General features: G+C 47.8%; 3 protein-coding genes across 13 annotated transcripts; 1 reads left to right on the top strand and 2 right to left on the bottom strand.

The window, feature by feature from the left end:
• Positions 1–137,036: 137,036 nt before the first annotated feature.
• On the bottom strand, positions 137,037–214,904 carry rnf4 (ring finger protein 4). 3 transcript variants are annotated; one of them, XM_072515687.1, is made up of 9 exons: positions 214,739–214,904; positions 191,168–191,456; positions 189,090–189,223; positions 184,443–184,542; positions 166,082–166,158; positions 164,025–164,037; positions 161,953–162,142; positions 151,769–151,835; positions 137,037–138,257 (listed from the first exon to the last, which is right to left on the bottom strand). In XM_072515687.1, exons 4-9 carry the CDS (start codon positions 184,522–184,524, stop codon positions 138,108–138,110), a joined length of 579 nt encoding a protein of 192 aa, XP_072371788.1. In that variant the 5' UTR covers positions 184,525–184,542; positions 189,090–189,223; positions 191,168–191,456; positions 214,739–214,904; the 3' UTR covers positions 137,037–138,107. The 3 variants fall into 3 exon arrangements, with proteins under 3 accessions (XP_072371788.1, XP_072371786.1, XP_072371787.1); XM_072515685.1 differs by lacking the exon at positions 189,090–189,223; XM_072515686.1 differs by lacking the exons at positions 189,090–189,223; positions 214,739–214,904 and adding an exon at positions 196,355–196,555.
• A 28,722-nt stretch (positions 214,905–243,626) lies between these two features.
• Positions 243,627–610,597, bottom strand: cfap99 (cilia and flagella associated protein 99). Of its 2 annotated transcripts, XM_072515683.1 has the most exons (16): positions 610,543–610,597; positions 567,694–567,821; positions 524,732–524,876; positions 512,934–513,028; positions 512,726–512,838; positions 510,770–510,947; positions 447,178–447,258; positions 407,852–407,920; positions 399,091–399,174; positions 361,893–361,981; positions 335,355–335,559; positions 329,242–329,383; positions 289,265–289,416; positions 263,388–263,599; positions 262,223–262,400; positions 243,627–243,900 (listed from the first exon to the last, which is right to left on the bottom strand). In XM_072515683.1, the coding sequence occupies exons 2-16, from the start codon at positions 567,802–567,804 to the stop codon at positions 243,790–243,792; spliced, it is 1,965 nt and encodes a 654-aa protein (XP_072371784.1). In that variant the 5' UTR covers positions 567,805–567,821; positions 610,543–610,597; the 3' UTR covers positions 243,627–243,789. The 2 variants fall into 2 exon arrangements, with proteins under 2 accessions (XP_072371784.1, XP_072371785.1); XM_072515684.1 differs by lacking the exons at positions 524,732–524,876; positions 610,543–610,597 and having other exon boundaries at positions 567,694–567,816.
• A 479-nt stretch (positions 610,598–611,076) lies between these two features.
• On the top strand, positions 611,077–877,886 carry zfyve28 (zinc finger, FYVE domain containing 28). 8 transcript variants are annotated; one of them, XR_011948985.1, is made up of 15 exons: positions 611,077–611,390; positions 685,792–685,932; positions 701,794–701,931; positions 706,601–706,803; positions 715,646–715,735; positions 742,806–742,895; positions 749,222–749,323; positions 753,105–754,514; positions 793,851–793,955; positions 820,466–820,629; positions 842,021–842,137; positions 843,664–843,768; positions 863,056–863,159; positions 868,732–869,015; positions 876,955–877,886. XR_011948985.1 is itself a non-coding variant. In XM_072515675.1 (14 exons), the coding sequence occupies exons 1-14, from the start codon at positions 611,355–611,357 to the stop codon at positions 868,861–868,863; spliced, it is 2,937 nt and encodes a 978-aa protein (XP_072371776.1). In that variant the 5' UTR covers positions 611,077–611,354; the 3' UTR covers positions 868,864–877,886. The 8 variants fall into 8 exon arrangements, 7 of the variants coding, with proteins under 7 accessions (XP_072371776.1, XP_072371777.1, XP_072371778.1 ...); XM_072515675.1 differs by having other exon boundaries at positions 868,732–877,886; XM_072515676.1 differs by lacking the exon at positions 749,222–749,323 and having other exon boundaries at positions 868,732–877,886.
• The last annotated feature ends 24,078 nt before the right edge of the window (positions 877,887–901,964 follow it).

Below are 901,964 nucleotides of genomic sequence, written 5' to 3'. Positions count from 1 at the left end.
TGTCAGAGAGTGGGTGGAGCTGGGCTGTCTGTCAGCTTGTTACTTTCGTTTTAGGCTGTTTGCTGCAGGGTGTGTTTTAGTTTCGTTTTCAGAGCTGCATAGCTGCAGTCACGGCCAGAAGGAGTATTAGTCTCTCTCTCTGTAATCTAAAAACTGTAAATCAATCCTTTGGTGATTTAAAACTAATAACTGCTCTCAGTAGTGACTTTAACCTGATGTGCTTCTGTTAAAAGTTATTTTTTATGGATGTCTTATGGATGTTAAAAGGACAGCTTAAGGAATGCTTAGTGTTGTATTCTTTGGGGTTTGTATTTGAATTAATGGTTGCTAAGATGTTCACTGTATGTTTTAAAAAGGTTAACTTGAGTTCATAGAATAAACATTGTTTTGCTTTAAAAAATACTTTTCCATTTCTGCTGTACCACACCTGTAGAGTGGGCCGTGTGCTCCCCATAGCACAATCTAGTAAAAGTTGTGGATCAGGTAAACTCCATGATACACTTTGGGGTTCTCTAAACCCTGGCCCATAACAATATTCATCAAATTCGGCAACACCAGACCCCCCCCACCCAGCATCCGCCCCGCTCCAAAACAGCCGACCGCACCCACGTGGCCTTTCCCACCCACACAAACCCCGAGATCAACCCATTAACATCCCTGAAAAACGACTCAGGGACAAAGATAGGGAGATTCTGAAACACGAACAGAAACCTAGGCAGCACCGTCATTTTCACTGTCTGCATCGGCCCAGCCGGCGACACTGGCAAAATCATCCCACCTCTTAAAATCCGCCTTCATCCCCTCCACCAATTGGGCCAAGTTCAATCTATGCAGCTGGGCCCAGCTCCACCCCACCTGAATACCCAAGTATCTGAAGCACGTCCCCACCACCCTTAACTGCAGCTGCCCAAAACTCCTTTTCTGCCTTCTGACATTGATTGGGAACACACGTCACTCATTCTCATGTGAGTTTATATCCTGTAAACCAGCTATATTATATCATTATTATTATTATTAAATTCCCCAAAAATCCCCAGAATCCCCCCAATGCAGCCCAACGGGTCCGAAATATATAATTACAAGGTCATAAGCGTCGAGTGAAACCCTATGCTTTAAACCCCCTCCCCAGCTTAATCCCTCTCCAATCCATCAACAGCCTCAGTGCCAATGGCACTATCGCCAAGGTGAAAAGCAACAGGAAGAGTGGGCACCCCTGTCTTGTCCCACGGTGTAACCCAAAGTACCCCGAGCACACTCGGTCCATCCGTACACTCGCCTAAGGCAGTAACCGTACCCAATCCACAAACCCCTGTTCGAACCTGAACGGCCCCAGCACCTCAAACAAATCATGGATCATAGAATTTACAGTGCAGAAGGAGGCCATTCGGCCCATCAAATCTGTACCAGCCCTTACAAAGAGCACCCTACTCAAGCCCACGTATCTACCCTATCCCCATAACCCCCACTTAACCTTTTTGGACACTAAGGGCAATTTAGCATGGCCAATCCACCTAACTGTGGGAGGAAACCGGAGCACCCGGAGGAAACCCACGCAGACACGGGGAGAACGTGCAGGCTCCGCACAGACAGTGACCCAGCCGGGAATCGAACCTAGGACCCTGGAGCTGTGAAGCCACAGTGGTAACCACTATGCTACCGTGCTGCCCACGAAATACTCCCACTCCGCCCGAACAAAAGCCTTCTCCGCATCCATCGTCACCATTACCTCTACCTCCTGCACCTCCAAGGGTATCATAATCACATTAAGTAACCTCCGCACTTTCGCCGACAACTGCCTTCCTTATGCGCCCAAATCAATATAAACTCCCTTCTGAAGCCTTAAGTACCTCCCACAACGTGGCGGCTGTTAACTGCCCCATATTATTCATCTCCCCATAGCCCCGAATGGCAGCCCACACCCACTCACACACACTCTCATCCGCCAACAGCCCCACATCTAGCCTCCCCTGGACGATCGGCAAATCCACCCAATTCAGCGTGTGGTCAGGAACCACGATCGTTGAATACCCTGAGTCGGCCCGCCCTCGCCAACGCCTTGTCCATCACAAACAAATCAACCTGGGAATACACCCGGTGCACATGGGAGAAGCATGAAAACTCCTTCACCTTTGGTTTCCTAAACCTCCACGAGTTCCCCCCGGCCATGCGCTCCATGAACCCCTCAGGTTCCGAGCCACTTCCGGCCCCCCCGGTGACATCGGGCTCGGGTCCAGTATTAAAATCTCTCCCCCCTCTCCCCCATAATCAGCTGGTGCGTTTACCAGGACCACCGGCCACCCCTCCAGCCTCCCGCTGACCACCACATACTACCCCCCCCCCCCGGATTGGCCACAATACTCCCCATCTCAAACGTCACCCTCTTATTTATTTATTATTTTTCTAAAATAATTTTTATTAAGGTTTTCATAAAATATCAATAACAAAATGAAAAAGGAACCCAACAGGGTTAAGTACAAAACACAGTCCAGAAAAGCAACCCTCCCTACCTAACACACCTAACACACCTGTCCTTACCCCCAAAAAACCGGCTCATCCTTGTCCCGGTCATGTGTGCCTGTGCAGCACCTTAAACTGCATGAGGCTGAGCCTCGCGCACGATGAGGAAGAGTTCACCCTCCCTAGGGCATCTGCCTACGTCCCTTCCTCAATCTCCTCTCCCAACTCCTCCTCCCACTTACCTTTCAACTCCACCACCGAGGCCTCCTCCTGCATCACCTGGTAAGTTTCCGAGATCTTTCCCACTCCCACCCACCCCCCCGAGAGCACCCTAAACGTCACCCTCTTATTGATCAACTCCATCACTCCCCTCATGTTGATAACCAGCCCTGAGTGGTTATCTCGTCTGATTCCCCCAACTTCAGGTGTGTCTCCTGTAAAAACATCATAAGACATAGGAGCAGAATTAGGCCACTCGGCCCATCGAGTCTGCTCCGCCATTCAATCATAGCTGATATTTATCTCATCCCCAATCTCCTGCCTTCTCCCCATAACCCCTGATCCCCATATTGCTCAAGAACCTATCTATCTCTGTCTTAAACACACTGAGTGATTTGGCCTCCCCAGCCTTCTGCAGCAAAGAGTTCCACAGATTCACCACCCTCTGGCTGAAGAAATTCCTCCTCATCTCTGTTTTAAAGGATCGTCCCTTTAGTCTGAGATGGTGTGCTATATCCAGGCCTCACAGTATCCTGTAAGTTTCAATAAGATCCCCCCTCATCCTTCTAAACTCCAACGAGTACAGACCCAGAGTCCTCAACCGTTCCTCAAACGACAAGCTCTTCATTCCAGGGATCATTCTTGTGAACCTCCTCTGGACCCTTTTCAAGGTCAACACGTCCTTCCTTAGCTACGGGGCCCAAAACTGCTCACAATATTCCAAATGGGGTCTGCCCAGAGCCTTATATAGCCTCAGAGGTTCTAGCCCTCTCGACATGAATGCTAACATTGCATTTGCCTTCCTAACTGCCGATTGAACCTGCACGTTAACCTGAAGAGAATCGTGAACAAGGATTCCGAAGTCCCGTTGTCCTTCTGATTTCTTAAGCATCTCCCCATTTAGAAAATAGTCTATGCCTCCATTTCTCCTTCCAAAGTGCATAACCTCACATTTTTCCACATTGTATTCCAACTGCCACTTCTTTGCCCACTCTCCCAGCCTGTCCAAGTCCTTCTGCAGCCCGTCTTCATGTCCCCTTCAGACTCCTCAAATGCGTGAACACACGTGACCGTTTAACCGGCCCATTCAACCCACGCATGTTCCACGAGACCAGCCTGGTCGGCAGGCTCCCCGCCCCCACCCCTGCCGATCAGCCATACCCCTTCTTCGGCCTGCCCCCGCCCACATCACACGTCCTTCCAGGCCCGCCCTCGGGTGCCCACCACCATCTCTCCCTTCCCACCTGCACCACACCAGCCACACCCATGTCAGCAAACCTTCCCCCGCTTCCCCCCTTCCATCCCCAAACAAACAACCAACCCTATCAGCCCCCCCCCCCAACCCCAGGCCCCCACTTCACCTCCGTTAACGAGCCCACCCAGCTGGCATGGTGGCCTCCGTCCAAGGCCTCTAACCTCCCCATTCCCCTCCAGTCCACTCCTCCCCCCTCCCAACCACCAACAAACAAAGAAGAGCAAAAGGTACACTGACCATCACCCTTCCCCATTCAAAACCCACCCCGAACTACCCACCCCAAACATTCTACCATAAACACAAAGCTCCTCTCCAAAGTTCAGTGTGCTCATACTCCTCGCAGTCCATGTTCCCTCGTAAAGTCCACCCCCTCCTCTGGCGAGTCAAAATAAAACTCCTCCTTCTGATGAGTCACGTACAAGCGAGCAGGGTACAACACCCCAATCTTTACCCCCTTCTTGACGAGGGCAGCCTTTATCCGGTTGGACCCGACTCTCCTCTTCGCCAACTCCGCACTCAGGTCTCGGTAGACCCGTAGCTCATTCCCTTCCCAGGTGCACCTCCTGGTCTGCCTCGCCCATTTTAAAATCTTTTCTTTGTCTAAGAAATGGTCCATTACCTCCCTCGGCAGCTCCGCCATCTGCGGCCTCCTCCTCAGCACCCTGTGCGCCCAATCCACCTCGAGAGCCCATCAAAGGCCTCCTCCCCCATCAACTGCTCCAACATCCTCGCCACCTACTTGGTGGCCTCGCTCCCTCAATGCCCTCGGCTCTGTCCTCAGGCTCTGTCCCCTGGAGCGATTCCCCAGGTCCTCCAATTTCTCTCTCAGCCTCTTCTGGCTGTCCAAGATCAACCCCAACTCCGTCTCCAATGAGACCATCCACTCCTCGTGCTCCCCCACCGCCTCCTCCACTTTCTGCATCGGCCAGATCCTGAGCCTCCAATCTCTGCCCCACTCTCTCCATCACAGCTCTGAGCAGCTCCACCACCTTGACCAGGGTGTGGCTCAGCTGAGTAGGCCATAGCGTCAACACCAAACCAGTATAATCCTCGTCAGGTAAAACAGTTCACCACATTGGATCGCGAACATCTCTCTTTTCCCCATGTTCCATTTATACCCCGAAAAATTGCCAAATTCCCCCAAGATTCGCATTACTTCCCCCATCCCTTCCAACGGGTCTGAAATATACAAGAGCAGGTCATCTGCGTAGAGCGAGACCCGGTGCTCCACCCCCCTCGAACCAGCCCTTTCCAGTTCCTAGAGGCTCTTAAAGCCATGGCCAATGGCTCTATGGCCAGAGCAAACACTAACGGGGAGAGGGGGCACCCTTGCCTCATCCCTCGGTGTAGTTTGAAGTACCCCGACCTCAGCCGGTTCGTAGGGACAATCACTACTGGTGCCTGATAGAGTAACTGCACCCAGTTAATAAAGCCCTCACCAAACCCAAACCTTCCCAGCGCCTCCCACAGGTAATTCCACTCCCCCCGATCAAAATTCCACTCCACCCGATTGATACACGATCAATGACTACTAAAGCGAGGTTGTAGTCCAACTGAAGGCTTTAATAAGCTAGATGTTTCCCCCAGCAGCTCTGGTACAGAAAGAAGGCTGCTGGGGCGGCACGGGCACTTATACCCCGCCTTGCAGGGCGGAGCTACCATAAAGCTTGACCAATAGGAAACATACAATATCTACCAATGGTGTTCTAGCATTACCAGGTACCGTAATACCTCTACACAGACTACCACACCGACCAAAACCTCATCAATTTCTTATTCGTACTCCTTGTAGTCAGCATATTAATACTGAGAATAGAAAGACAATAATCGTAGGATTTTGTGTTAACTTTGCTTTAAAGCTAATGTCATTTCTTACTGAGGATGGTTCAGTCTTGCGAAGAAATCAAAGACGCTGTTGAAAGTGCAACGTCCTTTCATGTTGAGTCCAGCAGAAGAGCTGGTGTGCAATCCCAAAACACTTGCATCCAGGTGATGCGGACAGACTGGAGGATGCCGATGGAAGTGGATGGTCAAGGCTGGCAAAGCTACTGCATCAGGCAGGTCCACAATCATTTCTGGTTCTTACTGAAGATGGTTCAGTCTTGCGAAGACACCGAAGAGCGCTGTTGAAAGTGCAACGTCCATTCGTGTTGAGTCCAGCAGAAGAATTTGTATGTAATCCCAAAACACTTGAAGAGGACACAGACCTTCCATCAGAGCCAGCGACCAGAGAAGCATCCGCAGCAGTGAATACGGAAGAAGCAGGGACGCCCACAACAAATGAACATGGTCGCCGATTCAGCCATCGCTCAGGAGATCAACCAGATTACGTTGAAAACCTGACTGACTGAACTTTTAATAAACTGTGTACAGTACATGTTTAAAGTTATCATGCATATCATGTTGGATAAAGCAAAGTAACATTTGTAAATGTCAATACTTCCAAAGGAAGGGGGACGTGGTGATATGCATATGCACATCAATATATATATTGTTTATCAATGTACATAGTTATCGATATGACCCCCAACCAGCAGGTGGCGATAGAGATAAAAGCAAATTACTGCAGATGCTGGAATCTGAAACAAAAGAGAAACTGCTGGAAAATCTCAGCAGGTCTGGCAGCATCTGTAGGGAGAGAAAAGAGCTAACGTTTTGAGTCCAATGACTCTTTGTCAAAGGTGGCGATAGAGATCTACCATGCGACTTGAGACACCCGCCAGTTGATAGTAAGTTGTACAAGGCAGCACGGTAGCACAGTGGTTAGCACAGTTGCTTCACAGCTCCAGGATCTCAGGTTCGATTCCCGGCTTGGGTCACTGTCTGTGTGGAGTTTGCACGTTCTCCCCGTGTCTGCGTGGGTTTTTTCCGGGTACTCCGGTTTCCTCCCATAGTCCAAAGATGTGCAGGTTAAGTGGATTGGCCATGCTAAATTGCCCCTTAGTGTCCCAAAAGGTTAGGTGGGTTACTGGGTTACGGGGATAGGGTGGAGGCGTGGGCTTTAGTGGGGTGCTCTTTCCAAGGGCCGGTGCAGACTCAATGGGCCGAATGGCCTCCTTCTGCACTGTAAATTCTATGATCTATGAAGGAGATAGTCACACTTGGAGTAGCTCGTGGAGAATTCACTGAATTCATTTAGTAGCCATCGTCTGTATTGCAGTTCATTAGTTATCTTTCCACGTGTTTGTTAATAAATCATTTTTCAAGTCAAAGAACTAGATGTTCTGTGTACATCATTACCACTGCCATAGCACAGAACACAACATGGTACCAGAAGTGCAGAGCAATTACAGATAACAACGGGGAAGACGGGTCGAAGTAAGCTGAAGAAAGAAACAAGAAGATTCTTCTGCAGACCAGTTGAATTACAGCCATCTGGAATTCAACACATGGAAAGACAGTGAAGTTAGAATGGAAGGTTTGAAGGCATCCCACCCACTTCAAGTCTCGGGTAATGAAAATTGGTGTATTTTCAAGCTGCAATTTAGACTCTATGTTGCAGCCCTCGGCCTGCAGGCACAGCCTGAAGAGAGGCGTATTGCATTGCTGCTCACAGTAACAGGTCCTCAAGCAATAGAAATATACAATACCTTCGCCTTCCTCAGCGAAGACGAAAGCAAGAGATTCAATGAAGTAATACAGTACTTTGATCGGCATTGCTCTCCGAAGAAAAATAAAACGTTTGAACATTATGCATTTTGTACACATACCCAATAATTCTTTTGTAACCAACTTGTGATTGAAGGCGGAGTCATGCAATTTCAGTACTTTAAACTCGTCGCTGATCCACGAGCAGATACTGTTCAGCGTTTCGAATGACAAAGTACAAAGAACAAAGAACAAAGAAAAGTACAGCACAGGAACAGACCCTTCGGCCCTCCAAGCCTGCGCCGACCATGCTTCCCATCTAAACTAAAATCTTCTACACTTCTGGGGTCCGTATCCCTCTATTCCCATCCTATTCATGTATTTGTCAAGACGCCCCTTAAATGTCACTATCGTACCTGCTTCCACCACTTCCTTCGACAGCAAGTTCCAGGCACCCACTACCCTCTGTGTAAAAAATTTGCCTTGTACATCTCCTCTAAACCTTGCCCCTCGCACCTTAAACCTATGCCCCCTAGAAATTGACCCCTCTACCCTGGGAAAAAGTCTCTGACTATCCACTTTGTCTATGCCCCTCATAATTTTGTAGACCTCTATCAGGTCACCCCTCAACCTCCTTCATTCCAGTGAGAACAAACCAAATTTATTCAACCTCTCCTCATAGCTAATGCCCTCTGTAGCCACGTAAAATGGCTGATTCCTGATTAGAATGGTCAAACCCCGATTTAAAATGGCGAACGGAAGAGGCTGATGGGAAAATCAGCCAACAGGACTCAAACGGACAGCTGCAGGTAAAACAGTGTATTTGCCTCTGGGGAAGTCAGTCCAGACCGATACCTGCAGCCATCAACATCACAACAACCCAGCCATCTGCATAGTAAGCAGCCATCCCCGGGAACAATTGCTACAAATTAGCAATTGAAAGCCGACCCAGACCTTTCGGCGCCAGCAGGGGCTGAGACAAAGAAAGGTAAACGACCACCCCCCGATCAAGGAATCGCTCCAGTATTGGAGCATATCGGACCAAGTGATTGGGACCAAGTCCAATCACTTGGAACCAGGTACAAGGTCCGCCTCGAGAGGCGGGAAGCCCCTGGGTACTATAAGAATAGGGGCCAAGTTCAACTCGACCCTTCTCTTCCTGCTCGCAACCTTCAAGACCCTTCTACAAGAAACTGTAAGTGTTACTCCAGCGATCGCTGCCAGATAGGCGCTCCTTACTATCGACTTGTACCAGCTTTTGAATCCCGCAGGCTCAGAACCAATTCGAAAGACCATTCGTTTCCCTGACCTGGTGGGCCATTTCCAAAGATAAGTATTGGCCTTTAGTGGTAGGTAGTAGTCTAGAAGTAGGATTATTGTATAAGTATTAATTGCTGTATATAATAAATGAGCGTTGATTTAACTCTTACTAAGCGGTGTGTTGCATTACTTGGACTTGAACCACGTGGCGGTATCAGAAATATACCTGGCGACTCATGAGCAAAGGTGACAGAATAAGAATAAGTAAACTAAGGCTAAAACGAGCAACATTTTGGCGACATCCCGACAGGACCCGATCTAGAAGTGGAAAACCACTCCGGGAGAACCCAAGAAATTTGAATTAGAATCCAATTGGAAACAAAAACCACAAGTGTTCAAGCAGTTCTGATTAATAGTCATAATTCGTAAGTGTGTGTATGCATGCGTAACTAACAGGGCTATAAGGTAAAACTGATAGATTTTTGTTGCGTCAAAACTGTTGGAAGTCTGTATTTTCGGAAATTATCGCAAGCCGTACCCGCATCTACGACACCGCCTTAGCCCCCTGTTCCAAATTTAAACGAAGCAAACGGATAGGAAAGGTGGCCATGCAGACAATGCAGCGCCTCATGAACCCTGAGGAATTTGCGGTCGCAGCGACCAGCAGCAGTAGAGTGGGACAGTGTCCCATTTGGGAAGAGGAAATCCGGAAATATCTCAAGGGCAAAGGATGGCCCATGTGGAATGATTTCTGCGATAATGACGAATCAGGTCCCGGAGGTATAGGGCATACTTGGTGGGAGAACATGAGTGAGATACATAAAAAGAGCTTAGCGAAAGCTCGCAAGCCGATGGCAATCGTGTCTTGTTTGGCACAATTGCGAGGCACAGAGGAGGTCGTCAAGACACTCCGCAAAGAGGTAGAGGGCATACATCGGATGAGCAAAGTCGATGTATGCGAGGTTGAGAAAGAGAATTTAGAGTTAAGAAGAAAATTAGCAGCAAAGGATGAAGAGGTGGCTGACGCCAAACGGGGTCACCAGTCTTGTCTGGCGTATTTAAGCAGTTTCCAATCCCAGTACGAAAAGGCCTATCAGGACACGCAGCGTGCAGTCCTGGTAAGGAAAGAAACAGAAAAGCAGGTGGCGACGCTACAGAAACAATGTAGTGATCTCAAGGCAGCCTTGGGAGCGCTCCACGCTGCCACCACGGAACAAAGACAGAGCACAATAGATCATGCAAAGTGCCGGAAGCAGATTGCAGACCTGCAATCACTGCTTTCTGTCCAGAAAGGATTTCAGGAAACCTTTGGGGAAAAATTAGACCAGGAAGACCGCCCTGATTGGGAAGAGTTACAAGAAACAGCGCAGAGATATGTTCAGGCAACATGTGCGCAGGGAAAGCCCCAAAGGAGAAAAGCACCCCAACCCCCCACACAGCAGGTAGTTCAGGCTCCAATGAACCCTGTAACCACCCACCGCACAGCCACATCGGACGAGGCGGAATTTCTATATTCCACCCCCCTAACAGTGACCCAATTACGGGACGCGTGTGCAAATATCACACCGTTCCTCCCCGCCGCAGACCCCCACCATTTCTTTGCCACCGTCAAACATCAGGCGAACATGTACGGCCTGGATGAGAGAGAGCATGTAAAGCTCATGGTTCTAAGTTTAGATTCAATGGTAGCAGCAGCCCTTCCCGACCCACAGAATGTAGGAGGAGGCACCCTTGCAGAAATGCATACCGCGATCCTGGATGCGATCGGATATAACCGGGGTGACCCCGTAGATGGCCTCAATAAGTGTAGGCAGAAGAAGTCTGAGCACCCCACAGCGTTTGCAGGACGCCTGTGGATTCACTTTGCAGCAGTCTTCGGAGACGTAGACCGAGCCCATTTGTCCCCAGACAATATGGCCAAATGGACCCGCACCATTATCTCCCATGCCACAGATGCAGGACAGAATGCCTGTAATAGTTATGATCCCTCAGAGGACGCCCATAATGAGAAGTGGGTAGTTAAAAGATTGTCCCGCGTTTGGGAGCAATCTGTTCAGAGCAAACCCACCGTTAAAAACACCGAGGAAAAGCAGGCCGCCACAGACATGCAGGCAGTAAAAGCAATACATCATAACCCCGCCTGGGTAAATGAGGGAAAGAACAGCCCCCCACCCAAATCACAAGAATGTTACAACTGCGGACAGTTGGGACATTTCGCGAAAGAGTGCAATGCCCCTAAAAAGCCACAGAGAGCCCAACAGACAGGCACTCTGATTAAGAAAAAGGCAGAACCTATCCATAGCGTTAGCGCCCGTTCGGATCAGACGGACTTGACCGGAACGGACTGACGGTGTTCGGGCTCCCCCAGTTGGGTCTGCGACACCCTTTGGGATAGGTCAGGACGACCCGTAGTCGCAGCGAAAATTCGGGGACAGCCGATCGAATTTCTTTGGGACACAGGAGGGTCCCGCACCACCATAAATTCCTCCACCCTTTTTCAGGACAAGTGGCCCACTACAACCACTATCACCCTCAGCGGCTTTACAGGCCACTCACAGCAGGGACACATCACAGCCCCTGTACCCACTCAAATAGGAAACATCACCACAAAACACCCACACAGCAGAACACATTCTGGGAATCGACTTTATGAATTCCCACCACCTATCCTTCGATCCAGTCAACCAGTGTTTCTGGAAGATGACGAAATCTGCTAGAGCCCCCGCAACGCTCAACGTAGGGGACTACATGAACAAAATTAGCGCAGTAGGCGAATTTTGGTTCAACCCGACCACGCTTAGCACGGACAGACAGGTTAGGGCAGTCCTGCAAAAGAACAGGGCAGCATTCGCGACCCACAAGCACGACTGTAGATGGATGACTGGCTCCGTACAAGTAACAGGACCTGACCCTAGACCCCAGAAACAGTACGGATTCCCCCTAAAAGCAGGGGGAGAAATCCTAAAAGTTACCGAGAGCTTATTAGAGCAGGGCGTACTAAGATCAGTAGCCTCTACTAATAATGCCCCGATTTGGCCAGTAAGAAAGCCCAACGGATCAGGGCCCCTGACCATCGATTACCGGGAGCTCAACAAAGTTACCCCCGCAGCAGCCCCCACTATAGCAACAAGTCCCGAGACCATGCTCAAACAGGGACTCAATTCCTGCTACTTCACGGTTTTGGACATCAGTAATGGATTCTGGTCCATTCCATTGGCAAAGGCGTGCCAGTACAAATTTGCCTTCACCTTTAAAGCGCAGCAGTACACGTGGACATGCCTGACACAAGGATTCCACAACTCCCCCTCCATTTTCCACCGACAGCTGGCAAATGGACTAGCGAAATTTTCTCGCCCCGAATGTCTGATACAGTGTGTAGATGATCTACTACTGCAGACAGACACTAAGGAAAAGCACATTGAGCTTCTGTCCGAACTCCTGGAATTGTTACATTCAATTGGTTGTAAAGTCAACCCCAAAAAGGCCCAGATTTTGGAAGAAAAAGTGATCTATTTGGGAACAATTATCACGCATGGTAAACGCGAGATCGAGCATAAAAGAATTGACTCGATCGCTAAATTGCCCCTTCCCCAGAACGTTTCAGCCCTCCGGTCGTTTTTGGGACTGGTTGGCTACTGTCGAAACCACATTGACGGTTTTGCCAGCAAGGCAGCGCCCCTCTCAGACCTCCTAAAGAAAGGAGCCCCCTGGGAATGGCTTCCGCAGCATACGGATGCTGTGGACTCGTTAAAACAGGCACTCCTAGCCGCCCCCGCACTACAAGTTGCCGACCCGCTTTCCCCTTACGCAATAGAGGTAGCGACCACAGACCGCACCCTTTCAGCCGTGCTCCTCCAGGAATGGCACGACCATAAGAACATAAGAATTAGGAGCAGGAGTGGGCCATCTGGCCTCTCGAGCCTGCTCCGCCATTCAATGAGATCATGGCTGATCGTTTGTGGACTCAGCTCCACTTTCCGGCCCGAACACCATAACCCTTAATCTCTTTATTCTTCAAAAAACTATCTATCTTTATCTTAAAAACATTTAATGAAGGAGCCTCTACTGCTTCACTGGGCAAGGAATTCCATAGATTCACAACCCTTTGGGTGAAGAAGTTCCTCCTAAACTCAGTCCTAAATCTACTTCCCCTTATTTTGAGGCTATGCCCCCTAGTTCTGCTTTCACCCGCCAGTGGAAACAACCTGCCCGCATCTATCCTATCTATTCCCTTCATAATCTTATATGTTTCTATAAGATCCCCCCTCATCCTTCTAAATTCCAACGAGTACCGTCCCAGTCTACTCAACCTCTCCTCGTAATCCAACCCCTTCAGCTCTGGGATTAACCTAATGAATCTCCTCTGCACACCCTCCAGCGCCAGTACGTCCTTTCTCGGGTAAGGAGACCAAAACTGAACACAATACTCCAGGTGTGGCCTCACTAACACCTTATACAATTGCAGTATAACCTCCCGAGTCTTAAACTCCATCCCTCTAGCAATGAAAGACAAAATTCCATTTGCCTTCTTAATCACCTGTTGCACCTGTAAACCAACTTTTTGCGACTCATGCACTAGCACACCCAGGTCTCGCTGCACAGCAGCATGTTTTAATATTTTATCATTTAAATAATAATCCCTTTTGCTGTAGTTCCTACCAAAATGGATAATCTCACATTTGTCAACATTGTATTCCATCTGCCAGACCCCAGCCCATTCACTTAGCCTATCCAAATCCCTCTGCAGACTTCCAGTATCCTCTGCACTTTTTGCTTTACCACTTATCTTAGTGTCGTCTGCAAACTTGGACACATTGCCCTTGGTCCCCAACTCCAAATCATCTACGTAAATTGTGAACAGTTGTGGGCCCAACACTGATCCCTGAGGGACACCACTAGCTACTGATTGCCAACCAGAGAAACACCCATTAATCCCCACTCTTTGCTTTCTATTAATTAACCAATCCTCTATCCATGCTACTACTTTCCCCTTAATGCCATGCATCTTTATCTTATGCAGTAACCTTTTGTGTGGCACCTTGTCAAAGGCTTTCTGGAAATCCAGATATACCACATCCATTGGCTCCCCGTTATCTACCGCACTGTTAATGTCCTCACAAAATTCCACTAAATTAGTTAGGCACGACCTGCCCTTTATGAACCCATGCTGCGTCTGCCCAATGGGACAATTTCCACCCAGATGCCTCGCTATTTCTTCCTTGATGATAGATTCCAGCATCTTCCCTACTACCGAAGTTAAGCTCACTGGCCTATAATTACCCGCTTTCTGCCTACCTCCTTTTTTAAACAGTGGTGTCACGTTTGCTAATTTCCAATCCGCCGGGACCACCCCAGAGTCTAGTGAATTTTGGTAAATTATCACTGGCATTTGCAATTTCCCTAGCCATCTCTTTTAGTACTCTGGGATGCATTCCATCAGGTCCAGGAGACTTGTCTACCTTTAGCCCCATTAGCTTGCCCATCACTACCTCCTTGGTGATAACAAACCTCTCAAGGTCCTCACCTGTCATAGCCTCATTTCCATCAGTCACTGGCATGTTATTTGTGTCTTCCACTGTGAAGACCGACCCAAAAAACCTGTTCAGTTCCTCAGCCGTTTCCTCATCTTCCATTATTAAATCTCCCTTCTCATCCTCTAAAGGACCAATATTTACCTTAGCCACTCTTTTTTGTTTTATATATTTGTAGAAACATTTACTATCTGTTTTTATATTCTGAGCAAGTTTACTCTCATAATCTATCTTACTCTTCTTTATAGCTTTTTTAGAAGCTTTCTGTTGCCCCCTAAAGATTTCCCAGTCCTCTAGTCTCCCACTAATCTTTGCTACTCTGTCAGGGAGAGAACCTGAGAACATCTAAGACACTCAGAAGGTAAGAAGGTAAGTAAGTGATTTTTACTCATTTTTACTTTTATACCTTTTTCAAATTGTGTGTGTCGGGGGAAACTGAAGTGACATCACAGAAAAGCTGTGACCTGAGTGGCTGGTTGGGAATCTGCACTAAATTTAAAAAAGTTAAGCATTGTCCTTCCGAATAGTTTGATACCCTCGGATATTTAACTCCCAGTCGTGACCATCCTTTAACCATGTTTCAGTAATGGCCACTAAATCATAGTCATTCACGATGATTTGCGCCATCAACTCATTTACCTTATTCCGAATACTACGAGCATTCAGGTAAAGTACACTTATGTTGGCTTTTTACCTCTGTTCTGAATCTTAACACCTCGATCAGTAACTTCTCCTAAGTTCTATTTCCTCTTAACCTTTCTCCTAATTTTCTTTGTCGTTGAACCCATATCTTCATGTAACAACCTGCCGTGTCGCTTACCATTAATGTTTTCACTTACCGTTTTATTTCTTTTAGTATTCCTGGTCCTATTCACTGAGCTCCCCTCAGTCACTGTACCTTGTACTGTCGCCCTTTTTGATTTTTGACTATGGCTTCTCTGCCTTACACTTTTCCCGTTACTGCCTTTTGTTTCTGTCCCTGTTTCACTACCTTCCAACTTCCTGCATCGGTTCCCATCCCCCTGCCACATTAGTTTAAACTCTCCCCAACAGCTCTAGCAACCCCCCCCCCCCCCCCCAGGACATCGGTTCCAGTCCTGCCCAGGTGCAGACCGTCCGGTTTATACTGGTCGCAGCTCCCCCAGAACCGGTTCCAATGTCCCAGGAATTTGAATCCCTCCCTCTTGCACCATCTCTCGAGCCATGCATTCATCCTATCTATCCTGACATTCCTACTCTGACTAGCTCGTGGCACTGGTAGCAATCCTGAGATTACTATTTTTAAGGTCCTACTTTTTAGTTTAACTCCTAACTCCCTAAATTCAGCTTGTAGGACCTCGTCCCGTTTTTTACCTATATCGTTGGTGCCTATGTGCACCATGACAGCTGGCTGTTCACCCTCCCCCCCCCAGAATGTCTTGCAACCGCTCTGAGACATCCTTGACCCTTGCACCAGGGAGGCAACATACCATCCTGGAGTCTCGATTGCGTCCGCAGAACCGCCTGTCTATTCCCCTTACAATTGAGTCCCCTATCACTATAGCCCTGCCATTCTTCTTCCTGCCCAGCTGCGCAGCAGAGCCAGCCACGGTGCCATGAACCTGGCTGCTGCTGCCTTCCCCTGGTGAGCCATCTCCCTCAACAGTATCCAAAGCGGTATATCTGTTTTGCAGGGAGATGACCGCAGAGGACACCTGCACTGCCTTCCTACTCTTGCTCTGTCTTTTGGTCACCCATTTTCTATCTCCCTCAGTACCTTTCACCTGCGGTGTGACCAACTCGCTAAACGTGCTATCAACGACGTCCTCAGCATCGCGGATGCTCCAAAGTGAGTCCATCCGCAGCTCCAGAGCCGTCAAGCGGTCTAACAGGAGCTGCAACTGGACACACCTCTTGCACATGAAGGAGCCAGGGACAGTGACGTGTCCCTGAGCTCCCACATCACACACGAGGAGCATGACACGGGTCTGAGATCTCCTGCCATGTCTTAAACCTTCGGTTAACTTCAACAATTACAATTTACCCCCCCAAAATTAAATAAATAAATAAACAACGAAGAAAAAAATATATCAATATACCAATGAAAAGAAAAAGAAAACAGAAACACTACTTACCAGTCACTGACCTCGAGCCTTCCTCTTGATCTTCACAGCAGTTGTTTTTTTTGGTTAGAGGAGGGGGTAGGGATGGAAACACTGAAGAAGTGTTTCGTGTTTAAGTGTCACTTGACAACAGCTCCTCCACAAACTCCCTTCAATTTAGGATAACCACGACGGAGGTATGCAAATTTCCCTTGCAACACCAATCAGCAGCTCCACTCTACTGCCCTCTGCTGGATGCTTATCTTCACTCGAACAGCTAGGGTCTCTAACTCAGGTACACCTTCAATTTAGGGTGACCACGACGGAGGTATGCAAATTTCCCTTGCAACACCAATCAGCAGCTCCGCTCTACTGCCCTCTGCTGGATCAGTTAAGACCCGTAGCTTACGCCTCCCGACTTTTAGATGCTGTGGAGCAGGGATTTTCAGCCTGTGAGAGGCACCTGCTCGCAGTTTACTGGGCAGTCCAGTACTTTTCCTACATTACCAGACTGAACCCCATCACCCTTCTGACCGAACACACCCCCACCCAACCTTTACTGGACGGACGAATCAAGGACGGTACCGTCAGCCAAATACGCTAGATGGACCCTTCTCTTGCAGGGACGGGACATCATTTTTTTCATTTCATTTCATCACAGTAAAATGGACAAAGACACACACCTACTTAGCAGACAATTTGCAGTACCCCTGAACCCCCCATGAATGTGAGATCATCTCTCCACACCATAACACAGGCCCCTTTATAGCAAAAACACCCCCCCGAAAGATAGGAAATTCATCTCAGAGCCCCCCGCACACGGACACGTGTGAACCCATTGAGATTTATGTGGATGGATCTTCCACAGTCTTAGATGGGCAACGCATAACAGGCTGCGGGATCTATGTTGAGGACGCGCAGGGACGCGCCCTCGAGGAAATAGCATTAAAACTACACGGACACTTAGGCGCGCAGGCAGCAGAGCTTGCGGCCATCGCATACACAGTTGATCACCCAGATTCCTTCCTCAGCCCAGCAGACATATACTCGGACAGTCTCTATGTCTGTAACAGCCTTACAGAATTTCTGCCCCTGTGGGAAGCAAGAGGATTTGTTTCCGCAGATGGGAAACCCCTCCCCTCAGCCCCATTACTCCGCCATATTTTAGAAAAAGCCCAGAACAGGACTTTTGGGATCATAAAAGTCCGCAGCCACCATCGTTCCTCCCCCCCTGGAAATGTAAAAGCCGACGCACTGGCTAAAGCAGGTTCAGGACTTGGGTATTTTTGGAAACCCCCCGAAAGCGCACCAGTGAGTGCGCCAGTGAGTGCAGTTCAGGTCACACAGACTAGAATAGAGGATCTAGTAGAGGCCCAGAAGCAGGACAGCAATCTCGCAGAGATTGTGAAAGGAAAGTTTCTAGCCTCCTACGAGAGGTTCAGAAATACACTGACCACACATGACGGTGTGATGTTAAAGGACACCCTTTATGTAGTTCCTGAACAGGACAGGAACCAATTGATTTGTTTGTTCCATGATGGTCATGGACACCAGGGAATCGATCCCACTACAGCCCACCTCAAACAGCTTTGTTGGTGGCCAAATCTCAAGGAAGATGTAAGCCATTACATTGAGAATTGCCTTCTCTGTGCGCAGAACAACCCCGACAGATATGCCAAAAAGGCCCAACTCAGCCACACCCGACCCGTTAACGGCCCCTGGACTAACCTCCAGATTAATTTTATAGGTCCATTGCCCACTTGCAGGAATGGCTATAAATATGTACTGGTGGTCATAGACACTTTTACAAAATGGGTGGAAGTATTTCCAGCCCGCACCAACACCGCGAAAACCACAGCCAAGATCCTAACCCACCACATCTTTACAAGATGGGGACTCCCCCGCAGCATTGAATCGGACCAAGGTTCTCACTTTACGGGACGGGTCATGCAGAACGTCCTCACGATATTTGGCATCACCCAAAAATTCCACATAGCATACCACCCACAGTCGAGTGGTATCGTGGCGCGCATGAATCGGACCCTAAAAACCACCCTCAGAAAAATGGTCCAGCAGAACAACACCACTTGGGACTCAGTCCTCCCTTTTGCGCTGATGTTTTTGCGTAACACTGTTTCCACCTCCACAGGTTACACCCCACACACTCTCATGACCGGACGCCCCATGAAAGGGACAGAATACTTGTTAGGTTGAGACCTGACCAGCCCCGAAGTAACGGCCCTCACCCACGAGAAAGCCGTGGAGCAATTAGTTGGTAATGAAAAAACGGCTCAGTTAGCAGCCGCAGTAAAACTGGGCACCAAAAAGAAACAGAGCAAGGCTTGTTCCAATAAGGCAGTGCATGCAACGGAGTATGATATCGGACAACAAGTGATGCTGTCCGTATATAATCCCAGCACATTCCTGTCACCAAAATACTCGGGTCCGTATTCCATTGCGGATAAAGTAAGCCCGTCCGTTTACAAAATAAAGTACCCCAATGGTAAGACTGCGTGGTTTCATATAAACCAGTTAAAGGCTTATGGAACACAGTCGAACCACACACACCACGTCATGCTTGACGCAGCAGACCACACCACGCCCACAGCCAACGTAACCCGCCCAACACCCACCGCGTCCAGCCCAGCCACGGACTCGACCTCGACTCCACCCCCAAAATATACACTCCGCCCCGGAACGCCCACAGACTGCAGCAGCAGAGACAGCGACTGTGACTCGGACGATAGCCACAGCACGCCTCCCTACTATCCCCATGCAACCGGACCCACACCCAGCGACTCCGACTCCGATCCAAGTGATCCCTTCATGATCACTTTTCTAAATAAATCCCACCACCGACCACCGAACCACACGGACGACCCCGACTTTGTCCCCACACAACTCGTCACAAATTATTGGCACCGCGACAACTCCTACAGACTCGTCTGCAACGACGAGAGCAACCCCAACTCACACCAAGCAGCCCTTTCAGCCCTGATCCACTCAAGAGTTTGGCACCCGGGTGAAGAGGACGACCTCGTGACTGACTCCCAAACCGCCAACCCCTTTGCGACCCTGTTCGCAACCGAGAACTGAGGTGTCCACATGATGTTTAAAGGAAACGCTTGGGAGAAGTGTTGTCCTTCCTGATGGAACCTGCAGGATGGTTTATGTTGTTCGTACGCTTGTTTCGTGTTGTTCGTCCGATAGGAGAATTTTTTTTCCAGCCGCTTGTTCAGCGGTACCAACTTAACTACAGATACCTGGTCAACAGACCACACGCTTGTTCAGCGGAACTAGCTTTTCAGCTGATACTTGTTCGGGTATCAGACGCCCGATTGTAACTGCTCTTCTGATTCAAGGATAGAACCACTACGGCAGCCCCACCACGATGACTACATTTTTGCCCGTTCTTGTCGGTTGCTCAGGCAGTGGAGAAACGGCGTGAGACCCGCCCTGCCTGGGGACCCCCCCGCTGGTCAATCACGCTCGGGTAGGGGAGATAGGGTATTGGTAGCCGTCCTACCCGTCGCGGCCCATACGCCCCTCATTTGACATTTTTCATTTCAAAAAGTTTTTAGTTTGTTTAGGGAATCTTTAGGTTGCCCGCCATCTGCTATTTACGTCCTGGAACATTTGGATGGTAAATAAGCACTGGTCCATCATTGGGAAGTGTGCCGTGTCCAAACTTTTGTTTTTTGAAAAAAAAATGAGGGAGTCACACATAGTGACCAATTATAAGGTTAATATTGGCACCAAAGGACAGACACACTAGCATACCGGATATTAAACAAAGATAGTTACAGATACTATGCTTGTTTTTACAGAACTCCAGAAGATCCAGGATCAGAGAAAAAAAGAGCTCAAAGAAAGAAAAGGAAAGAGGACAGCCATGAGGGCTTCCTTCATCGTGATCAACATTTTTTTATTGGACATTTGGTTGCACGGGAACGCGAACCCCAGCCGTTAATGTTTCACTGCCCCGCAGTACTCAGAGCCCAGTCACCAGCGACACTGCATCTTCCTGGTGTGCCAGGTTCATAACCTGGTACTCCCTGTCCTACGTGATCGGAGCTCTGTTAGCGTTGGCGATACTCTGCTGTGTAGTGCAGACTCTGCACCTACGTAAATGGAGAAGGAGAGTGTACCGCGCTCAAACCCCGGTATATAGGATCAGATCCCCTATATTCGGTTACGACCAGACCCCCGACCCCCGCGATCTATAATAAAATAATAAACTGCATTCACTTGCGTTTATTGTTGTAAATAAAGAGATGTACAAAACTTTTCATGAACAAAAAATAATGTATGATCCTGAGCTTGACTGCCAAGCCAGGAAAGATTATATGAAATGTTGTGATTTATTTTTTTGTTGTATGATTAGGGAAGATAGAATAATGGAATGTTTAGCGAGGGTACTGCAATAAGGATGAATTAGAGGTTCCAAGTTTGTTATTTTGTAATGCATGTCCCTGTCTGACATAGCGCCCTTAGAATTGTTAGGTAAAATTTTTGTGCATAGCTAGGGTCAGAGCAGAGGCCATGGAGGAGGTGTCCCCCCCCCCCCCGGTCAGGGAATGGAAAGTAACAAAGTGATGTGATGCTTCACGCTTCACGTTAGGATCACAAGGAGGGTATGTAGCCACGTAAAATGGCTGATTCCCGATTAGAATGCTCAAACCCCGATTTTAAATGGTGAACAGAAGAGGCTGATGGGAAAATCAGCCAACAGAACTCAAACGGGACAGCTGCAGGTAAAACAGTGTATTCGCCTCTGGGGAAGTCAGTCCAGACCGATACCTGCAGCCATCAACATCACAACAACCCAGCCATCTGCAATTTAATCAGCCAGCCCCGGGAACAATTGCTACAAATTAGCAATTGAAAGCCGACCCAGACCTTTCGGCGCCAGCAGGGGCTAATACAAAGAAAGGTAAATGACCACCCCCCGATCAAGGAATCGCTCCAGTATTGGAGCATATCGAACCAAGTGATTGGGACCAAGTCCAATCACTTGGAGCCAGGTATAAGGTCCGCCCCGAGAGGCGGGAAGCCCCTGGGTACTATAAGAATAGGGGCCAAGTTCAACTCGACCTTTCTCTTCCTGCTCGCAACCTTCGAGACCCTTCTACAGGAAACTGTAAGTGTTACTCCAGCGATCGCTACCAGATAGGCGCTCCTGACTATCGACTTGTACCAGCTTTTGAATCCCACAGGCACTGAGCCAATTCGAAAGACCATTCATTTCCCTGACCTGGTGGGCCAGTTCCAAAGATAAGTATTGGCCTTTAGTGGTAGGTAGTAGTCTAGAAGTAGGATTATTGGATAAGTATTAATTGCTGTATATAATAAATGAGCGTTGATTTAACTCTTACTGAGCGGTGTGTTGCATTATTAATCATTACTTGGACTTGAACCACATGGCGGTATCAGAAAGATACTTGGCGACTCATGAGCAAAGGTGACAGAATAAGAATAAGTAAACTAAGGCTAAAACGAGCAACACCTCCATACCAGGAAACATCCTGGTAAATCTCTTCTGCACCCTCTCTAAAGCCTCCACATCCTTCTGGTAGTGTGGCGAACAGAATTGAACACTATACTCCAAGTGTGGTCCAACTAAGGTTCTATACAGCTGCAACATGACTTGCCAATTTTTACACTCAATGCCCGGGCCAATGAACGCAAGCATGCCGTATGCCTTCTTGACTACCTTCTCCACCTGTGTTGCCCCTTTCAGTGACCTGTGGACCTGTACACCAAGATCTCTCTGACTGTCAATACTCTTGATGATTCTACCATTCACTGTATATTCCCCACCTGTATTAGACCTTCCGAAATGCATTACCTCACATTTGTCTGGATTAAACTCCATCTGCCATCTCTCCGCCCAAGTCTCCAAACAATCTAAATCCTGCTGTATCCTCTGACAGTCCTCATCGCTATCCGCAATTCCACCAACCTTTGTGTCATCCGCAAACTTACTAATCAAGTGATACGTGAGAGGCTATTGAGAGAAGAAGACCTGAAATTAGAAAATACCATCAAGATTTGCAGTGCAAGCGATTAGTACCCAACAGATTAGTACTCTCAACCTGCAACATCTTGGCGCCAATCGGGACGAGGAATCCAACGCCATAAGCACTGTGACATAGTCAAAAATAACCGTTGTTGCAATGCGGGCAGCCATTTTGATCAGCCGGCCAGATCCCCCATTGTGCGGCAGTCGACATTTGCTGCAAAGATGTCCCACACTTGGAATGGCCTGTTACAAGTGTGGCAGAATGAATCACTTTGCTAGGTGATGTCTCACGTCCAACAATTGACCAAACAAGGCCAATTAGTGTGGATAATAAGATATACATCGCCGTCCTGGCTGCTGTGGACATGATTTCGACGGAGGTGACGGATAGTCCGACCAACCAAATTTTTCCTCACCATTGGCAGCATCATTTTTTTATAATCTTTATTGTCTCAAGTAGGCTTACATTAACACTACAAAAGCCCCTAGTCGCCACACTCCGGCGGCTGTTCAGGTACACTGAGGGAGAATTCAGAATGTCCAAATTATCTAACAGCACAGCTTTTGGGACTCGTGGGAGGAAACCGGAGCACCCGGAGGAAACCCACGCAGACACGGGGAAAACGTGTAGACTCCGCACAGACAGTGACCCAAGCCGGGAATCGAACCTGTGAGTGGCGCTATGAAGCAACAGTGCTAACCACTGTGCTACAGTGCTGCCCATAAGTGATGCGGATGCAAAGACCATAGAAGATAGATAGACGATGGTTAATGACATGCTAATCAAATACAAGCTCGACACGGGAGCAAGGGCCAATCTCATCACTTTGTTAGCGTTGAAATGACTAAAAATCAAACCGAAAATGGTTCAAAGATCAGTACTATTGAAGGACTATAATAGCCATCAGATCACAACGTTAGGAGCGTTTGATCTCACAGTAACTGTCAAGGACAGAATGTGTATGATTTCCATATTGGAGACAGAGCGCAAATCGCTCATAGGAGTGGAAGCGTGTCAGGAGCTTGGGCTCGTTAAGCGGGTTTACAGTGCAGAAAACATGGTACCCCACTAACATGCATCCGTGGAATCCATCATAAAGGACTTTCCGGAGATACCTCAAGACTTTGCCACTCTGCCTTTTAAGTACCACATCCAATTGAAGGAGAATGCGAAGTTGTACACACGCCTAGACGTGCACCTACTCTACTGAGGGACAAACTGAAGGCCGCGTTCGACAGAATGACGGCTCTAGGAGTCATCAGACACATAGAGGAACCTACCGACTGGGTTAACTCTTTGGTGTGCGTTAAAAAGCGGAATAACGACCTGCAAATATGCATGGACCCCAAAGACCTGAACCTTAACATCTAGAGAGACCACTACCCAATTCTGAAGAGGGAGGAAATAGCGTGCGAGATGGCTGGAGCGACATCTTTCAGCAAGTTGGAGCGTCACAAGGCTTCTGGCAGCTCAAGCTGGACAAAGCAAGCACCAGGCTGTGAAAGCTCAGCACACCCTTTGGGCCCGACTGATTCCTGAGAATGTCATTCAGAATAATTTCGGCGTCTGAAATTTTCCATCGTGCCATGGAGCACATAGTCAAAGGGTTAGCAGGCGTCTGCGTTTATGCCGATGATATAATAATCTGAGGGTCCACGTGCGACGAGCATGACAGGAGGCTTCTCAGAGGTCCTACAACAGATATTAAAAAATGGCCTGAAGCCTAATAAAGCAAAATGTCAAATCGGGATTGATAATATTACCTTCTTGAGGGACATGCTCTCAGCACAAGGCGTGCAGCCGGATAATGAGAAGATAAAGGCCATTTTGACGATGCCACGTCCCACAGATTAAAAAAAGGCATCCTACAGATACTAGCGGTGATCAACTTTGTTGGCAAGTTTATTCCCAACCTGGCCTCTAAAACCTCTCAACTCCGAGATTCGATCAAAAAGGATGCAGTGCTCCAATGGTCTCCCAGACATGAGCAGGAGTAGCAAGCATTGCGTATCTCGCTGATGACAGCGCCAGCCCTCGCGTTTTTTGGTGCAGTGAAAAAGACTAAATTTTGACCGATGCGTCTGAAGGATGGCCTGGGAGCGGTATTGCTGCAGCGGGGTGCAGACGACAGCTGGCTGCCTATGGCATACGCATCCAGAGCGATGTCCTAGACGGAGCGCAGGTATACGCAACAGGAAAAAGAATGCCTTGGGTTAGTCACGGGAGTGGATAAGTTTCATGATTATGTGAATGGTCTTCCAACGTTTCTTGAGGAGACTGACCACAGGCCACGCGTAGCACAGTGGTTAGCACTGTTACTTCACAGCGCCAGTGTCCCAGGTTCAATTCCCGGCTTGGGTCACTGTCCGAGCGTAATCTGCACATTCTCCCCCTGTCTGCGTGGATTTCCTCCATGTACTCCAATTTCCTCCGACAGTCCAAAGATGTGTGGGTTAGGTGGATTGGCCATGCTAAATTTCCCTTAGTATTCAAAAAAAAGGTTAAGTGAGGTTACTGGTTAACGGGGATAGGGTGGAGACGTGGGCTTGAGTACGGTGCTCTTTCCAGGGGCTGGTGCAGGCTGAAAGACGTGCTTGTTAGGTGAATTGGACATTCTGAATTCTCTCTCTGTGTACCCGAACAGGCGTCGGAGTGTGGTGACTTGGCGATTTCACAATAACTTCATGGCAGTGTTAATGTAAGCCTACTTGTGACAATAATAAAGATTATTACTGAATGATTATTATTATTGCGCAGCAGAATTTGTGCGAATTGTCCCTGAGAATCCAGCACATGATGATGAAGCTCCAGCGTTACGATTTTGACCTAATCTACACACGAGGCAAGCACCTTACTGCCGCTGGCACGCTCTCTCTCTCTCGCTCTCGAGCCATGGGCATTAAAGGGGTACACCAATGAGGATGTGCAACGACATGTCAATCTCGTCACTGCGTCTCTTCCAATCTCCGATGAGAAGTCGCGCCTAATGAAGGAAGAAACAGCCAAGGGCATAGTCCTACAAAAGGTAAACAAGTGTCTCCGATAGGGATGGCCTCAGGGTTCCTGTTCGGGTTACTACCAGGTGCGGGCAGAATTGACTGTGACACGTGTCAGAAATTTTACTGTATGCAGAGCAAAGAGCAGATGCACATGGGTGAAATCATCACACGTGGCAGATGGTAGGCATGGATCTTTTTCACTTCAATGGGAAAGACTACCTTTTGGTTATTGACTACTTCTCGAATTACCCGGAGGTAGGACTCGACAGCTTGGTGAGTCATCCAACATACTAAAGAGATTTTTGCCCGACATGGCATCCCGAGTACTGTTATGTCCGACAATGGTCCCTGTTTCAAAAATTCTGAGTGGACTGAATTTGCCCGTCACTATGATTTTACGCACTTCACCTCAAGTCCTCTATATCCCCAATCAAATGGGAAGGCAGAAAAGAGCGTGTGCATTGTTAAACGGCTGCTAATAAAAGCATTGAAAGTCAGGAAGTCATCTATCTGGCACTTCTGAGCTACCATTCGGCATCACTCATCAATGGGCTGTCGCCAGCTCAACTGCTAATGAATAGACAGCTGCAAACGACCCTGCCGTCCATTGCAACTCACTCTGTGGATCGAGGACTGGAGCGGAAACTGCTCCTTCAAAGGAGCAGGCAGAAAGAGTTCTACGAGGAAACTCCTGCCACTGCAACCAGGTGATGCGGCAGACTGGAGGATGCCAACGAAAATGGATGGTCAAGGCGGGCAAAGGTACGGCAACAGGCAGGTCCACATTCATTTCTGGTTCTTACTGAAGATGGTTCAGTCTTGCGAAGAAACCGACGAGCACTGTTGAAAGTGCAACGTCCATTCGTGTTGAGTCCAGCAGAAGAATTCGTATGTAATCCCAAAACAATTGAAGAGGAAACAGACCTCCCATCAGAGCCAATGACCAGAGAATTTTCGGGCAGCACGGTAGCATTGTGGATAGCACAATTGCTTCACAGCTCCAGGGTCCCAGGTTCGATTCCCGACTTGGGTCACTGTCTGTGCGGAGTCTGCACGTTCTCCCCGTGTGTGCGTGGGTTTCCTCCAGGTGCTCCGGTTTCCTCCCACAGTCCAAAGATGTGCAGGTTAGGTGTATTGGCCATGATAAATTGCCCTTAGTATCCAAAATTGCCATTAGGGGTGGGGTTACTGGGTTATGGGGATAGGGTGGAGGTGTTGACCTTGGGTAGGGTGCTCTTTCCAAGAGCCGGTGCAGACTCGGTGGGCCGAATGGCCTCCTTCTGCATTGTAAATACTATAATTTAAAAAAAAGCATCCGCAGCAGTGAATACGGAAGAAGCAGGAACACCCAAAACAAATGAAGTTGGAACCCAATCACCGATTCAGCCATCGCTCAGGAGATCAACCAGATTACGTTGTAAACCTGACTGACTGAACATGTAATAAACTGTGTACAGTACATGTTTAAATTATCATGCATATCATGTTGTGTACAGCAAAGTAACATTTATAAATGTCAATACTTCCAAAGGAAGGGGGATGTGGTGATATGCATATACACATCAATGTATATAGTTGTTTATCAATGGATGTTTGGATTTTGTTTATTGTCACATGTACCAAGGTACAGGGAAAAGTATTTTTCTGCGAGCAGCTCAAACAGATCATTTAGTACATGAAAATAAAATAAAATAAAAAGAAAACACATAAAAGGGCAACACAAGGTCCACAATATAAATACATAGACACCGGCATCGGATGAAGCATACAGGAGTGTAGTATTAATCAGGTCAGTCCATAAGAGGGTCGTTTAGGAGTCTAGTGACAGTGGGGAAGAAACTGTTTTTGAATCTGTTTGTGTGTGTTCTCAGACTTCTGTATCTCCTGCCCGATGGAAGAAGTTGGAAGAGTGAGTAAGCCGGGTGGGAGGGATCTTTGATTATGCTGCCCGCTTTCCCCAGGCAGCGGGAGGTGTAGATGGAGTCAATGGATGGGAGGCAGGTTTGAGTGATGGACTGGGCGGTGTTCACGTCTCTCTGAAGTTTCTTGTGGTCTTGGGCCGAGCAGTTGCCATACCAGGCTGTGATGCAGTCAGATCGGATGCTTTCTATGGTGCATCTGTAAAAGTCAGTGCGGGCATGATGAATTTCCTTAGTTTCCTGAGGAAGTATAGACGCTGTTGTGCTTTCTTGGTCGTAGCGTCTTGATGGTAGCGTTGACGTGGGTGGACCAGGACAGATTTCTGGTGATGTGCACCCCCAGGAATTTGAAGCTGTTAACCATCTCCACCTCGGCTCCATTGATGCAGAATATATACAGTTATTGGTAAGATCTCACCGGCAGGTGGTAGTAGAGATATATCATATGACTTGAGACAGCTGCCAATTGGTAGTACTTCGTACAAGAGGATAGTCACACTTAGAGTTGCTCCAGGAGAATTCATTTAGCAGTCTTCATCTGTATTCTAGTTTGTTATTTATCTTTCCACGTGTTTGTTAATAAATCAGCTTTCTAGTTAAAGAACTAGATGTTCTATATACATCATTACCACGGTCCCCCATAACACAGAACACAACAGGATAAATATTGTATTGTTTATTGCGATGCACTACATTGATAAAACATGTCATTGAAGCAAATGGTTGCCTAAAAGATTCAATTTAATAATACACAATGTAATGTCGACTATTAATGTAGAATATTAAATCAACCATCATGTCCTCATCAATTTCTTATTCGTACTCCTTGTGGTCAGCATATTAATACTGAGAATAGAAAGATGATAATTGTTGGATTTTGCGTTAATTTCGCTTTAAAGCTAACATCACTAATCACCTGCAAATGTACATTTATGCGGAGGAAAGATTAGAAATTTTGGGATGAATTTGACCTGCACGTTTAAAAGCTGGGCAGCCTTTCCCTGTGATCATTACATCCCAAAAGGTTCAGCAGACAGGATTGAGTTGTGCTATAATGAAGAACAGTAGGTGGCAGGAAATGAAGGAAATCTCCAGGAGATCCTTAAATAAAGGCAACCAAAAAAGATCCTTTGTTCCACCCAGGAAACAAAATCATTTGAACCTTTATTTTTCCAAACATTCACTTTGCTTCTGCTAATGGATCACATTTTGCACCAGTAATTTGCCAGATATGCAATGAATGAAATAGAGCGAAGAGTATCTTTTTTTTTGCCAGCTGATTCTGTAAAAAAATATTTACGGGTAAGATTCTGGTCAAACATTTCTCTCTCCTCCCCACAGACTTTTCTGTATCTTCCTGACCCCCGCCCGTTCTAGGCAGCAGCAAGGACTGAGGCAGTAACTGCATTAGTAGCCATTTCTTTCTATTTGAGTGACAAGGAGAATTCAATCTTCAGAGAGGATCGATGAAGCATGTTAGTACATAAAACAAGGTTTAATGCAAAATCCTATTGACTTGCACATGATAAAGATGAGGATGATACACACCAGTAATTGAAATGAACGTTTGAAGTAACAGAAATTTCTGCTACATAGAAACTGAGAAACATAGAAGCAGGAGGAGGCCATTCGGCCCTTTGAGCCTGCTCTGTCATTCATTATGACACAGGCTGACCATCAAGTTCAACACCCTGATCCTGCCTTCCCCCATACCCCTTGATCCCTTTAGCCTCAAGAGCTATATCTAATTCCTTTTTGAAATTACATTATTTAATGAAGTGGCCCTAGAAAAGCCTCAACTACTTTCTGTGGTAGTGAATTCCACAGATTCACCACTCTTTGGGTGAAGAAATTTCTCCTCACCTCAGTCCTAAAAGGTTTACTCCTTATCCTCAAACTATGATCCCTGGTCTGGACTCCCCCACCATCGGGAACATTCTTTCTCCATCTACCCTGTCTAATCCTGTTAGGGTTTTATACGTTTCTGGGCGGCACGGTGGCACAGTGGTTAGCGCGGCTGCCTCACGGTGCTGAGGACCCGGGTCCGATCCCGGCCCAGGGTCACTGTCTGTGTGGAGTTTGAACATTCTCCCCGTGTCTGCGTGGGTCTCACCCCCACAATTTCCCTATACAATTGCAGTAAAACATCCCTATTCCTATCCTCAAGTCCTCTCGCTATGAAGGCCAACGTACCATTTGCCTTCTTTACTGCCTGCTGTACCTGCGTGCTTACTTTCAGCGACTGATGCACGAGGACACTATGGTCTCGCTGAGTATCCGCCTCTCTCAATTTACATCCATTCAAATAATAATCTGCCTTCCTATTTTTGTTACCGAAGTGAATAAGCTCACATTTATCTACATTATACTGTATCTGCCATACATATGCTCACTCACTCAGCCTGTCCAAATCCCACTGAAGCATCTCTGCATCCTCCTCACAGCTCACCCTCCCACCCAACTTTGTATCATCTGCAAATTTGGAGATAATACGTTTGGTTACCTCGTTCAAATCATTAATATATAATCTGAACAGTTGAGGTCCTAGCACAGATCCCTGCAGTACCCACTAGTCACTGCCTGCCAATCAGAAAAAGACCCATTTATTCCAACTTTTTGCTTCCTGTCTGCTAACCAGCTTTCTATCCATCTCAAGACACAGCCCACAATCCCATGCGCTTTAACTTTACACAGTAATCTGCTATGTTGAAAGCCTTCTGAAAATCTAAATAAACCACATCTACCGGTTCTCCCGGCAATTCAATCCCATTAATTTCCCCAAAACTATTTATTTACTAATATTTACTAATACTAATTTCCTTTAGCTCCTCACTAAAACTTGTGCGTCTCAAAACTTCCGATACATTATTCATGTCTTCCTTTGTGAACAATGATGTGGTTCACCTGAGGAAGGAGGAGTGCTCCGAAAGCTAGTGATTCGAAACAAACCTGTTGTGATATTGTAAGACTTCTTACTGTTCCTTTGTGAAGACAGAAGCAAAGTATGAATTTAGTTTTGTTCCCGGTTACAAATTCACCTGTTTCTGACTGTAAGGGGGCCTACATTAGTTTTTAATCAATCTTTTCCTCTTAACATTCCGATAGAAGCTTTTTCAGGCAGTTTTTTTGTTCCCTGCTAGTTTACTTTCAATTTGTATTTTCCCCTTCTTAATCAGTCCCTTGGTCTGCCTCGGCTGAATTTTAAACTGTTCCCAATCCTCAGGTCTATTGCTTTTTCTTGCTATTTTTTATACCTCTTCTTTGAATCTAATACTATCTCTAATTCCCTTTGTAAGCCATAGTTTGGTCACAGTTCCCATTCTACTCTTGCGCCAAATAGGAATAAGCAACTTTTGGAGTTCACCCATTCATTCCTTGAATGCCTGCCATTGCCTGTCCGCTGTCCTTCCTTTCAGTAATGTTTCCCAGTCCATCATAGCCAACTCGTGTCTCATACCTTCATAGTTACCTTTATTGAGGTTCAGGACCCTGGTCTCAGAATCAACTAGCTCACTATCCACCTTTATAAAGAATTCTATCATATTATGGTCACTCATCCCCAAAGGTTCTCTCACAACTAGATTGCCAACTAATGCTTTCTCATTGCACAATACCCAGTCCAAGTTTGTCTGTTCCCTTGTTGGTTCCTCAACATATTGGTCCAGAAAAACATCCCGTATACACCTAGAAATTCCTCCTCTATTTCCTGTCTGCTGCTATTCCCAACATTACCACGGCTGTTTGGTAGTCTGGTTTTTTGAAAATTCTCATTCTTCAGCAATGTTTTCAGCCACCTTTATTGGCACCACCATCAATCAGATTGACCAGGCCTTGCCAAGGCTCTGAGAGTTTATAACTGAAGTGAGCTGAAGGGCAACACAGTAGCATAGTGGTTAGCACAATTGCTTCACAGCTCCAGGGTCCCAGGTTCGATTCCGGCTTGGGTCACTGTCTGTGCGGAGTCTGCACGTTCTCCCCGTGTGTGCGTGGGTTTCCTCCGGGTGCTCCGGTTTCCTCCCACAGTCCAAAGCTGTGCAGGTTAGGTGGATTGGCCATGGTAAATTGCCCTTAGAGTTCAGAAAAGTTGGGTAGGGTTACTGGGTTGCGGGGATAGGGTGGAGGTGTGGGCTTGGGTAGGGTGCTCTTTCCAAGGGCCGGTGCAGACCAGATGGGCTGAATGGCCTCCTTCTGCACTGTAAATTCTTTGATTCTATGAATAGACCAGAGGATTGGAGACAGTTTAAAATTCAGCAAAGGTGGAACAAAGGATTGATTAATAAAGAGAAAATACAATATGAAAGTAAGCTAGCGGGGAACATAAAAACTGACTGTAAAAGTTTCCAAAGGTATGTAAAGAGAAAAAGATTGATAAAAACTAAGTTAGGGCTCTTACAGTCAGAAACAGGGGGAATTCATAACAAGGAACAAAGAAATGGCTGAGGAACTAAATTTGTAATTTGCTTCTGTATTCACAAAGGAAGATATGAATAAGGTACCGGAGGTTTTGAGAAACACAAGTTTTAGTGTGGAGCTGAAGAAAATTAGTATTAGTGAAGAAATAGTTTGGGGGAAATTAATGTGATTGAAGGCGGATAAATTTCCAGGGCCCGATAATCTTCATCCCAGAGTATTTAAGGAAGTGGCCCTAGAAATAGTAGATCCATTGGGGGTCATTTTCCAAAATTCATTGGATTCTGGAATGATTCCTACACATTGGCGGGGAGCTAATATAATATAGTATTCAAATAGGGAGGTGGAGAGAAAACAGGGAACTATAGACCTGTGAGCCTAACGTCGGTAATAGGGAAATTGCTAGAGTCCATTGTCAAGGATTTCATAGCATAGCATTTGGAAAGCAGTGGTATAATCAGACAAAGTCAGCATGGATTTATGAAAGGAAAATCATGCTTGACACACCTACTAGAATTCTTTGAAGGTGTCACTAGTAGAGTTGGCCAGGGAGAACCGGTGGATGTGGTTTATTAAGACTTTCAGAAGGCTTTCGACAAGGTCTCACATAGCAGATTAATGTGTGAAGTTAAAGCGTCTTGAGATGGATAGAAAGCTGGTTAGCAGACAGGGAGCAAAACATTGGAATAAATGGGTCTTTTCTTGATTGACAGGCAGTGACGAGTGGGGTACCGCAGGGATCTGTGCTAGGACCCCAACTGTTCACATTATATATTAATGATTTGGACGAGGGAACTAAATGTATTATCTCCAAATTTGCAGATGATACAAAGGTGGAGGTTGTTGTGTTCTTTGTTTTTGGTCCTTCAGACTAGTGAAGGTTGCAGTGCTAACAAAGAACAGCAAGCTGTGTTTAATAAACAAAACTAATTTATTACAGTACACTGAATTAGATTCGAACATATTACTAAGGAATTAGTTTAGTAAAGATTACACTACACATCTACACTATTAACTATTGGACTAGTTCAACTATCTCACAACTACTCTGACTTGCTCTCTTCCACTCTCTCCAGCTATACAAAGAACAAAGAAAAGTACAGCACAGGAACAGGCCCTTAGACCCTCCAAGCCTGGGCCGACCATGCTGGCGTCTAAACTAAAATCTTCTACACTTCCGGGGTCCGTATCCCTCTATTCCCATCCTATTCATGTATTTGTCAAGCTGCCCCTTAAATGTCACTATCGTCCCTGCTTCCATCACCTCCTCTGGCAACGAGTTCCAGGCATCCACTACCGTCTGTGTAAAAAACTTGCCTCGTAACTCTCCTCTAAACCTTGCGCCTCTCACCTTAAACCTATGCCCCCTAGTAATTGACCCCTCTACCCTGGGAAAAAGTCTCTGACTATCCACTCTGTTTCTGCGCCTCATAATTTTGTGTACCTCTATCAGGTTGCCCCTCAACCTCCTTCGTTCCAATGAGAACAAACTGAGCTTATTCAACCTCTCCTCATAGCTAATGCCCTCCATACCAGGCAACATTCTGGTTAATCTCTTCTGCACCCTCTCTAAAGCCTCCACATCCTTCTGGTAGTATGGCAACCAGAACTGAACACTATACTCCAAGTGTGGCCTAACTAAGGTTCTATACAGCTGCAACATGACTTGCCAATTTTTAGACTCAATGCCCCGGCCAATGAAGGCAAGCATGCCGTATGCCTTCTTGACTACCTTCTCCACCTGTGTTGCCCCTTTCTGTGACCTGTGGACCTGTACTCCTAGATCTCTCTGACTGTCAATACGCTTGAAGGTTCTACCATTCACTGTATATTCCCGACCTGCATTAGACTTTCCAAAATGCGTCACCTCACATTTGTCTGGATTAAACTCCATCTGCCATCTCTCCGCCCAAGTCTCCACATGATCTAAATCCTGCTGTATCCCCTGATAGTCCTCATCGCTATCTTCAATTGCACCAACCATTGTGTCGTCCGGAAACGTACTAATCAGACCAGTTACATGTTCCTCCAAATCATTTATATCTCCATCTATCTCCCAGAAGTCAAGAAGGCATGTGATATTTATATGGTTGCTCTATAGCACCATCTAGTGACTAGAGTAGTAACATTACATTAACCCTTGATGTGTTCTACAATATCCACATATTGTGACAGAGGTGACTCACCATTGGCTGCCAGTGGGATATTCTGGTCCCGCCAATGTTAATGGCCATTTGCGTTGCTCCCAGCTGTGCCGCTGAGGGGCCTGCCTCCAGCGAGACCCGAACATTCTGCCGGCAAGTAGGGTTGGAAAATCCCACACTCCTCTAATTAACGGGTAAGAGTGTGCTGACCCACTGTGCGAGGAGACCGCACCCACCTACCCCCAGATCTGGGCCGTTTGCCATCTTTATTTAATTCTGCAGAAGAATATTTTAATTTCCTTTATTTCATCTTAAACATGCAAAGGGACAGGAAGTAGTGCTCTCTATGCCCCACAGCAGTTCTTCATCCTGATATACTGCATTTATCCTGACCTTCATTTATACGCACTATTCCCAACGCTCCAAAGCACCTTATAGCCAATGAGGTACTTTTACCAGGTAATCACTGTAATAAAGCAGGAAATGTGACAGTGCGTGTGCAGAAAACTGCCCTGAACTGCAATGACCAGATAATTTTCTTTCTGTGTTGTTGGTAAGGGATTAATATTAATCAGGACACCACCCTGCTATTCTCCAAAAGTACAGCACTCCTTCAGAGTGTCGGCCTGGATTAGGTGCTCAAGCCTCTGGACATTGGCTTGAACTTGGACCTTGTAACTGAGAGATTGGGCTCGATCTAACAGATTGGGAACAGAGACCCTGAGGGCCTCTGATCCCCTGGGAGACCCCCATGAGTGCCATTCCGTCTAGTCCCCGTTTCTGGAGGCCCGCCCTGAACAGTGCTCGGCTGCGATCTCCGAGGCGAAGGGGTTATCTCCCTGGGCCTCGGCAGATTGTGAGAATGCCCGTTAGTGTGAGACGAGCTGTCTCGTTCTAATTTGCAGATTTGCAAAATAGTGATCCCACCCACGATGGGCAGGATTCAGATCTCAGGAGGAATGGCGAGCCGGTTAGATCCTGGAAGAGAGATTTCCCAGTATCTACTGGCCGTGCCGTGCTGCCTTTTCCCGGTATCTTTTTTTCGGGTGCAATGCAGCTGGTAGCTCGCACCCGAGAGTATTATTCACTGAGAGCCAGCTGATATTTACCCGACGTAGTTAATAGCTAGGTCACATGGTCTGACTGAGTGGCAGGAACGTTTGCAATGGAGACAGTGAAGTTGTAAGCGGGAGGTGACAGAGAGACAACTTACCAGGTGACAGGTTTTGTCTTAGAATCATAGAAATGTTACAGCACAGAAGGAGGTCATTTGGTCCATCTTGTCCATGCTAGCCCGAGGACATCCAGGTGCTCTTTCTTTTTTTAAAATAATATTTCATTGAGGTATTTGAAAAAGTTTTATAACAGTGACATAAACAATGACATCAACATGGTAAAATAAACATTTCCCCCCTCAGCCCAATCTTCACGCACCTCAACCATACAGCAACAATCCGCACCCCCCTTGGAATACTGCATCTGCTGATGCCACCTCCGGGTGAACCCTAACATTGACCCCCTCAAGGCAAACTTTATTTTCTCGAGACTGAGAAACCCAGCCATGTCACTAACCCAGGTCCCTACACTCGGGGGCTTCGAGTCTCTCCACATTAACAAGATCCGTCTCCGGGCTACCAGGGAGGCAAAGGCCAGGACGTCGGCCTCTTTCGCCCCCTGAACTCCCGGCTCTTCCGACACTCCAAAGATCGCTACCTCCGGACTCGGCACTCGGCACCACCCGTGTTTTTAGCACCGTGGACATTGCCTTAGCAAAACACTGCCAAAATCCTCCAAGCTTCGGGCATGCCCAAAACATGTGGACATGATTTGCTGGGCTTCCCGCACACCTCGCACACATGTCCTCTACCCCGAAAAACCGGCTCATCCTAGCCTGGCACATGATGAGGATGTATTAACTCTGCTTAGGGCATCCGCCCACAGGCCCGCCTCTAACTCCTCCAGGTGCTCTTTCTAATCCCACCTTCCAGCACCAGGTCCATAGCACTGTAGTTTACAACACTTATGATGCAGGTCCAGCTACTTAAAAAAAAAGGTTAAGGGTCCCTGCCTCCACCACCATCTCGGACAGTGAATTCCAGACTCCCATTGCCCTCTGCGTAAAACAATTCTTCCCCTTGTCCTCTCTACACCTTTTGCCACTTATCTTGAATCTGTGTCCCCTGGTTCTAGAATTCTCCACCAAGGGAAACAATTTGACCCTATCCACTCTATCTTTACCCTCATAACTTAGTACACCTCAATCAAGTCATCCCTCAGCCTTCTTTGTTCTAAGGAAAATAACCCCAACCTATCCAATCTCTCCTCGTATCTATTCTTTTCCAGCCCTGGCAAGTGAGATTGGAGGAATGATGGGCAGTGATGAAGAGATATAGGGGAGAGATGGGTAAATGTTGGGGGGGGGGGGAGTTGGAGGAATGATGGGCAGTGATGAAGAGATATAGGGGAGAGATGGGTAAATGATGGGGAGAGGTGGATGAATGGGGGAGCGATAAAGGGACAGTTAGGAAAGATGGGGGGAGAGATGGGTGAATGACGGTGGAGAGCTGGAGAGAGATGGAAGAGTGATTCTTGTCAACCTCCTCTGCACTGTCTCCAGAGCAATTACGTCCTTCATGTAATGTAGTGACCAGAACTGCACACAATACTCCAGTTGTGGCCTCTTATATCCTGTGTATATCTCGGAAAGCATTACAAGAAGCTTACAACTTCACTGTCTCCTTTGCAAACAAAGGTACTTAATCATCTTTCAACTCCTAAATGGTCTAGGCTTGTAGAAAGAGCTATGATGCTGGACTATATTGGTTTGGAAATGCACAAAGGCCAACTCTACCATTGCCCATTGATTATGAGACTGCTGCTGCCTGCTTATTGCAGGACTACAATGGATCAATATTTACAGGAGCTAAATACTGATCAACTTCTGTGAGACCTCTTCTCTGCTTTTGTTCTGCTTCACCTCTCACCTTCTCTCCCCCATCTCGCTCATTAACACACCCATTTCACCCCCAACCACTCCTCCATCCCTCTCCCGTCTCTCCCATCTCCTCTCTCTATCAATCCTTCATCTCTCATCATCTTTTATTCAAAATTCACCACCTCTCCCCCTTCAATCGTCCATCTGTCCCCATCAATCCTCCCCACCTCTCCTCCATCATTCACCCATCTTTTCCCATCTCTCCCCATCACTCCCCATTTTAGGTTATGGGATTACGGGGATAGGGCAGGCTGGATGGGTGAGTGGACATGTGTAGAGTGCTTTTCCGAAGGTTTGGTACAGACTTGATGGGCTGAGTGGCCTGCTTCTGCACTGTAGGCATTCTATGATCTCTTCCAGCTCTCACCATATCACCATAACTCTTCCATCTCTCTCCAGCTCTCCACCGTCATTCACCCATCTCTCCCCCCTCTCTCCTAACTGTCCCTATATCGCTCCCCCATTCATCCACCTCTCCCCATCATTTACCCATCTCTCCCCTATATCTCTTCATCACTGCCCATCACTCCTCCAACTCTCCCCCATCAGTCACCCATCTCTCCCCATCTCACTCCCCATCTCGCTCCCCATAACTCCCCATCTCGCCCATCTCTCCCCATCTCACTCCCCAACTCACTCCCCACCTCACTCCCCATCTCGCTCCCCATCTCGCTCCCCATAACTCCCCATCTCGCCCATCTCTCCCCATCTCACTCCCCATCTCGCTACCCATAACTCCCCATCTCGCTACCCATAACTCCCCATCTCACTCCCCAACTCACTCCCCATCTCACTCCCCATCTCACACATCTCTCCCCATCATTCACCCATCTCCCCCCATCACTCCCCATCTCTCCCCATCTCTCTCCCATTTCTCCCCATCATTCACCCATCTCCTCCTATCACTCCCCATCTCTCCCCATCTCTCTCCCATTTCTCCCCATCATTCACACATCTCCCCTATCTCTCCCCATCTCTCCCCATCTCACTCCCCATCTCACTCCCCAAATTGCTCCCCATCTCGCCCATTTCTCCCCATCATTCACTCATCTCCTCCTTTCTGTCCATCACTCATCTCTCATAGTCCATCACTCATCTATCTCTCCTCATCTCTCTCCCCATCTCTCCCCATCACTCCTACATCTTTCTTAACTGTCCCTATATCGCTCCCTCATTCATCCACCTCTCTCCATCAGTTACCCATCTTTCTCCATCTCTCCTCTGTCTCTCTTCATTTCTCCTCCATCTCTCGCCCATCTCTCCTCCGTCTCGCCTGCATCACTCCTCCTTCAATCCATCGCCACCCCCTGACTACTCATCCACCCCCCCCCATTTTTACGTCATGTTTTCAACCCCACATCCCTTCCACTTGTCCCTATCTGCTGTTGACGCCCTAATTTGTGCCTGTCTCATCTCAGTATTTGTCTTGTCCAATTCCCTTCTGGCATCTCTGGCTGCACAAACAACAACATTATTGGCAGGAATGCTCTCAGCATTTTCCTGTAGCTTGTGGAAGATCACCAGATGTGCAAATAAATGCATGAGGAAACGGGGGGGGGGGGCTCATTGAGAGACTGAAGAGATTGGGCCAGCCTCCTTACATCCCCTGCCCCACCTCAATGGAAAATAAACTTGGGGGTGTGGAGGAGTGTAAAACAGGTGGTCAATTCATTCCTAACAGCTTACAGCTGGCGAGATTCAAATAGAATGAGCCCCTGAGTTCCGGCCAATCTCCCACTGGTGTTTCCGATGACTGATTAGCAATCCCCAGCAAATCATTTTCCAAAGCTTTTCTGCAGTTTCAAAGCTGAACAGATGTTAATATTTTCTTGTACATTTGAAACTGGAGGGGGTGAGGAGGAGAAGGGGCGGGGGGCTGGAGGGAGGTGAGTGGGGCAATGGGTGCGGGTGATGGTGACATTTTTGGAAATGAAGGAACATTTTAATTGAGCTTGTGAAACAAAACTGGCGTAAAAACACAGCTGCCTGGACTGGAGGGCATGTCTTATGAAGAAAGGTTGAGGGAGCTAGGGCTTTTCTCACTGGAGCGAAGAAGGCAGAGAGGTGACTTGATAGAGGTGTACATGGTGATGAGAGGCATGGATAGAGTGGATAGCCAGAGACTTTTCCCCAGGGCGGAAATGGCTGTCACGAGAGGACATAATTTTGAGGTGATTGGAGGAAGGTACAGGGGAGATGTCAGAGGTCGGTTCTTTACACAGACAGTGGTGGGTGTGTGGAATGCACTGCCAGCAGAGGTGGTGGAGTCAGAGTCATTAGGGACATTTAAGCGACTCGTAGACAGGCACATGGACAGCAGTAAATTGGAGGGGTGTAGGTTAGGTTGATCTTAGATTAGGATAAATGGTCGGCACAACATCGTGGGCTGAAGGGCCTGTGCCATGCTGTACTGTTCTCTGTTCTGTGTTCTATAAAAGTTGTCCTAAACTGCAAACTGAAAGAAAGAACTGTTCACTCTGGGTGGAAAATGATTGGAGGCTTCAGCTTGCTGAAGTTAGCCTTTAATAAGTAGTACATCGATGAAATGTTGCATCAAAGAGCTGTTACTGGCATAGCATGGTGGAAGACTTTTACATGAAACTAATTTGTTGAGAAATACTTTGAAAAGAATAGCTTTTGTTGTATTAGTGGGCGAGGGAGATCCATCAAATTCAGGACGAAGGATGACTTAGCTGATATAACTCATTAGATGTCCATTATCCTTGGGCACACATACTGAAAATAACTTGTAAAAATGAACATTGAATTGGCCAATTTTTTAAAGATTCATTCTTTGGGATGTGAGCATCGCTAGCTGGGCCAGCATTTGTTGCCCAGCCTCATTGCCCTGGAACTGAGTAACTTGCTAAACCATTTCAGTGGGGGCAGTTAAGAGTCAGCCGCATGGGTGTGTGGGTCTGGAGTCACATGTAGGCCAGACCGGGTAAGGACGGCAGATTTCCTTCCCTGAAGGACATTAGTGAACCAGATGGGTTTTTGCAACAATCGGCAATGGTTTCATGGTCAGCGTTAGATTTTTAATTCCAGATTTTTGTTGAATTCAAATTTCACCATCTGCCATGGTGGGATTCGAACTTTGGACCCCGGAGCATTATCTTGGGTCTCTCGATTGCTGCTGGTCCAGTGACAATACCACCACGCCACCTGTTCCCCCAACAATTTAACGGCTGCGTCGCACCTGTCGAGGATCCGTGCGAGCCGGGTAGATCGCGGGAGGCCCAAATTGGGATCCGTGTCAGGCGGTTTGCGATCTGACCAGCCCCCTCCCATTGGTGAGTTCTGGGTCCCACCTGGACGTGGCGGGAAACCAATAATCACCAATTAAGGCCAATCTCCACCTCATTAATGAGGCGGACGCCCTATCTAACGGCCTCCTGGGATCTAACTGGCTCCACAGCAAGAGGTCACGCCAGCGCTGATTAGTACTGGTCGACACAAATGTGGCAATGTGGAGCCAAGCAGAAAGATACCTGGGGGGAGGGGTCTCCCAATCCATTGGAGGCCCCTGGGTGGGCAGGAACAGGGCAGAGTGGCACCCTGGCTCCCCCGTCACCCGTGCACCTTGGCATTGCCAGGCTGACCTTTGGCACTGCCACACTGGCATTGCGTGGCTGGCAGGAGCCAGGGTAATACTGCCATGGGTCAGGCCCTGAGGGGGGGGGTCATGCCCATGAAAGGCGGGATGGGGGGTTGTAGAGGGTTGGGGGGGGGGGTGAAGGTAGGTATGAATGGGCCTCCAGAGGTTTTTTGGGGGGTGAAAGGTGGGGGTCCTGAAAGGAGGTTTGGGAAGGCCTGACGAAATGGGGGGCCCTCAGCGGCACCATAGCGGAGTGTCCTCACTTGGGGAATGTGGGATAGTGTTCATATCTGCGGGGGGCGACATTGCCCCTGTGTGGGGGTGTGGGGGATCCTCAGCTCCCATAGAGATCTGGACACCCTTTCAAAATGGCGGCCCGAACTCTGAGCTGGTCTGGCCAGTGAGTTCAGCTCGCCAGTGTGAACCCAGAGAGAAACTCCCCAGGGCCAAAAGAATGACCAAGTGTGGATAGCTGATGGGGAACTCACCGACGGAGCTGGGAGACACTCCCAGCCAAACCCACCTGAGATGACACTTAAATCGTGCCCACTGAGTCTTTGCAACAAGAGCGCCCAGCACAATCTCTTTAAGATGGAAAAAAATCCGTCAAAATATAGGACCCAGAAGGAGGCCATTCGCTCCATTGTGTCTCTGCTGATGAACTAACGTTTCTTTTTTTTTAATAAACATTTTATTGAGGAATTGTTTTTGGCATTGTAACAGCAGAAATATAAACAATGTACATGAAAATATAAACATAGTGCAAATACCGCCTCCCTCCCCCACAGGTCCCACCATTCCTTTTTTTTTAGGTCCCACCATTACTTAACCCCCTACTCTACGGTAACCCCCCCCCCCCCCCTGACGGTTAATTCCCCGCGAAGAAGTCGATGAATGGTTGCCACCTCCAGGCGAACCCTAACGATGACCCTCTCAAGGCGAACCTAATTTTCTCCAGGCAGAGAAAACTAGCCATGTCCAACAGCCAGGTCTCCGACTTCGGGGGCTTTGAGTCCCTCCATGCTAGTAATATCCGTCTCCGGGCTACCAGGGAAGCAAAGGCCAGAACGTCTGCCTCTTTCTCCTCCTGGATTCCCGGATCCTGCCACACCCCGAAAATCGCCACCTCTGGACTCACTGCCACCCTCGTTTTTAACACCTTGGACATGACGACAGCAAACCCCTGCCAATCCCCTCAGCTTTGGACATGCCCAGAACATGTGGACATGGTTCGCTGGTCCTGCCGCGCATTTTGCGCACCTATCCTCCACCCCAAAGAATCTGCTCATCCGGGCCACTGTCATGTGAGCCCGGTGCACGACCTTGAATTGAATCAGGCTGAGCCTGGCACACGTCGCGGTCGCGTTGACTCGACTCAATGCGTCCGCCCAAAGGCCCAACTCTATCTCTCCCCCCAGCTCCTCCTCCCACTTTTGCTTCAGCTCCTCGGTCTGCGTCTCCTCTGACCCCATAAGCTCCTTATAAATGTCAGAAACGCTCCCCTCACCTATCCATCCTCTAGCAACCACCCTATCCTGAATCCCCCTCAGCGGCAGGAGTGGGAAGGTTGGTACCTGTCCACGCAGAAAGTCCCGCACCTGCAGATATCAAAATTTGTTTCTCCCCACCAATGCAAACTTCTCCTCCAGCGCGCGCATACCCAGAAAGCTCCCCTCTATTAACAAGTCCCCCATCCTCTCAATCCCCACTCTCCGCCAAATTCAGAACCCCCCGTCCATCCTCCCCGGGGCAAACCGGTGATTAGCGCAGATTGGGGACCAGACCGATGCTCCCACTGCTCCCACATGTCTCCTCCACTGCCCCCAGACTCTCAAGGCCGCCACCACCACGGGGCTGGTGGAGTACCTCGCCGGCGGGAACGGCAGAGGCACAGTTACCAGCGCGCCCAGACTTGTGCCCCTGCAAGAAGCCGCCCCCATACGCACCCATGCCGACTCCCCCCTCCCCACCAGCCACGAACTGACCTTTCTGAGCGTAGTTTATCTATCAATCTTTCAATTGGCAGTTTCAGATATTTTTGAAATAAATCACTTCTAATTTCAGCATTTCCTCGAGAGGCTAGTCACTTAATCAACTGTAGAGAACTTGGACAGCTGTTCAACACAGTCACAGCGGGCAGCCTTATTCACTTGTGTGCGTGGGCCCTTTAAACCTTTTTTGCACAGCCACATGTGTGTGTAACTTAAAGGAGCAATCTTTGTAGGGGTGCCCCCTGTCCCCCTTGTTGTTTGCACTGGCACTAAGGGAGTCCAGGAAATGGAGGGGACTGGTCCGTGGGGGAGAGGAACATCGGGTGTCGCTGTATGCGGACGACCTGTTGCTGTATGTGGCAGACCCAGTGGAGGGGATGACGGAGGTCATGCGGATCCTAAAGGAGTTTGGGGACTTCTCGGGGTATAAATTGAATGTAGGGAAAAGTGAGCTCTTTGTGGTCCATCCAGGGGACCAGAGAAGGGGGATAGACGACCTGCCGTTGAAGAGGGCGGAAAGGAGCTTTCGGTACTTAGGGATCCAGGTGGCTGGGAGTTGGGGGGCCCTGCACAAACTCAATTTGACGCGGTTGGTGGAGCAGATGGAGGAGGATTTTAAAAGATGGGATGTGCTGCCACTCGCTAGCAGACAGTCGGTTAAAATGGTGGTCCTCTCGAGGTTTCTATTTGTGTTCCAGTGCCTTCCCATTATGATTCCCAAGGCCTTTTTCAAACTGGTAAGCAGGAGCATCATGGGTTTCGTGTGGGCAAATAAGATCCCAAGAGTAAAGAGGGTGTTTCTGGAGCGGGGTAGGGACAGGGAGGGCTGGCTCTGCCGAATTTGTGCAGATACTATTGGGCAGCCAATGTGGTGATGATCCGTAAGTGGGTAATGGAGGGAGAGGGGGCGGCGTGGAAGAGGTTGGAGATGGCGTCCTGCGTGGGCACGAGCCTGAGGGCGCTGGTGACGGCACCGCTGCCGCTCTCGCCGACAAGGTACACCACGAATCCGGTGGTGGCGGCAACGCTGAAGGTCTGGGGGAAGTGGAGGCGACACAGGGGCGAGGTGGGAGCCTCGGTTGGGTCCCCGAATCGGGAGAATCATCGGTTCGTCCCAGGAAGGATGGATGGGGGATTTCGGAGTTGGCATCGGGCAGGGATGAGGAAAATAGGGGACCTGTTCATAGATGGGACGTTTGCGAGCCTCGGGGCGCTGGAGGAGAAGTTTGGGTTACCCCCGGGAAATGCTTTCAGGTATATGCAAGTGAGGGCGTTTGTGAGGCGGCAGGTGAGGGAATTCCCGCTGCTCCTGGCACAGGGGACTCAGGACAGGGTGATTTCGGGTGTATGGGTTGGAGAGGTCTGGGTCTCGGCGATCTACCAGGAGCTGAAAGAAGAGGAGGAGGCCGCGGTGGAGGAGTTAAAGGGCAAGTGGGAGGAGGAGCTTGGGGAGGAGATAGATGAGGGTCTGTGGGCTGATGCCCTGAGTAGGGTTAATTCTTCCTCCTATTGCGCCAGGCTCAGCCTAATACAATTCAAGGTTGTTCACAGAGCGCATATGACAGGGGCGAGGTTGAGTAGGTTCTTTGGGGTGGAGGACAGGTGTGGGAGGTGCTCAGGGAGTCCGGCAAATCACGTCCACATGTTCTGGTCGTGCCCGGCACTGGAGGGGTTTTGGAGGGGTTTCGCGAGGACTATGTCCGAGGTGGTGAAAGTCCAGGTCGAGCCGAGTTGGGGGTTGGCATTATTTGGGGTAACGGACGAGCCGGGAGTGCAGGAGGCGAAAGAGGCCGGTATCCTGGCCTTTGCGTCCCTGGTAACCCGGCGGAGGATTCTGCTACAGTGGAAGGACGCGAAGCCCCTCAGTGTGGAAGCCTGGATAAATGACATGGCAGAGTTCATTAAGCTGGAGAGGATAAAGTTTGCCTTACGGGGTTGATTCACTCAACAAAATAGTAAACTGGTTACCTTCACTACTGTTACCCAGAATAAAAGAGACTTTAACCACGCTTTCAATAACCACAAACATATTTGTTTATTATAAATGTCAAATAGAAAGCCAAAGCTTATTAACGTATAGTATGAAATATGAAAGTATACTAATCACACACACACACTGTCATGTGTTCGAGTCCTTCCTTTTGATTTACCTTTGTTCCCATGTCATTTATTATTTTTGGTCTGGAGACGCATATTCGGAATGCACCGTTAAGCAGTGGATTGAAGCTGAGGCAGCCTGGTGGTCAGGACAGTGTGTTCCAGGATTTGTTTTCTGGAGAGGAGAATGCAGGCTCATCGGTGCTAAGGGAATCTTAAGAACCAGCTTTGGAGGAAGCTGGTTCAATTCGCTGGCTGGCAAACTGTAGGTTGGTCAGGGGCAGTGTTCTGACTAACAACAGTCAGCAATTGGTTCCTGTAAGATGCTCCTGAGGTAAATACATAGATACATAGATACATACATAGGAGATAGGAGCAGGAGGAGGCCTTTTGGCCCTTCGAGCCTGCTCCGCCATTCATCACGATCATGGCTGATCATCCAACTCAATAGCCTAATCCTGCTTTCTCCCCATAGCCTTTGATTCCATTCTCCCCAAGTGCTATATCCAGCCGTCTCTTGAATATATTCAAAGTTTTAGCATCAACTATTTCCTGTGGTAATGAATTCCACAGGCTCACCACTCTTTGTGTGAAGAAATGTCTCCTTATCTCTGTCCGAAATGGTCTACCCTGAATCCTCAGGCTGTGACCCCTGGTTCTAGACACACCCGTCATTGGTAACATCTTCCCTGTATCTACCCTGTCCAGTCCTGTTAGAATTTTATAAGTCTCTATGAGATCCCCCCTCATTCTTCTGAACTCCAGCGAGAACAATCCCAACCTAGTCAATCTCTCCTCATATGACAGTCCCGCCATCCCTGGAATCAGTCTGGTAAACCTTCGCTGCACTCCTTCGATAGCAAGAACATCCTTCCTTAGAGAAGGAGACCAAAACTGCACACAATACTCCAAGTGTGGCCTCACCAAGGCCCTGTACATTTGCAGCAACACATCCCTGCTTCTATACTCGAAACCTCTCGCAATGAAGGCCAACATACCATTAGCCTTCTTTACCGCCTGCTGCACCTGCATGCTTACCTTCAGCGACTGGTGCACAAGGACACCCAGGTCCCGCTGCACACTCCCCGCTCCCCACTCCCCGCTCCCAATTTACAACCATTCGGCTAGTTTCATTTCATTTCATAATCTGCCTTCCTGTTTTTGCTTCCAAAATGAATAACCTCACACTTATCCAAATTATACTGCATCTGCCATTGGTTTGCCCACTTGCCCAATCTGTACAGATCTTGCTGTAGGATCCCTGCATCCTCGTCACAATTCACCCTCCCACCTAATTTGGTATCATCTGCAAACTTTGAGATGTTACATTTTGTTCTCTCCTCCAAATCGTTAATATATATTGTGAATAGCTGGGGTCCCAGCACCGATCCCTGTGGTACCCCACTGGTTACTGCCTGCCAATTTGAAAAGGACCCATTAATCCCTACTCTTTGTTTCCTCTCTGCCAACCAGTTTTCTATCCACCTCAATACATTTCCCCCAATCCCATGCGCTTTAATTTTGCACAATAATCTCTTATGCGGGACTTTGTCAAACGCCTTCTGAAAGTCCAAATATACCACATCGACTGGCTCCCCCTTGTCGACTGTACTGGTTATCTCTTCAAAGAATTCCAACAGATTTGGCAAGCATGGTTTTCCCTTCATAAATCCATGCTGACTCTGACTGATCCTGCCACTGCTTTCTAAATGTTCCGCTATAAAGTCCTTGATAATAGATTCAAGCATTTTCCCCACTACCGATGTTAGGCTTACTGGCCTTTATTCCCTGCTTTCTCTCTACCTCCCTTTTTGAATATTGGAGTGACATTAGCTACCCTCCAATCTGCAGGGACAGTTCCAGAGCCTATAGAATCCCGGGAGATGACCACCAATGCATCCACTATTTCCAGAGCCACCTCCTTAAGCACTCTGGGATGCAGATTCTCAGGCCCTGGGGATTTATCCGCCTTCAATCTCATCAATTTTCCCAGCACCATTTCTCTACTAATGTTGATCTCCCTCAGTTCTTCCCTCTCACTAAACCTTTCATTCTCCAACATTTCTGGGATCTGATTTGTGTCCTCATTTGTGAAGACAGAACCAAAGTATGTATTCAATTGCTCAGCCATTTCTTTGTCCCTTATTATGCATTCCCCTGTTTCTGTCTGCAGGGGGCCTACATTTGTCTTTACCAATCTCTTTCTCTTCACATATCTGTAGAAACTCTTAGTATCAGTCTTTATGTTCCCAGCAAGCTTCCTTTCGTACTATACTTTTCCCTTCTTAATCAATCCCTTCGTCCTTCTTTGCTGAATTCTAAACTGCTCCCAATCCTCAGACCTTTTATTTTTCTTGGCCAATCTGTATGCTTCTTCCTTGGATCAGATACTATTTCTAATTTCCATTGTGAGCCATGGATTGGCCCTCTTACCCCCTTTTCTTTTGTGCTAGACAGGAATGAACAGTTGCTGTAGTTCCCCCATGCGTTCTGTGAATGTTTGCCATTGTCTATCCACTGTCATCCCTTTAAGTAACTCTCGCCAATCTATCAAGGCAACTCACGCCTCATATCCTCATAGTTCCCTTTATTAAGATTCAGCACCCTAGTCTCCGAATCAACTCCTTCACTCTCCATCTTGATAAAAGATTCTATCATGTTATGGTCGCTCATCCCCAAGGGGTCTCGTGCAGCCAGATTGGCAATGATTCCCTTCTCATTACACAGTACCCAGTCTAAGATGGCCTGCTCTCCAGTTGGTTCCTCCACATATTGGTCAAGAAAACCATCCCGTATACACTCTAGGAATTCCTCCTCTACGGCATTGTGGCTAATTTGATTTGCCCAATCTCTGTGAAGATTAAAATCACCCACGATCACCGATATTCTCTTATTACATGCATCTCTAATTTCTTGTTTAATGCCATTCCCAACCTCACCACTGCAGTTTGGGGGACTATATATGACACCCACTAATGTTTTTTGTCCCTTGGTATTTCTCAACTCCACCCATACAGATTCCACATTGTCAGAGCTAACATCCTTTCTCACTGTTGTGTTAATTTCCTCTTTACCCAGCAGTGCCCCGCCACCTCCTTTTCTTTTATGCCTGTCCTTCATAAATACTCAGAACCCTGGGACATTCACTTCCCATCCCTGTTCACCCTGCAGCCATGTCTCCGTAATCCCAATTATATCATACCCATTTATATCTATCTGCACGATTAGTTCATCCACTTTATTGCAAACGCTCCGTGCATTAAGGCACAGAGCCTTTAAGTTTGTCTTTTTCACAATGCTTGTCTTGCTCCCAATATTTTTCTCTGCTGCCCTGTTTGAATTTTGTCCTTGGATTCTCCACCTGTCACTTTTCTTATTCACCGTTCTACCTTTTGCTTTTGTCCTTGCTCCCTCTTTCTCTGACTCCTTGCGTAGGTTCCCATCCCCCGGCATATTAGTTTAAACCTTCCCCAACCGCTCTAGCAAATAGCCCCCCTAGGACATCAGTTCCAGTCCTGCCCAGGTGTAACCCATCCAGTTTGTACAGGTCCCACCTCCCCAGAACCGGTTCCAATGCCCCAGGAATCTGAAACCCTCCCCCTGACACCATCTCTTCAGCCACGTATTCATCCTATATATCCTGTCATTTCTACTCTGACTAGCACGTGGCACCGGTAGTAATCCTGAGATCACTACCTTCGAGGTCCGACTTCTTAACTTCCTTCCTAGCTCCCTGTATTCTGCTTTTAGGACCTTGTGGTATTATAGGTATTACAGTACCTGATAGGCTAAAGCACCATTGGTGGAAACTGTATGCTTTCTATTCGTTAGAATGTATGATAGCTCCGCCCTGCTAGGTGGGGTATAAGAACCCGTGCAGCCCCAGCATCCTTCATTCTGTACCTGAGCTGCTGGGGGAAACATCTAGCTTATTAAAGCCTTCAGTTGGACTACAACCTCGCTTTAGTGGTCATTGATCGTGCATCAATTTAATAAGCTAGTTTTTTTAAGAAGAAAGGATGGAGCTCCGAATCAAGCCGGAGTGTCTGCAACTTAGCCCCCACGCGGCGAACGCAGCGGTAATCTTTAAGCACTGGCTGGCGTGCTTTAAAAGGTATCTCGGGACGGCCGAAAATGCGGCCACGGAGATTTACACCCTCATCGAGGAAGCGGAAGACTTCGATGTAGCAATAGAGCTGCTAAATAAAAGGACATTATATTTGCACAGTAAACCAGGTCTATGCCCGGCACCTGCTTGCAACAAGGCGACAAACCCCTGGGGAATCGCTGAGGAATTCTACCGTGCACTCCTGGTGTTGGGAAGAAGCTGCGGCTGCCCACAGGTTTCGGCGAGCGAACACATGGAACTCTTAGTCCGGGACGCTTTCGTGGCAGGTATGCTATCTTCACAAATCCGTCAGCGTCTGTTAGAAAAGGACACTCTGGGTCTCAGGGAGGCACGGGCCCTTGCAGGCTCCCTGGACGTGGCCTCCAGGAACGCCCGCGCTTACGTTCCCGACCACGTGGCAGCCCCCTGGGCAGCGTGGAACCCCTCCGTGTCCGACCCCGAGACTTCCCCCATTCCTCCACAGGCCTGCGCTGCAAGGCAGCCTGGCAACCCCGAGGGGCCCCGCTGCTACTTTTGCGGGCAGGCCACGCACACCCGCCAGAGCTGCCCGGCCCGCGCATCCACCTGCAAGGGATGCGGCAAAAAGGGCCATTTTGTGGGGGTATGCCAGGCCGGTGTGGTTGCCGCGGGCTCCGGCGGCGAATGCGGACCGCAACCACAAACTTCTCCACGGGCCCCGTGTGGCCAGTGGTCGCCGCCATCTTCATATTCCAGGGCCACGTGCAGACCCCGGGCGCCGCCATCTTGTTCCGCGACGCCATGTTGGAGGGATGGGCGCTGCCATTTTATGCACCCCCAGCCATGTGCAACCAATGGGAGCCGCCATCTTGGATGAACCCCCAGGACCCCAGCTCGGCTGACCACGCACTGCCCAAAGAGAACTCTCAACTGCTGCGATTAGCCTCGGTGACTCTGGATCAGTCTTGGCCTCGTACACTCTCAAATGCTACGACGACCGTATTCATCAACGGGCACGAGACGTCCTGCCTAATCAAAAAATGTCCCTGTCTTCCACTTCACACTCAGTGGAGATAAAGGGGTTTTGTGTAACAAACCTCACAGTCCAGGGAAGGGAGTTCAAAAATTTCCGTCTCTATGTCCTTCCCTACCTCTGCGTGACTACACTCCTGTGTTTAGACTTCCAGTGTAACCTTCAAAGTCTGACCTTCCAATTCGGCGACCTTATACCCCCCGTTACTGTCTGCGGCCTCGCGACCCTTAAGGTCGACCCGCCTTCCCTGTTTGCGAACCTCACCCCGGATTGCAAACACGTCGCCACCAGGAGCAGACGGTACAGTGCCCAGGACCGGATCTTTATTAGGTCAGAGGTCCAAAGGCAACATTCCCGTATCTCGATAATGTCACCATCTGCGGCCATGACCAGCAGGACCACGACACCAACCTCCGAAAATTTCTCCAGACCGCTGAAATCCTTAACCTTACATACAACAAGATTAAATGCGTTTTTAGCACCAACCGCCTAGCCATCCTCGGCTACGTAGTGCGAAATGGAGGTATAGGCCCCGACCCTGAATGCATGTGCCCCCTTATGGAGTTCCCCCTCCCTCACTGCTCCAAGGCCCTGAATCATTGACTAGGGTTTTTCTCTTACTATGCCCAGTGGGTCCCCAACTACCCGGACAAGGCCCGTCCCCTGATCCAATCCACAGCTTTTCCCCTGTCGATAGCGGCCCGCCAGGCCTTCAGCCGCATCAAAGCAGACATTGCAAAGGCCACGATGCGCGCCATCGACGAGTCCCTCCCCTTCCAGGTCAAGAGTGATGCCTCCGACGTAGCTCTGGCAGCCACCCTCAACCAAGCGGGCAGACCCGTGGCCTTCTTCTCCCGTACCCTCCATGCTTCCGAAATCCGCCACTCCTCAGTCGAAAAGGAGGCCCAGTCCATAGTAGAAGCTGTGCGACATTGGAGGCATTACCTGGCTGGCAGGAGATTCACTCTCCTCATGGACCAACGGTCGGTTGCTTTCATGTTTGATAATGCACAGCGGGACAAGATAAAAAACAACAAGATCGAACTCTCCACCTACAACTGCGAGATCTTGTATCGTCGCGGGAAGCTAAACGAGCCTCCTGACGCCCTGTCCCGCGGCACATGTGCCAACGCACAAGTGGACCGCCTCCGAGCCCTCCACGAGGACCTCTGCCACCCGGGGGTCACTCGCCTTTTCTATTTCGTCAAGACCCGCAACCTGCCCTACTCCATCGAGGAGGTCAGGACAGCCACCAGGGATTGCCAAATCTGCGCAGAGTGCAAACCGCACTTCTACTGACCAGAGAAAGCGCACCTGATACAGGCTTCCCGTCCCTTTGAACGCCTCAGTATGGACTTCAAAGGGCCCCTCCCCTCCACCGACTGCAACGCGTACTTCCTGAAAGTGATTGACGAGTACTCCCGGCTCCCATTCGCCATCCCCTGCCCCGACATGACCGCAACCACCGTCATCAAGGCCCTCCATAGCATCTTTGCACTGTTCGGGTTCCCCGCTTACATACACAGTGATAGGGGATCCTCCTTTATGAGCAACGAACTGCGTCAATTCCTGCTCAGCAAGGGCATCGCCTCGAGCAGGACGACCAGTTACAACCCCCAGGGAAACGGACAGGCAGAACAGAGAACATAGAACATTACAGCGCAGTACAGGCCCTTCGGCCCTCGATGTTGCGCCGACCTGTGAAACCACTCTAAAGCCCATATGCACTATTCCCTTACCGTCCATATGTCTTTCTAATGACCATTTGAATGCCCTTAGTGTTGGCGAGTCCACTACTGTTGCAGGCAGGGCATTCCACGCCCTTACTACTCTCTGAGTAAAGAACCTACATCAGACATTTGTCTTATATCTATCTCCCCTCAATTTAAAGCTATGTACCCTCGCGCTAGACATCACCATCCGAGGAAAAAGGCTCTCACTGTCCACCCTATCCAATCCTCTGATCATCTTGTATGCCTCAATTAAGTCACCTCTTAACCTTCTTCTCTCTAACGAAAACAGTCTCAAGTGCCTCAGCCTTTCCTCATAAGAACTTCCCTCCATACCAGGCAACATTCTGGTAAATCTCCTCTGCACCCTTTCCAATGATTCCACATCCTTCCTATAATGCGGCGACCAGAATTGCACGCAATACTCCAAATGCGGCCGCACCAGAGTTTTGTACAGCTGCAACATGACCTCATGGCTCCGAAACTCAATCCCTCTACCAATAAAAGCTAACATGCCGTACGCCTTCTTAACAACCCTCTCAACCTGGGTGGCAACTTTCAGGGATCTATGTTCATGGACACCGAGATCTCTCTGCTCATCCACACTGCCAAGAATCTTACCATTAGCCCAGTACTCTGTCTTCCTGTTATTCCTTCCAAAATGAATCACCTCACACTTTTCTGCATTAAACCTCCATTTGCCACCTCTCAGCCCAGCGCTGCAGCTTATCTATGTCCCTCTGTAACTTGTGACATCCTTCCGCACTGTCCACAACTCCACCGACTTTAGTGTCATCTGCAAATGTACTCACCCATCCTTCTACGCCCTCCTCCAGGTCATTTATAAAAATGACAAACAGCAGTGACCCCAAAACAGATCCTTGTGGTACACCACTAGTAACTGGACTCCAGTCTGAACATTTCCCATCAACCACCACCCTTTGTCTTCTTCCAGCTAGCCAATTTCTGATCCAAACTGCTAAATCACCCTGAATCCTATGCCTCCGTATTTTCTGCAGTAGCCTACCGTGGGGAACATTATCAAACGCTTTACTGAAATCCATATACACCACATCAACTGTTTTACCCTCATCCACCTGTTTGGTCACCTTCTCAAAGAACTCAATAAGGTTTGTGAGGCACGACCTACCCTTCACAAAACCGTGTTGACTATCTCTAATAAAATTATTCCTTTCCAGATGATTATACACCCTATCTCTTATAAACCTTTCCAAGATTTTGCCCACAACAGAAGTAAGGCTCACTGGTCTATAGTTACCGGGGTTGTCTCTACTCCCCTTCTTGAACAAGGGGACAACATTTGCTATCCTCCAGTCTTCTGGCACTATTCCTGTTGACAAAGATGACTTAAAGATCAAAGCCAAAGGCTCAGCAATCTCCTCCCTAGCTTCCCAGAGAATCCTCGGATAAATCCCATCCGGCCCAAGGGACTTATCTATTTTCACATTTTCCAGAATTGCTAACACCTCCTCCTTATGAACTTCAAGCCCTTCTAGTCTCGGAGCCTGAATCTCAGTATTCTCCTCGACAACATTGTCTTTTTCCTCTGTGAATGCTGATGTAAAATATTCATTTAGCACCTCTCCTATCTCCTCGGACTCTAAGCACAACTTCCCACTACTATCCTTGACTGGCCCTACACTTACCCTAGTCATTCGTTTATTCCTGACACATCTATAGAAAGCTTCAGGGTTTTCCTTGATCCTACCTGCCAAAGACTTCTCATGCCCCCTCCTGGCTCTTCATAGCTCTCTCTTTAGGTCCTTCCTAGATAACTTGTAACTCTCGAGCGCCCTAACCAAATCTTCATGCCTCATCTTTACATAAGCCTCCTTCTTCATCTTGACAAGTGTTTCGACTGCCTTAGTAAACCACGGTTCCCTTGCTCGACCACTTCCTCCCGGCCTGACAGGTACATCCTTATCAAGGACACGCAGTAGCTGTTCCTTGAACAAGCTCCACATTTCCATTGTGCCCATCCCCTGCAGTTTTCCTCTCTATCCGATGCATCCTAAGTCTTGCCTCATCGCATCATAATTGCCTTTACCCCAGATATAACTCTTGCCCTGCGGTATATATCTATCCCTTTCCATCACTAAAGTAAATGTAATCGAATTGTGGTCACTATCACCAAAGTGCTCACCTACCTCCAAATCTAACACCTCTCCTAGAGAGGAAGAACGGAACGGTCTGGAAGACCGTCCTACTGGCCCTACGGTCCAGGAACCTCCCAGTCTCCCGCTGGCAAGAAGTCTTCCCAGATCCTCCATCCGGTCACTGCTTTGCACGACCACCAATCAGACACCCCACGAACGTCTCCTTGTCTTCCCTAGGAAGTCCTCCTCTGGGACCTCGCTCCCGACCTGGCTGGCAGCAGCCGGACCCATCCTGCTCCGAAAACACGTGCGGGCGCACAAGTTGGACCCGTTGGTCGAGTGGGTCCATCTGCTAAGCCCCAGTACGCCTACATGGCATACCCCGACGGCCGACAAGATACGGTCTCCCTACGGGACCTGGCGCCCGCCGGATCCCCACGCACATCCCAGCCACCAGTCCCACCCTCCTCTCCACCGCAGCACCTTACAGGAGGATTGGTCCTTCTCCGGCCCCATCTAGGCCTCCCCATCCACCAACGCCCCCCGCAGGGGCTCCCTTCCCAGGTCAACCGTTTTCCCCAACAGCTAGGGGTAACGAAGTTGCCATGGCGATCGAAGCCACGCTCCCGGAGTCACAGACGCCCGAGCCTCCACTGGAGTCACCACCGAAGCTCCGACGATCACAGAGGACAACCAGGGCCCCCGATCGACTGATTGCTTCATTTTAATTGTAAACTGTAAATAGAAACCATCAAATGTACATAGCTATCAGAATTGTGGATAGTTACTAAACACTGTACAGAGGTATTCCGGTACCTCCTTAACTAATTCTACCACGTTGCCATGTTTTGTCGTTTCAGGCCACCACCACCGCCGGACTCTTTTTTAACAGGGGGTGAATGTGGTATAATAGGTATTACGGTACCTGATAGGCTAAAGCACCATTGGTGGAAACTGTATGCTTTCTATTGGTTAGAATGTATGATAGCTCCGCCCTGCTAGGCGAGATATAAGAACCGGTGCCGCCCCAGAAGCCTTCATTCTGTACCTGAGCTGCTGAGGGAAACATCTAGCTTATTAAAGCCTTCAGTTGGACTACAACCTCGCTTTAGTGGTCATTGATCGTGCATCAGACCTCATCCCTTTTTTTACCTCTGTCATTCGTACTGATGTGTACCATGACCACTGTCTGTTCACCCTCACCCTCCAGAATATCCTGTACCCGCTCCGAGACATCCTTGACCCTAGCACCAGGGAGGCAACATACCACCCTGTAGTCTTGATTGCGGCCACAGGGACGCCTGTCTGTTCCCCTTACAATTGAATCCCCCATAACAATTGCACTGTCACACTTATTACTCCTCCCCTCTGCAGCAGAACCAACCATGGTGCCATGGGTTTGGCTGTTGCTGTTTTCCCCTGAGAGGCCATTCCCTTCAACAATATCCAAAGCGGTATATCTGTTCTGCAGGGGAATGGCCACTGGAGATTCCTGCACTGCCTGCCTGGCTCTCTTGCTCTGTCTGGTGGTCACCCATTCCCTTCCTGCCTGCAGAGTCTGAGCCTGTGGTGTGACCACCTCTCTGGACGTGCTCTCCACGATGCTCTCCGACTCACGGATGCTCCACAGTGTCCCCAGCCGCCGATCCAGGACTGCTTTATTGTTCTAAAACCAGTGAGTGCCTGGCACACCTTCACTATATAGTTGAAATTATCTTGAATCTGCAAAGAAAGTAGACAGCCTTGCCAGAGAAAACCCTCTCAAGCTTAGATGGAAGAAGCATTAAAGCGAAAGCTTGAACTCCTGAAAGACTTTAATTGAAAACTGAAAAGCAGCTCGGAAATCCTTTATCGTCTTTACTTTATCATCATTTTTTCTACCCTGTTCACCATCCTTTCCCTCTATGATGTCTGTGTGTGTGTCAAGTGGGGTGAATTGGAGCCCATCTCTTTGATAAGGGGTATTAGGTAATCAGTTACATTTTTGTCAGCTTAATTATATTGCGGTTAAATAATAAAAGGTGACTTGTGTGTTAAATTTACAAACCTGGTGACTACAGTTTATTTGGGCTGAGCTAAGGTTCTCAGGTATTTAAAAAATAACATCTAATTTCACCTGCGGTGCGACTCCAGGTTATGTGGGGCTGGAATTGACCCCGCATTAGCCCAGGAGGTCATGACCCATGGATTTGCCCAGTACCAGCAGAAACACAAAGTTAACCATACATGACAGGATGCAATCTGCCCAGCAACAGGTTGAAATCTGCCTGGCAACAGCAATAGCCAGTATTCAAAAGGCCTAATAAGATGGGTCTTTCCCAGTAATGAGATTAGCAGGCATTTAGCTAGCAGCAGGTGTGAATTGCATATCAGTAGAACAGCTTACCTAGAAGATTGGGAGACCGATGAGGCATACACGTGCTAATGCCTAGAGTCAAGGAATTTGAGAAGGACTGACAGCCAAGTACAGAGAATGCAAAGGGGAGACATGGTACAATTGTCAGCACCCTCAGAAGCAGTCAGGGCAGTTTACATCGAGCAGCCTGGAAGACAAATTTACATTTAACAGCCTCTAAGTCTTAGAGCCAAGGCAGTGTAGAAACCTTCATAAAGAAGTTAAAATATCTTTGTTGGACCAGGAATGTTTCCCAATCTTGATTATCATCCCTGTATTGGGTGGTAACTATAAGCTGGTTTTGACTTAAATTTATTTAATTTGGATGTTGTTTGGGGAAAGGGGAAGGCTTAAGGAGTTCAGGAATTATAGATGTATTTTGGAACATGGGGTACATAAACTGTGTGTCTTAGTGTAGTATAGCCTGTCTTAGTGTAGTATAGCCTGTCTTAGTGTAGTATAGCCTGTCTTAGTGTAGTATAGCCTGTCTTAGTGTAGTATAGCCTCTCTCAGTGTCGTATAGTCTGTCTTAGTGTAGTATAGTCTGTCTTAGTGTAGTATAGCCTGTCTTAGTGTAGTATAGCCTTTCTTAGTGTAGTATAGTCTGTCTTAGTGTAGTATAGCCTGTCTTAGTGTAGAATAGCCTTTCTTAGTGTAGTATAGTCTGTCCTAGTGTAGTATAGCCTTTCTTAGTGTAGTATAGTCTGTCTTAGTGTAGTATAGCCTGTCTTAGTGCAGAATAGCCTTTCTTAGTGTAGTATAGTCTGTCTTAGTGTAGTATAGCCTGTCTTAGTGTAGTATAGTCTGTCTTAGTGTAGTATAGTCTGTCTTAGTGTAGTATAGCCTCTCTCAGTGTAGTATAGTCTGTCTTAGTGTAGTATAGTCTGTCTTAGTGTAGTATAGCCTTTCTTAGTGTAGTATAGTCTGTCTTAGTGTAGTATAGTCTGTCTTAGTGTAGTATAGCCTTTCTTAGTGTAGTATAGTCTGTCTTAGTGTAGTATAGCCTGTCTTAGTGTAGAATAGCCTTTCTTAGTGTAGTATAGTCTGTCTTAGTGTAGTATAGCCTGTCTTAGTGTAGTATAGCCTGTCTTAGTGTAGTATAGTCTGTCTTAGTGTAGTATAGCCTTTCTTAGTGTAGTATAGTCTGTCTTAGTGTAGTATAGCCTGTCATAGTGTAGAATAGCCTTTCTTAGTGTAGTATAGTCTGTCTTAGTGTAGTATAGTCTGTCTTAGTGTAGTATAGCCTTTCTTAGTGTAGTATAGTCTGTCTTAGTGTAGTATAGTCTGTCTTAGTGTAGTATAGCCTTTCTTAGTGTAGTATAGTCTGTCTTAGTGTAGTATAGCCTGTCTTAGTGTAGAATAGCCTTTCTTAGTGTAGTATAGTCTGTCCTAGTGTAGTATAGCCTTTCTTAGTGTAGTATAGTCTGTCTTAGTGTAGTATAGCCTGTCTTAGTGCAGAATAGCCTTTCTTAATGTAGTATAGTCTGTCTTAGTGTAGTATAGCCTGTCTTAGTGTAGTATAGTCTGTCTTAGTGTAGTATAGTCTGTCTTAGTGTAGTATAGCCTCTCTCAGTGTAGTATAGTCTGTCTTAGTGTAGTATAGTCTGTCTTAGTGTAGTATAGCCTTTCTTAGTGTAGTATAGTCTGTCTTAGTGTAGTATAGTCTGTCTTAGTGTAGTATAGCCTTTCTTAGTGTAGTATAGTCTGTCTTAGTGTAGTATAGTCTGTCTTAGTGTAGTATAGCCTGTCTTAGTGTAGAATAGCCTTTCTTAGTGTAGTATAGTCTGTCTTAGTGTAGTATAGCCTGTCTTAGTGTAGAATAGCCTTTCTTAGTGTAGTATAGTCTGTCCTAGTGTAGTATAGCCTTTCTTAGTGTAGTATAGTCTGTCTTAGTGTAGTATAGCCTGTCTTAGTGTAGTATAGCCTTTCTTAGTGTAGTATAGTCTGTCTTAGTGTAGTATAGCCTGTCTTAGTGTAGAATAGCCTTTCTTAGTGTAGTATAGTCTGTCTTAGTGTAGTATAGCCTGTCTTAGTGTAGAATAGCCTTTCTTAGTGTAGTATAGTCTGTCCTAGTGTAGTATAGCCTTTCTTAGTGTAGTATAGTCTGTCTTAGTGTAGTATAGCCTGTCTTAGTGTAGTATAGCCTTTCTTAGTGTAGTATAGTCTGTCTTAGTGTAGTATAGCCTGTCTTAGTGTAGAATAGCCTTTCTTAGTGTAGTATAGTCTGTCTTAGTGTAGTATAGCCTGTCTTAGTGTAGAATAGCCTTTCTTAGTGTAGTATAGTCTGTCCTAGTGTAGTATAGCCTTTCTTAGTGTAGTATAGTCTGTCTTAGTGTAGTATAGCCTGTCTTAGTGCAGAATAGCCTTTCTTAGTGTAGTATAGTCTGTCTTAGTGTAGTATAGCCTGTCTTAGTGTAGTATAGTCTGTCTTAGTGTAGTATAGTCTGTCTTAGTGTAGTATAGCCTCTCTCAGTGTAGTATAGTCTGTCTTAGTGTAGTATAGTCTGTCTTAGTGTAGTATAGCCTTTCTTAGTGTAGTATAGTCTGTCTTAGTGTAGTATAGTCTGTCTTAGTGTAGTATAGCCTTTCTTAGTGTAGTATAGTCTGTCTTAGTGTAGTATAGCCTGTCTTAGTGTAGAATAGCCTTTCTTAGTGTAGTATAGTCTGTCTTAGTGTAGTATAGCCTGTCTTAGTGTAGTATAGCCTGTCTTAGTGTAGTATAGTCTGTCTTAGTGTAGTATAGCCTTTCTTAGTGTAGTATAGTCTGTCTTAGTGTAGTATAGCCTGTCATAGTGTAGAATAGCCTTTCTTAGTGTAGTATAGTCTGTCTTAGTGTAGTATAGTCTGTCTTAGTGTAGTATAGCCTTTCTTAGTGTAGTATAGTCTGTCTTAGTGTAGTATAGTCTGTCTTAGTGTAGTATAGCCTTTCTTAGTGTAGTATAGTCTGTCTTAGTGTAGTATAGCCTGTCTTAGTGTAGAATAGCCTTTCTTAGTGTAGTATAGTCTGTCCTAGTGTAGTATAGCCTTTCTTAGTGTAGTATAGTCTGTCTTAGTGTAGTATAGCCTGTCTTAGTGCAGAATAGCCTTTCTTAATGTAGTATAGTCTGTCTTAGTGTAGTATAGCCTGTCTTAGTGTAGTATAGTCTGTCTTAGTGTAGTATAGTCTGTCTTAGTGTAGTATAGCCTCTCTCAGTGTAGTATAGTCTGTCTTAGTGTAGTATAGTCTGTCTTAGTGTAGTATAGCCTTTCTTAGTGTAGTATAGTCTGTCTTAGTGTAGTATAGCCTCTCTCAGTGTAGTATAGCCTTTCTTAGTGTAGTATAGTCTGTCTTAGTGTAGTATAGCCTGTCTTAGTGTAGAATAGCCTTTCTTAGTGTAGTATAGTCTGTCTTAGTGTAGTATAGTCTGTCTTAGTGTAGTATAGCCTTTCTTAGTGTAGTATAGCCTGTCTTAGTGTAGTATAGTCTGTCTTAGTGTAGTATAGCCTTTCTTAGTGTAGTATAGTCTGTCTTAGTGTAGTATAGTCTGTCTTAGTGTAGTATAGCCTTTCTTAGTGTAGTATAGTCTGTCTTAGTGTAGTATAGCCTTTCTTAGTGTAGTATAGCCTGTCTTAGTGAGTATAGTCTGTCTTAGTGTAGTATAGTCTGTCTTAGTGTAGTATAGCCTGTCTTAGTGTAGAATAGCCTTTCTTAGTGTAGTATAGTCTGTCTTAGTGTAGTATGTCTGTCTTAGTGTAGTATAGTCTGCCTTAGTGTAGTATAGCCTTTCTCAGTGTAGTATAGTCTGTCTTAGTGTAGTATAGTCTGTCTTAGTGTAGTATAGCCTTTCTTAGTGTAGTATAGTCTGTCTTAGTGTAGTATAGTCTGTCTTAGTGTAGTATAGCCTGTCTTAGTGTAGTATAGCCTGTCTTAGTGTAGATTAGTGTAGTATAGTCTGTCCTAGTGTAGTATAGCCTTTCTTAGTGTAGTATAGTCTGTCATAGTGTAATATAGCCTTTCTTAGTGTAGTATAGTCTGTCTTAGTGTAGTATAGTCTGTCTTAGTGTAGAATAGCCTTTCTTAGTGTAGTATAGTCTGTCTTAGCGTAGTATAGTCTGTCTTAGTGTAGTATAGCCTTTCTTAGTGTAGTATAGTCTGTCTTAGTGTAGTATAGTCTGTCTTAGTGTAGTATAGCCAGTCTTAGTGTAGTATAGCCTGTCTTAGTGTAGAATAGCCTTTCTTAGTGTAGTATAGTCTGTCCTAGTGTAGTATAGCCTTTCTTAGTGTAGTATAGTCTGTCTTAGTGTAATATAGCCTTTCTTAGTGTAGTATAGTCTGTCTTAGTGTAGTATAGTCTGTCTTAGTGTAGTATAGCCTTTCTTAGTGTAGTATAGTCTGTCTTAGTGTAGTATAGCCTGTCTTAGTGTAGTATAGTCTGTCTTAGTGTAATATAGCCTTTCTTAGAGTAGTATAGTCTGTCTTAGTGTAGTATAGCCTGTCTTAGTGTAGTATAGTCTGTCTTAGTGTAGTATAGTCTGTCTTAGTGTAGTATAGCCTTTCTTAGTGTAGTATAGTCTGTCTTAGTGTAGTATAGTCTGTCTTAGTGTAGTATAGCCTGTCTTAGTGTAGAATAGCCTTTCGTAGTGTAGTATAGTCTGTCTTAGTGTAGTATAGCCTGTCTTAGTGTAGAATAGCCTTTCTTAGTGTAGTATAGTCTGTCTTAGTGTAATATAGCCTTTCTTAGTGTAGTATAGTCTGTCTTAGTGTACTATAGCCTGTCTTAGTGTAGAATAGCCTTTCTTAGTGTAGTATAGTCTGTCTTAGTGTAGTATAGTCTGTCTTAGTGTAGTATAGCCTTTCTTAGTGTAGTATAGTCTGTCTTAGTGTAGTATAGTCTGTCTTAGTGTAGTATAGCCTGTCTTAGTGTAGTATAGCCTGTCTTAGTGTAGAATAGCCTTTCTTAGTGTAGTATAGTCTGTCCTAGTGTAGTATAGCCTTTCTTAGTGTAGTACAGTCTGTCTTAGTGTAGTATAGCCTGTCTTAGTGTAGAATAGCCTTTCTTAGTGTAGTATAGTCTGTCCTAGTGTAGTATAGCCTTTCTTAGTGTAGTATAGTGTGTCTTAGTGTAGTATAGCCGGTCTTAGTGTAGAATAGCCTGTCTTAGTGTAGAATAGTCTGTCTTAGTGTAGTATAGCCTGTCTTAGTGTAGTATAGTCTGTCTTAGTGTAGAATAGCCTGTCTTAGTGTAGAATAGCCTGTCTTAGTGTAGTATAGTCTGTCTTAGTGTAGTATAGCCTCTCTCAGTGTAGTATAGTCTGTCTTAGTGTAGTATAGTCTGTCTTAGTGTAGTATAGCCTGTCTTAGTGTAGAATAGCCTTTCTTAGTGTAGTATAGTCTGTCTTAGTGTAGTATAGCCTGTCTTAGTGTAGTATAGTCTGTCTTAGTGTAAAATAGCCTGTCTTAGTGTAGAATAGCCTGTCTTAGTGTAGTATAGCCTGTCTTAGTGTAGAATAGCCTTTCTTAGTGTAGTATAGTCTGTCTTAGTGTAGTATAGCCTGTCTTAGTGTAGTATAGTCTGTCTTAGTGTAGAATAGCCTGTCTTAGTGCAGAATAGCCTTTCTTAGTGTAGTATAGCCTTTCTTAGTGTAGTATAGTCTGTCTTAGTGTAGTATAGCCTGTCTTAGTGCAGAATAGCCTTTCTTAGTGTAGTATAGCCTTTCATAGTGTAGTATAGTCTGTCTTAGTGTAGTATAGTCTGTCTTAGTGTAGTATAGCCTTTCTTAGTGTAGTATAGTCTGTCTTAGTGTAGTATAGCCTGTCTTAGTGTAGTATAGTCTGTCTTAGTGTAATATAGCCTTTCTTAGAGTAGTATAGTCTGTCTTAGTGTAGTATAGCCTGTCTTAGTGTAGTATAGTCTGTCTTAGTGTAGTATAGTCTGTCTTAGTGTAGTATAGCCTTTCTTAGTGTAGTATTGTCTGTCTTAGTGTAGTATAGTCTGTCTTAGTGTAGTATAGCCTGTCTTAGTGTAGAATAGCCTTTCGTAGTGTAGTATAGTCTGTCTTAGTGTAGTATAGCCTGTCTTAGTGTAGAATAGCCTTTCTTAGTGTAGTATAGTCTGTCTTAGTGTAATATAGCCTTTCTTAGTGTAGTATAGTCTGTCTTAGTGTACTATAGCCTGTCTTAGTGTAGAATAGCCTTTCTTAGTGTAGTATAGTCTGTCTTAGTGTAGTATAGTCTGTCTTAGTGTAGTATAGCCTTTCTTAGTGTAGTATAGTCTGTCTTAGTGTAGTATAGTCTGTCTTAGTGTAGTATAGCCTGTCTTAGTGTAGTATAGCCTGTCTTAGTGTAGAATAGCCTTTCTTAGTGTAGTATAGTCTGTCCTAGTGTAGTATAGCCTTTCTTAGTGTAGTACAGTCTGTCTTAGTGTAGTATAGCCTGTCTTAGTGTAGAATAGCCTTTCTTAGTGTAGTATAGTCTGTCCTAGTGTAGTATAGCCTTTCTTAGTGTAGTATAGTGTGTCTTAGTGTAGTATAGCCGGTCTTAGTGTAGAATAGCCTGTCTTAGTGTAGAATAGTCTGTCTTAGTGTAGTATAGCCTGTCTTAGTGTAGTATAGTCTGTCTTAGTGTAGAATAGCCTGTCTTAGTGTAGAATAGCCTGTCTTAGTGTAGTATAGTCTGTCTTAGTGTAGTATAGCCTCTCTCAGTGTAGTATAGTCTGTCTTAGTGTAGTATAGTCTGTCTTAGTGTAGTATAGCCTGTCTTAGTGTAGAATAGCCTTTCTTAGTGTAGTATAGTCTGTCTTAGTGTAGTATAGCCTGTCTTAGTGTAGTATAGTCTGTCTTAGTGTAAAATAGCCTGTCTTAGTGTAGAATAGCCTGTCTTAGTGTAGTATAGCCTGTCTTAGTGTAGAATAGCCTTTCTTAGTGTAGTATAGTCTGTCTTAGTGTAGTATAGCCTGTCTTAGTGTAGTATAGTCTGTCTTAGTGTAGAATAGCCTGTCTTAGTGCAGAATAGCCTTTCTTAGTGTAGTATAGCCTTTCTTAGTGTAGTATAGTCTGTCTTAGTGTAGTATAGCCTGTCTTAGTGTAGAATAGCCTTATCATGTGTATTTGTCTTTTATTTAATAAATAGTCTTTAATAATTGTTGCATGATGACTGGGCTACTTATTTTCACTGGGGTTTTACTTGACACAAAGATTGGCCGGGTGGTTAACAGTGAGGCTGAGAGTCTTGGGTTACAGGAAGATACAGACGGGCTGGTCAAACGGGCAGATAAGTGGCAGATGGAATTTAACCCTGAAAAGTGTGAGGTGATACACTTTGGAAGGAGCAATTTGACAAGGAAGTATTCAATGAACGGCCCGACACTGGGATGTTCTGAAGAACAAAGGGACCTTGACGTGTTTGTCCATAGATCTCTGAAGGTGGAAGGGCAGGTTAATAGGTTGGTGAAATATCAATCGAGGCATAGATTACAAAAGCAGGTACGTTGTGTTGGAGTTTGATAGAACATTGGTGAGGCCACAGCTGGACTACTGTGTGAAATTCTGGTCGCAACAGGAAGGATGTGATTGCACTGGACGGGGTGCAGATGCGATTCTCCAGGATGTTGCCGGAATGGAACATTTAAGTTCTGAAGAGAGTTTCTTTTTTATTCATTAATGTGGTGTGTGCATCGCAGGCTGGGCCAGCATTTATTGCCCATCCCTAATCGCCCTTGAAGGGCAGTTAAGGCTCAACCACATTGCTGTGGGTCTGGAGTCACATATAGGCCAGGCCAGGTGAGGACGGCAGGTTTCCTTCCCCAAAGGGCATGTGTGAACCAGATGGGCTTTTACGACAATCGACAACGGTTTCATGGTCATCATTAGACTTTTAATTCCAGATTTTTATTGAATTCAAATTTCACCATCTGCAGTGGCGGGATTTGAACCCGGGGCCCCAGAGTATTCTCTCAAATACTATCAGTGCAGACTCGATAGGCCGAAGGGCCTCTTCTGCACTGCATTTGTCTGTGATTCTGTGACTCTGAAAACTATACACCCCACGAACCAGTGTTCCAAGTTGGGATACCCTCACAGATAACATCAGTGTGACGCACATAGAGACACACACACATTCAGACGCACACAGACACAAAGACACACAGCCACACACATACAGACACACACAGACACAAAGACACAGATGCACACATACAGACACACACATACACAGACACACACAGAAACACACACACAGACACACACACACACACACAGGCACACACATACAGACACACGCATACAGACACATACAGACATACACACACAGACACATACAGACACACACAGACACACACAGACACACACAGACACAGACACACGCATACAGACACACACAGACACACGCACACACAGACACACACAGACAGACACACACAGACACACACACACAGACACACACAGACACACACACAGATACACACATTCAGACACGCACAGACACACAGATGCAGACATACAGCACACACATAGACACACACACAGACACACTTACAGACACACACATTCAGACACACACAGGCACACAGATGCACCCATACAGGCACAGACATACAGACACACATAGACACACACACACAGACACACACATACAGACACACACATACAGACACATACAGACACGCACAGACACACACATACAGACACACAGGCACACACATTCAGACACGCACAGACACACAGATGCAGACATACAGCACACACATAGACACACACACAGACACACACAGACACACACATTCAGACACACACAGGCACACAGATGCACACATACAGGCACACACATACAGACACACATAGACACACACACACAGACACACACATACAGACATACACACACATACACACACAGACACACACACAGACACACACATTCAGACACACATAGACACACACACACAGACACACACATACAGACACACACAGACACACACATACAGACACACACAGACACACACACAGGCACGCACAGACACACTGATGCACACATACACACACACATACACAGAGACACACACAGACACACATAGACACACACACACAGACACACACATACAGACACACACATACAGACACACATAGACACACACACACAGACACACACATACAGACACATACAGACACACACAGACACACACATACAGACACACACAGACACACACACAGGCACGCACAGACACACTGATGCACACATACACACACACATACACAGAGACACACACAGACACACATAGACACACACACACAGACACACACATACAGACACACACATACAGACACATACAGCCACACACAGACACACACATACAGACACACACATTCAGACACGCACAGACACACAGATGCACACATACGCACACACATACACAGAGACACACACAGACACACATAGACACACACACACAGACATACACATACAGACATACACACACAGACACATACAGACACACACAGACACACACACAGACACACACATTCAGACACACAGATGCACACATACAGGCACACACATACAGACACACATAGACACACACATACAGACACCCACACAGACACACACACAGACACCCACCCACACACACAGGCACACATATACAGATACACACATACAGACACACACATATACAGACAGAAACACACAGACACACACACACATACAGACACACACATACAGACATACACATACAGACACACATATACAGACACACACAGACACACACACATACACAGATACACACACACACACACATACAGACACACACATATACAGACACACAAAGACACACACATACACAGACACATACACACACATACACATACGCACAAAGATGATTGATGCAGGTACGGCAGTGGATGTTGTCTATATGGACTTCAGTAAGGCTTTTGACAAGGTCCCTCATGGCAGACTGGTACAAAAGGTGAAGTCACACGGGATCAGAGGTGAGCTGGCAAGATAGATACAGAACAGGCTAGGTCATAGAAGGCAGAGAGTAGCAATGGAAGGGTGCTTTTCTGATTGGAGGGCTGTGACTTAGTGGTGTTCTGCAGGGATCAGTGCTGGGACCTTTGCTGTTCGTAGTATATATAAATGATTTGGAGGAAATTGTAACTGGTCTGATTAGTATGTTTGCAGACGACACAAAGGTTGGTGGAATTGCGGATAGCGATGAGGACTGTCAGAGGATACAGCAGGATTTAGATCGTTTGGAGACATGGGCAAAGAGATGACAGATGGAGTTTAATCCGGACAAATGAGAAGTAATGCATTTTGGAAGGTCTAATATAGGTAGGGAATATATAGTGAATGGTAGAATCCTCAAGAGTATTGACAGTCAGAGAGATCTAGGTGTACAGGTCCACAGGTCACTGAAAATGGCAACACAGGTATAGAAGGTAGTCAAGAAGGCATACGGCATGCTTGCCTTCATTGGCCGGGGCATTGTATATAAGAATTGGCAAGCCATGTTGCAGCTGTATAGAACCTTAGTTAGGCCACACTTGGAGTATAGTTCTGGTTCAATTCTGGTCGCCACACTACCAGAAGGATGTGGAGGCTTTAGAAAGGGTGCAGACAAGATTTACCAGGATGTTGCCTGGTATGGAGGGCATTAGCTATGAGGAGCGGTTGAATAAACTCGGTTTGTTCTCACTGGAACGACGGAGATTGAGGGGCGACCTGGCAGAGGTCTACAAAATTATGAGGGGCATAGACAGAGTGGATAGTCAGAGGCTTTTCCCCAGGGTAGAGGGGTCAATTACTAGGGGGCATAGGTTTAAGGTGAGAGGGGCAAGGTTTAGAGTAGATGTACGAGGCAAGTTTTTACACAGAGGATAGTGGGTGCCTGGAACTCGCCACCGGAGGAGGTGGTGGAAGCAGGGACGAGAGTGACATTTAAGGGCCATCTTGACAAATACATGAATAGGATGGGAATAGAGGGATACGGACCCAGGAAGTGTAGAAGATTTTAGTTTAGACGGGCAACATGGTCGGCACGGGCATGGAGGGCCGAAGGGCCTGTTCCTGTGCTGTACTTTTCTTTGTTCTTTGCACACATACACACACATACACACACGCAGGCACACACCAGACACTGACACAGAAACACACATACAGGCACACACAGACAGACACATACACATAGACACAGACACATACATCGCCACACACATACAGACTCACAAAGACACACACATACACACACACACACAGACAGACAGACACACAGACGCACACATATACAGACACACACAGCCACATACGCATACAGACACATACAGACACACAGACACACACACATACAGACACACATATACACACACATACACAGGCACACACAGACACAGACACACACATACAGCCACAAACACACAGACACACAAACACATACAGACACACAGGCACACACAGACACACATATACACACACACACAGACACGCACACACATATATACACACACACACAGACACACACAGACAGACACACACAGACACGTGCCAAAATAAAATGATTTATGCTAAAGATTAAAAGTCGATGGTTCAAAGGGAAAATAAAAGATTGTGGAGTTTCTGAAATGGTGAGTAGGCTATACAGTAGTTCTCTCAGAGCTGACCTGTAAAACTCTCGATGACTCTTTCACTGGTTTTGTGGTGGGCTCTAGGGCCACCTGCAGGTTGTCTATTCCAGCTTGTAGAGCAACTTAGGAGCAACTTATATTTCACTTCTGGCTCTGGGCTGGAAGGTGGCTGCTGTCTTCTATTCACAAACAATTGGTCCTCCCTCTCAAAGCAAAACCAAAAGCAACTTTTAAACACAGGTTCCCAGCATGCTTTCTTTGCAAAAAGTCCACCAGGGTCAAGAGTTTTCCAACTTTTTTAAAAACTGCAACAAATAATCAAACAGATGAAACTAGCACAGCCTGCGGAATTCCGCCGACTTCAGGGAGTGACACTTGTCCCGATCTTTGTCATCGTAGTTGTTCTTGTTGGGTGGGGCGGGGGGGGGGGGGGGGGGGGCTTCATACACATCCCTCACTAGCCATCATTTTAGGGGTGAGTTATTCGTAGAGGTCTACAGCCAGAAAAGGCCATTTGGCCCAAGCATCTGTGCTGGTCAAAAACAACCACCTAACTATTCTAATCCCATTTCCCAGCACTTGATCCATAGCCTTGTCTGCCCTGGGATCACAAGTGCAGATCTAAATACTTCTTAACTGTTATGAGGGTCTCTGCCTCCACCCCCCTTTCAGGCAGCAAACTCCCAACACCCTCTGGGTGAAAGGGTTTCCCCTCACATCTCCTCTAACCCTCCTGCCCCTTACCTTAAATCTGTGCCCCCTGGTCAGTGATCCCTCCACCAAGGGGAAACACTTCTTCCTGTCTACTCTATCTATGCCCCTCATAATTTTATATTTTATAATTTTTGGTGGAAGCAGAAATTATTGATGACTTCAACTTGGATGAGGACTTCAAGGGGGATGGGAATAGAGTTGGGGAATGGGGCTGACTGGATTGTTCCAGGGACAGCACGGACTCAATGGGCCGAATAACCACGTTCTGTGACGTAAGTGGCTCCTCGAATCAGTTAATTGGTAAAAAAAAACTGAGGCGGGCTGGGGAGAGGAGGAGAATGTTTTCTGCACAGTGAGTTGTCATGATTTGGAATGTATGGCCTGGAAAAGGTGGTGGTGCTGTGGCGTGGGGGGAGCGATGGAAGCAGATTAAAAAAGTTAACCACAAAAAGGGATTGGATAAATAGTAAAATAGTCGAAAAAGAAGAGCTGGAGAGTGGGACTAATTGGACAGCTCATTCAAAGGGCTAGCAGAAGCGTAATGGGACGAACAGCCTCCTCTGTGCTGTAACATTCAATGATCCCAGGCCAGCAAACTGCCGAGGCCCTATTGTGTTCCTGTCACACCATCCTGGCTGAGATCAGCGAACACTGCACTCGCTGGAGATTGAACCCTTGGGGCTTTTACAGTGAATTGCAGGAGTGTGGGCCGAGGCCTATTGTTGATCCAGGGCTGTGAGAGCCACGCTCGCCAACAAACACCAGAAAAAATAACAAAGACTTATCTGATTCCCAGGTGCTGGCATCTTCTAGCTCCCTGAGTTCACAAGTTCACCCACAGCTAACACCCAAAACCAAAACTGAAAGTAAAAATCCAAAAACAACAACTTGTGTTTATTTAGTATCTTTAAGGTAATTAAAGATCCCAAGGCGCTGCACAGCGGCATCATCAAACAACATTTAACATCGAGGCAGGTACGGAGAAATAAGGGCAGGGAATAGTGTAGCACCGTCAATATGACGCGAAGCAGGTTGAGGTAATGTCAATTGAAGGCTTTATTAAGCAGAACTTTATCCCCAGCAGCGTGGTTACAGAATGCAGCTGCTGAGGGAAATGGAGGGGAAAGCTGGGTTCTTATACCGGCATTTCTGGGTGGAGTCCAGTAGGTGGCAGATCCTATCAGGACCTGGCATCCCTCCACCAATAGCCTGTCGACACGTGGTGTACCGTATTACCCCTAATACATACCACCACATTCACCCCTTGTTGAAAAAAAAACCCGGCGGGATGGTGGTTCGCATGGTGGTAGGGGTTTACAGAGTCAGTACTGTGCTGTAACTTTGAACAAAACACAAAATTATCACTTCAACTGGGCCAACGGGCCAAACAGGGTCGGCATGATTCCATAACTATAACAAGACACAATAACTGAAAACATTGAGAGTTAAAGTGATTCGATGAGCCGGATGGGCGCCCTGGCGTCCTTTCCGATCGTCTCGGGCGTGATGGTGATGGCGCTGGCTCGAGTCCCGTCAACTCTGGGAGCGTAGCGCTGTCCCCTGTGTCCTTACTCCTGGGCGGGTCTGGGAGGAGAACCGAACCCCCCGGGAAGGGGGTGGCTGCGGGATGAACCGGTGGGAGTGAGGAGGTGGTGATTGGCGTTGGGGGGGTGTGGGTAGCTCCGGCGGGCGCCAGATCTCACAGGGAGACCGTGTCCTGTCGGCCATCGGGGTACTCCACATAGGTGTATTGCGGGTTGGCGTGAAGGAGATGCACCCGTTCCACCAACGGATCTGACTTGTGCGCCCGCACATGTTTCCGGAGCAGAATGGGTCCCGGAGCTGCTAGCCAGGTCAGAAGTGGCGTTCCAGAGGAGGACTTCCTAGGAAAGAGGAGGAGGCGTCGTGAGGCATTTGATTCGTGGTGGTGCACAGCAGGGACCGGATAGAGTGAAGGGCATCCGGGAGGACTTCCTGCCAGCGGGAAATTGGGAGACTCCTAGACCGGAGGGCCAGCAGGACGGCCTTCCAGACCGTTCCATTCTCCCTTTCTACCTGCCCGTTCCCCCGGGGGTTGTAACTGGTCGTCCTGCTTGGCTAGTGCAGCGCCTTGGGATCTTTAATTACCTTAAAGATACTAGCAGGCTATACCCCTGCTGAGCAGGAAATGACGCAGTTCGTCACTCATAAAGGAGGACCTGCATCTTTTGTTCGTCTGTCGGTGTGCCGGGGGCCGTTCGGAGGTAGCCCTCAAAGCATGCCAGCCAGTGCTTGAAAATAGATGTTGAGTTAGCTGCTTGGGGTGCGATGCGCAGGCACTCCGGGGTGATTCGGAGCTCCATGTTCCCACGTCGTTTTCTTCAATTTAAATTCTGCTTAATAAATTGTAGCACCGTCAATATGATGCGAGGCAGGTTGAGGTAATGCCAATTGAAGGCTATATTAAGCAGACTTTTATCCCCAGCAGCGTGGTTACAGAATGCAGCTGCTGAGGGAAATGGAGGGAAAAGCTGGGTTCTCATACCGGCATTTCTGGGTGGAGTCCAGTAGGTGGCAGATCCTATCAGGACCTGGCATCCCTCCACCAATAGCCTGTCGACACGTGGTGTACCGTATTACCCCTAATACATACCACCACAAATAGGTAGATTTTAAGAAGCATCTTAAAGGAGAGAAGTGGAGGTTAAGGAAGCTTAGGGAGAGAATTCAGAGCTTAGGGCTTAAGGCTGCCAATGGCGGAGCAAAGGAAGCCAAGATGATGGACATAGGAACAGGAGTGGTCCATTTAGCCTTTTGACCTGCTCCGCCATTCACTAAGGGCACAGCTGTTTTTTTTATCTCAATCCCCACCTTCCTGCACTCTCCTCATGTCTATAAATTTAATAGTGTCTGTCTTGAATCTCTTCAACGGATGAGAAGCCAGAACGCTCTGTGGGAGGGAATTCCAAAGATTCGGAACCCACTGAGTGAGGAATTTGCAGAGTTGGTCTGTAGCAGGCTCGCTGTTTGAGAGGAATTTTGTTTGCAGACGACACAAAGGTTGGTGGAATTGCGGATAGCGATGAGGACTGTCGGAGGATACAGCAGGATTTAGATTGTTTGGAGACTTGGGCGGAGAGATGGCAGATGGAGTTTAATCCGGACACATGTGAGGTGATGCATTTTGGAAGGTCTGATGCAGGTAGGGAATATACAGTGAATGGTAGAACCCTCAAGAGTATTGAAAGTCAAAGAGATCTAGGAGTACAGGTCCACAGGTCACTGAAAGGGGCAACACAGGTGGAGAAGGTAGTCAAGAAGGCATACGGCATGCTTGCCTTCATTGGCCGGGGCATTGAGTATAAGGATTGGCAAGTCATGTTGCAGCTGTATAGAACCTTAGTTAGGCCACACTTGGAGTATAGTGTTCAATTCTGGTCGCCACACTACCAGAAGGATGTGGAGACTTTAGAGAGGGTGCAGAAGAGATTTACCAGGATGTTGCCTGGTATGGAGGGCATTAGCTATGAGGAGCGGTTGAATAAACTCGGTTTGTTCTCACCGGACGACGGAGGTTGAGGGGCGACCTGATAGAGGTCTACAAAATTATGAGGGGCATAGACAGAGTGGATAGTCAGAGGCTTTTCCCCAGGGTAGAGGGGTCAATTACTATGGGGCATAGGTTTAAGGTGCGAGGGGCAAGGTTTAGAGTAAATGTACGAGGCAAGTTTTTTACACAGAGGGTAGTGGGTGCCTTGAAATCGCTGCCGGAGGAGGTGGTGGAAGCAGGGACGATAGTGACATTTAAGGGGCATCTTGACAAATACATGAATAGGATGGGAATAGAGGGATACGGACCCAGGAAGTGTAGAAGATTGTAGTTTAGTCGGGCAGCATGGTCGGCACGGGCTTGGAGGGCCGAAGGGCCTGTTCCTGTGCTGTACTTTTCTTTGTTCTTTGTTGAATAATTTAAAGGCTGTGGACAGGTGGAGGTAAAAAATAAACGACGCTGGAATGTTCACTGCATCATAGCTTTCCTTATGTCATAACCGGAAGTGTGGGCCACTCACATTCTCTGTTTGCGATTATCCCAAACCGAAACTAGGCACGCCTGTCACGGGGAAAGCAGAGTCACTCCCGCTGGTGCGGGGTGCGATGTGGACTTGTCATTCAATGGCACTTGGAATGTTTTTTGGGGCCAATTCGCCTTTTCCAATAATTGCTGCCAGGGTGCCAAGCAGAGTTCTTCATGGGAGGTGGGGGTTCAGAGGGGCTTGTGCTGGGCTGGAGAGGCTCAGGTTGGGGGTCTCCCTTGGGATGGGCCTCCTTTAGCTGGCCCCACCCCATCTACAGCCTTTAAACCCATTCACCAGTCACTGAGTAGGTAAAAGGTAACGGTTTCTCATCATTAAGTGAAAGCTTTCCCATCTGTACCCACAGACCCTTTAGAAAATCTGTCAATGTGCCAAGTTTAAAGGTCTGGCTCTTTGTTCTAAAGTGCTTCCTAGAAAGTGAAGGGACAGCCCCCACAGCTGTACTTTCCAGGAAGCACATGGGAACAAAGAGACAGGCCTTTAAACTTGGCAAACTGCCAGACTTTTTAAAGGGCCTGCGGGTACACTTTGATGGGAACACTTTCACTTAATGATGGGAACACCTTACCTTTTACGTACTCAGTGACTGTTTAAAGGCTACAGATGGGGAGCGAAGCCAAAGGAGGCCCATCCCAGGGAAGACCCACTTCCTAAGCCCCTCCAGCCCAGCCCTGACCCCCACCTCACATGAAGGACCCACCTTGGCACCCTGGCAGCTATTTTTGGGACAGTACTCACCACATTACCACCTTTCGGACTACAAGTCACTAGGTTCATGCTCCTCAACTCGTACGCAAATTCCCGCCAGCGGGACTCTCGGCCGGGTGCAGGGGGTGGGGGACGGGGGACGGGGCGGGTGCAGAGCATCCCACCTGGCTCTAATGAGCTATTTGCCTGGTCCCGCTAAAAAAAAAGAAGAAAAAATTAGGGTTAGGGTTAAAAGGGACTGGTTTAGCACAGTGGGCTAAATAGCTGACTTGCAATGCAGAACAATGCCAGCAGCGCGGGTTCAATTCCCATATCAGCCTCCCTGAACAGGCGCCGGAATGTGGCGACTAGGGGCTTTTCACAGTAATCGGGAGCAGCACGGTAGCACAAATGGATAGCACTGTGGCTTCACAGCGCCAGGGTCCCAGGTTCGATTCCCCGCTTCGGTCACTGTCTGTGCGGAGTCTGCACGTTCTCCCCGTGACTGCGTGGGTTTCCTCCCACATTCCAAAGATGTGCAGGTTAGGTGGATTGGCCACGATAAATTGCCCTTAGTAACCAAAAAGGTTAGGAGGGGTTATTGGGTCACGGGGATAGGGTGGAAGTGAGGACTTAAGTGGGTCGGTGCAGACTCAATGGGCCGAATGGCCTCCTTCTGCACTGTATGTTCTATGTTCTATGTTCCCCTGGTTTTAAACTGATGGTCTCCTGTTCACCAAGTTTTCTCCAAAACCTCAGCCTTGATAAATGCCCCATCTCCCCATATTCATCGGCTCAGAAATAATTGAACTCATCGTAGTCCCTTCCAAAGCTGGGAGGTGGCACAAGTGGATAGCACTGTGGCTTCACAGCTCCAGGGTCCCAGGTTCGATTCCCCGCTGGGTCACTGTCTGTGTGGAGTCTGCACGTTCTCCCCGTGTCTGCGTGGGTTCCCTCCGGGTGCTCCGGTTTCCTCCCACAGTCCAAAGATGCGCAGGTTAGGTGGATTGGCCATGCTAAATTGCCCTTAGTGTCCAAAAAAGGTTACATGAGGTTACGGGGATAGGGTGGAGATGTGGGGTTTGGTAGGGTTCTCTTTCCAAGGGCCGGTGCAGACTCGATGGGCTGAATGGCCTCCTTCTGCACTATAAATTCTATGATTCTATGAAATTTCTCCCTCAATTATCAGTTAGGGATTTATTAGTTCTCCCAGTCCAGCTTTTATCCATTTTCCCATTATTTTGTCTGAATTATATATTAGTGTTCTTATACATTTTGTCCATAAATTTTAAGAGTTTACCCAAATCTTCCTCAGTCTCCAAATGGTGAGCTGTTAGTCCCATAAATACTTTGCACCTGATTTTGCTTCTGGTGGGAAGTGCAAGTGCCAAGGCCATGCTTCAATTTGTTTGGTAAAGATATAACCAGTGTCCATAAATCTACTTCATTCTTCCATTGGTCAGAAGGTTCAGCTTCATAGAACAATGGTGGTAAATCAGATCAGATTCAGTAATTCCAAATACAACCCTCTGTCTGAAATCAAATCTTCATAGAATCATAGAATTTACTGTGCATAAGGAGGCCATTCGGCCCATCGAGTCTGCACCGGCCCTTAGAAAGAGCACCCTGCCTAAGCCCACACCTCCACCCTATCCTCGTAACCCAGTAACCCCACCTAACCTTTTTGGACACCTAGGGAAATTTGGCACGGCCAATCCACCTAACCTGCACATCTTTGGACTGTGGGAGGAAACTGGAGCACCCGGAGGAAACCCACGCACACACGGGGAGAAAATGCAGACTCTGCACAGACAGTCATCCAAGCCGGGAATCGAACCCAGGACCCTGGAGCTGTGAAGCAACTGTGCTAACCACTGTGCTACCATGCTGCCCGATCTTCGCCTTTAACTGCTACCAATGATAATAAAATCCAAGCTGGTTAGTGAAATCAAAACCAAGGCACAGAGCTTTACTTTACTGAGAGAGCTCATCGACTTTGTACGGTCTCATTGCTGTCAAATGACGAGGGAACGTTTACAGAAAATAATCCGGATAAAAATTAGTTGCCACTTGGAAACGTATGAGTTGGTAAATGAAAGCCACACAGATTGTGTTTGACAACATTCGTTGAGTTCTTTGATGAAATAACAAACAGGTTGGCGAGGCTGGTGCGGGTGGTGTTGTGCAGATGGACTTTCTAAAGGTGTTTGACAAATACCATATGATAGAATTGTTGGAAAAAATTAAACCCGACGGGATGAAAGGGATACCAGTTGCCCAGATAGAGCTGGAGAAGGGACAGGAAACCAAGAGACGTGGTGAAAATGGAGAGCAGCACATAGGCATGTCCTCCAGAGGTGAGTATTACAGTGACTACTTATTTTCATATCCCGTACCGGCTGTGGTTATTCCTGAAGGACCCCCCTTCTCAACCTTGCCCCTCTCCCGAGGTGTGGGTGACCCTCAGGTTAAACCACCACCAGTCAGTTCTTCCCCCTCAAACAGCCTATGGCCATCTGGGACTATGGCGACTTTACCTTACCTATTTTCAGCTCAATGATGACACGGACTTTGGCATACTGGAGATAACATCAAAGTTTGCAGATGGAATGAAAATTGGCAATGTGGTAAATAGTGCGGAGGGTTGTAACATACTTAAAGGAATACATAGATTCCTAGGTGAGATGGACATGACCAATGAAATTTAACACAGGGAATTGTGAACTGATACATTTTGGTAAGAGGGATCAGAAGAGGCAATATCAGCAATATGGTATAATATTACAGGCCCTGGGGGTGTACGTGACAAATCTATCTGAAGGTGGCTTCATAAAGAGAAGTGGGAGAGATCCCTGGTTTGTCATGTGATGTAAAGAGTGTTGGAGCCTCTGTCATGTGAGAGTACCTTTACGAAATGGGTGCTTATAAATGGGTGTGTATATAAATATCTATCGTGAGAGTACCTTTAAGAAATGGGTGTTTACTACTGCAGTGATGTCAGAGAGTGGGTGGAGCTGGGCTGTCTGTCAGCTTTTTACTTTCGTTTTTGAGCAGGCTGCAGGGTTTGTTTTAGTTTTGTTTTCAGTGTTGGTGCTGAAGCCAGACTAAGCAGGTGTACTGCTGTTCTCTCTGCCATCAAAAGGCTATCTCTTGATCATTTTGTGAATTCAGAATTATAAATGTTTTCAGTAGTGACTTTAACCTGATGTGCTTCTGATAAAGGTTTTGTTTTTAAGCCGTATGGATGTTAAAAAGGAAAGCTTAAAGCATTACTTAGTGTTGTATTCTTTGGGGGTTGTATTTGAATTGATGGTTGCTAAGATGTTCACTGTATGTTTTAGAAAGGTTAACTTGAGTTCATAGAATAAACATTGTTTTGCTTTAAAAAATACTTTTCCATTTCTGCTGTACCACACCTGTAGAGTGGGCCGTGTGCTCCCCATACCACAATCTATCAAAAGTTGTGGGTCAGGTGAACTCCATGATACACTTTGGGATTCTCTAAACCCTGGCCCATAACACCTCTACCATCACTATCCATCGCTACGGACTACAAGATGCAAGTTAAAAAGGGAATGTTGCCACAGTAACTCAGATTCCCTGAGTAAACTGTAACACACCAACACCATCAAGACCTTGGGAAGGGGGGACGGCGGGATTTACAGGAACAGCACCAGGTATGAAAGACTTCAATTACATTGAGAGACTGCGCTTGTTTTCCTTTGAGCGGAGGTGGTTAAGAAGGGATTTCACCTAAGTGTCCAATATCACAAAGGTTGTAAGTAAGGAGGAGAAAGTGTTCCCATGGCTGGGGGGTCAGTAACAAAATGACACAGATTTAAGATAAGTGCAAAAAATGACAGAGGAGAGAGATGGAGCATTATTTTTACCCAGCGAGTTGTTGGGACCTGGAATCCGCTGTCTGAAAAGGAGGTGGAAGCAAATTCAATTACAACTTTTAAAGAGGATTGGATAAATACTTAGAACATAGAATTTATTTACAATGCAGAAGAAGGCCATTCGGCCCATCGAGTCTGCTCCAGCCCTTGGAAACAGCACCCCGCTTAAGCCCCACACCTCCACCCTATCCCCGTAACCCAACCTAACCTTTTTTGGACACTAAGGGCAATTTAGGCATGGCCAATCCACCTAACCTGCACATCTTTGGACTGTGGGAGGAAACCGGAGCACCCGGAGGAAACCCACGCAGACACGGGGAGAACGTGCAGACTCCGCACAGACAGTGACCCGAGCCGGGAATCGAACCCGGGACCTTGGCGCTGTGAAGCAACCGTGCTAACCACTGTGCTACCGTGCTGCCCAGTGGGGGAAATGTTGCTCTGGGGAAAGAGTCAGGGATTGGGACAAATTGGATAGATCGTACAAGAGACCAGCAAAGACACAATAGACCAGATAGCCTCCTGCTGTTCTGTTTGGTGTTATGATTCGAAGCAAGAAAATAATACTTCAATACAGCCGGCACTCAGTCTCCAGTAAGTTAGTGATATTGACATTTGGCAGATAATTACAGGGTGGTTTTGCCGTCCTTTCAATTAAAGTTCTAATCGTTTCCCACTCTATGAATCAAGCCTTGTGTCAAAGGTTTAAGAGGATTAAGGGTCCCTCTGGTTACCCGACTATATTCAGATTTGTTCTTTTTAAGGGTGAGGAAGCTGGACCAATGAAAACTGAGCCAAATTTGGGATTTGGTTCCACCCAATTTCTTCAAAAATTGGTGAGTTTTTGTGTTCATCGGGCTGAGGAATGTCAATGGGACCACATCCTCATTCCAAGCCGCAAGCGGTCCCAGGGTGTGAGACACAGGTAACGCCTGTTGTTTGCCAGCCCTGCCCCCATGGGTAACACTCTCGCCTCTGAGTTAGCAGGTTTTGGGCCCCTGACCCACTCCAGGCTGGCACTCTGCTGCCGTACTGACAACGTGCTGCTCTGTTGGAGGCGCTGTGTTTCAGATGAGACACGACAGTGAGGTCCTATCTTCCCTTACAGGTGGAGATCAAAGGCCCCATGGCCACTGTTTCATGGGGAGTGCTTCCTGGTGTCCAGGCCAAGTCAGCCAGGTCACTAAAAAGCAGATTACCTGGTTGTTATCACATTTTCCTTGCCCAAATTTGTTGCCAGTACAGGGCAGAGAATGGGTGACATTTTACTGGCAGCAACAAAGTCCCGATGAGGACTCTGCGATTGGCATGGCCATGTGGGCGGCGGCGGGGGAGCACGGTAATGTCAGGGCTGTCCAATCAACAGCCGGCAGGGTGGGAACCAATCGGTCAGCTGGGAGGTGCAGGCGAGAAGGGAGACTCATTCAGATGAGGCAGGTGAATTGGATTTTGTTTATTAAGACCATAAGACATAGGAGCGGAAGTAAGGCCATTCGGCCCATCGAGTCCACTCCACCATTCATTCATGGCTGATTTCAACTCCATTTACCCGCTCTCTCTCCATAGCCCTTAATTCCTCGAGAAATCAAGAATTTATCAACTTCTGTCTTAAAGACACTCAACGCCCCGGCCTCCACCGCCCTCTGTGGCAATGAATTCCACAGACCCACCACTCTCTGGCTGAAGAAATTTCTCCTCATCTCTGTTCTAAAGTGACTCCCTTTTATTCTAAGGCTGTGCCCCCGGGTCCTAGTCTCCCCTGCTAATGGAAACAACTTCCCTACATCCACCCTATCTAAGCCATTCATTATCTTGTAAGTTTCTATTAGATCTCCCCTCAACCTCCTAAACTCCAATGAATATAATCCCAGGATCCTCAGACGTTCATTGCATGTTAGGCCTACCATTCCTGGGATCATCCGTGTGAATCTCCGCTGGACCCGCTCCAGTGCCAGTATGTCCTTCCTGAGGTGTGGGGGCCAAAATTGCTCACAGTATTCTAAATGGGGCCTAACTAGTGCTTTATAAAGCTTCAGAAGTACATCCCTGCTTTTATATTCCAAGCCTCTTGAGATAAATGACAACATTGCATTTGCTTTCTTAATTACGGATTCAACCTGCAAGTTTACCTTTAGAGCATCCTGGACTAGGACTCCCAAGTCCCTTTGCACTTCAGCATTATGAATTTTGTTTAGAAAATAGTCCATGCCTCTATTCTTTTTTCCAAAGTGCAAGACCTCGCACTTGCCCACGTTAAATTTCATCAGCCATTTCTTGGACCACTCTCCTAAACTGTCTAAATCTTTTTGCAGCCTCCCCACCTCCTCAATACTACCTGCCCCTCCACCTATCTTTGTATCATCGGCAAACTTAGCCAGAATGCCCCCAGTCCCGTCATCTAGATCGTTAATATAAGACCATAAGACATAGGAGCGGAAGTAAGGCCATTCGGCCCATCAAGTGTACTCCACCATTCAATCATGGCTGATTTCAACTCCATTTACCCGCTCTCTCTCCATAGCCCTTAATTCCTCGAGAAATCAAGAATTTATCAACTTCTGTCTTAAAGACACTCAGCGTCCTGGCCTCCACCACGCTCTGTGGCAATGAATTCCACAGACCCACCACTCTCTGGCTGAAGAAATTTCTCCTCATCTCTGTTCTAAAGTGACTCCCTTTTATTCTAAGGCTGTGCCCCCAGGTCCTAGTCTCCCCTGCTGATGGAAACAACTTCCCTACATCCACCCTATCTAAGCCATTCATTATCTTGTAAGTTTCTATTAGATCTCCCCTCAACCTCCTAAACTCCAATGAATATAATCCCAGGATCCTCAGACGTTCATCGTATGTTAGGCCTACCATTCCTGGGATCATCCGTGTGAATCTCCGCTGGACCCGCTCCAGTGCCAGTATGTCCTTCCTGAGGTGTGGGGCCCAAAATTGCTCACAGTATTCTAAATGGGGCCTAACTAATGCTTTATAAAGCTTCAGAAGTACATCCTTGCTTTTATATTCCAAAATATATAAAGAGAACAGCTGTGGTCCCAACACTGAACCCTGCGGGACACCACTCGTCACCGGTTGCCATTCCGAAAAAGAATCTTTTATCCCAACTCTCTGCCTTCTGCCTGACAGCCAACTGTCGATCCATGTTAGTACCTTGCCTCGAATACCATGGGCCCTTATTTTACTCAGCAGTCTCCCGTGAGGCACCTTATCAAAGGCCTTTTGGAAGTCAAGATAGATAACATCCATTGGCTCTCCTTGGTCTAACCTATTTGTTATCTCTTCAAAGAACTCTAACAGGTTTGTCAGGCACGACCTCCCCTTACTAAATACATGCTGACTTGTCCTAATCTGACCCTGCACTTCCAAGAATTTAGAAATCTCATCCTTAACGATGGATTCTAGAATCTTGCCAACAACCGAGGTTAGGCTAATTGGCCTATAATTTTCCATCTTTTTTCTTGTTCCCTTCTTGAACAGGGGGGTTACAACAGCGATTTTCCAATCCTCTGGGACTTTCCCTGACTCCAGTGACTTTTGAAAGATCATAACTAACGCCTCCACTATTTCTTCAGCTATCTCCTTTAGAACTCTAGAATGTAGCCCATCTGGGCCAGGAGATTTATCAATTTTTAGACTTCTTAGTTTCTCTAGCACTTTCTCCTTTGTGATGGCTACCATATTCAACTTTGCCCCCTGACTCTCCTGAATTGTTGGGATATTACTCATGTCTTCTACTGTGAAGACTGACGCAAAGTACTTATTTAGTTCCTCAGCTATTTCCTTGTCTCCCATCACTAGATTACCAGCGTCATTTTGGAGCGGCCCAATGTCTACTTTTGCCTCCCGTTTGTATTTAATGTATTTAAAGAAACTTTTACTATCATTCCTAATGTTACTGCCTAGCCTACCTTCATATTTGATCCTCTCTTTCCTTATTTCTCTCTTTGTTATCCTCTGTTTGTTTTTGTAGCCTTCCCAATCTTCTGACTTCCCACTACTCTTTGCCACATTATAGGCTTTCTCTTTTGCTTTGATGCATTCCCTGACTTCCTTTGTCAGCCATGGCTGCCTAATCCCCCCACTGATAACCTTTCTTTTCTTTGGGATGAACCTCTGTACTGTGTCCTCAATTACTCCCAGAAACTCCTGCCATTGCTGTTCTACTGTCTTTCCCACTAGGCTCTGCTCCCAGTCGATTTTCGTCAGTTCCTCCCTCATGCCCCTGTAGTTACCTTTATTTAACTGTAACACCTTTACATCTGATTCTACCTTCTTTCTTTCAAATTGCAGACTGAATTCTACCATATTATGATCACTGCCTCCTATTGTAACGTGTACCGAGGTACAGTGATAAGTATTTTTCTGTGAGCAACTCAACAGATCATTTAGTACATGAAAAGAAAAGGAAATAACAGAAAATACATAATAACAACACAAGGTCCACAATGTAACTAGATAACACCAGCATCGGGTGAAGCATACAGGGGTGTAGTGTTAATCAGGTCAGTCCATAAGAGGGTCATTTAGGAGTCTGGTAACAGCGGGGAAGAAGCTGTTTTTGAGTCTGTTCGTGCGTGTCCTCAGACTTTCGTATCTCCTGCCCAATGGAAGAAGTTGGAAGAGTGAGTAAGCTGGGTGGGACGGGGCTTTGATTATACTGCCCGCTTTCCCCAGGCAGCGGGAGGTGTAGATGGAGTCAATGGATGGGAGGCAGGTTTGTGTGAAGGACTGGACTGTGTTCACGACTCTCTGAAGTTTCTTGCAGTCTTGGGCCGAGCAGTTGCCATACCAAGCTGTGATGCAGCCCGATAGGATGCTTTCCATGGTGCATCTGTAAAGGTTGGTAAGAGTCAATGTGGACATGCAGAATTTACTTAGCTTCCTGAGGAAGTATAGGCGCTGTTGTGCTTTCTTGGTGGTAGCGTCGACGTGGGTGGACCAAGACAGATTTTTGGAGATGTGTACACCTGGGAATTTGAAACTCCTAACCATCTCCACCTTGGCCCCGTTGATGCTGACACAGGGGTGTGTACAGTACATAAGAACATAAGAACTAGGAGCAGGAGTAGGCCATCTGGCCCCTCGAGCCTGCTCCGCCATTCAATGAGATCACGGCTGATCTTTTGTGGACTCAGCTCCACTTTCCGGCCCGAACACCATAACCCTTAATCTCTTTATTCTTCAAAAAACTATCTATCTTTATCTTAAAAACATTTAATGAAGGAGCCTCAACTGCTTCATTGGGCAAGGAATTCCATAGATTCACAATCCTTTGGATGAAGAATTTCCTCCCAAGCTCAGTCCTAAATCTATTTCCCTTTATTTTGAGGCTATGCCCCCTATGTTTCACCCGCCAGTGGAAACAACCTGCCCGCATCTATCCTATCTATGCCCTTCATAATTGTATATGTTTCTATAAGATCCCCCCCGCATCCTTCTAAATTCCAACAAGTACAGTCCCAGTCTACTCAACCTCTCCTCATAATCGAACTCCCTCAACTCTGGGATTAACCTCGTGAATCTCCTCTGCACACCCTCCAGCGCCAGTACGTCCTTCCTCAGGTAAGGAGACCAAAACTGAACACAATACTCCAGGTGTGACCTCACTAACACCTTACACAATTGCAGCATAACCTCCCTAGTCTTAAACTCCATCCCTCTAGCAATGAAGGACAAAACTCCATTTGCCTTCTTAATCACCTGTTGCACCTGTAAACCAACTTTTTGCGACTCATGAACTAGCACACCCAGGTCTCTCTGCACAGCAGCATGTTTTAATATTTTATCATTTAAATAATAATCCCTTTTGCTGTAATTCCTACCAAAATGGATAACCTCACATTTGTCAACATTGTATTCCATCTGCCAGACCCTAGCCCATTCACTTAACCTATCCAAATCCTTCTGCAGACTTCCGGTATACTCTGCACTTTTTGCTTTACCACTCATCTTAGTGTCGTCTGCAAACTTGGACACATTGCCCTTGGTCCCCAACTCCAAATCATCTGTGTAAATTATGAACAATTGTGGTCCCAACACTGATCCCTGAGGGACACCACTAGCTCCTGATTGCCCACCAGAGAAACACCATTAATCTCCACTCTTTGCTTTCTATTAATTAACCAATCCTCTATCCATGCTACTACTTTACCCTTAATGCCATGCATCTTTATCTTATGCAGCAACCTTTTGTGTGGCACCTTGTCAAAAGCTTTCTGGAAATCCAGATACACCATATCCATTGGCTCCCCGTTATCTACCGCCCTGGTAATGTCCTCAAAAAATTCCAATAAATTAGTTAGGCACGACCTGCCCTTTATGAACCCATGTTGCATCTGTCTAATGGTACAATTTCCATCCAGATGCCTCGCTATTTCCTCCTTGATGATAGATTCCAGCATCTTCCCTACTACCGAAGTTAAGCTCACTGGCCTATAATTACCCGCTTTCTGCCTACCTCCTTTTTTAGACAGTGGTGTCACGTTTGCTCATTTCCAATCCGCCGGAACCACCCCAGAGTCTAGTGAATTTTGGTAAATTATCACTAGTGCATTTGCAATTTCCCTAGCCATCTCTTTTAGCACTCTGGGATGCATTCCATCAGGGCCAGGAGACTTGTCTACCTTTAGCCCCATTAGCTTGCCCATTACTACCTCCTTGGTGATAACAAACCTCTCAAGGTCCTCAGCTGTCATAGCCTCATTTCCATCAGTCACTGGCATGTTATTTGTGTCTTCCACTGTGAACACCAACCCAAAAAACCTGTTCAGTTCCTCAGCCATTTCCTCATCTCTCATTATTAAATCTCCCTTCTCATCCTCTAAAGGACCAATATTTACCTTAACCACTCTTTTTTGTTTTATATATTTGTAGAAACTTTTACTATCTGTTTTTATATTCTGAGCAAGTTTACTCTCATAATCTATCTTACTCTTCTTTATAGCTTTTTTAGTAGCTTTCTGTTGCCTCCTAAAGATTTCCCAGTCCTCTAGTCTCCCACTAATCTTTGCTACTTTGAATGCTTTTTCCTTCAATTTGATACTCTCCCTTATTTCCTTAGATATCCATGGTCGATTTTCCCTCTTTCTACCATCCTTCCTTTTTGTTGGTATAAACCTTTGCTGAGCACTGTGAAAAATCGCTTGGAAGGATGTTCCTCAACTGTTTCACGATAAAATCTTTGCTCCCAGTCTACCTTAGCTAGCTCTTCTCTCATCCCATTGTAATCCCCTTTGTTTAAGCACAAAACACTAGTGTTTGATTTTACCTTCTCACCCTTCATCTGTATTTTAAATTCGACCATATTGTGATCGCTCCTTCCAAGAGGATCCCTAACTATGAGATCATTAATCAATCCTGTCTCATGACAGAGGACCAGATCTAGGACCGCTTGTTCCCTCGTAGGTTCCATTACATACTGTTTTTGGAAATTAGCGCGGATACATTCTATAAACTCCTCCTCAAGGCTGCCTTGACTGACCTGGTTAAACCAATCGACATGTAGATTAAAATCCCCCATGATAACTGCTGTACCATTTCTACATGGATCCGCTATTTCTTTGTTTATTGCCTGCCCCACCATAATGTTACTATTTGGTGGCCTATAGACTACTCCTATCAGTGACTTTGTCACCTTACTATTCCTGATTTCCACCCAAATCGATTCATTCAGGTAAAGTACACTTATGTTGGCTTTTATACCTCTGTTTTGAATCTTAACACCTTGATTAGTTTTCCATTTATGTTTTTACTTCCCGTTTTATTTCTTTTAGTATTCCTGGTCCTATTCACTGAGCCCCCCTCAGTCACTGTACCTTGTACTGTCGTCCTTTTTGATTTTTGACTATGGCCTCTCTGCCTTACACTTTCCCCCTTACTGCCTTTTGTTTCTGTCCCTGTTTTACTACCTTCTGACTTCCTGAATCGGTTTCCATCCCCCTGCCACATTAGTTTAAACAGTCCCCAACTTCTCTAGCAAATAGCCCCCCCCTAGGACCACTTCCAGTCCTGCCCAAGTATAACCCATCCAGTTTGGACAGGTCCCACCTCCCCCAGAACCGGTCCCAATGCCCCAGGAATCTGAAACCCTCCCCCTGACACCATCCCTTCAGCCACGTATTCATCCTAAACATCCTGTCATTTCTACTCCGACTAGCACGTGGCACCGGTAGTAATCCTGAGATCACTACCTTCCAGGTCCGATTTCTTAACTTCCTTCCTAGCTCCCAGTATTCTGCTTTTAGGACCTCATCCCTTTTTTGACCTTTGTCGTTTGTACCGATGTGTACCATGACCAGTACTTTGCTTCCTGAAGTCAATAACCAGCTCTTTAGTTTTGCTGGCATTGAGGGATAGATTGTTGTCGCTGCACCACTCCACTAGGTTATAGAATTTATTTCATAGATAGAATTTCATAGAATTTACAGTGCAAAAGGAGGTCATTCGGCCCATTGAGTCTGCACTGGCTCTTGGAACGAGCACCCCACCCAAGCCCACACCTCCACCCTACCCCATAACCCAGTAACCCCACCTAATACTGAGGGCAGTTTGGGGCACTAAGGTTCTCTATTCTGACTTGTCGTTATTCGAGATCCGGCCCACTATGGTCGTATCGTCAGCAAACTTGTAGATGGAGTTGGAACCAAATTTTGCCACGCAGCCGTGTATGTACAGGGGTTATAGTTGGGCGCTAAGTACGCAGCCTTGCAGGGCCCCGGTATTGAGGACTATCGTGGAGGCGGTGGTGTTGTTTATTCTTACTGATTGTGGTCTGTGGGTCATCTTTAACAGATGCCCAAAAGAACCTCTAAACGGGACAGCCCTGGAGAAAACCGCAAGGGGGTTCTCGCAAAGGCAGAGATTGTGACTGAATAGAAGGCAGAACAAAGTTGGCATCAAGATTCATGGAGATGCCTCCCTTAAGGTCCCCCCCCCCCCCCCCCCCCCCCCAGCTCACAATGCTGGAGAAACATCAAGGACACCAATCCTTGCACCAGTGGAGGAAGAGGCCTGGGAGCTGGGAGGTCTGGGACCAAGGCAGGCGATCGCTGATGGTGAGATGCTTGTGGAGCCCCGAGAGAGAGTGGGTGGACGATTGCAAGAGGCCCCCTGACAAGCACAAAGTATTGTGCTCGTGTTTATTTATTTGTTCACAGGTGGCGGGCATCACTGGCTAGACCCAACATTTGTTGCCCATCCCTAATTTCCCCTAGAGAAGGTGGCGGTGAGCTGCCCTCTTGAACCGCTGCAGTCCCTGTGGAGTAATTACAACCACAGTGCTGTTATGAAATGAAATGAAAATCGCTTATTGTCACAAGTAGGCTTCAAATGAAGTTACTGTGAAAAGCCCCTAGTCGCCACATTCCAGCGCCTGTTAGGGGAGGCTGGTGCGGGAATTGAACCGTGCTGCTTTGGTCTGCTTTAAAAGCCAGCGATTTAGCCCTGTGCTAAACCAGCCCCTGTTAGGAAAGGAGTGTGGTAGTCTGTGTAGAGGTATTACGGTACCTGGTAATGCTGGAACACCATTGGTAGATATTGTATGTTTCCTATTGGTCAAGCTGTATGGTAGCTCCGCCCTGCAAGGCGGGGTATAAGAGCCCGTGCCGCTCCAGCAGCCTTCTTTCTGTACCTGAGCTGCTGGGGGAAACATCTAGCTTATTAAAGCCTTCAGTTGGACTACAACCTCGCTTTAGTGGTCATTGATCGTGCATCAATTTAATAAGCTAGATTTAAAGAATGGAGCTCCGAATCAAGCCGGAGTGTCTGCAGCTCAGCCCCCACGCGGCGAACTCAGCGGCAACCTTCAAGCACTGGCTGGCGTGTTTTATAGGATAATTCGGAACGGCCGAAAACACACCCACAGGAGAACAGAAATTGCAAGTCCTGCACTCGAGGGTGTGCCCGGAAATTTACACCCTCATCGAGGACGCGGACGACTTCAATGCAGCAATGGAGCTGCTGAAAGGATATTATATTCGCCCGGTGAACCAGGTCTACGCACGACATCTGCTCGCAACGAGACGACAAATCCCTGGGGAATCGCTGGAAGAACTTTACCGTGCGCTCCTGGTGTTGGGGAGAGACTGCAGCTGCCCGCAGGTTTCGGCGCGCGACCACACAGAACTTTTGATCCGGGACGCTTTCGTGGCAGGTATGCTGTCATCCCAAATCCGCCAGGGATTGCTGGAAAAAGACACGCTAGGCCTCAAGGAGGCATGGGCCCTTGCAGGCTCCCTGGATGTGGTCTCACGAAACGCCCGCGCTTATGTTTCCGCCTGCACGGCAACCCCCTCGGCAGCGTGAAACCCCTCCGCAGCCGACCCCGAGACATCCCCCATCCCCCACAAGCTTGTGCTGCAAGGTGGCCTGGCAACCCCGGGGGGCCCCGCAGCTACTTTTGCGGGCCGGCCAAGCACCCCCGGCAGCGCTGCCCGGCCCGCGCATCCACCTGCAAGGGATGCAGTAAAAAGGGCCACTTCGTGGTAGTATGCCAGGCCCGTACGATCGCCGCGGTCTCCGGTGGCGAATGTGGACCGCCACCACAACCCTCTCCACGATCCCCGTGCGGCCAGCGGGCGCCGCCATCTTCCTCTTCCAGGGCCATGTGCGGCCCCCGGGCGCCGCCATCTTGAGCCGCAGACGCCACGTGCGATGGATGGGCGCCGCCAATTTTGTGCACCCCCAGTCATGTGCGACCAATGGGAGCTGCCATCTTGGATGGACTCCCAGGACCCCAGCTCGGCTGACCGCACACCCACGAAGAGAACACTCAACTGCTGAGATTAGCCTCGGTGACCCTGGACCAGTCCCGGCCTCGAACACTCTCAACTGCTACAACAACAGTACGGGCATGAGATGTCCTGCTTAATCGACTCTGGGGGCACGGAGAGCTTCATACACCCCGACACAGTCAGGCGCTGTTCTCTCCTCGTCCATCCCGTTAATCAAAAAATCTCCCTGGCCTCCGGTTCCCACTCAGTAGAGATAAAGGGGTTTTTGTGCAGCAAACCTCACAGTCCAGGGAAGGGAGTTTAAAGATTACCGGCTCTATGTCCTTCCCCACCTCTGCGCGGCCACACTCCTAGGGTTAGACTTCCAGTGCAATCTCCAAAGTCTAACTTTCAAATTCGGCGGCCCTATACCCCCCCTCACTGTCTGCAGCCCCGTGACCCACAAGGTCGATCTGCCTTCCCTGTTTGCGAACCTCACCCCGGATTGCAAACCCGTTGCCAGGAGCAGACGGTACACTGCCCAGGATCGGATCTTTATTAGGTCAGAGGTCCCAAGGCTACCGAGGGAAGGAGTCATTGAAGCTAGCAACAGTCCCTGGAGAGCTCAAGTAGTGGTGGTAAAGACCGGGGAGAAACATAGGATGGTCATTGCCTACAGTCAGGCCATCAACAGGTTTACGCAGCTGGACGCGTACCCTCTCCCCCGCATATCCGACCTGGTAAACAGGATCGCGCATTACAAGGTCTTCCCCACGGTGGATCTTAAGTCCGCCTACCACCAGCTCCCCATCCGCACTAGTGACCGCAAGTACACTGCCTTTGAGGCAGATGGGCGGCTCTACCACTCCTTAAGGGTTCCCTTCGGTGTCACTAACGGGGTCTCGGTCTTCCAGCGCGAGATGGACCGAATGGTTGACCGGTACGGTTTACGGGCAACGTTCCCGTATCTCGATAATGTTACCATCTGCGGCCACGACCAGCAGGACCACGACACCAACCTCCGAAAATTCCTCCAGACCGCAAAGATCCTTAACCTTACGTATAACAAGGATAAATGTGTGTTTAGCACCGACCGCCTAGTCATCCTCGGCTATGTAGTGCGAAATGGAGTTATAGGCCCCGACCCTGAACTCATGCGCCCCCTTATGGAGTTCCCCCTGCCTCACTGCTCCAAGGCCCTGAAGCGCTGCCTAGGGTTTTTCTCTTACTATGCCCAGTGGGTCCCCAACTATGCGGACAAGGCCCGTCCCCTGATCCAATCCACAATTTTTCCCCTGTCGATAGAGGCCCGCCAGGCCTTCAGCCGCATCAAAGCAGACATTGCAAAGGCCACGATGCACGCCATCCACGAGTCCTCCCCTTCCAGGTCGAGAGCGACGCGTCCGACGTAGCTCTGGCGGCCACCCTCAACCAAGCGGGCAGACCCATGGCCTTCTTCTCCCGTACCCTCCATGCTTCCGAAATCCGCCACTCCTCAGTCGAAAAGGAGGCCCAGTCCATAGTAGAAGCTGTGCGACATTGGAGGCATTACCTGGCCGGCAGGAGATTCACTCTCCTCACTGACCAACGGTCGGTTGCTTTCATGTTCGATAATGCACAGCGGGGCAAGATTAAAACTATAAGATCTTGCGGTGGAGGATCAAACTCTCCACCTATAACCACGAACTCTTGTATCGTCCAGGGAAGCTAAACAAGCCTCCTGATGCCCTGTCCCGCGGCACATGTGCCAACGCACAAGTGGACCGCCTCCGAGCCCTCCACGAGGCCCTCTGCCACCCGGGGGTCACTCGTTTTTTTCCTTTTCGTCAAGACCCGCAACTTGCCCTACTCCATCGAGGAGGTCAGGACAGCCACCAGGAATTGCCAAATCTGCGCGGAGTGCGCGGAGGCTTACATTAACACTGCAATGGGTTGTAGTTGTAGGAGGTCAGTCACCCAGCCCCAAGATATCACTGCAGGTGTTCCTCAGGGTAGAGACTGAGGCCGGACCATCTTCCGTCACTTCATCAATGATCTTCCTCCATCATAAGGTCAGAAATAGAGATGTTTCCTGAAGATGATCACAGTGTCCAGTACCATTCCCAACTCCTCCGATACAGAAGCAGTACCTGCCAGTCTGCAGCACGACCAGGACAATATTCAGGCTTAATAATAACAATCTTTATTGTCACAAGTAGGCTGACATTAACACTGCAATGAAGTTTCTGTGAAAATCCCTTAGTCGCCACACTCCGGCGCCTGTTCGGGTACACAGGGAGAATTCAGAATGTCCAAATTGCCTAACAGCACGTCTTTCAGAATTTGTGGGAGGAAACCGGAGCACCCGGAGGAAACCCACGCAGACACGGGGAGAACGTGCCGACTCCGCACAGACAGTGACCCAAGCCGGGAATCGAACCTGGGACCCTGGAGCTGTCAAGCAACAGTGCTAACCACTGTGCTACTATGTCGCCTCGAAGGCAGTTGCCTATGCATCTAGGTCCATGACCAACTCTGAGTGTCGATACGCTCAAATTGAGACTAGTTAATGGCTTGGAAAAGTTTAATAGCTATGTGTATAGCCTTTTGTGGTAGAAACAGACCATTGGTGGTCATCGTCAAAAAACAATCTAAGTGAGATGTCACCACACATCCAGCGAATGAAGAAGCTCCAGCAGTATGATTTTGATCAAATTTACACTCCAGGCAAGCACATTGTAATTACAGATGCTCTATCAAGAGCTACAGCCATGCTGGAAGACAGTCATATGGAAAATGATGTGCAAGTGCATATCAATCTGATAACAGCGATACTGCCGGTGTCTGATGAAAAATCAAAACTAATAGTGGCAGAAACCAAAAAGGATGAAGTTCTGCAGATGGTAATCAAGAATCTCAAGGGATGGCCAAAAGGTTCAAAGATCCACAGCATCAGAGCAGAACTAAGTGTAGCCAATGGGTTCCTACTAAGGCAACAAAGAATAATAATGGCACCGTCTCTGCGAGCCGAAAATGTACAAAACATTCATGAGGGCTGCCAAGATTTGGGAAGTGCTCAATATTTTCCAGAGCCTCCCCTTCAATAAAAGCAAAGCCGAGTAGAATCTCCAGCAGCTGCGCACCCTTCCCCGATGAATTCAATGCATTCGAGCAGGAAACCATCAAATCGCTGTCAACTGCCCCAGCAGCTCTCGCACACCCATACCCACCGCCACAGCTTCTGAAGTCAGATCGGCCTTCTTGAAAGTGAACCCTCGGAAGGCGACAGGTCCGGACAGGATCCCTGGTCGTGCACTCAGAGCCTGCACGGACCAGCTGGCAGATGTGTTCGCGGACATCTTCGACCTCTCCCTACTTCGTTCCGAGGTCCCCACCTGCTAGAGAGGCATAAATATCCTGGCCGCGAGGTTTGCTAGTGTCACACGGGAGGGTTTAAACTAGTATGGCAGGGGGGTGGGCACGGGAGCAATAGGTGAGAAGGTGCGAGCATTGAGGGATAACTAGGGAATAGGGCCAGTAGGGCTCTGAGGCAGAGCAGACAGGGAGAAGTTGCTGAACACAGCGGGTCTGGTGGCCTGAAGTGCATATGTTTTAATGCAAGAAGTATTATGGGTAAGGCAGATGAACTTAGAGCTTGGATTAGTACTTGGAACTATGATGTTGTTGCCATTACAGAGACCTGGTTGAAGGAAGGACAGGATTGGCAGCTAAACGTTCCAGGATTTAGATGTTTCAGGCGGGATAGAGGGGGATGTAAAAGGGGTGGCGGAGTTGCGCTACTGGTTAGGGAGAATATCACAGCTGTACTATGGGAGGACACCTCAGAGGGCAGTGAGGCTATATGGGTAGATATCAGGAATAAGAAGGGTGCAGTCACAATGTTGGGGGTTTACTACAGGCCTCCCAACAGCCAGCGGGAGATAGAGGAGCAGATAGGTAGACAGATTTTGGAAAAGAGTAAAAACAACAGGATTGTGGTGATGGGAGACTTCAACTTCCCCAATATGGACTGGGACTCACTTAGTGCCAGGGGCTTAGATGGGGCAGAGTTTGTAAGGAGCATCCAGGAGGGCTTCTTAAAACAATATGTAGACAGTCCAACTAGGGAAGGGGCTGTACTGGACCTGGTATTGGGGAATGAGCCCGGCCAGGTGGTAGACGTTTCAGTAGGGGAGCATTTCAGGAACAGTGACCACAATTCAGTAAGTATTAAAGAGCTGGTGGACAAGGATAAGAGTGGTCCTAGGGTGAATGTGCTAAATTTGGGGAAGGCTAATTATAACAATATTAGGCGGGAACTGAAGAACCTAGATTGGGGGCGGATGTTTGAGGGTAAATCAACATCTGACATGTGGGAGGCTTTCAAGTGTCAGTTGAAAGGAATTCAGGACCAGCATGTTCCTGTGAGGAAGAAGAATAAATACAGCAATTTTCAGGAACCTTAGATAACGAGTGTTATTGTAGGCCTCGTCAAAAAGAAAAAGGAGGCATTTGTCAGGGCTAAAAGGCTGGGAACAGACGAAGCCTGCGTGGAATATAAGGAAAGTAGGAAGGAACTTAAGCAAGGAGTCAGGAGGGCTAGAAGGGGTCACGAAAAGTCATTGGCAAATAGGGTTAAGGAAAATCCCGAGGCTTTTTACACGTACATAAAAAGCAAGAGGGTAGCCAGGGAAGGGGTTGGCCCACTGAAGGATAGGCAAGGGAATCTATGTGTGGAGCCAGAGGAAATGGGCGAGGTACTAAATGAATACTTTGCATCAGTATTCACCAAAGAGAAGGAATTGGTGGATGTTGAGTCTGGAGAAGGGTGTGTAGATAGCCTGGGTCACATTGAGATCCAAAAAGACGAGGTGTTAGGCGTCTTGAAAAATATTAAGGTAGATAAGTCCCCAGGGCCTGATGGGATCTACCCCAGAATACTGAAGGAGGCTACAGAGGAAATTGCTGAGGCCTTGACAGAAATCTTTGGATCCTCACTGTCTTCAGGTGATGTCCCGGAGGACTGGAGAATAGCCAATGTTGTTCCTTTGTTTAAGACGGGTAGCAAAGATAATCCAGGGAACTACAGGCCGGTGAGCCTTAGGTCAGTGGTAGGGAAATTACTAGAGAGAATTCTTCGAGACAGAATCTACTCCCATTTGGAAGCAAGTGGACGTATTAGTGAGAGGCAGCATGGTTTTGTGAAGAGGAGGTCATGTTGCAAAAAGTTGGTGTGCAGGTGCAACAGGTGATTAAGAAGGCTAATCGAGTTTTGTCTTTCATTGCTAGAGGGATGGAGTTCAAGACTACTGAGGTTATGCTGCAATTGTATAGGGTGTTGGTGAGGCCGCATCTGGAGTATTGTGTTCAGTTTTGGTCTCCTTACCTGAGAAAGGATATATTGGCACTGGAGGGAGTGCAGAGGAGATTCACTAGGTTGATCCTAGAGTTGAGGGGATTAGATTATGACGAGAGGTTGAGTAGACTGGGACTGTACTCATTGGAGTATAGAAGGATGCGGGGGGATCTTATTGAGACATATAAAATTATGAAGGGAATAGATAGGATAGATGCGGGCAGGTTGTTTCCACTGGTCGGGGAAAGCAGAACTAGGGGGCATAGCCTCAAAATAAGGGGAGGTAAATTTAGGACGGAGTGTAGGAGGAACTTCTTCACCCAAAGGGTTGTGAATCTCTGGAATTCTCTGCCCAGTGAAGCAGTTGAGGCTCCTTCTTTAAACGTTTTTAAGAAAATTATAGATGCCTTTCTAAAGAATAAAGGGATTCGGGAATATGGTGTACGGGCCGTAGAGTGGAGCTGAGTCCACAAAGATCAGCCATGATCTCATTAAATGGTGGAGCAGGCTCGAGGGGCCAGATGGCCTACTCCTGTTCCTAGTTCTTATGTCTCACTAATTTGACAGAGTTTTTCGTAGTGGTCACAAAGATGATTGATGCAGGTAGGACAGTGGATGTTGTCTATATGGACTTCAGTAATGCCTTTGACAAGGTCCTTCATGGCAGACTGGTACAAAAGGTGCAGTCACACGGGAACAGGGGTGAGCTGGCAAGGTGGATACAGAACTGGCTAGGTCATCGAAGGCAGAGAGTAGCAATGGAAGGATGCTTTTCTAATTGGAGGGCTGTGACTAGTGGTGTTCCGCAGGGATCAGTGTTGGGACCTTTGCTGTTTGTAGTATATATAAATGATTTGGAGGAAAATGTAACTGGTCTGATTAGTAAGTTTGCAGACGACACAAAGGTTGGTGGAATTGCGGATAGCGATGAGGACTGTCAGAGGATACAGCAGGATTTAGATTGTTTGGAGACTTGGGCGGAGAGATGGCAGATGGAGTTTAATCCGGACAAATGTGAGGTAATGCATTTTGGAAGGTCTAATGCAGGTAGGGAATATACAGTGAATGGTAGAACCCTCAAGAGTATTGAAAGTCAGAGAGATCTAGGTGTACAGGTCCACAGGTCACTGAAAGGGGCAACACTGGTGGAGAAGGTAGTCAAGAAGGCATACGGCATGCTTGCCTTCATTGGCCGGGGCATTGTGTATAAAAATTGGCAAGTCATGTTGCAGCTGTATAGAACCTTGGTTAGACCACACTTGGAGTATTGTGTTCAATTCTGGTCGCCACACTGCCAGAAGGATGTGGTGGCTTTAGAGATTTACCAGGATGTTGCCTGGTATGGAGGGCATTAGCTATGAGGAGCGGTTGAATAAACTCGGTTTGTTCTCACTGGAACGACGGAGGTTGAGGGGCGACCTGGTAGAGGTCTACAAAATTATGAGGGGCATAGACAGAGTGGATAGTCAGAGGCTTTTCCCCAGGGTAGAGGGGTCAATTACTAGGGGGCATAGGTTTAAGGTGCGAGGGGTAAGGTTTAGAGTAGATGTCCGAGGCAAGTTTTTTACACAGAGAGTAGTGGGTGCCTGGAACTCGCTGCCGGAGGAGGTGGTGGAAGCAGGGACGATAGTGATGTTTAAGGGGCATCTTGACAAATATATGAATAGGATGGGAATAGAGGGATACGGACCCAGGAAGTGTAGAAGATTGTAGTTTAGTCGGACAGCATGGTCGGCACGGGCTTGGAGGGCCGAAGGGCCTGTTCCTGTGCTGTACTTTTCTTTGTTCTTTGTTCTTTGCTTCAAGAAGACCACCATCATACTGGTGCCAAAGAAGAACCAGGTAATGTGCCTCAATGACTACCGTCCGGTGACCTTAACATCAATCATTATGAAGTGCTTTGAGAGGTTGGTTATGAGGCACATCAATTCCATTTTCCCAGAATGCCTTGATCCACTGCAATTCGCATACTGCCACAACCGGTCCACAGCACACGCCATCTCCCTGGCCCTACTCTCAGCCCTGGAGCATCTCGACAACAAGGACTCCTACGTCAGACTCCTGTTCATTGACTTCAGCTCCGCCTTCAACACCATAATCCCAGCCAAGCTCATATCAAAGCTCCAAAATCCAGGACTTGGCTCCTCCCTCTGCAACTGGATCCTTGACTTTCTGACCCATAGACCACAATCAGTAAGGATAAACAACAACACCTTCTCCATGATAGTTCTCAATACTGGGGCCCTGCAAGGCTGCGTACTTAGACCCCTACTATACTCCCTATACATTTGGCTCCAACGCCATCGAAGATAATCTACAAGTTTGCTGATGACACGACCGTAGTGGGTTGGATCTCAAACAACAATATGTCAGAGTATAGGAGTGAAGTAGAGAACCTAGCGGACTGGTGCAACGACACAAATCTCTCCCTCAATGTCAGCAAAACAAAGGACTGCAGGAAGCAAAATGTCGTACACACCCCTGTCTGCGTCAACGGGGCCGAGGTGGAGATGGTTAGCAGTTTCAAATTCCTAGGGGTGCACATCTCCAAAAATCTGTCCTGGTCCACCCACATCGACACTACGACCAAGAAAGCACAACAGCACCTATACCTCCTCAGGAAACTAAGGAAATTCGGCATGTCCGCACTGACTCTGACCAACTTTTACAGATGCACCATAGAAAGCATCCTATCGGGCTGCATCACAGCCTGGTATGGCAACTGCTCGGCCCAGGACCGCAAGAAACTTCAGAGAGTCGTGAACACCGCCCAGTCCATTACACGAACCTGCCTCCCATCCATTGACTCCATCTACACCTCCCGCTGCCTGGGGAAAGTGGGCAGCATAATCAAAGATCCCTCCCACCTGGCTTACTCACTCTTCCAACTTCTTCCATTGGGCAGGAGATACAGAAGTCTGAGAACACGCACGGCCAGACTCAAAAACAGCTTCTTCCCCACTGTCACCAGACTCCTGAACGACCCTCTTATGGACTGATGTGATCTCTTCTCACATCTTCTCTACTGTGTAGTACTACACTCCTGTATGCTTCACCTGATGCCTGTGGCTATTTTTTACATTGTGTATTCATGCATGTCCCATGTTTTTTTCATGTATGGAATGATCTGTCTGGACTGTACGCAGAACAATACTTTTCACTGTACCTCGGTACACGTGACAATAAAACAAATCCAATCCAATCGAGCTCCTTTGGAGATGTTCCCCCAGCAGACTTTGCTGACATTCTTTCACCCTGATTCTCTTTTCAAAGAACAACCACAATGCAGCACAGTAGCATTGTGGATAGCACAATTGCTTCACAGCTCCAGGGTCCCAGGTTCGATTCCGGCTTGGGTCACTGTCTGTGCGGAGTCTGCACATCCTCCCTGTGTGTGCGTGGGTTTCCTCCGGGTGCTCCGGTTTCCTCCCACAGTCCAAAGATGTGCAGGTTAGGTGGACTGGCCATGATAAATTGCCCTTGGTGTCCAAAATTGCCCTTAGTGTTGGGTGGGGTTACTGGGTTATGGGGATAGGGTGGAGGTGTTGACCTTGGGTAAGGTGCTCTTTCCAAGAGCCGGTGCAGACTCGATGGGCCGAATGGCCTCCTTCTGCACTGTAAATTCTATGATAATCTATGACAATCATTTAGCGTCAAATTACACTGAGTCATTTCAAAGTACTTTAAATTACTTTTGGGGGCTACAGTGACCATCTTTATGTCATGAAACTAATGGGCCCTCATTCTGTATTAATGTGGCACTTTCAAAGTGAAACCATTTCTTGAAAATCTGCACGTATGCTTATGTTTGTGTGGGGATCCTGTGTCGCAGTGACAAATCCAACAAATTGCACCATATCCAATTGGGCACCATTGAAGTTTCTCTCCCGAAACATTTCTTAAAAAGTCTGCCCCCTGTTTTTGTGAAGGTAGTTAATGTGATGCCGCTGGAGGACTTGAACCTCACTTAGTTTACAAATATCCGCCGGAGTTTTCTGGCCCTCCGCACTGGTGGCATCTTCTGGTCCCACTGAGGGCAAACCCGCCCCCCCCCCCGCTGTGCGTTTACCAGCGGCAAGGGCGGCATAGAATGGAAAACCCCATTGACCCCAGTCTCGCTGGCAGCCAATGACGAGGCTAGCTCTGCCACCCTGAAACATGCCGTGGGCACGTGGAAAATCCCGGCCCCATTGTCTTCCTATTGGACCTATATTTAATACTAACAAAAAAATGGAAGGGAATAAGTAACGTTATGGTCGATAGTTTTAGGAGTGTTTTTGAAAATGGAGCTGCAGCTGTGAACTGGAGGTTTGGAAAGTTATCGCCATCATCACGGTAGCACAGTGGTTAGCACAGTTGCTTCACAGCGCCAGGGTCCCAGGTTCGATTCCCGGCTTGGGTCACTGTCTGTGCGGAGTCTGCACGTTCTCCCCGCGTCTGCGTGGGTTTCCTCCGGGTGCTCCGGTTTCCTCCCACAAGTCCCGAAAGACGTGCAGATTAGGTGGCGTGGCCGTGATAAATTCCCTTTTCGCGTCCAAAAAAGGTTAGGTGGGGTTATGGGGATAGGGTGGAGGTATGGGCTTAAGTGGACCGGTGCAGACTCGATGGGCCAAAGGGCCTACTTCTGTACTGTAGATTCTATGATTCTATGATCATGTGGTCATTGGCTGTCCCTCGATTCGAGGATGGCCTCTATTCAGGGTTACGAGTTTCGGCCATGGGTTTTCATGTGATCTTTGGGTATTTGGGGTCCCAGGAGGTAGTCAGATCCGGAGAGCAAGATTTCACTCCTTTTCTTCCCCTCTCCGCCCCTCTGCCTCATCATTAAGACATTTAGACTCAAAGTGTGGTGTCGCTCGATGGACAAGTTGTCGTCATGTTAAACGATTGGTAACACGCTCCCCCCAGTCAGTAATGTCAATGCTGCCGTACTTCACGGAGAGCTTCATAGCGTCTTTGAAACATTTTCTTTGTTCACTCCTGAAACGCTGGCCATTTAAATCCAGAGGATGTGGAGGAGACATTGCTGATGGAATTTCTCTGACACTCTCATCTGCCACTGATGCACAGTCCAGGTCTGCTGGTGGCCAACTGCTTTGTACATCATGAAGCAATTGCAGGATTGTAATGGAGTTCTTTGGCCAGCCAAATATCTGGAGCTTAATCCACAGAGGCTCACGATTTACTGAGTTAAATGCTTTCGTCAGGTCGATCAATGCAAAGAGGTCCTGGTGTTGCGCATGGCATTTTTCTTCGATTTGTCTGGCAACAAACACCATGTCAAGGCTTCCTCTGGAACCTCGAAAGCCGCACTGCGTCTTTGGGATGATTTCCTCAGGCACAGGAAGTAGGCGATTCAGGAGAATGTGTGTCTGGATTTTCTGTGCTGTGAACAAGTGGGAGCTCCACAGGAGTCTGTTCAGGTTTATAGAAATTCCATCGAATCCCTACAGTGCAGAAAAAGGCCATTCGGCCCATCGAGCCTGCACCGACACTGAAAGAGCACCCTGCCTAGGTCCACTCCCCCGCCCTATCGCCACAACCCCACCTAACCTGCACATCTTTGACTGTGGGAGGAAATTGGAGCACCCGGAGGAAACCCACGCAGACACGGGGAGAAAGCAGGGCCGGTTTAGCACAGGGCTAAAGAGCTGGCTTTTAAAGCAGACCCAGGCAGGCCAGTAGCACAGTTCAATTCCCGTACCAGCCCCCCCGAACAGGTGCCGGAATGTGGCGACTAGGGGCTTTTCACAGTAACTTCATTTGAAGCCTACTTGTGACAATAAGTGATTTTCATTTCATTTCATTTTATTTCATTCAAGTGCAAACTCCCAAGGTCGGAATTGAACCCGGGTCCCTGGCGCTGGGAGGCAGCAGTGGCACTGTGCAGCCGCCCTCTGTTAGACAGACCATGGACATATATCTAGGTTGATATTTCAGGACTGAGGGTCAGCTGTAATGCTGGAGTTGCCACTTGCTGTAAAATCTGTGAAACTGAGGCCCTGTCTGCTTTGTCAGGAGAATTTAAAACATCACATGGCATTAATTCAAAGAAGAGGAGTTATCCTCCATGTCTTGGCCAATATTTATTCCTCAATCAACACCTAAAGATAGATTATTTAGCAATTATCTCATGTCTAGGAGCTTGTCTGCAGAAATTGACTGCAGTGTTTCCTACTGCTTACACTTCGAAACCAACTTCATTAGTCGAAAAAGCATATTCGAGCTTCCCAAGGTTTTGTGGAAGGTGCTGCATAAATGCAAGTCCTATTTTTTTCCATTCTACTGGTGGAGGAGATCGCTCCAATTCTGGCACACATCGGGAATGATTGGGGTGGGGGGGGGAGCGAATTATAAAGTCTTCTTTCCAAGGGTTAGCAAACAGCGTTTCTTTGTGAGAGGGAAAGGATATTGTCCATGCAATGTACTGCAATTGCTCCATCTGCTGTTGAAGCTTTTATCCCGTTAGTTACACTCAGCAGCAATGTTTCTATACTTCATGGCACAAACCTTCCAATCTCAGGATCATCGGAGTGAAGATGTGTGTCGGGAAACTGCGGAAGTCCAGGACATACAGACCGACCTGAGAACTGCCTGGGACGCTTTCACTTCTTTTTTAAAAAAATAATTTTTATTTAAGTTTTCACAAAATATCAACAACAAAATGTAAAAGGAACCCAATAGAATTAAATACAAAACAAAATAAAACAACCCCCCTGCCCTCCTCCCCCCTATACATAAATAATAAATTAACACCCCGAATTAACACATAGCAAATATATACACCCCCTCAGATCCCCCAGTGTAGACAAACAAAAATAAAATAGACCCCCCCCCCAACCCGGGTTGCTGCTGCTGCTGACCATTGTCTACCGTTCTGCCACGAAGTCCAAGAACGGTTGCCACCGCCTGAAAAACCCTTGCACCGATCCCCTTAAGGCAAATTTCACCCTCCCCATTTTAATAAACCCCGCCATATCGCAGATCCAGGATTCCACGCTGGGGACCTCGCATCCTTCAACTGAAGAAGAATCCTTCGCCGGGCTACCAGGGACGCAAAGGCCAGAATTCTGGCCTCTTTCGCCTCCTGCACTCCCGGCTCCCCTGCAACCCCAAACCCCTGCTCGGTTTGACCCTGGATCCTACCACCCTCAACACCGTCCTCGCTACGCCCTTCCAAAATTCCTCCAGCGCTGGGCATGCCCAGAACATATGGGTGTGGTTTGCCGGGCTCCCTGAGCACCAACACACCTGTCCTCACCCCCAAAAAACCTGCTCATCCTTGTCCCGGTCATGTGTGCCCTATGCAGCACCTTAAACTGTATGAGGCTGAGCCTCGCGCACGATGAGGAAGAGTTCACCCTCCCTAGGGCATCTGCCCACGTCCCCTCCTCGATCTCCTCCCCCAACTCCTCCTCACACTTACCTTTCAGCACCTCCACCGAGGCCTCCTCCTCCTCCTGCATCACCTGGTAAGTTGCCGAGATCTTCCCCTCTCCAACCACCCCCCCCGAGAGCACCCTGTCCTGTACCATGCGTGGCAGCAGCAGCGGGAATTCCACCCCTTGCCGCCTGGCAAACGCCCTTACCTGTAGATACCCAAAGGTGTTCCCCGGGGGGAGCCCATACTTCTCCTTCAGCTCACCCAGGCTCGCGAACTTCCCGTCCACAAGCAGGTCCCCCAACCTTCTTATCCTTGCCCTGTGCCAGCCCGAAAACCCTCCATCTATTCTCCCTGGGACAAAACGGTGGTTCCCCCGTACTGGGGTCCACACCGAGGCCCCCCCTGTGCCGCCTCCACTGCCCCCAGATTTTGAGGGTAGCCACCACCACCGGGCTCGTGGTATACCTCATTGGAGGGAGCGGCAGCGGCGCCGTTGCCAGCGCCTCCAGACTCGTACCCTCACAAGACGCCGTCTCCAGCCTCTTCCATGCAGCCCCCTCCCCCTCCACCACCCACTTGCGCACCATCGCCACATTGGCGGCCCAGTAGTACCCACAGAGGTTGGGCAGTGCCAGCACCACCCCCCCCCCCCCCCCATCCCTACTCCGCTCCATGAACACCCTTCTCACCTTCGGAGTCCCTCGCGCCCACAAAAACCCTGTTGTGCTCCTGTTGACCCGCCTAAAGAAGGCCTTCGGGATAAGAATGGGGAGGCACTGGAACAGGAACAAAAACCTTGGGAGCACCGTCATTCTGATTGACTGCACCCTACCCGCCAGGGACAGTGGCAACGCGTCCCACTTCTTAAACTCCTCCTCCATTTGCTCCACCAGCCTCGTGAAATTAAGTCTATGCAGGGCCCCCCAGCTCCTGGTCACCTGGACCCCCAAATACCTGGAGCTCCTCTCCGCCCTTTTTAGTGGGAGCTCGCCAATCCCCCTCTCCTGGTACCCTGGGTGAACCACGAATAACTCGCTGTTCCCCATGCTGAGCTTGTACCCTGAGAAATCCCCGAACTCCCTGAGGATCCTCATTACATCCGGCATTCCCCCCCACCGGGTACGCCACATATAGCAGCAAGTCCTCCGCATAGAGCGACACCCTATGCTCCTCCCAACCCCGCACCAGCCCCCTCCAGTTCCTCGACTCCCTCAGTGCCATAGCCAGGGGTTCAATCGCCAGTGCGAAGAGCAGGGGGACAGGGGACACCCCTGCCTCGTCCCTCGATGCAACCAAAAGTACTCAGACCTCCTCTTGTTCATGGCCACACTCGCCATCGGGACCTCGTACAACAGCCTAACACACCTGATGAACCCCTCCCCAAACCCGAACCTCTTCAGCACCTCCCACAGGTACCCCCACTCTACCCTATCGAAGGCCTTCTCAGCGTCCATCACCGCCACTATCTCCGCCTCCCTCGCCGGCATCATAACGTTCAGGAGCCTCCGCACATTCGCGTTCAGCAGCCTCCCCTTCGCGAACCCCGTCTGGTCTTCATGGATCACCTGCGGCACCCAGTCCTCAATTCTCATGGCTAAGACCTTCACCAGCACCTTGGCATCTACGTTTAACAACAAAATTGGCCTGTAAGACCAACACTGCAGGGGATCCTTGTCCCGCTTCAGGATCAAGGAGATCAGTGCCCGGGACATTGTCGGGGACAAAGCCCCCCCCCCCCTTTGCCTCATTGATGGTAACCAGCAACGGGCACAACAGGTCCAAACATTTATTGTAGAATTTGCCCGGGAAACCGTCCGGCCCCGGTGCCTTCCCCGCTTGCATGCTCCCTATCCCTTTGGCCAGCTCCTCCAGCCCAATCGAGGCCCCTAATCCCGCCACCAGTCCCTCCTCCACCTTCGGGAACCTCAATTGGTCCATCCCTCGCTTCTCCAGTAGGGGCTCGGACCGATACAGTTCCTCATAAAAGTCCCTGAAGACCCCATTGAACAAAGAACAAAGAAAAGTACAGCACAGGAACAGGCCCTGTGGCCCTCCAAGCCTGTGCCGACCATGCTGCCCGGCTAAACTACAATCTTCTACACTTCCTGGGTCCGTATCCCTCTATTCCCATCCTATTCATGTATTTGTCAAGATGCCCCTTAAATGGCACTATCGTCCCTGCTTCCACCACCTCCTCCGGCAGCGAGTTCCAGGCACCCACTACCCTCTGTGTAAAAATACTTGCCTCGTACATCTACTCTAAACCTTGCCCCTCGCACCTTAAACCTATGCCCCCAAGTAATTGACCCCTCTACCCTGGGGAAATGCCTCTGACTATCCACTCTGTCTATGCCCCTCATAATTTTGTAGACCTCTATCTGGTAAATCTCTTCTGCACCCTCTCTAATGCCTCCACATCCTTCTGGTAGTGTGGCGACCAGAATTGAACACAATACTCCAAGTGTGGCCTAACTAAGGTTCTATACAGTTGCAACATGACTTGCCAAAGTTTATACACAATGCCCCGGCCAATGAAGGCAAGCATGCTGTATGCCTTCTTGACTACCTTCTCCACCTGTGTTGCCCCTTTCAGTGACCTGTGGACCTGTACACCTAGATCTCTCTGACTTTCAATACTCTTGAGGGTTCTACCATTCACTGTATATTCCCTACCTGCATTAGACCTTCCAAAATGCATTACCTCAGATTGTCCAGATTAAACTCCATCTGCCATCTCTCCGCCCAAGTCTCCAAACAATGTAAATCCTGCTGTATCCTCTGACAGTCCTCATCGCTATCCGCAATTTCACCAACCTTTGTATTGTCTGCAAACTTGTTAATCAGACCAGTTACATTTTCCTCCAAATCATTTATATATACTACAAACAGCAAAGGTCCCAGCACTGATCCCTGTGGAACACCACTGGTCACAGCCCTCCAATTAGAAAAGCAACCTTCCATTGCTACTCTCTGCCTTCTATGACCTAGCCAGTTCTGTATCCACCTTGCCAGCTCACCCCTGATCCTGTGTGATTTCACCTTTTGTACTAGTCTACCATGAGGGACCTTGTCAAAGGCCTTACTGAAGTCCATACAGACAACATCCACTGCCCTACCTGCATCAATCATCTTAGTGACCTCCTCGAAAAACTCTATCAAGTTAGAGAGACACGACCTCCCCTTCACAAATCCATGCTGCCTCTCACTAATACGTCCATTTGCTTCCAAATAGGAGTAGATCCTGTCTCGAAGAATTTTCTCCAGTAATTTCCCTACCACTGACCTAAGGCTCACCGGCCTGTAGTTCCCTGGATTATCCTTGCTACCCTTCTTAAACAGAGGAACAACATTGGCTATTCTCCAGTCCTCCAGGACATCACCTGAAGACAGCGAGGATCCAAAGATTTCTGTCAAGGCCTCAGCAATTTCCTCTCTAGCCTCCTTCAGTATTCTGGGGGAGATCCCATCAGGCCCTCGGGACTTATCTACCTTAATATTTTTCAAGACGCCGAACACCTCGTCTTTTTGGATCTCAATGTGACCCAGGCTATCTACACACCCTTCTCCAGGCTCAACATCTACCAATTTCTTCTCTTTGGTGAATACTGATGCAAAGTATTCATTTAGTACCTCGCCCATTTCCTCTGGCTCCACACATAGATTCCCTTGCCTATCCTTCAGTGGGCCAACCCTTTCCCTGGCTACCCTCTTGCTTTTTATGTACGTGTAAAAAGCCTTGGGATTTTCCTTAACCCTATTTGCCAATGACTTTTCGTGACCCCTTCTAGCCCTCCTGACTCCTTGCTTAAGTTCCTTCCTACTTTCCTTATATTCCACACAGACTTTGTCTGTTCCCAGCCTTTTAGCCCTGACATATGCCTCCTTTTTCTTTTTGACGAGGCCTACAATATCTCTCATTATCCAAGGTTCCCGAAAATTGCTGTATTTATTCTTCTTCCTCACAGGAACATGCCGGTTCTGAATTCCTTTCAACTGGTACTTGAAAGCCTCCCACATGTCAGATGTTGATTTACCCTCAAACATCCGCCCCAATCTAGGTTCTTCAGTCCCCGACTAATATTGTTATAATTCGCCTTCCCCCAATTTAGCACATTCACCCTAGGACCACTCTTATCCTTGTCCACCAGCATGTTAAAACTTACTGAATTGTGGTCACTGTTCCTGAAATGCTCCCCTACTGAAACCTCTACCACCTGGCCGGGCTCATTCCCCAATACCAGGTCCAGTACCGCCCCTTCCCTAGTTGGACTGTCCACATATTGTTTTAAGAAGCCCTCCTGGATGCTCCTTACAAACTCCGCCCCGTCTAAGCCCCTGGCACTAAGTGAGTCCCAGTCAATATTGGGGAAGTTGAAGTCTCCCATCACCACAACCCTGTTGTTTTTACTCTTTTCCAAAATCTGTCTACCTATCTGCTCCTCTATCTCCCGCTGGCTGTTGGGAGGCCTGTAGTAAACCCCCAACATTGTGACTGCACCCTTCTTATTCCTGATCTCTACCCATATAGCCTCACTGCCCTCTGAGGTGTCCTCCCGTAGTACAGCTGTGATATTCTCCCTAACCAGTAGCGCAACTCCGCCATCCCTTTTACATCCCCCTCTATCCCGCCTGAAACATCTAAATCCTGGAACGTTTAGCTGCCAATCCTGCCCTTCCCTCAACCAGGTCTCTGTAATGGCAACAACATCATAGTTCCAAGTACTAATCCAAGCTCTAAGTTCATCTGCCTTACCCGTAATACTTCTTGCATTAAAACATATGCACTTCAGACCACCAGACCCACTGTATTCAGCAACGTCTCCCTGTCTGCTCTGCCTCAGAGCCATTCTGTCCCTATTCCCTAGATCTCACTCAATGCTCTCACCTTCTGACCTATTGCTCCCATGTCCACCCCCCTGTCATACTAGTTTAAACCCTCCCGTGTGACACTAGCAAACCTCGCGGCCAGGATATTTATGCCTCTCCAGTTTAGATGCAACCCGTCCTTCTTATATAGGTCACACCTGACCTGGAAGAGGTCCCAGTGGTCCAGATAATGGAAACCCTCCCTCCTACACCAGCTGTTTAGCCACGTGTTTAGCTGCTCTATCTTCCTATTTCTAGCCTCACTGGCACGTGGCACAGGGAGTAACCCCGAGATTACAACCCTAGAGGTCCTGTCTTTTAACTTTCTGCCTAGCTCCCTGAACTCCTGCTGCAGGACCTCATGCCCCTTCCTGCCTATGTCGTTAGTACCAATATGTACAACGACCTCTGCCTGTTTGCCCTCCCCCTTCAGGATGCCCTCTACCCGTTCGGAGACATCCTGGACCCTGGCACCAGAGAGGCAACATACCATCCTGGAGTCTCTTTCACATCCACAGAAGCGCCTATCTGTGCCCCTGACTATAGAGTCCCCTGTGAATATTGCTCTTCTGCGCTTTGACACTCCCTTCTGAACATCAGAGCCAGCCGTGGTGCCACTGCTCTGGCTGCTGCTGTTTTCCCCTGATAGGCTATCCCCCCCGACAGTATCCAAAGGGGTATACCTGTTCGAGAGGGGGACAACCACAGGGGATTCCTGCACTGACTGCCTGCCCTTTCTGGTGGTCACCCATTTCTCTGCCAGCACCTTGGGTGTGACCACATTTATATAACTGCTATCTATGACGCTTTCCGCCACCTGCGTGCTCCTAAGTGCATCCAATTGCTGCTCCAACCGAACCATGCGGTCTGTGAGGAGCTCCAGTTGGGTTCACTTTCTGCAGATGAAGCCATCCGGGACGCTGAAAGCCTCCTGGACCTGCCACATCTCACAGTCAGAGCACTGCACCGCTCTAACTGACATTGCGTCAATTAATTAAAATTAAAATTAAAATTTGTCTTTTTTAAAAAAAATATTTTAATAAAAATTTCAAAGTTACTGTCAACTATCTGTTTCCTAGCACTAGATTTCTAATAGAAATGCGATAGCTAGCTATAATACTCTCCGATCTCTGGCTTAGATATCCCTCTAAATTATAATTAAGTTATTAAAGTACTGGTGGACAAGGATAAGAGTGGTCCGAGGATGAATGTGCTAAATTGGGGGAAGGCTAATTATAACAATATTAGGCGGGAACTGAAGAACATAGATTGGGGGCGGATGTTTGAGGGCAAATCAACATCTGACATGTGGGAGGTTTTCAAGTGGCAGTTGAAAGGAATACAGGACCGGCATGTTCCTGTGAGGAAGAAAGATAAATACTGCAATTTTCGGGAACCTTGGATGACGAGTGATATTGTAGGCCTTGTCAAAAAGAAAAAGGAGGCATTTGTCAGGGCTAAAAGGCTGGGAACAGGCGAAGCCTGCGTGGAATATAAGGAAAGTAGGAAGGAACTTAAGCAAGGAGTCAGGAGGGCTAGAAGGGGTCACGAAAAGTCATTGGCAAATAGGGTTAAGGAAAATCCCAAGGCTTTTTACACGTACATAAAAAGCAAGAGGGTAGCCAGGGAAGGGGTTGGCCCACTGAAGGATAGGCAAGGGAATCTATGTGTGGAGCCAGAGGAAATGGGCGAGGTACTAAATGAATACTTTGCATCAGTATTCACCAAAGAGAAGGAATTGGTAGATGTTGAGTCTGGAGAAGGGGGTGTAGATAGCCTGGGTCACATTGTGATCCAAAAAGACGAGGTGTTGGGTGTCTTAAAAAATATTAAGGTAGATAAGTCCCCAGGGCCTGATGGGATCTACCCCAGAAAACTGAAGGAGGCTGGAGAGGAAATTGCTGAGGCCTTGACAGAAATCTTTGGATCCTCGCTGTCTTCAGGGGATGTCCCGGAGGACTGGAGAATAGCCAATGTTGTTCCTCTGTTTACGAAGGGTAGCAAGGATAATCCTGGGAACTACAGGCCGGTGAGCCTTACTTCAGTGGTAGGGAAATTACTGGAGAGAATTCTTCGAGACAGGATCTACTCCCATTTGGAAGCAAATGGACGTATTAGTGAGAGGCAGCACGGTTTTGTGAAGGGGAGGTCGTGTCTCACTAACTTGATAGAGTTTTTCGAGGAGGTCACTAAGATGATTGATGCAGGTAGGGCAGTAGATGTTGTCTATATGGACTTCAGTAAGGCCTTTGACAAGGTCCCTCATGGTAGACTAGTACAAAAGGTGAAGTCACACGGGATCAGGGGTGAGCTGGCAAGGTGGATACAGAACTGGCTAGGCCATAGAAGGCAGAGAGTAGCAATGGAGGGATGCTTTTCTAATTGGAGGGCTGTGACCAGTGGTGTTCCACAGGGATCAGTGCTGGGACCTTTGCTCTTTGTAGTGTATATAAATGATTTGGAGGAAAATGTAACTGGTCTGATTCGTAAGTTTGCAGACGACACAAAGGTTGGTGGAATTGCGGATAGCGATGAGGACTGTCGGAGGATACAGCAGGATTTAGATTGTCTGGAGACTTGGGCGGAGAGATGGCAGATGGAGTTTAATCTGGACAATCTGAGGTAATGCATTTTGGAAGGTCTAATGCAGGTAGGGAATATACCTGCATTAGGAATATACCTGCATTAGAACAAACTCAGTTTGTTCTCACTGGAACAAAGGAGGTTGAGGGGAGACCTGATAGAGGTATACAAAATTATGAGGGGCATAGACAGAGTGGATAGTCAGAGGCTTTTCCCCAGGGTAGAGGGGTCAATTACTAGGGGGCATAGGTTTAAGGTGAGAGGGGCAAGGTTTAGAATAGATGTACGAGGCAAGTTTTTTTACGCAGAGGGTAGTGGGTGCCTGGAACTCGCTACCGGAGGAGGTAGTGGAAGCAGGGACGATAGGGACATTTAAAGGGCATCTTGACAAATATATGAATAGGATGGGAATAGAAGGATACGGACCCAGGAAGTGTAGAAGATTGTAGTTTAGTCGGGCAGCATGATCGGCATGGGCTTGGAGGGCCGAAGGGCCTGTTCCTGTGCTGTAATTTCTTTGTTATTTGTTCTTTTGTCAGACCTCGCGGATCGCCACCCCCTGGGCCGTCTGGGTCTCCAGCAGCTTATCGATAGAAGCCTTCATCGGCTCCAGCAGGTCCGCTTTGAGCTCCCAGAAGCAGCGCTGGATAACCTCCTGCTGCTCCTGCACCCACTGCATCCACGCTGCCTCGTCCCCGCCCGCCGCCATCTTGGTCATCTTCCCTCGCACTTTCTTTGGGTTCACCACCACTTTTTTTAGTCGTCCCGCTCCTGCTCCAAGTCATACACTGTCGGGGGAATGTTGCAGTCTTCTTCCCACACCGGGAAATGTCGAAAAAATTACGTTGGGGGCCCTGAAAAGAGACCAAATGTCCATTCCAAGCAGGAGCTGCCGACTTAGCTCTGCATAGCCGCAACCGGAAGTCGGACGCTTTCACTTCTGATGAGCAACGTCTGTGTTTTCTGGGAGCTCCCTCAAATGTCGCTGACTCCATGCGGACTGTTCAGCGGTGCTGACCTGGGTGGTTACCCAGGAAATGGCTATGCCTCCATCACCTCGAAGGACAAGGGCAGCAGACACATGGGAACACAATCTTCCCCTCCAAGTCACACACCAACCTTACATGGAAATATATCGGCCGTTCTTTCACTGTTGCTGGATAGGAATCCTGGAACTCCTTCCCTAACAGCACTGTGGGTGTACCTACACCACATGGGCTGCAGCGGTTCAAGAAGGCAGCTCACCACCACCTTTCCCAGGCCAATTAGGGATGGACAATAAGTGCTGGCTGAGCCAGTCAAGCCCGCATCCCAAGAAAGAATATTTAAAAATGGTTTTTAAAAAAGTATTTTTATTCAGGTTTTGCAAAATTTTTCATAATAAAACAGTAACAATAATAACAAAACAAACTAGAGTGAACATTAGCATGTGCAAAAAGAGAATATACAATAACAATTAAATAGACATTACCCCACGCGACTCAGTCTTCCCACACCATCCCGATGAGGCACTCACTACGGATTTTAATTTTAATTTTCCCCGAGAAAGTCGACGAACGGCTGCCACCTCCGAGAGAACCCTCTTCTTTAGGCAGACTTTATTTTCTCGAGGCTGCGAAACCCAGATTTAAAAAAAAAAATTGTTAATCAGATTAAAACCTAGTCTAACAATTGGGTAAATACACAGTGGCCGGCCAATCACCCCACTCCCGACCATCGGACTACCGTTGGACCTCGACTGCCCCCCCCACCCCTCCAGGGCCTTCTGACTACCCCCGGCCGCCCCGACCACTACTGCCCCCAGAACTGACCTATCCCCTCACCACAAGCCAATTAACCCTATTATGTATTGTGGTGAACCACTGTATTAGGAGATGTAAGGTAGGACCTGCACTACAGGTTCGCCGGTAGCCCCTGCCGGCTGGCTCCGCCCACGGAGAACGGTATAAATATGCATGACCTCCAGTGCCCTGCCATTTCACCAGCTGCAGCAGGAGGCCACGCACCTGACTGTAATAAAGCCACAGTTGTACCCAACTTTAGTCTTTGTGCAATTAATCGTGCATCAATTTATTACAGTCAGATGTGTGGCCTCCTGCTGCAGCTGGCGAAATGGGAGGGGTACGATTGAATGTTACGGGATGTGACCGTCATGGAGAGTGCCAGGGTTTTCGGCTCCGCCAGTTCGAGCGTGGCCCCTTCCAGTAATCGTTCTTGGATGCGGTCCGACGCAATCCCTGTCACGAAAGCATCGCGCATGAGGAGGTTCGCGTGTTCGGCGGCCGTGACGGCCTGACAGTCACAGTCCCGGACGAGTGGAATTAGGGCCCGCCAGAAGTCTTCGATGGACTCACCAGGTAGTTGCGAGCGGGTGGCGAGTACATGCCTGGCGAAGAGCGTGTTTGCCTTCTGCGCATAGTGTTCCTTAAGGAGTTCCATTGCTTTCGTGTAATTCGTGGCGTCTTGGATCAACGGGAACACGCTGGAGCTCAGTCTGGAGTACAGGACATTTATCTTCTGAGCCTCCATTGGTGCGGGGTCCGCAGCGTTGATGTAGGCCTCAAAACATGCTAGCCAGTGAGTAAAGTCTTTTCTGGCGTTGGGCGAGTGCAGATCCAGCTGCAGGCGATCGGGCTTAATTCGGATATCCATTCCGTGGAAAATGTGACTGTAATCATTAGTCTTTGTGCAATTGATCGTGCATCATGTATTGTGATTGAAGAATAAAAAGACTGGATTTTGCTGCAGCACATGAGTTGAACATGGGGTTCATCAGGTCATTAACTGTACAAAGGCTCAGTGTAGACTGCCCAGAAAGAAAAAACAGTCTGAACCAGTACTCTTATTTCCCCCCTTCTGGGTGGCCTAAGCCCGCGAAGTAGCCAATGATATGACTGCCTCATGACTCAACTCTTAAAGGGACCTTGCAACAGCACAACAATATCAACCCACATATATAACATCCCCCCCACCCCCCACCACCACCCCCCACACCCGCCTTTACTTCTAAGGTCCAACACAATAAATAACTAGAGTATTTTTACCAAGTCATTTACAAGTGTGTACAAGGCCAGGCATTCAATTATTCTAAATGGTCACTTGGTCAATAGGAAAGACGATCTGGTCGGTGTTTAATCCGTACTGGTTGCCTGCACCAAGCCCTTCAAGCCTGCCCCGCCATTCAATCCGATTATGGCTGCTCTATGCCGACCTCAACTCCTTTCTGTGCCATTTCCCCATAGCCCTCTATCCCTCAATCTATCAATTATTTATCCACCTCCACTTTAAATACTTCTAATGATCCGGCCTCCATCACCCTGGGGCAGAGAGTTCCAGAGATTCACCACCCTCTGTGAGAATACATTTCTACGCACCTCAGTTTTAAATAACCAGCCCTTTATCTTTAGTTTTGCTGGCATTGAGGGAGAGATTGTTGTCGCTACACCACTCCACTAGGTTCTCTATCTCCCTCCTGTATTCTGACTCGTCGTTATTCGAGATCCGGCCCACGATGGTCGTATCGTCAGCAAACTTGTAGATGGAGTTGGAACCAACACGCAGTCGTGTGTGTGTACAGGGAGTAGAGTAGGGGGCTAAGTACGCAGCCTTGCGGGGCCCCGGTGTTGAGGACTATTGTGGAGGAGGTATTGTCTATTCTTACTGATTGTGGTCTGTTGGTCAGAAAGTCAAGGATCCAGTTGCAGAGTGGGGAGCCAAGTCCTAGGTTTTGGAGCTTTGATATGAGCTTGGCTGGGATTATGGAGTTGAAGGTGGAGCTGTAGTCAATAAATAGGAGTCTGATGTAGGAGTCTGAGTTGTCGAGATGCTCCAGGGATGAGTGTAGGGCCAGGGAGATGGCGTCTGCTGTGGACCGGTTGCGACGGTATGCGAATTGCAATGGATCAAGGCATTCTGGGAATATGGAGGTGATGCGCTTCATGACCACTTCATTATGATTGAAGTCAGAGCCACCGGACGGTAGTCATTGAGGCACGTTGCCTGGTTCTTCTTTGGCACTGCTATGATGGTGGTCTCCTTGAAGCAAGTGGGGGACATCGGAGCGGAATAGGGACAGGTTAAAGATGTCCGTGAACACATCTGCCAGCTGGTCCGCGCAGGCTCTGAGTGCACGACCAGGGATCCCGTCCGGACCCGTTGCCTTCCGAGGGTTCACTTTCAGGAAGGCCGATCTGACTTTGGAGGCTGTGACGGTGGGCATGGGTGTGCTGTGGGCTGCTAGAGCACTCGACAGTGAATTGTTGGTTTCCTGCTCGAACCGAGCATAGAATGCAATTAATTCATCGGGGAGGGGTGCACTGCTGCTGGAGGTACTGCTCGGCTTCGCTTTGTAGCCTGGTTGCGTTCCCACTATCCTGATACTTTAACACTATTTCCAGTACCTTCCCCATCATGGGACCATTTCTGGGATGTAGTTGGACTGCTGCTGCAGTCACTGGAACGTGTTTTATCTGCACACAATAGAAGATATTTTCACTACTGGGTGTTATCTGACCAGCAGGCAAAGGCAAACATGACAATACATCAGCATTAATAATAATAATGTTTATTAGTATCACAAGTCGGCTTTCGTTAACACTGCAATGAAGTTACTGTGAAAATCCCCTAGGCGTCACATTCCGGCGCCTGTTCGGGTACACTGAGGAAGAATTCAGAATGTCCAATTCACCAGACAGCACGTCTTTCGGGATGAAGCCGGAGCACCCGGAGGAAACCCACGCAGACACGGGGAGAACGTGCAGACTCATAGAACATAGAACATAGAAAAATACAGCACAGAACAGGCCCTTCGGCCCACGATGTTGTGCCGAACCTTTGTCCTAGATTAATCATAGATTATCATTGAATTTACAGTGCAGAAGGAGGCCATTTGGCCCATTGAGTCTGCACCAGCTCCCGGAAAGAGCACCCTACCCAAGGTCAACACCTGCACCCTATTCCCACAACCCAGCAACCCCACCCAACACTAAGGGCAATTTTGGACACTAAGGGCAATTTATCATGGCCAATCGACCCAACCTGCACATCCCTGGACCGTGGGAGGAAACCGGAGCACCCGGAGGAAACCCACGCACACTCTGGGAGGACGTGCAGACTCTGCACAGACAGTGACCCAAGCCAGAACCGAACCCGGGACCCTGGAGCTGTGAAGCAATTGTGCTATCCACAATGCTACCGTGCTGCCCTTAAGAACAAATTAATCTACACTATATCATTCTACCGTAATCCATGTACCTATCCAATAGCCGCTTGAAGGTCCCTAATGTTTCCGACTCAACTACTTCCACAGGCAGTGCATTCCATGCCCCCACTACTCTCTGGGTAAAGAACCTACCTCTGACATCCCCCCTATATCTTCCACCATTCACCTTAATTCACCCACGCACGCACGGGGAGGACGTGCAGACCCCTCACAGACAGCCCCAAGCAGGAATCGAACCTGGGACCCCAGTGCTGTGAAGCAACAGTGTTAACCACTATGCTATGTGCTGCCCATTACCATGGCTCTCTGACTGATGGTATTTGATCTCATAGGAATGTGAAGATGAATTTTGTTTTAAGTTTGTTTATTGGACCTGTGGTATGTCGGTACACCCACTGTGCTGTTAGGGAGGGAGATCCAGGATTTTACCCCAGCGACAGTGAAGGAATGGTGATATATTTCCAAGTCAGGATGGTGAGTGACTTGGAGGGGAACCTCCAGGTGGTGGGTTCCCAGGTATCTGCTGCCCTTGCCCTTCTAGATGGTAGTGGTCGTGGGTTTGGAAGGTGCTGCCTAAGGAGCCTTGGTGAGTTCCTGCAGCGCATCTGGTAGATGGTGCACACAGCTACTACTGTGTCGGTGGTGGAGGGAGTGAATGTTTGTGGAAGGGGGATCTTTCAAAGACCATTGTTGGAGTCTACTTGCTGCTAATAAAGGAATATCCTCATGTGGCCCAAAAATTGCTGTTAAGGGCCTGTAATCTGTCAACAACGTGAATGGACGACCATATCGGTATTAGTGAAGTTTTCTCACACCAAAAATAATACTCAGCATCTCCTTCTCCAACTGAGCTTGATTCAGCGTTTGTTAAAGTATGTGACACAAAAGCTAATGGTCCTTCTTCCCCTCATGGTAGTATATGTGACACCACCGCTCCATCACAGTATGGCGAGGCATACATAAGTGTTCTTGTTCATTGGTACCAGTAATTAGTACATCATCAAGGTAACACTGTACCCCCTGTAACCCACTTAGGATCTGGTCCGTGGAATGTTGAAATAAATCTAACATTATTTGTAAAGGTACTCTCTCATAACGGAAAAGGTTTTTATGTGTGAGCAGGTGATGAGATTCAGCTGCAACATTTATTTGTAGGTGAGCTTGCGTTAGGTCGATCTTGCTGAACTTCTGCCCTTCTACGAGTCTGACAAACAAATCCTCAATCAATGGTAGAGGGTATTGGTCTGCACCTAGAACCGGATTGATGGTTGTTTAAAATATCCACAGATGTGAATTGTGCCATCTTGCTTCATTATAGGTGCAATAGATGTTGCCCAGTCACTGATAGTGACAGACTCTAAGACTCCTGTATTCACAAGTCTCATTAGTTCATATTCTACCTTTGGACGTGTAGCGTAGGGTACTGCTCTAGCCTCGAGACACTTTGGCTGGCTATGTTGCTTGATCATTAATAACATGTGTACTCCTTTCCAGGACCCCAGTGTGTCCTCGAATACACTGCTGTATTTTTCACAGATGATCCGTAAATCCGTCTTCAAATCAACTAAGCTGTTTACAACACTCCAGTTTAATCGGATCGTTCCCAGCCAAGAGCGCAAAAGAGAGCTGGAAAATGTCCTCGGACAACCTGGAGTGGCAGCTCCGCAGTTTTCCATTTTGTCTATTTTGACTGTGATGCATCTTCTTAGAGGCACTTCCTCAGTGCAGTTGGTCAGGATGACATCTGCTGGCTTCAATGGTAGGTGATGCATTTTCTGTTCATAGATGGTCTCAGGCAGCCCTGCATCGACCTCCATTTTTACAGGTTGCCCATTCAGTTTTGGAACTAACCACAACTGATGTGATTCACCTTGCAGATAGTACATTCAATTTCAGTTCCTCATCAGAACCATGTGCTGTGGGGGGCACGTTGGCCCAGTGGTTAGTACTGCCGACTCATGGCGCCGAGGACTCGAGTTCGATCCTGGCCCCGGGCCCTGGCCATGTGGAGTTTGCACATTCTCCCTGTGTGTGCGTGGGTCTTACCCCTACAACCCAAAGATGTGCAGGTAGATGGATTGGCCACGCTAAATTGCCCCTTAATTGGAAAGAAAAAGAATTGGGAACTTTAAATTTCTAAAAAAAAAGAACCATGTGCTGTATATTCATGGTTGTTATTCATATTTGCTCCCGCATTGTGCGTTTTCTTATTTGAATTTGTTTTGTTTCTTATTTTAGAAGTGTTCTGTGTTTTTCCTTATCAGAGAGACTGCTTTACTCCAGCAAGCTCTTGTTGTGTGGCCAGTTCTACCATAATTTTTACATCCTTATGCTAGCCTTACTCCAGCAATCAGCCTGTGAATAGCCCATTTTCGCATGGTCCTTTTCTAGGCGGTAGCCGGTTTATGGATTCTTGTGCCTGCTCCAAGCTGAGAAGCTTCTTTAGCAGCAAGCTTCATTAAAATGGCAATATCTAATGCTGTTTTCAAACTTCGATTTTGTTCCGGTGACAATCTTCCCAGAATGGCCTAATTTCTCCACCCACAAACCAAGCGATCGCTAATAGAACATAGAAAAATACAGCACAGAACAGGCCCTTCGGCCCACTATGTTGTGCCGAACCTTTGTCCTAGATTAATCATAGATTATCATTGAATTTACAGTGCAGAAGGAGGCCATTTGGCCCATTGAGTCTGCACCAGCTCCCGGAAAGAGCACCCTACCCAAGGTCAACACCTGCACCCTATTCCCACAACCCAGCAACCCCACCCAACACTAAGGGCAATTTTGGACACTAAGGGCAATTTATCATGGCCAATCGACCCAACCTGCACATCCCTGGACCGTGGGAGGAAACCGGAGCACCCGGAGGAAACCCACGCACACTCTGGGAGGACGTGCAGACTCTGCACAGACAGTGACCCAAGCCAGAACCGAACCCGGGACCCTGGAGCTGTGAAGCAATTGTGCTATCCACAATGCTACCGTGCTGCCCTTAAGAACAAATTAATCTACACTATATCATTCTACCGTAATCCATGTACCTATCCAATAGCCGCTTGAAGGTCCCTAATGTTTCCGACTCAACTACTTCCACAGGCAGTGCATTCCATGCCCCCACTACTCTCTGGGTAAAGAACCTACCTCTGACATCCCCCCTATATCTTCCACCATTCACCTTAATTCACCCACGCACGCACGGGGAGGACGTGCAGACCCCTCACAGACAGCCCCAAGCAGGAATCGAACCTGGGACCCCAGTGCTGTGAAGCAACAGTGTTAACCACTATGCTATGTGCTGCCCATTACCATGGCTCTCTGACTGATGGTATTTGATCTCATAGGAATGTGAAGATGAATTTTGTTTTAAGTTTGTTTATTGGACCTGTGGTATGTCGGTACACCCACTGTGCTGTTAGGGAGGGAGATCCAGGATTTTACCCCAGCGACAGTGAAGGAATGGTGATATATTTCCAAGTCAGGATGGTGAGTGACTTGGAGGGGAACCTCCAGGTGGTGGGTTCCCAGGTATCTGCTGCCCTTGCCCTTCTAGATGGTAGTGGTCGTGGGTTTGGAAGGTGCTGCCTAAGGAGCCTTGGTGAGTTCCTGCAGCGCATCTGGTAGATGGTGCACACAGCTACTACTGTGTCGGTGGTGGAGGGAGTGAATGTTTGTGGAAGGGGGATCTTTCAAAGACCATTGTTGGAGTCTACTTGCTGCTAATAAAGGAATATCCTCATGTGGCCCAAAAATTGCTGTTAAGGGCCTGTAATCTGTCAACAACGTGAATGGACGACCATATCGGTATTAGTGAAGTTTTCTCACACCAAAAATAATACTCAGCATCTCCTTCTCCAACTGAGCTTGATTCAGCGTTTGTTAAAGTATGTGACACAAAAGCTAATGGTCCTTCTTCCCCTCATGGTAGTATATGTGACACCACCGCTCCATCACAGTATGGCGAGGCATACATAAGTGTTCTTGTTCATTGGTACCAGTAATTAGTACATCATCAAGGTAACACTGTACCCCCTGTAACCCACTTAGGATCTGGTCCGTGGAATGTTGAAATAAATCTAACATTATTTGTAAAGGTACTCTCTCATAACGGAAAAGGTTTTTATGTGTGAGCAGGTGATGAGATTCAGCTGCAACATTTATTTGTAGGTGAGCTTGCGTTAGGTCGATCTTGCTGAACTTCTGCCCTTCTACGAGTCTGACAAACAAATCCTCAATCAATGGTAGAGGGTATTGGTCTGCACCTAGAACCGGATTGATGGTTGTTTAAAATATCCACAGATGTGAATTGTGCCATCTTGCTTCATTATAGGTGCAATAGATGTTGCCCAGTCACTGATAGTGACAGACTCTAAGACTCCTGTATTCACAAGTCTCATTAGTTCATATTCTACCTTTGGACGTGTAGCGTAGGGTACTGCTCTAGCCTCGAGACACTTTGGCTGGCTATGTTGCTTGATCATTAATAACATGTGTACTCCTTTCCAGGACCCCAGTGTGTCCTCGAATACACTGCTGTATTTTTCACAGATGATCCGTAAATCCGTCTTCAAATCAACTAAGCTGTTTACAACACTCCAGTTTAATCGGATCGTTCCCAGCCAAGAGCGCAAAAGAGAGCTGGAAAATGTCCTCGGACAACCTGGAGTGGCAGCTCCGCAGTTTTCCATTTTGTCTATTTTGACTGTGATGCATCTTCTTAGAGGCACTTCCTCAGTGCAGTTGGTCAGGATGACATCTGCTGGCTTCAATGGTAGGTGATGCATTTTCTGTTCATAGATGGTCTCAGGCAGCCCTGCATCGACCTCCATTTTTACAGGTTGCCCATTCAGTTTTGGAACTAACCACAACTGATGTGATTCACCTTGCAGATAGTACATTCAATTTCAGTTCCTCATCAGAACCATGTGCTGTGGGGGGCACGTTGGCCCAGTGGTTAGTACTGCCGACTCATGGCGCCGAGGACTCGAGTTCGATCCTGGCCCCGGGCCCTGGCCATGTGGAGTTTGCACATTCTCCCTGTGTGTGCGTGGGTCTTACCCCTACAACCCAAAGATGTGCAGGTAGATGGATTGGCCACGCTAAATTGCCCCTTAATTGGAAAGAAAAAGAATTGGGAACTTTAAATTTCTAAAAAAAAAGAACCATGTGCTGTATATTCATGGTTGTTATTCATATTTGCTCCCGCATTGTGCGTTTTCTTATTTGAATTTGTTTTGTTTCTTATTTTAGAAGTGTTCTGTGTTTTTCCTTATCAGAGAGACTGCTTTACTCCAGCAAGCTCTTGTTGTGTGGCCAGTTCTACCATAATTTTTACATCCTTATGCTAGCCTTACTCCAGCAATCAGCCTGTGAATAGCCCATTTTCGCATGGTCCTTTTCTAGGCGGTAGCCGGTTTATGGATTCTTGTGCCTGCTCCAAGCTGAGAAGCTTCTTTAGCAGCAAGCTTCATTAAAATGGCAATATCTAATGCTGTTTTCAAACTTCGATTTTGTTCCGGTGACAATCTTCCCAGAATGGCCTAATTTCTCCACCCACAAACCAAGCGATCGCTAATAGAACATAGAAAAATACAGCACAGAACAGGCCCTTCGGCCCACTATGTTGTGCCGAACCTTTGTCCTAGATTAATCATAGATTATCATTGAATTTACAGTGCAGAAGGAGGCCATTTGGCCCATTGAGTCTGCACCAGCTCCCGGAAAGAGCACCCTACCCAAGGTCGACACCTCCACCCAACACTAAGGGCAATTTTGGACACCAAGGGCAATTTATCATGGCCAATCCACCTAACCGGCACATCTTTGGACTGTGGGAGGAAACCGGAGCACCCGGAGGAAACCCACACACACACGGGGAGGATGTGCAGACTCCGCACAGACAGTGACCCAAGCCGGAATCGAACCTGGGACCCTGGAGCTGTGAAGCAATTGTGCTATCCACAATGTTACCGTGCTGCCCTTAAGAACAAATTAATCTACACTATATCATTCTACCGTAATCCATGTACCTATCCAATAGCTGCTTGAAGGTCCCTAATGTTTCCGACTCAACTACTTCCACAGGCAGTGCATTCCATGCCCCCACTACTCTCTGGGTAAAGAATCTACCTCTGACATCCCCCCTATATCTTCCACCATTCACCTTAAATTTATGTCCCCTTGTAATGGTTTGTCCCACCCGGGGAAAAAGTCTCTGACTGTCTACTCTATCTATTCCCCTGATCATCTTAGAAACCTCTATCAAGTTGCCCCTCATCCTTCTCCGTTCTAATGAGAAAAGGCCTAGCACCTCAACCTTTCCTCGTAAGGCTTACTCCCCATTCCGGGCAACATCCTGGTATCATCGAGTCACTAAATTTGCAAAACTCTGCGAGGCGCTTGAGGGTCGTAACAAACTGAACAATGCTTTACCCTTCTCGCTGTTTCCTTTGGTGCAATCGAACCCCTCCACGATAATTAATGGTTTTCTAATAGTTTAACCAATTCTTGATAAGTTTTGTCACCGGGTTTCTTGCAGTGGACAAAACCTCTGAGCAAATTAAAAGTTTTGCTTCCAATTGTACAAAGAAAAACAGGGACCTGAATATCTTCTGAAATTTTATTGGTCAATATATAATAGTGGAATCGCTCTGCATGTGATTCCAGTTTTCTGAGTCTTCCTCAAATGGACTCATGTTGCCAAATTCTCCCACCATTTTCCAGCGATATCGAAATGCTCTTGCAACTTCCTTTGTATAAAGGGACATGGATCGGGTGGATCAGAAGGTACTTTTCCCCAGGGTAGAGTGGCCAATAACCCAGGGCACGGATTTAAGGTAAGGGGCAGGAGGTTTAGAGGGGATGTGAGGGAAAACCTTTTCACCCAGAGGCTGGTGGGAGCCTGGAACTCGCTGCCTGAAAGGGTGGTGGAGGCGGAACCCTCACAACATTTAAGAAGTATTTAGATAAGACCATAAGACATAGGAGGAGAATTAGGCCACTCGGCTCATCGAGTCTGCTCCGCCATTCAATCATGGCTGATATGTTTCTCATCCCCATTCTCCTGCCTTCTCCCCATAACCCCTGATCCCCTTATTAATCAAGAACCTATCTATCTCTGTCTTAAAGACACTCAGTGACTTGGCCTCCACAGCCTTCTGCGGCAAAGAGTTCCACAGATTCATCACTCTCTGCCTGAAGAAATTCCTTCTCATCTCAGTTTTAAAGGATCGTCCTTTCAGTCTGAGGCTGTGGCCTCAGGTTCTAGTTTTTCCTACCAGAGGAAACATCCTCTCCACGTCCACTCTATCCAGGCCTCTCAGTGTCCTGATGAGCACTTGAAATGCCTAGACATATAAGGCTAATGGGCCAAGTGCCGGAAAATGGGATTAGAGTGGATAGGTGCTTGATGGCTGGCGTGGACGCGATAGGCCAAAAAGCCTCTTTCCATGCTGTACAACTCTATGACTCTAAATGGCCTATTTTAAATATTATCGAACATGAAATACTCCTTCACTCCTCCCTTAACAATTAGACAGAGGTTTTTGGATTAACAAGGATAACAAAGTACATCTTAATCTACAATGGTCTCATTAACACAGTCTCCCCTTTTAAACACACAAAAAGACTGTGGTCAAAAACACTCTCCACTCAGAGCCCAAGTAAATGTTTGAGGATGTCTCCTCAGAGTTCCACCAGATGTTTGTCACATGAGAGTTTCCAAAACTCCACTCCCAAAAACATGTTTTAAAATCTTCTCTCATAGTTTTGCTTTCCCTTAGTAGTTTGCATTGTGAAATCCAGACCAGGTTTTCCAAATAACACTTTTAAACAAAGCTTCCGCTCCACTTTTAACAGCGACTCCAGTCCAGGATCTTAAACCTTTAGGATGTCTTTGTCTTGACTGCTGTGCAAGTTGTTCACAGTTGCTTTAACTCTCGATTCCCAGATTGTATTAAAATGGAGTCTGACATTTGATTTACCTTTGACGGCTGCTGTCCTACTTTAAATCTGGTTATTACAATTGTCTCTTTCAGTCAGAACACTTGGTTTACTCTTTCTTGAATTCATCTGAACAATATATTGGTCTCTGTTCACTTAACTCCAGTCATCTTAAACATTCCTTCAGTCCCAAATCTATGGTTATCTGGACTGTAACTTGTACATTAGGCAGCCTGCCTCTTTGCAGCTCCCAGCCTGTCCAGTCTTTCTTCTGGTACAGTCTGCAACGTCCTGTCTCAAACTGCTCTGGCTTCCAGTTAAAACAAAGAAAGGAAAGCCCTTCCTTCTTGAAACTGACCCCCTGTGGCTAAGCAACAACTTACTTCTATTTATTATTCACTGTAATCCTCTCTAAGCACAGTAGAGACACGGTTGGAACTGAACCAACCCCCACAATAAACCAAGCCCACATAAATCTATACCTAATTTCTAATGTTTACCAATACAAATATAAGTCCCTTAAAACTATTTCACTTTACTAACACATTCTCCTACCACCTATCTCACCAAATTGCCACCTCTTCCATCTGTCACCTCACCCTGCTGCCACCCCATCCACATACCACCTCATTAACCTCCCACCCAGCAGCACAATGGCACAGTGGTTAGCACTGCTGCATCACGGCATCGAGGTCCCAGGTTCGATCCCAGCTCTGGGTCGCTGTCCGTGTGGAGTGTGCACACTGTCCCCGTGTCTGCGTAGGTTTCGCCCCCACATCCCAAAGATGTGCAGGTTAGGTGGAGTGGCCACGCTAAATTGCCCCTTAATTGGAGAAAATGAATTGGGTACTCTAAACTTTTTTTTAAAACCACCACCCAACTTGCTTGCCGCCTCATCCACCTACCTTCCATCTACGATTGGAGGAGCAGATTCAATGGGCTGAATGGTCTAATTCTGTTCCTATGTCTTCTGGGCACCCAAACTAGCTCTCAACTCACCCACCTACACATTCACGGATTCACCAACATTGGTTTTATTAACATTCAAACTGGGTCTTAAAACTTACATTTCGGCAGCTATTGCAATGAAAATGGGTGCGTTTCCGGTCCTGCTCCAATTCTGCTCTGACGGAGTTGCTGAAGGATGCTTCGCTGTGCATTTCTGGGAAAGCTGGGCTGGGATGATCCTGTTGGAAGTGTGCAACAGCATCGAGTCGGGGAACTTTTGATCGCAGTGGCAATTTCTGAAAAACATTTATTCCTGAACGGGATGTGGGTGTGACTGGCAAGGTCAGCATTTGTTGCCCATCCCTAATTGTCCTTGAACTTAATGGTTTGCTGGGGCATTTCAGAGGGAAGTTAAGAGTCAACCACATTGCTGTGGGTCTGGAGTCACATGTAGGCCAGACCGGGTAAGGACAGCAGATTTCCTTCCCGAAAGGACATCAGTGAACCAGATGGGTTTTTATAAGTGACAATGTCGTCAGACAATGTCGACAAGTGACATGGTCACCATAACTGAGACTAGCTTTTAAAAATATATATTTTTATTAGGCTCTTTTTAATTTTTTTGCAAACAACGCAACATATTTTCAATGCAAAACAGGCACAGTGTAGAACAAGAATTATTGCAAATATAAGAACAAAAAGAAAATTTCCCAATAACACAAACAAAACAAAGAAAAAGCGAATAATTAAACTCTGCCCCTAACAGCCCGAACAACTCACGGTGTCTAGATTTTGAACAAGGAGATGAACAGTTGCCATCTCAGAATCTTTCAGCAGACACCATGGTAAATTTAATTTTGTCCAAATGCTCAAGTCCCTTACCAGCCAGGGGCACTAGGTGGAGCGGGAGACCTCCAGTCGAGCAGTATGCACCTCTGGGCTATCAGTGAGGCAAAGACGATAACGTCCACCTTTACCCCAAGGTGAATTGTCGGAGAGTCCGAAACCCCAAATATGGCCACCAGGGGGCATGGCTGTAAATCTAACCAGAGAATATTATGATGTGGAGATGCCGGCATTGGACTGGGGTGAGCGCAGTAAGAAGTCTTACAACACCAGGTTTAAGTCCTTTAACCTGGTGTCGTAACACTTCTTACAGAGAATATTAGACAGTGTTGAAGAAGCAAGCCCAGGAGCTGGAGAGTCTGGGGCAGGAACAGAAACACATGCGTGTGATCTGCGGGGCAAGCGAACAGCGATCACATCTGTTCTCAACAATCGGGGAAAACCTGCTCATCCTTGCCTTGGTCACGTAAGCCTATGTAGCACTTAGGCTCAACCCAACACATGAGGACATGGAGTTGACACTGTATAGGGCCTCTCTCCAAACCTTGCTTGTGAGTGTAGGGCCCAGTTCGCTCTCCCGTTTCACCCTCACCCTGTCCAGTGGGCAGAGGTCAGATGAGAAAATGTGGTCACATAGGCCAAAGAAACCGGCCCTAGGAGCTGGATTAGCTCAGTGGGCTAGACAGTTGGTTTGTAATGCAGAACAAGGCCAGCAGCGCGGGTTCAATTCCCGTACCAACTTACCCGAACAGGCCCCGGAATGTGGCAACTAGGGGCTTTTCACAGTAACTTCATACTTGTGACAATAAATGATGATGATGATTATTATTGAGCTAGATCCCCCTGCCTGGCTGTGGAAGGTGGAGTCAGAGGAAAGGAAGGGAAAGATGAACGGGTGAAATTGCAAAATTGAAAGTAGCAAGAAAGACTAAATTGCAACTTGGGGTTTGATCGTGGCCCCGAGTCACTGCCTGTGTGGAGTTTGCACATTCTCCCCATGTCTGCCTGGGTCTCACCCCCACAACCTAAAGATGTGCAGGGTAGGTGGATTGGCCACGCTAAAATGCCCCTTAATTGGCAAAAAAAAGACTTGGATACTCTAAATTAAAGAAAAATGTTTAAAAGGAGTGGTTGAACACATCTAACAGCAAAGGTGTAAGTTGTTCTGAGAATTTCTTATAAAACCTGATCGGAAAGCCATCCGGGCCAGAGGCCTGACCAGTCTGCATAAGGAATCTCGTCGGGGCGTAAGTTCAACTCAACTCTCGACCGGTTCGACAGATGGGATGGGCAGGCTGTCCAGGAAATCAGGCACGGTTGGCCGGAGGATCAAAATTTTACAGGTCACAGGTCATAATAGCCACATTGACCTGGAGAGGGGCGGAAACAAGGTTGTGCAGGGTTGAGTATCTGGGGGAGTCTCACGGGAGGCTGATTGGTGTTTAAGTTGGTGTGCTAAAGCACAACTGGCCTCTCCCCATATTCATAGAAAGTACCCCTGGAGTGCTGTAGCTGATGTACGGCCTTATTGGTGGTCAGTAGCTGAAACTGGGTCTCCAACTTTTTTTTTTGGAAAATCTTTTTATTGGTTCTTCTCTTGTTTGTGAACAGTTGTGTGTATACATTACATTTTTCTTGCCAGCGCTAATTTACTTTACTATACAGGGATATTTGTTTTGTCCTTCATTTAACTAACAATGTACAGTTTGTTGCCCTCTGGATCAGTCTATAATTCCCCCCCTTTCCCTTCCGCCTCCTCCCCGCTCCTCCGGGTTGCGCAGTTCTTTGGTTCCTCATCTATCTTGTTTTCTTTTTATTCTTAGCTTACTCCTCGTTGCTGGCCTCAAACAGGTTTTGGAACAGGCCGATAAACTGCTCCCAAGTATCCAGGAAGCCTTCCTCCGAGCCAGTCTGTAGCTGTGGGTGGTGCTGCCTATCGCCAGCCGAGCAGGATTCTCTGGCGATTAGGGAAGCGAAAGCAAGGGCCCCTTCCCCATGTGTAACTCTGGCTGCTCCGATACCCCGAAGATTGCCACTATCGGGCATGGCTTCACCCTTACCCCCACAACCCTGGGCATTGCCTCAGAGAAGGCTGTCCAGAACCCAGCAAGCCTCGTCCTTTTGCTAATTAATATTGCTACCCCCTCTAGCCCTCGTCCCATAGCATGAATGGTACGTCTGTCCCACCCAGCCCTTCCTTCCCCGCAGTCGGTCCTTCTCCCTCAGCTGCGTCCCTTGTCGGTAGATTATGTCTGTTTTTAGACTTGTTAAGTGGCAAAGACTCTGGATCTTTTCACTGGGCCGTTGAGCTCCCTTACATTCCAGGTAACTATCCTGCTGGGGGGTTTCTGACCCCCGCCGGTCGTGCAGGATCACCCATACTTACCTGGTGGATGCGCCCCTGCCCTTTGGGTTTCCCTTTGTTAGGGGTCCATCCAAAATGGCCAGGGTCATTGCTCTCACCATGGGGTCGGGTCCCAGCGCTCTGGGGTTTCCCTTTATCCAGGGAGCACCCAACATGGCCGCCAGCTATGTGTACACCTCGTGGGTGCGCCCTTGCCCTCCGGGGTCTCCTTTTGCACTGATGCCCTCTTGGGTCCTAGCCCTGCTCCATGCCCACCGAGACCTATGTCTGCGCTGCTTCTCTATCTCACCCTTCTCTTTGCTTCTCTTTTGTTCTGCGCTCTCCCCCCGACTCCTCTCCCTCAACCCCCCCCCCCCCCCCCTCCCAATGTTCTTCCCTCCCCACTCGTGCCAGCCGTTCCCTCTCCCCTGAGAGGCGTGCCATGGCCCTTTTCCTTTCTGCCCTCCCGGGCTGGCCCCCCTCCCAGTATTCGCCCAGCTCTGGCCTCGTCTAACCTTCCTCCTGCTGGCTCTTGTCCCGCCCTCCTGTCTGCTTTTCTTGCCCTCATTTCCTTGCTCCACTCCCCCCCCCCACCCCCCCATCACATTGAGAGAGGAGACGAGCCCGGAAAGGAGGCAGCACAGTCCCACGCAAAACATAAAACACATGTGCACAGTTCATGATCTTATTGTCCTTGTTTGCGGTCTGTCCTCTGCTCTTTGTTCTGATTTTCCTTTTCTTCTCCATCCCCATGGCTTGCATTGAGGTTGCTGCTGCTCCTCCCCCAGTTTGTTCGCTCTAACAAGCTCCTCAGCCGCCGCTGGGGTATTAAAATACAGCCATTTCCCCTGAAACATTGCCCAGAGTTTGGCCGGGAATAACATCCCAAATTTCACCTTGCTTTCATAGAGTGCTGATTTTGCCTTGTTGAATTTGGCTCTTCTTTCCACCAGGACCGCCCCAACGTCCTGGTACACCCTTATGTTCTCCCCTTCCCACGTGCTCGATCTCGTTTGCCGGGCCCACTTTAGGATTTTCTTCCGGACTTGGAACCGGTGCAGCCTTGCCATAATTGCTCTGGGCTGCTCCCCGGCTTTGGGCTTGGGTCGGAGCGACCCGTGTGCCCTGTCTATTTCTGGGGGGGGGTGGTTGGAAATACCTCCCTTCCCACTGGTTTGCCCAGCATTTTGGCGATGTAGCCCGTTCGGTCTCTGCCCTTTCTGGTAGACCCACTATTCTAATGTTCTGCCATCTGGACCGATTTTCCTGGTCCTCCACTTTCCCTCTTAGGCTCCCCGGGACGTTACCAACTTTTTCACCCTGGCTTCCAGGGCTATCACCCTTTCGCTCTGGTCAGAGACAGACTTCTCCAACTCCAGAATTGTTTTCTCCTTCGCCTCCACTTTCCTTCCCAGGCCTTCGATGGTCTGCTGCATTTTGTGCGTTGTCTCCCCCAGCGCCTCCATCATCATTGCGTGGAGTTCCGACCAGAGCGCCTCTTTTATGGTGCTCTCCTCTATCACGTGTGGCAGTCACCACTGTTGTATTATATTGTATATACGAGGGTATTACAGTAAGGCCCCTCAACTCAGGTACGGGGGTAGATCGATGCCTGCTGGCTCCGCCCAGTAGGCGGAATATAAATGTGTGTGCTTTCCGAGCTGCAGCCATTTTGGCAGCAGCTGTAGGAGGCCACACATCTCTGTATAATAAAGTCTCGATTACTCTCTACTCTCGTCTCGTCGTAATTGATAGTGCATCAATTTATTGCACAGAGATTTTACAAAGGTGGATCTCCGCATCAAGCCGGATCGCCTGCAGCTGCATCCTCAAGACAATGCCAAAAAGGACTTTGCACATTGGCTAGCTTGCTTTGAAGCCTACATCGGATCTGCGACAGACCCAATCCCAGAAGCACAGAAGCTCCAGATTCTGTACCGCGGCTGAGCTCCGATGTCTTTCCCCTCATCCAGGACGCACCTACCTACGCAGAGGCCATGGCGCTACTGAAGGAGAACTACGCTCAGCAGACCAACAGGATCTATGCCAGGCACCTCCTGTCCACGTGGCACCAACTTCCCGGTGAGTCTGTGGAAGTTTTCTGGCGTGCCCTGCTCGCCCTGGTGAGAGACTGTGATTGCCAGGCCGTTTCGGCCGCTGAACATTCTAACCTGCTAATGAGAGACGCGTTCATTACGGGCATAGGGTCGGCCTACATCCGCCAGCGCCTCTTAGAAGGGGCTACGCTTGACCTCGCGGCGACCAAGAAACTAGCGCTCTCGCTCACAGTCGCCACACGCAACGTACAGGCGTATGCCCCCGACCGCACAGCACACCCCTCCTGGGCATCGTGGACCCCATCACTGACCGCCCCCAGCCAATCCCACGCCTGCGCCGCACGGCAGCCAACCAACCCTGGGGGACCCAAGTGCTCTTCTGCAGACAGACAAAACACCCCTGGCAGCGCTATCCGGCGCAGAGTGCGCTCTGCCAGGCCTGCGGCAAGAAAGGGCATTTCGCTGCAGTGTGCCAGGCCCGTCAATCGCCGCTATTGTCCCTGCAGCTCCCGCGTGCGGCCAGTGGGCGCCGACATCTTCCTCGCCTCACAACACGTGTGGCCCGTGGGCGCCGCCATCTTGCTTGCCTCACAACCAATGGGCGGAGCCATCTTGCTTGCCCCAGGACACGTGCGGCCCGAGGGCGCCGCCACCTTGCCTGCCTCAGGACACGAGCGGCCCGTGGTTGCCGCCACCTTGCCTGCCTCAGGACACGAGCGGCCCGTGGTTGCCGCCATCTTCCCCGCCTCAGGAGCTCTGCCCGTCGGGCACCTCATCGGGCCGCTCATCGCCTGCAACTACCGCCGACCAGCCGCGTCTCGCCTCCTTCACGATCGACCAGTCCCGACCGCACAACCTCGCGACCGCATCGACAAAGGTGAAGGTTGACGGGCATGAGATATCCTGCCTTCCGGACTCCGGAAGCACGGAGTGCTTCATCCACCCCGATACGGTAAGGCGCGCTCCCTCGCGGTACACCCCATTAACCAAAGAATCTCCCTGGCCTTTGGATCCCATTCCGTGGCGATCCGGGGGTACTGCATCGCCACCCTCACCATCCAGGGCATAGAGTTCAGCGGCTTCCGGCTCTACGTCCTCCCCAACCTCTGCGCTGCCTTGCTACTCAGCCTGGACTTCCAGTGCAACCTCCAGAGCATAACCCTGAAATTTGGCGGGCCCCTACCACCCCTTACTGTATGCGGCCTCATGACCCTTAAGGTCGACCCGCCTTCTCTGTTTGCAAACCTCACCCCGGATTGCAAACCCATCGCCACCCTCTCCTACGCATATCTGATATGGTCAATCAGATTGCACAGTACCGGGTCTTCTCGACAGTGGACCTGAAATCTGCCTACCACCAGCTCCCCATCCGTAAGGCGGACTGCCCATACGCCGCGTTTGAAGCGGACAGCCGCCTTTACCATTTCCTTAGGGTTCCATTCGGCGTCACTAACAGGGTCTCAGTCTTCCAACGGGAGATGGACCGAATGGTTGACCGGTACGGACTGCGGGCCACTTTCCCGTTCCTGGATAACATCACCATCTGCGGCCATGACCAGCAGGACCACAACGCTAACCTTTTCAAATTTTTCCACGCCGCCAAACTCCTCAACCTAACCTACAACAAGGAGAAGTGTGTGTTCAACACAAACCTTTTAGCCATCCTCGGCTGTGGCTCAGAACGGAGTTCTAGGGCCCGACCGCATGCCCCCCCTCATGGATCTTCCCCTTCCCCACTGCCCCAAGGCCCTTACACGATGCCCGGGGTTCTTTTCGTACTACGCCCAGTGGGTCCCTAACTATGCGGACAAGGCCCGCCCACTCCATCGGCTTCTCACTGACGGCCGAGGCTCACCAGGCCTTCAGCCGTATCAAGGCCGACATCGCCAAGGCCGCGATGCACGCGGTCAACGAGACGCTCCCCTTCCCAGTCGAGAGCGATGCATCAGCCGTCGCTCTGGCCGCCACCCTCAACCAGGCAGGCAGGGCCGTGGCATTCTTTTCCCGCACCCTCCATGCCTCCAAAATTTGGCACTCATCTGTCAAAAAGGAGGCCCAAGCTATTGTTGAAGCTGTGCGGCACTGGAGGCATTACCTGGCCGGCAGGAGATTCACTCTCCTCACCGATCAACGGTTGGTTGCCTTCATGTTTAACACACAGCGGGGTAAGATCAAAAATGGTAAGATCTTGCGGTGGAGGACCGAGCTCTCCACCTTTAATTACGAGAGTTTGTATCGCCCCGGTAAGCTCAACAAGCCCTCCGATGCCCAGTCCCGAGGTGCGTGTGCCAGTGCACAAGTGGACCGACTCCAGACCCTGCACGACGATTTCTGTCAGCCAGGGGTCACCCGCTTTTATCACTTCATAAAGGCCCGCAATCTGCCCTACTCCATCGAGGAAGTCAGGGCTGTCACCAGAGACTGCCAGGTCTGCGCGGAGTGTAAACCGCACTTCTACCGGCCAGGCCGTGTGTGCCTGGTGAAGGCCTCCCGCCCCTTTGAACGCCTCAGCGTGGACTTCAAAGGGCCCCTCCCTTCCACCGACCGCAACACGTATTTTCTCAATGTGGTCGACGAATATTCCAAATTCCCCTTCGCCATCCCATGCCCCGATATGACATCTGTCATCAAAGTCCTCAACACCATCTTCGCTCTGTTCGGTTTCCCTGCCTACGTCCACAGTGACAGGGGATCCTCATTTATGAGCGATGAGCTGCGCCAGTACCTGTTCAACAGGGGCATTGCCTCGAGCAGGACGACCAGCTACAACCCCCGGGGAAATGGGCAGGTGGAGCGGGTGAATGGGACGGTCTGGAAGGCCGTCCAGCTGGCTCTTCGGTCCAGAAATCTCCCGGCCTCCCGCTGGCAGGAGGTCCTCTCCAACGCACTTCACTCCATTCTGTTGCTCCTGTGCACGGCGACTAACGAAACCCCCCATGAACGTCTCTTTGCCTTCCCCAGGAAGCCCATCTCCGGGGTTTCGCTCCCAACGTGGCTGGCAGCTCCAGGACCCGTTCTCCTCTGCAAGCACGTGCGGCTCCACAAGGTGGACCCGTTGGTTGAGGGTACAGCTACTCCACGCAAACCCGCAGTACGCCTACGTAGCGTACCCCGACGGCCGCCAAGACACAGTCTCCCTCAGGGACCCCGCCCCCCCCTTTGCCCGGGTGTCACCCTCCCTTTGCCCGGGTGTCACCCTCCCTTCCCCCAGCGCACCCCACCACAGCCCCCGCTCCAGAACAATCCGTCCTCCCCTTGGTCCCACCCGGGGATGAAGAGGATGTCGACATGCTCCCGGAGTCACTGACGACCGAGCCGACGCCTGACTCGCCACCAGCACTGCGGCGCTCTCAACGACGGATCAAGGCGCCCGACCATCTAAATTTGTAACCTTCTCCGAAATTTTAATGACAGCCTGTATGTAAATAGTTTTCCACCACCCCCGCTGGTCTCATTTTTAACAGGGGGTGAATGTGGTAGTCACCACTGTTGTATTATATTGTATATACTGCACTGCATACGAGGGTATTACAGTAAGGCCCCTGTACTACAGGGGGTAGATCCCTGCCTGCTGGTTCCACCCAGTAGGCAGAGTATAAATATGTGTGCTCTCCGAACTGCAGCCATTTCGGCAGCAGCTGTAGGAGGCCACACATCTCTGTGTAATAAAGCCTCGATTACTCTCTATTCTCGTCTCGTCGTAATTGATAGTGCATCATCACGTTTCTCCACTCTTCCCCCGTGCGGGCGGGGGAAGAGAGAGATGCTGGTCGCTGTGTCCAACTCCCCCTCCGCTGGTTGGTCCGCCATCCTTTCCCCTTCCAGGCTCGCCCGAACCTCCGTCTGGGCTCGTGGGGTTGCCTGCCTGCGCGTCTGCCGCTTGTGCACTTTTTCCTCGCTGCTGCTACTCCTTGCGTCTCGCCATCCCTTCACTTTGGTGCTTTTCTTTCCTCCAGGCATCGGTCTCTCTCTCTCGCCACGTTCCTTACCCGACGGTTACTCTCTCTGCTGTTCCTTACCCTGCAGTTACTCCCACTTCCCCCACTCTGTTCCTTACCCTGCAGTTACTCTCACTTCCCCCACTCTTCGTTCTCATGTTCTTCCTCGCTCAGGTTTCAGATTTTTCTTTTCTTTTCTTTTTCTGGCCTGTTTAGTTATGTTTTTTGGTTTGTTCCCGTCACTTCCTTTTCTTTCCCCTGCTCTCTCTCTCTCTCTCTCAGACACACACCCCGGGTCAGGAGGGTTGAGGGAGAGAGGCTTCTGAGCAGGCCGGGAGTCCTCCTTTGTTTCGCCGCCGCTCGTCTGGTGGTCGCCACCAGAAGAGGGGCAGGGGGGTCTCCAACCTCTGTCGGCTTGTATATAATTCCGGTGTGGGAGCAAGTGCTACCGTTAAAATGGAGTTCACTAGCCTCGGTTCTGATTTCTTCACCTTTAGCACATGTGCGCTATAGGAAATAGGTTCGGTCCCCCCCCCCCCCCCGAAAGACAGCCTTAATATTCTCCGAAGGATGGCCTTAAGAGCCCCCCCCCCCCCCCGAAAGACAGCCTTAAGATTCGCCGAAGGATGGCCTTAAGAGCCTCCCACAACGCAGAAGGGGAGATGGACATATTTAATTCAATGTAGTCACCAACAGAGGTGGATAGGTGCTCGCAAAGCAGTATCCAACCCCCCAGGGTGGATGTTGGGTGCTGCCGGACTCCAACAACAGATGAACGAAGTGTGGGGCGTGCTCAGAGATCAATTGCTGAATACTCAGCCACCACCACCAATGGGAGGAGAGCACTATCCAGAATGAAAGAAATTAATGCGAGAGTATACCTGGTGACCACGAGAGAAAAAGGAGAAATGCCGATCATTCGGATGCTAAAATCGACAGGGGTCTACTCCTCCCACCTGAGCCATGAAGAAAGACAAAGCTCTGGCCACCCCCGATGGGACAAAAGATTTGGATTTTGATCAATCCAATTTCGGGACCAAAACACAGTTCAGGTCGCCTCCCAAAATAAAATAATGTGTGTCGAGGTTGGGGAGGGAAGATAACAAAGACTTGATGAAATTTGTATCATCCCAATGAGGGGCATAGATGTTGACCAGAACTACTGGGGTGTAGTGGTGATGGTAAAGCCATTGATACATTGTGCAGTAACTCATAAGGTTCCTTAGACAGAACCTTCCAAACCCCGACCACTACCGTCTAGAAAGACAAGAGCAGCAGATACCTGGGAACCCCACCAGCTGGAGGTTCCCCTCCAAGTCACTCACCACCCTGACTTGGAAATATATCAGCCGTTCCTTCACTGTCACTGGGACAACATCCTGGAACTCCCTCCCCAACAGCACTGTGGGTGTACCTACACCTCAGGGACTGCAACGGATCAAAAGGCAGCTCAGCACGACCTTCTGAAAGGCAACTAGGGATGGGCAATAAATTCTGGCCTAACCAGCGACACCCACATCCCATAAATAAATGAAAGAGAAAGAGAAATCGGACAGAGATGATGTTTCCTTGGTGGGATCGGAGGGCACAACCTCAGACTGAAGGGACAATCCTTTAAAAAGATGAGGTGGAATTGCTCTGATAAAGGAGATTGAGTGGCGACTTGAGCGAGGTGCACAAGATTGAGTTTGAAAATGTATTCTTTCATAAAAGGTGGTCATCATTGGCAAGGTGCAAATCCCTAAACTGTCCTTGAACTAAGTGGCTCACTCAGTCTTTTCAAAGGGCAATTGGGAGTTAACCACATGACTGTGGATCTGGAGTCATGTGTAGTCCAGACCAGGTAAGGATGGAAGACTTCCCTCCCTGAAGGACATTTGTGAACCAGGTGGGTTTTTACCACAATTGATGACAGTTTTATGGTCACCGTTACTAAGGCAAGCTATTGAATTTTAATTCCGCCAGCTGCTTCAGTAGGATTTGGACCCATGGTCCTAGAGTATTATTCTTATGCGAGAAATAATAAAGAGCTGGCATGAATTTGATGGGCTTAATGTTCACCTAATGTGCTGTAATGGCACTGTGACTCATGGCTCCAGCACGGAGTACAGTCCTGGTCACCGTATTACAGCAAGTGATGGTACTAGAGTGGGCACAGAAGAGATACATTAGGATGTTGCCAGGAATGGAGAATTTTGGCTCGGAGGAAAGTTTGGAAAGTTGGGATTCGTTCCGTTGGAAGAGCGGAGGGAAGATTTAATTGAAGATTCTGAAATTGGAAGGGCCCATTCTCTTTAGTACAGGGGTCGTCAATAACTGGTGAAATAGGATGAAAGAAATTAATAGAAGGATTCAAGGGGACTTGAGGAGAGACTATTACATCTAGTGGCAGGTTACCGCATCCTGAGAGTGTTGAGGCAGAAAACTTCATATTTTAGAAAGTAATTGGATACAAGAACATAAGAACAAGAACTAGGAGCAGGAGTAGGCCCCTCGAGCCTGCTCCGCCATTCAATGAGATCATGGCTGATCTTTTGTGGACTCAGCTCCACTTTCCGGCCCGAACACCATAACCCTTAATCCCTTTATTCTTCAAAAAACTATCTTTATCTTAAAAACATTTAATGAAGGAGCCTCAACTGCTTCACTGGGCAGGGAATTCCATAGATTCACAACCCTTTGGGTGAAGAAGTTCTCCTAAACTCAGTCCTAAATCTACTTCCCCTTATTTTGAGGCTATGCCCCCTAGTTCTGCTTTCACCCGCCAGTGGAAACAACCTGCCCGCATCTATCATATCTATTCCCTTCATAATTTTATATGTTTCTATAAGATCTCCCCGCATCCTTCTAAATTCCAACGAGTACAGTCCCAGTCTACTCAACCTCTCCTCGTAATCCAACCCCCTCAACTCTGGGATTAACCTAGTGAATCGCCTCTGCACACCCTCCAGCGCCAGTACGTCCTTTCTCAGGTAAGGAGACCAAAACTGAACCCAATACTCCAGGTGTGGCCTCACTCACACCGTATACAATTGCAGCATAACCTCCCTAGTCTTAAAACTCCATCCCTCGAGCAATGAAGGTCAAAACTCCATTTGCCTTCTTAATCACCTGTTGCACCTGTAAACCAACTTTTTGTGACTCATGAACTAGCACACCCAGGTCTCTCTGCACAGCAGCATGTCTTAATATTTTATCATTTAAATAATAATCCTTTTTGCTGTTATTCCTACCAAAATAGATAACCTCACATTTGTCAACATTGTATTCCATCTGCCAGACCCTAGCCCATTCACTTCGCCTTTCCAAATCCCTCTGCAGAATTCCAGTATCCTCTGCACTTTTTACTTGATATGCTTTCAACTGCGGAGTGATGGAAAGTGGGGTTAGACTGGACAGCTCCTTTTCAACCACCTTTAAACACACTGCATCAACTGGCCTTGTTCCGAGTGGACGGTTTCTACGTTTTCAAAAATCAAGAATGGTGTTGATAGATTAAAAAAGTAGAATCCATTTCCAGTGGAAGAAGCGGTAACCAGAGACCAGATATAAAACGTGATTGGCAAAAGAACCAGCTGACATGAGAAACCATTTTTAAAGTGAGTTGTTGTGTTCTGGAATACACTGTATGAAAGGGCGAGGGAAACAGATTCAGTAGTTAGATGCAAAAGAGAATTGAATTGATGATTGAAGGAATACATTATAGGACAATGAGGGGGGAGAAAAAAAAGAAAAAAAAAAAAGAGTAGGGAGCTGATATTAATTGGACAAATGAGTGCAGCAGGCGCATGGGAACACCACCACCTGCAAATTCGCTGCCAAGTTGGAAGTTTGTTGTCACACAGAACATCAGACTGAGGAGAAGTAGGCCATTTGGCAGCTCAAGCCTGCTGACATTCACGAAGATCATGGTTGACATGTTTGTGCTTTGAATTCCACATTCCCAACTACCCCCCCCCCCCCCCTGATTCCGTTGCCTAACCGGAACCAATCTGCCTCTGCCTGAAAAATCTTCAATGACGCACCTCGCCTCCAGCACCTTCTGAGGCAGAGTTCCAAAGAGGCACAACCCTCAGAAAAAAATTATCCTAATCTCGGTCCTGAAAGGGTGACCCTTAACTTCAGAACCGTGCCCCCAAGTTGTGGACTCGGCCACAAGAGGATTACAAACCGTCATTGGATCAGAATCCAGGAACTTCCTTCCAGATGTACGTGTGCTATATGAACTGCAACAGTTCAAGGAGGTGGTTTACCACCACCTTCGAAAGGGCAACTAGAGATGGGCATAAAACTCTGGCCTTGCCCATGACAGCAACATCCATAAATAAATATTGAAAGATACCTCTACCAAAGAGCATCGTAGAGGGCCTTCCTGCAATGTTGCTGGGTTTGGCCCTCTTCTAATCTTGCCTTATTTTTGCTGGGATAAAGTTCCACACGTGGGAGAGCAAATACGTTACCATTCTTCACACATTGGCTTGCCTGTGAATAGTCAGTCTGTTCAACAGCACCAGATACTGCTCCTGTCCTCACCCAATGCCAAACATGTATTTCCACGAGGGGGGGAGGGGTCACCAAATGGAAATTAGAAGCAGAAATAGAGGGTCAGTCAGTGCTCCCTTGCGACAGCCAGGAAGCTGGAAGGCTTTGCAAATCCCCCTATCACTGAAATCGCCTCCCTCAGGAGAGCCTTGGTCCTGTTCTGTATGTTCTGGTTATTGACTAAATAGAGTTTTGAGGGAGGCGAGAGAATCGTGTAGAAGTTAAGCTGGCATGAAGGAACAGAAAGATTAATGCAAAGTTAAGCACCAGCCGATTCTCAGTGGGTAGCTCTGTCACCTGTGTCAGTAGGGACTGTACTCCCTATACACACATGACTGTGTGGCAAGAGTTAACTCCAACTCAATCTATAAGTCTGCGGATAATACAACTGTGTGGGCCGTATCTCAAAGAATGACGAACCAGACTACAGGAGGGAGATAAATCACTTGGTTGTATGGTGCACCGAAAACAACTTCTCTCTAAATGTTGGAAAGACCAAGGAACTGATCATCGACTTCAGTCTGCATCAATGGCTCCGAAGTGGAGATGGTCGATAGCTTTAAGTTCCTCGGGGTCACCATCACCAACAGTCTGTCCTGGCCCACTCACGTTGATGCAAGAGTCAAGAAAGCCCAAGAGCGTCTCTACTTCCTACCAAAGCTAAAGAAATTTGGCATGTCTGCATCGACTCGCACAAACTTCTACAGATGTGCGATAGAGAGCATCCTATCTGGCTGCATCACAACCTGGTATGGCAACTGCTCGGCCCAAGAGCTCGCCCAGATGTCCTGTCCAATTTTTAATCCTCAACCAAAATCCAAATAAATAACATGATCTGGCTATGAAATGGCTGGCAGAGTTCATTTTCTGTCAATGGTAACCCCCAGGATGTTGATAGTGGGGGATTTAGCGATGATAAAGCCAGTGAGTGTCAATTACATTCTATGTTGCAGGAAGAAGGTGGCTGGGCTGATGTGGTCCATACCTCTCACCGCACAAACTCTAGTGCTCACAGAAATTCAGCAAGAAATTAACGTTATAGCCAACTTCTTGCCTGTAATTAAATGAAAGCAAAGGCTCAGAGCACATGCACAAGATACCATTAGAAGAGGTAGTTAAACACTGCTTAGGCACTAAGTGGAAGGGAGGAAGAAATTAAGCTGAAAAGACGACAAAATGGGAAGGAATCATTCAGGGACTAATATTTTATTAATTTTTTTAGCCCCCGACTTTTCCCCCAGAAACTTTGCCCATCTTTAGGGGAATAAAAACAGCATCAGAACTGACACGAGGTTGTGGACACAGGACATTATGGTTAGTTTACTGTTCAACATCGATAAAACATCACTCTGCACAAAGTTTCATAGGCAACGAAAACAAACATTCCACCAATTACTCAAAATACTTTCACTGTAGCATTTTTAAAAACAGATTTCATCTTTATTTTTTTTTGGAAAGATATCGGAATTTCAACACATGAAATTTGATTGGTTTCCACAGCTTCAGTTGCCAGGTACCTGTCATCGCCAAGTCAAGGAGTGGCCTGATGTACAGAGTATCATTCTGGGAACTTTTGGTCAAAGATACTGGTGGCTCAGACCTCAGTTATAATAAAAGATTAAAGGAAAAAAAAACAGCAAGATATTCCCAAAATACAGGGAAGCCTAAAATCATGCATAGAGTATTCCTTGCTCTCTTTAATATCAACTTCTGAATGCCAGTCTTCAGCACATGTAAGGCTTTGAAAGATTTCCTGAGCAGGAGTAATCAAAAGCTTGTGTTCCTCGTTTAACTTCTAATTACATTAATGGTACCCCCCCCCCCCCCCCCCCCCGCGGCCCAACCCCTCCATTTATACACCGCACACGGTCATGGCATTTTCCACAGACCACGATGCGCACACAGTTGAAAGAAAAAAGGCACCACTTGCCGTACACAAGGGACACGAGCCAGAATCAGACCAAACCTGCAGCCCTTAATACTGATCTGTACATTAGCAGGGTCCATGAGCGAAAATAGTTTGCAAGTCAACACAATGGAAGGTCACCTGTACACAGCAGGGTTACAAATCTTGTGCAGCGATTACCTTTCGGTGAACCGGGGATGGGGGCAGGGAAGACAGAAAAGCAGAGAGGGAAGACAAAGAAAGAGAAACACATACAAAACACACATCTGAGTTGAGTTGGTGATTGGAATATGCTGGTGCTTTGTTTTATTTCTCACCTTCCCTCTCTCCTCTCCTCCACCCCCCCCCCCCCCCCCCCCCCCCAAATAACATTCTAAATTCTTCACAGGATCAAATTCTTCACAGGATCACGTGGCGACGGATGTTCAGTCGACAATGCGTGCTTCCTGCATCCTGCAAACTCATTTCCGTCTCCGACAAGGGGTTGCCCGTTTCGGAATAGAAAGCTGAAGAACAGGAGAGGATTTCAAGGTGGCCGACGCTATGTCAGTTACATAAAGTTCAGGACGACGACCTCACAGTCAAATATAAATCGGATGGTACTGGCGAAAGTTCAATTTCTTTCTGCAGGTCGGACACGTGCGTGAATGTTTGAGACTGTCCCGGATACACTGGCTGCAGAAGACGTGACCACATTTAGTCGAGACGATAAGTCTCCCACTTTGGACAATCTAGACAGGATCAAAAACAATATATATATATTTTTTTACACACAAGTATGAAGAGCAGGAGCAGGCCATTTGGCCACTCAAGCAAGATCGTGGCAGGTCTGAGTTGTGGCCAAACCTCCACTCTGCTTTCTGCAACTCACCCTCACCCAGAACCCTCAACTTCTGCCTCATCAATCAAAATTCTGTCGAATCAGCCTTGAATATATTCAGCGACCCAGCTTCCACTGCTCTCTGGAGAAGGGACTTCCAGACTAAAAACCTTCCCGAGAAGTATCGGTCTCAAATGAGACCCCAATTGTTTGGAAAGTGTGCCCCCTAGTTCTAGATTTCCCCACAAGGAGAAACAACCTCTCCGCATCTAACCCTGTCAAACGCCCTCAGACCCTGACATGTTTCAATATGACCACCTCTCAAATCTTCAAAACACCAATAAGAGCCCAACCTGCTCAACCGTTCCTCATAAAACATCCCTTTCATCCCAATCTAGTGAAGCTTCCCTGAACTGCTTCCAATGCAAACATGTCTCTTGGAGTAAGAGACCGAAAATGTACACAGTATTCTCGGCATGGTCTCACCCTATACATGACGTGGAGATGCCGGCGTTGGACTGGGGTGAGCACAATACGAAGTCTTACAACACCAGGTTAAAGTCCAACAGGTTTGTTTCGATGTCACGAGCTTTCGGAGCGCTGCTCCTTCCTCAGGTGAATGAAGAGGTATGTTCCAGAAACACATATATAGACAAATTCAAAGATGCCAAACAATGCTTGGAATGCGACCATTAGCAGGTGATTAAATCTTTTCAGATCCAGAGATGGGGTAACCCCAGGTTAAAGAGGTGTGAATTGCATCAAGCCAGGACAGTTGGTAGGATTTCGCAGGCCAGATGGTGGGGGATGAATGTAATGTGACATGAATCCCAGGTCCTGGTTGAGGCCGCACTCATGTGTGCGGAACTTGGCTATAAGTTTCTGCTCGGCGATTCTGCATTGTCGCGCTTCCTGAAGGCCGCCTTGGAGAACGCTTACCCGGAGATCAGAGGCTGAATGCCCTTGACTGCTGAAGTGTTCTCCGACTGGAAGGGAACACTCCTGCCTGGTGATTGTTGCGCGATGTCCGTTCATTCGTTGTCGCAGCGTCTGCATGGTCTCGCCAATGTACCACGCTTCGGGACATCCTTTCCTGCAGCCTATGAGGTAGACAATGTTGGCCGAGTCGCACGAGTACGTACCGCGTACCTGGTGGGTGGTGTTCTCACGTGTAATAGTGGTATCCATGTCGATGGTCTGGCACGTCTTGCAGAGATTGCCATGGCAGGGTTGTGTGGTGTCGTGGTCACTGTTCTGAAGACTGGGTAGTTTGCTGCAAACAATGGTTTGTTTGAGGTTGCGCGGTTGTTTGAAGGCAAGTAGTGGGGGTGTGGGGAAGACCTTAGCAAGATGTTCATCGTCATCAATGACGTGTTGAAGGCTGTGAAGAAGATGTCGTAGTTTCTCCGCTCCGGGGAAGTACTGGACGACAAAAGGTATTCTGTTGTTTGTGTCTCATGTTTGTCTTCTGAGGAGGTCGGTGCGGTTTTTCGCTGTGGCGCGTTGGAACTGTCGATCGATGAGTCGAGTGCCATATCCCGTTCGTACGAGGGCATCTTTCAACATCTGTAGATGTCTGTTACGCTCCTCCTCGTCTGAGCAGATCCTGTGTATACGGAGCGCTTGTCCATAGGGGATGGCTTCTTTAATGTGTTTAGGGTGGAAGCTGGAGAAGTGGAGCATCATGAGGTTATCCGTGGGTTTGCGGTAAAGCGAAGTGCTGAGGTGACCGTCCTTGATGGAGACGAGTGTGTCCAAGAATGCAACTGATTTTGGAGAGTAGTCCATGGTGAGTCTGATGGTTGGATGGAACTTATTAATGTCATCGTGTAGTCGTTTGTGATTCTTCGCCGTGGGTCCAAAGGAAAAAATTTCATCGATGTATCTGGTGTATAACGTCGGTTGAAGGTCCTGTGCGGTGAGTAGGTCCTGTTCAAACTTGTGCATGAAGATGTTGGTATATTGGGGTGCGTATTTGGTCCCCATGGCTGTTCCGTGCGTCTGGATGAAGAACTTGTTGTCGAAGGTGAAGACGTTGTGATCCAGAATGAAGTGGATGAGTTGCAGAATTGCGTCTGGAGATTGGCAGTTGTCGGTGTTGAGTACTGAGGCTGTTGCAGCAATGCCGTCGTCATGGGGGATGCTGGTGTAGAGTGCCGAGACGTCCATTGTGACGAGGAATGTTCCTGGTTCAACTGGTCCATGGGTGCTGAGTTTCTGTAGGAAGTCCGTCGTGTCGCGACAGAAGCTGGGCGTACCTTGTACGATGGGTTTCAAGATGCCCTCGATGTAGCCAGAGAGGTTCTCACACAAGGTCCCATTGCCTGAAACGATAAGGCCAACACACCAGGCCGCCCTATGTATTTTTGGGAGGCAGTAGAGATCTCCAATGCGGGGAGTACGTGGGATGAGAGCACGTAGGGTGCTCTGAAGATCTGGATCCAAGGTCTTGATCAGTCTGTTAAGTTGGCGGATGTGTTCCTTGGTCGGATCTGCGGGTAACTGTCTGTAGTGTTCTTGGTTGTTCAGTTGTCATGAATGGAGATCTCTGGAGATCTCTACTGCCTCCCAAAAATACATAAGGCCAACACACCAGGCCGCCCTATCGTTTCAGGCAATGGGACCCTGTGTGAGAACCTCTCTGGCTACATCGAGGGCATCTTGAAACCCATCGTACAAGGTACGCCCAGCTTCTGTCGCGACACGACGGACTTCCTACAGAAACTCAGCACCCATGGACCAGTTGAACCAGGAACATTCCTCGTCACAATGGACGTCTCGGCACTCTACACCAGCATCCCCCATGACGACGGCAATGCTGCAACAGTCTCAGTACTCAACACCGACAACTGCCAATCTCCAGACGCAATTCTGCAACTCATCCGCTTCATTCTGGATCACAACGTCTTCACCTTCGACAACAAGTTCTTCATCCAGACGCACGGAACAGCCATGGGGACCAAATTCGCACCCCAATACGCCAACATCTTCATGAACAAGTTTGAACAGGACCGACTCACTGCACAGGACCATCAACCGACGTTATACACCAGATACATCGATGACATTTTTTTCCTTTGGACCCACGGCGAAGAATCACTGAAACGACTACACGATGATATTAATAAGTTCCGTCCAACCATCAGACTCACCATGGACTACTCTCCAAAATCAATTGCATTCTTGGACACACTCGTCTCCATCAAGGACGGTCACCTCAGCACTTCGCTTTACCGCAAACCCACGGATAACCTCATGATGCTCCACTTCTCCAGCTTCCACCCTAAACCCATTAAAGAAGCCATCCCCTATGGACAAGCGCTCCGTATACACAGGATCTGCTCAGACGAGGAGGAGCGTAACAGACATCTACAGACATTGAAAGATGCCCTCGTACGAACGGGATATGGCACTCGACTCATCGATCGACAGTTCCAACGCGCCACAGCGAAAAACCGCACCGACCTCCTCAGAAGACAAACATGGGACACAACTGACAGAATACCCTTCGTCGTCCAGTACTTCTCCGGAGCGGAGAAACTACGACATCTTCTTCACAGCCTTCAACACGTCATTGATGACGATGAACATCTTGCCAAGGTCATCCCCACACCCCCACTACTTGCCTTCAAACAACCGCGCAACCTCAAACAAACCATTGTTTGCAGCAAACTACCCAGTCTTCAGAACAGTGACCACGACACCACACAACCCTGCCATGGCAATCTCTGCAAGACGTGCCAGATCATCGACATGGATACCACTATTACACGTGAGAACACCACCCACCAGGTACGCGGTACGTACTCGTGCGACTCGGCCAACGTTGTCTACCTCATACGCTTCAGGAAAGGATGTCCCGAAGCGTGGTACATTGGCGAGACCATGCAGACGCTGCGACAACGAATGAACGGACATCGCGCAACAATCACCAGGCAGGAATGTTCCCTTCCAGTCGGAGAACACTTCAGCAGTCAAGGGCATTCAGCCGCTGATCTCCGGGTAAGCGTTCTCCAAGGCGGCCTTCAGGACCCGCAACGACGCAGAATCGCCGAGCAGAAACTTATAGCCAGGTTCCGCACACATTAGTGCGGCCTCAACCGGGACCTGGGATTCATGTCACATTACATTCATCCCCCACCAACTGTCCTGCGAAATCCTACCAACTGTCCTGGCTTGATGCAATTCACAGCTCTTTAACCTGGGGTTACCCCATCTCTGGATCGGAAAAGATTTAATCACCTGCTAATGGTCGCATTCCAAGCATTGTTTGGCATCTTTGAATTTGTCTACGTGTGTGTTTCTGGAACATACCTCTTCATTCACCTGAGGAAGGAGCAGCGCTCCGAAAGCTAGTGTTTGAAACAAACCTGTTGGACTTTAACCTGGTGTTGTAAGACTTCGTACTGTGCTCACCCTATACAGTTGTAGCAAGACTTCCCTAACATCAACATTCTATCTGTCTTCCTAATTACTTACTGTACGTGCATGTCAACTTGGTGATTCATGGACAAGGGCACCTGAATTCTTCTGTACTTCAGTATTCTGCAGTCTCTCAATTTAAATAATATAATGCTTTTTCTATTCTTCCTGCTGAAGTGCCAAATTCTTTGGCCCACTCGCTTGACCTAACATATCCACACAGGCAAATCAGTCATTTGGCACTCTCCAGGAATGGGTGGTGTCGGTTAATTGTAGGAAGGTCCTGCGTCATCATCCAATGAGTGCTTCAGAATGACCATGTGGATCTTCAGGCCTCGAGGGGTGGGAGTGCACAAAATGAGTGAGCGCCGCTGGGGTGGTGGAGCCCAAGATCAGAGTGAGGGGAAGCCACCAATAACGATTACAGCGAGTTTGACAGGTCCAACAGACTCGACCTCAGAATTCCAGATGAGAGAATTCCGGTTGGTAGGGTGATGGTAGTGGAAATTTTGCTGTATATCTTTGTGGAGACTTTGTATCCACCTCAACTTGCTTTCCTACCTCTATTGCCAGCAAATTTGGCTAAAAATAAAACTAACTCTTCAAGGTAATTAACATAGATCATAGAAAAATACAGCACAGAGCAGGCCCTTCGGCCCACGATGTTGTGCCAAACCTTTGTCCTAGGTTAATCAATCAGAGATTATCATAGAATTTACAATGCAGGAGACCATTCAGCCCGTCGAGTCTGCACCGGCTCTTGGAAAGAGCACCCTACCCAAGGTCAACACCTCCACCCTATCCCAGCAACCCTACCCAACACTAAGGGAATTTTGGACACGAAGGGCAATTTATCATGGCCAATCCACCTAACCCGCACATCTTTGGACTGTGGGAGGAAACCGGAGCACCCGGAGGAAACCCACGCACACAAGGGGAGGATGTGCAGACTCCGCACAGACAGTGACCCAAGCCGTAATCAAACCTGGGACCCTGGAGCTGAGAAGCAATTGTGCTATCCACAATGCTACCGTGCTGTCCTTAAGAACAATTAAATCTACACTATAGCATTCTACCGTAATCCATGTACATATCCAATAGCTGCTTGAAGGTCCCTAATGTTTCCGACTCAACTACTCCCACAGGCAGTGCATTCCATGCCCCCACTACTCTCTGGGTAAAGAACCTACCTCTGATATCCCTCCTATATCTTCCACCATTCACCTTAAATTTATGTCCCCTTGTAATGGTTTGTTCCACCCGGGGAAAATGTCTCTGACTGTCTACTCTATCTATTCCCCTGATCATCTTATAAACCTCTATCAAGTCGCCCCGCATCCTTCTTTGTTCTAATGAGAAAAGGCCTAGCACCCTCAACCTTTCCTCGTAAGATCTACTCTCTATTCCAGGCAACATCCTGGTAAATCTCCTTTGCACCTTTTCCAAAGCTTCCACATCCTTCCTAAGACGTGCCAGATCATCGACATGGATACCACTATTACACATGAGAACACCACCCACCAGGTACGCGGTACATACTCGTGCGACTCGGCCAACGTTGTCTACCTCATACGCTGCAGGAAAGGATGTCCCGAAGCGTGGTACATTGGCGAGACCATGCAGACGCTGCGACAACGAATGAACGGACATCGCGCAACAATCACCAGGCAGGAATGTTCCCTTCCAGTCGGGCAACACTTCAGCAGTCAAGGGCATTCAGCCTCTGATCTCCGGGTAAGCGTTCTCCAAGGCGGCCTCCAGGACCCGCGACGACGCAGAATCGCCGAGCAGAAACTTATAGCCAAGTTCCGCACACATGAGTGCGGCCTCAACCGGGACCTGGGATTCATGTCACATTACATTCATCCCCCACCATCTGGCCTGCGAAATCCTACCAACTGTCCTGGCTTGAGACAATTCACACCTCTTTAACCTGGGGTTACCCCACCTCTGGATCTGTAAAGATTTAATCACCTGCTAATGCTCACATTCCTAGCATTGTTTGGCATCTTTGAATTTGTCTATGTGTGTGTTTCTGGAACAGACCTCTTCATTCACCTGAGGAAGGAGCAGCGCTCCGAAAGCTAGTGACATCGAAACAAACCTGTTGGACTTTAACCTGGTGTTGTAAGACTTCGTACTATCCTTCCTAAAATGAGGCGACCAGAACTGCACACAGTACTCCAAATGTGGCCGTACCAAGGCTTTGTACAGCTGCATCATCACTTCACGGCTCTTAAATTCAATCCCTCGGTTAATGAACGCTAGCACACCATAGGCCTTCTTCACAGCTCTATCCATTTGAGTGGCAACTTTCAAAGATGTATGAACATAGACCCAAAGATCTCTCTGCTCCTCCACATTGCCAAGAACCCTACCGTTAACCCTGTATTCCGCATTCATATTTGTCCTTCCAAAATGGACAACCTCACACTTTTCAGGGTTAAACTCCATCTGCTACTTCTCAGCCCAGCTCTGCATCCTATCTATGTTTCTTTGCAGCCGACAACAGCCCTCCTCACTATCCACAACTCCACCAATCTTTGTATCGTCTGCAAATTTACTGACCCACCCTTCAACTCCCTCATCCAAGTCATTAATGAAAATCTCAAACAGCAGAGGACCCGAACTGATCCCTGCGGTACGCCACTGGTAACTGGGCTCCAGGCTGAATATTTGCCATCCACCACCACTCTCTGACTTCTATCGGTTAGCCAGTTCGTTATCTAACTGGCCAAATGTCCCACTATCCCATGCCTCCTTATGTTCTGCATAAGCCTACCATGGGGAACCTTATCAAATGTCTTACTAAAATCCATGTACACTACATCCACTGCTTTACCATCATCCACATGCTTGGTCACCTCCTCAAAGAATTCAATTGGTCACCTCCTCAAAGAATTCAATAAGACTTGTAAGGCAAGACTTACCCCTCACAAATCCGTGCTGACTATCCCTAAACAAGCAGTGTCTTTCCAGATGCTCAGAAATCCTATCCCTCAGTACCTTTCCATTACTTTGCCTACCACCAAGGTAAGACTGACTGGCCTGTAATTCCCAGGGTTCTCCCTATTCCCTTTTTTGAACAGGGGCACAACATTCGCCACTCTCCAATCCCCTGGTACCACCCCTGTTGACAGTGAGGATGAAAAGATCATTGCCAACGGCTCTGCAATTTCATCTCTTGCTTCCCATAGAATCCTTGGATATATCCCGTCAGGCCCGGAGGTCTTGTCTATGCTCAAGTTTTTCAAAATGCCCAACACATCTTCCTTCCTAACAAGTATTTCCTCGAGCTTACCAGTCTGTTTCACACTGTCCTCTCCAACAATATGGCCCCTCTCATTTGTGAATACTGAAGAAAAGTACTCGTTCAAGACCTCTCCTATCTCTTCAGACTCAATACACAATCTCCCGCTACTGTCCTTGATCAGACCTACCCTCGCTCTAGTCATTCTCATATTTCTCACATATGTGTAAAAGGCCTTGGGGTTTTCCTTGATCCTACCCGCCAGATTGTTCATGTCCTCTCTTAGCTCTCCCAATCCCTTTCTTTAGTTCCCTCCTGGCTATCTTGTATCCCTCCAGCGCCCTGTCTGAACCTTGTTTCCTCAGCCTTACATAAGTCTCCTTTTTCACAAATCTGTTCCTCCACATCTCTGCGACTGTTGGGGGGCCTATAGAAAACTCCCAAAAAGGTGACTGCTCCTTTCCTATTTCTGACTTCAACCCATACTCCCTCAGTAGGCAGATACTCCTCGAACTGCCTTTCTGCAGCTGTTATACGATCACTAATTAACAATGCCACCCCCCCCCACCTCTTTTACCACCCTCCCTAATCTTATTGAAACATCTATAACCAGGGACCTCCAACAACCATTTCTGCCCCTCTTCTATCCAGGTTTCCGTGATGGCCACCACATCGTAGTCCCAAGTACCGATCCATGCCTTAAGTTCACCCACCTTATACTTCTTGCGTTGGGAGTATGCACACTTCACCCCTTCCCTGTGCCTGCAAGTTCTCTCCTTTGTCAGTGTTCCCTTCCCCACTGCCTCATTACACGCTTTGGCGTCCTGAATATCGGCTACCTTAGTTACTGGACTACAAATCAGGTTCCCATTCCCCTGCCAAATTAGTTTAAACCCTCCCGAAGAGTACTAGAAAACCTCCCTCCCAGGATATTGGTGCCCCTCTGGTTCAGATGCAACCCGTCCTGCTTGTACAGGTCCCACCTTCCCCAGAATGCGCTCCAATTATCCAAATACCTGAAGCCCACCCTCCTACACCATTCCTGCAGCCACGTGTTCAACTGCACTCTCTCCCTATTCCTAGCCTCGCTATCACGTGGCACCGGCAACAAACCAGAGATGACAACTCTGTCTGTCCTGGCTTTCAACTTCCAGCCTAACTCCCTAAACTTGTTTATTACCTCCACACCCCTTTTCCTACCTACGTCGTTGGTACCAATGTGCACCATGACTTCTGGCTACTCCCCCTCCCCCTTAAGGATCCTGAAGACACGATCCGAGACATCCCCTGGCCCTGGCACCCAGGAGGCAACATACCTTCCGGGAGTCTCGCTCGCGACCACAGAATCTCCTATCTATTCCCCTAACCATTGAATCTCCTATTACTTTTCTATTCTCCCCCTTCCCATCTGAGCCCCAGAGTCAGACTCAGTGCCAGAAACCTGGCCGCTAGGGCCTTCCCCCGGTAGGTCATCCCCCCAACAGCATCCAAAACGGTATACTTGTTTTGAAGGGGAACGGCCACGAGGGATCCCTGCACTGTCTGCCTGTTTGTTTTCTTTCCCCTGGCTGTAACCCAGCTACTCTTGTCCTGTACCTTGGGTGTGGTTACCTCCCTGTAACTCTTCTCTTTAAACCCCTCTGCCTCCCGGGTGATCTGAAGGTCATCCAGCTCCAGTTCCCTAACACGGTCTCTGAGGAGCTGGAGTTTGGTGCACTTCCCGCAGGTAACCGGTGGTATCCCTCACCACCCACATCCTACAGGAGGAGCATGCAACTGGCCTAACCTCCATCCCCTCTTACCTTACAGAATATAGCTGCCCTGTGGACCAACTGGACCTCCGCCCTCCGACTCTGCTCCCAGTCAGCTGCACTCTGTAAACTCCTGGCTCCCTTCTCGCTCTTTGTGGAAATGTAGGAAACGAAACGAGCACCTTACTCGCTCCTCACCTAACTCCCTCAGTCACCAAACTCTCACAATAGCACTCAAATGCACCAAATTCAGCACTCAGTGCAAAACTAGTTGAGTCCCCAGTACTGATCCCTGTGACATTCCACTCATTATAGTTGGCCAAACTGAAAATCGCCCATTTATCCCAACTCTTCCTTCCTGTTAATTAGCCAATGCTGCATTTAGGCTAATATATTATCCCCAATACCATGAGTTCTTGCCTTGCAGTAACCTTTTATGTGGCAGCTTATCAAATGCCTTTTGGAAATCCAATACATTACATATACTGGCTTCCCTTTACTTGTTCTGCTTGTTACCACCTCAGAGTTCCAATAAGTTTGTCAGGCGTGATTTCCCCTTCATTAGACCATGCTGACTCTGTTTGATTATATGCTCTGTTATTACACCCTTTATAATGGACTCCATTATTTTCACAATGACAAATGTCAAGCTAGTTACCTGTTTTTTGTCTCCTTCCCTTTTTGAGCAAGGGTGTTACATTTGCAGTTTTCTAATCTGTTGGGGCTTTTCCAGAATTTAAAGATTTTTGGAAGATTACTACCAGTGCATGATCGATCTCAACCCATCAGGTTGAGGGGACCTATTGGCCTTCAGCCGCATTAATAATAAACCTTATTGGTGTCACAAGTAGGCTTACTGCAATGAAGTTACTGTGAAAAGCCCCACGTCACCTCATTCCGGCGCCTGCTCGGGTACACAGAGGGAGAATTCAGAATGCCCAACAAGTACAAATACATCTTTCGGGACTTGTGGGAGGAAACCCATGCAGACACAGGGAGAATGTGCAGACTCCGCACAGTCACCCAAGCCGGGAATCGAACCAGGGTCCCTGACGCTGTGAAGCAACAGTGCTAACCACTGTGCTACCGTGCAGTTTTCCTAGTACTTTTTTTGTGAGTGATAGTTATATTTATTTCCTTCCCCACTTTTGCCCTTTGGTTATTTAGTATTTTTGGAATGCTATTAGTATCATCTACCACGAGGACTGATGCAAAGTATCTATTTAATACCATTGCCGTTTCCTGGTTCCCCATTATTATTTCCCCAGTATCATTCTCTACAGGGCCTATGTTCACTTTGACTTTTCTCTTCCTTTTTATATATTTAAAGAAGCACTTGCTGCTCATTTTCATAAAACTTGCTAGTTTACCCTCAGTTTATCTTCTCCCTCTTTATTTTTTTGGTCAGCTTTTGTTGGTTTTGAAAACTTTCCCAATCCTCTGGTTTACCACTAATCTTTGCCACATTATGTGCTTTTTCTTTCAGTTTAATACTATCGCTCACTTCCTTGGTTAACCATGGTTGACTTAAGTAAGGTCCCTCATGGCAGACTGGTACAAAAGGTGAAGTCACATGGAATCAGAGGTGAGCTGTCAAGATGGATACAGAATTGGCTCGGTCATAGAAGGCAGAGAGTAGCAATGGAGGGATGCTTTTCTGATTGGAGGGCTATGACCAGTGGTGTTCCGCAGGGATCTGTGCTGGGACCTTTGCTGTTCGTAGTATATATAAATGATTTGGAGGAAAATGTAACTGGTCTGATTAGTAAGTTTGCGGACGACACAAAGGATGGTGGAATTGTCAGAGGATACAGCAGGATTTAGATTGTTTGGAGACTTGGGCGGAGAGATGGCAGATGGAGTTTAATCCGGACAAATGTGAGGTAATGCATTTTGGAAGGTCTAATGCAGGTAGGGAATATACAGTGAATGGTAGAACCCGCAACAGTATTGACAGCCAGAGAGATCTAGGTGTACAGGTCCACAGGTCACTGAAAGTGGCAACACAGGTGGAGAAGGTGGTCAAGAAGGCTTACAGCAATCTTGCCTTCATTGGCCGGGGCATTGAGTACAAGAATTGGCAAGTCATGTTGCAGCTGTATAGAACCTTAATTAGGCCACACTTGGGGGTATAGTGTTCAATTCTGGTCGCCACACTACCAGAAGGATGTGGAGGCTTTAGAGAGGGTGCAGAAGAGGTTTATCAGGATCTTGCCTGGTATGGAGGGTATTAGCTATGAGGAGAGGTTCAATAAACTCGGTTTGTTCTCACTGGAACGTTGGAGGTTGAGGGGCGACCTGATAGAGGTCTACAAAATTATGAGGGGCATAGACAGAGTGGATGGTCAGAGGCTTTTCCCCAGGGTAGAGGGGTCAATTACTAGGGGGCATAGGTTTAAGGTGCGAGGGGTTTAGAGATATACGGGGCAAGCTTTTTTTACACAGAGGGTACTGGGTGCCTGGAACCCACTGCCGGAGGAGGTGGTGGAAGCACGGATGATAGTGACGTTTAAGGGGTGCCTTGACAAATACATGAACAGGATGGGAATAGAGGGATACAGACCCCGGAAATGTAGAAGATTTTAGTTTAGACGGGCAGCATAGTCGGCGCAGGCTTGGAGGGCCGAAGGGCCTGTTCCTGTGCTGTACTTTCCTTGTTCTTTGTTCTATGATTTATTCCCTTCCTAGAATCCTTCTTACTCAGTGGGATATTTCTTTGTGTGAGTCATGAACTATTTTCAGAAAGATTTGCCATTGCTGGCCAACCGTCTTCCCTGCTAAAATCCTTTCCCAGTCCACTCCAGTCAACTCTGCCCTCATTGCTTTGTAATTATCTTTATTCAAGTTCAGGGCAGTTGATCCTGATCCAAGTTCTCATTCTCAAACTGAAGGCTGAATTCTACTGCATATGGTCACGAATTCCTTTGGGGATATTTTACTCTGAGATGGTTTATTAAACCTACCTCAATACACATCACCAGATCCAAAATATCAAGATTCCCGGTTGGATCCACAACGTATTGTTGTAGGTAACTGTTCCGAATACAATTGGAATGCTTCCTCATGGCTACGTCTGCCATTTTGATTTTCCCAATCCACTTAAAGGTTAAAGTCACCCATGATTAATGTACATACCCTCATCATTTCAGGGCAGCATGGTAGCATTGTGGATAGCACAATTGCTTCACAGCTCCAGGGTCCCAGGTTCGATTCCCCGCTGGGTCACTGTCTGTGCTGAGTCTGCACGTCCTCCCAGTGTGTGCGTGAGTTTCCTCCGGGTGCTCCGGTTTCCTCCCACAGTCCAAAGATGTGCAGGTTAGGTGGATTGGCTGTGATAAATTGCCCTTCATGTCCAAAATTGCCCTTAGTGTTGGGTAGGGTTGCTGGGATAGGGTGGAGGTGTTGACCTTGGGTAGGGTGCTCTTTCCAAGAGCCGGTGCAGACTCGATGGGCCGGGTGGCCTCCTTCTGCACTGTAAATTCTATGATTGCCTCATTTATTCTCGGTCCTAGAGTATAGCTACTGTTAGGGGCTAAAAGACTACTCCCACCATTGTCTTCTTCCCCATGTTATTTCTTACCTCCACCCACAGGTAATCTACATCTTAAGATCAAAGATAATTTCTTGCTGTCGTAGTTATTGCATCTCGTACTAACAAACCTACTCACTGCCCTTTCCTTCCTCCCATTACGAAAAGCCACATACACCTGAATACTCAAGTTCCACCTCTGATCTCCTTGTAACGCCTACAAGATCATACCCGTTAACCTCAATTTGTGCTGTTAATTCATTTATTTTGTGCTGAATACTACGTGTATTTAAGTAAAGAGCCACTAATTTTGCAGTTTTACTATAATTTCCCCCCTTTGATCCTATTTGCTGCTTTGTTTTTGGGTTGTTACGCTTTGTCCCTTCCCGTCATACTCTGGATATTATCATCTAAATAGCTGCCTTGCCAGGAAGGCGGAACAATTTCATTTCTCCACAGATGTCTCTTACCTCTGTATAACCATCCATGCAAATGGGGCAGCTAATTGTTCCTGAGGAAGTCCTGCGGCAAGCAGATCTACCAAAAATAGAAACACATTCAGGCAGGTTATTCAACTATGTGCAGTTACTGCCGAACATCCCCACTTCTGACCTTATGATGGAGCGAAGGTCACTGATGAGGCAGCAGAAGAGATTAGGCTTTGGACACTACCCCAAGGCACTCCCTGCAGTGATGTCCTCGGTCTGAGATGATTGACAACAACCATTTTCCTTTGTGCTCGGTATGACTCCAACCAGCGGAAATCTTTCCCATTGGTTCTTGTTGATGCCAGTTTTGACAGGGCTCCTGGATGCCACATGTGGTCTAATGATGCCTTGATGTCAAGGGCAGTTGCTCTCACCTTGAGCTCAGCTCTTTTGTCCATGACACCTTGCATGACTAGATTGATGATTGGGAATAGACTGATCAAATAGTAATTGGCTGGGTTGGATTTGACCCGCATTTTGCGTCTAGGCCATACCTGGGCACTTGGCCTTGTCAGGTAGATGCCAGTATTTTAGCTGTACTGGACCAATTCAGCTAAGGACACTGCTCGTTCTGGAGCACAAGTCTTCAGCACGGTTGCTGAAATGTTGTCAGGATAATAGGCTTATCAGTACCCAGCAGCTTCAGACATTTCTTATATCACGTGAAGAGAATCGCCTGAAGACAGAACACCATTTAAAAGGAAGCACGGAGGATGACAAGGGTGCAAAATATACTCTTTGTGGGGGATTTCAATGTCCATCACCAAGAGAAGCTGGTGGCTCCACTCCTGACCAAGCTGGTCAAGTCCGAAAGGACATGGCCAGTAGATTGGATATGTGGCAAGCTGTGAGGGAAACAAAAAGGGGAAAACCACACTAAACCTCATCCTGCATGCCACAGATGCATCACCCATGAAAGTATCGGTGGGAGTGACCACTGCACAGTCCTTGGGGAGGCAAAGTCCCATCTTCATATTAACGATACCCCCCATCATGTTCTGTGGCACTCCCAACGTGCTAAATGGGATAGAATTTGAACAGATCTAGCAACTCAAGATTGGGCATCCATGTGGCGCTGTGGGCCACCACCAGCAACAGAATTGTACTCAAGAGACAACCTGTAACCTCACGGCCTGGCATATCCCCCAGCCTGGCACATCAGTACAAATGAGATAAGGCATAGGTATTTGCTACAATTTTCAGCCAGAAGTGCCGAGTGGATGATCCACGTCAGCCTCCTCCAGAGGTCTTCAGCATCATGGATGTCAGTCTGCAACCAAGTTGATTTATTTGAGATATCAAATAGGAACAGCTGAAGACTCTGGATACTGAAAAAGCTGTGGGCCCTGACAATATTCTGGGAATAGTACTGAAGACATGTTCTCCAGAGCTTACCGCGACCCTTATCAAGCTGCTCCAGTACAGCTACAGCACTGGCATCTAGCCGGCAATGTGGGAAAATTGCCTAGCTACGTCCCATACACAAAGCAGGACAAATGCAACCCAGCCATTTACTGTCTACTCTCGGGCAGCAGTAAAGTGATGGAAGGGGCCATCATCAAGTGCCACTTGCTCAGCAATAACCTGCTTACTGATGCTCAATTTGGGTTCTGCCAGAGACACCTCCTGACCTCATTACAGCCTAGGTTCAAACATGAACAAAAGGGATGAACTCAAGAGAGGAGAGGTGACATGTTAAATTAAATATTGAATTATCAATATTAAAGCAGCGTTGGTCTGGAGTGGGTCAAAGACCCCTAGTAAAACTGGAGTCAATGTGAATCTAGGGGAGGGGGGAGATAATAGAGAACCCACCACTGGTTGGAATTATACCACAATCATCTTCCTTGGATGTGGTTATTGGAAGTCAGTCATCTCAACTCCAAGAATTCATTGCAGGAGTTCCTCAGGGGAACGTCCTACGCTCAATCATCTTTTGTTGCTTCATCAATGACCTTTTCCCCATCGTAAGATCATGAGTGGCGATGTTCACTGATGATTGCACAATGTCCAGCACCATTCGTGACTGCTCAGATACTGAAGCTGTCAGTGTCTAAATGCAGCTAGACCTGGGCAAGATCCAGATGTGGGCTGACAGGTAGCAAGTGACATAATAATAATCTTTATTAGTGTCACAAGTAGGCTTACATTAACAGAGCGATGAAGTTACTATGAAAATCCCTCGAGTCTTTACACTCCGGCACCTGTTCGGGTACACGGAGGGAGATTTCAGAACGTCCAATTCACCTAACAAGCACGTCTTTCCAAGAGCCGGTGCAGACTCAAAGGGCCGAATGGCCTCCTTCTGCACTGTAAATTCAATGATAACCTATGATTAATCTAGGACAAAGGTTCGGCACAACATCGTGGGCCGAAGGGCCTGTTCTATGCTGTATTTTCTATGTTCTATGTTCTATGTCTTTTGGGACTTGTGGGAGGAAACCGGAGGACCTGGAGGAAACCCACACAGACACAGGGAGAATGTGCAGACTCGGCACAGACTGTGACCCAAGCTGGGAATCAAACACGGGACCCTGACGTTGTGAAGCCGCTGTGCTAACCACTGTGCTGCCATGCCACACAAGTGCCAGGAAATAATTATTTCCAAAAATAATCTACAATCCATTCAGAAAGTGACATAGAACATAGAAAAATACAGCACAGAACAGGCCCTTCGTCCCACGATGTTTTGCCGAACCTTTGTCCTAGATTAATCTAGGGGCCATGCAAAGCTGCTGATTGGTGAGTAAGTCCCAGTGAGTATTTTCATTCTATTGAAGTAATTCATTGCCTAATACTAAAGGTAGAGACTAAATAAGAGGAATATAGAAGAGTACTGTACAATTATAATAGAAGTGTTTGGTAAGAAACAAGGTTCCTAGCTGAAGTAAAAAAGGCCCCTAGCTAATGCAATTAAAAAAAAGGGAGTAACTAGTTTAATCGAGGGATGTCATGGAGACCTCAGACCCGTGATATGCTATCCCTGCACAATATGGGAAATGAGCGACTCTGATGACTGTGTGCACAAGGTGTGTACAAATGCAGCTTCTAGCTAACCCGATTTCAGCAATGCTGAGTAAGTCATGGACAGTGTGTTTTAGCGAGGTGGACACACTGCAGGTGAGGATTGTACAGGCAGAAAGAGAATGGGTGACCATCAGGAACAGTAAAAGACTCAAGAAGGTAGTGCAGGAGTCCCTTGTGGTCATTCCCTCTCAAACAGATATGCCGCTCTGGATACTGTTTGGGGTGGAGCATTTATTGCCCATCCCTAGTTGCCCTGCAGAAAGTGGTCTTCTTGAACTGCTGCAGTCCCGGAGGTGTAGGTACACCCACAGTGGTTAGGGAGAGAGTTCAGGATTTTGACCCAGCGACAGTGAAGTCAGGCGGTGAATGACCTGGAGGGGAACCTCCAGGTGGTGGAGTCCCCAGGTATCTGCCGCTCTTGTCCTTCTGGATGGTAGTGGACATTGGTTTGTAAGATGCTGTCTAAGGAACATTGGCGAGTTTCTGCAGTGCATCTTGTAGATGGTGCACACAGCTGTCACTGTCTGTCGATGGTGGAGGGTTTGAATGTTTGTGGAAGGGGGCGCAATCAAGTGGGCTGCTTTGTCTGTATGGTATCGAGCTTCTTCAGTGTTGTTGGAGCTGCACTCATTCAGGCAAGTGGAAAATATTCCGTTACATTCCTGACTCATGCCTTGTAGATGGTGGTTGGGGGGGGGGGGGGAGAAGAGAGAGAGAGAGAGAGAGAGAGAGAGAGAGAGAGAGAGAGAGAGAGAGAGAGAGAGAGAGAGAGAGAGAGAGAGAGTGAGAGAGAGAGAGAGAAAGAGGAGGTCAGGAGGGGAATTACTCGCTGTAGGATTCCTAGCATTTGACCTGCTCTAGTGGCCACAGTATTAATATGGCAAGTTCAGTTCAGTTTCAAACAAAGAACAAAGAAATGTACAGCACAGGAACAGGCCCTTTGGCCCTCCAAGCCCGTGCCGACCATGCTGCCCGACGAAACTACAATCTTCTACACTTCCTGTGTCCGTATCCCTCTATTCCCATCCTATTCATGTATTTGTCAAGATGCCCCTTAAATGTCACTATCGTCCCTGCTTCCACCACCTCCATCGGTAGCGAGTTTAAGGCATCCACTACCGTCTGCGTAAAAAACTTGCCTCGTACATCTACTCTAAACCTTGCCCCTCTCACCTTAAACCTATGCCCCCTAGTAATTGACCCCTCTACCCCGGGGAAAAGCCTCTGACTATCCACTCTGTCTATGCCCCTCATAATTTTGTATACCTCTATCAGGTCGCCCCTCAACCTCCTTCGTTCCAGTGAGAACAAACCCAAGTTCATTCAACCGCTCCTCATAGCTAATGCCCTCCATACCAGGCAACATTCTGGTAAATCTCTTCTGCACCCTTTCTAATACTCCACATCCTTCTGGTAGTGTGGCGACCAGAATTGAACACTATACTCCAAGTGTGGCCTAATTAAGGTTCTATACAGCTGCAACATGACTTGCCAATTCTTCTACTCAATGCCCCGGCCAATGAAGGCAAGCATGCCGTATGCCTTCTTGACTACCTTCTCCACCTGTGTTGCCCCTTTCAGTGACCTGTGGATTTGTACTCCTAGATCTCTTTGACTTTCAATACTCGAGGGTTCTACCATTCACTGTATATTCCCTACCTGCATTAGACCTTCCAAAATGCATTACCTCACATTTGTCCGGATTAAACTCCATCTGCCATCTCTCCGCCCAAGTCTCCAAACAATCTAAATCCTGCTGTATCCTCTGACAGTCCTCATCGCTATCCGCAATTCCACCAACCTTTGTGTCGTCTGCAAACTTACTAATCAGATTAGTTACATTTTACTTCAAATCATTTATATATACTACAAAGAGCAAAGGTCCCAGCACTGATCCCTGTGGAACACCACTGGTCATAGCCCTCCAATTAGAAAAGCATCCTTCCATTGCTACTCTCTGCCTTCTATGACCTAGCCAGTTCTGTATCCACCTTGCCAGCTCACCCCTGATCCCGTGTGACTTCACCTTTTGTACTAGTCTACCATGAGGGAACTTGTCAAAGGCCTTACTGAAGTCCATATAGACAACATCCACTGCCCTACCTGCATCAATCATCTTAGTGACCTCCTCAAAAAACTCTATCAAGTTAGTGAGACACGACCTCCCCTTCACAAAACCATGCTGCCTCTCACTAATACGTCCATTTGCTTCCAAATGGGAGTAGATCCTGTCTCGAAGAATTCTCTCCAGTAATTTCCCTACCACTGAAGTAAGGCTCACCGGCCTGTAGTTCCCTGGATTATCCTTGCTACCCTTCTTAAACAGAGGAACAACATTGGCTATTCTCCAGTCCTCCGGGACATCACCTGAAGACAGTGAGGATCCAAAGATTTCTGTCAAGGCCTCAGCAATTTCCTCTCTAGCCTCCTTCAGAATTCTGGGGTAGATCCCATCAGGCTCTTGGGACTTATCTACCTTAATATTTTTCAAGACGCCGAACACCTCGTCTTTTTGGATCTCAATGTGACTCAGGCTATCTACACACCCTTCTCCAGACTCAACATCCACCAATTCCTTCTCTTTGGTGAATACTGATGCAAAGTATTCACTTAGTACCTCACCCATTTCTTCTGGCTCCACACGTAGATTCCCTTGCCTATCCTTCAGTGGGCCAACCCTTCCCCTGGCTACCCTCTTGCTTTTTATGTACGTGTAAAAAGGCTTGGGATTTTCCTTAACCCTATTTGCCAATGACTTTTCGTGACCCCTTCTAGCCCTTCTGACTCCTTGCTTAATTTCCTTCCTACTTTCCTTCTATTCCACGCAGGCTTCGTCTGTTCCCAGCCTTTTAGCCCTGACAAATGCCTCCTTTTTCTTTTTGACGAGGCCTACAATATCTCTCGTTATCCAAGGTTCCCGAAAATTGCCATATTTATCCTTCTTCCTCAAAGGAACATGCCGGTCCTGAATTCCTTTCAACTGACACTTGAAAGCCTCCCACATGTCAGATGTTGATTTGCCCTCAAACATCCGCCCCCAATCTATGTTCTTCAGTTCCCGCCTAATATCGTTATAATTCGCCTTCCCCCAATTTAGCACATTCATCCTAGGACCACTCTTATCCTTGTCCACCAGTACTTTTACTGAATTGTGGTCACTGTTACCGAAATGCTTCCCTACTGAAACATCTACCACCTGGCCGGGCTCATTCCCCAATACCAGGTCCAGTACCACCCCTTCCCTAGTTGGACTGTCTACATATTGTTTTAAGAAGCCCTCCTGGATGCTCCTTACAAACTCCGCCCTGTCTAAGCCCCTGGCACTAAGTGAGTCCCAGTCAATATTGGGGAAGTTGAAGTCTCCCATCACCACAACCCTGTTGTTTTTACTCTTTTCCAAAATCGGTCTACCTATCTGCTCCTCTATCTCCCGCTGGCTGTTGGGAGGCCTGTAGTAAACCCCCAACATTGTGACTGCACCCTTCTTATTCCTGATCTCTACCCATATAGCCTCACTGCCCTCTGAGGTGTCCTCCCGCAGTACAGCTGTGATATTCTCCCGAACCAGTAGCGCAACTCCGCCTCCCCTTTTACATCCCCCTCTATCCCGCCTGAAACATCTAAATCCTGGAACGTTTAGCTGCCAATCCTGCCCTTCCCTCAACCAGGTCTCTGTAATGGCAACATCATCGTTCCAAGTACTAATCCAAGCTCCACGTTCATCTGCCTTACCCGTTATACTTCTTGCATTAAAACATATGCACTTCAGGCCACCAGACCCGCTGCGTTCAACAACTTCTCCCTGTCTGCTCTGCCTCAGATCCCCACTGTCCCTATTCCCCCCTCAATGCTCTCACCTTCTGACCTATTGCTCCCGTGCCCACCCCCCTGCTGATCAATAGTAACCCTAGGAATTTGATTGTGGGGGATTCAGCAATGGTAATGCCAATGAATGTCAAAGTGTGATGGTTAGATTCTCTCTTGTAGGAGATGGTCATTGCCTAGTAATGGAATAAATGTAAATTGCCACTTCTCAGCCCAAACCTAGGTCTTGCTGCATTTGGACATGGACTGCTTGATTATCTGTGGACTTGTGAATGGTGCTGAACATTGTGCAGTCATCGGCAAATATCCCCATTTCTGATGGGAGGTCATTGACAAAGCAGCTGAAGATAGATGGGCCTATGACACTACCGAGGAACTCCTGCAGTGATGTCCTGGGGCTGAGATAAGTGACCTCCAACCACTAGAATCATCTTTCTTTGTGCCAGGTAGGACTCCAACCAGTGGAGAGTTTTCCCCCCCGATTCCCATTGACTCCAGTTTAGCTCGGGCTCCTTGATGCCATATTCAGTCAAATGCTGCCTTGATGTCAAGGGCAGTCACTCTCACCTCTGGCATTCAGCTCTTTTGCCCATGTTTGAACCAAGGCTGTAATGAGGTCAGGAACTGAGTGGCCCTGGTGGAACCCAAACTGAGTGTCTGTGAGTAGGTTATTGCTGAGTAAGTGCTGCTTGATAGCATGGTTGATGACTCCTTCCATCACTTGCTGACGATGGAGAGTAAGCTGATAGGGTGTAATTTGCTGGGTTGGATTTGTCCTGTTTCGAGTGTACAGGTCACACCTGGGCAATTTCCCACATTGCCAGGTAGATGCCAGTGCTGTAGCTGTACTGGACCAGCTTGGCTTGTGTTCTGGAGCACAAGTATTCACTACTATTACCAGAATATTGTCAGGGCCCATAGTTTTTGCAGTATCCAGTGCCTTCAGCCGATTCTCAATGTCATGTGGAGTAAATCTATCGGCTGAAGACTGACATCCGTGATGCTGGGGACCTCCAGAGGAGACCGAGATGGATCATCCACTCGGCATTTTGTTGCGAATGCTTCAGCCTCGTCTTTTGCACAGATATGCTGGGTTCCTCCATCATTGAGGATGGGGATATTTGAGGAGCCTGCTCCTCCAATGAGTTGTTTAATTGTCCATCACCATTCATGACAGGATTTGGCAGACTGCAGAGCCTAGATCTGATGCGTTCATCTTGATGGACAGAAAGCTGGTTAGCAGACAGGGAGTAAAAAGTTGGAATAAATGTGTCATTTTACGAGTGGCAGGCAGTGACTAGTGGGGTACCGTAGGAATCTGTGCTAGGACCCCAACTGTTCACATTATATATTAACAATTTGGATGATTGAACTAAATGTAGCGTTTCCAAATTTGCAGATGGCACAAAGTTGGGTGGGAGGGTGAACTGCGAGGAGGATGCAGAGATGCTTCAGTGGGATTTGGACAGGCTGACTGAGTGGGCATATCCAGTATAACATGGATCAATGTGTGGTCATCCACTTTGGTAGCAAAAATAGGAAGACAGGTGATTATTTGAATGGGTGTAAGTTGAGAGAGGTGGATACACAGCGAGACCTGTGTCCTCGTGCATCAGCCGCTGATGGTAAGCAAGCAGGTATAGCAGGCAATAATGGTATATTGGCCTTCATTGCGAGAGGATTTGAGTATAGGAATAGGGATGTTTTACTACAATTGTATAGGACAGTGATGAGACCACACCTGAAGTAGTGTGTGCAGTTTTGGTGTCCTTATCTGAGGAAGGATGTTCTTGCGATGGAAGGAGTGTAGCGAAGGTTTACCAGGCGGATTCCTGGGATGGCGGGACTATCATATGACGAGAGACTAAGTCGGTTAGGATTATATTAGATTTATATTTGTCACGTGTATCAAGGTACAGTGAAAAGTATTGTTCTGGCAGATCGCTCCATAGATGAAAACATAGAACATATGATAAATACACAATATAAATACATAAACATAAGCATTGGGTGAAGCATACGGACTGTAGTGCTAGATAGTAGAGAAGGTGCGTAGAGATGGGCGGCACGGTAGCACAGTGGTGAGCACTGTTGCTTCACAGCGCCAGGGTCCCAGGTTCAACTCCCAGCTTGGGTCACTGTCTGTGCGGAATCTGCACGTTCTCCCCGTGTCTGCGTGGGTTTCCTCCGGGTGCTCCGGTTTCCTCCCATAAGTCCGGAAAGACGTGCTGTTAGATAATTTGGACATTCTGAATTCTCCCTCTGTGTACCCGAACTAGCGGCAGAGTGTGGCGACGAGGGGATTATCACAGTAACTTCATTGCAGTGTTAATGCTACTTGTGATACTAATAAAGATTATTATTATTAACATCCCCACTTCGGACATTATGTTGGGAGGGAAAGTCATTACTGACGCAGTTTTCTTCAGAAGTTTTTTTTTTAAGGGGCAATTTAGCATGACCAATCCACCTAGCCTGCACATCTTTGGGTTGCGGGGGTGATACCCAAGCAGACACGGGGAGAATGTGCAAACTCCACATGAACAGCGAACTAGGGCTGGGATCAAACCCGGGTCCTCAGCGCCGTGAGGCAGCAGTGCTAACCACTGTGCCACCTACGAAGCAGTTGAAGATAGTTATATTATCTCAGTTAAAATCTTTTATCTTTGCATGATGTCATGGCTTAAAATGCTGGCCTACCAATAGGTCAGTGGGCTGTTCCCATGATCTCCCAAAGAAAATTCAAGCCGGCTGTGCTTTCAGTGAAACTGCCAGTCGGCATTCACTGGTCCACCATGTGACATGACAAGGTGCCTCCTTTTCACATGTGCCAGAGGGTTGGAATCTAGTTGCTTATCTTTACTCATGCAGATGGGAAATAATCAACGGTAAAAAAAAATAGTGTGCCTCAGGACGTACCTAGGATAAAGACACAATGGGCAGACTGATTTGGTGCCAGCTGCAGCTCAGGAGCATGTGGGTTCAAGTCCCACTACAACTGCACAATCCAGGCTGGCACTTCAATGCGGCAGAGGAAGCACTATACTGTCAGGATGTGTTGGCTTTTGGAGGAGATGTTAAATTGAAGCCCCGTCTGTCCTCTCTGGTGGAAATGCAAGATCCCACGGCAAATTCTCCTAGTGTCCTGATCAATATTTGTCCCTCAACCATTTATCACCAAAAAAACCCAGATGATCGAGTCATTTTCACATTGTTGTTTGTGTGGGTTTGCGCAAATTGGTCACAACGCTCTCCACATTACACTGGCTGTAAAGCACTTTTGGATGTCCTGGGGTTGTACAATTTCTTTTTACCTTAAGCCCTTGTTACACAAGGCAGGATGAAGATGATTTCCCTGAGGTACAGCTGCTGCACTTGTTGCAGACAGGCTGCTGCTCCCATCTGCTCTGGCATCTTCTTCATCACTGCAGAGAATACAGCTGTCTGACTGCGTTCGGCCTGGTTGATCATCAGAACTTGTCTGACTATTTGAAGAGGAGAGATCTGCAAAAATTACAAGCAGAATGTTCTGCTGTTACTTGATCAATTATGTTAAAAATATATTTATATACATTTTCCAAAAAGCTCTCACTCGTTACTTTACTGGTTTTGGGAGTAAAGTGAGACAAGTATGTAATCTAGTTGGCGAAGAACAGAAACATACACACACTCCCTTATCCTCTATCTCTGATTTGCAACATCTTTGATAGGAATCTTTGCACCCTAGCACAAAGCAAGGATTCTACTGACAAAAGCCATTTACCCCAATATCTTTTGAACACAGAGCAAGCTTATTCAAATGAATGACAAGTGTAGAGCAAAAAAAAATCAACTGACAGTGAACAAAAGAGCAACCAATTTATCCATTGTCAATTTTCACAGGAAATAAAGAGTACACAGCGAGGGGTGGGGCGGGGGGCTCCCAAGTTTTCAAAAGGAACTGATTTTAATCTCTATTAACCGTTTGCTTTTGAGAAGAGGGGATAAGAGAGGCAGTCAAATTATTCTCTAAACAATGGGCTGCATAATGCTTAACCCACTGGATTTTGGAAAAGGATTGGTCTGTTAATGACAGTGTCTTCCCCACTTAATGTGGATTATTGATCTTTGAACAAATAGAGGTTCAGGAACAGCCACAACATCCATAACAGACTAATTACAATGATGAGACTAGATTAAAACAGCCACTTCACTTACGCTGTGCCCTCAATCACTTTATTCAAACATCTCAAAACCACTTCACATAACTCATTACTTTTGGTCTGCAGTGATAATTGCACGAGTGTGAAATCATGGGAGCCAACATGGAAACCTATGGTATCTAGATTTGCTGGCGGCCCACAGGTTGGTAGGAAAGTAAGTTGTGAAGACGACAAAAGTCTACAAAGGAACGAGCAAAGTGCTGGCAGGTGAAATATGTGGGAAAGTGAATTTGTCCACGTTGGCAGGAAGAATGGAAAAACAGTACCTTATTAAAATGGAGAGAGATTGCAAAACATGACAGTACAGAAGGGATTTGTGCACCCTGGTACATTAATCATAAATAGTTAGCATTCAGGTACAGCAAGTGATTGATTAGGAAGGTAATAATGGTTGGCATTTATTTCAGGGAAATGGAATATAAAATTAGGGAAGGGGTGCTACAGCTGTACAGGTCCTTAGTGAGAGTGTATCTGGAATACTGTGTACGGTTTTGGTCTCCTTATTTGAAAAAGGATATAATTACCCAAGAAGCTGTTCAGAGAAGGTTCACGTCACTGACTCCTGGGATGAGGGGTTATCTTATTAGGAAAGGCGGAGAAAGTTGGACCTATACCCACTGTAGTTCGAAAAATAAATTGGCATTAATGAAACGCGCAAGATCCTAATGGGACTTGTGAGGATGTTTCCCCTGTGGTGGTGGTGGGGGGTGCAAGGTATCGGACACAGTTTAAAAGGTAGCGGCCTCCCATTTAAGACCGCGATGAGCAGAAACTTTGTCTCTTGGAGCGCTTCTGGTCCATGAAATCCTCCTCTCCAGAGAGCAGTGGAAGCGGGATCATTGAATGTACTCAAGGCCGCTAGTTTTTTTGATAGTCATGGGTTGTGGGGGATTAGACAGGAAAGTATAGTTGAGCCACAATCAGATTAGCCATGATCTTATTGTTCTATTATGTTCAATAGCCTCCGCTTATTGAATGGCAGAGCAGGCTCGAGGGGCCAAATTGCCTACTCATAAATCTTATGTTCTGTGAAACAAGCATCTAAATAGTTTGTCTGCTGCCACTAATACTTGGAAACTAGTTGTTGATTCCCTTTCTATCCCTAAACAAAAACCGTTCGCGCTTTTTTCAGAATACACGATTGAATTTTAAAAAAAAGAAATGTCTTAATTTGCTCAACTCACCTTCATCCACGATCTGGACAGTGCACAAGGTTAGTTGCAACAAAAAAAAAAAAAAAAAGAGAAGTAGATTAGACAAGGCAAGATGCAGCAAATGTAAATTTGATCATGGTGCTCGTAGGTTTGTTCCACAATCCACTGCCTGCATTTCTCTGCACTGCAAAACTTGTTGATTAACAAGGAAGAGAAAACAATGCCAAACTAGTGAACTCATTCACAGATTCAGGATAGCCAACATTCAATTTGCATTGCTGAACATAGTGGCAATGATGTGCTGTACTTTCCTCCCACCCCTTTTTGGGGTCTGTGAACCAGGAAGAACAAAGTCCATTTCGGTGGCACGCAACTGAACAAAAGGCGAAATCAACCCACAGGACTGGAATGTTTATGCAACTGAGAACGGGCAGTTGTGTTTTCAGTTCTTCAAACTGACTGATCATCAATAACTAATGATGTATCGGAGAAACAAAGTAGAGAAGCTTAAAGAACAATGACTTATAACATTAAGGGCCTTGAGTACTTTGCACTGTAAGTCTCCCTAATGCAAGAATTAGGAGACTAATTTCAACCAGTTGAATGATAGCTTTTATTCATTTGCGATGTGGGGGTCACTGGCAAGGCAAGCATTCTTTTGCCCACCTCTTGGAGTGACTTGCTCGGCCCACCGAGGGCAATGAAGAATCAGCCATGTGCAACAAGTCACACATAGGCCAGACCAGATATTGACAGCAATTTTCAATCTTAAGAAGGACAATGAACCAGTTGGGTTTTCACGACACTCTGTACAACTTCTTGGTCGATTTTACTGACAGCAGCTCTGTAGGAAAAAAACCTCAATTCACACACTCAAACTGAAAATGGGACTTGTATTCATGTTTTATGGGTTAGTAGTGCAAGCCTCTAGATCACTGTCCAGCAACATAACTACTGCACCACTTAAAAGTACTGGGTTTGGGCAGCATGGTGGCACAGTGGGTTAGCCCTGCAGGCTCACGGCGCTGAGGTCCCAGGTTCGATCCCGGCTCTGGGTCACTGTCCGTGTGGAGTTTACAAATTCTCCCCGTGTTTGCGTGGGTTTCGCCCCCACAACCCAAAGATGTGCAGTTTAGGTGGGTTGGCCACGCTAAATTGCCACTTATTTGGAAAAAATGAATTGGGTACACGGAATTTAAAACAAAGTACTGGGTTTGCACTGCCCATGAGAGGAGGTCCGGAAGTCGTGGCGCTAGAATCAACACCATGTTAATCTCTTAATAAATTCAAGCTGAACAGGAAGTGAATGGTCGAAGTCTTAAGGCTGCTTCATGAATTACACACTTGTGACAGACAAGCTTACAACAAGTCAACTGTAATTTGCAAAAGCATGGTTGGCAGACACTTGGAAACCTCTGCAACAGGAACCTTATTGTGACAACACCAGACAAAACATGAAACTTGCATCCATGAAGGCAGTCTTCTTGCAGCCAAACAAAATCTACTCAGTGGCAAAGCACAAATCAATATTGCTTACAACTGGAGCAAGTGGGGCAATAATTGGAGAAGGGTTAATAGTTGCAATTGAGTTCCCATTTTAATTAGGGCTACTGATCCTTGAATGAAAATAGAAAACGTTCAAATTACCTGCCAATATTTGCACTGGAAATGCCCACGTAAAGCTGTTACATTGAAATTACTGAGAGATGGGTCTAATAACTCTGAATTTCTTCTTTACTGAATGAGCATACTTTACTGTTGTGCACCCACCCAACCAGAGATATTGGACAGTGGCACTTAAAAGGTAGACAAATGACATTGAAGACTGCAACAAAAGGCAGAAAAAACACACAATGATGTTCTCAACTATGAAAACTGGGAAGAAACAAGCGTGTTTTTAAAAATTGAGGTGTGTGTGAAAGGTTTTTTGGTGGCAGAGACAGGACTCGAAGAAGTGTCAGTCTCCAACACATGCCATTCCTGTGCTGCAAGCTTCTCTTTCCATCTTTGCCCGTATTGCCAGATACAACTGATAGCCAATGGCTGCAAATGTGACAAGTGAATAAGTGGAGCTCATCGCCACTTACCTCAACAGAATCATTATTGGTGAGGTCGACAACCACAGGTTCAGAGGATTCGCAGGTCAGGTCAACTACCTCTGCACCTGAGGGCACCAAACAAAGAATGTGCTGAGAATTAGACCGTCTGATTTGGATTTAATACAAAAAACACAAAAACATGCGGAAATTTACAACAATTTTACAGCACAGAAATATTATACACGAGGCCATACCTACACAAAGGTAAGCTTTTGTATTTCCCCTGTGAAAAAAAAATTGATTTGCAAACAGGTGGAGTTCGTCCATTTAAACAAATCTTTGTTCTAAAACGAAGCGTGGCATGCATACGAGTTAATCCGGCAGTCTTATTTTCATTATGCTCAATGTGAAGGTTGCCAGTTCGAAGAAACATAAACTTTCCATTTTCACGTCATTATTTCTACATTAGTATAACCAATCAGACTTGCAGTAAAGCTTACGACAATCGTTGCTCAGCGGCCGAGCTCGCGCTTTAGACAGGAGGCCGCAGGTTCAAGTTCCAATCCAAAGCCATGAGTGCGTAACCCAAGCTAACAGTACCATGTAGTACAGAGGGAATGCTACATTGTTGGAGATGCTATCCTTTAGAGGAAATACTAATTTCAAAGCCATGCCTGCACCCTTGAATAGATGTGAAAGATCCCATGTTATTACTGGAATACACTGTCCTGGCAAATATTTATCTCTCAAGCAACATCACTAAATTAGTCGGTGACAATTTTGCCTTCAAAAAGATATAAGTTATCCTAAAGCACATTCTGCAATTAAGTTTTCTGTTGGAGGTGAAATTTCCCCTAATCTTTCCCTTCAATCTTGTGATTGCTTCAAAGTAATAACTCCTTGTCACAACCACCGCCATCAGGAGGAAGTGTCTTTGTCTACTCATCACATGAAAACCCTTTAGAATTGTAAAAGCTTTTTTTTTATATAAATGTGTTTATTCAAATATTCCAACAAAATTTTTAACAAAACCCCCCGCCCATAACAAAAAGAAAGAAACGCAATCACAACAGTCAAAAATTATACAAAACTTTTACATTGGGTTTCCCCGTATACAGTAACCCCCCCATATGACATTCAAAGATACCCGTAGGGAAGCCCCCCCCCCCCCCCACCTCGGCTCGACCTGGACGTTCACCACCTTGGACATAGTCCTCGCGAAACCCCTCCAATGCCGGGTACGACCAGAACATGAGGCCGCCTCCTCTTCTTTCAGCTCCTGGTAGATCGCCAAAACCCTGCCTTCTCCAACCCATACACCCAAAATCACCCCGTCCTGAATCCCCTGTGCCGGGAGCAGCGGGAATTCCCTCACCTACCGCCTCACAAACGCCCTCACTTGCATATACCTGAAAGCATTTCCCAGGGGTAACCCAAACTTCTCCATGCCCCCAGGCTCGCAAACGTCCTATCTATAAACAGGTCCCCCATTCTTCTAATCCCTGCCCGATGCCAGCTCCGAAATCCCCCATCCATCCTTCCCGGGACAAACCGATGGTTCTCCCGAATTGGGGACCAAACCAAAAGATCCGCATGACCTGCGCCATCCCCTCCACTGGATCTACCACATACAGCAACAGGTCGTACGCATACAGCGACACCCGATGTTACTCTCCCCCTCGGACCAGTCCCCTCCATTTCCTGGACTCCCTTAGTGCCATGGCCAGAGGCTCAATCGCCAATGCAAACAGCAAGGGGGACAGGGGGCACCCCTGCCCCGTCCCGCGGTACAGCCGAAAGTACTCCGACCTCCGCCGATTCGTAACCACACTCGCCACCAGGGCTCTATATAGCAATCTGACCCAGCCAATGAACCCCTCCCCGAACCCAAACCTCCGCAACACTTCCCAAAGATACTCCCACTCCACCCGGTCGAAGGCCTTCTCCGCGTCCACAGCTGCCAATACCTCCGGTTCTCCCTCCACTGAGGGCATCATAATCACATTGAGGAGCCTCCGCACATTAGTGTTTAGCTGCCTGTCCTTTACAAATCCCGTCTGGTCCTCATGAATCACCCCCGGGACACAGTCCTCAATTCTAATTGTAAAATCTTTGCTTAGATCTCCTCTTGGGGTTTCTTTGTGCCATCCAAAATAGATAATTTTCTTCTAATCCCAAAGTGTAATTCCCCACCCCCACCTTTTTCTTACCTCCCATTTTCTAGACCCTGTGGAATTTGGGTCAAATTACTTGCATTCTAACAGTGAGAACTGTCATCCAATGGCAGAGATTAACATTGGGAATTTAGTTATGCCAGAGCAGATATTTGGCCCATCAGCCAGGACAAACTTCAACAGTGAATCCTTCAGTCAGTCACTAAATCTTTACACATTTGTTGGGTGATGCTGCAATTGAAGGTGTAACAGGAAAAACTGGCTGGGCTTCTTTTCTCCAAAAAACAAAGTAGTTACTAAAAAAGCAGTGTTATCTCTGGTCACCCGCCAAGGATCCATTGGCCTTGTAAGGAACTTGCTAAAATCCTTGTCGGTTTTGTGTTTCTCGTTTAACGCCTGTCCTGGTGACTGGTTTTAAAATCACAGACTTCTGGTTTGTGGGCTGATGCGGCAGATCCCCTCTGATTCAGTATGCTCTGTGGCATAGCCCGTGAGGTTATGTTGATGGACTTGGCAAGCAGCCAATCAGCTCGTTTGAAATCTGGGCCTTGGACAAATTCTCGTTTGGGATTAGTGGCGCTTTTCAGAAACTTCTGGAACAGGGGAAGCATGCCCCATTTTGTCAGTTCTGTGAAAGATCCAAGGCTGAAACAGCTTTAAGGAACTCTCTTTCTGCTCTCCCTCTGCCAGGTGAGTCAAGAGGCTCCCTGCCAGACCTGTGGAAGGCAGTCCTGTTTAAAAGGCTGCAAGCAATAACCAGACCCGTGAAGGGAACTACTGGTTTGAAAGGCTGCTAACAGATTCCCAATTATTTTTTTCCAATTAAGGGACAATTTGGTGTGGCCAATCCACCTACCCTACACATCTTTTGGGTTGTGGGGGTGAGACTCACACAGACAAGGGGAAAATGTGCAAACTCCACACGGACCGTGATTCGGGGCCAGGACCGATCCCAGGTTCTTAGCCGCACGAGTGCTAATCACTGTGCCACCGTGCCGCCCCAGTCTGTAACAGTTTAGTCCTCTGTCTGAATGGTGGGGCAAAGCCCAGCCTGAGAACTCTCTTCACAATACAGCCAGAATCTCTGCACATATATCAGACAAGTAGTTGAAAGACAGAGTGGATGTAAACTTTACTGTAAACTCGCAGCAGAAAACTCAGGGAAACTGAGAGTCCTTCAGGTGACTTATGATAGAATTGCACAGACCTGAATCTCCTGTGTGAAGGTGATTCACCAGAGGAAGACCTAAAGTCTGGGAGTTCTAATAGATGGTAGTCAACTCACCGACTGTTTGCAACATCTCACATTCTGAAGAGATCACTGCCTACGGAGCCCTCAAATTTCTGATATCCTTTTAATCCTTCCCCTACCCCCTAATCGTATATTTATCTTGTGTGTCTTGGTTGGAGAGGTTTTGAGAATAGGTACATTTTTAGACCACTGTTCTATTATATGTTAATCTTTTACTCTTCTTATAAATATAATTTGTTAATGTTTTACTTTTAAATCTGGTGCCTGTAACTCATTGGTGCAGTCAAGGGTTAAAGATCTCAGGAAAATAAACAATTAGTTAATTCACTTATGTTGGGACTCCGGGGTCTGTGGGGCTGGAACTGACTGCTACTTGCCCAGTGTCATAAAAGCCTCCTTCTGTTTCTCTACGACATGCTGCTCCTTGGTGACAATAGCACAATACCAGTTCCCACATGTACCCTGAATCTCTCTCTTCTTGGGCAGTCACTTGGGACGAAGTGTGACTTTCTTCCAGTCCAGGGTTGTGGGTCCCCAGTTGACTAAAGAGTCCAAAGCTGGATCCGCACATGTTGCAGACGGGGTTTGATGAGGTGGGTGGGTGGGCTGTTTGGATTTTGGTCCACTCCTCCAGCTTGGCCCTGTAGCCAGTTAAAATGGCTAAGACCATAAGACAGAGGAGCGGAAGTAAGGCCATTCGGCCCATCGAGTCCACTCCACCATTCAATCATGGCTGATTTCAACTCCATTTACCCGCTCTCTCTCCATAGCCCTTAATTCCTCGAGAAACCAAGAATTTATCAACTTCTGTCTTAAAGACACTCAACGTCCGGCCTCCCCGGCCCTCTGTGGCAATGAATTCCACAGACCCACCACTCTCTGGCTGAAGAAATTTTTCCGCATCTCTGTTCTAAAGTGACTCCCTTTTATTCTAAGGCTGTGCCCCCGGGTCCTAGTCTCCCCTGCTAATGGAAACAACTTCCCTACATCCACCCTATCTAAGCCATTCATTATCTTGTAAGTTTCTATTAAATCTCCCCTCAACCTCCTAAACTCCAATGAATATAATCCCAGGATCCTCAGACGTTCATCGTATGTTAGGCCTACCATTCCTGGGATCATCCGTGTGAATCTCCGCTGGACCCGCTCCAGTGCCAGTATGTCCTTCCTGAGGTGTGGGGCCCAAAATTGCTCACAGTATTCTAAATGGGGCCTGACTAATGCTTTATAAAGCTTCTGAAGTACATCCCTGCTTTTATATTCCAAGCATCTTGAGATGAATGACAACATTGCATTTACTTTCTTAATTACAGACTCAACCTGCAAGTTTACCTTTAGAGAATCCTGGACTAGGACTCCCAAGTCCCTTTGCACTTCAGCATTATGAATTTTGTCACCGTTTAGAAAATAGTCCATGCCTCTATTCTTTTTTCCAAAGTGCAAGACCTCGCACTTGCCCACGTTGAATTTCATCAGCCATTTCTTGGACCACTCTCCTAAACTGTCTAAATCTTTCTGCAGCCTCCCCACCTCCTCCATACTACCTGCCCCTCCACCTATCTTTGTCCCCTCCACCTATCTTTGTCCCCTCCACCTATCTTTGTCCCCTCCACCTATCTTTGTCCCCTCCACCTATCTTTGTATCATTGGCAAACTTAGCCAGAATGCCCCCAGTCCCGTCATCTAGATCGTTAATATATAAAGAGAACAGCTGTGGCCCCAACACTGAACCCTGCGGGACACCACTCGTCACCGGTTGCCATTCCAAAAAAGAACCTTTTATCCCAACTCTCTGCCTTCTGCCTGACAGCCAATCGTCAATCCATGTTAGTACCTTGCCTCGAATACCATGGGCCCTTATTTTACTCAGCAGTCTCCCGTGAGGCACCTTATCAAAGGCCTTTTGGAAGTCAAGATAGATAACATCCATTGGCTCTCCTTGGTCTAACCTATTTGTTATCTCTTCAAAGAACTCTAACAGGTTTGTCAGGCACGACCTCCCCTTACTAAATCCATGCTGACTTGTCCTAATCTGACCCTGCACTTCCAAGAATTTAGAAATCTCATCCTTAACAATGGATTCTAGAATCTTGCCAACAACCGAGGTTAGGCTAATTGGCCTATAATTTTCCATCTTTTTCCTTGTTCCCTTCTTGGACAGGGGGGTTACAACAGCGATTTTCCAATCCTCTGGGACTTTCCCTGACTCCAGTGACTTTTGAAAGATCATAACTAACGCCTCCACTATTTCTTCAGCTATCTCCTTTAGAACTCTAGGATGTAGTCCATCTGGGCCCGGAGATTTATCAATTTTTAGACCTCTTAGTTTCTCTAGCACTTTCTCCTTTGTGATGGCTACCATATTCAACTCTGCCCCCTGACTCTCCGGAATTGTTGGGATATTACTCATGTCTTCTACTGTGAAGACTGACGCAAAGTACTTATTTAGTTCCTCAGCTATTTCCTTGTCTCCCATCACAAAATTACCAGCGTCATTTTGGAGCAGCCCAATGTCAACTTTTGCCTCCTGTTTGTTTTTAATGTATTTAAAGAAACTTTTACTATCATCCCTAATGTTACTGCCTAGCCTACCTTCATATTTGATCCTCTCTTTCCTTATTTCTCTCTTTGTTATCCTCTGTTTGTTTTTGTAGCCTTCCCAATCTTCTGACTTCCCACTACTCTTTGCCACATTATAGGCTTTCTCTTTTGCTTTGATGCATTCCCTAACTTCCTTTGTCAGCCATGGCTGCCTAATTCCCCCTCTGATAACCTTTCCTTTCTTTGGTATGAACCTCTGCACTGTGTCCTCAATTACTCCCAGAAACTCCTGCCATTGCTGTTCTACTGTCTTTCCCAGTAGGCTCTGCTCCCAGCCGATTTTCGTCAGTTCCTCCCTCATGCCCCTGTAGTTACCTTTATTTAACTGTAACACCTTTACATCTGATTCTACCTTCTTTCTTTCAAATTGGAGGTTGAATTCGACCATATTATGATCACTGCCTCCTAAGTGCTCCCTTACTTTAAGATCTTTAATCAAGTCTGGCTCATTACATAACACTAAGTCCAGAATGGCCTGTTCCCTCGTGGGCTCCATCACAAGCTGTTCCAAAAAGCCCTCCTGTAAACATTCAATGAATTCCCTTTCCTTGGGTCCACTGGCAGCATTATTTATCCAGTCCACCTGCATATTGAAGTCCCCCATGATCACTGTGACCTTGCCTTTCTGACATGCACTTTCTATTTCGTGGTGCATTTTGTGCCCCCGGTCCTGACCACTGTTAGGCTAACTCCCGATTTAGAATGGCTAATCCCGATTTAGAATGGCTAACCCAGATTTAAAATGGCGAACGGAAAAATCAGCCAACAGGACTAAAACAAGCAGATGCAGGTAAAACTATGTATTCACCTCTAGGAAGGCCAGACAAGATCGATACCTGCAGCCATCAGCACAACAAAACACCAGCCATCTGAATACTAATGAGCAATCCCCAGGAACAATGTGCAACAATTTAGACAGACAAAGCCAACCCAGACTTTTCGGCGCCAACAGGAGCCTACACAAAGGGAGGTGAACGATCACCCCAAGACCGCCCATCGATCAAGGAATCGCTGCAGCATTGGAGAATATCGAACCAAGTGATTGGGACAAAGTCCAATCACTTGTAACCAGGTACAGGGCTGGCCCCGAAAGGCGGGAAGCCCCTGGGGACTACAAGAATAGAGTCCAAGTTCAAATCGACCCTTCTGCACCCTTCTCCTCTCTGCCACCCTTCTGCTGACCTTCTGCAACAGCCGCTCAAATCCTAAGTCTCACTTCAACTCTCGCCACGAGATAGGCGCTCCTAGCTATCGATCTGTATCAGCTTCGAATCCCGCAGGCTCAGAACCCAAACGAACGGCCATTCGTTTCCCTGACCTGGTGGGCCATTTTCAAGTTAAGTATTGGCCTGTTAGTTGTAGGAAGTAGCTTAGAAGTAGAATTTACGCATGAGTATTGATTACTGTATATAATAAATGTGCGTTGATTTAACTCTTACTAAGCGGTGTGTTGGATTATTGATCATTACTCGGACTTGAACCACGTGGCGGTATCAGAAAGATACCTGGCGACTCAAGAGCAATTAAACCAAGGCTAAATTTAGCAGCAACAGCCCCCACCTGGGCCTGCTGGAGACATTCAAAATGGTTAGCACCTTCGCAGATGCTTCTTCTCCAATTTGGGTAGTCTCAAGAGATTCCCACAAATTGGTGGGGATATTACATTTTTTTCAGGGAGGCTTTCAATACATCCCCAAACCATTCTCTTTGCCCTCCTGCAAGTGCTTACCAAGAAAAAGCTCAGAACGGACAGTTTGGTTTGGGGGTCTTGTGCCAGGCAGGCGGAGGATGTGGCCCGTCCAACGTGGCTGATTAACAACAGCCAGTGCCACGATGGGGCTGCCGGCCTGAGAGTAGACACTGATATTAGAGTGCCTATCCTGCCATTGAACTTGCAGAATTCTACAGCGTCATCACTGGTGATACTTCGCCAGCGATTTAAGGTGTCTGCTGGAGGTTGTCCACGTCCCTGCTGAATATACTGCCAATACCTAGTTCTATCTCACCATCACCTCTCTCGACTCCTGTACTGGACGAGCAGAAATTTTCCCCAATTTATTATTGAAAAGACTGCAATCATCGCTTTCAGTCCCCATTCTAAACTCCATTCCTAGCTACCGACTTCATCCCTCTCCCTATCACCCCATACACTCACTGACCTACAGGGGTTGGTTTAGCACAGTGGGCTAAATAGCTGGCTTGCAATGCAGAACAATGCCAGCAGTGCGGGTTCAATTCCCGTACAGACTTCGCCGAACAGGCGCCGGAATGTGCCGACTAGGGGCTTTTCACAGTAACTTCATTGAAGCCTACTTGTAACAATAAGCAATTATTATTAGTTTTCGGTGAAGCCATGTCTTGATTTAAAAGTTCTCACCCTGCTTCCAAATCCCTCCTTGGCTCCACCCCTCCCTAACTCTGCAATCTCCTCCAACTTCACAACCCTTGTTAAGAATGGGGGAAAATTAAGATTTAAAAAATGAAACTGGGATAAAAGAAAATAAAACAGCGAGATGTCTGAAGAGATGTGAATTAGCATAACAGAGGGAAAAAACAAGTGTTTACCTCGGTGACTAGACGACAACAATGGGAGCATAGAAAAGGTAACTTCAAATTCAAAATGGAGATTAAACAATTGACACATGTACATCAAAAGCAGGCTCCACAGGGTGGATAACATCAAAGGGAAGGAATGATATATCCATGACTGTGGAAAAAGCGAGACAAACACAGCCACCATCAGCCAGCTGCAGAAACAGTCTCCCGAAAACAAGTTATTGCTAAACAGACTGAAACTTGATATCACCTTCGCTGACCCTGAAGATCGTAACCCATGCATGGTAATTATTTGCTGGATTAAGCTCAGAGTTAGGTGATATTGGATGCTGTTTGGGAACAAAGGGGTGTCGGAGTTCAGGGAAGGTAGGTAGTCGGAACCAAGGGGTAATTTCCTGTAATATTGTGTGCTTAGCTTCATCAGTGTACTTACATATTGCACCGTATTACTGTCTTTGTCTTGTTTTTTCTCCCTTTTACGTTAATAATTATTCTTTATTAAGTATTCGCACAACAACTGGACTATTTTCTCCCTGGTTCACATATTTTTCTCACAACATACCAAATTTAAAATATACCACTATGAACCAGTGGTCTCAGTTACCCTTCTGGGTTTTGTTCTACTCTCGCACTGAACATCAGCGAGATTCTTAACACCCAAGATCCCTACTCCCTTCCAATTCACACATCTTGAGTGACTCAATCTTAATTGCTCCACCATTGGCAGCCACACCTTAGTTGTCTCGGTCCCAAGCTGTGGAAGCACCTCCCTAAACTTCTCTGCCTCTGTACTTTCTTTTCCTCCTTTAAGACACTCCACAAAACCTACCCCTTTGACTAAGCTTTAGGTCAGTACGAAGTCTTACAACACCAGGTTAAAGTCCAACAGGTTTGTTTCGATGTCACTAGCTTTCGGAGCGCTGCTCCTTCCTCAGGTGAATCAAGCTTTAGGTCATCTCAACTAATATTTTGTTTTGCAGTTGGTCGCACATTTTGTTTTATAATGCTCCTATACAATACCGTGGGACATTTTATATTAGATGCACTGTATAAATTGTAGTTGTTACTGCAATAAATCCAGTAGGGAATACAAAAGAAATATCATTATCAAGAGATTGATTACATGGAGTAATTGAAGTAAATAGCCCACATTTAAGGGAAGGTGAAAGGAACAGAAAGATTTGTTGATAGGGACAGATGGAAAGGGTGTGGGAGGAAGCTTGTGTGTAGCATAGACACCCTTATGGCCCATGTTGGGTTTACATACAATTTCCCCCCTCATGTTGTGTTTTTTTTTGTTCCAGGTATTCATCTGTGACAGGTGATGTTATTTTAATGGAATAGAGTTTCTATCTGCCATGCAATAACCATAACGTGAAACATCTTCATGTTTACACCAGGCCAAATGTCAAAATAATGCTCACCCTGATCTCACATTTATAGGTTAAAATTACCCTCCCACAGACCTCACATTTGCACTGAACAGTAAGCAGAGAACAAATTCTTCAAACAAAATTTTCAGATAGATAGATAGAAGGCAAATTTGCCACATAATAATACATAATAATAATAATAGTAATAGCTTATTGTCACAAGTAGGCTTCAATGAAGTTACTGTGAAAAGCCCCTAGTGGCCACATTCCGGCGCCTGTTCGGGGAGGCCGGTACGGGAATTGAACCCGCACTGCTAGTCTTGTTCTGCATTACAAGCCAGCAGTTTAGCCCACTGTGCTACATAAAGCTCAACTTATAATAAGTACTTAAATGCCGGCAGTGTGAAAAACATATCTTCCACCTGTTGCAGACATCTGGTCAGCTCTCAACAGTGGCTAAGAGAGACTTCCGGGTGCGGCTATGCAGAGCTCGGTCGCATATTCGGTAGCTTCCGCTTGGAACGGACGTTTGGGCTCTTTTACAGGGCATTTGTTTGACATTTCCCAGTGTGGGAAGAGGACTGCAACATTCCCCTGACAGTGTCCCCCAGGAATGGTATGTCTTTTGGTTACCAGACCCAGAGGAAACAGTAAAAGATTTGGCTGGAAGTGCAGGGGAGAGAGGGGCCTCTTCCAGCATGCAGGCGGGGGAAGGGCAAGCTTAAAGCTGCAAGCTGACTTGAGGGCCTCTATTAAAGGTGAATTCTAGCAGCAAATGGAACTGTTAAAAGATCTACCAAGGCCATTGAAGAAGCGGGGACGAGACTTCCGGTGGCGGCCATAGAGGAGTAGGTCGTGCATTCGACAGCTCCCGTCTGGAACGGACTCTCAGACCTTTTTCAGGAGTTTCCACAGAACTTTTGGGGCAGATTGGTGAAGCGAACACTGCCAAAAGAATTCCCTCTCGAGACTTACGGTTGCGGTTATGCGGAGCTACGTCGCACATTCGGCGGCTCCCGCAAAAACAGACTTTTGGGCTCTTGTCAGGGCCCCCAAGGGCACTTTTTCGACGTTTCCCAGTGTGGGAAGGAGATAAGAATAGCTCCCCGTCAATATATGGCTTTAACTAGGAGCGGGGTGACAAAAAAGGTGGTGGTGGACCAGAAGAAGGTCGGGAAGAAGGACAAAATGGCGGCGGGCGGAGACCAGGCAGCGTGGAGGCAGTGGGCGGAGGAGCAACAGGAGGGTATCCAGCGCTGCCTCAGAGAGATTAAAACGGACCTGCCAGAGCCGATGAAGGCTTCTATTGACAAGCTGCTGGAGACACAGATGGCCCAGGGAGTGGCAATCCGAGAGGCTCGACAAAAGATCTCTGACAATAAGAACGAGATCTTAGGCCTGGCGGTAAAGGTGGAGGCGCACGAGGCGCTTCAGAAGAAATGGCAGGAGCGGTTCGAGGAGATGGAGAATCGGTCGAGGCGGAAGAATCTGCGGATTCTGGGCCTCCTGGAGGGGCCGGACGTGGGGGTCTATGTGGTCACCATGTTGAACTCGCTGATGGGAGCGGGGCCCTTCCAGGGGCCCCTGAAGCTGGAAGGGGCCCATAAAGTGTTGGCGAGGAGGCCCAAGGCTAACGAGCCTCCACGGGCGGTCTGGTGCGGTTCGTCGATCGGGAGTGTGTGCTCAGGTGGGCCAAGGAGGAGAGGAGCAGCAGGTGGGAGAATGCGGAGGTTCGGATATATCAGGACTGGAGTGCGGAGGTGGCGAAGAGGGGGGCCGGGTACAATCGAGCGAAGGCGGTGCTGCACAGGAAGGGGGTGAAGTTTGGCATGTTGCAGCCGGCGTGACTGTGGGTTACCTACAAGGACCGGCACCATTATTTTGAGTCTCCGGAGGAGGCGTGGGCCTTTTTTCAGGCCGAGAAGCTGGACACAGACTGAGGGTCGGGATGGGCGATTGGGGACTGCAGTGGATATGTTATGCCTATTTTTGGTTCGGTGGGGGGGGGGGCCTTTGCATTGTTTTGGGTTTCATTTTATTTGTGTTTTTCTCTTTTGGGTTGGGGAGGGTGGATGGGGCGGGTTGGGCACTGTTTTGGTTGGTGGCGGGGTCTGGTAGGTGGAGAGCGCGGGCTTTTTTCCCGCGCCAAAGACTGGGAGGAGGGGGGGGGGGCCGGGGCGGGGAAGCGAGGATTGTTTCCCGCACTTAGAACGGAGGGGGAGGGGGAAGAGCCTGTGGATGGGGAGCGGGAGAGGAGGGTGTGCCACACAATGGGAGGAGTCGAAGGGGAGGCAGGAGTGGCCGGGGTCAGCAGGAGTCAGCTGACTTGCGGAAGTGCAATGGAGGGAGTAAACCAGCTAGGATGGGTCCTAGCCGGGGGGGGGGGGGGGGGGGGGGGGGGGAGATCGGGATCGAGTTGCTGCTGCTAAGGTCAAGGAGGAGCTGGAGCGAGTGGGGGGTGGGTCGAGACGGGGGTATGCCGCTGTGGGGAACGGGCCGGTGTGGGGTGCGGGCGCGTGGCTGGCCGAGGAGGGGTCACGGCTAGTCGGCGGGGGAGGGGGACGGGTAGCCTCCTGATCCGGCTGATAACCTGGAATGTAAGGGGACTGAATGGGCCGGTTAAGCGGGCCCACGTGTTCGCGCACCTGAAGGGGCTCAAGGCGGATGTGGTTGTGCTCCAGGAGACACACCTGAAGGTGGCAGACCAGGTAAGACTGAGGAAAGGGTGGGTAGGTCAGGTGTTTCACTCGGGGTAGATGCCAAAAATCGAGGGGTGGCGATCTTGGTGGGAAAGGTGTCATTCGAGGCGTCGAGCATTGTGGCAGATAATGGCGGTAGGTACATAATGGTAAGTGGTAAGTTGCAGGAAAAGAGGGTGGTACTGGTCAATGTGTATGCTCCGAACTGGGACGATGCGGGTTTTATGCGGCGTATGTTGGGTCGGATCCCAGACTTGGAAGTGGGGGGCCTGATAATGGGGGGAGACTTTAACACTGTGTTGGAACCGGCACTGGATCGCTCCAGGTCTAGGACGGGGAGGAAGCCGGCGGTGGCTAGAGTGTTGAGGGGATTTATGGACCAAATGGGAGGGATGGACCCGTGGAGATTTGCAAGGCTGGGGGCTAGGGAATTTTCATTCTTCTCATGTCCATAAGGCTTATTCTCGAATTGACTTTTTCATTTTGAGTAGGGCGCTGATAGCGAGAGTAGAGGATACCGAGTATTCGGCAATAGCCATTTCGGACCACGCCCCGCATTGGGTGGACTTGGAGATGGGGGAGGAGAGGGACCAGCGCCCGCTGTGGCGCTTGGAGGTGGGGCTACTGGCGGACGAGGTGGTGAGCGAGCGGGTCCGAGGAAGTATAGAGAGGTACTTGGAGACCAACGACAACGGGGAGGTCTGAGTGGGGATGGTATGGGAGGCACTGAAGGCAGTGGTGAGGGGAGAGCTGATCTCCATGAGGGCCCACATGGAGCTGAGGGAGCGGGGGCAGAGGGAGAGGCTGGTGGGGGAGATGGTGAGGGTAGACAGAAGGTATGCGGAAGAGCCTGAGGAAGGATTGTTGAGGAAGAGGCGCAGCCTCCAGACCGAATTTGACCTGGTGACCACCAGGAAGGCGGAGGTGCAGTGGAGGAAGGCCCAGGGGGCGGTCTACGAGTATGGGGAAAAAGGCAAGCCGGATGCTGGCGCATCAGCTTCGGAAGCGGGACGCAGCTAGGGAGATCGGGGGAGTTAAGGACAGGGGAGGGAGCATGGTGCGGAGTGGGGTTGGCATCAATGGGGTCTTCAGGGACTTCCACGAGGAATTGTACCGATCCGAGCCCCCATGGGAAGAGGGTGGGATGGGCAGTTTCCTGGACCAATTGAGGTTTCCAAAGGTGGAAGAGGGACTAGGGGCCCCGATTGGGCTGGAGGAGCTGATCAAAGGGATAGGAAGCATGCAGGTGGGGAAAGCACCGGGGCCGGACGGTTTCCCGGTCGAATTCTATAAAAAATATATGGACCTGTTGGGCCCGCTGTTAGTTAGGACCTTTAATGAGGCAAGGGAGGGGAGGGGGGGGGGGGGGCTATACCCCCGACGATGTCCCGAGCACTGATCTCCTTGATCCTGAAGCGGGACAAGGGTCCCCTGCAATGTGGGTCTTACAGACCTATTTCCTTGCTAAATGTAGATGCCAAGGTGCTGGCGAAGGTCTTAGCCACGAGGATTGAGGATTGTGCCACAGATCATCCATGAAGACCAGACAGGGGAGACGGTTGAACGCGAATGTGCGGAGGCTTTTGAACGTTATCATGATGCCGGCGAGGGAGGGGGAGGCGGAGATAGTGGTGGCGATGGACGCTGAGAAAGCCTTCGATAGGGTAGAGTGGGGGTACCTGTGGGAGGTGCTGAAGAGGTTCGGGTTTGGGGAGGGGTTTGTCAGGTGGGTTAGGCTGTTGTATGAGGTCCCGATGGCGAGTGTGGCCACAAATAGGAGGAGGTCAGAGTACTTTCGGTTGCACCGAGGGACGAGACAGGGGTCCCCCCTGTCCTTTGCACTGGCGATTGAACCCCTGGCTATGGCACTGAGAGAGTCGAGGAATTGGAGGGGGTTGGTGCGGGGTGGGGAGGAGCATAGGGTGTTGCTTTATGCGGACAACCGACTGCTGTATGTGACGCATCCGGTGGGAGGAATGCCAGAGGTAATGAGGATCCTTAGGGAATTCGGGGACTTTTCGGGGTACAAGCTCAATATGGGGAAGAGCGAGCTGTTCGTAGTTCAGCTAGGGGACCAGGAGAGGGGAATTGGCGAGCTCCCACTAAAAAGGGCGGAGAGGAGCTTCCGATATTTGGGGGTCCAGATGGCCAGGAGCTGGGGGGCCCTGCATAGGCTTAACTTTACAAGGCTGGTGGAGCAAATGGAGGAGGAGTTCAAGAGGTGGGACGCGTTGCCTCTGACCTTGGCGGGTAGGGTGCAGTCAATCAAAATGACGGTGCTCCCAAGGTTTTTGTTCCTGTTCCAGTGCCTCCCCGGGTTTATCCCGAAGGCTTTTTTCAGGCGGGTTAACAGGAGTATAATGGGGTTTGTCACCGCTCCCTCCAAGGAGGTATACCACGAGCCCGGTGGTGGTGGCGGCCCTCAAAATTTGGGGGCAGTGGAGGGGGGGGGGGGGGGGGGGAGATCTCGGAAACATACCAGGTGCTGCCACGCATGGTACAGGAGAGGGTGCTCTCGGGGGGGGGTGGTTGGAGAGGGGAAGATCTCGGCAACTTACCAGGTGATGCAGGAGGAGGAGGAGGCCTCGGTGGAGGTGCTGAAAGGTAAGTGTGAGGAGGAGTTGGGGGAGGAGATCGAGGAGGGGACGTGGGCAGATGCCCTAGGGAGGGTGAACTCTTCCTCATCGTGCGCGAGGCTCAGCCTCATACAGTTTAAGGTGCTGCATAGGGCACACATGACCGGGACAAGGATGAGCCGGTTCTTTGGGGGTGAGGACAGATGTGTTAGGTGCTCAGGGAGCCCAGCAAATCACACCCATATGTTCTGAGCATGCCCAGCGCTGGAGGAATTTTGGAAGGGCGTAGTGAGGACGGTGTCGAGGGTGGTAGGATCCAGGGTCAGACCGGGCTGGGGGTTCGCAATATTTGGGGTGGCAGAGGAGCCGGGAGTGCAGGAGGCGAAAGAGGCCGGAATTCTGGCCTTTGCGTCCCTGGTAGCCCGGCGAAGGATTCTCCTTCAGTGGAAAGATGCGAGGCCCCCAAGCGTGGAATCCTGGATTGTCGATATGGCAGGGTTCATTAAATTGTAGAGGGTGAAATTCACCTTGAGAGGGTCGGTACAAGGGTTCTTTAGGCGGTGGCAACCGTTCTTAGACTTTCTGGCAGAACGATAGACATTGGTCAATGGCAGCAGCAGCTGGGGGGGGGGGGGGGGGGGGGGGGGGGGGTTGCTTTTTTAGATTGTGTTTTGTACTTAACCCTGTTGGGTTCTTTTTTCTTTCTCATTTTGTTATTGATATTTTATGAAAACCTTTAATAAAAATTACTTTAAAAAAAAAAGTGGCTAAGAGACTGGACTAGGACCATTAAGTTTTCAAAGTGGAGCGGAAAGATCAATTCATTCCAGGGGTGATATCATAAGAAATAGGGCACGCGTGGTCATTTTATAAACGAACTTCATTAAAACAAATGCAAACTTTCAAACCGAACAATAACACATTACATGTAATTTCTTAAATTTAACACCCCAGTTCCCATTAAGCATTACTTCAAAATAACATACAGCTTTCATTCCATTTACATAGGCAGACAAAGATGATACTGGTGTTTAAGAAGCAATTTTCAGCTATTAATCAAATTCCTTTGGAACCCTTTTCGAAAGCCTGTCTCTGGGACAGTTTTTTTCACGACATCTCTCGGTCGCTTTTCAAATCCGTCTCCGGACCTGTTCAAAACAGGATTCTTCTGTCTGAGCTCCACCCAGCCCCTCAAACAAAAGTGCTCTCCTGGGGTGCCTAGACATGAACCTATCGTCATTATCTTGGCTGTTTGATTTCCCACGTTTAAACAAAAGAGGGCCATGCTATTGATATGCAACTAACCTCCCATTGACAGACAAAGAGACCATCAGACTCTGTAATGGGCTAATAGCTGGACAGTCAGAAGTGTCCCAAAGGACAATGGATCTAGAGTGACTCACCCTTGCTGAACAGGGGCATCCTGTGTATTCTCACTAACAGGTTTAAGCCTGGGGTGGCATGGTGGTGCAGTGGTTAGCACTGTTGCCTATGGCACTGAGGACCCAGGTTCGAATCCTGGCCCTGGGTCACTGTCTGTGTGGAGTTTGCACATTCTCCCCGTGTCTGCGTGGGTTTCACCCCACAACCCAAAGATGTGCAGGTTAGGTGGATTGGCCACGCTAAATTGTCCCTTCATTGGAAAAAAATTATTAATTTTAAAAAAAACAAGTTTAAGCCTGAATGGGGCAGTGTAACTGAGGCCAGGTGGGGACGGATCCCTCTGACTCAGTCATTGCCAGCAGTTTTTTCCCCTCAGTCAGTTTAACCCCTAAATTGCCTGCCACATCTTCAATCCCATCTCTGGATCCAATTTCATAATATCTCCCTCATTTTTTTTAAAAATAAATTTAGAGTACCTATTTTTTTTCCAATTAAGAGGCAATTTAGCGTGGCCAATTCACCTAGCTCGCACATCTTTTGGAATGTGGGGCGAAACCCACATAAACACGGGGAGAATGTGCAAACTCCACACGGTCAGTGACCCAGAGCCAGGATTGAACCTGGGACCTTGGCGCCGTGAGGCCACAGTGCTAACCCACTGCTCCACCGTGCTGCCCATATCTCCCTCTCATAAGATTGTAACAAAACCTTTCATTTTCTCTACATAGTTGTATTCCAATCATTCACAAGACGAATCACAAGAAAGCACAACAGCGTCTATATTTCCTGAGGAAACTAAGGAAATTCAGCATGTCCATATTAACTCTGACAAACTTTTACAGATGCACCACAGAAAGCATCCTATCCGGCTGCATCACAGCCTGTTATAGCAACTGCTCAGCTCAAACCCACAAGAAACTGCAGAGAGTCATGAACACAGCCCAGTCCATCACATAAACCTGCCTCCCATCCATTGACTCCATCTGCACCTCCCGCTGCCTGGGGAAAGCAGGCAGTATAATCAAAGATCCCTCCCACCCGGCTTACTCACTCTTCCAACTTCTTCCATCAGGCAGGAGATACAGAAGTCTGAGAACATGCACGAACAGACTCAAATACGGCTTCTTCCCCGCTGTTACCAGACTCCTAAACGACCCTCTTATAGACTGACCTGATGAACACTACACCCTTGTATGCTCCACCCGATGCCGGTGTTATCTAGTTACATTGTGTATCTTGTGTTGCCCTATTATGCATTTTCTTTTCTTTTCTTTTCTTTTCTTTTCATGTGCTTAATGATCTGTTGAGCTGCTTGCAGAAAAATACTTTTCACTGTACCTCGGTACACGTTACAATAAACAAAATCCAATCCAATCTGTACAATCAAAGGTGTCTATTTAAATAAGTTGCCTTTCTCCTCAAACTCAAAGTACAAGAAGAAAATTCCCAGATTACTTTTATTAACTCACTGGGATGTATTACATGCAATGTTAGACAGAGATTGGGTGTGTCAGATTTTTACACTACCTGGATGGAGAGTGCAAGTATTTGTAGCACTCGTCAAATGCAATATTGCAGATGCTACTTTCAAAGCCTGCTTCACACAGGTGCTAACAAACCCCATGTGAACTGTGCACCAGAAGGTCTGGTTTAAGGTGGACTGGTTCACTCCATGTAAAAGCAAATTGACCTCCAGTGGTCACATTTTCCTGCCAAGCATTTCCACAGTAACAATCTTGAATTGGTTTGGTCTCACCCACAAGACGGTTTGATGGAGAGAAACCTTGCTCCTTACCAGTCTCTACGATTTCCGCCTCTGGTTCAGCCGGAGTTCTGCGTTGGTGGCGTACCCGTCTGGATTCCTGAGAAGGCATCATCCTACGTTTTCGGTGTGTCTGAAAATATAAAGCAATATATCCTTTGTCGACAATGACAATTGCATTGATCTACTTCTCACTTGGTTTTCTCCTTTATTAGAGATCAATTTCTCAACAACAAAAAAGGCTTTCCTGGCAGGGAATCCTGGATTGGCTCTGCTTTTCCTGAAATAAAAATGTTTAATTTCGGCAGTAAAGTGAGGACATGGTTCAGGAGGGACTTTATTAAAGTACAGAAAATATTAAGTGACTTAAAAGGAGGTAAATTCAGAAAACACTTTAAAGTAAGCAGGACCAGATGGTGAAAAAAATATACTTCAGAAAAATGAGACGTGTAAATCTTTCACATAAATGCCGGGAATACTCTGTGGGGCAGGGCAACAAAGATGCAAGTTTTAGTTAGGGACCTTCAGAATACAGCTGGGTCAATTGTACTCCAAGGAGGAGCTCCGTTGAGTCGAATGGTCTGTCTGGAACATTAGCGTTTATTGCAAAAGGACTGGAGCATCAAAGTAGAGAAGTGTTGTTGCAATTGTATAGGGTGTTGGTGAGACCACATCTGGAGAATGGTGTCCAGTTTTGGTCTCCTTATTTGAGGAAGGATGTGGTGGCATTGGAGGCAGTTCAGAGGAGGTGTACCACAAGGATCTGTTTTGGGGCCACTGCTGTTTGTCATTTTTATAAATGACCTGGAGGAGGGCGTAGAAGGATGGGTGAGTAAATTTGCAGATGGCACTAAAGTCAGTGGAGTTGTGGACAGTGCGGAAAGATGTTACAAGTTACAGAGGGACATAGATAAGCTGCAGCGCTGGGCTGAGAGGTGGCAAATGGAGTTTAATGCAGAAAAGTGTGAGGTGATTCATTTTGGAAGGAATAACAGGAAGACTGAGTACTGGGCTAATGGTAAGATTCTTGGCAGTGTGGATGAGCAGAGAGATCGCAGTGTCCGTGTACATAGATCCATGAAAGTTGCCACCCAGGTTGAGAGGGTTGTTAAGAAGGCATACGGTGTGTTAGCTTTTATTGGTATTGGGATTGTGTTTCGGAGCCATGAGGTCATGTTGCAGCTGTACAACACTCTGGTGCGGCCGCATTTGGAGTATTGCGTGCAATTTTGGTCGCCGCATTATAGGAAGGATGTGGAAGCATTGGAAAGGGTGCAGAGGAGATTTACCAGAATGTTGCCTGGTATGGGGGGAAGATCTTATGAGGAAAGGCTGAGGGACCCGAGGCTGTTTTCATTAGAGAGAAGAAGGTTAAGAGGCGACTTAATTGAGGCATACAAGATGATCAGAGGATTGGATAGGGTGGACAGTGAGAGCCTTTTTCCTCGGATGGTGATGTCTAGCACGGGGGGACATACCTTCAAATCTTTAAATTGAGGGGAGATAGATATAAGACAGACGTCAGAGGTAGGTTCTTTACTCAGAGTAGTAAGGGCGTGGAATGCCCTGCCTGCAACAGTAGTGGACTCGCCAACACGAAGGACATTCAAATGGTCATTGGACAGACATATGGACAATAAGGGAATAGTGTAGATGGGCTTTCGAGTGGTTTCACAGGTCGGTGCAACATCAAGGGCCGAAGGGCCTGTACTGCGCTGTAATGTTCTATGTTCTATGGTTCACCAGATTGATTCCAGGGATGAAAGGGTTGACGTATGAGGAGAGATTAAACAGTTTGGACTTGTACTTGCTGGGAATGAGAGGGGTGTGATTGAGGTATATAAAATACTAAAAGGGATTGATAAAGTAAACGTAGACCAAATGTTCCCCCTTGCGGGGCAATCTAGAACGAGAAGTCATAGATCGAGGTTGAGAGGCGGTAGATTTAGAACTGAGATGAGGAGGAACTACTTCACGCAGGGGGTGGTGAATTTGTGAACTCACTGCCCCATAGTGCAGTGGAATCTGAGTCATTAAATGGTTTCAAGAAGGAGATAGATATATTTCTGATAAAAGATGGGTTAAAGGGATAGGGGCAACAGGTAGGGAGGTGGATTTGAGACCAGAAAGAGATCAGCCACGATCTGATTGAATGGTGGAGAGGCTCGAAGGGCTGAATTGCCGACTTCTGCTCCTAATTCCTATGTCTTTTCCTATTCTCCACTACCCGTTGGAGAGAAAGTGCAGAGGAGATTTGTCAGAACAATATTTGGGAAAGCGGCTTGACCTATGTGAAGATATGAGAGAAACTGGGATTATTCTCCTCCGAACAGTGAAGTTTAATAGGAGATTTAATGGATGTGCTCAAAATGGTGTCAGTTTTGATCAGAGTAAATCAGGAGATTTTTCCATGGTGGGTGAGTTGGTTGGTAACCAAATGGCACATAGATAACTGACAAAATAACCAGTTTTTGTTTTATTTTTACGCAGCAAGTCATGATGATCTGGAATGCTCTGCCTGAAAGGGAGGTGGTAACAAGAAATGTTAAAAGGAGAACTGGATCTATATTTGAAAACAAAACTGCAGGGTATGGAGAAATAGCAGAGGAAGTGGGATTAGCTGTATAGCTCTGGCAAAAGAGCTGGCAAAGGAATACTGGGCTGAATGGACTCCTATGCTGTTTGATCCTCTGAACAAAATGGCAAGCATAAAACGTTATGTCCTCTTGACACTTGTGACATTGTTTGGATTACAACTGCTTGTTGTATACAATTGTAGAAAGAGCAAATAGCTGGTGACTGCAAGAGAGAAAGTGATGTGGTTCAAAGGGTGGAGCAGCTGACCAAAAATACAGCACCAAGATTTAAAATATTCTGTTTTCAATCGGAACAGGCATATATAAATGGGTTTAATCCAAAATGGGAAAGGCCACAAAAGAATTAGCTGCATACAATTATCTATATGCATTTAGACTTTGGTTTAGTGTCTTGTTCGTATTCCCCATCATAATTTAACCTATCTACTTCAAAGAAACCCACATTTACTTCTGACCAAACATATTGTAAACGCTTATTTTTAATATTACTTCTGAGTTTACCTTAATTCTAATCCCTCCCCACACGCACAATCAACATTTTAGTCATCTGTTGCTGATTAGTCAATACCTCCCAATCTCAGGAGGATTATTCTTTTGGGCAATATTAGAAGATCCCTCTTTTTAAAAATGTTTTTAAAATAAATTTAGATCATCCAATTAAGGAGCAATTTATCGTGGTCAATCCACCTAACCTACAGATCTTTGGGTTGTGGGGGTGAAACCCACGCAGGCATGGGGAGAATGAGCAAGCTCCACATTGACAGTGACCAGGATCGAACCCGCGTCCTCAGAGCTGTACTGCAGCAGTGCTAACCACTGTGCTGCCCTAAAGATTCCTCTTTTAATCAAATACTGCCCGAAACTTTTCTCTTCAGCTTCAGTTGTAGCTCTTTTCCAGTGGAATTTGTATTTCTCAAAGAAAACATATATGGTTTGAGAAATATTATTTCAAATGTTGGCCATTGTTTATCTACCATCATTTCTTTTAATCTAATTTCTCAAACCATTTCAGCCAACTTAGCCCACATAAAACTTAAACAAAGCCTGTAATAAGGCAAGACCCCAGTATCCGACTAAACCACATCTCTCTTATTCGTATAGTTAGGGAGCAGCTGAACCATTGATTGAGCAGCTTCAGCTGACAGTGTGAATAGATGTCTTAGGGCAGGAATCAGTATGTGGCCGATGGTCTGACTTTGGTGGCTGCTGTCACAAATTGAGCTGCTTCTACAAATGGCCATATCTTCCATAGCAAAATCGCCTACCCCCAGGAGGTTAAACTTAATATGGATACTGATTCTGAAAAAGATGCCTCAGCAACTGCCTTCCTCAGGAAGAGGGGATATGGATCGCTTCAGGAAGTGGAGGATGATGAGTCTGAGGATTCAAAACCACTCCTGGAGGAGTTGGACATTGATCTAATTGGCCATAAATAGTAGGCCATTTAGCCCTTCAAGCCTGCTCTGCCATTCATTAGCATGGCTTCCATGGAGGAACCGGTACAATATAGCCTCCAATGGAGCATCCAAGTCCAACACCATCAGTCTTACTTACATCCCAGACCTAGTGCAGTTTCTTCTGCGAGGGGCTAAGATAAACGACTGTTTATCCCTCCAGAGGGGAGAGCGCAGGTTTAATTTAGAAAATCATTTACAGGGTGTAGGTGTCACTGGAAAGGCCAGCATTTATTGCCCATCCATAGTTGTCCCGGGGAAGGAGGGGGTGAGCTGCCTTCTTGAACTGTTGCAGTCCATGGGGTACAGGTACACCCACAGTGCTGTTCGGAAGAGAGTTCCAGGATTTTGACCCAGCTACAGTGAAAGAACAGTGATATATTTCCAAGTCAGGATGGTGAGTGACTTGGAGGGTAACCTCCAGGCAGTGGTGTTCCCATGTATCTGTCACTCTTGTCCTTCTAGATGGCAGTGGCCGTGGGTTTGGAAGGTTCTGGAGTTATTTTCCTCTGAAAACATTTCCTGTCTCTTTTGACACAAATCTATGTGTAGTTTGATTAGACTGGTCCCTTTGCTGGTTCAAACTTTTTTTTCACAACTAGAGCAAAATCTGCAAAGTTTGTACTCACTCATCCCAAACATCAGACAGGAAAACTGGACGCCCTTTTAAGCTTAGGGACTGGAGTAGGCCATTCAGTCCCTTTCCAGCAGCAAAATCACAGCTGCTCTGTGTCTCAATTCCTTTGAACTGCCTTCACCACAGCTATCGAGAAGTATGGGGCGAACAGAAAATTATCAATCTCAGATTAAAAATGAACAATTCATTGGTCTGTCAAATTAGTTTTTGTTTGTGGAAGAGAGTCCCAAACTTGAACCACAACTCTTTACATTTTGACGAGTTCCTCCAATTTTATTCCTAAAGTTCTGGCTCTAATTTCTTGACTGTGCCCCCAGCCTTGAAAGTAACTAGGTGGAAACAACTTCTCCCCTTCTATCCTTTGAACTTAATATCTTTAAAACTGAGCAAATCACCCCAACCTCCTAAATTCCAAAGAATACAACCCTAATTTCCGTGATCTCTCTTTGGCATTTAATCATTGTAGCCCAGGTAACAGCTATGTTGCACTCCTTCCAAGGCCAATATATCCTCCCTAAGCTGTAGTAACCAGAACTTCTCTCCGTACTCTCAAGTGTGGTCTCACCAGGGCGTTATACAGATAAAATATGTTTTTATGCCATTGTATTTGATTCCACTAGATACATCCACCTCTTGGATTAGCTTCTGTATCTATTCATCCCATAGTCTATGCCTAAATTCCTCCATCCAAAGTGCATAACCTCACATTTTCCACATTGTATTTCATCTGCCATTTCACTATCCACTCTCCTAGCCTGTCCAAATCTTTCTGCAGCCCCCTTGCTTCCTCAATACTACCTGCCCCTCTACAGATCTTTGCATCATCTGCAAACTTAGCAACAGTGCCTTCAGTTCCTTCTTCCAGATCATTAATGTATATTGCGAAAAGTTGTGGTCCAAGCACCGACCCCGGAGACACACCACTAGTCACCAGCTGCAATCCTGAAAAAGACCCCTTTTATCCCCACTCTTTGCCTTCTGCCAGTCAGCCAATCCTCTATCCATGCCAGGATCTTACCCTTAAACCATGGGCTCTTAACTTATTTAACAGTCTCCTATGCTGCACCTTGTCAAAGGCCTTCGTCTAACTTCCTTGTTACCTCCTCAAAGATCTCTAACAGATTTGTCAGACATGACCTCCCTTTGACAAAAGCCGTGCTGATTGAGTCCTATTTTATCATTCACATCCAAGTACTCTGCGATCTCATCTTTAATAATGGACTCTAAAATCTTACCAATGACCGAAGTCAGGCTAACAGGCCTATAATTTCCTGTCTTCTGTCTCCCTCCCTTCTTAAACAGTGATGTTACATTAGCCACTTTCCAGTTCTCTGGGACCCTCCCTGCCTCCAGTGATTCCTGATAGATCACCACCAATGCCTCCACAATCTCCTCAGCTATCTCTTTTAGAACCCTGGGGTATAGTCCATCCGGTCCAGGTGACTTACCCACCTTCAGCCTTTTCAGTTACCCCAGAACCTTCTCCTTAGAGATGGCCACTGCACTCGCCTCTGCCACCTGATTCTGCTGGAGCTCTGGCATCCCACTGGTGTCCTCCACCGTGAAGACTGATTTAAAGTAACTATTCAGTTCCTCTGCCATTTCTTTGTTTCCTACTACTTCTCCAGCCACTTTTCCAGTGGTCCAATGTCTATTCTTGCCTTTTATATATTGAAAAAACTCTTCCGATCTTCTTTTATATTACTAGTTAGCTTGCACTCATATTTCATCTTCTCTCCCCTTATTGCTTTTTTTAGTTGTCCCCTTATTGCTTTTTTAGTTGTCCTCTGCTCACTTTTAAAGGCTTCCCAATCCTCTGGCTTCTCACTAATCCTCGCCACTTTGTATGCTTTTTCTTTTGCTTTTATGCTGACCATGACTTCCCTCGGCAACCAATAATGCCTTGTCCTCACCTTGGCATGTTTCCTCCTCCTTGGGATGAATTTCTGCTGTGCCTCCCGAATAACCCCAAAAACCCCTGCCATTGCTGTTCCACTGTCTTCCTTGCTAGTCTCCTTTCCCAATCAAAGTTAGGACACCGACGTGAAATAAGTGAGTATTAGTACTTACTGTGCTCATTGTGTTCTGAAATTAAAATTAAGACAAGAGATGAGAAGATTTAAAAAGCTTTTCATCAGTTAAACGCAAGGGATGGCTTCCGACCCAATGCTTAAGTTCTGTTTGGCCACATGTCTTCTGCCTGTCGATCTTGAAGATCTGGCTTCCCTTAATTTATAGTTAGTATTAAAAAGTCCTTTGCTCCGTCAAATGAGGTTCAGAATCTTTGATAAAGCTGACAATCCTTTAGAAGAGATAATCTACCAGGATGCACTGTAGCTGGACAGGACATGGGGGTACTCTGTATTAAAAAGAAAAAAAGACTTGCATTTATAACGCACCTTTCACAACAACCTCTTTCCAAAGTGTTGTTCAGCCAAATGACAACACTTCTACTTTTGATGGACTTTTGTAGCATGGAAAACATAGCAATCAATTGACACACAGCAAGATACCATAACTAACAATAGGGTAAATGAGCAGATAATCTTTCAGTGAGGCTGGTTAAGGGACAAATATTGGCCAGGACATGAGATGTACTCCCTGTGCTTCTTTGTAGTTATGGGATGGAAATTGTGTTCACTGGAGAGAAGAGAGCAGATGAGGCTTCTGTTTAAAGAGAGCACCTCCCACCTCAGCATTTCACTGGGATGTTCTCAGAGTGGGATTTTAATTCACATCCTCCTGATTGAAGAGTCAGAAGTTTTAATTTTTAAAAAAAATTTAAGTGCCACCCGCGGAGCCACTGACACTCATTACGGTGGCACTGCACCATAATAGTAGAGCAGATGCTGCCCCAACTAACACAGCCTCTAACAGACTGATGTAAGGAATGTTACCACTTTGTTGCAGTGAGCTATGCTGCAATAATTTGGGAAATTTCTGAACTTCCCAGGCAGTAGCTGTGCTGGCAACTCGCTCCAGAAAAATGGGCTAAATTCAGCGACGTTGGCCGTGAGCTTCCTAACAGGTAGTTGAAGAGTGGCAGAGGTGGAGTTCAGGGGCAGGTCATATGCTGCTGAAGACTAAAAAGACAGGATGTGAAACAATTAAAACAAACATGAAATTGGGCATTCGGTTGCGGGACCAAAGGGCTAATAGCACTTACAGAACCATGAGTCAACCAAGATCTAGGTGGGGCAAAAAAGAACATAAGAACATAAGAACTAGGAGCAGGAGTAGGCCATCTGGCCCCTCGAGCCTGCTCCGCCATTCAATGAGATAATGGCTGATCTTTTGTGGACTCAGATCCACTTTCCGGCCCGAACACCATAACCCTTAATCCCTTTATTCTTCAAAAAACTATCTATCTTTATCTTAAACATTTAATGAAGGAGCCTTTACTGCTTCACTGGGCAAGGATTCCATAGATTCACAACCCTTTTGGGTGAAGAAGTTACTCCTAAACTCAGTCCTAAATCTATTTCCCCTTATTTTGAGGCTATGCCCCCTAGTTCTGCTTTCACCCGCCAGTGGAAACAACCTGCCTGCATCTATCCTATCTATTCCCTTCATAATTTTATGTTTCGAAAGAGCCAGTGAAAACGCAGCCTCTCAAAATAGTGAGAAAGATATACCTGAAAAAATATTTATATTTGCATTTCACACTTATTACCAGGTAATAATTCTCCAATTTAATAATCCCATTGACAATTTATGCAATATTCCACATAACCACAGCTCAAATTTTAAAAACCTGAAGGACCATAAAGGTATCGAACACAAGAACAGGAATTAGCCACAGTCTCTCGAACATGTTGCACAATTTAAATTAGTTCATGCTGATCTGCTTCAAAACTGCATTTACTTGCCCTTGATCCTTATCCCAGAGTTTCTCAGCAGCTTGTAAATTCAAATAAGCACAATTTCCCAACATGTGTTTCACAAATGTGTTCGAAGTTACTGTACTGTAGAAGACAGCTCACTTCCATTGCACAAAATAGCCAGGAAATACAAGTCTGCATTTGCATAGATTGATAGCGAGATTCCCTTGCTAATGCGCAATCGTGTACTACCAGAATATTTCCGGGGATTGCGAAAAGCCTGGAAAATAATGAGAACTGGCTTAGTTCATCCACCTTTTTAAAAAAGATGGTGCATTTACACAATTATTTTTCACACACTCCAAAGCAGTTGATAACTAAAAATACTTCTGAGCACAGTAAGGTCCCACAAGAGATAAAGGACGAGGTGCTTATTGAGGTACAAATAGAGTCCTAGAGTCTACATAGTATGGAAGGAGACAATCTGGCCCACAGTCCATGCCAGCTCTCAGAGCAACCCAGTCAGCCCCATTCCCCCGCTCCATAGTTCTACAAGTACCCATCCAATTCACTTTTGAAGTCATTAATAGTCTCCATTTCCATCACCTTTCTGGGCATTGAGTTCCAAGTCATTACAACCCACTGCATCACAAACCTTCTTCCTCACATTCCACTCAGCATTTCTTAACCCAAACCCGTGTCCTCAGACCTCATACTATCAACTAATACAACCAGTTTTTATTTGTCTACCTTAACTAAACCAGTTACAATCATCTTGTACACCTCTGCAAGATCTGCCCTCAAACCCCTTTGCTCCAAGAACAACCTCAGCTCCTCCAACCAAACAACCACATTCTCCCATGATGGGAACCATCCTGGTAAATTCTCCTCTACACCCTCTCAAGAGCCCTCACATCTTTCCTAAAGTATGGTGACCAGAGGTGGATGCAACGCTCGGGCTATGACCCAACCAGAGCTTCATAAAGGTTCGGAACAAATTCCCTGCTTGTGTACTCAATGCCTCTCTTCATAGAACTCACTTGGTTTTGTGGGAAAATCATCAGAACTCACCTGCCCATCCAAGAATAACGCCATGGGGTTCATTTGCGTCCGCTATGAGCAGACAATTGAGACCTCTGAAAGTCTACTGGCACACAAGTCCTGGTGGTGGGGAGGCTCTTGTAACCTTCACAGACAGTGGAAAAGAAGCTTGCTTCACATAGAACATTACAGCGCAGTACAGGCCCTTCGGCCCTCGATGTTGCGCCGACCTGTGAAAGCACTCGAAAGCCCATCTACACTATTCCCTTATCGTCCATATGTCTATCCAATGACCATTTGAATGTCCTGAGTGTTGGCGAGTCCACTACTGTTGCAGGCAGGGCATTCCACGCCCTTACTACTCTCGGAGTAAATAACCTACCTCTGACATCTGTCTTATATCTATCTCCCCTCAATTTAAAGGTATGTCCCCCCGTGCTAGACATCACCATCCGAGGAAAAAGGCTCTCACTGTCCACCCTATCCAATCCTCTGATCATCTTGTATGCCTCAATTAAGTCACCTCTTAACCTTCTTCTCTCTGACGAAAACAGCCTCAAGTCCCTCAGCCTTTCCTCATAAGATCTTCCCTTCATATCAGGCAACATTCTGGTAAATCTCCTCTGCACCCTTTCCAATGCTTCCACATCCTTCCTATAATGCGGCGACCAGAATTGCACGCAATACTCCAAATGCGGCCGCACCAGAGTTTTGTACAGCTGCAACATGACCTCATGGCTCTGAAACTCAATCCCTCTACCAATAAAAGCTAACACACCATACGCCTTCTTAACAACCCTCTCAACCTGGGTGGCAACTTTCAGGGATCTATGTACATGGACACCGAGATCTCTCTGCTCATCCACACTGCCAAGAATCTTACCATTAGCCCAGTACTCTGTCTTCCTGTTATTCCTTCCAAAATGAATCACCTCACACTTTTCTGCATTAAACTCCATTTGCCACCTCTCAGCCCAGCGCTGCAGCTTATCTATGTCCCTCTGTAACTTGTAACATCCTCCCACACTGTCCACAACTCCACCGACTTTAGTGTCATCTGCAAATTTGCAAGCATCCTTCTACGCCCTCCTCCAGGTCATTTATAAAAATGACAAACAGCAGTGGCCCCAAAACAGATCCTTGTGGTACACCACTAGTAACTGGACTCCAGTCTGAACATTTCCCATCAACCACCGCCCTTTGTCTTCTTCCAGCTAGCCAATTTCTGATCCAAACTGCTAAATCACCCTGAATCCCATGCCTCCGTATTTTCTGCAGTAGCCTACCATGCGGAACCTTATCGAACGCTTTACTGAAATCCATATACACCACATCAACTGCTTTACCCTCATCCGCCTGTTTGGTCACCTTCTCAAAGAACTCAATAAGGTTTGTGAGGCACGACCTACCCTTCACAAAACCGTGTTGACTATCTCTAATAAAATTATTCCTTTCCAGATGATTATACATCCTATCTCTTATAAACCTTTCCAAGATTTTTCCCACAACAGAAGTAAGGCCCACTGGTCTATAGTTACCAGGATTATCTCTACTCCCCTTCTTGAACAAGGGGACAACATTTGCTATCCTCCAGTCTTCTGGCACTATTCCTGTAGACAAGGATGACTTAAAGGTCAAGGCCAAAGGCTCAGCAATCTCCTCCCTAGCTTCCCAGAGAATCCTAGGATAAATCCCATCCGGCCCAGGTGACGTATCTATTTTCACACTTTCCAGAATTGCTAACACCTCCTCCTTATGAACCTCAAGCCCTTCTAGTCTAGTAGCCTGAATCTCAGTATTCTCCTCGACAACATTGTATTTTTCCTGTGTGAATACTGACGAAAAATATTCATTTAGCACCTCTCCTATCTCCTCGGACTCCACGCACAACTTCCCACTACTGTCCTTGACTGGCCCTACTCTTACCCTAGTCATTCTTTTATTTCTGACATATCTATAGAAAGCTTTAGGGTTATCCTTGATCCTACCTCCCAAAGACTGTCACAGGACGAAGCCTGCGAGAGCAAGCAGATCTACCGAGAAAGTGAGAGAAATTGTGGCAGAATGGGTTGGGGGTGCGGGGTCCTGATCATGATGGTGGTCAGATCGACATTTGGCTCATGGATTCAGCTCCCTCGGCTACTGTAAGTTTCCTGAAGCCTCTGGTTAAATATTAATGATTGTTAAAATGAAGGCACACAGCCTAATTATATATTTCAATGACTAACCAGTATCCTGCCGGCAGATTGGTGACCCACTTCTGCTAAAACCAGAATGGGCAGGTTTGAGATGGTTTCAGTTCTTGCTCCAGATTTTTTATTTTGACATCTGACAGGAACCCAACTCACTTGCTTTTTTGTGGAATTAAGCATCAGCCCAAACTATTGATACTCACACATCAATAACAGCTGCAGAGAGTGTTAAACTCCACTCCTCCTTCACACACAGTCGCTGAGCAAGACAGGAAGGACCAGGTAAAACCCCACTTCCAAAGGGCTGGCATGTGAGCTGAATTTAACAGAGGCTTGGACATGTCTATGGCCATTTGTGGGCTCAGAACATGAAGGGGGAAGAGTGAGCTTTCAAAGCACAATAGAGGCTTTCACTGATAATCTAGATTATTGAACAGGAATACCTTCGTTTCTCTACTTAAAATAGTCGACCATGGCTTCAACTTCACCCATTTTCAACATTACGTCACAATGTATCTCAGGGGTTACCTTTGTTCCCCAGTCATCCCGATAACCGGTTTAGCTCAGTTGACTGGGCAGCTAGTTTGTGATGCATAGCGAGGCCAGCAGCGCAGGTTCAATTCCTGTACCAGCTGAGGTTGAAGGCCTGCCTTCTCAACCTTGCCCCTCCTCACCAGAGATGTTAAATCACCACCAGTCAGCTCTCCCCCTCAAAGGGGAAAACAGCCTATGGTCATCTGGGGCTATGTCAACTACTTTACACTTTACCTCTCAATACCAAAGCTCCTCTCGCAAAATACATTTAACATGGTACACCAGGGAGAAAGATCAACAGCATTCAATGTGGCACAGGGATCAGCTGCACGCCAAATCTCCTTTATGGATCACCGAATTGTGCCTCTCTTTGATCACAGTCTTCCTTGCTGTCAGGTTCAAAGCCATGGCCAATATTTACATCACTAAAATACATCACATCAACAACTTGCAGTTCCCTGGCCCTTACCGCCGCCTCTTTGCCATGTTGTCCAATCCCTCTACCAGGTCTGAGGGCTCTCCGTTTCTTCCCCAAACAGAGGCCTCAACAATCCCCATCCATCAACACTCTGCTCTGTCTGGCTGAACTTGTCCTCTCACTCAACAATTTCTCACTTGTCTCACTTCCTCCAAACCAAACGCGTGGCTGAAGGTATGCGCATGGGTCCCAGTTTTGCCTGTCTCTTTATGGGGTATATGGAACATTCCCTGATCCAGTCCTACTCTGGCCCCATCCCACAACTCGGTACATCGAACACTGTTTCGCTGTCGCTTCCATGTTCCCATCTGGATCTGAAATGTTTTCACAGAATCATAGAATTTACAGTGCAGAAGGAGGCCATTCGGCCCATCGAGTCAGCACCGGCTCTTTGAAAGAGCACCCTACCCAATCCCACCTCCACCCTATCCCCATAACCCAGTAACCCCACCCAACACCAAGGGCAATTTTGGACACTAAGGGCAATTTAGCATGGCCAATCCACCTAACCTGCACATCTTTGGACTGTGGGAGGAAACCGGAGCACCCGGAGGAAACCCACGCACACACTGGGAGAACGTGCAGACTCGGCACAGACAGTGAACCAAGCTGGGAATCGAACCTGGGACCCTGGAGCTGTGAAGCAATTGTGCTAACCACCATGCTGCCCCTATTTTATTAATTTTGCTTCCAATTTCCACCCCTCTGTCATCTTCACATGGTCCATCTCTGACACTTCCCTTCCTTGATCTATCTGTTTCTGGTGAGACAAACCCAACTCCCACAGCTACCTCGACTGCAGCTCTTCACACCCCACATCTCCATCCCATTCCCCCAATTCCTTCGCCTCAAGTCGTTTCTGTTCTGATGATGCCACTTTCCCATAGAATCCCTACAGTGCAGGAGGAGGTTGTACGGCCCATCGAGCCTGCACCTCGGAAAGAACACCCTACCTAGGTCCACTCCCTCGTAACCCCACCCAATCTTTTGGACACCAAGGGGCAATTTAGCATGGCCAATCGACCCAATCTTCACATCTTTGGACTGTGGGAGGAAACCGGAGCACCCTGAGGGAACCCAGGCAGAAACAGGGAGAATGTGCAGACTCCAGACACATTCACCCAAGGTTGGAATCAAACTCAGGTAACAGGCACTGTGAGGCAGCAGTGCTAACCACTGTGCCACCAAAAAGTGCAGGGTCGGATTAGGACAAGTCAGCATGGATTTAGTAAGGGGAGGTCGTGCCTGACAAACCTGTTACGAGTTCTTTGAAGAGATAACAAATAGGTTAGACCAAGGAGAGCCAATGGATGTTATCTATCTTGACTTCCAAAAGGCATTTGATAAGGTGCCTCACGGGAGACTGCTGAGTAAAATAAGGGCCCATGGTATTCGAGGCAAGGTACTAACATGGATTGACGATTGGCTGTCAGGCAGAAGGCAGAGAGTTGGGATAAAAGGTTCTTTTTCGGAATGGCAACCGGTGACGAGTGGTGTTCCGCAGGGTTCAGTGTTGGGGCCACAGCTGTTCTCCTTATATATTAACGAACTAGATGACGGGACTGGGGGCATTATGGCTACGTTTGCCGAGGGGACAAAGATAGGTGGAGGGGACAAAGATAGGTGGAGGGGACAAAGATAGGTGGAGGGGACAAAGATAGGTGGAGGGGACAAAGATAGGTGGAGGGGACAAAGATAGGTGGAGGGGACAAAGATAGGTGGAGGGGACAAAGATAGGTGGAGGGGACAAAGATAGGTGGAGGGGACAAAGATAGGTGGAGGGGACAAAGATAGGTGGAGGGGACAAAGATAGGTGGAGGGGACAAAGATAGGTGGAGGGGACAAAGATAGGTGGAGGGGACAAAGATAGGTGGAGGGGACAAAGATAGGTGGAGGGGACAAAGATAGGTGGAGGGGACAAAGATAGGTGGAGGGGACAAAGATAGGTGGAGGGGACAAAGATAGGTGGAGGGGACAAAGATAGGTGGAGGGGACAAAGATAGGTGGAGGGGACAAAGATAGGTGGAGGGGACAAAGATAGGTGGAGGGGACAAAGATAGGTGGAGGGGACAAAGATAGGTGGAGGGGACAAAGATAGGTGGAGGGGACAAAGATAGGTGGAGGGGACAAAGATAGGTGGAGGGGACAAAGATAGGTGGAGGGGACAAAGATAGGTGGAGGGGACAAAGATAGGTGGAGGGGACAAAGATAGGTGGAGGGGACAAAGATAGGTGGAGGGGACAAAGATAGGTGGAGGGGACAAAGATAGGTGGAGGGGACAAAGATAGGTGGAGGGGACAAAGATAGGTGGAGGGGACAAAGATAGGTGGAGGGGACAAAGATAGGTGGAGGGGACAAAGATAGGTGGAGGGGACAAAGATAGGTGGAGGGGACAAAGATAGGTGGAGGGGACAAAGATAGGTGGAGGGGACAAAGATAGGTGGAGGGGACAAAGATAGGTGGAGGGGACAAAGATAGGTGGAGGGGACAAAGATAGGTGGAGGGGACAAAGATAGGTGGAGGGGACAAAGATAGGTGGAGGGGACAAAGATAGGTGGAGGGGACAAAGATAGGTGGAGGGGACAAAGATAGGTGGAGGGGACAAAGATAGGTGGAGGGGACAAAGATAGGTGGAGGGGACAAAGATAGGTGGAGGGGACAAAGATAGGTGGAGGGGACAAAGATAGGTGGAGGGGACAAAGATAGGTGGAGGGGACAAAGATAGGTGGAGGGGACAAAGATAGGTGGAGGGGACAAAGATAGGTGGAGGGGACAAAGATAGGTGGAGGGGACAAAGATAGGTGGAGGGGACAAAGATAGGTGGAGGGGACAAAGATAGGTGGAGGGGACAAAGATAGGTGGAGGGGACAAAGATAGGTGGAGGGGACAAAGATAGGTGGAGGGGACAAAGATAGGTGGAGGGGACAAAGATAGGTGGAGGGGACAAAGATAGGTGGAGGGGACAAAGATAGGTGGAGGGGACAAAGATAGGTGGAGGGGACAAAGATAGGTGGAGGGGACAAAGATAGGTGGAGGGGACAAAGATAGGTGGAGGGGACAAAGATAGGTGGAGATAGGTGGAGGGGACAAAGATAGGTGGAGGGGACAAAGATAGGTGGAGGGGACAAAGATAGGTGGAGGGGACAAAGATAGGTGGAGGGGACAAAGATAGGTGGAGGGGACAAAGATAGGTGGAGGGGACAAAGATAGGTGGAGGGGACAAAGATAGGTGGAGGGGACAAAGATAGGTGGAGGGGACAAAGATAGGTGGAGGGGACAAAGATAGGTGGAGGGGACAAAGATAGGTGGAGGGGACAAAGATAGGTGGAGGGGACAAAGATAGGTGGAGGGGACAAAGATAGGTGGAGGGGACAAAGATAGGTGGAGGGGACAAAGATAGGTGGAGGGGACAAAGATAGGTGGAGGGGACAAAGATAGGTGGAGGGGACAAAGATAGGTGGAGGGGACAAAGATAGGTGGAGGGGACAAAGATAGGTGGAGGGGACAAAGATAGGTGGAGGGGACAAAGATAGGTGGAGGGGACAAAGATAGGTGGAGGGGACAAAGATAGGTGGAGGGGACAAAGATAGGTGGAGGGGACAAAGATAGGTGGAGGGGACAAAGATAGGTGGAGGGGACAAAGATAGGTGGAGGGGACAAAGATAGGTGGAGGGGACAAAGATAGGTGGAGGGGACAAAGATAGGTGGAGGGGACAAAGATAGGTGGAGGGGACAAAGATAGGTGGAGGGGACAAAGATAGGTGGAGGGGACAAAGATAGGTGGAGGGGACAAAGATAGGTGGAGGGGACAAAGATAGGTGGAGGGGACAAAGATAGGTGGAGGGGACAAAGATAGGTGGAGGGGACAAAGATAGGTGGAGGGGACAAAGATAGGTGGAGGGGACAAAGATAGGTGGAGGGGACAAAGATAGGTGGAGGGGACAAAGATAGGTGGAGGGGACAAAGATAGGTGGAGGGGACAAAGATAGGTGGAGGGGACAAAGATAGGTGGAGGGGACAAAGATAGGTGGAGGGGACAAAGATAGGTGGAGGGGACAAAGATAGGTGGAGGGGACAAAGATAGGTGGAGGGGACAAAGATAGGTGGAGGGGACAAAGATAGGTGGAGGGGACAAAGATAGGTGGAGGGGACAAAGATAGGTGGAGGGGACAAAGATAGGTGGAGGGGACAAAGATAGGTGGAGGGGACAAAGATAGGTGGAGGGGACAAAGATAGGTGGAGGGGACAAAGATAGGTGGAGGGGACAAAGATAGGTGGAGGGGACAAAGATAGGTGGAGGGGACAAAGATAGGTGGAGGGGACAAAGATAGGTGGAGGGGACAAAGATAGGTGGAGGGGACAAAGATAGGTGGAGGGGACAAAGATAGGTGGAGGGGACAAAGATAGGTGGAGGGGACAAAGATAGGTGGAGGGGACAAAGATAGGTGGAGGGGACAAAGATAGGTGGAGGGGACAAAGATAGGTGGAGGGGACAAAGATAGGTGGAGGGGACAAAGATAGGTGGAGGGGACAAAGATAGGTGGAGGGGACAAAGATAGGTGGAGGGGACAAAGATAGGTGGAGGGGACAAAGATAGGTGGAGGGGACAAAGATAGGTGGAGGGGACAAAGATAGGTGGAGGGGACAAAGATAGGTGGAGGGGACAAAGATAGGTGGAGGGGACAAAGATAGGTGGAGGGGACAAAGATAGGTGGAGGGGACAAAGATAGGTGGAGGGGACAAAGATAGGTGGAGGGGACAAAGATAGGTGGAGGGGACAAAGATAGGTGGAGGGGACAAAGATAGGTGGAGGGGACAAAGATAGGTGGAGGGGACAAAGATAGGTGGAGGGGACAAAGATAGGTGGAGGGGACAAAGATAGGTGGAGGGGACAAAGATAGGTGGAGGGGACAAAGATAGGTGGAGGGGACAAAGATAGGTGGAGGGGACAAAGATAGGTGGAGGGGACAAAGATAGGTGGAGGGGACAAAGATAGGTGGAGGGGACAAAGATAGGTGGAGGGGACAAAGATAGGTGGAGGGGACAAAGATAGGTGGAGGGGACAAAGATAGGTGGAGGGGACAAAGATAGGTGGAGGGGACAAAGATAGGTGGAGGGGACAAAGATAGGTGGAGGGGACAAAGATAGGTGGAGGGGACAAAGATAGGTGGAGGGGACAAAGATAGGTGGAGGGGACAAAGATAGGTGGAGGGGACAAAGATAGGTGGAGGGGACAAAGATAGGTGGAGGGGACAAAGATAGGTGGAGGGGACAAAGATAGGTGGAGGGGACAAAGATAGGTGGAGGGGACAAAGATAGGTGGAGGGGACAAAGATAGGTGGAGGGGACAAAGATAGGTGGAGGGGACAAAGATAGGTGGAGGGGACAAAGATAGGTGGAGGGGACAAAGATAGGTGGAGGGGACAAAGATAGGTGGAGGGGACAAAGATAGGTGGAGGGGACAAAGATAGGTGGAGGGGACAAAGATAGGTGGAGGGGACAAAGATAGGTGGAGGGGACAAAGATAGGTGGAGGGGACAAAGATAGGTGGAGGGGACAAAGATAGGTGGAGGGGACAAAGATAGGTGGAGGGGACAAAGATAGGTGGAGGGGACAAAGATAGGTGGAGGGGACAAAGATAGGTGGAGGGGACAAAGATAGGTGGAGGGGACAAAGATAGGTGGAGGGGACAAAGATAGGTGGAGGGGACAAAGATAGGTGGAGGGGACAAAGATAGGTGGAGGGGACAAAGATAGGTGGAGGGGACAAAGATAGGTGGAGGGGACAAAGATAGGTGGAGGGGACAAAGATAGGTGGAGGGGACAAAGATAGGTGGAGGGGACAAAGATAGGTGGAGGGGACAAAGATAGGTGGAGGGGACAAAGATAGGTGGAGGGGACAAAGATAGGTGGAGGGGACAAAGATAGGTGGAGGGGACAAAGATAGGTGGAGGGGACAAAGATAGGTGGAGGGGACAAAGATAGGTGGAGGGGACAAAGATAGGTGGAGGGGACAAAGATAGGTGGAGGGGACAAAGATAGGTGGAGGGGACAAAGATAGGTGGAGGGGACAAAGATAGGTGGAGGGGACAAAGATAGGTGGAGGGGACAAAGATAGGTGGAGGGGACAAAGATAGGTGGAGGGGACAAAGATAGGTGGAGGGGACAAAGATCGGTGGAGGGGACAAAGATCGGTGGAGGGGACAAAGATCGGTGGAGGGGACAAAGATCGGTGGAGGGGACAAAGATCGGTGGAGGGGACAAAGATCGGTGGAGGGGACAAAGATCGGTGGAGGGGACAAAGATCGGTGGAGGGGACAAAGATCGGTGGAGGGGACAAAGATCGGTGGAGGGGACAAAGATCGGTGGAGGGGACAAAGATCGGTGGAGGGGACAAAGATCGGTGGAGGGGACAAAGATCGGTGGAGGGGACAAAGATCGGTGGAGGGGACAAAGATCGGTGGAGGGGACAAAGATCGGTGGAGGGGACAAAGATCGGTGGAGGGGACAAAGATCGGTGGAGGGGACAAAGATCGGTGGAGGGGACAAAGATCGGTGGAGGGGACAAAGATCGGTGGAGGGGACAAAGATCGGTGGAGGGGACAAAGATCGGTGGAGGGGACAAAGATCGGTGGAGGGGACAAAGATCGGTGGAGGGGACAAAGATCGGTGGAGGGGACAAAGATCGGTGGAGGGGACAAAGATCGGTGGAGGGGACAAAGATCGGTGGAGGGGACAAAGATCGGTGGAGGGGACAAAGATCGGTGGAGGGGACAAAGATCGGTGGAGGGGACAAAGATCGGTGGAGGGGACAAAGATCGGTGGAGGGGACAAAGATCGGTGGAGGGGACAAAGATCGGTGGAGGGGACAAAGATCGGTGGAGGGGACAAAGATCGGTGGAGGGGACAAAGATCGGTGGAGGGGACAAAGATCGGTGGAGGGGACAAAGATCGGTGGAGGGGACAAAGATCGGTGGAGGGGACAAAGATCGGTGGAGGGGACAAAGATCGGTGGAGGGGACAAAGATCGGTGGAGGGGACAAAGATCGGTGGAGGGGACAAAGATCGGTGGAGGGGACAAAGATCGGTGGAGGGGACAAAGATCGGTGGAGGGGACAAAGATCGGTGGAGGGGACAAAGATCGGTGGAGGGGACAAAGATCGGTGGAGGGGACAAAGATCGGTGGAGGGGACAAAGATCGGTGGAGGGGACAAAGATCGGTGGAGGGGACAAAGATCGGTGGAGGGGACAAAGATCGGTGGAGGGGACAAAGATCGGTGGAGGGGACAAAGATCGGTGGAGGGGACAAAGATCGGTGGAGGGGACAAAGATCGGTGGAGGGGACAAAGATCGGTGGAGGGGACAAAGATCGGTGGAGGGGACAAAGATCGGTGGAGGGGACAAAGATCGGTGGAGGGGACAAAGATCGGTGGAGGGGACAAAGATCGGTGGAGGGGACAAAGATCGGTGGAGGGGACAAAGATCGGTGGAGGGGACAAAGATCGGTGGAGGGGACAAAGATCGGTGGAGGGGACAAAGATCGGTGGAGGGGACAAAGATCGGTGGAGGGGACAAAGATCGGTGGAGGGGACAAAGATCGGTGGAGGGGACAAAGATCGGTGGAGGGGACAAAGATCGGTGGAGGGGACAAAGATCGGTGGAGGGGACAAAGATCGGTGGAGGGGACAAAGATCGGTGGAGGGGACAAAGATCGGTGGAGGGGACAAAGATCGGTGGAGGGGACAAAGATCGGTGGAGGGGACAAAGATCGGTGGAGGGGACAAAGATCGGTGGAGGGGACAAAGATCGGTGGAGGGGACAAAGATCGGTGGAGGGGACAAAGATCGGTGGAGGGGACAAAGATCGGTGGAGGGGACAAAGATCGGTGGAGGGGACAAAGATCGGTGGAGGGGACAAAGATCGGTGGAGGGGACAAAGATCGGTGGAGGGGACAAAGATCGGTGGAGGGGACAAAGATCGGTGGAGGGGACAAAGATCGGTGGAGGGGACAAAGATCGGTGGAGGGGACAAAGATCGGTGGAGGGGACAAAGATCGGTGGAGGGGACAAAGATCGGTGGAGGGGACAAAGATCGGTGGAGGGGACAAAGATCGGTGGAGGGGACAAAGATCGGTGGAGGGGACAAAGATCGGTGGAGGGGACAAAGATCGGTGGAGGGGACAAAGATCGGTGGAGGGGACAAAGATCGGTGGAGGGGACAAAGATCGGTGGAGGGGACAAAGATCGGTGGAGGGGACAAAGATCGGTGGAGGGGACAAAGATCGGTGGAGGGGACAAAGATCGGTGGAGGGGACAAAGATCGGTGGAGGGGACAAAGATCGGTGGAGGGGACAAAGATCGGTGGAGGGGACAAAGATCGGTGGAGGGGACAAAGATCGGTGGAGGGGACAAAGATCGGTGGAGGGGACAAAGATCGGTGGAGGGGACAAAGATCGGTGGAGGGGACAAAGATCGGTGGAGGGGACAAAGATCGGTGGAGGGGACAAAGATCGGTGGAGGGGACAAAGATCGGTGGAGGGGACAAAGATCGGTGGAGGGGACAAAGATCGGTGGAGGGGACAAAGATCGGTGGAGGGGACAAAGATCGGTGGAGGGGACAAAGATCGGTGGAGGGGACAAAGATCGGTGGAGGGGACAAAGATAGGTGGAGGGGACAAAGATAGGTGGAGGGGACAAAGATAGGTGGAGGGGACAAAGATAGGTGGAGGGGACAAAGATAGGTGGAGGGGACAAAGATAGGTGGAGGGGACAAAGATAGGTGGAGGGGACAAAGATAGGCGGAGGGGCAGGTAGTATGGAGGAGGTGGGGAGGCTGCAGAAAGATTTAGACAGTTTAGGAGAGTGGTCCAAGAAATGGCTGATGAAATTCAACGTGGGCAAGTGCGAGGTCTTGCACTTTGGAAAAAGAATAGAGGCATGGACTATTTTCTAAACGGTGACAAAATTCATAATGCTGAAGTGCAAAGGGACTTGGGAGTCCTAGTCCAGGATTCTCTAAAGGTAAACTTGCAGGTTGAGTCCGTAATTAAGAAAGCAAATGCAATGTTGTCATTTATCTCAAGAGGCTTGGAATATAAAAGCAGGGATGTACTTCTGAAGCTTTATAAAGCATTAGTTAGGCCCCATTTAGAATACTGTGAGCAATTTTGGGCCCCACACCTCAGGAAGGACATACTGGCACTGGAGCGGGTCCAGCGGAGATTCACACGGATTATCCCAGGAATGGTAGGCCTAACATATGATGAACGTCTGAGGATCCTGGGATTATATTCATTGGAGTTTAGGAGGTTGAGGGGAGATCTAATAGAAACTTACAAGATAATGAATGGCTTAGATAGGGTGGATGTAGGGAAGTTGTTTCCATTAGCAGGGGAGACTAGGACCCGGGGGCACAGCCTTAGAATAAAAGGGAGTCACTTTAGAACAGAGATGAGGAGAAATTTCTTCAGCCAGAGAGTGGTGGGTCTGTGGAATTCATTGCCACAGAGGGCGGTGGAGGCCGGGACGTTGAGTGTCTTTAAGACAGAAGTTGATAAATTCTTGATTTCTCGAGGAATTAAGGGCTATGGAGAGAGAGCGGGTAAATGGAGCTGAAATCAGCCATGATTGAATGGTGGAGTGGACTCGATGGGCCGAATGGCCTTACTTCCGCTCCTATGTCTTATGGTCTTATGGTCTAAAATGGTACTGCTGACATTTCTTCATTAATCCTCAATTCCTCCCACCACTGTGGACAACAAGGCTCTCAACCATGTCCGACCCAACTCCCGCTCCTCTGCCCTCACTCCACCCCTCCCAGAACATGGGCAGCTCGGTAGCACAATTGCTTCACAGCTCCTGGGTCCCAGGTTCAATTCCCAGCTTGGGTCACTGTCTGTGTGGAGTCTACACGTTCTCCCCATGTCTGCGTGGGTTTCCTCAGAGTGCTCCGGTTTCTTCCCACAGTCCAAAGATGTGCAGGTTAGGTGGATTGGCCATGATAAATTGTCTAGTGTCTAAAAATGTGGGATGGGGTTGCTGGGTTAGGGTGGAGGTGTGGGCTTGGTAGGGTGCTCTTTCAAAGGGCAGTGCAGACACAATGGGCCGAATGGTTCTCTTCTGCACTGTAAATTCTATGATTCTATGAACCAGGAGAGGTCCCCCTTTCATCCCATGAGCCTCAGCATTAAAAGAATCATCCTCAGCCAGTTTCACCAACTCCAGCATGATGCCACCACCAAACACATCTTCTCCTCAATCCCCTGTCACCACTCTCTGGGTAAAAAGGTTTTTCCTCAAATCTCCCCTGAACCTCCCGCCCCTCACCTTGAACTTGTGTCCCCTCGTAACCGACCCTTCAACTAAGGTAAACAGCTGCTCCCTATTCACCCTGTCCATGCCCCTCAATCTTGTACACCTCGATCAGGTCGCCCCTCAGTGGTCTCTGCTCCAGTGAAAACAACCCAAGCCTATCCAACCTCTTTTCATTAACTTTGTTCCATCCTAGGCAACATCCTGGTGAAACGCCTCTGCACCCCCTCCGGTGAAATCACATCCTTCCTATAATGTGGCACCCAGAATTGCACACAGTACGCCCTCCAGCTGTGGCCTCACCAATGTTCTACATAACTCCAACATGACTTCTTTGCTTTGTAATCTATGCCACGATTGATAAAGGCAAGTGTACCATATGCCTTTTTCACCACCCTATTAACCTGTCCTACTGCCTTCAGAGATCTATTTACAACCACCCCACGGTCTTTGTTCCTCAGGACTTCAGTGTGGTGCCATTCATTGAATATTTCCTTGTCAAATTGCTACTTCCAAAGTGTAATATCTCACACCTTTTTAGAATTAAATTCCATCTGCCACTTTTCTGCCCATTTTATCATCCCGTCTATATCTTCCTGTAACACAAGACTCTCAGCCTCACTGTTAACCACCCGGCCAATCTTTGTGTCATCCGCAAACTTACTGATCCTACCCCACATAGCCATCCATGTCATTTATATAAATGATGAGGCTCCTTCATTAAATGTTTTAAAGATAGAGATAGATAGTTTTTTGAAAAATAAAGGGATTACGGGTTCTGGTGTTCGGGCCGGAAAGTGGAGCTGAGTCCACAAAAGATCAGCCATGATCTCACTGAATGGTGGAGCAGGCTCGAGGGGCCAGATGGCCCACTCCTGCTCCTAGTTCTTATGAATAATGGGGGACCCAGCACAGATCCCTGTGGTACGCCACTGGACACTTGCTTCCAGTCACTAAAGCAGCCGTCTGTCACCACCCTCAGTTTCCGACAACTCAGCCAGCTTTGAATCCACCTTATCAAGCTCCCCTGTATCCCATGTCCATTTGCCTTCTTTATAAGTCCCCCATGTGGGACCTTGTCAAATGCTTTGCTGAAATCCATGCAAACTACATCAACTGCATTACCCTCATCTACTCACGGGTTACAAGCTCAAAAAATTCAATCACATTTGTTAGGCCTCCCTCTGAAAGTCATGCTGACTATTCCTAATCAAACCTTGCCTCTCCCAGTGAAAATAGATTCTCTCGTTCAGAATTTTCTCCATTAGTTCCCCCACCACTGACGTGAGACTCACTGGTCTGTAGTTCCCAGGCTTATTCCTACAGCCCTTCTTAAATAGTAGGACCACATTAGCCGTTCTCCAGTCCTCTGGCACCTCTCCCGTGGCCAGAGTAAAATAAAAAATTTGGATCAGTGCCCCAGCAATCTCCTCCGCCAGCAACCTGGGATACACTTTGTTCGAACCTGGAGATTTGTCCACTTTTAAGCCAGCCAATACCTCCAATGCCTTGTCCCTCCCAATGCCAACTTGCTCAATAACCTCATAATCCCTCTCCCTGAGTTCCATATCTGCCTCCTCATTCTCTTGGGTGAAGGCAGATGTGAAATATTCATTTAACACCCGACCAGTGTCCTCTGGCTCCACCCAGATTCCCCCTTGGTCCCTAATAGGTCCTACTTTTTCCCTAGTTATCTTCTTCCCATTGATATACTTATGGAATATCTTGGTATTTTCCTACTTTTACCAGCTAGAGATTTCTCATATCTCCTCTTTGCTCTCGTAATTGCTTCCTTAAACGCCATCCTGCACATTCTGTACACCACTGATGCCTCCAAAAAAGAAAATGCTGGGAAATCTCAGCAAGTCTGGAAGCATCTGTAGGGGGTGAAAAGAGCTAACGTTGAGAGTCCAGATGACACTTTGTCAAAGCTGGTCTGATGCCTCAGTTGATTTGCTCCCCTTGTACTTATTAAAAACCTCTTCCTTCTCATTGCATCCTGAATATCTCTGGTCGTCCATGGTTCTCTGGGCTTGTTACACTATTACCCTAGAGGCCTGTACCCTCCCATTTTCTCTTTGAACCCCCCGCCCCCCATGCAGTGATCAGCACACATCCCAGCCTCACGCCGCCCCCTCAAATGCCAAAACCGATCGTGGACTGCCCACAGCCGGCATTCTTAAAAGCCGGTCGTGGCCATTGGGGTCTTCTTCCCACGATCGGGGACGCCACAACCGATCGTTCTACGACCCTCCTGCGAGTCGTGACCCTGAGTTTGTAAAGCCCTGGTTTACAGAATACACCTACTGTAGTTACACGATTGTTTCTTAATTCTAATATTTTGTCATTCACCGTTCTTGGACATCCTTTCTCTCCAGCACTATAATAAAAAGAACCAACCACATTAATGCCTGGTTTTCAATCAGGCTGAAAGACTGCTCAGAGCAGCATGATTCAGCACACGTTTAACTTGCAATGCAAACCCCTCAGTCAATAGACTGATGTGTAATCTCTGAGCAAACCCTCACCTCAAGTTTGCAATGTTAGTGCTCAGCAAAACAATCAACTTCTTTCTTCAAAAAGCTGACTAAAAAAAGCGAATTAATTTAAGCTGGATGACAGATTCCTGCAGCTACTAGTGTATTCCTTTTAATCGCTGACAATTTTCTCTCCTCTAAAGGATAAGATCAGAAACCCTATACGCAGGAGGCCATTTGGCCCATCGAGTCTGCAGCGACCCTTTGAAAGACCACCGTACACAGAGCCAATCCCCGCCACTCCACCTAACTGTTGGACACTAAGGGCAATTTAGCATGGCCAATCCACCTAACCGGCACATCTTTGGACTGTGAGAGGAAACCAGAGTACCAGGACGAAACCCATGCAGACACAGGGAGAAAGTGCAAACTCCACACAGACAGACAGTCACCCGAGGTCAGAATCGAACCTGGGTCCCTGGTGCGGAGAGGCTCATTTCCCAATAGGCCTTCATTGATCATATTCCCCAGTCTATGGCCAGTCTTTCAATTGCAAGGCAGTGGGCCGATGACTCAAGTATTACTAAAAGTGCTCAGCAATCAAATTGAGCCCTTGCTTGATTTCCTTCTCCCTACTCCAACACCAAATTTAACTGTGGCACCACAAACACTCACTGTCCGGGCTAATGTCATCTAACTTGGCATGGAATGAAATCTGGAACTTGTCAATCTGCCAGAAAATGTCAACCCTTTTTATGCTCCTTAGGTTATAGCACAGATGGAATATACATTCCAAAGATTAATCATATCTATATATGTGGCTACATTGATCAGCACAATATCAGCTTTTTATTGGATGAAATTAAACCGACAGGGAAGTTAAAAATAATACTTTTGTTTGTAAAAATAAAAGCCGATCCTCCCAGTGAAGTGGAGAAACAAAAATAAAACAAGTTAAATAAATAAGTGACTAAATAGGAAAGTAAAACTAAAAGGGGGCTAGGAGAACAAATACAGTTTAAAACATTTTCTTTTTATGTAATGGTGCATTGTATATTAAAATGTTTTTAAAAGGTTTTATTACAGATACAATGTCAGTACACGAGGGGAAAAACATGAGTTTTTAAAAGATTGAGAAGTCTTGGTGTAACTTGTAGGGTTTCCAGAGACTGAGTTAAGTAGCAGGAAGTAGCAATTATGTAATCCAACACTTGTATTATAAACAAAAACTAGTGGCTGTATGGGAAAATTAAGCAAAGCCAAAAGGACTCTGCAATTTGGGGTCCCAAAAAGGAACATTGAGGTTGAAAAGGGGCTGATCTCAACAGTAAGGCAATGAGATTGCAGAAAGGGGCAAAGAGTGAAATGGATGGCAATTGGAGACTACAAAGTATAGTAACAGGAGTAGAATAGAAAGTGCTATAGCAACAATGAAGGAAAAACTCTTCATAGAATCAGACCCCACGAATTGCATCCTCGTGTACTCAAATTGGATCTTGCCACAAATGAACCTATTCCAGCATTTCAGTCGAATTTCTCAAGAAAAACTGCAATTCGGTCCTATTTGTTTTAATTCGAACATGCAGTAATGCAGGCAAATTTTAACAACCCCCCCCGCCCCGGTGCTGAAATGTCCATGGCAAGCCATGAGGTTCAGGGGGCAATTAGGGATGGGAAACAAATGCTGATCCAGCCAGCGACATCCACAGCCCAGGAATGAATTTAAAAACAACAAATGCAAATTCTGCTTACCATTCAATAAGAATGTGGTTCATCTGTTGCGGCCGCATTTTTTTTTTTTTTTTAATTCGTGATGTGGGAGTCACCTGGCTGGACCAGGATTTATTTCCCCTCCCCGAGGGCATTTTGAGAGTCAACTACATGGATGCGGATCTGGAGTCAGATATAGGCCAAACCCCGGGTAAGGGCAACAGATTTCCTTCCTAAAGAACATGAGTGAACCAGTTGGTTTTTTACGACATGGTCATCTTTACACTTTTAATTCCAGATTTTTGTTACTAAATTCAAATTTCACCGTCAGCCATGGCAGGGTTCAAACCTGGGTCTCCAGAGCTTGACTTGGGATTATTAGTCCAACGACAATACTACTACGCCACTGCCACCCCTCAATTATGATCGTAGATCAGACTCCCAAGTGGTTGGACAGATTCTGTTAGGGACCAGAGAATGGAGTCAACGTTTCGAGTCTGGAAGAACCTTCATCAAAGCTTTGACAAAGAATCATCCAGACTCAAAACATTAGCTCCATTCTCCCTGCACAGACCTGCTGGGATTTTCCAGCATTTTAAGTTTTTGTTTCAGATTCCAGAACCTTGACATTCAACACACTTGGTCGGTGAATGAGTTACAAGATTCCACAGGTTTTAAAACAAAGAAAAACAAACTTTACAAGAAACAGAAAACAATTTACAATATCTTCCTTTGTACTCAAAACATTTAAGGCAAGTGTGAAGTACATGTGAATTAACAAATCAACTCTGGTCAAACACACCACGCAATAAATGGACGATGCAACCAAGACAGAGCCCTTGGATTTAACAACCTACCCCGATGTCAGCAAGACTTTCTTAGTCAACCAATCTCACAAACATTTGTCTCTCACGAGAGATTCAGTCTTCACCTTCAAAGATTTAAACTGGGAATTCTCTGCAAAAGTCACTAACAATCGCACACCTCGCAAGGTTTCAATCTTATCTCCCGAGTACACACTCAGGCACCAAATTATATGCACAACTTCAGATCTTCGGCTGCACGGAGCAGAACACTACTGCCCCAATGGGGTACCTTTGATCCAAAGCGAAGAGTCGCCAATCTCCAGTTGCCTTCTTCACTAATGTCTGTTCTCCACAGCCCTTTTCCTGTTTGTCTCTGAACTGGTACCTTTTCCTGTCCCCTCTCGGAGACTCTTCCATTGGGACCTCTCCCAGCCCCTCGTCAGGATAACTGCTCTTCCATGGAACTCTGCTCTCGGGCACCTGATTCAGGCTTCCATGCCGATTTCCTCACGCATGGGTGCACTGGGCCCAAGAACTTAAAAATGCTGATCTGCGAATGTGCAGCCAGCTCCTGATCTGCACATTCACAAAAGCTCCAAGGTCCTTTGGGAGTTGAAGCTCCTGATCTCCGCTCTCAGCATGCAGGTAAGTTTGGGTTTCAATTGCACATTCTGCCAACCCTACGGTAACCTTCGACTCCCTCGTTAGTCATGAATCTAACTACGTCTGCCTTAAAAATGTTGATTGGCCTGGCGACCTCCACCCCTCTCTGGGAAAGAGTTCCATGGACTCACAACCTAGAGAGAAAAAAAATATTCTCATCTCTATCTTCAATGGGAGACCCCTTATTTTAAATGGTTATCCTAGTTCTGGTCTCCCCCACAAAATCTATCCTGACAAGTCCCCTCAACATATTTCAATAAGATCACCTCCCATTACTCTAAATGCCAATGGATACAGGCCCAGCCTGTCCAACCTTTCCTCAGACGATACCTTCCAGGTATCATTCAAGTGAAGATGGCCGCTACAACTCTCTGGGAAAGAGATCCATGGACTCACAAACTAGAAAGAAATAAATTCTTCTCATCTCGATCTTCAATGGGAGACCCCTTATTTTAAACTGCTTAAGGGCAGCATGGTTGCACAGAGGTCAGCATTGCAGCCTCACAGTGCCAAGCACCCAGGTTCGACTCTGGCCTTGTTGACGGTCTGCATGGAGTTTGCACTTCCTCCCCATGTCTGTGTGGATTTGCTAATAATGTCTTTCCTGTCACAAGTAGGCTTGCATTAACACTGCAAAAGTTACTGTGAAAAGCCCCTAGTCGTCACATTCTGGCACCTGTTCGGGTACATTCAGAATGTCTAATTCACCTAACAGCATGTCTCTCAGGACTTGTGGGGGAAATCCAGAGCACCCAGAGGAAACCTACGCAGACACTGGGAGAACATGCAGACTCCGCACAGACAGTGACGCAAGCCGGGGATCAAACCTGGGACCCTGGCACTGTGAAGCAACAGCTCTAACAACTGTGCTACCGTGCCACCAGTTTTCCCCCCAACAATTCAAAGATGTGGTTAGGTGGGGTTAGAGCTTATGAGTGGGCCTAGGGTGTGTGCATACTCTTTCAGAGGACCAGGGCAGACATGATGGGCCAAACAGCCCCCTGCTGCACTGTAGAAATTCTACAATTACCAGAGTCCTGGTCTCCCCCACAAGGTAAAACATCCTTTCAAGTCCCCTCAGCGTATTTCAGGAAGATCACCTCCCATTACTCTAAACGCCAATGGATACAGGCCTAGTATGTCCAACCTTTCCTCAGAAGATACCTCTCAGGTTATCAGTCAAGTGAAGATAACATCCCACCCACCCTCCCTCTTCCAATAGACATTTGCCTTTCCAATCACTGGCTTCATCGCAACACCAACTTTGTGATGACTGCATTTGTGTATATTACTGACAGTCCGGCTCAGCACCAGAAACAAAATTAGTCGCAGTGTAAATGGAGTTTAAAAGTGATGTGAAATAGCACAGGAGGCATCTCACAGACCGTGCAACAAGCCCCCAAAACATCCCCAACAGAAAATAAAACATTCAAATCACAAGCTCTCCTGAAACGGGCAAACATTTGGACTTTTCAGCCCGGTCCATCCACCCCCATCCCTGGGCAGCAGGGCCGGTGACCATCGGAGGCCTAAAGGCCGTGTCAGGGGCCATGACAACAGAACCAGGCAGCAGCCAGCGCCATAGAGAGACACAGAACCAACACACTCACCGAGTGCTGACCGGGCAATGTCACCGCACCACCGCCGCCACAAGCAGGGAGCCGAGGGGAAACACAATGCTGCCCTCCGCTTCCAGTCACCATTCAAACATGAAGGAAGTCCCGTCAGCCCCCGGCCGGCCGGCCGAGAGGAAGGCGGGACCTCCCGCCACGTGACCGCCCGCCGACCCCGCCGCCGATTGGTCGATCCGCTCGTTTCCGGCCGCCCCGCCCATCCCCCGCCCGGCCGATTGGACACCCGGTCCCCACGCGTGCGCACCAAGGAAGGGGGAGGAGGTCAGGGACAGGTCAGTGCTAGGGTTATTTCCGGCGGCGGCGGCCGGGGGACTACAACCCCCAGCAGGCAGTGCGCGATTGACAGTTAGCGGCGCACTCTCCCACCATCGGCGGATGCGGGCCGAGTTTAATTCGTTTTCGGCGCGAACCATTGAAAAGCCAGCGGGAGTGCAGGTTGAAGAGGTTGTGCTCCAGCCGGGGCGGGGAATCAGAGCCGTTATAAACTCTAGCCCCGCCTTCGAAAAGCCTCTGGGCTCTGAGAGGGGGCGCGGCCAGACAGGCGCATGCGCGTTGCTGCTGTCAATCACCTCCTATGCCAGCCAATCACTAAGGGACGGGGCTCAGGCCAGGGAGAACACAGCAGGACTGGCCACTCGGCCCCTCGAGCCTGCTCTGGCACTCATGGCTGATCAGATTGTGTCCTCAACTCCACTTTCCACACACTCCTTACAGTGCAGAAGGAGGCCATTCGGTCCCTCGAGTCCGCACCAGCCCTCTGAAAGAGCACCCTCCCTAGGCCCAGCGCCCTGTCCTATAAGACCATAAGACATAGGAGCGGAAGTAAGGCCATTCGGCCCATCGAGTCCACTCCACCATTCAATCATGGCTGATTTCAACTCCATTTACCCGCTCTCTCTCCATAGCCCTTAATTCCTCGAGAAATCAAGAATTTATCAACTTCTGTCTTAAAGACACTCAGCGTCCCGGCCTCCACCGCCCTCTGTGGCAATGAATTCCACAGACCCACCACTCTGCCTGAAGAAATTTCTCCTCATCTCTGTTCTAAAGTGACTCCCTTTTATTCTAAGGCTGTGCCCCCGGGTCCTAGTCTCCCCTGCTAATGGAAACAACTTCCCTACATCCACCCTATCTAAGCCATTCATTATCTTGTAAGTTTCTATTAGATCTCCCCTCAACCTCCTAAACTCCAATGAATATAATCCCAGGATCCTCAGACGTTCATCGTATGTTAGGCCTACCATTCCTGGGATCATCCGTGTGAATCTCCGCTGGACCCGCTCCAGTGCCAGTATGTCCTTCCTGAGGTGTGGGGCCCAAAATTGCTCACAGTATTCTAAATGGGGCCTAACTAATGCTTTATAAAACTTCAGAAGTACATCCCTGCTTTTATATTCCAAGCCTCTTGAGATGAATGACAACATTGCATTTGCTTTCTTAATTACGGACTCAACCTGCAAGTTTACCTTTAGAGAATCCTATCCCGTCACTGCATAACCCCACCTAACCTGCACATCTTTGGACTGTGGGAGGAAACCCACGCAGACACGAGGAGAATGCAGACTCCGCACAAACCAGTTGCCCAAATTATGATCCATCATATTGTGCTGCAGTAGACATAATGCTTGTTAATTAAGAAGAGTAATTAAGGGGTTTTCCCAAACTATTTTGTAAGATGTTGGTAATTGGGTTAGAGACAAATAATGGGGAGTTGACACAAGCTTTAATGATTCAATGCAAACTTTGCCTGCTGCCTTTATCGATGCAAGAAAAAAATTGCTGAAGAGACATTTGATCAAAGCTTTTTGTTTGAAATTTGGCATGTTTGTCTGAATGATGCAAAATGGAAAGTTTCAGCAAATGCATCTATTCAGCAATATTGAAATCATTGATGTTAGGTCAAACAAAATGCAGTCGTTAATTTGTGTATCGCAAGACTCACAAACACCGTGCCAAATACCTTTCACCTGAACGATAACAAATTCCCAAAGAAGTCCAAATCTGTGGGCATGAAGACTATTCCCCTATCTCAGAAAGTTATTCTAATTCCCCTTTCATATTCAAGCCTTTGCTACTTTTCTTATATCTTTGTTATTGATGTTACTGGGGTTAATTTTAGGTATCTACCCATTTTTTGTGAGCTGTAACGACAGCTTTGCTTTATTTATGCTTTGTTTCCCCTTAACATCATTGGCTTGTTACACAGAAGATTAAGGGGTGATCTAATTGAGGTATATAACATGATCAAAAGTTTCTCTGCATGCAATAAACAATTATTTTAAAATTCTCACTTGTTTTCACATCTCTCCATTGTCTTATTCACCCCATCTTCCTATTTCCTCCTGCCCCCAATCCTCTGAGATGTCTGTGCTCCTCTACTTGTGGAGGGTAGGTTTGCCAGCTTCAAGGAGCTGTCAGAGAAATTTCAACCCCCTGGTTCCAATCTGTTTAGATACTATCAGATTTGAGATTTTTCGCATAAGGCTTTTCCCTTTTCTTGGCATCACCCTGCTCCCTGTTGAAGAGGATTTTTGCTTTTACCGCGTCTGGTGAGGGATTATTTTGTGCGTGTATGGTCACATCTCATTCGTTGGGCCAACTCTGTTGAATGACGTAGAGGTGTTTCTCTGGGGTGGTGGACAGGTGTGAGTGTTGTTCTAGTGAGCCGGCTAACCAATGCTCTGGTCTTGTCCCAAGTTAGTAAGCTTTTGGGTCTCTTTCTTCAACACCATGTCAGGGATACTTAATGTCGATCTGGAGCCACGTCCGCTGCTGGCCATTTTCAGGATATCAGACTTGCCGGTTGGCACTGTTGCTTCACAGTGCCAGGGTCCCAGGTTCGATTGTCAGCTTGGGTCACTGTCTATGCGGAGTCTGCACATTCTCCCTGTGTCTGCGTTGGTTTCGTCTGGGTGCTCCGGTTTAAGAACATAAGAACTAGGAGCAGGAGTAGGTCATCTGCCCCTTCGAGCCTGCTCCGCCATTCAATGAGATCATGGTTGATCTTTTGTGGACTCAGCTCCACTTTGCCACCTGAACACTATCAAAAAACTATCTATCTTTACCTTGAAAACATTTAATGAAGGAGCCTCAACTGCTTCCTGGGCAGGGAATTCCATAGATTCACAACCCTTTGGGTGAAGAAGTTCCTCCTAAGCTCAGTCCTAAATCTACTTCCCCTTATTTTGGGGCTATGCCCCCTAGTTCTGCTTTCACCCGCCAGTGGAAACAACCTGCCCGTATCTATCCTATCTATTCCCTTCATAATTTTATATGTTTCTATAAGATCCCCCCCTCATCCTTCTAAATTCCGAGTACAGTCCCAGTCTACTCAACCTCTCCTCGTAATCCAACCCCGTAAGCTCTGGAATTAACCTAGTGAATCTCCTCTGCACACCCTCCAGTGCCAGTACGTCCTTTCTCAGGTAAGGAGACCACAACTGAACACAATGCTCCAGGTGTGGCCTCACTAACACCTTATACAGTTGCAGCATAACCTCCCACCCCTCTAGCAATGAAGGACAAAATTCCATTCGTCTTCTTAATCACTGTTGCACCTGTAAACCAACTTTTTTGCGACTCATGCACTAGCACACCCAGGTCCCTCTGCACAGCAGCATTTTAAAATATTTTATTTAAATAATAATCCCTTTTGCTGTTATAAGTTTCCTCCCACAAGTCCCAAAAGACGTGCTGTCAGGTGAATTGGACATTCTGAATTCTCCCTCTATGTACCCGGACAGGCACCGGAATGTGGCAACTAGGGGCTTTTCACAGTTACTTCATTGCCGTGTTAATGTTAGCCTACTTGTGACAATAAAGATTATTATTATTACCTCCCCTCTTCCATGAAGGAAGATACTGAGGGTGGAGGTGTTACGATTGCAATAAAGTGGGACACATACATTCAGCACTTTGGAAGTTGCGAGGAAAGCCCAATTGGACTTGTTGAAGTTCGTAAGGAGGATTCTGAAAAAGAGTAGCAGGATGACCATATGTGAAGACATAAAATTTCTGACAGGCGAAGATTAGAGCGAGGATTTCCTTTGTGATCTGAGTACAATGAGTCTCAGTGTCACTGAGGGCCCTTAATGCAAACGTCTGCCATTCTGGATACAAACTGTGCCAAGTCTGTGATGGGAGGCGTCTACTGATATGAGTACGGGTGCTAGAACGTCAAAGTATTGTAACACCAATGGGACTGACAGTGCATGTTTCAATCTGTGGTAGACTGCTGTGTGATGCCTCTGCCAATAGCATTCGACATCTTGGTGGAAGAACTGCTGAAGTGCAATGGAGAGTGGCCACACCTTCAGTGCAAATGGATTGTCTGCCATCTGCCATGAAGTCCACCTGAGTATTAAGGTCCGGTGCTACATATGAGTCTAATTCCCATAGCATTCGGTTGGGCAACAATTTGTATTTTGCTTCAGTGTGTGATCAATATAGGAATCTCAGATATATTGTACTATCAGTATTTGTTGCAGTCAGGGCTAAAAGCCTGGGCTCGAGTGAACAAAGAACAAAGAAATGTACAGCACAGGAACAGGCCCTTCGGCCCTCCAAGCCCGTGTCGACCATGCTGCCCGACTAAACTACAATCTTCTATACTTCCTGGGTCCGTATCCCTCTATTCCCATCCTATGCATGTATTTGTCAAGATGCCCCTTAAATGTCACTATCATCCCTGCTTCCACCACCTCCTCCGGTAGCGAGTTCCAGGCACCCACTACCCTCGGTGTAAAAAACTTGCCTCGTACATCTATTATAAACTTTGCCCCTCTCACCTTAAACCTATGCCCCCTAGTAATTGACCCCTCTACCCCGGGGAAAAGCCTCTGACTATCCACTCTGTCTATGCCCCTCATAATTTTGTAGAACTCTATCAGGTCGCCCCTCAACCTCCTTCGTCCCAGTGAGAACAAACCGAGTTTATTCAACCGCTCCTCATAGCTAATGCCCTCCATACCAGGCAACATTCTGGTAAATCTCTTCTGCACCCTCTCTAAAGCCTCCACATCCTTCTGGTAGTGTGGCGACCAGAATTGAGCACTGTACTCCAAGTGTGGCCTAACTAAGGTTTTATACAGCTGCAACATGACTTGCCAATTCTTATACTCAATGCCCCGGCCAATGAAGGCAAGCATGCCGTATGCCTTCTTGACTACCATCTCCACCTGTGTTGCCCCTTTCAGTGACCTGTGGTCCTGTACTCCTAGGTCTCTCTGACTTTCAATACTCTTGAGGGTTCTACCATTCACTGTATATTCCCTACCTGCATTAGACCTTCCAAAATGCATTACCTCACATTTGTCCGGATTAAACTCCATCTGCCATCTCTCCGCCCAAGTCTCCAAACAATCTAAATCCTGCTGTATCCTCTGACAGTCCTCATCGCTATCCGCAATTCCACCAACCTTTGTGTCGTCTGCAAACTTACTAATCAGACCAGTTACATTTTCCTCCAACTCATTTATATATACTACAAACAGCAAAGGTCCCAGCACTGATCCCTGTGGAACACCACTGGTCACAGCCCTCCAATTAGAAAAGCATCTTTCCATTGCTACTCTCTGCCTTCTATGACCTAGCCAGTTCTGTATCCACCTTGCCAGCTCACCCCTGATCCCGTGTGACTTCACCTTTTGTACTAGTCTACCATGAGGGACCTTGTCAAAGGCCTTACTGAAGTCCATATAGACAACATCCACTGCCCTACCTGCATCAATCATCTTTGTGACTTCCTCGAAAAACTCTATCAAGTTAGTGAGAAACGACCTCCCCTTCACAAAACCATGCTGCCTCTCACTAATACGTCCATTTGTTTCCAAATGGGAGTAGATCCTGTCTCGAAGAATTCTCTCCAGTAATTTCCCTACCACTGAAGTAAGGCTCACCGGCCTGTAGTTCCCTGGATTATCCTTGCTACCCTTCTTAAACAGAGGAACAACATTGGCTATTCTCCAGTCCTCCGGGACATCACCTGAAGACATTGAGGATCCAAAGATTTCTTTCAAGGCCTCAGCAATTTCCTCTCCAGCCTCCTTCAGTATTCTGGGGTAGATCCCATCAGGCCCTGGGGACTTATCTACCTTAATATTTTTTAAGACACCCAACACCTCGTCTTTTTGGATCTCAATGTGACCCAGGCTATCTACACCCCCTTCTCCAGACTCAACATCAACCAATTCCTTCTTTTTGGTGAATACTGATGCAAAGTATTCATTTAGTACCTCGCCCATTTCGTCTGGCTCCACACATAGATTCCCTAGCCTATCAGTGGGCCAACCCTTCCCCTGGCTACCCTCTTGCTTTTTATGTACGTGTAAAAAGCCTTGGGATTTTCCTTAACCCTATTTGCCAATGACTTTTCATGACCCCTTCTAGCCCTCCTGACTCCTTGCTTAGGTTCCTTCCTACTTTCCTTATATTCCACACAGGCTTCGTCTGTTCCCAGCCTATTAGCCCTGACAAATGCCTCCTTTATCTTTTTGACGAGGCCTACAATATCTCTCGTTATCCAAGGTCCCGAAAATTGCCGTATTTATCCTTCTTCCTCACAGGAACATGCCGGTCCTGAATTCCTTTCAACTGACACTTGAAAGCCTCCAACATGTCAGATGTTGATTTGCCCTCAAACATCCGCCCCCCAATCTATGTTCTTCAGTTCCCGCCTAATATTGTTATAATTAGCCTTCCCCCAATTTAGCACATTCATCCTAGGACCACTCTTATCCTTGTCCACCAGCACTTTAAAACTTACTGAATTGTGGTCACTGTTCCCGAAATGCTCCCCTACTGAAACTTCTACCACCTGGCCGGGCTCATTCCCCAATACCAGGTCCAGTACCACCCCTTCCCTAGTTGGACTGTCTACATATTGTTTTAAGAAGCCCTCCTGGATGCTCCTTACAAACTCTGCCCCGTCTAAGCCCCTGGCACTAAGTGAGTCCCAGTCAATATTGGGGAAGTTGAAGTCTCCCATCACCACAACCCTGTTGTTTTTACTCTTTTCCAAAATCTGTCTACCTATCTGCTCCTCTATCTCCCGCTGGCTGTTGGGAGGCCTGTAGTAAACCCCCAACATTGTGACTGCACCCTTCTTATTCCTGATCTCTACCCATATAGCCTCACTGCCCTCTGAGGTGTCCTCCTGTAGTACAGCTGTGATATTCTCCCTAACCAGTAGCGCAACTCCGCCACCCCTTTTACATCCCCCTCTATCCCGCCTGAAACATCTAAATCCTGGAACATTTAGCTGCCAATCCTGCCCTTCCCTCAACCAGGTCTCTGTAATGGCGACAACATCATAGTTCCAAGTACTAATCCAAGCTCTAAGTTCATCTGCCTTATCCGTAATACTTTTGCATTAAAACATATGCACTTCAGGCCACCAGACTCGCTGTGTTCAGCAACTTCTCCCTGTCTGCTCTGCCTCAGAGCCACACTGTCCCTATTCCCTAGTTCTCCCTCAATGCTCTCACCTTCTGACCTATTGCTCCCGTGCCCACCCCCCTGCCATACTAGTTTAAACCCTCCTGTGTGACACTAGCAAACCTCGTGGCCAGGATATTTATGCCTCTCCAGTTTAGATGCAACCCGTCCTTCTTATATAGGTCACACCTGCCCCGGAAGTGCTCCCAGTGGTCCAGATAACGGAAACCCTACCTCCTACACCAGCTGTTTAGCCATGTGTTTAGCTGCTCTATCTTCCTATTTCTAGCCTCACTTGCATGTGGCACAGGGAGTAATCCCGGGATTACAACCCTAGAGGTCCTGTCTTTTAACTTTCTGCCTAGCTCCCTGAACTCCTGCTCCAGGACCTCATGCCCCTTCCTGCCTATGTCATTAGTACCAATATGTACAACGACCTCTGCCTGTTTGCCCTCCCCCTTCAGGAGGCCCTCTACCCGTTCGGAGACATCTGGCACCAGGGAGGCAACATACCATCCTGGAGTCTCTTTCACGTCCACAGAAGCGCCTATCTGTGCCCCTGACTATAGAGTCCCCTATTACTATTGCTCTTCTGCGCTTTGACCCTCCCTTCTGAACATCAGAGCCAGCCGTGGTGCCACTGCTCTGGCTGCTGCTGTTTTCCCCTGATAGGCTATCCCCCCCGACAGTATCCAAAGGGGTATACCTGTTCGAGAGGGGGACAACCACATGGGATTCCTGCACTGACTGCCTGCCCTTTATGGTGGTCACCCATTTCTCTGCCTGCACCTTGGGTGTGACCACATTTATATAACTGCGATCTATGACGCTTTCCGCCACCTGCATGCTCCTAAGTGCATCCAATTGCTGCTCCAACCGAACCATGCGGTCTGTGAGGAGCTCCAATTGGGTGCACTTTCTGCAGATGAAGCCATCCGGGACGCTGGAAGCCTCCCGGACCTGCCACATCTCACAGTCAGAGCACTGCACCCCTCTAACTGACATTGCGTCAATTAATTCGTAAATTAAAATTAAAAGTTAAAAAAAATTTTTTTTTTAAAAGTTACTGTTAACTATCTGTTTCCTAGCACTAGATTTCTAATATAAATCTGAAAGCTAAATATAGTACTCTCCGATCTCTGGCTTAGATACCCCTCTAAATTATAATTAAGTAATTATGTTTAATTAGTTACCAATGCTTAATTTTTAAAATTTAGTATAGATTCCCAACCAGCCACTCAGGTCACAGCGTTTCTGTGATGTCACTTCAGTTTCCCCCCCACACACACACAATTTGAAAAAGGTATAAAAGTAAAAATGAGTAAAAATCACTTACTTACCTTCTGAGGGTCTTAGATGTTCTCAGGTTCTCTCCCTGACAGAGAATGCTCCTCCTCCCCGAACGGCTCCCGAAACTAGGCCGCGATCTTTTAAAATCTCCGCTCCGACTCGCAGCTCCCGCGCTTTTTAAATCTCCCGGCTCTCTATCCTCTCGCGCTGTTTTCAACGTCCCGGCTCTCTCTCCCCTCGCGCTGTTTTCACTGTCCCGGCTCTCTCTCCTCTCGCGCTGTTTTCAATGTCCCGGCTCTCTCTCCTCCCGCGCTGTTTTCACTGTCCCGGCTCTCTCTCCTCTCGCGCTGTTTTCACTGTCCCGGCTCTCTCTCCTCTCGCGCTGTTTTCAATGTCCCGGCTCTCTCTCCTCCCGCGCTGTTTTCACTGTCCCGGCTCTCTCTCCTCTCGCGCTGTTTTCACTGTCCCGGCTCTCTCTCCACTCGCGCTGCTTTCACTGTCCCGGCTCACTCACCTCTCGCGCTGTTTTCACTGTCCCGGCTCTCTCTCCTCTCACGCTGTTTTCAATGTCCCGGCTCTCTCTCCTCCCGTGCTGTTTTCAATGTCCCGGCTCTCTCTCCTCCCGCGCTGTTTTCACTGTCCCGGCTCACTCACCTCCCGCGCTGTTTTCACTGTCCCGGCTCTCTCTCCTCTCGCGCTGTTTTCACTGTCCCGGCTCTCTCTCCACTCGCGCTGTTTTCACTGTCCCGGCTCACTCACCTCCCGTGCTGTTTTCACTGTCCCGGCTCACTCACCTCCCGCGCTGTTTTCACTGTCCCGGCTCTCTCTCCTCTCGCATTGTTTTCACTGTCCCGGCTCTCTGTCCACTCGCGCTGTTTTCACTGTCCCGGCTCACTCACCTCCCGTGCTGTTTTCACTGTCCCGGCTCTCTATCCTCTCGCGCTGTTTTCACTGTCCCGGCTCACTCACCTCCCGTGCTGTTTTCCCTGTCCCGGCTCTCTCTCCTCCCGTGCTGTTTTCACTGTCCCGGCTCACTCACCTCCCGCGCTGTTTTCACTGTCCCGGCTCACTCACCTCTCGCGCTGTTTTCACTGTCCCGGCTCTCTCTCCACTCGCGCTGTTTTCACTGTCCCGGCTCACTCACCTCCCGTGCTGTTTTCACTGTCCCGGCTCTCTCTCCTCCCGCGCTGTTTTCACTGTCCCGGCTCACTCACCTCCCGCGCTGTTTTCACTGTCCCGGCTCTCTCTCCTCTCGTGCTGTTTTCACTGTCCCGGCTCTCTCTCCACTCGCGCTGTTTTCACTGTCCCGGCTCTCTCTCCTCTCGCGCAGTTTTCAATGTCCCGGCTCTCTCTCCTCCCGCGCTGTTTTCAATGTCCCGGCTCTCTCTCCTCCCGCGCTGTTTTCACTGTCCCGGCTCTCTCTCCTCTCGCGCTGTTTTCACTGTCCCGGCTTTCTCTCCACTCGCGCTGTTTTCGCTGTCCCGGCTCTCTCTCCTCCCGCGCTGTTTTCAATGTCCCGGCTTTCTCTCCTCTCGCGCTGTTTTCAATGTTTAATTGCCGCAGTAATGTTTTAAAATAAATTCTAGTTTGAAAGGCAAGTATATTTTGGGAGCTAGGGGTGCAATTAAAGTATCATAGAAAGCTTGGGACAATGGAATTTTGTTTTGATTAACGGGATTCCCTGTGGACTTCCGGTTGCAGCGATGCGGAGCTAAGCCGCACGATTCGGCAGCTCCCGTGATTACGGACTTTCGGGCTCTCCAGAGGAGCCCCAACGGGAATTTTTCGAAGACGTCCCGTGTGGGAAGGTGAGAGCAAGGTCCACCTTCATTGTATATGGAACGGACAAGGAGTGAAACGGCTAAAAAAGCGGCGTTGGAGCAGCGAGGGAAGCGAGGGAAGAAAAACAAGATGGCGGCGGCCGGAGATAAAGTGGAAGGCGGGCCGGAGCTGCAAGAGTTTATCAAGCGCTGTTTTGAGGAGCTGCGGAAAGAGATGCTGGCGCCTATGCTGTCGGCGATTGAAGGATTAGGGATGACCCAGAAGGCCCACGAGGTAAAGACCCAGGAGGTGCAGAAAAAGGTCAATGAGAACGAGGATGAGATCTTCGGCCTGGCGGTGAAGTTGGAGAGGCACGAGGCACTGCACAAAAGGTGGGCGGAAAGATTCGAAGACCTGGAGAACAGGTCGAGGAGAAAGAATCTTCGGATCCTGGGTCTCCCTGAAGGAATGGAGGGGGCCGATGTCGGAGCATATGCGAGCACGATGCTCGAGTCGCTGATGGGTGCGGAGGCCCCTCCGAGGCCTCTGGAGCTGGATGGGGCACACTGGGTGCTGGCGAGGAGGCCCAAGACCAACGAGCCGCCAAGGGCGATTTGGGTGAGGTTTCACGGACAGAGAGAGGGTCTTGAAATGGGCCAAGAAAGAGCGGAGCAGCAGCTGGGAGAATGCGGAGATCCGAATCTAGCCGGACTGGAGCACGGAGGTGGCTAAGAAGAGAGCGGGTTTCAACCGGGCCAAGGCGGTGCTGCATCGGAAGGGAGTGAGATTCGGAATGCTGCAGCCAGCGCGATTGTGGGTCACATTCAAGGATCAACATCACTATTTTGAAACGCCTGAGGAGGCTTGGACCTTTATCCAAACTGAAAAGTTGGACTCAAACTGAGGGTTTGTGAGGGTGGGGGGGGGGTGTTCGATGTTTGTTGTACACAGGGTTTTAATCACGCGCAGGAAATGTTCCACGGGCTGGGTGATGGTTGGGGAAAGGGATCGGGTGAGAAGACTGTGCGAGAAGGTGGGCGCCGGTGATGGAGGGAGGGGAGGCTCGGGGATGGGGGAAATGAGATAAGGCCGCGACAGGAGCTGTGCCAGAGGGGGCGGGGCAGGCTTAGGAAAGCGCGGGCTTTTTCCCGTGCTAGGCAAGGACGGAGGGGGGGGGGGAATGGAGGAGTGCACACTGATTGTTGGGGAGGGGAGATTCCCACACGGGGGGATCAATGGGACGGCAGGGGAAGCCGGGGTCAGCAGGAGTCAGCTGACTTACGGGAGTGTTATGGGGGGAGCAAAAGAGCTAGACACGGGTCTAGCGGGGGCGGGGGAATAGGGTTGTTGCTGCTGCACTGGCCGAGGGGGAATTGGACACAGAAGAGGTAGTCGGGGCGGGGGTCCCCCATCTGGGGGACTGGAGGGTGAGGGCGGCGCAGGCACGGGAGTTGCCTAGAAAAGGTGATGGCTGGTCGGCGGGGGGGGGGGGGGGGGGGGGGGGGCGCGGGAGGCCCCCCAATCCGGCTGATAATGTGGAATGCGAGGGGCCTGAATGAGCCGGTAAAGAGGGCCCGAGTGTTTGCGCACTTAAGGGGACTGAAGGCAGATGTGGTCATGCTCCAGGAGACACATTTGAAGATGGCAGACCAGGTCAGGTTAAGAAAGGGTTGGGTAGGACAGGTATTCCATTCGGGGCTGGATGCGAAGAACAGAGGGGTGGCAATATTGGTGGGGAAGCGGGTGTCGTTTGAGGCCAAGAATATTGTAGTGGACAATGGAGGTCGATACGTGATGGTGAGCGGTATGTTGCAGGGGACGTGGGTGGTATTGGTAAATGTATACGCCCCGAACTGGGATGATGCTGGATTCATGAAGCGTATGTTGGGGCTCATTCCGGACCTGGAGGTAGGAAGCTTGATAATGGGTGGGGATTTCAACACGGTGTAGGACCCAGCACTGGATCGCTCCAGATCTAGGACCGGAAAGAGGCCGGCTGCGGCCAAGGTGCTTAGTGGGTTTATGGACCAGATGGGGGGAGTGGATCCGTGGAGGTTTGCCAGGCCACAGGCCAGGGAATTTTCTTTTTTCTCCCACGTGCACAAAGCCTACTCCCGGATAGATTTTTTTGTTTTGGGCAGGGCGCTGATCCCGAAAGTGGAGGGAACGGAGTATTCGGCCATAGCCATTTCAGATCACGCGCCGCACTGGGTGGAACTGGAGTTGGGAGAGGAGAGGGACCAACGCCCGTTGTGGCGGTTGGATGTGGGACTGCTGGCAGATGAGGCGGTGTGCGGGAGGGTGAGGGGGTGCATTGAAAGGTACTTGGAGGCCAACGACAACGGGGAGGTGCAGGTGGGGATGGTATGGGAGGCGCTGAAGGCGGTGGTCAGGGGAGAGTTAATCTCCATCAGGGCTCATAGGGAGAAGATAGAGGGCAGGGAAAGGGAGAGGTTAGTGGGGGAGATTTTAAGAGTGCACAGGAGATACGCAGAGGCCCCTGAAGAGGGACTACTCAGGGAAAGGCGAAATCTCCAGACGGAGTTCGACCTGTTGACCACAGGGAAGGCAGAGGCACAGTGGAGGAAAGCGCAGGGGGCGACATATGAGTATGGGGAGAAGGCGAGCCGGATGCTGGCACACCAGCTCCGTAAGAGGATGGCAGCGAGGGAGATAGGTGGAGTCAAGGATGGAAAGGGTGCGGAGTGCGATGAAAGTAAATGAGGCATTCAAGGCCTTCTATGAGGAGCTGTACAGATCCCAGCCCCCAGCGGAGGAAGAGGGGATGCGACGATTCTTGGACCAACTGAGGTTCCCGAGGGTGGAGGAGCAGGAGGTGGCTGGTTTGGGGGCACCAATTGGGTTGGAGGAGCTGATTAAAGGTCTGGGGAGTATCAGGCAGGGAAGGCCCCGGGACCGGATGGGTTCCCAGTTGAGTTCTATAGGAAGTACATAGACCTGTTAGCCCCGTTGCTAGTGAGGACTTTTAATGAGGCAAGAGAGGGAGGGACCCTGCCCCCGACAATGTCTGAGGCGACGATCTCTTTGATCCTGAAGCGGGACAAGGACCCACTGCAATGTGGGTCGTACATGCCGATCTCGCTCCTCAACGTGGATGCTAAGTTGCTGGCAAAAGTGCTGGCTACGAGGATCGAGGACTGTTTCCCGGGGGTAATTCACGAGGACCAGACGGGATTTGTAAGGGGCAGGCAGCTAAACACCAATGTGCGGCGGCTCCTAAACGTGATAATGATGCCATCGGTGGAGGGAGAGGCGAAGATAGTGGCGGCTATGGACGCGGAGAAGGCCTTTGACCGAGTAGAGTGGGAGTACCTCTGGGAAGTGCTGCGGAGGTTTGGGTTCGGGGGAGGGTTTATTAGCTGGGTTAAGCTCCTATACAGAGCCCCGGTGGCGAGTGTGGTTACGAATCGGCGGAGGTCGGAGTATTTTCGGCTGTGTCGTGGGACGAGGCAGGGGTGCCCCCTGTCCCCCCTGTTGTTTGCATTAGCAATTGAACCCTTGGCCATATCATTAAGGGAGTCTAGGAAAGGGGGGTGGTCCGAGGGGGAGAGGAGCATCGAGTGTCGCTTTACGCAGACGACCTGTTGTTGTATGTGGCGGATCCAGTGGAGGGGATGGTGGAGGTCATGGAGACTCTAAGGGAGTTTGGGGATTTTTCGAGCTATAAGCTCAATGTAGGGAAGAGTGAGCTACAAAGAGACCAGGAAAAGGGGGATAGACGATCTACCGTTGAGGAGGGCGGAAAGGAGCTTTCGGTACTTGGGAATCCAAATAGCTAGGAATTGGGGGGCCCTACATAAACTTAATCTGACGAGGCTGGTGGAGCAGATGGAGGAGGACTTCAAACGATGGGACATGTTGCCGCTCTCGCTGGCGGGTAGAGTGCAGTCGGTCAAAATGGTGGTCCTCCCGAGGTTTCTTTTTGTGTTCCAGTGCCTTCCAATTGTAATCACCAAGGCCTTTTTTAAGAGGGTAGGCAGGAGTATTATAGGGTTTGTGTGGGCGAATAAGACCCCGAGGGTAAGGAGAGGGCAGTAGGGACAGAGGAGGGTTGGCGTTGCCAAATCTGGGTGGCTACTACTGGGCTGCCAATGTGTCGATGATCCGTAAGTGGGTGATGGAGGGAGAAGGGGCGGCATGGAAGAGGTTGGAGATGGCGTCCTGCAAAGGAACGAGCCTGGGGGCGCTGGTGACGGCACCGCTGCCGCTCTCGCCGACAAGGTACACCATGAGCCCAGTGGTGGCGGCAACGTTAAAGATCTGGGGACAGTGGAGACGGCACAGGGGTGCAATGGGAGCCTCGGTGTGGTCCCCGATCAGGGGTAACCATCGGTTTGTCCCAGGGAGGATGGACGGGGGGTTTCAGAGCTGGCATCGGGCAGGGATTAGAAGAATGGGGGACCTGTTCATTGATGGGACGTTTGCGAGCCTAGGGGCACTGGAGGAGAAGTTTGGGCTACCCCCGGGAAATGCTTTTAGGTACATGCAAGTGAGGGCGTTTGTGAGGCGACAGGTGAGGGAATTCCTGTTGCTCCCGGCACAGGAAATTCAAGACAGGGTAATCTCGGGTGTATGGGTCGGGGAGGGCAAGGTGTCGGCGATATACCAGGAGATGAAAGAAGAGGGGGAGGCTTTGGTAGAGGAGCTGAAAGGTAAATGGGAAGAGGAGCTGGGGGAGGAGATTGAGAAGGGGCTGTGGGCTGATGCCCTAAGTCGGGTTAATTCCTCTTCCTCGTGTGCCAGGCTTAGCCTGATGCAATTTAAGGTGGTTCATAGAGCGCATATGACGGGGGCGAGGCTGAGTAGGTTCTTTGGGGTGGAGGACAGGTGTGGGAGGTGCTCAGGAAGTCCGGCGAACCATGTCCATATGTTTTGGTCATGCCCGGCACTGGAGGGGTTCTGGAGGGGAGTTGCGGGAACAGTATCTAAGGTGGTGAAAGTCTGGGTCAAGCCAAGCTGGGGGCTAGCACTATTTGGAGTAGTGGATGAGCCGGGAGTGCAGGAGGTGAAAGAGGCCGGCATTCTGGCCTTTGCGTCCCTAGTAGCCCGGCGAAGGATCTTGCTAATGTGGAAGGAGGCGAAGGCCCCCAGCGTGGAGGCCTGGATAAATGATACAGCAGGGTTTATCAAGTTGGAGAGGATAAAGTTTGCCTTGAGAGGGTCTGCGCAGGGGTTCTACAGGCGGTGGCAACCGCTCCTAGATTATCTCGCGGAGCGTTAGATGAAGGTCAGTCAGCAGCAGCAGCAACCCAGGGGGGGAGGGAGGGGGGGGGAAGGGGGGGATGTCTTGTGTGGGGGAGGGGGGGAGGGAGGGAGGGGGAAGGGGGGTTTATTTGGGGGGTATTTGAGCAAGAAAATACGTGAATGATCTGGAAAACTGACATGTACGGGAGGAATCCAATGTACAAAGCTCTATCATATCGATTTACCATGTTCATGTCTTGCTATGTGAGCTTTCTTTCTTTTTGTTACGGGGGGGGGTGCGGTTTGTTTGTAAGGGTGAAAAATTTTGTTAAAATTCTTAATAAATATATTCTAAAAAAAAAGGGGATTCCCTGTGGAGTTAATTAGTTTTCAGCTTGGGTGGAGCTAAGGCATCAGGCATTTTGAGAAAGTAGTTCAGTTCTAAGCTGAATGAAGCTGCGTGCACAAGTGAGGCCGTTCTGCTCTCATTGTGGGTTAGTTATAAGAAATTAACAGTATTGAAAGCAGTGCTAACTTGTCCCAGAACAATGGCGAGCTGAAACAAGCCAGTTGAAAAAGCTTTTGAAGACAGACAGCCAGAGTTTCTGCATGGGTCTGACAGGAGTCAGATCTTTTCTGTAAAACAGTGTCATGAGACCTCTCTTTCTCAGTGGACATCTCTGAAAAGCAAGTATTCCTGCCTGCCACCTAAACTCCCTGCTGCTTTTCCCCGACTTTTCGTTTAGCATGCAAATACTAATGGGCGGGGTTCGCAGTCCCTGAGCCGCGTGTTTCTCGGTGACGCACTGTTAGCCGGTGGCGGGATTCTCTACTCCCGGCGCTTGTCAATGAGATTTCCCCACGCCGCATGGAAACCCATGGGCGGGAATGCTCTGCCAGTGGGAAAAGACAATCCCAATGGCCGGAGAATCCCAGCCAATGACTGTAGTGCTTCATTTTTCTCTTGCAGCAGCGGCTTGAGGACTAGTGGACCCCACAGACTATTCGATCCCTGACTAACTCATTGGGAAGGCTGCCAAACTCACATTTTGTTTGCTACATTTTTCAAAGTTGGCGTGTATGATTGTGTGGGTTCATCAAATCTTTGACTTGTAGAGTTAAATGTGTGTTTGTTGATTATGGTGTCTTTCACAGAATCTTTCCAGTGCAGAAGGAGGCCATTCAACTCATCGGATTTACAACGACCCTCCAAAAGAGCACCCTACCTAGGCTCAGACCCCTGCCCTATCCCTGAAACCACGTTACCCACCCATCCGTTGGACATTAATGGGCAATTTTAGCTTGACCAATCCATCTAGCCTGCACATCTTTGGACTGTGGGAGGAAACCAAAGCAATAGAGGACATGGGGAGAATATGCAAACTCCACATAGACAGTCATCCAAGGTTGGAATTGAACCCGGGTTAGGAGCTGTGAGACAGCAGCGCTAACTAACCATTGTGTCGCCCTGGCAGGGAAATGTTTTCAAATTTAAAAAAAATTCTGGGGTTCTCTTTCTGCTCCGCTATTTGAAAGACAAACAATTCAAATTTATCAACTGCCTCAGCACCCGCTAGATTTAGTAAGGGGTAAGTTGTACCTTTTTTGATTTATCTGATAATCCAACACCGCAATATATACGCCACTCCATTTCAAAGTCCGCAATTTCCTCATCGAATATGAGATGCGGCAAGTACTTGTGCCATGGTGCCACTCCTGACACCATGCTGGGTTCCCAAAGTCTGGTGAACAAGGCCTTATAACAAACAATAGTTTATTCAGTAGTCTGAGAAACTCTTACATGCTTGTACTCTTCCTGGGCTTGGGGTAGAACTCCCACGTTATCGTCAGATGACCTTTTACACGACCATACCATCACATGACCACCTGGTCAGTAGACTCCTTGGGGAGAATTTTTCCAGTGGGCTTCTGAGCCACCCATGTCTGGATCAAATTGGGATCAGAAGCCCGCATAGTGTGGGAAACAGTAACCTCACAGTGATTTTCCCCACCTTTTGGCCACTAATTGGTCAATCTGGGGGAGATCACTTTGAGGTTACTGTCCAATTATGGACAGTTGACATGCTCTCAAAACTGGCAGGCCAATAGGAGGCCTTCCAGCACTGAATAACAGCTGAGGGCTTTTCAAAAGATTTTCAAAAGTCAAAACCAGGGCGTGCTGAAAAGCCATGGAAAGGCCAGGCTCCAGGATGATTGACTCCGCCTCCTCCAGCAAGTCGCCCCACTGCTTTGCCAGATTGTGGAGGGCACAGCAGACCACCACAAAGCAGGAGACCCTCTGGGGGTGCACTGCAAGGGACTGCCAGAGTGGTCAAGGAATAGGAACTGCATTTTCAGCAGGCCGATGCTCCGCTCAACAAGAATACGGGTGGTAACGTGGATCTCATCATCCTGGGGTGGTCTTCGAGGATACCGGGGCTCTCGGAGTGCCCCAGGATGTAACTGTCATGTAGGGTAGCAGGCACACATGTGCATGATTCAGAGGGGGTGGTCACACATGATCTGAACATTAAGGGAGTGGAACCCCTTCCTGATAATGTAGGGCACTCCTTGATGCCCCGGTGCTCACAGGGCGACATGCGTGCCATCAATTGACCCCTGGACCTGGGGCATCTTGACAAAGGCAGCAAATCCTGCAACCTGGACATCTAGCTGAATGAAATAACGGGGCTGTTTAGCACAGGGCTAAATCGCTGGCTTTGAAAGCAGACCAGGGCAGGCCAGCAGCACGGTTCAATTCCTGTAACAGCCTCTCCGAACAGGCGCCGGAATGTGGCGACTAGGGGCTTTTCACAGTAACTTCATTTGAAGCCTACTTGTGACAATAAGCGATTTTCATTTCAAATGAAATGAAAATGAAAAATGACAATCACTTATTGTCACAAGTAGGCTTCAATGAAGTTACTGTGAAAAGCCCCTAGTCGCCACATTCCGGCGCCTGTTCGGGGAGGCTGGTACGGGAATTGAACCCGCGCTGCTGGCCTGCCTTGGTCTGCTTTAAAAGCCAGCGATTTAGCCCAGTGTGCTAAACCAGCCCCTGGGCCTGATCCAACTGGAAGGTGATATAGTTGGATGCCTGGGCATACAGAGCATCCATCACCTCCCAGATATACCTGTGGGCTGTAGATTGTGGTATGCCACACAGGTCCCCTCTCGGGCCCTGGAATGACCTGGTGGTATAAAGGTTATGGCTGCAGCGGCCTTCATGGCCACAAAGAGTGGGTGTCCTCATCCGCCTGCACAGGATGCCAAGTCAGCTAGCACGTAGCACAGGTGTCGTACTGTCTCCCTGCTGGGACACAGTCTCCTGCAGCATATTGTGTCTGTCAGCTCATTGATTGACCAGCGACACCTGTGCACTTTGGGCCGTTGGTGGACTCCCCTTCTGGGTCCCTCCTCAGCCTGATGGACAGCCGGGTCTTCAGGGTGTGCAGCAGTCCCCTGTGGTGCCACCTCCATTCTGTGTTGGGATTGCTGCCGTCTCCAGCATCTGCCCACCTTGGCTGCCACAAACAACACAAGGGCAACCTCTGTGGAATCAACTCCAGTGGACATCATTTTATCTGGAAGGAATTGGAGGAGGATAGAGAGACCAACAATTAACAAGGGGCTGGTTTAGCACAGGGCTAAATCGCTGTCTTTGAAACCAGACCAAGGCAGGCCAGCAGCACGGTTCAATTCCCGTAATAGCCTCCCCGAACAGGCACCGAAATGTGGCGACTAGGGGCTTTTCACAGTAACTTCATTTGAAGCCTACTTGTGACAATAAGCGATTTTCAATCATCAGTTAGGGCTTCCACCCACCGGGACCCTCATATCCCCCAAGCCTCCCCAACCCTCACCAGTCCCGCCTTCTCTCTGACTACCATCCAGCGAGCCAGTTGTACTGGCAAACCTTGCTCTGCACATTCACCCCAGGCCACATCAGGAGCCTCTGGACCCCAGACCTCTGCCAGGAGCATTTGCGAGACTGTGCTCGGCTGCCTTCCCCTCATCCACACACTTACCCTTTGGTTGCGAGAAGATCCACAGTGGTGAAGCCCTGCTCATTTGTGTTTGATTGTTGGCAGATGCCTCTATGGTGCTGAAGAGTTCAGGCACACTGTTCAGGCATCAAAATTTGCTGGACATGCAATGCACTGATCATCCTGAGATATGGCACATGTGCCCTCGAGGAGGCACTTGAGAGTTGCGGAGCCTGAAGTGCTTTCACAACTAACAAGGCTAGTTCCTCATTTGAAATAGCCTTTAGCTGTGAAGCTGGAGGCTGCTCACAGTCAAAGGGAGTGAAATAGACTTTCAGCATTGAAGCCAGAGCAGGGCCCTGTCCTGGAAGTGTTTGGTGGGACAGACAGGCTGCAGCTGTGGTTGCCCCTGTTATGGGTCTCCACAATATTTAAAGATGGCTTGAAGGCCTCACAGATGTAAAGCCCCTCAACCCCCCCCCGCCCCCCGGCCTAGGGGAGAACCCCCGATCTGGAATGTTTAAGCAGCCCCCCCCCCCGACCAAGCTCAACCCCCGCCCCCCACCGAGGGGTCCCCTACCCGCCCAAGCACTGGGGCAGCAGCTCCGGTTCCCTTGATCTGCGTGCTGGAAAATGGAAATGGCTGCTCACCACCTCATTCCCCTTAGTAGCCATTGCGCCAGCTTTACGTTTTTGAAAAGGGGTGTTAAACGACGCCCGGGTGCCTTCCTGCTGGGGAGTCGGGTAATTCCTAGGAGCCCGCTGCATTTGACTTCCATCTCATTAATGAGATTGAAATGAATGCAAATTAAGGTGAATGATATTCTTGCCATTTTTGGGCATGATCCGGAACTCGCCATTGGGAGCAGGTTGGGTGAATCGCGAAATGGTTCGCGCCTGGCACAAATCTCAATTTTGCCTTCTCCCGCTATTCACCGGGCATGCCCGGATCTGTACCAGGTGCAATGTGGTTGCTGAAACGCGCCCTATGTACTGATGCTGAACTGTCCACTCTGTTGGTATTTGGCAGGTTCTGCTTACTCTTCCATCTGCACCTCAAATGACCCTTCAGGTGACACTCAAAGCATTTTGTGGTGATATGCCTGTAGGCAATATCACAGATGGATGGTGTGCAACCTCCAACAAGCAGGTGACGGTGCAGACACACCATGCGGTCTCAAGACCATGGTCATGTGACCAGGGACGCCCATATAAGTGGAGATACATCTGGCCATCGGCAGATGGTTGTAGGAGATGGTAGTAAGACACACAGTTGTGCTAGGTGTCGTTCCAGGAGTACAAAGAAACTCCATGATAACTTGCTCTGTAATAGATTGCTATCGTACCACGTGTGATTCAATAAAGGTCCTGGTTTGGACAAGTGTAGGTGTGTGGTGGATTCCTTTGCAAGGTATAGAAGACCAAACACAACATATTCCACTTCCTTAAATTTACAAATCTCTGAGGAATGATTTCCCCCACACCTGTAACAAACTGTACTGATCCAAAGTTGTTTAATTCTCTTGACTCTTCTAACTCTACCAGCTTCTGTACTTGCTTCTGAGTTTAAACTGGTCTCTTTGTTTTTGGCGTTACTTCTGTCTACAGCTTTCCACACTAACTGGTGGACTTGGCCATTCTGCGTGCTCTGAATCTCCTGGGGGCCCTTTGCAGGGCTCTCCATTATTAATGCGATTTCCAATGCTTTTTTAAAAAAGTATATTGATTGAAATTTTACATTTTAGAAAATAACGCAACAAAGTTAGAATATAATACTTCACCATAAGCAAGGTGAGAAAAAAGCACAGCTGACCTACAAGAGTACAGAATGGAAGAGGAGAACGACATCACAACTGGCTCAATACAATCATTAATCAAAACTAAATACTCACATCGCCCCACCAGAGGCCAAGGGAGAAACAGGATAGGATCATGAAGACTTGACAAAATGGTTCACACCCTCCCATGCCGCACAAACCCGCAATCATCACAAGAAATCTGGAGAAACGTCCCGCGCCATGATCGGACGCGCATCAACGTACAACCCCTCAACTCCAGCAGCGGCAATGGCACCAATGACCCATCACAGCCTCCTCTTTCCAGATATCAGACCCATCTGCACTCATGTAGGAGCTAAGAGTGGATTTGTCATACCCACCCTTAGAAAAAATAAATGAAAATACATGGAGACTCCCGCCCTAAGGGAGGTTACATACATACCACACAACACAACTAAAGCCCCAAAACAGGCCCAGGGCAGAACCAAAATCATTCTGTGGAATTGTGAAGAGAGGACCGACAACAACAAAATGTTCAGCCTATGGTGTAGCCTTCAGGGTCTCCCAAGGGAGAAAAGAAAGATAAGAAGGAGTTAAAACTACTAGGATTATCCCACCAGATGACAGCACCCACCAGTGAAGAGAAGAGGCCACTGAATCAACAAGAAGGTGACTCAGCCCCCCCCAGGAGGTGACAGGATATTCACCAAGGCACAGAACATGACCCATCCTCAGGCCAGAGAAGCAAAGAAGCGAAACCCAGCCTCCCAGATACCCTGCAGACAACAGGTTAATAGCCACATCACTGGGCCTGGCCTAGCCCAGCCCCAACCGACATACAAGAAACTATACCCCCAGGACCTCCAACACACCCCAAAAAGCTGCACCTCTGCCAAGCCTGTACTTTTCCAACTCCATCCAGGTAAAAGAATGATTATTGCAGCCCTGGCCAAGTGTGGGATGGGGGTGGGGGCGGGGGCTCAGTCCGAGAATGAGAACCATCAAGACGCCCAACAACTGGAAGGGAGAGACGACTTTCTCCGTCCTGGCACAGCCAGGAAAACACCTTCAAGGAGAGAGACCCAATCAGAGGAAAAGAAAACCTCAACCTCAAGAAAGAGTGAGAACTCAGTCCTCCCAGGATTCAAACTCTGCCTGGGCCAACGTGCCCAAAATGGACTCTTTTTTTCTTGTTAAATCGCGTCCACGACTTCTTACATTTAGAGAACACAAAATAAAATCCCAAACCAAAAGAAAAAACAAAAGGGGATTAACTTCAATTTAGGGGGGTTATCCTCAATCTCCTGAGTGAGGACTGAGTTAACCCCACCAATCATATCTACCCACCCTTCTCCCCATCCCAGCTCCACGCGCCTTCTTCGTAAACAAGGTAGCGTGACAAAAAAACACTTCCCTCCCTCAACCATAACAATAAAAGACAGAATAACCAGAAGAAGTAAAACTGCACAAATCATATTTCCCATAATTGACTCAGAATGATTGTTCTGGAACAGGATAATCATTGACTCAGACCATCACACTTACATTTCACACTCCCCTACAGGGAAAAAAGACAGCAACAAAAAGTCAACAGCATGATCAACAGGGGGTAACGTTCAGTATTATAGAAGAACCGGCGGGTAAATTGCAGGCTACAAACATCTTCCATGTCACATGAGAAGGCAAAGGATATGGCAGGATCAATGAACACTCCCTCAGGATCACTCAAAGATTGTAACACTGGAAGCATGAGACACCATTACTTCCACCATGCTGTCGCTCTGAAGCCCAGGTGGCCTGCTGGGGAAAGACTCGACCCACCTCCAACCCCTCACGACAAGCATTGAGAACAGGACGATAAAGGCTCTACTGATTCCCGGCTTTGAAGCCAGGATACGTTGTGTCCCATCGAAGCTGATACACCCAGCTCGCTAATCAAGATTCCCAAAGCATGGCGGACAATTCTCGAACTCACCTCCTGATGCACGATCAATTACACAAAGGTGAGAGTAGGATGTAATCGAGGTTTTATTACACTGAGATGTGTGGCCTCCTACAGCAGCTGACGAAATGGCTGCTGTACTGGGAGCACACATATTTACACCCCGCCTACTGGGTGGAGCCAGCAGGCAGGGATCTACCCCCGTACCTGTAGTACAGGGGCCTTACCGTAAAGCACCTATATCAACATCCTATATATACAATATATACATCAGTAGTGACGACCACATTCACCCCCTGTTAACAAAATGGGTCCGGCGGGGGTGGTGGAGAACTATATACAGAAAGTTGTGTTTTAACAGTACAGATAATATTACAAATTCAGGCGGTCCGGTGCCTTGATCTGCCGTTGAGAGCGCCGCAGTCCTGGTGGCGAATCCGGCGGCGGCTTGGTCTTCGGTGACTCCGGGAGCGTGTTGAAAGCCTCTTCATCCCCGGGTGTGAGCAAGGGGAGGACGGATTGTCCCGGAGCGGGGGCTGTGCCGGGGGGGGGGGGGGGGGGGGAGGGTGGCGCCGGGTCGGGGGGGGGGTGGAACCAGCTGGTGCCAGGTCCCTGAGGGAGACTGTGTCTTGGTGGCCGTCAGGGTACGCTACGTAGGCGTACTGCGGGTTAGCGTGAAGTAGCTGTACCCTCTCAACAACGGGTCCGCCTTGTGGAGTTGAACGTGTCTACGGAGGAGAACGAGTCCTGGAGCTGCCAGCCACGTTGGGAGTGAAACCCCGGAGGTGGACTTCCTAGGGAAGGCAAAGAGACGTTCATGGGGGGGTTTCATTAGTCGCGGTGCACAGGAGCGACCAAATGGAGTGAAGTGCGTCGGGGACAACCTCCTGCCAGCGGGAGGCCGGGAGATTTCTGGACCGTAGGGCCAGCTGGACGGCCCTCCAGACCATCCCATTCTCCCTCTCCACCTGCTCGTTTCCCCTGGGGTTGCAGCTGGTCGTCCTGCTTGAGGCATTGCCCCTGTTGAGCAGGTACTGGCGCAGCTCATCGCTCATGAATGAGGATCCCCGGTCACTGTGGAGGTAGGCGGGGAAAGCTAACAGAGCGAAGATGGTGTTGAGGACTTTGATGACGGTGGCAGACGTCATGTCGGGGCATGAGACGGCGAAAGGGAATCGGGAACATTGAGAAAGTACGTGTTGCGGTCGGTGGAGGGGAGGGGTTGTTTGAAGTCCACGCTGTGGCGTTCAAAGGGGCGGGAGACCTTCACCAGGCGCGCACAGTCTGGCCGGTAGAAGTGCAGTTTACACTCCGCGCAGACCCGGCAGTCTCTGGTGATCGCCCTGACTTCCTCGATGGAGTAGGGCAGGTTGCGGGCCTTGATGAAATGGTAAAAACGTGTGACCCCTTGGTGACAGAGGTTGTCGGTCAGGGTCCGGAGTCGGCCCACTTGTGCACTAGCACATGTACCTCGGGATAGGACATCGGGGGGCTCGTTGAGCTTACTGGGGCGATACAAAATCTCGTAATTGTAGGTGGAGTGCTCGATCCTCCACCTCAAGAGTTTATCGTTTTTGATCTTGCCCCGCTGTGTGTTATTAAACATGAAGGCAACCGACCGTTGGTCAGTGAGGAGAGTGAATCTCCTGCCGGCCAGGTAATGCCTCCAATGCCGCACAGCTTCCACTATGGCTTGGGCCTCTTTTTCGACGGAGGAATGCCGAATTTCTATGAGGGGGCGCATACGATCGGGGTAGGGTCCCAGAATTCTGTTCTGGACCACAGAGCCGAGGATGGCTAAGCGGTTCGTGCTGAACACGCACTTCTCCTTGTTATACGTGAGGTTGAGGAGAGTGGCGGTGTGGAGAAATTTGGCACGGTTGGCGTCATGGTCCTGCTGTTGCTGGCCTTGATGATGCCTTCCCGAAGTAGCCACTGGACTTCAGCCTTGATGAAGCTCCTGTCCTGGGCGCTGTACCGTCTGCTCCTGGTGGCGACAGGTTTGTAATCCGGGGTTAGGTTTGCAAAAAGGGGAGGTGGGTTGACCTTAAGGGTCGCGACCCGCACACAGTAAGAGGTGGTAGGGGCCCGCCGAATTTCAGGGTTAGGCTCTGGAGGTTGCACTGGAAGTCCAGGCCGAGTAGCAAGGCAGCGCAGAGGTTGGGGAGGACGTAGAGGCGGAAGCCGCTGAACTCTACGCCCTGGACAGTGAGAGTGCCGATGCAGTAACCCCGGATCGCCACGGAGTGGGACCCGGAGGCCAGGGAGATTCTCTGGTTCGCAGGATGTACCGCGAGGGAGCAGCGCCTTACCATATCAGGGTGAATGGAGCTCTCAGTGCTCCCAGAGTCCAGCAGGCAGGTCATCTCCTGCCTGTTGACCTTCACTTAGTTGAAGCAGTTGCGAGGTTGTGTGGTCGAGACTGATCAATCGTGACCGAGGCGAGACGCGGCTGGTCGTTGGCGGTTGCAGGCGATGAGCGGCCGGATGAGATGCCCGATGGGCATGGGTCCTGAGTCGGGTAAGATGGCGGCGCCCACAGGTCGCACGTGTCGTAGGGAAAGCACGATGGCGGCGCCCATTGGTCCTGGGAGGAACAAGATGACGGTGCCCACGGGCCGCACATGTTGCGAGTCGAGCAAGATGGTGGCGTCCACTGGCCGCACGTGGTCCTAGGAGGAGAAGATGGCGGCGCCCACTGTCTGTACGTGGGGGGTACCGCGACAATAGCGGTGATTGAGCGGGCCTGGTACACTGCAGCAAAATGTCCCTTCTTGCCACAGGCCTTTTAGAGGGCGCTCCGCGCCAGGCAGCGCTGTCGGGGGTGTTTTGACTGCCCACAGATGTAGCATTTGGGCCCCTCGGGGTTGGTTGGCTGCCGCGTAGTACAGGCGTGGGATTGGCTGAGGGCGGTCGCTGATGGGGTCCATGATGGGGCGTCCGTCTGCGGAGTCCACGATGCACAGGGGGGGGGGCGGGCCGCTCGGTCGGGGGCATAGGCCTGAATGTTGCGTGATGCGACTGTCAGTGAAAGTGCTAGTTTTTTGGTCGCTGTGAGGTCGAGCGTGGCCCCCTCTAAGAGGCGCTGGCGAATGTAGTCAGCCCTATGCCCGTAACAAATGCTCTCTCATAAGCAAATTTGAGTGTTCCGTGACCAAAACGGCCTGACAGTCACAGTCTCTAACTAGGGGGAGCAGGGTGCGCCAGAAATCTTCCACCGACTCACCGGGAAGTTGACGCCGCGTGGAGAGGAGGTGCCTGGCATAGAGTGTGTTAGTCTGCTGAATGTAGTTTTCCTTCAGTCGTGCCATGGCCTCTGCGTAGGTCGGTGTGTCCTGGGCAAGTGGAAAGACGTTGGAGCTCAGCCGCGTGTAAAGGATCTGGAGCTTCTGTGCTTCTGGAATTTCGTCTGCTGCAGACCCGATGTACGCTTCAAAACAGGCTAGCCATGTTCAAAGTCCTTTTGGCGTTGTCTGCTTGCGGATGCAGCTGCAGGCGATCCGGCTTGATGCGGAGGTCCATCTTCTGAAAAAGTCAGTGTAATAAATTGATGCACGATCAATTACACAAAGACGAGAGTAGGATGTAATCGAGGCTTCATTACACTGAGATGTGTGGCCTCCTACAGCAGCTGACAAAATGGCTGCTGTACTGGGAACACACATATTTATACTCCGCCTACTGGGCGGAGCCAGCAGCAGGGATCTATCCCCGTACCTGTAGTACAGGGGCCTTACCGTAAAGCACCTATATCAACATCCTATATGTACACAATATATACATCATGGTGACTACCACACCTCCCACCTCGCCAGGGACTGGGCTCAGGGGCACACCCCATCTGGCCCCCACCTCACAAATCCGTCAGGATAAATGACACACCATGCAGCAGGATTTCAACGACATGAAGGCGGCCCCTCATCAGGGACAGGGTCCTTTTGAGAGTAAGGACCCTCTCATGCACCTCCACCACTCTTCTAAAGGTACCCCACAATCCTTCGAAGGGAGCTCTAACCGAGATTCTCAAACAAGACAATATCCTCGATGGCGGCCATCATCCAGCTGCCCACTGCACCGCCAAGGCAAGAGTCCGCTCAGCAGCAACCAAAAGCTGTGCCCCCAGCCCACTCTGACCACCATGAACAAATGTGGAAAAAAACAATCAGGAAACTCTGTGGACATCCGCAATCCTTAACCCAAGAAAAAGCAAATATGAAATGTGCACTCGGAAGAAATGAAGGATTAAAAGATGAGCAGGGGTAGAAATCATTCCCATGCTCATATCACGTGCCTCTCCCCCATCGTTTCAAAAATTAATCTCTGTTTCTGCCAGCAACTTCTTTTGTATGGCCTCATTATAAGCGGTCCCTCAGCATATTGTTTAATGTTGTCCCAAAGTCACAATGTTCTACGATTTTCCTAAGCCTTGCTATGTAAGTTGCAATGGTCTCCCCTGGGCCTCTCCATATGGAATTGAATTTGAATCATTGCAAAATCGCGCAGGGCTTTGGGCGGTAGTGGCCTTTTACTAAATTTGGGATCTCTATAAACGCGCTTGCATCGGGTGAGTTTGGGAACATACTATGACTATGAATTTAATTATAAGTTTGGGTCCCGCACGCGTTTAACAATATTGCCTTCTTCTTTATTCCTGTTTGCTCTGAAGAAAAATTCTAGTCGCTCAATGGACCCCAACCAATCTTCAGCCGAGGCATCAAAGGGATCCACTCTCATGTGTGCAGCTGTCTTCTATTTCGCAAGTTTGACTTCAACTGGACTAGGTTCTGAGCTGATGATCTTACACGGCTCCACCAGTCTGGAACAAACAACAAACTTTTATTTGGACAACATGTTATGTACAGAGTGGTGCAGCCAGTCTGCCTCCTGGATTGAACTTGCGCTCGGCTTGGCGATTCCGGGCTCTAACTACTGTTTAGGTGAGCCAGTCTCGTGACCTTCAGAAAATCACCCCTTAAAGGGGTCAGCTACTACAGAAACTAACACCAAAAGTATTTTGACATGTACAGATCACACAAGCAGAATCTTTGTATAAAATATGGTCAGATCTTGAACGTATCACAGGAAACCATTCAGCTAAAAGCACTAATGAATTTTGAGGGAGTTGAAAGATGGACGGATTCACTGATTATAATACTGCAACTTCCAGTGAAAGCAATTACAATTCACTTAAAAATAAGGCTACTGATTGAATCGGGATAAACACTATTAATGGAAAACATCTTATGTCACAGTGCGAAAACACTGTCACAATAATATCTGTACAAAGCCCCACTAAAGAGAAGGACAAGGAGTACGTCCACACCATTTGCTTCTACGCAATGCATGCCTTCGGTTTGTAATAAAAGCAGAAAGAAACAGATTAACGTTTCAGGTCTGTGACCCCATTGTCAAAATATATTTGTAAGTACCCTGGTGCATATAAAAACAGAAATAGATTCAGATTTCAATTACTTTGTAAACTAAAGTTACATATTTATTGGGAACATTATTACATGGTGTTTTTGTAACAGTGAGCATGTAACATTACCACTTAAAGTGCAGATTTAATTTGATGTGGTTTTTTGGGAAAATGTCCATGATATACAACCTACTCCACTGAGCAGCAGTATATTATGATGCTTTCTGAGTCACACTCGCAGCCATGTTGCGAAGTTGAACCATTCGGACCTTGTTTTCATGGCTTTCTTCCATGTTCTTCCACCAACGTATTTCCTTTGATTTCTGGATAGAATTGTACACAAACATTCCATTAGATACATAAGATGTGACTGCTATCATGTGGCAGGGAGCCAATTAAGGCGAGTAAATGGCCTATTAAGGCCTATTATCTGAGGCTGTCTGGAATTTTCCAGTCAGCTCCTGGGCCCTCCCTGCCACTGGGAGCAGGTTAGCTGCTTGGAGGCGGTCTCCCAGCATTAGATTGGGGTGCAGTGCTCCAGGCAAGGTTTGATGCCCTCCTCTCCCAACTGGTTATAGCTGCGACCACAGGCTGCCTTGTTGAGAGATTTTTCCCTCTACCATGATGACTCAGCTGCTGCGCAATGGGACAGTGTCAGCATGGATTTATAAAAGGGAGACCATGCTTGACAAATCTACTGGAATTCTTTGGGAATGTAATTAGTAAACTTGCCGAGGGGGAGCTCGTGGATGTGGCTTATTTGGACTTTCAGAAGGCTTTTGACAAAGTCCCGCATAAGAGATTAGCGTGTAGAATTAAAGCGCATGAAATTATGGGTGGTGTGTTGAGATGGATTGGAAACTGGTTGGCAGGCAGGAAACAAAGAGTAGGAATAAACCAGTCTTTTTCGAAATGGCAGGTATTGACTAGTTGGGTACCTCAGGGATTGGTGCCGGGACCCCAGCTATTATTATATATATTAATGATGTAGATGGGGGTACTAAATGTAATATCACCAAATTTGCAGATGACACAAAGCTGAATGAGATGGTGAGCTGTAATGAGGATGAAGAGATCCTTCAGTATTTGGACAAGTTGAGTGAGTGGGCAAATGAATGGCAGATGCAGTATAATTTGGATAAATGTGAGGTTATCCACTTTGGTAGCAGATACGGGAAGGCAGATTATTAGCTGAATGGGCATAAATTAGGAGAGGGGAATGTGCAACGAGACTGTTATAATCTGCCTGCTTACCATTGGCTGGGGACTAATGACAATCCCACAATCCTGTGGGAGTATAAGCTTCCCCAATGAGGGGGCGGAGAAACCATTAGTAAACTCCAAGTATAAATCAAGCTGGCCAATTTGGAACCAGCAGGAAGGAGTGTGCAGCAAGGGAAGTTGCTGCTGCTGTTATATATATATGTTATTGTAAATAAATGTTATTACTTTGTATCCTTAAAGCTCGTGCTGGATTCTTCGTGGCCCTCACAAAACTGGCGACGAGGGTTAAAGTGAATAGCTGTCTACACTGCTGAAGCCACCTCCCTGGATTTTTGTTGGATACAGGTTGGAAGTTGTTTTCTATTATACCATGCCTCTGTATGGACGTTTGGATGTTTTTGATGCTGCGCTGGAAAGCTGGAACCAGTACACACAACGGATGCGTTACTATTTCCGGGCAAACAATATCACCGAAAACGAGCGCCAGGTGGTCATATTGCTCACCGCCTGCGGCCCGCATACGTTTGGGGTGATTAGGAGCCTTACGTACCCAGCTGCGCCGGACACCAAAACGTTTAATGAACTTGTGAATATAGTGGGGCAACATTTTAACCCAACATCGTCCACGATAGTCCAGTGTTACCGGTTTAATACCGCTGAGAGGACCCCTGGAGAATCCCTTGCCGATTTTCTATCCAGGCTACGCAGGATTGCGGAGTACTGTGACTATGGTGAGACCTTGTCAGAAATGTTACGCGACCGTTTGGTTTGCGGTATTAACAATGCGGCCACCCAGAGAAAGTTGTTAGCTGAGCCAACATTGACTTTTCAACAGGCCATTCAAATAGTATTGTCCCGAGAGAGCGCAGAACGAGGAGTGCAGGAGCTACAGGGAATGGAAGTGCATGCGTTGGGGCGCAACCCCTTCCATCCGAAAACGAGCCCCCGCACTCCTGCTGTACCTTGGGCGAGGCAACGCCCAGACCGACGCCAGTGGCCGTCGGACATTCCTCCCCGAAGGAAGACTTCTCCAGAACCAATGGATGAGGAGCAATGTCCGTGTCAGACTTGTAGGCGCCGACCCCGTCGCGGACGGCGGTCCTGGGGGCGCCAGAGGCGCCATCGTTCCAACCGAAACTGGGACCAGCCCAGGGGCCGTAACTGGGACCAGCCCAGGGGCCGTACCTTCCATGTGGATGAACCTGCGGCGACTACTCCTGAGGACGTGGAGACGGAGGACGACTGCCTGCAGCTGCATTGTGTGGCAGCTCCCCGTGTGGCCCCCATTAAGGTGACAGTACGGGTCAATGGCCACCCGCTTGAGATGGAGTTGGACACTGGCGCAGCGGTCTCCGTGATCGCCCAGAGGACATTCGACCGCATCAAGCAGGGTATACAGACCCTTACATTAACCGACTCACAGGCCAGGTTGGCCACCTACACGGGGGAACCACTGGACATTGCAGGAACTACAATGACCCCTGTTGTTTATGGACGCCAGGAGGGGCGTTTCCCACTTATCGTGGTGCACGGCCATGGGCCCAGCCTGTTGGGTCGGGACCGGTTGCGTCATTTGCGGTTGCAATGGCAGCACATCCTCCAAACAGTTTCTGAAGGGTTGACTGAGGTGCTAGGACGATACCCAGATGTATTCCAGCCTGGTTTGGGGAAAATAAAAGGGGCCGTAGCCCGTATCCAAGTCGAACCAGGAGCCACGCCGCGCTATTTCCGGGCGCGAAGCTCGCAGGTGGACTCTCGTTCACAAAATTAGATATGAGTCACGCCTATCTGCAGTTGGAGCTGGACCCTGCCTCCCGACCATATGTAACGATTAATACACACCGGGGCCTGTATGAATATACACGGTTGCCCTTTGGAGTATCCTCTGCCTGCGCAATTTTTCAACGTGTTATGGAGGGCATTTTGAGAGGTTTACCACGTGTTGCTGTCTACTTAGATGACGTTTTGATTACAGGGACGTCGGAGCAGGAACATTTGGAAAATCTGGAGGCTGTCCTTAGACGCCTTTCGGAGGCTGGAGTCCGTTTACATCGCACAAAGTGCGTATTTCAGGCAAAGGAAGTAGTCTACCTAGGTTATCGGGTGGACCGCGAAGGTTTGCATCCCGTCGCAGAGAAGGTGCATGCGATTCAACAGGCCCCCACCCCGATTGACACTTCGCATCTTTGTTCTTTTCTCGGTCTCGTAAACTATTACGGGAAGTTCCTCCCCAATCTGGCAACTACGCTGGCCCCTTTGCACTTTCTGCTAAAGAAAAATTACACCTGGGTTTGGGGTCAGCCGCAAGAAACCGCTTTCCGGCGGGTAAAGCAACAATTGTCGTCATCTGGGTTACTAACCCACTATGATCCTGGAAAGCCTTTGCTCGTCACATGTGATGCATCCCCGTATGGTATTGGGGCCGTCCTGTCCCACAAGATGGAGAACGGGGCCGAGCGACCGATAGCTTTCGCCTCCCGCACATTGACTGCAGCGGAGAAAAAGTACGCGCAGATCGAGAAGGAGGGCCTGGCAGTAGTTTTTGCGGTGAAACGCTTCCACCAGTACGTGTATGGCCGCCATTTCACTATCGTGACTGATCATAAGCCTCTGCTGGGACTTTTCAGAGAGGATAAGCCAATACCGCCCATTGCTTCCGCACGGATCCAGCGCTGGGCTTTGTTGCTTGCTGCATACGAGTATTCTCTGGAGCACAAACCAGGAACGCAGATAGCAAATGCCGGCGCACTGAGCCGATTGCCTTTATCGACCGGCCCCATGTCGACCCCCACGACCGGTGAGGTGGTTGCAACCCTAAATTTTATGGACACCTTGCCTGTCACGGCATCACAGATCCGTGAGTGGACCCAGAGGGAGTCAGTCCTGTCAAAGGTTCGGCACATAGTCCTGTATGGTGGGCAGCATAGACAGCTCCCAGGCGAGTTGCGGGCATTTTCCTCCAAGCTGTCAGAATTCAGCGTGGAAGACGGCATCCTCTTGTGGGGGACGCGTATGATTATCCCGGAAAAAGGCCAGGAGCTGATACTAACAGACTTGCACAATGGGCATCCAGGTGTGACCAAAATGAAAATGTTGGCCCGGAGTTATGTCTGGTGGCCAGGCCTCGACACCGACATTGAGAAGGTGGCCCAAAACTGCTCCATTTGCCAGGAGCATCAGAAGCTTCCGCCGGCCGCGCCCCTACATCACTGGGAATGGCCAGGGCGGCTTTGGGCACGCTTGCATGCAGATTTCGCAGGCCCTTTTCAAGGATCCATGTTCCTTCTATTAATTGACACCCAGTCTAAATGGCTAGAGGTGCATAAGATGCAGGGGACAACGTCCTGCGCAACAATTGAAAAGATGCGTTTGACTTTTAGTACGCATGGCCTCCCCAAGGTGCTGGTCACGGATAACGGCACTCCATTCACGAGTGAGGAGTTTGCGAGGTTCACGAAGATGAACGGCATACGCCATATCCGCACTGCCCCTTACCACCCGGCTTCAAATGGGTTGGCAGAGCGCGCAGTGCAGACATTCAAAAGAGGCCTAAAGAAGCAGTCTTCCGGATCAATGGACATGAGACTGGCTCGCTTTTTGTTTACGTATAGGACCACCCCCCATGCGGTGACTGGGGTAGCTCCCGCAGAACTCCTAATGGGCCGGAGACTTCGCACTCGCCTGAGTATGGTTTTCCCGGACATCGGTGCAAAAGTACGCCGCACACAAGAACGGCAGGAACAGGGACTTTCTCGGCATCGGCCGATTCGGCAGTTTGCGCCCGGTGACCCAGTGTTCGTTCGGAATTTTGCTGGTGGTGCCCAGTGGGTTCCTGGCATAATCGTTCGCCAAACGGGCCCGATATCTTACCAGTTGCAATCCCAGGGTCGTCTCCAGCGCAAACATGTAGACCACGTTCGGTCCAAAAGAGTATCCCCTCAAAAGATTCCCCGCCCCCGGAGCTCATTTCTACAGCCGCAGAGACCAGAGACAAGGGAAGGTAGTCCTCACAATCTTCCACTGGTGCCTCACTCGAAGCCTGCGCAGGTCGTTACAGAACCGAATGGAGATAGAGACGCTGACATGACGGAGGCAGCAGACTCTGACTCCGAGATGGAGACACAGGATGCATCAGAGGGGGAATCCTCGGGTCCAGGGGCCGTGGATGTACAACCGTTGCGCCGTTCATCACGGAAGCGCCGGTCTCCGTCTCGTTATACGCCGCCTGAACCAGCGCCGCGTGCAAATGGTGTCCGGCCTGCGGCAAAACGAGTCCAACGCCCTCCTTCACCAGGGTCTTCGGTGGATTCCTTGAACTTTGGGGGGGAGGGATATTATAACCTGCCTGCTTACCATTGGCTGGGGACTAATGACAATCCCACAATCCTGTGGGAGTATGAGCTTCCCCAATGAGGGGGGGGGGGGGGCGGGGCGGGGGGGGGGGGGGGGCGGGGGGGGGGTGCAGAACCAGGGGGTCACAGTCTGGGGATATGGGGTAGACCATTTGGGACAGAGATGAGGAGAAATTTCTTCATCCAGAGAGTGGTCAGCCTGTGGAATTTGTTACCACAGAAGCAGTTAGGTACAGCACTTGGGGCAAAGAGAATTGTAATAAGTCCCGTCACCAGAATTCCTTTTATTTACAAACCCAACAGCTAAACAACCATGACCATTCAATCTGCTGTCTACACCGGGAGCACAGAGGATCTGACACTCCCTGTTATATACACTGAAAGGGGTTCCCTGATTGGGCCACTAATAAGGGATCTCATATTCTAATTGGCCAATCTCAAAGGCCTGGCCTAAGTCATTACAAGAATCAAACGATAAAGGGGGTGGTGGGGGGGTGGGGGGAAGAGAGAGAGTCATATCAGGCTATTGAGTTGGATGATCAGCCATGCTCATAATGGATGGGGGCCCATGGGTGAAGGACTGAATGGCCTCCTCCTGCTCCTATTTCTCTATTTCCATGATGACTTTTTAATTTAAAGGTTTTGAAACTTGCTGAAAAGATGCCTTGGGTGGCAGTGGTTAGCACTGCACCCTCACAGTGCCAGGGTCTTGGGTTCAATTCCAGCCTCAGATGACTTTGTGTGGAGTTTGTACGTTCTCACCGTATCTGTGTGGGCTTCCTCTGGGTGCTCCGGTTTACTCCCACAGTCCAAAGGTCATGCTAAATTGCCCGTAGTGTCCAAGGGTTAGGTGGGGTTATGGGCTTATAGGAATAGGGTGGGGGTGGGGGCCTAGTTAAGGTGCTCTTTCAGAGGGTCGGTGCAGACTCGATGGGCCAAATGGCCTCCTTCTGCACTGTAGGGATTCTATGATTCTATGACAGACTATCGCTCCTTTTGAGCTAGAGGGCCTCTTCTTGGCGTTTCAGCTTCAAGAACCCACCCACCATCCTTAATTAGACAGCAAGTGCACCTTATGGTCACTAACTGGCAAATTCATTGAAACTTACTGCCGGCTAACCATTTCCCATACTGTAAGGGGTTGGGACCCCACTTTACCTCAAAGCTGAGATCATGACCCAAAGCTCAAAATGCTGCCCACAATCTCAGGACTAACCACACCCAGAACAGGTACTGCCTCATTAGACACAGATTAAATCTGCTTTGTCTATCATGACATAAATCAATCTCAAAGTAAGGTGAGTATCCCTGATCGTACCAACATAACATTTGCACTTCCAAAGCCATCAAAGCTGACAGCGCTCAGAAAGTGAGCATACTGTCCATTGTGTCTGTGCTGGCACATTGCTGGAGCAATTCTAAACTAATCCCACAGCTGGGACCTCTGCCCAACTTAATATCACCTTGTATCTCCTTCTATTTATGCAGTTAAACAAAAAAAAGTATTAAAATAGAAGTAATTCAACACTAAATTAGGATCAAACCATTAGGAACTTTGTTAAGATACTTATTTCATGTAGATCTCTGTGGCTAACTGACCTGAGATTTGGACCATTCATGAACCAGGTCTCTCACTTAAATTATGTATTTGATCGGTGACTTCATTGTGTTATTTATGTATAAAATTAAGAGCTTCCCCAGTGAATTATTGGGTAAATACACCATACAATGTAATACAAAGTAATTTAGACTCTGAAGCTATGATTTAGTGCCTTGTCCATGGGTGAGTTAGCTTGATCAGCTCGCAGCTGGGGTCCTGCAGCTGTCTCAGTCTCCCGAGGCGAAGGTGGCTAACATCAATCTTGGTCCCTGCTCTTGATTGTTAATCATTGCTAACCTGCTTTGAGTGTGGATGAGAATGCGTTTGAATGTGATAACCTAATGGTGCAATAGCCTGTTTTCTCCCCTGCACCTCCCATTCTTATGATTCTGACTTCTTGGACATGCCTTGCTTATAAAGGGCCTCGGTTGAGGTAAATCCAGCCTCCCTGGGCATCACTGTCAGGAGAAATAACAGTCAAGCTGTTCTCATCTAGCAATCACACAGGAACTTTCCTGCTGCGCTCTCTGGATTGGAATCAAATGCCACCTTTAACACAGAAAGATGTCACATGGTGCTTTGCTGAGGTATATGGATGCTGAGCCAAAGAAGGGGGTATTAGAAGCAGTGAGCAAACATTTGGTCAAAGTGGTGGTTTGCAGGGTATCTTCAAGGGCTGAGGGATTTGGGAGGTCAATGGTGGGGCAAAGGGATAGAGGCATGTACAAGAAGTCAGAATCATAGGAATGGGAGTTGTAGGGGATAACAACAGAATCGGGTAGAGATACCGTACAAAAAGGGAATTGAACACAAGAGTGGAATGTCTTGAGGCATTGGTGGATTGGGATTCATTCTAGGTCAATGAGGACAAGGGTGAAGGATGAAAAGGAGATAAATACATTAAAATTCAGGTGCTTGGGAAATACATGAAGTACTGAGCAATGTCTGCTGTTTTCACTCATGCTTATTTTACAGATGATATAAAACAGTGTGAAAGTAAAGACACTAGAGGGTGCTGCTGGAAGGATTAAACGACAGTTTACCTCCAGGTAGGAAAAGATGAGCACCCCCAGAAGAAAAACACGAGGTAAAGATAACTCAAAATGTTAACAGCAAAGGCTAGTCTCAACTATGAACACTTCATGCCACAGTAATGCCAGAAGCATTGAAGCAATATCTAATTGCACAGCAGAGCAATTTTATAAGGGCACAAAGTGTCTACACCAAGTTTGTAGAAACAAAAACATACTTTATTTTACAACTTCTATTATATACAACTCCAGTAACTCCCTCCTGGGTCTTCACTAGTCACTGCCTCACTGGCGGACTTTATTTATACGTAGCCAGACATTAATTATTCCCACCCCGTAAGACTCGTGCGGGTTGTAACAACCCCCCACCCCAAGGTCCGAAAATCCTCCGAAGATTGTGGTGAAGGAAGGTGCTGGACTCTTGGAGTCTGGCTGGGTGTTGTGCACCCGAGGTGCTGGGTCAGGTGGTATGTATCTAGAAGGTGAACGCCGCTTCCGGCCGGACGTCGCGGTGGCTGCAATTCCTGAGGCTGCGGTTCGAAGACTCCCTATCGGAAGCTTCCTGCATTTCCATCTCCGGGTCGATGACCTCAGTCATGTCAGCACCTTGACTCCCTTGGGGCTCCGACGTGGACTGATCAGGCAGCAATGCGGTTTGAGAAAGAGTTCTCGAGGACGAGGAAAGTTCTGAAGAAATGGTCGTCTGACCTTGCCCTTGCTCCTGGTAAGAAACAGGCCCTGTTTGCTGGAGGATGACGCCGGAGACCCACTGGGTGTCGTCAGAAAAGATTTGAACAAACACTGAGTCATCTGGTACAAAGTGCCTGGACAGTCGATGTCGGACAGTCGACATCGAGTGGGGCAGCCCCTTGCTGCTCCTGGTTGTGGTGCACGTTCGCACCTATGTCTGTAAAAATCATGCTAAGGTGGGTACGAAGTCTCCGGCCCATCAGCATGTCAGCAAGAGCCACTCCAGTTACTGCACGTAACGTGGTCCTGTAGCAAAACAAGCAATGAGCCAGTCTAGTGTTCATCGATCCAGAAGACTGTTCCTTAAGGCCCCGTTTAAATGTTTGCACTGTACGCTCCACTAGGCCATTAGAAGCCGGGTGGTATGGGGCGCTATGAATATGTCGCACCCCATTCGCTTTTAGAAACCCAGCAAACTCCTCACTTGTAAACCGAGTGCCAATATCTGTGACAAACATTTCAGGGATGCCGTGCATGCAAAACGATGTCCGGAACTTTTCAATGGTTGCCACCATCCTGTGCACCTCTCACCACTTGGCTATCAATCAACAAAAGGAACATGGATCCTTGAAATGGACTGCAAAATCAGCATGCAACTGCGCTCACGTCTGTCCTGGCCATTCCCAATGACGTAGGTTGCAGCTGGTGGGAGCCTCTGATGAGCTTGGCAAACAGAGCATTGTTGGGCCATTTTCTCAATGTCTGCATCTAGACCCGGCCACCATACGTGGCCAGTGTTTTCATCTTGGACATGCCTGGATGTCTGTTGTGGAGGTCCTTCAAGATCAACTCCTGACCACAGCAGGATACCATCCTCCACGCTGAACTCGGACAGCTTGGATGAAAATGCCCGTAACTCGTCTGGAAGCTGTCGATGCTGCCCTCCGTATAGCACCACATGCCGAACGTTTGATAGGATCGGATCTGTCTGGGTCCATTTACGGATCTGGGATGCCAAGACAGGGAAGGAGTCTGGGAAATTCTGAGCTGCAACTACCTTGACTCTCCTGGAGGTCGATGAGGGGCCAGTCAGGAAAGGCAAACGGTAAAGGCAAACAGCTCAGTGCATCGGCATTCGAGATTTGAGCCTCGGCCTATGTTCGAAGGAATACCCTTAGGCGACGAATAACAGCACTCAGCGCTGGATTTGCATGGAGGTAATGCGCTTTCCTCCTTGAAAAGTTCAAGCAAACATTTATGGTCGTAATAATAGTGAAATGGTGGCTGAAGATGTATTGGTGCAAACGTTTTACGGCCAAGACAACCTCCAGACCTCTTGTTTTAGTAATTTGTGTACCTCCATATGGGCAATTTTGGAGTATCTGTTTTGCCTTTTCTCTGACCATTCATGGCACAGAGGTATGGAATGCAGGGGTGAAAAATAAAATAGAATAAAAAATTCAAACAAGAGACAGAAACACTTCAACTCAGAAGATCAGAAATGCAGGTAAGAAAGGGCTGGGTGGGACAGATGTATCACTCTTGCTACAAATCGAGAGCCAGGGAGGTAGCCATTCTGCTAAAGAAGAGGACGGTGTTTACAGGGACAAAGACGGTTATGGACCCAGGGGGACGGTATGTCATGGTCAGCGGTGACCTGGACGGGGCACCAGCGGTCCTTGTTAACGTATACTCTCCCAACTGGGACGACACGGAGTTTATAAAGAAAACCATGGCGGAAATTCCCGACGTAGATACCCACCGACTAATCATGCGCCTGTCCCGGTAGACAGAGGGAGAATTCATAATTCTTAGCTGGTACGGGAATTGACTCTGCGCTGCTGGCCTTGTTCTGCATCACAAACCAGCTGTCTAGTCCACTGAGCTAAACCAGCTTTATAAAGCACTTAGAGGCAGGCAGGAGAAGGCGGCTAGGCAACAACTGTCCTCCTCCATATTAGAGGTGAGCCGGCGATACTCCGAGGCCCCGACCGTAGAGCTTCTGGTGGAAAGGAAAAAGCTACAAATGGACTTTGACCTGCTCTTCACAAGGAAGGCAGTGCACCAAATCCGTCAGACATGGGGACCTTCTACGGACTCGCTTGCTGGCTCACCAACTGAGAAAGCAGGCGGCCACATGGGAAATAGGACAGATCAGGGACAAGAACAGTCAGTAACCGAACCGGAAAAGGTCAACAAAGGATTCAAGGCCTTCTACCGGAGGCTGTACACCTCCAAGCCCTGCAGGGGACTCAAGGTGAAGCAGTTCCTCGATGGACTGGACATGCCAGTCGTGGGAGAGAATAGAAAATGGGGGCTGGAAGCACCATTAAAACTGTGAGTAGTCATGGAGGGCATCAACTCCATGCAGGCAGAGAAGGCCCCGGGACCAGATGGATTTCCGGCCGACTTATATAAAAGATTTTCGCCAGCACTGGCCCCTCACTTGCGGGAGATATTCACAGACTCGCTGGCGAGAGGCATCCTGCCTCCAATGTTAGCACAAACCTCAATCTCGCTGCTACTCAAGAAAGACAAAGACTCGACTAAATGCGGGTCCTACAGACCCATTTCGCTGCACAACGTAGGCGTGAAAATAATAATAATCTTTGTTATCACAAGTAGGCTTCCATTAACACCGCAATGAAGTTACTGTGAGAAGCCCCTAGTCACCACATTCCGGCGCCTTTTCGGGTACACGGAGGGAGAATTCAGAATGTCCAAATTACCTAATAGCACATCTTTCGGGATTTTGGGAGGAAATTGGAGCACCCGGAGGAAACCCATGCAGACACGGGGAGAACGTGCAGACTCCGCATAGACAGTGACCCAAGCCGAGAATCGAACTTGGGACCCAGGCGCTGTGAGGTCATAGTGCTAACCACTGTGCTACCGTGATGCCCAGGTACTGGCCAAGATTCTAGCCAGGCCACAGGAGAACTGCGTGCCAGAGGTGGTCGCAGAGGACCAGGCAGGCTTTGTTAAGGTAGGCAGCTAACATCTAACATTAGGCGCCTGCTGAACGTGATAATGCCTTTGACAGAGTTGAGTGGAAATACCTCATAGGTACTGGAGCGGTTTGGGCTTGGAGCAGGTTTCACCTCCTGCGAGCGTGTCTGATGAGCGTGCAGAGCCAACCAGCTCGAAATACTTCCAGCTGCACAGGAGCACAAGGCAGGGATGCCTGCTGTCCCTGCTCTTATTCACCCTGGCAATCGAACCCTCAGAACAGCGAAGAGGATCCAGAGGGGGGACAGAGAGAACAGAGTCTCACTCTATGCGGATGACTTGCTCCTCTACATCCTGGACCCCCAAAGCAGGAAGGGATCATGAAGCTCTTGAAAATACATAATAGGGCAACAGAAGGTCCACAATGTAAATACATAGACACCGGCGTCGGGTGAAGCATACAGAAGTGTAGTATTAATCAGGTCAGTCCATAAGAGGGTCTATTAGAAGTCTGGTAACAGTGGGGAAGAAACTGTTTTTGAATCTGTTCGTGCGTGCTCTCAGACTTTTGTATCTCCTGCCCGGTGGAAGAAGTTGGAAAAGTGAGTATGTCGGGTGGGAGGGATCTTTGATTATGCTGCCCGCTTTCCCCAGGCAGCGGGAGGTGAAGATAGAGGCAATCATTTTGGAAGATGGATCTAGCTAGAAGATCAGTGCAGCGTCAGTCCTCAAGGTGATGAAAGTGTGGAGGCAATGACTAGGGATTCAAACAGACAATTTCCATTGGGTTGGTGAAAATGAAGAGAGGAGTGAGATGGGCTTACCATAGACCAAAGGTGTGATATGACACACAGCTCGAAGTCAAACAGAAGACCAAGACTCAATCCAGTTGGTGTGGGATCAGAGTCTGATGTAAGTGAGTGCTCTCAAGGGGCAATCAATGTAGCTTCAGTCTCATTGGTGTTTAGCTGCAGAAAGTAACAGCCACCCAGAACTTGAGGTCAGTTGGGCCCTCAACACGGTAAGCTCTTGAATCATGAATGATAGCAGAGCTACCCATAAAAGTTAATCTATTGGGCATCATTCTCCGACCCCCCAGAGGGGTCCGTGCCGGGGTGGAGGTTGGGGGTTGGGGGGGGGTCCGTGCTGGGGTGGAGGTTGGGGGGGGGGTCCGTGCCGGGGTGGAGGTTGGGGGTTGGGGGGGGGTCCGTGCTGGGGTGGAGGTTGGGGGGGGGGGTCCGTGCTGGGGTGGAGGTTGGGGGGGGGGGGGTCCGTGCCGGGGTGGAGGTTGGGGGGGGGGGTCCGTGCTGGGGTGGAGGTTGGGGGGGGTCCGTGCCGGGGTGGAGGTTGGGGGGGGGTCCGTGCCGTGCCGGGGTGGAGGTTGGGAGGGGGGTCCGTGCCGTGCCAGGGTGGAGGTTGGGGGTTGGGGGGGGGTCCGTGCTGGGGTGGAGGTTGGGGGGGGTCCGTGCTGGGGTGGAGGTTGGGGGGGGGTCCGTGCTGGGGTGGAGGTTGGGGGGGGTCCGTGCCGGGGTGGATGTTGGGGGGGGTCCGTGCTGGGGTGGAGGTTGGGGGGGGGGTCCGTGCTGGGGTGGAGGTTGGGGGGGTCCGTGCTGGGGTGGAGGTTGGGGGGGGGGGTCCGTGCCGGGGTGATGGTTGGGGGGGGTCCGTGCCGTGCCGGGGTGGAGGTTGGGGGGAGGGTCCGTGCCGAGGAGGGGGATGGGAGGGCAAGTGAGTTGGTCCACCTGGCCAGGTGCCAGCCTCCAACAGTTGGACCCATGCGGTCCATGCCACCTGGCTGGGGGGAGGAGGGGATATGGGCAATGATGACATGTCGTCGTTCCCCTCCCCCCCACCAGGCCGTCATATTTTCAGATCATCCAGCGATGTTGGCCGCCGTGGTGGCAGCCGCTCATGTCTATGTTGCCCTGGATGAGGAGGAGGAGGAGCGTGCCAGAGAGGCGGCGCAGGCTGCCGCAGAGGGGCAGGCGGCAGCCGCCCAGGCTGGAGGGACACCTGACCGACAGGACGAGGAGGGGGAGGAGGACGTCGCAGCCCCACGGCAACGGAGGCACCCGAGGGCGCCCCGTGTGTGCCGGCCCCGGCAGTCATACCAGGACCTCACGGACCGGGAATGCAGGAGGAGACTCCGGATGAGCCGGGAAACCGTGGCACACATCTGCCACCTGCTGGCACACCTGTCACCGCGTGGCACTGGCGGGGGACACCCTCTCCCCGTGTCCGTCAAGGTTACGGTGGCCCTGAACTTTTATGCAACGGGGTCATTCCAGGCACCGAGTGGGGACCTGTCCGGCATATCGCAGAGATCGGTGCACCGGTGCATCCGGGCAGTGACAGATGCCCTATATGCCATGGCGCACCGCTACATCCGCTTCCCCGTGGACCGGGCCAGCCAAGATGCCCGGGCCGTGGGCTTCTCTGCCGTGGCCGGGTTCCCCATGGTCCAGGGCGCGATCAATGGGATGCACGTCGCCGTGCGGCCACCTGCAGATAACAGGGCCGTGGTCACTAATAGGAAGGGGACCTATTCGATGAACGTACAGGTGGTCTGCGACCACCGCATGATGATCCTGCACGTCTGCGCCTGTCACCCAGGCAGTGTACACGACTCATTCGTGTTGTCGCGGTCATCCATCCCCGGCATGTACGAGGGACGCCATCCCCGGCTGAGGGGCTGGTTGCTGGGCGACAGGGGCTACCCATTGCGATCGTGGCTGATGACGCCTATATGGAGGCCACGCAATGAGGCGGAGAACCGCTACAATGATGCCCATGTAGCGACAAGGGGAGTGATCGAGAGGTGCTTTGGCGTGCTGAAGATGCGTTTCAGGTGCCTGGACCTCTCTGGGGGCGCCCTCCAGTATCGGTCAGATAGGGTCGGCCGCATCATTGTGGTGTGCTGCGTCCTGCACAACATAGCCCAGCAGAGGGGCGATGTGCCGCAGGCAGAGGAGGGCGGAGTGGAGGAGCAGCAGAAAGAGGCCCAGTCCTCCCCAGATGAGGGGGATGGGGGCAATGGTCAGGGCAGACGGGGTAGACACAGGCGGGTGGCTGTCCACCGTTACCGGCTGGCCCAGCGGGCACGGGATAGACTGATAGATGCCCGCTTCACTGACTAGATGGGCGTGGGAATCGGGTAGTATGGCCACAGACCGCACACCATGGCAACAGCCGACCACCCACACCCCCCACCCATCCACCCACCCAGCACCCTCACCCCCCTCCCCAACCCCACCCGCATGCACACCACCCCCCCCCATTGCTGATCCACCTGCGGCACAACGGGCCGGGCTCACACAGTTGCGGGTGGACGCGTGTCTATTGCAGGCCATGGAGGATGATGACAACCCGCCCTGCGATGAGCTCCTGGCTCTACATCGTTGGACTATGTCTGACCCAGGGCCACAGTACCACCATCCACCTGGACCATCCCTGCATGCGGCTGTGACACTGCAGCGCACGGTCCCGTCCTCTGCCCGGGGGATGTTGATGGCGGCCCAGGGGGAAGGGGGCAGACTCACCTGGGGCTGAGGTAAGACCACCCCTCACACACACACTTGCGCTCAACGTACATGACACCCCCGCACACTTTGGACAGAGCACAAAGGCAGCTTCGGTAGGTGTAACATTGACTTTAATAACCAAAGGAGGTCATGCACGTGCCCTAGCCCCTAAAACTCAGCTGTGCCCTGCACCCGTGCCAACTTACTCAGTGTCTAATTGTTTGGCCTTACGGGCCCTTTGACTACGTCTACGTGGTTCCCCAGACGGTACAGCAGAACTGGAGGTGGACTCCTGTGATTCCTGCCCTCTGACACTGGATCCCTTTGGCGGCCGTTTCCTGGGGCGTCCTGGCCTAGATGGGCCAGGCTGCGGCCCGGGCGACTGGGATGGCGAGCTGCCAGCCTGTCCTGCCCGTTGCCCACCCGATGCACCTGGGACGGAAGGGGGGGGGGGGGGAGTCCGAGGTGTCGCGGTGTACCGGGACCTCCCCTACAGGGGGAGCCGGGACGGACCACACCACCTCCTCCTCCCTCGGGGTGCCCGATGGCCCCCAGGCCTCTACATGGGTGGGGGATGCGAACGGACTGGCCATCCGACGCCCCCCCGACATCTGGCGCTGTCAGTCCTGGAGGCCCGTGCTGGTATCGACAGGGGTCTGCAGGTTTGCAGCCATGGAGCCCAGGGTGTTGGCAAACCCTGTTTGTGACAGTGCGACGCCGGCTCGCACATGGCCACTGGTGCCGATGCCCTCAGCGATGGCCTGCAGAGACTGGGCCATGGCCTGCTGAGACTGGGCTATGGCGTTGAGCGCCTCTGCCATCTGGCGCTGGCACTGGCTCATGGCCTCCTGTGAGAGGGCAGCCATTTCCTGGGCCACAGACGCCGCCTGCACGGAAGGCCCCAGGCCTCGCAAACCATTCCCCATGTCTGATACCGTCGCACCCATTGCCTCCACCGCGGACGCCACCCGTGCGGTGTCGGCCTGGGTAGCACGCATGACCGGCAGCACTCCCAGCTCCTGGACGCGGGTGGACTCCTGCACCTGCGACCGCAGCCGCCGCAAGCCACCCGTCACCCTATTCGCTCGTCTCCGGGTCGGTGGTTGCATCGGATCTATGTGTGGGTGTGGTAACTGCAGGAACCCGGGATCCATCTGGGCGGCAGATGTTCGCTTGGGCTGGGCTGCCCTCCGACCGCCCGGTCCCTCTGCTGCTCCTACCTCCACCTGCTGTACCGGGACGGCTGTGTTGTGCGCACCAGTGAGTGTACCAGACGCCTCATCACTAAAGTGCCCAACCGTGGTGAGTGTTTCTGCGATGGTGGAGGGTGTTGGTGACAGCAGTGGCGCTGTGTCGTGCTCTTCGTCCCACTCTGACTCCATGGCACTTTGGGGTGGGGGTTCGTCTCCACCCATCCACTCTGAGTCACTGTCCGGTATTTCGTCTTCCTGGGTAGTGCTGTCCCGGGTAGGGGTGTCCTGGGTAGTGGTGTCCTGGGTAGTGGTGTCCTGGGTAGTGGTGTCCTGGGTAGTGGTGTCCTGGCTCGGATGTGACGGGGGCCTGTGGCTGCCCCCCTCGTCGCTGGGTGGTCGCTCCCGCACGTGACGGGGGTGTCGTCTCCCTGTTGCTCCAGGTCTCTCCGTCTCCCGTGGTGTGCGAGGGGCATCCTGCGGGCGTCGCATGCTGGAGGGTCCGGGTCTCTCCGTCACTCGTGGTCTCCGAGGGGCATCCTGCGGGCGTTGCATGCTGGAGGGTCCGGGTCTCTCTGTCTCCCGTGGTCTCCGAGGGGCATCCTGCGGGCGTCGCATGCTGGAGGGTGCGGGTCTCTCCGTCTCCTGTGGTCTCCGAGGGGCATCCTGCGGGCGTCGCATGCTGGAGGGTGCGGGTCTCTCCGTCTCCTGTGGTCTCCGAGGGGCATCCTGCGGGCGGTCTGCATCTGCGGGGATGGGTGCCTGGACGTTTGGTCCTGCGATACACAATGAAGCATGCATGGTTAGACATCAGGCAGTGATCAGGTGATACGGGGGAGGGGGATATAGGGGAGGGGGGGATATGGGGACGGGCTGTCGGTGGCTCACTCGCTAGTACGCCCCCGACCTCTGCATCAGCAACCTCCCGGTCCTCCGGTCCGCCAACCAGTTCCAGGGCCCTTTCCTCGTGTACGGTCAGTGGCCTCTCATCAGCGGGCCCTCCTCCAGTCCTCAAATGCTCCCTATTGTTGTGTGCGCGCTTCTCCTGTGGGGGGGGGGGGGCAGGGGTAAAACGCAACAGTGTTAGGCAGGTATATGAATGCACGCCATCGGTTGCGCGTGCATTGCAGAGGTTAAGGTTAGGGCTGGATTCACTTGGGGATATGGGGGATATGGGGGAGGGGGGATATGGGGGAGGGGGATATGGGGGCGGGGGGATATGGGGGAGGGGGGGATATGGGGGAGGGGGGATATGGGGGAGGGGGATATGGGGGAGGGGGGGATATGGGGAGGGGGGATATGGGGGATATGGGTGAGGGGGGATATGGGGGAGGGGGGGATATGGGGGAGGGGGGGATATGGGCGAGGGGGGATATGGGGAGGGGGGATATGGGGGAGGGGGGATATGGGGGAGGCTCACCCTGCCTGCTCTGACGAGGTCGTTCACCTTCTTGTGGCACTGGGTGCCTGTCCGTGGTGTCAGGGCCACAGTGGTGACGGCCTCTGCCACTTCCCTCCACAGACGCCGGCTGTGGCGTGGGGCAACTCTGCGGCCGTGCCCGGGATACAGGGCGTCCCTCCTCTGCTCCACCGCGTCCAGGAGCGCCTCCACATCGCGTGACTCGAACCTCGGGGCTGAGCGACGGCCAGCCATCCAGTCGGGTGTTGCGGTCGGGTGTTCCGGTCGGGTGGGGGGGAGCAGCGCGGCCTTATGAGCCGTCACGCCGTGCAGCGCGTATGACGCTGCATGGCGTGAACCACTGCGCAAGCGCGGATCCCGTTACGTCGCTGCTAGCCCATTTCGGGCCGGAGACTATCGACCCATTTTTCCGACGTGACGCAAGTCGGATTTGCGCCGTTTTTTGCGCCGATCGGCGGACTTTCCGCCGATAACGGAGAATTTCGCCCATTGTCATAACTCACATGAGATCTAATGGGTTGGAGCAATCAACCTCCCAGTGAGTCTCATCGATTACGAGCTCCCCGATAAAGGGGCGGGGAACCCTAAATCAGCCATCGTTAAGTTCTGAATAAAGTCCACAAGGATGGTACCGACAATTCAGCAAAGAGTTGTTCAAGGTATCTTACCCTGTTTGCAACTGAGCTTCCCAGACCTCGTTCTATGTTTCCTTGCGTGTTCGTCTTTCGTATTTTGTTCAATTTATGATGCTCCTTTCTCTTTTCTTCCAGCTTCTTTTGGAGCTCAACCAGTTGCTGGTTGTTCTTCACCAAGTCGGATGACCTAAGCTTTTTAAATTCCTCTTCCCTGTGTTGGAAAAATCAGTTTTGATTGTTTTTCACAGCTTTAGGTTGACAGAAACCGATTTCCACCTGAGTGAGTCCAAACACAATGAACTATCCTCTTGCAGTTACACAAAACTCAAAGTACTGTTACTAATAATGCTGGAAATTAGAAATAAAACCAGAAAACGCTTCAAATAGACAGCAGGTGAGACATTTCTTGATTTGTTCAGGACGTCGCAGGCTGAGCCAACATTTATGGCCCATCCCTAATTGCCCTTGAGGGGGCAGTTAAGAGTCAACCACATTGCTGTGGGTCTGGAGTCACGTGTAGACCAGACCAGGTAAGGACGGCAGATTTCCTTCCCGAAAGGACATTAGTGAACCAGATGGGTTTTTACAACAATCAGCAATGATTCCATGGTCATCTTTAGACTTTTAATTCCAGATTTTTATTGAGTTCAAATTTCTCCTTCTGCAGTGGCGGGATTCGAACGCGGGTCCCCAGAGCATTACCCTGGGTTTCTGGTTTATTGGTCCAGTGACAATACTATTACGCCATTGCCTCCCTGCACCTGTGGAGTGAGAACATGAATAATGGTTTAAGGTTGATGACTTTCGCCAGATCATTGACCTGAAAGGTTAAACTCTGTTTCTTACTCCACAGATGCTGCCTGACTCACTGAATATGTCCGGCATTTTCTGTTTTTATTTCATAAAAATAAAGAAAGTAAGGAAACACTGGAATACCCCAGTGTTATCAAATCATAACCATAACCAAAAGAGAGAGAGCTAAAAGAATACAAGCAAGAATGAAACAAGGGAAAACTCAGAAATTAAATAATAGTATTTGCATTATCCGCCACAGGACTGCATTTCTTGCATATAACCTGCTTTTGGAGGGTAACTTCTGTAGAGAGGAAAGAAATGATTTATCATTTTATTTTTATGATAACCTAGAGAACTTGCTTTGGTCATGTATCTGCACGAGCATTGTTCTGATATAACGTACCTATGCCTGAGCACTGCTTTCTTGCTCAAAGCTTCTCTGTGAAGGGAGATCTGCTCCAATTTATCCAAAAGGAGCTGTTCCTTTGCTTGCTTTTCATTCAGGATCCGGTCTCTCTTATCCTCTTCTGCCTTAATCTGTGCCTCCTTCAGCAGTCCCAAGCGTTCTCGTAATTCTATTATTGACATCTCATTCAAAAGATTATGACCAGCTGGCTGAGGTTCAATGACATGATTTCCATGTGAGATACGAGTGCATCATATAAATTAATAAGTTTAATGAGGCAACTTCATAAAAATTGGATAGTTCTAGTTAGCAAACAATGGATGAAATCAGAAGAGAAACAAATACAATTGAAATTTTTTTCAGGCAAATCTGTTTTGGCATTTTGAACTAAAATTATTGTGGATATTCTTCACGCAAATAAAACCAAATAAAGTGATGAATGTTTAACTTCCCTCTATGGGTGATAGGCTGTTAAATTTGATCATCATCTCATTATACAGGGCGGCGGCAGTAGCACAGTGGTTAGCACTATTGCTTCACAGCACCAGGGTCCCGGGTTCGATTTCCAGCTTGGGTCACTGTGCGGAGTCTCACATTCTCCCATTGTTTGTGTGGGTTTCCTCCGGGTGCTCCGGTTTCCTCCCACAAGCCCCGAAAGACGTGCTTGTTAGGTAAATTGGGCATTCTGAATTCTCCCTCAGTGTACCCAAACAGGTGCCTGAGTGTGGCGACTAGGGGATTTTCACAGTAACTTCATTGTAGTGTTAACGTAAGCCTACTTGTGACACTAATAAAGATTATTATTGTACATCTGCATAATTTTTGTCCGTCGATTTTAATGGAATGAAAATCAGGTGAGATCTGTAACAAGCTGTTAAATTGTCCTGCCGAGTTACCCCACCTCAGGCAGCAAAGTTGAAAATGTCCTGATTGTATGACCCTGAGAGCTAAGCCCTGCCCACCGAAAGCTACTTGCCATTCAGAGGCTGGCAGTTCTTCTGTACTACACCTACCGAGGCCTTGGATCAAGGAGTGACCCAGACGTGGGTGAGACATGGATGAGAGATGGGGGTCACAGGGGAGGGGGTCAGCAACAAAAGCAAGGTGGTGGCTATGCGTCCCAAACCCGCCTTCCCAATATTGGGTCCTTCAGATGCTTTTGACCAAAGGCCCACTCAGCCTCTCCCTGAAGCCTTCAGCAAACATGCCATTGTTTCCTTGTTAAGCTCCCTGTGTGATGAACCCCCTTTCTGCCATTTGGTTAATGCCGCTGGCAGCAGGGTGAGGCCCTTACGTGGCGACTAATTTCCCTCTTAAGGGCTTCAATTGGCGGTTGGATGGGAAGGCTAGGCACCGTCCTGCCTCCCCCATAAATGTAATTGGGGTGGAGACAAGGAGGTGGTAAGGTCTCCACCTGCCCCTAAGTTCACCACGGAGGCGGGAACAAGATTCTGAGCACAGATGTGACTGTCATCTCCTCTATCAAGACATAATTGTGAGTAATGGCCACTTGGGCAAATAATGGAATTGCACAACAGCTATGGAATTGTGTGCTCAGCAATGCCTTCAGGAAGAGGGAAATAGAGAAAGTTGTTTGAGAATGTACTGAGGAAGAAGCTCTTCTTTTCACAGCCAGGAGTAATTTTTTGCTTCTTTCACGCAGCGTGCAGTTAAGGTCTGGAATGCACCGCCTGAGAGTGCAGTGGAGGCAGGTTTAATTGAAGCATTCAAAAAGGAATTAGATTGTTATCTGAAAAGGAAGGATGTGTTTGTTTACAGGAGGAAAGGGGAAAGGGACCAGGAATTGCTCATTTGGAGCACTGGCACAGGCATGATGGGCCTCCTTCTGTGCTGTAACCACACTGGGATTCTCTGATTCCCTGGCATAAGCTGGAGAGATGGGAAGAATAGACTGTGATACTGCACCAGCACATTGCTGTTAACATTCTGCTAACAGCAGGCTGCCCGTGTGGCACTGAGAGGTTGGCAGGGGCACTGAGGTTGGCAGGGGCACTGAGAGGTTGGCAGTGCCAAGGTGGTCGGATGCCAGGTTGCCCGTTCCAGGGATGGGGCCCAGGAGTGCCCTGCCCTTATGAGGTGGAGTGAGTGGGGACCCGAAGACCCCCTATTCAGTACGTTGGGGCTTGGGGAGGTATGGAGGCTGCGGTCGGGATTCTGAGGGGGGTGGGGGGGGGGGGGGTCAAGAGATCGGACGGCATTTAAAAATTACGACCCGATCTCTTCCTGCACTGATGAGCTGAACTGAGGTGAGCTGTCCAGTGCAGGAAGTGAGGTAAGTGCGGCCTCAGCGGGGCATTCCTCATCGAGGCCAAAACAAAAACAGAGTCCCATTTGGTAGCAGTGTCGTTCTCGGCACTGCAGGCACCCAAAACTGACTCTGTTTTTCCCCTTAAATTGCAGCCATTGTCTGAAGTGAGAACCCAACTATTTGTTCAAGTGAACATAAAATAACAATGATTCTATTTTGATGATGAGCAATGGTGTTCTCCCTATACCCCAGATATTTGTATCCTTCAATCAACGTAACTAACAGATCAAGTCATCATTTATCTTGTTTACTGTTGTAAAACCTTCTGCATGGTTTGACAACATAATAACAATGAATGCACTTCAAAAGTAAATTTGATGATTATGTAGCATTCTGCGGTGTGCTGAAGTAGTGACAGGCACAAATATGAAATCAGTAATTGGGTTTTCCTTTCCAGATGTAGTAATTGTGTTTAGGCACACAAAAAACTGCTTCAAATGCCACTGCAGCAAATCCTTGTCGGAGGTGAGTGTGTCTGCCAAAAATAATTGTTATTTTTTTTAATTGTTCCAATTAAAGGGCAATTTAGCGTAGCCAATCCACCTACCCTGCACATCTTTGGGTTGTGGGGGTGGGGGTGACAGCCACACACCCACAGGCAGAATGTGTGGGCGACACAGTGGCACAGTGGTTAGCACTGCTGCCTCACATCGCCAGGGACCCGGGTTCAAGTCCAGCCTTGGGTGGCTGTGTGGAGTTTGCTCCGGTTTCTTCCCACAGTCCAAAGATGTGCCGTTTAGGTGGATTGGCCATGTTAAATTACCCCTTAGTGTCCAAAAGGTTAGGTGGGGTTACTGGGTTACTGTTACAGGGATAGCTGGGCTTGGGTAGGGTGCTCTTTCCAAGGACCGGTGCAGACTTGATGGACCAAATGGCCTCCTTCTGCACTGTAAATTCTGTGCAAATTCCACACAGACAGTGACCCAGGGCCGGGATCGAACCCAGGCCTGCAGGACCGTGAGGCAGCAGGGCTAACCACTGCACCACCGTGCCGCCCAATAATTGTTATTAAGTTGCCCTATTTTTAAAAATTAACTTACAGGATGTGGGCTTTGCCGACTAGACCAGCATTTACTGTCCATCCCTAGTTGCCCATAAGAAGGTGGCGGTGACTTCCAGTGGTGGCCACGGAGTGAGTGGTCACACATTTGGTGGCTCCCACTCAAGGTGGATTTTGTTGGTCCTGCTCCACCCATATGGGGGGCTTTTTGAGTGCAAAAGGTGTGTGAGTGCCCAGGGAAGGTAATACTCCTCTGGTGAGATCGGTGGATGGATCAGAGGATGAGAAGTGCCACCAGAAAGAGAGAGCGGCTGGAGCAGGACAGTTTTCGTGGTGTGTCACAGGTTAAGATGGTGGACGGCAAGGGGGTGGCGCTGCCCACCCAGTGGTCGACGGAGCAGCTGGTGGAGTTTCCAGCAGCAGAGGAAAGAGACTTCGGAAGACCTGGCCAAGGTGGTGGAGCCGCTCAGAGCTGCGATTGAGAAAGTGGAGCAGAGATTGGAGGCTCAAGGCCTGGTGATACAGAAAGTGGAGGAGGCGGTGGGGGAGCACGAGGAGTGGATGTCCTCATTGGAGACGGAGTTGGGGTTGACCTTGGACAGCCAGAAGAGGCTGAGAGAGAAATTGGAGGACCTGGGGAATCGCTCCAGGGGACAGAGCCTGAGGATGGTCGGGATGCCCGAGGGCATTGAGGGAGCGGAGGTAACCAAGTAAGTGGCGAGGATGTTGGAGCAGTAGATGGGGAGGGGGCCTTTGATCGGGCCCTTGAGGTGGATTGGGCGCACAGGGTGCTGAGGAAGAGGCCGCAGGTGGCGGAGCCGCTGAGGGCGACGGAGTTGCGGCTGCACCGTTTCTTGAACAAAGAAAAGATTTTGAAATGGGCGAGGTAGACCTGGAGGTGCACCTGGGAAGGGAGTGAGCTGTGGGTATACCGAGACCTGGGTGCGGAGTTGGTGAAGAGGAGAGGCGGGTTCAATGGGATAATGGCTGCCCTCGTCAAGAAGATTGAGTGTTGTACTCTGCCGCTTGTGGATGAAACACCAGAAGCAAGTGTTTTATTTTGACTCACCAGAGGAGGCGATGGACTTTATGAGAGACCATGGACTGGGAGGAGTGTGAGGATGCTGAATGTTGGAGAGTGTGTGGGATGGGTAGTTTGAGGTGGCATTTGATGGGGGAGCGGTGACGGTGAGTGTGCCTTTGACAGGCATTGGGGGCCTCCACGCTAGCAGGGCGGGCTAGTTAACAGAAATGAAGTGGGAGGTCGTCAGGAGGAAGCCGTTGAGGGCGGGGGGGGGGGGGGGTGGGGGGGGGGTGGAGTTGGTTCTTTGTTTGGAGGTGGAGGGTGGGAGGAGCGGGAGGTTTGCTGACATGGGTGCAGTTCGAGTGGCGCAGTTGGGAAGGGAGAAATGGCGGTGGACATCTGAGGGTGGGCTCAGAGGGGTGCGTGATGCAGGCCGGGGACCAGTTCAAGAAGTGGGATGGCTGATCGGCAGTGGAGGGGGCGGGTAGCCCCCTGACCAGGCTGGTCACGTGGAATGTGAGAGGGCTGAATGGGCTGGTTAAATGGTCACGTATGTTTATGTATCCGAGGAGCTTGAAGGCGAACGTGGTGTTTTTACAGGAGACACATCTGAAGTTGGGGGACCAGGCCAGGCTGCGAAGAGATGGGTGGGGCTGCTGTTGCACTCGGGGCTGGATATGAAGATGAGGGGGGTGGCGGTGTTGGTCAATAAGAGGATGGCGTTAGAGATGGGGAGCATTGTGGCCGATCCGGGGGGTAGATATGTGGTAGTCAGTGGGAAACAGGAGGGAATGTTGGTGGTCCTGATAAACATTTATGCCCCGAATTGGGATGATGTGGATTTTATGAGGCGGGTGTTGGGGAAGATTCCTGATTTGGACACAAATCCTCCGGTTGATTACGGGAGGTGATTTTAATACGGTCCTGGACCCAAGTCTGGACTGATCGAGTCTGAAGTCATCAAAGGTATTGGCAGTGGCTAGGGAGTTGAGGGGGTTCATGGAGCGATTTGGGGAGGGGAGGGGGGAAACCTGTGGAGGTTTGAGAGGCTAAGGGTGAAGGGGTTTTCATACTTCTCCCATGTGCACCGGGTTTATTCCCAGATTGACGTCGTCATGATAGACAAGACACAGCTGGCGGGAGTGCCGACAAAGGGTATTCGGCGATCGTGGTTCCTGACCACACGCCGCATTGGGTGGATTTGCAGGTGGTTCAGGAGGAGGCCGCAGTGGAGGCTAGATGTGGGGCTGTTGGCGGATGAGGGTGTGTGTGAGTGGGTGAGGGGGCGGGTGACGGGGTATGTGAGGGTGTGTGTGAGCGGGTGAGGGTGTGTGTGAGCGGGTGATGGGGTGTGTGAGCGGGTGAGGGGCTTTGTGAGTGGGTGTGGCCTGCCATTCGAGGTTATGTGGAGGTGAATGATACGGGCAGGTCACAGCCACCATAGAATCATAGAATCATAGAATCATAGAAGTTTACAGCATGGAAACAGGCCCTTCGGCCCAACCAGTCCATGCCGCCCAGTTTTTTACCATTAAGCTAGTCCCAGTTGCCCGCACTTGGCCCATAACCCTCTATACCCATCTTACCCATGTAACCATCTAAATGCTTTTTGAAAGACACAATTGTACCCGCTTCTACTACTACCTCTGGCAGCCCATTCCAGACACTCACTACCCTCTGAGTGAAGAAATTGCCCCTCTGGGCCCTTCTGAATCTCTCCCCTCTCACCTTAAACCTATGCCCTCTAGTTTTAGACTCCCCTACCTTTGGGAAAAGATGTTGACTATCTACCTTATCTATGCCCCTCATTATTTTATAGACCTCTATAAGATCACCCCTAAGCCTCCTACGCTCCAGGGAAAAAAGTCCCAGTCTATCCAGCCTCTCCTTATAACTCAAACCATCAAGTCCCGGCAACATCCGAGTAAATCTTTTCTGCACTCTTTCTAGTTTAATAATATCCTTTCTATGCTGGAGGTGGGGGGAGTTTATTTTGATTCGGGCGCACAGGGAGAGGGTGGAAAGGGCAAAGCTGGTGGAGGAGCTCTTGAGGGTGGAGGTATTCGGTGGCGCCCCAGGAGGTGTTGCTGAAGGAGAGGCTGAGGCTCCAGATGGAGTTTGGGTTAGTGTCGACGGGGAAGGTGGTGGGGCAGTTGCGGAGGGCTAGAGGGACTCTGTATGAGTACGGGGAGGAGGTGAGAAGGATGCTGGCCCATCAGATGAGGAAACAGGCAGCGGTAAGAGAGATTGATAAAGTAAGGGACGAGAGGGTAAGGTGGTGTTGGACCTGGTGGCAGTGAATTGAGCATTTGAGTCCTTTTATAGGAGGCTCTGTGAGTCGGAGCCCCTTATGGCGGAAGAGGAGATGAGGCGGTTCTTGGATGGGTTGGTGTTTTCCAAGGTGGAGGAGGTGCGGGTTCAGGGCCTGGAGGCCCCGATTAGGCTGAGGGGGCTGATGGATGGCATGGGAGCAATGCAGACGGGCAAGGCCCCGGGGCCAGATGGGTTCCCTGTCGTTTTTTTTTTAAAGTTTGGGGCAGAGCCAACGTTACATAGAACATAGAACATAGAACAATACAGCGCAGTACAGGCCCTTCGGCCCACGATGTTGCACCGAAACAAAAGCCATCTAACCTACACTATGCCATTATCATCCATATGTTTATCCAATAAACTTTTAAATGCCCTCAATGTTGGCAAGTTCACTACTGTAGCAGGTAGGTCATTCCACGGCCTCACTACTCTGCGTAAAGAACCTACCTCTGACCTCTGTCCCATATCTATTACCCCTCAGTTTAAAGCTATGTCCCCTCGTGCCAGCCATTTCCATCCGCGGGAGAAGGCTCTCACTGTCCACCCTATCCAACCCCCTGATCATTTTGTATGCCTCTATTAAGTCTCCTCTTAATCTTCTTCTCTCCAACGAAAACAACCTCAAGTCCATCAGCCTTTCCTCATAAGATTTTCCCTCCATACCAGGCAACATCCTGGTAAATCTCCTCTGCACCCGCTCCAAAGCCTCTACGTCCTACCTATAATGCGGTGACCAGAACTGTACGCAATACTCCAAATGCGGCCGTACCAGAGTTCTGTACAGCTGCAACATGACCTCCTGACTCCGGAACTCAATCCCTCGACCAATAAAGGCCAACACTCCATAGGCCTTCTTCACAACCCTATCAACCTGGGTGGCAACTTTCAGGGATCTATGTACATGGACACCTAGATCCCTCTGCTCATCCACACTTCCAAGAACTTTACCATTAGCCAAATATTCCGCATTCCTGTTATTCCTTCCAAAGTGAATCACCTCACACTTCTCTACATTAAACTCCATTTGCCACCTCTCAGCCCAGCTCTGCAGCTTATCTATGTCCCTCTGTAACCTGCTACATCCTTCCACACTATCGACAACACCACCGACTTTAGTATCGTCTGCAAATTTACTCACCCACCCTTCTGCGCCTTCCTCTAGGTCATTGATAAAAATGACAAACAGCAACGGCCCCAGAACAGATCCTTGTGGTACTCTGAACTCCATTCTGAACATTTCCCATCAACCACCACCCTCTGTCTTCTTTCAGCTAGCCAATTTCTGATCCACATCTCTAAATCACCCTCAATCCCCAACCTCTGTATTTTCTGCAATAGCCTACCGTGGGGAACCTTATCAAACGCTTTGCTGAAATCCACATACACCACATCAACTGCTCTACCCTCGTCTACCTGTTCAGTCACCTTCTCAAAGAACTCAATAAGGTTTGTGAGGCATGACCTACCCTTCACAAAGCCATGCTGACTATCCCTGATCATATTATTCCTATCTAGATGATTATAAATCATGTCTCTTATAATCCCCTCCAAGACTTTACCCACTACAGACGTGAGGCTCACCGGTCTATAGTTGCCGGGGTTGTCTCTGCTCCCCTTTTTGAACAAAGGGACCACATTTGCTATCCTCCAGTCCTCTGGCACTATTCCTGTAGCCAATGATGACATAAAAATCAAAGCCAAAGGTCCAGCAATCTCTTCCCTGGCCTCCCAGAGAATCCTAGGATAAATCCCATCAGGACCCGGGGACTTATCTATTTTCAGCCTGTCCAGAATTGCCAACACCTCTTCCCTACATACCTCAATGCCATCTATTCTATTAGCCTGGGTCTCAGCATTCTCCTCCACAACATTATCTTTTTCCTGAGTGAATACTGACGAAAAATATTCATTTAGTATCTCGCCTATCTCTTCAGACTCCACACACAACTTCCCATCCCTGTCCTTGACTGGTCCTACTCTTTCCCTAGTCATTCGCTTATTCCTGACAACCTATAGAAAGCTTTTGGGTTTTCCTTGATCCTACCTGCCAAATACTTCTCATGTCCCCTCCTTGCTCGTCTTAGCTCTCTCTTTAGATCCTTCCTCGCTACCTTGTAACTATCCATCGCCCCAACTGAAACTTCACACCTCATCTTCACATAGGCCTCCTTCTTCCTCTTAACAAGAGATTCCACTTCTTTGGTAAACCACGGTTCCCTCGCTCGACGCCTTCCTCCCTGTCTGACCGGTACATACTTATCAAGAACACGCAGTAGCTGATCCTTGAACAAGCTCCACTTATCCAGTGTGCCCAACACTTGCAGCCTACTTCTCCACCTTATCCCCCCCAAGTCACGTCTAATGGCATCATAATTGCCCTTCCCCCAGCTATAACTCTTGCCCTGCGGTGTATACTTATCCCTTTCCATCATTAACGTAAACGTCACCGAATTGTGGTCACTGTCCCCAAAGTGCTCTCCTACCTCCAAATCCAACACCTGGCCTGGTTCATTACCCAAAACCAAATCCAACGTGGCCTCGCCTCTTGTTGGCCTGTCAACATATTGTGTCAGGAAACCCTCCTGCACACACTGTACAAAAAACGACCCATCTAATGTACTCGAACTATATCTTTTCCAGTCAATATTTGGAAAGTTAAAGTCTCCCATAATAACTACCCTGTTACTTTCGCTCTTATCCAGGATCATCCTCGCCATCCTTTCCTCTACATCCCTAGAACAATTTGGAGGCCTATAGAAGACTCCCAACAGTGTGACCTCTCCTTTCATGTTTCTAACCTCAGCCCATACTACCTCGGAAGATGAGTCCCCATCTAGCATCCTCTCCGCCACCGTAATACTGCTCTTGACTAGCAGCGCCACACCTCCCCCTCTTTTGCCTCCTTCTCTGAGCTTACTAAAACACCTAAACCCCGGAACCTGCAACATCCATTCCTGTCCCTGCTCTATCCATGTCTCCGAAATGGCCACAACATCGATGTCCCAGGTACCAACCCATGCTGCCAGTTCCCCTACCTTATTTTGTATACTCCTGGCATTGAAGTAGACAAACTTCAAACCACCTACCTGAACATTGGCCCCCTCCTGCAACGTCAAATCTGTGCTCCTGACCTCTGTACTCTCATTCTCCCTTACCCTAAAACTACAATCCAGGTTCCCATGCCCCTGCTGCATTAGTTTAAACCCCCCCAAAGAGCACTAACAAATCTCCCCCCCAGGATATTTGTGCCCCTCAGGTTCAGATGTAGACCATCCTGTGGTGTTGGGTGTTCTGACACACAGATGAGCCAACACAGTTGCATATGGTACAACACTTGTTTATTTAAACTCACTATTTACAACTTGGTCTTTGCACTCTGCACGTGGGGGGCTCCCTGCTTGTGGTGTTTCAACAGCTCTTTCATGCTTCCTTCTCCCCAGACCTACTGACCTCCAGGTGTCGTGCTCGTGCTTTTTATGTGGTTGGTGTTCTTGTCTGTGATTGGTTGTGGTGTTGTGTACTCTGATTTGCCTGTTAGTGTGTCCATCATGATGTGTGTGTTTGAATATCATGACATCCCCCCTTTTTACAAAGATATGTGCCTACGTGGTAATAAATATGATCGTGACGTGAGTGCATCTAAGAGTGTGTGTGTGTCGTGTGCAGCATGTGTCTATGACGGAACTATGTACATGGGGCGATGTCGAGTGCGTCACATGAATCCAGTTGTACCATAACATAACAGAAATGCGAACGAGAGAAGAAGAAAAAAAATTTTGAACAGTTGTCCAGTCAGACGACATCTGGAACGATAAACAACAACAGGTTATCATGTAAAATTGTCCAACTTATTAAACATATGAACTGTATTATAAGTCCATTCTAATGGGTTTGCGACGAATTCGGGTTGACCGCCTTAAGGGTGGATCAAGAACCACCGGCTGCTGTGCAGGCATGGCCATGGGTGGCGATGGAAAGGGCGTGATGTGCGGCAGCTCCACAAAGTCATCCTCGGAAGCCTGTTGAGGATCTGGCGTGTTGTGTGGCTGTGAACGTGGAAGTCGGCGAAGGGCGCGCCGATTGCGGCGACGCACGGAACCATCCGGCATGCGAACCAGGAACGAGCGGGGAGCCACTTGTCGGAGGACTTCGGCCGGTGCTGACCAGCCACCATACGGTTGATGGACGCGTACTTTGTCTCCGGAGGACAGGGGGGGCAGGTCCGTCGCTCGTGTGTCGTACCGACCTTTCTGGCGATCACGCTGCAGTTGCATGTCCCGAAGAACCGCCTCATGGTCTGTTGTCGGTGCCAGGACGGAAGGTACCGTCGTCCTGAGGGAGCGACCCATTAGTAGCTGCGCTGGCGAGAGGCCCGTGGATAACGGGGCCGATCGATAGGCCAGCAAGGCAAGGTTAAAGTCCGATCCGGCATCAGCCGCCTTGCACAGGAGCCGCTTTGCGATGTGGACACCCTTTTCAGCCTTCCCGTTCGATTGTGGATGCAGAGGGCTGGATGTCACATGAGTGAAACCATATGCTGCGGCAAAGGACGACCATTCACGGCTGGCAAAACAAGGTCCATTGTCTGACATGACAGTCCTTGGAATGCCATGGCGAGCAAACGTTTCCTTGCAGGCCCCAATGACTGCGGACGACGTCAGATCATGGAGAGGCATGACTTCCGGGTAGTTTGAGAAGTAGTCTATAATAACAATGTAATCTCTGCCGAGCGCGTGAAATAGGTCAACACCCACCTTCGCCCAGGGGGACGTCACCATCTCGTGTGGTAGAAGTGTTTCCGGAGGTTGCGCCGGCTGAAACCTCTGACAGGTTGTGCAGTTGAGCACCATGTTGGCTATGTCTTCATTAATACCCGGCCAATATACCGCCGCCCGGGCCCTTCGTCTGCATTTTTCGACACCCAAGTGGCCTTCGTGTAGTTGACGAAGAATCATCTGGCGCACACTGTGTGGAATGACGATCCTATGCGATTTCATAAGGACCCCGTCTATATTGGTGAGATCATCTCGCACATTGTAAAACTGGGGGCACTGCCCTTTTAGCCACCCTTCCGTCATGTGGCGCATCACTCGCTGCAGCAGAGGGTCAGTCGCCGTCTCTGCGCGTATGTGGGCCAGACAAGGATCATCAGCTGGCATATTTGCTGCTGTCAGAGTCACGTGTGCCTCAATTTGACGCACGAACCCCTCCGCATCTGGTGGTGTGCTCACTGCTCGGGAAAGAGTGTCCGCCACTATGAGTTCCTTCCCCGGAGTGTAGATCAGTTCAAAATCGTACCTCCTGAGTTTGAGTAAGATGCGCTGGAGGCGAGGAGTCATGTCGTTCAGGTCTTTGTTAATGATGTTGACCAGGGGGCGGTGGTCAGTTTCGACCGTGAATCGTGGCAGGCCATACACATAGTCGTGGAACTTGTCCAGTCCAGTTAACAAGCCCAGGCATTCTTTTTCGATTTGCGCGTAGCGCTGTTCGGTAGGGGTCATGGCTCGTGAGGCATACGCAACCGGGGCCCATGATGACGTGCTGTCTTTTTGCAGGAGTACCGCTCCAATACCAGATTGGCTGGCGTCTGTTGAGATCTTTGTAGGGCGAGTCGCGTCAAAGAAGGCCAGCACTGGTGCCGTGACCAGTTTGTGCTTGAGCTCCTCCCATTCCTGCTGATGCGACTGGTGCCAGTTGAATTCCGTCGATTTTTTTACGAGATGGCGCATGTTTGTTGTATGAGAAGCCAGGTTGGGAATGAACTTCCCAAGGAAGTTGACCATGCCCAGGAATCTTAAGACAGCCTTCTTGTCAGCCGGTCGTGGCATGGCTGTGATGGCGCTAACCTTGTCTGCATCGGGACGGACCCCGGACCTTGAGATGTGGTCCCCGAGGAATTTCAGCTCCGTCTGGCCGAAAGCACACTTCGCACGGTTGAGACGCAGGCCATTTTGCCGTATGCGGGTGAAGACACGTCGAAGACGATGCATGTGTTCCTGCGGAGTGGTGGACCAAATGATGATATCGTCCACATATACACGTACCCCTTCGATGCCTTCCATCATCTGCTCCATAATGCGGTGGAATACTTCAGATGCCGAAATGATGCCGAATGGCATCCGGTTGTAGCAGAATCTGCCAAAAGGGGTGTTGAATGTGCATAGTCTTCGGCTGGCCGGGTCCAGTTGGATCTGCCAGAATCCTTTGGACGCATCCAATTTAGTGAATATGTTGGCTCGCGCCATCTCGCTGGTGAGGTCTTCTCGTTTTGGGATGGGATAGTGTTCCCGCATGATGTTGTTGTTCAGATCTTTTGGATCTATACATATACGGAGCTCGCCAGAGGGCTTCTTTACACAGACCATGGAGCTGACCCATGGCGTGGGCTCCGTGACCTTGGATAGGACCCCTTGGTCCTGAAGAATCTGCAGTTGTGCCTTGAGGCGGTCTTTGAGAGGCGCAGGAACCCTGCGAGGTGCGTGAACGACAGGGATGGCGTCCGGTCTGAGTCGAATCTTGTACGTGTGTGGCAATGTCCCCATGCCTTCAAAAACCTCCTGGTTGTGAGCGAGGAGGGAATGGAGATTCGCGTGGAACTCAGCATCCGGGAAGTCGGATATCTCATCTGGAGAGAGAGACATGATGCGCTGTACCAGGTGAAGGACCTTACACGCTTGTGCGCCCAGTAACGAGTCCTTTGATGAGCCCACAACTTCGAAGGGGAGTGTGGCCGTGTACCTCTTGTGAGTCACCTGTAGCTGGCAAGATCCTACGGACGGGATAACGTTCCCGTTATAGTCAACCATCTTAAGCCGGGATGGTGTGATGAGTGGTTTGACCTTCATGGCCTGGACTGCAGAGTAAGCAATCAGGTTGGCGGATGCGCCGGTGTCCAGACGGAAGGCGACGCGCGATCGGTTGACCGTCAGGGTGGCACACCACTCATCGTCTGGATTGATGGCATTGACCTTGTTGACATCAATGACGGCAACTCTGAAGTCATCCTGGTCATCTGCATCACTTAACTGGAAGTCTTGATGCGTGGGCTGGACGGTCCTGACTCGTGTGCGAGGTTGTCGAGGATGCGCCGGATCCATGGGTTGAGCCGCACGACAGCGGGCTGCGTAGTGGCCTATCATGGCACATCTGTTGCACTGTTGGTATTTTGCAGGACATTGCCCTTTTAAGTGTAGACCTCCACACTTGCTGCACGTCATGACGTCACGGCGTTCGTTGCGCCACTGCGCATGCGCAGTGCGATCTTGCGGTGGGCGCGCCTGCGCAGTGCGTCCCTCGTTGTGGCCGTTATTTTTGGCGCGCACCTGCGCGGGAGACCGCGAAAAGCGCGGGAAGCGGCCGCTGTCGTCCGGGCCGTGGGGCGGGAAGAAATCGACGGCCTGGATGCGTTCAACGTCGTGGGCGGCCTGGCTTGCCGATTCGACGGCTGGGGACCCCCTCCGTGCCAACTCGGACGCCTGAAATCGGGCAAAACGGCAGGTCGCATTTTCATGGAGGACACAGGCTTCCACAGCAGACGCTAAGGTGAGGCTCTTTATTTTAAGAAGCTGCTGGCGTAGGCCACTGGAGGCAACGCCAAAAACAATCTGGTCCCTGATCATGGACTCTGTGGTGGTGCCGTAACCGCAGGACTGCGCTAGAATCCGGAGGTGCGTCAAAAAGGGTTGAAAAAGCTCCTCCTTACCTTGCAGGCGTTGCTGAAAGATGTATCTTTCGAAAGTTTCGTTTACTTCAGTTTGAAAGTGCTGGTCCATTTTGAGGATGACCGTGTCATATTTGGCCTGGTTTTCGCCTTCCTCGAACACCAGTGAATTAAAGACATCATTTGGGTGGGGGCCTGCGTAGAAGAGGAGCATTGCAATCTTCGAATCATCCGAGACATTCTGTTTTTCGGTGGCACGGATGTACAGGTCAAATCGCTGCCTGTAGAGCTTCCAGTTGGTGCCTAGGTTCCCCGTGACTTGCATCGGCTGCGGTTTGCCGGTGTGGTCCATGTCCAGAATGGCAGGTTGGTAGGCAGGTATCGATCCACTCCTGTACCATGTGGTGTTGGGTGTTCTGACACACAGATGAGCCAACACAGTTGCATATGGTACAACACTTGTTTATTTAAACTCACTATTTACAACTTGGTCTTTGCACTCTGCACGTGGGGGGCTCCCTGCTTGTGGTGTTTCAACAGCTCTTTCATGCTTCCTTCTCCCCAGACCTACTGACCTCCAGGTGTCGTGCTCGTGCTTTTTATGTGGTTGGTGTTCTTGTCTGTGATTGGTTGTGGTGTTGTGTACTCTGATTTGCCTGTTAGTGTGTCCATCATGATGTGTGTGTTTGAATATCATGACACATCCTGTCTGTAGAGGTCCCACCTTCCCCAGAAAGAGCCCCAGTTATCCAGAAATCTGAATCCCTCCCGCCTGCACCATCCCTGTAGCCACGTGTTTAATTGCTCTCTCTCCCTATTCCTCATCTCACTATCACGTGGCACGGGCAACAACCCAGAGATAACAACTCTGTTTGTTCTAGTTCTGAGCTTCCATCCTAGCTCCCTGAAAGCCTGCCTGACATCCTTGTCCCCTTTCCTACCTATGTCGTTAGTGCCAATGTGGACCACGACTTGGGGCTGCTCCCCCTCCCCCCTAAGGACCCGGAAAACACGATCCGAGACATCACGTACCGTTGCACCTGGGAGGCAACATACCAAACGTGAGTCTCTCACGGTCCCACAAAATCTCCTATCTGTGCCCCTGACTATCGAGTCCCCAATTACTAATGCTCTGCTCCTCTCCCCCCTTCCCTTCTGAGCAACAGGGACAGACTCCGTGCCAGAGGCCCGTACCCCATGGCTTACCCCCGGTAAGTCCCCCGTCCCCCCCCCCCCCCCCCCTCCCCCCCCCCCCCAAGTATCCAAAGCGGTATACTTGTTTCTCAGGGGAACGACCGTAGGGGATCCCTGCACTGACTGCTTTTTCCCAGTCCCTCTTACAGTTACCCATCTATCTCCAATCTTTGGTGTAACTAATTCCCTGAAGCTGCTATCTATGACCCCCTCTGCCTCCCGAATGATCTGAAGTTCTTCCAACTCCAGCTCCAGTTCCCTAACTCGGTCTTGGAGGAGCTGGAGATGGCAGCACTTCCTGCAGGTAAAATCAGCAGGGACACTAACGGCATCCCTCACCTCAAACATCCTGCAGGAGGAACATTGCACTCCCTTCCCTGCCATCCCTCTAACTTTCTACCAAGATCTGGGTAACAACTAAATTAAATTTAAAAAAAAAAATAATAATAATAATAAAATATGGTACTTACCTCACACCAATGGGTTTTATTATTAGGTTAGAGGAGGAGGGCGGGTGGGAGACACTACACGTGTAGTGTCTCGGGTTTCCTCTCCACCAGAGTTTATTGGTGAGGGTCTTCCCAGAAGTCCGCGGGTCGAACTTCCTGTTCCCGCCTTAAACACTAACATTTAAAAAAAAACAGCAAAGAGGGACCGAAACGGGACCAGGTAAGTGTTTACCGTTGAAGCCAAGTTCTTGGCGAAGGTGCTTACGTCACGGATTGAGGACTGTGTGCCGGGGGTGGTTGGGGAGGATAAGATGGGTTTGTGAAAGGGAGGCAAATGTGCGGCGGTTACGTAACATGATAATGATGCCCTTGGGAGGGGCGGGGACAGGAAGTGGATGTGGTGGTGGCGATGGATGCGGAGAAGCCTTTTGAGTGGGTGGAGTGGGCGTAGCTGTTTGAGGTGCTGGGGCGGTTTGGGTTCGGGCAGGCACTGGGTTCGGCTGCTGTATAAGGCGCCAGTGGCGAGTATGTGGACAAACCGAGTGAGTTAAGGGTACTTTGGGCTTCACCGTGGGAAGAGGCATGGATGCCCGCTCTTCCCGATGCTTTTCACTTTGGCGATCGAGCGATTGGCAATGGCACTTTAAAAATATTAATTCATAGGATGTGGGCGTTACTCTCTGGGTCAACATTTATTGCCCATCCCTAATTGCCCTGAGACCATAAGACACAGGAGCAGAATTAGGCCACTTGGCCCATCGAGTCTGCTCCGACATTCAATCATGGCTGATATTTTCTTATCCCCATTCTCCTGCCTTCTCCCCATAACCCCTGATCCCCTTGAGGAGGCAGTTAAGAGTCAACCACATTGCTGTGGGTGTGGAGTCACATATAGGCCAGACCGGGTAAGGACGGCAGATTTCCTTCCCTAAAGGGCATCATTAGTGGGTTTTTACGACAATCGACAATGGTTTCATGATCATCTTTAGACTTTTAATTCCAGATTTTTATTGAATTCAAATTCCACCATCTGCAGTGGTGGGATTCGGACCCGGGTTCCCAGAGCGTTACCCTGGGTCTTTGCTTTACTAGTGCAGTCACAATACCATTAATTTAATTTTAATTTAATAATCTTTATTGTCACAAGTAGGCTTACATTAACACAGCAATGAAGTTACTGTGAAAAGCCCCTCGTCGCCACACTCCGGCGCCTGTTCGGGTACACTGAAGGAGAATTCGGGATATCCAAATTACTACTACGTCACCGCCTCCCAAAACTTCATGGCATCGAAGGACTGGAGAGAGATTGGGCATGGGTTGCCGAACATAGGGTTTCGCTGTATGCAGATGACTTGTTATTATATATTTTGGACCCGTTGGGCAGCATTGATGGAATTATGGAGGTCTTAGGGGAATTTGGCCGGGTTCGGGATATAAGTGGAACATGGGAAAGAGTGCGATGTTCCCAATCAATGCCCGAGGGCAGGAAAGGAGGTTAGGGGAGTTAACGTTCAGGGTGGTGGGGGCGAGCTTTAGGTACCTTGATTTTCCACCAGCACGGAGCTGTGCCCAGCTGCATAGATTGAACTTATCCCGATTGGTAGAGGGCATGAAGGCGGATTTTAAGAGGTGGGATGCTTTGCCACTGTCGCCGGCTGGGCCGGTGCAGATAGTGAAAATGACGGTGCTGCCTAGTTTTCTGTTTGTGTTTCAGAACCTTCCTATCCTTGTCCCTAAGACTTTTTTCAGGAAAGTTAATGGGCTGATTTTGATGATTGTGTGTGCGGGGAAGGCCCCGCATATGAAGTGGGCTTTTTTGGAACAGGGGCGAGGGGAGGGCATGTTGGCATTGCCAAATTTGATCAATTATTATTGGGTGGCAAATATTGCCAGGGTGATGAAATGAGTTGTGAACGATAGGTCAGTCTGGGGATGGGTAGACGCTGCATTGTGTAGAGGAATGCGTTTGAGGGCTTTGTTGTTGGTGCCTTCGCCGTTCCACTGGCCAGATACTCCACAAGCCCAGTTGTGCTGTCGACTTTAAGGGTGTGGGGGCAGTGTAGGCAGCACTTGGGGTTGGAGGGTAGGTCGTTGTGGTGCCGATCTGCGACAACCATAGATCCATGCCGCCGAGACTGGATGTGAGGTTCCAGGGACGACGACAGGTGTGGAATGAGTACTTCAGGGATGTGTTTATAGGGGACAAATTTGAGGGGCCGGAGGAGTTGGAGGAATTGTGCGGATTGAACATAGAAACATAGAAAATACAGCACAGAACAGGCCCTTCGGCCCACGATGTTGTGCCGAACCTTTGTCCTAGATTAATCATAGATTATCATTGAATTTACAGTGCAGAAGGAGGCCATTCGGCCCCTTGAGTCTGCACCAGCTCTTGGAAAGAGCACCCTACCCAAACTCAACACCTCCACCCAACACCAAGGGCAATTTGGACATTAAGGGCAATTTATCATTGGCCAATTCACCTAACCCGCACATCTTTGGACTGTGGGAGGAAACCGGAGCACCCGGAGGAAACCCACGCAGACACGGGGAGGACGTGCAGACTCCGCACAGACAATGACCCAAGCTGGAATCGAACCTGGGACCATGGATCTGTGAAGCAATTGTGCTATCCACAATGCTACCGTGCTGCCCTTAAGAACAAATAAATCTACACTATATCATTTTCCCGTAATCCATGTACCTATCCAACAGCTGCTTGAAGGTCCCTAATGTTTCCGACTCAACTACTTCCACAGGCAGTGCATTCCATGCCCCCACTACTCTCTGGGTAAAGAACCTACCTCTGATATCCCTCCTATATCTTCCACCTTTCACCTTAAATTTATGTCCCCTTGTAATGGTGTGTTCCACCTGGGGAAAAAGTCTCTGACTGTCTACTCTATCTATTCCCCTGATCATCTTATAAACCTCTATCAAGTCGCCCCTCATCCTTCTCCGCTCTAATGAGAAAAGGCCTAGCACCCTCAACCTTTCCTCGTAAGACCTACTCTCCATTCCAGGCAACATCCTGGTAAATCTTCTTTGCACCTTTTCCAGAGCTTCCACATCCTTCCTAAAATGAGGCGACCAGAACTGTACACAGTACTCCAAATGTGGCCTTACCAAGGTTTTGTACAGCTGCATCATTACCTCATGGCTCTTAAATTCAATCCCTCTGTTAATGAACGCGAGCACACCATAGGCCTTCTTCACAGCTCTATCCACTTGAGTGGCAACTTTCAAAGATGTATGAACATAGACCCCAAGGTCTCTATGCTCCTCCACAATGCCAAGAACTCTACCGTTAACCCTGTATTCCGCATTCATATTTGTCCTTCCAAAATGGACAACCTCACACTTTTCAGGGTTAAACTCCATCTGCCACTTCTCAGCCCAGCTCTGCATCCTATCTATGTCTCTTTGCAGCCGACAACAGCCCTCCTTACTATCCACAACTCCACCAATCTTCGTATCGTCTGCAAATTTACTGACCCACCCTTCAACTCCCTCATCCAAGTCATTAATGAAAATCACAAACAGCAGAGGACCCAGAACTGATCCCTGCGGTACACCACTGGTAACTGGGATCCAGGCTGAATATTTGCCATCCACCACCACTCTCTGACTTCTATCGGTTAGCCAGTTCGTTATCCAACTGGCCAAATTTCCCACTATCCCATGCCTCCTTACTTTCTACATAAGCCTACCATGGGGAACTTTATCAAATGCCTTACTAAAATCCATGTACACTACATCCACTGCTTTACCTTCATCCACATGCTTGGTCACCTCCTCAAAGAATTCAATAAGATTTGTAAGGCAAGACCTACCCCTCACAAATCCGTGCTGACTATCCCTAATCAAGCAGTGTCTTTCCAGATGCTCAGAAATCCTATCCTTCAGTACCCTTTCCATTACTTTGCCTACCACCGAAGTAAGACTAACTGGCCTGTAATTCCCAGGGTTATCCCTAGTCCCTTTTTTGAACAGGGGCACGACATTCGCCACTCTCCAATCCCCTGGTACCACCCCTGTTGACAGTGAGGACGAAAAGATCATTGCCAACGGCTCTGCAATTTCATCTCTTGCTTCCCATAGAATCCTTGGATATATCCCGTCAGGCCCGGGGGACTTGTCTATCCTCAAGTTTTTCAAAATGCCCAACACATCTTCCTTCCTAACAAGTATTTTCTCGAGCTTACTAGTCTTTTTCACACTGTCCTCTCCAACAATATCGCCCCTCTCATTTGTAAATACAGAAGAAAAGTACTCGTTCAAGACCTCTCCTATCTCTTCAGACTCAATACACAATCTCCCGCTACTGTCCTTGATCGGACCTACCCTCACTCTAGTCATTCTCATATTTCTCACATATGTGTAAAAGGCCTTGGGGTTTTCCTTGATCCTACCCGCCAAAGATTGTTCATGCCCTCTCTTAGCTCTCCTAATCCCTTTCTTCAGTTCCCTCCTGGCTATCTTGTATCCCTCCAATGCCCTGTCTGAACCTTGTTTCCTCAGCCTTACATAAGTCTCCTTTTTCCTCTTAACAAGACTTTCAACCTCTCTTGTCAACCATGGTTCCCTCACTCGACCATCTCTTCCCTGCCTGACAGGGACACACATATCAAGGACACGTAGTACCTGTTCCTTGAACAAGTTCCACATTTCACTTGTGTCCTTCCCTGACAGCCTATGTTCCCAACTTATGCACTTCAATTCTTGTCTGACAACATCGTATTTACCCTTCCCCCAATTGTAAACCTTGCCCTGTTGCACGCACCTATCCCTCTCCATTACTAAAGTGAAAGTCACAGAATTGTGGTCACTATCTCCAAAATGCTCCCCCACTAACAAATCTATCACTTGCCCTGGTTCATTACCAAGTACTAAATCCAATATTGCCCCTCCTCTGGTCGGACAATCTACATACTGCGTTAGAAAAGCTTCCTGGACACACTGCACAAACACCACCCCATCCAAACTATTTGATCTAAAGAGTTTCCACTCAATATTTGGGAAGTTAAAGTCACCCATGACTACTCCCCTGTGACTTCTGCACCTTTCCAAAATCTGTTTCCCAATCTGTTCCGGGATTGCCCGGGGGAATGGTTTTAGGTACCTGCAAGTTCAGGATTTTGTGAGGAGAAAGGTGCCGTCCTTCCTGGGGCTGTCGCCTACGGCGTTGCAGGAAACAATAGGAGAGGGAAAGGTGTTGGATATTTGTCAGGAATTGATGGAGAGGGTGGGTGCTCCGGTGGAGGATGTTAAGTGCAATTGGAGGAGGAGCTGGGAGGGGAGGTGGTGCCGGGATACAGGCTGAGGCCTTGTGAAGGGTGAACGTATCCTCATCGTGTGCAAGGTTAAGCCTCACCCAGTTTGTGGTGGTGCATAGGGCCCAAATGATGGTGGTGAGGATGAGCATGTTTTTGAGGGGGTGGAAGATGGGTGTGGGTGGCGCACGTGAATCACGTCCACATATTCATAGAATTATCATAGAATTTACAGTACAGAAGGAGGCCATTCGGCCCATCGAGTCTGCACCGGCTCTTGGAAAGAGCACTCTACCCAAGGTCAACACCTCCACCCTATCCCCATAACCCTGTAACCCCACCCAACACTAAGGGCAATTTTGGACACTAAGGTCAATTTAGCATGGCCAATCTACCTAACCTGCACATCTTTGGACGATGGGAGGAAACCGGAGCACCCAGAGGAAACCCACGCACACACGGGGAGGATGTGCAGACTCCGCACAGACAATGACCCAAGCTGGAATCGAACCTGGGGCCCTGGAGCTGTGAAGCAATTGTGCTATCCACAATGCTACCGTGCTGCCCAATATTCTGGGCATGTTCAAGACTGATGGGGTTCTAGCAGGGATTCGCGGATGTTATGTCTGAGGTGCTTGTGTGGAGGGTGGCCCCGAGTCTGGAGGTGGAGACATTTAGTGTGTCGGAAGACGCGGGAGTCCAGGGTCAGAGAGAAATCGATGTCTTGACCTTTGCCTCGCTGACAGCCTGACAGGCTCCCACGGTGGCCTGGCCCGCGATCGGGGCCTACCGATGTTGCGGGCAGGCTGTTTCCGTAGAAGCCTTCCTTCCTCTACGCTGGGCCCCTGGAGGGCTCTGCAAGATTGCCCTGGGACCGGCGCGGAGAAGAGGACCCCCGTGCATGCGCGGAAATATGGCGGCCGGTCCGCGCATGCGCGAACTTGTGCTGGCCCTTTGGCGCCGGCTGGAACGGCGCCCACCACTCCGGCGTCAACCTAGCCCCTGAAAATTTGGAGAATTCCTCACTTTCGGTGGCTGTTTACGGCGGAGTGGCTGGCGTTGGTTTTCCCGCAGGCATGGGGACATTGCCCCATTATTGGAGAATCCCACCCGAGGAGTCAGCAAGGCGGGGGGGGGGGGGGTTTGTGGGGGTGAGGTTTGGGGCCGATGGGGATGAGGGGGTTAAAATGGGGAAGCCGGGACGTGGTATGGGGTCAGGGGGCTGGAAGGTTGAGGTTGTTAATTGGGTTGACGTGTTGTTCTTCTGATATTCTGTGTATTTTTGTTAAAAAACCTTGAATAAAAATATTTTTAAAAAAAGTGGTGGTGAGCTGCCTTTTCGAACCGCTACAGTCCCTGAGGCGTGGGTACCCCCACAGTGCTGTTAGGAAGTAAGTTCCTGGATTTTGATCCAGTGACAGTGAAGAAACAGCAGTATATTTCTAAGTCAGGATGGTGACTGACTTGGAGGGGAACCTTCAGGTGGTGGTTGGGGTTCCCAGGTATCTGCTCCCTTGTCCCTCCAGATGGTTGTGGTCATGGGTGTGGAAGGTGCTGCCTAAGGAGCCTTGGTGAGTTCCTGCATCTGATAGATGGTACACACGGCTACCACTGTGCGTTGGTGGTTGAGGGATTAAATGTTTGTGGAAGGAGTACCAATCAAGCGGGGCTGTTTAGTCCTGGGTGGTGTTGAGCTTCTTGAGTGTTGTTGGAGCTGCACTCATCCAGGCATGTGGAGAGTATTCCATCACATTCCTGACTTGTGCCTTGTCGGTGATGGACAGGCTTTGGGGAGTTGGGAGGTGAGTTATTGTCGAGTATGTCAATAAACAAGAGCTAATGTAGAATGTATGACTCCAAATATATTTGTTGTTTCATTGTGCTCAATTTGCAAATGATACTGTGACTGAATAAAGTATCACTGTATCATATTCATGTCAAGGTATTTATAAATCACTAACACCTCTTCATTCAAATAAATTAACATTTCTGTGTTATTTGGAAGTGTTTCACAGAAAACTGTACAGCAAACATTCATTTTCTTACAATCATGGAATTGCACCACACTCGACACCCATCTAGAATCCTTGAACTTTTGATTAATGGTCAAGAGTGCCACAGCCATTGAACCAAGGAAGAAAGGCAGGCCTCCATGGCTGATGTTTAAGGAATATGTTTGACCAGAGCAGAGGGACCTTTACAATGTGTTTTACCAAAGTTGTACATAACTGTGCAACAAAAACATAAAATGCTGGGAGTACAACAGCTCTGTAACCTCCTGGAAACGGAAAAAAAGTTACGTTCTCAGCATGGACGTGGTTGGAGCTCCTTTCAAGAGCTGATGGATATGCTGTGTATTTCTAGCATCTTCTGTTTAAATTTCATATTTTTACAGTAAGAAGTCTTACAACACCAGGTTAAAGCTCAACAGGTTTATTTGGAATCACTAGCTTTTGGAGTGTAGCTCCTTCATCAGGTGAGTGAAGAGGTAGGTTACACAAAGACAGCATATATAGACAAAGTTAATGATGCAGGATGATACTTTGAATGCGGGTCTTTGCAGGTAATTAAGTCTTTACAGGTCCAGATGGTGCGACTGGAGAGAGGGATAATCACAGGTTAAAGAGGTGTGAATTGTCTCAAGACAGGACAGTTGGTGGGATGTCGCAAGCCCAAGTTTAACACCCCACCATCTGGCCTGGGCTTGAGAACCAAAGTATCATCTTGCATCATTGGCTTTGTCCATTTCTGCTGTGTTTGTGTAACCTACCTCTTCACTCACCCGATGAAGGATCTACACTCCGAAAGCTAGTGATTCCAAATAAACCTGTTGGACTTTAACCTGATGTTGTAAGACTTCTTGCATTGCCCCCCCCCCCCCCCCCCTGTCCAAAGCCAGCATCTGCACATATTTTTTACATTCATAGTGTTTCCATTCTATTACAATGAATGCCATGCAGACCAGGATAGTTTCACATTCAGTCGCTGTCCACACCATAATTCTGATCCAGAAAGTGTGCAAACTGGGTACCACAGTCACACATGAAATTGTACCTGAGGAGTCAGCATCACAGAGCACTATAAACATGATAACTGATCACCAAACTGATTTCAGGGAGAGATTGACTAGGTTAGGATTGTTCTTGCTGGAGTTCAGACGAATGAGGACCTCACAGAGACTTATAAAATTCTAACAGGACTAGACAGGGTAGATAGAGGGAAGGTGTTCCCAATGGCGGGTGTGTCCAGAACTAGGGGTCACAGTCTGAGGATTCAGGGTAAACCATTTCGGACAGAGATGAGGAGACATTTCTTCACACAAAGAATGGTGAGCCTGTGGAATTCATTACCACAGGAAGTAGTTGATGCTAGAACAGCGAATATATTCAAAAGGCGACTAGATATAGCACTTGGGGAGAATGGGATCAAAGGTTATGGGGAGAAAGCAGGATTAGGTATTGAGTTGAATGATCAGCCATGATCATGATAAATGGCGGAGCAGGATCGAAGGGCCAATAGGCCTCCTGCTCCTATCTTCTATGTATCTATGAGCATATGGGCACTGTCACAGCAGGGTGATGACAGGGATCAAAACTATAATTATGAGAAGAGAATTGAAATACTGCAACTATTTCCATTGGGGTAGAGAAGGCTGCAAGGAGATTTAATAGACATTTTAAATTATGAAGAATTTTGATAGGGAACAGCAAAAGATTATGTCCTGTGGTTGAGAAGTCAGTGACACATGGGCGGCACAGTAGCACAATGGTTAGCACTGTTGCTTCACAGCTCAGGGTCCCAGGTTCGATTCCCGGCTTGACTATGCGGAGTCTTCACATTCTCCCCGTGTCTGGGTGGGTTTGCTCCGGTTTCCTCCCACAGTCCAAAGATGTGCAGTTTAGGTGGATGGGTCATGTTAAATTGCCCTTGGTGTCCAAAAAGGTTGGGTGGGTTTGCTGGGTTGCGGGGATAGGGTGGAGGTATGGGGTGCTCTTTCCAGGGGCCGGTGCAGACTCGATGGGCTGAATTACCTCTTTCGGCACTGTAAATTCTATGGTTCTATGACACTGAAATGAAATGAAAATTGCTTATTGTCACAAGTAGGCTTTAAATGAAGATAGTGTGAAAAGCCCCTAGTCACCACATTCCGGCACCTGTTCAGGTAGGCTGGTACGGGAATTGAACCGTGCTGCTTGATCTGCTTTAAAAGTCAGCGATTTAGCCCAGTGTGCTAAACCAGCCCCTGGGCCTTGATTTTAAACTTATCATTACATTCAATTTCTTCACACAGAGTTGTTGGAGTCTGGAATGCTTTGTCACAGGGTGCAGTTGAAGTAGAGACATTCATACTATTTAAGTGAAAATTAGATAAACATCTGATAAGTGAAGAGAGGCACAGAGCTATGGGGAGAAGCAAAGGCAGCGGGATTAGTTTGGGTTTAAAATAGAAATGAGCTGACAGGATGAATGAATGGTCTTCTGTGCTGTTGACATCTGCGATTCCAAGGGAGGCTCTGTGATAAGGCACACACATACACGCGGGCAAACACACAACTATTTCTACCTTACACATTAAATGTTTGTGTAACCAATTACAAAGTTGATCTTCAGCTTTTGTAAATTCACACTTACTTTGGTTAAATCCAGAAGTTTGTGTTTAAACATTGGTGCCATTTGTAATGCTCGAATTTCACGGGTCAGCTCTGATTTTTTCCTAAATTCTTCATGAGTCTTCTCCAAGGCTTGCTGAAGCATTTCTTCTGTTTCCTTATTCAATTCCTTAGCTGAAAAAAAAATCATCAAACATAAGCACTCACTAATAATTAGTACCATTGTCTGGTACCATTGTTTAGGCAGCACGGTAGCATTGTGGATAGCACAATTGCTTCACAGCTCCAGGGTCCCAGGTTTGATTCCGGCTTGGGTCACTGTCTGTGCGGAGTCTGCTCATTCTCCCCGTGTGTGCGTGGGTTTCCTCCGGGTGCTCCGGTTTCCTCCCACAGTCCAAAGATGTGCAGGTTAGGTGGATTGGCCATGATAAATTGCCCTTCGTGTCCAAAATTGCCCGTAGTGTTGGGTGGGGTTGCTGGGTTGTGGGGATAGGGTAGGGGTGTTGACCTTGGGTGGGGTGCTCTTTCCAAGAGCCGGTGCGGACTCGATGGGCCGAATGGCCTCCTTCTGCACTGTAAATTCTATGATGGTAATCTCAGGACAAAACCAGTCAGCAATCGAATATAGATGATCAGGTCGGGTACTAAATAGCGACCATATGAAATGCAGCTACTTTACAAAATATGTACATTATATACATGGTGTGATGGTATGGTATATATGTGGTGGATTCAAGATCGACTCTGCAGGCATTGGAGGCTCAACTAAAACATGAAGCTTTGTTGAGAAGATGTTAACACTGCAGGCTGCAATGTTATACTGCCCATTACCGCACAAACGGCCGGAGTCGTCACCGATGGCGTCACTCGATCGTTCTCTTAAAGTGCCCCTGTTCGGCTACAAAGCTGCTTGTGAGGAAATACTAAAAACACAATGAATACACAACACTAATGATTTTCAAGTGATAAGTTATAGGATACGTTGCTTTTGATGAAAGAGCTGTAATGCTACATAACTACAATATTATTTACAATAAAAACAGGAAATGCTGGGAATATTCATTGGCTCGGCCATCTGTGGAGAGGGAAACAAAGTTAATGGGGGAGGATTTTCTGTTCCTGTTTTCGGGGGGTGGGAACAGCGGAAATCGAGTGGAAGTCCCAAAACAACATTACACTAGTGGGATTTTCCCGCTCGATTGTCTCTGCCCCCTGTCAATGACGTAACGGGAATTCCGACTTTAAAAGCCGGAATTCCTGCTTGCATGTATTTAACTGTGCACATTAGTACATTATGCCTGATAGTCCCCCTCCCCATTAAATTGTTCATTTACAATTACGACAGGACCCCTACGACGTGCATCTGGCGATAAGAACCCGCTGGAGCACACAGGTGAGTACAGCCCCCAGGGAGAGGGGTTCATGCCCAGGTGGTACCCTGGCAGTGTCCGAGCACCAGCAAGGGGCAGTGCCAGGTGGGCAGTTCCATGGGGGTGGTGCCAGGGATTCCATGGTCAGTGGGGGCGGGCGGGGGGGCAACATTCCATGGGGGCGTTTTTCTCCATCTTTATTTTTGTTACATCGGGGCACCCTTTCAAAGAACAAAGAACAAAGAAATGTACAGCACAGGAACAGGCCCTTCGGCCCTCCAAGCCCGTGCCGACCATACTGCCCGACTAAACTACAATCTTCTACACTTCCTGGGTCCGTATCCTTCTATTCCCATCCTATTCATATATTTGTCAAGATGCCCCTTAAATGTCCCTATCGTCCCTGCTTCCACTACCTCCTCCGGTAGTGAGTTCCAGGCACCCACTACCCTCTGCGTAAAAAACTTGCCTCGTACATCTACTCTAAACCTTGCCCCTCTCACCTTAAACCTATGCCCCCTAGTAATTGACCCCTCTACCCTGGGGAAAAGCCTCTGACTATCCACTCTGTCTATGCCCCTCATAATTTTGTATACCTCTATCAGGTCGCCCCTCAACCTCCTTCGTTCCAGTGAGAACAAACCGAGTTTATTCAATCGCTCCTCATAGCTTATGCCCTCCATACCAGGCAACATTCTGGTAAATCTCTTCTGCACCCTCTCTAAAGCCTCCACATCCTTCTGGTAGTGTGGCGACCAGAATTGAACACTATACTCCAAGTGTGGCCTAACTAAGGTTCTATACAGCTGCAACATGACTTGCCAATTCTTATACTCAATGCCCCGGCCAATGAAGGCAAGCATGCCGTATGCCTTCTTGACTACCTTCTCCACCTGTGTTGCCCCTTTCAATGACCTGTGGACCTGTACTCCTAGATCTCTTTGACTTTCAATACTCTTGAGGGTTCTACCATTCACTGTATATTCCCTACCTGCATTAGCCCTTCCAAAATGCATTACCTCACATTTGTCCGGATTAAACTCCATCTGCCATCTCTCCGCCCAAGTCTCCAGACAATCTAAATCCTGCTGTATCCTCAGACAGTCCTCATCGCTATCCGCAATTCCACCAACCTTTGTGTCGTCTGCAAACTTACTAATCAGACCAGTTACATTTTCCTCCAAATCATTTATATATACTACAAAGAGCAAAGGTCCCAGCACTGATCCCTGTGGAACACCACTGGTCACAGCCCTCCAATTAGAAAAGCATCCCTCCATTGCTACCCTCTGCCTTCTATGGCCTAGCCAGTTCTGTATCCACCTTGCCAGTTCACCCCTGATCCCGTGTGACTTCACCTTTTGTACTAGTCTACCATGAGGGACCTTGTCAAAGGCCTTACTGAAGTCCATATAGACAACATCTACTGCCCTACCTGCATCAATCATCTTAGTGACCTCCTCGAAAAACTCTATCAAGTTAGTGAGACACGACCTCCCCTTCACAAAACCGTGCTGCCTCTCACTAATACGTCCATTTGCTTCCAAATGGGAGTAGATCCTGTCTCGAAGAATTCTCTCCAGTAATTTCCCTACCACTGAAGTAAGGCTCACCGGCCTGTAGTTCCCGGGATTATCCTTGCTACCCTTCTTAAACAGAGGAACAACATTGGCTATTCTCCAGTCCTCCGGGACATCCCCTGAAGACAGCGAGGATCCAAAGATTTCTGTCAAGGCCTCAGCAATTTCCTCTCCAGCCTCCTTCAGTATTCTGGGGTAGATCCCATCAGGCCCTGGGGACTTATCGACCTTAATATTTTTTAAGACACCCAACACCTCGTCTTTTTGGATCACAATGTGACCCAGGCTATCTACACCCCCTTCTCCAGACTCAACATCTACCAATTCCTTCTCTTTGGTGAATACTGATGCAAAGTATTCATTTAGTACCTCGCCCATTTCCTCTGGCTCCACACATAGATTCCCTTGCCAAAAGCCGAAATAACCTGCCCTTGACTTCGTGTGACCCATCCCTTAGATTTTCTTTGACCCAAAGAGTTTAAAACTATGGCCGGTAAATCTGACAGCACAGCCGGTGCTACCCTCCGTTTATCCCGCCCGAGTTGAGACTTTGACAAAAGAGTCTGTGGTGATATGCATCACTGTAAATACACAAGGGGTTAATGCAAACACACTAAGACTAAGTAAACACTAGAGGGAGCATCAGAGACATCACGACACACAGACATTCAACCAATAGGTCAGTAAGTTAGGACATGACCAATGGGCAGTCAAGACACACCCAGAGGTGACACTACCACAAGGGGGCTACCCATATAAAAGGACAGGGCACACATGCTCTTTCCCTTTTCCATTGGCGACACTCAGAGACACAGGGGCAGATCAGGAAGCATCACACCCACCGCATGGATTAGAGCAGACTGGTTAGTTAGATTAGCAGGAGAGTCGAACCCAAGTAGGAGAATTGTCAACTGTTCAATAAATGTGTTAAACCTATCTCCAAGTCTGAACCTTCCTTTGTCAGAGTATACATCAAGGAAGCAGCTTATGCTACATGAAGAAGCAGAACACAACAGAGTCAGTAAATTCTGCCCAATGTTTCAGATTGATGACCTTTCACCAGAATTCTACTTTACAATACTATTTAGTCAAATTCTGTTTTTATTATTTGGTATGTTAGCTAAATGTGCCACTGAAACCAAGATTGGTATAACAGTAAGTTGTCAAGAGAAGGTGAAGAATCCACAGAGGATATAGATAGGTTAACTGGGTAAAGATTTGGCAGATGTAACATAACGTGAAGAAATGTGACCTGGGTGACCTGGTACATTAATCACAAAAAGTTAGTGTACAGATAGAACAAGTGATTAGGAGGGCAAATGGAATGTTGGCATTTACTGCAGAGGAATGAAATATAAAAGTAGGGAAGTTTTACTGCAGCTGTGCAGGGTCTTGGTAAGACCAAAGGCGGAAGTTTTTTTTAAAAAGTGCCATTTTCGGCCTGAAAATCGGTGTGATTCCCATCGGCCCTGGCAGTGCTACATGGTCCGCAATTTTCAGAAGCTTTGAAAAAAAATCTATTTTCCCCACATAAAAATGCCGTGCCTTCGAACACCCGGGGGACATCTGAACACTTCAATGACGAGGGTGCTGCAATTAAATGGTGCCAAAGTATTCAAGCCAGGAGCATGTCAGTGAGGAAACCTGCTCCTCGATTCACAGAGGGTGCCAGCACCCGTATGCTGGATGCCATGGAAGAGAAGTGGGAACACTATACCCTTGGGCTGGCAGGAGGCCCTCTCGCAAGGTGACAAATTCCGCCTGGGAGACAGTGGCAGCATTGATTAGTGCCAGCAGCCTGCACAACAGGACAGGGGTGCAGTGCCGCAAGAAGATGAATGACCTACTCCGTTCAGTCAGGGGGAGTGCTCCTGGTCCCCTCTCAACACCTCCACCTTGGAATGTCACCTCGGTCCCACATGCTGTCACCTCACACGCGACTTCCCATAGGTTTCCTCACACTCCCCTGACACTCCTCATCAGAATCCCTCCCTGGGTACGCACAGTGCCCACATCTGCCAGGTATCATTGACATCTGACCCGCTGGACTGCCAGCTCACACCACCTCCATTTGTGTTCTTGCCCACAACTGCCACAAACGAGAGAAGATGGGCGGTGGGGTGCCTGAGCTCAGGATCCTGACTCCTTTCAAAGAGAGAGTGCTGGAGCTCACAAGGGAGGAGCAGAAACAGGCTTGTGAGGCCTCCAAGTGAGGTGGGCTGTGAGAGATAAATGAGGAGCCACTGCACCTTCATCCAGGTGACCAAACACAAGTGAGTTCTATGTCATGCAAACCCTTGACCAGTCCATTTACTAAACCATATTGCTTGCCTTGCCTGGCCCAACATTGTCCTACTGCCCACCCTCAACAAGACCTTGGAGAAGGTGTCGGAGGAGGACAGCGAAGATGCATCATTGCTATCCACACCATCCACCATCGCAAAGTCAGGAATCGGACAGTCGGAGGTCTGTTGGATCCCAAGACTCAGCTGTGTCTCAGCCTCGGGACACATTTGTCCCTCAGCTGCTTGAGGTGCAAGGAAAAAGCTGAGAATACCAGGATGGCGTGTCAGGGGCACTCCTGCGACTACAAGGCCAAATGGCGGCATCGTTCTATGGCAGGAGATGGTGCCGGCAATGCATGGCACCCAGGCACCACAAGGCTGGCGTCCGCAGTGGAAAGCCTGGGGCAAGAGGTCAGATCCAGGATGGGAGAACTCAGAAGCATGGCTCAGTCCCTGAGGACCATAGCTGAGGGCTTCAACTGTACGGCTGAGACAATGGCAGGCCTCCAGGACTTGCAGTGTCAGATGAAACTGAGGTTTCTGCAGCTCACTCCAGCTGCCCCTCCATCCCGTGGAGCACCTGGAGGGAGGAGGATCTGCTGGAGCACATCCTGGGTCCTTCCACCCTGGAAACCCTGCGAGTGACCAGCCAATTTGAATCCCCCCTTCCTGAGACCAGCGCAACTCTGGCACAGTGCGCAGAACAGGGTGACCCAGCAACACTATTCACTGTTTGGAGTTTTTTTGACCAATGTTTCACAAATAATTTGGAAAAGCTTTTTTTGGAAAAGCTTTTTTTAAGCAAAGATGCAAACATATGATTCGTTTTCAAACAAAAGCAATATTCCATAGAATTCATACAGTGCAAAAGGAGGCCATTCAGCCCATCTAATTCGCATCAAACCTCTGAAAGAGCACGCCCCGCTCCATCCTGGAAACCCTGTGTATGGATCATGGCCAGTCCACCTAACCTGCACGTCTTTGGACTGTGGGAGGAGGCTGGAGCGCCTGGGAGAAACCCACGCAGACAAGGGGAGAATGTGCAAACTCTACACAGACACCCAAGGCCATAATCGAACCCTGGTCTCTGGCATTGTGAGGCAGCAGTGCTGAGCAATGAGGGTTAGAAAGATAGTGCAGGAGAGAACATGGGAGCAGGAAAAGGCGATTTAACGCCTCAACCTTGTTCCGTCATTCAGCGACATCGCGGTTGATCTATGGCCTAACTCTACTGGGTGGCACGGAAGCACATTAGTTAGCATTGTTGCTCCACAGCTCCAGCGTCCCATGTTCGATTCCCGGCTTGGGTCACTGAGTGTGTGGAGTCTGCGCGTTCTCCCCGTGTCTGCGTGGGGTTTCTCCGGGTGCTCCGGTTTCCTCCCACCGTCCAGAGATGTGCAGGTTAGGTGGATTGGCCATGCTAAAAATTGCCCTTAGTGTCCAAAAAGGGTAGGTGGGGTTACTGGGTTATGGGGATAGGGTGGAAGTATGGTCTTAAGTGGGGTGCTTTTTCCAGGGGCTGGTTCAGACTTGATGGGCCGAATGGCCTCCTTCTGCACTGTAAATTATATGATATGATTCTATATGAACACCAGTGCCACCTGAAAGTAGGCCAGAATCCTCCAGGTCCCAGCCCTCCAGAGAACGCTCGCCAAGCGTACCTCAGACAACAGGGCATGGAAGACAGCAGACTGCCTCCACCTCTGATCTGCTCCTGGGAACATACCATAGTAGGAGGGGGGACTCAAAGCTAAGGAATTCTAGGGGAACAGCATGGGCACGGGTGAGGTTAGGCACAGGTAGTTGGGGGACATTGTCACTTGTTAAATTTGGAAATGTCACTGAATTAGATATTATTCATCACCACCTTAACCCCTCAGACTCTTTAACCCTCCTCCCAGTGGCATGGTGCATCTCCCCATCGGGGCACAGTTGTTCTCCCTGGCCCTCAAATGTCAGCCAGACGGTTAGGCCCCCTCAGTGTGAATGTTTCATTCGCAGTGATTGGACTCAGGCATGATTCAATTCCTTTGTTCCTCGGAACTGCCGAGTGTCAGGCCATTCTTTGAATTACTCCTGCCAAAGTGTATCACCTCACACTCGTCCCAGTCTCCCTTGGCCAGATCCTGCCTTATTTTACTAAAATCTGCTTTCCCCCAATCCAAAACCTTTTATTGCAGCTTTTCTGTTTCTTTGTCTATAACAAACTTAAATTGTATCATGTTGTGGTTGCTATCACTAAAATGCTCCCCCACCACCGCCTCAACCACCTGTCACATTGTCGTACAGCACGCTAGCCGTACTTCATGAAACGAGAGGCAATGAGGGCATCTCTAGCCCTCCCTCACATGCGCCCCCTAGCCCCCACCTTACCGCCGTCCTCTGGATCCTCAACGGGCTCTTCCTAAAAGCCCTCCTGCATGGCCTCCTTTTCCAATGACAAGTGACGTTCCTCGAAGTCATCCTCAGGAAGTCATCACCCCGCTGTGTAGGGCACAGCTGACCACAAAAGTGCAGGAGACCCTCAGGCGGTTGTATTGGAGGGTGCAACAAACCTGTCGAAGCAGTGGAACTGCATCAATAGCTGGCCGATGCACCACTCAATGACAGATTGGGGAGCATTGTGAGCCTCATTGTATCTGGCCTCTGCTCTGGTCTGTGGTTTCCGCACTGGCGTCATCAACCATGACCCGAATTTTTCCTCCAGCGCCTCAAGGCTCGCAAACGTCCCATCTAAAAACAGGCCCCTCAGCCTTCTAATTCCTGCCCTGTGCCAGCTCAGGAACCCTCCATCCATTCTCCCCGGGACGTACCGATGGTTCTCCCGGATCGGGGACCAAACCGAAGCCTCTATCTCACCCCTGTGGCGTCTCCACTGCCCCCAAACTTTCAAAGTCGCCGCCACCACCAGACTCGTGGTGTACCTAATCGGCGGGAGCGCCAGCGGTGCTGTCACCAGCGCTCCCAGACTCGTGCCCACACAGGACGCCATCTCCAGCCTCTTCCACGCCGCCCCCTCCCCCTCCATTACCCACTTGCATATCATCGCCACATTGGCAGCCCAGTAATACCCACACAGATTAGGTAATGCTAACCCTCCTCTGTCCCTACTCCGCTCCAGAAACACCCTTCTCACCCTCGGGGTCTTTTTCGCCCACACAAATCCCATGATGCTCCTACTGACCCGCTTAAAAAAGGCCTGAGGGATCAGGGTGGGGAGGCACTAGAATATAAAAAGGAACCTCGGGAGCACCGTCATCTTCACCGACTGTACCCTACCGCCAGGGAGAGTGGCAGCATATCCCATCTTTTAAACTCCTCCTCCATCTGCTCCACCAGCCTCGTCAAGTTGAGCTTGTGTAGGGACCCCCAGCTCCTGGCCACCTGGATCCCTAGGTACCGAAAACTCCTTCAGTGGAAGCTCGTCTATCCCCCTTCCCTGGTCCCCTGGGTGTAGCACGAAAAGCTCACTCTTCCCCACGTTGAGTTTATACCCAGAAAAGTCCCCAAACTCCCTGAGGATCCACATCACCTCCCGCATCCCCCCCACTGGGTCCGCCACATACAGTAACAAGTCATCAGCATACAACGATATCCGGTGTTCCTCCCGCCCCCCCCGGACCAGCCCCCTCCAGTTCCTGGACTCCCTTAGAGCCACAGCCAAAGGCTCAATTGCCAATGCAAATAGCAAGGGGGATAGGGGGCACCCCTGCCTCGTCCCCCGGTACAGCCGAAAGTATTCCGACCTCCTCCGATTCGTGGCCACACTCGCCACCGGGGCTTCGTAAAGTAGCCTAACCCAACTAATGAACCCCTCCCCGAACCCAAACCTCCTCAACACTTCCCAAAGGTACCCCCACTCCACCCTATCGAAGGCCTTCTTCGCGTCCATCGCCGCCACTATCTCCGCTTCCCCCTCCACTGCAGGCATCATGATTACGTTATTGGTATTCAGCTGCCTTCCCTTAACAAAACCCGTCTAGTCCTCGTGAATCACCTCCGGGACACAGTCCTCAATTCTGGTAGCCAACACCTTCGCTAACAGTTTCGCGTACACGTTGAGGAGAAAGATTGGCCTATACGATCCACACTGTAATGGGTCCTTGTCCTGCTTCGAGATCAGCGAGATCAGCGCCCTAGACATCATCGGGGATAGGGCCCCCCCCCCCCCCCCCCCCCCCCCCCTCCCTCGCCTCATTGAAAGTCCTCACTAATAGAGGGCCCAGCAGGTCCATGTACTTCCGGTAAAATTCCACCAGGAACCCATATGGCCCCGGTGCTTTCCCCGCCTGCATACTCCCTTAGTCAGCTCCTCCAACCCTACCGGTGCCCCAAGCCCACCCACCTGCTCCTCCTCCACCCTCGGGAACCTCAGCCTATCCAAAAATCGACGCATCCCACCTGCCTCCGTCGAGGGCTCAGACCTATACAGCCCCCCATAAAAGTCTCTAAATACCCCATTTATTCCCACCGCATTCCGCACCGTGTTCCCCCCTTTATCCCTAACTCCCCCAATCTCCCTCGCTGCCTCCCGCTTCCGAAGCTGGTGTGCCAACATCCGGCTAGCCTTCTCCCCGTACTCATACACCGCCCCTTGCCCTTTCCTCCACTGTACCTCTGCCTTCTTGGTGGTCAACAGGTCGAACTCGGCCTGGAGGCTTCGTCGCTCCTTGAGTAGCCCTCCTCGGGGACCTCTGCATACCTCCTATCCACCCTTAAAATCTCCCCCACTAATCTCTCCCTCTCTCTCCTCTCCTTCTTCTCCTTGTGGGCCCTAGTGGAGATTAGCTCTCCCCTAATCACCGCCTTCAGCGCCTCCCAGACCACCCGCACCTGCGCCTCCCCATTATCGTTAGCCTCTAGATAGCTTTCGATGCACCCCCGGATCCGCCCGCTCACCTCCTCATCCGCCAGCAAGCCCACATCCAGGTGCCACAGCGGGCGATAGTCCCTCTCCTCCCCTAGCTCCAGGTCCACCCAATGCGGGGCATGGTCTGAGATGGCTATGGCCGAATACTCCGTGCCCTCCACCCTCAGAATTAGTGCCCTGCTCATAACGAAGAAGTCTATCCGGGAGTAGGCTTTCTGGACGTGGGAAAAAAAAGAAAATTCCTTGGCCCCTGGCCTGACAAACCTCCATGGGTCCACTCCTCCCATCTGGTCCATAAACCCCTCAGCACCTTGGCCGCCGCCGGCCTCTTACCCATCCTGGACCTGGAGCAGTCCAATGCTTGATCCAGTACCGTTGAAATCCCCTCCCATTATCAAGCTCCTCCCATCTGGTCCATAAACCCCTCAGCACCTTGGCCGCCGCTGGCCTCTTACCCGTCCTGGACATGGACCTGTCCAATGCTGATCCAGTACCGTGTTGAAGTCCTCCCCCATTATCAAGCTCCCTGCCTCCAGGTCTGGAATCCGGCCCAACATGCGCCGCATAAATCCGGCATTGTCCCAATTCGGGGCATATACATTCACTAATACCACCCGCACCCCCTGCAGCTTACCACTCACCGTCACATACCTACCTCCATTGTCTGCCATGATGTTCAGCGCCTCAAACGACACCCGATTCCCCTCCAAAATCGCCACCTCTCGATTCTTTGCATCCAACGCCGAGTGGAAAACCTGCCCTACCCATCCCTTTCTCAGTCAGTGTCCAACTTTTCGGCCTTAATAAAGGTCCACGCCTCCTCCAGTGTCTCAATGTAGTGGTGCCGGTCCTTAAACTTGACCCACAGTCGCGCCGGCTGCAGCATCCCGAATTTCACCCCCTTCCGATGCAGAACCGCCTTAGCTCGATTGTACCCGGCCCTCTTCTTGGCCACCTCCGCGCTCTAGTCCTGGTATATACGGATCTCTGCATTCTCCCACCTGCTGCTCCGCTCCTTTTTTGCCCATCTTAGGACACACTCCCTGTCCACCAAGTGGTGGAACCGCATCAATACCGCCCGCGGCGGCTTGTTAGACTTGGGCTTCCTCACCAGGACTCGGTGGACCCCATCCAGCTCCAGGGGCCTCGGGAAGGCACCCGCGCCCATCAACGTGTTCACCATCATGACCACATATGCTCCAGCATCCGACCCCTCCACTCCCTCCGGGAGACCCAGAATCCGCAGGTTCTTCCTCCTCGACCGATTCTCCATGAACTTCTCCTGCCATTTCTTATGCAGCGCCCCGTGCGCCTCCACCGCCAGGCCCAATGTCTCGTCCTCATTCTCCGAGGCCTTCTGCCGCACCTCCCGGATCGCCGTCCCTTGGGCCTTCTGGGTCTCGACCAGCTTGTCAATCGAAGCCTTCATCGGCTCCAGCAGCTCTGCTTTCAATTCCGTGAAGCAGCGCTTGAGAAACTCCTGCTGTTCTTGCGACCACTGCGCCCACGCTGCCTGGTCTCCACCCGCCGCCATCTTGGCTTTCCTCCCTCGCACTTTTCGCTGCACCAGAATTACTTTTTTCACCGCTCCATTCCTGGTCCAATCCACACAGTGCCGGGGAAATCGTACTTTCACCTTCCCACATTTGGAACCGTCGAACAATTGCCGCTGGGGTCCCTAAAAAGAGCCCAAAAGTCCGTTTCTGGTGGGAGCTGCCGAACGTGCGACTTAGCTCAGCACAGCCGCAACCAAAAGATCCCCTTTCTATGTCACAGTTAATCCTATCTCTCAGGATTGATTCTAATAATTTGCGCACCACTGACGTAAGACTAACTGGCCTATAATTGTTGGGCATTTCCTTCAATCCCTTTTTAAACAATGGTACCACATTCACATTTCTCCAGTCCTCTGATACCTCATCTGTAACTAGTGACAATTGGAACAAAGAAGGCTAAGGGGTGACTTAATTGAGATGCACAAAATTATGTGAAGAGATAGAATGGACAGGATAAAATTGTTTCCCTTGGTGGAGCATTCTAGAATCATCCTCAGAGCATCTGCTATCTCCTCCCTGACCTCCTTGAGCAGCGTCAGAAACAATCCATCTGGCCCAAGGCAACTTAGCAACTTTTAAGGATTCTAATCCTTCGAGTACTTCCTCTCTCGTTATAATTATCCAATCCAATATCTCACAGTGTTCCTCCTGGACCACTATATTTGCAACATCCCTTTCCTTTGTAAGCACGGAGACAAAATATTCATTTTACACCCATCCCACAGCCTCTGAGTCTAGATTTGGCAGTACTACTCTTATTTCTGGAGGGACATGTCTACTTTGTGCATTTAGGACCTTGTTTTCTGGTGCTTCCCACTGGTTTTCCATGGATTTATCCTCTAGCAGTGCTGGCCAGTCCACCTCAGCCAAGTTCTGCTCATTCCTGCAAAATTCACATAACGGGAGCAAGATTGAGCAGGTTCTTTGGAGTGGAGGACAAATGTGGGAGGTGTGGCGGGAGCCCGGCAAACCACGCACATATGTTTTGGGCGTGCCCGGCACTGGAAGGGTATTGGAAGGGAGTGACGGGAGTGATTTCGCGGGTGGTGAAGGCCCGGGTCAAACCAAGCTGTGGGTTCGCTCTATTTGGAGTTGCGGAAGAGCCGGGAGTGCAGGAGGCGAAAGAGGCCGACGTTGTGGCCTTTGCGTCCCTAGTAGCCCGGCGCAGGTTCCTACTCATGTGGAAGGAGGCGAAACCCCCCGGACTGGAGGCCTGGGTAAATGATATGGCGGGGTTCATTAAACTGGAGCAGATAAAGTTTGCCCTGAGAGGATCGGCTCAAGGGTTCACCAGGCGGTGGCAGCCATTTCTCGACTACCTAGGGGAACGTTAGAGGGAAGACAGATGACCAGCAGCAGCAACCCAGGGGGAAGGGGTGGGGAGGGGGGGAGGGGGGTTTTAGTTTAGTTTAGGTCAAAGATAAAGGGGTTTTGTTACTTGTGTCTTGTTAAAAATTTCTGTATTGTTATTGTTGCGTTTGCTTTGTAAGAGGGGAAAAATTGTTGTTTGGGAAAAAAATTTCAATAAAACATATTTTAAAAAAAAAATTTTGCAAAATTTACTTTTCACCAGTTCAACATTTTTTACTCCTGCTTTATGTCTGTCCTTTTCCATGGTAATACTGAATCTAACTGAATTGTGATCACTAGACCCGCTATGGTCGCCAACTTGATTTTATTTCATTTTGATTTTATTTTCTTGTCACATGTACCAAAGTACAGTGAAAAGTATTTTTCTGCGGCCGAGGGAACATACACAGTACATACATAGTAGACAAAATGAACATGGACAAATGATACATCGACAAACATGTTTGGTTACAGTGCGGAACAAGGGGGCAAACAAAGCAAATACGTGAGCAAGAGCAGCATAGGGCATTGTGAATAGTGTTCTTACAGGGAACAGATCAGTCCGAGGGAGAGTCGTTGAGAAGTCTTGTAGCTGTGAGGAACTGTTACTTCACCCTCTTGTCCATTTTCATTCCCGAAGACTAGGTCCAGAATGCTTCTCCCCTCGTTGGGTTTGTCACTAATTGGTTGAAAACATTTTCCTGGACACACTGCATGAAATGTCCTCCCTCAGTTCCCTTTATATTGTTTGAATCCCAGTGGATATTGGGATAGTTAAAGTCTCCAACTATTATTGCCCTCTTGTTCTTACAGGCAGAAATTTGTCTACATATTTGTTCTTCTATCTTCCTTTCACTGTTTGGGTGTCTGTAGTATACCCCCAATATTGCCGTTTGTATTTCTAAACTCAACCCATAAAGCTTTGTTTGTTGACCCGTTTAGTATATCATCTCTTCTCACAACTGGAATTGATTCTTTAACCATTTGTGCTACTCCCCATCTTTTTTATCTCCCACTCTTTCATGTCTGAAGACTCTATAACCAGGGATATTGAACTGCCAATTTTGCTCCTCCTGCCAGGTTTCCATTATAGCAATGACACCTGCCTTGTGTCTGCCTTATCTCATTTACCTTGTTTGTGATACTTTTTGCATTGAAGTATATAGAGTTTAACCCCATCAATTTCCCTTGCTGGACACTTTTTAAACTTTACTTCTCTTGTAATTCCAAGTCTACCACTACATCTTCTACATCACAAGCTAATTTTTCACCTCCATTTTCCTGATCTGAATTTGACCTATCTGAGCCTACTCCGGGGATCCCACCCCCCGTCACACTATTTTAAATACTCCCCAACAGAGCTAGGAAAACCCCCAGCAAGGACATTGGTCCCAGCTCCCAAACAGATATACAACGATGGCCTCTCAGAGAGGGGGGTGACCACAGGGGACTCTTGCACTATCTTCCTGAGTCTATTACTGTTCCGGATGGTCACCCATTCCCTTTCTGCCTGTGCAATCCTCAACTGCGGTGTGACCACCTCACTAAACGTGCTATCCACGACTTCTTCAGTATCGCGGATGCTCCAACTCATTTGGACACCTTCTGCACACTTGGTCATCAGGGATGATGGAAGGGTCCCTCATTTCCCATATTCTGCAGGAGGAGCATAGAACATAGAACATAGAAAATACAGCACAGAACAGGCCCTTCGACCCACGATGTTGTGCCGAACCTTTGTCCTAGATTAATCATAGATTATCACTGAACTTACAGAGCAGAAGGAGGCCACTCGGCCCCCCGAGACCGCACCGGCTCCCGGAAAGAGCACCCCACCCAAACTCAACACCTCCACCCAACACCAAGGGCAATTTTGGACATTAAGGGCAATTTATCATTGGCCAATTCACCTAACCTGCACATCTTTGGACTGTCGGAGGAAACCCACGCAGACACGGGGAGGACGTGCAGACTCCGCACAGACAGTGACCCAAGCCGGAATCGAACCTGGGACCCTGGAGCTGTGAAGCATTGTGCTATCCACAATGCTACCGTGCTGCCCTTAAGAACAAATAAATCTACACTATATCATTTTACCGTAATCCATGTACCTATCCAATAGCTGCTTGATGTCCCCTTGTAATGGTTTGTTCCACCCGGGGAAAAAGTCTCTGACTGTCTACTCTGTCTAGTCCCCTGATCATCTGAAAACCTCTATCAAGTCGCCCCTCATCCTTCTCCGTTCTAATGAGAAAAGGCCTAGCACCCTCAACCTTTCCTCGTAAGACCTACTCTCCATTCCAGGCAACATCCTGGTAAATCTTCTTTGCACCTTTTCCAAGGCTTCCACATCCTTCCTAAAATGAGGCGACCAGAACTGTACACAGTACTCCAAATGTGGCCTTACCAAAGTTTTGTACAGCTGCATCATCACCTCACGGCTCTTAAATTCAATCCCTCTGTTAATGAACGCGAGCACACCATAGGCCTTCTTCACAGCTCTATCCACTTGAGTGGCAACGTTCAAAGATGTATGAAGCATATCATGAGTTTGAGGTCTTCTGCCATGATGTCCCTCTTGATTAAGATAGTTACTCCCTGAAAATAAATTATGATAGCTCGGGGTCTTATTTATGTTAGCTAGGAACCTTGTTTCTTATCTAACACTTCTATTATAATTGTACAGTACTCTTCTATACTTTGTTTAGTCCCTACCTTAGTATTAAGCAATGACATTTTTAAACTCCCAGCTCCTCTTGCGTGCTTTTTAAACTCCCGGCTCCTCTTGCGTGCTTTTTAAACTCCCGGCTCCTCTTGCGTGCTTTTTAAACTCCCGGCTCCTCTTGCACTTTTTATACACTCGTCCCCAACGAGCCATCCTTGCAGCCTGGAGTGTACCTCAAAGATTCCAGGGATCAGCGACTGGCTGAGGATGTAGTTGTAATCACACTCCCTAGAAAGTGGGCACACATGAGCATGAAGCACATCTGGTGGTCACAGACCAGTTGGTCATTGAAGGAGTGGAACTCCTTCCGGCAGAAGAAGGAGGCGGAGAGTGACATGGGTACTGTCAATCGCCCCCTGCACCTGTGACAGACCAGCTATATTCCCAAAGCCCGTAGCCCTTTCATCCTGCCGGGCCTGGGCCAGGTCAAAATGAATGTCATCCAAAGCCCGAGCATAAAGAGCATCTGTGATATTCCACAGATCACCCCTGTGGAGCCCTGGAAGGACCCATTGTGTAAACGTTTATGGCTGTCGTGACGAATCAGCTGACTCAAATTAAAGCCGGCTGAACAGCACGTTTAGCAGGGAATTTCTCAGTGTCTGCAGTGCCAAAGTGCTATTTAATTGCCTTTTTTTGGCCTCGGAGAGGCACTCCCTTTTGTAGCTACTCTTTATAAGTAATTTCCTGCACTGGCAGACTCAGCTCGCCAGTGCAGGAAAACTACGTGCGGATCGGGGCTCGGTTTTTAAAGGCAGCCCGGATCTTTCAACCTCTTTCAGCCCCCACCGTGGCCTCCGGACCCCCCCCCCCCCCCCACATCACTCAACATACCTCTTCCAGGGTCCTCAAGCCCGCCCCCCCCCCTCACTCCACCTCTTATGGGCAAGGCCCTCCCAGGCCTAACCTCTGGCAGGGGCAACCCGGCACCTGAGCACCTTGGCACTGCCAGACTGGCACTCTGGCAGTGTTCTTGCCAGCCTGGCAGTGCCACATGGGTAGTGCCTGGGTGGCAGTGCTAATGTGCCCATGTGCCAGGGGTAATATCAGGGTGCCAGAATGCCCAGTGCTCAACCATCAGGCGGCACACTGTCACAGAGGTTAGCATTGCTGCCTCACAGCGCTAGGGACCCGGGTTTGATTCCAACCTTGGGTGACTGTGTGGAGTTTATATGTTCTCCCTGTGTCTGTGTGGGTTTCCTCCAGGTACTCCGGTTTCCTCCTACATTCCAAAGATGTGCAGGTTGTGTGGATTTGCCGTGCTAAATTGCCCCTTATTGTTGTGTGGTTATGGGAATAGGTCGGCGGAGTGGGCCTAGGTAAGGTGCTCTTTCAAAGGATCGGTGCAGACTCAATGGGCCAAATGGCCTCCTTCTGCACAATAGTGATTCTATGATTCACCCAGGGGCCTCAACTCCCCAGTGAGACCCCCCAAGGTACCATCACAACATTGTGAACCAGTACCAAACGGTGCCTGGTTGAGGCCTCGCTGGCAAGGCTGGTGAATCCTGGACCCCAACTGAATTGGGCGAGTGCATATTTAAAAGAGCCGAATGGATCATTTTAATATATGCACCTGGATTTAGCCCAGTGACACACCGTTGAATTTCGCAAGACGATTTTACTGTCGCGAATCCTCCGAGACGCCTCTTGCGAGATTCAACGGCTTCCTCCCGACACCAAGTCGGGCGTGACGAGGCCGCTGAATCACTCCCAGTGATGAAACACTTGATCAAGTGCGGGCTGGCAAAATAATAGCATGGATTTCTGCAGGCTAGGTCACGTCAAGTGTCCTCATTCTCTCTGAATCTACCCTGTCTAATCCTGTTAGAATTTTTATGAATAGTTTTTATGAAATCCCCTCTCACTCTTCTAAACTCCAATTAATATAATCTCTCCTCATATGACAGTCCCACCATCCCAGGAATCAGCCTGGTAAACCTTTGCTGCTCTCCCTCCAGAGGAAGAACATCCTTCCTCAGATAAGGACACCAAAACTGCACAATACTCCAGGTGTGGCCTCACCAATTCCCCATATAAGAACATGGACATGCCAAGTGAGTGAGAGTTAAATGTGTGCTTTCAGCTCTCTTGATGACAGCTAATTCAGAGAATAGTTTCCTGATCGTGTGCTGCAAATGGGGTGTCGTCAGTCCTGGTAATGCTTATTAGAAAATTGAAGACACACGCCAGGTGATCTTCCTGGATTGCTCCTTTAAAATACTCCCTTAAAAAAACCTACATCTTAAACCAAATATTTAGTCTTCTGCATTAATATATCCTCATATGGTTGAATTTCACATGTTGCTCGATAATGCTTCTGTCACATAAAAAAAGTTGTATAAATGCGAGTTTACGGTAGTGTACAAAACCAATGACCATAAAGATAAGACAGTCATGAATAGATCCAACTAGGAATTCAGGAGAAACTTGTTTATCCAGAGAAGGGTTAGAATACAAAGAAAAAAGAACAGTACAGCTCAGGAACAGGCCCTTCGGCCTCCAAACCTGCGCCAACCATGCTGCCCGTCTAAACTAAAATCTTCTACACTTCCTGGGTCCATATCCGTCTATTCCCATCCTAAGAACAAAGAACAAAGAAAATTACAGCACAGGAACAGGCCCTTCGGCCCTCCTAGCCTGCGCCAATCCAGATCCTTTATCTAAACCTGTCGCCTATTTTTCAAGGATCTACTTCCCTCTGTTCCCCGCCCGTTCATATATCTGTCTAGATGCATCTTAAATGATGCTATCGTGCCCACCTCTACCACCTCCGCTGGCAAAGCATTCCAGGAACCCACCACCCTCTGCGTAAAACACTTTCCACGTACATCTGCATTAAACTTTCCCCCTCTCACCTTGAAATCGTGACCCCTTGTAATTGACACCCCCACTCTTGGAAAAAGCTTATTGCTATCCACCCTGTCCATACCTCTCATAATTTTGTAGACCTCAATCAGGTCCCCCCTCAACCTCCGTCTTTCCAACGAAAACAATCCTAATCTACTCAACCTTTCTTCATAGCTAGCACCCGCCATACCAGGCAACATCCTGGTGAACCTCCTCTGCACCCTCTCTAAAACATCCACATCCTTCTGGTAATGTGGCGACCAGAACTGCACGCAGTATTCCAAATGTGGCCTAACCAAAGTCCTATACAACTGTAACATGACCTGCCGACTCTTGTACTCAATACCCCGTCCGCTGAAGACAAGCATGCTATATGCCTTCTTGACCACTCTATCGACCTGCGTTGCCACCTTCAGGGTACAATGGACCTGAACTCCCAGATCTCTCTGTCCATCAATTTTCCCAGGACTCTTCCATTGACCCTATAGTCCGCTCTTGAATTGGATCTTCCAAAATGCATCACCTCGCATTTGCCTGGATTGAACTCCATCTGCCATTTCTCTGCCCAACTCTCCAATCTATCTATATTTTGCTGTATTCTCTGACAGTTCTCCTCGCTATCTGCAACTCCACCAATCTTAGTATCATCTGCAAACTTGCTAATCAGACCACCTACACCTTCGTCCAGATCATTTATGTATATCACAAACAACAGTGGTCCGAGCACGGATTCCCTGTGGAACACCACGAGTCACCTTTCTCCATTTTGAGACACTCCCTTCCACCACTACTCTCTGTCTCCTGTTGCCCAGCCAGTTCTTTATCCATCCAGCTAGTACACCCTGAACCCCATGCGACTTCACTTTTTCCATCAACCATTAGCCATTAAAATGGCTAACTCCCGATTTAGAATGTCTAACACCCGATTTAAAATGGTGAACTGCAAAGGCTGATGGGAAAGTCAGCCAACAGGACACAAACAAGCAGCTGCGGGTTGAGTGTGTATTTACCTCTGGAAAGGCCAGACAAGATCGATACTGGCAACCATCAGCATAACAAAACACCAGCCATCTGCACATTAATGAGCAATCCCTGGGAACAATGAGCAACACTTAGACACAAAGGGAGGTGAACGACCACCTCAAGACCGCCCATCGATCAGGGAACCGCTCCAGCATTGGAGAAAATCGAACCTAGTGATTGGGACAAAGTCCAATCACTTGGGACCAGGTGCAGGGTCTGCCCCGAAAGGCGGGAAGCCCCTGGAGACTATAAAAATAGAGTCCAAGTTCAAATCGTTCTTCTTGACCGGGTCACTCAGCAACGCGAACCAACCCTTGACAGTGACCGGTCCAGCCATCGCTGAAATCTAGTAAGTCTTACTTCAACGCTGCTACGAGATAGGCGCTCCCAGCTACCAATCTGTACCAACTTCGAATCCCGCAGCCTCAGAACCCGAACGAAAGGCCATTCGTTTCCCTGACCTGGTGGGCCAGTTCCGAATTAAGTATTGGCCTGTTAGTCGTAGAAGTAGCTTAGACGTAGAATTTATGCATGAGTAGTGATTACTGTGTACAATAAATGTGCTTTGATTTAAATCTTACCAAGCGGTGTATTGGATTATTGATCATTACTCGGACTTGAACCACGTGGCGGTATCATAAAGATACCTGGCGACTCGAGAGCAAAGGTGATAAAACAGAGCAATTAAACTAAGGCAAAAGTTAGCAACATTTATCTGGCGACATCCTGACGGGACCCGATCTAGAAGTGGAAACCCACTCCGGGAGAATCCAGCATTTGAATTAGAATTCCAATTTGAAACAGAAAACCACAAGTGTTCAAGCAGGTCTGATCAATAGTCATAATTCGTGTGTGTATGCATGTGTAACTAACAGGGTGATCAGGTAAAACTGATAGATTTTTGTTGCGTCAAAACTGTCGGAAGTTTGTATATCGGAAAGTAGCGAAAGCCGTACCCGTATTTACAGCACCACCTTAGCTCCCCTGTTCCAAATTTAAAAGAAGCATTCGGATAGGAAAGATGGCAATGCAGGCAATGCAGCGCCTCATGAACCCCGAGGAATTTGCGGTCGCAGCAACCAGCAGCAGTAGAGTGGGACAATGTCCCATTTGGGAGGAAGAGATCAGGAAATATCTCAAAGGGAAAGGATGGCCCCTTTGGAATGATTTCTGTGATAACAAGGAATCAGGTCCCGGGAGTATAGGACATACTTGGTGGGAGAACCTGAGCGAGATCCACAAAAAGAGCTTAGGGAAAGCTCGCAAGCCGATGGCAATCGTGTCCTGCTTGGCACAATTGCGAGGCACAGAGGAAGTCGTTAGGACGCTCCGGAAAGAGGTTGAAGGCATACATCGGATGAGTAAGGTCGATGTAAGCGAGGTAGAAAAGGAGAACTTAGACTTGAGAAGGAAATTGGCAGCAAAAGGTGTAGAGGTGGATGACGGCAAAAAGGCTCACCAGTCTTGTCTGGCGCACTTAAGCAGCTTCCAGTCTCAATACGAAAAGGCCTATCAGGACATGCAACGTGCAGTCCTGGTACGAGAAGAAACGGAAAAACAGGTAGAGGCATTACAAAAACAGTGTAGTGACCTCAAGGCAGCATTAAGAGCACTCCATGCTGCCACCACAGAACAAAGACAAAGCACCTTAGATCACGCAAAGTGCCAGAAGCAGATTGCAGAGCTGCAATCGCTGCTTTCTGTTCAAAAAGGTTTTCAGGAAACCTTTGGAGAAAGATTAGATCAGGAAGACGGCCCTGGGGCGTCATTCTCCGACCCCCCAAAGGGTCGGAGAATGGCCGTTGGCCGCCGTGAATCCCCCCACCGCCGGTTGCCGAAGTCTCCGAAGGGAGAAAAGTCGGCGGGGCGTTAATGTCACCGCTGCCGTGGAGAATGTCACGGGTCTGCGCAAGGCAGCCAATTTTCGGCCTGCCGATATTCTCCCTTCCGGATGGGCCGAAGTCCCATTGACGTGATGACCGTTCACGTCGACGTAAATTAAACCTCCTTTTCATCGGCGTGACCCGGTGCTCCAGGCTCACGCCGACCAGCGTGGAGGTGAGTGACGGCCTGGGGGGTTGGCTCTGGGCAGGCAATGGCGTGGCCGCAGTCTGAATGCGTGAGGAGAGGTGTGTCTCGGGTTGTGTGTGTGTGTGTGCGGCGGGGGGGGGGGGGGTTGGTTAGAGTAGGCTGGGCTCCAGGGGAGTGCCGGGAGGGGGTCCGTGCTGGGGTGGAGGTTGGGGGGGGGCCCGTGCCGGGGTGGAGGTTGGGGGGGGGGTCCGTGCCGGGGTGGAGGTTGTGGGGGGGTCCGTGCCGGGGTGGAGGTTGGGGGGGGGGTCCGTGCTGGGGTGGAGGTTGGGGGGGGTCCGTGCCGGGGTGGAGGTTGGGGGGGGGTCCGTGCCGGGGTGGAGGTTGGGGGGGGTCCGTGCTGGGGTGGAGGTTGGGGGGGGGGTCCGTGCCGGGGTGGAGGTTGGGGGGGGGGGTCCGTGCCGGGGTGGAGGTTGGGGGTTGGGGGGGTTCCGTGCTGGGTTGGAGGTTGGGGGGGGGTCCGTGCTGGGGTGGAGGTTGGGGGGGGGGGGTCCGTGCTGGGGTGGAGGTTGGGGGTGGGGTCCGTGCTGCGGTTGAGGTTGGGGGGGGTCCGTGCCGGGGTGGAGGTTGGGGGGGGGGTCCGTGCTGGGGTGGAGGTTGGGGGGGGTCCGTGCCGTGCCGGGGTGGAGGTTGGGAGTTGGGGGGGGGTCCGTGCTGGGGTGGAGGTTGGGGGGGGGGTCCGTGCCGTGCCGGGGTGGAGGTTGGGGTTTGGGGGGGGTCCGTGCTGGGGTGGAGGTTGGGGGGGGTCCGTGCTGGGGTGGAGGTTGGGGGGGGGGGTCCGTGCTGGGGTGGAGGTTGGGGAGGGGTCCGTGCTGGGGTAGAGGTTGTGGGGGGGTCCGTGGCAGGGTGGAGGTTGGGGGGGGGGGTCCGTGCCGTGCCGGGGTGGAAGTTGGGGGGGGTCCGTGCTGGGGTAGAGGTTGTGGGGGGGTCCGTGGCAGGGTGGAGGTTGGGGGGGGGGTCCGTGCCGTGCCGGGGTGGAGGTTGGGGGGGTCCGTGCCGTGCCGGGGTGGAGGTTGGGGGTTGGGGGGGGTCCGTGCTGAGGTGGAGGTTGGGGGGGGGTCCATGCTGGGGTGGAGGTTGGGGGTTGGGGGGGGTCCGTGCTGAGGTGGAGGTTGGGGGGGGGTCCATGCTGGGGTGGAGGTTGGGGGTTGGGGGGGGGGTCCGTGCCGGGGTGGAGGTTGGGGGGGGTCTGTGCCGGGGTGGAGGTTGGGGGGGGTCCGTGCCGGGGTGGAGGTTGGGGGGGGGTCCGTGCCGGGGTGGAGGTTGGGGGGGGGGTCCGTGCCGAGGAGGGGGATGGGAGGGCAAGTGAGTTGGTCCACCTGGCCAGGTGCCAGCCTCCAACAGTTGGACCCATGCGGTCCATGCCACCTGGCTGGGGGGAGGAGGGGATATGGGCAATGATGACATGTCGTCGTTCCCCACCCCCCCACCAGGCCGTCATGTTTTCAGATCATCCAGCGATGTAGGCCGCCGTGGTGGCAGCCGCTCATGTCTATGTTGCCCTGGATGAGGAGGGGGAGGAGCGTGCCAGAGAGGCGGCGCAGGCTGCCGCAGAGGGGCAGGCGGCAGCTGCCCAGGCTGGAGGGACACCTGACCGACAGGACGAGGACGGGGAGGAGGACGTCGCGGCCCCACGGCAACGGAGGCACCCGAGGGCGCCCCGTGTGTACCGGCCCCGGCAGTCATACCAGGACCTCACGGACCGGGAATGCAGGAGGAGACTTCGGATGAGCCGGGAAACCGTGGCACACATCTGCCACCTGCTGGCACACCTGTCACCGCGTGTCACTGGCGGGGGACACCCTCTCCCCATGTCCGTCAAGGTTACGGTGGCCCTGAACTTTTATGCAACGGGGTCATTCCAGGCACCGAGTGGGGACCTGTCCTTCATATCGCAGACATCGGTGCACCGGTGCATCCGGGCAGTGCCATGGCGCACCGCTACATCCGCTTCCCCGTGGACCGGGCCAGCCAAGATGCCCGGGCCGTGGGCTTCTCTGCCGTGGCCGGGTTCCACATGGTCCAGGGCGCGATCGATGGGATGCACGTCGCCGTGCGGCCACCTGCAGATAACAGGGTCGTGTTCACTAATAGGAAGGGGAACTATTCGATGAATGTACAGGTGGTCTGCGACCACCGCATGATGATCCTGCACGTCTGCGCCCGTCACCCAGGCAGTGTACACGACTCATTCGTGTTGTCGCGGTCATCCATCCCCGGCATGTACGAGGGACGCCATCCCCGGCTGAGGGGCTGGTTACTGGGCGACAGGGGCTACCCATTGCGATCGTGGCTGATGACGCCTATACGGAGGCCACGCAATGAGGCGGAGAACCGCAACAATGATGCCCATGTAGCGACAAGGGGAGTGATCGAGAGGTGCTTTGGCGTGCTGAAGATGCGTTTCAGGTGCCTGGACCTCTCTGGGGGCGCCCTCCAGTATCGGTCAGATAGGGTCGGCCACATCATTGTGGTGTGCTGCGTCCTGCACAACATAGCCCAGCAGAGGGGCGATGTGCCGCAGACAGAGGAGGGCCGAATGTGGAGGAGCAGCAGGAAGAGGCCCAGTCCTCCCCAGATGAGGGGGATGGGGGCAATGGTCAGGGCAGACGGGGTAGACACAGGCGGGTGGCTGTCCACCGTTACCGGCTGGCCCAGCGGGCATGGGACAGACTGATAGACGCCCGCTTCACTGACTAGATGGGTGTGGGAATCGGGTAGTATGGCCACAGACCGCACACCATGGCAACAGCCGACCACCCACACCCCCCACCCATCCACCCACCCAGCACCCTCACCCCCCTCCCCAACCCCACCCACCCCACCCGCATGCACACCACCCCCCCCCCCATTGCCGATCCACCTGCGGCACAACGGGCCGGGCTCACACAGTTGCGGGTGGACGCGTGTCTATCGCAGGCCATGGAGGATGATGACAACCCGCCCTGCGATGAGCTCCTGGCTCTACATCGTTGGACTATGTCTGACCCAGGGCCACAGTACCACCATCCACCCGGACCATCCCTGCATGCGGCTGTGACACTGCAGCGCACGGTCCCGTCCTCTGCCCGGGGGATGTTGATGGCGGCCCTGGGGGAAGGGGGCAGACTCACCTGGGGCTGAGGTAAGACTACCCCTCACACACACACTTGTGCTCAACGTACATGACACCCCCGCACACTTTGGACAGAGCACAAAGGCAGCTTCGGTAGGTGTAACATTGACTTTAATAACCAAAGGAGTTCATACACGTGCCCTAGCCCCTAAAACTCATCTGTGCCCTGCACCCATGCCAACTTACTCAGTGTCTAATTGTTTGGCCTTACGGGCCCTTTGACTACGTCTACGTGGTTCCCCAGACGGTACAGCAGAACTGGAGGTGGACTCCTGTGATTCCTGCCCTCTGACACTGGATCCCTTTGGTGGCCGTTTCCTGGGGCGTCCTGGCCTAGATGGGCCAGGCTGCGGCCCGGGCGACAGGGATGGCGAGCTGCCAGCCTGTCCTGCCCGTTGCCCACCCGATGCACCTGGGACGGAAGGGGGGGAGTCCGAGGTGTAGCGGTGTACCGGAACCTCCCCTACAGAGGGAGCCGGGGCGGACCACACCACCTCCTCCTCCCTCGGGGTGCCCGATGGCCCCCAGGCCTCTACATGGGTGGGGGATGCGAACGGACTGGCCATCCGACGCCCCCCCGACATCTGGCGCTGCCAGTCCTGGAGGCCCGTGCTGGTATCGACAGGGGTCTGCAGGTTTACAGCCATGGAGCCCAGGGGGTTGGCAAACCCTGTCTGTGACAGTGCGACGCCGGCTCGCACATGGCCGCTGGCGCCGATGCCCTCAGCGATGGCCTGCAGAGACTGAGCCATGGCCTGCTGAGACTGGGCCATGGCCTGCAGAGACTGGGCCATGGCCTGCTGAGACTGGGCTATGGCGTTGAGCGCCTCTGCCATCTGGCGCTGGCACTGGCTCATGGCCTCCTGTGAGAGGGCAGCCATTTCCTGGGCCACAGACGCCGCCTGCACGGAAGGCCCCAGGCCTCGCAAACCGTTCCCCATGTCTGACACCGTCGCACCCATTGCCTCCACCGCGGACGCCACCCGTGCGGTGTCAGCCTGGGTGGCACGCATGACCGGCACCACTCCCAGCTCCTGGACGCGGGTGGACTCCTCCACCTGCGACCGCAGCCGCCGCAAGCCGCCCGTCGCCCTCTTCGCTCGTCTCCGGGTCGGTGGTTGCATCGGATCTATGTGTGGGTGTGGTAACTGCAGGAACCCGGGATCCATCTGGGCGGCAGATGTTCGCTTGGGTTGGGCTGCCCTCCGACTGCCCGGTCCCTCTGCTGCTCCTACCTCCACCTGCTGTACCGGGACGGCTGTGTTGTGCGCACCAGTGAGTGTACCAGACGCCTCATCACTAAAGTGCCCAACCGTGGTGAGTGTTTCTGCGATGGTGGAGGGTGTTTGTGACAGCAGTGGCGTTGTGTCGTGCTCTTCGTCCCACTCTGAGTCCATGGCACTTTGGGGTGGGGGTTCGTCTCCACCCATCCACTCTGAGTCACTGTCCGGTATTTCGTCTTCCTGGGTAGTGCTGTCCCGGGTAGGGGTGTCCTGGGTAGTGGTGTCCTGGGTAGTGGTGTCCTGGGTAGTGGTGCCCTGGGTAGTGGTGTCCTGGCTCGGATGTGACGGGGGCCTGTGGCTGCCCCCCTCGTCGCTGGGTGGTCGCTCCCGCACGTGACGGGGGTGTCGTCTCCCTGTTGCTCCAGGTCTCTCCGTCTCCCGTGGTGTGTGAGGGGCATCCTGCGGGCGTCGCATGCTGGAGGGTCCGGGTCTCTCCGTCTCCCGTGGTCTCCGAGGGGCATCCTGCGGGCGTCGCATGCTGGAGGGTCCGGGTCTCTCCGTCTCCCGTGGTCTCCGAGGGGCATCCTGCGGGCGTCGCATGCTGGAGGGTCCGGGTCTCTCCGTCTCCCGTGGTCTCCGAGGGGCATCCTGCGGGCGTCGCATGCTGGAGGGTCCGGGTCTCTCCGTCTCCCGTGGTCTCCGAGGGGCATCCTGCGGGCGTCGCATGCTGGAGGGTCCGGGTCTCTCCGTCTCCCGTGGTCTCCGAGGGGCATCCTGCGGGCGTCGCATGCTGGAGGGTGCGGGTCTCTCCGTCTCCTGTGGTCTCCGAGGGGCATCCTGCGGGCGTCGCATGCTGGAGGGTGCGGGTCTCTCCGTCTCCTGTGGTCTCCGAGGGGCATCCTGCGGGCGGTCTGCATCTGCGGGGATGGGTGCCTGGACGTTTGGTCCTGCGATACACAATGAAGCATGCATGGTTAGACATCAGGCAGTGATCAGGTGATACGGGGGAGGGGGATATAGGGGAGGGGGGATATGGGGACGGGCTGTCGGTGGCTCACTCGCTAGTACGTCCCCGACCTCTGCATCAGCAACCTCCCGGTCCTCAGGTCCGCCAGCCAGTTCCAGGGCCCTTTCCTCGTGTGGCCTCTCATCAGCGGGCCCTCCTCCAGTCCTCACATGCTCCCTATTGTTGTGTGCGCGCTTCTCCTGTGGGTGGGGGGGGGGGGGAGGGGTAAAAGGCAACAGTGTTAGGCAGGTATATGAATGCACGCCATCGGTTGCGCGTGCATTGCAGAGGTTAAGGTTAGGGCTGGATTCACTTGGGGATATGGGGGAGGGGGGATATGGGGACTATGGGGGAGGGGGGGATATGGGGGATATGGGGGAGGGGGGATATGGGGGAGGGGGGACATGGGGGAGGGGGGGATATGGGGGAGGGGGGATATGGGGGAGGGGGGTATATGGGGGATATGGGGGAGGGGGGATATGGGGGAGGGGGGATATGGGGGATATGGGGAGGGGGGATATGGGGGAGGGGGGATATGGGGGAGGGGGGGATATTTGGGAGGGGGGGATATGGGGAGGGGGGATAGGGGGGAGGGGGGATACGGGGAGGGGGGATATGGGGGAGGGGAGGATATGGGGGAGGGGGATATGGGGGATATGGGGGAGGGGGATATGGGGGAGGGGGGTTATGGGGGATATGGGGAGGGGGATATGGGGAGGGGGATATGGGGGAGGGGGTATATGGGGGAGGGGGGATATGGAGGATATGGGGGAGGGGGGATATGGGGGAGGGGGGATATGGGGAGGGGGGATATGAGGGAGGGGGGGGATATCGGGAGGGGGGATATGGGGGAGGCTCACCCTGCCTGCTCTGACAAGGTCGTTCACCTTCTTGTGGCACTGGGTGCCTGTCCGTGGTGTCAGGGCCACAGCGGTGACGGCCTCTGCCACTTCCCTCCACAGATGCCGGCTGTGGCGTGGGGCAACTCTGCGGCCGTGCCCGGGATACAGGGCATCCCTCCTCTGCTCCACCGCGTCCAGGAGCGCCTCCACATCGCGTGACTCGAACCTCGGGGCTGAGCGACGGCCAGCCATCCAGTCTGGTGTTGCGGTCAGGTGTTGCGGTCGGGTGGGGGGGAGCAGCGCGGCCTTATGAGCCGTCACGCCGTGCAGCGCGTATGACGCTGCACGGCGTGAACCACTGCGCAAGCGCGGATCCCGTTACGTCGCTGCTAGGCCATTTCGGGCCGGAGACTATCGACCCATTTTTCCGACGTGACGCAAGTCGGATTTGCGCCGTTGTTTGCGCCGATCGGCGGACTTTCCGCCGAAAACGGAGAATTTCGCCCGATTGGGAAGAACTGAATGAAACAGCGCAGAGATATGTTCAGGGAACATGTGCGCAGGGAAAGCCACAAAAGATAAAAGCGCCCCAACCCCCCACACAGCAGATAGTTCAAGCTCCAATGAACCCAGTAACCACCCACCGCACAGCTACATCGGACGATGCGGAATTTCTACATTCCACCCCCTTAACAGTGACCCAATTATGGGACGTGTGCGATAAGATCACACCGTTCCTCCCCACCTCAGACCCCCATCATTTCTGTGCCACAGTTAAACATCAGGCCACCATGTCCGGCCTGGATGAGCGAGAGCATGTAAAGGTCACCGTTTTAAGTTGAGATCCTTCAGTAGCAGCAGCCCTTCCCGACACACAGAACGTAGGAGGAGGCGCCCTTGCAGAAATGCGTACCGCGATCCTGGATGCGATCAGGTATAACCGGGGTGACCCCGTAGATGGTCTCAACAAATGTAGGCAAAAGAAATCCGAGCACCCCACAACGTTTGCTGGACGCCTGTAGATCCACTTTGCAGCAGTCAATGGAGACTTAGACCGTGCCCATTTGTCCCCAGACAACATGGCCAAATGGACCCGCACCCTTATCTCCCATGCCACAGAAACAGGACAGAAAGCTTGCACGAGTTATGATCCCTCAGAAGAGGCCCATAACGAGAAGTGGGTAGTGAAAATATTGTCCCGCACTTGGGAGCAATCTGTTCAAACCAAACCCGCAGTTAAGAATACCGAGGAAAAGCAGGCCGGAGCGGATATGCAGGCAGTAAAAACACACCAGAACCCTGCAGGGGTGAATGAGGGAAAGAACAGCCCCCCACCCAAGTCACAGGAGTGTTACAACTGCGGACAGTTGGGACACTTTGCAAGAGAGTGCAATGCCCCTAGAAAGCCACAGAGAGCCCAGCCGACGGGCACTCTGATTAAGAAAAAGACAGCCTATTCATAGCGTTAGCGCCCGTTCAGATCAGACGGAATTGACCGGAACGGACTGACGGTGTACGGGCTCCCCCCAGTTGGGTCTGCGACATCTTTTGGGATAGTTCCGGACGTCCGGTAGTTGCAGCGAAAATTCGGGGACAGCCCATCGAGTTTCTATGGGACACAGGAGGGTCCCGCACCTCGATAAATTCCTCCACCCTGTTTCAAAAAGACACGTGGCCCACTACAGCCACTATCACCCTCAGCGGCTTTACAGGCCACTCACAGCAGGGACACATCACAGCCCATGTACCCATTCAAATCGGTAACATCACCACCAAGCACCCCGTGGTTTTAGTTGACCTGCCCCACACAGCAGAACACATTCTGGGAATCAATTTCATGAATTCCCATAATCTTTCATTCGATCCAGTCAACCAGTGTGTCTGGAAGATGGCAAAATCCGCAAGAGCCCCCGCAACGCTCAACATAGGAGAGTACGCGAACAAAATTAGCGCAGTAGGCGAATTTTGGTTCAACCCGAACACGCTTAGTACAGACAAGCAGGTTAGGGCAGTTCTGCAAAAGAACAGGGCAGCATTTGCGACCCATAAGCACGACTGTGGACGGTTGACTGGCTCCGTACAGATAACAGGACCTGACCCTAGACCCCAATAACAGTATGGATTTCCCCAAGAGGCAGAGGGAAAAATCTCAAAGGTAATAGAAAGCTTATTAGAGCAGGGCGTACTTAGATCAGTCGCCTCCACTAATAATGCCCTGATTTGGCCAGGGAGAAAGCCCGATGGATCATGGCGACTGACCAACGATTACCGGGAACTCAACAAAATCACCCCCGCAGCAGCCCCCACAGTAGCAACAAGTCCCGAGACCATGCTCAAGCAGGGACTCAATTCCCGATTCTTTACGGTTTTGGACGTCAGTAATGGATTCTGGTCCATTCCATTGGCAAAGGCAAATTTGCCTTCACCTTTAAAGCACATCAGTACACGTGGACATGCCTGACACAAGGCTTCCACAACTCCCACTCCATTTTCCACCGACAGCTGGCAAATGGTTTAGCCAAATTTTCTCGCCCCGAATGTCTGGTTCAGTATGTAGATGACATACTACTGCAGACAGACACCAAGGAAGAGCACATTGAGCTTCTGTCCGAACTCCTGGAACTCTTACACTCAATCGGTTGTAAAGTCAACCCCAAAAAGGCCCAGATTTTGGAAGAAAAGGTGATATATTTGGGAACAATTATCACGCACGGTAAACGCGAGATCGAGCATAAAAGGATTGACTCGATTGCTAAATTGCCCCTTCCCCAGAACGTTTCAGCCCTCCGGTCGTTTTTAGGACTGGTTGGCTACTGCCGAAACCACATTGACGGTTTTGCCAGCAAGGCAGCGCCCCTCTCAGACCTCCTAAAGAAAGGAGCCCCCTGGGAATGGCTTCCGCAGCATACGGATGCTGTGGACTCTTTAAAACAGGCACTCATAGCAGCCCCCGCACTACAAGTTCCAGACCCGCTTTCCCCTTATGCCATAGAGGTAGCGACCACAGACCGCACCCTTTCAGCCGTGCTCCTCCAGGAACGGCACGACCAGTTAAGGCCCGTAGCTTATGCCTCCAGAATTTTAGATGCTGTGGAGCAGGGATTTTCAGCCTTTGAGAGGCACCTGCTTGCAGTATTCTGGGCAGTCCAGTATTTTTCGTGCATTACCGGACTGAACCCCATCACAATTCTCACCGAACACCCCCCCCCCACCCTACTTTTACAGGACGGATGACTCAAGGACGGTACAGTTAGCCAAATTAGAGCAGCGAGATGGACCCTTCTCTTGCAGGGACGGGCCATCACTATTAAAAGGACAAAGACACACACCTATTTAGCCGACAAATTACAGTACCCCGGAAACCCCCATGAATGCAAAATTATCTCTCCACACCACAACACAGGCCCCTTTATCGCTAAAACACCCCCCAGAAAGATAGATAGTTCAACCCAGAGCCCCCAGCACACGGACACGTGTGAGCCCATAAAGATCTATGTGGAGGGATCTTCCACAGTCTTGGATGGGAAGCGCATAACAGGTTGCGGTATCTATGTAGAGGACGCTCAGGGACGCGCCCTCGAGGAAATAGCGTTAAAACTACCCGGACACTTAGACGCGCAGGCAGCAGAGCCCAAATTGGTCACTATGTGTGACTCCCTCATTTTTTTTTCAAAAAGCAAATTTTAGAACATGGCACACTTCCCAATAATGAACCAGTGCTGATTTACCATCCAAATGTTTCAGGATGTAAATAGCATGTGGTTGGCAACCTAAAGGTTACCGAAACAAAACAAAGCTTTTTGAACTGAAAATGCCAAAATGAGGTGCGAATGGGCCGCGGCGGGTAAGAGTTGTATGGAGTCCCCGGGTAGGACGGCTACCAATGCCGTGTCTCTCCTACCCGAGCGTAGTTGACCAGAGGGGGGTTCCCAGGCAGGGCGGGCCCCGAGCCGTTTCTCCACTGCCTGAGCAACCGACAAGAACGGGCAAAAAATGTAGTCATCGTGGTGGGGCTGCCATAGTGGTTCTATCCTTCGAACCAGAAGGGCAGTTACGAACGGGTGTCTGGTTCCTTAACCAGTCTCTGCAGACAAGCTCTCAGAGGTTTCAGCCGAACTGGTGTCTGGCAATGGTGAGTCTCTGTAGGCAAGTCCTCAGAGGTTTCAGCCGAATAGGCGTGGAGCAGTGAGAAAAAATTCTCCTGTCAGACATACAACATTTAACAAACGTACACACAACATAAAACATTCTGCAGGTTCTATCAGAAAGGACAACACTTCTCCCAAGCGGTTCCTTTTAAAACACCATCTGGACACCTCAGTTCTCGGTTGCGAACAAGGTCGCAAAGGAGTTCTCGGTTTGGGAGTCAAACCCAAGGTCGTCCTCTTCTCCCGGATGCCAAACTCTTGAGTGTATCTGGGCTGCATGGTGTGAGGTGGGGTCGCTCTCGTTGTTGCGGACGAATCTGAACAAGTTATCTCGGTGCCAGTAATTGGTGTCTAGTTGTGTGGGGACAAAATCGGGGTCGTCAGTGTGGTTCGGTGGTCGGTGGTGGGGTTTATTTAGGAAAGTGATCATGAAGGGATCACTTGGATCGTAGTCGGAATCGCTGGGTGTGGGTCCTGTTGCATGGGGATAGTAGGGAGGCGTGCTGTGGCTATCGTCCGAGCCACAGTTGAAGTGTTGGGTACTCTGACACACAGACGAACCAACACGGTTGCATACGGTACAACGCAGTTTTATTTCATTGAACTATAAACAAAGTAAACTCTGGTATTCAGCACATGGTGAAACTCTGAATGGCTGGCAATGAGGTCTGTGCCCTGAGCCCTCTCCTGCTCGAGTTCCCAGGAAGTGTCGTGTTCCCTGCTTTGTACTGTGTATGCTCTTGTCCGTGATTGGCTGTCGCGTTTTGTGTGTTGATTGGTCCGTTGATCTGTCCATCATTATGTGTGTATGTATGTGCTGTGATGTTCATCTGAATATCATGACAACAGTCGCTGTCTCTGCTGCGTTCCAGGGCGGAGTGTATATTTCGGGGGTGGAGTTGAGGTCGAGTCTGTGGCTGGGCTGGGCGTGGTGGGGGTTGGTAGGGTTACGTTGGCTGTGGGCGGGGTGTGGTCTGCTGCGTCAAGCATGACGTGGTGTGCGTGGTTCGACTGCGTTCCATTTGCCTTCAGCTGGTTAATATGAAACCACGCAGTCTTACCATTGGGGTACTTTATTTTATAAACGTAAGGGCTTACTTTGTCCGCAATGGAATACGGACCCGAGTATTTTGGTGACAGGAATGTGCTGGGGTTATATACAAAGAGCATCACTTGCTGTCCGATACTGTATTCAGTCGCATGCACTGTCTTGTCGAAACAAGCCTTGCTCTGTTTCTTTCTGGTGCCCAATTTTACTGAGGCGGCTAGCTGAGTCGTTTTAACATCTTCCACTAATTGTTGTACTGCTTTCTCGTGTGTGAGGGCCATCATTTCGGGGCTGGTCAAGTCCAAACCTAACAAATATTCTGTGCCTTTCATGGGGCGTCCGGTCATGAGGGTGTAACCTGTGGAAGTAGAAACTGTGTTACGCAAAAACATCAGCGCAAAAGGGAGGACTGAGTCCCAAGTGGTGTTGTTTTGCTGGACCATTTTTCTGAGGGTGGATTTTAGGGTCCGATTCATGCGCTCCACGATACCGCTCGATTGTGGGTGGTATGCTATGTGAAATTTTTGGGTGATGCCAAATATCGTGAGGACGTTCTACATGACACGTCCCATAAAATGGAAACCTTGGTCTGATTCAATGCTGCGGGGGAGTCCCCATCTTATAGAACATAGAACGATACAGCGCAGTATAGGCCCTTCGGCCCACGATGTTGCACCGACATGGGAAGTCAAAAAACAAAAGCCATCTAACCTACACTATGCCATTAGCATCCATATGCTTATCCAATAAACTTTTAAATGCCCTCAATGTTGGCGAGTTCACTACTGTTGCAGGTAGGGCATTCCACGGCCTCACCACTCTTTGCGTAAAGAACCTCTGTCCTATATCTATTACCCTTCAGTTTAAGGCTATGTCCCCTCGTGCTAGCCATTTCCATCCGCGGGAGAAGGCTCTCACTGTCCACCCTATCTAACCCCCTGATCATTTTGTATGCCTCTATTAAGTCTCCTCTTAACCTTCTTCTCTCCAACGAAAACAACCTCAAGTCCATCAGCCTTTCCTCATAAGATTTTCCCTCCATACCAGGCAACATCCTGGTAAATCTCCTCTGCACCCGCTCCAAAGCTTCCACGTCCTTCCTATAATGAGGTGACCAGAACTGTACGCAATACTCCAAATGCGGCCGTACCAGAGTTTTGTACAGCTGCAACATGACCTCATGACTCCGGAACTCAATCCCTCTACCAATAAAGGCCAACACTCCATAGGCCTTCTTCACACCCCTATCAACCTGGGTGGCAACTTTCAGGGATCTATGTACATGGACACCGAGATCCCTCTGCTCATCCACACTTCCAAGAACTTTACCATTAGCCAAATATTCCGCATTCCTGTTATTCCTTCCAAAGTGAATCACCTCACACTTCTCTACATTAAACTCCATTTGCCACCTCTCAGCCCAGCTCTGCAGCTTATCTATGTCCCTCTGTAACCTGCAACATCCTTCCGCACTGTCGACAACACCACCGACTTTAGTGTCGTCTGCAAATTTACTCACCCACCCTTCTGCGCCTTCCTCTAGGTCATTGATAAAAATGACAAACAGGAACGGCCCCAGAACAGATCCTTGTGGTACTCCACTTGTAACTGAACTCCATTCTGAACATTTCCCATCAACCACCACCCTCTGTCTTCTTTCAGCTAGCCAATTTCTGATCCACATCTCTAAATCATCCTCAATCCCCAGCCTCCGTATTTTCTGCAATAGCCTACCGTGGGGAATCTTATCAAACGCTTTACTGAAATCCATATACACCACATCAACTGCTCTACCCTCGTCTACCTGTTCAGTCACCTTCTCAAAGAACTCGGTAAGGTTTGTGAGGCATGACCTACCCTTCACAAAGCCATGCTGACTATCCCTAATCATATTATTCCTATCTAGATGATTATAAATCTTGTCTCTTATAATCCCCTCCAAGATTTTACCCACTACAGACGTGAGGCTCACCGGTCTATAGTTGCCGGGGTTGTCTCTGCTCCCCTTTTTGAACAAAGGGACCACATTTGCTATCCTCCAGTCCTCTGGCACTATTCCTGTAGCCAATGATGACATAAAAATGATGACATAAAAATCAAAGCCAAAGGTCCAGCAATCTCTTCCCTGGCCTCCCAGAGAATCCTAGGATAAATCCCATCAGGCCCCGGGAACTTATCTATTTTCAGCCTGTCCAGAATTGCCAACACCTCTTCCCTACGTACCTCAATGCCATCTATTCTAATAGCCTGGGTCTCAGCATTCTCCTCCACAACATTATCTTTTTCCTGAGTGAATACTGACAAAAAATATTCATTTAGTATCTCGCCTATCACTTCAGACTCCACACACAACTTCCCATCCCTGTCCTTGACTGGTCCTACTCTTACCCTAGTCATTCGCTTATTCCTGACATACCTATAGAAAGCTTTTGGGTTTTCCTTGATCCTACCTGCCAAATACTTCTCATGTCCCCTCCTTGCTCGTCTTAGCTCTCTCTTTAGATCCTTCCTTGCTACCTTGTAACTGTCCATCGCCCCAACTGAAACTTCACACCTCATCTTCACATAGGCCTCCTTCTTCCTCTTAACAAGAGATTCCACTTCTTTGGTAAACCACGGTTCCCTCGCTCTTCGCCTTCCTCCCTGCCTGACTGGTACATACTTATCAAGAACACGCAGTAGCTGATCCTTGAACAAGCTCCACTTATCCAGTGTGCCCAACACTTGCAGCCTACTTCTCCAACCTATCCCCCCCAAGTCACGTCTAATGGCATCATAATTGCCCTTCCCCCCAGCTATAACTCTTGCCCTGCGGTGTATACTTATCCCTTTCCATCATTAACGTAAACGTCACCGAATTGTGGTCACTGTCCCCAAAGTGCTCTCCTACCTCCAAATCCAACACCTGGCCTGGTTCATTACCCAAAACCAAATCCAACGTGGCCTCGCCCCTTGTTGGCCTGTCAACATATTGTTTCAGGAAACCCTCCTGCACACACTGTACAAAAAACGACCCATCTAATGTACTCGAACTATATCTTTTCCAGTCAATATTTGGAAAGTTAAAGTCTCCCATAATAACTACCCTGTTACTTTCGCTCTTATCCAGGATCATCCTCGCCATCCTTTCCTCTACATCCCTAGAACTATTTGGAGGCCTACAGCAAACTCCCAACAGGGTGACCTCTCCTTTCCTGTTTCTAACCTCAGCCCATCTAGCATCCTCTCCGCCACCGTAATACTGCTCCTGACTAGCAGCGCCACACCTCCCCCTCTTTTGCCTCCTTCTCTGAGCTTACTAAAACACCTAAACCCCGGAACCTGCAACATCCATTCCTGTCCCTGCTCTATCCATGTCTCGGAAATGGCCACAACATCGAAGTCCCAGGTACCAACCCATGCTGTCAGTTCCCCTACCTTGTTTCGTATACTCCTGGCATTGAAGTAGACACACTTCAAACCACCTACGTGAACACTGGCCCCCTCCTGCGACGTCAAATCTGTGCTCCTGACCTCTATACTCTCATTCTCCCGTACCCTAAAACCACAATCCAGGTTCCCATGCACCTGCTGCATTAGTTTAAACCCCCCCAAAGAGCACTAACAAATCTCCCCCCCAGGATATTTGTGCCCCTCAGGTTCAGATGTAGACCATCCTGTCTGTAGAGGTCCCAACTTCCCCAGAAAGAGCCCCAGTTATCCAGAAATCTGAATCCCTCCGCCTGCACCATCCCTGTAGCCACGTGTTTAATTGCTCTCTCTCCCTATTCCTCATCTCACTATCACGTGGCACAGGCAACAACCCAGAGATAACAACTCTGTTTGTTCTAGTTCTGAGCTTCCATCCTAGCTCCCTGAAAGCCTGCCTGACATCCTTGTCCCCTTTCCTACCTATGTCGTCCGTGCCAATGTGGACCACGACTTGGGGCTGCTCCCCCTCCTCCTTAAGGACCCGGAAAACACGATCCGAGACATCACGTGTTATAATTAGCCTTCCCCCAATTTAGCACTTTCACCCAGGACCACTCTTATCCTTGTCCACCAGCACTTTAAAACTTACTGAATTGTGTTCACTGTTCCCGAAATGCTCCCCTACTGAAACTTCTACCACCTGGCCAGGCTCATTCCCCAATACCAGGTCCAGTACAGCCCATTCCAAAATTGGACTATCTACATATTGTTTTAAGAAGCCCTCCTGGATGCTCCTTACAAACTCTGCACCACCCAAGCCCATAGCACTAAGTGAGTCCCAGTCAATATTGGGGAAGTTGAAGTCTCCCAACACAACAACCCTGTTGCTTTTACTCCTTTCCAAAATCTGTCTACCTATCTGCTCCTCTATCTCCCGCTGGCTGTTGGGAGGCCTGTAGTAAACCTGCAACATTGTGACTACATCCTTCTTATTCCTGATCTCTCCCCATATAGCCTCGCTTCCCTCTGAGGTGTCCTCCTGTAGTACAGCTGTGATATTCTCCCTAACCAGTTGCGCAACTCTGCCACCCCTTTTACATCCCCCTCTATCCCGTCTGAAACATCTAAATCCTGGAACGTTTAGCTGCCAATCCTGTCCTCCCCTCAACCAGGTCTCTGTACTGGCAAGAACATCATAATTCCAAGTACTAATCCAAGTTCTAAGTTCATCTGCCTTACCCGTTATACTTCTTGCATTAAAACATATGCACTTCAGGCCACCAGACCCGCTGTTTTCAGCACCACCTCCCTGGCTGCTCTTCCTCAGAGCTGTACTGGCCCTATTCCCTAGTTCTCCCTCAATGTTTTCATCTTCTGACCTATTGCTCCGGTACCCACCCCCCTGCCATGCTAGTTTAAACCCTCCCATGTGACACTAACAAACCTCGCGGCCAGGATATTTATGCCTCTCCAGTTTAGAGGCAACCCCTCACACCTACCCCGGAAGAGCTCCCCGTAGTCCAGATAACGGAAATCCTCCCTCCTACACCTGCTGTTTAGCCACGTGTTTAGCTGCTCTATATTCCTATTTCAAGCCTCACTGGCACGTGGCACAGGGTATAATCCTGAGATTATAACCCCAGATGTCCTGTCTTTTAACTTTCTGACTAGCTTCCTGAACTCCTGCTGCAGGTCCTCATGCCCCTTCCACCCTTAGTCGTTAGTACCAATATGTACAATGACCTCTGCCTGTTTGCCTTCCCCCTTCAGGATGCCCGCTACCCGTTCTGAGACATTCTGGACCCTGGCACCAGGGAGGCAACATACCATCCTGGAGTCTCTTTCACATCCACAGAAGCGCCTATCTGTGCCCCTGACTATAGAGTCCCCTATTACTATTGCTCTTCTGCGCTTTGACCCTCCCTGCTGAACATCAGAGCCAGCTGTGGCGCCACTGCTCTGGCTGCTGCTGTTTTTCCCTGATAGGCTATTCCCCCCAACAGTATCCAAAGGGGTATACCTGTTCGAGAGGGGGACAACCACAGGGGATTCCTGCACTGACTGCCTGCCCCTTCTGGTGGTCACCCATCTCTCTGCCTGCATCTTGGGTGTGACCACGTCTCTATAACTCCTATCTATGACGCTTCCGCCACTTGCATGCTCCTAAGTGCATCCAATTGCTGCTCCAACCGAACCACGCGGTCTGTGAGGAGCTGCCATTGGTTACACTTGCTGCAGATGTAGTCGACCGGAACGCTGGAAGAGGCACAGATCTGCCACATCTCACAGTTGGAGCACTGCATCCCGCTGAGTAACATTTATGCACTAATTAATTAATTTAAAATAAACACTTGAATTATTGTTAGATTGAGTTACAATTAACTATATGGCCCTGACGCAAGATGATTTTTACTATAAAATTAAATGCTGAATACAGATCACTGCCCTCAGGTTTGTTTACTCCACTATCTTGTTAATCAATTAGATTTGTTTTGCAATATTATTTTTTTTCAAATTTAACAGATTCCCAACCAGCCAATCAGATCACAGCTTTACTGTGATGTCACTTCAGTTCCCCCCCCCACACAATTTGAAAAGGTAATAAAAATCACTTACCTTCCCAGGATGCTCTCTGGTTCCCTCCCTGCAGATTAACAGTTACAGGCCAGAAGAAAGATAACAAAACGGTGGGGGAAAAGCACCTTCTCCCACTCTGCACCGAATTACCTCACTGCACCAAATTACCAAGTTCAAATTCCCACTCTGTATGTGTCTCACTCACTCAGAATGTGTCTTCTTCGCCTGTGCAAAGCTGACTGAGTGCGCTTTCTGTCTGTCTTTTATACAGAACTCAGCTAACCAGGGTGACTCACACTACTTAAGCTTCAAACAGAAGAATACAATGTACACCCTTGTGCCACTAAACAGGCCTCAGGTGACTGACAAATAACTGCCTCTCAGCAATTCGGGTGGAGGCAGCTTCAGCCAATCAGACACTAAGCTACACACTGCACTTTTAATTGAAAAACAGCAAAATTAGATTTACCAGTTACCTTTCCTGATTACCTCACTGCACCAAATTACCAAGTTCCAATTCCCACTCTGGATGTGTCTCACTCACTCAGAATGTGTCTCCTTCACCTGTGCCAAGAATGGGGAATTTGCTCCTACATAGAGTACTTGAGATGCATAGTCTCGATGTATTCAAAGGTAAACTGGACAAGCGCATGAGGAAGAAAGGAACAGAAGGATATGTTGGTCTGGTGAGATGAAAAGGGATGGGAGGAGGCTCTTGGGCAGCATAAACACTAGCATGAGCCAGCTGGGCTGAATGGTCTGTTTCGGACCCGAATCATTGAGAGTAATTCTGTGATATCCACGTATATGAATCATCACTGTTCTTTGAGGTCTCAAAGTTTCTTCCATTAAGGACCTGAAAAGGGAGTCTGGATTCTAAAAAGGGAAAACCCACAGCATTCCACAACATTAATTATGTTTACTGCACATACCCATCTTCTGTTTATCTTGCTGTAGTTTCAATCTTTGCTGCTTTGTGTTGTGACGTCCTTTTACCACCCGTTCCACCAGTTCTTTTGCCTCCTTCTCTTCCTGTCGTTTCGCCTCTGTATATTTATGCATCATTTCTGCTGTCTGGAGTGACACATATTTAAGTTATAAAAAGACTTGTGTTCTTGAGTACAGGATGATTGCATCTTCCCAGATTGTTTTGATTGACTCTTAAACTATGGGATTTTAAACATTCACCCTTGGGGTAGAACTTTAAAGATGGCGAGTGATTGGCGCTCACCGTCCTGAGACTCGGCGCCTAAGTTGCAGTTGCCGACCTTCTAAGATGCTCACTTGAGCGTTGATTGGCAGTGGGCGTGACTTCTGTTTGCCTTTGGAAGGAATTCCCACCGTGGCCGGCAGCTATTCAACTCAGCCAGTCACAACCGTTCATTGATTTCTTCAAGGGGAGTTGAGGGGTCAGCAAAAGGGGTGGGGGGGGGGGATTAAAATGGGGAACAAAGAACAAAGAACAAAGAACAAAGAAATGTACAGCACAGGAACAGGCCCTTCGGCCCTCCAAGCCCGTGCCGACCATACTGCCCGACTAAACTACAATCTTCTACACTTCCTGGGTCCGTATCCTTCTATTCCCATCCTATTCATATATTTGTCAAGATGCCCCTTAAATGTCCCTATCGTCCCTGCTTCCACTACCTCCTCCGGTAGCGAGTTCCAGGTACCCACTACCCTCTGCGTAAAAAACTTGCCTCGTACATCTACTCTAAACCTTGCCCCTCTCACCTTAAACCTATGCCCCCTAGTAATTGACCCCTCTACCCTGGGGAAAAGCCTCTGACTATCCACTCTGTCTATGCCCCTCATAATTTTGTATACCTCTATCAGGTCGCCCCTCAACCTCCTTCGTTCCAGTGAGAACAAACCGAGTTTATTCAACCGCTCCTCATAGCTTATGCCCTCCATACCAGGCAACATTCTGGTAAATCTCTTCTGCACCCTCTCTAAAGCCTCCACATCCTTCTGGTAGTGTGGCGACCAGAATTGAATACAATACTCCAAGTGTGGCCTAACTAAGGTTCTATACAGCTGCAACATGACTTGCCAATTCTTATACTCAATGCCCCGGCCAATGAAGGCAAGCATGCCGTATGCCTTCTTGACTACCTTCTCCACCTGTGTTGCCCCTTTCAATGACCTGTGGACCTGTACTCCTAGATCTCTTTGACTTTCAATACTCTTGAGGGTTCTACCATTCACTGTATATTCCCTACCTGCATTAGACCTTCCAAAATGCATTACCTCACATTTGTCCGGATTAAACTCCATCTGCCATCTCTCCGCCCAAGTCTCCAGACAATCTAAATCCTGCTGTATCCTCAGACAGTCCTCATCGCTATCCGCAATTCCACCAACCTTTGTGTCGTCTGCAAACTCACTAATCAGACCAGTTACATTTTCCTCCAAATCATTTATATATACTACAAAGAGCAAAGGTCCCAGCACTGATCCCTGTGGAACACCACTGGTCACAGCCCTCCAATTAGAAAAGCATCCCTCCATTGCTACCCTCTGCCTTCTATGGCCTAGCCAGTTCTGTATCCACCTTGCCAGTTCACCCCTGATCCCGTGTGACTTCATAGAATCATAGAATTTACAGTGCAGAAAGAGGCCATTCGGCCCATCGAGTCTGCACCGGCTCTTGGAAAGAGCACCCTACCCAAGGTCCACACCTCCACCCTATCCCCATAACCCAGTAACCCCACCTTACACTAAGGGCAAATTTGGACACTATGGGCAATTTAGCATGGCCAATCCACCTAATCCGCACATCTTTGGGCTGTGGGAGGAAACCGGAGCACCCGGAGAAAACCCACGCACACACGGGGAGGATGTGCAGACTCCGCACAGACAGTGACCCAAGCCGGAATCGAACCTGGGACCCTGGAGCTGTGAAGCATTTGTGTTATCCACAAGGCTACCGTGCTGCCCCGAATACTTCACCTTTTGTACTAGTCTACCATGAGGGACCTTGTCAAAGGCCTTACTGAAGTCCATATAGACAACATCTACTGCCCTACCTGCATCAATCATCTTAGTGACCTCCTCGAAAAACTCTATCAAGTTAGTGAGACACGACCTCCCCTTCACAAAACCGTGCTGCCTCTCACTAATACGTCCATTTGCTTCCAAATGGGAGTAGATTTCTGTCTCTAAGAATTCTCTCCAGTAATTTCCCTACCACTGAAGTAAGGCTCACCGGCCTGTAGTTCCCGGGATTATCCTTGCTACCCTTCTTAAACAGAGGAACAACATTGTCTATTCTCCAGTCCTCCGGGACATCCCCTGAAGACAGCGAGGATCCAAAGATTTCTGTCAAGGCCTCAGCAATTTCCTCTCCAGCCTCCTTCAGTATTCTGGGGTAGATCCCATCAGGCCCTGGGGACTTATCTACCTTAATATTTTTTAAGACACCCAACACCTCGTCTTTTTGGATCACAATGTGACCCAGGCTATCTACACCCCCTTCTCCAGACTCAACATCTACCAATTCCTTCTCTTTGGTGAATACTGATGCAAAGTATTCATTTAGTACCTCGCCCATTTCCTCTGGCTCCACACATAGATTCCCTTGCCTATCCTTCAGTGGGCCAACCCTTTCCCTGGCTACTCTCTTGCTTTTTATGTACGTGTAAAAAGCCTTGGGATTTTCCTTAACCCTATTTGCTAATGACTTTTCGTGACCCCTTCTAGCCCTCCTGACTCCTTGCTTAAGTTCCTTCCTACTTTCCTTATATGCCACACAGGCTTTGTCTGTTCCCAGCCTTTTAGCCCTGACAAATGCCTCCTTTTTCTTTTTGACGAGGCCTACAATATCACTCGTCATCCAAGGTTCCCGAAAATTGCCGTATTTATCTTTCTTCCTCACAGGAACATGCCGGTCCTGTATTCCTTTCAACTGACACTTGAAAGCCTCCCACATGTCAGATGTTGATTTGCCCTCAAACATCCGCCCCCAATCTATGTTCTTCAGTTCCCGCCTAATATTGTTATAATTAGCCTTCCCCCAATTTAGTACATTCATCCTCGGACCACTCTTATCCTTGTCCACCAGTACTTTAAAACTTACTGAATTGTGGTCACTGTTACCGAAATGCTCCCCTACTGAAACATCTACCACCTGGCCGGGCTCATTCCCCAATACCAGGTCCAGTACCGCCCCTTCCCTAGTTGGACTGTTAACATATTGTTTTAAGAAGCCCTCTTGGATGCTCCTTACAAACTCCGCCCCGTCTAAGCCCCTGGCACTAAGTGAGTCCCAGTCAATATTGGGGAAGTTGAAGTCTCCCATCACCACAACCCTGTTGTTTTTACTCTTTTCCAAAATCTGTCTACCTATCTGCTCCTCTATCTCCCGCTGGCTGTTGGGAGGCCTGTAGTATACCCCCAACATTGTGACTGCACCCTTCTTATTCCTGATCTCTACCCATATAGCCTCACTGCCCTCTGAGGTGTCCTCTCGCAGTATAGCTGTGATATTCTCCCGAACAAGTAGCGCAACTCCACCTCCCCTTTTACATCCCCCTCTATCCCGCCTGAAACATCTAAATCCTGGAACGTTTAGCTGCCAATCCTGCCCTTCCCTCAACCAGGTCTCTGTAATGGCAACAACATCATAGTTCCAAGTAGTCATCCAAGCTCTAAGTTCATCTGCCTTACCCGTAATGCTCCTTGCATTAAAACATATGCACTTCAGGCCACCAGACCCGCTGTGTTCAGCAACTTCTCCCCGTCTGCTCTGCCTCAGAGCCACACTGTCCCTATTCCCTAGTTCTCCCTCAATGCTCTCACCTTCTGACCTATTGCTCCCGTGCCCACCCCCCTGCCATACTAGTTTAAACCCTCCCGTGTGACACTAGCAAACCTCGCGGCCAGGATATTTATGCCTCTCCGGTTTAGATGCAACCCGTCCTTCTTATACAGGTCACACCTGCCCCGGAAGAGCTCCCAGTGGTCCAGATAATGGAAACCCTCCCTCCTACACCAGCTGTTTAGCCACGTGTTTATCTGCTCTATCTTCCTATTTCTAGCCTCACTGGCACGTGGCACAGGGAGTAATCCCGAGATTACAACCCTCGAGGTCCTGTCTTTTAACTTTCTGCCTAGCTCCCTGAACTCCTGCTGCAGGACCTCATGCCCCTTCCTGCCTATGTCGTTAGTACCAATATGTACAACGACCTCTGCCTGTTTGCCCTCCCCCTTGAGGATTCCCTCTACCCGTTCGGAGACATCCTGGACCCTGGCACCAGGGAGGCAACATACCATCCTGGAGTCTCTTTCACGTCCACAGAAGCGCCTATCTGTGCCCCTGACTATAGAGTCCCCTATTACTATTACTCTTCTGCGCTTTGACCCTCCCTTCTGAACATCAGAGCCAGCCGTGGTGCCACTGCTCTGGCTGCTGCTGTTTTCCCCTGATAGGCTATCCCCCCCGACAGTATCCAAAGGGGTATATCTGTTCGAGAGGGGGACAACCACAGGGGATTCCTGCATTGACTGCCTGCCCTTTCTGGTGGTCACCCATTTCTCTGCCTGCACCTTTGGTGTGACCACATTTACATAACTGCGATCTATGACGCTTTCCGCCACCTGCATGCTCCTAAGTGCATCCAATTGCTGCTCCAACCGAACCATGCGGTCTGTGAGGAGCTCCAGTTGGGTGCACTTTCTGCAGATGAAGCCATCCGGGAGGCTGGAAGCCTCCCGGACCTGCCACATCTCACAGTCAGAGCACAGCACCCCTCTAACTGACATTGCGTCAATTAATTAAAATTTGTCTTTTTTTTTTTAAATACTAAGAAGGGAAGAAGGGACTTGGATGGGGGTCGGTGTCAGAGAGGCTGGAGGATTGGGGTTGTTTGTTGGGTTCGTTCTTCTGATGCTCTTTGGTTGTTCTCATGATATTTTGTATATTTATATTTTTGTTAAAAAGCCTTGAATTACAAGCATTTAAGAAAAAACTCAGCCAGGCAGAATGCTACAGTGGCCAGATGTGGTACTGCAGCGCTCTGCCTGGGACTAAGTCCCGGGACCTTTGAAAAGATAAGTCCCAGGGGTCTCAGGGGCAGGAGGGTAGAGCACGCCTGGGGAGGCCCGGAGGGGTGGGGGCGATTGTGGCATCGGGGGGGGGGGGGGGGGGGGGTACGACAGGGGCAGAGGGTGCCCTTCCACCCGAGATACAAATGTCACTTTCCCCACCCTCTCCGCACCTGCTCCCGCCAGCCTAAAAATTGAGGCTGTACAGCATAAGGCCCTTGTGATATTAAGTAGCCTTAATAGGTTAATGGTGGGTCACCTGCCCGAGGCCCTGCCCGTCCAAGTGTGAAATTGGGTCTGGGTTTGGGAGACTGAGTTCCCGGGGAACTCCCGTCCATTCAATTTTACACCTCCCCCTCCCCCACCTCAGAATCCGCCTTGGGGAGTGTAAACTTTTGTCCTTGGATTACAGACGGGTCCAGAAGAATTTCAGTGGTCTCTGTATTCCTAATGAAGATTCAGACACTGAAGTAGATCCAAATATTCCAGCCATAAATTAGAAGATTCGCTCAATGTTATGGGAGCAAAATACTGCAGACGCTGAAAATACACAGCAGATCTGGCAACATCTGTTGAGGGAGAAACACAGTTATGCTTGAGGTTGATGCTCCTCGGTCAGAACTGGGAGTATGAAGAGATGGAACGGGTTTTAATCAAGGCTGGGAAAGACAGAAGTGAGGCAAGTACAAAAAGGAAGGTCTGAGGTAGAAGGCAGAACAGATTGGGGGTGTAAGGCAAAGGGAGATAACAGGACAAGTAAAGAAAAAAAAAGATGGTTGTAGAGGGTGCGTAAATGGGCAAAAGAAGAACTATGAACAGCTGCTGTCCAAGCCAAACAAACCACACAAAACAGAGAATAGGGGCAGAGGTCCTGATCTCAAATTGTTTGACTCAATGGTGAGTCCAAACTTCTCTAACTCTTTTTATTTTCTGTAATAAATATCAATTACATTTCCAACATGTTGACCATTTAGCATGAGGCGGCAAAGTGACTCAGTACCTCCCCTTTCTGCTGAGCCGCCTTCTTCCTCTTCTCCTTGATCCTCGCTTCCCGCGCCAAAATTGCATCCTCCAGGAGGATCTTTCCTTCAAGACAACGGCGTTGTACATCTGCCAGCTGTTGTTCCATAAAATCTTTTTCCTTTTTCTTCTGTACGTCCTCAAATTTGGAGGGATCATAACCTATTTCTATTAGCTGATCAAGTCTGCAATGGCACAGTAGAAATTCTTGTTAAGGTTTTGATGGTCATTGTATTCAATACTAGCAGGAGGCTCAATTACTGGGTTAATTACAGAATCACAGTTACCTGGCCTATTGTGCCTGTGCCAATATCAAGTGCAATTACTCAGAGTCAAAATAACCCCCGTATGAATTATCGCAGGTGTCAGTTGTTCAGTCACATCCAGGAGTGCAGTTAGGATTGTGAACAATTTTTTGCAGGTATTTCTGCTGTGGGCAGTTCTCCTTTCTTACAAACACACACACCTGTGACTTTCTCCAACGAGATCCCAGTTCTATCTGGATCCCAGGGTTGAAACACCTAGTCTGGGGTCAGCTCACCTCCTTCCAGAAAGTCTCACTGTAGAACTACATCCATTTACAATTATGTTCCTACATACAATTATGTTCCCAATTAGCTTCCAAACCTAGCTTGTGAAAGGAGCACGGGTGCAAGGTTCCTCTGGCAAATTACCACTGAGGTATTGCTTTGTTTCCACTGGCGGGTGAAAGCAGAACTAAGGGGCATAGCCTCAAAATAAGGGGATTTAGGACTGAGTTTAGGAGGAACTTCTTCACCCAAAGGGTTGTGAATCTATGGAATTCCTTGCCCAGTGAAGCAGTTGAGGCTCCTTCATTAAATGTTTTTAAGATAAAGATCGATAGTTTTTTGAAGAATAAAAGGATTAAGGGTGATGGTGTTCGGGCCGGAAAGTGGAGCTGAGTCCACAAAAGATCAGCCATGATCTCATTGAATGGCTTGAGGGGCCAGATGGCCGACTCCTGCTCCTAGTTCTTATGTTCTTATGCTTCCAATTGAAGAGGCTCTGTGGTTTTACAATCCTCATAAATGCACCAAGAATTATAAATTACAGAAGGAGGCCATCTGCTCCATCACGCCTGTGCCAGCACTTTGAGAGAGCTATCCACTTAATTTCACTCCCTTGGTCTTTCCACATAATCCTGTAAGTGTTTGTCCTTCAAGCATTTAAACAAATGTCTGCTGAAAATTACTCCTAAATTTACTTCCACCACCCTTCCAGGCTGTGTATTTCAGAACACTGCTGTGTAAAAACATATTCCGCATCTGGTTCGTGTGCCAATTGCCTTAAATCTGTGTCTTCTGATTTGGTGGTATTTCTGATAGTGGAAACAGTTTTCTTAATTTACTCAATCAAAACTTTAATAAGGCACAGGGGTTCCGGAGTAAGCAAAAAGTAAACAACATTTATTTTGCAACAATTACCTACATGAGTACCGGTAGAACCTCACCAGGTACTTTCTCCTCTCGGTCGGTTCCAGACAGGCCGACCTTTTATACAAGTAAGGGGCTTAATAGCCTCCTTCTGGGGTAGTATGGGTGGCACAGTGGTTAGCTCTGCTGCCTCACAATACCAGGGACCCAGGTTCAATTGGTTTGGGTCACTGTCTGTGTGGAGTCTGCACGTTTTCCCAGTGTCTGCATGGGTTTTCTCCAGGTGCTCTGGTTTCCTCGCACAAGTCTCAAAAGAATTGGACATTCTGAATTCTCCCTCTGTGTACCTGAACAGGCGCCAGAGTGTGGCGACTAGAGGATTTTCACAGTAACTTATTATTGTCACACTACTTGTGACAATAATAAAGATTATTATTATTATCAAATTTCTCCTTAACCTTGAAGGAGGAAAAAGCACAGATTATGCAGTCTCTCCAAATGATTTGTTTGGTAAAAATAGGCTTAAGCACCATTTGGATGAAACAATGATAATTTATTCTGATGGATCAGTTGGCCAAGTGTCATGTGAGAGTACCTTTAAGAAATGGGGTTTCTAAAATCGCTGTAGTGGATGTACCTTTAAGAAATAGGTGTTTATCAGTGATGTCAGAGTGTGGGTGGAGCTGCGCTGTCTGTCTGCTTTTACTTTCGCTTTGGACTTGCTGCTACAGGGTCTGTTTAGTTTCATTTTAGACTTGGAGCTGTAGTCACAGCAAGAAGGTGTATTAGTCTCTCTGCAATCTAACGGCTGTCTACAGATCCTTTGGTGATTTAAAACTAATACCTGTTTCTGTAGAGAAGTTAAACCTGATGTCTTTCTATAAAAAGGGTTTATTTTTATCTTCTGGATGTTGCAAGGAAAGATTAAGAGTTACTCAGAGAGTACTGTATTCTTTGGGGGATTTATCGGTGTTGATAGTTGTTAAGATGTTTACTGGGGGTTTATAAAGTGTTAACTGGTTTCATAAATAAACATTGTTTTAATTTAAAAGTACTTTAACTCTCTGTTGCATGACACCTATAAAGTAGGTCTGTGTGCTCCCCACAACCACAATCTTATTAAAAGTTGTGGGTCAGGTGAACTCCATGATACACTTTGGGGTTCTCTAAATCTTAGCCCATAACACAAGCTAATTGCAATTGAACATGCGACCTAGAGCCAAGGCTCCATTCCTGATTCGTCCTGGGTTAGTTAAGTTCAGTGGAGTGACCGGAGGGCACTACAATTTGTTTCAGTGTGATGAGACTGAAATTCTTATCGTCTGAAGTTGGAGGTTGGGAACTCCAGTTTCAATGATCCTTGGGCGTGTGTGCCGGCTGGGAAATGGTCGCACATGCGCAGTTCACTTGAAATGAAAATCGCTTATTGTCACAAGTAGGCTTCAAATGAAGTTATTGTGAAAAGCCCCTAGTCGACACATTCCAGTGCCTGTTCGGGGAGGCTGTTAAGAGAATTGTTACGGGAGGCTGTTATTGTACCTTTTTCAGGTAGGGAACTAATCCTGCACATCTGCAAAGAAGCAAGAAAGGACAAACGGTGCGAAGAGCAAGTCAGATGACCTGAACCAGAGTGCCATTACCAAGTAGGTGTCCCAGGGAGCAGGGCATGGGAAGGATAGGGAGAAAGTCCCAAACCAGGGAGGGGGATTGGGAGGGATCCCAAAAGGAAGTCTCAGTAGACAAAGACAGGTGTAGCCACTTAAAATGGCTAACTCCCGATTCAAAATGGCGAACGGCAAAGGCTGATGGGAAAATCAACCAACAGGACAAAAACGAGCAGCTGGAGGTTGGCTGTGTATTTACCTCTGGAAAGGCCAGACAAGATCGATACCAGCAACCATCAGCATAACAAAACACCATCTATCTGCATACTAATGAGCAATCCCCGGGAACAATAAGCAACATTTAGACACACAAAGCCAAACCAGACTCTTCGGCGCATGCAGAAGCCTACACAAAGGGAGGTGAACGACCACCTCAAGACCGCCCATCGATCAGGGAATCGCTCCAGCATTGGAGAAAACCGAACCAAGTGATGGGGACAAAGTCCAATCACTTGGGACCAGGTGCAGGGTCCGCCCCGAAAGGCGGGAATCCCCTGGGAACTATAAGAATTGAGCCCAAGTTCAAGTCGCTCTCTTCACCTGCTCTTCACCAGCTCTCTTCTCTCCAGCTCTTCACCACCGCTTCTCCAGCTCTCCACTCCTCAGCAGCTGGTAAAACTGTAAGTCTTACTTCAACGCTCGCTACGAGATCGGCGCTCCTAGCTATCAATCTGTTCCAACTTCGAATCCCGCAGGCTCAGAACCCGAACGAAAGGCCATTCGTTTCCCTGACCTGGTGGGCCAATTCCAAGTTAGGTATTGGCCTGTTAGTTGTAGAAGTAGCTTAGATGTAGAATTTGCGCATGAGTAGTGATTACTGTGGATAATAAATGTGCTTTGATTTAAATCTTACGAAGCGGTGTATTGGATTATTGATCATTACTCGGACCTGAACCACGTGGCGGTATCATAAAAGATACCTGGCGACTCAAGAGCAAAGGTAATAAAACAGAGCAATTGAACCAAGGCGAAGTTAGCAACACAGGTATCAGAAATAGGTCCCATTAAATTAATATAAAAGACAGAAGCAGAGAAATAGTCTCTGAATTAAAGAAAGCTGCAGGGAGCAGACTTGAAGTGGAGTGGGCTTGAGAGAAGACAACCAAAGGTTGATAACTCCGTGCTGTGGGCTGGGAGAAATGGAACCCCAATGAAGCAGCAGTGTTCTGCTTGGCATGGCCAAAGATCTGAAATTGTGCTCGGAAGGTGACGCTCAAATGTCTCGAATATTCAGATTAAAGGAATGTCAGAAGGCCAGATTGAAATCCTGCGAAGAGGGCCATTGTTGAAACCCCATGAATGGGAGCGAACATATTTCAAAGCAAGATCTTCAAATGGGGAGATTAGAAACCCTTGTGAAAAAGGTAAAGTTCAGTGAGATTGGCTCATAATTTGTCAAACATCTAGGTCTGTTGGTAAGAAATCCATGGAACTTGCTGTGGTTACACCTGAAAACAAAATAGCACCACACCAAAGGTTATAACCAGGGATAATGCCAGTCCTGTTTCCGATGTCTGGCGAATAATATAGTCAGTCAATCTCGCTCTCTTCTCCTCCCCATTCACAGTAATATGTTACACCCCTTGGCAGGCTAGCCTAAAGGTGTCACCATGTTATTGATCCAAGATGTATTGCTTGCAAGATTTGTTCAGTGTGTGTCAGAGAGGGAAGACAAGGATTTTAAGCTCTCTGGAAAAAACCCAATAAGGTTATTTGGATAGTAGTTAACTGAATAATCAATTATAGGACTCAAAAAGACTGGGTTTAGGGACCTAATTTGTTTCCTCTGTGGTTGAAGAATCAGTGGGTGGAATTTTATGGCTTCATTGCGATGGAGATGGAGCTGAAAAATGCAGCAAACTGTTCAAAAGTCCATTGGTTTTTGCGTTACCAGAAAGTCTCACTGGCAGGAGGGTCTGAAAAGTTCTACCCAGTGAGTTTAAAATGTGTTTTTTTGCTGCTTGGGGAGAGGTATGAATTGGGGAGAGGGTGAGAAGCATCAAGTGAATGCTCAGGAATTCACCAGAAGTATTTGTAACTGTGCCAGTCCCAAGCAAAAAGTATTTGCGTGAAGCAGGTGGTAACTCTTCTTTGGTGTATGTGTTCGTAAAGATATTACTGGGGGTAAAAGAATAGTGTGAATTTAAATAATTCTTGTATGTGTACTGAGATCTTTCCAACATTTTTGTCTGGCGCAATATAGTTCATTTTTCTTGTTTTGTTAAATATTTTATTCTTTGTACTAAAAGTTCCTCAGCAGATTCCTGTGAATGTGTTCAGTAACTTCCCTCCACAGTTTCTAAAAACAAGGTTAGGACCCATCAAGCCAGGTTTCACTCAAGGATCTGACTTGTCCAGTATTAACAGCAGTTGGGATTGTAACAGTTTGGATGAGGGAATAAATCAGTCAGGTTCTCAGCAGTGACCACAATACAATGACACTTGCTGGAAAAGTGTGTGCATGTATGCTTTAACCAAAGGCAGAATTGGGGTTAAGTTGTGACATTACACAGCGGGTAGTGGGTGTCTGGAATTCACTACCCATGTTGATGGTGGAGGCAGAGACCCCAAACTCTTTTTAAAAGTACCTGGATCTGCACCTTAAGTGCTCTAAGCTACAGGGCTATGGACCGGGTGCAGGAAGGTGGGATTATAAAGGCACCTGTGTGTCCTCAGACTGGCATGAAAAAGATAGACCAAATGGCCTCCTTCTGTGCTGTATACTTGGGCCAGGATTGTCGCCCGCGTAAAGGCCGCATAGATGACGCGGCCGGCGCCGCATAATGGGCGTCATCCACGCATGCGCGGTTGCCGTCCTCTCTAAGTCCGCCTCGCAAGAAGATGTCTGACGGATCTTGCGGGGCCGTGGAAGGAAGGAGGTCCTCCTTCAGAGAGGACGGCCCGACAATCGGCGGACACCGATCGCGGGCCACCCCACGTTTGAGGTACCCCCCGGTGCAGGATCCCCCCTCGCCCCACCGCAGGCCGCCCCCCCAGCATTCACGCACCACTCACGACGGCAGCGACCAGGTGTGGACGGCGCCGCGGGGAACCCGCCGTTTTGGCCTGGCCGCTCAGCCCATCCGGGCCTGAGAATAGCGGGGGTGCCGGAGAATCGCCATTTTTGGTGTCTCCGGTGATTCTCCGGCCTGCGGCCCGCGAAACTCGACCGGGCCGACCCGCCGCTTGGGAGAATCGCGGGAGGGCATCGGACCGGCGTCCCGGGAAATTTTGGCGGCCCAGGCGATTCTCCCAACCGGCGCTGGAGTGGAGAATCGCGCCCATGATTTGGGATCTTTCCTAAGCTGTTGGGACCATCCTGATAATATAGGGGCTGTGCATACAAAACCTTTCTTAATAGGCAAGAATAAGCTATTCTGGCCCTTGAGCTTGTTCTGCTTGTCATTAGGTCATAAGGAATTCAGGAGAAACTTCTTTATCCAGAGAATAGTGACAGGGACAGCACGGTAGCATTGTGGATAGCACAATTGCTTCACAGCTCCAGGGTCCCAGGTTCGATTCCGGCTTGGGTCACTGTCTGTGCGGAGTCTGCACATCCTCCACGTGTGTGCGTGGGTTTCCTCCGGGTGCTCCGGTTTCTCCCACAGTCCAAAGATGTGCAGGTTAGGTGGATTGGCCATGCTAAATTGCCCTTCGTGTCCAAAATTGCCCTTGGTGTTGGATGGAGGTATTGACCTTGGGTGGGGTGCTCTTTCCAAGAGCTGGTGCAGACTCGATGGGCCGAATGGCCTCCTTCTGCACTGTAAATTCTATGAAATTCTATGAAATGTAGATGTCATTGCCACAAGGAGTGGTTGAGGGAATAGTATCGATATATTTAAGGGGAAGACAGACAAACACTACAAGGAGAAACACATGGAGGGATAGCCATTGGAAGGTGAGACAGATTACGATGGGAGGAGGCTCATGTGGCACATAAATACCAGCAAAGATTAGTTGGGCCGAATGGCCTGTGCCTATGCTGTCAAATTCTATGTAATCTATGCCATGGTGCAATAGGCACAAAAAAAGTTTTCTTAAAGAGCTTAGCTTTTAGTTTACTAGGCCAGGTAGCACAAAATCAAGCGTTATTGTAGCACTTAAACAACCATTACAGCCTCAAAAAAGGGATAGAAAAATGAACTTATTTTTCACATTGGCACATTTGAGTAACGTTTCTCCCTATGTTTAGATGCTTTGAGTTTCTGTTCAAGGAGATAAAACAATGAAAGCTAGCTCTAGTTGAGGCTTGTGGTAACTTGATCTTAATCTTCTTTAATATATGAAAATAAAAAAGTTTAAAATAAAGTATGGTCTCAAAAGCAGAAGCATCTTGTTAAACATTGAAATAACAGTAACAGAATAGAATTAGAATTAATGACAGTAAAATCCGAATATACACAGGTAACAACTAATGAAGTTCCAGCACTTACTGATAACATCAGTAATGGATTTAAATAAGATGCAGAATAATAACACTGAATAACGCCATCCTCTTCAATCCTTCCTTCAATGTCTGTGTGCGCAGTACACACCTGACATATTCCATTCCTTTGCATAAACTCTTGGAACAACTCGCTCATAAATGTACCATTATCAGAAACAAGAGGATCCGTGACCCATGAGTTGCAAAGACTTAGTATAGCTTCTCTATGCTACTGGGAGCTGAAATATTGCTCATGATGTATACTTCTTACCACTTAGAATGTGAATCCACGATGACGAAAAATGTGTGACCCATGAAAGGACCTGCAAAATCCACATGAATTCTCGAAGGACAATTAGGCCACTCCTGAGGATCTTCTGGTTAGATTGACATGCAGGATTTCACTTTGTTCTCCAAATCCTAGTCCATATTAGGCCACCTGGCTAGACTTTTCACCCGAACAGCACCTAAATGAACCTCATGAATTTAATCTACTACTTACGAATGACCAGGGGGTGGAACGACCACTTTCAAACCCTCACAATATGCAATAGTCCTGCGCATTTAACTCGTCTTTGCGCCTCACATAAGGCTTCAACCCACCACCATCTATGATAGATGGTCACCCTTGCATCAGAATTATTTTAACTTGTGACAGAATGGGAACTCTGTCCATCCACTGCTTAATTTGTTTCTCATTCACTGGAGATTGGGCAAGTCTCTCTAGTAAGTAAATCATCTTGCGAGGACACTGTACCTGGTGTGGCAAATCCGGTAAAGGGAGTCCAGGTTAGCTTTGTCCTTCCCTGCTCTGTACACGATGCTGACTGATACGCTGACAAATGTAAGCACTCAGCCCTGCATCCTTGCTGAGGCCATGGGAGGAATTCATATTGACTCACTGAAAAGGCTCACCAATGGCTCATGGGCGGTACATATGGTGAACAATTGACCCTAGAGGTACTGATGGAATCTTTTTACAGCAAAATCAATAGCTAGATTGTCTTTTTCCAGTTTTGAATACAATTTTCAGCCTTTAACAACGTTCTAGATGCAAAACCAATGGGGTTTTGGACCCATCCTCCATTATCTAAGAAAGTACCCCCCCACACCGTAGGGTGATGCATCGCATGACAGAATAAGTTCCTTGTCTGGATCAAAATGGTCCAGCAGATTTGTCGATTGCAGCAGTGCTTTCCAATATTTGAAAGCCACCTTCTGCGTGGACTCCCACTTCCATTTTGTTTTCCTTGTGCAGAAGTAAGTACAGTGGAGTCAACACTACAGTCAGGTCCTGCACTATTGGAATTCTATTCAATTGAATTCAAAACTTTCCATAAGAGTTTATTAAATCTACAAATGACTAAGCTCGGCCACTTTCCTGGGCTCCGGAGCTTCCTTAATCGCTCGAACTTTCCCTTCCACAGGAGATAAGACTTGTGCAGTAATTCTATGGTCCAGATACTCTACCCTCAGTGCCTGAAAAATGCACTTGTTCTGCTTCAGACGCAGTCCCGCCTCTGAAAACATTTTTAAAACGGCGCCCAGGTTGCTGAGGTGCTTCTCAGTTTTACCCAAAATGAAAATGTAATCTACAAAGAACAAAGAAAAGTACATCACAGGAACAGGCCCTTCGGCCTTCCAAGCCCGTGCCGACCATGCTGCCCGACTAAACTACAATCTTCTACACTTCCTGGGTCCGTATCCCTCTATTCCCATCCTATTCATGTATTTGTCAAGATGCCCCTTAAATGTCACTATCGTCCCTGCTTCCACCACCTCCTCCGGTTGCGAGTTCCAGGCACCCACTACCTTCTGCGTTAAAAACTTGCCTCGTACATCTACTCTAAACCTTGCCCCTCTCACCTTAAACCTATGCCCCCTAGTAATTGACCCCTCTACCCTGGGGAAAAGCCTCTGACTATCCACTCTGTCTATGCCCCTCATAATTTTGTAGACCTCTATCAGGTCTCCCCTCAACCTCCTTCGTTCCAGTGAGAAGAAACCGAGTTTATTCAACCGCTCCTCATACCTAATGCCCTCCATACCAGGCAACATTCTGGTAAATCTCTTCTACACCCTCTCTAAAGCCTCCACATCCTTCTTGTAGTGTGGCGACCAGAATTGAACACTATACTCCAAGTGTGGCCTAACTAAGGTTCTATACAGCTGCAACATGACGTGCCAATTCTTATACTCAATGCCCCGGCCAATGAAGGCAAGCATGCCGTATGCCTTCTTGACTACCTTCTCCACCTGTGTTGCCCCTTTCAATGACCTGTGGACCTGTACTCCTAGATCTCTTTGACTTTCAATACTCTTGAGGGTTCTACCATTCCCTACCTGCATTAGACCTTCCAAAATGCATTACCTCACATTTGTCCGGATTAAACTCCATCTGCCATCTCTCCGCCCAAGTCTCCAAACAATCTAAATCCTGCTGTATCCTCTGACAGTCCTCATCGCTATCCGCAATTCCACCAACCTTTGTGTCGTCTGCAAACTTACTAATCAGACCAGTTACATTTTCCTCCAAATCATTTATCTATACTACAAAGAGCAAAGGTCTCAGCACTGATCCCTGTGGAACACCACTGGTCACAGCCCTCCAATTAGAAAAGCATCCTTCCATTACTACTCTCTGCCTTCTATGACCTAGCCTGTTCTGTATCCACCTTGCCAGCTCACCCCTGATCCCGTGTGACTTCACCTTTTGTACTAGTCTACCATGAGGGACCTTGTCAAAGGCCTTACTGAAGTCCATATAGACAACATCCACTGCCCTACCTACATCAATCATCTTAGTGACCTCCTCGAAAAACTCTATCAAGTTAGTGAGACACGACCTCCCCTTCACAAAACCATGCTGCCTCTCACTAATACGTCCATTTGCTTCCAAATGGGAGTAGATCCTGTCTCGAAGAATTCTCTCCAGTAATTTCCCTACCACTGAAGTAAGGCTCACCGGCCTGTAGTTCCCTGGATTATCCTTGCTACCCTTCTTAAACATAGGAACAACATTGTCTATTCTCCAGTCCTCCGGGACATCCCCTGAAGACAGTGAGGATCCAAAGATTTCTGTCAAGGCCTCAGCAATTTCCTCTCCAGCCTCCTTCAGTATTCTGGGGTAGATCCCATCAGGCCCTGGGGACTTATCTACCTTAATATTTTTTAAGACACCCAACACCTCGTCTTTGTGGATCTCAATGTGACCCAGGCTATCTACACACCCTTCTCCAGGCTCAACATCTACCAATTTCTTCTCTTTGGTGAATACTGGTGCAAAGTATTCATTTAGTACCTTGCCCATTTCCTCTGGCTCCACACATAGATTCCCTTGCCTATCCTTCAGTGGGCCAACCCTTTCCCTGGCTACCCTCTTGCTTTTTATGTACGTGTAAAAAGCCTTGGGATTTTCCTTAACCCTATTTGCCAATGACTTTTCGTGACCCCTTCTAGCCCTCCTGACTCCTTGCTTAAGTTCCTTCCTACTTTCCTTATATTCCACGCAGGCTTCGTCTGTTCCCAGCCTTTTAGCCCTGACAAATGCCTCCTTTTTCTTTTTGACGAGGCCTACAATATCTCTCGTTATCCAAGGTTCCCGAAAATTGCCGTATTTATCCTTCTTCCTCACAGGAACATGCCGGTCCTGAATTCCTTTCAACTGACACTTGAAAGCCTCCCACATGTCAGATGTTGATTTGCCCTCAAACATCCGCCCCCAATCTATGTTCTTCAGTTCCCGCCTAATATTGTTATAATTAGCCTTCCCCCAATTTAGCACATTCATCCTAGGACCACTCTTATCCTTGTCCACCAGTACTTTAAAACTTACTGAATTGTGGTCACTGTTACCGAAATGCTCCCCTACTGAAACATCTACCACCTGGCCGGGCTCATTCCCCAATACCAGGTCCAGTACCGCCCCTTCCCTAGTTGGACTGTCTACATGAATACATCTAAGTCGACTGCAACATGAGGAGTGCCTTGTAACAGGTTGTCCATCATCCTTTGGAAGATCATTGGATTGGAGGTTACGCCAAAATAATAATAATCTTTATTAGTGTCACAAGTAGGCTTACATTAACACTGCAATTAAGTTACTGTGAAAAGCCCCTAGTTGCCACATTCCGGCGCCTGTTCGGGTACACTGAAGGAGAATTCAGAATGTTCAATTCACCTAACAAGCACGTCTTTCAGGACTTGTGGGCGGAAACCGGAGCACCCGGAGGAAACCCAGACATTGGGAGAACGTGCAGACTCCGCGCAGACAGTGACCCAAGCCGGGAATTGAACCTGGGACCCTGATGCTGTGAAGCAACAGTGCTAACCACTGTGCTGAAAACCATGCGATTCAACTTGAACAACCCTTTCTGCATGTTGATGGTCACATACTGCTTCGAATCTTCCTCTAACAAGAGTTGTTGATCGGCTTGGCTCATGTCCAGTTTTGAAAATGTGCTGCCTTCTGCAAGGTTTAAAACAAGATCTCCTACCCTCAACAATGGGTAAGCGTCCAATGATTACAGAGGCTTCTGTGTCCACCTCCATCTTGACATTCTGTCCATCGAACTCCACTGTAGCATGAATACGTTCTGCATGCCCCCCACTTGTATTAAACATGTCGTAATAATGCTTCTCTGCCTGGTCTGAACTTTTCAAGTGATATGCCATCAACTGAGGCTTCCTTCCATTTGAAGTTCCCTGCTTAGCCTTTGACTTTCTCTAAGTACCCGGGCAGTTCTTCGCTAAATTACCTTCTTGTTGCACAAGTAACAAACAGCATCCCTAAATTTACAATGATTCACATAGTGTGACCCTCTACAGCTAAAATGCTCCACTTTCTTTCCCCCTTCATTTGCAGCTTCTTTTTCTACTTGATGCATTGCACCTGCCTGCATGCCCCATTGGATTTCTGAACCCTCTTTACAATGTTGTCAGCCATGTCCGTGCCCTGAGAAATTTCTAGAGCCTTTTTAAGGCTGTTTAGCACAGGGCTAAATCGCTGGCTTTGAAAGCAGACCAAGGCAGGCCAGCAGCACGGTTCAATTCCCGTACCAGCCTCCCCGAACAGGCGCCGGAATGTGGCGACTAGGGGCTTTTCACAGTAACTTCATTTGAAGCCTCCTTGTGACAAAAAGCGACATTCATTTCATTTCAATTTTTCATTTCAAGTGTGGCTTCTCCCAGCAAACAGCGCTGAATGCGGACGTTGTTAATGCCACAAACAGGTCTGTCCTGAAGCATGTCTTCTAAAACTGCCCCAAACATGTAGTGTTCAGAGAGCTGGCACAATTGAGCAACAAAACTAACAACTGTCCCATCTTCTGAAAATGACCATGGAAATTGAAATATTGCTTAGGATTTTGAATGAGTGTCTCTAAATCTGCAAATGAAATGTCGCTGGTTTGTGTGGTGTAGCTAAATTTCTCACAAGCTTATAAAACTCAAACTCAGATGAGCACTTGAGCCTCATCTGCGATCCCATTTTCCAAGAAAAAGTGTTCCAATCTTTCCACTTATTCTGTCCAGTTTTCATTCTCTTCTACAAACTCACTGAAAGCCCAAGCAAAGCCATGGTACTGCTAACTTGCCCTCTGTCGGTAAACCTAGCAAAACTTTGTGTTGGATGTGCTGAGACTTCAATTTCTTTCATTCTTTTTTTAAAAAATATTTTTATTCTCCTCCTTTTTCACATTTTCTCCCACATTTACACCCATCAACAATAAACAATAATCAGCAAGGTATGTCAGTCCCCATAATAACAACTTTCCCATCCGCCCACCAACCCCCAAACATCTGCCCGCATGTTTACATAAACAAATGACAAAAAGGAATCAGGGATTCCCCGTATTCACCCTTAATCTACACAGCCCCCCTCCTCCCCCACCCCACCCCCCCACCCACAGCCCCAACTAATGTTCGAAGTTATCCAGTTCTTGAAAGTGCATAATAAATAGTGCCCATGACTTGTAGAACCCCTCCGAGCTTCCCCTCAGTTCACTTAACCTTCTCAAGGGTCAAGTATTCCAACAGGTCCCCCCGCCACGCTCGGGCACTGGGTGGAGAGGCTGCTCTCCATCCCAGCAGGATCCGCCTTCGGGCGATCAACGAGGCGAAGGCTATGATGTCTGCCTCCTCTCCCGTTTCCAACCCTGGCTGGTCCGACACCCCGAATATGGCCTCCTGGGGACCCGGCTCCAGTTTCACACGCACCACCTTGGAAATTACCCTAAACACCTCCTTCCAGTGCTCCCCTAGCTTTGGACAGGACAAAAACATATGAATGTGATTCGCGGGCCCCCCCCCCCCGCAACGGTCACACACATCCTCTACTCCTTCAAAAAATCGGCTCATCCTCGCCCTCGTGAGGTGCGCTCTATATACCACCTTCAGCTGTATCAGCCCCAACCTCGCACATGAGGTGGAGGCATTCACTCTCCGGAGCACCTCACACCAGACCCCCTCCTCTATAACCTCTCGCAGCTCTTCCTCCCACTTTGCTTTGATCCCTTCCAGTGGTGCCTTATCTTCTTCCAAAATAGCTCCGTACACCGCTGACACTGCCCCCTTCTCCAGTCCCCTTGTCGTCAAGACCTCCTCCAGCAATGTGGAGGCCGGTTCCTCTGGGAAGCTCTGTATCTCCTTCCTGGCAAAATCCCGAACCTGCATTACCTAAACACTTCTCCCTGATCTAGGGGAAGGCAGGCAGGGGGTTTGGGTCTCCCGAACCTGTTGTACTACTACTGGGCGGCGAATATGGAGAAAGTGCGGAGCTGGGTCAGAGGGGTTGATTCTCAGTGGGTCAGAATGGAGGAGAGTTTGTGCAGGGGGTCACACTTCGCTTCCAGCTCCCTCAATCCTGCAAACCAACCCCGAAGAAACAAATCTTTTAGCGTCTTAATCCCCTTCTCTTCCCATTTCTGAAAACTTTCATCCCATCTCCCTGGCTCCAATCTGTGGTTCCCCCGAATCGGCATTTCCCTTGACCCTAAACCCAACCCGAAGTGTTGGCGAAACTGCCTCCAGATTTTCAATGAAGCTATTATTACCGGACTCCCTGAATATTTCCCCGGAGCTATCGGGAGCGGTGCTGTTGCAAGTGCCTTCAGCCCTGACCCCCTGCACAAACTCTCCTCCATTCTGACCCATTGAGAATCAACCCCTCTGACCCAGCTCCGCACTTTCTCCACATTCGCCGCCCAGTAGTAGTACAACAGGTTCGGGAGACCCAAACCCCCTGCCTGCCTTCCCCTCTGTAGCAGCACCTTTCTCACTCTGGCCACCTTCCCTCACCATATGAATGAGGTAATCCTTCCCTCAATCTCCCTGAAAAAAGACTTTGGCAGGAAAATCGGTAGGCATTGAAAAATAAACAGGAATCGCGGCAACACATTCATTTTAACCGCCTGTACCCGACCCGCCAGTGACAGAGGAAGGCCATCCCACCTTGCCAGATCGGCTTTCACTCTCCCCACCAAACTAGTGATGTTGTACCTGCGAAGCCTCCCCCACTCCCGGGCAACCTGCACCCCCAGATACCAAAAATGAGTCCCTGCTCTACGGAAGGGCAGCCCCTCCACCCCTGCCCCCACCCCCGGCCGAGACACCACAAAGTACTCACTCTTGTCCAGGTTCAACTTGTACCCCGAGAAAGACCCAAATACCCGCAGTAGCTCCAATATTCCTCCTATCGACGCACTCGGCTCCGACACATACAGCAGCAAGTCGTTGGCATATAAGGACACCCTTTGCTCTATCCTCCCCCGCACTATTCCTTTCCATGCTCCTGAACTTCTCAATGCGATGGCCAACGGCTCAATCGCAAGTGCAAACAGCAGGGGGGACATAGGACATCCCTGTCTCATCCCACGGTGGAGAGAAAAGTATCTCAAACTGATATTATTTGTGCGGACACTCGCCTTCGGTTCCTTATATAATAGCTTTACCCAGTTCAAAAACCTTGGTCCAATCCCAAACCGCTCCAGCACTGCCATCAGGTACCCCCATTCTACCCGATCAAACGCCTTCTCGGCGTCCAATGCCACAGCGACCTCTGTTTCCTTTCTTTCCGCCGGTGCCATAACTACGTTCAAAACCCTCCTAATGTTCGAAAACAGCTGCCTCCCTTTCATGAACCCCGTCTGATCCTCCCCTATCACCTTCGGAAGGCACTCCTCCAGCCTACCCGCCAGTACCTTCGCCAACACTTTACGTCCACATTCAGAAGTGATATGGGCCGATACGACCCACACTCTGTCGGATCCTTATCTTTTTTTAGTAACAGGGAAATCGACGCCTGCTCCAAGGTTTGCGGCAACACCCCCTTCCCTATCGCCTCCTCAAACATCCCCACCATCAGGGGTGCCAACCTATCCTTAAATTTTTTATAATATTCCACCGGAAACCCATCCGGCCCTGCCACCTTCCCCCACTGCATCCTCCCAATCGCATCCTTTATCTCCTGCTCCACTATTGCTCCTTCTAATGTAGTCCTGTCCCCCTCCCCTAGCCTCGGGTACTCCAACCCATCTAGAAATTCCTGCATCTCACGGTCTCCCCCGAGTGGCTCTGACTTGTACAACCTCTCATAAAACTCCTCAAAAACCTTGTTAATCAGCACTGGGGCCACCACCAACTTCCCTGCCCTATCCTTCACCTGAAGAATTTCCCTTGCCGCTGCCTCCCTCCGGAGCTGACCTGCTAACATACTTATCTCCATGTTCATAAACTGCACCCCTTGCTCGTCTCAATTGGCGCACCGCCTTCCTGGTGGACAGTCGGTCGAAGCTCGCCTGTAGTTCCTTCCTCTTTTCCAGCTTCGCTGGGTCCCCATCCTCTGCATACCTCCTATCTACCACCAACTATTACCCTCTGCCGCTCCAACCTCTTCTCTTTATCCACCCTGGCCTTAAACAAAATTACCTCACCTCTCACCACCGCCTTTAGAGCCTCCCAGACGACTGCCTTCGACACCTCACCCGTACAATTGAAACCTACATATTCCTTAATTACCGTTTCAATTATCTCACAGAATACTTGGTTCCCCAAAAGCCCCACATCCAGTTTGAAATGAAAAACGAAATGAAAATCGCTTATTGTCACAAGGAGGCTTCAAATGAAGTTACTGTGAAAAGCCCCTAGTCGCCACATTCCGGCGCCTGTTTGGGGAGGCTGTTACAGGAATCGAACCGTGCTGGTGGCCTGCCTTGGTCTGCTTTCAAAGCCAGCGATTTAGCCCTGTGCTAAACAGCCCCAGGGATTCCACCCCGGTCTCTGCGCTACCCCCTTCTCCAGCACCATATCCACCCAATGTGGAGCGTGATCTGACACTGCAATTGCAGAGTATTCCGACCCCTTGACTCCAGCCAGCAAAGCCTTCCCCACCACAAAAAAGTCGATCCGCGAGTATACCTTATGGACCGCTGAGAAAAGCGAATACTCCCGTTCCCTTGGGTGCAGGAACCTCCAAGGGTCCACCCCTCCCATTTCCACCATTAGCCCAGCCAGCGCCTTCGCCCCCCCGATGGGACCAGCGAGCGCGGCCGTGATCTGTCCAACCTTGGCTCCTGCACCAAGTTCCAGTCCCCCCGCACAATCAGCTCACGCGTGTCCAAGTCGGGAATAGCCCCAAACACCTTCCTCGTGAATCCCACATCGTCCCAATTGGGACCGTATACACTTAACAGCGCCATTAATCTCCCCTCCAGTGCCCCTGTCACAATCACATATCTACCCCCCTGATCTGCCACCGCCGTCTCCATCTGGAAGCGTACCCTTTTGCTGACCAGCACCGCTACCCCTCGAACCCTTCCATCAAATCCGGAGTGAAACACTTGGCTAACCCAGCCCTTTTTAAGTCTCACCTGGTCCTTCACCCTCAAGTGAGTCTCCTGCAGCATTGCTTTCAAACTTTTAAAAAATATATATATTTTATTCAGATTTTTTGGCCAAACAAAACAATACAAAGGTTTTCCTGTTTTCAACAGTAAAACAGTATAAATAACAGTGGCCTTTTTTTAACAAGTAAATAAATAATATATAAACTAAATGGCAACTGCCCTATCAAAAATACTAACTCTCCAAAATAAAATCAAACAATCCAATATACATAGCCTAGTACAAATATTTATACAAAAACACCCCTTTGAAACCCCCCCGCCTCCCCCCCCGCCCCCCCCGGGTTGCTGCTGTTACCTTCCCATTTCTTTTATCGTTCTGCGAGGTAGTCAATGAACGGTTGCCACCGCCTGGTGAACCCTTGAGCCGAACCCCTCAGTGCAAACTTTATCCGTTCTAGTTTTATAAACCCTGCCATGTCATTTATCCAGGTCTCGACGCCCGGGGATTTGGCTTCCTTCCACATAAGCAACATCCTTCGCCAGGCTACTAGGGACGCAAAGGCCAAGACATCAGCCTCTTTCGCCTCCTGCACTCCCGGCTCTTCTGCAACCCCGAATATAGCCAACCTCGAGCTTGGCTCGACCCGGACCCCCACCACCTTCGAAAGCACCTTTGCCACCCCCACCCAGAACCCCTGTAGTGCCGGACATGACCAAAACATGTGGGTGTGGTTTGCTGGGATTCTCGAGCATCTCCCACACCTATCCTCTACCCCGAAAATTTTACTAAGCCGTGCTCCGGTCATATGCGCCTTGTGTAAAACCTTGAATTGTATCAGGCTTAGCCTGGCGCACGAGGACAACGAGTTTACCCTACGTAGGGCATCAGCCCACAGCCCCTCCTCAATCTCTTCCCCCAGCTCTTCTTCCCATTTCCCCTTCAACTCATCCACCATGATCTCCCCCTCGTCCCTCATTTCCCTGTATATATCCGACACCCTACCATCCCCCACCCATGTCCCTGAGAACACTCTATCCTGAACCTCCTGCGTCGGGAGCTGCGGGAATTCCCTCACCTGTTGCCTCGCAAAAGCCCTCAATTGCATATACCGAAATGCATTCCCTTGGGGCAACCCATATTTTTCCGTCAGCGCTCCCAGACTCGCAAACGTCCCGTCTACGAACAGATCTCTCAGTTGCACAACCCCAGCTCTTTGCCATGCTCCAAATCCCCCATCCATTCTCCCCGGGACAAACCTATGGTTATTTCTTATCGGGGACCGCACCGAGGCTCCCGTCCTTCCCCTATGTCGTCTCCACTGCCCCCAAATTTTTAGTGTTGCCACCACCACTGGACTTGTGGTGTATTTCTTCGGGGAGAATGGCAACGGCGCCGTCACCATTGCTTGTAGGCTGGTTCCCTTGCAGGACGCCATCTCCAATCTCTTCCACGCCGCTCCCTCCCCTTCTCCCATCCACTTACACACCATTGAGATATTGGCGGCCCAGTAGTATTCACTTATGCTCGGTAGTGCCAGCCCCCCCCCCACCCCCCCTCCTCACTCTCGGGGTCTTCCCGGCCCACACAAAACTCATGACACTTTTCTCAATTCTCTTGAAAAAAGCCTTCGTGACCATCACCGGAAGGCACTGAAACACAAAGAGGAATCTCGGGAGGACTACCATTTTAACCGCCTGCACCCTACCCACCAGTGACAGGGGCACCATGTCCCATCTCTTAAAATCCTCCTCCATCTGTTCCACCAATCTTGTTAGATTAAGCCGGTGTAAGGTTCCCCAACTCCTGGCTATCTGAATCCCTAAGTACCGGAAATCTCTTGTCACCTTCCTCAGCGGTAAGTCATCTATTCCCCTGCTCTGCTCCCCCGGATGCACCACAAACAGCTCACTCTTACCCATATTCAATTTGTACCCCGAAAATTCCCCAAACTCCCTGAGTGTCTGCATTATCTCAGTCATCCCCTCCACTGGGTCCGCAACATACAGCAATAAATCATCTGCATACAAGGATACCCGGTGTTCTTCTCCTCCCCTGAGCACTCCCCTCCACTTCCTGGAGCCCCTCAGTGCTATGGCCAGGGGCTCAATCGCCAATGCAAACAGTAACGGAGACAGGGGACACCCCTGCCTCGTCCCTCTATGAAGACGGAAGTAATCAGACCTCTGTCTGTTTGTGACCACGCTCGCCACCGGGGCCCTATACAGCAGCTGTACCCATCCGATATACCCTTCTCCAAAACCAAATCTCCTCAGCACCTCCCACAGATAATCCCACTCCACTCTGTCGAATGCTTTCTCGGCGTCCATCGCCACCACTATCTCCGCCTCCCCCTCTGCTGGGGGCATCATCATTACCCCTAGCAACCTCCGTATGTTCGTGTTCAGCTGTCTCCCCTTAACGAACCCCGTTTGATCCTCGTGGACCACCCTGGGGCACAGTCCTCTATCCTCGTCGCCATCACCTTGGCCAAGAGCTTAGCATCTACATTTAAAAGGGAAATGGGCCTGTAGGACCCACACTGCAGCGGGTCTTTTTCCTTCTTCAAAAGGAGCGATATCGTTGCCTCCGACATAGTCGGGGGCAGCTGCCCCCTTTCCCTAGCCTCATTGAAGGTTCTCGTCAGAAGCGGGGCCAGTAAGTCCATATACTTCCTATAAAATTCCACCGGGAATCCGTCCGGTCCCGGGGCCTTCCCCGCCTGCATGCTCCCAATCCCTTTTACCACCTCCTCCATCTCAATCTGTGCTCCCAGTCCCACCCTCTCCTGCTCCTCCACCTTAGGGAATTCCAGCTGATCCAAGAAACACATCATTCCCTCCTTCCCTTCCGGGGGCTGAGCCTTATATAACCTCTCATAAAATGCCTTGAACACCCCGTTCACTCTCTCCGCTCCCCGTTCCATCTCTCCCTCCTCATCTCTCACCCCACCTATCTCCCTCGCTGCTTCCCTCTTCCTCAATTGGTGGGCCAGTAGCCGACTCGCCTTCTCTCCATACTCATACTGTACACCCTGTGCCCTCCTCCACTGTGCCTCCGCCTTACCCGTGGTCAGCAGGTCAAACTCCACATGTAGCCTTTGTCTTTCCCTGTACAGTCCCTCCTCCGGTGCCTCCGCATATTGCCTGTCTACCCTCAAAGGTTCTTTCAGCAATCGCTCCCTTTCTTTACCCTCTTGTTTCCCTTTATGTGCCCTTATGGATATCAGTTCCCCTCTAACCACTGCCTTCAACGCCTCCCAACTCCCACCTGAACCTCTCCATTGTCATTAAGCTCCAAGTACCTTTCGATGCACCCCCTCACCCTTAAACATACCCCCTCATCCGCCAATAAGCCCATATCCATTCTCCAGAGTGGGTGCTGTTCTTTTTCCTCTCCTACCTCCAGGTCTATCCAATGTGGAGCGTGGTCTGAAATAGCTATGGCCGTATATTCTGTCCCTGTCACCCTCGGAATCAGTGCCCTTCCCAAGACAAAAAAGTCTATCCGTGAATATACTTTGTGGACATGGGAGAAAAATGAGAACTCCTTACTCCTAGGCCTACTAAATCTCCAGGGGTCTACCCCTCCCATCTGCTCCATGAAGTCCTTGAGCACCCTGGCCGCTGCCGGCCTCCTCCCGGTCCTGGACCTCGATCGGTCCAGCCCTGGATCAAGCACCGTATTGAAATCTCCCCCCATTACCAACTTTCCCGCCTCCAGGTCCGGGATACGTCCCAACATACGCCTCATAGAATTTGCATCATCCCAGTTTGGGGCGTATACGTTCACCAGAACCACCGCCTCCCCTCGCAATCTGCCACTCACCGTCACATATCTACCCCCACTATCCGCCACTATGGTCTTTGCCTCAAACAGTATCCGTTTCCCCACCAAGATAGCCACCCCCCTGTTCTTCGCATCCAAACCCGAATGAAACACCTGCCCCACCCATCCTTTACGTAGTCTGTCCTGGTCTATCAGTTTCAGATGCGTCTCCTGCAACATAACGACATCTGCCTTTAATTTCTTTAGGTGTGCGAGTACCCGTGCCCTTTTAATCGGCCCGTTCAGCCCTCTCACGTTCCACGTGATCAGCCGGGTTGGGGGGCTCTTTACCCCTTGTCGACAAGCCATCCCCTTTTTTTAGCCCAGCTCCTCACCCGGTTCCCACGTACCCGTGTATTCCCCGACGGCGCCCTCCCGCCTCGACCACCCCATCCCATAACAGCTCCCCCTTCTCCTTAGCAGCAGCAACCCAGTTAACCCCCCCTCCCCCCCCGCTAGATCCCTTCCTAGCGTAATTGCACCCCCCATGTTGCTCCGAGAAGTCAGCGAACTCTGGCTGACCTCGGCTTCCCCCCTTGTCCTCGGCCCCCACTGTGCGAGGCCCCCTCCTTCCTGCGTCCCTGTTCCCGCCATAATTACCATAGCGTGGGAACAAAGCCCGCGTTTCCCACTCGGCCCCGCCCCTAATGGCCAGCGCCCACAGTTTCTCATACTCCCCCCCCCCCCATCATGCAGAAGAGAGAAAAGTTACAGGATCGCAAGATTAACAAACTGAAAAATCATCCCCCCCCCCTTTTTCCTCGCCCCACATAATCACCCCACCACTTTGTCCCAAAAGTTCTTTCTCTCGCCAGACTATTCCAGCTTCTCGTCCACAATGAATGTCCACGCCTCTTCTGCCGTCTCAAAGTAGTGGTGCTTCCCTTGGTGTGTGACCCACAATCTCGCCGGTTGTAACATTCCAAACTGGATCTTCTTTTTGTGAAGCACCGCCTTAGCCCGATTAAAACTTGCCCTCCTTCTCGCCACCTCCGCACTCCAATCCTGGTATACGCGGATCACCGCGTTCTCCCACCTGCAGCTCCGAGTTTTCTTCGCCCATCTTAAGACCATCTCTCTGTCATTATAGCGGTGAAACCTCACCACAATGGCTCGAGGTATTTCTCCTGCCCTTGGTCTTCGCGCCATAACTCGATAAGCTCCCTCCACCTCCAAAGGGCCCGTCAGGGCCTCCGATCCCATTAGCGAGTGAAGCATCGTGCTCACATATGTCCCGACGTCCGCCCCTTCTACGCCTTCTTTAAGACCCAGAACCCTTAAATTCTTCCTCCTCAAATTATTCTCCAGTACTTCCAGTCTTTCCACACACCTTTTGTGCTGCGCCTCGTGCGTCTCTGTCTTCACCACCAGGCCCTGTATTTCATCTTCGTTTTCAGCAGCCTTTGCCTTCACGACCCGAAGCTCCTGCTCTTGGGTCTTCTGCTCCTCCTTTAGCCCTTCAATCGCCTGTAATATCGGGGCCAACAACTCCTTCAATTCCTTTTTCAGCTCTTCCACACAGCGCCGCAGGAACTCTTGTTGGTCTGGGCCCCATAACAAATGGCCACCTTCCGACGCCATCTTGCTTTGAGCTTGCCTTCCTTGCCGCTGCTCCAGAGGATCCTCCGCAATCCGGCTGCTATCCTCTCCTTTATCCATGCGTGTCCGGGGGGATTCCATTCTAGTTTACCGCACAGTGTTTTTGGCCGTTTAAATTGCCGTTGGGGCTACTTTTAAGTGCCCAAAAGTCCGTTCCACCGGGAGCTGCCGAAACGTGCGACTTAGCTGGTCATCGCCGCACCTGGAAGTCGCTTTCAAACTTTTAAGATGTGCAAGCACCCTTGACCTCTTGACCTTCCTAGCCCTCTCACGTTCCACGTGATGTTCCTTACTGGGGGTCTCTCACCGCCCCCCCCCCCCACCTTTCTTATCCACCATCACCATACCACAGGGCCCTGCCCCATAAGCCTGACCCGCCCCTGTCCATTGTTAACATCGAACCCCTTCCCCCCCCTTCCAAGAACCCCCCCTACAAAAACATGAATGAAATGAAATGAAATGACATCCCCCAACATCCATCCGTCCACCCCCTCTTGCTCGCCTCGTAGGCCCATTGAAGCCTGCTATCCAGGCTCCAACATCCGCAGTCCTCCTCTTACCTCACCCCCATTCACTAACTGACTTTAGTTAGCTAGCGCGGGTGGCTCCCCCCGCCAAGACCTCTCACCCCCTTCCGCCCAGTCCCAGAGAAAGAAACACCAAAAGAAACCCAACAATCCAACCCCTACAATTCACTAACATAACATTTAACCGTCGCAACACAGAACGCCATTAACTTGAACTCTGTAACAATGCAAAGAGAAGTAAATCTCAATACAAATCAGTAAAAAGAAAGTTGTAACATTTGTACATTTTCCAGCCGCTCAAACACAGTCCACAGTCCCTCTTCCAGTTCCGCTCTTCACGTCTGTCCCAAGCCTTCTGCCCTCACGAACGCCTCAGCTGCCTCCGCTGTCTCAAAATAAAAGTCTTTGGCGTTATATGTTACTCTCAACTTCGCCGGGTACACCACACAAAATCGCACCCCCTTCTTGTACAAAGCCGCCTTCACTCGCCCAAATGCCGCTCGTCTTTTTGCCAACTCCACCGTCCAGTCCTGGTAGATCCGAACCGCAGTACCATCCCACAGCACCTCACGCTCCTGCTTCACCCAGCTTAATACTTTCTCCTTCATGCAAAACTTATGGAAGCAGATAATTACTGCCCTTGGCGGCTCGTTCACTTTGGGCTTCGGCCTTAATGACCGGTGAGCTCGGTCTAGCTCGTACAGGGTGGGGCTCTCACCCTCCCCCATCAGCTCCGCCAACTTCTTAGCGAAGTATTGCGTTGGCCTTGGGCCCTCTGTCCCTTCGGGCAAGCCCACAATTCTCAAATTGTGCCGCCTTGAGCGGTTTTCCAAGTCTTCCAGCTTTGCTCGGAGTCCTCTGTTAACCTCCACCACCCTCCGCAGCTCATCCCCCATCGAGGTGACCTGGTCGCTGTGTCGTGTCACGGCCTCCTCCACCTCCTTCATCTTCTCGCCCTGCTCTCTCACCTCGGCCAATGCCTTTGCCACATCCACCCTCATCGGGCCGATTGCCTCCTCCAACAATGACCTCAACACGACCGCCGTCTCTTTCCTCAAGGCCTCCATGTGCCTCACCAAACGTTTTTCCAGCTCCACCACCATCACCTCGGTCATCTTCTCCACCATAAGTAGTGCGGTCCCGCCTTGCAGTTTGGCTTCCGCCATCCTGTCAACACTTTTGCTTTTGCTCGTCTTCTCCTTCGGCGGCGAACCCGCGTTTCCTCCTTTGTTCGATGTTGCTTTTCGCATCCTTTAGCGGCTTATTGTTTTTTATCTTCTTTCCTTTCTCCTCTCTCCCCCTTCACCCTCCTGTCCTTCATCAATCTGACATTCTTCTTTTTTGAAAAAAAAAACTTTTACCAAACTTCCTTTCTTTCTCCTCTACATTCACCTGGGACCAGGCTTCAACCTTCTTTCTTCCTCCTAGGTGGGAGCCATCCGACGTGGAGCACCCTCCCTACATGGCGCCCTGGCCTCGGCCTGCTGCCTCGGCCTCCTCGTAGCTCCGCCCCCGCTGCTCTGACCTGCCGGGCCCGACGCCTCAGCCCCCGCCGCCCGACACCCGCGCGATGTTCTTCGCCGGTTTTTAAACCGGCCCCACTGGCTGCTCGTGGCGGCCCCAAAGGCCGACGATAGTCAGGGAGTGCGTGAGGACTCGGGGATTTCCCCGAAATCGCCGCGAATCGCGGCCACCGGCGGGAGCTCTTGTTATTGCGGCCACCCTGCTTGCCCACGCCACCGGAAGTCAATTTCTTTCATTCTTGTTGCCAGAAAGATATGGTAACTTGAGCACAAAAAGGTAGTTTAAACGTATTAATATTAAAGTTAATGTTCTTTAATATATAAAAATAATGAAGTTTAAAATACAGTATGGACTGAAAAATGGGAGCAGCTAGTTAAATATTGAAACAACAGTAACTGAATAGAAATAGACAGTGAATATAAATACAACGGGCAACAACAACAACTAATGATGTCACAACACTTACTGATGACAGCAGTAATGGATTTAAATAATAAGATGCATAATAATTACACTCTATAACAAGGCTGGAGGCCCAGGCAGTCACCTGAATCCCTCTCCGACCTAACAACAAAAGAGAAGTCATTTTGCTGGCGCCAGGAATAAGATGAGTGAATTTGCTACTCAATTTTGCACTTGTTTCCTGTGTGACATAAGACTGATGCCAGAAACCTATGTTTGTGATGCAGCCTCTATTTGAAACATTGCTAGCAGCTGGGGAACAGCGAACATGACTGTAAAGATGAGGTGACCAGGCTAAGGTACTCCTCAGCTGTTCGGGGGTTTTTGAGTGGGGCAGTCAGGGATCAAAAGGGCAATTCTGCTGTTTGAAAAACAAACCACTCACTATGTCAGACACGATCGAACAGCTCGTCGCACCCCACTCGGAGACCTCTCGCGAGATTTGCGACACTGGGAAAGCCTCGCGAGGTCTAACGGGATCTTGCGAGACTTTGTGATCTAAATCTCGCCAGTCCCTCGCACAATGTTTGAATAAATACTTCAGTGCACGGTGGCTTGTCATATTCAGATAATATTTGATGTCATGTTATGTAAATGAGAGCTTTAGTCCAGTCGTCATTTTCTGCTCCACAACGGCAGGGCATCTGGTCCCTGCCGAACTTTATCTGAACAAAGAATCAACACTGTCAGCAAAATAGACGGGAAAACGGACAACGGGCATAGCTGAAATTCAGATTAATTTAGCAGTGGTGAAACTCTTTTCGACTTCTGTTCTGAAGAGGATTGCCAACCCTCTAACCTGGAGTCCCGCGGAATTGAAGATCCATCTCCAGGACACTGATGTGTGAACACGGGAGAAAAATCATGGGGACATTAAAAAGGATAATTCAATTTTTTTTCTTTTGAGCGTTTTTCTTTTCCAGACATAAAAATATTGAAACTTGGGTGGGGAAGGTTGTTTGGCTGCCAGCCAAGCATTATCCAGTCGAATAATGAATCTGAAAAGAAAAACAGAAAAATGCTGGGAAAAGTGGCAGCTTCTGTGGACGGAGAAAAAGAGTTAAAATCTGTATGACTTTTTCAGAGCTGAAGTGGGGTATAAATGTGATGGTTTATATAGTTGGAGAGGGGGCTGGAGAATATGGAGCAGAACAGAAGGTCAGGGATAGGTCGGAGCTAACGAGAGATTGACAAGGTGACCTATTAAACTCAATATTATAAAAGCAGCCAAAGAGAACACTGAAGGTGCGCTACCTTTGCAGTTCTTTTTTCACTCTGCGCTCGTAGAGAACATTCTCCCTCAGGATGGCTGCTGTGTTCAATTTTATTGGAATATTTTCCATCTGTTTGATGAGAAAAATACGTGTGCTGTTTAATTCATTGTTTGCTCCACCACTGTGTTAGTCCATGTTCAAAGTTTACAAGGTGCATATCATGGCTACAATGACAACTCTGACTGACAAATGGTTAGCATCTTTGAAAGTGAGAAAGCCATCTGGTTAACTACAAATCTAGGCATGAAAACAAAGTAAGGAATTACTGGAAGTTATCGCAAGTTAGTAAACTGATCAAAGATATCAGAGATGGGCCAAATCTTGTTGAAGCAGGACATCTTATAAACTTCTTCCTGCATCCTTCAGTGCAAATTTCTTTTGCACCCAAACTTGCTTGAGGTGCTGACTGGTAAACGCATGGCCATGTTCATGGGGCACCTGGAACCTTAGTGAATGGTGGGACCTGCAGTGTACCTCCTGAAGCAAGTAAGTTTAAGCATTCAGAAAGAAACTGAAGAATGATGTGGAGGAGGATGAATTAGAGTGGGATAATTACAGATGTAAAAGGAGGGGAAAAAGATTGACTTATGCAAAGAGAATAGAGACAATAAGAAAAAGTTATTAAAAATTAAGGAATGTTAATATAAAATTTTTTTAAACTCTAACAAAAATTTGCTGCATGTTGAAATGAGAGTCAAAAATGTACGTTGTTCCTCTTTGTGGGCTGGAAAGATTAACTGCATTAACAATGATCATGTCATTAAAAACATACATAGAATGTAATTGTAAATCCTAACTTTCCGTGGCAAATTTAATGGGAAAACAATGTGCAAATCCAGCAAATTTTAAAATTTCTTGGGTAGGCTTAAAGGTGTAATGCCATTCGTACAAAGAGGAATGGTATAATTCAACCGGCAAGTACTAGAGATCCACAACTCACTGTGTATCGCTTCATCACCTGAACTCGCTGGCTGATTTGTGCATTAATAAAAGCATTTTGTTGTCAATACATAGATGCCCATGAAGATTTGGCTCTATACTATGTGAGAACTGTTTGGAACTATCCTCTGTAATGATCCAGCAGATGTATATTAATTCCTGCGCAAACCAAATCCCAAAGGGAAACTTGGTCTTTTTGTATTTTGACCTCGAGAACACAGGTTTATTGAATTCAGAAGCCATAAATTCCAGTGATACTTTTGGGATTTTGAACATTAAAAGAAAACTTTAAAAAACAAAATTATAACTACACAATGAAAATTACCCTTACAAAACATTCCCCCAAGAAGACTCCCCACTTTGTCTGATGCATGAGTAAACACCCATTTAGGCAAAAGTCCCTTTTTTTAAACTAAAGAAATTCCAGTAACATGGGGCTGGTTCAGCACAGAGCTAAATCGCTGGCTTTGAAAGCAGACCAAGGCAAGCCAGCAGCATGGTTCAATTCCCGTACCAGCCTCCCCGGACAGGCGCCGGAATGTAGCGACTCGGGGCTTTTCACAGTAACTTCATTTGAAGCCTACTTGTGACAATAAGCGATTTTCATCCTCTAAGCACAGCTGCAATCAGAGATAACCTGACCTCTCATTCCTCACTTCCACTCTGCTGTGGAAGTTCAAATGTTCAGACACCAAACTGGTTGTGGTCTTATGGTCTAGTTGCTATACCAAGCTGTGATGCCGCCAGATAGGTTGGCTGGCTTAACAGGGAGGGTCCCAGAGGACTGGAAAGTGGCTAATGCAACACCGCTGTTTAAGAAGGGAGCGAGGCAGAAGATGGGAAATTATAGGCTGGATAACCTGACTTCGGTCATTGGTAAGATTTTAGAATCCATTATTAAAGATGAGATCGCGGAGTAATTGGAAGTGCATGATAAAATAGGACTGAGTCAGCACGGCTTCATCAAGGGGCGGTCTTGTCTGACAAATCTGTTAGAGTTCTTTGAGGAGACAAGGAATTTAGACAAAGGAGAACCAGTGGATGTGATTTATTTAGATTTTCAGAAGGCCTATGACAAGGTGCCGCATAGGAGACTATTAAATATGTTAAGAGCCCATGGTGTTACGGGTAAGATCCTGGCATGGATAGAGGATTGCCTGACTGGCAGAAGGCAGAGAGTGGGGATAAAGGGGTCTTTTACAGGATGGCAGCCGGTGACTAGTAGTGTGCCTCAGGGGTCGGTGCTGGGACCACAACTTTTCACAATATACATGAATGATCTGGAAGAAGGAACTGAAAGCATATTGTTAAGTTTGCAGATTATACAAAGACCTGTAGAGGGACAGGTAGTATTGAGGAAGCAGACGGCAAGAAGGACTTGAGACAGGCTAGGAGAGTGGGAAAGAAGCGACAGATGGAATACGGTATGGAAAAGTGTGAGGTTATGCACTTTGGAAGGAGGAATGGAGGCATAGACTATTTTCTGAATGGGGAAATGTTTCGGAAAACAGAAGCACAAAGGGACTTGGGAGTCCTTGTTCACGATTCTCTTAAGGTTAACGTGCAGGTTCAGTCGGCAGTTCAGAAGGCAAATGCATTGCTAGCATTCATATCGAGAGGGCTAGAATACAAGACCAGGGATGTACTTCTGAGGCTGTATAAGGCTCTGATCAGACCCCCATTTGGAGTATTGTGACTAGTTTTGGGCCCCATATCTAAGGAAGGATGTGCTGGCCTTGGAAAGAGTCCAGAGGAAGTTCACAAGAATGATCCCTGGAATGAAGAGCTTGTCACATGAGGAACTGTTGAGGACACTTGGTCTGTACTCGGAGTTCAGAAGGATGAGGGAGGATCTTATTGAAACTTACAGGATACTGCGAGGCCTAGATAGAGTGGACATGGAGAGGATGTTTCCACTTGTAGGAAAAACTAGAAACCCAATCTCAGACTAAAGGGACGATCCTTCAGAACAAAGATGAGGAGGAATTTCTTCAGCCAGAGGGTCATGAATCTGTGGAACGCTTTGCCGCAGAAGGCTGTGGAGGCCAAATCACTGAGTCTTTAAGACAGAGATAGATAGGTTCTTGATTAATCAGGTGATCAGGGGTTATGGGGAGAAGGCAGGAGAATGGGGATGAGAAAAATATCAGCCATGATTGAATTAGCAGACTCGATGGGCCGAGTGGCCTAATTCTGCTCCTATATCTTATGGTCTTATGGAGTGGCTGATTCACTTTGTCTCTTCACAGCTCCTGTCGCAGCACAGAGCAACACTCCAGGAACATCTCACATGGCCACCTTCTCCTAAGCTTTCAACATCTTTCCTTAAGTATTCTTTTTGCTCTTTCATCTTGATTCCATGGTCCTTAGCTCCTCTTTGAAATTGTCATTGAATATAAAATGTATTCGTATTCTCCATACTGCCCCAACTTTCGGGTCAAATATAATTCAATAACCCTGCTTTATTTATTTATGACCTTTTCCATGTTTTAAAAGTCTTTACTTCCCTTTGAAATTTAACAACAGAAAACAACAACCCTTTCTTATCGCCTAGTGGAAGTTTCTACCTCATGCTTGCTTACTTATAGAGAATTCAATTTGGCCATATTTGCTCCAAATGCATGCCCTTCACGCATCCGTTCTTTTTATATTCTAAACCTTGTAGAAAATCAGTCCCCAGCATAATTAACATAGTTTTACATAGACACACAGATACACACAGCCACAAGCGCGCTTCAAAGAATACACAATAAATCCCCTAAAATTAAAAATAATATAATCTCTCATCACACCTCCCAAATCAGAGATAACATTATAGCTCAAAAATCTTCTCTGATACCGACAATTATTCTTTATAATGTATATGTTATGTATCTGGGAATATATTCCTGCTGGTTCTGTGTCACCTGATGTGAAGTGATGTCAGCAGAGTGTTTGTGTGGGCTTTGGCCATCTTGATTGTATTGAGCAACACCCTTAATAAACTTCTCATTGTGATTTATAAGAATCCAGAGTGTGGGCACTTCCAAACCTTCTCTCTTTACACCAGCAAAGAAATGCTACAGGTGAAAAAACTGGTAATGAAAATTGAGGCAGAAAAAAAAATTGGAAAGAACAATTTTGTCGGCTAATTGTGGGATGGCATCAGGGGCAACGGACGATCTCGGGACCAGACGTGTACACACACAGAAGTCGGGCGAAACGCTGCTGCTGATGTGACGGTTCAACAAAAGTTTTCGACAGCAACTGTGAGTAAGAAGATCTACAGTCAGGAAAGACATGCTTGTGTTGAAATGAGTGGGGGCAGGGCTACAGGGACTCTGCACGTGGTGAATCTACACAGGCTGAGGGGAACGGAGATTTCAAAGGTTGCTGACTCTGCACGGGCCACTACTCTGGAGAAAAGTCAAAATATACTCTGACAAAAAAAGGGCAAAGAATTCATACTAGTTTGTTCAAGGGATTGTTCCCGGTAGCACAGTGGTTAGCACTGTTGCTTCATAGGGCCAGGGACCCAGGTTCGATTCCCAGCTTGGGTCACTGTCTGTGCGGAGTCTGCACATTCTCCCTGTGTCTGCGTGGGCTTCCTCTGGGTACTCCGGTTTCCTCCCACAAGTCCTGAAAGGCGTGCTTGTTAGGTGAATTGGACATTCTGAATTCTCACTCCGTGTACCCGAACAGGCGCCAGAGTGTGGCGAGTAGGAGCTTTTCTCAGTAACTTAATTGCAGTGTTAATGTAAGCCTACTTGTGACACTAATAAAGATTATTATTATTGTGTCATACCATAAGATATAGGAGCAGAAGTAGGCCGCTCGGCCCATCGAGTCTGCTCCATCATTCAATGAGATCATGGTCGATCTGATAATCCTCAACTCCATTATCCCCATAACCCTTGATCCCCTCACTGATTAAAATCTGTCTATCTCAGCCTTGAACATACTTAACGACCCAGCATCTGCAGTCGTCTGTGGTAAGGAATTCCACAGATTCACCACACTCTGGGAGAAGAAATTCCTCCTCATCTCTGTCTTAAAGGGACAACCCCTTACTCTGGTCCTCTGGTCGTAGACTCTCCCACAAAGGGAAACATCCTCTCAGCATCTACCCTGTCAAGCCCCCTGAGAATCCGATATGTCTCAATAAGGTTACCTCTCATTCTTCTAAACTCCAATGAGTACAGGCCCAACCTACTCAACCTCTCCTCATAAAAAAATCCTTCCAAAACCGGGATCAACCTCGTGAACCTTTTCTGGACTGCCTCCAATGCCAGGATGTATTTCCTTAGATAAGGAGACCAAAACTGTTCAGAGTATTCCAGGTGTGGTCTAACTAATGCCTTGTATAGTTTTAACAAGACTTCCCTACTTTTATACCACATTCCCTTTTAAATAAAGGCCAACATTGTATTTGCCTTCCCAATTACCTGCTGAACTTGCATGCTAGCTTTGTGTGATTTATGCAGGAGGACCCTCAAATCTCTCCATGCTGCAGTTTTCTGCAGTCTCTCTCCATTTAAATCATATTCAGCTCCTTTATTCTTCCTACCAAAGTGCATAATTTCACATCTTTCTGTGTGGAAATGTAGGCCTTGGGGATCCATAAATGGTGGGGAAAATGGGCACCATTTGATGAGGTTTATGAAACATGGAATTCTTATGAAGAAAGATTCCAATTGTTTTTAACAGCTAATCAGACACCGGAAGACCTAAAGGTCGCAGCATTTCTCAGCTCAGTTGGCCATAAAACCTTTATGCTGCTACAGAATCTTGTTAGCCCAGCAAAACCAGGTCACACATTCTTCAGTGAATTAATGAAAATCTTAGATGGACATTTCTCGCCTAATCCGTTAATAATTGCAGAAATGTTCCGACTCCACTTCTGTCGTCAGGAAGAAGGTGAAACTATTTCACAGTTTATAATACCTTTAACAAGATTAGCTAGATATTGTAAATTTGATATCACACTTGATACTCTTCAAGACAGGATGGTTTGTGGATTATGCAGTGAAGCAATTCAGAGGAAGCTTCCTGCCATAAGTGATTTAGCTCAAAAAGCTGCTGTGGAAGTTGGCATGTCTATGGAGCTTGCAACAAGAGAAGCTTTGCAAATAGGGGCTGGAGCAAAGATCCATAAAATGGATACCTCAATGAACAAGGCTGCAAGGGTGCAATCATATCACCGTTGTACACAGGTTGGACATTCAGTGGGAGAATGATGAAGTAAACCAAAAGTATGCAAACACTGTATGAATGAAATGAATGAAAATCACTTATTGTCACAAATAGGCTTCAAATGAAGTTAATGTGAAAAGCCCCTAGTCGTCACATTCCGGCACCTGTTCGGGGAGGCTGGTACGGGAATTGAACCGTGCTGCTGGCCTGCCTGGGTCTGCTTTCAAAGCCAGCGATTTAGCCCTGTGCTAAACCAGGCCCTGTAGCAAGAAGGGGAAGGCGAAGGCGCCAAGGCGAACTGGGCTAAGAAAACTCCTTCTACACCAAGAACGTTTTAAGTAGGCTACAGACGAATCCAAATCGAGCAGGTGGAAGAAAACTATGGTTATTGCAATGCAACTATATTTCCAATATACATCAGATCCCAGCTGCGTCTGCTCTGTCAGTTCCATACCTGGCCAACGTTACATAGAACATAGAACATAGAACAATACAGCGCAGTACAGGCCCTTCGGCCCACGATGTTGCACCGAAACAAAAGCCATCTAACCTACACTATGCCATTATCATCCATATGTTTATCCAATAAACTTTTAAATGCCCTCAATGTTGGCGAGTTCACTACTGTAGCAGGTAGGGCATTCCACGGCCTCACTACTCTTTGCGTAAAGAACCTACCTCTGACCTCTGTCCTATATCTATTACCCCTCAGTTTAAAGTTATGTCCCCTCGTGCCAGCCATATCCATCCGCGGGAGAAGGCTCTCACTGTCCACCCTATCCAACCCCCTGATCATTTTGTATGCCTCTATTAAGTCTCCTCTTAACCTTCTTCTCTCCAACGAAAACAACCTCAAGTCCATCAGCCTTTCCTCATAAGATTTTCCCTCCATACCAGGCAACATCCTGGTAAATCTCCTCTGCACCCGCTCCAAAGCCTCCACGTCCTTCCTATAATGCGGTGACCAGAACTGTACGCAATACTCCAAATGCGGCCGTACCAGAGTTCTGTACAGCTGCAACATGACCTCCCGACTCCGGAACTCAATCCCTCTACCAATAAAGGCCAACACTCCATAGGCCTTCTTTACAACCCTATCAACCTGGGTGGCAACTTTCAGGGATCTATGTACATGGACACCTAGATCCCTCTGCTCATCCACACTTTCAAGAACTTTACCATTAGCCAAATATTCCGCATTCCTGTTATTCCTTCCAAAGTGAATCACCTCACACTTCTCTACATTAAACTCCATTTGCCACCTCTCAGCCCAGCTCTGCAGCTTATCTATATCCCTCTGTAACCTGCTACATCCTTCCACACTATCGACAACACCACCGACTTTAGTATCGTCCGCAAATTTACTCACCCACCCTTCTGCGCCTTCCTCTAGGTCGTTGATAAAAATGACAAACAGCAACGGCCCCAGAACAGATCCTTGTGGTACTCCACTTGTGACTGTACTCCATTCTGAACATTTCCCATCAACCACCACCCTCTGTCTTCTTTCAGCTAGCCAATTTCTGATCCACATCTCTAAATCACCCTCAATCCCCAGCCTCCGTATTTTTTGCAATAGCCTACCGTGGGGAACCTTATCAAACGCTTTGCTGAAATCCATATACACCACATCAACTGCTCTACCCTCGTCTACCTGTTCAGTCACCTTCTCAAAGAACTCAATAAGGTTTGTGAGGCATGACCTACCCTTCACAAAGCCATGCTGACTATCCCTGATCATATTATTCCTATCTAGATGATTATAAATCTTGTCTCTTATAATCCCTTCCAAGACTTTACCCACTACAGATGTGAGGCTCACCGGTCTATAGCTGCCGGGGTTGTCTCTGCTCCCCTTTTTGAACAAAGGGACCACATTTGCTATCCTGCAGTCCTCTGGCACTACTCCTGTAGCCAATGATGACTCACGGGGAGACTGATTGCTCTAACCCCGTAGGTCTCGTGCGGGTTATAACAAAAGTGCAAGAAGTAAACAATCTGGATGTCTACAAATTAGCGGATGAAGCTCATGATCACTCAAAAGACAGTGAAACCGAGTTACTGCAACAGTTTAAGCTAGGTATCTTGTCAATGCAGGACAATCAACAACGTTTTGGGCATATCCAAAACCTGACGGTCATGAATTAAAATTTAAATGGATACGGGCGCAGCAGTATCACTTAATCCTGAGACAATTTATTATCAAAAGCTGAGGCATCCGCCTTTAAAACAGTTGAATAACAGTGATTGAATAACATACACTGAAGAGGTCGTGCCATTAAAAAGATGCATTATGGTGAAAGTAAAAGCAAATGGGCAGACGGTGAAGTTGCCTCTTCACGGTGTCCCTGGAAACTTCGGCAGAGCCTGGTTGGATAAAATTAGGCTTAATGGGAAACAGTCAATCAATGAGTGGATTCAAAGAGCGACTTGAAACAACTTAAGTATGAGACAATGTTCAAAGATTCATAAGGCTTGATGACTGCAGTTGAGCTACACCCAAAACTCAAGCCTGACAGAACACCCAAATGACTCAAAGCTAGAGCCGTACCATATGGCATCAAGTCGAACGTTGAAGAAGAATTAGACAGATTAGTAAGGACAGGAGTCATTAAATCTGCTGCTACAAGTGATTGAGTGACAACAATCATTCCTGTGTTAAACGGGATGGTTCAGTGAGATTTTGTGGAGATTTTAAAACTACTATCAACCCAGTTTTGTCCATAGATCATTATCCCCTGCCGCTGATTGAAGACTTGTTTGCTGGACTTTTGGTGGACAGAAATTCAGCAAAATTGATCTTTCATAGGCATAAATGCAGATGGATGTGGCTGCTGAATCACAACCACTACTCACCATCGTAATGCACAAAGGTCTGTTTCATTACAGAAGACTTCCTTTTGGAATAACATCTGCACCTGCTCTTTTTCAAAGATCCATGGATCAAATTCTAAGTGTGTTGAATGGAGTGCAATGTCATTTTGATGACATACTTATCACTGGTTCAAGTAAACAGGAACGCTTGGAGAATTTGGAAGCTGCTCTGAAGCGGTTACAGAGCCACAACCTGAGAGTTAAGAAGGGAAAGTGAGACTTTTTCAAGTCATCCATAAATTACCTTGGTCATATCATCGACAAAGATGGTTTACCCAAAGAAAACATCAGCAGTCTTAGAAGCATCTTGACTTGGCTCCTCCCTCTCCAACTAGATCTACTACTTCCTGACCCATAGACTGCAAGCAGTAAGGATAAACAACAACATCTCCTCCATGATAGTCCTCAATAACAGGGTCCCGGAAGGCTGCGTACGTAGCCCACTACTATACTGACTATACACACATGACTGCGTGGCAATATTCGGCTCCAACATGTAAAGTAAAAATGGGAAAATATGTCATTTGAAACATGATGGACATTCTTAATTCTCCCTCCTGGCAAAACCTGACCTGAGGATACATGAGAAAATGTCGAGGGAAATCCCGCGAAGGGTTAACAGCAAGTGCAAAAGAAGGTTTTGAAATGCAGATAGCCTTTATTAAACAGGCGTTAAGAAAACAGCTTGTGACTGCTCAAGCTGTAAAACTGATGCCTGTCTTTCAAGTCAAAGCAGTTTGAACTTTTAGTTACATGGAAAGAACCAATATTTTGCACCTTCTTTGAAGTTAATTATTTTAGTAAGCAGCTAAAAAATAATTGCCAGGATCTTCAGTTGAATTAGGTGACAAATGTTTAGGTGTGAAATCCTGCTGACACCAGTTGAATATGGGAAGCTGGAGACAACGTGGTCCACGAGAACATAGGTTAACCCCAAATCGGAGTCAGAGTTCTGACAAGCTAAGGGCACTATTTGGTAATAAAGCAGCTTTAGAAGTGACAGGAACCAGAACCCCTCTAGGATCAAAGCACTTTTGAACATTACAAAGGGAAAAAAATGTAATCAGAGTTCGATGAACTAATGTCATGCTCAACATGAATACATAGTCGTATTAGAAGTAATTAAGATTAAAGAGTTGAACAATAAAGAGTTACTGTATGATAATGTCATATAAACGTAATAACTGTAGTAAGGGAAATATAAACCCTAAATCGGTAACAGCCAGCAGAGTCAGCTATCATAGCTGCCCTCGGTCATGGGAAGGATAGAACACAGAAACCGAGCAGAACTGAGAATCCAACAGGAGAAAACCAAAAGATAAAGAAGAGAGATTGTCAAAGTAGACCTGAAGGTCTTTTCAACCAACCAGGAGAATCCAGAAGCAAGATCGTTTTACTTTTCTGTAAAGACAGCGATTTTATCTTTTAAAAGAAAAACTATAATAATAAAATAACTTAAAGTTTTGAAACAGTGGTTATTACAAAGTCTACTTTACTTACTTAGCAATACAGGACCCAGGATCGATGCGACGAAGTGGTAAGTAGATGAAATCTTCTATGAAGATTTGGGTTAAACCGGCGGATAACTTGAAAATATAGATTGACCCAAATAGCACTCACTTAAGTCTGCAAAGGAGTCAGGGAGTGAGAATCCCTGTTCACCATTTAGAATGTCTTATTGACCCTTTTTGGTATAGGGGGAATTCTCAGAATAATGGTGAGTTTTTTACTTCAAACTCCATCTACATATTTGCTGATGTCACAACCTTGGTGGGTCGGATCTCTAACACCGACAAGTCAGAGTACAGGAGGGAGATAGAGAACCTAGTGGCATAGTGCAATGACAACAATCTCTCCCTCAATGTCAGCAAAACTAAGGAGCTGGTCATCAATTTCAGGAAGCGAAGTGTCGTACACGTTCCTGTTTGTATCAATGGTGCCGAGGTGGAGATGGTTGACAGCTTCAAATTCCTAGGTGTAAACATCACCAACAATCTGTCCGGTCCACCCACATTGATGTTACGGCCAAGAAAGAACAACAGCGCCTATACTTCCTCAGGAAATTAAGGAAATTCAGCGTGTCCACAATGACTTTTACCAATTTTTATAGATGTACCACAGAAAGCACCCTACCTGGCTGCATCAGAGCCTGGTATGGCAAATGCATGGCCCAAGACCGTAAAAACCCAAAGAGAGCTGTGAACACAGCCCAGTCCATCACGCGAACCTGCCTTCCATCCATTGAATCTGTCTACACCTCACGCTGCCTTGGGAACATGCACCAATAGATTTAAAAACAACCTCTTCCCCATATGTTACCAGACCACTGAATGACCCTCTTATGGACTGAACTGTTTTTTCTAATAATAATAATCTTTATTTTCACAAGTAGGCTCACATTAACACTGCAATGAAGTTACCGTGAAAAGCCCCTAGTCGCCACATTCCGGCGTCTGTTCGGGTACACGGAGGGAGAATTAAGAATGTCCAACTTACTTAACCGGAGCATCCGTAGGAAACCCATGCAGACACAGGGAGAACGTGCAGACACCGCACAGGCAGTGACCCAAGCCGGGAATCGAACCTGGGACTCGGGCGCTGTGAAGCAACAGTGCTAACCACTGTGCTACCGTGCCACACTATGCATATTTGCTACAATTGTAGCACTATATTCCGTATGCTTTACTTGTTGTCTATGTTTATGTATGTACATTGTGTATTTATCATATGTTCTATGTAATATTAATCGTAGGATATGCAGTGCAGAAGGAGGCCATTTAGCCCATCGAGTTTGCACAGGCTCTTGGAAAGAGCACCCTATTTCAGCCCACGCCTCCACCCTATCCCCATAACCCAGTCACCCCACCTAACCTTTTGGACGGTACGAGGCAATTTAGCGTGGCCAATCCACCTAACCTGCACATCTTTGGACCGTGGGAGGAAACTGCAGCACACGGAGCAAACCCACGCTGACACGGGTAGAAAGTGCAAACTCCACACAGACAGTCACCCGAGGCCAGCAGTAATAACCACTGTGCCACGGTGCCACCCCTATTGTCATTTAAGGAGCGATCTGTCTGGACTGTATGCAGAACAATACTTTTCACTGTACCGCGGTAAACGTGACAAGAAATGTAAATCTAATCTAACAATAACAGATTACATGTAGTTTCTTAACTTTGACACACTAGTTCCCATTAAACAGCACTTTCTTTTTTTTAATTTAAAAAATTCCAATTAAGTGGCAATTTAGCATGGCCAATCCACCTAACATGCACATCTTTGGGTTGCGGGTGTGAAATCCACGCAGACATGGAGAGAATGTGCAAACTCCACATGGACAGTGACCTAGGGCCGGGTTTCAAACCCGGGTCCTCAGTGCCGCAGTCCCAGTGCTATCCACTGCACCACATGCCGCCCTTAAAAGCACTTTCAATGAACGTGCAGCTCTCATTCCACTTGTATGTTGGGAATGCAGGTCTTAGTGAGAAGGAGGCACTAAAGGTGATCAATATCAGTTCCCCAACACCAGAAATGGTTTTGGAGGAATTGATGGGATTGAAGGCTGATAAATCCCCAGGGCCTGATAACCTACATCTCAGGGTGCTGAAGGAGGTGGCTCTAGAAATAATGGATGCATTGGTGGGTAACCTTCCAGGATTCTGGAACAGTGCCTGCAGATTGGAGGGTGGCCAATGTAACTCCACTACTTAAAATGGAAGGTCGAGAGAAAACAGGGAAATGTAGACCAGGAAGCGTGACGTCAGTAGTGGGGATAATTCTAGAATCCATTATTAAAGATTTTATAGCAGAGCACTTAGAAAACAGTGGCAGGATCGGACAGAGTCAGCATGGATTTATGAAGAGGAAACCATGCTTGACAAATCTACTGGAATTCTTAAAGGATGTAACTCGTACAATTGATGAAGGGGAGCCAGTGGATGCGGTGTATTTGGACTTTCAGAAGGCTTTTGACAAAGTCCCACGAGAGATTAGCGTGTAAAATTAAAGCACAAGGGATTGGGGGTAGGAAGACTTCCGGGTGCGGCTATGCAGAGCTAGGTCGCATATTCGGCAGCACCTGCTTGGAACGGACTTTTGGGCTCGTTACAGGGCCCCCACGGCATTTGTTTGACATTTCCCAGTGTGGGAAGAAGGCTGCAATATTCCCCCGACAGTGTCCCCCAGGAAGGGTATGTCTCTTGGTTCCCAGACACGGCAGAAACAGTAAAAGATTTGGCTGCAACTGCAGGATAAACAGGGCCTCTTCCAGCATGCAGGCGGGGGAAGGGCAAGCTTAAAGCTGCAATCTGACCTGAGGGCCTGTATCAAAGGTGAATTCTAGCAGCAGAGGGAACAACTGTGAAAAGATCTCATCAAGGCCACTGAAGGGACCTCCGGTTGTGGTGATGCCGAGCTAGCCGCACGCTTCGGCGGCTCCAGCTTCGACGGACCTTCGGGCTCTTTTAAGAGCCCCAACGGGGAATTTTTCGACGACGCAACCCGCTGTGGGGTGTGTGAGAAGGGAGTCCCCCCCAAACGAAGGAGGGAAAAAACGGCGGTGGCGGCTGCAGCGCGAGGAATCGTTGACCAAAGGGTCAGAACGAGAGAAGTACAAGATGGCGGCGGAGAAAGCGCAGGCGACATGGGGGCCTGAGCAGGATGAAATCGTGAGACGGTGCGTGGAGCTGCTGAAGAGGGAGGTGCTGACCACGATGCTACAGGCAATTGAGGGGCTCAAGGAGACATTAAAGACCCAGGAGACTGAGCTCCGCGTGGTGGAGCAGAAGGTGACAGATATTGAGGACGAGATCCTGGGCCTGGCGGTTAAGACTCAGACGCACGAGGTACTTCATAAAAAGTGTACTGAAAGGATCGAGGCCCTAGAAAACGGAGCGCGAAGGAAGAACCTTTGGATACTAGGTCTCCCTGAGGGTGTGGAAGGAGTGGACTGTGGAGAGTACGCAAGTAAGATGCTGAGCTCACTGATGGGTGCTGAGGCCCCTGCGGACCCCATGGAGGTGGAGTGGGCAAATCGGATTCCGGCGAGAAGACCAAAAGCGGGAGAACCACCGAGGGCGATAATCGTGCGGTTTTACCGCCTTAAGGATAGAAAAGAGGTCCTGAGATGGGCTAAAAAGGTGCGGAGTAGCAGATGGGAGAACGCTGTGGTACGGATATACCAGGATTGGAGTGCGGAGGTGGCGAGTAGGAGGGCGAGCTTCAACCGAGCCAAAGAGGTGTTGCATAAAAGGAAGGTGAAGTTTGGGATGCTGCTGCCGGCAAGACTATGGGTCATGTATCAGGAGAGACACTATTATTTCGAGACGGCGGAGGAAGCATGGTCCTTCATCAAAGAAGAGAAATTGGACCGGAACTGAGGGACTGATGCTGCAGGAAATGTTATTGTTATTGTTTTTGTTAATGTTAAGGTGGAAGTTAATTGAGAAGTAAACAGGGAAGGGGGGAGACATTGGGGAAATGTGGGCGCCGGTGAGGGGGGAAGGACGGGACATAGTCGGAGAATGGGGAAGGAGAGGGGGAGGGGAAAGGGAGCTGCGCCATAAGAGGCGGGTCAGGTAAAGGGATGTTCCCGCGCCAGAAAGAATAAGGCGGGAAGACAGGCGCAAGGCGGATGGGAGTTCCCCCACACGGGGGGGGGTCGAGGAGTGAGCAGGAGCAGCCGGGGTCAGTTGAAGTCAGCTGACTTACGGAAGTGATATGGGGGGAGCAATCATGCTAGATAGGGATGTAGCGGGGGGGGGGGAGGGTGGGGGGGGGGGGGGACAACTGGGTTGCTGCTGCGGAAATCCAAAAGGAAATGGCTAAAGAGTGGCTGGGCGGGGATGGTGTGTGACGCTGGGGGAGCGAGCGGGAGCGCGGAGGCGGGATATGGGACTGGCCTAGAGAAGGTAATGGCTAGTCGACACGGGAGGGGGGCAGGTATCCCCCTAGTGAGGCTGATCACGTGGAACGTGAGAGGCCTGAACGGACCGATAAAAAGGGCCCGAGTCCTCGCGCATTTGAAAGGACTAAGGGCAGACGTGGTTATGCTCCAAGAGACGCACCTAAAGGTGGCGGACCAAGTTAGGCTAAGGAAAGGATGGGTGGGACAGGTGTTCCACTCAGGACTGGATGCAAAGAATAGAGGGGTGGCCATTTTGGTGGGGAAACAGGTAGCATTTGAAGCAAAGAACATCGTAGCAGATAGCGGAGGTAGATATGTAATGGTGAGTGGCAGGCTGGAGGGAATGGAGGTCGTGTTGGTTAATGTGTATGCCCCAAATTGGGACGATGCGGGATTCATGAGACGGATGCTGGGGCGTATACCGGACCTGGAGGCAGGAAACTTGATTTTAGGAGGGGACTTTAATACGCTGATGGACCCGGGGCTAGATAGATCCAGCTCAAGGACCAGAAGAAGGCCGGCAGCGGCCAAGGTACTTAAGGGGTTTATGGACCAAATGGGGGGAGTGGATCCATGGCGATTTCTTAGACCTAGGGCTAGGGAGTTTTCCTTCTTCTCCCATGTCCATAAAGTGTACTCCCAGATAGATTTTTTTGTGTTGGGAAGGTCGTTGATCTCTAGGGTGGAAGAAGCTGAGTACTCAGCCATAGCGGTTTCGGATCATGCCCCACATTGGGTGGACCTGGAAGTAGGAGAGGACAGGGAGCAGAGAACACTCTGGCGATTAGATGTGGGACTGATGGCGGATGAGGGAGTGTGTGCAAGAGTGCGGGGGTGTATTGAGAGATACTTGGAGGTCAATGACGACGGCGAGGTCCCTGTGGGAGTGGTCTGGGAAGCATTAAAAGCGGTGGTCAGAGGAGAGCTGATCTCTATTGGGGCCCACAAAAGGAAAACAGAGGCCAAGGAAAGGGAAAGATTACTGGGGGAGATTTTAAGGGTGGACAGGGAATTTGCAGAGAACATAGAACATAGAAAATACAGCACAGAACAGGCCCTTCGGCCCACGATGTTGTGCCGAACCTTTGTCCTAGATTAATCATAGATTATCATTGAATTTACAGTGCTGAAGGAGACCACCCGGCCCCCCCGAGTCTGCACCGGCTCCTGGAAAGAGCACCCTACCCAAACCCAACACCTCCACCCAACACCAAGGGCAATTTGGACATTAAGGGCAATTTATCATTGGCCAATTCACCTAACCCGCACATCTTTGGACTGGGAGGAAACCGGAGCACCCGGAGGAAACCCACGCAGACACGGGGAGACGCGCAGACTCCGCACAGACAGTGACCCAAGCCGGAATCGAACCTGGGACCCTGGAGCTGTGAAGCAATTGTGCTATCCACAATGCTACCGTGCTGCCCTTGAGAACAAATAAATCTACACTATATCGTTTTACCTTAATCCATGTACCTATCCAATAGCTGCTTGAAGGTCCCTAATGTTCCCGACTCAACTACTTCCACAGGCAGTGCATTCCATGCCCCCACTACTCTCTGGGTAAAGAACCTACCTCTGATATCCCTCCTATATCTTCCACCTTTCACCTTAAATTTATGTCCCCTTGTAATGGTTTGTTCCACCCGGGGAAAAAGTCTCTGACTGTCTACTCTATCTATTCCCCTGATCATCTTATAAACCTCTATCAAGTCGCCCCTCATCCTTCTCCGTTCTAATGAGAAAAGGCCTAGCACCCTCAACCTTTCCTCGTAAGACCTACTCTCCATTCCAGGCAACATCCTGGTAAATCTTCTTTGCACCTTTTCCAAAGCATCCACATCCTTCCTAAAATGAGGCGACCAGAACTGTACACAGTACTCCAAATGTGGCCTTACCAAAGTTTTGTACAGCTGCATCATCACCTCACGGCTCTTAAATTCAATCCCTCTGTTAATGAACGCGAGCACACCATAGGCCTTCTTTACAGCTCTATCCACTTGAGTGGCAACTTTCAAAGATGTATGAACATAGACCCCAAGATCTCTCTGCTCCTCCACATTGCCAAGAACTCTACCGTTAACCCTGTATTCCGCATTCATATTTGTCCTTCCAAAATGGACAACCTCACACTTTTCAGGGTTAAACTCCATCTGCCACTTCTCAGCCCAGCTCTGCATCCTATCTATGTCTCTTTGCAGCCGACAACAGCCCTCCTTACTATCCACAACTCCACCAATCTTCGTATCGTCTGCAAATTTACTGACCCACCCTTCAACTCCCTCATCCAAGTCATTAATGAAAATCACAAACAGCAGAGGACCCAGAACTGATCCCTGCGGTACGCCATTGGTAACTGGGATCCAGGCTGAATATTTGCCATCCACCACCACTCTCTGACTTCTATCGGTTAGCCAGTTCGTTATCCAACTGGCCAAATTTCCCACTATCCCATGCCTCCTTACTTTCTGCATAAGCCTACCATGGGGAACTTTATCAAATGCCTTACTAAAATCCATGTCCACTACATCCACTGCTTTACCTTCATCCACATGCTTGGTCACCTCCTCAAAGAATTCAATAAGATTTGTAAGGCAAGACCTACCCCTCACAAATCCGTGCTGACTATCCCTAATCAAGCAGTGTCTTTCCAGATGCTCAGAAATCCTATCCTTCAGTACCCTTTCCATTACTTTTCCTACCACCGAAGTAAGACTAACTGGCCTGTAATTCCCAGGGTTATCCCTCGTCCCTTTTTTGAACAGGGGCACGACATTCGCCACTCTCCAATCCCCTGGTACCACCCCTGTTGACAGTGAGGACGAAAAGATCATTGCCAACGGCTCTGCAATTTCATCTCTTGCTTCCCATAGAATCCTTGGATATATCCCGTCAGGCCCGGGGGACTTGTCTATCCTCAAGTTTTTCAAAATGCCCAACACATCTTCCTTCCTAACAAGTATTTTCTCGAGCTTACTAGTCTTTTTCACACTGTCCTCTCCAACAATATCGCCCCTCTCATTTGTAAATACAGAAGAAAAGTACTCGTTCAAGACCTCTCCTATCTCTTCAGACTCAATACACAATCTCCCGCTACTGTCCTTGATCGGACCTACCCTCGCTCTAGTCATTCTCATATTTCTCACATATGTGTAAAAGGCCTTGGGGTTTTCCTTGATCCTACCCGCCAAAGATTGTTCATGCCCTCTCTTAGCTCTCCTAATCCCTTTCTTCAGTTCCCTCCTGGCTATCTTGTATCCCTCCAATGCCCTGTCTGAACCTTGTTTCCTCAGCCTTACATAAGTCACCTTTTTCCTCTTAACAAGACATTCAACCTCTCTTGTCAACCATGGTTCCCTCATTCGACCATCTCTTCCCTGCCTGACAGGGACATACATATCAAGGACACGTAGCACCTGTTCCTTGAACAAGTTCCACATTTCACTTGTGTCCTTCCCTGCCAGCCTATGTTCCCAACTTATGCACTTCAATTCTTGTCTGACAACATCGTATTTACCCTTCCCCCAATTGTAAACCTTGCCCTGTTGCACGTACCTATCCCTCTCCATTACTAAAGTGAAAGTCACAGAATTGTGGTCACTATCTCCAAAATGCTCCCCCACTAACAAATCTATCACTTGCCCTGGCTCATTACCCAGTACTAAATCCAATATTGCCCCTCCTCTGGTCGGACAATCTACATACTGCGTTAGAAAAGCTTCCTGGACACACTGCACAAACACCACCCCATCCAAACTATTTGATCTAAAGAGTTTCCATTCAATATTTGGGAAGTTAAAGTCGCCCATGACTACTACCCTATGACTTCTGCACCTTTCCAAAATCTGTTTCCCAATCTGTTCCTCCACATCTCTGCTACTATTGGGGGGCCTATAGAAAACTCCTAACAAGGTGACTGCTCCTTTCCTATTTCTGACTTCAGACTTCAGAGACCCCGGAGGAGGAATTGTACAGGGAGAGGAGACGACTCCAGGAGTTTGACCTTCTGACCACCAGAAAGGCGGAGGTACTGTGGAGGAAGGCACAGGGGAGGAGGTATGAATATGGGGAAAAGGCTAGTCGCCTGTTGGGGCATCAATTGCGAAAGAGGGCAGCAGCGAGGAAGATAAGAGGAATTAGAGACGAAAGGGGAGACACGGTGCGAAGGGCAGGAAAGATAAATGAGGTGTTCAAGACCTTCTATGAGGAACTGTATAGGTCTCAACCCCCAGAGGGAGAGGAGGGGATGCGGCAGTTCCTGGACCAATTGAGGTTCCCGAAAGTGGAGGAGCAGGAGGTGGCAGGCCTGGGGGCGCCGATTGAGGTGGACGAGGTTATTAAGGGACTGGGAAGCATGCAAGCAGGGAAGGCCCCGGGGCCAGACGGGTTCCCGGTGGAATATTACAGAAAATATGTGGACTTGTTGGCCCCGTTGATGGCGAGGACGTTCAATGAGGCCAGGGAAGGGGGACTCTACCCCCGACGATGTCGGAGGCGACGATATCGCTAATTTTGTAGAGGGACAAAGATCCGTTGCAGTGCGGGTTCTATAGACCTATTTCACTATTGAACGTGGACGCCAAATTGCTGGCAAAGGTACTGGCATCGAGGATAGAGGACTGTGTCCCGGGGGTGGTGCACGAAGACCAGACAGGGTTCGTAAAAGGGAGACAACTGAATGTTAACATGCGACGACTATTAGGGGTGATAATGATGCCCCCAGTGGAGGGGGAGGCAGAGATAGTGGCGACAATGGACGCAGAGAAGGCATTTGACAGGGTGGAGTGGGAGTATTTATGGGAAGTGTTAAGGAGGTTTGGGTTTGGGAACGGGTTTTTTAGCTGGGTTAGACTTCTTTATGGGGCTCCAACGGCAAGCGTAGTTACAGGTCGACATAGATCGGAGTATTTCCGATTATATCAGGGAACAAGACAGGGATGCCCGCTGTCTCCATTGTTGTTCGCGTTGGCAATTGAACCTCTGGCCATGGCGTTGAGAGACTCCAGGAAATGGAGAGGGGTGATTAGAGGGGGAGAAGAACACCGAGTCTCGTTATACGCAGATGACCTATTGTTATACGTGTCGGACCCAGCGGGGGGGATGATAGAGGTTATGCGAATTTTGAGGAAGTTCGGGGAATTCTCAGGGTATAGGCTAAACATGGGGAAGAGTGAATTATTTGTGATACATCCAGGGGACCAGAGTAGAGTGATAGAAGGCTTACCGCTAAGGAAAGTGGAAAGAAACTTCCGATACCTGGGGATTCAGATCGCTAGGAACTGGGGAACCTTGCACAGACTTAATCAGACACGGCTGGTAGAACAAATGGAGGAGGACTTCAAGAGGTGGGACATGCAGCCTCTATCGCTGGCGGGCAGGGTGCAAGCAATTAAGATGATGGTCCTCCCGAGGTTCTTATTTGTATTTCAATGTCTCCCTATACTAATCACCAAGACCTTTTTTAATAAAATAGATAGGAGCATCACGAGCTTCGTGTGGGCAGGGAAAGTTCCGAGAGTAAGGAGGGGGTTCCTTCAGCGTAGTAGGGACAGAGGAGGACTGGCACGACCGAACTTGGGTGATTACTATTGGGCCGCCAATGTGGCAATGATACGTAGATGGATGATGGAGGGTGAGGGAGCGACGTGGGAAAGACTGGAGAGAAAGTCCTGCAAAGGGACGAGTTTAGAGGCGCTGGTGACGGCGCCGCTACCGTTCTCACCTAAAAAGTTTACCACAAACCCAGTGGTGGCGGCAACACTGAATATCTGGGGACAGTGGAGGCGACAGAGAGGGGTGCGGGGAGCCCTGGTGGGGTCCCCTATCAGGAACAACCATAGGTTCGCCCCAGGAAGGATGGATGGAGGATTTCAGAACTGGTACCAGTTGGGAATTAGGAAGGTGGGAGATTTATTTATAGATGGGACTTTTGCGAGCTTGGGAGCATTGGAGGAAAAGTATAAGTTGCCCCGGGTAAATTTCTTGTGATATATGCAGGTGAGGGCGTTTACTAGACAACATGTGAGGGAATTTCCGTTGCTCCCGACACAGGGGATACAGGACAGGGTGCTTTCAGGGGTGTGGGTCGGAGAGGGCAAGGTGTCAGAGATTTATAGTGAGATGAGGGAAGAGGGGGAGGAGTCGGTGGGCGAACTAAAAGGAAAGTGGGAAGAAGAATTAGGGGAGGAGATAGAGGAGGGTATGTGGGCTGATGCCCTAAGCAGGGTAAATTCCTCTTCCTCATGCGCCTGATTCAATTTAAGGTGCTACATAGAGCACACATAACGGGGGCAAGATTGAGCAGGTTCTTTGGAGTGGAGGACAAATGTGGGAGGTGTGGCGGGAGCCCAGCAAACCACGCACATATGTTTTGGGCGTGCCCGGCACTGGAAGGGTATTGGAAGGGAGTGACGGGAGTGATTTCGCAGGTGGTGAAGGCCCGGGTCAAACCAGGCTGGGGGTTAGCTCTATTTGGAGTTGCGGAAGAGCCGGGAGTGCAGGAGGCGAAAGAGGCCGATGTCGTGGCCTTTGCGTCCCTCGTAGCCCGGCGCAGGATCCTACTCATGTGGAAGGAGGCGAAACCCCCCGGACTGGAGGCCTGGGTAAATGATATGGCGGGGTTCATTAAACTGGAGCAGATAAAGTTTGCCCTGAGAGGATCGGCTCAAGGGTTCACCAGGCGGTGGCAGCCATTTCTCGACTACCTAGGGGAACGTTAGAGGGAAGACAGATGACCAGCAGCAGCAACCCAAGGGGGAGGGGTGGGGGGACGGGGGGGGGACGGGGGGGGGGTTAGTTTAGTTTAGGTCAATAGACAATGGGGTTTTGTTACCTGTGTATTGTTAAAAATTTCTGTTTTGTTATTGTTTCGTTTGCTTTGTAAGAGGGAAAAATTGTTGTTTGGAAAAATTTTTCAATAAAATATATTTTTTTTAAAAAGGGATTGGGGGTAGTGTACGAAGATGGATAGAAAACTAGATAGATGGATAGAATGTGCAATGAGACCCTGGTGTCCTTATACACCTGTTGCTGAAGGTAAGCATGCAGGTGCAGCAGGGGGTAAAGAAGGCAAATGGTATGCTGGCCTTCATTGCGAGAGAATTCGAGTACAGGAGCAGGGATGTCTTGCTGCAATTGTACAGGGCCTTGGTGAGGCCACATCTGGAATATTATGTGCAGATTTGCTCTCCTTATCTGAGGAAGGATGCTCTTGCTATGGAGGGAGTGCAGCCAAGGTTTACTAGACTGATTCCAGGGATAGCAGGACTTAAAACATTTAAAACATTTTTTTTTTTACAGAGGGTGGTGATGGCCTGGAATGCATTGCCAAATGAGGTGGTTGAGGCAGATACGTTAGCAACCTTTAAGACTCATCTGGATAGGCACATGAACAGACGGGGTATAGAAGGATACAGGCAGTTAGTTTAGATAGGACACGTGATTGGCGTGTGCTTGGAGGGCCGAAGGACCTGTTCCTGTGCTGTATTCTTCTTTGTTCTTTAGTTGTCTGTTTAACCCCTAGGTTGCCTCCTACATCTTCGATCTAATTTCTAGACCCAATTTCCCAATATCTCCCTCGCGTGACAACCCCACATCTTAGGGCAGTGAGACCCTGGCTGGCCCAATAAGAGACCGCCAGTGGGACCTCTATCCAATTGAGGAGGGCAGCCCATCTCCGAGGGATGCCGGCCAATCAGAGGGCCACTGTTAGAGATGGCCAGTGCTGAGCTTCATCCTTGACAGCGCCACTGTTACTAGTGGTCAAAATGTTGAGGTTGCAGTCTTGATAATGCCACTGTTAGAGATAGCCAATGTTAAGACTGCTGGACAAAGGAGAGAGCACTTCCATGTGATGTCATCCTCAAAGAGAAGGTAAGTTTTGTTTTGCATCCTGCCGGTAGGCAGGCCCTGGTGACTGGTGGTAGGGTGCGTGCTCCATCAGTAGTTCTGTAGTTACAAGAGCCCACTTCTGTCATTGAAATGCCATAAAGAAGGGACCCACCTCCCTGGGCACAAACTGGGAGGTAACTGGCTTCACATGCCAATTACTTTAAACCTGTGCGCTTCATTAGAAAACATTTCACAAGTGGGGATAGTTTCGTCCTATTAACTCTATCCAGAAAACTCATGATTTTGAACTCTTCTATCAAGTTCCCCCTCAGCCTTCTTTTCTCCAACACAAAGTCCAAAGATGTGCGGGTTAGGTGGATTGGCCATGATAAATTGCCCTTAGTGTCCAAAATTGCCCGTGGGGTTACTGGGTTATGGGGATAGGGTGGCGGTGTTGACCTTGGGTAGGGTGCTCTTTCCAAGAACCGGTGCAGACTCGATGGGCTGAATGGCCTCCTTCTGCTCTGTAAATTCTATGAAAAAAACAGTTCTAACCTCTGCTATCTAGCTCCAGACCTACGTTCCTCATCCCTGGAACCATTTGCGTGAATCTTTTCCATAATCACTCCGATGTTTTCATGTCTTCCTGAATCCTACCTTTTATTCATATATGGGATGTGGGTGTCGCTTGTGAGGCCAACATTTATTGTCCATCCCTAATTGTCCTTGAGAAGGTGGTGATGAGCTGTCTTCTTGAACCGCTGCAGTCCATGTGGTGTAGGTACACCCACTGTGCTTTTAGAGAGGAAGTTCCAAGGTTTTGACCCAGTGGCAGTGAAAGAACGGGGATATATTTCCAAGTCAGGATGGTGAGTGGCTTGGAGGGGAACTTCCAAGTGTTATTATCATAGATTATCATAGAATTTACAGTGCAGAAGGAGGTCATTTGGCCCATCAAGTCTGCACCGGCTCTTGGAAAGAGCACCCTACCCAAGGTCAACACCTCCACCCTATCCCCATAACCCAGTAACCCCACCCAACACTAAGGGCAATTTTGGACACTAAGGGCAATCTATCATGGCAAATCCACCTAACCTGCACATCTTTGGACTGTGGGAGAAAACCGGAGCACCCGGAGGAAACCCACGCACACACGGGGAGGATGTGCAGACTCCGCACAGACAGTGACCCAAGCCGGAATCGAACCTGGGACCCTGGAGCTGTGAAGCAATTGTGCTATCCACAATGCTACCGTGCTGCCCCATGTATCTGCTGCCCTTGTCCTTCTAGGTATTAGGGGTTGTGGATTTGGAAGATGCTGCCTAAGGAGTTTTGGTGAGTTACTGCAGTGCATTTTGTAGATGCTACACACTGCTGTTACTGTGCCTCAGTGCTGGAGGCATGAATGTTTGTGGATGAGGTGCAAATCAAGAGGGCTGCTTTTTCCTGGATAGTGTTGAGCTTCTTGAGCGTTGTTGAAGTTGCACACATCCAGGCAAGTGGCGAGTATTCCATGACACTCCTGACTTGAACCTGGTAGATGGTGGACAGGCTTTGTGGAGTCAGGATGTGTGTTACTTACCATAGGATTCCGAGTCTTTGACCTGCTCTTGTAACTACAGCTTTTATATGGCTACTCCAGTTCAGTTTCTGGTCAATGGTTATTCACATGGTGTTGATAGTGGGCGATTCAGTAATGATAATGCCATTGAATGTCAAGGGCGATAAATAGATCCTCTCTCGTTGGAGATGGTCATTGGCTCGCAGTTGTGTAGCGTGAATGTTACTTTCTATTTGTCAGCCGAAGCCTGGATAAAAGTTGCAAATGGTGCTGGACATTGAGCAGTCATCAGTGAACATTCCCACTTCTGGAAGGAAAGTCATTAATGAAGCTGCTGAAGATGATTCGGCCTGGGACACCACTCTGAGGAACATCTGCAGTGAAGTCCTGGAACTAAGATGATTGACCTCCAACCATCTTCCTTTGTGCTAGGTATGACTCCAACCAGCATTTTCCCCTGGATTCCCATTGATTTGCTCGGGCTCCTTGATGCAAAACTCAGTTAAATGCTGCCTTGATTGCAAGTGCAGTCCCTCTCATCTCAGCTCTGGAGTTCAGTTTTTTTTTTGTGTTTCAAGCAAGGTTGTAACAAGATCAGGAGATGAGCGATCCTGACGGAACCCAAACTGACTGTCAGTGAACAGGGGCGACATTCTCCGACCCCCCGCCGGGTTGGAGAATCGCCGGGGGGCTGGCGTGAATCCCGCCCCCGCCGGTTGCCGAAGTCTCCGGCACCGGATATTCGGCGGGGGCGGGAATCACGCCGCGCCGGTTGGCGGGCCCCCCCGCTCGATTCTCCAGCCCGGATGGGCCGAAGTCCCGCCGATATATTGCCTGTCCTGCCGGCGTAAATTAAATCACCTACCTTACCGGCGGGACAAGGCGGCGTGGGCAGGCTCCGGGGTCCTGGGGGGGGGGGGGGCGTGGGGTGATCTGACCCCGGGGGGTGCCCCCACGGTGGCCTGGCCCGCAATCGGGGCCCACCGATCCGAAGGTGGGCCTGTGCCGTGGGGGCACTCTTTCCCTTCCGCCTCCGCCACGGTCTCCACCATGGCGGAGGTGGAAGAGACTCCCTCCACTGCGCATGCATGGGAAACTGTCAGCGGCTGCTGACGCTCCCGCGCATGCGCCGCCCGGAGATGTCATTTCCGCGCCAGCTGGCGGGGCAACAAAGGCCGTTTCTGCCAGCTGGCGGGGCGGAATTTCCTCCGGCGTCGGCCTAGCCCCTCAATGTTGGGGCTCGGCCCCCAAAGATGCGGAGCATTCCGCACCTTTGGGGCGGCGCGATGCCCGTCTGATTGGCGCCGTTTTGGGTGCCAGTCGGCGGACATCGCGCCGTTTCCGGAGAATTTCGCCCCAGGTTACTGTTAAGCAAGTGCCACTTGATTCCTTCCATCACTTTACTAGTGATCTTGATTGATGGGCTGCTAATTGTCCAGGGTTGCGTTTGTCCTGCTTTTTGTGTACAGGACATAACTGGGCAACTTTCCACATTGCCAGCTAAACTGACACAATGGGTGCAATTTAACACAGGAAAAACAGTCTTGTTTTGGGAGTGTTTAGATGGATGTTCCTCGGCACCTGCCTATCAAACAGGACTCTTTTTTTTTGGTCTCGGCAAGCAACGCTCCACCGAGGCTGCACTTACCTTGATTCCTGTACTGATGAGCTCAGCTTGTCAGTGCAGGAAGAGATTGGGGTGCCATTTTTAAATGCCGCCCCGATCTCTCGACTCCCCTCAGACTCCCCACTGCAGCCACCGGACCCCTCACCCCGCCTCATGAGGGCAGGGCACCCCCAAGTCTGGTCACTGGCATGGTCATCCTGGCACTTTGGCACTGCTAGCCTGAAAGACTGGCAGTGCCACCCATGCACACTGCCAGGGTGCTGGGTGGCAGTTCCAAGGTGCCAGGCTGGCAGTGCCAAGGTGCCTGGGTAGCAGTGGGAGTGCCAGGGTACCACCCTACCCAGAGTCTGAATACCCGGGGGCTCCAATGACCCGGTAGACCCCCCAGGTACCATTTCACCCGGTCCACGTTTGTGTGGACCAGTGCTAAATGCCACCATGGCGAGGTTTCCCAGGCGTAGGCGTTCGTTCCCGGGCCTCGGGAACATCGGGCACCAACATATTTAAGTAAGCCTAACTGCTCACTTAAATATGTAAGTCAGGATTTCACCCTCACAGATCTCAGGCACGACGAGGCCATTCAATCGCGCATAATATTCCAGCTGAAGCCAAACTAGTGCCTTATACAAGTTCAACTTGGCCTCCTTGTTCTTGTACTCTATGCCCCATTAATAAAACCTGTCCTGCCAGTTTCAATGACTGATGCAGATATACAGCTGCACATACACACCTGGGTTTCTCTGATTCTGCACCCCTTCTAAAGTTGTATCCTTTATTGCCTCTCCATGTTCTTCCTACCAAATTAATCACTTCACATATCTTTGCATCAAACTTTATGCCACCTGCTTGTCTATTCCACCAACTTGTCTATGTCCTTTTTGAAGTTCTAAACCATCCCCATCACAATTCACAATGCCTCCAGGTTTTCTATCGTACACAAATTGTGAAATTGTGCCCTGTACAGCAATTTGTAGACCATTAATATATATATATATATCAGGAAAAGTAAGGGTCCCAATACTAACCCCTGGGGAATTATGCTACAATGTACCTCCAGCCCAGAAAACATCCATTAACCACTAACCTCTGTTTCCTGTAACTCGCACAATTTTTGAAGTTTCAAAGGACTGCCAAACTGCATTCCAATATTTTAAAACTGTGTTGGCAACAGTGCCAGTGTTAACCGCACCAAATTATGACTTAAGTTTAAACTGGCCGTGGAGGTTAGTGATATTGGTGTGGGGGACTGTGTTGTTATAGGAAGATGGACATGGAATTGAAAAGCCTGTGGGGTATTTCTCAAAGAATTTAAATCCTCATCATCAGAAGTATTTTAGAATTGAAAAAGAGACAAGTTTGGTACGGAAAATAAAACATTTTGAGATTTACCTTGCTAGTAATTCAGTAGAAACAATCATATATACAGATCATAATCCCCTCAAATCTCTGGAGAGCTATTGAAATCAGAAAACCAAGTTATTTAGATGGAGTTGGTTAATACAACTGTTTAATTTGAAAATCATTAATGTGGCTGGGAGAGAAAACATAATTGCTGATGCATTGTCAGAATGTAAAAGAGATTATTGGGAACCTTGGGCGGGATTCTCTGAAAATGGGGCTATGTCCTCACGCCAGCGGGAAAACCGGCACCACCGACTCCGGCGTAAATGGCCCCCCAGGGTGAGGAATTCTCACCTTTCTAGGGGGCGAGGTTGCCGCCGGAGCCATCCCCGCTGCTCCAGCCGGCGCCGAAGGGGCGGCGCGAGTTTGCGCATGCGCGGAACGGCCGGCGTGATCTTGCGCATGGGCGGACCGGCTGGCATATTTCCGCGCATGCACGAGGGTTCCCTTCTCCGCGCTAGGCCCCTGTAGGGCTCCGCCATATTGCCCGGGGCCCATGCGCGGAAATACGCAGAAAGAAGGCCCCCCACGGAACCAGCCCGCCCGCAGATCGGTAGGCCCCGATCATGGGCCAGGCCACCGTGGGGCCTCCCCCAGGGTCGGAGCCCCCCGCCCCCCACCGCCCCCACATACGTACCTGCCAGGTTCCGCTGTGCGTGAGGTGAGTAATTCACGCTGGCGGTACTGGCCAAAAATGGGCGGCCACTCGGCTCATCGGGGCCCGTAGAATCACCGAGGGGGCCACTGTCAACGGCCCCCGACTGGCGTGGCCGGAATCCCACCGGCCCCCGAAAAACGGCGCCGTAGAATAGGGCGGCTGGTGTCAGGGCGGGATTCGCACCTCCCCCCGGGGATTCTCTGACCCGGCGCAGGCTCGGAGAATCCTGGCCCTTGACGCTTTGGGGGTATATTTTATGTTAATACATGTTTTTAAATCTTTGTAATGTTCGATTAGGTAGAAATAAAAAATGGTTGTGAAATTAAATCATCTTTCAAATTATGACATTTTATTTGGAAAAAAGAGGGAAGGTGCTAAAAATTGGGTAAAATTGAGATTAAAAAGTGAAATTGGGATCAAATAAAACAAAATAAAAAGGGGAATTTACAAGGGAAGTTTTGGGATGCGAAATAGCATATCAGTAAGAAAAGCAAATGTTTACCTGTGTGACTAGGGGAAAGCAATGCCATGTGGAAGAGGTAACTTCAAAGTAGAGAGATAAGGGAATTGGAACTTAAATGCTAAAAGCCGGTCCACAGGGTGGGTAACATCAAAGGGAAGGGATGAATCATCCATAGTACAATAACTGGAGAAAGGGACACAGTAGCAGCAGTTGCAACCACACTCAGCTGCAGAGTCTCTCCGCTGAAACGAAGTTAAAGCTAAGAGGAAGGAAAATGTGATGGAGTTGCATTGTTGATTAAAGATAATATTGGTACAATAATGAGGAAAGATATTAGCACTGATGATGCGGACTCTGTATGGGTTAAATTATGCAACACCACAGGACAAAATCATTCATAGGGGTGGTATACAGACCACCAAACTGCAGTGGTAATGTTGGGATAGCAGGAGACAGGAAATCAGAGGTGCATGTGTTAAAGAAACATCTGTGATTATGGGTGACGTTAAACTGCATATATATTGGGTGAGTCAAATTAGTCACAGTACAATAGAGAAGGAATTTCAAGAGTGTGTACAGGATGTTGTTTTGGACCAATACATTGAGGAACTAAGGGAACAGGCCATCTTGGACTGAGTGTGGTGTTGTGCAACAAGAAAGGAATAGTTGGCAATCTAGTTGTGAGAAAATCTTTGGCGATGAGTGACCATAACATGACAGAATTCTTTACCAAGGTGGATAGTGAGGTAGTTGATTCTAAGACTGGATCCTGAATCTCAATAAAAGTAACTATAATGATATGAGGTATGAGTTGGGTTGGCTGTGATGGACTGGGAAACATTACTGAAAGGAAGGACAATGGACAGGCCATGTCAGGCATTCAATGAACAAATAGGTGAACTCAAAAAGTTGTTAATTTGGCACAAGAGTAGAAAGGGAACTGTGGCCAAACCATGGCTTACAAGGGAAATTAGAGATTGTATTAGATTCAAAGAAGAGGCATACAAATTAGCAAAAAATAACAATACATCTGAGGATTGGGAACAGTTTAAAATTCAGTAAAGACAGACCGGGGGCTGATTAAGAAGGGGAAAATACAATATGAAAGTAAACTAGCAGGGAATATAAAAATTTACTGTAAAAGTCTCTATAGGTATGTAAAGAGAAAGAGACTGATAAAAACGAATGTAAGCCCCTTACAGTCAGAAACGGCAGGTGGAATTTAACCTTGAAAAGTGTGAGGTGATACACTTTGGAAGGAGTAATTTAACAAGGAAGTATACTATGAAAGGTCTGATGCTGGAAAGTTCCGAAGTACAAAGGGACCTTGGCGTGTTTGTCCATAGATCTCTGAAGGCAGAAGGGCAGGTTAATAGGGTGGTGAAAAAGGCATATGGGACACTCGCTTTCATCAATCAGGGCATAGATTACAAAAGCAGAGAGGTCATGATGGAGTTGTATCGAACTTTGGTGAGGCCACAGCTGGAGCACGTCTTTCCGGATTGTGGGAGGAAACCGGAGCACCCGGAGGAAACCTACACAGACACGGGGAGAATGTGCAGACTCCAGACAGACAGTGACCCAAGAGGGAATCAAACCTGCGACCCTGGTGCTGTGAAGCAACAGTGCTAGCCACTGTGCTACTGTGCCGCCCTAGGGGTCATAGTTTGAGGACAAGGAGTAAACCTTTTAGGACTGAGGTGAGGAGAAATATCTTCACCCCAAGAGTGGTGAATGTGGAATTCGCTACCACAGAAAGTAGTTCAGGCCAAAACCTTGTGTAATTTCAAGAAGGAATTAGATATAGATCTTGGGACTAAAGGGCTATGGGGGGAAGGCGGGATCAGGGTATTTTACTTAATGATCAGTCATGATCATAATGAATGGCAGACCAGGCCCAAAGTGCCGAATGGCCTTCTGCTTCTATTTTCTATGTATGTTTCTGTGTAGGACAGCCGGTTAAAACCCAAAACTCGAAGCGATAGGATTACGTCTTTGCTGATTTTTCCAATCGAGTACAAATAACCTGTGTGCTGGATTTAGCTCAAAGGGTTATATAATATTGAATGTTGTTTGGGAACAAGGGGCATGTCAAGAATTCAGGAAACGTGTGCGTACAGCCATCAGAGTAGTTAAGCGTACTGTTGTGGTGTATTATAGTTGTTCTTGTTTTGTGTTTTTCGTTTAAGATACTAAATATTTATTAATCCATCGCAAAATGGCTGGACTATTCCTTTCTGGTTTGCATATCTTTTCTCACATTATACCAAATTGAAAACATACACCACTAAGAACCAGGGTTCAAGTTGCCCTTCTGGGTTTTGGGAAGCCGTCGCATTTAACGTAAGCGGGGTGCTTAACACTGGATAGCATCTTTTCCTCAGTAAGGACAGGTGCAAAGTATTAATTTAATACCTCAGCTTTGTGCTCTGCCTCCACGTATAAATTCCCTCCTCCTTTTACCGCCCTTTTCACTATTTATGTGCCCGTAGAAAACTTCGGGATTCTGCTCTATGTTCTTTGCCCATCTCTTTTCATACTCCCTCTTTGCTTCTCTTAGTTGCTTTTTCACCTCCCCACTGAACCTTCTATATTCAGCCTGGTTCTCCATTGTATTTTCTACTTGTTATCTGTCATAAGTAAGCACACTTTTAAAAACTCTTCATTTCTATCTCTTTTGTCATTTCTTTCTCTTTGACTTCAGGAAGCGTAGCATGCCATACACTCCTGACTGCATCAATGGCTCCGAAGTGGAGATGGTCAATAGCTTTAAGTTCCTTGGGGTCACAATCACCAACAATCTGTCCTGGTCCACTCACGTTGGTGCAACAGTCAAGAAAGCCCAACAACGTCTCCACTTCCTACAGAAGCTAAAGAAATTTGGCATGTCTGCATCAACTCTCACACACTTCTACAGATGTGCCAAAGAGAGCGTCCTATCTGGCTGCATCACAGCTTGGTATGGCAACTGCTTGTTCCAAGATCGCAAGAAACTGCAGAGTGTGGCGAACTCAGCCCAACGCATCACACAAGCTTGCCACCCTGACATTGATTCTGTATACACCTCCCGCTGCCTCAGGAAGGCAGACAGCATTGCCTTCTTCCAGACCCTTCCATCAGAAAGAAGGTACAGAAGTCTGAAGACCCGCACATCCAGACATCGGAACAAATTCTTCCCCACAGCTACAAGACTCCTCAACGACTCCCCCTCAGATGATCTGTTCCCTGTAAGAACACTAATCACAACGCCCTATGCTGCTCTTGCTCATGTATTTGCTTTGTTTGGCCCCTTGTTCCGCACTGTAACCAATCACTGTTTGTCGATGTACCATTTGTCAATATACTCTGTTGATTATTCTTTTTATCTCTATGTACGTACTGTGTACGTTCCCTCGGCTGCAGAAAAATACTTTTCACCTGTACTTCAGTGTATGTGACAATAAATAAATGAAAAAAAATCAAAAACAGCTAGGGAACTCTGGATTTGTTTCCCCTCCCTTTCAAGGGAATATATGTTGACTGTGCCTGAACCATCTCCTCTTTGTTCTGCTACAATTTTGTCCCCACAGTTTTTGGCTCCAATTTATTTAACCCACATAGGTTCTTAATCCATTGAAGTTGGCTTTTCCCCAGTTAACTATTTGTACTCTGGATTGTTCTTTGACCTTTTCCACAGTTGTCCTAAATATAATGATACATTGATCACTGTTCCCTATTCTTCTGTAAGCATGTGATCTACTTGACCCACCTGATTCCCAAGAACCAGGGGCGGGATTCTCCACTCCCACGCCGAAGTGGCCGCGCCGTCGTGAATGCCGTCGAGGTTCACGACGGTGCGGAACGGCCCCGGTCCCGACCGATTCAGGCCCTGACAATGGGCCAGTATCGGGGCCGCGTCATCTACCCGCGCCAGGCCTTGTAGCCCGCGTAAAAGTGGCACCGCATAGATGACGTGGCCGGCGCCGCATAACGGACGTCATCCGCGCATGCGCGGGTTGGCCGGCGCCAACCCGCGCATGCGTGGTTGCCGTCCTCTCTAAGTCCGCCCCGCAAGAAAATGGGGGACGGATCTTGCGGGGCCGCGGAAGGAAGGAGGTCCTCCTTCAGAGAGGACGGCCCAACGATCGGTGGGCACCGATCGCGGGCCACCCCACATTCCAGGTGAAGCCCGGTGCAGGATCCCCCCTCGCCCCCCGCCCACCGGCCTCCCCCACCCCCCCCCCCCAGCGTTCACGCACCGCCCACGACTGCAACGACCAGGTGTGGACGGCGCCGGGGGGAACCCACCGTTTTGGCCTGGCCGTTCGGCCCATCCGGGCCTGAGAATAGCGGGGGTGCCAGAGAATCGCCATTTTGGGTGTCTCCGGCGATTTTCCGGCCTGCAGCCCGCGAAACTCGACCGGGCCGTTCCCGCCGCTTGGGAGAATCGCGGGAGGGCGTCGGACCGGCGTTCCCGGAGATTTTGTCGGCCCAGGCGATTCTCCCAACCGGCGTGGGAGTGGAGAACCGCGCCCCAGGTCTCGCAGTGCCTCCTTTCTCATTGGATTTCAACACACTGTTGTAGAAAATATTCCTGAACACATTCTAGGAACTCTTTCCCCTCTGCTCTTTACACCAGTCTTTTGGGGGTAATTGAGGTCCTCCATAATAAATACACAACAACGTTTGCATCCATTTCTTATTTTCTTGCAAATTTGTTCCTCCACATCCTTCCAACTATGACGTGGAGATGCCGGTGTTGGACTGGGGTGAGCACAGTAAGAAGTCTTACAACACCAGGTTAAAGTCCAACAGGTTTGTCTCAAACCTCTTGGACTTTTCCCCAGGGTAGAGGGGTCAATTACTAGGGGGCATAGGTTTAAGGTGAGAGGAGCAAGGTTTAGAGTAGATGTACGAGGCAAGTTTTTTACACAGAGGGTAGTGGGTGCCTGGAACTCGCTACCGGAGGAGGTGGTGGAAGCAGGGACGATAGTGACATTTAAGGGGCATCTTGACAAATACATGAATAGGATGGGAATAGAGGGATACGGACCCAGGAGGTGTAGAAGATTTTAGTTTAAATGGGCAGCATGGTTGGCGCAGGCTTGGAGGGCCGAAGAGCCTGTTCCTGTGCTGTACATTTCTTTGTTCTTGTTCTTTGACTTTAACCTGGTGTTGTATGACTTCTTACTGTGCTTCCAACTAGTTTGTTAGTTGTTGCCTGTAGACTAATTTGAGCAATGTAATTATACCTATTTTGTCCTTAGCCCGAGCCAAATTAATTCTGTTCTTGACTCCTCTGGAACATCCTCACTCTCCAGCACTGCAATGCTTCTCATAATCAATATCCCTCCCACCTTTCCTCCCTTCCCATCTTTCCACAATACCTTGTGTTTTTTTAAAATTCCTTCATGGGATGTGTGCATCGCAGGCTGTGCCAGCATTTATTGCCCACCCCTAATTGCCCTTGAGGGGGCAGTTAAGAGTCAACCACATTGCTGTGGGTCTGGAGTCACATGTAGGCCAGACCAGGTAAGGATGGCAGATTTCCTTCCCTAAAGGACATTAGGGAACCAGATGGGTTTTGACAATGGTTTCAGGGTCATCAGTAAACTTTTAATTCCAGAATATATTGAATTCAAATTTCACAATCTGCAGTGGCGGGATTTGAACCCATTATTCTGGGTTTCTGGATTACAACATTACCACTACGCCACTGCCTCCAGGAATATTTAACACCCAGTCCTGCCCTACTTTGAGCTAGGTCTCTGTATTCGTCACACCATCATAGTTTCAGATGGCAATCTGTGCCTGTAACTCAACAATCTTATTTGCCACGTGCATGCACACCCTGATTTAGATTATATTACCTTTGCCCATACTCTGACCCCACCCTAATAATGTATTGTTCCCTACTCTGGTGCTATCTATCTCTCCCAGTATTCTGTGTACCTTGGTATTCCTATTGGATATTATCTCCTGGTTTCCACACCCCTGCCAAGTTAGTTCAAACCCTCTACAACATCACTAGCAAAAGGTCCTGCAAGGAACTCAGTCCTTCTCTATTTAGGTTCAACTGTCAGACCTGTACAAGCCCCATCTCCCCCAGAGCTGGTCCCAATGCCCCAAGAATCTAAAACCCCCCTGTCTGCATCATCTTTCCGGCCACGCATTCATCTGATTTAGCCTCCCATTTTTATATTTAATTGTGTGTAGGACTGAGAGTAATCCAAAGATTACTGGATTACTTGGGCAGCACGGGAGCATAGTGGTTAGCACAGCGGCTTCACAGCGCCAGGGTCCCAGGTTCGATTCCCCGCTGGGTCACTGTCTGTGCGGAGTCTGCACCTTCTCCCCGTGTCTGCATGGGTTTCCTCCGGGTGCTCCGGTTTCCTCCCACAGTCCAAAGACGTGCAAGTTAGGTGGATTGGCCATGATAAATTACCCTTAGTGTCCAAAAAGGTTAGGAGGGGTTATTGGGTTAGTATGATAGGGTGGAAGTGAGAGCTTAAGTGGGTCAGTGCAGACTCGATGGGCCGAATGGCCTCCTTCTGCACTGTATGTTCTACGTTCTACTACTTTTAAGTTTGTTCTTGCTAATCTCTTACCCAGTTGCATAAATTATGACTACATCCCTCTTTTTTTCTTTCATGGGGTGTCACTGGCAACAGGTCAGCAGTTGTTGCCCATCCCTTATGGCCTTTGAGCTCAGTGGTTTGCTCGGCCATTTCAGAGAACAGTCAAGAGTCAACCACATTGCTGTGGGCCTGGAGTCACATGTAGGACTAACAGATCTCCTCTCCAAAAGGACATTAGTGAACCAGATGGCTTTTTATAATAAAGCGCTGATAGTTTCATGGTCACCATTACTGAGACTTTATATTCCAGAATCTATTAATTTAATTCCATCGACTGTCATGGAAGGATTTGAACCCATGTCCCAGGGCATTAGCCTGGACTACTGCTTTTCACAGGGGTTCCCCCCCCCCTCAGGCGGTTCTGCCAGCTGCTCTGAGATCCTTGACCCAGGTGAGTCAGAACAAGTCAATGTTAAATCCCGAGATTGAAAATAAGGAATTAAATGTAAAGCACGTAGCATTCTGGTGACTGGTTCCTTGCAATTTTTTATCATTTAAACTGTGGAAATAAGTTTCCAAGTGAGTGCTGCTCACTGGCTGAGCTGGGTTGTTAACTGTGTTTGAGAAGCTGTTTGCACCTTTTGATTAGCAGATCGTGACTTCACACTGCCAGCTAGAAAATGCAGAAGAAACTCTAAATATCAACACAGCCGCAGGAGCACTCAGAAGATCAGGAGACTTTTTAAACTTGATGACTTAACAATATATATTCTTCCCTGTGCTCATCATGGTCACTGGTCCAATGCAAGAGCAAAATGGATTTTAAAAACATAAAACTCATTTCAGGCAACTCCAGACAGTGTTATTTGTAGACAAAAGGCTATAAAATTGTCCCAGGGCTGCACCTAACCCAATAAAGGGAAACTGCAACTTCAGAAATTGTATTCAGGGGGAAAATGAAATTGTGAACACGAATGGGGAGTGATCTCTCAAAGCAAAACCCACAAATATTGGAAATTATGATATTATGGGAGAAGGTGATGCCTTAACCAGATCCCATCTGGAGTACTGACTGCATTCAATTCAATGTTTTGCACCTCAGGGAGCATATATTGGTCCCGGAGGGACAGAGCAGATTCACCAGAATGAGCCTCCTCTTTGTCAGGTTGATGCGACCATCAATTCACTCGAAGACACGTGGAGAAGTAAACCGTGGTTTTAATCAGTTTAGAACTGAGCCTGCCTCTGACCGGTACAACACTGAAGGCAGCCCCGCAGGTCAGCAGCTCTTATACTTCCTATAAAGGGCGTGGAGGCATGGGCGGAGCCCGTACATGCACCAACATATCCCCTGTGGGTGAAGACACACAATGGCCCATAGGTAGAGCCCACAGGGTTAATAACATAACACAGCGCACTGGTGAATTATCAGTCATTATACATTCACCACACAGGTGCCATGCCCTGAAAGGATGTTGCTGACCATGGATATCCAACACCCATTGACTGGAGAATTGCAAACAATACACCCTTGTTCAATAAAGGTTGCAAAGAGAAGGCCGGCAAATACAAACCAGGCAGTTTAACTTCAGTGGTGGGGAAGCTTCCAGAAACAATTATTCAGGATAGAATTAATGATCACGTGGGAATAAAAGCAAATGACTGCGGATGCTGAAATCTGAAACAAAGACAGAAAATGCTGGACAATCTCAACGTGTCTGATAGCATCTGCGGCGAGAGAATAAGTTAATGTTTTGAGTCTGGGCGACTCTTTGTCAAAGCATGGACAGATGTGCGTTTAGGGGCTGTTTAGCACAGGGCTAAATCGCTGGCTTTGAATGCAGACCAAGGCAGGCCAGCAGCACGGTTCAATTCCCGTAACAGCCTCCCCAAACAGGCGCCGGAATGTGGCAACTAGGGGCTTTTCACAGTAACTTCATTGAAGCCTACTTGTGACAATAAGCCATTTTCATTTCATTAGCATGGATTTCTGAAGGGAAAATCGTGTTGAATTAACTTGCAGGAGTTTTTTGCAAATTATTGTAAAATTCAATGCAGAGCCTCTTGAAACATTATAGCCTCAAGATTTTTGTTAGTGTTATTAACACACACTAAACACGTTCCTATGACATTTCCTTGTTAGTTTAACAGAGGCATTATCCTTTTAAAATAACCTATCTTGTCTTACCATCTGTGCAGGGGTTGGTCGTGCTTTTTGAACTTTGTGTTTCAGCTTGGCCTCTTCCTCCTTCATAATTTCAGACAAAACTCGCTGTCAGGGTTACAAAGGAAGACAAGTAAGTAACTATAGCAACAGAAATAACTGTGGAAGATCATTCTGAAAACCTTTGTACATCAGCACAGTGTTCGATTCTAATTCATTTGTGTAGGTGGTAGGAGCAGCTTTTAAAAGGGTCATTCTTGCAGGTTGTTAGATTCTATCTTATGTAACATGTAATTAAGAGGTTGAGTGTACAAAAGACATGGGGCTGGATTCTCTGTAGCCCAACGCCGAAATTGTGATCGGCGATCGGCCAAGAATGGATTCCGACGCTGGAATCGGGGCCGGTGGGGGTTTGACGCCGGTCCGCCATGCTCCGCCCCCTCCAAACTGCCGTTGGTGTGCCATCGGCCGGCCCAGCCACGATGCTCCGCCCTCTATGGGCCGAGTTACCGACGGCACGGGTCACGTGTGGACGCGAGTGTGCGGGAACCCGGTAGTGCCGGTTGCGGGCAGTGTCCAGCGCCGCCACATCCGGCCAGGATCCATGCCGCTGGCCGGGGGGGGAGGGGGAGGGGGAGGGGGGGGCTCTGCTAGGGCTGGGGTGACTGGTGGGGGTGGGCAGGGCATGGACTGTGGGGTCGTGGTTGGCTGATTGGGTTCGGGCATGGCAGCGCCATGTTTTACAGCGTGACCGGTGCAGGTCGTCAGCTGTGCGCATGCGAAGCCCGGGACCCGGCCATTCTCTGGCCGTTTTCGGCGCTATCCGCGGGAGTTTCACTCGGCACCGGTGCTAGCCCCTCGCCGGTACCAGAACCAGTAAGGGTCTTGCGCCGATATTTCTGTCAGGAAAGTCCACACATGCTCTGCTGGCATCAACACTTAGTCTCCCAAACAGAGAATCCAGCCCGTGCTTTACAATGGATCTATTTATGGGCAGACCTTACCTTGAAGGCTATTTATTCAAAATCAAATGAGGTAATATGGAGCTATGTGCACGCCATGCATGCAAGATTTCATTGACCACTCAATTGTGAGATGTGGAGATCCCCTGCCCACAGTATAAAACAGTTGCCCACAGCTCCACAATTTAGTTGTGACTTGTAGAACTGGCAACATAAAGCAGATATAGGCGATGAGACATTGAACAAGTTTGTGAATTTTAAGCCCATCAAGGGGCTGGATAAGCACAGGGATAAATAGCTGGCTGTTAAAGCAGACCGAGGCAGGCCAGCAGCACGGTTCAATTCCCGTACCAACCTCCCCAAACAGGCGCCGGAATGTGGCGACTAGGGGCTTTTCACAGTAACTTCATTTGAAGCCTACTTGTGACAATAAGCGATTTCCATTTCATTTTCATTAATAACAGTGCAACTACTAATAACAGTCCAATTCACCGCAACAGGTACAATGGCCAGGCTTTTCCACCCCTGCTCGCATCGACGGGTTCGGTGATAGGGAGCACAAAATGTCGCAAGAAGGCCAAAGTTGTGTTTCTCGACAATGTGAAAGCATGACACGATTGTCCCCCAGTCAGTGACGGGTCGTGTGTCCTAACATGAAATACAGGGTACCTCATTATCATAAATCAACTAATCATCAGGCAGGTACACCGGAATCATCCCTCCACATCAAAAGATCCATCCATGGCAGCATGATGGCAGAATGGCGTGAAGCATGGCTGGTGTCCAAAGGCCTGCACCTGGCGAGCAGTACTCCCAGGGGAAAGAGGGATGTGCTTGGATAGTGCATGGGGATGCCAGGCAGGTGCACCTGGGTGAACTGGTTTGCTTACTGAACGCTGGGGTGGCCTTTAAAATTGGCGCCCTGGATCACCAAGTGCTTGAGTTGCTGGTGGGGCAGGCAAATCAGAGGCCAGCAATACAGCAATATTTTTCACTGTACTTCGGCACACGTGACGATAAACAAATCCAATCCAATCCAATCCATTGTGGGACCCGTGACTTCAAGTTTTTTTTTTCAAAATCCCGCATTATATGGTGGAGAAATCCGCCATTGTTGTCGTTGGCTTCAACGCCACTTTTCACGCCCAACATCGGCCTTTGCCAATGTCGGACAAAATTCCAGCTAATGTAACTGCTTCGGGTGATATGAAATGAAAATGAAAATCGCTTATTGTCACAAGTAGGCTTCAAATTAAGTTACTGTGAAAAGCCCCTAGCCGCCACATTCCGGCACCTGTTCAGGGAGGCTGGTACGGGAATTGAACCTGCGCTGCTGGCCTGCTTTGGTCTGCTTTAAAAGCCAGCTATTTAGCCCTGACCCTGCTCCAACACATCAGGAGAATTTGGGTCGACTGGGCCTGTATTCATTGGAATTTAGGAGAATGAGAGGGGGTCTAATTGAAATGAATACAATTCTGACAGGGCTGGACAGACTGGTGCAGCAATGTTGTTTCCTCTGGCTGGGGAATCTAGAACAAGGCGTCACAGTCTCAGGATACGGGGGTAGGTCATTTCGGACTGAGATGAGGAGAAACCTCTTCACTCAGAGAGTGGTCAGCCTGTGGAATTCTCTACCGCAGAAAGCTGCGAAGACCAAGTCACTGAATATATTTAAGAAGGAAACAGATAGATTTCTAGACTCTGAAGGCATCAAGGGATATGGAGCGGGCTTGGGAGTATGGTGTTGAGTTAGAGGATCAGCCGTGATCATATTGAATGACGGAGCAGGCTCAAAGGGCCGAATGGTCTACTCCTGCTCCTATTTTCAATGTTTCTTCATTAATTAAGTAGGATCTGGAAGTCTCTGTGATGACATCATCAAGACTTCCTATATCAGCCAATAAGGATAAAGATTCAGAAGATTTCTTAAAAAGAGAAGGAAGTTTGAAGAGACCAGCTGACAGATGATGACAGCGGTGAATGGGGAATTTATTGCAATACATCTAATAGAACGCAGTTTACCAGGTCGAAAACATACAGCAAATCATAATTCCTTCTTGGTTGTAATCATGGATGCCTATGGTAAACCTTTGGACTGTCATTGTAACCTACAGACATATGAATCATTGAAAGAGAATCTCTTATCAACCATGGGCTTCCCACAGTACAATTGGGAAGCACTTGACAGTCAAGCCAACAGCTACAGTGGTTAGTACTGTTGCTTCACAGCGCCAGGGCGCCGGGTTCGATTCCCGGATTCACTGTCTGCGCGGAGTCTGCATGTTCTCCCCAAATCTGCGTGGGTTTCCTCCGGGCGCTCCGGAGTTTCCTCCCACAAGTCCCGAAAGACGTGCTTGTTAGGTGCTGAATTCTCCCTCTGTGTACCCGAACAGGCGCCAGAGTGTGGTGACTCGGGGATTTTCACAGTAACTTTATTGCAGTGTTAAGTAAGCCTGCTTGTGACACTAATTGAATATTACCTGGAACTAATAAAGATTATGATTATTATAATTTCCAGCTGACCACTTCAAAATTACTCAAGTGTGAAGGGGGGTGATTGGAATACATGTAACTCTCTTTGAAGTGTTTGATGTTTATAAACATATGGTTAGAGCACCTCAGAGTTACTCAATCGTGGAGGAAGATGAATGAAGCAAGGTTAACAGCTGCATATGTCACTCACAGCCCAGCAAGGGAAACGAATGAATGGCTTGCAGCCATCTAAGGGGTTTAAACAAAGGCAACTTGTTTCTCTTTCCTGAAAATGACATGTGGAGCTTCCTTAGTCTGAGCCAGCAGGTATTGTTCAGGTGAGTGTTACAACAGTAATTCTTTTCACTGCCTCTGTCTGGACTGCTCTCCAGCTTGTAGACAGGAGTCTATTTTCTATGTGGGGTTCCTAACAGGGGTCTCTTATCTGGGGGGCTTTCTGACAGGAGTCTCTTTACTGAGGGGTTTGAGGTAGTTCTCCCTATTTAGGGGGTCTCTGGGGTCTCTTTTTAGGAGGTCTCTGGGGTCTCTTTATTTGGAGAGTCTCGGGGGGGGGGGTCTGGTGGGGTGGGGTGGGCAGGTCTTGCATTGTGGGGGTGGGGTGGAGGGGGTGGGTCTCTGATGAACTCTGGGGGAAACTCCCTTAAGGAGTTACCCCCTTGGCCCATCGTGAGGCCCACCATGTCAGGACCATGCTGGGAAATACCTGCAGTAAATTCCGCCCATGTGATTCCTGGCCCAGAGGACCAGAGAATCACAAAGGCCTATAGAACATGGGTCGCGGCCTGCTAAGTGGATGCAAATGGGTGCACAGGGAAGAAGCTAAGGCAGATCAGTATGGGATGATGAATTTGGCTAGCAGCCAGCTGGAACCTCGATCCCATCGGCAGGGAAGAGCTGGAGCATCAGAAACCGGTCAGTGCCCTCCCGTTTTCATCATGACTCCCGATTCTCCATCGCATTGGGAACCCTGCTACAGGCGGAGGAGAATTCTGGCCTCTGTCTTATTACAATCTTAAATCACGGACTCCACATCTTCAGATTCTGAGCCTCCAGATATTTCTCCATGTGGAGAAACAGCCGCACAGCATCTATCCTGAACCCCCCGCAGAATCTTAGGTATTTAAAGATCACTTCTCATTCTTCTGAGCACCAAAGTGTATAGGTCTATTCTAATCAACCTTGCCTCAGAGGACACCCCTCTATTCCCAGGAATCATTCTTTATACCCCTCCAACATAAAGCATTCGCACTTTGACCGAGTTTTTGGTCAACTGCCCTAATATCTCCTTGTGTTTCAGTGTCATATTTAGTTTAATTACTCTCCTGTAAAAGTGTCTTGGGTGGTTTATTACATTACAGGCACCGTATAAATATATGTTCTTGTTGACAGAGAGGAAAAATTATTGAATGAGAAAGGCACTCCCTGATGACATGGGCAGGTGATCTTCACCCAAGCCTCTTAATATTCTTCTGTCAGCTTGGTGGTGGGGTAGTGTTCGCAGCCCTCGAGTCAGAAGGTTCAGATTCAACTCTCAAGACTTGAGAACATAACCTAGGCTCGGTAAGAAGTCTTACAACACCAGGTGAAAGTCCAACAGGTTTGTTTCGAATCACTAGCTTTCGGAACACTGCTCCTTTCTCAGGTGAATGAAGAGGTATGTTCCAGAAACATATATTTAGACAAAGTCGAAGATGCAAGACGATACTTTGAATGCGAGCATTTGTAGGTAATTAAGTCTTTATAGATCCAGAGAGAGGGGTAATCCCAGGTTAAAGAGGTGTCAATTGTCTCAAACCAGGACAGCTGGTAGGATTTCGCAAGCCCAAGCCAGATAGTGGGGGGTGAATGTAATGCAACATGAATCCAAGGTCCCTGAGGCTGTACTCGTGTGCGGAACTTGGTTATAAGTTTCTGCTCGGCGATTCTGCGTTGTCGCGCGCCCGGAAGGCCGCCTTGGAGAACGCTTACCCGAAGATCAGAGGCTGAATGCCCTTGACTGCTGAAGTGTTCCCCGACTGGAAGGGAACATTCCTGCCTCGCGATTGTCGTGCGATGTCCGTTCATCCGTTGTCGCAGCGTCTGCATGGTCTTGCCAATGTACCACGCCTCGGGACATCCTTTCCTGCAGCGTATGAGGTAGACAACGTTGGCCGAGTCGCACGAGTGTGTACCACATACCTGGTGGGTGGTGTTCTGGTGGTACCCATGTCAATGATCTGGCACGTCTTGCAGAGGTTGCCATGGCAGGGTTGTGTGGTGTCGTGGTCGCTGTTCTGAAGGCTGGGTAGTTTGCTGCAAACAATGGTCTGTTTGAGGTTGCGCGGTTGTTTGAAGGCAAGTCGTGGGGGTGTGGGGATGACCTTGGCAAGATGTTCGTCTTCATCGATGACGTGTGAAGGCTGCGAAGAAGATGTCGTAGTTTCTCCGCTCCGGGGAAGGACTGGACGACGAAGGGTACTCTGTCAGATGTGTCCCGTGTTTGTCTTCTGAGGAGGTTGGTGCGTTTTTTTGCTGTGGCGCGTTGGAACTGTCGATCGATGAGTCGAGCAGCATATCCCGTTCGTACGAGGGCATCTTTCAGCATCTGTAGATGTCTGTTACGCTCCACCTCGTCTGAGCAGATCCTGTGTACATGGAGGGCTTGTCCATAGGGGATGGCTTCTTTAATGTGTTTAGGGTGGAAGCTGGAGAAGTGGAGCATCGTGAGGTTATCCGTGGGCTTGCTGTACAGCGAAGTGCTGAGGTGACCGTCCTTGATGGAGATAAGTGTGTTCAAGAATGCAACGATTCTGGAGTGTCATCCATGGTGAGTCTGATGGGGGGATGGAACTTATTGATGTCATCGTGTCGTCGTTTTAGTGATTCTTTGCCATGGGTCCAAAGGAAAGAAATGTCATCGATGTATCTGGTGTATAACGTCGGTTGAAGGTCCTGTGCGGTGAGGAGCTGCGCTCTGAAATCTAGTGATTCGAAACAAACCTGTTAGACTTTAACCTGGTGTTGTAAGACTTCTTAATGTGCTCACCCCAATCCAACGCCGGCATCTCCACATCGTAACCTAGGCTGGCACTGTAATGAAGAACTGAAGGAGTGCCATACTGTCTTGATATTGAACTGAGGCTCTGCCTGTCCCTTCAAGTGGATACTAAAGATTTTATCACACTATCAAAAATAGAAATAAAGTATCCTGTCCAAAATTTATCTCATAGATAACAGCAATAAAACATGATGTGGAGATGCCGGCGTTGGACTGGGGTGAGCACAGTACGAAGTCTTACAACACCAGGTTAAAGTCCAACAGGTTTGTTTCGATGTCACTAGCTTTCGGAGCGCTGCTCCTTCCTCAGGTGAATGCAGAGGTCTGTTCCAGAAACACATATATAGACAAATTCAAAGATGCCAAACAATGCTAGGAATGCGAGCATTAGCAGGTGATTAAATCTTTACAGATCCAGAGATGGGGTAACCCCAGGTTAAAGAGGTGTGAATTGATACAATTCACACCTCTTTAACCTGGGGTTACCCCATCTCTGGATCTGTAAAGATTTAATCACCTGCTAATGCTCGCATTCCTAGCATTGTTTGGCATCTTTGAATTTGTCTATATATGTGTTTCTGGAACAGACCTCTGCATTCACCTGAGGAAGGAGCAGCGCTCCGAAAGCTAGTGACATCGAAACAAACCTGTTGGACTTTAACCTGGAGCAATAAAACAGTAACTGGCTGTTGCAATTCCTTAATAAACAGTGAAGTGCATTTGAAGTAAATCATTGACTGTGAAGTGTTCTGAGATGTTCTGAAAGCCATTGTATAAATCCCAGCTCATTCTTGAGCTGGCTACTAGCCAAGTTCATCATCCCATGCTGATCTGCCTGAGCTTCTTCCCCATGGAGAGACACTCAGCATCCACACTGCACCTACTGAGGACAGCAGAACAAGGACTGGGCACCCTGCGAAGAAGAAACTTACACGTGTAAAGAGACTATAAACTTGCACATGTCCTTGGACCATCGCACCCTGTCCTTGGGTCATTGCACTCCGCTCTTACACCATTGCATTGGAATACCAGGAAGACATACCTCACTGAACAGAATTTTACTAACTCGACACTCCTAATTTCCTATTGTGTGCAATTTCTAGAAAACTCTTTGCATTTAGTTTCTGACTACTAATAATAATCTGACTGTTGGACTTGGAGCAGTGATTCGAAATAACAAAATAATTTGAATTGACAAAGTTCTGAAGCCAGGGAGACTTTAAGTTACATGACGATATCAAATATTTACCATGGCAAATACATTTTGTGCACTAGAGGCATTAAAACTACCGTTGTCCATCAATTAGCTTCTGTAGGAGTATTCAGTTCTGCTGTTTTATCACTTTCCTGGGGCTGCTGCCCCTCTTTGCATTACTAGGTTCTCATCTGCCTCAGTTTGAGGCCTTCCTGTCGGGTTTACTTAGAACACTGAGATTGCATTCAACAGTGTCAGAAATGACAATATGGCCATTTGCCTTTCGTTATCCTCCTTAGTTCTTTGCCAACTCGGAATACTGTTGGAATTCCAACCTCCTCCAATGTCCCTTCCTCTATTGTCTACTGACAATGCCCTTTTTGGCTCCCACCAGTAGTTCTGACCCTGGCTCCATTAATCTCCCCAGCTACCCCTTCAGGTTGAGTCAAGAGATGGGGAACCTGAGCAATTTTCCCAAACCTAAGCTCAAGTTCAACCCCACACCCAATCTGCAAACAAGATTTTCTTCCCCCTGCATGTTGGCCCCTTCCCTGCAAAAGTTGTTTTTCTGGCCTCAAATCCTCCCCAAGCTTCAATTCACCCAAAATGTTGTGTCTTCATCCTCACAAAATACCATACTTGTGTCCTCCCAAAGATTCATTGCTCCACTCATACTCCTATGAGTTGAGTTCAAAATTCTCATCCTTACTCTGAACTTTCTCCATGGCTTTGCTCTGGCCTAACTTAGTGATTTCCTCCATTATATCACAGCATTAATCCTAATGTTCTGAAACTGGGCCTCTCTTAGTCCAAATTCCCGAATCTTTCAGCTCCTACGCTCTTGTCCTGTTGAATTTCCAGGTGGTTTTTACACTGCCTTACCACCTCCATTCCTACTTTCAAAAGACTTTCAAAATCTCACTCTATTGCAGCTCCTTTATCTTCACCCTCCCATCACCCCCTTTTCCCATCCTGTTAGATGCTCTTTTCATTTCCCTCTTCAAGTAAACGGTACCTTCTTCCCCATGAACAGCGGAATGAGAAATGCAAGTTGTTCCACATACACTTTACAAATTATGAACAAAATATATACTGTACCTTTTTATAGTTGGACTCCCATGACATGGCACACCGGAATTGGTCAATGTTAGCTTCCATGAGGTGCTCCTACAATAGAAGAATGTGCAATTTACGATTGGTTATGAGGGCCATGCCAGTGACTTTTTTTTTAAAACCTCCATTCCCATCATGATCCCTTCCATTTATTCAGAATGAAGAAGCACTAAATGATCTCAAGCTGTTATCCAACTCAAAGAGGATAAAATACAAGGAGTTAGACAGCTGATTCGCCAACCAGCTCTTCAAGCAAATACACCATGATCTGCAGTCTCTGCCTCGCCCCGCCACATTTCTGTTTCACCCCGCCGGCAGGATGCTCCGTCACGCCAGCTGGTCAATGGGGTTCCCCATTGTGGGGCAGCCCCACACCGTCAGGAAACCCCCAGGCTGCCGGCAAAACGGAGCATCCCGCCGGCGGAGAATTCAGCCCCATATGCCATCTTCACCAGATACAATGGCCAGGAAACTATTTAATCCCAATATATTTCCCACAAAGGCACTTTTGGCTTATATTCTTAATTTTAATTTTTGTGACACAGTGATGGCACAGTGGTTAGCACTGCTGCCTCACAGCGCCAGGGAGCTGGGTTCAATGACAGACTTGGGTGGCTGCCTGTGTTGAGTTTGCCCATCTCCCCGTGTCTGCGTGGGATTCCTCCAGATGCTCCGGTTTCCTCCCACAGTCCAAAGCTGTGCAGGTTAGGTAGATTGACCATGCTAAATTGTCCCTTAGTGTCCAAAGAGGTGCAGGTTATGTGGGGTTACAGGGATAGGGTGAGGAAGTGAGCCGAGGAAGGGTGCTCTCTCCAAAGGGTCGGTGCAGACATGATGGACTGAATGGCCTCCTTCTGCACTGTAGGGATTCTATGGTTCTATGGGGTAAGGAAAGAACAGCAGGGGGTAGCAGCATTGATTCAGAAAATCATTACTCCTGCACGTAAGGAATAATATTTTAACAACATGTTCCAAGGGGATTTGTAGAGGCGAAGTGATTGGGCACAAAATTGGAATACAATGTGGATAAATATGAGGAGTAGAGAAAACAGAAATACAGAGTATTTCTTCACTGGTGAACAAAGAACAAAGAAAAGTACAGCACAGGAACAGGCCTTTCGGACTTCCAAGCCTGCGCCGACCATGCTGCCCATTTAAACTAAAATCTTCTACACTTCCTGGGTCCGTATCCCTCTATTCCCATCCTATTCATGTATTTGTCAAGATGCCCCTTAAACGTCACTATCGTCTCTGCTTCCACCACATCCTCCGGCAGCGAGTTCCAGGCACCCACTACCCTCTGTGTAAAAAACTTGTCTCGTACAACTCCTCTAAACCTTGCCCCTCGCATCTTAAACCTATGCCCCCTAGTAATTGACCCCTCTATCCTGGGGAAAAGTCTCTGACTATCCACTCTGTCTGTGCCCCTCATAATTTTGTAGACCTTTGTCAGGTCGCCCCTCAACCTCCTTCGTTCCAGTGAGAACAAACCAAGTTTATTCAACCTCTCCTCAGAGCTAATGCCCTCCATACCAGGCAACATCTTGGTAAATCTCTTCTGCACCCTCTCTAAAGCCTCAGAAATGTTACGTGACCGTTTGGTTTGCGGTATTAACAATGCGGCCACCCAGAGAAAGTTGTTAGCTGAGCCAACATTGACTTTTCAACAGGCCATTCAAATAGTATTGTCCCGAGAGAGCGCAGAACGAGGAGTGCAGGAGCGACAGGGAATGGAGGTGCATGCCTTGGGGCGCAACCCCTTCCGTCCGAAAACGTCCCCCGCACTCCTGCGGTACCTTGGGTGAGGCGACGTCTGGATCGACGCCAGTGGCCGTCGGACATTCCTCCCCAAAGGGAGCATTCTCCAGAACCAATGGACGAGGAGCCATGTCCGTGTCAGACTTGTAGGCGCCGACCCCGTCGCGGACGACGGTCCTGGGGGCGCAGAGGCGCCGTCGTTCCGACCGAAACTGTGACCAGCCCAGGGGCCGTACCTTCCATGTGGATGAACCTGTGGCAACTACTCCTGAGGACATGGCGATGGAGGACGACTGCCTGCAGCTGCATTGTGTGGCAGCTTCCCGTGTGGCCCCCATTAAGGTGACAGTACGGATCAATGGTCACTCGCTTGAGATGGAATTGGACACTGGCGCAGCGGTCTTCGTGATGCGCGGCCATGGGCCCAGCCTGTTGGGTCGGGACTGGTTGCGCCATTTGCGGTTGCAATGGCAGCACATCCTCCAAAAAGTTTCTGGAGGGCTGACTGAGGTGCTAGGACGATACCCAGATGTATTCCAGCCTGGTTTGGGGAAAATAAAAGGGGCCGTAGCCCGTATCCAAGTCAAACCAGGAGCCACGCCGCGCTATTTCCAGGCGCGCCCGGTGCCTTACGCCTTGCTCGAGAAGGTAGAAGGGGAGCTCACTCGTTTGGAGAGTTTGGGTATTATCAGGCCCGTCCGTTTCGCTGACTGGGCAGCACCAATTGTACCTGTAATGAAGTCAGATGCCACAGTTCGCTTGTGTGGCAACTATAAACTTACAGTGAATACGGCTTCCCGACTCGACTGATATACAATGCCTCGCATAGAGGATCTCTCCGCGAAGCTTGCAGGCGGACTCTCATTCACAAAATTAGATATGAGTCACGCCTACCTACAGTCGGAGCTGGACCCTGCCTCCCGACCATATGTAACGATTAATACACACCGGGGCCTGTATGAATATACACGGTTGCCCTTTGGAGTATCCTCTGCCTGCGCTATTTTTCAACGTGTTATGGAGGGCATTTTGAGAGGTTTACTGCGTGTCGCTGTCTACTTAGATGACGTTTTAATTATAGAGACGTCGGAGCAGGAACATTTGGAAAATCTGGAGGCTGTCCTTAGACGCTTTTCGGAGGCTGGAGTCCGTTTACGTTGCACAAAGTGCGTATTTCAGGCAAAGGAAGGAGTCTACATAGGTTATCGGGTGGACCGCGAAGGTTTGCACCCCATCGCAGAGAAGGTGCGCGCAATTCAACAGGCCCCCGCCCCGACTGACACTTCGCATCTTCGTTCTTTTCTCGGTCTTGTAAACTATTACGGGAAGTTCCTCCCCAATCTGGCAACTACGCTGGCCCCTTTGCACCTTCTGCTAAAGAAAAATCACACCTGGGTTTGGGGTCAGCCGCAAGAAACCGCTTTCCGGCGGGTAAAGCAACAATTGTCGTTGTCTGGGTTACTAACCCACGATGATCCTGGAAAGCCTTTGCTCGTCACATGTGATGCATCCCCGTATGGTATTGGGGCCGTCCTGTCCCACAAGATGGAGAATGGGGCCGAGCGGCTGATAGCTTTCGCCTCCCGCACATTGACACATCTCCCGCAGCGGAGAAAAAGTATGCGCAGATCGAGAAGGAGGGCCTGGCAGTGGTTTTTGCGGTGAAACGCTTCCACCAGTACGTGTATGGCCGCCATTTCACTATCGTGACTCATCATAAGCCTCTGCTGGGACTTTTCAGCGAGGATAAGCCAATACCGCCCATTGCTTCCGCACGGATCCAGCGCTGGGCTTTGTTGCTCGCTGCATACGAGTATTCTCTGGAGCACAAACCAGGAACGCAGATAGCGAATGCCGACGCTCTGAGCCGATTGCCTTTATCGACCGGCCCCATGTCGACCCCCACAACCGGTGAGGTGGTTGCAACCCTAAATTTTATGGACACCTTGCCTGTCACGGCATCACAGATCCGTGAGTGGACCCAGACGGAGCCAGTCCTGTCAAAGGTTCGGCACATAGTCCTGTATGGTGGGCAGCATAGACAGCTCCCAGGCGAGTTGGGGGCATTTTCCTCCAAGCTTTCAGAATTCAGCGTGGAAGACGGCATCCTCTTGTGGGGGACGCGTGTGATTGTCCCGGAAAAAAGACAGGAGCTGATACTAAGAGACTTGCACAATGGGCATCCAGGTGTGACCAAAATGAAAATGTTGGCCCGGAGCTATGTCTGGTGGCCAGGCCTCGACACTGACATTGAGAAGCTGGCCCAAAGCGGCTCCATTTGCCAGGAGCATCAGAAGCTTCCGCCGGCCGCGCCCCTACATCACTGGGAATGGCCAGGGCGGCCTTGGGCGCGCTTGCATGCGGATTTCGCAGGCCCTTTTCAAGGATCTATGTTCCTTCTGTTAATCGACGCCCAGTCTAAATGGCTAGAGGTGCATAAGATGCTGGGCACAACGTCCTGCGCAACAATTGAGAAGATGCATTTGTCTTTTAGTACGCATGGCCTCCCCGAGGTGCTGGTCACGGCACTCCATTCACGAGTGAGGAGTTTGCGAGGTTCATGAAGATGAACGGCATATGCCATATCCGCACTGCCCCTTACCACCTGGCTTCAAATGGGTTGGCAGAGCGCGCAGTGCAGACATTTAAACGAGGCCTAAAGAAGCAGTCTTCCGGATCAATGGACACGAGACTGGCTCACTTTTTGTTTTCGTATAGGACAACCCCCCATGCGGTGACTGGGGTAGCTCATGCAGAACTCCTAATGGGCCGGAGACTTCGCACCCGCCTTAGTATGGTTTTCCCGGACATTGGGCCAAAAGTACGCCGCACACAAGAACGGCAGGGACAGGGTTTTTCGTGGCATCGGCTGATTCGGCAGTTTGCGCCCGGTGACCCAGTGTTCGTTCGGAATTTTGCTGGTGGTGCCCAGTGGGTTCCTGCCGTAATCCTTCGCCAAACAGGCCCTATATCTTACCAGGTACAAGCCCAGGGTCGTCTCCAGCGCAAACATGTAGACCACGTTCGGTCCAGAAGACTATCCCTTCCAAAGATTCCCCGCCCCCGGAGCTCATTGCTACAGCCACAGAGACCAGAGACATTGGAAGGTAGTCCTCACAATCTTCCACTGGTGCCTCACTCAAAGCCTGCGCAGGTCGTTACAGAACCAAAAGGAGATAGAGACGCTGACATGATGGAGGCAGCAGACTCTGACTCCGAGATGGAGATACAGGATGCATCAGAGGGGGAATCCTCGGGCCCACGGGCCGTGGATGTACAACCGTTACGCCGTTCATCACGGAAGCGCCGGTCTCCGTCTCGTTACACGCCGCCTCATCCAGCGCCGCGTGCAAATGGTGTCCGGCCTGCGGCAAAACGAGTCCGACGCCCTCCTTCGCCAGGGTCTTCGGGGGATTCGGAGGACTTTGGGGGGGAGGGATGTTATAACCTGCCTGCTTACCATTGGCTGGGGACTAATGACAATTCCACAATCCTGTGGGAGTATGAGCTTCCCCAATGAGGGGGGCAGAGAAACCATTAGTAAACTCCATGTATAAATAAAGCTGGCCAGTTTGGAACCAGCAGGAAGGAATGTGCAGCAAGGGAAGTTGCTGCTGCTGCTGTTATATATATATGTTATTGTAAATAAATGTTATTACATTGTATCCTTAAAACTCGTGCTGGATTCTTCGTGGCCCTCACAAAACAGGGGATACAGAATCAGGGACAGGAGTAATTTCTTCACACAGAGGGTGGTGAATCTTTGGAATTCTCTACCCCAGTGGACTATGGAGGCTCAGTTAGTGAGCATGTTCAAAACCGAGATTGTTAGATTTCTATATATTAAAAACAGTGCAGGAAAATGGTGTTGAAATAGAAGATCAGCCTTGATCTCATCGAATGGCAAAGCACGCTTAGAAGACTGAATGGCCTACTCCTGCTCCTATTTCTGAGGTTCTAATATAAGCTGGTGTGGGCCACAACGGCTCAGGTTAGGAATAGGAAACTTAGCAAGGATTCCCAATACTATTCAAGAAGGGCGGTACAGTAGCACAGTGCTTAGCTCTATTGTTTCACAACACCAGAGACCCGGGTTCGATTCCTGGTTTGGGTTACTATCTGTGCGGAGTCTGCACGTTCTCCCCGTGTCTGCGTGGGTTTCCTCCGGGTGCTCCGGTTTCCTCCCACAAGTCCCAAAAGACGTGCTTTTAGGTGAATTGGACATTCTGAATTCTCCCTCAGTGTAGCCGAACAGGCGCCGGAGTGTGGCGACTCGGAGATTTTCACGGTAACTTCACTGCAGTGTTAGTGTAAGCCTACTTGTGACACTATTAAAGATTATTATTAGGAAAGTCTGTGTATATGGCATTTAACGAGTGGAGGGTCAGGGCTGGCCTTCCAATACTCATCCATAGTCTTATCTGGCCATTAGCCTGAATTATTAGATTATAAAAGCATTTATAGATTACGTGGAGTTGATTTTAAATCCTGATTCGAAACGGGGCGAGTTGATTACAGAATCATAAGCTGGCACAGCGCAACCATTTGAATAAGTTGTTATTCACTATTACATTCCAGACCAGACCACAACAGTTACTAGGACTCCAACTTCAACAAATAATATCCACAGCTGGAATGATATTATGATCTTACTTTTATGATGTTTTAATTGCACGTCTGTCTTCAAAAAACCTAGCTGCCTGTCGAACCAGGATTTAAAACAACATGACCGCAGCAGTCGCGCACTAACCCAGGCCTTTAACCCTTACTGCACCAACTACATATAACACAATTTCTGAAATTCCTACATTCATCAAATCGCTCCATTGTAGCATGATTTTAACCACCACACCTGATAACCAGGCCTTCTATTAAGGTGAGGATGGAGCAGTGCTCTGAAAGCTAGTGATTCGAAACAAACCTGTTGGACTTTAACCTGGTGTTGTAAGACTTCTTACTCTATTAAGGTGGGAATTGCAGCTGGCCAATGGAAGATTGGGTATCCCAAGGCCACCTGCCAATAAAAAGAAGAGGGTCCCACGAAGGGATCAGGAGGGGCAATGGTTGGAGGGAAGGAAAATCCAGGGTAGGTGAGGCCCTAACTTGCATATGGGAGAACTCCTGCTCCTCATGGTCTTCAAGGGTAAGTAAGAAATGTACCTCGAATTCTCCGTCGGCAGGATCCTCCGGTCTGCTGGCAGCGCACCCACGCCCGTGCGTTTTCCGATGGCGTGGGGTGGCCCACAATGGAAAATCCCATTGGCCGGCTGCAGGAATGGAGAATCCTGCTGCTGATGGGGACGTGACACGCAGGAAAACGCGGCTAGCTGACTGGAGAATCCCTTTCAGGGCCGACTCCCTTTAGACTTGCTCCAGCCTGGTAGGAAAGCTGCAGTGATTTCACTTGGTTCAGGCCTGAATAGCAACATAAATGTCCCAAAACGCCACAATTATCAAGTAAAGAATTGTGCCACATTAAGTGCAGGTGATGAATAGCTTGGTCAAAGAGGTAAGTATTTAGGGGCATCTTGAAAGATAGAGAGATCTGCAGAAGCAGAGTTTCAGAGATGGAGCTCCAGAGATTAGGGGTGCGATTCAGCAATCATGTTGCGGCCGGCGCAGATCCGGGCGCGCCGGGTGAATATCGGGAAAGGCCAAGATCAAGGTTCATGCCGTGCGCAAACCTGACCCGCTCCCGATGGCGAGTTCCGGATGTCGGCCAAAAACAGTGGGAATATCATTAATCCTCATTTGCATTCGTTTCAATCTTATTAAAGGGATTGAAGTCAAATGCAGCAGCATCCCAGGAATTAACCGACTTCCCCAACGGGAAGTCAGCTCAAGGGCACTGGAGCTGCTGCCTCAGAGCTCCGGTTGGGGGTGTGCTGTACCCCTCAGAGGGGTTGGGGTTGGTCTAGGGGCTGAAAGGTTCTGGGTCAGGGGTCACCCCTGAGCTGGTGGGTGGGGAGGGTGCAAGGGACTTTGCATCTCTGAGGTCTTCAAGCCATCTTCAAATATTATGGAACTATTGTTGAGCGCTGGCTGGGAGAGGCCATGGCCCGGAGTACTTCCCCTCGGCCATGTGGCTCCCTTGGTGGGGAGAGCTTAACGCAGCTCGTGGGGTCCCTATCATTTTTTAAGGGTTCCCTTCGGTGTCACTAACGGAGTCTCGGTCTTACAACGCGAGATGGACCGAATGGTTGACTGGTACGGCTTGCGCACAATGTTTCCGTATCTCGATAACGTCACCATCTGTGGCCATGACCAGCAGGACCACGATGCCAACCTCCGAAAATTCCTCCAGACCGCTAAAATCCTTAACTTAATGTACAATAAGGTTAAATGTGTGTTTAGCACCGACCGTCTAGCCATTCTCGGCTACGTAGTGCGAAATGGAGTTATAGGCCCCGACCCTGAACGCATGCGCCCCCTCATGGAGTTCCCCCTCCCTCATTGCCCCAAGGCCCTGAAGCGCTGCCTCGGGTTTTTTAGTTACTACGCCCAGTGGTCCCTAACTATGCAGACAAAGCCCATCCCCTGATCCAGTCCACAACCTTCCCTCTGTTGATGAAGGCCCGCCAGGCCTTCAGCCGCATCAAAGCAGACATTGCAAAGGCCATGATGCACTCCATCGATGAGTCCCTCCCCTTCCAGGTCGAGAGCGATGCGTCCGTCGTAGCTCTGGCGGCCACGCTCAACCAAGCGGGCAGACTCATGGCCTTCTTCTCCCGTACCCTCCATGCTTCCGAAATCCGCCACTCCTCAGTCGAAAAGGAGGCCCAATCCATAGTAGAAGCTGTGCGACATTGGAGGCATTACCTGGCCGGCAGGAGATTCACTCTCCTCACTGACCAACGGTCGGTGGCGTTCACGTTCGATAATGCATAAAAAACGACAAGATCTTGCGGTGGAGGATAGAACTCTCCACCTACAACTACGAGATCTTGTATCGTCCCGGGGAGCTAAACGAGCCTCCTGACGCCCTGTCCCGCGGCACATGTGCCACCGTACAAGTGGACCGCCTCCGAGCCCTCCACGAGGACCTCTGCCACCCTGGGGTCACTCGCTTTTTCCACTTTGTTAAGACCCGCAACCTGCCCTACTCCATCGAAGAGGTCAGGACAGCCACCAGGGACTGCCAAATCTGAATAAATTTGCCAAAGAGTGCAAACCGCACTTCTACCGGCCAGAGAGGGTGCACCTGATAAAGGCTTCCTGTCCCTTTGAACGCCTCAGCATGGACTTCAAAGGTCCCCTCCCTTCCACCGACTGCAACACGTATTTCCTGAACGTGATTGACGAGTACTCCCGGTTCCCCTTCGCCATCCCCTGCCTCGACTGGACCACCACCACCGTCATCAAGGCCCTCCATGGTATCTTTGCACTGTTGGGTTTCCCCACTTACATGCACAGTGATAGGGGGTCCTCCTTTATGAGCGACGAACTGCGTCAATTCCTGCTCAGCAAGGGCATCACCTCAAGCAAGATGACCAGTTACAACCCCCGGGAAAACGGGCAGGTAGAGAGGGAGAATGGAACGGTCTGGAAGACGTCCTACTGACCCTACGGTCCAGGAACCTCCCAGTCTCCCGCTGGCAAGAAGACCTCCAGGAGGCCCTCCACTCCATCCGGTCATTGCTCTGTATGACCACTAATCAGACACCTCATGAACGTCTCCTTGTCTTCCCCAGGAAGACCACCTCCGGGACCGCACTCCCGACCTGGCTAGCGACACCCGGACCCATCCTGCTCCGAAAACACATCTGCTGCACGCTAACCCCCAGTACGCCTATGTGGCGTTCCCTGACGGCCGACAAGATACGGTCTCCCTACGGGACCTGGCGCCCGCCGGAACCCGATGCGCACCCCAACCACCACCCCACCCCCCCGCCCCCTCCGCAGCACCTCACAGGAGGGTCAATCCTCCCGTCGCTCCTGCCTGGGCCCTCCCACCCACCGATGCCCCCTACAGGCTCTCCCCTCCCAGGTCAACCGCTCTCCCCACCAGCACAGTCTAGGGGTGACGAAGCTGCCATGGAGGCCGAAGCCACGCTCCCGGAGTCGCAGACGCCTGGACCCCCATTGGAATCACCACCGAGGCCCAGACGATCCCAGAGGACGACCAGGGCACCCGACCGACTGATTGCTTCAACTTAACCGATCTGTAACTGTAAAGAATAAACACTGACTGTATATATCTGCCATAACTGTAAATATCCTCTAAACACTGTAAGGAGGTATCACTGTACCTCCATATCTGATCATACCATGTTGAATACAGTTGTAGCCGCTGGCCACCACCCCCGCCGGACACTTTTTTAACAGGGGGTGAATGTGGCATTATCAGGTATTGCAGCACCCGAGAGGCTGAAGTTCCATTGGTCAAACCTGGGGTTTACCATTGGCTGTATAGTATGTAGCTCCACCCAGATAGGTGGGGTATAAGTGTCGGTGCCGTCCCAGCAGCCCTCATTCTGTACCTGAGCTGCTGGGGAACAGTTCTAGTCTATTAAAGCTTTCAGTTATGCTTTAACCTCGTCTTTGCAGTAATTGATCGTGCATCAATTGGTTTATTGATTGTGGTGAAAAAGCCTTGGGATGAAGATCCGGAGGGATCTTAACAGGAAGAGGAACCTGGGCAGCACATTCGTCTGCACTCTCCCCGCCAGGGGGAGTGGGAGTGAGTCCCACCTCTGCAGGTCCCTTTTGACATTTTAGGGCAGCACGGTAGCACAGTGGTTAGCACGGTTGCTTCACAGCGCCAGGGTCCCAAGTTCAATTCCTGGCTTGGGTCACTGTCTGTGTGGAGTCTGCACGTTCTCCCCGTGTCTGCGTGGGTTTCCTCCGGGTGCTCTGGTTTCCTCCCACAGTCCAAAGATGTGCTGGTTAGGTGGATTGGCCATGCTAAATTGCCCTTCGTGTCCAAAAATGTTAGTTGAGGTTGCGGGTATAGGGTGGTGTAGGGCTTAAGTAGGGTGCTCTTTCCAAGGGCCGGTGCAGACTTGATGGGCCAAATGGCCTCCTTCTGCACTGTAAATTCTACATTCTATGACTTCCTCAATCAGAATCGTCAGGTTCCATTTGTGGATCTGTGTCCAGTCATGAGCTATTTGGATCCCCAGGTATCGGAATTTGGTCTGGGCCAGTTTGCATGGCAGTCTCCCCATCTCTGCTCCTCCCCGCTGCGGTTTACAGGGAAGATTTTGTTCTTAGCAGGAGGAGTTTGCAATCTGAAAAGGTTCTGAACTCCTTCAGGAGTTCCATTATTCCTTCCAAGCTGGCCAGGGAGTTTGAGATGTAGAAGAGCAGGTCATCCATATAGAGTGAGACTCTATGCTCTCGGTCTCCCCTTTGGATATCTCTCCACCCCTTTACACTCTGAGCGCAATCACCAATGGATCAATTGCCAGGGCAAACAGAAGCGGGGACAACGGCATCCCTGCCTCGTGCCTCTGTGCAGCCGGAAGTATCGAGAGCCGATGGTGTTTGTCAGCTCGCCATGGGAGCGATGTACAGTAATTTCACCCATGAGGTGAACCCTGGTCCAAATTCAAACTGTCCCAGTACCTCTGTGAGATACTTCCATTCGACCCTGTCGAAGGCCTTTACTGCGTCCAGAGAGATGATCACCTCTGATATTCTCTCTCCAGATGGCTTCATGATCACGTTCAGCAGGCGCCTGATGATCACTTTGTATGGGGGCCATCCAAGATGGCCGTTTTCAATGCCCTTGTTGCTGCTGTCACCATGTGCGACCTTCCAGAACTAACATTCTACCCCACCCCCATTCTCTCCCCCTTCTACTCCCCTTTAACCCCCTGGGGCCTGTCTACCCCTTTTGTCTCGAGGTGAGGCAATACAGCACAGGCTTTCAAGCAATGAATAATTCAGAGGGATTTTAACCACCCACCTTGGGTTCTGCTGGGTGGGAAGAGTTAAAATCACATCCTCATAAAACAGTTGCATAGAGGGCTGTGTAAGCTAAGCTATAAAATATAATCACTTGAATGAAGCAGTTGCGGGGAGTGGGGGAGTATGATAAAAATCAACAAAATCAACACTCGCAAGGAATTAATGCTAGAAGGAGAAAAGGAGAATTGAGAACAAAACTGGTAGACAAATCATGGAATCACAGACCAGGACAGCAAGGAAGGAGGCCTTTTGGCCCATCGAGTTTGCTGAGTGAGAAAACAGTAAAGAAAATTGCTTGGGTTTGATGCTTCAGCTAATGTCCATTTGCTATAACAGTGGTCCCTTGGCAGTACAATTTAAGGTTTGATGGAGTATGTGAAGTTGGGAGTGGGAGGAGGTCAAATAATGTTAATGGAAATCCATCAAGTGTTACTCAGCAATGCAGAAAAAATGATTCCGAGCTCGACATCTAAATGATAACCAACGCAGCCTGCAGCACGGTCAGGAACAGCCCTCTGCTGCACTCTCACAAGACCTACCTTCACCTTGTTAACAGGTTCAGGAGCGCATACAGAGTGTAACAGGAACATTAGCATCTCTTCTGTTCTATCACAAGAAGCGCTGTCATCTATTAATGGTCCAGGAGGTTTGGGACGCGGTTTGAATGGCTATAGATTATCATAGAATTCGTAGAACTTACACTGCAGAAGGAGGCCATTCGGCCCATCGAGTCTGCACCGGCTCTTGGAAAGAGCACCCTTGCCAAGGTCCACACCTCCACCTTATCCCCATAGCCCAGTAACCCCACCCAACACTAAGGGCAATTCTGGACACTAAGGGCAATTTATCATGGCCAATCCACCTAATCTGCACATCTTTGGACTGTGGGAGGAAACCGGAGCACCCGGAGGAAACCCACGCACACACGGGGAGGATGTGCAGACTCCGCACAGACAGTGACCCAAGCCGGAATCAAAACTGGAACCCTGGAGCTGTGAAGCAATTGTGCTAACCACAAGGCTACCGTGCTGCCCATGATTAAAGTGAGCATCAACCCTGCAGGGAGAAGGAGCCTATAAAACCTGCGAGTAATTGTCAACTGATATTTAGGTTTGAGGGTGGCGAAGATGTTGGGATTTTCTGCAGAATTTGAATTTACACAAATCAGATTAGAATAATGATTTATTACAAGTAAACACCTTTATCAAAATGACTGCAATCGAGTCATTTGAGCCTGTATTTCCTTCTGTGATTAAAGGGTGAAAATGAAATTGAGGCAGGACCTGGATTTAACCAACCAGAGCTTGTGTCTCTGCAGCATGCAACTGCTGAGAAACTGTTAATTCTGTTAAAATTATTGAAGGGGTCGTGGTCAGAGATAATGAAGCTCCATCATGATTCCATAACACTTGTCAACCATCGGTTAAGCAACTTAAACAGTAGAATTACCGAAGCAGAATCTGGGGAGAATGACAGAGTGTCATGTCAGAAAGCGAGTACCTAACACACGTCTGTGCAGTGCTTTCCATATTCACAAGATTTTCTGTCGACGGAAGCAAGCAATATGGTCAGAGTCACACATACGACTTTGATTCGAGCCAGTTCAGTGCTGTGGCAGGGTGGAAACCTGATTGGACAAATTCAAACGTGAAGTTGTGAGAAAGGTGGAAAACAATTGCGAGCCCCGGACTGTGGAAATGAAAGGGAGGAAGGAGAAAGAGCACTTTTGTGGCAAGGGGAGGGGAATCGAGCATGGATTCTTTTGAGAAAGGGAGTGATGACAGCTGTTTTGAAAGGGAGGAGAATAGTGGGAGTAGGGTCAAAGGATCAGGAGGTGGTTCTAATGAATGAAGGTACACGAGGGGAGATAGGAGGAGCTCAAAAAAGGCATACGTTCAGAGCTAGAGTAGTGGGGGGAGGGTGGGGAGCTCAGGGGGTGAGAAAAGGAGGTATGACAGAGGCAACTGAATCTGTATCAATTTTGGTGATAAATAAAGCAATTTTTCATGAGATCTAGGTGTCACTGACAATGCCAACATTTATTGCCTGCCCCTAATTGCCCTTGAGAATGTGCAGTTATTGTTGAAGGTAAAAATTGAGAGACCAGGAGACTAGTTTAAAGACATGTTTGGTAGTGTCATAACACTGGATCGGAGCCCGAATTACAGACGGACACATTGAACTCGTAAATAAGACGTGTTTGAAAAAAGGCCAAACATTCCAAAGGTGATTGAGAATATAAATTCTGCGAATGTAATTCAGTGACTTCCTAAAAAGTTCCTGTGTGGATCATACTCAGTCCTGAGAGACAGCAGAATGTCACACCCTTTTTCAGAAGGAGAAATTTCAAAAGAAGAAGCAACACAGACTGAAGTGTAATCTCCTGTGGAGATAATTGAAGATGATTATGATCTCAGCAGGAACTATATCACATTCTGTAAGTTATATCCCAGACCTTGTTTGTGTTTTTCCCCTTACAGGAATGCACAAGAAAATGGTTTAAAAATCATCTACAACTCTGGTCTCTGTGTGCTAATCTGGGTGTTCTAGTTTCTCTGCGCCAGCGTGTGTGCTGTGGAGGTCACAGCTGAAGAATATCATAGGCACCCATGCTCTGGCAGGTAAAAAGTCTCGCTCTCTGTTTGATGGCTGGAAGCAAGTCAAATCAGCAATGCAACAGTTGAGGGCAATTCCTTTCAGCTAACCTGCAGAATCGCTCATCTGCTGAAGTCAGCGCTACCGAAATCACGGATCAGAGTGACCGTGACATTTCGCTATCTACAGCTCACGAACAAGTCAAAGACCGAATAGTATATTTTCTTTAAACTGTTATTTTTGGACTCACTTTTCATTTCTAATCCGTGAGTATGGCTGCGTTTTATTATTTTTCTCACATTTTAGTAATTAATAAATGCCCTTTTTGTTTAATTGAAGGAAATCTGGTTAAATTGGCTCTTTTAAAACATAAATACATTTGGATTGGGGAAAGGTATCATCAAAGAAAGGGAGATATTTAAAATTAACCTTCTTATGACCAACCAAGGGGATTGAATAAAAACGAGACGTCAGTTCATTCTTCCTCAGGTAGGAGCATAAACATTTGGGGATATTCCATCTAGAAATAAACAAATTGGGGTTGACGCCAAGATAGTTCCCACAAAGGGGATGGAGGGTAAGGAGTTTGAGGACCTCATCCGGGGACCAGTTGTAACAGAGCACACAGAAGCCAGGGATGATTTTGGAGTGGTGGGCAGTGCAGTTTTGGAAGATGCGAGTGAGGCCTGTTAATACTTTGTGTGGCCCAGGCAGATCCGATAATGGACGGCCAGATCAGTTGTGCACCAGTTAAGGCTCAAATCTGTAACCCCTGGGCTAGAGAGAATTAAGATTTTATCCATAAAATCTACAGTGCAGAAGGAGGCCGCTCGGCCCATCGAGTCTGCACCGGACCCCGGAAAGAGCACCCCACTCAAGCCCACACCCCACCCTAGCCCCGCAATTCAGCAACCCCACCGAACCTTTTTGGATACTAAAGGCAATTTATCATGGCAAATCCACCTAACCTGCGCATCTTTGGACTGTGGGAGGAAACCAAGGCACCCGGAGGAAACCCACGCAGCCACGGGGAGAATGTACAGACTCCGCACAGACAGTGACCCAAGCCGGGAATCGAACCTGGGACCCTGGAGCTGGGAAGTAACTATGCTAACCATTGTGCCGCCGTGCTGCCCATCATACAAGGGAGAAATGAGTAGAATGGGAGAAAGATTTGCTGAAGATCAGGGGATTAAAGCTGGGATGAGAGACGGTTAACAGCTTCATAAGTGTCATGGTAGATGAAGGTTAAAGGCTAGACAGTTGGGAATAACACACAAATATAACTAGTTTTAGGGTACACATATAGAAAGTAGTTGTTATACTGACAAGTAAAACTGCAGTAAGTAAAGAGACAGAAGTGAAAATTGCATTTCTACAAGTTATCATGGTCTAATGAGTGAGAAAATGTGTCAAATGAGGAAATATCCGTGGGCCAGAGCACTGTGCTACTGGTCTTGTGATTAACAGTTAAACATGTGTATAATCAGAACTGGCAATGTGGAATATGTCATAACCCCAGTCAGATATGAACAACTCACAATAAACAAGCTATGGTAGATTTGCTTAGGAGGGGAACTTGGAAGATGCGAGCTAAGAGTTGCCTGAGGAAGAGCACAAAGCTGGCAATCATACCACACTTTTCAGATATTGCAGAATGGGACAATTCATTGCCTCTATGCTACTGATAGGGAGACTCACCGAGCAGCAGAACGTATCCGAAACACGCTGCCTGTGACTTTCCACATAATTGAGTGAGGCTCCTGCTGGCAGTACAGACTTGTGAAATTGCATCTAATGTGCTTCATCAACACGTTAACACAGTGGCTGTGAACAGATCTATGACAGTGTGTGTAGTTTGCAAGGACAGAGGTTTGGGGAGGATGTCACTATTGGAATACAAGAATGTAAGGCGTGATTTGTTAGAGGGGGCTTTAAATTATGAAAGAATGGGACTGAGCAGATAGAAACTGACTGATTATAGTGAGTGAGGGAGGTCTAGGGCATGAGGACATGGATATCAGATTCATTGTAAGAGATTCAAGGTAATCAGCAGGAATTTATTACATTATGGATGTTTTATCACAACAAAGGAGCTACGTTTTGTGATATTGGCGGGACTTGGAGCTGCTGAAGGCAGGGGTGTGGGTGAGCGACCTGGCAGAATTCCCGAGGCTGCAGAAGATCAAGTTCGTTTTGCGGGAGGTCGGTACAAAGGTTCACCCAGAGGTGGAAAAAAGTCATTGATTTCTTCAAGGAGGATTGAAGGGTCAGCAAGGGGGGGGCAGCAGGTTTCGGGGGGGGGGGGGGGGGGGAGCGAGTTCAGGGGGTTAAAATTGGGAAGGCGGGCGTGGATGGGCGTTGGAGTCAGGAGGGCTGGAGAGTTTGTTGGGTTGATGTGATGTTCTTCTAATGCTCTTTGGTTGTTCTTTTGACATTTGACATTTTGTATATTATATTTTTGTTGAAAGCCTTGAATAAAAATATTTTTACAAAATAAAGGAGCTACATAAATGCAAGTTGTTGTTGTTCAGAGGGTTGTGGGATGCACTTTAATAAGGGCATGGGGCGTCCACACCAATTAAAATAAAGTTTTATTTACATACGATATTTACACTGCCCGGTGATCCCTACCAGTTTCCTGTTCTGGTCGGTGCCTTATCGGCTGACCTTTTATGTAGAAATTGTTAGAGGTCCCCTGCTCCTAGCACGTCTCGTTAGCTGGCTCTTCACCCAGACGCCAGAGTTGCTACGGCGTTCGGTCCGAGCCTTGGAGATACCATGTGAGGGGTTCCATCCTAAAACGTTCAACCCCATCCCTTATAACTCCTAGATGCCGCATTCCGCGTTCTCCCGTGGAGCTATCGGATAAAGCAGTTCCATACTCACAAAACTCGGCTATCTTCCATAGCCGTGATACAAACTCGGTGACGGTCTCACCGGGAGACCTCTCCGCCGTATTAAATCGGTATCTTTGAAAGATCACTGATGGGGTTGGGTTAAAGTGTTGCACCACAAGTGCCAGGAGTTGGTCAAACGATTGCGTATCTGGCATCGCCGGGTACATGAGACTCCGGATCACCCCGAACGTGCACGCACCGCAAGCCGTCAACAGTATGACTGTCTGGTGCTCATTCTCCGTGATGTTGCTGGCCCGGAAGAAATAATGTATCGCTTCTGCGTATTGGTTCCAGTCTTCAACATCGGCGTCAAATGCAACTAACCACCCAAACAGAGGCGTGGCAAATCAAGTAAATCCAAATCTGGGCCCAGAAAATCAAGGAGGTGGCTCAGCCGGGTTAGGTTGCAGTGTCAACAGCAAGCCAGTTCACTCCTCGTCGCCAGTTTAATAAGGACATGGGGAATCCACACCGAGTAAAATAAAGAAATGGAGTTTTATTTACACACAATATTTACACTGCTTGGTCGATCCCTCCCGGGTTCCTCTTCTGGTCGGTGCCTTACTGGCCGCCTTTTATACAGAGGTTGATAGAGATACCCGCTCCCAGCGGGGGAGCTCTTGCAAGGACCACACAGAAGATAATCATCCCCACCCCATAGGCCCCATGCGAGGGCTATCACTAGTAGTGTCAATCGCTAACAAAGATAGTGATTGACACTGAGACCATGTCAACATTGGGGAACAGGTGGATAGGCAATTGAAGACAAATGTGGATAAGGGGATGTGGAAACAGGACAGGCACCTGAAATCAGATGTGGAGGATAAACTCCAATACAGATTGCTCAGACTGAATAGCTTGTTTCCACTTTGTAGTTTCTATATAATTCTATGTAATGGCAAGGCAGTATCCCAGACTGATAAGTGTGTCTAACTACTCATTATATACCATTGCTGTTTTCACACATCAACATTCGAACCAAATGTGTACAGCACCACTCACCTCCCATCATGCCCACTTAAAGCAGCCAATTTCACTCTGTGGATGGAATAGTTAGTGATATTCAGAAATAAGTAAGGATGATTCACAGGGAATTGCTGGGGATATGACAGCATTAATGGTCAGTCTTTATCTGAACGATCTGTGCAAAAATATATTTATAGCTATTGGTTTATTTTTTCAGAAAAATGCGATGCTGAAAAATTGTTTGCCATGATATTAGCATTAAAATGGCAGACAAATTAATTCAAGTGCCAATATCATACGACACAATGCTTTGGAACAACCAGACATGGAGCACAGCACTGCAGTATTAATAAGGACACGGGGAATCCACACCGAGTAAAATAAAGAAATGTAGTTTCATTTACAATACGATATATACACTGGCTGGTAGAACCCTACTGGCTTCCTCTTCTGTTCAGTGCCTTACTGACCGATCTTTTCCACAAAGTTTAATCGAGATCCCCCGCCATTCCGGGGGAGCTCGTACTCCACAAGTACCATGGGGAAGATAATCATTCCCACCACATGGGCCCCTGCGGGCTATTACAACAGTGACCTTGAGTTTAATTTTAATAAGGTTCTGAGCTGCAGATTTGTAATTCAGAGGCCTGCAGGAAAAGATAGGGATCTGGATTCTCCGTTTCAGCGGCTAAGTGCCGAGAATTCATGGACGCTTTACGTTGCCATAATCGACGCCGAACCGTCACCGATTCTGGGACTGGTGAGAGGTTAGCAGCAGCGCCGGGTAAAACTCCTGGCTCCCACGCCGAAAACGGGTGGAGAATGGCCCGGTTCCTGGCCGTGCATGTGCACGCCGACGACCAGCCACGGTCGCGTCGTACAACATGGCGCCATCCGTGCACGGACCCGACCAGCCAGCCATGACCCCACAGGCCACTCCCTGGCCAACCCCTAGCAGTCCTCCCAGCCCTCGCGGAAGCCCCCCAGGCCAGCGGCACGGATCACAGCTGAGTGTGGTGGCGCTGGACACAGTTCGCAGCCGAAACGTCGGTTTCCGACCGCTGAGACCACATGTCATCCGCGAGGTCGGGCACTCGGCCCATCAGGGAGGGAGCTCCATGGGAGGGTCTGCCGATGACGCAGCAAAGCTGTTGCAGCGCCGTGTGATGCGCAACGCGATTACGCCACTTCTGAGGGGGCGGAGCATGGCTGACCGGCACCAAACTGGCACAGCCCCGATTTGGGCGTCGAAATGAATTCTCTGTCCGATCGCCGATTACGATAGCGGAGTCAGACAACGGAGAATCCCGCCATAATGAATTCCAATTGAACTCTTCATGTTCAAAGTTTCTTTCTAAGCTGTTAACCCATCAGTGGACACAAGAATGCTATAAATGGCCCAGATTTGGTGGTAATAATATCATTAAAGCAGCCAGCATTCACTGCTATGATGTACTGAGTAAATCAGCCACAAATTTCAGCACTTGCAAAATCTTTACAAATAAAAATGTTCACCGCTGCCAGACTGCCAACGTGAAGAGGGAACCATGCTGGAATGGGCCGTGACCTCAGTTATGGTCATCGTCCGGCCTTAGCATCTGAGTTGTTTCCCCTGAGAATTCCTGGGCCCACTCACCTCTAGTTCCACTCCCATCAGGCTTTGAAAATTTGGTCCTGTGTTCCTCCAGAAGGATTCTTCAATCTGATTCGTTGAAGATACATGAATTGTTTGCTCCATGATCCCCTATCATGGGCTGAGCAGGGAAATGGACCTCCAGTAACGGTAAATCGGTGCCCAAAAGTCAAAGAAAATTCTGTGGGCAATTATAAGTGCAATGAAAGGCAATGTGGTTGCCTCTTAAATGCCCTTTGAAATGGCCTTCCCAACTCCTGAGTTCAAGGGCAATTGGGGATGGGCAATAAATGCTGGCCCAGCCAGCGATGCCCACATCTCATGAATGAATTTAAAAGTGTGCTGACTGTGACGGGAGGAGTTGGAAAGGCGGGGAGGGGTCATAATATACACCAGCATATCATGGTGCAGACACACACACACACACTGATGGACATGCAGTGGGACCAATCAGCATACAGTGTTGCTCTTATTAGCCTTAGTTTTATTAGCTCTAATTCTGTCACCTTTGCTCACGAGTTGCCAGGTATCTTTCTGATACCGCCATGTGGTTCAAGCTCGAGTTATGATTAATAAGTCAGCACACCGCTTAGTAAGATTGAAACCAACGGTCATTTATTATGTACAGCAATCAATACTTACACAATAATCCTACTATCTATATCAAAACCTACCACTACTGGCCAATACTTAACTTTTGGGGATGGCCCACCAGGTCAGGGAAACAAATGGTTTATCGAATTGGATCTGGCCTGCGGGATTCAAAAGGCTGATACGGGTCGATGGCTAGGAATCTCTATCTGGTAGCGATCGCTGGAGTCAGACTTACTGCTTCTGGTCGATGTTCTTGCGAAGGTTGCGAGCAGGAGAAGAAGGGAGAGAGAGCGAGATCTGAACTTGGCCCCTCAATTTATAGGGCCCAGAGGCTTCCCGCCTCTCGGGGCGGCCCTTGACCCTGAGTCCCAAGTGATTGGACTTGTTCCCAATCACTGGGTTCGATATGCTCCAATAATGGGGCGATTCCTCGATCGGGGGGGTGGTCGTTCACCTGTCTTTGTTTCGGCCACTGCAGGCGCCGAGAGGTCTGGCCCGGCATTCAATTGCTAATATGTTGCAATTGTTCCCGGGGATAGCCGATTAAACTGCAGATGTCTGTGTTGATGTGCTGCTAATAGTCGTAGGTATCGATCTGGGCCGACTTCCCCAGAGCCGAATACGCTACTCTGTCTGCAGCTGTCCGTTTGTGTCCTGTTGGTTGCTTTTCCCATCAGCCTTTTCGGTTAGCCATTTTATATCGGGTTTTGGCCAAATTAGTAGGGAATCAGCCATTTTAGGTGGCTACAGACCCTCCTTGTGATCCTAACGCGAAGCGTGAAGGATCACATAAATTTTGTCCTTTCCATTCCCTGACCGGGGGGGGGACACCTCCTACATGGCCACTACTCTGACCCTAGCTATGTACAAAAATTTACCTAAACAATTCTTGAGGGCGCTATGTCAGGCAGGGGCATGCATCTACAAAATAAAAACGTGGAACCTCTAATTTTACCGAAATACACTCATCAAGCATTGCATCATCCTATCTCTCTAAAACATACAACAACAATCATAACATTCCATATACTCTTTCCTGGCTTGGCAGTCAAGCTCAGGATCATACATTTTTTTGTTCATGACACGTTATGTACATCTTTTATTTACAGAAAAACGCAAGTGCATGTTTTATTATTCTGGTTTCATAGGTCGCGGGGGTCTGGTCATACCCGAATATAGGGGATCGGATCCGATATACCGGGGTTCGAGCACGGTACGCTCTCCTTCTCCATTTGCGGAGGCGCATAGTCTGCACTGCACAGCAGAGTATGGCCAACGCTAACAGTGCTTCAATTACGTACGACAGGGAGTACCAAGTTATGAACTTGGCACACCAGGATAATGCAGCGTGGCTGGTGACTGGGCCCTCGGTACTGCGGGGCAGTGAAACATTAACGGCAGGGGGGTTTGGAGTAATTGGAGGCGCGTTCCCGCGCAACCAAATGTTCATCATGAAAATTTTGATCACGATGAAAGAAGTCCTCATGGCTGTCCTCTTTCTTTTTCTTTCCTCGTGTTCTGTTTTCCTCCGGTCCTGGAGCTTCTGGAGTTCTGTAAAACAAGCATAGTATCTGTAACTACCTTGGTATAATATCCGGTATGTTAGTGTGTCTGTCCTTCTTGGGGCCAATTAAACCCTTATAACTGGTCACTAAATGTGACTCCCCCATTTATTTATTTTTCAAAACAGATGTTAGGACACGGCACACTTCCCAATGGTGGACCAGTGCTAAGTTTATCATCCAAATGTTCCTGGATGTAAATAGCATGAGGCAGCAACCCAAGGGTCGCCTAAATAAATAAAACTGTTTTGAAAGGAAAAGGTCGAATGAGGTGCGTATGGGCCGCGACGGGTAAGATTTGGATGGAGTCCCCGGGTAGGACGGCTACCAATACCGTATGTCCCCTACCCGAGCGTTTTTGACCAGCGGGGGGTTCCCAGGCAGGGCGGGTCTCACGCCGTTTCTCCACTGCCTGAGCAACCGATAGGAACGGGCAAAAATGTAGTCATCATGGTGGGGTTGCTGCTGTGATTCTACCGTCAAATCAGATCGGGCATCTGGCACTTGAACCAGTGCCAGCTGAAAAGCTAGTGCTGTGCTTCTACCCTCGAATGAGAACGGGAGTCTGGTACCCGAACAGGTATCAGCTAAAGTGTCTGCAGACAAGCTAGTTCCGCTGAACAAGCGTCTGGTCTGTTGACCAGGTATCTGTGGACAAGTTGGTACCATTGTGGTATCTGTGGACAAGTTGATACCGCTGAACAAGCGTCTGGCCGCGGTGGGGGTGTTGGAAAGAGCTAAAAAGTTTCAGGTGAATGGGTGTGTGACGGTGAGAAAAATTCTCCTGTCGGACGAACAACACTAAAACAAACATACAAACAACGTAAAACATCCTGCAGGTTCCATCAGGAAGGACAACACTTTTCGCCAAGTGTCTCCTTTAAATCATCATGTGGACACCTCAGTTCTCTGTTGCGAACAGGGTCGGAAAGGGGTTGGCGGATTGGGGGTCTGACTCAAGGTCGTCCCCTTCTCCCGGGTGCCAAATTCTGGAGTGAATTAATGTTGAGAGGGCTGCGTGGTATGAGTTGGGGTTGCTTTCGTCGTTGCGGACGAGTCTGTAGGAGTTGTCGCGGTGCCAATGGCGTTTGTCAAGTTGTGTGGGGACAAAGTCGGGGTCGGCCGTGTGGTTCGGTGGTCGGTGGTGTGGTTTGTTTAAGAAAATGATGAGGAAGTGATCACTGGAGTTGAACTTGGAGTCGCTGGGTGTGGGTCCCGGATAGTAGGGAGGCGTGCTGTGGCTGTCGTCAGAGTCACAGTCGCTGTCTCTGCTGCTGCAGTCTGTGGGCGTTCCGGGGCGGAGTGTAAATTTTGAGGGTGGAGTCGGGGGCGAGTCCGTGTCTGGGCTGGACGTGGTGGGGGTTGGCGTGGTCACGTTGGCTGTGGGCGGGGTTTGGTCTGCTGCGTCAAGCATGATGTGGTGGGCGTGGTTTGACTGTGCTCCATAAGCCTTTAACTGGTTTATGTGAAACCACGCAGTCTTACCATTTTGGTATTTGATTTTGTATACCGATGGGCTTACTTTATCCGTAATGGAGTACGGACCCGAGTATTTCGGAGACAGAAATGTGCTGGGGTTATACACAGACAACATCACTTGTTGTTCTATATTATACTCCGTTGCATGCACTGCCTTATCAAAACAGGCCTTGCTCTGTTTTCTTTTAGTGCCCAATTTAACAGCGGCTGCTAACTGAGCCGTTTTTACATTTACAAGTAATTGTTCAACGGCTTTCTCGTGGGTGAGGGCCGTAACTTCAGGGCTGGTCAGGTCTAAACCCAACAAGTACTCTGTCCCTTTCATGGGGCGTCCGTTCATGAGGGTGTGTGGGGTGTAACCTGTGGAGGTGGAAACAGTGTTATGCTAAAACATCAGCGCAAAGGGTAGGACAGAATACCAAGTGGTGTTGTTCTGCTGGACCATTTTTCTAAGGGTGGTTTTTAGGGTCCGATTCATGCGCTCCACTATACCACTCGACTGTGGGTGGTACGCAATGTGAAATTTTGGGGTTATGCCAAATATCGTGGGGACGTTCTGCATGACCTGTCCCGTAAAGTGAGAACCTTGGTCCGACTCAATACTGCGGGGGAGTCCCCATCTTGTAAAAATGTGGTGGGTTAGGATTTTGGATGTGGTTTTCGCGGTGTTGGTGCGGGCTGGAAATGCTTCCACCCACTTTGTCAAAGTGTCTATGACCACCAGAACATATTTATAGCCATTCCTGCAAGGGGGCAATGGACCTATAAAATCGATCTGGAGGTTAGTCCAGGGGCCGTTAACGGGTCGGGTGTGGCTGAGTTGTGCCTTTTTGGCATATCTATCTGGGTTGTTCTGTGCGCAGATGAGGCAATTCTCAATGTAATGGGATACATCCTCTTTGAGATTTGGCCACCAACAAAGCTGTTTGAGGTGGGCTGCGGTGGGATCGATTCCCTGGTGTCCATGACCGTCATGGAATAAACAGATTAATTGGTTCCGATCTTGCTTCGGAACTACATAAAGGGTGTCTTTCAACACCACACCGTCATGTGTGATTATCATATTTCTGTACCTCTCGTATGAGGCTGGAAACTTCCCTTTCACGATCTCAGTGAGAGTGCTATCCTGCCTCTGGGCCTCTACTAGATCTTCGATCCTAGTCTGCGTGACCTGAACTGCACTCACTGGCGCACTCACTGGGGCGCTTTCGGGGGGCTTCCAAAAATACCCATGCCTGGATCCTGCCTTTGCCAGTGCGTCGGCTTTTACATTTCCAGGGGGGGAGGAACGATGGTGGCTGCGGACCTTTATAATGCCAAAAGTCCTGTCCTTGGCTTTTTTCAGAATATGGCGGAGTAATGGGGCTGAGGGGAGGGGTTTCCCATCCGCGGAAACAAATCCTCTTGTTTCCCAGAGGGGTAGAAATTCGGTGAGGCTGTTGCAAACGTATAGACTGTCTGAATATATGTCTGCTGGGCTGGGGAAGGAATCGGGGTGCTCTATAGTGTAAGTGATGGCCGCAAGCTCTGCTGCCTACGCGCCTAAATGTCCGGGTAATTTTAATGTGATTTCCTCGAGGGCGCGCCCCTGCGCGTCCTCCACATAAATCCCACAACCTGTTATGCGTTGCCCATCCAGGACTGTGGAAGATTCATCCACATAAATCCTAATGGGATCACACGTGTCCGGGTGAGGGGGGGCTTTGAGATGGAGTGGCTAGTTTTCTGGGGGGTGTTTTCGCAATAAAGGGGCCTGTATTATGCTGGGGCGAGATGATTTCACACTCATGGGGGGTTCCGAGGTACTGTAGATTGTCCGCTAAGTATGTGTGTGTGTTGGTCCGTTTGACTGTGATATCCCGTCCTTGTAAGAGAAGGGTCCACCTAGCAGCGCGGATTTGGCTGACGATATCGTCTTTAAGTTGTCCGTCTAGTAAAAGTTGGGTGGGGGTGTGCTCGGTCAAAATGGTGATGGGGTTCAGTCCGGTAATGTATGAAAAGTACTGGACTGCCCAGAAAACTGCGAGCAGGTGCCTCTCGCAGGCTGAAAATCCCTGCTCCACAGCATCTAGAATTCGGGAGGCATAAGCCACGGGTCTTAGCTGGTCATGCTGTTCCTGCAGGAGCACGGCTGAAAGGGTGCGGTCTGTGGTCGCTACCTCTATGGCGTAAGGGGAAAGCGGGTCGGGAACTTGTAGTGCGGGGGCGGCTATGAGCGCCTGTTTTAATGATTTCACAGCATCCGTATGCTGCGGAAGCCATTCCCAGGGGGCTCCTTTCTTTGAGAGCTCTGAGAGGGGCGCTGCCTTGATGGCGAAACCGTCAATGTGGTTTCGGCAGTAGCCAACCAGTCCTAAAAACGACCGGAGGGCTGAAACGTTTTGGGGAAGGGGCAATTTAGCGATCGAGGCAATTCTTTTGTGCTCGATCTCGCGTTTGCCGTGTGTGATGATAGTACCCAAATATACCACCTTTTCTTCCAATATCTGGGCCTTTTTGGGGTTGACTTTACAGCCAATGGAATGTAGCAATTCCAGGAGTTCGGACAGAAGCTCAATGTGCTCTTCCTTAGTGTCTGTCTGCAGTAGTAGATCGTCCACATACTGTACCAGACATTCGGGGCGAGAAATCTTCGCTAGTCCATTTGCCAGCTGTCGGTGGAAAATGGAGGGGGAGTTGTGGAATCCTTGTGGCAAGCATGTCCACGTGTATTGCTGCGCTCGGAAAGTGAAGGCAAATTTGTACTGGCACGCCTTTGCCAATGGAATGGACCAGAATCTATTACTGACGTCCAAAACCGTGAAATATCGGGCATGGAGTCCCTGTTTGAGCATGGTCTCGGGACTTGTTGCAACGGTGGGGGCTGCTACGGGGGTGACTTTATTGAGATCCCGATAATCAATGGTCAAGCGCCATGATCCATCGGGCTTCCTTACTGGCCAAATCGGGGCATTATTAGTTGAGGCTACCGATCTTAAAACGCCCTGCTCTAATAAACTTTCTATAACCTTTAGGATTTCTCCCTCTGCTTCTAGGGGGAATCCGTACTGCTTTTGGGGTCTAGGGTCCGGTCCTGTTATTTGTACGGAACCAGTCATCCGTCCACAGTCATGTTTGTGGGTCGCGAATGCTGCCCTGTTTTTTTTGCCTGACTGCCCTAACCTGTCGGTCCGTGCTGAGGGTGGTGGGGTTGAACCAAAACTCGCCTACTGCGCTAATTTTGTTCATATAGTCCCCTATATTGAGCGTTGCGGGGGCTCTAGCGGATTTCGCCATCTTCCAGACACACTGGTTGACTGGATCGAAAGAGAGGTGGTGGGGATTCATGAAGTCGATCCCCAAAATGTGCTCTGCTGTTGGGGGCAGGTCGACTCAAACTACGGGGTGTTTTGTATTAATGGTTCCGATTTGGATGGGTACAGGGGTTGTGATGTGTCCCTGCTGTGAGTGGCCTGTGAAGCCGCTGAGGGTGATAGTGGCTGTAGTGGGCCACGAGTCCTTACCAAGGGTGGAGGAATTTAAGGTGGTGCGGGACCCTCCTGTCTCCCAGAGAAACTCGATCGGCTGTCCCCTAACTTTCGCTGCGACGGACTTCCGGGTGCGGCGATGACCAGCTAAGTCGCACGTTTCGGCAGCTCCCGGTGGAACGGACTTTTGGGCTCTTAATAGGAGCCCCAACGGCAATTTTAACGGCTAAAAACACTGTGCGGTAAACCAGAAGGGAATCCCCCCTGGATACGGATGGAAAAAGGAGGGGAAAGTGGCCGGATTGCGGTGGATCCCTTAGAACAGCGGCAAGGAAGGCAAGCAAAAACCAAGATGGCGTCGGAAGGTGGCAGTTTAACATGGGGCCCTGAACAACAAGAGTTCTTGAAATGCTGTGTGGAAGAACTCAAAAAGGAAATGAAGAAAGAGCTGTTGGCCCCGATATTACAGGCGATCGAAGGGCTAAAGGATGAGCAAAAGACCCAGGAGCGGGAGCTTCGGGTTGTGAAGGCAAAGGCTGCCGAGAATGAGGACGACATACAGGGCCTGGTGGTGAAGACGGAGATGCACGAGGCACACCATAAACGATGTGTGGAAAGACTGGAGGTGCTGGAGAACAACGCGAGGAGGAATAACTTAAGGATTCTTGGTCTTCCTGAAGGTGCAGAGGGAGCGGACGTCGGGGCATATGTGAGCACGATGCTGCACTCGTTAATGGGAGCGGAGGCCCCGGCGGGTCCGCTGGAGGTGGAGGGAGCATACCGAGTGATGGCGCGAGGACCGAGAGCAGGAGAAATTCCTAGAGCCGTAGTGGTGAGATTCCTCCGTTTTAAGGATAGAGAGATTGTCCTTAGATGGGCAAAGAAAACTCGGAGCAGTAAGTGGGAGAACGCGGTGATCCGCGTATACCAAGACTGGAGTGCGGAGGTGGCGAGAAGGAGGGCGAGCTTTAATCGGGCCAAGGCGGTGCTTCACAAAAAGAAGATAAAATTCGGGATGCTGCAACCGGCAAGACTGTGGGTCACATACCAAGGGAGGCACCACTACTTTGAGACGGCGGATGAGGCGTGGACTTTTATCGTGGAAGAAAAATTGGAATGATCGGGTTATTAAAAAGAATGTTTGAAACAAAGTGGTGGGGCGAGTATGGGGGGCGAAGAGGGGGGTAAAAAGGGGGGAAAGAGAAGTTTTATGTTATTAATCCTGCGATGTGGTAACTTTTCTCTCGTCCACAGGTGGTGGTGGGGGGAGGAAAGGAGGTGGAGGAGATGGGGCGTTGGCCGTTGGAGGCGGGGCCAAGGGGTAAGCGCGGGCTTGGTTCCCGCGCTATGATAATCATGGCGGGAATAGGGAAGCAGGAAGGAGGGGGCGTCGCACGGTGCGAGCCGAGGTCACGGGGGGAAGCCGAGGTCGGCCAGAGTTTGCTGACTTCTGGGAGCAACATGGGGGGTGTAACTACGCTAGTGGGGGATCTAGCAGGGGGGGTGGGAGGGGGGAATTATTGGGTTGCTGCTGCTGGGGAGAGGGGGGAGCTGGTATGGGGTGGGGTGGGCGGGGGGGCACCGCCTGGGGGGGACACAGCTGCGTGGGAACCGGGGGAGGAGCTGGAAAAAGGGGATGGCTAATCGACACGGCTGATCACGTGGAATGTGAGAGGGCTGAACGGGCCGATAAAGAGGGCAAGGGTACTCGCACACCTTAAGAAACTTAAGGCAGACGTGGTTATGTTACAGGAGACGCACTTGAAACTGATAGACCAGGTTAGACTACGCAAAGGATGGGTGGGGCAGGTGTTTCATTCGGGGCTAGATGCGAAAAACAGGTGGGTGGCTATATTAGTGGGGAAGCGGGTAATGTCTGAGGCAAAGACTATAGTGGCGGATAGCGGGGGCAGATACGTGATGGTGAGTGGCAAATTACAGGGGGGAGACGGTGGTTTTGGTAAACGTATATGCCCCGAACTGGGATGATGCCAATTTTATGAGGCGTATGCTAGGACGCATCCCGGACCTAGAGGTGGGAAAGTTGGTAATGGGGGGAGATTTCAATACGGTGTTGGAACCAGGGCTGGACAGGTCGAGGTCCAGGACTGGAAGGAGGCCGGCAGCAGCCAAGGTGCTTAAAGATTTTATGGAGCAGATGGGAGGAGTAGACCCGTGGAGATTTAGCAGACCTAGGAGTAAGGAGTTTTCGTTTTTCTCCTATGTCCACAAAGTCTATTCGCGAATAGACTTTTTCGTTTTGGGAAGGGTGTTGATCCCGAAGGTGAGGGGAACGGAGTATACGGCTATAGCCATTTCGGATCACGCTCCACACTGGGTGGACTTGGAGATAGGGGAGGAAACAGAAGGGCACCCACCCTGGAGAAAGGACATGGGACTAATGGCAGATGAGGGGGTGTGTCTAAGGGTGAGGGGGTGCATTGAAAAGTACTTGGAACTCAATGATAATGGGGAGGTCCAGGTGGGAGTGGTCTGGGAGGCGCTGAAGGCAGTGGTTAGAGGGGAGCTGATATCAATAAGGGCACATAAAGGAAAGCAGGAGAGTAGGGAACGGGAGCGGTTGCTGCAAGAACTTCTGAGGGTGGACAGGCAATATGCGGAGGCACCGGAGGAGGGACTGTACAGGGAAAGGCAAAGGCTACACGTAGAATTTGACTTGCTGACAACGGGTACTGCAGAGGCACAGTGGAGGAAAGCACAGGGTGTACAGTACGAATATGGGGAGAAGGCGAGCAGGTTACTGGCCCACCAATTGAGGAAAAGGGGAGCAGTGAGGGAAATAGGGGGAGTGAGGGATGAGGAAGGAGAGATGGAGCGGGGAGCGGAGAGAGTGAATGGAGTGTTCAAGGCATTTTATAAAAGATTATACGAAGCTCAACCCCCGGATGGGAGGGAGAGAATGATGGGCTTTCTGGACCAGCTGGAATTTCCTAAGGTGGAGGAGCAGGAGAGGGTGGGACTGGGAGCACAGATCGAAATAGAGGAAGTCGTGAAAGGAATTAGGAGCATGCAGGCGGGGAAGGCTCCGGGACCGGATGGATTTCTAGTTGAATTTTATAGGAAATATGTGGACTTGCTCGCCCCGCTACTGATGAGGACCTTTAATGAGGCAAAGGAAAGGGGACAGCTGCCCCCGACTATGTCTGAGGCAACGATATCGCTTCTCCGAAAGAAGGAAAAGGACCCGCTGCAATGCGGGTCCTATAGACCTATTTCCCTCCTAAATGTAGACGCTAAGATTCTGGCCAAGGTAATGGCAATGAGGATAGAGGACTGTGTCCCGGGGGTGGTCCACGAGGACCAAACTGGGTTTGTGAAGGGGAGACAGCTGAATACGAATATACGGAGGCTGCTAGGGGTAATGATGATGCCCCCACCAGAGGGGGAAGCGGAGATAGTGGTGGCGATGGATGCCGAGAAAGCATTTGATAGAGTGGAGTGGGATTATTTGTGGGAGGTGCTGAGGAGATTTGGTTTTGGAGATGAGTATGTTAGATGGGTACAGCTGTTGTATAGGGCCCCGATGGCGAGTGTGGTCACGAATGGACGGGGATCTGCATACTTTCGGCTCCATAAAGGGACAAGGCAGGGATGCCCTCTGCCCCCATTATTGTTTGCACTGTCGATTGAGCCCCTGGCAATAGCATTGAGGGGTTCCAGGAAGTGGAGGGGAGTACTCAGAGGAGGAGAAGAACACCGGGTATCTCTGTATGCGGATGATTTGTTGTTATATGTAGCGGACCCGGCGGAGGGGATGCCAGAGATAATGCGGACACTTCGGGAGTTTGGAGAATTTTCAGGATATAAACTGAACATGGAGAAAAGTGAGTTGTTTGTGGTGCATCCAGGGAAGCAGAGCAGAGAAATAGAGGATTTACCGTTGAGGAAGGTAACGAGGGACTTTCATTACTTGGGGATCCAGATAGCCAAGAATTGGGGTACATTGCATAGGTTAAATTTAACGCGGTTGGTGGAACAAATGGAGGAGGACTTCAAGAGATGGGACATGGTGTTCCTGTCATTGGCAGGGAGGGTGCAGGCAGTTAAAATGGTCGTCCTCCCGAGATTCCTCTTTGTGTTTCAGTGCCTCCCGGTGGTGATCACGAAGGCTTTTTTCAAAAGGATTGAAAAGAGTATCATGAGTTTTGTGTGGGCCGGGAAGACCCCGAGAGTGAGGAAGGGATTTTTACAGTAGGGATAGGGGGGGGCTGGCACTACCGAGCCTAAGTGAGTACTACTGGGCCGCCAATATCTCAATGGTGAGTAAGTGGATGGGAGAAGAGGAGGGTGCGGCGTGGAAGAGACTGGAGAGGGCGTCCTGTAGGGGGACTAGCCTACAAGCTATGGTGACGGCCCCATTGCCGTTCTCACCGAAGAAATACACCACAAGCCCGGTGGTGGCGGCTACTTTGAAAATTTGGGGACAGTGGAGACGGCATAGGGGAAAGACGGGAGCCTTGGTGGGGTCCCCGATAAGAAATAATCATAGGTTTGCCCCGGGGAGAATGGATGGGGGATTTGGAATATGGCAAAGAGCAGGAGTAACACAATTGAAAGATCTGTTTGTGGATGAGAAGTTTGCAAGTCTGGGATTGCTGACCGAGAAATATGGGTTGCCCCAAGGGAATGCATTCCGGTATATGCAACTGAGGCTTTTGCGAGGCAACAGGTGAGGGAATTCCCGCAGCTCCCGACGCAGGAGGTGCAGGACAGAGTGATCTCAAAGACATGGGTGGGGGACGGTAAGGTGTCAGATATATATAGGGAAATGAGGGACGAGGGGGAAATTATGGTAGATGAGCTGAAAGGGAAATGGGAAGAAGAGCTGGGGGAGGAGATTGAGGAGGGGCTGTGGGCGGATGCCCTAAGTAGGGTAAACTCATCGTCCTCGTGTGCCAGGCGAATACAATTTAAGGTGTTACACAGGGCGCATATGACTGGAGCACGGCTCAGTAAATTCTTTGGGGTGGAAGATAGGTGTGCGAGATGCTCAAGAAGCCCAGCAAATCACACCCACATGTTCTGGTCATGTCCGGCACTACAGGGGTTTTGGGTGGGGGTGACAAAGGTGCTTTCGAAAGTAGTGGGGGTCCGGGTCGAACCAAGCTGGGGGTTGGCTATATTTGGGGTTGCAGAAGAGCTGGGAGTGCAGGAGGCGAGAGAGGCTGATGTTTTGGCCTTTGCGTCCCTAGTAGCCCGGCGCAGGATACTGTTGATGTGGAAGGAAGCCAAGCCCCCGGGGGTGGAGACCTGGATAAATGACATGGCAGGGTTTATAAAGCTGGAACGGATTAAGTTCGTCCTAAGGGGATCGGCTCAAGGGTTCACCAGGCGGTGGCAACTGTTCGTCGAATACCTCACAGAAAGATAGAGGGAATGGAAAAGAAGAAGGCAGCAGCAGCAGCCCAGGGGGGCGGGGGGGGGGGGGGGGGGGGGGAGGAACCAGAAGGACTCTCAGGTCCGTTAATTTATATGTATAATATGTATAGGTTGTTGCTATAGTTAATTGTATATTGGACTGTCAAATCATATTTTTGGAGAGTGTTTATCTGAGACAAGGCAGTTGCCATTTAGAGTTAGTTTTCGTTTTTTGTTATATATTATTTATTTTTTGTTTATAAAACAGGCCATTGTTATTTATACTGTTATATTACTGTGTAAAGGATACACAATGTACTGTGATGGTTGGCCAAAAATTTTCAATAAAATATATTTTTTAAAAAACTTTCGCTGCGACTACGGGTCGTCCTGACCTATCCCAAAGGGTATCGCAGACCCAACTGGGGGGAGCCTGTACACCGTCAGTCCGTTCCGGTCAAGTCTGTCTGATCGGACTGGGCGCTAACGCTATGTATGGGCTCTGCCTTTTTCTTATTGAGAGTGCCTGTCTGTTGGGCTCTCTGTGGTTTTTTAGGGGCCTTGCATTCTTGGGCAAAATGTCCCAATTGTCCGCAATTGTCGCATTCTTGCGGTTTTGCTGGGGGGCTGCTCTTTCCCTCGTTTACCCAGGCGGGGTTATGAAGAGTGGTTCTTACTGCCTGCACGTCTGCGGCGGCTTGTTTTTCCTCAGGGGTTCTAGCAGCGGGTTTACTGCGAGCCGACTGTTCCCAAACGCGGGACAATCTTTTGACCACCCACTTCTCATTATGAGCCTCCTCCGAGGGGTCATAATTACTCCAGGCATTTTGTCCTGCTTCCGTGGCATGGGAGATAAGGATGCGGGTCCATTTGGCCATATTGTCTGCGGACAAATGGGCACGGTCTACGCTTCCGAAAACGGCTTCAAAGTGAATCCACAAGCGTCTTGCGACCGCTGTGGGGTGTTCAGACTTTTTCTGTCTGCACTTATTTAGGCCATCTACGGGGTCGCCTCGGTTATACCCGATCGTATCCAGGATCCAAGTATGCATTTCTGCAAGGGTGCCTCCTCCTACATTCTGTGGGTCGGGAAGGGCTGCTGCGACCGATGGGTCTAAGCTGAGGACCGTGAGCTTTACCTGCTCTTTCTCATCCAGGTCGTACAAGGTCGCCTGGTGTTTGACGGTGGCAAAGAAATGGTGTGGGTCTGAAGCGGGCAGGAACGGTGTGATTTTAGCACACGCGTCCTGTAGTTGGGTCACTGTGAGGGGGGTGGAATATAAGACTTCTGCCTCGTCTGCTCATGCTGTGCGGTGGGTTGTTACAGGGTTCATGGGAGCCTGTATTACCTGCTGTGTGGGGGGTGGGGGTGCTTTCCTCCTTTGGGGCTTTCCCTGCGCACATGTTCCCTGAACATATCTCTGCGCTGTCTCCTGCAATTCTTCCCAATCAGGGCCGTCTTCCTGTTCTAAACTTTCCCCAAAGGTGTCTTGGAATCCCTTTTGGACAGAAAGCATTGATTGCAGGTCTGCAATTTGCTTTCGGCACTTTGCGTGGTCTAAGGTACTCTGCCTTTGTTCCGTGGTTGCAGCGTGGAGCGCTCTCAAGGCTGCCTTGAGATCACTACATTGCTTCTGTAGCGTCTCCACCTGCTTCTCTGTCTCTTTCTTAACCAGGACTGCACGCTGCGTGTCCTGATAAGCCTTCTCATACAGGGATTGAAAACTGCTTAAATGCGCCAGACAAGACTGGTGACCCCGTTTGGCGTCAGCCACCTCTTCGTCCTTGGCCTCTAACTGCCTTTTCAATTCCAGGTTCTCTTTTTCCATCTCGCATACATCAATTTTACTCATTCGATGTATGCCTTCTATTTCTTTTCGGAGCGTCCTGACGACCTCCTCTGTGCCTCACAATTGTGCCATACAGGACACGATTGCCATCGGCTTGCGCGCTTTTGCTAAGCTTTTCTTATGAATTTCACTCATGTTCTCCCTCCAAGTATGCCCTATACTTCCGGGACCTGAGTCGTCATTATTACAGTAACCGCTCCACACGGGCCATCCTTTGCCCTGTGGAAATTTCCGAATTTCCACTTCCCAAATGGGACACTGTCCCACTTTAATGCTGCTGATTGGTGCAACCCCAAATTCTTCGGGGTTCATGAGGCGTTGCATTGCCTGCATGGCTATCTCTCTTATCTGCTTGCTACGTTCAAATTTGGAACAGGGGGGCTAAGGTGGTGTCGTAGATGCGGGTACGGCTCGCGCTAATTTTTGAAAATACCAACTTCCGACAGTTTTGACGCAACAAAATCTATCAGTTTTACCTTATAACCCTGTTAGTTACGCATGCATACACACACTTCCGAATTGTGAATTATTAACCAGAACCGCTTGAACACTTGTGGGTTTTTTTTTGGTTTCCAATTGGATTCTATTCAAATTTCTGGGGTTCTCCCGGAGTGGTTTTCCACTTCTATGTCGGGTCCCGGCGGAGTCGCCAATTATGTTGCTCTTTTTAGCCTTAGTTTTATTAGCTCTGATTATGTCACCTTTGCTCACGAGTCGCCAGGTATCTTTCTGATACCGCCACGTGGTTCAAGCTTGAGTTATGATTAATAAGTCAGCACACCGCTTAGTAAGATTGAAACCAACGGTCATTTATTATGTACAGCAATCAATACTTACACAATAATCCTTCTATCTGTATCAAAACCTACCACTACTGGCCAATACTTAACTTTTGGGGATGGCCCACCAGGTCAGGGAAACAAATGGTTTATCGAATTGGATGTGGCCTGTGGGATTCAAAAGGCTGATACGGGTCGATGGCTAGGAATCTGTATCGGGTAGCGATCGCTGGAGTCAGACTTACTGTTTCTGGTCGATGTTCTTGCGAAGGTTGCGAGCAGGAGAAGAAGGGAGAGAGAGCGAGATCTGAACTTGGCCCCTCAATTTATAGGGCCTGGGGTTTCCCGCCTCTCGGGGCGGCCCTTGACCCTGAGTCCCAAGTGATTGGACTTGTTCCCAATCACTGGGTTTGATTTGCTCCAATAATGGGGCGATTCCTTGATCGGGGGGGTGGTCGTTCACCTGTCTTTGTTTCGGCCACTGCAGGCGCCGAGAGGTCTAGCCCGGCATTCAATTGCTAATATGTTGCAATTGTTCCCGGGGATAGCCGATTAAACTGCAGATGTCTGTGTTGATGTGCTGCTAATAGTCGTAGGTATCGATCTGGGCCGACTTCCCCAGAGCCGAATACGCTATCCTGTCTGCAGCTGTCCGTTTGTGGCCTGTTGGCTGCTTTTCCCATCAGCCTTTTCGGTTAGCCATTTTATATCGGGTTTTGGCCAAATTAATAGGGAATCAGCCATTTTAGGTGGCTACAACAGAACACTGCAGCCAATCACCAGTGAGAGCACACGCACTATAAAGACAGGGGACAGGAGAGTTCAAGCTCATTCTAGTAGCAGCCAGCTCGGAGCACAGAGCTCACAGCCTGCAACACAGACATTCACCATGTGCTGAGTGCATCACCTGGTTAGGACTAGGCAAGGGTCAAAAGTTAAAGCTGGTATTGCATTTACCTACAGTTCAAGTATGTTAATATAGTTAACCTTATAATAAAATAGAGTTGCACCACTTCCAGTGTTGGTGACCTGTTTGTGATCCAGAACACCCAACACATCAGGGGGGTGTTTACAACTCTTGGGTATCATGTACGGTACTCTGTCAGAGGTTGGATGGCGTTGAGCCTGGTGGTGGTGGTGGTGGCGGTGGTGGGGGGGGGGAAACTCTATAGGGTAATGGTGACCATGTGCGGTCCTGGACTCGTTTTTCTTTTTCTCCTTCGTTTTTTGATTCCACCGTGGGAGGGTTTGTTTTATTGGATGCATATATTGACAGGTGGGCCGTTGTTTGAGGTCGTGGGAGGATGGGATCGTTGTTTGTGTTAAGGGGATTGATTTTGTATTTGTTACCGTTTACTGTCTGTGGGTGGGGTGTAAATTCTGAAGGAAAATGTGTAAATGGAGAATAAAAACATTTTTAAAAAAAGACATATTACACACTTTCCTTGTGTATCAAGTGAGAGCTATCCTTTATTTGCTGAACCATAATGTATCTCACAGTGTTTCTGTTTCCCCGTTTAATGTATTAGATCTTTAAAGTGTTGATCCTTTGGTTCCCCTGATGGCTTTGTTGGGTTGAAATGGTAAATCACTGAGTGTCTTTGAAACAGAGATAGATAGGTTTTTCATCAATAAGGGGATCAGGGGTTATGGGGAGAAGGCAGGAGAATGGGGATGATAAAAATATCAGCCCTGATTGAATGGCGGAGCAGACTCAATGGGCCGAGTGGCCTAATTCTGCACCTATGTCTTATGCTCTTAAATGCCTTTTCCAGTACAAAGCATTGCAATCTGGTGGGGGGGGCAATCACCTGAGCAATTACAAGTTCACGGGATCCATTTTTTAGACATCACGGTGTTAGCCCTCTGGAATACTTAATTAGGAGCTGAATGTATTTTGAAGAATCACTTCCAGAAATCAGTTCCCTTTGAGCATAACAGTCTTTGGGTCTAAAGATTTCCAAGGTCCCATGATGAACAACGAGAACTGTTGCAATTGTTTTCCCACCCTGCGGAGCAGGAGTGCTCCCCCATATTCACAGGAGTGACAATTGTCCCCCTCCCCATTCCTCACTTCTACACCCCCTCCTAGGCCTTACCTGAGGGTCACTAGTAGCCTATGGGGTGAGCTACCTGTGGAAATGTGACCGGCACGGCAGCTTTTCCCAAGTTGGCTGATGAGGCTGGAAGATCCATTTACAGTGATCTTCAACTCTCCAGATTCAGGTGTCCATTAATTGGCTCTGAAAACAGGCTCAGCTGAATCTATTTGAAGAATAGCTTGAACCATTGAAACAAGGAACATTAAACAAGGGGTTTAGATATTTCAGTCAGCTCAGGGAAGGTGGTAAAAGAGGGGGAGGGGTGGCATTGTTAGTCAAGGACAGTATTACGGTGGCAGAAAGGACGTTTGATGAGGACTTGTCTACTGAGGAAGTATGGGCTGAGGTTAGAAACAGAAAAGGAGAGGCCACCCTGTTGGGAGTTTTCTATAGGCCTCCAAAAGGTTCCAGAGATGTAGAGGAAAGGATTGCAAAGGTGATTCTGGATAGGAGCGAAAGTAACAGGGTAGTTGTTATGGGGGACTTTAACTTTCCAAATATTGACTGGAAACGCTATAGTTCAAGTACTTTAGATGGGTCCGTTTTTGTCCAATGTGTGCAGGAGGGTTTCCTGACACAGTATGTAGATAGGCCAACGAGAGGCGAGGCCACATTGGATTTGGTACTGGGTAATGAACCAGGACAGGTATTAGATTTGGAGGTAGGTGAGCACTTTGGTGATAGTGACCACAATTCGATTACGTTTACTATAGCGATGGAAAGGGATAGGTATATACCACAGGGCAAGAGTTATAGCTGGGGGAAAGGCAATTATGATGCGATGAGGCAAGAACTAGGATGCATAGGATGGGGAAAGAAACTGCAGGGGATGGGCACAATGGAAATGTGGAGCTTGTTCAAGGAACAGCTACTGCGTGTCCTTGATAAGTATGTACCTGTCAGGCAGGGAGGAAATGGTCGAGCGAGGGAACCGTGGTTTATTAAAGTAGTTGAATCACTTGTCAAGAGGAAGAAGGGGGCTTATGTAAAGATGAGACATGAAGGTTCAGTTAGGGCGCTCAAGAGTTACAAGTTAGCTAGGAAGGACCTAAAGAGAGAGCTAAGAAGAGCCAGGAAGGGACATGAGAAGTCTTTGGCAGGTAGGATCAAGGATAATCCTGAAGCTTTCTATAGGTATGTCAGGAATAAAAGAATGACTAGGGTAAGAGTAGGGCCAGTCAAGGACAGTAGTGGGAAGTTGTGCGTGGAGTCCGAGGAGATAGGAGAGGTGCTAAATGAATATTTTTCGTCAGTATGGAGTTTAATGCAGAAAAGTGTGAGGTGATTCATTGTGGAAGGAGTAACAGGAATACAGAGTACTGGGCTAATGGTAAGATTCTTGGTAGTGTGGATGAGCAGAGAGATCTCGGTGTCCATGTACATAGATCCCTGAAAGTTGCCACCCAGGTTGAGAGGGTTGTTAAGGAGGCATACGGTGTGTTAGCTCTTATTGGTAGAGGGATTGAGTTTCGGAGCCATGAGGTAATGTTGCAGCTGTACAAAACACTGGTGCGCCCGCATTTGGAGTATTGCGTGCAGTTCTGGTCGGCGCATTATAGGAAGGATGTGGAAGCATTGGAAAGGGTGCAGAGGAGATTTACCAGGATGTTGCCTGGTATGGAGGGAAGATCTTATGAGGAAAGGCTGAGGGACTTAAGGCTGTTTTCGTTAGAGAGAAGAAGGTCAAGAGGTGACTTAATTGAGGCATATAAGATGATCAGAGGATTAGATAGGGTGGACAGTGAGAGCCTTTTTCCTCGGATGGTGATGGCTAGCAGAGGGGACATAGCTTTAAATTGAGGGGAGATAGATATAGGACAGTTGTCAGAGGTAGGTTCTTTACTCAGAGAGTAGTAAGGGCGTGGAATGCCCTGCCTGCAACAGTAGTGGACTCGCTAACATTAAGGGAATTTAAATGGTCATTGGATAAACATATGGATGATAAGGGAATAGTGTAGATGGGCTTTAGATTGGTTTCACAGTTCGGCGCAAGATCAAGGGCTGAAGGGCCTGGACTGCGCTGTAATTTTCTATGTTCTTTTGGGTTCAATGCCTGGTCAGCAGATCTCATTGAGACTCAGGTGAGCATTACTGCAATTGATATAATTGCCAATGAGGTAAGGAGGGCAAATTCTCATTGATTGCTGTTCTTCACTGACCATTGATGGGAATGAGAGTGTGAGGATGTTGGCTGATGCCCAATACCTTGCCTGCACCTGCCATTTGGATTGACCTATAAATAGTGAGGTGGTGGAGCATGGATTGTATCGATGGAACCATACACCAGCAATCGGTCATGCATTCAGCAAGAGAAAGAAAACAAAAGTGACCAAACCTCTGCCCTGTGGCGATTTCTCTTCTTAAGTATTTCCAGAAGTTGCTGCTCTTTGGGAGGCTCATAGGTACTTCTGGGAACCTGAATTACAAGAGAGAAAGAACAATGAGACTGACAGTACATCTTCCAAAAATATCAGTGAAATTACAAAACATATCTATTGTGCCATTTGAAAGGGCATTGCGTAATGGGCATGATTGAACAAAAAAAGAGTTTTGGGCAGGTTTGGCGGGTTTGTTCCCAGTGCTTGTAGCGGGAACGACCCTGGCTGGCAGTGCCACCTGGGCACCCTGGCAGTGCCAGGCTGGCACTCGGGTGACACTGCCAGTGTGCCCAGGTGACTGCCAGGGTGCCAAGCTGGCAATGCTACAGTGCCCAAGTGGCATCAGCAGTGTCAAGGTGTCACCCTACCCAGAGGACAACCACAGAGGACATAGAGCCTCCTGTTGCTCTATTTATTTATCTCGGTGGACCACAAGCCTTTCCCTTATATCGATCAAATGACCACACAACCAGTTAGTTAGTTCAAAAGATGGTTTATTTACATACACAAGAGTTATCTCAACATGCAAACACAATATCTACTACAAGTTAAACTACACCTATCACCTACAATAACCTATACTTAACTTCAGGGTGACCGGCACTGTGCAAATGGATAAAGGCCTTTATCTGGATTTCACTTGGCTGGTTCGAAGAAAGTGGCTCTGTCTCTGCTGGACTCATCCATCAGGTAGCGATCGTTGGTCTTCAACTTAGCTGGCTGTTCCTGCTGCAATTGGATAGGCACAGGCCGGATCCAAGAGAGACAGAACACATGGCTGTGCCCTCTTTTCTCCCTCTGGGATTTTGCACTCTTTGGGGCGGTCCTCAACCTTGGACCCAACAGTTCGACAGGGCTCTGATCACTCTCTTCGATTTCGGCCAATAAAGGGGCGGGTGCCTTGGTAGCTGGGCGGGTCCTTAGCGGTCATTGACCTTGGCAGTTGTGCTTTCTGAGCAAGGGAGTGGCATCGATCAGTCTGTGGCTGTACTGGTTATTTGATTGGAGTTCTATTGTCCTGGGAAAATGGGCCATTGAAATGTAAACAAGCGGGGATTTCGGTCAGGTCTGGTTACGTGTGTTTTAGATACACATAGGCTGTGTATCTGTCTGAGTCCTGGGTTGACCATAATTCCCATTTTTTGTAAGGACCCCGAAGAATCCAGCACGAGTTTTAAGGATACAAAATAATAACGTTTATTTACTATAACAATATATACATAACAGTAGCAGTAACTTCCCTTGCTACCTTCTCCTTCCTGCTGGTTCCTGGACTGGCCAGCTTATTTATAGTAGGAGTTTCTCCGCCCCCCTCATTGGGGAAGTTCATACTCCCATAGGATTGTGGGATAGTCATTAGTCCCCAGCCAATCGTCAGTAGGCAGGTTATAACATCCCTCCCCCCCAAAGTCCAAGGAATTTGCCGTAGGCCCTGGCGAAGGAAGGCGTCAAACTCGTTTGGCCGCAGGCCGGACGCCATTTGCACGCGGCGCTGGATCAGGCGGCGTATAACGAGACGGAGACTGACGCTTCCGTGATGAACGGCGCGGTTGTACATCCACGGCCTGTGGACCCGAGGATTCCCCCTCTGATTCATCCTGTGTCTCCATCTCGGAGTCAGAGTCTGCTGCCTCCGTCATGTCAGCGTCTCTATCCCCATTCGGTCCCGTCACGACCTGCGCAGGCTTCGAGTGAGGCACCAGTGGAAGATTTGGAGGACTACCTTCCCTTGTTTCTGGTCTTTGCCGCTGTTGAACTGAGCTCCGGGGGCGGGGAATCTTTTGCGGGGATGATCTTCTGGACCGGACGTGGTCTACATGTTTTCGCTGGAGACGACCCTGGGCTTGCACTTGGTACGATATAGGGCCCGTTTGGCGAAAGATTACACCAGGAACCCATTGGGCACCACCAGCAAAATTCCGCACGAATACTGGGTCACCGGGCGCAAACTGCCGAATCGGACGATGCCGAGACTATCCCGGTCCCTGCCGTTCTTGTGTGCGGCGTACTTTTGCGCCAATGTCCGGGAAGACCATACTAAGGCGGGTGCGAAGTCTCCGGCCCATTAGGAGTTCTGCGGGAGCTACCCCAGTCACTGTATGGGGGGTGGTCCTGTACGTAAACAAAAACCGAGCCAGTCTCGTGTCCATTGATCCGGAAGACTGCTTCTTTAGGCCTCTTTTGAATGTTTGCACTGCACGTTCTGCCAACTCATTTGAAGCCGGGTGGTAAGGGGCAGTGCGGATATGGCGGATGCCGTTCATCTTTGTAAACCTAGCAAACTCCTCACTCGTGAATGGAGTGCCATTATCCGTGACCAGCACCTCGGGGAGGCCATGCGTGCTAAATGATAAACGCATTTTTTCAATTGTTGCGCAGGACGTTGTCCCCTGCATCTTATGCACCTCCAGCCATTTGGACTGGGCGTCAATTAGCAGAAGGAACATGGATCCCTGAAAAGGGCCTGCGAAATCTGCATGTAAGCGTGCCCAAGGCCGCCCTGGCCATTCCCAGTGATGTAGGGGCGCGGCCGGCAGAAGCTTCTGATGCTCCTGGCAAATGGAGCAGTTTTGGGCCACCTTCTCAATGTCGGTGTCGAGGCCTGGCCACCAGACATAACTCCGGGCCAACATTTTCATCTTGGTCACGCCCGGATGCCCATTGTGCAAGTCTGATAATATCAGCTCCTGGCCTTTTTCCGGGACAATCACACGTGTCCCCCACACGAGGATGCCGTCTTCCACGCTGAACTCTGACAGCTTGGAGGAAAATGCCCGCAACTCGCCTGGGAGCTGTCTATGCTGCCCACCATACAGGACTATGTGCCGAACCTTTGACAAGACTGGCTCCGTCTGGGTCCACTCACGGATCTGTGATGCCGTCACAGGCAAGGTGTCCATAAAATTTAGGTTTGCGACCACCTCACCGGTCGTGGGGGTCGACATGGGGCCGGTCGATAAAGGCAATCGGCTCAGTGCGTCGGCATTTGCTATCTGCGTACCTGGTTTGTGCTCCAGAGAATACTCATATGCAGCAAGCAACAAAGCCCAGCGCGGGATCCGTGCAGAAGCAATGGGCGGTATTGGCTTATCCTCTCTGAAGAGTCCCAGCAGGGGCTTATGATCAGTCACGATAGTGAAATGGCGGCCGTACACATACTGGTGGAAGCGTTTCACCGCGAAAACCACTGCCAGGCCCTCCTTCTCGATCTGCGCGTACTTTTTCTCCGCTGCAGTCAATGTGCGGGAGGCGAAAGCTATCGGTCGCTCGGCCCCGTTCTCCATCTTGTGGGACAGGACAGCCCCAATACCATACGGGGATGCATCACATGTGACGAGCAAAGGTTTTCCCGGATCATAGTGGGTTAGTAACCCAGACGACGACAATTGTTGCTTTCCCCGCCGGAAAGCGGTTTCTTGCGGCTGACCCCAAACCCAGGTGTGATTTTTCTTTAGCAGCAGGTGCAAGGGGGCCAGCGTAGTTGCCAGATTGGGGAGGAACTTCCCGGAGTAGTTTACGAGACCGAGAAAAGAACAAAGATGCGAAGTGTCAGTCGAGGTGGGGGCATGTTGAATTGCACGCACCTTCTCTGCGACGGGGTGCAGACCCTCGCGGTCCACCTGATAACCTAGGTAGACTACTTCTTTTGCCTGAAATACGCACTTTGTGTGACGTAAACGGACTCCAGCCTCCGAAAGGCATCTAAGGACAGCCTCCAGATTTTCCAAATGCTCTTGCTCCGACGTCCCTGTAATCAACACGTCATCTAGGTAGACAGCCACACGTGGTAAACCTCTCAAAATGCCCTCCATAACACGTTGAAAAATTGCGCAGGCAGAGGATACTCCAAAGGGCAACCGTGTATATTCATACAGGCCCCGGTGTGTGTTAATTGTTACATATGGTCGGGAGGCAGGGTCCAGCTCCAACTGCAGGTAGGCGTGACTCATATCTAATTTTGTGAATGAGAGTCCGCCTGCAGGTTTCGCGTAGAGATCCTCTATGCGAGGCATTGGGTATCGGTCGAGTCGTGAAACTGTATTCACTGTAAGTTTATAGTCGCCACACAAGCGAACTGTGGCATCTGGCTTCATTACTGGTACAATTGGTGCTGCCCAGTCAGCGAAACAGACGGGCCTGATAATACCCAAACTCTCCAAACGAGTGAGCTCCCCTTCTACCTTCTCGAGCAAAGCGTAAGGCACTGGGCGCGCCCGGAAATAGCGCGGCGTGGCGCCTGGTTCAACTTGGATACGGGCTACGGCCCCTTTTATTTTCCCCAAACCAGGCTGGAATACGTCTGGGTATCGTCCTAGCACCTCAGTCAACTCTCCAGAAACTGTTTGGAGGATGTGCTGCCATTGCAACCGCAAATGGCGCAACCAGTCCCGACCCAACAGGCTGGGCCCATGGCCACGCACTACGATAAGTGGGAAACGCCCCTCCTGGCATCCATAAACAACAGGGGTCATTGTAGTTCCTGCAATGTCCAGTGGTTCCCCAGTGTAGGTGGCCAACCTGGCCTGTGAGTCAGTTAATGTAAGGGTCTGTATACCCTGCTTGATGCGGTCGAATGTCCTCTGGGCGATCACGGAGACCGCTGCGCCAGTATCCAACTCCATCTCCAGCGGGTGGCCATTGACCCGTACTGTCACCTTAATGGGGGCCACACGGGGAGCTGCCACACAATGCAGCTGCAGGCAGTCGTCCTCCGTCTCCACGTCCTCAGGAGTGGTCGCCGCAGGTTCATCCACATGGAAGGTGCGGCCTCTGGACTGGTCCCAGTTACGGCCCCTGGGCTGGTCCCAGTTTCGGTCGGAACGACGGCGCCTCTGGCGTCCCCAGGACCGCCGTCCGCGACGGGGCCGGCGCCTACAAGTCTGACACGGACATGGCTCCTCATCCATTGGCTCTGGAGAAGGCTCCCTTCGGGGAGGAATGTCCGATGGCCACTGGCGTCGGTCTGGTCGTTGCCTCGCCCAAGGTACCGCAGGAGTGCGGGGGGACGTTTTTGGGCGGAAAGGTTTGCGCCCCAAGGCATGCACTTCCATTCCCTGTAGCTCCTGTACTCCTCGCTCTGCGCTCTCTCGGGACAAGACTATTTGTATTGCCTGTTGAAAAGTCAATGTTGGCTCCGCTAACAACTTTCTCTGGGTGGCCGCATTGTTAATACCGCAAACCAAACGGTCGCGTAACATTTCTGACAAGGTCTCACCATAGTCACAGTATTCTGCAATCCCGCGTAGCCTGGATAAAAAATCGACAAGGGATTCTCCAGGGGTCCTCTCAGCGGTATTAAACCGGTAACGCTGGACTATCGTGGACGGGGTTGGGTTAAAGTGTTGCCCCACTATATTCACAAGTTCGTCAAACGTTTTGGTGTCCGGCGCAGCTGGGTACGTAAGGCTCCTAATCACCCCAAACGTATGCGGGCCGCAGGCGGTGAGCAATATGACCACCTGGCGCTCGTTTTCAGTGATATTGTTTGCCCGGAAATACTAACGCATCCGTTGTGTGTACTGGTTCCAGCTTTCCAGCGCAGCATCAAAAACATCCAAACGTCCGTACAGAGGCATGGTATAATAGAAAACAACTTCCAACCTGTATCCAACAAAAATCCAGGGAGGTGGCTTCAGCAGTGTAGACAGCTATTCACTTTTACCTTCGTCGCCAGTTTTGTAAGGGCCCCGAAGAATCCAGCACGAGTTTTAAGGATACAAAATAATAACGTTTATTTACTATAACAATATATACATAACAGTAGCAGTAACTTCCCTTGCTACCTTCTCCTTCCTGCTGGTTCTTGGACTGGCCAGCTTATTTATAGTAGGAGTTTCTCCGCCCCCCTCATTGGGGAAGTTCATACTCCCATAGGATTGTGGGATAGTCATTAGTCCCCAGCCAATCGTCAGTAGGCAGGTTATAACACCATGGTTCTTTGCAGGTGGCCATCTTAGATGGCTACATTCCGTCCTTTTGTTCCTGAACGCGAAGCGTGGTGGATCACACTATTGATCCCTGTTCATCCTTAGTGGCCCGGTCACCCTTGATCAAGGCAAGGTTCTACTCTATCTTATGGTTTTGGACATTTACCTAATATTCCATTAATACATTCATAAATTAATTAATCTCTAACGGTTACTATAATTTAGGTCACTATAACGTTTCATTTATCCGCACAGTTGATCTCTAGCTAACGCTATCTAAGCTACTCTCATGCTGCTGGTGAATATCAAAGAACTTATATTCAGTACAAAATGAAAAACAGCAGCATCCTAATAAAGTTAAAGAGGTACATGGTTTATTTTTAGCAGCGATTGTTACATGAGTTCAATTTTGTTGAATTCCAAACAAGGGGGATCGGACTGTATATATCGGGGAGCGGGAGGTTTTTGCTCGCCATTTACGGAGTCGGAGTGTCTGAATGACACTGTAGATTATTGCAATTACTAGAAGTAATTGGATTGTGGTGAACCACTGTATTAGGGGATGTAAGGTAGGACCTGCACTACAGGTTCGCCGGTAGCCCCTGCTGGCTGGCTCCGCCCACTAAGAACGGTATAAATATGTATGACCTCCATTGCCCTGCCATTTCACCAGCTGCAGCAGGAGGCCACGCACCTGACTGTAATAAAGCCACAGTTATACCCAACTTTAGTCTTTGTGCAATTGATCGCGCATCAATTTATTGAAGTCAGATATCTCCACAGACTGGATATCAGAATTAAGCCCGATCGCCTGCAGCTGGATCCGCACTCGCCCGATGCCAGAAAAGACTTTACTCACTGGCTAGCATGTTTTGAGGCCAACATCAACATCACGGACCCCGTGCCAACGGAGGCTCAGAAGATTAACGTCCTATACTCCAGACTGAGCTCCAGCGTGTTCCCGTTGATCCAAGACGCCACAAAAAGCCTACTTGTGACAATAAGCGATTTTCATTTCATTTCATTTCATTACACGAAAGCAATGGAACTCCTCAAAGAAAACTACGCACAGAAGGCGAACATGCTCTTGCCAGGCATGTACTCGCCACCCGCTCGCAACTACCTGGTGAGTCCATCGAAGACTTCTGCCGGTCCCTAATTCCACTCATCCGGGACTGTGACTGTCAGGCCGTTACGGCTGCCGAACACGCGAACCTCCTCATGCGCGATGCTTTCGTGATGGGGATTGTGTCGGACTGCATCCGAGAACGATTACTGGAAGGGGCCACACTCGAACTGGCGGAGACGAAAACCTTGGCGCTCTCCATGACGGTCGCATCCCGTAATGTGCAATTTTACCCCTCCCGCCGCTCTGCCCACCCTTCTACCCCTTCCTACCCCTCCTGGCCGCCGCCGCCGACCTCCTCAGCCGGGGCCCTGTCATCCCAATACGCCTGCGCCGCATGCCGATCTACGCACCCCGGGGGTTCCTGCTGCTACTTCTGCGGTCAGCAGAAGAACCCCCGCCAAAACTTCACGGCTGTGTGCCAGGCCCGGGCAATCGCTGCAATCGCGCCCGCTATCGCCCCGTCCCCCACGCCAGATGCACAATGGGAGCCACCATCTTCTCCTCCCGGGGCCATGTGCGGCCAATGGGTGGCGCCATCTTGTCCCCCTTCGGCCACGATGCACCCGATGGGCGCCGCCATCTTGTCCCGACCCCGCAATGTGCGCACCATTGGCGCTGCCATCTTATCCCGACCACGCAATGTGCGCACCATGGACGCCGCCATCTTGTCCCCACAGGGTCTCCGGACATTCCGAGATCAGAACCGCACATGCTCGCCACCCTTCGATGACGCTGGATCAATCTCGCCCGCACAACATGGCCACTGCGTCGACGATGGTGAAAATCAACGGCCATGCGACCTCGTGCCTGCTGGACTCCGGGAGCACCGAAAGCTTTGTACACCCAGATATGGTAAGGCGCTGCTCCCTTGCGGTCCATCCTGCCAATCAAAGGATCTCCCTCCTCTCCAGATCCCACTCCGTCCCGATCCGAGGCTTCTGTACAGTCACCCTCACTGTCCAGGGCGTAGAATTTAGTAACTTCCGCCTCTGTGTTCTTCCTAATCTCTGCGCTGCACTCCTGTTGGGCCCGGAATTCCAGTGCAATCTCCAAAGCCTCACCCTCTCTTTCTTGCAATTGGATTCAACGTTTGTGGGTTCTCTCGGAGTGACAAAGTCACTTCTAATCGAGTCCCGTCAGAGGTCGCCAATAATGTTGCTCTATTTATTTATCTCGGTGAACTACAAGCCTTTCCCTTATATCGATCAAATGACCACACAACCAGTTAGTTAGTTCAAAAGATGGTTTATTTACGTATACAAGAGTTATCTCAACATGGAAACACAATATCTACTACAAGTTAAACTACACCTATCAGCTCAATAACCTATACTTAACTTCTGGGCGACCGGCACTGTGCAAATGGATAAAGGTCTTTATCTGGATTTGACTTGGCTAGAAAGTGGCTCTGTCTCTGCTGGACTCATCCATCAGGTAGCGGTCGTTGGTCTTCAACTTAGCTGGCTGTTCCTGCTGCAATTGGGTAGGCACAGGTCCAAGAGAGACAGAACACATGGCTGCACTCTCTTTTATCCCCCTGGGATTTTGGCTCTTTGGGGCGGTCCTTAACCTTGGACCCAATAGTTCAACAGGGCTCTGATCACTCTCTTCAATTTTGGCCAATAAAGGGGCGGGTGCCTTGGTAGCTGGGCGGGTCCTTAGCGGTCATTGACATTGGCAGTTGTGTTTCGGAGTAAGGGGAGTGGCGCCGATCAGTCTGTGGCTGTACCGGTTGCTTGATTGGAGTTCTATTGTCCTGGGAAAATGGGCCATTGAAATGTAAACGAGCGGGGGTTTCGGTCAAGTTGGTTACCTGTGTTTTAGATACACATAGGCTGTGTATCTGTCTGAGTCCTGGGTTGGCCAAAATTCCCATGGTCCTTTGCAGGTGGCCATCTTAGATGACTACACTCCGATCATGTGAGAGAACCCCAAGCGCAGGGTCGCCTGGTCCCCGCTTGTGGAGACCAGTGCTAAATGGCTTCCAACTAGAGTCTCCTCGGTGAGGCCGGTAGACCCCGGGGGCTGGTTAGATCTGCGTTGACACAATTAAATGAGCAGTTAAGCTCACTTAACTATGCAAACCTATGGCAGCACAGTGGCCTTGTGGTTTGCACAGCTGCCTCACGGCGCTGAGGTCCCAGGTTCGAACCCGGCTCTGGGTCACTGGCTCTGGGTCACTGTCCGAGTGGTGTTTGCACATTCTCCCCGTATCTGCGTGGGTTTTGCCCCCACAACCCAAAAATGTGCAGAGTAGGTGGATTGGCCACACTAAATTGCCCCTTACTTGGAAAAAATAATTGGGTAATGTAAATTTATTTTTAAAAACTATGCAAACCTGGACCCTGCCCATTGTGAGCAGGATCCAGATTGCGATGTCTTGCAGGGCGCAACGATCGTCAGGAATCCCGGAAGAGGCCTTTCATGATATTTACCAGCGGCGTCCCGATTTCACGCCCAATATTTACAGTAGACTATTTAAGCTGTACACCAGCCTCCTCCTCCCCATTCTTCATTAACATATCCTTCTACTCCTTTCTCCCTCATGGGTTATGCATCTAGTATGCCCTTAAATGCATGTTTTGGCCACTTCAAGCAATCCTTGTGATAGTAAGTTCAACATACTAACCACTCACTGTGAAAATAAGTTTCTCCTGTATACCTCACTGCACTTATCAATTACTATCTTATATTTATGGTTCCTAGTTTTGGTCTTTCCTGAACGTGGGGACATTTTCTCTACATCTAAGGTTATGAAGGTGCTAAATCAGCTCACCAACCGATGGAGGAATAACAACCAAATTATTTGGCCACTACACTATTAAGAAAAATGTGTCATAAATTTTAGCAAGAGATCAAATCAATTGTAAAAAAAATAATTTTGGGGGATTTCAGTTAGATATTAACCAGATTTATTGATACAGAAGTCTGAAGACATGCACATCCAGACATAGAAACAGCTTCTTCCCCACAGCGATTAGACTCCTCAACGATTCTCCCTCGGACTGATCGGTTCCCTGTAAGACCACTCCTCACTATGCCCCATGCTGCTCTTGCTCATATTTGTGCTTTGTTTGGCCCTTGTTCTGCACTGTAACCAATCACTATTCATCAATGTACTTTGTTGATTATTCAGTTTGTCTACTACGTACGTACTGTGTACATACCCTTGGCCGCAGAAAAATACTTTTCACTGTACTTCAGTACATGTGACAATAAATCAATCAATCAAAAGCTTGGGTGGAATCTTACAGATTTAAGGCTAGATTTTCATCTTAAGGGGTAGCAGGAATCAGGAGACATCCTGGCTCGGCTGCCCGCCTCATTGGCGGGGGGGGGGGAGTGCCTGGAATGATGGGATTTACATTGTGTGGGGTGGGGTGGTCGTTTGCTGGAATCAGGTCTGTCAGGCTGGGAAAAACTTCAGAGGCAGCCATAGCGGCTTCTGGGTGCCAAGGTGGGCTGCTAAAAGCCCTGCCACTGTGCTGTGGCTCTTTGTACCAGTTATAATTGTTATGATCCCAGTTGGTGTTATTATTGGATGGGAAGATCTGGAATGGAACCCTGGCTCAGAAGATCGGAACTTTATTTTAGAAAAAGTGGAGGAAACGGAGTCACAGGACTGCCAACTCGTTTTTTAAAATCAAGAAAATGTTTTTAATTAAACATCAACAGTTTGAATGTAATACAATACTCCTTCATTTCCCCTTATCTTCACAAATGTACACCTATTTAAAGGCTAGCACCCCATTCTGAAGCCAAATGACCAACACCTCTCAATCGAGCTTCCTTGGATCTCTTCACAAAACCCCCACCCCCGATGATTGTCACATGAGTGTTTCCAAGCTCCACTCTTAAAATACATGCTTTCAAATCTTCTTTCAAACAATGTTTTCCAGCAGCTGTTTTCATCAAGAATCCATCTTCAGGTGTTCCAACTACCCTTTCAAACAAAGCTTCCTCTCCACTGTTAACAAGGATCCGCCTCCAGGTTTTCACACTTGCCTTTTAGGATTCCTTTGTCTTGAACGCTTTTACACAAACTCTGAGATCCAACCAATGATTGCACCACAATTATTTCAACTAATGCAACACAAACTGTAGTAAGATATCAACATTAGAACTACTTCAGATATGTTTCTGGCTTCCGACTGGCCAACTCCTTTTCATCTGTCTGGACTGTCAACCAAGCAATGTTTTCCCTAGGACTCAAGTGTTTTAGTCTTCAAATGGATGACTGGGGTTACAATCAAGAATAAGATTTGGCTGAGGGTCCATAAATCCATTGAAGCACCTGCACGTCGAGAAAAAACATTGCCTGATCTGACAGCTTTGGCTCTCTGATCTATGCTGACAATTTCTTTTACACAAGGTAAATAGGCTAATGTGCTTGAAGTTTCTGCTATTTATACTTGAAAAGGTCTGGATGATTGACACTTTTGTTGGCCCGCAAGTATTTTTTTAAACTAAGTGGAAAGTTATCAATGAATAACTCTTTTTTCTAAAAAGAGTTTTTTGACATATTCTACTCTCACTATAGCATTTATTGGTTCCATACAGTATATAGTGGGTGAATGGGCATGGAAATGTCAGAGCCTGACATGGGGGCATGAGAGGCCATGGCAAGTGGGTGGGGGAATCCCATAGATTGGGGATATGAAGAGCCATGGCAGGTCGGATGAGTTGGAATCATCTCTTGCCATGAGGAGGAGCTTTTGAATGCACTTTTCGTAAGGTTCCCTGATGAAGACTATGGTGAAATCTCTGAGGTACCGTGAACCACGACTCTTTGAAAATCTGGCCTGATCTATGAAAATTGTGGCGGAATAGGACATGCCTACCCCCAGAATGGAACTGACCAGGTCGGAATTCAGGATGTGGGCTTGCGTCACAAACCAGCAGGGATCCTTTAAACACACTGGTGAAAATCAGAAACCCGAGAATGAGCTCAGAAATCCCGGAATCGGGTCCCAGTCACAATTTTTAGAGATCCGCGGAGTCTCACAAATTCCGTGATATTCCAGCCCTCAGTTTTTGACTTAGTGTTGGGACCATATGGTCTCGGAAACTCTACCATGTAAGTAGTGGGTCTTTCAGGGGAATTTTGAGGTGACCAGCCAATGAGAAAGGGTCCCTCCAGACTGATATCCAATGAGCTGCAGTAGGAGGGAGGAGCAGCAAGAAGCCCGAAAGAGGGCCGAGTTTTTAAAGGGGTGTCAGAAGCACACACAGAATTGTGGATTTTCGACTGAAAGTTTTCAGAGGCAAAAGGAGACGCAAGATGTATTCCAGATAGGAAAGAGTCGATGCCTGATTCACTGATGCGGCACTTGAGGTTATGGAGGAATTAGTGAGGGCGCAGAGTTAGGTCTTTCCGGAGGATTGTAGAAGGAGGCCAGCCCACCTCACCAAGTAGGTTTGGGTGGAATTTGCAGAGGAGATGAACAGCTGAGTGCAGTGTGGAGGATGTGGATCCCGTAAAGGAAATATTTCAAATACTTCCTGAAAATTGACACGGTGGATGCCTTCTAATTTTCAGCGGACAACCAGCACTTTCTTTTTCTCCAGCACATTAATTAATGTCACCATAGTCCCAGATTATCGCAGACTGCTTTCCCCTTTGAGGAGGAGAGCTGACTGGTGGTGATTTAACCTGAGGATCACCACACCTCACGAGAGGGGCAAGTTTGAGAACATGAACTGAACCCAGTCTGTTGGAAAGTGAAGTGGTTGATTCGGAGACTAGGGTGCTGAATCTTAATAAAGGAAACTATGAAGATATGAGGCGTGAGTTGGCCTTGATAGATTGGGGAGAACTACTGAAAGGGATGACAGTCGATAAGCAATGACAAACATTCAAGGAACACATGGGGGAATTGCAGCAACTGTTCATTCTTGTCTGGAACAAAAGCAAAATGGGTATGAGGGCCAATCCATGACTTAGAAAGGAAATTATAAATAGTATCTGATCCAAGGATAAAGCATACAGATTGGCCAAGAAAAATAAAAGTCTGAGGATTGGAAGCATTTTAGAATTCAGCAAAGATGGACCAAGGGATTGATTAAGATGGGGAAAATACAGTACGAAAGTAAGCTTGAAGGGAACATAAAGATTGACACTAAGAGTTTCTACAGATGTGTGAAGAGAAAGAGATTGGTAAAGACAAATGTAGGCCCCCTACAGAAAGAAACAAGGGAATGCATAATAAGGGACAAAGAAATAGCTGAGCAATTGAATACATATTTTGGTTCTGTCTTCACAAATGAGGACACAAATCAGAAACCAGAAATGTTGGACAATGAAAGGTTTAGTGAGAGGGGAAAACTGAGGAAGATCAATATTAGTAGAGAAATGGTGCTGGGAAAATTTATGGGATTGAAGGCGGATAAATCCCCAGGGCCTGAGAATCTGCATCCCAGAGTGCTTAAGGAGGTGGCTCTGGAAATAGTGGATGCATTGGTGGTCATCTTCCGGGATTTTATAGATTCTGGAGCTGTCCCTGCAGATTGGAGAGTAGCTCACATCACTCCGATATTCAAAAAGGGAAGTAGAGATAAAGCAAGGAATTATAGACCAGTAAGCCTAACATTGGTAGTGGGGAAAATTCTTGAATCCATTATCAAGGACTTTATAGCGGAACGTTTAAAAAGCAGTGGCAGGATCAGTCAGAGTCAGCATGGATTTATGAATGGGGAAATCATGCTTGACAAATCTACTGGAATTTTTTGAAGATGTAACCAGTACAGTTCACAAGGGGGAGCCAGTCGATGTGGTATATTTGGACTTTCAGAAGGCGTTTGAACCCACATAAGAGATTATTGTGCAAAATTAAAGCGCATGAGATTGGGGTAAGTTTATTGAGGTGGATAGAAAACTGGTTGGCAGAGAGGAAACAAAGAGGAATTAATGGGTCCTTTTCAAATTGGCAGGCAGTAACTAGTGGGGTGCCACAGGGATCGGTGCTGGGACCCCAGCTATTCACAATATACATTAATGATTTGGATGAAGGAACAAAATGTAACATCACAAAGTTTGCAGATGATACCCAAGTTGGGTGGGAGGGTGAACTGTGACGATGATGCAGAGATCCTACAGCATGATCTGGACAGGTTGCATGAGTGAGCAAGTCAATGGTGTAGCCATCTAAGATGGCCACCTGCAAAGGACCATGGGAATTATGGTCAACCCAAGACTCAGACAGATACCCAATCTATGTGTATCTAAAACACAGGTAACCAGACCTGATCGAAACCCCCGCTCGTTTGAATTTTAATAGCCCATTTTCCCAAGACAATAGAACTCCAATCAAGCTACTGGTGCAGCCACAGACTGATCGGCGCCACTCCCCTTACTCAGAAAGCACAACTGCCAATGACCACTAAGGACTCACCCAGCTACCAAGGCACCTGCCCCTTTATTGGCCAAAATCGAAGAGAGTCAGAGCCCTGTGGAACTATTGGGTCCAAGGTTAAGGACCGCCCCAAAGAGCGCAAAATCCCAGAGGGAGAAACGAGGACACAGCCATGTGTTCCATCTCTTTTGGATCCAGCCTGTGCCAGCCCAATTGCAGCAGCAACAGCCAGCTAAATTCAAGACCAACGATCTCTACCTGACGGATGAGCCCAGCAGAGACAGAGTCACTTTTTTCGAACCAGCCAAATGAAATCCAGATAAAGGCCTTATCCATTTGCACAGTGCCGGTTCCCCTGAAGTTAAGTATAGGTTATTGTAGCTGATAGGTGTAGTTTAACTCATAGTAGATATTGTGTTTGCATGTTGAGATAACGCTTGTGTAAGTAAATAAACCATCTTTTGAACTAACTAACTGGTTGTGTGGTCATTTAATCGATATAAGGGAAGGCTTGTGGTTCACTAAGATAAATAGAAATACCCACGGTATTGGCGACGCTGTTGGGACTGAAACAGAGCAACAATGGCAGATGCAGTATAATTTGGATAAGTGCGAGGTTATTCACTTTGGAAGCAAAAATAGGAAGGCAGATTACTACCTGAATGGTTGTAAATTGAGAGGGGGGAGTGTGCAGTGGGACCTGGGTGTCCTTGTGCACCGGTCGCTGAAGGTAAGCTTGCAGGTGCAGCAGGCAGTAAAGAAGGCTAATGGTATGTTGGCCTTCATTGCGAGAGGTGTTGAGTACAGAAGCAGGGATGTGTTGCTGCAATTGTACAGGGCCTTGGTGAGGCTACACCGAGAACCTTGTGTGCAGTTTTGGTCTCTTTTTCTGAGGAAGGATTTTCCTGCTCTCGAGGGAGTGCAGCAAAGGACTGATTCCAGGGATGGCGGGACTGTCATATGAGGAGAGATTGACTAGGTTGGGATTGTTCTCGCTGGAGTTCAGAAGAATGAGGGGGATCTCATAGAGACTTATAAAATTCTAACAGGACTAGATAGGGTAGATGCGGGGAAGATGTTCCCAATGGTGGATGTGTCCAGAACCAGGGGTCACAATCTGAGGATTCAGGGTAAACAATTTCGGACAGAGATGAGGAGACATTTCTTCACCCAAAGAGTTGTGAGCCTGTGGAATTCATTACCACAGGAAGTAGTTGATGCTAAAACATTGAATATATTCAAGAGGCGGCTGGATATAGCACTTGGGGAGAATGGGATCAAAGGTTATGAGGAGAAAGCAGGATTAGGCTATTGAGTTGGATGATCAGCCATGATCGTGATGAATGGCGGAGCAGGCTCGAAGGGCCAAAAGGCCTCCTCCTGCTCCTATCTTCTATGTATCTATATTTCTATGTATTACTCTTACCTTTCTTATCCTTAATTAGTCAGTATACACTGCCATTGTCCCTTTAATCTCATGGGTTTCATTTGGTTTATAAGTAGACTTGTGTCTCCAACACAATAAACCAGGAACAGAAAGTTTTTATTTTTAAAACAGATGCCACACAGGTGCCATCTCTGGGATCTTGGGACTTGGTCGCCACATGAGACTAAATATGGCTACTTCCTGTATCTTTGTGCACTGATTACACCACAGAAGTTGAATACAGTTTGTCTAACTTGGATGTCACTGTCTGTCTGGAGTCTGCACATTCTCCCCGTGTCTGCGTGGGTTTCCTCCCGCAAGTCCCGAAAGGTGTACTTTTTAGGTGAATTGGACATTCTGAATTCTCTTTCAGTGTAACCAAACAGGCGCCGAAGTGTGGCGACTAGAGGATTTTCACAGTAACTTCATTGCAGTGTTCATGTAATCGTACTTGTGACACTAATAAAGATTATTATTATTATTAAAGAGCATCGAAGTGGCAAACTACCTGGAGTGGCCCAACTGTTTATTGTTATGGTTGAGCCACTGTCATGAATCAATAGCTTAGAGATCAATGCGGGGGCAATCTATTCAAGGCCTTGAGAGATTAGGATTGCAACCTGTGAGGAGGAAGCAGTTCATAGTGTCATCCAAAACAAATGTCACAGCTTTAGCATACAGCAAGTCATAAGTGAGCTTGGAACAAGATCATTGAGCTCACTCCTTCCACAGTTTATGCCTGTTTACCTAACCCACAGACTCTCTCAACCCCATGCACAGTATCTGCAGCCTACGTTGGATTTTCCATGTGACACTGTTTTCTTGCAAATGTTTATGCTAAATTCTTTGTAATAAATTGCTCCTTTCGCTGTTTTAGCACAGTTATTATCCATGGCGCCCCCTATTCATTGTTCCTTCATCCAATGTGCTCCCAGGTAATTCTATTTGATTTATAAAAAAGGTAAAATCTGCAGGCCTCCGGGGAAATGGGGCTAATTTAGATAGCTTTTTCAAATATCTGGCAATGACATGATGAACCAAGTAGCTTCTTCTGTGCTCTGAGATTCTCTGGTTTTAACTGCACGGCTTAGATCCAGAAGAACATACGTTTTCCTTCTTGTTCTATTTTGCTCTTTTGTTTCCCTACTGTACCCTTCTTCCAGCACACATAGAGATTCCAGCAGGAGGCTGATGTTGGGCTGCTCGCCGTGGTTGTCAGTGCTGCTCCTGGTTCTCCCAATAGATCTGTGCAATACTGCTCGTGCTTTTCAGTAATAGAACAATGCCTCACAGTGCCCACAATTAATGGACCTTTGAGAGAATACGGACAGCACTCCCGATGCAAGGCATCCCATGTTGCTTCAACAAGTCACTTATGCTCAGCCATGCTACTTGCACCACGGAAATCTAACACACTTGCAAACATAATTTTTTAATAGATTTTTGAATCTTCTTATGATGAACCAAAAAAAAACTTCACGAAGCATTTGAGTAATGTAAGACTTGAATTGATTATCGCCAGGAAATTGACTTGCTGCCAGGGGGTGCTGACAAGAACGCAAATTCCTCAGTATTATTGACTTACGAGAACCTTGTTTACAAAGCAGCAGAGGGCACAGGTGCACAAAGAGCAATTATAGTAAGATAATAAAGAAAAACTTGGATTTATATCGCACCTTTCACGATCTTCGGATGTCTCAAAGGGTTTTACAGCCAATCAAATCCTTTTTAGGTGTAGTCACTCTTGCAATAACAGGTGAAGATTAAGGTAGGCCTGACTTTTAATCGTGCTTCTTTGAATAACATTTCCACTGACCAAAACGTAAGCTTTCACTTTCTTCTAACCTTGTTTGATAATAATAATCTTTATTGTCACAAGTAGGCTTACATTAACACTGCAATGAAGTTACTGTGAAAAGCCCCAAGTCGCCACATTCCGGCGCCTGTTCGGGTACACGGAGGGTGAATTCAGAATGTCCAAGACGTGCTGTCTTGTGGGAGGAAACTGGAGCACCCGGAGGAAACCCACGCTGACACAGGGAGAACGTACAGACTCCGCACAGACAGTGACCCAACCCAGGAATCGCACTTCAATCGTCACTTCGAGGTTCGTTTGCCTACTTTGTATCAGGCACTGCTTGTAGGAGTCAGCATCAGGCTTTGCAGGCAGCACCATTTCACTTTCAGGGAGTTGTCACAGGCAAGTCTTTAGCTGCCAGACCAGCAGTAAGGCAGTGGTGGATTTCAATGGGCTGCAGGGCTAGGGCTATACTGTGGAGGGTGGAGTGGGGGCGTGGGCGTCTGTCCCACTCAGTCAGGGGAGGCACCTGCAACCTCCAGATGGAGAAAAGACATTGAGGGGGTAAACAAGGGTGTGGGTGGGTATGTGTATATGTGTAAGTTGCAGGATACATAATCATCGATGGCTTGGGATATTTTACTACAGAATTTCTTATCGGCAAGGAGAGCTGCATCCAGCCTCCATGGGAGGCGTTGGGCCCGTCCGTTCTCCAACCTCACGTCCAAATAATGTGCCCCCCCACCCCGCATCATAGGTCTGTGGGTGTCCAGGTCTGGGATTTCAGCCATTATTTTCTTGACAAACTCTGCGACGTCCCAGTTCAGGATGTACATATTTACCCAGTCTACTGGGTCCCCTTCCAGGGTCCCGCTGACCATCAAGTATTCCACCCCCCCTCCTTCGTTTTCCCTGAATTTCAGTCTTTCTCCTCCCTTCTGCCAGGCATTACCTCCCTCCTGGGAGGCGCACCGCAGCCTTTTCCTTCGCTGTACTCCCGTACACCAGCTTACTCGCTAGGGTAGCTGCTCCCCCATTAGCCAGGTTCCCCTATTTAACCCCCTGCTTATTCCCCTGCCCTGTCCCAGCTTTCTCTGCGTCTTCGCCTGTGTTCGTTTTTCTGGAGAAATTTGTTGACATCCTCCAGGGCGTCGAAATAATGTTCCTTCCCTTCGTACATAACCCATAGCTTGGCAGGGTAAAGCATGCCAAACTGCACCCCACCTTTGTACAGGGCGGATTTGACACTGTTAAATTCGGCCCGACGCTTGGCCAGGTCTGCCCCAGTGTCTTGGTACAAGCGGATGGAATGTCCTTCCCACTTGCACCCTCTCATGCCTTTCCCCACCTCAAGATCTGCTATTTGTCCTGGTATTTCCGAAGCGGCACAATTATCGCCTGGGGTGACTCCCCCACTTTGGACCGCTGCCAAAACGACCTGGGGGCGTGGTCTACCTCCCGCAGCTTGGCGAAGCCCTTCTTGCTGACCAGCTTGCCGAGCATTGCAGAATTGCGACACCCCCTCCTCTTTTATCTCTTTCCCTGTCTCGCCTGAAGATCCTATATCCTGGAATACTGAGCTGTCAATCCTGCCCCTTTCTCAACCATGTCTCAGTGACATCAATTACATTATACCACCATGTTTTAATTTGTGTCCTCAACTCATCTTGTTTGTCATGTAGCCATCTGGGATGGCCACTTCCAACTAGGTACAGAGAAACTCGCAAAGCCTGGCGGGTAAAATGGACAAGCCAAGACTCAGGCAGGCTCAGAGCCTGAAATGCATATTTGTGAGCAAGAAGTCCAGACGTATCGAAACTCCGTCCAATTAGTATTTTAATGGGGTTGATTAGCATTTGATGGCACATCATCACCAAAACAAAGGACTGGTACTCAAGCAACCGGGACAGTCCCAGACATTTCGGCACCACTCCGTGTTCAAGGGAAACGTAAACAACGGGGTCAGTGACCACTTGGGACATGCCCAGCCATCCAGATCCCCGCCCACTTATTGGTTAAGGAATCGAACAGAGTGATCAGGGATCACCCAATTAGTAAGGCCCAAATCGAAGGACCGCCCGAAACAGCGCGAAAACCCCCGAGTATAAGAAGAAGAGTTTGTCATATGTTCGCTCTCTCTTGGTCTTGGTACCCCAGTCACAGCCATCGCCAAGTGCAGCAACACCAGAAGTGAGTCCAAGTTCAACGCCCGCTACCAGGCGGATGAGCCCAGCTGAGCAGCAGTTACTCCTTCGAACCCGAGAGATCCAGAGTTGAACAGCGGCCACTGTTTTTTGACGTAAGCCGGATGCCCGAAGTTAAGTACAGGTTGTCTTAGCCGATAGGTGTAGTTAACTAGTAGTGTTTATGTTGCATGACTAATTGTGTGTAAATAAAGTACCCTTGACCTTGAACTAACTAACTGGTGTTTGGCTCTTTGATCGATAGGCGGTTGAAACTTGTGGGGGTATCATTCGATACCTGGTGATTCTAAGCATTTGGACATAGATAACATAGAAAGAAGGGCAAACTCACCGATTGCCATAATTGGAACAGAGCCACAGAAAAGACAAAGTAAAAGAAACTCGCAACAGTTATTGGCGACATCTGACGGGACTCGACCCCGAAGCGACTGTGTCACTCCGAGAGAACCCGCAAAAGCATTTGAATTAGAATCCAAATTGGCAAAGTAAAAGAAACCACAAGCGAAACCAGTATCGATCAAACCTCCAGAATTCGGAAGTGTGCAATTTGCATGCGTACTATCAAAGGGATGTAAGATAACCTCGATAGATTTTGTTGCGTGAAACTTTCGGGAGTTGCGTAAACCGGAAAATAGCTAAAGCCGTACCCGTGTTTGCGCCACCGCTTTATTCCCCCTTGTTCCAAATTTCCGGGAGTCAGAAGTATTTGTAGGGATGGCCATGAAGGCAATGGAACGCCTTATGCATCCACAAGAGCCCGAGGTCGCAACGACCAACAGATCAGAAGAGTGTCTCGTATGGGAAGACGAGATAAAGAGATACGATGGTCCGAGTTTTGCGCGAATGAAGAGACAGGTCCTGGCAGCACAGGACAGACTTGGTGGGACAGCCTGACCGAGATCCATAAGAAGAGTTTGACTAAGGTTTGTAAGCCGATGGCAATCGTGTCCTGTCTGGCACAATTGCGAGGCACAGAGGAGGTCATGAGGACGCTCCGCAAGCAGCTTGAGGAGGAGACAAGTAGAGAGGGAGATTTAAGTGAAAGCGAGAGATTAAATGTACAGCTCCGGGAGCAGTTAGCGGCGAAGGACAAGGAAATGGATGAAGTCAAGAGGGCACATCAATCCTGTCTCGCCCACCTTAGCAGCTTCCAAATCCAGTACGATAAGGCCTACCAGGACATACAACGTGCTGTAATAGTAAGAGAAGAGACAGAGAATCAGGTACAGCAGTTAAAGAAACAGTGCGATGATCTTAAGGCAGCCCTCCGAGTACTCCACAGTTCCACCACGGAACAGAGGCAGAGTTTGGTGGATCACGCCAAATGCAGGCAGCAAATTGCAAAGCTGCAATCCCTGCTATCAGTTCAAAATGGGTTCAGAGACACCTTTGGCCCACAGCTAGACCAGGAAGATGGCCCCGATTGGCAGGAACTCAGTGAAATGGCCCAATGGTACGTAAGCGAGACCGAGAATCAAAATAGAGCCCCCCAGGCCCTGAAAAGAAAAGCATCCGCACCACCGACTGCACAGGCAGCACCCAACCTAATGAACCCCATTACCACACAGCGCAGGGTTACCACAGAAGACCAACCTGATTTTGTGTACACCACTCCATTATCTATCACCCAGTTACGAGATGCCCGCGAGAAGATAGATACTTTCCACCCCACATCGGACCCACATCACTTTTTCGAGCTAGTAAAACAACAAACCCTCATGAACGATTTAGACGAGCCAGAACAGGTTAAGCTCATAGTTATGTGCTCAGACCCCTCAGTTAGTTCAGCCCTTCCCGACCCACAAAATGTGGGAGGAGGGAGCCTCCAAGAAATGAAAACGGCCATTTTAGGCGCCATAGGATATACTAGAGGAGATCTGGTAGACGGACTCAACCGATGCAGGCAGAAAAAGGGAGAGCAAAGGGAGAGGTTAGTGGGGGAGATTTTGAGAATGGACAGGAGATACGCAGAGGCCCCGGAGGAAAGATTACTTGGGGAAAGACGACGGCTTCAGATGGAGTTTGATCTGTTGACCACAGGGAAGGCGGAGACACAGTGGAGGAAAGCGCAGGGGGCGACCTATGAGTATGGGGAAAAGGCTAGTCGGATGCTGGCACAACAGCTCCGTAAGAGGATGGCAGCGAGGGAAATAGGGGGAGTCAAAGATGGAAGGGGAGCCACGGTTCGGAGTGCGACGAAAATAAACGAGGTATTTAAGGCCTTCTATGAAGAGCTGTACAGATCCCAGCCCCCAATGGGGGAAGAGGGTATGAGACGATTCCTAGACCAGCTGAGATTCCCGAGGGTGGAGGAGCAAGAGGTGGCTGGTCTGGGGGCACCAATTAGGTTGGAGGAGCTGAGCAAGGGTTTGGGGAGCATGCAGGCGGGGAAGGCCCCGGGACCAGATGGGTTCCCGGTGGAGTTCTACAGGAAGTACGTAGACCTGTTGGCCCCGCTATTAGTGAGGACCTTTAATGAGACAAGAGAGGAGGGGACCCTACCTCCGACAATGTCGGAAGCGACAATTTCTTTGATCCTAAAGCGGGACAAGGACCCACTGCAATGTGGATCGTACAGGCCGATCTCGCTCCTCAATGTGGATGCAAAGTTGCTGGCAAAAGTGCTGCCCACGAGGATCGAGGACTGTGTCCCGGGGGTGATTCATGAGGACCAGACAGGATTTGTAAAGGGTAGGCAGCTAAACACCAATGTGCGGCGGCTCTTGAACGTGATAATGATGCCATCGGTGGAGGGAGAAGCGGAGATAGTGGCAGCTATGGACGCGGAGAAGGCCTTTGACCGAGTAGAGTGGGAGTATCTCTGGGAGGTGCTGCGTAGGTTTGGGTTCGGGGGAGGGTTTATCAGTTGGGTTAAGCTCCTTTACAGAGCCCCGGTGGCGAGTGTAGTGATGAACCGGCGGAGGTCGGAGTACTTTCGGCTGTACCGAGGGACAAGGCAGGGGTGCCCCCTGTCCCCCCTGTTGTTCGCATTGGCGATCGAACCATTGGCCATGTCATTGAGGGAGTCTAATAAATGGAGGGGGGTGGTCCGAGGGGGAGAAGAGCATGTGGTGTCGCTATATGCGGATGGCCTGTTGCTGTACGGGGCGGATCCAATGGAGGGGATGGTGGAGGTCATGCAGAATCGAAGGGAGTTTGGGGAGTTTTCGGGCTATAAGCTCAACGTGGGGAAGAGTGAGCTCTTTGTATTACAGGCGGGGGACCAAGAAAGAGGGATAGGGGACCTACCGCTGAGGAGGGCGGAGGGGAGCTTTCGGTATCTGGGGATCCAGATAGCCAGGAGTTGGGGGGCCCTACATAAACTGAATCTGACGAGGTTGGTGGACCAAATGGAGGAGGATTTTAAAAGATGGGACATGCTACCGCTCTCGCTGGCGGGTAGAGTGCAATCGGTCAAAATGGTGGTCCTTCCGAGGTTTTTGTTTGTGTTTCAATGCCTTCCCATCGTGATCACTAAGGCCTTTTTTAAGAGAGTAGGCAGCAGTATTATGGGGTTTGTGTGAGCGAATAAGGCCCCGAGGGTAAGGAGAGGGTTCCTGGAACGCAGTAGGGACCGAGGAGGGTTGGCGCTGCCAAACCTGGGGAGCTACTACTGGGCAGCAAATGTGTCGATGATCCGCAAATGGGTTATGGAGGGAGAGGGGGCAGCATGGAAGAGGATGGGGATGACGTCCTGCAAAGGAACGAGCCTGGGGGCGTTGGTGACGGCACTGCTGCCGCTCTCGCCGACAAAGTATACCACGAGCCCGGTGGTGGCGGCAACGCTAAGGATCTGGGGCCAGTGGAGACGGCACAGGGGTGCAATGGGAGCATCAGTGTGGTCCCCGATCAGGGGTAACCATCGGTTTGTCCCGGGGAAGATGGACGGGGGGTTCCAGAGCTGGCATCGGGCGGGGATCAGAAGAATGGGGGACCTGTTCATTGACGGAACGTTTGCGAGCCTAGGGGCACTGGAGGAGAAGTTTGAGCTACCCCCGGGAAATGCCTTTAGATATATGCAGGTGAGGGCTTTTTTGAGGCGACAGGTGAGGGAATTCCCGTTGCTCCCGGCACAAGAAATTCAAGATAGGGTGATCTCGGATGCATGGGTCGGGGAGGGCAAGGTGTCGGCAATACACCAGGAGATAAAAGAAGAGGGGGAAGCGCTGGTAGAATAGTTGAAGGGTAAATGGGAGGAGGAACTGGGGGAGGAGATCGAGGAAGGTCTGTGGGCTGATGCCCTGGGTAGGGTTAATTTCTCCTCCTCGTGTGCCAGGCTCAGCCTGATACAATTTAAGGTGGTTCACAGAGCTCACTTGACGGGGGCGAGGTTGAGCAGGTTCTTTGGGGTAGAGGACAGATGTGGAAGGTGCTCAGGGAGCCCGGCGAACCATGTCCATATGTTTTGGTCATGCTCGGCACTGGAGGGGTTCTGGAGAGGAGTGGCGGGAGCAATATCTCAGGTGGTGAAAGTCCGGGTCAAGCCAAGCTGGGGGCTAGCAATATTCGGAATAGTGGATGAACCGGGAGTGCAGGAGGCGAAAGAGGCCGGTATTCTGGCCTTTGCGTCCCTAGTAGCCCGGCGAAGGATCTTGCTAATGTGGAAGGAGATGAAGCCCCCCAGCATGGAGGCCTGGATAAACGATTTGGCTGGGTTCATACAGTTGGAGACCTGGGGGGGCTGCCTGGGGGGGCGGAGGAGCAAGAGATAACATGAAGAGTCAGGGAAACTGGCACGTACGGGAGAGAGCCAGTGTACAAAGCTATGTAAATATACTATTTTGTCATGTATATATCTTGCTCCACGCGATTTCTCGTTTCTTTTTTTTTCTTTTTTGTTACAGGGGGTGGGGGTTATTGTTTGTAAGGGAGAAAAATTGTGTTAAAAATTTTAATAAATATATATTTTTTTTTAAGAAAAAGGGAGAGCATCCAACAGAATGCTGGACACCTTTGGATCCATTTTACTGCTGTATTCGGTGAGTTAGCCGCGCCCATTTATCAGCAGACAATATGTCCAAATGGACCCGTACGTTAGTGTCCCATGCCACAGAGGCAGGACGGAAGGCATGTGCCAGTTACGACCCCTCAGACCCAGCACACAATGAAGTGTGGGTTCTAAAGCGATTGTCCAGAGCTTGGGAACAGTCTATACAGAAAAAGGCAGAGCATGAGAGAGTAGACGCCACAATGAATCCAGTAAGGGCACACCAAGACCCCGCATGGGTAAATGAAGGCAGAGGTACAGCGCCACACCCCAAGACACAAGAATTTTATAACTGTGGACACGAGGGTCATTATGCCCGAGAATGCAATGCCCCCCACAAAGCAGCAAAGAAATCAGCACCCAAATGCCCCCCACAAAAACAATACCCGACCCATTCACAGTGTTAGCGCCCAACCAGATAATTCGGCCATGAATGGCACTGACTGACGGTGTTCGGGCTCCCCAACTTGGGTCTGCGATACCCTTTGGGATAAGTCCGGCAGACCGGTCGTTGCAGGCACAGTCCGGGGACACCCTGTAGAGTTCCTTTGGGACACAGGAGGGTCCCGAACCATGTTAAACTCCTCCATCATGTACCAGAAAGATATTTTGCCCACTACAGACACAATTACCCTTAGTGGCTTTACAGATCACCTCCAGCAGGGACACATCACAACCCCTGTGGACGTTTGCACTGAGTGCTGAATTTGGTGCATTTGAGTGCTACAGTGAGAGTTTGGTGACCGAGGGAGTATAAGGCTTCATTTTTATCTAAAGTTTAGTCTTTCTTTTATTTAGTTAATTAACTTAAAAGTTGCTGTTTGGTTTAGAAGAAGGTGAATTTTCAATCAGCTTTAAACAAAGCTTCTACTTGTAGGCACTTGCAGCTGGAGCTTGTTAATTAGTTAATTGGATTAGGTCAGTTTTCAGAGGCTAGATTCACAGTATAAAAGTGATCCCCTATAGTGCAGACTTTGTTTGCACTGAGTGCTGAATTTGGTGCATTTGAGTGCTATAGTGAGAGTTTGGAGATCGAGGGAGTATAAGGCTTCATTTTTATCTAAAGTTTAGTCTTTCTTTCATTTCGTTAATTAACTTAAAGTTGCTGTTTGGTTTAGAAGAAGGTGAATTTTCAATCAGCTTTAAACAAAGTTTCTACTTGTAGGCACTTGCAGCTGGAGCTTGTTAATTAGTTAATTGGATTAGGCCAGTTTTCAGAGGCCAGATTCACAGTATAAAAGTGATCCCCTACAGTGCAGACTTTGTTTGCACTGAGTGCTGAATTTGGTGCATTTGAGTGCTATAGTAAGAGTTTGGTGACCGAGGGAGTGCTGAATTTGGTGCATTTGAGTGCTATAGTAAGAGTTTGGTGACCGAGGGAGTGCTGAATTTGGTGCATTTGAGTGCTACAGTAAGAGTTTGGTGACCGAGGGAGTTAGGTGAGGAGGGAGTAAGGTGCTCCTTTCATATTGTTTCCGACATTTCCGCAAAGAGTGAGAAGAGAGCCAGGAGTTTACAGAAAGTGTAGCTGACTGGGAGCAGAGTCTGAGGGCGGAGATCTAGTTAGTCCACAGGGCAGCTATATTCTGTCAGGTAAGAGGGGATGGAGGCTAGGCCAGTTGCATGCTCCTCCTATAGGATGTGGGTGGTGAGGGATACCACCGGTGTCCCCGCTGACTATACCTGCGGGAAGTGCACCCAACTTCAGCTCCTCAAAGACCGTGTTAGGGAACTGGAGCTGAAGCTGGATGAACTTCGGATCATCCGGGAGGCAGAGGGGGTGATTGAGAAGAGTTACAGGGAGGTAACCACACCCAAGATACAGGACAAGAATAGCTGGGTTACAGTCAGGGGGAAAAAACAAACAGGCAGACAGTGCAGGGATCCCTCGTGGCCGTTCTCCTTCAAAACAAGTATACCGTTTTGGATGCTGTTGGGGGGGGATGACCTACCGGGGGAAGGCCCTAGCGTCTCTGGCACTGAGTCTGGCTCTGGGGCTCAGAAGGGAAGGGGGGAGAATAGAAAAGCAATAGTTGTAGGGGATTCAATGGTGAGGGGAATAGATAGGAGATTCTGTGGTCGCGAGCGAGACTCCCGGGAGGTATGTTGCCTCCCGGGTGCCAGGGCCAGGGATGTCTCGGATCATGTCTTCAGGATCCTTAAGGGGGAGGGGGAGCAGCCAGAAGTCGTGATGCACATAGGTACCAACGACATAGGTAGGAAAAGGGGTGTGGAGGTAATAAACAAGTTTAGGGAGTTAGGCTGGAAGTTAAAAGCCTGGACAGACAGAGTTGTCATCTCTGGTTTGTTGCCGATGCCACGTGATAGTGAGGCTAGGAATATGGAGAGAGTGCAGCTGAACACGTGGCTGCAGGAATGGTGTAGGAGGGAGGGCTTCAGGTATTTGGATAATTGGAGCGCATTCTGGGGAAGGTGGGACCTGTACAAGCAGAACGGGTTGCATCTGAACCAGAGGGGCACCAATATCCTGGGAGGGAGGTTTTCTAGTACTCTTCGGGAGGGTTTAAACTAATTTGGCAGGGGAATGGGAACCGGATTTGTAGTCCAGCAACTAAGGTAACCGATATTCAGGACGCCAAAGCGTGTAATGAGGCAGTGGGGAAGGGAACACTGACAAAGGAGAGTACTTGCAGGCACGGAGATGGGTTGAAGTGTGTATACTTCAACGCAAGAAGCATCAGGAATAAGGTGGGTGAACTTAAGGCATGGATCGGTACTTGGGACTACGATGTGGTGGCCATCACGGAAACATGGATAGAAGAGGGGCAGAAATGGTTGTTGGAGGTCCCTGGTTATGGATGTTTCAATAAGATTAGGGAGGGTGGTAAAAGAGGTGGGGGGGGGGGGTGGCATTGTTAATTAGAGATAGTATAACAGCTGCAGAAAGGCAGTTCGAGGAGTATCACCCTACTGAGGTAGTATGGGTTGAAGTCAGAAATAGGAAAGGAGCAGTCACCTTGTTAGGAGTTTTCTATAGGCCCCCCAATAGTAGCAGAGATGTGGAGGAACAGATTGGGAAACAGATTTTGGAAAGGTGCAGAACTCACAGGGTAGTAGTCATGGGTGACTTTAACTTCCCAAATATTGAGTGGAAACTCTTTAGATCAAATAGCTTGGATGGGGTGGTATATATGCAGTGTGTCCAGGAAGCTTTTCTAACACAGTATGTAGATTGTCCGACCAGAGGAGGGGCAATATTGGATTTAGTACTTGGTAATGAACCGGGGCAAGTGATAGATTTGTTAGTGGGGGAGCAGTTTGGAGATAGTGACCACAATTCTGTGACTATTACTTTAGTAATGGAGAGGGATAGGTGTGTGCAACAGGGCAAGGTTTACAATTGGGGGAAGGGTAAATACGATGTTGTCAGACAAGAATTGAAGTGCATAAATTGGGAACATAGGCTGTCAGGGAAGGACACAAGTGAAATGTGGAACTTGTTCAAGGAACAGGTACTACATGTCCTTGATATGTATGTCCCGGTCAGGCAGGGAAGAGATGGTCGAGTGAGGGAACCATGGTTGACAAGAGAGGTTGAATGTCTTGTTAAGAGGAAAAAGGAGACTTATGTAAGGCTGAGGAAACAAGGTTCAGACAGGGCATTGGAGGGATACAAGATAGCCAGGAGGGAACTGAAGAAAGGGATTAGGAGAGCTAAGAGAGGGCATGAACAATCTTTGGCGGGTAGGATCAAGGAAAACCCCAAGGCCTTTTACACATATGTGAGAAATATGAGAATGACTAGAGCGAGGGTAGGTCCGATAAAGGACAGTAGCGGGAGATTGTGTATTGAGTCTGAAGAGATAGGAGAGGACAGTGTGAAACAGATTGGTAAGCTCGAGGAAATACTTGTTAGGAAGGAAGATGTGTTGGGCATTTTGAAAAACTTGAGGATAGACAAGTCCCCCGGGCCTGACGGGATATATCCAAGGATTCTATGGGAAGCAAGAGATGAAATTGCAGAGCCGTTGGCAATGATCTTTTCGTCCTCACTGTCAACAGGGGTGGTACCAGGGGATTGGAGAGTGGCGAATGTCGTGCCCCTGTTCAAAAAAGGGACTAGGGATAACCCTGGGAATTACAGGCCAGTTAGTCTTACTTCGGTGGTAGGCAAAGTAATGGAAAGGGTACTGAAGGATAGGATTTCTGAGCATCTGGAAAGACACTGCTTGATTAGGGATAGTCAGCACGGATTTGTGAGGGGTAGGTCTTGCCTTACAAGTCTTATTGAATTCTTTAAGGAGGTGACCAAGCATGTGGATGAAGGTAAAGCAGTGGATGTAGTGTACATGGATTTTAGTAAGGCATTTGATAAGGTTCCCCATGGTAGGCTTCTGCAGAAAGTAAGGAGGCATGGGATAGTGATAAATTTGGCCAGTTGGATAACGTACTGGCTAACCGATAGAAGTCAGAGAGTGGTGGTGGATGGCAAATATTCAGCCTGGATCCCAGTTACCAGTGGCGTACCGCAGGGATCAGTTCTGGGTCCTCTGCTGTTTGTGATTTTCATTAATGACTTGGATGAGGGAGTTGAAGGGTGGGTCAGTAAATTTGCAGACGATACGAAGATTGGTGGAGTTGTGGATAGTAAGGAGGGCTGTTGTCGGCTGCAAAGAGACATAGATAGGATGCAGAGCTGGGCTGAGAAGTGGCAGATGGAGTTTAACCCTGAAAAGTGTGAGGTTGTCCATTTTGGAAGGACAAATATGAATGCGGAATACAGGGTTAACGGTAGAGTTCTTGGCAATGTGGAGGAGCAGAGAGATCTTGGGGTCTATGTTCATACATCTTTGAAAGTTGCCACTCAAGTGGATAGAGCTGTGAAGAAGGCCTATGGTGTGCTCGCGTTCATTAACAGAGGGATTGAATTTAAGAGCTGTGAGGTGATGATGCAGCTGTACAAAACTTTGGTAAGGCCACATTTGGAGTACTGTGTACAGTTCTGGTCGCCTCATTTTAGGAAGGATGTAGAAGCTTTGGAAAAGGTGCAAAGGAGATTTACCAGGATGTTGCCTGGAATGGAGAGTAGGTCTTACGAGGAAAGGTTGAGGGTGCTAGGCCTTTTCTCATTAGAACGGAGAAGGATGAGGGGCGACTTGATAGAGGTTTATAAGATGATCAGGGGAATAGATAGAGTAGACAGTCAGAGACTTTTTCCCCGGGTGGAACAAACCATTACAAGGGGACATAAATTTAAGGTGAATGGTGGAAGATATAGGAGGGATATCAGAGGTAGGTTCTTTACCCAGAGAGTAGTGGGGGCATGGAATGCACTGCCTGTGGAAGTAGTTGAGTCAGAAACATTAGGGACCTTAAAGCAGCTATTGGATAGGTGCATGGATTACGGTAAAATGATATAGTGTAGATTTATTTGTTCTCAAGGGCAGCACGGTAGCATTGTGGATAGCACAATTGCTTCACAGCTCCAGGGTCCCAGGTTCGATTCCGGCTTGGATCACTGTCTGTGCGGAGTCTGCACATCCTCCCCGTGTCTGCGTGGGTTTCCTCTGGGTGCTCCGGTTTCCTTCCACAGTCCAAAATTGTGCCGGTTAGGTGGATTGGCCATGATAAATTGCCCTTAGTGTCCAAAATTGCCCTTGGTGTTGGGTGGGGGTGTTGAGTTTGGGTAGGGTGCTCTTTCCAAGAGCCGGTGCAGACTCAAAGGGCCGAATGGCCTCCTCCTGCACTGTAAATTTAATGATAATCTATGATTAATCTAGGACAAAGGTTCGGCACAACATCGTGGGCCGAAGGGCCTGTTGTGTGCTGTATTTTCTATTCAGGTTCAACAAACCTGTTGGACTTTAACCTGGTGTTGTAAGACTTCGTACTGTGCTCACCCCAGTCCAACGCCGGCATCTCCACATCATGGCTACCATCGACACCGCAAACTGCCGGCTCAAAGTGGAGAGGATCTCCAGGAAGATCGCGCATATAGACACTGACATTAAGTTTCTACAAAGATGCAAGAAAGCAGTCAAGATCCCGAAAGGGCTACAGATCACAAACCCACTCAAGTCGACCTACAACACAGACTTCGCTGAGAGACTCTGCCGTCACACCTCTCTCACCTCGTCCGCCAGCTCTACAGCAGACGACGCAACCTGGAAACCAAGATAGAGGCCATATTCTCAACTTGCGCTCAGGATGCAGCAGACCAGCTGCGGAACACCGCCAAACAGATGAGACAACAATACTATGCCACCTATATGCATACCAAGAACAGAAAGCTTGAGAAACTTGGCATCACCACCGGCAGCAACCAAGCCACCCCCGGTGTCACAGTAGAAAACAATACAGGGAAATCTATTGTCAACTTGTCAGACTACACCCTTCAACCAGACGAAATCGAAGTCCTCAGCAGAGGGCTTAATTTCTGCACCACCACCAAAATGGACCCCATCAGTCTCGCGGCAGACACGGAGGAATTCATCAGGCGAATGAGGCTCCGGGAATTCTTCCACAGACCCCAAGAGGCCAACAGCGAACCCAAGCAGACTACCAATGAACCGGAACAGCAGACCGAGAGATCTGCGGTGCGGCAACCGAAGAGGAAAGAGTCGAATTGGACCCCTCCGGAAGGCCGCTGTCTTAGACTCGACATGTATGCTCAAGCCGTCAGGAGTCGCGTCAATGCCAGATTCATCAATCGCATTCACAAGACAACCCCGAACGTCACCCAAGCACAACGCAATGCCATCCGCGCTCTCAAGACCAACCACAGCATCGTCATCAAACCAGCAGACAAAGGGGGGGCCACTGTCGTACTGAACAGAACGGACTACTGCAAAGAAGTATACCGACAACTGAACAACCAAGAACACTACAGACAGTTACCCGCAGATCCGACCAAGGAACACATCCGCCAACTTAACAGACTGATCAAGACCTTGGATCCAGATCTTCAGAGCACCCTACGTGCTCTCATCCCACGTACTCCCCGCATTGGAGATCTCTGCTGCCTCCCAAAAATACATAAGGCCAACACACCAGGCCGCCCTATCGTTTCAGGCAATGGGACCCTGTGTGAGAGCCTCTCTGGCTACATCGAGGGCATCTTGAAACCCATCGTACAAGGTACACCCAGCTTCTGTCGCGACACGACGGACTTCCTACAGAAACTCAGCACCCATGGACCAGTTGAACAAGGAACATTCCTCGTCACAATGGACGTCTCGGCACTCTACACCAGCATCCCCCATGACGACGGCATTGCTGCAACAGCCTCAGTACTCAACACCGACAACTGCCAATCTCCAGACGCAATTCTGCAACTCATCCGCTTCATTCTGGATCACAACGTCTTCACCTTCGACAACAAGTTCTTCATTCAGACGCACGGAACAGCCATGGGGAACAAATTCGCACCCGAATACGCCAACATCTTCATGCACAAGTTTGAACAGGACCTACTCACCGCACAGGACCTTCAACCGATGTTATACACCAGATACATCGATGACATTTTTTTCCTTTGAACCCACGGCGAAGAATCACTGAAACGACTACACAATGACATTAATAAGTTCCATCCAACCATCAGACTCACCATGGACTACTCTCCAAAATCAGTTGCATTCTTGGACACACTCGTCTCCATCAAGGACGGTCACCTCAGCACTTCGCTTTACCGCAAACCCACGGATAACCTCATGATGCTCCACTTCTCCAGCTTCCACCCTAAACACATTAAAGAAGCCATCCCCTATGGACATGCGCTCCGTATACACAGGATCTGCTCAGACGAGGAGGAGCGTAACAGACATCTACAGACGTTGAAAGATGCCCTCGTACGAACGGGATATGGCACTCGACTCATCGATCGACAGTTCCAACGTGCCACAGCGAAAAACCGGACCGACCTCCTCAGAAGACAAACATGGGACACAACCGACAGAATACCCTTCGTCGTCCAGTACTTCCCCGGAGCGGAGAAACTACGTCATCTTCTTCACAGCCTTCAACACGTCATTGATGACGATGAACATCTTGCCAAGGTCATCCCCACACCCCCACTACTTGCCTTCAAACAACCGCGCAACCTCAAACGAACCATTGTTTGCAGCAAACTACCCAGTCTTCAGAACAGTGACCACGACACCACACAACCCTGTCATGGTAATCTCTGCAAGACGTGCCAGATCATCGACATGGATACCACTATTACACGTGAGAACACCACCCACCAGGTACGCGGTACATACTCGTGCGACTCGGCCAACGTTGTCTACCTCATACGCTGCAGGAAAGGATGTCCCGAAGCGTGGTACATTGGCGAGACCATGCAGACGCTGCGACAACGAATGAACGGACATCGCGCAACAATCACCAGGCAGGAATGTTCCCTTCCAGTCGGGGAACACTTCAGCAGTCAAGGGCATTCAGCCTCTGACCTCCGGGTAAGCGTTCTCCAAGGCGGCCTTCAGGACCCGCGACAACGCAGAATCGCCGAGCAGAAACTTATAGCCAAGTTCCGCACACATGAGTGCGGCCTCAACCGGGACCTGGGATTCATGTCACATTACATTCATCCCCCAACATCTGGCCTGCGAAATCCTACCAACTGTCCTGGCTTGAGACAATTCACTCCTCTTTAACCTGGGGTTACCCCATCTATGGATCTGTAAAGATTTAATCACCTGCTAATGCTCGCATTCCAAACATTGTCTGGCATCTTTGAATTTGTCTATATATGTGTTTCTGGAACAGACCTCTTCATTCACCTGAGGAAGGAGCAGCGCTCCGAAAGCTAGTGACATCGAAACAAACCTGTTGGACTTTAACCTGGTGTTGTAAGACTTCGTACTGTGCTCACCCCAGTCCAACGCCGGCATCTCCACATCATGTATTTTCTATGTTCTATGTACAGCTCAGTACCATTCAGACAAAACATTCGGTTGTTTTAGTAGTCTTGCCCCTGGCAGCAGAACACATCCTAGGCATCGATTTCATGAGCGCACACAACCTTTCATTCGACCCAGTCAACCGATGCATATGGAAAATGGCTAGAGCAGCGCGAGCCCCCGCTACGCTCACAGTAGGAGATTATGCCCATAGAATCAGCTCAGTAGGAGAGTACTGGTTTGATCCACAAACCATTACCACAGACAAAGCGGTGAGAGAGGTCTTGAAAAGACATAAGGCAGCATTTGCCCAGCACAAGCATGACTGCGGCAAAATCCCAGGTGTAGTAAACATTACAGGTCCCGATCCCAAACCCCAGAAACAGTACGGCTTCCCCCAGCAAACCGAGGGAGAGATAGCCAAGGTAATTCAAAGTTTATTGAATCAAGGCATGATTCGACCCGTTGCATCGACAAATAATGCCCCGATTTGGCCAGTAAGAAAACCCGATGGATCATGGCGACTGACCATCGCCTACAGAGAATTGAACAAAGTGACTCCCCTAGCAGCCCCCACCGTTGCCACAAGTCCCGAGACCATGTTGAGACAGGGACCCCAGTCAAAAATTTTTACGGTGTTAGATATGAGTAATGGCTTTTGGTCCATAACACTGGACAAAGCATGCCAGTATAAATTTGTGTTCCCTTTCCAGGGACAGCAGTACACGTGGACGTGCCTTCCACAAAGCTTCCACAACTCCCCCTCCATTTTTCACAGGCAATTGGCAAACGGATTATCTAAATTTTCCTGCCCTGAATGCCTTGTTCAGTATGTAGACGACTTGCTCCTACAGACGGACACCAAGGAAGAGCACATCTCGCTTCTTCCTGAATTATTAGAACTGCTCACAACGATTGGATGCAAAATTAACCCCAAGAAAGCCCAAATCCTTCAGGAAAAAGTCACATATTTAGGTACGGTCATCACGCATGGGAAGCATGAAATAGAACACAAACGCATAGATTCCATTGTAAAATTGCCCTTTCCCCAAAACGTTACAGCCCTCCGGTCATTTTTAGGACTGGGTGGATATTGTAGAAACCACATAGACGGATTCGCCACAAAAGCAGCCCCACTTTCCGAGCTCCTAAAGAAACAGGCCCCATGGAAATGGCTTCCACAGCACATGGATGCCGTGGATGCATTGAAACGCACCCTGAGCACAGCCCCCGCTTTGCAAGCCCCAGATCCACACTCCCCATACGCGATCGAGGTAGCGACCACAGGCCGAACCCTTTCGGCCATACTCCTGCAGGAAAGGCACAATCGTCTAGGACCCATAGCCTATGCCTCACAAGTCTTAGATCCAGTGGAACAAGGCTTTACAGCCTGCGAGAGGCACCTGTTAGCAGTTTTCTGGGCGGTACAGTACTTCTCGTACATAACCGGACTCAACCCAGTAAACATTTTGACCGAGCACACCCCAACACAGCTTTTATTGGACGACCGACTAAAAGATGGCACAGTAAGCCAAATTCAAGCAGCGCGATGGACCCTACTCTGACAGGAACGCAACATCACTGTAAAACGGACAAAAACGCACACGTTTCTGGCCGATAATTTGCATTATGCAGGAGCCCCACATGAGTGCGAGATCATAGCCCCCAAGCACAGCACAGGCCCCTTTGTTCCCAAGTTGGTACCAAGAAAGACAGGTATCGGACCCCAGCCCACAGACAAAGCACTGAGAATTTATGTAGGTGGCTCCTCCACAGTAAAGAATAACAGGCTGTGGTATTTATGTAGAGGACGCACAGGGACGCGCCTTAGAAGAGATTTCTTTAAAGTTGTCTGGACACTTAGGTTTGCAGGCAGCCGTGTTAGCAGCCATTGCTTACATTGTCCAGCACCCCGATATATTCCCGACCCCTGCAGACATATATTCGCACAGTTTGTACGTCTGCAATAGCTAACGGAATTCCTACCCCTGTGGAAATCGAGAGGATTTATTTCCGCCGACGGAAACCCTCTACCCTCAGCCCCACTGCTCAAACATATCCTCCAGACTGCTAAAGGCAGGAAATATGGCATCATCAAAGTAAGAAGTCACCATCGTTCCTCCCCACCCGGTAACGTGAAAGCTGACGCCCTAGCGAAGGCAGGCTCACGACATGGCCACTTTTGGCAACCCCCCGAGAGTGCCCCAGTACACGCAGTTCAGGTCTCACAGACCAACATCCAAGACCTAGCCCAGGCACAAAAAGAAGACGAAGCATTAGAGGAGGTTTTAAAAGGCAACTTCCCAGCCCCCTATGAAAAGTTTAGGAATTCTTTGACGGTCGATGAGGGAATCATTTTAAAAGATGGAATTTATGTATTGCCCACCCAGGACAGGAATGAGATAATTTGTAAGTTCCATGACGGCCATGGACACCAAGGGATTGAATCCACCCTTGTCCACCTCAGACCCCTCTGCTGGTGGCCTGATTTGAAAACCGACATGTCCCTTTACGTCAAAAACTGTTTAATTTGTGCTCAAAAGAACCCCGATAAGTACGCGAAAAAAGCCCAGCTACGACACACCCACCCTGAAATGGCCCGTGGACAAACCTTCAATTGGATTATATTGGCCCCCTTCCCCCCTGCAGAAATGGATACAAGTATGTGTTAGTGGTGATAGACACATTTGCAAAATGGGTTGAAGTGTTCCACTCGAGAACAAACACAGCCAAGTCCACGGCGAAGATCTTAACAGAACAGATTTTTACAAGATGGGGACTCCCCCGCAGTATTGAGTCGGACCAAGGTTCCCACTTTACGAAAAATGTGATGACGATATTTGGGATTAAACAAAAGTTCCTCATTGCCTATCACCCGCAGTCCAGCGGCAGAGTGGAGCGCATGAATCGGACACTAAAAGCCACACTTAGAAAAATGGTGCAGCAGCACAACACAACACGGGACACAGTGCTCCCATTCGCATGTTTATTAGGAACACAGTGTCGAGCTCAACAGGATATACCCCCCAATTGTCCCATTGGGCAGGCGCAGCATGGGTTCATAAAGGGCAGGTCGTGCCTAACTAATTTAGTGGAATTTTTTGAGGACATTACCAGTGCGGTAGATAACGGGGAGCCAATGGATGTGGTATATCTGGATTTCCAGAAAGCCTTTGACAAGGTGCCACACAAAAGGTTGCTGCATAAGATAAAGATGCATGGCATTAAGGGGAAAGTAGTAGCATGGATAGAGGATTGGTTAATTAATAGAAAGCAAAGAGTGGGGATTAATGGGTGTTTCTCTGGTTGGCAATCAGTAGCTAGTGGTGTTCCTCAGGGATCAGTGTTGGGCCCACAACCGCCCTGACACATGAGAAAGCAGTCCAGCACATGGTAGAGAGTATTAAAGCGGCACAGCTCGCTGCAGCTGTTCGACTAGGCGCTAAACGAAAGCAGAGTAAGGCCTGCTTTGATAAAACGGTACACCCGACATAGTATACAGTCGGACAGCAAATAATGATCACCTTATACAACCCAAGCTCATTCCCCTCCCCTAAATTTGCAGGACCCTATTCAATCTCGGACAAAGTAAGCCCCTCAGTTTATAAAATCACGTATCCAAATGGAAAATCAGGATGGTTCCATGTAAATCAGCTTAAGGTTTATGGAATGCAGTGCAGCCAGTCGCACCACCTCTCATTGGCGATGGCAGATGATGAGGACCCGCCCAATGACAACCCAAGTTCCCTCTCCCCCAGCAGCAGCAGCACGTCCACAGACATGACCTTGACCACGCCTGCAGAATCAAATTTCACCTTGACGCTTGATTCAGCTGATAGCGACAGCGACAGCACAACCGAAGCCCCTGACAGACCCGAACAAAGATCCCACGAACCAGGCCCCAGTCACTACAGGCTCAGAGACCCCGACCATGATACGCTCAGCCTCTTTGAAACAATTTATTTGCCCACACCGGAACCTGACCCACCACCCGAGGATAGCGACAGCCCCCTTGCAACCTCCCTATGGAACACGAAGCACTGGCACCGTGACAATTCCTCTCGCCTGACAAGGAATGATGAAATGGACCCCACATCGGCACACGTTAGCCGCATTAGCATGCAAACTCCATGAACGAGTTTGGCACCCGGGAGATGGTGACAACTCCGAGTCTGACTCCCACCATGGTAGCCCCTTTGAAAATCTTTTGAAATGGAACCTTGAGGTGTCCAGATGATGAGAGTCAGGAACCGATCGAGATTTACGGTGTCCTGTACTCTGATGGAACCTGCCCGCTTTTATGTTTAGTTTGTGTTTAAATGTTGTTCGTTCTCTCTTGTACGATTTTGTGTGTCGTCCTCACGGACGCTTCTTTGATGCAGTCATAATTACTTTTCCGATGCCACATGGCAGTTAAAGAAACAAGTTTGTCTGGAGCCCATTTAGTTACAAATTCTTACCACTCTTGGAAGGTCACTCAGGCAGTGGAGTAACGGCACTTATCCCCGCCCTGCCTGAGGACCCCCTATACATTTGGTCAGCCAAGCTCGGGTAGTGGAGCAACGTCACTGATCACCGCCCTACCCGGGGATCCCACCCATTCTTGCGCTGCCGCGGATCATACGCACCACCCCATTCAGATACTTGTTTTCGAAACACTTTTGCTGTTCTTTTCTAGTCCTGTGGTTTAAACAATGCCTTTTGCCACAACTTCAGCCCTTTCCGGGAACCCTTCGGTTGCTATCCCCCAAATACTATTTACATGTCAGAAACACTTGGTTGGAAAAACAAGTTTGCAGAGGACGGAGAATTTGTCCGTCCACTCAGTCAATCGACCACAGGCTGCAAGAGTGCTCGCACTGTGACACAGTATTTTATTTCCGGATGTCTTGTTTAAAAAAAAAATGAAGGAGTCACATATGGTGACGATTCTAATGGGAAATTGACGTTAAGGAGACACAGACAGACATACGAGATGTTAAACCACACGATTATAACATATACTATGCTTGTTCCCTTAGAAAGATACGAAGATACTCGAAGGCGAAGGAAAACCTGAATAAGATGAAGACAACCCTGATGATCAGCATCATGATCGTTGCACGCGTTACCCACTTCGACCTCCCTCATCACACAGGCCCCGAACATGACTACCCAACACAACACCCCCAGCCCAGACACTACACCACACATACACCCAGCCACTGATACCCCCACATGGTGTGAGAACCTCGTAAAGTGGTATTCACTGTCCTACACAGTGGAAGCCTTACTTGTGATAGCCATATTGTGCAGTGTCATCCAGACAATTAGATTGCGAAAATAGAGGAGGAGAGCCTCCCGCCCTCCAATATACACATCTAGAGCCCATTTCCTCGGACTCCAACAAACCCCACGCTCTTTCTGGACCTTAAAGGGAAACCTTTAGGGGGCAACAGAAAGCTACTGAAAAAGCTATAAAGAAGAGTAAGATAGATTATGAGAGTAAACTTGCTCAGAATATAAAAACAGATAGTAAAAGTTTCTACAAATATATAAAACAAAAAAGAGTGGCTAAGGTAAATATTGGTCCTTCAGAGGATGAGAAGGGAGATTTAATAATGGGAGGTGAGGAAATGGCTGAGGAACTGAACAGGTTTTTTGGGCCAGTCTTCACAGTGGAAGACACAAATAACATGCCAGTGACTGATAGAAATGAGGCTATGACAGGTGAGGACCTTGAGAGGATTGTTATCACTAAGGAGGTAGTGATGGGCAAGCTAATGGGGCTAAAGGTAGACAAGTCTCCTGGCCCTGATGGAATGCATCCCAGAGTGCGAAAAGAGATGGCTGGGGAAATTGCAAATGCACCAGTGATAATTTACCAAAATTCACTAGACTCTGGGGTGGTCCCGGCGGATTGGAAATTAGCAAACGTGACACCACTGTTTAAAAAAGGAGGTAGGCAGAAAGCAGGTAATTCTAGGCCAGTGAGCTTAACTTCGGTAGTAGGGAAGATGCTGGAATCTATCATCAAGGAAGAAATAGCGAGGCATCTGGATGGAAATTGTCCCATTGGGCAGACGCAGCATGGGTTCATAAAGGGCAGGTCGTGCCTAACTAATTTAGTGGAATTCTTTGAGGACATTAACAGTGCGGTAGATAACGGGGAGCCAATGGATGTGGTATATCTGGATTTCCAGAAAGCCTTTGACAAGGTGCCACACAAAAGGTTGCTACATAAGATAAAGATGCATGGCATTAAGGGTAAAGTAGTAGCATGGATAGAGGATTAGTTAATTAATAGAAAGCAAAGAGGGGGGATTAATGGGTGTTTCTCTGGTTGGCAATCAGTAGCTAGTGGTGTCCTTCAGGGATGAGTGTTGGGCCCTCAATTGTTCACAATTTACATAGATGATTTGGAGTTGGGGACCAAGGGCAATGTGTCCAAGTTTGCAGACGACACTAAGATGAGTGATAAAGCAAAAAGTGAAGAGGATACCGGAAGTCTGCAGAGGGATTTGGATAGGCTAAGTGAATGGGCTAGGGTCTGGCAGATGGAATACAATGTTGACAAATGTGAGGTTATCCATTTTGGTAGGAATAACAGCAAAAGGGATTATTATTTAAATGATAAGATATTAAAACATGCTGCTGTGCAGAGAAACCTGGGTGTGCTCGTGCATGAGTCGGAAAAAGTTGGTTTACAGGTGCAACAGGTGATTAAGAAGGTGAATGGAATTTTGTCCATCATTGCTAGAGGGATGGAGTTTAAGACTAGGGCGGTTATGCTGCAATTGTATAAGGTGTTAGTGAGGCCACACCTGGAGTATTGTGTTCAGTTTTGGTCTCCTTACTTGAGAAAGGACATACTGGCGCTGGAGGGTGTGCAGAAGAGATTCACTAGGTTGATCCCAGAGCTGAAGGGGTTGGATTACGAGGAGAGGTTGAGTAGACTGGGACTGTACTCGTTGGAATTTAGAAGGATGAAGGGGGGATCTTATAGAAACATATAAAATTATGAAGGGAATAGATAGGATAGATGTGGGAAGGTTGTTTCCACTGGCGGGTGAAAGCAGAACTAGGGGGCATAGCCTTAAAATAAGGGGAAGTAGATTTAGGACTGAGTTTAGGAGGAACATCTTCACCCAAAGGGTTGTGAATCTATGGAATTTCTTGCCCAGTAAAGCAGTAGAGGCTCCTTCATTAAATGTTTTTAAGATAAAGATAGATAGTTTTTTTGAAGAATAAAGGGATTAAGGGTTATAGTGTTCGGGCCGGAAAGTGGAGCTGAGTCCACAAAAGATCAGCCATGATCTCATGGAATGGCGGAGCAGGCTCGAAGGGCCAGATGGCCTACTCCTGCTCCTAGTTCTTAAGTTCTTATGTACTCTTTAATAAATTTCGCAGTTGTTGTTTTGTTAATAAAGTTTATTTTTCTGTGTATTAATGTGAGTGATCGGAAGAAATGTGATGCTGCGATCAGATTTTTGTATTGAATGATAAGTTCTTTGATTGTTAAATAGCAGCATGAGTGTAATCTAGTTAGAGACAGTTAGAGGTTCCCCTTTTTACTGAATGTTAAATGGCCCCCTAGAAATTCTTAGATGTGTGTTATTTAGGGAAAATTAGGTAAATGTTTTTGACCCATAAGACAGAGTAGACATGCCCAGCCATCCAGATCCCCGCCCACTTATTGGTTAAGGAATCGAACGGAGTGATCAGGGATCACCCAATTAGTAAGGCCCAAATCGAAGGACCGACCAAAAGAGGCGGATGAGCCCAGCTGAGCAGCAGTTACTCCTTCGAACCCGAGAGATCCAGAATTGAACAGCGGCCACTGTTTTCTGACCTAAGCCGGATGCCCGAACTTAAGTACAGGTTGTCTTAGTTGATAGGTGTAGTTAACTGGTAGGGTTTATGTTGCATGACTAATTGTGTGTAAATAAAGTACCCTTGACCTTGAACTAACTAACTGGTGTTTGGCTCTTTGATCGATAGGCGGTTGAAACTTGTGGGGGTAGTATTCGATACCTGGTGATTCTAAGCATTCGGACATAGATAACATAGAAAGAAGGACAAACTCACCGATTGCCATAATTGGAACAGAGCCACAGAAAAGACAAAGTAAAAGAAACTCGCAACAGTCAGACTCCTTTCTTGCATTAAAATAAATTATATCCAATCTTGCCAAACTCCGTTGTGACTTAACTGGCCTATAATGTCTATGCCTTCCTGACTCACATGCTGTCTCTTCTAATTTTGGCCATACATCTCCCACTGCTGAACCATCTCTCAGGATCCCACCCACCTGCCAAGTTAGTTTAAACACTCCCCAATAACATCCGCAAACCTCCCTTCTTTCCAACATGGGAACCACACCCTTGAACTCACATTCACTGCCCAGTAATTGACAGAAAGAGAACCTTTGCAGATGAATGCTGTTGTCCATTTCTCATTGATACCTCAGAGAGGAGACTATCAGGAAGATGGAGTCTGGATTTACTGCTGCCTGCATTATCACTTTCAGGCAGAAGAGAAAGTGAACATTGCAAAGGAGGCACCTGGCTCCCCAGAGAGAGGAGCAGAACCCTCAAGGCTAAGGGGCCACTCCAGACACAAGAGGAAGAGGCTCACAGAGATGTCATGCATAGGTGGCTTCCAAGATTGAGGGAGTACAGAATTTGCATGTTTATCTGTAGATGAGAAAGAACATTGTCGCCGATGGTTCTGCATGCCCGGGAATCAGGGGCGGGATTCTCCGAAAACTGGCGTGATGTCCGGGACCCGGCGCCAAAAACGGCGCGGATCACTCCAGCGTCGGGCCCCCCCAAACAACGCAAATTCTCCGGCCCCGAATGGGCTGGCAGCGGCGTGACGCCATTCGCGATGGCGTCACCCGACGTGGACGGTGACGCCGTGCTCAAAAGACGCGTCCCCCCACCCCGGAAGAACCGACAAGATGGCCGCCCGCCGCGCAGCCCCGAGGTTCCAGGACCGCGACATCGAGGCGCTCCTGGACGCTGTGGAGGAGAGGAGGAAGTCCCTGTACCCCGGACACGGCCGCAGGATCGCCCCCCCGCCTCAGCCGGCGTCTGTGGAGGGAGGTGGCAGAGGCTGTCGGCGCTGTGACGATGACACCACAGACAGGCACCCAGTGCCACAAGAAGGTGAACGACCTCGTCAGGGCAGCCAGGGTGAATCCCCCCCCCCTCCCTGCCCGATTTGCGGCACACCCCCAGGTGAAACCAACACTAACGCTAACCTTTGCACTATACGCGCAACCGATGGCGTGCATTCATATATCTGTCTAACACTGTTGCCCTTTACCCCTGCCACCCACCCGCCCCCCACAGGAGAAGCGCGCACACAACAATAGGGAGCATGAGAGGACTGGAGGGGGCCCAGCTGATGAGAGACCACTCACCGTACATGAGGAAAGGGCCCTGGAACTGGCTGGCGGACCTGAGGACCGAAAGGTTGCCAATGCAGAGGTCGGGGGCCCACCAGCAAGTGAGCCACCGACAGCCCGTCCCCCATATCCCCCCTCCCCCATATCCCCCCTCCACATATCACCTGATCACTGCCTGTGTGTCTAACCGTGCATGCTTCATTGTGTATTGCAGGAGCAAACGTCGAGGCATCCATCCCCGCAGATGCCGACAACCCACAGGATGCCCCAGGGCGACCGCGGGATACGTAGATACCCGGACCCTCTGGCACGCGACGCCCGCAGGATGCCCCAAGACGACCACGGGATACGGAGTGACCCGGACCCTCGATCATGCGACATCCGCAGGATGCCCCAGGGCAACCACGGGATACGGAGAGACCCGGACCCTCTGGCACGCGACGCCCGCAGGATGCCCCAGGGCAACCACGGGATAGGGAGAGACCCGGACCCTCTGGCACATGATGCCCACAGGATGCCCCAGGGCAACCACGGGATACGGAGAGACCCGGACCCTCTGGCACGAGACGCCCGCAGGATGCCCCACGGCGACCACGGGAGACGGAGAGACCTGGAGCAATAGGGAGACGACGCCCCCGTCCCATGCAGGTGCGGTGACGCAGGCGTGTGCCACCCAGCGACGAGGGGGGCAGCCACAGGCCCCCGTCGCTGCCAAGCCACGAAACCACTACCCAGGACAGCCCTACCCAGGACAGCCCTACCCATGCCACCACTACCCAGGACAGCCCTACCCAGGACATTCCTACCCAGGACATCCCTACCCAGGACACCCTTACCCAGGAGACCCCTACCCAGGACACCCCTACCCAGAAACCGAAATACAGGACAGTGACACAGAGTGGATGGGTGGAGTCGCACCGCCACCCCAAAGTACCATGGACTCAGAGTCAGACGATGCGCACGACATAACGCCACTGCTGTCTCCAACACCCTCCACCATCGCAGAGACACTCACCTCGGTTGGGCACTTTAGTGATGAGGCGTCTGGTACACTCACTGGTGCGCACAACACAGCCGTACAGGTACAGCAGGTGGAGGTACGAGCAGCAGAGGGAGGTCGGAGGGCAGCCTGGCGCAAGCGAATATCTGCCGCCCAGATGGATCCCGGGTTCCTGGAGTTACCACCCACCCATAGCCCCGATGCAACCACCGAACCTGGGACGAGCGAAGAGGGTGACGGTTGGCTTGCAGCGGCTGCAGTCGCAGGTGGAGGAGTGCACCCGCGTCCAGGAGCTGGGAGTGGTGCCGGTCATTCATGCCACCCAGGCCGACACCGCACGGGTGGCATCCGCGGTGGAGGCAATAGGTGCGACGGTGTCAGACATGGGGAGTAGTCTGTGAGGCCTGGGGCTTTCCGTGCAGGCGGCGTCTGTGGCCCAGGACATGGCTGCCCTCTCACAGGATGCCATGAGCCAGCGCCAGCGGCAGATGGCAGAGGCGCTCAATTCCGTGGCCCTGTCTCAGCAGGCCATGGCCCAGTCTCAGCAGGCAATGGCCCAATCCCTGCAGGCCATGGCCCAGTCTCAGCAGGCCATCACTGAGGGCGTCGGCGCCATTGCTCATGTGCTAGCCGGCGTCGCACAGTCACAGACAGGGATGGCCAACTCCCTGAGCTCCATGGCTGCAAACCTGCAGACGCTTGTCGATACCAGCACGGGCCTCCAGGATTGGCAGCACCAGGTGTCGGAGGGGCGTCGGATGGCCGGTCCGTTCGCACCCCCGACCCATGTCGAGGCCTGGGGGCCATTGGGAACCCCGAGGGAGGAGGAGTTGCTGGCGCCCGTCCCTGGTGCCCCTGTAGAGAAGGTCCAGGAACACTGCAGCACCTTGGACTCCCCGCCCCCCCCCCCCCCTTCCGTCCCAGGTGCATCGGGTGGGCAATGGGCAGGACAGGCTGGCAGCTCGCCATCTCAGTCGCCCGGGCCGCAGCCTGGCCCATCTAGGCCAGGACGCCGCAGGAAACGGCCGCCAAAGGGATCTCGAGTCAGAGGGCAGGAATCGCAGGAGTCCACCTCCAGTTCTGCTGTACCGTCTGGGGAACCACCTAGGCGTAGTCAAAGGGCCCATAAGGCCAAACAATTAGACACTGAGTAAGTTGGCACGAGTGCAGGGCACAGACGAGTTTTAGGGGCTAGGGCACGTGTATGCACTGTTTGTTATTAAAACCAATTTAACACCTACAGAAGCTGCCTTTGTGCTCTGTCCGAAGTGCGTGGGGGTGTCATGTACGTTGAGCGCCAGTGTGTGTGTGAGGGGCGGCCTCAGGTGAGTCTGCCCCCTTCCCCCTGGGCCGCCCTCACCATCCCCCAGGGCAGAGGACGGGACCGTGCGCTGCAGTGTCACAGCCGCATGCAGGGATGGTCCGGGTGGATGATGGTACTGTGGCCATGGGTCAGACATCGTCCAACGACGTGGAGCCAGGAGCTCATTGCAGAGCGGGTTGTCATCATCCTCCATGGCCTGCAATAGACACGCGTCCACCTGCGCCCGTGAGAGCCCGGCCGTTGTGCCGCAGATGGATCTGCAATGAAGGGGTGGTGTGCATGCGGGTGGGGTGGGTGTGGTTGGGGGGTGTGGGTGCTGGGTGGGTGGATTGGTGGGGGGGGGGTGAGGGTGTTCGGGTGTTGCCATGGTGTGCGGTATGTGGCCATACTCGCCGATTCCCACGCCCCCTAGTCAGTGAAGCGGGTGGCTATCAGCCTGTCCCGTGCCCGCTGGCCCAGCCGGTAACGGTGGACAGCCACCTGCCCATGTCTAGCCCGTCTGCCCTGATCATTGCCCCAATCCCCCTCATCTGGGAGGACTGCGCCTCTTCCTGCTGCTCCTCCACTTCACCCTCCTCTGCCTGTGGAACATCGCCCCTCTGCTGGGCTATGTTGTGCAGGACGCAGCACACCACAATGATGCGGCCGACCCTATCTGATGGATAATGGAGGGTGTCCCCAGAGAGGTCCAGGAACCTAAAACGCATTTTGAACACGCCAAAGCACCTCTCTATCACACCCCTTGTCGCTGCATGGGCATCATTGTAGCTGTTCTCCGTGTCATTCTGTGGCCTCCGTATAGGCGTCATCAGCCACGACCGCAACGGGTAACCCCTGTCGCCCAGCAACCAGCCCCTCAGCCAGGGGTGGCGTCCCTCGTACATTCCGGGGATGTAAGACCGCGACAACACGTATGAGTCAAGTACACTTCCTGGGTACCGGGCGCAGACATGCAGGATAATCATGTGGTGATCGCAGACATAGATTAACATAGAATTTACAGTGCAGAAGGAGGCCATTCGGCCCATCTAGACTGCACCGGCTGTTGGAAAGAGCACCCTACCCAAGGTCAACACCTCCACCCGATCCCCATAACCCAGTAACCCCACCCAACACTAAGGGCAATTTTGGACACTAAGGGCAATTTATCATGGCCAATCCACCTAACCTGCACATCTTTGGACTGTGGGAGGAAACCGGAGCACACGGAGGAAACCCACGCACACACGGGGAGGATGTGCAGACTCCGCACAGGCAGTGACCCAAGCCGGAATCGAACCTGGAGCTGTGAAGAAATTGTGCTATCCACAATGCTACCGTGCTGCCCAGCTGGATGTTCATGGAATAGGTCCCCTTCCTATTGGTGAACACGGCCCTGTTATCTGCAGCTGGCCGCACGGCAACGTGCATCCCATCGATCGCACCCTGGACCATGGGAAACACGGCCACGGCAGAGAAGCCCAAGGCCCGGGCATCCTGGCTGGCCCGCTCCACAGGGAAGCGTATGTAGCGGTCCGCAATGGCATACAGGGCGTCTGTCACTGCCCGGGTGCACCGGTGCACCGATGTCTGCGAGACGCCGGACAGGTCCTCACCTGGCGTCTGGAATGACCCCGCGGCATAAAAGTTCAGGGCCACCGTAACCTTGACGGACACGGGGAGAGGGTGTCCCCCCCCGTGCCACGCGGTGCCAGCTGTGCCAGCAGGTGGCAGATGTGTGCCACGGTTTCCCGGCTCATCCGGAGTCTCCTCCTGCATTCCCGGTCCGTGAGGTCCTGGTACGACAACCGGGGCCGGTACACACGGGGCCTCCTCAGGTGCCTCCGTTGCCGTGGCGCCGCAACGTCCTCCCATCCCTCCTCATGTTCCTCCTCCACTACGTGCTCCCTGCTCCTCCTTCTCGTCCTGTCGGACGGGTGTCCCTCCAGCCTGGGCGGCTGCCGCCTGCCCCTCTGTGGCACGCTCCTCTGCGGCAGCCTGCGCCACCTCTCTGGCACGCTCCTCCTTCGCCTCCTCCTCCTCCAGGGCAACATGGAGAATAGCGGCTGCCGCCACAGCGGCCAACATCGTTGGCTGATCAGAAAACATGACGGCCTGCTGGGGAGGGATGGGGAATGACGACATGTCATCATTGCCCGTATCCCCCCTCCCCCCAGCCAGGTGGCATGGGCTGCATTGGCGCAACTGTTGGAGGATGGCACCTGGCCAGGCGGACAAACTCCCTTGCCCTCGCACCCCACTCCCCGGCACTCACCCCCCCCGTTCCCGGCGCTCATCCCCCCCGTCCCCCTCGCCGGCACACAACCCCCCATCCCCGGCACTCACCCCCCCGTCCCCGGCACTCACCCCCCCATCCCCGGCACACACACCCCCCGTACCCGGCACTCATCCCCCCGTCCCCGGCATTCACCCCCCGTCCCCATCCCCAGCAGTCACCCCCGTCCCCGTCCCCGGCACTCACCCCCCCGTCCCGGCACTCCCACCCCCGTCCCCGGCACTCATTCCCCCGTACCCGGCACTCAACCCCCCGTCCCCGGCACTCAACCCCCCGTCCCCGGCACTCACACCCCGGCCCCGCCACTCACCTCCCCCATCCCCGGCACTCACCCCCCCCCCCCCGTTCCCCTCGCCAGCACTCACCCCCCCCCCCCCCCTGGCACTCACCCCCCCCGTCCCTGGCACTCACCCACCCCTTCCCCGGCACTCCCCAGAAGGCCACCCCATCCCACCCCGCCACCCGCCACCCCCACACACCTCTCCTCCACACACACAGACTGCGGCCACGCCATTACCTCTCTTGCGGCCACCCCCCAGGCCGTGACCTACCTCCACGCTGGACGGCGTCAACCATCAGCACTGGTTGATGCCGTTAAAAAGGTGTTTTGATTTACGCCGACGTGACCCGTGGACTTCGGCCCGTCCGGCCGGGAGAATATGGGCAGCCCCGGAGTCCATTGTCTCGCGCCCACCCCTGCCATTCTCCGAGGCGGACGGCGCATATGACGTCCCGCCGACTTTTCACCCTTCGGAGAATTCGGCATGCGGCGGGGGCGGAATTTACGCCGCCCCCCAGCGATACTCCGACCCGGCAGTGGGTCGGAGAATCCCGCCCCTGATCATAGAATCATAGAATTTACAGTGCAGAAGGAGGCCATTCGGCCCACCGAGTCTGCACCGGCTCTTAGAAAGAGCACCCTACCCAAGGTCCACACCTCCACCCTATCCCAATAACCCAGTAACCCCACCCAACACTAAGGGCAATTTTGGACACTATGGGCAATTTAGCATGGCCAATCCGCCTAACCCGCACATCTTTGGACTGTGGGAGGAAACCGGAGCACCCGGAGGAAACCCACGCACACACGGGGAGGATGTGCAGACTCCGCACAGACAGTGACCCAAGCCGGAATCGAACCTGGGACCCTGGAGCTGTGAAGCATTTGTGCTATCCACAATGCTACCGTGCTACCCTGCCGTGATGCCTCACATTTGTCACATTCATCAAGAATCGGTGCTACAGGACTAGGAGCATATAAATTGCTGCAGGGGAAGAGGCCATACTATGTGCCAGACAAGGCAGGGGCACGCAAAACTCCCTCATTGCTACCAGATTCCACCTGGAGGATGACAAGTTGTAATGAGTACAGTCTTGGACAAGTGCCCTCCATCATAGGCCAGCATGAATACCATGCACTTCAATATGAGAGTACTGTATGTTATGGGTCAGGGTTTAGAGAACCCTGAAGTGTATCATGGAGTTCACCTGACCCACAACTTTTAATAGATTGTGGTACGGCTTACTCTACAGGTGTGGTACAGCAGAAAATGGACCAGTGATTTTGAAAACAAAACAATGTTTATTCTATGAACTCAAGTTAACCTTTCGAATACAAACAGTGAACATCTTAGCAACCAGTAAATCAAATACACTCCCCAAAGAATACAACACTAAGTAATCTGTATTCCGTTCTTTTAACATCCAAAAGACTTAACAAACCTCCAAACAGGAGCACATCAGGCTCCACCCACACTCTGACATCACTCCAGTAACATGAGCAGCTCCATTTCTTAAAGGTACATTTCTTAAACACCCATTTCTCAAAGGGTACTCTCACATGACACCTCCCCCCCAAGAAAAACAAAATAAACCATCAACTTCAAGATGGTTTCATTTTTCACCTTTTCACCATCCTTTAAGAAATGCACACAGTAAATATACTTTTTGTTTCAAAAAATAACACACGCAAACAGGTACAATAATATAGTCCATTTTTTCCTTCTTCTTCCTCCAACGGAAATTGCTTCCGTTCATCACATTCGTGACAAAGCATCAGCAATCACGTTTTCTCGTCCTGCCACATGTACTACTTTTAAATGAAATGGCTGTAACAGTAAACGCCAGCGAAACAGCCTTGTATTGTTATTCTGGAATCGCTCCAGAAATTTCAACGGATTGTGATCAGTATATATAACAGTGTGAGATGGATTGCTGGTTACATAAATGTGAAAATCGTGGAATACTTTTTCTGGTGAGAATTCAATTTCTTTGAAAAATAACCAATAGGCCGCTCTCGCCCTTCGTTGTCGTCCTGTAGAAGCACCGCACCTACGCCCACATCACTCGCATCAACAGCCACTTTGAATGGTTTGGTGTAATTTGGGATGGCTAACACAGGAGCAGTGGTTAACACAGCCTTCAGGCCGTCAAATGCCTGTTGACACTCCGCTGTCCAATGGAATTTGTTACGCTTCTTGAGCAAGCCCGTCAGTGGAGCGACCACACTGCTAAAATTGGGTACAAATTTCCAGTAAAATCCACTCATACCAAGAAAGCGCATTATTTCCCGTCGTGTCGAGGGTATCGGAAACTCCCCAATAACTTTCATTTTCACATCCCGTGGAACCATTCGACCCTGTCCGATTGTATGGCCAAGGAAAGTGACTTGGGCTTTTCCAAATTCACTTTTGGCTAGGTTTATCACTAAACCCACCTCCTGAAGTCGATTGAATAGCTCCATTAGATGTTTTAAATGTTCTTTCCATGTCTGGCTGAAAATTACCAGATCGTCGATGTATGCCGCAGAATTGGGTAATCCTGAAACAACTTTGTTAGTTAAGCGTTGAAATGGGGCTGGGGCGTTTTTCATGCCAAATGGCATAACTTTGAATTGGTATATACCAACTGGAGTCACAAACGCTGAAATCTCCTTTGCCACTTCGGATAAAGGTACCTGCCAGTAACCTTTAAGTAAATCCAATTTGGAAATAAAAGCGGACTGTCCCACTTTCTCAATGCAATCCTCCAAACGTGAGATAGGATAAGAGTCCGTTCTTGTAACTGCATTAACCTTTCTATAGTCCACACACAACCGTTGGGTAACGTCTGGTTAGACACCATCACTATGGGTGAGCTCCATTGGCTGCAACCCACTTCAATTATGCCATTTTTAAGCATACTCTCAATCTCTTTGTTAACCTGTGCCAATTTTAAAGGGTTAAGTCTATATGGATGTTGTTTGATTGGAACAGCATTTCCCACATCTACATCATGTATAGCCATTTTAGTACTTCTCAAATTATCTCCACAAACTTGCCCCTGTGATATCAATAACTCTTTCAGGTCAGTTTGTTTTTCCTCTGGAGGATTACTCAACAATTTATCCCAATTATTAAGAACATCCTCATTTTCCAATTTAATTTGAGGTATGTCAAATTCACAGTCATCTGGATTTGGTTCGTCACTTTGAGTTAGAATCATTAAAATCTCCTCCTTTTTCTCTCCTTCCCTTTCAAAGTACCTTTTAAGCATATTCACAAGACACACACGGTGAGTCTTCCTTCTATCTGGTGTTTGTACCACATAATTCACCTCACTTAATTTCCTTTCAATATGATAAGGTCCACATAACCTTGCTTTAAAAGGTTCACCTACCACTGGTAACAACACTAAAACTTTATCTCCACTGGCAAAACTACGAACTTTGGATTTCTTGTCCGCGACCAGTTTCATCACATTTTGTGCAACTTTCAAATGTTGTCTAGCCAATTCACCTGCTATATTTAATCGTTCCCTAAAATTTGACACGTAATCCAATAATGTAATTTCCGATTTCTCACTCACCAATTTTTCCTTCATCAATTTAAGTGGTCCTCTTACCTCATGACCAAAAATTAGTTCAAAAGGACTAAATTTGGTTGAATCATTAGGAGCATCCCTAATTGCAAACAGAACGAATGGAATTCCTTTATCCCAATCATCTGGATGATCTTGACAATACACCCTCAACATTGTCTTTAATGCTTGATGCCACCTTTCTAACGCTCCCTGTGATTCTGGATGGTACGCAGTTGATTTAAATTGTTTTATTCCTAAGCTATCCATTACTTCTTTGAATAACCTCGAGGTAAAATTTGATCCTTGAGCCGATTGTGTTTCTGTGGGTAGTCCATATATCTAGGAAAGAATTTAAGTCATTCCTCCTCAATCTTTTTAGCTGTAATATTACATACTGGAACGGTCTCTGGAAACCTAGTAGACATATCCATTATAGTCAAAAGATATTGATTCCCACTTTTTGTTTTAGGAAGCGGTCCCACGCAATCAATTAGGACACGTGTAAAAGGTTCCTCAAATGCTGGAATGGGTATTAAGGGCGCTGGTTTTATCACTGCTTGAGGTTTCCCTATCACTTGACATGTGTGACATGACTGACAAAATGTAACTACATCTTTATGTAGTCCAGGCCAATAAAAATGTTTTTGGATTTTAGCTTGAGTTTTCCTTATTCCCAAATGACCTCCCACTGGTACCTCATGTGCAACTCGCAATACCTCCTTTCTGTACCCTACCGGCAATACTACTTGATGAACTTCTGCCCACTTTTCATCCGCCTGCATATGTAAAGGTCTCCATTTTCCCATCAAGTCATCACTTTTACGGTAATAATACTCTGGTATGCATGCAGATTCCTCTTCCGTATATGCTTTCTGATACATCCGTTTTATTTCTATATCTTTTTGTTGTAACTCCGCCAATTTTCCTGAACTAAAAATATCCGCCTCATCCTCCACCTGTTCTTGTTCTTTTTCAACCATCTGATCAAAAATCGTTTCTGACAATTGCACTTCGTCATCTTCACTCTTTGATTTCTCCTCTTGTCTTAACCTGTGACTTTGCGACCTTGTTACCACACAATCCGGAAAAATCCCAGGATATTCGTCCTTCAACACTTCAGTTGTCTAATTTTTCACTGGCTTATCAACCACAGTAGGCATCACTCCCACCTGCGACCCAGCTACATCATTACCCAAGATAAACTGTATTCCTGGACAAGATAGTTTCTTTATTACTCCTACTACCACTTCACCACTCTTCACTGGACTTTCCAACCTTACCTTATATAATGGAACGCTACTCCTCTCACTCTGAATTCCACATATTACCACCTTTTCTGGCAACATTCTTCCCAACCTACATAACTCCTCATCTCTTACCATTAAAGATTGACTAGCTCCCGTATCTGGGACCTTCTTATCAATCACCTCTTGATCAGGCTGTACAATCTTTTGCACCTCCTTCGCATCACTTGGGCTTTCCTTTAACACTTTAACAAACCCCACTGTCTTATCCTGTTTTACCACATCAGCCTTCCCAGTGCTTTTCTTCAACCACCAACACTGTGACTTTACAAGGCCTAGTTTATTACAGTGAAAACATTTGAAACTTTTCATTTCTTTTCCAACCTCCTGGATTTCTTTTTTAATCTGAGGTACACTCTCTGTATTATCTCCCATCAGATCACCTTTACCTTTACCACTTGAGTATTTCTCATGTCCCCAGTTTCTATCCCTCACAGGTTGAAACTGATGTCGGAAATCAAGCTTTGATTCATGAACTAATTCATAATCATCTGCCATTTCTGCTACTGATCTCGCAGTTTTAACCCTCTGCTCTTCTACATGAGTTCTCACTACATCAGGAATTGAATTTTTAAACTGCTCCAAAATTATAATTTCTCTGAGAGCTTCATACGTTTGATCTATTTTCAAAGCCCTTATGCACCTATCAAAATTACTCTGTTTGATCCTTTCAAACTCCATGTATGTTTGACGAAATTCTTCCCTTAAATTTCTAAACCTTTGTCTGTAAGCTTCAGGCACTAGTTCATATGCACCCAAGATGGATTTTTTCACCTCCTCATATGTCCCAGATACCTCCTTCGGTAGTGATGCAAACACTTCACTAGCTCTACCTACCAGCTTTGTTTGAATCAGTAATATCCACATGTCCTGTGGCCATTTAATTTGTTTAGCTACCTTCTCATATGAAATGAAAAGGCTTCCACTTCTTTCTCGTCAAACCTTGGCAATGCTTGGACATATTTAAATAGATTCCCACCAAGCCTTCGACATTGACACTCTTTCTCACTGTCCTCATCACTATCATCCAACTGTACGTTTCCCTTTACGTCTGCCAATTTTAACTGACTGTCATGTTTCATGGCCATTTTCTGAAGTTCAAACTCTCTCTCTTTATCTTGTTCCCTGATCTGTATCTCCCTTTCTCTTTCTTTTTGTTCTGCTAGGGCTATTCTTTCTTTTCTCCTTTCTTCTCTCTCTTTTTCTTTTTCCTCTCTATCTCTTTCTCTTTCCGCTCTCTCTCTTTCGTATTCAAGCTGCTTTAATTCTTTTTCATGTTCAAGTTGCTTAATCTGCAACTGGATCTTTGCCATTTCTAATGAGTCAGACTGTATCTCAAGCAACTTTAAATGCTTAGCCACCACCATAATTACCTCATCTTTTCGCATTCTGTCAGGTAATGTTAACTGCAATGTTTTTGCCAAATCTAACAGTCTGCTTTTAGTCTCTGTCCGTAAGGTACTGCGTGTGACAGTCTCCACCCCCAAAAACTTCTGAATCTCTGAAAGAGCCATTGTCCACAACACACTACCCACCTAAACTAAAATACCACACCTGAAAAGCAACCACAATATGCTCACCCCTCACTGTCTTTAAGTTCACTAAGCCAAACCAATAGATAGACTTTTATCTCCCTCGAGCCCCCAATTGTTATGGGTCAGGGTTAGAGAACCCCGAAGTGTATCATGGAGTTCACCTGACCCAAAACTTTTAATAGATTGTGGTATGGGGAGCACACGGCCCACTCTACAGGTATGGTATAGCAGAAAATGGACCAGTAGTTTTTAAAACAAAACAATGTTTATTCTATGAACTCAAGTTAACCTTTCTAAAACAAACAGTGAACATCTTAGCAACCAGTAAACCAAATACACCCCCCAAAGAATACAACACTAAGTAATCTGTATGCCGTCCTTTTAACATCCAAAAGACTTAACAAACCTCCAAACAGGAGCACATCAGGGTTTACATTCAAGACTGAAAACATTTATACTTCTTCTGAATTCACCAAATGATCCATAGATAGTTTTTGGATGGCAGAGATCAACAGCAGTGCAGCTCACAGACTCACCCAGGCTTTCTCAAACTGATACTAAAAAAGCAGAAGTGGAGCTCAGCTCCACCCACACTCTGACATCACTCCAGTAACATGAGCAGCTCCATTTCTTAAAGGTATATTTCTTAAACACCCATTTCTCAAAGGGTACTCTCACATGACATGCATACGGTCTTGAGAGTAATATATCAGGCTCATCCTTTGAAGGATGATGAAGCCTCGGGAGCATGAAAATGAAATGAAATGAAAATCGCTTATTGTCACAAGTCGGCTTCAATGAAGTTACTGTGAAAAGCCCCTAGTCACCACATTTTGGCGCCTGTTCGGGGAGACTGGTACGGGAATTGAACCGTGCTGCTGGCCTCCCTTGGTCTGCTTTAAAAGCCAGCTATTTAGCCAAGTGTGCTCAACCAGCCCCTAAACCAGCATGTGTCCTTGTTGAGACGAGAGGCTAACTGGAGGAGGAAATCAACGGCATCAAATGTCAGAAGTTATTGCCTCTTCAAGCTTCTCTCCGGCATCCCAGTTGCAAAATGAGGCAGGGCTGTTGCATGATTCTCAGTGAGCTTGTAGCTGTAGGCCTTCAATCTGACAAGGCTGCTCAAAGGGATCCATCTCAAGCAATGGAACAAAGCACTCCATGTGACATCGATGATGAATCAGATAATTCACACTTGGGACAAGGCAGCTGACGATGTTCGGCTGCTGTGAATCCATTTAGAGATGATTCAGTGATCTCGGCAAGTGTTCAGGTGAGAGGATGCACAGCACTGCATCCTTACTTTGTGACGAGAGCCACTTGTCCCATAGACATAACTACACTCAAGGTTGGACATTTGAGTGCCAGGACAATGTAGGTAGATGGAGTGAGGTCATCGATCAGCCATGATCCCATGAAATGATGGGGCAGCGTTGAGCGGATAAATGGCCCACTCCTGTTCCTATGACCAGCTGAGTGCTTCCACCATTTTCAATTACATGAGATGATGGTTTAAATTTTAAAACAATATTGCACTACAGGAGCTGAATTTGCAATTCGAGTGACCTGCACCCACACACACAGAAAAGCTGTTGCAACATTTAATATTTCCTCTGATATTACCCCTGTTTATTCTAGCTTTGTGTCTCTGCAAGGTGCCACAGCAGCGAGCATATGGTAATTGTGTGGATTTTCATTTCCAGCAGCTTTGCTTTTTAATGAGGAAAAGAAAGCTGAGAATATTCTGTTGTGCACTTGCTTCCCTTGCTGGGAGTTGGCTTTGATTGGCGCAGGAGCAAACAATCCCAAACTGTACATTCTGCTGTTGCAAAGAATGTCCTGTCACATTGACAGAATTACATCGAGCAGTCAGATTAGCGAGCCTTGGCCTTCGCGCATCTGTTTCAGGGGTTTCAGAGTCACCAACAACACAACTGGCCATTTTTAAGCTTACACATTCTTCTGCCAGTTAACCGTCCTTTGCCCTATCAATGTATCTACTTAGTTTCCAATTGACTGATAATGCTGCTAATCAGTATAAGAACATAAGAACTAGAACAGGAGTAGGCCATCTGGCCCCTCGAGCCTTCTCCGCCATTCAATGAGATCATGGCTGATCTTTGTGGACTCAGCTCCACTCTCCGGCCCGTACACCATATCCCCGAATCCCTTTATTCTTTAGAAAGGTATCTATCTTTTTCTTAAAACGTTTAAAGAGGGAGCCTCAACTGCTTCACTGGGCAAGGAATTCCAGAGATTCACAACCCTTTGGGTGAAGAAGTTCCTCCTAAACTCGGTCCTAAATCTACTTCCCCTTATTTTGAGGCTATGCCCCCTAGTTCTGCTTTCCCCAACCAGTGGAAACAACCTGCCCGCATCTATTGGTTTAGAAAGCAAAGATATTAATGGGCAGGGTAAAAGCCCCGATGTTCCCTGTTCACGTTTATGCATTTGCAACCAGCAAAATAATTTCTGTGTCCAAAGGGGTGAGCTTGTTCTAAAACATCTACCCTTCACCAATTCTACTAAAAATGTTGATTAGCCATGGATCTCTTTTTTGGTTACTAAATGGCTGCTCCATAACAACAGTGACGGTAAATCATCATGCATTAAGTGTTTTGAGAACATTCTGAGAGACATGTTACATAAATGCAAGCCTTCCAATTTTCTGAATGAGGAAGCTGCTCCTTCTATATTTAATAATGAAGCAATAGCTCTTTTTAAAAACTACAATCATGTATGAATATTGAAATAAGAGTGATTCAATTTGAGGTTTTAAGTTCTGAATTAAAACTTTAATTCATGCTCTCCCAGGGATGAATTTGATTCAATATTCCAAAGTGTGCTTTTCTGAGCAACAGTTTTCTCTGATAACAACTTTATTTATTTTTAATTCCAATTAAGGGACAATTCAGTGTGGCCAATCCACATACCCTGCTCATCTTTGGGTTGTGGGGGTGAGACTCACACAGACACAGGGAGAATGTGCAAACTCCACGCGGACAGTGACCCGGGGCCTGGATTGAATCCGGGTCCTCGACGCGTGAGGCAGCAGTACTGACCACTGTGCCACCTTGTTGCCCCTTTCCTCTGATTAGAACTGACCTGCAGTAGATGTTTCAACAACAGCAAGCTTACACTCTAAGAATCCCTGATCAGTGGCTTCAATGAATTGGTGAGTTATATATTTGAATTGGTGCTGTGTGAGAGGTGGTGCTGATTCCTGTTAAATACCACTTCCCTTGCCTTCCAGCCCATCCTGCCACACCCAGTAGATTCTGGTTTATGAAGCTGTAAAAAGAATTGTTTCCTTTCCCACCATTATATCCCAGTTGTATTTGATGCTGATTTTTTTTTAAAGACAACTATGTTAGTTTTGTTCTGACTATGACTACTGTAAAAAACATTGGGGACATTTTCCTTGGCCTGAACACAGGCACATCACATTCACCTAGGCACGGAGATACTACCCTCATGAAATGAACCCTTCCAATTTTTTCTTACATTATAATTAATTCTGAGATTTTTCTTGGTATGTGCCAAGGGGATCCAGCGGAAAGTCTCCCCTATTGTGTGTCATGTGAGAGTACCCTTTAAGAAATGGGTGTTTAAGAAATGTACCTTTAAGAAATGGAGCTGCTCATGTTACTGGAATGATGTCAGAGTGTGGGTGGAGCTGAGCTCTACTTCTGCTTTTTTAGTTTCAGTTTGAGAAAAGCTTGGGTGTGTCTGTGAGCTGCACTGCTGTTGATCCCTGTCATCAAAATACTATCTATGGATCATTTGGTAAACTCAGAATTGTAAAAAGGTCTCAGTATTGAATGTAAACCCTAATGTGCTCCTGTTTAGAGGTTTGTTAAGTCTTTTGGATGTTAAAAGGACAGCATACAGATTACTTAGTGTTGTATTCTTTGGGGGTGTATTTGATTTACTGGTTGCTAAGATATTCATTGTTTGTTTTAAAAAGGTTAACTTGAGTTCACAGAATAAACATTGTTTGTTTTAAGAAAACCACTGGTCCATTTTCAGCTGTACCATACCTGTAGAGTGAGCCGTGTGCTCCCCATACCACAATCTATTAAAAGATGTGGGTCAGGTGAACTCCATGATACACTTTGGGATTCTCTCAACCCTGGCCCATAAAAGTGTGAATAATAATAATAACCTTTTCTTGTCGCAAGTATGAAGTTACTGTGAAAAGCCCCTAGTCACTACATTCCGGCACCTGTTCTGGTAAATTAATATCAAGAAAGATTAATCACATCTATGTCTTGACTTCCATTAACCCCAAAGTTGTACCGTCAGTAAAATTGATGTCTGTGATAAGTGAACCTTGCCTAAGTATAATCAAGGACCCCATGACATATGAGATCATGCATTTGAACTGCAAGATACATTTGGATGAGGAAGACGCTTCCAGCTGTTTGATTCCATTCTTTGATAATACCAACCCTACCAAATCTCCAATGAAAGGAGCTCATGTCTTGTTAAATTAATTTGTTCCCCTGTCCTCAATCATCATTTCTGTTAACATGTACCAGCTGTTGATCACCTTCTGTGTGAAAAATTATTACCTTGCTTCTGTTTTAGCTTTGCCCTTCACAACCATGAACTTGTGCATTCTTGTCATGTTGCAATGGCCTGTGAAACAAAGTTTATTTTCTCCAGCCCTTTTATGGATCCTATTTATCTCTATAATGTCCCCGTTGAGACATTTCTTCTCAAGCTGAAGAACATAACTAGGTTATTAAGTTGTTTCTCACAGCTCTTTCCTCTAGCACTCAGAATCAGCCTGGCCACTCTCTGAAATGCCTCTCGGAAATAGGTTCCTTATAAGGACATAAGAAACAGAGTGGAAATAGGCCACATGGCTTCCTGAGCCTGCACCGCCATTCAATAAGATCATGGCTGATCTGGCCTTGGCCTCAAGCCCAGTTTCCTGCCCATTGCCCCTCTGAGGTGATGTATATGCAGTAGTTCAGGTGCAGCTTGACGTACAGCTTCAGCTTCAGCTCTGGAGATTTGGGCCTGGATATTTTGTTTAGACCATAAGATGTAGGAGCAAAAATAGGTCTTTCGGTCCAATGAGTCCACTCAGCCATTCAATGAGATCATGGCTGATCTGACATAATTCTCAACTCCACTTTCCCGCCTTATCCCCATAACCCTCGATTCCCTCACTGATTAAAAATCTGTCTCTCTCAGCCTTGAACATATTTAACGGCCCTGCGGCTACAGCTCTCTGTGATAACACATTCCACAGATTCACTACCCTCTGAGAGAAGAAATTCCTCCTCATCTCTGTCTGAAATGGGTGACCCCCTTACTCTGAGATTGTGCCCTCTGGTCCTAGACCCACCCACAAGGGGAAACAAACTCTCAGCACCTCCCTCGTCAAACCCCTGAGAATCCTAAATGTCTCAAACGGTCATCTCTTATTCTTCTAAACTCCAATGAGTACAGGCCCAACCTATTCAACCTGTCTTCGTAAGAAAATCCCTCCAAACCCAGGATCAACCGAGAGAACCTTCTCTGGACTGCCTCCAATGCCGGGATATCTTTCCATAGATAAGGGGACCCAAACTGTTCACAGTATTCCAGATGTGAACAAAGAACAATACAGCACAGGAACAGGCCCTTCGGCCTCCAAGCCTGTAACGACCATGGTACCTGCCTAAACTAAAACAGTATGCACTTACGGAGTCCGTATCCTTCCATTCCCACCCTATTCATATAATTGTCTAGATGCCCCTTAAATGCCGCTATTGTACCTGCTCCCACCACCTCCCCAGGCAGCGCGTTCCATATATTTACCAATTCTCTGGGACATTTCCAGAATTTAAGGATTCTTAAATTTCAGATACTGAAAAGGTGTGAAATAAGCAGGGTAGTTGTGATTAACTTATTGACTGGGAATCCTTTATAGCCAGGGGCTCAGATGGAGAGCAATTTGTTAGGTGTGTCCAGGAGGGCTTATAGTGTGTTGACAATCCAACCAGGGAGGGGGTCATATCAGACTTGGTATTGGGGAATAAGCCAGGCCAGGTGATTGATGTTTCAGTGGGGGTGCATTTTGGGTTTAGCGACCATAATTCTACAAGATTTCAGATAGTCATGGATAAGGTCAAGAGTGGCCCAAATGTGAGGGTGTTTAATTGGGCGAGGGCCAATTACATCCAAATTAGACAGAAACTAGGGAATGTGGATTGGGAGCGGCTATTTAAGGACAAATCCACGTCTGACATGTGGGAGACTTTTAAAGGCCAGTTGATTGAAGTGCAGGACAGGCAAGTCCCCACAAAAATGAAGGATTCGGGAACCATGGATGATAAGGGAAATTGTAAGCTTAGTCAAAAGAAAAAAGGAAGCTTACATTAGGTCTAAACATCTAAAAACTGACAAAATCCCTTGAGAAGTCAAGTGAAAGTAGGAAGGAACTTAAACGTGGAATAAGGACCACTAAAAGGGGCCATGAAACATCTTTAGAAAGAATAGGCCCACTCAAGGACAATGGAGGGAAGATATGTGTGGAACCACAGAAAGTGGGTGAAATCCTTAATGAGTACTTTGTATCGGTATTCACCAAGGAGGGGCTGGTTTAGCACACTGGGCTAAATCGCTGGCTTTTAAAGCAGACCCAGGCAGGCCAGCAGCACGGTTCAATTCCCGTACCAGCCTCCCCGAACAGGCGCCGGAATGTGGCGACTAGGGGCTTTTCACAGTAACTTCATTGAAGCCTACTTGTGACTGTAAGCGATTTTCATTTTCATTTCATTTCAGAAGGACATGACGGATGTTGAAATCAGGGATAGGTGTGCGAATGCTCTTGAGAACGTCGATATATTAAAAGAGGAAGTTTTGAGTATCCTAAATTGCATAAAGGTAGACAAGTCCCCGGGGCTGGGTGGGATCTAACCCAGGTTACTGCAGGAGGCAAGGGGAGAAATAGCTGGGGCCTTAACAGATATCTTCACATCCTCTTTGACCATAGGCGAGGTTCCAGAGGACTGGAGAATAGCCAAAGTTGATCCCGTGTTTAAGAAAGGAAGCAGGGTTAATCCAGCAAATTATAGGCCGGTGAGCCTGAAAAGATACTGAGGGACAGGATATATGCACATTTAGAGGAAAATGGACTAGTTAGTGACAGGCAGCATGGTTTTGTACGGGGAAGGTCATGTCTCACCAACTTGATTGAGTTTTGAAGAGGTGACAAAGAAAATTGTTGAGGGAAGGGCTGTGGATGTAGTTTATATGGACTTTAGTAAGGCTTTTGACAATCTCCTGCATGGCAGACTGGTACAAAAACTAAAATCATATGGGATTCGGGGTGGGCTGGCTAGATGGATACAAAACTGGCTAGATTATAGAAGACAGAGAGTAATGGTGGAAGGATGTTTTTCAGAATAGAGATCTGTAGCTGGTGCGGATGACATGAAGATTGGCAGAGTTGCTGATAGTACCGAGGATTTTCAGAGGATACAACAGAATATAGATAGATTGGAGTCTTGGGCACAGAAATGACAGATGGAGTTTAATCTGGACAAATGTGAGGTGATGCATTTTGGAGGATCAAATCTGGGTATGAATTATACTGTAAATGCCAGAACCCTTAGGACCATTAACATACAGAGAAATCTGACGTGCAGGTCCACAGTTCCCTAAAAGCGGCAACAGGTGACCAAGGTGATTAAGAAGGCCTATGGCATGCTTGCCTTCATCAGCCGGGCACTGAGTACAGGAGTTGGGAAATCATGTTGCAGTTGCATAAAACCTTGATTAGGCCACATCTGGAGTATTGCATGCTGTTCTGGTTACCACATTATCAGAAGGAAGTGAAAGCTTTGGAGAGTGCGCAAAGAAAGTTCACCAGGATGTTGCCTGGTCTCGAGGTTGTTGGCCAAGAGGAGAGGTTGAATAAACTAGGATTGTTTTCACTGGAAAGATGGAGGCTGAGGGGAGACCTGATAGATGTCTACAAAATTATGAGAGGCAGAGACAGAGTGGATAGTCAGAGGCTTTTTCCAAGGGTGGAAGTGTGAATTACAAGGGGGCACAGGTTCAAGGTGAGAGGGGGAAAGTTTAAGGGAGATGTGCAGGTTAAGTTTTTCACGCCGAGAGTAGTGGGTGCCTGGAACGCGTTGCCAGAAGATGTGGTGGAAACAGGCACATTAGCAACATTTAAGAGGCATCTGGAATTTTGCCCCTTGATTATTTAGTAATTTTGGAATGTTAGTGTCTTCTACCATGAAGACTGAAATAAAGTATTTATTTAACTCCTCTGCCATTTCCTGGTTCCCCATTATTATTCCCCCAGTCTCCTTATCTGAAGGGCCTATGTTCACTTTGACCGCCCTTTTCCTTCTTATATATTTAAAGATGCTTTTACTGTCTGTTTTTATATTAGGGGCAAAGGCCTGTGTCTCAGGGTTTCCACATTGTCCCCCTTGCTCTCTATGCTCCCAGAGCTTCATCCAGGGGCACAAGGTTGAAAATGAGTGGAAGGTGTCCCACGACAACTTCAACCACATTTTCTTGTTGTAGGGCTAGGTGAGTGTCCATTTGGAGGGACACCTGTGGAAGATATTGCAATCTCTTGTGCCTTTTCCTCTTCAAGTTGGATGCTCTAAACTGATGAGCTGATGTTTTTCTTTAAAGCACCATCTGTGTATCAATTAAGTCCCATTACCTGTTCACATATGTACTGTTACTTTTGCCCCATGGTAGCCATTTTCCCCAGACCGTTTCACGAAATATCAACCTTACTGTCATAAAATACTGAATAAATGGAAGAGCATCATAGCCAAAATGACAGCCAAGTCCCAGTTTAATCCCTGTACTGAGTTAGATAATCTCCGCTGGGTGTTGATAGGAACACTATAATTGGTTTCAATGCCTGAGTTCAGGAGAGAAATATTAGCACAAGATTACTTGAGGTGCTCAATGCAGTGAGGACAGTATTGGGCTCTACCATGATTTTAAAACCTGTCAACATTTACAATCAAGGCCATTTGGCCAAGGTATCCTGGGGCTAACATTTGTCTGCACAACCCAAGAGGGAACCAGCATTTTCAGGAAACGAGAAGAGGGCAAGAATTGGCAAGAAAATAAAAATAAGCAAAGTAGTTATACTGTTGTCTTTTCCCTCTCCCATGCCAATCTTCAGCGAAGATGGATGGCAACCCACCAGACTTACTTTTCTCTGTACTTGCAGCAGAGGAATTTCCTCGGGCATTGGAATGGATTGTGGTTTAGGCTTGGTGATGTTAAACTCCTTTGGCACTGTTACAGGCTGGCTCTCCTTTTTTGTGGAAATCGTATTAGCCAGTATGTGGGCTAAGTAATCAATGAGGTTGTTGATATCCGGTTGCCATCTTTAACAAAGGGACATGAATGAGAGAACAAAGTAGAATGGTGAACTCATAGAATCATATTATTATACAGCACAAAATGAATGAAAAATGAAAAGAAAATCGCTTATTGTCACAAGTAGGCGTCAATGAAGTTACTGTGAAAAGCCCCTAGTCGCCACATTCCGGCGCCTGTTCGGGGAGGCTGTTACGGGAATTGAACGGTGCTGCTGGCCTGCCTTGGTCTGCTTTCAAAGCCAGCGATTTAGCCCTGTGCTAAACAGCCCCTGCTCGTGCTAAACAGCCGCTGCAGATCCAACCAGAGATGCGTCATCGACCATTGAACAGTTTAATTCAGTGGTGGACAACCTGCGGCCTGGGGGGGCCACATCTTGGTTCTGAATGCAGCTCATGACATTTCGGTGATCAACGCCCACACGCAGGGTTGCCACATTCTACTGCTTTCCATTTGCATCGGTTTTTTTCCTACGGGTATGACTGAAATGATACGCACGTAAAACAAGTGAAGTGAGGTGCGTGCTGATTACTCACAATATTGACTGTGAGAGCAGTTCACTCCCTCTGCATCCAAAGTGTAAATACTTATTTTGGTTTTTACAATTTGAAGTTGATGATAGTTCTATTAATATATAAATGATTAAATCATGGGCAGCACGGTAGCATTGTGGATAGCACAAATGCTTCACAGCTCCAGGGTCCCAGGTTTGATTCCGGCTTGGGTCACTGTCTGTGCGGAGTTTGCACATCCTCCCCGTGTGTGCGTGGGTTTCCTCCGGGTGCTCCGGTTTCCTCCCACAGTCCAAAGATGCGCGGGTTAGGTGGATTGGCCATGCTAAATTGCCCATAGTGTCCAAAATTGCCCTTAGTGTTGGGTGGGGTTACTGGGTTATTGGGATAGGGTGGAGGTGTGGACCTTGGGTAGGGTGCTCTTTCCAAGAGCCGGTGCAGACTCGATGGGCCGAATGGCCTCCTTCGGCACTGTAAATTCTATGATGATTAAACATTTTCTCTAACTTGTTGTGAAATAGTTAACAGGTATTATATATATTGAATCTTATTCATGGGGTCATGGTTCGTGAACAGGCCTGATTTCGAACTTGCGGCCCACTGAGATGGAGGAGATCACTCATGCGGCCCACTCACCAGCCTAGGTTGCCCATCACTGGTTTAATTGGTTCCGGGTGTGGACAAGATAGCACATTCTGTGTTACTTGCTGTGCTTACACTGCATTGCAAGCATCATTTAAACTTTTTTCTAAGTATTTCATATAATGGGATTAAATTCAAAGAAATAAGTTGTGTTCCGTTCCTCATCTAGTATTCTGCTACAAAGTCTATTCCAATAGTTTGGTTCCAGAAACAATAGGCTTTGTCAGACTTGCTTGTGTCAACCAGAGAAAACCATACTGGCCCATTGTGCCCTGATATAATACAGAAGAGCAAACATTGCTGGAAGCACCTGCACCAATGTTTAAGTGTCTGTACTGATGCCTCAAGTATTGACATGTTTTGCAGAAAGACACTGAGTCATCTGATCAATTTGCAACTGTTAAAATTAAACCTGGGATTAAATCTAAGGTGCTTTTAGGCCAACGGGCAGGATATGGGAGAATGGATCTTGTGTGGTTGATGAAAGAGGCTGAGGTCTCATGAAAGGTGAGAATAGGGACACTTATTTAGGACAATAATGGTGTGCGTACATTGTCAATATTCAATTCAGTCAACAGAAGATGCACTGTATGGTTGAACAAAGGAAAAGAATCTTAAACTCGGCAAATTACCTCAGCAGAGGATCAATCAGCATCTGATTTACATATGCTATATCATATATTTGGCACCATTCATCCTTGATCCATGTACTGAGGTTCAAGCCATCAAACAAGAATCTAAGGAACTGCGGAAAAATGATAATAATTATGGAATCACTGAACAAATTCACTTCTCAAATAAAATACTTAAATTTCTAGGGATTAATAATGCCTTCCTCACTTCGTGCATTTTGTTCGCAGACTGAGAGTGGATAATCTTGGTGAAGTGTTTCAGGCCCAGCTCTTTCAGCCGAAAGGTAGCAAGGTAACATATAACTGTAACAGAACAAAGCATGTATTGTATTACTTTAGAAACAATAACATTTTCAGATCAGTAGCTACGCAAAGCAATGCAGGAATGGTCCAGGTACAAGCCCCATTTGGGCCTAGTTAGCTTCTAATATTTGGATCGGCAAAACTGCTATTTCATTAGCTTCAGTTCCACTGGATTAGCAGGAAGGATAATAAGGTTAGATACTCTCTAACAATCTGTCGGTTTTGAAATCGGCCCCCAGTATCAACAGAGGTGAGGTGGACCCTTTTCTATGAAGAAGTGCTTCCTGATGATGACACGTCAGGGCAGCACGGTGGCACGGTGGTTAGCACTGCTGCTCCAGGGACCCTGGTTCAATTCCGGCATCGGGAGTGGAGTTTGCGCTTTCTCCCTGTGTCTGCGTGGGTTTCCTCAGGGTGCCCCGGTTTCCTCCCACAGTCCAGAGATGTGTGGATTGGCCATGATAAATTTCCCCATAGTGTCCAAAAGGTTAGGTGGGGCTACTGGTTTACAGGGATAGGGTGGAGACGTAGGCTTAAGCGGGGTGCAAATGGGCTGAATGGCCCCCTTCTGCACTGCAAATTCTATGATTCAATGCAAAGCATAGAATATAAGAGCAGGGAAATTATGCCAGAACTAAATAAGATACTACCCAGACCACAGTTAGAGTACTGTCATCGCATTACAAGAAGTATGTAATTGTATTAGAGAGAGTACAGAGAAATTTACAAGGATGTTGCCAGGACTTTAGCTATGAGGAAATATTAGATAGGCTGAGGTTCTTGTCTTTCAAACAGCGAAAGTTGAGAGTAGATTCCATTGAGGTGCATAAAGTTATGAGGGGGCCTGGGTAGACTGGATAGGAAGGACCCAATTCCCTTCCCAGCGAACTTGATAACCAGAGGACATAGATTTAAAGTAATTGGTAGAAGCATGAGAGAGAAGTTTAGAAATCCTTCTGCTCGGGGGTGGTGGGGGCCTCAGTCTCTGAAAGGTGGTAGAAGCAGAAACACTTCTCACATTCAAAAAATACTTGCACATGCACCTGAGATGCTTTAACGTACAGTGCCACGGATCAATTGCAGAAAAGTGGGATTAGGCAGGATAGCTTTTTCTCAGCTGGTACAGACATGATGGCTTCCTTCTGTGCTATAAATATATATGGTTTTTTTTCACGTCACGTCATGTCATCCACCTCCTGTGAAATTCAGCTCTTTGAACTCTGAATGTCATGTATTTACCACCCACTGTTAATACTTGTGTCGAAGATCCTGGCTGCACCAGTGCAAACCACCCCTTATCCTGGTTATTTAACAGTTACAAATCTTACAACAAACAACCAGTGATATTTCTCGGTGCTGGAGAAAGGCAGCATACTTTTGGCACTTTTGGCTGTTTTTTATGCCTCCAGCTGAAGTCAATTGTTGGGACAATATGGAAGAATGATACTTTGAGTCAAAAGGTTCAATAATTCGACCGTTTTTGACTTGTCTCCCATTGGTAGTCAACTTGACAAAAATGACAGGAAGTGTATTAAAACATTTACCAGTGCACACTGCAATTACTTTACTGTGAGACAGGGAAAACAGGTTTATACAGCAGTGCAATTTAAAAATTAATCCCGAGATGACCATTCCAGAGCTATCTCATTCTATGATCTTTCAGAGAATACAGGGATAAATTTTGCAACTGCGGATCCAGTCCCATTGTCAAAGAACAAAGAACAAAGAACAAAGAAATGTACAGCACAGGAACAGGCCCTTCGGCCCTCCAAGCCCGTGCCGACCATACTGCCCGACTAAACTACAATCTTCTACACTTCCTGGGTCCGTATCCTTCTATTCCCATCCTATTCATATATTTGTCAAGATGCCCCTTAAATGTCCCTATCGTCCCTGCTTCCACTACCTCCTCCGGTAGTGAGTTCCAGGCACCCACTACCCTCTGCGTAAAAAACTTGCCTCGTACATCTACTCTAAACTTTGCCCCTCTCACCTTAAACCTATGCCCCCTAGTAATTGACCCCTCTACCCTGGGGAAAAGCCTCTGACTATCCACTCTGTCTATTCCCCTCATAATTTTGTATACCTCTATCAGGTCGCCCCTCAACCTCCTTCGTTCCAGTGAGAACAAACCGAGTTTATTCAATCGCTCCTCATAGCTTATGCCCTCCATACCAGGCAACATTCTGGTAAATCTCTTCTGCACCCTCTCTAAAGCCTCCACATCCTTCTGGTAGTGTGGCGACCAGAATTGAACACTATACTCCAAGTGTGGCCTAACTAAGGTTCTATACAGCTGCAACATGACTTGCCAATTCTTATACTCAATGCCCCGGCCAATGAAGGCAAGCATGCCGTATGCCTTCTTGACTACCTTCTCCACCTGTGTAGCCCCTTTCAGTGATCTGTGGACCTGTACTCCTAGATCTCTTTGACTTTCAATACTCTTGAGGGTTCTACCATTCACTGTATATTCCCTACCTGCATTAGCCCTTCCAAAATGCATTACCTCACATTTGTCCGGATTAAACTCCATCTGCCATCTCTCCGCCCAAGTCTCCAGACAATCTAAATCTTGCTGTATCCTCAGACAGTCCTCATCGCTATCCGCAATTCCACCAACCTTTGTGTCGTCTGCAAATTTACTAATCAGACCAGTTACATTTTCCTCCAAATCATTTATATATACTACAAAGAGCAAAGGTCCCAGCACTGATCCCTGTGGAACACCACTGGTCACAGCCCTCCAATTAGAAAAGCATCCCTCCATTGCTACCCTCTGCCTTCTATGGCCTAGCCAGTTCTGTATCCACCTTGCCAGTTCACCCCTGATCCCGTGTGACTTCACCTTTTGTACTAGTCTACCATGAGGGACCTTGTCAAAGGCCTTACTGAAGTCCATATAGACAACATCTACTGCCCTACCTGCATCAATCATCTTAGTGACCTCCTCGAAAAACTCTATCAAGTTAGTGAGACACGACCTCCCCTTCACAAAACCGTGCTGCCTCTCACTAATACGTCCATTTGCTTCCAAATGGGAGTAGATCCTGTCTCGAAGAATTCTCTCCAGTAATTTCCCTACCACTGAAGTAAGGCTCACCGGCCTGTAGTTCCCGGGATTATCCCTGCCACCCTTCTTAAACAGAGGAACAACATTGGCTATTCTCCAGTCCTCCGGGACATCCCCTGAAGACAGCGAGGATCCAAAGATTTCTGTCAGGGCCTCAGCAATTTCCTCTCCAGCCTCCTTCAGTATTCTGGGGTAGATCCCATCCGGCCCTGGGGACTTATCTACCTTAATATTTTTTAAGACACCCAACACCTCGTCTTTTTGGATCACAATGTGACCCAGGCTATCTACACCCCCTTCTCCAGACTCAACATCTACCAATTCCTTCTCTTTGGTGAATACTGATGCAAAGTATTCATTTAGTACCTCGCCCATTTCCTCTGGCTCCACACACAGATTCCCTTGCCTATCCTTCAGTGGGCCAACCCTTTCCCTGGCTACCCTCTTGCTTTTTATGTACGTGTAAAAAGCCTTGGGATTTTCCTTAACCCTATTTGCCAATGACTTTTCATGACCCCTTCTAGCCCTCCTGGCTCCTTGCTTAAGTTCCTTCCTACTTTCCTTATATGCCACACAGGCTTCGTCTGTTCCCAGCCTTTTAGCCCTGACAAATGCCTCCTTTTTCTTTTTGACGAGGCCTACAATATCACTCGTCATCCAAGGTTCCCGAAAATTGCCGTATTTATCTTTCTTCCTCACAGGAACATGCCTGTCCTGTATTCCTTTCAACTGACACTTGAAAGCCTCCCACATGTCAGATGTTGATTTGCCCTCAAACATCCGCCCCCAATCTATGTTCTTCAGTTCCCGCCTAATATTGTTATAATTAGCCTTCCCCCAATTTAGCACATTCATCCTAGGACCACTCTTATCCTTGTCCACCAGTACTTTAAAACTTACTGAATTGTGGTCACTGTTAACGAAATGCTCCCCTACTGAAACATCTACCACCTGGCCGGGCTCATTCCCCAATACCAGGTCCAGTACCGCCCCTTCCCTAGTTGGACTGTTTACAGATTGTTTTAAGAAGCCCTCCTGGATGCTCCTTACAAACTCCGCCCCGTCTAAGCCCCTGGCACTAAGTGAGTCCCAGTCAATATTAGGGAAGTTGAAGTCTCCCATCACCACAACCCTGTTGTTTTTACTCTTTTCCAAAATCTGTCTACCTATCTGCTCCTCTATCTCCCGCTGGCTGTTGGGAGGCCTGTAGTATACCCCCAACATTGTGACTGCACCCTTCTTATTCCTGATCTCTACCCATATAGCCTCACTGCCCTCTGAGGTGTCCTCTCGCAGTATAGCTGTGATATTCTCCCGAACAAGTAGCGCAACTCCGCCTCCCCTTTTACATCCCCCTCTATCCCGCCTGAAACATCTAAATCCTGGAACGTTTAGCTGCCAATCCTGCCCTTCCCTCAACCAGGTCGCTGTAATGGCAACAACATCATAGTTCCAAGTAGTAATCCAAGCTCTAAGTTCATCTGCCTTACCCGTAATGCTCCTTGCATTAAAACATATGCACTTCAGGCCACCAGACCCGCTGTGTTCAGCAACTTCTCCCTGTCTGCTCTGCCTCAGAGCCACACTGTCCCTATTCCCTAGTTCTCCCTCAATGCTCTCATCTTCTGACCTATTGCTCCCGTGCCCACCCCCCTGCCATACTAGTTTAAACCCTCCCGTGTGACACTAGCAAACCTCGCGGCCAGGATATTTATGCCTCTCCGGTTTAGATGCAACCCGTCCATCTTATACAGGTCACACCTGCCCCGGAAGAGCTCCCAATGGTCCAGATAACGGAAACCCTCCCTCCTACACCAGCTGTTTAGCCACGTGTTTGTCTGCTCTATCTTCCTATTTCTAGCCTCACTGGCACGTGGCACAGGGAGTAATCCTGAGATTATAACCCTCGAGGTCCTGTCTTTTAACTTTCTGCCTAGCTCCCTGAACTCCTGCTGCAGGACCTCATGCCCCTTCCTGCCTATGTCGTTAGTACCAATATGTACAACGACCTCTGCCTGTTTGCCCTCCCCCTTCAGGATTCCCTCCACCCGTTCGGAGACACGTCATGTCATGTTGGCAGAGCAGGTTTAAAGGTCCACTTTTGCTCCTACCTCTTGTGGTAATATGCCATGGTGGCAGGAAGAGGCCTCATTCATGATATTGCAAGTCCTCTCGCCTCCCAGGCTGTCTTAAAGGACTGGGAATATTCAGCCAACAGTATCACGCACTATTTTGGTGTTAGATTTATGAAAGAATTTGGGATAAAATAAATTTACAATTTACAGATTGATTAAAGTGGTGCAAAACTGTTGTCAGTGAAAGTGGGTCATTTGTTCTCATCAAAGTAATGTAAAAGACTTAAATGAAAACAGAAAATGCTGGAAATACTCAGTTGGCAGCATCTGTGGAGAGAGAAACAGAGTCAATGGCAGACATTTATCAAGAAGATCAGAATCGGGACAGTTGCTGGAAATGTGTGTTAGCAATGCGCACAGCCAGCTAGTGGGACTTCCTCCTTGATTTTAAGACCATGACCACAAGACCATAAGATATAGGAGCAGAATTAGGGCACTCGGACAATCGAGTCTGCTCCACCATTCAATCATGGCTGATATTTTTTGCATCCCCATTCTCCTGTCTTCTCCCCATAATCCTGATTCCCTTATTAATCAAGAACTTATCTTTCTCTCTCTTAAAGACACTCAGTGATTTGGCCTCCACAGCCTTCGGCAGCAAAGCGTTCCACAGATTCACCACCCTCTGGCTGAAGAAATTCCTCCTCATTTCTGTTTTAAAGGATCGTCCCTTTAGTCTGAGATTGTGTCCTCTGGTTCTATTTTTTTCTACAAGTAGAAACATCCTCGCCACGTCCACTCGATCCAGGCCTTGCAGTATCCTGTAAGTTTCAATAAAATCTCCCCTCGTCCTTCTAAACTCCTGGCTAGGTCATAGAAGGCAGAGAGTAGCAATGGAAGGGTGCTTTTCTGATAGAAGGACTGTGACTAGTGGTGTTCCGCAGGGATCAGTGCTGGGACCTTTGCCGTTCGTAGCATATATAAATGATTTGGAGGAAAATGTAACTGATCTGATTAGTAAGTTTGAGGATGACACAAAGGTTGGTGGAATTGCGGGATAGCGATGAGGACTGTCAGAGGATACAGCAGGATTTAGGTCGTTTGGAGACTTGGGCGGAGAGATGGCAGATGGAGTTTATTCCGGACAAATGTGAGGTAATGCATTTTGGAAGGTCTAATGCAGGTAGGGAAGATACAGTGAATGGTAGAACCCTCAAGAGTATTGACAGTCAGAGAGATCCAGGTGTACAGGTCCACAGGTCACTGAAAGGGGCAACACAGGTGGAGAAGGTAGTCAAGAAGGCATACGGCATGCTTGCCCTCATTGGCCGAGGCATTGAGTATAAAAATTGGCAAGTCATGTTGCAGCTGTATAGAACCTTAGTTAGGCCACACTTGGAGCATAGTGTTCAATTCTGGTCGCCACACTACCAGAAGGATGTGGAGGCTTTAGAGAGGGTGCAGAAGAGATTTAGCAGGATGTTGCATGGTATGGAGGGCATTAGCTATGAGGAGAGGTTGAATAAATTTGGTTTGCTCTCGCTGGAACAACGGAGGTTGAGGGGCGACCTGATAGAGGTCTTCAAAATTATGAAGGGCATAGACAGGGTGGATAATCAGAGACTTTTTCCCAGGGTAGAGGGGTCAATTACTAGGGGGCATCGGTTAAAGGTGCGAGGGGCAAGGTTTAGAGGAGATGTACGAGGCAAGTTTTTTTACACAGAGGGTAGTGGGTGCCTGGAACTCGCTGCCGGGGGAGGTGGTGGAAGCAGGGACGATAGTGACGTTTAAGGGGCATCTTGACAAATACATGAATAGGATGGGAATAGAGGGATACTGACCCCGGAAGTGTAGAAGATTTTAGTTTAGACGGGCAGCATGGTTGGCACAGGCTGGGAGGGCCGAAGAGCCTGTTCCTGGGCTGTACTTTTCTTTGTTCTTGTTCTTTGTTCTTTGTTCTAGACCCAGTGTCCTCAACCGCTCCTCATACGACAAGCTCTTCCTTCCAGGGATCATTCTTGTGAACCTCCTCTGGATCTTTTCCAAGGCCAGCACATTCTTCCTTAGATACGGGGCCCAAAACTGCTCACAATACTTCAAATGGGGGTCTTACCAGAGCCTTATACAACCTCAGAAGTGCAATCCTGCTCTTTTATTCTAGCCCTCTAGACATGAATGCTAACATTGCAATGGTGGAGGGAGGGGAGATTTATTTATAAAGAAAGACAAGAGATAAATAAATGATAAAAGACAGTTTGGAGAGACCAAGCGCAGACTGGGTAATCGCTTTGCTGAGCATCTTCGGTCTGGGCGCATTCAGGACCATGACCTTCCCGTTGCTTGCCATTTTAACACAAGACCGTGCTCCCATGCCCACATGTCTGTCCTTGACCTGCTGCAATGTTCCAGTGAAACTCAACGCAAAATAGAGGAACAACATCTCATCTTCCGGTTAGGCTGCTACAGCCTTCCGGTCTCAACATCGAATTCAACAACTTCAAATGATTAGCTCTACTCCACCCCGACCACTTTGTTTTCATCCCATTTCATTTTAACTGTCTTTTACCATTTCTTTCTTTCTTGTCTTTCTTTATATATATCACCCCCAGCTTATCCCCCCCTTTCCTTACCATTTCTCCCCTTTGCTTCCCCCTTCCCCTCCCCCACATCTACATCTGTCACAGTTTACCCTCTGATGTTAATTTCTCTGCTATTTGGCCTTTCACGCCGTTTGTTCTCTCTGGGGACTGCCATTAGCACTCTGTTCCCTTGGTTTCTGTGGCTATTAGCACTCTGTTCCCTTGGTTTCTGTGGCTATGACTCATCTTTCATTCTCTCACCCCACAGCATAAATATTTCCCACTTATACTGTCTTTTAGCTTTGACAAAGCTTTGACAAAGGGTCATCTGGACTTGAAACGTTAGCTCTTTTCTCTCCCCACAGATGCTGCCAGACCTGCTGAGATTTTCCAGCATTTTCTCTTTGGTTTCAGATTCCAGCATCCACAGTAATTTGCTTTTATCCAGTGTGATACTCAGCGTGAACTTGGTATCCTCGTGGATCAGTCTCTGAAAGTAAGCGCGCAGCTACAGCAGGCAGTAAAGAAGGCAAATGGTATGTTGGCCTTCATAGTGAGAGGATTTGAGTACAGGAATAGGGATGTTTTACTGCAATTGCATAGGGCAATAGTGAGGCCACACCTGGAGTATTGTGCAGTTTTGTTGTCTTTATCTGAGGAAGGATATTCTTGTTATGGAGGGAGTCTAGCGAAGGTTTACTAGGCTGATTCCTGGGTTGGCGGGACTGTCATATGAGGAGAGACTCAATTGGTTAGGATTAGGAAAAAGACAATGTTGTCGAGGAGAATACTGAGATTCAGGCTACTAGACTACTAGGGCTTGAGGTTCATAAGGAGGGGGTGTTAGCAATTCTGGAAAGTGTGAAAATAGATAAATCCCCTGGGCCGGATGGGATTTATCCTAGGATTCTCTGGGAAGCTAGGGAGGTGATTGCTGAGCCTTTGGCTTTGATCTTTAAGTCATCTTTGTCTACAGGAATAGTGCCAGAAGACTGGAGGATAGCAAATATTGTCCCCTTGTTCAAGAAGGGGAGTGGAGACAACCCCGGTAACTATAGACCAGTGAGCCTTACTTCTGTTGTGGGCAAAATCTTGGAAAGGTTTATAAGAGATAGGATGCATAATCATCTGGAAAGGAATAATTTGATTAGAGATAATCAACACGGTTTTGTGAAGGGTAGGTCGTGCCTCACAAACCTTATTGAGTTCTTTGAGAAGGTGACCAAATAGGTGGATGAGGGTAAAGCAGTTGATGTGGTGTATATGGATTTCAGTAAAGCGTTTGATAAGGTTCCCCACAGTAGGCGACTGCAGAAAATATGGAGGCATGGGATTCAGGGTGATTTAGCAGTTTGGATCAGAAATTGGCTAGCTGGAAGAAAACAAAGGGTGGTGGTTGATGTGAAATGTTCAGACTGGAGTCCAGTTACTAGCGGTGTACCACAAGGATCTGTTTTGGGGCCACTGCTGTTTGTCATTTTTATAAATGACCTGGAGGAGGGCGTAGAAGGATGGGTGAGTAAATTTGCAGATGACACTAAAGTCGGTGGAGTTGTGGACAGTGCGGAAGGATGTTACAAGTTACAGAGGGACATTGATAAGCTGCAGCGCTGGGCTGAGAGGTGGCAAATGGAGTTTAATGCAGAAAAGTGTGAGGTGATTCATTTTGGAAGGAATAACAGGAAGACAGAGTACTGGGCTAATGGTAAGATTCTTGGCAGTGTGGATGAGCAGAGAGATCTCGGTGTCCATGTACATAGATCCCTGAAAGTTGCCACCCAGGTTGAGAGGGTTGTTAAGAAGGCGTATGGTGTGTTAGCTTTTATTGGTAGAGGGATTGAGTTTCGGAGCCATGAGGTCATGTTGCAGCTGTACAAAGCTCTGGTGCGGCCGCATTTGGAGTATTGCGTGCAATTCTGGTCGCCGCATTATAGGAAGGATGTGGAAGCATTGGAAAGGGTGCAGAGGCGATGTACCAAAATGTTGCCTGGTATGGAGGGAAGATCTTATGAGGAAAGGCTGAGGGACTTGAGGCTGTTTTCGTTAGAGAGACGAAGGTTGAGAGGTGACTTAATTGAGGCATACAAGATGAGCAGAAGATTGGATAGGGTGGACAGTGAGAGTCTTTTTCCTCAGATGGTGATGTCTAGCATGAGGGGGCATAGCTTTAAATTGAGGGGAGATAGATATAGGACAAATGTCAGAGGTAGGTTCTTTACTCAGAGAGTAGTAAGGGCGTGGAATGCCCTGCCTGCAACAGTAGTGGACTCGCCAACACTAAGGGCATTCAAATGGTCATTGAATAGATATATGGACGATAAGGGAATAGTGTAGATGGGCTTTAGAGTGGTTTCACAGGTCGGCGCAACATCGAGGGCCGAAGGGCCTGTACTGCGCTGTAATGTTCTATATATTCATTGGAGTTTAGAAGAGTGAGAAGGAATCTCATAGAAACTTACAAAATTCTAACAGGATTAGACAGGGTAGATTCAGAAAGAATGTTCCTGATGGTGGGGGAGTCCAGAGCGAGGGGTCATAGTTTGAGGATAAGGGGTAAACCTTTTAGGACTGAGGTGAGGAGAGATTTCTTCACCCAGAGAGTGGTGAATCTGTGGAATTCGCGACCACAAAAAGTAGTTGAGGCCAAAATGTTGTGCAATTTCAAGACGTTTTTGTATAGCTATTGTGGCTAAACAGATCAAGGGATATGGGGGGAAGGTGGGATCAGGATATTGATCTTGATGATCAGCGATGATCATAATGAATGGTGGAGCAGGCTCGAAGGGCAAAATGGCCTCCTCCTGCTTCTATTTTCTTTGTATGTTTTTCTACGACCCATGTGTCTCGTGAGGGTTATTACAGCTCCCCACTTTGTTTATACGCACAGATTAAAGATTAACATGGATTACGAAATACATCCCAAGGTCTCATTGACACAAAAAGTCCCTTTTAAGCGCACAAGATGACTGTGGTCAAATGCTTGTTCCACTCTAAACCCAAGTTAGTGTCTGTGGTTTTCTTCTCAGAATCCCCCCAGATGATTGTCGCATGAGTTTCCAAACTTTACTCCCAAAACACACTTTAAATTATTCTCTCATAATAATGCCTTCCCTTGGCGGATTTGCATTCCAAAATCCAATCCAGGTTTTACAAATGGCACTTTTAAGTGCATTTTTCACTTCACTTGAACAGCGAATCTAATCCAGGATTTCATACCAACCCCTTTGGGATTTCTTTGTCTTGGCTGCTGTGCAAGTTGTTCACTCTCAATTCCCAGATGGTATTAAAATAACATCAAACATCTCATCTACCTCTGAAGTCAGTTGTCCAACTTTAAATCTAGTTACTGTAACTGTCTCTTTAACTCCAAACACTTTGTTTGCCCTTCCTTGAACTCTTCTGAACAATACCTTCACCTCTGTCACTTAACTCCAGACTTCTTCGAAAGACATTCTACCCCAATTCCCTGGTTATCTGGACTGCAATTTGTACTTCAGGAAGCCTGCCCCTTTGCAGCTCCCATCTTGTCCAGTCTTTCTTCTGGCAGAATTATAAGATATTCACTCCCCGAGATCCTGTCTCCAACTGTCTTCAAATTACCTAAATTAAAACTTTAAAGCTTTTTACCTTACAAGGACCTCCAGTTGCAAATGACCCCTATCCCGTATTTCCCCAACATCTCTGCACCAATTAATCAACTGGGGACCCTGGGAGAATAGCTGGCAAATGGGTGTAGGAATTTTGGTGGCTTATTCGCCTATATCTCAGAAACATTGGGGGCAATTGTAGCAACTATATTGCGGATGACAGCAGGTCACTTCACAGTCCCCAGGGGTCAAATATGAGATCTTCACCGCCTGCACTGCTGAACTGTCCCCTACCTTGACCAGGTGAGCTAATGGTGGGAGAGACATCTTCTTTAAAAGCTCAAAATGTAATTACTTAACCTTAAACAAAATTCTCGAAGATCCCTTACCCACATACAGGTTGCCTTCTGACCGCAAGAAGCTCCTTCCATCTCGTAAATAAAATTCATTCACCACCACATCAAGCAATGGCCTGTAATATAAACAGCCTGACAAGACTTCCACCATAAATGTCTGTTCAGCTTCACCTTGTGCCTACAAGAAAAGCACAAGTGACAATACAAAAATGATGCAGGGCACTGCAAAATAACCCGGTCTTAAATTGTAAATGGAGCTGGAGCTACATTTTAAATAAAACTTCAGTGGCTTTGTGTTAAACACAAGAGACAGACTCAGTAAATACAGATTTACCAGAATCAATATCACTATGAAGACACATCAGTAGTCATGTTTTCAATTCAACTGTGTGGAGTTAATGGACTGTGTGAATTAGAATAGGGAAAGCATGCCTCTGGCTTTCAGCTAATTTACTCAGAACCAGCAAGGCCATTGATTCTGACTATACTCCATCAGTGCCCTATGCCAACCGACCGATAATGTGCTGTTGGAAAAGGTGCATTCATTTTACCTCGTCTTGATTTTGTTGCTGCATTTCCTGTATAACTCTGGATTGACAATTCGGGAGGCATCTAATCTGCTTGCTTAAAGAATGGCTTGGCCTGTACATAGTCACTCTTCCAGTCCAGCAGTGGCGAGGGGGAAGGAGAAAAGGAAAATCGCACTCTCCCAATCCATTCATTTTTTTCAAAACATTTTTTTTTCAAATTTAGAATACCCAATTAATTTGTTCCAATCAAGGGGCAATTTAGCGTGGCCAATCCACCTAGCTTGCACATCTTTGGGTTGTGGGGGCGATACACAATCGCAAACACGGGGAGAATGTGCAAACTCCACTCGGACAGTGACCCAGAGCCGGGATCGAACCTGGGACCTCGGCGCCGTGAGGCAGCGGGCTAACCCACTGCGCCACCGTGCTGTCCCACTTCCCCAATTCATGATGGAGTGCATTAGTGCAGTACCCAAAGTACAAATATTTCTTCAGGCCAAGAGTACAGACAGGTGAGTTGATCTCAGGTATCTGCCCTTGGATGCGTGCAGTACACTGTCTTGTAGGATTCCAGTTGTAATTTCTCAAAATAGGATCTAGAGTTCTTGAATTCATCAAATTTGATGTCCATGAAATTCACCTTAGCTGTCGAACATTAGTGAAGGTTTGCAAATCTCTTTTAAACTAAACAAAATATGGGCTGTCTTTGAGTTCAGTCCTTTATGTGGGCAACGATCAGCATGATCGTGCATTCATAATTTATGCTCATCAATTCATTCATATGTGAACAAAGTCCTGAGTCGAGCACATGTATTGTCATCACACCAAGGTCACACTCCTTATACATATTTTGAGTCATCCTTGTCGAAAATTAAGAGCAAAAGGGAGAGAGGAACTTTAAACAACCATGATTACTAGAGAAAAATTAATGGGAAAACAATGGAACTGAAGGCTGACAAATACCCTGGGCCAGATGGCATGCATCCTAGGGCCTCAAAAGAGGTGGCTGCAGAGCTAGTGGGTGCATTGGTTGTAATCTTTCAAAGTTCAATGGAGTTCAGAAGAATGAGCGGTGATCCCATTGAAACATACAAGATTCTGAGGGGGCTTGATAGGGTAGATGCCGAAAGGTGATTCCCCATGTGGGAGGATCTATGGGCAGCATGGTAGCACAGTGGTTAGATGAAGGAACTACTCTCTGAAAGCTAGTGATTCGAAACAAACCTGTTGGACTTTAACCTGGTGTTGTAAGGCTTCTTACTATGTTATGATATGGCAAGTGGTAATTGATGGGCTGACCAAATCCCAAAGGCAATCTTGGTCAAGCTATCACAATGATTTGCTATTTGTATTTTTATTACGAGAAGGTGTGTGTACTGAAGTCAGTAGTACAGATTCCAATGCCACTTTTGGAGATTTGAACTAAAAATTAATACATTTATTAACAAAAGAAAATAACACTTAAGTACACAAGACTACAGATACACAGTTAAAATTAGTCTTAATAATAATAATCTTTATTGTCACAAGTAGACTTACATAAATACTGCAATGAAGTTACTGTGAAAATCCCCTCGTCGCCACAGTCCGGCGCCTCTTCGGGTACACAGAGGGAGAATTAAGGATGTCCAATTCACCTAACAAGTATGTCTTTTGGGACTTGTGGGAAGAAACTGGAGCACCCGGAGGAAATCCACTCAGACACGGGGAGAACGTGCAGACTGCGCACAGACAGTGACCCAAGCCGGGAATCTAACCCGGGTCCCTGGCGCTGTGAAGCAACAGTGCCACCCACTGTGCTATAGTCACTATAGATTCTTAATCTATAGGAACTCCAGTAATTTTACTACAAGGCACCCACTGTTGTTCGAGGGGAAGTATTTCACAGGGCTTTTCTCTCTCACTCGCCAATGGAAATCTGAGGCTTGTGACAAAACTTTATTTTCTGGAACAAACACATAATTCTCAGGCGTGGCTAGAGGCTGCTTTCTTTGAAGGTAGGCCACACTTCCCTAACATAGCTCTCAATCTTTCCTTAAATACGTTTTTCCTCTTTCAACTTTAATCCCATTGTTCTCAACTTTCTTTGGAATTTATCTTTCCCAGAGTACAAAAATGTTGTTGTCTTCTTGGCCATTACTTTTGAGAAAATTAAACTTAATAACATTGTTTTATTCATTTATGGGGCGGGATTCTCCCGCACTTGGCGCGATGGCCCGTCGCCGGCTTCAAGAGCGACGCGAACCACACTGGCTTCAGGCCACCCGGAAGTTGCGGAATCCTCCGCACTTCCGGGGGCTAGGCCGGCACTGGAGGGGTTGGTGCTACGCCAACTGGCGCCGAAGGGCCGGCGTGAGTTGGCACATGCACAGAACCGCCGGCGTGTTTCCTGCACAAGCGCAGGGGGCTTCTTCTCCACGCCGGCCATGGCGGAGCCTTACAGAGGCCGGTGCGGAGGGAAAGAGTGCCCCCACGGCACAAGCCCGCCCGCAGATCAGTGGGCCCTGATCATGGGCCAGGTCACCCCCCCCCCCCGCCCCCCCCTCGAGGACTCCGCTAGCCGTCCTCCAATCCAGGTCCCGATGATTTGGACCATGTCCATTTCACGCCGGCGGGACTGGCCGAAAATGGGTGGCCGCTCGGCCCATCGGGGCCCGGAGAATTGCCGGCGGGGGGGCGCTGCCAACGGACCCCGACCGGCGCGGCGTGATCCCCACCCCGCCCGATAACCGGCGCCGGAGAATTCGGCAGCCGACCTCGGAGCGGCGGGGCGGGATTCATGCCACCCCCCGGTGATTCTCCGACCCGGATCTTTGCCATTTGTAAAACCTCCTTATATTTCTCTTTGAAATTCAACAGCTAAAATGGCAACTCCTCAATTATCGCCAAATACAAATTACCATTCATGTTGTAGTTATGTGTATCCCATATTAGCTTTTCTCATCTCCACTTCAAATGCCTCCTTTTAGACCTAATCCTTTTGATGATCTCAATCTTGCAGTCTGACTTCAGTTAAATTAAATTAGTCACACACACAACATACACACAGTCCCCACAAGCCTGCTTCACACGAGCCCACAGAAATTTCTTCACAGCTAAGATCTGGGGACAGGGTTGTAGTATTTGGAACCAGTGTCCGTAGAGGTGCAACAAAAGCAAGTCATACTTGCTTTCCAGAGGAATGGTTTGTGTGTGACCTGGGGAAGGCTGATGAGCAGAAGTCATACACACTCTCAAAGTGCTCTATTGGGGAGCAGGTGTGACAGCTAGAACAGTGGTTCACAACGTGGGGGTCGCAATGGGTCGTGGGATGTCAAAAAATGGGTCACCAAAATTGATGTTGCAATGTTTTCCTGACCATTTTTCTCAGGACAAATGAAATACATATTCTCTCTGCAGCACACAGTATGACCACGTGAGACAATAAACAGGTCAGCGTGTCCTGTATGTCCAATTGGCACCAATTTTCTTTCCTTTTCCAGGAAGTTGATTCACACTCTTTCCTTGCTACACACGTAATGACAAGCTGCATGTAACCCAAGAACTGTTTTGTCTTCCAAAAGAGAGGGCAAGAGTCACCAATAGCTGATAAACCTACTGGCCAGGGTCTCGCATCTGAATCTGCCAGGGGGAACGTTAGCTGCCCCATCGAGTCCACGACAAGACAGAGCAGCGCTAATGCTTGAAGAGCAGCACGGTAGCATTGTGGATAGCACAATTGCTTCACAGCTCCAGGGTCCCAGGTTCGATTCCGGCTTGGGTCACTGTCTGTGCGGAGTCTGCATTTCCTCCCCTTGTGTGCGTGGGTTTCCTCCGGGTGCTCCGGTTTCCTCCCACAGTCCAAAGATGTGCAGGTTAGGTGGATTGGCCATGATAAATTGCCCTTAGTGTCCAAAATTGCCCTTCATGTTGGGTGGGGTTATTGGGTTATGGGGATAGGGTGGAGGTGTGGACCTTGGGTAGGGTGCTCTTTCCAAGAGCCGGTGCAGACTTGATGGGCCGAATGGCCTCCTTCTGCACTGTAAATTCTATGATAATCTATGAATAGAGCGGCAGAACCTCCACTGAACGGCCTGCAAATTGCTGGTTTGCATGGATGAACCATTGGTTAAAGTGAGTCCCTTGCAAAAAATGAGCAAGACGACTTTCACCCAGCACCACCAACCCCACACAGAAAACAGTCGGGATTATTTCAGAGGGGTCTTAAACGGAATGGTAATCCAAATTATCTGGGTCATGACCCAAATTCTCCACCTTACACAGTCCGTTGATTTACCTTAATTATTGTCCCTTGGGTGGATGACTGTGATCACGTCAACATATAGGAAAATTACCTCTATTTCCAAATAAATTAGAAGAGCATTCAAAAATGTTTTGAATAATTGATTACTCTTTCCCTCGCCAGCCAGTTACTGTCCAGACACTAGTTTAATAATAATGATGATTGAACTGCTTGTTTATCCAATGTAAATTTCTCATCTTTACTTTTTGATATCTATTTGAGTCTGTGGTTGGGTTAATTGACTAATTATACTGAGGCTGTCGTGGCCTCGAACATAATATGCTTTGCTGATTGTTTTCTGCATTGGCAGTTAATGGCCTACATCTCCAATTAATGTAGTGGCTGCTTGAGGGAAATCCACATTTGGCATGTGGGAGTCTTTTAAGGAGCAGTTGATGGGAGTGCAGGACAGGCATGTGCCGGTAAAAAGGAAGGACAGGAAAGGCAGGATTCAAGAACCGTGGATGACCAGGGAAATTGCGAGTCTAGTCAAAAAGAAAAAGGATGCATACGCGAGGTCTAGGCAATTAAAAACAGATGAAGCACTTGAAGAATACAAAAAAAGTAGAAAAGAGTTCAAGCAGGGAGTTAGGAGGGCAAAAAGGGGCCACAAAATGTCCTTGGCAGCCAGGATTAAGGAGAATCCCAAGGCATGTTAAACGTGTATTGGGAACAAGAGGGCAGCTAGAGAAAGAGTTGGTCCACTCAAGGACAAAGGAGGGAAATTATGCACAGAACCAAAGGAAGTAGGTGAGGACCTTAATGAGTATTTTGCATCGTTATTCACAAATGAGAGGGACACGTTGATTGGTGGTGTTCTCAGAGGGATATGTAAATACTTCAGAACAGGTTGTTATTATGAGGGAGGTGTTAAGTGTGTTAAAAAGCATTCAGGTAGACAAATCCCCAGAACCAGATGGCATCAATCCCAGATTCCTGAGAGAGGCAAGAGATGAAATCGCTGGGCCTCTAACAGAAATCTTTGTGTCCTCGTTGGCTGCAGGTGAGATCCCAGAGGATTGGAGGATAGCCAATGTTGTACCGTTGGATTGGAGGATAGCCAATGTTGTACCGTTATTTAAGAGGGGAAGGGGATCTGATTAGCAAAGTTTGCGGATGATACTAAGATTGCAGGAGTTGTGGATAGTGATGAAGATTGTCAGAGAATACAACAGGATATAGATAGGCTGCAAAATTGGGCAGAGAAATGGCAGACTGAATTTAACCCGGACAAATGCGAGGTGATGCATTTTGGTAGATCCAATTCAGGTAGGAGCTATAAAACAAATGGCAGAACCATCAGGAGCATAGAGACGCAGAGAGATCTGGGCGTGCAGATCCACAGATCCTTAAAAGTGGCAGCACAGGTAGAAATAGTGGTAAAGAAAGCATATGGCATGCTTGCCTACATAGGACGGGGTATAGAGTATAAAAGTTCAAAAATTATGTTACAGTTATATAGAACGTTGGTTATATAAGAAAGAATTGGTCAAATCGCTTGGATATAGGCCACATTTGGAATGCTGTGTCCAATTCTGGTCACCACACTACCAGAAGGACGTTGAGGCTTTGGAGAGAGTACAGAAAAGGTTTACCAGGATGTTGCCTGGTATGGAGGGTATTAGCGATGAGGAGAGATTGAATAAACTGGAATTGTTCTCCCTAAAGAGACAAAGGCTGAGGGGCAACTTGATAGAAATTTATAAAATTATTAGATGTATAAATAGGGTGAACAGTTGGACGCTTTTTCCCAGGGTGGAATTGAAAATTACAAGGGGGTATAAGTTCAAGGTGAGGGGGGATAGGTTCAGTGGAGATGCGCGGGGGACGTTTTTTACACAGAGGGTGGTGGTGGCCTGGAATGCACTGCCAAGTGAGGTGGTTGAGGCGGTTGTCGAGATAGGACACGTGATCGGCGCAGGCTTGGAGGGCCAAAGGGCCTGTTCCTGTGCTGAATTGTTATTCTTTGTCTGCTCTTCAGTGACTTTTCTTGGCGTGTCTTCTGCCTGTGCATTGCACCTTTGCTTCGAACCACTGATCAGGAACTCCACGTTAACGAGTATAAATGGAGAGTCCCCATGATGATGGATCTTCACTCCGTTTTTATTGAGTGCAATTTGTGAAGTGCCAGACTGAAAATATCAATTTCAAAAAGGCTGAAGCTTTATTTTAGGTGCTAGTTTGGGGGCATGAATATCCCGTATAATACAAATTATGGATATTCCTAGAGACGGCCTCCTAATTGGCCATCTTGGACTTTGTTGTACAATTAAGGAGGGCGGGCAGGTTCCCTATGACGCTTGTCCAATCAGCTCTCACCGAGAGAGGTGGGCGCTGCTGAGACAGGTCGAGAATCAAAAGAATGTCTCTCAACATGATGCGAAGCAGGCAGGTCGCTCTGAATCAAGAGAAATACCCTCCACATGGCTCACTGGGGATTGCCTTTATTGTCCTTGACCCCTCTTTGGGCTATGAAGCCTCTGGTTCTGATTATTTTTGGGCTGCTACTCAATGGAGCTGGTGGTTTCTCCATATGGCGAGGGACCACTCCGATGGCAGCAGAATGCATTTGGCCCTAATTGGAGCCTTAAACAATGTAGCTGCCTGCACCAATCAGTGGACAGCTAATTTGGGTCCCAGTCCACTCAAAACGTCCTGGGCGGCTGAAATGCAGGCCTTGCTGGTGGTGCCGATATCCTTGAATGAATAAAGAAAAACAAGAGGAGTGAAAACTGACAGGAAAATGGAAACAATGCTCTGTAGGATGTGAAATAACCTTCAGATGTTCTTAATTGCAATAGTGTTATGTACATTGACTACTGCACATCATTTCATACAGTCTATTCTGTATCTACTATTCTAACCACTTTGACCACATATTACAAAGTACGCTCTAACCTTCCACAACAACAGGGACAATCTGTTCCTTCAGATTCACAGAGGCCACACAATTGAAAGGTTGCTTTGTGGTTCTGCGTAATGAAAGTCAGTAAAGGCTCAATATCAACACCCCGAATAAAAAACATTATCTGTTGGTTCCACATTTTCTTTGTATCTGTCTGAAAAAGGTCAACAATGAAGATGAAAAAATAGTCACCACCATCTTAATACAGATTTTTAAATTTTTTTTTTAATTCAACCTCTATCGTTCCCCTGGCTTGGTGGTAATGGTAGAATGGGGGACAAGCTGGGCCATGAGGTTTGTCAACAAAGAACAAAGAACCCTCTATGTAAAAATCGTGCCTCGCACATCTCTCTGAACTTTGCCCCTCGCACCTTAATCCTATGTCAAAGAACAAAGAAATGTACAGCACAGGAATAGGCCCTTCGGCGCTCCAAGCCCGTGCCGACCATGCTGCCCGACTAAACTACAATCTTCTATACTTCCTGGGTCCGTATCCCTCTATTACCATCCTATTCATGTATTTGTCACTATCGTCCCTGCTTCCACCACCTCCTCCGGTAGCGAGTTCCAGGCACCCACTACCCTCTGTGTAAAAAACTTGCCTCGTACATCTCCTCTAAACCTTGCCCCTCGCACCTTTAACCTATGCCCCCTAGTAATTGACCCCTCTACCCTGGGAAAAAGTCTCTGATTATCCACCCTGTCTATGCCCTTCATAATTTTGAAGACCTCTATCAGGTCGCCCCTCAACCTCCGTTGTTCCAGCGAGAGCAAACCAAATTTATTCAACCTCGCCTCATAGCTAATGCCCTCCATACCATGCAACATCCTGGTAAACCTCCTCTGCACGCTCTCCAAAGCCTCCACATCATTCTGGTAGTGTGGCGACCAAAATATAACCCTATATTCCAAGTGTGGCCTAACTAAGGTTCTATACAGCTGCAGCATGGCTTGCCAATATTTATACTCAATGCCCCGTCCGATGAAGGCAAGCATGCTGTATGACGTCTGTGGACCTGCACACCCAGATCTTTCTGCTGTCAATTCTCTTAAGGGTTCTGCTGTAAATTCCCCACCTGTATTAGACCTTCCAAAATGCATTACCTCACATTTTCCGGATTAAACTCCATCTGCCATTTCTCCGCCCAAGTCTCTAACTGATCTATATCCTGCTGTATCCTCTGACAGTCCTCATCACTATCTACAATTCTACCAACCTTTGTGTCGTCCGCAAACTTAATCAGGCCAGTTACATTTTCCTCCAAGTCATTTATATTTACTATGAACAGGTCCCAGCACTGATCCCTCTGGAACACCATGAGTCACAGTCCTCCATTCAGAAAATCACACTTCCACTGTTACCCTCTATCTTCGATGACCGAGCCAGTTCTGTGTCCACTTTGCCAGCTCACCTCTGATCCCATGTGACTTCACCTCCTGTACCAGTCTGCCATGAGGGACCTTGTCAAAGGCCTTACTAAAGTCCATGTAGACAACATCCACCGCCCTACTCTCATCAATCATCTTCGTCACTGCCTCGAAAAACTTGACCAAGTTAGTGAGTCATGACCTCCCCTTCACAAAACCATGCTGCCTCTTTCTAATACATTCACTTGCTACCAAATGGGAGTAAATCCTGTCACGAAGAATCCTTTCCTGATGTAAGGCTCACCGGCCTGTAATTTCCAGGATAATCCTTGCTACCCTTCTGAAACAAAGGAACAACATTAGCTATCCTCCAGTCCCCTGGGACCTCACCTGGAGCCATACAAAGATTCCTGTCAAAGCCCCACGAATTTCCTCCCTTGCCTCCCTCAGTATTCTGGGGTAGATCCCATCAGGCCCTCGGGACCTATCTACCTTAATGCTTTTCAAGGTGCGCAACACCTCCTCCTTTTTGATCTCAATGTGACCCACTCTATCTACACATCCTTCCCCAGACTCATCAAACAGCAAGTCTTTCTTTTTGGTGAATACTGATGCAAAGTACTCATTCAGAACCTTGCCCATTTCCTCTGGCTTCACACATAGATTCCCTCCCCTGTCTTTGAGTGGGCCAACCCTTTCCCTGGCTACCCTCTTGCTCTTTATATACATATCAGAAGCCTTGGGATTTTCCTTAATCCTGTTTGTCAATGACTTTTCATTACTCCTTTTAGCACTCCTGACTCCTTGCTCAAGTTCCTTCCTACTTTCCATATTTTCCTCACGGGCTTCATCTGTTCCCAGCCTTCTAAGCCCTCACAAGCCTCAGTGAATTCTTTGAGGATATGACGAGGCACATTGATGAACTTCGGGCAGTGGGTGTGGAGTATATGGATTTCAGGGCAGCACGGTAGCATTGTGGATAGCACAATTGCTTCACAGCTCCAGGGTCCCAGGTTCGATTCCGGCTTGGGACCCTGTCTGTGTGGAGTCTGCACATCCTTCCCGTGTGTGCGTGGGTTTCCTCCGGGTGCTCCGGTTTCCTCCCACAGTCCAAAGATGTGCAGGTTAGGTGGATTGGCCATGATAAATTGCCCCTAGTGTCCAAAATTGCCCTTAGTGTTGGGTGGGGTTACTGGGTTATGGGGATAGGGTGGAGGTGTTGACCTTGGGTAGGGTGCTCTTTCCAAGAGCCGGTGCAGACTCGATGGGCCGAATGGCCTCCTACTGCACTGTAAATAGTGTTGAGGGTTGTTGCAGGTTACAACAGGACATTGATAGGATGCAGAGCTGGGCTGAGAAGTGGTAGATAGAGTTCAACCTTGATAAATGTGAAGTGATTCATTTTGGAAGGTCGAATTTGAATGCTGAATACAGGGTTAAAAGCAGGGTTCTTGGAAGTGTGGAGGAACAGAGGGATCTTGGAGTCCACGTACATAGATCCCTCAAAGTTGCCACCCAGGTTGATAGGGTTGTTAAGAAGGCGTATGGTGTGTTGGCTTTCATTAACAGGGGGATTGAGTTTAAGAGCCGCGAGGTTTTGCTGCAGCTTTATAAAACACTAGTTAGACCACACTTGGAATATTGTGTCCAGTTCTGGTCGCCTCATTATAGGAAGGATGTGGATGCTTTGGTGAGGGTACAGAGGAGATTTACCAGGCTGCTGCCTGGACTGGAGGGCATGTCTTATGAGGAAAGGTTGAGGGAGCTGGGGATTTTCTCACTGGAGCGAAGAAGGAAGAGAGGTGACTTGATAGAGGTATACAAGGTGATGAGAGACATAGACAGAGTGGATAGCCAGAGACTTTTCCCCAGGGTGGAAATGGCTGTCACGTCAGGACTTAATTTTGAGGTGATTGGAGGAAGGTATAGGGGAGATGTCAGAGGTAGGTTCTTTACACAGAGAGTGGTGGGTGTGTGGAATGCACTGCCAGCAGAGGTGGTGGAGTCAGAGTCATTAGGGACATTTCAGCAACTCTTAGACAGGCACATGGACAGCAGTAAATTGAAGGGATGTAGGTTAGGTTGATCTTAGATTAGGATAAATGGCCGGCACAACATCATGGGGTGAAGGGCCTGTACTGTGCTGTACTGTTCTATGCTCTATGCTCTAAATGATTCCTTTGTGGTTGAATACAATTCTGCTGCTGCTGATGGCCCACAGTCTCATGGATGCCCAGTCTTGAGTGGCTACATCTGTTCGAAGTCTAACCCATTTAGCACAGTGGTAGTGCCACACAACACGACGGAGGGTATCCTCAATGTGAAGTCGGGACTTTGTTTCCATAAGGACTGTGCAGTGGTCACTTCTACCGACACTGTCATGAACATATGCATTTTCAGCAGGCAGATTGGTGAGGATGAGGTCAAGTATATTTTTCCCTCTTGTTGGTTCCCACACCACCTGCTGCAGTCCCAGCCTCGCCACTATGTCCTTTAGGCCCTGGCCAGCTGAGTCTGTGATGGTACTACCGAGCCACTCTTGGTAATGGACATTGAAGTCCCCCACCCAGAGCATATTCTGTGTCTGTGCCACCCTCAGTGCTTCCTCCAAGTGATGTTCAACATGGAGGAGTAATGATTCATCAGCTGATGGTGGCCAGTATGTGGTAATCAGCAGGAAATTTCCTTGCCAATGTTTAAGAGCCCGAATACTGGTTGCGCAGTTTTTATCCCCCGATCCTTCGTGCTCTTTTGGGCGATCCCAATTCGGGATGCAATGGATCGATAGGGTTTCGATCACCCTAATCGATTCTGGCCAATTAGGGGCGGGTATCTCGATGGCTTGGGCGGGTCCTAGCTGCCATTGTCCAAGGCACGTCTGCACTTCCATATAAGGTAAATAGGTGCCCCCGAGTCTGATACTGTTGCTACATTCCGATCTGTGTCCCATTGTCCTGGGGAAATCGGTGATTGACCTTTAGCAGGTATGAGTTTCAGTTAGTCTGGTTTCCCTCTGCACAATACACAGGGGCTGTGTACCGTCTGTGTCCCAACCTGACCATAATTCCCATTATCCTTTGCGGGTAGCCATTTTAGTTGGCCACAAGATCAACTTTAATCAACTTCCACTGACTATTGTCATGTGAGTGTCTCTTTAAGAAAGGTTTAGTCTCTTATCATGTGATTTGTAGCACATTGGGCTGTGGCTGTGAGGTGAGAGAGGGTTTCAGTTTCAGTTTGACTGCTGTGGACTACAGAACGAGAAAAGAAGTGTTTTGCCTGTTTCTCTCTGTTTTCATTTTAAAAGTTGTTCCAGTAAAAAGAAGTGTTAACTTTAAAGATAAACTTTCCAGAAGGAGTTTTAATCTGCTGTTTGGAATTGGATCAGAATTTCAGGAAAAGGACCAGTCCCATTCAAGTGAGAATACAGTGTGCTGGGCCACTGTAAAAGGGTTTTGTTTTAATTGGATTTTGTTATTGAATTGGAACAGCTAAGGGGGAATTCATGAAGTGTTACACAATAATTAGCTGTGTGGTGTCTTTTTGTTTGTAATTGGTAACAATTCTTGCTGTGTTTGTATATATATATATATTATATATATATATATATATATATAAACTATATTCTTAGAATAAACCTTGTTTTGATTAAAGTGTCTAGGAAGTCGAATGAATCACACCTGCAGTGAAGGCTTTTGTGCTCATCCTAGCCAAATTGAACATAAAAGTTATAGGTCAGGCGAACTTCATAATACACTTTGGAGTTTCTAAGCCCTGGCCTCTTACACTACGCAGGTGCTGCAACAGTCACTGCTGCCAGATTCCTAACCCCTTAATTTTTTTGCAAGAGCCACTACCAGAGGTTAATCCACTTCAATAGGTTTTCCTGTCAGATAGGTCCTCACAAATCTCCTATCTGTTTCATTATTTGTCTCAAGTGTAATTTGGCTTTTATTTGACAGCGTTAGCTTGTGTTTAAACTTTGGCGGTCAGAACATATACTGCTCAAGATTGGATTGTGGTCTCTTTTCATGCCTGACTTGACTCAGAATGCTGTTACAGGAAAGCTGTAGGATCAAGCATCATGTTAGGAGTCTAGCTCATAATGTAGGCTGACACTCCTGTCAGGAGTTTCACCTTTTGCATGAAATATTAAATCAAGGCCCCATCTGCCCTTTCAATGGATCTATGTAAAAGATCCAATGGAACAATTTAAAGAATAGCAGCAAAACCTTTGGTATGCTGGCCAACATCATTTGATTGTTTATCTCGTACTGTGTGTGGATACATGCACAAATAGTTCCGAATTATCTGAAACTCCAAAAGTGATGTGATGAATGTAGGAAATCGGTGTATATGGGCCCAATCTACCGGCCTCATCGCGCCCGACTTGGAATGTGATGAGACCAGTAAATCTTGCGACAGGCCCCTCACGAGATTTACGATGCTGGTCACACTTTGTGAAATCTGACGAGATCTTTGGCATGATCCAGATTTGCATCTGGACCAGTGATCACTGGGCGTGATCCAGATTTCCATATAGAAGTGAGCAGTTAGGCTTACCTGAATATGTCTGCGCTGGAGTTATCCAAGGTGCGGGATCAAATGGCTTCACCTCGGAGTCCGTGCCATGGCACCATAGGTGGTCGGACTCTGGGCAGGGTGGAACCCTGGCACTCAATGCACCTGTGCACTGTGGCACTGCCAGCCTGACACCCTGGCAATGCCAGAGTGCCCGGGTGGCTCTGCCAGGCTGGCCGGGGCACTTCCAGGCTGGTCGGGGAACTGCCAGGCTGGCAGGGGCACTGCCAAACTAGCAATACCAAGGTGCCCAGGTAGTATCTTGCCCATGCCAAGAATCTGCTCTTATGAGGTGAGGTGTGGGGTTTTGAGGACCCCCTAATTGGTAAGCTGGGGTGTTGGAGGGTCCAGAGGCTGCGGTGGGGGAGGTCGAGAGATCGGGGTGGCATTTTTAAATGGCGTCCCGTCTCTTCCTGCACTGGCGAGCTGAGCTCATTAGTGCAGGTATGAGTCCTAAGTGTGACCTTGGACGAGGCCCGAAAAAGAAGCCAAGTTTCTCCTGTTTAATAGCGGTTCTGCAAGTGCCGGGAAATATCCCGCTAAACGCACGCAAAACTTGTCTCTTTTTTTCCACTAAAGCACACCCTATCTATTGTGTTTAATTCTGTTGCAGTAAGGTTTTTAAAAGACCGGGTTATGGTATGTATTTGCTGCAGTAAGATTATTAAAGAATCTAGGTTAAGGTTCAAACTGTGTGTCTACTAAAGCTGCAGTTAAGAGGTCATAATAGGTGAGGTAATTAGTAATTTTAACCATTTACTTGTTGACAGAGAGATGACTAATGCAACATTGTTATGATTGCTGGAGATACGCTGGGGAGCAGATAATTTATGAGGGATTGTATGTAGTCCAAGCTAACCAGATGATGGAACATCACAGTGGGATACAGATGATGTAATTAATGGGAGGAGACAAGTCTGTCTGTAGTTTGATTATAGGTTTTGCAGTCTGCTAGGAATTTTTAAGTTGAACAGCAGTTTTGTCAAATGCAGTCAAGTTGAACAGGAGCTTCTGACAAGACAGAAGGACTTTTTCAGGTTGCTCTTGAAAGAATCTCTCTTTGAAAAGTCTCTACCCAGATAAGAATGTAAACCTGCTCTGTTAAATTTATTTATAAATGGCATTTGAATTGTATTGGGATTGCTTGGTTGGAATATTTATAATGTGGAGATGCCGGCGTTGGACTGGGGTGAGCACAGTAAGAAGTCTTACAACACCAGGTTAAAGTCCAACAGGTTTGTTTCGATGTCACTAGCTTTCGGAGCACTGCTCCTTCCTCAGGTGAATATTTATAGTGAAGGTGTAAGGCATAAGTTTAAGTTTTCCCTTGTGTTTACAAACTGTTTGACTAATAATTATAAAGCTATTTTCTTTGATGTTAATGTGGTTAATTTTGTCATTAAATTAAATTTTGTTGAACATAAAAGATACCTATTGGGCAGAGTCATCATTCCAGGGGTGAAGTATCCTTTTCACACACTTTTAGAAATTAAAAAAGTGTTTGGGGTTCTTGTCTGGTATCCGAACAAATGTTCGCGTTTGGTTCAGGATCTTAACAGTTACAACACCTCAACAACATGCATTTATCGAGCCCTTTTCACATGGTAAAATATCCCAAGGCACGTCAAAGGGTTGTTATGGAACCAAATTTGACACCTAGTCAGATCCGTAGACATTAGGCCAAATTTGGTCAAAGAGGTAGGTTTTAAATATTGGGTCTGAACTTTCTGGAGTGGCAATCAGAGTTCAATTGACACTCCGATGTGACCTTCGAACCAAAATTATTTTTCAATTCCTGTCTTGCCTGACATTCCGACTCAAGCTGGGAATCTGGCTGGTGTCCAGCGCAAAGGGCTGTAAGGTGACCATGCCCCTTTTTTAACAGCACTAACCATGTAAGTTAAAGGACCAGCCATGTTTAAAGGTCCTTGACAGGCTAGGGTGATGGTAAGTGTATGAAGTGGGAGGGAGTTGGGTCAGGCCTTACGGGTAGGGTGTCAAGTGTCAAGTCAGGCCTCGGGTTCGGGGGAGGGAGGTGTCAGGCTCAGGGGCATCGGATCACGCCATGCCGGGATGAGGTTGGGCCTGGGTGAGGGGTGGGTATCAGGCCTGGGGGGGCTGGGGTGTTGGTTCATGCCATGAGGAGATGGGGTGCGGGCCAGGCCCAGAGGTGGGTGAAGGGAAGGGGATGAGAGTCGGGCCTGACTGGGTGGGGGTGGTGGGGAGAAGGTGGAATAGTCCCTTTGGGGGTGGTGAGAACCTTTTAGGTTGGGGAGTTCCTGTTGAGGGATGTAGTCCCTTCGGGATGGAGGGAGTACTGTGGGAGGGAGTAAGGGGAGCAGGCCCTGGGGGTTCTGGTGAGTGGGGGCAACCCTGTGGGGGATCACTGTGGGTCTATGCAATTGCTATTGAGAAATTTGGAGATGTTTTATTGCCTCTAACTTTTTCTGGATAACTATTGGCTTAAAACCAATGTTTGCTATTTAAATTGCATTTTCACATTGTTCCCAGTGCAGGTCAATTTCCCATGGATAGTTTGCACTTCTGGACAACTGCCATGCAATCTTACCTGTGAACCTCCACAGCGCATATGACACCTGGAGCTCAGAAGTTACGTCCCATTGTCTTGAAAGAAAAAAGAAAGGTAGAGAGCCAAGAAAGGCTTAGAGCGGCAATTTTAGAGATGGCGCCGAGGCAGTTGAAGATGTGTTTTCAATGGTGGAGCCATTAAAATCAGGAATGTTCAAGAAGCCAGAATTAAAGAAGCGCAGATGACTCACCAAGCATTTTAGGGCGTGAAAAGGTAATAAAAAAAACATGTTAGAAAGGGCGAGGTTCTGGATGGATTTGAGGAAAAGGGTCAAGTTTAAAACTGAAGTGTTGTTTAACCAGGAGACAATGTAGGTCAGCACACACAGGGGAGATGGGTGAGCAGGACTTGGCGTGTGTTTGGGTATAGATGGCAGGGTTTAGGGGGTTGTCAGGGAGTCCAAGTACATTGGAAACAAAGGCATGGTTGAGGCTTTCAGGAGCAGGTGAGCTGAGGGAGGGCCGATTCGGGTGATTCAACAGAGATGGATGCAGGTGGTCTCAGTAACATATGAACATACAAACAAGGAGCAGGAGTAGGCCATTCAGCCCCTCGGGCCTGCTCCACCATTTCATGAGATCATGTCAGTTCTGGTAATAACCTCAAATCTGTGTGCCACCTATCGCCAATAACCTACCACCCCCTGGCTTTCCAAGAATCTCTCCAACTCTGCCTTAAAAATAAATTAAGACTCTGCTTCCACCACCTGTTCAGGAAGAGCACCAAAATACTCACGGCCCCCCTAGAAAAATAATTTTGCCTCATCTCTGTTTTAAATGGGACCCCTTATTTTTAAACAGTGACCCCTAGTTCTAGATACAGCCCACATCCACCTTGTCAAGTCCCCTCAGAATCTTGCTGAATCAAGGCTTTGACAAAGAATCATCCAGACTCGAAATGTTAGCTCCCTTCGCTCTCCATAGATACTGTCAGACCTGCTGAGATTGTCCAGTATTTTCTGTTTTTGTTTCAGATTCCAGCATCTGCAGTAATGTGCTTTTATTTTCCCCTCAGAATCTTATATGCTAGTGCAGATATGAGGTCGGAAGCTCACCTTGGAGCCAAATTTCAAGGTTGTGAACAGTCTAGTCCAGTCTTATACAGCTGCTTCAAAAGTATGTCATTGGCTTTGGGACTTTCTGAAGGCGTGAAAGATGCTGGATGAATATAAGTTAGAGTCATAGAGGTCTACAGCTCAGAAAAGGCCCTTTGGTCCATCGCGTCTAAGCCTATCAAAAACAACCATCTAACAATTCCAATCTCATTTTCCAACACTTGATCCATAGCCTGTGTGCCTTGGCATCTCAAGTGCACACCTAAATGCTTCTTAAATGTTATGAAGGTCTCTGCCTCCACCACCCTTTCAGGCAGCGAATTCCAATCTCCCACGCCTATTGCTGTGACTCACCCACGAGTGACCACGGAGCCACCATTGACCCAATATTCCAAGATGGCGATGCCAGAGTCGAGTGGGATGCCGCATCAAAGGTGTCGGTGGGGCTTTATGGCATTCTTGGCTAGGGCCACAGTGCTGGGCAACTCTTTTGATCTCCGAGTCCATTCTGAATGACCATACATAGCTGCGAGCCAGCTGGAGTCTGGCTTGGCTTTATTTACCTTAACTGTTGCCATTGTGCCCTGGAATCGCTCATTACTATGCAGGTGGCTGCTACATTACTATGCAGATGGCTGCTGGTTTCAGTGCTGTCTGGTTGTTTTGCAAGTTTCAATATACATGATTTCTGTATTTGCTAGTCCTTGCCTGTGTTGGCTGAATTTCCCTTCAGCCTTTGCGGTTCTCCATTTTAAGTCGGGAAGTGGCCAACCCAGGTGGCTACATGCCCCACGGTGGCCTGGCCCGCGATCGGGGTCCACCGATCCGCGGGCGGGCCTGTGCCGTGGGGGCACTCTTTCCCCTCGGCCTCGGCCACAGTCTTTACCATGGCCGACGCGGAAGAGACACCCTCCCCTGCGCATGCGCGGGGATGACGTCAACAGCCGCTGATGCTCCCGCGCATGCGCGGACTTCTGCCGCCTGGCGAAGTCCTTTCAGCCCCAGCTGGCGTGGCGCCAAAGGCCTTTCCCGCCGGCTGGCGGCGCGCCAACCAGTCCGGCCCGGGGCTAGCCCCTCAAGGTGAGGGCTTGGCTACTCCATCCTGCCGGGACCCCTCGCCCCGCCCAGTAGGGGAGAATCCCGCCCCAAGTGTTCGATAACTGGGCAGCATTCACCAGTCAAGACTTTGAATCGTTCATGACCGCAAATGGAATCAAGCACGTGAAAACTCCTTCCACCCGGCAACCAATGAGTTGGCAGAGCGGCCACTCCAGACTTTCACATGGTCTGTGAAAAAGTTGACAGCTGGGCCTTGGGAAATCCGGCTGGCTCGTTTCCTTTTTATCTATCAGACGACCCCGCATGCCACCACTGGGGTTGCACCGGTGGAGTTACTAATGCAACAACGGCTTAGAACTCTATTTTCCCGACGCTGGTGCATGGATCTGGTAACGGAATGGTCGCTCCAGGATGGACTTGCATCGCCGCATGCAGCTGCACATCTTTGAGCCTGGCGACACGGTCCACATTTTGTGACGACAAAGACCACGACATCAACTCGACATGGACATCGGCCCACCCAACGACAGCATCCAGGTGTCTTTGGCGCCAGCACCTTTACCGGTCACGCCGCTCCCATCTCTAAAATCTAACAGAAACGGCGGTCGCCGGTACACTACACGCCCCCTGGGCGCCCTCACTACCACTGGACTATTGTCCACTTGGGGAGTGGTGCACGATAAATTGCACAAAGACGAGAGTTGAATACAACTGAGGATTTATCACACTAAGATGTGTGGCCTCCTACAGCAGCTGGCGAAATGGCTGCTGGATGGGGAGCACACATATTTATACTCCGCCTACTGGGCGGAGCCAGCAGGCAGGGACTACCCCCGTACCTGTAGTACAGGGCCTTACCACACATCTCCTAATATATGCAACAGTGGTGATTACCACATTCACCACCTGTTAAAATTGAGTCCGGCGGGGGTGCCGGAGAACTATATACAGAACAAGTTTTAATATACAGAGGCAAAAAAAATGTTGGAGTCCCTTACATGGTGCTTTAACAGTCCCGAACCAATTACAGGTTTAGCCGGTCCGGGGCCTTGATCTGACGTTGGGAGCGACGCAGTGGTGGCGGAGATTTCAGTGCCGGTCTGGTCCTCGGTGACTCCTGGAGTGTGCCGAAATCCTCCTCATGCTCGGGCGTGGGCAGGGGGAGGACTGATGGTCCCGGGGGGGGGGTTGTTGCTGGGTGCGCTGGGGGAGGGGAGGGTGGCGCTGGGCCGGAGGGTTGTGTGTGTGGGGAACCTGCTGGTGCCAGGTCCCTGAGGGAGACAGTATCCTGGCGGCCATCGGGGTATGCTACATAGGCATACTGGGGTTTAGCATGGAGGAACTGCACCCTTTCAACCAACGCGTCCGCCTTGTGAAGTTGTACATGCTTACGGAGGAGTACGGGGCCTGGAGCTGCGAGCCAAGTCGGGAGCGGCACCCCGGATGTGGACTTCCTGGGAAAGGCGAAGGGACATTCATGGGGTGTGTCGTTAGTCGCAGTGCATAGTAGCGACCGAATGGAGTGCAGTGCATCAGGGAGGACCTCCTGCCAGCGGGAGGCCGGGAGATCTCTGGACCGTAGGGCCAGCTGGACGGCCCTCCAAACCGTCTCGTTCTCCTTCTCCACCTGCCCGTTTCCCCGGGGGTTATAGCTGGTCGTCCTGCTGGAGGCGATACTCCTGCTGAGCAGGAACTGATGCAGCTCATCGCTCATGAATGAGGATCCCCTGTCGCTGTGCGTGTAGGCGGAGAAGCCGAACAGAGCGAAGATGGTGTTCAGGGCTTTGATGACGGTGGCAGACGTCATGTCGGGGTATGGGATGGCGAAGGGGAATCTGGAGTACTCATCGACCACACTGAGGAAATACGTGTTACGGTCGGTGGAGGGGAGGGGCCCTTTGAAATCCACGCTGAGGCGTTCAAAATGGCGGGAGGCCTTCACCAGGCGCGTGCGGCCCGGCTGGTAGAAGTGCGGTTTGCACTCCGCACAGACCTGGCAGTCTCTGGTGATTGCCCGTACTTCCTCGACGGAGTAGGGCAGATTGCGGCCTTGATGAAGTGGTACAACCGTGTCACTCCCGGGTGACAAAGGTTGTCGTGCAGAGTCCGGAGACGGTCCACCTGTGCACTGGCACATGTACCTCGGGATAGGGCATCGGGGGGCTCGTTGAGCTTACTGGGGCGATACAAAATCTCAGAGATGTAGGTGGAGAGCTCGATCCTCCACTGCAAGATTTTATCATTTTTGATCTTGCCCCGCTGTGTGTTGTTAAACATGAAAGCTACCGACCATTGGTCAGTGAGGAGAGTGAATCTCCTGCTGGCCAGGTAATGCCTCCAATGCCACACAGCTTCAATGATAGCCTGGGCCTCTTTTTCGACGGAGGAGTGTCGAATTTCGGAGGGTTTGTGAAAAGAATGCCACGGGCCTGCCTGCCTGGTTGAGGATGGCGGCTAGAGCGACGTCTGATGCGTCGCTCTCCCCTCGACTGCGTGCATCGTGGCCTTGGCGATGTCAGCCCTAATACGGTTGAAGGCCTGTTGAGCCTCGGCCATCAGGGGGAAAAGAGTGGACTGAATGAGTGGGCGGACCTTGTCCGCATAGTTTGGGACCCACTGGGCGTAGTAAGAAAAGAACCCCAGGCAGCATTTGAGGGCCTTGGGGCAGTGGGAGTTCCATGAGGGGGCGCATGCGGTCAGGGTCGGGCCCCAGAACTCTGTTCTGGACCACGTAGCCGAGGATGGCTAAGCGGTTCGTGCTGAATACGCACTTCTCCTTGTTGTAGGTGAGGTTTAGGAGAGTGGTGGTGTGGAGAAATTTGGCAAGGTTGGCATCATGGTCCTGTTAATCGTGGCTGCAGATGGTGACATTGTCTAGGTACGGGAAAGTGGCTCGCATCCCATACTGGTCGACCATTCGATCCATCTCCCTTTGGAAGACCGAGACCCTGTTGGTGACGACGAAGGGAACCCTAAGAAAGTGGTAAAGGCGGCCATCTGCTTCGAAGGCAGTGTATGGGCGGGTCCGCCTTACGGATGGGGAGCTGGTGGTAGGCCGATTTTAGGTCTACAGTTGAGAAGACCCGGTACTGTGCAATCTGATTGACCATATCAGATATGCGTGGGAGGGGGTACGCGTCGAGCTGCGTGTACCGATTGATGGTCTGGCTATAGTCCACGATAATTCGGTGTTTCTCCCCAGTTTTCACCACTACCACTTGGGCTCTCTAGGGGCTGTTGCTGGCCTCGATGATGCTTTCCCGAAGCAGCCGCTGGACCTCAGACCTGATGAATGTCCTGTCCTGGATGCTGTGCCGTCTGCTCCTGGTGGCGACGGGTCTGCAATCCGGGGTTAGGTTTGTGAATAGGGAAGGTGGGTCGACCTTTAGGGTCGTGAGGCCGCACACAGTAAGGGGTGGTAGGGGCCCGCCGAATTTCAATGTTAGGCTCTGGAGGTTACACTGGAAGTCCAGGCCGAGTAGCAGGGCAGCGCAGAGGTTGGGGAGGACGTAGAGGCAGAAGCCGTTGAATTGTACGCTGGATTGTGAGCGTGGCTATACAGTACCCCCGGATCGCCACAGAGTGGGACCCGGAGGCCAGGGAGATTCTCTGGTTGGCGGGGTGTACTGCGCCTTACCGTATTGGGATGGATGAAGCTTTCGGTGCTCCCGGAGTCCAGCAGACAGAAGATCTCGTGCCCATTGATCTTCACGCTTGTCGAGACGGTGGCTAGATTGTGCGGGTGAGACTAGTCAATCGTGACCGAGGTGAGTCGCGGCTGGTTGTTGCTGGTGTCGGACGATGGGGTACCCGGGGGGCATGGGTCCTGGTACGATGGTGGCGCCCATGTGCTGTGGGGGAGACAAGATGGTGGCGCCTGGAGATCCTGAGGTGTACAAGATGGCGGCGCCCACAGGCCGCACATGGCGGGGGTTGAAACAGATGGTGGCCCCCATGGGCCACATGTGGTCCGAGGAGGGGAAGATGGCGGCGCCCACGGGCCGCGCGTGGTCCGAGGAGAAGATGGCAGCGCCCACTGTCCGTACGCGGGGGGGGGCGGTCGGGGCGATCGCGTCAACTGAGCGGGCCTGGCACACCGCGGAGAAGTGTCCCTTCTTGCCTCAGGCCTTGCAAAGGGCGCTGCGGACCGGGCAGCGTTGGCAGGGGTGTTTTTGCTGCCCACAGAAGTAACATCTGGGGCCCCCAGGGTTGGCTGGCTGGCGCGTGGCACAGGCGTAGGATTGGCTGAGTGGGGTCCCCGGTGGGGCGGCCGTCTGCGGAGACCACGATGCGTAGGAGGAGTGGGCCGCGCGGCCGGGGGTGTAGGCCTGGATATTGTGCGAGGCAATTGTCATCGATAGCGCCAGCTTTTTGGTTTCCGCGAGGTCGAGCGTGGCCCCCTCTAAAAGTCACTGGTGGATGTGGTCTGACTCTATCCCCGTGACGAAAGCGTCCCCCGCATGAGGAGGTTCGAATGTTCCGTGGCCGTGACAGTCACAGTCTCTGACCAGGGAAATTAAAACACGCAAGAAATCTTCTACGGACTCACCAGGGAGCTGACTACGAGTAGAGAGTACGTGTCTGCCGAAGAGTGTGTTCGTCCGCTGGGCGTAGATCTCTTTCAGTAGCGCCATGGCTTCATCATAGGTCAGCATGTCCTGGATAAGCGGAAAAACGTTGGAGCTCAGCCGCGAATAGAGGATCTGGATCTCCTGAGCTTCCGGAATTGGGTCTGGTGCAGACCTGATGTAAGCTTCGAAACAAGCTTGCCAATGTTCAAATTCCTTTTTGGCGTTGCTTGATTGCGGATCCAGCTGCAGGCGATTCGGCTTGATGCGGAGGTCCATCTTCTGAAAACATTAGTGTAATAAATTGATGCACGATCAATTGCACAAAGATGAGAGTTGGATACAACTGAGGCTTTATTACACTAAGATGTGTGGTCTCCTACAGCAGCTGGCGAAATGGCTGCTGTAGGGGAGCACACATATTTATACTCCGCCTACTGGGCAGAGCCAGCAGGCAGAGACTACCCCAGTGCCTGTAGTCCAGGGCCTTACTACACATCTCCTAATATATACAACAGTGGTGATTACCACAGGGAGCGGACCTCTACCTCCGCCTGTGGCAATGGACGTTTCTCCAGACTTGAGGGGAGGCGGGTGTTATCACCCCCTCAGGGCCCAAGCACTATGTTGTGTCCAATTTCCCTGCTACACCATGGAATATAACTCCCCTGATAATTGAGAGGGTGGAGACACCCCCTGACTGGGAGGAGCTTTACAGTATGTAAACCCTGGCCTGGGTGTAGGTCGGGGAGGGTGTTGTAGTACATTGTGGTTATTGTGTACAGTGTAAATAAACATTGTTCTTACACAGCCTTCCGTATGTTCCATGAAGCCTCTTCCTTCGGCTACTGCAAGTAGCTCACTTGACAGGTAATTTGTTTCTTCAGGAAGATAGTCTCCATGTAATGAAAGTTTCATCAAAGTGCTCAACACACAGAATAATCAATGCACGTGAAAAAGTTACCGGACAGAAATCTCATCGGTGGGTCAGGTAACTTCATCAACGATGAATGAATGCCAATTGATTTCAAAGCTCTGAACTTCCTTTCTTAGTTTACTTGATGTTCACATCTTATTTTATTCCATTTTTTTTTAAAGGTTAACAAATGTACTGGGATTTCCTGGTCAGAAAGAATTGGGATTACTGCAAAAATCTTGAGACAATGGAACGTAGTTGTGTGCTCACTGCAGCATCACATTGGGTCAGTCAGAAAGTTGTGGTGGGAGGTGGGGTATGGGGGGTATAATTAAAAGGGTAATAGTTTCATGTGGCTAATCTATTTTCATCACCTCCAGTCAGCGCAGTGATGCAAATCACCAAACTAATTGTATGAGATGTCAACTTGACATGGAATATGAATTTTCTGAATGTTACCCCTCCCAGTTGGAAGATTGTCAGTCATTGCCCATTTAATACTATCACAAGCAGGGGATATCATAGATTATCATAGAATTTACAGTGCAGAAAGAGGCCATTCGGCCCATCGAGTCTGCACCGGCTCTTGGAAAGAGCACCCTACCCAAGGTTAACACCTCCACCCTATCCCCATAACCCAGTAACCCCACCCAACACTAAAAGCAATTTTGGACACTAAGGGCAATTTATCATGGCCAATCCACCTAACCTGCACATCTTTGGACTGTGGGAGGAAACCGGAGCACCCGGAGGAAACCCATGCACACACGGGGAGGATGTGCAGACACCGCACAGACAATGACCCAAGCCGGAATCGAACCTGGGACCCTGGAGCTGTGAAGCAATTGTGCTATCCACAATGCTACCGTGCTGTTATCACTCCCATCGAAAGTTTGACAATTTCACTGCCTCTGGTGAAGAACTGTGACATTCGGCAGCAATCATGTACAAATGACTGTTACAGAAATTGACAGTGTGTGTTCTGACCTGTAAACCATTTGCTGAAATCATTCTTCACATTTCAGTCAGAACCTCCACTGAAATAACACTGTAAGAACTCAAAGACTGCTCCTTTATTTCCTTTCCCAAAGGCGCTGATTCCTTGTTGGGCTCTCTGCTACCTTGCCCAAGTAATGATTTTTCACATGCAAGATTTCACACTAAGTGCCAGCAGGTTACTCAATTTCCCAGACTGTATACTGAATCTTGTTCTCAGTGATATGGAGAAATGAATTAAATTATACAACAACAGAGGAATTCGAAATGAAAAAAAAAATTAAAATTGCTTATTGTCACAATAAGGCTTCAAATGAAGGTTCTGTGAAAAGCCCCCAGTCGTCACATTCCGGCACCTGTTCGGGGAGGCTGGTATGGGAATTGAACCGTGCTGCTGGCCTGCCTTGGTCTGTTTTCAAAGCCAGCGATTTAGCCCTGTGCTAAACCAGCCCCTATTTAAATATGTTGAATGAATCCGGGATTAAAAAGCAAGTGTTGCCAGATTATCAGTAGAAACCCATCTGGTTACCCTAGAGAAGGAAATCTACTGTCATTATCCATTGAGACCGAAGTTCGAGGCCCATACCAACCTGGGAGTCAGAGAGGTGGCGGACCTGCGAGGAAGCAGCCTCGAGCAGAAGGATATTAATCGGGGCTGACGCTTAAGATCGACAACTACCTGGGGGTGCGAGGGGTTCAACAGTCAGCTACTCGGAACCGGTCCCCATTGAATTTGAAAGAAGAGTGAAAAAGAAATAGTGACAGCGCAGCAAAAAAGCAATTTGATTGATTGGAGAGGAAACTAGCTGTTTGGTGAGCATCTGGTATGTATCTGAAATGTAAAATGAAATGAAAATCGCTTATTGTCACAAGTAGGCTTCAATGAAGTTACTGTGAAAAGCCCCTAGTTCGGGAAGGCTGGTACGGAAATTGAACCGTGCTGCTGGCCTGCCTTGGTCTGCTTTAAAACCCAGCTATTTAGCCCAGTGAGCTAAACCAGCCCCTTTGTGTATCTAGTAAGCTTTTAAGGTTTATTCTATTTCTAAGATTTAAAATAATATAGGAACTGGAATAATATAAGGCAGCACGGTAGCACAAGTGGATAGCACTGTGGCTTCACAGCGCCAGGGTCCTAGGTTAGATTCCCCACTGGGTCACTGTCTATGCGGAGTCTGCACGTTCTCCTCGTGTCTGCGTGGGTTTCCTCCGGGTGCTCCGGTTTCCTCCCACAGTCCAAAGACGTCCAGGTTAGGTGGATTGGCCATGATAAATTGCCCTTAGTGACCTAAATGGTTAGGAGGGGTTATTGGTTACGGGGATAGGGTGGAAGTGAGGGCTTAAGTGGGTCGGTGCAGACATGATGGGCCGAATGGCCTCCTTCTGCACTGTATGTTCTATGTTCTATGTTAACTGTACTTTGGGAAGGTGTATTAAGTTAGAGCAAAGTAAAGTAAAGTTAATTTTAAAAATTATTTTAAATGATTCATTCTTGGGACGTGGGTGTTGCTGGCTGTGCCAGCATTTATTTGCTATCCCTAATTGCCCTTGAGGGGGCAGTTAAGAGTCAATCATGTTGCTGTGGGTCTGGAGTCACATGTCGACCAGACCGGGTAAGAACGGCAGATTTCCTTCCCTGAGGGACATGAGTGAACCAGATGATTTTTTATGACAATGGTTTCAAGGTTATCTTTAGATTTTTAATTCCAGATTTTATTGAATTCAAATTTCACCATTGGCCATGGTGAAAACTGGGTCCCCAGAGCATGACTCTGGGTCGCTAATCCAGTGACAATGCCATTACACCACCACCTCCCCATGGAACTGTGTGGGAGGGAGGGAATCATATTTCTGAGGCATTGGGACTGGTTCTCAGGCAGGTGGGACCGTACAAACTGGACGGGTTGCATCCTGGCAGGATCGCGACTCATGTCTTCACAGGGAGATTCACTCGTCCTGATGGGGAGGGTTTAAACTAGATTTGCAGGAAAATGGGAATCTTCAAGGGAGCTCAGATTGGAGAGAAGCAAAACTGGTAAAGGGAAGTAGAAAAGTAGAGAGCAGAAATAGAAGACAGATGAGGCACAGGAAAGCATCAAACAGAATCAGATTAGAGAATATATATATATTTTTTAAAACATTTTATTCGGATGTTTGTAGTTTTTATAATAATGACAATAACAGCAACATAAACATGGTACATAAAACATTTCCATCCCTATCACGTTCTTCGCACCCACAACAATTAAACAATAGCCCAACTCCCCTCCGCCGCTAGATTTCTGCCTCTGCTGACATTTAATTTTCTCCGAGGAAGTCGACGAACGGCTGCCACCTCCGGACGAACCCTAACATTGACCCTCTTAGGGCGAACTTTATTTTCTCGAGACTGAGAAACCCAGCCATGTCACTAACCCAGGTCTCTACTTTCGGGGGCTTCGAGTCCCTCCACATTAACAGAATCCTTCTCCGGGCTACCAGGGAGGCAAAGGCCAAAACGTCAGCCTCTTTCGCTCCCTGGACTCCCGGCTCTTCCGACACTCCAAAGATCGCCACCTCTGGACTCAGCACCACCCGTGTTGTAAATACCGTGGACATTGCCTTAGCAAAACCCTGCCAAAATCCTCCAAGCCTCGGGCATGCCCAAAACCTGTGGGATTTGCTGGACCTCTCGCGCACCTCGCACACTTGTCCTCTACCCCAAAAAACGTACTCATCGGGCCACCGTCATGTGTGCCCAGTGGATTATCTTAAATTGTATCAGGCTAAGCCTGGCACATGATGAGGATGTGTTGACCCTGCTTAAGGCATCCGCCCACAGACCCACCTCTATCTCTCCCCCCAGCTCGTCTTCCCATTTGCCCTTTAGCACCTCCACCAGAGTTACCTCCGATTCCATAATTTCTTTGTAGGATATCTGATAGCTTCCCTCTCCCACTCATGTTCTGGAAACTACCCTGTCCTGTATCCCTCGTGGTGGCAGGAGCGGAAAGGTCGGAACCTGCCTTCTCAGAAAATCCCGTACCTGCAGATATCTAAACCCATTCCCTGCTGGCAGTTGAAATTTCTCCTCCAAATCCTTCAAGCGGGGGAAGCTCCCGTCAATAAATAGATCTCTCACCCAGTGTTCCCTGGCTCTCCCCCCCCCCACCCGGCCCATCCATAACACTTCCCCAAACCAGCCCTGCTTAAACAAATACTCTATACAAGTCAGAGACATCCCCAACAATGGTGCAATTTAGATCAAACAAATAGAGATAAGAAGTACCAGGCACTCTCAGCCCTTCCCCTCCACACACAGAAAAAGATTGCAAAAAATTCCCCTGAAACCCCTGTCATAACCGCACCTTTTTAACTATTTTCTTTTTTATTTTCCCCCTACCAAAACTCCAACCAAACAAGAAACCCAAAAAGGAAATATTCATGGAAACCACAAAAAAGAACAAGGAAAACACATCGCAACCAAAATACATCAACCTAAAAAGGTCGAAAAAGCGAAAAGAACGGACCCAAACGTGCGGGCATCTCTCAAAGCAAGAGAGAAACGAAATAGACTTAAAAGTTCGTCCATGAATCCAAGAGTCCTCAGCTCTTGCTTCTTAACAAAGTCTATCGCTCTTCGGGTTCCTCGAATAGTGGTGCTGACTCTCATACGTAACTCACAGACACGCCGGAAAAAGAAGCCCGAATTTCACCTTGTTCTTGTACAAAATCTCTTTCACCTGCCTGTAGCCTCCCCTCCTCCTGGCCACCTCAGTGCTCAGGTCTTGGTAAACACGCAGGGTGCTATTGTCCCAGGTACAGCTTCGTGTGCTCTTGGCCCATTGCAGAACCCGCTCCTTGTCCAGGTACTTGTGGAACCGGACCACCATGGCTCGTGCGGGACCCCCTCGTCGCGGCTGCCTCACCTGCACTCTGTGTGCCCTGTCCACCACCGGCGGGCGAGGGAACACCTCATTCCCCAGCAGCTTCTGGAACATACCCTCCACATACGGGGTAGCATCCAGTCCCTCAGCCCCCTCCGGGAGGCCAACAATTCTTACATCGTGCTGGCGAGATCTGTTGTCCAGGTTCTCCAGTCTTTCCAGGAGCATGTTTTGCTAATCCCTCAACCTCCGAATATCCATGTCTGCCACCGTTTGAAAGTCAGCCTGCTCCTCCACCGTCTTCTCCAGCTCCTGGAGCCTATCAGCTTGATCATCTAGCCTTTTTTCCAATCAGTCCATCGACTTCTGGAGCGGTTCCAAATTATCGCGCTTCAGAGCTAAAAAGCCCTCCTGCATGGACTGTAGCAGCTGCTCCATTGTAGGCTGGGCTGTCGGCGCCTTGCTCAGCCAATGTCTCTGTGGCCAGAGAAAACAACAGCGGGGAGAGGGTACACCCTTGCCTTGTGCCTCGGTGCAGTTCAAAATATTCTGACATCCGCCGATTCGTACGCACACTTGCTAATGGTGCCTGATACAGTAACCGCACCCAATCAATGATGCCCTGACCAAACCCGAACCTTCCTAACACTTCCCACAAATAATTCCACTCCACCCGATAAAAGGCCTTTTCCACATCCATTGCAACCACCACCTCCATCTCCCCCCACCTCTGAGGGCATCATAATAACATTTAAGAGCCTTCTAACATTGGCCGTGAGTTGCCTGCCCTTTAGAAAACCCGTCTGGTCTTCCCCTATCACTCCTGGGACACAGTCCTCTATCCTTGAGGCCAATATCTTAGCCAGTAGTTTTGCGTCCACATTCAATAGAGAGATCGGCCTGTATGATCCGCATTGCTCCCGCTTCAGAATCAATGAGATCGAGGCTTGTGACATTGTTGGGGGAAGGACTCCCCCTCTCCCTTGCCTCATTAAATGTCCTCACCAGCAGTGGGCCCAATATCTACGAAAACTGCTTGTAGAATTCCACCGGGTAGTTGTCCGGCCCCCAGGCCTTGCCCGACTGCATGATCTCCAGCCCCTCCATTATTTCCTCAATTTTAATTAGCATTCCCACCCCTTCCACCAGTTCTTCCTCCACCCTCGGGAACCTCAGCTGACCCAAGAACTGCCTCATCCTCTTCATCCCCACCTGGGGATCCGACTCATATAACTTGCCATAAAAGTCCTTAAACATCTCATTCATCCCCACTGGGTCCAGGACCGCATTCCCACCTCTGTTCTTTACTCTCTCTATCTCCCTGGTCGCTTCCCTTTTCCTCAGCTGGTGTGCTAGCATTCTACTGGCCTTTTCCCCATACTCATACACCGCTTCCCTGCTCCCCTTGCCTTCCCCAGTTGTTCCACTGCCTTCCCTGTAGATAACAGCCCAAACTCCACCTGTATCTCCACCGCTCCTTCAGTAGCCCTGTATCTGGGGCTTCCGAATATCTTCTATCCACCTGGAGTATCTCCCCAACCAACCCATCCCTCTCTGCTCATTCCACCTTTTCCCTATGGGCCCGTATCGAAATTAACTCCCCTCTAACCACTGCCTTCAGAGCTTCCCATACTGTTGCTGCCGAAACTTCCCCCGTATCATTTATTTCCAAATAGTTCTGGATGGACTACACACACACCCTCATCTGCTAATAGTCCCACATCCAACCTCCATAACAGGCGCTGCCCTCTCTCCATACTAGTCCGTAGATCCACCCAATGTGGGGCATAATCCCACACCGCGATTGCCGAGTACTCGGTATCTACCACCCCTGGCAGTAGAGCCCTGCTCAGGATAAAAAAGTCGATCTGAGAATATACTTTGTGGTCATGGGAGAAAAAAGAAAACTCCTTCACTCTTGGCCGGCTGAACCTCCATGGGTCTACTCCCCCCATCTGCTCCGTAAACCCCTTTAATTCCTTCGCTACGGCTGGCACCCTCCCTGTCTTAGATTTTGACCAGTCCAATCCTGGATCAATGACTGTATTGAAATCTCCCCCCATGATCAGATTATGTGGCTCTAGGTCCGGGTTCTTACCTAACACCCGCCTCATAAATTCCACATCATCCCAGTTTGGTGCATATACATTCACGAGTACCACCCGCATCCCCTCAAGCTTCCCACTCACCATTATGTACCTGCCCCCCGCGTCTGACATGATTCTCCCTGCCTCAAATGCCACCCGTTTGTTAATCAGGATCGTGACCCCCTTGGTCTTAGAGCCCAGCCCTGAATGAAATACCTGGCCGACCCACCCCTTCCTCAATCTGGTTTGGTCTATAACCTTTAGATGTGTCTCTTGTAACATTGCCACGTCTGCCTTCAGTCCCCTCAGAAGCGCGAACATGTGAGCCCTCTAGCCGGCCCATTTAACCCTCTGACGTTCCAAGTAATCAGCCATATTGGGGGAGTCCCCCCCCCCCCCCCCCACCCCCGCCGATTAGCCATCACCCTTCTTAGGCTAACTGCCAGCTCGCGTCCCTTGCCTCCTTGGGCCCGCCCTCGGGCATCCGCCGTCCTCGACCTCCCCTTTGTCCCCTAGCAACAGTTTTCCCCCTGTCAGCAGAGCAGCTCCCCCCACCCCTCCCTCCCCCCTAGTAACAGCCACCAGAAACCCAACCGCCCATATCAAACTTATCACCTGCTCACCCCCCACTGCGCTTCAGTGAGCTAGCTAACCTAGCTAGCCTGGTAGCTCCCGCCCATGGTACCAGACATCCTATCTCCCTATTGTTCTCCCTCCTCACCCCCCGCTTGGACATACATATTACATACATATTCAAAGCAACACAGTCCCCAGTAAACAAACAATAGAAAAAATCCCTCCACCCAACTTCCAATGGAACAGAGTTAGCTTTACATTTCTGAGCAGCTGCTCAAACATCTTATCACAATGAAAACCAAAGAAAAAAGGAAAGGGCAAAAGCAACCAAAGGAAGAAAAAAAAGAACAAGAAACAAAAAACAACCCTTTGTTACAAAGAGCACTGCATATTCAAAACAATACAGAAGCGATTTTGACCAAATCACCACCGCAATGCCCTCCCCCGCAGTTCAGTGACCCTAATCCCCTGCTAATTTCCTTTTGTCCTTGATAAAGTTCATCTCTTTGTCTTGTGATTCAAAATAAAGTTCCTGGCCCTCAAGCGTGACACAAAGACGCGCTGGATACAACATCCCAAACTTCTCCCCCTTCTTGAAGTGGGACAATTTTGCCCTATTAAATTCGGCTCGCCTTCTGGCCAGTTCTGCGCCCAGGTCCTGTTAGATGCGCAACTCACAGTTCTCCCACTTACAGCTCCGTACCTGCTTGGCCCACCGCAAAATCTGTTCCTTGTCCAGTAATTGGTGCATTCGCACCACCATCGCCCTCGGCGGTTCATTCGCTCACGGCTTCCTTGCAAGAGCTCTATGCACTCTGTCCACTTCCAAAGGTTGCGTAAATGCCCCATCTCCCATCAACTTTTCCAGCATACTTGCCACATATGCCCTCGTGTCTGATCCCTCACTGCTCTCAGGGAGGCCTGTCTCCTGGACTTGTTCTCCAAGTCCTCCAGCTTCTCATGCAACCTTTTCTGGTTGTCCTTCATGAGCCCCACCTCGGCCTCCAAAGCGGTTAGATAGTCCTTGTGTTCGGACACCTTTTCCTCCACCTTCTAATCGCCCGGTCGTGGGTTTCTAAACCCTGTTCCACCCAATCAATCGATGCCTTAATCGGGTCCAGCGTATCTTTCTTTAGCTTGGCGAAACTCTCCTCAAAGAACTTCACCAGCTGTACCGTCGACCACTGTGCCACCACCCCAGGCTCCTGCACCTCCGCCACGCTTTCCAGCACTGCGGTCCTGCACGCGTCTTTCTTGCTTGACTATGTCTCCTTACAAGGCCACTTCGAGTCCGATGCTCCATACACTGGTGGGGGATTTCTCCTCACAGTCTCACTCTCCACCGATTTATCCAGTGAAATTCCGAAACAAATGGGAGAGAAAGTCCAAACATTTTGTCATAAGCGGGAGCTACCAAATGTGTGACCTCCTACTCCATGGCCGCCAACGGAAGTCTCAGAGAATAAAATTTAAAAAGCAGAGTTTGAATGCACATTCACATTCGCAAAAAGGCCGATGATTTGAATACACAAACTGAAGCAAATTGGTAAGTTTTAATTGCCATTACGGAGATATGGCTATAGGGTGGCCTAGATTGGAAATTGAATATCCAAGGATATTCAGCATTTAGGAAGGATAGGTAAAAGGGAAAAGGAGGCGGGGTAATAAAAGACGAGGTCAGTGCATTGGGAAGAGAGGATCTTAGATCGTAGGATCAAGATGTAGAATCAGTTTGGGTAGAGCTAAGAAACAGCAAGGGTCAGGCAGAGATTGATGGAAGTTGTTTATAAGCCACCAAACTGTAATGATAATGTTCGGCATGGTGTAAATGAGGAAATTAGAGATGCATTTAACATGGGTAATACAGTAATAATGGTGATTTCAATTTATACACATTCTGGGTTAACCAAATCAGCACTAATGCTGTGGAGGAGAAATTCTTAGAATGTGTATGAGATAGGTTTCTGGAATAGTACACTGAGGATCCAATTGGGGATCGGGCTATTTTGGATTTAGTTTTGTGTAATGAGAACGGGTGAATTAATAACCTTGCTGTAAAGCATCCTTATGACCATATGAGAACCAGAGCTACGGATCAGAGGATAGGGTAGCTGTTGAACAGGCAGAAATAGTATGCAGTGAGTCTGTGAGGAAGGATAGACAGTTGATAGGGCAAATTTGCACTCAGTGGAATGGGTTAATGTGTGTCTGTTTCAATGCAAAGAGTGTCAGGAATAAGGGAGATGAACTTAGAGCATGGATCAGTACTTGGAACTACGATGTTATGGCCATTGTGGAGACATGGATTTCACAGGGACAGGAATGGTTGTTAGATGTTCCGGAGTTTAGATGTTTTAAGAAGAATATGGAGGGAGATAAAAGAGGAGGGGGAGTGGCACTGTTAATTAAGGAGTGCATCACAGCTGCAGAAAAGGAGGTAGTCCATAAGACCATAAGACATAGAAGCAGAATTAGGCCACTCTGCCCATCGAGTCTGTCCGCCATTCAATCATGGCTGATATTTTCTCATCCCCGAGAACTAGTAGTCGAGGAGGATTTGTCTACTGAGTCAGTATGGGTGGAAGCCAGAAACAAGAAAGGAGCAGTCACTTTATTGGGAGTTTTCTAAAAACCGCCCAATAGCAGCAGGGAGATGGAGGAATGGATTGGGCAGCAGATCTTGGAACGGTGCAGACGGAACGGTGCAGAAGTAACAGAGCTGTTGTCATGGGTGACTTCAACTTCCCTAATATTGACTGGAACCTCCTTAGTGCAAATGGTTGGGATGGAGCAGATTTTGTCAGGTGTGTACAGGAAGGATTCCTGACTCAATATGTAGATAGGCCGATTAAGGAGGAGGCTATATAGGATTTGGTGCTTGACAACGAACCAGGCCAGGTGTCTGATGTCTCGGTGGGAGAGCATTTCGGTGACAGTAACCACAACTCCTTGACCTTTACCATAGACATAGAGAGGGTTAGGAACAGGCAGTATGGGAAGGTATTTAATTGGGGGAGGGGAAATTATACTGCTATTAGACAGGAGTTGAGGAGCATAAATTGGGAACAGTTGTTCTCGGGGAAATGCACAATAGTAATGTGGGGGTTGTTCAAGGAGCACTTGCTGTGAGTGCTGGATAGTTTTGTCCCACTGAGACAAGGAAGGAACGGTAAGGTGAAGGAGCCTTGGGTGACAAGAGAAGTGGAGCTTCTAGTCAAGGGGAAGAAGGAAACTTATGTAAGGTTGAGGAAGCAAGGATCTGGCACGGCTCTAGAGGGTTACAAGGTAGCCAGGAAGGAACTCAAAAATGGACTTAGGCGAGCTACAAGGGGTGCATGAAAAAGCCCTGGCGGGAAGGATTAAAGAAAACCTCAAGGCGTTCTACACTTATGTGAGAAATAAGAGGATGATCAGAGTGAGAGTAGGGCCGATCAGGAATAGTGGAGGGAACTTGTACCTAGAGTCTGAGGAAGTAGGGGAGGCCCTAAATGAATGTTTTGCTTCAGTGTTCACTAGAGAGAGGGACCTTGTTGCTAGTGAGAACACTGTGAACCAGGTTAATAGGCTCAAATAGGTTGATATTAAGAAAGAAGATGTGCTGGAAATTTTGAAAAGTCCCCTGGGCCTGATGGGATATACCCAAGGTTACTATGGGAAGCGAGGGAGGAGATTGCTGTGCCGTTGGCGATGATCTTTGCGTCCCCACTCTCCACTGGAGTAGTACCGGATGATAGAGGGAGGCGAATGTTGTTCCCTGTTCAAGAAAGGGAATAGGGAAATCCCTGGGAATTACAGACCAATCAGTCTTACGCCTTTGGTGAGCAAAATATTGGAAAGGTTTCTGAGAGATAGGATTTATGATTATTTAGAAAAACATAGTTTGATTAAAGATAGTCAGCATGGCTTTGTGAGGGGCAGGTCATGCCTCACAAGCCTCATTGAATTCTTTGAGGATGTGACGAGGCATATTGATGAAGGTCGGGTAGTGGATGTGGTGTATATGGATTTCAGTAAGGCATTTGATAAGGTTCACCATGGAAGATTCATTCAGAAAGTTAGGGGGCATGGTTTACAGGGAAATTGGCTGTCTGGATAGAGAATTGGCTGGCTGAAAGAAGGCAGAGAGTGGTAGTGGATGGAAAGTATTCCGCCTGGAGGTCGGTGACCAATGGTGTCCCGCAAGGATTTGTTCTGGGACCTCTGCTCTTTGTGTTTTTTATAAATGACTTGGATGAGGAAGTGGAAGGGTGGGTTAGTAAGTTTGCCGATGACACAAAGGTTGGTGGAGTTGTAGATAGTGTCGATTAGTGCAGGTTACAACTGGACCTTGACAGGATGCAGAGCTGGGCTGAGAAGTGGCAGATGGAGTTCGACCGAGATAACCTATATCACTTGAAGGAGCAAATATTGCAGGATATGGGAAAACAGTGGGAGAGTGAGACTAACTAGAAAGAGATGCCACAGACTTGACGGGTCAAATGACTTCCTTCTATGTTGTGTTATTCTACCATTCTAAAATCTCATTACTATTTATGGGACCTCGTGAGCAAACTAGCTGCTAAACTAGATTTGAATAAAGTAGGTCATTGCCTGTGAAACATTTTGAATTGCCCTGAGGAATTCCCTATATGGACCATAGAATACCTACAGTGCAGAGAGGGGCCATTCGGCCCATTGAGTCTGCATTGACCCTCTGAAAGAACACCCTAACCAGGTCACACACCCCTGTAATCTAACCTGTACATCCTTGACACCAAAGGGCAATTTAACATGGCCAATTCACTTAACATGCTCATCTTTGGACTGTGGGTGGAAACCCACGCAGGCATGGGGAGAAAGTGCAAACTCCACACAGACAGTCACTCAAGGCCAGAATTGAACTCGGGTCCTTGGCACTGTGAGGCAGCAGTGCTAACCACTGTGCCACTGTGCCCATGAACGTGCAAGTTTTCTCCATTTGAGGAAAGAATAAGCTATAATCAAGGAGGGGAAAGGAAATAAATTGTATTTAATTCAGAGCAGCCTAATTCACAAGAGCACATTTGCAGTTTTGCCTGACCTTCAACATTCACAGCACTTGCAATAATCTATCAGCAAATACAATTTACAGTGCATGCTTATGGTGATGTTATAAGAAGAATCTATTTTTAATTTAAAATAAAGGTTATCTTGGCCCCTCATGTTCAAGGAATCATCAATCGACATATTTTTAAAGGGGCCTCAGCACTTCACAGATTGAGAAATCGTAATCAAATATATAGAAAAAATGTGCTCATCAGTCACTTAACAATTTTCTCTTTTTCTTTACCATCACTCTTCTCCCCTCCCTACTGCACTCCTTGCCTGGGTACAGTTTCATCAGCACCAGTCTCTTGTTCAGTGCCCTGGCACTGTGGCACAGTGGTTAGCACTGCTGCCCCACAGCACCAGAGACCGTGTTCAATTCCATCCTTGGGTGACTGTTGGTGTGGAGTTTCTTTGCCCCGTGTCTCCGTGGGTTTCCTCTGGGTGCTCCAGTTTCCTCCCACAGTCCAAAGATGTGCGGGTTAGGTGGATTGGCCATGATAAATTGTCCCTCCGTGTCCGTGGATGTGCAGTTAAGTTATGGGGTTACGGGGATAGGGTGGAGTGGATGGTGGAGTGGACATGAGTAAAGTGCTCTTTCATCGGTGCAGACTCAATGGGCCATATGGCCTCCTTCTGCACTGCAGGGATTCTAAGTATTGAAAGTACTCTAGTCGGGGGAGATCTGGATTTGATTTGGGGGAGACTGGGGAGTCGACTCGGGCAACCTGGTTGGGGGGAAGGGGATGAGGACTAAGTGTGAAAAGCACCATTCCTGAGGTTGTCTTCTGCTGTGGGATCATAGGATTCTTGGAAGGGCCTCACTGAGGGAATGGAAGCCTGGAGCAGTGTGATGAGTGGGTGGGCAGTCATCGCAGACTGATGATTCTACTAAAATCTGGGGGCGTGGAGCCTCTGGAGGCAGGGTGTTGACAAGGGCAGGGCTAATGGAAAAACATGTCAGTGCTCAGTAACCCATTCAGCTGTAACTCAATAATTGACATACCTGACTATTCACGTAATTATACCAACTCAAGCACCACTTATGAGTGTGAGTGCCAATGATTGCTGCTCAGCATTTAACCTTTGATGCACAGACCTCCAAAATCAACAACTGCCATGATGTACAAGTACCATTGGTCGACTGAGAAAGCAAATACATAAGGTGGCCAGAGTTAGAAAGGTGCTGCTCCAGAGGGGAAGGCAGCCAGGAGGTTTGGGGCTTCCGAACCTGATGTATTATTACTGGGCGGCGAAAGTGGAGAAGGTGCGGAGCTGGGTCAGAGGGGTTGATTCCCAGTGAGTCAGAATGGAGGAGAGTTTGTGCAGGGGGCCGGGATTGAAGGCACTAGCAACAGCGCCGCTCCCGATGGCTCCGGGGAAATACTCAGGGAGTCCGGTAATAATAGCTTCATTGAGAATTTGGAGGCAGTTTCGCCAACACTTTGGGTTGGGTGCAGGTTCATGGGAAATGCCGATTCCGGGGAACCACAGATTTGAGCCAGGGAAGTGGGATGGAAATTTTCGGAAATGAGAGAAGGGGATTAAGATTTGTTTCTTGGGGGTTGTTTTGCAGGATTGAAGGAGCTGGAAGCGAAGTATGGTCTGGAGCAGGGGGAAATGTTTAGATACATGCAGGTTCTAGATTTTGCCAGAAAGGAGATACAGAGCTTCCCAGTGGAGCCGGCCTCCACATTGTTGGAGGAGGTGCTGACGACAGGGGGACTGGAGAAGGGGGTAGTGTCGGCAGTTTACGGAACTATTTTGGAAGAGGAGAAGGCACCACTGGAAGGGATCAAAGCAAAGTGGGAGAAAGAGTTGGGAGAGGGTATGGAGGAGGGGTTCTGTTGTGAGGTGCTCCGGAGAGTGAACGCCTTCACCACGTGCGCGAGGTTGGGGCTGATACAGCTGAAGGTGGTATATAGAGCACACCTCACATGGGCGAGGATGAGCCGATTCTTTGAAGAGGTAGAAGATGTGTGTGAACGTTGCGGGGGGCCCCCCGCAAATCACGTTCGTATGTTTTGGTCCTGTCCAAAGCTGGAGGATTACTGGAAGGAGGATTTTAGGGTAATCTCTAAAGTGGTGCACGTGAAACTGGACCCAAGCCCTCAGAAGGCCATATTCGGGGTGTTGGACCAGCCGGGGTTGGAAAGGGGTATGGAGGAAGATGTTGTAGCCTTCGCCTCGTTGATCGCCTGAAGGCGGAACCTGATGGGATGGAGAGCAACCTCTCCACCCTGTGCCCTGGCGTGGCGGGGAGACCTGCTGGAATTCTTGACGCTTGAGAAGGTTAGGTTTGAACTGAGGGGAAGGATGGAGGGGTTCTACAATTCATGGGCATTATTCATTAAGCACTTTCAAGAACTGGATAACATCGAACATTTGATGGGGAGCGGGGGGGGGGCCTGTGTACGTTAATGGTGACTATGGGTGATCCCTAATTCCTTTTTGTCATTAATTTATGTTAACATGCGGGCTAATGTTTGGGGTTTGGTGGGAGGATGGGATCGTTGTTATTGATATGGGGATTGACATTATATTCGTTACTGATTATTGTTTATTGTTGGTGGGTGCAAATTTGGGAGAAAATGTGAAAAAGAAGAATAAAAATATATTTTTTTTAAAAAGAGAAAGCAAATACATTCCCTTAGACAGTTGGCAAGCGCATTTTGCCAGAGTAGAGCACTCCTAACCTTAGCTGTGTGCTGAGGTGAATGAAGCATGCGAATGAAGGACTGGGCATCAATGTGGTGACCAGGATGTGAGTCAGCAGTCTTTGAAGGACAGCTTCAGATGATGAATGGGCAAAGAGTGGCCCTCTTGAAGAAGGCTTGACAAGTTCCTGCAATGCATCTTGTATGTGACACACACTGTTGCCACTGTGCGTTGGTGATGAAGGGATGTTTAAAGGTGGTGTATGGGGTGCCAGTCAAGCGGGACTCTGTCTCCTGAACGGTGTTGAGCTTCTTGAGTGTTGTTGGGGCTGTCACCATCCAAGCAATTGGAGAGTATTCCTTTACACACCTGACTTCTTCTTTGTAGATGGTGGACAGGCATTGGTGAGCCAGGAGGTGCGTTCTGCCACAGAATTCCAGCCTCTGACCTGCTCTTCTATTTATATGCTTGACCCAGTTCAGTTTCTAGTCAATGGTAACCTCCAGGATATTGATGGTGGGAGATTCAGCGTTGGCACTGCCATAGATATCAAGGGGAGATTATAAGATTCTCTCCTGTTGGAAATGATCCTTGTGTGGCACGAAAGGTACTTGCTACTTATCAGCACAACCCTGAATATTGTCCAGGTCTTGCTGCATGTGGACATGGACTGCTGCAGTACCTGTGAGTTGTAAATGGTGTCCAACATTGTGCAGTCATCAGCGAACATCCTTGCTTTTGAACTTATGATGGAGAGAAGGTTATTGATGAAGCAGCTGAAAATGGTTGGACCTAGGACACTACCCTGAGGAAAGGTTGCAGTGATGTTCTGTGACTGAGATGATTGACCTCCAATAATCACAAGCAATGCCCTTTGTGCCAGGTATAACACTAATCAGTGGAGAGTTCCCCCCCTGATTCCCATTGATTCCAGTTTTGCTAGGGTTCCTTGATATCACACTCAATCAAATGCTTCCTGATGTCAAGGGCAGTGTTACAGACACCTCGTCATCTTTGAGCAGTGGGTAAGATACTGGACCAAAGCCACAACTTTTTAAGTTTTAAGGCGGAGAGATTGATTTGTTCCAGGAGTGATGTCATAAGAAATAGGGCTTGGTTATTTTATTAACAAACTTTTTATTAAAACAAAAGAAAAATTAAATTGAAACTTTTAAACTTCAACCCTAACAATAATAGATAATATGTAGTTTCTTAACTTTAACACACAAATTCCCATTAAACAGCACTTTAAATGAACATGCAGCTCTGATTCCACTTACACAGGTAGGTAAAGGCAAATGGCTTTACGAAGCAATTTTTCTTCTGTTACGATAATTCTTTCAGAAACCTTTTCCAAAGCCTGCCTCAGTGGCAACTTTCATGTCCTCTCTCGGTCGCTTTCCAAAGCCTTTTACCTGTACATGTTCAAAACAGGGGGCTGGATTCTCCGTTGGTGAGATCCGCCATTTCGCCGGCAGCGCACTCACGCCTGCGGATTTCCCGATGGCGTGGGGGTGCCCACAATGGGAAACCCCATTGGCTGGCTGCTGGGAGAGAGGATCCCGCTGCCTGTGGGGGCGCACAGCACCAGAAAATGGGTGCGGCGGACGGAGAATCCTGCCCAGGATTCTTTCTCTCTCTAAGCTCTCCCCAGCCCCTCAAACAAAGGTACTCTCCTGGGGTTTCCAGACTTGAACCCATCATTCTTATCTTGGTGTTTAAGTGCCCACTCCCGTTTATACAAAAGAACAGAGCCATGTTATTGATATGCAACTAACCTCCATTTACGGACAAAGAGGCCATTAGACTCTGCTTACAATGTAACTCATGCCAGGTGTGGGCATATCCCTCTGACTCCATGCGAGCAGTTTTTTTTCCTCAGTCTGTTTAAGCCCTAAATTATCCGCTACATCTTCGATCCCATATCTGGACCCAATTTCCTAATATCTCCCTTGCGTAACAGCAGTCACTCTCACCTCAACTCTGGGGTTGAGCTGTTTTGTCCATGTTTGGATCAAGGCTGTAATGAAATCAGGTACTGAGTGGCCCTAGTGGAACCAAAACTGAATGAGCTGTAAAAGTGTTGCTTGGTAGCATTGTCAATGGCACTTGTCAACACTTGCTGATGATCGAGAGTAGATTGATGGGGCAGTAATTGGCCTGATTGGATTTGTCCATTTCATAAGCAGAATATACCTGGGCAATTTCCCATATTGAAAGGGCTTATCCTGTTGATTTCTTTATTTCTTATTTTGTTTACTTTGATGTTATCGTTTTGGTCCATGGATCATTAATGGAGACATACCTTTAAGTCGAGCAGGAGAAGTGAGGAACTCAAAAGTTGCAAAATAGTACACTGTGCTGCAAAGATTTAGATTTTGTACAGAAGAATTCAGATTTAAGGCACCCGACAGATTGGAGGAATTTGGTTTGATTGGTTGGCTGGTTACCAATGGATTGGCCAAGGACTGTATTCTGCCTAGAAACAGACAGCAATTAGGTCCTGCCAGATGAGGTGTTTTCAGAGAACCCAGCAGAAAGCTCCTGGATGTGGAGAGGAGAAATTTTGTGTTGCACTCTCTCTCTTTCTCCCAAATGTTTCCTGCCTCCTGTCTCTGAGTCTGCAGATAAGTCTTGAGACCCTAATGGGTCTGCAGTGAAAACAATTACAGACTGAAAACAAAGTCTTACAACTGGAGGCCTCTACTGAAGAAAGATCTAACTGGAAGACATCCGTCTGAAACAGAGACGCTTATCCTTTTACTTTTAGTATTATTTTTACACCCCTCTTTCCGGTCTGTGTTTGTCTGTCTTGTGTGTGCAGAGGTTGGAGCAGGTTAAATGGGTGGGGGGAGATAATATTTAACCAGTTGTATTTACTGCCTATTTAATTCTCGTTAGTTAATAATATGTTAATTCTATTTAAATTTACAAACCTGGTGATTGTAGTTATTAGGCAGCCAAAGACTTAAGGTTTTCTTTAAATTAAGAGTTAATTTCAACTGTGTTGCGACTCTGGGTCAAGTGGGGCTAGAATTGATTGTGCAGAAGACCACGGTGCCATAACAACATTGTCCTGTATAGTTGGACTGGAACAGCTTGGTTAGGGGTGTGGCTAGTTCTGGAGCCTTTCAGCAGTGCCGGAATCTTGTCAGGATATAGCCTTTTTCGTATTCAGTGCCTTCAGCTGTTTCTTGAGATAATGTGGAGTGAATCAAATTGGCTGAAGACTTGCATCTGTGATCCTGAAGACCATAGGTCAAGATGCCTCATCCACCCAGTAACTCTGGCTAATGATGGTTGCTAATGCTTCAGCCTGGGCTCCCCCATCATTGAAGATGGGGATATTTGTGGAGCCTCTTCCTCCAGTTAGTCATTTAATTGTCCACCACAGTTCACGACAGGAGTAGCAGGGCTCATCTGAAATATAGCACCTCCAACAGTGCGGGGCTCCCTGAGTATAGCATAGCAGCACTTATGTTATTTTGCTTATCTCCCTGGAGTGCTGCAAACTCCCACAACATTTTGACTCGGGGTGAGGATGCTACCAGCTGAGCAGAAGAAATTAAAGAAAAGGGGTGTCTTTCAATATATGTTTACATTTTCTACAGAAACTAATCAATTGAGTGAAATTTAGCATAAATTAAAAATTAATTCATTGGCAATGTATTTGCAAAAATAAAATTAAACAAAATTGCATATTTGAAACTGCAGACAGTGACATCTCCATTAACGAAGACTCAGTATTAGCATTTTAGTGAAGGAAGACGACAATTTTCTCAACTGAGTGGGAACATAATATTTGGTTAAGGGTAGCTTGAAGCTCTGCAGTCTCCTTCTGAAATGCACTCATGTTTTGCTGTCGAAATCAGTTCACTGCGAGAACTTCTTCTCTCACCTGATATTTTTCAGCAATTTCGCTTATGAAGTGATCGGTGCTGTTATTTTGAGGATCAAACTGATCCAACAAGTGGACAATATCTGAAAGAAGCCGTGAGTAAGTTGACATGTTCAAATGGAAAGAACCTGTTGGGAAGAAAGGGTGAAGAAATGAATTCATTTTACAGCGTATGGCAGCATCCATCAGATTTATTAAAAGACTTTGCAGAAGAAATTTTGTCACATATTTCAGGAACTTCACACGTAACAAATAGATTTGAAGGACGATTGACCATGTAAGCAATCCTGACAGTATTTTTGTGTACACCAAGATCCAAAGAGATTAAAGGCTGGTTAATTTGGTTTTTGGCAATGTTAGTCGAGAAAGGAATTTTGGCCAAATGATAAATGACGTACAACATCCCACACCACTATTTGAAGATGAGTAAGGAAGTTCTTCCCAGGATTCTGGGCATTGTTTATCCCTCAACCAGCATCACAAAAACGGATTATCTCTGCTCATTATGGGATCTTGCTGTGCAGATTGGTTGCTGTGTTTCCTACATTGCATACCGAGACTTCACGGGTACTTAATTGATTGTGAAACGCTGGGATGCTCTGAGGTCTTGAAGAACGCCAGATAAATTGAAGTCTTTCTTTTCTTTAACACATTAGGGGATTCACTGCTTTTATTGCTTTGTCGCTGGAACAAGTGGTTTCATCTGAATAATTGAACCTTGGCCAAAATCGAAGCCTGTCACTATCACATTGCAATGTCAGACTGAGATTACATATCGAATCCTGGAGTAGGGCTTGAACAAACAATTTTTTGACTCACAGGCAAAAGTAAACACCAACTCAGCTGGTACTTTACTGCCAAGGTTTATCCACAAGCTAACACAGTGTGATCAGAAAACAATCCAGCCCAAAGAGACCATTTAGCATATTATACCTCTGCCAGCTCTTTGAAAGAATTAGCCCCATTCCCTGCCCTTCCACCAGAGCCTTGCCAATTTTTGCTCTGAAAGTATTTCTCCAATTCCCTTTTGAAATCTTACATTTAATCTGTTTCCTCCACCCTTTCAGATAATTACAACACAATGGCCGCCATTCAATGTGGGCAGGGCGGATAAATAGAGGGAAGGGCCAAAATCGAGATTGAATTCACCTGACCCGCTCCCGATGACAAGTTCCGGATCTCGCCCAAAAGTGGCAAGCATATCATTAACCCTAATTTGCATTCATTTCAATTTCATTAGCCAGATTGAAGTCGGACGCAGCGGTCGCTTGGGAATTACCCGACTACTAACTGTACAGTTGTGTGTTGGGGAGTTTGCTCCCCAAATTGTTTATGTTTTGTAACCTTGAACATCTCAACAAAACTTTGAAGCCTGAAAACTGTGCCTGAACTCGAGGACCATCAACATCATAGAGGCAATTGCCAACAATCAAACAATAAAGAGCAAGCCTTCAGTGCTGGGGATTCTCTTGTGACCAAAGGGTAAATATGTGGATCAGGGAGGGCACCAGAACACGTCCTCCTTAATGTTACCAGCAGAGGTCTGGGGTCTAGGGGCTCTTGATGTGACCGGGGGTGAGTGTGCGGAGCAAGGCATTCCAGCACAACTGGCTCGCTGGATGGCAGTCAGAGAAGGTGGGAAAGCCATGGTAAGGGTGGGATGGGGCCTGTGTGAGTTGAGGGGCCTAGGGTGGAATCCCCAACGGACTGTCAGTGTCTCTCCTGCTTCAATTCCTTCCAGATTAAAAAATGTTTGCTGATGTGGATCCCTCGCATTGCTGGTGGCAGCCAGACACTGGAGAAGGCAGCAGCAACAATGACGCTGGCTGAATGTGGCACGCCATGAGCCGCCGCACACCCTGAAGGCCCGGCCACCCATCAGGCCGAGGAGGAGCCTAGAGGGGGAGGCCAGTGAATGCCCAAGATGTACAGGCATCATTAGTCTTTCGATGAGATGACAAGACAGCATGTGCCATTGGAGACTGCGTCTCAACAAAGAGGCACTGCGGTATCTGTGCTATGACCTCGCGGATATGGCACACGGTGGAGGAGGAGGCCATGAAGGTCACCGCAGTCCTGAACTTTTAAGCAAACAGATCGTTCCAGAGGTCACGGATGCCCTGTATGCTGGGTGTCCAACTACATCACCTTCAACTTGGACCAAGCCCACCAGGGCTGTAGGATTCTCCGCCATCAACAGAATGCTCCATGTCCAGGGGGCAATAGGTGGCATGCATGTTGCCTTGCGCGCACCGGGGCATCAAATAGTGCTCTCTATTAATAAGAAGGGGTTCCACTCCCTGAATGTGCAACCACCACCTTCATATCATGCATGTGAGTGCCCGCTACCCAGGGAGCGTTCACGACAGGTACATCCTGGGACATCTTCGAAGACCACCCCGGGATGACGGTTGGCTCTTGGGGGACAAATGATACCTGCTGAGGTCCTGGCTGATGATGCCATTGTGCAGGCCGGAGACTGAGGCAGAGATCCAATATAATCAGGCCAATGTTGCCTCCTGTGCTGTCATTGAGCAGTGCATCGGACCGGATCCGATGCCTGAACCGCTCTGGTGGTGCCCTGCAGTACACCCCCCCCCAGAGGGTCTCCTGCTTTGTGGTACTCTACTGGGCCCTCAACACTCTGGCACAGCAGCAGGGCGATATGCTGGAGGAAGAGGAAGGACATGTGGCCTTGTCCTCCAGCCCCTCCTGATCTGTCTCCTCCTCCCCCTCCGACGAGCCTGGGCAGGAGCCACAGGAGGAGCCAGAGGATGGAGGACAGGCAAGCGGCAAAGGATGGCATGCCGGGAGAACCAGGGAGGCCCTCATCCACACCAGACTCACACAGGACGAGAAGAAAAGAGAAAATGCTGGAAAATCTCAGCAGGTCTAACAGCAGCTGTAGGGAGAGAAAAGAGCTAACGTTTTGAGTCCAGATGACCCTTTGTCAAAGCTAAAAGGCATTGAAAATGGGAGATATTTATACTGTGGGGTGAGGGAATGAAAGATGAGCCATAGCCACAGAAACCAAGGGAAAGAGTGCGAATGCCAGTCCCCAGAGAGAATAAAAGGTGTGATAGGCCAAACAGCAGAGAAACTAAAATCAGAGGATAAGCTGTGACAGATGTAGGGGGAAGGGAGAAGCAAATGGGGGGAAAAGATAAGGAGAATGGGGGGATATATATATGTAAAGAAAGACGTAAAGAAATAAAAGGTAAAAGACAGCTTCAACAACTTATCAACACCACTGCCCACCCTAGGCTCTCCACCAGTCCCAATCCCTTGTACCCCATTTCTTCTAGCCCTAGCCCTTCCCGCGTGTTCACCATACCCTCCAACCTTCCCGTCTCTGAGACTGAGTGTGCTGCTCTCAGCAAAGGACTCAGCTTTGTACCCTTACGTCCCACCTCAATGAATTCCGGGCTCGACATGATGCTGAACTCTTCTTCCGTCTCCTTCGTCTCCGTGCCCACTTCTTTGGGCAAGAGTCCTCCCACCGTTCCACAGATCCTTTCATGTGCCTCCAACATTCTGCCTCAAATTGGACACCCCCACCGGGACAATTACCTGCCCTCAATCTTCTCATTGCGAACTGTCAACGGGACATTGGCCATCTTAATTTTTCTGCCCCACTCACCCATTCCAACCTCTCTGCTTCTGAATTTTCCGCTCTTCACTCAGTCAGGTCCAACCCCAACCTGTTGTCGTCTGGCGTACTGACCTCTGCCTCACAGATAGTTCCTCCCACCTCCCCCTGGAGCATGACCAGACCATTGAACATCAAGCCATTATCTCCAACGACATTAGCGACCTCATTTCTTCCGGATGCCTTCCCACTACGGCTTCCAAACTCATAGGGCGCGATTCTCCACTCCCACGCCGGTTGGGAGAATCGACTGGGCTGCCAAAATTTCCGGGGATGCCGGTCCGACGCCCTCCCGCGATTCTCCCAAGCGGCGGGAACGGGCCGGTTGAGTTTTGCGGGCCGCAGGCCGGAGAATTGCCGGAGACACCCAAAATGGCGATTCTGCAGCACCCCCGCGATTCTGAGGCCCAGATGGGCCGAGTGGCCAGGCCAAAACGGCAGGTTCCCCCCGGCGCCGTCCACACCTGGTCGCTGCAGTCGTGGGCGGTGCGTGAACGTTGGGGGGCGGCCTGTGGGGGGGCGAGGGGGGATCCTGCACCGGGCTTCACCTGCAATGTGGGGTGGCCCGCGGTCGGTGCCCACCGATCGTCAGGCCGTCCTCTCTGAAGGAGGACCTCCTTCCTTCCGCGGCCCTGCAAGATCCGTCCCCCATCTTCTTGCGGGGCGGATTTGGACAGGACAGCAACCACGCATGCGCGGGTTGGCGCCGGCCAACCCGCGCATGCGCGGATGATGTCCGTTATGCGGCGCCGGCCGCGTCATCTATTCGGTGTTGCTTTTACGCGGGCGACAAGGCCTGGCGCAGGTAGATGACGCGGCCCCGATACTGGCCCATTGTCAGGGCCTGAATCGGTCGGGACCAGGACCGTTCCGCGCCATCGTGAACCTTGACGGCGTTCACGACGGCGCGGCCACTTTGGCGTGAGGGTGGAGAATCGCGCCCACTGTCTCCCAACCCTGGACAGCCTGCTTTTACCTACTTCCCAAAATCCACAAAAAGCACTGTCCTGGTAGGCCCAGTGTGTCAGCCTGCTCCTGCCCCACCGACCTGGGGCAGATGTTTGAAGCTAAATCAACATCTGGCATGTTAGAGGCTTTCAAATGTCAGTTTATAGGAATTCAGGACCGGCATGTGCCTGTGAGGAAGAAGGATAAGTATGGCAAGTTTTTTGAACCTTGGATAATGGGGGATATTGTGAGCCCAGTCTAAAAGAAGGAAGCATTTGTAAGGGCTAGAAGGTTGGAAACAGATGAAGCCCGTGAGGAATATAAGGAAAGTAGGAAGGAATTTAAGCAAGGAGTTAGGAGGGCTGATAGGGGTCATGAAAAGTCTTTGGCAAACAGGATTAAGGAAAATCCCAAGGTTTTTTACACGTATATAAAAAGCAAGAGGGTAGCCAGGCAAAGAGTTGGCCCACTCAAGGACAGGGGTGGGAATCTATGCATGGAACTAGAGGAAACTTCCGGGACCTGTTTGTGGCCAGCAACTTGTAGCCACGTAAAATGGCTGCTTCCCGATTAAATTGGTCAAATCCCGATCCAAAATGGCGAATGGCAGAGGCTGATGGGAAAATCAGCCAACAGGACTCAAACGGATGGCTGCAGGTAAAACAGTGTATTCGCCTCTGGGGGAAGCCAGGCAGATCAAATCATGCAGCCATTAACATCACAACAATCCAGCCATCTGCATAGTAAACAGCCATCCCCGGGAACAATTGTTATACATTAACATTTGTAAAGCTACTCCAGACCGCTCGGCACCAAGAGAGGCTAACACAAAGAAAGGTGGGCAACCACCCCCCGATCAAGGAATGCTCCATTATTGGAGCATATCGAATCGAGTGATTGGGACCAAGTCCAATCACTTGGAACCAGGGTCAAGGTCTGCCCCGAGAGGCGGGAAGCCCCTGGGAACTATAAAAATAGGGGCCAAGTTCAGATCGACCCTTCTCTTCCTGCTCGCAACCTTCGCAAGAACCTTCGACAAAGAAACAGTAAGTTTGACTCCAGCGATCGCTACCCAATAGACACTCCTAACCATCGACCTTTATCAGCCTTTGAATCCCACGGGCTCAGGACCAATTCGGAAAAACCATTCGTTTCCCTGACCTGGTGGGCCATTCCTAAAGTTAAGTATTGGCCTGTTAGTTGTAGGTATTAGTCTAGAAGTAGCATTATTGTATAAGTATTAATTGCTGTATATAATAAATGACCGTTGATTTAATTCTTACTAAGCGGTGTGTTGCATTATTAATCATAACTTGAACTTGAACCACGTGGCGGTATCAGAAAGATACCTGGCGACTCGTGAGCAAAGGTGACAGAATTAGAGATAATAAAACTAAGGCTAATAAGAGCAACAAACTAAGTTACCAGAGACTAAGATAAGGTAGCCAAGATGCAATAGGAAAGAGGGGAAAGGGGAAGACCCGTGGGAACAAGAAAGCACAACCAAACCCAGCAAGAGAGAAGGGGGCAGCAGGGAAAGAGGGGGAGGGGAAGGGAGAGGGGGGAGAAAACAATGGAGGAGAACAAGGAGGGAGAAAAGAGAGGGGGACACAAGCGGGAAAGGAAACACAGGGGAACACAACGGCCATAATAAATACAGCAAGACAGAAGGAGAACAAAAGAACGAGAAGAAGAAATGGTTCAAAGTCAGAACTCATGTAAATAAACAACAAAAAATTACCAAAATGTAAATAGCATTAGGGGCACCACCCAGGTGCATCCCCCTCCCTCCCCTTGTAAAAGGCGCTTCATTCTGTGCGTATTTATATTGTGCTATGGACAACAAAACCCAATTAAAAACATTTTTTTTAAAAGAAAAACATTAATGTAGATAAGTTCCCAGGGCCTGATGGGATCTACCCCAGAATACTGAGGGAGACAAAGGAGGAAATTGCTGGGATCGTGACAGAAATCTTTTTATCCTCCCTGGTGACAGGTGAGGTCGCAGAGGACTGGAGAATAGCCAATGTTGTTCCTTTGTTGGTGATGTGCACACGTAGGAATTTGAAGCTGTCAACCATCTCCACCTCCACACCAGTAGTGAGGCCGTGGAATGCCCTACCTGCTACAGTAGTGAACTCGCCAACATTGAGGGCATTTAAAAGTTTATTGGATAAACATATGGATGATAATGGTATAGTGTAGGTTAGATGGCTTTTGTTTCGGTGCAACATCGTGGGCCGAAAGGGCCTGTACTGCGCTGTATTGTTCTATGTTCTATTGATGGAGACAGGGGCGTGTACAACACTTCGCTTCTTGAAGTCAGTGACCAGCTCTTTAGTTTTGCTGAAATTTAGGGAGCAATTGTTGTCGTTACACCACTCCACTAGGTTCTCTATCTCCCTCCTGTATTCTGACTTATCATTGTTCGAGATCCAACCCACTACGGTCGTGTCGTCAGCAAACCTGTAGATGGAGTTGGAGCCAAATTTTGCCACGCAGTCATATGTGTATAGGGAGTACATAAGCGGCTCAGTACGCGGCCTTGTGGGGCCCCGGTATTGAGGACAATTGTGGAAGGGGTGTTGTTGTTTATCCTTACTGATTGCGGTGGTCTATGGGTCAGGATCCAGTTGTAGAGTGAGCAGCTTTGATATGAGCTTGGCTGAGATTATGGTGTTGAAGGCGGAGCTGTAGTCAATAAATAGGAGTCTCATGTAGGAGTCTTTGTTGTCAAGATGCTCCAGGGATGAGTGTAGGGCCAGGGAGATGGCATCTGCTGTGGACCGGTTGTAGCGGTATGCGAATTGCAATGAATCTAGGCATTCTGGAAGTATGGAGTTGATGTGCCTCATGACCAACCTCTGGAAGCACTTCATTACGATCGATGTAAGGGCCAGCGGACGGTAGTCATTGAGGCACTTTGCCTAGTTCTTCTCTGGCACCAGTATGATGGTGGTCTTCTTGAAGCAGGTGGGGACCTCGGAACGGAGTAGGGAGAGATTGAAGATGTTCGCGAACACATCTGCCGTCTGGTCCACGCAGGCTCAGAGTGCACGACCAGGGACCCCATCCGGACCGTCGCCTTCCAAGGTTTCACTTTCAGGAAGGCCAATTTGACTTCGGAAGCTGTGACAGTGGGTATGGGTGTGCCAGGGCTACTGGGGCAGTCGACAGCGGATTGATGGCTTCCTGCTTGAAACGAGCATAGAATGCATTGAGTTAATCGGAGAGGGGTGCACTGCTGCTGGAGATTCTACTTGGCTTTGCTTGGCAGCCCATTAGATTGTTTAAGCCTTGTCACAACCGACAAGAGTCCGTAACGCTAGTCTGTGACTCTAGCTTGGACTGATATTGTCCCGGATAGTCATCCCGGATGACTTTGCAGAGGTTTTCCTGCTGGATTTCCTGTATCGGTCAGGGTCACCTGACTTGAATGCCTCAGACCTGGACTGTAATAGGGAGTCACTCTCCCGATTAAGCCATGATTTCTGGTTAGGAATTATGTGTTACTTTCTTTGGCACGCAGTCGTCCACACATTTGCTGATGAAGTCTGTGACGGTGATGGCATACTCGTTTAGGTTGGTCGCTGAGTTCTTAAATATGGCCCAGTCCACTGACTCCAAGCAGTCATGTAGGTGCTCTTCTGTTTCCTCGGGCCAGCATTGCACCACCTTCTTAACCGGATTCTCCTGCTTAAGTTTCTGTTTGTATGCCGAGAGAAGGAGCACCGTCTTATGGTCTTATTTTCCAAAGTGTGGTCGGGGATGGAACGGTGGGCGCCCTTGATTTTTGAGTAGCAGTGGTCGGGAGTGTTGGCGCCCCTGGTGGGACAGGAGATGTGTTGGTGGAATTTTGGCAACACTCTTGAGGTTGGCCTTGTTGGCGCTTGTCACTGAGACCACTTGCAGCATTTGCCAGTTTGCAGGTCACAGTTGATGGGACCTGATTTATGATTCTGCTATTTAGAAACATAGAAAAATTAGGAGCAGGAGGAGGCCATTCGACCCTTCAAGCCTGTTCCACCATTCATTATAATCATGGCTGATCATCCAACTCAATAGCCTAATCCCGCCCCCATTTCCTCTGATCCTCTTCGCCCTAATTTCTATGTCTAACTGCTTCTTGAAACCACACAATGTTTTGGACTCAACTACTTACTGTGGTGACGAATTCCATAGGTCGACCACTATCTTGGTGAAGATATTTCTTCTAATCTCTGTCCTAAATGGTCTACCCCGTATCCTCAGATTGTGAACCCTCGTTCTGGACACACCCACCATCGGGAACATCTTTCCTGCATCTACCCTGTCCAGTCCGGTTAGAATTTTATAAGTTTCTGTGAGATCCTTCTTCTGACCTCCAGTGAATACAATCCTAACCAATTCAAACTCTCCTCGTACTTCAGTCCTGCCATCCCAGGAATCAGCCTGGTAAACGTTCGCTGCACTCCCTCTATAGCTAGAACATCCTTCTTCAGCTAAGGAGACAAAAACTGCACACAATATTCGAGGTGCGGCCTCACCAAGGCCCTGTATAATTGCAGCAAGACTTCCCTGCTCCTGTACTCAAAACCTCTCGCAATGAAGGCCAGCATACCATTAGCCTTCTTTACCGCCTGCTGCACCTGCAAACTTATCTTCAGCAAATGGTGTACGCGGACACCCAGGTCTCGTTGCACATTCCCCTCGCCTAATTTATGGCCATTCAGATAATAGTCTGCCTTCTTGTTTTTGCTACCAAAGTGGATAACCTCACATTTATCCAAATTATACTGCATCTGCCATTCATTTGCCCACTCACTCAACTTGTCCAAATCACACTGAAGCATCTCTGCATCCTCCTCACAGCTCACCCTCCCACCCAACTTGGTATCATCTGTAAATTTGGAGATGTGACATTTTGTTCGCTCATCTAAATTATTGATATATATTGTGAATAGCTGGGGTCCCATCACCGATTCCTATGGCACCCCACGAGTCACTGGCTGCCAATGTGAAAAAGACCCGTTAATTCCGACTCGTTGTTTCCTGTCTGCCAACCAGTTTTCGACCCACCTCAATACACTACCCCCCCGATCACATGCGCTTTAATTTTACATGCTAATATTTTACGCGGGACTTTGTCAAAAGCCTTCTGAAAGTCCAAATACACCACATCCACTGGCTCCCCTTCATCAATTCTACTAGTTACATCCTTGAAGAATTCTAGTAGATTTGTCAAGCATGATTTCCCCTTCATAAATCCATGCTAACTCTGTCCGATCCTGCCACTGTTTTCTAAGTGCTCTGCTATAAAATCTTTGACAATGGATTCTAGAATTTTTCCCACGACTGACAACAGGTTTACTGGTGTATCATTCCCTGCTTTCCCTCGACCTACCTTTTTAAATAGTGGAGTTACATTAGCTACTTTCCAATCTATCTGTCTATAGAATGCAGTCTATAGAATCCTGGAAGATGACCACCAATGCATCCACTATTTCGAGAGCCACCTCCTTCTGTACACTGGGATGTAGATTATCAAGCCCTCGGGATTTTATCAGCCTTCAATCCCATCAATTTCCCCAATACCATTTCTCTAATGATATTGATCATCTTCAATTCCTCTTTCCCACTAAACCCTGCATTCTCCAACATTTCTGGTATCTTATTTGTGTCCTAATTTGTGAAGACAGAACCAAAGTGTGTATTTAGTTGCTCCTCTATAATACATTCCCCTGTTTCTGACTGTAAGGAACCTACATTTGTCTTCACCAATCTTTTTCTCTTCACATAAACTTTTACAGTCAGTTTTTATGTTCCCTGCAAGCTTACTTTAGTATTCTATTTTCCCCTTCTTAATCAATCTCTTGGTCCTTTTTTGCTGAATTCTAAACAGCTCCCAATCCTCAGACCTGTTGTTTTTCTTGCCCAATTTGTATGCTACTTCCTTGGATCGAATGTCCCTTATGAGCCATGAATTGGCAGTTCCTCCATGCGCTCTTTGAATGTTTGCCATTGCATATCCACTGTCATCCATTTAAGTAACATTCCCCAATCGATCAAAGCCAACTCACGCCTCATTTTATTGTAGTTTCCTTTGTTAAGATTCAGAACCCTAGTCTCAGAATCAACTACTTCACTCTCCATCTTGATGAAAAATTCTATCATATTGTGGTCGCTCATCCCCAAGGGGTCTCACACAACTAGATTGCCAATGATTCCGTTCTCATTACACAATACCCAGTCTAGGATGGCCAGTTCTCAAGTTGGCTCCTCAACATATTGATCCAGAAAACCCTCCCACATACACTCCAGGATTTCCTCCTTGATGATATTGTGGCTAATTTGATTTTCCCAATATATATGCTGATGAAAATCACCCAAGTCTAATTTCCTGTTTAATGCCATTCCCAACAATATCACTGCAGTTTGGAGGTCTACATGTGATGCCCACTAACATTTTTTGCCCCTTGCTGTTTCTCAGCTCTACCCATACACATTCCGCATTGTTAGAGCTAATATCCTCACTCACTATTGTATTAATTTCCTCTTTGACCAGCAATGCACCCCCACCACCTTTGCCTTTTTGTCTGTCTTTCCAAAATACTGAATACCCCTGGGCATTCAGTTCCCATCCCTGGTCATCCTGCAGCCATGTCTCCGTAATCCCGACTATGTCAAACTGGTTCACGTCTATTTGTGCGATTAGTTCATCCACTTTATTGCGAATGCTCTGTGTGTTAAGGCACAAAGCCTTTAAGATTGTCTTGTTAACATTACTTGTCTTGCTCCCAATATGTTTCACTGTGGCCCAATTTGAATTTGGCCCTTGGTGCCTGTCACTTTTCTTATTCCTCTTTTTTTAGTTTTGACTTTGTTTCCTCCTCCTCTAACTCATTGTATAGGTTCCCATTCCCCTGTCATTTTAGTATAAACCCTCTCAAATCATTCCAGCGAAAACTCCCCCCAGGACATCAATCCTAGTCCTGTCCAGGTGTAACCCATCCAGTTGTACAGGTCGCACCTCCCCTAGAACAGGTCCCAATGTCCCAGGAATCTGAAACCACCCCCTCACACATCTCTTCAGCCATGTCTTCATCTGATATATCCTGCTATTTCTACTCTGACTAGCATGTGGCACTGGTAATAATCCTGGGATTACTACCTTAGAGGTCCGACTTCTCAACTTTCTTCCTAATTCCCTATGTTCTGCTTTTTTTTTTACCTCTGTCATTGGTACCAATGTGTACCACGACCACTGGCTGTTCACCCTTCCCCTTCCAGAATTTCCTGTAACCTCTTCGAGACATCCTTGACCCTAGTACCAAGGAGGCAACATACCATCCTGGAGTCTTGTTTGCGGCCACAGAAACGCCCATCTATTCCCCTTACAATTGAAACCCCTATAACTATTGCATTCTCAAATATTTTAGTTATCCCCTCTGCGGCAGAACCAACCATAATATAACGTATTTGGCTGCTGCTGCTTTCTCCTGAGAAGTCATTCTCCTCAACAATATCTAAAGCGGTATATCTGTTTTGCAGGGGAATGGCCACAGGAGATTCCTGCACTACCTGCCTGGCTCTCTTGTTCTGCCTGGTGGTTACCCATTCCCTTCCTGGAGTCTGAGCCTGCGGTGTGACCACCTCTCTATACATGCTAGCCACAACACTCTCCACTTCACGGATGCTCCACAGTGTCCCCAGCCGCCGCTCCAGCTCTGAAACCCAGGCTTCCAGGAGCTGCAGCTGGAGTCACTTCCTGCACACATGCAGGTCCCGGGCACTGGAAATGTTCCCAGCCTCCCACATAGAGCAAGAGGAGCAAACCAAGGCTTTGAGATCTCCTGCCATGACGTAACCCTTTAAACTAAACCTTTATAAGATGCTTAATATCAAATGATATCTAATTCTCTTAGGCCCTTCTTTCCTTGTCCTCATAACTACCAATTATTGTCCTTGTAGATTATGAACCATAAAATGGATTATCAAACCATAATGGTGACAGATTAATCACTGCTTAATTCTCAGAGTGGATCATAGCGTTGCTTCAGGAACCAGGAAAATTGATTAATTAGGCCTTGATATTACTAAAACTTTTAGTATTGTCCTGATAAACAATAAATAATATATCACCATCACAACTGCAAGATATTCCAAAGCGCTTTACAGATAATAAAGTATTTTGTGAAGTGTACTCATTGTTGTAATGTAAGAAATGTGGCTAGGTGCGCACAGCAAGGTTACAAAAGCAAAAATGAGATCTATGGTTTGATTTTTAGCACTGTTAGTCAGGGATAAGTATTGGTCAGGGCACCGGGCATAGGTTCACTGCCCTTCTACAAAATAGCGCCATTTGTTCTTTTCCATAAACCTAAGAGGAAGCCTTGGTTTCACATCTCATCCAGAAGATAGCAGCTCCAAAAGTGCTGCACCACACTGAAGTGTCAGCCAGAACTATGTGTTCAAGCCTCTTGAGAGGCACTTGAATGCACAAACTCTGACACATGCACACTGTAGTATTTTACTAATAGATATTAGTGTCACACTGCATGAACTACACTTCCATGAGTTGCTCGATATTTACATGCTGCACAGATTATGCGTCATTGTGCAGTGACAATCTCTTGACAGTACACATAGTTTTACAGTCATTTTGTTTATGTACTTCTCAACTCCGTCAGCATTATTTCAGATAATATTTCACAGTATATTTCACAGTATATATGCAAGTAAGCTATTAACAGGAAATACCAAGTATTATTCATAAATATGCACAGACTGGATCCAAGCTGTAAATTTGATGTTGAAATTACTACTAGTTTGCTTTAAAAGTGAACAAGCCCAGTTTTTACTTTTTGCCAGATTTTGCCACTTCTTTTTTTCTGGCAACTTGAATGGTTACTATTCTATAGGCACCAGTGCCATCTAGGACCTTGCACTCATCAAGATGAGGAATTTTTGTGCACCAGCAAATAATGTTGGCTACAAGCATTACTAGTTCTGTTGCAATAATGGGCCTTGGATTTTACAAAGTTACCTCCCGAACTAGCTACTCCACATGTGTCACATATTTTCCATACCAACCAGGCCTGAGTAACATAGCCCATTAATACCAAATTAGGGGCCATCTGTATCTTGTAGGTCACATGCCCACGGGATACTAGATAGAATCTTCTTGAACTCATTTCACATCAGCCTTTCCAGATCGCAGATGGAGGAGATGTCCATCAGATTAGTCTGAGTTAAATTTGAGTCCAGGTTCCAGAAGTGAAGAATCTGTTATGCCACCCAATTTCACTCCTGAGAACATGATTTTTCATGTTACAACATCTTAATAAAGGAAATATTGAGTTTAAAAAGATTTGATGAACTGCCTTCGTAGTGTTGAAGTACACATGGGTTTTATTACATTTGTTGTGAAAGTAGTGAGAGAATAGTAATGACGTGTCTCATAACTCCAAGTTTCAGTGTGCTTGGGAGTCAGAACACAAATCACTGCTTTTTTACTAATCTGTGGCCGAATCACTTTGCTTTGAATTTTAAAAACGAGTTTTTAGGTTGTCCTTGGGTGGCACGGTGACACAGTGGTTAGCCCTGCTGCCTCATGGCACCAGGGACCCAGGTTCAATTCCTCGCCCCATGTCGTGTCTGCATGGGTTTCCTCCAGGTTCTTTGTTTTCCTCCCACAGTCCAAAGAAGTGCAGGTTAGGTGGATTGGCGATGCTAAATTGCATCTTGGTGTTCAAAGATGTGCAGGTTACGTGGGGTTACGGATAGGGTGGGAGAGTGGGCCTTTTTCAGAAGATCGGTGCAGACTTGATGGGCCAAATGCCCTCCTTCTGTACGGTAAGAATTCTATGATTCTGATACAATACAGAAGCAAAATACTGCAGATGTCCAAAATCTGAAATAAAATGCTGTGGTGTCTGAGGACCCGGGTTCGAATTCCGGCCCTGAGTCACTGTCCGTGTGGAGTTTGCACGTTCTCCCCGTGTCTGTGTGGGTTTCACCCCCACAACCCAAAGATGTGCAGTTTAGGTGGATTGGCCACGCTAAATTGCCCCTTAATTGGAAAAAAATAATAAGAATTGGGTACTCTAAAGGATCATCGACCTGAAATATTAACTCTATTCTTGTCCTGATCTAGGTGGAGATGATTGATTAATTTTCCCCATCAATCAATCCTGCGGGTCTCCACATTATTAGTAAATAACTCTCCCCCACTAACTGCAACTTGCTGGAGAAATAACCAATTTGTACCACATAACTATGCTCCACTCATTGCATTTTGCTGAAGAAATCGACCTACTTTTATCGAGAAAAGTTGCTGTAATTTTGGTCTATAGCTATAGCTGTTTGCTGTGGCTCATGAATTCTTTTTAAATAAAGTGCTACTTAAATAGATTCAGTTTGCTAAATGAATAGAATTTGCTATAACATAGTTTATTGTGTCTTCTGCTTTCGGTCTTAATTGCCTTAGTCCAGCTCTTGGCTGACACAGTGGAGTCAATAGACACTGTAAAAAATCAATTTAAAGAATGGTAATTTAGCACTGTTATATATTTATTGAGGATAATTGTCTCTGCTACCTCAACTCTGTTCTTCTTATCTTACACACGTAGCTAAGGCAGTGCCATACATTTTATTGAAAAGTAACATGCCGCTCATGTTTTGGAAAATTGCCTCAGCCTGTTCAGTAGTTTGATTTATAATGCCCTGTTCTCGCTTACTAGGTATTTTCAACAAGCGAAGGTACTGCAATCAGCTGTTCAATCAAGAGTAGCAGATCCTGGCACCAATCACTGAAAGCAATTAGACTGGGAGAGACCAAGGTCCACTTACTAGAGCATTGATGACTCAGTTGGGGTTAGTTAGCATTCGTGAAGCTCTGCAATGAATCAATATCAGCAGCAGTTACAGGACTGGGTCAATCCAGTAAAATAGGACTAGAATACCGCAAAATAATAGAATTACAGTAAATTGGACATCTAGCATAATTTGGTGCCAATGTTTCCCCTTTGTTCCAACAATTTGAAATTATGTATTAATTCATATGATACATAACATCTCCACTTGCCTGGATGAGTGCAGCATTAGCAACACTCAAGGAGCTCAATATCATTCAAGACACGGCAGCCTGTTTGATTGGCACCCCATCCACCACCTTAAAAATTCACCCCATCCACCAATGCACAGTGGCTGCGATGTGTACCATTTACAGGTTGCACTGCAGCAACTCACCAAGGCTTCACCGACAGCACCTTCCAAACATGTGACCTCTACCACCTAGAATGACAAAGGCAGGAGCAGATGTGTAGGAACACCACCACCTGCAAGTTGCCCTCCAAGCTAAATACCATTCTGACATGGAACTATATTGCTGTTCCTGGGTCAAAGTCATTGGAACTCCCTTCCTAACAGCGCTGTGTACCCACACCACATGGACTAGAGCAGTTCACCACCACCTTCTCAAGGGCAATTAGGGATGGGTAACAAATAATCCCTTGTCAGCAACGCTAACATCCTGTGATAGAATACAAAAATACACACAGAAGCAAACATCCCATTGTATAAAATGTTATAGCTCTGGGAGCATTGGGTTCAGGGTCCTGGGACAGGATTCAAGGGTGGGATAATATGTTGAGCGGTAATTCCAGAAGGGGAGGCTCCAGGAGCACTGAGAAATTAGCGGAATTCCAGGATGGGAGGAGAAGAGGGTCACTGAGATGAAGGATTTGTTTGTGGAGAGCCGATTTACGGAGTTGGTGGCGGAATGTGGGCTTTCTGGCCTCCGCCGCACTGATTGCTTGTAGGTGGGTGCTGATGGGGTGGGTGTCAGCTTCTCCACCCAGGGCCTCAGTATGGCTGGGGGAGTCTTATGGAATTTTTGTATTTTGAAGAAAGCTAATTACACCATGAGGGATGCAATGAGGAGTCCTGCCAAAGATGGCGGACGTTTATTTTGTACTTTAAAGAGTTGGCCAGCATTAGCTGTTCGAGGGGAGGGAGGGGTGGTTGGTGGGCTTTTTTGTTGTTACTTGTTATTGTTATGTATAAAATTTGAAAAATCAAATGAAATATACATTTTTGAAAAGAAATGTGCAGAATTTGGGATCATTGTAAAAACTTTTCTGGGGCCTTTCATAGAATTTACAATGCAGAAGGAGGCCATTCGGCCCATCGAGTCTGCACCGGCCCTTGGAAAGAGCACCCCATTCAAGCAAACGCCTCCTCCACCCCATCCCCTTAACCCAGTAACCCCAATTAACCTTTTTGGACACTAAGGGCAATTTAGCATGGCCAATCCACCTAACCTGCACATCTTTGGACTGTGGGAGGAAACCGGAGCAACCGGAGGAAATCCACGCAGACACAGGAAGAACGTGCAGACTCCACACAGACAGTGACCCAAGACAGGAATCGAACCTGGGACCCTGGAGCTGTGAAGCAACTGTGCTACCGTGCTGCCCCGAGTCACGAGGCTTTGGAGCATTTGTGTGACTCTGATCCTGAGAACACAGGCATTGTGGTTGAGGGGACTTTGAAAACTCGAATGGAGCTCTCCCCTTCATAAGTTTCCTCATTATCCCCCTGCCTGGGTCTTAATGATCATTACTTTGAGAATCAGAAAGGAAAGTACTCCTCCATACAGCAGGAGCACCAACTTGATCATTTTGGAAAAGTGCACTATTAGTGTGTTTCCTAGTTGATACAGATTAAAAAATTTACATTTGAAAATAATTTGAAGGATGGATGCTGAGAAGGCTTTTGATCGGGTGGGGTGAAATTACCTGTGGGAGGTGCTGGGAAGGTTTGGGTTTGGTGAGGGCTTTATTGACTGGGTGCGGTTGCTCTATCAGGCACCAGTAGCGAGTGTGCGTACGAACCGGCTGAGGTTGGGATATTTTGAACTACACCGAGGGACGAGGCAAGGGTGCCCCCTTCTCCCCGTAACTGTTTGGTCTGGCCATAGAGCCATTGGCCATGGCGTTAAGAGCCTCTAGGAACTGGAAAGGGGTGGGTCGGGGGAGGGGGGGGGGGGTGGAGCACCAGGTCTCGATCTACACAGATGACCTGCTCTTGTACATTTCAGGCCCTTTGGAGAGGATGGGGGAAGTAATGCAAATCTTGGTGGAATTTGGCAATTTTCCGGGGTATAAATTGAACATGGGGAAGAGCGAGATGTTTGCAATTCAGGCAAGAGGGCAGAAGAGACTGGGAGAGCTGTCGCTTAGAATGGTGGGGAAGAGCTTTCAATATCTGGGAATCCAGGTGGCCTGGAAATGGGAGGTACGACACAAGTTAAACCTATCCCGGTTGGTAGAACAAATGGAAGGGGACTTTAAGAGATGGGACATGTTCCCGCTATCACTGGCGGGGAGGGTACAGACCGTGAAAATGACGGTCCTCCCCAGATTTCTGTTTGTCTTTCAGTGCCTCCCCATCTTCATCCCTAAGGCCTTTTTCAAACGGGTGAATAAGAATATTTCGGGCTTTGTGTGGGCGAGTATAACCCCGCGAGTGAAGAAAGTGTTGCTGGAGCACAGTCGGGGGGAGGGTGTGTTGATGCTGCCGAACTTCTGCAATTACTACTGGGCGGCTAATATAGGCATGATCAGGAAGTGGGTAGTGGGATGGGGGGGTCGGCATGAGAGTGGATGGATGCGGCGTCATGTAAAGACACCAGTCTGGGAGCATTGGTAACGGCACCTCTGTCGTTCTCGTCTGCCCGATACTCCACAAGTCCAGTGGTAGTGGCGGCTCTGAGGATCTGGGGGCAGTGGAGGAGAGAGAAGAGAGTGGAGGGAGCATCGATTTGGACCCCGATTTATAACAACCACAGGTTTGTATCGGGTAGGCTAGATGGCAGGTTCCGGAGTTGGCAGAGGGCAAGAATTAGAAGGATGGGGGATCTATTTATAGATGGGAACTTTCCCAGCTTGAAAGCTTTGGAGGATAAATTTAAATTGCCAGCAAGGAATGGTTTTAGGTATTTGCAGGTGCACGACTTCCTGAGAAAACAGGTGCCGGCCTTTCCGCTGCTGCCGCCACGGGAGGATACAGGATAGAGTAGTCTCCAGTACCTGGGTGGGAGAGGAGAAGGTATTGGATATTTACCAAGAGCTTTCGGAGGAGGAGCTTAAGGGCAAGTGGGAGGACGAGCTAGGAGGAGAGATAGAGGTGGGTCTATGGGCGGATGCCCTAAGCAAGGTTAATACCTCCTCATCGTGTGCCAGGCTTAGCCTGATACAATTTAAGGTAGTCCACCGGGCACACATAACAGTGGCTAGGATGAGCAAGTTTTTCGGGGTAGAGGATAGGTGTGCGAGGTGCGCAGGAAGCCCAGCAAATCATGTCCACATGTTTTGGGCATGCTCGAAGCTTGGAGGATTTTGACAGTGTTTTGCTAAGGCAATGTCCACGGTGCTAAAAACACGGGTGGTGCCGAGTCCGGAGGTAGCGATCTTTGGAGTGTCGGAACATCCGGGAGTTCAGGGGGCGAAAGAGGCCGACGTCCTGGCCTTTGCCTTCCTGGCAGCCCGGAGACGGATCTTATTAATGTGGAGGGACTCGAAGCCCCCGAGTGCAGAGACCTGAGTTAGTGACATGGCTGGGTTTCTCAGTCTTGAGAAAATAAAGTTTTCCTTAAGAGGGTCAATGGTCGGGTTCACCCGGAGGTGGCAGCCGTTCGTCAGCAGATGCAGTATTCCAAGGGGGGGGTGCGGATTGTTGCAGTATGGTTGAGGTGCGTGAAGATTAGGCTGGGGGGGAAATGTTTATTTTACCATGTTGATGTCATTGTTTTTATAATTGTTATAAACATTTTCAAATACCTTAATAAAATATTATTTAAAAAAAAAAGAAAATAATTTGAAGCACCAAAAATGGACCAGAAGTGAATGCTGTTTTAACCGAATGTACTTATGTATGAGATGTGTTTGAAATACACAGATTGCCCACTTGGAAATTCTAAATATAGCACTCCCAAAGTGAGAAGATGTGATTGACAGCTTGTTTAAACAGCTTTGAACAGAATTACAGTTAAAGTTCAGGCTTATGAGAGGGATTGTGGAAAGAGGAAGAAAAGATGATGAAAGGGGGAAATGAAAGAGAAGGGAAGAAAGGAGAAGAGAGAAATGCAAAGTTGGAGATGGAAAATTATCTTGGAGAAAAAGCACTGCTATAAACCTGGTAATGCCATCACTAGTGTTGGTAGAGACTTCTATGTGTTGAAGTATCTTATATTTACTTTTTTTAGTCTGTGCAGTAATCAACAATCCAGGCATTGCTTCCGCAGTGGCTAAATGGAGTTCTCGGAGCCCTCCGCTGAATTTTGTCAGGGGACAGTCTTCAATGATGTGAGTCATTGATTGGGGTGGATCACAGCTGCAGTCTGGGTTACCTTCAAGGCCCCACTTGTACCGATTTGCTGCACAAAGGCCTTGGGCAGTGCGGAAACGGTTCAGGAATTGCCGAGGTTGGTGCGGCAGGTTCAAAACGGATCAGCAAGCTGTGGGATCTGTGATCAGGAAGTGTTTTTCAATGATGGCCTGTTGGCTCCATTCCTACTGCCATAGAGCCTCTGCAGTTATTATTGGCGTGGCGGTCTTAACCCTACCAGCTGGCATGATGGGAGGCGAGTAGCAGGTGGATTGGTACGGTCCTTGGGTTAACCCAAGGTTGAGGAGTCCTTTATGCGAGAAGGTGGGATGTTGCTCAGGATTCAGACCATTGATATGGTGGAAAGGAATGTTGTGGAAAAATCAAGACTCAATGCATCTGTAACTGACATCTTATGGGAGGTCTTTGAATGGTCAAGGAACAAACCATGAAGGTGGTGATTCCTAAGAATGACTTCACATCCTAATTTGTTAATTTCTCACCCAATGACTTTCATAACCTAATGAGGCAATAGTACTTTGAGGAGGAATCTAATCTTGGGTTCAGATGGCACCTTACATCATAAGCAATTTGTTATGTCATCTGAACTCAAGGAGCAACATGGCACAAGTTTAAAATAATGTAGGATGAACTATGACGAAGGCATAATGGTTTCGAGTCCTAAATTCATGAAGCAAAATCAACAAATATTGACATTGGGCAGTGAAGGTAGAATCCTCAGTCATTCAAGAACTAGATGCATTCGGTGACTGGATTTTATTTTTGGGCAGATGAAATTAAATGGGGTAAATGTCTAAACTTGAATTGGGTTCAGATGATGACCCAGATACCAACTATCCCTCTGCACCAACACTAAGGGCCAGATTTACTCCAATATTGACAACGGCCAATATCAGACGGAAAGAGCATCGTTTAGCATGGCAACAGCAGCTTTTCACACTATGTGGTGCGGCACCTGATGCTAAAAATGTGCATGTACGTGATCCGCACCGTATCACTGGCAAGCAGTCTCTGATTCGCCCACCCTGGTATCACCTCAGCACTTTAGTGATTGGAGCGCCACATTTAAAGGCCACCGCAGGGCACAACAACCATACTTCGCAGGTAGCCGGGAAGTGATGGTTACCAGGAAATCTGTCCCCATGTACTCCAATGCCTCCCTGAAGGGACTGCTCAGTGCTGTGGAGGCCTGCTGTGATATCATCTACTTGTGCTGTGGACAAAATCCTAGCAGCAAAGTCACAAACACAGCAAGAGAGGCCGTGGCAGCGCACGTGATGTGGCAACTCCATTCAGAAGAGGAGAGCCATCCAGTGCCGGGAGAGGATGAATGATCTCCATTCTGCCAGGGTAAGTCACTTTTCTCATCACTCTCAACTCACACACTTTCCAAAGGCTGGTGCAGACTCGATGGGCTGAATGGCTTCCTAGTGCACTGTAGGGATTCCATGATTCTCTGACTCTGGATCGAAGCAGTGCACAGGACGAACACCACCTCCTCATGTGCAGGGCTGAGCTGTATGCAGCTAAAGGTGATGTACAGGGCACATTTAACCAGGCCACGAATGACTGGGTTCATCCAGGAGGTGGAGGACAAATGTGAACCGTACCAGGGAGGCCCAGCCAACCACACCCACATGTTCTGGTCTTGCCCCAGACTCGTCGGGGACTGGACAGTCTTCTTCGAGGCTATGCCCAAGGTTGTGGGTGGGTGAGGGTGGAGCCATGCGTTCTTCAGGTTTTTAAGGTAGCCAGAGCTCGTTATAGGGAGAGGGGCAGATGCCCGGGCCTTTGCCTCCCTTATCACCCACCGAAGACTCCTGCTCGGCTGGTGATCAGCAGTGCCGTCCAAAGCCGCAGACTGGCTGACCAACTTGGCAGAGTATCTCAAATGGGAAAAAATAAAATCTGCCATTTGGGGATCGGGGAAAGGCTTACACAGCATGTGGAGGCTATTCACAGCCTGTTCCAAGACCTGTTAATGACCAGCAGCGAATAAGTAAGGGGGGGGGGGGGGGAAACGGCACTGAATTGGATAATGAAGGGAGAGATTGGAGGGGGGTCAGGAGTGAGGTGGGATGAAGCCACCAAGGCAAACACAGGGCAAGCAGGGAAGAGGAGCCAGAAGGGACAAAGGGCGAAGGCACACAAGGGTGCGGCCACAGCAGCAAACCCAAAGCACAGCTGACGTCAAACACACAGCTGACGCAAAACCCTTGTATGTTCTTGGGCAGCAGTGACATAATTTCTTTTTTAAATTTAGAGTACCCAATTTATTTATTTTTCCAATTAAGGGGCAATTTAGCGTGGCCAATCCACCTATCTTGCACATCTTTGGGTTGTGGGGGCGAAACCCACGCAAACATGGGGAGAATGTGCAAACTCCACACGGACAGTGACCCAGAGTCAGGATCGAACCTGGGACCTCGGAGCCATGAGGGCTGGGACATAAATAAGACGGTTGTGGCAACCGACTCCCGGGGGCTCAAAAATACAGATCCCCATCCCTGTACATAGATCATTTGCGTGAATGTATAAAGGTTTGTTTGTCCTTCATTAGTTCCATTTGTATATCCAGTTTGTAGTTTCACGTTTTTCTTTCTTCTTTTTTATTATTGTGTGTTGTCCGTAGCAAATGTTACTGTAAATAATTGTAATTTAAAAAAAAGAGTAAGAGGCCACTTGATTGAAACATATGAGATCCTGAGGGGCCTTGACGGGGTTGGTGTGGAGAGGATGTTTCAGAAATAAGGGATCATTTAAGATAGAGATGAGGACTAATTTGTGAGTCTTTGGAACTCTCTTCCTCAAAAGGCAATCAAAGTCAAATCTTTGAATATTTTTAAGGCAGAGCTGGATAGACTCTTGATGAACAAGGCGTGAAAGGTTATTGGGGGTAGGCAGGAATGTGAGGTTGAGGTTAGAACAAAGAACAAAGAAAAGTACAGCACAGGAACAGGCCCTTCGGTCCTCCAAGCCTGTGCCGACCATGCTGCCCGTCTAATATAAAATCTTCTGCACTTCTGGGGTCCATATCCCTCTATCCCATCCTATTCATGTATTTGTCAAGATGCCCCTTAAGATGTCCCTGCTTCCACCACCTCCTCCGACTGCGAGTTCCAGGCACCCACTACCTTCTGTGTAAAAGACTTGCCTCATACATCTCCTCTAAACCTTGCCCCTCGCGTCTTAAACCTATGCCCCCTAGTAATTGACTCCTCTACCTTGGGAAAAAGTCTCTGGCTATCCATTCTGTCTATGCCCCTCATAATTTTGTAGACCTCTATCAGGTCGCCCCTCAACCTCCTTCGTTCCAGTTTATTCGACCTCTCCTCATAGCTAATGCCCTCCATACCAGGCAACATCCTGGTACATCTCTTCTACACCCTCTCCGAAGCCTCCACATCCTTCTGGTAGTATGGCAACCAGAATTGAACACTATACTCCAAGTGTGGCCTAACTAAGGTTCTATACAGCTGCAACATGACTTGAAATGAAATGAAATGAAAATGAAATGAAAATCGCTTATTGTCACAAGTAGGCTTCAATGAAGTTACTGTGAAAAGCCCCTAGTCACCACATTCTGGCACCTGTTCGGGGTGGCTGGTACGGGAATTGCCAATTTTTATACTCAATGCCCCGGCCAATGAAGGCAAGCATGCTGTATGCGGTTACAATCAGATCAGTCACAATCTTATTAAATGGTGGAGCAGGCTTGAGGGGTCGAGTGGCCTACTCCTGCTCCTAATTCATATGTTAGTATTATTGATGAATTCAATTAATTGAACTTAAATTCCTCAGTTGCTATGATGGGATTTGAACTTGCGTCTACTGACCATTAATCCAGGTCTGTAGATTGCTAGTCCAGTGACATAACCACTCAGTAACTGTTCTCAAATGAGAAACTGGCAAAGGGATTGGAATCACTGGGAAGAGTTCAGGGTTTATTTGGATCCTAGTCTTGTTGAGTTGAAATAATAAAATTGATGAGTTCCATAGGCTAAATGGATCTTTTATATTCCTGCGGTGTTCAAAAGGGTGTTGGGGTAAGATTTACACTATCCTGGAACTCTGATCAATACAAAGAACAAAGAAATGTACAGCACAGGAACAGGCCCTTCGGCCCTCCAAGCCCGTGCCGACCATGCTGCCCGACTAAACTACAATCTTCTACACTTCCTGGGTCCGTATCCCTCTATTCCCATCCTATTCATGGATTTGTCAAGATGCCCCTTAAATGTCACTATCGTCCCTGCTTCCACCACCTCCTCCGGCAGCGAGTTCCAGGCACGAATGCCTGGATACACGAATGACTAGAGCATCACTCTCTATTGAGCTTTATTTAAATTATGCACCACTCTTGTTAAATATCAGTAACACGTCCCTGAGGCCAGTGTCAGTTCACTTTAATTTTGTGGAGTCTAAGCAGTTGAATCAAGATGCACTGAGCTATAAAACTCTTGTAGCCTTTGATCCCATTCCCTTCTACACCTGATACATGACTTGCATGAGGTGCTAGAATGACCTAATGCATACACCAGTATTGTTTGCATCAATGTTGTTCCATAAATTGACTGAGATACCCATTTGTTGCAGATGGAAATCAATAAATGTACATTTCATCCCCCCCCCCCCCCCCCCCCCCCCAGGTGATTTATTCTAATTTATTCTGCAATGTCACTGGTGGGAAGACAGCATTATAATTACTGCATACTGCAGGCACAGCTGCTTTGCCAAGAAATATTCTGGCTGGATAATGATTGAGTTTGAAATGGAATTTTAGCTGTCTGTTGTGAACATTAAGCAAATGACCAGCTTGCAATGGCCTCGCTTTAGCTTACTTAACTGTTTAATGAGAAACCTATTTAAAACGAATCAATTAATACACAGCTCGAGGATGTTTAGAATAGGCTCTGGGCCATATTTGAGCAGCAGATATGCAACGGAGGAGAAGAGTAATACAATCCAGCACTCAAGGACCGAAAACTACATTACAGTAATAATATTTTGTGCATCTTTTCATTAGGATCCTTAATTCATTCCCAGATTCGATTCTCAATTGATTTCCAAAGTATGTAATAGGCTAATGGAATGAATTATGAATGGTGGTTTATCAGGTAGTTTGGAACAGCAGGGAGCCATTGACCCATGCCTACAACAAGCTCACTACTTGTGCTGACAGACAGAGTGTGGTGATTAGAATTATAGAATCACAGAATAGCTGCAGCACAGAAGGAGGCCGCTCAGCCTGTCATGACTGTGCCGGCTCTCTGCGAGAGCAACTCAGCTCATCCTACCCTGCCTTTCCCCTGTCGACATGCAGTGCTTTTCTTCTCAAATAATTATCCAATTCTCTTTGAAAGGCTCAATTGAATCTGCGTAAATGATAAAATAAAACTTAAGGAATCTAATAATTGACAATGTGTTCTGGTGGGTGGAGAATTAAGAGAGAAAATGATTGTCATAACCAGCACAGGACTCACGGGTGGCAACAATTAGAATCCCCGTTAACTGCGCTGAATACGAGCTCCTCGGTTAAGGGGGTGGGGAACTCTAAACCATGTATAACCTCATTTATACCGGTGAACCGTTGGAAATTTTGGAAATCGCCATGACTTTGGTGGTTTATGGACACCAGTCGGTGTGCCTCCCACTAATTGTGGTTAAGAGACATGGCCCCAGCTTGTTAAGCTGCGACTGACTGAGCTGCCTACATCTCAAATGGCAACAGGTGGAATCCAGGGTCCAGTGAAGGTATGAGAGAAGGACCATGCGATTTTTCAGCCTTGGCTGGGAAGAATAAAGGGAGTCATCGCCAAAGTCCACGTCGACTTGGGTGTACAGCTGGATTGTTTCAGAGCCTGCTCAGTCCCTTATGCCTTGTTGGCAAAGGTGGAGACCAATCACAGCCGGCTTGAAGAGTTAGGAATCATTTGGCTCGTGCGTTTCGCAGATTGTGTGGCACTGGTGGTTCCGGTGCTGAAGCCAGACAAGATGGTCCAGTTATGCGGGGATTATAAGCTGACGGTGAATAAGGATTTGAGTTTGGACCACTATCCGATGCCCTGCCTTTACACTAAATTGGCAGGTGGGTTTCGTTCACTAAACTTGATATTTACCGATGGAGTCAGACCCCGCCTCCCGAAAATACGTAACAATCAACATGCATCAAGGGCTGTATGAAAACACCAGACTACCCTTTGGCATGTCGTCAGCTTGAGCCATATTCCAGTGGTGATGGAGAATATTCTGCGTGGATTGCCTAGGGTTGCGGTATATTTAGATTACGTGTTAGTTACCGAAGCGACTGAGCAGGAACACCTAGACAATCTGGGGGAAGCACATTAGAGTTTTTCGGAATCTTGTATCCACCTGCGGATAGCTAAGTGTGTTTTCCAGGCAAAGGAGGTGGTGTACCCCGGTTATCGTTTGGATCGCAAGGGCTTACAACCGGTCACAGAAAAGGTGCACGCCATTCAGCAGGCACCCGCCCCTATGGATGGATTGGAACTTCACTCGTTTTTAGGGTTAGTGAACTATTACGGCAAGTTCATCCCGAAACTCTTGACGATGCTGGTCCCCCTGCATTTACTTTTAAAGAAAAACCGAGCGTGGGTATGGAGCGGGTCGGTCGCAGGAAGATGCTTTCAGACAAGTGAAGCACCAACTGTCGTCTTCTGGGATGTTGTCACACTATGATCCTGCCAAGCTCCTCATCATCACATGCCGTGCGTCACCGTACAGCATTGAGGTTATTATGTCCCATTGGATGGTAGATGGCAAGAATCGACCGATCATTTTCACCTCCTGGACATTGGCCGTGGCTTAATGCAAGTTGTGCATCTCGAAAAGGAAGCCTGACGGTGGTTTCCGCGGTGAAGAAAACCAAGATCACCCCCAGGACGGATGAATGTTGTCGCCACTTCAAATTTATGTATTCATTGCCGGTCACTGCATCTAGGATCCATAAATGGACCCAAGTGGACTCAGTTCTTTAAAACATTCAGCATCTTGGTTAGCATGGCGGTTAGCATCGTTAACACCCGGGGAAATGGAGGACTTCCTCATCAAAGATGGCAGAGTTCAGTGTGGAGGACGGATCCTATTATAGGTACACAAGTCATCATCCGGAATAGGGCCAGGATTTAATCTTGATACACCTCCACAACGGACACCCGTGAGTGTCAGAAATGAAAATGTTAGTACATTTGGTGGCTGGGCCCAGGAACACCAAAAACTCCACCCATGGGAATGGCTGGGGTGGCCATGGGCATGGTTGGTTACGGACAACAGCACGCCCTTTACAAGTGAGGAGTTCTCTGGTTTTATGAAGGCTAACGGCACATCCATACTGCCCCATATCACCCGGCTTTGAAAGGGCGAGTGGAGCGGGTGGTCCAGATGTTCAAACGTGGGTTGCGGAAACAGTCTTCGTGGTGGCAGGACACAAGGTTGGCCTGGCTTTTGTTTTGCTACCAAACCAATCCATTGGGACCAGAGTTGCCCTGGCTGAGCTGCTGATAGGCTGGAGGATTCGGACCCGCCTTAGTATGGTTTTCCCCGAAATAGACGGGAAAGTTTGCTGCATGCAAGACCTGCAAGGGTGTTTCCCGTTCGACACCGATCGCCCAGACTCTTTGTACCGAGTGTTGTGGTTGTGGTAGTCTTGTATTGTGTCTTGATATGTAGTCTTGATAGTGGTTGTATTGTATATACTGCATACGAGGGTATTATGGTAAGGCCCCTGTACTACAGGTACGGGGGTAGATCCCTGCCTGCTGGCTCCGCCCAGTAGGCGGAATATAAATGTGTGGGCTCTCCGAGCTGCAGCCATTTCGGCAGCAGCTGCGGGAGACTCCACACCTCTGCGTAATAAAGCCTCGATTACTCTCTACTCTCGTCTCGTCGTAATTGATAGTGCATCAATTTATTACGCAGAGATTTTACTACGATGGATCTTCGCATCAAGCCTTGTCGCCTGCAGCTGCACCCTCAAGCAGACAACGGCAAGTCGGCCTTCGCACATTGGCTAGCTTGCTTTGAAGCATACATTGGATCTGCGACAGACCCACCCTCAGAGGCACAGAAGCTCCAGATCCTTTACACGCGGCTGAACTCCGATATCTTTCCCCTCATCCGGGACGCACCGACCTACGCTGAGGCCATGGCGCTACTGAAGGAGAACTACACTCAGCAGACTAACAAAATCTACGTCAGCCACCTCCTGTCCACACGGCATCAACTCCCCGGTGAGTCTGTGGAAGATTTCTGGCGTGCCCTGCACGTCCTGGTGAGAGACTGTGATTGCCAAGCTATTTCGCCCGCTGAACATTCTGACCTGCTACTTAGAGACGCGTTCGTTACGGGCATAGGGTCGGCCTACATTCGGCAGTGCCTCTTAGAAGGGGCTACCCTCGACCTCGCGGCGACCAAGAAACTAGCGCTCTCGCTCACAGTCGTCTCCCGCAATATACAGGCGTATGCCCCCGACCGCACAGCCCGCCCCTCCTGGGCATCGTGGACCCCGCCAGCGAACACCCCACCATGGATCCTATCAGCAACCTCCCCCAGCCAACCCCAGGCCTGTGCCGCGCGGCAGCCAACCAACCCCGGGGGACCCAAGTATGGACACTCAAAACACCCCCGACAGCGCTGCCTGGCACGGAGCGTGCTCTGCTAGGCCTGCAGGAAGAAAGGACATTTCGCTGCTGTGTGCCAGGCCCACTCGGTCGCCGCTATTGTCCCGGCACCCCCCACATGTGCGACCTGCGGGCGCCGCCATCTTCCTCGCCTCAGACCACGTGCGGCCCGTGGGCGCCGCCATCTTGCTCCCGTCACAACACGTGCGGCCCGTGGGCGCCGCCATCTTGCTCGCCTCACAACACGTGTGGCCCGTGGGTGCCGCCATCTTGCTCCCATCACAACACGTGCGGCCCGTGGGCGCCGCCATCTTGCTCGCCTCACAACACGTGTGGCCCCTGGGAGCCACCATCTTGCTCGCCTCACAACACGTGCGGCCCATGGGCGCCGCCATCTTGCTCGCCGCCATCTTGCCTGCCTCAGGACACGTGCGGCCCGTAGGCGCTGCCATCTTCCCCGCCTCAGGACCCCTGCTCGTCGGGCTCCTCATCGGGCCGCTCATCGCCTGCAACCGCCGCTGACCAGCCACGCCTGGCCTCCACCACGATCGACTAGTCCCGACCGCACAATCTCGCGACCGCGTCGACGACAGTGAAGGTCGACGGGCACAAGATATCCTGCCTTCTGGACTCCGGGAGCACTGAGAGCTTCATCCACCCCAATACGGTAAGGCTCTGCTCCTTCACGGTGCACGCCATCAACTGGAGAATCTCCCTGGCCTCCGGATCCCACTCCGTGGCGATACGGGGGTATTGCACCGCCACCCTCACCATCCAGGGTGTAGAGTTCAGTGGCTTCCGGCTCTACGTCCTCCCCAACCTCTGCGCTGCCTTGCTACTCGGCCTGGACTTCCAGTGCAACCTCCAGAACCTAACCCTGAAATTTGGCGGGCCCCTACCACCCCTTACTGTGTGCAGCCTCACAACCCTTAAGGTCGACCCATCTTCCCTGTTTGCGAATCTCACCCCAGATTGCAAACCCGTCGCCACCAGGAGCAGATGGTACAGTGCCCAGGATAGGACCATCATCAGGTCTGAGGTCCAGCGGCTGCTGCGGGAAGGGATAATCGAGGCCAGCAACATCCCCTGGAGATCCCAAGTGGTAGTGGTGAAAACTGGGGAGAAAAACAGGATGATCGTTGACTACAGTCAGACCATCAGTCGGTACACGCAGCTCGACGCGTACCCCCTCCCACGCATATCTGATGTGGTCAATCAGATTGCACAGTACTGGGTCTTCTCGACAGTGGACCTGAAATCTGCCTACCACCAGCTCCCCATTCGCAAGGCGGACCGCCAGCACACCGCGTTTGAAGCGGATGGCCACCTTTACCACTTCTTTTGGGTTCCCTTCGACGTCACTAACGGGGTCTCGGTCTTCCAACGGGAGATGGACCGAATGGTTGACCGGTACAGACTGCGGGCCACTTTCCCGTACCTGGATAACGTCACCATCTGCGGCCATGACCAGCAGGACCACGACGCTAACCTTTCCAAATTTCTCCACACCGCCAAACTCCTCAACCTAACCTACAACAAGGAGAAGTGCGTGTTCAGCACGAACCGATTAGCCACCCTCGGCTATGTGGTTCAGAACAAAGTTCTTGGGCCCAACCCTGATCGCATGCGCCCCCTCATGGAACTCCCCCTTCCCCACTGCCCCAAGGCCCTCAAACAATGCCTGGGGTTTTTCTCGTAATACGCCCAGCGGGTCCCTAACTATGCGGACAAGGCCCGCCCACTCATCCACTCCACAGTTTTTCCCCTGACGGCCAAGGCTCACCAGGCCTTCAACCGTATCAAGGCCGACATCGCCAAGGCCGCGATGCCTGCGGTTGACGAGACGCTCCCCTTCCAAGTCGAGAGCGATGCATCAGACGTTGGAGGCATAAACTGGCCGGCAGGAGATTCACTCTCCTCACTGACCATCAGTCGGTTGCCTTCATGTTTAACAACACACAGCGGGGTAAGATCAAAAATGATAAGATCTTGAGGTGAAGGATCGAGCTCTCCACCTACAATTACAAAATTTTGCCCCGATGTCCTATCCCGAGGTACATGTGCCAGCGCACAAGTGGACCGACTCCGGATCCTGCACGATGATCTCTGTCACCCAGGGGTCACCCGCTTTTATCACTTCATAAAGGCCCACAATCTGCCCTACTCCATTGAGGAAGTCAGGGCTATCACCAGAGACTGCCAGGTCTGCGCAGAATATAAACCAAACTTCTACCGGCCAGACCGTGCGCGCCTGGTGAAGGCCACCCGCCCCTTTGAAGGCCTCAGCGTGGGCTTCAAAGGGCCGCTCCCCTCCACCGACCGCAACATGTACTTTTTTAATGTGGTCGACGAATATTCAAGATTCCCCTTCGCCATCCCATGCCCCAATATGACGTCTGCCACCGTCATCAAAGCCCTCAACACCATCTTCGCTCTGTTCAGTTTCCCCGCCTACATCCACAGCGACCTGGGATCCTCATTTAAGAGCGATGAGCTGCGCCAGTACCTGCTCAACAGGGGCATTGCCTTGAGCAGGACGACCAGCTACAACCCCCAGGGAAGCGGGCAGGTGGAGCGGGCGAATGGGATGGTCTGGAAGGCCATCCAGCTGGCCCTACGGTCCAGAAATCTCCCGGCCCCCGCTGGCAGGAGGTCCTGCCCGACGCCCTTCACTCCATTCGGTCGCTCCTGTGCACTGCAATTAATGAAAGTCCCCATGAACGTCTCTTTGCCTTCCCCAGGAATCTCATCTCCGGGGTTTTGCTCCCAACATGGCTGGCAGCTCCAGGACCCGTTCTCCTCCGCAAACACGTGCGGCTCCACAAGGCGGAACCGTTGGTTAAGAGGCTACAGCTTTACGCGAACCCGCAGAACGCCTACGTAGCGTACCCCGACGGCCACCAATGACACAGTCTCCCTCAGGGCCCTGGCACCAGCTGGGTCCCCACACTCTGCCCCAGCGCCACCCTCCCTCCCCCTGGCGCACCCCACCACAGCCCCCTCTCCAGGATGATCCGTCCTCCCCTTGGTCCCACCCGGGGATGAAGATGAGGTCGACACGCTCCCGGAGTCACCGACGACCGAACCAACGCCTGAATCGCCACCAGAACTGCGGCGCTCGCAACGACGGAACAAGGCGCCCGATCGTCTAAATTTGTAACCTCTTTCTTAAATTTTAAACAACCTGTATGTAAATAGTTTTCCAGCACCCCCGCTGGACTCGTTTTTTAACAGAGGGTGAATGTGGTAGTCACCACTGTTGTATTGTATATACTGCATGCGAGGGTATTACGGTAAGGCCCCTGTACTACAGGTACGGGGGTAGATCCCTGCCTGCTGGCTCCGCCCAGTAGGCGGAGTATAAATGTGTGGGCTCTCCGAGCTGCAGCCATTTCAGCAGCAGCTGCGGGAGGCTCCACATCTCTGCGCAATAAAGCCTCGATTACTCTCTAATCTTGTCTCGTCGTAATTGATAGTGCATCAGTCGTATCTGTCTGAAACATTGCAGATGGCGCCCAGTGGGTCTCCAAGACCATTATATCTACCAGACAGGGCCAGTTTCCTATCAAGTGCAAGCCCAAGGTTGAATAATGCGAAAACACCTGGACCACATTCGGTTCTGGTGACCAGTTCTTCGTAAACTCCCTCATGCATGGAATATTCTTGCCAAGCCGAACCCAATGCCTGAACAGACCAGAGCTAGCCCCAACAGATCCAGATGTCAACATGAGAGAAGTAGCCGACACGGATTTGGATATGGAGGCGCAGGCGTCGGGGGTCTCCGACCGGAATCGACAGCACAGCAGACAGAGCACCTGCCACGACGTTCCAGACAGCTGCAGGCATTTGCTTCCGCGATACACGCCATCTGATTCAGCACCACGGGTGTACGACGGAGAGCCAGAGATTAAGCAAGTCGGCGCCCCCTTCTCCGCAGGCATCAGAGGATTCTTCGGATTTGGGGCGGGGTGGCGGGGGTTTAGGGGGAGGGATATCATAACCAGCACGGGGCCGACAGGGTGGCAACAACTGGCATCCCCATTAACCTCGCCAAATACAAGCTCCCCCGTTAAGGAGCGGGGAACTTTAAACTATGTATAATTATTTATTGTATAAAATCAGCCGGTTTTGATACCAAAGTAAATAATAGTACATCGTAATAAAACTCTTAAGTACTTGATGTGGATTTGTTTGTGATCTACAAAAACTATTTTTAAACGGGAATTGGTTAGGAAGATAGATTGGCTGAGGTGAAGGAACTGAGTTCTTTGATATGTGGTTCAGCCTAGCAACACCATAAACAGATATTTACTTAAGATAAGTGGATAACAATGAGGCATAGAAGTTCAGCAAGTAAAGCAAGTGTGGTACAAGTTCAAAAGAGAAGATAAGGGTGAATTTCACACTTATATTCTAAAAGAGTGAGCTCATATAAGAAATGTCATTAAGGGGAACTCTAAGACAGGGAGCTCAGATAAAATAAGATCAAAAGGAAAAGCAATGTCTCAGTGGCAGAGTTCATCCTATACAGAGAACTGGTCCAACATCACAGTCACACACAGCAGAAAGCTGAGTTTACTCCAAACAGCAAGTGCCTCGAGAAATTGAGTTTGAACAGCCATTTTGTCTCTATTCTAAGCCAGAAACAAACCCACAAGGTGCCAAGCGTGGTAATTATTACTGGATGTTGCTTATAGTTGTTGTTTTGGAGGGCTTTACCTCTGAGGTTAGGAAAGTAAAGGTATTTGAAACTAGGTCCATTTAAATGTATTGTGTACAGCCATTAATGTAGTTTAAAAAAATAAATTTAGAGTAGCCAATTATTTTTCTTTTTCAATTAAGGGGCAATTTAGTGTGGCCAATCGACTTAACCAGCACATCTTTGGGTTATGGAGGTGAAACCCACGCAGACATGGGGAGGATGTGCAAACTCCACACGGACAGTAACCCAAGATCGGGATGCGAACCCTGGTCCTTGGTGCCGCAGTCCCAGTGCTAACCACTGCACCACATGCCGCCCTTCCACTAATGTAGTTAAATGTAAGTTTTAGTTCCCTTTCTTGTGTGTTTTACTGCTGAATAAACATTTATTTTGTTTCATTATTACCACAAGGCAGGAACATTGGATTGAATTTGTTTATTGTCACGTGTACCGAGGTACAGTGAAAAGTAATTTTCTGCGAGCAGCTCAACAGATCATTAAGTACATGAAAAGAAAAGGAAATAAAAGAAAATATATAATAGGGCAACACAAGGTACACAATGCAACTAGATAACACCGGTATCGGGTGAAGCATACAGGGTGTAGTGTTAATGAGGTAAGTTCACAAGAGGGTCGTTTAGGACTCTGGTAACAGCGGGGAAGAAGCTGTTTTTGAGTCTGTTCGTGCGTGTTCTCAGACTTCTGTATTTCCTGCAGGAAGTTTCCTGAGGTTGGAAGTGAGTAAGCCGGGTGGGAGGGGTCTTTGATTATGCTGCCCGCTTTCCCCAGGCAGTGGTAGGTGTAGATGGAGTCAATGGATGGGAGGCAGGTTTGTATGATGGACTGGGCTGGGCTGTGTTCACGACTCTCTGAAGTTATCCTTCCCTGGTCTTCGCATCTTTCCTCATATTACACCAGACCACAAAAAAATGCAGTTAGGAACCAGCATTTCAAGATTCCCTTCTGGGATTTGGAATACCCTAGAATTTGACAACAGCTGGGTTAACACTCCTCTGGTTCTTTTGTCGATCTCCTAAAATCAATTTCCTTTGGTTGGTGACCCTACTGCCAATGGGAATCGTTCCTCACTAATACTCAATCCATACAAGTTTGAACACTTTTATCACAAGCTGAGACAGGAGTGTCCCTATGTCTTTGCTGCTTAACTGCCTGGGCTGTGGGTTGGCCCGCTGCACCATGGTTTATTTTCTAACCTTAAAATGGTTCTGCGTTGCTCATGGAGATCTGACTGCGGAACTATCTGGATTGCTTTTTCCAGGGTTAGATTTTTCTTTGCATGAGGTTAGAGAGTGCATCATCTGCTACTCCAACCACTACTCTGTCTCTGATGAGTTCAGATTTTAAGTCTCCATATTCACAATCAGAAGGTCATTGATGAATGAATCAACAGATTCTCTTGGTGGTTGGACTCGCTTGTTAAATTTAGCTCTTTCAAGTACTTAATTGCTACTTAGATTAAAATAAATACCTAAAGATTTTCGTACTTTTTCAAAGTTTTGTCTTGCAATAATGTAATCTGCAGTCAGGCCTACTGATTTTAGCAGTGTGGTAAACTGCTCTGTTTCTGACTTCTTGTCTAAACCTGAAGAAATGCTGTATCTTAGGAATCTTTTCCTCCAAAGTCCCCAATTATATAATTGATCCGGGCCTTGGATTAGTCTGAATTGATATTTTTTTTAAATGTAGGTTCTGCTTTAAGAGCTTTCCAAATTTCCAGAAAGCATTGCCATTCATGAGGAGTCAAAGGGCTTTCCCATGCTTCCCCTTTTTGGTGAGCCCTGCTACAATGGCGATCGCACTCTGCTGAAAGAAAATTCAACAATGGCTGCCTGGATCAAGTGCTTGCAGAGTTCTCTTGCTTGACATTTTACTTTCATGTCTCAAATTACACCCCCACAACCCAAAGATGTGCATGGTAGGTGGATTGGCCACGTGTTATAACCTGCCTGCTTACCATTGGCTGGGGACTAATGACAATCCCACAATCCTGTGGGAGTATGAGCTTCCCCAATGAGGGGGGCAGAGAAATCATTAGCAGACTCCCTGTATAAATAAAGCTGGCCAGTTTGGAACTAGCAGGAAGGAGTAAGCAGCAAGTGAGGCGGTGGCGGCTGCTGCTGCTGCTGCTGCTGCTGCTGCTGCTGCTGCGGCGGCGGCGGCGGCGGCGGCGGCGGCGGCGGCGGCGGCGGCTGCTGCGGCGGCGGCGGCGGTGGCTGCTGCTGCTGCTGCTGCGGCGGTGGCTGCTGCTGCTGCGGCGGTGGCTGCTGCTGCTGCGGCGGTGGCTGCTGCTGCGGCGGCGGCTGCTGCTGCGGTGGCGACTGCTGCTGCGTGGATATATGTTATTGTAAATAAATGTTATTTCTTGTATCCTTGAATCTTGTGCTGGATTCTTCGTGGCCCTCACAAAACCATGCTAAATTGCCCCACAATTGGTACAAAATTGGGAACTCTAAATTAAAAGAAAAAAAGAATTCTTTAAATGTAATTGATATACCATCAATTCACTGTGGGACTGTGAGAACGAGTGAACATAAGGCTTTATTATACAGGAACTTGCCTGCCAGTGTCTGCTGTACAAATGAGTGCCACCCACAGGTGGATAGCACAATTGCTTCACAGCTCCAGGGTCCCAGGTTCGATTCCGGCTTGGTTCACTGTCTGTGCGGAGTCTGCACATCCTCCCCCGTGTGTGCGTGGGTTTCCTCCGGGTGCTCCGGTTTCCTCCCACAGTCCAAAGATGTGCAGGTTAGGTGGATTGGCCATGATAAATTGCCCTTAGTTTCCAAAATTGCCCTTAGTGTTGGGTGGGGTTACTGGGTTATGGGGATAGGGTGGCGGTGTGGACCTTGGGTAGGGTGCTCTTTCCAAGAGCCGGTGCAGACTCGATGGGCCGAATGGCCTCCTTCTGCACTGTAAATTCTATATCACCTTGGGGAGGGCGGAGCCAGAGGCGGAGCCCACCGGGGTTCCAATACAATACCTGGAAGTAGATCGTATTATCATTTCCTGGTCATAGGTCACAGTACTATACAGACAGTTCATATTCAGGTGAATACATTCACCACAGTAATGTTGAACTTATATAGCCCCTTGGTTAGACCACACGAGTACTGTGCACACTTCTGGTCTCCATATTATAAAAAGGATGTAGATGGTCTGGGGAAATGCAAGAATGATTTGCAAAGATTATGCTAGAACTGACTACATCTATGGAAATGCAAAAACAGACAGCTCAGTGGGGCTTTCATAGTATGAAATCAATGAAATAATGATACCAAGGGATATGAGGAGAGTGGGGGGAAATGGTGTAGAGCTAGATGATCAGCCATGATCTGTTTGAATGGTGGAGCAGGCTTGGCAGGCCAAATGGCCTATTCCTGCTCCTGTATTCTTATGAAACAGTTGGGTAGGGTAGACAGAGAAAGATTTTCCATTTGTGGCTGTGTCTAAAACATGGAGCAATAAGTATCAACGGTCACTAATGAATTCAGTAGCAGATTCAGTAGCACCCTGCCAGATGGAGAGGTTGAGGATATGAACATAGATATATTTCTGGGGAAGCTCGGTAAGTACATGAGGGAGAAAGGATATGTTGACCAGGTTAGATGCAGTAAAGTGGGAAAATAGCTCATGTGAAACAAAAAGACCCACTATAAACCATCATGTAAAAGCATCTGACTGGAATGTATAATTAAATTTTACCTTAGTGTATACCAACGCCTAGATGCAAGAGAGACTCTGTCTAAAGTGCTGTTTGATATCTAAAAGTCCACATTTTAAATTTCCAAATGCTTTTGGATTACTATATGAAATGTTTACCTTATACTTTAATTGCTGTTTAAAATTGAACTGCAGAATGGGTAAGTCAGCCGTGGTACAAAAATTTGTCAACTGCTTGTTTTAATTAAAGTTCATTTAGGTTCTGATTATATACATTACCCTAATAGATCAGTTACCCAGACTAAACTTCAGAACACAGAAAAGGAAATATTGTTTAATTATAGGATGGGTGACTTCCAAGAAGATTACCAATTACAATTGAGTAGCACTTTGTACACTTGCACTAGGTAGGGCTGGTTTAGCTCAGTGGGCTAGATAGCTGGTTTATGATGCAGAACAAGGTCAGCAGCGCGGGTTCAATTCCCGTACCAGCTTACCCGAACAGGCGACGGAATGTGGCGACTAGGGGCTTTTTACAGTAATTTCATGCTTGTGACAGTAAAAGGTTATTATTATTACATACCACCTTATTCAATACATATGTTTTACAAATACAATCATGTATATTCCAATTATCTTCCCGCACCCAGTGCTTTTGTCTGTTTCCATATCTAGTAATTCCCAGAATAGGTCGTAATTTTCTGTCGCCAGAGGCTGATAGCATGAGAGGTGCCACTCCACATCAAGTATGGCTGACCAGGTGTCTCTCCCGCTCCCACTGCCAGCCACAGGTGTGTTGGGACGGATTTGCAGGTTGATACACTCAACCTGTTTGACCACATTATGAATGCACCTTTCTTGGCCATCATGTCCTGAAGTGGGAACTGAACCTGGAGCATCTGGTTCAGAGGCAGGGACTCTACCCACTGCGTCACAAGACCTCCCATCATCTATGTGCTTCCATTTAAAGGATGACACGGTGGCACAGTGGTTAGTACTGCTGCCTCACAGTGTCAAGGACCCAGGTTTGATTCTGACCATGACTGTGTGGAGTTTGCACATTCTCCCCATGTCTGCGTGGGTTTTCTCCGGGTGCTCCGGTTTCCTCCCACAGTCCAAAGATGTGCAGGTTAGGTGAATTAGCCATCCTAAATTGCCCCTTAGTGTCCAAAACTTGGAGCCATAAGTATCAACGGTCACTAATGAATTCAGTAGCAGATTCAGGAGAATCCTGCCAGATGGAGCGGTTGAGGCTATTAACAGGCGCCGGAATGTGGTGACTAGGGGCTTTTCGCAGTAACTTCATTGAAGCCTACTTGTGACAATAAGCGATTTTCATTTCATTTTCATTTCATTTCATGTTAGAAGAATTAAAACTAGCATTCAAGTACTAGCATAAAATAGTTAAGAAAGGAAAATGAGGGCAGCACGTCGGCGCAGTGGTTAGCACTGCTGCCTCATAGCGCCGATGACCTGGGTTCAATCCCGACCCCGGGTCACTGTCCGTATGCAGTTTGCACAATCTCCCTGTGTTTGTGTCGGTCTCACCCCCACATCCCAAAGATGTGCAGGGTCAGTGGATTGGTTATGCTAAATTGCCCCTTAATGGGTACTCAAAATTTTTTTTTATTTTAAAAGAAAGCAAAATGTTTGGATTAAAAAATAAAGAGGGACTTAAATGTAGAATACAAATACCTCTTTGACTGCTGACAATGGGCGGATAACAGTTTTTAACTATTCACATTAACCAACTCCTAGTCCAAAGTCCATAGTGACCTTCAAGCCCCAACTCAGCACATGGCTCTATCATTCCCCTTCTGGACATGAATTGAACATCTCCAACTCTATTATAATGATGAAACCTTGAAGAATACTTGGGCAGAAAACACTTCAGTGCCACTGTGGCAGGTTTTCTGGCGGTGTGGTTGTCCGCCTTCAGCCATCGGTGTGATCTTCCAGTCCCTCGAGGTCAATGGCCATTTGCGTTGTTGGTGGGTCCAAATGGACCTGCCGGCGACAACACTAGAAATTCCTGCCCACTGTCTCCAGACCAACATCTCAACAACCATGCTTCAATATTCCCCGAGGGTGTGAACAACCCTCAATATAATATAAACTGGACGTGTCCAATGCCAATGAGGTGTCCTTATACCTCAAAACGTGGCCTAGCTGTGACCGCGGAAACGCTGACCAAACCATGGAGCGCAAAATTCCAGGAATGGCGGGACTGACGAGGTTGGGATTGTTCTCGCTGGAGATCAGAAGAATGAAGGGGGATCTCATAGAGACTTATAAAATTCTAACAGGACTAGACAGGGTAGATGCAGGGAAGATATTACCAATGATGGGTGTGTCCAGAACCAGGGGTCACAGCCTGGGGATTCAGGGTAAACCATTTCGGACAGAGATAACAAGACATTTCTTCACACAACAAAGAACAAAGAAATGTACAGCACAGGAACAGGCCCTTCGGCCCTCCAAGCCCGTGCCGACCATGCTGCCTGACTAAACTACAATCTTCTACACTTCCTGGGTCCGTATCCCTCTATTCCCATCCTATTCATGTATTTGTCAAGATGCCCCTTAAATGTCACTATCGTCCCTGCTTCCACCACCTCCTCCGGTAGCGAGTTCCAGGTACCCACTACCCTCTGCGTAAAAAACTTGCCTCGTACATCTACTCTAAACCTTGCCCCTCTCACCTTAAACCTATGCCCCCTAGTAATTGACCCCTCTACCCTGGGGAAAAGCCTCTGACTATCCACTCTGTCTATGCCCCTCATAATTTTGTAGACCTCTATCAGGTCTCCCCTCAACCTCCTTCGTTCCAGTGAGAACAAACAGAGTTTATTCAACCGCTCCTCATAGGTAATGCCCTCCATACCAGGCAACATTCTGGTAAATCTCTTCTGCACCCTCTCTAAAGCCTCCACATCCTTCTGGTAGTGTGGTGACCAGAATTGAACACTGTACTCCAAGTGTGGCCTAACTAAGATTCTATACAGCTGCAACATGACTTGCCAATTCTTATACTCAATGCCCCGGCCAATGAAGGCAAGCATGCCGTATGCCTTCTTGACTACCTTCTCCACCTGTGTTGCCCCTTTCAATGACCTGTGGACCTGTACTCCTAGATCGCTTTGACTTTCAATACTCTTGAGGGTTCTACCATTCACTGTATATTCCCTACCTGCATTAGGCCTTCCAAAATGCATTACCTCACATTTATCCGGATTAAACTCCATCTGCCATCTCTCCGCCCAAGTCTCCAAACAATCTAAATCCTGCTGTATCCTCTGACAGTCCTCATCGCTATCCGCAATTCCACCAACCTTTGTGTCGTCTGCAAACTTACTAATCAGACCAGTTACATTTTCCTCCAAATCATTTATATATACTATAAACAGCAAAGGTCCCAGCACTGATCCCTGTGGAACACCACTGGTCACAGCCCTCCAATTAGAAAAGCATCCTTCTTTTGCTACTCTCTGCCTTCTATGACCTAGCCAGTTCTGTATCCACCTTGCCAGCTCACCCCTGATCCCGTGTGACTTCACCTTTTGTACTAGTCTACCATGAGGGACCTTGTCAAAGGCCTTACTGAAGTCCATATAGACAACATCCACTGCCCTACCTGCATCAATCATCTTAGTGACCTCCTCGAAAAACTCTATCAAGTTAGTGAGACACGACCTTCCCTTCACAAAACCGTGCTGCCTCTCACTAATACGTCCATTTGCTTCCAAATGGGAGTAGATCTCGAAGAATTCTCTCCAATAATTTCCCTACCACTGAAGTAAGGCTCACCGGCCTGTAGTTCCCGGGATTATCCTTGCTACCCTTCTTAAACAGAGGAACAACATTGGCTATTCTCCAGTTCTCCGGGACATCCCCTGAAGACGGTGAAGATCCCAAGATTTCTGTCAAGGCCTCAGCAATTTCCTCTCCAGCCTCCTTCAGTATTCTGGGGTAGATCCCATCAGACCCTGGGGACTTATCTACCTTAATATTTTTTAAGACACCCAACACCTCGTCTTTTTGGATCTCAATGTGACCCAGGCTATCTACACACCCTTCTCCAGACTCAACATCTACCAATTTCTTCTCTTTGGTGAATACTGATGCAAAGTATTCATTTAGTACCTCGCCCATTTCCTCTGGCTCCACACATAGATTCCCTTGCCTATCCTTCAGTGGGCCAAACCTTTCCCTGGCTACCCTCTTGCTTTTTATGTACGTGTAAAAAGCCTTGGGATTTTCCTTAACCCTATTTGCCAATGACTTTTCGTGACCCCTCCTGACTCCGTGTTTAAGTTCCTTCCTACTTTCCTTATATTCCATGCAGGCTTCGTCTGTTCCCAGCCTTTTAGCCCTGACAAATGCCTCCTTTTTCTTTTTGACGAGGCCTACAATATCTCTCGTTATCCAAGGTTCCCGAAAATTGCCGTATTTATCCTTCTTCCTCACAGGAACATGCCGGTCCTGAATTCCTTTCAACTGCCACTTGAAAGCCTCCCACATGTCAGATGTTGATTTGCCCTCAAACATCCGCCCCCAATCTATGTTCTTCAGTTCCCGCCTAGAGTGGTGAGCCTGTGGAATTCATTACCAAAGGACGTAGTTGATGCTAAAACTTTGAATATATTCAAGAGGCGGCTGCATATAGCACTTGGGGAGAATGGGATCAAACGCTATGGGGAGAAAGCAAGATTAGGCTATTGAGTTGGATGATCAGCCATGATCGTGATGAATGGCGGAGCAGGCTCGAAGGGCCAAAAAGCCTCCTCCTGCTCCTATCTTCTATGTAAAATATCCCTGGTGACCGTGCCCAAGTTTTAAGACAACATCCTGGAGTTTTATTTGCTTTGGACTTGTTAAGGAACTTGACAGTACAGCTGTGACAACAATCCGGACTCTAACCATTCAGCCCAATAACCCCGGACCCTAACCACTCAGCCCAATAACCCTGCACACTAACCACTCAGCCCTATAAGCCCCGACCTTAACCACTCAGCCCAATTACTCCGTACCCTAACCACTCAGCCCAATAACCCCGGACCCTAACAACTCAGCCCAATAACTCCGGACCCTAACCATTCAGCCCAATAACTCCGGACCCTAACAACTCAGCCCAATAACTCCGGACCCTAACCATTCAGCCCAATAACCCCGGACCCTAACCACTCAGCCCTATAAGCCCCGACCCTAACAACTCAGCCCAATTACCCCGTACCCTAACCATTCAGCCCAATAACCCCGGACCCTAACTACTCAGCCCAATAACCCTGGACCCTAACCACTCAGCCCAATAACTCCAGACCCTAACCACTCAGCCCAATAACCCTGGACCCTAACCACTCAGCCCAATAACTCCAGACCCTAACCACTCAGCCCAATTACCCCGTACCCTAACCACTCAGCCCAGTAACCCCGTACCCTAACCATTCAGCCCAATAACTCCAGACCCTAACCACTCAGCCCAATAACCCTGGACCCTAACCACTCAGCCCAATAACCCCGGACCCTAACCACTCAGCCCAATAACCCCGGACCCTAACCACTCAGCCCAATAACCCTGGACCCTAACCACTCAGCCCAATAACCCTGGACCCTAACCACTCAGCCCAATAACCCCGGACCCTAACCACTCACCCCAGTAACCCCGGACCCTAACCGCTCAATCTGGACAGCCAGTGACAGCCTCGCGAGCGCTGACAACACTCGCCACTCGGTTAAATCTGACATTTCAAAGCAGTTGTTGAAAATTAACTTCCAACGATAACTGATGATCGAATCCAACGATTTTTAACTCATGAGAAAATAAAAAACAGGACACTTACTTCACAGTCTGATCGGCAGCGCCTGCTCTCTGCACGAATCCGGGGGGGGGGGGAGGGCGGGGGCGCGGGGCACTATGGGGATTGTAGTCCAGCACACGCACGTTTCCCTTCAAAGGAACGGGGATAGTCAGCGCCAGAACCCCAGCCCCCGTCAGCCATTGCGCGGAACAGCGCGCCTGCTCCGACAGGCTGTTTGGCGGTCTCTAGGCAACGGCGTCAGCCCCTGCCAGCGCAAGGTACAAACATGGCAAGACGGTGGGGTGGGGGGGGGGGGGGGGGGGGGGGAATATGTCGTCCCAGCGCATGCAAAGTTAAGAAACATCAAGAACGTTATTCCTCCGTCTCGGTTCAAACGAAACACTCTTTCTTTGGTTTAATGATCAAATCCTTGGTAGCCCCCTCTTCCAGCCCCGCCCCCCCCCCAGCGGGTCGGTCTTCCGATTGGCGGAAAGCGGTGTCAATCACTCGGGGGACGGATGGGGCGGGAGCTCGGCGGATGTCATTGCCGGGGCGCGGTGCACTCTGGGATAGTGTTGTCATGTCAGCGCCGAGCTGATGTTGGCGTTAGTGGCGCTGCCGCCTCCTGCGCTCGGGAGGCAGACGACAGAAGAAGAAGAAGAGCCGCCAGTTGACGCCACCTGAATGTCAGCCTGAGGGTTTGGCGAGAACAGACAGCGCCGGCTCTCCGGGAGGAACAGCTGGACCCGCTCGGCCGGCCGTGCGGGGGGGACGTGGATCGTTGACAGCGGGGTTCCCCCCCCCCCCGGCAGCCCGAGGACGGCGAGAGCCTGAGCGGCCGCAAGCCCGCAAACATGCACCGCTTCCGAAAGTGGCTGTACAAGCCCAAGGTGAGCCTTTTTAAAGAGACCGGCTGAGCCGCACGGTTGGCGCCCACTTATCAAGTGGCCCATTCTGTCCTGATTTAACTTCAGAGGCCACCTGCAAAGTGCCCATTTACCGAGAAACACAACACGAGGGTATGGCTGGTGCGCGAAAGGCTATCATCCTACTCAAAAAAAAATAATCCAAATGAACCGACGCTGCACGTGTTTATTTTCATGTCTGAGGTGCGCGATTGGAAGGGTACGTTGGCGAAGTGGCTTCTCTTTCCTGGGCTGCTCTTTGCCATGTTACTCTGAAGTTTTTTGGGGGGGGGGGTTCGCTCTTTCTCCCCCCTCCCCAGAGTCGAATGGGCTGTGTGGTTATCTGGGTGGCGCGAAGTGTTGTGGAGGAAAAGCCCAGGGCAACTCTCCCGCACGGTCAGTTTTAAAGTCCGCTGTCGTGAGAGCCCCCCCCCCCCCCCCCCGCCAACTTTCCTCCCTTCAACTTTTTAACTGCAGTCGGCTGCGTTTTACAATGAGCTGAGCGGGGGACCAAACTGTTCAGGTTTGGCTGAAATGGATAGTAGTACCTGCTCGTGCGGCTGTTGGGTCAGGACGTTTGCAAGGTATCTCTGAGATTTTTAATTGCCTAATGTATTGTGTAAGTCTATATATAGACCGACCATCTATTTATAGTGTTTCGTAAACTGTATGCACACAAACAAAACGGCACATTCAGGTAAGAGCGATTGAATGGCCGTTTATCTCCGTTTCTGGGTTACTGTCTGACTCGGGGTCGCCTGTATAATCACAGTCGCTGCACTTGAACTGCAGTGGTGTTTCGACAATAAATAATGTAGCCTCGATCAGAGCATTACTTTAATATTTTTGATACCCGCGTGAAAAATATAGATTTGTAAGGTGGTCTTTTAATACTGGTTATTATCCAAATCTCTGCTGGCTACGGCTGCCTGCCTGGATCGTTGCGTTTTCTCATTTCCATCCCACTTGTCCTGTTTATACAGTTAAGTATTAAGGTTCAGGTTGCGGAAGCACACTTGAGTAAAAGACAGCAAAATCTGCTTTCTGTAGAATACGAATGCAATTAATCGTTTGCATTATTTTAATATCTGCCTACAAGGAAGAAGGATACACAAATATTAATGCATGTATTAAATACACTAGAATTCCAGAATTGCGAACGGTTTGCAAACCATTACACGCTAGTTTTAGTCGCTTGATTAAACTGCTTTGTACTGTTCCGACCAGAGATATGTGTACTTTTCTGTTGTGCTTCCTGTGACGTGTACCAGGTCTTTGTTCTGGTCAAGCTCCATTTGGTCGATGTGTAGGAATGTTCACTTACTGTGACTGTTTTTATGAAATGTTGAATGAATTCTGAAAATCCAGACATGGGGCTGGTTTAGCTCATTGGGCTAAACCGCTGGCTTTTAAAGCAGACCAAGGCAGGCCAGCAGCATGGTGCAATTCCCGTACCAGCCTCCCCGAACAGGCGCTGGAATGTGGCGACTGGGGGCTTTTCACAGTAACTTAATTGAAGCCTACTTGTGACGATAAGCGATTTTCATGTGACTTTTAACGTGACGTATGAAAGACTTGTCACTCTCTGCACATGTCTGTAACCTTGCCCTCAGTCATACTTTTTGCACAGCTAATATCCACGTTTTGGGTGTTGCTTATTTTTAAGTTTTTAATGAAGTAAAATGAGTTGCCTAATTTTCTCGTTTCAAAGTTTGCATCAAACTGTTAGTACTGCATGGTGGCACAGTGGTAGGCACAGCTGCCTCGCAGTGCCAGGGACCCAGGTTTGATTCTGGCGTTGGGTGACTGTGGAGTTTGCGTATTCTCTGTGTCTGTATGCGTTTCCTCTGGGTGCTCCTGTTTCCCCCACGGTCCAAAATATGCAGGTTAGCTGGATTGGCCATGATCAGTGGGGAGGGTTACAGGGCTAGGGTGGGGCGTGGGCATGGGTGGAGTGGTGTTCGGTGGGTCAGTGCAGACCCGCTGGGCCAAATGGCCTCCTTCTGTAGTGTAGGGATTCAAAACATTTCTCGTTGGTTTAGTCATAGAATCGTAGAATTTACAGTGCAGAAGGAGGCCATTTGGCCCATTGCGTCTGCACCGGCCCTTGGAAAGAGCACCCTACTTAAGCCCACACCTCCACCCTATTCCGTCACCCAGTAACCCCACCTAAACGTTTTGGGATTCATGTCTTTTCGATTCATGTTTGGAAGGGTGGTATTGGTCGTTGTTCTGTTGCCTGCTGAAGGAAGCAGGAGGATGTGATCAAGTTTGACTGCATTATTTGATAGTTTTCTCACTGTGCCCAGAGTCACAGTGGTGAACCACTGTGGTGAATTATTGGTGACCATTTAATGATTTTTGTTTAAATCACATTTCCATTTTTTAGTAGCTGCACCCTATCCTCTGAAGTCCCATTTCGTAACCAAGTGATTCACATTATTTAAGTGTAATCCATGTTAGGTTGTCATACACAGCAGTAGCTAGTTTGCATGCACTAAGTTTCATAAAACACATGTATTTGTATCGTGCTTTTAATCAGAGGCTGTCTCATAATGCATGGCATATAACAAAAGTGCTTTAATGTAGGAAATTCAGCAGCCAATTTGCACAAAGCAAGCTCCCACACACCCATGTGATAACAAACCGATGTCTTTTTTGTAGAATGTTTTGGTTGAGGAATAAATATTAGTCAGACTGGGATGACGCTCTGGCTCTTACTTGGAATTGTTTGCCGTTAGATTTTACGTTCACCTGGATCAGACAGGGCCGACAGGTGCGATGTCCGACAGTGCAGCATTCCCTCAGGATTGCACAGAATCATCAGCCTTGATTTTTTTTTCCGTGTTCCAGCTCTGGAACTCCAACTTTCTGATTCAGGCAAAAGTGCTATCAAGTCAGCCACCGTTGACAATTTTTGTTTGTTTGATAGAGTTATATATAGCAAAAGGAGATAATTTGGCCCAAAGTGCTACTTTGTAAGCTCGATCTATCTAATTAATCTTGCTCATTCCCCAGTAGCTCAGCATTTTTTTTTTTTCCTTCTCTGTATATTTCCATTTATATATGATATCGACTCTTCTTCCATTATCCTTTCAAGCTGTTGAAAAAAAAAAATAATAATCTCCTTGTCTCTCTTCAGGAGCACCATTACCCAGTTACATTTTGTAAAAAGCAGAAAACGTAGCCAATTGCCAGAATTTAATATTTTGGGGTGAGTTCAGGGTCGGACATGGAGAATCATTAGCTGTTCTCCGATCATGCCAAAGATCTGTTGTATTTATTCCAACAAGCTGCCAGGCTCTGATTATGAAGTTTCATCTAAAGGACAGCACCTCCAATAAATCAGTCAGTCCTAGACAAGTGTTAGGACTTGAAAGAATAACATTCTGAGTTGAGAATGTTGAAGAATGAGTAAAACCGCATTTGGATTGAGGTTTTGACCCCTTGCCCTATGGAATGAGTAAGACAGCATTTGGATTGAGGATTTGACCCCTTGCCCTATCCTCTCATCTCAACAAGTAAAGTACCGTACTCTCAGATGACCATAGGCTGCTTTTCCCTCTTGAGGGGGAGAGCTGACTGGTGATGATTTTACCCAAGGGTCACCACATCTCGGGCGAGGGCAAGGTTGAGAAGGCGAGGCCTTCATGAATAACCTCAGCCGGTATGGGGAATTGAACCCGCGCTGTTGGCCTCGCTCTGCATCACAAACCAGTAGTCCAGCCAACTGAGTAAACCGGCCCCTTGCTATTCATTGCACTGCCTCCAGGTGCAAAGAATGGGCAAAGAAATGCTGGTGTTCTTTTCTGTGGAGAAATTCTGGGTTGTATTTAGCATTCGCTTTCCTTCAAAGTGGGGGGTGGAGTTCAATTGGGTGGCATTTCTAACTTTGGTGTGGTGTATCTGACCACAGTTGGCCTGTTGGTTTACAGTGACTGTGTATTTACTGAGAACATTATAGCATAACATATATTTTGAAACCTGCCATCCTTAAAATCTGTGTACATTTGTGAAAATAAGTGGATGTGAAGGAGTACTGTATTATAGTCAAAGTTTTCATGTTTTTTTTTCTGCTAAAGCCTGTGACTATTCATCTATGAAAAGTTCTTGTCTTTTGAGCCAGGGTCGCATTCTGAGGCCTTCCATCCATGAGTAACATTAAATGGGATCATAACAATCAACATTTCCAGCAAGAGAAAATCTTACACCTCCCTTTGCCATTCGAAGGTCTTATCATCGTTGAATCCCTCACATTCAACATAATAATCTTTTTATTGTCACAAGTATGAAGTTACTGTGAAAAGCCCCTAGTCGCCACATTCCGGCACCTGTTCAGGTAAGCTGGTACGGGAATTGAACCCGCTTTGCTGGCCTTGCTTTGCATTACAAACCAGCTGTCTAGCCTACTGAGCTAATCTTGGGGGATACCATTGTTTAGAAACAACTGGAATAGCTAGTTACAAGAGCAGATCAGAGACTGGGAATTATGTAGCAGGTAATTCTCCCTACTCTCCAAAGCCTGTCCACTACCTTTTAACCTGGTGTTGTAAGACTTCGTACTGTGCACTACCTTAAAGGCACAAATCAGGAACTTGATGGAATAGTCTCAATGTGCCTGGATGAGTGCAGCTCCAACAGTGCTCAAGGAGTTCAACACCGACAAAGCAACCCACTTGAATTACACCCCATCCACCTGTCTACCCCAGTTGCAGCTGCGCAACAGTATGTAACATCCACAAAATGCACTGCAGCAACTCACCAAGATCCCTTTGGAAGGACCGTTCAAATCTGCAACCTCTACCACCTGGAAAGATGAGGGCAACGATTCTGTCCAAACATCCTGACTTGTGACAGGTGACCACCTCTCTGCCACGGAGTCAAAATCCTGGAACTCACTCCCCAACAGCACTGGGATTACCTGCACCAGCAGGGTGGCAGCGGTTGAAGAGGGTGGCTCATCACATTTTCAAGAGCAGTGAATGCTGAGCTTTGGATGTGAGCCTCGCTGGTAAGATTGAATGAAACAAAAGCTTTAAGGCAACATTTGTTCAGCAAGCAAGCATCAAGTTTAATAATCTCATGTAACCAAGGGGCAGCAGTGGTTAGCCGAGGACCTGGGTTTGATCCCAACCCTGGATCACTGACCATGTGGATTTTGCACATTCTCCCCGTGTCTGCATGGGTCTCACCTCCACAATCCAAAGAAGTGCAGGGTTGGTGGATTGGCCACACTAAATTGCCCCTTAATTTAGAAAAAAAAAGAAATGTAACCAAGAATTATTACTGCAGGTAAAACATTAAAAAAATTATAGATTCTGTTTTCGCCTGAACATTTACATAGATCACTACTTTTATTTGCAAATGATCAATAAAAACATGGGAGCAGGGTTGTGAAGTTATTTCACAACTTAAAAGTTTGAAAAGGACTGTTTTCCAAGGCTTATTTTCGCAAACCCAAACTTGCTTAAGGTAGAGATTGTGGCCAGTAAATTCACATGGACATATTATGCTATATAATGTGCTACCGTGCTGCACAAGGGTGGCATGGTAGCACAGTGGTTAGCACTGTTGCTTCACAGTTCCAGTGTCCCAGGTTTGATTCCCAGCCTGGGTTACTGTCAGTGTGGAGTCTGCAAGTTCTCCCTGTGTGGGTTTCCTCCGGGTGCTCCGGTTTCCTCCCACAGTCCAAAGATGTGCTGTTAGGTAATTTGGACATTCTGAATCCCCCCTCTGTATACCTGAACAGGCACCGGAATAAACTAGTCGCTTTTCACCGTAACATCATGGCAGTCTGAATGTAAGCCTACTTGTGACAATAAAGATTATTATTACTGAAACTTCACCACTGGTTCCGTTTCTGGGGATTCTAAATGTGGCAACCCTTGAAATAGCCTATTGGTACAGAAAGTTAACTGGAGTTGCTGGTTAGTAGCATTTTCCCCTGACTTGTGGTTTCTAGAGTAGTAATCATCCTTTGGGACATTTAGTACTTTGAATATTTTGTTTAAGATTTGCTGCTCCATTGTATGTTGCAGCCTACATTTGTTTCAATTTCCTCAAGTGGCATTTGGAAGTCTGGAATCTATGTTTGTATTCCAATGTTCTCTTCATTGATCTTGACTATGTATGTGATTTTTATTATGCGTCTTTAGCTACTTCATGTATTATCTGCTATTCATCAGCGAGCAGCATACATACTGGAGGCAGGTAGATAAATCATATTGTTCTCCGTTTCAAATAAAAGATGCAAGCACATTTTGCTGGTAGTGTGGTATGAGAGACTAACTATCTTTCCTTTAAAAAAAATTGCTTTTAAATTCTTGTGACCTTTAATAAACTGAACTTGTTGCAGGAGGATATGGATTAGCTCTGAAATATGAAAGGATACAGGATATTTAGGAACGACAGGAAGTGAGAAAAAAGTGGAAGGGTGTCACTGTCAGTTAATGATGCGCAATAGAGAGGCATGACCCAAGGACGGATGCACTATCCATGGTTAACTGGAAAGGTTACAGATAGCATCAAACTTAAAGAAAAAGCAAATAATTGTGCGACGACAGGTGGTCGGTCATCAGATTGGACAGAATATAAGGAACAGTTAAGAATGATTAAAAGATTAAGGAGGGGCAAATTAGAGTATCAGAGAAAGCTTGCTAGAAATAAAAAAAATGAATGAGTTTCTATGAATATTTTTAACGGAATCAGGTTAACAAAGTGAGCTTAGGTCCTACAGAAAGTGAGTAGAGAGTTGACAATTGGGGGAGGGGAAGGAAATGGCCTCTGAATTGAACAGGTATTTTGAAACCATCTTCACTAGAGGATACAAGTAACATCCCAGAAGCAGCAATAGTGTAAGATGGCGCCGGAGCTAGGTGACTCTCTGGGAGCTCTCCCTAACAGATCCAATCCAATAAATCGGGAAATAGAAAGGAGTGAGCAACTCAGGAAAACTACAGTTACCAGCGGTGGTGCTAAGTAAATAGTTGGAGCTGCGGGCTGACAAGTGCCCAGGTCTTGAGTGACTTCCTCGTAGGATCTTGAAAGATGTGGCTGGTGAGATAGTTGATGCATTGGTTTTAATTTTCCAAGACTCGCCAGATTTGGGAAAGGTCCCATTAGATTGGAAGATAGCAAACGTAACACCATTGTTCAAAAAGGGAGGGAAAATGTTCAAAGCTATAGAGCTGGGTACTTGGTTAAGTTCAAGGTAATGAGGCAGAGTCAACATGGTTCTGTGAAAGGGAAATTGTGTTTCACCAATTGAAATTATTTGAGGGAGTAACGTGCTGTGGATAAAGGTGGGCGTACTGTACTTAAATTTCCCGAAGGCATTTGATGAAGTGTTACTGCAAAGGTTATTGTGAAAAATAAAAGCTTATGGTATTGGGGTATCATATTGGTATGGATAGAAGATTGGCTGACTAACAGCTTAAATTTGAAGAACACAATATATTTAATCTCATTCCAGATATTTGTCTTGTAATAAATGGGTCTTTTTCAGGTTGGTGAGATGTAACAAGTGGTGTGTTACAGGGATCAGTGCTGGGACCTCAAATGTTTATCATTTATGTAAATGACTTGGATGAAGGGATAGAAACATAGAAAAAATAGGAGCAGGGAAGCCATTCAGCCCTTCAAGCATGCTGATCATCCAACTCAATAGCATAATCCTGCTTTCCCCCATATCCTTTGATTCCCTTTTCCCCAAGTGCTATAGAAATACAAAAAATGGGAAAAGCAAAGAAATGATGGGTGGGATGGTTGACAAATGTGCTGATAGGAACAAAAGTTGTCAAGAGGACAAGGATGCCACACAAAGATCTAGATAGATTAAGTGAATGGACAAACATCTGGTAAACAGAGTAAAATGTGTGGGAAAAGTTACTGTCTGTGTGGAGTTTGCACCTTCTCCCCGTCTGTGTGGGTTTCACCCCCACAATCCAAAAGATGTGCAGGTTAGGTGGATTGGCCACACTAAATTGGGACGTCTTGTTGAAGTTGTACAAGACATTGGTACGGCCACACTTGGAATACTGTGTGCAGTTCTGGTCACCCTATTATAGAAAGGATATTATTAAACTGGAAAGAGTGCAGAAAAGATTTACTAGGATGTTGCCGGGACTTGATGGTTCGAGTTATAAGGAGAGGCTGGATACACTGGGACTTTTTTCCTTGGAGCGTAGGAGGCTTAGGGGTGATCTTATAGAGGTCTATAAAATAATGAGGGGCATAGATAAGGTAGATAGTCAACATCTTTTCCCAAAGGTAGGGGAGTCTAAAACTAGAGGGCATAGGTTTAAGGTGAGAGGGGAGAGATTCAGAAGGGCCCAGAGGGGCAATTTCTTCACTCAGAGGGTAGTGAGTGTCTGGAATGGGCTGCCAGAGGTAGTAGTAGAGGCGGGTACAATTGTGTCTTTTAAAAAACATTTAGATAGTTACATGGGTAAGATGGGTATAGAGGGTTATGGGCCAAGTGCGGGCAACTGGGACTAGCTTAATGGTAAAAACTGGGCGGCATGGACTGGTTGGGCCGAAGGGCCTGTTTCCATGCTGTAAACTTCTATGATTCTAAATTGCCCCTTAATTGTAAAAGCTGGAAACAAAATGTGGGAAAAATGTCAATTTTGCCACTAAGAATAAAAGAGAAACACATTTCAATGGTGAGAGATTACAGAGCACAGATTCAGGGGGATCTGGGTGTTAGAGCATGAATTACAAAAGGCAAGTATAGCAAGTAATTCAAGAAGGCTAATAGAATATTATAATTTATTGCGAGGGGAATTGAACACAAATATTTGGAGGTAGTGCTTCTGTTGTATAGGGCACTAGTAAGACCACACCTGTAGTACTGTCACCTGTATTTAAAGAAGGATGTGAATGTTTTAGAAGCTGTTCAGAGAAGGATTTCAAGACTGGATACCTGGAATGAGATGAAATATGTTGTGTTCTGAGTGGAAATTAGATTCCCATGGCCCTAACATTGGTTTCATAGGAGAAATGTGGTAATAACATTGTTGCATAAACTTGCTGTAAATTACCCATTACAAATATCAACCAACTTAAGTTCCCTGTTCTAGCTTTTCTTAAAATGTTCTGTTCTAACTGTCAAAGCATGGAATGATGTATCGCTCTGATTCACAGGTGGACATCACCAGAGCAGTTTCTCTGCTCCTCAGGAATAACTATATTTCATTAACTGACTAACACCTATAGTGTGTTTAAATACAGTGTAAATAAGGTACCAGGAAAAATAGCGACTGGTGAGGAGGCGGATAGGTGAGATTTTTAAAGGCTCAACTTCCTCCAGTTGTTTAAAAAAAAACTTGGGCTGGATTCTCCGTTCCGGAGTCCCAAGTGCTGAAGCCAACAGAGGATCCGTGGAGTTCCACAATTGAAAGATTGGTGCCACGCCCGCACCAATTCTGCTCCCAGTGAGGGGCTAGTACCGGTGCCACGTGAAACACCTGCAGAACATGCGGAAAACAGTGGGCGAATCGCTGGGTCCGTGCTGAACACGCACAGGGCTGGCAACCTGCAGCCACGTGTACAGTTACAGCCCCCATACATGCACCAATCGCATCCGAAAAGGTGGCTGTGGTGGATGGTGTACCTGCCCACCCTGACCCCAAAGCCCACCTCCTGACCACCCACCACCACTCCCACCTGGCCAGCGGCATGACTGTAACCAAAGCATGGTGCTACTTGATATTGTCCGTACGCCCTCTATCTCGAACTCGGCCCATCGGAGGCGGAGCATCGCGGGGTGGGCCCATTAATGAGATGCGAACTCGGTTGCAACTGCGCGTTGCGACTCCGATTCGGAAGAGCGGAGCATCACAACCCGCCGTCAAACCGGGGCCTGCTGTGATTTTGGCGGCGTGAGCTATTCTCTGCCCGATTGCCGTTCCTGATTGTGGCGTTGGCCGATGGAGAATCCTGCCCCTTGTTTTTTTTATTCCCCTAGGTATTTAGGACAGCTGTTGAATTTTCAACAGCTTGGGATGGATGTAAGAAGGATGAAGCAGATGGTTACCCATTCTCCTCCAGAATGTTGATTCTACTTTCTGAATGTTGTCCTTGGTCATGCAGAATAGTTTGCTGCGGTTAGGACATTCATAGCAACTTTATGCCCCTTTTCTGGGAGAGAGTAGTTCTGAAGCATTGACTAAAGGTCTGTGCATGTTTTGTGTAGTCAAATGAGATAAACTGTTTGAGTTCCAATTTGGAACTGAGGATAACAATGTATCCTTTCTTTCCGTGATTCGTCCTCATTTGAATAACATTTTTTAAAAATGAGGAATTTCAAATGATCATATCATAACCTCTATTTTTTTTCCTGTCGCCAGAAGAAAACCCATTCAATTTCTTACTGTGCTACTCATCTGATGTAACATGCTACATAACATGATTTGTTTTCAGAGAAAGGGCGATTCTGATAGAATGCGCTTCATATAACTGTGAATAGATCTGATAGTGAATACAATAACTCCTGACAAACTGCATTCAGCTTTGAGGCCTGGAGAATGGAATGCATTATAGACAGGAAATGGGTGCATGCAATCAGGTCCTCATCATTGTTCATGTTATATACATCCTTAGTAAAGACCGTTCTCTGAATCTGACTGCTTAATCATTCCAAACAGCTTCAGTCACTGATGCTTTTTTTAATGAATCTTTATTTAGATTGAGCAGCTTGTTAAGCCAGCGCTCTGTAATGACTCCTACATCCGCTGCAATGAAGCTTATTACCGGTTTGTAGAGGGCAAATCTGCCCTATGGCGCAATGCCATTTATCTACTGGACTTGAAATCATAACACTTCAATCCTTGCAATTAGTTTTGATTTCAGTTGTCCGTTCAAAAAAAAACTAGCCGGCTGATTGAGTCACTCAGAACTCTTAATTGGACTTCAGAATAGGGATTTTGTTGCACCAACGCAATCTACTTGGAGCGGTTGTTGTACTGCCCTTAAATTTATTTTACAGCTTTTTGTATTCCCCTATGCAAGATAGCATTTTTAAAGATTGAATCTAGTTGTCTTCATCCATGAGAGAGAGCAGTTTAGGCCTGTACTCACTCGGGTTTAGAAGAATGAGAGGAGATCTCGCTGATAGTCTAATAACCTTTATTAGTGTCCCAAGTAGGCTTACATTAACACTGCAATGAAGTTACTGTGAAAATCCCCAAGTTGCCCCACACCAGCGCCTGCTCAGGTACAATTCACCTAACCATCTATGTCTTTTGGGACTTGTGGGAGGAAACCCACGCAGACACTGAGAGAATGTGCAGCCTCCACACAGGCAGTGACCCAAGCCGGGAATCTAACCATGGTCCCTGACGCTGTGAAACAATAGTGCTAACCACTGTGCTACCGTGCCGACTATGAAGACCCCGCCTTCTCAACCTTTCCCCTCACCTGAGATGTGATGACCCTCGGGTTAAATCAGCTCTCAAAGGGGAGAGCACCCCGTGGTACACTGGAACTGTGGCAACATTTACATTTTGCATTGGGAATACAAAAGTTTAGACTGAAGATGATTCTTTGCATCACTAGAGTAAAGGTACTGTGGAAATGCAGACTGCAATTTGACACGATGACAGCCCTGTGCGCGATTGCTAATTGACAATTAAATATGAAACGATGTAGCGCTCCAGTCCAGAAATCTGCATAGCTAATGAGACTCACAGTAACCATCAGCTCTCTGGTGCTGATCTGATCACACTGAACTCCTCCTGTTTAGGGGCTTGAAATCTCTTGTAGTCGATTTGAATGCACTATTGACGACTCAGCAACACTGATTTGGCCAGCCATGGAAGTAAGTAGTGATTATTATCATTTCTTCATTATTATAGTGAGGTAATGATCCATTTTATGTGGACTGGAAATATGATCAAGGAAAGGTTGTACCAAAGCTCCTCACTATACAGAGCCGTACAAATTCTGATGTGACTGATTGAACAATTAGCATGTGAGGACACAGGCTTTGGCCCAAAACTGTGTCGTGGGTTTAACGAACTTTGTTCTGGCTAGGGACAATCTGCTTTAATTTTGTAAACTTAATTAAGTTAATGGACTCACTTCAAAAGCTTTGGTGCATTACTAGTTTACCATTTATTTTCAGTGAAAACTGACCTGCATGTGACAAAATATATTTTTATTTTGGCAGGGCATATAGTGAAGCTATAGCTGCGGTTGTGCTTTCAAATTACTCCTGGGATAACGCTGATTTACACTGGTTGGCACTGTTGCTTCACAGCTCCAGGGTCCCATGTTCGATTTCCGGCTTGGGTCACTGCCTGTGCTGAATCTGCACGTTCTCCCCGTGTCTGCGTGGCTTTCCTCCGGGTTCCTCCCACAGTGCAAAGATGTGCAGGCTAGATGGATTGGCCTTCGTGTCCAAAAAGGATAGGTGGGTTTTCTGGGTTAATGGGATAGGATGGAGGTGTGGGCTTAAGTAGGGTGCTCTTTCCAAGGGACTGTGCAGGCTAGAATGGCCTCTATCATTATATAGAAACTTTTAAAAATTCTTAACATGATTAGACAGGGTAGATTCAGAAAGAATGTTCCTGATAGTGGAGGTGTCCAGAACTAGTGGGTCATAGTTTGAAGATGAGGAGTAAACCTTCAGGACTGAGGTGAGGAGATATTTCTTCACCTAGAGAGTGGCGAGTCTGTGGAATTCGCTACCACAGAAAGTAGTTGAGGCCAGAACATCGTGATTTCAAGAAGGTATTCGATATAGCTCTTGTGGCTTAGTCGATCAAGGGATATGGGGGAAGGTGGGATCAGGGTATTGAATTTGATGATCAGCCGTGATATTGAATGGCGGAGCAGGCTCGAATGGCCGCCTCCTTCATGTTTCTATGTAATTTGCTCAGGGCTTAACACAGTGAGCTACGAGTAGAATCGCTGGTTGAGTTTCTTTTTTAAAATAAATTTAGAGTACCCAATTTTTTTTTTTTTCCAAATTAAGGGGCAATTTAGCGTGGCCAATCCACCTACCCTACACATCTTTGGGTTGTGGGGCTGAGACCACGCAGACACTGGGAAAATGTGCAAACTCCACACGGACAGTGACACAAGGCTGGGATCGAACCGGGCCCTCAGCACTTGTGCTAACCACTGCGCCGCCCTCTGGTTGTGTTTCAGTGAATTGGTTTGCATTGAAACCAAATAGAGAATCTACAATTGCCAGGTCTAGAATTTATAATTTTCTTTGCAATGTTGTGCAGTTGCACCTGCTGCAAGACCAGCAAGTGAGTAATGGACAGTGTTTTTCCCCGACAAAGTGCTATTCAAATTATTTAGTGAGTTCAAAATGTGAAGGTGGATTTCTGTTGAAGGATGGAGAAGAGGGGATCGTTGATTTGTACAAATAAAGGCTGTTCTCAATGCATTTTGAATAAATGTTGTTAAATGCACGAGCCCACCAATGATACTCTTGGGAGAATTGTCCCATTGCTGTTAATGAATAGTGTATTCCAGCACGTCTCCCACAAACCTTAATATATAATTTTCTTGTCAACATGAGGGAAATGCTGGGAATCAGATATGATGAGAAAGAATAAATTCAAAATGACTGAACTGTCCTCTGAAATGGCCAAGCAAGTCGCTCAGTTCAAGGGCAATTAGGGATGGGCAATAAATGCTGACCATGCCGGCGACGTCTGCATCCCCTGAAAGAATAAAAAAAGGGTGCAAACATGTCTTTTCAAAAACATGCACCTTTTTTTGAATGCTGCACATTAAAATGCTCAATTTTTAATGCAAAGTGAATTATTTATGGCAATTTGTTTATTTGTCCTTGTACTGCAGAGCCAGCTATACTGGAAAAATGTTAAGTACGGTTATGACTTTTTCGCTCTTTCTAAATATAAAATATCTCCAATTCACTTGTTTACATTCAAGTTCTTGTTACATTTTCCTACTGCCTTTTGTCTACATTTTTGCTTGGTCATTTATTCCAGACGATTATTCAATTGGACACTTTTTTTTGTTTTGGACATTTGAGTTTTCTCTTTAATCCTTTCAATTGTCTCAGTTCTTGTGAAGGTGCTGATTCTTTGCTGATAAGGGATTCAACTGGTGCCACACTCCCACTGGCACTCTGTTAACTGAATGAAAGTGAATTGTATGTGAGGCTTGTTGAGACCATAAGACATAGGAGCAGAATTAGGCCACTCGGCCCATCGAGTCTGCTCCGCCATTCAACAATTCAACCGTGGCTGATATGTTTCTCACCCCCATTCTCCTGCCTTCTCCCCATAACCCCTGAACCCAGAATCAGAAGGCTTTCGACTTCATGTAACATCATGGCTAATGCGGCCCGATTGCCTAAATGCACTTACCTGTGGTACAAATTGCTAGCTGTTGGATTTAAAAGCAAAATCCCTGGGTAACTTAGCGCTCTGTAACCTATTAGCGCTGAACGCGATTATAGTAATCCTACTACCAGCATGGTTGAGATAAGCGATTCATCACAGACCAGTGACTGAACTTCAAATCTTCCTGTTCTGCCTTACTGGATAAGCGTCAAAAAGGGTTTGGAGTGCCTCTTGTGTCAAATAATGACTCGCTGGTAATTCATTCCACAGTTTTGCCTATCATTTTGTTGGAAACAGCTGTCACCAGTTTTCCTTTCTCACTCCAAACTAATGTTTAACTTGTGTCCCCGTAGATGTGGGATTGATTTTTCTTTTGCTGGATCATATTTTACGTGTCACTTTGAATATCTCCTGTTTTGCTGAACAAACAAAACGTAATCCTTCCATACAACCTAAAATTCCTAATACACGTGCAAAATTTTCTTTCCATCTTTTGATAAAGTGAATCGCATACACTTCTAGAGGAAATAAATGGCACCTCTTACAACACAAAAGCTCCTTTATGACTTGATCCGTGTCTCATTGGTATTTGTTCAATGTTGCTTCATTTCTACCATTTTCTTTTTTAAAAAATATGTTAATTAAGAATTTTTAAACAATTTACAACCATACAAACAACCCCCCCCCGAACAAAAAGAAAAGAAAGCTCGCATAGCAAGACATAAACATGGCAAGTCAATATGATACAGAACTTTGTACATTGGATTCCTCCCGTACATATCAGTTTTCCGGAACATTTATGTATTCTCTTGCTCAGAACCCTTTCCCCCCCCTGAGTTGCTGCTGACCGAACTCCATCTAACGCTCCGCGAGATAGTCTAGGAACGGTTGCCACCGCCTGTAGAACCCCTGCGCAGACCCTCTCAAGGCAAACTTTATCCTCTCCAACTTGATAAACCCTGCCATGTCATTGATCCAGGCTTCCACATTGGGGGGCTTCGCATCTTTCCACACTAACAAGATCCTCCACCGGGCTACCAGGGACGCAAAGGCCAGAATGCCGGCCTCTTTCGCCTCCTGCACTCCCGGCTCGTCCACTACTCCAAATAATGCTAGCCAACCGGACCCAACTTGGCTTGACCTGGACTTTCACCACCTTGGATATAGTTCTCGCAACTCCCCTCCAGAACCCATCCAGTGCCGGGCACAACCAAAACATATGGGCATGGTTCGCCGGGTTTCCTCTGCACCTCCCACATCTGTCCTCCACCCCAAAGAACCTGCTCAGCCTCGTCCCCGCCTGATTTCCACCCAAATGGATTCAACCTTATACTCCATAGCACCGATATCATCCTTTACTGTTGCCCGGATGTCATCTTTAAATAACAGAGCTACACCACCTCCCTTACCATCCACTCTGTCCTTCCGAAAAGTTTGATACCCTCGGATATTTAACTCCCAGTCGTGACCATCCTTTAACCATGTTTCAGTAATGGCCACTAAATCATAGTCATTCACGATGATTTGCGCCATCAACTCATTTACCTTATTCCGAATACTACGAGCATTCAGGTAAAGTACACTTATGTTGGCTTTTTACCTCTGTTCTGAATCTTAACACCTCGATCAGTAACCTCTCCTAAGTTATATTTCCTCTTAACCTTTCTCCTAATTTTCCTTGTCGTCGAACCCACATCTTCCTGTAACAACCTGCCGCGTCGCTTACCATTAATGTTTTCACTTCCCGCTTTATTTCTTTTAGTATTCCTGGTCCTATTCACTGAGCTCCCCTCAGTCACTGTACCTTGTACTGTCGCCCTTTTTGATTTTTGACTATGGCTTCTCTGCCTTACACTTTTCCCCCCTACTGCCTTTTATTTCTGTCTCTGTTTTACTACCTTCCAACTTCCTGCATCGGTACAACAGCTCTGGCAAACAACCCCCCCCCGGGACTTCGGTTCCAGTCCTGCCCAGGTGCAGACAGTCTGGTTTGTACTGGTCCCACCTCCCCAGAACCGGTTCCAATGTCCCAGGAATTTGAATCCCTCCCTCTTGCGCCATCTCTCGAGCCACGCATTCATCCTCTCTATCCTGACATTCCTACTCTTGACTAGCTTGTGGCACTGGTAGCAATCCTGAGATTACTACCTTTGAGGTCCTACTTTTTTAGTTTAACTCCTAGCTCCCTAAATTCAGCTTGTAGGACCTCGTCCTGTCTTTTTACCTATATTGTTGGTGCCTATGTGCACCACGACCCCCCCAGAATGTCCTGCAGCCGCTCCGAGACATTCTTGACCCTTGCACCAGGGAGGCAACATACCAAACTGGAGTCTCGATTGCGTCCGCAGAACCGCCTGTCTATTCCCCTTACAATTGAGTCCCCTATCACTATACCCCTGCCATTCTTCCTGCCCAGCTGCGCAGCAGAGCCAGCCACGGTGCCATGAACCTGGCTGCTGCTGCCTTCCCCTGGTGAGCCATCTCCCTCAACAGTATCCAAAGTGGTATATCTGTTTTGCAGGGAGATGACCGCAGGGGACACCTGCACTGCCTTCCTACTCTTGCTCTGTCTGTTGGTCACCCATTTTCTATCTCCCTCAGTACCTTTCACCTGTGGTGTGACCAACTCGCTAAACATGCTATCCACGAGGTCCTCAGCATCGCGGATGCTCCAAAGTGAGTCCATCCGCAGCTCCAGAGCCATCAAGCGGTCTAACAGGAGCTGCAACTGGACACACCTCTTGCACGTGAAGGAGCCAGGGACAGTGGACGTGTCCCTGAGCTCCCACATCACACACGAGGAGCATGACACGGGTCTGAGATCTCCTGCCATGTCTTAAACCTTTGGTTAACTTCAATAACTACAATTTCAAAAAAACAACAAAGAAAAAATAAATAAATATACCAATGAAAATAAACAGAAAAACAGAAACACTACTTACCAGTCACTTACCAGGGATAAAAAGCACTTCCTCCCCACCCAGCTTTGAGTTCCCACCTAGATTCAAATTCCCAAACTCACTCTTAGCTGTGTCTCACTCCTGGCTCTGTCTTCTCTGGCTCACTGGGGGTGAGTTTACAAGTTGCTCTTTTTAAACTGTCCTGAATTGACGCCTCCCCCCCCCCCCCCCCCCCCCCAAACCTGCTTTTAGATCAAGGTAGATTTAAGTGACTGACACTTAACTGCCAGCCAGTTATGTGAGTGGGTGGGGCAGCCCTTGTTAACCCACACTGCACAACACTAGCTTAATTTAAATTAATTTAAACTCCTGAAATTTAAAAGGAGCTGCCTTACTGATTTAATTCAATTCCCACCTAGATTCAAATTCCCAAACTCACTCTTAGCTGTGTCTCACTCCTGGCTCTGTCTTCTCTGGCTCACTGGGAGAACTCACTGGGAGTGAGTTTACAAGTTGCTCTTTTTAAACTGTCCTGAATTGACTCCCAAATAAATGATGTGACCTCCTTTTGAAAGCAACCTCTGATAAGAGACAGAGAGAAGGCATAAGGAGGCAGAATCTTGAGCCAGCAACACATCTAAACCGCACCTGTGGCATCCTGTCCTATCTTCAGCAGAACCTTCTGTCCCAGATTGGTCTTGCCAATCTATAATGTGCCCATTTGATCTCTATCGAACATCCCAGATGATGAATATGGCTGTAGTTGAGACTGAGTGGTACCTGTAAAACAGCTGTGCCCAAACTGTCTCTTAATACATTAATTTTGGAACTCCCATATGCAATGCCCTGGCAGTTGTATTTGCAGTCATTTACTTGTTCATTTGTTCTGTTTGAAGCTTCTTAGCTTGGACATTGTTCGGTGTTCCAATATTGGAACACCTTGAGATCGGGTGCTGAGATATTTGAATGTTATGGGATCATTGCAGTTGTAAGGCTGTAAGTTGTTCACCCAAGGGATGTGTGAAACTGTACATGCCAGCAAAAGGGGCTAGTTTAGCACAGTGGGCAAAAAAGCTGGCTTGCAATGCAGAACAATGCCAGCAGCGCGGGTTCAATTCCCGTACCAGCCTCCCCGAACAGGTGCCGGAATGTGGCGACTAGGGGCTTTTCACCGTAACTTCATCGAAGCCTACTTGTGACAATAAGCAATTATTATATGATTATTAAATGGTATCCTGGGTGAATATTTAATTTTGGGAGAAAGCTAGTTTGAGAGCAGTGAGACCCCCCTGTGGAAGTGCTCATATGCATTCTTTCAATTTTGGCCCATTGTGGATCTTCATGGCTTCACCATGATCAGTTGTACTTGAAACTGCCTTGGCTCCAAGCACTGGGATTTCCTTCAACCTCCTGTGTCTTTCAACCCTTCTTTACTTCTTTCAAAACCATTTCTCTGCCCAGTTGTGGATCAGCAGTCTGAAAGAGTCTTGGGTTTTGCAGCACTGAAAGAGACTATTTGGCCCATTATGTCTGCGCTGGCTATCAAGCACCTATCTATTCTAATCCCACTTTCCAGCACTTGTCCATAACCCTGTAAGCTATGGCTTTTCAAGCGCTCATATATATATATATATATATATATATATATATATATATATATATATATATATATATATATATATATATATATATATATATATTATATATATATATTATATATATATATGTTTGTTAAATGTTGTGAGGATTCCTGCCTCTACCACACTTACAGGCAGTGAGTTCCAGATTCCCACCACCCTCTGGGTGAAAGGTTACTCCTCCAATCCCGCCTGCTTACCTTTGATTTATAAATCCCCCCCCCCCCCCCCCCCCCAAAAAAAACCCAAAAAACCCTAGGTTATTGACCTCACTGCGGAGAGGAAAAGTTTCCTCTATCTAACCTATAATTTTGTACAGGTCTCCAATCAGCCTTCTCTGCTCAAAAGAAAACAACCCCAGCCTAACTAGCTTCTCTTCATGGCGAAGAAATCTTCCAACCCAGGCAACGTCCTGGTGAATCTCCTCTGCAACCCTTCTGGTGCAATCCCATCCTTCCTATTGTGTGGGGACCAGAACTGAACCAGTACTCTAGCTGTGGCCGAATGAGTGTTTTATACAGCCCCATCACTCCCTGCTCTTGTATTGTATGCCTCGGTTGGCAGGTATCCCATATATCTTCATAGCCATCTGTCCTGCTACCTTCAGGGACCTATGGACGTGCACCACAAGGCCCCTACGGTCCTCTGTGCTTCCTACCATTCATTGTATGTTCGCTTACATTTTGGGAGGACTAACCAGCCACCACCTCGCCATCAGCTCACACTTTTCAGGGTTCAATTCCAATTACAGTTGCACCTCTGTTAAATTCTGTTTTGATACCTTCCCTGAAAAGGTCAAGAACGTGTGGCTGGCCCACCAGATCTGACCTGCCGAGCGTTGCTAGAAAATCCCATCTGTAGGTGTAATTTGTTGTTCACAGCAGTGGGATTCCAGAAAGTGGTGGTCGCTGCAATGCATATTTGAAATTATTCCTCATTAAAGCAATAATATATTTAGTCTATTTTAAAAGTAAAGTCACCATAGTCCCAGATGGTCATAGGCTGCCTTCCCCTTTTGACAGGGAGAGCTGACTGTTGGTAATTTGACCTGAGGATCACCACCCCTCGGGCGAGGGGCAAGGCTGAGAAGGATAACCTTCATGAATAACCTCAGCTGGTACGGGAATTGAACCCACGGTGTTGGCCTCGGTCTATAATGCAGGCATGGTAAAGCAGCCCAATCTATTACGACAAATTGTGCTGCAGAACCATAGTTACAAGTGAAAAAATAAATCTGGCTATTCACTATTTTTGAAGAAAGCCAAGCTCTTTTTAAGGACCTGATGACTTTGCAGTAGAATTGACTGTTAAAACGTTTCCAGCAGTTTGAGCTGCATAATAAGTCTGACCTGATTTAACAAAGTCAATTGCGAGTAAGGGGAGTTATTCATCGCTTCAGTTCTTCGAGAACTTGGAAAATCAGTAAACTGTCTTTGCTTTTGGACTCCAGAAATAATTGCAATCCGTCCCAAATGACTAAACTAAATTGAATTCAAGAAGACTTTGGTGCTAAAAATGTAATATGCTAGACAGCCCAAAACATGACTGGTAAATATAAGAGTAGCATGTCTTTAACTATTTATCTACAAAATACAGTTCACCTTCTAAACACTGAACATGGAACATAGAACATAGAAAATACAGCACAGAACAGGCCCTTCGGCCCACGATGTTGTGCCGAACCTTTGTCCTAGATTAATCATAGATTATCATTGAATTTACAGTGCAGAAGGAGGCCATTCGGCCCCCTGAGTCTGCACCGGCTCTTGGAAAGAGCACCCTACCCAAACTCAACACCTCCACCCAACACCAAGGGCAATTTGGACATTAAGGGCAATTTATCATTGGCCAATTCACCTAACCCGCACATCTTTGGACTGTGGGAGGAAACCCGAGCACCCGGAGGAAACCCACGCAGACACGGGGAGGACGTGCAGACTCCGCACAGACAGTGACCCAAGCCGGAATCGAACCTGGGACCCTGGAGCTGTGAAGCAATTGTGCTATCCACAATGCTACCGTGCTGCCCTTGAGAACAAATAAATCTACACTATATCATTTAACCGTAATCCATGTACCTATCCAATAGCTGCTTGAAGGTCCCTAATGTTTCCGACTCAACTACTTCCACAGGCAGTGCATTCCATGCCCCCACTACTCTCTGGGTAAAGAACCTACCTCTGATATCCCTCCTATATCTTCCACCTTTCACCTTAAATTCATGTCCCCTTTTAATGGTTTGTTCCACCCGGGGAAAAAGTCTCTGACTGTCTACTCTATCTATTCCCCTGATCATCTTATAAACCTCTATCAAGTCGCCCCTCATCCTTCTCCGTTCTAATGAGAAAAGGCCTAGCACCCTCAACCTTTCCTCGTAAGACCTACTCTCCATTCCAGGCAACATCCTGGTAAATCTTCTTTGCACCTTTTCCAGAGCTTCCACATCCTTCCTAAAATGAGGCGACCAGAACTGTACACAGTACTCCAAATGTGGCCTTACCAAGGTTTTGTACAGCTGCATCATCACCTCACTGCTCTTAAATTCAATCCCTCTGTTAATGAACGCGAGCACACCATAGGCCTTCTTCACAGCTCTATCCACTTGAGTGGCAACTTTCAAAGATGTATGAACATAGACCCCAAGATCTCTCTGCTCCTCCACATTGCCAAGAACTCTACCGTTAACCCTGTATTCCGCATTCATATTTGTCCTTCCAAAATGGACAACCTCACACTTTTCAGGGTTAAACTCCATCTGCCACTTCTCAGCCCAGCTCTGCATACTATCTATGTCTCTTTGCAGCCAACAACAGCCCTCCTTACTATCCACAACTCCACCAATCTTCGAACAAGAGAATGTTTTGGGGAATTTTCAGATTTAGGTAACATGGTCCTCGATTCAGAGTGATTGCATTGACTATGTCAAATCCCTTCATTATCCTAATGAGAGTTGATCTGAACGGGCAACTATTCAGAAGTATGTAGTATATATTGCTAGGAAACTGATAATTTGACCGAACCAGTCTTTAGTGTTTTTTTTTGAGCTTCCTTGCAACCTTTCTCATCGGAACCATCTATTTCCTTCTCCCTCAAATGCAGGTGAGTGACATCTACAGTTAGAATCCTAGCTTATGTTATTGCTGAGCAAGCCAGAACCCAGAGTGAAGTCTGTTGCGTTGATCATAAACCTTATTTTTAATTGTGAAAATGAAAAGGAAGAGCTACTGATCTCAAAAACATAGGACCCCAGCAACATGTTTCTTTCTGCGTCAGCATGGGTCTCACCCCCCACAACCCAAAATGATGTGCAGGCTCGGTGGATTGGCCATGCTAAATGGCTCCTTAATTGGGAAAAAAAGGATTGGGTACTTTAAATTTACAAAAAAAAGATAAGAATTACACCGTTAAACAGTCCAACAGAGTTGGAGAGGAAGAGAATACCTAACATACCTCCTACAGCAATAGTGGGGTTGCCTTGTAATATTACTGGGTTTTTATATAGACTTTTATTTATAAATGTGTAGTTGTAATCTTGTGTGTTTTTAAGTTTTCTTTTTTATTGATAAATGCTTTAATTTAATATTTAAAATCTCAAGGTGTTTCTGGAATTTGTGGCTTTTGACTTTGTACAAGTCTTCTCATGGTAAAATATAAAGAAAAACATGATAGTTTGCCAAGTTTCTCTTTGGCATTTGGTTTGCACAGCACTTATCACCTGCCAGGTAACACTGCCATATCCATTGTTACCTGTGGTATTATCCTGTCTATCACTTATTGGTCCTATTTTCATCATTGTCATCTTGTTTTTATCGATATAACTGTACGATGCATTACAATTTGTTTCCTATTTAATTTCATTGTTTTTTGTGTCTTCCTAATTTCTTTACCATCTCCTAATTTCTTCATAGATTGTCATCATGCGCTCCTGTCAGTAATGAATGACTCTTTCCTGACCCTTGATTGCTCGTTCATGTCTTTATGCATCCATGGAGTCTGATTGGGATCTTTTTTTAGCAGAATATATTTTCTCTGGACTCAAGAACATTTTAAATGTTTCCCATTATTGTGGTTCATCATTGTTTGCCCATTTTATTTTTCCAAGTTCTAGTCCCTGCACCAAAGTCAGCTGTTCATACCTGTATCCTTATCTATCAAAGAAATAACACACATAATGGTCACTATTGCCCAGCTGTTTCCCTAATTGTGCTTTGTCCGACCTCCATTCCCATATCCCCCTTGCCCACCTCTCCTGACCAATGAGTATATGGATAGTTGAAGTTCCCCATGATTTACCACAGAAGCTGTGGAGGCCAAATCACGGAGTGTCTTTAATGCAGGGGTAGATAGGTTCTTGATTATTACGGGGAGAAGGCAGGAGAATGGTGATGAGAAACATATCAGCCATGATTGAATTGCGGCCCAATGTCTTATGGTCTAATCAAAAGATGACTCTTTTACTGGACTAAAGCTAAGAGACTACATATGTTGCAGGAGGTTTTACAATTGCTTGGATGAAGAACAGGACTAAAATATCAAAGGCTCCAGAAAAGATTTCAGCACTGTGTACTTCACACAAACTGCTGTGGTTCTAGAAGCTTGCTCATTCTCCCTGTAGCTGTGTGGGTCCCACCCCACAACCCAAAGATGTCCAGGGTAGGTGGATTGGCCATGCTAAATTGCCCCTTAATTGGAAAATCAATGATTTGGGTACTTAAAAAAAAAAAAAATTACAAATAGACTTGAAATTGATCATGGAGTCCGAGGAAACTGCACTAGTTTCTGCACATCTCAACAGAACGCTTGAACACACAGGTGATACAGTAATGTGCTAAGTGTGGCAGTGTTGTCTTAAATTGCCAGGCAAAAAAGGATTGATATTAATAAGGTGTTTGAGTTTGAACTCTACTCTAGGTGATGACTCAAGAGATTTTTGAGTGAGTCACTCAGCAATTATTGACTTGAGGACAGGAGATGAGTAAACATCTGAAAGATAATTTAATGATGAACTGGGAATTGCTGATAACATTTCTGGAATTGCTTGCATATGTTGCCACAATTCCGCTTCATGTTTGACATTTTCTTATCCATTCACCTTGAATCTCTGCAATTTTTAATTTAAGTAATCTTTGTGTGGAACTTTGGCAAGAGCCTTTTTTTAAGCTATCTATCTTGGAAGGGCACAGTACAACACCAGGTTAAAGTCCAACAGGTTTGTTTCGATGTCACTAGCGGACATCGCGCAACAATCACCAGGCAGGAATGTTCCCTTCCAGTCAGGGAACACTTCAGCAGTCAAGGGCATTCAGCCTCTGATCTCCGGGTAAGCGTTCTCCAAGGCGGCCTTCAGGACCCGCGACAATGCAGAATCGCCGAGCAGAAACTTATAGCCAAGTTCCGCACACATGAGTGCGGCCTCAACCAGGACCTGGGATTCATGTCACATTACATTCATCCCCCACCATCTGGCCTGCGAAATCCTACCAACTGTCCTGGCTTGATACAATTCACACCTCTTTAACCTGGGGTTACCCCATCTCTGGATCTGTAAAGATTTAATCACCTGCTAATGGTCGCATTCCAAGCATTGTTTGGCATCTTTGAATTTGTCTATATATGTGTTTCTGGAACAGACCTCTTCATTCACCTGAGGAAGGAGCAGCGCTCCGAAAGCTAGTGACATCGAAACAAACCTGTTGGACTTTAACCTGGTGTTGTAAGACTTCGTACTGTGCTCACCCCAGTCCAACGCTGGCATCTCCACATCATATCTTGGAAGGAGTGGTGAAAGTGTAGAAGGTGTTTCAATGAATTGCAGCACTTGGTTATTGATCTGACTGAGATCTGCCAGCAGCATTGAAGTTCGAATCAATTGCTTTCCAACTATGTATTTGGTACTGAGGCAAAGCTGGATGAGCTGTTTTGTAAAGTGGTCACTGTCATAATATACACCAGTATATCATGACACTGGACACACAGCAAGACCAATCAACACACAACACTGCAGCCATGGTAGGCAGCACGGTAGCATTGTGGATAGCACAATTGCTTCACCGCTCCAGGGTCCCAGGTTCGATTCCGGCTTGGTTCACTGTCTGTGTGGAGTCTGCACATCCTCCCCGTGTCTGCGTGGGTTTCCCTCGGGTGCTCCGGTTTCCTCCCACGGTCCAAAGATGTGCAGGTTAGGTGGATTAGCCATGATAAATTGCCCTTAGTGTCCAAAATTGCCCTTCGTGTTGGGTGTGGTTTCTGGGTTATGGGGATAGGGTGGAGGTGTGGACCTTGGGTAGGTTGCTCTTTCCAAGAGCCGGTGCAGACTCGATGGGCCGAATGGCCTCCTTCTGCACTGTAAAATTCTATGAATCAATCACCAGTTAGAGCACACTCGCAAAAAGACGGGGGGCATCAGAGTTCCCGCTCATTCGGGATACAGCCTCCTACAAGGACAGAGCTTACAGCTTGCAGCACAAGTCCTCAACCATGTGCTGAGTGCAGAGACTGGTTTGGACAGGCATTGGCCTTTTGTTTAATCGAACATCGTATTAACCCACAGTGAAAGTATGTTCAACAGTTTCTAACTTCTTAAAATAGTGCAACACTATTTTATTTGTTGGTGGCCTGTATGTGTTCCACGGATCCAGAGCACCCAACACATCATGATACCAGGAGTTGAGGGATATTAGAACTTCTTCGACCTACCTGCAAGTGATCTGCCTTCCAGCATACAGCCATCCTGCAAAATGGACAGCATCCGCCCGCCGCCGCCACTCCGCATCACCAGTAACCTGGGGGCCAACTGGAAGATATTCAAACAACGCTTCCAGCTCTCCCTGGAAGCCACAGACCGGGAAGACTCCTCGGACACGAGGAAGATCGCTCTCTTCCTATCCACGGCCGGGGAACATGCCATCCACGTTTTCAATTCTCACACCTTTGCTGATGAAGATAAATCTAAATTCAAGACGGTCCTCCTCAAGCTTGACACTCACTGCAACACCGAGGTGAATGAAGTTTCGAGTGCTATGTCTTTCAACAGCGTTTGCAGGGTAAGGATGAACCTTTGCCAGTCCTTTCTCACCCACCTCCACTTCCTTGCGCAGTCCTGTAATTACAGGCCCACCTCCGACTCCATGATACGCGACCAGATCGGACTCACTACGCCAGCAGCTCCTCAAGGTAAAGCAGCTCGCCCTAGCGACCGCCATCGAGACTTGCGTGCTACACTAACACGCCGCTAGTCTGTATTCTCATATCCAAGCAGCTGAAACGGTCCCCACGAGGCAGAACGGGTCCAAGCAATCGAGCAACTGCAGGGCCTCCGCCTGGCTGAGGGCAGCCATTTTATGTGCTTTTCGCGGACTCCCGCGCTTGTGCGCACCGAACGAGGGGATGGCGACGTCGACCAACGTACTGCGCAGGCGCGCACCACGTACGGCCACACTGCACATGCGCGGTGGCGCAGCAAACGTACTGACACTACAACGTGCGGCAACTGTGACTCCGCCCACTTAAAACGGCAATGCCCTGCCAAATCCTGACGATGCCTGAGATGTGGCAAACTTGGCCTCTATGCTGCTTTATGCAGATCAGCTCAGCCTGCCAATTCGTATCGCTCCGGCCAGCCTCGCAGGAATGTCCGGGCCATTCAACCCATGGTCACTGAGTCCGATGCGGACCTACTACCCGATATTGACACCGCGGACCCGAAGGCACCTTTTCGAATCGGTATTGTTACAAAAAAACGGTGTCCCCGAAGCAAAGAATCCAGCCTCTATCGGTATACAGCATCGATCCAGACGATGAGTGGTGTGCCACCCTGACAGTCAACTGGTCCCAAATACAATTCCGCCTGGACACTGGTGCCTCCGCCAATCTCATTGTGCGGTCTGACCTCGCAAGCCTTTGTGTCAAACCAGCCATTCTCCCATCAGCCTGCCAGCTAATAGATTATAATGGCAATGTCATAGCTGCCAGCAGCTCGTGTCAAATTGAAGTGACGCACAGGTCACGCAAAGCCATCCTTCCCGTTGAAATCGTGGGCTCCTCTAAAGCCTCCCTGCTTGGCGCGCAGGCATGCAAGCTGTTGAACCTAGTTCAGAGAGTTCACTCTCTCTCTCCTGCTGACCCGTCTGGTTTTCAGGACACCGACTTCAGGGCGCAGCTCGACGCCATTATCAACCAGTACCACGAAGTCTTCGAGGGCATGGGCATGCTCCCGTACACCTACAAGATTTTATTAAAACCGAATGCCACGCCTGTGGTGCACGCACCTCGCAGGGTCCCAGCACCCCTTAAGGACTGCCTCAAGCAGCAGCTGCTGGACCTCCAGGACCAAGGAGTGATCTCCAGATTCACGGAACCAACCGACTGGGTCAGTTCCATGGTATGTGTAAAAAAAATAAAAGCCTTCTGGCGAATTGAGAATTTGCATTGATCCCAAGGATCTGAATCGCAATATCATGAGGGAGCATTATCCAATTCCCAAGCGCGAAGAGATCACATGCGAGATGGCTCGTGCCAAGCTCTTCACCAAACTCGACGCCTCAAAAGGATTCTGTCAAATCCAGCTCGACAAATCCAGCTGGAAACTTTGCACATTTAATACCCCCTTTGGCAGATATTGTTACAACAGGATGCCGTTCGGGATCATATCTGCTTCAGAAGTGTTCCATAGGATTATGGAACAAATGATGGAAGGCATTGAAGGTGTTCGCGTCTATGTCGATGACATAATCATTTGGTCCACCACCCCGCAGGAGCATGTTAGTCGCCTCCAGTGCGTATTCAAACGTATACATGAGCATGGCCTCCGCCTCAACAGGGCCAAATGCTCTTTTGGTCAGACGGAACTCAAGTTCCTCGGGGACCACATCTCCCAATTGGGTGTGCAGCCGGATACGGACAAAGTAGCTGCCATCATAGCTATGAAACACCAGAGGACAAGAAGGTGGTACTCCCATTTCTGGGCATGGTCAATTTTTAGGGAAATTTATCCCTAACCTCGTCTCTCATACCATGGCTCTCAGGAACCTGGTCAGGAAGACAACAGGCTTCCAATGGCCCCCTGCTCACGAGCACGAATGGAGAGAACTCAATACAAAACTGATCACGGCCCCGGTCTTAGCTTTCTTTGATCCATTGATCCACAAAGGAGACCCAAATTTTGACCGATGCCATTCAATCCGGCATTGTGGCAGTGCTCTTGCAATGCGATGAGGCCTCATCATGGTCCCCCGTTGCATATGCGTCATGTGCGATGACCCCCACGGAGCAGCGCTATGCGCAGATAGAAAAGGAGTGCCTGGGCCTTCTGACCGGTGTGGTTAAGTTTCACGATTATGTCTACGGACTTCCTCAATTCACCATCGAGATCGACCACCGCCCGCTGGTCAATATAATACAGAAAGACTTCCGGGTGCAGCTATGCAGAGCTAGGTCGCATATTCGGCAGCTCCTGCTTGGAACGGACTTTTGGGCTCTTTTACAGGGCCCCCACGGCATTTGTTTGACATTTCCCGGTGTGGGAAGAAGGCTGCAATATTCCCCCGACAGTGTCCCCCAGGAAGGGTATGTCTCTGGGTTGCCAGACACGGCAGAAACAGTAAAATATTTGGCTGCAACTGCAGGATAAACAGGGCCTCTTCCAGCATGCAGGTGGGGGAAGGGCAAGCTTAAAGCTGCAAGCTGACCTGAGGGCCTGTATCAAAGGTGAATTCTAGCAGCAGAGGGAACAACTGTGAAAAGACCTCATCAAGGCCACTGAAGGGACTTCCGGTTGCGGTGATGCCTAGCTAGCCGCACGCTTCGGCGGCTCCAGCTCCGACGGACCTTCGGGCTCTTTAAAGAGCACCAACGGAGAATTTTTCGACGACGCAACCCGGTGTGGGGTGTGTGAGAAGGGAGTCTTCCCCCCCCCCCCCCCCCCCCCCCCCCCCCCCCCCCCCCCCCCGCAAATGAAGGAGGAAAAAACCGGCGGCGGCGGCTGCAGCGTGAGGAATCGTCGACCAAAGGGTCAGAAAGAGAGTAGTACAAGATGGCGGCGGAGAAAACGCAGGCGACATGGGGGCCTGAGCAGGATGAAATTGTGAGACGGTGCGTGGAGCTGCTGAAGAGGGAGGTGCTGACCCCGTTGCTACAGGCAATTGAGGGGCTCAAGGAGACATTAAAGACCCAGGAGACAGAGCTTCGCGTGGTGGAGCAGAAGGTGACAGATATTGAGGACGAGATGCTGGGCCTGGCGGTTAAGACACAGACGCACGAGGCACTTCATAAAAAGTGTACTGAAAGGATCGAAGCCCTAGAAAATGGAGCGCGAAGGAAGAACCTTCGGATACTTGGTCTCCCTGAGGGTGTGGAAGGAGTGGACTGTGGAGCGTACGCAAGTACGATGCTGAGCTCACTGATGGGTGCTGAGGCCCCTACGGGCCCCTTGGAGGTGGAGTGGGCAAATCTGATTCCGGCGAAGACCAAAAGCAGGAGAACCACCCAGGGCGATAATCGTGCGATTTTACCGGCTTAAGGATAGAGAAGAGGTCCTGAGATGGGCTAAAAAGGTGCGGAGTAGCAGATGGGAGAATGCAGTGGTACGGGTATACCAGGATTGGAGTGCGGAGGTGGCGAGAAGGAGGGCGAACTTCAACCGAGCCAAAGAGGTGTTGCATAAAAGGAAGGTGAAGTTCGGGATGCTGCAGCCGGCAAGACTATGGGTCACTTATCAGGAGAGAGACCATTATTTCGAGACGGCGGAGGAAGCATGGACCTTCATCAAAGAAGAGAAATTGGATCGGAACTGAGGGACTGATGCTGCAGGAAATGTTATTGTTAATGTTATGGTTGAAGTTAATTGAGAAGTAAATTGGGAAGGGGGGAGACATTGGGGAAATACGGGACATAGTTGAAGAATGGGGGAGGGGGAGGGGACAGGGAGCTGCGCCATAAGAGGCGGGTCAGGTAAAGGGATGTTCCCGCGCCAGAAAGAATAAGGCGGGAAGACAGGCGCAAGGCGGATGGGAGTTCCCCACACGGGGGGGGTCGAGGAGTGAGCAGGAGTAGCCGGGGTCAGTTGAAGTCAGCTGACTTACGGAAGTAATATGGGGGGAGCAATCATGCTAGAAAGAGATCTAGCGGGGAGGGGGGGGGGGGAACAACTGGGTTGCTGCTGCGGAAATCCAAAAGGAAATGGCTAAAGAGTGGCTGGGCGGGGATGGTGTGCGACGCTGGGGGAGCGAGCGGGAGCGCGGAGGCGGGATATGGGACTGGCCTAGAGAAGGTAATGGCTAGTCGACACTGGAGGGGGGCAGGTAGCCCCCTAGTGAGGCTGATCACGTGGAACGTGAGAGGCCTGAACGGACCGATAAAAAGGGCCCGAGTGCTCGCGCATTTGAAAGGACTAAGGGCAGACGTGGTTATGCTCCAAGAGACGCACCTAAAGGTGGCGGACCAAGTTAGGCTAAGGAAATGATGGGTGGGACAGGTGTTCCACTCAGGACTGGACGCAAAGAATAGAGGGGTGGCCATTTTGGTGGGGAAACGGGTAGCATTTGAAGCAAAGAAGATCGTAGCAGATAGCGGAGGTAGATATGTAATGGTGAGTGGCAGGCTGGAGGGAATGGAGGTCGTGTTGGTTAATGTGTATGCCCCAAACTGGGACGGTGCGGGATTTATGAGACGGATGCTGGGGCGTATACCGGACCTGGAGGTAGGAAACTTGATTTTAGGACGTGACTTTAATACGGTGCTGGACCCGGGGCTAGATAGATCCAGCTCAAGGACCGGAAGAAGGCCGGCAGCGGCCAAGGTACTTAAGGGGTTTATGGACCAAATGGGGGGAGTGGATCCATGGCGATTTCTTAGACCTAGGGCTAGGGAGTTTTCCTTCTTCTCCCATGTCCATAAAGTGTACTCCCGGATAGATTTTTTTTGTTTTGGGAAGGTCGTTGATCTCTAGGGTGGAAGAAGCTGAGTACTCAGCCATAGCGGTTTCGGATCATGCCCCACATTGGGTGGACCTGGAATTAGGAGAGGAAAGGGAGCAGAGAACACTCTGGCGATTAGATGTGGGACTGATGGCGGATGAGGGAGTGTGTGCAAGAGTGCGGGGGTGTATTGAGAGATACCTGGAGGTCAATGACGACGGCGAGGTCCCTGTGGGAGTGGTATGGGAAGCACTAAAAGCGGTGGTCAGAGGAGAGCTGATCTCCATTGGGGCCCACAAAAGGAAAACAGAGGCCAAGGAAAGGGAAAGATTACTGGGGGAGATTTTAAGGGTGGATAGGGAATTTGCAGAGACCCCGGAGGAGGAATTGTACAGGGAGAGGAGACGACTCCAGACGGAATTTGACCTTCTGACCACCAGAAAGGCGGAGGTACTGTGGAGGAAGGCACAGGGGAGGAGGTATGAATATGGGGAAAAGGCTAGTCGCCTGTTGGCTCATCAATTGCGAAAGAGGGCAGCAGCGAGGAAGATAAGAGGAATTCGAGACGAAAGGGGAGACACGGTGCGAAGGGCAGGAAAGATAAATGAGGTGTTCAAGACCTTCTATGAGGAACTGTATATGTCTCAACCCCCAGAGGGAGAGGAGGGGATGCGGCAGTTCCTGGACCAATTGAGGTTCCCGAAAGTGGAGGAGCGGGGGGTGGTAGGCCTGGGGGCACCGATTGGGGTGGACGAGGTTATTAAGGGACTGGGAAGCATGCAAGCAGGGAAGGTCCCAGGACCAGACGGGTTCCCGGTGGAGTATTACAGAAAATATGTGGACTTGTTGGCCCCGTTGATGGTGAGGACGTTCAATGAGGCCAGGAAAGGGGGGGACTCTACCCCCGACGATGTCGGAGGCGACAATATCGTTAATTTTGAAGAGGGATAAAGATCCGTTGCAGTGCGGGTCCTATAGACCCATTTCATTATTGAACGTGGACGCCAAATTGTTGGCAAAGGTACTGGCATCGAGGATAGAGGACTGTGTCCCGGGGGTGGTGCACGAAGACCAGACAGGGTTCGTAAAAGGGAGACAACTGAATGTTAACGTGCGACGACTATTAGGGGTGATAATGATGTCCCCAGCGGAGGGGGAGGCAGAGATAGTGGCGGCAATGGACGCAGAGAAGACATTTGATAGGGTGGAGTGGGAGTATTTATGGAAAGTGTTAAGGAGGTTTGGGTTTGGGAATGGGTTTATTAGCTGGGTTAGACTTCTTTATGGGGCTCCAACGGCAAGCGTAGTTACAGGTCGACATAGATCGGGGTATTTCCGACTATATAGGGGAACAAGACAGGGATGCCCGCTGTCTCCATTGTTGTTCGCGTTGGCAATTGAACCTCTGGCCATGGCGTTGAGAGACTCCAGGAAATGGAGAGGGGTGATTAGAGGGGGAGAAGAACACCGAGTCTCGTTATATGCGGATGACCTATTGTTATACGTGTCGGACCAGCGGAGGGGATGATAGAGGTTATGCGAATTTTGAGGGGGTTCGGGGATTTCTCGGGGTATAGGCTCAACATGGGGAAGAGTGAATTATTTGTGATACATCCAGGGGACCAGAGTAGAGAGATAGAAGGCTTGCCTCTAAGGAAAGTGGAAAGAAACTTCCGATACCTGGGGATTCAGATCGCTAGGAGCTGGGGAACCTTGCACAGACTTAATCTGACACGGTTGGTAGAATAAATGGAGGAGGACTTCAAGAGGTGGGACATGCAGCCTCTATCGCTGGCGGGCAGGGTGCAAGCAATTAAGATGATAGTCCTCCCGAGGTTCTTATTTGTATTTCAATGTCTCCCTATACTAATCACTAAGACCTTTTTTAATAAAATAGACAGGAGCATCACGAGCTTCGTGTGGGCAGGGAAAGTTCCGAGAGTAAGGAGGGGGTTCCTTCAGCGTAGTAGGACAGAGGAGGATTGGCACTACCGAACTTGGGCGATTACTATTGGGCCGCCAATGTGGCAATGATACGTAAATGGATGATGGAGGGTGAGGGAGCGGCGTGGGAAAGACTGGAGAGAAAGTCCTGTAAAGGGACGAGTTTAGAGGCGCTGGTGACGGCGCCGCTACCGATCTCACCTAAAAAGTTTACCACGAACCCGGTGGTGGCGGCAACATTGAATATCTGGGGACAGTGGAGGCGACAGAGAGGGGTGTGGGGAGCCCTGGTGGGGTCTCCAATCAGGAACAACCATAGGTTCGCCCCAGGAAGAATGGATGGAGGATTTCAGAGCTGGTACCAGTTGGGAATTAGGAGGGTGGGAGATTTATTTCTAGATGGGACTTTTGCGAGCTTGGGAGCATTGGAGGAAAAGTATAAGTTGCCCCGGGGAAATTTCTTGAGATATATGCAGGTGAGGGCGTTTACTGGACAACAGGTGAGGGAATTTCCGTTGCTCCCGACACAGGGGATACAGGACAGGGTGCTTTCAGGGGTGTGGGTCGGAGAGGGCAAGGTGTCAGAGATTTACCGAGAGATGAGGGAAGAGGGGGAGGAGTCGGTGGGCGAACTAAAAGGAAAGTGGGAAGAAGAACTAGGGGAGGAGATAGAGGAGGGTATGTGGGCTGATGCCCTAAGCAGGGTAAATTCCTCTTCCTCATGCGCCAGGCTTTGCCTGATTCAATTTAAGGTGCTACATGGAGCACACAACGGAAGCAAGATTGAGCAGGTTCTTTGGAGTGGAGGACAAATGTGGGAGGTGTGGCGGGAGCCTGGCAAACCACGCACATATGTTTTGGGCGTGTCCGGCACTGGAAGGGAGTGACGGGAGTGATTTCGCGGGTGGTGAAGGCCCGGGTCAAACCAGGCTGGGGGTTAGCTCTATTTGGAGTTGCGGAAGAGCCGGGAGTGCAGGAGGCGAAAGAGGCCGATGTCGTGGCCTTTGCGTCCCTAGTAGCCTGGCGCAGGATCCTACTCATGTGAAGGAGGCGGAACCCCCCGTACTGGAGGCCTGGGTAAATGATATGGCGGGGTTCATTAAACTGGAGCAGATAAAGTTTGCCCTGAGAGGATCGGCTCAAGGGTTCACCAGGCGGTGGCAGCCATTTCTCGACTACCTAGGGGAACGTTAGAGGGAAGCCAGATGACCAGCAGCAGCAACCCAGGGGGAAGGGGGGGGAGGGGGGGGGGGGTTAGTTTAGTTTAGGTCAAAGATAAAGGGGTTTTGTTACTTGTGTATTGTTAAAAATTTCTGTATTATTGTTGCGTTTGCTTTGTAAGAGGGGAAAAATTGTTGTTTGGGGAAAAAATTTCAATAAAACATATTTTACAAAAAATATAATACAGAAAGACTTGAACGATATGACGCCTCGCCTCCAGTGTATTCTTCTCAAGCTCTGGCGATATGACTTCCAGCTGGTATACATCCCAGGCAAAGACCTCATCATTGCTGACGCTCTCTCCAGGGCAGTCAACACTCCATGTGACCCAGCGGGATTTGTCTGCCAGGTTGACGCCCATGTGGCATTCGTGGCCTCCAATCTACCTGCCACAGATGAACGCCTCGTCCAAATTCTCCGCAAGATGGCGGCTAACCCCTTGCTACAGTGTCATGTGCCACCTAATGGACGGGTGGCTCAAGGGCCAATGCCCTCAGTTCTATAATGTCAGTGATGATCTGGCGGTAGAAGACTGGGTTCTTCTAAAACTGGACCGCATTGTCATCCCACATAGCATGCGCCAACTTGTCCTGGAACAACTACACGAGGGCCACCTTCGCGTGGAAAAGTGCCGCCGCCGGGCCCGAGTGGCAGTGTACTGGCCCGGCATTAATGAGGACATAGCCAATACAGTGCTCAAGTGCCCCACTTGTCAGCGCTTCCAGCCGGCCCAACCACGTGAGACCCTGCAGCCCCAATAGTTGGTCACGTCACCATGGACCAAGGTGGGCATCGACCTGTTCCACGCGCTGGGTAGAGACTATGTCCTGATCGTGGGCTACTTTTTGAATTACCCGGAGGTGGTACGGTTGCACGATATCCCCTCGTCTGCCGTCATTCGTGCATTAAAGAAACATTTGCTCGACACGGCATCCCGCTCATGGCTATGTCGGACAATGGCCCCTGCTTCACCAGCCAGGAATGGTCCAACTTTGGCAGGCGGTACAATTTTGCCCATGTGACATCCAGTCCCCTGTACCCCCAATCCAACGGCAAAGAGGAGAATGGAGTTCCCAGGGGCTGGTTTAGCCCACCGGGCTAAATCGCTGGCGTTTAAAGCAGACCAAGGCAGGCCAGCAGCACGGTTCGATTCCCGTACCAGCCTCCCCGAACAGGTGCCGGAATGTGGCAGCTATGGGCTTTTCACAGTAACTTCATTTGAAGCCTACTTGTGACAATAAGCGATTTTCATTTCATTCATTTTCATTAATTTCATATAGTCAAACGGCTCCTATGCAAGGCTGCCGATGCTGGGTCCGATTTCTACCTTGCCTTGCTGGCCTATTGCTCTGCCCCGCTGTCCACTGGCCTGTAGCCAGGCCAGTTACTCATGGGTCGTACCCTGAGGACGACAGTGCCGTCCATCTATGTCCCAGACCTCGACCACGTTCCGGCCCTTCGCCGGATGCAGCTGTCTTGTGCACAGCACAATGTGACTCATGACTCCCGTGCAGCTGATATCCCTGCTCTGGCTCCAGATGACAACGTCCGCGTCCATCTTCCGGATGGGGGCTGGTCTGCAACCGCTGTTGTCCTTCGGCAGGTCCCCCCCTGTCTCCTCCTCTTTCTTCCCCCCCCCCCCCCCCCTCGTTCCTGGTTCATCTACCAGATGGCTCTATTCTGCGCCGCAATCGACACGCCCTTCGTCTCGTTCCACGCTCGCCACGTGATCCTCCACTGTTGCCTCGCCCTCCTGCTGACCCTGCCACGGACTAGGCAGAGCTTCCTGTCACTCTGCATCCCTCTGACGCAGTCCAGCCCGCTCCTGAACACCCTTGAGGCGGTCAACCAGAATTCGTCGACCACCTCAGACTTAATTTAGGAACTTTGCGGACTTATAGACTCTCTGAATTGTTTTGTTGCTTTGTTTGATCGTTTCCCTGGTTTGTATTTCGTGTTGATCTCGTTATTCTTGTTGCATACTGCTTCTCTGCACCAGGCACCTTCCCATGTAAATAGCTTAGTTCTCATGTACGTAGTCCTGTAAATATGTCTTCGCGCACCACACGTAGTTGGGAACATTCTCACCATACATTATTTATTGCCACACACATACATTATTTTAGAAAAGGGGGGATGTCATAATATACACCAGTATATCATGGTGCAGACACACACACACTGATGGACATACAGCAAGACCAATCAACACACACAACACCGCAGCCAATCACCAGTTAGAGCACACACACTATAAAGACAGGGGGCATCCGAGTTCCCGCTCATTCGAGATGCAGCCTCCGACAAGGACAGAACTTGCAGCACTGATCCTCACCATGTGCTGAGTGCATAGACTGGTTCGGACAGGCATAGGTCTTTAGTTTAATCTAACATCGTGTTAACCCACAGTGAAAGTATGTTCAACAGTTTCTAACTTAATAAAATAGTGTTGCACTATTTTAAGTGTTGGTGGCCTGTATGTGTTTCACGGATCCAGAGCACCCAACTCATCAGTCACTAACAAATCAAAAGAGTCAGACTGTTGCAGAGAAAGTCATCTAATTTCTAATGCGCAGTTCCTGATATGGAGAAGTTTTAGGTTTGACAGCATTGTATCGGGGATGAACACCGTAAGTTTTTGTTTGCTTGCCCTTTTTTGTCCACTCTTCAGGAGAAAGAATCCTGAAACAAATTCTTATTTCCCACGCAGAATGAAAACTGAACAAACATGATGGAGGTTGTTGAGAAGTATTGCAGACAAATAGGATTGGAATCCATTTGGGTCATATTTGCCTGACATTGCACATATCAAGTAACTTGAGGACACTACATGATGACATGGACAGATGTATCTGAGCAAAAAACTAACTTTTATCATGCCACTTTGCAACAGCACCTTAGATTGTGACCTGAAATAATTATATACATTGTAGTTTAGCCAGAGACTTATTTAAATTGAAATTTATAATTTTATACTGGGAATTCACAGGATTTCTTGCAATGTCAATGTGAAAGGTTAATGGGGATAGGTGGTAATGTGGAGTTGAGGTTACAGTCAGATTAGCCATGATCTTACTGAAATGGTGCAACATTCAAGGGGTCGAATGGCCTACCCCTCTCCTTACTCCAATGTTAACATGTACAGCTTTTAAGATCACCACTGACATTTTGCAAGTGCCTTGTAACATTTCTCACTTCTGTTGGGTAACAGTGAGTTAAAACTGAACTACATAAGCCCTCCTCTCACTCTTGAGAGCAGAGAAACAGGAGTAGATCATTTAGCTCCTCGCGCTATTCCACCATCAATAAAATCATGGCTGATCTGTGACCTAAGTCCATATCCCTTAGATTTGTGTTTAACAGAATGTATTATCAATTTCAGCTCTAAAGTTAACAATTGATCTGACATCAGTTGCTGTTTGCAGTAGTGAGTTCCAAACACTTGCTAAGGAATTGAGACTCTGGATTTTTGGCCTGATGATTAAAATAACCCTGTTATTTCTCAGTTAACAGCTGTGTATTGTGTCAAACCGAATAGAACAGGGAGGGATGGAAATGTTAGTCGGATTTAAATGTATTAAGTTCTTTGTGTCAACATTCACGTGATTATAGAAGTGAAAGAGGCCATTCGGACCATTGGGTCTGCACCGGCCCTCCAAAAGGGCTACCCGCCTAACCTTTTGGACACCTAAGGACAATTCAGCATGGCTAATCCACCTAACCACATCTTTGGACTGTGGGAGGCAACTGGAGCACCGGGAGGAAACCCACGCAGACACAGGAGAAAGTGCAGACTCCATGCTGACAGTCGCCCGAGGCCGGGATTGAACATTTTCATCACATATGCAGTAATCCAGTTCTATGTTAATGGTTCGCATTCAACCCGTTTTAGTGAATGTTGTTGAATTTAGTTGTCGAGAACTAATTTTCAAGGTTGGCAAAGAAAAGCTGGGGTGTGTGACTAAATTGGATATCCTTTTTGAGAAGCTGAATGTCTTTCTGCGCTGCAACATCCTATGATTCATTTTGGATGCAAGAGATATAGCTGCCCTCTAAAATAAACAGTTACAATGCAAGGTTTTACTTTCATAGAAATTATTTTTGTCATTTTTTGGAAATGCTCCAAAGAGTGAATTCTGTGTTCTTATGATAGTTCAACAACTTGAAACATTAACTCAGTCTTTCTTTTGACAGATGCTGCCAGACCTGAGTATTTACAAAATGTTTTGTTTTTTCAGGTCTCGGCACCTGAAGTATCTTGCTTTTGTTTACATGAATTTCTTGCACCTGTTTTTGACTTCTACACACAGCTGTGATATGATTCCTTATTTGAATGTTTTTATGAATCAACTTTATTTTCATTTATTTACGATATGTGGCTAGGCTACTTTTTATTAGCCATCCCTAGTTGCCCTTGAGGAAGTGGTAATGATCCCCTTTCTTTAATCTAATCACTGCAGTCCATGTGTAGGTACACCCACAGTGCTGTTGGTTCACTCAGTGCATAGTGTAGATTGTGTACACTGCTGCCACTATTAGTCAGTGATGGAGGGATTGGATGTTTGTGGAAGGGGTGCCAATCAAGCGGCCTGCTTTATCCTGGATAGTGTCAAGCTTCTTCAATGGTGTTGGAGCTGCACTCTGACAAGTGGAGAGTATTCCATCACACTCCTGACTTTTGCCTTATAGGTGGTAGATGTCACTCCTGACTTGTGCCTTCTAGATGGTGGACATGCTTTGCACAGCCAGGAGCTTAGTTAATTTTGACCAGCTTTTGTTGCCATGTTATTTATGGCTAATCCAGTTCAGTTTCTGGTCAATGGTAACCCCGGGATGTTGATAGTTGGGGATTGAGTGGTGGTGATGCTGCTGAATGTCAAGAGACGATGGTTAGATCCTCGTGTTGGCAATTGTTTTTGCCTGATACTTGTGTGGAGCGAATGTAACTTGCCACATGTCATCCCAAGCCTGGATCTTGTCCAGGTCTTGCTGCATTTGGACATGGACTGCTTCATTATCTCAGGAGTTGCGAATGGTGCTGATCTTTGTGCAGTCATCAGCGGTCATCTTCACATCTGACTTCTGATGGAAGGAAGGACCTAGATGAAGCTGCTGAAGATGGTTGGGCGTAGGAACTCCTGCAGTGATGTCCTGGAGCGGAGATGATTGAGCTCCAACCACCACAACCATTTTCTTTTGTGCCAAGTATGAACCCAACCAATGAAGGATATCCCCCTGATTCCCAGTAACTCCAGTTTTGCTAGTACTCCTTGATGTCATACTTGGTCAAATATTACACCGATGTCAAGGGTAGCCACTCCCCTTGCCTCTGGAATTCAGCTGTTATTTCCATGTTTGAACCAAGGTTATAATGCATTGAGTGACCCTGGCAGAACTCAAACGGAGCATCCATGAGCAGATTATTGCTGAGTAAATGCTGCTTGATAGCACTGTTGTTAATCCCTTCCATCACTTTGATTGAGTGTAAACTGATGGGGCAGTTTTTGGCTGGGTTAGATTTATCCTGTTTGTTGTTTACAGGGCATACCTGGGCCATTTTCTGCATTGCCAGTTTTGTTGCTGTACTGGAGCAGCCTGGCTAGGGGTGACATTTGCTAATAGATTTGTGAACATACAACTATAAAAATTTTCTGTATACTTGTATCTTAGTACAATCACTCCAATTTTAATATAACCTGGCAGTTAAGAAACACACCTGGTGCCTTACTGGTTTTATAACCTGTTGAATTTCGCTCGACATGGAAGTCAGCCTTTTTAAAAAAAAAAAGAAGTTCCATAGGTGAGTCCACATCAACATATCTACATAACGTTCATCATTCAAAGAAGAATTTGGGTCTACAGCGTGCCTTTCGCAATCTCTTATGTCCAAAGCTGTTTAGAGATGGTGACGTGTTTCTGATGGCTATTCACTGTTGAAATGTTGCCACAGCAAATTTATGTATTGGAAGCTCCCACAATAAAGATAGTCATCTTCCATTACAAGAAGTGTCAAATTTTTAAAAGCAGATTTCTTAATTCTGAGTGTTATAGATTACTGTTTTTGCACACATTTGTATATCTAACACAGATGAACAATTAACTTGTAACCTGACCTACTGGTTGAGTAAAAATTGTTTTTAGTACTTACTGATGCCTTGCATTTTCATACAAGACTATTTTTAGAGTTAAACATAAATATGGCAACATATATGAGCATGCAGTGGATCAGTTTCACATGACTGGTATGGTAGAATGATGGTTATGCTACAATGGGACCAGTAACTTTTTGTTTAAGGTAGACAAACTTCCTGGATGGTTGTATCCTGAAGTTACCCCCAAGATGTACTAGGAGGCCTCTGAGAAGTCATTACTTGGGAATTGCTTGACAAGTATTTGACATCCGATGGCATATTCCCGTACATCTGGAACCCTGAAACTTTGAATTAAAGTTGGAGACAAAAGCAAATTACTGCGGATGCTGGAATCTGAAACCAAAGAGAAAATGCTGGAAAATCTCAGCAGGTCTGGCAGCATCTGTAGGGAGAGAAAAGAGCTAATGTTTCGAGTCCAGATGACCCTTCGTCAGCTTTGACAAAGGTCATCTGGACTCGCAACGTTAGCTCTTTTCTCTCCCTACAGATGCTGCCAGACCTGCTGAGATTTTCCAGCATTTCCTCTTTCGTTAAAGTTGGAGTCCAACAGGTTTGTTTCGATGTCACTAGCTTTCGGAGCGCTGCTCCTTCCTCAGGTGAATGAGGAGGTATGGTCCAGAAACATACATATAGACAGATTCAAAGATGCCAAACAATGCTTGAAATGCGAGCATTAGCAGGTGATTAAATCTTTACAGATCCAGAGATGGGGTAACCCCAGGTGAAAGAGGTGTGAATTGTGTCAAGCCAGGACTGAAACGACTACATGATGACATCAATAAGTTCCATCCAACCATCAGACTCACCATGGACTACTATCCAAAATCAATTGCATTCTTGGACACACTCGTCTCCATCAAGGACTGTCACCTCAGCACTTCGCTTTACCGCAAACCCACAGATAACCTCACGATGCTCCACTTCTCCAGCTTCCACCCTAAACCCATTAAAGAAGCCATCCCCTATGGACAAGCTCTCCGTATACACAGGATCTGCTCAGACGAGGAGGAGCGTAACAGACATCTACAGACGTTGAAAGATGCCCTCGTACGAACGGGATATGGCACTCGACTCATCAATCGACAGTTCCAATGCGCCACAGCAAAAAAACCACACCGACCTCCTCGGGAGCCAAACATGGGACACATCCGACAGAATACCCTTCGTCGTCCAGTACTTTCCCGGAGCGGAGAAACTACGACATCTTCTTCGCAGCCTTCAACACATCATCGATGAAGATGAAAATCTTGCCAAGGTCATCCCCACACCCCCACTACTTGCCTTAAAACAAACACGCAACCTCAAACAAACCATTGTTTGCAGCAAACTACCCAGCCTTCAGAACAGTGACCACGACACCACACAACCCTGCCATGGCAATCTCTGCAAGACGTGCCAGATCATCGACATGGATACCACCATTACACGTGAGAACACCACCCACCAGGTACACGGTACATATTCGTGCGACTCGGCTAACGTTGTCTACCTCGTGCGCTGCAGGAAAGGATGTCCCGAAGCGTGGTACATTGGCGAGACCATGCAGGCGCTGCGACAACTAATGAAAGGACATCGCGCGACAATCACCAGGCAGGAATTCATTCACCTGAGGAAGGAGCAGCGCTCCAAAAGCTAGTGACATCGAAACAAACCTGTTGGACTTTAACCTGGTGTTGTAAGAATTCTTACTATGCTCACCCCAGTCCAATGCCGGCATCTCCACATCATGGTTAAAGTTGGAGACATTGGATGGCTCCAACTTGGTTACCAAAATAGTTGTCCAGGAAGAGTTAGCAGGATTAAACCATTTCGAACTCCATACTACTAACCTCCACACCGCCCTCATCCAATTAACCTTCCTCACTGCTCCCCCCAATGGCTCCCTCACCCACCCACTTACTTGACTCACTTTTTTCCATAGTTTCTCAAAGTGGCACAAATCTTTTTTAAAAATAAATTTAGAGTACCCATTTCATTTTATCCAATTAAGGGCCAATTTAGCTTGTTCAATCCACCTTCCCTGCACATCTTTGGGTTGAGTGGGTGAAACCCACGCAGACACTGGGAGAATGTGCAAACTCCACATGGACAGTGACCCAGAGCCGGGATTGAACCTGGGACCTCGGTGCCTTGAGGCAGCAATGCTAACCACTGCACCACCGTGCTGCCCAAATGGCACAATTCTAACACCGTTATAAACTGCTAGCTTCACTAAACTTGTATTGCCTTGCGTTTCTCTGAACTCCAGTCTCCTGGCTGCACCACGTTATAAATGCCTCCTCGGGTTTCTCTGAAACCAAGCTGTCTCCAGCATGGAGCTAGTGACTTTCCACTGCCTTCTCCATTCTCCAGAACTTCTCTGAGCTTGAGCTGCCTAGAGGAAGCACTCCGGGCTTCTCTCTGAACTGCAAACCACATGGGTCTAAACTGCAACCAATCCCTCTCCCAGCAAATGTGTAGATAAATTGAAACTAGAGAGCCTTCTTAAGTTCCACCCATATACACGATGATGATCCTTCAGAGTTCACTAATTGCTTCTAAACTAATTTAGCTCCCCTGAAACAAAACGCCTCTGGACTGCACTAAGCAGTGTAGACGCCATATCACCAATTCTCCAGCTAAATAAACCTGCTGTGTTATGGCTCCACTTCTATTTTTACTCCATTAAACAATTGTGGGTAACCTTCTGAGCTGCCATTTTCTTTTCAGTGGTCTGGAATCCCTAACGCCCAGCATTTTTGCTGAATTTGGCTACACAACAATCTTCCCAGAACTAAACATTACCTCCAAGATATTAAGATGAGCCGTAGACAAAATATTTATCACATTGAGTGAAGGTGAACATGAAATTGCCAGATTGTCATAACCCATCTGGTTCACTAATGTCCTTCAGGGAAGGAAATCTGGTCTGGCCTGACCCACAAGTAAGTTTCTGGCACTGTGCCAAGTATTGTCGCTGTACTGGGGCAGCCTGGCTAGGGGTGACATTTGTGAACATACAACTATAAAATTATTCTGTATACTTGTATCTTAGTACAATCACTCCAATTTTAATATAACCTGCCAGTTAAGAAGTTTTAATCTTTATTCATTGGGGTTGTCATTTTCATGAGTCCAAAACCTTTAAGAGACTTTTCTGCGATTTATAAAGAATCTTGGTAATCCATTGGACTATTTGAATCAAACTCCCAAATCATTCATTTTTTAGAAGGTGACTCGTAACCTTATTGAGAGTTGTTAGGAATGTGCGGCAATACCAATAACTCCTTGCCAGTAATATCCATATCCTGTGAATGAATGAAGAAAAAAATTGCATTGGTTCCCTACACCTAATCATATTAAAAATGTTCGGTGTGTGTGTGTGAATGTATAACATACTTTACGAAGCATCCTGGAGATCCATTTGTATTGCTCAAGTCAATTGTAAAACTGACTTTGTCCCATACTGGATTTATAACCCAAGGATCGCCAAGCCCATGAAAGAGTGCCTTTTTAGAGGGGCCATCTATGGATGTCAGTGAATTCCAGAATCTATTCAGCGGCTTTAATAACAATAGAGCTGAAACACTGATGTAAAATAGGCAGTACAGCAGGGAGCTCATCTGACAAAACAAAGGCTTGACTTGCTCATGGTTCATGTTCACTCGGCTAACTCGGTAAGTTGTGACTTGCCCTAAAGCTTGGGACAGCTACCACAGAAGCGCAATGGGGAGATGCCACTGTAGGCCTTACTGCCATACTACGCTGATGGGAGGCTGGTAAAATTGTAGAACCCCCTATGGCTGTCTGCTTCACATTCAATGTGAATGCAAAAGAATTGAAGTAGTATCGAGGTACCTCCAGAGAGGAACATGCTGTATGGAAAAAAAAAAGTCTTTAAAAAATTAATTTGGTGTCCAATTCATTTTTCTTTCCAAGTAAGGGCCAATTTGGTATGGCCAATCCACCTAACCTGCACATCTTTGCGTTGTGGGGGCGAAACCCACACAAACAGGGGGGGGGAGAATGTGCAAACTCCACACGGGCAGTGAACCGGGATCGAACCTGGGACCTCGGTGCCGTGAGTCAGCAATGCTATCCACTGTGCCATCGTGCTGCCCCCTGTATGAAAAAAAAAGTTGAATTCAGTTGCGATATGTCATTTTCTCAATTTGAAATGTTTTGCCCCCCTGGGCTGTGCTTGACCTGGAATGTATATTGAAAATATCCAAAGAATTATAATTGTGCAGAGGCACCTGGAACACACCATGGGGATAAGCCTGTAATTTTCATGTTTAAGTGCTTTGTAATATAACTTACAAATGTTATGAATAAAGTATATTTTTGAAAAAAATAAATCGAGACTTGCATTTATCTAACACACTTCCACACCTGTGGAGATAGCACGGTAGCATTGTGGATAGCACAATTGCTTCACCGCTCCAGGGTCCCAGGTTCGATTCTGGCTTGGTACACTGTGCGGAATCTGCACATCCTCCCCGTGTGTGCGTGGATTTCCTCCGGGTGCTCCGGTTTCTTCCCACAGTCCAAAGATGTGCAGGTTAGGTGGATTGGCCATGATAAATTGCCCTTAATGTCCAAAATTGCCCTTAGTGTTGGGTGGGGTTACTGGGTTATGGGGATAGGGTGGAGTTGTTGACCTTGGGTAGGGTGCTCTTTCCAAGAGCTGGTGCAGACTCGACGGGCCGAATGGCCTCCTTCTGCACTGTAAATTCTATGATAGTGCATTAGTTATTTTGAAATGTAGAATCGTGACTGTGGAATATGTTATAGTGGACTTTTTAAGGAAAACAGCTGAAAGTATATTCTTGCTTTAAAAAAACCTTTAGAATTCCTATCAAGATGCAAGCTGCAGCACACAGCTGTCTCCACAAATGAATGTTTAATCATTGTTAACTGTGTTATCTCCGAATCAGTCACCATGAGAGTCGTGACTAATTTAAGGTGCCATGGACAACATAATTACATTTTTCAAAGGTGTGAAAACTCAGGACCTCTTGGATACCAACAGGAAGGAGGCCTTCAATAAACTACCTTGCTTTGTAGAGCAATGACTCGTCCAAATCAATGCATCAACCATTGCGTTTTGAGTTGAAAGTCTAGCTGAGAACAGCAGTTTTGTGCAGGGAATCCCGAATACCTAGAGTCTGTTCCAAGGGGCCTGAATTGATATCTTAAATGGCTAAACTAAATTTAACTTTATTCTGTTACCGTTATCTGCTTTTAATCTCTGTAATTTGTTATGAGATCCAAACTTGCTGGGATGGAAGCTAGGAATTACAAATCTCTGCATGTCCTGGGAGACTCCCTGTATGTACAGAATGGGAGCGTGTGGCGCATGTGCAGTCTTGACTTTGGAGTTCTTGAGGACCAGGATTCAGCAAGTCTCGATAAAGGGAAGAAAAGGGGCAGGGTGCCAAAAAGAGTCATGGAGAGGGATAGCTGTTAGGGCGAAGGTCATCCTTTTGGTCAACTTGGCTGAAGAACTGAAGATATGTTTGAGTTAATGCTGAAGTTCGTACTCTGGATTCAGGGGACTAGAGTGTCGGGACAAGATTGAAACCCTGGGAGGTGAGTTGTCGATGAAGCAGACTGTTGGTGGCGACCTTTGGAGGAGAGGGTGAGATTTTGGAAGGTGAAGACTGAAATCCCTTGAAAGGAAGATTGGTTGACTGTTTGCTCTCGTGTCCATATGTCCGTCCTTGGCCTGCTGCAGTATTCCAGTGAAGCCCAGCGTAAACTGGAGGAACAGCACCTCATTTTCCGATCAGGCACATTACAGCCTTCTGGATTTAACACTTGAGTTCAACAGCCAGACTGTGAACTCTCTCCTCTACCTTCACCCCATTCTTATTTCAAACAATTTATCTTCATTTTTTCCAGAGATCTGTTTTTCCCCCTCAATTGTCCCCCTGCTCCTACCCCACTTGGGCCATCTGTTCCCTTTCCTAGTTGCCCTTTGACATACTGCTTACCTTTGATCTGCCATTCACACATTCTAATATCTTTTTATGTGCCACTATCAGCATCCTCCTTAGCCTTAATCACCCCCATTTGCATTCCTTGTGTCTGTCTGCCCACCACATTTTTGTCAATCTCCACTTATTGCTGGCCCCCTATGGAGCCCCACCACTCGACACCCCCACAACAGTATAAATCTGACCCTATTTCCAGTTCTCTCTAGCTCTGACAGTCATCCAGTCTCGAAACGTGAGCTCTTCTCTCTCCACAGATGCTGTCAGACCTGCTGAGATTGTCCAGTGTTTTTTGTTTCAGATTCCACCACCCACAGTAAATTGCTTTTAACTTGGTTGACTCTGTACTGGGCTGCTGAGAAATCCGTGGAATCTGTCTTTGCTGTTGTATTTTCTATTTAATGTGTCGGATGGTTGTTAGACCAGTTTGGATGTTAATTTATGTGTACGTTAATTCTGAATGTTACAGTACTGGATACATATTATAAATCTTTTTATGTAGTCTTGTACAGTAAAGTTTATTTTGTTAGTTCAAAAACCGTGGGTCTTGTTCCTTCTCTTAGCAAATGCCCCAAACTTTTGTCTACTTTAAACCAAAATCCCACCAAGCAGGAATAAAAATGGTATACGTATCTAAATATTGTGTTTCTGCTCCGAAGTGTAATACTACAATGAGTGCTTGGGCCTGCTCACAACATTTCTAGACCACTAGTGTTTCCAAACAATAGGTTGCCAGACTGAAACGTTTGCAGTATATGTGCCTTCCTGATTGCTTGCTGTACAAGGATGTGCAGATTCTTCAGAATACCACCATATCTTATTTCTCTTTTTTAACAAATATTCTGCTTTTGTTTTTCCCTAAAATGGATAACTTCCCTTTGGAAGTCTCAGTATCTCAAACTTCGGAATGTCTGCTCCTGCTCACTTGTGAATTGCGAATCACCAAGTGATAAAAACAATTAACTGTCGAACAGAGCCCACAGAAGTGCTGTATTTGCACTGGTGCATGGTTATAGGTCCTGTTGATCCACCCTTGGAAGTGAAGAGGTCCTCCTGAAGATTCATTTTCATTCACCTCCAGTGACTAGGGACAGCGCAGTGGTTAGCACTGCTGCTTCACAGCTCCAGGGTCCCAGGTTCAATTCCGGCCTCGGGTGACTGTGTGGAGTTTGCACTTTCTCCCTGTGTCTGCGGGAGTTTCCTCTTGGTGATCCGGTTTCCTCCCACAGGCCGAAGATGTGCAGGAGATTAGGTGGATTGGCTATGCTAAATTGCCCTTAGTGTCCAAAATGTTGGCTGGGGGATACTGTTCAACCCACAACTCTGTCTGTAAGGCCAAGACATTAGCAATCACAGAACTGACTTAAATCTGGGTGTTCTGAATTCTGAATGCCAAGGGAAGAGAATAATAGCTGGTGCCAGTACCATTGTGTACTGATTAGAATTCAAGGAGATATTGCATCTGCAAGTAATCTAACATTCAATCCATTGAATTGTCCTGCATTTTCACTTTCCGTTATGTAAATCGGTTTAGTCAGAATTTGCCAGGGAATTGTACAAAACCTTTTACAGCTACCAAGAATGAAAGCTGGAGCACTGCTCACCTGACAATCAACTGCTGCAGCCTTTTCTTGCTGATCAGTGAGCTGTTTGCCCCCTTGCAGCCTTTCCATTTAAAAATAAAGCAACATATATTTAAGTGGGTCATCGTTGGAATATTGAAGTGAGGAGGGCTTTTTTCTATATACTGTGTGTGTTGTGTCTAAAGGAGCAAAAAGTGTCCAAAAGTCACATGTTTGACCTTGAGAATGGCACATCAGGTGTTGCGATTGCTGCTTTATTTTTAAATATATTCTTTGAATTAATCACTTGTCACACAATGGGTTAAGTTGAAAACCCCCAGCCTTAATTACACTTACCTATTTTTCTGATGAGATATTTTCTATCCGCAGCTTATAGTAAGCATAAAAAATAGGAGCAAGAGGAGGGCATTCGGCCCTTGAAGCCTGCTCCGCCATTCATTATGATCATGGCTGTTCATCCAACTCAATAGCCGAATCCCGCCCCCTGTATATCCTTTGATCCCGTTCACCCCAAGTGCTATATCTAACTGCTTCTTGAAAACATACAGGGTTGGATTCTGCGTTTCAGGGACTATGTCCCTACGCCGTCGTAAAAAACGATGGCCTTTCACTCCAGAAAAACTGTTGTGAAAAGGCCACATATTCATAGCCCTGCAGGGGGCTAGCAAGAACCCATCGTGAATCTAGCAGCTTTTGCTGCAGATATGGGCCCCTGCACTTCCGGGTCAGAGGCCGCGCATGCGCACGGCGGCCTCCAGTGGCTGCGCCGTGCTCCATGGCGGGCTGACCGCGGAGCTGGACCTACCAAATAGTGCCCCTGATAGGTCGCCTGCCCGTCCTGGACCACCCACCCAAAATTAGCCCAATGCCGTATGAGGCCTCTGATCGGCCCGCCCCCGACTATGGCGGCTGCGAACTGAGTCCACAACCGCCACGCTAGTATCCCCTTACTAACATCTGGGGGCATGTGCCAAAGCTCAGACTAGTCCTGCAACAGCCTGACAATGTCATAATCAGAATCATACCTTTACAGACAGTGTCCCAGACACTATCATCATTGCTGGGAATGTCTCACCAGCAGGACAGAACCGCAGCACAGCGATAGGAGGTAGGGAGTTGCCCTGGAAGTGCACAACATTGACTCTGGACCCCATGAAGTCTCATGGCTTCAGGATAAGAATGGGCAAGGAACCCTTCTGCTGATATCCATGTACCGGCCACCATCGACTGATGAATCGGCACTCCTCCATATTGAACACCATATCGAGAAAGCACTTGAGGGTGCAGAATATGCTCTGGGTGAGGGGCTTCAATACCCATCACCAAGACTGGCTCAATAGCACCACTACAGACTGAGTTGGCAAAGAACATAGCTTGTTTAAAACCGAGATGAGGAGGAATTTCTTCAGCCAGAGGGTGGTGAATCTGTGGAACTCTTTGCCGCAGAAGGCTGTGGAGGCCAAGTCACTGAGTGTCTTTAAGACAGAGATAGATAGGTTCTTGATTAATAAGGGGATCCGGGGTTATGGGGAGAAGGCAGGAGAATGGGGATGAGAAAATATCAGCCATGATTGAATGGCGGAGCAGACTCAGTGGGCCAAGTGGCCTAATTCTGCTCCTACGTCTTATGGTCTAATGAAGGGCTGAAGTGCCTACTTCTGCTCCTAATTCTTATATTCCCATAGCTGCTGGATTCGGACTGCAGCAGGTTGGTTGTGAGGTAACCAACAAGAGGGAAAAACCTACTTGACTCATCCTCACCAATCTGCCTGTTGCAGGTGCATCTGTCCATGACAGTATCGTTAGAAGTGACCACCACACAGTCCTTGTGGAGACCAAGTCCCATCTTCACATTTGAGGATACCCTCCACCGTGTGTGGCACTACCACCATGCTAAATGGGATACACTTCAAACAAATCCAGCAACTCAAGACTGGGCATCCAATAGGTGCTGAGAGCCATCAGGAGCAGCAGAAATTTATTCAATCGCAATCTGTAACCTCATGGTCTGGAATATCCCCCACTTACCATTACCACCAAGCCAGGGGATCAATGGAGAGTGCAGGAGAGGATGTCATGAGCAACACCAAGCATACCTCAAAATGAGGGGGCGACCTGGTGAAGCTACAACACAGGACTGTGTGTTAAACAGCATAAGCAGCAAGACGAGCTAAGCGATTCCACAACCAACGCAAGAGATCTAAACTCTACAGTCCTGCCATATCCAGCCGTGAATGGTGGTGGACAATTAAATAACTCACTGGAGGAGGAGCCTCCACAACTATCCCCATCCTCAATGATGGAAGAGCTCAGCACTTGTGTGCAAAAGGCAAGGCTGAGCCATTTGCAACAACCTTCAGCCAGAAGCGCCTAGTGAATTAATCCATCTCGGTCACCTCCGGAGGCCCCCAGTATCAAAGATGTCTTTTTAAAAAAATTAAGTATCCAATTAGTTGTTTTTCCAATTGAGGGCCAATTTAGCGTGGCCAATCCACCTACGCTGCACATCTTTGGGTTGTGGGGGTGAGACCCACGCAGACACGGGGAGAATGTACAAACTCCACACAGTCAGTGGGCCGGGATCGAACCTGGGTCCTTGGTGCCGTGAGGAAGCAGTGCTAGCCACTGTCCTGCCGTGCCATCCTCTCCAGCATCACACATGTCAGTCTTTAGCCAATACGATTCAGCCACGTGATATCAAGAAATGGCTGAAGGCAATGGATACTGCAAAAGCTAAGGGCTTTGACAATATTCCGGCAATAGTACTGAAGATTTGTGCTCCAGAACTTGCCGCACCCCTAGCCAAGCTTCTCCAGAACAGCTACAACACTGGCATCTACCTGGCAACGTGGAAAATTGCCCAGGTGTGTCCTGTACATTAGAAACAGGACAAATCCGACCCTGCCAATTACTACCCTATCAGTCTACTCTTCTTCAGCAAAGTGATGGAAGGAGTCATCAACCGTGCTATCAAGTGCCACTTCCACAGCAATAGCCTGCTCACGGACACTCCGTTTGGGTTCCGCCAGAGTCATTCAGCTCCGAACCTCATTACAGATTTGGTTTAAATGTGGACAAAAGAACTTGTTGCCAGACGTGAGCATCAACGAGCCCTGGAGTCTGAGAATGGGGGCAAACCATCCATTGGTTGGAGTCATAACTGGCACAAAGCAAGATGGTCAATAATTTCAGCTCCAGGAAATCACTGCAGGAGTTTGTCCAGTTAGTGTCCTCGGCCCAACCAGCTTCAGCTGCTTCATCAGTGGCCTCCCTTCCGACATAAGGTGGTTCCCCTCCAAGTCACTCACCAACCTAACTTGGAAATATATCGCCGTTCCTTCAATGGGGCCTAAAAATGGAACTCGCTCCCTAATAGCACAGTGGATGTACTTACACCTCAGGGACTGCAGTCTTTCAAGAAGGCAACCCACCACTCCCTTCTGAAGGGCAACGAGGGTTAGATTTTTGTTAAGCAAAAATATTAGGGATATGGGCCGAAGTGGAGTTAGGTCACCGATCAGCCATGATCTCATTTAATGGTGGGACAGGCTTGAGGGCTGAGTGGCCACCCCCTGTTCCTATGAATCAATCTACCCTCCTAAAACCATAGAATCCCCTGCAGTGCAGAAGGAGGCCATTTGGCCCATCGCGTCTGCACAGACCCTCAAAGGGCACCCGACCAAGGCCCATTCCCCTGTCTTATCCCTGTAACCCTACCTAACATACACACCCCTGGACAAAGGGGCAATTTTATCATGGCCAATCCTGTCTTCACCCTTATGGAGGGGGGCAGAGGGGTTGGAAGAGATATTGGAGGTAGATTAAAAAGGAGGGAACTGACATTCCTTTCCCGTTCTCCGAACATCCCAACTATTTCCACATCCAGTGAATTAATATTGTGCAGTCACTTGATAAATGCGGCAGCCAGTTTCAACCAGCAATCTTGCACAAACTGCAGTAAGATAAATTACACCTCAGTCTTGTGTGGTGTTACTCAAGGGATGAATATTGACAACACATGGGCAAAACTGTCCTGATTGCCTTCAAATCGTGCCATAAGATTTCTTGCATCGCCTTGAACAAGAAGATGGTGCACGATTCACCTCTGGCACTGCAGCGCTATTTCCCTGCCGTACTAAGCAAATGATGTAGATCCAGAAAATTATTTAATTCGGTAGGACGAGTAAGCCCTGGAGACTGGTACATCAAGTTGATTATAAAATCCTACTTTGCACAAAGCATCGATTTCTGTCTGTTGTATGAACATTAAACCATTTGAAGCTTCCAGGACAATGGGGGTCATGAATCTGCTACATGGCCTTCCTCACTTGTATTTACCTCCTAATGTAAAGGTTGAATCCAAATTCCTTTTGAATTGGCATTTAACTAAAACAGAGTATTTTTCTAATTTTGGATGATTTTGCTAATAACCCAACATCGTCTTTACGTTGTAGATCTTTTGTGGCCATTTGAGACGGCGGATGGGTCATCTGATCTGAAATACATAACCTCTCATTACTGCACTGGAGTCAGTTAAGATTATCCCTGTATCTGGAGTGTGGTTTATTCCCAAAACATTCTGACTCCGTTCAGTGGCAGCATTCATTCCTAAGGATACCCATAGGATTCATCTCTATTGGTATCGTAATAGAATTGGAATGAAACAAATATCCAGAGTTTTTTTATGCAATAGGCAAGATTGGCTTTCTTTTTTATTATGTAGATATATTTCAAAAAAGCTATGACAAAATAATTCTTTATATTTCTACCATTGTGGTATAAATTAGTAGGAATGTGATCGAGAAACTGTGGCTGTACTGTTTGTTAGAAGGTGGGAGATGGGGCGGCATGTGGCGCAGGTGATAGCACTGAGACTGCGGCGCTGAGGACCTGGGTTCGAATCCCGGCCCTGGGTCACTGTCCGTGTGGAGTTTGCACATTCTCCCCATGTCTTTGTGGGTTTCACCCCCACAACCCAAAGATGTGCAGGTTAGGTGAATTGGCCATGCTAAATTGCCCCTTAATTGGAAAATAAATAATAATTGGGTGCTCTAAATTTATTTTTTTTAAAAGGTGGGAGATTGCCAACAGTTGACGGAAAGCTAATAATCAAACTATAGCAGAGAGATCGTGGCATAGACTAGCTTATAAGAAAAGGCACCAAAAACATTAACGATTAAATCAAAATGGTAAAGCACAGTGGGACTATCTTTTGGAACTTGGTTCACATGGAAAAGAGCACCGGATGCTTCCCCACAATCATTACTTTCCAACACCAGCAAGGGTTGCAATTGAAGCAGCCAAGTGCTGATTTTTGGCTGTCTCGCTCTTCAGCTTGCTCATAGACTGAACATGCAGCATTGGAAGAATTTGAAGTCTAATTGATGGGGGGAAAAAATAATGATAACCCCTCATTTTATTGAAAACTTCGCGGTGGCATACAAGACATCAACAGTTAAATTTTAATTGCATTTGTTTCATTTTGTAACATCAGACTGGACTTTTTGTTAGTTGTATTGACATTGCATTATGCATTCTTGTACTGCCTAACTGATTTAATTAGAGTATTGTAGATACTTTTAGTCGGCTGCATCAAATTACAGTTTTTATAGTGTGGACGATGTCGGCTCATGCACTTTCACTTTTTAGTTCTTATTCCATCCCAGTTGACAGGACAGCATCTATGGATTTTACAGATGTCTGAAGCTGCATTCACTGGAGAAGCACTGACAATGTCGTCTTATGATGTAGACATAATTTTTTTAATTTCCTATTGCATGTGATTCCTGCTTTGGGACAATTTCTTACAAATAGCCAATTCATTAAAAAATCCAATTTTAGAACTTTTTTTTTTTTTTTGCAGGTGTGCAAGTGTTGGGATGTTTGTTACTCGTGGGATTTTCATTGTCATAGTAATAATCATAGTCATAGAACATACAGTGCAGAAGGAGGCCATTCGGCCCATCGAGTCAGCACCGACCCACTTAAACCCTCACTTCCACCCTATCCCCGTAACCCAGTAACCCCACCCAACACTAAGGGCAATTTTGGACACTAAGGGCAATTTATCATGGCCAATCCATCTAACCTGCACATCTTTGGGCTGTAGGAGGAAACCCACGCAGACACAGAACGTGTAGACTCCGCACAGACAGTGACCCAGTGGGGAATTGAACCTGGGACCCTGGCGCTCTGAAGCCACAGTGCTATCACTTGTGCTACCATGCTACCATTGTTTTTACCTTGAAGTAAGAATGCTACATTGCTCAGAACATAAACAGTTTACTTGATGCTAATTGTACATGTTTTAAAAAATATGTATTTTTATTAGGATTTTTAACATTTAGTAACAAGACTTATACACATCACGAGACCGAGCCATTGGCAAGAACGCAAAAGAAACCAAGCAACAACGACTTAATGAACATTTGTGCAACAGGTTGTCACTTTCCCTGTGACCCAGGCTCCGGTGCTCACATTCTCTTATTTGCATTTATATTTACAGTCAATGCCAGAACTATTTTCCCTGTGCAGGAGGCTTCCTCCATTCAAATCCAGTCCGCCTCAGGTTCCCTTACCCTCTCCACATTTGCTGCCCAGTGGTAGAATAGGAGGTTCGGTAGGGCCAGGCCTCCAACGTGTCGCTCGTGCTGTAATATGGTCTTGCGTATCTGAGGGACTCTTTCTTCCCTCCCCCTTCTGACAAAGAACCTGATGAGCTTGTCGACTCTGGTGAAGAAGAGTTTGGAGATGAGGATCAGCGTGATCTGAATACAAAGAGGAACCTAGGCAGCATGTTCATTTTGACCGCCTGTGCCTTGCCTGCTAGCTAAAGAGGAAAGAGTCCCATCTTTGCGGATCCCTCTTCATCTCTTCCACCAGGTTGGAGAGGTTCCACTTGTGGACCCTTGACCTGTTGTGGGCTACTCGTATCCCCAGGTACCTGAACCTTGTTTTGAGTCACTTTAAATGTAGCTTTTCCAGCTCCACTCCCCTCTTGTTGGTTCACCCGGAAGATTTCGCTCTTCCCCAGATTGTTTGTAACCTGTGAATGCACCAAAAGAGTCCTGTTATCTTTACCATGCTGGTTAGTGGGTTCGATAGATAAGTATAGATCAAACCCCGGGGATCCCTGCCCCCTCTGCAAATGCCCGTCCATCACTCTGCAGTGGCTTCGAATTCGAAGCTTCGAATTGTCTACGAATTGCCTTTTAAATGACTTTCAAATTGTAATCAAGTGACTACAAATAAAACAATTATTTTTGGCACCTGAGAAGTTTATACTGCAAATTTCTGCTGAGTTCCAGTATTCTCAAAGTGCTACTGATAACCGAATAGCAGAGATGATCTAAATTCCTTCAACTATACACAGTCGAATAATACAAGGAATCGAACAACTTGACATAGTCTACAAATATTACAAATCTTACAACTTGTCGTATTGCGCCAGGACGTCGACAGGTTAAGATCCCATAAATTAAAGATTCTTTCACCCCCCCCCCCCCCCCCCCCCCCCAAATGAAAATTCCTTTTCCCAACATGAACTTGAGTTGGAATTTGAAAGTGTTTTTCTTAATGTTTTAATCCCATGAAGTTTGACAGTTGAGTATGTTAATGCATTATAAATCTCTTTCAATGATTTGAATTATTTTGAATGAAAACATTTGATATAATATAGCATTTGTTATGATGCATACTATTATTTTACTGTGGAGAATTCATTTGAGGGCAACAAAAATGTCCTAGAGTTAGTATGTATTTTGAGGTGTTCTTTGAGGTGTTCATTTTCACTTGTACATTTGAGTGAATGTTAGACGTCTGCTGCACCCTCCTCTGTTCATTTAGCTTCAAGCACCAAAATGGCAGCTACATGTATTGTGCTTAATTAATGTTCTCTTCCACAAAGTCATATTCATCTTTTGGTTGGATTTGTTAGTAAAGTCAATTGTGGATGCAACTCGTTTTAGTATTTGAGCAGCATTGATTGGCTTGGAGGCAGGAATATGGTACTGTGAAGCTAAAAACAGTGTGCGTTCCAAAGAAATAAAATGCCAGAAATAGCAAACAAGATGGACAATTGAATGCTTGTGAAATGTCCTGTTTGGAAGCATAATATGTAGACAATCGGGACAACAATCTGGTCAGATGTGCAATTTGATATATTTGTACAGAATTGCTTGGTGCAAAAGAGTTCAAGGTTGCACCATCATCTTGATAGTCTTTTAGTTAAATAGTGCAGTCATTCTTTCAGTTCAGTAAGCACTGTCACAGGTCACTTCTGTGACTTATTGATTCAACATAAAGTAAAGACCGAGTCTGCAGTGCTGACAGCATGCACTGGAATTTTGTTTCATTCAGAGAAGCATTCGGCCAGGATTTTGGAGTGCAAAACTATTACGCTAAATATATTTTAATTACAGTTTTCATTTGTACTGTTTTCCAGTTGTAATGTTTTATCCTTGTAACGCTCATCTCTGTTAACTGATGTCACTTGTCACAGTGCCAGCAGTTCATACCATGTAAGCTTGTGTGAGCCTGAATGTTGTCAATAGGGTTAGCTCATGGAGGATGGGCAGTGTCGCATCGGAATCTGATTCTGTCCCATTTGGTGCTGGATGCAGTATGGGTCTAGTTGATGCAATGCTTTTACCACAAAGAGCGAAGTCTCAAAGATGTGCCACTGTGGCACGGTAGTTAGCCATGCTGCCTCACAGCGCCAGGGACCCGGGTTCAATTCCGGCCTCGGGTGACTGTCTGTGTGAAGTTTGCACTTTCTCCCCTTGTCTGCGTGAGTTTCCTCCGGGTGCTCCAGTTTCCTCCCACAGTCCAAAGATCTGCAGGTTAGATGGATTGGCCATGATAAATTGCCCCTTAGTGTCCAGGGATGTGTGGGTTATGTGGGTTACAGGGCTGCAGGAAGAGGGCGGGAACCTGTTTGGGGTGCCCTTTCAGAGGGTCAGTGCAGACTCTGGGCCAAATGGCCTCCTTCTGCACTGTAGAGATTCTATGATTCAGAGTTGGTGACCGTAAAAATGAATTGAGCAAATTTAAAGGGTGGCACGGTGACACAGTAGTTAGCACGGCTGCCCCTCCGCTCCAGGGTCCCAGGTTCAATTCCGGCCTCTGGTGACCGTGTGGAGTTTGCACTTTCTCCATGTCTGCGGGGGTTTCCTCCGGGTGCTTCAGTTTCCTCCCACTGTCTAAAGATGTGCAGGTTAGGTGGATTGGCCATGCTAAATTGCGACTTTGTATTCAAAAGGTTTGATGTGGTTACCTGGGCTTTAATAGGGTGTTCTTTCCAAGGGCTGGTGCAGACTTGATGGGCCGAATGGCCTCCACTGTAAATTCTACGCAGTTGGCACTGGTTAAATGGAAGTCTTCACTGACTGGCAGCAGCATCAAGAGTTATGGAGCCATTTGCAGCACAGAACTATTTGGCCCATTGAGTCTTTGCCAGCTCTGAGGAGCAATCCAGGCAGCCCCATTCCCCTGCACTATTCCCGTAGGCCTGCAAATTTAAGTGCCTATCCAGTTTAACTTTGAAAACATTGATTGCCGCATGTTCGAGAAATATCACTGAGATTAATTTAGGAAATCTCAACAAGAGTTCCCTGCACTTTGGATTACTGCACAATTCTTCTTTATAATTTACATTGAATTGGAAATGGGGCTCACTATGAAATGTATAAGCGTAGCAATGTCACAATTGTCTGGTAGTGGATGTTCGTCTGAGACTCTGACCAAGGGTTATTATAGGTGGAGTCACCACTTTAGTGATGACATTTGGGGATGGGCAATAAATGCTGACCCAGCCAGTGACACCCACATCTCATGAATGAATAAAAAACTCCCTAGCCCACAGCAGTGATTTCCCAATTGTTAAGGTGGGTCACCTCAGCAGCTAAGCAATGACCCTGAAAATACTGTGGAAAAAATAGTTCATGCAGTAACCCATATTGACAACTTAAATGCTGTTATATGAAATGACAGCATCCAATTTGTTCAAGGTCAAATTGCTGGTGCAGAATAACTGCTTGTATGGTGGTGAATTACAGGGGAAAAATAGAGTTGTTTTCAGTAAACCATGCCAAACCAACTCTGAATAAAAAATCTCCATATTGCTTAAACGCACCATGGTGTCCTGTGTGTTCTTTCCCATGATAGGAAGAACTGTATGGAAGAAAAAAGATGCTTCATTCAACTATCCGTGTCCCATTTCACACTTGTTTTAGGGAGCATCACTGATTTATGATATTTATTCTGCCTTCATTCAACTCCAAGAATATTGTTAATGGCAGTGACGCTGTGTTGTGACTGGTTATTTGCAATGTATCAGCTGTTGTTCAGTGAGGCAATTGAAAACTTCAAGTTTGTGAATTGTACCAAGATTTGGGACTTTTTAATCCCTACCTTTAAAGTTACATATGCGCAGGGTGGACAGTGGAAACCCTTAATCCATCTCATTGTTTGCTCCAAAAACTAATTCAAATTCAAACCAATTCATGGTCTCCACAAGTGAGACATACAAGATCCAAGCTGACCAGAAAAGGCATAGCACCTCATCCTGGACTTGATCTGACGCTTGATCTTGGCCAAACGACCGAGAATAGAGAAGATTGGGGATTTTAGATGAGGAAAAGTAGATTGCAAGAGATCTAGATGTGATGGGAAAATTGGTCTGTCTGACAGATAATCTAATGTAGTTCGGTCCAAAGTCATGCACAAGTTATTCCAATTTCAAGTCTGCAGGGTTGTAAACTTGCAGCAGCTGGACAGAAGAAAAGCCGATGTGAATACATTGAAACATTCACCACCTTTACCTTGAGGTTGTTGTTAAAACTCAAAAGGGAGGCATGGTGGTGTAGTGATTAGCACTGCGATCGCAGCCCCAGGTCACTGTCTGTGTGGAGGTTGCACATTCTCCCCGTGTCTGTATGGGTCTCGCCCCCACAATCCAAAAAGTTGTGCAGGGGAGGTGGATTGTCCCCTTGTAAATTGCCCCTTAATTGGAAAAAAGAATTGGATACTCTAAATTTATGTTTAAAAAAAAAACTTTACAGAAAGTAAAGGACAGAACACTGGAGCCACGTTTTATTACACTTGAAGCTTTTACTTTAAGATCTGGGCTGTATGCAGAACAATACTTCTCACTATACCTTGATGCATGTGACAAATCTAAATCTAAAACTCTATTTCAGGAGCAAATGGTGGACTGTATTGAGAGGGCAAATAAACCCAAAACAAAAAATATTCTGTACTTTTGTCAGTTTAAAAAAAACTCTTGTGCAGCAAGAATGCATTTTATGTTTCCTTTGGGAAGCATTATGCAATTAGTTCAGAATGAATTGGATGTATTAATGACTTGATCATTCATCAAGTCTCAAATGTCTTTGGAATTTTTTGTTTAAGTTAGTTTGTGACGTCTGTAGAATGTTTGATCACCATGAGACCTAAAGTTTGCAAAGTGACTTAAAGCATTGGTGCTTAAGGCTCTATGGATTCATTGATTATTTGTCTATTATAGGTCACCTTTGGGACTCGGCTCAGCATGCCGCTTCAAAACACCTGGCCTTTAGGTTTTCCACCATTCTACGAGATATTAGTACCACATTTAGTTATTGGGTGGCCCTGACAATTCTGCTGTGCTGAAGAGCTTAACCTAACATATTGTTCACATGAGATCTCCTAGCAGTTCTACGTTTATTCGAGTTTCGTTGTCTCTTTGCACATGGAAGGGTGTTGATTGGCTGGCAGGTTGGCCCTGACTGAGGCATTACCATGGAGAAAGCAACAGGGAACTCTCGGCTCCACAAGCTCCTGGCTGATTTATTTTTTAAAAATGTGCAAAGCTTGACCATGTTGCTTTTGTTTGGAGAGAAGGGGTCCCTGCATATGAATACATTATGCTTCTAGCAAGCATAAATGAACCAAATTACGAGCTTGACCGATTTTCTTGCATTGATTTATATTTGCTGTTTTCCAATATAATGGAATCTTCCCTAAATCTAGGGAATTTTGGAAAATTCAAACCAAAGCATCAACTGTCTCATTCGCCACTCTTTTAAGATCCGAGTATGAAGTCCATCAGGACCTGGAGAATTGTCTGCCCATGCCTCTTAACAATTTGAGTACCGCCTTCCTGGTGATTGTAGATTTTCTGAGTTCCTCTCTCCCTTCCATTTCTTGATTTACAGCTGGGATGTTACTTGTATCCGAGTGAAGACTGATGCTTTAAATCCCCAGACTCTCTCTCTCTGTAGGACCAATGCTGACTTTGTTAACTCTTTTTTAAAAATATGGATAGACACACTTACTTTTTTTTTCTAGCTCGCTTTCTCTTGTACTCTAATTTTTTTCTCATTAATCTTGAGCTTTTCTTTGCTGTTAGGTACATTTTGTCTAATCTTCTCATCTGCCACCCACCTTTGCACAATTATATGCTTATTCTTTAGTTTGATAACGTCTTAAACACAACTTTTATTTAGTTAAGCGCGGATTCCACCCCTTAGAATGTTTCTTTCTTACTGAAATGTATCTGTTTTGTATTCTGAAATATTCCTTTTAATGTCTGCCAATACTCGAACCGATTTTGCCAGTTCACTTTAGCTACCTCTACTTTCATGCCCTCATAATTGCCCTTAAAGTTTAAAATTCTAGCCTGAGACCCATTCTTTTATCCCTCAAACTGAAAGTGAAATTCCATCATTTGGTGACTGCTTCCTAGGGGCTTTCACTATGAGGTCATAAAGTGATCCTATCTGACTGCTCAGTACCGGACATAGCACAGCCTGCTCTCTGGTTGGCGCTAGAATGTGCTGTTCTCCGAAAACAATCTGTGAATTCCTCACCTAGGGTACTTTTGCACATCTGATTTTTTCCCAAAGGAAAAATTGTAGACTAAAATCCCCCATAATTAGCCACGTGCAAGTTCCGACTATTTCTTCTTTTATCCCCCATCCTACCATGTTGTTGCTGTTCAGGGACCCACGAGTGACTTGCTGCTTTTATGTTTCTCCTCTCAATCCAAAAACCGCTTGTACATCATGGTTTCCTGAACTTAGGAATGCCAACATTAATTAACAAAGCCACCCCTCCATTTTTTTAATAATATCCAGTCCTTCCTAAATGTCACGCACCTTTCAATTGCGAAGGCAGTGGTGTAGTGGTATTGGCGCTGGACAAGTAATGCGGGGACCCTGGTTCGAATCCTACTTTGACAGATGGTGAAATTTGAATTCAATAAAGATCTGGAATTAAAAGTCTAACGATGACCTTTTAAACCATTGCTGATTGTTGTAAAAACCCAGGTCCACAGCAATCTGGTTGACACTTAAATGCTCTCAGGAATGGGCAATAAATGCTGGCTCAGCCAGCAACGCCCAAACCCAATGAACAAATAAAATAAAATATTGAGGCCTCAATCTATGTCACCCTCCAACCAGTCTGATGGCTATCAGGTCATCTTGGTTTCTATTTGAGCTGTCAGTTCCTCTGTTTTGTTTGGAATGCTCTGTGCATTCAGATACCGAGCCTGTAATTTAACCGTATCTGCCGATTCACTCAGACTTGCACTCGCTGACCCTTCCTGTGACAGTGGGGTGAATTCTCCGCTTCCTCGGCCGCAGGTTTCTCGGCGGGGCACTGGCAGTGGGATTCTCTATTCCAGCAGTTGGCCAATGGGATTTCTCATTGTAACCACCCCATGCTGCTGGGAAACCCAGGAGCGGGGGTACGCTGCCGGCGGAAAGGAGAATCTCTCCAGTGGAGCCAGTATGTTTATCCTTTCCCATATAATGCCTTTCTCTCTTGCCTTATCTCTGCTCTTTGATTTACCACATCTTCCCAAGTTTGATACCTTGCCCCCACTGTTTGGTTTAAAACCCCTTCTCCCTCTGTTATACATAGAACATAGAACATAGAAAATACAGCACAGAACAGGCCCTTCGGCCCACGATGTTGTGCCGAACCTTTGTACTAGATTAATCATAGATTATCATTGAATTTACAGTGCAGAAGGAGGCCATTCGGCCCCCTGAGTCTGCACCGGCTCTTGGAAAGAGCACCCCACCCAAACTCAACACCTCCACCCAACACCAAGGGTAATTTTGGACACTAAGGGCAATTTATCCTGGCCAATCCACCTAACCCGCACATCTTTGGACTGTGGGAGGAAAGTGGAGCACCCGGAGGAAGCCCACGCAGACACGGGGAGGACGTGCAGACTCCGCACAGACAGTGACCCAAGCCGGAATCGAACCTGGGACCCTGGAGCTGTGAAACAATTGTGCTAGCCACAATGCTACCGTGCTGCCCTTAAGAACAAATAAATCTACACTATATCATAAATTTCTCCTCAACTCCGTCCCCTAAGTGGCTTCCCCCTGGTGTTGAAATTGTGGCTCCTGGTTCTAGATTCTCCACCCAGGGCAAACATTTTACAACACTGGCTTCAGCACGGGTGGAGACTGTCCCAATAGTACAGCTCCCACTTTGCCCAATACTGGTGCCAGCACCTCATGAACTGGAACCCACTTCTCCCACACTAGACTTTGTGCCACACAGTCATCTCTCAAATTTTATTTCCCCATGCCAATTTGCACGTGGTCCGGTTCCACTGTTTAATGTAGTGCTAGCTCCTCACTCTCTATGCAGAACCACTAATTTGGATATTCTGAATTCTCCCTCCGTGTACCCGAACTGGCGCCGGAATGTGGCAACGAGGGGCTTTTCACAGTAACTTCATTGCAGTGTTAACATAAGCCTACTTGTGACAATCAAGATTATTATTATCTTTCCTAGTCTTACCTATGACATTGGTACCTACATGGACCATGACTGTGAATCCTCCATCTCCTACTGAAGGTTCCTCTTTAACCCTGAGCAAATTTCCAGATCCCTGGCACTGGGCAAGCAACACAGCCATATTGCCCATCTTTCATTGCCCTCGTGAAGGTGGTGTCAAGCTGCCACCTTGAACTGCTGCAGTACCTGACGTGTAGGTACATCCACAGTGCTGTTCGGGAGGGAATTCCAAGATTTGGCCCAGCGACTGAGGGAACGACTATATGAAAGGGGATCCTGCATGACCTTCACAATCTCACTCCTATCAGTCTCACCGAAGGATAGGGTGATGGACATATCTGGTGCAGAGTTCAGCCAGTTCCTTTGTGCTGTCTTCATTTTTGAGAACAGAAAATCCAACCTCGCTCATGCAGGTTGTTGTGAAGGGGTTTGGCAACAAAATCCTTATTTTACTCTGCACTGGATACTCCTGGGGTATGTTACTCCAGAATGCTGGCAGCTTCATGGGCTTTTGGTGTGGTTTTAATGTGCTGTCAAAGGTCAGGGACAGCAGCTTAGTCTTTATCATTTGGTGTTGGCTGCAAGTTGATAACTGACTCTGGGGTCTCAAGCTCAAAATACATTTTTTTTTTACCTACCACTTCTCTTTCAAAATCTGAATCTTCTCATTTACCAATTCTTCCCTGCATAGAACACACTTGGGCTTTGCATTTGCACAATTGATAAAACCATACCTCAAGAAATCCTCTTTATACTGCTTTGTTCTGAAGTTAAGCTTTTCCTTTGTAGGCTGTTCACCAGAGACCCTGGAGCTCTGTACAGAGCTAGCATTGCTCTGTCCTGCTGTGTATTCTCCAGAGCAGCTGTCTCCAGCACACTCTGATGTCAGATCCTGGCCAGTGGGTGCACTGCCTATTTGTGTAACAAAACGATCCATCTTGCTCGCAACTAGAAAATGAAAAGTGCTCTCCTTTATGATTTGACTGCAAAAGCAGATATGTACAATGCACGGCGTTGGGTGTATGTGCAGGATGCATGACCTGCTCATTGATGCAGCTTATCAGAAGTCTGTACGCAGCCTCATTTCATTCTCATTTAAGAGCCGGTATTGGCTGTTGGTTCCTTCTCCCGCGATTGGGACCAGCGCCGGAACGCTCCGCGACCCTCCCGACACGTGCATGTGACCTGCACTATGGAAAAACACTGTTCCAGATGGTAGTGGTCTTGGGTTTGGAAGGTGCTGTCAAAGGAGCCTTGGTGAGTTCCTGAATGCATCTTGTGAATGGCACACATTGCCACTGGTTGTTGATGGTGGGGGGATTGAATGTTTGGGATAGCAATCAAGCAGGCTACTTTGTCCTGGATGGTGTCAATATCAATGATATCCTTCACGTGATGTGATCAGTCCACTCATGGGCCTCATGGACCTCCTCACCCACACAGGTAGAAAACACCTCGTACCTGTTGAATAAAACCGGAATTGAAGCTCTTCCATCACTTAATGCTGGCTTGTCTTACCTACCTGGCCAGCAGTCACATCCTCCTGTCCCTGGCCATTGCCCAACTCTAAGATTCTACCTAACCTAAGGGGTGTGACTGCCTCCTGGAACAAAATGTCCAGAGAGAGTTGTGAACACCACCCAGTCCACCACACAAACCCACCTCCCATCCATGAGTCCATCTAAACCACCTGCTGCCTGGGGAAAGCGGGCAGCATAATCAAAGACCCCTCCCACCCGGGTTATTTACTCTTCCAACTTCTTCCATCGGGCAGGAGACACAAAAGTCTGAGAACATGCACAAACAGATTCAAAAACAGCTTCTTCCCCACTGTTACCAGACGCCTAAACGACCCTCTTATGGACTGACCTGATTAATACTACACTCCTGTGTATGCTTCACCCGATGCCGGTGTCTATTGTCATGAGAAATGGAAATAATGTGGCATTTGGGCTGTGGGAGTTGTCCTTGGGGGGGGGGGGGGGGTTGTTGTTTTTGTTTGGGGAACCAGTGTTGGGCAAGGGGAGCAGATGACCAATTTGAACTGGTGTCGTTAGAGGAACGGGACGTCACCAGTCAGTGCCTTGAAGCTCATCTGCCTGCCATTCAATTAAAAATCATGCCAAGTCTTTGACCATGTTGCGGGGGAGGAAGAAAGATGGTTGGCCACTATTTTTATCTGCGGGTTTGTGTGGAGTCGACCCCAATGGGAGTTTTTGTTTATGGAAAAAAAACTTTTAATTGGAAACAGGCACGTGCTGGAACTTGAGACCGTTGCTGTTTGAAGAAAGGTAGCGGTTGGCAGCACGAGCGGGAGTCTCGCGCTGGCGCTCGCAGGGACCGTTATTTTTTTTAAATGACGGCAGTTAAGAGCAGTTGAGGCAGTTGAAAGCAATTCTGTTGGAAAAGGCAGCCGGAGAGGAAGGCAGCCAACGACCGGAGCAGAAGAAAAAAGCCAACAGCATGCGGAGGCTGACCGAAAGGCTCCGCAAAACGAACAAAGTGCCAGTGGCTATAAAGAACAAGGTCATAAAGAAAGAAAGAAAGAGCAGGAGGAAGAAAGAAGAAAAAGCTGTGAGGCTCGTTTTTAAAAACCAGGCAGCCCAGAAAATATGAAAATGAAATGAAATGAAAATCGCCACTTTGAAGGCAATCAGTTGCATCAAATCATTACACACTTAAAGATGAAAGTCCACCACCACCTCAGGACATCAAGGGATAGGTAGAAAATGTTGGTTTCTACATGGTGTGCACATCTTGAGAGGCAGATCCTGAGAATTAATTGACAAGAATAAAGTGAAACATTTAATTTATTAGAGGAATTGTCAGGGTCTGGGATGTATGGCAAGCAATGCATACAGTTTGTATTCTAACCCAATGATGAGAATAACTGTTATTGCTGCGGCAAGCTCACCCCATTCGTGATTCACTGCAAATTGTGCCGCTTGGAACATGCAGAATGCAAATCAGTTCATGTGAACAGTGTTTTCCTGTGAATCTGATTAAGGAGCTGAGAGAACATTTGAATAGTAACTAATGATCTTGGAAAAATGCAACTGAGAGGAATAATGATATAGGCCCCTTTGTGCTTCAGCATGCACCCTTGTGCGCAGAATGAATTGCAGTCCTGGTCTGGCATTTTATTCCCAATCTGAAGTGTGCTGTGATGGATAAATAGAAACAGGAAACCATGTTCTTCTAAGAGGGAAAGACAAATGCGCACTGACTTAGCGTGGAACCCATGGAAGGCTGTGAACAGGTTGTCTAAGCGGTCAGCATAATCAAAAGATCTCTCCCACCCGGGTTATTCTCGCTTCCAATCTCTTCCATCGGGCAGGAGTTGCAAAAGTCTGAGAACATGCACTAACAAATTCAAAATCAGCTTCTTCCCTGCTGTTAGACTCTTGAATGGCCCTCTTATGGACTGAACTGATCTCTCTACTCGCCTTCTCTGCAGTTGTAGCACTATTTTCTGTATGCTTCACCCGATGTCCAGCTGTTCACATTGTGTATTTATCGTATGTCCTATATTTTTTTCATGTATGGAATAATCTGCCTGGACTGTACGCAGAACAATACTTTTCATTGTACTTCGGTACACGTGACTCTAAATCTAAACCTATCGCCTCATCTGTGGGCAGTGTCTGATAGGGAAACAACAACAACTTGTGTTTATAAAGTGGCAAACACCCAAGACATTTAACTGGAGTTTTTAAAATTTGACCACAAGTGGCATGAGATATTGGGGCAGGTGAAGGCAAAGTGGTCGGTTTTAAGGAGCTTCTGAAAGGAGGGGGAGAAAGAGAGACTTGGGATGCAGCTTATGGTAGAGGACCCCACTGGTGGAGAGAAGGAAGTAAGATACTCAAGATGGTAGTGTTTGGAAGAATGCAAAATTCACAGTGGGTTGTGAAGGTTACTGAGGTGGGAAGGCAAGATGCTGTGGAGAGATGTATGTTGTCGTCGTCAGCTATCCCTCCATTAGAGGGTGATGTCTACTCAAGGTTCATGTAACGATGAAAAGTAATTAGCAATTTAGCTCTTTTTGTGCATCTCCAAGAATAGGTTATGTTCTACACCAGATAATATGGTGTACATTGTTTTCTGGTATGTGATTTTTCAGAGTGTTTAATACTATTTTTCTAAATTTATCCATTCATGGAATGTGGGCGTCACTGGCTAGGACACTTATCATCCATCCAAAATTGGTATGCAGGTGCAGCAGGTAGTAAAGAAGGCTAATGGTATGTTGGCCTTCATTGCAAGACATTTCAAGTACAGAAGCAGGGATGTTTTGCTGCTATTGTGCAGGGCCTTGGTGAGGCCACACCGGAGTATTGTGTGCAGTTTTGCTCTCCTGAGCCATGATCATGATGAATGGGGGAGCAGGCTTGAAGGGCCAAAAGGCCTCCTCCTCCTTCTATCTTCTATGTATCTATGTCCTCAAGGTAGTGGTGGTATGCTGCCACCTTGAACCACTGCGGTCCATATGGTGAAGGTGCATTTACAGTGCTGTTAGGAAAGACGTGCCAACATTCTGACCCAGCGACAGTCGAGGAACGGTGATATTTATTTCCAAGTCAAGATGGTGTGGTTTGTAGAGGAACTTGCAGATAGTGGTGTTCCCATGTGTCAGCTGTCCTTTTCCTTCCAGGTGGTAGAGGTCACGGGTTTGGAAGGTGGTGCCAAAGGAGCCTTGGTGAGTTCACAGAATCTCAGAATTGTTATAGTGCAGAAGGGGGCCATTTTGCTCATCAGATCAGGACCAGCTCCAAATCAGCATTGACTTGGTGCCATTTCCTTGCCTCCTTATACCCATTTGGGTTATTAAAGTTGCCCTTTATAATTATCGATAATGTTTGCTGGGATTTCCCAGCAGATTTGTTCTTCGACATCCTTCTCGCTAGTTGGTGGTCTGCTGCAGTGCATCTTGTAGATGGTCGACACTTTATTGTCACAAGTAGGCTTACATTCACACTGCAATGAAATTACCGTGAAAAGCCCCTAATCGCCACACTCTGGGCCTGTTCGGGTACACGGGGAGAATTCAGAATGTCCAACTTACCGAACAGCACTTCTTTCGGGATTTGTGGGAGGAAACCGGAGCACCCGGAGGAAACCCACGCAGACTCAGGGAGAACATGCAGACTCCGCACAGACAGCGACCCAAGCCGGGATTCGAATCTGGGACTCTGGCGCAGTGAAGCCACAGTGCTAGCTACTGTGTCGCCACACTTCTGCCACTGTGTTGGTGATGGATTGTTCTGTAAAAACATATGACTATTGATGTAATTCTGCAATTCTTTAAAGTAATCATGCCTAGAGTATCTTGTTACTTCATGCACAGATCTGCTGCTTTTGATTTTGTGGGATGTTGATGCAGAACCCAGGGAATTTGCAGATTATTGTCAGGCTACTGGTGAAGCTATTGAGCAAAGTTGAAGTTTTGCCATGGGTGACAGAGAACCAGTCAAATAGAAACCAACCATATCTGATTTACTTCAGTATCTTGGTTATAAATCAGCTCAAAGAGAAAGGAAGGTTGAGAGGTAGCTTTTTCTGCAGTATTTCTTCACCACATATCTGGAAGAAATGGTTTCTTATATTAATAGCTTTATTTCAGTGATTAGTGCTTGACCAAAACTAGCCATTTTAGTCATTCATCTCTCTGGAGTAAAGAAGACTTGGAAACATAGAAAATCGGAGCAGGAGTAGGCCATTCAGTCGTACGAGCCAGCGTCATTTAATTTGGTCAGGGCTGATCCTCTAACTCAGTGACACACTCCAACTTTCTTCCCCATACACTTTGGTGCTGAAAAAAATCTAGAAATCTCTCCCTTTTTTCCTTAATTGTATCCAGTGACTTGGGCTTCCATGGTAACAAAATCCACAGGTGGTTCACCTTCTTAAAAGAGATTTCTCCTCATCTCAGTCCTAAATGGCCTATCCTGTATCGTAAGACTGTGGTCCCTTGTTCTTGAGCCCCCCAGCCAGAGGAAACAGTATTCGTACATCCAGTCTGTCCACCTCTATCAGAATTTTAGACATTTCAATTAGATCCTTCTCATTCTTACGCAGGCCCAGTCAATCCAATCTCTCCTCTTATGACAAACCTGCCGCCCCAGGAATCAGTCTTGTGAACCTTCGTTGAACTCCTATGGCAAGTCATTTTCTTAGATAAGGAGACCAAAACTGTGCACAGAACTTCAGGTGTGGTCTCCCCAAGATCTTGTACAGCTGCAGCAAGACATCCTTGCTCCTGTACTCTAGTCCTTTTGCAATGCAGGCCATGATACCATTTTCCTTCCAACTTCTTGCTGTACTTGCATGTTTGCTTTTAGTGACTGGTGTACCAGGACACCCAGGTCCGTTTGTATGTCAGCATTTCCCAATCTGGCTCGAGTTAAATAATTATTTGCCATTCTATTTCTCTGTCCAAAGTGGCTAACTTTGCATTTATCCACATTATATTGCATCTGCCATGTATTTGCTCGCTCACTCATTTTGTCTGAATCACCTTGAAGCCTCTTGACATCCTCCTCGCCACTCTCATTCCCACATTCCTGTCATTGGCAAACTTGGAAATATTACTTTTTCTTCCCTAATGCAAATCGTTGTGAACAGCGGGGGACAAAGCACTGATCCCTTGGGACCCCACTGGTCACGACCTGCCACTTCAAAAAAGACCCATTTGTTCCTACTATTTCCTCTCAGCTGACTGTTCTCAATCCATGCCAATATATTATCCTCAATTCCATCTCCTTTAAATGTTGCACACTAACCTCGCCTGTGGGACTTCATCATATGTTTCCTGAAAATACAAATGGATCATACCCACTGGTTCACTGTTATCTGTTGTACTAGTTACGCCCTCAACAAAAAAAAACTTTGGTCGGGCGGCACTGTGTTGCAGTGGTTAGCATTGCTGCCTCACGGCGCTGAGGACCCGGGTTTGATCCTGGCCCGGGGTTACTGGCCGTGTGGAGTTTGCACATTCTCCCCGTGTCTGCGTGGGTGTCTCCCCCACAACCCAAAGATGTACCGGGTAGGTGGATTGGCCACGCTAAATTGCCCCTTAATTATAAAAAAATATTTGCGTACTCTAAACTTATTTAAAAAAACCTCAGTAGGTTTGTCAAACATTGTTTCCCTTTCAGAAATCCATGTTGTCTAATCCTGTTGACATTTTCACATCCTTTATAATAGACTCGAGCATATTCCCTACTGCTGCTGTTCAGCTGAGCGGTCTGGAATTCTGTTTTCATAGAATTAGAGAATCCTTACAGCACACAGGCCATTCGGCCCTTCGAGTCTGTACCAACTCTCTGAAAGAACACCCTAGCTAGGCCCACTCCCCTGCCCCATTCCCATAAACCCACCTGACATTTGGACACAAAGGGGCAATGTAGCATGGCCAATCCACTACCTGCACCTCTTTAGACTTTTTTTCTCCCTCCCTCTGTTTTTAAATAGCGGCGTTATGTTTGCTACCCTCCAATCTACTGGAACTGTTCCAGGATCTAGAGAAGTTTGGAAGATGATAACTATTGAATACCCAATTTCCATGGCCACCTCCTTTAGTACCCTGGGAATTAATAATGAAATGAAAATCGCTTCTTGTCACAAGTAGGCTTCAATGAAGTTACTGTGAAAAGCCCCTAGTCGCCACATTCCGGCGCCTGTTCAGGGAGGCTGTTACGGGAATTGAACCGTGCTGCTGGCCTGCCTTGGTCTGCTTCCAAAGCCAGCGATTTAGCCCTGTGCTAAACAGCCCCTAAGCTTTCATTGCCATTGATTTCTCCCAACACTATTTTTATAGTAATACTAATTGCCTTCAATTCCCCCTTCTCACTAGACCCTTGGTGCTCCAGCATTTCTGGGAATTTATTTGTGTCTTCCTCCATGAAGACAGAACTAAAATAGTTATTTAATTGCTCTGCCATTTCCTTGTTCCCTTTTATATATCCTCTTGTTTCGGACTGTAAGGGACCTATGTTTGTCTTTGCAAGTCTTTATCTTTTTTTTATCCTTGTAAAAGCTTTTACAGTCCATTTTTATCTTGCAAGTGTGCTCTCGTACTCTTATTTTCTGCTCTTAATCAATCTTAACTTCTCCCAATGCTCAGGTTTGCTACTTTTTCTGGCAGCTTTGAGACGACTCTTTTGATCTAATACTAAATGTTTTCTGTAAGCCATGACTGGGCTGCTTTCTTATTCCTTTTTTATGATTTCCAGGTGTCCCAAAGTGCTTTACAGCCAATGAAGTATTTATTCTGAAGTGTAGTCACTATTGTAATGTAGGAAATGCGGCAGCTAATTTGTGCAAAGTACCACAAACAGCCATGTGCTCATGATCAGATATTGGATTAGTGTGGGTGTTTTTTGAGTATTAAATATTGGTCTGAACACTGGGGAGAAATCCCATGCTCTTTTTCAAAAAGTGGTATGTGATATTTCGAATACCAGTGGGAGGGAAAATAGAGCCTTGGTTTAATGTCATCAGAAATTTGGGACCTGGGGGTGGTACGGTGGCACAGTGGTTAGCACTGCTACCTTGTGCTGAGGACCAGGGTCCTTTCACGGCACCGGGTCACTGTCCGTGTGGAATTTGCACATTCTGCCAGTGTTTGCATGGGTCTCACCCCCACAATCCAAGAAAATGCAGACTCGGTGGATTGGCCACACTAAATTGCCCCTTAATTGGAAAAAACTCACAATCGGACCTCTGCAGCATTTGCTCCATATTGAAATGGACCGTTGGCCTTGATTTTGTGTTGGACTGGAATCTATTGTGGGGTAGGGAAGCATGGGGAGGAGAAAAGGCTGGAAGTATTCAGTTGTTAAACTGATCACAATGCTCTTCAAGTATTTTTTTTGGCGGGGGGCGGGGGGTGTAGTTTGACTTTGCATTGCCAACTAATGTTGCCCTGATACTTGTCAAGCATTGCATCTTGGAAGCAGCTTCAGAGACATTTTGACCATGCAAGACACGTGGCGAGAATCATTGACGTAAAATCCATCTGCACAGCTATGACACAAACAAAGCATTTTGGTCTGATGGATTGTTTACTGGATTTTTTTGTCTTTGTATTTTGCAACAGGCATAAGGATAAAAATGGTCACTATGAGCTCTGTTGGCAAACTGTAATGGGTATTCATGCCATGCTAATTAGTTGCATGGATCAATGGCTGACATTGTTCTTGGGTAGGGAGTCATTTGGAATGACTTGTCCCATTGACTGAAGCCATTCATTTGTAAATATTCTTACTTGACAGCTATATTTGTATGGGAAAATGCACTGAATCATGTCCGACCACTAAACGTAAAGAAAAAAGTAAAGTTTGGCATTTGTGGAGTATATGTTCAAAACAAATTAGCGATTTTGAAGTCTGAAGCCAGCACAGAAGTGTTTTGAAATAAATCTAGGGTACCCACTTCATTTTTTCCAATTAAGGGGCAATTTAGCGTGACCAATCCATCTACCCTGCACACCTTTGGGTTGTGGGGGCGAAAAACACGCAAACACGGGGAGAATTTGTAAACTGCACATGGACAGTGACCCAGAGCCGGAATCGAACCTGGGACCTCGGTGCCGTGAGGCAGCAGTACTAACCACTGTGCCATCATGCTGCCCTTCCAGCACAGATAAGTTGCAGGTTAATTACTTTACTAGCATACAGCTATATAAAAGGACAGTGTTTTAAGGGGTCAGTTTTATTTTGAGGGCAAATTGAAGATATGTTCTTGTAAAATATATTTGTAGCTCATAATGTTCACTTGGCTAATTAATGTTCATATAAAACTGCTGGTTTACAGTCCAGCTACAACCTAATTTATTTCTCTGTTTTGCTAATGACTGGAAGGTCAGTTGTGCTGTCTTAAGTATGGCCTAGCAATATGGGATATAATGGTGTATATTTACCTGGACATTGATAAAGATGCACTCTCCAGCAGTGTATAGCACCTTTAAAGGAGGAAAACATTGCAAGACGTTTCACTGGGGTTTTATCAGAGAAAATTGACTGTCAAGACCAGAAGACATAGGAGCAGAATTAGGCCACTTGGCCCATCGAGTCTGCTCCGACATTCAATCATGGCTGATATTTTTCTCATCCCCATTCTTCTGTCTTCTCCCCATGACCCCTGATCCCCTTATTAATCAAGAACCTATCTATCTCTGTCTTAAAGACACTCAGTGATTTGGCCTCCACAGCCTTCCGCGGCAAAGAGGTCCACAGATTCACCACCCTCTGGCTGAAGAAATTCCTCCTCATCTCTGTTTTAAAGGATCGTCCCTTCAGTCTGAGATTGTGTCCTCTTGGTTCTAAGTCAATAAGGAAATTGACTAAAAAACATGGTGAATGAGAATGTCTCAGTTCAAGTAAAAGGTGGGAAGCTTTTGAGAGCTTGGGATCTGTGCGTGACTGCAAATGGAGGGAAGAAAGAAATCCGAGATGCTTAAGAGGCTCGAATTGGATTAATCCAATGTTCCTAGATGATTACAGTTGAAGGCGGTTATTGAAATAGGAGTGAGACCTTTGAGGAAAATTTTAAAATTTTGAGGCATTACAAGACCCTTTTTTAATGAGATGTGAACATCTTTGGCAAGGCCAGCACTCTGCCCATCTCTGATTGCCCTTGAAGATGGCGAGTTGCCTTTGTGAACCAGGGATCAACGTAGGTCAGAGTGCAGGCGTGATGGCTGAACGGTACTTGGTGTGAGTCAGTATGTGGGCAGCAGGGCTTCGGATGATCTGAGGGCAATGGAGGGTGCAAGATAGAAGGCTGGTCATGAACACATCAGGAGCGCAGGTGGGAAATGAGGTCCAGTTATGTGAGCGGCTCATGATGTTGAATCCAAATAGATACCTAATTTAGTAATCAAAAGCATAATGTGTTTTCTGAAATAGATCGGGCATCATTTTCAAACTTGGTACACACATACTTTGATTTTAATTGTATCAATTACTCCGAGATGAAGCCTGCCAGGTTTCTGAATATCCTACAAAGCTCATTTCTGAAAAACAGATCTTCAAACCATCAAATTTGGTCAGGAAATCAACAGTTGTCATGCTGTTTTTGTCACCCAGTTGAGTGTCAAATATCATTGTTATGGGTTATTCACCCAACTAAAGGTATTTCAAACGAGGGTTAAGAATGACTAAGTAAGTGTTGATAACATGCGTTGACATATTGCAAGCAGCTTGATTCATGAGCAAACTCATTTTACACTTCAACTATTAATATGCTACAACGATGAGAATGATTGAATGCATTGCAGCATGACTCACTAACTACTCCGGTGTTCTTTCGGATGAGATATTAAACAGATGCCAGACGGACTCTCCAGATCCCATCATCCTATTGCCAAGCGCAGGGGACTTATCTCTGCTGCCCCCATCCTTCAATCAACACCTGAAAGACATTAACTGGCCATTGTCACATCACTGTTTGTGGGAGCTTGCTGTGCTAAATTGGCTGCAACATTTCCAACATTATTGCAGCAATTGCATTTCACAAAGTACTTGATTGGCTGAAAAGCAATTTGAGATCTCCTGAGCTTGTGAAAGATGCTTTTGAAACGTGAGTTTCCTGTTTTCAAGTAATTACAGAAGCTTGCATCTGAGGAAGAGCTTTACCACCATCTATGCTAGCATGACAACTGTTGATTTCCTGACCAAAATTGATGGTTTGAAGATCTGTTTTACGGAAATGAGTGTTGTAGGATATTCAGAAACCTGACGGGCTTCATTTCGGAGTAATTGATACAATCAAAAATAAATATAAATGTATATTTACTTCCTATAGATGAAACGTTATTTGGATTAAAAGATGTTCACAAACTGGATGGTGGTCTTGCTTAAAGCTATGGGTGAGTGGCATCTCCATTTACTTGTAAATGTGTTAATTGTGAATTTTCTTTGAAATTGTAGAGGTCAGATCCACAGCTCCTTGCCCAGTTCTACTATGCAGACGAAGAGCTGAATCAGGTTGCAGCTGAACTGGATAGCTTAGATGGACGAAAAGACCCACAAAGATGTACGCTGCTGGTCAACCAGTTCCGTTCCTGCCAGGTAATTGTGACAATCACACCACTTTTACATTAATAACCCCGAAAGCAATATACTTTAAAGCCATAATCTTAACTTTATACAGTGACCATAAGACATAGGAGTGGAAGTAAGGCCATTCGGCCCATCGAGTCCATTCAATCATGGCTGATTTCAACTCCATTTACCCGCTCTCTCTCCATAGCCCTTAATTCCTCGAAATCAAGAATTTATCAACTTCTGTCTTAAAGACACTCAACGTCCCGGCCTCCACCGCCCTCTGTGGCAATGAATTCCACAGACCCACCACTCTCTGGCTGAAGAAATTTCTCCTCATCTCTGTTCTAAAGTGACTCCCTTTTATTCTAAGGCTGTGGCCCCGGGTCCTAGTCTCCCCTGCTAATGGAAACAACTTCCCTACATCCACCCTATCTAAGCCATTCATTATCTTGTAAGTTTCTATTGATCTCCCCTCAACCTCCTAAACTCCAATGAATATAATCCCAGGATCCTCAGACGTTCATCGTATGTTAGTCCTACCATTCCTGGGATCATCCATGTGAATCGCCGCTGGACCTGCTCCAGTGCCAGTATGTCCTTCCTGAGGTGTGGGGCCCAGAATTGCTCACAGTATTCTAAATGGGGCCTAACTAATGCTTTATAAAGCTTCAGAAGTACATCCCTGCTTTTATATTCCAAGCCCCTTGAGATGAATGACAACATTGCATTTGCTTTCTTAATTACGGACTCTACCTGCAAGTTTACCTTTAGAGAATCCTGGACTAGGACTCCCAAGTCCCTTTGCACTTCAGCATTGAATTTTGTCACCGTTTAGAAAATAGTCCATGCCTCTATTCTTTTTTTCCCCAAGTGCAAGACCTCGCACTTGCCCATGTTGAATTTCATCAGCCATTTCTTGGACCACTCTCCTAAACTGTCTAAATCTTTCTGCAGCCTCCCCACCTCCTCCATACTACCTGCCCCTCCACCTATCTTTGTATCATCGGCAAATTTAGCCAGAATGCCCCCAGTCCCGTCATCTAGATCTTTAATATATAAAGAGAACAGCTGTGGCCCCAACACTGAACCCTGCGGAACACCACTCGTCACCGGTTGCCATTCCGAAAAAGAACCTTTTATCCCAACTCTCTGCCTTCTGCCTGACAGCCAGTCGTCAATCCATGTTAGTACCTTGCCTCGAATACCATGGGCCCTTATTTTACTTAGCAGTCTCCCGTGAGGCACCTTATCAAAGGCCTTATCATTATCATTAACTATCATCACCTTATCATTTCTAAGTCTCACACCATCGTGACTTGGGGCATATATCGCACTATTTGGGCTCTGGTTCAATATCCTGGAATTCTCTACAGCAAAGTGGGAGTTGCTTCACTATATGGATGGCAGTCTTGTCACCACCATAAGGGCATCTATGGATGGGCATTGTTTTAACAGCGATACTCACAGCCTGAAAAATATGTATTTTAATGCAGTGACTTTTAATTAACCTGTTTGAACACTTGTAGTGGCTTGAAATTGTACAAGCTACATAATTTAGTTCACAATTATTAATGGAAAGTTTGTGAAAACTAACTGTTTCTTGGATAATCCCAAATATTAATTCAATTATGAAATGTATGTTAATTAGAATTGTATGAAAATTGTTTGGGTCGTAATACTTGGCTTTGCACAACTCCTGTCTTTTTAAAAAAAAAAAAAACCTCCTTGCTCCCTGTTTAACATGATTGGAAACACTTATTCTGGAATAAATAGAAAGCATCGATATGGGCAGCACGGTAACATAGTGGTTAGCACTGTTGCTTCACAGCGCCAAGGACCTGGGTTCGATTCCCGACTTGGGTCGCTGTCTGTGCGTAGTCTGCACGTTCTCATTGTCTGCGTGGGTTTCCTCCGGTTTCCTTCCACAGTCGGAAGGTGTGCAGGTTAGGTGAATTGGACATTCTGAATTCTCCTTCAATGTACCACCACCGTAACTTCATTGCAGCCTAGGTGAAGTGACACTAATTAAGATTATTAAACATTTGTTGGAAAAATCCATCTGGGCACACTTTGGAGAAAATCTGTCTGTATGTGACTCCCAGACCCATGGCTGTGAGCATGACTCTTAATTGTCCTCTGAAATTACCTAGCAAGCTATTCAGTTGAAAGGGCTGAACAATAAATGATGTCCTTGCTAATGACACCCATCCCCTGGTAATTTAAAATAATTTTAAAATTATTCATTAGTGTGGTTCAGCTTTGAAACAGATTGAAGTTTCTGTCCAGTGACTGGTGATGCAGGCATATTGTGCAGTTTTAGGTGCAAATCATGCATGGATTTTTGAACTATGGATGGCCCAACATCCGTCATAACTTAACTGGTTAATACAGTCATGGTTTGGATTTCTGCCAAGCTTCTGCAACTCTAGCAAATAAAAGATTGTACTTTCCAATGAAATGACTGTTTTAACAATGTGTGAATTTGTTTTTCAAGTGAGTCATTAATTCTTTTAAGTGCCAGTGCACAGGGTTATAGACGTGTAGCTGAAAGTTGTACATGGATTTTGGTGCTGTATGAATGCTGACTAGAAACCCATTTTTCATTTTTGTTTTAAAATTCAATAAAAATAACTAGCCTTGACTCGATCCAAGTTGTAATTTGAATTAACTTTTTTTGAATGCTTGGAGCATATTGGCATACTTTATATCCATGGTAACCAAAACCCTTCAAGTCACAACAATGCTAGCCTTAGTAATGCTAGCCTCATTCTTTTAGTGTCTATTCCCGGTTTTGATGGTTGGTCAGTTTTTGGTATTTCAGCTAAGTGTCTACGTTGCAAGTATTTTTGGTTAACTGTGGCTCTTTCCTCATTAATATTCTACCGAAAAGGTTTCTCATGTAGCTGCTGTGAAAATTCTTCACCCACCACAAGTCCTAAAAGTTTTGGCAGAATCCCAACAAATCTCCGGCTCATTCCTTCTCCCAAGCAGAAATGTGGATCCTCCCGGACCATTCTTCACTCTAAAGTGTACAGCAGAGTCTGCACGTTGTTGCTCTCTTTGGTTGGCTCTGAATATGGCGGTCAATATGGTCGCTTTCCTTAATTCTAATTAACGTTTGCTCTAGAGTCGCCAGGTATTTTTCAATATCGCCACAAGGTTCAAAACCGAATACTGATCAAAGACTCGATACAACAGTTAGTTAGTTCAAAGTCGATGCTTATTTATTTTACACACACAGTTAAATATACTCATGCACGAAACTCTACAGACTAAACTATCACTACTGCTAAAGCCTATACTTCGCTTCGGGCGCCCACTCAGTCAGAGGAACAATGGTGGTTATTCGGATCTGAGGCTGCCGGGGTCGAAGTGGTGAAGGGGAACAGCTGAGGTCATCTGTCTGGTAGCGTGCGTTGACCTTGGACTTGTTTCTGGTGTAGCTGGTGGACAGGTCTCTCCTCGGTGAGAGCCGGGTCCAAGAGAACGATTCTCTCTTGGGGGCTCCTTCTTATACCCAAAGGGCTTTTGGGCGGGCCTTGGACTTGGCCCCAATCAATTGGGCCGTTTCTTGAACATTCCTATTGATTTCGTCCAATAAAGGGGTGGGTGCCCTGATGGTTGGCGTGTCCTAGGTGGCCATTGGCCTGCTTTGTTTCGGTCTCCTCTGGTACCAGGGTGTCTGCCTTCGTATCGGTTACTCAAATGTTACTCTTTTATTCCCGGAGATGGGTCATTAGTATGCCAATTGGACTCCAGTTTTGGTCTTGTCTGGGAGCTGCGGCTCCAACATATAGACAAGCTCTGAACTTGCTTGTTTTCTCAGCGTTGTCCATTTTCCCTGCAATCGTTGCAAAGTGTCCATTGTGTAATCTGGAAGTGGCCATCCCAGATGGCTACAGTGTTCTCCCTGTGTCTGCATGGGTTTCCTCCGGGTGCTCCGGTTTCCTCCCACAAGTCCCGAAAAACGTGCTGTTCGGTGAATTGAACATTCTGATATTCTCCCTGTGTACCTGAGCAGGTGCCGGAGTGTGGCGACTAGGGGATTTTCACAGTAACTTCTTTGCAGCGTTAATGTATGCCTACTTGTGACTATAATAAAGATCATATCGCAAGTCTGTCTCTTATTTTTTCCCTCTTTTTAAAAAAATTTTTGTATTCCCACACCTCCACCATATTTATGCTCTCCACTTTCTAAAGACTGGAGCATGATTTCTAGAAATAAGATGGGCTCTTTAAGGATTCCGATTACTATGCAAAATTCCTCCATCCAAAAGGATCCAGTGATTATTGAACAACTTGAAATGTTTGTAGCTGGTAAGTTTGTGGATGACACCAAGGTTGGTGGAGTGGCAGTGTTGAGGATTGTCAGAGGATACAACAGGACATAGGTTGGAGACTTGGGCAGAGAAATGGCAAATGGAGTTGAATCCGGACAAATGTGAGGTAATGCATTTTGGTAGGCCTAACATAGAGGGGAAATATACCCTAAATGGTAAAACTCTTCGGAATATAGAAAGTTTGAGAGATCTGAGCATGCAGGTCCACAGATTGAAGGTGGCAACACAAGTGGAGAAGGTAGTCAAGAAAGCATACGGAATGCTTGCCTTCATTGGACGGGGCAATGAGTATAAAAACTGGCACGTCATGCTACAGTTGTATAGAACCTTGGCAAGGCCGCACTTGGAATATTGCGCACAATTCTGGGTCACCACACTACCAGAAGGATGTGGAGGCTTTGGAGAGGGTGCAAAGGAGGTTTACCAGGATGTTGCCTGGTCTGGAGGGTGTTCTCTATGCGAAGAGGCTAAATAGACTCTGGACTATTTTCATTAGAAAGATGGAGCTTGAGGCTGATAGGCCTTCGACAGAGACCCTCCCCCATTGTGCCTCTGTGGCAGCTGCCCAAAGCTTTAATGCGCCCCATCAGCACGTCGCCCTGGACTTTGGAATGTGCCTGTCTGCAACGCTCTGTCGAGGGCAATTCTTTGCACTGGAAGACCACCAAGTTTCGTGAAAACCAAAGAGCATCTTCCAGCAATTGCTGATATTTATCTCTGTGCGTCCCTGGGAGCAGCCCATAGAGCACAGAGTCCTGTGTCATGGAGTTGCACGGGATGAACCTCCAAACACCACTTCCTCTCTCTACACCTTCTTTGCAAAGGCACATTCACAAGCAGGTGGACAGTGGTCTCAACCCCACCACAGTCACCTCAAGGGCAATGTGTGGATGGTGCAAGACTCCGGGTGTGTAGGTGTGCCATTTCGGAAACAACGCATTGGCTGCAAAAGGTTTCTTTTTTGGAGCGTGTTTCCGAAAAGGAGGCTCTTTATAATCTAGAAGAGTTATTTTGTTTACCTTTTGAGAGCCAGAGATGCAAAAGGAGTGAGTTTCTTCAGCAAAACATTGAAGCACATGCAGTAGTTGTTACCTTTCAGCAATCTGATATCTAAGGGAGGGCCTTTCTCCCCATCAGCCAAGCTTGGTCTTGGTGCTAGTTTGAAAGTTCTTGTGATGAGGCATTCTGGCAAATGATCTTGACAGGGTCTGCTCGGGGAACCATCCTACAGGTTCCACCGTCTCCCCATCTCCTTTTCATGTAGAGCCTCTTGGACTTAAGGTGCAGACCATTGCCTGATGGATTTGCGGTCGAAGGTGAATCTCTGCATAAATTTTTCCATGAGAGAGGGTGGCACGGTGCCGCAATTGTTAGCACTGCTGCCTCACGATGCCGAGAACCCGTGCTAGATCCTGACCCTGGTCACCTGTCTGTGTGGAGTTTGCACATTCTCCCCATAGCCCAAAGATATGCAGGGTAGGTAGATTGGTCACCTTAAATTGCCCCTTAATTGGAGAAAAAGAAACCTAAAAAATTAATTTTTCCACAGGGTGATAGGTGGTACTTCACAGTCCTACAACTTGGGAGTGTTCTGCGGCAGCGTGGCCAGACCCATCCTTCGCAACACTGAGGCCAGGTAGACCCCCAGCACGGAGTGACACTTTTGGTGTTTGCATACTGAGGGCCTAAGCACAGCTTGATGCTGCCATGCACAAAGGTGGCCATTGGACATGCGCGCTCTCTCTCTCTCTCTCTCTCTCTCTCTCTCTCTCTCTCTCTCTCTCTCTCTCTCTCTCTCTCTCTCTCTCTCTCTCTCTCTCTCTCTCTCTCTCTCTCTCTCTCTCTTCCCTTTCTCTCCCCCCCCCCCCCTCCCCCCACCCCATCTAGAGGATTGTACATCGCATCCTTTTGAACACTGTTCATTTTTGATCCCCACATGAAGTAGAAAATGACTTGGGTGATTGCCCAACAGCAGGAGTGAGGAATGGGCCAGACCTGTGCAACAAACAGTAACATCGGAAGTGCCTCACACCTGATGACCAGGTTCTTACAGTGGAGAGTGAGCATTGCTCCCACATACCAGTATTTGCCTACCTTCTCGCTCATTTCAGTTTCCAATGCATGCTGTGGACCATCCAAACTATATACCCAGCACCTTTAGGCCATCTGACCTCACCAAGTTGACAAGGGATTGTTCAGCATACTTCCTGAAGAACATGGCTTTGCTCTTATCATAGAATTTACAGTGCAGAAGGAGGCCATTCGGCCCATCGAGTCTGCACCAGCTCTTGGAAAGTGCACCCCACTTAAGCCCACACCTCCACTCTATCCCCGTAAACCAATAACCCCACCTAACCCAAGGGCAATTTATCATAGCCAATCCACCTAACCTGTGCATTTAGACTGTGGGAGGAAACCCACGCAGACACTGGGAGAAAGTGCAGACTCCACACAGACAGTGACCCAAGCCGGAAATCGAACCTGGGATCCTGGAGCTGTGAAGCAACTGTGCTACCATGCCACTTTACCGTGGCAGACTAGAGGCCAGTTTGAACAGGTTGTAGATCTTGATCAGCTTACGCACCGTTAGCGGGTCCGAGCAGGTGACAGTGATGTCCATGCACAGGGAAGCATTGACTTGAAGTGGGGCCTCACTTTGCTGGTGGGAGGAGTCTATTTTGCAGCACACACAATTTCAGCAGATTAGTTTTCGCAATACCGCTGCACACCTGAGGTGCCTGTGATCTCTGTTCTACCGAAACTTTCTGGACTTGGATAAGTGAAGATACTCTTGTAGGAAGGGAGTGTGCACCATGTAGGTCATACAGAAACCCAAAAGGTGGGTAATAATTCACGAAGAACTGATGCTCAAAAGTTTTCTTCACAAACTGTTACCACTCGTTAAAAATGGAATGTAATTTATATTCTTCTCATTGCACCTCCTGCTGCACAGATAGATTGCATTTAAAATTGTTAGTGGCTAATGTACATTGGGTCAAGAGTAGAAAATGTGTTTATTGATGGTATAACATTTTAAAATTGAGTTGTCTTGAGATTGCAAGAATTTCCTTTTGCCTCGGTAAGTGGTTAACTTTGGTAGAGTATGACTTTGTTGACTGTTATTTAGTTCTTTTTGATTTTCAGACAGAAGAATGAGTCAATAAAAACACCTTTACCTGTTTGAATGGATTGCAGATCTGCAGTGTGTTGAATGGAAACGGGGACTGTAGGACTGGTAGTGTTTAGATTAGCAACATTTAAGTCTGAAAACCAACATGGCAAGTCGTGAAATTGCATATGTCGAAGAAAAATGACCATAAAAGTTGCTTGATTACCGAACAGCTCCGCTGCTTCAATAATATTCTTCAGAGAAGGCAATCCGTTTATCCACTCTAGTCTATGTTAACTTCTGAGTGACCCATCAAGCTCCTCTGGAATGGACAATTAAAATAGTTCAGATGCCCGAAGCATTAAAAAAAAATAGCTTTGGTCAGTATATTTCCTGCCTTTAAATTTTTCCATACTGTACTGATGGTGTTATTCCAAAAATTAGATGATGTAGCATTGCGCCCTCCTGCTTTGTGATTAAAATATGTTGAAGCAATAAAGTATGCTCCATGGTTGCTGCCTTGTAATCCTCTATCTCTGCACAATTTAAGAACTTTTATTTGTACAATAATTCCAGACCTCCGGTGTTCCAAAGCACATTGCAGCAAAGAGGTACTTTTGAAGTGTCATTGTTGTAATGAAAGCACAGTACTTGGAATACTGATAATCTGGAAATGCACAACTAGCCAGTCTTGATTCTTGAAGGTTTCAAAGTACCCAACCTGATTGGATTGGATTGGTTTGTTGTCACCGTGTACCGAGGTACAGTGAAAAGTATTTTTCTGCGAGCAGCTCATTCGATTGTTATGTACATGGGAAGAAAAGGGAATAAAAGAAAATACATAATAGGGCAACAATAGGATACTTTAACATGTATTGAAACATTGACTGATCTGCTATATTTGCCAACTTTTTAAGCTGGACTTGTTCTTTGATGATGATGGCTGTTCCTGAAATAAACTTCTGTGAACCAAACTATTTAAATATTTTTTTAATATATAAATAATGCTTGTATCTGTAAAGTGCCTTTCGCACCAGGATGTCTTTTTAAAAAAAAAATCTTTTTATCGGCATTTCTCATATTTATAAACAGACCAGGATGTCTTTTGCACACTGAATTACTAGTGCAGCATACATAGGCAGATGTTGAGACCATATTGAATTGTTGAGTTGTCATGTTGATTTTGCACCGGAAGCAAAGGAAAACCGAATGGAAGTGAGTTTAGTTGGGTGAACGTTGGTGCTGTCGTTTTGTTTGCCGCATAGAGATGTGTGAAGAGAACTGATGCATGCTTGTTTTAAAAGCTCAAATATGATCGTTTTTGCTGCAATTGTCTTCAACTTCAATCCAAAACACCGAGAATCTCAAATAAATTGTCCCATTCCACCCTGTGGAATGCTTTTTCAGTGTTGAGCGATACCTCCCCTCTGGCTCCGTTACAGGGGAGGGGGACAGAATAGCATTCAAAAGGTGACGTATATTCACCGATAACTGACAACCCTTTACAAAACCTGTTTAATCCTCCGAAATTATACCTGGAAGACGAGGCTCCAACCAGAGCGCCAGTAAGCAGCTTTGCATCTGTGCTTAAAAGCGATGGGTTGGTATGAACTGCATTGGTCGGGTCCTTGGTGTAAAGAAGCAGAGACTTGTGTAAGGGTCAGAGGCAATGGACCGCAGGATAGGGAGTCATTAAACATATCTAACAAAGGCGTGAGCTGTTTCGAGAGCTTCTTATTAAATTCAATGGGAACACCATCCGGACCAGAGGCCTTCCCAGCCTGCATCAACCCAATGTATTTTAAGGTCTCGTCGGGGCGTAACGGGGAGTCCAACTCCCAACTTGTCTGCCTCAACAGTTGGGATGGACAAGCCATCCAGAAAATCTGCTTGATCGACTCGCCCACAGGATGCTCAGATTTATGTTGGTCGCCATAAAATGATTTTAAAGCCACGTTGACCTGAGAAGGGATAAAGCGAGGTTGTCACCCAGGTGAAATATCTGAGGGATCTGCCTGGTGAGCCAGAAGACGATTGGCTGCCTCTCGGTATTCGTAAAAAGTACCCCTGGGGTGATGTATAGAACATAGAACGATACAGCGCAGTACAGGCCCTTCGGCCCACGATGTTGCACCGAAACAAAGGCCATCTAACCTACACTATGCCATTATCATCCATATGTTTATCCAATAAACTTTCAAATGCCCTCAATGTTGGCGAGTTCACTACTGTAGCAGGTAGGGCATTCCACAGCCTCACTACTCTTTGTGTAAAGAACCTACCTCTGACCTCTGTCCTATATCTATTACCCCTCAGTTTAAAGATATGTCCCCTCTTGCCAGCCATTTCCATCCGCGGGAGAAGGCTCTCACTGTCCACCCTATCTAACCCCCTGATCATTTTGTATGCCTCTATTAAGTCTCCTCTTAACCTTCTTCTCTCCAACGAAAACAACCTCAAGTCCATCAGCCTTTCCTCATAAGATTTTCCCTCCATACCAGGCAACATCCTGGTAAATCTCCTCTGCACCCGCTCCAAAGCATCCACGTCCTTCCTATAATGCGGTGACCAGAACTGTATGCAATACTCCAAATGCAGCCGTACCAGAGTTCTGTACCGCTGCAACATGACCTCCTGACTCCGGAACTCAATCCCTCTACCAATAAAGGCCAACACTCCATAGGCCTTCTTCACAACCCTATCAACCTGGGTGGCAACTTTCAGGGATCTATGTACATGGACACCTAGATCCCTCTGCTCATCCACACTTTCAAGAACTTTACCATTAGCCAAATATTCCGCATTCCTGTTATTCCTTCCAAAGTGAATCACCTCACACTTTTCTACATTAAACTCCATTTGCCACCTCTCAGCCCAGCTCTGCAGCTTATCTATATCCCTCTGTAACCTACTACATCCTTCCACACTATCGACAACACCACCGACTTTAGTATCGTCTGCAAATTGTCTCACCCACCCTTCTGCGCCTTCCTCTAGGTCATTGATAAAAATGACAAACAGCAACGGCCCCAGAACAGATCCTTGTGGTACTCCACTTGTAACTGAACTCCATTCTGAACATTTCCCATCAACCGCCCCCCTCGGTCTTCTTTCAGCTAGCCAATTTCTGATCCACATCTCTAAATCACCCTCAATCCCCAGCCTCCGTATTTTCTGCAATAGCCTACCGTGGGGAACCTTATCAAACGCTTTGCTGAAATCCATATACACCATATCAACTGCTCGACCCTCGTCTACCTGTTCAGTCACCTTCTCAAAGAACTCGATAAGGTTTGTGAGGCATGACCTACCCTTCACAAAGCCATGCTGACTATCCCTGAACATATTATTCCTATCTAGATGATTATAAATCTTGTCTCTTGTAATCCCCTCTAACACTTTACCCACTACAGACGTGAGGCTCACCGGTCTATAGTTGCCGGGGTTGTCTCTGCTCCCCTTTTTGAACAAAGGGACCACATTTGCTATCCTCCAGTCCTCTGGCACTATTCCTGTAGCCAATGATGACATAAAAATCAAAGCCAAAGGTCCAGCAATCTCTTCCCTGGCCTCCCAGAGAATCCTAGGATAAATCCCATCAGGACCCGGGGACGTATCTATTTTCAGCCTGTCCAGAATTGCCAACACCTCTTTCCTACGTACCTCAATGCCATCTATTCTATTAGCCTGGGGCTCAGCATTCTCCTCCACAACATTATCTTTTTCCTGAGTGAATACTGACGAAAAATATTCATTTAGTATCTCGCCTATCTTCAGACTCCACACACAACTTCCCATCCCTGTCCTTGACTGGTCCTACTCTTTCCCTAGTCATTCGCTTATTCCTGACATACCTATAGAAAGCTTTTGGGTTTTCCTTGATCCTACCTGCCAAATACTTCTCATGTCCCCTCCTTGCTCGTCTTAGCTCTCTCTTTAGATCCTTCCTCGCTACCTTGTAACTATCCATCGCCCCAACTGAAACTTCACACTTCATCTTCACATAGGCCTCCTTCTTCCTCTTAACAAGAGATTCCACTTCCTTGGTAAACCACGGTTCCCTCGCTCGACACCTTCCTCCCTGCCTGACCGGTACATACTTATCAAGAACGCGCAGTAGCTGATCCTTGAACAAGCTCCACTTATCCAGTGTGCCCAACACTTGCAGCCTACTTCTCCACCTTATCCCCCCCAAGTCACGTCTAATGGCATCATAATTGCCCTTGCCCCCAGCTATAACTCTTGCCCTGCTGTGTATACTTATCCCTTTCCATCATTAACGTAAACGTCACCGAATTGTGGTCACTGTCCCCAAAGTGCTCTCCTACCTCCAAATCCAACACCTGGCCTGGTTCATTACCCAAAACCAAATCCAACGTGGCCTCGCCTCTTGTTGGCCTGTCAACATATTGTGTCAGGAAACCCTCCTGCACACACTGTACAAAAAACGACCCATCTAATGTACTCGAACTATATCTTTTCCAGTCAATATTTGGAAAGTTAAAGTCTCCCATAATAAATGTATCTGACGGACTGCCTTATTGGTGGTCAGTCACTCAAATTTGGGTCTGCAGGTTTTTCCTACTTTGGTATAGCTCTGGAGTAGGATCGAGCAAGTACTCGTGGTCACCTCTCAAATGGAGTCCGCCAGCCTCTGCTTGAACGTCTTTAGCACATGTGCGCTATCAGGAATAATTTCTCTTATTTTTCACCCTCCCAAATGGATAACCAGAAGAGCCTCCCACAACGTGGAAATAGAGATGGGGGGGTTGGTGGTATGTGTTGGGGGCGGCTGCCTCCAACAGACCAAAGTGTGGGGTGTGGTCAGATTAAATTGCTGAGTACTCAGCTGCCATTACCGAAGGAAGGAGAGCCCTATGTAAAACAAAAAATATCAATGTGGGGAGTAAGCATTGCAGACATGACAAAAAATGGAAAATCCCTGTCATTTGGGTGCAAGAAAACACCATGGTTCTAAACAACTCCATATTAACTATTGGGGTCAGCCACAATCTGGGAAGAAGAAAACTGGACTGGCCTTGGAGGGTGTGCAGAGGAGATTCACTAGGTTAATCCCAGAGTTGAAGGGGTTGGATTATGAGGAGAGGTTGAGTAGACTGGGACTGTACTCGTTGAAATTTAGAAGGATGAGGGGGGGATCTTATAGAAACATATAAAATTATGAAGGGAATAGATAGGATAGATGCGGGCAGCTTGTTTCCACTGGCGGGTGAAAGCAGAACTAGGGGGCATAGCCTCAAAATAAGGGGAAGTAGATTTAGGACTGAGTTCAGGAGGAACTTCTTCCTCCTGGACTGCAGTGCCCGAAAGGACCATGGAAGCAGATTCAATACTAACTTTCAAATTGGAATTGCATATATACTTCAAACTGAAAAATCTACAGGGCTATGGGAAGAACTGGCTAATTAGATAGCTCTTTCAAGAAGCCAGCACAAGAACGATGAGCCTTCATGAATCTATGAACTCGATGACAAACTGAGTCACTGCTGGGATAAGTCTGAACTCAACATTTTACTGTCAGGGCTCCAAGCAAAATGAGCTGTGACAAACTTAATTGAGTTTTAAAGTGGGCATGGCCTCACAGCAGGCAACTGAATGTCTTTTGACATTCACATTTGACAAATTATGAAGGGAATAGATAGGATAGATGCGGGCAGGTTGTTTCCACTGGCGGGTGAAAGCAGAACTAGGGGGCATAGCCTCAAAATAAGGGGAAGTAGATTTAAGACTGAGCTTAGGAGGAACTTCTTCACCCAAAGGGTTGTGAATCTATGGAATTCCTTGCCCAGTGAAGCAGTAGAGGCTCCTTCAGTAAGTGTTTTTAAGATAAAGATAGTTTTTTGAAGAATAAAGGGATTAAGGGTTATGGTGTTTGGGCCGGAAAGTGGAGCTAAGTCCGCTAAAAGATCAGCCATGATCTCATTGAATGGCGGAGCAGGCTCGAGGGGCCATATGGCCTACTCCTGCTCCTAGTTCTTATGTTCGTTTTACTAATTAAAATCGCTGTGCCACTAGCTCTGCTATAGAAACTGGAATGAAAAACTTGCCCAGCTGAACCCAACCTTTGTGTAGCCTGATCTGATCCTTGATATGGAAATGTGTTTCCTGTCTCACAGGAAAATCTTGGGGTCTTAAGATGAGCAAATGCTCTCGACTGTTTTACAGGGCCATCCAAACCCCAACATTGCAGGTAATCAGTCGGATTGGCGGTCCCACCCCTCACACTGAAGTTAGCCATTCCCAAGGAGAGATATTAAACAAGAGACGCACCTGAGACAAAGCAGAAAAGATCCATCAAAGGTGGCCACTGAGCCAAGTCAGGTGACTCCATGGAGCGAGGAACAGATAGTCGGTAAACTAAAACTGACCCCCCTCCACTCTTCCCCATCCCACAGATGCCATTACAGTTGAGCATAACCTCACCCAAAAGTAAATTGAGCAATGGCAAACAATAACTTAACCTAAAGCCTACGATTAACAAGACATGACTAAATACAAACTCTTCAGTTCATTTTTTAAAATATTGCTTTGAGCTGCAGAAAACCCTCCAAGACCACTCTCTTTAAGTAATACACCTTGTTAGCAGGGAGACTCCCAGCTGGAGATTTAAAAATTGTGAAATTTACAACGTCACGGTGGCAGCTAAAAGCCGTGCCAGATGATAAAAATGAAAAGAGAAAAGGAAAAATAGGTTACTATAAGGAACAAACATCACAAATCTCTTGTATAACTAACAGCATCAAGAGTTCCCTCAATGCAACAAACGTGAAAAGAAACCTAAATGCCTGTTCACAGAGCCAAATAACAGATCAAAAAGAGCACAACTTGTGCTTTTGGACAAAGCAGTCCACATTGTCCTGCAAGTCAAAAAAGTGGTCTTTTTCTTGGAACGTTACTCGAAGGCGAGCTGGATAAATCATTCTGAACTTTACTCCACTCTTGTACAGGATGGATTTCACTCTATTAGAGGTGGCTCTTTTCTTAGTTAAGTGCGTACTCACGCCCTGGGACAGCCTAATAGAGCGCCTTTCCCACACACACTTCCCTTACCCATCAAAAAACCAACTCTCCTTTAAAACTGTGAAATCGTGCGATCACAGCACAAGCAGGATCTCTCGTGTGAGGCTTGGGTCGAAGTGAGCAAGGTCGAGGTGATCCTATCACTCCAGTCTGCCAATGCCGTTTCCATGTCCTTAATTGCAGCTCTGTGAGCTTCGACTGTCCTGCTTGTAGCTTCAAGAACTAAATGAATGGGGGTCAAGGCCTCCTCAAGTGATCTAATAAGATCCGCCAACTTTATCGGTGCTCTATTGCCAAGATTTTGGAAAAGCTTCAGCCATTAGTGAAGTGGCTGGAGAAGAATCTACCTCCGCCATCTTATCACCAGTTGATCCTTGAGAGGCTTCAGATTCTGTCAATGAAATTCAGACCAGTCTTTTTTGGTTTTGCTTCTTTTGGGCATTTCAGTGGGGAGCGAATTCTAACCGTTAAATTTCAGGATTTTCCCAAGCGGTTGGGGACCCGTGGCACCAGGAAAATGGGTAAAAAGTTCAGGTTTCCAGCGGGAACCCCCCTTGTGCGGGTCTTACCCCACGGACCTGTGGCAATGTTCATGCCCCGTAGGCATGTGGAGACATTCACGCCCATTCAAGTCTCTTGCCATTCCTTTTCTAACCCAATCAACATATTCTTTATCTTTTTCCTTGATGCGTGTTTCTTGTGAATGTATCAGTTGTTCAACTCAACCACCACCTGTGGTGAGTTGTGCATTCTAACCCCTCTCTGGGTCAGAGGTTCCTCCTGATTCCTTTGTTAATTTGAGTAATTATGTCCACCCCGTTAAACTCTTTCATCTTCTTGAAGTCTCAGTCTTCGTATTTCTAGGGAAAAGAGCCCCAGCCTGTTCAGCATTTCTAAACTTCTTAGTTCAGGTACAATCAGTGTAAATCTTTGCACCTTTTTCATTGTCTCTCTATCCTTTTGTACAATATACAGACCAGAACTGTTCACAATGCACCCAGGTCTGGTCCAACCAAGGTTTTATGGAGTTTAACAAGATTTCACTGCTTTTTAATTCTGTCCCTCTGCCAATAAACCTCAGTGTTTTATTGCTTTTGCTCATGGCCTTTTTAATTTGTGCCCTGACATGATGAGCTGCACTGAAATGAAGTGTGCAATGTTGTTCATGGCTGAATTGGAGGCCATCATGTAGCATGCAAATAGACAAATAATAACATTTAAAAATCGAAAGGATACCATTAATTGGAACCTGTGTATTATTTAATAGAGTTTGATAATGTAATGCTGTTCCATTTTGGAAGATCTGTCTCTCATGTCTATTTAAGCAGGCGTTAATATATTCTGGAATGTTCTCTCTCTCTTTCTCTCTCTCTCCCTTATTTTTCAAAAAATTAGGACAATGTGTTGAATATAATCAACCAGATCATGCAGGAATGCATTCCAAATGAACGAGCAAACCGGGATTTCTGTGTCAAGTTTCCAGAGGAAATACGGCATGATAATCTGGGAGGGCAGCTTTGGTTTGGAGCCGAGGTAAGTTGTTTCCTTCAGTTCACCTCTTGAAGTTTAAATGTCAGTAAAACATTCTGGCTCATGCGTACAAAAATTGTTTTGTCGAGAAATTTTCCATGTATACAGTAAAATCCCAATGAGTTAACTGGGGAATCAGCCCACAGGTTTGTGTTAGGTGGAGCTTGGTGATAGCCAAGGAGGCCCATTCCCACGTGAAGCTTTTCTATATAATCCAATATGCCTACAAACAACGTCAATATCAAAACTCGCATTCAAATGCAAAATTAAAGCGTAGTGAAGCAGTAAGTGTGTGGAAAAAGTCTTCATTCAATTTATTCCAGCTATACCATGGCCTGACCTTGTAAAATATCTCAAACTTTTCCATTGATAAATGCTGAGAGTTAGCTCCAGAAATAAATCCAAATTCTTTTTCTACTTGGGTGAGCGGGTAGGTGTTTATTGAACTCTTCACGGTACTCTGCTTCCGTGGGTTCCTCTTGTGTAAAACGCACCGTCTGTGTTTAATTATCTGACGGTTCTGTCAAGTAGTGGGCGGCATCATCTGCCTCTGGGTAAACTTCCATGATTGTCCCTGCTGAAATTTCCATCCCTGCAAGCGAGTGTGCCTCGCCCTGCTCCTCCTCGTTCTCAACATCTCGTTCAGTCATAAAACTGCCTGATCAAACACAACTTTCTCGAAGATTTTGCAGTACCCGCAGCTTTGCAGGTCCTTTTTACAGGGGGACTGTGATGTCAAATGATGGCTTGCCCAGCCCTTTATGACTTTGCACTCTTGTGTGCGCCATCGCTGCTATTGCTCAGGCAAGTTCAGCTAATTCGGATTTACCAGTGTGGAATTTAAGTTTATCGTGGGCATTGTTCTATGGGATTTGCTGTTCAGCCTACGGAATGGTTGACTGCTTCAATGTAATCGGAATTTCATGCTATCCAAGTTTGACTCATTGCGATTTCATTGTTATCTAGTTATCTAATGATTAAGCCAACAGCTAATAATAATTGGTGATCACAATTAAGAACACTAGATTGGAGCAGGAGTAAACCATACAACCCGTTGTGCCTGGTCCACCATTCAGTATGACCACGGCAGATCTTTGGCTTCAACTCCACTTTGACCTGCTCCCCATATACCTTGATTCCCTGAAAGACCAAAAGTCTATCCCAGCCATAAATCTGGCCAGTGTTGGCACGTCCACAGTCGTGGGCCCAGGTAGAGTGTTCTTTCCAAGCGCGGTGTGGACTCAATGGGCCAAAAACCTCCTGCATTGTCGGGATTCTATAATTCTATGCTGATCCAGAAAACTGTCACAAAAACTTTACTTCTCGCCCACTCTTGCTAATTTGGTTACTTTTAGTCTATATAAGAGATTTAAGATCCTCGCAATTATTATGTTGGCTTTGTTGAATGCTCTGATTATTTCTTGTTTAATGCTCTATCCACTGGTATAACTACTGTAATGGGAGGGGGGGGGGTGGTTGCTGGCTAAAAAATATTCCCACCTTTTTCTGATTCTGTTCTATTTTTTAAAAAACTTTTTATTCTCCACATTTTCAGCAAACAAACTACTAAAGAAAAACAAACACAATAACAATCCCCAAAAAACAACAACCCCCTCAATATACAGTCCGGTCCATCCATCTGTTCATTCCAGGTAAAAGGTAACAACAAAACAGTGAAACGGTAAACCCATGCCCCAGTGTTCAATGGCAACAAGTTCCCGAAAGTTTATAATAATCCCCATGAATTGTAGAACCCCCTACTTCGTCCCCCTTAGCTCAAATTCCACCTTTTCAAGGGTTCCCCCTGCCACGCCGAGGCACAGGGTGGAGAAGCTGACCTCCACCCCAACAGGACCCACCTCTGGGCAATCAGTGAGGCAAAGGCTAAAACATCTGCCCCTGCTCGGGCCGGTACAACACCTCGAAAATGGCCTCCAAGGAACTCGTTTCCAACTCCACGTGTTGTTGTATCCCCGAGATGACACTAAAACCTCCCTCCAATACCTCTCCAGCTTCGGACAGGATCAAAACATATGTACATGATTTGCAGGCACCTCCCTCACTGCTCACCGACATCTTCCACTCCCTTGAAGAGCCAGCTCATCCTTGCCCTCGTGAGGTGCACCTGTATATGACCTTCGGCTGTATCAGTCCCAACCTCACACATGAGGTTGAGGTGTTCACCCTTCATTTCATTTCATAGCACCTCACACCACAGACCTTCTTTCAATACCTCTCCCAACTCTTCTTTCCACTTGGCCGTAATCCATCCCAAAATCTTCCCATAAATCGCTGACGCCACCCCATTCTCCAATCCCCTGCAGTCAATACCTCTTCCAACAATTAGGAGGCCGGCGCTATCGGGAAGCTCGGAACGCCTTCCTTGCAAAGTCTCGGAGCTGCAGGTACCGAAACCCTTCCCCTTGCCCCAGTCCATACTACTTCCCCAGCTATTCCAACTTCACAAAACATCCCCCCAGGCACAGGTCTTTTAATACCCTGATCCCACCCCCAACTCCAAAACCTCCCATCGAGCCTCCCCGGCTCAAACCTGTGATTCCCTCTTGACCCAGCCCCAACATGAAGTGCTGCCTCCAAATCCTCAGCGCTGCCACCACCACCGCCAGTCTCCCAGAGTACTTGCCCGGGGCCATCCAGTTCATACCGGGGGGGGGTCTTACCCCTCCCCCAGCAGCTCCGCCAACATCTTGGCAAAGTACTCAGTCGGCCTCGGCCCCCCATCCCTTCGGGCATACTCTCAATTCTTAAGTTCTGCCGCCTAGACCTTTTTTCCAGGTCCTCCACCTTCGCTCTCAGTTCTTTGTTGGCCTCCACCACCCTCTACATATCCTCACCCATCGAAGTGAACTGATTGCTATGTTGTGACAAGGCCTCCTCCACCCCCTTCAGCTTCTCTCCCTGCTCCCGCACCTCGGCCGATTTCTTTGACGCCGCCGCCTTCACCGGGGCAATCGCCGCCTCCACCAATACCTTCACTGCCACCATTTCATTCCTCATCACCTCCATGTGTTTGGTAAACTGTTTTTCAAATTCCATGGCCATCACCTTGGTCATTTCTGCCGTGAAGGGCTGACCCTTTTGCTCAATGGCGAACCTTCCCGGAGACTTTCTTCTGAGTTTTCGACATCCCCCCCGTCCTCTTCTGTCTTCCTGCATCTGTTCATTTAAAAATTGCCTCTGGGACTGGGCATTAAGGTCCAAAAATTCGAGCCTCGAGCAGGAACGACCCAACATGCGATGTCCACCTACATGCTGCCACTGGAAGGCTTCCTTTTTATTTCTAATCTCTACCCATACTGGTTCTACTTCATGATTTTCTGAGCCGAGATCGTTCCTCATTAATTCCTCATGTCATTCTTTACTATCAAGACTGCACCTCCTCCTTTGCCATTCTGTCTGTTTTCTCAAAATGTTGCTTTTTCCCTCACCATATAATCATGTCTCTGTAATGGTGATTAGACCTAAACTATTTATCTCTATCAGCGCAACTAGTTCATCTTATTGTAGATGTTTTGTGCATTCCGGTTATATTAAAAAAAAAAGCTTTTAATTTCATTCTTTTTTACCATTATTCCTTATGGATCTTACTGCACAACTACTATCAAACACTCAGTCCATTCCAGTCCCACTCTGCTTCTCTGCATCTGCATTGCTACACCATTGTGTTGTCTTGGCTTTCTGAATCTCCCATCATCCAAATTCTCCATTTGCTTCTGTTAGTTGAAAGCTCAATCCATGTCCCTTGCTGTATGATTCACCAGGACACTGGTCCCAGCCTGATTTGAGGTGGAGCTCACCGCACTGCTCCAGCTCTCTTCCCTGAGCACTTGTGCCAGTGCTCCATGAATCTAAATTCTTGAGCCATGCATTGCATTCTATAATGATCTGCTTGACCCACTATACCAATTGGCACATGCTGAGATATCAATCCAGAGGTATTTGCCTTTGTTCTGTGTTTGAATATAATCCTAACTCTTAAATCTCTCTGCAGAACATCATCCTAGGAGACCTACGTTGTTGGTTCCCACATGGATCACTGCCCCTTCCTGAATACTTTACTTCTTGAATAGTCCTCCAATTTGGATAATAGCCACTGGCCCCTTACTTTGCCATCCATTTCTACCCCTCGCCTCTCCTCCCAACCATTCCCTTTCTTTCTCTTGGCTTGACTAAAGCACAGTTTTAAATCACACTATTATAAGTGGAACACACTTTCAAAATTGATCTGCAAATCTATTTCAGTATGGTTAACCTTCCGAATCCCTATCAATCCCAGTGTGGTTGTGATCTGGTTTAGCTCACTGGGCTAAATTGCTGGCTTTGAAAGCAGACCAAGGCAGGCCAGCAGCACGGTTCAATTCCCGTACCAGCCTCCCCGAACAGGCGCTGGAATGTGGCGACTAGGGTCTTTTCACAGTAACGTAATTTGAAGCCTACTTGTGACAATAAGCGATTATCATTTCAATACCATCTGGTCATTCAGGTCTCTGGTTAGGAAGAGAAATAGACTTCAAGATTACTGTGGATATCTACAAGTAGGTAACAGAATGATAGAAACAATAATCAGCCGTGAATTTTTATTTAAGATGGGTGTAGTATTTATGCTGGCTAATGTGTAACTTGCCTTACTGTTCATTCCTCTTAAACCCAGTGTTTAGCCGCTGGTTCAATTATCATGAACCGTGAAATAGAGAGCATGGCGATGCGACCTTTGGCCAAAGACTTAACCCGCAGCCTAGAAGAAGTGCGCAACGTTATCCGTGACCAGTGCCTGAGAGACCTGAATGTCTATACTGACAAAATGAAGGAGTCCCTCAAACAATTTGATGGCTTGTTTGCAGAATTTGAACTATGGTAACAGTCTTCACAAATGTACCTTTTTCGTACGTTTTTCAGAATTGTTAATTTCTGTGCCTGAGCTTTTATATCTTTTGTGTTTGTTCGCTTTTGCAAGCTCGCCCTCTCGCTCGCGCGCCCGCTCGCTCGCTTGCTCGCCCTCGCGCTCAGCCTCTCGCTGAGCCTCCACCCCCGCTCCTCATGTAAATGGTCAAGAAACTATATCTAACAGCATTGCCAATAAGGTGGCTGATGGGTAAGAAAGAAAAGATTGGTCAGTGATATTGCATAGACTGCAAGTGGTGTACCTTGGAATCCATGCTGGGTATGCTTTTATTTTCATTCAGACTTGGACATTTTGAACTTTGCAAGTAATATAAAAATGGGGGCTAGGCAAAGAGTGAGATAAATTTTAGGTTCAGGATCGGTTAAGGAAAGTGTAGCACAACACGGGGGTTAGCACTGCTGCTTCACGGCACCGAAGACCCGGGTTCAATCCTGGCCCCTATGTCTATGTAGAGTTTGACATTCTCCCCGTGTCTGCGTGTGTCTCACCCCCACAACCCAAAGAAGCAGGGTAGGTGGATTGGCCATACTAAAATTGCCCCTTAATTAATTGGGGGAAAAAATATTTTAAAAAGGATGGGTTAAGAAAATGGCAAGATAGATGGGAGGATGCAATTTCTTGTCGAGAAGAATGGGGGTAATGCATTTGGAGAGGGAAATGCTGAAAGATTTTGCTGAACAGTTATAGATACATAGATACATAGAAGATAGGAGCAGGAGGAGGCTTTTTGGCCCTTCGAGTCTGCTCTGCCATTCATCACGATCATGGCTGATCATCCAACTCAATAGCCTAATCCTGCTTTCTCCCCATAGCCTTTGATCCCATTCTCCCCAAGTGTTATATCCAGCCGCCTCTTGAATATATTCAAAGTTTTAGCATCAACTACTTCCTGTGGTAATGAATTCCACAGGCTCACCACTCTTTGTGTGAAGAAATGTCTCCTTATATCTGTCTGAAATGGTTTACCCTGAATCCTCAGACTGTGACCCCTGGTTCTGGGCACATCCATCATTGGTAACATCCTTCCCTGTATCTACCCTGTATAGACCCCTGTAATTACCCTATGAAATCCCCCCTCATTCTTCTGAACTCCAGCGAGAACAATCCCGACCTAGTCAGTCTGGTCACTTGTGTGTTCAACTGCACCATTGCCTGAAACTGAATGACACAAAAGCTAAAGCATATTTGATTACAAAAAAAAAAGAATAAGATTGAAGAGATAAAATTGTGGAAGCAATATAGAAAGAGCATCAGAGTAATAGATTCATCGGGATAATTCTAATGCTGGGAAATTGTACTTGCAATAGGAGATTTGAGATGCTGGGAATGTTTTTAAACTCGGCTGCAAGGAATTCAACCAACTGCTCTGTCAACCATTGTGCGGGCAGCAACGCCATAGATCCCGCGACCATCTTTTCCCCTGCTAGACCATGCGTGTCCTGTTCTGAAGAATGCCCTTATTAGGCACACAGCTCGTCTGGTTCCCCTTTGACATTCCCCATCGAAGGAATGTCTCTTTAATGGACCCACTTTTTCCATCTGCAACAACCCCGCAAAACGGGCAGACAGGGCTAAAAAATCCAACCTCCGCTATGTGCAACCACTCACTCCATTGCCGCCACTGCAAGTCACTGGGGATATTTTTTATTGGCGTGGTGAATAATGAGAGAATTTTGATGGAAATAAGCTATTTCCTCAAACTGAAAACTACCGGTGATGAAAAGTTAGATGAAATGTCATTTATATACAGGATTGGGACTGCATGAACTGCTTTGTCACAGGGCGTTTAGCTTTTTTATTTAAAAAGCAAATAAATATTTGAAGCAGAGAAGGATGCAGGGCTCTGGGGGAGAGATTAGAGCATTGAAATTGTTCCATGGAAGACCTGGTGCAAGCAAATTAGCGCCCTGCTGTGCTGTAAATGTCTGTGATTCATGGAGAGACCATTATCTGTTTGCAAGCCTTTGTAGTGAATATACAATCAGTGGGGTATCACAGCTGAGCCTGATGCTGCCATATGGATGCATTGTGTGAGGAGGATACAAGGTAGGAATTAGAAGCAAAAATGTTGTCCGCTTTCCTTTCAATCCCTAACCACCCCCACCTTTCTGCTTGGGGTCACTCTGCTCACTTCCCCGACTAAAATTAATCTCATTGGCAACCTTGCTGGTACAAACGCCTGTGTTGTCAGCGGGTAAATTCATTGGGGAATGCAGTTTGAGTTTATCAGCCGATCTGCAAACTACACCAAATCACCTATGTATCCAATAATAATATTTATAAAAAGTCAACTTCAATCTGAAGGTCAGCAATTGGCTGCTTATTTGAGAACTTGAGAAGTTGTGGTTTGATTGAGTTTGTGTCAGCAAAGTATCAGTGTTGTGCTTGGCTGATTTAGGTGATATTCTGTATGCAGTATTTGTAAATTTGCAGTGTTTTCTCTTTTCTGCCCTCCAAAATATATTTTAAGTGGTATGATTTATGATTTATAGTTTAGAATTGAAATGATCCTTTCCTTTGTCATGAGAATTAATTGCCAATGCAGTCATATTTTGACAACAATATACTCAACTAAAATTAAACCAAACGGGTACATCACCGTGCCAGGGACCTGGGTTTGATTCCCAGCTTGGATCAGTGTCCATGCGGAGTCTGCAAGTTCTCCCCGTGTCTGCGTGGGTTTTTTCCGAGCGCTCCGGTTTCCTCCCACAAGTCCCAAAAGATGTGCTTGTTGGGTGAATTGGACATTCGGATTTCTCCCTCCGTGTACCCGAACAGGTGCTGGAATGTGGTGACTGGGTGATATTCACAGTAACTTCATTACAATGTTAATGTAAGCCTACTTGTGGCACTAATAAAGGCTATTATTAATAAATTAATACTAAAAGAACAGATACCTGCAAAAACAGGGATGTGACTGATGGGTTCAAATATCCTGCATTTGATGCGCCTCTTCTTCCCCACCCACCCCCACCAAAACCTCAAATTAAAGAGAACAAAAAAGTACAGCACAGGAACAGGCCCTTCGGCCCACCAAGCCTGTGCCGACCATGCTGCCCGTCAAAACTAAAATCTTCTGCACTTCCGCGGTCTGTATCCCTCTATTCCCATCCTATTCATGTATTTGTCAAGATGCCCCTGTGGTGGTATGTATTAGGGGTAGTATGGTACCCGTGAAGCCGAGAGGCTATTGGCTGACAGGTCCTGGGTCCTGGTTGGGTCTGCCGCCTGCTGGCTCCGCCCTGAAGGCAGAGTATAAGAGCTCGAGTTCTCCCAGCAGCCGCATTCTGTAACTGAGCTGCTGGGGAACAAGTCTTGCTTAATAAATTGTAGCGCAACAATTACTCACTCAAGCCTTGATTGATTTCATCTCTTCTCAACTTGAGTGAGTAATTGTTGCACTACAGCCCCTTAAACGTCACTATTGTCCCTGCTTCAACCACCTCCTCCGGCAGCGAGTTCCAGGCACCCACTGCCCTCTATGTAAAAAAAAAACTTACCTCGTACATCTCCTCTAAACCTGGCCCCTCGCACCATAAACCTACGCCCCATAGTAATTGACCCCTCTACCCTGGGAAAAAGCCTCTGACTATCCACTCTGTCTATGCCCCTCATAATTTTGTAGACCTCTTATCAGGTGGTCCCTCAACCTCCGTCGTTCCAGTGAGAACAAACCGAGTTTATTCAACCGCTCCTCATAGCTAATGCCCTCCATACCATGCAACATCCTGGTAAATGTCTTCTGGACCCTCTCTAAGGCCTCCACGTCCTTCTGGTAGTGTGGTGACCAGAATTGAACACACTACCCCAAGTGTGGCCTAACTAAGGTTCTATACAGCTGCAACATGACTTGCCAATTTTTATACTCAATGCACTGGCCAATGAAGGCAAGCATGCCGTATGCCTTCTTGACTTCTTCTCCACCTGTGTTGCCCCTTTCAGTGGCCTGTACACCTAGATCTCTCTGACTGTCAATACTCTTGAGGGTTCTACCATTCACTGTATATTCCCTACCCGCATTAGACCTTCCAAAATGCATTACCTCACATTTGTCCGGATTAAACTCCATCTGCCATCTCTCCGCCCAAGTCTCCAAACAATCTAAATCCTGCTGTATCCTCCGACAGTCCTCATCGCTATCCGCAATTCCACCAACCTTTGTGTCGTCTGCAAACTTACTAATCAGACCAGTTACATTTTCCTCCAAATCATTTATATATACTACAAACAGCACTGATCCCTGCGGAATACCACTAGTCACAGCCCTCCAATCAGAAAAGCACCCTTCCATTATTACTCTCTGCCTTCTATGACCTAGCCAGCTCACCCCTGATCCCGTGTGACTTCACCTTCTGTACCAGTCTGCCATGAGGGAACTTACAAGCGATGGACAGCCTTCAAAGCACCAATTCACTTACAACTTCAAACGCCAGCAGACAATTCAGTGTGAAGCAATAGTGGGTTATGTAAAAAAAGTACTTAAATCCTTACTTTATCCAACATCTACAGCAGCAAAGAAACCCTTTGATCTCTGAGATTGAATTATTTGACCGCTCTCACAGCAATTGAGGGATTTCTCTGTGGACTGGGTAAAATATATTTTTTTTACACAAGACGTGAACAATCAGTTGGAGGAGGAGTCTGGAATCTCACATGAAAATCATGGCTTGGGGTTTTAATGCAATGGTCATGTTTACAGTGAAAACGCCTGCAAATCCAGGTGTCTGATTTGTAAGTGTCATTTTAGAATGTAGCTATACAGAGATGCTAAACCCAGTTGTAACGGGGTGTTGATAGCAATCATAGAATCTTCCTATTCACCCTGGGGGAAAGTGAAGGCAAAGGTTTCGTACCTGAACGCGCAGAGCATTCAAAATAAAATGGATGCATTAGTTGATCAGATAGATGTAAAGAGGTATGATATTGTTGGGATTGCGGAGACATGGCTCCAAATGTCAAATTAGTCACAGTACAATAGAGAGGAATTTCTGGAGTGTAAACGGATGGTTTTCTGGACCAATACATTCAGGAACCAACAAGGGAACAGGCCATCGAGGACTGGGTGTTGTGCAATGTGAAAGGGTTAGTTGGAAATCTAGTTGAGAGAGAACTCTTGGTGATGAGTGACCATTATATGATAGAATTCTTTATCAAGTTGGATAATCTTTTTCATTGTCACAAGTATGAAGTTACTGTGAAAAGCCCCTAGTCGCCACATTCCGCTGCCTGTTTGGGTAAGCTGGCACAGGAATTGAACCCGTGCTGCTGGCCTTGTTCTGCTTTACAAATCAGCTGTCTAGTCCACTGAGCTAAACCAGCCCTAGTGAGGTAGTTGATTCCGAGACCAGGTTCCTGAACCTCAATAAAGGTAACTATGATGGTATGAGGCATGAACTAGCTATGACGGACTGGGAAATATTACTGGAAGGAAAGACAGTGGACAGGCAATGTCAGGCATTCAAGGAATGAACAGGTGAACTCAAAAGTTGTTTGTTTCTATTTGGTGCAAGAGTAGAAAGGGAACTGTGGCCAAACCATGGCTCACAATTAGCAAAAAAAAGAATTGACCTGAGGATTGGGAATAGTTTATAAAAATCAGTAAAAGCGGACTAAGGGATTGATTAAGAAGGGGAAAATACAATTTGAAAGTAAGCTAGCGTGAATCATAAAAACTGACGGCAAAAGTTTCAATAGGTACAAAGAGAAAAAGATTGCAGGCCCCCGACAGTCGGAAACGGGGGAATTCCTAACTGGGAAAAAGAAGTGGCTGAAACTAAATTTGTACTTTGCTTCTGTCTTCACAAAGGAAGACATAAATAATGTACCAGAAATTCTGAGAGAAACCAGTTTCATGGAAGAGCTGAAGGAAAGCCAAGAAATTATTTCGGGGAAATTAATGGGATTGAAGGCGGACATGTCTCCAGGGACCGATCATCTTCATCCCAGAGTACATAAGAAAGTGGCCCGAGAAATAGTCGATCCATTGATGGTCATTTTCCAAGATTTTTTGGACTCTGGAATGGTTCCCGCAGATTGGAGGATAGCTAATATAGCATAAGAACTAGGAACAGGAGTCGGCCATCTGGCCCCTCGGGCCTGCTCCGCCATTCAATGAGATCATGGCTGATCTTTGTCGACTCAGCTCCACTCTCCGGCCCGTACACCATATCCCCGAATCCCTTTATTCTTTAGAAAGGTATCTATCTTTTTCATAAAAACGTTTAAAGAAGGAGCCTCACCTGCTTCACTGGGCAAGGAATTCCAGAGATTCACAACCCTTTGGGTGAAGAAGTTCCTCCAACACTCCATCCTAAATCTACTTCCCCTTATTTTGAGGCTATGCCCCCTAGTTCTGCTTTCCCCGACCAGTGGAAACAACCTGCCTGCATCTATCCTATCTATTCCCTTCATAATTTTATATGTTTCAATAAGATCCCCCCGCATCCTTCTAAACTCCAATGAGTACAGTCCCAGTCTACTCAACCTCTCGTCATAATCTAATCCCCTCAACTCTAGGATCAACCTAGTAAATCTCCTCTGCACTCCCTCCAGTGCCAATATGTCCTTTCTCGGGTAAGGAGACCAAAACTGAACACACTACTCCAGATGCAGCCTCACCAACACCCTATATAATTGCAGCATAACCTCCCTAGTCTTGAACTCCATCCCTCTAGCAATGAAAGACAAAACTCGATTAGCCTTCTTAATCACCTGTTGCACCTGCACACCAACTTTTTGTGACTCGTGCACCAGCACACCCAGGCCCCTCTGCACAGCAGCATGTTTTAACATCTTGCCGTTTAAATAATAATCCATTCTGCTGTTATTCCTCCCAAAATGGATAGCCTCACACTTGGCAACATTGAATTCCATTTGCCAGACTCTAGCCCATTCACCTAACCTATCCAAATCCTTCTGCAGACTTCTGGTATCCTCTGCACTTTTTGCTTTACCACTCATCTTAGTGTCGTCTGCAAACTTTGACACATTGCACTTGGTCCCCAACTCCAAATCGTCTATGTAAATTCTGAACAACTGCGGGCCCAACACTGATCCTTGAGGGACCCCACTAGTTACAGGTTGCCAACCAGAGAAACAGCCATTTATCCCCACTCTCTGCTTTCTGTTAGTTAACCAATCCTCTACCCATGCTACCACTTTACCCTCAATGCCATGCATCTTTAGTTTATGCAGCAACCTTTTGTGTGGCACCTTGTCAAAAGCTTTTCACAATTCAAAAAGGAGGGTAGGGTAGAGAGAAAACTGGGAACTACAGACCTGTGAGCCTAACGTCGGTAGAAGGGAAGTTGTTGGAGTCCATTATCAAGGATTTCATAGCACAGCATTTGGAAAGCAGTGGTATAATCAGACAAAAGTCAGCACATTAATATGTAAAGTTAAAGCAAATTGCGGGTAGTGTCTTGATGGATAGAAAGCTGGTTAGCAGGCAGGAAGCAAAAAGTTGGAATAAATGGGTCTTTTTCCGATTGACAGGCAGTGAATAGTGGGGTACCGCAGGGATCTGTGCTAGGACCCCAACTGTTCACATTATGCATTAATGATTTGGACGAGGGAGCTAAATGTATTATCTCCAAATTTGCAGATGATACAAAGTTGGCTGGGAGGGTGAGCTGTGAGGAGGATGCAGAGATGCTTCAGTGGGATTTGGACAGGCTGAGTGAGTGGGCACCTGCATGGCCGATGCAGTATAATGTGGATAAATGTGAGGTTATCCGCTTCGGAAACAAAAATAGGAAGGCAGATTATGATTTGAATGGGTGTAAATTGATAGAGGTAGATATTCAGCGAGACCTTGGTGGCCTCGTGCATCAGTCGCTAAAAGTAAGCGTGCAGGTGCAGCAGACAGTAAAGAAGGCAAATGGTATGTTGGCCTTCATTGCGAGAGGATTTGAGTATAGGAATAGGGATGGTTTACTGCAATTATATAGACTATTGGTGAGGCCACACCTGGAGTATTGTGTGCAGTTTTGGTGTCCTTATCTGAGGAAGGATGTTCTTGCTATGGAACGAGTGCAGCGAAGGTTTACCAGGCTGATTCCTGGGATGGCGGGACTGTCGTAAGAGGAGAGACCAAGTTAGTTCGGATTGTCTTCATTGGGGTTTAGAAGAGTCAGAGGGGATCTCATTGAAACTTGTGAAATTCTAACCGGATTAGACCGGGTAGATTCAGAAAGAATGCTCCCGATGGTGGAGGAGTCCAGAACCAGGGGTCATAGTTTGAGGATAAGGGGCAAACCTTTTCGGACTGAGGCGAGGAGAAATTTCTTCACCCAGAGAGTGGTGAATCTGTGGAATTCACTCCCACAGAAAGTAGTTGAGGCCAAAACGTTGTGTAATTTCAAGAAGGAATTAGATATCGCTCTTGGGGCTAAAGGGACCAAGGGATATGAGGGGGACAGTGGGATCTGGATATTGAACTTGATGATCAGCCGTGATCATAATGAATGGCGGAGCAGGACCGAATGGCCTCCTATTTTCTACTTGTGTTTCTGTGTAAATCGCCCAAGAATATGTTTTATGAAAACCACCTCAGCTTGCCAACTAAACCTATCTTTCCAAAGGCTGATGTCTATCCCTGGAATTAGATGTGTTGCTTGCCAATGTATCTGCAGCAGTTGAGTGCTTTACTCTTGGTTTTGATCTTGATTCACAGCGTGCAATGGTGATGGGTGCAAGTGGGAGATACCTCAGTCACATATGATTTCACTTTGTTTTTTTTTCCCTGTGTGATTTAATGTGAAATGTGCTCTGATTATTTGACTTGTCTTTCAGTTATGTCTCTGCGATGGTACCTGTGAAATCTCCTAAAGAATATTACGTACAGCAGGAAGTCATTGTTCTCTTCTGTGAAACAGTTGAAAGGTTAGATTTGAAAATTTGTCCTTTTCTTCCTAAATATGCTATTTTATTTTTTATATGGTGCAATTGTATTTTATATTATAAGTTTAAAATTAAAATGAAATTATTTATCATTATTCAAAAATATTCAGGCTGAGCCGGAAGAAGGATTAGAATACATTAGAGCTCTTAGAAATTGGGTATTTTGTGGGGATACATTTAGTGCGTAATGTGCACTTTTAGACATACGACCTCGAAGATTCATTGACAAAAGTTAAGTAGTTTTTCCAAGGCTGGTTCAGAATTCTTGTGTCTCGACGTGAGGTGGTGATTTGAGTGACTGTAGCCTTTAATTTGTGTGGCAATTATGTTTAATCATATAACACCCTTGATTGAAATCTCCCAGTCAGGTATTTTACAGCTAATTCCACTTCGAACTGTAGCTTTTCCTGAGATAGCCGAGAGAGAGGATCCTGATCAATGTATTTGTGAGCTAATAGTCATGGTGTATCTCAATTGAAAGAGCATTTGAGGGATCATGATTCTAGCCTCCTGCATAAAGAATCTGATACGATAGTGAGTTCATAACCGAGGATGCAAGCTAGAATGAGTGAGCATCAGAAATGCCAGTGAATAGAGTAGATTCATTCTCGCTGACTTTACAGATCGCTGAGTTACAACACCAGGTTAAAATCCAACAGGTTTGTTTCGAATCACTAGCTTTCAGAGCACAGCTCCTTCATCACTCACCTGATGAAGGAACTGTGCTCCGAAAGCTAGCGATTTGAAGGAAACCTGTTGAACTTTAACCTGGTGTTGTAAGACTTCTTACTGTGCCCACCCCAGTCCAACGCCAGCATCTCCACATCACTGGGTAAGAAGCATAGACTCCAAACAAAAGCTATTGACAAGTTCAAACTAAAATAAGTTAACGCCTCCTCTATAATAGAGGGGTATTTCTGATTAACATAAATGCAGTTGCCACATCGGAATTACTTCTGGATAGATAATTTAACTCTTTTCTTTAAAAAGAAATATACTGGATAAACATGTTCAAGGAACACTCCCATAGCCTAAGAAAAAAGTGCAACAAGCAGTGTCAGTAATACGCATTATCATCTTTTCCAACTTGCACCCAGAGACCAGGACTAAATTGTTCTGTCTGTAAAGTTGCTTCGCTTGCAATTGTAGCCATCTAAGATGGCCACCTGCAAAGGACCATGGGAATTATGGCCAACCCAGGACTCCGACAGATACAGAGCGTATGTGTATCTGAAACACAGCTAACCAGACCTGATCGAAACCCCCGCTCGTTTGCATTTTAATGGCCCATTTTCCCAGGACAATAGAACTCCAATCAAGCAACCGGTACAGCCACAGACTGATCGGCGCCACTCCCCTTACTCAGAAAGCACAACTGCCAAGGTCAATGACCGCTAAGGATCCGCCCAGCTACCCCCAAGGCACCCGCCCCTTTATTGGCCGAAATCGAAGAGAGTGATCGGAGCCCTGTCGAACTATTGGGCCCAAGGTTAAGGACCGCCCCAAAGAGCGCGAAATCCCAGAGGGAGAAAAGAAAGTGCAGCCATGTGTTCTGTCTCTTTTGGATGCGGCCTGTGCCTAACCAATTGCAGCCGGAACTGCCAGCTAAGTTCAAGACCAACGATCACTACGACAGATGAGCCCAGCAGAGACAGAGCCACTTTCTTCGAACCAGCCAAGTGGAATACAGATCAAGGCCATCTCCATTTGTACAGTGCCGGTCACCCTGAAGTTAAGTATAGGTTATTGTAGCTGATAGGTGTAGTTTAACTCATAGTAGATATTGTGTTTGCATGTCGAGATAACTCTTGAGTATGTAAATAAACCATCTTTTGAACTAACTAACTGGTTGTGTGGTCATTTGATCGAGAAAGGGAAGACTTGTGGTTCACCCAACATTATTATAGAGCAACACAATGCAAGCTCTCTTAATACATCAAGGTATTTCTCCCTCTGTGTCTGTGTAATGTAAAACTTTATGAAGTGTAATTTTATGATTGTAGAACTACAATATAATAGACATGGATGATTAAACACTTATGAACTGTTGGGTGAAAACAAATTACTGCAGATGCTGGAATCCGAAACAAAATGAGAAAATACTGCACATTCTCAGCAGATCTGACTGCATCTGTGGAGAGAGAAAGGGCTAACATTTTGAGTCTGGGTGACTTTGTCAAAGCCCTTTGCATTTGAGTACTTAAGTCAGGAGGCCATCTGGTACAGGGGGATAGCGTCTTGAGTCAGAAGCTTTGGGTTCAAGCCCCATCCCAGGACTTGATGGCCAAGGAAGGTGAATTCATAACGCAGCCAACCAGTTGAGTATCAACCGGCAGAATCTTGCAACAATTGCCAATGGCAGGCAGTAAGAGCAGGAGAGACTCCTAGTCAACCATGCTTGATGTGGAGTCCCCAAGTTATAAGCATCTGGCAACAGAGTGAAGACCTGTTCCAGGAAGAAGCCGATGAAAGTCTGTCTTGTGCAGCAGGTGAAGCAACAAACAACCTCTTAAAATCAAACATCTGATGCAAGATGTAACACATTACTAGCATTGAAAAACAGGGGGCAGTGATTAGCACTGCTGCCTCACGGCATCGAGGACCCGGGTTCGATCCCGGCCCCGGGTCGCTGTCCGTGTGGAGTTTGCATATTCTCCCCCTGTCTGTGTCGATCTCCCCTCACCCAAAGATGTGCAGGATAGGTGGATTGGCCACGCTAAATTGCCCATTAAATGGATTAAAAAAAAAAAAAGCATTGAAAAGCAAATGAAGGACAATGATGAGGAGAATCTGAAGAGGTCAATTGAGCCCCAGTCGTCTTAGGGGTCGGCATCTAGATATGGAATTTATTCTACAAAATAAATTCTAAGGAAAAATCGAGAAAGAATGCACAACAGATAAATGGACGTGACACGAATAGGAGGTTGGAAATCAGAGGAAAGTGTATAAATCAACCCAGAAACCGGATGTTATATGATATCTTATCGTGTTCTCCGAAATATCCAATGAATTACTCCTGAAATCTAGCAGCATGTTTGTGGGCAAGTACAACACCCAAGTACAACAATCAGCAAATAAATGAATGACCAGTCAGTGTGTTTTTGGTGAGGTTGGTAAAGGATCGATCTAGGTTAGGGGTGTCAGAATGCTCTAACTCTTCCGCAGAAATGCTACAAAATCTTTTACATATCTTTGGACAAGCAGGCGGAGCTTCACATCTCAAAGAGCAAACCATTAAATGGCAAAATGGCAGGAAGTCGGACAAGTGTCAGGACAGTTCTTAACGATAATTCTAAATGTCACTTTCCTTTTCACTCTACTTTTTCGTGTTGCAGGTTATGGCATTTTTAATTCTAGCAAAAATGTGTGCTCTTAAAGTAATATTTGTACTTGGACATTGACTCGCGCAACCCTGGAGACACCTTAATTGATCTCCCCATGAGACTTGTGGAATACGAGCTCCCCCACTAGTGGGTAGAGGTCCGCCCAGCTGGGCTCGTAAATGCGCCTTACAGAAGCTGGCGTGGATTGGGACCGGTGCGATCGGTAGTCCCGGTTGTGACCTTTGAACTGTATACCACATTGTGGCCTTTGCTTTTTGTTGATTTATTAAACATCGTTTAACTGACCTCCTTGGGCCACCTGAGATTTTACAGACATCCAACAGTTTGGAGCTTTCTGCATTGGAAGACCTTTCAGCCCAAACATTGATTATCCTAAACCCATGTACCCACCCTGTTCCCATATTCTTTCATTGCCTTTTCCACCAGCCATGTTGATGTGCTTTCTGTTTCAATCACTAACTCTGTTACTAGTCTTTCAAACCTCTTGTTTCCAAAGATTTTCATGTTCTAATTTTTGTATCTTTTTAATCGGTACCTTATTTAATCCTGAGCTGGTTCCAACCTCTTAAACTTTATCACGAAGACAACCTGCTCCTGCCTACTGGCCCTACATACTGCTGGAATCCTCATGTTCCTTTGTCGTTCCAATGCTCTTCTGACCAATCATTGCCGCACCAACCCGTTCACCCATCACTCCTGAACTCTCTGATCTACATGAATTCTGAGTCCCTCAAACCCTCAGTTTTTTAACTTTTATCTGTATTTAAATGCATTCATTAACTCACCCCCTCTATCTTTAACTGTCAAACTGAGCTCCTTGGACTCTGGTCTCGTGTGCATCATGTTATGAAACCCAGTTTACCTTAATCGTGAGCTAGGAGATTGGGAACTCCAACTCCCGATAGTCTTTGTATTTCCCACACATGCCCAAGCCAGGAGTGGACTGCACATGCAGGCTCTACCTATTTAGCTTCAGTCCCAGGACAGGCCTTGTGTGCTTGTGCATTAAAAAAATAAAGGTGCAAAAACCCTTGTCAGGTGACTGGGTGTGAAACGCCAGAGGCTGGAAACATGTTGGGGGACAAGGGAGAAGGCCCAAACCAGGAGGCCGACATTGAGAGGTCCAGGCAGGGGTCAAGGGAGAGGACCAAAAGGAAATCCCAGATAGGGGCAAAGATAGGACAGAAATAGGTCCCAGTTAAGTTAAGAAAAATGAAACGACCAGAGAAACAGGCTCCAAATTAATGACAGGGGTTTGGGGAACAGACTTAAGTAAAGGGGCTCCTGAGAAGCTTTGATAATTGAGGAGGGCTGCTGGGGCAGCGGTGCACCCCTTTGGAATTGAAGCATCTGCTCAGCATGGCCAAAAATCTGACGTTGTGCCTGTAATTTGGTGTTGGGGTGTACACTCTGGAATCCAGGGAAGCGGAATTCCGGGAGATGAGATTGAAACCCTAGAGGTGGGCTGTTGATGCCTTCCAAACCTGGTGGTGAAAGAGAAATCCTGAAGATCTGTGCAGGCAGCAGTGCGTTGGCGGTTCAGTTTTGTGGACCGATTGCACAAAGATACCCCTTGGGAGCAGGGAACAGAAACTTTGAAGGCAATTGAAACCCTGCGCCGTAGGCTGTTGGTGAAGCCTCCCAAGTTGGAGCAACTCTTGGCGAAAATTCCAAGGCAAGCGTTTCAACTGTAAACATTGGAAATCTTCGTGAGAAAGATAGTGAGATTGGTTGACTCCGTGTTTACTGATGTCTGGATGGGTTGTGGAGACACCCATGAAATGTGTTTTGGCTGCATTTGGCATTTATGGTGCAATGTGTCTGTTTGGACATATTCGGCTTGTTGATTCACATGCACCTCCTACTTGCCCTGAATGTTGGAGTATAAGATCGATCGTAGAATCCCTACAATGCAGAAGGGAGACCATTCGGCCCAGCCAGTCTGCACTGACCCTTCGAAGGAGCACCTTACCTAGGCCTAATCTCCCATCGTAACCGCATTCAACCTTTGGCCGCTTGAGAGCAATTTATCATCTTGTAAATTATTTTATCATTCTGACCTTGTATAGGAAAGTTGATTTTCGTTTGTTCAAAACCCGTAGAATCGTGTGCCTTTGTTCACTTTCTCTGAGCCAAGCGTTTTCAGTCTCAAACCTTGTCTATTTTAAACATGTTATTGGTCCTCAACCAGATCCCATCAACTTGGGAGTTCGTCTGACCAAGGGTTGTAACAATATGCAATTGAAGATACAATTGGCAGCCATAGCTTCAGCTGTCCCGACCCTACTCTCTTGAATTCTAAGCCCCTCTTTAGAATTGTCCTCTTTGGCCAAGTCTTTGGTGGTCGGTCACACGTGCTAATGGTCTATTTTGGCTTGGAGTACGTTTTTGTTATGCCCATGTCTCTAAAACAGGTGAGGAGAATACAGAACCCTTTGAGGGCTTCTTCTGTATTCTGTTATTGTAGCGGTTTGATAGAACGCTCTTGTCTGATAAGGATTTTCATGTCTGGGGCTGAATAATTCAGTGATTTTGTAGAACATAATGGATGGAAGTCAGTTTGTATTCTACCGGCAAAGTATTCTTTCTCAATGAAATGCTCTTTGTATTTCAAAGCTTAAATAATGCGAGGCATCCTAACTGGACCAACATGCAATATGACTTCATAGAAAAATGGAAGAAAGTCAGTGACTTGTTCAGACATCTAGGCGGGGACTCTCCGAAAATGGGGCTTTGTCCCCACGCTCTCCGGAAAAAGGGCACTAATCACTCCAGACTTTTTTCAAAAAGTTCGGAGTGATTCTCCGGTTTAAGAGGGATAGCAGGGCTCCGGCGTGCGCCGCACAGCTCCTGCTGCCGATACGGGGCCCTGCACTTAAGGGATACAGAACTGGCTAGGCCATAGAAGGCAGAGGGTAGCAATGGAGGGATGCTTTTCTAATTGGAGGGCTGTGACCAGTGGTGTTCCACAGGGATCAGTGCTGGGACCTTTGCTCTTTGTAGTATATATAAATGATTTGGAGGAAAATGTAACTGGTCTGATTAGTAAGTTTGCAGACGACACAAAGGTTGGTGGAATTGCGGATAGCGATGAGGACTGTCAGAGGATACAGCAGGATTTAGATTGTCTGGAGACTTGGGCGGAGAGATGGCAGATGGAGTTTAACCTGGACAAATGTGAGGTAATGCATTTTGGAAGGGCTAATGCAGGTAGGGAATATACGGTGAATGGTAGAACACTCAAGAGTATTGAAAGTCAAAGAGATCTAGGAGTACAGGTCCACAGATCACTGAAAGGGGCTACACAGGTGGAGAAGGTAGTCAAGAAGGCATACGGCATGCTTGCCTTCATTGGCCGGGGCATTGAGTATAAGAATTGGCAAGTCATGTTGCAGCTGTATAGAACCTTAGTTAGGCCACACTTGGAGTATAGTGTTCAATTCTGGTCGCCACACTACCAGAAGGATGTGGAGGCTTTAGAGAGGGTGCAGAAGAGATTTACCAGAATGTTGCCTGGTATGGAGGGCATAAGCTATGAGGAGCGATTGAATAAACTCGGTTTGTTCTCACTGGAACGAAGGAGGTTGAGGGGCGACCTGATAGAGGTATACAAAATTATGAGGGGCATAGACAGAGTGGATAGTCAGAGGCTTTTCCCCAGGGTAGAGGGGTCAATTACTAGGGGGCATAGGTTTAAGGTGAGAGGGGCAAAGTTTAGAGTAGATGTACGAGGCAAGTTTTTTACGCAGAGGGTAGTGGGTGCCTGGAACTCACTACCGGAGGAGGTAGTGGAGGCAGGGACGATAGGGACATTTAAGGGGCATCTTGACAAATATATGAATAGGATGGGAATAGAAGGATACGGACCCAGGAAGTGTAGAAGATTGTAGTTTAGTCGGGCAGTATGGTCGGCACGGGCTTGGAGGGCCGAAGGGCCTGTTCCTGTGCTGTACATTTCTTTGTTCTTTGTTCTTTGTTCAGGCCGCGGGTCCGCGCATTCACGCGCCAGCCGTTTTCACACGCAACATGGCGGAGCCACACAGCGTGCCCCCTCCGGATTGCGCGCACCTGTCGATCGGTAGCCGTTAGTCCGAGCTCCCGCCGGTGCAACTCGGCTGGTCGATCCCGGAGAATCGTCGCGGGGGTCTCTTTCAACTGCCCCCGACTGCCGCCGTGTTGACTGCGCGCGGCTGGCTGCGATTCTCCGGTCCGCGGAGAATCGCATCCCAACGCCGCGTGACTGAGACCAGATTCTGCGCCCCCGTGACGAGCGTGATTTCGGCACGGAGGCTCGGAGAATCCTGGCTCTAATGTTTCAACCAGGTCCATTTGCCTTTGCAAATGTCATCTATATACACATTCTGTCCCAATGCTCCTCCCTGGTAATGACTATTGTAACTCAACATCAAGAAAGAATACATGTTAGATTTTAAAAATCAATGTGTGTGTGTTTTTGGTGTAACGCTAGTTCTAAAAGCCAGAGCTTCATGCTGCATTTATACTACTATTGGGAATGCAAACTGGTTCTGAGTGTCCACACATGCAGAAATGAGGTATAACTCAACAGCATTGCCATAGCTGAATTCTCCCACCATCAACATCTGGAGGTTGCCATTAATCAGCAACTTAACTAGACAATGCCACAAAAACAGGGTCCACAGAAACCAGAGGCCTTTGAATCCTGCATCTCCTCAACCTGCTGTCTTCATATACACCAAATGCGGGAGAGACTGACTTGGCAGATTATGACTCCTGCCCCAGCAGCTGATGTTTAAGACCAGTAAGGGGCAAACAATCATCTCACGACATGGAAGCCCGTCAAGAAACAGCAGGTCAAAAGTTAGGAATTCTGTGGCAAATAAACTCATCTCCTGACTCCCCAAAGCCTACAGTCTTCTGTAGGCCCTCTCAAGGTCCTTAAGAAGTACCGTCAATGCTGTCCGAGACGTGTTCTCCGTATCAACTGGGAGGAATGACGTACTAACATTAGTATCCTTGAAGGAGCCCAGAGCACTAGCATTGAGGCCATGATCATCCGAAACCAACTTCTCTGGGCCGGCCACGTACTTAGGATGCCAGAGTCCCAACTGCCATAGCAAATCTTCATACCCCAGCTCAAGGAAGGTGCCTGCACACGAGCAGGACAAAGGAAGTGCTTCAGAGACACCCTGAAGGCATTACCTCAAGAAATGCAACATAGACATGGGCGACCCTTGCTCAGAAAAGACATATTTGAAGGAACCTCTTGATTCTTCGAGAGCACACGATGATGAAAGAAAATCCAGAAAAGGAGCTTGAGAAAGGAATACCAGCGATCTAGAGGCTAAGGACCAATCCCACCTCCCGGAATACAGGCCAAATGTGCAGTCGGAGATGTAGCTTCAGGATAGGGTTAATCAGCCACACAGGGACCCACAGAACCCATGATCAGTGGTGGACAATTGTACTCATCAGCAAGTGATTCCAGAATGAGTTGGTTAGAATATGTTCCACTTGGTTGGATGAGTGCAGTTCCAATAACACTGAAGAATCTCGATCAGAGAGGTCAAAACTGCCTGCCTGTTCAGCACCTTATCCACCACCTTAAGCATTCACTCCCACCACCACAGAGGCAGTAGTATGTAAAAGATCAATATGCACTGCAACAACTCACCAAGGTTCCTTTGACAACACCTTTTAGACCCACAATCTCTATTTACTATCTAGAAGGGCAAGGCGCATGGGAACACTATCTGCAAATTCTCGTCCAAGCCACATGCATCCTGACTTGGAATTATATCACTGTTTATTCAATGTCACTGGGTAAAAATCTGCAACTCCCTTCTTTGTAGCACCTTGGTGCACCAACATGAGATGGAGTGCTGCAGTTAGGAAGGCTGTTCATCGTCACCTTATGAACAATTAGGGATGGCCCTCAACACAGGAATGAAGTTTTAAAAACTAATACAGACGCAGTACAGTTCTAAGGTGCGACCCATTCCAGGAACCCAATCGTTTTGCATGTTTAAATTCCCCAGCAATTTTTGCAAGATCTGGATAACATTTAAGGCTTGGGCAGAGAAGTGGTAAGTAAATTTCACGCCACACAACTCCCAGGCAATGAATCCAACCAACATCCATTAACATTCAATGGCATTACCTACCATTGACCAGAAACTGAATGGGATACTGTGGCTACAAGAGCAGGTCAGAGGCTGGGAATCCTGCAGAGAGTAACTCCCTGACTCCTCAAAGCCTGCCCACAATGCACAAGTCAGGACTGTGATAGAATACTCTCCAATTGCCTGGGTAAATGCAGCTTCAATAACATTCAAGAAGCTCGACAAAATTCAGGACAAAGCAGCTGCTTGGTTGGCACCTCATCCACAAATATCCGCTTGCTCCACCACCGCACAGTACCAGTAGTGTGTACCATCTACAAGATCCACTGCAGCAAGTCACCAAGGCTCCTGTGATCTCCTACCACTTAGAAGGACAAAGCACCACATACATTGGGGTGGCATAGTGGTTAGCACTGCTGCCTCACAGCACGAGGGACCTGGGTTCAATTCTGGCCTTGGGGACTGTGGAGTTTGCACATTCTCCCTGTGTCTGCGTGGGTTTCCTCCGGGTGCCCCAGTTCCCTCCCACAGTCCAAAGATGTGCAGGTTAGGTCGATTGGCCATGATAAATTGCTCCTTAAGGTTAGGTAAGGGGATTGTGGGGGGGATTGAACCTAGGTAAGGTGCTCTTTCGAAGGGTCATTGCAGATGTGATGGACTGAATGACCTCGTTCTACACTGTAGGGATTCTATGACTCTATGACATGGAAACCCTGCCATCAACAAGTTCCCCTCCAAGCCACACACCATCCTGACTTGGAAATATGGGCGGCACAGTGGTTAACACTGTTGCCTCCCAGAACCAGGGACCCGAGTTCAATTCCAGCTTTGGGTGACTATGTGAGGTTTGCACATTCTCCCCATGTTTGCATGGGTTTCCTCCGGGTGCTCTGATTTCCTCCCACAATCCAACATGAGATTCCTCCCACAATCCAAATGCTACCGGTTAGGTGGATTGGCCATACTAAATTGCCCCTTAGTGTCCAAAAGGTTGGCTGGGGATTACAGGGATTGGGTTGGCAGCTCACCACCAACTTCCAATTATTATAATAATCTTCATTATTGTCACAAGTAGGCTTACATTAACACTGCAATGAAGTTACTGTGAAAATCCCCTAGTTGCCACATTCCGGCGCCTGTTCGGGTACTCGGAGGGAGAATTCATAATGTCCACATTACCTAACAGCACGTCTTTCGGGACTTGTGGCAGGAAAGCCAATTCCCACCCAGACACTGAGAGAACGTGCAGCTGGGCATGGGCAATAAATGCTGGCTGATCATCAAGTTAAGTACCCTGATTTCACCCCCCCCCCCCCCTTTGCAACTACCCCTCTGAGTAAAAGGTGTGTTGCTAGGCGCATGTAATTGTAGCTAGTCTACTGGTGGGGAGACTTAGAAGCTCAACAACTGTTACCACATTACAGAATTTAACTATATAAATAAAGTAAATTTTAGCTACTGAACCTGCGACAAGGATAAAATTCCTGCCTAACAAGATTGCCTTTGTAATATGAGAATGTTAATGCTAGTTTAGATTTAAAGCTCATTGTGTAGGTGCGTCATGATTTTGTTTTAGATCTGCAGTGTAACTTCAAGATCATGTTTTTGACGAACTGTCTTCATTTCACAGCCTAAAAAGAGGACATTGTTTTGTAACATGGCAAGGAGATGAGCACGAGTTGAGGTGGTGACTCAGCCATACTTATGTTCATAGGTATAATATAGTTGTTAGTGTTATTGCGCATCATCTTGTTTAAATCCATTGCTGAGGTCATCAGCAAGTAACCTATTCTTGTTTTCCCAATTAAGGGGCAATTTAGCGTGGCCAATCCACCTACCATGAACATAATGATAATCTTTATTGTCACAAGTAACACGGCAATGAAGTTACTGTGAAAAGCCCCTAGTCGCCACACTCGAGTGCCTGTTTGGGTATACAGAGGGAGAATTTAGAATGTCCAATTCACCTAACAGCACGCCTTTCAGGACTTGTGGGAGGAAACCGGAGCACCCGGAGGAAACCCACGCAGACACTGGGCGAACATGCAGATTCTGCACGGACAGTGACCCAAGCCGGGAATCGAACCTGAGACCCTGGAGCTGTGAAGCATCTTTGGGTTGTGGGGGTGAGACCCAAGCAGGCACGGGGAGAATGTGCAAACTCCACACAGACAGTTTAGCTGCTCCTGTTTTTGAGTCCATACTATATTTTAATCTTGGTTATTTTTATATGGAAAGAAAATTAACTTATGATTTTTCAACTACCTTTTTGTGGTCCAGTTGCCACGATGGTGTTACCAACTTTTGTGTCGAGTTGAAAGTTTAACTTTTGTTTATCTTGCATGTGTTTGCATAGTGGTTATGTTACTGGACCAATCACCCACAGATTAATAATCCAGGGAATTTGAATTTGAATCTCCATATGGCAGGCTAAACTCAGTTTAAAAATATCTCTCAATCAGTTGGGAATAAAACGTGGTGATGTAGCTAAAATAAAAACATTAAATGCTGGAAATGCTCAGCAAGTCTAGCAGCAACTAAGGTGAGAGAAACAGAGCTAACGTCTCTGGTCAAGGACCTTGCTTCAGAGCCATGAAATAATCATTTAAAAAAAACAACTTGATGTTTAACACCATCCAGGGCAAAGCAGCCCACTTGATTGCTACACCTTCTACAAATATTCAATCCCTCCACCGCCGACTAACAGTTGTAGCCATGTGTACCATTGATACAATCACCATAAGATATAGGAGCATAATTAGACCATTCAGCCCATTGAGATGGCTCCACCATTTTGATCATGACTGATGCGTTCCTCGTCCTAATTCTCCTCCCCATAACCCCTGATCCCCTTATTGATCAAGAACACAAGATTTGTGCTTGAGGTGCTGTAGACCAAGAGCTGGAAGGTGGAATCATGACCAGCACAGGCTTGGAGGGCCGAATGCACTGTTTCTGTGCTGTATTGTTCTTTAGATAGAATAGTTCCATCTTAGAACATAAGAACGAGGAGCAGGAGTAGGCAATTTAGCCCCTCGAGCCTGCTCTATTGTCCAATGTGATCATGGCTAATCTCATTATGTCTCTCAACTCCACCGTCCTGCCTGTTCTCCGTAACCCTTCAACCCATTACTAATTAAAAATCTGTCTAACTCCTCAAAATTAATCTCTGTTTTGGCATCCACTGCACTCTGAGGTAGCAAATTCCACAGATTCACAACCCTTTGGAAGAAGTAGTTTATCCTCATCTCGGTTTTAAATTTGCTCCCCTTATCCTGATATTATGACCTCTCATTCTAGAAAGCCCCACAAGAGAAAGCATCTGCTCCACGTTTACTTTATTCGTACCTTTTATCATCTTATATCCCTCAATTTGATCTCACCTCATACGTCTGAACTCGAGAGAGTATAGGCCTAAACTGCTCAATCTCTCCTCGTACGACAAACCCCTCAACTCTGGAATCAATCTAGTGAACCTCCCCTGAACTGCCTCCAATGCCACTACATCCCTCCTCAAATAAGGGGAACAAATCTGTGCACAATACCCCAGGTGCGGTCTTACCAATGCCTTGTACAGTTGCAGCAACACTTCCTTACCTTTATACTCAATTCCTTTAGCTGTAACTGGCAGCATTCCATTTGCTTTTCTTTATTACCTGCTGTATCTGCATGGTAGTTTTATGTGACTCATGCACGAGGACACCCAGATCCCTCTGCATCGGAGCACCCCGAAGTCTCTCCCCATTTAGTTAATAAGTTGCCTTTCCATTTTTCCGATCAAAATAGATGATTTCACACTTATCCACGTTAAACTACATCTGAAACTTTTTGACCCACTCTCCTAACCTATCTATATCCATTTGTAAGGTTCTTATTTCCTCATTTCAACTTACTGTCCTACCTACTTTAGTGTCATCGACTGTCTATTCTTGTATCCAAGTCATTAATATAGATTATAATTAGTTGGGGCCCAAGGACCGAACACTCTGGGAGCCCACTAGCTACAGCTTGCTACCCAGAAAAAGACTCATTTGTCCCAACTCTGCCTTTATCCGTCAGCCAGTCTTCTATCCAAGCTAATAAATTACCCCTAACCCATGTGGTCTAACTTTGTGTGTTAACCTTCTGGGGGTGACTTCAACTTCCCTAATATTGACTGGAACCTCCTTAGTGCAAATGGGTTGGATGTAGCAGATTTTGTCAGGTGTGTACAGGAAGGATTCCTGACTCGATATGCAGATAGGCCGACTAGGAGGGAGGCCATATTGGACATGATGCTCGGCAACAAACCAGGCCAGGTGTCAGATGTCTCGGTGGGAGAGCATTTCGGTGACAGTGACCTCCTTGGCCTTTACCGTAGTCATAGAGAGGGATAGGAACACACAGTATGGGAAGGTATTTAATTGGGGGAGGGGAAATTATACTGTTATTAGACAGAAGCTGAGGAGCATAAAGTGGGAACAATTGTTCATGGGGAAATGCACAACCGTAATGTGGGGATTGTTTAAGGAGCACTTGAGGCGAGTGCTGAATAGTTTTGTCCTACTGAGACGAGGAAGGAATGGTAAGGTGGAGGAGCCCTGGATGACAAGAGAAGTGGAGTCAAGAGGAAGAAGGAAGCTTACGTAAGGTTGAGGAAGCAAGGATCTGACTCGGCTCTAGAGGGTTACAAGGTAGCCAGGAAGGAACTCAAAAATGGACTGAGGAGAGCAAGAAGGGGACATGAAAAAGCCCTGGCGGGAAGGATTAGGGAAAACCCCAACGCGTTCTACACTTGTGTTAGAAATAAGAGGATGATCAGAGTGAGAGTAGGGACGATCCGGGATGGTGGAGGGAACTTGTGCCTAGAGTCTGAGGAGATGGGGGAGGCCCGAAATGAATACTTTGCTTCAGTATTCACTAGAGAGAGTTGTTGCCCATGCGAACAGTGCGAACCAGGTTAATAGACTCGAACAGGTTGATATTAAGAAGGAGGATGTGCTGGAAATTTTGAAAAGCATCAGGATAGATGAGTCCCCTGGGCTTGACGGGATCTACCCAAGATTACTACGGGAAGCGAGGGAGGAGATTGCTGCGCCGTTGGATATGATCTTTGCGTCCTCACTCTCCACTGGAGTAGTACCAGGTGGAGGGAGGCTAGTGTTGTTCCCCTGTTCACGAAAGGGATAGGGAAAATCCCTGGGAATTCAGACCCATCAGTCTTCTGTCTGTGGTGAGCAAAATATTGGAAAAGATTCTGAGATAGGATTCATGATTATTTAGAAAAACATAGTTTGATTAAAGATAGTCAGCATGGCTTTGTGGGGGCAGGTCATGCCTCACAAGCCTCATTGAATTCTTTGAGGATGTGACGAGGCATATTGATGAAGGTCGGGCAGTGGATGTGGTGTATTTGGATTTCAGTAAGGCATTTGATAAGGTTCCCCATGGTAGGCTCATTCAGAAAGTTAGGGATTGGGATATAGGGAAATTTGGCTGTCTGGACTGAGGACTGAGAGATCTAGGAGTACAGGTCCACAGGTCCTTGAAAGGGGCAACACAGGTGGAGAAGGTAGTCAAGAAGGCATACGGCATGCTTGCCTTCATTGGCCGGGGCATTGAGTATAAGAATTGGCAAGTCATGTTGCAGCTGTATAGAACCTTAGTTAGGCCACACTTGGAGTATAGTGTTCAATTCTGGTCGCCACACTACCAGAAGGATGTGGAGGCTTTAGAGAGGGTGCAGAAGAGATTTACCAGAATGTTGCCTGGTATGGAGGGCATTAGCTATGAGGAGCGATTGAATAAACTCGGTTTGTTCTCACTGGAACGAAGGAGGTTGAGGGAGACCTGATAGAGGTATACAAAATTATGAGGGGCATAGACAGAGTGGATAGTCAGAGGCTTTTCCCCAGGGTAGAGGGGTCAATTACTAGGGGGCATAGGTTTAAGGTGAGAGGGGCAAGGTTTAGAGTAGATGTACGAGGCAAGTTTTTTACGCAGAGGGTAATGGGTGCCTGGAACTCGCTACCGGAGGAGGTAGTGGAAGCAGGGACGATAGGGACATTTAAGGGGCATCTTGACAAATATATGAATAGGATGGGAATAGAAGGATACGGACCCAGGAAGTGTAGAAGATTGTAGTTTAGTCGGGCAGCATGGTCGACACGGGCTTGGAGGGCCGAAGGGCCTGTTCCTGTGCTGTACATTTCTTTGTTCTTTGTTCTTTGTTTGGATACAGAATTGGCTGGCCGAAAGAAGACAACGAGTGGTAGTGGATGGAAAGTATTCCGCCTGGAGGTCGGTGACCAGTGGTGCCCCGCATGGATCTCTTCTGGGACCTCTGCTCTTTGTGTTTTTTATAAATGACTTGGATGAGGAAGTGGAAGGGTGGGTTAGTAAGTTTGCCAATGACACAAAGGTCGGTAGAGTTGTAGATAGTGTTGAGGGTTGCTGCAGGTTACAACAGGACATTGACAGGATGCAGAGCTGGGCTGAGAAGTGGCAGATGGAGTTCAACCATGATAAATATGAAGTGATTCATTTTGGAAGGTTGAATTTGAATGCGGAATACAGGGTTAAAGGTAGGATTCTTGGACGTGTGGAGGAACAGAGTGGTCTTGGGGTCCACATACATAGATCCCTCAAAGTTGCCACCCAGGTTGATAGGATTGTTAAGAAGGTGTATAGTGTGTTGGCTTTCATTAACAGGGGGATTGAGTTTAAGAGCCACGAGGTTTTGCTGCAGCTTTATAGAACTTTAGTTAGACCACACTTGGAATATTGTGTCCAGTTCTGGTCGCCTCATTATAGGAAGGATGTGGATGCTTTGGAGAGGGTACAGAGGAGATTTACCAGGATGCTGCCTGGACTGGAGGGCATGACTTATGAAGAAAGGTTGACGGAGCTAGGGCTTTTCTCACTGGAGCGAAGAAGGCAGAGAGGTGACTTGATAGAGGTGTTCGAGGTGATGAGAGGCATGGATAGCCAGAGATGTTTCCCCAGGGTGGAAATGGCTGTCACGAGGGGACTTAATTTTAAGGTGATTGGAGGAAGGTAGAGGGGAGATGTCAGAGGTAGGTTCTTTACACAGAGTGGTGGGTGTGTGGAATGCACTGCCAGCAGAGGTGGTGGAGTCAGTCATTGGGGACATTTAAGCGACTCTTGGACAGGCACATGGACAGCAGTAAATTGAAGGGGTGTAGGTTAGGTTGATCTTCGATTAGGATAAATGGTCGGCACAGCATCGTGGGCTGAAGGGCCTGTACTGTGCTGTACTGTTCTCTGTTAAGTCCAGAGATACTACAACAAGATCCCCATTATCCACTTGGCTTGTTACATCTTCAAAGAGCTCTCGCAAATTTGTCAAACATGATTTTAGAATCTAAGAATTTACAGTGCAGAAGGAGGCCAATCGAGCCAGCACCGGCACTTGGAAAGAGCACCCTTCTTAAACCCAGGCTTCCACCCTATCCCTGTAACCCAGTAACCCCACTGAAGCACAGTAGGTGAATTTGCCACGCAAAACTGCTCCTTAATTGGGGGGGGGGGGGGGGGGGGAGCAATTTAGCGTGGCCAATCGACCTACGCTGCACGTATTTGGGTTGTGGGAGTGAGACCCACAGTTACAGGCTAAATTCGTATTTGTGTATTTATCGTAGATCCTATGTTTTTCATGTATGGAAAACACAGAGCACTACCTTTCACTGTACCTAGGTGCACATGACAAATCTAAATGTAAAATTAAAAGCGAAACCTCAAAATAATTTTAAAAAGAATAATTAAGTTTTGCGGGCATCGCTGGCTAGGCCCCTATTTATTGCCCATCCCTAGTTGCCCTCTCCACATAGACAGTGACCCGGGGCCAGAGTCGAACCCGGGTCCTCGGCGCCGTGAGGCAGCAGTACTAATCATGCGCCACCGTGCAGCCCTTTTTTATTACTTTTTTAGTAACCCTTTATTTATGTTTGAAAATGTTCCAATCTTCCAGCCTGCTACTGGCCTTTGCAACATGGCATACCTTAGTTTTTGTGTACTGTCCTTGACTTTCTTGCTTAGCCATGGATTTTTTGTATTACCCCTCTTGCTGTCTTTCTTCCTCTCTAGAATATATTTTCGCTGTAAGGAATTGAGTATCTCCTTAAACAACAGCCACTGGTCATCGGCCTTCCTGCCCACTCTACTCTGGCCAGATCTATCCTCGTGCCTTTGTAATTCCCTTTTGTTTAATTCCGGAACTCTAGCGTGGGACTCCGCTTTCTCAACTCCAAACTGATAAAGATGCACTGCAGGAACTCACCAGGTTTCCTGAGGTGGCACCTTCCAAACCCATGACCTAGAAGGACAAGAGCAGCAGATACCTGGGAACCCCACTACCTGGAGGCTTCCCTCCAAGTCACTCAATATACTGTTGTTCCTTTATTGTCGCTGGGTCAAAATCCTGGAACTCCCTCCCTAACTGTCCTCTGGGTGAAGAAGGCAGCTCACCACCACCTTCTCAAAGACAACTAGGGATGGGCAATAAATATTGGCATAGCCAGTGACGCCCACATCACTTAAATTCATTTTTTAAAAAAATGTATTACCGTTTGAGGTTTTGCTTTTCAATTTTAGATTTCGAGTCGTGTATTGACGTACAGTGAAAAGTATTATTCTGTGTACATTCCAGGCAGATCGTTCCATACATGAAAAACATGGGAGCTACAATAAATACACAATATAAATATGTAGACATCGGGTGAATTTAGCCCTAATTTAGTTCCTCTTCCTGGAATTGACTAACCTTTTTTAACTTTATGGCTACTGTATTTATAAATGAAAAGTTACTATTTTGCCTCACATTTATGATCTCCCAATTGTATGTTTCCTCTGAAATCCAAGTCAACTTTAAAATCACTTCTCTTATCTGCCTAATGTAAATTCCTGGTCAAGCTGATTTCCTGTCCCCCTGTTCATTACCATTTCAACCACTTGCCTTCACACCTTTTTTGATGTTTTGACCTTTTGCAGTCTGTCACCAGTTTAATTAAACCTGTCATACCTGTACTCCCGCACACAGCAGCATGTTTCCTCGTTTATGACAATGATATTGTAAAAACATTTTAAAATTCTTAATTTTCCTCACATTGGTCCTTCAGCCTGGTTGGCTTGAAGATTGTGGCCTTGACTGTTATAATGTGAGCGATGAACCAGTACCATTCGTAATTCTAAGTTTTATTATATACTGATTCTAGATCTTGTCTCTCGTAAGCCCCATTTTTCTCAATTATTTTCTATCCATTAACACCTTTTATTCTGGCAAATGTCTAGACCTCTCATTTCCTGTCTGTTGGTCGAATATTTTTCAAACCATTGATCTGCTCTAGGTTCTGAATTTCCACCAAACTAATGTCTATCTTGGACTCCTATAATTTGTTTTCTTCTAGTTTGTGTGAATCCAATTAGATTATGGTCACCTTTTCACAAGGGGGTGTTCTACCTTCATATTTAATGAAGATATGTCTTCACCTGTAACCATTTGAGTCAATGAGCAAAGCCATTGGAGAATTATCTTTTCGCAAATAATTATCTGGTTGTGTACGGAGTTAATGTTTGACATTCTAATGGGAAGCTGTGATTATAATTTTATTTTCTGTTACCCTACACCATAGAAGCAATTTAGAACAGTTTGCATATCTAATACTTATGTATTTGTGGAACATTGCACGTTCTCCTTGGGCATGTTGCTTTCTTTCTCCACTTTGTCACTTTGACTGATTACACACAAACACGCTCCCATCTGTACACTGTCTTGATGTCAAAATGCATTATTTTTAGACTTCACTCTGGCATGAAATAGAATGTGCTGACTCCCAGTCTCAGCGGTTCCTCGCTATTTTGAATGGTGGAGCCTAATTCCTGTTCAGTGAAACTTGTTTATTTTAAAATTTGTGTGCTTTGGAGTGAGTCTGCATTTTTGCAGTCCCTTTTTCTTTTCAACCTCGAGTTCTGATCATTTTTCTTTCTTTTAGAGACGAAGACATAGAAGCATGGAAAATAGGAGCAGGAGGATGCCATTCGGCCCCTCAATCCTGCTCCACCATTCATTATGATCATGGCTGATCACCCAACTCAATAGCCTAATCCTGCTTCTCTCTCTTTCCGCCCCCCCCCCCCCCCCTTCACAGTCCCATACCCTTTGATCCCCTTCGCCCCAAGTGCTATATCTATCTGCTGCTTGAAAACGTACATTGTAACGAATTCCACAAGCCCCCCACTCTCTGGTTGAAGAAAGTTCTTCTAATTGCTATCCTAAATGGTGTACCCCATATCCTCAGACTGTGACCCCTGGGCTGGACACCCCGACTGTCGGGAACATCCTTCTTGCATCAACCTTGTCTAGTTCTTTTTGAATTTTATAAGTTTCTCGGAGATCCCCCCTCATTCTTGTGAATTCCAGTGAATATAATCCTAACTGACTCAATCTCTCCTCGTATGTCAGTCCCGCCAGCCCAGGAATCAGTCTGGTAAACCTTCGCTGCACTCCCTCTAGAACAAGAACATCGTTCCTCAGATATGGAGAGCCAAAACTGCGCACACTATTCCAGGTGTTCTATTAATTTATGGGATGTGGGTGTTGCTGGCTCGGCCAGCATTTATTATCCATCCCTATTGGCCCTTGAGAGGCTGGTAGTGAGCTGCTTTCCTTGAACTGCTGCAGTCCATGTGGTGTAGGTAAACCCCACACTGTTGGAGAGAGTCCAGAATTTTCACCCAGTGACAGTGAAGGAACAGTACCATTGCATGATATAACCTTTTAAGCAAAGATGAAGATGGATGTGGAAAATTGCCAAGGTATATTCTGTCAGGACAAATTCAATCCTGCAAATTATTGTCCCATCAGTCTACTCTTGATATCTGCAACGTAATGGTGTCATTGTCAGTGATATCAAGCGGCACTTAAACAGCAATAACCTCACTGATGCTCGGTTTGGATTTCAACAGGGCCACTCGGTTCCTGACCTCCATTGCCATCTTTGTCCAAATATGGACAGGAGTGAGAGTGACCGCCCGTGACATCAAGCCAGTCTTTGACATGTGGCATCACGTTCCCTCACAAAATTCTGGTCAACGAGAATTTCCACTGGTTAGAGTAATACCTAGCACAAAGGAAGATGGCTATGGTTACTGGAGGCCAATCATCTCCTAGCGCAGGAATATCCCAGGAGAGTATTCGAGGTGCAATTATTCAGCTGCTTCATCAATGGCCTTTCTTCCATCATAAGGGCAAAAGCATGGAGGGCAGCATGGTAGCACAGTGGGTAGCACTATTGCTTCACAGCTCCAGGGTTCGATTCCCAGTTTGGGTCACTCTGTGTGGAGTCTGCACATTTTCCCAATGTCTGCGTGGGTCTCCTCCGGGTGCTCTGGTTTCCTCCCACAAGTCCCGCAAGACTTGCTGTTAGGTGAAAGCTTGGTGTAGTATAGAGACCACCACCAAATGGAAAGGGATGTAGAGAGATTGCAGAGAGATACAAGAATTATCACCAAATTGTTACAGTGCAGAAGGAGGCCATTTGGCTCATAGTGTCTGTACTGGCTCTCCAAACGTGCATCATGACTTGGTCATTCCCCTACCTTTTCCCCGTATCCCCGTGAATTGTTTCTATTCAGATAATCATCTAATGCCTGCTTGACTGCCTCGATTGAACTGCTTCCACCACACTTAAGGCAGAGAATTCCAGACCCGAGCCACTCACTTTGGAAAAAGGTATTTCTCATATCACATTTGCTTCTTTTGCAAATCACTTCAAATCTATGCTCTCTTGTTCTGATCCTTTTATGAGTGGGAACAACGTCTCCCTCTCTGCGTTGTCCAACCCCCATCATCATCATTTTGAACATATCTATCAAATTTCCTCTCCAAGGAAGGAAGACAGTCCCAATCTTTTCAACCTGTCTACATAATTGAAGTTTCTCATTCCTGAAACCTTTCTTGTACACTTCTTCTGCACTGTGTCCAATGCATTCATATCCTTCCTATAATGTGCTGCCCAGGACTGTACACAGTACTCCAGCTGAAGTCTAACTTGAGTCTTGTAGAAGTTCAGCGTAACTTCCTTGTTCTGTGCCCTGTTAATAAAGCCCAGAATACTATCTGCTTTATTAACTGCTCTCCACCTGATCTTCCACCTTCAATAATATTTGCACATATTCACCCAGGTCCCTGTGCTCCTGCACCCCTTTAAGAACTTTACATGTTATTTTATATTGTTTCCCATGCTCTTCCTATCAAAATGTATGATCTCACACTTCTCCACATTGAATGTCATCTACCTCCTATCTGCCCGCTCCACCAACTTGTCTATAAACTTTTACAGTTCTACACTGTCCTCTTCACCGTTTACAGTACTTCCAAGTTTTGTGTCGTCTGCTAACTTTAAAATTGTACCCTGCGCACCGAGCTCTAGATCATTACAAATGATCAGGAAAAGCGAGGGTCCCAATACCAACCCTGGGAACACTGTTCCAAACCTTCCTCCAGCCTGACAATTCATTGACCTTTTCTCTCTGCTTCCTATCAGTTTGTCAACTTTGCATCCACATTGCTACTGTCTCTTTTATTCCATGAGATATATCTTTGCTCAAGACTGTTGTAGAGTAATAATAATGGGGAACTTCAATTATCCAAATATAGACTGGGATAGGAATAGTGCAAAGGGACAAGAAGGCCGAGAGCTCCTGAAGTGTGTTCAAGATCATTTTCTGTAGCAGTATACTGAGGCTGGCCGTGGAAAAGGAGTAATCCAGAGCAGGGATAATTATTTGGTCGAAAAGTCAACTTCGATGGCAAATCTGGAAGTACAATATTTGGATAAGTAAACCATTTTTATTACTGCTTGATAAGTTTTAGGTACAAAGTGGTTATGGACCAATAGCCTTTTGTTTATAGTAGACGAGGTTTGAGAGACATTTGCAAGAGGAGAAGCAAAATCCCTTGGGGCTGGTTTAGCACTGGGCTAAATAGCTGGCTTTTAAAGCAGACCAAGGCAGGCCTGCAGCACGGTTCAATTCCCGTACCAGCCTCCCCGAGCAGGCACCGGAATGTGGCGACTAGGAGCTTTTCACTAACTTAATTTGAAGCCTACTTGTGACAATAAGCGATTTTCATTTTCATCCGATGGGTTTTTGAACAGGCAAAAGCAACTTTATTATACAAGGCTAGATAAAAAGATTTATAATATCTATCTGATACTGTAACATTCATGAGGTACATATAAACTAACATGCAAACTGGTCCAGAGGTGGCTCAGTGGTTAGCACTGCTGCCTCACGGCACCGAGGACCCGGGTTCGATCCCGGCCCCGGGTCACTGAGTGGAGTTTACACATTCTCCCCGTGTCTGCGTGGGTCTCACCCCCCCACAATCCAAAGATGTGCAGGATAGGTGGTATTGGCCACACTAAAATTGCCCCTTAATTGGGGAAAGAAAATGAATTGGGTACTTTAAATTTAAAACAAAAACATGCAAACTGGTCTAACACCCACACGACGCATTAAATAGAAAATACAACAACAAAGACGGATCCCACGGATTCCTCAGCAACCCAGTAAATAGTCAACCAAAAGCAAATTTAGGATGCTGGATTCTGAAACAAAACAGAAAATACTGGACAGTCTCTGCCGATCTGACAGCATCTGTGGATCGAGGAGGGAGTGAACGTTTCGAGTCTGGATGATTGTTTGTCAAAGCTAGAGAAAACTGGAAATAGGGTCTGATTTATACTGTTGTGGGAAGACATGGAGCATCGGAGCTGGATTGAGGGCCAGCATTAGGTGGCGATTGTCTAGTATTTTCTCTTTTGTTTCAGCTTCTAGCATCTGCAGTAATTTGCTTTTAGGTTGGTGTTGGGATCCTTGCTCTTCCTGATATATATGAATGATTTCACAATTTGCGGATGATACGAAGATTGGAAATGTTGTCAACTGATTAGGATAGTTTGAACTTCAAAAGGGTGGATGGATTGGGAAGACAAGTGGCAGATAAAATTCAATGCAGAGAAGCATGAGGTGATTCATTTTGGAAGAATGTTGAGCGAGAGTATAAAGTAAAGGGAGACACTCAACGAAGTGCAGGAACAAAGGGACTTCAGTGCATGTATACAGGTCATTGAGCCTTCAAGGTTTTATTAATAGGGGCATTGAATGAGGAGGTCATGTTGAACTTGTTTAAGACACTTGTTAGGCCTCATCTGACTGTTCTGAGCACCCTACTTGAGAAAGGACACAAAGGCATTGGAGGGAGTACAGAGGAGCTTCACAAGAATGATTCCAGGTATAAAGAACTGTAGCTGTGAGGGTAGACTGGAGAGGTTGGGTCTGTTTACCAAGGAGAAAAGAAGGCAGAGAGGAGACTTGATAGAGGTATTCAAGATCCTGAGGGGTATTGGCAAGGTAAAAAGTGGGAAACTGTTCCCTTTCAAGAGTACACCAAGAACGAGAAGGCACATCCAAAATAATGGGCAAAAAGAGTAGTAGTGATGAGAGGAAAAACCAGAGGGTGGTTGGGGTCTGGAACGAACTTCCTGAGAGGGTGGTGGAGGCAGGTCCAATCCAGCCATTCAAAAGAGAATTGGATTGCTAATGTGCGCGGTCACGGGGACAAGGCAGGGGAGTGGGATTAAGTAGGATGATCTTTCGAAGAGCCAGTGCAGACTTGATGGACCAAATGACCTTTTGCACTGTAAAGATCCTGTTAAGTTCACCAAGCAAGATTGCAATAATTGCAAATTAGATGATTGATCTGTTTTTGCTGAAATGGGTTGAGGGAATGCTGCCTTTAATAGGGATGAGAAAATGACTAGTCGCCATCTGCTTACGTTTTGCAATATGTGAACTTGAGTTCACATTATTGCCCTGATTATTCATGGGTTACGAGCAACAGGCTGTGCAAAAAGGTCCCTTTGTTCATTTGAGGAAACTATCGGTGACGGTGTGATGTTGGGAGTTTTGATGCTCAAGCAGTCAACTATCTGTGCTGTAGAGAATCATAGAATGGTTATAAATCACGAGGAGGCTATTTGGCCCATCATCTGTCCCAGGTCTTTGCAAGAGCTACTCTGCTAGTTCCACTCTCCTGCCCTTTCTCCATCGCCCTGCAAATCTTTTCAGATAATTATTCAGTTCCCTTTTGAAAGCCAAAGGAAATATGAGGAAAACCTATGCTGACTGGTTGAGCACTGCCTGAGAGGGGGTGGAAGGCAGATTCATACTGGCCGGATGTCAATAACATTCAGAAAATATTTGCAATATTCCTATCCCGGGACCTCTTGTTGCTCTTGTTAGCCTTAGTTTTATTTGCTCTAATTCTGTCACCTTTGCTCACGAGTCGCCAGGTATCTTTCTGATAACGCCACGTGGTTCAAGCTCAAGTTATGATTAATAATACAGCACACCGCTTAGTAAGAGTCAAAACAACGATCATTTATTATATATACAGCAATAAATACTTATACAATAATCCTACTGTCTATATCAAAACCTACCACTACTGGCCAATACTTAACTTTAGGAATGGCCCACCAGGTCAGGGAAACGAATGGTTTATCGAATTGGGTCTGGCCTGCGGGATTCAAAGGCTGATACAGGTCGATGGCTAGGAGTCTCTATCGGGTAGCGATCGCTGGAGTCAAGCTTACTTGTTTCTTTGTCGAAGGTTCTTGCGAAGGTTGCGAGCAGGAAGAGAAGGGTCGATCTGAACTTGGCCCCTATTTTTATAGTTCCTAGGGGGCTTCCCGCCTCTCGGGGCGGACCTTGACCCTGGTTCCAAGTGATTGGACTTGGTCCCAATCACTCGGTTCGATATGCTCCAATAATGGGGCATTCCTTGATCGGGGGGGGTGGTTGCCCACCTTTCTTTGTGTTAGCCTCTCTTGGTGCCGAGAGGTCTGGAGTAGCTTTACAAATGTTAATGTATAGCAATTGTTCCCGGGGATGGCTGTTCACTATGCAGATGGCTGGATTGTTGTGATGTTAAATGGCTGCATGATTTGATCTGCCTGGCTTCCCCCAGAGGCGAATACACTGTTTTACCTGCAGCCGTCCGTTTGAGTCCTGTTGGCTGCTTTTCCCATCAGCCTTTTCGGTTAGCCATTTTATATCGGGTTTTGGCCAAATTAATCGGGAATCAGCCATTTTAGGTGGCTACACTCTGATGTTTGTGGAGTCCCAGAAAGGCATTTTCTAAGATTCTGACAGCAAGTCTTGAAGCAATGGAATCAAGCAAGACAATTATTTGTTGCTGTAAAACCCTGTTTGGGGGAGGAAATGTTTATCCATCAATATATACTCCTTGTTCTATATTATATACTTTTTGTGAAAACAAATGAAGAGAAAGCTGAACTTGGGTGTTTTTCTTCATGTTGACTGCTTTTTTAAACTTCTGGAAACCCTTTTTTTTGCAGGTTTGAAGATTTGAGATACTTTTCAGCGAGTTGATGCTATGTAACAAAATGATTGATTCCCACCTTAAGTGAATGTAATTTCCACCTTCTGAGAGGCGACCGAGTAATTTAAACTGTTTGCTGAAACTTGAAGTGCCGGGTTATAACACAACCAGGAGTGGAATGGGGCAGGGGGGCGGAGGGAAGGCACAACAATCCCATAGCATTAAAATAAATCTCATTTGAAAGGGTAAGACAGAAAAAAATGATCAAAAACATGAAACTGTGTATTGTGCCATAAGTAATTTTAAAATACACACTCCATCAATATGGTACAACTAGAAGGTACCCTTCAGTCTTGAACTGGTTAACACTGTTTGGATAATACAGGCATGGGACAGAGAGAGAGAGAGAGGCCTTGTTCAGGAAGTGGCCTCGTGATATTTTTCAAATGATCCCAAGTGTCATGTAATTGTAACGGATGATTTTGAAGTGCATTCACTGTTGTATAAACAAATGGAGTCATTGTGTGGGCAGTAACATTGTACAACCAACCGTGAAACGAGTGAGGACTTGATGTCTCTCTTTGCTGATGGTTCTTTGGGGGGGGGGGGGGGGGGGGGGAAGAGGAGGTTGCTGAGGACTCCAGCAGAATTCCCTGCTCTACTTTGGGTAGTGTCATGGGCACTTGAACTTTGCCACAATTGACTGATTGGGCCTTGGCTCACAAATATCAACGATTGAGATTAAGGGTGGCACGGTAGCACAGTGGTTAGCACTGTTGCTTCGCAGCTCCAGGGTCCCGGGTTCGATTCCTGCTTGGGTCACTGTCTGTGTGGAGTCTGCACGTTCTTTCTGTGCCTGCGGGGGTTTCCTCCGGGTGCTCCGGTTTCCTCCCACAAGTCCCAAAAGATGTGCTTGTTAAGTAATTTGGATATTCTGAATTCTCCCTCCGTGTACCCGAACAGGAATGTGGCGACGAGGGGCTTTTCACAGTAACTTCATTGCAGTGTTAATGTAAGCCTACCTGTGACAATAATAAACATTATTTTTCTAAGCTACAAACTAAAGGATGGAGAAATAAAAATATTTAAATTCCTTGGATGGGGAGCCTGGGTTGACATTTTGTGTACATTTGAGTGAAATACTCAACTGTTTTAATAACTCATTCTGTATTGCAAAAATCTAACTTTGAAATTGTCTATAGGGCCTTAAAGCTGGGATACCTCACTCAAGATTTGATCGATGACTACGAGCCAGCATTAATGTTTACAATTCCTAGACTAGCCATTGTCTGGTATGTATTTCAAAAGTAACAACATTTTTTGTTAAATAAATGTTAATTTATTTTAAACAATGCAACTATTGTTGGTTCAGATCTGTGTGGGAGGTTACAATTTAGTTGTTTCACAAGATGCTGTCTGTAGCCATCGTCTGCACCAGATGATATTGAAATCGGGTTTTGCTTGATTTTTTTTTGTCATTCAGCAATTTGAATTGAGCTAGCACCTTGTCGAACCAGTGATCTCAGCGGGTCATCCAGCCAAGCAGAGAGCAGGCACTGCTCATGCAGATGAGAAAAATCAGAAGTCGAGTGCCCTCTTACTGCTGCAGTGCACCACTTGACATCTTGATGCTCTGCAACAAGAGGTGTTTACTGCAGTTACTTGTGTACCTCTTGATTTGAAGAGTGGTACGCATTGAAGAAGTGACAAGTGTCGCACAAAATCTAGTTAACTATAGCTATTTAAAAATAAATAAATCTAGAGTACCCAATTATTTTTTCTTTTCCAATTAAGGGGCAATTTAGCGTGGCCAATCCACCTGGCCTGCACATCTTTGGGTTGTGGGCGTGAGACCCACGCACACACTGGGAGAATGTGCAAACTCCACACAGACAGGGGGCCGGGATCGAACCTCGTGTCCTCTGCACCATGCTAACCACTGTGCCACCATGCCACCCTACTAGAGTGTGATTTTTATAAATTTCACCTTCATCCTTCCAGTTTTTCAAATCTATTTTGTTTTTGACTGAGGGTTGTAATGGCAGGATATTGTATGTTAACATGTCAACGATATTAGAACAAAGTTGTTTTTTTAAAAAATATGTTTATTCTCCTTTTCCACATTTTCTCCCAAATTTACACTCAACAATAATCAGTAACGAATGTAATGTCAATCCCCATATCAATAACAACAATCTCATCCTCCCACCAAACCCCCAAACAGCAGCCCACATGTTAACATAACCAAATGACAAAAGGGAATCCGGAATCACCCACAGTCACCATTAACACATACAGTCCCCCTCCCCCCTAATGTTCGATGTAATCCAATTCTCGAAAGTGCATAATGAATAACGCCCATGAGTTGTGGAACCCCTCCATCCTTCCCCACAGTTCAAATTTGACCTTCTGAGTCAAGAATTCCAGCAGGCCCCCCGGCCACACCAGGGCACAGGGTGGAGAGTATCCTAACAGGATCCGCCTTCGGGCGATCAACGAAGCGAAGGCTACACCATCTGCTTCCGCAACCGTTTCCAACCCCGGCTGGTCCGACACCCCGAATATGGCCTCCCGAGGGACCGGGTCCAGTTTCACGTGCACCATAAGAACTAGAACTAGGAGCAGGAGTAGGCCATCTGGCCCCTCGAGCCTGCCCCACCATTCAATGAGATCATGGCTGATCTTTTGTGGACTGAGCTCCATTTTCCGGCCCGAACACCATAACCCTTAATCCCTTTATTCTTCAAAAAACTATCTATCTTTATCTTAAAAACACGTAATGAAGGAGCCTCCACTGCTTCACTGGGCAAGGAATTCCATAGATTCACAACCCTTTGGGTGAAGAAGTTCCTCCTAAACTCAGTCCTAAATCTACTTCCCCTTATTTTGAGGCTATGCCCCCTAGTTCTGCTTTCACCCGCCAGTGGAAACAACCTGCCCGCATCTATCCTATCTATTCCCTTCATAATCTTGTATGTTTCTATAAGATCCCCCCTCATCCTTCTAAATTCCAACAAGTACAGTCCCAGTCTACTCAACCTCTCCTCGTAATCCAACCCCTTCAGCTCTGGGATTAACCTAGTGAATCTCCTCTGCACATCCTCCATTGCCAGTACGATACTCCAGGTGTGGCCTCACTAGCACCTTATACAATTGCAGCATAACCTCCCTAGTCTTAAAACTCCATCCCTCTAGCAATGATGGACAAAATTCCATTTGCCTTCTGAATCACCTGTTGCACCTGAAAACCAACTTTTTGCGACTCGTGCACTAGCACACCCAGGTTTCTCTGCACAGCAACATGTTTTAATATTTTATCATTTAAATAATAATCCCTTTTGCTGTTATTCCTACCAAAATGGATAACCTCACATTTGTCAACATTGTATTCCATCTGCCAGACCCTAGCCCATTTACTTAGCCTATCCAAATCCCTCTGCAGACTTCCAGTATCCTCTGCACTTTTTGCCACTACCCTAAACATCACCTTCCAATAATCCGATATTGGAACAAAGTTACCTGAGCCTTCAAATTACACTGGATGATAGCATTCTAACATTTTAATGTGATAATTTCAAATTAATTTCTTTTGCAGAGACTTTTATTATTAATAAATCAAATAACAGCTCTGATAAAACACAATCGAATTTTATACAAGCATGCTATGTTTGCCACTTCTATCCTTCAATGTATTCTCAAGGTTAAAGACTGTGAAGGATTGAAACAGGTGTTGATATTCCTGAAATTTGCCACATGTTTGAACAAACATGACTGGTTTAAAACTGCACAGTATAGGGCAGCACGATGGCGCAGGTCCCAGGTTTGATCCCAGCTCTGGGTCACTGTCCGTGTCTGCATGGGTTTCGCCCCCACAACCCAAAGATGTGCAGGGTAGGTGGATTGGCCACGCTAAATTGCCGCTTAATTGAATAAAATGAATTGGGTACTCCTAAGTTTATTTTTTAAAACCTGCCCAGTATTTGGTCGGAGAAATCCAGGTGTCTTTGGGCACCAACAAAGCAGTGAACATGAAGAGCTTAAGAAAAGAGCAAGAACATAAGGCCACCTCTTCGATGTTGTGAAGCCCATGAGTAATGTAAGAAAGACAACCGCCTCATGCCTGAAGAAACTTAATAATTTGTGACCTTCTTTTCTATTTTGTTCAGTTACCTAACAAGTCAACTGGTTTCTCTTTGGCTTCAGAAACCAGACCCCTCTGCCATTGGTGATGAATGAACACATGTAAATGATAGGCAAGAATAGTCCAGCTGATCCGTTGAGACCAGCCCTGTCATGATGCATCTTAAGCATGTCCTGACACATACCTGCCCTTCCGCACCTCCGTTAACAAGGCCCTCAAGGATATCAGTGTGGGAGTAGAAGATTTTTGCCCATTTTGGGGACCTGGTGTTCGCATTAAGACACGTACAGAATGACAAGTGAAATGCTTTGAAACAGTAGAAAAAGAAAACACTCAACCGGTCAGACAGAATCTGCGGAGGTATCAGTACTGAATTAATGTTTCAGATCGTTGATCGAGAATAGTATTCCTTCAGTGCCCATTGCAAAAGTGTCCCTTGCTGCTTCATTGTGATATTTCTATGTTTATTGCAACACCTATGAAAGAAATAGTCAAAAGACATTCAGTTGCCTGCTGTGAGGCCATGCCCACTTTAAAACTCAATTAAGTTTGTCACAGCTCATTTTGCTTGGAGCCCTGACAGTAAAATGTTGAGTTCAGACTTATCCCAGCAGTGACTCAGTTTGTCATCGAGTTCATAGATTCATGAAGGCTCATCGTTCTTGTGCTGGCTTCTTGAAAGAGCTATCTAATTAGCCAGTTCTTCCCATAGCCCTGTAGATTTTTCAGTTTGAAGTATATATGCAATTCCAATTTGAAAGTTAGTATTGAATCTGCTTCCATGGTCCTTTCGGGCACTGCAGTCCACGCTGCAGTTTTAAAAAAGAACTCTTTCCCCTTTTGTTCTTTTGCCAATTACCTTAAATCTGTGTCGCTTCCAAACTGCCTGCCAGTTGAAACTGTTTTTCCGTCTTTACCATCTCAAAATTCTTAACGTGCTGGGCTTTAGTTGAAGTTTGTGCTGGAAGATTATAGAATTGGAGACAATACTGTATGTTTTTCCAATGGACAAACTCCTGTTTGTCTGGATTGTTGGGGGGAGGGGGAGGGATTGTTTTGTAGTGCTGTGTTAGACATTGTGGTGAATCAGCATGACTCTGATATAAAGCACATTCTGTTTGTGTGTGCAGTGTTATCCACCCTTTCAATAGCCAAAAGCTGATTTTATTAGACACACAACCACAAAGCTGATTAACATGCAATCCTTTCAGTGCAACCTCCAGCTGTGTTAACACATATTCAGCTGTCAGTGTTTCAACTCTTTATGTTGCAGAAACCCTTCAGAGCCCCTTGTTTGTTTGAATCCGGTTTGTTGCTCATCTCGCCAGTTAGCTTCTTCTCTGGTTCCATTTAAAAAGCCAGAACAGCCAATATTTTCTGAAAGCAGACACTGATCTAAAGATTGAATCACTAAGATTTGGGACTAGATTTCACCTGCCCCAAAGTTAAATTATTTTCCAGAATTTCCTGTTGTGCATTAGAATCTTGACATAGCAAGGATTAACTATTTAATAATCTTTAAATTTTTGTCACAAGTAAACTTACTGCCACCCTTGTATTGTACAGCTCCACAACCGGCCAATCTGTCCTGTTTAAATTTACCTACCCAGTTATTTGGCGCTCAGGCCATTGAGAAATGTGGAGGATAATTGGTCTTTGTATGTGCGGCATGGTAGCACAGTGGTTAGCACAGTTGCTTCGCAGCTCCAGGGTCCCAGATTCGAATCCCAGCTTGGGTCACTGTTCGTGCGGAGCCTGCACGTTCTCCCCATGTCTGTGTGGGTTTCCTCTGGGTGCTCTGGTTTCCTCCCACAGTCCAAAGACGTGCAGGTTGGGTGGATTGACCATGATAAATTGCCCTTGGTGTCCAAAAAGGTGAGTTGGGTTAATGGATTAAGGGGATAGGGTGGAGATGGGGTGCTCTTTCCAAGGGCTAGTGCAGACTCGATGGGCCTCGTAGCTTCCTTCTGCACTGTAAATTCTATTATTCAAATGTTGGAGTGGGGATGGGGTATGGAAATAGGGTGGGTGCTGTGGTCAGTGCATTTATCTAGTGAGTTACTGAGCTGTGGAGACCGGGAGATCACATTCTGATTTCATAGAATCCCTACAGTGCAGAAGGTGGTTAATTCGGCCCATAAAGTCTGCACCGACCATCTGAAAGAGCACCCTACCTCGGCCCACTCCCCTGCCCTAATCCCGTAACTCGGTAATGTCACCTAATCTTTGGACACTATGGCCGATTTTAGCTTGGCCAATTGCTTAACCATGTCTTTGGACTGTGAAAGGAAACCGGAGCACTCGGAGGAAACCCACGCAGGCACGGGGGTAGTGCAAACCACTCAGACAGTCACCCAAGGTCCGAATCGAACCTGGGCCAGCAGCAGTGCTATCCACTATGCCACTGTGCAGCAGTCAAGATTACAACAGGGCACTAGATTCGTGAGGGTGTCTGTTTCTGATGGATATTCATTATCCCTGATTCAAATATGATCTTTGTGGATTTGTCAGGATCAAGCTCAGCTGGGCTGAATAGCCAACACTGGGTGCCTTAACGCAAACGTTGAACATCTCAGTGATGTTCTGTGGTGATCTTGTTCCTGTGGAATAGTGTTCTTTACAGTATTTCATTCCTTGCGACAATTGGAGGGAACAACTGGAAAATGGAAGTATGAAACAAAATGATCTTGACTATATCTGCTGATGTTCATGGACCAAATAATAAGGAAAACTGCTGTAGAAGATGTGGAGAATTCCGTATGCTAGAATATTGGAACATAATGTCATAAATGAAGCAAAAGTAATATATATGCCAGCCCTGACACCTGGGATTCAGGGTGGGGGGAGGGCGTAGGTGGAGAATCCAACCCCAGTTGCCTGACGTACATAACAGTTGCCAACAACCTGCTCCAATACCCTTGAGCAGCCGTGCTGTCCATACACCTGGAGCTTTGCCAACATACTCTATGTACATCTGTAAAAACAGCCATGCATGAAAAACATGATACAAGCTATTTGAATCTGACCTGTAGATGCATGTTTATCATGTTTTCTTTTTTCAAAATCCAAGTTGAGACAAGAAATGTTGCTGAGGACTATAATTAAGGAAGTGGAGAGAGGTGAAATATGGTCTAAATATTTTATATTAGTGTTTTAAATCAACATGCCAGATAAGCCAGAGCTGTGTTTGTGTTGGTGTCGATATGAAAATCTCCTGCCATGTGAAAATTTAATAATCAAATTGGCCGGGGCGGGGGGTTTGCTGAAATCTACTGCTTAACTAAATCAGCATTAATCTTCCTTCATGTGGGTCTATTGCCCTATAAGCATGTGCAGGGAAAACGTGTGCACCAATGTTTAAATGTGGTGCATTTTGCTTGAGTTGAGTGTGTTTAAGTGCAACATGTAACCTTTGTTTTATTAATTTCTAATGGAAATTTGTGTGCATGATCTCCCCAATTTTTTTTTTTTATCAAGTGGTTTATTGGTTTTCCCCGAGGGGCCTTTGAACTTGGAACGTAAGCTTGAAGATATGTCTGACCTGTTTAGACCATTTCGCACATTATTGCGAAAAATAAGGTAAGATTAACAAAAGCCCTCATTTGCCTCATACCTGAGGTCTTAACAGCAATCTGTTGGTGCTCTGACTGAAATCTGAACCATTAATGAAAAGAAATCCTAATTTTCCAGGTTTTGTCCCTTTTAATAATAATGATAACCTTTTATTGCCACAACTATGAAGTTACTGTGAAAAGCCCCGAGTCACCACATTCCGGCGCCTATTCGGGAAGGCCGGTACGGGAATTGAACCCGTGCTGCTGCTGGCCTTGTTCTACATCACAAACCAGCTGTCTAGCCCACTGAGCTAAACCAGCCCTTCCAAATGCCCAGTCTGTGATCAAAAGAGCAAACCATCAGTTACTATCTGTCAAGCTAGTGGCCAGAGTTGACAAGAATGCCATAGACAAACTTTCTTTTGTTAACCTGCATCTGCTACACCAGGCTAAGCATTGATAATTGCTAAGCCAGTTGATCTGCTGTGACTCATTTCTGTAAAACTAACTTTCTCTCCTCCTCCTCTCCCCTCCCCCCTCCCCAGTTCCAACATTATATAATACAGATTTTACTTATGTAATAGCCAACTCTCCAACTTGGTCTCTAATAGTGGTTAAACATATTTAAAATAACCTTTTCTCATGTTTTTCTAAGATGTAAAATTGTAAGGAGGACTGAACTGGGACTGAGCATCTCATTTTGATGAGAAAATGAATTGTAAATTTATGAGCAGCAAAGCTATAAATCGCCCAAGATCTAATTTGGCAGGCAACAGGGGTTAAAAACAATTTTCACCCTGCCGCTGTCACCTAGTTCATACAAGGAATGCTGAAAGTTAGCATACAAGTACAACAGGCAATTAGGAAGACAAGTGGCATGTTGCCTTTTATTGCAAGAGGGTAGGAGTACATGAATAAGAAAAAAATCTTACCATAATTTTACAGGGTTTTGGTGAGACTGTATCTGGAGTGCTGTGTAGTAGTAGTGGTCTCCACATTTAAGAAAAAGATATACTTGCACTGGAGGTGAACAAAGGCTCACTGAATGAGCAAGTTGGGCCTCTTCTCTGGAAAATGAGAGGCAATTACATTGAAGCATGCAGGATTCTGAAGGGGCTTGAAAGGGTGGTCGCTGAGCGATTGTTTCCGCTGGTCGGGGAATCTAAGGATATCTCGGGATAAGGGGGCCAATCATTTAGGACTGAGATGAAGAGAAATTACTTCAGTCAAAGCAGTGGGGGAAAAGCACTTTTGGGGGAACTACACTTACTCTTTTCGGGGGCCCCGCACCCTGTCTCACCCTGGTGATGGGACGTACTGCCACCAATGACATTGAGCCCCACCCCCAGTAACTGATCCCACTAGGCGCTACTCCATGATTCCCCGAGACACACACTAAGCTGGCGCTTGACTGTCCGCCTTTGCATCTCGACTGCTGCTCTGCTCGTGTCTCAGCTCTCTCTTGGGTTGCCGAACCTCAACCCTCGATGACAGTGTGTGCTCCTGGCTGGTCGTCTAGCTGCTGCTGCTAGCTATCTTGGTGGCCTCTTGTTGTTTCTGGTTAACCATCCGCCCTCCTCAGCCCTGACATGGATGTCGACAGTCGCCCCGCTGCTCCCCTCGATGGCTGTTGTCCAGCACCACTTCCTCGCCTCGCTGAAGACGTCACAGGCTTGCCCACCAATGTTAGGTCAGCCTCCTGCTGCCCACCAGACTGAATGCCAGAAACCTGGCTGCTGCTTTGCACCTTTACTTGAAAGTCCAGAAACCGCTTCAGGAGATCCATGTCTGAACTGCTCTGTCTCGACCCCTCTCAAAGTCTGACAAACTGTTTTAAAGGGGAGTTCACCAACCTGAGCCCGATGTTCTGTATTGCCTGCTGATTGAGCCCAGCAAATCTAGTTACCAAGGCTCTTGGTGTCCCACCACAACTGTCACCTCTCCATATGGGACCAATTGAAAGTCTGCCTCTGACTCAAAGGATTGTGATTCTCTACCCCAGAGGTTTGTGGATGCTCCATCATTGAATACATTTAAGGCTGGGATGGAGAACCGTTTGGTATCAGGGCATCGAGGATATGGGGAGCCGCAGGAAAGTGAGGTGAAACCCAAGATCAACCGTGATTGCATTGAATGGCGGAGCAGGCTCAATAGGCCATATGGTCTACTCCTCCTATTTCTTGTGTTCTCTTCTAGCTGTTGACAGTAAGAAGTCTTGCCACACCAGGTTAAAGTCCAGCAGGTTTGTTTTGAATCACTAACTTTCGGAGCACTGCTCCTTCCTCCACTGAATGAAGAGGTGGGTTCCAGAAACTACCTGTTGACTCATTGCTGCCTCATGGTTCTACCCTCTCTAATTGTGCATTTCTTGTTGTGAGCATGAACAGTCTGTTTGACTGCAGAAACTATAGCTGGAAATCTTGGTCATGTCTGAACCCTGCAAGGTTCTCGCTGGGATTACCTAGACGGTTTTCTGGAAAGGGGTGGGAGTACTGATATACACATACATTTTCTTCCATTTGCCATGAGTTTGATCAGCGAACCCAGCACAGTGTGGAATCTGTTTCTTTCCAGACGCTGTCTGACCTGGGTTTTCGTCTTTTGTTCTTATTCCAGCATTTGCATATATTACTTTTGCATACTGGGATCTAATCTGCACCGACCTGTGCTTTATGGACTGATGATATATTTGCTTAATAAAAACCTATAAAATTCTAACGGGACTAGACCACGTAGATGCAAGGAGGATCTTCCCGATGATGGGGTGTCCAGAACCAGGGGTGACTGTCTTGAGGATACGAGATAGCCCATTTAATGCAGAGATGAGGAGAAATCTTTTCACCAAAGAGGGTGATCCTGTGGAATTCGTTACCACAAAACCTATCGGGCCAAAGCATTGTATGTTTTCAAGAAGTAGTTAGATTTAACACTTGGGGGCAAAGGGGATCAAAGGATATGGAGGGAAGGCGGGATTAGGCTATTGAGTTGGATGCTCAGCCATCTTCCTGATGAATGGTGGAGCAGGCTCGAAGGGCCGAATGGCCTCCTCCTGCATGTGTTTCTGTGATTCTATGTTTTTGCTTTAATGGGGCATCTGCATAATTTATTATAAAGACCATTAATTTAGATGTTCTATTCAAAGGACACGCAACGTATTCTGGATTAGTATTCCAGAGAACTGCAGTGCCCGTGTAGTCTTCACTTGTGAACCTCTATTCCTGCATGCTGAATAACTTTTGAGCTGCTCTTTCAAGAACAATTTAAATGTTTTTTCATGATTTGCCCATGAATGTATCGTGACTTATTGCTCCAGGCTTTATGCTCTTACTCAGTTTGGTTATCCTTCAAGTGCGCGAATCATATAATCATGTCCCAGAACATGGGCCTCCGGATTGCTAGTCCAGTGACATTACCATGAAATTATCATCTCCCTTTATAATCTGCAAAGTAGCATATGCAGTGAACAAATATTTTCATAACTGAATAGCTACTTCCCAGTGCAAAGCTGACCTTGTAGAAATTGTCACATATCCTATTGAATGTGTACATAATGTACAATGCTATGAATGTATTCCTGTGTGAGGCTACTGATACTTGGCCCCAAATGATGCAACATCTTCCATAGACACACGGAATATAACCTGAGGCGAAATTAGTTGACAAGCTAATGAAGACACTGAAGTGTTCAACCCCAAGTATTTAATTTCTCTTACTAATGACAAAGTTTCATAGTATATTATTCTCATGAATTTTGTGTAATGCTATCCCATCATTCTCATCCGTGTTTTCTCCCACCCTCTACTTAGGGACCTACTGCAGACCTTGACGGAAGATGAGCTTCACACCCTTGAACGTAACCTCTGTATATCCCAGGATGGTGAATTTACCGCTGATCCAGAGGTGCCCGCCACCATCCCTCCATCTGTCGCTCCTGATAAACTCGTTCAAGATAAATTGTGTGTAAAAGCTGAAAATACAGAGGCCGAACTTGCATGTTCCATGCAGTATGATGAAGAGGAACTGGAGCAGCTTAACCTGATGGTACATAGGGTGGGGGATGAAATGTCCTGTCTGCTGTCTCCACCAAGTGTGTGCCAGTCAGCAGCTCACAAGACTGTGCTGAAGCATATCCGTAATCCAGGGAATCCGGCAAATATGTCATACCTTGAGCTTTCTGGAGTGAGGCGGGAAGCTGAAGAAGAGGAACGGGTATTTTTCATGGATGATTTGGACGGAGCAGGTGAGACCTTTGTTGGGATGGACACATCAGGAGAGCCGCTTCGTTGGGCTGATGGCTCTTGTCCACCTAATCAGGAAGGCAAGTTGCTTCTTCCACATGAGAACACTGGCATGGTGAGGGGTCGTTGCAATGAGGAAAATGTAGAAGCAAAGGAGGTACTGCACAAACCAAGCAATAACAATTCACTACCTCTGCCAGGGCAAGCCAACCGAAAGGAAAATAACACCGCAGAAATGTATTGTAACTGTTTGGATGCATCTGAATCCAGTTCTTACCTCAATGGTTGGACTGCAGGTACTGATGATGTCCAACCCAGTGAAACTGCAGAAAAAATAGCACATAGGACAGGTGGAATGAAAATTTCTGCAACTGTTATCTTTAACCCCAAATCTCAGTGCGTCTCCTGCTCCTCTGAAACTGAGAATGTAACAAATTGTGATTCAGTCTGCTGTCAGGTTTCTTCAGATGACTCCCCAATGCAATGCCCCGCAGACATGAAAAATGGAGTAAACCATTGTATTCACCGTGCTGCCACTCAGGATGGTCAGGTTGACGACCGTTCTGAACCAGTGGATGTCAGTTCATTGAAGGAGCCTGTAGATGTTGAGGATTCTAGTTTGTGTAAAGGAGAGGGCCAGCAACAGAAAAGTAACCGTGCATCACCCTCCCAGGCGAGGATAGAAAGTGATAGCCCAGGTGGACCGTGGACAGAAATGGCCATCGGTAAACAGGAGCACAAAACCTCAAAATGCAAGTGCCTGGCACAATCCTCAGGAAAACTCCCAGAAGGAGGGCAACAAACAGCAATGGATGTGTGTTGCCAGCAGCAAAAGCTGGAAAAGAGGAGGCAGCTGATTGGTGGGAAGGAAACTAAAGAAGAGCCACATGTTGAAGGCCATGTGGTAAATGAATTGGAGGACGATGGGAAGGTACAAACTGTTTCTGACCTGTCGGAGGGCCACCGAACCAAGCAGAGGTAATTTTACTTTCTGCTTAAAAGTACTTCAATTGTAGGTTGCGTGTTTTTTTTTTTTTTTGCTTGTTTGGATCTGGGTGGGGTGATGGGGGCAAGTGAAGTGGGTAAGAGTTTGCCCGTGGATTGTTCATGAACTTTTGGATGCATGTTTATAGTGCACAGCAATTGTATATGATTTTTAAACTGGATTAATCCAGGCCTGTGCTGTATCGTCACTGTGCTGTAATATTAGCCCAAGATCACCATGGGGAAATTTAGAACATTGAACAAAGTACTTCCTTTTTAAAAAAATAAATAAATCCATATTGATTTTCTATATTATTTCTCAAGAGTGCAGTAGATGGTGTTATGAGATATAATTGACTTTGGATTTAACCTGCCTGGGATCACACGTCCTTGTGCAGGATTCAAAATTCTTGGTCAGCATAGTGCTTTTTCTGCTTGGGCGTGGTTTCTTGATAAGTAATCATATTGATGCCGATTATACCTTCCTTCGCATGACTGAAAGTAAAATTGAGGATATGATATCACAGGTGGTGTGAACAAACATCCAATTCAAGATTGGAACCAGTGAAATCGTACGGCAGTTTGTCATTTTACAGTTGGTGATTGGCACTGAAAAGCACCGCCTTTTAAAATGCAGCAAACTGTGAATATCCTTCAACTGTTGAGAGAGCGCCTTTATATATCCACGCCTCTTAAAGGCCAAGAGTTAACTTTTTAGACTGTATTTCTGGCATTTTTTTTCTGCTGCCGTTTCTTTTGTTTGTTATGAGCGACCAGTGAGACTGCTGGGGAAAACTGCGAAAGCAGATCGACTGCCTGGTCCACTGCCCAATTTACAGTGGCTAAAAGCTGAGATGTCTGGTCACTGATGTAGTCAATCAAAACACAAGACAAATTATTTTGTGTGCATTAATTTGTGACATCGTTTACAGGGACCCTTTTTTTTGTAAATTGGAGCTTCAACCACAGAAATTGGTACCTGAAGTTCATAGAATCATAGAATTTACAGTGCAGAAGGAAGCTATTCGGCACATCGAGTCTGCACTGGCCCTTGGAAAGAGTACCCTAATCATAGAATTTACAGTGCAGAAGGAGGCCATTCGGCCCATCGAGTCTGCACCGGTTCTTGGAAAGAGCTCCCTACCCAAGGTCAACACCTCCACCCTATCCCAATAACCCAGTAACCCCACCCAACACTAAGGGCAATTTTGGACACTAAGGGTAATTTATCATGGCCAATCCACCTAACCTGCACATCTTTGGACTGTAGGAGGAAACCAAAGTACCTGGACGAAACCCACGCACACACGGGAAGAACGCGCAAACTCCACACAGACAGCCACCCAAAGCCGGAATTGAACCCGGGACTCTGGATCTGTGAGGCAGGAGTGCTAACCACTGTGCTGCCCGTTGCTCATATTCAGTTCACGCGTATGGAAATTTGACCCAGAACACGGATATCAACTTCTAAATTGATTACTTTAGATTGCATGGTTATTTAAACAGTTGGTTTAATCTCGAAGACTGCCTCCTGTGCCTGTTGCGAAATGATTTACAGATCTGATTTCCCTTGCATAAACAAGGTTACCATGACTCGTCAGAAAAGGGCATCCGTCACCAGTGATGAGACCGTTTTGTGCCTGTTTGGTGTACCAGGGCAATCAACCTTCTCTAAAGGAACGTGCAGTGTTTTTATTTAAACTGAAGAAATGCTCTGTTGTGGTTAAGCATTTCTGAGCCTTTCATGCATTATTTTTTCATAGAATTTGCAGTGCAGAAGGAGGCCACTCGGCCCATCGAGTCTGCACCGGCCCTTGGAAAGAGCACCCCCACTTAAGCCCACATCTCCACCCTATCCCCATAACCCAGTAACCCCACCGAACCCAAGGGCAATTTATCATGGCCAATCCACCTCATGTGCACATCTTGGACTGGGGGAGGAAACCGGAGCACCCGGCGGAAACCCACGCAGACATGGGGAGAACGTGCAGACTCCGCACAGACAGTGACCCAAGCTGGGAATCGAACCTGGGAGCCAGGAGCTGTGGAGCAACTGTGCTAACCATTGTGCTACCATGCCTCCCCCTCCATTTTGTGCGATGTCAATGTGCACACCCGTCATACATATACAATTGGACCGTTGAGTAGTTGGCTTTTACAAGTGAGTCAAAACCAAAAATGTCCTTTGCGGTTTTCCACATGCATACATACAAATATATATATTTGGAGCAGGAATGGGTCATTCAGCCCCTCCAGCCTGCACCACCATTCTACAAGATCAGTCCTTCTGTGACTCCCTATACGCTTTGACTCCCTTGTCAATCAAGAATACGATCTAGTTCAGCCTTAAAAGGTATTCAATGACCCGACCTCCGCTGCTCTCTGTCGAAGAGCCCCACAGACCCCTGACTCAGCGAAAAAAGTTCTTATCTCTTCTTAAATGGGAGACTCCTTATTTGTAAACGGTGTCCCCTAGTTCTAGCCTCTTCCACAAAAGAAACATCTTTTCAGCATCCACCCTGTCAAGTTCCTTCAATCTTAGATGTTTCAATAAGATCACTTCTGTCTTCTAAACGCCAATGGATACAGGCCCAACCTGTCCAACCTTTTTTCGTAGGATGAGACCCCATCATCTCGGGAATCGGTTGCGAGAACTTTCTCTGAACTGCTTCTGGTACATACATGTCCCTTCTTAAATAAGGAGACCAAAACTAGACACAGTACACTAGGTGTGGTCTCACCAATACCCTATGATAAAGCAAATTACTGCAGATGCTGGAATCTGAAACAAAAACCGAAAATGCTGAACAATCTCAGCAGGTCTGACCGCATCTGTGCAGCGAGAACGGAACAAGCATTTAAGAGTGAATTACTCTTAGACTTTAGAGAAAGACAAAAGGACTGCAAATGGTGGTGATAATGACAACAAGGGTGCTGATAGTGGCAAGATCAGAATGTGTCAAAGCAGAACAGAGGTAAGCAGAATATCCAAGAACACAACAAACAGAAAATACTGGAAAATCTCCACAGGTCTGACAGCATCTTTGGAGAGAGAAGGGAGCTAACGTTTTGAGTCTAGATGACTCTGTCAAAGCACTCTTTGTCAAAAGACAACTTGGAACAGGGAACAGATGGCCCGAGTGGTGTGGGATGGGTGAGGGGGGAAAAGGATCGATGGAAGAAATGAAAATAAATTGATCAAATTTTTAAAAGGGTGAAGGCGGAGGAGAGGGTTCACAGTCGGAAGTTGTTGAACTCACATGTAAAGTCCAGGAGGCTGTAACGTACCTCATTGGAAGGTGAGGTGCTGATGAGGAGCTTGGCTTCACTGGAACATTGCAGCAGGCCAAGGATGGATGTGTGGAAATACAAGCCGGACAGTGAGTTGAAATGGTTATACAGCATTTTGATAATCATACCAAACCAGAAATATAACTTGATCTAAAGGAATCTAGCCACAATGGAGTGCTAGTTTTATTTAACTCCTCAGCAAAAATCACTAAAATTAGGATGTATCTATCGAGGTGACCCAAGCATGTCTTATCCATAGAAAATATGTATATATAAATTTTGGCACCAACCGGTGTTACAGCTCCCAGTCCATGTTGACATTAATCTTTAATCCTTGTTCAAATCACAGTTATCCACTCTATTCCCAAATCTCTTTATCCCCTTAACTTCATCCACCAATCCAATTTAGTCTTGATTATTGACATGGTTTCTGCCTTAACTATTGATACTGAATGCCTCAACTCTATAAAGAAGGCTCTCCTGTTCTCTTACAAGATCTCTGGTTCCTCGATTGACCCACTTCCAGTAATTCACAAACAGTGAATAGAAACAGTGCTGGAAATACACAGCAGGTCTGGCACCCTCTGTGGAGATAGAAACAGTTAAGTCTTCACTTGTATTTGACTTGGAACATAGCTTTTCTCTCCTCTCTCCACATGCTGCCAGATGGGCTGATTAACTCCAGCACTTTGTGTTTGTGTTTCAGATTTCAAGCATATGCAAAATTTTGCTTCCAGAAACCTTGCCTTTTGGGTTCAAAAATGTAATCGGGTAATTAGCCTTTTAGATACAATTTTAGGATCTCTCATCATGTTTTTACACACTCACTTTGAAGTAAAGGTCATCAAAGAATATTAAGGCTGTGGTTTTGCATAAACCATGAGCAGATGATCTGCTCTGAATATTTAAACTATGTGGAGACATTATTCAGGAATACCGAAGTGGAACAGTTGAGGTCTGCATTTAATTTTAATCATTAAACACATTTCAAACTGGTTTTCCATTTTCGAGTGCCCATCCAAACACACTGCACATTTCATGTTCCTTGATTCGAGGTTAATTCTGTTTAGTGTCTTTCACAGTGCGCATAGGTGGCAGCTTGATGACAAAACCGGATAATCTAATGCAATGTTCCATACAGCAGTGCAATGGAAACATTTGCCCAGACTTCATGTAGAGCCAAATTTCTAATCTGAACGTGGTTGATGGGAAAGACTGAGGATGTCGTTGCACTTCCTTGTACTCTGGGGTCTTTGGAAAAGAAACTCCACGTGCATCTAATTGTACGTGCATGAGTTGGCTGGATACACTTGAGGGAGTCCAACACTCGGCCCAGAAATATAAAATAATACCCGACTAAATCCAACAGAAGAATTCAGGAGAAACCCTTTCACCAAAAGAATGGTTAGAATGTGGAACCTTCTCCCACATTGGTGGAGTTAAGCGAATGGCGGAGATGCATTTCATGGGAGGTGAGATAAATGGAGAAAGGATGTTAAGAGTATGCTGATAGGGTTAGATGAAATATGGTAGGAGGAAGTTTGGGCGGAGCATAAACACTAGCACAGACTAGATGGTACAAGCAACCTGTTTATAGAACATTACAGCGCAGTACAGGCCCTTCGGCCCTCGATGTTGCGTCGACCTGTGAAACCACTAAAGCCCAGCTACACTCTTCCCTTATCGTCCATATGTCTATCCAATGACCATTTGAATGCCCTTAGTGTTGGCGAGTCCACTACTGTTGCAGGCAGGGCATTCCACGCCCTTACTACTCTCTGAGTAAAGAACCTACCTCTGACATCTGTCTTATATCTATCTCCCCTCCATTTAAAGCTATGTCCCCTCATGCTAGACATCACCATCCAAGGAAAAAGGCTCTCACTGTCCACCCTATCTAATCCTCTGATCATCTTGTATGCCTCAATTAAGTCACCTCTTAACCTTCTTCTCTCTAACAAAAACAGCCTCACGTCCCTCAGCCTTCCCTCATAAGATCTTCCCTCCATACCAGACAACATTCTGGTAAATCTCCTCTGCACCCTTTCCAATACTTCCACATCCTTCCTATAATGCGGCGACCAGAATTGCACGCAATACTCCAAATGCGGCAGCACCAGAGTTTTGTACAGCTGCAACATGACCTCATGGCTCTGAAACTCAATCCCTCTACCAATAAAAGCTAACACACCGTACGCCTTCTTAACAACCCTCTCAACCTGGGTGGCAACTTTCAGGGATCTATGTACATGGACACGGAGATCTCTCTGCTCATCCACACTGCCAAGAATCTTACCATTAGCCCAGTACTCTGTCTTCCTGTTATTCCTTCCAAAATGAATCACCTCACACTTTTCTGCATTAAACTCCATTTGCCACCTCTCAGCCCAGCGCTGCAGCTTAATTCCATGTAACTAGACTTAAAAATTAAAAAGGGAGAAAATTGGAGAAAGCTGAAATTTGCTGTGTAAATTCCAGGCACTAGACCGCAGTTGAAGTTAGTTAATTAAGGAAACTAGCTTGAACTGTTTTTTTTTATGTACCTGGGGCTGAACAAAGTCTTTAGTTTGAGAGCATATAAATACAGTCCTCTCACTGTGACTTAGCACTGGAGTGTGACTTTAACAGAATGCTGAGATGGGTGAGTGAGGAGACAAGAGGGAAGGAGGTGTTCCTTTGCTTTTCTAACTTTATCACCCCATAGGAATTGCTTAATCTAGTTCAGCGGAAGAAGCTAGCTATTTGATGACTTCCAGTAAGTGGTTAAGGCCTACTCTATTCCTACAGTTTAAAATAGTGTACAAACTGGTGGTAAGGTTCAATAATGTATAAAAAAGCAAACCAAATTTAAATAAAATAATTACGTTAATTCAAGCATATTCAGGATGACAGGACAAGTGACGTGTCAAAGTTGCAGCATGTGGCTGGTCCTGAATGGCGATGTGATCCAAGGCAAACCTGTCTGCAGTAAGTGTTTACAATCCAGGGGTTTTGGCTCAGTAATTGAGCTGAAGGTCGAGCAGAAGACACTGCGATGCATCATGGAGGGGAGAAGTTACGTGGACAATTTATACCAGGAGTCAGTCAGCCCCCTTAGGAGAGGGTCTTCCGATTTGATCAGTGGTCAGGGACAGGAAGCTGTGGCTGTGAGTGAGGCAAGTAAGTTGACTAAGAGGGCAGGAGTGCCTGAGCCTTGGCATTGTCTGACAAGCTTGAGGTTCTTTCAGCGTATTTTGGTGAAAGTGGGGCTGCAGGATGACTGACCATGGCACTGTGGTGCAGGAAACCATTTAAGTGGGCGGAGCAAAAAGGAATGTTGTGGTAGTGGAGGATATCATAGTGAGGGTGATTGACCGTTCCCTGCAGCAATGGATAAGCATCCAGAAGGCCTTGTTGCCTGCAGGGCACATGTTCAGGCGGGAGTGGAACTTGCAGTAGGAGGGGATTGATCCAGTTGTCGTGGTCCAGGTAGGTACCAACGACATAGGCAGGACAAGAAAAGAGGTTTTGCATTGTCGGTGTGAGGAGCTAAGCACCAAATTGAAAAGCAGAACCTCAAAGGTAATAATCTCTGGATTATTAACCGACCACGTGCAAATTGGCAGAGGGCAAGTAAGGTTAAAGAATCTGTTCAAAGACTGATGTGGGAGAAGTGGGTTCTAGTTTGTGGGGTTCTGTAGAAGGGTCATTTGGACTCAAATGTTAACTCGATTTCTCTGCACAATGCTGCCAGATGCTGAGTTTATCCAGCATTTTCTGTTCCAATTTCTGATTACCGGTACTCGCAATATTTAGCTTTTATCTGGTTGTGGGGCACTGGCACCAGTATTGAGGCAAGTGGGAGCTGTACTGTTGGAACAGCCTACACCTGAACTCTGCTGGGACCAGTGCTCTCACGAGCTGCGCAACTATTGAAGTAGAGGGGATTTTAAACTAAATCGTGCAGCAAGGGATCAAATTTGGAAAGATGCGGTAAAGCAGAGTCGAGACAAAGCAAGAGAAAAAGATGCTAATATGGGAAGTGATAAACAGACTGTGACAGGAAGAGGCAAGGAGGGCAAATCTAAGAGTAAATCAGCAGATGAGGCTAGAGGTTACAATAGAGGTTACAATCTTGTGTCGCCTTATTGTGTATTTTCTTTTCATGTACTTAATGATCTGTTGAGCTGTTCGCAGAAAAATACTTTTCACTGTACTTCTGTACTAGTGACAATAAACAAAATCCAAAACAATAGTAAAAGGACAAATGGAGGCTCTGTACTGAATGTGTGTAGTATTCAAAACAAACAGCTCAACTGATAGCTGAAATAGAAATAATTAAGTACAGTTTGATAGCTGTTGTAGAGACATGCCTGGAGGATGCCGTAGATTGTGTCCTGAATATTGAAGGGTACATGGCATTTAAGAAGGGCAGGAAGCTAGGAAAAAGTGGAGTGGTGGCTTAATGATGGTATTTGCACAATGAAGAGGGATGACCTCTGTTCAAGAAACCGGGATGCAGAAGCATTTTGGGTAGAGATGAGAAACAATGAGGCAAGAAGTAACTTGTGGGAGTGGTGCACAGGCTACCAGCACCCACACGGTAGGTCAGAGTATAAAGGAAGAAATAATGGAAGCTTGTCAGAGAGGTAAGTTAATCATGGAGTATTTTACTCTAAATATAGACTGGAAAAATCAGATGGGCAATGGTAGCTGAGATTAGTTCGTAGAATGTTTTCAGGATAGTTTCTCTGAACTGCACATTCTGGAGTCAACCAGGGTGCAGGCTATACTAGATCTGATATTGTGCAACAAGATGGGGTAAATTAATGACCTTATAGTGAATGAAGGCACCCCTAGGTAACAGTGATCATAATATGATTGAATTTTATGTTCACTTTGAGGGAGAAAAGAATATTCTCAGACTGTGCTGTACTCTTATTTTAAACTTAACGACGGGCAATCATGAAGGCATGAAAGTAGAACTAGCTAAAGTGAACTGGCAAAGTTGGTTAAGGGATAGACCAATAGAGATGCAGTGGCAAACATTAGAAGGGATATTTCAGAATGCACCGAATAGATACATTTCAAGGGGAGAGAACACCATCTGGGATTAACTAAAAATGTTATGAGAGCATCAAACAAAAGAAAAAGCATACAATTGTGCAAGGATGAGAGGCAGGCCAGGATACTAGGCAGAATATAAAAAATCATCACAAAATAACTAAAAGATTTTAAAAAGGAGGGAAAAGTTAGAGTACAAGAGAAAGCTAGCTAGAAATATAAAGTCAGTTAGTAAGGGTTTCTCTAGATATTTAGGAATAAAAGAGTTAACTAAGTGAGCATTGGTCTAATAGAAAGTGCCTCTCGGGAATTAACAACGGGAAAAAGATGACTGATGAATTGAACAGGTATTTTACAGTTCACTGTAACGGAATTGGTTCTAATTCTCTAAAAATTCCCCAGATTCAGCGAAGGTCCCGATAGATTGGAAAATAATGAATATAACACCTTTTATTCAAAAAGGGAGGGAGGCAGAAAGCAGGAAACTACAGTTAGCCTAACATCTGTCACAGGGAAAATGTTAGATGCTATTATCAAAGAGTTATAGCAAGACACTTGGAAAAATTCAAGATGGGCAGCACGGTGGCACAGTGGGTTAGCCATGCTGCCTCACGGTGCCGAGGTCCCAGGTTCGATCCCAGCTCTGGATCACTGTCCGTGTGGAGTTTGCACATTCTCCCCTGTTTGCATGGGTTTCACCCCCGCAGCCCAAAAGATGTGCAGGCTAGGTGGATTGGCCACACTAAATTGCCCCTTAATTGGAAAAAATGAATTGGGTACTCCAAATTTAAAAAGAAAATTCAAGATGATCAGGCAGAGGTTGGCATTCTTTTGTGAGAGGAAAATCATGTTTGCCCAATCTATTGGAGCTCTTTGGAGAAGTAACATAATAAAATTAAAGTTGCCATAGACCCAGGTGACCATAGGCCGCTTTCCCCTTTGAGAGGGGGATCTGACTGGTGGCGGTTTAACCTGACGATCACCACACCTCCCGTGAGGGACAAGGTTGCGAAGGTGGTGCCTTCAGAAGAAGAAAAAGGTGCTGTGGTAAAGAGTAACTGGTGGATGTACTGTACTTCGATTTCCAGAAGACATTTGATAGGATGCCACATGAAAGCTTATTGTGAAAAATAAAAGCTCATGGTGTCGGGGTAACATGTTGACCAGGATAGAAGTTTGGCTAGCAAACAGGAAACCGAATGTGCACAAATGGGCCGTTTTCTGGTTGGCAAGATGTAATGAGTGATGTGCCTCAGGAATTAATGCTGGGGTCTCAAACTTTCTACACTTCATTTATATAAGTGACTTGGATGAAGGGACTGAAGATATTGTTGCGTGTTTTGCTGCTGACACAAAAGATCGGCAAGAAAGTAAGATGTAAGCGGCACAGTGGTTATCACTGCTGCCTCACAGCGCAAGGACCCAGGTTCAATTCTGACCTTGGATGACCGTGTGGAGTTTGCATGTTCTCCCCGTGTCTATGTGGGTTTCCTCCTGGTGCTCCGGTTTCCTTCCACTAACCAAAGATGTGCATGTTAAGTGGATTAGCCATGCTATGTTATCCCTAAGTGTCCGAGGGAGGTGGGGTTTCCGGGATAGTGCTGCTAACTTTAGCTGTTTCTTAATTTGGCTCTGTTTAATTACGTTTGCTCAAGAGTCGCCAGATATCTTTCGACACCGCCACAAGGTTCAGAACTGAGTACTGATCAATGACTCGATACACCAGTTAGTAAGTTCAAAAGCAATGCTCACTTATTTACACACAGTCAAATCTACTCATGCATAAACTCTACAAACTAAACTATCACTATTACTAAAGCCTATACTTCGCTTTGGGTGCCCACTCAGTCAGAGGAACAATGGCCGTTGCTCGGTTCTGAGGCTGCTGGGTTGAGCTATTTATAGGGTAGCAACTGGGAGCGTCTATCTCGTAGCGTGCGTTGACTTGGAACTTGGTCTGATGTAGCTGCTAGGCTGGTCTCTCTTCGCTGAAAGCCACAGGAGGAAGATTCTATCTTGGGGAATACCTTTTATACTAAAAAGGGCTTTGCGCGCTTTTGGGCGGGCCTTGAACTTGGCCTCAATTAATTGGGTCGTTCCCCAATCATTCGTATCGATCTTCCTCCAATAGAGGGGTGGTACCCTGATCGCTGGGTGTGTCCTGGTGACCGTTGGTCTGCTTTGTTTTAGTCTCTTCTGGCGCCGGGGTGTCTGCCTTAACATTGTGTACCTAAATGTTTCCCTTTTGTCCCTGGAGATGGCTCATTAGTATGTAGATTGCTGAGCAGTTTCTGTCCTGTCTGAGAGCTTAAGGTTCTAATCAACAGACAGAGCTTGCATCTGCTTGTTTCTTGGTATTGTCCAATTTTCCCTGCATGCTTTGCAAGTGTCCATTTTGGAATCTGGACGCGGCCATCCCAAATGGCTACAATAGGGTGGAGGAGTGGGCCGAGATGCTCTTTCCCAGGGTCGGTGCAGACTCAATGGGCTAAATGGCCGCCTTCTGCACTGTAGGGGTCAACTACAAAGGGATATAGATAAGTTGAGTGGCAAATGGAATATGTGGGAAAATGTTGAATTGTCAATTTTAGCAGTAAAAATACAAAGGAAGATTGTAATCTACAATGGTGGGAGAGGTGCAGAGTGATCTGGGTGCCCTCGTGCCTAAATTGCAAAAGATTAGTATGCAGGAACAACAAGTAAATAGGAAAACACATGGAATGTTATTGTTTATTATGAGTGGAATTGAATACCTCGGGAGATTATGCCAGGGGCTGGTTTAGCACACTGGGCTAAATCACTGGCTTTTAAAGCAGACCAAGGCAGGCCAGCAGCACGGTTCAATTCCCGTACCAGTCTCCCCGAACAGGCGCCAGAATGTGGCGACTAGGGGCTTTTACAGTAACTTCATTGAAGCCTACTTGTGACAATAAGCGATTTTCATTTCATTTCATGCTTCGGTACTCACTAGTAAGACCACATCCAGAGTCCTGTATTGGTCTCCTTATTTAAAAACGGATGTATTTGCGTTGGAAGCAGTTCAAAGAAGAGTTATGAGACTAATACATGGAATGGGCAGGTCGTCTCATGAGGAAAGGTTGGACAGGCTTGTATCTGCTGGAGTTTAGAAGAGTAGAAGGCAACTTTATTGAAACATACAAGATCCTGAGGGGTCTTGACAGGGTGGATGTGCAAAGGATATTTCCTCTTGTGGGAGAATCTAGAACTAGGGGGTCACTGTTTAAAAATAAGCATTTAAGACCGATGAGGGAAAACTCTCTCTGCGGGTTGAGTCTTTGGAACTCTCTTCCTCCAAAGGCAGTGGAAGCAGAGTCTTTGAATATTTTTGAGGCAGAGCTATGGCCTAGAATGGCAGAGCAGACACAAGGGACCGAGTGGCCTATTCCTCCTAATTTTCAGATTTGTATGCAGGAACATAAAACGGGTTATAAGTGCCTTTACAAGTATACTCATTGGTGTGCTTCTGCAAGTATACTATATTTTTTTCAAAGTATATATGAAGGAAGAGTAGCTAAAGTAAATATCGGTCCCTTAGAAGCAGAGGCAGTCTCGTCAGCAAATTAGCGGGAGCCAACCTCAAAAACATAACCTCTTCTTTGGCCCTCTGCTACTCTGCAGCTGAGTACTGTGCTTCAGTCTGGAAGAGCTCTGTGCACTGTTAACTGGTGGGTGTCCAGCTGAATGAGACCATGAGGAACATCTCTGGAGCAATCGGATCAACAAACACAAATTGGCTACCTGTGCTATGCAACATTGCGCCACCACTAATCCGTCGTGTAGTGAGCACAGCGTGATTGGTAGAAAGCGTGCACAGACATCTGGATTTGCCACTGGTAGAAGACATCACCCACAAAAGAGAAACCCTGCTTGACAGATGTATTATATTTTTGAGGATGGAACTAGTAAGATAGATGAGGAGGAATTTTTAACCCGGAAGGGTTATGGGGATAAAGCAGGAAAGTGGAGTTGAGAATTATCAGATCAGTCATGTTCTCATTGAATGATGGAGCAGATTCAAATGGCCTACCTCTACTCCTACATCTTATAGTAACTAGTAAGTGTAGACGTCTGGATTTCCCCAATAAATATTTGGTAAGCTGCCACACAAAAAGTTAATGCAGAAGATCAGGGCTCTTGGAGTTGGGGATAATATATTAGCATGGACAGAAAGCAAAGATAGGTATAAGAGGTGCTTTCAACTTGGTAGGCTACAACTAGTGGAGTGCTGCAGGGATTAGTGCTGAGATCTTCGCTATTTGCAATCTATATTAATGACTTGGACAAAGAGGCAGAGAGTATCTAAGTTTGCTGTTATTACAAAGCTAGTTCGGAATTCAAACAGTGAGGAAGCCATAGACTGCAAAGGGATATGGACAGGTTAAATGACAGGACAAAAAGATGGGAGATGGAGTATTATGCTGGGAAATGTGAAGTTATTTATTTTGGTCATAAGAATAGAAAAAGTGTTTTTTAAAAGGCACAAAACTTGTAAATGTTGATGTTCAGAGAGACTTTGGTATGTCATGTGAGAGTACCTTTAAGAAATGGGTGTTTATTAAATAGCTGTAGTGGATGTATCTTTAAGAAATGGGTGTTTATTGAATAGCTGCAGTGATACCAGAGTGTGGGTGGAGCTGGGCTGGCTGTCTTTCACTTTCGCTTTGAACAAAAGCTGGTGTGTGTCTGGGTTTTTTGTTTCGTTTTGAGAGCTGGATAGCTGCAGGAAAAGCAAGCAGTTGTATAAGGCTCTCTCTGCAATCTAAAACTGTCTCCAGATCATTTGGGTGATTTCAACGTGATAACTGCTCTCAGTAGAGAATTTAAACCTGATCTCTGTTTAAAAAGGATCTTTTGTCTTCTGGATGTTGCAAGGAAAGATTAAGGGTTACTTATAGAATATTGTATCTGTGGGGATGATTGGTGTGATAGTTGTAAAGATGTTTACTGTGGATTTATAAAGTGTTAACTGGTTTCATAAATACACATTGTTTTAATTTAAAAGTACTTTAACTCTCTGTTGCACCACACCTGTAAAGGAGGCCCGTGTGCTCCCCATAACCACAATCTATTAAAAGTTGTGGGTTAGGTGAACTCCATGATACACTTTGGGGTTCTCTAAACACTGGCCCATAACAGGTATACTTGTACAAGGAACTCCCATGCACGTACAGCATTGCATGTTGGCCTTTATTGCAAGGAATATGAATACAAGAATAGTAAAGTCAATGAGATGTCATTGAAATGTTAAAGATTATGAAGGGTGGCTACCGAATTGTTTCTCCTGACTGTGGAATTTAGAATAGGGCGCATTCTCAGGATAATAGGCTGATCATTTAGGACCGAGATGAGGAGCAATTTCTCTGCTCAAACGTAGTGAAACTGAGTTCTTTACCCCAGCGGGTTGTGGATATCCCATTATTGAATACATTTATGTCTGAGAGTTTTGATCTCGAGTTCATTGTGAAGATCACTTTGATGAGCTAGTTAGAGCCCCGTTATTTGACTAATTTATGGAGAATAAAGCATAATTTAAATGTTACTAATCTTCATAAACTGAGTGATGCTTAAGTAATTAATAGTGATTGAAATTCTGATCAGCTTAACTCGTATCCATTTAAATAAAAGCGGAAAACACTGAAAAGCTCAGCATGTCCGGCATCATCAATGGAGAAAAAAACAATGAAACAATTTGACACAAACGCAGTAATTTTATTGAAAGTATGTTTTCCATCCATAGGTCTCTTTTTGTCTGAAGCATCCGCCCTTTGTTTATCCACCAAATTCCATCGGTGCTGCATTCTATTCCAAGTCAATGAAATGCTTGAAAATAACTTGTCCTTATTCTATTTTTTAACCCTCTTTTCCACCCCTCCCCCATGCAATCCAAAAGTGAGCTGATCTGTCATTTGGGGTTTGCCATTTTACAGCTGATATGAGAATCTGAATCAATTGCAAGAGAAAGACACCGATCACCACCAATCTATGGCACAACACACCGGTGCTGCTGCAGACTGCTATGGCAGTGTTCTCGAGAAGCTGGCTAAAATAGATGTAGCCAGAAAGTTGATCTGTTTTTTAAAAGTAGTTTTCCTCTCGCTCGAGACCCCAAGTTATCATGTGGGCAGCAATTCATTTGCTACAAAAAAAAATTGGTAGTCCCATATTTCACAAGACTGTTCCAGAAAAGAATATATGCCCAGTCAGTTTTGTTCTGACAGAATTTGTCTTGGAACTCCCAACTGCAACTGTTTTGGGGCTTTGTAATGAAGTTGAAATAGGGTGCGCTGAGAATTGGTGGAGTTCAGTAGAATTCAGCCACAAATCTGTATCACTGTATTTTGTTTAATGGGGTGCCATTCCTAGTTGTCGAAAGTGTTATTGTTTTTAGAAAGGGGTAGAGGAATTACGCGAGCATTGAATTTTATTAAATGCAACTATACTCTTAAACCTTGATTACATAATCAAAAATACTTTTTAAAAAGAGTGAGAGAGGCATTGTTGCTTCATTTGCTCAGTGAAGCGTGTCAGCCAGTGTCCTAGCCTGCATCCCTTCTGCAAAAAACAAATTCATCTCATTGTGCACAAAATATTTCGTCAAAATAAATCAGGGAAAAAAATATCTCCATTGATTAGTGAGTTGATTAACCAGAGAACACATTTAAGATGAGGTAATAGACAAAAGAAAGTGGAAAAATTGCAACGTCTTTTGCATGGAGAGTTCAAATGATCTGGAGTGCACTGTTAATTTGCATACCAAAGTGAATGTGCTGCTGTGTTGTCTGCAAATGTTTGAAATGAAATGAGGCACGATATTAGTGCAGTTTTTTTCTTCCCTTTCATATTTTTCCCTCAATTCTTTCTTTGGTGAAAAATTCCTGTGTGGTCTGTCGTTCAGATGCCAACTACGTGGGGCGGCACGGGTGGCGCAGTGGTTAGCACTGCTGCCTCACGGCGCAGAGGACGCCGGGGTCGATCCCCGGCCCCGGGTCACTGTCCGTGTGAAGTTTGCACATTCTCCCCGTGTCTGCGTGGGTTTCATCCCCACAACTCGAAGATGTGCAGGGTAGGTGGATTGGCCATACTAAATTGCCCCTTAATTGCGGGGGGGGGGGGGGGGGGGGGAATGGATACTCTTTAAAAACAAAAACAAAAATGTTTTAATTTTTTTTTAAATGTCAAGTACATGATTAGTGGCCCCATCAAGAGAGTTTCCCACTGGGAAATTTCTCCCCTCATTTCACATAGGAAAAGAGCAGGCTGAAGCATTTTGGTGTGTGCTGCGTGCATCATCGCTAAGTACGTTCTGTTACTGGTTTGTCCATATTTACATGGGAGTAATTTCTCTAATTTAAAACCAACATGTGTAAAGCATCTAAGGAATTGGTTACAAAATAAATTGGGAAAACTAACTTGTAATGGATTAATCCAAGTCATGTTCAAATTGTACCTGAGCGTGCATCCTTCGATGTAGATGACCCAAAATAAATACAAAATATTTTATTTTTATTCTGCTTGAAGCTGCCGCACCTACTCTGGGCATGAGTGGCTGTTATGTGCTTCCTGCTTTCCGGTTTTGCATTCAGTATTATCTGAACATCACAGCTCAGAGTTCGGAATGGCATCTATGTTGACACTGAGCCAAGCACAACTGTAGATAAAATTATGAATATATATTTGACCTTTCATCAAATAGTTCTTCTATACTTATCAAAGTTCACCATCAATCTCTGGAATATATTGTCAAAGGGAGCTAGTCAGGCATGTTATCAGAGGGGAAAGGCAATTAACCTAATGGTTGATGAAAGGGAGGTTGTACATTAACACATTTATTGTAGTTCCTATTATAGGAACTAAATTGTTGAGCAGTTCTATGCTTTGATATATTTTTGACTTTCGGAACACAAAATCCCTCGTGAAAGGACTTGCTACTAAAATGATGTTCTCGGATCACTAAAGAGGTTATAAATTAGCTAATGAATCGTCTACAGAGAGCACTTATCAATAACTGTTCTAATTAGATGGTTGCAATCAGATAGTTCTGGCATCTCTGCTGCTTTTAATAACTCCAGTGAGCATTCTTCAAGTGGCCGCCTTCACACTGATTATTGTGCCGGTGCAGTAGTTTCTGTACGACAAAATCTGGTTATGTGGAGGGTTGCCAGATTGCCCTAAACTCAACTGATTGACTGTTTCCCTTCAGAGTAATCAGCCTGACATTTCAGCCTGTTCAGGCCTGCACATCTGTGGTCCACTATATTTGATTCTTAAAGCTTCCTAAAGTGACCACTCAGTTTGTAAATTAAACAAATCACAAAGCACTTTAAAATGTGGAGCCGGGCGGCACAGTGGTTAGCACTGCTGCCTCACGGTGCTGAGGACCCTGGTTCGATCCCAGCCCTGGGTCACTGTCCATGTGGAATTTGCACATTCTCCCCGTGTCTGCGTGGGTTTCACCCCCACAGCCCAATGAAGTGTAGGTTAGGTGGATTGCCCATGTGAAGTTGCCCCTTAATTGGGGAAAAAAAATAATTGGGTACTCTTAAATTTTTTTTTTTTTTTTAAATGTGCAGCTTCATCTGTCTCCTGTATTGTGCAGTTGTGCATGAATGATTACACAGGTGAGAACTTCAGCCGTTTATTTCAAAGGTCTTCAACTGTTCTCACATGCCACGCCTGGAGCCGCATGGGAGTAATTCCCACCCCCACATCGTATATCGGGTGATGTGGCAATATGTGAATAGAGCACATTTTACATCGCCCACAAGAATTTTTTTTAATTTCCCGAGGCGGTCTTTAATTTTTGAGCAGTGTGCTTTTGGGCTGTCTGGTGGCAACCTGACCTCCGGCTCTGATAGACCAGCCATGATACATGGTCTTTGCCAAATCACTCACAAAAATGAAATTAAATTCCTTCAACTCAAAGAACAAAGAACAACAAAGAAATGTACAGCACAGGAACAGGCCCTTCGGCCCTCCAAGCCCGTGCCGACCATACTGCCCGACTAAACTACAATCTTCTACACTTCCTGGGTCCGTATCCTTCTATTCCCATCCTATTCATATATTTGTCAAGATGCCCCTTAAATGTCCCTATCGTCCCTGCCTCCACTACCTCCTCCGGTAGTGAGTTCCAGGCACCCACTACCCTCTGCGTAAAAAACTTGCCTCGTACATCTACTCTAAACTTTGCCCCTCTCACCTTAAACCTATGCCCCCTAGTAATTGACCCCTCTACCCTGGGGAAAAGCCTCTGACTATCCACTCTGTCTATGCCCCTCATAATTTTGTATACCTCTATCAGGTCGCCCCTCAACCTCCTTCGTTCCAGTGAGAACAAACCGAGTTTATTCAATCGCTCCTCATAGCTTATGCCCTCCATACCAGGCAACATTCTGGTAAATCTCTTCTGCACCCTCTCTAAAGCCTCCACATCCTTCTGGTAGTGTGGCGACCAGAATTGAACACTATACTCCAAGTGTGGCCTAACTAAGGTTCTATACAGCTGCAACATGACTTGCCAATTCTTATACTCAATGCCCCGGCCAATGAAGGCAAGCATGCCGTATGCCTTCTTGACTACCTTCTCCACCTGTGTAGCCCCTTTCAGTGATCTGTGGACCTGTACTCCTAGATCTCTTTGACTTTCAATACTCTTGAGGGTTCTACCATTCACTGTATATTCCCTACCTGCATTAGCCCTTCCAAAATGCATTACCTCACATTTGTCCAGGTTAAACTCCATCTGCCATCTCTCCGCCCAAGTCTCCAGACAATCTAAATCCTGCTGTATCCTCAGACAGTCCTCATCGCTATCCGCAATTCCACCAACCTTTGTGTCGTCTGCAAACTTACTAATCAGACCAGTTACATTTTCCTCCAAATCATTTATATATACTACAAAGAGCAAAGGTCCCAGCACTGATCCCTGTGGAACACCACTGGTCACAGCCCTCCAATTAGAAAAGCATCCCTCCATTGCTACCCTCTGCCTTCTATGGCCTAGCCAGTTCTGTATCCACCTTGCCAGTTCACCCCTGATCCCGTGTGACTTCACCTTTTGTACTAGTCTACCATGAGGGACCTTGTCAAAGGCCTTACTGAAGTCCATATAGACAACATCTACTGCCCTACCTGCATCAATCATCTTAGTGACCTCCTCGAAAAACTCTATCAAGTTAGTGAGACACGACCTCCCCTTCACAAAACCGTGCTGCCTCTCACTAATACGTCCATTTGCTTCCAAATGGGAGTAGATCCTGTCTCGAAGAATTCTCTCCAGTAATTTCCCTACCACTGAAGTAAGGCTCACCGGCCTGTAGTTCCCGGGATTATCCCTGCCACCCTTCTTAAACAGAGGAACAACATTGGCTATTCTCCAGTCCTCCGGGACATCCCCTGAAGACAGCGAGGATCCAAAGATTTCTGTCAAGGCCTCAGCAATTTCCTCTCCAGCCTCCTTCAGTATTCTGGGGTAGATCCCATCCGGCCCTGGGGACTTATCTACCTTAATATTTTTTAAGACACCCAACACCTCGTCTTTTTGGATCACAATGTGACCCAGGCTATCTACACCCCCTTCTCCAGACTCAACATCTACCAATTCCTTCTCTTTGGTGAATACTGATGCAAAGTATTCATTTAGTACCTCGCCCATTTCCTCTGGCTCCACACATAGATTCCCTTGCCTATCCTTCAGTGGGCCAACCCTTTCCCTGGCTACCCTCTTGCTTTTTATGTAAGTGTAAAAAGCCTTGGGATTTTCCTTAACCCTATTTGCCAATGACTTTTCATGACCCCTTCTAGCCCTCCTGACTCCTTGCTTAAGTTCCTTCCTACTTTCCTTATATGCCACACAGGCTTCGTCTGTTCCCAGCCTTTTAGCCCTGACAAATGCCTCCTTTTTCTTTTTGACGAGGCCTACAATATCACTCGTCATCCAAGGTTCCCGAAAATTGCCGTATTTATCTTTCTTCCTCACAGGAACATGCCTGTCCTGTATTCCTTTCAACTGACACTTGAAAGCCTCCCACATGTCAGATGTTGATTTGCCCTCAAACATCCGCCCCCAATCTATGTTCTTCAGTTCCCGCCTAATATTGTTATAATTAGCCTTCCCCCAGTTTAGCACATTCATCCTCGGACCACTCTTATCCTTGTCCACCAGTACTTTAAAACTTACTGAATTGTGGTCACTGTTACCGAAATGCTCCCCTACTGAAACATCTACCACCTGGCCGGGCTCATTCCCCAATACCAGGTCCAGTACCGCCCCTTCCCTAGTTGGACTGTTTACATATTGTTTTAAGAAGCCCTCCTGGATGCTCCTTACAAACTCTGCCCCGTCTAAGCCCCTGGCACTAAGTGAGTCCCAGTCAATATTGGGGAAGTTGAAGTCTCCCATCACCACAACCCTGTTGTTTTTACTCTTTTCCAAAATCTGTCTACCTATCTGCTCCTCTATCTCCCGCTGGCTGTTGGGAGGCCTGTAGTATACCCCCAACATTGTGACTGCACCCTTCTTATTCCTGATCTCTACCCATATAGCCTCACTGCCCTCTGAGGTGTCCTCTCGCTGTATAGCTGTGATACTCTCCTGAACAAGTAGCGCAACTCCGCCTCCCCTTTTACATCCCCCTCTATCCCGCCTGAAACATCTAAATCCTGGAACGTTTAGCTGCCAATCCTGCCCTTCCCTCAACCAGGTCTCTGTAATGGCAACAACATCATAGTTCCAAGTAGTAATCCAAGCTCTAAGTTCATCTGCCTTACCCGTAATGCTCCTTGCATTAAAACATATGCACTTCAGGCCACCAGACCCACTGTGTTCAGCAACTTCTCCCCGTCTGCGCTGCCTCAGAGCCACACTGTCCCTATTCCCTAGTTCTCCCTCAATGCTCTCACCTTCTGACCTATTGCTCCCGTGCCCACCCCCCTGCCATACTAGTTTAAACCCTCCCGTGTGACACTAGCAAACCTCGCGGCCAGGATATTTATGCCTCTCCGGTTTAGATGCAACCCGTCCATCTTATACAGGTCACACCTGCCCCGGAAGAGCTCCCAGTGGTCCAGATAACAGAAACCCTCCCTCCTACACCAGCTGTTTAGCCACGTGTTTGTCTGCTCTATCTTCCTATTTCTAGCCTCACTGGCACGTGGCACAGGGAGTAATCCCGAGATTACAACCCTCGAGGTCCTGTCTTTTAACTTTCTGCCTAGCTCCCTGAACTCCTGCTGCAGGACCTCATGCCCCTTCCTGCCTATGTCGTTAGTACCAATATGTACAACGACCTCTGCCTGTTTGCCCTCCCCCTTCAGGATTCCCTCTACTCGTTCGGAGACATCCTGGACCCTGGCACCAGGGAGGCAACATACCATCCTGGAGTCTCTTTCACGTCCACAGAAGCGCCTATCTGTGCCCCTGACTATAGAGTCCCCTATAACTATTACTCTTCTGCGCTTTGACCCTCCCTTCTGAACATCAGAGCCAGCCGTGGTGCCACTGCTCTGGCTGCTGCTGTTTTCCCCTGATAGGCTATCCCCCCCGACAGTATCCAAAGGGGTATATCTGTTCGAGAGGGGGACAACCACAGGGGATTCCTGCACTGACTGCCTGCCCTTTCTGGTGGTCACCCATTTCTCTGCCTGCACCTTGGGTGTGACCACACTTACATAACTGCGATCTATGACGCTTTCCGCCACCTGCATGCTCCTAAGTGCATCCAATTGCTGCTCCAACCGAACCATGCGGTCTGTGAGGAGCTGCAGTTGGGTGCACTTTCTGCAGATGAAGCCATCCGGGACGCTGGAAGCCTCCCGGACCTGCCACATCTCACAGTCAGAGCACAGCACCCCTCTAACTGACATTGCGTCAATTAATTAAAATTAAAATTTGTCTTTTTTTTTTTTATAAATACTTTTTTTAAATTTCAAAGTTACTGTCAACTATCTGTTTCCTAGCACTAGATTTCTAATAGAAATGCGATAGCTAACTATAATATTCTCCGATCTCTGGCTTAGATATCCTCTAAATTATAATTAAGTTATTATGTTTAATTAGTTCCCAAATACTCAAAAAAATTTAGGTTAGAATCCCAACCAGCCACTCAGGTCACAGCTTTTCTGTGATGTCACTTCAGTTTCCCCCCGACACACACAATTTGAAAAACAGGTATAAAAGTAAAAATCACTTGCTTACCTTCTGAGATGTTCTCAGGTTCTCTCGCTGACAGAGACTGCTCCTCCACCTCCAATCCTTGACCTGCACAATGCTAATAATATAATAATATAATATGGCACTTACCTTACACCAATGGGTCTTATTATTAGGTTAGAGGAGGAGGGCGGGTGGGAGACACTACACGTGTAGTGTCTCGGGTTTCCTCTCCACCAGAATTTATTGGTTGGGGGGGGGGGGGGGGGGGGCTTGCCAGAGGTCGAACTTCCGGTTCCCGCCGAAATCCAAAGGGCTGCTCCTGTAAAGGTAAGTGCTTTTAAATTCACTACTCACCTCCAAGAAGGCCCCTGCGCACCGCTGCCGCCGAAATCCAAAGGGCTGCTCCTGTAAAGGTAAGTGCTTTTAAATTCACTACTCACCTCCAAGAAGGCCCCTGCGCACCGCTGCCGCCGAAATCCAAAGGGCTGCTCCTGTAAAGGTAAGTGCTTTTAAATTCACTACTCACCTCCAAGAAGGCCCCTGCGCACCGCTGCCGCCGAAATCCAAAGGGCTGCTCCTGTAAAGGTAAGTGCTTTTAAATTCACTACTCACCTCCAAGAAGGCCCCTGCGCACCGCTGCCGCCGAAATCCAAAGGGCTGCTCCTGTAAAGGTAAGTGCTTTTAAATTCACTACTCACCTCCAAGAAGGCCCCTGCGCACCGCTGCCGCCGAAATCCAAAGGGCTGCTCCTGTAAAGGTAAGTGCTTTTAAACTAACTACTCACCTCCCAGAAGGCCCCTGCGCACCGCTGCCGCCGAAATCCAAAGGGCTGCTCCTGTAAAGGTAAGTGCTTTTAAATTCACTACTCACCTCCAAGAAGGCCCCTGCGCACCGCTGCCGCCGAAATCCAAAGGGCTGCTCCTGTAAAGGTAAGTGCTTTTAAATTCACTACTCACCTCCAAGAAGGCCCCTGCGCACCGCTGCCGCCGAAATCCAAAGGGCTGCTCCTGTAAAGGTAAGTGCTTTTAAATTCACTACTCACCTCCAAGAAGGCCCCTGCGCACCGCTGCCGCCGAAATCCAAAGGGCTGCTCCTGTAAAGGTAAGTGCTTTTAAATTCACTACTCACCTCCAAGAAGGCCCCTGCGCACCGCTGCCGCCGAAATCCAAAGGGCTGCTCCTGTAAAGGTAAGTGCTTTTAAATTCACTACTCACCTCCAAGAAGGCCCCTGCGCACCGCTGCCGCCGAAATCCAAAGGGCTGCTCCTGTAAAGGTAAGTGCTTTTAAACTAACTACTCACCTCCCAGAAGGCCCCTGCGCACCGCTGCCGCCGAAATCCAAAGGGCTGCTCCTGTAAAGGTAAGTGCTTTTAAATTCACTACTCACCTCCAAGAAGGCCCCTGCGCACCGCTGCCGCCGAAATCCAAAGGGCTGCTCCTGTAAAGGTAAGTGCTTTTAAATTCACTACTCACCTCCAAGAAGGCCCCTGCGCACCGCTGCCGCCGAAATCCAAAGGGCTGCTCCTGTAAAGGTAAGTGCTTTTAAATTCACTACTCACCTCCAAGAAGGCCCCTGCGCACCGCTGCCGCCGAAATCCAAAGGGCTGCTCCTGTAAAGGTAAGTGCTTTTAAATTCACTACTCACCTCCAAGAAGGCCCCTGCGCACCGCTGCCGCCGAAATCCAAAGGGCTGCTCCTGTAAAGGTAAGTGCTTTTAAATTCACTACTCACCTCCAAGAAGGCCCCTGCGCACCGCTGCCGCCGAAATCCAAAGGGCTGCTCCTGTAAAGGTAAGTGCTTTTAAATTCACTACTCACCTCCAAGAAGGCCCCTGCGCACCGCTGCCGCCGAAATCCAAAGGGCTGCTCCTGTAAAGGTAAGTGCTTTTAAACTAACTACTCACCTCCCAGAAGGCCCCTGCGCACCGCTGCCGCCGAAATCCAAAGGGCTGCTCCTGTAAAGGTAAGTGCTTTTAAATTCACTACTCACCTCCAAGAAGGCCCCTGCGCACCGCTGCCGCCGAAATCCAAAGGGCTGCTCCTGTAAAGGTAAGTGCTTTTAAATTCACTACTCACCTCCAAGAAGGCCCCTGCGCACCGCTGCCGCCGAAATCCAAAGGGCTGCTCCTGTAAAGGTAAGTGCTTTTAAATTCACTACTCACCTCCAAGAAGGCCCCTGCGCACCGCTGCCGCCGAAATCCAAAGGGCTGCTCCTGTAAAGGTAAGTGCTTTTAAATTCACTACTCACCTCCAAGAAGGCCCCTGCGCACCGCTGCCGCCGAAATCCAAAGGGCTGCTCCTGTAAAGGTAAGTGCTTTTAAATTCACTACTCACCTCCAAGAAGGCCCCTGCGCACCGCTGCCGCCGAAATCCAAAGGGCTGCTCCTGTAAAGGTAAGTGCTTTTAAACTAACTACTCACCTCCCAGAAGGCCCCTGCGCACCGCTGCCGCCGAAATCCAAAGGGCTGCTCCTGTAAAGGTAAGTGCTTTTAAATTCACTACTCACCTCCAAGAAGGCCCCTGCGCACCGCTGCCGCCGAAATCCAAAGGGCTGCTCCTGTAAAGGTAAGTGCTTTTAAATTCACTACTCACCTCCAAGAAGGCCCCTGCGCACCGCTGCCGCCGAAATCCAAAGGGCTGCTCCTGTAAAGGTAAGTGCTTTTAAATTCACTACTCACCTCCAAGAAGGCCCCTGCGCACCGCTGCCGCCGAAATCCAAAGGGCTGCTCCTGTAAAGGTAAGTGCTTTTAAATTCACTACTCACCTCCAAGAAGGCCCCTGCGCACCGCTGCCGCCGAAATCCAAAGGGCTGCTCCTGTAAAGGTAAGTGCTTTTAAATTCACTACTCACCTCCAAGAAGGCCCCTGCGCACCGCTGCCGCCGAAATCCAAAGGGCTGCTCCTGTAAAGGTAAGTGCTTTTAAATTCACTACTCACCTCCAAGAAGGCCCCTGCGCACCGCTGCCGCCGAAATCCAAAGGGCTGCTCCTGTAAAGGTAAGTGCTTTTAAACTAACTACTCACCTCGCAGAAGGCCCCTGCGCACCGCTGCCGCCGAAATCCAAAGGGCTGCTCCTGTAAAGGTAAGTGCTTTTAAATTCACTACTCACCTCCAAGAAGGCCCCTGCGCACCGCTGCCGCCGAAATCCAAAGGGCTGCTCCTGTAAAGGTAAGTGCTTTTAAATTCACTACTCACCTCCAAGAAGGCCCCTGCGCACCGCTGCCGCCGAAATCCAAAGGGCTGCTCCTGTAAAGGTAAGTGCTTTTAAATTCACTACTCACCTCCAAGAAGGCCCCTGCGCACCGCTGCCGCCGAAATCCAAAGGGCTGCTCCTGTAAAGGTAAGTGCTTTTAAATTCACTACTCACCTCCAAGAAGGCCCCTGCGCACCGCTGCCGCCGAAATCCAAAGGGCTGCTCCTGTAAAGGTAAGTGCTTTTAAATTCACTACTCACCTCCAAGAAGGCCCCTGCGCACCGCTGCCGCCGAAATCCAAAGGGCTGCTCCTGTAAAGGTAAGTGCTTTTAAATTCACTACTCACCTCCAAGAAGGCCCCTGCGCACCGCTGCCGCCGAAATCCAAAGGGCTGCTCCTGTAAAGGTAAGTGCTTTTAAACTAACTACTCACCTCCCAGAAGGCCCCTGCGCACCGCTGCCGCCAAAATCCAAAGGGCTGCTCCTGTAAAGGTAAGTGCTTTTAAATTCACTACTCACCTCCAAGAAGGCCCCTGCGCACCGCTGCCGCCGAAATCCAAAGGGCTGCTCCTGTAAAGGTAAGTGCTTTTAAATTCACTACTCACCTCCAAGAAGGCCCCTGCGCACCGCTGCCGCCGAAATCCAAAGGGCTGCTCCTGTAAAGGTAAGTGCTTTTAAATTCACTACTCACCTCCAAGAAGGCCCCTGCGCACCGCTGCCGCCGAAATCCAAAGGGCTGCTCCTGTAAAGGTAAGTGCTTTTAAATTCACTACTCACCTCCAAGAAGGCCCCTGCGCACCGCTGCCGCCGAAATCCAAAGGGCTGCTCCTGTAAAGGTAAGTGCTTTTAAATTCACTACTCACCTCCAAGAAGGCCCCTGCGCACCGCTGCCGCCGAAATCCAAAGGGCTGCTCCTGTAAAGGTAAGTGCTTTTAAACTAACTACTCACCTCCCAGAAGGCCCCTGCGCACCGCTGCCGCCGAAATCCAAAGGGCTGCTCCTGTAAAGGTAAGTGCTTTTAAATTCACTACTCACCTCCAAGAAGGCCCCTGCGCACCGCTGCCGCCGAAATCCAAAGGGCTGCTCCTGTAAAGGTAAGTGCTTTTAAATTCACTACTCACCTCCAAGAAGGCCCCTGCGCACCGCTGCCGCCGAAATCCAAAGGGCTGCTCCTGTAAAGGTAAGTGCTTTTAAATTCACTACTCACCTCCAAGAAGGCCCCTGCGCACCGCTGCCGCCGAAATCCAAAGGGCTGCTCCTGTAAAGGTAAGTGCTTTTAAATTCACTACTCACCTCCAAGAAGGCCCCTGCGCACCGCTGCCGCCGAAATCCAAAGGGCTGCTCCTGTAAAGGTAAGTGCTTTTAAATTCACTACTCACCTCCAAGAAGGCCCCTGCGCACCGCTGCCGCCGAAATCCAAAGGGCTGCTCCTGTAAAGGTAAGTGCTTTTAAATTCACTACTCACCTCCAAGAAGGCCCCTGCGCACCGCTGCCGCCGAAATCCAAAGGGCAAACTCTATTTGCAATTAATAAGAGAACAGAGAAAACATAGAAAAATACAGCACAGAACAGGCCCTTTGGCCCACGATGTTGTGCCGAACCTTTGTCCTAGATTAATCATAGATTATCATTGAATTAACAGTGCAGAAGGAGGCCATTCGGCCCACTGAGTCTGCACCGGCTCTTGGAAAGAGCACCCTACCCAAAGTCAACACCTCCACCCAACACCAAGGGCAATTTTGGACACTAAGGGCAATTTATCATGGCCAATCCACCTAACCTGCACATCTTTGGACTGTGGGAGGAAACCAGAGATCCCAGAGGAAACCCACGCACACACTGGGAGGATGTGCAGACTCCGCATAGACAGTGACCCAAGCCGGAATCGAACCTGGGACCCTGGAGTTGTGAAGCAATTGTGCTATCCACAATGCTACCGTGCTGCCCTTAAGAACAAATAAATCTACACTATATAATTTTACCGTAATCCATGTACCTATCCAATAGCTGCTTGAAGGTCCCTAATGTTTCCGACTCAACTACTTAATTCCATGCCCCCACTACTCTCTGGGTAAAGAACCTACCTCTGACATCCCCCCCCTATATCTTCCACCATTCGCCTTAAATTTATGTCCCCTTGTAATGGTTTGTTCCACCCGGGGAAAAAGTCTCTGACTGTCTACTCTATCTATTCCCCTGATCATCTTATAAACCTCTATCAAGTCGCCCCTCATCCTTCTCCGTTCTAATGACAAAAGGCCTAGCACCCTCGACCTTTCCTCGTAAGACCTACTCTCCATTCCAGGCAACATCCTGGTAAATCTCCTTTGCACCTTTTCCAAAGCTTCCACATCCTTCCTAAAATGAGGCGGCCAGAACTGTACACAGTACTCCAAATGTGGCCTTACCAAAGTTTTGTACAGCTGCATCATCACCTCATGGCTCTTAAATTCAATCCCTCTGTTAATGAACGCTAGCACACCATAGGCCTTCTTCACAGCTCTATCCATTTGAGTGGCAACTTTCAAAGATGTATGAACATAGACCCCAAGATCTCGCTGCTCCTCCACATTGCCAAGAACTCTACTGTTAACCCTGTATTCCGCATTCATATTTGTCCTTCCAAAATGGACAACCTCACACTTTTCAGGGTTAAACTCCATCTGCCACTTCTCAGCCCAGCTCTGCATCCTATCTATGTCTCTTTGCAGGCGACAACAGCCCTCCTCACCATCCACAACTCCACCAATCTTCGTATCGTCTGCAAATTTACTGACCCACCCTTCAACTCCCTCATCCAAGTCATTAATGAAAATCGCAAACAGCAGAGGACCCAGAACTGATCCCTGCGGTACGCCACTGGTAACTGGGATCCAGGCTGAATATTTGCCATCCACCACCACTCTCTGACTTCTATCGGTTAGCCAGTTCATTATCCAACTGGCCAAATTTCCCACTATCCCATGCCTCCTTACTTTCTGCAGAAGCCTACCATGGGGAACCTTATCAAATGCCTTACTAAAATCCATGTACACTACATCCACTGCTTTACCTTTATCCACATGCTTGGTCACCTCCTCAAAGAATTCAATAAGACTTGTAAGGCAAGACCTACCCCTCACAAATCCGTGCTGACTCCCTTATCAAGCAGTGTCTTTCCAGATGCTCAGAAATTCTATCCTTCAGTACCCTTTCCATTACTTTGCCTACCACCGAAGTAAAACTAACTGGCCTGTAATTCCCAGGGTTATCCCTAGTCCCTTTTTTGAACAGGGGCATGGCATTCGCCATTCTCCAATCCCCTGGTACCACCCCTGTTGACAGTGAGGACGAAAAGATCATTGCCAACGGCTCTGCAATTTCATCTCTTGCTTCCCATAGAATCCTTGGATATATCCAGTCAGGCCCGGGGGACTTGTCTAAGTTTTTCAAAATGCCCCTCTTCCTCCCTAACAAGTATTTCCTCTAGCTTACCAGTCTATTTCACACTGTCCTCTCCAACAATATGGCCCCTCTCATTTGTAAATACAGAAGAAAAGTACTCGTTCAAGATTTTCATCTATGTAGTTCCTTTCACAACCTGAGGATGACCCAAACAGCTTCACATCCAGTCAAGTGTAATCACTATGAAAGACAACAGCTAATTTGAGCACAGCCAGGTCCCAGCAACAACGAAGTGATAATGACTAGGTAATTTGCTTTTTGTGATATTAGTTGAGGGGTAAACAGTGGGCATGATGCTGGGGAGAATTCCCCTACTTTGAGAAGTGCCGTGCGACTGTCTTCACCTAAAAGCAGACGGAGCCTCCGTTTCATGTGTCTCATCTGACTGTGCGACACTAACTCAGCACTGGAGTTTAGTCTAGGTTATGTGCTCAATGGGACTTGAACTGTCAGCCTTCTATTCATCCATGAGGGTGCTATCAACTGAGCAGCGGTTGACACTTAAATTTCCTGATATTGTTAAGGTACTATGGACCCATCTGTATGCATTAGGGTTGTAAATTCAGAACTTGCAATCAATTGACATTTTAATGGGATATGGAAGTATTACCACTATAAACAATCAATTAGGCTGCTCTTTTGTGTAATGGCAATGGTTCTAGCTTTAAGGACCCAATGTGAGGTTCACGAGATGCTTGCACTGAGGTACAGAACATTCTCAGCAGAGTTGAAAGTCGGCAGCTGGAATTTAATGTTGTCTTCTGCAGTTGGTGACAAGTAGGATATGGATAAGAGCAAGATTTAGATTTAACTGCACTATTTTCTTTAATGCCGTTTGTGTCTGGCTCTCCACTCAATCACTGTGCTTAAATGTCTCTAAATTTCTAATAAGAAATATATCAGCATTTTTTTCTGCTGAAAACGAAGTCTTAATTTCCTCCGAGGAAAGACATGCTCCATTTGTCTAAACCTCAGAATGTAGATACAAGTCAACTACAGCCAAAGCTGATGGACATCCACACTGAGAACAGGTGAAATGGCACCACTTCCCCCACAGTTGCATATTAGTGCTCGTCATGTAAGGAATACCCAGCCTGATGGTTGGGAGCTGTGGCTTGCATAGTTACATTGTTTATAGTCGGAGTACTTCCAGGTCCCATTAAAATGTCAAGTTGGCTGATTAATGATAACTGCCTGGTCCAATACTCTGCCGACTCATTAAGGATTGATTGGTTCCAGCCATAACAATCTTGGAGCGGTTTGACTTTGGAAATCCCCATTTAACTTCTTTACGAAGGGAGATGGGTGTTAGTATTACGATCCCAGACCCCAACAGTGGCTAGAATGGAGGGCCATATCGCCAATATTTTAGTTTATTTTGTAAGACTGTGCAGAATGAATTATTCGCTCCAGAAATGATTGCATGAAGAAATAGGGATTTGATATTTTTAAAGCAAAACTTTATTATTAATACAGTATTAAACTCTTTAACTTCACACTCAAAAAGGATAGCTTACAATTACCATTTAAACAATCCTACTCTATTCCACATTAAACGACAAGAGAAAAACATACAACTCTTATTCCAGCTTAAAATCAGCGTGGCACAGAATAATACTTGCTTCACAGAACAAATTCTGGCTTGTTAGAACCCCTTCAGACTCTGGCTGCATGTTTTCCAATAGCTGTTTCAACTGGGTTGTTTCAGCCTCTTTCTTGTCTTCAGACAAGACTGCTCTGCTTTAACTATTATTATGCTTTTTTTTTAATCCTATCCTACTGGGAGAGAAAACTGCCTTCACTTGTGGTCAAAACAAGGATTGCCAGATCTGACTTCAACTCTTTTCCAAAGCTTTCTCAAAATGTGCATCGATCCCTTAGCTCCACCCAGCACTGACATCATCTCCCCAAGCTGAGAAACAGCCTAACTCTGCAGGACTTCCCCAGTCAAACCACAGTGCAATAACCCAGACTGAAAAGCACATTCCTCTGGTCAATTTCACCTTCTGCCTCCCAGGCCCTGCAAAACCTAATCATTTTTATAAAGCGTGACCGCTGCAGTCAAACACACTAACCCCAGGATTTTCACCCTTAATTTGCCCAATTTATAATCCTAAAATCCTCCATTTGTCGCAGTCAGATAATGACGGAAGCGGTTTTGAACCTTTAACCAGATCGCAGGAACCAGAAACAATTTGGTGACATTGTGTCAAATGTGCAAAAACTGAAGAAACTCCGGGCAGCAGTGGGACAGTATAGTCTATTAGATGGCATAGTAGAGTGGTGGAAAACAGAGTGGTCACCACCTTCCACTGATCTCTATTTCAACCATCTCTCGGTCGGTTGAAATGTTTTCCTTTCTGAGACGAGGAGGAATGTCGCCTTTTGAGTCACGGTCAATTTAAAACTGGAGAGTCTTCCCACTCGGCCATGATCTTAAGAGCTAAGAAAAATAATGGAAAATTGAACGGCATTTTAAATGGTATCTTTTTGGTCCTTTGACGTACTTGTGAATATTTAACACTTTATTTCATCCCTTGCATTTCCTCAGTCTTCACTCTCTCTTATGGGTTAGTGTCACTATCAGACTTGAGAGAAAACGTATCTGTACGTTTGAGGTTGCCTGTTATGTTAAATTGTCCTTCAGGATTTCTCGGCTATCCTTGGTTTCTAAAATGCCAACCTCCTCTCTCCAGTCCAGAATTGCTATCACAAGTACTGAATTTGTTTTAATTGATTTATATGATGGTGAATTAGATGGTGGCTGCAACTTGAGATTTGGTAGCTGTTCGATGTAAATCGACAACTGATGCTACTCATTTGGTAAGTTTGTGATCCAGCAGAAAGAAACATTGCATGATCGTTGCAAATAACGTGTACAACAATCAAACCACGTGGGGCCAATTAACCTAGTTCCATTCCTTCCCCATTTGACAAGATAACCCTAGAAAGTAGCTACTGATGGGTGATTTATGACTGGAATGACAAAGAACTCCCAGCCTGCGGGTAACCAGTCCTGTGCTTCAAAAATAGCTGTTAACCCTTTATTGTAGATTATATAGTCTGGAAAAGTAAATGCTTACCCTGTGAAAAATCTATTGAAACATTGCATGATTGTAGAATGTGCCCAATTAAAGTCAAAGTCAATACTTACCGTTAAAATGTTGGCAGGGATCTTCACAAAACAGGATAATGGGGATTCATGGTTGAGAAAAATAATCCTATTCCACTAATAAGCCCACTTCGTTTCCCCATTTACAGTATTCTCCCTCCAGCTGGACCTTGTCCTCTGTCTTTTCGTCTCTATCTCTTCTTTGAGAACTGCTGGTCTGTGTGTGACATTGGCTGTCTCAATGTCTGTCCTCCCCTCAAACACACTAGCTCCCTCTAAACTCCGTGCACTTGGTTATCTTTGGTCCAATGTCATCAAACTGGCTGAGAAGAATGGTGCTGTTGTCTGATGAACCGACCTCTACTTTGCAGAGGCCGAATATTGTGGCTACAAGAGCAGGTCGGAGGCTGTGAATTCTGCGGTGAGTGATTGGCTACCCAAAGCCTGTCCCCTGTCAGCAACCAGTCAAATGAACGTACAAGTTAGGGGTAGGCCAATTGGCCACTTGTCTGCTCGGCCATTCAATTAGATCTTGATTGATCAGATTGTGACTTCAACTACACATCCCTACCTACTCTTTCCCCCCCCCCCCGACTCGCAGCCCTCAAAAGAAAGTAATTCTCCTTATCTCTCCTAGATATATTTTTAAACAGTGGCGCTGAGTTCTAGATTCTCCCACAAGAGAATGCCGTATTCACATGTCATCTCGTCTTGGCAAGTAAAGTAGGGCCTCCGCTGTTCAGGCTTCTCGTAACACCAGCCAGACTGTACCAGTTGTTTGTCTTTTGAAAGCAGCACAGTAGCACAAGTGGATAGCACTGTGGCTTCACAGCGCCAGGGTCCCAGGTTCGATTCGCTGCTGGGTCACTGTCTGTGCGGAGTCTGCACGCTCTCCCCGTGTCTCCATGGGTTTCCTCCGGGTGCTCCGGTTTCCTCCCACATCCAAAGACGTGCAGGTTAGGTGGATTGGCCATTATAAATTGCCCTTAGTGACCAAAAAGGTTCGGAGGGGTTATTGGGTTACGGGGATAGGGTGGAAGTGGGGGCTTGGGTGGGTCGGTGCAGACTCGATGGGCCGAATGGCCTCCTTCTGCACTGTATGGTCGATGAAAGAATAGGGTCTCTTTGGGTCTAGTTGCAAATGTGCCCCGTGGACACTGGCAGGAAGTTAAGGGCTAAAATTATCTCCTGGGGTATCAGTGGTTGCGGAATGCTCTTAGATGGGGGTAGACGACTTAATGCATCTGCATTGGCAATTCTGGTCCCAAGCTGGTGTTGAAAAGCATTGTTGTTAGCGGCCAGCAGCAAGACCCAACACGACACCCTCACGAGGCTATGGGCCGGAAGGACTTATCTTCCCTTAACAGGCTGTGATCATTTATAGTCGGTCACTATGTCAAACCATCGACTGTACATACACTGATGGAATTTCTTTACTCCAATATAACCACAAATATATGTGGGATAAACAGACCATATACAGTAAGGGGATGCATCACATGTCAGCACGATTAGCTTCCCCGGATCAAAATGCACCAAGAGGTTTGACAACCGTAATGCTTGCTTCACAACTCTGAACTTTTCCTCCATTGCCACTGCTGATTCTTGCTTCACATTCTTGATTAATTGCTGGTGTAATGGTGCCAATGTAGTGGCTAGATTCAAAATAAACCTTTCACAGTAATTCAGCATACCAAGGAAGGGTTTAAGCTCACTGATGTGTTTGGCTGCAGGGACGTCTCATATGACCGTGACTTTTTCTTCCAGTGGGTGCAGCCCTGTCTCATCAACATGAAATCCTAGGTCTGTCACTTCTGAGACGTGAAAGTACATTTTGTGTGTTTTAGGCGGCCTGCTGAATCACAAAACCTCTTCTTTTTAAATTTTTTTTATTTATTCAAATTTTCAACAAACCCCCCCCAACAAAAAGAAAGAAACAAGAACACAACAATCAAAAATTATACATTGGATTTCCCCCATATACAATAACCCCCATATACAAAACACAACTAGGGGAAAAAAAAACACCTTCACCCAAACGCCACCTCAAGAGAACCCCCCCCCCCCCCCCGCCCTTGGGTTGCTGCTGCTGCTGACCCCCTCCTAACGCTCTGCGAGATAGTCTAGGAACGGTTGCCACAGCCTGAGGAACCCTTACACACTCTCCCCTGTGTCGCCTCCACTGCCCCCAGATCTTCAGCGTCGCCGCCACCACCGGACTCGTGGTGTACCTTGTCGGTGAGAATGGCAGCGGTACCGTCATCAGCACCCTCGGGCTCGTGCCCACACAGGACGCCATCTCTAGCCTCTTCCACGACGCCCCCTCTCCCTCCATTACCCACTTACGGATCATCGCCACGTTGGCTGCCCAATAATAGCCATACAAATTTGGCAGCGCCAGCCCCCCCCCCCCCCCCCCCCCTGTCCCAGCTACGCTCCAGAAACACCCTCTTCACCCTTGGGATTTGTGTGGGCGAATAAGACCCCATGATGCTCCTGCTTAACCATTTGAAAAAGGCCTTGGGGATCGTAATGGGAAGGCACTGGAACACAAAGAGAAACCTCGGGAGGACTGTCATTTTGACCGACTGCACCCTACCCGCTAGTGAGAGGGGCAACATTCTTTTAAAATCCTACTCCATCTGCTCCACCAATCGCGTCAAATTGAGCTTGTGCAGGGCCCCCCAACTCCTAGCTACTTGGATCCCTAGGTACCGAAAGCTCCTTTCCGCCCTCTTCAGCGGTAGCTCATCTATCCCCCTTCCCTGGTCCCCTGAATGCACCACAAAGAGCTCACTCTTCCCTACATTGAGTTTATACCCCGCAAAGTCCCCAAACTCCCTAAGGATCCGCATGACCTCCACCATCCCCTCCACTGGATCCGCCACATACAACAACAGGTTGTCGGCATACAACGACACCCGGTGTTCCTCTTTCTCCCCCCCCCCCCCCCCCCCCCCCGAACCAGTCCCCTCCATTTCCTGGACTCCCTCAGTGCCATGGCCAGTGGCTCAATTGTCAGTACAAACAACAAGGGGGATAAGGGGCACCACTGCCTCGTCCCCTGGTAGAGCTGAACGTACTGGTTCGTAGCCACACTCGCCACTGGGGCTCTATATAGCAGCCTGACCCAGCGGATGAACCCCTCCCCGAACCCAAACCTCCGCAACACTTCCCAAAGATACTCCCACTCCATCCAATCAAAGGCCTTCTCCGCGTCCATAGCTGCCACTACCTCCACTTCCCCCTCCACCGAGGGCATCATAATCATATTGAGGCGCCTCCGCACATTTGTGTTTAGCTGCCTACCCTTCACAAATCCCGTCTGGTCCTCATGAATCACCCCCGGGACACAGTCCTCATCTCTCGTAGCCAGCACCTTCGCCAGCAACTTAGCATCAACATTGAGGAGCGAGATCGGTCTATATGACCCACATTGCAATGGATCCTTGTCCCGCTTCAAAATCAAAGAAGTCAGCACCCTGGACATTGTCGGGTGCAAGGTGCCCCCCCCCTCCTTCGCCTTATTAAAAGTCCTCACTCGCAACGGGCCCAGCAGGTCCACTTATTTCCTGTAGAATTCAACCGGGAACCCATCCGGCCCCGGGGCCTTCCCCGCCTGCATGCTCCCCAATCCTTTAACCAGCTCCTCATCACAAAACCTCTTTAATGCTTCCTCTAGGCTGTGTTGCTCTTTTTAGCCTTGGTTTTATTAGCTCTGATTATGTCACCTTTGCTCACGAGTCGCCAGGTATCTTTCTGATACCGCCACGTGGTTCAAGCTCGAGTTATGATTAATAAGTCAGCACACCGCTTAGTAAGATTGAAATCAACGGTCATTTATTATGTACAGCAATCAATACTTACACAATAATCCTACTATCTATATCAAAACCTACTACTACTGGCCAATACGTAACTTTAGGAGATGGCCCACCAGGTCAGGGAAACCAATAGTTTATCGAATCGGATCTGGCCTGCGGGATTCAAAAGGCTGATACGGGTCGATGGCTAGGAATCTCTATCGGGTAGCGATCGCTGGAGTCAGACTCACGGTTCTTTGTCGAAGATTTTTGCGAAGGTTGCGAGCAGGTGAAGAAAGGAGAGAGAGAGAGATCTGAACTTGGCCCCTCACTTTATAGGGCCCGGGGGCTTCCCGCCTCTCGGGGCGGCCCTTGACCCTGAGTCCCAAGTGATTGGACTTGTTCCCAATCACTGGGTTCGATATGCTCCAACAATGGGGCGATTCCTCGATCGGGGGGTGGTCGTTCACCTGTCTTTGTCTCGGCCACTGCAGGCGCCGACAGGTCTGGCCCGGCATTCAATTGCTAATATGTTGCAATTGTTCCCGGGGATAACCGATTAAACGGCAGATGTCTGTGTTGATGTGCTGCTAATAGTCTTGGGTATCGATCTGGGCCGACTTCCCCAGAGCCGAATACGCTATTCTGTCTGCAGCTGTCCGTTTGTGTCCTGTTGGCTGCTTTTCCCATCAGCCTTTTCGGTTAGCCATTTTAAATCGGGTTTTGGCCAAATTAATAGGGAATCAGCCATTTTAGGTGGCTACAGTTGGCCATGTGTTCTTCTGTTGTAATGGCAGTGACTAAGACATCATCAAGGTAAACCATCACCATGGGAATTCCCTGAAGGAGATTTTCCATTGTGCGCTGGAAAATAGTGCAGGCTGAAGTGATGCTGAATGACAGTCTGGTATACTGGAAGAGGCCTTCATTAGTATTGACTGTAGCAAACTTCTGAGACTCCTCACCCAACAGTTGTTAAAAAGGTTTTTAGGATCCTTGGGTTTATAAATAGAGGCATAGAGTATAAAAGCAAGGAAGTGATGCTACACCTTTACAAATCATTGGCCAGACCACATTTGTAACGGTGTTCAGTTCTGGACACCTAATTGAATTGAATTTGATTTATTGTCACGTGTAGTGAGGTACAGTGAAAAGTATAGTTCTGCGTACAATCCAGACAGATTGTTCCATGCATATAAAAACAAAGGACCTGCATAAATACACAATATAAATACATAGGCACAGACATCGGGTGAAGCATACGGAGTGCAGTACTACCCAGAGAAGATATGCGAAGAGATCGGTTCTGTCCATGAGGTTCATTCAGGAGTCTGGGGAAGAAGGTGATCCTCGGGTTAAATCACCACCAGTCAGCTCTCTCCCGCCCAGGGAAAAGCAGCCGATGGTTATCTGGGACTGGGACGTCTTTATGTTTTACTTTACTATGCCACAATCAAAGAACAAAGACATGTACAGCACAGGAACAGGCCCTTCGGCCCGCCAAGCCCGTGCAATCGTTCCAAACATAAGACCATAAGACATAGGAGCGGAAGTAAGGCCATTCGGCCCATCGAGTCCACTCCGCCATTCAATCATGGCTGATTTCAACTCCATTTACCCGCTCTCTCTCCATAGAACTTAAATTCTTGATTTCTCGAGGAATTATCAACTTCTGTCTTAAAGACACTCAACGTCCCGGCCTCCACCGCCCTCTGTGGCAATGAATTCCACAGACCCACCACTCTCTGGCTGAAGAAATTTCTCCTCATCTCTGTTCTAAAGTGACTCCCTTTTATCTGATCTTCCTGCTCTAAATTGACCATATCCATAATTAGCTGTGGAGTAGAGTAGTGAGCTCAGAATTTCTGATCCAGGGACAAAATATCTGGATTACCAATCCATCTCAGGGCCTTTGGGGAAACCTAGAACTAGGGGACGCAGTCTCGGGACAAGGGGCATCCATTTAGGATTGAAGTGAGGAGCAATTTCTTCACGCAAGAGGGTGGTGAATCTTTGGAATTGTCTACCCAGAGGTCTTTGGAAGCTCAAGTCAGTGAGCATGTTCAAGACCAAGATTGATAGATTTCTCGATATTAAAGATATCAAGAGATATAGGGATATGGGAAAACGATATTGAGGCAGGAGATTAGCCATGATCTAGTTGCGTGTCAGAGCAGGCACAATGGTCTACTCCTACTCCTATGTTCATTTCACAGCATGATGCAGTTTTTTACAGACCAGAAGTGCCCCAGGCTTGTCCTCTAGTTGTGATGAACTGTTAGCTGACAGTTGGGTGTCATAATTGAGTCAATAAGTAACATGCCAGTTTTACTTCAAGATTGGATTTATTGTCAGGTGTATTGAGGGTCAGTGAAAAGTATTGTTCTGCGTAAAGTCCAGACAGACCGTCCCAAACATGACAAATTTAGGACATACGATAAATACACAATGTAGATACATTGACATAAACATCGGGTGAAGCATACGGAACATAGAGCTGCAACAGTAGTGAAGATGCGCAGAGAGATCAGTTCAGTCCATCAGAGGGACATTCAGCAGTCTGGTAACAGCGGGGAAGAAGCTGTTTTGAACCTGTCAATGTGTATTCTCAGACTTTTGTATCTTCTCCTGATGGAAGAGGTTGGAAGAGACAACTACCAGGGTGGAAGGAGTCTTTGATTATGCTGCCCGCTTACCCAAGGCAGCAGAAGCTATAGACTGAGTCAATGGGTGGGAGGCAGGTTTGCGTGCTGGACTGGGCTGTGATAATGAATCTCTGTAGTTTCTTATGGTCTCGGGCTGAGCAGTTGCCATACAGGCTGTGCTGCAGCCAGATAGGATGCTTTCTATGGTGCATCTGTGAAAGTTGGTAAGAGTCTGTGGACATGCCGAATTTCCTGAGGAAGTATAGCCGCTGTTGTGCTTTCTTGGTCGTGGCGTCAACGTGGGTGGACCAGGACAGATTGTTGGTGATGTTTGCACTTAGGAATTTGAAGCTGTCAACCATCTCCACCTCAGCACCATTGATGCAGACAGGGATGTGTACGACACTTCGCTTCCTGAAGTCGTTGACCAGCTCCTTAGTTGTGCAGGCATTGAGGGAGAGATTTTTGTCTTTGCACCATGCCACTGTGTTCTCCATCTCCCTCCTGTACTCTTGACTCACCACCGTTTGAGATCTGGCCCACTACAGTTGTGTCATCAGCTCTTAAGTGGTCACTGTGGCATCAGAGGGAAACTGAGGTGAATTGGTGAGGTATGATTAAGTATATTGGTTTGCATGCACTTAAAATATAACAGCTTTACCATATAGAAGGTAAATGTCTTGTCTTTGATCATCTAAGGGGTCAGTGAAGAACTTTCTCGTGCTTTTCCATTATTGATCCTGGAGTAGTTTCCAGCTTTTTTGCCTCTCCTGGGAAATAAAATGTTCACTAAGGCGATGGGGGGGTAGGGGAAAGGAGGCAGAAGCCGAATCATGAAGCTCTGGAACCGCCATTGCCTCATTACTTGTGTATATTTGACTTTAACATTCTGTTTAATCAGCTCAAATCTGTGAATTGCTAACTGTCACTATTTTCAGCCAAACATTTCTTCAGTAGGTTTCACACGCAAGTGCAGCTGAGTGAGGGTTTCTGCAGACAGCTGAAGTAGACTGTTGAAATAACCTGCCATTCTGTGTATTTTTATAAATTTAGAGTACCCAATTCTTATTTCCAATGAAGGGGCAATTCAGCGTGGCCGATCCACCTACCCTGCACATCTTTGGGTTGCGGGGGTGAGACCCACGCAGACATGGGGAGAAGGTGCAAACTCCACACGGACAGTGACCAGGGGCCAGGATCGAACCCGGGTCCTCGGTGCCGTGAGACAGCAGTGCTAACCACTGTGCCAGCGTGCCGCCCGTAACCCGTCATTCTCCAGGAAGGAGGCAGGAACTGCAGCAATTTGAGATCTTTTTGTTCTGTTTGCGACTTCTCATTTCAGGGCCAGTCATTCACTCGGGTTAATAGATTTCTCTTCTTTCAATCTGGAAGAGCGATTCGAACACTCTTTCCTCCCACTGCAGCTGACAAGTAAAACTGTCCCCTCTGCTGGCTCGCACTGTTCACCTTGCAGTGTGAAGTTGTGTTGATTTCTTCGCCGAGATTTTTGTTTCATTTGCGTTCTTCGCACAGTGCCTGTGGGTTTTTTTTTGGTTAGGGTCTTGCTTTACTTGTACAATGTTGCTTTCTAAGTTTACTTTCCTTGTGTTTTCATTAATGTGGTTCCAGTTCTCAAGATCCTACCCAAGATTCTCCCATCAGCTCCATATCCAGCAGTGACTGTGAAAGTGTTTCGGTCACGACCTGTAGTCTTTCCAGCACATATACTCCAAGGTAATGACATTTGAGGCAAAGGTACCTGCAGCTGTGAGTAAAGTGAACTGTACGCTTGTGTTAATCTTCATTCGCTGCTACTGGAAGCATCTTCAGTGTGGGCGGGTTCGCACACTGCATGTATCCTTGCTGTTGTTAGAAGAATACAAGTCCAGGTCTTTAATCAAAACTTGGGTTTCTTTTTATTACTTTTTCCACCAGATAAAGTGTTAATATTATAGTGAGTTACATAATTTGTCTGACAATGTTGTTATTGCTCTGTCCTTGTTTGCCTTTTATGTTGAGCAGTGTCGAAGGGCAATCCTTTTGACATCTGACGCTGAAATTAGCAGTGTCACCTGCTGGTGGAAGCTAGCAAATGGGGTTAACCTGTACCTGTTCCCTAATGGGAGGCAGTGTGAGGGAAGAGGGGGGGGGGGAAGATTTCCTCATTTATTTAAATACCGCTGTTGAAATGCTGAGTTGCTCCGTGGCACTGGCCAGCTTAGAATTGATTCCATATTAACTATATCTACAAAAAGGTTTTCTCACACCTGATGTTTTCCATCATCTGAGATGAGAATACCGCTTTCTTGTCATGAATGAAGGTTTTGTAAATTTAATCTATCCTTTGATTTGCTGTACAATATATTTTGTTTCCGAAACCAGATTATAGAATGTGCAGAAGGAGGCCATTTGGACTGACCCTCCGAAAGAGCACTCTACCTAGGTCCCTGCCCTATCCCCAGCGTATGGATAAAGGCCAATCCACATAACCTGCACAACTTTGGACTGTGGGAGGAAACTGGAGCAGCCGGAGGAAACCCAAGCATACACTGGGGGACTGTGCAAACTGCACACACAGTCACCCAAGGCCAGAATCTAACTTGGCGCTGAGAGGCAGCAGTGCTAACCACTGTCACCATGCCTCCCAAGCTAAAGTAATAGCACCAAGTGAAAATTGGATTTGAGTAGGCTGTGCTAGCCACTCTGAACCCATTGTTTGTTTAATTCAATTCTGATCTGGCACCCAATGGTTTTAGCCTATAACTACGCAAAGTCCATTTAAAATTGGCACCAAGCTTGCCACACGTCATCGAACAAACCCTGAGTATGTGGTAAACAGATGCTTTAAGGCCATTAGAAATAGCAACAGATTAGGCCTTTCGGTCCCATTCAATAGGATCATGGTTGATCTGAAATTCCTCATGTTCACTTTCTTGCCCTATTCCCGTAACACTATTTCATTACTGATCAAGAATCTGTCTATCTCAGCCTTAACTATACACAAGGACTCTGGCTCCACAACGCGCAGTGTCAAAAAGTTCCAAAGATTCTCAACCCTCTATGAGAAGAAATTCCTTCTCATCAGTCTTAAATGAGCACCCCTTTATTCTGAGACCATGTCCTTTGGAGGGGAAACATCCTCAGCATTTACCCTGTTGAACCCCTTAAAAATCCTCTATGTTTCAATGAGATCACCTCTCATTCTTCTAAATTCCAATGAGTAGATTTCCAACCGATTTAATAATAATACTAATCTTTATTGTCACAAGTAGGCTTACATTAAAACTGCAATAAAGTTACTGTGAAAAGCCCCTAGTCGCCACACTCCGACGGAGTACAGGGAGGGCAAATTCAGTTGTCCAAATTACCTAACCGCGTCTTTCGGGACTTGTGGGAGGAAACCGGAGCACCCGGAGGAAACCCACGCGGACACTAGGAGAACGTGCAGACTCCACACAGACTGACTCAAAATCAAACCTGGGACCCTGGAGCTGTGACGCAACAGAGCTACCCACTGTGCTACTGTGCTGCCCTTCCTTGCTCATAAGAAAATGCATCCATACCGGGGATCATCTTTGGGAACCTATGAACTTCCCCTAATGAAATAATATCTTTCCTGAAATAAGGAAATATTGAACATTCTCCCCACATCTGCGTGGGTTTCCTCCGGGTTCCTCGAGTGTCGGCAGTCAGAGAGATCTTGGAGTACAGGTCCACAGGTCACTGAAAGGGGCAACACAGGTGGAGAAGGTAGTCAAGAAGGCATACGGCATGCTTGCCTTCATTGGCCGGAGCATTGAGTATAAAAATTGGCAAGTCATGTTGCAACTGTATAGAACCTTAGTTAGGCCACACTTGGGGTATAGTGTTCAATTCTGGTCGCCACACTACCAGAAGGATGTGGAGGCTTTAGAGAGGGTGCAGAAGAGATTTACCAGGATGTTGCCTGCTTTCAAAAGCATTAGCTATGAAGAGTGGTTGAATAAACTTGGTTTGTTCTCACTGGAACGAAGGAGCTTGAGGGGCAACCTAATAGAGGTCTACAAAATTATGAGGGGCATAGACAGAGTGGATAGTCAGAGACTTTTTCCCAGGGTAGAGGGGTCAATTACTAGGGAGCATAGGTTTAAGGTGCGAGGGACAAGGTCTAGAGGAGATGTACGATGTAAGTTTTTTTTACACCGAGGGTAGTTGGTGCCTGGAACTCGCTGCCGGAGGAGGTGGTGGAAGCAGGGACGATAGTGACGTTTAAGGGGCATCTTGACAAATACATGAATAGGATGGGAATAGAGGGTGACAGGACAGAGGACACTGACAGTCAGGGACGGCAGGATCGCAACACTGGGCGAACTGACAGAGAAATTCCAGCTAGCCAGGGGGAACGAGCCAAGGTACCTGCAACTAAAAAAAACTTCCTACGAAAGGAGACTGGGACATACCCACAACCACCATGACAGACACTACTGGAAGAGTTACTGGATGCAAGCATACTAGATAAAGGAAACTGTAGTGACATGGACGACCGACTGGTAGAAGGGGCCGACACCGGATTGGATGCAACAAGAATGAAGTGGGAGAAGGACCTGGGGATCGAAATAGGGTGAGGACTCTGGAGCGAAGCACTGCATAAGGTCAACTCCACCTCCACGTGCGCAAGGCTCGGCCTGAGGCAACTAAAAGTGGTACATTGAGCCCTATTAACAAGAACCCGATGAGTAGGTTCTTCCCGGAGGTGGAGGACAGATGTGAGCGGTGCCAAGGAGGCCCAGCCAACCACGTCCACATGTTCTGGTCCTGCCCCAGACTTGTGGAGTACTGGACAGCCTTCTTCGAGGCAATGTCCAAGGTGGTTGGGGTCTAATCCTGGGGAGGAGGGCGGATGCCCTTGCCTTTGCCTCCCTGATCGCCCGCCGTAGAATCCTGTTCGGCTGGCGGTCAGCAGCACCACTCAAAGCTGCAGACTGGCTGTTCAACCTCTCGCCATCCGAGGGTCAGACGACGGCTTCCACGGAACGTGCGAGCCATTCACCCAATTTGTGGCCAACAAACAAGCAGAAGAATAGCCAGGTAGCCAAGAAACAGGGGAGAGTAGCCAAAGCATGAGAGGGAGAGATAGACCGGGAAGGGGGGGCGGGGGGGGGGCAGCTAAATCTAAGAGGAAGGAAAGGCGAGCCAGCGGGGGGGGGGGAGGGGGGTAGTAGAGGGAAGAGACGATACAACAGAGGAGAGCCAGGGAGGGGGGAGGCAGGGATACGTTAACAATCTTAACGTCCACAGGAATGGGGAAGACGGGAGAGCCGCAGAAGCGGAACGAGACGACAACGGCAGCGAGAAGCAAGGGACGACAACACCACGAACAGATGCCTACTTATGTGTGTAAATAATTTTGACAAGTGTACAAAGCTGCTGCTGTTGAGCTGGGGCGTAATATCGTCCGATGGCTTCTCAGGGAAAATTAAAACGTCAGCAGCAGCAGCGACCCATAGGGGAGTGGGGGCGAGTGCTCCGTTGGGAGGGTGTGGGAAGACTGAGGCGCATGGGGCCACGTCTAGTCAATTGCTATTGTATATTCTCTTTTTGCACTATGTTAATGTTCACTCTATTTTGCTGTGTTAGGATTATTACTATTTATTATGAAAAACTTTGCAAAACTTTAAATGAAAAAAAATTTAAAAAAATTTAAAGGATGGGAATAGAGGGATACAGACCCCGTAAGTGTTGAAGATTTTAGTTTAGATGGGCAGCATGGTCGGCGCAGGCTTGGAGGGCCGAAGGGCCTGTTCCTGTGCTGTACTTTTCTTTGTTCTTTGGCTGCTCTGATTTCCTCCCACAGTCCAAAGATATGCAGGGTAGGTGGAACGGCCATGATAACTTTTGAAAAGTAGGGAGACAATTTAAGTAGGGTTATGGGGTTACAGGGATAGGGCAGGGAATGGGCCTAGGTAGGGTGCTCTTTTCGAGGTTTGACGCAAACTCAATAGGCAAATGGCTACCTCCTGCACTGTAGGCATTCTATGATTCTGAGGGAACCAAACTGCTCACAGTACTCCAAATGTGATCCCACCAGTTCCTTGTACAGTTGCAGCAAGACTTCCCTACTCTTATACTCCAACCCCTTTGAAATAATGGCTAAGATTTGATTAGCCTTCCTGATTGCCTGCTGCACCTGTGTGCTAGCCTTCTGTGTTTCGTGCACAGGTACCCCCAAGTCCCTTTGGGTTGCAACTTTCAACACTTTTTCTCCATATAAATAATGCTGTTCTTTCGTTCTCCCTTCCAAAAGGAACAACTTCCCATTTTACCACATTATTTATTTGCCAACTTTTTGCCCACATTTTTAACCTATCAACATCTCTCTGCAAACTGTCTGTATCCTTCTCAAATTGCCTTTCCACCTATTTTTGTGTCTACAAATTTGGCTACAATACATTTGCTTCCTTCCTCGAAGTCATTAATATACATTGTAAACAGTTGCAGTCCCAGCACTGATCCCTGTGGAACCCCACTGGTTACAGGTCACCAACCTGAAAAAGAACCCCTTATCCCCACTTGCAGTTTCCTGCCCATTAGCTAATTTTCTATCCATGCCAATGTACCACCTCCAACTCCATGGGCTCTTATCTTGTAACTTAACCTTTTGTGAGGTACCTTGTTGAACAGCTTCTGAAATTCCAAATACAAGACACCTTCCGGTTCCCCTCTACCCACTCTGGTTGGGACTTGCTTTTCCAAATGTGCTGCTATTACTTCCTTAATGATTGATTCCAACATTTTTTCAACAGTAGATATTAGGCTAATCGACCGATAAGTGCCAGCTTTTTGCCTCCCATCTTTTTTGAATCGGGTTGTCACATTAGCAGTTTTCCAATCCAAGAATCCAAGGATTTTTGGAAAATTATCAGCAATGCATCCACTATCACTGTGTCTACTTCTTTTGGGATCCTAGGATGCAAGCCATCAGGGCCAGGGAAGTTACCTGCCATGAGTCCCATTAGTTTGTCAAATACTACTTCTTTGGTGATGGTATTTAATTTCTCCCCCGAATACTTTAGTATTAATGGGATGTTCAAAGTATCTTCCACTGTAAGGACTGATGCAAAATATCTGTTTCACCCTTCTGACATTTGCCCATTGATATAAGTCTGTAGTGGCCTCTCTTAGAATAATTTATGCGTCCAGTTGAACTGTTTCCAGAGGATGAAGGGGGGAAATGTGATTTATTAATTTTAGTTTCACTTTTCAGCAAGATTGAGGAAAATGTAATTTGTTTGCTCTTGGTTCAATGTCAGCTCAGACCATTGATCAAAACTGTGCACTCTATTTTGGCTTTGTCACTCATATTCTTCTTGCCGATAGATATAAAATAATAAATATTATATAATGCCCGTAAATGACACGCTGCATTCTTTTATTTCTGTCCCTTTTTTAAAAAATTTGTGCTATTCTGTGCTAAGAATTTGGACCATTTTTCCATATTTGAGCTCAGTGTTGACAGTGCTCCCAATTACCATGTAACAGAGAAACAAATAGAACATAGAACATTACAGCGCAGTACAGGCCCTTCGGCCCTCGATGTTGCGCCGACCTGTGAAACCACTAAAGCCCAGCTACACTATTCCCTTATCGTCCATATGTCTTCCAATGACCATTTGAATGTCCTTCGTGTTGGCGAGTCCACTACTGTTGCAGGCAGGGCAATCCACACCCTTATTACTCTCTGAGTAAAGAACCTACCTCTGACATCTGTCTTATATCTATCTCCCCTCAATTTAAAGGTATGTCCCCTCGTGCTAGACATCACCATTCGAGGAAAAAGGCTCTCACTGTCCACCTTATCCCATCCTTTGATCATCTTGTATGCCTCAATTAAGTCACCTCTTAACCTTCTTCTCTCTAACGAAAACAGCCTCACGTCCCTCAGCCTTTCCTCATAAGATCTTCCCTCCATACCAGGCAACATTCTGGTAAATCTCCTCTGCACCCTTTCCAATGCTTCCACATCCTTCCTATAATGTGGCGACCAGAATCGCGCACAATACTCCAAATGCGGCCGCACCAGAGTGTTGTACAACTGCAACATGACCTCATGGCTCCTAAACTCAATCCCTCTACCAATAAAAGCTAACACACCGTACGCCTTCTTAACAACCCTCTCAACCTGGGTGGCAACTTTCAGGGATCTATGTACATGGACACCGAGATCTCTCTGCTCATCTACACTGCCAAGAATCTTACCATTAGCCCAGTACTCTGTCTTCCTGTTATTCCTTCCAAAATGAATCACCTCACACTTTTCTGCATTAAACTCCATTTGCCACCTCTCAGCCCAGCGCTGCAGCTTATCTATGTCCCTCTGTAACTTGTAACATCCTTCCGCACTGTCCACAACTCCACCGACTTTACTGTCATCTGCAAATTTACTCACCCATCCTTCTACGCCCTCCTCCAGGTCATTTATAAAAATGACAAACAGCAGTGGCCCCAAAACAGATCCTTGTGGTACACCACTAGTAACTGGACTCCAGTCTGAACATTTCCCATCAACCACCACCCTTTGTCTTCTTCCAGCTAGCCAATTTCTGATCCAAACTGCTAAATCACCCTGAATCCCATGCCTCCGTATTTTCTGCAGTAGCCTACCATGCGGAACCTTATCAAACGCTTTACTGAAATCCATATACACCACATCAACTGCTTTACCCTCATCCACCTGTTTGGTCACCTTCTCAAAGAACTCAATAAGGTTTGTGAGGCACGACCTACCCTTCACAAAACCGCATTGTCTATCTCTAATCAAATTATTCCTTTCCAGATGATTATACATCCTATCTCTTATAAACCTTTCCAAGATTTGTCCCACAACAGAAGTAAGGCTCACTGGTTTATAGTTACCGGGGTTATCTCTACTCCCCTTCTTGAACAAGGGGACAACATTTGCTATCCTCCAGTCTTCTGGCACTATTCCTGTAGAGAAAGATGACTTAAAGATCAAGGCCAAAGGCTCAGCAATCTCCTCCCTAGCTTCCCAGAGAATCCTAGGATAAATCCCATCCGGCCCAGGTGACTTATCTATTTTCTCACTTTCCAGAATTGCTAACGCCTCCTCCTTATGAACCTCAAGCCCTTCTAGTCTAGTAGCCTGAATCTCCGTATTCTCCTCGACAACATTGTCTTTTTCCTATGTGAATACTGGCGATAAATATTCATTTAGCACCTCCTATCTCCTCGGACTCCAAGCACAACTTCCCACTACTGTCCTTGACTGGCCCTACTCTTACCCTAGTCATTCTTTTATTCCTGACATATCTATAGAAAGCTTTAGGCTTATCCTTGATTCCACCTGCCAAAGACTTCTCATGTCCCCTCCTGGCTCTTCTTAGCTCTCTCTTTAGATCCTTCCTAGCTAACTTGTAACTCTCGAGCGCCCTAACTGAACCTTCATGTCTCATCTTTACATAAGTCTCCTTCTTCATCTTGGCAAGTGTTTCGACTACTTTAGTAAACCACGCTTCCCTCACTCGACCACTTCCTCCCTGCCTGACAGGTACATACTTATCAAGGACACGCAGTAGCTGTTCCTTGAACAAGCTCCACATTTCCATTGTGCCCATCCCTGCAGTTTTCCTCTCCATCCGATATATCCTAAGTCTTGCCTCATCGCATCATAATTGCCTTTCCCCCAGATATAACTCTTGCCCTGCGATATATACCTATCCCTTTCCATCACTAAAGTAAACGTAATCGAATTGTGGTCACTATCACCAAAGTGCTCACCTACCTCCAAATCTAACACCTGTCCTGGTTCATTACCCAGTACCAAATCCAATATGGCCTCGCCTCCCGTTGGCCTATCTACATAATGTGTCAGGAAATCCTCCTGCACGCATTGGACAAAAACGGACCCATCTAATGTACTCTAACTATAACGTTTCCAGTCAATATTTGGAAAGTTAAAGTCCCCCATAACAACTACCCTGTTGCTTTCGCTCCTATCCTGAATCATCTTTGCAATCCTCTCCTCTACATCTCTGGAACTTTTCGGAGGCCAATAGAAAACCCCTAACATTGCTGTTTCTCTGCCTGCAATAAAGTGGCAACATTTCTTGAGTGTAGCTGTGTGCATGTTTTTCAATATCCTACATAGCCATTCTGAGGGACAATTAAAGGCCTGCTATGCCAATCACCATTTTGACGTTGAATATAGTTAGAATTTCTGGGGTAATGCATAAGGCTCTGCCCATGAAGAATGGGCCACTTTTATCCTAGGTTCCAGTGGTTAATGATGTACAACATTTAACTATCCATAATCAATTTCAAATCGGTATCAACCGATTAAATCGGAGGATGACTTGTGCGGGGAATAAAGAAAAATCTGCTCATTCATAGATTAAATGACATTGAAACACAGAAAAAGAAGCATTACTGTACATCTGATTATGGTAAAGCTGACCTGAAAACCTTTGCTGCTGACAGTGAGTGCCCAAAGTGGCTCTTCTACCGTTTAGATGCTCCCAAAAATGGAAGCAGATCAATCTGGAGTTCCGAACCTAACTTTTCCTTTTCCTTTCTACTTTTCAGTCAATTCCTGAGTGTTTTCAGATATTCACTCATGTTAGTAACTTTGGGGAGTAGAATTGATTTTTGCTTCATCACACCATCATGCATACCATGAGTTCTGACAAATTTGTGCCATTGCAAACTGCTGAATAATGTTCTGCTGTGCAGAGACCTTTTATGAGCACTGCTAGCTGATGGGATTTCAGGGAGCACCAAACTTGACTTCCCATTAATAAGTCCCGAAATGGCTCAGCACCTACCTGCTCTTGGGGTGAGGCTCTGCGTGCCGTCTAATCCATGAGCAGGTATTATGATTGGATTTTTGGGACTTCCAGGTGCGGCGATGACCAGCTAAGTCGCACGTTTCGGCAGCTCCCGGTGGAACGGACTTTTGGGCTCTTGATAGGAGCCCCAACGGCAATTTTAACGGCTAAAAACACCGTGCGGTAATCCAGAAGGGTGTTCCCCCTGGACACGGATGGAAAAAGGAGAGGAAAGTGGCCGGATTGCAGCGGATCCTTTGGAACAACGGCAAGGAAGGCAAGCAAAAACCAAGATGGCGTCGGAAGGTGGCAGTTTCATATGGGGCCCTGAACAACAAGAGTTCTTGAAATGCTGCGTGGAGGAGATAAAAAAGGAAATGAAGAAAGAGTTGTTGGCCCCGATACTACAGGCGATCGAAGGGCTAAAGGAGGAACAAAAGACCCAGGAGCAGGAGCTTCGGGTCGTGAAGGCGAAAGCAGCCGAGAATGAGAACGATATACAGGGCCAGGTGGTGAAGTCGGAGATACAGGAGGCACATCAGAAACGATGTGTGGAGAGGTTGGAGGCACTGGAAAACAACGCAAGGAGGAACAACCTGAGGATTCTTGGCCTTCCTGAAGGTGTGGAGGGGGCGGACGTCGGGGCATATGTGAGCACGATGCTGCACTCGTTAATGGGAGCAGAGGCCCCGACGGGTCCGTTGGAGGTGGAGGGAGCATACCGAGTTATGGCGCGAGGACCGAGAGCAGGAGAAACTCCCAGAGCCATAGTGGTGAGATTCCTCCGTTTTAAGGATAGAGAAATGGTCCTTAGATGGGCGAAGAAGACCCGGAGCAGTAAATGGGAGAACGCGGTGATCTGCGTTTATCAAGACTGGAGTGCGGAGGTGGCGAGAAGGAGGGCGAGCTTTAATCGGGCCAAGGCGGTGCTTCATAAAAGGAAGATAAAATTTGGAATGCTGCAACCGGCAAGACTGTGGGTCACATATCAAGGGAGGCACCACTACTTTGAGACGGCGGATGAAGCATGGACTTTTATTGTAGAAGAAAAACTGGAATGAGTGGATTATGAAAAAGAACGTTTGGACAAAGTGGTGGGGCGAATGTGGGGGGCGAAGAGGGGTTTTATGTTCTAATCCTGCGGTATGGTAACTTTTCTTTCTCCCACAGGTGGTGATGGGGGGAGGTGGGGAGGGAGAGGAGATGGGGCGTTGGCCATGGGAGGCGGGGCCGAGGGAGAAGCGCGGGCTTGGTTCCCGCGCTATGATAATTATGGCGGGAATAGAGAAGCAGGAAGGAGGGGGCGTCGCACGGTGCGAGCCGTGGTCACGGGGGGAAGCCGAGGTCAGCCAGAGTTTGCTGACTTCTGGGAGCAACATGGGGGGAGTAATTACGCTAGCGGGGGGTCTAGCGGGGGGGGTGGGAGGGGGGAATTACTGGGTTGCTGCTGCTGGGGAAAGGGGGGAGTGGGTACGGGAGAGGATGGGCGGGGGGCACCGTCTGGGGGAGATACAGCTGCGTGGGAACTGGGTGAGAAGCTGGAAAAAGATGATGGCTAACCGGCAAGGGGGGGGGGGGGGGTGGGAAGCCCCCCAACTCGGCTGATCACGTGGAACGTGAGAGGGCTCAACGGGCCGATAAAGAGGGCACGAGTACTCGCACACCTTAAGAAACTTAAAGCAGATGTGGTTATGTTACAGGAAACGCACCTGAAACTGATAGACCAGGTTAGGCTGTGCAAAGGATGGGTGGGGCAGGTGTTCCATTCGGGGCTGGATGTGAAAAACAGGGGGGTGGCTATATTAGTGGGGAAGCGGGTAATGTTCGAGGCAAAGACTATAGTGGCGGATAGCGGGGGCAGATACGTGATGGTGAGTGGCAAATTACAGGGAGAGATGGTGGTTTTGGTAAACGTGTATGCCCCGAACTGGGATGATGCCAACTTTATGAGGCGAATGCTAGGACGCATCCCGGACCTAGAGACGGGAAAGCTGATAATGGGGGGAGACTTTAACACGGTGTTGGAACCAGGGCTGGATAGGTCGAAGTCCAGGACTGGTAGGAGGCCGGCAGCAGCCAAGGTGCTTAAGGATTTTATGGAGCAGATGGGAGGTGTGGACCCGTGGAGATTCAGTAGACCTCGGAGTAAGGAGTTCTCGTTTTTGTCCTATGTCCATAAAGTCTATTCGCGCATAGACTTTTTTGTGTTGGGTAGGGCATTGATCCCGAAGGTGAGGGGAACGGAATATACGGCTATAGCCATTTCGGATCATGCCCCACACTGGGTAGACTTGGAGATAGGGGAGGAAACAGGAGGGCGCCCACCCTGGAGAATGGACATGGGACTAATGGCGGATGAGGGGGTGTGCCTAAGGGTGAGGGGATGTATTGAAAAGTACTTGGAACTCAATGACAATGGGGAGGTTCAGGTGGGAGTGGTCTGGGAGGCGTTGAAGGCGGTGGTTAGGGGGGAGCTGATATCAATAAGGGCACATAAAGGGAAGCAGGAGAGTAAGGAACGGGAGCGGTTGCTGCAAGAACTTTTGAGGGTGGACAGACAATATGCGGAAGCACCGGAGGAGGGATTGTACAGGGAAAGGCAAAGGCTGCATGTGGAATTTGACTTGCTGACTACAGGCACTGCAGAGGCACAATGGAGGAAGGCGCAGGGTGTACAGTATGAATATGGGGAGAAGGCGAGCAGATTGCTGGCACACCAATTGAGGAAAAGGGGAGCAGCGAGGGAAATAGGGGGAGTGAGGGATGAGGAAGGAGAGATGGAGCGGGGAGCGGAGAGAGTGAATGAAGTGTTCAAGACATTTTACAAAAAATTATATGAAGCTCAACCCCCGGATGGGAGGGAGAGAATGATGGACTTTTTGGATCGGCAGGAAATTCCCAAGGTGAAAGAGCAGGAAAGGGTGGGACTGGGAGCACAGATCAAGGTAGAAGAAGTGGTGAAAGGAATTAGGAACATGCAGACGGGAAAGGCCCCGGGACCGGACGGATTCCCAGTTGAATTTTACAGAAAATATTTGGACTTGCTCGCCCCGGTACTGACGAGGACCTTTAACGAGGCAAAGGAAAGGGGACAACTGCCCCCGACTATGTCTGAAGCAACGATATCGCTTCTCTTAAAGAAGGAAAAGGACCCGCTACAATGCGGGTCCTACAGACCAATTTCCCTCCTAAATGTGGATGCCAAGGTCCTGGCCAAGGTAATGGCAATGAGAATAGAGGAATGTGTCCCGGGGGTGGTTCACGAGGACCAAACTGGGTTTGTGAAGGGGAGACAGCTGAACACGAATATACAAAGGCTGTTAGGGGTAATGATGATGGCCCCACCAGAGGGTGAAACGGAGATAGTAGTGGCGATGGATGCCGAGAAAGCATTTGATAGAGTGGAATGGGATTATTTGTGGGAGGTGTTGAGATTTGGTTTTGGAGAGGGGTATGTTAGATGGGTGCAGCTGTTGTATAGGGCCCCAGTGGCGAGTGTGGTCACGAATGGACGGGGATCGGCATATTTTCGGCTCCATAGAGGGACAAGGCAGGGATGTCCTCTGTCCCCATTACTGTTTGCGCTGGCGATTGAGCCCCTGGCGATAGCTCTGAGGGGTTCCAAGAGATGGAGGGGAATACTTAGGGGAGGAGAAGAACACCGGGTATCTTTATATGCGGATGATTTGCTACTATATGTGGCGGATCCGGCGGAGGGGATGCCAGAAATAATGCGGATACTTGGGGAGTTTGGGGATTTTTCAGGGTATAAATTGAACATGGGGAAGAGTGAGCTGTTTGTGGTGCATCCAGGGGAGCAGAGTAGAGAAATAGAAGACCTACCGTTGAGGAAGGTAACAAGAGACTTTCGTTACCTGGGGATCCAGATAGCTAAGAATTGGGGCACATTGCACAGGCTAAATTTAACGCGGTTGGTGGAACAGATGGAGGAAGATTTCAAGAGATGGGATATGGTAGCACTGTCAATGGCAGGGAGGGTGCAGGCGGTTAAGATGGTGGTCCTCCCGAGATTCCTCTTTGTGTTTCAGTGCCTCCCGGTGGTGATCACGAAGGCTTTTTTTAAAAGGATAGAAAAGAGCATCATGGGTTTTGTTTGGGCCGGGAAGACTCAGAGAGTGAGGAAGGGATTCTTACAGCGTAGTAGGGATAGGGGGGGGCTGGCACTACCGAGCCTAAGTGAGTACTATTGGGCCGCTAATATTGCAATGGTGAGTAAGTGGATGGGAGAGGAGGAGGGAGCGGCGTGGAAGAGATTAGAGAGGGCGTCCTGTAGGGGGACCAGCCTGCAGGCTATGGTGACAGCCCCATTGCCGTTCTCACCGAGGAACTACACCATGAGCCCGGTGGTGGTAGCTACACTGAAGATTTGGGGACAGTGGAGACGACATAGGGGAAAGACCGGAGCATTGGGGGGGTCCCCGATAAGAAACAACCATAGGTTTGCCCCGGGGGGAATGGATGGGGGATATGGAATGTGGCAAAGAGCAGGAATAACGCCACTGAAAGATCTATTTGTGGATGGGAAGTTCGCAAGTCTGGGAGCGCTGACCGAGAAATATGGGTTGCCCCAAGGGAATGCATTCAGGTACATGCAATTGAGGGCTTTTGCGAGGCAACAGGTGAGGGAATTCCCGCAGCTCCCGACACAAGAGGTGCAGGACAGAGTCATCTCAAAGAAATGGGTGGGGGATGGTAAGGTGTCGGATATATATAGGGAAATGAGGGACGAAGGGGAGACTATGGTGGATGAACTAAAAGGGAAATGGGAAGAAGAGCTAGGGGAGGAGATCGAGGAGGGGCTGTGGGCAGATGCCCTAAGCAGGGTAAACTCGTCGTCCTCGTGTGCCAGGCTAAGCCTGATTCAGTTTAAGGTATTACACAGGGCACATATGACTGGAACACGGCTCAGTAAATTTTTTGGGGTGGAGGTTAGGTGTGCGAGGTGCTCGAGAAGCCCAGCGAATCATACCCATATGTTTTGGTCATGCCCGGCACTACAGGGGTTTTGGGTGGGGGTGACAAAGGCGCTTTCAAAAGTAGTAGGAGTCCGGGTCGAACCAAGCTGGGGGTTGGCTATATTTGGGGTTGCACAAGAGCCGGGCGTGCAGGAGGCGAGAGAGGCCGATGTTTTGGCCTTTGCGTCCCTAGTAGCCCGGCGCAGGATATTGCTAATGTGGAAAGAAGCCAAGCCCCCGGGGGTGGAGACCTGGATAAATGACATGGCGGGGTTCATAAAGCTAGAGCGGATTAAGTTCGTCCTAAGGGGGTCGGCTCAAGGGTTCACCAGGCGGTGGCAACCGTTCGGCGAATATCTTGCGGAAAGATAGATGGGGGAAAAAAGAAGGCGGCAGCCGCAGCCCAGGATTTGGGGGAGGGGGAGGGGGAGGGATGGGGGGGGGGGGGGGCGGGGCGGGGGGGTGTAGCCTGTAGCCTGTGACAAGGCAGTTGCCAATTAGGGCTAGTTTTCATTTTTGTTATTTAATATTTATTTATTTTTTGTTTTTTGTTTATATAAAAAAGGTCATTGTTATCTGTATTGTTATAATGTTGTGTAAAGGATGCACAATGTACTGTGTTGGTTGACCAAAAATTTCAATAAAATATTTATTTTAAAAAAATGATTGGATTTTTGGTTGTGATTGGATTCCTTCTGCTCGGAGCATCGAAGCAAGAATAGGGAGCAGCCATTAAAATCTGCAGCTTCTGCCATTGCCAAATGGTAGACTTTCCAAATTGTTGGGGTTTTTTTTGGAAGAACCTGAGACACGAGACAGCCTTTAGTTGAGTCTTCCAGCGTAAACATTTGTGTGATGTGAGCCTCGCTGGCGATGGCAATTTGTTGCCTATTTCTAATTATCTATGAGACGGTGATGGTCTCGAGGGCAACACGGCGGCGCAGTGGTTAGCACTGCTGCTGAGGTCCCAGGTTCAATCCGGACCCCAGATCACTGTCCCTGCGGAGTTTGTGCACACTCCTCGTGTCTGCCTGGGTCTCGCCCCCTACAACGCAAAAAGATGTGCAGGGTAGGTGGATTGGCCACGCTAAATTGCCCCTCAATTGGGAAAAAAAAGAATTGGGTACTATAAATTTATTTTAATAAGGGGAAGGTGATGGTCTCACTCGTTGTTTCTCAGAATTTTAAAACAGTCCCATTATGGGGTATGTAAGGGGTGATGGAGCTGGGACTGGGAGTTGACTGTATGTATGTCTTAATCTTCACCTCAGTCCACTTTCTCCACTAAATCAACACAAACTTTCTTACTCCCCATGTCAGATAAAGTTTCTGTTCCTTTCTTTTAAATTTATCATGTGTCCTCTAGTTGTAATCAACACTGCAAGGCCAGAATTATCGACCCTTGTTGCTTTTGAGAAGGCCATAATGAGGTGCCTTGGTCGCAGCAGTTGGTTTTAAAGCAGGCAGGCTTGGCCACTTCAGAGATTATTGAGTCAGCCACATGTTTGTAACTCACATCACACAAGAGTTGGGAGTTGAATTTTTAACTACAGTCTGGCAGCTTTCTTTGTCACTGGCAACTTCCAGATTTATCAATTTAAATTTTGCAACATACTATAAATATGACAAACTTTTATTTCAAACTTGTGAAACTCTTTTGAGCATGCAGTTACAAATGATTCGGTGCCAGTTTAGCACAGTTGGCTCGACAGCTGGAGGCCAACAGCGCGGGTTTGATTCCTGTACCGGCTGAGGTTACTCATGAAGCCTTCTCAGCCTTGCCTGGGATGTGGTGATCCTCGGGTTAAATCACTGCAGGAGTTCCTCGGTTGTGTCCGAGGCCCAACCATCTTCAGCTGCTTCATCAATGACCTCCTTCTATCATAAGATCAGAAGTGGGGATGTTTGCGGGTGACTACAATGTTCAGCACCATTCACGACTCCTCGGGTAATAAAGCAGTCCATGTCCAAATGCAACAAGACCTGGACAATACCCAGGCTGGGCTGACAAGTGGCAAGTCACATTTGTGCCACACGTGTCAGGCAATGACCATCTCCTCCAAGAGAGGATCTAACCACCGCCCCTTGACATTCAATGGCATTACCATCGCTGAATCCCCTACAATCGACATCCTAGGGTTTACCATTGACAGAAACTGAACTGGACTTGCCATATGAATAACTGTGGCTACCAGGGCAGGTCAAAGGCTAGGAATCCTACGGCGAGTAACTCACCTCCTGACCCCCCCCCCCCCCCCATGTCTGTCCACCATCTACAATGATTTGGAGATGCTGGCGTTGGACCGGGGTGAGCACAGTAAGAAGTGTTACAACACTTCACCTGAATGATTCACCTGAGGAAGGAGCAGTTCTCCAAAAGCTGGTGTTTGAAACAAACCTGTTGGACTTTAACCTGGTGTTGTAAGACTTCTTACTGTGCTCACCATCTACAAGGCACAGGTCAGGAGTATAATGGAATGTTCACCACTTCCCTGGATGAGTGCAGCTCCAACAACACTCTAAGCTCGTCACCATCCAGGACAAAGCAGTGCGCTTGATTGCTTCCCCTTCCACAAACATTCAAACCCTCCACCACCGACAAACAGTGGCAGCCGTGTGCCATCTGCAAGATGCACTGCAGCAACTCACCAAGGTTCCCTGGACAATACCTTCCAAACCCACGACTACTACCATCTAGAATGACGAGCAGCAGATACCTGGGAATTCACCACCTGGGTTCCCCTCCAAGTCACTCCACACCCTGACTTGGAAATATATCACTGTCCCTTCACTGTCGCTGGGGCAACATCTCCCTAACAGCACAATGGGTGTATCTCGAGGCCTGCAGCGATTCAGGAAGGCAACTCACTACCACCTTCTGAAGGGCAACTAGGGATGGGCAATAAATGCCGGCCTAATCAACGATGGCCACGTCCTGTAAATGATTTTTTTTTAAAAACTGTCAGCTCCCCCCCTCAAAGGAGAAAACAGTCTATGGTCACCTGCAACTATGGTGTCTTTACTGCACCGTAATTGGTTTGTCACTGGCAAGCTTTTAAAGCACATAATGCGGTGCAGTTTTGAGACGAGTATGGAAGGCCGCAATACTTTAGGAATATTCTATAATTTTTTACTATGCTACCTCACCCAAAATTGGGCAGCATGGTGGCACAGTGGTTAGCACTGATGCCTCAGCACGAGGGACCTGGGTTTGATTCCGACCTCGGGTTAATATTTGTGTGGGGTTTGCACGTTCTCCCCGTGTCTGCGTGGGTTTCCTCCAGGTGCTCTGGTATCCTCCCGCAGTCCAAGGATGTGTGGGCGAGGTGGATTGGCCGTGCTAAATTGCCCCCAAGTGTCCAAAGGTTGGGTGAGGTTACAGGGTTAGGATGGGGATTGGGCCTAGGTAGCGTGGCCTTTCGAAGGGTCGGTGCAGACTTGATAAGCCCAATGGCCTCCTGCACTGTAGGCATTCTATGAATTCCTGTCACTCGGTGATTTCGTTTCTTCGTTACATTTACAACCAGTAGTTTCATGTATTTTTAATTGCAATCTCTCCAACCTGCGGAATAAAATTACTAGTGGTTTGTCACAGTATATTTTTCAGGGTTTGAAGAGTTTTTCTGTGGTCCATTTAGCCACTTGTGATAATATATTGAATAAAAAACTAAACCAGGGGTTACGAGTTCAGTTTTTAATACATTTATATTTAATGTACCCAGTTCATTTTTTTTCCAATTAAGGGGCAATTTAGCTTGTCCAATCCACCTAACCTGCACATCTTTGGGTTGTAGGGGTGAGACCTACGCAGACACGGGGAGAATGTGCGAACTCCACACAGACAGAAACATGGGCCGTCGGTTCAAAGTTCAGTTAATGCAATTTTTGACAGGACCGTTCATTAAAGCACTTTAATGTTAGTCGAAAGAGATTTGATTCCAGTAGAGGAAATATGAGTTTGCGATGATGATAATAGTCAAATGCTATGATTTGGGTCTGTGGTAATTGTCCAGTGCAGAAGTAAAACAACAAGCCTTAATGCAGAACTGGCATATCACCTTCTAAAAGAGTTGTGTTCCATTAGTGTAATGAATGTGATCCCTAAATGTAATCATCTTGAAATGAAATGAAATGAAAATCGCTTATTGTCACAAGTAGGCTTCATATGAAGTTCCTGTGAAAAGCCCCTAGTCGCCACTTTCCGGCGCCTGTTCGGGGAGGCTGGTACGGGAATTTAACCGTGCTGCTGGCCTGCCTTGGTCTGCTTTCAAGGCCAGCGATTTAGCCCTGTGCTAAACCAGCCCCTGGTGCAACACTTTGGGGATTAGTTTCCTATTATAGCGTTCTGCGAAAATGGGGTGAAGGGGTCAGTTGGCATTGTACTATAATGCGTCATTCATTCATTTACACATGTCCACAATGCAAATGATTGATATCAGATGTACGTTATTTAATTTATTGATGCAGGTTGCAGAATTAATGTTTTTAGTGGAGGAACAGAAGTGTAACTTATGTACTGAGGGAAGCAAGGGGGGAAATTGCTGGGATCTTGACTAACATCTTTGTATCCTCATTGGCTACAGGAGACTGGAGAATAGCTAATGTGGAGGGGTCGGTCACTAGGGGGCATAGGTTTAAGATCCGTGGTCCAAAGTTTAGAGGAGATGTGCAAGGCAGGTTTTTTTACACCGAGGGTGGTGAGTGCCTGGAACATGTTGCCAGGGGAGGTTGTGGGAGCAGATACATTAATGGCGTTCAAAAGGCATCTCAACAAATGCATGGATCGGAAGGGTATAAGGGGATTCGGCTCTTGGAAGTGCTGAGGGTTTTAGCCAAGGGTGATATCATGACCGGTACAAGCTTGGAGGACAGAAGGGCCTGTTCCTGTGCTGTATTGCTCTTTGTTCTTTAAACCCTTCAAATAAGTTGCTATACGGTCGTTAATAAGTGTGTACTAGGTTGGCGAAGGTAATACAACAAGATCTAGAACTATTACGCTCTGATTCACAGTTTCTGGAGGCAAAACTAAATTAGAGATTTGAGACAGGTGCAAGAAATTCAAGTGTTGCATACAAATGCAAATTGTTTCAGCAGCTAACGCTCCAGGCAAGCAGCAATAACCCTTTTGTTCAGTTGTTAGCTTAATCTTTTCATGTTCAGAGTTGTATTGCCATAGTTTAAGAATATGCCACACAAATAGGAAGGGGCAAGAGGAAGCTGGTCCAAAATCAAGGTACACATCAGAAAATCAAACTGAACTAATACTAATAATCTTTATTGTCACAAGTAGGCTTACATTAACACTGCAATGAAGTTACTGTGAAAAGCCCCTAGTCGCCACACTCCGGGGCCTGTTCGGGTACACAGAGGGAGAATTCAGAATGTCCAATCGACCGAACAAGCACGTCTTTCGTGACCTGTGGGAGGAAACCGGGGCACCCGGAGGAAACCCACGCAGACACTGGGAGAACGTGCAGACTCCGCACAGACAATGACCCAAGCGGGAATCGAACCTGGAACCCTGGCGCTGTGAAGCAACAGCTAACCACTGTGCTACCGTGCTGAACAAAACAAATTGCTTTGAGAGAGAGTTGTAAAACGTTGATTTAAAATCATATAAAGCCATCCAGAAATTCTGAAACTGCCGGTCAGTAGGTTTTTATTTTGCTCCTTTTTATTAAATCTCTCCCCTGAATGTCATTGGTTTAATACGAAGTACAGTTCACAAATTTTGACAACCATGCTGAATGTCATGCTTTGAACTTATTTCATGAGCCATTCAGCAAGGTGGGAGGCCTAGATGATGTTCATGCCTCCTAGTGGTCAGTTAGGAAAATCACTGGTAAACCTTCGAGAAAAAACTATTTGCTTTGACAGTAACAGGGGCACAGTTACAGTCTGAAGAACTGTGATCACCATCCACAAATAATTCACCATTTTAAAACATTAGTCCTCTCCACTAAAGTCTCTTTCCCACCAAAGCTCATTCCTCTGAACAACTCAAGACCTAAATAAATGTTACATACTGTTGTAGCCTTTCTTGATGAACTGTCCCAAAATGGAGGTGTAATAGTTTTAATATTTTATTTTACTTGAACTTTCTTGTTGTTGCTCCCAAATTAGTTTTGTGCTGATCCAAGGTGAGGGATTTAGTTGCTGGTGATTAGTGCTGTGACCTGCCAAGACATGGGAAGAGAAAGGAAAGATGTGTACTGCTTCATCAATCATCCTTTTTAACAGGAGCATTTAAATATTATACCGATTGAACACGGTGGCACGTGTTCCACATCACTTCAATGAAGTTTAAAAATGTGAGGTGTGGTTTCACGAAGGGGCAGCATGATGGTGCATTGGTTAGCACTGCCGCCTCACGATGCCGAGGTCCCGGGTTCGATCCTGGCCTTGGCTCGCTGTCCGTATGGAGTTTACACATTCTCCCCGTGTTTGCGTGTGTCTCACCCCCACAACCCAAATATGTGCAAGGTAGGTGGATTGACCATGCTAAATTGCCCCTTAATTGGAAAAAATTAATTGGGTGCTCTAAATTAAAAAAATATATATATTATACCAATTTGTTTTCAACTATGCTGAGAATTGACTGGTTCAGGCCACATTGCTTTGATCTCCAGGGGATTATAGCAGAAAGATTAGGCAATTTAGCCCTTCGAGCCTGCTCCACCATTCGATAAGACCATTGCTGATTTGATTGTCATCTCAGCTCCACAATCCCCTCTGCACCCCCCCCCCCCCCCCCCCAATAACCCTTGACCCTTTTGCTTAACAATCTGTCCAACTGATAAATTCACAGATCCAGCCTCATCTACTTTCTGAGGAGGAGAATTCTGCACACCAGCGACCCTTTGGGAGAAGAGGTTTCTCCTCATCTCTGACTTAAAAGAGAGACCTCTTATTTTTAAACCGCGTGCCCTAGTTTTGGTCTTCCCCGCTAAAGGAAACACTCTCGAGGTATCCACCTCAGCAATTTCCCTCAGGACCTTGTATGCTTCAATAAGATTACCTCTCATTCTTCTAAACTCCAACGTGCATAGGCCTAACCTGTTCAACCTTTCTTCATAAGACAATTCCTTCATCCCAGGAATGAATCCAGTGAATCTTCACTGAACTACTTCTGAAGCAACTAGATCTTTATTTTAAATGAGGGGACCAAAACTGAACATCGTACTCCAGATGTGGACTCGCTAACACCCTACTGTACAGTTGCAGTAAAACATCTCTAATTTTTTATTCCATTCCTCTTGTAATAAACTCCAGCATTCCATTTGCCTTCCTAATCACTTGCTGTCCCTACACAACGACTTCTGTGAATCATGTACCAGGACACCCAGATCCCTCTGTACCACCAAGGTCTGCAACCTTTGTCCATGTAAATGGTATACGGCTTTCTATTCTTCCTACCAAAAGTGGGCAAGTTCATATTTTCCCATCTGCCATACTCCATTTGTCACTGAGCTAATTTGTCTATATTCCTTTGCAGACTCTGTAGCTCTTCTTGACAACTTACTTTCCTACCTATCTTGGTGTCATTGACAAATTTAGCTACTCTATATTCGGTCTCTTCATCCAAGCCATTGATTCAGATTGTAAGTGTTTGAGGATCCATCATTGATCCCTGTAGCACTCCAATAGTTAGAGCTTGCCAATCTGGAAAAGACCCATTTATTCATGCTCTTGTGCTCCCTGTTAGCCAGCCAACCCTTTATCCATGCTAATATGTTACCCTTTGCACCATGTGCTCTGTTATCTTGTGTAGTAACCTTTGATGTGCTACGTTATCAAATGAATTTGGAAATCCAAGTACACCATATCTATTTTAAATGTTACTTTAGAAAAACTCCCAACGGATTAGTTCACACTATTTCTCTTTCACAAAGCCATGTTGACTCTGCCAGATCAAATGGTGATTATCTAAGTATCTTGCTATAACCTCCTCCTCAATAACAGACTTGAGCACCTTCCCTATGACAAGTTAACATTAGGATCAGATACGCACTTAGCAAACTGAGTTCATTGGGTGACACTGATACCCCGTTGTATTATTTAGTTGGAGCTGCACTATTCAAAACATTGTCCAACTGAGCCATCAAGATCATTAGAAAAAGGTGCAGCATTAGGCTGATCCGCCATTCAATAAAATCATGATTAATTTTATTGTGGCCTTAACCCCCATAACCCTTGACTTCTTTGTAGATCAGAAACTGTAGAACATTATTACGATGAAAGCAAATTACTGCATATGCTGGGATCTGAAACCAAAAGAGAAAGTGCTGGAAAATCTCAGGTCTGGCAGCATTCAGGACCCTGACCTTCCCGTTGCTTGCCATTTTAACACAAGACCCTGTTCCCATGCCCACTTGTCTGTTCTTGGCCTGCTGAAATGTTCCAGTGAAGCTCAATGCAAACTGGAGGAACAGCATCTCATCTTCCGGTTAGGCTGCTACAGCCTTCCGGTCTCAACATCGAATTCAACAACTTCAGATGATTAGGTCTACCCTACCTCGATTCCCCCCTTTCCTTACCTTTTCTCCCCTTTGCTTTCCCCTTCTTCCCCCCCCCCCCCCCCCCCCATATCTGCTTCTGTCACAGTTTACCCTCTGATTTTAGTTTCTCTGCTGTTTGGCCTTTCATATCTTTTATTTTCCCTGGGGACTGCCATGAGAACTCTTTACCTTGGTTTCTGTGGCTATGACTTATCTTTCATTCCCCCACCCTGCAGTTTAAATATCTCCCACTTTCTATGTCTTTCAGCTTTGACAAAGGGTCACCTGGACTCAAAATGTTAGCTCTTTTCTCTCCCTACAGATGCTGCCAGACCAGCATTTTCTCATTTCAAACAGTGTTCCGACCCTGGACCAGACCCCAACTGTGGCTAGGATTCTGGGCAGAAACCAAAATAATTTATTTTAATTTTGTAAACTGAGGAATATGTAGGTTAAGTGGGATTGTGGGGATAGGCCGGGTGGCTAGACCTCGATAGGGTGCTCTTTCAGAGAGTCGGTGCAGATCAGATGGGCAAAATGGCCTCCTTCTGCACTGTAGGAATTCTATGGTTCGAAGAAACGATACCTCGCTCCAGGAGTGATTTCACACAACATCGGGATATGGTACATTGAAACAAACTTTATTACTAACACAGTATTAAAATCTCTTTAACATCACAAAATAAACAAATAAACAATGCTAATCAATACAGTGACACAACCCTTAACTGTTAACTTTATTCCCATTCAAACAACAAAATCATATCCGGTCTCAATCCACTTTCATATACAGTTAGCACTCTGTACAGAGATGTCTGCATACTTTACTTTTAGAAAGAGAGATTTTTGACACTGCTTTAAAGAAAAAGACCTGGCCCTGTCCGAATAATGCAGGGTCTATAGCTGAAGTCTTCAGAAACTCAGCTGTATTTCTTCAGAAGTTGCTTCTCAGCTTGTTTCCACTCTCCTTCCAGCCACACCATTCTGAACTAACGACTAAGCTGTCTACAGACATATCTTTAACTGAACTGTAGTGGGAGCAGATGCTTGACTTCTGCTCGCATCCCAATCTAAAACTCAACTAAACTGCGTTTCTGCAAAATGCCTGGTACCTTGGCTCTTCCCATTAATTACCAAGCTGAACACAGTGTATCTAATTAACTCCACAGGGAACCTCCTTAATCCAAACAAAACTCCATTAACCCAAGTTTTTACGGTGCCTTAATTGCACCTCTACCTCCCAAAACCTTTCAAACCAGGATTCTTTAAAAGCACTACTGCAACAGTTGTATACAAACTAACTCGGGCTTTTAATCCTTACTGCACCAAATACATATAATACAATATATCTGTATTTCCTGCATTCATCTCAACAGCTGTGAATATATTCAATGACCCACTCCACTGCTTATTGGGGGAGAGAATTCCAAGAACGAACAACCCTCTGAGAGAATAAATCATTTTTTATCTCCTCCTTAAATGGGAGACTCCTTATTTTTAAACCCTGTCCCCTAGTTCTGGATTCCCCAGGAAAGAAAGCATCCTCTCAGTACCTATTTTGTCAGGCTCCTCAGAATCTTGTGTTTCAATAAGATCACCTCTCATTCTTCTAAATTTAAATGTGTCTGCCCAACCCAGCTTAAGCTTTCCTCATTAGCCAGCCTATTCATCCCAGAGAACCGTCTCCGACTGTTTCTAATGCTCAAGGAAGAAGACCGAAAATGTGCACAGTACTCCGGGTGCAAACTCACCAATGTCCTCTATAGTTATGGCAAGACTTCCATACGTTTATACAAAAGCCATTTGCCTTCCTAATTAGCTGCTGTGCCTCCATGCTAACGTTTTGTGATTCATGTACAAGAACGCTCAAGTCCCTCTATATTGCAGTATTCTGCAATCTTTCCACATTTAAATAAAATGCTGTTTTTCTATTCTTCCTGCCAAAATAGACAAACTCTCATTTTCCTACATTATACTCCATCTGCCAACTGTTTTCCCACTCACTTAACCTATCTATATCCTAAAGCAAAATCTTTGTATCCGCCTCACAACTTGCTTTCTGTGTATTGTCACAAATAAAGTAATCCTCTTCATCCAGACCATTAACATGGATCGTAAATAGTTGAGGCCTTAGCATTGATCTCTGTGGTACTTAATTAATTACCAACTTGAAAATGACTCATTTATCCTGACTGTTTTTCCTGCAAGTTAGCTCATCCATAGGGGATGGTTTAGCACAGTGGGCTAAACAGCTGGCTTGTAATGCAGAACAAGACCAGCAGCGCGGGTTCAATTCCCGTTTCGGCCTCCCCGAACAGGTGCCGGAATGTGGCGACTAGGGGCTTTTCACAGTAACTTCATTGAAGCCTACTTGTGACCATAAGCTATTATTATTATCCTCTATCTAGGCCAGGCTAATATTTCCCCTCCAACACTAAGCTCTATCTTGTCTAATGTCCAGCTAACTTGCCCCCTCCCTCCCTGGTGCAACAGAGTGTCCGAAGGTCAGACTGCAGCTCATTGACTCGGAGCCGAAGCTCCTCAAGCTGCTGCGCTTGCTGCAGGCATCATTTGCTTCTCCTGGTGAATGATAGCTTTACCTAATGTTAACTGTTAGTTTCTTTTCACATAATGCCCCGCCCACTGAGGGAGGGCAACAGCAACTTGCATCCAATTATGTAAGAAAACATCTCAAGGCGTAAAAGTGTTAACAGATAAAATCTGACATCAAGCCACAAGATAAATCAAGACAGATAATCCAAGGCTTGGTTAAAGAGATACTTTGAAGGTGTGTCAAAGGAGGACACCGAGTTAGGTGGGTGGTTAACACTGCTGCCTCACAGTGCCACAATACCTGGGCTGAATTCTGATCTTGGGTGCCTGTCTTTGTTCTCCCCGTGTCTGCGTGGGTTCCCTCCGGGGCTCAGGTATCCCTCCACAGTCCAAAGATGTGCAGGTTAGGTGGGTTGACCATGCTAAATTTTGCCTTGGTGTCCAACGATTGGTGGTGTTACGGGGATAGGGTGGAGGAATAGACATGGGTAAAGTGCTCTTTCAGAGAGCTGGTACTCACTTGATGGGCCAAATGGCCTCCTCCTGTACTGTAGGGATTCTATAATTTTATGTAGTTGGGGGAGGTAAAAGGAAAAGGCCATATTGCATGCACTGATATTGAAGGGTTGTCAAAGATCCCAGAGAAAGAGGGGAGCAACCATAGAAGATTTTGAAAACCATGTTGAGAATTTTTAAATGGTGACCTTGTGCGTTTGGGAGTCAGTGTAGGTCAGTGAGCAAAAGGGTAATGTGTGAATAGGACTAGTTGAACAAAACCAGTTATTCCATTTGAATTTGGATATTCATTTTAAATAAATATGCCTTCTCTTAATCTTCATATTTAGGGTCGTTTTGGGCGGCATGGTAGCACAAGTGGCTAGCACTGTTGCTTCACCACTCCAGGGTCCCGGGTTCGATTCCTGCTTGGGTCACTGTCTGTGCGGAGTCTGCACGTTCTCCCCGTGTCTGCGTGGGTTTCCTCCGGGTGTTCTGGTTCCTGCCACAATCTAAAGATGTACAGGCTAGGTGGATTGATGTTCCAAAAAGGTTAGGTTGGGTTACTGGGCTACGGGGTCAGAGTGAAGGTGTGGGCTTTAGTACGGTGCACTTTCCGGAGGCCGGTGCAGACGCAATGGACCGAATGGCGGCCTCCTGCACTGTAGATTCTATGATTCTAAATTCTAAGATTTCCTCCAAATTGATGAGCTGCCTTTTGGCCGAGGGTTTAATTTTATCATGCCACCTCTGGTGTTTGAAACACTTATGCAAATTGATATACTAGGTGGCGTATCCAGCATTTTGCTTTGTTGTAAACCCAAGCAGATCATTTTTCTTGTGGTTTTTAAAATCCAGTCTTCACAGCTCAGCCAGCGTTAACAAATGCTGTGTTTTTACAGCCCCGTTGGCAGTCTAACTACAAGTTCCTACACCTCCGAGGATGTGGATCAAGAGGAGATCCAACTCGCACTTTTGGCTGCCAAAGTTGCCACGAGAGAAAAGATTCGAGCCCGTTTCCATAGCAGCAATGATCTTATTCACAGACTTTTCGTGTGCATTGCAGGTATCTGCACTCTTTTATTTTTTATTTTAAACTAAGAGAATTGTCTGCTTTCCCTCCTTCTGTGCTGTAATCTCTTGTGGTTCTAATAGTGTTTGTTGTCAAATTTGTAATGTATTAATTTAACATGTGCGTAGACTGAGAAACAAGTGGATTGTGAAATGTTCAGCAATGCCGTCAGCGGCTGGCCATCCATTCAAGGTGCCATTAATTCAGGCTTGTGGGTTTCTGCCATGATCCTAATGTGACCGAACAGGCCGATTCTCGGCCCACCAATCTTTCTGCACGTGGGAAAGGATGGCCTCTCGGGTCGTGGGATCCAAAGTGCAGGATTTGCTTCCTTTTCTTTCCTCCTTTGCCTCGCAACTTGCCTTACAAAGGCATTTGGACTCTAGGCGTGATGCAGCTTGACGGTTGTTGCCGTTCCTGGGAGTATCTTATGAAGCCTGGGGTGAAGGACATATTTGACGAAGAAAGGTTGGACAAGTTGAACCGATATCAATTCCGTTTGGCAGAATGAAGTGTGATCATATTGCAACCCAGGCCTTGAGTGACTGTGGGCAGCACAGTGGTTAGTACAGTTGTTTCACAGCTCCAGGGTCCCAGGTTCGATTCCTGGCTTGGGTCGCTGTCTGTGCGGAGTCCGCACATTCTACTAGTGTCTGCTCCGGTTTCCTCCCACAGTCCAAAGATGTGCAGGTTAGGTGGCTTGGCCATGCTAAATTGCCCTTGGTGTCCAAAAAAGTTTAGGTGGGGTTACTGGGCTACGGGGATAGGGTGGAGGCGTGGGCGTAAGTAGGGTGCTCGTTCCGAGAGCCGGTGCAGACTCAATGGGCCGAATGGCCTCCTTCAGCACTGTAAATTCTATGAATCATAGGATCCTGAGGGGACTTGTAAGGATGGATACCAGGAGGATGTTTCCTCTTGTGGGGGAGACTAGAATTAGGGGACATAGTTTCAGAATAAGAGGTCACCCCTTCAGTATGGAGATGAGGAAGAATCTTTTTTTTTTCCTGAGGAACGTTAGTCTACGGGGCTGGTTTAGCACTGGGCTAAATCACTGGCTTTGAAAGCAGACCAAGGCAGGCCAGCAGCACAATTCAATTCCCGTACCAGCCTCTCCGAACAGGCGCCGGAATGTGGCGACTAGGGGCTTTTCACAGTAACTTCATTTGAAGCCTACTTGTGACAATAAGCGATTTTCATTTCATTTTCATTTTTCTTTTCATTTCATTTGGAATTGTCTTCTCCAGAAAGCAGTGGAGACTGGGCTTTTCCGTTTATTCATCGCTGAGTTAGATTGTTGATTGATAAGGATTATGGGGCACAGATGGAGACTACAACTAGACAAACCATGATATTGAACGGCAGAGCAGGTTCAAAGGGCTGAATAGCCTACTGCTCCTAAATCCTATGTGCCTTTGAATGATTGGTAGCAAGCTCCTCCCAGTCCCAGCCCTCCCCTCTTTCACCCCGGTGCACTCGCTGTTTCAGAGTTTAGAAAACAGAATTGCCGGTTGAGATGCGTTTCTCTTTTTTTTAATAATCTTTATTGTCACAAGTAGGCTTACATTAACACTCCAATGAAGTTACTGTGAAAATCCCCTCGTCGCCACACTCCGGCGCCTGTTCGGAGAGGCTGGTACGGGAATTGAATCGAAACTACCTTTCCATTACGTTTTGGGTACACGCAGGGAGAATTCAGAATGTCCAATTCACTTCATAGTATGTCTTTCGGGACTTGTGGGAGGAAACCGGAGCACCCGGAGGAAACTCACACAGACATGGGGAGAACGTGCAGACTCTGCACAGACTGTGACCCAAGCTGGAATTGAACCTGGAACCATGGAGCTGTGAAGCAACATTGCTAACCACAGTGCAGCCATCCAGACAGTGCCCTGTCCATCACAATTGATTTTGCAGGAGTTTGCCTGAATGCTTGTGGAGCTGGCTTCAAGGATGACACTCCGTCTTCCTATTGAATCCAGAGGATGCAGTGGATGCATTGCTTATGGCATTTCTGTAGCGCTCTTGTGTGTTGCTGATACAGAGTCCAGGTCTCACTGGAGCACTGGGGTGTGCTGATGACTGTTGCTCTGTACACGACTTTTGTTGACTTATGGAACGCTTTGTTCTCAAACAGTCGTTGCTGTAGTTTGTACGGGTTTGTAGCAACTCCGCAGTGTTCAATTACTAGGCTGAGAAGCGATGAGCTCAAGCCATACAAGGTAACCATTGTCAAAAGTGCGGTGATCAGTGAAACCGTCACACTTGTGTAGAATCTGGTATCAAATAATGGAATAGTAGTTTATTAGGCAAACTCTTCTAATTCTTAATCAGACCATAACTTGCTAACTCTTTCATGATGACAAACTACCTTTCCATTACGTTTTTAAATTTTTCCTCTGAATTTATTTTGTGGGAATCGAGTCCCACTGTCCTCCTTTCCATACCAATCAACTTGCGTTTCAAATTCCTTTCACCCCAGCAGTTGGATCTAATAGGTTAACAGAAATACCCAGCCAACATGAAGCACTTAGCAGGGTTGTTATGGTAACTTCACGAGGAATGTATTTTATTGGTCTTCCAATAAAAGCTTTCATTCTTGCTGTCCTGCCATGTTTCAGAAGGGTGGCACAGTGGTTCACACGGCTGCTGTCACAGCACCAGGGACCTGGGTTCGATTCTGGACTTGGGTGACTATGTGTGGAATTTACATGTTCTCCCTGTGTCTGCATGGGTTTCCTCTGGGTGCTTCAATTTCCTCCCATAGTCCAAAGATGTGCAGTTTAGGGGGAGTGGGCCTAGGTAGGGTGCTCTTTCAGAGGGTCAGTGCAGCCTTGATGGACTGAATGGCCGTCTCCTGCATTGTAGAGATTCTGCTGGTTAGAGCAGCAGTCTTTGGACAAGCGTGCAAATAGTCCCTTGCAAATGGTGCATGTGATTGTCAGCCAAAACTTTATCATAAACTTAAATAAGAAACAGGAACTGAAGTAGACCATTCGGCCCTTCAGGCCTGTGCCACCATTCAACAGGATCATGGTTGAGTTCTTACTTCAATACCACTTTCCTACCCTCTATCCGGATCCCTTGATTCCCTTGGATTGACACTTTTTTGGATACTGTGTCTTGCATATACTCATTGAGCATCCACGCCACTCTTGAGGTAGGGAATTCCAAAGATCCAGAATCTTTTTGAGTGAAGAGATTTCCCCTCATCTCTGTCCTAAATGGTCTACCTCATATCCTCAGACTGTAACCCCCGGTTCTGAACACCCGCCTAAGGAATATCCTTCCTACATTTACCCTGTCTAGTCCTGTTAGAATTTTATAGGCTTCTATGAGATCCTCCCCCCCCCCCCCCCCCCCCCCCCCCCCTCTCTTTCTTCTGAACTCAGCGAATACAATCCTATCCGATTCAATCTTTCATCATACGTCAGTCCCACCATCTCCGGAATCAGTCTGGTAAATATTCCTGCACTCCCTCTGTAGCAAGATCAGATTTCATCAGATAAAGAGACCAAAACTGCACACACTATTCCAGGTGTGGTCTCAATAAGGCCCTGTATAATTACAGCAAGACATCCCTGCTTTTGTACTCTAATCCGCTTACTATGAAGGCCAATATACGATTGCCGCCTTTACTGCCTGCTGCACCTTCATGTTTACCTACAATGTGGGTGGTGTACGAGGAGACTCTGGTCTCATTACACATACCCCTCTCAATTTATAGCCCTTCAGATAATCTGCCTTTCTATTTTTTCTACCATAGTGGATAACCTCGCATTTATCCACATTATAGTGCACCTGCCATGCATTAGCCAACTCGCTCAGCTTGTCCAAATCACACTGTATCCTCATCACAGCTCACCCTCCCAACCAGTTTTGTGGCATCTGCAAATTTGGAGATATTACATTTAGTTCCCTCCTCTAAATCAGTAATATATTTTGTGAATAGCTGGGACCCCAACACCAATCCCTGCAGTACGCCACTAGTCACTGACTGCCATTTGGGAAAAGACCCGTTATTTCCTACTCTGCGTTTCCTGTCTGCCAACCAGTTTTCTATATATCTCAATGCACTACTCCCAGTCCCATGTGCTATAATTTTTACACATTAATCTCTCGTGGGACTTTGTCATCAGCCTTCTGAAAGTCCAAATAGGCCACATCCATTGGCTCCCCCTCCTCAACTCTACTAGTTCCATCCTCGAAGAATTCCAGGTATGATTTGTCAAGTATGACTTCCCCCTCATAAATCCATGCCTACTCTGTCCAATCCTGCGACTCTTTTCCAAGTGCTCTGCTATTAACACTTTTATAATGGACTCTAGAATTTTCTCCACTACAGACGTCCGGCTGACTGGTCTATAATTCCCTGTTTTCTCTCTACCTCCCTTTTTAAATGGTGGGGTTACATTAGCTACACTCCAATCTATAGGAATTGTTCCAGAGTCCATAGAACCTTGGAAAATGGCCACCAATGCATCCACTATTTCTTGGGGCATTTCCTTAAGTACTCTGGAAATGAGATTATCAGGCCCTGTGGATTTATTGGCTGTCAATCTCATCACTTTCCCCAACATCAGTTTCCTACTACTCCTGATTTCTTTCAATTCCTCCCACTAACTAAACCCTGTGTTCCCCAACATTTCTGAAATGTTATTTATGTCCTCATTTGTGAAGACCGAACAAAGGTATGTATTCAGTTGCTCAGCCATTTCTTTGTCCCCTATTATACATTCCCCTGTTTCTGACTGTAAGGGGCCTACATTTGTCTTCACCAGTATTTTTCTCTTCACATACCTTTAGAAACTTTTACAGTCAGTTTTTATGGTTCCCGCAAGCTTACTCTCTCGTACTCCATTTTCCCTTCTTAGTCAATCCATTGGTCCTCTTTGCTGAATTCTAAACTGCTTACAATCCTCCGGTTTGTTGTTTTTTCTGGTCAATTTGTACACCTCTTCCTTGGATCGGATACTATCTCTAATTTCCCTTGTGAACCTTGGTTTGGCCACCTTTTGCATTTTACTTTTGTGCCAGATAGGAGTATCAATTGTTGCAGTTCACCCATGCGCTCTTTGAATGTTTGTCATTGTCTAACCACCGCCATCCCTTTAAAGTAATGTTTCCCAATCCATCATAGCCAACTTGTACCTCAAACCATCGTAGTTTCCTTTATTAAGATTCAGGACCCTACTCTTAGAATCAACTGCACCACTCTCCATTGGTTATTTTATAGAAGAATGTATCATGGAATCTAACAGGTTATATAGAAGATTGCAAAAATTCTATTAGGAGATCTCTAATTCGGTGCTTGCTTTCAAATTGTTGAATTGTATTCAAGTATCAAACCTGGAGAGGCTCCTGGGGTTGGATTCTCAGAAAGAGATACACTTTTGAAGCAGATGTCTGACGATTTTAAAAGCCTTTTTGGGGAAACATTAATTTCCAGCCACTTGGCACCAATGGAACATTCAGCAGTAACACAAAAGATGAAAGAGCTGATGCTGGCTGTATTAGAGTTGGTCTAGGTGTGCGGCGCAAGCATCAATACAAAAGATAAACCACAAACAAAACACACGAGGATGGAGACCTTTTGTGTGAACGCATTCAAATTCACTGTTAGACAGTGGGTGTATGCCCACAGTTTGTGGAGTGAATCATAGAATTTACAGTGCAAGAGGAGGCCATTCAGCCCATCAAGTCTGCACCAGGCCTTGGAAAGAGCACCCTACTGAAGCCCACACCTCCACCCTATCCCTGTAACCCAGTAACCCCAGCTAGCATTTTTGGACACAAAGGGCAATTTAGCATGGCCAATCCACCTAACCTGCACATATTTGGACTGTGGGAGGAAATCGGAGCACCCGGAGGAAACCCACGCCGACACGAGGAGAATGTGCAGACAGTGACCCAACCCGGAATCGAACCTGGGACTTCAACAGAGGCCAGAGCTTAAAATGTTGCCTGAACTGTCCCCATATCCTCAAGATGGATACTACCACCAGGCTCGTAAAATATTTTGTCGGCAAAACCGAAGCAGCCACCAGTGAACCCAACCCAGACCCCCTACATGGCCCCGCCTCAGCCTGCACCCAAGCGACCCCAACCCAGCATCTTTTTCACATCAGCTGCCCAATAATAAAAAGCAAATTGGGCAATGCCAGGCCCCCTGATTGTCAGTCTCTCTGTAAAACTATCCTATGAGATTCTTGGAATCTCACCTGCCCATGTAAAAGCTGCTATCAACTTATTGGCCTTCCCCAAAAAGGAGGAAAAAAACATTGAAAAAGAAACAAAAGGGCAGCACATTTTTAAAAAAATATATATATTTATTAAAGTTTTTTTAACACAATTTTTCTCCCTTACAAACAATAACCCCCCCCCCCCCCCCCCCCCGTAACAACAAAAAAAAACGAGAAATTGCGCAGAGCAAGATATATACATGGCAAAATTATATATTTACACAGCTTTGTACACTGGCCCTCACCCGTACGTGCCAGTTTCCCCAACCCTTCATGTTATCTCTTGCTCATCCACCCTCCCAGGCAGTGTGTGCCCCCCCCCCCCCCCCCCCCCCCCCCCCCCCCCCCAAGATTGCTGCTGCTGCTGACTGACCTTCCTCTAACGCTCCGCGAGATAGTCTAGGAACGGTTGCCACAGCCTGTAGAACCCCTGCGCAGACCCTCTCAAGGCAAACTTAATCCTCTCCAACTTTATGAACCCAGCCATATCATTTATCCAGGCCTCCAGGCTGGGGGGCTTCGCCTCCTTCCACATTAGCAAGATCCTTCGCTGGGCTACTAGGGACGCAAAGGCCAGAATGCCGGCCTCTTTCGACTCCTGCACTCCCGGTTCGTCCACTACTCCAAATATTGCTAGCCCCCAGCTTGGCTTGACCCGGACTTTCACCACCTGAGATATTGCTCCCGCCACTCCTCTCCAGAACCCCTCCAGTGCCGGGCATGACCAAAACATATGGACATGGTAGCCGGGCTCCCTGAGCACCTTCCACGTCTGTCCTCTACCCCAAAGAACCTACTCAACCTCGCCCCCGTCAAGTGCGCTCTGTGGACCACCTTAAATTGTATCAGGCTGAGCCTGGCACATGAGGAGGAGGAGGAATTAACCCTACCTAGGGCATCAGCCCACATACCTTCATAGATTATCATAGAATTTACAGTGCAGAAGGAGGCCATTCGGCCCATCGAGTCTGCACTGGCTCTTGGAAAGAGCACCCTACCCAAGGTCAACACCGCCTCCCTATCCCTATAACCCAGTAACCCCACCCAACACTAAGGGCAATTTTGGACACTAAGGGCAATTTAGCATGGCCAATCCACCTAACCTGCACATCTTTGGACTGTGGGAGTAAACCGGAGCACCCGGAGGAAACCCACGCACACACGGGGAGGACGTGCAGACTCCGCACAGACAGTGACCCAAGCTGGAATCGAACCTGGGACCCTGGAGCTGTGAAGCAATTGTGCTATCCACAAGGCTACCGTGCTTCCTCGATCTCCTCCCCCAGCTCCTCCTCCCATTTACCCTTCAACTCTTCTACCAGCGCTTCTCCCTCTTCTTTCAACTCCTGGTGTATTTCCGACACCTTGCCCTCCCCGACCCATACACCCGAGATCACCCTATCTTGAACTTCTTGTGCCGGGAGCAATGGGAATTCCCTCACCTGTCGCCTCACAAAAGCCCTCACCTGCATATATCTAAAGGCATTTCCTGGGGGAAAAGGGCAGCACGTTGACACGGTGGTTAGCACTGCTGCCTCATGGTGCCAGGGACCCGGGTTCGATTCCAGCCTTGTAGCTCCCAACCATTTGTAGTGAATTCTTCATATGGACTGCCCACACCAGGGCAGATGTCAGTTTACAGCTCAGTTGGTCAGCTAAGGTTTTGTAAAACATTTCACCAATTACTGCGTGATTTCTTCCACAAACCCTATTACTAAAGGAACTTTCCGCTGCTGTGTTTATTACTACAATCTTCACATTTTTACACATTCTTTTAAATTCATTGTTTGCTATTTTATCCCCAATTGTCAGTTAGGAATTTAGCCAGTGCTCCCAATCCAGGTTCCACACCTTCTCCACAATACCGTTTTGTCTTTCCAAAAATACTGTTGACAGACTGAATCCAGCTGTCATGCCTATGACGTGTAAGAGGAAAGGTTTTTGTCTTTAACCCATAACTTCCAGTCCATTGCAACAATTGCATTAAAATCGCTTATGAAAGGGAGACTCACTACAGGCTGTGATGGTGTTCTCCTATTTTCTTTTAAACATGCATCACACAACAGCGCCTATACTTCCTCAGGAAACTAAGGAAATTTGGCATGTCCACATTAACCCTTACCAACTTTTACAGATGCACCATAGAAAGCATCCTATCGGGCTGCATCACAGCCTGGTATGGCAACTGCTCGGCCCAGGACCGCAAGAAACTTCAGAGAGTCGTGAACACCGCCCAGTCCATCACACGAACCTGCCTCCCATCCATTGACTCCATCTACACCTCCCGCTGCCTGGGGAAAGCGGGCAGCATAATCAAAGACCCCTCCCACCCGGCTTACTCACTCTTCCAACTTCTTCCATCGGGCAGGAGATACAAAAATCTGAGAACACGCACGAACAGATTCCAAAACAGCTTCTTCCCCACTGTTACCAGACTCCTAAATGACCCTCTTATGGACTGACCTCATTAACACTACACCCTGTATGCTTCATCTGATGCTAGTGCTTATGTAGTTACATTGTATATGTTGTGTTGCCCTATTATATATTTTCTTTTATATCCTTTTCATGTATTTAATGATCTGTTGAGCTGCTCGCAGAAAAATACTTTTCACTGTACCTCGGTGCACGTGACAATAAACAAATCCAATCCAATCATATCTATTAATATATTCATCATCCATAGCTCCTGCATCCTTTTTAGCAAGATTTTTATCTACGACAAGAAGGATGGGCCAACTGTCGCTGTAGTTTTAAAACTATTTGCCCTTTTCCATTAAACCGGGTTTCTTTAACATCGTCATTGAAAATGTCAGGGCTTGTTAAAGGGATACAATCATGTCCCAATTGTGTAAACTATAAATTTACTGATTTCCCAAAACCGTGATTTAGCCGACGTGTTGCATATCTAATTTTATTTGAGCCTTTTACATAATCGGCTTACTCAACAGTAAGGGTAGTTCACTGGATACTGCATCGGATGTCGATAAAATGGTTTATTCCGGCTATTTTACACTGAATCACCACTCTCTTTAGTGACTAATGAGTCATCACTCCCAAAACTGGAATGAGCAGAACGTTCATTCCTTAACCTTACTTTGGTCTTTACTGTTGAGAGAATCCAGGTAGCATTTTAACCAATCCACTCGGGTGGCACGGTAGCACAGTGGTCAGCACTGTTGCTTCACAGCTCCAGGGTCAGTTGCTGGGGGAAGGGAGGGTTGGGAAGGGGTGGACGGGTGTGGGTGTGTATTCTTTTTTGGTACTTTTTCCTGAAAGAAGTTTTTGTGGATTTGTAAAAATTATTATTTTTAGTAAAATTGAAAGACTTTTAATTTAAAAAAATATTTTAGTGGGTGGAATCCGCTTTGGGACTTGAGGAACTTTTCAGCCACAGCGAGGAAGGTGATCAAGGAGATCTACATATAAATAGGGGACAGCAAGGACACTGAGGGAGAGGAGGGGGATGAGACTGAACAAAGTCAATAAACTCTGTTAGTAAAGGAAAGCTCTGTATCTTGGTTTTTGACTTCACCAACCTCCTTGGATTCTATTAACACTGTCCTGTTATCTGCTTTTATTGAACTTGTAGTGATCTGTACATACACCAGGGACTGCAGCACAGATGTGACAGCCACAGCATCACTAGAGGGAGCATCAGAGATGGGTATAAAGGGTCGAGTCCAAGGCAGGATCCGCCTCTTTTAGAAGCACAGAGCTAGTGAGCAGCAGCACACAGGGACAGCTCAGCATAGGCAGTTTACCTTAGTTTCACTGGTGATACCTCTTGACTGTTTTACATCTAGTTGTGCTCTGGAAGCAGAACAAACCCTTTGAATAAAGTGTTTGTGTTAACTGTGTCTTCAGTCGTTATTCAGAATTCGAGAATAACATATAGTACCAGGAGTGGTTTCAGCAAGCCAGCTAGACACCAGCAAGAGAACTTAAACCAGACATTCGACCAAGGAAGGCCTCGCAGCATTCGGACCCTTCAGATACCAATCGGCACGATGGAACCAATCCAACCTTCACGCCTGCTCAGGACCACTGGTAATATGCATTCCAATTGGAAACTTTTCATACAACAGTTCAAAATATATCTAGAAGCTAAGGATCTAACCTCAGCATCTGATGCCAGGAAGATAGCCTTGCTCTTATCCCTGGCAGGTCCACAGGCATTAGAAATATATAATTCCTTTACCTACCTGGAAGGGGAGGACAAGGGCAAGCTGGAAATAATCATCAACAAATTTGAAACCCACTGTCAATCTGAAGTCAATGAGATATTTGAAAGGTTCAAGTTCACCAGGCGTTTGCAAAAACCGGGAGAACCTTTCGGCAGTTTTGTAACTGATTTAAAATTACTAGCTCAATCCTGCAACTGTGAAAACCTCCGTGACTCCCTCATCAGAGACCAGATAGTCAATGGTATATTTGATGAGGGACTTAGAAAATCCTTATTGAAACAAAAAGACCTAACCCTAGAAACAGCCATGCAAAGATGCTCTACTTATGAAAAAAAGTAAAGAAGAATATGAGGAGTTTACTTACCGGGACCAAGGCCTTCACCATGAGGTCGAGCCTGTCAAAATGGTGGCCCAGGCTTCCAGAAGGCGCTCCTTGAACGGCAATCCCGCACGCGCGAACCTGGATGCAGGCCACACACGTGCAGTTCTCCCGAAGATTTGACACCGAAAAAAAGGCCTACTGCGCATGCGCAAGCGTGGAGGGACAGCGTCATGACGTGTCCCTGCTGCTGACATGCCCACTTAAAAGGGCAATGTCCAGCTTCTGGAAAACAATGCTTAAAGTGTGGCAAATACAACCACTTTGCCTCACAGTGCAGAGCTGCACTGCAAATGAAGACAACAAGACAGAAACACATGAACTTCAACATAAAAAGCATACACTCAACAAAGCACAAAAAAAACCAATGCTGAGTATTCCTCAGATGAGGACAACCTCGCTTGCGACAACTCGTTTGTCATGGACACGATCGAGACAATTGAGGAACATGACGCAACAATCACCACGGCGCACCCAGTCAACAGCATTGATTCCAGCAGTGAGTGGACTACAACTGTGCAAGTCAATGACTTTCCATTAGTCTTCAAACTTTACACTGGGGCCTCAGCTAACCTCCTCACTAGTAAGGATCTCCATTCGATTCCAGGAGACCATGAAATAATACCCACTGCATGTCGGCTGAAGGACTACCACGGCAATCAGATCGTTCAAAGGGAACATGCCATCTCCAGGTAGACAACAAGACGATACGCAAGCAGCTACGATTCGAGATTGTAGACAATAAATCATCACTGTTAGGCGTTCAGGCCTGCAAAGACTTGCGGCTAATGCAACGCATTTACATGCGCACCCAGGATCTATCAAGCCTGGAAGCTATGCAGCCACTTAAAATGGGCAACTCCCGATTCAAAATGGCGAACGCCAAAGGCTGATGGGAAAGTCAGCCAGCAAGACAAAAACCAGCAGCTGCAGGTTGGCTGTGTATTTACCTCTGGAAAGGCCAGACAATATCGATACCAGCAACCATCAGCATAACAAAACAACAGCCAGCTGCATATTAATGAGCAATCCCCGGAACAATAAGCAACATTTAGACACACAAAGCAAAACCAGACTCTTCGGTGCCAGCAGGAGGCAAAACAAAGGAGGTGAACGAGCACCTCAAGACCGCCTATCGATCAGGGAACCGCTCCAGCATTGGAGAAAATCGAACCAAGCGATTGGGACAAAGTCCAATCACTTGGGACAAGGTACAGGGTCCGCCCTGAAAGGCAGGAAGCCCCTGGGGACTAAGAATTGAGCCCCAAGTTCAAATCGCTCTCTCCTCCTCTTCTCTTCCTCTCCACCTCTTTGCGCTCTTCGTCCTGCCCGGGTGACCCACCAACAACGAACTAACATTGACCATGACCGGTGCAGTGACTCCAGTGACGATCAAACTTGTAAGTCTTCATTCAACGCTCGCTACGAGTTAGGCGCTCCTAGCTACCAATCCGTACCAACTTCAAATCCCGCAGGCTCAGAACCCGAACGAAAGGCCATTTGTTTCCCTGACCTGGTGGGCCAGTTCCAAGTTAAGTATAGGCCTGTTAGTTGTAGAAGTAGCTTAGACATAGAATTTGTGCATGAGTAGCGATTACTGTGTATAATAAATGTGCTTTGATTTAAACCTTACTAATCGGTGTATTGGATTATTACTCTGACTTGAACCACGTTGGCAGATACAGCTCGATGACTCGAGCAGATTACTGTGTACGTTCAACACGCCATTTGGACGTTACTGCTTCAATCGCATGTCCTTTGGCATTATCTCTGCGTCAGAGATCTTCCACAGAATAATGGAGCAAATGATCGAGGGTGTCAGAGTCTATGTGGATGACATAATCGTATGGTCCACCATTGAAGAAGAACACCTCTGTCGTCTGAAGAAGGTATTTCAGAGGATTCATAAATACGGTTTGAAACTGAATCAGGCAAAATGCACATTTGCGAAGGAGTCTGTAACCTTTTTGGGTGACACCATATCATCTCCGGGTGTCCGCCCTGATGAGGCGAAAATCGCTGCAATATGGACCATGAAGACTCCTCGCGACAAGAAGGCGGTGCTACGATTTCTGGGCTTCATCAACTTCCTCGGCAGGTTCATCCCAAACCTGTCCGTACGGACGGCAGCTTTATGCAATCTCCTACGAAAGACCACTGCATTTGAGTGGATACAACGTCACCAAAATGAATGGGTGGATCTCAAACAGCAACTAACTAGGGCACCGACCCTTGCTTTCTTTGACGCAACCAGACCCACCAAGATCTCCACTGACTGGATTGCCGCCGTTCTCCTCCAACAGGCCAACCAGTCTGACTGGGTCCTGGCGTCCAGGGCCATGACCGCAACTGAGTGCAGATATGCACAAATCGTAAAAGAATGTCTCGGACTCCTCACTGGGATTCTGAAGTTCCATGACTATGTGTATGGCCTGCCCACGTTCATAGTGAAACTGACCACAGACCATTGGTCCATATCATAGACAAGGATCCAAATGACATGACACCTCGTCTGCAGCGCATCATGATGAAGCTGTGAAGGTATGATTTCACCCTAGTATACACCCCGGGAAGAGATCTTGCCATTGCCGACGCACTGTCCCGATCAATTGGCACTGACAATGCACCGTCAGGCCCTGTCACAGAAACTGAGGCCCAAACACAGTTATGCATGGAGAATTTGCCTGCTTCGGATGAGAAGCTTTGCCTAATCCAACAGGAGACGCAGAAAGATGCAACCTTACGGAGGGTGCTGCACCTACTCCAGCACGGTTGGACGAGGGGACAATGTCCACCATTTTAGAATGTCAAGTCAGAACTGATTGAAGTTGACGCAATGCGCAGATTGTGATTCCGGCCCCACACCGCGCCGAGATGCTGCGTAAGATTGATGAAGGCCACTAGGAATTGAGAAATGCAAAAGGCGAGCACGACAGGCTGTGTACTAGCCCGGCATGAATCAAGACATAATGGACATGAAATGAAATGAAAATCGCTTATTGTCACAAGTAGGCTTCAAATGAAGTTATTGTGAAAAGCCCCTAGTCGCCACATTCCGGCGCCTGTTCGGGGAGGCTGTTACGGCAATTGAACCGTGCTGCTGGTCTGCCTTGGTCTGCTTTCAAAGCCAGCGATTTAGCCCTGTGCTAAACAGCCCCTTCATGGTCATGACATGTGACACCTGTCAAAGACATCAACCCGCACAGTATAAAGAACCACTGCAGCAACACAAACTCACAATGGCACCATGGACAAAAGTGGGCATTGACCTAGTTCATGCCACAGGGCGTGATTACGTCTTGATCATGGACTATTACTCAAACTATCCGGAGGTACTAAAACTCCATGATCTCGCGTCTTCATCTGTCATCAAGGTGTGCCAGGGGACATTCGCGCGACATGGAATCGTGTGTGTGGTGATGTCAGATAATGGTCCCTGCTTCGCGAGCTGGGAATGGAAAGAGTTCTCCGACCGCTACAGCTTTTGGCATGTGACATCCAGTCCGCGCTACCCACAGTCAAATGGGAAAGTGGAAAAGGGTGTCCATATTGTTAAACAACTTATTGCAAGGCAACAGATTCACGCTTGGACATCAACCTAGCGCTGTTGTCCTACCGAGCAACCCCATTGGGCTCGACTGTCGCCAGCGCACATATTCTTCGCAGGTTCATCCGGACAACCCTCCCGGCGATTCAATTCCGAGACCCCGATAATGCTCTGGTCCTCGACAAATTGCGGGTACTATGGTCCAAACAAAAACAATACTACGATCAGCATGTGATCCCACTCAAGCCACTGAACATGGGCAACATCATCAGGATCAGGGACCCAGAGGCGGATGGCCTGAGCCAGCCATGGTAATCAGGGAGGGGCACTGCGGTCCTACATTGTCAAGTCGTCGGCAGGAGTACTCTTTCGCCGTAACTGCCGGGATCTGTTAATGCTTCGGCCTACAACGCTGGTGTTTCCCACACTGGACTTGACCAAGTCCATTAGTCCACAGGACGTTCCTCGCCACACAATGGCAGATAATACTCTTGATAATATCAAACCGTCATCCCCACCACCACCACCGTTAAGACGCTCCACCAGAAACCGTAAGGCACCCGACCAGCTAGATTCGTAACGACACTTCAACACACCCACAAGACAAATATGAACATTTCTCACAAGAACTAGGAGCAGGAGTAGGCCATCTGGCCCCTCGAGCCTGCTCCGCCATTCAATGAGATCATGGCTGATCTTTTGTGGACTCAGCTCCACTTTCTGGCCCGAACGCCATAACCCTTAATCCCTGTATTCTTCAAAAAAACTATCTATCTTTATCTTAAAAACATTTAATGAAGGAGCCTCTACTGCTTCACTGGGCAAGGAATTCCATAGATTCACAACCCTTTGGGTGAAGAAGTTCCTCCTAAACTCAGTCCTAAATCTACTTCCCCTTATTTTGAGGCTATGCCCCCTAGTTCTGCTTTCACCCACAGTGGAAACAACCTGCCCGCATCTATCCTATCTATTCCCTTCATAATCTTATGTTTCTATAAGATTCCCCCCTCATCCTTCTAAATTTCAACGAGTACAGTCCCAGTCTACTCAACCTCTCCTCGTAATCCAACCCCTTCAGCTTTGGGGTTAACCTAGTGAATCTCCTCTGCACACCCTCCAGTGCCAGTACGTACTTTCTCAAGTAAGGAGACCAAAACCGAACACACTACTCCAGGTGTGGCCTCACTAACACCTTATACAATTGTAGCATAACCTCCCTAGTCTTAAACTCCATCCCTCTAGCAATGAAGGACAAAATTCCGTTCGCCGCCTTAATCACCTGTTGCACCTGTAAACCAACTTTTTGCGACTCATGCACTAGCACACCCAGGTCTCTCTGCACAGCAGCATGTTTTAATATTTTATCATTTAAATAATAATCCCTTTTGCTGTAATTCCTACCAAAATGGATAACCTCACATTTGTCAACATTGTATTCCATCTGCCAGACCCTAGCCCATTCACTTAGCCTATCCAAATCCCTCTGCAGACTTCCAGTATCCTCTGCACATTTTGCATTACCACTCATCTTAGTGTCGTCTGCAAACTTGGACACATTGTTCTTGGTCCCCAACTCCAAATCATCTATGTAAATTGTGATGGACTCCTAACACTGTTAATTGTTTCTATATTACTTTATCATTTTTGCAGTGTGCAGCTTTGCTTATTCTCACCACTTGTTATGTACAGTTTTCTTGAGGCCAGCGTAGAAAACATATCAAGTCAAAAGGTGGGGGGATGTAGTCATCTGTACATACATCTGTACATACGCCAGGGTCTGCAGCACAGATGTGACAGCCACAGCATCACTAGAGGGAGCATCAGAGACGGGTATAAAGGGTCGAGTCCAAGGCAGGATCCGCCTCTTTTAGAAAGACAGAGCTAGTGAGCAGCAGCACACAGGGACAGCTCAGCATAGGCAGTTTACCTTAGTTTCACTGGTGATACCTCTTGACTGTTTTACATCTAGTTGTGCTCTGGAAGCAGAACAAACCCTTTGAATAAAGTGTTTGTGTTAACTGTAAGTCTACAGTCGTTATTCAGAATTAGAGAATAACATAGAACTGTTGAACAAAATACCACTCAAATTAGCCTTCCCAATTTTCTTGTTCTGCGTTAAGTTTACCCAAGTTTGATCCAAGTTGAATCTTGTTGCCTGGATTTGCTTTTTCGCTGCAGCTACTGCAGGGATAACAATTGACATTTTATACTGGCTGGCATGTGAATCAGCTATTTACGTCCTCTCCCGAAGTGTAATTTCAGATGTAGGTTTGAATGGATGTACAGAGCGGACAAATAGCGACAAAGTTACTTGCAATTCCAATATAAAGGACTGGGAACGACTAATGGTTGATGTCACAATAAGAGGACAACATCCTGAAAGCTTTCGGAGAGCCTCCGGAATCTTCTCAGCTCCGTAACCATTGCCAGAGCTGAAGTAGCAGAGATCTGTTAGGAATTGTGCAGAAATGCAAGGTAAAGAAGAGTCTGCAGCATGTGACAGCGCAGCCTGGCACCCTGTCTAGTTGTTGGAAGTGGAGGAGGAGTTACGTGAAGTGGATCAGCCTTTGTAGTTCCATTCCCGACGGAATTGCAGAGTGCTCAAAAAAATAGGGAGCTAAGCTTCAGCTGTGGCATAGAAGCAGGACAAATCTAATCCCAATTACTGCCCCATCAGCCTCGTCTCTTATCCGAGAAGTGACAGAAGGTGTCATGATATTGCATTGTAGCACTTAGAAAGCAATGAATTGCTCACAGATTCTCAGCTGGGGTAGAAGTGAAGGGAGACGGGCGGTTGGTATCTCCAGTGGGAGGATAGGAGTCACGCTGATACAAAGGAAGATCATTATGGTTGTTAGTGACTAATCATCTCCATCTCCGGGTACTGCTAGAGTTCCCCAAGGCCCAAGCACCTTCAGCTGCTTCATCAATGACCTTACCCCCCCCCCCCCCCCTCCATTATATGGTCAGAGGTGGGGATGTTTGCTGATGATTGCAGTATTCAGCACCATTCAAGCCTCTTCAGATACTGAAGAGTCGTTCACATGCAACAAGACCTGGACAAGAATCAGGCTGGGACTGATAATTCGGAGGCAACATTCATGCCACACAAGTGCCAGTGAATGAGCCATCCCCAATAAGAGAATTTAATTATCGCCCTTGAAATGTTCTATTACTATTGCTGAATTCCCCACCATGAAAATCTTGGGGTTACCATCAACCAGAAATATAACTTGGGCCACAGCATTTAGATGGCTCGTCAAAAGCTGGACAGAGACTGGAAATTCTGCAGCGAATACTTCACCTACTGACTCCCCAAAACCTGTCCACCATCTACAAGGCAAAAGTCAAGGGTGTGATGGAATACGCTCCTCTTGCTTGGATGAGTGCAGCCCCAATAGCACTCTAGGCTCGACACCATCCAGGACAAACCAAGCAGCCTGCTTGATTGGCGCCCCATCACCACTTTTTTTTTGTTGAAAATATTTTATTATGGCATATATAATTTTAACAATTTTCAAGAGGAAAAAGAACAAATAACACCCACCTAGCCAACCACCAAACCCAGCCAACATGCCTTGCACACACAGTTCCCCAATCCCCCTTTCCCACTCGCAATTTCCCACCTCAGCCAACCCCCCCCCATGCCTCTTTCCCTTTATTCCCCCCCCCCCCTTGTATCTGCTGACAGCTTAATTTTCCCCAAAGAAGTCTATAAACGGCTGCCACCACTGGGCGAACCCCAGCATCGATTCACTCGGGGTGAACTTGATCTTCTCAAGCCTGAGAAACCCGGCCATGTCACTGACCCATGTCACGATTTCGGGTTTTCTGAGTCCCTCACACCAATAAGATCTGTCTCGGGGCTACCAGGGAGGCAACAGCCAAACCTCATCACCACTTTAAACAGTCACTCCCTCCACCACGGATGCACGTGGCAGCAGTGTGTACCATCTACAAGCTGCTCTGAGCAACTGGCCAAATCCTCCTTCGACAGCACCTTCCAACCCACGACCATGACCATTTAGAAGGACAAACGTAGCAGGCACATGGGAGGGTCCCTTCCAAACCACTCACCACCCTGACTTGGAAATATATCACCGTTCCTTCACTGTCACTGGGTCAAAATCCTGGAACTCCCTCCCTAACAGCATAGTGGATGCACCTACAGCACATGGACTGCAGTGGTTCAAGAAGGCAGCTCACCATCACCTTCTCCAGGGCAATTAGGGGTGGGTAACAAATGCTGGCCTGGCTAGTGACACCCATATCCTGTGCAAGAATAAAAGCAAACCCTGGTTTGGATGCACCAAGCGTATTGAGTGGTCCCGATATGATACCTGATTGCGGGGGGTGGAGGGGAAATGAATTTACTGAAAGAATCTACTATCTCTGATAGAATTTCATGATGCACTCTCTACCTCAGCCCTGTGTTTACAAGTATGTGATGACTCCAGTTCAGTTAATACTTTATTTTTTCCCCCAAGGAATGTAATGACTCTTTAGTTTCATGCACCAATGTGTCTCCGTTGTTATTTTCTATGTTAATGGTGGTCTATAAATGAAAGGGGTTCAGTTTTTGATTACCGAATGTAAGCTCCACTGCTTCATTGTTCTCGGCGCTGCACCACCAAGTTTGTGCGTCACCAATGATACTGTAAATTGGATCTTAACACCGCCTTTTTTTGAAATAAAAGGCCTTTGAAATAAAAGTGCTATCATGATGGATTCAATGGCCTGGATCTTAAGAGTCCCAGTAGTTGAGAAGTTTGAGGGTCACGGTGGCACTTCTGGGGAACCAACCTGGGCCCAAATCCAGAGAAGTAGCTGTACGTTTGAATGGGTTCCAGAGGAGCACATACTGATGGCCACACTGGGATCTGTCAGCCTTGCATTACTTTGTGTGTTGCTTTTTTTTTTAGGGCTGCTCATTGCAGGCACAGAGCGGATTCAGTGGAGGGGAACGGGGTGAGGTGAGGTGGGGTCCAAGGGGTACTGGGATGTGAACAGTTGGTGTCCAGGGAGACAGAGAATGGGGGTGTTGTGCCACTGACTGCGAGATCCAGGCCATTGTATTGATAGAATCGTTGATACATATCGCAAGTTGGAAAATGCAAATTGTGTGATATGGTGAGGAAGTGAGATGAGACCCGTTTCCCCACATTTGCTCACCAGGCCATGTCTGTCTGACTTTGGGTGGTGCATTGAGATAAGACCATAAGACATAGGAGTGGAAGTAAGGCCATTCGGCCCATCGAGTCCACTCCACCATTCAATCATGGCTGATTTCAACTCCATTTACCCGCTCTCTCTCCATAGCCCTTAATTCCTCGAGAAATCAAGAATTTATCAACTTCTGTCTTAAAGACACTCAACGTCCCGGCCTCCACCGCCCTCTGTGGCAATGAATTCCACAGACCCACCACTCTCTGGCTGAAGAAATTTCTCCTCATCTCTGTTCAAAAGTGACTCCCTTTTATTCTAAGGCTGTGCCCCCGGGTCCTAGTCTCCCCTGCTAATGGAAACAACTTCCCTACATCCACCCTCCTATCTAAGCCATTCATTACCTTGTAAGTTTCTATTAGATCTCCCCTCAACCTCCTAAACTCCAATGAATATAATCTCAGGATCCTCAGACGTTCATCATATGTTAGGCCTACCATTCCTGAGATCATCCGTGTGAATCTCCGCTGGACCCGCTCCAGTGCCAGTATGTCCTTCCTGAGGTGTGGGGCCCAAAATTGCTCACAGTATTCTAAATGGGGCCTAACTAATGCTTTATAAAGCTTCAGAAGTACATCCCTGCTTTTATATTCCAAGCCTCTTGAGATAAATGACAACATTGCATTTGCTTTCTTAATTACGGACTCAACCTGCAAGTTTGCCTTTAGAGAATCCTGGACTAGGACTCCCAAGTCCCTTTGCACTTCAGCATTATGAATTTTGTCACCGTTTAAAAATAGTCCACGCCTCTATTCTTTTTTCCAAAGTGCAAGACCTCGCACTTGCCCACGTTGAATTTCATCAGCCATTTCTTGGACCACTCTCCTAAACTGTCTAAATCTTTCTGCAGCCTCCCCACCTCCTCCATACTACCTGCCCCTCCACCTATCTTTGTATCATCGGCAAACTTAGCCAGAATGCCCCCAGTCCCGTCATCTAGATCGTTAATATATAAAGAGAACAGCTGTGGCCCCAAGACTGAACCCTGCGGAACACCACTCGTCACCGGTTGCCATTCCCCAAAAAAACCTTTTATCCCAACTTTCTGCCTGACAGCCAATCGGCAATCCATGTTAGTACCTTGCCTCGAATACCATGGGCCCTTATTTTACTCAGCAGTCTCCCGTGAGGCACCTTATCAAAGGCCTTTTGGAAGTCAAGATAGATAACATCCATTGGCTCTCCTTGGTCTAACCTATTTGTTATCTCTTCAAAGAACTCTTAACAGGTTTGTCAGGCAAGACCTCCCCTTACTAAATCCATGCTGACTTGTCCTAATCTGACCCTGCACTTCCAAGAATTTAGAAATCTCATCCTTAACAATGGATTCTAGAATCTTGCCAACAACCGAGGTTAGGCTAATTGGCCTATAATTTTCCATCTTTTTCCTTGTTCCCTTCTTGAACAGGGGGGCTACAACAGCGATTTTCCAATCCTCTGGGACTTTCCCTGACTCCAGTGACTTTTGAAAGATCATAACTAATGCCTCCACTATTTCTTCAGCTATCTCCTTTAGAACTCCAGGATGTAGCCCATCTGGGCCCGGAGAGTTATCAATTTTTGGACCTCTTAGTTTCTCTAGCACTTTCTCCTTTGTGATGGCTACCATATTCAACTCTGCCCCCTGACTCTCCGGAATTGTTGGGATATTACTCATGTCCTCTACTGTGAAGACTGACGCAAAGTACTTATTTAGTTCCTCAGCTATTTCCTTGTCTCCCATCACTAGATCCAATGGTTTACAATCAATCTGTGAGCAAGAAGTTACTTATGCAGTAATTTTTTTTAAATTTCTCTCTTCACATCATAGGTGTTGCTGATCAGCTGCAAACTAACTATGCAAGTGACCTACGAAGCATTCTTAAAACCCTGTTTGAGGTCATGGCAACCAAGTTAGAATACGAGGGCAGCAGGACAGAGAAGATAGGTAAGGATGGATTTATGAAACATTAACATGCCTCTTCTCTGTACGGATGTTTACTAAACTGCAAAATGTTCTGGAATTCAGATACACTTTCCTGCATAGTATAAAACCCATTTCTAAAATTCACTGTCATCCTGCAGTGGTTGTTGAAATTGAAAAGGCCTTTATCTCGAAATGTCTCAATTTTCAGATTGTAAGCCATCTAAATCAATAGTAAAAGTAATTTAAGGTTCAAAATATCTTTCAAATCTGTTGGAAGATTTCTGTTGGAGGCGTAAGTGATTGGAGTAAGAGTACCCCTCTGACTTCTGTATCAATTGACATCTATTACTATGGACTTCTCTATCAGTTCACAGTCTTGAACAAGCCCATTTGTGCAGCAAAACTGCCTTAATTAACATAGCCATAGCAAGAGGGCACTGTGAGTAGTGGAGTTTCCACAGGAAAAAAGCATATTACTGCTTTTAATAACCTCTGTGTTGGGGCATATGAAACCTTTATTGTCCAGTTGCCTGAAGGGTGCTGAGGAAATCTTGGGCAGCAAACAATGTCATTCAATTTTTCTGCAAACCCTGGACATAAAAGAGTTTGCTGTCGCGGAATGCACAATTGGCTGAAAGTTTTTATTTTTGCATACTTCACTTCACCTAGTTCCCCACATGTGATCCAGGTAATGGCTGGAGTGGCGGGGCAGTGGTGAGGAAAATCAGCTGCAAGAGAACGTGTAGTGGAGAATGTACTTTATTCCCTTCACCCCTGATCTCCAAAAGCCAACCGTGATCAAATTGCCGATTAATGAAGGAATACGCGCTAGGGTGATTAAACATGTTGCTTGTTCTTTTTCAATACTGAAGAGGAGAAAAAGGCTTGCATTCACGTAGTGCCTTGTAATATCCCCAAGTGCTTCACAGCCAGTAAAGCACTTTTTAAGTAACAAAGTGCTGGAAGCTTAGCTGGTGTGCCCGCATCTGTGAAGAGAGAAACGGTGTTAATGTTTGGAGTCCAATGCAACTCCTCTTCAAAACTCCTCAAAAGCACTTGTGTAGTCGCTGTTGTAATACAGGAAATAATTTGCACCCAACAAGACCCCACAAAAGACAATGTGACATGACCAGACCATCTGTTTCTGTGATGTTGGTTGAACGATAAATATTGGCCACGACACCAGGGAGAACTCCCCAGCTCTTCGCAATAGTGACCCGAGATCTTCCACATCCACCCAAGAGAGCAGATTCGGCCTCCGTTTGATGTCTTGTCAGAAAGTGCAACACTCCCTGAGCACTGCAATGGAGTGTCAGTCTGGATCTCTGTGCCCGAGTCCTGCAGTAGAACCTGAACCCAGAAGCTGAGAGTCCAACTCAGCCACAGCAGGCACTGCTTGCAGTGTGAGAAGCTCACTGGTTGAACAGTGGGAAAACTTGAGTCATGACCTGATCTGTAATTGAGAATGTGACGATAACATCCATGAACTGAGCTTCCAAGTGTAAATATGAGTGTTTGCTCCAATACCATTGGCTTGTTTGTTCTAGGTGACCAGACATTAAGAAGTCCTGTACTAGAAGACTGTGCTTTATGTCGGGAAAGTATTCCTTCCTCTGAACCTGCTGACAAGGCAAGAGATGAGGACCTTGAAGGTGAAGTATTAAGAATTTCCTAATACAGTCAACAGTTGGGAGTGGATAGATGTGTGAATTGATGCTTTTTACAGAAATATGCGTAATTTTGCTCACCCAGTTTTGAAACGTTACTAAGTATTGTTAATGAAGAACATTGATGTTGACATGACACTAGCTTAAGTTTGTGAGCTTTGACTGCACAAAGCAATCCATTTGTTTTGAGAGTCAATTGCCTCTTTTGTTACATTGACCTTTGCTGACCTTAACTAATTTAATTCCTTTAAGTTAACTCCATCCATAGGAATTCAGTATTTGAAGCGTGTAAGCTCCTACTGCCAGAGTTGGGGACCTCTGCCTGACTACCTTCAATCAATTCAGCACAACAAGTGGGCCTGTTGCCTAGTCCTTCCTCATAATATGGAACACCTTGAGCAAATGTGTCCCTATAGTATTGAGAAGATTTGGCAGGTCCCTGAGCTCTGTTTCTGACCTTCCATCCTCTCCAGCAATCAATGCCAGTCTCCACCCATGCTTTGCCCCACCTGCTTCTTTGACCCTCACCTATGCCTCCTTTACTGTACAGACTCGATTTATCCTAATGCTCTCCTGGTTGACACTTCACCTTCCATTCCCTGTAAACTTGAACTTATCCAAACATCAACTAGCGCTACCCTAATACGCAACAAATCCTGTTCACCCATCACCCCTTCTGCTTGCTGACCTATGTTGGTTCCTGGGCCAACAATGCCTTGATCTTAAAATTTCCCCCCTTGTATCCGAAGTGGCCTTTCTCCCTGTCCCTGTGCCCTGCTCTAGCGTACAATGCTCTCAGCACTTTCTGCTGTTTCAACTCAAGCACCTACGATTTCCTCACTCCACTGCTGGTGGCTATACGTTTAGCTGCTTCAACCCCAAACCCCTCTACCTCAGGTGTTCCCACAATCCTACGATGTGCAAGCTAGGTGGATTGGCCACACTAAATTGCCCAAAAAAAATTAAATGCAGCTAGGTACAAAGTGGAAAATACCATTAGTTTGTATACTGGAAAATTCAGAAGAACGTGAAAGTCTGCCAAATGATTAAGACAGTCATGTGCACCCACGTGTTCTTGAAGCTTTTCCAGGTGCTTTGGCGTGATGCTACCCCCCCCCCCAACCGTCCAATCCCGCTGCCAGCCATAGTGGAGACGGGCTGCTAACCCATTCAGTCGACGATCCACTGACTTCCAGAATGGACTCCTGCCACTGATGCAGAAAATTGTGTCTTTATAAAAGGGCATTAACCTGTTGTCTCGATAACATGTTCAATTGTAATGTGACAGGCCGGGATGATCAATTAGAACAGCACTAATTTTTCCTCGCCACCCGTTCGTAAATGTATATTTTAAAAATAAATTTAGAGTACCCAATTCTTTTTTTCCCCAATTAAGGGGCTGTTTAGCGTGACCAATCCACCTACCCTGCACCTCTTTGGGTTGTGGGGGTGAGACCCACACAGACATGGGGAGAATATGCAAACTGCACACAGACAGTGACCCAGGGCGGGGACTGAACCCAGGTCTTCAGCGCCGTGAGGCAGCCGTGCTAACCACTGTGCCACCGTGCTGCCCTACTTTAGTCAATGTTGATTCCTCAAGAATTAATGGAAGTTGTCTACGCGGTCAGTATTTTATACTTCTGATTAATATTGCTAAATGTGACTATGTAAACATTTTTAAGTAGCTTGAAAAGCTTCTTAAAAGTTAATGTGTTGGTAGACAAAGAACGAACAAAGAACAAAGAAATGTACAGCACAGGACCAGGCCCTTCGGCCCTCCAAGCCCGTGCCGACCATGCTGCCCGACTAAACTATAATCTTCTACACTTCCTGGGTCCGTATCCTTCTATTCCCATCCTATTCATATATTTGTCAAGATGCCCCTTAAATGTCACTATCGTCCCTGCTTCCACTACCTCCTCCGGCAGCGAGTTCCAGGCACCCACTACCCTCTGCGTAAAAAAACTTGCCTCGTACATCTACTCTAAACCTTGCCCCTCTCACCTTAAACCTATGCCCCCTAGTAATTGACCCCTCTGCCCTGGGGAAAAGCCTCTGACTATCCACTCTGTCTATGCCCCTCATAATTTTGTAGACCTCTATCAGGTCTCCCCTCAACCTCCTTCGTTCCAGTGAGAACAAACCGAGTTTATTCAACCGCTCCTCATAGCTAATGCCCTCCATACCAGGCAACATTCTGGTAAATCTCTTCTGCACCCTCTCTAAAGCCTCCACATCCTTCTGGTAGTATGGCAACCAGAATTGAACACTATACTCCAAGTGTGGCCTAACTAAGGTTCTATACAGCTGCAACATTACTTGCCAATTCTTATACTCAATGCCCCGGCCAATGAAGGCAAGCATGCCTTCTTGACTACCTTCTCCACCTGTGTTGCCCCTTTCAATGACCTGTGGACCTGTACTCCTAGATCTCTTTGACTATCAATACTCTTGAGGGTTCTACCATTCACTGTATATTCCCTACCTGCATTAGACCTTCCAAAATGCATTACCTCACATTTGTCCGGATTAAACTCCATCTGCCATCTCTCCGCCCAAGTCTCCAGACAATCTAAATCCTGCTGTATCCTCCGACAGCCCTCATCGCTATCCGCAATTCCACCAACCTTTGTGTCGTCTGCAAACTTACTAATCAGACCAGTTACATTTTCCTCAATCATTTATATATACTACAAAGAGCAAAGGTCCCAGCACTGATCCCTGTGGAACACCACTGGTCACAGCCCTCCAATTAGAAAAGCATCCCTCCATTGCTACTCTCTGCCTTCTATGGCCTCGCCAGTTCTGTATCCACCTTGCCAGCTCACCCCTGATCCCGTGTGACTTCACCTTTTGTAATAGTCTACCATGAGGGACCTTGTCAAAGGCCTTATTGAAGTCCATATAGACAACATCTACTGCCCTACCTGCATCAATCATCTTAGTGACCTCCTCGAAAAACTCTATCAAGTTAGTGAGACACGACCTCCCCTTCACAAAACCGTGCTGCCTCTCACTAATAGGTCCATTTGCTTCCAAATGGGAGTACAAAGAACAAAGAACAAAGAAATGTACAGCACAGGAACAGGCCCTTCGGCCCTCCAAGCCCGTGCCGACCATACTGCCCGACTAAACTACAATCTTCTACACTTCCTGGGTCCGTATCCTTCTATTCCCATCCTATTCATATATTTGTCAAGATGCCCCTTAAATGTCCCTATCGTCCCTGCCTCCACTACCTCCTCCGGTAGTGAGTTCCAGGCACCCACTACCCTCTGCGTAAAAAACTTGCCTCGTACATCAACTCTAAACTTTGCCCCTCTCACCTTAAACCTATGCCCCCTAGTAATTGACCCCTCTACCCTGGGGAAAAGCCTCTGACTATCCACTCTGTCTATGCCCCTCATAATTTTGTATACCTCTATCAGGTCGCCCCTCAACCTCCTTCGTTCCAGTGAGAACAAACCGAGTTTATTCAATCGCTCCTCATAGCTTATGCTCTCCATACCAGGCAACATTCTGGTAAATCTCTTCTGCAAACAACAAAGAACAAAGAACAAAGAAATGTACAGCACAGGAACAGGCCCTTCGGCCCTCCAAGCCCGTGCCGACCATACTGCCCGACTAAACTACAATCTTCTACACTTCCTGGGTCCGTATCCTTCTATTCCCATCCTATTCATATATTTGTCAAGATGCCCCTTAAATGTCCCTATCGTCCCTGCTTCCACTACCTCCTCCGGTAGTGAGTTCCAGGCACCCACTACCCTCTGCGTAAAAAACTTGCCTCGTACATCTACTCTAAACCTTGCCCCTCTCACCTTAAACCTATGCCCCCTAGTAATTGACCCCTCTACCCTGGGGAAAAGCCTCTGACTATCCACTCTGTCTATGCCCCTCATAATTTTGTATACCTCTATCAGGTCGCCCCTCAACCTCCTTCGTTCCAGTGAGAACAAACCGAGTTTATTCAATCGCTCCTCATAGCTTATGCCCTCCATACCAGGCAACATTCTGGTAAATCTCTTCTGCACCCTCTCTAAAGCCTCCACATCCTTCTGGTAGTGTGGCGACCAGAATTGAACACTATACTCCAAGTGTGGCCTAACTAAGGTTCTATACAGCTGCAACATGACTTGCCAATTCTTATACTCAATGCCCCGGCCAATGAAGGCAAGCATGCCGTATGCCTTCTTGACTACCTTCTCCACCTGTGTTGCCCCTTTCAATGACCTGTGGACCTGTACTCCTAGATCTCTTTGACTTTCAATACTCTTGAGGGTTCTACCATTCACTGTATATTCCCTACCTGCATTAGCCCTTCCAAAATGCATTACCTCACATTTGTCCAGGTTAAACTCCATCTGCCATCTCTCCGCCCAAGTCTCCAGACAATCTAAATCCTGCTGTATCCTCAGACAGTCCTCATCGCTATCCGCAATTCCACCAACCTTTGTGTCGTCTGCAAACTTACTAATCAGACCAGTTACATTTTCCTCCAAATCATTTATATATACTACAAAGAGCAAAGGTCCCAGCACTGATCCCTGTGGAACACCACTGGTCACAGCCCTCCAATTAGAAAAGCATCCCTCCATTGCTACCCTCTGCCTTCTATGGCCTAGCCAGTTCTGTATCCACCTTGCCAGTTCACCCCTGATCCCGTGTGACTTCACCTTTTGTACTAGTCTACCATGAGGGACCTTGTCAAAGGCCTTACTGAAGTCCATATAGACAACATCTACTGCCCTACCTGCATCAATCATCTTAGTGACCTCCTCGAAAAACTCTATCAAGTTAGTGAGACACGACCTCCCCTTCACAAAACCGTGCTGCCTCTCACTAATACGTCCATTTGCTTCCAAATGGGAGTAGATCCTGTCTCGAAGAATTCTCTCCAGTAATTTCCCTACCACTGAAGTAAGGCTCACCGGCCTGTAGTTCCCGGGATTATCCCTGCCACCCTTCTTAAACAGAGGAACAACATTGGCTATTCTCCAGTCCTCCGGGACATCCCCTGAAGACAGCGAGGATCCAAAGATTTCTGTCAAGGCCTCAGCAATTTCCTCTCCAGCCTCCTTCAGTATTCTGGGGTAGATCCCATCCGGCCCTGGGGACTTATCTACCTTAATATTTTTTAAGACACCCAACACCTCGTCTTTTTGGATCACAATGTGACCCAGGCTATCTACACCCCCTTCTTCAGACTCAACATCTACCAATTCCTTCTCTTTGGTGAATACTGATGCAAAGTATTCATTTAGTACCTCGCCCATTTCCTCTGGCTCCACACATAGATTCCCTTGCCTATCCTTCAGTGGGCCAACCCTTTCCCTGGCTACCCTCTTGCTTTTTATGTAAGTGTAAAAAGCCTTGGGATTTTCCTTAACCCTATTTGCCAATGACTTTTCATGACCCCTTCTAGCCCTCCTGACTCCTTGCTTAAGTTCCTTCCTACTTTCCTTATATGCCACACAGGCTTCGTCTGTTCCCAGCCTTTTAGCCCTGACAAATGCCTCCTTTTTCTTTTTGACGAGGCCTACAATATCACTCGTCATCCAAGGTTCCCGAAAATTGCCGTATTTATCTTTCTTCCTCACAGGAACATGCCTGTCCTGTATTCCTTTCAACTGCCACTTGAAAGCCTCCCACATGTCAGATGTTGATTTGCCCTCAAACATCCGCCCCCAATCTATGTTCTTCAGTTCCCGCCTAATATTGTTATAATTAGCCTTCCCCCAATTTAGCACATTCATCCTCGGACCACTCTTATCCTTGTCCACCAGTACTTTAAAACTTACTGAATTGTGGTCACTGTTACCGAAATGCTCCCCTACTGAAACATCTACCACCTGGCCGGGCTCATTCCCCAATACCAGGTCCAGTACCACCCCGTCCCTAGTTGGACTGTCTACATATTGTTTTAAGAAGCCCTCCTGGATGCTCCTTACAAACTCCGCCCCGTCTAAGCCCCTGGCACTAAGTGAGTCCCAGTCAATATTGGGGAAGTTGAAGTCTCCCATCACCACAACCCTGTTGTTTTTACTCTTTTCCAAAATCTGTCTACCTATCTGCTCCTCTATCTCCCGTTGGCTGTTGGGAGGCCTGTAGTATACCCCCAACATTGTGACTGCACCCTTCTTATTCCTGATCTCTACCCATATAGCCTCACTGCCCTCTGAGGTGTCCTCTCGCAGTACAGCTGTGATATTCTCCCGAACAAGTAGCGCAACTCCACCTCCCCTTTTACATCCCCCTCTATCCCGCCTGAAACATCTAAATCCTGGAACGTTTAGCTGCCAATCCTGCCCTTCCCTCAACCAGGTCTCTGTAATGGCAACAACATCATAGTTCCAAGTACTAATCCAAGCTCTAAGTTCATCTGCCTTACCCGTAATGCTCCTTGCATTAAAACCTATGCACTTCAGGCCACCAGACCCGCTGTGTTCAGCAACTTCTCCCTGTCTGCTCTGCCTCAGAGCCACACTGTCCCTATTCCCTAGTTCTCCCTCAATGCTCTCACCTTCTGACCTATTGCTCCCGTGCCCACCCCCCTGCCATACTAGTTTAAACCCTCCCGTGTGACACTAGCAAACCTGGCGGCCAGGATATTTATGCCTCTCTGGTTTAGATGCAACCCGTCCTTCTTATACAGGTCACACCTGCCCCGGAAGAGCTCCCAGTGGTCCAGATAATGGAAACCCTCCCTCCTACACCAGCTGTTTAGCCACGTGTTTAGCTGCTCTATCTTCCTACTTCTAGCCTCACTGGCACGTGGCACAGGGAGTAATCCCGAGATTACAACCCTCGAGGTCCTGTCTTTTAACTTTCTGCCTAGCTCCCTGAACTCCTGCTGCAGGACCTCATGCTCCTTCCTGCCTATGTCGTTAGTACCGATATGTACAACGACCTCTGCCTGTTTGCCCTCCCCCTTCAGGATGCCCTCTACCCGTTCGGAGACATCCTGGACCCTGGCACCAGGGAGGCAACATACCATCCTGGAGTCTCTTTCACGTCCACAGAAGCGCCTATCTGTGCCCCTGACTATAGAGTCCCCTATTACTATTGCTCTTCTGCGCTTTGACTCTCCCTTCTGAACATCAGAGCCAGCCGTGGTGCCACTGCTCTGGCTGCTGCTGTTTTCCCCTGATAGGCTATCCCCCCCGACAGTATCCAAAGGGGTATATCTGTTCGAGAGGGGGACAACCACAGGGGATTCCTGCACTGACTGCCTGCCCTTTCTGGTGGTCACCCATTTCTCTGCCTGCACCTTGGGTGTGACCACATTTACATAACTGCGATCTATGACGCTTTCCGCCACCTGCATGCTCCTAAGTGCATCCAATTGCTGCTCCAACCGAACCATGCGGTCTGTGAGGAGCTCCAGTTGGGTGCACTTTCTGCAAATGAAGCCATCATGGACGCTGGAAGCCTCCCGGACCTGCCACATCTCACAGTCAGAGCACAGCACCCCTCTAACTGACATTGCGTCAATTAATTAAAATTAAAATTTGTCTTTTTTTTTTTAAATATTTTTTTAAATATTTCAAAGTTACTGTCAACTATCTGTTTCCTAGCACTAGATTTCTAATAGAAATTTGATAGCTAACTATAGTACTCTCCGATCTCTGGCTTAGATATCCCTCTAAATTATAATTAAGTTATTGTGTTTAATTAGTTACCAAATACTAGCCACAGCTTTTCTGTGATGTCACTTCAGTTTCCCCCCGACACACACAATTTGAAAAAAGGTATAAAAGTAAAAATAAGTAAAAATCACTTTCTTACCTTCTGAGTGTCTTAGATGTTCTCAGGTTCTCTCGCTGACGGAGACTGCTCCTCCACCTCCGAACCTTGACCTGCACAATGCTAATAATATAATATGGCACTTACCTCACACCAATGGGTCTTATTATTAGGTTAGAGGAGGAGGGCGGGTGGGAGACACTACACGTGTAGTGCCTCGGGTTTCCTCTCCACCAGAATTTATTGGTTGGGGGGGGGGACTTCCCAGAGGTCCGCGGGTCGAACTTCCGGTTCCCGCCTTATATAAAAACAAATAAAACAGAAAAAAAACAGACACGGGACCAGGTAAGGGTTTTTAAATTCACTACTCACCTCCCAGAAGGCCCCTGCGCACCGCTGCCGCCGAAATCCAAAGGGCTGCTCCTGTAAAGGTAAGAGTTTTTAAATTCACTACTCACCTCCCAGAAGGCCCCTGCGCACCGCTGCCGCCGAAATCCAAAGGGCTGCTCCTGTAAAGGTAAGAGTTTTTAAATTCACTACTCACCTCCCAGACGCTCGCTCATGTGTCTAAATTCAACCCAACCTAAGATATAAGGTGCAGAGAAAAATCAGATTTTTGAAAGCCGTTTTAAAAAGTCCATTTGATATTGTTAAAAATGTGAAATCTTTAATTCAAATTCCCTTGTTTCCCACTTTCAAGATAATTATTTTAAAATTCTTTCCTCAAGCAAAAGTAGTATGAATCTTCATTTTTAGAAGTTTATTGATGGAAGAGAATCCAATTGTGCGAACGCGTGTTATTTGTAATGATCGGATCTGAACATGTTAATTCCACTCTGTGTTCGGGCACAGCCCAATGTTTAGATATCCAGAGCATTTCCCTGTTCAGAGCACAAGGTGAGGAAAACGGGGAATAAAGTTGATTAAATTTAAAATCAGCTCTTTAAGGTAGGATGAAGTTGGCCCCCTCAGTCCCTTCCCCTCTGATTGATTGAGATCCTGCTCTCCCCTTCCTTCATAAACCAGCGTTGGCTGATAAAAGTGACCGAAGGCTGGCCTGGGAGGTGCTCCATGTTCCACTGTCCATCAAACACCCCAATGTTGTCAGAGTGGAGAAAAGGCCACATTCCTCTTGACCAGGCGAGTCAACGGAGCCACGTGGACCACGAGCGGCCTGGAGCCAGGTGCACGGGGGCATGGAACCAAGGGGCAGCTTTGGAATGAAATCTGCACCTTTCTGCGGCCTGGGTTGCTGGAATTGCCTTTATGAAATCTTGCTGACAGGTTTCAACATCCACCATCCACACCTTTCCATTTATTGCCAGTGCGCGCAGTGATCTACCCCAGGGCTTTAATAGAGGATTGAGTAAAACCTGACTCGAGAGGGTACCCGTGAGAGACAACAGTTCCTCACTATTTACCCTGCCCAGACCCCTCGGGATCTTGAACCTCCATTAAGTCTTCTCTCTACCTTCCTTTTTCCAAGGAAAACAGTCCGAACCTCTCCAATCTATGCTCATAGCTCTGATTATTTATTCCTGGCATCATTCTTGTGAATCTCCTCTGTACTCTCGCCGATGCCTTCACAGTCTTTCTCTACTATGGCGCCCAGGATTGGATGCAGTTCTCCACATGAGGCCTAACTAGTGTCTTATACAAGCTCAACATGACCTCCTTACTCTTGTACTCAATGCCCCAGGGACAGTGCATTGCAGATGTTCTCAACTCTGAGGGCTGTTTTTATGGGTCTGCTTTTAACCAGCTCAGTTTCAATTATATCCCTTTGTTTTTGATTTCAATTACATCAACGATTGTATTTATTTAGCACCTTCAACGTGATAAAACATCCCAAGGTGTTTGACAGGATTATTATAAACTAAAATTTGACATGGGCTTCCAGTACCTCCTGCAGCTCCTGATATATATCCAACACCTTCCCCTCCCCTACCCAGACGCCAGACACCACCCTATCCTGGATCCTACGTGGGGGCAGCCGCGGGAATGTCCTCACCTGTTTTCTGAGGAAGTCCCGAACCTGAAGGTACCTAAACGCATTCCCCGGGGGCAGGCCGAACCTCACCTCCAGCGCCTGTATGCTGGGGAAAGCCTCATCTATAAACCGGTCCCCCATCCTCCTAATATCTGCCCTGTACCAGCCTTGGTACCCCCCATCCAACCTACCTGGAGCAAATCTGTGGTTATTCCGTATCGGGGTCCACACCCTGGGCGAGATTCTCCACTCCCGCGCCGTCGTGAACGTCGTTGAGGTGCACGACGGCGCGAAACGGCCCCGATCCCGACCGATTCAGGTCCTGACAATGGGCTAGGATCGGGGCCGCGTCATCTACATGCGCCAGGCCTTGTCGCCCGCGTAAAGGCGGCGCCGCATAACTGGCGTCATCCGCGCATGCGTGGTTGCCGTCCTCTCTAAGTCCGCCCCGCAAGAAGATGGCGGATGGATCTTGCGGGGCCGCGGAAGGAAGGAGGTCCTCCTTCAGAGAGGACGGCCCGACGATCGGTGTGCACCGATCGCGGGCCACCCCAGATTTCAGGTACCCCCTGGTGCAGGATCCCCCCTCGCTTCCCCGCAGGCCACCCCCCCAGCGTTCACGCACCGTACACGACGGCAGCGACCAGGTGTGGACGGTGCCAGGGGGAACCCGCCGTTTTGGCCTGGCCGCTCGGCCCATCCGGGCCTGAGAATAGCGGGGGTGCCAGAGAATCGCCATTTTGGGTGTCTCCGACGATTCTCCGGCCTGCGGCCCGCGGAACTCGACCGGACCGTCCCTGCCGCTTGGGAGAATCGCGGGAGGGCAACGGACAGGCGTCCTGGGAAATTTTGGCGGCCCAGGCGATTCTCCCAACCGGCGGGGGAGTGGAGAATATCGCCCCCTGTGGCTTCTCCACTGCCCCCAGATCATCTGCCGCCGTCACCACCGGGCTAGTGGTGTATCGAGGGGCAGCACGGTAGCCTTGTGGATAGCACAATTGCTTCACAGTTCCAGGGTCCCAGGTTCGATTCTGGCTTGGGTCACTGTCTGTGCGGAGTCTGCACATCCTCCCCGTGTGTGCGTGGGTTTCCTCCGGGTGCTCCGGTTTCCTCCCACAGTCCAAAGATGTGCGGGTTAGGTGGATTGGCCATGATAAATTGCCCTTAGTGTCCAAAATTGCCCTTAGTGTCCAAAATTGCCCTTAGTGTTGGGTGGGGTTGCTGGGTTATGGGGATAGGGTGGCGGTGTTGACCTTGGGTGGGGTGCTCTTTCCAAGAGCCGGTGCAGACTCGATGGGCTGAATGGCCTCCTTCTGCACTGTAAATTCTATGATAATTCTATGATAATGAAATCTATCGCGCCGGCGCGAACGGCAGCAGAGCCGTAACAGATGTCCCTAGACTGGTGCCTCTACACGACGCAGCCTCCAACCGCCCCCACGCCGCCCCCTCCTCCATCATCCATTTCCTGATCATGGCCACATTGGCCGCCCAGTAATAACTGCAGAAGTTCGGCAGAGCCAGTCCACCCCTACCCTTTTGACTCGCGGGGTTTTATTCGCCCACACAAATCCCGTAACAACCCTATTCACCAGCTTAAAGAAGCACTTGGGGATGAAAATGGGGAGGAACTGAAATACAAAGAGGAACCTGGGGAGAACCGTCATCTTCACAGTCTGCACCCGTCCCACCAGGGAAAGCGGGAGCATATCCCACCTTTTAAACTCTCCCTCCATCTGCTCCACTAGCCGGGTTAAGTTGAGCAGGTGCAGGGCACCCCAGTTCCTGGCCACTTGTATCCCCCAAGTACCGAAAGCTCCTCTCCACTATCCTGAGCGGGAGCTCCCTCAGTCTCTCCTCCTGGCCCCTACCGTGGACCACGAACAGCTCACTCTTCCCCACATTCAACCTATACCCCGAGAACCCCCCGAAGTCCCCCAGGATCCGCATGACCACCCCCAACCCCTCCAACGGGTCCGAAATATACAACAGCAGGTCATCCACGTAGGGGGAGACCCGGTGCTCCTCCCCTCCGCGCACCAGTCCCCTCCAATCCCCCAAAGTCCGGAGCGCAATGGCCAACGGCTCAATTGCCAGGGCAAACAGCAACGGGGACAGGGGACACCCCTGTCTTGTCCCCCGGTGCAGCCTGAAATATTCTGACCTTAGCCGGTTTGTGGACACTGTTGCTCTTAATTTTAGCCTTAGTTTAATTGCTCTTGTTCTATCACCTTGGCTCTTGAGTCGCCAGGTATCTTTCTGATACCGCCATGTGGTTCAAGTCCGAGTAATGATCAAGAATCCAACACACCGCTTAGTAAGAGTTAAATCAACGCACATTTATTATATACAGTAATCAATACTTATACATTAATTCTACTTCTAAGCTACTTCCTACAACTAACAGGCCAATACTTAACTTTGGAAATGGCCCACCAGGTCAGGGAAACGAATGGCCTTTCGTATGGGTTCTGAGCCTGCGGGATTCAAAGCTGGTACAGGTCGATAGCCAGGAGCGTCTATCTCGTAGCGAGCGTTGGAGTAAGACTTACGATTCTAGCGGCTGTTGCAGAAGGTCAGCAGAAGGGTCTCGAAGGATGGAGAGAGGAGAAGAAGGGTCGATTTGAACTTGGACTCTATACTTATAGTCCCCAGGGGCTTCCCGCCTTTCGGGGCGGACCCTGTACCTGGTTCCAAGTGATTGGACTTCGTCCCAATCACTTGGTTCGATATTCTCCAATGCTAGAGCGATTCCTTGATCGATGGGCGATTTTGGGGTGGTCGTTCACCTCTTTGTGTAGGCTCCTGCTGGCGCCGAAAAGTCTGGGTTGCCTTTGTGTGTCTAATTTGTTGCACATTGTTTCCGGGGATTGCTACTTAATATTCAGATGGCTGGAGTCTTGTTATGCTGATGGCTGCAGGTATCGATTCTGTCTGGCCTCCCCAGAGACGAATACACAGTTTTACCTGCAGCTGCCTGTTTGAGTCCTGTTGGCTGATTTTCCCATCAGCCTCTTCCGTTTGCCATTTTAAATCGGGGTTTGGCCATTCTAATCGGGAGTTAGCCATTTTAACTGGCTACAACGAACTCACTACAGGGGCCTGATTGATACAGCAGCTTGACCCACCCTATAAATCCCTCCCCAAATCCAAGCCTGCCTAGCGCCTCCCACAGATACTCCCATTCCACCCTGTCAAAGGCCTTCTCCGCGTCCATCGCAGCCACCACCTCCACCTCTGCCCCCCCCCCCCCCTCCAAGGGCATCATAATGATAATATTCAGGAGCCTCCTCATGTTCGTGTTCAGCTGCCTGCCCTTAACAAAACCCGTCTGGTCCTCCCCAATCACTCCTGGGACACAGTCCTCTATTCTGGTGGCCAGAATTTTTGCCAACAGCTTGGCATCCATGTTCAGGAGCGATATCTGCCTGTAGGACCCACACTAAAGCGGATCCTTCTCCTTCAGGATAAGCGAGATCAATGTCTGCAACATTGTTGGAGGAAGGGTCCCTTTCTCCTTTGCCTCATTGAAGGTTCTCATCAGGAACGGGCTCAGCAGCTCCGAGAACCTCTTATAGAATTCTACAGGGAAGCCATCCAGGCCCGGGGCCTTGCCCGTCTGCATGTCTGCCAGCCCCCTGACTACCTCCTCCAACTCAATCAGGGCCCCGAGTCCCTCCACCCGCTCTGCTTCCACCTTTCGGAACCTCCACCGGTCCATGAACCGCCTCATCCCTTCCCCCTCCCCGGGGGGGTTCCGACTCGTATAACCTCTTTGTCCGCCAGCAGCCCCACATCCAGTCGCCAGAGAGGGCACTGACCCCATTCCGCCCCCAGTCGCAGGTTCACCCAGTGCGGGGCATGGTCCGAGACCGTGATGGCCGAGTATTCAACCCCCTCCACTGTCTGGATTAACGCCCTACTCAACATAAAGAAGTCTATTCGCAAATAGACTTTATGGACATGGGAGAAAAAGGAAAACTCCTTCGTCCTTGGCCGCGTAAACCTCCAGGGGTCCACTCTCCCCATGTGGCCCATGAACTCCCACAAGGCCCTGGCCCCCGCCTGCCTCTTTCCCATTCTGGACTTGGGACAGTCCAAGCTCGGATCCAAGAACGTATTAAAGTCCCCTCCCATTATCAGGTGACTTATCTCCAAGTCCGGGATCTTACCCAACACGCTCCTCATGAAGTCCGCATCGTCTCAGTTCGGGGCATGTACATTCACTAACACCACCCGGGCCCCCTGCAGCTTGCCACTCACCATTATATACCTGCCCCCCTTGTCCGCCACGATGCTCCCCGCCTCAAACGCCACTTGTTTACTGACCAAAATGGCCATTCCTCTGGTCTTGGAGTCTAACCCCGCGTGAAACACCTGTCCCACCCACCCTTTCCTCAGCCTCGTCTGGTCCGTGAGCTTTAAGTGCGTCTCTTGCAACATGGCCACGTCAGCCTTCAACCCCTTCAAATGCGGGACCGCTTGACCGGCCCATTCAGGCCCCTCACGTTCCACATGATCAGCCTTGTCAGGGGGTTAACCCCCCCCCCCCCCCCCCCCCCCCCCCCCCCCCGCCATCCCGCCGACTAGCCATCTCCCTTTTTCGGCCAGCTGCGTGCCCCCGCCGCCCTCCTCCAACTCTCCCCCCGGTGACCCCCCCCCCGCCTGACTCTCCATCCATACCCGTCACCTGGCTCCCCTTCAGTCAGCAAAGCAGCACCCCCCCCCGCCCCCCCCCCCCCCCCCCAGGCCAAGCATCCGCTTACCTCTGGTTTCCCCCCCCATTGTGCTTCTGTGAGTCAGCTCACCCATGCTGACCCCGGCTGCTCCCTCCTCTATATACCAACCCTTAACTTGCTGCCTCCTTTGGGCCCCCCTTGCCCCGCAGGGTAGAGAGGCAAGTGCGATCTGGGACCTCCCCGTGCGCCGAACAGCCCATCCCAGGCATTGGGGTAACGGTTTTTAATGAGGGTGTGGATGTGGTTGGGCAGATCAGTAACAGTAGAAAAGTCTTAATGACTGAGAGGCTAGGGACTAGACAATTGGAGTTGAAGAGCAGTAGATGAACTTGGTGAGGTGGAGTCAGGCAAGTGGACATAGGTGGTCTTAATGATGTCGAGAATTTGTGCTTAGAAACTCCCCTCCTGGTCAAATATGGCAGCAAGGTTTCCTGCTGGAGGGAATTTCATACAATTAAATCAAGTCTCTACTTCATCTGCTCAAATCTCTTGGTATCTCCTTGTAACTAAATCCCTTACTTCCTAGATCTCCTGCTGAATGGTTGCCATAGTTACTCCAAGGCCTGTGCATCCAACTTTCAGTTGCACCTACAAGCTTTGTGCTCGTTTGTAACCATGCAACTGACATAAACTATTAGTCCAATTATTTGTTCCACTCTGATTCGATTGAGGCTGCAAAACCTTCAAACACTGCTGTGACCTCATTGCCTAATTGTTTAAATAGTATTCAGACTATTTAATTAGGATCTCCGCAAAAGACAAGGCAGCCTGCTAGCTGTTCCAGTAAGATATAGAAGATTCATTGTTTGATTGTATTTAATGAATAAGCAATTGTTAGTTGGAATACTGAGCAGTTTGGCAAAATATAAAATCATAACTTTGAAATCTACTGCTGATGTAATAAAACATTGTTTTGGATACTTGCATACCTTGCACCTTATGTACTCGGGTGCGATTGAAGATTAGGACAATCATGAACTAACAAACGAGCATATTTGATACTGTCCTGTATCCAGGTAATCTATTAGCATAATCTTAACACACCGGTAACCTAGGTCTCTGTATCCATTCACTTGAAGAAAATCAGATGTTTTGAAGGAAATTGCATGTCATATTAATGTACACAGCATCCGCTTCATCAATGGTCATTCAGGTTGAACTAAACATAACTGTTCTGGAATTGTGCAGTTTCCTCCTGAGCATATCATTTTTCATGTACCAGTGTTTTTCAGTAGGCAGCTACCAATTTGTAATACATATTGCTCATCAAACGCCCTCTGCCAACTTTCCTCCCTCTCCGAAAGAGTCTTGGGGAGGCAAGGTTTAATACTTGCTGATTGACCTCCCATGTGTATTCCTATCTGGTTCACTAATGTTCACTTTAGGGAAGGAAATCTGCCGTCTTTACCTGGTCTGGCCTACATGTGACTCCAGACCCACAGCGATGTGGTTGGCTCTAAACTGCACTCTGAAATGGTCGAGCAAACCGCTCAGTTCAAAGGCAATCCGGGATGGGCGCCATATCCCATGAAAGAATTTTTACAAATCTGTATTCTAATTATGAACAATTAGACGCAGCATGGTAGCACAGTGGTTAGCACTGTGGCTTCACAGCACCAGGGGCAGAGCCCCTGCACTCCGGGTTTTCCCTTTGTTCAGGGAACCTCCAAAGTAGTTGCTTGCAGTGCCTCTGTGTTCCAAGTCACCACGTGTGGCCTGTTGTAGCCAGCCTAATGCCCTGTAGCCAGCCTAATGCCCTTACTATCTTTGTTCCTGTTTCCCTATTGTAATTTCTCCAGCCCACCCCACCCGCTGTCGTCCACTTCCCTCCCCTCCACCCACCTTTGCCAGCACACTCTCCCTTGCAGGCGATGCGCCGCAGCCCCTCCTCATTCATGCTTCCTAGCGCTAGCTTTCCTGCTCGTGTGGTGGCCCCTTCCTGGGGTTGGTTATGTCTCCACCCGTCACCCGCTGTCTGTTCTCCCTGCCTGTTGTTCTCCTCCCCCTTTCCTGCACTCTGCTGTTCTCGCTCTTTCCTTTCTCTACAACTCCCGTCCTCAGAACAGGCAATGCAGTCCCGCAAGGTGTCCTTCAAGTTGCTTAAATAAATTAATAAAATCTCTTTGGGTGGTCTTTTCACTGCTGTCCCTGTTGCCCCTTCTCCAGCACGTTCTCCAGGAAGAATTTGTCCGGGTCAGCAGGGGCCGTGAAGACGTGCTCCCTGCCCTGGAATGTGACCCAGAATTTGGCCGGGTCCAGCATCCCACATTTTACTCCGCTCTTGTACAGGGCTGCCTTCGCCCGGTTAAACTCTACCCGGGACTTGGCCAGGTCAGCCCCAATATCCTGATGGATCCTGATCTAGTGACGTTTTAATTTGTCTTGTCCAGCTCGGGATTCTTTCCCGGTCCTGGTACCGGTGCATTTTGTTGATTATCGCCCTTGGCTGGCCTTGGGTTTCGGGCGGAGCGACCGGTGGGCTCTGTCTATTCCTGGTGGGTTGGAGAAGCTATCCCTTCCCACCAGGTTGCCCAGCGTTTGGGCCACATAGTCTGTGCGGTCCCTGCCTTTGATCCCCTCTGCAGGGCAGGCCCACCACTGCAGGTTTTGGCCCCTTGATTGGTTCTCCTGATGTTCTATCTTTTCCCTCAGGCTCCGTAACTTTGTTATTTTCCTTTCCAGAGCGGTGACCCGGTTGCTCTAGGCTGAGGCCTTTTCCAACACCTCTACGGTGCTCTCCTGGGCCTTCAGTCACCTTTCTATCTTGTTCAGGGCCACCTGCATGGTTCGCAGAGCTTCTGCGACCGCTCCCGTGATCACCGCCTCAATGTCAGTCTTCATCTCCTCTGTGTTCTCTCAGTTCCCCTGAGAGAAACATCCTCCAACCACCCTCAAGTCTTTCCTCCTTGTGCGGCGGGTCAGTCCTTCTCGCTCTGACGTGGCCCGAGCTTCGTCTCCTTTTGCGTCTCCTGGATTTTCCCATTTCTTATCCCTTTACGGCCTCTGGAGTTGCAGTTGCTCCGCATCTCCGTTCGTGTCGATGTTAGTTGGGGTGTGGGGATACATTTTTCCCTGTGCTAGCGGGCTATTTTGAGTAAAAGAGCCGATTTTTGGGTTCTTGGGAGATGTGCAGCTACTCAGCACATCCCCATCACCGGAAGTCTCCACTTTCTGTGTGTTTGAGAGGGGCTGTTTTCAGATAACCTGGGTTTCTTCACTGCTAACTGGCAAGAAAGGAGATGGGGATAGTGACTGTCCCTGGCAAAGAGAATGTGCCCTGAGCTGTTTTGTGGGTGCAGATTTATTTCTATGTGCAATGCTCTGTTCAGCGCAGATATTACCCCCCATGGCTCGTCTCTTAACCGATGGGACTTGACTGGCGCTCTTTAACCTGATCAAATGAAAACTCTGAAGCATTGAGCAGGAACATTTTAAAATAAAGAATTCAACACATTTAAAAAAAATGAAACTAAATGAAAGGAGTCGAAGTGAGTGCAGTGGAGGGGGTGGGGGTAACTCCATTCAAATACTTCCTCCCGGCATAGTTTCACTTTTTTTAAACAGAGTATAATCTTGTCACAGAAGCCAAGTGTGCAATTCAAGCCAGCACTGCTCTTAATTACTGGTTTCCTTTTCAATCTGAGCATATTTATGTGAGGGAAGGAGGTATTAAAGTGATGACCAAACGAGAAGAAAAGCACCGGAGGGATTCTGTTCAGTCGATGAAGCTCTTTCCGCTGTCACTCCACACACACACCGTATACACACCCGTGGAATCTTAGTCATTTACCCCAAGTGAGGAGACCATGCAGTCCATCGAGTCCATGCTGGCCCTCTAAGGAGGAAACCGGTCAGTCCCGTTCCCCCACTGTTAACCCCATCCCAGAGTTTATTTTCCGTCTCGTGCCCATCCAATTTCCTTATGAAATAATTCTTCCTCTCTGCTTCCACCACCCTCGTGGGCAGCATGTTCCAGGTCAATGCCACCCAAAAGTTCTCTTCACATCTCTTGCCCAAACCTATACCCGTGTCCCCTAGTGTTTGCGCCATCAGCTAATGGAAACCGTTTTTTTTTTTTCTTCCCCCATTCATCGAACCATTACAGTAAATCATTGCCATACCAACACGAGGACACTTGCTTTTTCCTAACCTGTGATGACGATCGGGATGCGGTACTCTAGCTGAGGCCTAACCTGAGCTTTCTAAGTGCTTCTTGCATGCTTTCCTCCTGGGGGCCGGTTTAGCTCAGTTGGCTGGACAGCTGGTTCGTGACGCAGAGCGAGGCCAACAGCGTGGGTTCAATTCCCGCACCTGCTGAGGTTATTCATGAAGGCCTCGTCTTTTCAACCTTGCCGATCGCCCGAGTTGATCCTCTGGTTAAATCACCGCCAGACAGCTCTCCCCCTCAAAAGGGGGAGACCATTTGAGACCATGGAGACTTTACTTACTTTTGCTGTTACACTGAGATATTCCAAAGGAGTTTGTATTGAGTGACGTCCCATCTAATGAATTCTAAAATTGGATTAAAATGGAGTTATGTGTATTTATAATCATTGGTGGTTTTTTTTAAACCAGCAAAGTAGTGAGGGGTGAGGGAGGAATGACTGACTCTGGTTACGTGATTGAGCGAAAGATTGCCATACCAACACGAGGACCCTTGCTTTTTCCGAACGTGTGATGACGATCGGGATGCAGTACTCTAGCTGAGGCCTAACCTGAGCTTTCTAAGTGCTTCTTGCATGCGTTCCTCCTGGGGGCTTGTTGATGGACTCCTCTGTTTCCTGTTTGTGACAGATCCTCCAGAATGGGTACCAGATGAAGTCTGCAGTTACTGTACTGCATGCAAGGCACCATTCACTGTGATCCGAAGAAAGCATCATTGCAGAAGCTGTGGAAAGGTACTTGATTAAGCACTGGGCTCAAGGGATTTGGATTTGGATTTGTTTATTGTCACGTGTACCGAGGTACAGTGAAAAGTATTTTTCTGCGAACAGCTCAACAGATCATTAAGTACATGGGAAGAAAAGGGAATAAAAGAAAATACATAATAGGGAACGAGTAAAAAGTGGATCTGTTTGTGAGAGCTCGCAGAGAGTCGCCTCGCTCCGGCGCCATCTTGGTATGAAGCTTTTGAGATTTTGAAGCTTTGGGAGATTTTGAATCAAATGGATTTCCAGCCCCAGAGGAAATGGTACATTTAATTATGAAATTGATAAAAAAGAACAATCCAGCTTCATTTGATCGCTGCTCAGGTCCTTATCACTAGCAGAGGCACTGATTGGAGTAGAGTGGGAGTAAGAAACTTGTGCCATGACATAGCTTCAAAGTACAAATGTCCGATTGATTATGGCTCTTGACTCGCAAGCCAGAGGACTCGAGTTCAGCTTTCTTCGCAATGTAAGGTGTGAAATTGAATCCAATCAACCCAGTCGCTTTTGGGCTAGCATCAGAAATTCAACCATTAGCGATTCCACATTGGTCTAAAAACCTCACTGATTTCTAACGTTCTTCAAGGAAGAACTTCGAGCAACAACTACCCTGCTCACCTCCATGTGGATGGCAGGCTCACTCTACAGCTGTCCTGTCTCACTCTACACCTGTTCTGTCTCACCTTCATGTGGATGGCAGTCTCTCTACACCTGTCCTGTCTCACCTCCATGTGGATGGCAGTCTCTCTACACCTGTCCTGTCTCAACTCCATGTGGGTGGAAGTCTCTCTCTACACCTGTCCTGTCTCACCTTCATGTGGGTGGCAATCTCTCTCTATACCTGTCCTGTCTCACCTCCATGTGGGTGGCAGTCTCTCTCTACACCTGTCCTGTCTCACCTTCATCTGAATGGCAGTCTCACTCTCCACCTGTCCTGTCTCCCCTCCATGTGGGTGGCAATCTCTCTCGACACCTGTCCTGTCTCACCTTCATCTGAATGGCAGTCTCACTCTCCACTAGTCCTGTCTCCCCTCTATGTGGGTGGCAATCTCACTCTACACCTGTCCTGTCTCCCCTCCATGTGGATGGCAGTCTCTCTCTACACCTGTCCTGTCTCACCTCCATGTGGATGGCAGTCTCTCTCTACACCTGTCCTGTTTCCCCTCCATGTGGATGGCAATCTCTCTCTACACCTGTCCTGTTTCCCCTCCATGTGGATGGCAGTCTCTCTCTACACTTGTCCTGTCTCACCTCCATGTGGATGGCAGTCTCTCTCTACACCTGTCCTGTCTCACCTCCATGTGGGTGGCAGTCTCACTCTACACCCGTCCTGTCTCACCTTCATGTGGATGGCAGTCTCTCTCTACACCTGTCCTGTTTCCCCTCCATGTGGATGGCAATCTCTCTCTACACCTGTCCTGTTTCCCCTCCATGTGGATGGCAGTCTCCCTCTACACCTGTCCTGTCTCACCTTCATGTGGATGGCAGTCTCACTCTACACCCGTCCTGTCTCACCTTCATGCGAATGGCAGTCTCTCTCTACACCTGTCCTGTCTCACCTTCATGTGGATGGCAGTCTCTCTACACCTGTCCTGTCTCACCTTCATGTGGATGGCAGTCTCTCTCTACACCTGTTCTGTCTCACCATGTGGATGGCAGTCTCTCTCTACACCTGTCCTGTCCCACCTCCATGTGGATGGCAGTCTCTCTTTACACCTGTCCTGTCTCACCTCCATGTGGGTGGCAGTCTCACTCTACACCTGTCCTGTCTCACCTCCATGTGGGTGGCAATCTCTCTCTCCCCCTGTCCTGTCTCCCCTCCATGTGGATGGCAGTCTCTCTACACCTGTTCTGTCTCACCTTAATGTGGATGGCAGTCTCTCTCTACACCTGTTCTGTCTCACCTTCATGTGGATGGCAGTCTCACTCTACACCTGTTCTGTCTCACTCTACACCTGTCCTGGCTCCCCTCCATGTGGGTGGCAATCTCTCTCTGCACCTGTCCTGTCTCACCTTCATGTGGATGGCAGTCTTTCTCTACACCCATCCTGTCTCACCTTCATGTGGATGGCAGTCTCATTCTACACCTGTCCTGTCTCACCTCCATGTGGGTGGCAGTCTCTCTCTACACCCATCCTGTCTCACCTTCATGTGGGTGGCAGTCTCACTCTACAGCTGTCCTGTCTCACTCTCCACCTGTCCTGTTTCCCCTCCATGTGGGTGGCAATCTCTCTCTACACCTGTCCTGTTTCCCCTCCATGTGGATGGCAGTCTCTCTCTCCACCCGTCCTGTCTCACCTTCATGTGGATGGCAGTCTCTCTACACCTGTCCTGTTTCCCCTCCATGTGGATGGCAATCTCTCTCTACACCTGTCCTGTTTCCCCTCCATGTGGATGGCAGTCTCCCTCGACACCTGTCCTGTCTCACCTTCATGTGGATGGCAGTCTCTCTCTACACCTGTTCTGTCTCACCATGTGGATGGCAGTCTCTCTCTACACCTGTCCTGTCCCACCTCCATGTGGATGGCAGTCTCTCTCTACACCTGTCCTGTCTCACCTCCATGTGGGTGGCAGTCTCACTCTCCACCTGCCCTGTCTCACCTCCATGTGGATGGCAGTCTCTCTACACCTGTTCTGTCTCACCTTAATGTGGGTGGCAGTCTCACTCTACACCTGTCCTGTCTCACCTCCATGTGGATGGCAGTCTCTCTCTCCACCTGTCCTGTCTCACCTCCATGTGGATGGCAGTCTCTCTCTACACCTGTTCTGTCTCACTCTACACCTGTCCTGGCTCCCCTCCATGTGGGTGGCAATCTTTCTCTGCACCTGTGCTGTCTCACCTTCATGTGGATGGCAGTCTCTCTCTACACCTGTCCTGTCTCACCTCCATGTGGATGGCAGTCTCATTCTACACCCGTCCTGTCTCACCTTCATGTGAATGGCAGTCTCTCTCTCCACCTGTCCTGTCTCACCTCCATGTGAATGGCAGTCTCTCTCCACCTGTGCTGTCTCACCTTCATGTGGATGGCAGTCTCTCTACACCTGTCCTGTCTCACCTTCATGTGGATGGCAGTCTCTCTCTACACCTGTCCTGTCTCACCTTCATGTGGATGGCAGTCTCTGTCTACACCTGTCCTGTCTCACTTCCATGTGGATGGCAGTCTCTCTCTACACCTGTTCTGTCTCACCTCCATGTGGGTGGCAATCTCTCTCTACACCTGTCCTGTCCCACTTCCATGTGGATGGCAGTCTCTCTCTACACCTGTTCTGTCTCACCATGTGGATGGCAGTCTCTCTCTACACCTGTCCTGTCTCACCTTCATCTGAATGGCAGTCTCACTCTCCACCTGTTCTGTCTCACCTCCATGTGGGTGGCAGTCTCACTCTACACCTGTCCTGTCTCACCTTCATGTGGATGGCAGTCTCTCTACACCTGTTCTGTCTCACCTCCATGTGGGTGGCAATCTCTCTCTACACCTGTCCTGTCTCACCTTCACGTGGATGGCAGTCTCACTCTACACCTGTCCTGTCTCCCCTCCATGTGGATGGCAGTCTCTCTCTACACCTGTTCTGTCTCACCTCCATGTGGGTGGCAATCTCTCTCTACACCTGTCCTGTCCCACTTCCATGTGGATGGCAGTCTCTCTCTACACCTGTTCTGTCTCACCATGTGGATGGCAGTCTCTCTCTACACCTGTCCTGTCTCACCTTCATCTGAATGGCAGTCTCACTCTCCACCTGTCCTGTCTCACCTCCATGTGGGTGGCAGTCTCACTCTACACCTGTCCTGTCTCACCTTCATGTGGATGGCAGTCTCTCTACACCTGTTCTGTCTCACCTCCATGTGGGTGGCAATCTCTCTCTACACCTGTCCTGTCTCACCTTCATGTGGATGGCAGTCTCACTCTACACCTGTCCTGTCTCACCTTCATGTGGATGGCAATCTCTCTCTACACCTGTCCTGTCTCACCTTCATGTGGATGGCAGTCTCACTCTACACCTGTTCTGTCTCACTCTACACCTGTCCTGGCTCCCCTCCATGTGGGTGGCAATCTTTCTCTGCACCTGTCCTGTCTCACCTTCATGTGGATGGCAGTCTCTCTCTACACCTGTCCTGTCTCACCTTCATGTGGATGGCAGTCTCATTCTACACCCGTCCTGTCTCACCTTCATGTGAATGGCAGTCTCTCTCTCCACCTGTCCTGTCTCACCTCCATGTGAATGGCAGTCTCTCTCTCCACCTGTGCTGTCTCACCTTCATGTGGATGGCAATCTCACTCTACACCTGTCCTGTCTCACCTCCATGTGGATGGCAGTCTCACTCTACACCTGTCCTGTCTCACCTCCATGTGGATGGCAGTCTCTCTACACCTGTCCTGTCTCACCTTCATGTGGATGGCAGTCTCTCTCTACACCTGTGCTGTCTCACCTCCATGTGGATGGCAGTCTCTCTATACCTGTCCTGTCTCACCTTCATGTGGATGGCAGTCTCTGTCTACACCTGTTCTGTCTCACCATGTGGATGGCAGTCTCTCTACACCTGTCCTGTCTCACCTTCATGTGGATGGCAGTCTCTCGACACCTGTCCTGTCTCACCTCCATGTGGGTGGCAATCTCTCTCTACACCTGTCCTGTCTCACTTCCATGTGGATGGCAGTCTCTCTCTACACCTGTTCTGTCTCACCATGTGGATGGCAGTCTCTCTCTACACCTGTCCTGTCTCACCTCCATGTGGGTGGCAGTCTCTCTACACCTGTCCTGTCTCACCTTCATGTGGATGGCAGTCTCTCGACACCTGTCCTGTCTCACCTCCATGTGGGTGGCGATCTCTCTCTACACCTGTCCTGTCTCACTTCCATGTGGATGGCAGTCTCTCTCTACACCTGTCCTGTCTCACCTTCATGTGGGTGGCAGTCTCACTCTCCACCTGTCCTGTCTCACCTGCATGTGGGTGGCAGTCTCACTCTCCACCTGTCCTGTCTCACCTTCATGTGGGTGGCAGTCTCACTCTACACCTGTCCTGTCTTCCCTTCACGTGGATGGCAGTCTCACTCTATAACTGCCATGGGAAACTGTTGAGGTGACTAACATAGATGGACTTAATGGGAAGCCAATTAATACTTGAGGGAAAAGGAGCAAATGAATGTTAAACGGTGGTAGATGAAATGAAAAAATGAAATGAAAATCGCTTATTGTCACAAGTAGACTTCAAATGAAGTTACTGTGAAAAGCCCCTAGTCGCCACATTCCGGCGCCTGTTCGGGGAGGCTGGTTCGGGAATTAAACCCGCGCTGCTGCTTTGGTCTGCGTTACAAGCCAGCTATTTAGCCCAGTGTGCTAAACCAGCCCCTGGTTGTTGTTGCAAGTGCTGGCTCAGAGCAGTTTGGACTGAGTGGCCCGATTCTGAACGGTAAATTCTATGCGTCAACGGCTTATTTAGGTCACGTCTTCAATTTTAAAAATGTTATGGGAGCCTCCAGAATGTATAATGACCTTTGTTTTCCCTGTGTTTATCAAGTTAAAATGCCTTTTCATTTGACAGATCTTCTGCTCACGTTGCTCTTCTCATTCTGCTCCCTTACCTCGATATGGCCAGATGAAGCCAGTCCGGGTCTGCACACACTGCTACATGTTCCACGTGACACCCTTCTACAGCGACAAAGCGAGTATTTGACACATGCTGAGTGAGCAGCCGGGTTCTGGCACGCAAGGACTAGTTCAACATGACTGCAACTGATGGTTGGGATGCCACCAGCTGGATGTGCTGGCATTGTTTATTTCTAGTTGCAGTGGAAATCTGGCTGGAGCTATCTTGGAGGCAATGAGGTAGTTCTGAAGCTGCAACTCTCGGGTGGAAATTTTTGTACCAACCTTTTTAAATGCATTTTGATAATGAGCTGCTAAAAGGGAGTACTGAGCTTCCATAGCTGTTCCGCTGTGGTATGGTCTTCCGCAAATTTGTATCGGAGCTTGAACATGTCTTGAACTAAAGGAAGGCACTACAGGGGTGGTGGGGAGTGGGGGTTTGAGAGGGAGGGGGAAGAGGGTGCTATCTGGAGGCCTTGTGATACTGGGCCTCCTTGTGTTCCTACTATTGTACTCTGACGACAGTTCATGTATTGGTCATGTTCATCTTAATTACAGCAGAACTGTTCCAGATCTTTGTTGGAGATTAGGAGAGATTCTTTAGAAATTCTATTTGTACTGCTTAAGCAAAGTCCGTGCCATTGAGTAACAGCAATGCCACTGTTAAAGTTGCTTTCAGCAGCAGAAACCTCACAATTTGAATGTTAAGTGACACGAGGCCTGTGTAGTTTTCTTTTGACGTTCTGACATTCCTAATCACATTTTTAAGGTCAATTTAGACCCCTCTTGAGTTTTGAGGAGCAAGTGATGGCATTTCCCACTGTGTGGTGGGTTGGTACAGCATGGCGATGAACAGATGTCCACCGTGCAAAGTTCTCGATCTCAGTTGTGCTGTTGTGGCCACGTTGGGCAGTGAACAGACACCAGTGCATTGATAGAGGGATCAGAGGGCTTTGGTTTTTCAATGGCAACTGCTGCGCACACATTAGGAAAAGGAGAGAAACATTTGTCAGTAAAATTGAAGAGTTTGGAATTGCACTTAATTAAGGTATGTATGTTGGGTAGCTACTTCTGTGTGGCTACAGTATTGACATGGATAATCAATACACAATGCTCAGTTAATGGTTAACTTGATATCACCTGGAACCTTTACATATTGAACAACTTCCAGAATATGCAGTTTTTTTCTTTCAGACAAAGGTACTTAAAACCATTCGTAAGACCCATACTGCGAGAGTGGCTGAAGGCTAACGAGCCTATTAGCAATCAAAGCTGTGGGGCCTACAGTTTTGCCTACATCAGTTAAAAATTGACACTCAACTTCTTCCCGCACCCAAAATGTTCTTCCCATTTCACCCTGAAGATTTTTCCGCTTGGCCAAGTACCTCTTCGTGGTCATTGATTTGCTCACTCGCCCATGCCATGCTTCATTTGTAAGCTGGTGCTGTGTCACTATAGATGGCATCACATTAAATCTCAATCCTGCTTTGAATGCTTGCCACCAAATTTTGCAAGAGGCGTTTCCTTTCCCCATCTTCCTCAAACCAGGCTCCACAGTTGAAAGAACAATTGTAGCATCCCATTGTTGCTGCTGTACCTAAATCACCCTCCGCCCTGGATCCCTCTGCGCTCCATGGCTTAGAGGCACACTGCGCAGTGCCTTTGCCTATTCGGCCATTCAGGAGCTCCTCGTGCGGGTGGGGAGTCCTGTTCCATGTACTTAATATCAAATTAACTGCCTTCATGCCTAACTTTATTTTTTTTTGTTGTAAGGACTGTAATTTCTATTGCAAAAATAAGCATAGTACTTGGCAGAAAGGTGACTGAAGAACAGCCGAAGAATCTTGTAGAATTGCAGTGACCAATTTTAGTTGTGACTCAGAACACTGCATGAATCCAGCAATTGCAGGCTAAAATAATTTGAGTGGAAAACTGACACCTGTAATATTGGAGATTAAAGGCATTGTTAACAGAGATGGTCAGAAAAATGGTTTGTATTTAGTACATTACAGTCAGTATATCCTGAAAGAAAGGAATATGGCAACTTCCTACCCCCCACCCCTCAAACAAAAGCCTTGAGCATATTATCCCAAAGTCAATGTTAACACAATTCCACCCTTTCATCTATGTTACATGCTGTTTGGTGGAAATGTAAAAGCATTTGTTAATCAGGAGTGCACAAAATTCTGTGTTTGTGGTATTGTGTGATTTAGCAATGGGAATTTGAATAACTGGTTGCCCAATCTTTGTCCCTTTCAGTCTCCTCGTTTTCCTTCTCCATATCCCAGGAGAAATAAGACAGACTGGTGTTCAAAGCTCTACTCTCTTTCCTGCCACCACCCTCCCACTCGCTTATCGATTTCTATCAATTAATCTGCAACAAACCTAGTCACAAGGTGGAGAAAACCCCCTCTGTGAACCAAGGGCCATTTATTTGCAAAGACCATCGGTGTGAGATCATCTTCTCCAGTTGCTAATTAAACCTTTAGCTGAATTCTTCCAGCAGCCTCATCGAGTGTTCCAGCTCCTCCCTGCTGTTCACCTGACCCCCACCTCGGCAAATGGCTGTGGAGTAATCATTGAGACAAACCAATAGTCTGAGGGGTCCAACCGGTCTCGGATGCTTACATTCTTCATGTGGGGTGACTGTGCTATGGGACTAATTATGGGTACAAACAAGTGGTCTTACCACTTCTGTTGTGGCATCAACCAACCACGCCACTCCTGCATTTTAATTAACTCTGAAGTGTGGGTGATCATGACACCTCTCCAAATTAAATACTATAATAGTGTTGGATCTGGAGGGCCAGATGCTGCTGAACTTATTTCTGTGAAGGGTCTCCTTGAATTATTACTGTAGATATAAATAAGTAACAGTGGATTTGCCTGCTGGCATAATTGCATTTGGGTAATCTCAATCGTTTCCAGCATTTCTGGGATTGATGAACCAATTTTGGCACTGGTGAAGTAATGGCAGCCAATTGTGGAACGTGTCTTCACCATTGTCACATTTGAGATATTCCGTAACGACAGGAACTATCTGGCGTGTGGTTTCTAAATTCTCAAAGCATTGCCCCATTGAAATCCATATTGGTAAATCCACTTTGCGCTTTTTAAACTAGCCATGTTGCCTTGTAATGGGGAGTTTCTCCTTATTGAGCGGCAGAGCTGGCTGAAAGGGCTCCTCCTCCTATCCGTAGCCTTGTCACTTGATTTTTTTTCAAAAAACAATATCCTTTCCTACCACGAACAAGGAAAAATTGTGGTTCAATCACTGGACTCATTTGAGATGGCGAGAGAGGGTTGGGTGGGTGGGGAGTTGTTGGCAGAGACTAAACTGAACTGTGCTTCATACCTATTCAAATACATCAAGAGCAAAGAAACCAATCCGGGTCGAATATATTGCCTGGCTTGGCGTCATATGCTTATTATTCAAATTTGAATATAATTAAATGCAAATTCTGATCGAACCTGGGGCCTCGGCGCCGTGAGCCAGCAATGCTAACCACTGCGCCACCGTGCTGCAATCTACCCTGAGATTCTTGACTAACAAAGAGGTTATTCTAATTGAACCTTAAAAATATTCAATGACTCTGCCTCCTCCACTTTCTGGGGAAGAATGTTGCACAGATTGACGACCGTCTGAGAGAAGAAAGTTCTCCTGATCTCCATTGTAAATGGGAGACCCCTTATTTTGAAACTGGGTCCTCTGGTTCTAGTCTCTTTCTCTCTCTTGCCCCCCCCACCCCACAAGGGGAAACAGCACCCATTCCGCCAAGCCCCCTCAGGATGTTACACATTTCATACGGTCACCCCTCCTAATTTCTCCTCCGGTCTCCCAAACTGCCTGCTGTTCGTCAGTCTGTCGTTCTATTTAACCAGTGTGGTCCACAATAAATCACTGACTAGGTACTCTGTGGAAACACAGGGCTACTTTGCTACTTAGCTGGTAGCTAGCCCTCACCCCACCTAACACCCCCACCCTCCCATGCCCCTCCTGCCAACTAGTACCAATCATGAGCCCCTTTTCTTCACCATGTTACCTCCATAGCCACTCAACCTAGAATTGATCCTGGGAAAACTTCAAAGCATGTGGAGATGAAAGAAATTAAGTTCAAATCTAATACAGCTCTCATTCTTGCATACTTGTGAAAAAATCTCGCCTTCATAAAATTTATTCTAAGCTTTTAAATCACCTCCTGTGGTTAATTTTATATAAAAACAAACTTCTATTCAGACTCCACACCAAAGACAGCTAACGCTTTAATAAACTCTCTAAATTGTCAATCGGTTTGTGAACTTTGAATGCCCTGCTGTGAAAAACTTTACATTTTGAAACTCAGCCAAACATTCATAACTCTAGGGAAATTGTCAAGAAGAACTCTGTTGAACAGATGCTAATGTACTTTTCCTAACGTACACCTGTCAATCAAAGCACTCCAGTGGGGATTTTTAACTCCGGGGCAGCTACTGCCTGTGGGACATCTTTTTTGAAAAGCTCAAGTGTTTGTGTGTACCCCAGCGATTTGTGATTTCCACATTGCAACAGCCAAATGGGGTCGATTTGAACTCGATGCAGAGTTCGACTGGTCCTGCTGAGTTTGGGTCCCCCAGCTGTATGAATTGTGTCACGTCCCCTTTCCCCTACCACCGTAAATTAAATGTCAGAAATGGGGATTGGGAATGTAAATCCATTTTTCAAGGTCCACAGAGTCTTCCTGACTTTGTGAAAAATCTGGCTCACTGTTTTAGAGATCAGCTAATTTTAGTAAAATGTGCCTTATTGTAAATTGCAGGTTAATGGACTTTGCCTTCAGCGGTTGCTGAGGGTGTTTATTCACATAACAAAATGTGTTAGACCCCACCCCTGTTCTTCATCCGGACCTTCCCCACTAGACTGACCTGGGACTTGCGCCCTTTTCCCTTATTCTCTGTCAAGACCAAGAGTGTGATATAGCCAACGAATAAACAGTCCTGTTGTGGGCACGTTTAGCAAGCGCCAGGAACACCCCGCTATTAAACGGGACTCTGTTCTTTTTCGGGCCTCGGCGAGGAAGGCACTGCAGAGGCCTAACTTCCTACATTTCCTGCACTGAGGAGCTCAGCTCGCCAATGCAGGAAGAGATGAATAGGCACCCCGATCTCTCGATCCCCTCAGCATGACCCCTGGATCCCTCCAACGTCCCAACATACCCATTAGGGGGTCCTCTAGCCCCCATCATCCCACCTCATAAGGGCAGGGCACCCACCTGGGCCCGATCCCAGGGCAAGATGCCACCCTGGCACTGGTAACCTGGCCATGCCACCTGGGCATCCAGGCATTGCCTAGGTTGGGCTGGTAATGCCCAGGTGCCTGAGTGGCATCAGCAATGCCAGCGTACCATCCTGCTCAGAAGCTGACTACCCGGGGGCCTCTGATGCCCAGGAGACCCCCCCCCCCCCCCCCAATGGTCGCATTCCGCCTGGTCAATGTTTGTGGAGACCAGTGCTAAACGACGCCCGGCAGGGTCTCCCAATGTGAGCGGATTCGATCCTGGGCGCTGGGTATCCTGCGTCTACTTGCAAGTGAAACTAACTAATCACGTGAATATGCAAATCTGGGCCCCGCCGTTGTGGGTGGGATCTAGATTGCAGCGTCTCAAGATCTCGTTATATCTCACGAAGTGTAACGAGCCAGATAAATCCAGCGATTGGCTTCTCTCGAGATTTGCAAGTCGAGTGCGGGCATTAGATTGAGCCCACAATCTACCCTCCCCAAGCCCTGCTGTCTGTCTGAACCCAGCCCTCACCTACCCCACCTTCTTCTCCATCCAGACCTGGACCCTGCTCTGGGTGCAGATGCTGCCTCACTGTTCACAGCATCTGTCCAGAAGTCAGATTGGGATAAATTATCTTTAATCTTCAATTTTAACTCGCCACTTCATCATCAAAATCTCATTTGAGCTGTTGATTATTCACAGGTTTGGTTTCTTCTGGGCTGGAGAGTTTAGTCAAACTGACCTTGAAGGCAGATACCGTCTCTGTATAATGTTGCTGGTCTTATCGTCCATGGTGCTGAAGTCAAGCATATTAATACATGTTGTACATCATTTTAACAGCTAACCAATAAACTGTAATCAAGGAAGCATCGTAAACACACTATTACTGATTTATCAACAAATGTACAAAAAACGTTAAAGTTCATTTAGCGTAAGTGGTGTGATTGAGTATTGAGATCACAAGTCCATGATTGCTTTCATATTTGATTTTAAAAAGTAACCACAGGTGACCCGTGACTATTGCATTTGACACTCCTGCATTTGGCCAAATATGCAGTGCTTCAGTGTTGATCTTGTTTGGAGACTTGAACCCAAAAGGAAATTCATCCCAAACGAGCAAGCAGTCCAGAGTGTCAGGCAGTCCGCGTAGTAATCATAGAATTTACAGTGCAGAAGGAGGCCATTCGGCCCATCGAGTCTGCACCAGCCCTTGGAAAGGGCATCCTACTTAAGCCCACACCTCCACCCTATCCCCGTAAACCAGTAACTCCCCCTAAGGGCAATTTATCATGGCCAATCCACTTAACCTGCACATCTTTGGACTGTGGGAGGAAACCAGAGCACCCGGAGGAAACCCACGCACACACGGGGAGAACGTGCAGACTCCGCACAGACAGTGACCCAAGCTGGGAATCGAACTGGGGCCCTGTAGCTGTGAAGCAACTGTGCTACCGTGCTGCCACCGTAATCTTAATGGTTGGTTCCCAATGTAAACACTCCTCTCTGGGGCACTCTGCATGTTAAAAAACATCCCCACATGCCCCAGTTCAGTCCTATTCAATGAGAGCTCGGATAACAGCTGTACTGTATTGCCAACTTTAGTCAAATAATTTAAAAATAATATAAAACAAAAGCTAAACTCATCGTTCATAACCTCTCTTTTGCCTGGGGGGGGGGGGGGGGGTGGTTAAGCAGTTTGTAGCTGAACTGTGCAGCGTTAGTGGTATTTACATTTCCGCACTTGCTGGATATTTGAGGACAGCTCATTTAATAATTGGCATTGAACTAAACGTGACAACTAACTGCTCTTCCATGGTGGGCCCAGCTGCTCGGTAAAATTGTGAATGGGACCATTATGTAAGAGTAAACAGCGTTTTGTCTGTTTTATAGAAGCAACAGCACAGGAGGTTATCATGCCTATCCTGGCCCTAGTGCTGGCCTACTTCCATGTTTTGATATTTTCCTCTTTTCTGTTTGTATTTATTTTCAAACGGTTACCTAATTCCATTTTTCTGTATTGAAATCTGTTTTAAATGGTGGTATTTGCCTTGATAACTTATTTTAAGGGGAATGCATTCCATATTCTCTAACTTTCTTTTAACTGGTGGGTCAACCCTCGGGCGTTGCCACTAACTTGCCAACCAGTGGAAACATTCTCACTCTTGAGCTTCTCAAGAATATTTTGGGAGCCTCAGGGAATCTTCTTCATGATCTTCTCTCCCGTGCTGGAAAAAAGCACCAGGTTTTTGAACTTTCCCGCTTGATATTCTCACAGCTGCTATGGATCCAGTAAACATGCCAATGGCTCTCATGTCCATCCGAAATGAAACCTCATGTCACTGTAATTTCTTCTGGCCCGGGTAGATGAGAAGCATTTCAGGTTTGATACCACCATTGCCTGCTGCAGTAGAAGAGGCTCCTGAAGCTTGAAGTCGCACACAGGCTTTACTTTAATTTGATCACCCTGCAGTCACATGCCTGTTGCCTAAACTATCCTCCCAAATGCAAAGAAGGATATCACATGGGCGGCACGGTAGCACAGTGGTTAGTGTAGCTGCCTCACATCGGCAAGGACCCATGTTCGAATCTGACCTCGGGTTAGGCCTGTGTGGAGTTTGCACTTTCTCCGTGCCTGCCTGCGTGGGTGTCCTCCGGGGGCTCTGGTTTCCTCCCACAGTCCAAAGATGTGCAGGTTAGGTGGGGTTATGGGAATGGGGGGCGGGGATTGAGTCTGGGTACAGTGCTCTTTTAGAGGGTTGTTGCCGATTCAATGGGCCGAATGGCATCCTTCTGCACTGTTGGGATTCAATGACGTCAACAAATGATGACCGATTGTAAGGGTTCTTGCCAAACAATATTGGCTGACTTCCCTGCGAGGGAATTTGGATGTGTGAATTAATCGATTCTGTCCTTTCTTCAAGGGGGCTGGCCACTGGATTCCGTTGATGCTTAGTTGCAGCACTTGCCAATGCTAATCCTCTCCGCAGCCCTCTGTCCGGTCGCGTGCTGTTGCAAATATTCCAGTTCCAACTTATTCCAAGGTGGCGAGGGTTTTTCAGTCTCTGTGAATGTGTTTGCAGCAATAAAATCTGTTCTGCCAGTGATTGAAATAAGAGGTGTCTGACATTTGTGTGAGACAGGGGCTCAAATGTGTTCTGGTCGCAATGTGTGCTGATTTTAAAAAGTTTTTATTTTGCGCACCTTCCCTATTTCCAATCCAAATGAAACGAGCAGCAAAGCTTCAGCGACGCTGTTCTGTCTCTAGTATGCCATACGAACAAAATACATTATTCTTGCTTAATTTTCAGCAGTGCTCATCCTCCTGCTGCTGTAGGCAATGGTGGATCCGATGGACCAGCAGAAGTTTGGGCTAATGGCTAATTGTATGCTTCAGAACAGCCATTGATTGACCACACAATGATGCTATGATCTCAGGCTTCACTTGAATACATTGCGATGCATTTATACTTTTTAGAAAAAAGAATATTGAAACGAGCTATTTCTTTAAAAAAAAAGTATAGTAACTTTGATTATAAAATGCACAAGGTTTGGTTTTCTCTGTATAACTTGAATTGTATTTAATGGATTGTAAACTATTTATTCAAGGCTTTCTCTGGTCTCATTTTGTAAATGCTAATACTGAGATTCACCGAATTAGAATGCTGTATGATGATGCATAACAAGATCTTAAATACAGTACTTTCATATATGACCCAAATTAAATAAAACCTAAAGGACTTTGATGAAAAGCACAATAATCTGTACTGTTGTAATGAGTTATTGCCATTGGTGAAAGGAAGGAGCTAGTCTGGCTGACCACCTCTAGTGTTCAAATAAAATAGTTGACATTTAATTTGGATGATTTCTGAGTAGATTTCGGGCATGGTTACGACTATCGTGGTCTGTTTTGTTGAACCCTTTTTCACAAATCAAAACAAAATCAAATAAAGTTGATTCCTGGGTGCTTTGAATTCTACAGGCTGTTGGAAGTTGCATTTCATAGGTCTCCACGACCAGATGCATTTGAGTTCAATCGAAAACCTATCCAAGGGGCAGAGGACCAGCTTCCACCCTCCAGGGACCTGTGTTCGAACCCGGCTCTGGAAATGGTGATTACAAGATCACATCTCCGTAATGCCTGCTGAGGGAAATGAAAGGCATCCAAGCAATCTAAACACAAGACCCCGATGAGCATCAGTTAATGGTGCAAAATAGCTTCAATTAGGAAGCTTGCCAGAGCTAAAAGGAAGTGTCACCTGGTGCAGCTGAGGATTCTCGGCAGTGGCTAGGGATAGCTGAAATGCTAAGTTGCACCCTTGGTTTTTTTTTTTTACAATTGAGGTTGAATAACGAATGAGAGGAGAGCAGAAGCCACCCCATGCTCATAGAATCCCTACAGTGCAGAAGGAGGCCATTCTGCCCATCATGTCTGCACTGACCTATCGAAAGGCCACCCTACCCAGGCCCAATCCCCCGCCCTATTCCTGCAACCCCACCCTAAGGGGCAATTTATCATGCCCAATCCACCTAGGCGGCGCATCTTTGGACTGTGGGAGGAAACCGGAGCACCCGGAGGAAGTCCACGCCGACACGGGGAGAATGTGCAAACTCCACACAGACAGTCACCCGAGGTCGGAATCTAACCTGGGTCCCTGGCGCTGAGGCAGCTGTGCTAGCCACTGCCACCGTGCCGGGAGATGACCCAGGAGCAGATTTTATCAAAAAATTGACGGAGTCTTCCTGCCTGGAGCGGCGCTCCGTACACAGATGCCACGTGCCCTGGGCTGAAGAGCAATTCTTCAGTTTTCGCAGCAAGCATCAGGCATGAAGAATTAAATGAATCGTTTTGCAATAAAGAAGAGAAGGCCAAAGGCACAAACGGGCCAGAATCCTCACAACTGAATCTGCTGGAGAGCACGGCTCAGGAGAATCCACAGCCGGACAAAGCCGTGCTGGTGTGAGTTCCTGGGCCTCTGATTATTTAGAAGAAGCTGAAATCTGGAACAAAGCGGTATAAAGATGATTTTTCAAGGTATTTAATTGTGCCATTGCACAATGGCCGTCGCAGGTTGGTAAAAATGGACCCCGAGCAAAAAGGTTTGAAAAACACTGATCTAAATAATATGGCACTCCATTCAATCCACAAATTCTCACTGAAACATTTAATACAAGAATGATTGGAGTTGGCTCCAGTGGAGACCACAGTGTTTTTTCAATAAAAGCATTAGTTTAAATAACTTGCATTTATATAGAGGTTTTCACAGAGTCCGGTCATCCTAAAGCCCTTGAGAGCCAGCGAGGTATTTTGTTTGAATCACTTCAAACGGGTGAAAACCTAGGAAATTCCTTGACTCTTTTCGATGACCCGCTGAATATTTCTATTACCAATGGACCATGACCAGATGCACTTAGATTAAATACACGCCTAATTAATACGTGCTATTTGCTTTCAGAAACGACTATTTACATCTACTTCAGAGAGCAATGTAGGTTATTCATAGCTCAAGCCTGTTTCATCACTCCATTAGATCATGGCTGATCTCTATCTCAACCCTATTTGCCTACCTTTTTTTAAACCATATCACTTGTCCTTTGCTTTCTAGTGAAATTGGTGCATTTATTTTGTGTTCCATAAACCTAGCCTCAACCGTTTGGGGGAGAGATTCCCACAAGACTTTGACTGAAGTAGTTCCTCCTGGCATTGCTCCTGTATTACCCCAGCTCTTAACTTTTTTTAAGGTTCACCTCATACCCTTCATTAGTTCCGTTTTCCAAACGTCTAACTGTTGATGTCACTTCATGTTTCCTCAACTTGGATTATTGCACATCCTCTTTTGTAAAGAAATTGTAGCTCATCTTTGCATTCCCCTTTTCTGATCTGCAACCTCGGCACCTCCCCCCTGTCCCCATCCTAACCTCAGGCTCACGTTCATAGGAATCTTATAGAAGCGAAGGACTGTGACCACTGCTCTGATGAACCCGACCGGAGCTATCATGGGGTAACCTCTACTTATCCACCTGCACATCCATTCAATACTTGGGTTTCAACAGGATCCAGGGCTCCATCAAGGGTGGTCTGGAGAAGGTACCCTGTTACTATCTCTACTTTCGAATGCTTTGCACGTTGACTGAGACACTAGTACTGAGGGAGTGCTGCATCGCTTTGGCTCAAAAGTTTTGTCCCAAGATGTTAATTTACTGATCCAGATGGAAATAACAAATCCAACATTTGAAGCATGGTTAGAAACAAACTGTTCGGCTCAACTTGTATTTGTGCTCCACACTGGTCTCCTTCTACCCTGTTTTGTCACCGCTCCCTCTGTTTGTTTCTCCCCCGTGCTTATCTTGATTGCCCTTGAATCCATCCGCATAATTGTGTCCTCAGCTGCTTCATTAATGACCTTCCTTCCGGAATCAGATCAGAAGTGGAGATGTTCACTTATCACTGCACAATGTTCAGCACCATTCACTGAAACACCATCCAGTCCCAGTCACCAGAAGACGACCGCCAAAGGGGACCGCACCAGCGTGTGGACCCGTAAGGCCAGAAAGGTGTACATCAGTTACGTTGGCAGGAGTGCAGTGCACAGGATAGCGATAGGGGCTAGGGCACAAACATTTCCACCATTTCGCAATAAACACCCATTCATAACGTTGCAATCTGCCTTGGTACTCTGTCAGAAGGGTGTGAGGGATGGGCTGGGCTGGCTGCAGAGGGGAGCATGGGGGACATGGGTGGATGTTGGGGGTGGCCTTGGCCCAGGGACCCCTGTTCAGCCAGTGTTCACTCTCCAGTGCCTTGCCCCATCCCTCTCCACCCCATAGTGCCCCGGTTCCTCCGCCACCCCACGGATTCGGTGGGACCGTGCGATGGAATGGCCAGATCACACGCAGGGACCACCTAGGTGGATAGTGGAAATTGCTACCGTGGGCAGGAGTTGTGCGGAGCGCCAGAGCTCCTCGCACAGCTGGTTGGCTTCACCCTCTGTCCCAAGGATCAGACCCGTTGTTCCTGCCAACCCAGGACCCCTACCCCATAGTCTGGCAAGTAGAAAGGAGGGTGGGGGAATGGCGTAGGGAGGGTGGGGGTGGTTGACCGGGGAGACGTATGGGGGTGGACTGGGATGTCCGTGCCGCTGGCCAGGCCTCCAAGTCAGTGAATCTGGAGGCAATCAGAGTGCCCTGTGCGCGTTGGTCCTGACTCATACGGTGCGCTTATCCTCCTCCAGCACGTCGCCCCTCTGCTATGTGATGCTGTAAGACGATGCAAAAGACCACCACGATGTGGGAGACTCCTAGCGCTATACTGGAGCACCCCCCCCCCCCCTCGAGCGGTCCAGGCTCCTGAACTGCGGTCAGGGTTATGCCCACCATTCCTGGTTGGATTTCGATAGCCATTGGCTGTAGGGAGTGAATGTCAGACATGTTAGCATGGTGCATACCACTACCCCACCCCCATGCCCAACTAGGTCCAATGGGCTACATGGTGGCCCCAGTTGGCACTACAAACTTTGGCTCCGGCGCTGCCCAGTACCGTGGGGGCCTGCACTGCAGACCCTGCCCCGCATACCCCGCTCCCCCAAACCCACACGCACCCCTGGACCCATCGGTGCCCGGGACCATGGGGGCCTCTGGCCCTGGCACCTGTCCCTGCTGCCAGAGGTGCCATTGGCTGGAGATACCGATGCCAGCCAGCGGTACACTCCACAGCCCCCATCTGGTGCCCTCTTGTCGGGGCTACTATGGGCATTGCCCTTGGGTCGGCCACGTGGTGCCTCGTCGGCGGGTGGCAGTCAGTTGGAGGGGGAGTTGGTGGGGTGGAGATTGGGGGGTGCAATGCGGGGGTGGTGGAGTTGGGGCTGGGGTGCAGGCGGGGATGGGGTTAGGCACCCATAGGGCCGGTGTCACTGCACACCCGCAGGCCACGGTGGGCGGTCAATGGGGTGCGCAGCAAGATGGCTGCCTTGCAGGTCGCAGCAATCGCGTCCGTACCTGGACACCCTGGTCCCAGGGGTTATCACTCTGACCCCACGGCCCATCCCCTGGTCACCCCCCCCCCCACTTAAAATAAGCTGATGTGCGTCTAAATTGGGGAGGGTGGCCAGCAGGGAATTAATAAAATGTGTATCATCCCAGTTGGGGGTGTAAATATTAACCATGACAACTGGGGTGGTCACCAGGGAGCCTCAGACAATAATGTCCACTGAGAGAGATTAACCAAGGGATAGTTAAAAAGAAAAGCACCAAGATCCACCCATGATGGTCACTAAACTATGTCAAAAGACTGGACATAGGAAAATCCAGGAAGATGCCGCTAACTATCTCCAGAGGCCCGCTGTAAGGCTGATTCTCTCTCCAGAAAGTCTCTGGGTTGCAGTCTTCCTGGAATTTACAGAGGCCCAAAGCCAAACCTTGAACTGAAAGCAAAGATTGAACCGAAATAAAGTGCCTCTCCAGAAAAAGTTGTGAGCAGTGCATTTCTAAACTACAGAGGAGATCATTACAGGCTGCAAAGCTAAGACTTTGGCCAGGATTCTCCAATCCCGCGGCCAGGTTCTGACGCCGGCGTGAATGAGGAATATTCCTCTTCCTCGGGGACTAGGTCGCAGCCGGAGTGGTCCCCTCAGCTCCAGCCGGCGCAGAATGGCCAGCGTGAGTTCGCACATGCGCGTGTGTTCCCGTCTCCGTGCTGGCCCCCCGAGCAATATGGCGGATCCGTACAGGGCCCGGCGTGGAGGAACATAGGCCCCTCACGGAACCCGCCCGCCGATCAGTAGGCCCCGATTGTGGGCCAGCCCACCATGGAGGCTCCCCCCCCCCCCAGGGTCGGATCCCCCCCCCGCAGATCGGTCGCGCCGTGTGGGACCTGAGTAACCCACACCGGCGGGACTCGGCCAAACCCGGAGAATCGCCAAAGGGGGGCCGCTTCCAACGGCCCCCGACTGACACGGCGGCGATCCCGCGGGCACCCGAGAATCTGCGCAGGAGAATCGGTAAGCCGGCAGCGGGGCATGATTCTCGCGTCCCCCCCCCCGGGGATTCTCCGACCCAGCACGGGGACGGAGAATCCCGGCACGGGGACGGAGAATCACGGCCTTTGATCTGCAAGCTTCCTGTGAAGGAAAGTGTGCTAAACAATCATCTGGAACAAAGACTCTTCCCACCGCTTATGATTTCCCCCCCTTTCTGCTTCTCTGTGTTTGTCTGTCTTGTTTGTGGGTGTAGAGGGTGGGACAGTTAACATGATAGTAGGTATTAGCTTGTCACTAACCAGTTGTATATGCTGCATATTTCCTTATCGTTCTTGCTATAAATAAACAGTAATTGTGTTTAAATGTACAAACCTGGTGACTGTAATTATTGGATAGCCAAGGGCCAAAGACTTTGGGTATTTTTAGAAGAATTATTGGATAATTCACTTGTGTTGTGACTTTGTGGCATGTGGTTCTGGAATTGGACTACCCAAACCAAACCGGACTCCGCTCTTGTACAGGGCAGCTTTGACTCCACTGAATGAGGCTTTTTTCTTTGCTATCTCCGGCCCCATGTCCTGATAAAACCTGACATGGTGGCCTTCCCATTTAAAGTCACGGCGTTCCCTCGCCCATCGCAAAACGTTCTCCTTTTCCTTGAACCTGTGGGTCTTCAGAACGAGGCTTTGGCTGAAGTGTGCAATGGGCTCGATCCAATTCAGGCAGGGATGCGAGCCTCCACTCGCCACTTTGCAGAACGTGCCCGAGAAGTATTCCGTGGACGTAGGTCCCTCATTCCACTCCGTCAACCCCACAATCCATATATTTTGCCTCCTGGACCTGTTTTCTACGTCATTCATTTTGGCTCTCGGCGACCTAGACTTCTGGCATTATTGAGGCATCCCATGCCCGGTGGGCACCGGGGGGACTGTGGTACATTATTAATTCCTTTAATCACATTTTGTGTTGATGTTTTAAGTTTCTTTTGAGATTTTGTTTAGCTTGACGGAGGATCCCTTTAGGAACTGCATTTTTCATTCATCCCAGAGTTTTTTGGTTAACAAAAAGCATAGAGCTCTGATGTCTTCAGGCTTTATAAGAATTATTGGCTAATTCGCCTGTGTGCTAATTCACCCATGTGCCTCACCTTAATAAATGAACCCACAGGGACTTTATCCAACTTCTTAGGAGCGTTTGCTGCCTTATCTCATTGAGCCTTGGTATTATTTCATTAACTCGTCATGGTGATCAGTGGTGGTCAGAGAAGCGGCCGCAAGATTAAATACAGGTGCGACATGCGGTAAAATGGACCGAACTTTGTGCCCAACATAAAATTGGGCACACTAAATTAAGAATTGGACATTTTAAATTAAATCACAGTCAGCTCCAGGGCTGGCCTGATAGGAATTCAAAATTGGCCAAGTTCTAATAGACAAACACAAGCAAGCTGCCGGGACATGTCTGGGCCCGCCCTGTCAATCACCCATCAGCAGATAATCGGTCCTATTTATATGGATCGATGGTTTTGGGTTGACCGTTTAAAGTTAGACATTCTGGCACCCAGTTTTTGCAATCGGCAACATCATTGGGTATTGTGACCCCCCCCCCCCGCCCCGAGATTTCATTGGCTGAGGGCCAGAGAACTTTCAGGCGAGGCGAGAAGAGGGCTATGAGGATCGACCACCAGAACCCTCCCAGCGAAGACTCGCAGAGGTAGCAGAGAAGATTGGATGACCGACCAGAGACAGAAGGAAGCAGCCCACCTCCGCAGACAGAAGGTCCTGAGGAACCGAAACTCCGAGAAATGAACCCGCAGCTCTACTGACTCCATCTTGGGATCATTTCGTATTGTTTTGGGATAATTTAAGAAAGGTAACTGTTTTTTGCTGTTTGATAAGTAAATTTGGGTGAATCGTACACTTGTTTGTCCTTTGTTCATCTCGCAAAGAAAGACACCTGGGTAAAACATTGGAGCAATAAACTGGTCAAAGTGGCTGAGGTTTTATAGACAGCAGTGGTGTCCCTGGGTGGGTTTTGTTAAGAAGTGACCTAGTTGCTCCAAATTCGACCCCACCAACCTTGTAATCTCCACTACTCCGCCTGAGCCTGAATTAAGAGAGCAGTCGCCCCACGTGATGGCCGGGATTCCAGTGGGTGGACTAGAGGACAGGCATCCGACCAGTAAATTGGGCCATAAACCAGGTGTATGTAACACAAGGTGAACAAAGTGCGTAGCTGGAAATGTGACAGTCAAGGAAGTTGGGTAAACTGTGTGGGCGGGAATTTAGTGCAAACTAGACCCCTCACTCGGCTGATTCACACACGCCCTTGACGAACCTGAGTGAGAGAATTAGACGCAGTCAGCTGTGCCGAATGGGAGGAAAGCTTTAAAGGTTATTTAAATAAGAAGTGGGTCAAATGGATGGAGTGGGGTGACACTCCAATAGCAGATTTGGGATCCAAACGCAAAGTGTGTTGGAACCACACCCATTAGGTAGACGGGCTTCCACAATCAGTAAGGCGATTGCGATCGCTGGTTGTTTCGAGCAGTTTTGCAGGAGATTTTAAAAATCAAATAGGATTTTGGTGACGTTACAATGCGTATCGAGAAACTGGAAAACCAAGCAGGGATGAGCCAGCAAAGGCTCCACTTTCCCTCACGTGATCAGCCAATTCTATTTGTGTTTCCAAGGCAACAATTAGCCCCGACAACTTTGTTCTTGCTCGATGAGATCCCCAAAAGCAGAAGGACCCAACTGTTTCTTTTGTTTATTCTTTCTGAATGAGGGCAGATAATGGGGAAGGGGAGAGGCTCCCAGCAGCATGAATGTCCCAGGCTCCAGGCCCGGCCCTGGTGGATCTACCTCTGTTAGCCCACCTGGGACTAGTTACTGTTTTTTTCACCGTTCTTCTGCTCGTCTCTTCTCCCCCCCCCCCCTTCAAAGATGTCATTGACTCCTTGCTGGGGGTGCAGCTCTGAATGCCAGTCACCCTTCATATAATCTCTACAGTGCAGAAGGAGGCCGTTCGGCCCATTGAGCCTGCACTGACCCTCCGGAGGTGCACCCTACCTAGCCCCGGAGGAAAGCCACGTAGACACGGGGAGAAAGTGCAAACTCCACACGGATAGTCACCCAAGGCCATTGAACCCAGTTCCCTGGCATTGTGAGGCAGCAGTGCCACTGTGCCACCCCAGATGCCTGCTGTTTATGTGTGTGCTTAGGTAACGGGTGTTGACAACGGGTGTTGACAGCCCTCAACAATGGTAGAAAGTACTGGACAATCTCAGCAGGTCTGACAGCATCGACGGAGAGAGAAGGGAGCTGACGTTTCGAGTCTGGGTGACGCTAAGTGTTGACAGCCTGTTCATTCGCAAGAAGCCATCTCCAGTTAAGCCCAGTCTGCCCATGACGTCATCACGAGCACATGATCAAAGTGGGAGCCCGTCCGACATATCGTCTCTCCTTCACTCGTCCTGAGGGCAGTTTTAGCACCATCTGCTGGCAGGAGAGGCTGATGTCGCAAAGCCATGCAGCCTGGGGTGTGGTTTCATTTTGTTTTAATGAATCCTTTCCAAGATGTGAAGTTTTAATTATTCATCGGTTGGTATTATTTTTTTTAAAAACATTTTATTCAGGTATTTGTAATTTTATAATAATAACAGCAATACCAACAACAGAAAAGAAAGCAAATCCAAATATAAACGTGGTACATACACCGTTTCCATCCCTAACAAGTCCCTCCTACCCTTAACAGAAAATAACCTAACTCCCCCCCCCCCCCCCGCCGACATTTAATTTTCCCAGAAGAAGTCGACGAACGGCTGCCACCTCCGGACGAACCCTAACATTGACCCTCTTAGGGCGAACTTTATTTTCTCGAGACTGAGAAACCCAGCCATGTCACTAACCCAGGTCTCTACACTCGGGGACTTCGAGTCCCTTCACGCTAGCAATATCCGTCTCCGGGCTACCGGGGAGGCAAAGGCCAAGACGTCAGCCTCTCTCACCCCCTGAACTCCCGGATCTCCCGACACTCCAAAGATCGCCACCTCCGTACTCAGCACCACCCGTGTTTTTAGTACCGTGGACATGACAGCTGCAAAACCCTGCCAAAATCCCCGAGGCTTCGGGCATGCCCAAAACATGTGGACATGATTTTCTGCCCCCGCCCCCCACCTGTACACCTCGCACACTTGTCCTCTACCCAAAAAAACTTGCTCATCCGGGCCACCGTCATGTGTGCCCAGTGTGAACCTGCAGATATCTAAACCCATTCTCTGCTGGCAGTTCAAACCTCTCCTCCAAATCCTTCAAGCTAGGGAAGCTCCCGTCTATAAGTAGATCTCCCATCCTCTCAATTCCTACTCTCTGCCATCTCCGAAACCCTCCATCCAGTCTTCCCGGTACAATCCGATGGTTGTTGTAAATCGGGGCCCAGACCGATGCTCCCTCCACTCTCCTATGTCTCCTCCACTGCCCCCAGACTCTCAGAGCTGCCACTACCACCGGGCTTGTGGAGTACCGGGCCGGCGAGAATGGCAGAGGTGCCGTTATCAGTGCCCCCAGACTTGTGTCCTTGCATGATGCCGCCTCCATTCGCCCCCCCCCCCTTACTACCCACTTCCTAATCATGGCTATATTTGCCGTCCAGTAATAGTTGCTAAAGTTCGGCAGCGCCAACCCACCCTCCCCTCGATTACGCTCCAGCAACACTTCCTTCACTCGTGGGGTTTTTCCCGCCCACAGAAAGCCCAAACTCACCGTTTAAAAAGGACCTTGGGATAAAGATGGGGAGGCACTGAAAAACGGAACAGAACACTGGAGAGGACCGTCATTTTCACGGCCTGTACCCTCCCCGTCAGTGACAGCGGGAGCATGTCCCACCTTCTAAAGTCCTCCTTCGTTTGCTCTGCTAGAAGGGTCAGATTTAACTTATGTATTGTCTCCCATTCCCGTGTCAGCTGGATTCCCAGATAGCGCACCGGTTGGTATTAATCCGGTTTAGGTGGTAACCGTCTCGCACTGCCATTGACAACGTGCCCACCTTCACTGAATGTTCCACATTCCTGTGTGTGAAAGTTGGACATTAAGCTTGAGCAGCTGGGAGAATATGTCTGTAGTTTGTCTTCTTGCTGCTCTCCAATTTCATAAACATTGACCGTAACAAATCAGAAGCCCCGGTAATCGACAGGCCATTGGCGGCACAGCTGGCAAGCCATGGAACACGTCATTGCCCTCGGGTTGGACGGGAAGACGTTCCCACCACAAACTGCCTCCACCACCAGAAAACACACCGGGGTGGGATTGGGGGAACGCAGATCGCCCTGGCCAGGAGGTCCAACAGCATTGTTTCAGCATAGACGTAACAGAGTATTAACAGCACAGAAACAGGCCGTTTAGCCCAGCAACCTATCTATATTCCATGAGAGCCCCCTGCACACTTTGTCTCATCCGATCAGAATTGCCTTCTATTCCCATCTTCCTCTGTAATCATCTAGCTTCCACTTAAAGGCATCTACGCTATTTGTCTAAATACTCCATACGGTAACAAGTTCCACGTTATTTTATTATTATTCAGTCAGGGAATGTGGGCATCGTTGGCTGGGTCAGCATTTGTTACCCATTGGATGGTGAATTGGACATTCTGAATTCTCCCTCCAGTGTTAATGTAAGCCTGCTTGTGACACTAATAAAGATTATTGTTATATTGCCCGTGAACGGAGCGGCTTGTTAGGAACATTTCAGAGGGCCAGTTGAGAGTCAACCACATTGCTGTGGGTCTGGAGTCACATGTCGGCCAGATCGGGTGAGGACGGCAGATTCCCCTCCCTAAGGGACATTAGTGACCCACATGTTTTTTCTTTATGACAATCGATTGTAGATTGAAATTAGCTATTGTAGCCACCTAAATTGGCCAGCTCCCGCTTTAAAATGGCGAACGGCAAAGGCTGATGGGAAAGTCAGCCAACATAGACAGAAACCAGCAGCTGCAGGTTTGCTGTGTATTTACCTCTGCAAAGGCCAGACAACATCGATACCAGCGACCATCAGCATAACAAAGTAACAACCATCTGCATACAGATGATCAATCCCCGGGAACAATAAGTAACATTTTGGACACAAAGCAAAGCCAGACTCCTCGGCGCCAGCAGGAGCCAACACAAAGGAGGTGAACGAGCACCTCAAGACCGCCCATCGATCAGGGAACTGCTCCAGTATTGGAGAAATCGAACCAAGCGATTGGGGCAAAGTCCAATCACTTGGGACCAGGTACAGGGTCCGCCCTGAAAGGCGGGAAGCCCCTGGGGACTATAAGAGTTAAGCCCCAAGTTCAAATCGCTCTCTCTTCAGCCCTCTTCACCTCTTCGTCCTGCCCGGGCCACCCAGCAACACGAACCAACATTGACTGTGACCGGTGCAGTGACTCCAGTGATCACCGAAACCAGTAAGTCTTAATTCAACGCTCGCTACGAGATAGGTGCTCCTAGCTACCAATCTGTACCAACTTCGAATCCCACAGACTCAGAACCCGAAAGAAAGGCCATTTGTTCCCCTGACCTGGTGGGCCAGTCCGAAGCTAAGTATAGGCCTGTTCGTTGTAGAAGTAGCTTAGACATAGAATTTGTGCGTGAGTAGCGATTACTGTGTATAATAAATGTGTTTTGATTTGAATCTTACTAATCGGTGTATTGGGTCATTGATCATTACTCGGACTTGAACCTCATGGCGGTATCATAAAGATACCTGGTGACTCAAGAGGAAAGGTAATAAAACAGAGCCAATTGAACCAAGGAGAAAGTTAGCAACACTGTTAATTAATTTAAAGTTGCGCCAGCTTCCATGGTGAGCATTAGCTCAGACTGGTTACTGGGTACAGGGTTACTGGTACAGTGACATTATCATTGTGTCTATCCTCTGGTTAAAGAATTCCTGATCCTGCTTGATGATTGGGTCACCCGCTATTTTTCTCCTTTCGCAAGAAAGGACTCCGTCCTGCTTAGTATTTCCTGCCGGTTGTACCCTTTCGGGGCTGGTCTCATTCTTCCAGTGGCCCCAAAGTCTTCCTTCATGCAATGTGGGCCGTTCCTTCACTGTCGCTGGGTCAAAATCCTGGAACTCCCTCCCTAACAGCATTGTGGGTGTACCTACACCTCAAGGATTACAGCGGTTCAAGAAGGCAGCTCACCACCACCTTCTCAACGGTAATTAGGATGGGCAATGAATGCTGGCCTAATAATCTTTAGTGTCCCATGTGGACTTGCAATGAACACTGCAATGAAATTACCGTGAAAAGCCCCTAGTCGCCACATTCCGGCACCTGTTCGGGTACAACAAAGAATAAAGAACAAAGAAATGTACAGCACAGGAACAGGCCCTTAGGCCCTCCAAGCCCGTGCCGACCATGCTGCCCGTCTAAACTAAAATCTTCCACACTTCCTGGGTCCGTATCCCTCTATTCCCATCCTATTCATGTATTTGTCAAGATGCCCCTTAAACGTCACTATCGTCCCTGCTTCCACCACCTCCGGCAGCGAGTTCCAGGCACCCACTACCCTCTGTGTAAAAAAACTTGCCTCGTACATCTCCTTTAAACCTTGCCCCTCGCACCTTGAACCTATGCCCCCTAGTAATTGACCCCTCTACCCTGGGGAAAAGCCTCTGACTATCCAGTCAGAGGGAGGGTAAACAGAGGGAATATTCAGAATTCTCAGCTGGTACGGGGATTGAACCCACGCTGCTGGCCTTGTTCTGCCTCACAGACCAGCTGTCTAGCCCACTGAGCTAAACCAGCTCAGTATCTAGCCAGTGAGGCCCACATCCCATAAATATATTTTATAAATACCATTTAGGATATTAGGTGTTGGGATCTTGGGAAGAAGCATAATTAGCACATTTGAGTTTGGCTAATTCAACTTCAGTGAATGATAAACTAGGACAGGGGTTTCCAATTCTAATTCTGACAACGAAAAATGAATTGAATGAATGCCAAGTGTTTTCCCAGGTAAAACATCAAATGAACATTCCTCCTTCAACTTCAGTCTCACACATACATTGATATTTTTTTAAATTTAGAGTACTCAATTCATTTTTTCCAATTAAGGGGAAATTTAGCGTGGCCAATCCACCTACCCTGCACATCTTTTAGGTTGTGGGGGCGAAACCCACGCAAACACGGGGAGAATGTGCAAACTCCACACTGACAGTGACCCAGAGCCGGGATCGAACCTGGGACCTCGGCACCGTGAGGCAGCAGTGCTAACCCACTGCGCCACCGTGCTGCCCACACATACATTGTTAACAGCCCCTCTACCCCCACCATATATGCACAAACACCTCTTCACAACCAACCCCCCCCCCCCTCCCCCCATACTATTCCATCACCACCCCCCCACCCCCGGCTGACATTTGACCCCATCATGCCTTCCGACACTGCTCAGCACCACATAGAACATAGAACATTACAGCGCAGTACAGACCCTTCGGCCCTCGATGTTGCGCCAACCTGTGAAACCACTCTAAAGCCCAACTACACTATTCCCTTATCGTCCATATGTCTATCCAATGACCATTTGAATGCCCTTAGTGTTGGCGAGTCCACTACTGTTGCAGGCAGGGCATTCCACGCCCATACTACTCTCTGAGTAAAGAATCTACCTCTGACATCTGTCCTATATCTATCTCCCCTCAATTTAAAGCTATGTCCCCTCGTGCTAGATATCACCATCCGAGGAAAAAGGCTCTCACTGTCCACCCTATCTAATCCTCTGATCATCTTGTATGCCTCAATTAAGTCACCTCTTAACCTTCTTCTCTCTAACGAAAACAGCCTCATGACCCTCAGCCTTCCCTCATAAGACCTTCCCTCCATACCAGGCAACATTCTGGTAAATCTCCTCTGCACCCTTTCCAATGCTTCCACATCCTTCCTATAATGCGGCGACCAGAATTGCACGCACTAATCCAAATGCGGCTGCACCAGATTTTTGTACAGCTGCAACATGACCTCATGGCTCCGAAACTCAATCCCTCTACCAATAAAAGCTAACACACCGTACGCCTTCTTAACAACCCTCTCAACCTGGGTGGCAACTTTCAGGGATCTATGTACATGGACACCGAGATCTCTCTGCTCATCGACATTACCAAGCATCTTACCATTAGCCCAGTACTCTGTCTTCCTGTTATTCCTTCCAAAATGAATCACCTCACACTTTTCTGCATTAAACTCCATTTGCCACCTCTCAGCCCAGCGCTGCAGCTTATCTATGTCCCTCTGTAACTTGTAACATCCTTCCGCACTGTCCACAACTCCACCGACTTTACTGTCATCTGCAAATTTACTCACCCATCCTTCTACGCCCTCCTCCAGGTCATTTATAAAAATGACAAACAGCAGTGGCCCCAAAACAGATCTTTGTGGTACACCACTGGTAACTGGACTCCAGGCTGAACATTTCCCATCAACCACCACCCTTTGTCTTCTTCCAGCTAGCCAATTTCTGATCCAAACTGTTAAATCACCCTGAATCCCATGCCTCTGTATTTTCTGCAGTAGCCTACCGTGGGGAACCTTATCGAACGGTTCACTGAAATCCATAAACACCACATCAACTGCTTTACCCTCGTCCACCTGTTTGGTCACCTTCTCAAAGAACTCAATAAGGTTTGTGAGACACAACCTACCCTTCACAAAACCGTGTTGACTATCTCTAATCAAATTATTCCTTTCCAGATGATTATACATCCTATCTCTTATAAACCTTTCCAAGACTTTGCCCACAACAGAAGTAAGGCTCACTGGTCTATAGTTACCGGGGTTGACTCTACTCCCCTTCTTGAACAAGGGGACAACATTTGCTATCCTCCAGTCTTCTGGCACTATTCCTGTTGACAATGATGACGTGATGAAATGAAAATGAAAATCGCTTATTGTCACAAGTAGGCTTCAATGGAGTTACTGTGAAAAGTCCCTAGCCGCCACATTCTGGCGCCTGTTCGGGAGGCTGTTACGGGAATTGAACCATGCTGCTGGCCTGCCTTGGTCTGCTTTCAAAGCCAGCGATTTAGCCCTGTGCTAAGCAGCCCATGCATAAAGATCAAAGCCAAAGGCTCAGCAATCTCCTCCCTAGCTTCCCAGAGAATCCTAGGATAAATCCCATCCAGCCCAGGGGACTTATCTATTTTCACACTTTCTAGAATTGCTAACCCCTCCTCCTTATGAACCTCAAGCCCTTCTAGTCTAGTAGCCTTTTTCTCAGTATTCTCCTCGACAACATTGTCTTTTTCCTGTGTGAATACTGATGAAAAATATTCATTTAGCACCTCTCCTATCTCCTCGGACTCCACGCACAACTTCCCACTACTGTCCTTGACTGGCCCTACTCTTACCCTAGTCATTCTTTTATTCCTGACATATCTATTGAAAGCTTTAGGGTTATCCTTGATCCTACCTGCCAAAGACTTCTCATGTCCCCTCCTGGCTCTTCTTAGCTCTCTCTTTAGGTCCTTCCTAGCTAACTTGTAACTCTCGAACGCCCTAACTGAACCTTCATGTCTCATCTTCACATAAGCCTCCTTCTTCCTCTTGACAAGTGTTTTGACTGCTTTAATAAACCATGGTTCCCTCGCTCGACCATAGAACATAGAACATGACAGCGCAGTACAAGCCCTTCGGCCATCGATGCTGCGCCAACCTGTGAAACCACTCTAAAGCCCATCTATACTATTCCCTTATCGTCCATATGTCTATCCAGTGACCATTTGAATGCCCTTAGTGTTGGCGAGTCCACTACTATTGCAGGCAGGGCATTCCACACCCATACTACTCTCTGAGTAAAGAATCTACCTCTGACGTCTGTCCTATATCTATCTCCTCTCAATTTAAAGCTATGTCCCCTCGTGCTAGACATCACCATCCGAGGAAAAAGGCTCTCACTGTCCACCCTATCTAATCCTCTGATCATCTTGTATGCCTCAATTAAGTCACCTCTTAACCTTCTTCTCTCTAACGAAAACAGCCTCATGACCCTCAGCCTTCCCTCATAAGACCTTCCCTCCATACCAGGCAACATCCTGGTAAATCCCCTCTGCACCCTTTCCAATGCTTCCACATCCTTCCTATAATGCGGTGACCAGAACTGTACGCAATACTCCAAATGCGGCCGCACCAGAGTTTTGTACAGCTGCAACATTACCTCATGGCTCCGAAACTCAATCCCTCTACCAATAAAAGCTAACACACCGTACGCCTTCTTAACAACCCTCTCAACCTGGGTGGCAACTTTCAGGGATCTATGTACATGGACACCGAGATCTCTCTGCTCATCCACACTGCCAAGAATCTTACCATTAGCCCAGTACTCTGTCTTCCTGTTATTCCTTCCAAAATGAATCACCTCACACTTTTCTGCATTAAACTCCATTTGCCACCTCTCAGCCCAACGCTGCAGCTTATCTATGTCCCTCTGTAACTTGTAACATCCTTCCGCACTGTCCACAACTCCACTGACTTTACTGTCATCTGCAAATTTACTCACCCATCCTTCTACGCCCTCCTCCAGGTCATTTATAAAAATGACAAACAGCAGTGGCCCCAAAACAGATCTTTGTGGTACACCACTAGTAACTGGACTCCAGGCTGAACATTTCCCATCAACCACCACCCTTTGTCTTCTTCCAGCTAGCCAATTTCTGATCCAAACTGCTAAATCACCCTGAATCCCATGCCTCCGTATTTTCTGACGTAGCTTAACGTGGGGAACCTTATCGAATGCTTTACTGAAATCCATAAACACCACATCAACTGCTTTACCCTCATCCACCTGTTTGGTCACCTTCTCAAAGAACTCAATAAGGTTTGTGAGGCACGACCTACCCTTCACAAAACCGTGTTGACTATCTCTAATCAAATTATTCCTTTCCAGATGAATATACATCCTATCTCTTATAAACCTTTCCAAGACTTTGCCCACAACAGAAGTAAGGCTCACTGGTCTATAGTTATCGGGGTTGTCTCTACTCCCCTTCTTGAACAAGGGGACAACATTTGCTATCCTCCAGTCTTCTGGCACTATTCCTGTAGACAAAGATGACTTAAACATCAAAGCCAAAGGTTCAGCAATCTCCTCCCTAGCTTCCCAGGGAAGCCTAGCATAAATCCCATCCGGCCCAGGGGACTTATCTATTTTCACACTTTCCAGAATTGCGAACACCTTCTCCATATGAACCTCAAGCCCTTCTAGTCTAGTAGCCTGAATCTCAGTATTCTCCTCGACAACATTTTCTTTTTCCTGTGTGAATACTGACAAAAGATATTCATTTAGCACCTCTCCTATCTCCTCGGACTCCATGCACAACTTCCCACGACTGTCCTTGACTGGCCCTACTCTTACCCTAGTCATTCTTTTATTCTTGACATATCTATAGAAAGCTTTAGGGTTATCCTTGATCCTACCTGCCAAAGACTTCTCATGTCCCCTTCTGGCTCTTCTTAGCTCTCTCTTTAGGTCCTTCCTAGCTAACTTGTAACTCTCGAACGCCCTAACTGAACCTTCATGTCTCATCTTTACATAAGCCTCCTTCTTCCTCTTGACAAGTGTTTTGACTGCTTTAATAAACCATGGTTCCCTCGCTCGACCACTTCCTCCCTGCCTGACAGGTAAATACTTATCAAGGACACGCAGTAGCTGTTCCTTGAACAAACTCCACATGTCAATTGTGCCCATCCCCTGCAGTTTCCCTCTCGACCTTTTCGGAGGCCTATAGAAAACCCCTAACAGGGTGACCTCTCCTTTCCTGTTTCTAACCTCAGCCCATACTACCTCCGTAGACGAGTCCTCATCAAACGTCCTTTCTGCCACCGTAATACTGTCCTTGACTAACAATACCACCCCTCCCCCTCGTTTACCACCTTCCCTGAGCTGACTGAAATATCTAAACCCCGGCACCTGCAACAACCATTCCTGTCCCTGCTCTATCCATGTCTCCGAAATGGCCACAACATCGAAGTCCCAGGTACCAACCCATGCCGCAAGTTCACCCACCTTATTCCGGATGCTCCTGGCATTGAAGAAGATACACTTTAAACCACCTTCCTGCCTGCCGGTACACTCCTGCAACTTTGAAACCTTACTCATGACCTCACTACTCTCAACCTCCTGTATACTGGAGCTACAATTCAGGTTCCCAAGCCCCAGCTGAACTAGTTTAAACACTCCCGAAGAGCATTGGCAAATTTCCCCCCCAGGATATTGGTACCCCTCTGGACCACTTCCTCCCTGCCTGACAGGTACATACTTATCAAGGACACGCAGTAGCTGTTCCTTGAACAAGCTCCACATTTCCATTGTGCCCATCCCCTGCAGTTTTCCTCTCCATCCGATGCATCCTAAGTCTTGCCTGATCGCATCATAATTGCCTTTCCCCCAGATATAACTCTTGCCCTGCGGTATATACCTATCCCTTTCCATCACTAAAGTAAACGTAATCGAATTGTGGTCACTATCACCAAAGTGCTCACCTACCTCCAAATCTAACACCTGTCCTGGTTCATTACCCAGTACCAAATCCAAAATGGCCTCACCTCTCGTTGGCCTATCTACATACTGTGTCAGGAAACCCTCCTGCACACATTGGACAAAAACAGACCCATCTAAAGTACTCGAACTATAGCGTTTCCAGTCAATATTTGGAAAGTTAAAGTCCCCCATAACAACTACCCTGTTGCTTTCGCTCCTATCCAGAATCATCTTTGCAATCCTTTCCTCCACATCTCTGGAACTTTTCGGAGGCCTATAGAACAGTCCTGATCAACAACACTGGGCAACACTTGAGAGGGACAGAGATAAGATCGGAAGGAACTTTTCACCTTAGATCCTTTTCACCCAGAGGGTGGGGGGAGTCTGGAACTCGCTGCCTGAAAGGGTGGTGGAGGCAGAGACCCTCACAACATTTTAAAAAACATTTAGATGAGCACTTGTAACACCATAGCATACAAGGCTGGATAAAGTGATTAGGATGGATAGGTGCTTGATGGCCGACACATACTTGATGGACCGAAGGGTCTCTTCCTGTGCTGTAAAACTCTACGACGCCTCTGGCCCAAAACCCGGGGCCAGCCCCGATGGGCACTCACCTCACTCCAACCCCGAAATGTCAGTGGGGGAGCATTTAGGAAACAGTGATCATTGTATCATAAGCTGTAGGATGATGATAGAGAAGGATAATTAACTGGGGGAGGGCTGAATAACTCCTCCAGCTCATCCAGCTCCCTCCCTTCTCCCCTTGCTGTTCCTCTATTCACGGATGGAAGAGCAGAGAGGCAGAATCTGTGATCAGTGGAACACTATATCACTCCCACCCACAGGGGCGACCTTTCTCTGGTTGGATTGATTTTTCCCGGGCGTTTTGAGGACTTTTCAAGGGTGAATTCATTGACTGCCGTCGCCATGTATTCGGAACGCTGACTGGGAGCAAGTCGTCCTCAATCCCAAGGGATTGCCTGAGAAAGAGGAGCAGACTGGCATCCTGCTCAAAGAATCTTCCTGTATCGATGGTGAATGCTGACATCTAGTGGAGGTGAGAGGTATTTCATATCGTGCAGAAATTCAGAAACGGACGCAAAGCAATCATTTGCCACAAAAAAGGGGTCATTCAACTCATCGAACCTGCGACAGAGCTTTGAAAGAGCTACCCAATTAGCCCCAATTCCCCCCCCCCCCCAACTTCTCCATTAGCTCCCGAATCAGCCCCATTCCTCCTTTCCCCCTTTTACTATTGATAATCCGACAGAAGACTTTGGGATCGCCCTTTATGTTGGCTGCCAGTCTTTTCCCACAATCTCTCTTTGTCCCTCTTTCTTTCTCTGATGAGCTTTTTCACCTCCCTCTGAACTATTCTCTATTGCTCTTGGTTCTCAGTTGTATTTTCTACCTACACCTGTTATAAGCACTTTCTTCCTTATCGTAATTTCCATCTCCTTTGTCATAATAATAATAATCTCTTATTGTCACAAGTTGGCTTCAATTAAGTTTTTTAAAATAAATTTAGTGTACCCCATTAATTTTTTTCCAATTAAGGGGCAATTTAGCGTGGCCAATCCACCTAGCATGCACATCTTTGGGTTGTGGGGGCGAAACCCAGACAGGGAGAATGTGAAACTCCACCCGGACAGTGACCCAGAGCCGGGATCGAACCTGGGACCTCAGCGCTGTGAGGCAGCAGGGCTAACCCACTGCGCCACCGTGCTGCCTGGCTTCAATGAAGGTCCTGTGAAAAGCCCCTAGTCGCCACATTCCGCCGCCTGTCCGGGGAGGCCGGAACGGGAATTGAACCCGCGCTGCTGGCCTTGTCCTGCATTACAAGCCAGCTGTTTAGCCCACTGTGCTAAACCAGCCCCTTGGAGCTCTGGGTTTGTTTTCCCTGTCTTCCCCTTTTAAGAGAATAAACCCTGACTCTGTCCGGACCATTTCTGTTTTGAAGGTAGCCCATTATTCAGTTGCACGTTTTGCCACCAACTTTTCTTTCCAGTCTAACCAGCCCAGCTCCATTCTTGCCCCACTGAAGTCAGACCTCCTCCAGTTAATTATTCTTATTCTGGATTGCCTATTATCCTTGTCTATCATCATCCTACAGCTTACGGTACAATGATCACTGTTTCCTAAACGTCCTCCCACTGACACTTGATCTACTTGGTCCATCTTGTTTCCAAGAACCAACTCCAACAGGGCACCCTTGTAGTCACCACTGATGTAAATATTGTATATAGAGGATGTCGGTGTAGGTGCTTTACGGTAAGGACCCTGTACTAGAGGTACGGGGGTAGTTCCCTGCCTGCTGGCTCTGCCCAGTAGGCGGAGTATAAACATGTGTGCTCCTCATACAGCAGCCATTTTGCCAGCTGCTGTAGGAGGCCACACATCTCAGTGTAATGAAGCCTCGATTGCATCCAACTCTCGTCTTTGTGTAATTGATCGTGCATCAATTTATTACACTAAGTTTTCAGAAGATGGACCTCCGCATCAAGCCGGATCGCCTGCAGCCACATCCGCAAGCAGACAACGCCAAAAAGGACTTTGAACATTGGCTAGCCTGTTTTGAAGCGTACATCGGGTCTGCGCCAGACCCAATTCCAGAAGCTCAGAAGCTCCAGATCCTTCACACGCGGCTGAGCTCCAACGTCTTTCCACTCATCCAGGACGCGCCGACCTACGCAGACGCCATGGCGCTACTGAAGGAAAACTATGCTCAGTGGACTAACACGCTCTACGCCAGGCACCTCCTCTCCACTCGTCGACAACTTCCTGGCATGGTCTGATTCCCCTAGTTAGAGACTGTGACTGTCAGGCCGTCTTGGCCACGGAACACTCAAACTTGCTCATGTGAGATGCTTTTGTTACGGGGATAGGGTCTGACTACATCCGCCAGCGCCTCTTAGCAGGGGCTCCGCTTGACCTCGCGGAAACCAAAAAGCTGGTGCTCTCGCTTACGGTCGCTTCGCGCAACATCCAGGCCTATGCCCCCGACCGCGCGGCCCACCCCCCCTGTGCATCGTGGACTCCGCAGACGGCCGCCCCATCGTGGACCCCATCAGCGACCGCCCTCAGCCAGCCCCACGCCTGCGCCGCGTGGCAGCCAACCAACCCCGGGGGCCCCAAATGTTACTTCTGTGGGCAGTCCAAACACCCGCGACAGCGCTGCCCGGCCCGGGGCGCCCTTTGCAAGGCCTGTGGCAAGAAGGGGCACCTCGCTGCGGTGTGCCAGGCCCGCTCAGTCGCCGCTATTGTTCCAGCTCCCCCCACGTGCGGACAGTGGGCGCCACCATCTCGTTTTCCCCACGACACGTGCGGCCCGTGGGAGCCGCCATCTTACCAGGGTCCTTGCCCCCTGGTCACCTCACCTGGCCGCGCGCCGCCCGCAACCGCCGACGACCAGCCGCGTTTCGCCTCGGTCACGATTGACCAGTCTCGCCCACAGAACCTGGCAACGGCTTCTATCAACGTGAAGATCGATGGGCACGAGATCTCCTGTCTGCTGGACTCCGGAGGAGCACCGAGAGCTTCATTCACCCCGATACGGTAAGGCGCTGCTCCCTCGCGGTACACCCCCCTAACCAGAGAATCTCCCTGGCCTCCGGGTCCCACTCCGTGGCGATACGGGGGTATTGCACCGCCACCCTCACCATCCAGGGCGTGGAGTTCAGGGGCTTCCGGCTCTACGTCCTCCCCAACCTCTGCGCTGCCTTGCTACTCAGCCTGGACTTCCAGTGCAACCTCCAGAACCTAACCCTGAAATTTGGCGGGCCCCTACCACCCCTTACTGTGTGCAGCCTCGCGACCCTAAAGGTCGACCCACCTTCCCTGTTTGCGAATCTCACCCCGGATTGCAAACCCGTCGCCACCAGGAGCAGACGGTACAGCGCCCAGGACAGGACCTTCATCATGTCCGAGGTCCAGCGACTGCTTCGGGAAGGCATCATCGAGTCCAGCAACAGCCCCTGGAGAGCCCAAGTGGTAGTTCTGAAAACTGGGGAGAAACACAGGATGGTCGTTGACTACAGTCAGACCATCAATAGGTACACGCAGCTCGACGCGTACCCCCTCCCACGCATATCTGATATGGTCAATCAGATTGCACAGTACTGGGTCTTCTCGACAGTGGACCTGAAATCCGCCTACCACCAGCTCCCCATCCGTAAGGCGGACCCGCCCATACACTGCCTTCGAGGCAGGCGGCCGCCTTTACCACTTCCTTAGGGTTCCCTTCGACGTCACCAACGGGGTCTCGGTTTTCCAATGGGAAATGGACTGAATGGTTGACCGGTACGGGCTGCGGGTCACTTTCCCGTACCTGGACAATGTCACCATCTGCGGCCACGATCAGCAGGACCATGACGCCAACCTTGCCAAATTTCTCCACACCGCCACACTCCTCAACCTAACCTACAACAAGGAGAAGTGCGTGTTCAGCACGAACCGCTTGGCCATCCTCGGCTATGTGGTCCAGAACGGAGTTCTGGGGCCCGATCCTGACCGCATGCGCCCCCTCATGGAACTCCCCCACTGCCCCAAGGCCCTCAAACGATGCCTGCGGTTCTTTTCTTATTACGCCCAGTGGGTCCCAAACTTTGCGGACAAGACCCACCCACTCATTCAATCCACTCTTTTTCCCTTAACGGCCGAGGCTCACCAGGCCTTCAACCGTATCAAGGCCGACATCGCCAAGGCCGTGATGCACGCGGTCGACGAGACGTTACCATTCCAAGTCGAGAGCGATGCATCAGACGTCGCTCTGGCCGCCACCCTCAACCAGGCAGGCAGGCCCGTGGCGTTTCTTTCACGAACCCTATGTGCCTCCGAATTTCGGCATTCCTCCGTCGAGGAAGAGGCCTAAGCCATCGTTGAAGCTGTGCGGCATTGGAGGCATTACCTGGCCGGCAGGAGATTCACTCTCCTCACTGACCAACGGTCGGTTGCCTTTATGGTCAATAACACACAGCGGGGTAAGATCAAAAACGATAAAATCTTGAGGTGGAGGATCAAGCTCTCCACCTACAACTACGAGATTTTGTATCGCCCCGGTAAGCTCAACGAGCCCCCCGATGCCCTATCCCGAGGTACATGTGCCAGCGCACAGGTGGACCAACTCCAGACCCTGCACGACAACCTCTGTCACCCGGGGGTCACACGTTTTTACCATTTCATCAAGGCCCGCAATCTGCCCAACTCCATCGAGGAAGTCAGGGCTATCACCAGAGACTGCCAGGTTTCCGCGGAGTGCAAACCGCACTTCTACCGGCCAGACCGTGCGCGCCTGGTGAAGGCCTCCCGCCCCTTTGAACGCCTCAGCGTGGACTTCAAAGGGTCCCTCCCCTCCACCGACCGTAACACGTACTTCCTCAGTGTGGTCATTGAATATTCCAGATTCCCCTTCGCCATCCCATGCCCCTACATGACGTAT

This window comes from Scyliorhinus torazame, chromosome 9 (genome assembly GCF_047496885.1).
Source record: "Scyliorhinus torazame isolate Kashiwa2021f chromosome 9, sScyTor2.1, whole genome shotgun sequence".
Classification (NCBI taxonomy): domain Eukaryota; kingdom Metazoa; phylum Chordata; class Chondrichthyes; order Carcharhiniformes; family Scyliorhinidae; genus Scyliorhinus; species Scyliorhinus torazame.
This window is presented reverse-complemented; position numbering and strand designations above follow the sequence as displayed.

Coding starts and splice junctions, on each gene's coding strand:
- rnf4 (XM_072515685.1), bottom strand. Junction 166,159..184,442: donor GGCGGAAATCGTAGAGACTG/GTAAGGAGCAAG, acceptor TGGTGCCCTCAG/GTGCAGAGGTAGTTGACCTG. Junction 138,258..151,768: donor GCATGGATGGTTATACAGAG/GTAAGAGACATC, acceptor GATCCTGTCTAG/ATTGTCCAAAGTGGGAGACT.
- zfyve28 (XM_072515675.1), top strand. CDS start 611,355: ATGCACCGCTTCCGAAAGTGGCTGTACAAGCCCAAG. Junction 793,956..820,465: donor TCCAGCACATATACTCCAAG/GTAATGACATTT, acceptor GTGTTTTTACAG/CCCCGTTGGCAGTCTAACTA. Junction 842,138..843,663: donor CAGCAGGACAGAGAAGATAG/GTAAGGATGGAT, acceptor TGTTTGTTCTAG/GTGACCAGACATTAAGAAGT.
- cfap99 (XM_072515683.1), bottom strand. CDS start 567,804: ATGTCAACTTACTCACGGCTTCTTTCAGATATTGTCCACTTGTTGGAT. Junction 512,839..512,933: donor CTGCGAACAAAATGCACGAA/GTGAGGAAGGCA, acceptor ATTTTTCCGCAG/TTCCTTAGATTCTTGTTTGA. Junction 335,560..361,892: donor GTGAAAAAAGAACTGCAAAG/GTAGCGCACCTT, acceptor GTGCCATTGCAG/ACTTGATCAGCTAATAGAAA.